Genomic DNA, 1,153,433 nt, shown 5'->3' on the forward strand with positions numbered 1-1,153,433 from the left:
AGATGCTATAAAACACCCAGTAGATCATATCAGAGTTTCTGAGGCGGCTTTTTAAAACTCGCATGTATGCAACTCTGATATTCAGAGAGTACTGGGTAATCCCATTTCAACATAATCCAAAATCACTGTTGATAGGTGTATATTTTGTCCTTCAGATGTTGGGGCAATAAACAGATCAGAACTGCCCCTGCCCCCAGCCCCCCCCCCCACCACCACCAAAGCAAACTGAAAACAAAAGTCAGACAAAAATAAGAAAACTGACACACAGTCTTTGGCAATGTGGAGGATTCATAATGTTGATTTTTACTTCATTCATGTGCATTAAATTTTGTGCTTTGAAAATGGATAGAAAAAAATGTTCTTCATTATTCATAGCATTTATCACAATCTATATTAGCTTACAAAGAAAACCCACAGTCTTAATATCAGAGATGGTTTTGGCTAAATTCTCTGATAAGAATGAAGTGAAATTAAAATTAGTACAAAATCTCAGTGAAAAATTCCAAGTCCTTGAAAAAAAACTTCTGTATTTTTTAAGTCTAAGACAACATGCTGAAACCATACTCACAGAAAACTAGTCAATCTAATCACACCAGGACCACAGCCTTGTCTAACTCAATGAAACCAAGCCATGCCTGTAGGGCAACCCAAGACGGGAGGGTCATGGTGGAGAGGTCTGACAGAAGGTGGTCCACTGGAGAAGGGAATGGCAAGCCACTTCAGTATTCTTGCCTTGAGAACCCCATGAACAGTATGAAAAGGCAAAATGATAGGATACCAAAAGAGGAACTCCCCAGGTCATTAGGTGCCCAATATGCTACTGGAGATCAGTGGAGAAATAACTCCAGAAAGAATGAAGGGGTGGAGCCAAAGCAAAACCAATACCCAGTTGTGGATGTGACTGGTGATAGAGGCAAGATCCGATGCTGTAAAGAGCAGTATTGCATAGGAACCTGGAATGTCAGGTCCATGAATCAAGGCAAATTGGAAGTGGTCAAACAAGAGATGGCAAGGGTGAACATCGATATTCTAGGAATCAGCGAACTAAAATGGACTGGAATGGATGAATTTAACTCAGATGACCATTATATCTACTACTGCAAGCAGGAATCCCTCAGAAGAAATGGAGTAGCCATCATGGTCAACAAAAGAGTCCGAAATGCAGTGCTTGGATGCAATCTCAAAAACGACAGAATGATCTCTGTTTGTCTCCAAGGCAAACCATTCAATATCACAGTAATCCAAGTCTATGCCCCAACCAGTAACACTGAAGAAGCTGAAGTTGAATGGTTCTTTGAAGACCTACAAGGCCTTTTAGAATTAACACCCCAAAAAGATGTCCTTTTCATTCTAGGGGACTGGAATGCAAAAGTAGGAAGTCAAGAAACACCTGGAGTAACAGGCAAATTTGGCCTTGGAATGCAGATTGAAGCAGGGCAAAGACTAATAGAGTTTTGCCAAGAAAATGCACTGGTAATAGCAAACACCCTCTTCCAAAAACACAAGAGAAGACTCTACACATGGACATCACCAGATGGTCAACACCAAAATCAGATTGATAATATTCTATGCAGCCAAAGATGGAGAAGCTCTATACAGTCAGCAAAAACAAGACTGGGAGCTGACTGTGGCTCAGATTATGAACTCCTTATTGCCAAATTCAGACTTAAATTGAAGAAAGTAGGGAAAACCGCTAGACCATTCAGGTATGACCTAAATCAAATCCCTTATGATTATACAGTGGAAGTGAGAAATAGATTTAAGGGTCTAGATCTGATAGTTAGAGTGCCTGATGAACTATGGAATGAAGTTCGTGACATTGTACAGGAGACAGGGATCAAGACCATCCCCATGGAAAAGAAATGCAAAAAAGCAAAATGGCTGTCTGGGGAGGCCTTACAAATAGCTGTGAAAAGAAGAGAGGCGAAAAGCAAAGGAGAAAAGGAAAGATATAAGCATCTGAATGCAGAGTTCCAAAGAATAGCAAGAAGAGATAAGAAAGCCTTCTTCAGCGATCAATGCAAAGAAATAGAGGCAAACAACAGAACGGGAAAGACTAGAGATCTCTTCAAGAAAATTAGAGATACCAAGGGAACATGTCATGCAAAGATGGGCTTGATAAGGGACAGGAATGGTATGGACCTAACAGAAGCAGAAGATATTAAGAAGAGGTGGCAAGAATACACAGAAGAACTGTACAAAAAAGATTTTCACGACCCAGATAATCATGATGATATGATCACTAATCTGGAGCCAGACATCCTGGAATGTGAAGTCAAGTGGGCCTTAGAAAGCATCACTATGAAAAAAGCTAGTGGAGGTGATGGAATTTCAGTTGAGCTGTTTCAAATCCTAAAAGATGATGCTGTGAAAGTGCTGCACTCAATATGCCAGCAAATTTGGAAAACTCAGCAGTGGCCACAGGACTGGAAAAGGTCAGTTTTCATTCCAATCCCAAAGAAAGGCAATGCCAAAGAATGCTCAAACTACCACACAATTGCACTCATCTCACATGCTAGTAAAGTAATGCTCAAAATTCTCCAAGCCAAGCTTCAGCAATATGTGAACCGTAAACTTCCAGATGTTCAAGCTGGTTTTAGGTAAGGCAGAGGAATCAGAGATCAAATTGCCAACATCAGCTGGATCATGGAAAAAGCAAGAGAATTCCAGAAAAACATCTATTTCTGCTTTCTTGACTATGCGAAAGCCTTTGACTGTGTGGATCACAATCAATGGTGGAAAATTCTGGAAGAGATGGGAATACCAGACCACCTGACCTGCCTCTTGAGAAATCTGTATGTAGGTCAGGGAGCTACAGTTAGAACTGGACATGGAACAACAGACTGGTTCCAAATAGGAAAAGGAGTCCGTCAAGGCTGTATGTTGTCACCCTGCTTATTTAACTTGTATGCAGAGTACATCATGAGAAACGCTGGACTGGAAGAAACACAAGCTGGAATCAAGATTGCTGGGAGAAATATCAATCACCTCAAATATGCAGATGACACCACCCTTATGGCAGAAAGTGAAGAGGAACTCAAAAGCCTCTTGATGAAAGTGAAAGAGGAGAGTGAAAAAGTTGGCCTAAAGCTCAACATTCAGAAAACGAACATAATGGCATCTGGTCCCATCACTTCATGGGAAATAGATGGAGAAACAGTGGAAACAGTGTCAGACTTTATTTTTGGGGGCTCCAAAATCACTGCAGATGGTGACTTCAGCCATGAAATTAAAAGACACTTACTCCTTGGAAGAAAAGTTATGACCAACCTAGATAGTATATTGAAAAGCAGAGACATTACTTTGTCGACTAACGTCCATCTAGTCAAGGCTATGGTTTTTCCTCTGGTCATGTATGGATGCGAGATTTGGACTGTGAAGAAAGCTGAGCGCCGAAGAATTAATGCTTTTGAACTGTGGTGTTGAAGAAGACTCTTGAGAATCCCTTGGACTACAAGGAGATCCAACCAGTGCATTCTGAAGGAGATCAACCCTGGGATTTCTTTGGAAGGAATGATGCTAAAGCTGAAACTCCAGTACTTTGGCCACCTCATGCGAAGAGTTGACTCATTGGAAAAGACTCTGATGCTGGGAGGGACTGGGGGGGGCAAGAGGAGAAGGGGATGACCGGGGATGAGAAGGCTGGATGGATGGCATCACAGGCTCATTGGACGTGAGTCTGAGTGAACCCCGGGAAATGGTGATGAACAGGGAGGCCTGGCGTGCTGTGATTCATGGGGTTGCAAAGAGTCGGACACAACTGAGCGAATGAACTGAACTCAACTGAAGACAACATAAAAACTACAACTATTCATTATTTGAAAATTAGGAAAAGGAGAATCCTACATTCACAAAAGTATAGAAAATGGACAAAGTTGTATTCAAAGGATCGTTATACCTTAAATATTTTCAATTTAAACAAGAGAAAATTAAAAGGAATGATGCATTAATATAAAGACATTCAAAACTAATTCAAATAAACATGGAGAAAGGAAATAAAGAAAAAATCAGAAATTAATTGAAAACAGGAAAAAAATGAATGAACCCAGGAGCTGAGTTTTCAAAATGACAATAAAATAAATTAACTTTTGGCAATTACAAATTAGAAAAAGAGAAAGCTAGCACAAATGCATAAAATTAGGATTGAACTAACAAAGGAATTAAGTAGAGAATGGGAAAATTATATAGTCTAAATATTACAGACAACTTAATTCTGATATATTTGAAATTATGTCACAAGTGCATGATTTTGAAAGCAAATATGAATTACCAAAAATGAACAAAGAATTAGATCAGCTGAGATTTCTTAATTTCAGCAGACACCATTGCTTAGCATAGAAGCGGCTTTATTTTAGATCCAGTCTTGTTTTATCAGTTACACTGTAACTGATAACTTGATTAAACACAGTATTCACCTCTTTCAGCCTCGTTTTCCTCATTTATAAAAGGGGGAGAGTAATTTCCCTCTCGTGGTATTTTTGTGACCAACGTATTAAATGGGACACATGAAATGCTTAGCACAGTGCTGGCCCATAATTAGTGTCTAATACACAAGGACCATTGACACTGAGCTGAAACTGGAAATCAGTCTTCAGGCACTTTGGATCCAGTTGGGTTTATGAATGCATTCCTTCACTCAATTTTCTACACGTAGGTTGCTGCTGCTAAGTCACTTCAGTCATGTCCGACTCTGTGTGACCCCATAGACGGCAGCCCACCAGGCTCCCCCATCCCTGGGTTTCTCCAGGCAAGAGTACTGGAGTGGGGTGCCATTGCCTTCTCTGACATGTAGGTTACATGTCAATAAAAAGGAGTTTACCTGTATCCTTTCCAACTTTTAAGGCATAGGTGTCTTCTAAGCAATACACAGAGGAAATAGAATGCTTCCATGCGACATACTGTGACAAAGATGGAAGCAACAATTATAAATAAACTGACTATAAATTAGATCCATTTGTGTATTAAATGCATGCTATGCCAGGACCAAGGAAGATTTACTTTGAAAATTCTGAGTAATGGAACATCTATCATGGGGTCATCAGTGTTATTAGACGCTTCCTACAAACTAGATTGATTAGGGATCACAGAACCTTGTGAGTTATATTATCACCATTTAATAGCTAAAGAAATGGAAGCAGGAAGAAGTTAGATTGGCCAAGGCCACAGTTAGCACTAGTACTGACCTTCAGCACCAGGTCCAGCTTCCTGCAAAAGTGTAAAATGATTCCATACATCCTCTTGAGTTTGATTTAATAAATGCTTAAAGTTGCATTTTATAATGCTCAGACCCATTATTGATGAAAATCCTTCAATTACTTAGGGTAGACACATTTGATATAATATGCTGAAAAATATATTAAGCACTCAATTTCATGCTTAGTGGTGAAATATCTGAGTCATGGCCAACGATTTCTCTGATCTCTTTTTAAAATTTTTATAGAGGTTCTAGCCAATGTAGTAAGACATGGATCAGAAATAAAATGCATAACAATGGAAAAAAGAGACATTATCTTCATTTGCAAGTGATACAATTATCTGTACAGCTTATACCAAATGATCAACGGAAACACTAATAGTAGCAGTAAGATAGATCCACAAGGTAATCGAATGTTCAAGAAATGTTAGAAATAGGATGTATATATACTAACATTATCAGTTAGAAAATACCATAGAAAACTTAGAGTCCATTAGCAATGTAAATATAAAATACTAACTGTAATAAAATTTGTACAGAATATTCATGGAGAGGATGACAGGGATCAATTGGGAGAAATAAATGAAACCTTGAATAAATAGGGAGGCATACCATATACTGCTTGAGAATACTTGATGTTATAAAGATGTCATTTTTTTTTCTCCAAAATTAACTTATGGGTTTGAGTTAATTTTATTATAAATTTTATTCCCGGAAGAAGGCAGTGAGCAATGTCTTGGAATCCGATGAGGTGATTCTGAAATTCATGTGGATGAATAAAAAGAAAATATTAATAAATTTTCAGGAGAGTGGATGGAAGAAAAAACATTCACTAAATATATTCATTGATTCTAAGAATTTAAAAAACATTAAATTGTATATCTTAGCATGGAGGCAATATGATAATCAATAAGTTCAAAATCTTCATGAATCTTTAAATTAAGACTTCTACTACAGCACATATTTTCCCCCATAAAAATGCAATAAAACTTAACTGAATAATGCATGTTTTTCTTCAGGACCTTAATGATTCTATAAATACATGGCTATAGAAATGTATAAAGTAATTGGCTTTTAAAACCAGGAAACACGGCTCTTAGCACTTCATATGAGTTATTGCAAGGGTGAAAAGGAACAGAAAACCATAAAACCAGGTTGAAATGTGAATGCTGGTGGTTGACCAGGCTTAGCCAGCTGTTAAATGATCCATTCTCCCTTCAAAGAGTGGGTGATTACAACCCAGGCCTTAGCACAGTTTAAACTTTCTCAGTCCTTCTCTTCTGCTGGGTTCCTTACCATCAGAGCCTGAGATGAGAAGTTTTGTGCAAGTGATAAGTAGAAGGGCACTTCAAAGGAGGTGAAAAAAGCAGGACAAGGGAGGAAAAGAAGTCAAAGATGCCCTTCCAAACTGAAATCTAGCTTCATCTTGATTCCTCGGGAAGTTTGAGCGTAAATGGGACCCTAGAGTTTTTCTTTCTAGAGGGTGGAGAGCTGAGATTTTATAACTCAACTAGGGCCTGAAAGCAGAGAAGGCAATGGCACCCCACTCCAGTACTCTTGCCTGGAAAATCCCATGGACAGAGGATCCTGGTAGGCTGCAGTCCATGGGGTCGCTAAGAGTCGACGCGACTGAGTGACTTCACTTTCACTTTTCACTTTTCACTTTCATGCAATGGAGAAGGAAATGGCAGCTCACTCCAGTGTTCTTGCCTGGAGAATCCCAGGGACCGGGGAGCCTGGTGGGCTGCTGTCTACGGGGTCACACAGAGTCGGACACGACTGAAGTGACTTAGCAGCAGCAGCAGCAGGGCCTGAAAGAGGGCAGAACCTGCCAAGCGTCTCGGGTGGGGGCAGCTGTGAACTGTTGGCAGCCGGAGTCACGGCAGCTGGGCGATGGGCTGTCTTGTTTGTAAAGATGACCTGGGCAGGCCTCACTACAGTCATGGCCCTTGGGTGTATTGGGTTGGTCAAAAGGTTCATTGGAGTTTTTCCATGACATCGTACAGAAAAACCCAGACAAACTTTCTGGCCAACCCAATGCTTCGTGGTTTAGCGAAGACGGTAAATGATAAAATAGCACATACCAAAGGTCTACCATCGATCCGAAGACAGAGAGCCTAGAGCGAAACACACCAAAATTTTGACAGTGATTATTTCTTCATGATGATGACTTTTATTCTCATTTTCTAAAGTGCTATCCGCATTCTTAAAACATAAGTGCATGCCTTATTTTTTAACCAGAAATGAGAAAAAACTACAGCTCTGGGTACTACATCTGACCAGATTTAGGTGTGGTTTGGCCACTTTCTAAAATGTGACCTTGGGCAGGTTACTTAGTCTAAGCCTCAGCTTTCTCACCTGTAAAATGGGGTTCCCAGCTGAGAAGCACTCCAGTAGATACTGCTGTTTACCCAGCATCTGCTTCCTCTTTCCCTCCTGTCTTGCACTGTGTGGTTCTGAGGGGAATCACTAGCATGGATCCAGGCTCATGCAGTTTCTTGTCCACATCAGAGACAGAACTAAGATGCCAAGCTCTTTATTTCTCCCACAGTGTTCTTGGCTCTTTGCAATTCCTAGACACAAAATGCCTAGACAAAATGAAAAAAAAAAAAAACAAAACCCACATCAACAGGAGGATTATTTGTTTCAGTTGAGTTTTAGAGCTCCTTGACAAGATTTAAAAAAAAATGCAGGAGGATTTTTTTTTGTTGTTGCTGCTGTAAATGGTTATTTTTTACCTTGAGTTTTCTGATTTAAGTCCTGATTTTCTTCGTAACGGTGCAATCAGCCTCACTGATGCTCAGATGGAACCCATCTCGTTAGACAAGACTAAATATCTAGGAGAGGCTGTCAGGCAGGAAGAGATTTTTCTCTCCTGTTGTAGAGACTGACCAGTCTAAGAATTAAATTGACATGAGACAGATTAACAGGTGGAAATCAAACAAAAGTTTGATCACATTTGTGCTTGGGAGACACCCAGGAAAACTGAGTAATTCACCAAAATGGCTGAAATCTTCACCTTCGTGTCATCCTCAGCCAAAGACAAAAGCGGATATTGAAGGCAGGGGTTTGGGACATTGAAAGAGAGGAAGGCAATTTACATGGAGTTGAAAAAGGAAGTATCTTGTAAACAAATATTTGCTGGGCTCTGCAGAGACAGTGTGACCCCGAGTGGACTCTGATCTCTAGGCTCTACTGTGTGTCCCCCATCACTTAACCCATTTTCTTTGCAGAGATCTCTGGTGATAGGATTATTCTGGGAACAGAAAATGTTAGTCATTGAGTTGTGTCTGACTCTTTGCGACCCCATGGACTGTAGCCTGCCAGGCTCCCCTGTCTGTGGAATTCTCCAGGCCAGAATACTGGAGTGGGTTGCCATTTCCTTCTCCAGGGAATCTTTCCGATTCAGGGACTGAACCCTGGTCTCCTGCATTACAGGCAGACTTTTTAACGTCTGAGCCACCAGGGACCTCTATCTAAATTCCTTAGGCAGTTAGGGGGAAGGTCAAAGTTTCCTCCTGAGTCTTTTGAGTCTTGATTATTTTCAGCTCGAAATAATCCCATTGGCACAGAGTCATTTTAGGGTGGCAAATTTTGCTCCCCTACAATGCAGACTGGCAGACCTGCAACTCTAACTGTTGGAAAAGAATGGCTTCTACCTTTGTTTCATTTTTGTTTTCTTTATTTAAGGTTTTCTCTTTTGGTGGGTACCATTTTAAAAGCCACTTTTGAATTTGCTACAGTATTGTATCCACTTTTTTAATGTTTCGGTTTTTTGGCCACAAGGCATGCAGGATCTGAGCCACCTGATCAGGGACTAAACCCGCATTCCCTGCATTCAAAGGTGAAGCCTTAACCACTGGCCCGCCAGGGACATCCCAGTTTCTACCTCTGAGTCAAGCCATAGGTGATATGCTGAACTGGTGGCAGGGCCTCAGCTTGCCTTCCTCAGCAGGCAGAGGGCATCAGCTCCAGAAAGGGCTCTTATCGTGGAGAGAATTCAGTGCTTGACTTCTCATCAGTTAGGAAGCAGGTGATCCTCCCCTGGGGACCAAGAGCATATTTGTCCCTGCCAGAGTAGTTTGCTTCCTGGGGTCAGCTGAGCCCAATTACCACCACACCCTGAAAATACCATAGTTACTTTCCTAGGAGATCTGCTAAACACACCCAGGCCTAAGCTCGTTGACTCAATACTTAGGGTGTTAACAGTATCTCATACTTTCTTAAAAAGTGCTTTATTCTGGCCACAGGGAGAAAAATAAAAACAAAGAAAAGTATCCACAGCCATGTTGGAATTGCTTGGGCTCTGTTGCAGGAAGTAGGCAACTTGCAAAAGGCCTATTTGAACCCCAGGAGGAAGCACATGTAGGGGGAAGTGACGATCCTGGGGGTCCCTCCTGGGTGACCTCAAGCAAGTCACTTAACCTCTCTGAGCCTGCTGTTACTTTGCTGTTGTTATTCCACTGTATAGAAAAATAATGTTCCTGGCATGTTTTGCAACTTGAAAATTCTGAAGTGCTAAACTTGACTGCTTTTAGACCCTGGGCAGCACTTTTGCTGGGGGTGAAGACCTCCATAGAAACAATGGCATATCGTAGCAATCTAAGAAAGGCTTGCAGATAATCAGATCCTACCTCTCCCCAGGGAGCCCCTCTTCAGCTTTTCTTGTGAAGCTATTCAACATTCTCCCATCCTTTCACATCCCCTCGTTCTTAATGGAAAGCATAGCTTGCATTACAGTCTTCTACTTAACCCCTTTGCTCCTTTGCCCTGTGACCATCTGGCTACCAGACAGCCTTTTATGGACCATCCTTAAGGGATTGTCAATTTCTTTACCCTTCACCCTCCTCCTTTCCTTGATGCCCCTCTGAAGTTCAAATGCATCATTTTTAACTTTTAAGAAATATTTCAAAAACATGCATTGCTGTTAAGAAATATTTCAAAACACACATGCAAAATATACATCCAGGTATGAGTCCTACACATTCTTCCATATTTGCTTCAGAATTTTTAAAAAAGAAATAGAACACTGAAGAAATAGCTACCCTCCTCATCTCTTCTTCAGCCTTCCCCTCTCGGGATGAAGAGACTGCTGGAGTGCCTCAGTATCATTTCCTCTCCTGCGTTTGGACTTCTATTCATATGTATGAATCTATTGACAGTATAGCCTCCTGTTATTTGTGTTTCCAAGATTTACCTATTTGGTATCCTACGGTCCATATCAATTGCAACTTGCTTTTTTCCCCCCCACCCAACATTCTGTTCTTCAGATTTATCCATTTCCATAAAAGCTAGCCCTTTTACCTTCCATGTTGTATGAATAATCACAGTTTATCTCTTCTTCTACTGAGAAATATTTACGTGGTTTCCACTTTTCTCTATTGTATAAATTGTAGCAATGAACACTGAATGCACCTCCCTGGGCACAACTGTGAGTCTACTTCCAGGCGAGACTCTTAGGAGTAGAATTGCTCTGTTGTGTGGCATACATACCTTCAAGTGTGCTAAGTGTCACTAGACTGTTCTCTAAAGGGGTGATACCGGTTCATACATCAATAATGTACACATCGCCTTTGCTACATCTTCAGCAATTATTGATGCCACCCAAACTTTAAAAATTTACAAATTTAATCAGCATTCAATTATACCCTGGTTCTTTGTAAAATTGTTTTCCCTTTCTCCATTTACTAGCGAGGTTGGCTTTCTTTCGGTATCTATCAAGTATTTGGGGTTTTGCTTCTGTGATCTGATTATTTGCATTCTTTGTCTAGTTTTATGCTCTTCCTTTATCTTTCCTTACTGATTCTGGGTTCTAGTTGTCAGTTATAAGGGTTGCAAACATATTCCCCCCATGCTCTTTTTTAAAGAATTATTTGTTCATCTATCTGTTTATTTATTGCTGCACATGGGCTTTTTCTAGTTGCGGTGAGCAGGGGCTTCTCCTGTTGCAGAGCTGGGGCTCTAGGGCACAGGCTCAGTAGTTGTGCCACATGGGCCTATTAATAATTGCCCTGAGGCACGTGGAATCTTCCCGAGCAGGGATCAAATCCGTGTCCCCTGCATTGGCAGGTGGACTCCCAACCACTAGACCACCAGGGAAGTCCTCCCCCTTGCTTTTGACGTACTTTACCGGAAGGAGAAGTGTGAGAAGAGCCGTAGGAGCAGAGTTCGAAGAGTGGGGGTCCAGCCCTAGTTTGTCATTTACTTATTGTGTGACCTTGAACAAAACATTTTCCTCTCTGAATCTCTTTTCTCATCTGTGAACGTGGAGATTACGGTCCATGTCTCCAGTGATTGTTAGGATCAAAAGATAGGATGTTCTTGCTAGTATTTTCTTCTAAATTGTAAGTTTCTGCAGAACTGCGGAGGATGAGGTCTCTCCTGGGTCTAAGATTTTATTTTTTTTTGGTTGTCTAAATAAGTCCTTGCCCTTTCCCATCACATGGGCCTCTGAATCCAGTGGAAAAAATATTAAAGATACTGAGTGTTTTGATTTTCTGAACTGCTCCTTTCAAAAGCTTTCAAAGGCCAGTAATTTAGGACAGATTTAGCAGAATGACTTAAATAATGAAGGTAATTATCCAGGTCATTCTGGTCCCTGGATTTATCCCCCCTCAAAAATATTCCAATAATTTAATTCAAGAGCAATTTTGAATTAAAATTATCTACATTGTTGATGCATGTTTCTCTCTCTTCTTTTTTTCTAACATAAATGATGAATTTCTAAAAGAGAATTCAGACCTTTGGATGTGGGTCTTGTATGAAGGGCTATAAATGCTGTGGGTAAACTTACCTTTTTAAATGGTTTAGTCTCACGGTCAAATTATTTAAATATTGTGAAAGAGGGTTAAAAAATCCATGAAAATTTAACTATCATTGAGAGAATGCTGTATTTTGACATACCATATAATTGTAACACACCAAATATTTTTTAGAGTAACAATTATATTCTTCACTCAGGCATAAGATCACTTGAGTGGGTATGATATTTCTCAAGAGATTGTTGCCATAGCATTTGGACTATGATTAGGGCCATTTCAAAGCTGGACACTGTCCAGGATTATCAGTAACATCTCAATTGGAAGGAAATTACCAAAAATGAAGTCTGGTCCTATCTCTGTTCTCATAAAAGTGATTTCACCTTTGGTCCTCATTAGCCATGTAAATGTCTCCCACTCTCCCCTTAAAAAAAATAAAAATAACAAATAAATAGCATATTTCTCTTCTGTGACAAATTGAGTCGTAATTGTCATTAGGATAGGTGGACAAAGCTATCATTTTGTCCTTATTTGAGGAGATAGGTTTATAGCATAATGGAATCAGTCTCCTACCCTCTCCCCTTGTCAACATCGTGTCTCAAACACTAACTCACAGAGAAATTATGAAGAGCTATGGAGGAGACTTAATTTTAGCCAATGACTTTGCACATGGCCCTGTTCTTTCCTTAGATGAACTTAAAGAACATGAAAGACGCATAGCTCCTTCCTTCTTGTATCATCCAGAAAATATCAGAATGAATTTTCCTTTTTTACCTCTATCTGTGTCTTTGCCATCAGCCGGGAAGGAGACAAGCATTCTTAGAGCTATCACTGTGTGTTGGCACTGGGCCCGTAATTTACAGTGATCTCGATTCATCTTCATGATCTTTCTGTGTGGTAGAGGTTGCTGTGCCCATTCTACTGATGAAGACACTGAGGTCTGGAGACATTGCAGACCCTGACCAAAGCTGCTTGGCTGGCAACCAGAGTAGGTACGTACAATTCGAGGCTCCAAGTTTTGCCTTTTCCATGAAGCAAGGAGCATGTCTTTTGTGAACTAGAAATACAGATGCTGAACTTCCCTTGTGGCTCAGCTGGTAAAGAATCCTCCTGCAATGCAGGAGACCTGAGTTCGATCCCTGGGTTGAGAAGATCACTTGGAGAATGGAATCGCTACCCACTCCAGTATTCTGGCCTGGAGAATTTCATGGACTTTATAGTCCATGGGGTCGCAAAGAGTCGGACATGACTGAGCAATTTTCACTTCAATACAGATGCTAGATTTTCATTTGGCAAAGAGGGTTTTTGTGCCCTTTTTGATATTTGTAACTGGGGCTTTTCCAGCAAGCCAGGAAGTAGATGTGTATGTTTCAGCTCTGGCTTCACTTCCCAATCTTTATCTTTCTCACCTGCTGAGGATCTAAGGCAGGTCCCACCTGTCAGCACAAGGAAAATTTGATTGCAAAGGTGCATGTTAGTGGGAACACTTGAGTAGCAACGAGGCAGTGTTATGATCTGCTTAATCTGGAGACCATGACATTATCAGCTCAAATTTGATGGATATGATTGACTGATTATTTCACATATTCATTCAACAAACATTTTCTAAACATCTGCCATCAATCAGATAATCTTGGAAGTGCTGGAGAGAGAGAAGGATGAACAAGACAGAAGTCTTTACATTTACTGAGTATAAGACAGATGCTGTGAGGATAAAAAGCCAAAACCCATCCTCAAAGATTTTACAGTCAAGTTGAAAAATCACATGCATTATAGCTAACCTGATGCACAGGTAGTAAAACCAGATGCCAGAGGCACAGGCACAGAATAGAATGGTGAGTGGTGGTGGTTAGTTTTCATGGCAGACATTTGAGAAATATGGGGGTGGGGGCGGTTAAGATAATTTAAATGTGTCTAAAATCATGGGCATGGACCACAGCCTTGTCTAACTCAATGAAACTAAGCCATGCCGTGTGGGGCCACCCAAGATGGCGGGTCAAGGTGGAGAGGTCTGACAGAATGTGGTCCACTGGAGAAGGGAATGGCAAACCACTTCAGTATTCTTGCCTTGAGAACCCCACGAACGGTATGAAAAGGCAAAATGATAGGATACTGAAAGAGGAACTCCCCAGGTCAGTAGGTGCCCAAATTGCTACTGGAGATCAGTGGAGAAATAACTCCAGAAAGAATGAAGGGATGGAGCCAAAGCAAAACCAATACCCAACTGTGGATGTGACTGGTGATAGAAGCAAGGTCCGATGCTGTAAAGAGCAATATTGCATAGGAACCTGGAATGTTAGGTCCATGAATCAAGGCAAATTGGAAGTGGTCAAACAAGAGATGGCAAGAGTGAACGTCAACATTCTAGGAATCAGCGAACTAAAATGGACTGGAATGTTTGAATTTAACTCAGATGACCATTATATCTACTACTGTGGGCAGGAATCCCTCAGAAGAAGTGGAGTAACCCTCATGGTCAACAAGAGTCCGAAATGCAGTACTTGGATGAAATCTCAAAAATGACAGAATGATCTCTGTTCGTTTCCAAGGCAAATCATTCAATATCATGGTAATCCAAGTCTATGCCCCAACCAGTAACACTGAAGAAGCTGAAGTTGAACAGTTCTATGAAGACCTACAAGACCTTTTAGAACTAACACCCAAAAAAGATGTCCTTTTCATTATAGGAGACTGGAATGCAAAAGTAGGAAGTCAAGAAACACCTGTTACCACCTGGGGTAACAGGCAAATTTGGCCTTGGAATCTGGAATGAAGCAGGACAAAGGCTAATAGAGTTTTGCCAAGAGAACCCACTGGTCATAGCAAACACCCAACAACACAAGAGAAGACTCTACACATGGAGATCACCAGATGGTCAACACCGAAATCAGATTGATTATATTCTATGCAGCCAAAGATGGAGAAGCTCTATACAGTCAGCAAAAACAAGACTGGGAGCTGACTGTGGCTCAGATCATGAACTCCTTATTGTCAAATTCAAACTTAAATTGAAGAAAGTAGGGAAAACCACCAGACCATTCAGGTATGACCTAAATCAAATCCCTTATGATTATATAGTGGAAGTGAGAAATAGATTTAAGGGCCTAGATCTGATAGATAGAGTGCTTGATGAACTATAGAATGAGGTTCGTGACATTGTACAGGAGACAGGGATCAAGACCATCCCCATGGAAAAGAAATGCAAAAAAGCAAAATGGCTGTCTGGGGAGGCCTTACAAATAGCTGTGAAAAGAAGAGAAGCGAGAAGCAAAGGAGAAAAGGAAAGATATAGCATCTGAATGCAGAGTTCCAAAGAATAGCAAGAAGAGATAAGAAACCCTTCCTCGGGGATCAGTGCAAAGAAATAGAGGAAAAGAACAGAATGAGAAAGACTAGAGATCTCTTCAAGAAAAATAGAGATACCAAGGGAACATGTCATGCAAAGATGGGCTTGATAAGGGACAGAAATGGTATGGACCTAACAGAAGCAGAAGATATTAAGAAGAGGTGGCAAGAATACACAGAAGAACTGTACAAAAAAGATCTTCACGACCCAGATAATCACGATGGTGTGATCACTCACCTAGAGCCAGACATCCTGGAATGTGAAGTCAAGTGGGCCTTAGAAATCATCACTACAAACAAAGCTAGTGGAGGTGATGGGATTCCTGTTGAGCTATGAGAAACGCTGGGCTGGAAGAAGCACAAGCTGGAGTCAAGATGGCCGGGAGAAATATCAATAACCTCAGATATGCAGATGACACCACCTTTATGGCAGAAAGTGAAGAGGAACTAAAAAGCCTCTTGATGAAAGTGAAAGAGGAGAGTAAAAAGTTGGCTTAAAGCTCAACATTCAGAAAACTAAGATCATGGCATTTGGTCCCATCACTTCATGGGAAATAGATGGGGAAACAGTGGAAACAGTGGTTGACTTTATTTTGGGGGGCTCCAAAATCACTGCAGATGGTGACTGCAGCCATGAAATTAAAAGACGCTTACTCCTTGGAAGGAAAGTTATGACCAACCTAGATAGCGTATTCAAAAGCAGAGACATTACTTTGCCAACAAAGGTCCATCTAGTCAAGGCTATATTTTTTCCAGTGGTCATGTATGGATGTGAGAGTTGGACTGTGAAGAAAGCTGAGTGCCGAAGAATTGATGCTTTTGAACTGTGGTGTTGGAGAAGACTCTTGAGAGTCCCTTGGACTGCAAGGAGATCCAACCAGTCTATTTATTCTAAAGGAGATCAGTCCTGGGTGTTCTTTGGAAGGACTGATGCTAAAGCTGAAACTCCAGTACTTTGGCCACCTGATGCGAAGAGTTGACTCATTGCAAAAGACTCTGATGATGGGAGGGATTAGGGTCAGGAGGAGAAGGGGACGACAGAGGATGAGATGGTTGGATGGCATCACTGACCCGATGCACATGGGTTTGAGTGAACTCTGGGTGTTGGTGATGGATAGGGAGGCATGGTGTGCAGCAATTCATGCGTTCGCAAAGAGTCGGACATGACTGAGCGATTGAACTGAACTGAAAATCATGGGAATGCAGAGGTGAAAGTTATTCTGGACTTCTCTGCAAAATCCTGGAAGTAGTTATAATTACGATCCTATCTTAGTCCAAGGTTCCAAATAGGCCAGTCTTTCATGGTGTTGGCATCCCAGAAACAACCTAGGAACCAAATGTTAGTCACGAGTATTTCAAGTCTATACTTGGTATTTTAAAGAAGTACCAATAATAGAAGACATTTTTTTGTTTTTTAATTGGGCAAGTGTTTTTTGTCTATTTATTTATTTGGCTGCAGTGCGTCTTTGTTTCAGCACGCAGGATCTTTGATCTTTACCGGGGCATGCGGGATCGTTAGTTGTGGCAGGCGAAGTCTTAGTCATGGCATGTGGAACCTAGTTCCCCGAACAGAGATGGAACCCAGGGCATCCTGCATTGGGAGTGCAGAGTCTTAGACACTGGACCACCTCCAGGGAAGTCCCTGGAGGACATCATTAGTGCAGAGGACACTTTACAATAATTTCTATCTCCAGATCATTGCTGTTATTATCATCTTTCACTGAAATGGCAGCTGCTCCTGGTAAACTTTCTTTTCTATACTTCCATCTAAGCTCTTCTATCCAAACTCTTCAACTCTCTCTATTGCCCAGCTCACATGGCTGCTCTGTTTCTCTTTCTGACCTTCCAGGGATCCCATCCTGGCTCTTTTTTATGTATACTGTTTTATCCTCTCTGACTTCTAGGAATATTTTCATTTGCTGGCCTACTATCCTACTATCCTCAAGAAAGGGATCTTAGGGATCTTCTCAGACAGCAAGAATCACGTTCCCTTAGACTCTAGAGGGAGAATAGGCAATTGTGAACAGTTATATATTAACGTTAGTTTTTGCTCTTCTTACATGGGAACTGTGTGAATTGCTTTGTGAAGGGCCACCTTTCATCAGAACCCCAGGTGCCTGGGAATTTATGCAGAGCTGTCTTCCAGGAGTTCTGGTCCTGATAGAAGAGGCCTTAAATCTTGTCTTTTTCATCAGGCGTCCCAGTCACAGGACCAGCTTGTTCAGTCTCACCAGGGCCCTACCTGGGGGTGGAAATGGCTTCCTAAATGGCCTTTCAGCCACTCTAGATTTTCACCAAGGGCTCAAATAATGTTACTTTCTATTTTAGTGTGGGTGACCTGAGCCGCCATAACAAGTAAATACAAATATTTGAGTGGTGGCACACAGGAGAAGTTCCCATCTTACTTTCCAGTCCAGTATCACGTTCCTGGTTGGCACAAATCTTTCTTCCATGCAGTGATTCCAGGGTCCAGGCTGTTGGAGGTTTTGTCATCACTGACACAGTAAGATCTCTATTAGGAACCTTCAAGCTGCAAACTTTCAAAGATGAAAAAGTGCATGCCAGACCCTGGATGCCAGCTTTTATACAGTACTACTGTACTTTCGAGGTACTGTACTGTAAGATTAAATTTTTTTTATATTTTGTTTTTTTACGTACATATTATTTGTGTGAAAAGTATTATATACCTATTGTCACCAAAAGGTATGTGGGGCCCAGCTGCTTGCTGCTCAAAACCAAGTAAACAGACCAGGTTGGTGGAAAGGAAAGTTTGCCAGTAAGAGGGGTCAGGAAGCAACAGTTAGAACTGGACATGGAACAACAGACTGGTTCTAAATAGAAAAGGAGTACGTCAAGGCTGTATATTGTCACCCTGCTTATTTAACTTATATGCAGAGAACATCATGAGAAACACTGGGCTGGAGGAAGCACAAGCTGGAATCAAGATTGCTGGGAGAAATATCAATAACCTCAGATATGCAGATGACACCACCGTTATGGTAGAAAGTGAAGAACTATAAAGAGCCTGTTGCTGAAATTGAAAGAGGAGAGTGAAAAAGTCGGCTTAAACCTCAGCATTCAGAAAACGAAGATCATGGCATCTGGTCCCATCACTTCATGGCAAATAGATGGGGAAACAGTGGAAGCAGTGTCAGACTTTATTTTGGGGGGCTCCAAAATCACTGCAGGTGGTGATCACAGCCATGAAATTAAAAGACGCTTACTCCTTGGAAGGAAAGTTATGACCAACCTAGACAGCATATTGAAAAGCAGAGACATTACTTTGTCAACAAAGGTCCATCCAGTCAAGGCATTGGTTTTTCCAGTGGTCATGTATGGATGTGAGAGTTGGGCTATAAAGAAAGCTGAGTGCAGAAGAATTGATGCTTTTGAACTGTGGTGTTGGAGAAGACTCTTGAGTCCCTTGGACTGCAAGGAGATCCAACCAGTTCATCCTAAAGGAGATCAGTCCTGGGTGTTCATTGGAAGGACTGATGTTGAAGCTGAAACTCCAATACTTTGGCCACCTGATGTGAAGAGCTGACTCATTTGAAAAGACCCTGATGCTGGGAAAGATTGAGGGCAGGAGGAGAAGAGGATGACAGAGGATGAGATGGTTGGATGGCATCACCGACTCAATAGACATGGGTTTGGGTGAACTTCGGGAGTTGGTGATGGACAGGGAGGCCTGGCGTGCTGTGATTCATGGGGTCACAAAGAGTCGGACACGACTGAGCGACTGAACTGAACCGAAGGAGGGGTTGAGGAGGGTGGCAGACATCTGTCCAAAGGCCGACTCCTTCTGCTGCCCACCCTCCAAGCAGAGGGTGAGAGCTTTTATAGACAGAGTGGGAGAGGTGGGCTACATGCAGAAACAGCACAGTCATCTTCAAATTGGTCATTAGTGGTCTGACCAGCATCATCTTTGTTGTTTTAGGTACAGTTAATTCTCATTTCCAGGGTCCATTTGTTCCCATTTGTTTGAGGACAATTCTCTGAACTGTGGCAGCTCATATCCTGGGTATAATCTGGTCATCATGTAGCTAACTTCTCCACCTGGGGTTTCAGTATCTATAAGACAGCTCACAGGATGTGGCTCAGAATATTATCTATAGCCCTTGAGAAAGAACTAACTGTCCTTAACTACGCTTCATGACTGTGTTATTATTGTTTAGTCTCCTCTGACTGTTTTCCTTTGTTTCCCCATTTCTCACTTCTCTGATTAAACTTATTCTTCGACTAAAGTTTTCCACAAGCAAAAGGCAGGCAGAAGGCGTGGGGCAGGGGCGGGCAGGGACTATAGGGTCTGCTGTGTTTCACTATCATAGTGTAGTACTCTATAGCTGATTGTGTTAGTTGGGTACCTAGGCTGACTTTGTTGGACTTATAAACAAACTGGCCTTAGGAAATCACTCTCAGAATGGAACTTGTTCGTGTGTAGGGGACTTACTTTAAGTGTCTTCTAAGGTGACCCTCGAGGTTATTTCTATTCTCATCAGCTTGAAGGGAAAGAGCAGGCAGAAGCACACGTGGGCTTTTTTGCAAAGCAAGAAGTAGCAGTCTTACTCCATTCAGTCACAAGGTGGCTTAGGCTGGGGTCCCCAGAAGCAGGCCCTCAGCAAGGATTCATGTGCAGGTGATCTCTTTAGGAGGGCTGCCCTGGCGGCCCAGATGGTAAAGAATCTGCCTGCGATGCAGAAGGCCCAGGTTCAATTGCTGAGTCGGGATGATCCCTGGAGAAGGGAATGGTAACCCACTCCAGTACTCTTGTCTGGAGAATCTCATGGACAGAGGAGCCTGGCGGGCTACACCATGGGGTGACAAAGAGTTGGACACGAGTGTTTCCCAGGAGAAACCAATAAAGAAGTAGGCAGGACTGGAAAGGGAAGGGAAAGAGGGCGAGTGTGGACATAATTTCAGACAACTCCCCCCTAAATTGGCATGATCCTGTGGGGAGCTCTGGAGTGTGAATTGCCCCTGAGAGTAGATCCCACTTCAAGGCAAGGGATCCAGGCTTTCACACATTGGCTAAGGGCTCTTCTAGGGGCGGGGGAGCTCCCAGCATTTCTGATGCTCTGCCAGTACAGGGCTCCATTAGCTAAGGACCATCCTCAAAAGAGAGTTGCAGGGGAAAATCCTTGGAATTAGAGTACTCAGAAACAGGGGGGGTAGACATGCAGGAAAAGTGAATGGAATCCAAAAGGATGGGGCAAAGCATGGACCGTGTCTGCTACACGTAATTGCTACAGTAAGAAATGCAATCTAGTTGTATCCTCAGGAAGAAGAGAAAAACATGGGTCTGGGTGAGTTACAGCAGTGTCCTCCTCACATTTGTTTTTACATGATGCTCAACCAAAATCCCTGTTGTCTCTAAATGCGGTAAACATGGCATAAGTAACTATCCCATCTTATCCCAGCATAAGTGACTGTGTATGGGGGGTAGGGAGGATGGAAGACCCCATGTGTTCTGGGTAAAATGTAAATTGTACAACTTAGCTCTGGTTTATAGTGACAGAAACTTCTAAAAGGACCTGTGCCCCTGTGTGCTCATTCATGTCTGACTGTTTCCAACCCCATGGTCTGTAGCCCACCAGGCTCCTCTGTCCAAGAATACTGGAGTGGGTACCATTCCCTTCTCCAGGGGATCTTCCCAACCCAGGGATCAAACCCAGATCTCCTGCATTGCATGCAGATTCTTGACTGTCTGAGCCACTAGGGAAGCCCCTGGAAGCTCTAAAAGGAATACGACTATTATTTAACGCCTTTTTTTTTTTTTGTCTTCCATGGCAGTCTGCCTACTTGCTAACATGGTGAATGTGGGGAGAGCTTTCTGGGCCTGGGGAAGCCTCTGGCTCCCACAGCCAAGGACGTAAAGCCAGAGCTCCTGAGTTTGGTTCCCGCTGACCTCCTTCACCTCCTCTTCCACCACCCACTCCTCATTTTCAACATTCCAGCTGTTCTGGAGCACATCTGACCACTCCTATTTCAAGCGCCTCCTCTCTTCTACTTGAAAAGCTGACTCCTTTCCTTTTTGTCCCGGTGATCTCTTCATTCTTCAAAGCCCAGTTCACAGTGGCTTCCTCTAAATACACTCTCCTGACCTGCATGGATAACTATTCCTTATGAACATCTTGTAAATAGGGATAGTAATAATGGCAGATGCTTAAGGATCATGCTCTCGGTACTTTATAAATATTGTCTTAGCGTCCACACTCACATGTAAAAGGAAGGGTTCTTATCATTATTTCCCAGGCTGGAGGAGGGAGGGCTTGGGGGGAGATTGTGGTAGGGATGGGGGGGCATTGGGCAGTCAAATTCTATGGCAATACTCTGCTCCAGAGTTGTAGGTGGAATAATTCAGAATATGATCACACAGAATGTGATCATACTTATTTAAAGTATCATCAAAATGAGAACACATAAATATATGTTTATAGGTGTTTGCTTATATATACAAACATGCATATAACATATATACACATACACGCATACGTGTGTGCATAATTGCTTCAATTGAGTCTGATTCTTTGTGACCCTACGGATCATAGTCTGCCAGGCTCCTCTGTCCATAGGATTCTTCAGGCAAGAATACTGGGGTAGGTCACCCTGCCCTCCTCCAGGGGATCTTCCTGGCCCAGGGATTGAACTCACGTCTCTTACACACATACATTATCCCCCTCCAACCCCATCACTCTATCCCCAAGGGGGTCCAGTTCGAGAGGCACTTCCCTAACACATTGCCTTTCTCTCTCTTCTACCAAGCTCATCGTCCTTCTGTATCTCTGATTTTTCTCACCTTTGTCTCTCTCTCTCTGTCCTTTTCTTCTCTTCCTCCTCCTTCTCTCCCCTTCTTTTATGACCAGAAAAACTGCTTGATCCTTTGGTCTGCATTGCATGTCCAAACTCCCCACAAGCCAGGCTGTGTCATTGGCCCCTCGTTTCTGCAGAGAAAAAGCTTGTTTAAATCTCCAGTGAGACTCTGTCCCCACTTCCAAGGGCCAGGGTGATGGATGGAGGCAATTATGGCCAGCACGCTTCCATTAGGGCCCTGCCAGCCCCAGGTACAGGCAACCTCTGCGGGGCTGGTTAATTATGACACAGGACAGCCGTGGGGAGAGGCCCATGTGGCAGGCTGGGCTGCAGAACCTCTGAGGCCAAGCACATTGCAGTTGGTCTTTACTCTGGGCCTACGCTGGAGGACTCCGTGCCTACTCTGGAGGACTCCGTGCCCACGTTGGGGCACCCAGGAGCTGCCAGCACCTTTCGTGGGGCCAGGAGTTTGAGCTCTAGAGCCAGATGGCCTGGCTTCAACACCCGGGCCTGTCCTTGGCTAGTTGGGTGACCTTGGGCAAGGATTTACTCTTGTGCTTCAGTTGGCTTACCTGTAAAATGGGGACAAAAGTGGGACTGACCTCATAGACTTGTGAGGATCAAAGAATGTCACACAGCTGAACTCAAGCACGGCAAGCTCTTATGCTGTCAGCTGGTCACTTGGTTCTGCTCTCACAATAAACCTGGAAGGTAGAAATTTCATCTGCTTTGCAGCAAAAAACCCAGAGGCTCAGTCATGTGAAATGACGCAGGTTAGCGGGGGAAGGTCAGGCAGTGCGGAGCCAGGACTAGCATTGAAGGATTTAAATTCTAAGCCCAGTGCTCCTTCCCTTATCCTCTGCTGGACACCTTTCTGGCCACCTCATCCTTTTCCTCCTGATGCTAAAATTGCTACGCTCTAGTTTGCCTCTGAACTTTTGTTCTGGTCTGCTCAATATGGAGTCTGAAATCCCACAGCCCTTGGGAGTGGATTAGGCGTGTCTAATTCATAGTCCCGGGGAGGATGGTGTCATGGGGGAGGCTGACCAGGCACCTGGAACCCTTCACATCTCATCCCAGTTCTGCCCCAACATGTTAAATAAACTCAATAAACTCTTCGTCTCTGGACCTCAGTTTCCCTAAATGGAAAATCGCTTCAACAATCCCCCTTCGAGATATCTGTTGATCCTGCAGAAATCCCGAAGCTCTTATGCAGAGATCTAAGTACTAGGAGTGTTTGTTGCAACCAGGCTTGTAATAATGAAAAATTGGCAATGAACTAATTATCTATCAAACTATCATAGTGAATAAAGATAACGAAGGGGACCTTTATGTGCTGACATGGAAATACGAGAAGACAAGGAGAGATACCTTGTTGAATATCAAAGACAGCGACAGAACTGTATATATAGCTCCATCTATTTGCCCAAAATTATCCCTAAATCTACTTAGGTATTGGGACATATAGGCAAATGCATAAAAATGATCTAGAAGGCTAGGACGCCACGTTCTGATGAAGAGTTACTTCTGGGGAGAAGGAAGGAATGGGAGTGGTGCATCATGGGGGACTTTCACTTTTCATTGTATCTATTTTGGCATAGCTTTATTTGATACTGCATTAGTAGGTTACTTGTTCAGTTTTTCTTTAGGGGGGAGATGGTAACAAAATGAAAGACTGTGCTGGGTCATCACAGCTGCCTGCGGTCTTTTTCTAGTTGCAGTGAGTGAGGCTATTCTTTGTTGTGGTGTGCGGGCTTCTCATTGTGGTGGCTTCTCTTATGGTGGTGCTCGGGCTCTCAAGGGCTGGCTCAGTAGTTGTGGCTCGCCAGGCTTAGTTGCCTGTGGCATGCAGGATCTTCCTGGACCAGCAATTGAACCCATGTCTCCTGCATTGGCAGGTAGATTCTTGGTTAAGAAGTCCCAAGATTCTCTTAGCTTTGATCACATCCTAGATGGTGGTGTTTCCTGGGGTCTGTCTATGGTGGGAGCTGAGTACACACACATCTTAGGTTCTTCCTCCTCACCTAGGGCGGGTAGGGCCTCGGAACAGTAAGGGAAATTCCAGGTCTTTACCACTCCTGACCCTGTCATATGAGGGACCCAAGCTGGCCTTGACGGACTGCCTGAAGGCTTAGGGGAGGAGTCAGAGGGACTTGGAAGGTCAAGGGGACTTTCTCAAGCTTTGTCACACCTTGGCCGTTTAGGTCTGGTGGATCAGAACTGGTTCTGGTGTCAGACCAGATTTATTCACCTTTGCTGGCCTCCACCATGTCCTTCTGCTTGCATTTCACAGACAGCTGGAAGAGCCTGAGCTCCTGGAGGAAAAAAAATAAATGCCTACAGACTCAGAAGAGGGCTCTGCAGTCAGCCAGTATGCCCAATTTTCTCAGTTCATGGGGAAAACCTGCTGGATTTGAGAAAAATCCATTGATTTCAACTACATCTCTTCAGTCTCTTCTTGACCTAAGAAATGATTTTGTTGGAGATGTTTTCAACGTCATAGAGATTAAAAGGGCCTCAGGGGGAACAGTTTGTTGCTTTGGTCTCCCAGGAAGCGTCTTGAAATTGCACTGAAATGATTTTCTACCAATGCCCTCAAATTAATAGACAAGGAAACCCTGGCCCCATATTTTATTTCATCCATTTCTCAGGGTGTGTTTACATTTGTTTTGAGAATAATTTTCTTCCCTGTAGGATGCACTGCTGGGTAAAGGTCCTTTAAAGGAGAAACAGGTGGGCACATTGGGAGAGGCACGGCCAAGTGCAATGTCATGCTTAATACTGCTTCAAATTCAAAGCCTGGCGTTTTCTGTCTCTTTCTTTCCCACCACCTTCCCTCTCTTCTTTAACTCTCCCATTTTTTTCTCTTGCATTTGTCCTTCTCCTTTCTTCTTCTTCTTTTAAAGAAGTTTGTTTATCTGTTTGACTGTGCTGGGTCTTGGTAACAGCACATGGGATCTTTAGTTGAGGCATTTGAACTGTTAGTTGTCACATGTAGGATCTAGTTCCCTGACCAGGCATCAAACCTGGGTTCCCCTGCATTATGAGCTCGGAGTCTTAATCACTGGACCGCCAGGGAAGTCCCGAAAATTAAAGACATCTGCATCCTTGTTGTATGTTTCGTACTTTGTGTTTTGTGTCCTGAATTTAAAGGCAAAGGAAATGGAGAGTTCATATTTCATTCTCTTGGAGCAACAAAGGAAGTTACTATCCCAGTAGTAACAGCACTAAACCAAGATGCTTTCTGTATGGGATTTCTGACTTTTACTTTCCCCCGCAGGGCTGAGGGAATCAGGAACCCTTGCAAAGCCTCTGGGAATGTTAAAGTTTTAGTTCTGACTCTGATCATTTTGATGAATTTGCAAATGATCTATTAACTGCATTGTAGAAATACAGTTAAGAGGGAATGCATTGGCAGATCTGGCTCTTCCATCTTTAGCAAGCCAATAGCTGGTTCTCTTTTCCTTTCAGAATGTTCTCGAGGGCATCAAAAAGACAGACCTAGGAAATCTGGGCTTAAATCCTTGATCTGCTGTTTATTAGTTGTGTGACTCAGGGTAAGACAACCTCCCCGAGCCTCAATTTCCTCCCATGTAGAAGGAAATCAACAAAACTATGTTGTAGGCTTGTGAGGATCAAGTTTAAAGCATATGATTCATCCTTGGGGCTTAATAAATATGAATTAACTGTCTTTCTTTCCAGACCCTTCTGTGCCTCTCCCATTCCATCTGGGGCATGTGGAAGTACAGTCTGGGGACTTTGGGATCCTGGAGAGGGATCAAGACAAATAAGATGCCATTCTGGATGCTCAGTTTAAGTATCACCTTCTTCAGGAAGCCCTCTTTGACTTTTTATACCCCAGGCTGGGTTGGGTGGGCTCTCTTTGCCCCAACAGCACTCTGTCCTTAACCTGACTCACTTCTCTGTTCCTGCCACAAGACTGTGGCTTTCCCTTGGTATGGGTGCTGTCTTATTCATTCCTGTATCCCCAGGGCAGGGCAGAGCAGAGCTCACAGGAAACAGGGGGTAAGCCTTCATTAAACCTGGCTCTGTGTTGAACACATTGCATCTTTATATGCCCTATCTCACTTTAGTTTCATATCTGTATGAGCTGATCACTATTACTATTCTCATTTTACAGACAAGGAAACTGAGTCTCTCATAGGGATTAAGTAATTTCCTTAATGTCGCATATGTGCCAATTGGCAGAGACAGTGTTTGAACCCAGGCAATGGACTCCAGATCTCATGTGTATCACCACTGTCTCATACAGCAGAGAAAATGGAAGAATTAATAAATAAAAGAATAAACGAATGAATCACCTGGCTTTGTAGGGCCACTCAGGGCTTAGGGATATAATTAACTTCAGTTGGAACTTGGTCATAGGGAAATTATAGCAGCTTGAGAAACAAAAGCCTTGAGACTTCTCTCTTCTCTAATAAGAGATTTGAATAGCCTGATATCTCTTACCTGTCTTGATATATACAAAGAAATAAATAATGCATTAGCCTCTTTCCCTTGCAGTTGAGACTTACCAGTCATAATTCTGTTCCATAGCCAGCAAATTCAAGGAGGAGGGTGAAATGTCTTCTGAAACAGTCCAAAATAAATTTCCCAGGGAATTTACCAACCAGAAAAAATTCCATAAATTTGAGTTAATTGGCACCAGGCAAATGAAACAGGGAGGAAAATATTCTTCTCATTAATGTCATTGAGGGGTGTCTCAGAAGCAGAAGCTGGGAATATCTGGAAAAGCAGCAACCACCAGAAAAACTTCATGTTACTTTGCCGACTAAGGTCCGTCTAGTCAAGGCTATGGTTTTTCCTTGGACTGTGAAGAAGGCTGAGCACCGAAGAATTGATGCTTTTGAACTGTGGTGTTGGAGAAGACTCTTGAGAGTCCCTTGGACTGCAAGGAGATCCAACAAGTCCATTCTGAAGGAGATCAACCCTGGGATTTCTTTGGAAGGAATGATGCTAAAGCTGAAACTCCAGTACTTTGGCCACATCATGCGAAGAGTTGACTCATTGGAAAAGACTCTGATGCTGGGAGGGATTGGGGGCAGGAGGAGAAGGGGACGACAGAGGATGAGATGGCTGGATGGCATCACGGACTCAATGGACGTGAGTCTGAATGAACTCCAGGAGATGTGATGAACAGGGAGGCCTGGCGTGCTGCGATTCATGGGGTCGCAGAGAGTTGGACACGACTGAGCGACTGAACTGAACTGAACTGAAGGGGAGGGGAAGAAATGGCCTTTATTTATGGGCCTTCTCATATGTGTGGCTATCCTGGAAGCTCATATATTGTCTACAGGTTGGTATAATTAGCTATTGTATCTGTTAGCTATTGCTGTGTACCAAACCACCCCACAACTCAGTGTCTTGAAACAATAGTTTATTATCAGTGACATGTCTGTGGATTGGCTGGAGCTTGACTTACTCAAGCAGAGCTTGGCTGGAATAGTTTTGCTTTTCACGGCAAGTCTATGGGTTGGTTGGTGTGGCTCTGGCCCACATATCTCTCTCCTAATCCTCTTGTCAATCAGCTAGCCAGAATCCATTCATCTCATGTGAATGGCACTTCCATTCATATAATCATTGACCAAAAAGTCATGTTACCAATATAAATGCAAAGGGCAGGGAAGTTTTCTCTACCCATGACAAGGCCATAGCCAGTTGTGGATGCAGGAAGGAGTGTTGAATTGGGGACAGTGATTCAATAATATGAGTGCTATTACCTTCAGTGTGTAGACGAGGAATATGATTTCAGAGAGGTTGAACTAATTACACCAATCACACAGCAAGTAAGGTATGGAGATGAGATTCAAGTCCAGTTTTACTGGGCACCGAAAGTCATACTTTCCATCTTGATTCTGATTCTTAACGAGAACTCTGAATTCTAACTTTAGGAGGCCATTGAAATCTTCTTGGACATCTATTCATGTGGTCCTCAGATGAGGACAAGTAGACAGCAAAATTTAAGATTCATTTGCCTATTGTTTACAGGCCGTACTGGGTCTTCGTTGCTGCACAAAGCCTTCCTCTGGTTGTGGTGAGCGGGGGCTACTCTCTCGTGGTGGTGGCTTCTCTTGTCGCAGAGCCTGGGCTCTAGGGCGTGTGGGCTTCAGTAGGTGCAGTGCATGGCTCAGCATTTGTGGTGGAATGTGGGATCTCCGCAGACCAAGGATCAAGCCCCATGTCCCCTGCATTGGCAGGTAGATTCTAACTACTAGACCAGCAGGAAAGTCCTCACTTGTCTAGATTTCCCACTTCCTTCCTTCACTCAAACTGTGGCCTTCCCTGGATTCACTACATGCAAAACCAGTCACCTCCATATCTGCTACTCTTGCTCTCTCCATTGACTTTTCCCTGACAGATCCCATCAAGCCAGGCTCACCCTGGATCAGATCCTACACCAGGTTGTGATGCCTCCCTGGGGCCCCTTCTGGGCTCTGCTGTGGGTCCTGGAGCTGTCCAGGGTCCTGAAACAGCCCCCCCCCCACCCCCTGAGACTGGCTTAGTGAACCCAGATGGAGTCAATTAAGGACGCGTTCTCAACAAGCCTCATTTGGTTCAGGAAGCTTCTGTTCGGGCTTTCTGCCTCAACTGCCTCAAGGCACTTGAGGCAGAAATAGAGGGGGAACAGCCAGTCACTGTCAGCGATCTCTGAAGGCTTAGAGCATTTTGCTATTTGCCATGTTGAAAGTAAGGGGTTGGTGTGGCAATGTACAAAACCCCACAAGGGAATTCAGTAAGAGTTTTGTGGGGTGGCCTTGCAGTTCACAAGCCTCTTTCACACACACCATCTGCCCATCCTTGGTGTTGAGGCCAAATTATTGTGCTCATTGTACAGATGATGAAACTGAGACGTGGAAAACATTTCCTGTTCTTGGGTTGTAGAATTGCACTAAAGGAAGATATATGACTCTGAACTTCTGAATTATTCATCTTTCTACTTACATTTGTCATCTCGACAAACATATTTTGATAACTGATTTAAAGTTCTTTGGGGGCACATAATGAAATAATGCCATTTGCAGCAACATGGATGGACCTAGAGATGGTCATACTGAGTGAAGTGAGTCAGACAGAGAAGAAGAAGTATGGTATATCCCTTATATGCAGGATCTAAGAAGAAATCGTACAAATGAACTTACTTGCAAAACATAAACAGACTCACAGATTTATAGAAGGTATTTATGGTTGCCGAGGGGAAAGATGGCGGGGGAATGAGATAGGTAGTTTGGGATAGACATGTATGCACTGCTATATTTAAAATGGATAACCAACAAGGACCTGTTATAGAGCACTGCTTAATGTTCTGTGGTAGCCTGGATGAGAGGGGAGTTTGGGGAAGAATGGATGCATGTGTGGCTGAGTCCCTTTGCTGTCCACCGGGAACCACCGCAGCATTGTTAACTGGCTATGCAGTGCGATGCAGTGCAGTTTGGGCTCTGCTGTGTTCAACTCTTTGTGACCCCATGGACTGCAGCCCGCCAGGTCCCACTGTCCCTGGAACTCACCAGGCAAGAATACTTGAGTGGGTTGTCATTTCCTACTCCAGGGGATCCTCCTGACCCAGGAATCGAACCCGTATCTCCTGCATTGGCAAGTCGATTCTCTACCACCAGTGCTACCTGGGAAGCCCCCGTTAACTGGCTGTACTCCAATATAAAATAAAAAGTTAAAAAAATAAAGTTCTTTGGAGGCACAGAGAGACAAAAACCATGGTAATATATTTAAGAATATATTTAAGAAGATTGCAATCGTGCATGTGAGTGTTTGGTGAGGGCAAATTAGATGAGTTCACAAATAGGGGTAGTGGAATACAGAAAGGATCTGCACTTATTTATTGGCTCATTTATTCATTGATCCAATAAGTATATGTCAAGTGCCTATTACTAATACTATGTGCTCAGTACTCTAGTGGGCACTAGTGATATAAAAGTAAATAAGACAGATTTCAGGGCTTTCTAGGTGGGACTAGTGATAAAGGACCCACCTGCCAATGCTAGGAGATGTAAGAGATGGGGATTCGATCCCTGGGTCAAGAAGACCTCTCAGAGGAGGAAATGGCAACCCACTCCATTCTTCTTACCTGGAAAATCCCGTGGACAGAAGAGCCTGGCAGGCTGTGGTCCATAGGGTTGCAAACTAAGCTCGCATGCCCGCAAGGCAGATTTCATCCCTGCCTAGTCTAGGAAGGTAGACAGTTAATAGAGAAGTAAATAAGCAGTGAAGCTCATCATTACCAATTTTGATGAATGCTAGAAAATCAGCAAATAAATAAAATACTGAGATGGAATAATGGAGGATTGTGCTTAGGCAAGGTGATTAGAAAAGACTTCTCTGGAGAAGTGGCATTTAAGCTGGAATTCTGGGCTATGGGATGGGTAAGGTGTTCCAAGGAGAGAAAATAGCATGTGCAAAGGGGCCTGTGGTCAGAAAGAACTTGGCATGTTGGAGGAACTACAGAGGCACTCGTGTGGCTGAAAAAAGAGAGTGAGGGGGCAGTGATTAAAGGTAAGAGCATAAAGGGAGCTCATGCTGGCCATATAAAGAGTTTGTGTTCCCTCCTTATTTACTTATTTATTTATGGCTGCGCTGGGTCCTCATTGCTGCATGTGGGCTTTCTCTAGCTGTGCAGAGCAGGGGGTATTCTTCATTGCAGTGAACAGGCTTCTCACTGTGGTGGCTTCTCTTGTTATGGAGCGCAAACTCCAGGTGCATGACTTCCACAGCTGCAGCACTCAGGCTCAGTAGTTGTGGCCGACAGGCTTGGTGGCTCTGCAGTTTCTAGTTTCCTGACCAAGGATCAAACCTGTGTCCCCTGCATTGGCAGGTGGATTCTTTTTTTTTAATTTAAAATTTATTTATTTTAATTGGAGGATAATTACTTTACAATATCATATTGGTTTTGCCATACATCAACATGAATCTGCCACAGGTGTACACGTGTTCCCCATCCTGAACCCCCCTCCCACCTCCCTCTCCATACCATTCCTCTGGGTCATCCCAGTGCACCAGCCCCAAGCATCCTGTATTCTGCATCGAACCTGGACTGATGATTCATTTCTTATATGATATTATACATGTTTCAATGCCATTCTCCCAAATCATCCCACCCTCTCCCTCTCCCACAGAGTCTAAAAGACTGTTCTATACATCTGTGTCTCTTTTGCTGTCTCACATACAGGTTTATCATTACCATCTTTCTAAATTCCATATATATGTATTAGCATACTGTATTGGTGTTTTTCTTTCTGGTTTACTTCACTCTGTATAATCGGCTCCAGTTTCATCCACCTCATTAGAACTGATTCAAATGTATTCTTTTTAATGGCTGAGTAATACTCCATTGTGTATATGTACCACAGCTTTCTTATCCATTCATCTGCTGATGAACATCTAGGTTGCTTCCATGTCCTGGCTAGTATAAACAGTGTTGCGATGAACATTGGGGGTACTGGACCACCAGGGAAGTCCCTGTGTTTCTTCTTTGTATTATGATTTGCTTGATGGCAGGTCTGGCATTAAGCAGGGGATAGTAACTGGAAGTTCTAGGATGGCTGCCCTTGAAACAGACCCTGAGATATGAAAGTAATTGCTGGCACTTTCTTTGGGCAGGGATCTGGGAAGGCATCAATATGTATATAGGGGGGTAGGGGGAAGGAAGGGGCTAATAAAGGGAAGACGTTGCAGATTACTGCTGCAGGCAACCGGGCCTCAAACCTTCAGAAAACCTCTGGGAGGGAATGTCCAATCCCTCCTTATACCGAGCGGTAAGGAGCAGAGGTGTTTTTCTACCGTTGCCATCAGTCACTAGTTGAAAGCTGCTCCTGAGAATGGGAGACATGAACGCTCCCTTGCAGCCTACTCAGAAGACTAAGCAGGTGGCATCTCGTGTGTTTTCAGCTGGAAGTCTCCCCACTTGTGTACTTGGGAATAGACCATGTGGAGGGGACTGCTCACAGGGCATTTAGGTATCACTATGGTGGGCATCTGACACCCCACCTCTAAGCCACATATGCCTGCTGGGGATGAGGGGAGCAAGGACAAAGGAAGGAGGGGATGCCAAAGATGTTGGCAGACAAAAGGGAAGCCTCAGGGGTTGGGGGCCACCCTCCCCAATGACACTGCTGGGAGCAGCTGGCCCAGGGACTGGTTTGAGGCAGGAGGAGCAGACCATATCCCTGAAGGTCATGGTCTCACCTGGCCTCTCTGCTCTCCTGGGGATGTGCACCAGACGCTTCTGCTCTGCCAGGCTAAGCAGAGAGCCCCCAGACCTGTTTCCTTTTAGCAACAAGGCTCACTTCTCAGACTCAGCCTCTAATACACCATGAGGCTGAAGACATCATGTTCACATGTCTCCCATCTCCCTTCATCCTCCACTCCCCCTCCCCAGGTATAAACTTTGCCTCTTAGCACTGGCAAGAGCTTATATTCTTAGGAAAGAAGCATGATTTAGGGACCAGTCCCGGGAGGCTGGAAATGGCTTCAGGGGCACATTCAAAATAAGAATTTGTGTTCTGCACACAGAGTCCTAAGTGATTAACGAGGAAAATCGTATACATCTCCCTCAGCTATGTAGGTGATAAAAACCAACATTACTGAACTGTTTGGTAGCTTGTGAAAGACCAGCTAATAAATGATCTCATTTGTTCCCCACAACAACTCAGGGAGGCAAATAATACTGTTAGTCCCACTTAACAGATGAGGGAGCTGAGGTCCAGAACGCATTAAGAGCTTTACCTCAAACCCCACTGGCAATGAGCAGCCCAAACGCTGAGTGCTTTCTTCCAGTAGCACACTGAGCTCTTTACCTTGGGGGTATCTCAGCATTCTGCCAATGAAATGACAACAGATTCACTACAGGACTGTCTATAATACGGATATTGGAAATGACCTATGTCTACAATCGTAGGATAAGAAATACCATGCAGCCAATAAATCTGAGGATTGAGGTCTATGAAAATAGGTGGGTAAAGGTAAAGAAAGTAGCTTATACAATTGTGCTACAGGTTGGGGTCTGCAAACATTTTCTGTAAAGGGCCAGATAGTAAATATTCTAGACCTTGTAGGCCTTAGAGTTACACCTGGTGTCTGCTTTCGTTGGCTTCCCAGGTAGCGCTAGTGATAAATAACCTTCCTGCCAGTATAGGAGACATGAGGCTCAGGTTTGATCCCTAGGTCAGGAAGATCCTCTGGAGGAGGGCATGGAAACCCACTCCGGTATTCTTGTCTGGAGAATCCTCATGGACAGAGGAGCCTGGTGGGTTAGGTCCATAGGGTCGCAAAGAGTTGGACATGACTGAAGCGAGTTAGCATGCACACACAGGCCATATGATCTCTGTTACTCAATTCTTTGTATTGTAAAAATAGACAAAACCAATTTGTAAAGGAACGAATGTAGCTGTATGCCAATAAAACTTCATTTCTCAAATCAGGGAGAGGGCTAGTTCTGCCTCCAGGTGGTAGTTTATAAGAAGTGAGGTCCCTCAGTCGTGTCTGACTCTTTACAATCCTGTAGACTGTAGCCTACCAGCCTCCTCTGTCCATGGGATTTTCCAAGCAAGAGTACTGGAGTGGATTGTCATTTCCTTCTCCAGGGGATTTTCCCAGGGATCGAACTCAGGTCTTCTGCATTGCAGGCAGAAGGAAGCCCTAATAATAGGGATCAGTAGTTTATACTCATCCTTATTATAGTGAAGACGTTTCGAAGTGTATTACTATTTATGTCGCTAGAGGGCGCCCCTCCATTAGTGAGGAGACTCGGAGGCCGAGCTGCTTTATCATGGGCTGAGGCTTGAAAAAATTAATTATAGCCAGAATCACTGTTGTTGTTTAGTCCCTCAGTCGTGTCCAGCTGTTTAGCGACCCCATTGACTGTAGCCCACCAGGCTGCTCTGTCCATGGGATTTCCCAGGCAAGGAATACTGGAGTGGGTTGCCATTCCCTTCTCCAGGGGAATCTTCCCTAACCCAGGGATGGAACTGTGTCTCCTGCACTGGCAGCTGGATTCTTCACAACTGTGCCACCAGGGACGACACGGAGGCTAGGCTGCTTCATCACGAGTGGGGACTTGAAGGAAAGAATTATGGTCAGAATCACTGTAGAAGGACAGAACACACACACACTTGCTCACAGAGTATCTGCTGTGTTCCGGGGTCAGGTCAATGGTGTTGGCAAATGCTTGAAAATAGACTCTTGGAAAAAAGAATAACAAAACAAAGTGTAGCCACCCCCTGCTATCTAGTATTTGTTGATATTTGCAGTGAAGTCCTTATGTCACAGCTGATCTCAAGCTACTAACTTGCCATCGATCTGTTTGCAAAGCTCCTGTCATTAAATAACGGAGTCTCTAACACCCCAAATGGGCAAAGAATTTGAAAAAGAATGGATACATGAATCTGTTTGCTGTACATCTGAAACTATGACAACATTGCCAATCAACTGTACTCCAATATCAAAAAGTTAAACAAAAAGAATCAAAACAGAGTCTCACGAACTGATACAAGTCAGCTTCAGCCCACTGCTGACTCATTTTACTTTTTAATTGTTTTTCATTTTAGTTACATTTTAAGAATTAGTTTAATTATTTAATTATTAATTCTTTATTTAATTATTATTTATAATTATATATGTTAATATATTATTTAATCTATTATTTATGATTATATATTTTATTTATTACATTTATTTTAATTAGTTGTTTTTTATTTTAATTGTTCACATTCACTTGACCAAGTGGGTGATAAATAATAACAGACAGCTAACATTTGTTGAACAATTACAAGATGCAGATAATTCTGCTGAGTCTTTTACACGTATTATCTCATTTTGTAGTCCTCAGAACTCTGTTGGTGCAACTCTCAGTCCACTTTGATGTTGCTGTTGTTCAGTCACTAAGTCGTGTCTGGGTCTTTGCGACCCCATGGACTGCAGCACACCAGGCCTCTCTGTCCCTCACCATCTCCCAGAGTTTGCCCAACTTCGTGTTCATTGAATTGGTGATGCTAACCAACCTTCTCATCCTCTGCTGCCCTCTTGCAGATGAGCCCACCTTGCAGATGGGCAAATTGAGTCTTAGAGAAAGTCAGTAATTGACTCAAGGCACTATCACCAGGATTCAAACTCTTGTGGTTTGACTCTTGAGATCAATCACTCCACCAGATCATACTGCATCTGATGTCACTAGGCAAGGGGTAGGTATTAACGTCTGTTTTACAGCTAAGGAATCATTATTATTTTTAAATGTGACTCACCCTTCAGACAGCTGGTTGCTGGTCACTTTAGGTCTAGAACCCAGTTCCTTCTGACTTGAGTGTCTATGTGTTTTCTCAAGAGCTGGGGCTTCCCCGGTGGCTCAGACGGTCAAGAATATGCCTGAAGTGCAGGAGACCTGGTTTGATCCCTGGGTTGGGAAGATCCCCTGGAGAAGGGAATGGCAACCCATTCCAGTATTCTTGCCTGGAGAATCCCCATGGACAGAGGAGCCTGGTGGGCTACAGTCATGGGGTTGCAGAGTCAGACAGGACTGAGCGACTAGGCACAAAGAGTACAAGGAAATAAGGAGTTAGCTGAGTTAACCAGTTACTCCCAGAGATGAGTCTGAGGACAGATTTGAAGGAGGAGAAGAAACCAGGTGGATAAAGGGAAACAGAGACATGTATTTTAAAAAAACTTTTTTGTTTTGTATTGGGGCTTCCCAGGCAGTGCTAGTGGTAAGCAACCTGCCTACCAGTGCAGGAGACATGAGAGACGTGGGTTCCATCCCTGGGTCAGGAAGATGCCCTGGAGGAGGAAGTGGCAACCCACTCCAGTACTCTTGCCTGGAGAATTCCATGGACAGAGGAGCCTGGCAAGCTACAGTCTGTGTGGTTGCAAAGAGTCGGACATGACTGAAGTGACTTAGCACTCTCACATAGCCTATTAATAATATTGGGATAGTTTCAGGTGAACAGTGTAAAGACTCAGCTATACATATACATGTATCCGTTTTCCCTTATGCTCTGCTGCCATCCAGGCTGCCACATAACGTTGAGCAGAGCTTTCTGTGCTACAGAGTAGGTCCTTGTTGGTTATCCATTTTGAATATAGCAGTGTGTACACAAGACATGTATTTTTCCTGAGCCAGATGCATACCCAACAAGAAGGTGTAGAAAGAAGCAGAAGCAAAATCATCCGAAGGGGGCTGTGGGCGGGTTTTCTTGGTTAGGTTGGAATGGGTGAGCTGGAAATAATGGAGGGAAATGAGAAAGGTAGAGACGGGTCTGGTTTGGAGTTGCTAAATGCTGGGGGGCAGATAATGCTTCTCCAAGCAGAGCAAGACTGGAGAGTTGGAGCCCGGAGCCTAATGGGGAGCAGGACTCTGAGCTGACCACCGTGGATACACTAAGGGATGAGGTCAAATGCCTGGAAATGACAGTGGAATTGCTGATACTGTCCTTTCAGCCAGTCTGCTTCCATGTGGGAAGGGCTTTCCAGTCTCCTCAAGATCTTATATGTAAAGGAAAAGGCAATGACACGCCTACCTTTAGCTCCGTCCATTACCGACTACGTGACCTTGGGCAACTCCACTCATTTCTCTGGGCATCTGGTTCCTTATCTTTAACATGAAAGAGTGTATGTTAAAGCAGCTAACCCAGTTCTAGCTAGCTGAAACTCTAGCAGTCTTTGCTCATTCGTTTCCAAACACTGATGTACTTAGTGGTAGGGGGTGGGGCCGCAGTATGTCCATGGTCTTTGTAAATAAGCCCTATGTCAGGAACACTGGGCTTGCCAGGTGGCACTAGTGGTAATGAGCCTGCCTGCCAATGCAGGAGACACAAGAGACTCAGGTTCCATCCCTGGAGCTGGAAGGTCCCCCGGAGGAGGCCATCGCAGCCCAGTGCAGGAGTTTTTGCTGGGACAGTCCCATGGACAGAGGAGTCTGGCGGGCTACAGTCCATAGGGTCACAAAAAGTTAGACACGACTGAAGCGACTTAACATGCACACATGCAGGAATGCTAGTCCCAGTCATGGCTGTTCCCGCTTTTCTAAACTCTTTTCAGCAAGGGGCACAAACTATAAGCAGGGGTGAAGCCAGGTTTTACGTTTCAAGATTTGATCGTGATTATAACGGGCATGAGAAGAAATAATAGTCCTAGTTTCCCTTGACTGTCCATGATGCTGTGATCACCTAGGAGCTCATTTATCCAGAAGTCACTTGTCACTTGCTCAGTGACCTCAGTTATCTAGAACAGAGCTCAGGACCAAGAAAGAAATAAACAACACCCCTCCCTCTACCACCAGTGCATGCAAACAAATGCAAGTCTGAGTCAAAAATAGATGCCATCAAATCCAGGGCCTCCCCGTGGATCAGCCAACTTACGGAAGAGAACCTCAGTTCTTTATTCAGAACACAGTCTCGTATTAAATGTAAGTTTGATGAGAATGGTAATTGCTTTCCACCCCAAAGGAAATTAGAAGCAATGAATTAGAAGGGATAGTGTGTCTCAATTTCCTATAAGCAAATTCCTTGAAAGCAGGAGGAAGGATCTACGGATTGCTTGACTGTGGAGGGAGACGGTGACAAGGCGATTTCAGAAGTAGATGGAGTATTTGCAGCCATTTGGTGTAGGAGCTTCACCACTTCCACACTTGATTTGATGTAAGGATATCACTGTGTCTGAGTACAGTCACTCATGCTCGTAGCAAGCTCATCACAGTCACCGGGAAACATTTAAATGGTGCTCAAGAAGGCAGGGCATTGATCGATTTATTTTGGAAAGATTTCTCTCCAACATGATCTTGTTTTAGTTTCCCCTTAAAGAATCTCATCCTGTCATGATGCTAAGTCACGTCAGTCGTGTCCGACTCTGTGCGACCCCATAGATGGCAGCCCACCAGGCTCCCCCGTCCCTGGGATGCTCCAGGCAAGAACATTGGAGTGGGTTGCCATTTCCTTCTCCAATGCATGAAAGTGAAAAGTGAAAGGGAAGTCGCTCAGTTATGTCCACCAGGCTCCTCTGTCCATGGGATTTGCCAGGCAAGAGTACTGGAGTGGGGTGCCATTGCTTTCTCCGCATCCTGTCATAGGGACATTTTATATGCATGGAAAAATTCCTCTCCTGGGAAGGCTGGATGACTGGGACATTGCTACAGCAATGTCTTGAGCTCCTTCCAATTAGCTGTGAAAGGTGACAGCCCTCGATGTAAAGCCGGCCTTTTTTCATCTGCTCTGAAACCCTCTGTCTTCATTCTCTTGGTTGCAGAATTTGAGGAGCAGATTCATTTCCACCTTCTACCTTTCTTTGTGAATTTGTGCACTTTGATTAGGACCCCTTTCGGGCTGCCTCTTCACAGAACTGAGGCAGTCTGATCCGTAAAATCTCTTCTTTGCTGTAGGGGAGCGGGCCATCTGGTCGTCTACTGTCTGCCACCCCTTTCCAGCGATGGTGCCTCAACACCAGGACCCGTGGTCACGTCCTCTCTGAAAACTCCTCTGAGGCACCATCGTTTGTCCCAGTAAGTTAAGGATTCCTTCTTCTCTGCCACATGACTTCCTTCTCATATTTTTTCACTGTTCATGATCTCCCCCTGCCCTTTTCTTTAGAGCATCTTTTTTTTTTTTTTAAACAAGTTTTTAAAAAGTTACTTCATTTTTGGCTGCACTGGGTCTTCGTTGCCTCTCGAGGGCTCTCTATAGCTGCGGTGAGTGGGAGCTACCCTTCATTAACATCCATGGTCTGCGGAGCGCGGGCCCCAGGGCACACAGACTTCAGTAGTTGCGGCACGTGGGCTCAGTACTTGTGGCATATGAGCTTAGTTGCTCTGCAGCACGTGGGATCTTCTGGATCAGGGATGGGACCGGTGTCCCCTGTATTGGCAGGCAGATTCTTTACCACGGGACCACCAGGGAAGCCCTTGAAATCTTTTTCCTTTAAAAGAAAGTCCTTCAAAGGAGAGTTCTGGATCTTAGGCAGGTCTGTACCTCTGAAACAGAAGAGGGTCTTGGCCGCCATGTCTGTGTCCCGCTGCCTTTAAGAGCACCAGCTGCAGGGTACCTGGCAGCCTCCTTGCTGGATCTGTGGATTCTCCCTGCACTCAGGCTCGGGCCAAGCTTCCTTAGGACCCCTTCTGGCCCAAGACTCAACACTTGAGGAGGACCAGAGCCATAGCTTCTTGCCTGACTTGGACTTTCTCCAGGGAGCAGCCCTTGCCTGAGTTCTCTCCACCAGCCGGGCTGACTCTATCTCAGAGGCACCTGTGATCTGAGCTTTTTTTTTTTTTTAATCTCTGTCCTGCCTTCCCTCTCTCTCAGGTGTCAAAGTTTCATCCCAGACTGAGGGCCCTCCCCCTCTGCTCCTGCTTTCTTTCTCTTCATAGGCATTTCTCCCAAGAGTGTCCTGCACGTCTAATCCAGTCTAGGTGTCTACTTCTCAGAGAACCAAAACTCACAGTGTGTCTGATGCATGTGTGAGTGCGTGCTAAGTCGCTTCAGTCCTGTCCAACTCTTTGCGACCCTATGGACCATAGCCCACCAGGCTCCTCTGTCCACAGGATTCTCCAGGCGAGAATACTGGAATGGGTTGTTGTGCCCTCCTCCAGGGGATCTTCCCAACCCAGGGCCTGAACCCCCACCTCTTATGTCTCCTGCATTGTCAGGTGGGTTTCTTACCACTGGTGCCACCTGGGGAACCCATCTGATGCATAGTTGACGCAAAAAAAGTCAGTCAAGCTGAATTTACTGTGAGTCTATTAGTCATCAGGTATGGTCTTTCATGTATCATCTCTTCATCTCTGGGTTCTATGGCTCGTGTGGTTGGTTAATCATGCAACATCTGCAGTTGTTGTTTAGTCGCTTTAGTCATGACCCACTCTTTTGCAACCCCATGGGCTGTATGTAGTCTTCCAGGCTCCTCTGTCCAGGGGATTTCCCAGGCAAGAATACTGGAGTGGGTCGCCATTTCCTTTTCCACAGGATCTTCCCAACCCAGGGATCGAACCTGCATCTCCCGCATTAGCATGTGGCTTCCTTACTATTGGGACACCTAGGCAGTCCTACACCACAGCCAATGTCTCCTTAAACAAACCTGTACTATCTGTATGAGTTGGGATCATCAAAGTGGACATTTGTTGACCGATAACCCTCAGAATCTACTGAGATGTTGGAGCCTGTTTACCCATGTATGAGTGACCCCAGAGAACTACTCATTGAGTTATTCTGTCTATTCTTTCAATAGTTTTATTTCTATCAGTGTTTTTAAATGCTAGAGTTGGGAGGGATTCCAAAGATCATTCCTCAGTAGATCGTCAGCACATGTTATCACTCAGGTGTGCTGGACACTCTGGATTCTATGAGAAACAATCTTTTCCCTCAAGGTGGGAACAAGTTTCAGCCTCATTTTACAGATGACAAACCAATTTGGCAACATTTCTCAGCAGAGCCATCATGAAAAGGAAAATAAAGAAAGCTAATATATAGTGGCAGCAAAAGATTTCTTCAAGATAGACAGGTGTGGATCCAATCTGAACCTTTATAGCATCCCCTGGGCCCCATGTCTGAGTTAGTTCATGATAGACATAGAATCTCCTGCTTTCCCAGCCTCACTGGCAGTTCAAGATTCCTCTGACTAATCAACACACTGAAAAAGATGTTACTGTGAGCTGACTCCCTCTACAGCAACCTCATGCTGCTCATTTAAGTGTTGATTTATCCTCATGCTGCTGCTGCTGCTGCTAAGTCGCTTCAGTCATGTCTGACTCTGTTTATCCTCCTGAGAGAATAAGAAATGCAGTGAGTTGAGAATGACCTGTGCATCATCTTGGAGGAATCTTGCTTTCCTGCTTGATGCAAAGACACTGGGCTCTGGAGACCTGGGTCTCCTTCTGCCTCTGCCACCAGCTCTCATGGGACCTTGGATGGGTCATCTAATCTCTTAGGTATAATTATTAATTTCATTCTGGCACATTCTTCAGCAGGATCATTCACTCATCCAGCAAGCATTTTTATAGCACTGTACATCAGGCACTGTTCTATGTATTTCACAAGCTTCCCAGCAGCGCTACAAAGTGTGTCTACTATAGTTATCACAGTTTTACAGGTAGGGAAAGTGAGGGTCAGAGAAGCTAAATAACTTGCCTAAGGTCACACTTCTAGTAAATAGCAGACCTGGGATTTCAAGCTAAGCAGTCTGGTCCCATTTCTGCCTTGTACACAGTCACTACACTGAGGGACAGAATGTTCTGGAATTCCTTCAAAATGGAATTTGACTCAGTGACGTAGGCCTGGGGAAAGAGAGGATGGAAAGAAAGAGATGCAGACTCAAGAGGAAAGAGAAAGGCACAAGGAGGGATGGGGATCGTTCATGGGAGAGGTCATGAGGTGGAGGAGAGCAGGCTGGCCAGGAAAGTAATGATCACCCTAAAACCTGGGCTGGGGACTGTCTTCAAAGAAGATAATCCCTCCATTCAATGGCCCAGGAGAAAGTAGGCAGAGAAGGGAGCTCTTGGGCAAATGGATTTATTCTAGGGACAGACACTTAACATCCACGAGACTGTTTTTCTCTGTGATGGTAAACAGGCCATCCATCCCCATGCTGATCAAGTTCTGGGAGAGGAGGTCATGGGCAGGGAAGTGTCAGGGCCACTCCCACTCATTCCTTATTGCCTGAGCACCTGGCAGGTGCCAGAAATGGAAAACTATATAAAAAGACATAGTCTTGCCTTGAGGTAGTCATAGTCCAGTCCTGGGGAGGGGAGAAGACAGATAAATTAAGAAGTATAGTGTCTTGATCATGAGAATGATTATGTATGAGGCAACCTTTAAGATTTCTTCCAGGGATTCCCTGTCTCTTGATTCACGTCCTTGTGTGATCCCTTCATTCGAGCATAGGTTGGATTTATAGACTCGCTTCTAAAGAATAGAGTACAGTGGTCACGATGAATGTTGCATCTGAGATTAGGTTATAAAAAGACTGTGGCACGTGGCATTCCTCTCTCTGTCTCTTTGTATCACATGTGCTGAGGGAAGCAAGCTTCCATGTTGTGAGCAGACCTATGCCCCTAAGGAGTGGTGGGCAACTGAGGCCCTCTGTACAACAACCCACGAGGAAATGAAACCTGTCAATGCCAACCACAGGGGTGAGCTTGGAAGGGGATCTGTCAGCCCTGGTTGAGCCTTGAGATGACAGCAGACCAGGCTGACACCTCCACTCTAACTTCAAGAATGACCTTGAGCTAGAAGCACCCAGCTAAGCTGCTCCCAGAAATCCTGAGATAATAGATACTTGTTACTTTAAGCTGCTACATTTGGGGCTGTTTGTTACACAGCAATAGATAACTAATACATGACAGCATAAAAGGCTTTTCCAGAGTAGCTTTATAGAGGAAGTTATAGTCAAATTGAGATGTAAAACAACAGATTTTGCCAAGTGAGAAAGGGTATTCTAAACTGGAATAATCATAGAAACCAGGGTAAATAGTCAAAATTTGAACTGGATGGCATATAGAATGTCTCTTAGGTGTGTTTGGGGCAAAAGTGGGAAATGAGGCCAGAAAAGTGAGTAAGTGTATAACATAGGCGGCTGCTGCTGCTGCTGCTGCTGCTAAGTCGCTTCAGTCGTGTCCGACTCTGTGCGACCCCATTGACAGCAGCCTACCAGGCTCCTCCGTCCATGGGATTTTCCAGGCAAGAGTACTGGAGTGGGGTGCCATTACCTTCTCCGATTACATAGGCTAAGGAGTTTCAATTACAAAATCAGATTTCCCTTCAAGAATTACTGTCCAGAGATTTTGGTGGGTTATCTGAATGAGAAAGTAAAGGAAGGCCAAGAATCAGAAAAATGTTTGGAATATTGGACCCTTTGAGCCTGTAAATTCAGCAGCCTTCACTGCAACTGATTTTCAAAGCTACAGTTCTCTCTGCCTCAGGAGTTTTATTTTATTCTTTGAATCATTCTTTATTGTCATTAATGTTATAATAAAATATGATGCCTGTAGCTTGTTTCATGATTATGGGGCTCAACCAAAGACTTACTGACACTGTACAGCCCCCACAGTCTCAGACATAGATCTTAGGGGCCCCTTGGAACTTCTGCACTTCATGTCATAGATATGGAAAATGGAATTGGGAATAGAGCCTTGCCCTCCTTCTCATAGCCTGTAAAGGGCTCCCACCCTATTTGCAGCTTAGTTGGGGTTATAATGCAGTGGTTAGTGGGAAGGTTGTGAAGTCAGAGAGGCTTGGGTTAAAATCCTGGTTTTCTGCACCATCTTAGTGAGCTTGGATAACTTAAGCCCTCCGAGTCTCAATTTCTTCATCTATAAAACATGGATTGGAGTTGTGCCAACATTACAGGTTGTGGTGTGGATTAAATGAGATGACATGGATGGAGGGGTGTGCCCGGACAGGATATCCTTGCCAGAAATATTGGTTACCACTATCTGTGATGTGACGGAAGGTTGTCTCCCACTCAGTCTTATTTCCTTTGTCCTGCCTTTCCCCTGTTGCTGACTATAGAATGATCAGGTGTATGAATCATGGCTCTAAGTCCTAATGACATGTTATCAGAATCCATAGACTAGATGTACTATTGTCTATGGCTATATATCAATTTACCCCAAAACTAGGTAGCTTACAATGACACATTTATTATCCCATAGTTTCTGTGGGTCAAGTATCTGGGCACAACCTAACCTTGGCTTTAGGGTCTTTCAGAAGCTGTGGTCGAGGTGTTGGCCAAGGCTAGAGCCTCATGTGAAGGGCTGACTGGGGAAGCATGGCTTCCCAGATCACTTCTTGCTGGCAGGGTTCATTTCTGTGAAGGCTGTTGGACTGATGGCCTCAGTCCCTTGGTGACTGTTGCCTGGAAGTCACCCCCAGTTTCTTGCCATGAGGTCATTTCATCAGAGCAAGCACACAAGAGTCAGAACGAGAATGCCAGCAAGAGAGTCATGGAGTCATGACCTTTTTTTTTTTCTGGTTATAACCTTTTGTAACCTAATCTCAGTGGTGGAATCCACCATATCTGCCATATTCTATTTATTAAAAACAAAGGACTAGAATGTCCTGTTGGCCAAGTGGTTAAGGATCCACCTTTAATGCGGGGGACATGAGTTCCATCCCTGCTCCAGGAAGATCCCACATGCTGCAGGGCAACTAAGCCCATGTTCCACAACTACTGAGTCCTGAGCACCCTGGAACCCATGTTCCACAACTACTGAGTCCTGAGCACCCTGGAACCCATGTTCCACAACAAGAGAAGCCATGTGCTGCAACTGGAGAGTAGACCCTGCTTGCTGCAACTAGGGAAAGCCCATTTGTACCAGTGAAGGCCCAGCACAGCCGAAAATACATAAATATATTTTTTGAAGAGTTTCCACAATACTAAAAAAAGAAAAAGTGAAAGACTGGATCCAGCCCACACTCAAGAGGTGGGGATTACAGAAGGACGTACATGTAACAGGAATCATCGGGGACCATGTCATGAGCTTGCCTACCATGCCAATGGCCTAATTTGCATATATGTAAAACCTACAGCCAGATGGGTAGAAGTGCAGTTGGCATATATAGTGATATCAGCATGGTAGGATTTACCGAGGATAAAAACTCACAGCTCAGTAACACTTGCTCCCGTGGCAGGAGTCCATGCTATCGCTTGCTCTCCAAACACTTGAAGATTGAGTCTCTATTCACAGACTCTGGTCCCCGTTGTGATAAGCACCCTCAGGTAGGGTCCTCTCCAGAGTGATGGCTGAAACAGCTACCAGGAAAAGAGCCTGTCTCAGCACTGACCTAGGGGTTAAGTACCATTACCTTTGACCCCAGTCCCTAATCTTTCCTCTCCTCTGCCCAATTGTGTGTGGGGCTGTGCGTTAATAAGAAGGATTACTTTAGATCGATGAGATTATTTTATACTGGGTGATCTTTTGTAATGTTGAAAAATCCTATGAAAAGTTTAAATTACTTGATAAGGCTGCTTCTGGTGATTTCCACTTTTAATATCAAAACAAGTGGGGTGAATGTAATGAGGTTCATTATAGATCTAAGACCTTTCTGGAGCTTTTTAAAAAATATATTTATTTATTTTTGGCTGTGCTGGGTCTTTGTGGCTACAAAGGCTTTTCTCCAGTAGCGGCGAGTAGGGGCTACTCTGTCCCTGAGTGTGCAGGCTTCTCATTCCAGTATCTTCTCTTTTGCAGAGCATGAGCTCTAGGGTGCTCTGGCTTCAGTAGTTGCAGCCCCCAGGCTCTAGAGTACAGACTCAACAGTCATGGTGCACGGGCTTAGTTGCTCCGAGGCACATGGGATCTTCCCAGATCAGAGATCAAAACCGTGTCTCCTGCATCGGCAGGTGGATCCTTTACCACTGAGCCACCAGGGAAGCCCTCTTCTGGAGCTTTAAGACTTGTCATTCTCTCCATTCAGACTCTGTGGTCACACGTCCACTTAGCCCATCAGTGGGTCTTTGAATCCCAATCCCATCAGAGCTTTAGGACCCTGTTGGGAATTTCTTTGGAGCTGGCTCAGGGGTGAAGGTTCACAGAAGGGAAGTGACCGTGGAATCCAAAGCAGGATTAGGAGAACAAGTGGAGTCCCCACCACTCAGATGCCACGTTGAGCATCCATCCCAAAGGCATCTCTCAAGAAGCTCATATTACGTCTGAGACACAAGAGGTCAGCTAATCCCACATTCAGATTTTCACTTAGCATCTCCTCCAGTGCTCACTGCTCTCTCAGGTATGTGTCCTTCAACTAGCTGTGTGGTCCTGTCCCTGTGTGTTTACAGAATTTCATGGCCTCTGTATAACTTTCAGGAGACGTATACATTGTTGACTGCAAGTTATGAAGTATGGACTGAGATCTAGAGAGATGCAGTGACTCAGGGAGCAGGAGAATGAGCCAGGGCTGGAATTCCAGTCCACGACACTCCAAATTCTAAGTGAAAGTGAAAAGGGAAGCTGCTCAGTCGTGTCTGACTCTTGGTGACCCCATGGACTGTAGCCTAGCAGGCTCCTCCATCCATGGGGTTTTCCAGGCAAGAATACTGGAGTGGGTTTCCATTTCCTTCTCCAGGGGATCTTCCCAACCCAGGAATTGAAGCTGAGTCTCCCACATTATAGGCAGACACTTTACTGTCTGAGCCACCAGGGAAGTCCAAATTCTAGAAGTTTCCAAAAGAGAGCTCAGGACCAGCTCCCAAGAGCCGGAACTTCTAATGAGTCCTAATCATGGAGGATAGTGTCCACATCTGTCGTCCCTGGAGATGGCTCTAACAAATGAGGATCTAGAGACCCCCCCACCCTGGCCTAGTCTTGTGTCCTCTCCTCCCACAGCCCTGGCAGTGCTTATCCATCCCCCAAGCTTCAGCTTGGCGGCCACATCTCTGACATGGCCCCCACACCCCAGTCCCTGAGCAGGCTCCTGCAACAACACAGATGCATGGGGTTACAAGTGTTTGCCTCATCCCCAGAGCATGCGTTTTGGAGAATAGGAGTTGGGTACCATCGCCAGCACCTGGCAGAGTGCCTGCTACCAAACAGGCACCCGGTAAAAGTGGCCAGTGCTTGGGGGATGATGTAGCCATTCCCAGCAGGACCTCCCAGAACTGGTTGCTTTCTGCAGCCCTTAAACTGAAATGATGCCCTGAGTTCTGTGTTCTCTCCATTACAGCACCAACCTCACTGGGAGACCATGGAATGTTCTTTCAACTGGCCTCCTGCCTTAGTTTGTGTTCTTCCCAAAGTAGACCTTGAGCTAAAGGTTTGGGTGCAAGTCAGTTATGGGGGCGGGGACAGCAGGATGAACTGTGACTGAGGGAGATGGTGGGCAGGGAGCAGGTTCTGGCTGTGGGCAACTGCAGCTCCATTCTCCTGGAGTATTGTGACAGGTAGGATGAAGCCCAGCTCAGGATTGATGGGCTGGGGTGAGGAAGCTCAGAAATGCATCAGCCAACTCCCATTCCTCAGTGACTTCTCCTGTTCCTGAGCCATTAACTCCCCAGCACTGTCCTGCAGCCTTTGGTGCACATGGAAACTCTCTGTAGATGACCTCTGGCGTAGGACAAGGGAATGTGAGAGCGAGGTATCAACAGAATCTGCTTACTTCTCATTTGGGTAGCAAACGCTTTCAGAAGACTCACAGCTGAAGCTTATTGACAGCTTGCTATGTGCCAGGCACATGAATGATTTTATGTGTTGATAGTTTTCATGACCATGGGATTGGTACCATCAGGCCCATTTTAAAGAGGAGGAAACTGAGATTCAGAGAAGCTACCTAACTTGTCCAGGCTGCTGAGTGGCAGACCCGGGGCGTCCTTCCTGGGGATGTCCGATTTCTCAGCGGGTGCTCATTCCACCTCTAACGGTGCTTTACAAATGATGATGATTGGGTTTAAAAATGGATAACAGCAGGAATCCTGGAGACCACTTAAAAGTGCATCCTTAGGAGGTCGAGGCCTGGGGTGGCCACAGGCTGGGAGAGAGTGAAAAGGCAAAGAAGCAGGAAAGAGTAACTCTAAGCAAAGGGGCTGTAGTCAGAGCAAAGCAGGAGAAAGTGCACGTCAGGACACAGGAGGATCCGCTGGGTCCCCAGGAAGGCAGAGAACACCTCTAGCTGCACCTAGAGGAAACTTGCAAATCAGCAGAAAGGGGTTTGGTTTTTAAGTATACCAAATGGAAGGGGCAATAAAGAATCAGTGGGACCCCTAGTCATGTATGGATGTGAGAGTTGGGCTATAAAGAAAGCTGAGTGCCAAAGAATTGATGCTTTTGAACTGTGGTGCTAGAGAAGACTGAGAGTCCCTTGGACTGCAAGGAGATCCTGAATGTTCACTGGAAGGACTGATGCTGAAGTTGAAACTCCAATACTTTGGCCACCTGATGTGAAGAACTGACTCATTTGAAAGACCACGATGCTGGGAAAGATTGAAGGCAGGAGGAGAAGGGGATGACAGAGTATGATTTGGTTGGATGGCATCACCGACTCAATGGACATGAGTTTGAGCAAACTCCGGGAGTTGGTGATGGACAAGGATGCCTGGCGTGCTGCAGTCCATGGGGCCGCAGAGTCAGACACGACTGAATTGAACTGACTGATACACCTAGATCTGCAGCTGAAATGACTCATTTGGGGGTGGCTATGGGTTGCCAAATATATAGGCTTGCCCTTTTTGTGATGATGTTAGAGCTGAAAGGACCCCCTCTTGTAGATCCTCTGACCAAGTCTTCATGGTTCAGATGGGATATTGAGTGTGGCAGTAGGCAGTTGCTCCCCCAGAACCCCACAGCAGAACTGATGGGCAAATCTGGTTCTCACTTTTGCACTGATCATTTCCACTAACACACGCATCTTTGGAGCCTCCCAGTGAACTGTGCAAATGGGATCAAGTCGGTTCTTCCCCCGGCCCCTGGCCTCATCACCTTCCTCTGTAGAAAGGAGAGAGATGCTGCCTTGCTGTGCGGGCTGTGAGGGTAAAAGCAGCTGGCAGATGTGAACCCGCCGCTGACTGCCCAGCCCCCAGTTGGTGCAGAGTTCACGTGGCGCTGACCCCTAGCGCGGATGCAGCCCAACCTGCAAGGGATTCTGGGCCCAGAGCCGCAGCCAGTGATGTGGGGCGGGCACAGAGGACCCTCCCAGCAGAAGGAGGAGCCTCTCATAAGCACTCTGCTCCTTGCATGCTGAGTGGGGGACATCAGCGGGAGCTGGGAGTGAAATATCACCCCCTGGTTTGTGAGCAACGCCCACCAACTTGCTCCAGTCCCAGGAGTGAGGACTGGAGCAGAAGGGGAGAAACAGACGAGGGCGGCCACCCTGCCGGGACAGTCAGGCAGAGAGGACCTGTAATTACCATGGCACTCCCGGAGAGTTTTCTTGGTCTCTTTGCTCCTCCGTCCCTACCTGTGAAATGCACGATGGAGTGAGATGGCTAAACTGTTGTGATTTTTGCTATCTTGGGACGTGTCATTTGATTGCGTTTGGCAAAAATCTTCCTGCTGGCTGGAGGCTCATGGCTTGCAGGAAGACGGAGGTGGGTTTGACTCGGTTCAGCTGTTGTGACCAGGTGGGATGCTGGGCGAGGCTTGGATTGCGGTGGCGTGGGAGGCGTGGCCCTGCCTTCTGGGAGGGAAGGGGGCTGCCGGCCACCAAAGCTAACATTGATGGGCCCTTCTGAGTGCTCCGTCTGCTTGCATTCACTGCATCACCACCAGGCCTCACGGGGCAGGTAGGGGATGCCTGAGGGAGCTGTGGAGGAGAAGAGGTTTGAGCGGGTCCTGGAAGGATGGGTAAGGTGGAATGCGGGTGGAAGGGCACCTGCCTTGGGGCAGATGCATGGGAGCAGGAAGATGATGGAGCTAGGGCAAACATGAAGGGCTCCAGGCTCCAGGGGGAGGAATCTGGCCCTGGTACTCAGTGGGAAGCGGCTGTGAACTTGGGCGGAGAGGAGTGTGGGATTGGCACTGAGTGCTGGGAAGGCTTCCATGGCTCGCTGAGTACCCTTCTACCCACCCCACCTCTGCCCAGGTATGGAGTCCTGCTGTGTTTTCAGGGTGTTGGGGGGATGATGGGGGGAGTTGTCTGACTGCAGAGACCTGGCTGCCTGGAATGAATCTGCCTCCTGCTTTGCTTCTGAGAGCACAGTCTCCAGAGGATATTTGTTGCTATTCTAGTTGAGGTCCAAGTGCTCCATTCTTCAAGGGAAAAATAGCACAAGAGACATCTTTAGGTTGTGTGAGAGCCTTCAGCCCTGGGAGATAGCCAGGACAGAATGTGGGAGTCAGTAGACTGTTGGGGTGTTTGGCAGTCAGGATGGGCTGGCCTGAGGTCTGCTTATCTGGACTTTTTAAATGTTGTACGAAGGCCCCTTTTGCCTTTCTCTGTGGTTCCTAGCATTTATGGACCCAAAGTGACTCTAGAGATCTGAGCATCTCTCAAGGAGTTCCTTAGGATGTCTGCTGGCTTCCTTCATGGTCCAGATCCAGCACCGTCAGGGGTGGCTTTGTGGTTCACACTGAAACGTCACCAAGATGTTTTACGAAATGAGTGCAAAACAGTGTAAATTGAGGACTCAATTTCTTAGTAATAACATGTATTTAGTGTGTTTGGAAAGAAAACAGCCTAAATTATAGGCAAGTGTGATGATCGAGATCTGACATAAACATATCAACAAAGATGAAATGCAGACGCAGAAATCAGGAAAGCCTTTCTCACGCCAGGCAGGGCATATTCCCATGCCATCTCCTTCCCCTGGCAGAGCTGGCGGGACCATCACATGCCTGCAGCGGGCTGGGCCTTTGGCTAACGATGCAGGCAAAGCCTGGGTTGCTTTGATCTTTGGGCCCTGAGTCACCTGGAGGAGGCGTTTCAGTGCCGTGTTTCAGATGCTGGGCAGAGCCTTTGCACCTGGGACCAGGGGCTTTCCAGTGGGCGGGGCTCTACAGATTTGGCCAGACTGCCTGCAGCTGCTGCTGCTCACAAGGGATCCTCAGCTTCTGAAACTCAACTCATATTCTTTTTGGCATCTCCTGCTGACTTCTGTATTGGTTTGTGCTCACTTTCCCTCTTTAACCGAAACCATCTCTATTTACTGATTCTTGGTGCTGAAAAAGCTCAAGTACTGACCCTCCAGGCTTCTGTTTTTGTCTTCTTTGCCCAGGTCTGTGATTTCCTGGGTATAAACAATGCTTGATCTGGTTTACAGCAATTCCTAAGGATTGATTGCTTAAAAAAAAAAATCTGCCAAAGAGAAGTGCCTGGAATGGCAATTATTATTTTTATGAAACAGGGCAGAGATGTTGGGCCTGGTGAACATTTTTGCTCACTTCAGGGGAAGGTTGTAAGCAAGGTGGGTGTTTCTTTAAGTCAAAAATTACTCAACCTCTCTGTAAGTCCTTAAGAGCGAAGGGTTGGTTTTTGCTTTCTTATGTTTTAATATCTCTTGTCTAGACATTCAGGAGCCTTGTGATACGTAACATGGCTCAGCAGCGTTTATTTATTTAATAAAGCACTTTTGCATATATCAGATTGTAGTGGTTTAGAACACAGATATTGAAGACGTGCTGCTCACATTCAAGTAATGGGCTTGCTGTTGTAGGCTATGTACCCCTGAGAAACTTGCTCTCCCTGGGCTCAAGTTTTTTTTTTTTTTTTCTTCACAAAATGGGGGGAATAATATACTTAAGTCACAGATTATTGTGGGGGTGGATAATAAGACATGTATCTAGTAGGTCTACAGAAGCATCGACTACTGCTGCTACTATTATTGCATTTACTCTCACGGCTAATTGTTTAGTCTAGAGGCATGATCCCGATTACCCCGGCTCCCAGCTGCTGCTTGCATGCGGCTAGCTCCAAGCCCCATAAGCTCACCTGGCCCCCGGTGTTTGGGGAGCTCCCAGGGGCCACCTCACCTGCATGTGGCATCAAGCCCACTTCCTGGGTCACACACATGTCCTGGCAGGCACAGTCTTTGGCTAATCACCCCTGTCCCTCTCAGTCCTGCCAGACCCTGGGGCGGCTTTGTTGGCATCTCCAGGTGTGACTGACTCTTGTTCTGCTCAGGCAGGTCTGGGAGTCCTTCCAGAACCGTTGGAGGGGCCACAGCCTCTAACTACAGCGTGGTCCAGAGTGGAGCAGGGAGAATGGCTCGCTGCCTGTGGATTTGCACTCTTGACACAGGGCTCAGCCCTTCCGAGGTGGGAGATTTCCACCTCCCCCCGCCCCAGAAGAAAACCCACCCTGTCCGACATGGGTGAGCAGTGGAGGTTTCTCTGGAGATAAGACTGAGGATGTGCTTTCATTCCCAGGTGGTGCAGTGGTAAAGAATCTGCTTGCCAATGAGACACAAGAGATGCGGATTTGATCCCTGGGTTGGGAAGATGCCTTGAAGTAGGAAATGACAACTCACTCTGGTACTCTTGCCTGGAAAATTCCATGAACAGAGGAGCATGCTGGGCTACAGTTCGTGGCAGAGTCGAACACGACTGAGTAGCCGAGCACACACACGCAGCAAACCATCTCAGAAACACTCTTTTTTTTTAAGTGTACTCGGATTCTCTTCCCACTCATCTTCTGCTGGGAGGCCTCCCTCAGCCTTTGTCCTTCCCTTTCCTTTTATTTATTTTTGGTTATTAGGAATCATTTCCATGTTTTGCCTGTCCCCTGGTATCTTGCTCACTTCGACCCCCAAGGTGCCCATCAGAACTGCTTTTTAACACAGGAGACCCCTGGTTATGAACGAGTTCTCTCTCATACCAGGTGCTGAGAAACATTTCTTCCTATGTTGCACAAAATGGGGTTACCACACCTTGGGGGTCATTGCCTTCTGCCTCGCAGACCAGCTTTATCATCAGTGTTTTCAACTCTGCTCAATTCTGGGTTATCTTCCAACTCACAGAAGCTCGTGCTGCAGAACTCGCTTCGTCCAGTGCCACAGCCCTCCTGACTTAGAGATGCCCGTGGTGTGGTGTCGGGCTCTCTCGGGATGGTGGCCCCCTCCCCGCTGGCTATAGTTGTCTTTCTAACAGGGGTTCCATGCCTTACGCTACAGCTACCCATTGAGAATACCCAGTGATGGCCATCCTCACTTAAGACCAGCCCATCCCAGTCTGGACCTTCAGGAAGGTTACCAAAACTCCGACCCTTTTACTGGATCCATGTGAGAGGCCATGACCTCAGAGTACTCGGGGGTCAGGCCATTTGTGGTGAAAAGGGCTTATCTGTCTGGATCACAGAGCACCTGCATCTGAATTACCTGATGAATGTGGGAAAAAAAAAAAAATTGCCTGGGCTTTCCCAAGACCTAGCAAATCAGAACCTTGGGGGTTAGGGATGAAGAACTTGAATTTTAAACAAAAGTCCTAGCTAATGCTTCTACACGCCAACGTTTGAGAATCACTTCTCTAGACCCCTCAGAGCTCCTCGCTGAGCCACTGTGGGCAGGGCACGTGATTGGGAAGTCAGCTGCTGTGTTAAGCCACTAAAATTTCAGGATAAATTTGTTATCACAGCCTGTGTGCTAAGTCGCTTCAGTTGTGTTCAACTCTGTGCGACCCCATAGAGTGTAGCCCGTCAGGCTCCACTGTCCATAGGATTCTCCAGGCGAGGATACTGAAGTGTAGCCATTTCCTCCTCCAGGGGGATCTTCCCAACCCAGGGAGTGAACCTGCATCTCTTATGTCCCCTGCACTAGCGCCACCTGGGAAGCCCTGCTATCACAGTCTAGCATTACCCTTACCAATATCCAGGCCAAATTCGTCATCTCTCAGTGTGTAATGAGATTTTCTTCAAGCTCCAGTAACACTGGCTGGTGACCTAGTCCCTGATGGCAGTGGTTGGGGCTGGGACACCAGGGTGTCAAATGTCAGGAGTGCTCACTCTGGGGTCTGTCCCAGTGCAGGGTCAGTCCTGGGGAGGTGGCACCTCGTTAAATTTCACACCCTGGGATCTTCTCTTGCCTCACCCTGATCCTGGCTCTGGAAAGGACCTTGGAAGAGCCCAAGCTATTGATTTAAACGTGGGTGTCGGCAGCTCCTGCTTCTTTCAAGGAACAAATAAAAATGATCTTTACCTTCCCTCTCCTTCATGCGACAAAGACTTGCTGACACACGCCTGTCCAGGCTAGGCACTCGCTGTGACCAACCTGAAAGTGAAGGTCGCTCAGTCGTGCCCGACTCTCTGCGACCCCATGGGCCATATATACAGTCCATGGAATTCTCCAGGCCACAGTACGGCAGTGGGTAGCCTTTCCCTTCTCCAGGGGATCTTCCCAACCCAGGGATCAAACCCAGGTCTCCCACATTGCAGGCAGATTCTTTACCAGCTGAGCCACAAGGGGTAGCCTATTCTTCTCCAGGGGATCTTCCCAACCCAGGGATCAAACCCAGGTGTCCTGCATTGCAGGCAGATTCTTTACCAGCTGAGCCGCAAGGGAAGCCTGAGCATACAGGAGTGGGTAGCCTATCCCTTCTCCAGGGGATCACACAGTCAAACGAGGAGGTAGATGAATAAGGAAATCATGGGGCCGTTGGTTCTGAAAGGAGGGGATGAGCCAAGAGCTCGGGAGTTGGGACGAGGAGAGGCCAGCTCAGCTCCCCTGGCAGACAACGATGGGAGAGCCTCACAGAGTGGTGCTTCGTGCTTGTGCTTGGAGGAAGGTGGGATGAGTGTAATTGATGATGCTCATTCAGATACTCAGTTGGCTGATGGTTTGTAACAGGGCTCTCAACATCAATGAAGCACAGACTTGGTCTGGCTTTCTAGAGAGGGTGATTCCAGAACACTCACCCATGGAGGAGGGCACGTGCCAAGTGCTGGGCTAGGTGCCTAGGAAGTGCTCAGGAAAGGTCACTTCCGTTGACTGGAGTTGAGCGGTGGGAATGGTCAGAGGGAGAGAGGAGGTGAGAAGCTCTATAATGAAGAAATTGATGAGAATTCTTAAAAATCTTAGTAATATTAAATGAATATTTAGGATTTGCCAGGCATGGGCCTGAGCACTTTACTTGTACAGAGGTCACCAAAAACCCCATGAGGGGGATACTTGTATTCATCTCCTGTGCCAGCTGTGATAAAGCACCAGAAACATAATGGCTTAAAACTGCACAGACTTAACTGTTCTGCGATTCTGGAGCTCAGGAGTCTGATTCTAACTAGGCTAAAATCAAGGTGTTGGCAGGCCTGTCTTCCTTTCTGGAAGCTCTAGGGGAGATTCATTTCCTTGCCATTGCTAGTTTCTGGAGGGCACCTGCATTTCTTGGCTCGTGATCCTTCCATTTTCAAAGCCAGCAGTATCAGTTGAGTTCCTCTCAGCTGCCAACACTTTGGTTCTCCCCTGCCTCCCTCTTCCCCCTTTAGAGATGCATGTGTTTACGCTGCACCAGGATCATGCAGGCTAATCTGTTTATCATGAGATCAGCAAGCTGAATTCCATCTGCCATCTTGATTATCCTTTTTTAGGTGACTTGACATGCAGATCCTTGAGGATTAGGACATGGACATCTTTGGGAAGACTTATTGTGCCTACATGAGAAAGTACTGTTAATGAAAGAGGTGTTATTAAAGGAAAAACAAGCGCTACTACCACAATTAGAAAGTTGAGCACTGAGTTGACTTATCTGTCAGGGAAAGGCATGCAGTGGAAGAAATTCATCAGGTGGCTTCTGGAAGGGAAAATGTCAGGGGGTTTTATGTGTTAGGGAAGAGAAGTTTGTTATGTTAATTAGGAATTGCCATTTGCACCCTGGATTGGACAGATGCATCTGTTGTACATTGTACATGGTCAGTTAATATAAGTCTTGCTGTGTATTGGTCAAGACAGAGCCTTCAGTTAGGTCTATGGATGGTTTTTTTATCTGGGGTCTCTCCAAGTCCATAGATGGTTTATTAGCTGCAGCTGATAATAGCCAGGGTGGTGAGACAGAGCACTCAGTGCTGCTGCCTGAAATGGAAGGGCCTTCTTTTATCTCCTTTTGCTCCCAATTTACAGATGAGGAAGCTGAGACCTAGATAGGTCATGTAACTAGTGAATAGCGAAGCCAGGATCCAAACCTGCAAAGTCAGATGCCTTAAAAAGTCAGATGTCTCCCTTATTAACCACTTCACTTCAGGACCCAAACTCTAGGCTTGCCTGACACATGTCTCCTGAATCCACCCAAGCCAAGGCAAGAGGCTGCCAATGGAGAATTCAGCAGTGGCACTTGCTGGAGATCAAGAGGCCTGATGGGAAATTCCATGCCTATCCTTGCCAGGAGTTTTGGGAAAAGCATTTCCTGAGAGAACGGAGACATTTGTAGATGAAACTCACCAACCATCAGGCAGTGCCTCTTGCAGCAGAAAACATGATCAGCGTCTGACATTAACCCCGGGGCAGGAAGGAGCAGCTCATTAAGCTCTGGCGGGGATGCTGACAGCCGCAGACGGGAGACCATGTTTATAAACGACTTACAGTGGGGACCAGTGACACCTCATTACAGGCGCCCATCAAGGGCCTCTGCTTCCCTCTTCATCTTCCGCCATCAATCTTCCAGTGCAGAGCCTGTAATTAGGACCTGTATTGACTCTTGATCAATTTGGTTTGTTAGGCTAAGGAGGAACACAGCTGGTTACGTGTACACACTGAAAAGGTTGTCATATGAAAGGGTGTGTGTTTGCGGGGGAGGGTGAGGGATCGGGTGGGGGTGTACCCAGGGTGCTTGGCTCGCCTGCAGCCACAGAAACATGCCTAAGGGACTCATTTCCTCCGGGGCCACCATGGCAGCCAGGGATGGCAGTTCATATCCCTGAAATGAGCTGGGGTGTCTGAAACCGTCACTCATGGACCACGTGGAATCACTGGCTCCCACTTACTGAGTGCCTCCTGTGAGCCAGGCCCTGCACTGTACCATGTGAGCTGATTCTTATATCAGCCCTACCCGACTTCTCCAGGGGGAAAATGGAAGTTCAGTGTGAAAAAATAACTGGCCAAGATCAAGAAAGCCCTGTTTGTGAGGTTGCCTTAAATTGTTGTTTTGTTTCGTCACTAAGTTGTGACCAACCGTTTTGCAATTCCATTTTCTGTACCCGTCCCGCTCCTCTGTCCGTGGCATTTCCCAGGCAAGAGTACGGGAGTGGGTTGCCATTTCCTTCTCCAGAGGATCTTCCCAACCAGGGATCGAAGCCACGTCTCCTGCATTGGCAGGTGGATTCTCTATTACTGAGCCACCAGGGAAGCCCTACATTAAACATATACTGTCTTTTAATGCATACACTGTTGATACTAGGAACTCTCAGCTCAGCGTTGACCTAAATGGGAAGGAAATCCAAAAGAGTGGGGATATATGTATACGTGTAGCTGATTCACTTTGCTGTGCGGTGGAAACTAACACAGAGTTGTAAAGCAATTACACTCCAATTAAAAGAAATCAAACGACATAGTGGACCAGGAATGTGAAAAGATCTTTGGTTCAGCCCAGTGGGGGACGCTGCCATGTCTAAAGAAAATGTATTGACTTGATGGGGTGGAGTAAGGGTCAAGGGCTAGAATCAGCCCCAGTCTAGCAAAGAGGAAGCCCTGAAGGCTGTTATCTGAGAAAGTGTGATCTCCTCTGAGGGATTGCTGTCCGTCCTGTCAGAGAGTTTGCTGCTGAGATAAGCACCTCCTTAGGAGACAGACCATCAGACTCTCTCCATCCAACTTGTCACTTTACCCTGGTCGCATAGCCAGCTCCACTTGCGTTGAGTCCAAATCACATGACAACTGTCTGGTGATGGATTGGCTTCCCCTGCAGATTCCCTATGGATAGATATGGCTGATTTAGCCATTGCACTTCTCCTGGTGAATTTAAATGATGGCATTTGGGTATATGCATCAACTTATTGTAGCCTTAAGGGATGGCCACAACATTTAGTTATGGATAAGGACAAGATTCTGAGCATTGAGGCTACAGTTAAACAGCTACTCTTAATCAGTTATCCTGGGAAATTTGTCTGATGTCTTTCCGGAGTGATACTGGGTCCTAGAGGCTCATCTTAAAATCCATGGCCATTACCTTTTAGTATCAAGGGAAGCAGGGCTTGATATCACGTTCCTAGTCTTTTTTTAAACAATTTGTTTTATTGAAGTATAGCTGATTTACAATGCTGTGTTAGTTTATGGTGGACAGCAAAGTAATGCAGTTATTGTTGTGGTTATTCAGTTGCTCAGTCGTGTCCGATTCTTCGTGACACCATGGACTGCAGCACACCAGGCTTCCCTGTCCTTCACCATCTCCCAGAGCATGCTCATACTCATGTCCATTGAGCCAGTGATGCCATCCAACCATCTTGTCCTCTGTCGTCCCCTTCTCCTCCTGCCTTCAATCTTTCCCAGCGGGGTCTTTTCTAATGAGTCAGCTCCCTATCCATCTCTCCTCCACCTCACCTTCCTAATCTTGATCTCTTGGTACAGACTTTAGGCAGTGAAGGTTCTGCCCTGGAGAATATGGGATGGAAAGGGAAGCAGGGAATGGATGGGAATGAGGGCTTCAAGATCTCCCAACTCTGCATGGGAGAGGAAGATGCCAGGAGTTGGGCTCTCCAATCTGCTGTCTGGGTTTTATAAGTTGAGGCTCAGAGTTTGACTCATTCCTCTATCCTCTCTCTAAGGAGCAACTCAGAGGCTGGGCAGGGCCAGGGGGCCTAGGCCCTGAGGGAGGTAAGAAAATGATGTTCAGTTCAGTTTAGTCGCTCAGTCATGTCCAACTCTTTGCGATCCCATGGACTGCAGCATGCCATGCTTCCCTGTCCATCACCAACTCCCAGAGCTTGCTCAAACTCATGTCCATCGAGTTGGTGATGCCATCCAACCATCTCATCCTTTGTCATCCCCTTCTCCTCTTGCCTTCAATCTTTCCCAGCATCAGGATCTTTTTCAATGAATCAGTTCTTTGTGTCGGGTGGCCAAAGTACTGGAGTTTCAGCTTCAGCATCAGTCCTTCCAATGCATATTCAGGACAGATTTCCTTTAGGATTGACTGGTTGGATCTTGCAGTCCAAGGGACTCTTAAGAGTCTTCTTCAACACCACAGTTCAAAAGCATTGATTCTTTGGTGCTCAGCTTTCCTTATAGTTCAACTCTCACATCCATACATGACTACTAGAAAAACCGTAGCTTTGACTAGACGGGCCTTTGTTGGCAAAGTAATGTCTCTGCTTTTTAATATGCTGTCTAGGTTGGTCATAGCTTTTCTTCCAAGGAGAAAGTGTGTTTTAATTTCATGAAAAAAAGGATGAACCCTTGACTAATACAGTTCATAATAAAAAATCAGACATGATGTTTTTCTTATGGGAAAAGTCAGTTCTTCCTGAATCTTGAGGAGGAGCCCAGATATAGGCTCAGAATATGCCTGCAAATTGTCTGATGGTCCTCATATTAAAGGGGGATCTGTCCCCTTTCCTTGAACCCGGATTTACTTTGTGACTGGATGACCAGCAGAGTAGGATGGAAGTGATGCTTTGTGACTAGCAAGGGCAGGTCACAAGGGGAGATAGAGCTTTCTCCTGGTTCTTTTGCAATATTCACATTTTGTTCCCTCAACCATGACATAAAAATACTGAAGCTGCCATATTGTGAGGAAACTCAGGACACCTGGACATGAAGGAATACAGACAAGCCACCCTCCCTCTGCCCTGCCTAATTCCCTATCCACAGAGCACACGAGCATAATAAAATAGTTGTTTTAAGGCCCCTACGTTTTTGGGTAGCTTTTAATGCAGCAAAATATAACTGAAATGGTTGCTGATCTTAATGGCTTGGAATTAGACCGTTAAATTGTTTGAGCCAAACAGAGCCAGACAGTGTCCACCTCGCAGGTATGAGGGTAATGTTGAAGCTTCCAGCAGGCAGTAGGTTCTTAGCAAATCATGGTTTCCCGTCGTTCCAGAAGGCCCTTCCCATGTCTCTTGGCCTGTTCTTTGGAGAACAGGGACTTTTACTGCCAAGTCAATAGGGAAGTTTTACATGGGCTTCACTGCCTGTTTCTAATTAAAATCGTAAAACCCCTCTGTTAGCACCTTAATAACTTCTGCCAGGCTGAAGGCAAGTTTCATAAATAGAATTCTTAAAGGAAATCTGAAGCTACTTCTATAAAATAAAGAATCAGCCCCCAGGGCCTAAGTGCAGTTAACTGAAAAAAAAAAGAAAAAAGAAAATTTCCCCTGTTCCTAGGGCAGTAGCTCTCAAAGTGTATTGGAATCTTAGCTTGCCAAAAATTCAGATTTCTGGGCCCCAACGTGAAGTAAATATTTGTGTGTGGCCTGGAAATCCTGATTTTTAAACAAGCACCTCCATTCCGTTGAATTTTTAAAAAATAGCTTGAGATACAATTCATATATCATACAATTCACCCATTTGAAATATACAACTCAGTGATTTTTAGTATATCCATAGAGCTGGGCAATCATCAGCATAATCAACTTTGGAACATTTTCATCACTTCAAAAAGAAATCCTATACACATTAGCAGTTATCTCCCCATTCCTCCCTACTCTCCTTGCCCTAAGCAACCACTAATTTACTTTTATCTCTGTAGGTTTGTCTATTCTGGACATCTTATATAAATGGAATCATATAATAGGCAGTCTTTTGAATGCCTTCTTTCACTGAGCATAATGTTTTCAAGGTTTAGCCATCTCATAGTATTATCAGTACTTCATTACTTTTTATTGAATAACATTCTCTTTTATGACTATATCACAATTTATTCTTTCCTCAGTTGACAGACATTTGGACTGTTTCTACTTTTTAGTTATTATGAATAATGTTTCTCTGAACATTCGTGTACAAATTATTACATGGATATGTTTTCATCTCTCTTTTCATTTTTCTTGAGTATATATTTTCCCAGATTGGAATTGCTGAGTGATATTGTAACTCTGTTGGCCAATCCTTTGAATAACAACCAGACTGTTTTACAGGGTGGCTGCACCACTTCACATTGGTCCCCACCAAGTACAAGAGTTCTAGTTTCTCCATATCATTGCCAATACTTATTATTATATGCCTTTTTTGAGTATAGCCATCCTGGTGGGTGTGAAGTGGTAGCTCATTTTGCTTTTGATTTGCATATCCTTGATGGCTAATGAGAGCATTTTTCACCTGCTTATTGGCCATTTTCCTGTCTTTTTAAGAGAAATATTTATTTAGATACTTTGATCTCCCCCTTTTAAACTGTGGTAAGAACAGTTTATAGGCGATCTGCTCTCTTAACACAATTTTGAATGCCCAATATTGTCATCTGTGCACATATGGTTGTACAGCAGATCTGTGGAAGGTGTTCGTCTTGCCTTACCGAAACTTTCTGTTCATTGAATCGGAACTCTTTCTTTCTCCCTTACCCAGCTGCTGGCAACCACCATTCTACTCTGCTTCTGTTGGTCTATTTTAGATTCTTCATATAAATACAATCTTACAATATTTGTCTTCCTGTAATTAGCTTATTTCACTGAGCATAGTGTCCTCCAGGTTCTTGCATGTTGTTGAATATAGGAGGCTTTCCTTTTTAAAAAAGCTGAGTCACGTTTCTTTGGGTCTACGTACCACATTTTTTTCATTCATTCATTCATCAGTGGACATTTAGGTTGCTTCCACGTCTTTGCTATATTGTAGATGAGAATGCAAATAAGGCACAAGTTAATGGGATGATATCCCATGTTCATGGATCAGAAGACTTAATATTGTTAAAATGTCCATACTGTCCAAGGGATCTACTGATTCAATGCAGATCCTATTAAAATCCCATTGGAAGTTTTTTTCAGACATAGGAAAAATACTCCTAAAATTCATATAGAAGCATAGAGGATCCTGAATAACCAAATCAATCTTGAGAAAGAAGTACAAAGCTGGAGGCCTCACACTTTCTGATATTAAATTACATTACAAAACAACAGTAATGAAGACAATGTGGTACAAATATAAAAACAGACATAGGAGCAATGGAAAAGAATCAAGATCCCAGACATACACCCATGCATATATGGTCAGCTGTATATATGGACCTTTGATAAGAGTGACAGGAATTCACAATGGAGAAAGGATAGTCTCTTCAACAAATAATGTTGGGAAAACTGAATATCCACATGCAAAAGAATGAAGTTGGATACTTATACACAAAAATCAATTCAAGGTGCATTAAAGACAAATATGAGGCTTAAACCCATAAAACTCATAGAAGAAAACACAGGGAAAAATCTTCATGATATTGGTCTTGGCAGTGATTTATTGAATATGAAACCAGAACTACAGGTAACAAGAGCAAAGCTAGGTAAATGTGATTACATAAAATTAAAGAGGTGCACAATAATGAAAATAGACTGAAAGGCAGAAGTATTTCCAGACTGTATCAGATAAGGCATTAATATACAAAGTATATAAGGAGCTCTTACAACTCCATAGCAAAACACCCAAATAACTAAATCTAAACATGGACAAAGAACTTGAATGGGCATTCAAATTAGACATACCAATGGCCCACAGGTACGTGAAAAGATGCTCAACATAACTAATCATCAGGGCAACGCAACTCAGAACCACAGTCAGACATCATCTCACACCTATCAGGATGGCAGCTGTTCAAAGAAAAAAAAGCAAAGGTAACATGTTGTACACAGGAATGTAATCAGTGCAGCCAGTATGCAAAGCGTATGGAGATTCCTCAAAAAAATTAAAAATAGAATTACCATATAATCCAGCAACCCCACTCCTGGATACATATCCAAAAGAATTAAAAGCAGTATCTCAAAGAGAGATTGACATCCTATCACTTGGAGACGCTGTATCCTAGGTTTCAGAACTCAAGGACCCTCTAGGAAAGGGAGGGTGCTCCAAGGAGGACAGAGAGCGTCGTCCCTCTGGGAGCTGATGGGGGAGCAACAGCAGCAGTCTGACTGGTGCTCCTGGTGTGGTGCTCCCTCAAGTTCATCGTCGTAACTCAGGTGCCTCTGTGTCCCTCCACCAGCCTGTGGATGGGCAGCTCATGACACCTCTGCCCACAGAACAGCTCTGAGCCCCCGTCTGCACACTGAGCAGGCATTCTGCATATTCCTAGGACTCCTCTTGATCTGAGAACTCGAGGGACACTCGCATGCACAGCCTGAGTATTTCCACTACCACCTGTCTGTGGGTCTCAGTCACATCCCTTTGTTGTTGGTGAATTTAGCAGCTGCTCTCTGAGTGGAAGGGTGTTGCCACTTTCCTGTCTCTTGAGGAAGTAGCTTCTTGCACATGAGCAGAGCTGCTACCTGGGATCATTCTGCTTGTCTTGGGCCCTTGACCTCTTCCAAAGGGTGGATACATTTACCAATGATTCCTATTTTAAATCGAGGCACTGTTCTGTGCACTTGATGTGAATACCTCTGTTTTCATGGAAGCTGGCTGAGGCTCAGAAAGGTTAAGTACCTTACCCAAGGTCACTGAGCCTTTGAGGGGGCAGAGACTGGTTTTGAACTCAGGAAGTCCAGCTCTGAGTTGGCTCTCAAGCACCCTCTCCCTCTGAGTGTTGAGCCTGGCACGCTGTGAGCTGGAATGCCTCCCCAGTCTGACCATGTGATCCCAGGGACATTTGCCTCACCAGACTCTTTTCTGTATCTCCAGCACTTCCAACAGTGCCTGACACACTGCAGCCCAGCAGATGTTCCTAGTGAAGGAGTGTGCCTGTCCCAAGGTGTGGGTCATAGGAAAGCTTTTATTCCGTGTGAAAATTTTCAGTGTAGTCCTGACTGGACCAGGAGGAGAGCTGCTCCTGTCTTTAGTCATAGAGGTGGGTGAGAGGCAGAGAAGTTCCTGCCCATTCAGGGAAGGAAGAGCTGTGCCTATGATTGAGTCACTGCGCCCCGCAAGAGGGACCCACTGGCTGTTTTTGACAAGTCAAAAGCAGGGCTGGGAATTACGGGTGATCCAAAAACACAAATTTATGAAAATAGCACTCCCTGTGGAGAAACACTGGCTCAACTAGAAGAGAAAAGCAGCATTGACGCTCCCTGCTGAGCACTAAATGGGAGAAAGAGAGCTCCCGTGGCTGCTGTAAATGCCTTCCATGGGAGAGGCCTAGAGATCTTCTCCAGGATGCTGCGAGGGGCCCTGATCCTATCTCAGCTCCATCACCAAGACCAGCGGACAGGCTTGGACCCATAGTCTGATCCTGGCTTGTCACTCACTCTGGCCAGAGTACCAAAAGTAAGCACAGCCTGGATTCTTCCCCAAGACCTACAGGCAGCAGAGGGTATCAGCTGATTCAGGGGCACAGTCCTGTTACTGAAGCAAACTTGGGTTCTCTCACCTGCGTGCAGTAAAGCCAGTGGCACCTGACATCTGTTGATAGTGGTGAAGGGAAGTGGAGCATTTATTGTAAGGAGTCCAGGCAGCTAGTGCTCAGAAGGCCTGACTTCTCCAGTGGCTTTCAGGGAAAGGTTTTTAAAGACAGGATGAGCGAGGGGGTTGCAGGGTGCAGGATCAGCTCATGGATGTTCTTCTGATTGGTTGTGGTGAGGTAATCGGGAGTTAGCATCATCTACCTTCTGTTTCCAACTGGTCTGGGGTCTGTGGGCTTGTGGGTGGCATGCAGTTAACTTCTTCCAGCTGGTGGGGGTTTCAGCAGCTCAATGGATATGGCTCAGAACATAGATAATAGCCCTTGAGGAGGAGCTTAAGGTCCTTGACTTTGTTTAATGGCTAAACTTACGACAGAAAGTGAAGAGGAACTGAAAAGCCTCTTGATGAAAGTGAAAGAGGAGAGTGAAAAAGTTCACTTAAAGCTCAACATTCAGAAAACGAAGATCATGGCATCTGGTCCCATCACTTCATGGCAAATAGATGTGGAAACAGTGTCAACAATAGGCAGGTCCCCTCAGTGAAGGTGGCTTGAGGAGCAAGGGATGGGCTGACACCCGCAGTCAGATGTGGAGTGGCTGGAACCCTGCTACTGATTTGGGGAAGAGGAAAGCAAGAAATGAGCTCACTAAATACTGAGATCATATTCTGGATTTCCAGCTTGGCCTGTTGTTGGTGCATATGTACAAATACAATTAAAATATATCTTGAAACTCACATCAAAATAAAGTCAGTTTTTCCCTGGAACTAGTGCAGCATTGCAAAGCTCTCAAGTTGAAGCGACCTGGTGTCTTCATTTGTGGGACCTTTCCAAAGTTTGGCACACAAGCAGCTGTTTCCAGACACAGCTCCCTCATTGGTTAGCTCCTGGTGGATCTGTTCAGTCTGGAATTTCCCCAAGGCCTCTTGCCATTTGCCAGCTGAGCAGATTACATTGATTGATGTGTGTATTCCAAGTCATGTTTAAGTAATGCAAATCTGCCTCCACTCCCAACACTGACTGTAGTTTGTCCCCCCACATCTAGGGTGGAGGGCCTGGGTGTGCCGAGAAGCACAGGCAGAAGCCAGACCTGGCTCAGACAGTTTCATCCGGGAGGCCTGGCCACTGAAACAGTCCTGGGCTCATACACGCCCAGCTGGGCACTCTGGGTGCCCCGAGTGGATTCTGCCAGGCCTGTCTCTGAGTGCAGGTGAGATGGTGGACTTATCTTAGACCTGCTTTCCCAGGGCCCAGAGCGTGACTGGCCAGGCAGATGACTGGGACCACAGTTGACCTAAGTGGCCTCTTTTCCCCTCAGAAATCCTGTTGCTCTCAGTGATGTCCCAAGGTGAGTTGCTTCTGCCTTTGAAATTTGGAGCTTTTTTAAAAAACTTTTTATTTTGTATTGGTGATATCTGATTAACAATACTGCGATAGTTTCATGTGAACAAAGATGGGATTCACCCATACATATACATGTATCCCTTCTCCCTCAAACTCCCCCTCCATCCAGGCTGCCACGTAACATTGAGTATAATTCCATGTTCTATACATGGAATAGTACAGTTCTTGTTGGCCACCCATTTAAAATATAGTGATGTATACATGTCCACCCCAAACTCCCTAACTGTCTCTTTCCCTGGTCCTTCCCCCCAGCAACTGTAAGTTTGTTCTCTGTGAGTCTCTTTTTGTTCAGTTCATTGTTATCATTTCTTTTTAGATTCCACATACAGGGGACGTCATATATTTGTCCTTCTCTGTCTGACTTCATTCAGTATGACACTTCTCCAGGTCCATCCATGTTGCTGCAAATGCCACTGTCTCATTCTTTGTAATGGCCAAGTGATACTCCACTGTATATATGTACCGCATCTTCTCTGTCCACTCCTCTGTCAATGGACATTAAGGTTGTTTACATGTCTTGGCTATCGTAAACAGTGCTCCAGTGAACACTGGGGTGCGCGTATCCTTTTGGAATGTGTTTTTCTCTGGATATATGCCCAGTGTCATATAGTTGTAGCCTTTTTTTTTTAGTGAAGCGTATTGATTTACAATGTTGGTGTATAGAAAAATACTTCAGTTATATGTGTGTGTGTATATATATATATATGCTGCTAAGTTGCTTCAGTCATGTCTGACTCTGTGCAACCCCATAGACAGCAGCCCGCCAGGCTCCCCTGTCCCTGGGATTCTCCAGGCAAGAACACTGGAGTGGGTTGCCATTTCCTTCTCCAATGCATGAAAGGGAAAAGTGAAAGTGAAGTCGCTTAGTCGTGTCCGACCCTCAGCGACCCCATGGACTGCAGCCCACCAGGCTCCTCCGTACATTGGATTTTCCAGGCAAGAGTACTGGAGTGGGGTGCCATTGCCTTCTCCATATATATATATACGTATATATATATATACGTATATATATATATTTATATAAAGGGCTTCCCAGGTGGCTCAGTGGTAAGAATCCACCTGCCATTGTAGGACACTGGGTTCGAGCCTTGGGTCAGAGAGATTCTTGGAGGAGGAAATGGCAACCCACTCTAGTATTCTTGCCTGGAGAATCCCGTGGACAGAGGAGTCTGTGGGCTACAGTTCATAGGGTTGCAAAGAAGTGACCGAGAGGCTGAGTGTGCATGCATACTTATATAGAAGACTCTGAAAATAAATGAACACATTTATTTCAGATTCTTTTCCACTATGGTTATTACAGTATATTGAATATTGTTCCCTATGCTCTACAGTAAATGTTTATTTTATATAAAGTAGTGTGTTTCTGTTAAACTCATACTTGTAATTTATCCTACCCATTCCCTTCCCCTTTGGTGCTCATAAGTTTGTTTTCTATGTCTGTAAGTCTGTTTCTGTTTTGTAAATAAGTTCATTAAGTACTGTTTTTTTTTTTTTTAGATTCCACATATAAGTAACATGTCTTTTTCTGCCTAACATACTTTACTTTTTAGTATGATATTTTCTAGGTCCATCCATGTTGCTGCAAATAGCAATATTTCATTCTTTTTTATGGCCGTCTAATATTCCAGTGTGTGTGCGCGCGCGCGTGTGTGTGTGTGTGTGTGTATACCACATCTTTATCCATTCTTTTGTTCAGGGACACTTAGGCACCTTCCTTGTCTTGGTTATTGTAAATAATGCTGTTATGAACATTGAGGTGCATGTATCTCGGAATTAGCATTTTATCTTTTCTGAATATCCCAGAAAAGTGGGATTCCTGGATCATATGGAAACTCTATTTTTAGTTTTTCGAGGAAGCTGCATACTGTTTTCCATAGTATTTTCCACCACTATTCCCACCAGCAGTGTAGGAGGGTTCGTGGAGAATTTGGAGCTTTGAAGAGCTGCCTTGAGACTGCTTCCCTCTCTACTCCCTCACCCCTCCCACACCTTCTTTAGTCCATTAGTTCAGTTCAGTCCAGTCACTCAGTCGTGTCAGACTCTTTGCGACCCCATGAACTGCAGCACGCCAGGCCTCCCTGTCCATCACCAACTCCTGGAGTCCACCCAAAGCCATGTCTATCGAGTTGGTGATGCTATTCAACCATCTCATCCTCTGTTGTCCCCTTCTCCTCCCGCCTTCAATCTCTCCCAGCATCAGGGTCTTTTCCAATGAGTTAGCTCTTCACATCAGGTGGCCAAAGTATTGGAATTTCAGCTTCAACATCAGTTCCTCTAGTGAACACTCAGGACTGATCTCCTTTAGGATGGACTGGTTGGATTTCCTTGCAGGCAAGCCTTTAACACAGGGACAGAGACATGGTAATTTAAGACCAAGGCCCTAACCCATGTCTGGGTCTATCCTCTGCACTCAGCTCACCAGGACTTGGGTTGATGAGACCTGGAGCTTGGTTCTCAGATGGGCCTTGGGCTTACCTTGGCCCCCTGTTCTCATTTTGCAGGTGCCATCCCCCTCCCACCTGGCAGTGCCACACAGTAGACCAAGGCCATCCCTATACGAGTCAGCACTGGGGTTCCTGAAGCCTAGGGTACTTCTCCTTTATTCTTTATGGTAGTCAGATAATGTGCTCCTCTCTACTGAAAAACCTGGGCCAGGCTCAGACACCTCTTTCTCCTGAAAGCATCTGTAAATTGCAACAGGGGTTGGCGAACATTTTCTGTAAAGGGCCAGACTATTTTAAGCTTTGTGGGCCTTGTGGCCCTTATTGCAGCTGCTCACCTCTGCCACATAGTTTGAAAGAAGCCTTAGACAACATGACTAAGTGTGGCTGTGTTCCAGTAAAACATTTACAAAAATAAGCAGTGGGCTGGATACTGCTTGCTGGCCATATTCTGCTAACCCCTGAATTAGAGTTTTGAGTCTGAGAGTAGTTACATTGGTTGCAGTTATTTATTGAGTGCACGCCAAAAGTCCAGATTCTAGGTCCCATATCCAGAGGATCTGTATCAGTGGCTCTGGGTTGGTACCCACAAATCTATATTTCTGAAAATTTCATGGATCATTAGGAAGTGTAGCTAGAAGTGCTGTACAGGTCATCTGCTTTTACTACTGGCCCTACAACAGGTACACAGTGGGATCAGTGGCAGAACTGGGAGCAGAGCTCTGGTCTTCCTCCCCAGCCAGTATCCCCTCGGTTTCCACCTGCCCATTTGGGAACTTTTGGAGACCCTTCCTAGAAAGCCAGGGATGTGATGAGCTCAGCTTTGGGCATCAGTGGGCTTGGATAATGGCATTCGTTCAATCACCTGCCATTTAGCTCAGGACTAACCGTCTACTCCACAGCTAAGCCCAGTGACAAGAATGTTCATAAGTCACATGGTGGAGAGCATGGAGCTCCCTGGAGTGGACCTGAGAGATGGATACCTTGAAAACAGACCATCTCCTTGGCCCTGGGTCTTTGAAAAAAATAAACCTATTAGTAGAGGACTAGGCTGAGCCATTTTCCAGTTGAACCTTTTTTTCATTCACTTGTACATTCATTTCATTTTTCCTTCATGTATTCAATTAGCATTTATTTAGCACCTGTTTGGAGCCAGCTCCTGTTCTGGCATTCAAGGAATACAGCTAACTCAGATATTATCTTTATCTTTATTGTGATTTATGTGGCCGAGGTAATACATCTATGAGTGACAGGGGAGGATGAAGGGTCAGTCTTTCATCAGAGTTACAGGTTAGTTGGGGGCAGGACTCTGGGCTGTATCAGGTGTCAGCTTGGGGCCCAGGATCAGAGATCAGGCTCTGGTCAAGAAACATGGTAAAAGTCTCAAGACCACACCAATCCATTTCCTTGAACTTCATTGCTTAAGTGGCATGAATATGGGTAGACATCATCCATGGTTGTCTTTCTCATGACCTGCAACATTAATCTTAACCATGATAGTTACATTCCCAAGTAACAGGGCCCTGTGACCTTGGACAGTGTGGGGAAGGGGCTTAGTAGCAGTTCAGAATATCTTCTCATTCCAGGATTCTCTGACCGTTGAGGTGAGCATAGTCAGGAGAGTAATCTGGTCAAAAAGACCCATTTTTTTGCTGAATAGGTTTTGGGGTGAAAGCCATTGTAAGATTTAAAGATCAGCTTCATCTTAAGAATGAATCAGAGTTCCACACACAAATCTTGCATTTTAGAGAAATAGTAAGTTCATAAAAAGGAATTGCTAAGCTACTGCCTAACCATGCCAGCAGTTTTAGCTGAATATTTTTCCATGTTAACATCTCAGAATGTCAAAGCTGAAGGGGGCCCACCTGGGGATGGTTCTGGTTATTTGTCTTTAAACTGTACTCTCTGGAATCCTCCCTTTTGCTGATGGTGCCTGTGGAGATACCAGACTTGGGGTATGTGTGGGTCCCTTGCATGGCCTAAGAGAGCAAGGTAGTTAGAAGAAGAGTGCCCTACCCCTTCTCCCTCCCCCCACCTTCCACCCCAGCCCTCTCCCCCATTCTGTCTCTCCCTTGGGAACTAGCATTTCTGCCCATTCAGGGAAGACCTACCTGACTCTTCACCAGTGTCCAGGTGCTGAAACCCAATTTGGCCTCTGTTAATTCTGAATTAATTAATTAATTCTCTGGAGAGTTTTGGGTGCAGTAGAAAAGAATCACTTTATTGCTTTGCCAGGCAGAGGGTGACACTGCAAACTAATGCCCTCAAAACTGTGTGTCCCATCCTGGAGCGGGTAGTGAGGAGTTTTATGGTAATGGTTCACAGATCAGCTTGTGGGTATTCTTCTGATTGGCTGGTGGTGAGTCAGCATCATCAGCCTTCTGGTTCCAGCTGGCCGAGGGTCTGTGTGTTTATTGGCAGCATACCATTGATTTCTCCCACCTGGTGGGGGTTTCAGTATCTATAAAACAATTCAAAGATATTGTTACATATAATCCCTTGATGGGGAACTAGGACCCTGCCTCAAGGCTGCGCTATTGTTTCTTTTGAATGTTCTTCCTTTGTCTCAGCCTCCCTTCCCTTCCCTAATTAACATCTGTTTGTTTGAACCTGCCCTTGAACTCAGGGAACATCAGGAAGGCTGAATAAAACCTATTTTCCTCTAATCAAGAAATGGGGGACAAAGAAAGGTTTTTATGCCCAGAGGCCCCACAGGGTCCTGCTGGGTATTAGTGTCAGCATCACCGGAGGAGAAGTGGGTCAGAGGCTATGCAGAATAGGCGCCTTTCAAGGCAGTGGCTGTAGCATCCTTCTTGTGGACACGTGGGCAGCAAGGGGCACAGACTGGTAGAGCCCTGGCTCCTGGAGAGACCTTCCATCTTCCAAGAGACCTACACTGTGGAAAAGGAATTGTTTTAAAGAATGGTCTCGCTACATAAGTTACATTGCTTTTCCTTTTGTTTTGAGAAGGTGGGCTTAGTCGGATGTACAGATGTTGGCAGCCTTATACCTCCAGTCACCTGTTATTTTTCTATGAAACAAAAGAGCATTTCCAAATGGCACTTATAATTTTGGAATGTTTTCTTCCAATTTGTGATGTCTCTTTCTTCAGGTAGGATCAATAACCTAGTTTATTGGCACATTCTTGTTTTAAATTTATTCCTCCTTTAGATGCTTTCATCTTTGGTTAACTGGGCTAAAGGCTCAAAGCATAGATATTAGGGAGACTGGATTCCTAGCTTATCTTTAAGGTTCTTAGAGTCTAGGGGAGGAGGCAAGAGAAAGAGGGGTCAGAACTGGGAGAGCTTAAGCAGCCAGGTCAGCAGAGTAGTGGTGTTTTGAAGAGCGTATTTAAATACCTGTGCTCTGGGGGGCTCTACTTACATAGACTTCCCTGGTGGCTCAGATGGTAAAGGATCCGCCTGCAATGTAGGAGACCTGGGTTCCATCTGTCAGGGGACTCTGTAATTTCTTCAGTTCTGTCTCGCCACAGCAAAAATTTGAAGTGACGGACGGACCAGTGTTACAGCTTGGTGTTACAGCTCAGTTTTATTTGGCAAGCAAAGAAAAATACATCCTTGAGGCGTGAGGGTGGGCCGACCCAAAAGATGTGAAGAGAAGAGAAGACAGCAGCTCAATTTTGGCTCCTCTTTTTATATGTTTTTTCTCCTCCCCCTGAGCCTACCCTGGGTAAACTGGGCTAGCCACGAGGGCCGTTTCCTTCTCCTGAGCTTCTCACTCTGGTTTTCCGACGTTCCTTTGTTCTATTCTTGCAGGCTTTCCCCTTCTTTGTCTTTCAGCCACCGCCATTCTGGACTCCTTTTTTCTATTCTGACTACCTAACAGATCCCTGGGTTGGGAAGATCCCCTGGAGGAGGGCATGGCAACGCACTTCCAGTAATATACCCATGGACAGAGGACCCTGGTGGGCCATGGGGTCCATGGGGTTGCAAAGAGTTGGATACAACTGAGTAACTAAGCATAGCACGTTGTAAGTGGCGCTCCCTGGAGGCAGACAGTGCAGCCTTCCCCATCAAGCACTATCTCTCCCTCTTGTCTCCCCTTGGCCGTCTCCCCCCTGGCACATTCAAGTTCCTTGCGTGAGTCTGGGAGATGGTACCTGGGCTTAGAGAAAGGGGTGACCACTGGGAGCTGGGGGAAATGGGAAGGCATCCTAAAAGAGAAGGTGCAAAAAGAAGAGTAGAGCGTTTGGAGCAGGGGAAACCGCATTTGGGAAGGCCTGGAAGCTCAGACTGGGCCAGAGTACACTTCTTGGACCTCCATGGACGCAGAAAGAGCAGAGAAGAGGCTGTGACCCATGTTCATCTGTGTCTGCTCTCCTGTATGGGAGTTAGGCTGATCATTCTTGATGAAAGCCTGGTTAGGTTTGTGCTCCACATGTTTTATGCTGCCTTCCAGAATATTCTGCTCTCTCCCTGTTCTCTCCCCACCTCGGTCTTCCAGCAGTGTTGTTTATCACCCCTTTGAGGTCCTGGTGTTCTCGGAAGCTTGTTCTTTCTCTCGTTCTTATTGAAATTCTAATTGTATTGAGAGGAATTTAGGTTGGTTTGACCTGAGATGGGCTTTTAGAAGCCAATGAGGGTGCTTCTCTTCAGATATTTAGCAGTAATTGTCTTATGAAGTGCTCTCAAGTTCACTCTCAGAGAACAAGCCTATAATTTCTATTCAAATAGCTTCTAATGAGATGATGCTTTTGTCAACTTGTGGGGCCAAGTCAGACTGAAAAAAATATATTTCAGATTCCTTGGCCCTTGCACAAACTCAAAATATACACCAAATGTGCTTTGGAGGATTATGGAGGCATGACAGATAGACAGCTAATGTGCGATGGAGGGCATGAGAGGTCTGAGATGCTTTATCTCTGCATCATTCACTTATTCAAGAGTCATTTACCAAACACCTGCGTATGTGGGTGCCAGCGCTGTGCTATGTGGAGGGCATCAAAGGTGGATAAGATCTGGATCATGGGCCACAAGAATGAGGCACAGGCCCATGTGTGTGTGTGGTGCGTGTGTGTGTGTTTGCCACGTGTGTTCAGTTGCTCAGTCATGTCCAACTCTTTGCGATCTCATGGACTGTAGCCCATCAGGCTCCTCTGTTCACGGAAGTCTCTAGGCAAGAATGCTGGAGTGGTTAGCCATTTCCTTCTCTAGGGGATCTTCCTGACCCAAGGATTGTACCCACATCTCCTGCATTGGCAGGTGGATTCTTTACCACTGAGTCACCAGGGAAGCATGTGTGTGTCCAGGCAGGTGGTTTCAGTCAGTGCTTCCCCTAACACATGCATCTTTCCTTCCAAGCGCTTCCAAGGAGATGACTTTACATGCATTTGCATGAGCATTTCATTATATATCTGCCTTTTACGATTTGAAGATGGGACCATCTATGACAGTTTTGTTTACCATAAATGGATATTCAATAAATACTGAAAGAGTGAGGGGGCTGATCCTTGATACACAATCGTCTCTTTTACCTGTGGTTTCTCTTTCTGCAGTTTCAGTTACCCAACTGCAGTCCAAAAAACAGTAAATGGAAAATTCTAGAAATAAGCAATTCGTAAGTTTTAAATTGCATACTTCTCTGAGCAGCTGATGAGATCTGAGGCCATCCCACTATATCCTGCCCTGGTTGTGAATTGTCCCTTTGTCCAGTGGATCCTGCTTGTTGTTCGTCACTTAGGAGCCATCTCAGTTATCAGACACATTTTGTGGTTTTGTGGTGCTTGTGTCCAAGTGACCCTTATTTTACTTAATCATGGCCCCCAAGTGCAAGAGTCATGATGCTGGCAATTCAGATATGCCAAAGAGAAGCCTTAAAGTGCTTCTTTTAAAAAGGTGAAAATTCTTGGCTGACTATGGAAAGAAAAAAAAATTGTGCTCTGAGGTTGCTAAGACCCATGGTAACATGAATCTTCCATCTGTGAAACTGTGAAGAAGGAAAAAGAAATTGTGCTCGTTTTGCTGTTACATCTCAAACGGCAAAAGTTATGGCCATGGGGCACGATAAGTGCTTAGTGAAGATGGAAAAGGCATTAAATTTGGACAGTAAGGTATTTTGAGAGAGAGAGAGAGACCACATTCACATAACTTATTTATAATATACTATTATAATTGTTCTATTTCATCATGAATTATTATTGCTAATCTCTTACTGTGCCTAATTTATAAATTACACTTTATCATAGGAATGTGGGTTTCCCAGGTGGCTTGGTGGTAAAGAATCCACCTGCCAATGCAGCAGACACAGGTTTGATCCCTGGTTCAGGAAGATCCCCTAGAGAAGGAAATGGCAATCCACTCTGGTATTCTTGCCTGGACAGTTCCATGGACAGAGGAGCCTGGTGGGTTACAGTCCACGGGGTTGCAAAGAGGTGGACATGACAAAGCACGGACACGCACACACAGGAGGGTGTTGATATAGACACAGGAAGAGTCGTAGTGTATGTATGGTTTGCTGCTCTCTGTGGCTTCAGGCATCTATCAGGGGTCTTAGAGCCTTTGCCATGGATAAGAGGGGGCCTAGGGAGCCACTGTACTATCCTGCTTAGCCGGGTGGCCAGGCACCTGAAGAAAGGAGTGGGAAGGATCTGGAATCAGAGTATTCTGGCTGAGGGTCTAGTACAAAGAGGGTGCCGTGGGCAGTAGAAACAGCTTGGTGTGGCTGGATCATGGGGTGGGGGGACTGTGGGAAGGGAGGGGACTGTGGCGAGGGGAGGAAAGGGACTGTGGTGGGGGAGGGGACTCTGGCAGGGGGAGGGGACTGTGGCGAGGGGAGGGAGGGAAGGGACTGTGGCAAGGTGGGGAGGGGACTGTGGGGGGGGAGGGGAGGGGACTGTGGCTGGGGAGGGGACTGTGGGAGGGGAGGGGAGGGGACTGGGGAGAGAAGGGACTGTGGGGAGGGGAGGGGAGGAGACTGGGAGAGGAGGGGAGGGGACTGTGGGGGTGGAGGGGACTGTGGGGGGGGAGGGGAGGGGACTGTGGGGGGGGAGGGGAGGGAAGGTACCGTGGGGAGGGAAGGGACTGTGGGGGGGAGGGGAGGGGACTGTGGGGGGGAAGGCCGCGTCCTGCGGGTTTGCCCCCCTTCTGGTCTTTGGGCTACAGCAGCCTCGCCTGCCTTTCTTGGAGTGGGATTTGAGTAGCTGAACTCTAAGGTATCTGTGTGCCATCCTTCCTTTCGGTCCTGTCGCTGATCCGGCTCATCGCTAAGGACCGCTCTGCTGACTACCCCTCTCTTTTTATGCTCCTCATCTGGATCAAGGGTTCCCTTAGTTTTGGAAAAGCTGAGCAACCAAGGAGGCTCATACAAGAAACACAAGGGCTAGTTCTAGAAAACGTGCTTTTATTAGATGTCAAACAAGATAGAGCTGTGGAAGCTGAGTCCCGTGGACTGTTTCTCCCCCCTGCTGGACACACAGGACAGGGGCTTCCTGAGATCTATGGCACCTCGGGCAGGCCACCTCTCTGCCATCCATCTGGTGCTAACAAGATGGCCAGTGAGCGCTCATTCTAGCTCTGAGAGTTCACAGGCTTATAAAATATGCATCAGACAAATGCCATCTTCATTTCTCTTCATTTACAGGTATTTTGTTGAAAGCCTGCTTTACCCCCCTCTTCTCATAAGGCTCCCAGGGTTGAAGATGTGATCTATCTGTCTGCGGGGCTCCTGGAGCCTGGGTGGATCTCATAACACTTCACCTTCCCCGCAGCATAACTTGGGCAGTCTTACCAAAGAGGCTGGAACCCAAGTCGCTGTGTCCTGAAGCCGCAAAGCCATTGCCTTACGGTTTGGTTCCTTTGCAACCTCAGCCGCTTTCACATCTTCCGAGCCCCCCACCAGCCCAGAAATTGTATCAAATGACAGCTCCCGAGTCACTTCACCACCCCCTCTGTCACCATCTCAGCTGACACTCTAAAGGAAAACAGGAACAGAGCCTCATTTCTAGTGGCTGCGACAAGACTTTGCTAATTGAAATGAAAAACTTCAGTTCCCCGGATGAGCAAAGGAGGCGGAGACACACCTTGAGGAAATCTTTCTCCAAATGAAAGGCCTTCCAGCTGGGCCCCAGTGGAGCCCAGGCCTCCTTCACACAGCAGGGCGTGTGAAATTGGGGTTCAGCAGCCCCGCTCCCAATGTCTGATGAGGCCTCAGACCCTGTTCAGGGTGCTCCCATCCCTTCATCTCCCTCAGTCCTGGAGCCTCACGTGGGTTCTCAGGCTTCCTCAGACATTCAGTCATTGTGACCAGTCAGCAGGTCTTTGGATCATCCATCAAGGGGCTTCTTTTAGACCCTGCTTCCCACGATGATCACCTGGTGAGAATTTAAAAGGTGCCGATGCTCAGACCTATTAAAAATGAATCCCTACAAGAGGTCTGGGTATTTGCATTTTGTAAGTTTCCCAGGTGATTTGATTGCATGGGGAGGAGTAGGAACTTTTGTTAATCTCATCCGAAAAAGTCTCCTTTCTGGGTTAGGACTCCAAGGACCGGAGAAGGAGATGAAGTTGTCCCCGGCCACACAGCAAGGCAATGGTTACCTGACTTTCTGACCCTTTCCATGACACGGGGCTGCCCTTTGCTCTGCCTTCCTTCCAGGGCTTTGTCTGTGGATGAAGGAAGATGAAGGGAAGATAGAAGGATGGTCAGCCCGAGAGCCTGGGGTCTGATCTTTCTGAGATTGAATCATGTGAAGTTGTGATACCCGGTTCCATCTAATAAAGATAAGTTATGTTTGCAAAGCATTTCACAGCTTCCCAATGCATCATTACATATGTTGTTTGGCTTGAACTTTCTACATCCTGATGAGACAGAAGTAATTATTCCCCCATTTCAGATACAACAACTGAGGCCCAAAGAGACCAGAGGCAATTATTCAAGCCACACAACATTTTGTGCGGTAGACTTGGAACGAGACTTCAGATTTCCCAGCTCCTGAGTGTGAAGATCTTGCCACTATATTGGGCTGGAAATTTAAAAAGAGAAGGCTCAATCCAGAAGGCTGGGGTTTAGAGTTGACCCTATGCATCTAAGTTCCCTTTATCTTATCACATGAATATTGATGGACTTTTCCCAGAGGAGTAGAAAGAAGGGATTAACACTTAGTTTACCTGTCTAGGGCTGCTTTTCTTCCTTATGCCCCTTTTCTGCCCTATTTCAGCATTCCCAAATCTTCTATTGAAGAAGGCGCATGGCCATGAAGTTCCTTGCATCTTCCTTTAAGATATATCTTTTGTAGGAGCAGCCTGGCTTGGTGGTTATGGACACAGACTACCTAGATCTGAATTTTCAGTTTGCAATTTACCAAATACAAAGCCTGAACAAAAGTTAATGTATTTTTCTCTGCCTTTCTCCCCTTAGTGAAGATAAAAGTGGTGCCTATGCTGTAAGATTATAAGGATTAAGAGAATTATAAATTATAAGCACTTATGTTAGTTAAGTGTTTATAGAAGCCAATAAACCAATAAATGCTATAGAGACCAATAAACCTCTCGAAGCTAAGCAGGGTCAGGCCTGGTTAGTACTTGGATGGGAAACCAATAAACCCCCATATTTCAGTAGCTTCACCCAACAAAGGTTAGCTTTTCACTCATGCTGAGTGTGATGGGGTCAGGTAACCCTCCGGAGCCCTCCCATGTTGGACTCAGTTGACCCAGATTCCCTTCATCTTGTGAAGCATCTCAACACATGGTTTCCATAGTTTCAAATAGCTCCTGCTGAAAGTGATGGATCTCATCTCCCCCTAGAGCCTATTGGCCAGAATCAGTCACATGTTACAGTGTTAGTAGCTCAGTCGTGTCCGACTCTTCGCAACCCCATGGACTGTAGCCTGCCAGGCTCCTCTGTTCATGGTATTGTCCAGGCAAGAATACTGGAGTGGGTAACCATTCCTTTATCCAGAGCATCTTCCTGACCCAGGGATTGAACCCGGGTCTCCTGTATTGCAGGCAGATTCTTGATGGCTCAGTGGTAAAGAATCCTCCTGCCAGTCCAGGAGACATAGAGACGGAAGATCCCCTGGAGTAGGGAATGGCAACCTGCTCCAGTTTTTCTGCTTGGGAAATTCCATGGTCAGAGGAGCCTGGCAGGCTACAGTCCACGGGGTTGCAAAGAGTGAGACATGGCTGAGCATGCACATATATGCTCTGCTTTGAAAACAAATTGTTATTTCATTCTGTCAGTCACATGGGCCCCATATAATTTATGAGGGAGCCTTGGAAATGCAGGAACTACTGGCTGAATGCCATTGTCCCTGCAAGTGTATGTCAGTTTTGTTAAATATAAAATTAATATGATTTTTAAAAAGATTCTTTTTTTTATGTTGATAGTTTAATCTTCTTGCAGTCTTGTATTTTGTTCCTGTTTATTATTTCTTTTCTCCTGGCTTAAAATTTTATGTCTTTTTATCTTTTTGTGTTTTTCATTCATTTTGTTTTGTTTTGATCACAACCAATAAGAAGCAGTTTGGCAGGGACGGTAGGCGTGAGAAGCCCTGTCAACATCAGGGGAGTCTAGAGGCCACCGTTTTCCTGCCCCAGCTTCCTCTTTGGAATTGAGTCTGCTGGTTCTTTCAGAAATCTCACCCTGGGATGCATATGGGATCCACAGCTCAGCCTCCCTGTGGCTTTGATTCTCTTCCTGTAGTTGCATGCTTGAGTTGTTGGAAAGATGTTGCCACTGACAGTTCCTCAAGGCCTGATGCAGGGTGCTATATGTTTTATTTTATTAAAAAAATATTTATGTAACTGCACTGGGTCCTAATTGTAGCAGGTGGAGTCTGTAGTTGCAGCATGCGAAATCTTAGCTGTGGCCTGTGGGATCTGGTTCTCTGACCAGGGATCGAATCCCAGCCCATTGCATTGGGAGCGCAGAGTCTTAGTCACTGGACCACCAGGGAAGTCCCAAGATGCTGAATGTTTTTAAATCCAGGGTTTCTGACATGGGTAGCTTTGCCTTTTGAAGACAATTAGGGAATGCTGGTAGCAAGCCAACCTGGGCAATGGCTAACAGAAGTCCTACTGAGGGGAAGGGCCAACCAGGGCTGACCATTGCTACAGGTACCCACAGGGGGATGCCACCACCAGCCTCCAAGACTCCTATGCTTGAGTTTTCCACCTCCCACCTTGACAGGCCTTGTAGGGTAGGCCCCTTGATCCCCTTCCCTTTAAGAGAAGTGCTCAGCTGAAGCCCTACAAAGAGGGTGCAAACTCTGTGATTTTTTGAAGGGAGTCAGCTGGAAGGACAAGTGCATTTGTCAGGAAATACATGGAGCAGAGTGAGCTTGGCTAAGAATTCCAGAACCTGTAAGGAAGAGTAGGGGCCTGAAGTCCTTCTGGGAAATCAGGCGCTTGGGACATTGGGAAGAGTCGAGGCTGGGGTTCTCTGCTTTGGATCCATCTCTCTCAGAGCAGATGTAGATGCCTTTCTGGGATCTCGGATGTGTGGACGGGGAGTGGCTGTGCAGAGGGATTTCACCAGTCTGTAGAGCTAAGACCGTAATGACAGCATACCCCACATCACGCATCGAATCCCCCCATCCCCAGGACCTCTCGGCATGGTATTTCTTTCACATAAATATCTCACCCCCACTCCCACAGCAGAACCCATCTCTCTCTTTTCCTTAAATGTTTGTTTGGCTGTGCTGGGTCTTAGTTGCAACAGGCAGGACTTTTAATCTTTGTTGCAGCTCGCACACCCCTTAGTTGTGTCGTGTGGGATCTAGTTCCCTGACCAGTGGTCACACCTGGGCCCCCTGCACTGAGACCATGGAGGGGACCACCTTGCCACTGGACCACCAAAAAGTGCCCAGAACCCATCTCTTGCCCAGCCCCAGAGAGAGGCCTCTCTCCCTGTCTCTTCTTGGAAAAGTGCCAGGGTCATGGGCCCTGTGTCACTGTCACTGTGAATTTTCTCTGTTCAGCAGATTCTCCAGTAATCTTCATTTTACCCTTAACCTGTTTCAGACTTTGGACCAGTTGAGCTGGGCTTGTGAGAGTCAAGGTGACCTGCTTCTCAGGGAGTTACGACTTTTATAGATAACTACTCGGCCTGCGTCTTCAGATCCTGTGATCAATCTGGAGTTTGCTCCTTGGAGACAAGGCATTTCTTCTCCACTTACCTGGTTGGGTTTGTAAAGATGTAAATCCTGATGCATTGACTTAGAGAGTAGGTTTTAATATTAATTTCTCCAAGAGGCTTGGAATTTAGAACATTTGTCTCATCATATTCATGATTTCAGGTCTTTTATCTCTCCAGTGGCACAGTCTGGGAAAACTGGCCAACATTTTTCTTTCTCCATATATTATGTGGCCCCCATATTTTGTCTTTCTGGTTCTAACAGGACACGAGTTGCTTTAGCACGTTTCCTGCTGAAGGCAGCCACAGTCTGTCTGGACATATGATGCCCCTCTGTGGATCTTTTAGCTTTTTCATTTATTCTGCCACCATAGGGCTGTTAGTTGTCTCTGGGGACCTGGGTGTCAAGGCTGTCTGGCTTGCCCCTAGGACCCTACTTGGAGCCATTAGTGATGGATGATTGCTCTCATAGGCCACTCTCAAATAGACAGATGTATTCACCTCCAAGGAAACTTCTGCACCCAGCTTCTTATTTTGCATAGAATCTGCAGGCTTCTCTGGTGGCTCAGAGGGTGAAGAGTCTGCCTGCCAATGCAGGAGACCTTGGTGTGATTCCTGGGTTGGGAAGATCCCTGGAGAAGGAAATGGCAACCCACTCTAGTATTCTTGCCTGGAGAATTCCATGGACAGAGGAGCCTGGCAGGCTACAGTCCACGGGGTCACAAAGAGTCAGGCATGACTGAATGATGAACACCACTAGTTGCTAGAACCGAATGGTGGAATTTAGCATAAATCCTGGGGGAGGCTTCACCACCATTCCCATCCACAGGTCAGTAGATTAAAATTGGTCCTTCTCTGCCTACTTCCATCTTCAAGTGGGATGTTCTCAACCAAGTAAAGCAAATTCTGTTCTTTCTTTTTTTTCTTAAAGTATTTATTTGCACCAAGACTTAGTTGCAGCATGCAGGATCTACTTTGCAGCATGTGAGATCTTTGAATTGCGGCATGCGAATGAACTCTTGGTTGCAGCTGTGCGATCAAGTTCCCTGACTAGGAACTGGGACCCTGCATTGGGAACTTGCAGTCCTAACCACTGGAACACCAGGGAAACCCCCCTCTCTTCTTTGCCTTTAATCCCTAGAGCAGTGCTCTGGAGCCCTTGGGCCCTCATGATTGCCTAGAGAAGTGAGAGGATGCCTAGTAGATGGAAAGACCCAAGACTTTTCAATTTCCTCTGGGGAAGTGTTCAGGGATTGGGGATGGTGGCCAAAGAGGACCTATCTTTATCACTAATGTTCTGTTTATTTTACCAGGAGGGTATATTTGTGTATTATTTGTGTGATTAAAAATTAAGTGAATGAATAATCGAACACTTGAGGTGTTAGACTGAACTGCACACAGTCAAATGCACTGAATTGAACTAAACCCAAAAGACGGCAAAAACTCTGGTGACTTGTAAGAGAAGTTTTCCCTCTCGTTTTCTCTTGCCTTTGGTCAGTGGAGACTTGATAATATTAAACAAATTTTATTAAAATTGTATCTTAACAGATGTGAAACTTGTCTTCCTAATGTCTAGTGTGACAAGAAATCCCAAGGAAATGTTCCTTGTTTGTGTTCCTGCATTGGTACTGCATAGTTTTAATCATTGTAGCTCATATCAGAGTTGTTTAGTTATTCTTGTGTTAATTTTTTTTCAGATAAACTTTAAAATGATTTTTTTCTAGTTACCTATTAAAAGACTCATATGGATTTTTTTTTAAATTTTATTTTTACTTTATTTTACTTTACAATACTGTATTGGTTTTGCCATACATTGACATGAATCCACCACGGGTGTATACGAGCTCCCAATCCTGAACCCCCCTCCCACCTCCCACCCCATATCATCTCTCTGGGATCATCCCCGTGCACCAGCCCCAAGCATCCTGTATCTTGTATCGAACATAGACTGGCGCTTCGTTTCTTACATGATGGTATACATGTTTCAATGCCATTCTCCCAAATCATCCCACCCTCTCCCTCAGAGTCCAAAAGTCCGTTCTATACATCTGTGTCTCTTTTGCTGTCTCGCATATAGGGTCATCATTACCATCTTTCTAAATTCCATATATATGTGTCAGTATACTGTATTGGTGTTTTTCTTTCTGGCTTACTTCGCTCTGTATAATCGGCTCCAGTTTCATCCACCTCATCAGAACTGATTCAAATGTTTTCTTTTTAACGGCTGAGTAATACACCGCTGTGTATATATTCCACAGCTTTCTTATCCATTCATCTGCTGATGGACATCGAGGTTGCTTCCATGTCCTGGCTATTATAAACAGTGCTGCGATGAACATTGGGGTACATGTGTCTCTTTCAGTTCTGGTTTCCTTGGTGTGTATGCCCAGCAGTGGGACTGCAGAATTGAATTTGTTCTGTAAATGTTGCTAGAAAGTGGTACTTTAGCTATAGTTATTCTCCCCATTTGCTGCATCTTTTCATTTAGTCTCATCTTTTAGGTCCTGAGACAGAATTCTGTAGTTTTCTTTTTGTGGGTCCTGCACGTTTAAGTTTATTCTTAGGTTTTCAGTATTTTGTGCTGCTTTTGTAAATACAGTCTTTCTCTCACATTATGTTTTTCTACATAACATATTAGTGAATTCATTAGTTTATTCTTTAGGCATGAATATGTAAACCATTTATTTTGCATACTTGTTTTATAGCCTGTACCTCTACTGAATATCCTTACTTGTTACATTTTTAATTGAAATATAGTTTATATACGACATTATGTTATTTTCAGGTGTACTAACAGTGATTTGATATTTGCATACAGTATGAAATGATCACCATGATATATATTTTATTTCCTCTGTGATCTTTATTATTTCCTTCCTTCTGTGGCCTTTGGGTTTTGTCTGTTTTATTTAATTCTTTTAGGTGGAGAAGGCAATGGCACCCCACTCCAGTACTCTTGCCTGGAAAAACCCCATGGATGGAGGAGCCTGGTAGGCTGCAGTCCATGGGGTCGCTAAGTCGGACACGACTGAGCAACTTCACTTTCACTTTTCACTTTCATGCATTGGAGAAGGAAATGGCAACCCTCTCCAGTGTTCTTGCCTGGAGAATCCCAGGGACAAGGGAGCCTGGTGGGCTGCCGTCTCTGGGGTCGCACAGAGTCGGACACGACTGAAGCGACTTAGCAGCAGCAGCAGCAGCAGCAGCAGCAGGTGGTAGTTTAGGTTGTTTGAGATATTTCTGTGTTTTTTTTTTTTTTTTTTGGAAGGCCTATATTGCTGTGAACTTCCTTCTTAGGACTCCTTTTGCTTCATTCCATCAATTTTGTATGGTTGTGTTTTCCTTTGTCTCAAGGTGTTTTAAAAATTTCCTCCTCGATTTCATCATTGACCCATTGGTATTTTAACGACATGTTGTTTCGTCTCCATGTAGCTGCTTATATTCTGGTTTCTCTTTCTGTGATTAGTTTGTAATTTTATGCTGTTGTGATCAGAAGAAATGCTTGAAATAATTTCTATCCTCTTAAATTTGTTGATGTTTATTTTGTGTCCTAATATGTGCTTTATCCTAGAGGAAGTTTCATGAATGCTTGAAAAGAATGTGGTTTCTATTTTGGGGGAGATGTAGTTTCCTGAAAGTATCAATTAAGTCTAACCATTCTGTTGTGTCATTTAGGATCTCTGTTGCCTTATTGATTTTCTCTCCGGAAGATCTGTCCGTTGATGTCAGTGGCGTGTTAAAAGTCAACCACTATTACTGTTTTGGTATCAGTTTCTCCCTTTGTGTCTGCTGGTATTTACTGTATGTATTTAGGTGCTCCTATATTGGGTGTGTATATGTTAATGAAGGTAAATTCTCTTCCTGTTTTGATCCTTTAATCATTACATAGTGTCCTTCTTTCTCTGTGGTCTTTGTTTTAGTCTATTTTGTTTGATGTGATTTTTCCTACTCCTGCTTTCTGTCATTTCTATTTGTGTGAAATAATCGTTTTCCGTCCCCTCGCTCGTAATCTATGTGTGTCCTTTGCCTTAAAGTTGGTCTCTTGCAGGCTCTTGTTTTATTATCCAGTCTCCCATTCTATATCTTTTGATCAGAGCATTTAGTCCATTGACATTTAATGTAGCTATTGATAGGTTTGTATGTATTGTCTATTGAAACCTTGTTTTCCAGTTGATTTTGTATTTCTTCTTTGTCCTTTGTTTTTCTTTCTGTTTTTCTTTATGTGGTTTGATGGTTTTCTTTTGTATTATGTTTGAGTTCTCTTCTTTTTGTTTTTTGGGGACTTACTGTATGTTTTTGATTGTGGTTACCCTGGTTTTCAAGTATGTTAACCCATTACTATATCTACTTGCTTTAGACTGGTAGTCATATAAGCTCAAACACATTCTAAAAAAATCTACATTTTCTTGTTCTCCTTCCCCATTTTTTATGATGTTGATTTCCTGTTTTACATCTTCATGTTAATCCAAAAATTTTTTTTAATTATTTAAAAAAAAATCTATGTACTGGCTTCTTTAAGTGGTCTTCAATTCTTTTATATAATTGCTTTTCCTATTATGACTTTCGTATTTTTTTTTTAAATTTAGAGAAGATCTTTCAATATTTTTTTTTAATATAGGTTTAGTATTGCTGCATTCTTTTAGTTTTTGCTTATCTGGGAAATTCTTTATCTCTCCTTCCATTTTTAATGATGATCTTGCTGGGAAGAGTATCCTAGGCTACAGTTTTTCCCTTTGAGGACTTTGAGTATATCTTGCCACTCCCCTCTGGCCTGCAACGTTTCTGTAGAGAAATCAGCTAATAGTCTTACGGGGCTCTCTTGTAACTAATGCTTTGTTTTCCTCTTGCTGCATTTATAATCCTAACTTTTTCCATTTTAATTATTACATGTCTTAGTACAAGTGTGTTTGAGTTCATCTCGTCTGGGAGCCTCTGTGCTTCCCGTTCCTGGATATCTGTTTCCTTCTTTAGGTTTGGGAAGTTTTCAGACATGGTTTTTTCAAATGCACTTTTGATTTCCTTTTTACCTCTTATCTTTCTGTGATCCCTATGACCTGTAGATTGGCACACTTTGTATTATTTCATAGGTCTAATAGGTTGCTTTCAGTTTTTTTCACTTGTCTTTATGTATGCTCTTCTGATTGACTTCCATTATTCTCTCTCTCAGATTCTTATTTGTTCATCTGTATTATGTAGTAGCTATTTATTGACTTTGGCTCAGTTTTTATCTTGGCTTTTGAATTGTCTAATTTTTATTGACGTCTCTTTATACTTTCTAGGTTTGGTTTGTTTGTTTTTATGATGACCTGCATTCCTTTCAATAGCAGTCTTTAGTTCCTTTCACATTTTCATTCCTTCCTTTTGAACTTGGGGTCTAGTAGACTGGAGAGGTCTGTTTCATTGTTTGTGTTTTCAGGGGATTTCTCTTATTCTTTTAACTGGGAGTGGTTCCCCTGCTTTTTCATTTTACTTTTGTATCTCTGACTCTGTGTGTTATCTACTGTGGTCTCAAAGGGCTCAGATGTCTTCTAGGCACTGCTGCAGGTATCAATCTCCTAAAGTCATGCACCTGCTCAGAATCAGCTCAGATTTCAGCCTTGCCTCCACGTGTTGGCAGTCTACCATCTCTTACATGCTGCCAAAGCTTGTAGCAGCTGAGCTGTGCCAGCTGTGAGCACACTGAGAATAAGGTTGCTATAGTGGGACCACACCCCTCCCTAACAACGGGGCTCCTAAGGCAGAACTGGGCTCCATCCTGGGCACACCCCCTGTGGACTGTAGCCTAACAGGGATTTTCCATGGCAAGAATACTGGAGTAGATTGCCATTTCCTTCTCCAGGGGATCTTCACGACCCAGGGATTGAACCTGGGTCTCCCACATTGAAGGTAGACAGTTTACCGTCTAAGCCACCAGGGAAGTCACACTAATTCTAATACTTTTTCATGGTTTCTTTATATTTTTTCTGTATAGTGTCATGCCTGCAAATGGTGACAGGTTTACTTCCCCTTTTTCAGTTTGAATGCATTTTATTTCTTTGCGTCTCTGATTGCTGTGACTAGAGCTTCCAATACTATGTTGAACCAAAGTGGCAAGAGTGGTTGTGCTTGTCTTGTTCCCAATCTTAGAGGAAATGCTTTCAGCTTTTCACTATTGGTATGATGTTGATTGTGGTTTTGTCATAAATGACCTTTATCATGTTGAGATATGTTTTCTCTATACCCACTTCATTGAGAGGTTTTATCATAAATCAATGTTGTTTCCTGCATCTTTTGAGATGATGGTCTGATTTGTATTCTTCAGTTTGTTAATGTGGTTATCATCTCTGTTTATTTGTGGTTACTGAGACATCCTTGCATCTCTGGGATAAATTCTACTTGAATGTGTTATGTTATTGTTTTCGTTCAGTTGCTAAGTTGTGTCAGGTACACTAGGCTCCTCTGTCCTCCACCATCTCCCAGAGTTTGCTCAGATTCATGTCCATTAAGTCAGTGATTGCTATCTCATCCTCTGCCTTCACTTTCTCCTTTTGCCCTCAGTCTTTCCCAGCATCAGGGTATTTTCCAAGGAGCTGGCTCTTTGTATCACGTACCCAAAGTATTGGAGCTGAATCAGTTCCTCCAATTAATACTCATGGTTTACTTCCTTTATGATTGACTCTTTTGACCTCCTTGCAGTCTAAGGGATTCTCGAGAGTCTTCTCTAGCACCACAGTTCGAGAGCATCAATTCTTCATTGTTCAGCCTTCTTTACGGTCCAACTCTCATATCCATACACTACTGGAAAAACCATAGCTTTGATTATATGGACCTTTGTTGACAAAGTGATGTATCTGCTTTTTAATATGTTATCTAGGTTTGTCATAGCTTTCCTTCCAAGGAGCAAATGTCTTTTAATTTCATGAATGTGGTCACCGTCCACAGTGATTTTGGAGCCCAAGAAAATAAAATCTGTCACTGCTTCCACTTTTTCCCCCTTCTATTTGCCACAAAATAATGGGATCAGATGCCATGATCTTAGTTTTTAATGTTGAATTCTAAACCAGCTTTTCACTCTCCCTTTTCACCCTCATCAAGAGGCTCTTTAGTTCCTCTTTGCTTTCTGCCATTAGAGTGGTATCATCTGCATATCTGAGGTTGTTGATACTTCTCCCAGCAATCTTGATTGCCGTGATTGAGCTTGTGATTCATCCACCTGGCATTTTGCATAATGCACTTTGCATATAAGTTAAATAAGCAGGGTGACAATATATAGCCTTGATGTATTCCTTTTCCAATTTTGAACCAATCCATTGTTCCATGTTCAGTTCTTACTGTGGCTTCTTGACCCTCATACAGGTTTTTCAGGAGATTGATAAGATGGTCTGGTGTTCCCATCTCTAAGAATTTTCCGTGGTTTGTTGTGATCCACACAATCAAAGGCTTTAGCATAGTCAGTGAAGCAAAAGTATATGGGTTTCTGAAGCTCCCTTGCTTTTTCCATGATCCAGCAGATGTTGGCAGTTTGATCTCTGGTTCCTCTGCGTCTTAGAAACCCAGTTTGTACATGTGGAAGTTCTTGGTTCACATACTACTAAAGCTTAGATAGAAGAATTTTGAGCATAACTTTGCTAGCATGTGAAATGAATGCAACTGTATGGTCGTTTGAACATTCTTTCCCATTGTTCTTCTTTGGGACAAGAATGAAAACTGACCTTTTCCAACCACTGTTGTTTTCCAAATTTGCTGATGTATTGAGTGTAGCACTTTAACAGCATTTTCTTTTAGGATTTTAAATAGCTCAGCTGGAATTCCATCATCCCCACTAGCTTTGTTCAAGTACTGCTTCCTAAGGCGCACTTGCCTTCACACTCCAGGCTGTCTGGCTCTAGATGAGTGACCACACCATCATGGTTGTCTGCATTGTTAAGACCTTTTTTGGTATAGTTTTTCTGTGTATTCTTGCCATGTCTTCTTAATCTCTTCTCTTTCGAATTGGTCCTATGGTTTCTATCCTTTATCGTGCCCATCCTTGCATGAAATGTTCCCTTGATATCTCCAGTTTTCTTGAAGACATCTCTAGTTTTTCCCATTCCATTGTTTTCCTCTGTTTCCTTGGATTTTTCATAAAAGAAGGCCTTTCTATATCTCCTTGATATTCTCTGGAGCTCTGCATTTAATTGGGGATTTCTTTCCCTTTCTCCCTTGCCTTTGCTTCTCTCTTTCCTCCGCTATTTGTAAAGCCTCCTCAGACAACCACTTTGCCCTCTTGCATTTCTTTTTCTTTGGAATAGTTTTAGTCAATCCTGGTATATAATTCTTTTAATGTTTTGTTAAATTTGTTTTGCTATAATTTGTTGAAGATTTTTGCATTATGCTTATCAGTGATATCGGCCTATAATTTTCTTTTTATGTGTGTGGCATCTTTGTTTCATTTTGGTATCAGTGCGATACTGGCTTCAAAAGATGAGTTCTTAAACATCCCTTCCTCTTCAGTTTTATTGAAATAGTTTTAGAGGGATAGATGTTAACTTTTCCTTAAATGTTTGGTAGAATTAACCTTTGAATCTGTGTCCTGGACTTTTGTTTGTTGGGATTTTTATGTTTGCTTTTAACTGATAACAGCTTTGTTACTGGTAATCAGTATGTTTATATTTTCTACTTCTTCCTGCTTTTTTCTTGGAATATTGTACATATCTGGGAATTTGCCCATGTCTTCTATTATCCAGGTCGTCTATTTTATTGGTGTGTAATTGTAGTAGCCTCTCCTGTTTCTTCCTGTTTCTATGGTATTGCTTGGAACTTTTCTTTCATTTCTGATTTTCTTTATTCTGTCCCTCTCTCTCTTTCTTTATGAGTCTGGCTAAAGATTTATAAATTTTATTTATCTTTTCAAATAATTAATTTTTAATTTCATGGGTCTTTTCTGTTGTTTTTTAGTCTCTGTTTCGTTTATTTTTGCTCTCATCATCATGATTTCTTTCCTTCTGCCAATTTGAGGTTTTGTTTGCTCCTTTTCTCTTTCCTTCAAGTATAATATTAGACTGTTTACGTAACTTTTTTTTTTTTTTATCACTATAAGCTTCCCTCTTAAAACTGCTTCTACTGTTTCTCATAAATTTTGGATAGATGTGTTTACATTTTCATTTGTCTCCAGATATTTTTTCCATTTCCTCTTTGATTTCTTCAGTGTCTGTTTGGTTGTTTTTAAGCATATTATTGAGACTCCACATTTTTTTTTTTTTGCAGTTGATTTCTAGTCTCATAGTGCTGTGGTAGGAAAAGATGCTTGATATGATTTCAATATTAAACTTATGAAGACTTGTTTTTTTTTGCATAGCATGTAATCTATTCTGGAGGCTATTACCAGTATCCTTAAAAATAATGTGTATTCTGCTCTTTTGGGGTGAGCTGTTCTGTGTGGGTATATATATTTTCAGAGTCTAAGGGGTTGTGTCATCTGATCTAAGGGCTGGCAAAGAGTCGGATGCGACTTAGTGACTGAACAACAACATTAGGTGTTATTTAAGGCCAGTGTTTCTTTAATTTTCTATTTGGATGATATGACCATTGATGTAAATGAGGCATTAAAATCTTCTATTATATTATTACTGTCAGTTTCCCCCCAGTTTGTTAACATTTTCTTTACATATTTACATATTATTACACGGGATATTATGTTTGCAATTGTTATACTTTCTTGTTGATACATGTAACCATATATATGAGGTACATGATAATTTTACATTGATTTCTTATGTTTAAGCACTTCTGATAAACCTTCATTTTGAACATTCTTCCTCACATTGGATGTTTTTTACATATATAACTTTTTTTGTTTTGTGTATCCCTTAACTACTTACTATGGATATAGATGATTTTACTAGTTTGTTTTTTAACTTTTCTTGTTGTTCAGTAGCTCAGTTGTGTTGTTTTTTTGCTCAGTCACTCTTTACCACCCCATGGACTTCACTGTCCATGAAAGCCAGGATTCCCTGTCCTTTACGATCTCCCAGAGTTTGCTCAAGCTCATGTCTGTTGAGTCAATGACGCCATCCAACCATCTCATCCTCTGTCGTCTCCTTCTCCTGCCCTCAATCTTTCCCAACATCAGGGTCTTCTCCAATGAGTTGGCTCTTTGTATCAGGTACCAAAGTATTGGAGTTTCAGCTTCAGCATCAGTCCTTCCAATGAGTATTCAGGGTTGATTTCCTTTAGGATTGACTAGTTTCATTTCCTTTCTGTCCAAGGGACTCTCAAGAGTCTTCTTCAGCACCACAGCTTGAAGGCATCAATTCTTCGGTGCTTAGCCTTCTTTATGGTCCACCTAATACATCTGTACATGACTACTGGAAAAACCATAGCTTTGATATATGGACCTTTGTTGACAACATGAGTCTCTGCTTTTTAATATGCTGTCTAGGTTTGTCATAGCTTTTCTTTCAAGGAGCAAGCATCTTTTAATTTTGTGGTTGCAGTCACCATCCACAGTGATATTGGAGCCCAAGAAAATAAAAAGTCTGTCACTGTTTCCATTGTTTTCCCATGTATTTGCCATGAAGTTAGGGGACCAGATGCCATGATCTTAGTTTTGAGCCAGGTTTTTCACTCTCTTCTTTCACCTTCATCAAGAGACTCTTTAGTTCCTCTTCACTTTCTGCTATTAGGGTGGTGTCAACTGCATACCTGAGGTTATTGCTGTTTCTCCTGGCAATCTTGATTCCAGCTTGTGATTCATCAAGCCTGACATTTTGCATGATATACTCTGCATGTAAGTTAAATAAGCAGGGTGACAACATACAGCCTTGATATACTCCATTCCCAATTTTGAACTAGTCTGCTGTTCCATGTCTGATTCTAACTGTTGCTTCTTGACCTGCATACAGGTTTCTCAGGAGGGGGATGAGGTGGTCTGGTATTTCCATATCTTTAAGTATTTTCCACAGTTTGTTGTAATTCACACAATCAAAGGCTTTAGTGTAGCCAATGAAGCAGAAGTGGATGTTTTTCTGGATTTCCCCTGCTTTTTCTATGATCCAACTTGTTGGCAATTTGATTTCAACAAATTGGTTGTTGCCTTTTTGCCTTTGATTCCTCTGCCTTTTCTAAATCTAGCTTGTACATCTGGAAGTGCTCAGTTCACATACTGTTGAAGCCTAGCTTGAAGGGTTTTGAGCATTACCTTGCTAGCACGTGAGGTAGCGCAGTTGTGAGGTAGTTTGAGCATTCTTTGGCATTGCCTTTCTTTGGGATTGAAATGAAAACTAACCTTTTCCAGTCCTGTGGCCAGTGTTGAGTTTTCCAAATTTGCTAGCATATTAAGTGTGACACTTCAACAGCACCATATTTTAGGATTTGAAATAGTTCAGCTGGAATTCCATCACCTCTACTAGCTTTGTTTGTGGTAATGCTTCCTAAGTCCCACTTGCCTTCACATTTCAGGGTATCTGGCTCTAGGTGAGTGACCACACCATCATGGTTATCCAGGTCATTAAGAACTTTTTTGTGCAGTTCTTTGTATTCTTGCCATTTCTTTGTAATCTCTTTTGCTACTGTTAAGATCATACTGTTTCTGTCCTTTCTTGTGCCTGTCTTTGCATGAAATGTTCCCTTGGTATCTCTAATTTTCTTGAAGTGATCTCTGGACTTTCCCATCCTGTTGTTTTTCTCTTTTTCTTTAAATTGTTCACTTAATAATGCTTTCCTTTCTTTCCTTGCTATTCTCTGGAACTCTGCATTCAGTTAGGTATATCTTTCTCTTTCGCCTTTTGCTTCTCTTCTTTTCTCAGCTATTTGTGAGGCCTTCTCAGACAACCACTTTGCATTTTTTCATTTGTTTTCCTTGGGGATGGTTTTGGTCACCACCTCCTACACAGTGTTAAAAACCTCTGTCCATAGTTCTTCAGACATTGTGTCTACCAGATCTAATCCCTTGTATCTATTTGTCACCTCCACTGTATAATCATAGGGGATTTGATGTATATTGTTACCCTGCTTATTTAACTTATATGCATAGTACATCATGAGAAGTGCTGGAATCAAGATTGCTGGGAGACATATCAATAACCTCAGATATGCAGATGACACACACTTATGGCAGAAAGCAAAGAAGAACTAAAGAGCCTCTTGATAAAAGTGAAAGAGGAGAGTGAAAAAGTTGGCTTAAAACTCAACATTCAGAAAACTAAGATCGTGGCATCTGGTCCCATCACTTCATGCCAAATAGATGGGAAAACAATGGAAACAGTGACAGACTTTATTTTTCTGCGCCCCCAAATCACTGCAGATGGTGATCGCAGCCATGGAATTAAAAGACGCTTGCTCCTTGGAAGAAAAGTTATGACCAACCTAGAAGGCATATTAAAAAGCAGAGACATTATGTTGCCAACACAGTTCCATCTATTCAAAGCTTTGGGTTTTCCAGTAGTCATGTATGGATGTGAGAGTTGGACTGTAATGAAAGCTGAGCACCAAAGAATTGATGCTTTTGAGCTGTGGTGTTGGAGAAGACTCTTGAGAGTCCCTCGGACTGCAAGGAGATCCAATCGGTCCATCCTAAAGGAAATCCGTCCTGAATATTCATTGGAAGGACTGATGCTGAAGGTGAAATTCCAATACTTTGTCCGCCTCATGTGAAGAGTTGACTCATCTGAAAAGACCCTGATGCTGGGAAAGATTGAAGGCAGGAGGAGAAGGGGACAAGAGAGGGTGAGATGGTTGGATGGCATCACTGACTCAATGGACATGAGTTTGAGTAAGTTCCGGGAGTTGATGATGGACAGGGAAGCCTGGCGTACTACAGTCCATGGGGTCGCGAAGAGTTGGACATGACTGAGTGACTGAACTGAACTGATTGACCTAGTGGTTTTCCCCTACTTTCTTAAGTCTGAATTTTGCAGTAAGGAGCTGATGGTCTGAGCCAGGTCTTGTTTTTGCTAACTGTATGAGCTTCTTCATCTTCAGCTATAAAGAATATATTCAGTCTGATTTTGGTATTGACTCTCTGATGATGTCCGTGTGTAGAGTCATCTCTTGTGTTGTTGGAAGAGGGTGTTTGCTATGACTAGTGCTTTCTCTTGGCAAAAACTCTATTAGCCTTTGCCCTGCTTCATTTTGGACTCCAAGGCCAAACTTGCCTGTTACACCTGATATCTCTTGACTTCATACTTTTGCATTCCGGTCCCCTGTGATGAAAAGGATGTCTTTTTTGGTGATAATTCTAGAATGTGTTGTAGGTCTTCATATAAATGTTCAGCTTCAGCTTCTTCAGCATTACTGGTTGGGGCATGGATTTGAATGACTATGATATTAAATGGTTTGCCTTGGAAACCAACTGAGATCATGCTGTTGTTTTTGAGATTGTACCCAAGTACTGCATTTCAAACTCTTCTGTTGACTATGAGGGCTACTCCATTTCTTCTAAAGGATTCTTGCCCACAGTCATAGATATAAGGGTCATCTGAATTAAATTCACTCATTCCCATCCATTTTAGTTCACTGATCTCTAAAATGTCGATATTCAGTCTTGCCATCTCCTGTTTGACCACATCCAATATTGCCAAATTCAGACTGAAATTGAAGAAAGTAGGGAAAACCACTAGACCATTCAGGTATGACCTAAATCAAATCCCTTATGATTATACAGTAGAAGTGAGAAATAGATTTAAGGGACTAGATCTGATAGACAGAGTTCCTGATGAGCTATGGACAGAGGTTTGTGACATTGTACAGGAGACAGGGATCAAGACCATCCCCAAGAAAAAGAAACTCAAAAAAGCAAAATGGCTGTCTCGGAAGGCCTTACAAATAGCTCTGAAAAGAAAAGAAGTGAAAAGCAAAGGATAAAAGGAAAGATATAAGCATCTGAATGCAGAGTTCCAAAGAATAGCAAGGAAAGATAAAGCCTTCCTCAGTGATCAATGCAAAGAAATAGAGGAAAACAACAAAAGGGGAAAGACTAGAGATCTCTTCAAGAAAATCAGAGATACCAAGGGAACATGTCATGCAAAGATGGGCTCGATAAAGGACAGTAATGGTGTGGACCTAACAGAAGCAGAAGATATTAAGAGGTGGCAAGAATACACAGAAGAACTGTACAAAAAAGATCTTCACGACCCAGATAATCACGATGGTGTGATCACTCATCTAGAGCCAGACATCCTGGAATGTGAAGTCAAGTGGGCCTTAGAAAGCATCACTACAAACAAAGCTAGTGGAGGTGATGGAATTCCAGTTGAGTTATTTCAAATCCTAAAAGATGATGCTGTGAAAGTGCTGCACTCAATATGCCAGCAAATCTGGAAAATTCAGCAGTGGCCACAGGACTGGAAAAGGTCAGTTTTCATTCCAATCCCAAAGAAAGACAATGCAAAAGAATGCTCAAACTACCGCACAATTGCACTCATCTCACATGCTAATAAAGTAATGCTCAAAATTCTCCAAGCCAGGCTTCAGCAATATGTGAACCGTGAACTTCCAGATGTTCAAGCTGGTTTTAGAAAAGGCAGAGAAATCAGATCAAATTGCCAACATCAGATGGATCATGGAAAAAGCAAGAGAGTTCCAGAAAAACATCTATTTCTGCTTTATTGACTATGCCAAAGCCTTTGTGTGGATCACAATAAACTGTGGAAAATTCTGAAAGAGATGGGAATACCAGACCACCTGACCTGCCTCTTGAGAAACCTGTATGCAGGTCAGGAAGCAACAGTTAGAACTGTACATGGAACAACAGACTGGTTCCAAATAGGAAAAGGAGTCCGTCAAGGCTGTATATTGTCACCCTGCTTATTTAACTTATATGCAGAGTACATCATGAGAAACTCTGGGCTGGATGAAGCAGAAGCTGGAATCAAGATTGCTGGGAGAAATATCAATAACCTCTGAAATGTAGATGACACCACTCTTATGGCAGAAAATGAAGAGGAGCTAAAAAGCCTCTTGATGAAAGTGAAAGAGGGGAGTGAAAAAGTTGGCCTAAAGCTCAACATTCAGAAAATGAAGATCATGGCATCTGGTCCCATCACTTCATGGCAAATAGATGGGGAAACAGTGGAAACAGTGTCAGACTTTATTTATTTATTTATTTATTTTGGTGGGGGGGGGGGCTCCAAAATCACTGCAGATGGTGACTGAAGCCATGAAATTAAAAGACGCTTACTCCTTGGAAGGAAAGTTATGACCAACCTAGATAGCATATTCAAAAGCAGAGACATTACTTTGCCAACAAAGGTCCGTCTAGTCAAGGCTATGGTTTTTCCTGTGTCACTTATGGATGTGAGAGTTGAACTGTGAAGAAGGCTGAGCACTGAAGAATTGATGCTTTTGAACTGTAGTGTTGGAGAAGACTCTTGAGAGTCCCTTGGACTGCAAGGAGATCCAACCAGTCCATTCTACAGGAGATCGGTCCTGATGTTCTTTGGAAGGAATGATTCTAAAGCTGAAACTCCAGTACTTTGGCCACCTCATGCGAAGAGTTGACTCATTGGAAAAGACTCTGATGCTGGGAGGGATTGGGGGCAGGAGGAGAAGAGGACGACCGAGGATGAGATGGCTGGATGGCATCACTGACTTGATGGACGTGAGTCTGAGTGAACTCTGGGAGTTGGTGATGGACAGGGAGGCCTGGCATGCTGTGATTCATGGGGCCGCAAAGAGTCGGACATGACTGATCAACTGAACTGACCTGAATTTACCTTAATTCATGGACCTAACATTCCAGGTTTGTATACAGTTTTGTTCTTTGCAGCATTGGACTGTACTTCCACCAGCAGACATATCCACAACTGGGCATCCTTTCTACTGTGGCTCAGTCTCTTCATTCTTTTTGGAGCTTTTCTCTGCTCTTCCCCAGTAGCATATGGGCCACCTACCAACCTGGGAGGCTCATCTCTCAGTGTCATATCTTTTTACCTTTTCATGCTATTCATGGGGTTCTCAAGGCAAGAATACTGAAGTAGGTTGCCATACCCTTCGCCCATGGATCACATTTTGTCTGGCTCTGACTAGCAGGTACATGCCCTTCAGTGGCTCCAAGTAGCCAGAGGACATGCCCAGAGCCCTAGTTGTCCCTCTGCTGGTTCTCTTGAGCAGGTGAACCTTCATCACCTGCTGGGTGTTGGTCCTCGTGTCCACCCCCCCCCCTCGGGGCCTGGGCAAAGGCCCTGCTGGAGTTGTTGGCTGGAGCTGATTGACGCTGGGGGATGCCCAGGAGTGGATGGCTCTCTGGCCTCTCTGCTGCCGCTGGCTGCCCTGGGGCCCATCCACTTCCCTGGAGCCTCGAGGAGTGGGAGGCTCCCAGGCTTCACCGTCACTTTGTAAGTGGCTGATATCCTTTTACTGTATGTTTGCCTTTACCAGTGAGACATTTTTCTTTCATAATTTTCAGTTTTTGTATTTTGAGTTGTGGCCTTTTCTGCTTAGAGAAGTTTATGAAACATTTCTTGTAAAGTCACTTAAGTGGTGCTTAACTCTTTTAGCTTTTGATTTTCCTTACAGCTCTGTACCTCTTCTTCAAATCTAACTGATAACCTTGTCAGATAGTCTTTGTTGTAGGCTTTTTTTCTTTCATCACTTCGCATATAATCTGCCGCTCCTTTCTGGCCTGCAGAATTTCTTCTGAAAAGCTGGCTGATAGCCTTTCGGGATTTCTCTTATATGCAAGTAGTTGCTTTTTTCCTGCTGCTTCTAAGATTTTCTTCTTATTTTTATTTTTTCCATTTTATTTTTATTTTTTTATTTTTTTAATTTAATTTTAAAATCTTTAATTCTTACTATTTTTTCCATTTTAATGATAATGTGTCTTAGTGTGGACTTTTTGGATTCATTTTATTTGGGGCATTCTGCGCTTCTTGGGACTAGATATTTGTATCCTTCTCCAGGTTAGGGAATTTTTCAGCTAGTATTTGTTCAAATAAGTTCTCTGCCCCTTTCTCTCTCTTCTTCTGGGATCCTATAATGTGAATGTTAGTATGCTTGATATTGTGTTAGAGCTATCTCTTAGCTATCCTCATTTCTTTTCATTTCTTTTTGCTATTTTCTGTTAAGATTAGGTAATTGCTGGTGCTTTGTCTTCCAGATTGTTGATCAATTCCCTGGTGTGATTGAGTCTACTGCTGATTCCTTCTAGTATATTTTTTTTAATTTCAGTTATTGTGTCTTTTATCTGTCACCATCATTTTTGTCTTCTACTTTTTTTCTCCTGGCTATGCCACATGGCTGGCATGATCTTAGTTTCCTGACAAGGGATTGAACCTGGGCCCTGGCAGTGAAAGTACTGAGTCCCAACCCCTGGACCACCAGGGAATTCCCTGTCTTGTTCTTCTTTATATTTTCTGATTCTTTGTGCAAGTTTGCTCTGTGTTCATCTGTTCTTTCCTGAGCTCAGTAAGCCTCTTTATAATCATTATCTTGAAACTTTATTGGGCAGATTGCTTATCTCCTGTTTATTTAGTTCTTTCTCTGAGATTTTGTCTTGTTCCTTAATTTGGAACATATTACTCTGTCTCCTCACTTTGCCTAATTCTCTGTGTTTGTTTCTGTGTCTTTGGTAGGTCACTTAGTTTCTTGGTCTTGCAGAAGTGACTTTATGTGGAGCTGTTCTGTGAGGGCTGGTAGCACACTCCCCTCCGGTAGAGCATACCAAAGCTGTGTGCTCTAGGGGCACCTCTTGTGTGGGCTGCACGGTCCTTCTGTTGTGGTGAGGCTGACAACTGCAGGTCACTGGTAGAGGGCCTGCCCCCACCCCAGTGATCCAGAGGTCCAGCCTTGTGTGGTGGATGGGGCATTGTCAGATGGCATGGTAGGATGCCTGTGCAGAGATTCCCGGGGCTGGTGCTGACCTGCTCTTGGGTGGGGCTGGGTCCCCATGTGGCCGGGTGAACTGCCTGAGGGCCTCGGGGCTAGCGTCAGCCTGCTGGGGGCGAGTAAGTCCCTGGTGATATCAGGCCAGCAGGAAAATTCCAAAATGACCCTTGCCAGTGCTGGTGTCATCACAGAAGAAGGAGCACCCCAGAATGGCCTCCGCTAGTGTCTCTGTCCCCAGGAGGAGTCCCAGTTGCTTCCACCTCTCTGTCAACAGGTGGGTCTGACCCAGACTCTTCAAACTACGGCCTCGGCACTGGGACCCGGAGTGTGTGAGGTTCTGTGTGTGCCCTTGAAGAGTGAGGTCTCTGTTTCCAGTAGCCCTCGGGGTCTCCCTGTTGGATGTCAAAGTCAGATATTCTGGGAGCTCATCTTCCTGCTGCAGGTCTCCTGGGCTGGGAAGCCTGATGTGGGGTCAGACCCCTCACCCCTTGGGGAGGACTTCTGCCGCTGTGACATTCCTTCTGTTTGTGGGTCTCCAACCTGGAGGGTGTAGGTCATGACTGTGTTGCCTCTCTGCCCCTCCTACTCAACTCTTTCTTCATATCTTTAGCTGTGGGAAATCTTTCTGTTAGCCTTCAGGTTGTTCTCCAAGATAGTTGCTGGATAAGTAGTTGGAATTTGGTGTGCCCATGGCAGGAGGTGAGTTCAGGGTCCTTCCGACTTTGCTATCTTGGTCATGCCCCTTATCCTTATTATTCTTAATAAGCTTGGGGTTACTAGGCATGTAAAATTGATTGTGATAATTTTGAATCATCATTCAAAGTAATTGTGGCAATTTAAAAGCACGCATGCACATTCTTTAGCAGTCCTTTATAGAGGATGAGTGTATGTCCTCTTCCTTTAAATCAGGGCTGACCTCAGTGAATCCCCTACAACCAACAGAATCCAACAGAAATGACACTTTGTAAGTTAGAAGGCCATGTCAGCAAAGGTCACTCAGTTTCTACAGAATCTAGTGGAACTCTCATTCTGGGTGAAGGCAGGGGTCACGTAATGAGTCTGGATACCTTGAGACCACCATGCTGGAGAGGTCACACGTAGACACGATAGTTGATAGCCCAACTGACCTCCCAGTCAATGTGCAGCGTCAATAGCAGCCATGTTCTTGAGCTATCCAGGACATTCAGCCCCGTCAAGGCTTAAAGATGACTCCAGCCCTAGTCAACATCTGACTGTAATCACCCTCAGCAGGAATGGCCAGATGACCCCTCCCTGAATTTCTGACCCCGAAAATGATTGTTTTGTGTCAGTTTGTTACAGTGCAGTGGTAACCAGTACAGCAGCCTCTCCTTTTCTTTTCTTCCCTCATTGCATTAGCTGCATTGGCATTAGCCGAAAGAATTAAGTAATAGCAATGATAGAGGCATGGGTGACTTAAATGGAAACATACTTAATTTTCTCTATTATATAAGACATGGGCTAGCTATATTAGGCATGCTGTGGTAATGCAGAACTCCAAACACTCAGTAGCTAAGTTCCCAGAGTTCTGCAGCTCCAGGTGGTTCCCAGGTGCCACTGCCCTCCATGTGGTGACTCAGTGACCCAGGCTGATGGGGGCTTCCCCGTCCTGTGACTGCACCATCTGGAATACAAGATCTCCTGGACTGACGAGGGAAGGGAAGAAGACTCGTAGGCTCTCTCACCAGCAATGAAATACTTTGGCATAGAATTGATACACATCGTTTCTGCTCAAGTTTATTGGCCAGGACTTGTGAAATAGTCCCACTAATTTCAAAGGGGACAGGAAGGTGTAACTCTTCTTTATGCCGGGATGGAATGGAGAAGTAGATATGGGTGAATTCGAGTAATGTCTGCTAGTCATGGTTTTAACTTTTTATGCCCACAGAGTGCCCTACAATAACCAGCTTATGGAGACTATTGTATTTAATCAGAAATTGATGTTAAATTTTGTCAGTGCTTTTTCAGTCTTTATTAAGGTGACTATATGTCTTGTGTCTTCTAACCTACAGGCTTTCTAATACTGAGTTATCCTGGATTTTCTGGTATATAGGCCACTTGGATATGATATGTAATTTTTGAAAAGCAGATAACTGTTATATATAATATTAAGTAAAAATATTTGCATTTATAAATGTGACCAGTCTAGAGGTTTTAGGAATATATGTGTGCTCTTTCAGATTTGATGTCTGTGTTATTTTTTCCTTTTTTGCCTTCTTCTGGAATAGTACATACAACATAAGAATTATTTTTTTGTTGGAAAGTTTGATCAAATTCACTTACCAAATTATCTGTTCTCGTGTCTTTTAGGAAATAAATATCAACTTTTATATTTTTTCCTGTGATAATTAATTGGTCTACTCAGATTTTCTATTTCTTGAACCAATTTTGTTAATGTTCATACATTTCCAAAATGATCCACTTGATCAAAAATTTAAAATTTACTAGCCAGAGTTATTCAGAGTATCCTTTCACAATGCTATATAATTTCCTCATTGGCTCCTATATCCCTTTGCTATTTCCTTATTTTGAGTATTTGCATTTTATCTTGATTAAAGTTATCAGCAATTTGTTTTGTTGGATACAGCAACAAAAAAAATTATTTTTCTTGGAGTCAGTTATCAAATCCAGTGTTTTTCTGCATTTGTATTTGCTGTAAAATGTCTTCCTTTTCCTGGCAGGGACTTGACTTCATAGGCAGGCACTTTCTCTCATCCCTCAAAGTAAGCACTTCTGCTTTGAACTCTTTGCATCTTTTCACGTGTCTGGTGTTCTCCTGTTTGCTCATCCTCACAAGGGGAGTTCTGAGCTGCTCAGAGCTAGGAGCGCCCGGAGAGCACGGTGGAAGGGACAAGGGGGAAGGAAAGGAAAGCGAGATTTACTGTTTTGTTTTTTTTCCCTGCTAGTTCAGAAATCTGACCATCTTGGAGGGCGGAGGCTTAGACAGAGCTGGGGATCTCAGCACAGGGGGGATTCGGCGCCCTGAAGAGGTTCATATCTGCATTTAGCATTGTCTGGAACATCCCCCTCCCCCATCTTTCCCTGGAATACGTTTGCTATTAGGAGCTCACTGCCTCCGCAATTTTTCAGGACTCATGTGCTGCCGAGGCTGAGAGTCAGGGTAGCTGTGGGCTCCCGACTGTGGGCATGGGTCCCCCATCCATGTCCTGCCCCATCCCACTGGTCAACCACCCACTTCTGTGCTGGTGCTCACAGTAGGGCCCCCAGGGGGCCGCTCGTGGGCCTTATCGTCTACTGGGCAAGCTATTTTCAACAAAAATATGAGATGGCAGAACGCCTTTTCCTAAATCTCAGTAGAAAATTAACATCACCTCACATAGGATGGTCCTACTACACGAGCAGAGCCTCTCCCATATAAATCACTTTACAACAAGTCCATTTTTGTCCCTGGATCAAAAAAGCTTCACAGTTGGCAACCCTCTCTGCGTGTTGGCAGGGGCCCATCCCAGACTCACAGCTGGAGGACGGAGTGCTGTGTACACAGCTTAAGCCCAGTTTTTCAGTTAGTGTTCCTGGAAACAGAAAGCCCGATGCAAAGTTTGATACAAAAGTATGATTCCCAGGAGCAGTGAGGTTAGGGGTGGACATCCGAGGAGGGAGGGCAAGGTTGCTTGTTCTGGGCCATCTGAAAAGTGGCCTAAAATAGAACAGCGAAAGGAGGAAGTATTTGTCTCCAGTCTCCTGTTGGTCAAAAGTGGCTACCCCGCATTTCTGGCTGGCCCTGAGTGCTGAGTGGGTTCCTGTGGGCATCTCAGAGAACAGCGCCAGAAACAGTGGGGCAGGAATTGAGAAGTGCAGAGGCTGTCTGAGACTTGCTGTCACTGTGGGCTGCTCCCAAGTGAGACCTGCTGATCTGCTTGGAAATGCTCATCACAGCCACATAGAAGGAAAGAGGTGAAGTTGAACGTATTTGAAATGACACAGCAGGTGTCTGCTTCACCTGGTCTTGTAGGTACTCAGCAGACAATGAGCTCCTTCCTCTCCCAGCCTGGCTTTGGGGCGCTCTGAACAGATGAGAGTGTGGAGGCTAAAATCCTCAGATGCTTTTCTGCAGGTCTCTCCCTGCCATTCTCCCTTCCATGGAGGTCTCTTGTAATGTCATTTCATCTCGCAGGAGATAGACATGGACGACTGACCAATGTTCTGAGTGCAGACCATCTCAAGGGGTGAACCACTTCCTCTTCTCTGATGCTTCTTTACATCTAGGAGGACGTTTCAATACCATCCACTGATGATGATCCTCATTTTAGCTCCTCGCGTCTGCCTCTCAGACTTGGCTCAGGGCCAAGCTTCCAGCGTTTCCTGTGTATCTGCAGGTCTTTTAGAGGAGGGTAGTATGAGCAGTGGTCTCCAATCCTTTTGGCTTCAGGGACCGGTTTCCTGGAAGACAGTTTCTCCATGGACCAGGGCAGGGGGATGGTTTGGGGATGTTTTAAGTGCATTACATGCATTGTGCACTTTATTTCTGTTATTCTTGTATCAGTTCCCCCTCAGATCATCAGCCACTAGATCCTGGAAGCTGGGGACCCCTGAGATGGAGTCAGCCACGATTATAACCTGAAAGGAGGGTGGCTTCTTCATCCTGCCCTGCCCACCCTTTTGGGAGATGGATTCACATTCTGCTGAGGCACATAGAGTCATTAGGGTTCTCATCATTCAAAAGGAGATTGGAGTCTTCTTCCTGGCTCAGCTGGCTCATATAAAGTCTGCATCCAAATTCAGCTAACAGCCGAGATGGCATCTTTGCTTGTTATTGTCTGGAATAAGAGTCTCTAGCTTGCAGACACTCGGAGAGGAGAGCAGTGTGTGACGCTCAAGCCGTGTAATGCCCCTGATTCTGCAGACCTGCATCTTGCGGAGAACCATGTGCCTGGGCCCCTTCGGTTTGGTCCTCCAGGAAAGGGTTTTCACTGAGTTGTTCTGTGGCATGGCACCATCAGCCTTCAGGGAGGGAGCCGTGCTGCGTTTTGCTAAGGATGTTGTTTGAAGCCATTCTTTATTAGGGGGATCCCTGGAAAAAATAACCTCAGCCCCTGTAGCAGAAACACTTTGTTTATGCTGAGCAACTGGCTCATTTTTCCCCTTTGGACACTGAGTTGATTGACTGTGTTCTCCCTCTTGGGTAGACAGGCAGTGCCGAGTTTTTGAACCTCTTGCTCCAGCTGTATGGCAGTCTTTGGGGGTATGGTTTCAACCTCAGCATCATCTCATCTGTCCTGCTTTCATTTTTCTATGTTCTTCTGGCCTCATCTTTTTATAGAGTTTGTTTTCTTAATATTGAATTTAGAAAATACAGAAAGTCATCAAGAACAAAATTCACGTATGTCCCCTGGAATGAGAAATATTCATTGTTAATAACCGATATAGTCTTTCATTCACTTGTGTGTGTGTGTGTATATATATATATTTCTGCCTATGCATCTGTATTTCTCTTTATGCTTGCCTATCCATCCACACTCCAAATGTCCTTGAGTAACTAGTTCAACTTCATTCCAAGGCCTAATCCATGGACTGTGAAAACTGAAATTTGCCTCAGATTCTGTCAATTTCTTGCCTTTATTTTCCTCTGCCCCTCTCTATCTCCAGACTTTCACTGTGTGGATGTCTTCTGTGTGGGTGCTATATCCCTACTGGATGGAGGATTGGCGATTTCAGGTTCAGTCCCGTCGCTGGAATTCAAGACAAAGCTACTTAGACCAAATCCTCGTGGAGCTGTGCTTCCTAAAGATTAAGTGGTCAGAATTCTTCTAAAATTAACCAGAAGTGGCTTCCTTCCTGGATCTTGCTGGCTTCTTTTGCATTTCTCCTGGTTCTGTTCTCCTTGCTCCCCTGTTCCAAGCCCGGCCAAAGAAAAGCAAATGCTCCCTCCTGCCTCTTGCATGGCATCTTGGTGGCCTCACACCATGTCCTCAAGGGTCTGAGGCCTTCTAGGTCCCCTGGAGTTCCGACCAGAGGCGTGAACCCTTGGAATTAGAGGAAGATCTTAGGTTGAATCAGAGCTCCCGTCAGAGCCCGACTAAAGTGCTCCGAGATTTGATGTGGACTCTAGGTCTAACCAGACAGGAAGGCCTGGTCAGGCCTCCAACCGACATGCAAAGAGAATTGTGTCCCTCTGGCCCATCTCCAGGGTTGGTGCACATGGGGTGGGTGTCCCTGGGGATCCAAAAGCATCACTGTGAGAGTGCCTGAGTCTTTTTAAAATTGTTTTATTTTTACTGGAGTTTAGTTACCTTACAAACTCGTGTTAGTTTCTGCTGTGAGGCAAAGGGAATCAGCTGTATGTGTACATATATCCCGTCTTTCTTGGATTTCCTTCCCATTTAAGCCACCAGAGTACTGAGTACAGTTCCCTGTGCTTTGGAATAGAGCACCTGAGTCTTGACATGCCCGAATGTTCAGGAGTCCTGGAAAGGTGTAGAAAAAGATAAGGGTATTTAAGCATATTTCCATGGAAATTTGACCACAGCATGGTGTTAAGTGAAAAGAAGCCTGTCTCAGAATTTATATATATATACATTTCCATATGTATATAGATGCCTTTTTTTATAGAAAATTTATGTATATTTATATATGTATAGAAAGGTCTGGAATGGCAAAAAATATTAACAAGTACCTTTGAGAAGTGGTAGCTTTAACCTCATGCTTCAAACAACTTGATATTGAATTCTTTCAAGGGAGTATATGCTACTTTTATAATAGCTCTTTAAAAGGCATTTCCATTTTGAGGGAAAATGATATGCCTCACAGTAGTTTTATTAGGAGATATGTGAGAATTTTTCCCCCCTTTTCTAATTTAATTTTCCCAGTATCAGCTATTACATTTTCTGACCAAAGAATACATACAGCAGGTAGAATAAATGAGGTTAGCATGACCAAGGACAAAGGGGACAAGGATTACTAGCTGGCTGGCCACCGGGTTCCCCTCTCAGGACTTGAGCTGGGAAGCACATGTTCTCCAGGCTCTTGGCTAGCCAGGTGGATACTGCATAGAGGCCCCTTAGACTGGAGAACTCTTGCCAGGCTCCCTAATCCTGAGCAAGAACAAAGTGAACTGGGGCTCTGGCCCTATGGCTCATGCGCCCCTTGTGCTTATGTCTGGGTACATACAAAGAACTGGGGAACCAGCCAATAACAAGAGGTTGGTTGCAGGTCTTCCTTCTGCTCACCTGGAAAGCAGAGAGCACTGCATCACGTGGGTCAGAGGCTGGCAGTCTCACACTCTAGTTTGGGATCTGATTTGTCTTGTCCCCTTTTGAGAGTATATTGACGATGCTTGCCCAGCTTCAGCATGCGTTACAATCACCTGGGGCACTTGCTAAGCAGGCAGATTCCTGGGGCCCATCCTGGACCTACTCAGTCAGATTCTGCATGTTCAGAAAGAAGTTTCTCAGGTGAACTGATGTGGGTGGTCTGTGGACCACACTCTTGAGATGATGGCAGGGTTAAAGCATGCACCTGGCACCAATAGTTTGGGACATAATCTCCACATTTACTGCAACATTGAGAAGTAAGGTCTGTGTTAAGAGGTGGGGCATCTTTCCCTGCCTCTTGATTCTGAGTATGCCATGCAACCAGTGTTGCTGAATGGGGCGTTACAGACATGGCTGAGAACAAATTGGTGCGCGGACTTTCCCTGTCATGCTCCTGCTGTCACCAGGAGAAGCGTACACTGAGGCTAACTTGCTGGTCCCAGGAGGAGGGTGAGAGGCATGAGGAGCAGATATGCACCAGCCAGGGTGGCCTGGGCAAGCCTGGCCCCGAGCAGAGCCCTTGGCTGACATATGAGTGGGCCAGCAGAGATTAGCTGAGCTCAGCCTAGCTCAGACCATAGTCAACAACCATGAAAGACTGTTACCGAGTTTTGGGTGGTATGTTACACAGCAATAGCTAGCTGATACATTCAGGCGGCTTGTTGGTACTCAGTTCCTGAAACTGTAATTCTGTATGGTCTTCATTTGTCTGTTGAACAGACTTCTAGTGTGATTCTGATGCCAGCATTCTGTGGATTCCATTTGAGAACATCTGTTTAAGACCCAACTCTTTTAAGGTGCAGTATGCAATCATGGAAAATCCCTTAATACTCATGAACCTCAACTATTCTCATCTGAAAGTAAGGGATAAGACATATTTCCTGCATCACTGATGTGACGATTAAATGAACCTGAAGAAATCCAGTCCAGGGATGCCCCTGGTGTTCCAGTGGTTAATACTCCCAGGGCGGGGGGCATGGGTTCAGTCCCTGGTTTGGAACTAAGATCCCACATTCCATAGGGTGTGCCTTAAACTTTTTAATTGAAAAAAACATCTCGTCCATAATAGGCTTTTTCCCTCCTCCTCCTTCAACTAGTCTCTGTCTTACCCCACCCAACCTCAGGAAGACACCAGGGCGAAGATGTTAGGAAAACAGGAATCTCAGGGTCACAGCTTTATTGTATAGATTTTCAACACAGCCATATTACAAACATCGTCAGGGAACATTTACAAGAATAAATAAGATGGACTTGCAGGTGTAAAAAGATTACACTTCACTGTAATGTACAGTCAAAAAATATATCTGATATTCATTGACCTGACATTATTTACCTTCTGCTTTTTTAAGCTAGAATTGGAAAGGAAAAAAAAAAAAAAAAGAACATTGACAGTACAGTGCTGGCTTTTTTTTTTTTTTTAAGTTGATTTATTTTGTTTTCTCTTCTCATACGTGCTTTATCTATCAAACACCCAAACTGTACAAGTGCAGGCCGCTGGGACTCATGGAGGAGGCTGCCGACAGTGTGGAGACTTTGGTCTCATGCGGTGTCATGCGCCCAGTGGACGTGGAAACGTCAGTCTCCCTGGAGCTGATGGGAACCCCGTGATGGCCCTTCTAGGGCTACGACGGTGTCCAGTAGCCAAGGCAACGGCAGATGCCCCGACGCTCTGCCTTTCATTGGCTGGTGAGATGTAGGGTGGAAGGGAAGGTAGGAAGTGCTTTCAAGTCTGATCGCCAGTGTGGGGTAGCCTGGGCTAGTTCAGGGTCTGTTTGGCAATGAAATGGATGTACTGGGGATGAGCCACTGTACTTTTGCTTTTGTAGTCCGCTCTAGCAGGTCTCAGGTATGGGGAGGGGTGTAGACGTCACCTCTGGAGTTAAGGTGTATGGTACGCAAAGCCCTGCTCTGGGTCCTGCTCGGACCTTTACTGATTCTGCTGTCAGTGATGGCCCTGTGGGCCAGTGGGTCTACACTGTGACTGGTCTCATCAGAGATCTTGGTGGGCATGGGCTCTGTGGCACAGCAGCTGCTCTCTCTGGGTATACTCTGTTTGGTCATACCCAGCCTGGATGTGTGGCCAGAGCAGCCTCTTGGCCCGTGTGGTGTGGTGGGGGGCAGCAGGGGACTGGGGGCTTTAGCTCACATAAGTGAGCACAACCTGTTTGGCTTTGTGCTCTGCAGGAAGGAAGGCGTTCCAGCAAGGTCCCAGCTCTGTAGCATCTCACTCATCTGGGGGGAAGAAACCTAAAGGCCATCTCAGCAAAGCTCCTTCTTCCCTTTAAAAGGACATCTGGCTTTTGCTGGACAGCTGCTAAGACGGGGCAGCTCAGCTTCTCTGGCAGATGGCAAGTCCTCTCTTAGAGCTATGAAGTTTCACCCATTGGTCCTGGTTCCACTCATGGGCGTGACCATGAGGATTTATCTGCAGGCCTGTGGAGGGTGTGGGCACTGGTATTCTGCCTGACCCGTCAGAAGTCTGCTCTGACCTGGGAAGTCACCCCTCTGTCCCTCTGAGCCTTCAGACTGCCCTGGAAGCTTTGGTCTGAAGAACACCTTACACCATTACTCTTCCACAGGAGAGATAGGGGCACCATCGCAAAGCGGGCCCACTGGTTTATATTCACAAGTGCAAAGGCACTGAAGTAAGTGTACAGAAACTCAGTTTTGCAATTTTGACAGGTTGCTTCATATTCCCCTTCCTCCTCTGATTCTAAGCATCCCACCCACCAAGGAACCATAAATTAATTATCTTGAGCTCCAGGCCTTCATGCCGATAGCATCCTTCCAACACTCCAAGCACCCCAGACTATCATTCTCTGGACATTTCTACCAAGAACCAGGGTCCAAATTCCACTGCTCAGAACAGCTCTCAGACACCTGTGGAAGTTCACGGTAACCCAGCCCCAGCAGCCTTTTCCTATAGTATGTCCATTCTGAGCCCTACACCTTTGCATTAGCCGCAGGGACTACCTCAATCTCGATAACTAGGATGCAAAGTCTGTGGTCTCCCATTATGGGCGCTGACTTTGCGTCTTGGGGACCTCTCATGGGTGGATTTGAGAGTGCGTGTGGCCCCTCTGACCCTTCCCACGTCTTCTGGAGGTAGGTGGGAGGGATGGTCTCTATGCAAGTATCATACACCAGCCAGAGTCACACGAAAACCTACCTCTGGTCCCCAGGAAACGAGAAGAGTGCACGCATGTGCGCAGATATGGCTTAGACATCTCTCTGTGCTTCTGAGGATCATATCCACGGTTCTGAGACACTGGAGCCCCCTCTGCTCTCTGCCACTGAAGTCTCTCCTTCCTGTTCCTCAAAGGCAGATCCTGGCTAGATGAAGCCACGGCTTGCATTTTATCACTGCAAGGCACGTCTTTGTGGACAACTCCAACATGGAACCCTTGCATGGGGACCTAGAAGCAAGGCTGAGTCTCAGCTGGTTCCCTCCAGCTGAATTCGCATTGCTCACTTCCCTGCCATGTCTGGCTGTGATTTGGAGCTGGCATCACTGGTTGAGAAGGAGCTCAGACTAGTTAGATGACGGGGGGAAAGCAAGTCAGGGCCATCCGTGAGACTCATGTCTCATCTTCCTCCCCGTGGCTTCGGTTGACCATCCACCCCCAGGGATCTTGGCCCAGCACAGTGTGTTGGCTTTATGGTTCAGGATTAGCACTGAGCTTATCTTACCCTTGGGCTCTCCCGTGTTTTCCAGGGCATTACTCCTGACTCAGCTTGCTGCTGATGCCCCAGGAGAGGCCAGATGCAGGCTAAAGGAAGGTGGTTTTCTTCATCCTGTTCTAAGGCAATGAGGTTCAGGGGAACTACCATCTCCTTCCGTGTTACTGGATCTGGGCTGGGCAGTTATTCCTGCAAAGATGGCCTGATATGCTCCTGTTTGCTCCTCCCCGTGCCTCTCTTCTGTCTGCAGCATCCTTGCTAGACTGACCCCTCTGCACACAACAGGTATTCACACTGTCCTGAGGAAATGTGGACCACGGTAAGGACATACACCAAAGAGCAAGCTTACAGCAGGGACCCAGTGATAAATGAACACAATTGATCCGTCACAGGGAGAATTAATCATCTTTTCTCCCAGAGAGACTTGTTCTAAAGCAACATCCTTGTTCCAAGTGGTTCTGCCCAGTCCCTCCCTATTCCCTGTTCTACTGTGTCACAGAGGTGACCACTTTGCCCAGTAGACCCTATGCATTCTTGGTTTTGAGGATTCCTGTTGGGTCCTAATGTCTTGGCTTTGCCTTCCTCTTTTCCTACCCAAAGATCCCCAAATCTGCCTACTTCTGCCCGTCCGAGGCTTCTCTTTCCACATCTTTTCCCACTGATTAGTTGGTTCAACATTCTAAAGCCAGGAAATGACTGGGCTAGATTAGAACTGAAGACTGAGCTCTTTCTACCATAACCCCACGTCTCACCAAGGGAGAGACTGTGCCATAGTAAACTGTGCTTCCTGGTGGCACCCCCTCCAGCGCCCTGTATGACATCCCATTGAGTCTGTGGACGGGGAGGCTTCCTGCCCCTCATCTGAAGTGTGTCCTTAGGTTGGGCCAGATTAGCAATCATGCGACTCCATGTGGACAGAGGGCACCACCTTCTAGAGGCCCCGGGATTCAGGAGTCTGCTGAGAAGGGCAGTGTCATCTTCTACTTTCCCTTTAGGGTTTTATGGGCTCAGCCTTTGCCATTCCAGATGGGCATGTCTGTGTAATTATAGTAGATGTCAAAGGTTTCTTTTTTCTAGTATGCAACTGAAGGAGACCTGAGGTCAGCCCATGAACAGTGAGGTCAGGGAATTCCCACACCAGGGGCAGGTGGTGAGCCAGGGGGTAGGTGAGCTGGATTGGAGCTTGAGTCTGGCATCGGCTTTAGGAGGGAGCAGTATGGCCAGGCACTGTGCCTCTCAGACTGGGCGGTCACTCCCTAGGGCCATCGTAGTGAGCGGAGGGGGGCAAAGCCACATGAGGGATCAGGCACATGTGGTTAAAAAAATACTGATATACTCTTGTCAAATCAGGCTAAATTAGCAAAGAATGCAAATACTATGTGAATTGTCAAACATGAAACTGAAGGAGTTTTGAACTCATTGTTGTCTGCTTTGGGTTTTGCAAGATCCATTGGGCCTGCTTCACTCCAGTCTTGGCTCTTAAGGGTCCCTCCCACCCCCTGCACCCTGTCATGGGAAAATCTGAGACACAGTAGTGGAAAGAGACTGTCTTTGAAGTTAAAAGAACCACTTTAAACCCTGGCTCCCTCCTTTACTAGCTGTGGTGGAATGCTGGGGGGTAAGTGATTTCTCCCCTCAGCCTCCTCATCTGTAAAATGGGGACAGTTGAAAGCACGTCTTAGGGGTGTTGGGAGAACTGGGTGAGCTCACATTAGTCTCCAGCACAGGGTCTGCTGGTTGCACAGGATGGGTGATACCCGGCAGGCAGGCCGCGACTTGGGCTTCATCCAAAGAGAAGATGGAAAAGCAAGATGATGCCTCCCATTCCCACAAAGGGAGGCCTGCTGTGACCGTCTGGAGGCTCAGAGCCCCTGGCCCCAGGACCTTCACACCAGAAAGGAGGAGAGGACAACGAGTTAGGTTACAGCTAGGATACAACTTGAAGGTGTGTAGGCCAGACATGCATGCAGGTGGGACAGTTCCTGGCTTCTCGTTAATTCCTTCCATCTTCTCCAAACAGGGTCCACATCCAGGAGGTGAGAACCACGAGGCTTTGTGCTTTTCACAAGTTTCCTTCTCCCCAAAGTCACATTCTAAATTCCTACCATTTGAAATGATAGAAGCCACTGTCATTTCATCTGCCAGCAATTTCACCCCCTCCTGAGCAGAATAAATCCTAGGGCTTATTTGTATTGGAGACCAGCCCCCTCCCCCGCTCCTGTTTTGCACAGATGAGCCCCGGATCTGAGGGAGAAGTATGGAGCAGGCTGACTTCCTGTGCTACAGGCTTCTGGAAGGCTGGGGAGGGCTGGCTGGAGCAGCAGGCTGGAGCCAGTGGGCCGGGAGGCCCAGTGGGGTGGGGGCCTGGGGCCAGGGCACAGCCATGAAAGGGAAGAGCAGGCTTGGGATGGGGCTTCTTTCCTGATCAAGTCGGGGGTCCCTGGGCTTCAAGACAGTCCTGGAGCCCATGCCAACAGGAGCAGCTTCTGTGAGCTCCTGCCGTGTCCCGTCCTCGGGGCCCCAGGGTCTGGCTTGGTCCCCTGCTCTGTGACGTAGCAGAGATCCTGATTTCGTCACAGAAGCTGGGCCTCTGAAAGTACTGTGTCTTTTGTTCCAGCAACAGACGATGAGCAGACAGACAAATAGATGTGATATTAAAAAGTGTACGCTTAAGGGAATGTGTTCACAGTGTCTGATGAAAGGAAGAGAGGGAGCCCCACTGGCCCCAGAGGGGGCCTCCTCACCACCGGGCTGAGCGCGCCACTCAGAGCTCCCGGGCCCCTGCTGCCCACAGGTGCCAAGTCCGCCCTGCGGTGGGGCTCGCCGCTCCCTCCCCCCGGCTTGTCTCCTGCCCCAGCGCAGCCAGGCTCTGCTCCGACTGGGCTGCCTCCCGCCCTCTCGCCCATCCCCAAGGATTCTGCACACCTCTGTGTCTTTGCACACGTTCTCTTGGCCTGAATTTCCTTCTGTTGGTTGTTCTACCCGGTGGTGGAAGGGATGTCACCTCCTCTAGAAAGCCCTGCTGTGAGGCTCGAATAACACTTGATGCTGCATTTAGGTTCTGTTTCCCCAGGATACAGTAAACTCTGAGGGAAACCTGTGCTCCTCACGCCCCGTCTGGGGCCAGACCAGCTTCCAGGATGGCACGTCCTGGATCCCAGGCCACCCCGGGCTGCCAGGTACTGTACCAGAGCCCAGCTAGAGACCCAGGTAGACAGAGAGTGTCCCTGGCTCACAGACCTCACGGCCTGAGGGCCCAGGGAGCGGTTCTCACTGGCCAGGGTATGAGATGGGACTAGCTGTCCTGGGGAGCCGGGAATGAGTTACTAAAATACATCTGAAACTGAGCTTCCCAGAAACACGGGCATCAGAAAAAACTAGATTGCCATTTGTGGAGTTCGCTGATCAGAAGTTTCTGGCCTTATTTTCCCTCCATAAAATAATTGCTTGGCTATGAAAGGCTGACAGTACAGGTCTCACCCTATGATCTGCCTTTTGGAAACCTGAGGAAGATGCCTCAGTGTCTTCAGTTGTAAAATCAGGATGATCACAGGTGAACAGCTCCTGGGGTGGGGTGGGGGTGGGGTCCAAGAACGTGCCAAATCTGGCATATAATAGATGCTTAGTCAAAGTCGGCTCCCTGTCATCGACTGACCCACACTTTGGGCAAGATCCCCAGGCCTGATCCCCGAGGTCTGTTTTAAACCGGGGTATCATTGGGTCCACAGTGACCTTTTCTGAGATGGCAGCTGGGTTGCTCTAAGCAGGCATTCAAATTCAGAGCTCTGGGGTATGCTCCTCTGTCAGCCCCAAACAAAACTCCCCTTGCTTTGCCGCTGTGCTGCCCCTAGGTGGGGGGACCTCTTGGGGACCTTGCTAGGGAGATAACAGGCCCAGGAGATTGGTCTTACAGCTACACAACCAAACTTCCCTCCCCACCAGTTTCTGACATCAGAGACTAAGACTTTACACCCTCCAAAAGAAAGTTTCTTTTCACATACACTTTGGAAAATCATCAATCTTGTTCGTCCCTCCCCAAGAAGTCACCGCCCAGGACACACAGGGCCAGCTGGAGCCCTGCCCCGGGAGGCAGTCCAGAGGAAGGCAGCCAGGCTCCTGCAGTCCCACCCTGCCCCACTGAGCACAGGCAAGCCAAGAAAACCTGGATCCCGGACAGCCACGGACACTGGGGGCTGGCCGGTGAGTGGCAGAAGGTCAAGGCCCCAGGCTGGGGGAGGGGTACAGAATGGCACTGGGCTAAGCCCCATGCAGGTGAGGCGGGAGGGTAGGGGCCTCTGCTGTGCACTCGGGAGCATCCTGCGGTCCCAGTGATCCAGACCGGCAGGGGCCTGATGCCAGGGGTCCCGGGAGGAGATGATGGGGGCAGCAGCGCGGTGACCCCACGGGCCCAGTCACATCCCCCTGCACCTGCACAGCTGGCTTGCCGTGAGAGTCACAGACTGGAAAGAGCAAAAGCAAGAGGTCTGGGCGCTGAAAAGTCCGGGCCTTGCTCTGGGTGCACTTCTGCAAAAGACGCCGGGGCCTGTTGGGGTAACCGCCTCCACGGCACCCGGAGACCCTGGGAAGGTGCCAGCCCGCCGTGGACCACAGGGTCGCCAGTCTTCTCCTTGGAGTCGGGCAGGGTGCTGCCCCTGAGCCCAGTCACTGCCGTTCACAGAAAGGGGGCTTGGCCACAGCAGCCTCTGGACTCTGGCAGGTTCCCCGAGCCGTCGGGCTAGAAGGAGCTTAAATATTCCAGCGCCACCTCGTATACAAATTTATACTGGTCCTGAGGAGGAGGAGAGGCAGAGAAGGAGAAGAGATGATGAGCGAGGGATGGAAAGTGCATTTAGTTCAGAGTGTGGCGAGAATGTTATCTGTGTCTGTACTAACAGTCGAGTCAAAATGTCCACGCAGGTTCAGATTCAGTAAATCTGGAGTAGGGCTCAAGGGTCTACATTTCTGCCAGGCTCACACAGGATGCTTCTGCTGGTCTGTGGACCGGCCTTGGAGCAGGCCCTCACTTTCGGTAAGACCACACTTGTCACAGATGTAAAGACTCATGTTAAAGCTCTCAGTGTATGGCACGTCTCTATCTCTGCACCAGGTCTTAACCTTCGGAACTCTGCCACCAAGTTTCTTCCTGTCCTTTTCTTTATGATATCCTAGCTCGATGCTCTATATGGTAATTATTAGCATAATTTAATGAGAATAGGTTTAAGTAAAGTTAAGTGTTAGTTGCTCAGTTGTGTCTGACTCTTTGCAACCCCATGGACTATAGCCTGCCAGGTTCCACTGTCTGCAGGATTTCCTAGGCAAGAATACTGGGGTGGGTTGCCATTTCCTCCTTCAGGGGATCTTCCTGACTCAGGGATCGAACCCATGTCTCCTGCATTGCAGGCAGCTTCTTTTTACCACCTGAGCCACCAGGGAAATCCAAGAATAGGTTTAGGCCTGAATCAAAAACATAGCACAGAAAAACTGGAATGAACATTTGGGCAATATCTTATGGAAAAAGCTGAATGGATGTTCTGGTCAACTCAGTAATTCACGTTCTATTAACCCAGCATCCCGTCCCCTAAACCAGAGTTAGTGACATTTCCCTCTGGAGTGGAAAGAAAGTAACACAGAGCAGCGTGCGCCAAGAGGACTATCTGGACTGCTCTGCAGGAGAGAGGCCGGTGAGGCTGGAGGGGAGGGAAGCAGGTGACGTGGGTGCAGAGGGCGGGACTGCAGGTGCTCAGGAAGCAGCGGCCACTGAGTGTCTTTCCTCCCGGATGCTCTTTTGTTCAGGTCCAGGGAACCACCGGCAGCCCCTGGCTCTCGGCGGACAGTCTCGGCCACTCACCAGGGTCTCCACCATGTTAGCCTTGTGGTTCCGTAACGTCTTCACGATGTGGAACACGTCGATGATGTTCTGCTGCTGGACCATCTCACACACACTGCAGATGGCGCAGAAGGTTCCACTGCGGCCTCCCCCGTTCCTAAACACAGAGGAAGGGGGTGAGCAGACTCCTGGGTACCCCTCAGGCACCTGCTGAGCCCAAGGCCATGTCTGCAGCAGTGGGGGTTGGGGGAGGGATGGCTGCCCGCCCTGGCAAATGCAAGGGAAGGTGGTGGTAGAAAGCCCAAGCCATAGTTGAGTCCCATCTGTGCCATGAACCTGCTTTGACCTTGGGCATGTCACTTCCTGTGTCTGAGCCCCAGGTTCTTCATTCATATTATAAAGGGGACAGCCTTGGAGAGTTCACTTAGCTTGATGTTTCCTTGGTTCTAGGAGCACATGACTATCACCCATGGCACATGGACCCAAACCCCCAAGGCAGACAGATGAGTGTCTCTGGACATGTGCTGGCTGCTTCCTTGTCCAAAAGGATGCTCTGGGTCCACCCGCACACCCAGTGAAGACATCGGAAGGTTGCGTGTGCTTTTACTTCCAGTTCTTCCCATCCACTAAGGACAGTGCTACCAGACACAGCTCTGTGAGCCTTGGGTCAGCCAGATTGGGTTTCAGGTGGGGCTGGGATGGGTGTGAGATGCTACGTCCTGAGAGAGATGCCTCGTCTCTGTTTTCTCGATCAGAACATCTTGTGTAACTCGGGATGTATAAATAGAGATACGGGGCTCTCAGCAGGGTCATCCCTCCATTGCACCTTCTCTCTGAGGCCCCGTAAGTCATCCTCATGGACACACCCCTCCAGCTCTTTACAAAAAGTCTCTTTAGGAATCTGCCAGGTTTGGAACTCCCGGGCATGTTGCCAAGAGCAACTAATGATTTCATGTAATGGTCTGTGCCTAAAGAACATCTGGATAGAAACTAAGTCAACCTCCCAGATGTTTCATCCACAGGACACTCAACGGCCAGATGTTTCAGGTGCAGACAGTCGCCTTCCCTTCATCGGCAGCACCTGTACTTCGGTGTCTGTTTCGGCAGCTCTGCCCTCTAAGGATGATGCCAAGGTCCCTGTGGATGGGAGGACACCCCTGTGCCTTCCTACAGCTCAAACTGCTGGTCACCTTGGCGAAGGAAGACACAAATAAAAAGGTACTCCTGCAAAAAAAGCAGGCTAAGAAACAATCCCACGGGCAAGAGTGGGCAGGGACCTCCCCTGCCTCACACCTCTCCCTTAAGCGCCCCAGTCTTCCTGACACGTGTGCACTGCCTGTTTGAAAGAGTTCCTGGTTTTGAAACAACTGAACTCAATTCTGGGGTAAGATGTTATTAACGACTCCACCTGCTCCAGAAATACTGTTCTGCAACACAGAAGATCTTAATTCAACTTCCTTTTTAAAGAATGAGGCCCTCATATCACTTTTCCCCAAACCATTTTAAATTCTAAGGAGCAAAGGGAACGCTTGTGAATAGGATGTCCCACAGATAGCTTTATGGCTGCACCCCTAGTCCATGAAAGGACTGTAATGCCTTGAATGCACTCCTGTTGGCCCACAGGGTGTGGTATGGCCCGGGACACCTAAGACAGTATTTGTGGCCAGTGGCACCAAGGATGTCCTGTTGCCCACTGCCCCCTTGCCCTGGCGGCCCTCCCCGTCATACTCACAGGCAGTGGACCACAGCGCGTCCCTCCCGCCCGTCGCACTGCTCCTGCCACTTCTCCAGCCGCCGGACCACCTTGAGCAGAGAGCGCTTGGAGGGGGGCGTGTCCCGGTAGGCGGGCCAGCCGATGTACTGGAGGTGCTGGACTATACGGTACCCGTCCTGGGGCTGAGAACAGAGAGGCTGTCAGGGGTGGTCTGCTGGGGGTGCAGCATCGCAGTGGCAGATGGAATAAGTGGGGTCTAAGCCGTAATGCCCTCACGGTGAGAGTCACACACCATCCCCACGCCTGCCTCTGTGTGCTGATTCTCCTGTTTCGACTGCCCTGCGTCCCTCTTCCACCTGAAAAACTTCTATGCAGTCTTCAAAACCCAACTCAGGTGTCCCTTTTTCTAGGAAAGCCTCCCTGAATAGTGGGTGGGACTCTTCTCTCTCCTTGCTGTTCATGTGCCAAAACACCGTTTGCTTTCCCGTGAGTGAATTCTGAGAGGACAGGAACTGAATTCTCTTCACCCTGAGCCTCCAGTAAAGACCACGGTTGCTTTAGTCAGTCTCCACTTAGTTAGCCCCACATCTCTTCCCTCCCGCCCAATAACTCCTTCACCCAGCAGTGAATTCCTCATGAAAGAAACTTGTTTCCCAACTTACTTCCCAGCTAGCCCAAAGCTTACTGGACCCACTCAAAGGCTGCATCAACTCATGCCCATACTGCGCGACATGGCAGGGAAGTGCCGTGCTCTGAGTTTTGTCTACACAGCAGCCAGCGTGTCGGAACAGGCAGATGGCTGGCCGGATGCCCCCGCTGCGGCTCTGTGTATGGAGCCAGAACTGGCAGAGGCATCACTTCCCCGAGGACGGGCAGATCAGGAGAGCCCAGCACCGACTCCGGCGGGGTCCTCCCCAGCAGCATCCATCTGTTTCAGAAGCAGGAGCCCAGGACGCAGCAGCGGCCGGACACTCACCCGAGCCATGTTACAGATGCGGAATATCCTGTGGATGGTGTCTTCATCGATGTCTGCCGAGACAAACTCCACCTGGATGGGCCCATAGCACGCCGACGTCTTCTCAGGCCAGTACTGCATGCAGAGCTGAGGCGAGGAGAGGGATTGGGGTGGGGCGTTGGTTTTACTTATCCCCGAGCCTGCAGGACACAATGGCTAAAAAGGTAGAGTGCTGTGTAGGAAATCAGGCTCAGCTTTCCCACTGGGCAACAGCCCCCAGTTTTTGGTGTGTGTGTGGGGGGGGCGGTTTGAAAAGTCAGAGCTCTGAACACAGAAACACTGGGCTTAAACATCTTTGCTGTGCTGATTTCAAACCATCTGTTAGGCTTGCTGGGCCTCAGTTTTCCCCATCTGTAAAATGGGGAGAATACAGGCTACCTTGACACGCTGCTGTCAGGATTAGACAGAACACTGAGGGAAGAGCAGCTACAGGTTCTCTCCATTCTGGGAAAACCTTCATAGCATTCATTTCATCATCAGATCATGAGGAGATTTACATATAGATGTAGGTTTTGACATCAGACGGGCTTGGGTCCAAGTGCAGTCTCTGCTGCTTACTAGCTGTGTAACACAGTTTTCTTGTCTGTAAAATGGGGCTAATTATGCTTGCCTTGCACCAAGAGTTAATGTAACATGGTACTGTGGTGCTGAGAGATCTTGGCTGCTATTTTTCCTTTTGGGGGGAATTGGAAATTAGAACCTGCAGCAGGGAGCAAAAAGCAGTTGTTTTTTCTCACCTTGAGATGACGCTTCTCAGCAGAGGTTGCTTTGTCACCCAGGGGACATTTTTGATGGTCAAAGATGTCCATCTAATGAGTAGAGGTCAGGATGCCACTAAATACCCTCTAGTGTCTGTGATGGTGTTCTGGAGAGGAATCTGGCCCCAGGTCATAGTGCAGAGACAGACAGAGTCTGGTCTAAGAGCCTAAATTGTCTCTTAAGTTTGTAGTGTCATCAAGAGTAAGAGACAGACACTTGACGCTGCTGTCTCTGTTGACTCACTGGATGACTTTAGTTCAGGAAAGAATGTTAAGGTCGGTGGCAGGGGATGTGGCTCAGAGAAGGGCGAAGCCTGATCCCTCAACTCCTGGTTCCCAAGGGGCACAGATGCCCATGGCAACTCCCAGGTGTGATCAGAGATGGACACTGTCCAGGGCACAGAGGAGAGCTAAGGTTGGGCTGCAGGCTCGTGGGGACCACCCCAGCATGGACGAAGAGGCCATGTTTTAGAAAGCCTTTTCATCTGAGGACTGCCCAGAAGATGTCGCGGAGACTCAAAGACCCATCAAAGGTTTGGAGATGCAGGAGTCTCAGTGGCGTCTGCCTCGGCCTAGGCTGAGCTTGCAGACGAGGAGCTAAATGGACAGAGGGGACCCACAGCAACCCCAGCAATCTGGTGGCCTCCTCACAGCCACCACGGAGGCAGGCATTTCCTGAAAGTGATCAGTTTTTCTTTTGCTGACAGCCAACTCACCTTGGGCATTACATGCAAAACCTTGTTTGATTCTATCCTTCCTCCAGAACTAGAGCCAGCATGGATGAGTCGGGGGGAGAGAGGAGAAGGACAAGTCTCCCAGCTGTGGGGCCCAGACTCCAGCTTAGGGATACCCTTTGTTCACACACACCATGGCCCACTAGCCAAGCCTGGCCAGCTGTCTGAGTCTGTAAAGGAAGTTTAGGTATATTCGCCATTTACATATTTTCTATGGTTTCTTTCAAGCTCTAACGGTAGATTTGAGTAGTAGTGACAGAGAGCACAGAGCCCACAAAACCTAAAGTATTTCCTATCTGTTTCTTTCTGCAGAGAACATGGCAACCCTTGTCCTATAGGGTTGTTTTCAGGATAAAGAGAACACATGCGGGAAGAAAGCCCTTGGCAGGGTGCCAGCACCCACTACATTCCAGTGATTCGTATTATTCTCGAACCTTGCAGTGTTCAACAAAAATAACAGTAATGATCATAGCTAATGTACAGATTTGAAGAAGTCTTCCTCTTCTCACCCCTCTTAAATAGCAAAGGTAAGCAAGGTTAAGTTTCATGATGCAATGCTGCCTGGCTTTCCCGGTGTCCCCACTGGCTGCTAATTAAGAATATTGAGAAAGGGTGTGTGTGTATGTAGGTGGAAAGTGCTGGACACAGTGGCCTTTGTGGCTGGACAGTCATCTGCTGAGCTGTGCAGTAATGACAAGTCCACAACTTGAACTTCATTTCTCTTTGCCACTGGCTCTTCTGCCCTGCAACCTTCACAGTAATGAGGGACCAGTACAGATAAGTCTGTGGCTGGCCGGAGAAATCAGAATTAATCAGAACTGCCAATTTAAAAAAAAATAATTGCCTTTATTACCTGCTTTGAATTGTGTCTTGCCAGAGGTTGGCTGTGATCCTGACATGAGCTCCATGGGTCTGAAGTGTCAAGGAAAGTCTATTATCTCCAATATTCTCAGTCTGGAGAGAATGTGGGACGATTTGTCTCTTTTAATAAGATTTCCAGACCAATTTCTCAAACTAATAGATTCTACTCTGCCTCAAACAAGACTCCTGTATTTTGGGACACAACTCTGCATTTGATTTTCCAGGTCACTCTCCATCTTGCCCAGAGGCCTGGGGAAGGTTGCAGGGTCCTTCTGATGCTGCATTGGAGCTGACCTTTCACTCGAGTTCCCTAATCTGAGTCCACATCAGCAGTGGCGTGGGTGATGCTCAGCTGGGTGATGGGTGGGCAGATGTGGTGTCTAAGCTGTCAGAGGTCATCAGGGCCTCCCCCAGCCTGTGATGCTGCACCTAACCTAGCTGCGGGAGATGGGAGTGGGAATGAGGGAAGCCAGTGCACTGTTCCCAGTGGCCTTTGGGAAAGGATCCTCATCATGTAAGAAATGTCCTCTAAGGTTCAGCTCAAGACCGTCCTGTGTCCAAGTGCTGGGGTTGTGCCTCAGTGGGTACCATCATTTTGGCCTGTGAATGCAGTTAGCAGAAGGCTAATGGGGCTCCTGGTTGAAGCACCCTGGGTTCAAATCCCAGCCCTGTCACTCTCTAGCTGAGTGACTTGGCCAAACCTTTAGCTTCTCCAGGTTAAGTGATGAATGGCTGTGAACCTGAATGTGCCTACTTAGCACAAGAATCTGTGACTAGTGAGCACTCAGTGGGAGCTGTAATTATTAGGTGGTGTGGGAGAGGGTCACTCAAAACAAGATGGCTAAAGTAAAGGGTCTTTTCCTTTCCACTTAGCAGCCCGTATGAAAGTTTCTCTTTAGGATAATACTCAAACGACTGCCCCTGTGAAAATTCCTGACCGGCCAGCCTGATGGAGCAGCAGGGACAGATGGTATCTGGGATAGGTTCTGGGAACTGTTCTGCATGTCAAAGGGGAGAGGCCTGTGGGTTGTTCTGGAGAGGGACCCAGGGATGGAAGAGGAAAAACAGGAGCATAAAAGAGAGCCAGTGAAAGGGCTGAAGGTGAGTCAGGGTGTCATCTAACTGCCCCCGCTCCTAAACATTAAGTAAATTTATAACAACATCCTCACAGGCCATACATTCACAGGCCAAAATGGTGGTACCCACTGAGGCACAGCCCCAGCACTTGGACACAGGATGGTCTTGAGCTGAACCTTAGAGGACATTTCTCACATGATGAGGATCATTTCCCAGCATGCTCAGTGTGCATGGCTTTCTTGTAGACATGAGCAGGAAGCTGAGCTTTGCTCCCTTGGTGACTTAAGAGTGGAGCTGAGGCCAGACCATGAGCATCAACAGTTTATAGGATAGCGACTCAGACAGTGGTGTAGAAAGACCCTGAACTCCTCTCCTCTCCTGAGCACAGCAAACTCACAACTATCTGCAGAACCACCACCAGGGGAAAAGACTGGGACCTACCAGAAAGATCTTCTACAACTAAAGACACAGAGAAGAACTCACAATGAAGAGAGGCAGAATGGGTGAACCTGGGATATAATCAGATCCCATACCCACAAACTGGAGAATAATTATACTGTAGAGGTTCTCTCACTGCAGTGAAAGTTCTGAGTCCCATGTTGGACTCCCTAGCCTGAGGGTCTGGGAAGACAATCCCCCAGAGCATTTGTCTTTGAAGGCCAATGGGGCTTGACTGGGTGTCCCACAGGACTGGAGACCTCACTCTTAAAGGGTCCACACACAATCTCACATGCACTGGGTTGCAAGGCCAAAGGAGGGCGGCAGCCATCCTGGGGAACATTCTGTTGTGTGAACACTGCTGCTGCCATCCTGGCTCACCAACCCCACTCAAAAGCCTCTAGATGCCAGTGCGCCTCAGGCCAAACAACTGAACAGGTGAGGACACAGACCCATCCCTTTTTCTGCAGGAAGCCCAAATTAGCTTCTAGACCAGTCTCACCCATGAGGGGACAAACACCAGATACAAGAAAACTATGCTCCCACAGCCTGTTGGCCCTGCCGTGACCCTACCCACTAGCAGGCCAATGCAAGCTTTGGGGTACCCAGAACCCTATACCCAACTGTGTCGGGAACTGCACCCTCCCCGCCCCCAGCCTCAAACTTGAAAGAAGCTTGGGCATCCCTGGGCTCTGCAGCCAGGAACTGGCTCTGCCAATGGGTAGGTAACAGCCTGAGAATTTTCAAGACCCTGACTCCAGCCACCAGTGAGCCAGCACTAGCCCAGAAGACCCCCCCTAGGGTTCTGTCGCCTCATGACTAAATAGGCTAACTAGCAGCTAGTGAGGACAGTTTAAGAGACCTCTGGGACAACACTGAGTGCATTAATATTCACATTATAGGGATCCCAGGAGGAGGAAAAAAGAGGGCATGAGAAAATATTTGAAAACACAATAGCTAAACACTTCCCTAACCTTGGAAAGGAAACAGTTGTTACCCCAGTCTAGGAAGAGCAGAGCCCCTGCGGCACTAACCCAAAGAGGAACGCATCAAGGCATGCTGTAATAATTCAAAAGACAAAAAGAGTGCTAACACCGGCAAGGGAAAGACAGCAACAGAAAGGAAGTTCCTATGAGGCCGTCAGCTGACTTTTTTCTGCAGAAACTCTGCTGGCCACAAGCTAGTGGCATGACGTATTTAAAGCGATAAAGGGAAAAACCTGCAGTCAAGAATACTTTGCCCAGCAAGGTTCTCATTCAGATTTGATGGAGAATGCAAAAACTTTACAGCCAGCCAAAACCTAAAAGAGATCAGTGTCATCAAACCAGCTTTACAACAAATGTTAAAGAGTCTCTAGGAGAAAAAGAAAAGGCCACAACAAGAAACAAGAACATCACAAAATGCAAAAGCTCACCAGTAAAGGCAAACATACATAAAGGGAGGCAGTCAGCCCCACACAAAGCCATTAGGGAGGATAAAAGTAGTGAAACCATCTGTATCCATAACAAGCAGTTAAAAGATACACAAAGCAATGTAAAATATATCAAAAACAGTAGTCACGAGGGGAGGAGAGTACAAACGTAGGGTTTTAAAAGTGCATTTGAAATCAAGGGATCAACTTAAAATAATCACATATAGACTACTAAATAAACAGCGCCTGCTACTGCTAAGTCACTTCAGTCGTGTCCAACTCCTAGCGACCCCATGGACTACAGCCCACCAGGCTCCTCCACCCATGGAATTTTCCAGGCAAGAGTACTGGAGTGGGGTGCCAGCGCCTTCTCCAGTAAAAAGCACATAGTAACCACAAACCAAAAATCTATAATATATACACACAAAAAAGAAAGAGTCCAAGCGTAACACTAAAGATAGTCATCAAATTATGAGAGAAGAGAACCAAAGAAAAGGGGGGAAAAAAGCCTACAAAAGCAAATCCAAAATAATTAAAAAGGTAGTAAAAACATACATATTGATAATTACCTTAAATGTAAATGCACTAAATGCTCTAACCAAAAGGCACAGACTGAAGGCATACGAAACAAGACTCCCATACCTGCTGCCTACAAGAGACTCCCTTCCGGTCGAGAGACACACACAGACTAAAAGTGAGGGGATGGAAAACGGTATTCCACGCCAGTGGGAATCAAAAGAAATCCAGAGTAGCAATACTTAACATCAGACAAAATACTTTGAAGACTGTTACAATATACAAAGAAGGGCACAACATAATGATCAAGGGGTCAATCCAAGAAGAATATACAACAGTTGTAAATATGCACCCAACACAGAAGCATCTAAGTATAACATAAATATGAACAGACACAAAAGGAGAAATTGGCAGTAACGCAATAACTGAGGGGGGGCTTTAACATTCCTGTCAATGGGCAGACGCTACAGATAGAAAATCAATAAGGAAGCACAGTCCTTAAATGACACCTTAGACCAAATATATTTAATTAACATACAGAGAGCATTCCATCCAAAAGCAGCACAACACACATTATATTCAAGTGCCGGTGGAATGGTCTCCTGCATTGCAGGAGGGAAGCCCAGGATAGAGCTCCAGGATAGAGCACACACTAGACCACAAACAAACTCAGTAACTTTAAGAAAGTTGAAATCATATCAAGTGTCTGTTCCCACCACAACACTATGTGAGACTAGAAATCAACTAGAAGGAAAACTGCAAAAAACACAAGCACATGGAGGCTAACTAATATGCTACTAAAGAACCAATGGGTCACCGAAGAAGAGAAGAGGAAATAAATATCTAGAGAAAAAGGAAAAGAAGACGGTCCAAAACCTATGGGACACAGAAAAAAGCAACACTCAGAGAGTGGTTTATAGTGATATAAACTTAGCTGAGGAAACAAGAACAATCTTAAATAAACAACCTAACCTTATAGCTAAAGAAACTAGAGAAAGAAGAACAAACCCCCAAAATTATCAATAGGAGAATGAAAGAAATCGTAAGGATCAGAGCAGAAATAGAGACTTAAATTTTCAATGAAACTAAAGCTGGTTTTTTTGAAAAGATAAAACTGGTAAAACTTGAGCCAGACTCATCAAGGAAAAAAAAAAAAAAGGAGATGGCCCAAATCAAAATCAGAAATGAAAAAAGTTACAACTGACACCACAGGAATACAAAGGATCCAAAAAAAAATTACTAGGAACAATAACATGCCAATAAAGTGTACAACCTAGAAGAAATGGCCGAATTATTAGAAAGGTGCAATCTCCCAAGACCGAGCTAGGAAGAAACAGAGTATGAACAGACCAGTTACCAGTAATGAAATGGAGGCAGTAATTAAACACCCAGCAAACAGAATTCCAGGACCAGATGGCTTCACAGTTGACTTTTACCAAACATTTTAGAGAAGAATTTAATATCTGTCTTTCTGAAACTATTCGAAAAAACTGCAGAGGAAGGAAAACTTCTGAACTGATTCTATAAGGGTAGCATCATCTTGATAAAAACCAGACCAAGATATCATAGAAGACACAAACCACTCAGGTCAGTATCATTGATTAAATGTATATGCAAAAATCCTCAACAAAATATTAGTAAACCAAATCCAATGATACATTAAAGGGATCATACACCATGATTAAGTAGGATTTATCTCAGGGATGGAAGGATGTTTTTCGATATCTGCAAGTCAATCCGTGGGATATACCACGTAAACAACTGAAGAGGAGAAACCACATGATCATCTCAATCGATGCAGAAAAAGCTTATTCAACACCCCCACTTATGATAAAAACTCTCCAATAAGTAGGCATAGGAGGAACATACCTCAACATAATAAAGGCCGTATAGGACACACCCACAGCTAACATCACGCTCAGCAGTGAAAAACTGAGAACACTTCCTCTAAGGTGAGGACCAAGACAAAGCCCACTCTTTCCACACTTATTCAACACAGTGTTGGAAATCATAGCCATGGCAATCAAGAGAAGGAAAAGAAAATCAAAGTTGGAAAGGAAGAAGTAAAAACTGTCACTGTTTGCAGATGACTATGTGGTCTCACCTACACGTGGAATCCAAAAAATACAACAAGCTAGTGAATGTAACAGAAAAGAAGTCTCACAGACATACAGAACAAACTACTGATTACCAGTGGGTGGGGGAGTGGGAGGGTCCAAGTGCTGGGTGTAAGATAGGCACAAGGATGTATTATGGGGAAGCTAGCCAGCATTTTGTAAGAACTGTAAACGGAAAATAACCTTTAAAATTCTGTAAGTTGATTTGTACCATTGTTTTCTAGATTCCATGTATACGTGATATAATACGATATTTGCCTCTCTCTGGACTCACTTCACTCAGTATGACAGTCTCTGGGCCCATCCGTGCTCCTGCAGATGGTGTTATTTCATTCCTTTTGATGGCTGAGTAATAACAGAAATAGAGTCACAAACGTAGAAAACAACTTATGTACGAAGGGGCCAAGGGCAGGAGGGATAAATTGGGAAACTGACATTATATACACTACTATATATAAAATGATGACTAATGAGTACCTGCTGGATAGCACAAGGAACTCTACTCAGTACTCTGTAATGACCTATATGGAAAAAGAATCTAAAACAGAGTGGATATGTGTGTCTGTATGAGCGATTCACTTTTGCTGTATAGCAGAAACTAACACAACAGTGTAAATCAACTATATTCCAATAAAATTAAAATATTTCACCCAAAAAAGGTACAGAAAAAATTTAGATTTACAAAAGAAACAAATGGTTACAGAAACTTGGGGAGAAGAGCTTATGGTTTCTTCAGGCCCTGGAAATAGGGGTTTCAAAGAAGCCCACTTGCTTCTTTAAACCCACCAGGACCCAGCTAACCTGGGGTCACAGGTACACTCAGAAACACTTTGGTATTCTATTCCTTAGACAGGAAGTTTTGAAGTGGCTATGTCTCCACGGTAGAGTCCCTAGCCCAGCCTCTTCCTACCTTGATCCCAGGGCTCGCCTCTCTTTCTTACCCATCCCTCTGGGAGGGGTGGTGCTGTCTGCCCACAGGGAGGGCCTCGCCACTGCAAATGCCCTCGGGAGGGCTGGTGACCACACCTGGGGGGCCGGGGAGGGAAGCTGGTATGGCACAGCTGCTGCTGATTTTGAAATGGCTGCGCTTCTCCTGGAAAACCAGAGGGACTTCTGCTATTTATTGTCAGAACAAGTTAAACCAAGCGAAAGTCATGAAGCCTGTGTGGACAGTCCTGGAACAGCTGCCATGCATTATTCCACCTAGTGACCTCCACTGCTGCCTGGGCCATGGAAAGATGTCCTACGGGGGTGCGTGTTCACACGTGAAATCTAACAGACATGAAGGTCGCCTCTCAGTCAGACATCATTTTCTTGCTGATGGAATCAGAAAGCTTGTTAGTCGCTGAAATAAACATGTTCTGATGATTTAAATCTAGCAATATGGGCCTATTTTTGGAATAAACAATCCTCAAGTGTATTTCTGTGCACCTCAGTTATGACTTTCATTAATTAATAAGTACTTTGATAAAATGGAAAAGCCAAGTAATACAGCTTCCAGAAATGAAAGCCTGTATTATCAACGTCCTTGTGATCCATAAGAGGGAATCAAATCCCAGGCCACCTAAAGGTGAAATGAATTACTAGTATTTTTAAGAGGAAAGTATGTTACCTAAATTGGTTTTGAAATTCAGATAAGTAATGATGAAACTTCCTAAAATAAATTCCACAAAGAGAGCAAAACATATTATTGGGTTTAAGACTGTGGCCAGTAAGGAAGAGAGACCGTTAGGGACGAGGAGGATGTGAGGGCGGGGTGGGGAGAGAAAAGCACCGGGGCCGTAATCAGAGCACCTGTGCCCCTCCTCCTCCGTCCACCTCGCCATTCACAAGAGAAATACTGCAACTCCATGTAGTAGGTGGAAACTCACTCATGATGGGTGTATCAGAGCTTGTTTCTGGGAAGGAAGCAGGAAGTTTCGGAAAATGTCTACAGAGGAAGGTAGGGTGGGTGGAAGGCAAAGGTTCAGAAAGAGAAGAGATGGCTGAATTCCTCAGCTTAATAAGGGAACGGCTTTGGGGGGAGGAGGGGTGGAAGATCGGGAGGAGGGAGAGAGAGGGTAGAGGGAGGAAAAAAGTGGTTTGGGCAACAGGGTTGGGGGAAGACATGCTGCTGGCCAAGCGTGAGGAGCGAGGTGGGGTTTAAGAATGAGGATGTGTCAGACTTCCCTGCTGGGCCAGTGGTTGAGAATCCGCCTGCCAATGCAGGGGACATGGCTTTGATCCTGGGTCTGGGAAAATTCCACATACCTTGGGGCAACTAAGCCCATGTGCCCTCGAGGGGTACTCCACAAGAGAGGCCACGCTAATGAGAAACCCACGCACCGCAACTAGAGGGAGCCCGCACAGCCTCAAACTACAACCCAAACGGAAGGGACGAGGATGCGCGATGTTCAGCCTTCAGCCACGGGCTCCACTGGGACATGAACCCCACGCTGCCGCCAGTAGAGGCTGAGCTGGATCTCAGAAGTGGACGTGAACACAGAACCCCCTTGGGATGCCCGGAAATCCTGGGGGTGCACAGTGGGCTTTCCCACACAATGGGGAAAAGGAAACACAGCCCATCTGATGTAAACCTTCAAAGATAGAGTGGGTTTGGCTGCCATCTGAGGTACACGAGTTTCACAGGTGATAACATCGAGACTTCGACAAGTTAAGAGACTGGCTTAAGGTGACATGGCAAGTGCGTGGCAAGGCTAGAACTTGAACTCAGGTCTCTTGACCCGTGACTCCTTATTCTTCTGTTCCAGTGGGTTTAGAGACAGAGATATGGCCCCTTGCAAAGGTCAGACCTGGGACTTGCAGAGACACAGACTTGGGGGTTGTGTGTATTTTGGTGGCATGTGAGGCCGTGTTTTTACAAGCTGAGATAGAAATGGGGCTAGAAGTGCTTGCTATTTGCCTTCCAGGCACAATGACAGGAAAAGACATCTCTGAAACATCACCTCCGCTTTTTTCCTGGGAGGATGACAAGCTTGCCTCTCTCACTTCTAGAAGCTCAGTGGGAATGCATGTCCTCGGCGCCCATCCCCTCACCTTTGCACCCAGATTTGCATCACATGAAGTCTCAGATTTCCCCCGGCCGGAGTTCAGAACTGGGCGACGCAGCTCTTACACAAGCTGGGGCTCTTGCTTGCTTTAAACTGAGACATATTCCTTCCTGCTCCATATACCCAGGTACCAGCAAGCCGGTGCTTATCAGATCCCAGGGCCCTGGAAGCCCTGTTGTTTAGATGGTGGTGAAAGTCTTCACCATCCCTGGCAGGGGGCCCTGGGCTTGGGTCGGGGTGGCTGTGGGAATCTGGACACAGCCTGCCTGGGCCTCAGCTTCCTGACCTGCAAAATGAGAGGAAGGGGGCCTGGTCAGACCAGTGGATTCCACAGTGATGGCCGTGAAGTTGGCAGGAACAGCCCAATGAGCTATCTCCAAGGTCTTCAAAAGCCAAAGGGGGGGTCACACCATTGTCCTCATGGAGGACACCAAGACTGGTTTTAGAGCACCTGATTGTCTTAGAGCTACAGTCTGCAGATCAGAGATTGAGACCCTTTTGATTGTGGAAAAGATACAGGAAGATGAACAAATTCTTAATTAGTAAATATAGTTTGGAAAAAACAGGCTTACAGAGTGGCAGGTCTTTGGAGGGAAGACATAGGAAATATTGTAAGGTGTTTATAAAATCTCTAAGATTTCAGCGAGGTAAAGTGTACTCCCTAGAATTAGTGACAAGTAAAATACTGCGAGGCTCGGGGGGTCCTCAAGCAGAGCCAATATAATAAATGAGCAGAACATTCAAGCATGCCAAAGCCCCATGAGTCTGAGCAAATTCTGGGAGATAGTAAAGGACAGGGAAACTTGGCGTGCTGCAGTCCACAGGGTTGCAGAGTCGGACGTGACTCAGTGACAAGAAAAGCCCCAGCACGTACTCTATGGAAACAAGAGAAGTGAGGCTGGGGCCTGGTGACCCCACACCTGCCTCCGGGCTGAGGGGGGGTGTGCTGCCCATCCCCTGCTGGTTCCTCCGGTGCTCCCCACAGCACTTGGGGGCAGTGGGACAGGCTGCCTGGTCCTGGCTCTCCCATCCCTTTTGCCTCCAGCTCGGCTTCTCCCTGTGGCTTGAGGGTCCTGGCGTCATGGTTTCAGCTGAAGATGTCTCCCACCTGTCTGATGCCCAAGGGAGTCTGGGAGGCAGACATTACTTCACTAGGCCAGCTGCTCCATGGGTAATGGGGATTTTTGTGTGCCTGTTTTGTGCACTGCTGTGTCTAGGGTAGTGTTCAGCACATGGAAGGTTCACCATAAATGTAGGTTGACGAGCGCCTGACTGAGTGTGGCCCAGAAAGCCTGTTCCTGGACCTTAAGAAAGCCCCCTCTGGGTCTGCAAGCCTCCTGCTGCTGGAGGGACGGTCATCTGCCTTCTTCTTGGCTCTCCCACCCTGCTCCTGATGGACCCTGACTCAGACATGGATTTCTCCAGCTCAAGCCACAGTCCCGTACCCCAGGCTGATTCCGGATTTCCCCGGGATTTCAGTCTCATACTCTGTGCGGGCTCTGACCCCCACACCTCCAGGTCTGAATTTCTGTTTTTAGTTTTGCTGTCTTAGCTTCCCAGGGCAGCTATACTGAATGACTACACATGTAGTAGCTTAGAGCCACACAAATTTCTTAACTGGGGGTTAGAAGTCTGAAATGAGTCTTACAGGGTTAAAGTCAAGGTGTCAGCTGAGCTGTCTGTGTTCCTTTCTGGCATCCCAGGGGAGAGGCCAGTCCTCATATCCAGTCTTAGCAGCTGCCAGCATCCCTCAACTTGTGGCCCCATCACTCTAATTCCTACTCCCATCACCACATCTGTTCCTGACTCTCATCCTCCTGCCTCCTGAAAGACTCTAACAGTAGACCCACCTGGATAACCCAGGGTAACCCAGGACAATCCCTGTATTTCAGGATCCTTAACTTCACCATATCTGCAAAGTCTTGCTTACCATGTAAGATAACAAGTTCACGCATTTAGGGATTTGGATGTGGACATCTTCAGGGCGGGGCAACAGTCTGCCTACCACATGGACCCTGCCCACAGCGGGGCACTGAGGATTTCCTGAGCTTTCTGAACCACATGGTGGGTGCGGCCTGGCCATGAAGAGGGCATCTCTCTGGTGTCTGCTCCCCATGGATTCTAGTCTAACTGTAGAGCCCACAAAGATGGAAGAGATCTTGTCAATGTGCTGGGTGTGATTGAAGAGGTTCTGCCTGACCTGCCCATCAGAAACCAGAGCACCATTCGCTAACCATTGTGGTTAAGATACTGCCAGACTAATCTGACCACAGCCCTTTGGAGTCCCAAAGAGCTTTAAAAAAAAAAAATCTCTAAGATCAATGAAATTGCTTTGGGAGTTTTTATCTCAAGCCCCCACTGCTCATAATTATCTTTGAACAGCAGCCACTATGGAGAATGGAAAGACCTGTGGCTGGGGGTGGCTGGCTCAATGCCACGGTATAGGATTCTGAGTGGAAGCAGACGGATTTGACCAGTGGTGCAAGAAAATAAAGCACTTGGGAATCTCATCCTCTGCACTACCTTATTTTGCTACAAAGTACAGAGAGTCAGCAACACATGCCCTTACCAGTTGGTCTAGGCAAACCTCAAGATGTGGCACTGGTCCTCCCGGGAGCGATCTAACAGTGCTCGGGACCCGGGGCAGACCTGTCCTTGTTGCCGGACTGGCCAGAGCCACCATGGGCTGCCTCGGCGTGGGCACGCTGGCGACAAACGTGGATGCCACTTCAAAGCACCGCCCTGCCAGGTGCTGAGGGCGGCTTTTCTGACGCTCACGCTGTGTCATTGTTTATTTTCGCAAGGCACCCAGCTGTTGTGGTGATATTTATATCAATAAGTGCTCCATTCATCTGCTGATTTCAGGGGAGGCTTGCCAGCTGCATATGGCAGCCAACCTCAGGGCACTTCTGAGCCTGATGTCTGTGCATTTAGAGACTCAGCTCTCAAAGCCTGCACCGACAGCTGGGGCTGAAAGATCTTCATTCACTCGAGAGCCACCCTTGAACAAGGGGGTCCTACAGCCAGTGACCTCGCCCCTCTTGCTTTCTTAAATATCCAGAAGTGAGGTGCTTTGAAACTCCTCCTCTGTGCCTGGCCTCTGGTTTTGCAAAAAGAATTGTTGGAAGAAGGGCCCTGCTTCCTTCATGCTTTCATGGGTTCATGTGTCACTCTTTTAGGCAAAGGAATAGGGTGGTGATGCCTTCTGACTCTGGAACTCTGCAGGGGTCTTTGTTTTATGGGAATCTGTTATATTTCATGCTTATCTCAGATCCAGACCTTCCATTGTTTGGGTCCTAAACTGTGGTGTCATCCTTGCTTCCTCTCTCTCTCAATCCAGCAGGATATTTTGTTGGGCTTATGTTCAGGATATACCCAGAATCCACTCTGTTGCTACCGCCCAGGCTCAAGCCAGCATCACCTGTCACCTGGAGAACAGCAGAGGCCTCCTCTCTGTCCTCTGCTTCCACCCTTAGCAGCCACCCTCCCCCTTTCTGGCAACTTTCACCACAGTAGCCAGAGAGAAGCTGTGTTAAAAAGTCAAATTACTTTTCCAAGTCCCTCCTCCACTCAGAACTTGTCGATGGCTTCCCATTTCTCTCAGAATAAACTCACAAATCCTTCCTGTGGCCTCAGCCCGCCAAGGCCCCCAGGACCCAGCCCTGCTGTGTCTCTCTTGCTGGCTGCTGTGCTGCCCCAGACGCAGTGGCCTCGTCTGCCCCTCCATCATACACCCCTGGTGCGGGTCGTCCCCCTGCTTGGGATGCTCTTCCCTGAGATGGGCACGGGGTGCATTCTTGTACCTCCTCGAGCTCTGTGCTCAGCTGTGACCTTCTCAGTGCAGCCCACCTTCATCACTCAATTCCAGGTGCAGCCCGTGCCCCAAACCAGCCTCATCCCTGCCCTCTTATCTTTCTTTTTCCGCACACTTGTTACCTGTAACATATAATTAAGGTCGTTACAGAGTGCCTGCTATTTACTGCCTCCCCTGCTTTAGAATACAAGTTGCACAAGAGATGGGCATTTTCTGTTTTGCTTTCTCTGTCATGTTAATCCAAGCACCGAGAATAGCTTCTGGCAAATAGCAGCTACTCGACAGATGTGGACGGAACGAGTGGACGCTCTCCTGAAGAAACGACTCCTGCGTGCACGTCCCAAGTTGTGCTCAGCTCTGTCCCCACTACAGCTGACCCTTGAGCAACACGGGTCTAATCGGTGCGGGTCCATTTTTATGCAGATTTTTTTCAACAGTAAGTAATACGGTGCTACAAGATCTACAGTCCATAGGGTCGCGAAGAGTCATACATGATTGAGCACGCACACAAAGGATCCGCAGTTGGTTGAGTCCATGGGATGTGGAATCGCGGATATGGCGGAACCTCGGAAGCAGGGTAACCATGGATATGGAGTGACCGTGAAGACAGAGGAGCTGCATCTCAGAGGAACCCTGTTCTTGGAGGACTGACTATAAATTACAAGTGAATTTTTGCTTGCATGGGTGATTGACACCCCTAACTTCTGAGCTGTTCAAGTTGTAATCAGCTCCCCTCCCTGTCTTCCCAAACTTCCTGCTGCCTCTCCCACTCCTCCCCACCTTCCCCATCTTGGCCAGTCGCATCCCAGAGGCCTGAGGCCCACGCTAGAACCCCTGTCGCCATCCATGACTTCTCATTTCTCTCTCTCATCCAACAGCTCCCTAACCCTGTAGACCTCAACCCTGGAAACCTCTCCACGCCCGACCCTAATTCTCCTGCCTCCCCCCAGCCACCTCCTCAGTTCAGGTCACCCCCTGCATCTCCTGCACGTTTACAACCACCCCCTCCCCAGTCTCCTGGTCTCCAGGTTTTCCCCAGGTCCTGTTTTCAAACAGGAGTTCTGCCTCCGCCCCACGCCTGCTTCAGCTCTGCGGTGTCTCTCCTCCCTGCACAGCAAGGACTTTCCACTTGTGCTCCCAGGCATACCAGGGGCTCCACAAAAGCACCAGTGTGGCCAACTTTCCTGACTGGGCCTCAGGAAGCCCAAAGACTGGTGTGGGTGGAGCTCCCGACCCCACCCCTGCTTCACTGGGTCGTACCTGTTTCTAAGGTTGGGCGTGCATGAAAACTTCCATTCTCAGAAAGGATGCTATTGCTTACGGAGTAAAAGTCTGATGTTTACCATGCTGCAGGCCAAGACCCCCACCGCAAGGGCAGCCCTCTGCAAGCTGGCCTGGCTATATTTTTCAGCATCATCACCCTCGTCTCCTCCCGACATACCCCCCTGCCCTACCACGCTGCCCCCGAAGCCGTCCTGCAGACAGGTGGACACAGTGACCCCACCGAGCCTTTGCCTTTGCTGTCCTGCTGCTCGGAACACCCCTTCCTGGCAACTTCCTCCCCCACACGCCAGATCTCTGCTGCCTTCTTCCAGGCCAAAGTCACCTTCCTTCTGAAGTCTTCTCTCACCCTCTGGGCAGAATTAATTGCTCCCTGTTCCCGGCCAGCAAGGCACTAGGTGGCTGACCTCTATTAGATCGCTGCCACATGACGGGGGGACAGTTTGCTCATCTGACTCTGCGGCGGGACTGTGAGCTCCTGGAGGGCTGAGACCACAGCGCAGGCCCATTTTTTCCCTCTCCCCACACCAGGCCTGCCCAAGGCGAGTGTGCATAGGGAGCCCTCTGAGTTACTCTGGGCTCTTTTGAGACAAGAGTAAGGGGATGGGATTGCTTTTGAAAACCCTCAAAGGCCATCATCACTGCCGCCACCCAGAAATGGCTGCCCTGCCATTGGGGTGTGAGCCCCAGAAGCTGCCCCACGACCCGTGTCTGATGTCCCAAGTATGGATATATATACTGGAGGCACACGGTGCTCGCAGCTGACACACAGGCAGGGGAACGAAGGCCCGGAGGCTGCTGGGACACAAGGCTCACCCAGGACAAAGCCAGGCCTCGGTGGGGTGATTGGGGGCCAAAGGGTCCGTGGTTCAAGCCCCAGGCTCTATCAGGCTGCGTCAGAGAGCAGGGGAGTGGTCGACTGCGGCCAGGAGTCAGTCTGCAGGCCTGGAGGTGCTCAGAGCTGGGGGAGGGGGCAGCCTTCTCTGCTCTCTGTGTGACTTGGAGCAAGGCTCTCACCAGCGCACGGGAGGGTGAAACAACAGAGTCTGGTCCTGGGAAACTTGGGGGCTGGACAAAGCCCATAGGCAGGGGGAGTCACTGCTGGAATTGGGGGCGGCTGGCAGGGGATCTCCAGCGTCTGCCAGAAGTTAAGCAGACTGGCTTGGTGCTCCCTGCCAGACAGAGCCCACTGGAGGGCACCTGGGTTGGGCAGAGGCAGCAGAGGGCTGTCTCTCCAATCCTGGGGCACGGCTGCCCTAACACGCCTGAGCTCCCTGGCCAGGCTGGGCCAGGCGTTCTCTTACCTGGGCAGTGTCCAGCTCATTCAGCATCACCACAGAGGAGCAGTTATAATCGAACACCAGCCTCCAGAAGTCTGCCACGGTGTTGGGGAGAGGGTGTTGCGTGACCACGAAGGCGGCAGGCTGCTTGTGGCTCTGAAAAGAATGACACAGGCCTCGTGAAATATACACCCGTCAGCAATGTTCTGACGAGGAGGCAGCCCAGGAGGCTGCCAGAGGCCCCTGAGTCTGCCAGAGAGATGACACAAAGCCCCCGCCTGTTCTTATCTCTCGGTGCCCTGGTGGCAAAGGGGACCTTCTCGTAATGAACTCATTCTCCTCCCAACTCAGACATTTCATTGGCAAGGTGTCACTCGGGAGGGGGATTTTCCAAATAAATTATTTATGTCTTGGAGCTCAGCAAAGAATCACCATTACAATATGAAAGATCCTGGATGCATATTTGCTCTGCTGGCCAAAACACTTCCTGGGATTAAAAGGGATATTTTGTGCCCCTGGGAGGGGAGCGTGGCTCAGTCCAGAGAGCCTCCTGAAGAGGCTCATGGTTCAAGAGGCTCACTTCTGCCCAAGGCTTGAATGAGGGCTGAGGTGGCCTGGCGGAAGGTGGGCATGGCGTCCTGTGAGCCAATGGGGCAGTGAAGGTGCCCAGGTTTTAGAATCAGGCAGACCAGGTTCAAACCCAGCTTTGCCAGTTGCACATTAGAAACCACCCATTCATCCGTTTATCCAGCCAGCCATGCATTCATTCAAGTGCATTTATGGAGTGACTTTTTAAAATCAGTGCTGTGCACTGGCAAGCTATTAGATCGCTCCAGATCTCAGGTTCTTCAACTGGAAGATGGAATTCATAACTCCAAAGGCATGACTGTGGTGCAGGCTGAAAAGATATGCAGATGAAAAGAGCAGCGATGAGCCAGCTTTGAGCCTGCCGGCGGGCGGGAACATCCCTCACTTGGTTCTTCATCCTTGGCTTTATTATCGAGGCCAACACACTAGATGCCCAGTACCGGTCCAGAAGCGACTGAAGAGACTCAGTCCTGGGGGCTGGGGAACCGAGGCCCAGAGAAAACGGACTGGGTGAGTCTGGACTACGTCTGAAGCGTTACCTGGGTGCTAGTTATTGCAGTATCCGTAAGAAGGTGTTTGAAAAGATTGGGGAGTGTCTCTGCTTGGTTAATGGTCTGTAGAACCTGAGAAGTAACCCATATTCTTAGCACGCTTCCTTGAACCATGGTTTGTGCCTGTTTTCAGTGCAGCTACAAACCAGCAGGAGGATGGTGAGGGAAAGAGTTTGCACATTGCAACCAGGAAAAAAATCTCTGGCAAAAAACTCTCCCAAATAGGAAACTTAAAGCACTTTCTATTGTTCTGTCGTCTCCTGGTGTCCTGGGAGCAAAGAAAACGCCTTGAAACTGTGGATGCCACAGATGCACTATGGGGTCTTGTCCCCAAGGGCCGTCTCCTACCACTGGGTCTAGCAGAACTGAATCTTGGAGAAATGAATACGGAGTTTCCCCCAAAGCCAGGCTTCAGCTGCCGACAGCTGGTCTGCAGACATTTCGAGACATGAGAAAGAATCTAGGCTTTGAGAGTCAAAAGTCTTGGGGTTCAGACCCCTGGCTCCACCCTTTCTGAGCTAGCTGACCTGCAGATAGTCATGGAAATGCTCTGATCTTCACTACCTCATTCTCTGACCATGGAAAGATGGGGACAATCATACCCAAATACAGGACGAGACAGTCTATGTCCAGGGTCTGACGTGTTGCCCAACACTCAGTGAATGTTAGTTTTCTTTCCTTTCTCCCTGTCTCTGTGATAAATGCTCTATTAGGCCAGCACGCCTGACAAAGCCTTATCTGAAAATATGTTCGAGATCCGTGCTCCTGCCGGGTTTTGGGGATCAGCCGGCAATCCATTTCATGGATAACATCATCCTTTACCAGGGGAAACATTAAAAATTAACCCAGAGGACTTCATATTTTTCTGCTAGGAGCAAAGCTGCCATGGTTACCAGATAATGCACAGACTGTGCTGGAATACAGATAAGGAGTTTTTTTTTTTTCTTGTAAGAAAGGCAAAGACCCCAGTGATGGCTCACAAGAGAAATGCCCTGTGGACAAAGAGAATACAATCAGCCTCAGAGCCTGGCAGAAGGCATTTGACTCCGGGCAGCATCTAACCTACTAAGCAGAGGCCAGGAGCATGCTTGATCCTTGGAAGAGGAAGGCAGGGAGGGGGAGTTGGGACAAGTGGGAGACAAAGCTGGGAAGAGCTTGGAGGTGTGGGTGCACACCTGACCCCATCTCTCACCTCATGTGTGCACACATCTGCACATGTGTGTGCACACACACGCACACATGCATGCACATGCACACATGCATGCACACACATGCACGCACACATGCACACACACACCCACGCACACAAACACGCACAACTGATCTTGGAAGACTCCAAGCTAAAGCCAGAGGTCTTCCCTCCACATCCCCCTGTTTTATTGATCGAGCAAGCAAGACTCCCTGCTTCTGGACCCAGAGCCAGGTTTCCATGGAGGATTTGGGCACCCTGTGGGCACAGGCCGGGGAAGGCCCCCCGGAGCTGAGATAGGCACTGACTTCTAGTCATCCCTCTGCTTCCAACACTTAGGATGCTTGGGGAGAACGTTCCAGAGAATCAGCGGATCAGAGAGTTGGTTGGCTCTGACCTCAGGAGAATGTACCCCATGTTCCTTCCTGTTCTAAGTAAGACGGAGGTTCATGCAGGCTGGATGGACTTGATTTCAGGCACAGATGAGAAGGGCCTGGAAGGCTTATGTTGGTTCTTGGTCTGGAATCTTGGGAGGCAAGATGTCTGTGTCTTACTGGATCAAGCAAACTGAGGGGAGGCTCAAGGAATAAATTCTGAAATGTAAGATAGGAGTCCTAGGTTCCAGCTTTGTGACTAGTGCTCTAGAGTCTTTGAGCGAGTCTCTCTCCCTCTCTGGCCTCAGTTTCCTTTGCTGGAAAGTGTGTGGACGAGACAGGATGATACACGCTTCCTTCCTGCTGCAAACATCTCTACACCCAGAACTGGAGGGGTGACAACCGGAAGTAGCTGGAGGACCCAGGAGAGGTGTGTTCGAGTCAGGAGCACAGACCCTCTAGGGGAGGAACACGACCTCTCATCCCAAACCAGGCCTTCTGGGACTTGACGCTGAGAAAGCAGGAGGCAGGGCCGCTAACAGAACAGTAGGAACCTGGCTGGCACGCAGAATGTTTCCTGAGCTTCAGGCTGCCAGTCAGCTTGTAGGTAGCAGGAAGGGGGACTGGTCAGGTCTGTGGCCTCACTGTCCTGTCATGGGACTCACTTTAAGCTTATGATCTATTCTTTCCAGGATCTTTATAAATGCAAAGCAGTTAAAAGCACAGCGCTTAGATACAGGTTTGTACCAGAGCCTTCAGGGGGAGAAATGTCTTTGGGACCAACAAGATCAGAAGGAGAGGCTGACTGGAGTCGGGGTGGGGGGTGGAGGGGGAGTCAGGGCCCATCCTCCCAGGCCGCAGTTGCCTCCCCCTCGGGAAGATGCTTTTCCAGGGAATGCCAGCCAGGAGCTTTCCCCGGCAGGGCTCAGCTTACGTCCATCAGTGCGGCGTTGATGTAGTTGCTGGATTCTCCATCCACCGAGATGAGGAAGGGCAGGCAGCGGTCCAGAGGCAGGATGTCCATGCTCCGATTCTTATCATGGTTCCGGGGCAGCAGTCCGATGCTGCAGTCCTCGGGCCGGACACGAGGAGTCACGATGTTGAGGGTCTGAGGGGTGCAAAGCAGATCGGCAGCCGTGGCTTAGACAGTCACCCTTGAACAAACTCAGCCTGACCTCCCTCCATCGATCCTCCAAGCTTGCCCTCCAGACCCTTTCCCAGGACTGTTCTCGTCTGTGGTGACATTCTGTCTTCTCCTCCTGGCTGATCTGGGCCCTGGGGGCTGAGAGCCTCTGCCAGGGGCTGGGGCATGCCTCTGCAGGGCCAAAATTGCAGGGATGGCATACCCTTGTGGGGGCTCAGACCCAGTCTCTGAACACCTGCCCATCATTTGACCTAAGTTACTGCTCTCAGCCATCTTGCATGAAACAGAGGTCACAAGGTGGGGCGTGGGGGTAGGGAATCCCATAGTTACTTTTAAGCCTCACTTGAAGTGTCACAGACTGAGGGGAGGGATTTTGCCAGCATGCCCCTGAGACAGAATGTGTGAGAATGGAAGGATGCTTAGATGAGTTGCCCAGGATGGGTGAGGGACCCCCTGGGAGGGAGCTCCAGCATGTGTACAAAATTTCAGGGCTTGTGTTTGGCAGAGTAAGTCCGGCAAGTGTGGGACCAGAACTGAATGGCCCCAACCAACAGACTAGATGCTCTGTGCAACACCAGGGCTCCGAGTGCCCCACCCTTCCCCATCAGCGCTCAGACTCTACTTGCAATCAACCGAGTCTACTTGTTGGAAGCAGCCCTAGACGCTGGCCAGACTGGGGGATCTGCCCACGGAACCAGGGACCCGCGCTGGCCCCTTTAGTCCCGAAGTGTCCTTGTTCCCCCTGCCTGTTCTCAGCTCCTGTTGCCCAGACGCGATCCTGACACTGACCTCGGGACAATGGGCTGGGCTCTGGTTTTGCCTCACTCTGTGATTCAAATGCAGGCCTCCAGACCGAAGCTGTCACCATCCTGGGCTCCAAGGGGCATCTGCTCTGCCTGAGCTGCGCCCTCAGGTGATGCTTTGCAAAGTTTAATGTGTACCTGAATCACCCGGAAATACTGTTAAAACACAGACTCTCGTTTAGTCGGGCCGGATGGGACCCAATATTCTGCACCTCGAACAAGCTCCCAGGTGAAGCTGATGCCACTCATCTCGAGACCCCACTTTTGAATTGTGAGGGTCAAGGACAGAAATATTCAGACAACCTGAGTCCTTCCAGGGATGAAAGAGCATGAAATTCACACCTGTGTGTCTCCACCCAACCTGGACTAGAACTAAGTAAGACTTTAGTTCCAGAACACAGTGTTTTTTAATTAAAAAAAGAAAGAAAACAATAACCAGGTGTCGGCAACCACTGAGTGACCGGCCGGGGAGTAGCTGCTCATGGTTGTGCATTTTCTGTTCTGAAATTCCTTCTCGGCTGCAGACACTGGAAGGATACAGACACAGCTGTTCCTGCAAGGGGCGTCCCGGGACTGTGCTCCGTGGCACTGAAGCTGGCCGGGTCACGGAGCCCGGGCTGCGCTCGTACCTGAAACTCGTCTTTGATCTGGCTGGAGTTGGTCTGGGGGTCCAGCCTGCTGATGTTGTAGTAGAGTGAGCGGAACTCACACACTGGGATGGCCGTGTTGCCGCAGAGACACGCTTCCAGGATGGCGTCGTGCACGAACACATACTGTTCCTGCCGGGTGGAGTGGGCAGAGTCAGGGTACTGGGGGAGAAGCGGGGCCTGGAGCTTGCTGTCCGCAGTCCGCCCTGCACCTCTCAGGGGTGGGCGTGACTCACGCTGCAGAATCACTGTTTTCTGCCCTACGACCTAAAGGGCCAAGGGCTGTGTTTCCTGGTAGCTCTCTGAGCTGTACTGAGTTTTGCTCCCTGTGTGAGAGTCTCTGTGTAAAATTAGAAACCTCTGGAAAGGGGCTAATTGTGTCCAGCCCGTGGCCCATCCTTTCACCTCTCCCTGTTGAAGGCTGCTCACTGCAAATCCTCCAAGGTTCATACCGAGGGCCTTTACTTCTGGCCCTGGAGGGCACACCTGGGCTGTGCGTGCAGGACGAGCCAGCAGGCCTGAACAGTTCCTGCCCTGGGAAGGAGGCCTCAGGCAACGCCAGGTGGAGACTTGGGGGCGAATGCCTGCGTTCCCTGTCTCTTGGATGGGAGACCTGAAGAGCTGCTCCTCACCATCTCATAGTTCCCCCAGCAGGACTGGGCTCCAGCTGTCCACAGGGTCAAACAGCTTGTAAAATACTTTCGCAGTGTTAAAGAGCCTGTCTTTCAGTTCCCCACTTGCCGACCCAGGAGCCTTGGGATCGGCCCCCAGGTAAACCACTGGCGCTCCACTCTTGGCCTCAGGCTCTGCTCCGGAAGCGCGGGTCACCCCTCTCTGCCAGCCCAGCTCTTTGTGCCTGCCCCAACCCTCCTGGACACCATCCCCCTTCTCTATGCCTTCAAGGTCTCATTCCCTTAAGAGAGTCTGCTCCAAGCCCACCAGGCAGAAGCTGGTGCTGTTACTTCCAGGCCCCTAACAAACATTTGTTGAGTGACTCTTCTGCAGGACTCGGCCCATCTCTTCATCTGAAATGTTCACCAGAGGCATCATGATGCTCTTATTAGAACGTCTGTCTCCCCTACCTGACAGCAGAGATCGTGATGCGTCTAAGGCCAGGCAGTGGACTGCCTTCCACGTGCACGAACCTCGGGGCAGATAAAGCAGCCTCGCCAAGAAGCCTGCAGCCGGCCTGTGGGAGCTGGCTCGGAGCCCGCAGCAGGGTCCTGGGGTCTAACAGCCTGTAAGTGAGGAGACTGCCCGCAGAGCCAGTGGTGACCGGCCAGGCCCAGGGCCGTGGGGGGGATTTCTCCCTGCAGGCTGACGATGGATGCAGCTATCTGCCCCAGCTCTGCCGCCTGGGCACCTACAGCTGCATTAGAACCAGAAGATGGGGAGACCAGGGCTTCCAGGAGTGGGGTTGGCAGAAAAGGCTTCCTAGGGAGACGGTGCGGTTCAGAGGAAACCATGCGGGCCTTGGGGTCACCGGGTCCCAAGTCCTACCACTATGGGGCTATGTGAAGCCTTGGGGACACCATTTCCCAGTTTCTTCATCTATAAAATGGGGGAACTAGCAGGAGCTACCCCTTAGGGTTGTTGTAAGGAGCAGAAAGAATACCCTGGGGTGATGCCTGGCACAAAGTAGAAGCTTGGCAATAAAGATGAACCCCTTCCCTGTCCCTCACATCTGGGGCTCTCCATCAGGACCCCTGGAGGCCCGCCTCTCCCTTGCGGGCAGGGGTTGTATGTTCTCTCTCTTGGAGTCCCTGGAGCCTGGCTTAGGAACACAGTAACTTTACCAAGTGAGCCAGTCCTGCACGGCCTCACGCGATACTCAGCACACAGTAAGCATTCAGTCAATGCCAGTCCTTTCCTTCTCTCTTTCCTCCTTCACCCAAGGCAGGGACCCTATTCAGAGAATGCCTGAAACTTGCCATTCAGTCATTGCTTAGATGCCCTCAGAGATGGGACCCCCAGCACCTTCCTCACTGGTGGGAGTCCTCGACCTGGGGGACCTCAGGCTGGCAGGGTTGTCCTAGCTTCTGTGACATTCTCACCATAGCCAGCCACGTATCCAGCCCCTCCCGTTTCTCCCATGCCCAGGTCTCTTTCTGTAGGATGCCTCCAGCCCTGGCTCCTCCTTGGCCAGGGCTGCGGGTGGTCAGGCCAGCCTCCGCCCCGGGACTCACCTCCGTCTGCACCAGGTTGACCCTCTGGGCCCGGAGCTCACGCACGCAGTTGAAGATGTCCACCACCCCTTCGTTCTCGGCCATGTCGAGCATGGTGTCGATGGCGATGAAGCAGCCGGTCCTTCCGGCTCCAGCACTGCAAGAGAGGACAGGGGTCTGCGTTAGGGACCCTGGGGTGGGGCTAGCTCTGTCCCTGAGGACCCTGCAGGCAGGCAGTGTGCTGGACAGGTCAGACAGAATGCCGTCTGGGACTCAGACAGAATCCCAGTGTTGGCAGGAGACCCTGAGCAAGTGACTAAACTGAGCCTCAGCTCTCTCTTTTGAACAGGCTGCCTGGTTTCTATGAGCCTTAGTTTTCTCACATGTAACACTCCTTCCTACGGGGTGCTTGGGAGGACTGATCTGTTCATTTCAGCTTCACACAGCAATTAAGTACTTACTATTTGGGGTCAGATCCTTTGGATCAAATCCTGACTTGACCACTTACTAGCTGTGTGACCTTGAGTAAATGACTTAATCTCTCTGGGTTTCAATACCCTCATCCACAGAATGAGGCTGATAATAATGGTGTTAATAGCACAATACATGTAAATTGCATGAAATTATGTTGAAAAAGCACAATGCGTGCAAATTGCTTCAACCTGTGCCTGGCTACACAGCCATTTCTCATAAACGGTTGCTACTTCTAGTCAACAAATACTTATTGAGCACTGGATGCTGGGCTCAGGAGCAGCGATGCAAAGATGAGTCAGACATGGTTCTTTCCCTGAAGGGCTAATAGTCTGGGGAGGGGACAGCATGGAGATGCAGAGAAGAGTAATATTTTTAAGTGCTTACTATATGTCTGGAATTCTCTTAGGTACATAATGTATCACTCAGTGTGTGTTAGTCACTCAGTCGTGTCCGACTCTTTGTGACCCTGTGGACTGTAGCCCACCAGGCTCCTCTGTCCATGGAATTCTCCAGGCAAGTATACTGGAGTGGGTAGCCATTTCCTTCTCCAGGGGATCTTCCCAACCCAGGGATCAAACCTAGGTCTCCTGCACTGTAGGCAGATTTTTTTTACCATCTGAGCCACCAGGGAAGCCCACAAAGTATATGTTGGCCAACCCATCTAATCTGCAGGACAGCCTCAGGACTGTGTACCACCCTGCTCAGGTGTGACAGGGTGGGTTGCTATGGAGACACAGACATGTGGCATCATGCAAGGAGGGCCTGATAAACACTTGCCACTGTCTCCCTTTCTTCCTTATGCCTGCTCTGGCTGCTGTCTGGGATATGGGACTTGTTCGGGTGCCCAGCTGTGTCCGACTTTTTGTGACCCCATGGACTGCAGCACGCCAGGCCTCCCTGTCCTTCACCATCTTCTGGAGCTTGCTCAAATTCATGTCCATTGAGTCAATGATGCCATCCAACCACTGAGGGTGAACATTTTACTGCCCTTGGATTGTCATGAGATGTAAAGCAGAGATATATGCAGAATGCTTAGAGTCCAGAGGGTGATCAGTATGCCTTCCTAACCCTTAGTGGCCTCATCTGTGAAATGGGGTTTCTGATTCACACTCTGCTGTTGTGATAAAGGCACATGGACACTGCCTGAGAAAGGGGCTCTGAGACAGCTGTAGCCCGTGGTGTCTCTCCTTGATCTGGCTCGAGACCTTGAGTGACGTGGGCACTGTCAGGGCAGAAGTAACCGGCATGCAGTTAGGAGCACGCGGGGTCTGTAAGGATGGACTGGGCCCAAGGTCACACTGGAAAAGAGGCGCTGGGAGGGAGGGAGCGAGCACGCCAGCCTTCAGGTCTGGACATCTGCCCTCCTCTGACTCCGGATGACCTTGACACGACACTGCATCTCCATCCAGGAGGATTCATTCCCAATGTGACTTTCTGGGTCAGAGCTGAAAATATCCCTTTTCCATAATAAGGTAAAACCTGACACTGTCCATTTTCTCTCTCTGAAGGACCCTGTAGGCCAGTAACTGGTTTTTAAAATAACAGAAATGAAGAAAAGCATATTTCCAGGGGCACCCCACCACCATACCAAGAAGCTGAGGGGGAGCATCTGGGGAAAATGTTTAATACCCTGGTTCTGCCATTTCATACCTGTGCGACCCAAACAAAGCATCTACCTTCTCAGTGCCTTGGTTTTCTCATCTGTAAAATGGGAAGGATAACCAAGGCCACCTCTCAAGGTTGGGTGAGAAGTAAATGAAGTGACGTGGGTGAAGTGCACGTGGAGCAGATGCTGTCAGAGCCAAGGCCGTGCCCTCAAGGCAACAGCAATAATGACAAGCTGCTACTGCTACTATTACTGTGGTTGTTTAGACCTCAGGACCCTGGTCTCAGCAGAAAGGGCTGGGCAGAGGGGACACAGGCAGGGCACACTTAAAGCAAGAATAAAGGCCGCTGGAGCACCCCCTTGCTGAGACAGCAGCGTGGCCGGGGCCTCCCTGCCTGGGGGCTTTCACTCACCTGCAGTGGACCACTATGGGCCCGGCTTCCGGGGGGTTGAGGAACTTGACCTGGCGGACGAAGCCCAGGAGGCCGGTGGCGTAGCAGGGGACGCCGTGGTCGGGCCAGCTGGTGAAGTGGAAGAGCCGGAGCTCCCGGATCTCGTGGTAGCCTTTCTGAGGAGAGAATAGGCCTCTGTTCCTCCAGCTGCTGCCCCGCTCTCCGCCCTACCCAGCACCCACAGTGAGCCCCGACGCCATGAGCAGCCACATCCGGCCTCCCTGCTGTCAGGGAGGACAAGGCCCTCTGAGGGATGATAGGTGTTGCAGGGATTCCACATCTGCCACGTCCGGGAAGTTGGGGAGTACATATGGTAAACTGACCACTCCAGGTCAGCCCTGCAGGACTTCTCAGGGCCTGAGCTGTGCTGATGCACACGCTGAGATCCCAAGGGCTCTGATAACACCACGCTGTCTGCCCACAGGACCCTCTTTCGATAAATGCTTTATGGGCCTTGTATTCAGCAGGACAGATTCAGAAAGATGGCAGCCTTTGACTCCAAGTTCAAGCTGTTTCCAGGGGAACATGAGGCCTTTCGGTGTCAGAGGACTGGTGTTCTTCAGTTCTCCAGTCTTATCTACCACAGTCTCCGTGACTTTCAAAGTCAGAAAGGCAGACTTCTTTATGAACGAGATTCTTATTGGGGATGATAAAATATGAAACAAAGAAAAGCAGAACTTCTCTGGCTGATGGGGACGGTGGGGCCTCACGCGCTCATCCCCTCCCGCTTCAGGCTACAGGGCGGTTCTCACTAGTCCAGCCAAATGCCCCCTAGCCGCCTCTCTCTACTTAGCAATCTCCTGCAGATATTAGAGGCACTGAATAGGAAGGGTATTTGATGGTTCATTTTTCCAAGATAGTCAGGGTGGGTTATCTGTGCCCAGCCTTGTGTTAGGCACTAGGAAGGTGGAAATAAAACCATAGTCCCTGTCCCTGGAACAGAGCATGATGTAATGGGGGAGACAGGCCCCAAAGTGGACCTTTAATTCCACTGAAGTATAGAAAGGAGTGTGTAACCCCACTAGGGAGAGGAGAAATCAGAGAAGGCTTCCTGAAGGAAGGGGTGCCTGAGTCTTGAAACATATTAACAGTGAAAATATATAGCTGATGTTTATGAAGCATCAACTATGTGCCTGTTATTTTTCTGATGAGTTCAATGTATTCATTCATTTAATCCTCATATCATCATCTCTATTTTAGGGATGAGGAAAGTGGGGCTAAAGCAAGGTTAAGGAATGTGTCCAAGGTTGCACAACCAGTAAGCTGTAAAGTTACAATCTAAAGCCTGGCTGATGCAAACAAGCTGGCTGGCGTGGGGGCAGGCTGTGCACAGCCGCAGGGCCGCTCACCTTCTGGACGGTGAAGGTGCGGATGACGTACTCCGCCAGGGGCTCTGTTTCGATCAGGGTGACTTTGATGTCTCCGTAGACCTCTGTGTCATCAGGCCAGTAGCGCACACACTTCACCTGCAGGAAAGGACAGGGACAGCATGGGTGAGCGGATACCAAGCATGAGTGGCCGTCTCATCGGGCCTTCCCGTCCTAACAAACTCAAGGGTGACCTCAGTGGACTTGCAGTCAAGGGGTTCCCAGCTGGCCAAGTGAAACTGTTAAGTTGCTCAGTCATGTCCAACTCTTTGTGATCCCATGGACTGTAGCCTGCCAGGCTCCTCTGTCCATGGGATTTTCCAGGCAAGAATACTGGAGTTGGTTGCCATGCCCTTCTCCAGGGAATCTTCCTGACCAGGGATCGAACCTGTCTCCTGCATTGCAGGCAGATTCCTTACCAACTGAGCCACCAGGGAGGCCCTCCCAGCTGGGCAGGAGGGCTGGGGAGGGGCAAAATGCACAGGGACAGGCTGGCTCCCGGAAGAGCCAGAGGTGTGGGGAATAAACGGGGTACCATCCTTGGCAGAGTTCCTGGCACTTTTCAAACCCATGATCACACTTAGAGACCAACTAGATCTGGGTGAGCCCTCCCCATGGTACAGGTGAGCATCACACTCAAGCTGGGAGGTTTGGTGACTCGTCCAAGGTCATGTGGCCAGTTTTCTGCCTTTGGCAGAGTCCTCTTTCTGCAATAGGCTGGGGCAGCTGAGTAATATCAGCAGAGATGAGAATAAAAGGTGGGAAATAGTGCAGAGGTGGAAGCGGACGTAGCTGGGAGAGGGACGTTAATACTATGAGGTGGGGCTTGTGGGCCTTAAGGAGAAAGGCTCGTGGCTGGGCAAAGGAAGGAAGGTGCTGGCTCTGAAGGAAGACATTTGCCACTGCTCTCTGCCCCGCGCGTGGGTACAGACGCTGTGAACAAGCGACTCCCACACCTGGCTGTGAGTCACATGCCGCGGGAGGAGAAAGAGATGGTTTTCCCCTTAAAAGAACAAAAGTATTACCATTCCAGGGGATGCCGCGCGGCCCAGAGTGGCATTTCCCACAGTGTGTCCCGCTGGGTGCTGATAGGTGTTAGGTAAAAAAAAAAAAAAAAGAAACAAAAACAAACAAAAACAGGTTTTGTGGTCAAATGAGTTTGGGAAATGCTGGATTAAACAAAGTTAAATAGGCCGCTTTTGCTACAGGACTGCTCAGCTGCTTGAATGTGCTAACGCTAACATCTTTGCAGTTTCTCTGAAAGGGGCGAAGAGTCCACAGCATTTCCCAAACGTATTTAACCATGGAACCCTCTGCTAGCTAAGCATCCTGCAGACTAGCAGCCCATGGAACCCACTTAGGGAAATGCTGGTTTAGTGCCACAGGGTGTGGAGGCAAATGGATGCACTGTTTGTTCTAACACTGTGTAGCTGTGCAGCTTCCAGGAAGTCCTGAGACCTCTCTGAGCCTCAGCTTCCTGTGATGAATGGTAGCTGACACTGTCTAATGGCTTCTACTCCCTCCAGCCCTGCTGACTAAGTCGTCTATGAATGCTTTACACAGATTACTTTAATGACTGGTCACCATACTCTGATGAAGTAGATATTATTATTAGCCCTATTTGTTTTACAGATGAGGAATCGGAAGTAGAGGGAACCTAAGAAAATTGCTCAGGATCAACTGTCAGTAAGGGTGGGGGAGCCAGGATGCAAAGCCAGGCCATCTGAATAATGACCAGGAACATCGTCCCGGACGACTGCTGGGAGGAGAAAGTGACACAATGCATATCCCGTGTCTGGCAGAGAACTTGGCTCCTTCTCGGAACTCCATGAAGCGATGGCTCTCCTGTCCCTTCCCCGAATCAAATTAGACCCATAATCAAGGAAATCTGTCTCCAGCGGGGACATCTGTAGAACAGGCTAGAATGTGCCTCCGAATTCTTACATCCTGGGCTGGATGTGTGGTCCACAGTAGCTGCTCTCTGGGCCAGAGTCACTGGGGAGTGGTCTTGATCATGACCTCTAGAATGAGAGTCAACAGTCAAGAGACAGTGGCTAGGTTCTGTCTCAATGACTTTATGGCAGTTACTCCCCCCGCCTTGGAGTCTGTTCCCTCATCTGTAAAACTGGGGAATGGACGCAATAAGAGTGGGCTTGAGAACAAAGTCTCTTCCAGCCCTAAACGCCCATTAGGCCATGAGATGTCCATGGATTATCTTTCCAAAACAAAAACTTACCTGCGCACTCTTTAGTTAGCGCATGTGATACGTAAAGAGCCCTTCTTAATACTAGCGTCTGTGCACCCTGCCTTTAAACCCAGCAGCCCACCCACACCACCCACGCCACAGTTTATCAAGTAGGTGAAAGTGAGCTGGCAAGAGCAGTCCCATTTTTAAGCCCTAGGAGCCGCTAAGGAGCACAGAGGAGAGAGTCAAGATGAACAGAGTGAGAGCGCAAGGTCTGGACCCTGAAGAATGTCAAAGCTTCGAGGAGCAGAGGGTCAGATGCTGCTGAGACCGAGTGCCAGGAGAAGAGAGAGATGGCCGTGGATGTGTCGACATGAGGGATGCTGCAGACACCGCCTGATGCTGGGATGGAGGGGGTGGAAGACAACGGAAGTGAAGAAGCAGACCTGTGTGGGGGCTTCAGAGTGGGGCGGAAAAGCAGGGACAAGAGGAAGCAGTTTTGTTTGCTTGTTTTCCATTTTTAAGGGGGAAGGTGCTCAGAATGTTTGTATGCTGAGGAAAATGATCTAGCAATGGGAAAAAAAAAATTACTTTCCAAGTGAGAGGGGAAGGATGAGAAGGTTTTGAGCGGAATCTGCGGTTCAGGGCATTAGGATTGCCTTTGAAAGGGCGAGAATCATTTATTTTATCATATGAGGCTGGGCCATAAGAAAGAGCCAATATCTACCATTGAAGGTCAACAGAAACAGGCACATCTTGTGGTCCAGCCCAATAATAGAGGGGAAGAACGAGAAGATGGTTGTAGACACGAGTAGAATGCAGCTTTGCAGTGTGAAGATGAGAGTTCACATCTGATGGCTGTGATTTCCTCAGTCTACGAGATGACGGCATCAGCAGAGCGGGAGGGTGGAGAAAGGGGTGGGGGCGGGGTTTGAAGGGTAGAGACCTTCATTCCTCGAGTGTGAACAGGAGGGAGGGTTTCTCCGTTGTGGGGGCCATGAGGGTGAAATGCGGAACGAGAGGCACTTGGAACAGAGATGCTGGGCAGTGGCTCGCCAGCCAGCATCCTCTATCCAGGCGCCGTGGGAGGGGCTTACCCTGCCCACTTCCACGAGGTTTGTGACCATGACGATGCTGGCCGAGTTCTCCTGCCAGATCATTCTCCAGAAGTCCTTTACGGTCTCCTGCATGGGACCTGCCAACAGAGGACGGGACAGGGTCAAAGGCTGAAGCTGCCAGGAAACAGACAAGAGGCTTGTCCCTCACGGCTGCTCAGTGAAGGCTCTGGATGGGTGAATCACAGTGAGGTCAGCCTTCCCTGTCGGACACCCAAGTAGCCGAGACTGGGGCATGAGAACAGCGGCGCTCCGACGTGCAGCATCTGCATGCCCGCAGCTTCTCCTCTCCACTGTCCCCCTGCTCAGACTCCTCCCAGAGGCTCCACTTTCCCACCAACTCACCATCGTGTATTTGGGGTAAATAACATAGCTTAAGGGAATTTTCAAAAATTAGGCTATAGATCCTCAGTGAGAGATGCAAAGGAAATTGAGGTGAGGGTGGGGTGAGAGGGCAGGGGAGCCACCAGGAGTCAGATGCTGAGAACACAAACCGAAGAGGCCCAGTTCTCAGCTTGACAGATGCATCTGCCTGGAGCCTGGGCAGAAGGCAGGGCAAAAAGGGAAAAAGAAATGGGAGATAGGATCTGAGCGTCCAAAGCAATTTCCTTGGAAATTTCTCTTTTAATGTCCTGGGCCTTCAACGTTTTTAAAATTACAAGAGTAATACATCCTTTTGATATAAAATTTGGAATGCCATTTCTCTATATAAATATATTCGTATGTATTTATTATAAGAAGCATTGTATCTACTACAGGCATTTCTCCATGCCCCTTAAAAATTCTCACCATGAAATTTTTCATAGCTGCATAATTTTCCATAATATAGAAGTATCACACTTTAACCAATCTAACATTTGTTGAGCACTGAAGATTTTTCACTTGTCTTCCTAGTAGATAACACTATGAAGGGTAGGTATCTTTATATATGTCACTGCCCACATATGTAATCGCCCACAGGATTTCCTCCCAGAACACTTTGAGAGGGAGAGTATTTTTTAGATCTTCTGATAACACCCTAATAAGCTGCTTTCTAGGAGAGTCGGCCTCTTGTTTCTTCTAGGTGTTCAGCCATCGAGGAGATAAGGCACCGTCAGCTCCAGTTGGGGATGGTGGATATTGATGGCATGTGCCTGGAGCCAGTGCTTTTGGTCCAGGGCCCATCTCTCTTGACCATTTCCCAGTGACACCTCCCTCCTTTCTCCCTTACGTCTCTCCTCCACTTCCACTGCTGAACCTGTCACCTCCTTCCTTCCCAAACAAACAAATGGGCAACCTAAAGACCTCTGGAGCCTCTCCAGCCCTACTCCTATGTAACGTCTTGGCTGGTGGAAGCTTCTTCCACTCCCCCCATGTAAGGCAAGGGTCCTTTCGGCTCTTACCTTGAGTTGCGATGTAGTGCCGAGGTCGATGGTACCCCTGGATGAGAAGAGAAAAGCACGGTTAAGGGCCTAGTCTAAGCTTGCGAATGGCACAGGACTAACAGTTATCCTTTCCAAGGCTTGGTTTCCTTATAAACAGAATGAGGCTAGCATTAGACATTTCCCAGACAAGTGGCGAAGATTAAATAAGCTCATGCATATAAAATGCTGAGTCAACTGCTAAATGTTAGCTGTTCTTATGGTTCCTTGTGAGGGGCCCCAGACAGGCTTGCCTTGGAACCATGGACTGGAAGCCAAGATTGGATGAGCACCAGTTGTGGCCAGGCACACCCAGAAAGAGGTGGAGAAGGAATTTTCAGGTTTCTGTGGGACATCACCCACCACCAAGCCTTTCCTGAGCCGTGATTCCATGCAGAACACTGGGCAAGGCCCCAGAGGGCACCAGAGAGACAACAACAATTGCATTGCTGACTCCGTGCATGAGTAACAGAAAAAGAGAGCTGGGAAGGCTGCCACACTGCCTCTCTGCCACATGGCTGGGCTTGGAACGGAAGCTCCTTTCACGGAGAGGGCCCCAGGTGGGTGTGACCCAGAGACTGACAAAGCCATTTTCTAATTCAGAGATATTTTCCTGTACATTTCCGGGTCTTCAGTAGACCCTGCTGGGCTCTGATGTGGGGTACTCTGGTGCCTCATCAACCTAATCATTGGGGAGAGGTTGAGGATGACTTTCTCTTCTGTCTGGGCGTGGGCTACATGGAGGGCCCCCTTTCTTGTTACAGAGAGGAAATGTATCATATTGGGCAGAAGAAGTTCAAGTTTTGGAGACAGATCTGTATTTAATACAGGACGTTGAACGTAATCAGTAATAACTTGATGACTAAATGAGTGAACAAATAAATGAATGGGTACGTCTAAAAGATACAGATGCCAAATAAGGAGCCCGTTGGTAGAAGGGTTGTTGGAAAGTCCTGAAATTCCACTTTTAATCTCAGGAGACAACAAGGCATAAAGTTTAATGAACAAATAAACCGTCAGTCCCAACCCAAGGCCAGTGTCATGGGTACAAGGCTTGGATTAACCACCAGGAATCAATCTGCCCAACCTAGACTCTTTGTATGAGCGGTCCTATCTTCTTAGGAAAGTTGTCAGCTTCTTGCGGACAAACACTGCCTCCTAAGTTTTTTTTTTTAATTTATATTTATTTATTTTAATTGAAGGCTAATTACTTTGTCTGTGGAGCCTAGTACAGTGTGAAACCCAGAGTGAATGCCCAATAAACAAGCTCTTGAGAGAGACCAATCAGGATGGCAGCATATGATTATTAGAGAAATGCAAATCAACACCTCACACCAGTCAGAATAGTTTACACTTAAAAGTCTACAAGTAACACATGCTCGAGAGGGTGTGGAGAAAAGGGAACAGTCTCACACTGTTGATGGGAATGTAAACTGGAACAAGCCACCATGGAGAACAGGATGGAGGTTCCTCAAAAAACTAAAAATAGAATTGCCATATGATCCAGCAATCCCACACCTGGACACATATCCAGACAAAGCTATAATTCAAAGAGTGTGTTCACAACAGCACTATTTACAATAGCCAAGACATGGAAACAATGTCTGTGGACAGATGAATGGATAAAGAAAATGTGGTACCTTTAGACAGTGGAATACCACTCAGCCATACAAAAGAACAAAATAATGCCGTTTGCAGTGACTTTGATGGACCTGGAGATTATCATACTAAGTGAAGTAAGTCAGTGAAAGTCGCTCAGTCATGTCTGATTCTTCGCGACCCCATGGACTGGAGTTCTCCAGGCCAGAATACCGGAGTGGGTAGCCATACCCTTCTCCAGGGGATCTTCCCAACCCAGGGACTGAACCCAGGTCTCCCTCATGGCAGGCGGATTCTTTACCAGCTGAGCCACAAGGGAGGCCTGAAGTAAGTCAGAGAGAGACTAATACTATATGATGTCACATATGTGGCATCCGAAATAGATACAAGTCAACATATCTACAAAACAGAAAGAGACTCAGAGACATAGAGCACAGGCTTGTAGTTGCCAAGGGGGAGAGGGGTTGGGGGAAGGATGGACTGGGAGCTCGGGATCAGCAGATGCAAACTTTTATTTACGTATATAGAAACAACAAGGTCCTACTGTACAGGAGGTGCTAGCGGCCTGCCAGGGAATCTGCCTGCCAGTGCGGAGACACAGCAGAGGCGTGTTCGATCCCTGGGTCAGGAAGATCCCTTGGAGTAGGAGACGGCACCCCACTCCACTACTCTTGGCTGGAAAATTCCATGGGCAGAGGAACCTGGCCAGCTACAGTCCATGGGGCACACACACACACACACACTGTTGAGCACAGGGAACGACATTCAATATCCTGTGACAAACTATAACGGAAAATAATATGAAAAAGAACAGCAAGAGTTGTATAGCTGAGTCACTGTGCTGTGCAGCAGAAATGAACACCAGCCCAATAACCAACTATTCTTCAATAAAATAAATGTTTAAAAAGAAGAAAAAGCAGCATAGCACGGTGGTTATGTGCTCAGACTCTGAATTTAATAGCCTGGGTGTGAATGCTGGCTCTGTTCCTTATAGGCTGTGTGGTCTGGGGCAGGTTACTTAACCTCCTGGGCCTTAACTGATTTTTGCTGTTAAACGGGGATAACAGCGTGTACATTACAGCCTTGCGGTTAGGATTAAGTGAGTTAATAGATGACCGTTACCATGTGTCAGGCAGTAGTCTAGAGTTTAACATATGCGTCCTTGCTATTATTATTTTACTGTGTATCTGGAAAGCATTCATCGAGTGCCTACCACGATTCAAAGTCCGCGCTGGCCGTGAGGGATTCTGAGATCCTTCTGATCCTTCCCTCCTCTCTGGTCTCCCTCCAGAGATAGTAACTGAGGCCCTCTCTGAGCCGTGAGAGGTGGGGAGGACAATGAGAGGCACAGAGAGCTCTGTCCCTCCCAGTCAAGACCACCCATGCTCTTCAGGATCACAGGAGAGACAGACTCTGGGAGTTTTCCTGAGCAGGTCTGGGACTAGAAAATAGTGCCCTGGAGCATGGAAAGATGGGGTCTCTCAAGCCCGTGGCCTTCTGCCATCCCCGCCATTGTTCCTTTTCACAGCCCTCGTCCTTCCTGATCTGGGCCAAGGCCTCATGCTGGCCTCCCTGCCTCCTACCCTCCCATCTGGTCCCGCAGCCCATCTGCTTCCTGCCAGGGTGAACGTCCCAATGCCCACCTGATTATTATTATTATTTCTCCACGTAAAAGCCTGCAGTGGCGCCCTGCTGCCTGTATAATAACGTCCAGATGCTTTAGCATGGGGCTGATCACCTGTCTCCATCCTTGTCTCCAGACGCATTCCCAGCTGTCCCTCTTGAGGCCCTTCCAGGTACCCTATGTCCCCAGCTTCCCACACTGCACTTCAAATGAACCCTCTTTCCTCCTGAGCGGTCCTGCAGGGCTTGGGAGATGCCCAATCAACACCCTCATAATGTATGTTACAGTAAGTTTTTTTTTTTTTTTTTAAATTTTAATACTTTCTCTTTCTGGGCCACTGGATAGGCTACCCAGAGCTGGGTGCAGCTTTCTCAGCAAAGGATGGTTGTGGCATACGTGCATGAACACATCTTTTGAGGTGAGCTTGGGCCACTCCTTTAAGGCCCCAGTTGGCAGGCAAAAGGCAAAGACAAAATGCATGGAATCTAGATGATTCCAATGCACTTCCCTGGTGGCTCAGATGATAAAGAATCTGCCTGCAATGCAGGAGACCTGGGTTTGATCCCTGGGTCAGAAAAATCCCCTGGAGAAGGGAAAGGCAACCCACATCAGTATTCTTGCCTGGAGAATTCCAAGGACAGAGGAGCCCAGCGGGCAACAGTCCATGTGGGTGGCAAAAGGGTCAGACAGGACTGAGCGACTAACACTCTCACTTCACTCGCAATGCACTTCAGCATCAGTGGGGGGGAATCCTGAGCAAGGCACTCACACTTCGCTTGTGGAGGTTAGATGACTTGGGTTCGCTATTCTGTTCATTCATTTAGTCACTCAGTCCTTCAATATTCAAGCAACAGGTATTAACTGAGTATCTACTACTCTGTACAAGGCCCCAGAGATACAAAAGTGGACCAGATGAATGTGGGCTCAGGTTCTAAGCAGCTTGTAGACGTCAACAAGCTGAGATAAGGTGGACTCAACCAGGGAGGCCAGAGAAGTGTTCTCTATGAGCTCTCTATGAGTTGAACGGGCCTCTTAAGCCTGGTTTGCCCATCTCAACACCCCTGTGGTTCCCCCTTCATCCCTGAAGCAATAGTCTCAGCTTTCCTCCCACTCTGCCCATGCTCGCTGCCTGTCATGTTTCCATCCACAGGCCTTGGCGCCGGCCCTTCCCTGGGACCGCGTCCGCTGTGTCTGTCCCCACATAACCCAGGGGTTTGCTCTCCCCTCCCATCCAGGCTTCTGCTGGGACAGCAGTCACCTCTGCAGACAGTCCATCCTGACACCCACTGGCAAGCTTGACACCCACTGGCTGTTTTTTTTTGTGTGGGGGGAGCTGCTTTCTCTGCTTTACTTTTCTTCAGGGCACTTAACACCAAAGTCTTTGTTTATTTACATGCTTAGCATCTGTTTGCCCAGTTGAATGAGAGCTCCAACAGGGCAGGGCTGTAATGGGCTGGCTCATGGCTGTGTCCCCAGCATGGAGAAGTCTGCCTTGGCCATCCCCTTGATAAATGCATATGGAATGAACGCCTGCCTGCTGCGTGCCTGTCCACACATGGCGCCCGAGTCCAGAGACCCTCTCTGGCATCCTGGAACCCATACAGTCCCCTGAAAGAAAATGTGCCAACGACTGGACTCTAGCAATTGGAGATAAAAGGAAATGGACTGCTCATTCGGGGCTCCTCTGGGGATCTGCCGAGAGCTGGTACAGAAACTTCCTAACCTTTAAAGAACTCTGAGTTCACTGAAGTCCCACCTACACAGCACACAGATCAACCGCAAACCTGCGCTGGGCCTGCCTCCATCTGTCTGTGAGCAATGGGAAAGAGGTTTGCATCCAAAACGCATTTATCTCACTCTGTACTCATGCATCTGTTACTTACTGGGGACCCAGATATGATATTTATTTCCAGACTGGTAATTTATAACGGATTCAAGTGGCCAATGCATCCTTGGGTGTGAAACAAGCCTGCCAGTGGGCTGACGGCACGGGTCTCTGGAGGCCTAGACAGGGCTGCCCCTTCAGCTCGTTATCCAGGTGGAGTTGTTTTAGTGCGTCGTCAAGATCCAACTGGATAAATGATTCCAGCACGGGCAGTCAGCCCTCTGGAGGGCTGCATTTCTGGCTGGGTGGAAACTCGGGCCAAGGGGTGAGCCCAATAGCTACCCAGGGCGAAGCCTGCCAGGCATCCCCATAGTGACCCTGGGAATCGTGACTCTGCTGGAGTAGAGAGTAGGCCCACACCTGCTGCAGTTCCCTGCCACCCCCCCCCCCACCCCCACAACCCTGAACTGCTCACACTGTGCAGGAAGCCTGGGCTTGGTGTCTTCTCTGTCCCTCCACTGACTCTCTGTTCCCTTCCATGACCTGCTCGTGACAGAGGCTGTGTCTATCTAGACCTCTACAGAAGCTCCAGGCCCAGCTCCTGACCACACGCAGGCCCTTTGTTAGCCAGGGTCTGGGGTGGGGGGATCTAGGGACCAGGCCAGGTGTTTCAGAAAGAGGGAATTCAGTGCAGGGAGCTGGTTATACAGGTGATGGTGAAGCTGAGATGCAAAACAGAACAGTGGGCTGCCCAGAGATCGGCAACAGCAAGAGGCTATGGCCACCCCTAGAACCAGCAGGTATAATGGGAGACAGAGAAGCCGCCAGAGCCCAGGAGCGGGGGCCACCTTGTTGAGGCTGGACCACCCTGGCGGTCCTGGTGGATGGAGCTGGAGCCACTGCTGGAGCTGCCACCCCAGGAAGCAAGAGAGGTGGAGAAATACGATGGCTTCTCCCTTCCTCTCACCCTCCTATCTCCCATCGCACCTTCCTTAAAGGGGTCAGCTCTCTCTCCTCTCTGTAACCCACGCCTCCCCCTCACCTACCTCCCTCTGCCCACATACACACCAGCAATGCAAAGCAGAACGGGGAAAGACATGGTGCCAGGAGCCAGCATGAGGAACTCCGCCCGTGGCAAAGGTCATGAGGAAAGAGGCTCGGCATTACGCAAAGGCGAGATTGAGCCTCAGGAGAGCCCCTGTTCCCGAGCATCTACCCCCAAAACCAGAGTGCCTACTTTACTGTTCTATGCTCGCACCTATACCTCTGACTTTACGCGGGGCTGACCCCCTACCACCTCTCTCAGAGAAGGAGTTAACTTGCAGCTCCAGTTAATAAAAATTCCTGGGCATTACAAGAGTGTTTCAACTTACAAACTCCTCTGAAGGTTCTCTAGCCTGCCTGAGCATGTTCGGACGGCCACATGTGATTGTTTACAGCCTCCCAACCGTGAGAGGCACGAGATGCTTTAAACTTTCTACATACAGATTCTTTTGAGAAGTTACAAAATTATTAGTATAGTATTAGTGGGTTGATTAGAAATTATATTGGTGAAGGGTTTTTCATTTGTTGAGCCAATATTTGCTGCTGAATCTCCATATTCCCTGCCCTTATGATGAATATAACTAGCATACAGGAGAAATAAATATTAACCTTTAAGATTAATCATGTTAAACCTTAGGCTAAGTAAATTCCTTTCTTGACTGTAACCCACTACACCCTCACCCTATAGGAATGCAACTTTATTTGGAGGGTGGCGCCTAGTTTAAGAAAAAAAATCACCCCTGGAATAAATAAGTTTTCTGGTTGACTGACCGTTATCAGAAAGGGCCATAAAATGTCAGCAGGCCTCATGGCCAGAAGATGATGTAAAACCCCTAAGACTTTTGTATAATTTTATATGAAACACCTGATTTTGACAAGGGTCAGGTCTGCTGACCCTGCGTGACTCTGTATTCATCCCTACATATAACAAAAAGTATATAAGCAAACCTGAAAATAAAGAAAACAGATCAGTTTCTGGAAAGACTGATTCCCCCGTGTCGTTTCCTTCTTGTTCTCCGTTTTTCTGGTGGAATTCCCATCTGGAGCGTGGGTACTCACCAAGCCTAATTTTGCTAATTTTGCCTGGGCTTCTAAGATATGACCGGGGAGGCCTCAGTGCCTCCTCTCCTTCGGGAGAACGGAAAGACGCCTGTGGCCTACATAGGTGGTGCAAGCTTCTTGTCTCAAAGCTTTATTGGTATCCCATGTAAACCAAGTTATTCAGCCTCTTTTTCTCCACTAATTTTCCTACTACACTATTCCTTTCTAATCTCTCTTTATACTTTTAATTAAATAGCTTTTTCCTAGGACACCGATTCCGTCTCCTCTTCGAATTACCCTGGATCCACGGGGGCTGGACCCGGGCAACATGGAATAGATCAGAGAGCAAAAAGTAAATGTCTAAGGTGAGGCTTAATACATATTTGTTCAATCAGTGAATCATCTGGCTCAGCTTAGATTATGGGAAATTCTAAAGCCTGCCACAGTACCTTATCGCTTGTCTATAAAAACACCTGGGAGTCAGAAGGGCCAGGGACGAACTCTGAGCCTTTCGTCAAGGTTCCTGGGCCTCCCAGCTGAGGCCTCGAGAAGCCTGGCTTGCATCAGTCACGCTGGGATGTCTCTCTGGCCCCAGTGACCACGCTTCCCTTTTACAAACTCGCTCTATCCCATGCACACCTGTCTCGGCTCCTGTTGTATTTAGCCCCCTCCTCCATGTTCTCTGGAACGCTGAAGCGGCCCCTTTCCTAACTGGGGGTCTTAATCCCAGACCCTCTTCTCTCTCATCTGCCTTGACCTCAGTAAGAGATAAGCCATCCCACAGCTCAGCTTTGAACTGGTCACCTCCTTGATCCAACGCCTTCCACAGCTTCCTCTTGCCTACAAAATAAAGTCCGACTTCCTATGTTTGATCACAAACTATGCATGTTCCAGCACCGACCTTATTTTCCTCCACTCTCGTCGCAGAGCCTCTGCTCCCCTCACACTCTGCTGTGCTATCTCCTCCGCCACATCTCAGCTTGCGCAGCTCTTCGGCCAGAGGCCCATCTCCCCCTTCTTTGACTTTAAATTCTGCCTGTGCTTAAAGCTTTGGTTCACATTGCACTTCACATTCCTGATGAAAAGGCGACTTTCCACCCCCACCTCTGAATCCCTGTGGCATTTTATCTGAACTTACGACACTCACTTTCTAGTTTGCCCTGGAATTATTGATGCGAGCTTATCTTCCTGCTAAGGTTTTAGAAGGTAGAGACCATGGCATTTTTAGCTTTCTGGTTCCCATAGCATCCAACTCTGAAATTTTCATGACATAAATGGCTGTACCTTCAAATGAATGAATGAATAGGCAAACAGACACACACACACACACACACACACACACACACACGAATTAATGGGACTTCCCTGAGTTATAGCAGTTAAGAATTCACCTGTTAAAGCAGGGGACACGGGTTTGATATCTGGTCTGGGAACATTTCACATGCCATGGGGCAAGCAAGTCCACGTATCACTGCTACTGAAGCCTGTGAACCCTAGAGCCTGGGCTCTGCAACGAGAAGAGTCACTGCAACGAGAAGCCCCCGAACTACGACTAGAGAGTAGCCCCTGCTCGCTGCGTCTAGAGAAAGCCTCTGCACAGCAACGAAGAGCCAGTACAGCAAACAAACACATAAATAAAATTTTTTAAAAATTGAAGAATTAATGGGCAAATGAACAAGGCTGGCAGTCCTGGGCTCCACAGAGCAGGCCACTCTAGCCAGCCTGAAAATGGGTGCATCTTTAGATGGATAATCAATTTGGGTTACACGAGTCACAGGGAGGAGCCAGACCCTGTGGACTTGCTCTAGGAGGGCCACTGTCTAGGGGACTGGCTGGGCGGAGAGTCACAGATTTGAGTCTGCTGCAGCCCGCCCAGAACCCAGCCCCCCAGCCCCATGAAGAGCCTCACATCGATGTAGTTGGCGTTGATATAGTCGGAGTGTGGGTCTCCATCCAGCACCAGCAGTCTCACTCGAGAATGGTCGTCTGCAGAGAGAGCAGAAAACAAGGGTGTGAGTGATCAGAGGGCTTCGGGCGAGGAGCCAGCTCTGCCTGCTTCAGAGCTACCATCTATCTATCGGCACACACCAGGCATCATGCCAGAGACATACACATTCTCCTGGAACCCCTAGCATCACCCTCAGTTATTATCCCCATTCACAGACGAGGAAGTTGAGGCTCAGGGAGATTACTCTGCCTTACAAAGGGCCCGTATACGCTCCTCTCTTTTCCCACCTGCCCTTCTGGTTCTAGTTTTGTCATTACTTACTGGGGAGAGTCACCTGGGTCTTTAAATCTTAGCGATTTTGTCATTAAAAGTGGGTAGAGATGCCTTCTGCAGAGGACAATGCAGGAAAGACTGCATGAAAACACTCTGGAAGTGTCTCGGGAAGTGCGATCAGGATTAATATGCTCCATTTTCACGCTTTCTTAAAACCAGCAAATGTATCTATTTTCTATGTGTGTACAAATGCTTTCCTTTCGCCTCTTGGAGTATTATTGCAAACAGATTGTCAGCCACATATTGTTATCAATACTATCATTCAAGTGAAGCTAAGTCATTATAAAAGAGATCATCAATAACTAAAAATCGTGTTACAGAGAATACCATTTTAAACACAATCTAGGCATAAACAAGATGTGGAGGCTTTAGTCAATGGCACGCTTACTTCAAATAACACCAAATAAAAACAATTAAGGAAAAAAAAACCTTCCTCAGCAGAAGAATCAGGCTAATCCTTTACAGTTAATTCAAGTGAGCTCTGACACGCTAAAAGACACACAAACAGAACGTCCGGGTTGGGTCTGGCGAGGGGGAGAGGCTCAGCTTGCTGTCTCCATCACTGGGTTCATATCACCGAATGTTGCTGCATCCACCGGCAGGGCTGGCATTCCCAAAGGTGGACTGGGGAGCTCTGGGCACCCACAGGGGTCTGTGGGGATCAAGGGAGTCGGGTCAGCTTATTCTGCGGGCCTTTTCCAGAACTTTGCAGTTTATAAGCATATCTGCTACTACAAACCGGAACCCCCAAGAGCAGGGACACGACGTGTTTTGCTCCCTGTTCTATCCTCTGCACAGGTACTCGATAAGTACTTGGGGAGCAGGTGAATGGATTACCTCTCTGGACTCTCACAGCGACCTGGGAGAGAACCTTTTGTAACCTTTGTTACAAATGAGGAAACTGAGGCTCCCAAGGACTGAAGGGCCACATGGTCAGTGGATGGTGGAGCCTAGAAGAGTGAGGTTCTCTTAACTCTGAGCTCAGACACTCCTGATTCCCAAGAGGAGTCTAAGCAGGATAGGAGTAAGCACTTCAAGGGTACTTGTGCAGTTGTGTCTGACTCTTTGCAACCCCACGGGGACTGTACCCTGCCAGACTCCTCTGTCCATGAGATTTCCCAGGCAAGAATCCTGGAGTGGGTTGCCATTTCCTTCTCCACGGGTGCATAGCAGAGGCGTTAACGACAGCGAAGTGGTTACCTAGGTGATAGAAGGGTTGAGAGGCCAAAGGGAGGAGGGAGGAGTAATTTGGAAATAAACACTCACAAGGAGACACTGCCTCCCCAGGGAGGTGGGACAGAGGGAGGAAGCGAGGGCCCCGGAGCAAAGGAGGGGGGCACCTGTGGGAGCTGGAGCTGCGGTGGCCTCTCTGGCGGGAGCTGGAGAAAAGGAAGAGACTCCCTGGCTGTTCAGGAAGGTACCTGTGATGGGGACAGAGGGGAGAGATACCCCGGTTTTCTCCTTTCTCCCGCCTTACAATCTCCAACACGAGTGCCCATCACTGGCCAAACCGAGCTAGTGGCCAGCTGACAAGAGGTGGTAAGAAATGCAACCTGAGGGGTCAGCTCCCTGCGATGGAAGGTTGAGCAGGAGAAGGCAAAGAATGGGCTCCAGGACAGACAAGCAGGCTGGGGCTACCACCCTACATCTGTTCATTCATTACCTAAATAATCGATTCAAAAATTATTCACTGAGGACTTCCGTGGTAGTCCAGTGGTTAAGAATCTGCCTGTCAATGCAGGGGACACAGGTTCAATCCCATATACCGCAGGGCAACTAAGCCCGAGCACCACAACCATGAACCCTGTAAAGCGAAGCTCACACACGGCAACTAGAGAAAGCCCGTGCGCAGCAGTGAAGACCCAGCACAGCTATAAATAAAATAATAGACATTCAGTGAGTCTAACCACTATAAAACATGATTCACTGAGCATCCGCTGTGTGCCAGGCACTGTGCTAGACACTGAGCTACACTGGATGCCACACTTCTTACTCCTTGTAGGGAGGAGTTTCCGTGGAAGCAACCGAGGCAGGGAAGGAGGTGTAAGTTATCCCTGTGGGTAAGTGGGGCAGTGGGGTGTGATGTGGGGAAGGAATTTGAAGCTAATCTTTCTGGAGTGTATGGCAGACACTGAAGGTTTTACAATCATATATTTCCCCAAATAGCTCTACAGACTATTATGCTAATATCACTCTTATACGCTAATATTGCAATGATGTAATATTCTTCCCATTTCACAGATGAAGAAACTGGGGCTCATAGAGGTTAGGCAAGTTTCCAATGTTACACAGTTTGCAAGCGGCAAAGCTGGGACTCTCTCAGGACTGTCTGACCTTGAATCTCTGCTCTGTCCGCACAATGTGCTGTCCCTGGACTTCTACCATCTTGCAGGCACTGGAGTCTGGGCAAGGGTCTCGTCCCCAGCTCCTGCAGTGGGATTTCCTGGGGGACAACCACCCAGCGGGGCTTCAAACAAGGTCCAGCACCTGACTCTGTGCTCAGACTGGTAAGCCTTATTACCAGTGGCTACAAAAAACTACAAGCCTCAAAAAAGTGAAAAATGCAATATGTGTTTTCACTCATTGGTCTCACTAATGACTTACTGATTCAAAAATCTCCTTTATTTATTGAGTTAGTCCTGCCCTTGGGATCTATAGCCCTAGGAACAGAGGTTTAAAAGGTTGAAAGGGTATTTCCTTTAATATAAAGTGGAATTTAAAGTCTGAAAGCAAATATGATTTAAAAAGAAACAGAAACATTTCTTTTAGCTATCTGTTCTTAAAGATGAGCAGTGTCTCTACTACCAGGTATTTGTCAGTATCACCTCTTCATTTATTAAGAACAAGTTTGGGGATTTTGTGGCTTGTCTGTTGGCTAAGACCTCCCAATGCAGGGGGCCCAGGTTCGATCCCTGGTCAGAGAACGGGATCCCACATGCTGCAAATAAGAGTTCTCATGCTGCAATTAAAGATCCTACATGCTGCAACAAAGATGAAAGACTCGTGTGCTGCAAGTAAGACCTGGCACTGCCAAACAAACAAACAGCTTTGGGAAGTGATATGAGGCAATGAGGCACTGAAAGGGAGACTTGACCAATGGACAATGAAGAAGGGTCTCTCCATCAGAGAGAACAAACGCAAGAGTGACAGCAGGGGTCCTGGAAAAGCAAGCATATTGGATGAGCTACAATCAGGGATTCTTGTCTTGTGAACATGCAGTGGGTGGGGACTCAGTTCAGTTCAGTCGCTCAGTCGTGTCCGACTCTTTGCGACCCCATGAATCGCAGCACGCCAGGCCTCCCTGTCCATCACCATCTCCCAGAGTTCACTCAAACTCACGTCCATCGAGTCGGTGATGCCATCCAGCCATCTCATCCTCTGTCGACCCCTTCTCCTCCTGCCCCCAATCCCTCCCAGCATCAGAGTCTTTTCCAATGAGTCAACTCTTCGCATGAGGTGGCCAAAGTACTGGAGTTTCAGCTTTAGCATCAGTCCTTCCAGAGAACACCCAGGACTGATCTCCTTTAGAACGGACTGGTTGGATCTCCTTGCTCTCCAAGGGACTCTCAAGAGTCTTCTCCAATACCACAGTTCAAATGCATCAATTTGTCGGCACTCAGCTTTCTTCACTGTCCAACTCTTACATCCATACATGACTACTGGAAAGACCATAGCCTTGACTAGACGGACCTTTGTTGGCAAAGTAATGTTTCTGCTTTTGAATATGCTATCTAAATTGGTCATAACTTTCCTTCCAAGGAGTAAGCATCTTTTAATTTCATGGCTGCAGTCACCAACCGCAGTGATTTTGGAGCCCAAACAAATGAAGTCTGACACTGTTTCCACTATTTCCCCATCTATTTCCCATGAAGTGATGGGACCAGATGCCATGATCTTTGTTTTCTGAATGTTGAGCTTTAAGCCAATTTTTTCACTCTCCTCTTTCACTTTCATCAAGAGGCTTTTTAGTTCCTCTTCACTTTCTGCCATAAGGGTGGTGTCATCTGCATATCTGAGGTTATTGATATTTCTCCCGGCAATCTTGATTCCAGCTTGTGCTTCCTCCAGCCCGGTGTTTCTCATGGTGTACTCTGAATATAAGTTAAATAAGCAGGGTGACAATATACAGCCTTGACGTACTTCTTTTCCTATTTGGAACCAGTCTGTTGTTCCATGTCCAGTTCTAACTGTTGCTTCCTGACCTGCATATAGGTTTCTCAAGAGGCAGGTCAGCTGGTCTGGTATTCCCATCTCTTTCAGAATTTTCCACAGTTTATTGTGATCCACACAGTCAAAGGCTTTGGCATAGTCAATAAGGCAGAAATAGATGTTTTTCTGGAACTCTCTTGCTTTTTCCATGATACAGCACATGTTGGCAATTTGATCTCTGGTTCCTCTGCCTTTTCTAAAACCAGCTTGAACATCTGGAAGTTCACGGTTCACATATTGCTGAAGCCTGGCTTGGAGAATTTTGAGCATTACTTTACTAGCATGTGAGATGAGTGCAATTGTGCTGTAGTTTGAGCATTCTTTGGCATTGCCTTTCTTTGGGATTGGAATGAAAACTGACCTTTTCCAGTCCTGTGGCCACTGCTGAGTTTTGCACATTTGCTGGCATATTGAGTGTAGCACTTTCACAGCATCATCCTTCAGGATTTGAAATAGCTCAACTGGAATTCCATCACCTCCACTAGCTTTGTTTGTAGTGATGCTTCCTAAGGCCCACTTGACTTCACATTCTAGGATGTCTGGCTCTAGATGAGTGATCACACCATCGTGATTATCTGGGTCATGAAGATCTTTTTTTGTACAGTTCTTCCGTGTATTCTTGCCACCTCTTAATATCTTCTGCTTCTGTTAGGTCCATACCATTTCTGTCCTTTATCGAGCCCATCTTTGCATGAAATGTTCCGTTGGTATCTCTAATTTTCTTCAAGAGGTCTCTAGTCTTTCCCATTCTGTTGTTTTCCTTTATTTCTTTGCATTGATTGCTGAAGAAGCCTTTCTTATCTCTTCTTGTTCTTCTTTGGAACTCTGCATTCAGATGCCTATATCTTTCCTTTTCTCCTTTGCTTTTTGCTTCTCTTCTTTTCACAGCTATTTGTAAGGCCTCCCCAGACAGCCATTTTGCTTTTTTGCATTTCTTTTCCACGGGGATGGTCTTGATCCCTGTCTCCTGTACAGTGTCACGAACCTCTGTCCATAGTTCATCAGGCACTCTTATCTATCAGATCTAGTCCCTTAAATCTATTTCTCACTTCCACTGTATAATCATAAGGGATTTGATTTAGGTCATACCTGAATGGTCTAGTGGTTTTCCCTACTTTCTTCAATTTAACTCTGAATTTGGCAATCAAGAGTTCATGATCTGAGCCTCAGTCAGCTGGGTGGGTGGGGATTAGCAGCCAGATAAGAAGCAGAGGAGGTGGGTGCTGCTTAGGCTACAGAGGGCCTTTTTTTCCCTATTCAGGTGCTTAGGTGCAAGTCAGCAAGCCAGGCTCTGCAGAGCGTCCAAATAGAGACTCTTTTCTGAGGCAGTGGGAGCCTACTTTAGTACAAAATGATCAAGGTTTATTCTCACATGGCTATCCCGTGGCAAGCAGGACAGCAGACTTGGTAATGGGCGGTTTGAAGCTAGCAGCCAGTTCTGTGGGCAGATCTTAGTTCCATCACTTGGCAAGTCCATTGGTCTCCCTAAGCCTTGGATTCCGTAGCAAAATGCAATACAGCTCCATGAACACTGGGAGGATTAAATGAGAAAATGCAGGCGTGAAAAGTGTGAGCATGTTAAGAGAAGGAAAAGACAAGCCACAGATTGGGAGAAAATATTTGAAAAAGACCATCTGATGAAAGCCTTGTATACACAGTATACAAAGAACTCTTAAAACTCAACAATAAGAAAACAGTCCAATTAAAAAATGGGGAAAAGATCTGAACGGAAAGCTCATCAAAAAGGATGTATAGACAAAAGGTGAGCAAATGAAAAGATGTTCAGTATCATATGTAATTTGTTGGTGGTGGTGTTCAGTTACTAAGTTGTGTCTGACTCTTTGTGACCTCATAGACTGCAGCATGCCAGGCTTCCTTGTCCTTCACTATCTCCTGGAGTTTCCTCAAACTCGTTTTCATTGAGTCAGTGATACTATCTAACCATCTCATCCTCGGCTGCCCCTTTCTCCTTTTCCCTTCAATCTTTCCCAGCATATGTCACTGGGAACCGAAAACTTAAAAAACAAGAGGCTACCTCGATACACCTACCAGAATGGCCAGAATTCAGAATCCTGATAACACCAAATGCCGGTGAGGATGTGGAGCCACCAGAATGCTCATTCATTGCTGATGGGAAAGCAAAATCTATACAGCCAGTCTGGAAGACAGTTTGGTAATTTCTTCTAAAGCTAAACACACTCTTATCATATGATCCAACAATTTCTGTCTGGCATTTGCCCAAACTCACTGTCCACACAAAACCTGCACATGAATGGTTATTGCAGGTTTACTCACAAGTGCCAAAATTTAGAAATAAACAAGATGTCTTTCAACAGGTAAATGGATAAGCAAGTCATGGTACATCCAAACGATGGGACAGTCTTCAGTAATATAAAGAAATGAATTCTTAAGGCGTGAAAAGATATGGAGGAAATAGAAATGCACACTGCTAAGTGAAAAAGCCAGTCTGAAAGCCTTCATACTGTACGGCTCCAACTCTGTAACATTCTGGGGAAGGAAAAACTGTGGAGGCAGTAAAAAGATCCGTGGTTTCCAGGGACCTTTGGGGAGAGATGAATAGGTGGAGCACAGAGGGTATTTAGGGCAGTGAAACCTCTGCAGGGTCCTTTCCTGGTGGATACCTGTCATCATACATGGTTCAAATCCTACAGAATTGCACAATACAGGGTGGATTCAAATGTAAAGGATGGACTTCAGCTAATAATAATGGATCAATTTCGTTTCACTATTGTAACAAATGTGCCACACTGATGCAAGATGTTAAAAACAGGGGGAAATGAGTGTGGGAGGGAGAGAGGGGCTGGGTAGAGAGGAACGCTGGACATTCGGCTTAATTTTTCTGAACCTAAAACTGCTCTTTAAAAGAGAGAAGTGTGACGACGGTGCCTGGTATGCAGCAGGTGCTTGATCAATGACGGCTCTGGGCTGGATGTGAGGTGGGCAGTGAGCTGATGGCAGAAGTGGTTAGAAACTTTATGCTTCCTATTCGTCCTTCTGTACAAAATGTCAATCCATCTTTCTGCAGAGGCAGAGTTATTGTGTATATTCATGAAGGGGCAGAATTCAGCTCTGGGTCCACCGGAAAGGCATCGCAAGGAGCAGCACTGCCCTCATGGTTTATTTATTCCTTATGTGAGATGCTAATATTATTCTGTGTCTTTTTCCCCTTCTAACTTTATATAATTAGAAGGATAAAAAATTGTGTTTATCCAGACGTACATGGAGAAAGATGGGGCAGCCAGCAATGTAAAGGAATTTATACAAAGTAATTTACAAGCAGCCCAGAACGTTCATTATGCTTTATCTGTATTTTGCAAGCTTGAAAAACAGCTAATCTGGTACTCCTTGTTTGATATTCAAGACGAGAGAGGAAGTCACATAGAGGAGAAACAAGCTCCTCGATGGTGATGTAAGAGGAACTGCAAGAGCCCGGCCTGGAGACGAAAGGCCAGCTCTGGCTCAAGGGGAGGAAAAAACCAGTGGAAGGTTTTTTTCCTTCCAGTAGAAGGAAGACATAACTGGAAAGCCACGGAGATCCAAAGAGCACCCCATCCCCCTGCTCCAACACAACTCAAGAGGAATGAAAACACTGTCCCTCTAGAATCAACCTGTTCTTGTGGTTTTAGGACAAAGCCCAGAGGGAGGTCGTAGAAGTTTAACAAATAGCTCTCCGGAGAAAGCAGCGGCCCTGATCTGTAACATCTGCTGACTTCTGTGATATAAGTACTCCCACCATGACTGACACCAAGCTGCCAGCATGGCATCAACGAGCTCACAGAATTCCTGAAAATTTCCCCATCAGCCCCAGGACACCACTGACCTGATCATAGCCCACAGTGCTTTGCATGATCAGAGGGTTTGGGGCCTGTTTCCCACTCCAGCCCCATGCCTCCCTCCCCACATATTACCCTTCTTTCTGTTGCTCAAATGCATGACGTCTGCTCTGACCACAGGGCCTTTGCACGTGTAAAGGGACACCCTCAACCCCACAAGGCTGGCAACATCTCACTCTTCAGCTCTCAGCTCAGTCTTCCTTTCTCAGGAAGCCTTCTGCGATCTTTCCATCTTACACTCTGACAGCTTCCTGTACTTGTCTTCAGAGCTCTTAGGACAGTTGTATTTCTGAGACTATTGGACTAACCCATGGCTCTCCTCCACACCCTATTTAAGAAAGGGCACCCCATTTACTAAACCCTCTACAGGGTACGGCACAAAGTAGGTGTTCAACAATTATCTGTTCAATATATGAATTATACTGTGTTTGAAAGGCTGAGAACCAGAAAGGGGCTGGATCCTTTGCTTTTAGCCATACAATTGATTTTAGGTAACTTGGCTTGAGTTCCGGGCTCTTCCCTGAATGTAAGGCTGGCATAGTGAGCCTGGATCCTGGCTCAAATTCTTCCTCTCCTTGTAGCTGACCCTCACCCCACCTGCAGACCCAGGATTGGCTGCCAGCTGTTGCCTTCATCAGGAGAGAGGCAGGGGACGGGCAGGCTCTGAAGACAGACCTGAGGTCTATCACTAACTCTATCACCTGAGGCAGCTGACTTACTTTCCCCGAGCCTCACATCACCCAGTGAATCATCAAAACTCTCTCCACCGCTGCAAACTCGTAAGGATGAAAAGCAGTAAGAAATGAAAGTACCTGCTGTATTTTAAGAGCTTAATGCAAATACGTAAATTCAGTTTTATTATTGTTTTAGACCAGTGGTTTTCAAAATAGCCAATAGCATCAATGATACCTGGGAACTCTTTAGAAATGCCAATACTTGAGTCCCAGCCCAGACCCACCCAATCAGAAACTCTGGGATGGGGATGAGTAATTTGCATTTTAATAAGCCCTCCTGGAGATTCTGTTGCACACTCAGGTGTGAATGTACAGACCATTCAATGTTCAGTTATTTAACACAGGGGTGCCGTGGCACTTCAATATGTCTTGGGCAAGATGAAAATATCTTACAGAAACTGGCCCATGAGACTAGAGACCCACCTGTGTTGCGTGTAAGGTACAAAAACTTATCTTTGTGAAATGTGTAAGATGTTCCAGGTACTATTCTAGAAGCCTATGGATGCCATGCCATTTGATTCTCATAGTAGCCCATTTTATGGATGAGGAAAATCAAGGCTCCAAGAAGTTGAATAACTTAAAGAGAAGGTGTAAGGTTGAGAGCTTCCTTATTAAGTGGTAGGGACCCTACCCCTCCAACCCCCACCACTGAGACCCACTGTCTCCACATCCCCTCTATGCCACTTCTGACTCTGACACCATCCCATCTCACTGTGTGCCCCGCTGCCCCCCGCCTCTGGCCAGGGGAGAGGGCTCAGTTTCCTTGTCTGCATGGCACTAACTCTTAAAAACAAACCACATCTCCTCCTCTCTTCCTCCACCATCAAAGGGAACCCAATAAATCAGTCTTCTCAAGTCATATCCACTTAAGAGAGAATCACTTCAGAGAGGTAGGGCCAGGGAGAGACCATCACTTGGATACAAGATGCTCTTTTTTCCCCTGTCTTCTGGGCACTGAGGAAAGTAAAGAAAAGGTGCGATTTTTCAGAGAAAAGAGATTTGACTCATTACAATGAATTGTGGACCTGAAAAATCATTTCTTAGAAGCACTGGAAATGTTAATGCCATCATCTTGCAAGAGTGGAGAGGGGGGAGGCAGGTAATTTTGCCGAGACTGCCTGGGTATCCCATTGAAGCTAAAGGTCTGCACACTCAATCTTGATTGAATTACCATTATCAGAGGAGAGAGGGTGGCCTGGGTACCACAGGGAGACAGCCTGGCATTCGGCACACCTCCCAGGGCTGCCAGTTCCCTGTCGGCTGGGGCTGGACCGCTCCCTTCTGCAGGGCCCTGTGGGGAGCTGTGCTGATGGATGAAACCTTTGGGGCTGTGGAGGGGGCTTAAGTACAGATGAACAGAGAACCGAGAGAAGTTAGAGGGACAGTGCCCTAACTGATGACTTTGTGGCTTCATTCCAAGCAGAGTGTCCAGCCTACACTCCACGAAGGGGATCTTCTGAAGAAAGGAAGGGAGGTTTCTGATCTAGATTCCTTCAGAAGCAGAATCAGAGACAAAGATGGAGTGTAAGAACTTCATCTAGGAGATGATCCCAGGAAACACTGGAAAGGAGATGGGAAGTGAAATGGAGAAAGAAAGAAGGGAAGGAGAAAGAAGAGAATTCAATAAGGGGTGTGTCATCAAGCAAGTTATCACCGTAGACACTTGGGGCTTGCTTAGTCCTGTTAGGGAACTCCAGGGGAGACTGTGAACATGCACCCCCAAGATAATTCCACCTTAGTGGGGAGGTACCTAGGGTACTTATATTCCATTCCCCACCAGTCATGCGTTGAGAACTGCTCTGGGGACATTTAATTTCCCGGGAGTCCCGACCTGCCCCACAAGCAGGCAGAGAAGGATACAGTGGCTGGAAACAAGGCCTCTGTTAAAATGGACACTGAGGGTTACTGCACAAGGTTTCTCTGTAAGGCCCAGGCAGGAGCCACCCTCAGAGACAGCAAAGGAGAAGAAGGAATTGGGAGCACCCATTCTGACATCCAGCTGTCTCCCCAGAAATCAGGAGAGAAAGCTACGAGACGAAGCCCTTGGGTTTGTTTTGAACCTGAGTCCCTCCCTACAAGTGAAAATGGCTTCTCTGAAGAGCTCATGCAGTCTGCTATCCGTCCCTGAGGTCGGAGACCTCAACATATTTTCCCCTAAAAGCACGGGTGTGTCCAGGTGCAGAGGGACTCCTTGGTAGGGAGCTCATGGCATCTGGGCAGCCAGAGCCCAGAGCTCTGGTCCTCACTGTCCTTTAGACTCTCTGTGTGGCCGTGGGCAAGGGTTCTACATCTCTGGACCACTGCTTATTGCCTGTGAACTGAGAGAGGCTAGACTTGGTCTCATCTAGATTTAAGAGCCTACACAGTCAGCTTCAGAGTCAACATTTATTCATCTTAGCTTGCCCTCCTTGCACTGAAAGATAAGACACTGTCAGAAAGACGAAGTGCCTTTGTTGAAGGTCATGCACGAGGTCAAAGAAAGAACTGAGACTAGCACCCAGGTCTGCTGGACCCCATACCTGGTACTCCATTATACCTGCGCCTAGAGGTTTGTTTAAATTAGGGGGTTAGAAGTCTCAGAAAATATCCCAGATCTCTTGTTTGCCAGTCAGACTTCTGCACCTGCCTCTCTAAACTGGGAGCTGAGCTCTGTGGATGAGAGGTTTGTATGCTCAGCATCGCGAATCATCAGGGAAATACAAATCAAAACCACAATGTGTCAGAATAGCCATCACCAAAAAGACCACAAATAACAAACATTGGCAAGGGTGTGGAGAAGAGGGAACCCTTGTATACTGTTGGTAGGAATGTAAATTGGTGCAGCCACTGTGGAAAAGCAGTATGGGGATTCTTCCAGAAAGCAAAAACAGAGCTACCAGACGACCCAGCAATTCTGCTCCTGGGTATATGGAGCCAAAGAAAATGAAAACACTAATATGAAAAGATACACGTACCCGAAGATATGACAGCAACCCAAGTGTACATCAAGAGATGAATGGATAAAGAAGATGTGGTGTATACACACACACACACACACACACACACACACACACACACACACACAGAGGACTATTACTCAGCTATAAAAAAGAATGGAATTTTGCCATGTGTATGACCTGGGGGGCATCATGCTCAGTGAAGAAAGAGAAAGACAAATGTTATATATTATCACTTATCTGTGGGATCTAAAAATATAAAACAAATGATTATAACAAAACAGAACCAGACTCACAGATATAGACAATAAACTAGTGATTACCAGCAGGGAGAGGAAAGGGGGGAGAAGCAAGATGGGGGTAGCCAATATTTTATAAGAACTTTAAATGGAATGTAGTCTAAAAAGTAATTGACTCACTATGTTGTACACCTGAAACTAACATAACATTATATTAATGCATCAAAAGAAGAAAGAAAATAAGATGAAAGGTTCATAAGCCTGAGAGTGTATGGGTGTCACTGACACATCTGGTCTACATCTCTTTAGAACTGAGATTGCTGGGGGCAACCCCTGGAATGTCTGCTGTGACAGGTCTGCAGTGGGATGCAAAAATGAGCCTTCTAACCAGTTCTTAGGTGCTGCTGCTCCAGGAAGCACACTTTGAGAACTGGACTCTGTCTACAGATTTCCTTGTCCTCTGGCTCTGGCTTGGTTTAGCTATTGGAAAGCACGGGCAGAGACTGGATGAAGTGGGGAGGCATCAATCGATACCCAGGAGGCATCAATACTTCTTTCAGCTCTCTCTGTTGGGGCCACCCCAGGCTGCCTGCAAGGCCACTAAAAGGTCATGCCTTCAGCTAGGTCACCTTCCTCTGGGTCCTGGGAACTTCTTACAGAGTCCTCTGTGGCCCGGGTGTGGCATTTAGCCCCAGGGCACTGCACTATTCCTGCAGTCTCCCTATAGCTAGCGCACATCTTCATAAGAAAAATAAACACAAACAAAATCCACTTGATTAAGTTCTCATCAAATCACCCTATTTGAAGGTCCCATCAGTTTTCTACTGGGACCCCAACAGATTCCAGGAGAATCTGTCATTTGATAAAAGAGAAGCCTCATTTGATAAAATGCGCACCCCCTGGGATCATTTCCTCTCCCCCTGCAATCTCCTTCCTGACAGTCCAAGAAGTGCCCTCTCCAACTTCCACAGGAGGAATGCTGCACTCCTCTTGAAATTTCCCCTTGTCTACCGCCAATGCCCCAGGGTTACTTAAAAGTGAAGCGCTCTTTTGTTCTGTTTCTCCCATTCATTCCCTTCCCTTTCACTCTCTTTCGTTTCTACTCCCTGGAAACCCCACTGTCTCTATTACTAAATTCTAAACAGAAGCATTTGGAAGAAAAGGGCTTATTTAGCCAAGGTTTCTCTTTCATTGTTTCATTTGCAGGCAGCGCCCTCCCTCCATCCCCGCTCCTTTCGTCTTCTCTGTCCTCCCTGGCCTGGGCCTTTGTCCTCTGCACCGGCCTCCCGGAGCCCTGGGTTCCTTAGGATGCTAATCACACCCGGTGTTCTTCTTGCGCCAAGAATATTTCTATTTATCAAGCCAGGGCAGCCTTTGCCTTCGGGAGGGACACATACAAGGGCAGGACCACTTTCTAGTCCTTCGGGCTGTTTCTCTTTTTCCTTTCTTATTTCAATTACAGGGTGCTTTTTCCCCCTCCCTGTCTTTCTTGGTTCTCTTTATGCCTTGCACTGCTTTTGGAAGCACTGGTTACTTGGCACTGTCTCCTCTCAGGACTGAGTGCAGACCCGGTCCAGCCACAGTTTTGCTGCAGAATTAAGGATACTTAAATTACAAAGGAGATTCAACTCTCTTTAAACCCAGCAAACCTGTGTTCGATCCCTGGGTTAGGAAGATCCCCTGGAGAAGGAAATACCGCTCCAGTATTCTTGACTGGGAAATCCCATGGACAGAGGAGACTTGTGAGCTACAGTCTATGAGGGCACAGAGAGTCGGACACAACTGAGCAACTAACACACACATGGACACACAACACACAAACCCAGCCAAGTGGTATCACTGCTACTGCTAAATCGCTTCAGTCGTGTCCGACTCTGTGTGACCCCATAGACGGCAGCCCACCAGGCTCCTCCGTCCCTGGGATTCTCCAGGAAAGAACACTGGAGTGGGTTGCCATTTCCTTCTTCAATGCATGAAAGAGAAAAGTGAAAGTGAAGTCGCTCAGTCGCATCCGACTCTTCGAGACCCCATGGACTGCAGCCTACCAGGCTCCTCCGTCCATGGGATTTTCCAGGCAAAAGTACTGGAGTGGGGTGCCATCGCTTTCTCCAAGTGGTATCACTAGCTGTCTAAATTTTCTCTGTCTCTGTTTGGGCTTCCCCTAAAGTAGATGTAAGATGAGAATTCCAGTGCAAGTAGTTTATGTAGGAAGAGAAGGGCGATACCAGGGGGAGTAGGGGGTGGGAGTGAGACAGCCAAAAGAAGGAGCCCAGGAAGGATGAGATGCCAAATCTACTACTACTGTGAGCAACTGCAGCCCACTCCCCATGGAGGCTCTGGAAAAAGGTGAAGACCATACAACCTAGCAGGGTTGGAGGTGAGGAGCTGGGCTATTTTGTGGTCCAGGGAGAGATGGTCTTGAGCCTGGACAGATCATCCTGCCTTAGCTTTGGGGAAAGTCCTCAGGCAAAGAGATGCAAACAGGGCGAGTGTGTATGGGGGAACCAGTGAGGTGCCAGGGCATATGCTTTAGAGAGGTGATTGCTCTCAGAGTCAGGAAGGTGCAGGGTCAACAGCTGAGGCCAAGCAGCCCCTGGAATGTCACATCCTGGATGTCGCCCGCCTCACCCTAGTTGCACCCCTAGATGCCAGTGGGTGTTACTGAAACTAGAGGGGAAGGGGCAGGGCACTACCTTTAAAAGAATAACATAGCCGGAAGATATAATATAAACTGATTAGCACCAAACAGGTCCAAGATGAGCTGCCCTCCACTAGACCCTCAGTTCAGCTCAGTCGCTCAGTCGTGTCTGACTCTTTATGACCCCATGGACAGCAGCACACCAGGCCTCCGCGTCCATCACCAACTCCCAGAGACTGCTGAAACTCATGTCCATTGAATCAGTGATGCCATCCAGCCATTTCATCCTCTGTCGTCCCCTTCTCCTCCTGGCTTCAATCTTTCCCAGCCTCAGGGTCTTTTCCAATGTCTTCGCATCAGGTGGCCAAAGTATTGGAGTTTCAGCTTCAGCATCAGTCCTTCCAATTCAGGACTGATTTCCTTTAGGATTGACTGGTTGGATCTCCTTGCAGTCCAAGGGACTCTCAAGAGTCTTCTCCAAAACCACGGTTCAAAAACATCAATCCTTTGGCGCTCAGCTTTCCTTATGGTCCAACTGTCACATCCATACATGACTACTGGAAAAACCACAGCTTTCACTATATTGACCTTTGTCAGTAAAATAATGTCTGTGCTTTTTAATATGCTGTAATGGCACCCCACTCCAGCACTCTTGCCTGGAAAATCCCATGGATGGAGGAGCCTGGTAGGCTGCAGTCCATGGGGTCGCCAAGAGCCGGACATGACTGAGCGACTTCCCTTTCACTTTTCTCTTTCATGCATTGGAGAAGGAAATGGCAACCCCCTCCAGTATTCTTGCCTGGAGAATCCTAGGGATGGGTGAGCCTGGTGGGCTGCCATCTATGCGGTTGCACAGGGTTGGACAAGAATGAAGCGACTTAGCAGTAGCAGCCACTAGACCCTGAGCCTCAGTATATGCTCACTGTAATGCATTAGGAAGCTAAATGACACACCCACAGGTGCCAGGATAGTTCCAAGGCCAACCATAAAGACCAAAAAGCGGGTGGTGGCCCAATTCCTGGAAATCTCTGCCCCTCCCCCCAAATAGTTGGAATAATCCTCCCACTCACTGGCCGATGAAATTATCCAGCCCACTGAAACTAACCATACCATATTTTCATACTGCTTTCGCCTTCTGAGGTGGCCCATGCTCTGTGAAGTGTGTTTCTTTCTAAATAAATCCACTTTTTTACCTATCACTTTGTCTCTCACTGAATTCTTTCTGTGATGAGACATCAAGAACCTGAGCTTCACTAAGTCCTGAGACTAGGTGTGTGGTCTCAATTAAGAGAATATGAGTTATACGGCTTCATTACAAGGAGGCAGTGGGGCTGTGGGTGTGGATGGGATGCTGACAGCATCTTCTATCCCTTTTCCATGGAGTTTAATCCCCTTCACTGTTGTTCTTGCTCCTGGGATCCTGCCTTCTCAGACGTGAGATCCTGGAGGGCACATGAATGTGCTCTCTCCTTCCCTTCTCCCATCTCTCCACTCTCTTCACATAGGCTCACTATGTCTTCCTTGCTGGAATATCACTGCTTCTAGAGTCATCCGGACCCAGCCCTCCTCCATCCATCCTTTCTGGGTGTTCTCTATTTTGAGCGGGGGATGGGGGAGCCAGAAGGGAGAGACCCATGGCTCAAGCCCTTCAGCGTCTTTTAGGGAGTCTATGAGCTACAACATTCAGTCCTGTCTACCGAGCACCAGCCATAAGTCAGGTGTGGGGCCACAGAAGTGCAAGATGGCTCTGGCCCTGCTATTCCAGGACATCTGTTCCAGTGAGGAGACCAGGCAGCCAACAGACGGCCATCCACGTGCTCTCAAGTCACAGCGGCACGGAGAATTAAGGAGAAGACATGCATTGTGTTCTTGGAGTGAATAATGGGGTTTTGACTGAATTATAACAGTCAGAAGAATTCCCCGAGGAAGTGATACCTAAGCGAAGATCTAAAGAATAAGGAGAACTTAGCAAAGAGAGGCAAGAAGGGCATGCTGATAGAGCAAAGAGAATGTGCAAAGGCCCTGTGTCATGGATGAGTGTGGACAGTTCAAGGTTCTGACTAAAGGACAGTGGGGCTTAACTGAGGAGACTGCGGTGGAGAGAACACCACAGTGAGAGTGAGAAATGAGACAGAGAGAGGGCTGAGGCCTTTGGATAAGCAGGGCTCAATACTGAAGGGAGCCATTTGAAGGGTTTTCTGTAGGACAAGGACATGAGCTGACTCGCATTTTGAGGAGGTCCCTCCGGCTTCTGTTAGAGACAGGTATAAAGTCGGGGGCCAAAGTAGATGTGGAACCACCAGGAAGAAGGAAGGCCGAGGCCAAATGACAGCAGATGATGGCTCGGGCAAACATGCTGAGCACAGAGGGTGAACACCGGCAGGTCCGGAAAGATACAAAACTTCCCATCCTTGGCCCCTGAGGCTTTGAACCACAAACCTGGCCTAACCTGGATACCCTTGTCTCTCAGGGAGGCAGGGTCTCTTTACTGTGCTCTAGCCATTAATTTTTTCTATCGTTATTTTCCACTATAATGTTTCATCATTATACCCATTTTACAGAGAGAAGACTGAGGCTGAGAGTGAGCACCCAAAGTCTTCCAGCCTATAATTTAGTGGACTCCATCTGAACTCACCATCTAGTAGGAGGGATGGACAAATGACCAGATATTTTAAGGCACAGTATGCACGGCTCTAGAGCACAGAATGGTCGGAGCCAGCAGAACCTGGGCCCAGAATGAGCTCCCTGGCAGCAGAGGGCCTGGCTCGGAGGAGAACCACACATCTTAGGTCTTAATACACATTTCCTGAGCACTTGAACGTCTCTTTCCAACACTTCATTTGCAGGAAATCTTGCTGTCTGCCTTACTCTCTTCCAAGAGACAAATTATAAATGCTTTTCTGATTAGCCCTCCCATTCACAGTCGATTTCTGAATCAGCACAGGAAATAGCTAAGCTAAAACTTCTGCCTCTTTCTTCCTTCACAAGCTGCCTGTATCTTATGCTTTCTTCCTCCAAGCTTTTTCTTAGGCAATGTCTAGACAGTCAAAGACAACAAAACACTGAACTGTACTAGAAATAACTTGTTATTCAGGATTTTTTTTTTTTTTTTTTTTGGCTGAACTGGGTTACTCTGAGAATGGAGACCAAGGGATGGTTGTTACCCAACTGATGAGATGTCAGAAGGTCCAAGTAGGCTGCGCCATAGGCGAGGGGCTGCTGTAGACTCCTGTTTTAACCACAGTATATGCTCCGCATTTTGTATTCTGTTGTGTAGAAGGCTGTGGATAGCACTGATCATACCTGTCTCTCCTTCTCCTCCCAGCACTGAATATCAAGCAGGGTCCCATCCAAGTACTGTCACTGAGCCTGTTAAGGCCTCACTGTCCCTTGCTAGGACCATTGCAGTAGCCTCCTCACTGGTCTCTCTGCCTCCAGCCTCCCCCAATCTCACTTACCCTCCCAAAGTGCTGCCCTGGTGATCTTTCCAAAATGGACATCTGATCATGCCTCCCTGCCCCAACCCAGCCTATTCCACATCCCCACGTGGGTATTCAGTGCATTCTGCTTACGATAAGAAGGGCTGGTGTATCCACACTGCTCATCAGTGATGCTGAGAGAGTAATTCTATGGCTAGGAGTAAAGGTGCCAGGTACTGTGCCAAGAGTTTTATGTATCCTATCTTTATTCTTCTCCTCATTTTAAAGGCAAGAAAGCTGAAGCTTAGAGAGGTCAGGTAACCAGCCCAAGGCCCCATAGCTGGGAGAGAAGCTCAGGGCTTCAGCTACTCTGTGGGTTTGCGCTACTCTGTGCCACTGTCCTCATCAAATCACGCATTACGACGGGGTGCCTCCAGGGATGCTAGAGCTCACTGCTGAGCAGAAGGCAATGTCCTTTCAGGCCTCCTCCAGGTCCACACAAAACCAGCTTCCTTCCTGAAGGCTCAGTGTCACGCAAGGCCCACACCGACATAGACCCTGAGCGGCAGGTATTCACGTTACTACCGAGCTCTGTCCCCAGCAGCAGTGGGGTCTGGAGGGGGTCATGACGCCCTAAGCTCTGCCTCTTGTGTGAACAGGGTATCCCTGGACTCCTCTGAATCCTGAGCTAGCTGCTTCCCAAACCCTCAGGCTTAGGCTCAGAGTTTCCTTCTAAGCATCAGTCCTTGCTTGGGACTCTACCTTCCTGGAGTAGCAGTATCTCTCACCGAGGGGTTCTCAGCCCATCCCTCATGGGTAGACCTTGCTCTCCACCCAGCGTTGCTGCCATGTTGGAATTCTGCACAGTGGGGGCCTGCTAGGAACACCCTTGCGTCTGGGCTTCCTCCTGGACCTGAAGAATTCTTGAGTGGATAACACCAGACGAGACCCAAGCCTGAGAGGTTTCCTGAATTGACTGTGCCTGGAGCCAGTTCCCTGCCCAGCGCCTCTGGCTGAGATCAGCCATCCAGCCCAGGGATGACAGGGAGTCTGAGTCAGGGCTCCATGCCTAGCATGAGGACCCAAAGTTGGAAACATCAAGGACTATCTGATAACAAATTCCAGGTAAATAAGAGTGATGGCCTCCTTAAGTCTAAGTCCCCAAAGCCTGCAGTCCTCCCAGAAGGTCACCTACAGGATATGATGTTGCCGTATCGATTCTTGTTGCGGTTTTCATCCTCTTTGGCTGTGTCCCACGAAGCTGTCTGTCCCTCTGGTAAGGCCTAAAAAGAAATGACAGAGTGATTAGAATGGCTTGAGGTAGGAGCCTTATCTGGGTATAGGTGAGGCAATGGGGGGACCCACTGTGATGGGTCATGCAATGTAAAAGCCTGTATGTTCTTGGATGGGGCCTGGGGAAAAATACAGACTTGGCCCCTCTGACTTATTTACCTGTTCACTGACTCAAATGTTATTGATATCTTTTGTGTGTGAGATGAGATCAAATCTGGTCCAGAAGGAGAGTTATTTGCTTATTCATTCACTTGATGAGTATCTGAATCCCTAATATGCGTTGGGTGCTATTCTGGGTACTCAGAATACAAAGAAACAGAGCCTCTTTTGAGCTTCCAGTTGATTGGGAGACGTAGCAAAGGAACAAGAAAACATATATAATTTTAAATAGTAGAACTGCTATAAAGAAAATAAAGCAGGGTAGAGGTTCAGTGATGGGGGAATGAGAATTATTTCAGATTGCACAATCTGGAATGGCTCCTCTGAGAAGGTGACATTTAAACTAATTCCTTCCTGATCTGAAAAAGGCAGTCATGACTAGAGAAGTGGGGAGTGGTCCAGGCAGAGAGAACAGCGGATTCAAAGGTGGTAACCGCAGTCAAGGATGAGGTGGAGAATGCAGTGACGAAAGCCATCTGGAGAGGCGGGAAGAGTTCAGGCTCTATGAGGCATTGTGGTCGCTGGTAACAAGCTGAGTGTTATTCTGGGTGTGACGAGAAACCGCTGGAGGGTTTTGAGCAGGGCAGTTAGCTGATCTGCTATCTGTTTTGTAAAGCGTATTCTGGCTCGTGTGTGGAACGCAGACTCTAGGAGGCCCAGGGAGGAACCAGGGAGATCAGTTAGGAAGGTTTTGCAATAGTGCAGGCAAGAGATGACGGCACCCTGGACCAAGGTGATGAGCAGTGGATGCAGTGAGAGGGATGAATTTTAGGATGTTCAGTTGGATATTGCAGGTTTTGGTTTCCGCCCAGAGGCACACTAAGAAACAAGGATTCTAGTATGAGATTTATTTGGGAGGTAAGCCTAAGGAACACAGTGGGGCGGCTGGGGGAAGAGTCAGATAATCGAGGGAAGGAAGTCAACAGAGGGTAGATCCACGAACAAGTAACCACTGCAACTGGGCTTAATCTCCGGGGCCCATCTCATGCCTCAGAGTTGTCCTCCCAGAGGGAGGAGGAGGTTGGGGTGTTCACCCACTGGTTCCCATAGGTCACTGTTGAGGTCAGCCCTTAGGAAATCCCTTGGCACTTCTGTCATGCTCAGTAGGCAAGGTGTGCACATGCTTTTTGTCTTGAGGAAGTCCTCAGGCAAAGAGACACAGGAGGCGGGCACTGGATAGGCATACATGGGACCAGTGAGTGGAAGGGAGGCAGGCAGGGCACCAACACGTCGACTTCAGACATGGGTTATGATGGAGAGAGACAGGTGAAGGCTGACTTACAGGCTGTGGGTTGGCAGAACTGAGTGGAGAGTCACATCTTTTACTGAAATGGAGGAGAAACAGATGGGGGAGAAATGGGTTTGGGGAAGCAGGAATTAAGTGTTGTGTTCTGGGTATATAAAGTACTTAGAACCATGCCTAGCACTCGCCTCTGAACATGTTCGAAATAATAAGAACAGTGGCAGCAGCAGCCAAGTTTGAGATGATTAGTCAACATCCAAGCTGAGATGCTGACTAGGAAGGTGGATACAGAAGGTCAGAGTGAGAAGGAAGGAAGAGATGAGACTCATCGCTTTAAGAGAAAATAGGGACATCCCTGGTGGCCCAGTGGTTAAGAATCTCCCGGCCAATGTAAGGGACATGGGTTTCATCCCTGGTCTGGGAAGATTCCACATGCCACAGGGCAACTAAGCCTGTATATCAACTACTGAGCCTGTGCTCTAGAGCGTGTGCCCTGTACCAAGAGATGCCACGGCAATGAGGAGCTCGAGCACCACAACTAGAAAGTAGCCCCTGCTTGTCGCAACTAGAGAAAACCCTCGTGCAGCAATGAAGACCCAGTGCAAGCAAAAATAAATACATTAATTAGTTAAAAAGAGGAAGAGAGAAGACAGACAAGCAAAGAACCGTGTGAAGTGATTTAACAGAGTTACCAGCCAAGTATCATGGAAACACTGAGAGGGGAGCAGCCACTTATTTCACAGAGAAGAAAGAGGGGCGTTTCAGGGAGCGGGAGTGGCTTCAGAAGCGTGAATGTCAGACCACCTCTTGAATACTGCCCTTCTCCTGCCTCTGGAAGGACAAGCTAGCTGTCCCGCTCAGTTGGCCCCCGCATTGCTTCTGAGACTGGACTTCTCACCTCTTAGGCCACACAGCTGCCTGTCAGCAGGGCAGGGGAGAGGAGCTCCCAGCGTCTGAATAGCCCAGCATTGACTGTGCCCGCCTATTTCTTACCGGGTCTACATTCTGAGCAGGGAGGAATCTGTGACCCGATTGGTCAGAAACTCAGCCATTCAGCAGGCGATGTTTTACAGGCAGGCAGGACCACTATCTCTTCCAAGCCCAGACCATTCAGGATGCCCCCTTTTCGGCTTCCAGTCTCCTATGTTGATTTCAAGCCAGCCTAGGTGAGTCTTTTCATAGAGGAGGAGTTGGCAAGCTTTTTCTATAGTGGGTCAGATAATAGGTGGTATGGGACTGGTAAGTCAGGGAGTCTCTGTTCCAATGACTCAAACTCAACTGCGGTGTAGTGGAGTGAAAGTGAGCGCAGTCATAGGCACAATGCAAACACACGGGCGTGGCTGTGTTCCACTAAAACCTGATTTACAAACACAAGTTCTGGGCTGGATTCAGCCTGTGGCTGTAGTTTACTGAGCTTTATTCTAGAAGCATGATCATGTTCCTCAGCTAGGCGGTGGTTGGGTAGATAGAATGGGTGTCCTTTCTGTTACCAAGCCATTCCAGAGTGAATGGAGATGGGGTGAGAGGTGCTTGCCTGGGCTAAGCCATGTTCTCCAACTTAGTTTTGCGCAGGGTTTTAGACTGGGATAACAGGGCACCTTCCCAGCTATTACTTGAACAGAATGTAGTTCTCTGGGTGTCCGAAACCCTTCGACTTGTACCCTAGAGAAGCAAACAGGCACGAGGCTCTACGCTAAATCTGCCTGTGAGAAAAGTGCTAGGGAGATGAGAGTGCTCATTCTGCAAGTGGAGGGAGGACTGGCATCTCCTTTTCCTCCTCTTCGTCCTCTGCTTACTCCTCATTGTAACTGACCAGCACCCTGCATCCCTGTCATCACCAGCACAGGCCATCTGTAGAACGCAGATGGTTCCTGCTTTTGCATGGAACTCTCAGAAGCCAGATTCCAGCCCTTGGCCTTATCCTCTCACCCCAGCTCTTTCAGGCAACTTGCCAGGCCACTATATTCCTGGATCTTTGTAGGGGTGGTGTGTGTTGGTCTCAGTCATAGCAATGAACTTCCTGATGTTTATCTAATTAATTACATCCACCCAAAGTGGTGTGAAACCAAGAAGAGCACCCTGTGAATGTTTTCATACTTCTGTTTTTTTTTTTGAAAAATAAAAATCTGCTGGCCACCTATTATGTGCCAGGGCTCAGGTTACAGTTAGCTTAAGGTTTCGTCATGGCTGAACATTAGAATTGTCTGTGGAAGCTTTAAAACTCCCAAAGCTGTGGCCCTACCCCAGACCACTAAATCAGCGTCTAAGGGACACAGACGTCCGTAGTATTTAAAACTCCCCGAGGGATTCTAATGTGCGGCCATGATCCCTGCAAATAGTGAATTTACCTGGAGAAACACTTCCCCGCAAGCCTCCTCCGGCCTTGGTGTTGCCTCTTCCAATCCACTCTCCTGTATAATCAGAGAAATCTTCCTAAACTGTGGATAGGACCCAGGTATTCCCCCGTCACTGTCTTCAGGATAAATTCCAAACTCTTAAATACAAGGTCCTTAATGATTTCACCCCGTCTGCCCCTCCAATCTCACTGCTTACCCTTAAATCAATATATCAATGATTAGCAACTAAACACAATGCCACAGACAATTCCAGGTGTTACAAACTTCCGAGACGGACTAGAGACATGCTGCTCCGTCTGCTTGAAATTTTCTCCCACCAGAGTCTGCCTGGGAAAACTCTTACATATCCTTCCGAACCCGGTTCAAGTGCCTTCTCTTTTGTGAAACCTTCCTCGCTTACCTTCCCACCATGCCACTGCGTCCCAGCTAGTCAGTTACTTCTGTTATTATACGGACTGTTTACATCTGATGATTTGAATGTCTTCTCTAGGTAACTTACTCTAGGTAAGTGGTAGCATCTTATTCACGATGGTATCTTCATAAACCAATGCTGACTTTGTATTTCATATGCGCTTGAATCAACCCCTTTGAATAAATGAATGGACGGATAGATGAAAAAAAAAATAGTGGGTGAGGTGGATGCTGTGCAGACAGAAGGCAAAGGTCCTGGAATCCGAGAACTGGAGGTGACCTTTAAAATAAGTTATCTGTGCTCCTGTCTGGGCTTCCAGGCAGCTGATAAAATGATCCCTCACATCTGCTATTTGGATGCCCTCAGTGACGGAGAGCTCACTACACACAAAAGCTTTTTGCTTCACTTTTGGACAGACCCACTGGGGCTTTTCATTTACCCTGTTTCCATGTACTTTGCCTTTGCCCTGATCCATGGGGCTCTCGCATGCTCCCTCTGCACTGCGACACTGCAGAGCTTAATGAATGTCCCTGTCCACCTGGGGCCCAGGATGGCATAGTTTGGCAGCCCTTATCCAGGCCGTGATCTTCAGGATAAACTCAGTGTGGTGATCTCCTCTGAAAAACCCTAAATGGTCCTGATGAGTTGTGCTGAGTGGCACTTCTCCGTAGAGACCACACTGACTGCTGGCACAGCTCTGGGCGCCTCTGTGTTCCCCTGGTGGGGGATGAAGGAGAATGGGTGGGCCCGGGGGCTGGGGTGATGTTGACAAAGGCAGAGAGGAAACACCACGGAGCTGTCCAGGAGGGAATGGTTATGACTCCTTAAATTGCAGACTTTGATCACACATCCATTTCCATTTTTAGGGAGCTACAATCTAATAGGGGATACTCTTAGGAAGGGAAAAAACATGAGGGGGTGAAAGTATGAAAGGGAGACTCCTCTCCATCTTCAAAGTGAGCCAGCTGAGGGGCATTATTTTTGCATTAGTGGCTAGTTACAGTAGATTGACCAGGGAATGGTGGCAGTCATTAGGAGCTAATCACATTCTTTTGAAACCAAAATTGCCATCTCATTATATTCATCCATTATCAACCTCCACTTTCCTTTTCTCACTCACTTCTCCTGAGAGTGTTGAGCTCTATTTTTACACTTTTCCCTGAGCGTGGAAATGCTTCCAACTCCCCTCGTGTTGCTTTTCTCAGGCGGTCAGGTTTTTTTCAGTCCTACAAGGTACATTTGGGGATGCCTGCCTCTCTGGAGGTCTGAGCTGTAGCAACCATTGCATGCTCGAACGGCAGACTCAGATCAGCATGGGTGAAGTCCGGAAACAGGAAATGACTGACCCAAGAATACATATCAGGTGAGCTCATCTTCCCTTTACCCCTTCTTCTTTCCTTTCTTTCTGAGTGCCAGGACTGTGCTAGGTCCTAGAAATAATACAAATGGACGTGGCAGACGAGATCTCAGGGGCTTTTTGTCCTAGTTGCATGAAGGTGCAAACAATAAACAAGATATTCTTCCTTATGACAAGTGCCACAAAGGCAGCAAACAAAGTCCTGGGATAGACAGCGACTCAGGATAAGGGACCAATTAGGCTGGCTGAACTGGGCAGGACTCTGAAAAAGTGACATTTGAGAAGGAAAAGCACAGCCCCTGACTTCTGGGAGCTGGTCGGGCACTCCCAGCTGAACCTTGGTGCTTTCCTGCTGAACATAATTTCCCTGAATGCCAACATCAGACAAGGCAACTCTGAGACCCAGACGGAGCAAGGCAAACACACGACCACTCTGTAGTTAGGCTTAGTTGCTCAGTTGTGTCCGACTCTTTCTGACCTCATGGATTGTAGCCCAACAGGCTCGTCTCCATGGAATTTTCCAGGCAAGAATACTGGAGTGGGTAGCCGTTCCCTTCTCCAGGGGATCTTCCTGACTCGGGGATTGAACCAAGGTCTTCAGTACTACAGGTGGATTCTTTACCATCTGAGCTACCAAGGAAGCCTATTCTAACATAAACAAACAAAGGCAGGAATATTGTCCAAGCCAAAACCCACCCCTATCCTGGCTCTTTTGAGTGACTGCTGCTCCTCATGCCGATTGCAGCTTTAGCCTCGAGCTTGTGCCCCTTCTAATAAGACTGACTAAGGTACCCAATCCTACCGCTTCCTGATGGTGCCCAATAGAACAAAGCCCCACACTGCCTAACACAGCCCGCGTCCTAAAAGTCCTTTTTGACATCCTCTTCCTGAGATGTCCCACAGTTCCTAAGTCTAGACTGTTCAACTCCAGTAGGTCTCACAGTTGAGCTGAAAAATAGATGATAAGCAGAAGCCAGCCATGACAAGGGCTGGGGGAAGAATGTTCCAGAATGACAGTGGGTACAGTGGCCCTGAGATGGAATGAGGTTGGTGGGTTCTGGAACTTGAAGGGAGGCTCTCCAGAGTTGAGAGAATGTAAGCGACATGTCATGCGGATGGTGTGTTGCTCAGTTGAGGTCTTGTGGACCACAGCCAAAGATACGAGATATTCTAAGTCAACGGGGATGCTTTGGACATTTTTTTTTTTTTTAATAGGGAGGCTAACCAGTACCAGCATCATGACAAGTGGCTAACAGCACTTGCCTCTTGAACCCTCCCTTTATCCTTGACAGGCTTCATAGAATGCAGGATAAGACTGTCACCTTTTACCTGTCCCAGATCAACTCTTCTTTCGGTTGCATTCCACCCACCCACCCACCATCCCTCCCAGTCATGGAGCTGAGGTCCTCTGGAGCCAGTGGGAGCTCGGATCCCCTGACCACATGTCGCAGGCTTCTACTGCCCCGCTCCGCTGAATCACAGCACTCTGCAAGCTACCATGGTCTCCCCCAGTCACACTTCAATTTCCTGTTAGAACTGAGAATTTGCCCTCATGCTTGCCTGGCTGATTCCTCTTCCTATCTATTGGTTTGGTCCTATTGAAATATCAAAGTCTTTTCTGAAACTTACCACCCTTCTTTGGACACTCTGCTCAAGCCTCCTTGAGTTAGGCCCCTAACAGTGAGACATCAGGACACAGGGCTTCCAAGAGCAGCTCACCTCCGATCCACAGCTGAGAGCGCCCTGTTCCATTTCTCTCACCTGTTCATCCACTGACCTTAGCAGATTCTGTTACAGCTACGATGCCCTCCTTACTGCCTTCAGCCTGGCTGTATCCCTGGAGATAACTGGATATGATATGCACTGGGATGCAGCAAAACCAGGCCCAGGCACTGCTGACCAGGCGGTTCCTGGCTGGCACTCCAGGGCACAGCTGAGGACTTGCTTCCTCCAAGATGAGCCCACCCTGCCAGCATTTCCCCGGGCAGGAGCTCCCATGACTTTCCCCATGATTCCACTCTCCTGATGCAGGGAAGACCCTGGACAGTCTTCAACAAGGAGGAGCCATCTTACCTGGGTCTTTCATTCACGTATAGTGTGAAAAAAAAAATCTCTTGCTATGCGTATGAGACAGGGAAAGGCAGAGCTTCGCAAAAGGCAGACAGACTAGAGTGTTTGGATAGTTCTACTGCCAATCATTTCACCACTCCAAGTCTCAAAGAACTTTTCTGACAATTAAGTCAATAATGAAACCTTCAGGCGAGGGGCTGAGGGGAGGACTTGACCTCACAGGGGCAGCACGGGAATCTTTCGCTGATGGAACTCTTCTGTATCCTGATTGGGTGTTTATATGACTCCATGCATTTGTTTAAACTCATAGAGCTGTACACACTGCATCCCCCCAATAAATATTGTAGTATTAATAAGTTAGAAAAATACACCCCTGGAGTTTTACGATGATTAGTGACGACCAGAGATAGTGCTCACAGGCAGCTGGCACATGACAGGTGTCCAGACTCTTCTGCCCCAAGGATAAGCGATCTAGCCTCCTGGGCTCACTCCCAGAATTCATTCTCCTGCTTCCTACTGAGCAGAAACATACAGTTTATTGTCACCAGATCAAAGACAGGGGGCTCCCTGAACATCCTTCCTGGTTTGCCTCAGACAAAAGGGGTTCCCAGGATGCAGGACTTTTCAAACCGCGACCATCCTGAGGTCACGTGCACACTGCTATATTTAAAATGGATAACCAATGAGGCTCTGTTGTACAGGGCATGGGACTCTGCTCAGCATTATGTGGCAGCCTGGATGGCAGGAGCATTTGGGGGAGAATGGATACATGTAAATGGATGGCTGAGTCCCTTCACTGTTCACTTGAAACTATCACAAAGGTGCTAACTGGCTATACTCCAACACAAAATAAAAAGTTTGGAAAAAAATAAATACAAGTAAAAATAAAAAAACACCAGGGACCACCCTGAACCAACTGGGACAAGTTGGTCACCCTAGGTACAGGCAAGACACATAGTCAGGGAGTGAGAAGGAGTTTCATCAGTCATTGGAAGCCTAAGGTCTGGTCTCAACTGTGGTCCAAGAGTTTGATAAATACCCATGTTTACTGAAGACCATGGTTAGCTGATGGATGGCAAGAGACGCCACGGATGGTTGTACAGGTTGCACATAACTCAAAAGCATCACACCTAAGTGAACACCATGCATCTGGCAGGCACGAGAGATTTCTGTACATATTATGAACATTTTCCGGAAGGTGATAAAGTCAAGTATCTTGAGACAGGTGTAGTTTTTGCTGTTTCACTCTAGGGTGCTCTTTGAGTTAGCAGTGGCCCTGGCAGAGGCCATGCTTTCAACAAATGCCTCCTCCTCTGCTGAAAAGAGCATACCTCAGAGATTACAAATGTGGACAGAGAAGGCAGGGGAGGATGACTAATGACGTCTGCTCAGAGTGGCATCAGGAGAGCAAATATTATTGTGTGCCGTGTCACTAAGTAGACGGTAATTTATGAGTTCGGCAGGAGATGCTGAGTTGAAAATCAGATGGCAGCAAGATGCGGGTATTTGTCTGTGACAGAAGCTTGGAACAAGCAGAATAGTTGAACATGTGTCTGCATAGAGAGTCACAGAGCTCTCTTTAAAAGGCCCCATTAAAAGCGACACGATTTTCCTTTAAATGACAAATTTTAGGTCAGTGGTTCTCACACTTTGGTAGGGATCCAGATAGTCTAGAGAATTTGGTAGAATGCAGAGGCCTGCACCCTGTTCTGCATCAATGAACCAGTGTCTCAATGTTCTTTACTAACTCCGGGTGGTTCTGACACATAGCACAGTTTAAGAACCACTGTCTTAGGGACTTCCCTGGCGGCTTGATCATACAGAATCTGCCTGCCAATGCAGGAGACATGGGTTTGATTCCTGGTCTGGGAAGATCCCATATGCCGTAGAGAAACTAAGCCTGTGTACCACAATTACTGAGCTTGTGCTCTAGAACCTGGGAACCAAAACAGCTGAAGCCCAGGTGCCCCAGAGCCTGGGTTCTGCAGCAAAAGAAGCCACAGCAATAAGAAGCCTCTGCAGGACAATGAAGCGGAGCCCCTGCTCTCGACACCTAGAGCAAAGCCCACACAGCAAGGAAGACCCAGCAGAGTCACACACAAATAAATAAATAAAATCATACATATAAATAAAAAAGGACCACTGCTTTGGGCAGGAAGGTAGATGGAAACAGCAAATTCCTGGGGAAGACTGACCCTAAAGACACTCTATACACCTGCAGAGATAGCCCATGGATGTAAGGGTCTTTCTGTGTCGGTTTCTTTAAGAAATACTGCATTTTAACTTTCTGAATGGAGCTATTCTTTTCTTAAAAAAAATAATTTTTGGGGGGGGGGCTATGCTGGTCTCTGTTGCTGCATGCTGGGTACCTCTAGCTGAGGTGAGTGAGGTCTACTCTACTTCTGGTGTTCAGTTCAGCTCAGTTCAGTTGCTCAGCCGTGTCTGACTCTTTGCGACCCCATGGACCACAGCACACCAGGCCTCCCTGACCATCGCAAACTCCCAGAGTTTACTCAAACTCATGTCTGTTGAGTCGGTGATACCATCCAGCCATCTCGGGCTTCTTATGTGGCTGAGCACGGGGTCCAGGGTGCGTGAGCTCAGCAGGTGCAGCTCGTGGGCTCTAGAGAGCGGGCTTAGCAGTTCAGTGCACAGGCTTAGTTGCCTCGTGCCGTGTGGGATCCTCCTGGATCAGGAATGGAACCTGTGTCCCCTACACTGGCAGGCAGATTCTTAACCACTGGACCACCAGGGAAGTCCTGGATGGAACTATTCTTATCCTTAAATTGTTTTCACCAGTACTTTGCAAATCAATTACATTAATATTTGGCATTACTATACTATTTTCCAGATGTTTCAGAGAAGAGAAAAGAGCAAGATGCTGGCTTTACCTCCAAGAGGCCTATAGTTTGCTGGGAAAGCTCATTCTAGGATACCTCTATTCCTCCCATCCCTGATTCTGTGATCTCTGCATCCCATTCCAGGCTATAGCCTGTTGGCCCTGTCCACACATTTTCTCCATTTTCACATGTGAGCTTCGGGGAGGGTGTCTCAGGTGCCCAACAGTTCTCCCCTAAACTTGAGGTCAGCTAGAATTAAGGGGTGGACTGGCAAAGGCCATGTTAGTTATTATTATTATTATTATTTTGGTTAATTCTGTTCAGGAAAACTGTGAAAACTTCCTATTTTTCTCCCCGACTAGTTTCATTTTGAGTTTTCTCGTTTCCTAGACAGGAATCTTTGTTTCCCATGTAAGAGGTGACTTGCAATATTTCCATCCCTTTATGTTTCTGAGCCCCCTAAATGTGTGGTTTGCTCTGTCATGCATGCTTTTTCTCAACCCAGCCTTCTACTTTTCCTCAACTCAGTGTCTCAGCTTTTAGAAAATTTCTGATTGTTCTTGAAGTAATAACTGACAAAAAGCAAAACTAAACAACAAAACCTGCTTTCACCCTGGACTGCCCTTTCTCAAAGCATGCTAACTAGAGTTCTTTTATATAATTACATGGTGTGGTAAGATCATGTGCTTCCTTTAAAGTAGGGTCTTTACTGTTTTTACCTTTCTAACTATGTCCAGTACTCTATTCAGCGTAAGGTACTCAGTAGGTACTCAATAAATGTTTCTGGCCAAATGAAGCATAAGCATATATCATCAGGCTTCAGGAATCCATGATATGTAATCAAACATTTCACAGAAGATGAAAAATGGGCCCAGAGATGGAAGAGTCTCACACAAGTCTACCAATTGTGTCAGGGGCAAATTGAGAACCAGGTCTTGATTCTCAGTTGAGATAAGTTTTCTATGGTAGCACCTCAAAATTTCTCCTTTGATTGGGGAGGGTTCCAATTAAATAGAAAATATCTATCTGCTATGTTGTAAACAGAATACCAAGCAGAAAAATAAAAATAAGCTCAAAGGAAAAGTTTCAGTTAATAGCCTCTTGCACATGAGCCCTTTCTTAATAGGGAAAACTTACAAGTCTGAAACCACATGATGTGTTTGGGATACCTCTGGAAATGGCCCACTTTCTCCTTATTTTAATTCATGGAACGTGGACTGAAATAAGCAGGTGGAATCAGGTCTTTCTATTTTGGTCATTATGAGTTTCCAGAGCTGGAGAACAGGCATGGTATTCCCTTTCATGATTTGGGCTTCTGCCACTAATTCCTTGTGTCCTTACCCAAGAATCACTCATTTGCAAATTGAAGAGCTGGACCAGAACCCAGAGGTTACTTACAGTGGGATGTTTTGTGACTCTTACCAAGTGAAGGGAGAAAAAAAAAAAAAAAAGTTGTAGAAGCAGAAGGTCGGCTCTGTCTCTGCTTGGGTGGCTCTGAGCAGAGCAGAGGGCACCTGGGGGTGATTTGAAACATCCATCTCCATGGTTACACTCCATCAAAGCTGCCCGCCCAACACCACCCACAGACGACTAACAAAGATGGCAACACTGGCCACTGGCCTCACCCCACACAAGCCACGCACACAGCGTGTCTGCCCAGAGCTGGAAGATGAACAAATGTTTGCTCTTCATTAGGCTGTATCATATGCCTCACAGCTGTTCCTTGTAGCCTTAAATAGTCTTAATGGAGCTGTAATAACCAGATACCTTCTGGTTTCCCTACTGGGCTTGTTCTATTCATTATGACAACAGGCTGCCTGGATTGGACTGGGATTAACACAATTCTCTTCCTTCTCTCCATCACAAAGTCTCCTCATCTTCTTCCCCAGCATCCTTCCCAAACTTGATATTCAGCTGACCCTGATGGTGGCTGGGGTTCTAGGACTCACAGACAAACCTAACTCTCCAGCCAACATCTGTTAACATTTGATGGCATGCTTAGGGTTTCTGGTTTGGAACTGGGGGAAGCTGGGGGAATTTGGGCTGGGGGTGATAGCAAGGGGAGGAAGGAAGACTCTGAGATCCAAGATCATGTGCAGAAGCCCCTTGACTTTAATGTGGCTGTGTTCCAACAGCAGGGTGGATTTGAGGGGTCACCACATGCTTCCATAGGCAACGGACGTCACCAGCAGTCAGTTCTGAAGGTGAGGGGAGGGGTCTGTGGGCACAAGCAAGGCAAGTGCTGGGGACTCCATGGGTCTCCTGAGACCTTGAAAGTACATTAGAGTCATCTGGAGAGCTTAGAAAATATTGATCCCTGGATCCCACTTTCAGAGATTCTGACGTAATTAATCTGAAAGATGGCCTGGGTGTTGGTGTTCTTAAAACTTCCCTGCAGTCAACATTGGAAGCTTCTTCTAAGACTCAGATCTGTATGGGAAGTGCAGTTAATTTGCTTTAGGCCTCCTTGAGTACTTAGGAACACAAGGGCCCCTGGTCAGTCATGGTAGCTAAGGCTTGAGACATAACTAGCAGGGTGGGAGCCCCAGAGAGTGAAACCTAGTAGAGATACGGGTAGGATGGAGGAGCCACCTGGCCTGGACAACTGGTTCCTACTGAGACTCCCAGCCCTGCACAGACAGAGCACTCTTTGGATCCCTTTAACCAATGCCTTCACTCTCATTGCATAAATATGAAAAGGGAGGCCCAGAGTGGAGGAGTAACTGGCCCAAGGTCACCCAGATACTTAATGAAAGAGACAGGACTTGAACCTAGGCATTCTGACTCTCAGTTCAGGACCATTCATGCATTATTTCAAGTCACTGAACTTAAAATATATATTCAAGTTTACATGCTCAAGAGAACGAGATGAATTTATGGCTCTATATGAAAGAATGTGTGTGGGCTTATCTGGGCTCAGGGCCCAGTCTCCTGGTTCAGGCAGCTTCATACTTTCCTTGAATTACTGTTCCTGCTATTCCTACCTGTCTCTGGTTTCCATGCTCTGGTCTACGACAAAGAGTTGCATCTAAAATGTGAATTCAGCTTAAAAAATCCTGATTTTTTTTCAGTAGCTCCCCATTACTCCTGGAGTAAAATTCAAACTCCTCAGCCTGACAAGAGCCCCTTGCCCCAACCCCATGCCTGCTTAACAATTTCAGTCTCATCTCCTTCTGTGCTCCCTCCTAGTTCTTCAGCTTTGACTTAGACTTCATGTCTTCCAGAAAGCCATTGGCCATCCAACCTCTCAGGTGAGGCTCAATGCATGCCACCTCCACGGGTTCTGATAGCACTTCGTTTCAGTTCAGTCGCTCAGTCATGTCTGACTCTTTGTGAGGTTGCTCAAACTCATGTTCATCGAGTTGGTAATGCCATCCAACTATCTCATCCTCTGTCATCCCCTTCTCCTCCTGCCTTCAATCTTTCCCAGCATCAGGGTCTTTTCCAGTGAGTCAGTTCTTCACATCAGGTGGCCAAAGTATTGAAGCTGCAGCTTTAGCATCAGTCCTTTCAGTGAATATTCAGGACTGATTTCCTTTTGGATTGACTGGTTTGATCTTGCAGTCCAAGGGACTCTCAAGAGTCTTCTCCAACACCACAGTTCAAAAACATCAATTCTTTGGTGCTCAGTTTCCTTTATGGCCAACTCTCACATCCATATATGACCACTGGAAAAACCATAGCTTTGACTAGACAGACCTTCATCAATTAAGAAATGTCTCTGCTTGGATACAGCATGCTTGGGGCTGGTGCATGGTGATGACCCAGAGAGATGTTATGGGGAGGGAGGTGGGAGGGGGGGTTCATGTTTGGGAACGCATGTACACCCGTGGTGGATTCATGTCAATGTATGGCAAAACCAATACAGTATTGTAAAGTAAAATAAAGTAAAAAAAATTAAAAAAAAGAAATGTCTCTGCTTTTTAATATGCTGTCTAGGATTGTCATAGCTGTTCTTCCAAGGAGCAAGCGTCTTTTAATTTCATGGCTGCAGTCACCATCTGCAGTGATTTTGGAGCCCAAGAAAATAAAGTCTGTCACTGTGTTCATTGTTTCCCCGTCTATTTTCCATGAAGTGATGGGACTGGATAGTGCTCTGAGGATGCCTGTATTGTGACATTTTACTAAACAGTGAACTAGTCAGTTTATATGCCCATCTCTAAGAATAAGCTCTATGAGCTCAGTTGGTAAAGAATCTGCCTACAATGCAGGACACCCCAGTTTGATTCCTGGGTCGAGATCTGCTGGAGAAGGGATAGGCTACCCACTCCAGCATTCTTGGGCTTCCCTTGTGGCTCAGGTGGTAAAGAATCTGCCTGCAGTGTGGGAGACCTGGGTTTGATCCCTGGGTTGGGAAGATCCCCTAGCAAAGGGAAAGGCTATGCACACCAGTGTTCTGGCCTGGAGAATTCCATGGATTGTATAGTCCATGGGGTCGCAAAGAGTCGGAAATGACTGAACAACTTTCACTTTCCCCATAAGGCAAAGACTCTATCTTGTCTCCTCAGTTCCCAGAGACCAGTACAATGCCTGGTCCAGGAAAAGTGCTTTAACATCTTACAGTTGAAATTCTGCAAGACCGAGTCCTTGGTCCTCATCTCTGTCTATACTCACTGACTTTGAACAGCCACATATCCATTCTATGTCAATGATTCCCCAGATTTTCTCCGAAGTCCAGGCTTCTTTCCCAAATTCCAGTCTCATACATCCAGCTACCTACTTTCCCCCTCCACTAGGATATCTGTTGGACAGCTTAGTTCAAAAAGGAACTCCCCATTCCTTCCTTATCCTCACTGTTCCACCCGCAGGTTCCCATTTCCACTGTGGCAACTCCATCCTTCCAGTGTCTCAGATAACAGCCCTGGAGTGACCCTTGATTCCTCTGTTTCTCTCAGTTGCCATGTATAACGTGTTAGAAATTTCTGTTGGCTCTTAAAATACATTCATAGTCCAACCACTTCTCCCAGCCCTGCTGCCACATTCCAGGTGAGTCACCACCATCTCTCCACTGAGCTACTGCAGTGGCCTCTCCACTGGCTTCCCTACTTTTACACTGTCCTTCCTTTGTTTCCATTCTCCACATAGTAGCTAGAAGCAGTCTTTGAAAATGTCAGGAAATTATCGCTTGTTTTTTCAAGCTCTGCAGGGGCTTTCTATCCCATTCCGAGTAAAAGCCTAAAGCCCTTCTAATGGCCTATAAGGCACTGTATGCTCAGGCCCCCTTCATTTTTCCAACTATACCTTCTATCACTTTTCCTCCACGCTCACTTGACTCCCTCCAGGACCTCCGTGTGCATGCCAGATATATTACTCCCTCGATCTGGACCCTTTTCCTCTGGGTATTTTCCACAAAGTCTCTACCCACATCTCATAATTAAAGATGGCCCTTTCAGTCTGTTTAGTATGGGAACCTCTTTCATTTCACGTTCCTGGAATATACCCTCTCCCTTCCTTGTACTTTTCATTTCCCAGGGTGCTTACTTGTGGAAGACTGTATAGGCCACAGATTATGTTTTCCAATTGCTCCTGTTTTGTATTACCTTTTAGAACCTTGCAGCTGCCCCTCCCTTCAACGAGAGATGGAGTCTAGGGACTTCCCTGGCGGCTGAGTGTCCAAGTGGCTAAGATTCTGCACTCCCAGTGCACGCAGTCTGGGCTTGATCCCTGGTCAGGGAACCAAGATCCCATGTGCTACAAACTAAGAGCTCATATGCGGCAACTAAAAGACCCCACATGCCACAAAGAAAACTGAAGACCCCATGTGCCGCGACAAAGCCCTGGTGCAGCCAAATAAATAGTAATAAAATACATTTTTTTAAAAAAAGGGATGGAGTCTAATTCCTCTTCTGTAGAGTGTAGGCAGTTATTGCTTGCTTATAACCAATAGAAGGTGGTAAGAATGTTCTGTGTGGTGTCCAAGTGTAGGTCACAAGGGGTAATGCACTTGCCATTGTGTTCACTAGCAGGCCCACCAATGGAGCCCTGCACCACTACGGAAGAAGTTCAAGGATCTTGAGGCAAGCATGCTGTGAAGAAGCCAGGCTACCTGAAGAGGCTGAGTGTAGGTGTTCCAGCTGGCTATCCCAGCTGAGATCCCAGATGACAGCCTACATCAGTGGGTAGCCACGTGAGTGAGGACACTTCCAGATCACTTCAGCCCTGAGCCATAGAGCCTTCCAAGTCAAGGCTTCAGACCTCACGGTGTAGAGACAGACTATCCCTGCTGTATCCTGTCCAAATTCCTGATCCACTGAATCGACATGCGTGATAAACTGGTTGTTTTACATCACTAAGATTTGGGGTCGTTTGTAACACAGTATGTTTTTACTGTCTACCATACTATATTTAATTCCTTGGTAGCTCAGACGGTAAAGCATCTGTCTACAATGCGGGAAACCCGGGTTCAATCCCTGGGTTGGGAAGATCTCCTGGAGAAGGAAATGGCAACCCACTCCAGTACTCTTGCCTGGAAAATTCCATGGACGGAGGAGCCTGGTAGGCTACAGTTCATGGGGTTGCAAAGAGCTGGACATGACTGAGCGACTTCAATGTCAATGTCAATACTATATTATTTACTAACACATTACAATAAGTAAGTTATTGTAAAATAACAACCTTATTTTTAAGTCTATTGTTTATTTTGAGGTTCCTCTGCTAGAACACAAGTTTCACAAGGACAAGGATCTTCGTCCATTTTTGTTCTCTGGGGTATCCCAAATATCTAGAACAGTCCTTGGGAATAGTAGATTCTCAGTAAATATTTAATGAACAAATTTGTAAGTGACTGAAAAACTTAATTGAATTTTATAAGACACAGCTTGCTACCGCTGAGAGGTCTCTTATATGTCAACTTGTCAAATCCACTCATTTGTATGAAAAAACTGAGCAGAGTAGGGGAGTGACAAGCAACAAGCAGAGCACACGGAGTGTGGCTTTGAGAGTAGGCCTGGAGACCCGGGAATCTTCTATCTACAGAAGGAAATGGTCTTCAGGTAGATTTGTGATTCTTTGCTCAGTCTGCAGCTTCCAGACATCACAGGAGCCTTGATGATCAAAACAACATCCAGCTACAGTCTCTGTTACTGGAAAGACACTGTGGAAAGACTCCTGTTAAGTAATGCTTTCCAATTAACCTCCAGTTAATCAGGAAATACTGTTAACTAGAAGCTAAGCATTCAAGCTAACTGATTAATATAATTTGAAATGATTGAGGGCAAGTCTAGTCTACTTAATGCTATTTCTGGTTGAAGTCCAAATGATGGAACAACATGTATTGTTTTCTCTTTCACTATAAAAGCAGTTAATTTCCATGCTAGAAAGTTTGGAAAATATAAAAAAGCACACACACAAAACACACAAAGAAAAAAAATATCAACCCAAATCCCACCACACAGCGATGGATGCTTTTAAAAGCGATATCATTCTAGGTGTCAGTGAGCCAAGATTGTCAAATATATTTGTATTTCTGTTTTCAAATTTTAGATTGCAAGTTCTTAGAACAGTGTTTCTCAGGCTTTGACTACTTGGCCACCTTTCTGATAAGTCACACAGATCGATCCCTTAATGCTATTTGAAAATTTAAAACAAATTAAAAATTATGACTGATGACTTATTCAACCTTCATGATATTGACTATGACTTTATAAACAACACACCCTCTCCTGACATTCGCTCACCAGACAGATCTACACAAGTGAGTGTAAGTGCATTCGTGTGTCCCCCTCACCCCATCACACACACTTTCAGGGCTTGGGATTGAGGCAGGAGATAGATGGGCCCCAGGCTGAGCAGCTCCAAACAGTCTCCCCGTGACACTTCAGAACAAGAGATAACAACAGAGCCCTGCTTGAATAAAAGATAAGCTGATCACATTTTTTCTTGTTCTTGTGGTCAAGGATACAGCCCAGACCACATGTGAGCAGAAAAGATCCTCAGCGATCAAAAAGAAAGGAGGGGGGTGCCAGCCCATAATATGTCCTGCCAACCTCCCAGAAACCTTCACACCAGAAAATTCATCTTGGCTGAAAGATGTGCATGCCCACTGGAGAGGGCCCTGAGTCAGACCAAATATGGATATGAGCAAGATGACTGGCTGAGGGGACCTGCAAAATTGCCCCCATATAAGAGAGCTAAGCCACGCCTACTGGGCGAAAATCACTGAGTCCACCTGTGGATACTTCCACATGTATGTCACTTCTAATACCTGCTTCACAATCTTTGTCTCTTTGCTGAACTCTTTTTTCAAAGCAGATAAGGACCGAGGTCCTGCTTCCAGCTGCTGTATCCCACAGCCCCCTGAGACCAAGAACATTCAAGCAACCTCCTAGGAAATAAGGCCCAGGGAGGTGAAGCGATGGGACTATCTCTTGCGATTCTTATCCCAATATCCTCCCCAAATTTATAGATTGAATATGTGAAAAATGCTATTTTACTTAGACCATATTTGAAATTAACTGCTAGCTCTCCTGAGCTGGTAATTACTTACATTCATTGACATAAACGTTTTTGTTCTCATAAATGTGTCAAACGTTCCTCTTGCTACCATGTTTTACACTCTCATAAAGTTTTAGGACCAGACAGGCTCTTAGTAATCACCGTATCCAAACTCTTCATTCCACTAATAAAGACTTTTAAAAGTCAGATTGCAAAGCGAGAGAGGCCACACAGCTTGTTGCATTGGGGTCTGGACCCCTCCCCCATAGTTTGGCACAATTTCATGACCTCGCACAGCTTCTGAAACACTGCTGTGTAAGCTCTTTCTCAGAATACAGTCTGAGAGTTAAACTTAGTCCTCAGTACCAAGAATTCCAAATGTGTAGCATCTGAGTCAACGCATTTTCACTGCACACACTGAAACTGAACCTAGCATATTTGGGCCACATGCTGCATGTGAAAGAGAAAAAACACACCACCACCACAAGAAAACCTAGTGCAAATAACCCAGAGCTTGGCACACAGTAAATGCTCAAAAGATATTTTGGGAAAGAAGGAGGAGAGGGAGAGAGAGGAAAAGAGAAGAAAGAGATGCTCTTTCCAAAGCTGCTTGCAGCTGCATTCTGACTGGCTCAGGCTGCTGCTGTCACTTCAGTCGTGTCCGACTCTGTGTGACCCCATAGACGGCAGCCCACCAGGTTCCCCTGTCCCTGGGATTCTCCAGGCAAGAACACTGGAGTGGGTTGCCATTTCCTTCTCCAAGGAAGGGTGGCACAGGAAGGGTGCAAAATTCCTCCAGGGGAGTGAGATGCTCTTTGGGACAAGAAAACATCTTAATGAGTTTCTCCTTTTTTCATTCTATTTTTTTGTTTGCAAAAGGTGAGGCCTAATGGGCAAGGAGTGAAACAAAAGGAGTGAGATAAAGAAAGCTAAATTGTTCCGCATAAAAAAATAAAGGGAGTGTGCGAGTTCCCTTTTGGCTGCTAGAAAAAAAAGGAGGAAGAAAAAAAGGAAATTTTGAGGACATTAAAAAGAACTTTGGGGAAGGAAGTGGATAGAGACCTGTCAGATGACCAGAACCTCAGAAGGACTTGTATCCGGGTGCTTCCTGTACTGCAATCCTGTGATTTCACAAACCTCAGTAACAACTGCTACTCACAAGTCCCTGGCAATAGAGACAGGCTGGGGAGCAAGGCAAGGGATGTCCAAGGCAAGGATGCAGAGAAGGTACAGAGAAAGGGGGGACGGCGGTCACCAGATGAGACTGACTGGGGGGTGTCGAAAACACCACTGAAGCATGACTACGAGGCAAGAGGTGACCAGGAGCAAGCAGACCGCCTAGAAATCACTGCAATGCAGGGGACACCTGCTGGTTCTTCTTCAACGTGTAGGATGGGGGCTCAAGTCATTCTCTCTTCCTACTGAAGGAAGATGTGACTCCAAACTGATACAGCAGATCTGGGTGGAGACTGAGACAGTGCATTTCCGACATGCTGCCGGGGGCTGCCGATGCTGCTGGACCAGGGACCATACTTTGAGTAGCAAGACTAGCATCCAGGAGGCTTCTGCGCCCACCAGGGAGTTTCCTGCAGGGTGGTCTCTTACCTCATACTCCTCCTTGAACCCGTAGCCCTGGCCCCTCTTCATCTGGGTGATGTGCTGGAGCAGGTCAGCCACCCGGATGGCGGGCTGGAACTGGTCTCGGGGATAGCTCATCTCCACGGGGTCGCAGGCTCGGTAGGGGTGAGTCTGGATCGTGAGGGTGGGCTGCGCCAGCTCCCCGCGGCTGCCATCTGCTTCAAAGAGAAGGAGGCAGAACAAGCCATCACCTATAGGAGCTTTGCCCTCTGTCCTCTGTCCCTCCCCCAGCTTGACATGGGGAGGACCGAGGGAGCTAACTCAGGACGGCTGATCGGGGAACTTCAGACAGAACAGAGATGGTGGTTTCCCTGGCCTGGCTGTAGTGGCGGGTTTAAGAAACTAAACAACAAACAAACCAGTGACGCAATAACCTGCGGTCTGTTTCTACTTCAAGGGCGCATCTTTACGGAGTAAAGCCAGGCTTCTGGGCTGGCTGTCAGCTCTGTCTGTCCTCCAGGCTTGTCAGGGTGGTCGTGGCCAACCCAGGCCAATCCCAGAACCAGTGAGAAGCCGGGCAGGCTGGATACTGGGAGCACCCTCCTGCAGCCTGCCTGGAATGTCTTGGTGGTCCCTGGAGATCAGAGCCACTTGTCTGCTTCGGGTCCATTTGACTGTGTCCTTGCGACCTGGTTTCTCTACCAGTTTGTTTCCCTCAGGTTCCCTGGGAGGAACTGGAGCCAGTCTTGGATCCACAGTAAAAAGCAGGACCCTCACCCTCTCAGCTGCTCTCCAGCTATGGCATCTGCAGTGTGACCGTGTTCTGCCTACTGTCTGATTTCCCCAGCAAGTAACACTCTTAATCCAGGAGTGATGCTGTACCTACCTCGCAGGTAGAGAGGCCTGGACCTCCTCCTTCAGCTGCTTCTCCCAGGCCCGGGCCGTATACCTGATCTCCTTCATCACCTCTCCTTGGTACAAGATCTATAATCTCCCCTGTTAACAATCTTTAGACACACTGAATTGAGCTCACTGCTCCATATTAGTTGGGCAACCCTCAAAACGGATGCCTGTTGAGGGTGGAATTTGAATTCTTCTGCTTGCCTTGTACCAGGAAAACCACTTTCTTACCCTCTGAACTCCCTGCCAGGCACACACTGTCATCTTCTAGGGCCAGTGCATCTCATCCAGAACCATTCAGGCTTGGTCTCTCCTCCCAGAGACGTGGACAGTCTACGCCCTAGACCGTTGTGTCTGTGGTGTGCATAAGATGAGGACTGCCAGATTTAATGTGTCTCACCCAGATGTTTTCAGACACTGCAAGGCGCCAAGGCAGACCCCACGAGGTCTATGCCACACTCATTTCCTGGGAGGGTTAGCATGTATTTCCTCATTTTCTGCAACTTGTCTTTTCAGAATCCATGCATCTTTCAGTTTGTCTCTATGTCACAATAATCCATCAAACATTGATTCTATAGAAGTGAACTTTCCTCCTACGTGTCGGCATGAGCACAGCTGTTCCTAGTAAGGAAATGATTGCCGACAGAAAGATCTAGAACTTACAGGTTTATGCACCAGGAAGAAGGGCCTAGATGTAAGCACATGATGTGAGCAGGTGAGATGTAAGCACGTGTTTCCTGGCAGGCAGGAGGAAAATACAGCTTATTTTTCTCCTCTGATGTGAGGTCATAGGTAACACACCCGCACAGGCACTGCTTCAATCCAGAGCTGGCAAATGTGGGCACTGTGTCCCTTCTCCATCACACCCTTGTGATCGGGAGTTAAGATTTACTGAGACTTCACCCTGTGCCAGGGACTCTGGCAGGCACTGGAAATGCTCAGAAGAAAGGTTTCACCCTTGACAGTCTAGCACAGCGGTCCCCAACCTCTTTGGCATGCGGGACCAGTTTCGTGGAAGACAATTTTTCCATGGATCCAGGGTAGAAGATGGATTTGGGCTGATTCAATTGCATTACATTTATTATGCCCCAGCTGATCTGGCAGGAGGTGGAGCTCAGGTGGTAATGAGAGTGGTGGGGAGTGGCTGTAAATAGAGCTGAAGCTTCATTCACTCCATGGCTGCTCATCCCTGCTGTACAGCCCAGTTCCTAACAGGCCATGAGCTGGTACCAGGCTGTGGCCCAGGGGTTTGGAACCCTTGTAAGGTGGACAGACAAGGAGACCCATTGGAAGCACAAGAAGAGAAGTGGGAAAAGCCAAGCACATCTACGCAAGAGCAAGGCGGCTGGGATGGAGCGGAGGTGGAGGGTGGCGGGTGATGGGGGCAAAGTTGTAAAGATGGTGTGAGGTCGGCCTAAAGAAGTGTGAATGTCTACGAACCTTCAAGCCAGCAGGAAGGATTTTAAGAAGACACCTTCTCTACATTATGTCTTGTAGCTCAGTAATAAAGAACCAGGCTTCCAGTGCAGCAGACATAGGAGCTGTGGGTTCAATCCCTGGGCTGGAAGATCCCCTGGAGGAGGGCATGGCTACCCACTCCAAGATTCTGGCCTGGAGAATCCCCACGGACAGAGGAGCCTGGCGGGCTATAGTCCATAGGGTCACAAGGAGTCAGACATGATGGAAGTGACTTAGCACATATGCCTTGTAGGTGTCCCAGCTGCCATGGATATGTGGCATCCTTCTGGTGAATATCACCCATAGGGCTGGAGAAGAAAGGAACACTTGGGTTTCTTCTCCAGATGCTGTACTTCATGGTTTTCCAGGACAGGATGAATCAGATTCAGTGCCTGGAGCCCTGGCAGTGTCTCCCACCTAAGCCACCATCATATACGGGGACAGATATCTTCAGAGACCCATGGGCCTGGGCGGCCTGAGAGACCAGCTGCCTGGCAGAGACAGGCTTCTTAGGATCAAGCACCTGATGAGTTTTGCAAGATGCCAAGTGTTTCCAAAACCAAACAGCTACCAATATGGGTGTTTTCCTCTAAACACATTGCTAGACAGACTGTAAACTCAGTGTCAGCAAAACCAACACTGGAATGGAAAATAAATGTGTCTGAAATTTAGCAACTTGTATCGCTGTAACATTTGTAATAATGTCAGTGCTGGTGCTAATGATGCTGTGAAGACTCGGAACCAAGGGATTTTCAAGGTTTATTAATTCAACTAGTTGGACTCCCTTTTCCAATGTATCTTACTTCACCTATTCCCTTATTAACCTCTGATAATGCAGAAGTGATGCCTTTTATCACACCCCATTTCACCAGACGCACTATACTTAATTTTCCATCATTAGGTTTAATGAAAACCCAATTTCACAACTCACTTCTCTCAGGAACCTACAAGTAATGCTATGTTTTTATCAGCCCCAATTAAAAAGCATTATGATGTTCCTATTCGAGAGGGAGCCTTAAAACTAATGTGCGATTCTGTTGCTAATTCAACAAGGGCGCTGGAATCCACATGCTGCTCATAAAATGTAACTCGAACCAGCTGGCCCAGGGAGAGAACAGTTTTCATTTTTCTCCTCATCAGACCCTTTCATGCCATTTCAACTTCTCATTTATGGGTCTTGCATGTATATTTATCACATAGTAATATTTTGCATGTCTTCTGTACTTTTTTCTACAGCTGTTCTCTAGGGCTTGAATTCCCTCCCCACCCCCACCACCGCAACAAGTCTCTCTGTTGCCTATGAGGCACTTGCAGGGCGAGCAGAGGGCTTACGGTGACGTGTATGAGATGCCGGGTTGCCATGCTCCTTTCGATTTCCTCTTTCCTGTCTCTTCTTCCTTGGGAACCTGGCTTTGACATTCTCTTTCTTTTTTATTCTCCTGCTACCAGTAATTACAGATCTTTCATTAATGTCAGCTACATATTTCTAATCACTTGCTAGGAAAAGCCACTTCAACCAGCTAACAAATATGAACTGAGTACCTACCCTGTGCAAAGCACAGACAGGAGGGTGGAGGAAAGCGTGTTCAGAGGAAGAGAAGCTGTCACTCGTAGGAAAGAAGGAGCATAAACATTTCTGACAAAAGTGAGACGGGATGGGCTCTGGGAGGTGGAAGGGTACCATGCCACAGAGTCAGGCGCCGTGGATATATTCCTCAAGCTCCAAGCATTCACACGCCATTTCTGTGGATTTTGCTGTAACTGTGTACAACCTGTATCAGCTCTGTCCACTTCCATGATGATGGAAATAGTCTGTATCTGTGCTGTGCAATATGGTAGCCACTTATCAGATGTGACTACCGAGCATGGGAAGTGTGGCTAATGTGATGGGCAAACTGTATTTCACATTTTGCTTAATTTTAATTCACTTAAATTTAAAATCCCACATGTGGCTTATGGCTCCTGGACTGGGAACCACAGATCTAGAGAAAGATACAGGAAGAGGGAGAACATTCTGGACTTACACAGAAGAGTAAAGAGGCCTAATGGAAATACAGCATGGGCCATGTATGTAATTTAAATTGCTTCACTTATAGCAATAGCAACATTAAATAAGGTTAAAAGTGATATAATTTCAGTAAGAAATTTTGTTAAATCCAATGCATCAAAATGACATTTCAATGCAAAACTGGTATAAAATTATTAATGATCTATTTGACATTCTTTACTCATACTAAGGCTTTGAAATCCAAAGTGTTTCAACTCAGCTGTATTTCTAGTGCTCAACAACACATATGGTCACTGGCCACAGTACTGGACAGGGTGGGTATACACAGACATCCAGTCAAGTCAAGTTCCAAAGAGAGTTGACTTAGAGCTACAGTGAACTCCAACTGGCACCTACCCACACAGCTCTGGCAGAGCGCTGTCCAGGGGAATGTCATGTAAGGACGGATGTGCTCTCTATTTGCACATTCAGTGTGGCAGCCACTTCCTGCATTGGTAGATGGATTCTTTACCGCTGGTCATGCCACCTGGGAAGCCCCTATGACTAACACGCACTTCAAATATGGCTAATGTGACTGAGGATCTGAATTTTCAACTTAATTTCAATTAATTTAAATATAAATAGCCACCTGTGGCCAGGGGCAACTTCACTGAATAGTGCATATCTACACAGTTATGCTTTCAAATTTTTTCTTTAAATCAACTTTGAACCAGTTTTACTTTATCTCATTATGAATGATAGTGAAATATAAAATCATCGGCATGATATGCTACTTTTGACTTAGACTAGGATATGGGGTTCTTTTGTGGCTCAGATGGTAAAGAATCTGCCTGCAATGCAGGAGACCCAGGTTCGCTCCCTGGGTCGGGAAGATCCCCTGAAGAAGGGAATGGCAACCTACTCTAGTATTCTTGCCTGGAGAATTCAAGGGACTGTATAGTCCATGGGGTTGCAAAGAGTTGGACATGACTGAGAGACTTCCACCTCACTTCACTTCAAGTGACTAAACAAGATAGATGTGCACAGATCTGTGACCTTTGAGAAAGTGTACGTTCACACCACACCCTCATCTCATATCTCCCTCGGGAATTTGTTCTTACTCGATGTAATGGCAGACAGAATTACCTTGTCTCCCAGCCTTAAATCTGACCAACTATCCAGGGCTGAACTTGTAAAACTAATAGTAAATGCAATGCTACCTCCCTGTGCCACATTCCTAGAGTTGAAATGGTCATCATACAGTTGGCAATTGACACTTCTATACTTTGTTATTGAGGTAACACTGGCTCAAAGGACAGAAATGTTTCATCTTTTCCCATTTTCTTTCCTGGCCTCAGAGAATCTAGCAAGCCAATACAGGGATCATGCATCTCCAAGTCCTTTCTCTTCCTCAGTCCCTTCTATTGGCAAAGACAAAAGAAGGTGAGGACTTCCCTGATGGTGCAGTGGTTAAGAATCTGCCTTGCAATGCCAGGGATGCAGGCTTGATCCCTGGCTGGGGAGCTAATATCCCACATGGCTTAAGACCTGACACAGCCAAAAAAATATACATATATAGACAAACACCTTTGTAGCCCAGAATGCAGGTTCAGTATTAAGGAAAAAAAACTGTCATGGGAAGGGTCACGGGAAAGTGCTTCTGGATTCATTTGCTTAAAGAAATCAATCTTTCTCTTTGTGGGGAGAGTATGAATTTCTTCTTCCACGGCTCTCGAGATGGAAGGATGGTGGAAGACACGCCACATAGAAGAGGGGACTGTGGACATCCATTACTTCTGCTTCAGCCACAAGAAGAGGATTCCAACCAGCTGAATAGCAAAAGCAACAGTAAGAATCTGCCTTCTCTGTTTATTCACAAACACCAGTCCTGAAGAGACCTCTTCTCCTTCAAAGTTAAGAAAACAGAAACAAAACAGCACGGAGTCTTAGAAAAATCCACGATGTGAAAAAGAAGAAAAATAACACTCTGGATGCTGAGAAAAATAACGTTTTCAAAAGAAAAGAGTAGTCTGTGATGACTACTGACTCAACAGTCATCCTCCAAATTCTTCCTTTCTGGCAGCACTCCCAAATAAACTTGGATGCCCACACATTTTCCATGTGACTCAGAGGAGGATGGCCCTATTCCAAGACCTAGGGGCAAATCCTGATTTCCTTAAGCCATTTGGGTGTTTCTATCATCTCTGCCAATTCTCAAACATTTTCAGTGAGCTAGGAGGGATGTTCTATTAGGGGTTCTTCTAGGCAAGATTTCCTTGCTTCTAAGAAGGACACTTCAGCAACTTCCGTCTCCTATTGGACACTACCATGTGTGGGCTTGATGCTTGGAACTGCTAAAGCAATCTTACCTCCTAGAGGGGATCCAGGCTGAGGACAGGGTCAATATGAGATGGCAAAGTAGAGAACTTGAAAGGAATTGGAGCCTTAATGACATTCTTGTTCATATCATTCAACCAAGCCATGGAACCGCCTCAAAGTCCTGACTTCCTCTTTTGTAAGATAATACATTAACCTACTGTTTAAGCCCATTTGGGTTTTTTTCTATAACTTATACAATAGAAAATAGAGTTGGTATGGAAATCAAGAAAACATGGAACAATAAAGGTAGTGAAAGATTAACTATGAAGACAGATGTTTCAAAATATGGATCGAGCAGGGCAGAGAAAGATGGAATCAAAATATATTAACAAAATTAGAATGGACATTGGAATTTGTATTGAGAATAAGCAACAGGCAGAAACTTGGGAAGTTTGCAGTGAAGGGAATGAGAACAGTGAGACTCCTATTTTCCTGATATCTATCATGTGTGTTCATGTGTGAAGGCACCAAAAAGACATTTTCAGAGAAAAGAAAACAGACATAAAGACAGATAATTGCTGTTATCAAAGAAGAGAACAGAATAAACGAAATAGATGTGATAATAAAGGATACAATGTAAAAACAGCTCTTTGGCAGAATAAAAACCCCAAATTTTCAAATGTAAAGAGCTCTCCATTGTACTACTTAAAAATAGAACAAATCTCCTGATAATATTATTAAACATTATTGATGTGCAAAAACTCAGATAAACATCTAGGCTGGAAGAAAAGGCTATCTATAAAGAAAAAGAAAAAATATTTTCTGTTGCTTAAATTTAAATGCCCAAAATCACCGGAACAAAATTGTTGAGGGAAAAATGCGGAGACTCCAAAATCATACACTGATAAAGTTGTTTTTCATTTACGAGGCTACAGAAAGATGTTCCCTGATGCACAAAGATTCAGGAATTATACTGGCTCTGATTCTTTTCTAGAGGTGTGGGGAGGCAAAGGGAAAAAAATGCTTTAGTTAAAAAAATAAAATAAAAAACCCCACAAGATTGGAGGGAATCATGTTATAAAAGAACTGATTTGTTATACAACAAAATCAGTTAAACAGAGATATGAGTATGAAAATAAAAATAAATGTGAGTTGAAACAGAATGAACTGTAAAAAAGAATTCTTAAAGAGAGATGATGTAAAAACAGCTAAACTAAAAATACTGGATTAACTTCAGAAATGTTACTAAGGAAAACCAGGAAATGGTGACTGATGAATCACTAGAAAAAGTAGATACATTAATTTCTTTACCTTTTGCAGTGGACAGCCAATATATACTATTTTAATCTTGTTCTTAAGTGAAGGATCTAATTTTAAGCACGTGTATGCATATCTGTGTCAATGTGCGTGTGTGTGTGAACACCCTTAAGTTAAAGGTTTCAATTCGTAGAATGAAAGGAAGAGTATACACCAGGGAACTTTGCTCAATGTTACGTGGCAGTCTGGATGGGAGGGGAGTTTGTGGGAGAATGGATACCTGTATATGTGTGGCTGAGTCCCTTTGCTGTCCACCTGAAACTATCACAATACTGTTAATAAGCTATATGCCAATACAAAATAAAAAACAAACAGTAAAAAGAAGGGTGTACAGCTTGCAAACAGAGACAACATACAAAAGAAGCTCTGGACCCAATCACACTTGTGTCTAGGTTCCACATTTGTTCTCTGCGAGAGCAACTGCAAATGTAGCAGTCAGCGTACAAAATCTTGTAATAGCACAGAAAAGCTTCCTGTCCTGAAAAGCAAATGAGAACCACCCTATAGGACTGTTTTCATAATCCAAGACATGTTAATTCCCACAGAACAAAATCGCCTCCACTAAAGATGAATTCAAAGTGGAAAAATAAAATATAAAGAATGACAAGCCATGTGCGGAAGCTTATCCCCACGAGAGAAAGTCAGCAGACACAATACGCAAAGAGACATGCCCACCAAGAATTGAAAATCATAAAACTGTCTAAGAGACAATAAAATAAATACACTTCGACTGATTAAGGAGAAAATGGACGGATCATGAACCACAGCTTAAGGCAACACATCATGGGAAAAAATGGGTGGCTTTGCACAATACAAATCTAACTTCTAGAGATGAAAAATACAGTTAGTGAAAGTAGTAAGTAAACAAATATAAGACCAGATGTTAATGGGACATAATGGAAGTTAAGGACACAACAGAGAAGCTGAAGAAAAACAAAAGGTGGCTCTTTCCTTTGAAAACACCGATAAATTAGACAAGCCTCTGCCAGAAATGATTAAGAAAAAAATGACACACATAAACCACTTTACAATCATCAGAAACGGGTAGAACACTTTTATCACATACTTGGTCTGGCAAGTGAGTAAATGACTAGGAAAACCATGAAATACATCTGAAGACTCTGATGAACCTGGCCAGGGTCTGAAGTTAGCTACTGGTCCTTTACCAGAGCACCAGCTTTTTCTTAAGAGAAAGCTTCATTTTGAGATAACTGTAGATTCACATGCGGTTATAGGAAATAACTTAGTGAGGTCCCTTATACCCTCCACTCAGTCCTCCCCAATGTTACTGTCTCACATAACAGATACACAGCATCGTGATCAGGAAATTGACATGAATACACTCCACTGACCTTACTCAGATTTCCCAATTCTACACGACCTTGTGCATGTATGTTTATAGTTGAATGTAACTTAATCACAGGTATTGATTCCTGTGGTGGCAGAGCCAAGATGCAGAAACACTTCCAGCCCAAGGATCCCTCACATGACAAAACACTGGCCTCTGAGTTTCTCTCTTGTCTCTAGGCTGAGGGCTGACTCCTGGATGCTGGGTGACTATAGCAGCAAAGTGTCTCTCAGTGATACCCTGTGATCTATGAGAGCCCCACAAACTGGGGCTCCATCTTTCCCGATGCTCCTCTAACCCAGGGGTCCACAGGGTTTCCGGGTATGGTCATGCACTCTGTGCACTGCTTGATTTTAGACAGTGCCATTCAAGTAGTAGCCTTGTTCTTATGACTGCCGCTGAAGCTAAAGCTCCAAAACTTTGGCCACTTGATGTCAAGAGCTGACCCATGGGAAAAGACCCTGATGCTGGGAAAGACTGAGGGCAGGAGGAGAAGGGGATGACAGAGGGTGAGACGGTTGGATGGTATCACTGATTCAATGGACATGAGTTTGAGCAAATTCCAGGAGATGGTGAAGGACAGGGAAGCCTGGCATGCTGCAGCCCATGGGGTTGTAAAGAGTTGGGCATGACTTAGCGACTGACCAAAAACAACAATGATCAGTCTAGCTGTTCAAGTGACCAGTGGTGGGGATCATTATTTTTACTTTGGGAAAATCATAGAATGAAAAGGTTTACCCATGTGGTCTCTGGGGAAAGAATAAGTGAATTATCAGTCTGTGGCTTAGGGACCTAAGAGATGAGCCAGAGTTAGGAAGGGAGACCTCTGTTTAGAGTTTCTCCTGCGGGTCAGGAGTGAACTGGACCCTCATGAGGGGTTTTGTATGTGTGTGCACGTGTGTGTGTGTGTGTGTACACGTATGAGCAAGACTCAGCAAACACATGAGTGTCCCCTCACCTCTGCTACAGTCAGAGGGAATTTTTTTTTTTAATCTGTTTTATAAAACAGACTTCTAGGTATGGTTGTGTTTGAAGAAAGGATTTCACTATTAAAAAGAAACTATGAAAGTCATTCTTTTTTTTTCCCCCATTTTGCCACAATTTCATGAAAATTAGTGGGAAAACGTCAAAACAGCAAAAGTGCTGATATCAGCCAGGGTTCACAGAGTAGGTTTTATGAACTTTAATTCAAACAAAAATGAAGATTACTTGCTGTGCCAGAAGCAAAAGACCTGTAGCAATAAGAGGATGTTTTTTGGTCTTAACTGCTCAGTGAGCAAACTAGGATATGAGAGGAATACAGCTGTGGGGGTGTGTGGGGTCTTGCAGATGTCCTGCTGAACCACAAAGGAGAAAAGGTGTTACTCTGGACTTTTAATGTGTTTTAGCTCATTGGAAACACAAACTCTTTTTTCATAATACCTAAAGTGAAAGTGGCTCAGTCATGTCCGACTCTGCGACCCCATGGACTATAACAGTCCATGACATTCTCCAGACCAGAATACTGGAGTGATATTGGGATCTTCCCAACCCAGGGATTGAACCCAGGTCTCCCGCATTGCGGGTGGATTCCTCACCAGTTGAGCCGCCAGGGAGCCCAAGAATACTGGAGTGGGTAGCCTCTCTCTTCTTCAGTGGGTCTTCCTGACTCAGGAATTTAACCAGGGTTTCCTACACTGCAAATAGATTCTTCACCAGCTGAGCTTACCAGGGAAGCCCAAGTCCAGTGTTTAATTACTGCATATTTACCATCCACTTTTACTTTCAGAGGCACTTAAGTTTTGGTGTATGTGCCTAAAAAAAATTTGTAAACAGATGATGCAGCATGGTACACATTTTGGCTGGTAGGGAATGGCTTCCTGAGAAGTATTCACTTAGCAGATGAGAATGAAGTATGTTAAGAAGAATATGTGAGTTTCCTCAATGTTGAAAGATTATCACCATTGTGAGGTTATTTAATACCATCAGTAGAAAGTTCTGTATATGGTTGGTCATGTCAATATATAACAGATAGAATATTCCAAAGAACATAGAACATGTCCTGCTTAGTAAGTTACTTGAAGCAGAAATAATAAAGAAAAGTAAATTGTGTGGTTTTGATATTATCGCAAGCAGGAAAGAGGGATTCTGGGGTGGCTATTGAGAGAGGTTCGTATAGGGGCGATGACAGACTGTGTGGGGGAAGGGTTGGTTTATCTAAGGCTGGGGAAATAGATGGGGAAACAGTGGAAACAGTGTCAGGCTTTATTTTTTGGGGCTCCAAAATCACTGCAGATGGTGACTGCAGCCATGAAATTAAAAGACCCTTACTCCTTGGAAGGAAAGTTATGACCAACCTAGATAGCGTATTCAAAAGCAGAGACATTACTTTGCCGACTAAGGTCCATCTAGTCAAGGCTATGGTTTTTCCAGTAGTCATGTATGGATGTGAGAGTTGAACTGTGAAGAAGGCTGAGCACCGAAGAACTGATGCTTTTGAACTGTGGTGTTGGGGAAGACTCTTGAGAGTCCCTTGGACTGCAAGGAGATCCAACCAGTCCATTCTGAAGGAGATCAGCCCTGGGATTTCTTTGGAAGGAATGATGCTAAAGCTGAAACTCCAGTACTTTGGCCACCTGATGTGACGAGTTGACTCATTGGAAAAGACTCTGATGCTGGGGGGGACTGGGGGCAGGCGGAGAAGGGGATGACAGAGGATGAGATGGCTGGATGGCATCACTGATGTGATGTGGACGTGAGTCTGAGTGAACTCCAGGAGTTGGTGATGGACAGGGAGGCCTGGCGTGCTGCGATTCATGGGGTCGCAAAGAGTCTGACACGACTGAGCAACTGAACTGAACTGAACTGAAGGCTGCAGCATTGCTGTGACTCCAGCTTGGGTGGGACATGACAGTGTTTCTCTCTAGCTTGAGAGTTGTGCTCACACTAGAAATAAGCAGCTGAACGTTTTGTGTTCTGTATCTTTCATTGCATTCCAAGACCCTCATCTTCACAGGAAGGTGTTTGATGGAGAGAAAAAAAGGTAAATAATGCATCACACTGAAAACATCGGCTTGTCTTATTTCCTCTCTCTCATTCATCAAAATCATCATAAGACAAAGGTATGCAAAATACTTGCCGAGTAATACTTAGCTAAACTAGAAAAACTCAATTTTGTCAGGTTTTACAATCTTCAGCCTGACAGGTGACTCTGTCTTTTGTTGATGTATAAGAAAGAGAAAATGAAATGACTAAACTTGTCTGGGAGAGGAAATTCACATGTGCAACAGCTGTTTGAAACAAGTTTGCCATTATCCTGGGTGGGAAGGTACCTGATTTCTCCATTTCACACCATGCCCTGGATCCTTAGGCAGTGTGCGTGGATATAGTAAGGTACAAAGACAACTGAACCAAACAGAGTGGAAGCAGCACAGCTGTGGAGGTACAAGACTGTCCATCCTGGTTTTGCCACTAAATTGTCTTGCATAATGAATTTCACCTTTCTGGATCTTAGCTTTAGAATTATGGGGTTAAGTTAGACCACTGCTTCTCAAATTTTAATATACATGCCAAAAGAGTAAAAAATGCATATTCTAATTCAGTGATCCAAGAACTGCACTTGTAACAAGCTCCCCAGTGATGGTGATGGTGTTGGTTCCTGGACCTGTGCTTTGAGTAGAAAGAGATGAGACGGTTTCTAAGGGAACTTCCCGTTAAGAAATACAATTGGTTCATTAATGGTCCTAGTGTTACTCAAAAAAGCAAGCACTGTTCTTTCTGCTTTTAGTGAACAAATGAAGTAGTACAGCTTAGTAAACTAAACAAAAACATTCAAGCAATCAAAGCTGATGGCCTTACTCTGGGAAGGACAGATACCTAACATTCTTGTAAGAATAAAGCTGAGTGTGCACATCAAGGGTTAGCATGGCAGACTCTCAGCTGAATTATACAAGCTGATCACTGGAATGTCAATCTATTTTGTTTTATGTAGGGGATCTCAAATCTTGATGTTATCTAAGAGATACTCAGGAAACATGTTAAACATACACTTCTTCTTTAGACCCAAGGATTTAGCAGCTTTAGTTTGGGGCCAGTCATGTTTGGGAACTACATATGCAATCGTTTAATGCAGGTTGGGCAGTGACTGACGTTACAAAGAGGAATTTTGACTCAATTCCTGATTAAAACCTAGTCAAGGCTATGGTTTTTCCACTGGTCATATATGGATGTGAGAGTTGGACTGTGAAGAAAGCTGAGCACCGAGGAATTGATGCTTTGGAACTGTGGTGTTGGAGAAGACTCTTGAGAGTCCCTTGGACTGCAAGGAGATCCAACCAGTCCATTCTGAAGGAGATCAGCCCTGGGTGTTCTTTGGAAGGAATGATGCTAAAGCTGAAACTCTAGTACTTTGGCCACCTCATGCAAAGAGTTGACTCATTGGAAAAGACTCTGATGTTGGGAGGGATTGGGGGCAGGAGGAGAAGGGGACGACAGAGGATGAGATGGCTGGATGGCATCACTGACTTGATGGATGTGAGTCTAAGTGAACTCTGGGAGATGGTGATGGACAGGGAGGCCTGGCATGCTGTGATTCATGGGGTTGCAAAGAGTTGGACATGACTGAGCGACTAAACTGAATTGAACTGAAAGATCAGTCCTACAAGCTTGCTGCTCATAAGCTTCTCCAGAATTCTAGTGGCTTCTTCTCATGGTAATAACAGTGTGCAGGTCACAAGGGAATCACTGTTATACAGAAACTGCCTTGGAACAGTAGCACTCATCAGATGTCAAAGCTTTAAGGACTCCTGAGAGTTGCAATGAGAGGTCTTAACTACAGTTCCTACTCTTCTTTGGCTATAGAAATACATCAGAAGAACCAAGGCTAAATCCTGGCTCTACTACTTATGAACCAAAAAGTTTTTGGTAAATTCTTATAACATCTCACATGTTAAGTTATGTAATAATTATCTATTATGTGTGTGTACCCAGTCACTTAGCTGTGTTCGACTCTTTGAGACCCTGTGGACTGTAGCCCGCCAGGCTCCCTTGTCCATGAGATTTTTCAGGCAAGAATACTGGAATGGGTTGCTCTTTCCTTCTCCAGGGGATCTTCCCAACCCAGGGAGTGAACCTGCATCTTCTGCGTTAGCAGGTAGATTTTTTACCACTGAGTCACCTGGGAAGCTATTAATTACCACTACATTACAAACCACTCCAAAACTCGGCAACTTAAAACAACAAACAGCTACTCACAGTTTCTGTCGGTCAGAAATCTGAGTGCAGCTTTCATGGGTACCTCTGGCTCTAGGTCTTTCATGAAGCTGTACTCGAGCCGCCCGGTGCGACGATGGCTGCATCTGAAGACTCATCTAAGGGGGAAGAATCTGATTTCAAGTTCACCCATGTGCTTGCAAGCAGATTCACTTTCTCATGGGTTACTGGAGCAAGGTCCTCAGTTCCACGCCCAGTGGGTCTCTCCATAGGGCAACTCACAACCTGGCAGCTGATTTCCCACAGGGCAAGTGAGGGAGAGAAAGCAAGCAGGCTAGACAGAAGCCCCGGTCTTTTTATAACCTAATCTTGAAAGTGACATGTCAAGACTGTTACATTCTATTCATTAGAAGTCAGTCAGTAGAATAGCCTGTGTTCAATGGAAGGGATGATACTAGGATATATGAAGCAGGCAGGAATCACTGCGGTCATCTGAGAGACTGCCAGATACAAACCCCAATGTCACTCCACGGTGGTTTTGTGAGAGCCCAAAGGAATCATGTCAGTATAAGAGCATACATGTGCTGCAGCAATATACACATGTAAGTATACATATTATAACAATTTATTTCAAGGGGTCCAATCAAAATCCTCCAGCTACTTTTATTTAGCTTTCATTAACAGGCAGTTAATGAAAGTCCTTTAATTCATAAGTGGTTCTAAACTATTCTCTCTACACATTTCTCCAACACCTGGATACTTCAAGGGAAATAAATGATTTAATGTTCCTTATAACATGAATTGCCACTGACAACAATATTTAATCATTAAAGAGTTAACAGTGCACTCTGAATTGCATTACCCAGATAAAACATTCACTCCCTAAGTAAATGAATTAGCCACATAATTGACAGTCGATTCCAGTAATAAAACACTAATTAAGTGATTCCGCTAAGTAAAAAGTTCAATGCAATGAATTTGCTAAACAATGGTCTAACAAATTTTCATGCTAAATAAATGACTTGAAATGGTGAATAAATGCTCACCATGTGTAGGGTCAGTTGAAAAAGCAATGGTGCTTTTAGAAACCAATGACAGAAGTGACTATGCAAGCTAACACCCTTAACAACATTACATTGGGCTCCTTGCCAAGCAGGGATCTAGCAGATATGTCTGAATGAGGTGGAGGTATGAGACTGGGGGGTGGGGAGGGGAGGAAAATCACCATGGTCATAGCAGAGTGACTAGGTTAAAAGAGAATCTGCAAAGTCCAGGACAGCCAGACTGGAGGCACAGCAGAAGTGAGAATGGGAAAGTGGAGGAAGGCTTCAATGCCAGAACTTCCTGGGCTCATGAAGGTCAGACTCAGTACCAGAGAGACCTGGAAAGCAGTGGCTTCATAGGTACAGGGATCCTTGTAGTCCTCTGGAAGCATGGTGGATTAACTCATTTACTATGATGTCTTCTGAAAGATCTGGATTGAGATAAGTCAAACTAACTGTGGGCCCCATTAGTTCGGACTTCCAACTTCTCTCCAACAAAGAACAGTGTAGATTGCTCATCATTAAAACCTTGTTCTCTGGACCCTTTGTTGACAAAGGTCCGTATAGTCAAAGCTATGGTTTTTCCAGTAGTCATGTATGGATGTAAGAGTTGCAGCATAAAAGGCAAAGAATTGATGCTTTCCAATTGTGGTGCTGGAGAAGACTCTTGGGAGTCCCTTGGACTGCAGGAGATCAAATCAGTCAGTCCTAAAGGAAATCAACCTTGAATACTCAGGACTGATGCTGAAGCTCCAGTACTCTGGCTACCTGATGTGAAGAGCTGTCTCATTGGAAAAGACCTCGATGTTGGGAAAGATTGAGGGAAGGAGGAGACAGCGTAGACAGAGGATAAGAGGGCTAGATAGCATCACTGATCCAATGGACATGAGTTTGAGCAAACTCCGGGAGATAGTGGAGCCTGGCTTGCTGCAGTCCATGGGGTTGCAAAGAGTCAGGCACAGCTTAGTGAGTGAACAACAGCAACAACTCTGAACCTTTGCAGCTAGAATAGGGTCTTCCTTTTCCTTAAAAACAACAGGCACACTCTTGCCTTGGGAACCTCCAACAGGAACACTTCTGACACTTTGTCTCCTTCAAGTCTTTGGTCAAATATTATCTTCTGTAAAGCTGCAATGCTCCCCACTTATAACTCCAAACACCACTTACCTTATTCCACCTTTTTTTCATAGCCCGTGTCAGTTTCTACAATGCCATATAGTTCACTTATCTTTTTACTGTCCACTCTATACTTCTTGTCTCTCTCTTTCTACTCCCCACCACCAATATCTTGCTAGCTTTATGAGGACAAGGAATTCTTCCCCACTTCATTCAGGTGATGGGGTATGAGAGCCTAAAATGTATCTGGCACATAGAAGGTGCTCAGCAAACACTGCTGAATGAATGCATGGCAGAAGGGTTCTCACTATGTTCTAACCACTGAAGAGAGCAATGCTAAAGACATCATCGAAATATGCCATCTCCCCAGTGGCCTCAGAAGTGTTTGCATTATCTCACATTATTTGGGAGGGAATACCTTATAGGAGCTGAATTATATGTAAAAGAAATATTGGGCTTGAAACCCTGATTAACTCTTACTACATATGTGACCTCGAACAAGTTACACTTTAATATCTCTAAACCTCAGTCTCTATAGTTGTGAAAGAAGCCTGCTGCCAATAATAACTGTCACTTCAGATATTCTCAGAATCAAAGGATATAACATATCACAACACCCTGCATAGCCCCTGGTACACAGTTAGGACCAAATAAATGTTAGTTTCTTCTGCTTTCTTCTTTAAAGACAATGAGGCACATTCCTTAAACATAAGAATAAATTGACTTTTTAGATTTTCCCAGATATTGGGAATATCCACAAGTGAATAAGCAGTGACTGGGAAACGAGGTGAAGGAGGAAAAAAAAAATGTTAGAAGCACAGAGGCCTCTGAAGGAGATGGGAGAGGTCACAAGGGTAGGGGCAGCAGGAGCCACAAAGCAGTTCTGAAGAATGTTCCTTCTGTCTTCCAGGCCTGCACTGGATGATGGAATCCAAGGATGCCATTACTGGTGATGAGGTCTTTAGAATTACTGATGAAGACACGAGGTATCTGTATGTCCCCTCCCTCTATGGTGGATTCATGTTGATGTAAGGCAGAAACCAACATAAAATGACAAAGCAATAATCTCCAATTAAAAATACGTAAATTAAAACACACACACACACACACACACACACACAAATGATGAGGACAAAGATACTAAGATCAGGACTTCCTAAGAAACAGAGTTGCAAAGAGCACCCCATCCACCTCTCCCAGACTAGTGCAATGGTCTCCTCCCATCTCCCCACCTCTACCATGGAATCAAACTGTAAGAGCAACCTTAGTCATCTCCATGCCTGCAGGACCTCGTTTTTCATGCAGTGGACAAGAATAGCCAGTTGAATACAGCATAGTTAAAAGCGAATTGTTGTGATCCATCTTGATCACAAAATTAACATAATGACTCATTCAACAAATACTCATCAAGCATCTGCCGTATATCAGGCTCCTAATACTAGTCTCCAGGGTTACAGTGCTAGCCAATACAGAAGTGGTCTCTGTAGTCTGGAGCTTACAAATTAGCAAAGAATCAAACATTAACAAGAACAAAACCTCTGAAATAAATATTTAAATGCATCACACTTGTAATAAGAGGGACTAGAAAAAACAGTCATTGTTTAGAGATTGGGGAGCCCTCTAAAAGATGGCAGAGAATCATCTAAACGATTAATAAGGGTAAACAATGAATGACAGAAAGAATTTTGTAGGAAGGGGGAATGGAATTGTGGAAGCCATGCTGTTGAGAAAATACTTTGTGTTTCCCAAGAACAGAAGGAAAGCCAATAAGACTGAACTATATTGAGGAGTCCAGAGAAAAGTTAGAGATAAGACCAAAGATGTAGACAGGAATCAGATCATTCTGAGTCTTACAGGCCATCAGTTCAGCTAGTTAGTTGTGTCTGATTCTTTGCAACCCCATGGACAGCAGCACGCCAGACTTCCCTGTCTATCACCAGCTCCCAGGAGCTTGATCAAACTCATGTCCATTGAATTGGTGATGCCATCCAACTATCTCATCCTCTATCATCCCCTTCTCCTCCTGCCCTCAATCTTTCCTGGCATCAGGGTCTTTTCCAATGAGTCAGTTCTTTGTATCAGAGTGGCCAAAGTACTGAAGTTTCAGCTACAGCATCAGCAACGATATGCATTTTAACTTCATTTTGAGAGAAAGAGGGAGCCAGTGATAGATTTTTACATGGACAGTGGCGCAGTGAGATTTTTATTTTTTTAATTATTTTTTAGATGAATATATTGTGATGTTTATTCTTTTTTTAATATAAATTTATTTATTTTAATTGGAAGTTAATTACTTTACAATATTGTATTGGTTTTGCCATACATCAACATGAATCCACCACAGGTACACACATGTTCCCCATCCTGAACCCCCCTCCCTCCTCCCTCCCCGTACCACCCCTCTGGGTCGTCTCAGTGCACCAGCCCCAAGCATCCAGTATCATGCATGGAACCTAGACTGATGATTCGTTTCATATATGATATTATACATGTTTCAATGCCCTTCTCCCAAATCATCCCACCCTCTCCCTCTCCCACAGAGTCCAAAAGACTGTTCTATACATCTGTGTCTCTTTTCCTGTCTTGCATACAGGGTTATCGTTACCATCTTTTATTTTTACATTGCAGAACAGGCTTGGCAAGTAGCTCTTTTATAAGTAAAGCATATTAACGACATTGAATTACTAGGTAAACCTCTGCTGAGGGGTCAATTTGCAAGGAGAGTGATGGGACAGTGAAAGAAGAGTTATTAATAAGAGTGCCCAGGGACCAGCTTTACAAGTACATGTATTTGTTAGAGCACAGCTGGCTGAAGACTCACTGGAGGACCACACGCGTCTTCACTGTAGCAGAAGCAGAAGTGACTCTGCTAGTGTGGAAGGACTCGCTTACTTTCTGATCCTCTGTCACATCTATAGATCAGAGGGAATTTCAGTCAACTCAGATCAAAGACCCTGAAGATGAAAGGGGTGTTCACCTTGGAAAAACTGAACTGGCCCAATGAGACATTAACTGAATAAGGACACTAATTTCAAAAATCAAACATGTCCAAGTATTTTCAGGCACCAAATCATCAAAATACTGACTGAAAAAGAAAATATACAGCAAGGATGGAAATTTAATCAATACTGCTAGGCTTAAAAACAGTCCCAAGAATGGAATGTTCTAGGACAGCCTCTATCACCTGCTTCATTACAAAGAGTTGGCCACACCAATCTGTAGTGACTATTAATTCTGTAAACAGGTATGTGTGTATGCGTGGGTGTGGATGTATGTGTAAAACAAAACGTCCATGTGCACCAGAGTTTTGTGCTAAGTCACTTTCCTTGAATCTGTTATATGCAGACACAATATTTACTTTTTGTTAGTCTTATTAACTCCCAGCCCAGTCCAATACATTCTCCTCACTATTATTGGGATGCTCTTTTTGAAACTGGACTCCATTCTGCTTCTCCACATCTCAAAATCTGTGCAAGCTCCTTGCAGAAAACATTACAAATTCCAAACTCTCTAGTTTTTCACAATCTTTAAGACACAGTCCTTAATTACCTTTGTAGGTTCATTCCCTACCATGTAACCCCAGGGAGTTAATAATCCAAATACTCCAGGGACAGCAAACCACTCATGATTACAAGTCCTAGGGAAAGGACTTCTTGAGAAAGGGATCAGGGTCAGCCTGATCTCAAGGAGAAACAGCACCTTGGACAAAGACACCAACATCTGTCTCTTGTCATTCACATTCTCAAGTTCCAGGGAAGAGTTAATTTTATTGATGTCTTTTGGACTCTGTCCTTTAGGGAATACATTTACACTCACAAGAAATTGTGCGTGAGAGCAAAAGCTCTTTAAAGATTCTGAAGACCTTTAGAGACCTTGACAACCATGTGCTAGTAACGGAAGAGTTATCACTGCAGCCTACGTGGAAACTGGGGCTGTGCAAAGTATTGCTACTCCTAGTCTTCATTTTATCAGCCAAGTAGACCTCTCACACCTTTGTGTCCAGGTACATATATTCTCTTTTAGGACAACAAGGTAATTTATCTCCAAGATGACCAGCATTCATTCCTTCCCTTCTTATAGGTATGTGCCATTTCCCCTATGGACAGGGGGAACCTGCTTCTGTACTGCTCACCTGTGGCTACTTTTAACATTAATATGGAGCAGAAATAATGCTGGCCAGTTCTCAACCTAGTTTTAAGAGGACTGGCATTCCTCCTGGCTTTCTCGGAACACTTGCTCTGGGGGAAGTCAACCATCTTGCAGTAAGTCTGACTATCATGAATCTGCCTTGCTACAGAGAAGACTAAGTTAGATGCATAGGAAGAGGAGCCAGCATCCCCAGATGTTCTAGTCATTTCAACCAAGGGTCAGACACGCAAATAAAGGAGCCATTTCTGCTCATCCCCAGCAGATGCCACTTGAGGAGGAAGTGAAGACCCAGACATATGGCCCGTGGAGAGGCATCCCCATTACTTCCAGCCATTCAGGTCATTCCATCTGAGTCTGCTCATTTTCAAGATATTCCTGTTGGTCCCTGCCCCAACTCCTAGACCATAGAATTAAGAGCAAAAATATAATGGTGGTTGTTTTATGCCATTAAGTGTTGACATGATGTCTCATACCAAAGCACAGGCAGCAATAACATGCTTCTTTTCTGCCTTAACAACCTCTGATTGCTTATTCTTTAAGATTCATCTCCTTCCTAAGACTTTCCTGGATCATCTTGAAGCATTCCAAGAAGCCTAATCCCAGGTCCCACTGATATTCTATCAGCTCATTTTGGCTTCTACTCATCTGAAAAACCAACACAGTTCAAATTTCTTCCTTTTTACTTAGCAAGTGAGTTTCAGTAACTAATGAAACATCTCAGCTCCCAAGACAAATCATGTGAAGAAGCCACATCTCCTTGACTATAGAGATTGGATCCATGTAACGGATGCCCATCATCTCCCAGAACATTCCCAGATAACTGATGTTCTCATGGCTACCTGTGAGGCCATCCAGCCAGTGGATAAGCACCATCTGTCATACCTCCCTCCTGAGTTTTCTTCCAAGACAGAGCCATATAGAAGCCTTTCCAAGTCTCTGCCTCTGTTTGTGTCTGGTCTGAAGACCACTGGCTGTTATCCTTCCCTTTTCCTACGAACAGAGGAATGATTGTATCACATTACCAGAGCAGCCGACAGTTGACTACTGTGGATATTCTGAGTAGCAGCTCCCAATTTTGCAGAAAAGGGACTTGAAAAATTCCCTTCAGTGTTGGCAGACTACAGGTTGGTGGCAAGGGGTGAAGATACGCTAAGATCTGGATATCAACTGTCTGGCAAAGAAACATTCTTTGATTCCCTTCTCTGCTGCACTCAATTCTGAATGCAAAAAGTAGGTCAACAGTGTATAGTGTCAGCTCTACCAGGCTTTCTAGATATTCCTTTTTATTCTTAGCATGGCTAAGCTTGAGTCCCATCTGTCTATACATCCATCCATTTATCCATCTATTCAACTAAAGAAGAATTTCCGGGTGTCTATTCTGTGTCACACACCATGCCACATGCTGGGGTGGGGACACAGCAGTAAACAAGCAGAAATGGTCCTCCCCTCCTGGATTCTGCCAACTGTCAGAAGAGATGCACCTTCAACACGCTTGGAAGATGAGGTCTGTACTGAGGAGACAGAATTCTATGGGAGCACCTACCAAAGGAATCCAATCTGGTCTGGGGGGAAAAGGGAGAAATCCATGAATTGGGATCTAAAGGAGTGAATTAGAGGAAGAGCGTGAGAATATCCAGTGCTCTAAACGGGGAGTTGTGAAACATTTCTGTTAAGGGCCAGAGAGTAAATATTTAGGTTTCGTGGGCTCGATGGTCTCAGTAGGAAATACTCAACGCTACTGATGGCAGCACAGAATCATCTATGCACATCTTATCTAAGATGTGAACAAATAAGCATGGCTCTTTTCCAATAAAGCTTTATTCATAAGAACAAAGAGTAGACTGGCTTTGGCCTGTGGGCTGCAGTCTGTCCACGCTGGGGGAGACAGAGCAAAGGCCCTGCAGGGGAACGGGTGCGGAAAAGGTGGAGCGGGTAGAGAAGGCAGCGTGGCTGGAGCGCACAGGAAGAGGGGGAGTGAAATGGAGACCTTGGGAGAAATGAGGGCAAGATCTGTATATAAGATCTGAATGGGGAGTTTGGTTTTCAGCTTAAGGAAAATCAGGAGCCACAGAATTGTTTTAAACCAGGGAGATATGAAGCAACATATTCACATTTGCCTTTAAGAAAATGAATGAGAGGATGACACGGAGGAATAAAAAGATTACTTAGGGGCTTGGGATCTTACTGAGGTCGGAGATGAGGATAACTTGGACAAGGATGGGGAGAGTGGATGCGGATGGGTTCCAGATATATCGAAGATGCAGACTAGTCCAAAGACGGTGTCGAGCTAGACGTGGAAGGTAAGGGAAAGGAGCGTGTCAAGACTACTCTATACCGTGTCTCTGCTAAATGTATCTCTGATATCATGCTTCACACATTTCCTCTTGTTTTACTGCCAAGGGATTGAAATTTTACTTTCATTTCCAGCCTCCACATAATTAGGGAGTCAATTCACATGGCTGGCACAGTGAAGAGTAAATCACCCGAAGAGAGATGAATTACGTGGTTAGTGGGCCAGAAGAGCCTCCCTTCACCAGACACCATTTTCTTTGTAGCTTCTACGCATTCCTCTGTTAGATGCACCATGCCATATCGCTGTGTCTGTGTTCCCTGAAATATCATGGGACTTGGGGGAGCAGAGCTGTCCTTATCTTGTCTGTGTGACCAACACTTAGCATTGTGATTGGGGGATCTTTTCACTTCACATCTGTCCACTCTACAGATAGGTGTGGGTTAGAGATATAACAGATATCTGGTGGCTTAGGTAGTTCCTCTCAATCCACTCAAGAGCATCTTACTGAGTCAGCTTAACTAAACATCATGGCATACTCCTTCAGAAGTACGTAGAAGACTATCTGGAAAATGACGGCGATGGCAATGTAGGGGACAAAGGGATTTTGCCTGTCCTTGGCACTCTGATCTTCCAACTTCCTTGAATTTTGCTTTGCAAAGATGTTTCCTCTCTGGGCAATGGGGCAACCTACCACCTGGGCAAGAACTTGACATGGGCTCCTCAACTTTTGTGATTATGTCAATATTATAGCCCCTTCACTGAATTTCCACTCCTAACCACCAATATATAAATCCGACTTTAGAAATTTAAAATTTTCTATTTTGATTCAGAAAAGTGTGTTTTGAATACTGAGATCCTGTCATAGTCCTGGCTGAGTAGGCAACTGTGAGGCCATCTAATCTATTAACTTCTTCACACTTCTCAATTCCATCACAGGGTCTAGGTGGATGACCAGAAGGTCTGTAGTTGGACTAGTCACATAGCCCCTTTCACAGACCCTTGTTTTGCCCTCAGCTTTAATTGACTGCTTTTCTGTAGGCATTGCTAATAGCTAAGTCCTGGTTAAATGTTCTTGTTCTTCCATTAACTTGCTAAGTGACACCTGGCAATGTGTTTCATCTCAACGTGCCTCAGTTTCCCTATTCATGGAAGTCTTCAATCACTTTGTATGTATAATGTAGCAACATTTATACCTCCAGGCCAGACTCCCCTGCTCAGCCCCAAGCCTCAAAATCCAACTGCCAGCTTGACATTTCTTCAGTGACTCAACAGCACTTCAAACCTACCTGTCTAGATTTGAATTTCTCTTCTGCTTCAACTCTGGCCTCTTATTAGGCTCTTTATCTCATTTAATGTCATCACCAACCACTTAGACTGAGCGTAAGAAGAAAAGAGAAGATTCTGGACTAAGTTCTGGGATGTTTGAATGGGTAGAAGAAGAACCAAGAAAGAAGCATAAGAAGAAATGGCTGGAGAGGAATAAGAAAATCTAGGAGGGTAAAAGTCAAGATGCTTGCTTCTTGGAAGGAAAGCTATGACAAATCTAGATAGTGTGTTAAAAAGCAAAGACACCCCTTTGTTGATAAAGGTCCATATAGTCAAAGCTACAGCCATATGGTCTTTCCAGTAGTCATGTAGGGGTGTGAGAGTTGGACCACAGAGAAGCTGAGTGCTGAAGAATTAATGCTGGAGAAGACTCTTGAGAGTGCCCTGGACAGCAAGGCGATCAAACCAGTCCATCCTAAAGGAAATCAACCCTGAATATTCATTGGAAGGACTGATGCTGAAGGTGAAGCTCCAATACTTTGGTCACCTGATGCTAAGGGCTGACTCACTGGAAAAGACCCTGATTCTGGGAAAGACTGGAGGCATAAGGAGAAGAGGGTGGCAAAGGATGAGATGGTTGGATGACATCGTTGACTCAATGGACAAGATCTTGGGCAAATTCCAGGAGATGGTGAAGGACAGGGAGGCCCGACATGCTGCAGGTCATGGGGTCACAAAGAGCTGGACATGACTGAGCAACTTATCAGCAACAAAAGTCAAGCAAAGAAAGCATTTCAAGGACAGGCTGCTGATAGGTGAATCACAAATCCAGGTTCAATCCTGGGTCTGGTTTCCTGGAGTTGCGTGTCCTTTAGCAAGTTACTTAAAATCTCTGCACCTTAGTTTCCCTATCTGCCTCATAGAACTGTTGAGAATAGGAAAGGAAACGACACACATAAAGTACTTTGTTTAGGAATTACTCACAAAACGTTAGATGTAGAATTATTATCAATGTTTTCAACTTATCGAGGCTGTAGCTTGGAGCTGAGGGAAAAGAAAAAAGGTCTGGTCTCCAAGCTCAGATCATTCTGCTCCCTAGCAACTGTATATTCACATTTGCAACATCACTTCTTTATCCCTGATTACTTTAACAAGCACTTCCTAAGTGCCCTGTTGCGGTTCAGGACCACCTGGGAGGTGCAGAGAACAATTCTATTTTCTTCTCAAGATGTAGTGGCCTCGCATAAATTGTCAAAAGCAACTTCAGCTTTGCGGCTTTCCTGAATCTCTTCCTCTTCCTGAGGAAGAATGGCTAGCCAGCTCACAATGAAAAGTGAACGTCTGTGGCTGACAAAAATGTTGTCCCTACTTATTCATAAAGGAAAGCAGAATCGATACAAATTGAAGAGAATATGAGGCCAGGCTCCAACAATATGCTAGAGCACCTAACACTGGGATCATCCTAATTTCCAAACTGGTACCCTTCTTGGAAAGTGAATTTAAGCCAGTGAACTGAAATCAGGAAATGCAAGTTTCTTCTCAAGCAGGTTCTTGCTACCGTTCCAGCTGTATTTCTGGCCAAAATGATCTCAAAAGAAAGCACCCTATACCTCAAGGCCCCTTCCTCGAGCTCACCATATCCTTTACACTTACAAGCCTTTCTCCTTTCTATCTGGGAGGATCTTTTTCTTGCACTTTCTTCAAATCAAAATCCATTCCCTCACAGACAGTACTGCCTAACTCACTTAGGCAGAATTAATCACCTGCTGAGTCTCTGATCAGTGTTCCTAGGGCTCTATACATGCCTTTTCTTTATCACTTATCACATTTATTGAAACTAATCCACTTACAGGTCTCCTCTTGGAGGACAGTAATATCCTTGAAGGCACAGACCATGTCTTATTTATCTTTACAATCCCTACCCTGCTTGGCATATAGTTGGCAGTCAATGAATATTTAAAGGAACACCTCAGCTATTCCCATAACCAGGAGATGAAAAGTATAATTCAATCTGAGAAGGTTCGATTTGTGCAGAAATCAGATTGGGGGTCTACAGAAATCAGAAGACAAACCATTCTTGACTATACTTCCCTTCTCTGAAGGGGACCAGGGGACAAGGACCAGAGTGGTTACAGCTCCCAACTCTAGCCCAGGTTTTACTACTGACTCAATGGCTGACCTTGAGAAAATTTTCTGGGACTCAGTTCTTTATCTTTAAGATGAGAAGGCAGGGACAGATGGTGTCTAAGATAATTCTTAGTTTTGATGGTCTATTACGTCCCCCTTTGAGTCTAATATCCTTCTCTGACACTTAGTTTAATTCCTTAATGTATGTGAAAGAATTTGTTTACTTTCTCAAGGCATTTAAATTTCCATTTCCAAGGAATGAACTATTCCACTCAACTCTGGGTTGCCAGGAACTTAATAAGTGTGTCCTTTAAATCTGTCAGCCAAGAGGATGATTGCAAAATATTCAATAATCGCAATAAAATATTCAATAAAACTGTGGTGGCTAGCTTGTAACATTCAATTCTCCTGGATTCAGTTTAATCCTGGAACAACCAGAAAATACAATTGTCCCTGCAGACAGAATTTTGTGTTTTTCTTTTTATTCCTTTTCACAATGTTCTGATGAGCTTTTAGTTTCAACGTGTGACTCATGATTGCTTTTCCTTGTAAATTTCCACTCCTTCTAGTCTGATTCTCAGGTTGTTAGCTGTTCAGACAAAAGGAGAGAAAGTTCCAGAGATGGTTTCAAAGGGACCCCTGGGTTTAGGAGCCGTCACTGCTATATACAGGCTTTAGCAGCCTTCAGGTCCAGCATCTCTAGGAAGCCCCTCTTCTTGGTGGATCCACCTTGAGAAAGGGGAAATTAGCTTTTCTCTCTCAGTGTGCCTGCAACTGTACTATCAAAGTCAATCCGGCACACAGAAAAACTAGGGCTTTGGAATCTCATAGTCCTGGGCTTTACTACTGGCCAGCGATTCTCAGACTTTAAGGTGCCTCAGTATTACCTAGAAGGCTTTTTAAAAAGAGTGGTTGTGGGGAATACCCTGACGATCCAGTGATTAGAGCTTAGCACTTTCATTGCTGTGGGCCCAGGTTCAATCCTTGGTTGGGGGAATTAAGACCCCACAAGCTACAAGTGATTGCTGAGCTCTATCCACAGAGGTTTGGGTTCAGCAGGCCTGGTGAAAGGCACAAGAAGTTGCCTCCTAGAAGATCCCAGGTGATTATGATACTGCTGATCTGGGGACTACACTTTGAGCAAATGTCTCAATGTCTGTCTGAAACTGAAAACTTTAGTTTCCTTCTCTATAAAATGAAAGTCCCTTGGACAGCAAGGAGATCAAACCAGTCAATCCTAAAGGAAATCAACCCTGAATATGCATTGGAAGGAATTGATGCTGAAGCTGAAGCTCCAATACTTTGGCCACCTGATTCAAAGAGCCGAGTCGTTGGAAAAGACCCTGATGCGGGGAAAGATTGAGGGCAGGAGGAAAAGGGGATAACAGAGGATGAGATGGTTGGATTGTATCACTGATGCAACGGACATGAGTGAGCAAACTCTAGGAGATGGTGCAGGACAGGGAAGCCCGGTGTGCTACAGTCCATGGGGTGGAAAAGAGTCAGACATGACTGAGCAACTGAACAACAACTCTATAAAACACGGAGAATAACATCTATCTTACAGAAGGCGGCATATAGGAATGATCTTGGCTATGGGCTTAGGGGTGTCACACAGACCCAGGTTTAAGTTCCAGCTTAAAAGCCTGCTATTTAAAACTATGAAGCCTTAGGCAAGCTCCTTTTTATTATTTAAAACCTCAGTTTCCTCACCTGTAAATCATCAGGGATAATCATAACAGTTATTTAATCTTCCCAGCACACCAATGAGACAAGATAATGCACATAAAATGCTCAGTTGGAAGCGAGCTCATAATTAATGCTCAATAGATAATAGCTGGTATGATGAATATTAGTAATCTAATAATTATTATAATTTGAGGCCCCAAACTGGGAGGATTAAGTGAGCTCCTTGGCTGACACAACCAGATATCAAAAATATCTTAGTACTCTGGGATAACAGGGTCAAATCCAACAAGAAGGCACAGCACAGATGAAATAGAAAGTCTTTACCTGGGCCCCTCAAATCCCTCCCGCATAAGCTCTGCAGGAGGCAGAGCCATGATGGGCATTTGGAGGTTAATTCAAACGTGAGCAGTGTGTTCTGAACCCAGGTGTGTAGAGAGTGAGGGGGTAGCAGTTCTCTGAACTTCCAGTTAATTTGGCCCGGCACAGACTCGGAAACCACACACTCCACGGACATGGACTAAATGGAGACAGATGTGCCAATCAAGATTTTGAACAGATTGGAAAACAGAAATGTGTACTGAGGAAGGCTGATAGCTGATGTGGGGGCTGCTTAGCCTGAGGGAAGGACCTGCAGGGCACACAGCTGGCAGCAGTCCAAAGCTGGGGCTGGGAGCAGCAGGAACGGAAAGACTGATTTCATTACCCTGTGTGACACCAGAGGGCAGACATGGGCCAGCGTCTGGTTGCTGGCCAATCCATACTCCTGTGCACAATCAGGAGTGAATGGATGGAAGTTACAGAGAGTAGATTTCAGCTTAAAAGAAGACAGAAGTCAGTACCAGAAGAGCTGGAACCAGATACAGGATTGCAGCTAGAAGATCTTGCATGAAGTTCAGGTCTATCATTCATCCATACATACATATTTAGATCATGCAGAGATGCTCATTGTTGGATCATGTGTCTCCCACAACAGGTTGTGAGCTCTCTCTCTATGCATCTATCTCGGGCGGGGGCCAGCTCAGGAGTGCCCAAGGATGGAATGGGACCATCTGGCCTGTGGCTCCAATTCCTAAGAAGTTTCTTGTGGGACAATTCTCATGGGTCCTTCCCTGCGACAGGCATTTTGGGCTGAGTAAACCAAGCAGAGGCCCTGTCCCATCAGTCAGAAAAGCTATTAACATTGATCTCCTTTCTTTCTTTCACCCACTTTGTGATGGAGAGAAAGCTTAAGGTTGCAGGAAAGACAGGACGCTTTGGTTTCGAAAGTAGAACATCCTATCTGAGGTCCAAACCTCACCATTTACTCGCTGTGTGATCTGAGGAAGACCTTGTTCCTCTCCTGAAAAACGGGTCTGATAATAAACATACCAACTGGAGAGGGTTACTGTTGGGATGGATTAAGATCCATATCTAGGCATGCTCATCACAGAGCCTGGCACTTGGTGGGAGTCTGACTGGCTTCATGCAGGACACTATGGTGGTAGCAGCTTCTGCCCATGTGGAGGAAAGGCTGATTGAGCATCAGGAGAGGTGTGGAACCCTCCCTCTCTCCCAGCCATTAGCAGCCTCACATGGTGAGAACAGTTGAGTGGTGATAGCTACATTCCTAGTGCAGGAGAGGGAGCTTGGGTTCTGGAGTCAGATAACTCTATTTTGGCTTCCGATCCATCTCCATTCTATGCATATGTGTGTTGCTGTTGTCTTCACGACCAAGATAATCACGATGGTGTGATCACTCACCTAGAGCCAGACATCCTAGAATGTGAAGTCAAGTGGGCCTTAGAAAGCATCACTATGAACAAAGCTAGTGGAGGTGATGGAATTCCAGTTGAGCTGTTTCAAATCTTGAAAGATGATGCTGTGAAAGTGCTGCACTCAATATGCCAGCAAATGTGGAAAACTCAGCAGTGGCTACAGGCCTGGAAAAGGTCAGTTTTCATTCCAATCCCAAAGAAAGGCAATGCCAAAGAATGCTCAAACTACTGCACAATTGCACTCATCTCACACATCAGTAAAGTAATGCTCAAAATTCTCCAAGCCAGGCTTCAGCAATACATGAACCGTGAACTTCCAGATGTTCAAGCTGGTTTTAGAAAAGGCAGAGGAACCAGAGATCAAATTGCCAATATCTGCTGTATCATGGAAAAAGCAAGACAGTTCCAGAAAAACATCTATTTCTGCTTTACTGACAATGCCAAAGCCTTGACTGTGTGGATCACAATAAACTGTGGAAAATTCTGAAAGAGATGGGAATACCAGACCAGCTGACCTGCCTCTTGAGAAACCTATATGCAGGTCAGGAAGCAACAGCTAGAACTGGACATGGAACAACAGACTGGTTCCAAATAGGAAAAAGAGTGCGTCAAGGCTGTATATTGTCACCCTGCTTATTTAACTTATATGCAGAGTACATCATGAGAAACTCTGGGCTGGAAGAAGCACAAGCTGGAATCAAGATTGCTGGGAGAAATATCAATAACCTCAGATATGCAGATGACACCACCCTTATGGCAGAAAGTGAAGAGGAACTAAAAAGCCTCTTGATGAAAGTTAAAGAGGTGAGTGAAAAAGTTGGCTTAAAGCTCAACATTCAGAAAACGAAGATCATGGCATCTGGTCCCATCACTTCATGGGAAATAGATGGGGAACCAGTGGAAACAGTATCAGATTTCATTTGTTTGGGTTCCAAAATCACTGTGGATGCTGACTGCAGCCATGAAATTAAAAGACGCTTACTCCTTGGAAGAAAAGTTATGGCCAACCTAGATAGCATATTCAAAAGCAGAGACATTACTTTGCCGACTAAGGTCCGTCTAGTCAAGGCTATGGTTTTTCCTGTGGTCATGTATGGATGTGAGAGTTGGACTGTGAAGAAAGCTGAGCGCCAACAAATTGATGCTTTTGAACTGTGGTGTTGGAGAAGACTCTTGAGAGTCCCTTGGACTGCAAGGAGATCCAACCAGTCCATCCTAAAGGAGATCAGTCCTGGGTGTTCTTTGGAAGGACTGATGCTAAAGCTGAAACTCCAGTACTTTGGCCACCTCATGAGAAGAGTTGACTCATTGGAAAAGACTCTGATGCTGGGAGGGACTGGGGGCCTGAGGAAAAGGGGACGACAGAGGATGAGATGGCTGGATGGCATCACCAACTCGATGGACATGAGTTTGAGTGAACTCCGGGAGATGGTGCTGGACAGGGAGGGCTGGCGTGCTGTCATTCATGGGGTCGCAAAGAGTCGAACACGACTGAGAGACTGAACTGCCTGTGTTGCCGTTGTTTAGTCACTTAGTCGTTGAAAGGTCAGGGCGAGGTTAGGACGAAAGGTCAGGGAAAGGTCAGGAGTGCTGAGGCATGCCCGGGCATGTCGGGACATGCCCCAGCAGAGGGCGCTGCAGACACACCCCGGAGACGGGCCGGCAACCAAGCCGACCAATCAGGAGCCCACACGAAGCCCTCACCGTCCAATCAGGAACCGACACGGAGCCCTTGAACACCAATCACCGCTGAGCCCGCGTTTTCTTCCTTATATGGGAGCCCCGGCCAGGGCTATAAAACCTCTTCCCCGCCCCTCACACCTCGCAGACTCCACAGACTCCCTTTAGCCCGCAGACTCCCCTTGCTTCGCAGACCCCCCTCGCTTTCCTGCTTACCCGCCCCCGGGAGTTCTACCCGAGAGCGACCGCCCAATTAAAGGCCCTGTTCAACGGTCCATAGGGGTGGTTCCTTCTTCCCGCAGCATTTCTTACAGTCGTGTCCTACTCCCTGCAACCCCGTGAACTGCAGCATGCCAGGCTTCCTTGTCCTTTACTATCTTTGTCCAGGCCAGAATACTAGAGTGGGTAGCCTTTCCCTTCTTCAGGGGATCTTCCCAAACCAGGGATCGGACTCAGGTCTCCCGCATTGCAGGCAGATTCTTTACCATCTGAGCCACCAGGAAAGCCCAGGAATACTGGACTGGGTAGCCTATCCTTTCTCCAGTGGAACTGCCTGACCCAGAAATTGAACCAGGGTCACCTGAATGGCAGGTGGCTTCTTTACCAGTTGAGCTATCAGTGAAGCCCTAGTATTTTCAGAGTTTGCTCAAAACTCACGTCCACTGAGTCGGTGATGCCATCCAACCATCTCATCCTCTGTCATCCCCTTCTCCTCCTGCCCTCAATCTTTCTCAGCATCAGGGTCTTTTCCAGTGAGTCGGCTCTTTGAATCAGGTGGCCAAAGTACTGGAGCTTCAGCATCAGTCCTTCCAATGAATAGTCAGGGCTGATTTCCTTTCGGATGGACGGGTTTGATCCCTGCAGTCCAGGGGACTTTCAAGAGTCTTCTCCAGCACTGGCTTTCTTTACTCCAGTTCTTTGAATCTCAGTTTCTTCACTGATGAAATGGGACTAATATCTAATTTATAGGGTTCCTAGGAAGCTTAAGAGTGGGATTTATATAAAGTATACAGTCTAGCACATTGTAGCTGCCAATACAAACGATCTTCCTATTTGGGTTTTTGTTACTAGAGAACACAGAGCCAAATTGGAATTTGAAAGTTGCCAGCCTGTCTATTTAGACTAAATTTTCATGTAATGGAGCTATAGTTTAAAATAACCTGGCCTTGACCCTCTTGTCTTCACTTGTGTTTTCCTGATTCTGATTATCTAATTCTCATACAGCTATTTTTCGTAGGTACTTTTATGGATGTTTTTCTAAATTTTTGTAGAACTAAGTGGATAAAACCTAATGTCAGGAGAGACATGTCCTTATTATGCTGCTGCAAATAATGCCTGTGTGATCTGGGGTATGGAGTCTGTGAACCTCAGTTTCTTCATCTGTAGAATGGGGGTAAGAATAAACTTGCTAGTTCTCTTATGGTGCAGGAATAAGGATATACAGCTCCAGGGTTTTACAAAAGAACTTTTGTAAACTATGAAGAATTTAAAAGTAGAAACACCTGTCATATATTTGCGATGATGCCCCATTTTATTCATTTTTATAATTACGCCCCTCCCCAAACTATGCTCGTGGACTCAGGATGGGACAGGCATATACTAAGCAATGAGAAAATGGCCACTGAATGTCTCTTTCAAACCCTCAACCATGCTTGCTTCTTTACTGAACAGATAGCTTGATGGCCCAGCATGGGATGCTCCTAAGAGATAAACTGCCTTCACCTACCAGACATGAAACCATTCAATAGAATAGAAGCAAAAAATGAAGATGGAGTTTACTAACAGTACCCAATGGGCAAGTGAGTCTGTCAAATGCTATTACAGGAAGGATAGATAGCTAAGCCTTGTATCACAGAATTCAACAGTGATTTGTTTTGAAGCATTTTGATTTGGGTTGAAAATAAACAAGCAGAGAGTGAGACTATGAACAAAAGACATAAGGAAGATTTAAACAGGGATATAGAAAAGAAAGCACTAGGAGAAAGACCCAGAAAATGATCCCAGGGAGCCAAAGATCTCAGAAAAAGAACAAGCAGGTAAACAGGGCAATAAGATCAAAATGAGATTACTTAATAAAAGCCAGCAATCCTTTAAACGGAAAACAATGGACATTGTTGACAAGCACTCCTTTTTCAAGAATGCCAAAGCTCTCCAGAGCAACGGCCCACCCGACAGAGAGCCATCAACCCTGTATCCTGGAGGTCACTAGCCCTCTACAAAATTGGGAGGCTTGAGGGAATGGATGCTGTAGAACTCAGTGGTCACTTAGAATTGAAAATCCGGGCAAACAAACTCACACAGTTGGGTGCCAAGGTTGAATTCGGTCAGGGGCCACCTGTTCCGTAATGAAATAATTGCTCAGGGCAGGTTTCTCTGTAATCTTTTCCAATGTGACACCTATTCTCTGCTCAGTGCTGCCTCAACATTTGTGAATAATCTCAGGGCCTCCTAAAGACACTGATGCAGAAGCCAGTCACTTTCCTAATGCCACAAAAATAGATTCAATTTTGCATACATCAGGGTGATTTCAGGAGCAATTTCCACATCGCCAATGTAAGCATTACTTACATTCCGCCCCCCCTCAAATCACATCCAAGTGGTTCCACAGAGCATTTTAAAAGGTACCTGATGCATTTCAGGGTCTTCAAAAGAATCTCCAGAACATGTCTGTGGTTCTAGCCTGAGGATACCAGATAAACAGACAGAATCCTAACTACTCATTGATTCATACAAATGCAAAAATGTCTTAATGACTGAGTATAATGTTGATTGAATTTTTTCTTTCTTAAAAACAATATTAAAATAAATGCACATCCAATATGTATATATACACACGTCTGTGTATGTATGCATGTCATGCCTGTGTGTATATAAATATAAAACACACACACATCAATCTTGGAAAGACTGTATCTGGACTTTAAAACATCTAATTAGATTTGATTGGATCTGCCGCTTCTTCCTCACTGGCCAGCCAATCCATCCCAGTCTTGGGTGCTTTCATCTTAAACAGTCCAAGCTTTAGCCCATGGGGGAAATGAAAGTGGTATTTTCCCCTTGAAATCCAAGAAACTGGTGTTCCCCAGGTTTGCACTCGTGGTCAAATGCCTATAAGTTGGGTGTCATCATGTCTGTTGTGTGTCTCTGACCACATCTCTTTGGTCTTCAGAATCCTCCCACGACATTTTTACAAATGGAATAAGTGTGCACAAGTGCTTGGCCTGGACGGGAAAGAGTTTGGTCAATAGGTGCCACTTGGCCAGCACGTGCCAATCGCTAGACCTGCTAGTGAACTCCCTTGCCCAGAACAAAAGCAGGAGAGTCAGTGACAAGTTAACACAGTCAGAGGCAGGGCATGGGGTCGGGGGCGCTCAGCGTGCACCTACAAGGAGAAACCAAGCCCAGTTCCCTACCATCCCCTTTTCTGCCTCTCCTGCCCTCTGCTGGAATGTACAAATCCCAGAAATTCACCTGTGTGGAGAATGGATTCAGAACTGACTCTGTGGGGAGACCGGGCTTCCCTGGTGGCCCACTGGTAAAGAATCTGCCTGCCAATGCAGGAGACGTGGGTTCGATCCCTGATCAGGCAAGATCCTACCTGCCGAGGAGCAACTAAGCCCACGCGCCACAATTCTTGAGCCTGAGCTCCAGGGCCCGGGAGCCGCGACCACTGAGCCCACGTGGCCTACAGCCTGTGCTCCCAGTGAGAGAAGCCGCAGCAAAGAGAAGCCCGCACACTGCTCCTGGAGCATGGCCCCTGCTCGTTGCAGCTAGAGAAAAGTCCTCGAGGTGACAGAGACTCCGCACAACCAAAAGGAAACAGATTTATTTATTTATTTTTTTCAAAAAGAACTGACTTTGTGGTTAGGCAGACTGTAAACCTGCTCTGCTCTCTGAGGAACACAAGCTAAATATTTGCTCATGAAATAATCAGTATGTACTGTTAAGACTCTGCCCAATTCTCAACTTTAATAAGTGCTCAAACTTAGCATCACCAAGAGTGGGCAAAGTGATAGCTTTGTGATAGTTGAGCAGAGTGATAGTTTCTACTGAAATGATGCAAACGGAAGTATGTACACAATGTCACCTGTGCAGCAGTTTTGCCAAAACGTTTAACCTGAATATGGTCATGATGAAAAAATTCAGACGAATCTGGACTCAGGAGTATTGGACAGCTGGCCTGGATTTTTAAAAGATGTCAGTATCCTGAAAGGAAAACTAAAGGTCGGAGAACACTGTAGATAAAAAGGTGATGGAAATGTGGAGGTCAGATATAAAGGAGCACCTTGACTGAATCCTGGATCCAAAAGATAGTAACAAATAAAAGAGACAGCACTTTAGGGCCACGGGGGAAATTCAGTGATGGACTGGTCTATCAGAGACTGAAACAAGGTCACATTTCTTGGGTAAGATAATTTTACTGCAATTATGCTGAAGAGCTGTCCTCGTTCTCAGGAAACGTGCTGCATTTTCTGGAGGTGGGAGTATCACGATGTCCAAAACTTACATCTAGATGGTTCAGAAAATTGTGTATATATAGTGTGTGTGTATATACTGTGCGTATGTGTACCGTGTGTGTGTATGAGAGAGAGAAAAACAGAGGGAGAGTGAGTGCCAATGTTGCAAATTGTGAACAACTGGTGAACCTAGGTAAAAGGTGTATGGGTATTCATTTTACTATTTTTTTTCAATCATTATATGTTTCAAGCAAAATCTCTTTCCTAAGGCAGCACGTCAGTATTTGAAACCCTCTGCTGCCTCTTTCAAAGTTCAGTGCTTCTAACCAAGTTGCCTGTTAAGAACCCCCCGCGTGGCTTTTACAAAATCTATATCCCTGAGTCCCACTCCCACTCCTGGTGCCCCAGGAGGTTTTGATTCAGCAAGTAAGGTGCGGGGCCTAGATACATGGATTCTGTAAACGTCCTCAGCTAGGTGCTGTGCTGTGCGTGAGATTAGGAATCAGGGGTCTGCGGTAGCCTCGGATCCTGGATCCACCAGGAAACAGCTGTGTACCAGTGCGCAGGTCAGCCAAACACTGAACTCTGGATGCCTCATCTATAAAATGAGAACAAGCATAGGAAGCATCTCACAGGCGGTGCTGTGGACAAAGGTGGTCCATAAGTGCTTGTTTCCTTTCTGTCTTCATCCTCTCATAGACCCCCGTCATCCCAAATTGATCTTATCCATGTGTTTTTGTTTTTGCCTTTTCATACTGTTCATGGGGTTCAGGAATTGCAAAAAACATCTACTTCTGCTTCATTGACTATGCTAAAATCTCTGACTGTGTGAATCACAACAAACTGTGGAAAATTCTTAAAGAGATGGGAATACCAGACCACCTTACCTACCTTCTGAGAAACCTGTATGCAGGTCAAGAAACAAGAGTTAGAACTGGACATGGAACAATGGACTGGTTCAAAATTGGGAAAGGAGTACGCCAAGGCTGTATATTGTCACCATGCTTATATCACTTATATGCAGAGTATATCATGAGAAATGCCAGGCTGGATAAAGCACAAGCTGGAATCAAGATTGCAGGGAGAGATATCAACAACCTCAGATATGCAGAATATAACACTCTAATGACAGAAAGCAAAGAGGAACCAAAGAACCACTGGGTGAGGGGAGTGAAAAAGTTGGCTTAAAACTCAACATTCAAAAAATGATGATCATGGCATCTGGTCCCATCACTTCATGGCAAATGGATGGGGAACAATGGAAACATTGTTTTCTTATTTTCTTGGGCTCCAAAATAATTGCATATGGGGACTGCAGCCATGAAATTAAAAGACGCTTGCTCCTTGGAAGAAAAGCTATGACCAATTTAGACAGCATATTAAAAAGCAGGGATATTATTTTGCTGACAAAGGTCTGTCTAGTCAAAGCTATGGTTTTTCCAGTAGTCATGTATGAATGTGAGAGTTGAACCATAAAGAAAGCTGAGTGCTGAAGAACTGATGCTTTCGATCTGTGGTGTTGGAGAAGATTCTTGAGATTCCCTTGGAATGCAAGGAGATCCAACCAGCCAATCCTGAATATTCACTGGAAGGACTGATGCTGAAGCTCCAATACTTTGGCCACCTGATGCAAAGAGCAGACTCATTGGAAAGACCCTGATGTTGGGAAAGATTGAGGGCAGGACGAGAAGGGGATGACAAAGGATGAGATGGTTGGATGGCATCATCAACTCAATGACATGAGTTTGAGCAAAGTGTGGGGGATAGTGAAGGACAGGAAAGCCTAGCATGCTGCAGTCCACGGAATCACAAATAGTCAGACACAACCTCCTGACTGAACAGTGAACAATAACAATGATGAAGTGATTTTTACAAAATATGATTTCTTCCCTTTGCCAATGGCACAGTGTAGAGAGAACATGTGTCTCTGTTCATATTCCTTTAGGTTTCCTGCTTTCCCCAATTTGGAGCAGAAGCTGGGGAATCCAGCATTTCGATGAAAATTAGAAAAAGAACCGGCTTTCAGAAACATAAGAGCAAAAGTCAGCTCTCTTGAGTCTGATTGCCAAGATGGCTTTAGGTTACTAGCCCTGAGGTTCTCCTTTGGACAGGGGTCAACCCTGAAACCATGGCCACTTCTATTAGCTTGAGATCCTGTGTTAACTCTGCATAAGAACACCATTGCTTTTGACTTAATGCCACTTGGGAACTGGGCAAGGCTGGGTAGGCACGGATTCCAGGACTGAATGAGTTACGCGTCAACCATGGGGCTTTGGAGAAAGCACTTCTCTGAGCCTCAGTTTCCTAAGCTGAGAAATGGAGAGGGTCGTAACCCATAAGTCATTTACCTTTCATGGTTTATGTGAAACACTGCTTTGAGAACTCTACGACACGCAATTCAGTATGGCATATTTTTCTCCTTAAGTGTGTAATCCTGCTCTCCTTCTTGTTTCTTAGTTTTAACCTGCTTTCTGTGCACAAGCAGAAGTTAAGATGACTTGCCGTTATTTCCATCTGCTTTGGGATGGATTCTGGATGGGTGCCCCCAGTCTTTCTCAGGGAAATTTCATCCAGATGATCCCAGGGAAGCATCCAGCCCCCATGTCCTACAGCACCTGACACTGGGAGGGGTCAATAGCAGAGGTACCAGGGTCAAGCTGGACCACAGATATCCCCTTCCCCTTGGTTGGCCCAACTTACCGAATCCATTCACATCCTGTGAGCTAGAGGAGAAGCCTTCATCATTGCGGCTGGAGCTGAGCTTGGCAGTGGGTTTGTCGGCCGAGGCCACGGGCCCCATTTCCCTCTGCGCTCCACTCTGGGTCTCCTTCTGCTTCTTGGCCAGCTTCCTTTGGGACATGTGCAAGGGGAAAAATCACAGTCAGATAGTGACAGTTGCTTCAAAGGGCTGGAAGTTCAGACTGCTCTTTTCCCACCCATCCTCAACCCCCAAACCCTGGGGCATTGCCTAGAAACAGGGTCAAGGAAGGTCCTCCAAGGTCAAGGTGGGATAAGCCTAAGTCATCCTGAAACTTTTAATGGCTTCAGTTTCAGAAATATGACATTCATTCTGCCTCACCCCGAACAAATGGTGTGTTCTTTACTGAGCTTAAAATGGGAAATAATGAGATTTCCATAACATTTCTCTAACTTTAAAAGGGAGACGTGGTCATGTGGAATTTGTCTTATGGGGCTCTGAAGGATATGCATAATGAAGTCTGGCCCTTCTCCATGATTGAGCTCATAAAATAACCCACAAAACAATGATGGATTGAAGTAGGGCCTGGTGGGGACAGGGGGTAAGAGTGGACGTTAGTTAGCCCTATAGCTCAAAAGGATAAAAGTTAAATCAGATTACAATAAATTTAAATTAAAAAAAAAAGGTAAAGCAGAACTAGATGTACAGTTATCCCTATAAGAACCCTCAGAGCCAGATGGGCATTTAGAATAATGGTGACGATGACAATGATGACAATGATGATGGCGACCTGGAGCAGCCATGCTCAAACTCGTGTACACCAGAATCACTCAGCGGAAAAAGCCCCCAGATCTCTGAGTCATACAAGGAGGACAAGGACTAAATGTCTGTATGGCCAGCAAGTTCCCCGGGTGATTCTAACACCAGCCACTGGGATTGAAACCATCAGCTCTGGCATCAGACAGACCTGGGTTCCTATCTTCCCTCCACGCGGCCTGTGGCTGCATGAGGCAGGGCAAGTTCCTTAACCTTGTTACGTTCTGAACTTCACAGGCCAACCTCAGAGGAATTAAATGAGGACTAAGTGAGATAATGTGTATGGAACACGGTGCCTGGCACACAGCGAATGCTGGACATGTGGCAGCTGCTCTTCTTGCTTTTGTATCATCACCACTGATTCAGCTGCATTCCACTGCGGGAGTCCTCTCTCCACAGGCCTGCTGTGGAATCCCACACTCCCCCACCGCCCCCGTATTATATCAAGTGATGGAGACTTTGGCACCTCACTAGGAGACTGAGAGTTAAAAGTTCTTGTGTGGATTTGAAATCTTCTCCCTTTAAATGTCAACTATTGGGTCTTAGATTTATTGTCAGAGATATAAAACTATGACTAACCTGCACATGGCAGTTCTTCAAATATTTGTAAATAAAAAAAACCTCGTCCCTCTGAGTTTACCCAATACGTACCCATCTAAACATAGTAACTTTGCTCCTATGATATGCAAAGCTATGGGTTGCATGTAAAATATCTGGAGGGCAAATTCTTTCAGGTCTCTCGCTCCATTTTTCACAGGGCTTGACTTCAAATTCAATCCTGGTCACTCTTACTTTAACACAGAAAGAACAGATGTTCCAGAGAAGTCACATTCAGCACTGCATAGAAAATTTCCAAAGCTGAGCCCATCTGATAATGAAATAGGCAGTTTTAAGAGGTAATGAACCCCTGTCAGAGGAGGTATTAAATGCAATGATAAACCTAGGCTTCCCAGGTGGCAGAGTGGTCAAGAATCTGTCTGCCAATGCAGGAGATGCAAGACATGCGGGCTCGAACCCTGGGTCAGGAAGATCCCCTGGAGCAGGAAATGCAAGCAGTTCCAGTATTTTTGCCTGGAAAATTCTAGGACAGAGGAGCCTGGCAGGCTACATAGTTCATGGGGTCACAGAGAGTCAGATATGACTGATATCTGTGTGTGCACACACGCACATATACACACCCAGGAATATTTTAGAAACTTTTGCATTCATGCTTGCAGGCTAAGCCACTTCAGTCATGTCCGACTCTTTGCAACTCTGTGGAACTCGAGGTATAATACAGTGACAGGAGAGCTGTTTATCATCTGTGGGTCCACAGGGACAAGCAGAGGGAGCGGCCACCAGGACCCAAAAGGTGTTGTGAAGAGGAGGCCGCCTGTGTAGAAGCAGTGATCTTCTCCCAGAGGATCCAGCCAGTGCTGGATGACCTCACAGGAAGGGACCCGGAGGCCCAGATCCCCTGATTACATCCTCCCCTCCCGCTATGATCTGTCAGAGTGCCTCATGCCAAAGGCATGGCGTCCATTCAGAGCTTGCTTTACAGACACAGAACATAAAAGAGAAGCATCTTGAGTGGGCCTGGACTTGGGAAGAGAAGAGCTTTCACTTCTCTCATTCTGGCCACAGTTTGAAGACAAACGCAGCCTAAAACGGAATTATTCATTTTAAAAAATTGTCCTGGGGCAAGGAAGGGGGCTCAGGAATAGAAGTGCATCTTCCGGTTAAAATGCTCTGGCCACAGGCACGCTGCTCCACTAGTGAGACTATTCCAGGCAGACAGCAAAACCGTAAGAAATGAAGCATTCGGTTACTTGGGCCTTTCCTCACCATTGGCAGGCAATCAGCCAGCAGGCAGGGGTATGTGAATGAAAGAAAAATGAGTAATTCGGCTTCTGATGACATTTCACAGTTTCATTCTTCATTTATTATCAAAAAGGAGTGTGTTTAAAAATGTATATGTGACCTTCTTAATCATAAATTTGAAAAGATATACAGCAGACCCTCTGCCTCCATCTGAGTTCTGTTCATACTGCCCCAGCAGGAAATAAAAGGAAATCTGATAAGAGAGTTCACTTTCAAACTATAAATGAGTATGTATTGGGGTTTTGATATTTCCTTAGGGCAGAACTCCCAACCAACCTCATTCTATTCAGGGTAAAATAATATGGAGAGAGTTGTCTTAGGCACAAATCATTGGTTTCCAAAGGCATAATAATAATAAAAAGACCTTGGCTGCCTCTATGAAAAGTGGCATTTTATAGTAATGTTTGGGTAGCTCTGAACATCTGGGTAAAAAAATTTTTTAAATGGAGCCTCTCCAAAGCATATATTTAAAAATTGGACAACTCAGGTTTTTCACATTCTTCGTTTTTAGCCCATGGTTGACAGGATGTTTTCATGGTAATGATGATGCTACCTAAAATTTAAAAAAATGTAGACAGGTGTTGCAGCTACAAAATGGAAATGAAAGGTATGTAGAAGGAAATAAAACATAAAACCGTACTTTGGGGATCTTATTCATAATTTAAGTATTAAAAACCATCCTAGTAATTTAGGGGAACTCCCCTGGTAGTCCAGTGGGTGAGATTCCATGCTCCCAATGCAGGGGGCCCAGGTTCGAATCCTGGTCCCAGATCTAGATCCCACACGCTGCAACTGAGAGTTTGCAAGCCGCAACTAAAGATCCTGTGTGCTGCAATGAAGATCGAAGATCCTGTGTGCCGCAACTAAGACCCAGCACAGTCAGATAAATAAATAGTTTAAAAAAAAAAAGTAATTTAGGGGAGATCGTATTCACTCCTATGGTCACAGAACTTAGCTGATTCCCCTCCCTCTTCTTCCTAAAGAGAGGGGAGCATCCAAACTAGTGAGCGGGGCATATCAGACCCTCAAGCGTATGGCTCCAGGCTTTAACTTGACCTTATCTTCCACATGCATCTCCTCTTAGGGAACACTAGCTTCCTCACTCCCCTCTCCTAAGCATCCCTCAATACTCCTTACTCCTCAGTGTGCCCCTGTTCTTCTCCCCGGACCACCTCCTCTTTATCATTCAAGACTCAGTGGCATTCAGATGTCACATCTTCTCTTGCTCCCCCAAAAGATATACGGTTCTCTCTTCTGGGTGGACTCTTCCACTGAACACATTTATTTAGCCCCTACATGTGCCAGTCCCTGCTCGATGGAAGATCACAGTGGCAAACACCAAACATGACCTTCACCTTCCTAGGACACAGAGACTAATGACAGAGACAGGCACTAGACGGGGAAATATAGAAATCGACATAAAATCACAAACGTGATGAAAGCCAAGAAGGAACAATACATACGGCGAGAGGAGAGCAGCAAACAGCTGGTTTGGACCCTGTTAGAGGATCATGGAGGGCCTCGTTGCCATGTGAACTAAGCACTTGACTAACCCAATTGCAGTGATTCAACTCTCCTACCCAGGAAGGCAAGCACCTCTTGGGTGAACTTCTTCCAACCTCCTGGACCTACTCCAACCTCTTGCTGAGTGTCTGGCATGTAGCCGGTAAAGTCTACAATCTGAAGCGCAGAAAAGACTGTCATTCTCTGACTACAAATTATGACCACTTAAAAACAGATATATGCAAGGAAAGAGGAAGAAAAAGTTGCATGAAATTAGTTGGGGACCTGAAATATTTCTACTTAATGAATAGTTTTGTCTAACAACTTAGCATTTCCTTCCTAGGATGTCTGAAGAAATGATGGAATATGCATAGAAGGCAGAGACTTCTTTTTCTCCCTCACAGCCCACAGAATGGCCATAGCAATAGAATGCTTAAAAAAAAAAAATAAACCTTCTATGACAGCCACATGGAACATGGCATGGGTCGTATAACTCACACAGTCCTCAGATCCCATAAGACTCAAGTACCTGTGACTTGCTGAACTTGGAATTTTTTTCTCTAGTTGTTCTGAGATACCTTCCAACTGGGTCACACAGTTTCACCAGCAGGGAGTACCGAGAGCTGTTAGAAAGCAGGCGTTGCACAAGCCTATCTATTTCTCTGCTTGGTCCTTGGAGAGATGAAGAACGTTTCAAGACATAGCAATCCAAGTTCCCTGCTTCTGACAGGTTGGGACAATGTAATATGACAGACCACTGGGAGGTCTCCCCGACCTTTGCTTGTTAGCTGAGTGAGGGCTGGTGGCTGGGGACGTGTCCACAGTGAGTTCTGTGAATCCTGAGTAACAGTCTTTGTAAGGGAGGGTGGCAGGTGGAATGGCTCAATGGAGAGAACTGTAGGCTGTGAAAGGTCCCAGAACCATGGTATGACAGGAGGAAGAAGAGTGTCTGAAACACACGGGGATGTTTCTCATGGAAAGGAAATATTCTGGAACGCTCTTTTCACACATGGGGTCCCTGGCTCTGTGTGGCCCCAGAGGGCAGAATTAGAACCACCATGTTGGCTGGACACAAGGAAGAAATTTCTAGTAAAGTAGAACTGCTTTGATTTCCCTGGTGGATAAGAATCTGCCTGCCAACGCAGGGGACGTGGGTTTGCTCTCTGGCACTGGAAGACGCCACATGCCACAGAGCAACTAAGCCTGTTGCACCACAACCACTGAGCCTGCGCTCGAGGGCCCGTCAGCTGCAACTCCTGAAGCCGGTGCACCGAGAGCCTGTGCTCCCGCAGCAAGAGAAGCCACCACAGCGAAAGCCACACACTGCAACCAAGAGTGGCCCCTGCTTGCCGCAACCAGAGAAAGTCCTTGCAAAGCAACAAAGACCCAGTGCAGGCCAAAACACATCAATAAATAAGACAGAATAAAGTAGAACTGCTTGGGTCTCCTTCAGAAGAGCCTAATGCCTGCACTGACGTTTCCATGTTTTCTTCTTCGGCTACTTTCTCTTCACCTTTTAGGGACCAACTCAAAGGCCCGCTGCTCTTAGAAATCATCATCTCCTCCTCAAAGGTAGTAGTTTATTTCTCTGTGCATATTAATTTGTTGAAAAAAATACTTAATGAGCACCTGCTTTGTACCAGTGGCTGTTAGCACAGGATACCATGATGTGAAAAGCCAGACAAGACTCATGCTCTGTGTAAGCTTTTGGAAGTAATGAGCTCCCCATTATTGGAGGAATTCAAGTAGAGACTGAGAAACTATCTGGAAAAGAGGTGATAAGTGATTCCAGCATCTGGATCCTGCAAAATCCTGCGCGTGTCAACGGAGAACAGGAGAACCCTGCCAAGTGAGAGAGGGTGCTGGAATTCCACAGGGCTCTTCCCTGGATGTGAAGAGTCATGCCCACTCTCCAGGGGAGACACTGACCAGGCTCTCTTTCCCTTCCCATAGGGCTTTCCTTGACCCACCATCTACTGGCATCTCTGGACAGACTTTAAACACAAAGCCTGGAACCTGGAGCCAGAGAGATCTCCACCCGCAGGAGGCAGACAAAGAAAACTGCTGAAACTCTCCTCCTATTAAAAGCCGGTGTTGTACTCTGTGAAGCCTGGATGTTTCTGTGCTGACATGATTGAATATCTAATTAAATTTACACGTCAGAACTGGAAAGGAACTACATCATTCTCTCATTTTATAAAAGAAACTGAGGCCCAGACAGAGGGGGTGCTTAGCCAAGGCATGTGGCATGTTGGCAGAAGTCACAGGGCCCTATCCTGCTTTCTGCCTGCCAGCTCAGGACACCTGTTTTAACTTTCCTCCACTCCTCCTTTTGGGACAAAATCAGAAGCGCAAATTCCATCCATGGTAACAATTCCAGTCCTCGTTGAATACGGCAAAACCTCATTCATCCAAATCCCACTAACTCAGAATGACTGTAACTGAGGCAGAAGCTGGGCTACCTCACAGCAGAGCTGACAGTGTAAACGAGGATATGGAAAACTGCAGGATTAAAAGGTGAACACACCACTTCCTCTTCTCTCAGAAGGCAGGAAGGCACAGCAGTTAACATCAGCTTTGGTGCCAGACAGCCTGGCATCAAAACCTGGCTCCATCTCAGACTTGCTGTGTGAGCTCTTACAAGTTACTCAGTCCTTTGCATGTCAGTTTCCTCCTGCCTGCAGAACTGCAGGTAGCCTCAGCGTGCCCCAGGAAGCGAGGGTGTTTGTGAAGATTTAAATGGTGTGTAGTACTTACCAAAGCATTGCCCCCAGTGCACGGTACACAGTAAGCACTCAATAAGTGCTCTCTGGTAAATTTTAAATACAGCACACAGCCATGGTTGATTTAAATGGGCTCATTATTTATTAAATACAAATCCTCTAAAATAGATACCCTGAAGAATGGCTTTTCTCTAACAACATTCTTTGATGTATTCTGGAGCCGTGCTTCTCAGCCTTGGCTGCACAGATCATTTGGGGAGCTTTAAAATTACTGATGAGATCCTAATTTAATTGGTCTGGGGTGCAGCCTGGCCATCTGGGTTTCTAGAAGCTCCCTAGGTGGTTGTAATGTGCCACCAAGCTTAAGCACCACCAATGTGGAACAGTGGTTCTCCAAGTAGTCTCCGGACCAGCATCATCAGCTCTACCTGGGCAGATACTAGAAATACAATTTCTCTGGCCTCATCCCTGACCAACTGAATCAGAAACTCTAGATGAGTAATATACACTCCAAGCAATCCTAATGCATAATGAAGTTTGATATCCCTATTCTTGAGAACAAGGTCTCCAGCAGATGGGAATTAATGAAGAGTCCCTACCCCATAGAAGGACCATGGCCAGGAGTTATGACAGCTGGATGCCATCTCCAGGTCTCCAGGTCTCTCAGTGAGTTACCAAGGATACACCACTGCCGCTTTCTGGTACTGTTGTCACTACGGGGGTGGGTGGGGGGAACTGGCATCTAACAACCACTACAAGAACTGATGCTTTTAAAATGACAGTTTCCAGTTAAATTGTGTTCCCCTAAAACAAGGGTCCCCAGTCTCCCAGATCTAATGCCTGGTGATCTGAGGTGAAGCTGATGTAATAGTAAGAAAAATGAAGTGCACTTCACTTCCACTTCACAGCCACGCGCTTGAATCATTCCCCAAACCATTCCCTCTACCTGAATCCCTGGACAAACTGTCTTCCATGAAACCATTCCCTGGTGCAAAAAATACTGGGACCCGCTGCCCTAAAAGATATACTGAAGCCCCATGCCAGAGGTTAGGACTTTCATATTCTGTGAATGTGACCTTATTTGGAAATAGGGTCTTTTTATTTTTATCATCTCAAAAATTTTACTGCATCTTTATAGAATTAGATATTTTACAACTTTAGAAATATTTTACTAATACAACAGGAAAAAAGTCAATTTAGTATCATTTGTTTTGTTCATTCATATCCATTCTCAGCAACCTCAAGTTAAAATAATGAAGTATTTCCTTAATGAGATGGTGGTTTCTAAAACTTCTCCCCAAATCCTACTAAAATATCTATAATACAAGAAAAATGAGAATGCTTACAATTTATCTCAAGTTTTCTACAAGAAAAATTGGTGGCCAATGCAGGCTTGGAAATAGGCTCCTTACAGATGTAAACCAGTTAAGGTGGCTCTAATACAGTATGACTACTGTTCTTACAAGGAGAGGGGAATTTAGCTAGAGATACACAAGGAGGGGGCCGTGTAATGCCAGAGGCAGAGAATGGAACGAGGTGACTGCAAGTCGAGGGACACTGAAGAGTTTACAGCCTCTGTTAGAAATGAGGAAGCGGCAAGAAAGTGTCTACTCAGAATCTCAAGGGGAGCATGACCCCACAGACTCCTTGATTTTGGACTTCCAGCCTCCAGATCTGTGAGAGAATACATTTTGTTGTTTTAAGCCACCCAGTTTGTGGTACCTTATTATGGCAATCCTAGGAAATGAATATACTAACCAGGAAACGATAAATCCTAAGTTTACTGTATTTATTTAATGAACATACAAATAGCACTTATTTCTTTCTGCAAACCCATCTAACATTGTTCAAAATAGAGCAGTGCCTCTCAAGGTCCACTATCCAGTCTCTTTCAGATACCTGAGGACTGCAAAATAACTGAAGAAATTAGATTCTCAGAAAAACCACATCCTATTGAAGAACGGTCAGCCCAGATACAGCTATGGACCACCCCCTCTTTTCTACACCATGCCCTTTGAAACTCAGTCATTCAGCTCTGTGTGACTGACCCTTTTCCTCTCTTGGAAAGTGAACAAAAACCTGTGAATTCTTTCACAACCCGCATTGGCTCACTTTCTAGGCATTATTTAAGGCTATTACAAACATAATTAACTTATTTAATCCTCCTAATAACTCTGGAAGATTAATAGTATTACTAATTCCATTTTACAGATGAAAGGGTGAGCCACCCAGGCTTTAAGAGATGGAGCTGGGATTTAAACCCAGGCAGTCAGGCTCCTGAAAGTCCTCTAAGATTCCTTGTTATGTCTCACTCAGCTAAGGACCCATGCGTGTATATCCTTTTACCCAAGCTTTACCAGCCAGCTCCTCTCCTCTCCAGGCAAACACACATTGACATGGATAAGCAGATATATGCAGCCAGAAAGCTCACTTTCATACCCACTCACATCCTTGAGGCCCTACACATTCTGTCTGCTCATTACCTCTGCTGGGTACCAAACCTGGAAAAATAACTGGTGGGTCCTCCCTCTCCTAATTCCATCATCGCTCAGTTGGTAAAGCATCTGCCTGGAATGTGGGAGACCTGGGTTCAGTTCCTGGGTTGGGAAGTTCCCCTGGAGAAGGAAATGGCAACCTACTCCAGCATTCTTGCCTGGAGAATCCTATGGACAGAGGATCCTGGCAGGCTACAGTTCATGGGATTGCAAGAGTTTGATACAACTTAGGGCTATCTTTCTTTCTTTCCTACTCTCACCATCCTTGCTTGGGGCTTCTCCATGCTTCTACCAGAGTGGCAAAGTTACCGTAGCAACAGTAGCACATACTACCACAGTTCAAAGGGTCAAGGGACCTTGGGCACCGCCACTGTCACCTCCATCTCTCTTGCTCTCGGTGTCTGTGCCTCCACCCGTCTGCCCCTGCTTCTCTCACCAGCCTGCATCTGCCTCTCTGTCTTCCCCTGGATGGGCTCTCTTTCTATTGAGGACACAGTCAGGCCCAATCTGACCATCCCCTGGAGCTGGAAAGGGAACCAGCACAGCAGAAGGCCTAAGACAGATGCAAGGCTCTCCTCTTGTTGGGCATCTGGGCACCCTACCCCTCAGATCCTGAAGCAGAGCCTAGTGGGAACAGCATCTCCAAGCTCTGAAGCCAGACCACATGGGTCCAATGCTGGCTCCATCAACTGACTGGCTATGTGGCCTTGGACAATGACTTAGCCTCTTTGTAACTCAGGTTTCCTCATCTGGTAAATAGGAATAATATAGTGAATTCTCACAACAACCATTTGCAATAGATGCTGACTTACAAATATTAAAGTCCTTACAATAGGATCTGTCACCTACCAAAGAAGCTCCATATAAGTGCTTGTTAAATACTAAGCAATGGGAGCCTGGGGGGCTGCCGTCTATGGGGTCGCACAGAGTCGGACATGACTGAAGCGACTTAGCAGCAGCAGCAGCAGCAGCAGCAGCAGCAGCAGCAAGCAATGGGAAGGAAATCAATGCTTCGAAGGAAAGTGAGGACAGGATCTATGGCTCAGATAGTGGGAACTTCCTGAATGGTCTCAGGTCACTGAGCTCCAAACCCCTGGGCTAGGTGAACACCCCTCTACTCTTGGTGCTGTGGAAATACCATGCACTTTGGCCCCAGGTTAGATTGGCTTGAACCAGAGCATGACTGTGTCTTCATCTCCGTGAGACTCATGTGTAGGAATATTTTTGATAAGCTCCAGTTCACAGAGTTTCTAGGATGATTAGAAATAATGTGTTAATTCCTAAGCATAGTCTTGACTTGTAATGGACACTCAGCAAATGCTGGTTCTTTTTCTCCTCCTTCTTCATACTGGTCATCTGCATTCCTTCTTCCTTGAAGTGAAACTGTTACTCACTCAGCTGTATCTGACTCTATGCAATCCCATGGACTGTATGCAGCCAGGCTCCTCTGTCCACGGTATTCTCCAGGCAAGAATATGGCAGTGGGTAGCCATTCCCTTTTCCAGGGGATCTTCCTGACCCAGGGATCTACTTGCTCTTCTATAAGGTGGCCTTTTGCTACAAGTGGTGCATGGCGGTGACTCACAAACCTGAGAGTGCATTAGAATCACCTCGGAAGCATGTTAATACAGGGATGGTTGGGCTCTACTCTTGGGGTTTCTGATTTGGTGAGTATGAGGTAAGGCCTGAAAATGTGCATTTCCAACTTTCTAGGAGATGCTGGGACTATCTTGGAGAACTCTGTGTCTGTGGGGTGTCATCTCCTGCCCACTGGGGGAACACATGCCCTTTATTGGCTGTCTTTTCACCATCAGTCACCTGAAACCTTCTTTCCATCACCCACCCCCATCTCAGGTCTCCTAAAACTGCCAATAAGCATAATATACCCTTTAGCTGAGCATTCCCGTTTTCCTGGGATTTTATCCCAATAAAATAATAGTAAAAAAGGAAAATATATTATGTAGATAATACTGGAAAATGATGGATGCTGGGGGTTGGTTCTCAACCATGCCTGCTGACTTTTGGGCAGGATGATGCTTTGCTGAGGGGGCTGTGCTGTACACTGCAGATATCCAGTTGCATCCTTAGCTTCCACCCAAGAGATTCTAGTAGCTTCTCCCACCCCCAGGTGTGACAGTCAAACATGTTTACCTCCTACACTGTTGGTGGGAATGTTAAACCGTACAGCCACTATGGAGAACAGCATGGAGGTTCCTTAAAAAACCAAAAGTACAGCTACCATATGACCCTGCAATCCTACTCCTGGGCATGTATCCAGACAAAACCATGATCTGAACGGATATATACACCCCAGTGTTCATTACAGCACTGTGTACAGTACCCAAGACGTGGAAGCGACCAAAATGTCCATTGAAAGAGGAATGGATAAAGAAGAAAATGTGATACATACACACGGTGGAATATTACTCAGGGACATTAAAAAGAAAGAAATAACACCATTTGCAGCAACATGGACCTAGAGATTGTCATACTGAGTGAAGTCAGTCAGACAGAGAAGGATAAATATCATATGACATATATTACATGTGGAATCTAAAAAGAAATGATACAAATAAACTGACAAAACAAAGAGAGAGAGACTTAGAGAAAGAACTTCCAGTTGCCAGGGAGGACAGGGGAAAGGAATCGTTAGGGAGTTTGGGATGGGCAGGCACACATTGCTTTATGTGAATGGTCTAGCACATGGGACTCTGCTCAATGTTAGGTGGCAGCCCTGATGGGGAGGGGGGTTTGGGGAGAATGGATACATGTATATGCGTCGCTGAATCCCTTTGCTTCCCACCTGAAACTATCACACCATGTTAATCAGCTATATCCAATAAAAAATAAAAAGTTAAAAAAATACATCTAGACATTGCCCAGTGTCCCTGAGGGGAGGGGAGTGTAGGGTAGGCGGACCTGCCCTGACCCCGATTGAAATCCCCTGGTGAACGAACAGCTATGGACATAATAGCTTCACATTTAGTCAGTACTAGCATGTGCTACCGGAGAAGGCAATGGCACCCCACTCCAGCACTCTTGCCTGGAAAATCCCATGGACAGAGAAGCCTGGTGGGCTGCAGTCCAAGGGGTTGCTAAGAGTCAGGCACGACTGAGCGACTTCATTTTCACTTTTCATTTTCATACATTGGAGAAGGAAATGGCAACCCACTCCAGTGTTCTTGCCTGGAGAATCCCAGGGTCAGGGAGCCTGGTGGGCTGCCATCTCTGGGGTTGCACAGAGTCGGACACGACTGAAGCGGCTCAGCAGCAGCCGCAGCAGCAGGTGCTACCGCGAGGGCTTCCCCGGTGGCTCAGACAGTAAAGAATCTGCCTGTGGTGCGGGAGATCAGGGTTCGATCCCTGGGTCGGGAAGATCCCCTGGAGAAGGAAATGGCAACCCACTCCACTATTCTTGCCTGGAAAATCCCATGGGTGGAGGAGTTTGGCAGGCTACAGTCTATGGGGTCGCAAAGAGTCAGACACGACTGAGTGACTTCACTTCACTTCACTTCACTTCACTCACACCATGTGCTAAGGTACCTTGAAACCACCTGTAATCCTCACATACAGTAACACTACAAAGTGGTGATTATTTCTTCTGTTTCAGAGATGAGGAATCTGAGGCTCACGGAGTTAATCCTCAACTCCTAAAACAGGTAAAGGGACCAGGTGGGATCTGACCCTCATTTCTTCAGCCTGAAGAGTCCTGCTCTCTCTTTCGCAGCCTCCTCAGATTCTTCTCTTGGACAGAAAATGATCACTTACAGCCTCATAAATGTCTAACAATAGGGGGCCCATTCAGAGAATTATGGTGCATCCCTGCATGGAATATTATGCAGCTATTAAAATGATGGGGCACCATTAAAAATGATAACTATGTCACCACATAGGAAAGTGCTAACTGGATTACATTAAGTTAAAAAAAAAACTGGAAAATAAAACTGTATCTACACTGTGATTATGACTATGAGAAAGTATGTCTAAGCTGATGTGTTAGACTGAAGGTATTAAGGATAATTTTCCTTTCTTCTTTGATATCCATTACTGTTATGAGAAAGTCTTTATGATCATTATTTTTAAGTAGCACCAGTTTAATGAAATTCGAGATGTTAGCTTCAGATGTTAGATGTCATAGGTGTGTCTTCCACCTGAATCAGTGGAATCTAAGCTACTCTAAATCCTCGAGTGAGGCAGGGCTTTGGCACACTCTTGCTGCCCCCACACCCAACAGCACTGGTGCTGGTATGTTTCTGAACCAGCACATCCTTCCTTGAGCTGACCAGCTTTCTCCGAGCTCAGCCAGCTGGAAACATAGAGAAAATGGCTCTGGAAGCAGTGGTGTGGGTCACCTGGGGAGCCAGGGCTGTTAGGAACACACAGTTTGTGCACAGCAGATGTATCGGTCCATCAGAGGTCCACTTCACTGAGCAGCGCGCTGGCCTCATGCATTATGCATTAAGAGCGGCCGAGCACCCTGGCCTGGCCGTGTGGGAGAAGTCTTGCACAAGGAACATCTGATGAACTGATTGAAACGTCAAAATGTCATTAAGGATAAATGAATGGAGCTGTTCCTGGGGTTGCAAGAGGCAGTGCCGGCAAGATGACAGGCAGCCGGTGGGCTGTTCCTGAGCTCCAAACAGCCGGCGTTTGCCATGGAGATTCATGGTCTTTATGCAATGTGAGGTTCTTTGTGGGGAGAAGAATAAACAGAAATGCTCCAGCACTTATGCGCCGTAAAATCACAAGCATGAGATAAATTAATTAGTGTACACTAGAAAGGCGGCTGGTCTGTCTGTGCTCCTGGGGAAAGCCAGAATGGATGGCACCAGGCTGGAGATGACGGGTCTCAACACCAGCCGCCGAAAGAAAGCAATGGAGTTTAATGTGCAGTCATAAACTGCAGCTGATGGAAAGATACGTGCGGTCTGTGTTTGCCTTTTTCCCAGGTACCATTCCTGTCTACTGCTCCAAGCTCTTTGTGTCTGCGGGCCAAGAGTCTTAGGGCAGTGGTCCCCAACCTTTTTGGCACCAGGGACCAGTTTCGTGGAAGATAATTTTTCCATGGATGAGAGGAGATGGTTTCGGGATGATTCAAGTGCATTACATTTATTCTGCACTTTATTTCTATTATTAGTACATCAGCTTCGCCTCAGATCATCAGGCATTAGCTCCTGGAGGTTGGGGACCCCCGTCTTACATGACTCCAGGGAGACCTGGAATGGCTACCACTTGCTTCTAATGCTACCATGAGAGACGGTGGAGGGTGATGATGGTACAGAAGTCCCTCAACACAGGGGAAAGCTCTCAGGAGGGGAAGCCTGACTTCCCCTGTGGCATCCTACAGAGGGGGTGGTCCATTGTCTGGTGATGGGAGCCTCACTACCTCACATTCAACTGGTTCTGTGGGAAAAGCATTGTTAGGAAGTTCTTTACACTCCTCCAGCATCTTCCTCCGGGAACTTAACAACCAAAGTAAGGAGAATAGCTAAAGCTCACTGAGCATTTGCTAGGTGCCAGGCACTGAGCCCTGGTCAGGTTACCACCTTTCTTGTATCAGCCCCATATTACAGTGTAGGAAAAGGAAGACCAGAAAGGGTGAGAAACATGCTCAGAACTACACAGCTTGTATATGGCAGAGCAAGACCCAAACCCAGGTCTGCTTAGAACTAAATTGTAAGGTCTTAACTATTACACAGTTTCAAGCTCCAAAATCCTCTTAATACTGCCTGGCTTTTTTTGAGCAACACAGAACATAAGAAGGCAAGACAGATGGGAACTAACACTTGGCTAAGTACCTGGTCTGGGTTAGCCTCCTCCATCTTTTCATGCAATGGCCTTGTGTATGTGAAGTAAGTTACTATTTCTCCACCCAAGACCTCTCTTTTCTTTTTTTGGTTTGTTTCCATGTACATTTATTTTTTATATACAAAAGTCAGTCTAATTTATACTTAACAGTGACCAGTTAGAATGTGAAATAAAAAGAACAGTACCATTTATAACTGCACACACACACACATGGAACATTCAGGTATATGTCTACCAAAATATGCATGGGGCCTGCATGCCAAAATCGATAAGAGGGTGATTACAGACATTGAAGTAGACCCATGCAAATGAATAGACACCATGTTCCTGGGCCAGACAACTCAATATTGTTAAGATGACAGATCTTACCAGACTGATCTACAGATTCAATGCAAGCCCAATCAAAACCCATCAGGATTTCTTACAGACACAAACAAGCTGATTGTAAAATGCTATTGTACATTAATTCTTAAAGAAAGAAGGGAGGGGGGGGAAGCCTTCAAACCTTAACTGTTCAGAAAATGAAACGTGACACCTGTTGTCATGTTAACTATCATAATCGTCTGGGTACATTTTTAAATAAAATTATTTCTCTATGTCTGGCAGAGTTGAATGTGAATAAAATCCCCTCCATGGCACAGCCCTATTTATAAGACACTCTAAACAAGACCATCTTAAGAGACAAAAGTTTGCTCTTAGAAGTGGGACTCAAGAGACCTATTTTTAAAAAGTCATAAAGCAATCCTAATCCTATCCCTCTTTAATCTCTGTCCGTATTTCTCCAAAGCAGATTATAAAACGTCATAAAATTGTAAACAGATGATCAATCTTGTTCCTGTTTGATTCTTGCCCCTTTTATGCAGTGAGTGTATTGAAAGGGATGTCCCCCAACCTCATTACAATTTGGAACAATGTGTTATAAACTTTCAGGTAGGGACCAACTTTGATGGGATAAGTGATGACTGACTTACTCATCGCTTATCCTACCTGGTCTGAGAGGGTGTAACTCTTATCAGTTTTGCTGCCATATAAATTCTTCAGAATTATTGTCATACCTGCTTCCCAAGCCATGATAAGATCACAGCACTAGTGACTGGCAACTCTCTGTTTCAGAGATTTCTTTCTTCCTATAGTCTGTGCCCTGGTCACTATGGTGAGCCTTCATTTCCTTATACTTAAAATGATACTTCCTCACTGAAGAGACTAAAAAAAAAATCTCAAGAGATACCTACAGGAAAGTACTTTATACAATGCACACATTAATATTAAACAAAATACACAAAATGAGCTGAGCACCTTCTAATGTACTAGACACAGAACAGATGCTGCATGTGTAATCCTGATAAATTCTCACAGAAACCCTCCAAATTTGGTCTTGCTATTCCCCTTTTATAAGATGTGGAAACAGAGGCTTGGAGAAGTTAGGTTAGACAGTAGGAGTCCAGGGTTCAAATGCAAATGGAATCCATGTTCTTTTAATACAATGCTGCTCCTTGGTTTCAAGTACTATTCTCTTCACTCTTCAGAGCTCAGGCTGCTTAAAATCCTTAAGGAGTGGGAGATGAGATTACGGAAGCAGGATTTATTCAGTAAACTGTCCCCAGACTGGATGGCTGGAGGACACCTGCCTGGCAATACAGTGGATGGATACACTTTGCATCAGCCATGGACCTCCTGGAAAAACCTTAGATCCTACATTTTCACGGTAGGTTTACTGTATAAAAGAATGTATGAAATCCCACATCAACCATATCTAAACTTAGATTTTTCACCAGAAGTTCTTGCTCTCATCAGTAGATGTCCAAATAATAAATGGTACAGGGAAGCAAAAACAAAGTAAAATAAAGTATAGGCATTCTTGGCTTTTCTCCATTTCTAGGAAAGTGCATTGTTGCCAAGCTGTTTTCCAAAACAAAACAAGCCTTCTTTAATCCTGAGGCTCAATTTGGCTGATAACCTTAATAAAACCATATTTTCACTCTTTACAAAAACAAAATCCTCCCAGTAAAAACAGGGTATTGGTCAGATTAATCTTTCAATATTTCCTCTTAAAAAACATGAGCGGCTGTAATATGCCCACTTTTTCAGAATGTTCTGCACAGTGGTTCTAAGCCACTGGAAGGAAAAATTGTTCCAGAAATGAACTTACTTATAAAACATGAAACAGACTCACAGACACAGAAGACAAACTTAAAGTTACCAAACAGGAGGAAGGATAAAGTAGGAGTTTGGGATTAAAATACACACGCTATTGTATATAAAATAGATAACCAACAAGGACCCACTGTACAGCACAAGGGACTATATTCAATATTGTGTAATAACCTATAATGGAAGAGAATGTGAAAAAAAGGATATATATTTATATATGCATAACCAAATCACTTTGCTCTACACCTGAAACTAACAGAACCTTGTAAATCAACTATTTACAATAAAAACTTAAACCAAGAAACTATAAGATTGTTCCAGAAAGAAGCTCATCCAACACTCTTTTATTCTGATAAGAAAGATTTCATAAGACGTACTGAGCTTCTTGAGGTTTCATTAATGAAGGTTTCATTGTTCATAATGCTTATGAACAAACATTTCTTAGGAGATTGATCGTGGCTGAGGGGTCTTTATTCCACCAACACCACTATGAGCAGTAATTGCTAAGAGATATTAAATACTATTTTTAAATGTGCCTGAGGTGTTTCGCCATTCATTAAATGGTCTATACACAATTATGAACAGCATAAGGACTGTCTACCTCAATACCTATAGAAAGGAAATGGTGCTATCAAATAGCCATCTACCTTCTATGGACCCTGCCCTCCACACTCAGGTTCCAACATTTTAACCAAAGCTGTATCTGTTTGATAATCTTGCAGGGCTAAATTTTCATCGGAGGTTCTGGGTTAGGTGGCCAGACCAAGAAATGCCTATATTTCACGATCCTGGCTTCTCAAACTCTCCCACGAGTGGTTCTCAACAAAGGTTTTAGATCAGAAGAACCTGGAGAACCTTAAAATGCCTAGGCCCCACCCGAGAACAGTGGAATCGGTTCTCTAATCTTTCTTTTTAGGTTGTGGCTGTGGTCCCCTCCTTGTGTGGCTGTTCTTTTGAAACACACACCAATTCATCTGAGCCCTGTTCCCAGGAAAGAGGCAACATTCCCGACACTGCCCCGAGTAGAATAGCCCCTTCCACGTTCAGAGAACCATGCCTCATTTAAGGCAGGTTTTCACAGCCACACCACACAGGACAAACCTGTCCTCCTGCCCCTGTATTCAGAAATATGGAAGCCCTTCTACTTTTAAACCCAGCCTTTTCTCTGCCTTCTGGTCCATGAAATCTTCTTGTGCTCAAATGACATTGTCTCCCTTTGTGGGATTTGCCAGAATCATTCATTGACTCTGAGCTCTCACTGAAATCAGCAGAGACAGAAACCAGGAAGGGGGTGTGTCCTATGCGACTGCTCGGAGGAGAAGTTCTGGAAGTTTAAGAATCACCAGCTACAACTGCCCTACCTTCATTCTATCTGGCAAGTTCTTCTTTCACGCAACTTATGCTTGAAGTTAATAAAACATTATCTTCCCCCATTCCTGACACACTGCAACTGCTGTTCTAGCTTAGCTCTACCATTTGATAAATGACAACAATCTAATGAAATGCAATTGAAACAGAAACCAAAAAGGATGTGCATTCTATCATTTAATTTGTTAAGATGACCCCATGACTTCAGCACTATCATTTCCATTTTACAGATGAGAAACTGAGGCTCTGAGTGCTTAGAACTCATAGCTACTAAGCAGTGGAACTAGGATCCAAACTTTCTCCTTCCTACTCCAGCCCTTTCTTCCTCTCTTTTTTTTTCCCTGTCCAAGCTTTTCCCAGCATGTCACCTACCTGGTTATAAAAGTTGTGTGTGTATGTGTGTATTTCAAGATAATGAGCAAAGGAAAAAAGTGAAAGAATGTGTTATTTCTTCAGCAAAACATCTTGCCTCTGTTCTATACCAAGCACCCTATTTGGCCCTTTAGCCCATGACATCTTTCCTCAAAGCAGAAATCAGACACTTCCTTCCTTTGTCATGTTTCACTGCTGCTCTTTCATGTATTTACAATATTATTTTGTAACTATTAACATGTCCAAGTCATGTTTTAAGCTCCTTGAGAGAAGGGTATTCCTTTCAAGTGAAAGTATTAGTTGCTCAGTCGTGTCTGACTCTGTGACCCCATGGACTGTAGCCTGCCAGGCTCCACCGTCCATGGAATTCTGCAGGCAAGAATACTACAGTGGGTAGCCATTCCCTTCTCCAGGGGATCTTCCTAACCCAGGGATTGAACCCTGGTTTCCTGCATTACAGACATTCTTTACTGTCTGAGCCACCAGGGAAGCCATTTCTTTCAAAATACTTATTTACACCTAGCTCAGTGCTTAGTACAAAGGAACTGCTCAGTAAATGTTTGTGGATGAAAAGAATGCCACTTAAACATCACAGCTGTTATGAAATATAGGTGTTATTACTTCCATTTTACAGATGAGAAACTGAGGTTGAGATGGAATGAAGTCACTTAACTGAAACTGGAGCCAGAATGCCCAGGGTTTTTTCCTACAAAGCACAGAAACCTGTCTAATAATATCTTGCTAAGTACCTCCAAGCCCAAAGAGACAACTAGGTAATAAGTGGGAAAGCACTTTGGAAGAGATAAAGCTGTATACTCACACAAGATGCAATCATTATCATCATCATCAACATTGCAAAGCTTAACTAAAGTACTTCCTTCCATTAAAAGCACTTTGCTGAAACACTTAGAAAGGCATTCTCCACTTTGTGCATCTCAGGATCTTATATTTGCTACAGCCCGAGCAGCAAGAGTTGTTCTCAGTTTGGGGATATTTGCTGAAGGTAAGTGCTTTCAGAACAGAAACCCGCTCCTGCCCTGGTGACACATTGTTAAGGGGGCACCATGGCTGGGCACTTACTTCTCTTTCAGTTCAGTTCAGTTCAGTCACTCAGTCGTGTCCGACTCTTTGCGACCCCATGAATCGCAGCACGCCAGGCCTCCCTGTCCATCACCAACTTCCGGAGTCCACTCAGACTCATGTCCACCGAGTCAGTGACGCCATCCAGCCATCTCATCCTCTGTCGTCCCCTTCTCCTCCTGCCCCCAATCCCACCCAGCATCACAGTCTTTTCCAATGAGTCAACTCTTCACATGAGGTGGCCAAAGTATTGGAGTTTCAGCTTTAGCATCAGTCCTTCCAATGAACACCCAGGACTGATCTCCTTTAGAATGGACTGGTTGGATCTCCTTATAGTCCAAGGGACTCTCAAGAGTCTTCTCCAACACCATAGTTCAAAAGCATCAATTCTTCGGCGCTCAGCTTTCTTCACAGTCCAACTCTCACATCCATGCATGACCACAGGAAAAACCACATCCTTGACTAGATGGACCTTTGTTGGTAAAGTAATGTCTCTGCTTTTGCATATGCTATCTAGGTTGGTCATAACTTTCCTTCCAAGGAGTAAACGTCTTTTAATTTCATGGCTGCAGTCACCATCTGCAGTGATTTTGGAGCCCCCCCAAAATAAAGTCTGACATTGTTTCCACTGTTTCGCCATCTATTTCCCATGAAGTGATGGGACCGGATGCCATGATCTTCATTTTCTGAATGTTGAGCTTTAAGCCAACTTTTTCGCTCTCCTCTTTCCCTTTCATCAAGAAGCGTTTTAGTTCCTCTTCACTTTCTGCCATAAGGGTGGTGTCATCTGCATATCTGAGGTTACTGATATTTCTCCCGGCAATCTTGATTTCAGCTTGTGCTTCTTCCAGCCCAGCATTTCTCATAGTTCTCTTTAGCTGACCCTAATTCTCTCTTCTGGCTGATTCAGAAACAGGATCTTACTACACTCTTCTGGGCTACACTATGAGCTTCCTGAGGCAGAAGCAGTATAGGAAGATGCCCACAGTCCTCCTGCCCAGCACAGGCAGAGGTGAGAAGCAAATGCTGATGAATGAATGACTGCCTAAGGAAGGACTTCTTAGAGTTTACTTATCAGTGGTTAACAAAAGTGGTAACCCAATCAGTTTGTAAACAGTGTCCACAGACAATGAAGTATGCATGTTCAAGTGGTAGGTGGCCATATATATATATATATATATATATATATATATATATATATATATTTAAATCTACTTGTCAGTGGAGAGTGACCAAACTGAATGCGGGTGTCATAGGTTGGGCTCTTGGAAATTTGGCTTTCAGAGACTGGCATGTAGGAGATATATTAGAAGGAGCTTCTTCGGGGGGGTGGTCAACATCTGGGGGACGAGAAGAGAGGGTAGGGGAGGGCAGGGGGAAAGGAGGGAAGGAGAAGGGAAGGAAAGAGAGGTAAAGGGAAGGGAGGGGAGGGGAGGGGTAGACAGGGGAGGAGAGGGGAAAAAGTGGGCAGAGGGGAATCTGAATGGTGATGTAGCTGCAGTGAGGGTTTATTTTAAGCCAACCCCGTAGGCAACTCTGATACTGGACTGATTTTTACATGCTGTAAAAGTCAGCTATTGACCAGTTATTGAAGGACCTCAGGTGAGGCAGTTCTGAAGACCAAGTTATCCAAAAGAGGGCAGTTAGCCAAGAACTGTCTATCGACCGCAGTTGTAGCACCTGAAGGGTAAGTCCATCCCTGAAGGTGGATCTGAGCAGCAATCACAACAGTGTCCACAGAAGCTTCTCTTTCCATCCCTCTTTTGCTAGGTCACTCCTCTTCATCACCAGAGAATCCCCACTCTTTTACCTTCTTTATAAAGTTCAAATGCGTTTACGGAATAGAAACATGTAGAATCACACACCTTTCTAAGTCTCAAGGCATCACTGATACTTGGTTGGTTTCAAAGTTTAAAGTATAAATTTGACACAAGTATAAACATCTTTTGCCACCTGTGAAGAGAAACACTCATTTGTATTTCCCCTGATTAAGGAGACAGAGGCTCTGACTTACAGATTTGCTCTGTTTGGTACTCATGATGGATGTGTTTAGACTCTAATTCAATAGAGAAAACAATAAAGCCTCCATTGAGTTGCAATCCTTACCCAACTCTATCTGTACACACAATCTAGCCCAGTGCATTAATATCTGTCTTGTTGCAACAGCACTGGTTAATTTTATGCATTTATAATTGTGACATGCGAGTACCTTTCTAGACTAAAACCAATAAAAAATTACAAAATAGATGATCGGAAAGCCCTACCATCACCGTATGCCAAAATAACTGGAAATGGATAAGAATGGAATACTCTAAGTCAATGAGAGATGAAACAAAATGCGGGTTATCCACCTCACACATACACCCACCTGTGAGTGTTCATTCCCATAATCAACAGAGTGACAAAGAGAAAGACGTGCAAATACACCCAGGGCAGTATAATCCGAGAACGGTTCATGAAGGAGAGTCAATGGGTGAATGAATGAAAGGTGAGTGCACAGCAAAGTTATGAATGAGCCTAGTACTGGTCTGTGGGAGTTGAGGAGGGCCACCTGAAAAAGAGAATAATTTCCCCTTTTCAAAGATACTAATGCAGCCACTATGGAGGTTCCTCAAAAAACAAAGTTGCCATATGATCCAGTAATTCCATTCCTAGGCATATACCTAGACAAAACTATAATTTGAAAAGATACATGCATTGCTATGCTCACGGCAGCACTACAAGAGCCATGACCTGGAAACACACCTAAATGTCCATCAACAGATGGATGGATAAAGAGGAAGACTGGTGCATATATGCAGTGGAATATTACTCAGCCAGCAAAAGAAGGAAATGATGCTCTGTGCAGCTACAGGGATAGACCTAGAGATGATCACACTAAGCAAAGGACGTCAGAAAGAGAAAGGCAAATACCGTATGGTATCACTTACATGTGGAATCTAAACTATGATACAAATCAACATATCCATGAAACCAAAAGAGACTCACAGACACACAGAACAGCCTTGCGGTTGCCAAGGAGAGGGTGGCTGGGAGGGGACGGACTGGGAGTTTGGGATTCACAGAGGCAGAGCATTATCCATAAGATGAGTAAACAATGAGATTCTACAGGGAACTATATTCACTATCCTGTGATAAGCCATAATGAAGAGGAATATACATACACACACACACACACATATATATATTTGCTGTACAGAAGAAATCATAACATTGTACATCAACTACATTTCAATAAAATCAAAAGCAGATAATGATACTAGAATTTTCCAGGCATGGAGAGGGGGTAGGTATTCCAGGAAAAGGGGACTGCAGCTGCAAAGGTGGGACCCTGAGCAAAGATATCAGGGTGATGTGAGGATCAGGAGAGTCAGCATGCAAAATATTAATCTGAGTTGTGTGTAAAACAGATTCCCAGTTCCCACTCTCAAAGGAACTGAGTAGGTTGGCGGTGGGGCCCAGGAGTCAGAATTCTCACCAAGGCCTTCCCTTGGCTGAAGAGCTGTAGCACGGCAGACAGCTCTGACTCGCCTTCATGGTAATACCGTCTATTTTCACTGTCAACATGTTTGCTGTCAGCTTTCGGTAATTGATACTTATCATCTTTAAATGGTTTTCTTCTATTCCTATTTTTCTTCATTTTTATTTGAAGTGACTGACGAATCACATAGAATACTTTTTGAGTATCTCTTGATATCATCATTTCAAATTCCTCTTTAAATGTATTGAGGCAATGATATTTGATTTGCAACAGCCTCTGGTGTGAAAAGGTGTATGCATTTCAGAAAAAGGAGACAGTTTCTTATTTTGGCTGAAAGCCTACTAAAGGCGAGGCATTTTCCAAACAATGTCTCACTGAATCCTTGCAAGATTTCTGTAAGGAAAGCATTTTTTAAAAAGTGTTATTTTTATATAGGAATACAGCTGATTAACAATGTTGTGTTAGTTTCCGGTGTACAACAAAGTGATTCAGTTATATACGTACCTATTCTTTTTTCAAATTATTTTCCCAATTAGGTTGTTATGGAATACCGAGCAGAGTTTCCTGTGCTACACAGCGGGTCCTTGCTGGTTATCCATTTTACATATGGCAATGTGTACATGTCAATCCCAAACTCTCTGACAACCCCCCTCTCTTCCCCTCCGGTAACCATAAGTTCATTCTCTAAGTCTGTGAGTCTGTTTCTGATTTGTAGATAAGTTTTAAGGAATGCATTGTTAATTCCCAGTTTATAAATTAGGAAACAGACTTTAAAAAGTTGCCTTAAAGCCACAGAAGCAAGAAATAGACGGGGTCTGGAGTCAGCTAAAAACTGGTACCTTTTTCGGTTTGTTTGTTTAAGAACAGATCATCTCCCTGTTGACTTTAGCTGTTACGTCTTTTAATCTCATCTCGTTCATTCATTCCACAAACATTTACTGGGGTTCACTGTGAGTGTCAGGGCACCATGGGGAACATGCTAATGAAAAAGAAACATCCTTAAGACACATTTGCTCCTGCCCATGATAACGCAGTCAGAGGTGGAGAAAAGGGACATTCCTGTAGGTAGAAAGAATCAGAGACATCTTCCTCTGAGAGCTGATGTTTGATCTGGACCTTGAAGAAAAAATGTAGGATTTAAAGTGGGAACCTGCTGTATAGCACAGAGAGCTCAGCTCTGTGCTCTGTGATGACCTAGGTGGTTGGGATGGGTGTGGGTGGGAGGGAGGCTCAAGAGGGAGAAGATACATGCACACTTAGAGCTGATTCACGTTGTTGTATAACATTACAGCCCAATCAAAATAAATAAATAAATACACATGCTGGAATGGGGAGAAAGCGAAAGGACGTGAAAAGTCCAAGCATTCCAGAGTGTCTGCACACAGACACCAACCCAGGCGGTACCCTCCTCTGTGATACCCAAACAAGGCGAAGTGAAACAGTTAAGTGCTCTCTGTCAGAATGGCTGGTAAACACCTTAGTGCCTTTTCAACAACGACTACACTAAAACGTCTCTGTTCAAAACAATTACTGTGCCCATCACATGCCTTGAGGTAAATTAACCCGCGAACACATGCTGACTCTTAGTATCGTTTTAAAAAGCAGATGCTGAGGTTGTTGGTTGCTGTGTTACAACAGAAAGACAAAAAGGAATTTGAGAGAAGCATTTCTGTTAGCTCTGGATGTGAGAAATAACAGTCGCTCTTTATAAAATACCTACTTTGTGTCAGTCATTCTACAGATAACGCTTGTTCGTTATGCCTCATGAAAATGCTGGCAAGTTGCTATTACCATTTTGCAGATGAAGAAACTGAGGCTCGGTGGTTCCCTGACAGCTCAAGGTCTGAACAACTGGACAGAAGAGGCAGACCTAAATTGTGATCTGAGTCTGACACCAAACCCACATTATTTTTGTTTTTAAGATGTGTACCAGGCAATGAAGGACTCCCCTCTAGATTCTTTTGCCCCTAGATCCCAAAGTGCCTTCTATCTATAGCTCTGTTTACCTGGGACATTAACTTCCTTTTGGTTACCTCTTACTCTAACCCCTCAACTACCACTGATCTGGCAGCCCAGCCCCCTCAGCTCTGACCACATGGCAAGTCCCCTGGACAGCAAAGACAGGATTGCCTCAAGGGCCTCCTTGCCAGCCAGGAACAGCTGCCACTTGTCCTGAGCAAGGCACTGCTGTCCCTGCATAGAACTGAAGATGTACAGGCAGAAAAACCTGCACTCAGATCCTGGCCCTCCCACAGCCTGGCCAAGGGCCCTCCAAGCACACAGTCCAGGCAGGCGCCCTGAAGTCTTAAATGAGAAGGATGGGCCGGGCCTGGGGGTATGGGCTCCTGGATTCAAACCCAAGCTCTGCCACATCCTGGCTGTGTGTATACACAAGTCCTCAAACCTCAGTCTCAATGTCTAAATAGACTCAACACATTAACTATACCTCACAGGCTTTCCCTGAGCATTACATGAACCCCACACATCACACCAGCTAAAAAACAACAAACAACATAGCCACCAGCCTCCTTCTAGGCTGGTCCAGCTGCCATGCAAGGGTGCAACACATCATGTATGTGTGTGTGTGTGTGTGTGTGTGTGTGTGTGTGTGCGTGTGAGTGTTAGTTACTCAGTCGTGTCTGACTCTTTGCAACCCCATGGACTGTAGCCTACCAGGTTTCCCTGTCCATGGAATTCTCCAGTCAAGAATACTGGAGTGGATAGCCATTCCCTTCTCTAGGAGATCTTCTCGACCCAGGGACCGAATCTGGGTCTCCTGCATTGCAGATGGATTCTTTACTGTCTGAGCCACCAGTATACATCATAGAAGCTCATAAAACAGGATGAATCTTGAACTACATTCTCTCTCTATCTCAAAAGCAGGGATAGGAAGACTATGGCCCTCAGGACAAATCTGGCCCACCCTCTGAATCTTCTAAGTAAAATTTTATTGGAACACATTCCTGCTTATATATTTACATACTGTATGGTTATTTTCATGTTACAGCATCAGAGTTGAGCAGATGCAACAGAGAGTCCATAAAGCCAAAATATTTACTACTGATTCCTTATTGAAAAAGTTTATGGACCCTTGATCCTGTGTATGGGACCTTTCAATGTGGGAGAGACATTGAGGGCCTCTCGGCTTTGAAAACACATTTCTCTGTTCCTCTCCCAGCCACCCTTTACATTCTCTTTCTACAGTTGATCTGTTTTTCACCTTACTTCTTTTGGCCATCACATAACACCTATACTGCTTTTCTTATATATGGTGTTTTTTCTCTGTCTCCCCCCACTAAAACTCTTCATGTGGGCAGAGACTTTTGTTTGTTGAGCTAACTCTTATATCCCAGAACTTTGACCAGTGCCTGACATGTAAGTGGGAACTCCACAAAAGCTTGGGGATTGAATATGAGTTTCACTGTTGAGCCAAAGTATGTTAGAGGCTTTCTCTTTCAGTGGATGATTTCGAGGCTTTTAGAGGGATGGGGTGACTCCATAAGCTCTGCGAGGAGGGTATTATTTTTCCTGTTTAATAGATGAGACAGCTGAGACTGGGTAAGGCAGTGCTTCTCAAACTTAAAGGTGCACATGAATGAACTTGGGATCTTGTCGCAATGCAGGTTCTAGTTCAGAAGACCTGAGCTGGGAACGTAAGTGCTGCATTTCGTTTTTCGCTTGTTTGTTTTAGGCTGCACCGTGCGGGACCTTAGTTCCCTGACTGGGGATGGAACCTGTGAGTCCTTCTTTGGGAGTGAGGAGTCCCCATCGCTGGCTGCCAGGAAGTCCCGGGTGCTGTGTTTCTATCAAGCTCCTGCGCGATGTCAGTGCCGCCGGTCTGTGGCCCACAATTTGAACAGAGACGGTTTAAAGCACCCATGCAGGGTCTCTGCCTAAGACGTGGCCGAATGCAATCTTGAATCTGGAGACCACGGGGGTCCATCATTTCTGTTCTGTTCACCCTGCACCATCTACATGCATCCCTCAATCCTTTGGTTTCACAAGACCGGTCACACACACCCTCCTTGGCTCCCTGTCGCCACTTAGCCTCCAGATCCTCCTTTTCTCTGGGTACCCCTCCTCCAGCATCTTCAGCCACTCCATTCTGCACGGGCTCCTCTACATATACATTCCAGGACTTTCTGGCCCTTCAACTGCCCGGTCTCATGCTTCTCTCTTTCAGGGCCCAGCGGTTAAGAAGTTATCGTCCTCATCGGCCCTAGGCAGGCTGGCTTCTTCCCTCAAGGCTACCCCAGGACCTGCACAAGTGACTTCTGGTGGTCGAGGACCATGCCCGAGCCCTCCACTTCCATCTCTCTGCAGCCCCTTCTACTGTCAAGTCTTCCTTCTGCAGTGGACTTCACTTGGTTCTCCATGGTTCTCCTCTTACCTTTCTGTCTGCTTTGCCAGTTCTCCTCCTCCTCTGAATCTTTAATTATGCCCCACTCTTGCCTGGGAAATCCCATGGATGGAGGAGCCTGGTAGGCTGCAGTCCATGGGGTCGCAAAGAGTCAGACACGACTAAGCAACTTCACTTTGACTTTTTACTTTCATGCATTGGAGGAGGAAATGGCAACCCACTCCAGTGTTCTTGCCTGGGGAATCCCAGGGACGGGGAGCCTGGTGGGCTGCCGTCTCTGGGGTCGCACAGAGTCGGACACGACTGAAGCGACTTAGCAGCAGCAGCAGCATTCCTGAGCTGGCATGAGTGTCACACCCTAGGATCTGTCACTGAGAACTCCAAGTCTGCGCTAATTCAAAGACCCTTGCTTATCACTGCAACTTGAAGTACAAGTACTTGTGTGTCGTCTTCTATACCTCCATACCATTCGTGTTTGATTTCATCACAGGGCCCAGCACAGAGAATGGTACAAAGTGGGCCTCCAGACAGTGCTATGTACACTGGCTAACAGACTGAGAGGGCAAGTTGCCCAGAAGGCATTGCATGCCCATACCTAATGTAAGCACATTGATCCTGTAAGAATCTCTAGAAGACCAGAGGCACCATCAGGGGCCACCACTTCAGCCCTGACTCCTTATGGTTTCTGAAAGGGGAAACAAAAGAAAACTTACATTGCAGGAGTGCCAATTTATTTGCAAGGCGCTTTACAAAATTCCTCATTCCCTACAAGCTAGGCACTATTATCCCAATTTTAGAGTTGAGAGGAAAGAGGCTGAAAAAGTTCAGAAAACTTGCTAAAGGCTATGTAACTGGTGAGTGACAGAGATGTAACTTGAACCCAGAACTCTGACGTCTTCTACGATGGTAACAATACCCCATACTGTCTCATACCTCTGTGTCTTCGCACATACTGCTTTCCCTGCTAGGAATTCTTAGTTCTTCAGCCCTAGATAAACCCATCTCTAAAAGCACTGATAACTATCCCCTGCCCACTAAAAAAATCAGTCACACAACTAAGTGTCCCCATACCACAGTACATATACCTGTAGTTACCTCTCAGCTGAGCTTTCAAGTATTGAATGTTGGGCTAGTCTCTCTGATAGGTTTGCACAGGAGGGTAGGGTTCAAAGTTCTGGCCATCTCTCCATCCACAGTGTCTGGGTCATAAGGTGCATGTTCAATGCATGTTTCTCAAATGAATGAATGAACAAATGAAGCAGGCTGTCTGGTACTTTTGGTGCTGGTGGCTGGGGTTCATTGGTTCCTATATAACATCAGGGTGGTGATCCCAGAATCTCATCTGCTCACTGCATGGACCTATTGACCAGGGACCCAAATACTGAGCAGAGAGATGGTGGGGCTGGCTCCCTCCTCATCTGTGAAGGCTTCAGCAGATGATCACTAACAGATATGGTCTCTCTCACAATGCTGGGCTTGCCAGAGGTGGAGCAAGACATGGAACGATGGAAAATACACTTTACAAGGAGCGAGACATTCTGAGTTTTAATCCCTCTCTCTTGATGACCGGATGCGTGATTTCATGTACTTCACATACTTCTCTGGACCTGAATTTTCAAATATGGAAAATGCCTATTAGAAATGTGAGACTAATTCAGTGGTTTTCTAACTCTTCATCACCAAGGATCTATTTATGGAATTTTTCTCCTTTACCCTCACATTGTGAAAATGTCTGGTTGAGTAGTAAGAAAAACCATAAAAATAAAATTGTTATAGACAATCAACCATCTATAACTACCAGCAAAATGCACTGACAACATGATGTAACTGATGATAAACACTAGACTGAGAGAATTCTAGCCCCAAAGAAAGACCTTGGATGTTTCTGTCACCTGTGAAGCTGGTTCTAGATAAAGCCACGATTCCCTGTAGACTTCCTGAAATAGTGGAAATAGCCAATGCATTTCTTTCTAATCTTTCAGCCCTTAGGGCTATACGTTTTCCAAGCAGACATAAATGGGCTTTGAAGTTGCTGAGATCAGTGGTTCTGTTTTATGTGTGCAAATCCTACAGGAGGATCAGGTTTTCCTCTTGTTGGAACTGGAGGATTTCTAACTAGAGAATTATACTGACAAAGGAGAAACAGCCCTTCACGGCTCCAAAAACAGAAAGGGCGGGTGGGGGGCGGGATCCAAGATGGAAGAAACAGAACAGACATGAACGGTGACAGTGCATTTTCAAATGGAAACATCGAGGCAAAATCAAAACGCTGCGGCTACAGATGACTTAGACAGAAGTGAGTATGAGAAACCAACAGACACTTGGTTGGTGCAGGAAATGCATGCTACAGGTTGCCTTACAGGGCACAAAGCAAAGTCACCCCAGGTAGATACTTACAAGTAATAGGAGTAGGAATAAGCATTTCTTCTATATATTGATGGGCAGTCAGATGAAGGAAATGTCCAAAAGTGGGGGAAAAGAAAAGACAAACAAACAAGAATTAGATTTATAAGAAATCTTGGTTCTTAGAAATGCACATAGTATTACTCCCTAAGCTCAAGGAGACGCAAGTTTCTCAACTCGTCGGCGTCCTTGAGAATCAGACACTTGCAGTGGTAGAAGAAATGAAGGAGACCGCTCCTGTGATGGAGAAACTCACTATCCATGCAGAGGAAGCCAGATCGCATTTGGCCATTTTAATGGTTTGAAAATTCTTATGGTTACTAAAACTAGTTTCCTGGTAATTGTGATGTTTTGGTCTTAAGTCAGATTTCTGTGGCCTTCTAGAACTAGTTTATGACAGTGCTCCTAAGATCTAAGGAAAAAAATAATGACTTCTCTGTTAAGGTTAAACCACATCAGAATCTATGCATACGATCACACCAAAAGCAAGGAAAGTGTGTAGGCAGCATCCAAGATGGCTGCCCAGTGATCCAAACTTCCCAACACTCATGTCCAAGTGCAGTGCCTTCCGCACGGAATCAGGGTTGGCCTGAGGTGACCAATAGAATGTAGGAGGAGTTACATTCTGGGACTTTCTAGCACAGGACAAATAGAAGCTTTGTGGCTTTGTCTGAGTCTTTGGAACTTTCACTTGGAGGCCTGAGCCTCCATGTAAAAAGGCTAAGTGTCCCAAGCTTGCTGTGGTCAGAAGAGGCCAGGTGGAGAAACCACACGCAGAGGCCCTAAGACTATATGAACAGAGAGAGGCTTCCAGCCAACCCCCAGCCAACTGGATTCTACCAACTAAGACCCTGGATATCATAGAACAGGAACAAGTCATCCCCTGCAAACCCTAGCCAAAGTACAGATTTATGAGAAAAATCACTAAATTTCATGGCTTATTTTTTTAAGCCACTAAATTTTGGGAAGTCCTTTGTTACATTACTGGTAGAAAACTGGAAGAGCACTCAAATTTCATCATGAAAGAGCACTGCGCTAAAAGAGAAGACTTGCAAACATCAGTCTGAACAGACTACAACTTGAATAAACTCTCTGCGCCTTCCTTTTATTATCTGATTCTTAGGTGAGTTGAACTAAATCACGAATTTTCAAACAACGCATTCTCAGGATTCTGCAGACTCACTGTAATGAGGGAGCGTGTGGGGTTACTGAACAGGTAGGGCTGCTGGCCCTCTGCCAGCCACCAAAGGCAGAGCTTCTCCATTTTAATCTATTTCATAAATTGGCATGTCACTTAAGATTTCACATGACTAAAAAACAGATTCCACTCTCCAAAAGGATGGTTGAAAAATCACTGCCTGCAGTCTTTCTCTGATGTCTCTTCTAGCTCTTGGCTTCTGAACAATTAAAAAAAAAAACAGGAAAACTCAAGTAAGTCTGTAATATTCCCTTTGTTATAACTTTTCTTGTTCTGTAGGAAAATAAATAGGAACACTTTTCTTCTACTGACTTAATTATACTGACAATAACTAATACATTTGTGGACTGAGAAAACTTGCTGAATAATTCAGGTCCTCAAAGACTCATCTAAGTAGGCAAGAATAATTTGCTCCCATCTTGAGTTCTGTGGTTAATTTCAACTGCTATCCAGTTTTGTTGACACAGAAAGACGTGGTCTTTACATCCACAGGGTGGGAACATGACCTCAGAGCCCCAAGTTTCCCCCTCTTAAGTAGGAACTGGCCAAAGCCCCCAAGGTAAGCCCACCCCTAGGCTTTCTCTCATTTATCAGGAGAGCCAAATTCTATAGGTCCAGAAGGAAAGTGACATCTGAATGCCAAGACACCTTGGCAGAAGGGAAGCTCTGAGCCTCCTTGGGAGGCTGAAGTGGGTAAACCACAGCCAGCAAATCTGGTCACTCATAAAACTTCAATATCTTTGGCCAAATGAACAGTGGCCCCAGATGGGAGAAAGGGGTGAAAAACTTCCAACGATGGGTGGGATCTAGAACAGCCCACACAAGTCATCCAATCCCCTCTACCAACCATGTGCTGTGTTGTGCTAAGTCACTTAAGTCGTTTCTGATTCTTTGCGACCCCATGGACAGTAGCCTGTGCGGATTCTCTGTCCATGGGATCCTCTAGGCAAGAATACTAGAGTGGGTTGCCATTTCCTCCTCCAGGGGATCTTTCCAACCTAGGGACTGAACCCAAGTCTATTGTGTCTCCTGAACTGGCAGGCGGGTTCTTTACCAATGGTGCCACCTGGGAAGCCCACATAATACAGGCTGGCATTCTTCTTCACTGGGGGCTCTGTGGACCAGAGCCTGGGAATATGATTCCTCAGGGGCAGAAAGTTCAGGCTCCATTTGATAAAGACTCACAGACGTCTCTGTTCTCTATATTGTCAAGAACACTGGACTGAGAATGGAGAGGCCAGTGTTCTGATCTCAGTTCTGTTCATTTGCATGCTATGAGGTTACCCCTCACTAGATCTAATATTTTGTGTATTTTGGGACCAGCTGCACAGCCTCCATCCTGAGCCAGGATTTCTTCACTGCCAGCAGCTCCAAGCTGCACTCTTGGGTCTCAACATTCACGACCTCTGGTGGTCTGCTCTCAACCTTTAGGATTCCCCTCTGCCTGGCCACCTCCTCATAACAACATGCTTCCTCCCCCTTTGATTCACCTCTTCCAAGTGGCTGAGTTATCCTGGATGTCACCAAAAGCCACTGCGATCCCTGACCAAGCTTCAAGGCAACCCCAGAATGATAGAAACTGGCAAGCGTCTATTAATTGAATTTGTTTTCCAAATTCAATTGCAGGGTCTTCCAGGGCAAGGATTATAGTTCTTTACTCTGTGATCAAAACAGAGTATACATGTGTCCTTTCTCTCAGGCTTGAAAAAGATTTACTGAAGGTCTAAATTTACAAGGATACAGTGATATTGCAAGTAACAGATTGCCTGCGACCAAAGATTCTGAGCAGGAAGACAGCTGTGCTTAGAAAAAAACCCCAAACTTTATAAATCACATACTGCAGAATCTTTTCAGCTGGCTAACAAGAATGACTTGAGGCATAGCTTCCCCTTGTTTCATACTATTTAAACAAGACTAAGTTGTCTACTTAACCATCCATTTAACCATCTACCTGTCCATTCATTTCTTAAACCCACCCATTCACTCTTCCATCCATCCATCCATCTGCCTCCATCCACCCATCCTTCCACCCATCTATCCACCGCCTTAAAAATCTGTACATCTACTTATCCATTTAGATCATAACTCCACACACTCATATGTTCATCCATGTACTCACCTACTCATTCATCCAACAATCCATCCATCATCCACTCATCCATCTTTCCACCAGTAATTCAGCTAAAACTTTTTAAGGGCCTATTAAATGACTGTCTCCGCCAACTACCAGATAGAAAGACAAATGCCATCTTAATCCAGCCAGTATGTCTGATGGGAGAGTCAGGCAAGAAATACAATTTAGATGATAATTAATAGCTGCCACTTAAATAGTAGGAGCTCACTTATGTGGCAGGTTCTGTTCTCAGTACCTTCAGTTCAGTTCAGTCGCTCAGTTGTGTCCGACTCTTTGCAACCCCATGAATGGCAGCACGCCAGGCTTCCCTGTCCATCACCAACTCCCGGAGTTCACTCAGACTGATGACCATCAAGTCCGTGATGCCATCCAGCCATCTCATCCTGGGTCGTCCCCTTCTCCTCCTGCCCCCAAACCCGCCCAGCATCAGAGTCTTTTCCAATGAGTCAAGTCTTCGCATGAGGTGGCCAAAGTACTGGAGTTTCAGCTTTAGCATCATTCCTTCCAAAGAAATCCCAGGGTTGATCTCCTTCAGAATGGACTGGTGGGACCTCCTTATAGTCCAAGGGACTCTCAAGAGTCTTCTCCAACACCACAGTTCAAATGCATCAATTCTTTCGCGCTCAGCCTTCTTCACAGTCCAGCTCTCACATCCATACATGACCACAGGAAAAACCATAGCCTTGACTAGACGGACCTTAGTTGGCAAAGTAATGTCTCTGCTTTTGAATATACTATCTAGGTTGGTCATAACTTTTCTTCCAAGGTGTAAGCGTCTTTTAATTTCATGGCTGCAGTCACCATCTGCAGTGATTTTGGAGCCCCCCAAAATAAAGTCTGACACTGTTTCTACTGTTTCACCATCTATTTCCCATGAAGTGATAGGACCAGATGCCATGATCTTTGTTTTCTGAATGTTGACCTTTAAGCCAACTTTTTCACTCTCCTCTTTCACTTTCATCAAGAGGCTTTTTAGTCCCTCTTCACTTTCTGCCATAAGGGTGGTGTCATCTGAGGTTATTGATATTTCTCCCGGAAATCTTGATTCCAGCTTGTGCTTCTTCCAGCCCAGCGGTTCTCATGATGTACTCTGCATAGAAGTTAAATAAGCAGGGTGACAATATACAGCCTTGATGTACTCCTTTTCCTATTTGGAACCAGTCTGTTGTTCCATGTCCAGTTCTAACTGTTGCTTCCTGACCTGCATACAGATTTCTCAAGAGGCCGGTTAGGTGGTCTGGTATTCCCATCTCTTTCAGAATTTTCCATAGTTTATTGTAATCCACACAGTCAAAGGCTTTGGCATAGTCAATAAAGCAGAAAGAGATGTTTTTCTCAGTATCTTATGTGAACTACTTTATTTAATCCTCATTAGAAGTATTATTATCTCTATTGTACAGGTGAGGAAAGTGAAGCTCAGAGAGGTTAAGTTTACATATGGAAATGGCAATCCATTCCAGTATTCTTGCCTGGAAAATTCCATGGACAGCAGAGCCTGGCAGGCCACAGTCCTTGGGTCACAAGAGTCACATATGACTTAGCGAATAAACTACCACTACCACCAACACCAAGCAACATGACGAGGATCAGAATCTAAGAAATCTAACTCTGAGAGCCTTTTTAACAAGCACTATGCTATTATCGTCTGGAGTGATACATGGTATGAGGCAGTAACACAAGGAGCTGTGGGACCATATTTGGGGGTAACGGGTAGAGAGAGGACAGGTAATTTGGCCTAAAGTCTGTGATTCTTCAGTTGTAAAGTCAAGGAATACCCAGATGGAGTAGGAGGGAGGGTACTTCCAGGCTGCTGAATACGTGTCTACAGAATGGGTGGGTGGTTGGTTATCAAGGTGGAAACGTCAAGATGTCGGCATGTATATTCAAAACGAATAAACGAAAAGGACCTACTGTACAGCACATGGAAGTCTACTCAATGTTATGTGCCAGCCTGGATGGGAGCACGGGGTGGGGCGGGTTTGGGGGAGAAAGGCTGTCTATGTATGACTGAGTTCTTTTGTTGTTAGCCTGAAACTATCACAACTTTGTAAATCGGCTATACTCAAATACAAAACAAAAAGCTTAAAGTTTGGGGGAAAAAAAAAAGATGTTGCAGGGCCTAGTTCCCAAAGAACTTGCCCTCAACACCACAGGTCACAGGGAGAACCCAAAGGACCAAGTGGCCAAATATTTTTCTAGATGGACAATTCTGGCAGGAGTCTGAGAAAACAGTTGGAGGAGAGAGGGACTGGGGTCATGAAAGCTGCTCTAAGAGTCAAAGCAAGAGATATTGGGGGCAGATCTTGAAATCGCCCTGAGGAAGGAGAAGAGGTGAATGTGAAAAGTGGCTAAAACACAAAAGCAATAGGTGATTAAATGTGAGCATTTTAAGACTTCCAAGGTTGGTGGCTCAGATGATAAAGAATCCACCTGTAAGGCAGAAGACCCGGGTTCAATCCCTGGGTTGGGAAGATCCCCTGAAGAAGGAAACCCACTCCAGTATTCTTGCCTGGAGAATCCGATGGACACAGGAGCCTGGAGGGCTACAGTCCATGGGGTCTGCAAAGAGTTGGACACGACTGAGCAACTGATGCTTTTGCTTTTTGAGGTTCTAGCTTGAATGGCTACCCAAGTGAGTGCAAACAGAAGAAGGACTAACTTCCCAGGGTGTGGTGCACTTTAGAATAGGGTGGACAAAACAAGATAAAAAGTTTATTTGGGGCTGCTTTCCCATCTTGACAAACCATTCAAACTGATGTCATGCAGTTCAGTGTTATCAGCAAATCCTGTTTTACATGTTACCCAGGTTAGGTGGTGCTAAGAGGGTAGAATCTGTTACCAGATTGGCCAAGTTTCAGACCCAGCTCTGCTGCTTATTAGTTATGTGATTTGGGGCAATTTCCTTAGACTCTACACGCTTCACTTTTGTCACCTGTAGCAAAGTCCAACCTAACGGTGACCCTGCCTCTTTGGCTGACCCGGTAGTGATCTTTCCCTTTTGCCTGTCTTTTTTTTTTTTTTTTCCTGGATACATAGGTGTTCCCTGAATCTCAGATCATGGTACATCTTTCACATGCTGTCCTCCCAGCCTTAACACCTCCCACCACAGGGCTGGGTTTACCCTTGATGCTCAATGTTGATATCTGGGTCTGTAATCAGAGTGAAGCTTTCTTGCCCGAGAGATGGAATGCAATCGTGGACTCCATCTGTTCTCATTTCACTGGGATTCAACATGTTTTTAGGGAATCCCCAGTATCTGCAAGGCACATTTGTGACAAGGATGAATAAGAACAGGCAGCCGATGGTCCATTGAAGAAGAAAAGCTGTGAATACAAACGACAAGTGTAAGGCAGAACATGACAGGGATCCTCACAGAGAGAACCCCAGACGGTGAAGAGACTGTGTCTAGACTGAAGGGCAAAAGGGTTTACTGGAGAAGGTGTCTTTCACATTAGACCTTAAACATGGGCAGGATCTAGCCAGATGGAACTGAGGAACACACAGGCATCGAAAGAGGAGGAAACTTCGCCAGCTAAGGCACCGGAGTGGGGTGAGACTCTAGCAAGTCTGCCAGAGTCACTGTGAGCAAGGGGGCAGCAGAGCTTCACAGCTCTCTGGATGACCTAACAAGCATGTGCATCATTCCTCATTTGCTCCCCATGAACCACTGACACTGGGGAGGAGAAGCCAATGAAGGATTTTAGAATGCAGGTTTGGGAGTACAGGTTTCATTTCTGAAACATCACCTAGGCTACAGAGTGGAGGATGGGTTGGAGGGGTGGGGCCAGAATCAGAGAGAGAGGAGGAGGGTGGGGAGGAGACGCCTACAGCAAAGCCATACAGGCGTCTACCAGGGAGGACGCAGTGGGGAGGGGGAGAGGAGATGATGTGACCAAGAGAAAGTAAAGATGCAAGGTCAGCAGTACTGGGGTGATGGAATCCCATTGGTCTGGCTGAGGGACGGGGTGCACCTGTCACTAAGATGGGGACACACGATTGGGAACAGGTTGGTGGGGAGCTGATGATTTTAGCTTTGACCATAAACACTCTGAGGGTAGATATCTAGGAGCAGATGAGACAGGGCCGTGGAGCTCTGGTGAGAGAGGACCAAAGCAGAAGGCCCGCTGTCCCAGGCCAGTTCAGTCCACAAAACTGCAACCAGCGTGTTGTGTGATAAATGCCCAACTGGAGGTCTATGCATCTGACACAATGGCTGCATGGAGCTGGGGGACCACTGGATCTTCTTGGGATGGGTGCTTGTAGGAATACTGCTTACAGAAGGTAATACTTGAAGGAATTATACTCAGAAGAACTTGGGGCTCAGAGAGAGTAACAGGAGCCTTGCTGGTGAAGAGAAATGTCTGGACATCTGATTCAGGGAAACAGCGTGCACCAAGGCAGAGAACAGGAGGAAATGATATGAGTCTGGGTCACCTCTGTCCCATTCCAGGATTCACTTTTCTACCAGTCTTCATGCACTGCTAGGACAGAAATTAACAACAAGGGGCCTGGAGTCATAGAGCCTGGGTTTGTATTTCAACTTTGCCCATACCCTGATTTTAATTCAACAAATAATCATAGAAGATAGGAACCTCAGTTTCCTCTTTTCAAAGAACAGAGTCCTATCTTCTATGATTAGTTGTTGAATTAAAATCAGGGTATGGCAGCAGGTGCAGAAGTTCAAATGGGAAACAAATCAGTTAGGTTCAGAGTGTGTGTGTTGATGGCAGCACTGCCTTCTGCATACTGGCGACGGGGTTGGAGCTGACTTGGTGCACTTGATGGTCATGTGTGAGATGAATATCCCTGTTGATATCATGCACTATAGTCCTGTTAGAAGGTACAGGAAGTAAAGCCTGTTCCAACCATTAGCTCATTTGATCCTTAGAGGAGCTACATGAAATTGGCTGCATCTCACAGATGGGAAAGCAAAGGCTGAGCTTTGAAACACTGCTTCTCCAAGGTTAGCAGCAGATGCATGGGGCTGTAGAGATTCAGACCCAGTTTTTCTGTATCCCAGGACACAGCTAACAAGATGTCTATACCCCTTAGACTGGGAGCTACTGGGAGGCAAAAGTGTTAGCTGCTCAGTCATGGCTGACTCTTTTCGACTCCATGGACTGTAGTCTGCCAGGCTCCTCTGTCCATGGAATTGTCCAGGCAAGAATACTGGAGGGCAGACACGGAGAATCAAGGTACAGCAAGAGATGCACGTTTATCTCAAAGCAGACTCTCATACCTCAAACTCAAGGCACTCCAAATGCATTCGTGCGAAAGGTACTGTCTGGACAGGCAAAGTATGACTGGCAGTAAGTTTAGGCTGGACCAGGAAGAGCTGGGCAGAGAGAGGAGACGAGGAGATGGGAGAGGATGGAACTGTGTGTGGTGAAGGATTTTGAAACTATCTGCCTAAAATTTGCCTAGTTTCCATTTGAAAAGTAAGAAGGGATGGAGAGGTTTATGTAGAATACACAAAGTCTTGAGGTACAGATCTACCAAGTTATCCTGCTTAACCTGGCTCCGTGTTTCCCCAGTCAGAAGGGTATCACTATGCCTTAAGCCTTGGAGGACCACACTCAAACTTTAGGAAGTGTATCCCAAGGAATAAACGATGATAGGAAGCGTGTAGGCATATGCAACATGTCCATATCCTGCAAACAAACATTTCAACATCAAACTTTCCTTATGTGAGTGGCTAATAAACACCTTCAACCATCAAGATACACTTATTAATGTGGTGGTCCCTAACCTTTTTAGCATCAGGGTCTGGTGTTGTAGAAGACATTTTTCCATGCTCCAAGAAGGTATGGGGATGGTCTGGGGATGACTTAAGTGAATTACATATATTGTACACTTTATTTCTAAACTGATGCTGCTGCTGATCTGACAGGTCCATAGTCCAGAGGTTGGGGAGCCCTGGGTTAAGGCACTAAGGCTGGAGCTTTCCACCTCAGTTTACACTGAAGGCGCCCAGGGCTCTGTAACATTAAGCCAAGGGACCAGAGAGGTGGTCTAGCAACTCCTTGGCCGCCCATTCCTTTGAGAGAGGATGTCCAGGAAGGAAGGAATTCGAAAGAAGGAGGTCAGGGAAGAAGATGACCAGGACTGCAGAGATGACAGTTTTTCTTCATTTCAGGACTCAACAGGGCACTCATGAAGAGGAAGTGTGTTTTACTACATGATGGCATGCATGAATCCATTCTAGACTGTTTCTGAGGTCTAGATGTGACAGACAAGCCAGGAGAAAAAGATGGAGACATTATACAGTGACAGCCTAAGAATGGCTGTTTTGCAATGAGCTTGGCTAGAACCACACGGGTTGTTAACTGTCAGAAGGGGCTCCAAGTTCCATCTTATAATGCTCATGCAACCCTCCAAACATATGCAGCCCTGATTCTGCATCATCCAAAGGTACTATTAAAAGAAGTCCAAAGTTGAATTTGCCTTTTTCAAACTCGAAGGGAATTCTGTTTAAATGGATCATCAACATCTCACATCCCCTTCTGCAACCTTGCTTCTTTCCATACGCCCTCCAGCCATGACAAAAAAACCAAACAACAACACCACACTCCTCAGGATATGCCGATCTCTCTCTCTTCCCTTCTCTTTGCCCAGTCTTCTAAATGTAAATTGACTTCACTAAGCCCTTTCCTTGGTCATCTGCGCCTTTAGCCCTTTCTAGTTCAGCACAGCACACACACAACACCTAATATGAGAGAAAGACTCTCTGTGGACAGTGACAGGTAAGCCCCAGGGCCTGCAGGGGAAAACGAGGAGCATCTTAAGTGGATTGGAAACACTTGGCTGCAGCTCTGGGGAAGACCTTGAGTCAGCTGAATCCACTGGGATTGGAGGAAACGGAGCCACCAGGCCCATGTCCATGGAGGTTACAGTGAAGACCCAGCTCAAGCCAGTCCAGGAAGTGTGGCAGGCATTCAACTTCTGAGAGCTCCTGGAAGCAGAAACTAACTCAAGGTCACGAAGGGACACTGAAGAGATGCTGACCCTAGGACTCTGATTTGTGATGGTTTACCTATTATTTGGGGGTTTCTTTTCCTTTAATTATCTATTCCCTTTAGGTGGCTGTGGACAGCATTCCCAGGTGGTACAGTGGTAAAGAATCTGCCTGCCAACGCAGGAGACACAGGAGACATGGGTTTGATCCCTAGGTTGGGAAGATCCCCTGGAGGAGGAAATGACAAGCCACTCCAGTACTCTTTCCTAGAGAATCCCGTGGACAGAGGAGCCTGGTGGGCTGCCAAGAGTCGGACATGACTGGGCAACTGAGCACACAACACACACGGACAGCATTCTGGTGAGCCCTAAGTAAGTTAGGGACAGACTCAACTGACCGATGAGGTTTTCCCCATATTCACATATGGGGTTGGGGTCAGAAGAGGGAAAGGAGCCCCTCAAGCTCTTCACTGTCCTGTGGGGCAAGGGGTTAGTAGAAAGAGTTAAACATAGCAGGCTTATGTCTCTCTTTTTCTCCCTCTTTCCCCTCTTCACTCCTCCCTTTTCCATTCCCTATACCCATTTGTAAAATATGACCATCAACTAGGCCAGAAAATGTCTTATTTTTTCCAAAAGATGCTGTATATGCAAACGCTGATCGGCAGCCCCACCCACCCCCTGGCTCACTGCCACAACATCTGAGATTTGCCTCTTGGGAAGAAATGGTGATCAGGTAATGCCTGTTGATTGGGACTGATTGATGGTTTTGATAGAACTGACAGCTGATGAAGATACTCAGAAAAGGATAAAACCACACAAAGGGCTCACTTTATTCCTGCTCTCATCCTGAAACCAGAAAGCCCCTCCCTCCCTCCCGGAAAGTCACACATTTCAGAAATAGCTGTTGAGAGGGAAGTGAAATTTCTTCACAAGCTCACAGACGATGGTGACGTGGGTTAAGCCAGGCTTTAGAAAGAGCAAAATTGGAAGAGCATATTTGACTTACAAATCAGTGGCAAAGAATAAGAACCTCCGGGGTCTATCAAAGAGGAATGCAATTCTATTAAATGAGTTACTTTTTTCAAAGAGACTCTCTCACACTCACCTCTGTCTTTAAAACATCTGAGACTCTAAGAATGCATCGAGGATCTTATACATGCAACGTGCTCTCTACCTCCCAGAGAAATCAGACCTCACATTTGACCTCATCCAATAGCAGCTGGCTTGCCACTGAGACATAACACATAGCCTGGCTTCACAGATGATGACGACTCTGGGGGCTCCTGACCCCCAGTATTAGCATGGACCTTGCTTCTCCCTTGCCTCTCCAATCAGAAAATCAGTAGCTGGATGAGAATCTTAATTCTTCTGTCATTCTGCTGGGAGCCTGAGGAAAGGAATGATCCTATAGAACAGACATGTCAAGAAAGAACAGATCCTGGGACTTCCCTGGTGGTCCAGTGGCTAAGACTCTGTGCTCCCCTTGCTGGGGGCTCGGGTTCAATTCCTGGTCAAGGAACTTGATCCCACAATCTGTAACTAAAATATCCTTCTAAGACTGGGTAGTAGTCATAGTGTTAGTCACTCAGTCGTGTCTGAACTCTGTGCGACCCCATGGACTGCAGCCTGCCAGGCTCCTCTGTCCATGGGATTCTCCAGGCAAGAATATTGGAGTGGGGTGCCATTCCCTTCTCCAGGGGATCTTTCCAACCCAGGGATTAAACCAGTCTCCTGCATTGCTGGCAGATTCTTTACTCTGAGCTACAGAGCAGCCAGCTAAATAAATAAATATTTAGAAGAAAAGAAAGAACAGGCCCTACCAATAAGATGTCCTGATCAAAGCAAGTCCTGGCTGACTCAGAATGGAACCATGTGACATACAGAGACATTTTCGGGCAAGAATGGCTAAAAGAAGGCTGGTTACTAGCAGACTGGAAATCAATGGCTGGAAATAAGGACACAGTCTTTATTTTTTTTACTTTGTGCATTTCTGTTTATGGGACTCCTTAGAGTAGAAGCTGGAATTTGTCTTTGGGGCATTCTGTCCCTTTGTTCTGGGTGGAACAAGTTTCATGAGCTGGTTTTCTCCCAGGGATGGCAGCACATCCCCAGTCCTCATTTCTGGGCTTGTCTTGAACTCTTGAGTAATCAAACCCAGAGCTTCAGGCTGAGGAGTGAAATAGTTTGTTGAAGGATATAAATATAACTTTTTAAACTGGGGGCAGGGCAGGTTGCCGCACATGTCATTATAATGTAGATAAGTGTTTTGTTTGCTTTGGCAGATTGGGGAGTGGGAGGGTGGAGACCAAGATTGGAATCCTGGCATTGAAACTGAGATGGGCAGCAGGCATGGGGACACAGTGGCTAATGTGTGAAGGTGGGAGGACCCCCTATTTAGAAGAACCAGCCCTGCACCCCAGGGACAGTGAGAGCTGATACTCACCCACCTTCCCTGATACATACTTCCCTTTCCTCTCTGCAACTCCCTGGCTGGTCCTCAAGCCCTGTGAATGCCTGATAAACACAAGATGTCAGCATAATGAATTTGGGGGATCAGGAAGGAACCTGGATCCTGGCTTTCGTGAGCAACATGTGCAATACGAGATAACTGTGCCTTGACCAGAGGTGGCAGGAGGATACCCTGCTGAGAGGTGACAAGCACCAGCAATCCAGCAGGGAAGGTTTTTTGGGCCCTGGAGTAGGAAAGAGACTTCCCTGAGGGCTGTCACACCATCGGAGGCTCTACCCTTTGATGCAGAGGGACACTGTTCCTTGACCAAAGACAAAAAGGGAATGGATGAAGGTGAAAGGAATGAAGCACTGCTTTCCTGCGTCTGTCTTTGTAGGCTCATCTGCGTCCCTGTGGCTCCCCCGGAATCCTGAGGATGTGACCAATCGCAACAGAGCAGCTATCTCTGAGGAGCATCGTACACCAAGGAACAGCTGCCCCGCAAGACACTGGCCATCCTGAGGCTGCTTGCCACACAGGCAGCACACACCCTTCGGACACCAACACGATGAACCACAACTGGCCCCACATTTCAGGACCTCAACAGTTGTTCCAGAAGGTCCCTGCTCGGAAGTGGTCAGCAGAGAAAGGACTTGGCCATACGGTGGTGCTGGGGCCGCTTGGGGTTGGCAGAGTCTGCAGGGCAGCAAGCCACACTCACCTCCTCTTGATGGTGAGCATCACGCCCAGGAGGATGATGGTGAACATGAGGAGGCCGGCGATCACGCCGGCCATCTTCACGGTGTTGTCCACCTGCTTCTCCGGCTCCACAGTGTTGGAGTTCTGAGTGGATGCACCTTGGAGGCAAAGGTGAAGAGGAAAGGTATTGAAAAGGCTCACGTACCTGACTAGACACAATCACAGTGACAACAGCTTCCACTTACTGAGTACTAACTATGTGCCAGGCACTGTGCTGAGGTCACTACACACACTGACCCAATTAAGCACTTTTGAGCATTAATTCCTCGTGAGGTTGGGGTTATTATTATAGCCTTTTTTTTTTTTCTTGCATATGAAGAAACTGAGGTGCAGAGAAACTGAGTGAGCTGCCCGAGGTTACACAGCTACTGTGCTGGAGGCACCCTTCTCCTCCTCTCATGAGATCGAGCAGATGATTCTTATCCCTCATACCATTCTGTCCCTAGGATCAAACCACGGGGCTACAGTTTGATCCTTAGGCTCATGGAATTATTCCAAACCCTGCTTAATTCTTTCAGGTAAATGGTGAAAACAACAGCCATATGTAAGGGTAGCACAACTGAAATTGCTAGATTTTTAAAGAAAAAACCATAAGGCTTTCATTTTGCACCTTAAATGAAACAAATGGTGGAGTAGAAATTTAGTGCATTAAAGAGAATTGCTTTGGATTCAGAAAACACTTAAATCTGCTAAGTCCATTTTTGAAATTTAATGTTGATGTTACCAGCTCTGCCAGTACTCGCTCATTGACTCAATTCCGTGTCAAGGAAAACTGGGAACTGGGCACTTACTACATCCTCAGCCCTCTGCTGAGCCATTTCATGGATCCAGCTTGGACAATCCTTGCAAATGTTCCCCAAAGTATCTATGGATTGTCCCATTTTATAGATGAGAAAACAAAGGAACTAGCTAAAAGTTACATGGCTCAGAGCCAGGATTCCATTGGTTTTTTTGACTCTAAGTCTAGGTTTCAGAAGTCAGAAGCCTTGAATTCAACTTTCAAGTCCCCCAGTCTCCCCGTCCTACTCCTCCCAGACAACCACTTGCTAAGGCCATACCACAGCCAGGAGCCAGAGAATGCCTAAGCCTGGCCTCTTCACGCAGTGACCTGGGGACAGAGGCAACTTCTCATTCCAGACACCTGTGTGAACCTTCTGGAGTATGGTCCAGGATTAACACTACCACGAATTCCTCCCAAGGATGCCAACTCTGCATGAGGCAGCTGAAGTCCAAAGCATCCTTTCCTTGGCCCATCCCTACTTTTCTACCAACATCAGCACCAGCTGATCCTTTATCAGTGACTCTGCCTTCCCTGGTTGCCCCAGGAGAGTTCCCCTCCAAATCCTGCTAACACTCTGTAACACTTGGTGCATCTCAGTGTGCTGATAGTATTAGCTATTTGTTTACCCATCCGTCTCCTTCAGTGGTCTGCAAGCTCCTCGGGGGCAAGATGATGCCTTCTTTATCTTTGCTTCCTCATGTCAGTGCAGGGTCTGGCTTGTAATAGGTGTCCCCTTAATGTCTGTGGTGCTTTAATGTTTAGCTGAGGGGATGATAGCTCTACCCACACCCATTTGTTCTCATGAAACAAAATTGAGTTTCTCCTTTTTTTCAGCCCTGTGTTCACAGAACTCGGCTGAGGTGAAGGGATACTCATGCCCACAAGCTATGATTCTGACCCTCCAAACTCACAGGTGCTTCACAACACCCACCAGCACATCCCCTCCTCCTGTAGTCATGCGGTTGCTTTACTACAGCACTTTCCCCAGACTCTCTTGTAACTTAGAAAAGCTGGGTTGACTTTGTCTCCAAGACTAAGAGCAGGGAGAGTCCTAGTCATCTCTCTAAAGTCATTGTCAACACAGGCCTTCCTCCTCATCACTGCTGCTTCACAGATGATGGGTGAATGGCATAAAGGTGAGTGGACCACAGACGTTTGCCTCATTTATTCATTCAGTCATTCATTAATTGGCTACTGAGCACCCATGTTCTATGTGCCCAACTAAGACATCAATGGGGTCAGAGCTCCTTCTCCTGGCAGGACTTACAAGTAAGGGATTTTATTCAGTTCCCCTCACCAGCTAAAGACAAAAACCCAACTCATCACACTGCAGGATGGTCTGAGCAGGCTCTGCCTATCAACCAGAGTTGGCCGACCTTTTAGGAAGGGGTTGGAGAGGGGGGTGCGGTAAGAAGGCGATTCAAGAGGGAGGGGATATATACATACATAGAGCTGGTTCACTTTGTTGCACAGCAAAAACTAACACGATGTTGTAAAGCAACTGTATGCCAATAAAAAAAGGAAATTAGAAGGGAAATATATGTTTATGGTAATTTAAGCTTGGAAGATACTCTACAAGAGGAGGAAGTTAAAATGCAGGTCTGAAGCTCTTAAAGGAGGTCTAAGCTGGAGGTAAGAATGTGTGAGTCATATGCACATAGATGATATCTGAAGCATGGGGTGGCGGTTGATGAAGTCAGCCGGGGAAAGAATGAAGAGTGGATGGAGTATATGGTCCAGATAGAGACTTGAGGGTCTGTAATATTTAGTGAGTGGATAGAGGAAGACAAGCCTGTATAGGAGGCAGAGAAGGAGTGGACAGACAAGTGAAAACAAACAAACAAAAAAAACCCCAGGAGAGTATAGTGTCCTAGAGCCAGGGGAAGAGGGGGTTTCAAGAAGGCAGGAGCAATTGACTATGTCAAATGCTGCTCCTAGGATAGATCTAGCTCTCTACCCAAAGGAAAGTGAAGATCTTGGATGAGTATTAGAAAACTTTTCCCAAGCAAACTGCAAGATGTTCCTAAACAGAAGCACCTTCAGTGGTGATCATGAATCAACAATGGAACACAGCTGAGGGTCACAGATGACCACGCAAGACATTCAGAGAGGCCGTCTGAAAGGCCGTAGCCCAGCGGTTTACACAAATTCCGTGAGTACAGCTCACAGACATCAGAACTGAAATCCCAGACTGCACAGTAAGGTTATCAGGAATAGCCAGGCTTGGCTAGTCCAGCTAGAACTCTAGATACAGGAATTGCCCCAGGATATGGCAAATTCTACTTTCCCTTCAGCATCCTTTTCAGGGCACTGGCTTGAGCCACCAGAGGTGTGTCCCTCTGTTCACAAGGAAAGCCTGTTGACAGTGTTTGAAGGCAACACAGGTGTGGAGGAACTGGCTTTGAGACCAAAGCCAGATAGCATTTACCTGTGGCTCCTGCCTCTGCAAGGAAGAAGACGGGGACAGAGTCAGAATGGTCTGGTCCTGCCCCCATAGCAGACTCAGGAGTGTGTCCCCAGGGCTCACATTGTAAGTACAGATGAGAACCTGCAATTGGACTTATAGGAAACACACAAGGGTTGACTAAAGATGGGATTTCCTAGCAATGCGACCAGCTCTTTTAGGCAGGTACTGAGCACCTCATCAAATGGAAGCTCAGTTATGACTATATTTTTAAAATTCAGCCTAAACATCAATCCACTGAAAAAAGAAAGTGAAAGTGCTTGTCACTCAGTCTTGTCTGACTCTTTGGAACACCATGGACTATAGTCGGCCAGGGTCCTCCGTCCATGGAATTCTCCAGTCAAGAATTCTAGATGTGGGTAGCCTATTTCTTCTCCAGGGGATCTCCCCGACCCAGGGATCAAACTTGGGTCTCCTGCATTGCAGGCAGGTCCTTTACCATCTGAGCCACCAGGGAAGACCATATTCACCAGTCCATCACTAGGTGACAAAAAAATGTGCTAATTAGCAGTTTTTTATATTAAGTCGTTTAATCTTCACAAAAATCTGACACAGAAGATGCTAGTTTTATTTTCCCTTTTATTTAGATTAGGAAACTCCACAAACGGGTGAAGCGGCTTTTCCAAAGCCATATACTTGGCTTTCAGTTTCAGAGCTGGCGTTCTTTGTGCAAGGCTCACCCTCTGTCATTCCAGTGAACTGTCCTTGATGCAGTTACTGTTCAGGAAATACCAGCTCTGGGTCCCCGTCTGACTCACTGACCAGAAATCCAAGGGGGAACTGGAAGCCCATCAGTAAGATGGTAAGTGCATTTCTCTTGCCCTAAGCCTGCTCTTTTCCTGAGAGTCAAACACATTGTCAGTCCCTCACCCTTATGAAGCTCTGTCTCCGGCCCTGGGTGACTTCTGTCTACTGAGTGGGGACTGGGGGTCCGAGACTGGAGAGGGGAGGGGTTTGGATGCATCCTTGTCATCCCCGCCCCCTACTGGGAACCAACCTGAGAACAGTTCCAGTAAATCAGAACTGGCAAGTAGGTGCCAGGTGGTAGATGTATCCAACGGGAGTAGCTTCAAGGCTCTATGTGAGTCCCCTGTGCACTCATCAAAAACAATCTTGTGAACTCTGCCGGCACTGAGAGGAGACTGTTGTTTCCAACACGAGGTTGCCCAACCTCACACACCTGCCAGCTGTGCCCTCCCTACTCTGAGCACTTCCGAAGGCCAGACAGTCCTCTAAGAGCAGCTGTCACTGCCCCCTACCCTTGACCCTTTCTACTTGAGCGACAGTGGCTTAGAATCCAGTCCCCTCCTAGCTTCTACTCAGAGTTCACATCTGCCTTTCAATGTGATACCTATCAACTCCTACATATGGAAACCTGGTACCCAAGGTGGGGCTCACAGTCTCTTGAAGTCTGCCCCTCTCCCTCGCTATCTGCTCCATATATAGGCCCAGGTGCCATGTTCTTCTTGCCCTGACCCCCAGCCTCTTCCTAGGGTACCAAACAACCATCCCAGTTTACATTCCCCAGGGACTCCTGAGACCCAACACGGACAATGCTTCTCCGTTCTATTCTGCCCTGGTCAGGTCACTCTGGTGAGGCTTATTCATTCGTGGACCCCGACCCTGAAGAGTAGATTGGGGCCAACATAAGAAAAGATTTTAATGTGGCAGGGTAAAGACAGGCCAAGTGGCTTGTCACTCAAAGTGTGGTCCAATGACCAGAAGCATCTGCATCATAAGCTATTACACATGCAGAGTCTGGGTCCCCACACCGGATCTGCTGAGTCTGCTCCTGCATTTGACAAGGTCTCTAGGTGATTCTCATGCACATAAAAATCCAAAGATCACTGACTGAGGAGGAATGGCAGTCAGAACTGGGATTTTTCAGCCTAGAGAAGGAAAGAGTCACATGAGATTTAATTCTTGCCTTCAAAAAGTTGAAAGGCCATGGTGAAAGATGGAACAGATTTGATCCCTTTAAAAAGCAGGGCTAATGCAAACCAGGAGAAGTGACAAGAGGAGACTGGGGCCAACACAAGGAAAGATTTTAACGTGACTGCACCCTCCAGCTGAGGCTGAAGCCCAACTCTTTTCAAAGCAGTGCTACGGCGTAGTGAGGGGCATGAAGCAGTCGTGATTCCAAGTCCCATTTCAGAGTCAGCCCTCCTTCCTTTTCCCTGTCCACTGTCTTCACCTGTTCTCACCTCCTGGGCTTCTTAAATGCTTAAGTCAAAGTCCTCAGTCGTGTCCGACTCTTTGTGACCCCATGGACTATACAGTCCATGGAATTCTCCAGGTCAGAATACTGGAGTGGATAGCCTTTCTCTTCTCTAGGGGATGTTCCCAACCCAGGGATGGAACCTGGGTCTCCCACATTGCAGGCAGATTCTTTACCAGCTGAGCCATACTCTTAAATGCTTAGCCAGGCCCTCAATAACTCACTTTCATGGGATGCTGGCCTTTCTTCTCTACTTATAGAGCCCGCCTTCCACCTCAACCCAGTGTCCCTTGATTATAGTGACACTCATGCTCTAAGCGAGTGAAAGTCTCCCTGTTATCCTTAGAGTCATGAGACTTCAGCTGGGCTCCACCCTGCTAACCCCAAGTTAGCCACAGTGGCAGGAGAATGTGTCACCAACAACGAAACACTCTGTCTGAACACTCAGTGTGCTCTCCAGCAAGCACAAGGGACTACGTGACCTCTTATACTCCTTCTGAGGATGAAATGCTATGGTTTGATGAGCTTGGTCAAAAGCAAGGGATTCTGAATTAGAAATATATGAGCTTGCACCTGGATTCTATCACAAACTAGTTATGTGACCTTGATCAAAGCTGTTAACCACAGCATGATTTGATACCCTCTTGATGAAACTGTGAAACAGGAGAGTGAAAAAACTGGCTTAAAACTCAACATTGAAAAAATGAAGACAATGGCATCTGGTCCCATCACTTCATGGCAAATAGACAGGGAAACAATGGAAACAGTGATCAACTTACTTTTGGGGGCTCTACAATCATTGCAGATGGTGACTGCAGCCATGAAATTAAAAGATACTTGCTCCTTGGAAGAAAAGCTATGACAAACCAAGATAGCATATTAAAAAGCAGAGACATCACTTTGCCGACAAAGGTCCAGACAGTCAAAGCTATGGTTTTTCCAGTAGTCATGTATGGATGTGAGAGTCGGACCATAAAGAAGGCTGAGAGCCAAAGAATTGATGCTTTTAAACTGTGGTGTTGGAAAAGACTCTTGAGAGTCCCTTGGACTGCAAGGAGATCAAACCAGTCAATCCTAAAGGAAATCAGTCCTGAATATTTATTGGAAGGATTGATGCTGAAGCTCTAATATTTTGGCCACCTGATGCGAAAAGCCGACTCATTAGAAAAAACCCTGATGCTGGGAAAGACTGAAGGCAGGAGGAGAAGGGGACAACAGAGGACAAGATGGATGGATGGCATCACCGGCTCAATGGACATGAGTTTGAGTAAACTCCAGGAGATGGTGAAGGACAGGGAAGGCTGGCCCATGGGGTCACAAAGAGTCAGACATGACTGAGCTACTGAACAACAAAGTTCACAGGGATCTCCTAGGAATCAAATGTCATAATGGAGGTAAAAACACTTGATAAACTGAGAATATGCCCACTGATGTGGCATCATGATGGCATGATCTTAGGACTGGTTCCAGGAGGTAGCATGGTTTCTTGTGTCTGTAAAATGTGGTTGCACAGTGGCAGCTGGGGTGCTGCCTGCCTCCTTGTAACATGCTGCCCAGGTTCATCCTTAGGATGAAGGCAGGCAGAGTCCCTGGAGGAATGCCCTTATCTTATTTCTTCTAGGCAAGACCAGTATCAGGTTTCCATCCAGATGACTTAATGGCAGCAATAAGTAATTTGACAACAAGGGATTAATAATTCTTTCTCCAAGTGCTCTCACTCGCTATAGCCCTAATTCTATAGCTTTACTTCAGAGAATCTCCCCTGTAAAGATATGGAGCAAAAAATAGAAGTTGCAGATAAAGAACATCTAATTGCAACTGATAAAACCAAGCAAACCCCAGTGGATGCATAACCCATGCTGGTGATCATTGCTGAAGGCAAAGAAAGGAAGCTGGCTCTCGGGGACACAATTCCTAAAAGCTCCAGTCTTTCAAACACATAGTCGCCTCTTCACTATCCAAGGGCATTTATTCCCACATCTTACTGAACTGGCATCTTACTTATGCCCATCTATTTAATGACTTCTTTTGTTGAAGAGTTTTTCTGTCTTTTCTCTGGTGTTACATGCATCTGGCACCCAGTAGAGCAACCCTTTGAAATTCTGACTCTGAGATGCTTCCTCTATGCCAGCAAAGGTTTCAAGCATGGCAGGTATCTCTGATTACGGGGGTTTTTGCCAAGAGGAGGCAGCAGGGGAAAGCTGGGGAAGCTGGGTAGGTTTCTGGCTCTTCTAGAGTCAGGTATGCATCATCCCCCTTCTGACTTTTCCTGGAAGTGAATTCTCAAAATGGTAGACTATTTTTAAGATGGAATTGAAGTCCAGGATAGGAAAGAAGTTGCTAGGAAAGCATCTGGATACTTCATTAGCTTCAAGCCTCTAGACTTTACAAATTGCATCCCAAGGCATTGAGAGCATTTGTAATTGTGATCATGAACTACTTTGGCAGTCTTTGAGGACGGAAATTGTAGCAAACAGGAGGGGTGCGAGAAGCCTGGGGAGAAACAAATGCTGTTGTTGACTTTTTTTTTTAATGGAAAAATGTAGATTCCAGATATTTCACACAAGTGTGATGTTGATACAGGAAAAAAATATAGATTGGATGATTAAATCAGACTATTTCTTCCCCTTACTGTTTACTAAAGGAGGGGACTAATCGCTAGAAATGAGCATGGGCTCCACATCAGTCAGCATCCAACCAGGAAAAAGGAAACTGTTTCAAACATTTAAACCAGAGTGAACTTACCAGAGAACTGGGTCCCTAGAGATCAGGAGAGGATGTTGAGGAAACCCAGAAGGTAGCAACCTCAGGGGCCATTACCTAGCCCAGACTAGAGAGACAAAGGCTCTTCAGAGCCCAGAGGTCAGGGCCACCCAACAGAAGCTGGGACTCCAGTGGACCTATGGGAGGCTGGAGCCACACAGGGGACACGGTCACTGCCAAAGAAGGCGCCTGAGGCCAAGAGGGAGAAGGCTTCTCCTTCCTCTCGCTCTACAACCCTTGTCTCCTCCTGGCCACGCGCAGACACTTGTTGACATGGGGCCCAGGAAACACAGCCTATGGGGGTCACCTGCACAGGATGGGGAAGCAAGGGATGGATGTGAGGCCAGATGGCTCCAGGGCCAGCATGGGCTTCCTACTTCCTGTGACCAGGGGATGCTTAGGTTCACCTCATTGCTGCTTTTGAGAGGTGTCTGGACTTGTGATTCAGGAAAAATGTCCAGTACTGCGTCTTCACGGCAGCACAGTCCTGGCCACGGTGTAGAAATAGTGACTAGCTTCCAGGATAGCCAGGTGTTTGGATTGTATCCAGAAGGTGGTAACAGTGGAGTCTGGACACCTGATCACATGTAAAACAGACGTGTTATTTATAATAAAGAGCTGACATGCGTTAGGAACATCCACTATGAGCCAGGATGCTGTGGTAAGCTCTTCCCATATGCTGTCCCTTTAATCCACACTACCACCCCACGAAGCAGGTTTTACTGGTATACCCATTTCAGAAATGGGGAAACTGAGGCTCAGAGAAGCTAAGTAACAGAAGCAAGTGCCAGGGATGGGATTTGAACCCTGGCAGTCTGGTACAGAGTTTATTCTCTTTAAACCACTTTTCTATTCTGCCATTTCCTCAATAAACAGGGAAAAGGATTGTTCAGCAGAGAAATCTGGTTGTCTTTTCTCAAACATCTGGAAGAAAGAATCAGATTGTTTCTTTAGGCGATCTAGAATCTTATTGTGACCAGCCAGACTATGACGTTGCTGTATTTATGGCCATCTCTGCTGAGCTGGCCACCTGCTGTGTCCAAAAGTTCTATTTCATACCTGCTTTTCTTAAAGATTATCTCCCCTCATGCCCTTCCAGCAATATATCACATTCCAATATCTAAGGGATGGATGAACATGTCATGCGAATCTTGTTATATGGGCCAAATTATACAGACTTTGCTCAAATGATATTTAAACTTGACCTTTTTAACTTAAGTTTCCCCATCCTTTTCACTTTCCTTGTACATCAACCACCATCCCCAAGCACTTCATACATTGAGTTTAGTTTTATTATTAATTTCTGGGCTTTCTCTATAATACCTTTCTTGATATTTAGCAATCCAAGCATGCCATATAATCCCACAGGGAGACAAGCAAGCTCAAGTTTAGGCGGCTGTTTTCTGCTTTATTTCCAATACTCTTTTCTTTGATCTCACGATGACTAATTTTTAAAAACTGCTGACTGCTCTCCCCCACACCTCAGAACAGTGGCCCCCCTCACTAGATCTGGCTGATAATGGACTACTTGGGAAGGATTATTCCATCATTCTTCCAAGTGACATCACCTAGGATGTTTCTCAAGTAATAAATAAATTGCCTCAATTCATCATATGACAGTAATTGCTTTTAGCCAAGATTTAACTCAAAGTCAATGTCAAATGTAGCTAGAGTCAATGTAGCTAGAAAACACTACAGACACTCAGGTTCTTCAAAGACAGCTCTACCCTTGCTGGGGAAGACCATTTAATGAGTACTGAGTTAACTGTAAAGCAGATACAGGTTTCTAATATCCCAGACCCCCTCAATATTACCTAGGCAGGCTTAAGAGGTTGGAATTGACTTCACAACCTATATTATTAAAACTGCTAAATATTGCTGACAGAGGTTGACCTTTTGTTTTTTCAGCCTTAAATGTGCACTCCGTGAGATGGCAATAGCTTTAACTGATTGTTTGAAAGCATTCTGGACACTCAAATAAATGGTTCCTCAAGCACTGATTCTGCTTGGTTCCATGCATCTCCTGGCTGTGTTTCCCGGTGGACCTGGTTTTACAGAGCAAATGCTCTGTGTAGGTCAGATTCTAGTTCAGTTACAGACAGTAGGAAAGTGGCTATAGAAGATCTTTGTGGTGAATCTCTTCTGGGTGCAGATAAACTCCTTTATGCTAAGAATGTTTCATGCATTTAGAATTTAGCATGATAGACTTACTTAAGAGCAGCTGTGCCTGGTTGATGCCAGCTATAGTCATTATTGACGCTTCGCTTGGAAGGCACACCCTTTAAAAGGCTTCACCATCAGTGGGCTGAGAAAGCCTTTCTACTTTCTCAAGGTCTCAACTGTTCCCTCTTGTGCCCAGGGGAGCCCTAGAGCTGGACCCTAGCCTGTGGGCAGACAAGGATCCTAAGCACTGGCTGAATTTGGGAGTGACACTTCTAAGAAGCCAGAGGTGGGTGCACTTTTTGAACTGGCTTAGGTGTCAGGCCACAGGTAGGTTTAAAGACTGAGATGTGGCTGAAGTTGGGGTTAAATTTGAAGGACAGATCAGGAGCCAGTCTGTGGCTGGGGTTTAGGAGCATCTGTTGGTCAGTCTGCACCCACTGTGAGGGGGCAAAGTATGCTTACAGCTATGCGTGGATTTGGCCAGAAGGAAAATTTTGCCCATGGTCAGGGAACTAGAAAAAGCTAAGTGACTTCCAAATGGACTAGACCCCTTCCCTTGGCCTCACTGGCACCCATTCAACCCTTGGCTGCGGGGTGGAAGGTGGCGAGTCCTAGACATTGGCTGGTGTGGCGTGAGCGGTTGCTGGGATTATCAAGATAATAGTGGGTTAAAACAAGGTGCTGGGCATGCGAGGTGATTAGGAGACCACCCTGCTGTTTGAGAACTCACTGCGTAATAGCAAAGACACGTGTGCAAGCTGAAAATCAAAGCTCAGAGTGATGGATGCTAACACAGAAGTCTGTACAGAGAAGGGCATGTATGACTCTGCTTAGGCCAAGCTAGACTATGAGTCAGATTTCCCTATGCCATTGCTGGTGTGGGACGCGTCGTGGACATCCCCAAGACCACCCAGTGGCCTCCTCCCCACCCTGGCTCCCTGTGCGCCAGACGAAGCCTGCTCCATCGGAAAGGATGAAGAAATTGAGCCAGCTCAGGGCTCACAGTGCTGGCTCCCTGCTTGCAGAACTTGTGTGCTGAGCCTGGAGCCCCGGGGGCCCAAAGCTGCTTAGCTGCGGGAGAGAGGAGCACCCAGGGCCTGCGCTGGGGATTAAGGATTTAGTCTGAAGAGCAGATGTAAGAGAAGAGAACACACACTCTTTCGGGTGCCCTGCGGCAAAACGATAGTCCCTTTAGACCTCCTCCGACAGCCAGTGCAAGAGAACGATTGGCCGCACTGAATGGACGGTTAACTCTTCCTGCAGAGTTCAGAGCAGTCCCTGGCAGCTGTGGAACACAGGAAGCAGTCAGGAGCAGTCAGGAGCAGGAGCAGTCAGTCCAGAGGCGAGCACAAAAGCCTACCAGGAATGGCCTATGGGTCAAATGAGGCCAGGACAACGTGAACGGCCTGGTTGGTGCGGCCCAGGCCAAGGCCAGGACATGCCTGGCCGCAGATGCTAAGACTGTTCAAACGCAGGAGGCAGATCACAGAGGGGAGGGTCAGAGCCCCAGAGAAGAGGCCCGCTGTGAGCCAAATGCAGAATCCAGCCAACACGAGACCCCACAGCAGGGGCAGGGTGCACCAAAGGCATTCTCCAGGATGGCAGTTCTCAGCTTCAGTCTCCTTGAGGTCTTTCGCTGCAAAGGCACAGCTCTGCAAGGTGGACCCCTGCCTGCTGCCCCATGCTCAGGATCACTGCAGTTCCAAGTCTGTTCATTTCCAGGGCTGTAGTAAAGTACTGCAACCCAGGTGGCTTAAATAACAGAAATTTAGAGGCTAGAAGTCTGAAGTCCAGATGTCAACAGGGCCATGCTCCCTCTGAGACCCTGGGTAGAATCCTTCTTCATCTCTTTTAGAGGCTGGCATCTGTGGGCAACCACTGGCGCTCCTTAGGCTGGAGATGTATCACACCAATATCTGCCTCTGTCATCACAGAGGTTCTTCTTGCGTGTGTCTGTCTTCACCTGATGTCTTCCTCTTCTTCTAAGGACACCAGTCATATTCCAGTGTCATCTTATGGATCTGGGTCCACTGTCACGACTTCATCTCAACTAATTATACCTGTAGAGACCTTCTTTCTAAATAAGACCACCTTCATAGGAACTGGGGTTAGTGTTGCTTCAACACATCCTTTGTGAGGTGCAGGATATAATCCATACCTCTGTATCAAGCTGAGTCATGTTACAAGCAGCCTGGGAAGGAGAGGGCAGGCTTAGCATTTCAGGAAGTAAAATCAAACAAGAATGGGCTCAGGGTCACAAGGAGAGCATGTAGGAAGAGGGATGGGAGACTTCTGTTTGGTCATGGGCTCAGTGGAACAGGAGGCTTCTAGAAGGACAGGATGTCCTGGCTTTTTATTTTTTAATATTCATCTATTTGGTTGCACTAGTTACAGGGCTTGGGATCTTCGGTCTTCACTGGGGTATGCAGGATCTTTAGCTGCAGCATGTGAACCCTTAGATGTAGCATGTGGGATCTAGTTCCCTGACCGGGAATCAAACCCAAGCCCCCTGCATTGGGAGCGTGGAGTCTTAGCCACTGGACCACCAGGGAGTGGTGGCTCAGTCCTGGCTTTGTCTGGACAGCACGGCAAGATGTACCAGGGGCCCAGGTGTCTCTAAGGCTCTTACTCAAAAACATAATCCAGTTCTTTCCAACTAATTTCAACCAAATTGATCCTCTATGGGGTGACCACAGCACCCATCCCAAAGGGGCAGCAAGAAGAAGGGAAAGCACAGATCTGCCCAGCCAGGCAGTTCTGCCCAGATCATGTCTCTGGAACATGCAGCTTCCAGCACGTATCAGGGTGCCTGGAAAGGAGAGAAGGCTTGTGGGAGGAAGCGAGAAATCTATAGCAGGGATTAGTGGAAGCATGAGCAGGATCAGAGAGAACACGCAGCACGGAATTCAGATTAGGCAACGCAGCTGAGTGAGGGTAATAAAACCAGCAGCAGGAGCCGCATCGATTGTTGAGATTCCAGCCAAATCCACCATGAACATGTTTTCTTTCTTCCAGCCTCTGCCCCTTGGCTTTTGAAAGCAGAAACACTGAATCACTGTGTTCTGTACTAAGGCTGATCTATCCCCCTCCCCAAAGGATGGACAGAACAGCAGCTTTGCTATTAGCAGGAGGTGAGAGAGAAGATGAGGCCCCGATGTAGGCAGGGTCTGTTCTTGCTCACACGGACACAGAGTCTGGAGCAGGTCTCTTCTTTGTGATCTCTGTGCTCCCTGCTCCCTGCCCCCAGCCCGACCTCTCCTGGGTCAGCACCATGTGTGCCCAGGCTGGGTACTGAGCTGAGTGGGGCTAGCAGATATGGGGAAGCCCTATTCCAAGACACCAGAGAATCAGTCTCTAGGAAGCTTGGCAGATGAGGCTGTATGGAGTTCAAATGCTAGACTGAGAACCAGGGCTCAGTGACTCACAACAAACCCAACAAAATGGTAGATGAGGGTTTGAACCATCACAGGGTGGAGGCTGAGGGTGGGTCTGGCACACGCTCTATTGATGTTAGCTACTTGCTCAAATATGAGTCTACTCATGCTTGGGGCCAGGTGAATGGGCACTGTACATGTGCTGGGCAGAGGGTAACAGAAATCAAACAACTCCAAGACAAGTGCTTGTAATGAGAATATGTGCCCTCTCCTGGAAGAATCATCACTCAGCACCCAGGGTTCTGTACCCTCAACTCAGTGCCCACTGGAGGGGCCTGTCAACCATCTTTTTTAGGTGCAGCCTCAGACAATGGGCACAATAAAGGACAGAAATGGTATGGACCTAACAGAAGCAGAAGATAGTTTTTAAATTTATTTAATTGGAGACTAATTACTTTACAATATTGCAGTGGTTTATGCCATACATTAACATGAATCAGCCACGGGTGTACAGGTGTCCCCTATCCTGAACCCCTCTCCCACCTCCCTCCCTAACCCATCCCTCAGGGTCATCCCAGTGCACCAGCCCTGAGCATCCTGTCTCATGCATTGAACCTGGACTGGTGATCTATTTCACATATGATAATGTACATGATTCAATGCTATTCTCTCAAATCATCACACCCTCGCCTTCTCCCACAGAGTCCAAAAGTCTGTTCTTTACATCTGTGTCTCTTTTGCTGTCTTGCATACAGGGTCATCATTACCATCTTTCCAATTCCATATATATGTGTTAATATACTGTATTGGTGTTTTTCTTTCTGACTTATTTCACTCTGTATAATAGGTTTCAGTTTCATCCACCTCATTAGAACTGATTCAAATGCATTCTTTTTAATAGCCAAGTAATATTCCATTGTATATGTACCACAGCTTCCTTATCCATTTGTTGATATTAAGAAGAGGTGGCAAGAATACACAGAAGAACTATACAAAAACAATCCTCATGACCCAGATAAGCACGATGGTGTGATCATTCACCTAGAGCCAGACATCCTGGAATGCGAAGTCAAGTGGGCCTTAGGAAGCATCACTACAAACAAAGCTAGTGGAGGTGATGGAATTCCAATTGAGCTATTTCAAATCCTAAAGGATGATGCTGTGAAAGTGCTACATTCAATATGCCAGCAAATTTGGAAAACTCAGCAGTGACCACAGGACTGGAAAAGGTCAGTTTTCATTCCAATCCCAAAGAAAGGCAATGCCAAAGAATGCTCAAACTACTGCACAATTGCACTCATCTCATACACTAGCAAAGTAATGCTCTAAATTCTCCAAGCCAGGCTTCAACAGTACTTGAACTGTGAACTTCCAGATGTTCAAGCTGGTTTTAGAAAAGGCAGAAGAACCAGAGATCAAATTGCCAACATCCGTTGGATCATCGAAAAAGCAAGAGAGTTCCAGAAAAACATCGATTTCTGCTTTATTGACTATGCCAAAGCCTTTGATGGTACGGATCACACCAAATTGTGGAAAATTCCTCAAGAGATGGGAATACTAGACCACTTGACCTGTCTCTTGAGAAATCTGTATGCAGGTCAAGAAGCAACAGTTAGAATTGGACATGGAACAACAGACTGGTTCCAAATCGGGAAAGGAGTATGTCACGGCTGTATACTGTCACCCTGCTTATTTAACTTATATGCAGAGTACATCATGAGAAACGCTGGGCTGGAGGAAGCACAAGCTGGAATCAAGATTGCTGGGAGAAATATCAATAACCTCAGATATGCAGATGACACCACCCTTATGGCAGAAAGTGAAGAAGAACAAAAGAGCCTCTTGATGAAAGTGAAAAAGGAAAGTGAAAAAGTTGGCTTAAAGCTCAACATTCAGAAAATGGAGATCATGGCATCTGGTCCTATCAGTTCATGGCAAATAGATGAGGGAACAGTGGAAATAGTGACAGACTTTATTTTCTTGGGCTCCAAAAATCACTGCAGATGGTGACTGCAGCCATGAAATTAAAAGATGCTTGCTCCTTGGAAGAAAAGCTATGACCAACCTAGATATCATACTAAAAAGCAGAGATATTACTTTACCAACAAAGGTCCATCTAGTCAAAGCTATGGTTTTTCCAGAAGTAGTGTATGGATGTGAGAGTTGGACTATAAAGAAAGGTGAGTGCTGAAGAACTGATGCTTTTGAACTGTGGTGTTGGAGAAGATTCTTGAGAGTCCCTTGGACTGCAAGGAGATCCAACCAGTCCATCCTAAAGGAAATCAGCCCTGAATATTCATTGGAAAGACTGATGCTGAAGCTGAAACTCCAATACTTTGGCCACCTGATGCGAAGAACTAATTCATTGGAAAAGATGCTGATGCTGGGAAAGATTGAAGGTGGGAGGAGAAGGGGACGACAGAGGATGAGATGGTTGGATGGCATCACTGATGTGATGGACATGAGTTTGAGTAGGTTCTAGGAGTTGGCGATGGACAGGGAGGCCTGGTGTGCTGCAGTCCGTGGGGTCTCAAAGAGCCATACACGACTGAGGGACTGAACTGAACTGAGACAATGGGATTCTGAGAAGGCTTTGCAGAGACCACACTGTCTGAACTTGACCCCAGAGGGTGAGTAAGGTAGACATCGAGGAAGAGCATCCAGCAGAGTGCGATAAGGCGGGTTCTGCACATGTAGCCAGTGTGAATGGGGCACTGGCCACCAAAGAGGAAACAGAGCTGGGGATATAGGGAAGGGACAGCGCCTAGAGAGTGAAGGGCCTGTGATTCAGGCTAATTGTCCCTGAGCACAAAGGGAGCCTTGAGAGCATTCTAATCAGAATCAGACTTTTATAGTAATAACTTGGCTTCAGTGGAGCATACATTAGAAGGGACCAGTGTGATGATAGGAAGATCTGTTTGAAATCTGTTACACTATCTGACCAAGGCTTTATAAATCTCAAGCATGAGGGCAACAGTGAGGGAGAGGAAGAGATTCAAGAGAGATGTCAGAGATAATACGGGACAGATCTGATGACTGACTGCATATTGAAGCCAGGGAGAGAGAGGTCAAGGTGATGCTGAGTTTCTGAATCTGAATTTAGTGGCAGTTTGGATAGCAGACTGGACACTGATTGCTCCGTGGTCTAAGAAGAACATCCCCAGAGAGAAAAGGCGTGGTGAGAGCCTCTGTCTTATTTGCTCCTTGCTTGGGTGCTTGTCTGGTAGGAAGCACAGACATTCACCTGCTACAGAAGGACACCCCACAGGGGATGGGGCGCTCCAGAAAGATGCATTCCTGGTCTGCATAGTCTACTGATTCCACTGGGAGATGGACAACAGAAGCTGGTACCAAGAGCCTGGTGTCCGTCAGGCCGTGAACACCTATTACCAGACTGACAATGGTGACAGGCTGGCGCACTTGACTGAGTACTAGACTCCGTCCCTGCTCTACAGAGTCTGCCTGCTGCCCCTGGAGCAGCCAAATAGAAGAACAGAGGCAGTTCTGCAGTGGCCACCTGGCTCCTGATCGTCACCTTCCTCCCTGACCTCCAGCTGTGGTCCCCGCCCTTATTCTGCAGGTGCAGCCCTGGGTGGTGCTCTGGGACCAACTGAAGCCTTGGGGACTGCAGGCTGCCCGGGTGAGGGGACTTCAGCATTGTGCTGCCCTGCTCTCCATCCTGCTCTTTTCTTGAGCCATCTCTGCAACTGGGGCTGCTGTGCTCCCAGCTTTATGTCCCAATTCCCCAACGAGCCCTGGCCTGTGAATCCTGCTGAGCGCTCCTGGTGCTCAGATAGGCTCTTACTTTCCACCTCCTTTCCCATGAGCCACAGTGCTGGCCCAGCCACCCGCCTGAACGTCACCACTGGCCAGCTTACCTGCTTGCCTCTTCTCTGGACCTTAGTTTTCTCATCTGTAAAATGGGTTTAGAATAATAAACACAGCACAAGTCTACATACTTCAGGTGCATTTCTCAAGTACTCCTCTCAACAACTAGTAATTCTTGTTATCCTCACTTTGTAGACAAGGAAATGGGCACACGTGAGCTGAGGCTCAAAGTCCCACAGCTAGTTTTGGAGACACAGTCCTGGATCATGGTAGTTCTCAGTTCCTGGCACATAATGAAAGAGAAAGTGAAAGTTGTTCAGTCATGTCTGACTCTTTGCAACCCCATGGACTATACAGTTCATGGAATTCTCCAGGCCAGAATACTGAGTGTGTAGCTGGTCCCTTCTCCAGGGGATCTGAAATCCCAAGGATCAAATCCAGGTCTCCCACACTGCAGGCGGATTCTTTACCAGCTGAGCCACCAGGAAAACCAGGGCATATAATAGGTGCTCACTAATATCGGCCATTGGCATAAAGCATAGTGGGTAAGATTATAGACTTTCCTGGGTTCAGATCCTGTTTCATCATTTCTGAGCTGTGTGATTTTTCAATCACCAGAGTCTCAGTTTCCTTATCTACCAAATGAGAATGACAATGGTACCCTAAACGGCAGAGCTATTGAGAAGATTCAGGTCATTAATAATATGAAGCCCTCAGCACCTTCCATGGAAGGTAAGAGGTACGTAACACATGCTTGCTGTTGTATTGTTCTTTTCATTGTCATGGAAACCCCTGGTGCCACTGTCCCCCAAAGCTGCCACCTCCTTCCAGCCAGCCTGGCAGACTGTGCTCACACTGCCTGTCTTCCACCTCTCTCTACCAGGCATAGCTGTCATATTGGTGGGTTTACAGGTTTAAGCCTTTTCTGGAGAGGTCCTCCCACCTCTGGTTCCTGTTCTCACTCCATCCATCCACACCTGCTGGAACGCACAACCTCTCTGGGAGGGTCTCTCACTTCCCAGGATGTTCAAGCCTGCCAGGGGCAAAAGGCATCCTGCTGGGCCTTCCCTAAGTCTGCCAGGCTACTTCCCCATCTGCTCTCAGCCATGCAGCCTTGCCCCAAAGGCTCAAACTCTTTCTACCTGGATTCAAGATTTACAAGACATCCCAGAGGAAGTTGCTTTAGAGGCAGTTAGCTGCAAAACAGTCTCAGAGAGAGTATTATGGCCTGAATTCTGTCGCTGTGGCAAGGCCCTGATACAAAGAATTGCCAGGGAGCTCAAATCCAGTGTTCTTGGATAATCTAGAGGGATGGGATGGGGTGGGAGTTTCATGAGGGAGGGGACATACATGTACCTATGGCAGATTCATGTTGATATATGGCAGAAACCAACACAATATTGTAAAGCAATTATTGTCCTTTTTTTTTTTTTTAAAGGATTGCCAGGGAGATAACAATGGAGTTTGAACATGAGGTACAAAGGTAGAAATGAAAGGATGGAGTCGTGCCCGCCAGCCTCTCAAGTCAGGAGCCCTGCTGGAAATGAATTCACTTTCTCTGCTGACCCTGGCCAAGACTGAGCCTGGCGGTGCACGGACTCATCCTTATTACTTCACAGATGAGGAAACTAAGGCTCCGAAAGGCTGAATGATTTGCCAAAGTTCCCCAGTTTTTTACATGAGGGCTTGTCCCAAAGCCCTTCTCCCTGGGGACAAAGGAGAAGGGCTTGGCATGGGCAAGACAGTGAATCTGGGTCAGCCCAAGGGGTTAAGACCAGCGCAGGGCTGCCTGGCTGACCTTCAGAGCATCTACTCTAAGCTTCAGTCTGGGTGCTGTTAGCTTCCTACTGGGCCCAGTTCGCTGAGTGCACCCTGGAGGCCTGGCTGAGCAGGGGCAGGGATCAGGGAAGCACTCTCTCAGCGACAGTGGGCTGGTCGTTTAGGTGAAATGTTAAATAACTAGGCATTTGTCCACTGCAGTCCCAAGTTATCCCACTTCAGAAAAACACCAAACTCTAACCACAGAGGTTTTCCTTTATTTTTTTCAGTGGAAGCATCCCTGGCTTCTACCCACTGTGCTGGGCTTCCCAGCTGACGTAGTGGTGAAGAACCTGCCTGCCAATGCAGGAGACATAAGAGACACGGATTTGATCCCTGGGTCGGAAAGATCCCCTGGAGGAGGGCATGGCAACCCACTCCAGTATTCTTGCCTGGAGAATCCCATGGACCGAGGAGACTGGCGGGCTGCAGTCCATGGGGTCTCAGAGGTTTTACCTTGTATTTTTCAATGGACGCATCTCTGGCCTCTACCCACCAGATGCCAGTAAGCCCTCACACCCAGAGGTGACAACCAAATACATTTCCAGATATTATCAAACGTCTCCCAGGGGCGGGGTGTCAAAATGGAATAAAAAAGAACTGAACATTTACTGAGCCTCTACTTCTGTGCACCAACGATGGTCCAAGGATGGTCAAGACATCTTGTTGGGTTATTTGTATAAAGTTTTAAAAACAAGTATAGTTGATTTACAACGCTGTGTTAGTTTTTGCTGTACAGTAAATCATTCAGGTTTATATATTCTTTTTCAGACTCTTTTCCATTATAGTTTACAAGATTCTGAATATAGTTCCCTGTGCTATATAGTAGGACCTTGTTGTTTGTCTATTTTATATACAGTAGTTTGTATCTGCTAATCCCAAACTCTTAATTACCTCTACATCTGTGCTGCCCACGATGACAGCCGCTAAGCCACATGCGGTTATCGAGCACTTGAAATGTGTCTAGTATGATAGAGGAACTGAATTTTAAAATTTATCTCCACGAATTTAAATTTTAACACTGGAACACTGTAAAGTATGTTTACTTGTTAAACATAATGTTTATCTTCTTAGGATTAGATTTCATTTTTAACTGCTTAAAATTTAGCATCTGAATTGCAAAGTGCTATAAGTGTAAAATTCACACCACATTTCAAAGGCTTAGTGCTAAAAAAAAAAAAGGTAGCATATCTTTTATTAATCATTTTAAAATATTGATTACATGTTAAAATGATAATACTTTGTAGACACTGGGTTAGTTAAAATACATTAAAATATCACCTGTTAATTTTTACTTTAACAAATAATTTTAATGTTTTAATAGGCTATGTTATTTATTTAGGTCATGCCCTGAGGCATATGGGATCTTAGCTCCCTGACTAGGGATAGAACCCATGGCCCCTGCGGTGAAGTGTGGTCTTAACCACTGGATCCCTAGGGAAATCCCCATTTTTTACTTTTAAAAAATTTGACTCTAGAAAATTTCAAAGTACATATGTAACTGAGATTCTGCATCTCTTGAACACAGTGTAATTCTGGAGGTTTTCAACAGGAGGGTGCTTTTGTCCCCAGGGGATATTTGATTGTGTCTGGCAATAAACTTGGTTGTGCTACTTGGGTAATCAAGTGCTCCTGGCATCTAATGAGTAGAGGCCAGGGATTTGCTAAACATCCTACAATGCAGAGAACAGCCCCCCACAACTAAGAACTACCTTTCCCCAATGTCACTAGCGCCAAGGTTGAGAAGCCCTACCCTAGAGCATGAATCCGTTAAAGCAAAGACCAGTAAGTCAGACCTGAAGAGCAAGTGGAAGCCATCACACATAGTTCTCACCATGAACTCTGGCCAGGGATGTCAGTATCCCTGCTCCGCCGCATGAAGGGAATGGAGCCCAGAGAAGAACAATGCCCAGACCCCCGGGCAGAAAGTGGCTGAGCTGAGACCTGCACTCACTCTGAAGGCCAGCCTGTCTCCCACTCCACAAACAGGTACCACAGACCTCTGAGCTGGTGCTGATGCGAAGAGGCTGCTTTTGTTTACAGTTGAACATCCCCATCACTCAGACCTGGTCGGTTATTTATTCACATCAGCCGTTATTGCTACCAGGGTATGAGCATTAACAAAAACGCCCTTTGAAAGGGACAGCCTGCTTGAAGAGAAACACTCTTGGACACCTCACCCATCAAATGAAACCGAGAAAGGCATGGAAATAAATGGAACGCAATGAAATAAACCTGTCAGAGAGGGAGCATTCAGATGTCTCAGGAGGCAAGAGGTAAAACAAATGTGCCTGATATGGGGTTGGCTCTGTTTAAAGAAAACATTACGGGACTGCTGACTTGAAAAGGGCCCGGAGAACAGTGGCCCGGCAGAAAGGGAGCTGCCCGCATGCCCGGGAGGAGCGCTGTTTCTTGGTAAATGGGTGTGGGCACGCGGCAGGAGCCACTCTCCTTTCGCTATCACCAGGCACCCGCCCGCAACCGCCACCTCCCTCGGGGCAAGAGTGAGACTTGCCAACAACAGGACGGGAGGGCGGACTGACATCTGATGAAGGCCAAGAGAGCAGGGCACTCTGGACAGTCACTGAACGTAATCTTGTATATGACTCTGCAGGAGGTGTGACCAGTGGTCTTGCAAGTTAAACAAGGCTGTGCAACTTGCTTAAGGTCCCATAACTAGGGAGTGGCTGAGATGACATTCTGGGGGTGTTAATGGTGACACACTGGGCTATGGGTTGATGGCAGACACAGAGGTGGGGACGGAACTTGGCTGTCATGAGTGCGGTGAAGGCTCTGCCTAGATCTCTTTTCCTGGGCTGGTGCACTAATCTCCAGCTGCTTAAGATGGAGGTGCTGGCTGCTAAGGTACCCTCTTCCCTGCAGACTGCCATCAGGCCAAGGGAAGTCGCCCCCCAACCCCCACCAGGACATGGACAGTGGCTGACTGACACAGCAGCACAGATGCTGGCCCCCTGCCACAGAGTAGGGGCTCCCCTGTGATACAGTCCACACTCCAGAGCCCCTGTGGGCTCAGCTGACACAGTGTCCACATGCTCCTTTGGCTTCTTGCCCTTCCCTCACCTTCTTTCTTCTCAGAATACTCATCAATGACTAATTTGCACAAGAATCCCCCATCTCAGGCTCTGTCCAGGGAAACTCAGCCTAAGACAATCACAAACAGCAGAATTTCTGAGCTTGGGAAGCGGGTAAACAGAAGTGGACCATGAGCTCCTGGACGGCTGGATTCTTATCATCTCTGCCTCATATATTCCCCTTCCCACCATGAGAAACTGACCAGCCAGGGACTAGTAGAGAGGAAGCTGCTATCTGGGCAACAACTTGGAGAGAGGTGCCAGGTAAAAGATTTGAAATCTCCAAAGAAACCTGGGTCGACGGAAAGGGCCCCTGCAGTAGAGATCTCTCTGTTGGGAGGGTCTCGTCTGTCTCTGGGGCCCCATGATGGGCATCAGCCTCTGATGGGCTCTGCACTATGATCTCCGAAGAGTTTATATGAAATGAGAGCGAACTACCATGAGTTAGAGCAAAAGGGCTGGTATTCACTTCAAACAAACATCCCACTCTAGACTGGGGCGTTCCCATAGCGGCCTTTTTCACGTTTACTGTCTTATTTCTTCTCAGGATACAGATCCAGAAGACTGTGCCTGCAAGGTCTATAAGAAAATGGTGCTCCTCAAAATGGAAGCATTATTATTCTAACTTAACAAATAGGAGGGGTGGGACTCATCATTCTCAAGTGACTTGTCCAAGACAAATGGCAGATAGGGAGTCACAGCCAGATCTATCCATTTCCTAAGCACAGACATGTTAAACCAATTCTCCCCCAACCTCAGACCACAGCTCGGTTCTCTCTTCCCCTGGGAATCATCCCCTGAACTTTAGGTATACTTGTTGGTTTATTTTGAATACCACATGGCTCTTCTTTGTAGCAAGACTCACACTTGCCACTACGCATTTGTGTAGTTTTGTGTGTGTGTGTGTGTGTGTGTGTGTGTGTGTGGGTGGGTGGGGGGATTAATGGTTCTTTCCCCTCCCACAAAGGCACAGGAATATGCTTTCTTTTGTTCACCACTGAATACCTCAGTGCCTAGAACAGTGCCTGGCACACAGTAGGTACTTTGTAAGCATTAGTAGAACGGGTGAATGGATGAGTTAGATAGATGGATGGATGGACGGATGGATGGAGGTAGGAACGGAAGGATGGGGAGGGGGCAGGGGGATGGCTGGGTGGGTGGATGCATGGGTGGGGTGGACGGGCTGCCAGTTCCTCTCTGGTGCACCTAGCTTGCAGGGACCACTGAGCATGGGCTGCCCTTCACTCCCGTCCCCCCTCCCCAGCCCAGGGCTCTGGTGATCACCTGTGGTGAGGAGGCAGAGTGGAGTCCCCGGGGTCACCTGGGCGCTGCCCATTGGTGCTGACCACAAGAAAGCCAGTCCCCAGGCAGCATGCAGAAGAGAAGGAGAGAAAGAAACACACATGAACACGTGCGACACGGTGAGCAAAACTGCAATTCTCGTGGCTCTGAAGAGCTCACACTAAACAGCAAAAGAACATCATGATCTAACAAAACAGGGCCTGGAATAGATCTTTAGAAATGAAACAAGGATACGAGTCACCATTTATCAAGCACCCACAACACGCCAGGGACTCTTGCCAGGTACCTCACATACAATGTTTCTAAGACTTAGAACAACCCAGAAAGGTCAGCATTATTATAAATGAGCCGTTACCTTTCCACCCAGACATCTTCTCCCCCCCCTTCTTAGTAAATGGTGCCACTAGGCATGTGGCTATGCCGTCTACAAACCTGGGGTCATCTTCATATCTCCTTTCTATTGACCTTCAACTTCTGATCCCTTGGCATGCCTTATTAACTCTACTCTAGAAAAGGTCTTGAACTTTTCCCCTTTCCTCCAATTTAAGCCATCCTCCTGCTTTGCTTGGGTTACTGAAGCAGACCCCTGCTGGACTTCCTGCCTCCAGTCCTATTTCCTTTCAGACTATTCTCCGTCCTTCAGTCGAAATGCACCAGTGACCCTGTTGTGCTCCAGGTAAACCTCAAATCCCTTAACCCAGTTCCTGCCCCTCCAGGCTCTCCCCACTCCCACTCAAACACACTAAACTCTGTCTCAAAGACAGTAAACTCCTCTCATCATCAACCGTGCCCCCTGCCCCACCTTCTTGTCAGGAGGCCTTACCTAGGAGGCTCACTTGGTGTGGAAATACCCACTTCCTGCCTCTTCACCTAGATGAAGACTGTTCATCCTCCAAGTGTCAGCTCAGAACTCCTCCTCTCTGAGAGTCTCACTGTACAAGGGTCAGAAGCCCCTCCTCTGTCTTCCCTAACCCCCTGGCTGTCCCTTCTCAAAGCAACGGCTTCGCTGTACTTTAAGTGGCTGCCTCCCCTGCAATTCTGAGTCCCCTGCAATTCTGAAGGCAGTCACTGTCTCATATCTAGTCCTGGTGTGACCCTGCACGGAAGCTGGTACATAGTAGGCACTCAGTGGCTATGTCGAATAAATGAAAGGAGGAAGGAAGGATGAATCAGACAGTTGATATAACTTGCTGAAGGTCACAGGACTCTGAACTGGCAGAGGCAGTACTCTGGTTTGTATGACTTTATTGTTTTATCCTTTCAAATTCACTACTTGCTTCTTTAAAGAAAACGGAAGCACTACTTGCTTCTTAAAGAAAAGAAAGAAGGTGTCCTAGGCTTGGTCAAAGGCTGCACATATTTCTCCAGTGACTCATCAACAAGACTGTATAAAGTTCTTATGCAAACTGGAGAGAGGGGCAGGACATCCCAGACCAACTGATTAACAGGAAATATATAACTTCAAAAATTGGCACAAATGGCAAACTTTACCAACAACTGTGAAATACTACAACATATAACCACCAGTCAACAGAAATCATGATATATGTATACCTGTAACTGATTCACTTTGCTGTACAGTAGAAACTAATCCCACACAGCAGAGCAACTATATTCCAATAAAAATTAAAGCAAAATAAAATAGTACTCAGAATAGCCCTCCCGCAAAGGTTTGGGAAACTTCACCATTCTCAAGCCATATTCTAAGTCCAAATTCGGACAGCTAAAGCTGGTAGGTCAAATCTGGCCACCCACTGTTTTCTGTGTGTCCACTGGCTAACTGTAGTGTTTACATTTTTTTAATGGCCGGGGGAAAAAAAATAAAAGAGGAGTAATATATTATGACACATGAAAGTTACACAGAATTGAAATTTCACTGTCTATAAATAAAGTTTTATTGGAACACGGCCATGCTCATTTTACATGTATTATCTATGGCTGCTTTTGTGCTACCATGATAAAGATGAGTAGTTGTGACAGGGACCATATGGCCTGAAAAGCTGAACGTAATTATCCGGCCTTTTACAAAAAAGTTTGCCAACTCCGGTTTTAAGTGGATATTTTTATTACATTTCCCCCCACAACCTTCGGAGGTGGGTAAGACAAAGACCGTTGGCCTGATGTCAGAAAAAGAAACAGAAGGCTGAGAGAAAAGGTGATTCACACGCTCCTATCTGGCCTCTCTGAGCAGCCTCCTACCTGTTCTTCCCTGTATCTATTGTTGTCTTTGCCTCAGTCTCCCTTTTCTGACTCATTTTCTAAGCCATCATAGGGTGGCCTTTGTGACAAAGGCAGCCCTCTAAGCTCCACCCAGAGCTCCCACTATCTCGAGACACTCACAGTTCCGCGATATGCCATGGGGCTGACGCAGAGTCCTTGATGTCCTGGCCGGGCTCAGCCCTCCAGCCTCCACTCTCACTGCTCCCAGCCTCCTCTGGTCACACCGGCATTCTAGCCATGGTTCCTTTGCCTCGTCCCATTCAAGTTCGAGGGCTACCTCTCTCACCATCAGTCATCTGCATGTACCACTTGCTCAGCTCAGAAGGTTTCCATGTCTTACTTCTAGCCTTGTTCCATACGATAACTGCTACTCCTATTTCAAAGCTTCGTCTCGGTGACTACATACCTGGGAACCCACACCCTACACTGACTTCTGTTTCTCTTATGTTTCTTCTTCTCTTACGTGCTTCCACCGTGTCCTGATTTTACCTTCACCATAGCCCTTATCTTGGTGGACTGATGCAATTGCTACTGGTTGGCTCTCCCACCAGTTACTGCTTGGTGAGTGCTTAGCCAGGCGTGGCACTGATACACTAAGTCCATTAGCTCAGTAAATTCTTAATTAGACCCATGAAGTTAGTGCTGTTACTTTGATTGTTTCATAGATGGGGAAACCGAGACACACAGCAGTGAAGTACCTTTTCTAGTCTAGAGTCAAAGACTGTTCAAATCTAAAGTTCTTAACCTCTATAGGATGAGGGACCACATACCAATATTAAGTGGCACTCAAAACTAAATGGATAAATGATATTCTAGCTTCAGTTCAGTTCAGGTGCTCAGTCGTGTCCAACTCTCTGCGACCCCATGAACTGTAGCATGCCAGGCCTCCATGTCCATCACCAACACTTGGAGTCCAGCCAAACCCATGACCATCGAGTTGGTGATGCCATCCTACCATCTCATCGTCTGTCGTCCCCTTCTCCTCCTGCCCTCAATCTTTCCCAGCATCAGGGTCTTTTCCAGTGAGTCAGCTCTTTGCATCAGGTGGCCAAAGTACTGGAGTTTCAGCTTCACCATCAGTCCTTCCAAAGAACACCCACGACTGATATCCTTTAGAATGGACTGGTTGGATCTCCTTGCAGTCCAAGGGACTCTCAAGAGTCTTCTCCAGCACCACAGTTCAAAAGCATCAATTCTATGCTCAGCTTTCTTCACAGTCCAACTCTCACATCCATACATGACCAATGGAAAAACCATAGCCTTGACTAGACGGACCTTTGTTGGCAAAGTAATACCTCTGCTTTGCAATATGTTGTCTAGGTTGGTCGTAACTTTTCTTCCAAGGAGTAAGTGTCTCTTAATTTCATGGCTGCAGTCACCATCCACAGTGATTTTGGAGCTCAGAAAAATAAAGTCAGCCACTGTTTCCACTGTTTTCCCATCTATTTCCCATGAAGTGATGGGACCGAATGCCATGATCTTTGTTTTCTGAATGTTGAGCTTTAAGCCAACTTTTTCATTCTCCTCTTTCACTTTCATCAAGAGGCTTTTTAGTTCCTCTTCACTTTCTGCCATAAGGGTGGTGTCATCTGCATATCTGAGGTTGTTATTTCTCCCAGCAATCTTGATTCCAACCTGTGCTTCCTCCAGCCCAGCGTTTTTCATGATGTACTCTGCATATAAGTTGAATAAGCAGGGTGACAATATACAGCCGTGACACACTCTTTTCCCGATTTGGAATCAGTCAGTTGTTCCATGTCCAGTTCTAACTGTTGCTTGCTGACCTGCATACAGATTTCTTAGGAGGCAGGTCAGGTGTTCTAGTATTCCCATCTCTTTCAGAATTTTCCATAGTTTATTGTGATTCACACAAAAGCTTTGGCATAGTCAATAAAGCAGAAATAGATGTTTTTCTGGAACTCTCTTGCTTTTTCCATGATCCAGAGAATGTTGGCAATTTGATCTCTGGTTCCTCCGCCTTTTTTAAAACCAGCTTGAACATCTGGAAGCTCACAGTTCACGTACTGCTGAAGCCTGGTTTAGAGAATTTTAAGCGTTACTTTACTAGAGTGTGAGATGAGTGCAATTGTGCGGTAGTTTGAGCATTCTTTGGCATTGCCTTTCTTTGGGATTGGAATGAAAACTGACCTTTTCCAGTCCTGTGGCCATTGCTGAGTTTCCTAAATTTGCTGGCATATTGAGTGCAGCACTTTCACAGCATCATCTTTCAGGATTTGAAATAGCTCAACTGGAATTCCATCACCTCCACTAGCTTTGTTCGTAGTGATGCTTTCTAAGGCCCACTTGACTTCACATTCCAGGATGTCTGGCTCTAGGTGAGTGCATTTTTCATTTACTAGCTGTGTCAGTTGGAAAATTACACACATTTCTGAGTTTCAGTATCTCTACCTATAAAATGGGGGGTGATAAAAAAAATATTGTATTTGGTCAAGAAGTTTGTTCAGGTTTTTCTGTACGATGTCATGGAAAAACCTGAACAAACTTTTTAGCTAATCCAAGATGGTTCAGATGGTAAAGCATCTGTCTATAATGCAGGAGACCCAGGTTTGAGCCCTGGGTTGGGAAGATCCCCTGGAGAAGGAAATGGCAATCCACTCCAGTACGATTGCCTGGAAAATCCCATGGACAGAGGAGCCTGGTAGGCTATAGTCTATGGGGTTGCAAAGAGTCGGACATGGCTTAGTGACTTCACTTTCACTTTCTTTCACTTTAAGATCTCATGAAGTTCTTTCAAGGATTAAGTGAAAAACAATTAAAGCCTTAGTTTGGTTGGCACACCCAGAGGAACCTCCCTACCCTATCATCCAAGGCTATAATTCTGCCTAGTGGGAATGCTTGGGCTTCCCTGATGACTCAGAGGGTAAAGCATCTGCCTGCAATGCAGGAGACCTGGGTTCGATCCCTGGGGCCGGGAAGATCCCCTGGAGAAGGAAATGGCAACCCACTCCAGTATCCTTGCCTGGAGAATCCCATGGATGGAGAAGCCTGGTGGGCTACAGTCCACAGAGTCACAAAGAGTCAGATACAACTGAGCAACTTCACTTTCACTGTCACTTTCTAGTGGAAATGCTCAGGTACAAGGGGTAGGAACAGAAGTATATCTGGATACTGGGATGGGACAAGGTTTTCCCAGTGAGTGGAGGAGCAGAGGTCTTGGCAGGACACAAAAGGAACAACAATAGGAAAAGGAGTCATGTATTTAGCGCTAGAGATAACTGGTATTTACTGGTGCCTGGCCCATTTACCTTTAGGCATATGAAAGAATCTCAGTCACCATGAAAGTCCAAGAGACATGAGTCATTTCTAAGAGAGGTATTTAAGATCCAGGTTACCATCTCCATGTTTATTCTTCCCCCTCTGAGGCCTATGAGGTCCCCTTTGGGGCCACTAATATTCTAGATGACATGCCTACAAAGAAACCTTTGTGGCATTAAGCTACTGAGATTAAGGTATTCAGTTGTTGTTGCAGCAAAGCCTAGCCTATCCTGACTAATCCAGCAGGACAAAAGATGGAAGTCCCTTGCTTTCTCCTCTATCATCTGGTCCCCTTATGATATGGCATTTTTGCTGGAAGATTCACAAACCTTCTGTCTTTACAGTTTCCAGGGCTTGCTCATATGTATACTTGCCAGCCATTAACAAAAACACTGAGACCATGTAAAGAAGAAGGAGGTCTGAATCCTGAGTGCTCAGACTTCCTTTCTGATTATTTTGTCTTCTAAAGCAATGGATGTTCAGTGGAAAGAGATGCTGATGGGATAAAGATGGCACTGGAACAGCTAAACTTGAAAATAAATTAATTTTTTGATTTATTAGCTTCAGTACACTGCGGAAGCAAATAAAGTAGAGGGCTCCTTGAGGCACCTCACCTTCTGCTCCAGATCCCAGGACTTAGCTTGGATACCACTGAAGACAGGCTAAAGATCTACCATACCCTAAAGGTTCTACCATCAGCTATTACTGGAAAAGAGGCAACGGGAAGTAGTTAACAAATAGGAGACAGAAGACCCTAACAGTGGCGAGTAGAACCTCGCCCAGTCTGTATTATGGACAGGATTCAAAATGGTGCCACAGAAATACCATGAGCTTTGGCATTACATGTGAGTGGCAATTCTGAGGGACCTTAAGTTCCTCATTTAACCCATTTGAGCTTACACAGCTTCATTCCTTAAGTCAGGGTAATAATGATGACCACTATTAATTTAGCACGTACTACATGACAGGATTTACTTCTATCATTGCACTGCAGACTCAGGTGAACACACAGCCCTCTGACGTGCATATTAATAGGTGGTTAATTTTTGCTAACACCCCCAACAATCCATTGAAGAACCATCAGAGAAAGCTCTAATGGAACTTAATTCTTTTTTATTTCTAGTCCTCATCTCTAGCCTAGCCACATTTCCCCCCTTTCCTTGACCTCTCATTTTAAAAGGCCCACAATTTCTTTTGTAAGATGCAGTGACGGTGGAAAGTCAGATCTGAGCTAAAATCAGCTTGGGTGTCTCAAGGCTTAAGTAGATCATTCTCACTTCAGGTTTAGAGGGATGCACTGAGACTACCGAGGGACATGCTTGAAGGACAAGCACTAGTCTTGGCTTTTGTTCTCTGGACTCCATGTAACAGCTTTGCTTTCCTGAGTGGGGTATGGAATGCATTTGTGTGTTGGGGAGAAGGGAGGTGTTTTGAGCAAATGTAGAGAGTAAAAGGTAGGGCAAGGACAGAGAACACTAGAGAGATGTACCAGTTGCTGTAGCAAGAAAAATGTTAAAGAGTTGGGATATTTAAAGGTCCTCTTCAGGTTCTTCTACAGTATATACATGATATAATCCTCTTATTTCATCTTGTCACATAACCTTTAAGAAAATCCACATCATTTCATTGGCATTGTAGGGTCTGGAAGATGCTGGGGGAAAGCAAAGAAACCTGAGGGATAAAGAGACCTTGTTACGCTCCAGTAATTCTGAGAAGTCCAGGCATGGGAAATTCATCTCCTATCTCTGCCCTGACCCCCAAACACACATGTGGGCTTTCTGCTCTGGAAGTCTGGCAGGATTTCTAAGGACTGAACAATAACCAAGAGCTTTCCAATAGATGTGCTCACTATTTTCTAGCCTCTTACAAGTGATCCGTCATTACAGTCCCTACTTCCAGCTGCCATAGCTAAATTTGAGCACCCTGTGATTCTGAGCTCCCCCTGAAATTGCTGGGCCAATGACAAGAGGAGGAAAAGTGCCAGAGTCAAAGGTCAGCAAGTACACGAGCGAAATCTTACACTCAGTCAATGCAAGAATATTATTGCTATGCAGGATCTCACCCAAACACAACAGCCTGTAGATGAAGAGGTTAAGTGCTCAGAGCCAAGGCCGGCATCATTCCTGTCTCCCCTCAGTTTCCACATTTTGAATACAGCCTGAGTCTGTTTGATTTGTATGAGAAGCGACTATGGTTCAGGTTTTGGCTTTCCTTCTTGGGGAAGAGCAGAAAAAGGACATATACTTAGTAGCTGGGTCTCCAGGTCTCAAAGAAGACCCAGAAGAAGGAAGAAAGGAAGCTCAAACTGGATCATCTATGATGTTCTTGACCTTTTATGTGCATATCCCAAATAATCAGGGGAAAGAACTAATGATCTTAGGCCTAAAAGTGACTCCTGGAGTCTGTGACTTGTCCAAGGTCAAATAGGTAAATTTTGGAGTGGGATTTGAATCCAGGTGTCTCTGATTAGGCATTATTTCAAGCAAGTTCTTGAGGAAGCTTTATATAAAATAGAACCTTCCATACAGAACTGGATCAACAGGGGTGGGAAGGGCAGATAATGGGCATTTCCTAGCTGATAGTAGACAATGCCTACATCTTGTTTGGCTTCTCACGTCACCTGTGGCAGGTTATTCTTGTAGCTAAAAAAGCCATGGACATATCACTCCTCTCGTGGGTCCCAGTCTTAGCATCTGTGAAATGAGGACATCTCACTGGAGAATGGCTATTTATTGTCCCTGCAGGGGCAAGAATCCATTAGGAAGACAGGGGAGAAAAGGCTGGATGAAATGTTCTACCTCAGGCTCAGACATTATAAAAAGAAGCCACGTTTACAAAAGACTATCGCCCCGCCTCCTGTTGCCCTGGGACAATGGTTTTAGTCCGTCATCATCACCCCCACGAGGCAGAAAGGGACTATGACACTGGCCCCTTATCTCATGCTTCATTATCCTGGAGTTCGGCTTTCAGCACCTACTCTGAGGGGGTTGTTTTAATGGGATCGTTAGAGAGTGTTTACCAGATTAAAACTGTGACTTTCTTCTGCAAAAGCAACTCTGCAAATGGCTTTATGGGTTTCCGGATTTATTTTGTCTCAATGACTCGGCTCAGTTTGCAAATCAAATCAAAGCTGATTTTTCTAACTGCCACTTGGGCGCACCCAGCGGGAGTCTGCGGAGCCAGCTGCGCTGCCTCGAAGGCTGGCGCCTGAGCGGGGAGAGAGGTTGCCTGCTGGCAGCCACAGAGGTTCCCATGGGAAGACAGCAGACAAGCAAGGACTTGATGGAACCCAATTGGGGCGGGGGAACAAGTCCGAGGAGGCCAAGTTTATTTTCTGGAAGGAGAAAAGGCAGATTCATGTGGCCCCCAAAGACTGAATGGAAGAAATAAGAGGGAATCAGTCTGAACCCCTGATATGGAGGCTCCCTGCAACTGAAATGCCCAGTGGTGGGAAATACTCCCTGAGGGAGTAGTGAGGTCTCTGTCATGACAGGTATCCAAGCAGAGCCTGCTTGGTCTTTCCATTAGTGGGGGTCGGAGGTCATGCACCTGATCTCTACCTCCACCGCTGTTACTCCTATCTCCAGAGACTTGTGCAAGGGGTACCACTTCCTCTGGAGCTACCCAAGAGTCTTCCTGAGGGGAAGGCGAGGGTAAAGGAAGGAAATGCCAAGGACCGATTGTGATGGGGGAGGAGGCAGAAATTCTCGCCTCAACGCAGAAAAACTTGGGGGAAATTTACACTTCACCGGGGATCTAGCCTAGACTTCACTGTGTCTGACAATAGACTCTCACTGAGCCTTCTCCCTCTTGCTTTTACACATTTCCTCCAAGAGCCGTCCCTCAATACATCCCAGGCACCCAAAACCCTGCCTCAGGCTCTGCTTCTAGGGAATCTGCCTTAAGATGCTCCCATTCTTCATCTGCTCACTGAAAAATTCCTCTTCCCCACCATGGGCTGAACTCCTGCTCTGATTCCACTCAATCTGCAGTCACAGTTAGTAACAACCAATGTTGGCGGCCAAGACGAGCTACCCCACGCACGAAGTCAGGGACCACGGCCAAGAGGAGCAACCCCATGTCCAAGGAGTGGTGGCTGCGTGGGCGCAGGAGGGCCGAGAGGAGCTACTCCACATTCAAGGTCAGGAGGGGCGGCCGTGAGGAGATATCCCTCGTTCAAGGTAAGGAGCGGTGGCTGTGCTTTGCTGGAGCAGCCGTAAAGAGATACCCCACGTCCAAGGTAAGAGAAACCCAAGTACGACGGTAGGTGCTGCGAGAGGGGATCAGAGGACAGACACACTGAAACCATACTCACAGAAAACTAGTCAATCTAATCACACTAGGACCACAGCCTTGTCTAACTCAGCCTTGTCTAAGCCATGCCTGTGGGGCCACCCAAGACGGGCGGGTCATGATGGAGAGGTCTGATAGAATGTGGTCCACTGGAGAAGGGAATGGCAAACCACTTCAGTATTCTTGCCTTGAGAACCCCATGAACAGTATGAAAAGGCAAAATGATAGGATACTGAAAGAGGAACTCCCCAGGTTGGTAAGTGCCCAATATGCTACTGGAGATCAGTGGAGAAATAACTCCAGAAAGAATGAAGGGATGGAGCCAAAGCAAAAACAATACCCAGGTGTGGATGTGACTGGTGATAGAAGCAAGATCCGATGCTGTAAAGAGCAATATTGCATGGGAACCTGGAATGTCAGGTCCATGAATCAAGGCAAATTGGAAATGGTCAAACAGGAGATGACAAGAGTGACCATCAATTCTAGGAATCAGTGAACTAAAATGGACTGGAATGGGTGAGTTTAACTCAGATGACCATTATATCTACTACTGTGGGCAGAATCCCTTTAAAAAAACGTAGAAGCCATCATGGCCAACAAGAGAGTCCAAAATGCAGTACTTGGATGCAATCTCCAAAACGACAGAATGATCTCTGTTCATTTCCAAAGCAAACCATTCAATATCATGGTAATCCAAGCCTATGCCCCAACCAGTAACATTGAAAAAGCTGAAGTTGAATGGTTCTATGAAGACCTACAAGACCTTTTAGAACTAACACCCAAAAAAGATGTCCTTTTCATTATAGGGGACTGGAATGCAAAAGTAGGAAGTCAAGAAACACCTGGAGTAACAGGCAAATTTGGCCTTGGAATGCGGAATGAAGCAGGGCAAAGGCTAATAGAGTTTTGCCAAGAGAATGCACGGGTCATAGCAAACATCCTCTTCCAACAACACAAGAGAAGATTCTACACATGGACATCACCAGATGGTCAACACCGAAATCAGATTGATTATATTCTATGCAGCCAAAGATGGAGAAGCTCTATACAGTCAGCAAAAACAAGACCAGGAGCTGACTGTGGCTCAGATCATGAACTCCTTATTGCCAAATTCAGACTTAAATTGAAGAAAGTAGGGAAAACCACTAGACCATTCAGGTATGACCTAAATCAAATCCCTTATGATTATACAGTGGAAGTGAGAAATAGATTTAAGGGCCTAGATCTGCTAGACAGAGTGCCTGATGAACTATGGACAGAGGTTCACGACACTGTAGAGGAGACAGGGATCAAGACCATCCCCGTGGAAAAGAAATGCAAAAAAGCAAAATGGCTGTCTGAGGAGGCCTTACAAATAGCTGTGAAAAGAAGAGAAGTGAAAAGCCAAGGAGAAAAGGAAAGATATAAGCATCTGAATGCAGAGTTCCAAAGAATAGCAAGAAGAGATAAGAAAGCCTTCCTCAGCGATCAGTGCAAAGAAATAGACGAAAACAACAGAATGGGAAAGACTAGAGATCTCTTCAAGAAAATTAGACATACCAAGGGAACATTTCATGCTAAGATGGACTCAATAAAGGACAGAAATGGTATGGACCTAACAGAAGCAGAAGATATTAAGAAGAGGTGGCGAGAATACACAGAAAAACTGTACCAAAAATGTCTTCACAACCCAGATAATCATGATGGTGTGATCACTCACCTAGAGCCAGACATCCTGGAATGTGAAGTCAAGTGGGCCTTAGAAAGCATCACTACTAACAAAGCTAGTGGAGGTGACAGAATCCCAGTTGAGCTATTTCAAATCCTGAAAGATGATGCTGTGAAAGTGCTGCACTCAATATGCCAGCACATTTGGAAAACTCAGCAGTGGCCACAGGACTGGAAAAGGTCAGTTTTCATTCCAATCCCAAAGAAAGGCAATGCCAAAGAATGCTCAAACTACTGCACAATTGCACTCATCTCACACACTAGTAAAGTAATGCTCAAAATTCTCCAAGCCAAGTTTCAGCAATACATGAACCGTGAACTTCCAGACGTTCAAGCTGGTTTTAGAAAAGGCAGAGGAACCAGAGATCAAATTGCCAACATCCGCTGGATCATGGAAAAAGCAAGAGAGTTCCAGAAAAACATCTATTTCTGCTTTATTGACTATGCCAAAGCCTTTGACTGTGTGGATCACAAGAAACTGGAAAATTCGGAAAGAGATGGGAATACCAGACTAGCTGACCTTCCTCTTGAGAAACCTATATGCAGGTCAGGAAGCAACAGTTAGAACTGGACATGGAACAACAGACTGGTTCCAAATAGGAAAAGGAGTACATCAAGGCTGTATACTGTCACCCTGCGTATTTAACTTATATGCAGAGTACATCATGAGAAACGCTGGGCTGGAAGAAGCACAAGCTGGAATCAAGATTGCCGGGAGAAATATCAATAACCTCAGATATGCAGATGACACCACCCTTATGGCAGAAAGTGAAGAGGAAGTAAAAGGCCTCTTGATGAAAGTGAAAGAGGAGAGTGAAAAAGTTGGCTTAAAGCTCAACATTCAGAAACGAAGATCATGACATCCGGTCCCATCACTTCATGGGAAATAGATGGGGAAACAGTGGAAACAGTGGCTGACTTTATTTTTTAGGGCTCAAAAGTCACTGCAGATGGTGATTGTTGCCATGAAATTAAAAGACGCTTACTCCTTGGAAGGAAAGTTATGACCAACCTAGATAGTATATTCAAAAGCAGAGACATTACTTTGCCGACTAAGGTCCGTCTAGTCAAGGACGTGGTTTTTCCTGTGGTCATGTATGGATGTGAAAGTTGGACTGTGAAGAAAGCTGAGCACCGAAGAATTGATGCTTTTGAACTGTGATGTTGGAGAAGACTCTTGAGAGTCCCTTGGACTGCAAGGAGATCCAACTAGTCCGTTCTAAAGGAGATCAGTCCTGGGTGTTCATTGGAAGGACTGATGCTAAAGCTGAAACTCCAATACTTTGGCCACCTGATGTGAAGAGTTGACTCACTGGAAAAGACTCCGATGCTGGGAGGGATTGGGGGCAGGAGGAGAAGGGGATGACGGAGGATGAGATATCTGGATGGCATTACCGACTTGATAGACATGAGTCTGAATATACTCCGGGAGTTGGTGATGGACAGGGAGGCCTGGCTTGCTGTGATTTGTGGAGTCACAAAGAGTCAGACACAACTGAGCAACTGAACTGAACTGAACTGAGCCCCGTGCTGAGGAACAAGGTAACGAAGAATGTGAATCTGTGCACACAAGTTCCTCACCCCATCAGTGAAAAAGACAGCCTTCCAGGCTTTTGAGATGAACCTGTCCTAATCCTTGCATTAAATCTAGCAGCTAATACAAGCTTCCACCCCACATTCCCTTAGCAGTGCCTTAAGCCGGAGGTTCTGCCCCAGCTCTATAAATAGATACTGCCCGTGGGTGGTATGTGAATCCATCCCACAGACTCTTTGTAAACACAGGGGACTTGGCTCTCCCAGGGAGTCTGGGCCAAGAGTCTGGTTCCTCTCACAATTATTCCCCTAGCTTCTCAAATGCCACCCTCGCGCTGGATACGCCTCAGTTCCCAGGGGTGGCTGAGAAGGGCTGGGGATAGGACCGGGGTCACAAAGTCTCTCACGTGCACCTACCCTAGAGGAGTGAGCCCCAGGGCTGCCCCAGGGCTTTGGCTCTGCTGCCTCCTGTCCTCACTCAGTACACCTCGCTTCTCTTTAGAGGCATTGATCGCAGTCATAACCCCACCACTGTGTCTTACGATCATTCACTTCATGTCTGCTTCCACACTAGACTATGAGCTTCCTGAGGATAGGAAGCAAGACTGCTGATTCACTGGAAATCCCCAGTTCCTTACAAGGTACCTGGCTCACAGGTGCTCAGTGAGTGAGCTAACCACGAGAGCCATAATGGTCATCAATCATGATTTTCTAAGAATTTCTAGAACAATTTACAGTAAATAAAAATCCATTTATAGGTATGTTATCATTCGGTCCTTATAACAAACCGAGACTTTGGTGTGCTGGGGCTGGCTTGCATCAGCTTGCTACAGAAGAAATGTTGCTGAACATTCAGGACATTCTTATAAGCCAGCTGTTAAGCCATCAATAACTTGATATTGGATTTGTGGGGATATTTACACCCTAGAAATGGACAAAGACTACCAATAAAAGACTTTTCCAAAGAGCGGGTTTATCAGCAAACCACAGGCAGGAAGTACATTCAAAACTTTTCTGTGAATGGGTAGATGATTTCGGTGCTCAGTCACTAAGTCGTGTCCAACTCTTGGCGACCCCATGGACTGCAGCACGCCAGGCCTCCCTGTCCTTCACTATCTCCCAGAGTGTGCTCAAACTCATGTCTACTGTGTCAGTGATGCCATCCAACCATCTCATTCTCTGTCACCCCCTTCTCCTCCTGCCTTCAATCTTTGCCAGCATCAGGGTCTTTTCCAATGAGTCAGTTCTTCACATCAGGTGGCCAAAATATTGGAGCTTCAGCTTTAGCATCAGTCCTTCTAATGAATGGGTAGATGGGGGTCACTTCATTTTATTTTTTAATTTTTTGACCACCCTGTGTGCCAAACAAGATCTTAGTTTCCCAACCAGGGATTGAACCTGTGCCCCTGCATCGGGAACACAGCGTCTTAACCACTGGACTGCCCGGGAAGTCCTGGGATTACTTTAAATAGGGTGCTTCTGAGTTTTAGGAAGAGGGACCCTTAGGATCTCTGAGTCTTGCAGCAGTGAGATGCTGACCAAATGCATTCCCTCATCTCAGTAGGTGTGATATGCCAGGAACTTCCTGCCACGGCCAAATGTGACTGGGAAATCAGTGCCAAGGACCAAGCTGTCCCTCATCAGAGCTCCCCTCAACAGCAGCAGGGCTGGCAGCTGCCCCAGGAGGCCTGGCCCTGCCCAGGACCCGATGCTCCACCACCATGCGGGGTCTGGGAAGGTCCCTGCTGCCACAGACCCAGTGTCTGGTTTGTAGGGGTAGCCCTTTGCATTTACCCCCTGCCCTGGGATCCTTTCATAGATTAAGAAGAAAGGCAATGCGAAAGAATGCTCAAACTACCGCACAATTGCACTCGTCTCACATGCTAGTAAAGTAATGCTCAAAATTCTCCAAGCCAGGCTTCAGCCAATACGTGAACTGTGAACTCCCTGATGTTCAAGCTGGTTTTAGAAAAGGCAGAGGAACCAGAGGTCGAATTGCCAACATCCGCTGGATCATGGAAAAAGCAAGAGAGTTCCAGAAAAACATCTATTTCTGCTTTATTGACTATGCCAAAGCCTTTGACTGTGTGGATCACAAGAAACTGTGGAAAATTCTGAAAGAGATGGGAATACCAGACCACCTAACTTGCCTCTTGAGAAATCTGTATGCAGGTCAGGAAGCAACAATTCGAACTGGACATGGAACAACAGACTGGTTTCAAATAGGAAAAGGAGGACGTCAAGGCTGTATATTGTCACCCTGCTTATTTAACTTATATGCAGAGTACATCATGAGAAACGCTGGGCTGGAAGAAGCACAAGCTGGAATCAAGATTGCCGGGAGAAATATCAGTAACCTCAGATATGCAGATGACACCACCCTTATGGAAGAAAGTGAAGAGGAGCTAAAAAGCCTCTTGATGAAAGTGAAAGAGGAGAGTGAAAAAGTTGGCTTAAAGCTCAACATTCAGAAAACGAAGATCATGGCATCCAGTCCCATCACTTCATGGGAAATAGATGGGGAAACAGTAGAAACAGTGTCAGACTTTATTTTGGGGGGCTCCAAAATCACTGCAGATGGTGACTGCAGCCATGAAATTAAAAGACACTTACTCCTTGGAAGAAAAGTTATGACCAACCTAGATAGCATATTCAAAAGCAGAGACATTGCTTTGCCGACTAAGGTCCGTCTAGTCAAGGCTATGGTTTTTCCTGTGGCCATGTATGGATGTGAGAGTTGGACTGTGAAGAAGGCTGAGCGCCGAAGAATTGATGCTTTTGAACTGTGGTGTTGGAGAAGACTCTTGAGAGCCCTTGGACTGCAAGGAGATCCAACCAGTCCATTCTGAAGGAGATCAGCCCTGGGATTTCTTTGGAAGGAATGATGCTAAAGCTGAAGCTCCAGTACTTTGGCCACCTCATGCGAAGAGTTGACTCATTGGAAAAGACTCTGATGCTGGGAGGGATTGGGGGCAGGAGGAGAAGGGGACGACCGAGGAGAGATGGCTGGATGGCATCACGGACTCGATGGACGTGAGTCTGAGTGAACTCCGGGAGATGGTGATGGACAGGGAGGCCTGGCGTGCTGCGATTCATGGGGTTGCAAAGAGTCGGACATGACTGAGCGACTGAACTGAACTGCTTGAGGAAGCCTTGCTTTGCTTCTGCAGAAACCCAGAGCCACATCTGGACCTCAGCCTGCATCTGGGGCCCTCTTTGGCGGGGCAGTTCCTACTCAGCGCACAGACCCCAAGACTACTGGGATCGCACTGAATGGTGAGCATGAGAGGCTTCAATGGGAACCATGTGGCCGCTGCCCCTAACTGCATGGGACCCGTTTTGGCTTGAACTGAGTTCCCCTCAGATTCATATGTCAATGTCCTAACTGTGACCTTATCGGTCAACGGGCTCCCTGTAGAGGTGATTAGCTGAGTTAGGATGAGGTCATACTGGAGTAAGGTGGAGCCTCAATCCAATATGATCAGTGTTCGTAGAAAAGGGGAGAATTGGGACAGACACGCAGAGGAAGAGCACCATGCGAAGATGACGGCAGAGGTGAGGTGAGGCCCCTGCACGCCAGAGCGCATCAACGACGGCCAGCAACCCCCCAGACGCTGGAGGAAAGGCATGAAACAGACCCTGCCTCACAGTCTCCAAGGAGCTAACCCTGCTGACATCTCGATCTTGCATTTCTAGCCTTCAGAAGCGTGAGACAATAAATTAGGCTTTGTTTAAGCCACTTAGTTTGTGAACTCTGCAGTCGCTGAAAACTAACACAGGTCCCCGGCTTTGCAGACCTCCCTCCCGGCTGTCAGTGTTTCATCAGAGCATGGGTGACGAACAGTGACATTACAGATAGGCAAGGGTTAGAGGTGCGCGCTAGAGCCAGGGATTCTATCTAATATCGATAGAAGATGCCCTGGGCTTCTGGTCAGGTCAGAATGACCCCGAACAGCTCAGGCTGTTCCATTCTGAGTAGCAGCCCTCCCAGTTCCATGGAACTCACACAGCTGACCACAGGCACTGTCTGGAATCACTAGGGTCAGGGACAGGACATCAGCAAGTTGCTTCATCGCCAAAGCAGTGGCCTCAAGCCTGCCCATGTGACTACACTACAGAGACGGGCTGCCCTCTGGCAGACTCATGAGGAAAATGCCACAATGACAAAGAGGTGTAGGAGCTTTGAAGGAGACAGAAGGGCCATGGAATCTGTCACTAGAACTTGCTATATCCTTACTGCCTGCAAGGTTCCCACCATCATACTTCCCTCTGTTAAAAAGAAGAGCATTTTTGGCAAACCCATAAAGATGGAAATTTGATTGACAATATCAGGAAAGGGATGGGTCAAATATTGACACCTGGACTTAGTTCCTTGACACACAGTCCCCATGGGCAGGGTACAAGTTCAGATAGGGTTCTCGTTCAGCGGACCCTGGATGCTCCAAGGGGACAGAGCAGACGCTGATCAAATATAGCTTTCCTTCCCTTTGCCTTTTCTCTGCATCACCAAGCATCCTGCTTATTTATCTGATGTGATGCTGAGAAGGAATCACTCCTTGACCTGAGGGAGATTGGCATTCTGCACTACCCAGCTCTCTACCCTACTGCCAAGAGCTGCTAGAGCCCGCTTCTCCGGTTGGGGCAATGGCCCTCACTGCACTGGAAAACAAAGGCATGGAAGCCCGGAATCCATGTCTGACTCCTAACTCCTCTGAGCCCCGCCTGGGCATGGCCAGCTGGGTATTTGTACTCATGAATGTATTCCCGTCCTTTCCCCTGCCACACCTGCCACATGCACACAACACACTCCGCTAAAGGAAGGCTGTAGCCTAAACATCAAACAAGAAGAGAAATCCTCGTGCTAAGAAGTAGACAACTCTTTTGCTCTAGTTCTTTAAAGCTCACGTTAATCTCACAGATCAGCAATGGAACCTGGAGAAACATGGCATGGTGTGCTGTCTATCTACATGGACAGTGGGTCCTGAAATTGCCAAGAATGTATACTTTTAATTATTCTCTCTCAGGGCTTCCCTGGTGGCTCAGTGGTAAAGAATCTGCCTGCCAATGGAGGAGACATGGGTTCAATCCCTGATCCAGAATGATCCCACATGCTGTGGAGCAACCAACTCAGTGCGTCACAACCATGGAGCCTGTGCTCTGGAGCCCAGGAACCGCAGCTATTGAGACCGTGCACAGACCCGGCTCATGCTCTGCAAGAAGGGAAGCCACCGTAATGAGAGGCCCGCGTGCTGCAACTCGAGAGAAGACCCCGCTCACTACAACTAGAGAAAAGCCCATGTGGCAGTGAAGACCCAGCACAGCCAAAAAGCAATCACCAAATAATATTCTCACTCAAAGTCCCCGCAGATACCTTTTGCCTGTCTGATCGCATGTTCTCAATTCCCAGTTCACATCACACAATTCAACAAACTCCCTTTTAGAAGGGCTTTATGTCCCAGGAGGTGTCAGAATCCCACACTCCCCCCGACTCACCACCACAGGGGACAGCACTGCCATCAGCCTCTCCCGTGTCCAGGGGTCAGAAGCTCGCAGGGAGCCATGGAGCTTACTATCACAGGGGAGGTTTCTCTCTAAGTTTCCTGCCCACTCCAGGGGGTTGCTGCAGATACTGAGCTGTCCAGCCCGAGACCAGAGCTCTAGTGCCAGCCCATGGATAAGGGTCTTCTTTCTAGATGATCTGTTTTCTTCAGAGGAAAACTCTGCTGAGGCCCATAATTCGTGCCCCTTTTGTTTGCAGGCCATCAATTCTCCTTGCCTCACAAGCAGTATTTTATCTCTTTCTGTCCAGAAGCCTGAGCTCCCGAGAGAGAACACATTAGGGACATGCTGACCTCTCCTGACTTCTGTGAGAGCAGAGTGAGTTCTTATCACAGTGAACTCTGATTGCTTGTCTTCTTCCTTCTGCGTCTTCCCTTTGCTGTCTACAAACTGATATGACTTTCTTCAAAGTTACAAACCTAATGGGTGATAGGTCTTGGTGCATATTCTGTCAAATAACCATTAAATAGTCCTCTCTCTCTCTCCTCTGTTTTCTGCTATGTGTCCTTGCGTGTATGTATTCACATATGTATATACATACATGAGCCACTGTCTTTGTCTACAGTTCATGCCTATCATTACATATCTACTTACATCTTTTCATTGCTGTGGAAGTCACCTATGAAAGCATATATGCTCTCAGTAAATGCAGGGAATAGAATGAGTTGCCCAGTTTTGGTGTGTTTATACAGGGAGGATAGCTGGTAAAAATGTCAGTTCTATAACAAAAAAGATAAACCTGATTTCTAACCATTCAACCTTATAATAGGTTAAATGATAACAAACCATTCATTGATTTTTTTTTAAAGAGTAATAAACAGAAACATGTACCAATTGAAAGAGCCAGGCAATTCAATAATAATTAGGGAAACAAAAAGTGATGAGCCTGAACAATGCTGCCTTAGTTTTGGGGATAAGTATTGAAAATGCCAACTAGACAGCAATGCAGTGTTTGTTTTCCCATTACAGAAGGCACTGACACTAATCACCTCATTTTTGAAAGCTATGCGGCAACTGAATAAAATCCAACACCAGAAGACTGGTCTAACGGATGTGCAAAAAAATACCCACATAAACATAGACTCAAATGCAATGAAAATATATAGTGGAAGAATATTTGAGTAAATTTATATTTACCACTGATTAATGTTCCAGTCTGTACATCCATCCATCGACTAAACAAATATGTTTTGAGCTCTTCCTATGCTCTAGGCATTGTGTTATTAATATATACCATAAGTATATAATAATACTTATATGCAAATGACTCTAGTGAAAATAACAATTCTTTCTTGTTATATTTAGTCACTGTTGCTACAGAGAGAAGTACTTCAGTAGCTGAAGACAGACAGTGCATGCCAACATACCTTTTGTAGCCAGACGGACACAATTGATTTTGGTTTCCTGTGAATAACAAAAGTGAGATTCCAGTTAATTTGTTGTGGGTTTGGTTTTTTAATATAGACAAAAATATACACATACATATTTGCATATATAGGCTTGCATTTATGTTTTTAATTTTAATTTTAATTTAATATTTGTCCCTTCTATGTTTTTCCTCCAGGGGAATCACCTTTTAATTCTATTCCTTCATTTATCTTCACACTGGTGTTACTGCCACTTCCTGGCTCTCATTACCTTATCAGTTTCTTCCCCAGACAGAACTACTTCATAAATACTGCCCAGCAGAGAACAATCACCGTAACACGAAGTGAGTGCCCTGTGGCATGTGTGCGCTTCACTCAGCTACATGGGTTAGCAGGGGGCATCAAGGGCATCTTTGAGAAGCTTAATGGGATTGCTGGGTCATGTGGTTCTATTTTTAGCTTTTTAAGGAACCTCCATACTGTCCTCCATAGTGGCTATATCAATTTACATTCCCACAAACAGTGCAAAAGGGTTCCCGGTTCTGTATACTCTCTTCAGCATTTATTGTTTGTAGACTTTTTGGTGATGGCCATTCTGACCAGTGTGAGGTGATACCTCACTGTAGTTTTGATCTGCAGAATCCAATGCTTTCTTGCTAATGCCCACATGTGAAGAACCACGGCATCTTGAAGGCACTGTCTTAGTCAGGATTAGTTTAGTTTAGTTGTTCAGTCATGTCCCACTCTTTGCGAACCCATGGACTATATAGCCTGCCAGGCTCCTCTGTCCATGGAATTCTGCAGACAAGAATACTGGCGTGGATGGCCTTTCCTGTCTCCAGGGGGTCTTCCTAATCCAGGGATTGAACTCGTATCTCCTGTGTCTCCTGGACTGCAGGTGGATTCTTTGCCATCTGAGCCAACAGGGAAGCCTTAGTCCGGAATATGCAGAAGTGATAAAACCCACGAAATCCAGGGGCTACAAACAGCAAAGGTTTATTTTCCACTCAAACAACATGTCCAATATAGGAGTACGGTGGGTCTGAGGGGGAGCTGATGGTGGTGGCTGGAGGATACTGTCATCATTGTAGCCACTAAAAGACCAAGGCTGCTCCCTCCATTTAAATATAATGCTTCAGTGTTCACTGAGGCCAGAGAAAGGGATGATGATGAGTTTAGTAAGAACTGGCAACTAAAGGCTTGACATTAGAAGTAACACGTTTACTTTGACACAGGTTCCATCAGCTAGAGTGAGTCTAAGGGCCATATGCCTGACTTCAGTGACACAGGAATTGGAGTGCTCCAGGAACCAAAAAGAGAAACAATGATAATGTCTGCAGCAGAGTGTATTTCATCCATGCACACCTCTGAATGCTAGGAACTGTCCCTCCTATCAAACCCAAGTATGACTCCCTCGTGGTCTTGATTCTACTCTGTAGCCCAAAGAAAGTCTGCACTTGCTTGTGTAGGAAAGATGCCTGGATACTGCAAGACAGTTCTCAAGTTCACTAGCATTCTTTTTCAACAATTCCTCAGATGATAAAAGTTCAAGTCCTCTGAACCAAATTAATGCTCATCCCAGGACATCCTCCAGTTTGTCCCTCTTAAGGAGAAGGGACTAGAACATGAAGCAACAGTCTATGTGTAGGCTTGTCAATATATGATTACATAGATTATCACTATTTTCAATTTTTTTCTTACTTAAACTGCGCTTCTAATAACATAGCCAACATTTCACATTTTCATTGATCACAATGAATATGTCAGCAACTCTTTCCCATCAAAAAAAGAAAAAAAATTGCCTGCTTCTACATATCTATGTGGTCCTATTATGAATCTCAAGCACAGAGTCAAACTTGGAGCTGTTGAAGTCTATCCTCTTTGATTCGGTGACTAGAGCCTATTACCATGTTATCTTCACCATCTGCAAGTTTGGGGACATGATTTTTCAACTTTATCCAGATCAATAATATAAGTAGTAACCTAGAAAATGCCAATAACAGACTCAGCGGCATGTACTAGAATCCCTCTTCCAGGCTGGCATTCATCTGTTCATCAGAATCTCTGGTTGGTTATGCAACAGTTACTTGCTGTCTCAACTGCTTAAGAACTCAGACTCTACTGCGGTTATTTTTCCAAAAACATAGCTTGAGAACAGAGTCAAAAATCACTTCAGATCCTGATGCTCTGTCTACTGCATTTCCCCAGTCAGTTCAAGAACTATCTTAAAGAAAGAAGGTTGAGTTGACATGACTTGTTCTTTGGAACAAGTGTTTCCTTTTTTTTTTTTTTTTTCCTGTGCTGAAAGTGTTACTTTTTAAAATAAATAACTGTTTTATTTTAAAAAATGGAAAATGCAGAAATGTAAAAAGAGCATGACATATTATGATTCAAATACATGGAATATTCATTTGAAGTGTGCTTATATTTCAAGGGAAAAAAAAAAAGTTTTTTTTAAGAGAACATATCCAGGAGACAGAAAGAAAGAAGAGAGAAAAGAGTAGAACTCTCTAACTGAGATGGGATGAATCGGGAGAGGAGCACTGACGTGTGTACACTGCTGGGTGTGAAACAGACAGCTGGCAGGAAGCTGCTGTGCAGCACAGGGAACTTAGCTTGGTGTTCCGTGATGACCTAAACGGGTGGGATTTGGAGGAAGGCGATGTACATATACATATAGCTGATTCACTTCGTTGTACAGCAGAAACTAATACAACTTTGCCAAGCAATTATACTCCAAAAATAAAATTAAAAATTGAGATGCCGAAAAAGCTCAAGTCACAAATGAGTTAAAACTTAAAAATGATGATAAAAGTGAGCAAACTAATTTTTTTTCGTTTGTTTTCATGTTTGGAGGTAGAACACAGTTCTTCAGCTCCTGTTGGCTTCCATATCGTTCTTTGGCTTAAACAAAGGTCGGTGAACTGGACACTGAGATGGCTAAAGAAGAAAGCACGACATCCAGAGAACTGAGAAACTGTGTTGGATGGGACGTGCCAAGAGATAAGAAAGATTTCCAACTTATACTAATACAAAGAAAAAAAAAAGATTTTGCAAGTACTGTATCAGGAAACTTGCCAATTCTGTGTAAGACTGTTAATATAGCAATGGGCAATATAGTGAGGTCTTCACTGATAGGGGTAATTTATAAATATGTATCTAGATTTTAAAGAGAGTCAACCTAATCTCTTTATATCTAAGAATCTATTCTCATGGAATGATCTTAAATGCAGAAGAAGCTTTATATTCAAAGTCATTGCTTCCAGTATTCTTTATAAAAGTGAAAATGAAGAGGAACGTATCTGCCTAACTCTCTCTACACAGTGGAGTTTTATAAGGCTGATAATGAAAATGGTTGAGACCCATGTAACAACATGCAGTAATATACTTAAGAAAATAATAAATGAATAAAGCACAGTTTTTATCCAACATGCAAATCTAAGCATTTAAAAAATAAGTCCTAAAGGAAATATACTAAATCTTAAAAATGGTTGCACAGTGAAGTATAACATATTGATACATGCAGACAAATACACTAATTTTCAATGCAGTTTGCCAAATCTTTCACAAAGTGAACACACACTTTAGGACCAGCATCCAGATCAAAACACCCTAAATTACCAGCACCTCAAAAAAACCCTTCACACTCCTCCTGGGTCATTTCCTCCCCATAAAGGTGAAGGCTAAGGTGTCTTTTGTGGGACTCAACGGACATGAGTTTGAGTAAACTCTGGGAGCTGGTGATGGACAGGGAAGCCTGGTGTGCTGCAGTCCATGGGATCACAAAGAGTTGGATGCAACTGAGTAACTGAACTGAACTCGTTTAAAAATGTGTCCCAGAAAAGGGAATATTGGGTAGCCACAATAGTTTATTCTACCGCCTTCTTACTGGATCATTTAAAGAACTTTCTAATTCTCCTTAGACTCATCTTCACTGCCAAAGCTGCATGCATGAAAGCGAGCCATTTCCTAACACTATGTCCTCCACCTGAATCTATTAAACTGTTTTCTATCATCTAAAGCACTTGTCTGATTATGTTTAACTCTCCTCGGCTCTCACAAACATGACGCTGACATATCTGTTTTCTCCCAAGTTCCTGACATCTTTAATTCCATAACCAATTTGTCTTTGTTGGTTAGGATCAGGTACAGAATAACAAAGTCCTGAGTCACTCCCTTGACCTTCCAGGTGATTGAACTGTTAGCAAGCAAGTCAGGAACACGCTGGAAATTCTGCATCCGATCACACAGGAAGTCTGGCCTGTGGACATTTACCCAATCAGTTCTGTAAAAAAGAAATGAGTACTTTCCTTGTATCAGATTATATAAGGCTTTGGAAAGAGAAAAAGCATTTGGTGTCTTCTCTGTTCCATCTCCACAGTACAAGACAATTTCATGTTCCCATTATTTTAGCCTCACTCACATTCCACTTCTACTCTAGACTTGCAAATCTGCACACAGGGATGTATCACCTTGGGGTAGAATATACTGTCCTAACTGTTGGGCTTCTGTTGAGACCTGCTTCTACTCAAGGATCTGCTAGTGTTGGGACTTTTCCAGCAGGCCAGTGTTAAAGACTCCACACTTCCGATGCAGGGGGCTCAGGTTACACGTTGCATGGCAGAGCCAAAAAGCTAAAAAAAAAAAAGGATCTGCCAGTGCTGTGCAATAGAGCAGCTCGTTGCCCCTCTCTGTGGCTCAATTTTCCCACCAATGAAATGACAGAGGAGGGGATGGGGAAGCCCACTTTGGTAGCGTAGGTGGGATATTCTAAGGTTGCTTCCAGTTCTTTCAGTACACTATCTTCTTGACGTCATATCACTCACCTCACAACAAACGAGCTTTTTTTTTTTTTTTAAACCAAAATGCCTTATACCTATACCTACTTACCTACTTATAACCTCTATTTAGAGACTAGGCCAAGTCTGACTCACTCAACCATCCACTTATCTATCCATCCTTCAACTCCTTACTGAAATTATAGGCTCTCTAATTGAAGGGCTTATAGGAACTGCTGTCTATTATCCAGGAGGACTTAGGTTACATTGTACTCCCAACCTGGTCAAGAAGCCCCTGTACCTGGGGAATACATAAAATTCTCACTGCACCATCAGACTGCCCTACTTAATACGGTGGGGATTTAGCCCTGATTTCATCATTTTCAAAGACTTTTCCTAGTTGCCCTAACTCACATTTTTGCCTTCTCTAAGACTAAGCTGTCTCAGCTCATATGATGAGATTTAGCCCTAACCCGAGTCTTTCTACAGTTATCACATCTTCTTAGGCTTGTGCCTTCATTTTTCTCTAAGACTGGGACCCCCACTTAACTCCTCGTTCATTTGGTCAATCAATAAATATGCACTGATATGATCATCACTGAAAATGTTCATCATTACGGAATGATCACTGCATGCCAGGCACTGTGCTGCATACACAAGGATGAGCAGAGCAGATGTGGTCCCCATCCTCACGAAGCATGCAAACATTATCTTTCTAATACTTGCAGCAAACATCAGATAACGATTCTCATGAGTAAACACCTGATTACAAGTTGCAATAAACACTATTAAGAGAAGTGCTGGGTGCTATATATGTGTCCAGAAGATGACAAGGGATGTGGGTGGGAAAGAAAGAGGGCTTACCACATTGAGCAAGAACTATTTAACCTAATACCTGGAAAATAAGTATCATGTAAGGGTGTCCCAGACTCAGGGAAAGATGCACAAAAGCCTGGGAGTGGGAAAACACGAGCTGCAGTCAAAGACATAAAGAAGTCTGGGGTGTTTACATCATCATGAAGTACTCAGAGAATGAGATCAGATGAAGCTAGAGGCATAAGCTTGGTAGAGCCTTTTAGACTGTAGGGTTTTGGTCTATATTTTAAGAACAACAGACAGCTATCAAAGATGAACGAGCAAGAATAAAATTTTCAGACTTTTATTTTTTTAAAATGCAGAGGCTGCTGTAGAGAGAACAGACTTTCATTGCAAGAGAAGCTAGTTGTTGGGGAGAGGATGATGGTGACACCTAACCGAGAGATACTAGTCCCTTGGACCAGGAGATTGGCTGCAGAGATCCTGCCTGCCTCTCACCTTTGGAAAGCATCTCTCGGCTTTGCTTGACCCCAGTGTCCTTCACCACCTCCCCTCTCCCCCCATGTTTCTGGGGCTGAAACACATTGGGTCCTCAGTCTAGGCTTTCTGCAGCCCAATTTTCCATGATGCTCTTCCAGTGCCCTGATCCCTAAGCTGTTGTTTGGCCTCGATGTGGCTCATTCACTTAGCATGACAGTCCCTGAAAGCATCAGTAAGGAAAAAAACAGAAAAGAGGAAGGCTCTCTTTTCCTAAGGAACGTGTTTTGAATATTGTATTTTTCATTCTTATAACAAGTCTGAAATGGATAGCACAATGCCCCACTTTTCTTTTCTTGTGAAACAAGATTAAATAAAATTTCCCAGGGTTACTCAGATAGTAAGCCAAGCAAAATACCCGTTAAGCAAATGGCCTTCTTTTCTGAGGTATCTGTTGGCAAATATGTCTGACATGAGGTCAGAGGCCCTGCTTTCTTGGCTTGTCCACAGGCAGACAGGGATGATAGAGCAGAGTCACATTTTGAAAAACAGGCCAAGCAATTTGTATGAAGAAATTCTGTTTTGACCCGAAACAGGACCCTGAGAAATCAGAAAGCCAGTGATGGAAAAGGAAAGCAGAGATCTGCCTCTGGAAACTGAGCAGCCCAGAACCATTAGAACTAGGTCACCTGGCAGGCCCATCCTCTGGAGGAAAATGCGTGAGGGATGCCTTTTAAGGCATGAAAGGGACAGAGTTCCCTCTGAGATATAACTTCCTAATAAACACGTATGCTGCAACCTGCAAACCTGCAGTCACCAACAAGGGGCAAAGTAAAGCTGCAGGATGAAGGCGACTTGGCTGTTGGTGGCATATTCTTCTCACTGATAGGTGTTCATCACCAACCTTATTAGATTTTCCTTGAAGGCAACAGGTCCTGCTTCAGGCAATAGCCGTAGCCCTGACCCCGACTCTAGGGAATGAAACTCCCAAGTCATTCACTGCATTTTATAAATGCAAGCCATTTATTCAGAAAAGTCACTGTTAGACTCAAGCTCTGAAAATCTTCTGTGTTCTCTCTCTAGATGCAGACTCAATTGGCTTAACTCACTAGTGCTCTGGAACTTCCCTCAATCTGACTGCTCTCATGAAGGCCAACGAAGGCTTTCATATGGTCAGCTCTAAAAATCACTTCTCCAACCACATCATCCTTAATGTCTCATCAATAGCAACTGATCACTTTCTCTTTGATCCTTTTTCCTCTTGCCTTTGAGATCACTCTACTCTCAGCTTTCTCTCTTACCTCACTGTCTGCTCCTAATCCTTTTATTTTTTAAATTTAAATTTTATTTTATTTGGCCAGACATTTATCATCTGCTTAACCTCCAAATATTGGAGTGGTCTCATTTTATATCCTTCTTCATCTGTATTCCAATTTTCTCAATAAAAGTTTACATTTAGTTACAAGGCATTAAGTATTAAATCCTTAGGATGCTCAAATTTCTAACAGTGGTATTCCAGAGATTCAGGCACATATATCCACATACTTATAATAAATTTACAAGTCTCCAAAAGAGAACTCTGTCATTCCCTTCCCTTCTGTGCCAGATCTTATATCTACCAGTTTTCCCCATTTCAGTAAATGTAACCATTATCTATCCAGTTGACTAAGTAAAAAACCTGGGAGTCATCTTTGATTCTTCTAGTTCCATAATTTCCCACAAGCAATCCACAGTCAATTCCTGCTGACTCTTAATAGCTGAAGAAAATGGTAACCATCTAAAATCAAATCTCCCCATATATCTTTCAAAAAAACAACACAGGAAAACAAGAAAAAAAAATAAAGCTATACATAATTCACAACCTCAAGATCATTAAAATATACAGAACCCTCAAAACGTCATAGTCCCTGTTAGCAGAAAAACAAGCAGTGCAGTTGAATGAAGCATTTCTAAGGCTCTCATCATAAGCTTTTGTGGAGAGCCAGGGCTGTAAGGAGAAACAACATGAAAGAGAGAAAAGGTAAGCTGGTAGAGGTCATAAGGTTTTATAAAATGATCTTCAGAAAGACCAAGTTTCTATGTGTGAAAATTCTGAAAAAGAATCCTGCCAGAATAAGGAAATGACTACATGAAAACAACTCGAAAGTCATGCATAATTCAAGGTGGTGATCTTCCATAGGCATCATTATGGGGGGAAATAGGGTAAAAAGAAAGGAGAAGTATCTCTGGGAGACTGGATAATGAAAAGCAAAGAGGCAAAAGGGGGGAATTTTAAGACTCTGTAGTCAAGAGAGAATAACAACAGCGACAACAAGTCAGAGAGCACACAAACTGTCATTTCTCGTGATACAAAAAACTCAGTCATCCATTAAAAAAACACATATCACTACCTTATCAGAATATATAATCCTTTTTTATTTTTTAATTATTTTTTATTTTAAATAACTTCTCTGATTTTTTTACTAGCTTCTTGGATTTTTTAAAATTTATTTATTTTAATTGGAGGTTAATTACTTTACAATATAACCCTGTATGCGAGACAGCAAAAGAGACACATGTATAGAACAGTCTTTTGGACTCTGTGGGAGAGGGAAAGGGTGGGATGATTTGGGAGAATGGCATTGAAACATGTATAATATCATATATGAAATGAATCGCCAGTCCAGGTTCGATGCATGATACTGGATGCTTGGGGCTGGTGCACTGAGATGACCCAGAGGGATGGTATGGGAAGAGAGGAGGGAGGGGGGTTCAGGATGGGGAACACGTGTATACCTGTGTCGGATTCATGTTGATGTATAATCCTTTTTTAAATTTAAATTTTATTTTATTTGGCCAGACACATATTATTTTTAATAAATAATTTTATTTTATTTTATTTTATTTGGCCAGACCCCCAAATATTGGTGTGGTCTCATTTTTTATATCTCTTTTCATCTGTATCCCAATTTTCTCAATAAAAGATTACATGAAGTTACAAGGTTTTAAGTCTTAAATCCTTATGATGCTCAAATTTCTGTTTCTAACAATGGTATTCCACAGATTCAGGCTCACATATCCACCTACTACTGTGTTTTTGAACCTCAAATTTACAAAATGAATAAGTGGAAGGAAGCAAATAAGGCTATTATATAAGAAGAAAACAGAAAATAAAAGTCAAAACATCCCAAGCGATAAAAATCCACCTCCTCTCCCAAAATTAAAACTCAGAAGAAAACTGTAGCACAGTACACCAAAAGGAATGAAGTCTTTGCAAACAACTTTGAAGTAGAAATGGAAATATTAACAACTGAAATCCATAAAGAATTAGGGAAAAGAGTTGACTCAACTCAGAGGGGAAAAGAAAACAAAAATGAAAGCACTCAGAAATGAAGATTAAATGACAAGATAGCTAAGGGAAATTTTTAATAAGAGGTATCGAAGAAAGAGAAAGACAACCAAGGGAATGACGATGAGATCGAAAATAAAGTAACAAGGGCCTGTGAAAAAGGGCTTAAAGAGAAGAGAAAGAAGATCTGAAACATGTATACTTGAAATCTCTGAGAATGCAGATTAAGTAATAAGCAAAAATTTGTAACAAAAATCTGAGGAAAACATATGAAGAGATGACCTGAGGCCACACCCTGAAAGGACTCAAAAGACCTAAAAGATCTATTCCAAGATCATAGAAAAACTACTGAACTTTAAAAAAAAAAAAGTTTCAAAGACTTAAGGCAAAAAGGATGAAACAATTTACAAGGGCAACAGAATTAGGCTATCATGAGCTGTCTCCAGAGCAACATACAGGACAAAAAATATGAAGCAGCATTTTCAAGAAACTTAAAGAAATTATGAACCAAGGGTTTTATAGCTAGCCAAGTATTTTTCAATTATTAAAACTATAGAAAACAACTTGCAACATTCAATCACTCAGAGATTCCTGAACTCATGAGTCTTCCTTGAGAAGTATAACAGAAGATAAGCTTCATTCAACAAAGAGATGACTGAGGAAGTTCTGGCAAAAGGTTTGATGGTGAGCGTTTAATATATTTAATTGTAAATCTCAGGCTAAAGGAAGGTAGGGGCATGGTTGAAAGCAGAATATGTAAATGTCATATTTTCTTTAAAATAATGGAAGTGAAAATGAGAGAGAGGAGAAACAGGGTAAGAGAAGGAAGATGAGAGTGGAGTAAGTTCACTGCCTGCTCTATGGGCAACAGATGAAGTCAAGGCACACCACCCAAAACCGACCAAGCAGTGATGTCTGCAAGCTGGCAGAGTAAGTCTGTGCACTCCTCTTTCCAAAGAAACATCATTTTGACCACCACCCCTGGATGAGAGTGCCTTTGTGGGAATTTGGAAGTCCAGAAGAGAGGACCCAGCCCCCCAGTGGAGCAAAAATTCTGATAACAAAAGCACTACCCAGTCACACTTTACCTTTCTCCCAAAGTGGCTCGGCTCAGCTCAGTGCCATGAGAGACCCCACAGGGGAAACGAGAGCATCGTGAGTGACCCGCTCCCCCAGCTACGCAAGATGCTGCCCAAGAGGCCTATTTCTATCATCTCAACCTGAAAACTGAGCGGACCAGCACGGATGAATAGCATGGGCCAGCTAGAACCTGGGAAAAGATAATGTCGTATATAAGATGATAGACTATTAATGACCTTAAAAAGTAGGAGAAGCTGTTATTTGCAACAACATGGATGAACCTGGAGGACACTAGACTGAGTGAAACAAGACAGACACAGAAGAACAAATAGTGCATGATTTCACTTCTATGTGGAACTGGGGAAAGTTGAACATATAAAAGCAGACAGTGGTAGTTGCAGGGGCCAGAGCGTAGAGGAAATGCGGAGATGCTGATCCAAGAGTTTAACAGGATGCATAAGTTTTGGAAGTTTGTATATTACTTGCTTTTCATACTTGGAATTTGCTAAGAGAGTAGATCTTAAGTACTCACACCACACACAATGGTGACTATGAGAGGTGATGAATTTGTTAATTAGCGTGATTATGGCAATCATTTCACAATGGAAGGAAGGGTAAAGGGACAAATTAGGGGTATGGGATTAACAGATACTAACTACTATGGATAAAATAGATGAGCAACAAGGATATACCGTATAGCTCAGGGATTTACAGCAATTATCTTGTAATAACTTATAACGGAGTATAATCTTCAAAAACATTGAATCACTATGCTGTACACCTGAAACTAATATAATATTATAAATCAACTGTACTTCGAAAAGAACCCAAAACAAACCATAGTGTCCATCATGTTGTACATCTTAAATATACACAATTCTTATTTTTTAATTATACCTCAGTAATGCTGGGAAAAATGCTGGCAGGAAGAGGTTAAATAAGAAAGGATAAAACACATTGAAAAGTATAAGAAAAAAGATAACAGAACAAAAATAAAAAGCTTTCTAAACATCAAAAGAAATTTTGAAATAAAAGAGGAAAACACATCAGCAAGAATTACAAAATTAACATAGCAAATTATGACATAAAGAATATGTGATAGATTTGAAACCAAACATATCAGCCACATCAACAAACATGAAGGGGTTTAACCCATATAATTGCATGGGAAAGATTTCAAAGGTCTCATAAAGCAAGACCCAACTATTTGGTTTATAAAGGGCTTCCCTGGTGGCTCAAACAGTAAAGAATCTGCCTGCAATGCAGCCTGGGTTCAATGCTTGGGTTGGGAAGATCCCCTGGAGGAGGGAATGGCTATCAATATTCTTGCCTGGAGAATTCTGTGGACAGAGGACCCTGGCAGGCTACAGAACATGGGGTCACAAAGAGTCTGGCACGACTCAGAGACTAACACTTTCTGTTTCACTTTCATATCTAAAACAAAGTCATTCTGAAAGGCAACAATAAAGGAATGAGAGAAAGTATAAATGGCAAAAAAAGAAAGAATAAACGAATGAACAAAAGAAAGCTATAGCAGTGATCCTGATATCAGAATTATAAAATGCAATTTAAAAAGCACATATATATAGATATAAAACAAAGAACACTTTACTGTTAAATCCACAATTAACAAGAAAGGTAGCAGGCGTGAGAATCTATGCACCAAAAGCCACAATGATCACCTTTATGAAGTAAAAAGAAAATAAGGGGATGACAGAGGATGGGATGGTTGGATGGCATCATCGGCTCGATGGACATGAGTTTGAGCAAGCTCTGGGAGTTGGTGATGGACAGGGAGGCCTGGTGTGCTATAGTCCATGGAGTCACAAGGAGACACGACTGAGTGACTAAACTTAACTGATGAAGTAAAAACTACAGAAGATACAAGAATAATAGAAGACTACTGTCAATATAAGACAGATCAAGGGGCAAAAAAAAAAAAATAGGCAAGGATACAGAGAGCTAAAATAATTAAGCAAATCTTGTGGCTATGTGTCAAACCCTACAGCCTGATAACAGAGAAAAGCCTTCTCCTTATGAGCTTCTGAAGCATTCAGAAAACTTACCATATATCAGCTAATTAAGAAAGTACTGCTACATTGAATAAAGTAGAAGTATTTTAAGAAATATTCTATGGATATAATATAATAAAGTGATAATTAACAGTATGAAAAAAAACCCTAAATAGGTGCATCCACCTGGAAATTCACAAAATAATTTCTTTTGGCTAACTTCTAGGTGAAAGGGGAAATTGTAAACAAAAATTTAAATATTTTCAAACAAAATGATGAAAACACTACATATTGGAATCTATAAAAACCATTTAAAGCAGTCACTAAGTAATATCAGTAAAAATGAAAGAATGAAAAAAAAATTTTTCATCTGGAAAAGAAAGAAAACAGGAGCATAGAAGGGAATAATAAAGGCAAAAGCTGAGGTTATTGAAATAGAAAAGAAAAAGATACTAGAAAAAGGAAAAAAAAGAGGAAGCATCAATATATAAGGAAATGGCAAGAAGGAAATAACCACTGAAAAAGAAGAAACTTTTAAAAATGAGACAACTTTTCAGACCCCTGAAAATAATTCTGAAAAACTAAATGGAATTGATAATTTCCTAGAAAAGTATAGCTTATAAAACAGATTTGATTAGAGATAAAAGCAACAGGTCTAATTTCACAGACTAAATAGAAGGAGATATGAAAGAACTATCTCAGAAGAAAAACACCCGCTGAACTGTTTTCATAGGGAATTTTCTATTAGACTTTTAAAGATAAGATAGTACTGACAAATTGTTTTACAGCATGGAAAAATAAATTAATACATTTTTAAAATTTTTACTGTATTTTGGAGTATAGTTGATTAACAATGCTGTGATAATTAAGGGTGTACAGCAGGTGATTCAGTTATTCCCACACAGGTTGTTAACACAGGCTTGATCACAGTTTCCTGTACTATACAGTAGGTTCTTGCTGGTTATCCATTTTCAATATAGCAGTGTGCACGTGTCGGTCCCACATTCTCTAACTATCCAAAAATGTTCTCATTTTTAAATGAAACCAGTATAACACTGATACCTAAATTTAGGGGAGATAATACCAAAAAACAAAAACAAAAACAAACCAAACCACAAGGGAGAAATCACAGACCAGTCTTAATTTTGAGCGTGTAAAACTACTACATAACATGTTGGTGAACAGAATTCAACACTGCATTGAGAAAAAAAAAAACGGCATGACCGAGTGGAATGTATTCTAGAAATGCAAGAGTGGTTGGCTGTTAAGAGGTCTACTCATATAGCATACTATATTAGCAGATAAAAGGAAAACTCATATGATCTCTATTAATGAAGAAAAAGCATTTGACAAAATTTATACCCATTCCTGATTAAAAAAAAAGCTCAAGAAAACAGAAATCGATCAGTGTACCATTATAAATTGATATATATATAGATAGATAGATATGCGTTCTAACACCACCATCTTGCTTAATGGAAATCGACTAAAGGCATTCTCTTTAAGACCGAGAGTAGGACGACCTCCGTTTCCACCACGGCTTTACATCGTACTGGAAGTTCTGGTCAGTGCAACTGGATAAAAGAAATCAATTAGAGGCATACAGACTGGAAAATAAAACATTTGCTCATAGATGATGTAACAGTATATCTGAAGATTCACAGAGAGTCAGTGATAAAGGCAGCAGGGTATCAAATTAACATACAAAGTGAACAGTAACCACAAACACAACTGACCTCACACAGAGGCTACCATGCCCCAGATCTCATCCACAATGGCAACAAAGATTAAATACCTGGTATTAAGCTCAGCAAGAACTGCAAAATCTATACACAGAAAACTTAGCAACACGCCTGAAAGACACAGAAGCAGACGTGAACAAACAAAAAGACATTCTCGGTTCTCAGCTGGGATAATTCAACATCTTAAAGACGTCAGTTCACCCTAATCAATGCAAAAAGCTCAGTGCAATTTCAGTGAAATCACTAATAGGCTTAATGAAACCAAGCCATGCCTGCGGGGCAACCCAAGACAGGCGGGTCATGGTAGAGAGATCTGACAGAAGGTGGTCCACTGGAGAAGGGAATGGCAAACCACTTCAGTATTCTTGCCTTGAGAACCCCATGAACGGTATGAAAAGGCAAAATGATAGGATACCAAAAGAGGAACTCCCCAGGTCATTAGGTGCCCAACATGCTACTGGAGATGAGTGGAGAAATAACTCCAGAAAGAATGAAGGGATGGAGCCAAAGCAAAAACAATACCCAGTTGTGGATGTGACTGGTGATAGAAGCAAGATCCGATGCTGTAAAGAGCAATATTGCATGGGAACCTGGAATGTCAGGTCCATGAATCAAGGCAAATTGGAAGTGGTCAAACAAGAGATGGCAAGGGTGAACATCGACATTCTAGGAATCAGAGAACTAAAATGGACTGGAATGGGTGAATTTAACTCAGATGACCATTATATCTACTGTGGGCAGGAATCCCTCAGAAGAAATGGAGTAGCCATCAAGGTCAACAAAAGAGTCCGAAATGCAGTACTTGGATGCAATCTCAAAAACGACAGAATGATCTCTGTTCGTTTCCAAGGCAAACCATTCAATATCACAGTTATCCAAGTCTATGCCCCAACCAGTAACGCTGAAGAAGCTGAAGTTGAACGGTTTTATGAAGACCTACAAGACCTTTTAGAACTAACACCCAAAAAAGATGTCATTTGCATTATAGGGGACTGGAATGCAAAAGTAGGAAGTCAAGAAACTCCTGGAGTAACAGGAAAATTTGGCCTTGGAATACAGAATGAAGCAGGGGAAAGACTAATAGAGTTTTGCCAAGAAAATGCACTGGTCATAGCAAACACCCTCTACCAACAACACAAGAGAAGATTCTACACATGGACATCACCAGATGTGGTCAACACTGAAATCAGATTGATTATATTCTTTGCAGCCAAAGATAGAGAAGCTCTATACAGTCAACAAAAACAAGATTGGGAGCTGACTGTGGCTCAGATCATGAGCTCCTTATTATCAAATTCAGACTCAAACTGAAGAAAGTAGGGAAAACCGCTAGATCATTCAGGTATGACCTAAATCAAATCCCTTATTACACAGTGGAAGTGAGAAATAGACTTAAGGGCCTAGATCTGATAGATAGAGTGCTTGATAAACTATGGAATGAGGTTCGTGATACTGTACATGAGACAGGGATCAAGACCATCCCCATAGAAAAGAAATGCAAAAAAGCAAAATGGCTGTCTGGGGAGGCCTTACAAATAGCTGTCACAAGAAGAGAAGCGAAAAGCAAAGGAGAAGATATAATCATCTGAATGCAGAGTTCCAAAGAATAGCAAGAAGAGATAAGAAAGCCTTCTTCAGTGATCAATGCAAAAAAATAGAGGAAAACAACAGAATGGGAAAGACTAGAGATCTCTTCAAGAAAATTAGAGATACCAAGGAAACATTTCATGCAAAGATGGGCTCGATAAAGGACAGAAATGGTATGGACCTAACAGAAGCAGAAGATATTAAGAAGAGGTGGCAAGAACACATGGAATAACTATACAAAAAAGATCTTCATGACCCAGATAATCATGATGATGTGATCATTAATCTAGAGCCAGACATCCTGGAATGTGAAGTCAAGTGGGTCTTAGAAAGCATCACTACGAACAAAGCTAGTGGAGGTGATGGAATTCCAGTTGAGCTGTTTCAAATCTTGAAAGATGATGCTGTGAAAGTGCTGCACTCAATATGCTAGCAAATTTGGAAAACTCAGCAGTGGCTACAGGACTGGAAAAGGTCAGTTTTCATTCCAGTCCCTAAGAAAGGCAATGCCAAAGAATGCTCAAACTACCACACAATTGCACTCATCTCACACACTAGTAAAGTAATGCTCAAAATTCTCCAAGCCAGGCTTCAGCCAATACATGAACCATGAACTCCCTGATGTTCAAGCTGGTTTTAGAAAAGGCAGAGGAACAAGACATCAAATTGCCAACATCTGCTGGATCATGGAAAAAGCAAGAGAGTTCCAGAAAAACATCTATTTCTGCTTTATTGACTATGCCAAAGCCTTTGACTGTGTGGATCACAATAAACTGTGGAAAATTCTGAAAGAGATGGGAATACCAGACCACCTAACCTGCCTCTTGAGAAATCTGTATGCAGGTCAGGATGCAACAGTTAGAATTGGACATGGAACAACAGGCTGGTTTCAAATAGGAAACGGAGTATGTCAAGGCTGTATATTGTCACCCTGCTTATTTAACTTATATGCAGAGTACATCATGACACATGCTGGGCTGCAAGAAGCACAAGCTGGAATCAAGATTGCCGGGAGAAATATCAATAACCTCAGATATGCAGATGACACCACCTTTATGGCAGAAAGTGAAGAGGAGCTAAAAAGCCTCTTGATGAAAGTGAAAGAGGAGAGCGAAAAAGTTGGCTTAAAGCTCAACATTCAGAAACCAAAGATCATGGCATCCAGTCCCATCACTTCATGGGAAATAGATGGGGAAACAGTGGAAACAGTGTCAGAGTTTATTTTGGGGGGCTCCAAAATCACTGCAGATGGTGACTGCAGCCATGAAATTAAAAGACACTTACTCCTTGTAAGAAAAGTTATGACCAACCTAGATAGCATATTCAAAAGCAGAGACATTACTTTGCCGACTAAGGTCCGTCTAGTCAAGGCTATGGTTTTTCCTGTGGTCATGTATGGATGTGAGAGTTGGACTGTGAAGAAGGCTGAGCGCTGAAGAATTGATGCTTTTGAAATGTGGTGTTGGAGAAGACTCTTGAGAGTCCTTTGGACTGCAAGGAGATCCAACCAGTCCATTCTGAAGGAGATCAACCCTGGGATTTCTTTGAAAGAAATGATGCTAAAGCTGAAGCTCCAGTGCTTTGGCCACCTCATGCAAAGAGTTGACTCATTGGAAAAGACTCTGATGCTGGGAGGGATTGGGGGCAGGAGGAGAAGGGGACGACCCAGGATGAGATGGCTGGATAGCATCACGGACTCGATGGACATGAATCTGAGTGAACTCTGGGAGATGGTGATGGACAGGGAGGCCTGGCGTGCTGCGATTCATGGCAGCAAAGAGTCGGACACGACTGAGCAACTGAACTGAACTGAAGGCTTTTTTTTTTATGAAGCTAGAAAAGTTACCACTATAACTTTTACGAGAAAATGAACACCCAAGAAGAACTAGGAGAGCACTGGAAGAGAAAATCCAGGTGCAGGGACTTGCCTTATCAGATATCAAGGCATTGAGCCTTTACAATTAAAACTATGTGGTGCTCCCTGGAAAAGGAAATTGCCACCCACTCCAGTTTTCCTGCCTGGAAAATTCCAGAGACAGAGGAGCCTGGCGGGCTATAGTCCGTGGGATCACAAAGAGCTGGATACAACTGATCGTTCACACACACATACCACACACATACACACACACACACACACACACACACGCAGTGTGGTATTAGTGCATAAATAGTCAAATAGGTGGGTGGAATACAATTTCAGGTTTTTCCAGAAAAAGATACAAGAACATATGACAATTTAAAACATGAGAAAAATGGCACCTCAAATTATTGGGGCAAAGATGGACTTTTTAATAAATGTTGCTAGGACAACTAAACAGACATTTGGGGAAAAAAAGATAAAATTAGACACATACTTTATACCATGCACAAAAATAAACACCAAACATCAGAAATGTAAATGTGAACTCAAACTTGTATAAGTTCTGGAAGCAAACAGGGTGAATTCTTTTATAGTCTTGGTATAAGAAAGGCTTTTTCACAATGTCTCAAAGTCTAGGTGTAACTTTAAAAATTGATGCATTTGACTACATTTTCAGGGGTGGGACAAAAATATTATAAGCAAAGTCCAGAAAATTACAACATATATCACAGATGGAAAGTTAAGATCTTAAAAATTGTGGGGAAAAAGGTAAAAATCCTGATAGAAAATTGGGCAAAGACAAACACATATAGTTAAAAATTAAATAAAAATATCTCCTAAATATATGAAATGATGCTAATCTAATTTTTTATAATAGAAAGGAAATTAAAACTACCTTGAGATACAATTTCTTCTTATAACTTTGACAAAAATTAAAATTAGACCACACAAACTATTGGTGAGGCAGTAGAGAAACAATTTGAAACACTGCTGGATGAAAACTGATTCAACGTTTAAGCAAGGGAATTTAAAAACATCTATCAAAACTAGGTATTTGTCTACCTTTTGATCCAACAATTCCTCTTCCAGGAATATACACTGAAGACACACTTTTTACAATATATATTAGAAAAAATATATATGTATACAATACTTTATTGCAGCAAAATTTGCATTTGAAAAATATTGGAAACAATCTGTGTCCACACATACAAAGTGATTGAGTAAATTAAGATACATCTACATAATGGTCGGGAAGGTCCCCTGGAGAAGGAAATGGCAACCCACTCCAGCACTCTTGCCTGGAGAATTCCACAGAGAAGCCTACTGGGCTACAGTCCATGGGGTCACAAAGAGTCAGACATAACTGAGTGACTAACACCTTCATTTCACTTTTCACTTTCATCCCCTCACCCCCTCAGTGCAAGCCCTGAACAAATGATTGTTGGATTTTTATCCTCATCATTATTACCAGAGAAGAGCATGACCAACGATGACACAATTTTGCAGAATAAACAAATACGGACAAGGTATGGGAAACCAGGTTCAAGACATGGCTTTGACCTTGGACAAACCACTTCCGCACTCCGGACTTCAGTTACTCATTCTGCAGAAAGAAAGGAACTGCACACCCTATAAGCTCCCTTCCAAAACTACATCTCATGCTTCCCATTCCTCAGCATCAGGACTTTGATGGAGCAGCTGTACAAATTATCCCCTAATTGGGATGTCAGAACCGTGGTTCCTCTGGGTCTCGTGGAGAGAGGCTTCGATCTTCCACCAGGGACTGGAGACTCTCAGGACTAAACCTGAGCTGTCCTTCATGCCTCCCTGCACAGCTCTTATCTGACCTTAATGATCCCCACTCTCAGTGAGTGATCCTTTGAGCTGTAATTACTAATTGATGTTTGTAAAGTCTTTGAAATTCTCAGGTGACAGATGTAATCAAAGGCCAATTTATTATGATAATTGTTATTAGTACAGCTCCACATTATTTATTGATGTTAATGGCAGGGCCAGCAGGTGTTTCAAGACTGAGCAGGGGACTGAGGCTGGCCATGTTTGCAGGGAGAAAGAGAACAAATGTGGATGTGCTGGGGAGGGTTGGAGGTATTTTAGGGGCTCCTGCTGGTGGCAGTTCAGCCAGATACTACTTTGCAGGGTTGTGACTCAGCATGAAGCATGGCGATAACTGTACAGGACGACCTAACAGCATTTTTACATGCACAGGTTCAAATCCAGGTCCATCTCTTGCTTTTGGAATGTGCTTCAGCAAATCACAGCTGCTCTGAGTCTTGGCTTACTCATCTGTTAAATGAAGATACATGCAGTATCATGTTTGCTGTGGTTGGATAATGGCTTTGAGGTAAGTAAAACTGGATGTGAGAAGACCAGCTTGTGGGGGTGGGGGTGGGCTTTCTGAGGTTTCCTAAGGAAGAGAGGATGGTATTCAGAACGAGGACGGTGGCACTGGAGATGAAAAATGTATGTGGATGGGAGAGAATGTTAGAGTGAAGAACCAGCAGGACTTGGTGACAACTGGAAATAGATAGTGAGGTGTATCTTGGGTAACCCAGACTTCTGAGATAGAAAAGTCTGAGAGATATTTTTGAAGGGAAGGAATTATTTTAAACTGCCTACTATTTCCCTCAGTCTTGGGTAGATTTGAATCTCCCCTCAAAAATGCTTCCTGACAAACTGGGTTTTTGAGTTTGCAAAGTTGGGAGCCATGATGAAAAAGATGGAACCTGACCCAAATTTAGCCTTCAAGAAGGGCCTATAGAAGAACTGACTTCCGCACATGTCCTTCTATAAACACAACATTCCTGACCTTTCTTTTGGAATCTCATTCTCTTTCTCTCCTTGATGCATCAGGTAGGTCAGCTGGTATCTTTGTATACCTTGGCCTTCACTGATTTTACCTCTCTTTCCTGATTCAGCAAACATTCTTAACCCATTCGTCTATTCAAATGTTTGTGCACTCACTCACAGATCTTGCTTTTTCTTTCTTCAGTAAATCCCCACATCCTGCCTCATACTTATCCCCAGTGATAAAATAATGATATCTGAACATGAATTCAGTGTTTATTGACCATGAACCACCATGACAGGCATTTTAAAATGCATCATCTTGTTAAAAATTTACACACATTTTTATATGGTTGATACTATGGGCATCAAAATGTTCTGAATGAGACTCAGCGAGTCTAAGTCACTTGTCTAAGACTGCATAAGGTCAGTGCCAATCTACACAATAGGAAAGATCCCATGCTAGGCATATTTATAAAAAAATTATGGGGGGGGGAGACTTGAGAACCATTAGTCTTATTTAATGGCATTAATTAATAGTATTAATGCTGCTATACAGCACAAGAAACAGAATCCTTGAGTGTAACTGGCTTCATTAAATTTCAGTTTACTCTTGTATGACAATACTGATGGAGAAGGAACTAATGGAATGTTTGAGCAAAAATGATACTATGATGTTAACTGATATCTCCTCAAGGGTCCTTATATTAGGATATATGTGATACATCCCTCTCATAAAAAACAGGCACATGTTTCTATCCAGTAAGAGAAACTATGTGAACCTGCCACATGCCCCTTTTTGCCTTGGCTTCCAGGAAGCTCAAGAAGTATAAGCAATGTTCTACTTCATTAGCCACATAGACTATAACTCTGGCCCAATGATAACCTTTCTACCAATAAGATTCTTGAGTTGATTAAAATTTTAACTGAATATGTATACATATACTTATTCATATGTACTTGAATACCCTCACATATGTGCATGATTATTTACATACATACACCCACATCCTGAAATGTTTATGTGTATGGAAGTAGATATGTATATACACATAATGCTGAATTTCTACCCACAAATTCATACATATCCATGTTGGCAACACCTTCCTTTCAAAGACTGTGCAAAGAGTTATCATTTCTCCTGTTTATTCCTCATAAAGATCCCCGTGAGTTTGGGTGGTCATATCTCATCCCCACTGGACTGATGTGGAAACTGAAGTTTAGTAGGCCAACATTCACTTCATGTAGCTATAAGATGACTTAAACTCATGAATCCAAGTGCCAAATTCAGAGTTTTTGCCACTTTTTCACCATTTGGGAGCCAACTGGGCTGAACTTCATGGAGACCCTCTATTTGGAACAGACCTGATAGAGGCAGAAAATCTGCTGTATGGAAACTTAGGCTGCCATTTCCATGAACCTTTTGGGGATGGGTGTCTGGAGCATTGATGCCTAAAGATTCAGATTGACAAGATTATCAGCTGTCAACATTTGGGTAACCTTCATTTCCTTACCCAAATGAATTTAAAGTATTGCATTGAAAAGAAAATGTTCTTGGTCCCTCAGCTCCCATACCATGATAATAAAATCTGTAGGAACTGTGAGTGAGTGAAATAATAAATTAGCAACCTGGGAGAGCTCATCTTGGTATTTGTACAAGGCGACACTTGGGGAATTTCTCTCCACGTGGAAAGAGAAGTCTGAGACCTAACAGGGCTTCAACAGAAATTCAGAGCTTTCTAGAGCAAGTGATAAGACTCAAAGGGTTGAATGGAGACCTGGAAGGAGACATGCCCAAGGGGTTGGGCGATCCCCAGGAGAGAGAATCCGGTGAGGACTGGGAAGGAGGCCTGGGCAGGTAGATGGGGCATGGAACCCAGCCTCTGGGGACAGATAAGAACTAGGCGGGGACGTTTAGCAGGCCAAAGCTTTCCAAAGTGGTTACAGAAAGATGTGATGATAATCCTGGATTCCTAATGTTCATTTTTCAGTTCTCCTTCTTACTTTCACAGAGCTAGTAAAATCCAGAAATATGTTCCTGACATATGGCAGGACTATGGCAATGGAGTCAGAAAAAGGGTATATGGAGGCCTTTGATTCACAGTTTTTTGTTACGTTGGCTCAGCCACTGATGGTTAGGAGAGATCTAAGGTTTTCAGATGCCTCTCAACCACCCTGCATGGCAGACTTTGAAAAACCATGGCCTTTTAAAGTGGAACAGTCTGTTGGACTCTGTGGGAGTGGGAGAGGGAGAGGGTGGGATGATTTGGGAGAATGGCATTGAAACATGTATAGTATCATATATGAAACGAATTGCCAGTCCAGGTTCCATGCAGGATACAGGATGCTTGGGGCTGGTGCACTGGGATGACCCAGAGGGATGGTACGGGGAGGGAGGTGGGAGGGGGGTTCAGGATTGGAACACATGTACACCTGTAGCGGATTCATATTGATGTATGACAAAACCAATACAATTTTGTAAAGTAATTAGCCTCCAATTAAAATAAATTTATATTAAAAGATAGTAATAATAAAGTGGAGCGGTGTCACAGGGAGTGCTAGACATTTCTTGACCACATCCCCACGGAGGTAAACAGAAAGTTGTTAGCAAAATCCTTCCATCTGTGTGAAGTGACTGAGATACTATGAGATTTCATGATGCTTCTGGTGGTACAACTCATGCACTGATTTAAATGGAGTCACTTTGTGAGACCCAACAAGAGCCAGGGTGTGTGAAAACACTTCACTTAGTGCCTGGGATGCTCAATAATATAGCAAGTTCTCAGGTTCTGTGATAGAAGCTGCCCAGGTACTTCAAGAGTAAGCCTTGTTAATTAAGAGAACTTGAAGGGAAAGCTTAGGGCACGAGGGGAAATGTGGTGGCCATAAGGGACATTTTCAAACATGCCAGTCCTTCCTCTAGGCACACAGCTGGAAGGCACTGCTTCATTCCTTTTGGAAGTTAAGCATGGCAGCATGACCCGTCTTGCCCACTGGAATGTGAACCTGCTGTGTATCATTCTGTGTGGAAATCAGTGCCTTATTTGCCACATTCTCCTTCTCTGCCTTGGTGACTGTGGAGGCAGAGACCAAGGCAGATTTTCATCATCTTGAGTCCTTGAGTAACTAGGATAGGCAGAACCCCTATGCTGACCCATTCTGAACATGCAGAAGGAGAGGGAAGTTTTGTTTTTTTTTTTTTCTGGCAATACACTGAGATTTCATGGTTGCTTGTTACTACAGATAAATTAGTTTATCCTAACCAATACAGGCTTCCTGGTGGCTTCCCTCATGGATCAGATGGTAAAGAAACTGCCTGAAATGCAGGAGACCTGGGTTCAATCCCTGGATTGGGAAGATCTCCTAGAGAAGGAAATGGCAACCCACTCCAGTATTCTTGCTTGGAGAATTCCATGGACAGAGGAGCCTGGTGGGCTACTACCCATGGGGTCACAAAGAGTTGGACATGATTGAGTGACTAACACTAACTAACCAACCAATATATGAGTTTTCTTACAAACTCCCTCATGGAATCTCTAAGACTCAAGCCGTGTGACCTTCTGTGAGATCTTAACTCTAATCCATTCAAGCTTGGGATTTCCACATCTCATTCTATGGTCCATCTGAGCTTTTTTTCATGTGACATGTGAATAGTCACTAAAGTAAAAAGAGAATCAGGAGATGAGGTTGGGAGGGGCAAGATCATTCTCCAAAGACACAATCAATTATATCAAAACATTCAACAGAAACAAATGTTGGGCTTGGAATCACGTATGAAAAGTTAAACTAAGAAAATAAAGCTTGGGGTGGAGTGATAAAGCAATTGAGTCATGGGTGAGTTAAGGCAGTCAATAGCTGTAATGACATGTAAAGACATGAGGTCCAATTCCTGAGGTCCTCCAGAGTTAGGAAGTGATTTGCTTCTGTGTGAAGTCTATGGGACAAATGGTGATGTATCAGGTGAAGGATGCTTCAACCCTCCCCTCCCTCAAGATGGAGCTTCAGGAGAGCCATGAAAAAGAAAGAGAGAATCAGAACTACAACAACTGTCATGCATGCATTATAAGTATTGTCTCATTTACTCTCCCCACATTTGGGGGAGGTATATCATTAATCATATTATATATCTTGGGATGCTAAGAAACCAGCTCAAGTTCACACATCTGGGAACAACCATAACTCAAAGCTAAGCCTGTCTGCTACCTGATCTTCTTTCTATCCTGTGCCTCACTAAAACCACCCATGTGCCAATATTAGTTTAACAGGGCGTGGACACAACTAAATATGGTTTCTTCCAATTCATTCAGAGAGAGAATTTTTCCTAACCCAGCTCTACCTGGATCATCCCAACTATTATAATGTGATTATAGTGCAAACACGAGGACTCATTCAGAATAGCATCTGCCTTCCAACTGCTCTCAAGAGTTCAGGAGCTGGAAGAGGAAATGAGACATAGAGAATGATCACCCTTCTACTTCCCACTTCTCTTATTTAGCTCACCATTTGGCAGAGGCATCATGCAGGTTAAATATGCCCCCGCACGATGAAAAGGATTAGCAAGGAAAGAGTCTTCTCTCTGCATAAACAGAACAGGCTTACCAGCACTGCCCCCAAAATGGGGGCTTCTGAAGGATATTTGCATGAATTTGCCACACTTGTTTTGCATTCAACCGTTAATTATGGTCCTTTCAACTTCACAATCATGGCTAATGGTGGTGGGGATGCAGAGAACAGTGGATTCAGCAGACCTCATTCTGGGAAGAGTGGGAAAGAAACAATGTAAAACTGCACCCACCCGCTGTTCACAACTCGAGACGGCTACTCTGGGGTACCATTTGGAAGATTTGGAGGAAATCGAGGCTGCCCAGGAGCCTGAAGCTTGGGAAATGAGACAGCTGGGCAAAGTATTACTGCTATGATGGAAGGAAGGCCCTTTATGGCTCCTCTGGCTATGGGGAAAATAGCTCTGAGCCATCTCTCTCATGCTACACTGAATGAAAATTCAGACTTGACTCACACTTACTTGGTGCCTTTCAGTATTCGAGATCATTTCTCATTTGATCTTTGAAAAGACTGTGTGAAGTGTGTATTGCGATTTCAATTTTATAAATGAGGAAACTGAGACTCACAGACAACAAGAAACAGTCTGTACTCTCATCCATTCATCAAATGATGACTGTTATACTGTGTGTTAAATACTGTACTCAGCATGGAGAATACAACAGCAAACAAGAGTTCCTACTTCCTGGAGCTCTAAGTCTAATGAGAGAGGCATGCACTGCAAACAAACAGACAAACCAAACAAGTGCAATTAAAAACACACACAGTGTTGTAAAGAACAGGTCAACAAATAGTGAGGGCTGATGTGGATGGTTCTTAGATAATATGGTTGGAAAGTTCCCAGAGGATATGACACTGAAGATGAGACCTGAAAACTGAAAAGGTCCTAGTTCTTCAAGGAAAGAAGGAGAGAGTCTAGGATAAAATAACAGCCTGTGTGATACCCCTGGAGTGAGGAAAATATCCTGGAATGTATGAGAAATAGTGTCTTAGAAAATGGTTCAGGGGAGAAAAGGTAGTTGAAATGTGGCAGGCATGGTTTAACTATATCTGGAGAGCAATGTGAGGTCCTGGGCATTCCTTTCATGGACAGCATTGTAAAAAGAAGTCTGTCTATAAGAGAACAGAAGAGATAAACAGAATGAAAGAGGTACAGAAATCATAGTATATGAGAAATAGAAGTAACTGCATATTAAATATCAATACAAGATGGTCTGGGTGGACAGGGATTCCGGTTGATACTGTCATATTTTCTCCAAAAGGTTGACATGGTAAAGAACGATTTGATTTGTTCAAATCAACACAAGTGTCCAAGACTATAGAGTTAAGGAGACAGAATTTGGCTTTATAGAAAGGAGAAAGTTCTAACTATTGTACTTGTTTAACAAAGGAAGCAACTTTTTCCTCCAAAGAATTGCAGTGGTCAAGCTGAGGCTATATAATACCTTGCCAAGAACATTTTATTAGAGATTTATGTGTTGGCTTCTGGTGTACATAAGATGACACTTCAAAATCATCCAGTTCTAAAGTGCTATAGATTTGTAATGGTTGTACCCAAAACAAATGGTTACAATATGGCCTAATTCCTAAGACAGGTGCTAGAAATTCAGCACCAAGGACAGTGCTTCAACAGCTGGCACTGCCCTTTGCTATTAATATTTGTAAGAAAGCATAAATAGGCAAATGAGGTATTACTAATGTGATCAAGCCTAAGTGCCTGTAAACAATTCACACTTCATGAACGTGGCTGGGAGGACTCTGAGTACCTTGTCTCATAACGGACATAATACTTGGACTCTCCATAGTGTTTGTAGCACTGGACTGAATTATTTCACATTTATAGTTCACTGTGGAGTTTACCAAGTGTCTTTACTCTCATCCTAATAATAGTTAAAATTAAAGGAGTGACCTCCACATTTCTAAACCTAATAATCTGACATATTATTTTACTTCTCCCACCCTCCTTCCCCACTCTCTCTCTCTTCCCTACTAGAATATAACTGCTATGAGAGTAGGGATTTCTTCATCTGTTTGATTTACTGCTTTATTCCAAGCACTCAGAGACAAAAGTGCCTTTTGGCGGGGCACATATTGTGCTTGCTAGATGTTTGCTTAGTTAATCAATCATATCTAATTAACTTAAAAGTCACACAGTTACTAGGGTTTTATGTGTAAGTAGTCTGACTGTAAAGGCTAAATATCAAGCCACTCTGCTAAGCTGAAAAACTGTCCTTACTATTCATAGAATAAATATATATGGTCCCTAAAATTCTCTTATCCTGTTCTGATGTTCTCACTGAAACTTTAGATGGAAATGGAAGCAATGAAATTGATTGATAGTAAATCATTCAACCTTGCCCACAACCATCCTGCAACAAATGGCCATTTCTGCTTTCCTTTAATTCATTTTAATGTAATATAACTTTGCCCTAACCTTTGTTTTTAATCTTCTAGAGATATAGATTTGCTGAATTCTGGTTTTTACTTGACTCAAGACATTTTACCCCTTCATGAAGAGAGCAAAGCATCAGTTTAAAAAAATCAAATTGAGTGCTTCTGTTTTCTGGCTTGCTTTATAGTTACTGATTTTCATGTTTACTTATAGTTTCCTTTGTTTCTTCCCTTTTCTTTGTAGACTGCTGTTTTCTGGCTTTCTATGATAGCTTGGAAGGCTGCCTTTATGTTTTAAAAAAGAATACTTAAAAAAAAACCCTTGGTATCAAAAATAAAGTAGTTGTTATTTATTCCATCCTGTCCAAAGTGGGAAAATTAGCAGATTTTTATTTACATTCATCAATTCAACTCTTTCTCAGTTTTTGTTGACACAAGAGTGAATTACAGCCCCAGATAACAGCTGTAAATTTTTATATCTTCTCTTTAAGCAATCGTCTTTTAATATTAACCTCTTTGCAATGTGTTTAGAACAATTATTTTAGCATTAATATGATATTTAATTAGTTTCCAGGCTCACTCTATGTCTTTTTATTTCATATTTCTCTCTTTGCAATTTCTTTATTTTGATTCATTGCTTGGTCAACTACCGTCGGTATGATTTTATAGAAGCAGGGCCGGTGGGAGCCTCTGGATGGTGAGAATGTCTTTGTGATGCGTTTACACAAGAGCAACAACTTGGCTGATAAGAAATTTGCAGGTTATAATGTTTTCTCCTCAAAAATCCTCCAGGCTTAACTGAATTGTCTGCTCCCCTTTATGATATGGAGCAAGCTGAAGGACCAAGCAGAGACTTGTCAGACTGAGGATGACTTTCCTGTTCCTATGTCTCTTTCACCCAACTCTTTTCAGTAAAAGTTAATACTATGCAATAATTTGAAATGGTGTGTAGTTTTTCTCTTGCTAGAAAGATACAATACTCTGAGTGCCCAGCTCCCACAGCTTTTCCCTCTCTGATCCTGTGAGGCCAACTACACCCTCAAGACTCCTGGCATATGCAACCATCCAATTCTACTCCTGCTCAGGCTTCACTGCAGCCAATCTTAGGTCCCAGATGAGGGTACACATGGTGTGGGATCAAAGGCATGAGTAACTAAATGATCGTGTTTATCTTGGAACCAAGAGTAGAAACTGCCTCTTAGATAGCTTCAGAGTGGGGTGACTTTTTTCCCTAAAGGCAAACCCTCATGTCTTGAAAAGGGGAGTCTAGGGCTTCCCTGGTGGCTCAGTGGTAAAGAATCCACCTGCCAATGCAGGAGACACAGGTTCGATCTGTGGTCCAGGAAGATACCATGTGTCTCAGACAAACTAAGCCCATGTGGCACAACTACTGAGCCTTTGCTCTGGAGACCACACACTGCAACAGCTGAAGCCTGACCACCTAGAGCCAATGCTCCACAGCAAGAGAAACTACCACAATGAGAAGCTCCCACACTACAACTAGAGAGTATCCCCTACTTGTCACAAGTAGAGAAAAAGCCTGTGCAGAAGACCCAGCACAGCCAAAATAAAGTAGCTTTTTTAGAAAGGGGATCTATTGTATGACATCTGGTGAGCAAGACCTCCAATATTGCTCCTATCTCATCTGCTGCTTTTCTAGGACCTACCATGCTCAGGTTGGAGAAATTGCTTCTGGGGTCGTTTCCTAGGTTCTGTAGACTTGGTCTGTTGTTGGGTTTTCAGCAGAATCTTGGGAGGAATGTGATAGCAGGTGACGTGAATGCAGCTATGACTCTGTTCCACAGCATGGAAACCCAACAGCACTTCTTGATATGTTGCCAAGAGCAGGGAAAGCCACTCTTTGCTAGGGCTGTGCTGAACCAAGAAACTGGCTAATATGGGATACAGAGATGGGCTCCCAGATGCTTCTGGACATCTTGACTTCTTCCTCCTCAGTATATCAGAGTGTTGTCTGAAGAGGCCAGATCACAGGTGCAAGGCAGTCTGGCAGCGTCTTTTTGTAGTTTTATACTCTCTGTGAGGAATGTTCCTTGAACCAGTAATGAATGCAGAAATGAAATACCAATATGGAATCTATAAATGGTTATGTGGACATTTTAAATGTGAAGTAGTTTCTCAATCCAGGTTTCTCATGAAGTAACGACCACCACTAACAGACTAGACTATCTTGGCCGCCCAGCACCTACACAAGCTATTCTCTAAGAACTTCAACAACAAATTTTGCTTTTGTTTCAGTTTTTTTTCTACCCCAGTGAGCCTCTCACTTCTCCAGACACTCTGTGGAACATGACACATCCCAGATTCCCTTATGATTATAGAAGCTCTTCGAGGGCACGTACTACATAATCTTAATATGAACTACAGGACTTAGCATATGTCACTGTTCATTATATATCTGCTGAATGAAATATGGCAACCTGGAAGATGTCCATAAAAACATCACAGGCAGAAAATACTTGAGTACAAGAGGAACTAAAGATAGTTAGCTTGCAGAACATAAGACCAGATGGGTTTGTGTGTGTCTAGAGGAGAAGTGAACGGAAAAAAATACCACCTAAAAAGGTGATTGCATTGGCTCTATTGGGACCTAAAAGTATGGATCAAGAGCAATGGGTAGAAGCTATAATAAAAGATATACTTAAGTCAGTTAAAAAACAAAAAGCCCGCAGCCACAGCCCCCACAAAGATCAGCAAGTTATCATATAGAAAAGTAAGTTATTTATTACTGGAGTTATTCAAGAATAAGCAATGATATCATCAAATAACAGATGCTGGAAAGGGTGTGGAAGAAAGGGAACCCTCCTATGTTGCTGGTGGGAATGGAAATTGGTGCAGCTACTGTGTAGAATATTATGGAGGTTCCTTAAAAAAACTAAAAGTAGAGTTGCCATATGATCCAGCAACTCCACTCCTGGGCATATTTCCCGAGAAAACCTTAATCTGAAAAGATACATACATCCTAATGTTGACAGCAGCACATTACAGTAGCCAAGACATGGAAGCAACCTAAATGTCCATGGACAGCTGAATGGGTAAAGAAGATGAGGCGCACACACAATGGAATACCACTCAGCCACGAAAAGAATGGAATAATGCCGCCGACAGCTACATGGACGGAACTACAGATTATCACAGTAAGTCAAGCCAGTCAGGCAGAGAAAGACAAATTCCATATAACATTTATATGTGGATTCTAAAAAAAATGATCAAATGAACTTATTTACAAAATAGAAATAGACCCACAGACATAAAGAACACACTTATGAACACACTTATGGTTACTAAGGGGAAAAAGGGTAGGAGAAGGATAAATTAGAAGTTTGGTATTAACATATACAAACTATTATATAAAAGACAAATAAACAACAAGGTCCTACCATATAGCACAGGGAACTAGATTCAACATTCTGTAATAAACCATAATGCAAAAGAATATGAAAAATATATGCATATATAACTGAATATATATATATATATATATATAGCTGAATTACTTGGCTGTATACAAGAAAATGACATGACACTGAAAATCAACTATACTTCAATTTTTAAAAAAAGGAATAAACACTAACATCTGTTAACTGTGATATTGTTATGTTGACTGAAGCACTGTCTTGTGTGTAGGGGAAGGGAGGGAGATACTGGATGACCTTTCAGATTCTCTCCAGCCCTGTGATCTTCTGATGTTATGAGTAACACCTCTTATTAACAACAACAACAACAACAACAAAACTGACGTAGAAAAGGTTACCTTGTCTTTGGGAGAAAAATATTTTCTAATGTGACTAATAGTAATGAGAAAGGGGTTAGTAGTCACTGATTAAAGTATGTATGTTTAGGGCATTCATAGAAATCACATTTATAGGTATTCTTTTATGGATGAGAAAATTAAGACTCAGATCTGAATATGATTTGCCCAAGTGAAACACCTTTCTGTCCTCTAATCCAGCTGTCTGAGAACATTTTCTGTAAAGGGTCACAGAGTAAATACTTCAGGTGGCAAAGTAATCTCTGTTGCAACTACTCAAGTGTACTGCTGTAGCATCAGAGCAGCCACACACTATGAAAATGAACAGGCATCACTGTGTTAAAAAAAAAAACAACCCCTTCCGCCCAACAAAAGGCTGATCTGGATGCTTTGGTCCATGGGCCTTAACATGTCAACCTGTCTCTAAAGCGATGCTGCCTTCTCATTTAAGAATGGGAAAACAAGGCAAGAAATGGCCTCCATTTGGCCATACTTACTCCGTTTGCTTTGCTGAGGGCTTGGAAGTAGATGCTGTAGCTTTTCAGAGGGGAAAGAGGAGGGTTCCAATAGCCATTGTATGTCTTGTTGTCACCCACTGTAAATGGCTGGGTGACAGGCAGGTTGGCAGGCTTCAATTCGGCAGCAAAGTAGTGTAGAGAGTCAAGGCTGGAGGCGTTCCTGTAGCTCACGGGCACTGAAAAGCACTCGATGATGTCAGCTGCCCTCCGTGACTTCTGAAGTCGCTCCTCCTTGACAACCAGCTGATAAACACTGAATAGGAAAGAGGAGAGGCAGATGAGCAACTCTCTGGAGGGAGAGAGTTGTTATTTAGCATCATCACTTCTATGACTGAAACCTCCCTCCAGAGTTTCAGACTTCTAAACCTGCTGCTTTGCAGAAATAGATCTCCATACAGATGTTCCAAAGGGCTGGTTCACACTGGGTATGCCCAAAATGCAACTCAGTTTCAACCCCTACAAACCTGCATGTTCCTCCTCCTCCATTTCTTTTCTTAGTGAGGGGAGCACTGTTCATCAAATAGCTAGATCTTGCTGGGGGCTCATCCTCATTTCCTACCTCCGTGGTTTTCACTCTGCTCCTCTAATCAGCAAGCTCTGTTGACTTGACATCAGCAATTTGCACCTGCCCTTCCCCTTTGTTCTCCTCCCATTATATTGTAGAGGTGGGGCACTTCCCCATCTCTTAGCTGAACATAGCAGGTCTCTTTGCTTCTAATTTATGTGATCAACTCACCAGTCAATCCGCTGACCTCCCTAAACATAAACAGTGTCACTCTTTAAGCACTTTCACAGGCTCTCCATTATCCAAACGATACAATCTAGATTCCTCATCCTAGCACTTGGGGGCACTTTGTGTCTGGTTTGTAAACTACTTCTCAAAGAGTCTTATGATAGGTAGGCCCCTGATTGCAGCTGCTCCAGAACCTCTGCTACTGCACAAACATCCTTTGGATCCTATCCCATGCCATCACCAACTGGTGCTTCCTCCACCTGCAGTGCCCTCTCATTCTACCCACTTCTGCCTGTGGAAGCCTTTCTCTAAAAGCTGAGCCTATCTTTCATCTCCTTCATGCAGCAGGTCGAGCTCTTCCAAATGTGAATGACTTCCCCCCTATTCAACTCTCCTACCACTGATTAATGGCTGTCTGCCTGGGACAGCAATAATGTGAGCTTGGAGCTGCTGTTTCTCTGGCTGGACAGTGACCTTTAAGACAGTGGCAGTTGTGGCTTACCTATCTCTGCTTCACTCTCTCTCTGTCCACACACTGCTCCGCAGATTGCCTGATACCTGTGTGCTGATCAGTGAATATTTGTTCAAGTGGACCAAACTGAACTAAATTGAAAAGAAGCCCGAAACCCAATCTGACGGAATGTAGAAAACCAATTCAAGAGGAAGTGATTCCTCTAAGCTCCTGTCTAGTGATCGTGCACATTTCCTTCAACTCAGAAGGATGTAAGAAGCTGTTAATGTGTGAAGAGAGATGCCCAAGTCTTTATTAAACACCAACTGTCAGCCAAATGTGTAGGCTAGGGAGAGAGGCAAATCATCTCTCCAGGGGTTAGTCAGCAACCCCACTGCCACTTCCTCTCCACCAATCTGATTACTGAAGACTCACTTGTCAACTCAACCAAACTCAGCAGCCAGACTAGAGACAAGGGTGCTGAGGCTGCGAGGCAGAGTGCCCCCATGAGTTGTCAAACTGCAGCAAGAGTAGAGACCCAGACTCTCAATGCATAGTTCAGTATCCTTTCCTTTTCTCTATTTTCCTTCCTACTCCATAAGCCAACAAAATGAACAGAGGGCTTTGCAAGCATTTTGTGTGTTTGTTTTGCTCGGCAGCTGAGATTGCACCACTCCATCCCACCCAGCCTCATCTGAAATCACAAAGGCTAGCAAAGGATATTTTTTAGGGGGGTTAAACCGTGTTGTCAACATACGGTTTCCATACAATTGGGATTAATGTGCCAGAGCACAGCCAGCAGCTCCCTGAGGCCCACTGTGTCTGCAGCTTGTCCATCCAGAGGCAAATGTGCAATTGCAGCCGGAAAGCTGTAAACTATTTTGTCATATAAATCTTTCTGCCAGGAATCTAGCCTCTCTGAAAGATCTGGGAGCTCTGAGTAAGGAGGAGGAAGGGAAGAAACGATCACGCGATCTGGGCAACCTTCCTTCCCCTGACACACATGCTTTAAAGGAAGAGGTCGGGGAAAGAATCAAGAGAGTGGGCATTATTTGTGTTTCTGTGCTAACTTCACTCTCATCATCATTCTCTTGAAAACGTATTTATTGAAGCTCTTTTCGGCGTGCTGGGGATGATTAAATCACACCTAAATGAGAACACCTCCCACAATCATATCTCTAGGGTTGGAATAAACTATTCAGGATTGTTTGTAAAGAGAAAGGATTTTATTTTTTAAGTAGAAAATCCCGGGGAGTATGACAGAATAACATATTCTTCTTATTCTATGCTCACCTCACAACATTTACTCATGTTTCCCCTCCTGCGACATCACCTTCTCTATTTCTCTCAATGAGAAGGTAGACATTGATGACCATATTTTCTTCATAATTTTTCCTAAGGGCCTCTTTTTACAGGACCTGAAACCTGGGCTGTAGCTTCAGCTCAATGCATAAGGCCAAGGCTCATCTGTACCTCTTTTCATCTCCTCACCTTTAATGTCCATCATTCATCCTCTTTCTAATATGACTGACAACCCACACCCCTCTCCTTCCTTGACTTTTCAGACCCAGGCTCGCCGGAAACTTCTGTATCTTAGTTTCAATGTCTCCTGAGACAAGACACCTCTACTCTGGTCCCAGATCCAGGACCCCAGCTCTTAGAGGACAGTTGTCTTAGATGCCTTTAAAAGCAAAACCTGTAGGCACCTCTGCAAGCTTCAGAGAACCATGCCGCTGGACCCCAATGCCTCTTCTGCTGTTCAGACTGATAGGTTAGATGATGACTCATGCTTCTCTGACCACTCGCCACTGAGGGGTACCAACATCCTTTCAGACCATGACTCCATCACAGACATATCCTGTGATGCCCTTTCTCTACCCAGGGAAGAGGCTTCTAGTCAGAGGTTGAATCCATCCATGGTAAGTTGATTTCTGACAAAAATTCCAAGACAATTTGACAGTAGAGGGATAATCTTTTAAGCAAATGATGCTAGGTCAACTGACGATCCACACGCAAGACTCTATAATTAAATTCACATTAGACATTTCTCTGAACAGCAGTAATTAACACAACATAATAATCTATACAGTAAAAAAAACCTTGTTCACAAAAAAAAAAAAAAGTTCACATTATACACAAAAACAGAAAGAACACATCATAACCCTAACTGTAAAAGCTAAAGTTATAAATTCTCTAGGAGAAAACATAGGAGAAAATTTTCATGACCTTGAATTATGGAAAGGGTGTGTGAGTACAATACGAAAAGTATGATCTGCTAATGAAGGGAGGGAAAGATCAATTGGATATCATCAGAGGTGCAGGGGGATGATCCAGAGGGATGATATGGGGTAGGAGGTGGGGGGGGGTTCAGGATTGGGAACTCATGTACACCCGTGGCTGATTCATGTCAATGTATGGCAAAACCAATACAGTACTGTAAAGCAAAATAAAGTTAAAATTAAAAAATAAATAAATAAAAATAAAATGTGCTGACAAAACAGAACAAAACAAAATTGGTTTCAGAAGGTGCTATTCAACAAATGAAAAGGCAAGCTACACGTTGAGAGGAAATATTTGTAAACTGTATGTATGATGCTCTCATCCAACATACATAATGATCCATTAATAGTGAATAATAAAAACACAAATTACCCAAATTAAAAGTTGGCAAAATATTTGACTAGACATTTCACTAAAGATAAAATACAAGTAGTTTATAAACTCATGGAAAAGATGGTCAATTTAAAGAGCTGTGACCAAGATGGTGGAGCAGGAAGACCCAGAGCTAAAGCTCCTCCCATGGGTATGCCAAAATTACTACTACTTATAGAATAGCTATTGATGAAAATGACCTGAAGACTAACAGAAAATATTTTCCAAAACTGAAGATATAAAAAAGAAACCAAATTTATATGTGGAATCTAGAAAGCAAACCATTCAATATTACAGTAATATCAGAGTAATCCAAGTCTATGCCCCAACCACTAATTCTGAAGAAGCTGAAGTTGAACAGTACTATGAAGACCTACAAGACCTTCTAGAACTAACACCAAAAAAAGATATCCTTTTTATCATAGGAAACTGGAATGCAAAATTAGGAAGTCAAGAGATACCTAGATACCTGGAATAACAGGCAAATTTGGCCTTGGCGTACAATATGAAGCAGGGCAAAGGTTAAAAGAGTTTTGCCAAGAAAACACACTGGTCATAGCAAACACCCTCTTCCAACAACACAGGAGACAATGACTCTACACATACAGATGGTTGACACTGAGATCAGACTAATTATATTCTTTGCAGCCAAAGATGGAGACGCTATATACAATCAGCAAAAACAAGACTGTGGCTCAGATCATTAACTCCTCATTGCAAAATTCAGACCTAAGTTGAAGAAAGTAGGGACAACCACTAGACCATTCAAGTATGACCTAAATCAATCCCCTTATGATTATACAGTGGAAGTGAGAAATAGATTTAAGGGACTATATCTAATAGAGAGAGTGCCTGAAGAACTATGGACAGAGGTTCGTGACATTGTACAGGAGACAGGGATCAAAACTATCCCCAAGAAAAGAAATGGAAAAACACAAAATTGTTGTCTGAGGAGGCCTTACAAATAGTTGAGGGAAAAAAAGAGAAATGAAAGGCAAAGGAGAAAAGGAAAGATATAACCATCTGAATGCAGAGTTCCAAAGAATAGCAAGGAGAGATAAGAAAGCCTTCCTCAGTGATCAATGCAAAGAAATAGAGGGAAACAATACAATGAGGAAGACTAGAGATCTCTTCAAGAAAATTAGAGACACCAAGGGAACATTTCATGCAAAGATGGGCACAATAAAGGACAGAAATTGTATGAACTGAATAGAAGCAGAAGATACTAAGAAGAGATGGCAAGAACAGACAGAAGAACTATTACAAAGAAGATCTTAATGACCCAATAATCATGATAGTGTAAGCACTCACCTAGAGCCAGACATCCTGGAATCCAAAGTCAAGTGGGCCTTAGAAAGTTATCACTATGAACAAAGCTAGTGGAGGTGATGGAATTCCAGCTGAGCTATTTCAAATCCTAAAAGGTGATGCTTTGAAAGTGCTGCACTCAATATACCAGCCAATTTGGAAAACTTAGCAGGTGCCACAGGGCTGAAAAAGGTCAGTTTTCATTCCAGTCCCAAATAAAGGCAATGCCAAATTGTACCCATCTCACACACTAGCAAAGCAACGCCTAAAATTCTCCAAGCTAGGCTTCAATAGTACATGAACTGAGAACCCAGATGTTCAAGCTGGATTTAGAACAGACAGAGGAACCAGAGATCAAATTTGCCAACATCCACTGGATCACAGAAAAAGCAAGAGAATTCCAGGAAAACATCTAGTTCTAATTCATGGACTATGCTAATGCCCTTGACTGTGTGGATTACAACAAACTGTGGAAAATTCTTCAAGGAATGGGAATACCAGACCACCTTACCTGCCTCCTGAGAAATCTGTATGCAGGTCAAGAAGCAACAGTTAGAACCGGACATGGAACAACAGACTGGTTCAGAATTGGGAAAGGAGTAGGTCAAGGCTATATATTGTCACCGTGCTTATTTAACTTATATGCAGAGTACATCATGAGAAATGCCAGACTGGATGAAGCACAAGCTGGAATCAAGATTGCTGGAAGAAATATCAATAACCTCAGATATGCAGATGACACCACCCTTATGGCAGAAAGTGAACAGGAACTAAAGAGCTCTTTATGAAAGTGAAAGAGGAGCATGAAAAAGCTGGCTTAAAACTCAACATGCAGAAAACTAAGATCATGGCATCTGGTCCCATCACTTCATGGCAAATAGATGGGGAAACAATGGTAACAGTGAGAGACTATTTTTGGGGCCTCTAAAATCACTGCAGATGGTGACTGCAGCCATGAAATTAAAAGACACCTGCTTCCTGGAAGAAAAGCTATGACAAGCCTAGACAACATACTAAAAAGCAGAGACATTACTTTGCTGACAAAGGTCCGTCTAGTCAAAGCTATGGTTTTTCCAGTAGCATGTATGGATGTGAGAGTTGGACTATAAAGAAAACTGAGCATTGAAGGATTGATGCTTTTGAACTGTGGTGTTGGAGAAGACTCTTAAGAGTCCCTTGGAATGCAAGGAGATCCAATCAGTCCATCCTAAAGGAGATCAGTCTGAATATTCACTGGAAGGACTGATGCTGAAGCTGAAACTTCAATACTTTTGCCACCTGATGCGAAGAGCTGACTCATTGGAAAAGACCGTGATGCTGGGAAAGACAGAAGGCAGGAGGAGAAGGGGACGACAGAGGATGAGATGGTTGGATGGCATCCCTGACTCAATGGACATGAGTATGAGCAAGTTCCGGTCGTTGGAGATGGTCAGGGAAGCCTGGCATGCTGCATCTATGGGGTCACAAAGAGTAGGGCACAACTGAGAGATTGAACTGAGAAAGTAATACAAACAAATGTGACATATGCAAAACTGAAACAATTCACACAGTAAACAAACTAGTGCTTACCAAAGCAGAGAGGTAAGACGGGGCGGGGGGGGGGACGGGAAATTAGCGTTACGGGATTAAGAGATACAAACTACTATGCATAAAATAGATAAACAATACAGTCTGTATATTTTATAAACAGATAAACTGTATTGTACAGGGGATTATAGCCATTATCTTGTAATAACTTTTAATGGAGTACAGTCTGTAAAAATACTGACTATGCTGTATACCTAAAACTAATATAATATTGTAACTCAACTATACTTCATTAAAAATAAAAACAATAAAAACATAGAAACACAAAAGAAAAAAAACAATTAACCTTAACAGAATGGCTATCAGTAAAAAGGCAGACAATTGCAAGTGTTGGCAAAGGTCCTGGAAAACTGGAACTTTCATACATTGCTAGGTGAAAGTCAAATGGTGCAGTCACTATGGAAAGCAGTTGAAAAGTTCCTTAAAAAGGTAGACACAGGGCTACCATTCACCAAGCTATTCGATTTCTAGATCTCAATCTAAGTGTGTGTATATAAAAATATATACAAATATTAATAGCACTATTCATAATAGTCAAAAAATTTAATAAATATAAACAAATAAATAATATGTGATATATTCATCTAATGAAATATTATTCAACAATAAAAGAAACAATTTACTGATATACTCTACAATATGGCTGAAGGTCAAAAATGTTATGTTAAATGAGAGAAGCCAGACGAAAAGGACTACATTATATGACTCTATTCATATGAAATGTCAAGAAAATGCAAATTTATAGAGACATTACTCAGATTAGTATTTGCCTGGCACGGGAGGTGTGAACAGGAATCAACTGCACTTGGGCACAGGGTATTTTATGGTATGATAAAACTGTTCTTCAGTGAGACTGTGGTGATGGCTGTACAACCCTACAAATTTACTGAAAATCATTGAATTGCACGCTTAAAAATGAATGAATTTTATGCTATGAAAATTATACCTCAATAAAGCTGTTAAAGAAATGAGGGAAATGGACTAAATAATCTTGGATGTCTTTCCACCTTCAAAAAAGTCTGTGCTTTAGCATTCAAGTATGCACACATTTTAATACAAAAATGCAGTGATAAACCTTTGCTGTTATTGTACAAGATGGGCTAAGAAACAAGCATGAGCTTTGTAATCCCCACAGAATCTAGCTTTCCAATTACATTCCCCACATTAAGGTCACTCGAAACTATGAAACTGAAATTTACAAGGATGTGTCTTAGTTAGCCAACCTTTACTTCAAGACTCTGGGAATGTATTTTTGTTCACGATTCGCTTAGTCACAACAGCCATCAGAGAAGGCAAAGAAGTGGGGAGAGGAATACATTTTTAGTGTCAGAGTGTGTGTGTGTGTGCATCTCTCCCTGACTTCTGACATCTGTGTGATCTACTGCCAGCTCTGCCTTGCATGTATTTATTCATTATGCATCAGATATTTATTGCATGACCACAGTGTGGCAGGTCAAAAGTTGAATGCAACATGGCCCCTGGGCACTGGGAGCTCAGGACTGAGATGGGGAGACATATTTACTGTTCAGTACAATGCAGTGAGGGGAGGACAGAAGGAGGAACTTGGTCAGGGAAGGATTCTGAGAAGAGGGGTGCTTGCGGGATAGTGGTAAGGCTTAAAGGAGATAATGTGTCTGCAGAGTTCTTTCTAAGAGTAAAGTGCTGTTTATAAAAGTTGGCTAGAGCCAACTGAACTGCAGCATGCATTATTATTACAGTGTCATCAAACTAGACCACAAAGATTTGCCTGGTTTTTCATTTGGACTCATCTCCTGTGACTGAACTGCACTTAATAAATTTAACAAAAGTGGATTTTGAGCAGAAATTTAGAGGACTTAATATTGGGTTGGCCAAAAAGTTCATTCAAGTTTTTCTATAAGAGGTAATGCAAAACCTTAAATGAATTTTTTGGCCAACCCATCATGCTGTGTAAAGGGGCCATAACAATTCAACTGAAGAGTTCACATTAAGTTTTAATTATTATCAAATGAAACCAAAAGAAATCTTAAAATAAGAAACCAGACACCCTTCTGATGATGGCCAGAGTGACATGCCATATCTTCTTCTCTAATATTTAAAAGTATAACTAGCTTTAACTGAGCATGTACTTACTAGGGTGGAGAAATATTTCACATCAAAATTCAGAAGACCTGGCCCTCACATATTTTCTGTTAATCATCAGTTCTCTCTCATTCGCAATATGACACGTAAGCAACTACCAAGGTGCTCACTGCAATACATATCTAGAATTTGACCCCTTCCATCATCTCCAAGTTATCACCCTACCAAGCCCCCATGATCTCTTGACTGGATTACTACCATAGCTTCCCAGCTGGTCTTCCTGATCCTATTCTTGCCTCCAGCAACCTCAGAATAGTGGCTGTAGTGACCCTTTGAAAACATGACCAGGTCATGACACTCCTGTGCTCAAAGGCTCACTCACCTTGAGTGAGTGCTAATGCCTCAGTTGCATTCAGCTCTTTGCAACCCCATGAACTGTAGCCCTCCAGGCTCCTCTATCCATGGAATTCTCCAGGCAAGAATACTGGAGTGGGTAGCCATTCCCTTTCCAAGGGATCTTCCTGACCCAGGAATCAAACCCAGGTCTCCTGCATTGCAGGCGGATTCTTTACCATCTGAGCCACCAGGGAAGCCTTACTTAGAGGAAAAGGCAATATCTTTATAATGTCTCCAAGGCCCTGTTATGAGATGTCTTTGCTATTCCTTGAACACCCTCTAGGCATGTTCTCATCTCAAGGCCTTCGATTTGCTACCCTTGATGCCCGAAACGCTCTTCCCTCAGATATATGCAACCCTTGGAAGGTTTGCTTCTTCACTTCTGCCAGTGAAATCATACATGATCACCATATTTAAAATAGCAACCCTGGATTTCCCAGATGGTCCAGTGGCTAAGACTCTATGCTTCCAGTGCAGGGATCCTGGGTTCTATCCCTGGTCTGGGAGCTAGATCCCACATGCCACAACTGAAGATCTCATGTGCTGCAACTAAGACTTGGCACAGTCAAATAAATAAATATAAATAAATAAATATAAAAAATAAAATAGCACCCTCAACCACATTATACCTTATTAAACTTCCCTGCTTAATTTTTCTCGGTGTCATTTATAATCATCATGCCTGCTCTTTGTGTCTGTGTATGCATCTAGTGGGTTAAGTCATTTAAAGAAAGGACTATAAGCACTGCAAATGTCAACCTACCTTGAGCAAAAAGCAACTGGATAGATATGGGGCCAGTTAGCTGATATTTAGATAGATGGCCATGCTTTAGTGACATTTATTGCACTAAAAAAAAGCAAGGGCAAGGTTTCAGTTCTAGCTTTACCACTCACTAGCTCTGTCTGACATGCCGAGGAAATCATGTCACCTCTGGGACTTGTATCTAAAATGGGGTAATTCTGGCCAATGCAATAAGACACCCAACAGAAGAGATATACATTTTAGAGAGGAAAGCAATTTATCATCATTTGTAGATAATATGACTGTGACCTAATATATTGAAGAGAATCAAGTGAAAGACTTTTAAAATTAATAAAAGAATTCAGTAAAGTGGTTTGATAGAAGATAGAGATAAATAAACTGTACACCATGAAAAACAAGCTGGAAGACTTAAGGGAAAAAAACCCTTTCAGAAGTTCTTTATAAAACAGTTAAGGATAACACAAATAATGGTTGATTCATGTTGATGTATGACAGAAATCAAGCCAATATTGTAAACCAATCAATCAATTAAAAATAAATAAAATATTAAAAAAGAAAGAAAGAAATGTACAGACCTGACAAGGGAAGGGAAAAAAAAAAAAAAAACAACCTCTACCTAGTGATACAAAAGACTATCTCTAGTCTCCAGCACAGGGCTTGGCAGAGTGGGTGTTAAATTATTGTGCAGAACTAAAGATGAATGAATGGACAGAAATGCTTAAGTCCTGGATAAAAGCACCACATATTGTTAAGAGTCAATTATTGCCCAATTGATATTTTCTTTCTTTGGGAAAAAGTAAATAGTATAAAATATGAGGTCAGTTAGGTGACAATTCGAAGCCCTGAAGATATAGATCACCTCAATTTTGAAATCTTATCCCAATATCAATGGGATTATTTTAGTTTCTTTGTTTAAAATAGGAAATATAGTCAAGAACCCATTTTTAAACAAAGGAATATTAGTGAAAAATCACTACTAGATAATAGCCCATATTATGGGCATACTTGATAACTATTTAATTATCAAAATAATTAATAATGGGTACTGGAGTATGATCAAAAGAAAGTAGAAGAGGGGTGTATGTGTGTGTGAATTTTATTTATAGAAACAGAAGCGATGCAAGTCAATGGGAAAGAGAAAATTTTATCAATAAACAGTGTTGGGAAAATTCCATAATTATGAGAAAAAAACTCCATATTTAAGGCTTCATCATACATGAAAAACTACATCATATTTGAATAGTTCAAAATTTGTTTACTTAAAGATTTCAGGATGGCCATGGCAGTCCAATGCAATGTGTGATTCTCGACTGGATACCGGACTTTCAGTTTCCTGAGGGTGACGACACCACTGTGGATATGGAGAAGAATGACTTTTTCTGAGGATATACAAACTAGAGCCTTTGAAGAGTCACGATTACTAGAGCTAACCGAGCAAGGGTTTGAAGAGATCAGAAAAACAGACACAAAGTAAACTGACAAAATGTTCATAACTGGTGAATCTGGGGGAAGGATACAGGGATGTTTATTGTGCCATGCTTGTAACAGTCTGGAGATTTGAAAAAAAGAAACAATCTTGAGTTGAAAAAAATCTTTTTAAGCCTAACAATAGAAAAATTCACAAAAGAGAAAAAGAAAAGGCTCTGTATGTGTACATTTGAAATGATCAACTATATGAATACAAAATACAAAACCAGGAATTCTACTTTCAGAAAATATGATAGAGGAGGAAGTAATATTTTATACTTAAGTAATCAGTATTTGGGACAGAATATCAAAATGATGAGGAGCATTCACAAAAATCCAAAAATTCTCTGTATATGAAAAGGAACACACTGTTATTACCTCTGTATGAGATAGAATCAGATATTATTAAACCAAAATTCTAAACAAATAAAAACTTCCAACTGGGGAAAATAAGAACTTTCCTAAGTAACTCTCATATCAAATAGGAAATCAAAACCACAATTTCATACTCTTTAGAACTATTACAATGAGAACAATGATAGTTAATGCTTATGGGATAGGACAAACCTGTTTTGAGAATCTGAAAAGCCTTTGTTATTAAACAAAAAAGAATGACAATAAATTAATTAAGCATTCCATAAAAAGAAAATTAGAATAAACAACACTGGAGCCAGATGGCTTTTCCAAAGATTTCTTTCAATCTTTCAACAACTGATAATTCCCATGTTATATAAGCAATTACATAAGACAGAAAAAGAGGGGTAACATCTCAAATTGTTGCAAGTTATTCCTCTAATATGCTATTAAATTCATTTCCTCATAAGCAGATAATTTACTTCAGGTACACAAGACAGATTAGTAATAAAAAAAAAAATCCAGGAAAATAACACATAAATAAAGCCAAACAGAAAACCAAAGCGATCACATGAATAGATGGCTAAAAGGCATTTGATAAAGTTTAACATCCCTTTCTGATTTAAATAGGCACAAAGACAACCGGTGAAACAGATATTTTTATTATGATGTTTAAAAATATCTGCTTCAATCCTACCACTAACATCACACAAAGGGAAAATTTACTGGAGGGTAAGTCTTAGAGATTGCAGTAACACAGACAGGTCAACTACTGGCATCATTTGGCAACAATGCCCCCAATGCAACACAACAGAAAACCAAAATAAGAGCTATTACAACCGGGAAAGGAGGACATAAAATTATTTACAGATGATGTGATTATTAGACTGGCGAACCAGATACTAAAATTTAATTAAAGAAACTCACTAGTGGTTTCAGCAAACAAAATGGATATTACATGTACACACACACACACACAAAGTTCTCCTGCTGCTGCTAAGTCACTTCAGTTGTGTCCGACTCTTGTGCGACCCCATAGACGGCAGCCCACCAGGCTCCCCCATCCATGGGATTCTCACACACACACACATACACAAGGTTCTCCTGCTGCTGCTGCTGCTAAGTAGCTTCAGTCGTGTGTGACTCTTGTGGGACCCCATAGACGGCAGCCCACCAGGCTCCCCCATCCATGGGATTCTCTAGGCAAGAATACTGGAGTGGGTTGCCATTTCCTTCTCCAATGCATGAAAGTGAAAAGTCAGAGTGAAGTCGCTCAGGTGTGTCCGACTCTCAGCGATCCCATGGACTGCAGCCTACCAGGCTCCTCCATCCATGGGATTTTCCAGGCAAGAGTACTGGAGTGGGGTGCCATTGCCTTCTTCAAGGTTCCCCTAAATACCAGCAAAACCCAGTTAGCAAACATAATGGTGGAAAGACAGCAGAAAATACCACAATTTTAACAAAGAAGCTCCAGATATCATCTACATGGAGGGATGATACAGATTTCCTGAGAAACAGTGAAGCCTGGGAGTGGAAAGAGGCCTGCCCTCTTTCAGTGTGGAAAAGCTCATGCTCATGTAACCATTTCAGATTAAGTAATAAGAGTTTTGAATCAATTAAAACCAAATTCTATTGGGGATTATTTAGGGAACAAAGTGACAAAATTATTTTATACTTCACAGAGAAACAGAAGAGAGTGAAAATAGGTAAAAACAATTGGAACAACAAGGATCATTAGCAGGACCAGATATTAAAATGTCTTGTAAAACTGTAACTTAAATGAGTGGTACAGATGCAGTGATCAACAGAGAGACACCTAATGGAGCCGTGAAGGAAAACCAAGAATATAGTGCATGCGTGCTAACATGCTTCAGTTGTGTCCTCCTCTTTGCTAGTCCCGTGGACTCTAGCCTGCTAGGCGCCTCTGTCCATGGGATTCTCCAGGCAAGAATACTGGAGTGGGTTGCCATGCCCTCCTCTAGGGGATCTTCCCAACCCAGGGATTGAGCCAGCATATCTTACGTCTCCTGCACTGGCAGGCAGGTTCTTTACTACCAATGTCACCTGGGAAGCACAAGAATATAGTGGGATATCCACAAACACACAAACACACCCAGGCAGAATCACAAGTCAGCAGTACAGTAAGAAGTATTCAAGAAATGTGGGGCGAGCCTTCTAATAATTTAGAGAAATAAAATAATATGTACCTAATAAACATCATTATTATGTTAAAATGATAAGTTATTATGATATGAGGCAGAGTAGAATGAAACTTTGTAAGGGAGGCTCAAATCTATGTTCCACTTAATTTGGTATAGAAATATGAAAAAAATCCACCCCAAATATTAATATTTTATGATGGATCACAATGACATTTTCCTTTAATTTTTTCCATATAATTTCTATAAGCTTATATTATTTTTGTGACAAATCTAAATTAAACTTTATTTAAATAAAATGGCAGGGCTTCACTGGTAGTCCAGTGGTTAAGAATCTGCCTGCCAATGCAGAGGACAGGGGTTGCACCCCTGGTTTGGGAAGACCCCATATGGTGTGCAAGGCACTTGAGCCCAGGTACAACTCTTGAGTCCGTGCTCTAGAGCCCATGGGCCACAACTGCTGAGCCCATGCACGCTAAAGCCTGTGCTCACAAGAACAGGCACCACAATGAGAAGCCCAAGTAACACAGCTAGAGAGTAGCCCCTCCTCTCTGCAACCAGAGAAGGCCCATGCCCAGCAGCAAAGACTCAGTGTCACCAAAAATAAAATAAATAAATAAAATGATGAAGTTATACTTACATTCACTACCTCACTACTGTGATGAGGATCAAAGAGAATTAGGAACATGAAAGAACTTCGAAAATAATTGTTTAATATATTACCACTAGTTGCAGCATATTTTTTCCACTGGGGGGGGAAAAAAAAAAGCTTTATTCCTCTGAAAAACAAAACAAAAAGCCACAGAAAGGAAGCTAATAATTACTGATGTATACTATGAATTGGGCAAAAATCCTCTTTATTCCCTGTAGTGCTCATAGCAATCCTAAGGCATGAAATTGTTAACGGAATTAATTAATTCCATGAATTGTTAAACAATTCATGAAATTATTTAATGAAATTGTATCATATTTTTAATTGACAAATGGGTTTTTGCTCATGGGTGACACGGCATGATTCATGCCTAACACACTTCTACCTTGCTGAGGAATGTGACTTTCGAATTTTTAAAAAACATACTCCACCCCTACCTAACTTCAGAAGTGTTATTTTCCAGGTTCATGTTGAAAAGTATCATTTTAATCAATCAAATATGCAGTAATATATAAAGAAAAACTAAACAATCACCACTGACCAACTAGCTTTAATAGCTAATACTAATGGCTCACTTGAATGAAAACTGTAAGCAGACTTAACTAGTAAACAGCGTTTAGACAAATGACTGCTAGCAGAAGCAGAATGCTGTAAGGTTCTGTTACTTACTGGCCCATGAACTAGTGGTGTCCTCATCACCCAGGAATGTGTTAGCTCTGCAGAATCTCAGGCCCCAAGCCAGATCAGCTTTCCTGGTGGTTCAGATGGTAAAGAATCTGACTGCAATGCAGGAGTCCCAGGTTTGATCCTTGGGTTTGGAAGAACCCTCTGGAAAACGGACTTCAGTTTCCTTGCCTGGGAAATCCCAAGGATGGAGGAGTCTGGTGGGTTAGTCCATGGGACTGCATAGAGTTGGACATGACCAAGCAACTAAGCATGCATGCCAGAGCTACTGAACCAGAATTTTTATTTTAAAAGATTTAGGTTACTATATTTACATATTAAATTTTGAAAATCCATAAAGTGAAATAAAACACTTTGGGGAACTGAAAAATCTTCCTTTTTTATTTTGTTCTGTTTTTTAATAAACATTCTGAAGCTTTTTATTTCCCCACTGGAAAGTCAGGCAGTTTTCCTCACCCCAGGCTTCCCAATACTTTCTTCTTCCTCAGATGTCCTGGGAAGCAACCCCTTTACCCTCCTGCCAAGTTCTCAGCCGAAATGCCATTGTTGTTTTCGAGTTGCTTTATGTTGTGAAAGGAGTAAAGGAAAAAAAAAAAAATTAAGTTGAACAAGGCTAGCTTCCACAGGGAGTCGGTCTCCAAACTTCGCGACTAAAACCCACAGTGATGCTTTCACAGAGGAAGATGCATCAGAGGCTGTTTTTAAAAGAGTAATCAATAGGGTGCCTTGGATGTCTCTACTTGCAATAAAGACATTTGCTTAAGGAAAAGAAACTGACAAGAATCCTCTAAGCACTTTTTTATAAGACCATCTGAAATCAATTATCCTCAAAGAAGCCCCTCTAAGCTCTAAAAAGGTAAATAGAGTGATTATTAATTAGCCATTAAGTTTATCATGATAACTGGCATAGGATAGGGGATAGGGCAAATAAATGCTAGAGAAGAATTATAATACCAATTAAAGGCTTTTTCCTATAAGAAAATGTAACCCATTGATGAGGCTATTTGCAGGAATACAGTGACCTGAAAATCATCTATGTGCAGAGAACTGTAGTGGCCAGGTCTCCAACTAACAACAGAACCACCTGTGAATTCCAGAGTCCTACACATAATTTTTCCATGTAGGACTTGGAAATATGAACTTTGCACAAACTTGCTAGATATTCTTACATACAACATGTTTCAGAGACCCTCCTGTGGAAGCCTAGCCCTGAATTTGTGATGTGAGGTAAAGAGATCCTTGTATACAATATTTTCATCTAATTCAGCAGTTTTCAAAGTGTGGTCTGTGACTCTCTCTACTATTATCTTTTTAAAATTATATGTTTTAAATGTAGCTTTAATTTCTAATAGAGCATGTTAATATTGATAAAGCCCAAATGAACAAAAGCTTAAGTCCCTAAGATCCTTTCAGTGATGTGGCAATATCGAAATGATTTGAACAGTATATGATTTTATTTGCCTTTTCTCCTCTGCTGATACTTGCAAATGCAATAGTGGGTGCCTTCACATGAATCAGGCGGTGGCACCCAACTGCCTTGTCACTGTGTTCTTCACCAACAAGTAAAAATTTGCTCTAAAAAAACAAAAATGCCAGTTTTACCTAAAAACGTCCTGGATGCAGCAGGAAAAATGTTCATTTCTAGGCTTGAGTACATGGCTTTTTAATATTCTTGTGACACAATAGGAAATAAGCCTAAATCATGTCATCTGTTTACTGAAGTGCAGTGGTTCCTTAAGGAAAACCCATTTCTGTGACTGTTTGAGTTACATGCTAAACTAGCCATATTTTTAATGAAGCACCTTTTTTTTTTATTGTTGTTTCTTGAAAGAATGACTAAAAAATTGTGGTTTCTCACATTTGGATATTTGATAAATATCTTCTCCAAAATAAATGAAGTTTATGTGTCACTTTAAGGCAAACCGATGCTATTTGTTTATAACTGAGCTGTAGCTGAAAATAATCATTTGGAAAACTTGTTATCTGTTACTGTGAATTTGGCAGGTTCCCAATACTTAAAAACTTTACTGATGAGATTTGGTGGTGATATTAGCAAATAAAATGCTTTGATATTATATAATGAAATGTGTCAACATTTAGAAGATTTTTATAATTCAGAGAATTTTTTTAGCCTGACCAATGCGTAAAATTACAAAATAAGGACTAAACATCAAGAATAAAGTCAAAGATAAAATATCCATTCAATAGGAAACATAAACTGATATATAATTGATATGAGAATCTAGTTATCTTCTATAAGCCAGTGTTAAAAGTATAAAATCTACTTATCTTCTACAAGTTGGTCTTAAAAATACTAACAAATACCAGCAAAAATGTGAAAAAAATGCACCTCTTCTAATTTGTTTTAAAAATATGGATACACTGTCTATATTAATATGTAATGAGTTTACTATTTTAAAAATTGATATGTTTAAAATGTAACTTTAATTTCTAATAGAGCACATTGATATCAATAGATAAATCCATAAAGCTCTTAGGGATCTTAATTTTTTAATAACGTAAAGGGATCTTGAAGCTAAAAAGATTGAGAATCTCTGATCTAATCATCCATGATAAAAAAATTAAAAATAGAAGTGCTCTCAAGATCCTCAAGGGTTTCTCAATCTTGGCACTATTTGAATTTTAGCCAGATGACCTCCGTTGTAGGGGCTATCCTGCACATTGTAGGGTATTTAGCATCTGAGGCTCTTTTCACTAACTAACTAGAAGCCAGTAGCAGACCCCAGTTCCAAGCTGTAACAGCCAAAGGTATCTCTAGACACTGGCTCTGGGGGCATACTAACTCTGGCTGAGAACCACTATCACTTCTGTAGGTAAACGGGAAAAGAATGTTAAAAAGTTAACTCATGAAAAAGAAATGTAAACAGTATAAGCCATGTGAAAAATTCTGCCTTGCCAGAATACTAAGAAATTCAAATCAAAATGATAATATGTCCCCATTTAAAACCCACTGAATTATAAAAGTAAACATAATTATAATATGCCATCTTGGTGACGTTATGGTAGAACTGGTAGGATTATATACTTCCAGAAGCACTATAAATTAATTCACCAAATTGGGGAAATAATTTGGCAATGGCTTTCAAGATTTATAAACACTTTTATGACCTGGAAATAGAAAGAATATAGATTCTAAAAATCTGCATCAGATTTGAATTTTGGATCTGAATCTTACCAGTTGTATGACCTCCCTTTAAATATTTAAATGATATTGGAAATCCAAAGACAGTAATAATGTTCCATAAATGACTACTGTGAGAACTGGATTAGATAATAATGTAAGTGAACTTCTAGTTAAAATGGAAGATTTAAGGCACTCCATTTACCTCCTCTCTCTCCTAAGAGCCCACTAACATGACAGTAAAAGATGAAAAAGCATATAAATCCACAAGGAACTAAAGAACAGGAGAGGGGCTATTAGTGGATGAGAGTTTTCACAGAAATTCTGGAAGACTGATAAAGGTCAGAAGAGAAGTATCTGTTGTGGCAGGATATGGAAAGTCAAATTATATAGAGATGTGAATAAAACCGGAGGTGACTTGTCCATGGATCTCAAGTGAGATTCCAGTTTTGCAGCAACAAAACAGGGAGCGTGTGAAAGTGAAATGTGGGGCTGAAAACAAGGGTGTTGATCGAGAGTCTATGCCTGAAACCATCAAACCCTGGGACATGGGCCTCTATATATCTAACTCCTACCCCTCTGGAAGGAGACAGGAGGCTTTAGCTCTGGAGAGTTTGAAAGCCTTCACCTCCCAAAGCATCACTTCCATTCAACTTCTACAACACCTTACTTTTAAACATTGATTACCAAGACTCACCAACTAGGTGAGAAATGTCCCAACATGAATGAGAGTAGTCAGCTCAAATTAGGAAAAAATGACTCCAGAGGAAACAGAGATAATATAGGAGTCAATAAAACCTTTATCACTCTCCAAATCAAAACATCATCCTCGGAAAAGAAATGATTGCTTCCATAAGCAAGAATTGCTGCTATGAGAGAAAAAAAATAAAAAAAAAATCAGACAACAGTAAATAGCTCTTCAAAGGAAAAATCATGATTGCTGAAATTTTAAACAAGTGCTAAACAAAGCTGGCATATAACAAAATGACCACCACCACCACCAATAACAACAACGAAACAACAAGAAAATCAAAGAAAAAAGAGTAATAATAAATCTGAAATGGTAGAGCTCTGTGAAAGAAAACGTATTAATAGAATAATAAAGCTACTGCTTGTGCAAAATAGAATACTAGTACCTTCTATAATGAATTTTTTTTTAAAGTGTACAAAGTAGGAAGAGTGATGAGAGGTAGTATAGCATAATGGTTAAGAGTCAGGCTTTGCAGTTAGAGGTCATGTTCAAATCCCAAATTAGCAACTTCCTAGCTGGATGACCTTGGAAAGTGACTTAATCTTTCAGTGCTTCAGTTTCCCATCTTAAAACAGGGATACTATATGTTGTTACCTCATAGAGTTTTGATTAGAATTAACTGAGCTGATCTAGGTAAAGGACTTAAAATAGTGCTGAGTACATAGTAAGCTTGTAGTTAATTATATAATACTATAATAAAAATTGTATATCACTTGGTACTGAAGCCTGCTTTTAGAATGATAAAATTAGCTACTGTGTATTTATTTAACTAAAACCGGGAGTCTAACTACATTGGGAAGCTGGATGATTCAAGACAGCCAAATTCTCTTCTATAATAGTGGGAAGTAAATAGATAATGTCTGTAATCAATAACTTTAGAATAGCACATTATATAGTGACATTGCCAATTCCCAGAAGAAATAGCAAAGAATTAAAATGCAGTTGCCTATGGGGCACACGACTAGGGGGTTGAAAAATGTGGAGCAGAGAACGGTTTGATTATTTGATTTTCCAGCTATGTGTGCTTGTTACTTTGAGGTTTTTTAATTAAAGAATGAAAAAGGTTAATATATATGAATTGGCTGTCAGTGCCTGGCATATAAGTGTAGGCACTCAATACATTTTAGTTCCATTTTATTTATTTCAGTAATTCCACTCCTGGGGATTTTTTTCCTATTTAAAGATACAATACCAGAAGAAAAGCATGAATAAACATATTTATTGCTGGGTTATTTATAACAACAAATAACTAGAAATGACCAAATTTTCAACTGTATTGGCATGGTTAAGAATTGTGCAAAAACCTGATAGAGTGCTGTAAACCAGGAACATAAGTTTATTGTTTCAGACGGCTGTGGATTGGTTAAAACCTATGACAGTGCAAACACACACACACACACACACACACACACAGAATAGGTCTCTGACCTATTCTGTTTAGACTAGAAAACAGAAGCCTGAGAAAACAGGCTTCTCTGTCTGGACAGAGGAGATGGAGATAGGGTGTATCTTACTCATCGGCTCCCCAAAGTAACTAATAGGGGGCTCACAGCTGTTTGGGTCATTATGCAAGGAGAGTTCCTGCCAGAATTCAAGGAGTATCCTTTTGAGCTGTGGCCTTTCATACTTAGAATTCACATCACTGTTCAGGAAGAATGCATCCTAACAATCTATGCCATTAATAGCAATTTTTACAAATATTGACTTGACCAAAAACTTTTTTGGGGGGTTTTCTGTAACATTTTATGGAAAAGCTCAAGTTAACTTTTTGGCCAACCCAATACTTAGGAGCCCCTTCCTCGTCCTCCTACAGTCAGACTCAACATTAGCAAAGTCTTGGCTCACCCAGAAGCCATTCTCAGGCGCAGTTCTGCCTCCAGCTCTACAGTGTTTAGAAAATGCGTTGATCAGTAAAGATATGAATGGAAACTATGTCACAACAGTGAAAAAAAAAATGGACAATGATGCATCTGACTCTCCATCAGAACTTACAGGCAAGGCCTCCAGCTCTCAAAGATAATATGAGCTGGACAAGCCAACTTCTCTGGATCTCAATTTTCTCATCTGTGAAAGAAGGGGCATTTTTTTTTTCCTACTCCAGTGTGATGTTAAGAATATAAAATGAAATAATGCTTGGGAAGCCACCAATCACAGCTTCTGATCCAGAGAAGGAGCCCAACAAAGCTCAGCTGGATGTGACTTTGGCCATCTGGGCCCAATTCAGAATTGCGCTCCCCAGACTCTAGCATGTATCAGAATCTTCTGGAGGTCTTGTTAAAACACAGCCATCTGGGCTCCATCCACAGAGCTCCTAACTCAATAGATTGGGGGCAGGGCCTAGTGTTTGCACTTCTAACAAATTCCCAGATAGTACCATTGGCCCAGACCAAATTTTAAGAATCACTGTCTTGCAGGCACAAACATTACGAAACCTAACTGGGATGATAGTTGAGACTTTGAAAAGGGAAAAGCAGGTGGAAAATTTTTCTAGGAGCTCCTCATCAGTCCTTGGCTCAATGTCCACAAGGTGCACCTGGCTCATGGCCTTCACTAGTTCCACCTCCTTCCCAAGCTCCCTTTCAACCCTCTCCCCCTGAACCAAGCCTCCTCTGTCAACCTTCTGAACGGAAAAATCAACCTTATCCCATCTGTCTGCAGCCTACGTGCTGATGCAAGAGGCTACCTGTTTAGGTTCCAAGAAATTACACATTCGTTATGGAGGAAATTAACACCTCAAAGCAAACTATAATTAGGAATTCTTCAATTCAGTTTATGCTTTTTCAATTAGGCACTCTATAATTTTAATCATGGGAGCATTAACATGTTTCTGTAATTTATATACCTGTGGTATAATTAAGCCTGGGAAACACATTGCTCTAAACCTGAATCAAAGTGATTGTTTCCCTTCACACTTGTGGGATTACAGGTCCCTGATGGAGAGATGGTGGCAGTTTCAAAGGAGCCATTTGCGAGTGGCAGAGGCCACTGAGAAAACTCCTGGCTTTGGAAATGTGAAGGCTGTTGTAGACCATGTGATGCCTTTCAAACATCTGGCTCATGTGTGGACATCTGCATCCCAAAGCTTCGACTCCTATTGTGACTTTCAAAACAGTCCCCCCACTGGAAACTGCATTGGACAACTATTCTTGGAAACTAATTTCAATTAAGCAGGAACAGGGTGTCCTGGCAGGGGAGACGTTATCTGAGAGTCGTGGGAAGCAGATGGCTTTGAATTGAAGAAACTGAATAGGCTGAAACTTAGCCTGGATGGGGACCAAACTCTTTTTTTTTTTTTCCCTCTCTGATTCTTCTTACCTCTTTCCCTAATTCTGCTCCTCTCTCATAACTGCAGCTCTGCCTTTTAGCTACAAAGCGGGGCCTAGATTCTATGTGCAAGGTAGTTCTCTTGGGATTCTGAGCAGTTCTGCAAATTCAAGGAATTCAGAAGCACACTGAAAAGTTTTTGTGCTTATTCAGACTGAACCTCTGAACTTTCTGAAGGTTAAAAACCTTCATTTTTTTCCCTCTTCTTCTTGCTCTCCCCACAATAGCAAATTCAGATTTGCTGACTGCAATAAAAGGAAAAAGAACATAATCAAAACTGGCCCGGGGGGACAATGCATACAGATTCCAACCCAGCTGAGGGACGTGTCCGTATTGCTGCAGCATTTTGGCATTCAATATATTTTGTCTGATCTAAGAAAATATGGAACTTTTTATAGAGTGAAAGTTGGAAATGGATTTGTTTCTCCCAGGCTGCTCTAGCCTTCTGAGAAAGAATACAGATTTGTTCTGATACTGATGCTCAGTCTTACCCAACAACCATTTTCAACCTAAGCCCCAATATCTGTACACAAGTGATACATTCAGATATGCTATCAGCATGCAGCAACACAACATGTATTTCAGACACCAGTCACTGTCATCATCATAAGAAAACAGGGGTGTGTTTTGAGCCCCCGGTGGACAGGGATTGAGAAGTAAGCCGGTAGAAATCCTAGTTCAGCTCTTATAAGCAAAAACTGATTATGTTCATGCTGAAACATACACCAAAAGGGACATAAGAGTTCCAAAAGCTGTAAAACCCACAGGGGCAACTCCATAGTAAAATGCAAAACAACTGCTTCTTTGTATTATCACAATGAACAAATACTGGTACCAGAGGAGAAAGTATTTGGTTTCCTGTACAGTCCCTTTTCTCCATACCCGGGGCTACCTAGAGGCTAAACCGATGGTACTCAAGTTGTGGTTCACGACCAGCAGAATCATCATCACCGGGGAGCTTGTTCAAAACACTGATTCTCAGGTCTAATTTCATTACCACTAGGGATGGGCAAAAAGGGCGCTCAGTCGTGTCCGACTCTTTGCGACCCCATGGACTGTAGCCTACCAGGCTTCTCAGTCCATGGGATTTTCCAGGCAAGAGTACTGGAGTGGGTTGCCATTTCCTTCTCCAGGGAATCTTCCAGACCCAGGGATCAAACCCGGGTCTCCCGCATTGTAGGCAGACGCTTTTACCCACTGAGCCACCAGGGATGGGCAAGGATCTTAATATTTACCAGCTCTCCAGGTGAGTCTTCTAGTCAATAATGTTTGAAAACTCTGGGCTTAAACCATTCCCCAGACTTTATTCCCAGGCAAGAGTGATGCAGTGGAATTTGGGAAGTCCAGTTTAATAGATCAGGGTCATAAGTAAGCCCAGTCAAAGGTCCCCTCTGGCTTTTCGGGAGACATATTTTCTGCCTTCTAAGCCCCCATTTTATTTTGTATTTCTTATGACAGGATTCCTGGCCTTTACCAATGGTCTCACATACCTACATTAATATAATAGTCTGTCTGAAACCAAATATGGGCCCTGACCTATTTTTACCAGCTCTCCCAGAGTCTATAGCAATGCAGTCAAAGAGAATTTTCTGTGATGATGGAAATGCTGCTCAATACGATAGCTGCTAGCCACATCTGGCTACTAAGGACCTGAAATGCGGATAGTGCAACTAACTGAAGTTTTCATTTACTTTGAACTAATTTAAATTTCAGTAGCCTCATGGAGCTTTGGCTATGGTGCTGGGCTGTGTAGGTAGGAACCTGGCCCTTGATTCCTCCTTGTGCTACTGCTACTCCCTGCTCTGGCCAAGAATATTTACTTAATACATTTATAACTGTTATAAATTGCTTAGTGAGCCTACACCCAAGTGGAAATGCACTCAACAGCAAACCCCCAGCAGCCAGGCAAGGAAAGGATGGGCTGCACTGTGAAAGGGGATAAGTAAAAATTTCTTCTACCTCATGGTGGAGACTCTAACCTTTAAATAGTTCCAGTCCTACTAAAAAGCCAGGGCTTTCAGGATCACCCCTCTTACTGCTGCCAAGAGGAGGCAACTCTGAGCAGCTACAGGCAGCAGGACAAGTGCTGAGCAGAAAGCTTTGGGGATGAGAGGAAACCTCCTTGGATTCTAACTTGGCACAGATCCACACACTAGCTCAGAAGAGCATCAGGGGATGGGACTATAGAGAGGCACCTGATGGAGGCTGACTTGAAAGTCTGACCTTTGGGTGACTGCAGGTAGAGAAACTGATAGCCATCACTCATCAGCGGTGCAAGGTCTGAGACAAATCGGTGGTGCCAACTGTCACAGGGACCAGGACAGTGAGAAGTGAAGGTCAGCAGAAAACAGGCGGGAGGACAAGTGAGACCCAGGAGAAGGCAGCATGCAGAGTCACTTCTGCTCTTAGGAAGGGTCTCACCAGTTCCCCTGGGTGGGAGGTTTAGCGTCATAAGAACTGTATCTACTTAGATAGCTGTGCCCTCCATAGCCTGATCTCTCTGTTCTTGAAAATACTCGGCTTCACCTTGAATCCATTACCATCTATCTAATTTGACTACCAATGGTCAGACTCAAAGCCACTTCATCCCACAGCAGGGTTCCATTATTGAAACTTCAATTATCTTATTCTCTAAATATCAATTCTTTAAAAAATATTTATTGGAGTATAGTTGATTTACTATGTTGTGTTAGTGTTAGTTTCAGGGGTACAGCAAGGTGAAATTGTTGTCGTTCAGTCATATCTGACTCTTTGAGACCCCAAGGACTGCAGCACACCAGGCTTCCCTGTTCTTCACCATCTCTTGGAGCTTGCGCAAACTCATGTCCATTGACTCAGTGATGAATCTGTTATATATATCCATATATCCACTCTTTTTTAGAATCTTTTCCCATCTAGGCCATTATAGAGTGTTGAGTAGAGTTTTCCTATTCTACACAGTAGGTCCTTATTAGTTACCTATTTTACATATAGCAGTGCATATCAGTTCAGTTCAGTTCAGTTCAGTTGCTCAGTTGTGTCCGACTCTTTGTGATCCCATGAATCGCAGCACACCAGGCCTCCCTGTCCATCACCAACTCCCGGAGTTCACTCAAACTCACATCCATTGAGTCAGTGATGCCATCCAGCCATCTCATCCTCTGTCGTCCCCTTCTCCTCCTGCCCCAATCCCTCCCAGCATCAGAGTCTTTTCCAATGAGTCAACTCTTCACATGAGGTGGCCAAAGTATTGGAGTTTCAGCTTTAGCATCATTCCTTCCAAAGAAATCCCAGGGCTGATCTCCTTTAGAATGGACTGGTTGGATCTCCTTGCAGTCCAAGGGACTCTCAAGAGTCTTCTCCAACACCACAGTTCAAAAGCATCAATTCTTCGGCGCTCAGCCTTCTTCACCAGTCCAACTCTCACATCCATACATGACCACTGGAAAAACCACAGCCTTGACTAGACGGACCTTAGTTGGCAAAGTAATGTCTCTGCTTTTGAATATGCTATCTAGGTTGATCATAACTTTTCTTCCAAAGAGTAAGCGTCCTTTAATTTCATGGCTGCAGTCACCATCTGCAGTGATTTTTGGAGCCCCCAAAAATAAAGTCTGACACTGTTTCCACTGTTTCCCCATCTATTTCCCATGTATATGTCAATCTAAATATCACTTCTTATCTTTCCAGCCTCTCCCAGCTTTGGACCCTCTGCACAGATTCTCAATAGTATTGAGGTCATCTGGCAGTCAGTACTTTCATTATTTGCACATCTACCTGCATAGGCATTTTTAATCAAGCCTGTACCATATGGTCCACTTTTAAGCACTTTTGTTGATATCATCATCTTCCTCTTCCCATGGTCCTGGGTCAAGCTATGCGTCTTTCTTCTTTTTCTACTGTAAAAACTGACTAGACCTCTAAAGGAGGGGTCCCCAACCTCCACGATCTAATGTCTGATGATCTGAAATGGAACTGATAAACCAATAACAGAAATAAAGTGCACAGTAACTGTAATGCACATGACATTCACATCATCCCCAAACCATCCCACCTTACTGGTTCATGGAAAAACTGTCTTCCATGAAGCCAGTTCCTGGTGCCAAAATGACTGGAAACCTCTGTGACTTAGAGAAAATCAAATCATAAAATGTCAATCGTCTCTTTTCTTTAAATTAGTCTTCCTTTGGCTTTCATGTTTTAACTCTGCTCTGGTTTTTCTTCTACGTGTTTGACCAGTCCTTCACCATCTCCAGGGTGGTACCTGATGAGTTTCACAGAGTTCTGTCTTGTTCCTCATTTCTTACAGTCTACAGTCTCCCTAGATAAGCTCTCCACTCCTCCCATGCTTTAAATATCACCTGGATGTTAATGATTCCCAAATCTAAGCCCCCTGCTCCGAGGCCTCTCCAGTACTCCAGTTCTGGGGGAATTTAAATAGTGCCTGTGGTAGGAGGTGAACATGACAACCACACTCTCCTTTCCCTCACGCCAGTAACAGTCTCTGCTTCCATCTCTCCAGATGGCAGACGGTCCAAAATAGAACACTCCTTCGTGCTTCATGTTCCAGCAACTGCTCCTGCTCCATTTAAAATATTCCTCCTAAAACACCTGTCTTCCCTCTTTGGTTTGAGCCTAAGGAAATTGATCCAGAACCCTGTAACACCAGAGCCAATTCATTCTTGGTAAGCTGGGTCGTTCGGGGGTTGGGAGGTGGGTAGGGGAAGGTGGGCAAGGGAGGAGCTGATCAAAGAAGAGCTGTGATGCAACCAGGACGCACTAAGGTGAATGGAAAGCCACCTCAGCTATTCGAGTTGCACCTTTTTGTCCCTTTTGTTTTCCTGGATGACTGTTCTGAGTGCAGCTCTGGGTTACACTCAGAGCCTCCTTGGTGGTTTCACTAATAGTTGTTACAAGTCTGTTTAATCACAGTTCCATGTTCCATTAGCCGTCATATTCAGAGTGTGGGACAGCCCCATCGGAAATAGCTCTGCAGCAGCATTTATCTCATTTTTCCTTATTTATTTCTGGCCGTTGCTTCTTGTATGTGGCTCCTGCTCTTTCCCAATCTGGTGTGATGAAATCCCAGCAGGCTGTGAGACTTGACAACAAGTGGTATTATGTGCAGAACTCAATCTCACAGCTTTGTGGGGGAACGCTTCTTTCCCATCCCCCCACATCATACGTAGCACTCCTCATCTCCAGGCCCTGGCAGAGGCGGCCCAGAGAGCAGGGAACTCAGTGAAGCAAAAGATGTTTAGAGAAAGAGCGTCTAAATGTAACTGTGGTTTCTCATCTCTACCAATGCGGACAGGGACTCGTGAAGGCCTCAGGCTGCCCCATGTTAACAAATCCTCCAAATTTTCATTTCCCCTCCCTAATAGGATGCCATCGCATGCTGGTATCTGAGAATCAGATGGCAATGATGCCAGTGTTGTTCACTGCAGCTCCATAGACTGGCAAAACCCTCCTGTGGTTGCTTCACGTGATCCCACTCTGGGCTTCACAGTTATTAAAGGAATCCTAGAGGAAATTTGGCAGTTGTTTCCTTTACTTCTCAATAAATCACCTTCTTTCTTTAAAAGCTGACTGGAACTCCTGTTCGCCCTGTAGCTCGTGTGTACTTCAGAATCTCTAGTCTTAAGTAGCTGTACCTGTCAAAGGCAGCTGGATTATGGGTTCTCAGCAGGCAGTGGAGAGAACCTGCAATGACCTTAGAAGTCATTGGCCACATTACACTGTCTCCCGGTATCCAGTGTGTCATACTTCTGACCCTCCAAGCTAGAGCCCTACCCTCTGGGCACTATGCCTCAAGTAGCCCAGGAAAGTGAGCCACAAGTGAGCCACAAGTTCCCCAACTGGTCCAGGCCCCTCCAAGGTTGCCTGGACCATGCCTCAGGCCCCAGCCTGTCCTTGCCCAAGTGGTTTCCGACTCCCCCATTCAGGCCCCTCACAGATCTTTCCCTCCCTCTGCGTTCCTCGGCTCAGAGAATGGCACTGTGATGCATCCATTTAACCAGTCCAGAGACCTGGGAGCCGTCCTGGACAGTGTCTTTTTCTTCATACCCATCCCCTGCCCCAGAGAGAAGTCATCGCCAAGGCTTGCCCATTCTACCTCCTCAACAACTGCATCTCCGTCACCTTCGTGTCCATTTCTTCGGCTGCACTGGCTCTTTCTAGTTGCAGTGCATGGGCTTCTCACTGAGGTGGCTTCTCTTGTTACCGAGCTCTAAGGAGCACGGAACTTCAGAAGTTGTAGCATGAGGCATCAGTAGCATTAAATCACTTGCATTCCTGAGCTGAACCTGCTTGCTCAGAATATACCAGATCCATGGGACTCTGGAGAAGGAACTGTGGCATTTTGCCACATTTGGATGTCAACAAAAGGGTGGGTGTTGATGCTGGAGATGGGATCCTATAACTCTGTGTGAACTATCCACCTCAGTCGGCTAAAATCAGAGGTGGGATGGTGAGGTGACATGGACCCTGTAAGACTCAGCTACAGCTGATAACAGTCTGTTGTGGGTGTCAGTGGCACTGTTCAGAGTTGTATCTGGGCTTAGGATGTCAGCAGTTGGTGGGCCTGTTTTGCTCATTTCTGGGTCTCTGGTGCTCAGCACAGGGTCTGGCATGTGGTTTTTTGCTGAAATTCAAAGTAGACGATTATTGCTTAATTAGTTGATGAATTGATAAGCAGATGAGTTAACAGATAAACCCCATTCTTCTCCCAGGATCTGGTCTCATCTCTCCTGCATGGTTTTTGACTCCATGTCCCCATTCTGATCCTAGTATTTATAAGGTCTCTGCTCATGCTTCCCTGGTGGCTCAGATGGTAAAGACTCTGCCTGCGATGAGGGAGACATGGGTTTGATCCCTGGGTTGGAAAGATCCCCTGGAGAAGGAAATGGCAAGAATACTCCAGTACTTTTGCCTGGAGAATTCCATGGACAGAGAAGGCCGGTGGCTACAATCCATGGGTTTGAAAAAAGTCAAGACACAGCTGAGCGACTAGCACTTATACTTTTCAGGTCAGGGGCCCCTACACCCGCTCCTGAGAGGGCTGTGGATCTGTTCGCTTTGATTTCACAACACTGAGTGGTATCACCTCCAAGCTGAGGGCACTGCTCTTGGCCCTCGTTTTGCTGGCCCTTCAGTAGTTGAGACCTCTTAGCCCTGTCTGATTGATTTGGTGTTTCTGAAAGGCACTCAAAAATGAGAATCCATTTTTGAGAATCATTTTGAGGATTTTGTGACACCTCTGGAGACCACTGCACACTCCCTGACATGTCACAGGCCCACCAGCACAAGCCTGCAGTGAATCTGATACAGTGTTAGAGGGCACCCAGCAAACAGGCATCAACTGTAGCAGGGCTCAGAGAATAATCCTGCCATGGCTGACCCAGGGCAGGCAGCCACCACGTGTCTCAATAGCTGGGTCAACCCCAAGAGCAAACTGAACAACTACCAATGGCACTTTATGCACTTTAGCTTATTTGACCTTTAAAACAATCTGTGATATGGGTATTTTCATTTTACCTACAAGCAGCTTGAATCAGAGAAATTCAGAATCTGACCCCAAGCCATGAAATAAGTCAATCGCATGAGGGGATCTGATTCCAGGAGCTTCTGCTGCACCAGTGTCTCCATCTGGGATGTCAGCTGTGGTAGGAAGAGCATGAGATCTCAGGTTTGAGCCTGTGCCCCCAAAGAGGTCACAGGCTGGTAGAAACTGAAAATGCAAGTCCTTGACTGAGGAGGGGCCAGGCAGCATGTGAGCCCAAGGTGGGGCTGGTACATCCCACAGCAGGACATGAGATGGTCCTGGATGCGGCAGACCTGACCTGGGTGTCGGGGAGGTGGAGGATGCTGTGATCCGCAGAGACAATGGAACAGACAAGGGCTTGACTGCTTAGAGAAGGACAAAAACTTGAGCATCTTCCTGCCAGTGTTCCCCATATCCTTTAAGCCAAAGTCTAAACCCCGAACGAAGGCCTTGCCTGGCTCTTGCCCACTTCTTTGCCTCATTCTCCATCTCTGTGCCCTGGCCCAACGCTCCCTGAACCTAACATGCATCTGCTCTCCCTCAGCTCCTGTACACACCGTTCCTCCTGAGTCAAATTCCCCCTCGTCTGGCAGTTCTCAGGCAACACAGCCTCCAAGAAGCCCTCCTCTCAACTGAGCTCACAGAGCCCATGATGGAAGGCTCTGCTCTGAACTCTCATGGAAACCGCGGACCAGACACACCGGCTCATCTGCATTCTTTTTCTGTGTGTCTTCCCTATAGAGCGGCACGTCCAAATGGCAGCGTGTATGACTCTTCAATTCAAATAAAATTTAAAAAAAAATCAGTTCCTTGGTTTCACTAGTCCTATTTCAAGTGCTTGATAGTCACGTGTAGCTAGTGGTGTCCATCAGACGGTAAGCACAGGGCATCTGGGTCACCACAGGCAGCTGTACTGGACTGTGCCCTCGCACACAAGGAGACAGGTAAAAGCAGGGCCGGTGAAGCGTGTCTCTACCGTCCCAGTACCCTGCCTCTGCCAGCTACCACCCGAGCTGCTGAATTTAACCTTCTTTTTCTTTTTCTGTCTCTCTCTTTATCCGTACCCCACCCTCCCAACCCTTTCTTACTCTCTTTTTGTCCCTCTCTCTCTTTTTTGGAGTACCTACTAAAGGAAGACCCTGTTCCAGGAAGGGATCTATTAGTGTCAAACTTCTTGGCTTCCTGGAGCTCACAGTCAAGTGAGGGGCATATAAGAAAGAAAACCAAATAAAATATACAAACAAATGTATAACATAATTAAAAGCTCATGAAAGAATAATGCAGGAAGCATACATGGCATGGTTGAGTAAAGCCCATTAAAGGGACAGGGCAAGAGGAAACAGAGCCAGACAAGAAGGTTAGAAACAGATTTGAATGGGTCTTGAATTCTGTACTAAGAAGCTTGAACTTAATGTGGTAGGAAGCCAGTGACCCACTTAAGACTTTTAAGCAGGAAATTTGTGCTTTCTAAAGGACCAGTTCAGAAATCCTGCAGGGGATGGACTGAAGGAAGAGGAACTTATGACAGGCAGACCAGAAAGCCGCCCTGGCAGGTCAGAAGAGCAGGGTGGACAGTGGCAGAGGGAGGAGAAAGAGCTAATCCTGAAGCTGATTCCTGGCAGGCCAGTGGCTAAGACTCCACGCTTCCACTGCAGCGGGTGTGTGGGTTTGATCCCCGGTCAGGGAAGTTCCAAAACAAGCTGATGCAGAAGCTGAGTGGGTGGGTCCCAGGGAATGACGGGACAGGAAGGAGACAGTGTAGGGTGAGAGTGTGGAGGACAGCTCTCAGGAAGCCAGCTGGGGATCCAGAGGAGGGTCTGCTCCAGAACCAGGGGCTCAGCCCTGGGCATCCCTTCCGGGACTGCATTATGGGTGATTAATTCACAGCCAAGTTACTTTCTCATGAAGGTTACTACAGATACATCAGCATGACAGGCGGGGCGTGAGGGAAGAAGGCTCGGCGTGTGTGAGCTGGAACTGAATATTAGATTCTAGTCACTATTTGATTGATCTTTTAAGCAATTCTGGGATTCTGTCACTTAAAAACCAATAAATCTTTGAAGGCCTGGGGAAAGCAATGCAAAAGCAATAAATCTCCATTGCGGAGTGTTAGAAAAATAGGCCAAGGCTGCCAAGGTGGTTTGGCTGGAGGGATGAGGGTGCGGGAGCCCCAGCGGCAATCCCTCCTTTCCCGATCAGCATCCCCTACCCTGCCACGCTCAGTCCTACCAGACAGAGTCAGAGCCGTGTGGCTTCACGCCTGGGGCAGCAGGCATTTCACCAGGGGCTGGAGTTTGGCTCAGTCAGGATCAAAGCATCAGTGGCAGGAGGAGGAAGAATAGCCTACCTGGGGGTTGCCTGGAAGCTGAGGCTCAGGTATGAGTCTGCTGGAGAACAGGAAGGCTCTCCACTCAGAGTCATGCCAGGCTTCATCAATTACAGGTTGGGCCCACGCAATCAGAACTGTCCTGTCCACCCCTCACTCCCTAGTTGGTGGAGGTTCACTCCACAGCAACCCCACCAGAAGGTTACCCTGTCATCACCTGACATCCCAGCTAGGGGGAACTCAGAACTTCCTGGTGGAGCAATGAACTCAGAGGCAGGAAGCTAGGTCCATGACCTTGGGCCAGTCACTTAATATCTTAGTCTTTAGCTTCTCCTCTGAAATGGAGATGGCATTTCGCACACAGCTTACTCACTGGCTAAGTGACAATCAGATGCTACGACAGAATTACAGGCACTATTCGCTATTAATATAAAACACGATTCCGGGCATCCTTGACCCAGTGCATCTAGAGAGCTCTTTGTGTCCAGGGGTCACAGATTGCCTTGGCTGTTTTCTCAAGGCTCCTGCTTCTCCTAGCCTGCAGGACTCCGTGCTGGTCCACTTCCTGGTTTGTGCTCATCTCTCCAGCCTGACTACTCCTTCTCTCAACCAATATAGTCACTGTCCCTACTGGCTTCATGTTACCTTGCTTTGCTGGTTTCACTATTCTGTTTCCTTTCTTCCTTAATGCACCCCCCTCCCTGCCCCATTCACATGCATATTCAACGGATGGTAAGACTCAAGCTATGACAAACTTAGACAGTGTATTAAAAAGTTGAGATATCACTTTGCTGAAAAAGGTCCATCTAGTCAATGCTATGGTTTTTCCAGTAGTCATGTACAGATATGAGAGCTGGGCCATAAAGAAGGCTGAGTGCCAAAGAACTGATGCTTTTGAATTGTGGTTCGAGAGGAGAATCTTGAAAGTCCCTTGGACAGCAAGGAGATCAAACCAGTCCATCTTAAAGGAAATCAGTCCTGAATATTCACTGGAAGGACTGATGCTGAAGCTGAAGCTCCATTACTTTGGCCACCTGATGTGGAGAACTGACTAATTGGGAAAAGACCCTGATGCTGGGAGACATTAAGGGTGGGAGGAGAAGGGAGTGACAGGAGATGAGATGGTTGGATGGCATCACTGACTCAATGGACATGAGTTTGAGCAAACTCCGGGAGATGGTGAAGGACCGGGAAGCCTGGTGTGCTGCAGTCCATGGGGTCACAAGAGTCAGACATGACTTAGTGACTGAACAGCAACAAAGACTCTAGAGGACAGGCATGTGTCTGTCTTGTTTCCTGCTATATCTTCAGGGCTTAGCTCAGTTCCTGCTCAAAAAATATTTGTTAAATGATTTAATGGTCGACCGCCTCCCACAGGGGCATTCTAGTACCGAGTTCACGGTGACACAGGATTAAGGTAGTTGACTTCTATGTGATATTGCTTCTGCTGTCACATGGTTGTCCTGAAACCCTTGCTGGCTGGCACTGATTAGTCTCTTCCCTTCTTGGCAAATGCCCAAGCAAGAGTCTGAAAATAATTCCAGAAAATGAGTGTCGGGCCACCCTCAGTAATCTAGAGCTTAAGAAGAAAAGCAGCCAGACTTTTCCAGACAACAGGCATTGCCCTCTGAGCAGTGACATTTATTTTAATTTTTTTCAATGGAAATGTCACCAAAATATATCACGTATGACTTTTCTCCTAGGGAGGTGGTATGGCTAGACTGATGTGAGTATTGGCTTAGGGGTGGCTGAATTGGGTTTAAAGTCTGCCTGCACCACTTACGTGTTTCACGGCTGGGTCCATGCACTTAGTTTCTGTGTATCTCAGTTTCCATATCTGCAAAATGGGGAAGCTATAACTGCAATGCTGTGAGGAGGCAGACAGTTTATCTATAGTGATAGGCACACAGCCAGTGGGTGCTCATCAAATGGAAGCTAGCCAGCTCTTTCAACTTGAAAATGTGGGCTCCCAAGGGCTTCCCTAGTAGCTCAATGGTAAAGATCTGCCTGCAAAATAGGAGACGTGAGATGTGGGTTCAATCCCTGGGTTGCAAAGATCCCCTGGAAATAGCAAAGATCCCCTGGAGATCGCAAAGATACTAGAACCTACTCTAGTATGCTTTCCTGGAGAATCCCATGGACAGAAGAGCCTGGCAGGCTATGGTCCATAAGGGTGCAAACAGCTGGACACAACTGAAGTGACTTAGCACATGTGGGACCTAATGGTCCCACATTAGGGATCAATGAACCAATGAGGTTCACCCTAATTTATTGGATGAACCAGTTTAGTAATACTGAAAAGCAGAGACATTACTTTGCCAACAAAGGTCCGTCTAGTCAAGGCTATGGTTTTTCCAGTGGTCATGTATGGATGTGAGAGTTGGACTGTGAAGAAAGCTGAGCACCAAAGAATTGATGCTTTTGAACTGTGGTGTTGGAGAAGACTCAAGAGTCCCTTGGACTGCAAGGAGATCCAACCAGTCCATTCAAAGGAGATCAGTCCTGAGTGTTCTTTGGAAGGAATGATGCGAAAGCTGAAGCTCCAGTACTTTGGCCACCTCATGCGAAGAGTTGACACATTGGAAAAAACTCTGATGCTGGGAGGGACTGGGGACAGGAGGAGAAGGGGACGACAGAGGATGAGATGGCTGGATGGCATCATGGATTCGATGGCCGTGAGTCTGAGTGAACTCCGGGAGTTGGTGATGGACAGGGAGGCCTGGTGTGCTGCGATTCATGGGGTCGCAAAGAGTCAGACACAACTGAGCAACTGAGCTAAAGTTTAATAATATCTCAGTGCATGAAAGTGAAAGTATTGGTCCCTCTGTCATGTCTGACTCTTTACAACCCCATGGACTGAAGCCCACCAGGCTCCTCTGTCTATGGAGTTCTCCAGGTAAGAATACTGGAGTGGGTTGCCATTTCCTTCTCCAAGAGATATTCCTGACCCAGGGATCGAACCCAGGTCTCCTCCATTGCAGATGGATTTGTTACCATCTGAGCCACCAGGGAAGTCCAATCTTAGTGCATAGACGAAAAATAATCACAATGTTGTTTGAGAATAACAGGAAGAAACATAGCAGTTCAGTAATCTACAGTAACAGTACGGTAATCCTTATCTGATGTTAAAAAGCCACCATCTGCTCTGGCTCATCACAGCTAGGATAGTCCTGGAACAACTGATGTGTGGAATATAAGGCAAAAATTATACTCTCACAAATGCTACACATACCTGTTTGATGGCCTGAAGACCCACCTGACTTAGGATAGACACTGTTCAAAGTCCACAGAACAGGCAGAAAATTCAAATTGCTGGCAACTGATTCTGTTTGCTCCACTGTCCATAATTTCTGGAATAGGACTAGGGAGGAAAACAGGTAACTAGACCATCTCAATAGCCTCCTTCTTGGCCGATCTCCCAGTCTCCGGTATCACAAAAGAGGCTCTGCACGTGGCTATTCAGTGGCTTTCCAGTGCCCCCTCTATTAGCTCCCAACTCCTGCCTTGACCTTTATGCTACAGCAAATATAACTGCTCCTGGTAGCTCCCCATGACATCAGGCTCCCTCTTGACTCCATGCCTTCACTCATGTTGGACCATCTTACTGTTCTTAAATCTCATGCAACATTTAAGATATATCTCTTAAAGTTCCAATCCTTTGGCCACCTGACACAAAGAGCCGACTCACTGGAAAAGACTGATGCTGGGAAAGATTGAGGGCAGGAGAAGGGGACAACAGAGGATGAGGTGGTTGGGTGACATCACTGACTCAATGGACATGAGTTTGAGCAAACTCTGGGAGAAAGTGTAGGAAAGGAAGGCCTAGCCTGCTGCAGTCCACGGGGTCACAAAGAATCTGACATGACTCAGTGATTGAACAACAAAGATACATCTCACTGTCACCTGCTCTGGGACTTCTGTCCCCTGAGCTCCTATGTGCATCTCCACAAGCATGAATTGTACTGTAACTAAGTTTTCATGTTTCTGGCTCCCCAACTAGAGTCCAGCTTTCTTTAGAGAATGAGTCATTTGCAGCTAGTTCACAAGCGTGCTCCAAGCACTTAAACAGTGCCTGGCACTGGGTGAGAGCTCAAGAAATGTTCATCGAATGAAGGAATCAACAAATTGCTTTTATCCCCTGTACTCTGCTCCATTCCTGGCATATAAAATACTCCATGCATGCTTGTTGAACTGAACTGAGCCAATTTGAAAGCTGTTCCACCGAACACACTGCTTGGCTTCAAGGGTCTGTAGTCCCTTGAGCTCTGAGCAAAAGCTAGTAACATCGTACGGAAAACCCAGATGAACTTTCTGGCCACCACGATACAAAGGGCAGCTTATTTAAAAGAGGTGCCCACCCTCCTGACAGCTGGAGGCCCACGGACTTGCTTGGGGTGAGCTTGGCTACAGAGATGCCTTCACTGCTTGTGCTATAGATACACTCGGGACTCCAGCCTCTTATTAACACACCTGTAGTATGACTCTGACTTCAAGGCCCCTGTGGAACACCAAGGCCATAAACGGGACTAGTGCAGAGGTCGTGTCTTCTCTGAAATTTCTGAGCGGGTCGTTTTGATTATTTGGTGCATCTGTCTCCATGTTTGTTAATGGCAGATGGGCGAGTAAAGGTGATCTTGCCAGGATACTGTATTCCTGGGGCCTCTGGCCTGACTAAATAAATTTACCATAGGCTTGTTCCAGAAAGTTCTCTCCCACCCCTCTTCAGATCCCCATCCACACCTTCCCACTAAGCCAGTCCCAGTGCTCCATGGTGGGGAGAGAGGGCTCCTGGCTCAGTGGCCCTCTGAACTGGGCTTGAAGCTGCTGATCCTTTTCCTCCAGGAAGCTTTGCTCCTGGGCAGTCTTGCCCACAGGCATTGCCAGTGGCATAATTCTGCTGGAGGCGCGCATGGTGAAGAGAAAGAAAATGGAAAACGTCAGCCTAAGACCCCTCCTCACCTGACAGGGGCTCCCCGAGACTGAGCAGGCTTCAGCATCACCGTGATGGTCGTGTCTGTTTCATTCAGTGGGGTGTCTGTGTCGTATTCAGGCATTGACGGAGCTGGACAGAGAACAGAGAGAAGGGGGCTGAGCACAGGTCCCAGCCACACCCCACCATCACCTCCCACAAGACACCCAGGTTGCCTAGGAGGGAGCTATCTGGGGAAGCATTGGATGAGTCACATGGCATCTGAGGCTTTCAGCAAAGAAGACCCTGACTTTCAACCTTCCTGTAGGTTCCTTCAGGATGCAGAAGAGTCTGGAGAGGGGAACAATGATGTGGCTGGTAGCCTTCATGGATCAAAGTTCCACACCATATAGACAGATAAATGCAGGAAATATAAGTACTTAAAGGTGTGAATGTAGAGTCAACCTTAAACACATTTAAAATGCAAATACAATTTAAAAATTAAAATAAAAGAAATAAAATGCAAATACAAATTACAGCAGTGATGAACTTTGCTCTGATCTTTTTTTTTTTTTTTTCCTTCATGAGACCCTCTCTTCTGATAGGAGCATCACTAAACCTAATCCCCTGAGAAGGTAATTTCGCCATTTGTACTAAGAGCTATTAATCTTATATCCCTTTTAATTCAGTATTTCAATTTCTGGAATTTAATCCTAAATTCATAATCCAAGCCAAGAAATCAAACTTTATTCGGTAACATGTTCATTGAAGCATTATTTTATTAAAAACATGGAGGCGCCAAATACATCCAACCACAGGGGAATGTTTAATCAAATTACGTCCATCTACTTGACAGAACATTGTAATCAAAGCAGTATAACAACATGGAAGAAGCTCATGGTTTAAGGGTATGCGGAAATATTAAGCTACAGAAACTACCAGGGGTCTGTATCTATGCAAAATATGTATGGGTGCAGACCAGAATGGCATGGGCATGCTGAAATAGTGTAAACTGTAGACGCACATCTGAGATAGTTCTGCTCTGAAGCTGTCTGGTGGGGGAGGGGGTCTTACAGCTGCTGGCAGGTGACATCTTGGGTTGCTCTGGCTCTGGTCATTCACTTATTTTTTCATTCACTCATTCACTGGAGGTTACATGAGAACCTGTGCTGTGCCCTGCACTGCCAAAAGGAATACTCTTGAAAATGAATCACATTTTTACAAATGAAATCGTATGGGGGAAATGTACTATTTGATGCCACTGTGTGCTAGGTAAACTATTTAGTAAATCACTCAGCATTCCCTCTGGTCTAGTGTAACTGATGTGTGTTTCATATTTTAGGAAGCTCCTGGATTAGGTTTCCTTCATGAGATGACGGTAGTGACACACACGGGACTGCACTGTCCTTGTTGCTCCAAGATCACATGGTGATGGTCGGCTCCGCCCTTTTCCACTCCCAGGTATATTAGGAGTGGATAAAAACCAACACCATTACCTTTCTTCCTCTCCCCTTTCTAGGACAGATACCTGAAATTTTGGTGGCAATCCTGGTGGTGACGGGCGGTCCAAAGCCCTTCGCAGTGCTGGCCTTGATGGTGAAGGAGTAGGTGGTTCCAGGGTACAGACCCACAAAGAGGTGGTGGGTTTCATTCCGAAGCTTGAACACTTTGCCCCTCTGGCTGGAGAGGTCAGCACTCGGGTCCAATGAGCCCACAGCCTTGTAGTTGATCTGTGCAAGAAGCCAGCAAACAAACCAATCAGTGCCTTGCCCAGGAAGCTGAGTGGAGCTCACCTGGAGGAGCGTAAGGGGAGGAAAGCAGAAGGCAGGCGAGCATGCTCACGAGTTCGGCCATTACCATCCACCTTACAGACGATCCCAGCCTCCAAGTACTCACTGTCCGTGCTCTGGAATACTGCTGTCTAGTAGAAATAGAGTTTAATCCACATACATAACTCTCAACTTTCTAATGGTCACATTAGAAAAAATAATAAAGAAGTAAGACCATAAAGTAAAATTAATTTTCATAATCTATTTGGTTGAACTCAGTAGATGTAAAATATTATTATTTAAACCTGCAATCAACATAAAAATTTAATGAAATATGTTCTACTCTACTATTCATATTAGGTCTTAGAAATCGAGTGCATATTTTACCCTATGGCACATCTCCACTTGAACTAGCCACATTTCAAAAGTGTGGTGACCCTGTGTTGCTTGGGGCCATCACTATGGACAATATGGCTGCAGTGAAAGTTGCTTGGTCATGTCCGACTTTTTGCAACCCCATGGACTATAGAGTCCGTGGAATTCTCCAGGCGAGAATACTGGAGTGAGTTGCCTTTCCCTTCTCCAGGGGATCTTCCCAACCCGGGAATCAAATCCAGGTCTCCTGCATTGCAGGCGGATTCTTTACCAGCTGAGCCACAAGGGAAAGCCCGTGTGGCTGTAGAGCAGTGTTCACGTAGAGTGACCTGATAAGAATTATCTGGAAGGCTAGTTAAAAATGCATGACGCATCCCCTGCTCCACAAGGTGCTGGCTGGTGTCTCATGTATTATCTCATTTGTTTTCCCTGAAAACCTTGAGGGTATCAAGATATCCATTCTCATTTTAATCATGGAGACACTGAGGCTCCAATGGGAACAATCTGCATTAAATCGGTGCTTTTTGAAATATCTATGATGAAGACCCAGTTCTGTTTCCTCATCCACTGCAAACCCACAATGATTCAAAGACCACATCACACATGACTCATCACGTGAGTTCTACAGCACGTGCAAGGAGACACATCCATTGACCACACATGCAATGTCAAAGCCCTAAAAAGTTTCCTGGTGCTCCCTCTCAGCTTCTGCATATTATGCTGCTGTGAAAGTAACAAAACAGTTGGTATTGCCTTACCAGCCCCCAGGGATCACACTCTAAGCATCTTATTTCTAAATTTCACAGCTGTTAAAGCAGCAAACTTTTGGTTTACTTGGGGGTGTGGGGGGGTGTGGGTGTGTGTGATCAGCCATGTCCGACTCTTTGTGACCCAATGGACTGAAGCCCACCAGGCTCCTCTGTCCATGGGATTCTTCAGTCAAGAACACTGGAGTGGGTTGCCATGCCCTCCTCCAGGGGATCTTCCTGACCCAGGGATCAGACTCAGGTCTCCTGCATTACAGGCAGATTCTTTACTATCTGGGTCACCAAGGAAGCTCAGGTTTATCTAGTTTGTTCTTTTAAAAGTGTTTTACTGGAGCATAATTTATATTCAGAAAACTAGACAGCTAGATGAAGTTTTACTAACTAGACAGGACCATGTGACCAGCAACTAATCAAGAGACACATTACCAGACCTGAGGTTTTCCCCTCACATCTCCTTTCTGATCCCCTCCTCCCCTGCAAGAATACCCTCTACCCTGACTTCTAACTGCACAGACTAACTCTGCCTGGCTTTGAACTTTATACAAATGGAATTGTACAGGCTGTACTTTTCAGTGTCCGCTTCTTTTGCTCAACATCATGCGTGTGAGATTCACGAGGCTATCCCATGTGGCCAGAGATCAGGCCTTGTCGAGGTTATCCCGTGTCCTATCTCTGACCAAAGATAAACCCAGGTTTGTTGGACTCTGAAACCTGTGTTCTTTATTTCAAACCACACTTGCCGGCCTGAAAACGAATTTAAGTAACCAAAGAATACGTTCGTTCTGTTCGTTCACTCTCTCACTTGCTCTGTGACAACTAGTGCCCGCACACTCCCGTATGCTAGGAAGTGCACTCTGTGGGGCCAGGCCCTAGCAAATGAATGCAATGAACACTGGTCAGGCCCTGTCCTCAGGGTCTTCTGTTCCAGAATGAGGTAAGTTAACAACACAGCCACCTTGCACCACTGTCTTCCCTCAGGAATGTATCATGCTTGTCAGGAAGGCCAAAGCCAGGCAGAAAAGGGAATATACCAACTTTGCTTCAAAAATAAGCAGCTGGGACTTCTATGGTGGTCCAAGGCTTAACACCCCATGCTTCTAATACAGAGGGCCCAGGTTTGAACCCTGGTCAGGGACCTAGATCCCACAGACCCCAACTAAGAGTTCAGCTGCTACTAAAGATCCCACATGTTGCAACCAAGACTCAGTGCAGCCAAATAAATAAATAGTTAAAAGAAATTAGTAGTTGGCTCTTTCTGGTTAGGGCACCAACCATTCTGGAGAACGAGGTAATCTCTCTCTCTGCTATGAAGCAGCAGCAGTGTGGCAACTGATGTCCCAGGTTGAGGAGAGAGGCCAGACTTTGCCTGGAGTGCAGTGAGTCCAGGAGGAGCCGTGCACAGAACTGAAGGATTCGGGCACTTTGCAAGCAGAGCTGGCAGGGTACCCATCCCTCAGGTCCCAGGGGCCCATGATCACAGCATTCCCTCTGATAACTCCACCCACTTCAGCCCTTCCCAGAAGCAAGCCAGGTAATTTACACCCCCAGAGACTGGACTGATGGAAGTTGAAACATACATTCCTGGCTCCTCTCTTGTGATACTGTTGCTGCACCCCTGGGGATTTCCCTGAGGGATGTCACTCCATGTGCCTCCATAGGTAGCTGGCTGGAAAACACACCCATCCTTGGCTACCTTCCTCTTCCTTCCCCACTTCTTAGTGTTTCCCAAAGTCCTCAATAATCTGTTCATGCTCAAATCCTTGTCCAGGCTCTGCTCCTGAGAAATGTCAAACTAAGACAAAGTGCTCAGGGCGGCATCTTAAGGGGAAAACTGAACTATCAATAGTAACTGGGGATGATAAAGAGTCAGAGCAGAGAAAGGAGCATTCTAGGTTCTAGGCAGAGCAAACTAAGTGGGCCAAGACCTGGGGTGGGAGAAGGCTTGGGAGAATGGACAAAAATCCTGTGTTGACTGGAGAGCTGTGTGCAGCTGGAATCCAGTTTTTCCTGGTGGAAGAAGGAGGCAGATGTTCGAATAGTTTTGCCTGTGGCTGTGAACCCCGGGGTGCTGGAGCATCCTGTTGAAATTCCGCCCCCATCCCCTGCCTGGGCTGGTGGCAACTACATTGATATACAGACACTGGGTGGTAAAACTCATGCCTTATTTACTAGCCAATTCCTTTCCTGCACTCCAAATTCAATCCAAAAGCGACTCAATTTCCGCCAAGCTGTCAATATAATATACCGTGCTCGCCTGCTCTCCTCACCTTTCCTGGTATTACAGGATCCTCACTTACTTGTAATGAAACACTATGAATAAATCAATGTATGTTAATATAGCGTGTCTTCAATTTTTTATGAAGGGTTTTGCCAAATCTAATTCCCTCTGCTTTGTCAGAACCGGTCTTTGAAAAATTTAACTTGCAAGTTTTACGAAGTTAGTGGGGGATCAGGCTGGGGAGGGAAAGGAGGAAGGTGAGATAAATTGAATGGGATGGAGCTGGGACTGTAAAATGCATCCAGTAATGTGACTCCTCATTTGGAGGCAGAGGGAAAGGAAGATTTGTTAGAATAGCAAACATAAAAGGAGGAAGTGGTGGGGAAAGAGGGCTGAGCTGCATGCCAGCCCTGGGCTCCGGGGGCGGGGTTCTGGCTGCAACAAAGTGCTCTGGACCACCCTAGTCTCTCTCGTCTGGGTGCTCTCAGTGGGATGCCTGACAGAAGCTGGAGTGAGAACTTTCCAAAGAGAATTCAATCACATCACCCCTTAGAACAGCGGTCCCCAGTCTTTTTGGCTCCAGGCACCGGTTTTGTGGAAGACAATTTTTCCACACACTGGGTGTAGGAGGTGGAATGGTTTCTGGACAATTCAAGGACATCACATTTATTGTGCACTTTCCTGATGGCTCAGACGGTAAAGAATCTGCCTGAAATGTGGGAGACCCAGGTTCAATCCCTGGGTCAGGAAGATCCCCTGGAGAAGGAAATGGCAACCCACTCCAGTATTCTTGCCTGGAGAATCCTATGGACAGAGGAGCCTGGCAGGCTACAGTCTGTGGGGTTGCAAACAGTCGGACATGACTGAGCGACTAACACTTTCACTTATTTCTATTGCACAATAAATGTAATATGCTTGAATCATCCTTTTTCACTGGGCTTCCCTGGTAGTGAAGACAGTAAAGAATCTGCCTGCAATGCAGGAGACCTGGGTTCGATCCCTGGAGTAGGGAATGGCTATCCATTCCAGTGTTCTTGCCTGAAGAATTCCATGGACAGAAGGCACCTGGCAGGCTACAGTCCATGGGGTCGCAAGCAGCTGGACACCACTAAGTGACTTTCACTTACACTTATTTCTGTTATTACTGTATCAGCTCCACTTCAGACCATCACTAGGCATTAGATCCTGGAGGTTGGGGACCCCTGCCTTAGAATCAAAAGAGCAACAGTTTTCCACAGGTTTGGGGATAGGACCACATCCTTACCTGTGGCTCTCCAGCTCTCTGGAGAGGCATGCACTTGCCTCTCTGGCCTTCCTAGCTTGCATCCCAGGCCTTATTTCAGTGTCCGAAAAGAGCCATGGTCTCTTTGGCCACAGGGCTTTTGCATCAGCTATTCTGTCAGCTCAGATGATTTTTTTCCTTCCCTTCACTTCGTTAATGACTCCTCACCCTCAGCTCTCACCTAAAATGACCCTTGCCATGAGCACCTTCCTTGACTCTCAGGTCCTATTTGACGTTCCCAGAGTCACATGGGTCTCCTCTGAACCACTACTTTTATACTGAACCCTGCAATTATTTCATTGATGATTCCCTTTTCTTCCAGCCCAGAGTCCGAAAAAGTAAAGCTTGAAAGCCAAATTTGGCCCATCATCTGTTTTTGTAAATAAAACTCGTTTAGAACACCAGTCACAGCATTCTACTCTGAGTGTTTACAGGCATGGTCTTTGTCATCTTTGTGACTTCCAAGGCAAATGTACCAATGGAGGCCAGTTCAAGGTAATCTCTTCCTGTTAGAAGTGTAGCCTTGATGCTTTGGCTTACCGACAGTCCAAGGCAAAATGTGAACAAGTCCCTTCTGAAGATCACAGTGAATGCACAGATGGCTGCAATATAGGTGCCAGTGACTTCTTGGCCATGAGACTTTTGTTTTTCCTGGAAAGCTGAGGACTAGAGTAACAGTGGAAAAGATGATCATGACTGACACAGGCACTGGCGTCCCTGGGTTTCTAACCCAGTTGAAGGTGGGCAGGAACTTGCCACATCTTGTAGACAGTTCCTGCTTTTGCTTCCATTGTGACTGTATCATTCCCTCCATCAACAGATGCTCACCAATAACCCATTCTGTGCTGGACTCTGCTCTGGGCTCTTGGGAAACACTGGCTAAGGCCCAGTTTTTGACTTTGAAGACCCACAGAGGCACTGGTGGGTACCATAGAAAATTGAGGTCTTTGGGAACATAGTTATGGGAGTAACCAGTTCTGTCAAAGACAGTGGGGCAGCCTCCCAGAGAAGCTGCAAGAGCACTGGGTTGGCTAGTGGTCCTCAGCACAGACTCCAGCGCATATGTCCTGGGACCTTTAAAAAGTACCAAGGCCTGTACTCAGCGCACACCAACTGAATCTAATGTTTCGATGACAAAAGCCTGGCAATCAGTACATGTTTAAAGTTCTCCAGGAGATCTGATTGGAGAAGGCAATGGCACCCCACTCCAGTACTCTTGCCTGGAAAATCCCACGGGTGGAGGAGCTTGGAAGGCTGCAGTCCATGGGGTCGGTGAGGGTCAGACAAGACTGAGCGACTTCACTTTCACTTTTCACTTTCACGCATTGGAGAAGGAAATGGCAACCCACTCCAGAGTTCTTGCCTGGAGAATCCCAGGGACAGGGGAGCCTGGTGGGCTGCCGTCTATGGGGTCGCACAGAGTCGGACACGACTGAAGTGACTTAGCAGCAGTAGCAGCAGGAAATCTGATGGGCAGCCAGGGCTGGGAATGCTGGAACTGAGCCCCAAAGCATGAAGGCGATTAAGCAGAACTGTGAATGTGGCACATGCCAGGGAAAGGTGTCCTAGAACAGCCTGCTGGAAGGAAGTGGAAACTCACCATTGGCACATCACGGCGACAGCTGCTGAAGGCAAGATTCGCTGTGGAGTTCTAAAGTTGCTGGGTGAAACCAAGGAGAAATGGAATACCCGCATAGCCTTGTGTGTATGCTTAGTCACTCAGTCGTGTCTGACTCTTTGTGACCCTTTGGATTGTAGTCCACCAGGCTCCTCCATCCATGGGATTTTTCAGGCAAGGATACCAGAGTGGGTTGCCATTGCCTTGTCCAGGGGATCTTCCTGACCCAGGGATTGAATCTGAGTCTTCTGTGTCTCCTGCACTGCAGGTGGATTCTTCACCCACTGAGCCATCAGGGAAGCCCAATGCATATCCTTGTGTGCAAGCTCAGTCATGTTTGACTTTTTGAGAACCCATGCACTGCAGCTGGCCAGGCTCCTCTATCCATGGAGTTTTCCAGGCAAGAATGCTGAAGCAGATTGCTATTTCCTTCTCTAGGGGATATTCCTGACCCAGAGATCAAACCCATGTCTCCTGCATCTCCTGTATTAGCAGTTATCTCTCCCCAAATGCTGTGAAAGTGCTGTACTCAATATGCCAGCAAATTTGGAAAACTCAGCAGTGGCCACAGGACTGGGAAAGGTCAGTTTTCATTCCAATCCCAGAGAAAGGCAATGCCAAAGAATGCTCAAACTACCACAAAACTGCACTCATCTCACACGCTAGTAGGGAGAAGGAAATGGCAACCCACTCCAGTGTTCTTGCCTGGAGATTCCCAGGGATGGGGGAGCCTGGTGGCTGCCGTCTATGGGGTCACACAGAGTCGGACATGACTGAAGTGACTTAGCAGCAGCAGCAGCACACGCTAGTAAAATAATGCTCAAAATTCTCCAAGCCAAGTTTCAGCAATATGTGAACCGTGAACTTCCAGATGTTCAAGCTGGTTTTAGAAAAGGCAGAGGAACAAGACTTCAAATTGTCAACATCCGCTGGATCATTGAAACAGCAAGAGAGTTCCAGAAAAACATCTATTTCTACTTTATTGACTATACCAAAGCCTTTGACTGTGTGGATCACAATAAACTGTGGAAAATTCTGAAAGAGATGGGAATGCCAGACCAGCTGACTTGCCTCTGAGAAACCTATATGCAGGTCAGGAAGCAATGGTTAAAACTGATCATGGAACAACAGACTGGTTCCATATAGGAAAAGGAGTACGTCAAGGCTGTATATTGTCACCCTGCTTATTTAACTTCTATGCAGAGTACATCATGAGAAATGCTGGGCTGGAAGAAGCACAAGCTGGAATCAAGATTGCCGGGAGAAATATCAATAACCTCAGATATGCAGATAACACCACCCTTATGGCAGAAAGTGAAGAGGAACTAAAAAGCCTCTTGATAAAAGTGAAAGAGGAGAGTGAAAAAGTGGGCTTAAAGCTCAATGTTCAGAAAATGAAGATCATGGCATCTGGTCCCATCACATCATGGGAAATAGATGGGGAAATAGTGGAAACAGTGTCAGACTTTATTTTTTTGGGCTCCAAAGTCACTGTAGATGGTGATTGTAGCCGTGAAATTAAAAGACACTTACTCCTTGGAAGGAAAGTTATGACCAACCTAGACAGCATATTCAAAAGCAGAGACATTATCTTGCCAACAAAGGTCCATCTAGTCAAGGCTATGGTTTTTCCACTGATCATGTATGGATGTGAGAGTTGGACTGTAAAGAAGGCTGAGCACCGAAGAATTGATGCTTTTGAACTGTGGTGTTGGGGAAGACTCTTGAGAGTCCCTTGGACTGCAAGGAGATCCAACCAGTCCATTCTGAAGATCAGCCCTGGGATTTCTTTGGACGGAATGATGCTAAAGCTGAAACTCCAATACTCTGGCCAACTGAGGCAAAGAGTTGACTGATTGGAAAAGACTCTGATGCTGGGAGGGATTGGGGGCAGGAGGAGAAGGGGATGACAGAGGATGAGATGGCTGGATGGCATCACTGACTCAATGGACATGAGTTTGAGTGATCTCCAGGAGTTGGTGATGGACAGGGAGGCCTGGTATGCCACAATTCATGGGGTCACAAAGAGTCATACATGACTGAGCAACTGAACTAAACTGAGTCCCCAAATGTAATGAGACCACAAGTTCTTTGATATCTCTCCTTCCAGAAAGTGGAGGCTAATTTCTCTCTCCTTGAGTGTGGGCTGGACCTACTGACTCATGATAGAAAGGGGAAAAATAGTAGCTTTAAAGTAGAGGGATTGGGCAGACAGGAGCTTAACCAAGGGATCAAAGTCAACACTGCCAATGATAAGTCATGTTGAGATGGAGGGCTCCCTGTAGGTGATGAGATGCATACACAGCCTCCATGGCCTGCCTCCCCAGAATCTCCATCCATTCATGAGACAATATCAGACTAACCCAGAATGAGCACTGATCATCACTCTTTGAAAATGTCAATATCATAAAGACAAGGAGAAGACCAAGAAACTGTCACAGAAAAATCCAAAGTTCAGTCAATAGTAATGCACAGATGTGAAATCTCAGTTTTGATAAACATACCAAAGTTAGGGAAGGTGTTAACATTCAGAGCAGTAGTGTGAAAGGTAAGGAACTCTCGGTACTATTTTTCACAACTTTTTGGGTAAATTTAGAATTATTTCAAAATACAGTGTTTAAGAAACCACCACAAAATGTGGCCTGCTGGGCTTTGGCACCTATGAGATCCCTGTAGCTGCAGGATAGAATCTATAACACATATTCATGGAGCTCTGGATTTGGCCTGGTGCTGAGAATTGGAGAGTCTTCAGAAACATACAGTCCAGCCTGTACAGAAATGTACAGTCCAGCCTGGTGGGAGGCAGCCATGACCACCAGAAGAAGTTGTAAAGGTATATGTAGATTACTGCTTTGAAGGAAGGGAAAGTGGTTCTTGGGAGCATGTATTAGAGGCTTTTGGTGTCTCGAAGTCTTCCTCATAGAGTGTGATGGTGTTAAATGGATGCAGGGCTGTGAGGAGGGTGTGGGGAGTAATGGGAGACAGAGGAGGGGGAAGGAAGAGGAGGCCAGAGAGACACTCCTGGGCAGGAAGGCTATTGGCCTATGGTCGGTTTTGCGCAACCTGGAAAAAGGCATTTCTCTGGGCAGATGGTGACCGCCCCTCAGCCTCAGTCCCTGTACACTTCAGCGAGCTTAAAGCGCCTTTGTGAGAAGGAAAAATAGGCCTTTCTTAATGTCTAGTCATAGTCCTCCTGACAGATAGAGGAAGTAACGTAGAGGGCTTCATCTCCTTGGTCGTACAGTACACAACCCACGCAACCATTTGTGACAGTCCTGTTTTGAGGTCAGGTCACAGAAGCCTTTATGTGAATCTTCAGGTGCTTGGGTTTTATCTTGAGGGCAGTTTCAAGTCATTAAAGGGGAGGGACATAGCATCACAGCAGTATTTAAGAATACTGCTACTAAACTTCTGGTCTGTAGACAAAACAGCATCCGCCATGACCAGGGAGCTCGTTAGACATGCAGATTTAGCAGCCCATCTCAGGCCTACTGATCAAAATGTCTGGGACCCAGGAATCTGCATTTAACAAGTTCTCCAAGTGATTCTCATGCCTGGTGATTAATTTTTTTGTTTGTTTTAAAACTTTTTATTTTGTATTGGGGTATAACTAATTATACGCTAGCAAAGTAATGCTCAAAATTCTCCAAGCTAGGCTTTAACAGTACGTGAAATGTGAACGTCCAAATGTTCAGGCTGGATTTAGAAAAGACAGAGGAACCAGAGATCAAATTGCCAACGTCCACTAGGTCATCAACAAAGCAAGAGAATTCCAGAAAAAGCATCTACTTCTGCTTTATTGATTACGCCAAAGCCTTTGACTGTGTGGATCAGAACAAACTGTGGAAAATTCTTCAGGAGATAGGAATACCAGACCACCTTACCTGCCTCCTGAGAAATCTGTATGTAGGTCAGGAAGCAACAGTTAGAACTGGACATGGAACAACAACCTGGTTCCAAACCAGGAAGGGAGTACGTCAAGGCTGTGTATTGCCACCCTGCTTTTTTAACTAATATGCAGAGTACATCATGGAAATGCCAGGCTGGATGAGGCACAAGCTGGAATCAACATTGCAGGGAGAAATACCAATAACCTCAGATACTCAGATGATACCACTGTTATGGCTGAAAGTGAAGAAGAGCTAAAGAGACTCTTGATGAAAGTGAAAGAGGAGAGTGAAAAAGCTGGCTTAAAATTCAACATTCAAAAAACTAAGATCAAGTCATCCAGTCCCATCACTTCATGGCAAATAGACAGGGAAACAATGGACACAGTGAGAGACTTTATTTTGGGGGGCTCCAAAATCACTGCAGATGGTGACTGCAGCCATGAAATTAAAAGACGCTTACTCCTTGGGAAAAAAGCTATGACAAACCTAGACAGCATATTAAAAAACAGACATTACTTTGCTGTCAAAGGTCTGCTACCAAAGTTATGGTTTTCCCAGTAGTCATGTATGAATGTGAGAGTTGGACTGTAAAGAAAATTGAGCACTGAAGAATTGATGCTTTTGAACTGTGCTGTTGAAGACTCTCAAGAGTCCCTTGGACTGCAAGGAGATCCAACCAGTCCATCCTCAAGGAAATCAGTCCTGAATACTCATTGGAAGGACTGATGCTGAAGCTAAAACTTCAATATTTTGACCCCCTGATGTGAAGAACTGACTCATTGGAAAAGACCTTGATGCTGGGAAAGATTGCAGGCAGGAGGAGAAAGGGATGACAGAGGATGAGATGGTTGGATGGCATCACCGACTTGATGGACATGAGTTTGAGCACGCTCAGGGAGTTGGTGATGGACAGGGAAGCCTGGCATGCTGCAGCCCATGGGGTAGAAAAGAGTTGGACACGACTGAGCGACTGAACTGAACTGAACTGATAGCTAATTAGCTGATACCTAGTCAGAGATATTAGCTTCCCTGGTAGCTCAGATGGTAAAGAATCTGCTTGCAATGTGGGAGACCCAGGTTCAGTCCCTGGGTTGGGAAAATCCCCAGAAGAAGGGAATGACAACCCACTTCAGTATTCTCTCCTGGAGAATTCTATGGACAGAAGGACCTGGTGGGCTATAGTCTATGGGGTCACCAAAAATTGGACACGACTGAGTGACTAGCACATATTGCTGATGAGCAAAGTTGTGACAGTTTCAGGCGGACAGCAAAGGGACTCAGTCATACACATACATGCATCCATTTTTCCATAAATTCCCCTCCCATCCAGGCTGCCGCATAACACTGAGTAGAGTTCCTTGTGCTATACGGTGGGTCCTTGTTGGTCATCCATTTTAAATATAGCAGTGGGTACATGTCCGTCCCAAACTCCCTAACTCTCCCTTCTGCCCAGCAACTATAAGCTCATTCTCTGCCTGTGATTCTCTTTCTGTTTTGTAAGCTTATTTGCATCACTTAAGATTCCACATATAAGGGATGGCACACCGTGTTTCTCCTTCTCTGTTTGACTCACTTCACTCAGTATGACAACCTCTAGGTCTATCCATGGTGCTGCAAAGGGCATTATTTCACTCTTTTTCATCCCTGAGTAATGTCCATTGAATATATGTACCACGTTTTCTTCATCCATGCTTCTGTTGATGGACACTTAGGTTGCTTCTATGTCTTGGTGATTGTAAACTGAGCTGCAGTGAACACTGGGGTGCATGCATCCTTTAAGGTCATGTTTTTCTCTGGATATAATGCATGCTGAATTTGGAGAGGCACATTCTCTGGTGAGAGGATGGGGGATTAAACTGCCTGGAGGAACAGTCAAGAACTGGCTCTCTTCCAGATGACAGATGACAAAGAAGGACTGGTTCAGACAGGAAGAGGAGGGGATAGAGAGAAGGGGGTGGATCTGAGAGCAGTAGAGTTTTGGCTGGTGGAGGAAGAGGTCTCTAGAAATGCAGGAATAAGGCAGAGCCCACACATGGCAATGGGCCAGAAAGGGGATGAGCCTTTCCAGGAAACTGCTGGAGCAGCTCTGTGAGTGTCCACCAGCCTGATCCTTCTAATGCTACTGACAGGCAGGTATGAGAAGAGTTGGGGAGAGGAGACCATTGGAGTTTAGTCTTGCAAACCTTGCTGAAACCCAGATCCACCACATATTAAGAACTGTGTGGCTAGGATATAACCTCACCAGCCAAACTGTTCTACTAACAACTGATTGGGCAGCAAATTCCCGGCCAGGCTTCTCTGGTTCCCAAGGCTGAGCTCCAAGGTCAGAGGCCCAGACTGTGGGCTGGGTCAGCTAAGCCAGGGTCTGCCTGGGCTTAGCTCCCTTCCAGGGGCTGCCAGCACAGGCAGTGATGTCCATGGTTTGCTGGGCATGATAGTCCTGATGCTGCCGCCTGCAGGGAGCTTGCTCCAGTCTTATGTGGATTCCCTTGGCTGCTAGAGATCAAAGATGTTTGCCCAATACGGCTTCTGCTCAGTTCCAATCAATATCCTGTTCTCTGATTTCAGCTGGTAGCCTGGTGGCTCTGGGATCAAACACGAGGAGAAACCAAGCTCAGAATCCAGCTGGCCCAAGGTCATTAGTATTCATCATCCAGCAACCAAAACAGCAAGGTTGGCCAGGAGGTGATAATAACAAGGATTAACAAGCACTGAGTGCTTTCCGTGTGTCCCACTCTATTTCCTAAATCACCACCTGGCCCGTCAGCTCCCAGACTTCAGGTAAGAGTCTGTTAATACACGATCCCCCCACTAGTATCTCAGCCCTGCCAAATCTCACCACTGGGTTACTTCTCTATCTTCCCCTCTCCTCGTCTCTGTCCCACAGCAGAGGGATAGTCTGACAGTTTCACTCTTTCAAACTGCTCTGAATTTCAAAGATGCCGTCAGATTCCCATAACAGGGCCATCATCAATTCTGACGGCTCTAAGCTTTTTCTTCCTAAACTGTCATAATGCAGCTTAATAATATGAAGCTTAAACCTCCTTTCAGCTTTTAATCTCGTGCTGGGGTGTCCTGGGTGCTATGATTTTATTATTTTCACAGAAATCTTTTGGCTTAATGAGTCTGTCTAGTGATATTCCCAATTGCTTTTAGTCTGCATTGCAATATTTCTCAGGTTTCTAAATGCAAGCTGCTTGCCTTCCCATTTCACACACAGCTGATTTCTGCTCTACTAAGTTTAACCTGGTTAAGTTGCGTGACCAACTCCTCTCTGGTTGGCTTTGGGGTATGGAGATGTGACAGAACTTGAACAACCCCTTGACCCTGCTTCCTGGAATCTTGCAGCTCCACCAGTGGCCTTTCTGGCAGAGACAGCCTGGGGAAATCCTTCCATGAGGGCAAGGCCAGGAAGCTACTGATTCATTGCTATCACTGTCAACACCCAGCCTGGCATGGAGGGGAAGCCAATGAGCTTTGCCAAATAAATGAAGAGACTCTGTGTGACCCCATAGACTGCAGCCCACCAGGCTCCCCTGTCCCTGGGATTCTCCAGGCAAGGACACTGGAGTGGGTTGCCATTTCCTTCTCCAATGCATGAAAGGAAAAGTGAAAGTGAAGTCGCTCAGTCATGTCTGACTCTTTGCGATCCCATGGACTGCAGCCTACCAGGCTCCTTCATCCATGGGATTTTCCAGGCAAGAGTACTGGAGTGGGTTGCCATTGCCTTCTAAAGACGAAAATGTACCAAACTCAGAATGCGGCACAGCTGGGTTTGAAATGAAGTCATTCTGATGCCAAATCCAGCATTTCCAACCTTGAGCTCAACTTGCCCTCAGCCCTCTGCGCATGTCCACATGTGACCTGCTGCCAAGGAGATGACCTGCTGTGGGTATCGGAAACCCTCAGCACCCAGGCTCTGGAGTGTGTCCCTCTGAGCCTGTCTCCCTATAGAGGGACTTGGCAGCAACCCTGCAGCTGGGCCCATGCCTGTCTGGCACACAGTTGGCACTCCATTAAATTCTGTGTTTAATAATTAACATGGCCCAAGTTGCTGAAGCTCTTGTCCTCTTGGGTCTGTATCTAAATCTGTATAAGTAGAAAGGCCCTTCACTGCTTTCCTATTTTTGGTGCTTTTTAAAAATGGCCACAGAACTTTGGACAGCCCTCCCATCAAGAGATAGAGATTATGTCGTCCCCTTGAGTCCAGGAGGACTTATGACCACTTGACCAATAGAAGAGTGCTGTGTGGCTGCCGTCTATGGGGTCGCACAGAGTCGGACATGACTGAAGCGACTTAGCAGTAGCAGCAGCAGTGTGGCCTTTGAGAATGGGTCATAAAAGGCAATGAAGATTCTGACCTATTCACAGGGGTCACTCATGTCTACAAGCCTCTAAGCTGCTAAGTGAGAAGTCCAAGCCCCTGGATGGCCACGCTGTGAAGAAGCACAGTGCACCCGAAGAGGCCATGTGTAGATGCTTTGGTCAATGGCCCGGCTGAATCCAGCCTTTGAGTCCCAGAGTCTGGGCACCAGAATGGCGAGTGAGCAAGTCTCCAGATAACTCTAGTTCTCAGCTGTCTAGTCATTCCTGGCCATATCAGTCTTCTCGGCTGAGCCCTGAGATGTTGTGAGGTTGAAACAAGCCATGTTTTTTCAATTTCCTGACCCACAGAACCTGTAAGCATTTTAAGGTTGTTGTTTCACACCACTAAATTTGGGGATGGTCTGTTACACGGCAATAATAACTAGAACATCATTTGTCCATTAGACTTGAGAGTTTAAGAGTATGGATACCATTTTATTCACTTTGGAGCCCCAAAAGGAAACACAGTATTAATAGATGCTCAGTAGATACATGCTACCTTCTTAACCAAGAGATCAAAGTTAATGACTCCAGTAATGAGAAATGCCGACATCAGGTGTCTCCTGATAAGAGCCTCTGAAAAAGGCATACCACTTATGCTATAGCTTTGCCCAAAAAATGAGTCACTTGAACCAAAGGACAGTCTACACAATGATTGACCAGAAGTCTTCAAAAGTGCCAAAGTCACTGGAAACAAAGACTAAGGGGAAACGAAGGCACAACTGCAATCAATGTAGAATCCTGAATTGGAAACAGGGCAACAGTGGGAAAACAAAGTAACACCTAAATAAGGCCTCTAGATGACAGTATTCATCAGACTGTAGTTTAATGCAGTGATCAGTGTTAATCTCCTGGTTTCAGTCATTTCACTGCGGCTATGTGTGATGCTCACATTAAGGGAAGCTGGGTGATGGGTATATGGGAACTGTACTAATTTTGATACTACTCAGTAAGTCTAAAGTATTTTAAAATTAACTGTTTTAAAAGAAAACAAACTTATGGTCACCAAGGGGGAGGGGGAAGAGGGATAAGTCAGGAGATTGGGATTGACATATACACACTGTTAGGTAAAAGATGACCAGGTACACCAAACAATGTTTAACAGGCTTTAATGGAGAAGTGCTCCCGGGCGGGGTTCCCAGACCTGAACGCGGCAGGTCAAGGAAATCCGTGCGCCGGGCCGTGTTGAAAATTTGTTTATATAGGCACGCTGCGAGGGATGGCTGGGCTAGTGGAAGGGGGTTTGGATAGGTTGCCGGTTTGCGGCGTTGCGAGCTGATAGGTTTCTCTATGCGGCTGGGGCGGGGTGGCTTATGCAGCTGAGGCGGCGCGGTTCACGCAGCTGGGGCAGGGCGGCTTTAGCTGGCGGAGTGTGCTGTCATCGGTCCCCGGGATCCGGGAGGTTCCCTCCGTTAGGGACATACCCCGCCAGCGGGGGAGAGGAGGGGGCGGCTCGTCATGGCAACCGGCGAAGTGTGCTGTCACCAGTCCCTGGGATCTGGGAGGATCCTCCGTGAGGGACTTTCTCGCTGGTGGGAGGGAGAGGAGGGGTGGCCCATCATGGCCCCTGGTTCCAACCATACACACACTACTGTATATAAAACAGATACCGACTAAGAACCTACTGCATAGCATAGGAAGCTCTGCTCAATACTCTGTAACGACCTATATGGTAAGAACCTACTGCATAGCATAGGGAGCTCTACTCAATACTCTGTAACGACCTATATGGGAAAAGAATCTAAAAAAGAGTGGATATATGTATCTGTATAACTGACCCACTTTGATGTACAACAGAAACTAGCACAACATTGTAAGTTAACTGTATTCCAATAAAAAATAATTTAAAAAATAAAATTAAATATTTTAGAAATGGAAGAACAAAAATAAATGTGTGCTAAGTTGCACTGATTGGCTAGTCTGAAATCATGAAAGCATGGGTCAGAATTCAAAGGCTCAACCCTCTGCTTCTTACTGCCTTGTCGAAATTCACTGTAATAACAACAATATGAGTTAATATTTGCTGGCATTCAACTCTGCCAGGAGCCATGCCAAGCACTGATCATGAATGACTCATCTAATCATCATAAGCTCCTCAGTCTAGTACCATTATTATTCCCATTTTACAGATGAGGAAACCAAGGCCTGGGGGACAATAAGTAGCTTTGCAGGGTTCTCCCAGCGAGTAAGTTGCAGCACCAGACCTGGAACTCAGGCGGTGGGAACTTGGAGTCTGTCTATCTGCTTAACCTCAGGGCTCTGCGGTCCCCATGATCAGTGGCCAGTCTTGAATCCAGGGTCTGGGAGACAGAAAGTGCTGTGGGAAAGCTGTCTGGCAAAAGCAGCTGGCGTAAGAGGACACGCGTGGAGTCTGGAAGGGCAGGGAGAGAGCTGGGGACAGGGACACCAAAGTTAAGAAAAGCTTGGGTGGAGATAAATTTGGAGACTGGAGGGAGTCCAGGACTGCTGCCTAAGGGAACTTTCCAAGCCCCCCCCCCCCCCCCCGCCCCCAGGGCATTTCGACTTCCAGCTCGGAATGTCCTGCCTCCTTCTCAGAAGGTGAAGGTAGGGGGCAGACTTGAGCGGCCTTTCCTTGGATCAATGGATTGCATAATCACACACTCTGGGTCAGCAAGGGGCTCAAGACTGAAGTTTCACTCCATCACATTTTTCTTTCATTCAGCGTTTTTCTCATGAAATTAAAACAGAATTGATTTTCTCTTCCACTTTCCACTTCCCCTAAACTAGGAATTAGGAAAGGGGGATAAAAAGAGTGGGCATATTGGAGATCCGAGCTTCAGCTCCAACTAGCGGAACAGCAGTTGTAAGATGTTATATTAGCCTCTATTATTACGGGAAGGTTTTGTGAAAGTCTATTTTTTGCGATTATATCTCCTCCTTCCCACAAGAGATGAAAGCTTTTGTTTTTCTCCCTTTTCGGTTAAAACGATGATTTATTCTAATACTCTCTTCTGTTGGTCCCAGATGAAAAGCTCCTTTGCTAATCTTGCCCGTGTTGTATTTCCTCAGTAGTGGACACAGAGCAGGTGACACTGTTATTTATGGGACTGTGATTTCTGGTAAGATGTGTCACTCGGGAGCCCATACCCTCCTCTTCTGTGGTGACCCCAAGCCCCCAGCTGGGTCCAGAATAGCACCTCAGGGCTAGGAGGAGATTTTCCATTTACAAACCGGAGAAACTAAGGCCCAGAGAGGTTAAGAGGCACATCTAGGGTCACACAGCAGGTAGATCCTCTCTGAGGAAGCAGCTGTGGGATAACAAAACAGTTTGGGAGGGAATCAGAAAACCTGAGTGCAAACCCTGATGCTTCCTCTTAACAGATGGTTGTCTGGAGTAGCCCAGTCCACTGGAAACAGAATGTGAGCCATGTTTCTAATCTTATATTTCCTAAGAGCCATGTTAAAAAAAAATTAAGAAGATACAGGTGATATAAATTTTAATAATGTTTTACTTATTACCCTAACATAGCCAAAGGTTATTATTTTAACATGTGATTAACACACAATCATTAATGAAACATAATATATTCTGTTTTCCTACTAGTTGAAACCCAGTTTATACTTCCTGCACATTTTGATTTGGGCTAATCACAGATCACGTACTCAACAGTCAAGTGTACGAGTAAAATTGCCCCCATGAAATTTTAATTCAATAGGTATGCTGTATAGCTGTATATGGACTCTACACTTATCTGCATAGCTGTTTTGGTACAAGTATTGTGTATATGCCCATGATGAGGAGGATTTTTTTCACCACCCCCACTCCAAGAATAAAGTTTCACCTTTTGGGGGTGAAGCACCCTTAAGAATGCATGGTCTAGAACAAGTAGGAACAGACCTGAGCTTTGGGCTTCCAGCTATAAATGAGGATTCCCAAGTGGACAAAATGAGGCAAGTTTGGTGGGAACACATTGAGCAGTGTGGAGAGTGGCACTGATGCTAAAAACCAAGCTGAACTGGTGCTTCCAATTCCTGGCTCCCTTCCATGCGGGGAGCGGTGCCCAGGAGTTAGGCTGCCTCCTCCACGCAGCTCCAAGCTGTGTGCTGTCTGCCCAGGTCCTCTTCTCCTGCGGAGGGAACTCCACCAAGCTGAGAGGCGAATGCTGTCCTTCAGCCTGCAGGCAGCAGGACGTTGTGGAGCATGGTTTCAACGCTTTCCCTCCCCTACTGGATGCTAAATTGATGCTGAAGGGCAAGACAACACCCCTGAAGGACACCTGGCTCAGGATTCTTCTCCCTCGCCTGGATGCTCACTGGCGGGGTGGCATCCAGGCTATCTCTGCAGAGACACCTGCCACACACCACCACCCCACCCTTGCAGTCAACTCCAGAACTGAGAGTTTGCTAAGTGTGGGCTATGGTGACTTCTTCCATTTCTAAAAGACCATGCCTCTGCAAATGAAGATATAGATCTGGTGCCCCAGCTCCTCAGAGACTCTGAGGCTTTCCCTTCCCAGCAGCCAGTAGGCTCCATCTCTGCAAAGGAGTTCTAACTTGTCATCAACAACCATCTCTACCTAGTTCTTCCTTCTGTCCCACCTGAGTGATAGAGGCCCTAGAGGCAATGCCAGGGGTCACTGGGGAATCACCTAGAATGCCTCTGGATGCAGGGACCCCAGTCCCTCTTACTGACTCTGATCCTCCTCTGATTCCATTGAGTCCACATGGCACATGTGAGTGGGGCTTATTGAAAGATGATGACTTGGTGTCCTCTGCTGGGATGGCAGAGTCAACACTACATGGTGGACATCTGATCTCCTGGTCTCCCAGAGCCCTGCCTCATTAGGTGTCACTGTAGAGAAACACCAGGCTGCAGGCTGAAAGGGAAATTGGCTCTTGGATTCTCTTTCTTTTGCCTCACAGTGAAGTCTAGGATTCTTGTGTTTCTTTATAGATGTAGATCCGTCTACTCAAAGCTCTGGTTTTCCAAATAGTCCTGTATGGATGTGAGAGTTAGACCATAAAGGCTGAGTGCCAAAGAATAGATATTTCTAAACTGTGGTCCTGAAGAAGACTCTTGACAGTCCCTTGGACTGCAAGGATATCAAACCAGTCAATCCTAAAGGAAATCAATCCTGAATATTCATCGGAAGGACTGATGAAGCTCCAGTACTTTGGCTACCTGATGTAAAGAGGAAAAGACTCTGATGCTGGGAAAGACTGAATGCAAAAGGAGAAGGGGGCAACAGCGGATGGGATGGTTAGATAGTATCGCCGGCTCAATGGACATGAATTTGAGTTGGGGCCACTGTGAGTCATGAACAGCGTCAGGTCAGGAATCAGGCCCTGACACAGATCTGGGGGTGAGGACCAGTTCACTGGACTGACTGATTCTTTGTCTGCAAAGGTGATTAATGACTGTTCTAACTCAAGCCAGAGATGCAGAGCCCATGACTCCTTGCCAATGCTCTGGGCCCTGGGAATGTGGGAAGACAGGCTAGTGCCTTGGTCCTACCCTCCCTGCCCTCTGAGATCATAAGGGGCTGTGGAGCCCAGCCCCTGGATCCTGCCTCCACGTCAGCTGCCTGATGTAATAACCTACCCGCATGCTTCCTGCCAGGTGAGTCAGGGGACAACAGGGAATGGGAACTAGGCCTGAGCAGGAATCAAGAACACAAACCAAGGGTGTTGAGGAGCAGTCTAGGAAGATGACCACTGCTTACCAGGCACGGCCAGCCCCGAGCTGAACCTCAAGAATATGGAGCTGACTTAAAGACGTCCAGGGTTATTACAAGCAGTGCTCTCTGAAGGCACTGATCCCAAAGCTCTGGCAGGTGTAGTCTTTAGTTTTAGCCTCCATGGAGCCTGAAAGGTTGAGACCCACTGCTCTTTAAGTAGAGGGGTTAGGGCTTGTGACCTGGTGGAGCTTCAGTGACAAGGCATCCTGCTAGGCTAATATTTAAGCAGCACAGACTCTTCACAAGGTCCACTCCTGGCATCCCATTAAGATGCAGAGCCCACAAATCCTTTAAATGTGAAGAAGCAACTTAGAGACACTCTCTGCAGCATGTACAAGGTATGCTACTACAAGACATGGTGTTTCATGTGGGAGGTGGAAACAATCACTCCATTGATTCGGATGAAGGCTTCTTCATTTAAATATATTGAAGTTTGCATGGAAGACGTTTGCTAAAGTAACAGCAATTGAAATGTTCTTTGAAGTGCTCTGAATATCAACAAGGAAACACTCCCAGGGAGACTTGTTTGGTCTGGCTTCTTCTCTTATCACCATATTGCTGAGTTCACTGTCAGGCTCCAGTGGGCTGATGGAATGGCTCCTCCATACAGTTTGGGCTGCCTAACCAGTGTGGGGGTGGGGGAGTCCCCCACAAGTTACTGCCTCTCTGGGTCTGCTCTTTCCTTCAGTGACAAATAATTGAGGGACTCAGATTTTGCCTCCAAAGAGAGTCAGGAACCATAAGACTGCTCCAAGAACACATGGGACCCTAATGCGGGGAGGGGTACACTACCTGTCTTTAGATCTGAGGCCCTGTGAAGAATTTTATAGTGTCCCTATTAAAAACCAAAGACATCATTTTGCCTACAAAGGTCTGTACAGTCAAAGCTATGGTTTTCCAGTAGTTATGTACAGATGTGAGAGTTGGACCATAAAGAAGGCTGAGTGCAAAAGAACTGATGTTTTCAAACTGTGGTGCTAGAGAAGACTCTTGAGCGTCCCTTTGACTGCAAGGAGATCTAATCAGTCAATCCTAAAGGAAATCAACCCTGAGTATTCATTGGAAGGACTGATGCTGAAGCTGAAGCTCCGATACTTTGGCCACCTGATGCGAAGAGCTGACTCATTGGAAAAGACCCTGATGTTGGGAAAGACAGGACAAGAGGAAAAGGCAGTGACAGAGACTCAACAGACATGAATCTGAGCAAATGGCTCATGACTCAATTGACATGAATCTGAGCAAACTCTGGGAGATAGTAGGGGACAAAGGAGCCTGACGTGAGGTAGTGCTGGGGGTTACAAAGAGTAGGACACGACATAGTGACTGAACAGCAACAACGAAACGCCCTCTCCATCCTTCACCTGTGTGTTAAAAGCTAATTCCCCATTCCCTGAACCACCGTTGCCATTTCTGAGTCAATGGAGTCCATGTGTCATGGACACATCTGTCAACCTGCCTTCAATTGCTCGGAGGACAGAGACTGTGCTGAGCCAAAAGGGCGGGGTGGAGCTCAAAGGCACGGAGGTGGTGGGGACTTGAGTCCCACTGCAGGCTGTGGAAATACACTCTACGGAGTAGGTGGCAGGGAAACCAGCAGCCAAGAGAAGTCAGTGTGTAGAAAGAAGGATGGGGACAGACAGAGCGAAGGAAGCAGGAAGCAAAGATGATGGAGAAGAGGAGGAACGAGAGAAAGCTGGGTGTCTGACTCTCCGATTTCACGTCTAGGACACCAAACCATTTCTCATCCACTGCCCAGGATGGTCTATAAAGCCCATCTGAACTATTTTGATGGCTTTGGTTCCTTAAAAGTATATCTCCCTGATGACAAGATCTCATCTAAATAATCAGTTCATTTAGATTTTCTATCTTTACCCTGCTCTTTCCTCAGTGAACGGCCCAAAGATATTGGCTCCCGTATGTCAGCAGCTGCTTCTGGGACCTCTCCTCAATCAGAGTTCATGGCCCATTCTTCCCCACCCGAAGTCCCACCCCCCCACCTGCTATGAGCCATGGATTCACCCAAAGTGCAGACTCCAAAGCCATATTAATGCGAGGGGGCAACCTGTGTTCTCCAAGTCAGCACAGCTGGTCCAGGAAGCAAAACTGAATGTTGGTGCCTTCACTTAGCTATTGTGTAATCGCCCGGGGGAAACTGCCCAAGAAGCAGCCAATAAGAGCATCCCTGACTTGTCAGAGTTCTCAGGCAGCAGCTCCAGAGAAGGGCCAGTGGCAGGGCCGACACCTGTGCCAGGCATCAGGTCTTCCCCTTGAGCCACATGTACACACAGGCACGCCAGACTTCCCTGCCTGACCAGGTCCATGGCAGAGGACTGGGCATTCCCTCATGGGGTGGGGATTCTCCTGCTATTCCCCAAAACCACACTGGCACCTACTCAGCCCTTCTCATAGCAGGAGTCAGCTTCCAGTGGTGGTTAAGAAGGCGGGCTCTGCCACTTACTAGCTGTGAAACTCTGGACAAGTTGCTTAGCTTCTTGGAACCTCAATTTTCTCATCTGTTAAATGGGGATAATGAAGTACCTACCTCATAGATCTGATTGAGGAAATCACCAAGATAGTACTGTAAAACCCTTTGAACAGTGTCTGGGACAGAGTAAGCACGCATTAAAGGCATCCCCTAAAATTATGTGAAAATTGTTAAAGTCCATCAGTGGTGTTGCATTGCTCTTAGGATAAAACAACTATCTACACCATGGCCCATGGATCTGGCACGGTCTGTCGCTACTGCTGCTCCCTTGCATTTCAACAATCACATCCCCCCGTGACCTTACACTTGGACCACACTAGCCTTCTCCCTACAGGCAATGGCCTGAATTTACCAGCTGAGGGCTTGTGGCCACGCTGTTCCCTCTGCACAGCACTGTGCCCACTGGACAGTGAAGGAATAAGGACATTAAAAGGATACCCCACTAGGCAACATTTTCTTGGTGACTCAGGGTCTAAGCACTGATGACTCAGTCTTATGCTTCACATGGCTTCTTCTACCACCTTTCCACCATAGTAAGTCCCCTACTACAAATGAATGAGTTTTATTTGGAGAGTGCATTCATAAGCCTGATTTGTTCAGAAGTCCAACAAAGTTACTCTAGGTACCCAACTAACACAATCGACTATATAGTACTGTAATAGGTTTACAATACTTGTTACAAAAAAATTCTGAAAGTGATGGGAATACCAGACCACCTGACCTGCCTCTTGAGAAACCTATATGCAGGTTAGGAAGCAACAGTTAGAACTGGACATGGAACAGACAGGTTTCAACTAGGAAAAGGAGTACATCAAGGCTGTATATATATTGTCACCCTGCTTATTTAACTTATATGCAGAGTACATCATGAGAAATGCTGGGCTGGAAGAAGCACAAGCTGGAATCAAGATTTCCGGGAGAAATACCAATGACCTCAGATAAACAGATGACACCACCCTTATGGCAGAAAGTGAAGAGGAACTAAACAGCCTCTTGATGAAAGTGAAAGAGGAGAGTGAAAAAGTTGGCTTAAAGCTCAACACTCAGAAAATGAAGACCATGGCATCTGGTCCCATCACTTCATGGGAAATCGATGGGGAAACAGTGGAAACAGTGGCTGACTTTATTTTTTGGGGCTCCAAAATCACTGCAGATGGTGACTGCAGCCATGAAATTAAAAGCCGCTTACTCCTTGGAAGGAAAGTTATGACCAACCTAGATAGCATATTGAAAAGCAGAGATATTACTTTGCCAACAAAGGTCTGTCTAGTCAAGGCTATAGTTTTTCCATTGGTCATGTATGGATGTGAGAGTTGGACTGTGAAGAAGGCTGAGCACCGAAGAATTGATGCTTTTGAACTGTGGTGTTGGAGAAGACTCTTGAGAGGCCCCTGAACTGCAAGGAGATCCAACCAGTCCATTCTAAAGGAGATCAGTCCTGGGTGTTCTTTGGAAGGACTGATGCTAAAGCTGAAACACCTCATACAAAGAGTTGACTCATTGGAAAAGACTCTGATGCTGGGAGGGATTGGGGACAGGAGGAGAAGGGGATGACAGAGGATGAGATGGCTGGATGGCATCACCAACTCGATGGACACAAGTATGAGTAAACTCAGGTAGTTGGTGATGGACAGGGAGGCCTTGTGTGCTGCGATTCATGGGATTGCAAAGAGCTGGACACGACTGAGTGACTGAACTGAATTGAAAAAATAGGAAAACACAGAAAGTAAAGAAAACACGTTGAATCTTACAGTACAGTACCTTGAAAAGTTGAGTAGTACAGTCCAACAGCTGGCATACAGGGACTGGCATGCACATTTGCATCTTTGAAAGTTTTCAACTTGGAGGTCATATGTAGAGGACTTACTGTACAACCTAAACATCTATAGCCAAGCTACCATGTGCAGAGAGTACATTAAGAGAAAGCAACTGACACTCTACTTCAAATCCTCCCCTAAAGCTGGAAGCAAATCCTCGAAGCCCATCTTACATATGCAACTTCACATTTATTAGCCTGATTAATGCCTGCCACTCCAGCCAGACTCTAGGTAATAAGCAAACAGGGATCATATGTGCTGCACCTGCGACAGTGGAAATAGCACATGGGCATCGAATAGACCCTCGATAAACAGACAGTGAATGAATGAATGAGCCTCAGTTTTCTGTGCCCAGCTGTCTACCAGCCCCAAACTACCAAGCCCAGTTCTTGAAATTCTAGCCCAGCTGCTGGTTCAAGAGAAAGAGTCAGGAGCCTTAATCACACTGACTCGTAAGTTCCAGAGTCAGTCCTTTCGTCAAGGAAGGTGTTGACAGTTGTGTGCAGGTGAGTTGCTGGGTTTGAGTCTTCCAAACCCTGCCTGGGTGAACCAGAAGTCAAGACCACGATCACCCTGGAAGGATCAGATGGGGTGGTCAAGGCTGAGGTTCCAAGTGAGTGTCTAGGATGTGCCAGGGCACGAGCATTTTTGGCAAGCCCGCCCTACTCCTGGGATCATGATGCAGTCTGTCTTCAGACTTTTGGAGGAAGAGATACAGGCAGTTTAGAGCTGGGACCAGGAGGCTCCGAACTTCCTTTACTTCCCTATGAATCCAAAATGGAATGAAGGAGTGAGTCCAACCTTCAAAGATGAGAAGACCCCCTCAGATCTTGGCTGTGTTCCCAACTGAAGAAGGGTAAACGAAGACAGATCAGCAAGAGAGTTGGGCAGGAAACAGGAATTCTGGACTGCAGAGAAACAGGAAGTCAGGAATTCTGGTAAAAAGAAGAGAGGCTCTGCTCAATTTTTATAAAAGGCCCTTCATTCAATTTAGAGTACACCAAAACAGAATATTTAAAAAAAAAAAAACAAAAACTGAAATCTATGTGAAAGCAATTTGTGTCCATTGATGAATGAATGGATAAGCAAAATGTGGTCTATACACAGAATGGATCATAATTCAGCCGTAAAAAGGAAGGAATTTCTGACATATGGTATAACGTGGATGAATTTTGAGGACATTATGCCAACTTTCTTGGCCAGTCACAAAAGACAAATACTGTATGAAATCACTTATGTGAGGTCCCTAGAGCAGTCAAATTCATAGACACAGGAAGAAGAAAGGCAGTGCCAGGGGGTGATGGGGCATGGAAAGTTATCATTTAACAGGTACAGAGTTTCAGTTTCCCAAGATGAGAAGCATTCTGGAGATGGATGGTGGTGATGGTTGCACAACATTGGAAATGTATTCAACCAACTAACTGTATGTGTAAAAATGGTTAAGACAGTACGGTACATTTTGTTATGTGTATTTTACCACACAAACAAAAAGAAAACTGGAAAAACAAAACACTGAATCTTTAGATGAGTTCTGGTAAGAGAAAACGTCTGTAATCCCAGCCAAGGCAGAAAACATTGTTCTGAGCACCTACTGGGTACCTGATGCTTTGCTAGGCTCCCAGGTATACACTGTAGTATTTAATTTGCAGAGGAACACTATGCGATAAGCATCACTTGTTTAACTCACTGCTGAGGAGACAGACTCAGAGAAGGTGAGTGACTTCGTCTAGGTCACAGAGCTACTGATACGCTGCCCGGCAGGGCTCTGGCTCCTGCCCAAAGAACAGGTGACAGCAGGCTTGTCCTCTCTGCTGTGCCAATGCTTCAAACACTGGCCAGAGGCAGCAGCCTCTGATGTGAATGAACCTGCTGATGCCAACAGCAATTTGCTGGAGCTATAACAGAAATTATGGACATATGTACAGAGCTTTGTCATTTGCAAAGTAGAGATCAGACTTGACCCTGACCATGGCTCCGGGTGGCCAGCAGAATGGGTGTGACACCACGGGACAGTGTCAGGAGGTGAAAACCATGGGTGTGTCACCGCTAGGGGGTGAGAGATCACACGGACACCATCTGACTCCAAGTTCAGTGCTCACGGCACCGCTCTACACCTTTCCTGAAACCTGTGACATATGGAACTGCAGGCCAAGGAAGACAGCAGGGCCACCTCACAACATGAGTCATTCGGGACCCAGGAGGATTCTGAGCTGAGGACAGAGGGCACCTTAGGGGTGGTGGGGAGGGACTAAGGCTCCAGTTTGGAGAGCTGCTCTTGCACAGAGCTTGGCAGTGGGGTTGGGAGTGGGGTATAAGGAGACAAGTAACAACCCAGGGAGCAGAACTGAAAGCTATTGCAACTGCACGTAAGAGTCAGCACCTCCTTAAATTCTATGCTCTGGGGACCTCACTCGCTCGCCTGAGTTCATCACATTTGAACGAGAATGTGACGATCTCAAGGAGTATGCAACCTCTGTCCTGCCCCGGGGAAACCCTGCAGTTGCCCTCAGTACAGAGCACCCTGTACTAAGGTAAAGCCTGCCCCTTCTGTCTCACTCACAGCACCAATTGATTTTCCTGTAAACCTTCCAGAGGCTGGGTCTGCTGTTCCTTGAGATTCAAGGAGAAGGCTGGGTATAATCTGTGGACAAGGAGAAATCACCCTCAATTAACTAGTCACATGTAAAATAAATGAAATCATAAGCTAATTAGAAGCAAGTAAAGGTGGCTAGTTATTTGATCTCTGGTCTGGACTTTTAAAATATGCACATAAGTGTTAAAAATGTACCTTAAAAAAAAAGAGAGTTTAAAATCAAGTTTTAAAAAATGTTAAAATCTCCTTAAGAGATTTCAATCAATACTATTGGAAAAGAAATAACAAAATGGGAACTATACAAATAGATATGGGAGAGAAAATCAATATCCTTAATATACAAAAAGTTCCTATAGATCAATAAAAGGATGAACATGTGAACAGGAAACAAATAATAAATGACATGAACTGGAAATTCACAAAGGTATGTATCAATGGGGAGACGAGAGTCAATCTCACTAGAAACCAAGTACAAGCAAATATACATATCCAGGTTTCTAAGTTATAAGGATAATTTAAAATGATAATAGAGAGTTTTGGTAGAGTGAGAGTTAATAGGCAGCTTTGTACATTGCTGGTGTGTTGATCTCGCAGCTGGTGCCTTCCTTCAAGAAGTTAGTAAAACCAGAGGCTGACAGAGAATAGGACTGTAACAAACCAAATCAATAACCAAACCAAATCTACAGACCAGCATGTAATATATGTCTGTATGTACATATATATATGTCTATATATATATATTTGAATAATATACTACAACCAAGAAGAACCTATTCCAGAAATTCAATAATTCATACTATCAAGATTCTCCTAAAGTCATTAATCTTTTCCATAGGTTGAAGTTCATCCTTAAAGATGTTGTGTATTTGATAAAATTCAATATCAATTTACATAGAAATAGCAATACATTTATAATCTAGGAAAGAAAGAAGGCTTTCCTAATGCAAAGGGAAAAATCATGTATTATATGCACAGTCCTTTACTGTGTACCTACCATGTGCCAGCAGCTACAGCAGGAGTGAGACAAAGTGTCTGCTCACATGGAGGTTACTTTCTAGTGAAGGAGACAGACAGTAACCAAGGAAGCAGAGGAGTAGAAACATTTTTTTAAAGTAAGCAATAGATGCTATAAAAGGAAATCAGGATGAGGGTTTAGAGGGATGAATAGTCAACTTCAGGCCAGTCCCATGAAAGTAGATCCATGGAAGGCGGGATGGTGGCTACTCAGATCTCTATCCAACATTACTCTCAAAATGCAAGCACTCAGAATTAAAGAAACAATCAAACAGCAGCAGCAACACATAAAGCAGCAAGCGAGCGTGTAAAGACGGCAAAATATTTTGAAGGAGAATGTGCGAAAGCTATACAAATCAAAGTCATTTCAGAATCTAGATACTGGCAACAGCAATCTAGATAGAATCTAGATAGTTGCCAACAGCAGACTATCACAATGGATGGGGAGAACTGCATCGCCCGTTCGACCAGAGAACTGGGAGGAACGGGGCTGAAAAGACAGGAGACTGCCGGACGGGAGAGCAAACGCTGCCACCCTCCAGGGAAGAAACAGCAACCCCAAGTTCCAAGAGCAGACGGAGAGAGACATTTTAAAGTGGATTCCATGCAAAACCATCTCCGAAATGTCATCAGGAAAGAATCTTCTGCACACTGACTAACCCTTAAGAGCCTCATGTCAATGAACATTCTTTACCCAGGAGAGCTTCTCCGGAAAACGTATTCTCTCCAGGCCACAGCTGGTTGCACGCTGTGACAGTGATCAACGGCTTCATTAGGTAGATTTGTTTTTTGTTCCGCGGCGTCCACCAGACAGTCCAGCTGCCTGTCTGGAACAGACATGCCTGAGTGCTCCTGGGCACAAATCCGGTGGCCTTTCTGGGGGAAATCCACAAGGAACCCTATCCCTCTCCCCAGTCAGAGAACCCCACTCTTTCACTAGCTCCTTAAAGGCAAGTGTCAGGAGGTACCAGGGTAAGCAGCCCAGCTCTGGTGTTGGACATACGTGTGTGCTCAGTCACTCAGTCACGCCCACTTCTTTGAGATCGCATGGCCTGTAGCCTGCCAGGCTCCTCTGTCCATGGGCTTCTTCAGGCAAGAATACTGGAGTGGGTTGCCATCCCCTCCTCCAGGAGATCTTTACAACCCAGGGATCAAACCCATGTCTCCTGTGTCTCGTGCAGTGGAGGCAGAATCTTTACCACTGAGCCACTTGGGAAGCCCTTGGTGTTAGACGCTGGCATTGCTTATGACACAAAACAGGAGTAGAAGCTTCAGAGCAGACTGGGGCAAAGAATTCCAAACAGAAAGAACAGCCTGAGGAAAGATCCCGGGTCACAAAAGCCAGGGAGTTTGAAGGATGCTGAGAAATTCTGTGCAGTGGAGGATATGGCAGGGCCAATGAGGTAGCGTGGTGAGTTGGGTAAACAGTAAAGGGCTTTAGAAGGCAAGACAAGGGGTTCAGGCTTTAGGGCAGAAGCAGTGGGCAACCAGCTTGGGAATTAAACTAGACAGTGATGTTATCGTATTTTCCTTTCTAAGAGAAAGAACACAGCAGTGATAGTTTGAATCCCTGTAAAGAGAAGATATCGAGCAAGGAAGAAGCGAGGCTGTCAGCTGCTTGTCTCTGAGTTGGGTTTGCAATTACCGCCCTCCTCTGATACTGTGAATGAATGCCATTCATACCACTGTGTCTCCTTCTCAACAAAGCACACATTTCACTGTGCACAAGGCCATGGAGACAGAGCTTCTAAGGGCAATGATGGTAAATATTCATCACCCGTGGGCACAGGGCGGAGCCACACCTGGAGGAGAAGGCCAAGAAGACCTCTCCGTGAGCTCAGGGCTCCTGGCACACCGCGGCTCTGGATGAGCTATGGCCAGAAATCCTCAGGGATTGGACTTCAAGTCCAGTGTTCCCAGGGGGAAGAGATGCTCAAGCCATGGTTCCCCTGGGCAGGTGCTGGTCTACTGTCCCCCATTATACTCCTCACTGCACACGCGTGTGTGCGTGCACACACACACACATCACCTCCACCAGCTTATCTAAAATACCAACAAATATTCTTCCATGAGTTCAGGTACCAAGGCTACAAATTTGGATTCGCCTCTGATACCTGTCTGGCGGCTCCGTGTGCCTCCCAGCAGACCCCTGCCTCTCACCTCTTTCTCTTGGCCCCCACAGAAAGGAAGCTGCCATTCTAGCTTGCTGTTCACACTCACGTGTCTGAGTTCACACACATGGCTCTCAACCACTTGCCCAACCCAAAAGGGAAGAGCACCACTTGGTCTATTTCCTGTGGGTTGTAAGGATTAAGTGTCACCACGGATTTGTGGGCACCTGCAGTGCTTTATAAGCTTTAACAAGCAGCCAGTCCAGCCTCCGCTCCAGCAGGCCTGGAGTAGGGCCCGAGAATCTGCATTTCCAGCACATTCCCAGGTGTTCCACAGGCCATTCCTACACAGAGAGGTTTTCTAAATGCCAACAGGTTTCAGCTGCAAGTCCTTGGTATCCACTTGAAAGGCCACCAGATTTGAAATAAATGACCCAGGCTGACATCCTGGGCTGGCTGTACCTTGTCTGTCTTGTGACTACACGAGACACAGTTCCCCGTCTGTATACAACGCCTCTGGAAGGCCTGGAGGAGATCTAGGACCAGGGCAATAAATGCTGGGGGCTCTGGGGGCAAGTGGGGGAGAAGTGGAGGAGCAAGAAAGAGCAGGAATTGGTAGCAGTAAATGCAATTATTTTCAGTAAGAATACTGGCAGGACCGGCAGTGACAGTGTCACAAATCCTATGGGAACACCTGTACAGATGCAGAAGTAAGCTAGCATCGTATCATCATTGCTAACAGTACGGAAGTAGGACCGGGGCCCTCCTACCAGCAGGATAGTGTCAGCAGCAGAGTGAAGGCAGCATGGGAGTGGCAGATACGGTATATCTCACCAGTCGCTTAGGAATTGAGATTGGAGTCAAACTGCCTGGATTTAAATATTAACAGCAACTCTTCTACTCATTAGCTGTGTGACCTTAGGAAAGTTGCTTAATGTTTCTGTGCTTCGGTTTTTTTGTTCTAAGGTGGTTGTGGGGTTTAAATTTGTATATACAAAGGAAAGGTCAAGGTGAAGGAAAAGGGACCAAGCTCTTAGAAACAGGACATGAATTATTCCCTAGCCAAAGAAGTTTGCTTTACCAGCACCATACCAGTAGGAATTTGATGTACAGGAATCTCTTATTTTTGGCCTTGGCTGTTTGCCCGATGGAGTCTTAAGAGCTGGGGGACCTTTTCAGGGAATCTGGGAGGCTATAGTCACAGCCCAGGTTCAGTGCCTTATTCCTTGTCTGAACAGAAGAGAAGGGAAGGAAAAGTGATCATACACATGAGGGGAAAGCTTTGAAGTATTAGCCAAAGTCCTTTTGGTCTTCTGCACCTTACCCTTTTTCTGTTTTCCTATTCAAGAAAGATAATCAACACTGTATTTGTTAATTCCCTCAAAGGAATAATGTTCAGTTCAGTTCAGTCGCTCAGTTGTGTCCGACTCTTTCCGACCCCATGAATTGCAGCACGCCAGGCCTCCCTGTCCATCACCAACTCCCAGAGTTTACTCAGACTCACATCCATCGAGTCAGTGATGACATCCAGCCATCTCATCCTCGGTCGTCCCCTTCTCCTCCTGCCCCCAAACCCGCCCAGCATCAGAGTCTTTTCCAATGAGTCAACTCTTCGCATGAGGTGGCCAAAGTACTGGAGTTTCAGCTTCAGCATCATTCCTTCCAAAGAAATCCCAGCGCTGATCTCCTTCAGAATGGACTGGTTGGATCTCCTTGCAGTCCAAGGGACTCTCAAGAGTCTTCTCCAACACCACAGTTCAAAAGCATCAATTCTTCAGCGCTCAGCCTTCTTCACAGTCCAACTCTCACATCCATACATGACCACTGGAAAAACCATAGCCTTGACTAGACGGACCTTAGTCGGCAAAGTAATGTCTCTGCTTTTGAATATACTATCTAGGTTGGTCATAACTTTTCTTCCAAGGAGTAAGCGTCTTTTAATTTCATGGCTGCAGTCACCATCTGCAGTGATTTTGGAGCCCCCCAAAAATAAAGTCTGACACTGTTTCCACTGTTTCCCCATCTATTTCCCATGAAGTGATGGGACCGGATGCCATGATCTTCGTTTTCTGAATGTTGAGCTTTAAGCCAACTTTTTCACTCTCCTCTTTCACTTTCATCAAGAGGCTTTTTAGTTCCTCTTCACTTTCTGCCCTAAGAGTGGTGTCATCTGCATATCTGAGGTTATTGGTATTTCTCCCGGGGGTGTGGCAGGTAAGAAAAAAAAAGTGTATATAATCATTAAAGATCTCTCCTTTTTGGGAAGCTGGAGGAAGGGATAAGCCCCTGGCCCTTAGTTCTCCAAATGCTTTACTCGTGGCAGGGAATCTGGGCCATACAGAGAACGGAATACCCTTATTCAGATTTTCCTGCCATGAGCTGAGCGTAGGAGAAATTAAACGGAGGACATTTTTCAGTAGAGTTGACAACTGATGAAATAAAAGTGTGTGCTGCAAACTTTCAGGTAAGCAGAGCACAGGGGAAAGAATGTGATCCAAAGGGGAGGGACCTTGGCTGTCTGGTTCTGTTACCTAGAACAGCAGGAGGTACAGAGTAGGAATGAGAAACTTAGCTAGTGAATATCTTAGGGGTCTGGGATTCTTTTCTCAACCCTGCTGCCAATTTACCATTCGGCTCTGAGAAGATCACTCTTCTTGGCTTCCACTCCTTCACATGGCATTGAAGATTCCTTCAAGCCCTGGTATTTTATCTCTGGGTGCCCTATTTTACTTTTTCTTTGCAATCTGATATTCTCTTGATGATTGACTATTCACCAATTTTCTGTCTCCCCACTAGGCTGACACTCCATGTGATGACACGACCTGCCATCTTGCTCAGCCGCGTCCTCCCAACACTTAGCAATAAGCCTGTTGTATAATATCACCTAGTGGGTATCTGTTAAATGAAGGTAGGATTGGGTGGGTTCTACTTCCTCAAGATCACAGGAGGCAGGACTTCCCCTGATGGTCCAGTGGCTAAGACTCTGTGCTCTCAACGCAGGGGGCCCAGGTTCAATCCCTGGTCAGGGAACTGGACCCCACACGCAACAATTAAGACCTGGAACCACCAAATTAATAAACATTAAAGAAAAAATATAGCAGGAGGCATCACAGTATAATGATTAAGTTATAGGCTCAAGCTTCAGGCTTGGATATCAAACACACCACTTACAGGCTCTAGGACCCTCTGCAAATTTATTAACTCACTGAGACTTGGTTTCACAATGGGGATACTAATGATATTCACTTCACAGGACAGTGAGAAGATTACATAATTCACAAAAAACTCTTAGACTAGTCCTCATGTGTAAAAAGCACTCACTACCCACCAGCCATTATAATAAGACTGTCACTGCTTAATAATTAAGTAGGAAATGTAGAGGAAAAAGAAATTCCTTGTGAAGTCCAGACATGAGTTGACAGATGTGATATTAAGTCAACTTGCCCCATCAAGCCTCTGTGATGGCCACTCCACATTTTGAGCTCTGCTATGCCATCCACACCTCCACTTTTCCATCTGGAATCCCACATTTCATTTTTAACCTACAAAGCTTTTGCCGCTGATCTTCAGGTTGTCAAACCTCCCTAGTCTTGTGCCCACCGTTCCTTCCCTCACTCTTCTTGTTCTGGTAAAGTGTCTCTGGGCTTTGGCACATTGTGCCTCTTCATCTTTAGTGGACTTCCCATTTTCCTCCAACTGACTGATTCCTGGTCATTGTTCAAGACCCATGTAAGGCTCCTGTGTTGCAGAAGAGTTCCCTGAACCCCCAGGCTGATAAAACACATGTTACCAAGTTCTATTCCTTTCCCTACAGCAATATAAAAAATCCCAACTATTTCAAGACAAGATGAAAACGAAGAACAACTGTATTCAATTCAGTTGACTCTGACACCCCACTTACAATCTTGTGGGGAGACCTAGTACCACCAGACCCAGATTTGGGTGCCCACAGCCATGCTTCCTAGACCCTCTCACTCTGCTGCTCCTGCAGCTGCCTAAGCCCAAGTAGGGCACCCTGAGCTCATGCTCACTCACCGCCTCTTTAGGCATCTGAAGAGGAGTTAGTATGCCAGGCATCTGCCTTCTTGGCCCTTGCCCCAGCTGGGTGATTGGGAAAATGAAACAGACTAGCCAAGGCTTGATGGTCCTAAATTGTAATTTCAAGGTAATTTGAACTCTCTTCCTCTTGGGGATGGGTGGAAAAGCTAAAGTCTCCTCAAATCAGTGTATGGACTCAACAAAGAATCAAGGTGCCCCCTGCCCCTGCCTTGCTCTAAAGCTTGTGTGAGATCAGCAGGATAATCAATTTCACAGTTCTGTAAGGCTGATTGGAACGTGATTATGAAGTTAGCCAGAACATTCTGCCTGGGCCTTAAAAGGCCTGTGGCACCAGACACCCATCGAAGCCAAGGACTCCCTTGCTTCCTAAGGTTTAATCCTTTGCTCCCCTGAGTTCCACTGCCCAACCCTGCCCAAGGCCTGGAGGGTCAGCCTGTGTGGTCAGCAGTCCTCTAAGAACTTAAGTCCAGCTTCAGCAGAAAGGTTTGGGGCCACATTGCTAACTTCAGTCTTATTAAGGGAGAGACTTCACCTTCAAGGTTGCCATCTGCTGAGTTCCTGCCTCAGGTACCCCTACCCTCTCCAGGTCCCTGCTCTAAATCACTCTTTCTCCCCCAGGTGACAGAGCTCTGCCCTCTAAGATGACCCACGTCCTGCACTGAGAGGCAACAAGGTACCACACAGCAGACTGTGATGATGTTGGGGGCCTGACGATACCTGGGAACCCGGGCCTTCCTTCCCTGGGCTCCTCGCTTCCCTGAGTCTCAGGCCTGCCTGGGCTGGTTGGTTTCAGATGGTTATCCTTCTTCTAAGGAAGGAGGAGGGTCTATAAACTGAGGACAGGTACCTGGGGAACAGCCTTTGGGCATGACTTTTCCTCCTGGATATTGGACTCCAATAAGAAAAAGGAAGGTTGTTACTCAACAAGCTAGTCCCATGAGAAGGCTGGCAAAGCAGAGCGTGAGCCTAGCTGGTCCCCAGACTCCACACCTCTCACCACGCTCCGACTTGAATGTGTTTGCTTTCTGGTTCTCCTACTGAACTCTGAGCTCGTCTATCTCTCATTCATCTTGATATCACAGGTTATTCTGCGAGTTGGCTCATGGGAGCAGCTTTCAGATTCATTGGAGGATAACCCTTTGAAGTTACAATTGATATTGGACAATGAAACGTGAGAGGAAGTCACCTGTTATATCCAGGTAGAGGCTTTAAGAGCCAGAGCCCACTTTCCCTTCTCCTGCTGACAGGATGGTCCCCAAACGCCTCTGCTCCATCATTTTGGGTCTCTGAGGAACTCTGCTCCCCAGCGGACCCATCGTGGACAGGCAGTGCAGGAGAGAGGCGACGAGCAGACGTTCTCCTGTACCGTAAGGCTGAAAGATGTTAGATGTTTGCACTTTCGATCTATGGGGTTTTTTATTACTACAGCATAATCCAGCCTAACCTGACTAATACTTCAGTGAGAGGAGGAGGAAAGGAGAGGTCGTGGAAGGGAAGGCAGGAGGGAAAGAGGAAGGGAGGAGAAAGTCAGTAGCTAGGGAAGTCTTCACCTCTCTCTGGGTTTCAGTCTCCAACTTAGAAATCTGGAGACTAGAGCTAATCATTATTGTGCTCCCTTCTACCTCCAATACTCAGAGAACCGGAGAAGAGTCAGACACAAAATCCATGCAGAATTCTATTTTCCCAAGTCTAATGTGTAGCATAGCAATATTTATAGAGGAAGGCAGCAGAGAAATGAGGCAGGAAACAAAGCAATTGTAACTTTTTTGGTAATACATCCAAGCCATAAAGATTTCATTAGATTCTCTAATAGACTCCTAATGAAAAATAAGACCCTTTTCCCATTTTACCTACTTCCTGAACATTAGAATCAACTTGGCTTTTCCAAGCTTTGCACCCCATTTACATTAATTAGAAAGTTCCATATTAAAGGAAAGCTTTTAATGGGCTGTTATTGCAAATGATTTTACTGGCGAGCTGCATTGTGCTTTTTTAATAGCATATAAAAATGGCATCTTATAGAGGAGACTTTGATAAAATTGAAGTTTTGATGGACTCTGGGCCTGAGTTGGCCTTTGCTTGGGGGCTGGGATTCAGGGATATTTTCTGACTAGGAGAAGCGGTTTTCTGTAGTTTTGGACTGACGTGTGTTCTAAAGCATCAGAATGTTTCTGATTGCAGAGGTCCACATTGCCTTCTGCACGAGTACGCCATTGGTGGGCTACTTCTGGTCCCTTGGCAATATTTCTCATGGTCCTTTGAAAAGGTAAAGCAACCCTGGGACTGCGATATAAGAAGTGGATTTCAGCAGGACAGATTGCCTGGTCCAGGTGGAGAGAGCCATGGGGGTGAGAGAGCCAGGTCTATCCAGGAAAAGGAGGGACTCAGGAGCGACAAAGAATTGATGCTTTTGTATTGTGGTGTTGGAGAAGACTCTTGAGAGTCCCTCAGACAGAAAGGAGATCCAACCAGTCAATCCTAAAGGAAATCAACCCTGAACATTCATTGGAAGGACTGATACTGAAGCTCCAATACGTTGGCCACCTGATGCAAAGAGCTGACTCATTGGAAAAGACCCTGATGCTGGAAAAGATTGAAGGCAGGATGAGAAGGGGACAACAGAGGATGAGATGGTTGGATGGCATCACCGACTCAAAGGACATGAGTTTGAGTAAGCTCTGGGAAATGGTGAGGGACAGGGAAGCCTGGTGTGCTGCAGTCCATGGGGTAGCAAAGAGTTGGACACGACTGAGCGACCAAACAACAACATCTAGGGGCAAAGGTGAGAGGACAAATGATGTTTCTAGAGCTTAGGAAGAAGTTGCAAATGGGGGACAAGGTGGAATAAATGATGTCACATATAATGGCAAACAAGTATATAAACAGTGGTAGAGTGAAGGGACGGGGGGATACCATGGTGGGTAGAAGAGGGACCCGAGGGTATGGGTATGGCACCCAGATGAAATCCCACAGGAAAGTAACTGCTGTTCCAGCTGTCTTGTCCTCATACCCACCATGTGTAAATGGTCTCACCTACAGGTATTCTTGAAATTTTTCCTCAGCAGAGGCTTCCAGTTGCATATCCCTTTAGTATATACCTCTGCCTATCCCTTTAGAATGAGAATAAACTGACTTAGGAGGAAGTGTGTATGAAGTTTAGGAGTCTGAGCACTGGAGTTGTGTCCAGGTCCAAATTCCAACTCTCTGCTAAGGATAAACTCTGTGTATTGGGTCAAGTGAATTAAGGTCCCTGAACTTCAGTTTCCTTGATGGAAAAATGTATCTGTCTGTAGGTAGTTGGGAGGACTAGGCAAGATCATGCATGTGAAGAGTGAAATGCAATCCGCAGTGTCTAAGATGCACTCAATACATGTGAATGATTTTAAGTATAATTAAAGTTGTGTGGTTTAAAATACTATCAATTTGGATGGAGCACAGGATATCTGAAATGAGCTATGTATTCTGGAAACCAAAGGAGCCCCAGGGGAGAAAAGGAACAGGGTGTCTCTAACCTGAGTGACCCCTGAGTGATGCATTCAGCAGTGATTTTTCAAGGCTGCACACATTCTGGTTCCCTCAGTGCCTTGTCTGGGTGCTATGGTGGCTCAAGTGACTGTAAACACCGTGAGCTCATGCAGTTTTATTTTTGCCAGATGGGTAGAAGGATGTTCCTAAACTATTAGACAAAAACTAACCCTTTTGTTTGCACCACCCTGGTTGATGACCTTGAAGCAATGACTCACCAGGGAGCTCCTGGTGTATCTGAGAGGACGAGATAGTTAAACAGTCAAGCTGAGGGGCTAAAGAAAAGCTAACCCATCTTACACCTTTGGTTCTGCAGTGTTTGGTATGTGGTAAGAACTCCATAATGTTAGCTACTGTTACAACTATTACAGAAAAATATTGAAATAAATGCAAACATATTTCATTTTATCCTCTGCTTGCCACAAAATCTTGTTTAGGACAAAAGCTCTCCATGCTGTCTGAATCCATCAAGCATTATGAGTTTAGTTCCAGACACAATAATCACAAGAGATCCCGATCAGGGAGATAAGATGAGGAATGTGGACATTATGTCACACCAGGAATAATTAGAAGAATTCTTGAAGAAGAAGAAATTTTGTTAGTGTGTGATACTGGCTGCATTTTAATAATCAAAAGGGATTATCTGTCTTCTTTCTAACTAAGACCAATGGGTGGAGGCGGGTAGAGAGATATATATGGCAATAAAGATGGAGGATGTATCCATCTGAGCTTGACACAAGGCACAGGGTCAAAATTAGGTTGCTGCCTTGAAATGCTGTGAGTTCGCATCGTGGTAGGGATCCAAGCTGAATGTAGATTCATTCATCACATGCTTATGGAACACGGGCCTGGACAGGGTCAGTGATAACAGCAGGGAACACAAAGGTTAATAAGATACGAGTCTTGCTTTTTAGTAATTCATGCTCCGGTGAAGAAGACAGATCTGTAAACAAATGCTTAAACCAATGAGGTGTGGCACACATCAGAGGAGAAATGTACCCAAGGTTGTGTCAAACCAAAGAGGTGATGGAGTAGAGAAGGAGGCCAGCGGGAGGTCAAAAGATGCTATAGCAGGTGGCTAGTCCTGGATGATGATTCAGTAATACTCTGAGGGGTAGACAAGGATGGGAGAGGGATGACTCTCTACCCAAGGAAACAAGATCTAAAATGGCATGAGGGTATGAAAGAGCACGTAGGGCTCTGTCAGAAGATTGGCATAGTCAGAAAACAGGATGAAAGGTAGGGCCTAAGAGAGATGAGACTGGAGAGGTAAGCCAGAATCCCGTTTTGAAGCTTCAACGAATCCCACTTTGGAGCCTAAGGGACCAATAAAAGCAATCAAGGGGAGATATGACTAGACTTCATCCATAGCTATAGTGTAACTAGAAAGTCACTACAAGAGTCCCAACAATAAATTATGATGGGCTTAACTAAAACACGGAGGTAACACTGGGGGAATATGAGTCTATGGATTTGGAAAGTGAGGGAAGAACTTAGCATAGGCTAGTTCCCGGATTTCTGGGGGACTGTCTCTTGGGGATGTCTCTCGAGAGGATATTATGTCATACTAGGAATAATTAGAAGAATTCTTGAAGAAGAAGAAATTTTGTTAGCGTGTGATACTGGCTGCATTTTCATCATCAAATGGGATTATCTGTCTTCTGGACAATCTAAAGGAAATGAGGGACATTTCATTTATTGAACATCTTTGGATGCCAGACATTGCCATGATCTTCTATACCTTCATAAGAGACCTGCAAGGTAAGAATTATTATCTTCATTACGCATGAGAAAATTGAAGCTATGTTATGGGTTCAGGATCATAAAGGTGAAGCCAAATCGAGCCCAGACGTGTCTGTTTCACACATCACACTTCTCTCATAAGATTCCCCTAAGTTCCTTTTTCACTCAAGATTTCAGGATTCTAAGCACAAAGCTAATTCTTGTCTGTTCAGAATTGCAATAAGCCAAGTCTTGGTGAAAATAATCTGACTTTATACCCGGCCTGGTTATATACTCTTTCCACATTAAACATATTCATATAGAGTGTAAGCAGTACCTATAAATATCTTTCCAATAAAAGTGAGACCATGTATTTCTGAGTGATAATCCTCTGCTCCGGGCAGTGGTATAAACCAGCAGGCTGAAGGCCAAACAACTTTAGCTAGCCCAGAGATTCAATAAGTTAAAATACATTTTGGAAGAGAGCTTCAGGCCAGACCTGTTTTTTTCCTGGGTAATTATATGGGGATACCTGATTCAGCACAAGCAGGCTGGCTACAGAGTGTGAATTTCTGATTAAAGGGGCACCAGCAAATCATACAGGAGTCTGATCAAAATTTAAACTTGAAAATTAAAATTAAGAAAATAGAGTGTTTTGGTTTTATTATTTGGAAAAATCTGTTAACATTAAAAAAAAAAAAATCTCACTAACATCTTCATTCTTCCTCCTGAAATGTCCCCCTCTCTCCAGATCTTTCATCTGGAAACTTCCTATAAGCCAGTGGTTCTTAACTGAAGAAAATTTTGTCCCTAGGGAACATTTGGAAATTGTTTTTTCTATCGTTTAGTCACTAAGTCATGTCTGACTCTTTGTGACCCCACTAACTGTAACAGCCTGCCAGGCTACTCTGTTCATGGGGTTTTCCAAGCAAGAATACTGGAGTGGGTTGCCATTTCCTTCTCCAGGGGAGCTTCCCCACCCAGGGATCAAACCCACATTTCCTGCATTGGCAGGAGGATTCTTTACCACTGAGCCACCTGGGAAGCCCCATTTGGAAATGTCTGGAGCCATTTTTGGTTATCACAACCTGGGGAGCAGTGGAGGGCATGCAGCAGATGGAGGTCAGGAGTGCTGCTAACATCCTACAATGCACAGGATAATCCCCACAACAAAGAATTATCCAGTCCAAAGCGTCAATTGTTCTGAGGTCAAAAAACCCTCTGTAGGCCCTTTCATGACTTTCAAACTAAATCAGATCCCCATGACAGGTATAGCAACTTCTACCCTTGTTTCACAGCACTCATCCCATTTTGTAGTTATCTATTCATTTGTGTGATTCTCGTCTAATGGCTTTCTCCCCTGCTTGACTGACAGCTCTAAGAGAGCTGGGAGAGCATTTGTTTACCTACTCATTGTATCCAGCCAGCTACTACAGCGGCACATAGTAGGGGATCAATAAAGGGTTGATGAATGAGCCAGTGCATAATGAAAGAAGGAATGAAATTAATCAGTGGGTTGTGCCTCTGAAATTATCCACATCTCCACCACTTCAGTTGGAAAAATTAATGGAAAATATAAATTGATTGATACTTAAATTAAAAATACAAACCAGGAATCATTTTTCACTCTGGTGCTGCAGATACATATGGTACTAAAATGAACCAAAATAAACACCTTGAGATAGTCAGCTTGTAAGTTGGCCCCCAGTGGACTCTACCCCCAGGTAATCACACCCATGTGTGGTCCCCTCCCACCTCCAAGGCTAGGTCATAAAATATACTGTGATTTCTCTCTTTCTTGCATCATTTGCTCTGGTGGAATCTACCTGCCATGTGGTGAGAAGAGGTCCATGTGATTACCTTAACTGAGGTCTCTTTCTTAAACCCATGTGAGGGCATCATTTTGAAAACACATCCTCCAAGCCCCAGTAAAGCCTTCAGATGATCCAGCCCCTCTGACACCTAGATTGCAACAGCATGACCCCTGAGTCAGAACCACTCAGCCAAGGGACTCTCAAATTTCCAGCCTTCATCAACTGTGTCAGATAAAAGATATTTGTTGCTTAACATGGGAAAAAGTTAACCAAAGGGATTACCTCAAGGGCTGACCAGGAAGTTGCCAGGCAGGGGTAAGAAAAGTCATCCTTGAGTATGAAAACTTTTTTTAATTTAAAATTACTCTTGCATTGTAATTGACCATGAGTAATCTACTGAGCTCTATTACATTTAAAGTAAGAATAATATCACTTTTAAGGATCACAGTTATAAATAAATGGAAAAATATATAGTGGGGTGTCTTATGTATAAATGAAGAGGTATTTGGGTTTGGGACAAAGGAAAGAGAAGACGGTTACTATGAACTCTTTAAAAGAAAAACTGTCCTTTTGATTGAGTTCAGCACTCCCTCAACCAGGGAGGAATGAAAAGTTTCTATTTAATACCCCTCAATTACACTTCACAGACAGGGAGGAGGATGCTTCTGCGCTGCAGCAGGAAGTGGAGAGGGGTGTGGTTTGAGCCTGAACGCAAGTACAGAAGCCTGGAAGGCTGGAGCAGGACTGTCTGAGCCTCACAGACACAGACATGCTCCCCTAATGGTAGGGTGGCGAGAGGGTGAGCGCCGAGCACTGTGGCTTCAGTGTCCTCAGCCCTGGTCAGTATCCCGGTCCCTGAGCTTGGTGAGCTGGAAGGATGTTGCCAGCAATAGTTCCAGGGCACTGAGGACCCACCTAGATCTGAGGACTCAGATCTCAGAGACAACCCAGAGGGACCAGACCCCTTCTTGGACCTTCTTGTAGCCAGTGGGCCACCCTAAGGTTCTTTTACGATCCTACAGGATGGGAGGAGGGAAAGGAAACGATAAATGGATGTGGATGAGCTGCCAAGCCACACTGGTGGAAGTTGAGATGTTTCATTTGATTTCACTAAAGTATAATAAACCTGATATGCCTTGCCTCTGTATCACTGAGCAAGTCATACATGTAGAAACCCAACTGAAATGCTCTGCCACTTCATGAAATGCCATTGGATTTCTTCTAGATGCTGAGCATAAGCATCTTAATCATTGATGCTACAGTCTAGATGCTCCTCAGCAGGAGAGCCTTTCATGGTCTGATGTCCTACATGTGTCAACAACGAACTGCCCAGAGCCCCATGGGCTATGCTCTTCCTGTCCTAACGGGGGGTGGCCAGAGTGGACACCCTGCACTGATCACCACATTCTGCCCTCCCCCACCTGCCCATCCCCTCTTGCATCTCACTGGCTCTACCCCACTCTTAACACCTGATGCCACCTCTCTACCCTCGTAGCTCATTGATCCCAACAGCCTCTACGGTTCTCCTCCTATCTGGCTTCCATTTCAGCGAATTCCGACGGAGACAACCTTCCTTACGCTCATTTGGTTCTAATGCAAGCGTTTCCTCCCCTACCTCTTCTCAGCCCTTGCATGAAATGCCTCAGTTACCTCCCTCTGTTCTAGCTGTGAGTCCACTGAAGACCTAAACGCTAAGAGGGCTGTTAGCATATATCAAGAAAAAGGGGGGAAATAAAATAATATTTTTTAATAAGAAAATATAGGTCAACATTTTCTTCTGGCAGAGGACATTTACTAATCTTTCTTTGGAAGCCTTTTTTTAAAAAAAATCCACTTGGTTAAAAATAATCTTAGCCCACTTATTTATCTGAAAAAAATTAACTGTCACTTTATGGTAACCTACAGTCACTTGGCTTGGCATAGGAAGGCAAGACATGCTACAGAGTCAGAAGTAGGTTTGGTTTCTAGCAAAACAGCAACATAGTCACAGTTGCTTAGCTTTCCTCATATTCCCAGAGAGTCAGGGCTTCACAACAGAAGGACAGCAAAAAGCCTGTTCAGGGCCTGGAAACTTGGAGAGGGCACCATCCACGTGTAGGGAAGAACTCTGATGAACTTTCACGAGGTGGGATGTAGATGGAACTGGATCAAAAGGGACACAGGTGGAAAACTCAGTATAGTCAGCTCTGCTATCACACTTATAATAAAAAATACAGACTTGTGTATCAGGGGGAAATGTGAACATCACATGAGTGTTTGATTCTGTGTCATTACGCATAAGAAAACACTAGGAGATGCAGAAAACTGCATCTGAATGAACCCAATCAGGTAGAAATACACAAAATGCACACACAGCCCTCAAATACCAGCTTGTGTCCTTAGTTCACAACAGGCTATCAGCCACATCTGCTGTTCCAACTTTCCCTCTCATTTCAGATGAATTTCTCTTCCCCTACCTTGCCATTAACTCAAAAGCTGCAGCTTTTCCAAGGTAAAGCATCACATATATAGCAGCAGTTGTGTATTTCATAACCATTTCACATGTGTAAAACTATGCTCCTATTTTTACTAGGTTCCTTTGATTTTTGTTTCTTTTTTGTGATTGAGAAAAGTTTTTGAGTGTTATATCCCTCATCCCAATGTTCCATTAATCCGTGTGGTTTTCAATGGGCAACTTGGCATAGCGCAGTGATAATTAGGAATACGTAAGTCACATTACACCAGTACTGACTGCATTCCGAAGTGTCAGATAAGTAAAGGTGGGAAGATAAACAGAATCCCACTGGAAGAGTCAGGGAAGACTCTTGCAAACTGCAGAGTCCCCAGCAGGACAGGCCTGTTGTCAAACGATGGAGGGACATTAAAAAAATAAATAAACTACTCAAAGTTGAAATGAGTACAAAAAATGAGTACGAGACCGATACAAAATTTGACAATATTTCAAAAACCATAAAGATACATATCTTCTAAACAGACAACACACTTATCTATGAGGTGTTATTTTTCCTCTCTACCTTCTCTTCCATTCCGGCAAACACTGGCTGGCTGGGTATCTGCCCTTCTCTGTAAGGCCATGAACTCAGCAAAGGGGACCCTATGCCCATTTCAGGGATAAATACTGAATAATCTGTTAATCTTGAAAACTATTTCCTTCACTAGTGGCTAGCTTATAGATGGGCATGGGAGCAAGTTCTGTCCAATGAGATGTGAGAAGAGGTTTCCTATGAGCCTCTGGGAACATTTGCTCACTTATTAAAAGAACATTTGCTCGCAGGTATTGTCATATCCACATGTGATGTGTGAGATCATGGTGGCTATTTTCTGACCATCAGGATGGTCTACCCTGGGGATAAAGCTGGCACACTGGAGCTGACAGAGCAGAAAATTCTGAGTCTGTGGTGATGGCTTTAAAGTGATGAATAAGGCAAGTCCAAAGCTTCAGTTATCACAGGATGCCTTGTTATAGGATGGAACACATTTCCATACTGTTTAAGTGACTTAACAGAAACTGTTTAAGTTTCTGTTACTTGCCACTGACAATATCCTGCTTTTTATCCTGTTTGTTTAGCAACACCATTTTCCAGAGAAAGAATGGAAAATACAAGCGAAAGTTGATATAAAAGGGAATTCACTGAACCATTACTTGTGGTAATGAGCAACAGAGAAACTAAATGTCCAAGTTGCAGAGATGGGCTAAATTAGGTTGAGTTCATTTTACAGAATCCTCTAAAATCATTAGAGTTAGGATGATAGGATGATATAAATAGTGACAGCAGAAATGTTACAAATGTTCTTGTCCTTTTTTCCTCCATTTTACTCCTGTACTCTGAGTCTGCTGAACAGAAATGAGAAAAAAACTGACTTGTGCTAACTAGTCTCATTATAACCCCTGTCCACTAACTTCAAGTGATCCCTTGGTATTTCCTGGAGATCCTTTGATATTTCTTATTCCAGTCACTTTCCTAGATTCTCAAACCATTTTTTGCTTTACAGAGTCTCATCAAACCACCACCACCTCCACGCTCTCCTCCCTCTTAGCTAATAATCCTGCTCCCTACTTCACTGAGAAAATGCAAGTGCCACCGCTCTAACCATGGCATAGGTCAACTTACCAGCCCATACTCTGCCTCCCCTCCCATTTGGAAGAATGGCCTCGCCCCTATCTAAGGCCAGCACCACGGGTGCGTGAGACCCCTCTCACTTGCCAAAAGATGTTTCAACAGTAAAGTTCACCTTATGGATTGAGTTTTCCATTTTCACTGGATCATTTTCATCAGCTCTAGTATTGCTCCCGGAGAAGGCAATGGCACCCCACTCCAATACTCTTGCCTGGAAAATTCCATGGATGGAGAAGCCTGGTAGGCTGCAGTCCATGGGGTCGCTGAGGGTCGGACACAACTGAGCGACTTCACTTTGACTTTTCACTTTCGTGCATTGGAGAAGGAAATGGCAACCCACTCCAGTGTTCTTGCCTGGAGAATCCCAGGGACAGGGGAGCCTGGTGGGCTGCCGTCTAAGGGGTTGCACAGAGTCGGACACGACTGAAGTGACTTAGCAGGAGCAGCAGTATTGCTCCTGTCTTTAAAAATATACAGGACTCTCCCTTTTGAAGATAGCTTCTGGCTACTGGCTCAAGTCTCTGTCCCCTTTTCACTCATTTCATCCCATTCCTCTCCTGTTCTGCCAACAACCCCTCGCAATAAGGTTTCATCACCCTCCCTTCTATAGATACTGCTCCTGTTAAGTCACCAGTGATCTCTACACGACGGAATCCAGTGGTCAATTCTCAGTCCTTCTCTTACATGAACTGTAAACAGCTTTTCATCCAGAGCATCAGTCTCTCCTTGAATTACTTTGTTCACTTGACTTCCTGGACCCTGACCTCTGTTGGACCTCTTACGTCATTGGCTGATCTTTCTCAGTCTCATTGAATTATTCTGCCTCCAACTTCCAGCAGATAGAATAGAGAGCTTCTGGGACTGAGCTTCAGGACAGTTGGATTTTGCAGCTCCTCTTGTTTCAGAGACATGAATTCCATCTATAGACTGACACCCCAGTTAACATTTCTACTCTGCACTTCTTTCCTAACTCCAGACTGGTATACCCAACTGCCTACCTGAGCTCTTGCCCAAAATATCTAACATTACTCTGAAACTTCACATACGCTAAAATCTAAACCTAATCTTTTCCCCAAAACATGTTTCACTATCTTTCCCATCTCAGTTAACGGCAACTTCATCCTTCTCTTTAGCCAGTCCAAAATACTTGGGAGTCATCTTTGATACCCCCCCCCCTTTTTTAATGTCTCACATCCTAAATCTGTTTCCAAATTCGACTGACTTTACCTTCAAAATAAATCTGGAATTCTACCAGTTCTCATCAGTCCATTCTACCTTTGTCTAAGACATCATCTTCTACTTGTATTATTGCAATTGCCTCCCAATCAGTATTTGTACTTTTACTCTAACTCTCCTTCACACTATTCTCAGCAAAGCAAAGTGGTCCTTTTAAAACAAAAGTCAAATCTTGTCTTCCGTTCTTTTCCTCAAACACTTATTCCAAGCATAGATCTTATAATTCCTAGAATGCAGCAGCCACGTTCCCTCATAAGACCCTAGGCTGGAACAGTCTATCCTCCTGAGAGACATTTGTCTTCCTTCACATCTCTGCTCAGATGCCACCACTGAAGCCAGAGCTTCCCTCACCATCACACTTAAAGTAAGTTCTTCCCACATAGACAGCCGGTACCCCATATTCTCTTTACCTACTTTATTTCTTCCATAGTTTTATCACCATTCAGCATGCTATACATTTAACTGCTTATTGATTATGTGTCTCTCTCCCCTAGAATGTAAGCTCCATCAGAATAAAAATTCTATTTTTCAACTGCTATTGTGCCTAGGACAATCCTGAACCCACAATGTGTATTTAAGTATTTATTGAATGAATGAAAATAATTATTCATTTAAACACAAAAAAGAAAAATTAAATATGGATGGCCCTGATTTTGTAAAACAGTGTATATTAAAAGGTGATATTTATTGCACATTGTCAACAGTTACTTTGTTGAGCATTTTTATCCCTCATCAAAATCACAACACTCCTAGAAAATAGATACTATTATCTCCATTTTATATATAAGGAAATTGAGGCTTGGAAAATGTAATGAATTTACTCTGTATTAAATAGCTAGAAAATAGCAAAGTATTGACAACAGGAAGTGATGCAGTTTTATCTGGTTTGAAGGTTCCATGTTCTGTGGGTCACTGCTTCAAGCTGTATATATGTGTGTATTCCATGTCCCACTACAAATTGCAAAAAAAAAAAAAAAATCTTTTTGCATAAATGAAAGCACCATTCCTTAGCAACAGGTAAATAGAAATAGCCATCAGACATGTATAAACCTAATTAACTTCTTGTTAGCAAAATGAAAGAATATTAAAACACTGAAAAATTCTTCTTTTCATATTATACTGGCAAAAAGAATTAAGCAATAATGCCCATAATATGCTAACAGACTGATCATTTATGTGTAGAAAGATTTATGTGCAAGGGTTTTCATCACAACATTGATTATAACAGTGAAAAAATATCCAGTAACAGAAGCTGGTTATATAAATTATGCACATCTTAATGATGGAGTATTATGAAGTCATTAAATGATATAAAAGAGTATTTATGAGATATGAAAATGATAAGTGTATTATTATACGGAAAATGCAGGTTACAAAACAGGATGTACAGTGGAATTCCAATTGTGCATCAACAAGAACAAAAACACTTTGTATATGTCTCCATTTGAATAGTAGACTTCTGGAATGATGTAAGTTTTAAAAATTACCTCTGCACATAGAGATTATGTGTGACAATGTTCAAGTCAATGTTTATGTATTTTTTACATAAAAACATAGTACCAAATCAGATATCTATTGGTACCCTAACATATAGGTGGCTTAAGACACCAATTTATTATTTGCCATAATTCTCTGAGTTAGCAATCTAGATTTGTCGTGCTGGACTTGCTCAGGATCACTCAGGTGGCCGCTGTTAGTCATCTGAAGGCTTGGCTGGGCTGGAGCTTCCAAGACAGCCTCTCCCACATGCCTGGCAGTTAGTGTTGACTATTGGTGAGGGCACCCTGGTTCTCCTCATTTGATTTCTCACCCTCCAGAAGACTAGTCTGGGCTCCTTCACAAAATGGTAGCCTCCAGGCCCAAGGAGGCGAGAATGAATATTTCACGTCAAGACCTTTGAAGACCCAGATTCCAAACTGGCATGTAATTACTTCTCCCACATTCTATCAGTCAAAGCAATCCACCAGTTTAAGGAGGTGGAGAAACTAGATCCCGCCTCTTGCTGGGAAGATTGGCAACATCATTTTACAAAATGGCATGGGAGGGACTTCCCTGGTAGTCCAGTAGTTAAGACTCCATGTTTCCACTGCAGGGGGCACAGGTTTGATCCCTAGCTGGGGAACTAATATTCCACATGCCACATGGTGTGGCCCAGAAAAAACAAATTAAATTAAAAGGGGCATGGTCACAGGGGGCTATGATTCACTGAAAACCATTATTATAGCACTCTTAAGAAATCTAACAGATTAGGTATAACAAATGATTTAATTTTCCCCCAACTTAATAGGTGTCTTCAGAGCCTCTCTTAAACCCAATTTAGGTTCATTTTTGGATTTAGTTGTCTGGGATTTTCTAGGAAATGGTAAGGTGGGTCCCCCAGGACTTTGTTATGCACAAAAGGCACAGTGGGCTCATCACTGTAGCTTATTACAAGAGCAAAGATAGTTACAGAAATGATGTAATACCCAATGATCATGGGTTAGTGTCTGGGGAGGAGTTATTGTGAGTATGATATGGTGCTTTATATTCAGGCTGTCCCAGAGACTCCAGCCTAATTCCTAGGATATAAGGGGCAGGGGAGCAAAAGAGCTGCTTTAATTATTTTAAAAGTGGATTCCCAGGATCTTGGTAACACTGTGGGTACTTGTAGCATCGCTGGGCTCAGTGTTCAGGTTATCAGTCATCCTTCATTAGCAGGGATGGAAGAGCCTGTGCCCTTGTGAGCATCAGCAGTACTGATCTAGACATCATGATTAGTTCAGTGTCAATGCCTTCCCAAAATACCCAATATTATCCTTTGGCAAGAGGAACTATGGTACCTGTAGAGGTCATCACCCACACAACTACAGCTCTGACCTTGGGCTATGGTATGAGATGTTACTCCCAGTGCCAAATCAGAGGAGAAAAACTGAGGTGCTATCCAAGAAGTCTCATTAGCATTTCACGTATAGCATCAGAATAATATGGGGTGGGGCAGGGTAAGCTTTAAAAATACATATATATTCCTGGAGCCCACTATGGATTTTTATTTTAATGGGATTGGTCTGAAGTTGAACCAATGCCTCTTTTAATGAAATTCTTTCCAGGCAATCCAGATGCTGAACCAGGTTTTAGAATGTCTGGACTAAACATGGATGTCCTGAGGGCTCAGGCTAGGTGGGGAACACTGAAGAGGGGTTTCTTTTTCCTATGTCTTGGATATGCAGCCAGATTGCTTTAAAACTGCTCCTGTGACCTGCCTGGGAGACACGGAATGTTTTTCCTGACTCATCTTGCAGAAGTAATGCAACAATATGGGTTAAATATAATTCAGCAGGCTCCAGCTACCATTTACATCACTTTTCCATTGGAAAATGTGGTGTATTTTTCAAATATCTGCCTTATAAAATGACATTGGCAATGTCACCTTTTGTAAATTGAAGATGGCCTGTAACTTGGTTGCCTTAGCAACAAATTGGATTGAACATTAACATTTGAATCCAGATGGTCATTCCAGGAAGACAGGAAATAGCCTCAGTCCACTTTGGAATACACCCATCAGTACTGTCCGCATCAACATCTGACACAGTCCTAAGATACATCAATTGTCTTTAACCCAAGTCAGAGCCGTGCACGTTTCTGAGGCTGGATTACATTTTTCTCTGTGTTAAAGAGACAGCAATGTGGTGTAAAAGTGACCACTGACTTTGAAGGCAAAACTCAGCTGGTGTCTGATTCAGAGCCATCATTGTTATAATTAAATGGGGCTTTAATATGGCTTTTTTTTCCCCTCTAGGGAAGCTTGATTTTAGATGGGTACAGCTGATTAATACATTTTTACTGAGAACTCATCTCCTTGAGGCCCTGTGCTAGGTCTTAGGACTACATGTACAGCTACTGTCATTTCTGCCTTCAAAGAGCTCAAGTCCAGAGATGACATGATGTCATTTAAATCACTGCTGTGTGTTCTAAGAAGAGGCAATGCAAAGGCATTTGTAAAACTAGGGGAGCCCAGAGGAGTCTAGATGAGGACACAACTAGCCTCTCTAAGAGGGTCATGAAAGATGTTCTCTAGAAGTCACAACCTGCTGGATAAGGAAGACTGTGCAGTAGACGATGAAGGAGCGTCTTTGCGAAGGCCAGAGCTGGCAGCTCAGGGTACACTCAGGGCATGACGCTTGAGGCCAGAAAGGGCGGGCCCTGCAAGTCACACTAAGAGCTCGAAGAATGGGAACCGCGGGAGGCAATTCCATGCACATCTTAGGAAGTTGTTAGTTAAGTGGAGGGTGACTTCAAGTAGGGCAGCCAAACAGTGCAGGCCTACTGTACAGTGGGGGCGAGGGATCATCTGGGGTTTAGATGATGAACCTCCACTGAGGGCGTAGGTACCTGGTGGCCAGCTGGATGTAGGGGCGGAGGAAGAGGCTGCCAGTCCATGGCGCTCCCAGGATTCTGGCTTGAGGATAGTGCGTCTGCTTTTTACACCAAGACAGAAATACAGTGGAGAGGCAATTTTGATAAATCAGATTTCAACTTGGAATAACTAAAAATGCTAAGATGGTTTTACAAAAAGCACCCAACTTTTACTTAGGAAAAAACAAAGCAAAACATATAACTTCTATCAGGGTTGACATCTTAATGCACTGCTAGCCTAATATCTCAGAAGCTTACTGATTGAGTCTCTTTTCCCCCTACTCCATCCCTCATCCCTTCTGAATATCCCCTAAAAAGACAACATGCAAGGAAGGCTTTGCCAGATAAAGTCACCATTTAAATGTAAACCTTGGCTGGGGGTGGGGCGGGGGGAGGCAGTAGGCAGCTAGGTAAGTAGATAGAGTGATAGTAATACTATTTATATCATATTCCGTAGTTTTCAACATACTTCTACACAATCCAACTCACTGTAATAACAAGCCAGTAGAGAAAATACAGAGCTTCCCTGGTGGTTCAGTGGTAAAATAATAAGCCTGCCAATGTAGGAGATGTGGGTTGGATTCCTGGGTCAGGAAGATCCCCTGGAGAGGAAAATAGCAATCCAGCCCAGCATTCTTGCTTGGGAAATCCTATGGACAGAGGAGCCTGGAAGGCTATAGTTCTTGGGGTTGCAAAAGAGATGGACACAACTTAGTGACTAAACAGCAAGGAAAATATGAGGAGCATTTCTTAACTGCTATTTTACAGATAGGAACACACACACAGTAACACACAAAGGCAGCCATGGGGTGCTGGAAGAAGCCTGAGCTAAGAACTACATTCAAACATCATCTCTGCAGATGGTGCACACGTGAACTTGGATGCAACATCACTCTTTCCAAGTCCAAGCCTATCCTATAAGATGCAGTTAGCAGTATCACTGAGAGGATCACATGCTATAATGGATGTGTCCAGCCCTTGCTTAACTAAAGTATGTTCAAATCCCACACACCACTGTTGTCACAGCAAGCTTGATCAAGCAGGCAGAGGTAGAGGCAGATGGTTGAAACAAGCTCAAAGCCACTGGAACGGACTGTCTCAGTGGTACTTTTTAAGATCATATTGAAATATTTCATAACTACTGATCCTACCTGGCTGGGCATGGGCAGCAGGGGTCCTCAGCTGTCTGGAGTGTTCTATCTGCCCTTTGGACACAGCTGGTGGACACCTGGTCTATCAATCAGACTTTCGGTCCTGAGAATTTGGAACTGGGTCCCTATGAGTCTAACCAAGCTAGAAACAGTTTAAAAGGGCTAGAATGGCACATTCTGCCATGCAAAGGAGGAGGCGGGGGGAGCACAGAGGAAAGTGATCAGTGGAGAGAATGAAGCAGGTTTGCAGAGAAAGCAGCGGAGCTGTGAAGGGAGAAAACAAGAAGGAGAGAGAGAGAGACAGAGCCAGCTGCTGCCTCTGCTTCTGTTGTGGATTTTAGTTCCCTGAAGCTTCACTGATGTGAGATTTGTGAGTTATCCTTGTACCTTTCCAGCAAATCTTCCACTCTTGATTAAGCCAGGTGGACTAGGTTTCTATTATTTGCAACTAACCAAGCCTGGGCTAAAACAGATGAGAGCCTATTTTCAGATAATTGGACCCAAGAGGCTAGAGGCAAGCACACAACTAACATATTTGTGAAAAATGCAAAGAAATCTACATGCTCATTCTCAGAAAGATGGCTTATTTTCTCATGAAGGATAGAGCAGGTGAAAAGGGAAAAGTCGGCAACGGTATTGAGTCAGTTCTAAATGGAACCAAGTCTGACCCAGTGACCTCTATCCATTAATATGCAGAGAGAGTAGGGGAGAGAGAGAGAAAGGAAAAGAGAAAGAGAGAGAAGTGCACTCAACAATCTGGTTTCCAATGAAGTAAAACAGATAACAATGCACAATGTGGATTATAAGGCATTTAATCTTGAGGAACTTGCAAGAACATCTGTTACTCATGCTGCCTGGGGTCTAGACTGTCTCAGGAGGACTGTGGTATGTGAGAGTGTGTGTTTGCACATGCACACATGCTTATGTGAGTTCATGCACAAACATGTGAGTTTTGCAAGAAATGCAATCCCATTTGACTACATGAATGGCCAACATGTGCAGCTCCAACAAAGACACAATTTTTAAAAAAGGTGTTAGCTCCATTATCCTAAACGCAATACTGAGAGTTGCCGGGAGCCAGCGTGAGGAACTCCGCCCATGGCAAAGGTCATGAGGAAGGAGGCTTCGGCATACGCAAAGGCGGGATCAAGCCTCAGGAAACCCCCTGTTCCTGAGCATCTACCCCCCAAACCAGGGTCTACCTACTTAACTGTTTCATGCTCTCACCTACACCTCTGACTTTATGGGGGGCTGTTCCCCACCGGTTCTCTCGGAGAAGGAGTAAACTTGCAGTTTCAGTCAATACAAATTCCTGGGCGTGACAAGGGTGTCTCAGGTCAAACCTCTCTGCTGGCAGACTAGCTTGTGTGACAGGATTATCCACACTCCTGCCACTACGCACATGACTGTTTACTACCTCTCAACCATAAACAGCACAGAGAGTCTGGAGTAGTTTGAAAATCTTAATTAGCATAGGGCTTTTCTCATTGTTGAGTCAATGATTGCCGCAGGGCTCCATATCCTTAGGCACCTGGGAATATATTAATGTATTCTGATGTTAGCAATACTAGACTTTTTGAGTTAATGAATTTTCTCTTTTGTTATAGATCACTGTACTTTGTTATAAATCACTGTGTCCTTGTTATGCAAAAATGTAACTTTATCACTATCTTAAGACTAAATAGATCTTAAGGGGAACTTTGGTGAAGGGTTTTCATTTCTTGGGCTGATGTTTGCTGCTAAATCTCTATATTCCCTACTCTTATAATGAATATAACTAGCATATAGGAGAAATAAGTATTAACCTTTAGGATTAATCATGTTAACCTTAGGTTAAATAAATCCCTTTCTTAGTTGTAACCCACTACACCCTCACCCTATAGGAATGCAACTTTATCTGCTACCTTCAGCAGGTGGCACCTGGTTTAAGAAAAAACACCCTTGGAAAAATAAGTTTTTTGGTTATCAGAAAGAAAGGGTCGTAAAATGTCAGCAGGTCTCATGGCCATAAGATGATGTAAAACCTCTAAGATCTTTTTTTATACATTTATGTGAAGCACCTGATTTTGATAAAGGTCAGGACTGCTGACCCCCGTGTGACTTTAAAATTTCCATTTGTCTCTATGTGTAACAAAAGGTATATAAGCAAACCTAAAAAATAAAGAAATCGGATCAGTTTCTGGAAAGACTGACTCCCCCATGTCGTTCTTTCTTGCTCCCTGTTTTTCTGGCTGAATTCCCATCTGGAGCGTGGGTGCTCGCCACGTCTACTTACTTGCCCCGGCTTTTAAGTTCCACACGAGAAGGAGCCCAGGGAGGGGCACCTTCTGATATTCAAGTGGCACCAGTGGCCCAACGTAGATGGTGCAAATTCCTTGTCTTGGAATTTTATTGGTATCCCACATAAACCAAGTTATTGAGCCTCTTTTTCTCCACTAATTTTCTTACTACACTATTTCTTTCTAATCTCCCTCTATATCTTTAATTAAGCAATTAATTCCTAGGATGCTGACTCCGTCTCCCCTTCGAATTACCCTGGATCCACCGGGCCTGGACCCTGGCAGAGAGTATTTGGAAAATACACAAAAGAAGAAAGAAAACAAAAAGAATTGCTCCTATTATCCAAGCAGCCACTCTCAATGTCTTTACACTTCTACTTCTTCCACTTTTCTTATTCCTTCTTACATAGTTTCAGTCACTCTAGACACAGAATGTTTATTGTGCCTTTGTTACTTGTTTTATTACATAAACCTGCAGCCTCAATTTTTGAACCTCCTCATAAACCTTTTTGATGACTCTGAAATATTCCATCACACCAAGTACTATCATTTACCTAAAAAGTTTCTGTTTCTTGGTTTTGCAATAGTTTCCTTTTTTCACAGTTACAAGTGACATCACAATGATTCACTTTGTTGGCACAGTGTTTATTCTTAAGCCTATGCTGGACTTGTATTAAGGAGTGTATCACAGACAACGACCTTTCTCAGGCATTTCCTAGGTGTCTACTTTTACTGACAATGTGTGAGTGACAGGTGACATGGTCTGTTGATGGCCTTTCTGGGACCTGTAGGTTTAAAGCACTTGTTCCCTTCTGTCCTGAAGACCTTCAATCGTCAATTGCTCCCTTTAACATGCAAACATTTTAAGGGATGTCTTGAGATATGATGATCCTATTCAGAGACTGGATTCAGCAAAAATGTCTTACAGAAAAGGGACCTATGTTTCATAACCCTCTCACCACCACTCTCCTCCTCACACCAGCTCCCCGGTCATTCGCTCACAGTACTAAAGTCTTTTACCTTCTCGTCTGGCCACATCCAAAACAACCTAGTCGGGACAGGCGACCTAGTCTCACAGTTGATGGTACAGGAAGTTTCCTGATGTCTTTGTAGTGATACCTAGGGAAATACTGAGCTCTTTTGTGTCCACTGTATGGGACTCCACCTTTTTATCCTTCTGGGTACTCTGGGCATTTCTCCTCGTTTCCAACAAAACCTCAATTGTTCAAACTCAGTTTGGAACCTCATCTCCAGATAAACAGGGGCCCTGGGCTCTGTTGAGCTGCTTCCCCTGTATCCAAATTGAGTGTTGTTCTCTTCCCAAGGACAGGATGCAGTGATGTTGGCTAGATGTTTTCCAAGCTCCATCCTTCTCCTGGCCACATAGCAAGAGAAAGTTATCCACTGAGCTATAACTATGCCTGAGCTGGTGGAAGCAATGTATCCCACTCTTAGGGCCAGCTCATAAAACCTCATGTATTGGGTTGGTCAAAGAGTTTTTCCTTTTTTTTAAGCCCAAACAAACTTTTTGGCCAACCCAACAGAATCCATTCCTCTCTCTTTTCCCTTGTCTGCCAGCCAGATCCTGTGATGACCTGATGCCCCACAGGATGACAGACACCAAATAGAAAGAAACAGGACCCTGCAACTGAATGGAGATCTCACACCCTCACACTCTCCAATATTCATTCATTTACCTGTCATAGACCAATATCTACATTGCTATTATTTCCAGTTTTCACCTACACCAGACCATCTATTCATACAGAAACATTTTGCTCATACGGCACTTGGAGGATTTGGTCTGTAAGAAAGAGCCCAGATTCAAAACATTTACTTGTGACTTCAGAGAAGGGCCCTCTCATTTCTTGGTCTCAGTTTCTCCACTAGTATAACCAGGAGGCTAGTCTACATCACATGTGAGACTTTCTAGACCTAACATTTTATTCACTCAAGAACTTTTAAGGGCACAAAACTTTAAATGTAAGGGAAAAACATTTGAATTTTATACCATGAAAAACATAAGGTATAAGGGTCATATAAACAATGCGAAGTGAGTGAAAGTAACTTAGTCATGTCTGACTATTTGCAACCCCATGGAATAGTCCATGGAATTCTCCAGGCCAGAACACTGGAGTGGGTAGCCATGCCCTCCTCCAGGGGATTTCCCAACCCAGGGATCAAACCCAGGTCTCTCGCATTGCAGGCAAATTTTTTACTAGCTGAGCCACCAGGGAAGCCCAAGAATACTGGACTGCGTAGCCTATCACTTTCTCCAGTGGATCTTCGCAACTCAGGAATTGAACCGGGGTCTCCTGTATTGCAAGTGGATTCTTTACCAGCTGAGTGAGCTACCAGGGAAGCCCCAGAAAGGACCCATGGAGATTAACAGGCTTCCCTGGTGGCTCAGATGGTAAAGAATTTGCCTGGAATGTGGGTGACGTAAAAAGACTCAGGTTTGATCGGTAGGTTGGGAAGATCCCCTGGAGAAGGAAATGGCAACCCATTCCAGTATTCTTGCCTGGAGAATCCCACGGCAGAGGATCCTGGGGGCCTATAGTCTGTGGGGTCGTAAAGCACTGGACACAACTGAGTGACAAACAACATGAAAGCCAAACATAAAATCCCTGAAAGCTCAAAAATAATGTGATAAACACAACTTAAGCATAAAATTTTAATATTTTTTCAGAATTTGAAAAGGTATAAAAATATGCAGTCATATGGGATTAATTAATAAAATTATATATGCATACATATGCACACACACACAAAAACATCATGCAGAACACTTATGCACTTAAAGAACTTTAGTCCTATGAATTTACATTCTTTCCTTAAGTCATAAATATATATATTCTTATATGATATAAAGAAAGAATATATATATGATAATTGGCTGAAAAGAAAGTCATAATAAATTTTATCAGGAGTAATTGTCTACAGGTAATATTTCTAGTCATAATCTAATCAAGAAATTTTATTCTAAATACTCAAATCTTAGATCAAACATGAGATCCAGTGGAAATTTTAAGCTACTGACAAAGTAATGAATTTAAAATAAAAGAAGCTATTTTATGCCAAATCTGTGGCAGAAGATAAAGCTATATTCAGAGTACAGTGATCCAAGAGCTTCAACTTTACAAACTGGAAAAAAGTAACAAAATAAATTAAATGGAATTAGGAGAACATGACGACTGAAAAAATCAGAACAAAGGAAAACCTATGCTGCTGCTAAGTCGCTTCAGTCGTGTCCGACTCTGTGCGACCCCATAGATGGCAGCCCATCAGGCTCCCCCATCCCTGGGATTCTCCAGGCAAGAACACTGGAGTGGCTTGCCATTACCTTCTCCAATGCATGAAAGTGAAAAGTGAAAGTGAAGTTGCTCAGTCGTGTCTGACTCTTTGCGATCCCATGGACTGCAGCCTACCAGGCTCCTCCGTCCATGGGGTTTTCCAGGCAAGAGCACTGGAGTGGGGTGCCATCGCCTTTTCTGATATATGCAAATAAAACCTCAAAGCTGGCACTTCAAAAAACATATGCATATTTGGTGAAGAAAACAAAGATAAAGACAGTATAATATAAAACACTAGAAAGGAGAAAGGCAAAATAACCATAAATAAGAAAGAGGTTAAATGTGTTTATAATTTTAAAGAGATTATTATGCATAACTCTCAAGTAATAAAATCTTTTTAATCTAGAGAGTGATGCTATCTCCAGGAAAAAAAGAATTAAATTCAACCAAAGAGCAGAAAACCACGGAAGAGTTTAAGAAAGTCACTTAACATCTCTTAGAAAAACTGTATCAGGCCTAGATCTTTTTTCCCATCTGATTCTTAAAATCTAGCTTTATTAAAAAGGATAATCCTAATAACATCTAAATTATTTCAGTCAATATAAAAATAAACAAAATATTATTTGCATTGTGTATCAAACATCATCTTAATGCCAAACCATGGTATGTATACTGCAAAAAATAAAGTCAGCCATCAATTTTACTTAGAAATACAGATGGAAAATTTTAAGCAAGTGGAATTAATCAGTGCATCAAAAGGATAAGCCATGACTAAGCAAGGATGATTCCAAGAATGGTTTATCATCAACAAATGTATCAAGACAATGTATTACAACCAGAAATTAATGGGGAGAGCCATATGTTTGAATCAATAGATGCTGAAAAGACATCTGGTATTGTGCCGCCCAGTATTTGTTTTCTCCTGTTCTGGTAACTGAAACCAAAGCTTTCCTCTGGGGATGCACCTGCTTGTCTCCTCTCAGCAAATGAGTACTGGATGGGATTCTGCTCAGCTCCACGGTGGAACCTGTGTTCTACATCATCCTGTTACATTACCCTGGTTATAATGATGCTGTGATTCAAGGGCAAGGCTATGGTGCTTTGAAAGCAAGTGAGAGGAAATAAGATACTTTCTGGAGTCCTAGGAATACCCTCCACTTTCCCATCACTGGATCTGAAGCTAAACGCATGAGTTTCAGAGGAGCTGCAGCCTATCAAGCAGTCACAGGGAGAGAGTCTGTAAGAGTTAACCAGATCCCAGTGACACAGAGCCCTGATATGAAGCTGGCCTCAAGCCAACTTCATCCTGAGCATTTTTAGTTATAAACTACAGATAACATAGATAACTAATAACAACCTACTATAGAGCACAGGGAACTCTACTCAATACTCTGCAATGGCCTATATGGGGAAAGAGACTAAGAAAGAGTGGAGATATGTAGTATATGTGTAACTGATTCACTTTGCTTATACCTAAAACTAACACAACACTGTAAAGTAACAATATTTCAATAAATCTAAAAAAAAAAAAAAAAAAACTGGTAGTGATAGGAGTGTTAGTTGCTCAGTCGTGTCTGACTCTTCGTGATTCCATGGACTATATAGCCCAGCAGGGCTCCTCTGTCCATGGAACTGACCAGGCAAGAATACTGGAGTAGGTAGTCATTTCCTTCTCCAGATTGTTAAAAGGGAACAACAACAACAAAGCCAACACATTCACTTTGTGCTTCAGCAAATTTGAGCTAAGATCTCTTAGCAGTTGTCACAGAGGAAATCCTCATTGCCATGTAAGCCAAGATATATTTGATAAAACCCAGTATAACCTAACAAAGCTTTAACTAAAATAGGAATTGATGGGCACTTCTTAAATAAAATAAGGCTGTTTTGAAAAATAAACCTCAGTAAACCTCATATTAAAGGATAAAATACTGAAGACATTTCTTCTAAAATCCTGAAGAAGATAGGCCCACCATCCCCATTTCTATTATTATTGTTTTAGTGGTTTAAGCCAATGCTTAAACTTAGATAAGAAATGAAACACTCAGGAAAAATGCTGAGAAAGAAGAGACAAAATCATATCTATCTGCAAATGATGTGACAGTAAACTTATAAAATGGGAAACTGTTATAAGAACTACTTACATTTATACAGGAGTTGTTAATTTGACTAGAACTGATCTAAATACACAAAAATCAATAGCAATAAGAAGTGGAAAGTCATTTCACAGTGGAGACTAAAATAAGTATAAGACAAGAATACATTTGACATTAATGATTTTGGATCTACATTGGAAAAAACAAGCAAACCATAAGTTTTATTGAAGACATAAAAATAGGACCTGAACAAGTAGAAATATCATATGTAAGAAGGAGAAAACACAATAAAAAAATCAGTCCTTTCTAAACCAATATATTAATGGAACATAATTTTATTCAGATTTTATGACTTTAATTCATAAAGTTAACTACCAAATTATGTTAAAGGTTATGTGGAAGACTACAAGCCTAAGAAATCAAGAAATGGAGACTAGAAAGGCAGTAGGGAAAAAAAAATCAATGAAATTAATAATTAGCTTTGAAGAGATGAACAAAACTGGCAAACTTTTAACTAGACAAACTAAGAAAAAAGAAGATTCAAATAAATAAAATCAGAAATGCAAAAGGAGACATTAAAACCAATAACAGAGAAATACTTAGGGTCAGAAGAAGTGCTATGAACAATTTATGCTAACAAATTAGATGACCTAAGAGAAATGAACAAGTTTCTAGAAACATGCAACCTAATAAGAGAAAATCATGAAGAAACAGAGAATGTGAACAGACCAATAACTAGCAGAGACGGAATCAGCAATCTAAAACTTCCCAACATATAAAAGTCCATGATCAGATGGCTTCACTGGTGAATTTCACCAAACATTAAAATAATTAATATCAATCATTCTCAAACTCTTTCAAAAAAGTAAAGAAGAGGGAACACTTTCAAATTCACTTTACTGAGCATTACCCTGACATCAAAGCTGTACAAGAACACTACAGGAAAAGAAAATTACAGGCCAATACACCTGATGAACATAGGCACAAAAATCCTCAACAAAATAAGCACAAAAATCCTCAACAAAATTAGCAAAGTGCATTCAATAGTACATTAAGAGGGTCATTCTGGTCATTCTCTTCAGTTGCTCAGTCATATCTGACTAAGTGATATGGTTGGCTGGCTTGATCTCCCTGCTTCCAAGGGACTCTCAAGAGTCCACACCATGATCAAAAAAACTTCTCCCTGGGATGCAAGGATGGTTCAACAAACACAAATCACTAAATGTGGCATGTTAAATTAACGAAAGGAAAGATTAATATCAATATGCTCACTTCAGTAGATGCAGAAAAACATTTGGCAAAACTCACCATTCTTTCATGATAAGAACTCTGTAGGAATGAGGTACAGAAAAAATGTACCTCAACATAAAACAAAGACCATATATAACAAGACTCATTGTTAACACTGTAGTTAATGTTAATGGTGAGAAGCTTAAAGAGCTTCTTCTCAGTTAGTTCAGTTCAGTTGCTCAGTCGTGTCCGACTCTTTGCGACCCCATGAATTGCAGCACAGCAGGCCTCCCTGTCCATCACCAACTCCTGGAGTTCACTCAGACTCATGTCCATCGAGTCGGCGATGCCATCCAGCCATCTCATCCTTTGTCGTCCCTTTCTCCTCCTGCCTCCAATCCCTCCCAGCATCAGAGTCTTTTCCAATGAGTCAACTCTTTGCATGAGGTGGCCAAAATACTGGAGTTTTAGCTTTAGCATCAGTCCTTCCAAAGAACACCACTGATCTCCTTTAGAATGGACTGGTTGGATCTTCTTGCAGTCCAAGGGACTCCCAAGAGTCTTCTCCAACACCACAGTTTAAAAGCATCAATTCTTTGGCACTCAGCTTTCTTCACAGTCCAACTCTCACATCCATACATGACCACTGGAAAAACCATAGCCTTGACTAGATGGACCTTTGTTGGCAAAGTAATGTCTCTGCTTTTGAATATGCTATCTAGGTTGGTCATAACTTTCCTTCCAAGGAGTAAGTGTCTTTTAATTTCATGCCTGCAATCACCATCTGCAGTGATTTTGGAGCCCCCCAAAAAAGAGCTTCCTCTAAAATCAGGTAAAAGATAAGAATGCTCACTCTCACCACTTTAATTCAACACTCCATAGAGTCTCAAAAGAGCTGGACATGACTTAGCAACTCAGCAACAACTGGAAGTCCCAGGCAGTGCAATTAGGCAAGGAAAATAAATAAAAGCCATCTAAATTATAACAGAAGAGTTAATATGGTCTTTGTTTGCAAATGACACAATCTTATGTATAAAGAACCCCAACAACTCCAACCAAGAAATATTTGCAGACCACATATCTAATAAGAGGCTAATGCACACACATAGGCACACACACACACACAGGCTTTCCCGATGGCTCAGTGATAAAGGATGTGCCTGCAATGCAGGAGACACCGGAGATGCAGGTTCAATCCCTGGGTCAGAAAGATCCCCTGGAGGAGGAAATGGCAACCCAATTCAGTATGTTTGTCTGAAAAATTCCATTGACAGAGAAGCCTGGCAGCCTACAGTCCAAAGGTTTGGAAATAATCGGACATGACTCTGCAGCACAGCACAGCAGCATAGAAAATATATAAGTGCCGGGAGCCAGCGTGAGGAATTCCACCCGTGACAAGGTCATGCGGCAAGAGCTCTGATGGCAAGGCTAATCAGACTTCAGGTTTTCCCCCTGGAATTTCCTGAGCATCCACTCCCCCCAAAAAATATAAGAATCTGCCTGCTTTTCCACTCTTCTGATATTCCCCGGAAAAAGTCAAATCTGGGCTTTAGCCTTCTGCATTTGAAAGGGATGTTTCAGTTAAACCCCCTCTGATAGCTCTCTAGCTTGCCTAACAGGTTCCCCAGACTTCTTACAGCCTGTGAATTGCTTACAGCCCCCCAACCGCGAGAGGCACAAAGCTTGAAAGCATCTTAAAGATACAGAGCCTTTTCTAAAGAGTTAAAAATCATATTGGTGATGGGTTTTCACTGTTGACTCAAGGATTGCTGCCAGACCTCCATATTCTTTATCTTTTAGGCACCTGGAAGGATGTTACTCAGTGTAAGCAATGGATGTAGAAAAAGATACATAGTAGTTTTGATGTTAGCAACACTAGACTTTTGAGTTAATTGCTTCTCTTTTGCTGTAAATCACTGCACTCCCTCTACTTGTTATAAATTGCTGTATCTTTGCTGTGTGAGAATGTAACTTTATTTAGTGCTTTCTGAGAGTGGCACTAGACCTTGGGAAGATCAACACAAATAAGTCTTCTGGTTGACAAACCCTTATCAGAAAAAAGGCTGTAAAATGTTAATTGGCCCTTTTGGCTGGAAGATGATGCAAATTACCTAAGACTTATGTATACAATTAGGTATGCAGAGAGAAAAGCCTGGTTTTGATAAGAGTCTGGACTGCTAACGCTGCATAACTTTGTGTTACCCCTTGATCTCCATGTTTTATCAAAAGTATAAAAGGCCTTCTGAACAATAGAGGACGGAGCTAGTTGCTGGAGTGGTTTCCCCCGTGTCTCTCTCTCTTTCCTCTCCTCTTCACTCTAATTTCAGGCTGAATCCCCATCTGGGGTGCGGAGGCTCGCCAAGTCTACTTACTTGCCCTGGCTGTTAAGACTCGCGCGAAAGGGAGCCTAAGGCGAGGCACCCTTAGATATTCAAGCGAGCGCCGGTGGCCCAACGTAGATGGTGCAAATTCCTTGTCTGGAATTTTATTGGTCTTCCGCATAATCCCAGCTATTCAGCCTTCTTCCTCCACTTAATTTTCCTACTACACTATTTCTTCCTAATCTAATCTTATATTAATAAATAAACAAGTCTTTCCTCGCCAATGCTGTCCACCCTTCGAAGTCCCTGGATCCACCGGGGCTGGACCCTGGCTAAGGAAATCCTGTAACTCAACAGCAAATAACAAAAACCAAAAAAAAAAAAAAAAATCAAATTGAAATATGTGCTAAAGACTGAGACAGACATTTTACTGGAGAAGATATTCATATGGCCAGCATATATATGAAAAGGTGCTCAACATCACTAATTATCAAGGAAATGAAGATCAAAACCACAATGAGACATCACCTCACATCTATCAGAATGGCCATTATCAAAAAGACAAGAAATGGCAAATGTTGGTAAGGAGGTGGAGAAAAGGGAGCCCTTGTACACTGCAGGTAGGAGTGTAAACTGGTACAGCCACCATGGAAAACAGCATGGTGGTTCCTCAAGAAACTAAAAATAGAACTACGGTATGACCCAGATATCTCGCTACTGCGTATATATCCAAAGGACATAAAATAATTTTCCTGAAGAAATATCTGTACTCCCTTGGTCACTGCAGCATTATTCACAGCAGCCCAGGTATGGAAACAAAAGTTAAACAGCATCAGCAACCCAGTGAACATGAATTTGAGCAAACTTTGGAAGACAGTGAAGGACAGGGAAGCCTGGTATGCTGCAATCCATGGGGTTGCAAAGTGTCAGACACGACTTAGCGACTGCATGACAACAATGGAAACAATGTTAAGTGTCTATTGAAGGATAAAGAAAAAAAATTATATATACATATATTTATATATACACACACACATAATGGAATATTATTCAGCCTTAAAATAAGAAGGAAATGCAACCATTTACAACATTTTGGGTGAACCTGGGGGGAACTATGCTAAATGAAATAAGCCAGGCAAAATGAACCACAGAAAGACAAAATACTGCATGGTATCATTTTCATGTGGAACTTAAAAACAAAAAATTTAAAGTAAGAACAACCATTTTCCCTTATTAAACTTTTAAAAAAGTTACTATAAATATAACAATATATTATTGGCCCAGATAATAATTCAGAGGAATAAAATAGGTCTTTCTAGAGTGGATCCAAACTTTATACAAGCACATAAGTCACAAAGACTGAATTTTAATTCAGTGAAACATTAAATATAAATGTATTTTATTTGAAGATGTTTGGTTATCATCTAGATGAAGTTTTCTGGATAAACTTAAGGAAAAACTATTCTACTGGCAAAAGAATTAGGAAATATATTTAGAGAATTTACTGCAAGGCATATCAAGAATGATCCCACCGAAAGAACCAACCCTCCCTTAGACAGGAAACTGGTCCCCCTTTGTATGAAACCCAGCCTGAATTTCCTTCCTGTGAAGAGGAAATGATATGCTGCTTACACATGGATGATCAGAGAGTTAAATCTGATAATAGACCTATTTATCTTATAATACAATAACAACATGATAGGGAAAATAATGCTAACTGGTAGATCCACTAAATCTAAGGATACTAACACTACTATCCAAAGATGGAGTTATAAAATTGCAATTTAAAAATGGAACAAAATCAGGAATAACATCAAACTGAATGAAGTGTGGAGAAATGAAGAAAGTGGAGAAAACCACTAGACCATTTAGGTATGACCTAAATCAAATCCCTTATGACTATACAGTGGAAGTGAGACTAGATCTCACTTAAGGGACTAGATCTGATAGACAGAGTGCCTGGTGAACTATGGACAGAGGTTCGTGACATTGTACAGGGGACAGGAATCAAGACCATCCCCAAGAAAAAGAAATGCAAAAAAGCAAAATGGCTGTCTGGGGTGGCCTTACATATAGCTGTGAAAAGAAGAGACGTGAACAGCAAGGAAGAAAAGGAAAGATATACCCATTTGAATGCAGAGTTCTAAAGAATAGCAAGGACAGATAAGAAAGGCCTTCCTCAGCAACCAATGCAAAGAAACAGAGGAAAACAACAGAATGGGAAAGACTAGAGATCTCTTCAAGAAAATTAGAGATACCAAGGGAACATTTCATGCAAAGATAGGGTCAATAAAGGACAGAAATGGTCTGGACCTAACAGAAGCAGAAGATATTAAGAAGAGGTAGCAAGAATACATGGAAGAACTGTACAAAGAAGATCTTCATGACCCAGATAATCACAATGGTGTGATCACTCATCTAGAACCAGACATCCTGGAATGTGAAGTCAAGTGAGCCTTAGGAAGCATCACTACAAACAAAGCTAGTGGAGGTGATGGAATTGCAGTTGAGCTATTTTAAATCCTGAAAGATGATGCTGTGAAAGTGCTGCACTCAATATGCCAGCAAATTTGGAAAACTCAGCAGTGGCCACAGGACTGGAAAAGGTCTGTTTTCATTCCAATTCCAAAGAAAGGCAATGCCAAAGAATGCTCAAACTATTGCACAATTGCTAGTAAAGTAATGCTCAAAATTCTCCAAGCCAGGCTTTAGCAATACGTGAACCATGAACTTCCAGATGTTCAAGCTGGTTTTATAAAAGGCAGAGGAACAAGACATCAAATTGCCAACATTCGCTGGATCATGGAAAAAGCAAGAGAGCTCCAGAAAAACATCTATGTCTGCTTTATTGACTATGCCAAAGCCTTTGACTGTGTGGATCACAATCAACTGTGGAAAATTCTGAAACAGATGGGAATACCGAAGCACCTGACCTGCCTCTTGAGAAACCTATATGCAGGTCAGGAAGCAATGGTTAAAACTGATCATGGAACAACAGACTGGTTCCAAATAGGAAAAGAAGTACATCAAGGCTGCATATTGTCACCCTACTTATTTAACTTATATGCAGAGTACATCATGAGAAACGCTGGGCTGGAAGAAGCACAACCTGGAATCAAGACTGCTGGGAGAAATATCAATAACCTCAGATATGCAGATGATAGCACCCTTATGGCAGAAAGTGAAGAGGAACTAAAGAGCCTCTTGATGAAAGTGAAAGAGGAGAGTGAAAAAGTTGGCTTAAAGCTCAACATTCAGAAAACGAAGATCATGGCACCCATCACTTAATGGGAAATAGATGGGGAAACAGTGGCTGACTTTATTTTACTGGGCTCCAAAATCACTGCAGATGGTGACTGCAGCCATGAAATTAAAAGACACTTACTCCTTGCAAGAAAAGTTATGACCAACCTAGACAACATATTAAAAAGCAGAAACTTTACTTTGCCAACAAAGGTCCATCTAGTCAAGGCTATGGTTTTTCCAGTGGTCATGTATGGATGTGAGCGTTAGAATATAAAGAAAGCTGAGTGCAGAAGAATTGATGCTTTTGAACTGTTGTGTTACAGAAGACTCTTGAGAGTCCCTTGGACTGCAAGGAGATCCAACTAGTCCATCCTAAAGGAGATCAGTCCTGGGTGATCATTGGAAGCACTGATGTTGAAGCTGAAACTCCAATACTTTGGCCACCTGATGCGAAGAGCTGACTTATTTGAAAAGACCTTGATGCTGGGAAAGATTGAGGGCAGGAGGAGAAGGGGACAACAGAGAATTAGATGGTTGGATGGCATCACCGACTCAATGGACATGGCTTTGGGTGAACTCCGGGAGTTGGTGATAGACAGGGAGGCCTGGAATGCTGTGATTCATGGGGTCACAAAGAGTCGGACATGACTGAGTGACTGAACTGAACTGAATGAAGTGTTTGTAAAAACTGATGAATTAACAATTTCACCCAGTGGCTCAGTGGTAAAGAATCTGCTTGCCAATGCAGGAGATGTGGGTTCAATTCTTAGGTTGTTAACATCTCCTGGAGAAGGAAATGGCAATGCATTCCTGTATTATTGACTGAAAAATTCCACAGACCGAGGAGCCTGGCAGGCTGCCGTCTGTGGAGTCACAAAGAGTCATATAAGACTGAGCACGCACACACGCTCATGTTTTACAAAAGTGTCAACAGGTTGTTGGAAAGCAAAATATTTGAAAGGTGAAGCAACCTCAAATCGTTTGTGAATGTATTTTGTTTTCTGATTTAGTTTCAGAAGGAAACATTAAAGGAAATATGAGGAATAATAATGTGAGTTAATATTTTATTGGTCCCTTCAAAGCACGGTTTCCTACAGCCCTGGAGCCAAATACTGCCTCCTCTAGCTTTTATAACTCAAGTTTGATTGGGATATAACCACATATGTTTGTCACCTATTGTTTATGACTGCGTTCACATTCATATTTTTACATATTTGAGTTAAAAGAAAGCTTGTTTAATTTTAAAAACAGAGCAGACTGCAATCTCTGACAACTTGATAAATTTGGGAAGATATTACAAAAGTGGGAACAAATAAACAAAAACCCAAACCACCTGGAAAATTTAAAAAATCTGATTAAAATTTAATACAAAGAAAAAAATCAAAACCACAGTTTGTACCAGGAATTTCAGAAAAGAGCAATACCTATTATGCTTCCTACAAAAATATGCTGCCAAAACTACATATTTCATTATTTCATTCCATAAAGAATGAAAATAAATTATTGAAGGCATTTAATTTAAAGAAAATAAACAATATGAAAATCTGAGGTAAGTAGAGGTGAAGGAGGAATTAAAAAAGAAAAAGTAGGCTCAAAAGTAAGCATGTAAGTTTAATAGTAAGTTTAATAGTTGGAAAGCAAACAGATAAGAGGATAGGATGAGCCAATAACTAATAAAATCAATTAAAAATAGATGTAAAATATTTTGAAAGGCACCTAACAACAGAGCTACATGAAACTAAAGAAAAATATATCCACCATCAAAAACATAAAACAAAAGCTGATTGAGTTTAAAAGAGAAATACACAAATCCACAATTATAGTTGGCTACTTCTATAACTCTTTTCCTTGTAATTGACAGAACAGTAAAGAAAATCACTAAAACTAGAGAATAGCTGAACAAAACCATAAACCGACTTGTCCTAACTAGCACTTCTAGCACACTGTACCTAATAATAGCAAATTACATATTATTTCATGGGTACTTGGCACATTCACCACAATAGACCGTATACTAGCCCGTAAGACAAATCTCAGTAAATATAAAAGAACTACAATCATAGAAAATGTGCTTTCTGATAACCTTGGACTTAAACTAAAAATCAGCAGCAGAAAGATATCTGAAAGTACCCTCAATATTTGTAAATAACACAAAAAACACTTGAAAATTCTTTCCATGGGTTAAAGAATAAATCACTAGTGAAGCTAAATTGTACTGAATTGGCTGAAAATGAAAACACAGAATGTTCAATTATGTGGAATAGTGAGAGACAGTGAAAGCTGTACTTAAACAGAAATTTATAGCATTAAATTGCCTGTATGAGAAAATAAGAAAGTTCTTCTATCAAAAATTTAAGCTGAACATTAAGAAAGTAGAAAAAGAAGGGCAGATTAAATATAAAGGAAGCAGAAGAAAGGAAATAATAAAGAGATATCAATGAAATTGAAAATGGAAAACCAACGGAGACAAGTGATAAAATCAAAAGTTGATTCTTAAAAAAAAAAAGATAAATAAATAAAAATGACAAACTCCTAGCCAGACAGACCATCAAAGAAGAGAGGAAAATTACAAATCATAAATATCAAGAATGAAAGAGGACACATCACTACATATCCTTGAGATATTAAATATAAAAAGGGACTATTATAAACAACTTTATGTCAATAAATTTGATAGCATAAATTAAATAAGTTGTTTGCAAGGCAAAGTATCAACATTCACTCAAGAAGAATTAGCTAACCCCAATTATCCACTTACTAAGTAGGATCTGTAATTTAAAGACCTTTCCGCAAAGAAAAATCCAGACCCAAATGGTTTCATTAGAGAATTCTACCCAAAATTTAAGGAAAAAAATAACAGAAGAGAAATGGAGTTTTTTTAATAGGTGATGCTGGAATAAAAGTGTGCATGCTAAGCTGTTTCACATAGACTGCAGCCTGTCAAGGTCATTTGTCCATGGGGATTCTCCAGCAAGAACGCTGGAGTGTGTTGCCATGCCCTCCTCCAGGGGATCTTCCTAACCAGGGATCGAATCCAGGTCTCTTACAGCTAACCTGCATTGGCAGGTAAGTTCTTCACCACTAGTGCCACCTGGGAACAAACATCTATATGTAAAAATTGAACCTTGACCCATACCTCAACACCATATACAATAAGCAACTAAAAACAAAACACAGGAAAAACATTTCATGACTTTGAGTTAGGTCAACCTTTTTTTTTTTTTTAAGATATGACACAAAAAGCATAAACAAAAATAATCTGTGATTATTGGGAGTTCATCAAAACTAAAAACTTCTACTCTTCCAATGATGCTGTCAAGAAAATAAAAAGAGACAGGGACAAGATATTTGTGAAACATCCATCTGAAGAAAGGACTAGTATTCAGAATATTATATAAAAAGCTCTTGAAACTCAATAATATGAAATGATCCAATTTTTAAAATGGGCAAGTGATGCGAACAAACACCTCTCCAATGAAGATGTGCAGAAAGCAGTAACCCATGAAAAATGCTTACTGCCATTAATTAGTCAGGGAAAACCAAGCTAAAATCATAATGAGATATTAGCTCTCATCCATTCACCTATTCCTATGGCGAAAGGAGAGTGGAAAATGCAAAGTCCTGACAAGGATATGCAATAATAGGGATGCTATTGGGAACACACAAAGCTGCTTTGCAAAACATAAAAGTGGTTTCTGATAAAAGTTAAACATATTAATGCACTTTCCATATAACCCAACACACTCAATCCTGGATACTGAAATGAGAGAAATAAAGCTGAATGTCTCCTGCACAAATATTCACGGCACTTGTGTTTACAGTAGACAACCACTGGAAGCCACCCACATGGCCACCCATGAATAAATAAACCGGAGCATTTTCAGATAATAAAACATTCCTCAACAAATAGGAAACAAATGAGACGAGTGCTAGCTAAACTTACTGTGGCAATTATTTTGCAGTATATACATATATCAAATCATTACATTGAACATCTTAAAACAATGCTCTATATTAATTATATCTCTATAAAACTGGAAAGAAAAAGAAATAAACTACTGAGACATACAATAACGTGAATAAACCCTGAAAATATTGTGCCTATTGAAAGAAATCAGACTCATAAAGCTACATTGTGTGGGATTCTACTTATATGACATTCTGGAAATAGCAAAACTATAGGGAGAAAAATCAGATCAGTGGTTTCTAGGGCCTGGGGAGGAGGAATTGATCACAAAAGGGCGTGGGGAAACTTTGGTGGGGGGTGTGGCTGGAAATATTCTATGTCGCTATAGTGGTGGTGATTACAGAACTGCACACATTTCCAAACACATTAAACTGTCCTGCTAAAAGGGGTAATTTTTATTATATGCAAACAATACTTTTCAAAAACCTTAATTAATGTAATACTTTATGGGAAAAGGCAAATAATGTGGACAAAGATGGAATTAAAATTTTATAGCCCAGCATTTTCCCTAACGCTACCACTATTCTATCTGAAAATCTTGATGAAGTTCTAAGCAACCAGAAACTAACCAATTTAACTTAAAAGGGGAAGCCCTGACTAAATCAATAAATGTAAACTAAACTAAACCACACATGACTTGTGTTCTCCTCCTCCAAGAATCAGGGGACATACTTTTATGAACAAATATTTTCAGATATTTAAGATACATAATGTTTGTATCTGGAGAAGGAAATGGCAACCCACTCCAGTGTTCTTGCCTGGAGAATCCCAGGGACGCGGAGCCTGGTGGGCTGCCATCTATGGGGTCGCACAGAGTCGGACACGACTGAAGTGACTTAGCAGCAGCAGCAGCAGCAATGTTTGTATGGTAATGAAATGGTATTAAGCCATGGAAAAAGGAAATACAAACTTAAGAATTCCTGATTTTAAAGCCAGTCTAACATACAAAGCAAAATTTTACAGATACACTTTAAAATACAGAGTGAAGTAAGTCAGAAAGAAAAACACCAATACAGTATACTGGAATTTAGAAAGATGGTAAGGATAACCCTGTATGTGAGACAGCAAAAGAGACACAGATGTATAGAATGGACTTTTGGACTCTGAGGGAGAGGGAGAGGGTGGGATGATTTGGGAGAATGGCATTGAAACACGTATACTATCATGTAAGAAATGAATCGCCAGTCTATGTTCAATACAGGATGCTTGGGGCTGGTGCATGGGGAGGATCCAGAGAGATGATATGGGGTGGGAGGTGGGAGGGGGGTTCAGGATTGGGAACTCATGTACACCCGTGGCAGATTCATGTCAATGTATGGCAAAACCAATACAGTATTGTAAAGTAAAGTAAAAATAAAAATTAAAAAAATAATAAAAAATAAAATAAAATAAAATCCTCAGGCTAAACTTAGAAACATGGATGTAAAAAGTTGTAAGTTAAATACTGTCAACCTAATAACCCATTAAAGTAACTATACCTTATGATGAAATCAGGTTTATTATGACTGTACAAGATGATTCAATATTAGGAAATGTGCCTCTTTCATTCTAACATTTAAGAGGTCAGAGAGATCACCTGATGCTTTCTGATTCCAGTGTTTGTGATCTTTCCGCATATTTCATACAGCTCCCCTGCAATGAACTCTGCTTAAATATCACCTCCTCAGCACAGCCTTCTCAAACTATATTCTTTGTTTTTCACTGAAGTATAGTTTATTTGGGCTTCTTAGGTGGTGTTAATGGTAAAGAACTCGCCTGCAAATGTGGACGTAAGAGACATGGCTTCGACCCTTGGGTCAGAAAGATCCCTTGGAGGACGGCATAGCAACTCTCTCCAGTATTCTTGCCTGCAGAATCCCATGGACAGAAGTGCCTGGCGGGCTACAGTCCATAGCGTTGCAAAGAGTCAGGTGTGACTGAAGTGACTTAGCATGCACACAGCTGATTTACAATGCTGTGTTAGCTTCAGGTGTGCAGCAAAATGATTCAGATATATATAAATATTGATACACATATTCTTTTTTAGATTTTTTTCATTATATGTTATTATAAAATACTCAGTATGGTTCTCTTTGCTACATAGTAGGTCCCTGTTGGCAATGTACTTTATCTATACTAGTGTGTATATTTAATCCCAAACTCTTTATTTATCCCCCCTGCCCCTTCTCCTTCCCCTATGGTAACCAGAAGTTTGTCAAACTAAATTCTTTGAAATTTCACCTCCCTTCCAACCTAGCACTGTCACTCACCAGGAAGACAGAGACTTTCTTTATTGCTTACAGGACTGCCTGGCCCCACTCAATCAATCATTACTTTGCATGAATGTCAATAGCCACCTCCAAGGCTCTTTAAAAATGTTCAGTATAAATTCATGATTAAAAAAAAAAACTTGGTAAAATGGAAATAAATGACTGCTTTTTAACATGATACAAAAGAAAGAAATCTTAAGTCCAAATCTTGCTTCATATTTAATGTTGAAATAATGCAAGATCTTCCATTAGATTAGAACCAGATGAGGATGAGCTCTATTCTGGGCATAACTGCCAAAGAAACTAAACAAGAGGATTAAATACAAGGTATGTCTGTTGTTAAAATGGAGGTAAAATGATTATTATTTTTAAGTTCAGCCTTGGTGAATCAGCTGGAAAACAAATTAGAAAAAAAAAAACAGAAAAATTAAGGTGGCTGGTTACAAAATTAATATGAAAAAAGCCATTAGTTTCACAATGTATAACAAATAGAAAATATAAAAGTAATGATCTGTTTGAAAATGTAATGTAAGAAAAATACTATACCTGAAAGTCAATAGAAAAAAAAAAATCTAGAAACGAGCTTAAATAGAAATGTGAATGAAAACAGCTACAGGAATAAAGCTATGCAAATCTATTCAGAAAGATAAAAAATTTCTTCATGATGTCATAACTAGATGTTGGATAAGAAAGTATTATTAAGGTATCAAGTCTTCCTAAATTAATATATATATTCAATGCAATTACAATATAAATTCAATAGGGTTTATATTGCAACTTAACAATATTCTTTACCACTTATCTGGAAAAATAAATATATGAGAATATCCAGCAAGTTTTTGAAAAAGAGAAGGGAGATAGGTCTATCAGATATTAGCAGTGTCCTGTAAAAGTTCAAAGTTAAAATTATATGGTATCTATTCCAATGTTCCAATTCATCCCACCCACAACGTCCCCGCTCTGTCTACACGTCCATCGTGTATAGCTGTGTCTCTATCTCTGCTTTGCAAATAGGTTCATTGGTACCATTTTTCCAGATTACATATATATGTATTAGTATATTTTAAAAATTTCTTTCTGACTTACTTTTGGTGCTCTGTTGTGACCTAGGGTGGGTTGTAGAGGGGTGGGAAGGAGGTCCGATAGGGAGGGGATGTATGTATACATATAGCTGATCCACTCTGTTGTACACTAGAAACCAACAAAACTTTGTAAAGCAACCACACCAATTTAAAAAGTATGGTTATAGTGCAGAACACACCAACAGGCAATAAAACAGAATGCACTCCAGAAGCAGAACAGAATATATATATATATATATATGAATTCAGGGTGTGAATGAAACTCGCTAATTGTGTCTGACTCTTTGCGACCCCATGAACTATACAGTTCATGGAATTCTTCAGGCCAGAACACTGGAGTGGGTAGCCATTCCCTTCTCCAGGGGATCTTCACAACCCAGGGATCGAACCCAGGTCTCCCACATTGCAGATGGATTCTTTACCGACTGAGCCACCAGGAAAGCCCAAGAATACTGGAGTGCGTAGCCTATCCCTTCTCCAGCAGATCTTCCCAACCCAGGAATCAAACTGGGGCCTCTTGCATTGCAGGAAGATTCTTTACCAGCTGAGAATGGGCAATAATAGAGATTATTCGTTAAATAGTTGGGCTCTACGTTGTAATTCCAGCCCTGCCTCTTCTAGTAATGGGATGACAGGAAAGTTACTTAACTTTTTGGAAAGTACTCTTATCCTGTGTAGTGAATGAAACATAGAGTAATGGTAGTAATTGCCATAAATGCTTTTGATATAATCAAAGAAAATCATGTATAGAAATATTGGGATTCCCAGGTGACTCAATACTAAAGAATCTACATGCCAGTCCAGGAGGCATAAGAAACATGGGTTTGATTCCTGGGTCAAGAAGATTCCCTGGAAGAGGAAATGCCAATCCACTCCAGTATTCTTGCCTGGAAAATCCCATGGACAGAGAAGCCTGGTGGCCTACAGTCTATGGGGTCACAAGAGTCGGACACCACTCAGTGCATGTATACACACACACACACACACACACACACAAATATACCATAAGGGCTGACATCTGACATTTAGTAAATGTTCAATAAATGTTATTATACATATTACATTATACATATATATTATACATATATACATACAAATTAATATAAACATAAACACACATATATATATAATTATATATAAAATCAAGTTTGAAGAGAAAAGATACAGTGTTAAGACTGCTTATAGATCTAGGACAAACTATCCACACGCCTGTGATGCATACATGAGGACATTCATTTCCACTTTATTTATAATGATGAAACATAATTAGATCACAAGATTAAGAAAAATCTGGTAAGTGTACATGTAGCATGCGAGTGTTCAGTCGTGTCCAGCTCTTTGCGATTCCATGGACTATGGTGCGCCAAGCTCCTCTGTCCATGGGATTTCCCAGGCAAGAATACTGGAGTGGGTTGCCATTTCCTTCTTCAGGGGATCTTCCCAACCCAGGGATCGAACCCATGTCTCCTGCATCTCCTGAATTGGCAGACAGATTGTTTACCACTGCGCCACTTGTGAAACCCCCATACATGTGACCTGCATGGTATGCAGTACTCAGCAGTCAATAAAGATGAATCTGGGAGATCTCTACAGTCTGATACGGAAAGATACCTGTTTTTTTTTGTTTTGTTTTTCTCCATTATCCATGGAGAATTCCATGTACTGTATAGTCCAAGGGGTTGCAAAGAGTCGGACATGATTGAGCAACTTTCAGTCACACTCTGAATATATATATATATATATATATATACACACACACATACACACACACACATATATATATAATTGCATATATAACTCTGTTCTTCTGGATTCTATTCTGTTGTATTGCCTGTTGGCCTATTCTGCACTATAACCATATTTTTTAAATTGGTATAGTTGCTTTACAAAGTTTTACTGGTGTTGGGCGTACAACAAAGTGGATCAGCTATATGTATACATACATCTCTTCCCTACCGGACCTCCCTCCCACTCCTAGAATATTGTTGAATAAAGACAAATAGGTGATAGAGTGACATGCAGGTAACAGGAACCCACAACGTACAACTGTGTTCATGAATTTAATTGCCTTCTCTTTCTATGGTGGGTTGAATGGTGACCCCTAAAAGATATGTCCACTGGGAAGCTGCAACTCTGACCTTGTTTGGAAATTGGGTCTTTGCAGATGTTTCTAGGTTAAGCATTTCAGGAGTAGATTGACCTGGATCTGGGTGAGCCCTAAAACCAATGACAAGTGTCCTTAGGAAAGAAGAGAGGGGTATATGATACAGGAAGGAGAAGAGCATGTGAGGATGGAGGCAGAGACCGGACTTATGTGAACACAAACTGGGGAAATGCAAGGACTGTGGGCAGCCGTGAGGAGCTGGGAGAGAGGCGTGAAGCAAATTCTCCCCAGAGTCTTAAGAAGGATCCAACCCTGTAATACCTTGACTTTGGACTTCAGGCTCCAGAACCGTGAGAGAACAGATGTCTGCTGTTTCTTAAGCCACCAGATTTGTGGTAATTTGTTACAAATGTCACAGGAAACTAGCATACTTTCCAACCTCATCAAATCCCAGTATTTGTCTTTGAAAATCCCCTCATTCACCATGTCCTTCAGCTCCTCCCCACTCTCTCACCCCAGAAACCACTGGTCTTCTATTTGCTGCCCATAAGTTAAATAGAAGAAATTGCCTGCGACCTGACCGTATGCACAATTCATGGCTGAGTCTGCCAGTATCTGCTTTGTCAGCTTTTGATTCACCAGTTAGAGAGATTATAGTGTTATCTGTATTAGAGCAATGGTGTCCAATAATAGGGAAATGGGTAAGTAAATTAGGGTCCATCAACTTGATGAAATATTACATCGGCCCTGAGTAAGATAATGATAAAGACTAGCAGAGTGGGGGATAAAAAGGGTTTTGATGTAACACTGAGTGAAAGAAAGTATGTTATCAGATCATATCTACAGTTTAATAATAAGCATGAAAAAAAATTCTTCCTACGTGTAAGCCTGGACTTTAGCTTGATTTTTTTAGTCCCTGAGAAGGTGAGTATGTTTCTTTCTCCTTGCATTTAGTCTTAGGGATGTAATGGTGTTTGTGCTAGAGTGAAATAGAAAACAAAAAGGTCACCAATGCCCACAGGTTTCCTAAATACATCAGAAGATACAGTTTAAAAACAAAAGTGGGTGGTAGTAAAGCATCACCAAGCAGGGACTGGTTGTCCAGTGGTTAAGACCTCGGCTTCCAATGCAGGAGGTTCAGGTTTTATCTCTGGTAGGGGAGCTAAGATCCCGCATGTCTTGTGGCCAAAAAGTCAAAACACAAAACAAACAATACTATAACAAAATCAACAGACTTTAAAAACAGTCCACATTTTTAAAAAAAATCTTAAAAAAACAAATAAACAAAACCAAAACATCACCAAGCAAAACGGACTGTTTCAAAGCTCTACCAAACTCTCAAGGAGGACTAGCTGGACACTGTCTTTCAGTATCAGTTCAGTCGCTCAGTCATCCAACTCTTTGAGACCCCATGGACTACAGCACACCAGGCTTCCTTGTCCATCACCAACTCCTGGAGTTCGCTCAATCTCATAGCCATTGAGTCGGTGATGCCATCCAACCATCTCATCCTCTGTTGTCCACTTCTCTGTCTTCAGTCTTTCCCAGCATCAGGGTCTCTTCCAATGAGTCTGTTCTTCATATCAGGTGGCCAAAGTATTGCAGCTTCAGCATCAGCCCTTCCAATGAATATTTAGGACTGATTTCCTTTAGAATGGACTGATTTGATCTCTTTGCAGTCCAAGGGATTCTCAAGTATTCTCCAACACCACAGTTCAAAAGCATCAATTCTTCAGTGCTCAGCTTTCTTTATAGTCCAACTCCCACATCCATACACAACTACCGGAAAAAGCATAGTTTTGACTAGATGGACCTTTTTCAGGTTGGTCATAACTTTTCTTCCAAGGAGCAAGCATCTTTTAATTTCATGGCTGCAGTCACCATCTGCAGTGATTTTGGAGCTCAAAAATATAAAATCTGTTACTGTTTCCATTGCTTCCCCATCTATTTTGCCATGAAGTGATGGGATCAGACATCATCTTAGTTTTCTGAATGTTAAGTTTTAACCAAACTTTTTCACTCTCCTCTTTCACCTCCATCAAGAGACTCTTTAGATCCTCTTTAATTTTTGCCACAAGGGTGGTATCATCTGCATATCTGAGGTTGTTGATATTTCTCCCAGCAATCTTGATTCCAGCTTGTGCTTCATCCAGTTGGGCATTTCTCATGATGTACTCTGCATAGAAGTTAAATAAGCAGGGTGACAATATACAGCCTTGATGTACTCCTTTTCCTATTCGGAACCAGTCTGTTGTTCCATGTCCAGTTCTAACTGTTGCTTCTTGACTTGCATACAGATTTCTCAGGAGGCAGGTCAGGTGGTCTAGTATTCCCATTTCTTAAAGAATTTTCCACGGTTTGTTGTGATCGACACAGTCAAAGGCTTTAGCGTAGTCAATGAAGCAGAAGTAAATGTTTTCCCAGAGTTATCTTGCTATTTCTATGATCCAAGGATATTGGCAATTTGATCTCTGGTTCCTTTGCCTTTTCTAAATCCAGCTTGAACATCTGGAAGTTCATGGTTCATGTACTGTTGAAATCTTGCTTGGAGAATTTTGAGCATTACTTTGCTAGTGTGTGAGATGAGTGCAATTGTGAGGTGGTGTGAACATTCTTTGGCATTGCCTTTCTTTGGGATTGGAATGAAAGTGGTCCTGTGGCCACTGCTGAGTTTTCCAAATTTGCTGGCATGTTGAGTGCAGCACTTTCACAGCATCATCTTTCAGGATTTGAAATAGCTCAACTGGGATTCCATCACCTCCACTAGCTTTGTTCATAATGATGCTTCCTAAGGCCTACTTGACTTTGCACTCTGGGATGTCTAGCTTTAGGTGAGTGATCACATCGTTGTGGTTATATGGGTCATGAAGATCTTTTTTGTATAGTTCTTCTGTGTATTCTTGCCACCTCTCTTAATATCTTCTGGTTCTGTCTGGTCTATACCATTTCTGTCCTTTATTGTGCCCATCTTTGCATGAAATGTTCCCTTGGCATCTCTAATTTTCTTAAAGAAATCTCTAGTGTTTCCCATTCTATTGCTTCCCTCTATTTCTTTGCATTGATCACTGAGGAAGGCTTTCTTATCGCTCCTTGCTATTCTTTGGAACTCTGCATTCACATAGGTATATCTTTCCTTTTCTCCTTTGCCTTTAGCTTCTCTTCTTTCCTCCGCTATTTGTAAGGTCTCCTTCGAAGACCTTTCAGTATGGAGTCTTGTATTTTTGAATTAGACTCAAGTTCTGATTGACAAATTCACAGTGATAAAAAAATCTGTCTGCCAGTGCAGAAGACGTGGGAGATGAGGGTTCAATCCTTGGGTTGGAACGATCCCCTGGAGTAGGAAATGGCAACCCACTTAGTATTCTTGCCTGGAAAGTTCCGTGGACAGAGAGGAGCCTAGTGGGCTACAACTCATGGTGTTGCAAAGAGTCAGACACAATTAAGCACGCACATGTCTACCATATACAAGCTTGGATTGGCAAACTCCTAGTAAATCTGACCAACCACTGGGTATGACACAACCACAGGTCACCCTGTGTCCCAGGCTGTCCATGACCTGGCAGTCTTGGATATCAGCTCCACCTCAAACTCCTGTGCTCTTCCTCTTGAGAATCCCTTCTGAATTCTCAGACACCCCCCTCTTTTTTCTTCCCTGCAAACACACATAAAAGGGCTATCCCTTTACCTCTTCTTCTGTTTTAGAACAAAAAAGCTACCTGGCTATTCTTCAAGGTTTAGCTTGAGTACAAACCCATCATTAAGTCTCTGGAGATTTCCCTGGTCAGGCTCATTTCTTGGGTGTGCTTCCAAAAGAAACCTTGGGTTCGTGCAGACAGACAGAGTTCTAAAAATACACCCTGTTCCACGAGGTCACTTGCAGCTCAGAATCTTGTAGACTGGCCTGCTTCCCTGCTCTTGCCTCTCTGATATTCCAGGCCAGGTGCAGAAAACCTCAGGGCAGCTAGACTTTCAGGTTCATGGCCTGTGGTGATGTCAAGGGCAGGGAGACCTCCAACAGCACCTTATGCATGAGTGATGGAGGCAAAAGTCCAAGTGTAGTGGGCCGACGAATGAATGGGAGGGAGAGGACGTGGAAACGGTTCACTGAGAATGTATTAGTTTCCTCCAGCTGCGGTAACAAACTACCACTATCCGGGTGACTTTGCAAGAGGCATTTATTTTCTGACAGTTATGGACTCTAGAACTCTGAAATCAAGATGGACAGGGCCATGATCTTTCTGAAGGCTTTAGAGGAGGATCCTTTCAGTGCTTGCCAACCAACCCTGACATCCTAGACACGTAAGTCCAGTCTCCTCCTTTGTTGCCCTGGGGTCTTCTCCCTTTGTGTGTCTGTGTCCAAATTCCCCTGTTCTCCCCACAGCAGGTCCACTCACCCCGCATCACCTCACCAGGATGTAACTCCACCTGCACAGGTCCTCTTTCGAGATAAAGTCATATTCACAGGCACTCAAGGTTAGGATGTTAACGTCTCTATTTTGGGGAGGATGCAATTCAAACTACCACAGACAGTGAGCTTCCTGGACTTTTCAGAGGTAAAGTAAGAAAAAAACAGCTAGATAAAAATAATAATATAGAGCAAAATAATGGAGAAACTAATATCTATTACATTTTAAAAGCTCATTTATATTTTGAGGCAAACATTAGTTTCTGCCTAACACAGTCAAAATGCATGAATAATATGGAGGTCCATTCTGAAGGAGATCAACCCTGGAATTTCTTTGGAAGGAATGATGCTAAAGCTGAAACTCCAATACTTTGGCCACCTCATGCGAAGAGTTGACTCATTGGGAAAGACTTTGATGCTGGGAGGGATTGGGGGCAGGAGGAAAAGGGGATGACAGAGGGTGAAATGGCTGGATGGCATCACTGACTCGATGGACACGAGTCTGAGTGAACTCTGGGAGTTGGTGATGGACACGGAGGCCTGGCGTGCTGCGATTCATGGGGTCACAAAGAGTCGGACACGACTGAGCGACTGAACTGAACTGAACTGAACTGAAGGAAGCCTGATGTTTCCTGATCCCCTACAATGTTCCAGGGGTTCTTACATACAAACCCATTTCATCCTCACAGTGATATAGTCAGGCATTCATATCCCCCTTGTACAAATGAGGAAACTGAAATCTGGCTACTGAGTACTTCAGCTGTGGACAGTACAGATTGAAATGTGCTATAAGTGGAAACCACACACCGTGTTTCAAACTCTGTGCATAAAAAGAGCGAAAAATATCTCAGTATTTTTATATTAACTACATGTTAAAATGAGCCTATTTTGGATTTACTGGGTTAGGAAAACATTACTAAAATTAAAACTTTTTTTGTTTCTTTAATTTTCTTTTTTTAATGCGGCTACTAGAAACGATTGGATTTATACCCATAGGTCCCAATGTTACTCTATTGAGAGGTGTTCTAACAAGATAGAGCTGAGAAGAACAAGAGTCTGTGTTAGATCCAGAATTAGGACTCCCAGACTGATCATGTGTTTCCCCTTAGGTCTCTGCCTCCACAGTGAAGAGCACAAGTTAGAAAACAGTGTTTCACAAACAATGTACAAAGGATTAACAAACACAGAGGGAAGAATGAACCTAGCCTGCAATCAATGTGTGGTTTGTGGTTGCTACAATGAAAGATAAGAGGAACATGGTGATCAGCTTGCTCTCAGAATCAATGTCTAAATCAGATCAGAACAGAGGGATGCAGATTACCTGTATGGGGAAGCAGGGCTTCTAGAAGATCAGGACATCTGATGTTCAGAGAGAGGGATCTGCCAGTCAGTAGCACCAGCCAAGTCAGGGAAGTCCCTGCGATGGCCCATACCCCAGCCTCATCCACGGGAGAGGCTGTCCTGGCTGGAAGACACTGCCTTGTGGTCCTTGGGTTGGTGGAGGTAGAGGCCACTAAAAACTCAAATCTGTCTCCTCTTGCCTTTGACAAAGGCTCCCAAGCCGTCAAAAGGGCTGCCTCCTAATACAACTCAAACATCAGCTTCAGAAGGAGACAGAGGCTCAGCACATAGTAACTGCTCAATAAACACAGAATGAGTGAGCAAATGAATGAATGAATGACTTCCCATGGGGTGCTGCCTATAGTGAGAGACTGTGATAGTTGTGAGGTTGGTTTTTGCTGTGAAAATACACGTGTGGCTTTGTGCTTGCACGTACTGTGTATGTTTCAGCATTACAACTGCTCGGGCAGGTCCACCCTGCCCAGTGTGTTACAACCAGAGGTCCAGCCTGCCTTGCCAGGGCTGGAATCAAGTCCAAGCCTGGCTGCACATGCACGTGATTTGCCTGAGCACAGGAGCAACTCAGACTTGAGTGGAGCAGGAAGGAGCGCCCAGGTACCAGCCAGGGCAGGGACAGCAGAAAAGGGCCAGTTTGGGGTGTGGAGCGCAGGTAAATATACATCTAGAGTTTCTCCTGTTTGGGGACAGTTCTGTGTTAGACCCTCTCCCCAAACAGAACTTGGCTCATGAACCATGTAAAGAGGAGAGACCCAGTCTGACTTGCCCACAGACTCTGGGTGATGTTGAGTCAGTCATTTTTGGAGACAGGGACCTGGCCTGTATATGGGAAGAATCATTACATGGTTCATCATCCACTGTTCTTTCTAAGGCATCCTCCATTTGTCCTAACCTGCAGAGCTCACCTTGTTCCAGGCACCTCACTGACCTCAGCCTCCTTCCAGCTGAGGCTTCTGGGCCAACAGTCCTTCTGACCAGAGCATGGGTTATGATACACCACTAATGGGGGAGAGCGTAAACCCAGAAAAACATTAGGTGGCTCTGTTCTTTGATATCATAATCATAGCTTGCAAATGTATCTAAAGGAAATAAAGTAAAACGAAAAAGCAAATACACAAAGCTGTTTACGAAGCCTCATTTATACTGGAGACATTCTGGAGACTGAGTGAATGTCACAGACGGTGCGGCTAAGTAAATCGTGGTCAGGCCACTTGATGGGACATTATGCAGCCGTTAAAATGCTAATAATGTTATAACTATGATATACTTTTCAGTGGGGAAAAATCATTAAAAACTATAGAGATGCAATAATTACAACTATATAAAACTTTCATACGCAGAGAGACAGCAACTAGGAGGAGGCATGGAAAAAGAAAAATGTGAGATTCTGAGTAACTGAAATTGTTTTCCTTCTCTGTTACTATTCTCACATTTTATAAATATAAGACACTAATTTCTGATTACAAATTTAAGGTTTGTGCTAAAATCCAAGTTAACAGCTCTGTGTGGATCTCAATTCATGTGGCATCTGCTGAACCAACCAAATGATAAGGAGATGTGAGAGGGACTGACCTCAAGATATTTCTTTGCCCCAGAAAATATTTTTGTTGCTGCTCTATCAGTGACTTTGGACACCCAAGCTGTCCCAAACCTCCACAAAAGAAACCTGGCTTTTCTCAGCTGGAATCCAATATCACAGGTGCACTTTTTCTGGGCCACAGTCTCAATTCGCTGATAGAGACTTAACAAAGACAGAAATGCAGCATTCAAGGGTATACCAAGGATGTTGCTACCTAAGACTCCTATACATCAGGATGTGTTTCACACCCGTGGGTTCCTGAGCCCCTGGCAGAAAACACCAGGGTTGATCATTAAGGACTCACAGCTCCATCTCACTCTCCAGCTGAGTGATATGGGTCTGATGGAGTTGGCAGGTAGGTAGAGGGGGAATTCTGTCTCTCAAAAGCCTCAAATAGGAATCGTGATGACCTACTCAGGGCCTAATTTGGGGATGATGTTCTCATTTACGCGTGTGACTGAAGTTCTAGCATGATTAACTGGTGTCACTGGATTCAGTGTCTGTGGGGATGATGTGACAGCTATCAGACCACACCAAGCCCAGTGCAATTACAGCAAACTGCAGTGCTCCCGGGCATGGTGAAATAGACTTTGCCATTGCTGCCATGAGCTTTTTTTTTTTTTTTCAGGTGAGGACACAAATAGAAAACAGTCTGTAGCAACATCTTTCCTCTCAAGACAGGAATGCAGGAGGGAATTGAGGATGGCATCAAGACATTACACAGGGAGGTGGTTCTAGTAAGAATCCTAAATTAAAGAGGGGTGAAGGTATGTGATATGTGCATGAAAGAGGATGGAGTTAGGCAGACAGACAAGGACCAGAAAAGCACAAAGCAAAAGAAAATATCAGGCAGTCTTCCTTCCCATGTTTCTTTGACTTTAAGTAACTTACCCCTCCAGCTGAAATTAATAGGTTGGTTTTGGTGGGAGAGGGGAGGGAAAGAAAGACCAAATAAAGTCAGGCGATTCATCAAACACCCCTTGGGCATCCATCATGTGTTAGGTACTGTTGTGGATGTTGGGGGAACATGGGTGAATAAGACAAAGTCCTTGCCATGAGGTCTAGTGACACCCGCCCATCACTATAATGTGATGACAAATAATATCCTCCAGAGTACTGTATGGGGAGTGCCTAAACCAGCTGGAGGAGGTGAGAGGCAGTCTCCCTGAAGAATTAGTGCCTGAGATGCCTTGGGGGCAGGCATCACCCCAGCAAACAGGAAGAGGGCAAAGCAGAGGGACCTTGAAAGTAGGGTATCCAAGTGCACAAAGGAACAGAGGTGAACAGCAGCTTCTGCAAGGAGCCACCAATATACAGTCTGGAGCTGCTGGAATATCGAGTTAGAAGCAAGAGATGTCCAGAAAGGAGACAAAAGAGGTCACGGGGCACAGGGAACATCCTGGGGGTTACAGTCAGGAGCTCTTGCTACACTCTGCTGGTGGAAGGATGCCAGCATTTGCTGGCCTGTGTGGTTGACAGGTGACTCTGAAAGCTGATGTGGAGGCTGGAGCTTGGAGAAATATGACCAAGCACAGGAAGATCTAGCAGGTGATGGAGGCACGAAGCTTGGAGAAGCTGAGGCCCCAACCAAGGCCAAGGTAGGTTGGAGGGGGAAGTTCAGACAGACTGTGGTGGCTCTCCAATCTGGCTATACAACGGACTCTTATGGGCTCCAATTATATGTATGGCCTGGCTCTGTGCCTGAATTTTCTGATTCAGTAGCTTTAAGCAGGACCTTGACTTCCCTGTCTCTGCCAAACTCCAGGGTTTGAAAACTCAGCCAGATCTGAAAGTAGCTGATTTGCATTGTCAGGTCTGCTCTCCCTTTTCCCCTTCCTTTTTTTTTTTAAAGGGTCTTTATTGGATTTGTTACAATACTGCTTCTGTTTTATGCTTTGGTTTTTTGGCTGTGAGGCATGCAGGACTTTAGCTTCCTGACCAGGGATCCAACCCACACCCTTGCACTGGAAGGCGAAGTCTTAACCACTGGATCTCCAGGAAGTCCCTCTTCCTTCCTTTCTACAAAGCACTTCTACAGAGCTAGGATTCATTAATGCTAAAAGGTACCGTGGAAGTAGAATAAAGAAAAAGGAAAAGGCCATTCATTCATCCTTTTGTTGTTCAGTCGCTCAGTCATGTTTGACTCTTTGCAAACCCATGGACTGTAGCCCATCAGGCTACTCTGTACATGGGATTTCCCAGGCAAGAATACTGGAGTGGGGTTGCCATTTCCGTCTCTAGGGGATCTTCCCGACCCAAGGATCTAACCTGTGTCTCCTGCACTGGCAGGCGGATTCTTTACCACTGTGCCACTAGGAAAGCCTCATGCGTCCTTTCAGTGTTTCTCAAATGGAAGAACTTTCATGCTTTTAAGCACAGACGTGTGGCTACCCCATGCTGCAGGATTCCAGCTGGAGAAGCAGTGCCCTGAGCATCATAAAATAGCAGGGGCTGGATGTGTTCCACACTGACTGAAACTTCAGATTGAACATGGTCACTAGGCTCTCCTGTCAGCATTTTGATTATAGAAATTATCATCCTGTGGCCCAGGACAGGTGTCCTTTTATTTAAAGATAGTAATTGATTTGAAAATATGAAACTTCATAAACCACCATGGTTGTTTATAGGGAGCCCCGCCTATTTTGACATTGCTGGATGTTTGAAAAGGTTTTCTTCCCCGCCCCCCCCCCAAAGTTGATTTGAAATGGGAAACTTTTTCTAGCATTGAGAAATATCCCAATTTGCAGTCTGCAGTTTTCCTTTGAGACTGACATACCAGACAGTGCACATTTGTGTCAGATATTCATCTCAGAACCATTCCGTCCCCCAAAATAGCCACTGGGTCATGCATGCTATTCAGCTGCCTACGAGGGGAAAGGTGGGGTCTTGAATATCTCTTGTTCAGCTGCAGAAATGTTCAAGTTGAATGGGATTTGCAAATAGGAACCATGATGGTGAAGCCACCTCTACTGAGGGCCATGACGCCTCCCCTCCCACTCTAAAGACACCTGCTTTCCCTGCCCACCGCCCCGTGCCTGCCCTTGTCCATCAATAGTGGCAGTGCATCAGGAGACGCAGGTTTGATCCCCGGGTTGGGAAGATCCCCTGGAGGAAGAAAAAACAACCTACTCCAGTATTCTTGCCTGGGAAATCCTATGGACAGAGGAGCCTGGTGGGCTACAGTCCATGGGGTCTCAAAGAATTGGTCACAACTGAGTGACTGAGCATGGAACTTATGCTTAATGTGTTGACAGCTCTAGTTGGGAAGACACAATGTGGAGAGTTTCTAGGCCAGGGCTGGTTCGAGGCTTCAGTCCCCTCTTTGTCCCAAGGTTGCCTCTCTAACCCCATCTGCAAGCTCATGGCCACACAGTCAAGTGAGTTGGGCATGACTGGGAAACTCAGATCCATTGTACAATTATTTATTGACTGCCTTTGGAGAAAGCACAGTGACTACCTAGGTAAGTGGAGAGACATTGTCATCAATGCTGGTAAGAAATACTAATGACAAGTTATCATCTAATTACCACTTAGGTGATCTTAGGCAAATGAAACTGTTTCTTTAAGCCTTAGTGTCAACAGGGATGATGACCCTCCCTTTGAGAAACCTATATGCAGGTCAGGAAGCAACAGTTAGAACTGGACATGGAACAACAGACTGGTTCCAAATAGGAAAAGGAGTACGACAAGGCTGTATATTGTCACCCTGCTTATTTAACTTTTATGCAGAGTACATCATGAGAAACGCTGGACTGGAAGAAGCATAAGCTGGAACCAAGATTGCTGGGAGAAATATCAATAACCTCAGATATGCAGATGACACCACCCTTATGGCAGAATGTGAAGAGGAACTAAAAAGCCTCTTGATGAAAGTGAAAGAGGAGAGTGAAAAAGTTGGCTTAAAGCTCAACATTCAGAAAACGAAGATCATGGCATCCAGTCCCATCACTTCATGGGAAATAGATGGGGAAACAGTGTCAGACTTTATTTTTTGGGGCTCCAAAATCACTGTAGATGGTGACTGCAGCCATGAAATTAAAAGACGCTTACAAAGAAAAGTTATGACCAACCTAGATAGCATATTGAAAAGCAGAGACATTACTTTGCCAACAAAAGTCCATCTAGTCAAGGCTATGGTTTTTCCAATAGTCAAGTATGGATGTGAGAGTTGGACTGTGAAGAAAGCTGAGTGCTGAAGAATTGATGCTTTTGAGCTGTGGTGTTGGAGAAGACTCTTGAGAGTCCCTTGGACTGCAAGGAGATCCAACCAGTCCATTCTAAAGGAGATCAGTCCTGGGTGTTCTTTGGAAGGAATGATGCTAAAGCTGAAGCTCCAGTACTTTGGCTACCTCATGCGAAGAGTTGACTCATTCATTGGAAATGACTGATGTTGGGAAGGATTGGGGGCAGGAGGAGAAGGGGATGACAGAGGATGAGATGGCTGGATGGCATCACCGACTCGATGGACGTGAGTCTGAGTGATCTCCGGGAGCTGGTGATGGACAGGGAGGCCTGGCATGCTGCAATTCATGGGGTCGCAAAGAGTTGGACACGACTGAGTGACTGACCTGAACTGAACTGAACTTGAAGGGCTATAAGGCTTACGATAAAGTCCATGATGAGAAGCACCCTCAATGATCCATGGTAACGATAACAGGGCTCTTGATGGGTCCCAGCAGGAAAAAAAAATGTAATCCAAGCAGAGCTTAATAAATGAACTATTTACACTGTAGGAGATGATGGGAACAAGAGCCCAGGCAGTGAGGGGGCATTTAGTAAGGGAGAGAGCAGTGGAGGAAGGAGTAGTTTCAAGAACCTGGAAGGTCACCCTGAGAGGAACTGTGACCCTCCCAGAGGTTGCTGGAGCAGTTATCACACCCCTTCCCCTCTCTTCCTGTCCTTTCCAGGGCACTCCTTTGGCTGAACAGAAGGTAAGAAGTCAAAACAGGTCAGTGATTCCTGAGAGTCTGTCTCCTGAGTCAGAGAGCAGGTACAGAAGAATGGATGGACCTCAAGGAAGGAAGGGGAGGTTCCTGCAGTGCTGGCTACTGCCATTCATGGAAGATCTGCCATAGGCCAGCTCCTGAGAACTCAACAGAGAACAAAATATTGGGCTGGCCAAAGAGTTTGTCTGGGATTTTCCATAAGATGTTGGCCAACCCAGTAGATTCTCAAATTCTTAAGAATTCTGAGCTTTGTCGTAGAAGTATATAGAAACAAGCAATAACAGCATTGGGCAATAGATGCTATTATAACATAACAAGGAAGAACCTCGAGACCAGGTGTTTCCAAAAACCAGTGTCCCTGAAAGAACCCTGAGCCCTCAGGGTGCTGAAGGAAGGACTTCCTTTAAAAGCAAGGAAGGAGGCGTTGAGAAAGCGTATCCTAGACAGAGGAAGACAAGAACAGCAGGAGTGTGACGTGGCTGTCAGGTAAAGCCTATGGATTTGGGAAGGAGGGGATAAGAACAGGGGGGGATGCTGGGGAGGCCAGCAAGAGCTGGGTCATTCATACAGGGACCTGTCAGTCAAGTTAGAGAAGAGTTCAGATTCTTCCCTCTTGAGAGCCACTGAGATACACAGCGGGATTTCTTAAACCGTGGAATGACTAGTAAGATATGTGTTTCAGCAAAAATGGTTCTCACCTCAAGGAAAAAGGTATTGGTTTTAATGACCCTGACCCCTAAGAAGTGGCATCTAGGTCCACAGATGAAGAACCTCACTGCAGCTTAGGGAAATTCTGAGACAGTGTAGGCATATGGCAGGGAGATCGTGGTTCTAAAACTGAGGCTCCCAGCAAATGTTCCTAGAATGACAGCAAACCTCAGGCCGAAGCTAACGTAGAGCTGTGCTTGTCATGCTGTAACGGGCATCGGATCCCCCGGGGATCTTGCAACGATGCATACTCTGACTCAGCAGATCTGGATGGAGCCCAAGATGGCACATCTCTTTCATTATTAATTAATTTTTATTGGAATATAGTTGCTTTACAATGTTGTGTTATCTTCTACTGCACAGTGAAACGTATCAGTCATGGATGTACTCTAACCACTCCCTGTTGGATTTCCTTCTACTCGGGACACCGCAGAGCATTAAGCAGAGTTCCCTGTGCTATACAGCATGTTCCATCAGCTGTCTATTTTATACACAGTGTCGATAGTGTATATGTGTCAAACCCAATCTCCCAACTCCTCCCCTTCCACCCTTTCCCCCCTAGGTATCCATATGTTCATTCTTTACCCCTGTGTCTCTATTTCTGCTTTGCAAATAAGGTCATCTCTACCATTTTTCCAGATTTCACATGTATGTGTTAATATATATTTTTCTCTTTCTGATTTCACTCTGTTTGGCAGTCTCTAGGTCCATCCAGGTCTCTACAAATGACCCACTTTTGTTCCTTTTTATGGCTGAGAAACCAAGACGGCACATTTTAAAGAGCTCCCAGATAATGCTGATGTCAGGACACACCTTGAGTGGTTTGGCCTTAGAAACCAACTGTCTCAATCTTCTCCTTTACAGATGAGCTAAGAGAGGCCACGAGAGGGCTGGATGGGTGGAGTACCAGAGCAAGCAGAGGTGCAGCCTCTAGGAACTAGCGTGGAGTCCCCCAGTTCAGAGCTCTTGTGTGGTCCCCAGGACCTTCTTGGGAGATTGTTGGAGGCCAGGCCCTGTACTTGCTCCTTGAAGGCAAAAAGTGTGAACAACAAGTTAAGGAGGTGGAAGTGTTTCCAGCATGTCCTTGGAGAGGAAAAATGGTTCTGCCAACATGCGTGATGAGCTCTTCACACAACAGCCTGCTCTGAAGGGACTGGGGTAAGTAAGGAAGTAAGTGCAAGTTGCTCAGTCGTGTCCGACTCTTTGCAATGCTATGGACTGTATCTATGGAATTCTCCAGGCCAGAATACTGGAGTGGGTAGCCTTTCCCTTCTCCAGGGGATCTTCCCAACCCAGGTCTCCCACATTGCAGAAGGGACTGGGGAACCTGACTCAAATCCCTGCTGGGCTGCCAAAGGCCTGCTTCCCAGACACAGCGACCAGCTCAACACAGGACTCAAAGCACACACCCACACTGGTACAATCCATTTGGAGAACAACTTGCCAACATGCCTCAAGAGTTACAAAAGTGTTTGCTCCATTCAACCCTGTTAATTTCACGTGGGTGAATGTCTAAAAAAAGAAGTACACCGAAAAAGGATTTCCCTGGTTGTCCAGTGGCTAAAACTCCATGCTCCCAATGCAGGGGGGCTGGGTTCAATCCCCATCAGGGAACTAGATTCTACATGGCACAACTAAGAGTTCTCATGCTATGCCTAAGACCCAGTGCAGTCAATAAAAATGAAATACACCAAATAGGGAAAGAAAACCAGCCACGACATTGAAGGGTTATTGGCAACATACATCTAATTCTTATGAAACTCCCAACTTATATGTTTGGTATTACTTCTATGCACATTTTTAAAAATTTATGCATAAATGGTAACTCAATTTCAGAGTGGTTAATGTGTCCCTAAAGTCTTCCATCCAGATAACATTAGAACCAGGATTCTAGATCCAAGTCATTGTTCTGAAGTCCATGTTCTTTCCACCATTATACATCCACCACTATACACATGAGGTTCATTACAGTGTTACCAGAAATATGGAAAAACAATATAGGAATGCAGAAGTAAATTAGGGTATATACACTCAGTGGACAATTAGGCAATCATTAAAAAAGATATGCAGTTTCCATGGTGCTATAAAAAGCATCATGATCATGATAAAATGCTTAATAAAAAATTACAGTAAAAAATTTTATGTAACTATAGTTTGGTAAAAGATGTAGGCACATTAACAAAGGATAAAATACAAGGCAAAATAATTGTTGTGCTATGAGAAGAGATTATTGGTGATTTTTCTCTCTGATATCTAAACTTTCTGTAATTCTGTCATAAAAACTGGCTGGGGAAGATAGAATTACAGAATGCGTGTACTGGTGGGGCAGGCACAGACTTGCTGTGTGTATGTGTGTACATACACACATATATTTATGCATATACATATATGTACATAAGGTCTTTAAGGAAAGTTCCAATATGGTCTTGAAACCGCTACACATGTTCCTGTCTCCTGTGGCTCTGTGTTTTAGACATAATCCTGAAAACTCTCTACAAGAGTTGTTCTAGTACAGACTTTCTCACCTCTGGCACCTTCCTCGGGAAGGACTCCAGAGCAGTGGTCCCTTATTCCAAGAAGTAGCGCAGATATTAAAAAGAATTACCCTCCAGAATTGCAGATAGCACATTTACACAGAAGGTAGGGCAAAGACAAAGATGGCAGCTGAGCATCACAGATGACGCCAGGACCACCTAGAGTGCCAAGTCAAGAGGGATTCTGGGACTTTTCCTGGTGGTTCAGTGGTTAAGAATCCACCTGCCAATGCAGGGGACACCAATTCCTGGTTCAGAAAGATCCCACATGCCTCAGGGTAACTAAGCCCGTGCTCTACAACAAGAGAAGCCACTGCGATGAGAAGCCTGTGCACTGCAACTGGACAGCAGCCCCTGCTCTCCACAACTAGAGAAAATCTGTGCACAGCAACGAAGACCCCGCACAGCCAAAAATACAATACAATTTTTTTTTTTTTTTAGAAAAGGGGGAAGCCATGTCAGAGTTCAAAGGAAGAATGTGGCCTGAACAATTACACATGTCTATCATGGGAAAGGTATTAGGGAAGAGAGGGGAATGCACAGGCCATATATCACTTCCAATTGTCAAGAAACAACCAAATGGAGACATGTTTTTAAAACAAGGAGGAAAATACGGCCACCACTTCTAACTCTGGGTTTACAGGTTTCTATCTGAATTTGTACACATGGTTTTACTCTCCTTCCTTAGATCCATTCCTATCGAACAGAGGGAGCTATTATTTTGGGCACAGTTCTATGATCAATGGAAGGCATGCAACGGGCTCTGACTGCTACTAACAAACCTACTGAGAAGGAAAAGGAAAGCATAGCTCAAACTTTGCTAACCAGGTATTTAAAAAGATCCAGGTCCCTCTTACTCTACCCTAAAAATTGTGTCTTACCTTCTTGGAAGATCAATCACATATCCTAAAATAGAATGATTAGACAGTAAAGTGTGGGCTATGTGCTCAGGGAATCAGAGAGCCATTAGATGGGATCGTTAAGTAGCTTATATTGAAACTGGGAAACGTCTGATGTAGTGAAAACCCAAATTTTGCAATGTGGTCATAATTAGCTAAAAGATGTCAATGTACAAAAATTAGAAGAAGAAAAAAAAAAAACTCTTGCGAAAATGGTGGGTCTGCTGGGCAGTGGAAATAGGGGCTAACTTTCCACTCCCCATATTTCTAACACCATGTAATGTTGCTGTAATGTCACTAACATTAACAAAGAATAAGTTCCTTCTAAATATAATTCACTATTTGACTTGCAATGATACACAGATGCTAAAACAATGCAAAAAATAAAACAGATGCCAAGAAAGCAAAGCAGTGGGGATTTTTATGACATATATTTTGAAGGGCTCTGAGAAAGACCTGATATGCAAGCAAGCTCGCATGGAGTCCATAATGATACAGGCCAAGGTCTCGTACTGGGGTGTGAGATGTAAGGAACCACTCTTCTCTTGGTGAAGAGGGAAGAGAAAGTAGCCAAAGGGACTTCTCTGGTGGTCCAGTGGCTGACAATCGGCAGGGACATGGGTTTGATCCCTGGTCCAGGAGGATCCCACGTGCCATGGGGCAAATAAACCCATGTGCCTCCGTGACTAAGTCCACAGGCCCTAGAGCCCATGCTCTACAACAAAAGCAGCCACCGCAATGAGAAGCCCATGCATCGTACCTACAGAGTAGCCCCCACTCATGGCAACTACAAAAGCCCACATGGAGCAATTTAGACCCAGCACAGTCAAAAAAATTCATTTTTTTTTAAAGTAGCCAAAGAAAAGGATTGGAGTGAGGGGAAGAAATCCACCTGCCATCTTCTAAAGCCAATGAAAGGATCGTCTCTGAATCATACATTTGAATTCCAGCCTCCAGAGACTTCAGGACGAAGGATCCAAACACTCTGATGGTAGATGAAGACCCGCTTCCTCCTTCATTTTTTAAGTCCCAAACAAAGAGCTGTTCTGACCAAAACAGAAAAGAAGTCAGTTAAAAGCAGCAGATCCATACTGCACTGCCCTGTCCAGGTGGAATTCTAACAGGAGTAACAAGGTAGAACATCTGAGATGAAAAGAGAACAACTTCTGATGTTGAAAGAGACACTCAGCAGCTTACACACCGCCTCTGGGCATGGTTTATTGAAAGGACCATGTAGCCACAGAGAGGCTTCCGTCACTAGCCACGTGGCTGTGTGTACAGGCCGCTTCTCACTAAGTCCTTCGGGTGTGCAGAGCATCAAAACAAGGTCTGCCTCCCACAGAAGGGACATCAGGGAGAGTCCTGATGGTGCCTTATGCAGAACTAACTTTTCATTTCTCTCCCTCCACTTTCCTAGGACAACTAGATATGCACAGATTAAACTCAACCAGTAGGTTTTAGCTTTTTTAATCCAAAATTTTCCTTTGGCAAAAGTTCTGGAGAGGAATTATGACAGAAGTTCATGAGAAACAGCTGGGAGCCCATGAAGAGATTCCTATGACATGGATAGGAAGTGACCTGGAGTTTCTCCAGGCAAGGAGAAAACAGACATAGCCCTGTGCCTCTGAAATCTACTAGAGTTAACTCTCAAAAAAAAAAAAAAAAACAATTCCAAGGATGCAACTGAGATTATGGGTACAGCCCAAGGCTAAATGCTTTACATGTACATGAGAAAAAACCACAGAAATACAGATGTCCATACACGTGTCAGTGTCGCTACACCAACTCACAAACCTACATGTTAACACACACACATACAAAGACAAATGCACTGATCTATTGGGGCTCACTGTAGGAATATTTTCCCTGCAGTCACTTCTGCTGTTTCTTTTTTTACAGCTAAGATGAATTATTAATGTTTATTGTGAAAACCTTTTTATTGCCAGGAAAACACGACTTGCTCTTCTTCAGGTAACAAGTGCTACGCATCTGTTGATTCCTACTGTCACATTATCTGGTTCCATCACAAATAGCCGTGTTGTAACAAAAAGAAAGAAACACCCCAAGGCAAATATACAGGCATTCCTGGTATGCTACGAGTGGATGACAGGCAGCTCTAATGGTCCCACTTACATAAATGCAACTTATTCACATCAGAACGCAACTAACTTCCTTCTAGACACAGAGTGCCAGAAATCATTCTTTTCAACCCAGAGCTGTTTCTATTGAAACACCTGTCAACCGACCTGTCAGCCCAGCAGACCTATGTATGGCTTCTATCCAGGGATGCCTGCATTTTTCAAGTCTCTGGAAGAGAAACATCCTATGGAGGCTGAATGATGGGCTAAGGGTTAGGAAAAATGGTTCCTTGACATCCCAGGGCTCTGACTTTTAAGACTTTGGAAAAGCCTCTGGGCAAATCTACGAAGCTTTTTGTGTGTATATAAATCATTTTTAAATCTCACAAATAAACAACAGAACTAACTTCTACCGTAAAAGGAGAGGGGAAAATATTTGTAAGGTAAAGTCTGATGCCAGAGCTGCAAGATGCCATTTGTGAAATGCAAAAGGATATTGACAGACCAATACGGCCTTGTGTGTCTTCAATTATTCCACAAACTGTTTGTTTAGCAGTCTTGAGGGGAAAAGGCTAATGCGTCATGAATTTGAGCCTTAAAATAACTACTGCCTAGCACCTGCATGGGCATGAGAGTTGCTTATAGTGTAACATCAGACAGTGTTGAATTCCAGAAGAGTGAAAAATAAAGGCAGGGTAAAGCTAGAGTCATGGCTGTGTTTATTTAGCAGGTATTTGTCTGGGATAATATATCAGAGCGCATTGACTGAATTCATGCTATGCAGTACTTCTTCCCAAACTTGGATGGACAGTAAAACGTCCCGAAGCACTTCTTAAAAAGCCCATTTGGATAGAACCTCACCCCCAGAGATTCTGATTTATTTGAAATGTAATGATGCCTAAACCCAACCATCTATGTGTCTACCTACATATGTATTTATCGATATGTTTGGAGGTTGTCAAGGTATGATTCTAAATCTTCAGCCAGGCGTGAGAACCACTAAACTTGTTGGACAAAGATTTCACCACTACCCCTTATCAAGATAAAGTGCAAATCCACACATTCATATAAGTAATATTTATTGAGCACATGTTATGTGCAAACTTTCTTTTAGATTCTGCTGCTGCTGCTAAGTTGCTTCAGTCGTGTCCGACTCTGTGAGACCCCATGGACGGCAGCCCACCAGGCTCCCCGGTCCCTGGGATTCTCCAGGCAAGAACACTGGAGTGGGTTGCCATTTCCGTCTCCAATGGATGAAAGTGAAAAGTGAAAGTGAAGTCACTCAGTCGTGTCCGACTCTTAGCGACCCCATGGACTGCAGCCCACCAGGCTCCTCCATCCATGGGATTTTCCAGGCAAGAGTACTGGAGGACACACTAAAAAGCAAAAATAAATATGGCCAGTATCAGTTCAGGACCAAAGGCCATCAGGCTGAGGAACTAGGGAAGAGCTAGTGTCACAGTTCAACTCAGAAGGCTGACTGTGGGCAAGTACCATCTAGCTTGGGGGAGCTCAGTTTTTTGTTCTATTCTGAGCTTCAGCTGATCAGATGAGGCCCACCCACATTATGGAGGACAATCTGGTTCACTCAAAGTCCACTCATCCAAAAACACCCTCACAAAAACATCTAGAATAATGTTTGACCTATCTGGGCCTCACGGCCCAGCCAAGATGACACATACAATAACCATCACATGGCCCATAGCCTTATGAGGTTGAAGTCCAGTAGGGGATTCGATGATACTAAAGCATACCAACAAAATGAGTGCAGACTGTGAAAATAATACGACAGAAATAAGAAAACTGCTTGATAAAGTGGAGAGTTCAGGGTAAAAGCCTCTTGGAGGTAAAGAATAGGTAGGAACCTAAGAAATATGAAGTAAAAAAGTATTCTAGGCAGAAGAGTTGACATTAACAAAATGCAGCAATCACATGGGCTGCAAAGAACTCAACCAGCTTGAGAAAGTGTTAGAAAGCTAGAGGGGTTGGTACACGGAAAACAGCGGGAGGTGAGGCACAGAATGAGGTTAGAGGGGCCAGACCATTCAAGGCTTCAAAATTAAGTTGAGGCAAAAGCAGAGAAGCAACATGACTGTATTTACGTTCCAAGATGTTCTGTTTGGGTACAGTGTAGGGAAGTGAAATAGGGAAGTGCGGACGCAGCATGCACAGAGAAGTTCTGAAGTGGTTCAGGCATCAGATGAGTGTTCAGAACGTGGTGGGGTTGAAGATGGGGCTGTGTGACCTGACCTTTGTCTATACTAGCAGGAGAAGAGATAGAACTTTCTAGAGTATTTGATGTGTTGCAAGTGGGGAAGAATGGTGATTCCTACATTTATGGCTTAAAGAATTCAGAAGAAACAAAAGCTTTTATCCTGGTTACCAGCTTGACTCAATTTATACCCACTAGCTGCCTGCATTATGCAAACTATGCATCTTAATTAACAGAAATCCGGCTTGAATTATGCAAATTCTTGCTTCAGGCTGGGTTTTCCATTTCCTGCCTCTAGGGCTTCCTGCCCGTCAAGGACCACATCCCATTCTCCCTACTGATCTTCTGTGGGCCAGAGCCATCTGCCTGCCTGGGGTGAGTGAGCCCTTGAGAGGCCACCGTGGCCAAGCCAAAGGGGAGGAAGAGGTGAGTCTGAGTACCCACATGAAGCCAGCACCTCCCGGCACCTCTGAGAGCTTGCTCTGAGCTCATCCATACAGCAGCCCCTGTCTCCATCAACACGTGTCTGCCCCAGTCCTGTTCAGAACTACTTTCTAGCTCAGAACACGCACTCAGCTTTCTTGCAATGCTCTCTCATGGAATGCTGATTCCTGGGGCCTGCGCTTTCTGTTCAGAGCAAATGCAACCATCTGTATGCCAGAAAAATATCGATGACCCTCTGACCTAGCCTACCTTGCAAAGGGGCTTCGGCACAGGAAGGCCACATTGTTTTATGGAGGCGAAGTCTGTGTTTTATTTAACTCTGAACACCAGGCGCCTAGAATAGCTTGCAAGATAAATGTCAATCAACGCTAGCATAATCAAGACACCCATTCCTGCCTCATTAGGGTCCTCTCATTCCGTTTAAGCTTCTCAGATTTATACACTGTAATTAGAAACTTGGTGATTTTGACTGCTAAACATAAAGGCTTACTGGGAAGCTTCACATGTCTGCATTTTAAATATTTTCACACATCGTTAACCCAGTTGCCAGTGTAACATCTTCTGGCCCAATTCCCTCACACTGTGCGATATTTATTTTTGGACAGAGACGAGAAAAACTAATTGAATTGAAACACGTATTGATTACTGTTTTTCGTGAACTCTGAACAGCTTGCCTCTAAATGATTTTACCGAGGAGCTTTCAGGCAACTGTTTGGCTGGACTGTTTCCCCTGTGACCGCATTTGGGCTGTGTGAGCCTGTCTGCAGTTGCCTGGTCTGCTTTCAGGGAGTCCTGTCGTGCACAAGAGCAGAGTCGGAGTGGAAAGGGCCGTGCCAGGCCTCTTCACATACAGGCCCTGATCGGGACGCCCTGTGTATGTGTTAGTCCATCAGTCATGTCCAGCTCTTTGCAATCCCATGAACTGTAGCCCACCAGGCTCCTCTGTCCATGGGATTTTCCAGGCAAGAATACTGGAGTGGGCTGCCACGTACTTCTCCAGGGGATCTTCCCGACACAGGGATCAAACCTGTGTCTCCCACACTACAGACACACTCTTTACTGTCTGAGGCACAAGGGAAGACCCAAGCAGGGTTCCAGAAGAATCTATGCAAAGAGCATGGTTTTCACATTGCTGGTCCAAGTCTCAGCTCTTTGGATCCCTTGTAAGCAGGCACATCCCTCAGTTCATTTAGTGGCCACGTTACTCACCTGAGGACTGTGGGTGTGTGTCAAGCAGAGCTCTCCAGATCCAGATTAGGACACTTTAGGAAGTGTCTTAGACCAGAGCTTCTCCCACTGTCATATGTGTGTGTCATCTGGTTAACACACAGGCTCTGATTCAGTGGGTCTGAGCTGAGGCCTGAGATACTGCATGTCTGACCTGCTCCTAGGTGACACTGATCTGCTGGTGTGTAGACATGAGGCCTTTGATGTGACCTTTCTCCAGGCACTCTCTGTCACCTTGCTGAGATCTGAGGCCAGGGACCCTGCATTCTGATACAAGCTGCTTGCAGTAGAGGCGAGGCTGGCTCCAGGGGGCAGGGAGAGAGGGCGTGGCTGCTGAAGAATCAGCTGCTGTGTGGTTCTGGGGCAGCATCAGGGAAGCCACTGGACTTCCAGCCCTTAGGGACTGCTATTGTTTTTCAGTCACTCAGTCCTGTCCAACTCTTTGTGACCCCATGGACTGCAGCACGCCATGCTTCCCTGTCCTTCCCCATCTCCTGGAGCTTGCTCAAACTCATGTCCATTGAGTCAGTGATGCCATCCAACCATTTTGTATTCTGTCGTCCCCTTCTCCTCCTGCCTTCAATCTTTCCCAGCATCAGGGTCTTTTCTAATGAGTCAGCTCTTCACATCAGGTGGCCAGAGTATTGGAGCTTCAGTTTCAGCTCCCAGCCCTGAGGGCTAGAGGCCAGAATCTAACAGTCTTGGCTCCAAGGAGCTCTTCAAGATAAGAACTCCTTATCTTATCTTTACTGCCTTAAAGGAAGCCACCCAAGCCCACAAAGAGGCAGCAAGGGAGAAGCAGATGTGACAAAGTTTCCCCTCTTCCACCTGGATGCAGGGTCTTCCAATAAATAGTTGAGCAGTGTCTACTGTTGGGGCTGAGTCACTAAGTCACGTCTCTTTTGCACCCCCATGGACAGTAGCCCGCCCAGCATGCAATTTCCCAGACAACAACACTGTAGTATCATACATGAGTTCAATATCCTTGCCTCCTGGCAGATTTCCCAAGTGTTCCTGAGATGCTTATGTGCCCAGGGCCATTATTCACACAACAGCCAGGTGGTATTTTAGGAATGTAAATCTGATTCCTTCATTTCTCTGCTTAAAAATCCTCCTCGGGTGTTCTGTTCCTCTCAGGACAAAGCGCAGACTCTAGAAACCCTGCATCGTCTGACCCTGCCCACCCTCTCCCCACACAGCCTCATCATTGTCCACGCTGCTCACCAGGGTTCAGTCTGGTGACCTCCTTCCTGACCTCCTTCCTTTTCTCAGACAAGCCAGTCATTCTACCGCAGGGCCTTTGCACACTGGCTACTGTCCTTCAAGTGAGCGTCACGGCTGCTTTGGCTTTGAATCTCTGGCCACAGGCACAGTTTGAACAGTGGAGCCAATACAAAATGAGGTATAAAACTTTGGTTCTGTGGGTCTGATGTAGATTTATTTTTCTCTTGACTTTTACCCTAGAACAGTATGACACCTTCATGTTACAAAGAGGGGACTGAAGTCCAGAGAACAGATGAGACATAATCACAGCCATTCTGATTCTGGAGGGCAGAACTGTCCAAGGATGGGCCAAGACGTGGACTCAGGTGAGGGCTCAGTCACTCCATCATGTCCATACTGTAGCCCACCAGGCTCCTCTGTCCATAGGATTCTCCAGGCAAGAACACTGGGGTGGGCTGCCATTTCCTTCTCCAGCCGATCTTTCAACCCAGGGATCGCACTTGCCCCTCCTGAGTACTGCAGCATTGGCACAGGGATCCTTTACACCAGGGCCACCTGGGAAGCCACTCCCCGCCCTTTTTTTTTCTGGGGGAGGGGAAAAGTGGTTCAGGAAGTGGTATGGACCCATGGGAAAGGAAGTTTAATCTTAACATATGACATACTAGTTAGACCTGCTGCAATTAACAATTTTTACACTATTTACAAAGTCACAACTCTTCTTCACTCCCTCATTTGTTTGGGTTTTGTCTTTTGGAGTTGAAGGCTGTACACAGGACAACATTGACAACCCTGGATTTCTCTTCCACTTGTGTCATCTGATTTTTCTTTGCCACAAAACAAACTTTTTGAGAACAGGAGAGGGTGATTTGTAATTTATGGATTTCTCTCTAGAAATTACAACCAGAACCTCATTTAAAAAAAATCAAATTGGTTTCATCTAATTAAATTTGGAAATTGCCTCATAAACACGTATTCTGTTATAAATGTCTTTAAAAACAAGGTCTCCTGCTTACTGTCTGAGGCAGGACTGGGTTGAGCTGAGAGGAGGAGACGCCCCATCTTTCTACTCAGAAGGACCTACTCTCATCAGTTGCTGAAACGTTATTTATTTATTTGGCTGCTCGGTCTTTGCTGCTATGTGCAGGCTTTCTCTAGTTCAGTTCCAGCGAATGGGGGCTACTCTTCATTGAGGGATGCCGGCTTCTCATCATGGTGGCCTCTCCTGTTGTGTAGAGTGGACTCTAGGCGCCTGGACGTCAGCAGCTGCGGCACACAGGCTTGGTAGTTGTGGCACACGAGCTTAGCTACTCCATGGCACGTGGAATCCTCCTGAACCATGGATAAAACCCAAGTCCCTTGCATTGGCAGGTGGATTCTTATCCATTGTACCACAAGGAAGTCCTGAAACTTTCTGAAGAATAGTGAAGTCTAGAGCAGTGCTTCTCAAACTTTTTTAATGCCCATACGAATCACCTAGGGATCTTGTTAAAATGAAAACTCTGATTCAGGAAGTCTGGCAAGATCTAAGATGCTGTATTTCTAACCAGCTTCCAGATAGACCCAACCCTGCTGGTCCATGGATCACACTGAGAAAGAGGCAAGACATTCGCACTTGAATTCAGGACCCAAGGTCGGAATTGGTCTTTACATTTCACCTCTCCAAGGATCCATTGCCTCATTTTTATGTAATGTTGAGTTAACATTTACCAGTGCTATTTCTAAATGCCAAACACAGTACTAAACATATATTTGCATTTATTAAGCAGTATAAATGAGCAGTTACTTAATGTACCCCAGTTTACACAGCAAGGGAAGTGGCAGAGCTGGGATTTACATCTAGGCTACCTTACCTTCAAAGTCAACATGCTTACCTTCTGAGGCTTCACTGGCTTGTGACACACATGGTCTCAGCCACGTTTATGGTCAAAATACAAGGCCTAAGCCCATGTCCTCCCTTCAGGTCATCATCTCTAAGGTCCCTTCAGATTATCATCCAAAAACTTTGGCATATTCCCATAAGGTAACCTTAAATGCTCAAGCAAGTCAGACAGTGGCAGCTCTGGTTCTCTATTACAGCCCAAGGAGCAGCCAAGAAATTACATGAAGTTTTCTTACAACAGCTATTTCTAGTAGAGCACCCTCATAGGAATGCCAACATCTCAGCAACTGGTCTTTGAACATTCACAAGGCACTGGGTTCACAGAGAAGTGCAAAGAAGGGAGCGCTGTTTTCAACCGGGTGCACCTTTGTGCCTACAGCTCCTGACCATGTATGATATGAGTCCTCACTTTCGTAACAGAGTTGGACCCGATGGGGCCTTCCCAAGACTGAACCCCCCCACCCCACATTCTCTGCCTGGCTCATGTCTGTAGAAAAACTGTAGCCAAAGAATAAATTTAATCAAAGAAGTGAGGAAATGTAGAAACAAAGGAATGCAGTCAACTAAGGCAAAGTAATAAGAGTTTAGCCATTAAGCAAAGTCAAGGACCTTGAGTTCTTCCTCAAGAGCCAACAGATAGTATTCTGACCTACATTCTTTGAACTATTATTCAGATACCAAAACCCTCACCAGGTAGAATAAGTTGACTTAATATATGATGGCCAGATTGCAGTCATGACGTAAGCTGATCCACCTGACATACTTCCAAGAACTGGCCTCAAGGAAATGGGAACAAACTGACCCTAGAACTGAAGATTAATTGTCCTTAAAACAATTAACATGGGGACTTCCCTGGCCAGGGGCTAAGGCTCTCCTCCTAGCAGGGCCCAGGTTTGATCACTGGTCAGGGAACTAGATTCCACATGCTGCAACTAAGACCCAGCACAGCGTAATAGATGAATGAATAGGAAAAAAAAAAAAAATCAGTATGCCAATCAACCACCCCATGACCAACATGACCAATTCTAAGACGATTATCAGAGATCACTGTGTTTTCCTGCACATAATTTCCTCTTTCCACCTATACACTCCTGAAACTCCTCTTTAAGAGTTCTTCCTCCCTAATTTGCGGGGGGGAGTGGCTTTTGGACATGAGTCTGCCTTCTCCTCCAGTTTATCAGCCTCCTGAGTAAACCAACCTTCTCTTTCCAACCGGTGTTTTTCTCTTGAGCACAGGCTTTGGAGCAGCGAGCAGCCTAACCTGACTTGGGTAGTACCTTCAGGGCATTTACGGCTCAAACAGTGTCTAACTCACAGTTATGTTCGCTCTTTTGTTCCCTCTCCATCTATTTCTTCTTACTGTGGAATTATCATCCAGAGTTTCATAACCAAGTCCAGTGCATAATCCGATTAGAGCAAGAGGGATATTGCTCCTGAGGGAAAAAAAAAATCTGTACAGGGATATGCCTCTACCTGCAGCACAGCCTCAACCAGTGTTTCCAAATGCAGGTAGGTACAAGAACCAGGATCTTTTAATGCCAGAAGTGTCCTCAATTCAAGGCAAAATAAGAAAATACTAAGGTGATCATAATGAGTTGCCCATAAAGTTAAATTTATTCAATTTAAAGGACTGCCTTTTATTCTGAGATTATGTACTTTCTATATTTTTGTAATTGTCTTTTGTAAGATGATGTTAATAAAACATGGTAAAATACTCTATGTTGGTTCCCCCACAACATTTGAGGTTTTACTGGCCTGTGAATTCCAAAAGTCTTCAACATCTGCCACTGAGAGCTATTTATATAACACCACCAAGCACCTTATCTCTCTAAGTCCTGGGCCCTTTTTCTTTGCTTTACAAAGAGTAGCTCATCTATGTGTATGTGAGTGTGCGCCCTGTGCTTTACAAAGAACACTGTGTAGCTTTTAAATGACTGGGCTTTATTTTAGTTGAGTGTTCAGTCGCCCTCTTCCCTGACAAGGTCATGAATGTGTCCTAGGCAAGGTCCATCAGTATGAAAACCCTCTCTCATTCAGCACCATCCCCAGGAAAGATGCTTCTCCCAACCCCATGGTCCAAGACGGAGATGTTAGAGAGCTCTGCTTCTGAGAAACACTGGGTGGAGTGGCATAAGGTGTTTCCTGAAGGCGTTTTCTCCACCACTCTGTACATGACTGACAGCTTTCTCCTCCTTCAGAGAGCTCTTAGGTCTGTCCAGGTCTCTCCAGATAATCTCTGTGTCCATCAGATTCACCCTGAATATTTCTTCCTCATCAATACGCTTTGACTTTCCTCCCCAGAGTTCATCTTCCCTTATGGCAGTGATATTCTTCCTAAGGCTCACTCTCAACAGGTGTACCCTTCTGCACGAGCACCCAGAGTCTTTAGTCCCTCCATGAGCTTATAGTGTATTTCCGCCTGGGATGTTTATCACCTTTCCCCCCTCAGACTCCTCAGAGAAGCCCTGAGGCAACAATTAACACTGCTCCCCAACCCCGCAATCTTATAGATAAGCAAACGGAGGCTTAAAGAGAGGAAGAACCTGCCAAGGGTCCCTTGAGACTGAGGTAGAGCTACGAAGACAGCAGACTCCATCCTTCCAGCTTCAGCTTCCATGCCCTTCCATCTGCAAAGCTGTGTGTTTCTATTGTACCCGAATCACAGTCTCATGGTATCTCAGAATATTAGGGGTGGGAAGAGAGTCAATCCTGCCCATATCCTACTATTAGCATTTTGCTAAATCAGCCTTACTGAAGGTTTACTGTTTATTTGCTTTTGCTCTGCAATGAGCTTCTATCATTTGTTCTAATTTTGCAAGTTTTCAGGGAGGCCGCATTTTGTCTTGTCCAAGGACATTCTATTCTATCTCTGATAGAAGGCCCTGCTAATCCTGGGAGAAGGGCTTTCAACACTATCACCTAGGTGGCAATACAATATGCCTTGGCCACACAGCAATGTTAAAGCTCAAGAATGATGTACTCCTAGCTTAGAGAATGACATTGGGATCCTTTCAGAAGCCCACGGATTGATACGGGTACCATGAGCATCACGTGACTATTATGACTTTCCAGAGGACAGTTTGCCAGGCCTGGGTCTGCTTTGGCTGTGCCAGGACAATCTGACTCCTTTGCTAAAGAGATGAAGAATCCCATCAGTGCATGATACACCCAATTTTCTTTGTCATCAGGGCTATCAAGACAGCTCAGTTGATGTCTTTGTGTTTGCTTCCCATCACACTATCAGAAACCTTCTGCATTCGCTGTGTCTCACTCACCTTTGTGCCTTTGATGGAGCTTCTACATGCAGTATTATCTGCCAACTCCAGGCTGAAGTAAACTGAATAAAACCAAGTGATACAGCCACAGAGGCCTCCTTACCTCATACAGTGTGATGACCCCGTTGGTCTCATTGGGAGGTTTCCACTGGATGTAGATCTTCTCCTCAAAGGGGCCCCCTTGGATGGATTCTAGAGGAACAGCTCCTGGAACTACAGAAGGAAACAAGTTAGGAATCTGATGCCACCTTTCATCTCACTTTCCCAGCCTCAATGACCTAGAATGGGAGTCAGCAAAATTACTCTTGCAGTTCAGTTCAGTTGCTCAGTCGTGTCCGACTCTTTGCGACCCCATGAACTGCAGCAAGCCAGGCCTCCCTGTCCATCACCATCTCCCGGAGTTCACTCAGACTCACGTCCGTCGAGTCCATGATGCCATCCAGCCATCTCATCCTCGGTCGTCCCCTTCTCCTCCTGCCCCCAATCCCTCCCAGCATCAGAGTCTTTTCCAATGAGACAACTCTTCGCATGAGGTGGCCAAAGTACTGGAGTTTCAGCTTTAGCATCATTCCTTCCAAAGAAATCCCAGAGCTGATCTTCAGAATGGACTGGTTGGATCTCCTTGCAGTCCAAGGGACTCTCAAGAGTCTTCTCCAACACCACAGTTCAAAAGCATCAATTCTTTGGCGGGCAGTCTTCTTCACAGTCCAACTCTCACATCCATACATGACCACAGGAAAAACCATAGCCTTGACTAGATGGACCTTAGTCGGCAAAGTAATGTCTCTGCTTTTGAATATACTATCTAGGTTGGTCATAACTTTTCTTCCAAGGAGTAAGCGTCTTTTAATTTCATGGCTGCAGTCACCATCTGCAGTGATTTTGGAGCCCCAAAAAATAAAGTCTGACACTGTTTCCACTGTTTCCCCATCTATTTCCCATGTAGCATCAGATAATAAATATTGTAGGCTTGGTGGGTCATAGAGTCCCTATTGAAATTACTCAGTTTGGTACTTGTAACATAAAAATAGCCACATATAATCCATAAACAAATGGGCATATCTGTGTGCCAAGAAAAAATCCCCTTCATTTTTAGAAACAGGCAAAGGTTAGAGCTGACGCACGGGCCACAGTTTTCTGTTTTCCTGTAAGGCCAATGGCTTTTCATCTGCAGACTCTGAGCAAGTCTACCCTGGAACTAAAGCTGACCAGGATTAAGAGGATATCTTTAGACCCCAGACCTGCCAACAGGTGGGATCCCGGAATTAGATTCTTGGCTTAGGATTGGTATTTGAGGAGTGCAACGTGAACTTCACTATCATTTTTCTAAACCTGTCAAGGTTTCTCCAACTGCAGGAAGTGCTTCCATAGTTTCCTAATCCCTGAATCCACCAGGAACCATGTGCCTTGAAACCGCCATCTAATTAGAAGGCTCCAGGAATGCAGCTTATTTGTCTCCCTGCTGAGTCTCCGACGCCTGCTGCATGGTAGACGCATGATAACCATTTGCTGGCTGGACTCATAGGTGAGTCAATGACCTTTGCCGGCATTTTGCCCTAAATCAAAACCTTTCCTGGGCAGTTTCTGTACCCAGAAAAGTCTTCCTGCCATCATCCTCCTGCTGAATTCCACCATCATTATGACAGCCTGGAAGATGCTGAACCATAAAATAATGATTCCCCAAACTTCCCGTTATAACTCCCTAGAGCATCATGAATTCATGTAAATCATTATGGAATCTATTTATATTTTGGCATTATAAAGGCAGGTGTTTTTTTTTACTAAGCACCTACTCTTTGATCAGACTTTTACATACCTTATTTCATTTAAGTCACAGAACAGCTTTGCCCAGTGTATATCATCTCCTTTGTGCTGATAAGGGAACCAAAGCTGAGAGAATTAAATAACTTGCTCAAGGTCATACAGCTCTTAAGTTGTAAAGAGGGAACTGAACACCTGTCTGTGAGCTTCAAAGCATATAGTCTTAATCATCATGCTATGCCTCTCTAGATATAGCCACAGCCATATGTTGCAATCAGTTCCCTATTGTTAAATTAAAATATATTTAGTTTTTCTCATTACAGACATGATACACAGAATTTGTTGAATATTAAGAACCTACAAAAAAGGTTTTTAAAAAGAACAAAATCATTCTAATCCCCGTAACTGTAGATATTTTTTCTAGTCACTTATGTCTCTGCGTATACATATTTTATTTTTAAAAATTAAACTCCTACCTTGCATATTGTGTTATGACCTTCTTTTATAGCTAAACAAATTACAGTTAAAAAAAATCCTATGGTGGATTCATGTCAATGTATGGCAAAACCAATACAATATTGTAAAGTAATTAGCCTCCAATTAAAATAAATAAATTTATATTAAAAAAATAAAAAAAATATTAAAAAAATCCTTAGATGCTCTTTGGGGCCATGCATTTTAATGGCTGCTTAGAACAGGATATGCCCCATTTTAGTCACCAATCCTTTATTATTGGGCATTAAAGTTGGGTTGAATTCTTGATGATTATAAGTAACACTGTAATAAGCATTCTTACAAATAAGTATTTGCATGCAACTCTGCTGATGTCCCTAAGATAAATTCTTGGAACTTAATTTATTGGGTCAAAACAGATGGATTATTTTATCTTTAATGCTTTTGATACATATTACCGGATTGCCTTCCAGAAAGTTTGCACCATTCTGGGCTCCCCAAAGAGAAGAATATGTCGATTCCTAATCCATGCCAACAATGACTGTTTAAAAGATTAAGTGTATGCATGTGTATCTTTTTTAGAATATGAGAGAATGCAGATTTTTCCATTTAATTGGCTATTTGCATTGATTCTTTTATGAACATGCTCTCTACGCCCTGTGCTCATTTTCCTGCATGGCTCTTCATTTCTGTTTATCATTGTCTTATGACTTATAATCTATTTTTAAGGACTTAAGCTTTTTTACATAGGTTACAATAATTTTGGTCAGTTCCTCATTTGCTTTATAAATCTTTTAGGTATGTAGAAGCTTGTAAGTATTCAGATCTCTTATTGATTTTCCTTATCCAGTCATCCTTTCTACAAATAGTTATTCAATACCTAATATGACCAAGGGACTTGGTGACAGACATTACAGATACACCAATAACAAAGACAGACATACTTAAATCCTTGATAAAGCTTGTATTCTATAAAGGGAAACTACATTAAATAAATAATTGCACTCATAATTAGTTTTTCAAAGTCATTATTAGGATTTTGAGGTAAACACACAAGGTGTTGGAAGAATTATAATCAGTAGAGAAAATCTCAGAGAAGGTAATGGCACCCCACTCCAGTACTCTTGCCTGGTAAATCCCATGGATGGAGGAGCCTGGTAGGCTCTAGTCCATGGGGTTGCTAAGAGTCGGACATGACTGAGCGACTTCCATTTCACTTTTCACTTTCATGCACTGGAGAAGAAAATGGCAACCCACTCTAGTGTTCTTGCCTGGAGAATCCCAGGAATGGGGGAGCCTGGTGGGCTTCTATCTATGGGGTTGCACAGAGTCAGACACAACTGAAGCGACTTAGCAGCAGCAGAGAAAATCTAGTCTGGCATATTATTTAGTCAGGATAATACATGGAAAGTAAGTTAGAATCTATAGGTAAGAAGAAGCTATTAGGACAAGCATGGGGAGGGTGGATGTTAAGAGTGTAGTGGATGGCTTTGTGGGGGAAAAGTGGAAGGAAAAACATCACCTTGGGGAGAAAAGATGGTATCTTGGACCACGGTGATGGTTATGTAGAAGAGAACACAACTGTGTCAGAAATTTAGCGGGGCGGGGGGGGGGGGCGTGTATGATTTGGTAGTGATGGAGGGAAGAGATGTATCAAGGAAGACCCCAGCTCTTTTGTTCTACACAAATAGGATGGATCAGGGGGTTGTCATAAAAAGAAACCTTAGAGGACGATGGCAAGGAAGCTGGCAAGCTCAGTTCTGTCATAGCTCATTGGACAAGTATGTGGAGCAATGCTGAGTACCAGTGGGGTAGGGGGTGAGTAGCATATTTAGACACTGAAACCAGGGGCAGGGAATAGATCTTGTAGTAGAAGAGAACAAAAGTAGCAAGTATAGGACTAAGGCAAAAAGCAACTCCAACCTCAAGGAGGAAAACAAAGAAATTTAGAAACAGGGAAGCTGTATTCATAGAGGCAACAAAAAAACAGGAAAGTGGGTTGTCACTGAAGCAGCCATGGGAGGCTCAAGAAGTTACTGTAACAGGTGTGCTGCTGAGTGAGAAGCAACCTTACATTTTCTCATTGGATGTAGTGTCTTCAAAGTTATCTGTGAGCTGACCAAGAGCAATTCAAGAACATCGGCATCAAGCCATTGTTTAGCGGGGGGGAGAAGAGTGGAAGTTGAGGGACTGTGTTGAGACAAGTAATTATTTTTGCTGTGAAGGTGAAGGGAATGAAAGATGGAACAGAAATGAGACATGCAACCGAAGTACCGCTCCTCCCAAAGATGGGAGAAGGTATGGCACGATTCAAGGTAACTAGGGAAAATCTGAAATTGACGTAAGAAGCAGAAGGATGGGAAAGAGAGAGGAAATAACTGATGTTAGTAGGGTCCTCAAAATGCTGGGGCAGGGGTGGGTGGGAAGAGAGCATCCTTCCCTCTGTGAGATAAGAGAAGAGGAAGAAAATGCACAGATGTTTTGGAGAAGGGGGCTGAGGTGTTTGAATGACTCTCGCTTTCTTAAGAAGAGAGAGAGGAATTATTTACCAAAGGTGTCCTGGAGGAGGAGCTTCATCAGTAACTGGGAGAAGTTTTAAGGGGGGAAGAGAATGCTGAATGGAGAGGTGCCTGTGCTAAGCACTAAGGAAAGGAAAGGTCTGTGGGCTGCAGATTCTGACGGGGGTGCATCAAGCTGGGACCCCCACCTGGGCCTTTCCTTCCATACCAGCTCAGAGAAAATTTTCCTTCTCAACCCAGATGAATAGTCATCTGTGTTTTCTTCTTTCTATTTCATGCTTTATTCCCATCTTTTTCTTCTTAAACCTAACATTTTAGTCCATCTGGGATCAACTTTATGCATTGTACAAAGTGGAAACCTAACTAGAGTTCCTGACAATATTCTTAGGACAATAAATTGACCAGTCAAAACTTTCCCCAGTGATTTAAAATGCCATTTTATTACCACATTAAATTATTTTATATTCCAGCATATGTTGTTGGCTTTCTGTTCTATTTCATTGAGTCATAGCTTCTATTCCGACAGTATCTCTCTGTTGTGCTGATATAACACATTTTAATATTCAACAGAACAGGTCCTTTCCAAATACCATCATTCTTTTGCAAAGTTTTCTGGACTATCACTACGCGTGTAGTCTTCTGAAGGAATATTGGAATAATTTTACAAAACTTCAAAATGTTCCATCAGAATTGTAATTTCAGTTACACTCTTCACTTCTCCGGGGGACAAAGGATACTCTTTAATAATGAGTCCTTCTATTAGTAATGTTGTATTAATCCACACTTATTAACGTTTCTTTTTATGTCTCTCAGTTAAAAGTTATGTTTTTTTCATTTATTATAAACTGCATTCCTAGGATTTTGTTACTTTTGCTCATATTATTTTTGTATTAAAGAAGTTTTTCTTATGAAATATATAGAAAAATTATGTATAACAAATGGATATTTAAATAATAATTATGTAATGACCACATATGCACCTACTATCCACTCTAAGAAATAAAACATCACTGTATCATGGAAGCATCCTATGTATCTCACCCTCAACTCCTCTCTTCCCCACCAAAAAACAGTGCACTGGTACATATATACAATGGAATATTACCCAGCAGGTAAAATGAATAAAACTGTGCCATTTGCAGAGACATGGATGGACCTAGAGAGTGTCATATATCACATATTAATGCATATCTATGGAATATAGAAAAATGGTACAGATGAACGTATTTGTGAAGCAGAAACAGACACAGACGTAGAGAATGGATGCATGGCTATCAAGGCGGGGAGGGCGAGGTGGGATGGACTCAGAGATCGGGATTCACACACATACCCCACTATGTATAACACACATAACTAATGAGACCTGACTGTGTAGCACAGGGAACTCTATTCAGTGCTCCGTAGTGACCTAAATGGGAAGCAAGTCCAAGGAAAAGGGGGTACATTTATATATGTGGCTGGTTCATTTTGCTGTACAGAGGAAACTAACCCAACATTGGAGAACAATTATACACCAATAAAAAATGGACATTATTCTAAATTGTATGTTACTCATTCTTTATTTTTATTTGGAGTTATAAATATATATATTTATCTCAAGACAAAATATCATTTAGCTCTTCCTAGTCTCTCTTACATACATTGAGTGTTTATATTACATTATCTGCTTTTTTCACTCAATACTGCTTTGAGATTCATTCACACTGATGCAGGTAGTTGTATTTCATTCACGTAAGTTTTATGAATAGAGTCTTATTTATTTCCTAAATTTCTTATTTATCACTGTAGACAGACATTAAAACTATTTCCTGATGAGGTTACAACATTGCTCCTATGAAAATATTTTGTTGAAAATATACATGATGTCACTAAGGTATACCCGGGAAAGGGAGAGACACACTAAGGGAAATACCTGTCTTCAGCTTTCCTGAGTGATGCCAAGTGGTCTTCCCAAGGGGCGGCAGCAGTGTATATTCCCTCCAACAATGTTCTGAAAGTTCCTGTTTCCTTACATCCTTACAAACACTAGGTATTGTCAGATTTTTATATTCTACCCCATACGGTGAGTGTGAAATGACAGTTGATTAAGATTTTACTTGCTTTTGTCTATTTTCTAAAGAGGCTGACCATCTTTTAGTGTTTGCTAGACATTACTGTATTCTTCTTATTGATTTTTAGAGTTTCCTTACATATCCTTCTTATTGATCCTTTCATTGGCTGTGTATGTTATAAAAATATTCTCTTAGTTTTTGTCCTCCCTACCCACTTATATTACCTTTGGCTAAAGATCAGTTCTTAATTCTGATGTAGTCAAATTTATCAGCTTTTCTCTTTTTTTTTTCACGTGGGAAAAAGAAAAACAGACTTAGTAACTTGATGGTGGTAACCATTTCACAATGTATACAGGTATCAAATCATCATGTTGTACATGTTAAATATATACAATTTTATTTATCAATTATACCACAACAAAGCTGGAAAAAAGACAGCAACAGAGCTGTTGGTGCTTACTGTCCATATACTGATGGTTCCTCCTCTGGTAGAGCAAGGCCTGCAACATTGCCTATTGTGTTCAGGACTATATTTATGGCTTTTCTTCCTGCATATACATTTTAAGCCTAGCTTGTAAATTCCACCCCTCCCCCCAGAAAAGTCTTATTTTTATACTGAAGTTGCCTGAATTATTGGGAAATCATTGATGTATTTATATGTCTTTAAAAATTGGGTTTTCCTATCCATAAACATGGGATTTCTCTTACTTAGGTCTTCTTTAGCGCTTTCTATATTTACATATATTAATACTATATATCTTGAAGTCTTTTTGTATGGCTTATTTCTAAATATCATGTATTTTTATTGGTATAAATAGTATCTTAAAAAATGTACTTGTTAGGTGAATAGAAGTGCAATTTATGTGTAAGTTTACTGGATTATCTATATAAATAACTATAGCATCTACAGTTAATGACAGTTTTGTTCTTATCCAATCTTTTAACTGTCTTCAACCAAAGCTACCAATACAATATTTTATGGAGATAATGATAAGCATCTGTGTGTTTTCCAACTTTAAAGGAAATTATTTTATTATTTCATCCTTGGGCATGGTGTCTGTATTAATATGGGGCTTACAGCTGTCCTTTATCAGAGTAAGAAGGTCTTTTTATTCCTGAATACAAGGATATTTTCTTCTTAAATCATGCTGAGTTTAACTGAAGCTTTTTTTCTGTTATCTATTGAAGTAACAATCCTCTCTTACTTCATTAATGTAGTGAATGCATTAATGGATTTACTAATGTTGAACCAACATTAACTTCCTAAAATAAACCATATTTTCCCTAGTTGTATACAGTGCTGAATTGTTTGCTAATATTTTGTTTGGGGTATTTGCATCTAATTGTCCTTTTTCTCATAAATAAGCTTGTCTGTCTTTATTACGGATAAACTGGTACCCTACTCTCTGAAAGTGTAGATGCGAGACTGTGGTTACCAGTGCCTTCTCTATTTGGCACTTGTAAGACTGTTGCAGGGAGAAGCCATTTCCAACTCCATACTAGAAACTCTTTGGCTTACTTTCCTTTGCTTTTGTTATTACAATCATACATAATGGCCTGCCTCAGAGGATCCTGCCCCTCTTCCTGACAGTGAAAGAGCCTTTGTTCAGCTCACAGAAAGATAATCTGAGCCTGCCCACCTGTGAATAGCTACAACAAAAAGAAGAGATTAACACACAAAGGCTGGCCCTTCCTGGAGCTGTTTTGGGACACTGAAGATCCTTTTTACTTTCGTTCCTCACTGTCTTTCCCTCTCTGTTCTGCCTTTTGACTTTAGCTCCTCATTGCTTCTCTCTCTTTGACTCTATAAAACAACCTGGCACCTAGACCCTGACAAGATGGTCACTTTGAGATGTTAGTCTGCCATCTTCTTAGTCAGCCAGCCTTCCCCAAAACATCACATTCCTTGCCTTAACACCTTGTCTCTAGGATTCACTGGCCTGCTGTGTGGCAAGCAGAGTGAGCTTGGACTCAGTAACAAAACAATCTAGAACTGGTGTGTTTTGGTTGGAAAAGTTTAAAATACTGATTATATTTCTCTGTTTGTTGCAGAATTTTATACATTTGCCCCCTTAGTCAAGTTTTTACATTTGTATTTTGCTAGGAATATTTCCATAGCTCATAAATGTCAAATTTATTTGTATAAAAGTGAAGTGAAGTCGCTCAGTCGTGTCTGACTCTTTGTGACCCCGTGGACTGTAGCCCACCAGGCTCCTCTGTCCATGGGATTCTCCAGGCGAGAATACTGGAGTGGGTTGCCATTTCCTTCTCCAGGGAATCTTCCCAACCCAGGGATAGAACCCAGGTCTCCTGCATTGCAGGCAGATGCTTTAACCTCTGGATATTTAATTATCTTCATTTTATCTTTTTTTTTTTTTTACTGTGAAAGAAACACTACACAAGCATATAAAACAAATACACATCTTATTAATTTATCAACAACTTCATACCCTCAAAAGGTAATCAGTCTTAACTTCTTAATAATCATGACTTTGTTTTCATTATAGTCCTTCTACCTTAAACATATACCCTTAAGTGCTATGGAGTTTATTATTAAACCAAAATAATACATATAACAAATAGTGCTAAATTCTTTTAAAAAGATCAGTCTGGGAGAACTAACCTCTTTTTTTTATATCAGTAATTTCCATTCCATGAACATGTTCTAATCCAGCATTTATTTATATCAATACATCCTGTTAAGAATATGGCTTTTATTATGTTTTTAAATCTTGTTTCTTGCTATTTTTCTTAGGGGACATTTGCTTTGCATTATCAGAATGGACCTCTTTAATAAGAATGAAAGCATGTTTTCACCTGTTTACTAACCTTCGTTTATACAACCAAGCAGGCTCATCTACTTTGGTGGGTTGAGATATGTTCTGCTAGATTATATGAGCTCTTGTTTTTAATATTCCCAATCCCGAGGGCAAGGTAAAATTTAGATATGCCCATTAGTACTTGGCCAGATAAGGGGTCTGCTTGCTTGGATGTCAGGATTAACGGGGGAAAATTAGTGAAAAGAAATAACCAGCGCAAAGGCAGCGCAAAGCTTCTTTTTTTTTAAAAAAAAAAAAGGACTTGTTTTGACTTTGGGTGGCTAGGGGGGCTGCCTGATGTTACTTAGAGCACTGCCCCTACCTTTAACTGAAATGCCTCTTCCTAAAGATGCGCTTTCCTCATGTCCCTCTGCTTTCCTGCTTTACCGTACACAGGCTTGGACTGAGGGCTCTTCTAACACTGTGGTGTTAGAAGAGTCCTCTGCTCTGTGGACTGGCGTATAAAGATGCCTCAACATTAAGACCTCCTGATCCCCTGACTGCCTATTCCTGTCAACCAACTCTAAAACCCACCTGCGCATTTAGCTCTGGGCAGAGCTGGAAGGTATTTATGCAGTTGGGCATAAAGTCCCCTTCTTGTGACCCAAGGAACTGGGGGTGGGGTTCTTTCAGTGAAGTCACAGCTCTGTCATCTTTTCTCCATGTAGTTCCCCATCCTGCAACACTGCTCTCTGCATTAATTCCTCAAGCATGGGTACAGCAACCTCTTATAACTCTCAGGGCAAAATGAAAGGTATTTTCCTTCCTATCTTTTTGGGAAGTTAGTTTAAGAAGAATGATCAAATGACCACTTTGAATCAGAACTCTCTTTTTCATCATGGAGACCTGTAACACAGTACTCACATCACGGGCTGAGCCAGACTGCCTAGGTTTATTCTAATTCTCACTGCTTATTTGTCGTACAAACAGGGACAAGCTGATTGACCTCTCTGTGACTCAGTTTCCTTACTTTAAAATGAGAACTGAAATAGTATGGGGTTGTTCAAAAAGTTCATTTGGGTTTTCCCACACCATCTTACGAAAACCTGAATGAACTTCTTGGCCGGCCCAATACCTCCTCCATAGCTACTGTGAAGAGTCAATGTCTGAATGTGCGTTAAGCGCCTAGCAAAGCTTCTGGCACAAAGTTGTTCCTCTGTGTATTTGCTCCTGCCCCTGGTCCCGTCACATTCTCTGAGAACTGCTCTAGCGCAGTCTGGAGATCGTCAATTTGGTTCTTCTGCAGAATCAGAATTGTTCGTATTTTCCTTGGTATCTATATATCTATCTATGGTCTCTGAGCAGTGTCATATTGCTAATCAGAGAAGCCATATCTTCTCGTAGCTTACTGAGTATGTTTAACAGCTTTCTAAAATCTTCTGATTGCTATGTAAGTTATTTAAAAAACTATTTCATCCCTGAGGAGATTCTGAATATTAATTCATTCAATATTACATTTATTGCATGCCTATTATTTACCTGGCACCATTCTAAGTGCTTCAAAGTACCAGTAAATGAAAATAGAAGAAAGCCATCATTGTCTCCTTGGTATACAAGCTAGTGGGAGAAGAGATATAATTAAAAGCAGAGTGAAACAGGAAGCATGTCAAACAACAAACCCTAAGGAGCTACACAATTCTGGAAAGTAGGACAAGGAGTGTGGTGTTAGAAGAGTCCAGTTTTTAATAGAAAAGTAGAGGAAGATCTTCCTCAAAGGTGACATCTAAGCAAAGATGTGAAGGAGGTGAAGAAATCAGCCCTGTTTTTGCAGAAAGATTATTCTGGTTAGAAGAAATAGCAAATGCAAATATCCTGAGGCAGGACACATCTGGCACGTTCCAGAACAACAGTGGCTGGACTGATGCAGTAAGGCAGAGGCAGAAGATGAGGCCAGAGAGGCAATCAGACGTGGTAGCATGGCTACATGGGACCTGATGAGCCATCATAAGGACCTGGGCTTTTAATCTCACTGACACGAGAAACCACTGGAAGGTGATGCAGAGGGGTGATGCTGTGATCCGCCTCATGGTTTAACAAGCTCTTCTGGTTCCTGAGTCGATTAAACAGTGCAGGGGCCAGGGCTAAAGCTGACAGGCCATTTTGGAGACCACTTTAATAATCCAGGTTGGAAATCTCAGTGGTTTGGACCCAAGAGCTGGCAGTAGAGGCTATAAAAAACTATGATCAAGGCCTTGCTATATATTAAAAGATGAGTCAAGAGAATGTGCTCATGGTTGGGATTAAGGAGTGAGCAGGGTTGCTGCTTTGCACAAAGCAGGGGTTGGGGGTGGGAGGGTGCCAATCACAGAGAATACAGGGTGAAGGGTGTTATCTGGAATCTGCAATCTAGGGCTTTTGATGTGATAAAAGTCAGGACTCAAGGTATCTGACTTGAGCCGTTAATAAAATGGAGTTGCCATTAACTGAGGTGAAGAGTAAGAGAAGAATTGAGTTTGATGGTGACTGAGGGATGATCAGGAGGTCAGCTCTGGCAATGTCTAATTCCAGTGGCCAAGGAGCAATCCAGGTAGAAAGGGTCAAGAGGCAGTTGGATAGATGACTTGGAGGGCAAGGGAAAGGTCTGACCTGGAAACATCAACTGGAGAAATCATCAGCTTACGGATAGATTTTAAAGCCAAATGATTGGACGAAATAATTAGAGGAATGAGTGTGGATTAAGGGTCAGCAAACTATGGCCACTGACAAATGAAACCAGCTGCCTGTTTTGTAAATAAAATTCTGCTGGAACACTGCCACACCCATTCATTTCTAGGGTCAGAGTGAGATGTTTGAAACTGAGATTACAGAAGTATTGTAGGCAATTATAATATAGTCCCTTGCCCATGACTAATAGAAATCTCACAAAGATCCCTGGTTTGTTTTTTCTGAGTCACACATCCTCGATTAAAAAGCAATCTGCTATGTACACATAGACTTCCCTGGTGGCTCAGACGGTAAAGCGTCTGCCTACAATGCAGGAGACCTGGGTTCAATCCCTGGGTCAGGAAGATCCCCTGGAGAAGGCAATGGCAACCCACTCTGGTACTCTTGCCTGGAAATCCCATGGCCGGAGGAGCCTGGTAGGCTACAGTTCATGAGGTCGCAAAGAGTTGGACACGACTGAGCGACTTCCCTTTCCCTTCCCTTTCTATGGATACATATATATGTATGGCTGAGTCCCTTCGCTGTTCACCTGAAACTACCACAACATTGTTTATTAATTGGCTATATCTCAATACAAGATAAAAAGTTTAAAAAAGCATCCTGCAGAGGGAATTCCCTGGTGGTCCAATGGTTTAGGACTCTGTGCTTTCATTGTGCATTTCATTTCTCATCCCCTGGAGAAAGGTGTGGCAATCCACTCTAGGAGATTGCAATCCCTGCTGGGGGAACAAAGATCCCACAGACCACATGACTCAGTAAAAACAACAAGCAGCCTGTCAGGTCTGGCCCATTGGCCTTACACCCCTTAACAAGGCTCATGGCAGAGAGTAAATTAAATGCTTTATGTATAGACTTGCATGTAGGATTTCATATAGAAATCAATAGGATGACCACTCCCCATTTTACTGATGGAGGGACTAAAGTATACACAATGCAACTAATTCAACTGCAAAGTAGTGAAGGGAGCCTAGATATAGCCCAGATCTTTCTGATTTCACGTTGGTTTCTGAATTACCCCTTTCTTCCATCACCTGGTAGACATGTGGGCTTAGAAAGGCTGAAAGACAAGTCACAACAGAGTCAAGTTAGTGGCAAAATCAGGTCATCCCAGCCCTAGGCCAAGACTCTTTTTCACCACATCCCACTACTCCTCCATAAGTCAAGACGTCTTTTTCAATGAAGCCAACTAATAGTTGACCCTCAGTGTCTGCAGGGATGGGATTCAGGATAACAAAATAACAAAATAACAAAATACACTGAAGCTCAAATCCTTTATAAGACACCACCCTCCATATTGGGGTTTTGCCAGTGGCTCAGATGGTAAAGAATCTATAAGTAATCTGCCTGCAATGCAGGAGATGCAGCTCGAGCCCTGGGTCAGAAAGATCCCCTGGAGAAGGGTGTGGTGGTATTCTTGCCTGGAGAATTCCATGGAGAAAGGACCTGATGGGCTACAGTCCATGGGGTTGCAAAGAGTTGGACACAACTGAGTGACTAACACACACACACCCACCCTCCATATTGAGGGCTCCCCATGGGAGGATTTATCCAACTGTCCATTGATTTCTAAATCAATCTGCAGATACGGAACCCACAAATGTGAAGCCCATGGATACCAAACCCAAGGATATGGAATCCATGGATATGGAGGGGTGACTATACTTTCTTTAGAGTCAACTAGGACTCTACCAACCCCACTGTGAAAAGACTTCCTTGAGTAAAGATTCCTGATTTGTCTTATCTTCTAGTTCTAAGTTGCTTTACCTTCTTTTTTCTCTTTATAATTCTTCAGTGAATTCACATATTCCCGTTCCAGAATTTCTTTTGCTAACAGCATGGAACTTTTCATCCTTTTGACAGAGTTCTACAACAAAGGTTAATTACTTTATAATTTCATTCTCTTTAAAACAAAACAAAAAAAGCACACTAAAATTGCTAATTTTAACTGTGCTTCTTGTCAGTAGGTTCATGTAAATTCACTGTAATTAAACCAGATGTTTTCTTATGCCTAAAACTCAGATGGTAATTTAAGGGAAATTTTCATTTCAACATAAAAGAAGGACAGAATGTTATCAAGGGAAGTTTTCTCCCGTCCTCGCCTGTCTTACCCTTTCCTCTTCTTCCTTCCTCTCCATTTTCACATCTGAAAAGTGGGACTAATGGTGAACTTTGAGAGTAGTTGTGAGAAGTAACAATTAGTTTACTTAAGAGCACAGAGTCCTGCAGAGTCAACAGAAGCCCCCTTTTTTTGGCTAGGTCTTCTTTACTGATTATTGTTTGCCTCTCCATTCTGGGTGCCATATTTATTGGTTAGTTGGTTTTTGCTCACTATAGAGGCTCTGGACTAACTTAAAAATTGAAATAATTTGAAAATGATTCAGAAGAGTTTGGAAGTCTTATAGAAAAAGATAGATTTAGACAATTTCAATCTACCTTGTAATTTCCAGTCTTGCTGGAGGCAAGATCATTTTTTTCTGGATGAATTTTTCTATCTTAAGATGTCAAACATACCTTTTTAATGGAACTATACAGTGGTGTATTAGTAAATGTTTCACAGCCAGCTCTCCAGGAAAACAAAACAAAATAAAACCTCAAAATGTTTGCCAATTTCCATAGTATAAACATCACCATGGTTGATTTCAAGCAATGAATGTGATATCACTGGATTCAGAGGCCAGAAGAGAGGCTAATAGCTCTATCACACCAGTTTAAGCTGGGTTTGAATATAAATAAAATCCATGATGCACTTCTTTACCTTACTAGTGTATATAAACAGAGTTCAGTGATATCATGAAAGAGGCAAGGGCTTTGATAGTAAATATTCACTCATCCAACAAACAATCAACGAGCATCTACTATGTGTCAGGCAGACAAAACACACACACACAGAGTATTTCAGGTAATGATAAGTACTGTCAGGCAGACAATACACACACACAGACACAGACACACACAGTATTTCAGGTAATGATAAGTACTGTCAGGCAGACAATACACACACAGACACACACACAGACACACACAGTATTTCAGGTAATGATAAGTACTGTCAGGCAGACAATACACACACACACACACACAGTATTTCAGGTAATGATAAGTACTACAGAAAAGAAAAAAACAAAGTGTTCAGGGAGATATTGGCCAGGGATAGGACAGTATCTTAGATGGGGTTGGGGGAGAAAGCAGAAATAAGATTTTGGGATCTATTTATTGCCTCTTCCACTTGCTACCTGCTTAGACAGGTTCCTTAAACTCTCTAAGCCTCAGATTTCTCATCCACACAGTATCAGTAGTATCTACATCACAGTATTTGGGAACTGACTACATGAATGAAGACTATCAGAACAACACATAGCTCATAGTGGGCATTTGAAAACTGTAATTGGACTCCTCCTTACTCTATGATAGCTCAAGGTCATCTCTGTAAACATCACACATGTACTGAGCTCTAAGTAAATGATGGCTCCGGAATTACTCAGATGTGTATGGCTTTCTACCCGGCCCCCCGCCCCCACTAAATGGGTCTGGACTGCATCACTTACTGCCTTGTTGTTACTGCTTTTTACACTTTTCTTCTCACTTTCCTCTTTTCCAGATTTTATGTACTGCGTCTTGTTACTGTCCAAACACCTATCCCTAGCAGTATGCAGCCTTCTTCTAGCTTTCTGTGACTTGAGAAACCAGATAATTAATCTTGTTGGAAATGCACAAGAAAATACAGGCACTCATTCCTGAAATATGTCTGTCTTCTCTACAATGAAAGTACATGTCTCAAATGAAATAATATATGTACCATATGTGATTAAGCCCATATCAATTATATTAATATATTATATCCTATATATTACTAATTATACTCAACTAGATTTTTATACTGCGCTAAATTACATGGGCGTCTATATTCCTTACCGTAAAATAAAAAATATGATACTGCTTGCTTTTTCATGTTTGATGTTAAGATTAAATGAATCTACATTGCTGATGGTGATGGTTGGATGGCATCACCAACTCGATGGACATGAGTTTGAGCATGCTCTGGGAGTTGGTGATGGACAGGGAAGCCTGGTGTGCTGCAGTCTATGGGGTAGCAAAGAATAGGACACAACTGAGCGACTGAACTGAACTGACATTGCTGATGAACATGTAAAATGATAGAACTTTTACGGAGAAGTATCTGTCATTATCTAACAAAAATGCATATACATTTACTTACTGACCCCAGTAATCCCACTTTAAGGAATTTCTCATGAAAATACAGCTCCACAATACCACAATATGCACCATAGTGGCTACAGTACTATTTATCATAGGAAATAATGGGAACAACCAGAGGATCCTGCCTGAATTCTCATGCTATTTTCACATAATTAAGCCTCAAACAGCTATAAAAGAATGATACAACTCTGTACAAACCAACACACACTGATTTCCATGGCATATTAAGTGAACAAAAACATAAGATGCAGAGTATACTTAATATGTTACCTTTTACATAAAAATAAGAGAACAATAGTTTTCACTTTTTTGCAAAATGGTCTATATATAAGAAAGATATATCTGAAATAAGTATTTTACAGGTGATTACATTTCTGGTATGGATAGGAACAGTATGAAAGAGAGATGCTGGCAATACTTCTCTGAGTATACCTTTTTATAGAGTTCTGAGTTTCAAACAAAGAAACTTTTGATATTAAAAACAATTATATTAAAGCAAAGAGGATGAGGAGAAGGCAAAATTAAAACTGAAATAAATGAACGCAATTGGGTATTAAATTGATAATATAACCATCCAGAGAAAAGAATGAACCTTTGGACATGGCTTCTTGACTGCTCAAAGAGAGAAAATCTAAAAAGAAAACCTTTAACCTAATTCAGTAGCTTTCCTGTTTGTTAGGAGGACTGGTATTATAATTCTGAAACTACTCTGTACGTATTGAACGATGAAGCCAAAAAAAAAAAAAATGTGAAGCTGGGGAACTGGGGTTCTCACTGTGGGTGGAGGTAGATATGTATGGACTGAGAAGAATTCTGAGGGGCTGGATTTGAATTAGCGTGAGTTCATGATTTTTGGTGACTGTATAGAACTTCGCCATGCCAAAGATGGAGAAGCTCTATACAGTCAGCAAAAACAAGACCGGGAACGGACTGTGGCTCAGATCATGAACTCCTTATTGCCAAATTCAGGCTGAAATTGAAGAAAGTGGGGAAACCACTAGACCATTCAGGTACGACCTAAATCAAATCACTTATGACTATAAAGTGGAAGTGAGAAACAGATTTAAGGGACTAGATCTGATAGACAGAGTGCCTGGTAAACTATGGATGGAGGTACAGTGTACATTGTACTATGGACAGTGTACAGGAGACAGGGAGCAAGACCATCCCCAAGAAAAAGAAATGCAAACAAGCAAAATGGCTGTCTGAGGAGGCCTTACAAATAGCTTGAAAAGATGAAAGGCAAAAAGCAAAGGAGAAAAGGAAAGATATACCCATTTGAATGCAGAGTTCCAAAGAATAGCAAGAAGAGATAAGAAAGCCTTCCTCAGTGATCAATGCAAAGAAATAGAGGAAAAAAACAGAATGGGAAAGACTAAGACTAGAGATCCCTTCAAGAAAATCAGAGATACCAAGGGAACATTTTATGCAAAGATGGGGTCAATAAAGGACGGAAATCGTATGGACCTTACAGAAGCAGAAGATATTAAGAGGTGGCAAGAATACACAGAACTGTACAAAAAAGATTTTCATAACCCAGATAATCACAATGATGTGATCACTCCCACTCACCTAGAGCCAGACATCCTGGAATGTGAAGTCAGGTGGGCCTTAGGAAGCATCACTAGAAACAAAGCTAGTGGAGGTGATGGAATCCCAGTTGCGCTGTTTCAAACTCTAAAAGATGATGCGGTGAAAGTGCTGCACTCAATATGCCAGCATATTTGGAAAACTCAGCAGTGGCCATGGGACTGGAAAAGGTCAGTATCCATTCCAATCTCAAAGAAAGGCAATGCCAAAGAATGCTCAAACTACCACACAATTGCACTCATCTCACATGCTAGTAAAGTAATGCTCCAAATTCTCCAAGCCAGGCTTCAGCCATATGTGAATCGTGAACTTCCAGATGTTCAAGCTGGTTTTAGAAAAGGCAAAGGAACCAGAGATCAAATTGCCAACATCTGCTGGATCATCGAAAAAGCAAGAGAGTTCCAGAAAAACATCTATTTCTGCTTTATGGACTATGCCAAAGCCTTTGACTGTGTGGATCACAATAAACTGTGGAAAATTCTGAAAGAGATGGGAATACCGGACCACCTGATCTGCCTCTTGAGAAACCTGTATACAGGTCAGGAAGCAACAGTTAGAACTGGACATGGAACAACAGACTGGTTCCAAATAGGAAAAGGAGTACGTCAAGGCTGTATATTGTCACCCTGCTTATTTAACTTATATGAGAGTACATCATGAGAAATGCTGGGCTGGAGGAAGCACAAGCTGGAATCAAGATTGCCGGAAGAAATATCAATAACTTCAGATATGCAGATGACACCACCCTTATGGCAGAAAGTGAAGAAGAACTAAAGAGCCACTTGATGAAAGTGAAAGAAGAGAGTGAAAAAGTTGGCTTAAAGCTCAACATTCAAAAAACAAAGATCATGGCATCTGGTCTCATCACTTTATGGCAAATAGATGGGGAAACAGTGGAACCAGTGGCTGACTTTTGTTTTTTTGGCTCCAAAGTCACTGCAGATGGTGACTGCAGCCATGAAATTAAAAGACGCTTGCTCCTTGCAAGAAAAGTTATGACCAATGTAGATAGCAATTTAAAAAGCAGAGACATTACTTTGCCAGCAATGGTCCGTCTAGTCAAGGCTATGATTTTTCCAGTAGTCATGTATGAATGTGAGAGTTGGACTATAAAGAAAACTGAGCAGTGAAGAATTGACACTTTTTAACTGTGGTGTTGGAAAAGACTCTTGAGGGTCCCTTGGACTGCAAGGAGATCCAACCAGTCCATCCTAAAGGAGATCAGTCCTGGGTGTTTATTGGAGGGATGGATGTTGAAACTGAAACTCCAATACTTTGGCCACCTGATGTGGAGAGCTGACTCATTTGAAAATACCCTGATGGTGGGAAGGATTGAGGGCAGGAGGAGAAGGGGATGACAGAGGATGAGATGGCTGGGTGGATCACTGACACAATGGACATGGGTTTGGGTGGACTCTGGGAGTTGGTGATGGACAAAGAGGCCTGGCATGCTGCGGTTCATGGGGTTGCAAAGAGTTGGACATGACTGAGCAACTGAACTGAACTGAAGATGATTGCTGAGAAAGGTCTGTATAGTCAAAGCTATGGCTTTCTCAGCAGTCATGTAGGGATGTGAGAGGTTGACCATAATGAAGGCGGAGAGCCAAAGAATTGATGCTTTTGAATTGTGGTGCTCGAGAAGGCTCTTGAGAGTCCCTTGGATTGAAAGGAGATCAAACCAGTCAATCGAAAAGTAAATCAGACTTCAATATTCATTGGAAGGAATGTTGCTGAAGCTTAAGCACCAATACTTTGGCCATCTGATACGAAGAACTCACTCCTTGGAAAAGACCCTGATGCTGGGAAAGACTGAAGGCAAAAGGAGAAGTGGGTGGCAGAGGATGAGATAGTTAGACAGCATCAGCATTATAGCTGGTGATGCTCAATGGCTGTGCATTTGAGCAAACTCTGGGAAATAATGGAGGACAGAGGAGGTTGGTGAGCTACAGTCCATAGGGTCACAAAGAGTCAGACATGACTTAGTGACTGAACAACAACAATATTATTTAAACAGATAAATTATATTCCCCAGCTCTACCTTCTTGAAGAGCCTGGAGGCACATTAAGGACACATAAGATGCATCTCTTAGTGCCAAAATATTCAATCTCCACTCAATAACACCAGAAAGCCTTGGATAAGTGGTTAACTCCAGGTCTAGGGCAGAGACATTACAAGGATAGTCTGGAATGTTCTGTTGCACCAGAAGCAAAGAAAACTAATGAGACCGTGTCAAAAGGACCTAGCAGCCAATTAGAAGGGACTCTCACAAGCTATATATGAGACAGTTTGAGCACTGAAAAGAATAATGACAGTGATGGATTTTAATACATTGAGTAAAAGAAAAAAAAAAAAGACCCATGAGTCAACAGGGAAAGTAAAAATGGGGATGGGGATGAGGAGAGAAAGCTGTTTCATAAAGAAGAATGTAGAACAATACATGTAGAAGGAATGCTAGATTTAAAAACAGCCTTTTGCAAATATCAGTACTAGCTGTTTCAGGTGAAGATTATCAGGCAGTGCTAAAATCTTCGGGTCCAAAGTTCTTGGGGAGACCCAGAACTGGCAAAGCAATCCTGAGGAAAAAGAACAAAGCAGGAAGCATAACATTCCCAGACTTCAGACACATTACAAAGTTAAAACAATCAAAACGGCATGGTACTGGCACAAAAACAGACATACAGATCAATGAAACAGAATAGAGAACCCAGAAATAAACCCACATGCCCAGGGGCAATTAATCGTCAACAAAGGAGGCGAGACTACAAAATGGAAAAGAGACAGTCTCTTCATCAAGTAGTGCTGGGAAAGTTGGACTGCTGCATGCAAATCAATGAAGTTAGAACACGCCCTCACATCATATACAATGATAAATTCAAAATGACTTAAAGACTTAAACATAAGCTATGACACCATAAAATTCCTAGAAGAGATTGAAGGCAAAAATTCTCTGACATGAATCATACCAATGTTCCCTTAGGTTAATCTCCCAAGGCAATAGAAATAAAAACAAAACAAAACCAAAAAAAAAAAAAAAAAAATGGCACCTAATCAAACTTACAACCTTTTACAAAGGAAATGAAACCATAAGTAAAACAAAAGACTCACTGCATGCATGTTCAATCACTAAGTTGGTTTTATTCTTTGCAACCGCATGCACTGCGGTGCACCAGGCTCCTGTCCTACATAATGGGAGAAAATGTTTGCAAACAGTGTAGCCAGCAGGGGCTAAATTTCCAAATTATACAAACAGCTTATATAACTTAATGACAAAAACAGAAACAGTCCAACTGAAAAATGGGCAGAAGACCTAAACAGCCATTTCTCTAAAGAAGACATAGAAATGGCCAATAGGCACATGAAAGATGTTCAACATCCCTAATTATTAGAGGAATACAAATCAAAACTGCAGTGAGGTACCACCTCACACAAGTGAGAATGGTCATGATTAAAAAGTCTACAAATAACAAATGCTGGAGAGTGTGTGGAGAAAAGGGAACTCCCCTTCACTGCTGGCAGAAATGTAAATTGGTGCCGCCTCTATGGAGAAGAGTATGAAGGTTCCTCAGAAAACTAAAAATAAGAGTTGCCATATGATCCAGCAATCCCACTCCTGGGCATATATCTGGACAAAACTCTAATCCAAAAAGATACATGCACCCCAAGGTTCACAGCAGCACCATTTACAACAGTCAAGACACAGAGGCAAACTACATGTTCATCCACAGTTGAGTGGATGAAGAAATGTGGTATGTTGTGCATATGTGTATGTGTGTGTGTGTGTGTGTGTGTGTGTATGCATACACAATGGAATATCACTCAGCCATAAAAAGAAAAAAGAATACTGCCACTTGGAGCAAAAGATATTATTGTACTAAGCAAAGTAAGTCAGAAAGATATGATATCACATAATATCCCTTACGTGTGAAATCTAAAATATGGCACAAATGAACTTGTCTACAAAACAGAAAGAGACTCACAGATACAGAGAACAGACCTGTGGTTGCCAAGCGGGAGAAGGGTAGGGAAGAGAAGGATGGTGAGTTTGGGATTAGCAGATGTAAACTATTACATATAGGGTGGTTAAACAACAAGGTCCTACTATATAGCACAGGGGACTATATTCAATATCCTCTGACAAACCATAATGAAAAAGAATATGGAAAAAATATATAAATGTATAACTGAGTCAGTTTGCTGTGCAGAAGAAATTAACATTGTAAATCTACCATACTTCATAAAAAATTTTTTTTTAATTCTTGGGGACTAGAGATACTTAAAGATCTCAAAATACCACTGCACAGGAGAGCTAATTTACAAAGAGAAAAGGCGCCACATTTACTCTGAAGAGACTGGGTGGTCCCCACCTTATCTAAGGGACCAACTCAGCATCCCCAGTAGACGGGGTCCCTGAGGTCATGTACCTCTTGACATGCTACAGAGAGAAACCTACATCACCAACTCATAGAGTATCTTAGCCAAACAGGTCTCATATTCTGGTTTGTCAGATAAAATCAGGTTTAATGTTACTGGAAATATGAATACAGATTATCTATTTGATTGTTTTAGAATCGCTGCAAAATTTCTTAGATGTTCTATGGTATTGTGGGTACAGAGGAGCAAGTCCTTATCATTAACTGTCCTGTATGCTAAAGAATTTATGGGTGAGGTATCACGACTTCTGCCACTTACTTTCAAATAGTTAAAAATATTATATGTATAGTTATATATGTTGTTTCCATATCAAATATATCACACACGTGAAAGTGAAAGTGAAAGTTACTCAGTTGTGTCCAACTCTTCGTGACCCCATTGGCTATACAGTCCATGGAATTCTCCAGGCAGAGTGCTGGAGTGGGTAGCTTTTCCCTTCTCCAGGGGATCTTACCACCCCAGGGATCAAACTCAGGTCTCCCACATTGCAGGCAGATTCTTTATCAGCTGAGCCACAAGGGGAGCCCAAGAATACTGGAGTGGGTAGCCTATCCCTTTTCCAGCAGATCTTCCCGGCCCAGGAATTGAACCAAGGTCTCCTGTATTGCAGGCAGATTCTTTACCAACTGAGCTGTCAGGGAAACCCTATATCATACATAGGTATCATATATGCCTATGAAAAAGTAGATAGCAAGGTGTTCACTAGTGTTAAGTCTCATGAAGGGTTTACATATCTTGCTTATACTCTTCTTCCAATTTTTCCATGGTTTTGAAACATTTCAAAGCAAAAATCAAGTATGAATCACAGTATATAACATGTGTGTCTAGCCCACTGTAGGTCTCAATAAGGGGGAGCCAAAATGAGACCATCATCTATTTTGTTTTCCTTTTTTAGAATCTCAGAGATTCCATTTCACAGTCTTGGCTGTGGTTTGGTTGAAGGCAGAGAAATAACCACCCAGCAAGCTGAGTTGCGGTTTTTGTCTGAGACATTTGTGAAGAAAAGGGGAAAAAATAAAGAACCTGTTTAGCCTCCTATTAACAACCCCTGCGCAGATGAAACACTGGGGCTCAAGCTGTTCTCATCAGTGGTGGGTTACTTCACATGCTCACAAAGGCACTGGGGTGATGGAATTACAAATTCCACACATTTCCCAGAAGACAATTTTGTAGCACAGATGAAAGCACCATGACTCCAGCCAGCTCAACCTGCAAGATGCTTCATTGGTTCCCTGAAGAGGGTTTCAGTTAATGGACTAGAGCTGAGCTCCATCTGCAGCTCGACCTCAACGTCAGTGAGCCCCCAGCAAACAGAGATGGTGCCTCTCCCCTCTTCAGGAGAAATGGAACGTAACCGCGGCATGCTCAGGGGCCTGTGCTCTTCTGAGACCTTCCTGTAGCCTCCATGGCCCCCGAGGTGGGGCCTCAGGAGAGCTGCAAGCCAGAGGCCTGGTGTCCTGAATGTTTGTGCTTTTACTGTGATGATGGCCACACAGCTTGGGAGAGCAGAGATGGAGGTGCTGCCATTAACGGTGTGTGATTAAAATTTAAGTTCAAAGCATTGCTGTTCTCAATTTGCTTTGATAAAGACCTTGTGACTGTTTTTTTTTTTTTCCCCCTTGGTGATGAGAAGAAGAAATGGAGAGGTTGGGGCATGCCTTAAAGATGGGACTTGGGATGTGCAGCTGCACATATAGGTAGTCCTCAAAAAGTGGCCCAAGGCAGGCAGAGCATCTTGGCAAGAAACGTCCTGAGCTCTTCCTGGGCTAAACCCTCCTGGTCATCTTCAGCATCCTGAATTTTCATGCTGGTTCCCAACACTGGCTCCCCGCCCCCCTTGTCCAAAACCAGGTCCCCCCATGAACTCTTGTCACTAAACCACCCTGGGCTTCCCTGGTGGCTCCATCAGGAAAGAGACCGCCTGCAATGCTGGAGGCCCGTGTTTGATATCTGGGTTGGGAAGATGCCCTGGAGAAGGAAATGGCTACCCACTCCAGTATTCTTGCTTGGGAAATCCCATGCACAGAGGAGCTTGGTGGGGTACAGTCCATGGAGTCACAAGAGTCAGACAGAACTTAGCAACTAAGCCACCAAACCACCCTACTTGCCCCAACTCTGTATCTCCTTTATTATATAAAATCAAGTTTAATGTTATTGGAAATATGAATGTGGATGGTTTATTTGATTATTTTTAAGTTAATGTGAAATTCTGCCACATTGCCATTCCTTGGATATTGATGTCATGTTTTCTATAGCTAAGACAGTGGACATCTACAGCTCTAAAGAGATGGATGGGTGGTTTCTAGGTTGATTGTGCTAGAGGATTCTTTGTCAAGATTTTTTTTTGAGGGGGTGGGGACTTAGTGAAAATGTAGTAGCTACATTTAATGAAAACTTAAGAGTCTGATGGACATGATTCTAGTTTCTATACATGCCATCTTTTCTATGAGCACAATAACCTAGAAGTTAAGTGCTATGATTGTCTCCCTTTTTTTTTTTTTAAATAACCACATGGCTGGGGGGTCTTAGTTCCCTGACCAGTGATCAAATATGGGCCCCCAATAGTGGAAGCACAGAGTCCTAACCACTGGATCGCCAGAGAATTCCCAATCTATCTCCATTTTTACAGATAAGGAACCCAGGCGCTGAGAGGTTAAACAACTTTCTCCAGGCACATTTGGTTCCAGAGTCTGACTTTTCAGACAGTGTATTAGTCTATGTGCTGTCAAAAGAGCTATTTATCTTTGATACAATGGAGCCAAATCTAGAGAAAGTTCTGGCAGCTTCATTAGAACCCAAATCCAGGGCCACAGAATGAAGCCAAGATGAGACGTCTGTCTGACCCTCTATTGGTGGCTGGACGGGAATAGGCTCCCAGGAAGCAGGGCACTAACATCTGACCCAGGTGAGAGCTGTACCCACAGGAGACCGAGGTTCTTTGCAAGACAGGAAGCTGGAGGAACAAGGTGACAGAGGCTGAGTCCCCTCCACCGTGCTACCCAGAAGCACAGTCTAGAGGGGCTGCAAAGAGAGTGGCTGCAAGGATGATTTTAAAAGGGACTGGGGAGGGCTTGTTACAAAGGCAGATTTGATAAAACTTCCAGGTCTAGGATAAGATGAAGGGAACAAGGGACAAGTTAGAAGAGGTTGGAGTGCTTTCCTCTGTATACTTGTGGGGCTTTGCAGCTGAGGATATGGGTCTTGATCCCACCAGGGACCATCACTCAGGCCTCCCTGTGTTCTAGGAAGTATACCTGAACACAGGGACAGAAGTCAGTAAAGAGGAGGAAATGAGTTCAATTTTGGATACTTTGTTGAGATGCCTGTAGGACACACAGGTGAATATGTGGCTCTGGGTGCATTCAATGTGTGTGCCAAGCTCTTTATGTGTGTTTTCTGATGCTAATTTTTATGAGAATCCAGAGCTGTCTGACTCCAAACTCAACATGTCTCAACAGTATGATCAATACCCATCTTCTCTTTTGAGAGGCATGAGTGTGGTCAAATGCTGGCACAGCAGGTGGCATAAAGTGACAGCAGGGATGTGGATGAGCGTGTGTCTGTGGCAGAGGTGTCACTGTCTAGGGACACAGGGCCCCCGGAGTTGTGTACTGTACAGCCTGCATGGTGTGTTACTGAAGAGCTTAGAGAAGATGCTGATATACTGACAGAGAGACGAAAGATGCTGGAAAAAAATAAACTCTTGCAACTGCTAGGCGTGGCCGCCTGAGCTGGTCCAGCCCTCCCAGTTCCTGAGGGAGCACGCCCACTCCCTGACTCACCATCCTCCTCCGTCTGCACCACCAGCTCCTCGCTCTCCATCCGGCCTTCGGGGTTGGACAGCAGCAGCCGCAGCCGGATGGTCATGAAGGGACGCAGGCCTCGCAGGGTGTAGTGGGAGGAGGTCTGGATGAGCTCCTCGGCCTCGTACTGCTGCTGGTTGAACACGTACTGGTACTGCACTGTGAGGTTGTAGCTGTGGCAGCGGGTTACTGCGTAGCCAAAGGGCTCCCACTGCAGGGTCAGCTGCCGGGCTCGGATGTCCACGATCTCCACGTTCTGTGGGCCGTGCACCGGGTCTGCAAGACACACACACAAGACAGGGGGCTCTGAGCAGGCCATTGGGAAGGCGGGGTGGGGGCTCTGCTAAAACAGGGGAACACAGCTCTCATCAATTCAGCCACTGCCTTCCTGATTTCACCACTTAGAATATAATTTAACTAATATTTTTCTGTAAAACAAACCTATTATTTAAACACAAGCATCTAAAAGAAAACCTATTTAAAGGGAAAGCCTGAATCACTGGTCATAAATGAATATTAACCATTTGAAAAAAATGCAAAGTTGTTAAAATTATTGAGGTTCATCAGGGTACCACTGAAGACCATCGTGGGTACCACCAACAGCACACACAATGCTTTGGGAAAATACTAATTGAGAAGGAAGCTGCAGTTCTGATCTATCTCTTTACATTTCATCTGGCCACACCCCTCCCCTTGAGAAACCAGCCCTCTTTTCAGCTCACTGCACTCGAGTGCAGAGAATCCACACTGAGCTGCCTCCGCAACACACAGCACCCAGGCTGTCACTGTGACCAGTGGACAACGCCTTGGAATCTCCTTTCCTTTCACTGAAAACACAACGGATCCTTTTGGAGCCTCCCACAACACCCTTCAACCCTTCCTTCTCTCCTCTCCTTTCTCCGCCAAACAGGCCTCTCCAGGGATATCATTCTAAAAAAAGATTTGATGCAACGGTTCAACTCCTAGGCACAGATCTGGACAAAATTATTAATCAAAAAGATAATTGCACCCCCATGTTCATAGCAGCACTATTCACAACAGCCAAGACATGGGAGGAACCTAAATGTCCATCAGCAAAGGAATGGATAAAGATGTGGTACAATGGAATACTACTCAGCTATAAAAAAAAATGAAATAATGTCATTTGCAGCTAAATGGATGGACCCAGAGATTATCATCCTAAGCAAAGGAAATCAGAAAGAGAAAGATAAATACCATATGGTATCACTTACATGTGGAGTCTAAAATATGGCACAAATGAATTTATCTACAAAACAGAAACACACTTGCATGCATAAAGAACAGACTTGTGGTTGCCAAGGAGGAGGGGGGCAAGAGATGGAAGAACTGGGAGATGGGATTAGTAGATGCAAACTCTTATATGTAGAAAGAAAAAAGTTCTGCTGAGGAGCACAGGGAACTACATTCAATATCCTATAATAAATCATAACAGAAAATAATATGAAAAATAATATATAATTTTAAAAGAAATAAAAATGAAAAACAGGTCTTATTATGCCTTCTCACCCCAGAGCTGTCTCCCATTCTATCCCTCCCTATTTATATTGGTCCCAGACCCTCATATATAACAGTGGCCATCTTTATTTTATTATGAATATTCTATTTATACAAATTAAGCAGATGTTTTTGTACAAAAAAGATTATAACAAAACAATTTTTTAAAAATCTCCATATGTAAAGCTCATTCTCTAAGGCTGAGGCATTTATTACAATAGAAACACAACCTCTTTTCTGGTCAGCACACCCCGTAAGCTCCTCCGTCAGGTTTTCTTTGCTGGGAGTAGTTAAGCACAGGCTAGAGATGCAATCAGTGTATTTCCCCCACGCTACCTACAGGGCTTTACCAATTTATATAATCTCTTTGGGTCCATTTTCTATTTCATTTGTTAAATAGAGATAATGATAGTAGTTAACTTTATGCAGGGGATGGCGGGGGGAGCATTAAATGAGGTGTTGTTTGCAAAAGCTCTTAGAATTACACCTGGAATTTAAGCACTCAATATTTGGCAGTTTTTCTTTTGCAGTAAAAGGAAAAGTACTAAAAATAATAACAAGCCCTTGCATGCTGGATCCTCCCAACCACCTTATATGCGGCAGTACTGTGTAGCATCCTTATGCAAAAGGATGAATTCTGTCACCTCCCTGGTCCCCTCAGAGCATGTAGGGGTAAGGCAGTGATAAAAAGGGAGGGTGGGGGATTCCCTGGTGGTCCAGTGGTCAGGACTCTGCTCTTCCATTGCAAGGAGCACGGGTTTGATCCCTGGTGGGAGAGCTAAGACAGGGCATGCCACATGGCATGGCCAAAAATAAAAAAGGCAGGCGATACTGATGGAGTTGAGTCCTCTGATCTGTCTGTGCAGGGCAGATGTCCTGTGACTTGTGTAGGGACACACTTTGAAGTGGTTCTCTTTGGAGAAGGATGCTTAGAAATAAACGTCAGGGAGCCCAGGAGCCAGCCCAGACCTCCGATGCACTGCTGGGGAGATGGGCAGCCTGGCCCTGCTCAACCACTGAGTTCACGGTCACTCTTACAGCCCAATAACTCATGTCACGTAAAGGAAAGCCCGTGTCCCAAAAGCAAAGAGATGACACAGAACAAAAGCTGCTATGTGGAGCCCATATGGATCGAACAGTGAGAAGGGAGGTCCCCAGAGCTGGGGAGTTCTGACCTGGTGTGGCTGTTACCACTGCTCACTTCACACGAGGACAAACACAGAGACAGAGTTAACAGTAAGAAACTCCTTGCCTGGGAAGTCCTGAGCATCCCCCAGCACTGCCTGGCAGAAGCCTTTTTCTTGGCCCAGATGCCAGAACACTGCTGGCAGGGAGGCCGCCCACCCTGCTCGGAACCTCATGGACCCTCCTCTGGGTGTGGCTTCAAAACTGACTTAGAGCTTTGTCCAGCTACATAACTGCCCTCATGCCCTCTTGGCTCACCTTGTTAGAGTGAGATCAGGAACACTTAAGACCTGTAAAATCCAAGGTTATAACTCTATTTTGTCAAACATCTTAAGATGTACCACAGTCCATGTTAAATACACATTTGGGAATCTCCAATATTTCCTTCACTTCCCTGATACCTCAGTTGGTAAAGAATCCACCTGTAATACAGGAGACCCTGGTTCAATTCCTAGGTCAGGAAGATGAGCTTGGAGAAGGGATAGGCTACCCACTTCAGTATTCTTGGGCTTCCCTTGTGGCTCAGCTGGTAAAGAATCCGCCTGCAATGTGGGAGACCTGGGTTTAATCCCTGGGTTGGGAAGATCCCCTGGAGAGGAATGGCTATCCACTCCAGTATTCTGGCCTGGAGAGTTCCATGGACTGTATAGTCCATGGGGTGGCAAAGAGTTGGACACGACTAAGTGACTTTCACTCTCTCTCACTCAAAACTCCCTTCAAACACTAATGAAACAATAAAAACAAAACAACCTTGATGGCCAGCAGCCTCAGTTTGGGGTTCTATCACCCCCATCACCTTGTGACTCCGTAAGGAAGAAACTGACAGCCAATCCCACTTTATGGATGAATAAACTGAAGCCAGAGAGGTCCAGGAACTTACACAGACTGACAAGAGCTAAGTTCAGCGTGACAGCTTTTTAAAAATTTTCCTGCACGCTAGAATATAAGCTCTTGGAGACCAAGGGTGCTCTCTGCTCATCCCTTCAAAGGATGCTTTAGTTTGTAAATACCACCACACCCTGTGAAGAAAGTATCACTAGCCTCATCCTAGAGGAAACCAAAGTTTTGTGAGATGAAAGGATGGGCCCAAAGCCGCAGAGTGGCGGCACAGCTGAGATCTGAATCTGGGTCCAGGATCTCTGTGTTTCCTCTGTACTGTGATATCAGGAAGGAGAACAAGGAAAGGACATAAACACGAGGTCTGTCATGGTCCTCAGGAATCTGGGGAGAATGTAGTGAGAAACCTGAGAACTGTACGGCGGAAGTGGCTTGATCCATAGGTGCCTAAGGCCCACCGGGGAGGGTGACATGGGCGCTTAATCACAGTGGGGCTAAGCTGAGTACTGACCAGTCTTCCCGCTCCTCGCCTTCAGCCACTAGAGTCCTTTCCCCGAGTTGACCTAGGAAGGTGTGCACATAAACACCTTTCTGCTGCTCTTCAAGGAAGGAGCAGACGAGGGCACCTTTTCAAAGAAGGCCAGAGATGTTGCAAGCCTGCCACAGAGCAAAGAGACTCCCTCCCAAAGTGGGAAGGTCAGGGCACAGGAGAAGTGACTTGCTCCCTCTGAAGCAGATGCGACTGACTGTCATCAGACAGGCCACGGGGAACAGCGGAGCTGGGCAGAGCATGGCTTGAAGCCAGACTCTGGCGCTCACTAGCTGTGTGACCTTGGGCAAGGGCACTTCATCTCTGAGCCTCCATTTCTTCGTCTATAAAGTGGAAATTGTTGCACTAATCAAGAGGGCTATTAATGAGTACAAAATGAACTGTAAAGAGAGAGAAAATTGCCTCTAACAGTGGGCATCCCTCTTAGACAGAATGGCCTTTCTTGGGGAAAGGCCTTTAGAAGCTTGCTTGGAGTAGAAGCTTCACTCCCAGGGCCTCGGGACCAGTTGTGCTTAGCCTTTAGAGGAAGAGGAAAATGAACTCACTGGCTGCTGGGACTGAATAGGGGAGGAAGAGAGTGAACATGACTGTGGAATCCTGGGTGGAGCTCAAAGGGACTGTTCTCATGGGACTCCCAGTCTTCAACAAGGTCCTCAAGATACCACAAACGGTTGGCTATGATTGGATTTCTCACGGCTTCTGAGATCTGAATGCCTCACTTGAGCCAAATAAGATCCCACATGGGAACAAAGAGATCAGAGGCAAAGAGGACTTGGAAAAAAATGTCCAGGTGTGTTACTGACACCTTGAAAGATAATGTGAGGCTTTCTCAGGCTATGGAATCAGAGATTCAAGCAAAACTCAGAAAGGAAGGAAGGAAGGAAAGTCGCTCAGTCGTGTCCGACTCTTTGCGACCCCGTGGACTGTAGCCTACCAGGCTTCTCAGTCCATGGGATTTTCCAGGCAACAGTACTGGAGTGGGTTGCCATTTCCTTCTCCAGGGGATCTTCCCGACCCAGGGATAGAACCCGAGTCTCCCACATTGTAGGTAGACGCTTTACCCCTCAGTTCAAGTGGAAAGACAAGAACTTTTGTGGCCCTGTGGGTGAGATACGTGTGGGTTGAAAGTGTTCTGTAAGCTCAAGAACTCCCATTCAAGAAAAGGCAAAGCTGGCTATACATTAACCATGGACTGGGCAGCTGCATGCTGAAAACAAGTGTTCAGCAGAGGGAACTGAGATCAGTGAAGGGACATGACTTACCCAGGACCACACAGCTAAGTCAGTCCCCAGCTTTGGACTCCCGCAGCACTTTACACACCCATCCAGCCCACTCAATGCTTGCCGTGCTTTCCAGGAGCTGCTTGTTCTTGTATCCATCACTCCTCCCAGGCTGCAAGGGACCATATGCTATTTGTCCAGCAACCCAGCACATGGCACCAGGCCTGTCAAGGGGCCCAGTCTGTGTTGGTTAAACTGAGATGAACAGATGGTGATCTGTTTTTGAGAACTGGGCTTGGAGCCCCTGACTCCACAATTCTCTGTTCTGTCCCCTGCAAGCACATCACCAAGTCTTTAAGGTGAAGGTATCTATTTTTCTTTCATTCAAACAAGAGAATGTCCTGAAATCCTACACGATGGAAACTAGTTTTCAAAATGCATGATGGAAGCATTCACACTTTCACTCTGACCCTCCCAGACCTCAGAGGGCAAACCCTGCTTCGGTTCTGGTAATTGCCTACAGCAGGGAGAGTCTCAGGTTTACATTCCAGTTGGTACAAACAAGTTGGAAATTGCTGAGAAAGTCTTGTGTGTGCAGTGGAGATTGGTTTGTTGAATTTATATCCCTTGTGTAATGTCCAAGCCCAGAGCCCATGGTTTCTGCCTCCAGATAAGGCTCTGTGCATATGACCTTCTTGAGAAAGAGCCTACAAGCCATTGAGATGGCAAACAATGGGAACAGAGTGTGTCTTATCTGGGAAGCTGGAAAGTCTGCCTCTGATGGATAATCACAGTGGTGTGACCTCTGGGTTCACAGTCTCTATGCCTTTAGACTTGGCAGTGGTGGCTCATCCCAAGCCCTATGCACTGGAAGCACACGCCAGCCCTCTGCAGACCATGCCCTTCTCCTGGAGAAGGAGTCAATGGGCCACTGTGCCTACCTGGTCCCTGTGGACCCACTGGCCCATCTGGACCAGGCTCTGGATGCCCAACACCTCAGAATTCCCTGTCCCAATGGCCCCAAACTCAATTTCAGAGCTTGTCTGAACCTCTTTCCTTGGTTTGGCCATTCAAGGTCAGACCATATTCCATCTGTGTACCCCTAGATCCAAAGGGTGAACAAAGGATGGCTGTTTGGAGGAACAGATCTTTGTGGGGAAGGATGGAGTCAGGTGAGAGGAGACAACTTACACCCTCCCACCTCCAAATTCCCTCCTTGATTTTCCACTGTTCATTCTTTGAACCCTGTGTTCCTAGAGCAGAGTGTTGCATCCTTGATCCTTTTATGCCTCCATGCCCTGCTTGGGTTGCCACTGGCAAATCCCTATCCAGTATATTCAAGGCCTGACTCCAAAGCCACTCTGTCTTTGTAACTTTCTCCAAAAACTTTTATTGCCCAGGCAGGATGAATCATCATCTCTTTTCTTTACTATTTCTTCCACAGTCCTTATCAAATTGCAGATTAATTGTCTGCATGTTTGGTTCACACTCACCCTCTCCCTGCTCACCCGTGAGCACCTAGATCTCTTCATTTTTATAACTGGAACTTTTAACTGATTAATAAATACCAGTAAATATAAAAAGTATGAGACGACTGAAGACCGAACCAGAATCAAGGCTCTAACATCCTGCAGGGGAAATGCAGCAAGTGAAGGGGTGAGTCAGGACTCTCTCTACACTCCAGTTATTAAGGTAATCACGTGGTTAAGTTAGAATTCCAGCTTCACGTTTTATAGGGACCAAGCCTTCATCCCTTCTGTCAAAGGTAACTGCTGAACAATCTCCTAATGACCTTAATCAAGGCAACATCTTATTTTTTTAAAAAAAGGATTAGCAAAGCAGATTTCTGATTCATGAATTTTCTATGTATTCATCTTAGAAGGTGGAGTTGGCTGTAACATATGTACTGTTCAAAGTTGAACCCAAATTGAGATAATTTGGGGGCATAGGGCTGAAAATGTGGAGGTGGATAGCTTGTATGTAAAATTAATTTTTTATCCATTTGGAGATGCAATTTGAGTTCCTTTCAAATTAAATTGCAATGGAGTCCTAGGCAGCTGGAAACATTATTGCTAACATAATTTGATCCTGCAAGAGCAGTAATACATTGACAGATAGTTCGATGTGACCATTAATTTGCGATTTCTGCATGGAAATGATACACGAAGGGAAAAAAGGTAAAAGGAACAAAATTAAAATCCGTCTTCTTTCAGCATGATCCAAACCTGCTCTCATGCTTCCTTTCTGCCACTGCCTCTCATTTACTGTAGATGTTTGGTAGAAGATGAGAATTTGTTGACTATTATCACAGACATCCTTATGAAGGTAGGCAAGGACAGGAATCCAGAGGCTTCATTTCGGGATATCGGTACCCTCACCATCCAGGGTCACTGGGTCCTACCTACCCCGGCCACTAACATCACCCAAAGCTAGAACATGTTGTCTTGTGAGAGCTGACTCGGTTGTCATCCTCTTGCAGAGATATCATAGAGGATGCACATCATTCACGTGTTTGTTGGCTCACCCACTGCTGAAAAAATGCCCTGGAGGAGGGGGGCATCGTGATGTGGTAGAAAGGAACACTGGCTCTGTCATCACCTGGACCTGAAGCAAGTGACCTGCCCCATCTACGTCATTTTTCTCATGTGTAAATCAAGAATGGTACTCCCTGCCTTTTAGGGCCATGGGGTGAATTAAGGAGATGGTGTCCACCAAGCTCCTGGATGGTATGTGACACACCTGTGTTCCCTTAAATACATTCCCACCTCCAGAAGGGAGGCGAGGCAAGGGAACCACTGAGACAGAACAGGGGTCCTGAAGATGACAGTGGACCCCTGGCCAGGTGCTCGGTCCAGCTGGTGGCTGGGTTCATGCTTTTTAAATGACGGTTTTGAGTTAGCAAGCTCCTATTAATGCATATTTACATGGCTATCTATACTTCCCTTTCTACAAACATGCCTCGGACCACCGAGATGGGACAGGCATTCGGGGATGCTGGGGAATGACACAGACAATTTCTGACCTTCATGAAATCCATGCTCTAGAGGGGGATGTAGACACGACAACTGTGAAGGGCGGAATGATGACGTCTGATGGAGCTTTTGCAGGGAAGGTGCCAGGCTTCCAGGCAACAAGTGTCAGAAGGACACAGCCTTGCGCTGGAAATTCATCTGAGCCAATTTAGTCATGACTCACGCACAGCCTTACGTTCATTTTCACAGAAACCAGAAGCCACCAAAGAAATCTGAGGTGAGTGAAGGTTAACAATGCCTTCATAATGGCATTATTAGGTTATAAATAAAAGTCTGAGGTCAAATTCTACTACACAGATAAACATTTATTACACAAACGTATATTAGTAAAGCAGAGACAAAACAGCTCATACAATCCATCGTATAAAGTTCAATGAGGCCCTAGCAACCTGTCCTTGTCTTTTTTGGTGATCGGGTTCCTGTCTTGTACGGAGGTTCATTTAAAGCAGTTACGACAGCATTCTCAGGTAGGAGTTGACAAATTTTTTTTGTAAAGGGCTAGATACTAAATCCTTTAAGCTCTGTGGGTCAGACAGTCTCTGTTGTAACTATTTGTCTCTGCTGTCATAATGCAAAGGCAAACACAGACGATGTGTAGACAACCGGCATGGCTGTGTTCCAATAAAAGCTTATTTACAAAAATAGGGATAGACTGGGAGTTTGGAATCGACTTGTACACACTACTATGTTTTAAAATAAAACATTTCTCCATTTAAAAAAAAGTAAAATAAAGGCAAGAAAGCCAAGTCTGTGGGCTATACTTTGTCCACTTCTGTCCCAAGGGCAGAATCAAGAACATTACAGACTCATTAGGTAACCAGGGATCCTCCTCATCCAATAGGTGATGCAGGACTGTTCAGGAATCACGGCTGGGACACCCTCCCTAAGGCCAAGAGTCAGAGGCCTTGCTGGGCGCTCCTGCATCACGTACGTTTGGAAAGCACTCTCATGCTATTTGGCCAACATGTGTATTTTGAATACTTTCACCAATTAGAGTCCATTTTACAATACTTACACTAGTCTACAGGTCCCTGATTTCCACCAGAACAATCAATTTCTGGCACTTGGTGTGCTGATTAGCAAAATGAAGGTTGTGGATCAAGACATGATATCAGAAGCACCTGGGCACCAGCATCAAAAGCACTTATCGACTAGAATACCAGGGGTCCTTCCCTGACCAGTATGGTCTTGATGGGAAGGCTGGCAGCACTGGGTTACAACCTCACCCATAACTCATGCATAAGATTCCACTGGTAAATATTTGAGAGTAAATCAGCAACAGTGTAATGTGGAGTCAAGAGGTCAACAAGGGTGTCCTGGAGGAGGAGGCCTTGGGCAAAGGAGAGATATCTAACCAGGTAAAAGTACGAGTTGTGGAGAAATAGAGGATGAACATAGGGAGAGGGAAGCTTAAGCCCCAGGCAAAGGTGTCAGCACGTTTAAAGGCCAAGATACAAGTGGGACTTCCCTGTGATCCAGGGGCTAAGACCCCACACTCCAAAGCAGGGGGCCAGGGTTTGATCCCTAGTCAGGGAACTAGCTCCCACGTGCTACAACTAAGAGTCTTCATGCAGGAACTAAAGATCTCACATGCTGCAAGGAAGATGGAAGATCCTGAATGCCGCAACCACAACCCAGTACAGCCAAGTAAATTAATAAAAATAAATACATATTAAAAAATAAAGTCCAAGACACAAGAAGAAAGGAGCAAATGGCCATCAAGATGCTGATACATGAATGGACAGGCACTGGGAGCAGCAATCCCTGCCTCCCACAGGAGACCCACACTCCCTGCAGTGATTGTCAGGCCAGTCTGAGTGCTACGCACTATAATGAGCATTATCATTACCTAAGAAGTAACTGAGAACAGTAACTCAGGTAGTTGTAACAGAGATACAGTATTCTTTGCCAAAAGTCAAGCACGGGACAAACTCATCCTCTTAAATATTTTTGAGCTCCTACCATGTGTTAGGCACTACATCACATGTAGGAGTGACCCAAACAGACAAAAATCCTCTCTGCCCTGAAGGGGTTTCCATTCTTGTAGGCAGTAGGGGGTTAAATAATATGTGAGATAATCAGAAAATGAGAATGTCAGATGGCAGTAAGTGCTCTAGAGATTCTAGGGAAAAATCAACCAAGTGAATTTGGTTGCAATGTAATGAAGGGTAAAACCAGGTCTGGTTCAGCAGCCCTATCCCTTGGGCTCTACAGTTTAGCTGCTCAGGGTGTGGATGGGGAACCAGGAGTCAGACACAGCACAGGTTCAAGAGGCAACCAACTGGCCGGAGGCCATGGACTTCAGTCCCAGGGTGAACATAACAGCTACAACCCAAGGGCCCTAGGATAGTCACTGAGCCATGGTCTCTTGGTTCCAACATCCCTTCTATACCCTGTTTTGTGATGCTGGGGCTGGTAGTCCATAAAGCACATCTCTGCGTCATCACATGGTTCTATGCTAGTCTCTGCCAGTTGAGGGCAATAGACAGTGTTCTCCAACCTTCCTGACACTGTTAGTCCCTCAGTCACGTCCAACTCTTTGCAACCCCATGGACTGTGCCTGCCAGGCTCCTCTGTCCATGGAATTCTCCAGGCAAGGATACTAGAGTGGGTTGCCATGCCCCTTTCCAGGGGATCTCCCTGGCCCAGGGACTGAACCCAGGTCTTTACCCTGGTAGGCACATTCTTTACCATCTGAACCAAGGCAGTAGGGACGGTTTTGTGGAAGACAGTCTTCCCATGGACAGGGGAGCGGATGGTTTCAGGATGATTCAAGTGCACTACATTTGTTATGCTGAGGTTGACCTCACAGGAGGCGGTGGTTAGGTGGTAATGAGAGCGACTGGGAAGCAGCTGTAAATATATGAAGCTTCACTTGCTCACAGCTCACCTCCTGCTGTGTGGCCCAGTTCCTAACAGGCCACAGACCAGTATCGGTCTATGGCCCAGGGGTTGGGGATCCCTGCTCGAAGAGGAAGAGAGTATTTGCTGTTTCCGTGGGCATCACTCCAATATCGCTTCTTCACCTCGGGGAAGTTCATTCTGTTCCAGCAGTTGAATCTAGTTTGCAGTTTCTCTAACACTTCAAGAGCAGGATTCGCTGCAGAACCTCAGAGACACTCCTGCTGCTGCTAAGTCGTATCAGTCGTGTCTGACTCTTCGTGACCCCATGGACTGCAGCCCACCAGGCTCCTCCGTCCATGGGATTTTCCAGGCAAGAGTACTGGAGTGGGGTGCCATTGCCTTCTCCGTCAGAGACACTAGCACCAGCCAAAAAGTGCTCCTTCTTCCAACTTTTTAAATGTTTCTGATTCCAGCCTGTTCTATTGTTCTCTCCAGCCCCAGTGGTACCTGTCCTCACAGGTGCTATACTGGTATAATACTTTCATGTTCTCTGTTACCTTTTGAGTTTTCTAGCCAATTCCTTGTATATAGTTAACAAGAAGTTTCAAAACTTTCATGGTGACCTTGGTGTTATAGTCTTTTTTTTTTTTTTCCACAAAGTTCCTAGCCAAAGAAATACCTAGTAGTTTCATTCACTAGTTGGTCCAAGCAATTCAATAAGTATTTGTAGCCTAACCCTTAGTGAGTCTTCCTGGGTACCTCAAATGGTAAAGAATCTGTCTGCAGTGTGGGAGACCTGGGCTCGATCCCTGGGTGGGGAAGCTCCCCTGGAGGAGGGCATGGGAACCCACTCCAGTATTCTTGCCTGGAGCATTCCATGGACAGAGGAGCCTGGCGGGCTACTGTCCATGGGGTCCCAAAGAGTCGGACACAGCTGAGAGACTAACACAGACACGGCCACTTAATAGTAGCTTGAGAAAACAATACACAGAAATCGAAAGAAAAAATATTTTAATTCCCTTCTTAAATAACCACAATCACTTATTTATAGGATACCTGCATTTGTCAAGCCCTGCGCACCTTATCAAACTGTGGGTTCAGATTAAAAATTGCTCCTCTTGTTGCCTGCCCTATGCTGATTTTCCTGCAATACTTGCTTTTCACCTCAGTAACAACAGCAAGCCCAGCTTTGCAAAGATATGATGTCACTGAAAGGAATGGAGGCCAACCTAATGGTGAAACTGTGTATCACCTCAACTTAGTGCTTTGTACAATGTCTGACAGATAACACTGTTTTCCATGCTCATTTAAAACTGAAATTCTAAACACCCTCATGCTGTGCCTTTGTGAGTTCATTGTGGTAGCCTAGGTTGCCTCAGGAAAGTTTGAGAACCACCATGGTGAACTCCTATTAGGCAATCCTCCCTGTTATTAAAGTAAGTGTGTGATGAAATTCAAACTCGACCTTGACTGGTCCGGATGCAAGATCTGAATGCCTGAACTTAATCATTCCCTGCTCCCTGCCCTCCTTTCCCCAGGCTCCATTCTGCCTTGGTACCCCTGCCCACAAATCCGATGTGCTAGCTGGCCACACTCTGCTTCCCAGCTCTGGCTCAGACCTGTCTCTTCACTCTTGGCCCCATACAGATGCACTCACCTGGTCAGTTGCTGAGTGAGGAGCAGGGTGGCAGGCCACACCTCCTGCCACAATGGCTCAGGTGTTCAAAAGCCAGGAAGAATTAAATGGACACAGGCTCAAGATTGCAGTCTGGAAATAAAAGCTTCAGAATGCTTAAAAATTACTTCTGTGGCAGAGGAAACTGGGTTGGAAAGAGAGAAGCAATTTCTAAATTACATGGTTTCAGTTTCTGGAGAAAGGAGTTCCAAGGTGGGGTGGGGCTTTGCTTCAATTTACACTTAATTCATGGTAAGTCCCCTGGTCCGTTAAAAAAAAAAAAAAAGGAAAAGGGAAAAAAAAAGGCTGGAGAAAGAGTAAAACCTGAAACATCTGATGATCCAAAGTCATCTAGTGCTGAGCCCAGGTAAGGTATATATTACACCTTCTGAACACCACCTGTCCTTGGGACACACAGTCTGGCTGTGAACATGATGAGCCCTGGAATTAGGGAAAAGCCCTTAGTGCACCTAACCTGCCACCACTGTGATACTGGTAAGAAGCTATTTGTTGTAAATCAAATTATTTCTAGAATATGTCAAACAAACAAAAGTAGTATCTCCTGACTAGATCCTGGCAGCCCGTCTCCCAGGATGATCTTGATCTCCCCCAAGGAGTTACATTAATCTGCAGACACTACCCAGGACTGCTGGAACATGGAGAGCCCTGCTGTGTCAGCAGCCCCAGTAATGCCTACCAAGCTTTCTTATGATGCCCAAAGCTTATTTTTTTTTACTATTTTGGAGACGTACAAGAGTATCATTACACTGAAGGAATCATTTCAAACAAATCCACTGTCAGTGAGAGGTGGCTTATTCTCTGCCGAAGTTTCATTTGAGACTCACCTACACGAGGAGAAAGGATACACAGTGAAGCAAACGTTGTCTATTCTGGTCGCCTTGCGGCAAAACAGCAACAAGAGGGCTCCAGGAGAAGAGCAAGCACAGGACAACAGAAGCTAGAAGACCCATTTACCCCCCGATTATCTGTCTCATTCACTCGTGAAGCATGAGCACCTCTCAGCAAAGGCACGAGGGGTAAAATGTTTATATGCTTCACAGCTGGCCCTGCCAACAGAAAGGACCCCTGGTCATGACACTGCGGTATACAATCCTAGCTCAGGCCCTTACAGACGCCATCAAATGATAATCCTCCACATCAGAATCCTGAAGGCGGGGGTGGGGGGCAAAGAATCCTGAAGGGGTCACTATCCTACCCATTGGACTTTCAACATCAACATACCCTTTTTTTTTGTTTTTTTAAACTTTATATTTTGTACTGGAGTATAGCCAATTAACAATACTGTCTGCCGAAAAGGGACTCAGTCTATATATACAAGTATCCATTCTCCCCCAAACTCCCCTCCCATCCAGGCTGCCACATAACACTGAGCAAAGTTCCCAGGGCTATACAGCAGGTCCTTGATAGTTATCCATTTTAAACATAGCAGTGTGTACATCTCCATCCCAAATTCAATAACTACCCCTTCCCCAAACCTTTCCCCAGCAACTATAAGTTCATCCTCTAAATCTGTGTGTCTGTTTCTGTTTTTTAAGTAAGTTCATTTGTATAAATATACAGGATCTAGGAAAAGTACAATCTCCCAAGACAGAATCAGGAAGAAATAAAAATATGACCAGACCAATCACAAGCACTAAAATTGAAACTGATTTGAAAACTCCCAACAAACGAAAGTCCAGGACCTGATGGTTTCACGGGTGAATTTTTTCAAACATTTCTTATAAAAGAATTAACACTATCCTTCTAAAACTAGAAAAACTGCAGAGGGAGGAACACTTCCAGACTCATTCTGAGGCCACCATCACCCTGATACCAAAACCAGGTAAAGATACCACAAAAAGAAAGAAAGAAAATTATAGGCCAATATCACCGATGAACACAGATGCAAAACTCCTCAACAAAATCCTAGCATTTTGAGTCCAACAATACATTAAAAAGACCATACACCATGATCAAGTGGGATTCACTCCAGCGATGCAAGGATTTTTCAATATCCATAAATCAATTAATGTGATACACCACATCAGTGAAATGAATAATAACTATATGAGCATCTCAATAGATGCAAAAAAAGCATTTGACAAAATTCAGCACCCCTTTTTGATAAATTCTCGCCACAAAGTAGGCACAGAAGGAACATACCTCAACATACTAAAGACATATACCACAATCCTACAGCCAACATCATACTCAATGATAAAAAGTGGAAAGCATTTCTGCTAAGATCACGAACAAGACAAAGATGCCCACTCTCACCACTTTTATTCAACTTATCCTTCTAATTCTGCCTCCATACAATGTGAGCTTTTTCTTAGTGTTATCAGTCAAAAGCCGTTCCCACTTTTCATCTCCCCTTCACCTGCAAATAATCCTTTCTGCTCAGATGCCTGATGTCTTCACTCTTTCTCTCCTGACCATCAAAACTTGTTTATGAATTGTATGACCTTGAAAGAATCTCTTTATCCTTCCTAAGTCTCAATTATATATTAATGATATCAAAAGCGAAGCTAATGATACAGATCTCCTAGGATTCTTGTGAGATGAAAATGAAATTATATGTGATCAAATGCAAGTGGGATGTTGCTATGTAACAAGCAGACCCCGAAGTCACTGGTTTGTAACAACAGGCATTTATTCTTGAGCTCGTGTATCTGTTTGTCTGACCCAGGCTGGGCTCAGGTCTACTCCACGTGAAAGGGCAGAGGTTACACAGGGCATGTTCTCTCCATACTGGACGCACCAGAGCCAAGCTGACCTGTGCAAAAGCTGGTAAGCCCTCCCTCACGTCATGTCCTGAAATGGACATGTCCACCATACTGGCCAAAGCAAGTGTCTAGGCAAGTCCAACATCTACAGGGCCGAGCCTCCCACAGTGGGGAAGTGGAGGTTGAAGAAATGAGTATTTGCTGAATGATAACCCCAACTATCATACATCAATATGCGTTTAAGTTTTGGTTAACGTAACCAGTCAGCCCTTCTTCACACATCACAGGCTTGGTCCTCAGAGAGGGGAGGAGTCTGACTTTGAATCATTACTCTCCATCTTGCATAGTGTCCCATGGTGAATATCCTCCATAACATTCATCTGCTTCCCACTGATGGACATGAAGCTTGCTTCCAATTCATCACCACCAGGAACTGCGTTTAATTTAACGCAATATTATCATGTGAGTGCTTCATGTAAATACCAATATAGATTCAAGGACTGTCGCCTCACGAGGCTGACTCTTTACAGATACGACACCCTCTCCTCGCCACCATCTAAAACCCTTGACAACCACCCATTTGTTCTCTACCTCCATAATTTTATGATTCCAAGAATGGTATATAAATGAAATCACATAGCATGTAGCATTTTAGGATTTCTTTTCCACTTAGTATAAGTCCCTTGCTGCTGCTAAGTCACTTCAGTCATGTTTGACTCTGTGTGACGCCATAGACGGCAGCCCACCAGGCTCCCCCATCCCCGGGATTCTCCAGGCAAGAACACTGAGGTGGGTTGCCATTTCCTTCTCCAATGCATCAAAGTGAAAAGTGAAAGTGAAGTCGCTCAGTCGTGTCCGACCCTCAGCGACCCCATGGACTGCAGCCTTCCAGACTCCTCCGTCCATGGGATTTTCCAGGCAAGAGTACTGGAGTGGAGTGCCATTGCCTTCTCTGATAAGTTCCTTCAGTTCAGTTCAGTCGCTCAGTCGTGTCCGACTCTGCGACCCCATAAATTGCAGCACGCCAGGCCTCCCTGTCCATCACCAACTCCCAGAGTTCACTCAGACTCACAGCCATCGAGTCCGTGATGACATCCAGCCATCTCATCCTCTGTCGTCCCCTTCTCCTCCTGCCCTCAATCCCTCCCAGCATCAGAGTCTTTTCCAATGAGTCAACTCTTTGCATGAGGTGACCCAAGTATTGGAGTTTCAGCTTTAGCATCATTCCTTCCAAAGAAATCCCAGAGTTGATCTCCTTCAGAATGGACTGGATGGATCTCCTTGCAGTCCAAGGGACTCTCAAGTCTTCTCCAACACCACAGTTCAAAAGCATCAATTCTTCAGTGCTCAGCCTTCTTCATAGTCCAACTCTCACATCCATACGTAACTACTGGAAAAACCATACCCTTGACTAGACGGGCCTTAATCGGCAAAGTAATGTCTCTGCTTTTGAATACGCTATCTAGGTTGGTCATAACTTTTCTTCCAAGGAGCAAGCATCTTTTAATTTCATGGCTGCAGTCATCATCTGCAGTGATTTTGGAGCCCCAAAAAATTAAGTCTGACACTGTTTCCACTGTTTCCCCATCTATTTCCCATGAAGTGATCGGACTGGATACAATCATCAAATTCATTGCTTTTATTAATAGATATCTTCTTTTTATGGATGAGTGCTGTTTCACAGTAAGGGTGTCCCATAGTTTGTCTAACTATTCACCAACTGAAGGACATGTGGGTGGGTAGTTTCCAGTTTGTGGTTAAACAGGTTTGGTTCCAATTCCAATGTGTGGGGGTGGGGCCTTTCCCACACAGCACCAAGTAACTGTCCAAACATCAGCTGAGGGTCCTACAGTGCAACTCAGTTCTGACACTATCTACCGTGAAATATCATTGAATTTCACAGGCTAAGAGTTCAGTCCTATAAGAATACTTCCCGAGCCCCACCCTACAGACATGCATTTCAGTTGCTAGTGGGAAGCCCAGGTTTTTACCTATACTTCTGGCCAACTGGCTACTAATCAGTGGTTCCTATGACCCCCAACTCCTCAAGTTTGGTTAATTTGCCAGAATGGCTCACAAAACTCAGAGAAACATTTTATTTATAGATTACTGGATTATTACAAAAGGATATAACTCAGGAGCAGCCAGATGGAAGGGACGCACAAGACAAGGTCTGGGAAATGGTGTGGCGCTTCCAGGCCCCCTACAGGCACAGCACCCTGCCAGCACCTCCGTGCGTGTTCACCAACCTGGAAGCTCTCCAAACCCTCTCCTTTGGGTGTTGTTATGGGTTTAATTCCGTGTGCCAGGCACTTGGACAAACACTTTAATGGAGACTTCATTCCATAGTCATGACTGATTAAATCATTCTCCACTGAAAACTGATCTCTATCTCCAACCCCTCTCTCATCCCCAAAGGTTGGAAAGTCCCAACCTAGGTTGGGACTAGGTTGGTTCTCCTAGGAACTGTCCCCCTGGCAATCATCCCCCATCCCCGGGTACATTAAAAAGTCACCTCATTCACATAGCACAAGTCACCACTAGTGCTCTTACCACGTAGGAAATTCCAAAGATTTTAGGAGCTCTGTGCCAGAAATGGGAACCAAATATATGTTTCTGATTGCAAATCACAATATCACTGGGATCATAATGAACAAATCTACTTGGGGCATTCATATACAAGTTTCTGTGTGAACCGGAGTTTTCATTTCTCTGTGATAAATGCCTAAGGAATTGCTGAATTGTATAGGAAATTAGTTTTTAGTTTTAAAATAATTTGACAAACTATTTTCCATAGTGTCTGAACTAGTTTACATTCCCTCTAGTGGTGTAAAAGCCATCTCATTTCTTCACATCCTCAACAGTATTGAGTGTCATCACTATTGTTTTTATTAGCCATTCACATAGGTGTGTAGTGGTCTCTCATGGTTTTAATTTGCATTTCCCTAAAGGCTAATGATGCTGAACATCTTTTCATGTGCTTCTTGCCATCTGTGTACTCAGTTCATTTGTTTTTAACTTTTGTTTTCTAGTAAATGAACTTACAGATTCCCCTTTAAGTACTGTTTCAGTTCTGTTCGACAATATAGAAATGCTCTGCTTTCATTGCTATTCACTTCATGATTCTTTATGATTTCCTTTTTAACCTGTTACTCAGTAATATATTATTTAGTTGTCAAATTCATGGGATTTTTAAAGCTGTCCTTTAGTTATTAATTTCTAATTTTATTGTAAAATAGTTGAGAAACATGGCCTGTGTGATACAGATTCTTTAGAATTAGGCTTCTTTTATGACCTAACACATATTCTATTTTTGTGATTGTTTTGTGTGTCTTCAAAACATATGTTTTCTCTGTTTAGGTGTAAGAGTTGTTTTTGTTCTGGGGGCGGGGGTAGTGGTTGCCCTGTGTGGCTTCTGGAATCTTAGTTTCCTAACCAGGTACTGTTCCTATACCCTGGCAGAGAAAGCACCGAGTCCTAACCACTGGACTGCCAAGGAATTCCCTAGGTGTAGAGTTCTGTATATTACAATCCTTTGATTTTAATTTGTCACTGTTAATTAACATGAACTTATGAATTATATCTATTTTATATCTTCAACATCTGTTTATTTTTGTCTATTTGATATTATTCCATTTAAATGGAACGATCTCCTAGCTTGGTCAGTAACTTTCTTCTACCAAGAATGATCGCACTCACAACCACCATAATTTGTAAATGCTTATCCAGTTCATGTGCCATTTCAAAGTCTGCGTACCAGGCACTTGGCTTACCCCTTTGATTATATCGCATTTACTTCTCACAATGATAATTCTCAATGTTTCCAATTTACATATGAGGAAACTATGGGTCTAGAAGCAAAGTGACTACATCAAGCCCCCAGCCAATGGCAGAGCTGACGTCTTACAGATGGGCAGATCTGTGGGCAGATTTGCCCTTTAAGTTCATGCTTTTAATGACTCTACTATCAGACTCTTTGTTCATTTGCAAAAGGTGGAGTAACTCCCCATCCTTGGAGGATTTTTAGGGTTTGTTTTTAGGCTAAGAAATTCTATATGATTATCATTGTCTGTGTTAATATTTACTAAGGTCTTGCTATGTAAGTTCTGGTTCTATGCTAAGAACTGCATGGTCATGACCCTATTTCATCATCACAGTTGCTCTAGAAGTTACATATTGAAATTCTAATGTTACAGAAGGTTCAGACAGGGTACCCAACTAGGATATGAACTCAGTGGTGATGACTCCAAGACCTGCATTCCTAATCACAGTATCAGATGTAGTGTTACCCAAAAACTGGGTTTGTCTCTTGGTGGGTGTTGAGCCAACAGATACAACCAAGCCAAAGATCATTAATTATCAAGACCTCCTCAAGGGCAAGAACTGAGACCATGCTTAGATCACAAATGGCTTAGGTAAAAATGGCTTCTCTCATCAGGAAAGTCATTCCCAGTTCTCTGTCTCTGGGGACTCCCTAACTTAATTTCTTACTCTAGGTCTCCTGCACTCAACTGGAGGCGTTAAAAACAACATCTCAAGTAGCCCCACACAAGTCTTTGCAGGGTGGAATTAATGTATTTCCAATAACCCTGGGGACTCCTTAAAGAAGTCCTTTTCTTCTCTTACTTGATAGAATCACCTCTTCTAATCACTTGGCATCTGAAGTACAGTATTTTGATTTTCTGTAAGTGCTAACACCCTCCTAAATGCAATCTTAGCCCTAGACCGAGGTGTTTTCACATTCTTAGCTCATTTCTTCCCCTTCACCACTTTCTCCAACTCCCCATTTCCTAGGGAAGTACACACTCACACCCTCACATTGCTGATCCTCTCCTGTATTCTTCTGCGACAATCACTTTGCCTTTTTGCATTTCTTTTTCTTGGGGATGGTTTTGATCACTGACTCCTGTACAATGTCACGAACCTCTGTCCATAGTTCTTCAGGCTCTCTATCAGATCTAATTCCTTGAATCTATTTGTCACTTTCATTGTATAATGCTAAGGGATTTGATCTAGGTCATACCTGAATGGTCTAGTGGTTTTCCCCACTTTCTTCAATTTCAGTCTCAATTTGGCAATAAGGAGTTCATGATCTCTGAGCCAGAGTCAGCTCCCAGTCATGTTTTTGCGACTGCATAGAGTGTCACCATCTTTGACTACAAAAAATATAATCAATCTGATTTCAGGATTGACCATCTGGTGATATCCATGTGTAGAGTCTTCTCTTGTGTTGTTGGAAGAGGGTTTTGCTTTGACCAGTGCGTTCTCTTGCAAAACTCTATCAGCCTTTGGCCTGCTTCATTTTGTACTCCAAGGCCAAATTTGCCTGTTACTCCAGGTATCTCTTGACTTCCAACTTTTGCATTCCAGTCCCCAGTGAAGAAAAGGACATCTTTTGGGGGTGTTAGTTCTAGAAGGTCTTGTAGGTCTTTATGAGTTCAGTTCAGTCACTCAGTCATGTCTGACACTTTGCGACCCCATGAATCGCAGCACTCCAGGCCTCCCTGTCCATCACCATCTCCCGGAGTTCACTCAGACTCACGGCCATGGAGTCCGTGATGCCATTCAGCCATCTCATCCTCGGTCGTCCCCTTCTCCTCCTGCCCCCAATCCCTCCCAGCATCAGAGTCTTTTCCAATGAGTCAACTCTTCGCGTGAGGTGGCCAAAGGACTGGAGCTTCAGCTTTAGCATCATTCCTTCCAAAGAAATCCCAGGGCTGATCTCCTTCAGAATGGACTGGTTGGATCTCCTTGCAGTCCAAGGGGCCGTCAAGAGTCTTCTCCAACATCACAGTTCAAAAGCATCAATTCTTCAGTGCTCAGCCTTCTTCACAGTCCAACTCTCACACCCATACATGACCACAGGAAAAACCATAGCCTTGACTAGACGGACCTTTGTTGGCAAAGTAATGTTTCTGCTTTTGAATATACTATCTAGGTTGGTCATAACTTTTCTTGCAAGAAGCAAGCGTCTTTTAATTTCATGGCTGCAGTCACCATCTGCAGTGATTTTGGAGCCCAGAGAAATAAAGTGTGACACTGTTTCCACTGTTTCCCCATCTATTTCCCATGAAGTGATGGGGCTGGATGCCATGATCTTCGTTTTCTGAATGTTGAGCTTTAAGCCAACTTTTTCACTCTCCTCTTTCACTTTCATCAAGAGGCTTTTTAGCTCCTCTTCACTTCCTGCCATAAGGGTGGTGTCATCTGCATATCTGAGGTTATTGATATTTCTCCTGACAATCTTGATTCCAGCTTGTGCTTCTTCCAGCCCAGTGTTTCTCATGCTGTACTCTGCATAGAAGTTAAATAAGCAGGGTGACAATATACAGCCTTGACGTACTCCTTTTCCTATTTGGAACCAGTCTGTTGTTCCATGTCCAGTTCTAACTGTTGCTTCCTGACCTGCATACAGATTTCTCAAGAGGCAGGTCAGGTGGTCTGGTATTCCCATCTCTTTCAGAATTTTCCACAGTTTATTGTGATCCACACAGTCCAAGGCTTTGGCATAGTCAAGAAAGCAGAAATAGATGTTTTTCTGGAACTCTCTTGCTTTTTCCACGATCCAGCAGATGTTGGCAATCTGATCTCTGGTTCCTCTGCCTTTTCTAAAACCAGCTTGAACATCAGGGAGTTCACGGTTCACGTACTGCTGAAACTTGGCTTGGAGAATTTTGAGCATTACTTTAGTAGCATGTGAAATGAGTGCAATTGTGCGGCAGTTTGAGCATTCATTGGCATTGCCTTTCTTTGTGATTGGAATGAAAACTGACCTTTTCCAGTCCTGTGGCCACTGCTGAGTTTTCCACATTTGCTGGCATATTGAGTGCAGCACTTTCACAGCATCATCTTTCAGGATTTGAAAGAGCTCAACTGGAATTCCATCACCTCCACTAGCTTTGTTCGTAGTGATGCTTTCTAAGGACCACTTGACTTCACATTCCAAGATGTCTGGCTCTAGATTAGTGATCATATCATCATGATTATCTGGGTCGTGAAGATCTTTTTTGTACAGTTCTTCCGTGTATTCCTGCCACCTCTTCTTAATATCTTCTGCTTCTGTTAGGTCCATACCATTTCTGTCCTTTATCGAGCCCATCTTTGCATGAAATGTTCCCTTGGTATCTCTAATTTTCTTGAAGAAATCTCTAGTCTTTCCCATTCTGTTCTTTTCCTCTATTTCTTTGCACAGATCGCTGAAGACGGCTTTCTTATCTCTTCTTGCTATTCTTTGGAACTCTGCATTCAGATGCTTATGTCTTTCCTTTTCTCCTTGGTTTTTAGCTTCTCTTCTTTTCACAGCTATTTGTAAGGCCTCCCCAGACAGCCATTTTGCTTTTTTGCATTTCTTTTCCATGGGGATGGTCTTGATCCGTGTCTCCTGTACAATGTCACGAACTTCATTCCATAGTTCATCAGGCACTCTATCTTTCAGATCTAGGCCCTTAAATCTATTTCTCACTTCCACTGTGTAATCATAAGGGATTTGATTTAGGTCATACCTGAATGGTCTAGTGGTTTTCCCTACTTTCTTCAATTTGAATCTGAATTTGGTAATAAGGAGTTCATGATCTGAGCCACAGTCAGCTCCTGGTCTTGTTTTTGTTGACTGTATAGAGCTTCTCTATCTTTGGCTGCAAAGAATATAATCAGTCTGATTTCGGTGTTGACCATCTGGTGATGTCTATGTGTAGGGTCTTCTCTTGTGTTGTTGGAAGAGGGTGTTTGCTATGACCAGTGCATTTTCTTGGCAAAACTCTATTAGTCTTTGCCCTGCTTCATTCTGTATTCCAAGGCCAAATTTGCCTGTTACTCCAGGTGTTTCTTGACTTCCTACTTTGGCATTCCAGTCCCCTAGAATGAAAAGGACATCTTTTTTGGGTGTTAGTTCTAAAAGGTCTTGTAGGTCTTCATAAAACCATTCAACTTCAGTTTCTTCAGCATTACTGGTTGGGGCATAGACTTGGATTACTGTGATATTGAATGGTTTGCCTTGGAGATGAACAGAGATCATTCTGTCGTTTTTTAGATTGCATCCAAGTACTCCATTTTGGACTCTTTTGTTGACCATGATGGCTACTCCATTTCTTCTGAGGGATTCTTGCCTGCAATAGTAGGTATAATGGTCATCTGATTTAAATTCACCCATTCCAGTCCATTTTAGTTCGCTGATTCCTAGAATGTCGATGTTCACCCTTGCCATCTCGTTTGACCACTTCCAATTTGCCTTGATTCATGGACCTGACATTCCAGGTTCCTATGCAATACTGTTCTTTACAGCATCGGATCTTGCTTCTATCATCGATCACATCCACAACTGAGTATTGTTTTTGCTTTGGCTCCATCCCTTCATTCTTTCTGGAGTTATTTCTCCACTGATCTCCAGTAGCATGTTGGGCACCTAACGACCTGGGGAGTTCCTCTTTTGGTATTCTATCATTTTGCCTTTTCATACTGTTCATGGGGTTCTCAAGGCAAGAATACTGAAGTGGCTGCCATTCCCTTCTCCAGTGGACCACATTCTGTCAGACCTCTCCACCATGACCCGCCCATCTTGGGTTGCCCCGCAGGCATGGCTTGGTTTCATTGAGTTAGTTAGATGAGGCTGTGGTCCTAGTGTGATTAGATTGACTAGTTTTCTGTGAGTATTGCAAGAGGGCATCAGAGGGCAGACACACTGAAACCATACTCACAGAAAACTAGTAGGTCTTCATAGAACTGTTCAATTACAGTTTCTTCTGCATTACTGGTTGGGGGATATACTTGGATTACTGTGATATTGAATTGTTTGCCTTGGAAACGAACAGAGATGATTCTGCCGTTTTTGAGATTACTTCCAAGTACTGCATTTCAGACTCTTCTTTTGACTATGACGGCTACTCTATTTCTTCTAAGGGATTCTTGCCCACAGTAGTAGATATAATGGTCCTCTGAATTAAATTTGCCCATTCAAGTCCATTTTAGTTCACTGATTCCTAAAATGTTGATGTTCACTCTTGCCATCTCCTGTTTGACCACTTCTAATTTACCTTGATTCAGGGACCTAACATTACAGATTCCTATGCAATATTGATCTTTATAGCAATGGACTTGAATCAGTCTTGAATATTCATTGGAAGGACTAATGCTGAAGCTGAAACTCCAATACTTTGGGCACCTGATGAAAAGAACTGACTCAATGGAAAAGACCCTCAGGCTGGGAAAGATTGAAGGCAGGAGGAGAAGGGGACAACAGAGGATGAGATGGTTGGATGGCATCACTGATTCGATGGACATGAGTTTGGTCAAGCTGCAGGACTTGGTTATGGACAGGGAAGCCTGATGTGCTGCAGTCCATGGGGTCACAAATAGTCAGACATGACTGAGCGACTAAACTGAACTGATTCTTCTGGGAAAACGTCACCTTAGAAAAGAATCAGAAGCCAGATGCAACTTATAGTATCTTTTAAACATGGAAGTGTGGGCTGTTCTCACTTATCCCAATCCTTTTATCTACTCATTGTTTCTCCTTCCCACGGTTCCCTGGAGGAATGAGAGAGAAGCAGTTGAGTTATTACCATGTTAAGCTGCACTAAACGGCTTTGTATTATGCTTAGAGACCTCTGGAGAAATAAGGATGAGATCACTATATCTTTTGTTCTTGGGAAAATAATGTGGCAAAAAGACACCGCTAATCCTCTATTTTAATTTGTTTTTATTGATCTCTTTCAAAATTAGGGAAACAAGTTTTCTCACTGCAAATGTTATGACAATGCATGGGGAGGCCTAGTTATAGAGAGTAATGAAGTTAGGGCTATGGAAGAGGGCCTTTTCCTAAGGCAGGGCGAGAGGGAGGGTGGTAGGTGGGCAAGCTCATAGGAAAAGAGATACACAGAGGAAGGAAAGCCACCGGGTATGAATGGCTAACTGAGTGGCAAGTTCACAAGTGACGTGTCATCAAAGAGGCCTTTCATGACTGCAATCAAACTACCATGTCACTATCACACTAATCTTTATTTTCTTGGCACTTGTCACTTGCAGAAATTATCTCATTCATTTATTTATGGAATTGCTTACTTGCCTGATTTCCTAGCATGAAAAATGAATCACACAAGAGCAAGAACTTTGTATAGCTGGTTTTCTGCTTTTCCTAGTTTCTAGAATCACACTTGGCACATAATACATAGTCAAATATTCAGAGGGATGAATGGATGGATATTCAGAATAAATGTTTTTCTCTGTTTCCGATCTTTTGTGATTTCTAAATTTCCTGTAGTGAGCAAAAATTCTTTCTCTGATTAGAAAAAAAAAGAAAAAATTAGGTTTAGTTTGGCATCATTTATTCCTAGAAGCCTTTCCTGTTTCCTCAGGTGAGTCTTCCTCCTCTCATCTCCTGTGGTTATTCATACCTTGCAGTGCACACTGGGCTTTGTCATCCTAATACTGCAACTGTTGGTGTGCATTCATTGTCTCCCTCTCTCTCCCTCCACTGGCATCTAAGGTCCTTGAAGGCTGGGCTCATAAACTCTCAGAGTAGGAAAGAATAAAGATCATCAGGTGTAACTTTCCCTCTTGCACATGAGGACAACAAGAAGCTCAGATGTGATCCATCTAACTCCAATAGCATAAACAATGCAGGAAAACGCTACATTCTCCATGCCATGTTTTCTTTGCTCAAATTGTTTTATGACATGGGGTTAGTCTGTGGCAGGTCCAGCTCTTTTCCTGAGCGCCCAGTCCTTTGGCCCCTGTTCTCAAGGCCACAGGGCAGTGCTCCCTGCCTTTGCATCCACAGAGTCCACTCAGTTTCTGGAGGAAGCAGGAAGGACAGGCAAGTACAGGCAACAGCTGGACCTTCTCTTCTCATTTTGCAGGTACTTAAAGGTGGCATCCTATCTTTATGCTCAAAGAATTAACAAGAGAAAGTAAAACAACTCTGCCCACTGTTTAAAGGTACACAGGCCAGTCCCAAGAGGCTTTCTGATAAATGTGTGCAGAGCCTCTTTCATCTTTGTCATCAGGGTCACAGTGCTCCCTTAAGGAGGGAGCTTAGCATCAAAAATAATTTTAGTACAAGAGATTTAAGACACATGGAAAAGAACAAGTTAAAATAAACCAAACACCCCCCAAACTCAGCACCTTAGACACTGAAATTAGGATTTAGCATTCCCATGCATTTATTCATGTTTTTCTCCACATACAAATATCTTAAGAATTACAAAGAATTACTGTGAAGGCTTAACAACTGTAGTATTGCTATTATATATGTATCCTTCTGCCGTTTTTATCATTTTAGTAGGTAACTTTTATATTGATCTGAAATGTAGCAACACTGCTACAATATTTTACTATTTAAAATTTGCTATAATTACAAATTTGTTAATTTATAATATTTTTCTCTCTAGACAATTATGCTACATGCAAGTGTTTATATATATATCTGCATCCTCTCTAGTAACTATACTTTAAAAATTATCTAACATACTGGCTGCTCCCAATATTAACTTAAATACAAATGGTGTTGTTGCATTCCTTCCTCATTTTTTATTTTAAATGCAATGTTCTAAAATTTCATTATTTATTACGATGCTTACTGTATGATTTTTGAAGACATCCCTTCCTTATCGGATTAACAAAGTTATTTTCTATTCCTAGATTTATTAGTTTTTCCTTCTTATCAATGGACTTTTAATTTTGGCAAGTGATTTTTATGCATCTATTCGGCCATCAGTCTTTGGGTTGATTAATGTGGTAATTATATTAGCATATTTCTAATGTTAGATTAGAAATGTTAGATGAGAAATATGCTAGCGTTTTTTTAATGCTAGCATATTGTTAATCTAATGTTAGCATTTTCTCAATGAAACCTAATTTTGCTTTCATGTATCCACTCTTCTACTTCTTAAATTTAAACTTTTATCTAACACATACAAGCAGAAAACTGCAAAAAAGCAAGCATCAGGGTACATTTCCACTGAATGCTGTAGTGTAATCAGCACCAATGTTGTCAGAATGTTATCTGCACTTCAGAAGCTCCATTATGATCCCTCTCACTCATTCACCCCTCCAAGGAGATCCTGTACCTGAAAAGGTAATTGTCATAGATTATCAGTATCTGTTTTTGAACTTTTATATGGATGGAATCATAAATAAGTACTTGTGTCTGTTTTTTCCAGACATAAGTTTGCAAGAATCTGCCACAACATTACATATAAAATTATTTCATCCATTTTTATTGCTATATGATATCACATTGTTCACTGGTTCATTCTATTGTTGAGGGACACTGTGTTTATTTCAAGTTATTATCTATTTAGAAAAACTGAAGAGGAGGGAACACTCCCAAATCCATTCCACAAGGCCACCATTATCCTGATATCAAAACCAGACAAAGACACTACCCAAAAGAGAAAATAATGGGCCAATAGCTCTGATGAATACAAATGCAAAAATCCTCAAGAAAGTACTAGCAAATCAAATTCAACAATATACAAAAAGAAGCACACACCATTGTCACATCACGCTCAATGAAGAAAGCTGAAGGCCTCTGAAATCAACAAGATTAGGATGCCTGCTCTTGCCTCTTTTATTTAACTCAGTAATCAGAAGCCCTAGACACAGCAATCAGACAAGAAAAAGAAATAAGACATTCAAATTGTAAGTGAAAAGTAAAACCCTCAGCATTCACAGATAACATATTATATACAGAAAACCCTAAACTCTTAACCAAAAATCTGTTAGAACTAAAATTTAGTGAAGTTGCAAGATATAAGATTAATATACAGAATCCATTACTTTTGTAATAATAATGAACAATCAATCAGAAACCTGTTTAAAAACCACATCTAAAGAATAAAATGCCTCAGAATAAACTTAACCAAGGAAGTGAAAGTACTCTGAAAACAAAAGAAAACATAAAATCTGATGAAGAAAACTGAAGATGATGCAAAGAAACAGAAAGATATCTTGTGTATATGAATTGGAAGAGTATCATATATATACTTCTTTATCTTATTTTTCACTCAAACATTATGTTTGTGACTGTCACCCACACTGAGTGACTCATTTTTATGTTGGTTCATGCATTTTTACAGACCTGTAAGAAATGTGACAACATGAACGTAAATCAACTATAATTTACTCATCAATTCTCCTGACATAGACATTTATGTTAGTGGCACAATTTTTAGCTGTTGTAAACAAAGCTGCTCTGAAAGTTCATGTATATATCTCCTGAGAATTCACGTGTAAAGAGTTTCTCTAGTCTAGACTGTATATATGTGAGTGAAACCACTGGATATCATGGTCTGCACAACTTCCATTTAATAGATAATGGCAAATTGTTCATCAAGGTATTTGTAGCAAATTACATTGTCATGAAGAGTGTTTTTTTTTTAAAGTTCCTATTATTCTGAAGAGTGGCCAGCATTTGGTAATTCATGCTGTTTGATTATTGACAATCTTATAAATGTTTATTACTTCAGAATCAGCTGTACATTTAGGTATCTTATTTTATTTCTAATATTTATTTATGCTAACATTTTTTTCTTGAGAGAAAAAAAGAGGGAGGTGGCTGTTCTGGCTTAGTTGATATACGCTGTTTTAGCTTTGGTTTCTTATTTAATTAATTTCTGCTCTAATTATTATTTCTTTTCTTCTATTATCTTTATTTTTTAATTTATTGTTTTTTCTTATTTTCTTATGATATATGATGGATGCTAAACTATCAACTTTATGGTTATTCTTTATTACTAAAGTCTAAAGTTATAATCCCCTGTTGGGAGCCAGCGTGAGGAACTCCGCCCATGGCAAAAGTCATGAGGAAGGAAGCTTGGCATACGCAAAGGCGTGATCAAGCCTCAGGAAACCCCCTGTTCCCGAGCATCTACCCCCAAAACCAGAGTACTTTACGGGGAGCTCTCCCCCCTAACCATTTCTCTCAGAGAAGGAGTTGACTTGCAGCTCCAGTTAATAAAAATTCCTGGGTGTGACAAGAGTGTTTCAACTTACGAACTCTGGAGGTTCTCTGGCCTGCCTGATCAGGCTCGTCCGGCTGCATGTGATTGTTTACAGCCTCCCAACTGTGAGAGGCACGGGATGTTTTCAAACTTTCTAAAAACAGACTCTTTTGAGAAGTTAGAAGATCATTAGTATAGTATTAGTAGGATGATTAGGAATTATATTGGTGAAGGGTTTTTTCATTTGTCCTGCCAATAATTACTGCTAATTCCCTGCCCTGGGTGTGACAAGGATGTGTCAGGTCAAACCTCTCTGCTGACAGGCTAGCTTGTGTGATAGCCTCTCAGCCATAAACAGCACAGAGAGTTTGGAGTATTAGCACAGGGCTTTTTTTTCATTGATGAGTCAATGATTGCCATCAGGCCTCCATATCCTTAGGCACCTGGGGATATATTAATCAATGTATTTGGAATATAGAAAAGGAAATATAGTAGTTTTTTGATGTTAGCAATACTAGACTTTTTGAGTTAATGAATCTTCCTTTTGTTATAGATCACTGTACTTTGTTATAAAACACTATAAATCACTATGCTATGCAAAAATGTAACTTTATCACTATCTTAAGACAAAATAGATCTTAAGGGGAACATTGGTGAAGGGTTTACATTTGTTGAGCCAATATTTGCTGCTAAATCTCCATATTCCTGTCCTTATAATGAATATAACTAGCATATAGGAGAAATAAGTATTAACCTTTAAGATTAATCATGTTAAACCTTAGGTTAAGTAAATTCCTTTCTTGATTGTAACTCACTACACCCTCACCCTATAGGAATGCAACTTTATTTGGAGGGTGGCGCCTGATTGATTTAAGAAAAAATCACCCCTGGAAAAATAAGTTTTCTGGTTAACTGACCGGTATCAGAAAGAGCCATAAAATGTCAGCAGACCTCATGGCTAAAAGATGATGAAACTCATAAGACCTTTGTATAATTTTATATGAAGCACCTGATTGTGACAAGGGTCAGGTCTGCTGACCCCTGCATGACTCTGTATTCATCCCTATGTATAACAAAAAGGTATATAAACAAAACTGAAAAATAAAGAAATCGGATCAGTTTCTGGAAAGACTGATTCCCCCGTGTCGTTTCTTTCTCACTCCCCGCTTTCCTGGCTGAATTACCATCTGAAATGGGGGTACTCACAAAGCCTGCTAATTCTGCCTGGGCTTCTGAGATCGGACCGGGGAGGCCTCAGTGCCTCCTCTCCTTTGGGAGAATGGAAAGATGCCTGTGGCCTACGTAGGTGGTGATTGGTATTCCATGTAAACCAGTTATTCAGCCTCTTTTCTCCACTAATTCTCCTACTACACTATCTGTTTATAATCTCCCTCTATACCTGTAATTAAATAAGTTTTTTCCAGGACACCAACTCCGTCCCCACCTTCGAATCACCCTGGATCCACCAGGGCTGGACCCCGGCAATCCCCTTCAAGGATCACAGCCTTGTTGGAGTGAAGGGTCTTGCATAACTCAATGAAGCTATGAGCCATGCTGTGCAGGGTTACCCAAGACTGACAGATCACAGTGAAGACTTCTGACAAAATGTGGTCCACTGGTGGAGGAAATGGCAACCCACTCCAGTATTCTTGCTTGGAGAACCTCATGGATATTATGAAAAAGCAAAAAGATACGATGCTAGACGATGAGTCCCCCAGGTTGAATGATGCCCAGTATGCTACTGGGGACAATGCTGTAAAGATCTTCATAGTTCCCTGGATTACAAGGAGATCAAACCAGTCAATCCTAAAGGAAATCAATTCTCAATATTCATTGGAAGGAATGCTGCGAAAGCTGAAGCTTCAGTACTTTGCCCACCTGATGCAAAGAGCTGACTCACTGGAAAAGACCCTGATGCTGGGAAAGACTGAAGGCAAAAGGAGAATGGGGCAGTAGAGGATGAGATGCTTAGATAGAATCACTGACTCAATGGACATGAATTTGAGCAAACTCCAGGGGATAAGAGGACAGAGGAGCCTAGCATGCTATAGTCTATGGGGTTACAAAGAGTTGGGCATGACTTAACGACTGAACAACAAAGCAAAAACATCGCTCAAGGCATGGGTTTAGCCAAATCCCACTAGGTTTATTCCTATTATCTTCACTATCATTCAATTCGAAGTAGTTTACACAGTTTCTTGCATTATATGGTCATTTACCTATATATTTTACTAGACTTTGCAGGTCATCAAGGATAAATTATGCAGAAATGTCCATAAACTGTATGCATTTATACAGCATCCATTCAACATGTCCTAAATTCTGGGAGCTGGGCAAGGAGTAGTTATACTATAGCATTTCATGGAATTCAAATATTAACTCAACGTACAAAGAAAACACTTTTAAGTTTCTATTGAAGGAGATTTCTCCTCTTCTCTCTCCCTATTTTATCTTCTCCAGCCAAACAACTCAGTCACCAAGCATACTGCTGTGTTTATCTAGAGGTTCTTAAGTTTCAGAAAAATGTCTGGTAGAGTTCATGGCTTCATTATTTTAAATGGCTATGGAACAAATTGAACTCTTCAGTTTATTGTTGAGATAACAGATTTTTAGGGTTGTAGGTGGAGAGAGAGTTTGATATGAGCAACAGAAATTATTGCTTTAAATGTGTAAATTAACACTTCGCTGCATATCAAGATGAGTCCACCCTTCTACTTGGTCTCTAAGGGACACAGATGGCTCACAATCCTCTGTGACATTGGAAAGAGGAAAGAGACGTGAGTTATATTTTCCCTTTGGCTGTATGTTCCATTGGAATTTGATTAAAGAGTATTTTACTTTGTTCACTGTCCTTTTAAAAGCATTCAGCTCAGTGAAAGGTTGAGTCAAAACAGGCGGCTGAAAATCTTCCCTGTGCTCCTTCCCCATGGGTTTTGTAACTGGTGACAACAGAATCACTTCGAGGCAGAAAAATACAAAACTGCTGACTCAGTAGAGGGTTACATACATCCTAATCCATGCTCAATGAGCCATCAATGATCCATTGGAGGGTGTGGGAAGAATATATTAGATCATCCACGTCTATTTATTTATTCATCCTTTTAACATTTCTCTTTTGGTGTATGTTTTATACACACAAAAATGCATGCATAATGCACATTATATATTGCTCTAGTGATATATATACATATATATGCACACACACATTTTTGAGTAATTAAATATATGTATGGAGAAAACAGAAATGTTTTCCTGATGAAATCTGCAATTGAAAAAGAAAACACACACACACAAGTCCACTGGTTTAAAGGATAGATCCTGAAGCCTAACTGCCCATCCACATCATTCTAAGCACAGCCCTAGGGGCTCTCTCAGCCATATATTCCCATTTCATATCTCGGCCTTCCTTTACTGACCTAATTCCTTATGATGACACTAAAGCTTTCAGTCAGATTCCCTCTGTCTTTTCCTCCTATCTTCTCTTCCTTCCTATTCTCTTTGGCCAAGACCCAGATTATTGCCACTCAGTTCCAGAGATTTCTGGAACATTTTACCATTCAAGGTAGTGAACAATACTGCACTGCAACCTAGTATAATCCATGAAAGTGTCTCCTGACTCTACAGAAAGTGAGGATCTCATTTAGCAACAGTGCTCACCAGAGGCCAGGGAACTTTAAATTCTTTGATGTTGCTCCCAAGGAATGTGTGAAAAACTGAGATGAGGTGATTTTAGTGCAAGGTTACAGGATGATTCAAGGTGTTTTAACTGACCAACTTTCTGAGTGCTATGCTTCTCCCTGCTAGAATCTTCAGTGGGCCCACAGAAAACCTTTGACCAGGGGCTGTATTAGCTATACATCTGTGCCCTTTCCATGTTCCTCTCACATGGCGGGGCTAACACAGGACACTGTCCTCCCAGATCCCAGGGTCTGATTGCCTCATTAAAATCACCTGAAGCAGTAGAAAGAGCAAAATCTTTGTAAACAGAAATAACTACATTCAGATCCCAACTCCCAGATCCACCCAAGTTATGGAAACCTGACCAGGCATATTAATTAGTGAGAACAAGCTCCAAATCTTAGCGGCTTGAAAAGAACAAATGGTTCTTTCTCCCTTGTGTTTCAAATCCATGGGCTGTTCAGAAGTGGGCTCTGCTTGGCCTTGGTTATGTGGACTCGAACTGATGAAACAGGTGTGGAGAAAGAGCACACGGTGATCCATAATCTCACGTTCCATCCGGATGAAACACGCGTCACTCACACTCACATGGCTACACCTAAGCCGACACAGCAGAAAAGGGTCATCTGATCATTTGCCAGGAAGGAGAACCAAAGACATTTGGGAAGCCTCACAAATGACTACCACTCCAAGTCATTTAACCTAGATGCCCTATCTTCTTTGTTAAAACAAGACAGTGATGAGGATAAAGATAGGATACGTGAGAACTTATGTTTTAGTACAGGATGAAAATCCCATGGACGGAGGAGCCTGGTGGGCTACAGCCCATGGGGTCGCTAAGAGTGGGACGCGACTGAGTGACTTCACTTTCACTTTTCACTTTCACGCACTGGAGAAGGAAATGGCAACTCACTGCAGTGTTCTTGCCTGGAGAATCGCAGGGAAAGGGGAGCCTGGTGGGCTGCCGTCTATGGAGTTGCACAGAGGCGGACACGACTGAAGTGACTCAGCAGCAGCAGCAGCTGTGTCCAGCACAAATGTGTGGCCAATGGCTGAACTTGATAAACAATAGTTCCCTCTGGCCTATATTTTGTCCCCTTTCCTCTAAACATGAAAACAAATGAAACTGGTAGAAGAAAGCCAAGGGCCCAATTTCTAATTCCACTGAGAAGAGAATGGAAACCGGCTGCAACAGCAGCCAGAGGGCAGGAGGCCAGGGGAGCCAGCCAGGCCCCAAGAATCAGACAGAATTTCATTACCTAGAGGATTTTTTTTTTTTTTTTTTGCAGTAAATAACTAACTTTCTAGAGCCAGGTGAAAAAGTTCACAAAGGGGTCACAAAGGTAGCTCACCTCTAGGAGTTCAATGAATGGTGTGCATCTCACTGCAGCCTGGTGCTTTCATTAACATATTTAATCATGCTTTTATCTTTAATCGTCAAATGGCTTAATAGTGTGCATTGTATTCCCAGGCCTGAAATAACAATGGTTATGTGGTTTCATGATAGATGTTTTTAATAAAATCAGTAATTACCCTTTGTGTGTATGTCTGTGTGTGTGTGTGTTGTATAATCTTCGTTTCCTTTTTAATTTTGGCTTTTAGGTATGTGAGGAAAACACGAGATGCAGGTGGAACACTCAGAATGCCATTTTTGGCGTTTGGTTTTGTTTTAGCAGTGCCTGCATAGTGGAAAGGAAGGTGTGTTCGGTGCTGTGGATTCTGATGCAAGCGTCCTATAGACCAGTTGGGCTTGGCAGCAGAGCCTGGCTTTGGTGTCAGGTCAGCTGGGTTTGAATTCCAGCCTTGTGAGGGAGGGTCAGACGAATGACCCCTCTTGTGCTGAATTCTAAATCTGTAAAACAGCATACGAATACTCCTCATAAAGTTGCTGTGAAGAAACAGAAAGATGCTTAAAAAGTAATTTCATTTAACAAGCACTTAAACAGCCTTAACTATGTACCAAAAACTATTCTAAGTGATTTAAGTATTAACTCCTTTCATCCTCAGTGCAAGCTTACCAGCAGAGGTACTTGGAATATGCCTGCTTTATAGATGAGTAGATTAAGACACAAGTTAAACAACCTCCTCACAGCTAGTTCAACAGCTAATAAGTGGCAGAGCTGGAACTAGAATGCAGACAGTCTGCCTCCAGGGCCCATGGACTAAACATGTGAGCGGTTACTGCTGCTGTTATAGGTCCCATAAGCCCATTTTGACTTAACAGATGTGGCTTCTAGACTGGACATGGATGTTCCATATACAACCTGTTTGACCTTCACATGGCATTAGAACACCTTTTGCTTTAATACATGTTTCTCGTAGAACTGCCTTGTGGTATAAGGTGCTCTACAGATTCTTTTCTCAGTGCGATACAGAATTGACCTTTATTCACACCGACTGTATCTCACTCTCCCAAATAGTTCAGGATATATATTTTAAATAATCTGATTATCTCTAAGTATATTATGAAAAGCAAATCACACTGAACCTTAGTTCCTTACTCTGTAAAATGAAGCTGTACCTCCCATTTGGGGCTTCCCTGGGGGCTCAGCTGGTAAAGAATCCACCTCCAACGTGAGAGAGCTGGGTTTGATCCCTGGGTTGGGAAGATCCCTTGGAGAAGCGAATGGATACCAACTCCGGTATTCTGGCCTGGAGAATGCCATGGACTGTATAGTCCATTGGGTTGCAAAGAGTTGGACGTGACTGAGCGACTTTCACTTTAGGGATAGAAACTATCAGCTCTCATTATTCAGCAAATATGTGCTGAGTGCCCACTTAGACAGTCTCTCTGAGTTCTGTGGCTTGTTAACTACTTCTTCCTAGGGGCTTCCCTGTTGGCTCAGATGGTAAAGAATCTGCCTGCACTGTGGGAGACCTGGGTTCAATCCCTGGGTTGGGAAGATCCCCTGGAGAAGAGAATGACTACCCACTCCAGTATTTTTGCCTGGAGAATTCCATGGACAGAGGAGTGGGGCTAACTACAGTCTATGGGGTCCCAGAGTTACACAACTGAGCGACCAACACTTTCACTTTCTTAGGGGGAATGGTCTTGGTAGTTTTCATCAATCCTGACCCAGCAGTCCTGGGACCCTCTGATTACAGTTAGAGATATCCTTGAGAAGGAAAACAAAATAGGTCGTGAAGTCTAGCTCCTCCACTTGGAGAAGAACATGTCACCCCATCTTTTGAGCCCATCTATACAAGAGGGTTACTCTCCTTAATACCAAGAATGTTTTACTGAAGTATAGTTAACCTCTAATAATGAACAGTATATTAGTTTCAGGTATATAGCACAGTGATTAAGTATTTTTGAAGATTATGCTCCATTATAAGTGACTATAAGAGAATAGCTATGGATAAATAAAAAATAGTAGATTCATACAATATAACATTACTTAGCTGGGAAAAGATATCAATACTAATAAAGGCAAACATGGAAGAATCACAAAACCACTCGAGTGAAAGTAGCCAGACACAATAGAGTACCCACTATAAATTCCATTAGATGAATTACAAAACAAAGTTAAATTTATAATGATGGAAACCAGATCAGCGATTGCTTGGAGAGGGAAATAGGAGTCATCTGGATTGAAAATGTGTAAGAGGGAGGGCAGAATTCCTTCCATGTATACTGACTGGGACAGTGGTTACACAGCACATACATCTGTACAATTCATCAATTATGTAAATCAGTTATACTTTGATAAAGTGAATAATGGGCTTCCCTGGTGGCTCAGAGGTTAAAGCGTCTGCCTCCAATGCAAGAGACCTGGGTTTGATCCCTGGGTCGGGAAGATCCCCTGGAGAAGGAAATGGCAACCCACTCCAGTATTCTTGCCTGGAGAATCCCATGGATGGAGAAGCCTGATAGGCTACAGTCCATGGGGTCACAAAGAGTTGGACATGACTGAGCGACTTCACCTTTCACCTTTCAAAGTGAATAAACAAATTTCTTGATACCCGTTCTTTTCCTATATATCTAGGGAATCATCAAGAAAAAAATGTTTGTTTAAAGAACACACGCACAAAAGACAACAGCTATAATTCTAGGTGCTATACAATACATCCTTGTTGCTCATTTATTTTATACAGAGCAAAGTGTACCCTACTCTGCCCCTCCCGACTCTCTTCCCCTCTGGTAACCATACATCTGTTTTCTATGTCTGTGAGCTTGTTTCTGTTTTGCACATACATTCATTTGTATTAATTTTTATATTCCACAGGGTATCATATATATGATATTGTTTATTCATCTTTGACTTAGTCCACTAAGCATAATACTCTCTAGGACTATCCACATTGCTGCAAATGGAAGCATTTCATTCTTTTCATGACTGAGTAATATTCCACTACACACATACACACACCCCACATCTTCTTTATCCGTTTGTCTGTTTACAGGCACTAGGGTTGCTTCCACATGTTGCCTTTTTTAAATAATGCTGTTATGAACACTGGGGGTATGCATTTTTTTGAACTGGTGTTTTCATTTTTTTGCAGATATATACCCAGGAGCGAAACTGCTGCCATACTGGGCAGCTCTATTTTTAGTTTTTTAAGGAATCTCCATACTATTTTCCATAGTCGCTGCACCAATCTATACTCCCATCAACTGTGTACCAGGGTTCCCCCTTCTCCACATCCTCTCCAACGTTTGTTACCTGCAGACTTTTGAATGATAACCATTCTAACAGGAATGAGGTGATATCTCATTGTTGAAGATCAAGAAGTTGAGAATACGAAAATACGCAGCATAGTGCCAGAGTAAGGGTGAGAAGGAAGGCTGTTTCAAGTTAAATTTTATCACTGTACAAGAGATGAGGACCTTAAATGCACAAACATGATGAGCGCAAAAGTACCATCATGTTGCATAAATCTGGGATCACACTGTTTCTAATACCCTCTCCACTTTCATGGCCTATGGGACCAACAGCAGAGTCAGTTTGCAGGACTGTGCATTTCTAGGGCTATTCCTTTCCTAGGGACAGTAGAGTATACATTCTTCTTGAATAATTTGGATTGTTTCTTTTGAAATTTACTCCTGGGACTTCGATGGATTCAATTTCGTCTGCATTTTATTTTCCACACACATGAATTCATACTCTATAAAGCATTAACAACACATGTACACCCATGGCTGATTCATGTGAAAATATGGCAAAAAACACCACAATACTGCAAAGTAATTAGCCTCCAACTTAAAAAAAAAAAAAAAAGCATTAACAACAAAACAAAACCAAAAACAAACAAAAAAAAAGGAGCTCCCAGCAGAGACCCATGGTAGAGGAAGAGTGTTTACCAGTCATGCAGGAACTGCCATGTTAAACACAGGGGACCTCAGATCCCCCAAAAGGAAGTTATTTTTCCAGCCCAAAAGATGGAGTAAGACCTTTTCCATTATCTCCTTGGGCAAGACATTAAGACAAAGGAGCAGAACCCAGGGGCAGCGGGGAAAGTAAGTCCCTTAGAAGGCTGATGATGAAGTTGTGGGTTCCTGTAAGCATCTGGGAAGGCTGCTTGCCTCTTTTTCAGAATGAATGAAAGGAAAGCCCCATTCCTCAGACAAAGACTGAAAAAAGTTCAGAATTTAAGACAATTCTTGAGCAAAAACATTAACAAAGACCTTACTTTTTTCTGCAAATAATAATAAAAGTCTTGAACAACAGAATCATCCTAGCAGAGACCAGTATGAGGTAAGAACAGCGAGCAGTCTAGGGCAGGCAGACATTGATCACTTAGGAAGAAGACAAATTTGAATGTTGCCAGAACAGACTTTTGCCTTACTAACCAGTTTTCACCAACCGTTTAAGCAACAGGTCATTATCAATACCACTGAAGGATTCTTTGCTTACTTCCCCTAATTTGCACCTTTTTCTACAACTAGAAGCAAACACTATTCCAAATTTTGTGCTGATTTCTCAACTATTTACATGCATAAATATTACAAAATGAATTTTTTTATATTTATGTTGATGGTACCATGAGATATGTATTCCTTTGTAATCTGCATTTATCTCTCAACAGTAAGTTTATAATTCATCCATTTTGATATTTATCAGTTCAGTTCAGTCACTCAATTGTGTCCGACTCTCTGCGACCCCATGAATCGCAGCACACGGGCCTCCCTGTCTATCACCAACCCGGAGTTCATTCAAACTCATGTCCATCGAGTTGGTCATGCCATCCAGCCATCTCATCCTCTGTCATCCCCTTCTCCTCCTGCTCCCAATCCCTCCCAGCATCAGGGTCTTTTCCAATGAGTCAACTCTTCGCATCAGGTGGCCAAAGTACTGGAGTTTCAGCTTCAGCATCAGTCCTTCCAATGAATAGCCAGGACTGGTCTCCTTTAGGATGGACTGGTCAGAACTCCTTGCAGTCCAAGGAACTCTCAAGAGTCTTCTCCAACACCATACTTCAAAAGCATCAATTCTTCGGCACTCACCTTTCTTCACAGTCCAACTCTCACATCCATCATGACCACTGGAAAAACCATAGCCTTGACTAGACAGACCTTTGTTGGGAAAGTAATATCTCTGCTTTTGAATATGCTATCTAGGTTGGTCATAACTTTCCTTCCAAGGAGTAAGCGTCTTTTAATTTCATGGCTGCAGTCACCATCTAAAGTGATTTGGGAGCCCCCAAAAATAAAGTCTGATACTGTTTCCACATCTATTTCCCATGAAGTGATGGGACCACATGTCATGATCTTAGTTTTCTGAATGTTGAGCTTCAAGCCAACTTTTTACTCTCCTCTTTCACTTTCACAAGAGGCTCTTTAGTTCCTCTTCACTTTCTGCCATAAGGGTGGTGTCATTTGCATTATCTGAGATTATTTATATTCCTCCCGGCAATCTTGATTCCAGCTTGTGCTTCCTCCAGCCCAGCGTTTCTCATGATGTATTCTGCATAGAAGTTAAATAAGCAGGGTGACAATATAGAGCCTTGACATACTCCTTTTCCTATTTGAAACCAGTCTGTTGTTCCATGTCCAGTTCTAACTGTTGCTTCCTGACTTGCATATAGGTTTCTCAAAAGGCAGGTCAGGTGGTCTGGTATTCCCATCTCTTTCAGAATTTTCCACAGTTTATTGTGATCCACACAGTCAAAGGCTTTGGCATAGTCAATAAAGCAGAAATAGATGTTTTTCTGGAACTCTCTTGCTTTTTCCATGATCCAGCAGATGTTGGCAGTTTGATCTCTGGTTCCTCTGCCTTTTTTAAAACCAGCTTGAACATCTGGAAGTTCACGGTTCACGTACTGCTGAAGCCTGGCTTGGAGAATTTTGAGCATTACTTTACTAGCGTGTGAGATGAGTGCAATTGTACAGTAGTTTGAGCATACTTTGGCATTGCCTTTCTTTGGGATTGGAATGAAAACTGACCTTTTCCTGTCCTGTGGCCACTGCTGAGTTTTCCAAATGTGCTGGCATACTGAGTGCAGCACTTTCATAGTATCATCTTTCAGGATTTGAAATAGTTCAACTGGAATTCCATTACCTCCACTAGCTTTGTTCATAGTGATGCTTTCTAAGGCCCACTTGACTTCATATTCCAGGATGTCTGGCTCTAGGTGAGTGATCACATCATCATGATATTTATAGATATTGTTTATTCATTTTCACTGCTGTATAGTATCCTATGAGTGTAAATATCACAGTTTATTCATTTTACTATGATGACTCATTTGGATTATTTTCAATTTTAGTTTTACAGATAAGTTTACTAAAAATATTCTGGGCATAACCCATGATAATATGTAAATGAGAGTTGATCTCAGTTGCCTGGTTTCAAATGGAATTACTAGAAAGGAAGATACTGTCATCATTAGCTTTACAATAAAATTCCAGATCTTACACACAGTAGTTCTACCAATGTACCCGTGCTCTGAGCTGTGTATAAGCCTCCTTATTGCTCCACACTCTTGCTCATGTTTATCAATGCCAGACTTTTTGTTTTTTACATGTAGGATTTGCAATCTTGTCACACAGTACTTTTTAACATCCATTTCTATGATGTTAGAATTGAGTACTTTTTCAATTCTTTGTGGTCATTCACATTTTATAAAATGTCTTTTTTCTTTTCTTTGTAAATACTTTTATTTTATTGATTCTTTGAGACCCATTATATATTCTAGACACTTATTTGCTGCTGGCTTTGTATGTCGAAAATGTTTTTGCTGGGTGTGTGGTTTAGATTTTTAATGCATCTATACTGTCTTTTGAGGGACAAAAAAGGAAAGTTTTAACATTTTATCAATTCAAACATTACTATTTGTATAATATTTAAGAAATATTTAACTCATAGTCATAAAGTATTTTCGGTACATTTTTCTTACAATACGAAGGTTTTCTTTTTTATATGCATCCTTAATTCATCAGAAATTAATTCTGTGCATTGTGAGAGGTAGTATCCAAATCATTTTTGCCCTGTGGATAATCACTTATCTCACTCCTATGGGCTGGATTGTTTTATTGCCAACTTGCAAACCAGTCCTATACATGTATGGGTCTATTTATGGACTTTCTATCATTTCCATTTTTCCATCCTGTACCAACATCACAGTCTCTTAATTTCTATTACTTATAGTATGCCTTCACTATGGGGAGGACAAAATCCTTCATGGTTTTCTCCTTTTGGATATCATCTTCTGTATATATTAGAGAATCCACTTGTCAAGTTGCATTGGGAGTTTTGTTGTAATTACCCTTGCATCAACAGGTTAAGTTTTAAAGGACTGACATCTTAAAAACATATTGAGTCTTATCCAATAATATATCTTTTTGTTTAGGTCACGTTTAATGTCTTCCAAAAGAATGTTATAATTTTCTTCATAAGCATTGTGTACAAATGTTAGTCCTAGAAAGTTATTTTTCATCACTTTTATTATTTTTTTAAATATCTTTTCTGTTTGCAGCTGGGATATAGAAGTGAAATTGGTTTTGTATAAGCTTTTTTATTGTTCTGCATATTATATATAATATTCAGAAAGTATACAAATCATGTGTACAGCTTAATGAATTTCCAAAGAGCAAACACCCATGTAATCAGCACCCATATGAAGAATCAAAACATCCGGTGACCTGAGAACTTTCCCCTAAACAGTGACTGCTCCATATAAAGATAATCACGATGCTGACCTTTTTTTCCACAGATTGGCTTTACATCATTGTTATATTTATGGAATCATATAAAAAGTATTCTTTCATGTCTAGTTTTTTTTCCCTGCAGTACTATATTTTTGTGAGATCCATCCATGTTCAGTGTAGCTACAGTTTGTTCAATCCCCTTTGCTGTACAGATTTCCATTGTGCAGTCTATAATTTATGCATCCTAATGATGACAGATTTTTAAATAGTTTCTAGTTTGGGAGATATGGCTGCCAAGAACATTTTTCAGTATGACTTTTTGTATTCTTATGCTCTCATTTCTTTTAATTTGTTTTTAGGACTACAATCGCTGGCTATGCATATCTTTAGCATTATTAGGTCCTGCCATATGATTTTGGTTTTTCAAAGTGGCAGTAGCAATTTATGACTTACTTGCAGTATATAAGAAATCAAGTCAGAATAAAACTTCTTGACATTTCAATGATTCTCATTTACAGAAACATTGATACATTCTTATTCATTTTAATATTTCATCTACATAATAAGGTACAATGCTGAAAACAAACTCACCTCAGTCATGTTTTTTTTGTACATGGCTCAGTCTAACAATTTTTTACAAGTGAATTTTTGGTTTCTGAATGCTCAGGAGAGAATTAAGCTATAATTTTCTTTCTCATGTTGTCATTATCTACTTTTGGCAAAAAGTTTATATTTGCTCTGTAAAACCAATCAGGGTAAGTTTCTGCTAGTCCTCTTTTCTGTAAGATTTTTATATAAGATTAGAATTTCTTATTCCTTAAACATTTGGTAAAACTTGCCAATTAAACCATTTGGGCATGATGTTTTCTTAGTGGGGATATTAGTTAGACATTACCAAGTAAATTATTTAATTTCAGATTTTTCAGGACTGCTTAGATTTTCTATTTTTTCTTTAGTCAGTTTTTATACTTTCCTAAAATGTGTTCACTGTACCTATTTTTTCAGATTAACTGAAGTTATTATCTTTTATATCACTGATGCATCTTAATTGTCTTCTTTGTCACATGTAAAAGAGTTTATTTGTAACTACTCATTTTTTTTCTCACTAATCTTAGAAGTTTATTGATTATATTATCTTTTATTAAAGAACTAATGTTCCCTTTGTCAATCTTTTCTATTACACATTTTTATTCCATTTAATTAATTTATGCATTTGTAGTCATGTTTTACAATTTTAGGGACTTTCCTGGTAGTCCAGTGGCTAAGACTCCTTGCTCCCAGTAGGAGGCCCAGGTTCCATGCCCGGGAACTAGATCCCACATGTCACAACTAAGAGTTTGCAAGATGCAACTAAATATCCTGCATGCCACAGCAGAGACCTGGTGTGGCCTAAATAAATAAAAAAATTTTTTAAATAATAAAATTTTAGTCCTTGATCAATTTTATAAGCTTTACATGTTTATCTGAAAGGAATATGTATTCTCTTTTCTAAATGTAAGAGTCTTTCTATTTCTGTTAGATGTTATTAATTTTGTTATTCAAATGTTTTAAGTCCTTATTAATGGTTTAAATGCTTAATTTACCAATTACTGAGACATGTAAAATCTCTCACTGTGATGCTGCATTTGAACATTTTCCCTCGTAATACAGTCAAGCTTTATTTCATGTGTTAAGCTGCTTTAACTTGGTGCATACAAGTTTAGAATTCTTTGTATCTGCTACTGAATGCATCCTTTCATCGTCATACAGTTTTTTTTTTTTTTTTTTTTGCCTTAAGGCCAGTTTTGCCTTTATTACTATAGCTACACCAGCTTTATCCTGGCTAGCTTTTGCCCATAATATTTTATCCTATATTCAAACAAACAGTGCTCATTTTCTCATCCCTTTACTTCTAGTCTCTTTGCATCCTTATATTTGAGCTGTGTCTCTTAAAAAGAATAGAATTTAAAAATATTTCTATTGTAAAATGTAGTACAAAAAATAAAACAGAATAAAGCAAATGTAGAAAAAAATAAATGCTTATGAAGCAAATATCCTTGCTATCAACACTTGAGTTAAATAGTAAAATTTGCTAGTCACCTTAAAAGCCCTGCCTGTCCCAGTCATAAACTCTTTCCTCTTCAAAAATTAATTAGGATTCTGACTTTTATGATAATCACTCTCAGTTTTATTTATAGCTTTAGCTTCCAAATGTTCATCTCCAAACATTGCAGTTCACTTCTTTCTTGTTTTGTTTTTTAAAGATACACAAGTCTTTCCTAGTCTGTAGGTTCCCCTCACCTACATTTACTTTTTTTTTTTACCCAGTGTAATTTCTTTGTTGAAATCCTAGATCACTGGATCTACAGTTGCTCTCGTTTCATCTTGTATTCTTTTCTGCTGCAGCTCTGAAATCAGCTAATTCTCTAAGGAGGCCTAGCTCCCTTTATGGAAGAAGGGTACTTAGAAACCAAGATCTGGGTGCTAGATGTGTTCACTGTTGACTGTAATTTCTTCTAGGTCTTCTTAGTAGACAGTGCTTAGAAATACATGTATGTATAACTCTTGCATACACACACATCTATATTTGTTCCTCCATCACCCTTCACACCTCTCTGTCTGCCTCTCTCTCTAACCTATCATTTCATTCTGGTACCTCTGATCCCAATCAAACACTGCTTATTCTTGCCTTACCAATTTCAGCTATTTCATATGAAATCAGAATAAAATAGCTCTAGAATTCATAACAACACTCTGATTAAAATACTCAGGGTTACAAGGTTTTTACTTCACTTTACTGTCTTACATCTGTGTTGCCTTTCTTCACCAAGATCCTAGTTCAAAAGGAGACAAGAGTACAAGAGAATTAGAATATCATGTAATCATTCATGTGTTTCCCACCTCCATGTTATGTATTTAACAGTATCAGGGTAACAGTAATGACATCAGTCTTAGCTCCCTAATTTGATGACTGAAACAGTAAAATTTTCTCATAGATTCAAGTCCTGTATCTCTGCATTTTAAATAGTTGTACTGAATCTGCATTGCCAGACCATATAGCCATTTAAAATTATGCTTTGTCTATACAAGTAAATATGTGTTTTATGTCATCAGCCCTTATGCTGATGGCGCTCTAATCACATTGATTGATTTGTTCTTTTTTTAATTTTATTTATTTTTAAAAAGCCTATTCTTGAGGAGATTCTTCAGGAAGAAACCAGGAAAATAGTATTTTCTAATTTCTTGCATGTTGCTAGTCATTTGTCAGGATTCTTCATGCTTACAAGTCTGCTGCTATGAACAAAGTGCTTGGCTCACATTTTCTTTACTTGGGTTTCATAAATGTATTGTTCCATTTTCTTCTGGCACAAAACATTGCTGTCAAAAAGTCTGATAATAATCTGATTTTCTTTCCTTTATATGTGACTTAGTCATTTTGCCTGGAAGCACAAGAGATGTTTTTCCTTCTAAAGTCAAAAACTTTTATTAAAACACGCCTCAATGTTGGCCATTCCAAGTTGACTTTCTCAAGTAGATGTGGTACCCTTCCAGTATATCATTTTTTTTTTAATTTCTATAAAAATTTCTTCGATTGTACTTTTTGATATTTATCTCCTTGCTGTGGGTTTCTTCTTGGGGGACTCTATTACAGATCTGATGTTCTTAGCCTGTTTTCCAACCTCTTCATTTTCTCTTTAATCCACTTACTGCTTTCTTCTGTGAAAGTTTCCTTCTTTAGTCTGTTTTTTTTTTTTTTTTTTCCCAGGCATTATCTGTTGCGTTGTTTTAGTTTGGGGTTACTTCCAGTTCATATATATTTTCTTAAAATTTCTAATTATTTCCTAAGTCCCATGACCTCATGCTAGGAATTCTTAATTCTGATTTTTTAATTGTTCCTTCACATCTCATACCATTCTCTTCATGTCGTTAGCACTTTTTGTCATGGTATATTATAGCTTTTATCTGACTTACAGACACAGTATCTGGCTTGCTTTTACTGTCTAAAGAGTTGCTATCCCTTTTCTTACTAACTTTGCCCATGTTCCGATTCCAATCACTCTGTCCTCTCTCTTATGTGAAATCAGTTTTCCAGGATATTGAGAAGAGACTGTAGTAGTTTAAAATCCAACTTCTCACCCCACAGAGCTCTCGCTCTTGCTGTCTTTGTGTAATGTTCAAAGACAACTTTCCAATATGGTGGCATTCTTTCTGAGACACCGCCTCTCTGTTTTCCTCCCATTCTTTTTATGCAGACCATCAACTTTCGGTCACTCTGGTCTCTGAGCTGCTCAGCTTAGATTCTGGGGCCCAGTATTTATTCCTGGAAGGGGGCTTCAGCTGGTTTACTTTAGAGCAGGGGACCCCAACCACTGGGATCTAATGTTTGATGATCTGAGGTGGAGCTGATGTCATAAGAACAGAAATAAAGTGCACAATAAGAGGAATGTGCTTGAATCATCCCGAAACCATCCCCCTGCCCCCAGGTCCATGGAAAACTTGTCTTCCACAAAACCAGTCCCTGGTGACAGAAAGGTTGGGGACCGCTGATTTAGAGAGCTTACAGGGTCCAGACTGGTCCAGATTTTATTGCTGACTCCTTATAATCACCCACTACTGGTGTGTGTGAGAGCCCTCTTAGTTTTCACCACTGTTCTCAGTTTGATTGTCAAGCCTTCCAGTGGTTCTATTGGCTCTTATTGATCCTGAGGTCCATGTGATGGCTCATTGCTTTCCCTTCTTTCCTCCTGCACAGTTCTGATACTGTGCTGGTCTTGTAGCTGTCAGCCTGATAACAATCTGATCTTTCCTTTATACATGATTTAGCCTGTTTTGCCTGAAAGCACAAAGATTTATTTTTCTTTAAAGTACAGAGATTTTATTCGAATATATCTGTGTTGGCCATCCCAGTTGTCAGCACTTTGACTTTCCCCACTCACAATTTGTAATTCATGAGGGCAGCTTGTTACCCAGGTATTTTATAGATATTATCCATGGGTTTTGTTTTGCTATTTGAGGTTTTTTTGTTCATTCATATGAGGGAATTGGGGAAAATTCAAAAACTACATCACCAGTGTCATTTTCAAAAACATAGCTTTTTTTTTTTTTTAACTACTTAATCTGACAATGTATCTCTTAATTGGTGAATTTAGAATGATAACAGAGACATATATTATGGTTACTGATAAACCTGGAAATAGTTCATCTTCTTTTGTATTTTTACTTTGTCCTACAATTTATAAACAACTCTCACACTCTCTTTAATTCAATTTTGTCTCTCCTGTGTTTCTAGAGTTTCTTATACATATTTTATTTAAGTCAAATATTATCAGGCCCTCCACTTACCAAATGATCGGTCAGGGCACTTTTTATCTATCAACTCCCTCCCATTTTACATGTTATTATTTCTAATAGTTTAATTCTATCCTGTTTCCTGCACAAGAACATAACAATTCAAGCATTATTATTTTTTTTATATAGTCAATATTGATTTCAACACTCCTTTTTGTTTACCAATGTCTTGGCTCACCTTTCTTTCTTGCATTTAGGCCTTTCTAAGGTCAATGTTCTTTTTCTTGAACCAAAATCTTTTAACTTTTCTATAGTGAGATTTCATTGGCAGCCAATTCTTGGCTTTTATTTATCAGAATACTTTTCTCTCATCCCATTTTCAATTATGTATTCAATTTACAGTTTATTTTTTTTCTTCCTCCCTCTGAACTTTGCAGATTTTTCAACTATTCTCCATTGCTGGGGTTAAAAAGCTGTTTTGGATTGGTCACTGCATGATAAGGTGATCTGTGTATTTTTCCAGTCATCTGTGAAGACTTTTTTTGGGTGCTCTGAAATTTTCTGTAAGAAGTCTCCCCACCCACTTAAAAGAAAAATATTTAATCCATCCAGTTTAGGATTAACTGGGCATCTTGAAGCAGAACTGTCTTGCATCAGTTCTAGAAAGCCCTTTGCCAAATCTCTTTGAACACTGCCTCCTCCCCCAGACTCCACTCACAGAAGATACCTTATGGGAGTCTCTCAGCTGTGTTTCAAGTCTTATCTCTCCTCTTCCATGTTTCTCTTTTGTTTTCCTGAGTACATTTTGGGGAGTTTATTAATTTCTATCTTCCATGTCATTAATTCTCTCCTCATATATGTTTCATTTCCTTCATAACATGTCTGCTGAGTTTAAACTTTCTTATCTAAATTTTATTTGATGCTTTTTATAATATGCCTCATCAACACTTGGTGCTTTCTTGAGCCATCAGTCCATCTTTTACTCCTTTAAATGCTTTAAATATCTTTTCCCCCTCTATTCAGTTGTTCACTCAAGAGTAACCCATTTCTAGTATGTAAGCTTTATTGAGGGTGGGACCCTACATCTAACTGTCCAAGGCTATAAGAATTCCCTATGGAACAACAGACTGGTTCCAAATAGGAAACGGAGTACGTCAAGGCTGTATATTGTCACCCCGCTTATTTAACTTCTTTGCAGAGTACATCATGAGAAACACTGGACTGGAAGAAACACAAGCTGGAATCAAGATTGCCAGGAGAAATATCAAGAACCTCAGATATGCAGATGACAGCACCCTTATGGCAGAAAGTAAAGAGGAACTAAAAAGCCTCTTGATGAAAGTGAAAGAGGAGAGGGAAAAAGTTGGCTTAAAGCTCAACATTCAGAAAACGAATATCATGGCATCTGATCCCATCACTTCATGGCAAATAGATGGGGAAACAGTAGAAACAGTGTCACACTTTATTTTTCTGGGCTCCAAAATCACTGCAGATGGTGACTGCAGCCATGAAATTAAAAGACACTTACTCCTTGGAAGAAAAGTTATGACCAACCTAGATAGTATATTCAAAAGCAGAGACATTACTTTGCCGACTAAGGTCCGTCCAGTCAAGGCTATGGTTTTTCCTGTGGTCATGTATGGATGTGAGAGCTGGACTGTGAAGAAGGCTGAGTGCTGAAGAATTGATGCTTTCGAACTGTGGTGTTGGAGAAGACTCTTGAGGGTCCCTTGGACTGCAAGGAGATCCAACCAGTCCATTCTGAAGGAGATCAACCCTGGGATTTCTTTGGAAGGAATGATGCTAAAGCTGAAGCTCCAGTACTTTGGACACCTCATGCGAAGAGTTGACTCATTGGAAAAGACCCTGATGCTGGGAGAGATTGGGGGCAGGAGGAGAAGGGGACGACCGAGGATGAGATGGCCGTGAGTCTGAGTGAACTCCGGGAGATGGTGATGGACAGGGAGGCCTGGCGTGCTGCAGTTCATGGGGTCGCAAAGAGTCGGACACGACTGAGCGACTGAGCTGAGCTGAACTCAGACAGTGTTGACATGCGCCTGCTACTCTAGTCTTGGCTCTCCTTTCATTTCTGTCCCTGAATATTTCCTTTACTTACACAAGGGCTCTGTAGGTGGCACAGTGGTAAAGAATCTGCCTGCCAATGCAGGAGGTGGAAAAGACATAGATTCGACCCCTGGGTCGGGAAGATCAGAGAAGGAAATGGCAACGTGCTTCAGTATTCTTGCCTGAATGAGTCCACAGATGGAGGAGTCTGGCAGGCTACAGTCCATGGGGTTGCAGAGAGTCAGACATGACTGGCCACACACTTATTCACTTAAAAGCACACGTGTGATTTTCCAGCAAATAGGTAATTGCTACAGGAGGATATTGGGCGGGGGGATGTCTTATTTTCAATACTGCCCATAGTGGAAGTCAGTTGGGTAATTTGCACATTTTCATCTCTGTTATTTTAATTTCAAGGGTTTTTGAATGGAGACATTACAGCAAAAAGGCTAGGCAGAGAGCATTGAATTCGTTTATCTATTGAAGTTCACCTTCTAATAACTCAACAAGAAATGTTAATGGGGATCGTGCTCCTGGAATTGTTGTGTGTTCGATCATGTCTGTCTTTTATATGTATATGTGAATGGAAGTCTTATTGGATACAGATTTTGATGGTCAAGCTACTTCACTGAAATATTTAAAGATATTATACCAATGTCATTCAGCATTTACTGTTTCTATGGAAAAGCCTTTTCTTTTTCCTTTATAGGTCACTTAATACATTTCTTTGTACCAACAAATGAATCTCTGTTTAGATTTCAAATCCATCAATTTTACTATGATCTATCTTTGTTTTGAATATTCTGGATGATGCTATCCCAGAACACGGTGTGAACTTTCATTCTCTAGATTTAAGTTTCCTTTAATTTCTAGAGTATATTATTGTTTTTTTATCTTTGATTTTTTTCTGCTACATTTCTTTGCTTTTTTCCTTTGGTGTCACCAAACATGTACATGTTGGTTCTCCTTTGTCTTCCATGATTATTGTTCCCTCCCTAATGCTTTTTAACACTCCATTGATTTCACTGCATTTTCCCCACAGCTATTCATACTCTTTAACATTTTTAGGACTGTCCATTCTCCTTTTCAATGCTTCAAATATGGCTCCTTCCTTTCTGTGATGGTTTTATTTTGCTATAGCATAATCATGTTTTGTTCCCTGCTTGATTTTCCTCTGTGTTGAGGTTTGGTATAAAGAGGTAATTGTTTAATTTTCTTCTTACATAAATGATGATACATTTGGTCCCAATTTTCATTGTATTTGTGGTAATAGTTTCTAGTAGTGTTTGTGTATATGTGTTTACTTCTGTTCCTTTCCTCAGTTTTATTGTACTGTCTTTGTGTATAATCTGTATTGGTTCTTTTTAAAATAAGTATTAGTACCAATATTTGATTGAGTTGAGTTTTACTGGCATTAGCTATTCATAGAAGGTTTTATTGGAAATGGGACAGGGCCCCATTCTAAGCTAATTCTCCCAAATTTATAGCAAAATCCCTTATGGTGGAATGTTGGGTGTATACATTTAACTGATGTTTTACCAAGCAAAGGTCAATGTCAGAAGGTTTAGTCTGTTCTGCCTTGATGCACTAACAGACTGCCTCCCTGGCTTTTTATGTGATCATTCCTTCATTGCTTCTCTATGGTGCTGAATTGTATCCAAGGATTATCTTATCTATCCTATTCCTGTCATTGACATCAAAGAAATGATTGGTTTTGCCCATGAGCAGACACCCAATCTCATCAGTCATCCCGTGGACACTGAGGTCTGCAGCCACAGATCTCTTCTCCCAGTATCTGATCACATCCTTGATCAGCACACTACAGACAGTCCTCACAGTTATTGTCCAGCATACATATTCTTCTTAGTTTTACCACACCACATGCATTTCTTTTCCTTCTGATTTTTTTTTAATGGAGGAGTAATTTCTGAGAGAAGAAGGGGGCAGAAGGATCTTTACTCTGCCATCTCAAAATTAGAAGTTTGTTACTCACCTTTCTTAACCACTTTTGATATAGAAAATGTTGGAGCCTTTTCACAGCTCTGAGTAGATTATAGGCTGTCCCCTGAAGTGTCATTTGTAATTAGGTTGTCTGGAAGTTGGAATGCATTTTCTTTCAGAAACGAAGTTATAAATGGTAGTTGGCAACCAAGGACAACTTTTTCAATAGGTTGTTTAGCTGGATATATTGTGCTAATAGCATTATTCTGGCTTCACAGAACCACCATTTATTTATTTCTATGGGAAAATGAATTCCATGTTCTAGCTAGTAGAATATAGTACATTTAAACATGCAAAGTTATGTCACTCTTTTGTGTGAGATCCTTCAGTAGTTTGCCAACACTCTTAAGCTAGAGACAAAATCAGTAACCAGGCCTAGTGGACCCATGCTCAGACTCTGCTGCCCCTCTGTTTTTGAACCATTACTCAAACTGGCCTTCTTACTGTTGCTGAAATGTGTCCTACTTCTTCCAGTCTCAGAGCCTTTGAACACTTAGATACAGAGTATCTTTCTCTCATGCTTTGCCTTTTAATGCCTACTCACCCTTCAGAAGAGAAGGCAATGGCACCCACTCCAGTACTCTTGCCTGGCAAAGCCCATGGGCAGAGGAGCCTAGTAGGCTGCAGTCCATGGCGTCACTAAGAGTCGGACACTACTGAGCGACTTCACTTTCACTTTTCACTTTCATGCATTGGAGAAGAAAATGGCAACCCACTCCAGTGTTCTTGCCTGGAGAATTCCAGGGACGGGGGAGCCTGGTGGGCTGCCGTCTCTGGGGTTGCACAGAGTCGGACACGACTGAAGCTACTTAGCAGCAGCTGCACCCTTCAGAACTCAGTCTAAACTTTGTTTCTTTGGGTAGCCTTCATAGACCTTAAAACAAGCCAACTAACCCTACTGGACACTTTCTAATAACACCATCCTGTCTTCATTTACGTTCATGACTCTATGTCTAAAACCTCACATAGTGCCTGTGTGTGTGTGTGTGCGCATGTGTGTGCGCGCGTGCGTGCATGTGTGTGTCAGTCGCTTAGTCATGTCTGACTCTTTGTGACCCCATGGACTGTAGCCTGCCAGGCTGTTTGTCCATGGAATTCTCCAAGCAAGAATACTGGAGTGGGTTGCCATTTCCTTCTCCAAAGTGCCTTCATATAGTCGATACCAATTAAGCATGTGTTAGATGAGTAAACAAACAAATGATGAAATATTTTGTATCAAAGACAAGAGTTCTTATACTAAAATTCATTTGCTTGGAGCCAAGGAAATTTTCTGATGCCACCGGCCTGGATATCTTGGCTCTGCTTCTCAAATGGACCATTTCTATGTTACATATGACTCTAACTTCCATCCTCATGATGACCAATGCTACAAGTAGCCCTTATTACAATTATAAGCACATTCTGAAAAGTCATTCAAAATACTATCATCTAATTCCTCCAGGAATACAGCTTTAAATATCTAATAAATGAATATAAAAATCAATTGCATTGTAAGATTATTCAGTCTTAGATGTCTCCACTTCAACATTATAGTGAAGTGACTGAAAGTTGCTCAGGTCATGTCCGACTCTTTGTGACCCCATGGACTATAGGGTCACAGTCCATGGAATTCTCCAGGCCAGAATACTGGAGTGGGTAGCCTTTCCCTTCTCCAGAGGATCTCCCCAGTCCAGGGATTGAACCCAGGTCTCCCACATTGCAGGTGGATTCCTTACCAGCTGAGCCACAAGAGAAGCCCAAGAATATTGGAGTGGGTAGCCTGTCCCTTCTCCAGGGGATCTTCTCAACCCAGGAATTGAACCAGGGTCTCCTGCATTACAGGGAGATTCTTTACCAACTGAGTGATAGAACTGTGGCCATATAGCTAAAACTTTTCTGATACAGTCTTATTTTTTAAACACTTGGGCTCTTGCTCTCAGAAAGTGCGTCTCACCTGTTGACTCTGAGCCCTAATCTTTTTTCTCATAAAACCCAGCAACTATCCACTTACAGTCCTGCCACTCATCCGTTTGTCACAACTTTCTGTTTGAATCCTTTTATGCTTCCTGCCAGGCTTAACTCTCATAGAAAGGAGTTCAGATAAGTTTGCAACTCTCTGCGTGAAACACAACTGATCTTTTTATTCTAAATTTACTTGCTCCAGTTTCAGCACATAACCCTGATCAGGTTTCCTCATCTCTAAGATGGAGTTAGACAGTACGTAGCACAGTGTACGGCGTTCTGCAGGTCCTCAGTAAAAGCTAGTGGAACATAACTGCTGAATTCAGAAGAACAGCAGAATCCAAAAAAGAATGTCAGTTGAAGGATCTGTTTGGCCAAAGCAAGGAAGGGTATCCCAGGAGTGAAAAGCCTCAGTAAATAGCATAGGTAAGGGCGCCCTGAGACTGCCAACGTCTCATGAGACTCATCAGACGGTGTCTGATGTCTGTGATCCATGAATGGTCACATCTCAGAGGGAAGGAAGGGAGAAAAAGGGACCTACTATTGACAGTAGTTACCATCAAGTTTAGAAATACCTTCTGGATGCCCAGTTCTAAGTAAATTTTAAAATCTTGAAGAAATTGCCTTTACTTCTGAGCAACTTGTCAGAACCAAAAAATGACTTGATGGGTTTGCCATTTGCAGAAGGAATAGGCTTTCTATTGAAACATTAGTACCTGAGCTACTGTGAGATGAGTTTATTTAGCTCTTCTCCCCCACTCTCCAGCTCTGTGTTTTTTCATTCCTCCATGTCTTTATGAGCTGTTGGCTAGAGAATACTGCCAGAAGCCTTCACCATTCATGAGCACATCAAGCCTGTTTGCTAGATGGAACTATGTTGATTCTGGATGAGTTCATAAAGCCACGGACTTGCTATTTGCTTCTAGGCATTAATCGATTCCATGTATCTTGAGAAAATAAAGGTCTTATACATAGGCTGATGAGTTAGTTTCCCAGAGTCAATGAGAAACTGGAAGTGATTCACTGATAAATAATTTTGGAGGGAGACTACACCTTCTAGGATGACCTTCTTCTTCAGAATGGGGGGACCAAGCTAGGAACTTCTATGAACCCTCCTAACTATCCCGGCCATCCATTCCTCAGTTACTCATACCTGCTGTCAGCCAGGCACTGGGCCACATGGGAGTCATCCATAAAGAATGAAGAGCATAGCGGGAAAGCCAGACACAGACAATCACAATGTTTTCTCTTAGGTGCTATATCTGAGTGATGTATGAACTGCTTACGTGAGCGCTGAAGAAGAGAGCAGCTCCCTTAGCCTGGAGATCTTAGCAAAGACTTTGAAGAGGAGCTGATTTTGGGACCAAACTAGGAGGAAGAAGAGGAATTAAACAGGATGATTTGAGGAAGGAAAACAGAAGCCCCTGAGTCCATTGTTGTTGTTTAGTAGGTAAGTCGTATCTGACTCTTTTGCAACCTCATGGACTGTAGCACACCAGGCTCCTCTGTCTATGGGATTTTCCAGGCAAGAATGCTGGAGTGGGTTGCCATTTCCTTCTCCAGGGGATATTCTCAACCCAGAGATTGAATCTGTTTCTCCTGCACCGGAGGGTTGGTTCTTTACCACTTTACCACCAGGGAAGCCTGAGTTCAGTGTTACCTATCTGGCATTCCCCCTCATGTTTCTGAGAATACCTAGGCATTCCCTGTAGAACAAGGCTTCTTTGGACCAAGGCTTTTTCCCTGACTCACTGGATCATTCAATCATCACCTTAAGCTGTCAGCTGAGGCTAAGAGGGTGGAATTCACGCACTCAAGTTAACCATAACACAAGGCACATATCCGCAAACACGGCTTCTGATTTGATAGAGCTGCAGTGAAGCCCAGCACTTGCTTTTTAGGAAGAAAATTGAGAATACAATTTATAAGATAAATTTGATATCAGTGATCCCTGAAACACACTTGGAGAAACATGGTCCTATTGTCTTCCCTATGACACAGTGTCCGGCACAATGTCCCACACCTTCAAAACCAACACACAACTTAAGAAATTGAGCAGAGCAGCCAACAACTTAAGATGCTGCCCCCTGATTGGTGGCATATAGATTCCATCCACCTTTGGTTCGAATGTATCTTTTTTGGAATCTGAGAAAGCTGGTAACTTAAAATCCGAAAGTTAAGGAGATATTAATAGATGCTCAAGTGCCAACGGTGGTTTCTTCAGGGATAAAACTTTCGCTGTTTAAGTCAGGTTGAGATGTTCTAAAATGTTAGCATTTTGCAATGAGCGTATCTTCTTTTATATTCTGAAGAACAGAACAAAGATCATAGAAAATTGAAAATTTACTGAGGGAGGGATGTTAGACACTGGGCAGTCTTCTTTGTGAAAAGGGATTATGAACAGTCAAAAGAAGAGCTTCAACAGAAATTGAAAGAGAAGTGAGGCGTCTGTAAATTGATTACCTTCTTATTGACTATGGTTTTCACTTTGGGATAGCAGATGTGCCTGACTTACCGCAGGGAACATTCATAAGAAAGTCAACAACTATTCTTAGGGACTCAGTGAGCAAATATGTATTGAATGCCTCCTGACTATCAGGCCCCCTTGATTCCCATGACTGGTACTTTCATTTTGGAATGCAGCCAACCATGAGAGCAAGTGACTGGCAGCAGACCAGACTAGGGGCAGATGCTCAAGAATAAGGCCCCATGTAAGACACTAAACACAGAAGCGTTCCCAGAAAAGTCAGTTTTTGGATAGATGTGGCCTGTCCTCCAACTGCCCCGCAGACACAAACCTTCACAGTATGTTAGACAGCAAGGGGCCCCCAGCACGCAGTGCAGCCCTCTAATTTTACTGAGATACAGAAAAGAGAAGAGACTCAGTCAAGCCTGTGCTATCTGAGTAGTAGTGCTTTTGTCTGTCTGCCAGATGCTGGAGCTAGAAAAATTATCTGACAGGGCCCTTATCCTCATGGAAGCTGATGAGATAAACAGAGGCCCAAAACTAACAACTTGCCGTGCTTCAGTATGGTAAGTGATGATAGGGTTATAGGGTATATAAACTTGGGTTTGGGAATATACAAGGCTGTCACATAGCATGGTATGTGACCCTTTGTCTCATGTTTCAGACGGGAATGGGGCCTCCTGAATAAAGAGCCATGGATGGAACTGGGGTATGGGCTCAGCCACCATCGGCTCGTAGGTTCAACTCCCAAGCTCCTCAAGTTCTTTGAGACTCGGCTCCCATGTCTGTAGTTTATACCTCATAGGATTGTTTGTGAGGCTGATATAATGAGTACACAAGTGCTCAGAACACCGTAGGCTTTCAGTGAATAGAAGAACTCTAGCCATTCAGGCACCCATTCAGATCTGTCTACAACAGGGACACACCCAGTTGAAGACAGGTTCATCTTAAATAAAGGAGAAGGTCCCGAGGACGAGCATTTGCTGTATTGGGCCCATCTATCTCCCCAGACTTGAGAGCAGCCTTCCCCCTGCTCCCCACCACTTCTGTCCCAAGAACCCAGGAATTGTTTGAGCTTGGCCAGCCACAGGCTCTAGGTACAAACCCAATCTTTCAACACATACTTCCCCTTCTTCCCAAAGCAAACCTATAGCTCTGAGAAAGAGGCCCCCAGAACTACATTCCCCTCCAAACGATGTCCCATTAAGCCCCAGAGCTAGCTGGGAAAGTCATTTAACAGAAGCCACCCAAATGCCCCTCTTAACGCAGGGAGAGGTGCCGGAGCTCCAGCAGCTCCTTTAATGCAACTGGATTAATTGCCTGCTCAGAAAACAGCTCGATTCTAAATGATCCTAAATGGCCTCTAATACCTGTAATCTTCCCTCTACCACATTGCCCGGCTGCATTGCTAAAGTGGGGCTGGTTCTGGGAGCTGGTTTGCTCAGTAAACAGCAGGCAGCGTTGCGGGAGGCCAAGGAAATCAGGCTCAGTTCCAAAGGAAGGCTGAGAAATTGATGAAAACGCCACTGGCCTATTCACCAGCCTAATTTGATTCCAGAAAATCAAGCGGAGGAATTTGGGCTGGCTTGTTCCACACACTCAGTGTTCCTTTGCAGGACTGAGCAATCAAAAGATACAGTGCCAGCTCTCAGCCCAGGCCTGCAGTGGGGGGTCCCTCTCGAGGGTCTCACTTTCCTTTCTGAAGAGGGAACTGCGATGACACTGTGATGCCTGTCAGTCAATCTACTGGGGAGTCTCGGGGTTGGGGGCTGGGACATGAAGGGTTGTGAGCATGGCTTCGGATGTGCACTTGCCTGTATCTATAGGTGAATGTGAGGCTTAAGAGAATGGACTCTGGTTGATACCATGGCTCTGTCATTACTCTTATGTCACCTTGGGCAAGTTATCTTTTAGTGCCTCAGTTTCTTCATCTGTAAAATGGGGGTGACTATAATAGCACCTACCTCAAGATGTTTTCGTGAGGATTAAATGCCTTAATACATATATGCCTAAGGTGCCTGACCAGTCTCTGGGTCATGGTGAATATTCTGTTTGCTTGCCCTGCCTACATGTGGCCAGGTGAACTGGTGCCTGGGGTGTGGTACTGAGATGTCTCAAGAGCATCGGATGCCTTCTTCTCCTACTGAACAAACACTGGAAGCCTATCCATCTTCTCACACGTGCTGCCCATTCTGTGATCGTCCTGCCTAGCTCTGCCCTCTCTGATCATGTCTGCAGTTTCCACAGAGACCCACATAGAGGGAAGGCAGGGTCACCTGAGTGGGGAAACAGGTAGGGAGAAGGTGGGCGAGCTCCATCTGGGAAACAGAAGGTGGGGCAGGCAGAGGTCTGCATTTCTCCCTGCAGGCCAGTGATGGTGAGGATCAAGGGAAAAAAGCCAGAGGTGCTCTATCTGCTTGAATCTCCCACTATTTGAGCCTGCCACTGCCTGTACTGCCTCCTCCTTGGGAGCTCTCTCCACCCCCAGGTTTGGCCCTGAGACATCTTCTGAGTCTTTGGCAAACAGATACCAGAAGAGCATGTCTGTAAATTTCCAAAAGGCGAGCATCACGCATGACAAAGACATCAAGGACAAGATGCAGAACTGTGGTGCTGGAGACCACACCCCAACAACACTGGCCACTTAATCAGCACTAGCACCAGAGACTTAGGTGCTGACAGCTGTGCCTGGTCTCACTTCACAGCTGTTTACTCTCTGCACCTGATGCACACGCCTGCTATTGGCTGCATGTGATCAACTGCCTTGTGCCTCAACTGTGTCCTCCATACAACGGGGCTAACTATTGTGTCTACAGCGTAAGGTGAAAGGGGGAACAGAAGGGGCACAGCAACCATGGTTAGCCCTTGTTGCGCACCCAGGATTCATGCTGGAGCACTGAGGTGCACGCCTCACACGCACCATCTCACTGGCCCTTCTCGTGACCCGTGTGTGGCAAGCCCTGCTGTCCATCCCCTCCCCGCGCAGATGAGAAAACAGAGGAAAGAGAACGGTTCAAGAACCCAGCCCAGTCACAGAGCTAGTAAATAAGGAGCTTTTTTTAAGACCCTGGCACATAAAAAGCACTCAATAAAAATGCAGCTGCTTTGGCAGCTATCATAAGTGCGAAGCTTTGGGGGAGAAAAAGGGCTCCCAACCTGAGAAGGGTACCAGAGAGACGGAAGGGCTGATGGAACTAGGTAGTGATGCCTGGGGAAGGTGCCAGCATTGATGGTACCCTGAAAAAAGAGACTGGGGGCACCTCTCTGGGGTCCTCATGGCAGGGCAAGTCTTGAAATGGGCTTGATTCATAAAGGGCTGGCAGCTGAAGACCCAGTACCCATTCCAAGGCCACCAGGAGCAGCTGGAGCAGATTGGGGCCCCACACAGACAGCAGGGGCTGTCAGGAGTCACTTCATCTCACCCTCTGAGTGACCCCATCTGTGAACTGGGCATATAGATACCTACCCTGCTTATCAAAAGAAGCCTATGGGGACTCACATAGATGAACCAGACGGATGATTCCTTCCTCACAATCTCTCTCAGAGGAAAGAACAACTTCCTGGACTGGGTTTAGGGTGAAAAACAAACGTCCCACGAGATGGAAGGCTGAGACTCCTGGTGGGGGCAGGAACCCAAGCATGTCAACGTTCAACCTTTCATAAGCAACAGCTTCCCACAGGCCAGGCAATTTTTCCTTCTCAAAGAAAACAAGCAGCTAATGCTCCAAAAGCTGCCTATGCCTAAATGTTAGCTTTAATCCTTACAGCAATCCCATGAGATAAATCTTGTTCTGATTTCAAAGAAGTCAAAACGTGATTTTCCCAAGAGATTAAATGATTCACCCAAAGGCAGAGAGCTGGCGATGTGGGAACTCTAGGTATGAACCTAAGGCGATCCAGCTCCAAAATTCTTGCCCACGGTTCGTATGCTATGCTCTCTTCCTAATCCTACTTTACTCTGCCTCTGCATACCTGTTGAGAGACACTGCACTCCTGTGTGTGGACATTTTTCTGTTATCAACCTCACAGGCTATGAGGATGCTATGACTCTTACGGGTCTCTGGCTATGCTGCAGAAAAATGAAGGTAGTAACAGTTCACTCACTGGGCTCAAAATGAACTGAGGATGTGCAGAGTATCCATCACAACACATGAGAAGGTCCCCACTCTCCCTATTAGTTGTGCAGATGTGACACCAGTTTGGGGCTAACAGATTGGCAGAAATGAAAATATTCCTTTAAGTTCAAGTGTTGATAAAGATGGGAGGAAAAGATACTCTTTTATATCACTGGAAGCACCAATTGGTAGAGTTACCTAGGAGAGCACTTTGGTAAGATACAGCAAAATCTAAAAGTTTACCTCTATACAGTTACCCAAGGGAAATGCCTTGTGGCCGAAGAAGCAGGTTAGGGGAGGGTCAATAAAGAATTATTTTGGGGACTTCCCTGGCAATCCAGTGGTTGAATTTCTCTCTGCTGCAAAGGTCGGGGGTGGGGGGTGGGGGTGGGGTTGGGGAGAGCATATTAGATTCCTGGTTGGGGAATGGGAAACTAAAATCCCACATGCTGTGCGGCAGAGACTGAAACAAAAAATTATTTTGGTAATGCCAAAACTGCATAGCCAATCAAAATGTCTGAAAGTGAAAATGTTAAGTCACTCAGCTTTGTCCAGTTCTTTGTGATCCCATAGACTATAGCATGCCAGGCTCCTCTGTCCATGGGGATTCTCCAGACAAGAATACTAGAGTGGGCTGCCATGCCCTCCTTAGGGGATCTTCCCAATCCAGGGATCGAACCCAGGTCTCCCACATTGCAGGCAGATTCTTTACCATTTGAACTACCAGGGAAGCCCAAGAATACTGGAGTGGATAGCCTATCCCTTCTCCATGGGATCTTCTCAACCCAGGAATCGAACTGGGGTCACCTGTATTGCAGGCAGATTCTTTTCCTGCTGAGCTACCAGGGAAGCCCACTGGAATGGGTAGACATTACCAAAATGTTGGTCCTGGTATACGTAGCCATTACTAAAATGTCTCCTGATGGACTAATGACCAAGTAATTATAGTATATCCCTTATGTAGAATATTCTCCAAGCAGTAGAGTTAATGGGGAAAAAAGTAAATTCTAGAACACAAGCAAATATCTTTAAAAAACTCAAGCATGACAATAGGTTTTACAACACACAGAAAAGTATGAAAAGCACTAGATGAAGCCTTTTATACTGATAAGCATGGTACCTACAAAGCAGTGGGGGAGGGCCACAGGTCAGAGTAGACTTGGTATTATCTAATCCGCTCTAATTTTTCACAAGGCAAATTTATATTCACATCTGATTTATGTATTTACAAAGGTAAAATAATTGTAGTAATAATTATAATGTATTAAGTGCTAGGTCTGAGTATTCATTTTCATTTGAAATAAAATAGATCAGTTAATAAATAAGCATATGCGTATTTGCTCTAATTAGTATATTTTCATATGCCATCTTTTAAAAAACTGCAACAGGAATAATCATCTTCACTATGCTGATAACAAAATTAAGGTTCTGTGTAACCAACCTGCCCTGTTCATAAGGAAAAAATTCAAGGCTGAAAACCGATAGTCTGCTTTCAAGTTCGGATCTTTTTCCATCTCATCATTCATTCAACAAGTCTGAGCATGACTCAGAGCCCGGGTACCTTGCTAGGTGCCATGGCCGCATCAGGGGACAGGATGGACATGCTCCCTGACTTCACTGCCTCACAGTCCGGTAAGGAAACTAGAGAGACCCACACACCCTCAGGACTAGGGGACTATGCTTGGGCTTCACAGAGAATAGCTTATCCTTTACTGATCTGAAACAAAACAGGGAGCACAACCAAACAGCTAGATTTGGGTCTGGCACATCATCATAATGGACATGAACTTGGGCAAACTCCAGGAGACGGCAAGGGACAGGGAAGCCTGGTGTGTTGCAGTCCAAAGGGTTGCAAAGAGTCAGACATTCCTGGGTGACTGAAAAACACCACCACCGCCATAAAGCCCACCACTAGTGTGGCCTGCTGATTCAAAGATTCTGGTTCTCCCAATTGATCAATCAGTGGTCAAAATTAAAACTGTGATTGAGCATTAACTTTGGGCCAGGCATCATCTAACATGTAAATGCTTTGACATTTGATTTTTTTTTTTTAATGGAAAAGAAAGTTGCTTTATTTCAGATGCCTGCAACAGGGGGAGAGGGGTGGCAGATATCTGTCCAAAGGCCAACTTCCCCCACTGACAAGCAGGCGGGTAAGAGAATTTATAGACAGGCAGGCGCAGGGGATGGGGGTGTGGGGGTGTGGCACTACATGCAAAAACAGCATAGTCACAATGGTCTGACCAGCATCATCTTGAATGTTTTAGGTACAGTTAGTCTTCAGTTCCAGGGTCCATTTGTTCCAATTTCTTTGTGGTCAATTCTCAGAATTGTGAAAGCTCATGTCCTGGGTACAGTCTGCTCACATATGTAGGTAATTTCTCCACCTCAGGTTTTAGTATCTATAAGACAGCTCACAGGATATGGCTCAGATTATCTACAGCCCTTGAGAAAGAACTGAAGGTCCTTGACTATGCTTGATGACTACATTATTAATAGTCTCCTTAGACAATTTTCCTTTGTTTTAGCATTTCTCTGATTAAATTTATTTTTTTTTTTGAGCTCATTGTTTGTTTTCTTTTTTAATTTTATTATTACTTTTACTTTACAATATTGTGTTTGGTTTTGCCATACATCAACATGAATCCGCCACGGGTGTTACACATGTTCCCAATCCTGAACCCCTCTCCCACCTCCCTCCCCATCCCATCCCTCTGGGTCATCCCAGCACACCAGCCCCAAGCATCCTGTATCCTGCATCGAACCTAGACTGGTGATTCATTTCTTATATGATATTATACATGTTTCAATACCATTCTCCCAAATCATCCCACCCTCGCCCTCTCCCACAGAGTCCAAAAGACTGTTCGATACATCTGTGTCTCTTTTGCTGTCTCCCATACAAGGTTATCATTACCATCTTTCTAAATTCCATATATATGTGTTAGTATACTGTATTGGTGTTTTTCTTTCTGGCTTACTTCACTCTGTATAATAGGCTCCAGTTTCATCCACCCCATTAGAACTGATTCAAATGTATTTTTTTTAATGGCTGAGTAATACTCCATTGTGTACATGTACCACAGCTTTCTTATCCATTCATCTGCTGATGGACATCTAGGTTGTTTCCATGTCCTGGCTATTATAAACAGTGCTGTGATGAACATTGGGGTACATGTGTCTCTTTCAATTCTGGTTTCCTTGGTGTGTATGCCCAGAAGTGGGATTGCTGGGTCATAAGGCAGTTCTATTTTCAGTTTTTTAAGGAATCTCCACACTGTTCTCCATAGTGGCTGTACTAGTTTGCATTCCCACCAACAGTGTAGGAGGGTTCCCTTTTCTCCACACCCTCTCCAGCATTTATTGCTTGTAGACTTTTGGATCACAGCCATTCTGACTGGCATGAAATGGTACCTCATTGTGGTCTTGATTTACATTTCTCTGATAATGAGTGATGTTGAGCATCTTTTCATGTGTTTTTAGCCATCTGTATGTCTTCTTTGGAGGAATGTCTGTTTAGTTCTTTGGCCCATTTTTTGATTGGGTCATTTATTTTTCTGGAATTGAGCTGCATAAGTTGCTTATATATTTTTGAGATTAGTTGTTTGTCAGTTGCTTCATTTGCTATTATTTTCTCCCATTCCCAAGGCTATCTTTTCACCTTGCTTATAGTTTCCTTTGTTGTGCAGAAGCTTTTAATTTTAATTAGGTCCCATTTGTTTATTTTTGCTTTTATTTCCAGTATTCTGGGAGGTGGGTCCTAGAGGATTCTGCTGTGATGTATGTCAGAGAGTGTTTTGCCTATGTTCTCCTCTAGGAGTTTTATCGTTTCTGGTCTTATGTTTAGATCTTTAATCCATTTTGAGTTTATTTTTGGGTATGGTGTTAGAAAGTGATCTAGTTTCATTCTTTTACAAGTGGTTGGCCAGTTTTCCCAGCACCACTTGTTAAAGAGATTGTCTTTAATCCATTGTATATTCTTGCCTCCTTTGTCGAAGATAAGGTGTCCATAGGTGTGTGGATTTATCTCTGGGCTTTCTATTTTGTTCCATTGATCTATATTTCTGTCTTTGTGCCAGTACCATACTGTCTTGATGACTGTGGCTTTGTAGTAGAGCCTGAAGTCAGGCAGGTTGATTCCTCCAGTTCCATTCTTCTTTCTTTGGCTATTCGAGGTTTTTTGTATTTCCATACAAATTGTGAAATTATTTGTTCTAGCTCTGTGAAAACATACTGTTGGTAGCTTGATTGGGATTGTATTGAATCTATAGATTGCTTTGGGTAGTATACTCATTTTCACTATATTGATTCTTCCAATCCATGAACATGGTACATTTCTCCATCTATTAGTGTCCTCTTTGATTTCTTTCATCAGTGTTTTATAGTTTTCTATATATAGGTCTTTAGTTTCTTTAGGTATATATATTCCTAAGTATTTTATTCTTTTTGTTGCAATAGTGAATGGAATTGTTTCCTTAATTTCTTTTTCTACTTTCTCATTATTAGTGTATAGGAATGCAAGGGATTTCTGTGTGTTGATTTTATATCCTGCAACTTTACTATATTCATTGATTAGCTCTGGTAATTTTCTGGTGGAGTCTTTAGGGTTTTCTATGTAGAGGATCATGTCATCTGCAAACAGTGACAGTTTTACTTCTTCTTTTCCAATTTGGATTCCTTTTATTTCTTTTTCTGCTCTGACTGCTGTGGCTAAAACTTCCAGAACTATGTTAAATAGCAGTGGTGAAAGTGGGCACCCTTGTCTTGTTCCTGACTTTGATTTTCATGTTATCTCTATGAAATGGCTGATATTACAATTTCCATTATACAAATGAGGATAGTGAGGCACAGAAATGAAAAAAAAAACACATGAAACAAATAAAAATTTGCTTGAGGTTTTATACTTAGCAAATTCTAGAGCCAAAGTTCAGTGCAGGAACATTTCATGCTTGATGTCTAATGTGAGATCCCCAAGTTAAATGTTCCAAAGTGCCCAACAGAACATGCACATATCAAGGTTCCTTCTCCTAGTCTTCCATGAAATCTGAGCATATTCACTGAGTATTAGATTGCCTCTCCTTTTTCAAGAGTCAGGGGTAGCTGGAAAGAAGATGAAGGCATGGGTTCTTTAGGACTAAATCTCATGTCGCCTGTTAGCAGAAATTAAGAGGCTCTGCAGAGAAGGTTGACTTTTTCTTCAGCAACTGCAAGTGTGTAAGAGCCTCTTGACCACAGTCCCCTAATCAGAGGAGCATCTTGCTAATTGTCACTAATGGGATTAGCAGAATTAATTGGCTACTCAAAAATATTACACATCAAGCCACATAGGGACTAACCTGGGCCATCACTGGGAACATTACTGCTCAGTATAGAGAGTAGGAGACAGCTGGCCTCCACAGGGACATCCCGATGCTCTCATTTATTCCTCTCGTGCATCGTGAGGAGTATGCTGTGTGTTAGAGGGATAGCTAACTCATCATGTAACTCATTTGGGCTATCTCACCAACAGCAATCTGTCACCTCCAGGGCCTATCTCCTGCAGCATAGAACCTGTTCACCCCCATCTCCTCCCCCCACACATTAGACTCTTCCATACTTCCATTCCATGAAGTTATCTCTAACTCTCCTCCTCAGGTAGTTCACAGTGATACATACAAAATTCTACTTCACCAACACTATGGGACCAGTTTTCCATTGGCAATAGAAGCTCAGGGTCAGATACTATGCTGGTTTCATTGCTGTAGCCTCAGATCTTATTAATAATTACAGTGCGAGGCATTCTGTAAGGCTCAAAATTTACTGACTGACTGCCTCTGCCTCTCCAGGTTGTGCACATACTTAGTTTGGTTCTGAATTCAAGGGCATGGATTTAGAGAATGTGCACTTTACACTGCCAGGGAATTATATGAAAATACTACACACAAGATTAGTTATGCTTTTTACCAGGTTGGGGGGAAAAAAAAGCCATATGCCACAGAATACTCAAACTCAGCATTTTTCACACTAAACAGTTTCCTCCTAACTCTGATGTTCCTATTGTGTGTTTAAGATCCTGGTGAATTCAAAAACTGAGGAATCACCATCCCTTTCTTTATTTTCCCCTGCTTTAATCAGGGGTTAATTTCAATATATCTATCTCTTTAACTGGTCTCTTATCAGAGTTGTCTTAGTCTAAGTCACAGCATTTCTTACCAGACTCAGGTATCGAGGAAATGCATCAAACATGAGAGATAAAGATCAAGACAAATATCATATAATATAGCTTATATGTGGAATCTAAGAAATGGACACAAATGAACTTATTTACAAAACAGAAATAGATTAACATAGAAAATAAACTTATGGTTATCAAAGGTAGGGAGGGATAAATTAGAAGTTCAGGATTAAAATATACACACTACTAAATACAAAAGTGAGGACTTCCCTGGTAGCTCAGACGGTAAAGCATCTGCCTATAATGTGGGAGACCAGGGTTCAATCCCTGGGTCGGGAACATCCCCTGGAGAAAGAAATGGCTACCCACTCCAGTACTCTTGCCTGGAAAATCCCATGGACAGAGGAGCCTGGTAGGCTATAGTCCATGGGGGTCACAAAAAGTCAGACATGACCGAGCAACTTTCACACACACACAAAAGCATGAAAAAGATAAGCAGAACAAAGCAATTTGGAGGGAAATGGATAATTCAGGGGTGAAGATAAATTATAAAAGAAAACTATTATTAATGTCCCCAGAGACATAAAAGAACATATCATAAAACTATAGACAAAACGTTAGTGGAAAAGGAACATTCCCAAAACAAGAAAAAGCCCTTGGAAATGAAAAATATGGTAGTGTGTACTAAAATTCAATAGAAGGGTCAGAAGATGAAGCTGAGGAAATCTCTTGAAAAGCAGAGCCAGAGAAGCCAAAGATCTGGAAAAGAACAAAAATAGGAGCCAGCAATCCAGCAGTTCCAACCAACAAATAATAAAGCTCTAGAAAAGGAAAGATGAGAAAATGAAGGGAAAGAAAAATCAGCAAAAAGAGTTCAAGGAAGTATCCTCGAAGTCAAAAGCATGTGTGGCCAGAATGAAATAGCACATCTGTGTCCAACAGAAATGGATAAAAAGTGATCCATCTTAAGGTATGCACTTATGAAATGTTAGAACTATGAGATATTGATGACATCCAACAAAGCTGGGCTGGGGGATGGGAGCAGGTAATAATCAGGAATCAGAATGGCTTTAGTTTTCTCAAAAGCCATGTTGGCGGGGAGGGTGGCGGGTTGGATATCCTTGGTGGTCCAGTGGCTAAGACTGTACACCCAATGGCGGTAGCCTGGGTTCCATCCCTGGGCAGGGAACTAGATCCCAGATATCACAACTGAAGATGCTACATGCCTCACTAGAGATCCAAGAACCCACGTGCTGTAACTATGACCCAGCACAGGCAAATTAAAAAAAAAAAAAAGTGATGTTGGGTGCTGGGATACAATAGGAACTATACCTTCCATTGGAAGGAAATTATTTCCAATCAAATCACTCATTTAGTTAAGGGTTGACAACGTAAGAACTCCACATGTTGACCTCCTGGACACACTTCCTCAGGAAGCTGCTGAAGGAAGTATCCCTCCAAGACAAGGCAACAGAACAAGAAAAAGGAAGCAGAGGTCACAGGTGCCGTGACACAGGAGAGGTGCACAGAGAAGACCTGGGCTGACGGCAGAGGAAGACCCCAGGATGACAGCTGCGAGGCAGGCAGAGAGCACAGGCCAGAGGCTCCGGGAGAGCTTCCTGTGGGAGGATGAAACTTTATAAAAAATAAGAAGCACCTGAATATCTGGAGAAGAGCTTGAGATAACTGGCGGAGAGTTTGGGCTACATCAGGAATAAAAACATAAAAATGGAGCAAACAAACCATAAACAAGGCAAATGTTAGCTTCAGGGAAAACACAATAGTTGTGAAGGAAAGGAAAATAAACATAATTTACTGCCTGGTTCAGTTTTGAATGGTATTTACATGGTCAAAATATTGTCAACACTGAACGCTGATCTAACCAAAATTAGGATATAATTTGATTAGAAGGATAGGGAAGCTGGATGGGAAGGCCTGTGAGTATGTTAGGAGGGAGAGCAGAAAGAGCTAAATCCTCTTCCTCACTGAGAAGTTAATAGATAATGGTAGGGACTCCCCTGGTGCTCCAGTGGCTAAGACTGTGCTCCGCATGCCGGGGGCCCAGGTTCAATCCCTGGCCAGGGAACTAGATTCCACATGCTGCAACTACAAGTTCACATGCCCCAAAAAAGACTCTATATGGTGCAATGACAACCCGACACAGCCACAGAAATAAATACTTTTAAAAATAGATAGTGGTGAAATGGAAAAATTACAAGTACTAATAAAAGTTGCTAATCTAGAAATACAGGATTAACACAATCATAAGCAGGTCTGTATTTGGCAGAGCTTCCCTGGTGGCTCAGAGGTTAAAGCATCTGCCTGCAATGTGGCAGATCTGGGTTTGATCCCTGGGTCGGGAAGATCCCCTAGAGAAGGAAATGGACACCTACTCCAGTATTCTTGCCTGGAGAATCCCATGGACAGAGGAGCCTGGTAGGCTACAGTCCACGGGGTCGCAAAGAGTCGGGCACGACTGAGTGACTTCACTTCACTTAAGCAGGTGAAAAGTGCTTGCTAGTGGGAGAGAAAGGGTGGGCCTATCCCTGCCCCTAACACACACTGAAGAACAACTTGATTCTGGGCATGGACACCTTGGATAAGAACGTTTAAATATGAAGAAAGTTGCACACTATGATGCCAACATTCCCTGGGTTGATTCAAATGTAACGTAATTCCAATAAAAATGCCATGAAGATGATTCTAAATTTTGTAAGAGAAATGAACACCGAAAAACTCTGAAAAGAACATTAAAGTGGGAGTGAAGAGGGGCAGGATGGGTAGCTTAGGTTTCCCACATATTAAAGCCTATTTTAAGTTTTAGTAAATAAAGTTGTATGATTCTGCTACACTAGTGGACAAAAGGAATACATTAAAAAAAGAGAGAAATAGATCAAAACACACCATGGATTTAGACTATGGTAAAGCTGGAACAGAAATCAATGGGAACAGAGATAAATTATTTAGTAAATAGTGCTTGGTGGCCGCTTGGGGAAGAAAAATGCAATTGGATCCATACTTTACATGAAGGTGAACTTCAGAAGGATCAAAGCATCGAATGTTTAATGCAAAAGATGAAAGTATAAAAGTAATACAAGAGACTTCTATTTATTTGTAAATTTAGAGTGGGGAAGGTACAAGTGTGACACAAAATCTAGAAGCCATAAGAGGAAAGATTAATGACAATGTATTACATAAAATAAAAGATAATCTGCATGGCTACAGTCACTATAAAGTAAAGTCAACGGTCTAACCTGGAATAAATTAGAGCTCACAGTAGTTTTCCTAACACAGAAACAAACACCACAAATCAATAAAATCAAGAACAACTACTCAACAGAAAAAAGGGCACAGGAGATAGTTCCTAGGATGAAAAAATAGAAATGACTCAAACATTTGAAAAGATGCTCAAATTAATTTACAATTCCAGTCATAGAAACTGATATTTGACTGAGTTATAATTTTCAAATATCACATTGAAGAAGTTAAAAAATGGATACAATATACTTTGTTGGTGAGAATGTAGAAAAAACAAGTGCTTTTACATTTTTCTGTAAAAACGGCAATGTTATACAATCTCTACGGAGAAGATAATTTGGCAAATCTACGAAAATTACATCCACAAACACCTTGGGACCAACAATTTTGCTTCTAAGAATTTTTCTGACTAATATACTCACATATATATGAAACTATGTTTATAAAAACAAATGACTTGCAAACTGGTTATACATCCATTAGCATGAAAATACCAAATCCATTGTTACATCCACATCATGATAAAGAGCCCTAAAAGTGCTTTTATGTGATGGAATAATTTCTAAGCTATAGCAATGAGTGAATAAAGCAAGATGGTAAATAGTAGGTCTACTAATACCTTTGTTTTTTAAAAAGGTGTTAGGAGACTATGTGTACACATTTGCGTGTGTGTTGTGCGTTAATCACTCAGTCTTGTCCAACTCTCTGTGACCCCATGGACCGTCACCCGCCAGGTTCCTCTGTCCACAGAATTCTCCAGGCAAGAATGCTGAAGAAGGTAGTCATTCCCTTCTCCAGGGCGGTCTTCCTGACCGAGGAATCACACCTGGGTCACCTGCACTGGCAGGTGGGCTCTTGACACTGAGCCGCCAGGTACACGTGTGCTTACAGATGCATAAACGCTTCTCTACTTATCAACTCTGCGCTTGGCTTAACTGCAGGGAGGGGAATGGTGCAGCTGAGGGCACACACTACAGGGAAAGGCGCTCTTCATTGTACACTCTTTTGTGCCTTTTGAATTTTGAGCTTCAGAGATACATCACTTACGTAAAACTATAACGTGCTGAGTTAACTGAAAACTTTTAAATAGGCCATTTTAGGTGTTGTAGATTAAGCAAGAAATTCAGAAAAATGGAAAATACTTGGTTTAGACACGGAAACCAAGAAACATTAAAATTAATTTTGAATGATCCTATGTACCTACATTCACAGAAATTATTCCTTTCCTCAATTAATATGAATTAAGGTAGGCTGCAGCCCATGGGGTCGAGTCGGACACGACTGAGCGACTTCACTTTCACTTTTCACTTTCATGCATTGGAGAAGGAAATGGCAACCCACTCCAGTGTTCTTGCCTGGAGAATCCCAGGGACGGGGGAGCCTGGTGGGCTGCCATCTATGGGGTCACACAGAGTCGGACATGACTGAAGTAACTTAGCAGCAGCAGCAGCAAGCTCTCCATATATATGTGAAAGAAATACTATTAAATGAAAGAATTGAAAATATATGTTAAATCCTATACATATGTAGAAGTTAGATTATTTTACACATAAGGAAACAGGTGATTTTTATTAAAAGAAAAGTAGAGTCTCAGAATAAACTGAAAGAGAAAAAATCATAAAGTTATCCCAAGTGATAAAAAAAAAATTATAAAGCTCAACTTCTACTTTCAATTAAAAACTCTAAGCAAATCAAGAATGAAATATAACATCCTTACCTAAGTCCTACGGTTAATAGTAAACATTTCTGAGAAGCTTTAGAAACATTCTTTTAATATTGGCAACAAAACAAAGATACCATCACTGTTCTGTTTATCACAAAAAAAGGAAAGCAACGGACTACGGTGTAAATACTAGAAGGGAACAGATACAATTTTCATTATTTTCAGATAATACAATCATATATACAGAAAGTGTAACATAATCAACAAATAATACAATAAATAAAAGTTTTACTAGGTAGCCAGATACAATATCAACTCAGAAAAATCAATAGCATTTTTCAACACCATCAATAACTAACTAAAAAACATAATAAAAAAGATATCATGTACTATGGAAACAAAGACAATGAAGTACACCTAAGAATTAATCAAGAACTCATAAGACCCTCAATGAAGATGGTTTTAAAAAATCTAATGAAGGACATGGAGAAGTTGAATAAATCCAGGCATTACATGTTCTTTGAAAGAATAAAATAATATAACCAATATACCAGCTTTTTTATTAAATTAATCTATAAACTCAATGCAATCTCATAAAAATTCAAATTAGGTTCTTTTTTGAAGTAGATAAACAGTTTAAAATTTATAAGAAAGAATAAAAGTCCATGATTAGCTAAGGTGAGGCATGGAAACATGCCCTGTCCAATGCTGAGAAACACTGAAACGGCACAGTTATAGGAGAACTGAGCAGCGAGCTCTGAGACGGGCCACTGAAAACATAAGAATGTATTAAATGATAAAAGTTAGATTGCACATCAATGAATAAGCAAATGGACAGATAAGTAAATGTGTTAGAAATATTGTCACTCTATGGAGAAAAATAAAATGTAATATACAAAGGTGGATTCCAAATGAATCTAATACCAAAGCATGCAAAGTAAAACAACTAAAAATAATAGGAAAAAATATAGGAGAACACCTTTACAATTTAAAGGTGGAGTACTTTGGAAAACCTTAAAGGTCCATTTCACAAAACATTGAGGAATTTTATTCTATAAAAATTATGGATTTATGTTCATTAAAAACAGAACGTAGATTAGGAAAAGCTACCTTCAACGTCTAAAATCAACAGCTGAATAATATGTAGAATATAAATTTAACTTGTGAAAATTTAATAAAAAAGACAGGAGTCCTTCCTCCAAAAAACAAGCAAAAGTTCTACAAACAGACCATCAATAAAGAAGTAGAAACCTAAAATGCTAATAAACATTGGATTGAAGTGTAAGTTTACGGCTAGTCAGAGAAATGAAAACCAAAACAATATACTGTCATTTACACTTAGAGGCCGACAGAAACGTAAGAACGCTGATACTGCCAAGTGGGGGCAGAGCTGTGAGGATCTAGGAACACGCCACCACAACCCTGGGAGTGTAGCTATTCCAACTAATATACATGATCCAGAGATTCAGGCCCTGATTTACAGTCCAAAGAACTTTGAGTAAAAGTGTATCGGGATGTTCACATGTGGGGGTGAATTAGAGACAATCTAGGCACCCATTCTGGGGGATCAGATAAGAAAAGTGTAGAAGATAATGCAAGGGCTAGAAGGAATGGGTGAAAGACTAACTCGGATTAAATTTTTAAAATGTAATGCTGATCGGAAAAAAGATGCAACAGAAAAAGCTATCAATGATTACTTTGCGTAAATGTAAAATACTCAAAATTTTTAAAAATGCTTTTTCCCCAGCACACAACCAAAGGAATGTAGATTAAATGCATTAAAAAGTCACTGGGGATTGGGGAGGGGGAAATGCCTCAGGGGGCTGATCAAATAAATGAAAGAAGAAGGGTTAGGGGGGACTTTCCGGTGGTCCAGCAGCTAAGATTCTGTGTTCCCAATGAACGGGGCCTGGCTTTGATCCCTGATCAGGGAACTAGATCCCACATGCTACAACTAAGACTTTGCATGCCTGCAACTGAAGATCCAGTACAGCTAAATAAATACTTTTTAAAAAAGGAGGAGTCCTTTACAGACTAGTGTGATTAGACAGCATAAACGAGGGATGTCACTAACTCTACTGCTCAAGAGGCCAAAAGGAAAGTCAGTTTCATCTTATCTCCACAAAATAAATATTGAGCAAGTATTATAAAATCACCCACGCGAAGAGGCATCTGCTTATTCATCTCATTGACTGAGAGCCCTGTGTAAAGGCATTTCCTCTGGTAGCAGTCCACCATCACAGCTGCAGAATGGGAGGGAAAGGCTGTCTTTCATGTTATGTATAATTTCCAGCAGCTGGCTATGCCTCTTTGCCTTCTCTCCCATTGGTCAGACACACCTAAGGTATTTCAGCACCACCAGGGAAAGCTGTTGTCGGGACATTCTCAAGGGTACAACTCCATCCTGATTCATTTCTACCTCAAGGACCTACCTCATTAAATCATTGCATGAACAATTTTGAACTTAGCCAGAAGTGCTTAGACAAAGACCAGTCTGCTTCAAATAAAAAATGGGTGTGAACCTGTGAACTGTTTGAGATTTGGGGTGAGGGGAAATCTGGGATGTGGTCTGGTCTAAAATTGAAAAAAAAAATTATAGCTTAAATAAAAAATACAAAAAAAATTTATAGATGAAAGATAATCACACACACAAAACATTTGGAAGTATTTCTACACGTTGATGACCCTCAGTAAATTTCCCTCTATAAGGTGTGTGTTATATATATTTAGGCATATTAGACTTTTTAAGTCATTGATCCTGGTGTGTTGATTAAAACATCTGCCTTGTTACTCTATCATCATACCCTGCGCAGAGCGGGGCCACTCCCACTTTATACACTTCCCAGCGGGCTCATTCTTTTAGAAGTAGTCATCAGGCACACACACAAAAAGCAATTTAAATGGTTCATCTTTCCTCTTTTCATCCATAGACAAATTTCAATAATTATCTTAGTCAACCCATTAATTAGTCTAAATTTGCCCAAGCATAATTGATGCTGCCTACACAATTTTCTATAAAAATTTGAAATGGATGGCTAAACAGAGATTTTTTGTTGTCTCTGTTTGTTTGACTAAGTGCATTTTCCCCTTATGCAAAATGTGTTAGTCAATGCTTATCTAGTCTAATAAGCTAGATTTTGGTGTCCTTGTCTGCATCTGTGATAGGAAGAAGTTGGAATCTCAGAGTTCAAATTATGCATTGTCAATTTTTAACCTGTTAACCCATGGTCTGCTCCTTGAACTCTCTTAAAAAATAACCTTTCATCACCTTGCTTATTGAAGAAGGATATGGTTGCCTGTGTTTGTCTCCTAGAAATCTTCTCCTGTCTTGGCTTTCCTAGACAAACACTGGTCTGATCTCTACCTTCAAGTACCCATATCTTCGAGTACGTTTTGTTTTTCTGGGTCTTTACTTGTTGGGTTTCCCAAGGCTCCATTCTTAGACCTCTTATCTCGTAGCACAGGTAACATGACCGATCTCAAATCTTTATCAGCAGATGAAGGAGGATGGTCCTTATATATCAACACCGATCTGTAACTCCAGCACTGCTCTTCATAATTCTTTTCTAACATCTAGACCATTCTCATCAACAGATTCTGCTTCTCATGTAAATGATTAAGTGAATATGGGGAAACCTGCAACAGCATAAAAACTGGAAGGTTTTTTGCTCGATTCCTAATGAAGATGAGACTGTAACAAAAGACTAAAAGAAAAGCATAACTTTCAAACCTGCTTCGTGAGAAATTTCAGATACCTTAGGAATTACATGTGAAAGAATAATGTTTCCATGATCCTAATAGGGAGGGATGCTGGCTGTAGATACAGAAAAAGCAGAGAGAGCAGAATGTAATATTCAGAAGCAAACACAAATATAAATTGTAAAAAATCAGAATCTAAAGGTGCCGTTTCAAAACAGCAAAATGGTGCTGGATTATTCAATAGTACAAACTGGCATAGATAAACATATGAAAAATAATCTACCTCGCCTCAAATAAATGACAGGTAGAATAAAACTCTCAGTGTAGTACAAAAGCAAATTAAAAAATGATACAATTTAGTAAATATGAAATTTGTTTCTCCACTGGAAGCGTGCAAAGACAAAACATTAAAAATGGATAAACTTAATCACATAAAAGATAATATTTCTCATTACCAAAGGCTTAATACATGCAAAAGTAAAATCTTAGTGAGAAAATATTTCCCATACATAGAACCAACCAAGATTGATGATGCTAATATATAAAGTATTCTTACAAATCAATAAAAAGAAAAAATGAGTCCCTACAAAGAAAAATATACGAGGAAGGTAAATTTGTAGCTTACAAAAGAAGAAATACAAGTAGCCAGGAAACATGAAAAACTATTCCACTTCAAATATCAAGGAAGTGAAAATTAAAACAATATGATTTTTGACAAAGATACTGTCATGGATTAAGGAGGGCATGGCAAGTTACTCCAGTATTCTTGCCTGGAGAATCCCATGGACAGAGGAGCCTCGTAGGCTTTGGTCCATAGCGTCACAAAGAGTCAGACACAACTGAAGTGACTCAGCATGCATGCACAGTCATGGATTAACATGAAAAATAACTCCAGGTATTGGTGAGGGGGCAGGGTAATAAAGAACTCCCTTCACAAGTGGTACAGTCAATTTTAGAGGTCAGATTGGTTCTCTATATTCTATATCTACAGCTAAAACCTCAGTAATGGGAATAATTTTTCACTCAGCAACTCTATTGCTAGCAATTTTTATGAAAAATATGTATTGATGCATGTATAACAATGCTCTCTGAAATGGTATGATAATGGAAAATTGAAATGACATAAAAATTCAAAGAAGCTAGCTCAAATCAAATGTCTTTTCCAAAGAGTTCCTTAAACTTATTTCCATTTCCTCACCATGTCCGAAGAACTGATGCTTTTGAACTGTGGTGTTGGAGAAGGCTCTTTTGAGAGTCCCTTGTACTACAAGGAGATCAAACCAGTCAATCCTAAAGGAAATCAGTTTTGAATATTCATTGGAAGGACTGATTCTGAAGCTGAAACTGCAATACTTTGGCCACCTGATGCAAAGAGCTGACTCATTGGAAAAGACCCTGATGCAGGGAAAGATTGAAGGCAGGAGGAGAAGGGGGCGACAGAGGATGAGATGGTTGGATGGTATCACCAACTCGATGGACATGAGTTTGAGAAGGCTCCAGGAGTTGGTGATGGACAGGGAAGCCTGGTGTGCTGTAGTCCATGGTCTCACAAAGAGTCGGACACAACTGAGTAACTAAACTGAACTGAACACCATGCCCCATTTTGTCCCAAACCCATACCAACCTTCATTCAGTCCTTAGGTCTTAGTGAACTCAAAAAGTTGCCAATGGCCTCTGTTACTAAATTTGAGGTATGCTCTTTGGTCTTTAGCTCACCTGATACTTCAGCAGCATTCTACACACCAGGCCCTTTCTTTCCTGAAATTTTCTACTTCCCAGACCAATTATGGCCAGTGCTCTTTTCTTGCTACTTTACCTGTATTTTCTCATTAAACACTGGCATTCTTCAGGCCCTTTCCTATTCATTCTCAGCACAGGTGCTTCTCAAAGTAAGGCTTCTGGTCTAGCATTATCAGTATCATCAGGAAACTTGTCAGAAATACAAAGTCCTGGGCCCCACTCTAGACCTACTAAATCTGTAGGTTTACAGACCTAATAATCCGTATGTTAGTGACTCCTCTCAGAGACTATGATGCACATGAATGTTTGAGGCCCACTATAGTGCATTGCTCTTCGCTAGCGAGAAGAGCCAGAACAGCAAGTGATCTCATGCAAGGGCATGGGAGAAAGGATATACCTGATTCATTACTTTCCTCTGCAAGTATTGTGACCTTCAACTGATGACTTAACCTCTCTGTGCCTCAGTGTCTTCAACCATAAAATGGCCCAATAACTGTGCCCACCTCTTAAGCTTGTTGTCTGGATAAAATGAGCTAATTCATGTCAAGACCCTGGGCTAGTCCTGGCACAGAGAAAGAGCCCAGTAAATGGAAGCATCCATGCTCATAAGCTGATGTCTTTAGGCCAGACCTCTTCTCTGAGCTCCTCACCTACAGTCTCTCAGTCTGCTTACCATCCCTACTTGAATGTTCCTCAGGCACAGGTCCCCAGATGAACTCCCAGTTTCTGCACAAGTTGTTCACCTCTGGGGCTTCAGCCTCAGCCCTGGCCGCCTCTGTTTCTCAAGGCAGAAACTCCAGAGCCAGCTATGATCACAGCCAGCCAAATGCCAAGTCCAAAATCTCTGGAAGCCACCCTACACGTCTTCGTCTGTCCTTCTAACATTCCGATTAGAATTCACTACCATCTGCATACGGCTCCTCGCTGGCCTTACTTCTACTCTGTTCATGCTCACTGATGCATTCTCCTCACAAGAGCCAAAGGGACTTTTCAAATACAACAATTACATCATGCTACCTCTCTGCTTAAAAGACTCTAGACACTACCATCATATCTGAAGAAAATCTAAATTCACCCCGGTGGCTGAGAGCCCTTCCAGGACCAGGCATCTGTCACAGTCCCCATCCTTACTTCATGCCCTCTCCCCCTCACTGATGAGGAACCTGGTTTTCCTTCAAGTCCTTGGATGCACAGAGGTTACCCCCTGTTAGGGTCTTTTGGGGCTTCCCTGGTGTTTCATTGGTTAAGAATCTGCCTGCAATGCAGGAGACCTGGGCTGGATCCCTGGGTTGGGAAGATTCCTCTGGAGGAGGGCATGGCAATCCACTCCAGTACTCTTGCCTGGAGAATTCCATGGACAGAGGAGACTGGCAGGGTACAGTCCATGGGGTCGCACAGGGTCAGATGCGACTGAGCAACTAAGCAGCAGCAGGGTCTTTTCAACTGCCCGGGAAGCACACCTGGAACTCCTTGATCTGGTTAGTTACTGTTCTTCTGGCTCCAAGGGAAATGCCAATCACCTCCTGTGATGGTTAATTCTTTGTGGCCATTTGACTGGATCACCCCAATATTTGATCAAGCATGACACTGGGTGTCTGTGAGGATGTTTTTGGATGAGCTTGATATTCAAACTGATAGACTTACAGCAGATTGCATTTCCTAATGTGGGTGGGCTTCAGCCAGTCAGTTGAAGGTCTGAATAGAACAAAAAGGCAGACCTCACCTTTAGTAAAAGTAAATTCCTCCTGAGTGACTGCTTTTGAGATGGGACATCATTTTTATCCTGTCTTTGGACTGAAACTGAAACATCAGCTCTCCCTAGGTTTTGAGCCCAGGAGCCTTCAGACTGAAACTGTAAGCCATCAGCATTCCTGGGTCTTGAGCTTGTCAGTCTCCATAATCATGTACGTTAATTCCTTATAAATAAATACCTACATTTCCCATTAGCTCTATTTTCCTGGAGAACTCTAACACACTTCTTTAAACAGTTTTCCATGATGCCCCAAGATGATTTTTGTTGGCCCTTTATACACATAGACATATATATACACAGGCTGAATGCCTTCTTTGCAACACCTAGCTCTGCTGAAGCTCTCTGTCCAGACCACAGAAAATATGCTGATTTTATTCACAGTTCTATGACCAGTACTAATGCTGTGCTTGGCAGTTAGTAGACTTACATTTGTGAAATAAAGACCTATGTAGAATAATCTATCCCATTTAAAAAAAGAAACATTGTAACAGAATATTTGCTATCATGATAAATTGTGATATATATATATATAAAGCTACAGAAATGTATAAACATTATAAAACTATGTTTATATAATATAGAAAAAATACTGCATATAAAGCCAAGATTGCTTAGCTCTTGGTTTTTCTGCCTCTCTGCTTCTAAGTTCCCTGACTTGAATATGCACTTAGTTCTGTAATTAGCATATTTAATAATAAATATTACTATGAAATTCTTCTGCATATCTAAAATACAATAAAAATAAAAAGCTGGATGATATCAGCAACATATGAAACAACATGCTTCTATTTTATACATAAAGATCTCTATAAATCAATAAGTAAAAGACAGGGATGTTTTTACAAACGGGCAAAGAACATAAATAGATCTCTGTATATAGATTGTCTACATTCAGAAATGACATTAAGATTACTCATGGCTTATGTGCAGCACCCCTATTAACTAAGAAAGAACAACCATAAACAAAGGATCCATTTTCTTCTTGTTATTGGCCAGATGAAGAAAGAATTTTAAAATCCAGTGGTGGTTTAATTCAATATAATTTGACTTAGTAATTCAATTTCTTGGCCTTTATTCCAACTAATAAATTAATGATAGAAATGACGATGCCTCTCATCAAACATTTAACAGTAGTGAAAAGTTGCAGGTATCTTTAAAAAAAAAAACATAAAAAAACCCTCTATCTGGGATTTAGGTCCATTATAGGCTCTCCATAAAATAGAATGTTATTCCTTCACTAAATATGATGCTTCAGAGCAATAGTCACCATCTGGAGGACAATTTGGTCTATTTTAACTATAAAAAATAGTGTTCTGAGAACTTCACACACCATGATCTCAATTTTGGAGGAAAATATATACATGGGAGAAAAAATGCAGCAAATAGAATGAATTAGTAGCAGGATTCATCCTGCGTGGTGGAACTGCTAATTCATTTTGCTTCTTTAAAACCTTTCTCAGTTATTTTGTAGAAAATATCTTTCTTTGCTCAACCAAGAGGAAATTATATTTTGGTGGAAGAACAACAACAGCAAAAAAGAGACAGGTCAGAAATGTTGAAAGTTGGGGGAGTCAACTGTACTAGAAGCCTGAGTCTAAAGCAAGAACAAGGGGTCACTGAAACAACAGGTGTGAGGGGAGGACGCCTACACAGGTGAAGGGAGAAGTCCATGAGTTATTTCAGCAGGAATCGAGAGAATGTAACAAACAACAGGGCGTGTCTGTAGAAGGATGTCTCTATCTTTTTTTTTTTTTAAATGAACAGGAATTAAGACCTAAACTACAGAATGTAGGGTGATCTTTTGGAGAAAGTCAAGAGCCAGGTAAGCACCGTGGGAACTGTCCAATGACACATCAGAATCTATCACTGGTGCTCATTCACACCAAAGCAGGGGCTATATATTAATTGTTTCTGTTTTCTCTGTGCCAAGCACTCAGCTTAGAAACTGACTGTGAGAGGAATAAATGTGGCAGATGGGAGAACTCCTGACTTGAAAACAATTTAAAATCGACTATTTAAACATTACCATGCACAAACCAATGATAAATATATTAAAAAAGAAAAGTCAATCAAGTCGATTCATAGAAACTCCTTTGCATAAAACCACAGACCTTTTAAATTCAATCCAGCTCTTTAAAACAAAACCAAAAAATGCAGTCTCAAGGGCTGACATAGTCTGAAACACTGAATACTACCTATCTTTTTTTTTTTGAAATAGCACATTAGATTTATGCAATGCGTTCTACTTGGGCATTCATTAGTAAGTCCAGTTTGACATGGTTTCTTTCTGTGGCATAGTTTAATTATTGCACTTTTGCTTTGACATTTACACTTGCTCCCGTCCCTAAAGACTAATGACTACTTGCCCTTACATCCCACCTCCATTCTGAAGCCAATCGATAGCAACAGAAAACACACAAAGGTAAGGTAACAGGTAGAAAAGCAAGCTGTTCATGTGTGGATTTTTACACCACCACTCGTGTCAGTCTCCACACGCATTGCTGCCCATATTTCAACCATTAATTCTGCCTAAACATAAAGCTTAACTGGGGCAGGGCTTAAATACTGGATGGGCCACAAAGTTCGTCCTGGTTTTTCAGCAAGATGTTATGGAAAAATCCAAAAGAACTTTCTGGCCAACCAAAGAGAAAGCCAACTAATGACTCCCTAAGAAATACGGGTTGAAAGTCAAACTTTGTTAGGCTGGCACTATCCCCTTTGCTTTTCTCCAGGATAATCCATTCCAGTCACCTTCCAAATACCTGCATATTCTTAGCCAGGAGCCGGGGTCTCTATAGAGTTCCCTACCATGGTGGCTAGTATCAGGAAAGGACTCATCTCTAAAAAATGTACCCCATCTGCACCCCGAATCATGTACTGTGAAAGCTTTAAACTTGAGATGCCAATGTGGCACTTTCAACAGGACTTCGGTAGGACACAGGCACACGTGTATCTCGCTTCTAACACTGTGCGGGGCTGGTCTGAGGAAACAGAAGCCTGGGAAGCAGCAGACTGAGCTGCCCAGGAGACCCAGCAGCTTGCCGGACGCTGTGGAAAGGGGCCCCGGGATATTGTGTCTGTCCGTCTCTCTCATTTTCCCTCTTTTTCCCTCACTCTCCTTCCCTCCTTTTCTCTTTATAGCCACAATTTCCCTCAACGTTTCTTCCTCTCTCGCATTCACGTCTGCTTTCTCTCTCTCACACTCTCTGTCTACCCCGCACAAAGCTCTGTTCTTTCTCCCACTTTCAGTTTCTCCTCACACTCTCTGACTTCCTGTATCTCCCTCTACAACTTGCTTCTCTCAGCCTGGTTTACTTTCTTTCTCTCACACTTTCCCTTTCTCACACACTTTCCCTTTCTCCCCATCAGTTTTCCTTTCTTTGTCCCATATATACCATTTCTCTCACACACACATCCTTTTCTTTCTCTCTTTCACTTTCACTTTCTCTCCATTCAATTTTCCTTTCTCTTCCTCCTCCACACACTTACTTCCCTCTCACTCACTCTTAATTTCTGTCTCAGTTTTACTTTGTCCTCCCCTCCCACTTTTAATCTCTTTCCTCATGTGTCCACCTTCTCTCTCACACATGCTCTTTTCCTTTCTCTCTCCCCTCCACACACTTTCTTTCTGTCACACACGTTTACTCTCTCCCCCAGTTTGACTTTCACTCTTCTACACACTAAAAATTTCTCTCCTCCATAAGCTCACTGTTTTCCGTCTCTAACCCACAGGATTTTAAGCAGAGTGACATGGCCAGATCAGAGGGTTACAGGGTCAGCCGGCAGCCAGGACTTGGTTGAGACCTCAGACAGGAGGGCAGCTGCAATATTCCCGGGGGCAGGAACTGGACTCTTTCCACTAACGCAGCAGCGGTGAGCTGGAGAGGGAAGCCAGGAATACAGAGACAGTTCAGGTGGAATCGATGGGCTTGAGGGACTATTTGGATGGAAGGTGAGTGGAATGCAGAAGCTAGGGTGATGTCAAGGTTTCCGGCTGGGCCAGCAGAGTAGAAAGTAACATCAAGAGCCACGGAAAATGGAAGAAGGGGCAGCCCAGGGTGCTCCTTGATCTTGGAGCCACTTTACCTAAGATAAGAAAAAACATGGCATTTTCAGACAGAGAAAGCTCTTGCATGAAGAGAAAAGGATTTATAATTACATAAGGCAGTCCTTGAGTTTTATTTGTTCAACTTTGAACAATATTCCCTCTTGACTACTATTCAGAAGCACAGTTAAAACACCCTTTTCTCTGCAGAATTTATGCTCTGTGCATTAACAGATTTTTAAAAAAGCTATCACATGACGGCAAATTTTGTCATCCACAAATTAAATGCTGGCTGTATCACTCCTTTGCACAATATTATTGATGTAATTTTCTGCCTAAAAGGCTTGCAAACTCCATGCGGGCAGGGATGCTGATCTCACTGCTCACTTGCTGGGTACCATCTGCCTATTAGTGGGTAAGACACACTGAACAGTTGCTCAGAAAATAGATCTGGAAAAAAAAATGAATATTTGAAAATGTTTTTCATGTTGTCACTCATTATAATTATTATATGAAGATGGAAGACTGAAGTGAAATTATGGAAGCACTCACATTTGTGACAAGAACTGTGGTTCCATAAATCCAAGGCATGGATGGGAATGCCTTGATGGGAACTTTTCAGCATGGCTGAAACTGGTACATGTGCACCCTCCACTGGATGTTCACTGGGCTTAAACTGGTCAAATGTGCACTCATTGTCAATGACATGAACATAAAGCCATGTTCAACGTGAGACTAATACCTTCATTTTTTTTTTTTCAGTGTAAGATAGAGAGCACTGAAGATTTTATGCTAAAAGGTGAGGGTAGTTGGTGGATTGTTATTATTTTTAGATTTCTTGTAACAGGCTCCCTTACTCCCTAACAAAAAAAGAAAAAAAAAAAAGCAATGTCAGCTCGTTCTAACAGTGGGCATTCAATTTTCAAGTCACAGTCTTAGAACAGTATTGTGTTCTGGAGTGGGGACTGCTTGTCCCAGTCACGTCCCCTAACATGTCATCTCCAGAGGGAGGGAAGTATGTCAGCAGATGAGATCGCGGGTGGTGAGTGACACACACACTCTGAAGTGTGACTTTCAGAAGAACCCAGGGTACTAATACTAGAGCAAGTGGGGACAGATGTAAACCAAATGGGTGCAGGACACCCTGGACCTGGAAGGGAGGATTTAATGCTCAGGGATGAACTTGAGACGCAACATCCAGCATTATTATACGTAATGGATTAATTCAAAGTATTTATGTTACTGTCCCAGGCTTTGAGGATACATCCATAGAAAGATAGATTAAAAATCCCTGCCCTCTCAAAGCTGACACTCTAGAGTAGTCAGATACAGATAGAGAATTTAAAAAGCTTAAATAAACATGAGAAGATGCTCAATATCTCTAGAGAACTTCAAATTAAAACTAAAATGAGGCACCACTTCACAGTGACCTGAATGGCCATCATTGAAAAGTCTACAGATGCCAAATGCTGGAGAAGGTGTAGAGAAAAGGAAGCCCCCCTACACTGTTGGTAGGACTGTAAACTGGTACAGCCACTGTGGAGAACAGTATGGAATTTCCTTTAACAACTAAAAAGAGAGCTGCCAAGTGATCCAGTAATCATCCTTTGGGCAATACCCAGACAAATACATAATTCAAAGAAATGCATGCACCCTTATGTTTATACTATAGCGGCACTGTTCATAGTAGCCAAGACATGGAGACAACCTAAATGTCCATCAATAGATGAAGGGATGAAGAAGATTTGGTACATGTGCACAATGGGACACTACTCAGCCATGGAAAAGAAATGATGTCATCTGCAGCAACCCGGATAGACCTAGAGATTATCGTAGTCAGTCAGAAAGAAACAGATACCATATGATTTCACATGCACGGAAACCTAAAATGGGACAGATAATTGTATCTATGTAAAAGAAACAGACGTATAGACACAGAGTCTATGTGTGGGATTAGCAGATGAAAATTATTATATGTAGAATGTACAAACAACAAGGCCTTACTCTACAGCACAGGAAACTATATTCAACATCCTGTGACAAACCATAGTGAAAACGAATACGAAAAAGAATGTACGTCTGCGTAACTGAACCGCTTTGTAGCAGAGAAGAAATCAATTATACTTCATAAATATTATACCTCGTAAAATTATACCTCGTAAATCAATTATACTTCAACAAAATAAATTAAACACAAAACAAAATAAAAAGATAGAGAATGATAACAGAGTGTGATGCCACATAAAAGTAAAACAAAGGTCAGGGCTGGGGGAAACTTTAAATAGGGTCATCAGGAAGCTGTGATAGGTCATGCTACTGTTCAAAGTCCCGTACTTCCTCCCCTCCAAGGTGGTTCTACATTCAGCCCCCGCCATGACTTGTCCTCCTCTCCTGCCCCAGACAGGGGGCTTGTCATTGGTCAACAGAATATGAGCAGACGTGACACACACCACAGTCAACAGGAAGGTTTAAATGCATGTATGTGTTTAGCTCAGTGTCTTGTTTCTGCCTTCTGCCATGAAAACTGAATGTCCCAGGTGAAGGCTGGCCCTACTCCTTGGGATCTGGTATGAAAAAACACGTGTAGCAGGACCACAGCCTGCAGTGGGCCTGTGTCTATGGGACGTGTGAGCAAGGAAAAAGAACATTTGTTGTATAAGCTAACGATAATTCTGTTTTTGTTACCACAATAAGACTAATTATTATAAAATGATTTTTCTGAGAGGGTGCCCGTTTAGCAAAGAGCAAAAGAAGAGAAGATCATACAAAGGAGGCCCACAGAAGGGATGTAACTTCTCAAGTCACACATCTATTAAGAAGTAAGGACTGTACCAGAAACTCCTCCAGCGGGTTTGTTTACACTGTCCTCTCGGGCAGGGACCTGCCTAGTTCAGATCACAAAAGTCGCATCACCACAATATTTTTCCATCCCAGTTGGTTGAATACCTCTGTTTCTAAGGGGGCCCTAAAGTTACAAGCCCCCAACAGTCAAACCAGCAGCCCCGAGTGATGTGAGGCAAACTGTTCTCTCCTGCAGGTGGAGGCAAGTGTGACTGAATCTGCAGCTGAATCCTTCCATCTCCTCCTCCTCATCTCACCGAAATCTTGCAATAAGCCTGTGAGACAAGGCAGGATAGTCATGATCACCACCCCTCATTTACAGATGAGAAGGCTAAGGCTAGGACCTAAGCGATGTCCTAAAAATCATGCAGGAAGTGGATGCTGGGGAGCCAAATCCTGCTGTTTTGAATTCATGAATATCATTAGATTGCTAGAACATTTACACACTTGATTATTCAAGCCTTATTACAATGCTATGAGTTGGTTTGTTATTTCTATGATCCAGAGGAGGAAACTGAACTTCAGAGACATGAAGTAACTCTCAGAAGATCTAATGGCTTAGAAGAGCTAGATTAGAACCAAAGATTTTTCTCACCCTAGAAGCTGTGTGCAGCTTGGGGCTCTGCTCTCCATGTATTTTTTTATGAAGATACAGAACTAGGGCAGTTGGCGACCAAACACACTGCACACTGGGGTTAGTTTGAAGAAGTTTAGTGAGCATCACTGCTTAATCAATTCCTCCCTAACTTGATGGCAGGAAAGGCAGAAGCTGATATGCAGGGAAAAGCTAGACTCTGTACGTGAGAAAACAACATGGCATTGTCTCCATTCAGACAGGGCTACCGCCCACCTGGTTCTGAAACCACCATGAGCCCTGTGAGAAGGAATGAGTCCCTCTTCTTCGCTCTTCTGCTCTGCTGGACACATTTCCCAACTGGGAATTACTAGCATCTTGTAAACACAAAAGGCAACCCAGTGTGTCACAGACTGGGAAGGTGTTGTTGGAAGTTCAGCTCTTCCATGGAAAAGCTATATGGCCTCGAGCAATGTCTCCAAAGGCTTCTTTGAAGTGTTCATTTCAGAACACATTCCTTGATTCTTTCAGTCAATCCCAAAAGGGATTTAATCTCTATAAAGCTTTGCAAAATTCTGCCCTTTGAGGTGGGATTAATTTTAAGGTCAAATTGCCTATTTTGTGATATACACAGGGATTCCAAACTATGTAAGTTCTCTGGGAATCTGAAATCCACCCTGGATTCTGTGCTTACCACCTTTCTTTTTGTTACCCTAGAGGCCACACATACAGGGAAGTAAAGGTGGTTGCAGGAAGCTCTGTTTGGGGCAAAAGTGATATGTATTTAAAGCACTCGTGAAAATGCCTGGTGCTTACTACATGAACAACAAACCTGCATTTCCTTTCCCCATGCCATCCTTTGTTTTAAAAAAATAAATTCATTCAATATATTTCCAAAGTATTCTGATTTTCTGCTTCATGATGTCTTATTAAGAGAGGGGTAGTATGCGATCAGGAAGAGGATGGAATGATTCCTAAAGGCTTGGAGGGCTTGGCCGACATTACAATCCCTTCCATGGGGGCTCCTTTGAACCCTGACTTAAAGAAACTAGGTTCTGAGGAGAGAGAATGACTTGGTCTCCAAACATCCCTGCCAATTCTATTCTAAATGCAAATAAATGTCAAAGCTGAAATAACCATAGTGCAATTGTACTTAGCCTGTTTACTGAAATATCAGTCATGGCTTTGCACAGCAATTCCATTTTTAAAGTTCATTGTGCTAGAAAAATGTTGCAACTCCTTAATTCTTACTTTCTCATCCAAGCTGGGTAGGAGGTGAGAAGTTTTTGAACTGTATGAAAATCCATGAGACATTTGAGCAGCATCGTGGAGCTTTCCTTCAGCATCCTGCACACACTCTCTTCCCTGAACTCAGAGAACGCTCCCACCCCCAGGGCCCGCCCTCATTCTGGTATCAAACATGAAAAGAGCACCGGCAGAAGCATACAGGGGGTGCTGGCTTCGCACCAGGGATGCTGAGCACCTGTGCTGCTGTCTCTGGAGATCAGGGCTCACCTGGAGCTAGGGGTTCAGCCCAGTCCCCTTACCTTGCAATGTTGGCCCTTATGCCTTATAATGGATGCTGGTGTCAACAACCAGTGTTCAGGAAGCTATTTTTTACAGACTGCCCCACTGGGCTCTCTCAGTCTCTGGCTTCTGGTTGGGTTCAGTTCATAGGAAGTGTGGGGTGAGACAGAGAACAGGAAGATGGAGAAGTTAGGACAGGCACTCTCCCTGCTTCTTCAGGTTTGGTCAGTGGCGGTCTCATTCTTTAGCAGAGTTTCTCTATCTCAGTTCTAGTGGCATTTGGAGCTGAGTAAGTCCTTGCCGTGGGGGCTTGTCTTGTGCATTGCTGGATATCTCATACTGGCCTCTGTTCCCTAGATGACAATAGCACCTTCCCCAAGTGGTGACTAAAATGTGACCAAAAATGTCTCTAGACATTGCTAATGTTCCCCAGGGGACAGAATTGTCCCCAGTTGAGAATCACCACCTTCATCTTTGTAAACAGCCCTTCTTCTACCTTCCTTTGGTTGCCCACTCCATGCACCATCTGCCTGTACCTGGGACCCTGAGATGTGTACATATACCTATCAATATGCATGGACCTCAATCTGGATTCTCGTGAGCAACTGAGGATCTGTTGTGTCCTGTAGACGGAGCTTCTGGGGGACAGGAACCAGGGCCTATCACTTAGGACATCCCCACCCTAGAGTGTTTCTAAGTGTCTAACGGGAATCCCAGGGGCTTTACCGAAAGCTTCTTTCCTGGCTTCCTCCTCTGTGCAAGAAGAGTGTCTCAGGCACTCTCCAGCCTCTTTTCATAATGACCCTTCGAGACTGTGGGCAATTTCCTCCCAGGGACCAAAAGGTCTAGGGAGGCTTCTGTGTTGGCCCCGGCGCCCTGTGGTTAACCTGTGGCTGGTGGCAAACTCCGCTGGTTCCGAGGATGCAGCAATTGCCTTGAAATGAGGTGTGCTATTGCCTTCGTTTAAGGATGGTAACAAATGTTTTTTCTTTCTCAGAAATATAACCTTCGCGCCAAACTGCTCTTGAGTCAGTAAATGCGTGGGCTGGTTTCCTTAGAGTTCCAAGAGGAGGTACCGGCCTTCCCCTGCAAACTCAAGCGGAAAATCACAGGCTGCAGTGACTGCCTACGTTCCTAAGTTCTCATAAAGGGCCGAGGCTGAGAGCAGGAGGCCGGGCTGGGGCTCCAGCCAACAGAAGGAAGTCTGATTTACTTCTGGATGGTTATTAAGGAGTACTTAATATCTATAAGGAGGTTCTCCGGCCACCATCAGTGTTCCATGCATGCCCCAGGGACATCTGAAGACAAAACTGGCACATATGGCCCCACAGGTGTGCACCTGTGAAGCCAGGTGTAACACTCGCTGAGAGTATATTTAGCTTCTTGGGTCGCTTTTCTAGCTCTGGAACTGTATGTACTTTGGCTTGTTTCTTGCCAGGACTTGTTTCTCATGGACTTAGGGGGTGGGGTTAGAACACTGGACTCCACACCTCAACATGCTGCCTGCCTTTGCCAAGCGAGATGTGCCTCGGGGGCAGGGAGGTCAGGCGAGCTCTGCTCCTTTAGCCCAACATGCACGGACCTCCAGCTCATCACGACATGCGCTGCATGCCTGCTTCCCTACTAACCACACCAGATTTCTGTTGTCATTGCAATCTCATTGACTGCGATGCTAGTCACATCAATTGACTGTGGTTCCCTCAGTGTCCTCTCAACGGTTTGAATCCTAGGCCTGCATCTTTATCCTACAGCTGACAGAGGTAGTCACAATTCTATCCTCATCTGACTGACTGCAGTCTTGAAATCAGGCAACCCTGTTCTAAAATATCAACTCAGAACAAATCACACCACCTCTACGGGCTTCAGTCACTTCTTCGTCTGTAAAATGGGGTAGAACATTTTTATCCATGCCCAAGATACATTTTCTCTTGAGCTATAATTTGCATGCAGCAAAGTCTACAAATCTCAAGTGACGAGTCTGATGAATTTTTATGTGTTACATATCCATATAACTGCCATCCAAACTGATAAATGGAACATTTAGTCCCATCATTCTGGAAGGACCCTCATTCCCCACCTCAGGTAGTACTACACCCCCATAGGTAAGCACTATTCTGCCTTTTATCCACATCAGAGTAGTTCTGAACATCATATAAATGGAATCATATAGTATGTACCCTTATGTTTAGCTTGGTTTGTTCAACATAAAGGTTTTGAGATTAACCCACGTTATCAAATGTGCCGACAGCTTGCCCCTTTCTACTGCTAAGGAGTATTCTACTGTCTGGATATAGTAGATCACAGCTCGTTGATCCACCCTCCTGTTGGTGACCATTTGGGTTGTTTCCAGTTTGGGGCTATTATGAACATGAAAGTGAAAAGTCGCTCAGTTGTGTCCAACTCTTTGTGACCCCATGGACTATACAGTCCATGGAATTCTCTAGACCGGAATACTGGAGTGGATAGCCTTTCCCTTCTCCAAGGGATCTTTTCAACCCAGGGATAAAACCCAGGTCTCCCGCATTGCGGGTGGATTCTTTACCAGCTGAGCCACAAGGGAAGCCCAAGAATACTGGAGTGGGTAGCCTACCCCTTCTCCAGGAGATCTTCCTGACCCAGGAATTGAACTGGGGTCTCCTGCATTGCAGGCAGATTCTTTACCAACTGAGCCTTTTGTAAGAAAGTTTATGTATACATGCACTCATTTCTCATGAGTCTAATTCCAAGGTCCAGACTCTAAGATTGAAGCGTGAACTTCATCCAAAATCCGGGTTCCCATCAGCATATGTGGATGCCCCACAGGCACCTGGGATCAGCACGCCAAACCCCATGTTCACCTCCATGACCTGGCGGGACGACCCCGCCAGCCTCAGTGCCACATGTCTTCCAGCAACACTGCAGATCAGCTGCCCCAACCTTCTAAGTGCTTTGAACACGCCTGGTTCTGTCTCCCTTCCTGGCCTCTAAACTAAACTAAATCCAGATGACTGCATCATCTTTCTATGGTAACATATTCTAGAAAGATTAAAGGCCCAAAGAAAAAAATCATAAAAATGCTACAAAATCTAGAGAATATGTTCATATTCTGGCCTTAGTTTCTAGAAATTATAATAATGCTAAAGATAAAACTGAAATAATGCTTAAAAACTTTTCTGTAGAAAGAATCCAAAGAATATATGTTAAAAACTAAATAAATTTGAAAGACATATTAGTAATATGTTAACCTTAATATGCAAGTAGCTGCTACAAAATAGAAAGAAATGTATAAAACCCCAACGGAAAAAAAAATGCATAAAGAGGAGGCAATTGGTAAAAATAGGGTCCAAAATACATGGAAAAGTTGCTTAACATGAATCAGGTTCATATTCAGGCAATTGATGGTTTGGGGAAAATTCACCTCTCACATATTCCTGATGGAATTACAAATCAATGTCTTTTTTTCCAAGAAGTTACTCCTATGAAGAGTAAAGACCATTTAAATGTAGTCAAGTAATTCAATTTCTGGGTCTATATTCTAAGGAAATGGTTAGATACGTGCACAAAGATGTGTATAGCCTATTAATAACAGAAGCGCTTGTAAGAGTTAGAAGCAACCTCAATGTCCAGGGATAGGGGAACAGTTACGTGAATCACGGTACATAAATATAATGAAATAATATGTAGATCTTAAAGTGACTGAGTAAATAAATCTTACGGATAGATGTTCACACCAAAGCAGGTTTCAAAAAGTAACTGAATATATGACTCCATTATTGTACATGTGGGTATGTCTGTATACACACACATCGACCCACAGCAAGTGTTTGGGAGGTATTTTATTCAGGATAGGTTAATACCTGTAACCTCAGAGACTGAACACAGAAACTTTTTTAGTCATTGTTTTTCTCCTATCACAGTCAAATATGGGGCTGCAAGGAGGCCCTGCTTCACTTGGTCGCTGAAGAGCCCTGGCTCCTTCTATCAGTGGAGCCACTGTTCCCCAGAGTCTGAAGTCCCCCACTGGGTCTTCTGCATCTAGCCATCGGAAGAAAAGACAGTGGGTGTGAACCACTGTAAGGGCCAGGTCTCAGGGTGGCACAGCTCATTCCCACCCCTACGTGCTACTGGCTACAATGCAGCCACATGGCCACCCTAACACAAGTGGAAAGCAGAGGGTGCAGCCTGGCTTTGCGCCCAACACAAACAGCAAAATTCCAAAGTGGTTAGGTCTGGCTGGAAGCATTTGGAGTCAACTTTGCTTTTTGCTTTCACTTTTCTGGACTGTCTGGATTTCTCCCAACAGATATGTATTACTTTTTAAATAAGGAGGAAAAGCCCAATCCATCTATTTCCGTTTTGATGGTCACAGAGGAATTCGGCACATTCCTCCAATATGGATCAAGCTACAACTGGTGCCCTGGGTCTCCTGTGTCAGAACACGGTGTGACGGGTATCTGGACTGTCCCAAGGCTGCCCCTCACACCCCAAGAGACACAGACACCAGCCTCTGAAGCAGCTCAGAGCCCACCTGCCTGATGCTCTTTCCATGCCTGGGAGACCTCAGGCTGAGAAGCAACCCCCTGCAGCTTTCTGACAGCGCCTGTATTGTCAGTCTAGATGCTCAATCCATCCCATCACTCAGAGGAGCGTATGCGCTACACCACCATTTGTCACTGTCAGCCCGGGGAGCAATTACATTTCAGCCAGGAACCAACAGACACACGTGAGACGACAGGCAGACACAGTGTCTCTGGTACACTGCCGCCCCCTCATACCCAGCTGTGACTGAGCCTCTGGGCACTGATGCAGCCTGGAGCCTGGTGGGAAAGGCACATGCATTTGTGGACCCTAAGGGTGCCTCTCTCACTCTCTCTCAACACTTGCTCTGTTAAGGGAGAATGAAGGAATCTGGGGAAAAGCCTTCCTCCTACATCAAACTCTTCAGATAAAAAGCCCTTGCAAAATGAGACGGAGATGTAACCCCGTGGCTCATCTGGCCAATCAGCCTGCTAGTCTGAAGGCCTCCTGGATCAGGGGAATGAGCGCAGGTTGGTCTGGGTACCAAGGCAGACCTGCGGTTGAAATGCTACAACCCTGCTTAACAGCTGTGCTGTCTGGGTTGAGTTCTGTAACCTTCCTGCCTATAAAATGGCAATAGCATTTGCCCTTTTTCAGCTTTTATTAATGCATTTTCTTCTGCTCCAATCACCCACCTATATCCACCTGTGGCACAGGTCCCCAGCCCTTTTTGGCACCCAGGACAGGTTTTACGGAAGACAATCTTTCCATGGATCAGGGAAGGGGTAGGGTTTTGGAATGATTCAAGCCCAGTTACATTTATTGTTCACTTTTTGTCTATTATTATTACACCAGCTCTACTTCAGGTCATCAGGTGTTAGATCCTGGAGGTTGGGGACTTCTGGCATAGACAACCAGCTCTCTACCACATTCATCCTCCCCTTCTAAATGATACAGCTATGGCTGGGAAGTAGCTATTCCGCTAAAGAATACATTTTCTACCCTCTTTTTTGGCTATGAGTGGCCTTAAGACCTTTTTTATTTTTTTAATAGACTTTATTTTTCAAACTGGTTTTAGGTTCATAGCAAAATTGAGCAGCAGGTACAAAACCTCAAGGCAAGTTTTCACCGATGAAAAGAGAGTGGGAGTGACAGGCGGGACCTGGCTCTGCCCTCAAGCCCCGCACGTGCACACCTCCACGCTCTTCCTGCCAGGACGCTTGTTGGCTGGAGATGACCAGGACGACCTAAGAAGCCTGGTCAGGGACTCTGTCCATCTGGGTCCCTGAGTGACTGAGCAGAGAACCGTTCGTCCTGTCTACCTGCCTAGAGAGCAAAAAGTAAACTTGACTAACTGCAAAGTGGTATCATGGATTGGATCCTGGAACAGAAAAAGCATTCATAGAAAAACCTGGTGAAATCCGTATAAAATCTGGTGTTTTGTTAATAGTACTACTAATGTTAATCTCTTAGTTCTGACAAACGTAGCATGAGAATTCGAGATGTAAGCATTAGGGGAACCTGGGTGGAGAGACGGTGAGAACTGTCTATACCATTTTTTTTTTTTTTTTGCAATTTTTCTATAAATCTAAAATATTTCAAAATTAAAATTGTATTAAAATAATTTTAAAACCTGCACATGTATGGAGCCATTCTATATTTGGATCTTTAAGTTAGTGCAGTCTAGCCTATCCTACCTAAGGCACACCTCTTCATCTACAGTGTGCCTAATCACACTGTGAGATTCGGATTTGGCATTTTCTCCACTATGAAGATTTCTGCGATCCCCAGGGGGTGAGGTGCCCCTCCTATTGTACACTTTCTTCTTCTGTCATTCTCAAGAGAAGCAACTAACAGATCTGCCCAGTTCTCAAACACGCAGGAAGCCTTCTTTGAGGTGGAAGTCCTGTCTCCCTCACAGCTATAATATTCCTCATGCTGCTCTGAGATATTTGTCCAATGAGTTAATGTCAACCTCTCCTATCTGTTGTGAACATTTACCACGCCAACCGGAGTGAACCTGCTTCATTAACTCTGAAGTACTGCACAGATGTAGGGATGATTAATCTGTTGCAAAGTATTTATTGAACACCAGGCCTGCTTTACAGTTGTGATGTATTTTTCTGGTGGCCTACAGTGTCTGCGTTGATACATGGTACTTGGGCTCATTAGTGTGGTTGTCTTAATTAGTATTGATGCGACAAAATGGCTTAAATAGTCAATTCCATGCTTTCCATCGAACACCCAATGACATTCCAGGCAGGAGCTTCCATTTACTGAGTGCCTACTGGGTGCCGAGCAAGCGTGAGATGGGGGCTTTCACTTCTATTGTTTCATTGAAACCCAGCAGAACCCTCTGAGGTTGGTGTTATTATCCTCCGCTTTACAGGTGAGAAAATTGAGGAGCAGAAAGGAAAAGGGATATGTTTACAGCAGCTCACTTTCTAAGTGGGGCTTGGTCTGCAAAGTCCACCTATAACTTGTTTCTTCTCAAAACAGCATCTTGACATGTGATTGATTGCCAGTCTCCACTAAGAACTGTCATAAAACGAAATCCAATTTTTTCCATGCTCCTCTGGGTTGAACCTCAAATAAAAGCTGAATGCCAGAACTCAAACAAATTGCTGTAAACTGAAGTCCAGGTGTTGAACTGGGGCTTAGAGTCAAAGGTGCTCCACCCAACCCACAGAGAACTGTCTGAGCTGTCAAACCTATAGGCCTTGAGAGGTCCTGCAGTCCCCTGGGAATAAGACTACTATTTCAGCATTACTGTGCTAAGCACTTTACACAAAGCATTATCCAACCCTTACAACAACCTTAGGACGTAACTGTATTATTATTGCAACTTCAAAGATAAAGGAACTAAGCCTGATATATATAAGGTAACAATTACTGTGAATAAATAATTCACCATGAAATCAGATGTTCAGTGTCTCCTTTCCCAGTAATCTGCAAGCCACTTGAGGGCAGGGACAGCCTCTGCCTTGTTCATCTTTGGCCTAAAGTGTATCTCAAAGTCCTGTACACAACAGGGGTTCAGTAAATAGTTGAATAAAATGAAAAGATCAAAGTCACAGGAAAACTACAAAATGACAGCATCTTTAAGACCTCATGATTTATGTGACCATGTGATTATCAGTCAGGTGTCTAAGCTTGCACCTTACCCACCAACCCACTTCTACCTGCTCTTCTCCAATGACCACCACCCCCAGGGCACCCAGGGAGAGAGATCTCCACGATGCCAAATGGTTGAGTTCTCAGCAGGCCTCCCATCACTTAGCCCTGAGCAAGCAAGGCTTGTATGTAAAGTACCATCTCAAGACACATGATTCAGAAGCCATTATCCACAGTCCTTCCTAATCCTTTTCTCTTCTTCTTCTTTTTTATTTGGGGCAGCGGGAGGTGCATATGGTGGCTTATACCAAGGCTTCCTGTGTTTGCTTTTTAATTTTTTTAAATTTTATTTTATATTGGAGTACAGTTGATTAACAATGATGTGTCAGTTACAAGTGTATAGCAAAGCGATTCAGCCATACCCATACAAGTATCCATCCTTTTTCAAAATCTTTTCCCATTTAGGTTATTACAGAACCTTTCTTAACTCCTACTATAAGGTGTCTGGGCAGGCGGGGCCCAAGATGACCAGTTCAACAGAAAATTCAGACTCTGGATCCCAGTTTAGGCTTATGTGGGACCCAGGCGATCTGCCCACTATGAGTTTTTTACAAATGGCGCACCATCAACCTGGGGAGCTGTTTTGTGCTGGGAAGGAAGGACACTACCCTTTACTGCAGGGCTGCCTCAAGGCCCCCAAACGGCACACAAAGCCTGACAGGTAGAGCACACAGTTAACCCCCACCTCAGCTCAGAGTCTTTATATGATGCACGCACTGCACTGCCGGGCACAGAAGCCTGGCTTTACCGAATGCCTCACAGGTACTGGGTACTCTGCTCAAGACTTCAGAACCTTATTAGAAGTCCCTATTAGCAAGCCTTACTATTCCTTACTATCCCTTTGTAATATTTATAATAATTGCCATTAATTCATTTTTGCACATGTACATGACTATCTGCTTAATAGCTGACTAGCTCACTAAGCTCTGAATTGCACGAAAGTGTCTTGTTCAGAACTCTATGTCCAGCACCCATAGAGCATACACCCCTCTCCAAAAAATGTAACAGTTGTATAAAAACATTATGCTGTAGTTGGTGCTGTCAGTTCAAAAATGACCACCTTCCCTCTGTCAGGGCCTCTGGCCAAGTGACTTTCCAGTTCTTTTCACTGAAGGAATGGCATGGCCTTTGGGCCTGACCATGTGACTTCCTTTGGCTGATAGGATGAAGCAGAAGTGATGGTGTCAGTTTGGATACTAGGCTTCAGAGGTCTTGTCTATTCCCACCCACCTTCAATACCTCTGCCTTCACCGTGAGCATCAAGCCTTGACGAGCTCACAAGTCCCAAGAGAAGAAAGGGAGACTTGAGCACAGATGCAGATTAATAGAACTGCACCAAAACCAGAACCATCCCAGCCACTGAGACCAGCTGACCCTCCAATCAACCTGGGGATGTGTCAACAAGCTCAGCTGGGATCCTGCGACCGGCATACACCTGAACTACACAGATACTGTTGTACACTGCTGCAATTTTGTGCTTGATTTCTTACACAGTGAGAGCTGACTACTGCAAATTCATAAGCCCATGTTGCAGAAGAAGAAACTGAGGATCAGCAAGACTGAGTGATTTACAAGATTAATTAACATCTCAGGGTAAACGCGGAAGTATTTAAATTCAGAGCTATGTTTCTCTAACACTGCTGTGTTCCCGCTACCCCTACCCCATGTGGTCTTCCTTCATCCCTTGGAAGGATCATTTACATCTGACAGGATGCCCAGGGTATGTCATCATTGTTTGGGGCATCTCTCCCATCAGTACCTCCAGAAAGTAGTACAGAGGTGACCCTTCAGCAGATGCTATGCTGAGTCAGGATATTACATCTGGAAACTCTGCTTGTCCTTGCTGAATAACTCCCTTTGACTCTGGAGCTCTCTCAGCACGGACAGATATTCCTCACTTTAATGTGTAAATGCCATTCCAAATAAGCAACCAAATCCAGCAGGTAGGGGAGCTCCAGGTGATTAATACATCTCTCAGGTGGTGAAAAACACTTAATCTCCAGCAGCAAGTTTCTGACTCCACCAAACCCAGCTCTAATCGCCCACAAATGCACTGCCTGATGGGCCTTAATTGCTTAATTACCAAGGTGAGAGGTTCATAATTATTAACCCATTTACTCCTACATTTAGATGTTTCCAGGAAGTGTCACCAAATTTTTTTCAAGGAAATTCACATTACTTGTCACCTTACTCTGATCTCCTACTACCTGAGTTGGTCCCCTATCTCCATGGTTCCCAAACTTTTCAGCTCATAGCTCACTTGAACAGACAAAGGGAAAGACCCCTCAGCTCATCTACTCTTCCCTGTCTCACTTTCCGACAATGAACTTGGTGATACGTTAAGATCAGACATGGACAAAGTTATCAAAATGGTAGCGGTACAGCAGTGCCACAGGAACAAAAGGAAAACCTAACAGGAACTCCTGTAGATATTTTAATGCAAGAAAAAGAGCTACCAAAAATGAGAGCTAATCCAAGAACAGGCTTAGGATGTACAACAACATGCCTTTTTAGAAAACTGTGGAGACTCCCACTATTTATAAGTGAGCATATCCACTGATACCTTTTTTAAAGTGCCTTTTTTTTTTTTTTTTTAAAGATACCTTTTTGAGTGCTGGTACTGGCAAGGCAGCCAAGACTTTCAGCAGAATAATGAATCAGATCCTCAGAAAGCTCTACTAATAAGCTAATCTTTTAGTTGAAGAACACACATTTTCTTTTCCCTTACAAACCAAGTGACTTTGGGGGTTACTAATAAGTAGATTTAACTGCTTGTAAAAATGAGCATCGATGGAAATGGCTGGATGTATATTAACGGTGCAGTTCTAAAGATGTCCATTTGTAGGTATTGTCCGACCATCCTTGCTTGGAACCACTAAGTGAGGTTTTGTTTGTTCAGTGGGTGTAGAGTCTGTCATCAGGAAGCTCCGACCCAGGATCTCAGACCACACTGCAAGAAACACTACTGGCTTTGGGTAGCACGTTCATTGTCTCCAGTTAGGGAAGCAAATCAATTGATGTCCTTCATCTATTATTCAGCCCCACCCCTCCACAGCAACAGATGCTTAACACCTTGACTTCAACAGGTAAATGGGAAGTTAGGACCCATTGGAGTATCCAGTCAACCATCTGCTTTGTGTCTAGAGAGTCCTTTGAATCTCACCTCATTCCTTCCAATCTCTGTCCACTCCAGGCAAGCTAGCTAGCTTTCCTGCTTTCTTTTTTCTGTTTTTTTTTTTGTGTGTGTGTGTGTGTTTGCAAAGCTAATGGATTTTGTTAAATCAATATATTATAGAAAAATTAGGGAAATGCAGAAAGTTACAAACTAACAAATGCACATGATTCAACTACCAGATATATAACAATTTATGCAGCCCCTCCAGTACTCTTGCCTGGAAAATGCCATGGATGGAGGAGCCTGGTAGGCTGCAGTCTATGAGGTCGCTAAGAGTCGAACACTTCACTTTCACTTTTCACTTTGATGCATTGGAGAAGGAAGTGGCAACCCGCTTCAGTGTTCTTGCCTGGAGAATCCCAGGGACGGGGGAGCCTGGTGGGCTGCCATCTATGGGGTCGCACAGAGTCGGACACAACTGAAGCGACTGTGCAGCAGCAGCAGCAGTTCAACTTTTAACATGTCACACACAGCATGGTCATTTTTCAAATTTGCAATTTTCTACCAAATATTACAGCATCAGCAGGGTCCATGTTATAAGTAGCTTCTCATAAACATTTTAATGGTGACATATGCAATGAGGAAGAAAAGATTACATCAACTATTGTCTTCTAAGGGACACAGGGTGTTTCTAACTTTCCACCATCGTAGCAAGGCTCTGACAACTACTGTAGTTAAAAGAACAATGCCCCTCCCCAGGCACCTCCCCCGACCCCCCCTCCCCGGAAGATATCCATATCCCTGTCCTAATCCCCAGAACCTGTGAATATATTACCTTACATTGTCAAAGGGATTTTGCAGATAAAGCTAATTAAGTGATTATGTTAATTAAGTTAAGGCTCTCGAGATGGGGAGATTAGCCTGGATTCTCCAGGTGGACCTAGTGTAATCAGGTGGGTCTTCATAGGTGAAAGACGGAGGAGGGAGGGGAGGGGTAGGGGAAGAGATAGAGATGAGGAGGGAGGGGAGGGGTAGGGGCGGGGGGGAAAGGGAAGAAGGTGATATGGGAGGGGGCAGGGGGGAGAAGAGGGAAGAATGTGGAAGATGCTACACTGCTGGCTTTGAAGTTGGGGTATGATGCCACAAGCCAAGGATCTCGAGACCCCCAGAAGAACGCATCATTAGGACTTCCCTGGCAGTCTACTGGTTAAGACTTCATGCTTCCAATGCAGGGGGTTAGATCCCTAGTCAGGGAACTGAGATCCCACATAGCGAGCAATGTGGCCAGAAAGTTAAAAAAAAAAAAAAAAAGACTGCATTATTTTAATCAACAATTAATACTACGGGAGTTGAGCAGCCAGGTATTGGAGGCACACCAAGCAAGCTGCCCAACAGGAAATGGACATACGAAAGGTGTGTCTTGAAGGATGAAACTCACCCAGGAGGAGGAGTCAGAAGGCCTCTGGGCAGCACTGGAGCTGAATGTAGGATGTTCACACTGGGAGCCAGGGGCAGCATCCAGCCGAGGAGCGGCCAGCAGGGATGCAGGGTGGGAAGATGAGATGAGTGATCCTGGACGCACACACCCAGCCCGCCCTGGATGAGGCAAGCAACTGGGCCACTACGGGGGAGGTGGGGTCTCCTCGAGGGAGGAAATCCCCCAGCTGCCCTAGCTATGATGGTCTGGATGAAACACCCTTCCCTGGAAGTAAAGGGCTTTTCTGGAAAAAGAACACAAGCTGCTAGACACCAGAGAAGCGTCTCAAAAAAAGAGGTAGCATTTGACAGTCTCGTGGTGAGAATTAAGCCAGCATCTGTCAGTCTCAGAGTCTGGAAGAAACTCTCACCGATAGCCCAGGTGTGGAGGTGGGGGCATTTACCAGGTGACTCTGCCCTGAGCCAATGACTTCACCAGACCTTGCTTCCTTCTTAACTTCTATTCAAACCTCTGCCTATGCTGGACTCGGGGTAGGCCTTTCTGCTTAGGGTGGCGGGGGCAAAAAGCAAACAAACAAAGGAAAAACCCAGAGCCCATTACCAGCAGTGTGATGGTCTCAGAGTAGACCAGCACAAACTCCTCCCATCCCTCTGACTGAGGGCCGTTTGGCTCCCAAACCAGGGAAGCTTTGAGCCTGTAGCTGGGGGGCTGCGGGCTGCCAAGCCAGGCAGAGAGGCACAGGTTAAGTCTTTGACATTCCCTGGTCAGTCAGAGAACTGTGGCGGCTGGTATTTTATTTAAGACACTCAGGGTTTACAGTTAAAAAACAAAAATCAAAAACACCTGTAAGTCTGAACAAATTCTTTCACTGGCAATTCCCTGCAAAGGGCTCTGCAGTTTGCACCATTTCCACTATGCATTCAATCAAAAGGGTATTGGGGACATAACTGTACATTATCACTATTGACATTTTCCAGCCTACTCCACTTTGCTTAAAAAGTGGGTGCCCAAAGATGCCACTTAATAACTTTGGGCATCATGAAAATGTCACTTTGACAAGTAGAAAAGTGGATTTACACACCCACCAGGGGTGACCTGCTTAGCAAGAGACAGCAGGGATTGTTTCCTGGCCTCTGAGAAAGACTGTCACAGCCCCTGTCCCTGCAGGTTGCCACTGCTGGAGCAGAGGGAGGGAGGGTGGGAGGACAGAGAGCATCACCAACCTGGGTGATTCCTGGGGCACTGGCGCAGGCTCAGGTGGAAGGACGGGCTGCTGGGGTTCAGCGACACAGCTGGGGGTGGGCTCGGGGAAGGTGGGCCTGGCCCAGGGCTGGGAAAGTGACTGGTCCTGTTCCGGTCCCAGATGGGGGTTCCATGTGCCTGGAGAGACCCAGGAAGGTAGACACTGGCTCTCTCCTTTGGTCAAGGTGGGTGGGGACAGTGGGTTATCCTGTGGTCAGGTGGAACCAAGGTCTTGTTTTGGAAGAACCAGATCAATTTCCACCAGGTTCCAGCTAAACAGAGGAGGAGGACAGACCTCATCTTCTCTGGGAGGAGGCTGGGGAGGAGGACAGAGCTCATCTTCTCTGGGAGGAGGCTTGGAAGAGTCCATTGAAGTATCTATTAAGAAGCAAGGCTAGCCTGGCTGTAATGACTCAGACAGCCCCTTTTCCTTCTCCCTGAGTTTCTATCTCAGCCACAGGCACCAACATTAAAAACCTAGGTGTCACCCTCAAATCCTTCCTCTCCCTCCCTCCTCCAGCATCTTATATCCAACCCTGGAGTTAGTTCTCTGTTAAGGACCAGAGAGGAAATGTTCAAGGCTTTGCAGCCCGTGAAGTTTCCTCAGCAACTCCTCAACTCTGCCATTGCAGTGTGGATGTGTTTCATAAAGTGTTACAAAGCCAGGCACGAGTTAGATTTGGTCCAGAGACTATTGTTTCCCAAGCCCTCATCTATCAAATTACCAAAGCCTGTCAATTTCACCTTCTCAAACTCTTTGGAATCCTTCCCCTTCTCTGCAGGCCCCTAACCCACCTCACTAGTCTGGCCACAATCCTCTCTGGCCTGGAGATAACCACAACCCTGGATGCCACCACCTCCATGGATGCTCTGAGTAACTTCTGTCCCCCTATCTTTCCACCCAGAAGCCGAGAGACCACTGTAAGATGCAGTTCTGATCACGTCCCTTCTTGGCTTAAGACTCTTCGGGGGGACTTCCCTGGTGGTCCCGTAGTGAAGATGCTATGCTCCCAACACAGGGGGCCTGGTTTGATCCCTGGTCAGGGAACTAGATCCCACATGCCGCAACTAAAGATCTCACGTGCCACAGCCAAGACCCAGAGTGGTCAAATAAATTAAAAAATAAACAAGATTCTTCAGGGGGCTCCCATTGCCTTCACAATGAGGTCTATACTCTAGTTGGACCAACCAGCCCCTCCAGAAACCAGTGTCTATTCACCTGCCTCCACCCTTCACACTGGGTCATCCAGCAGGTGAGAGTGCCTTCGGGGACATTAGGTGATCTCTCCCACCTGGACTTTTGCCCCAGACCACCTGGCGGGGATCCACAGAGCTCGCTGTCACACTGTGCCCCTTTCTGTCCTCACTCTGACTCACCCGCCTCACACGGCACCTCCTCTGGGCATGCAGAGTGCCTTGCACCACAGCGCTCAAGCCGAACCCCGTGTTCAGGAAGCACGTGCTGGCTGACTGGTGTGTCAGTGAGTCAGTCAATTAACTTTCTCAGGATAGGGGGGAATCTGAGAATATCCAGCGGGCCATCCTTCCCCAGGGACCTGAAAACAAGGTAGCCTGGGTTCCTAGTCAGCAAGGAAACATGCTCTCCTGGGTGCTCTGGAACTCGTTTTCTAACCCAGAGGACCCTGTCTAGAACAGTAACTTGACTTCCAGAACTTTCCATGCTTTATAAAATGGACTGAGGTTTGAAGACACACAAAGGCATTAATATGTTTACATATTTTTCCTGATAGAAGCATAAGTGAATTCATGATCATCTTCTTCTATGATTAATAATGTATTAATTCCTTCACTTTCCATTCACTCCTCAAATGTTTCCCGTGCCCCCCACCCCACCCAGAGTTTCTGCCCCTGAACTGGCTGCTTTATCCACAGAGATGGCTGCTACCCGATTCCTGCCTCACTGTCTGGTGGGGAAGACAGGTCATTTTGATAGAGGGTGGTAAATGCTGTGATGAACGAGCAGTCAGGGAGTAAAATGAGGAAGAATAAAACCGCCAATAAAGTCTACTAGGATGTTCGGGTCAAGTAGTATTTTAGAAATGAGCAGACTTAAAAGTCTAAAGGAAAGCAGGCTAGCCCCAAGAAAGAGGACCAACACAGGCAGTTAAAAAAATACAACTCGATGGGTCAGTTAACGCCAACGGTTGTTATAACAGAAAGAACATACAGGAAACATCAAGCTCTTCGCAAAACTGAATCACAGAAGTGTGATGTGGTTTGCAAGGAACTCAGCTGGCTCTTGAGTGATTTGGTCCCCACAAAGGGCGGTGCAGGTGCCCATCAAGGTCACCTCCCAAGAGGAAGTGAATGAACCAGCCCAAGGGGATGCAGGGAAGGAGGCAGCTGAGAGGGACCACGGGGAGGGGGAGACATGAGGGTGGGTGAGGGGAGTGCAGGTGACCCGAGGGAGGGGCAGAGGGAGCACGGAGGAAGAGTTGAGTGTGCTGATCTAAGGTCACGGGATGTAACACAGCCTGGTGTTTCTTTCCTGACCTGCCCTGGCACCTCCATAAAGCGGTGATGTCTGTCTCCTTTCTTACTGGAACTGCTGCACACAGGTGGGCAGTGCATTCCCTTGGCAGTGATGGTGGTTACACTGGGCGAACGTGGCTGGCCGGACTACTCTCTCTTCTCGTCTGGCCACCAGGAAGGACCAGAGCTGTCAGATTACGGGCCAGAGAGGCAGGAGAGCAATAGCACAGGGTCCCACGAGCCTCAAATGAAAAGGAGTTGGGCCTGACGCAGCCAATGGCAGACCCAGGGAGATGAGAGCCACCCAATCACGAGAAAACCGGCAGGGCATCACTGGCCTGTGTGCTTGTGCACGGCCATGCAGGTGTGAGTAAATGTATGTGGATTCCCCGCATGAGGCAGGACACTAGCAAGCTGGAAGGTAGAGCTCCCCTAACCCTGAGATCCCCACACTCATGCAGCCTTCATGCCCAAACAGCCCTGAAAGGTTATTCACGCCACTTTCATTTCAGAGGTGAGGAAACGGAGGCCCAGGATGGAGGAAGTGACTTCCTGGAGAGTCTGTGAGTTGAGACTGGAATTCATCCCTGGCCTCTTTGGAAACATAAGAAGCAAGGACTCACCTCTGCTTCCTTTGCTCCCAGAACACAACCACTCTATTGTTTCATCCTCATCTCAATCTGCGGGGCAGTATATACGGAGAGAATGAGCTACATGTTCGGAGCATATAACCTGAGACTCAGAAATGTTAATTAGTATTTTCCAAAAGACTCAGAGCTAACCAGTGGTGGAGTTGTGATTTCAATTAAAGGGCTATTTGACTCCAAAGCTGTCTTTTCTACTTTCTTACGCTGTCTGATAGATGTCCAGGGGATATTTCAAACTTAAATGCCAGTCTCCCCCAATGAACCAGTCTACACTCTTCCTCGTCTCGGTCAGCAACAATTTCATCCTCCCAGCATCACGAGCATAAACCACCTCTGTCTCCCACTCGCACTCCACCAACTAACCTCTTGGCTTATTTTCAAAAATTGGTCTGAAATTCAATCACTTCCAGCTGCTCTCCGTTTGCAGATGTCACATCTTCTCTATCCTGGGTTAGCAGTGGACATTTCCTGTCTATTCTTCACTCCCTAACCAGAGTGATGCGTCTACATGGGATATCCTGGGTTAGCAGTGGACATCTCCTGTCTATTCTTCACTCCCTAACCAGAGTGATGCGTCTACATGGGAGCAACCATCTTACCTTTCTGTTCAAAAGCCTCCAACAGCTCGCCATGTTATGCAGTGCAAAAGCCTAAATCCTCGAGATGGGTCTCTGAGGCCTCAAGAGACCCAGTTTCTTATTTCCTCCCAGCCTTCATTCGCTCCTACTCTTTCTCTTACACACTCAGCTCCAGGCCCCTGGCTTCTTCACTGCTCCTGGAACACAGCAAACACACTCTGGCCTCAGGGCCTTTGCACCAGCTGTCCTAAGGCAGGAATGTCTTCTATTCTCCCCTTTTCCCCCACCCTTCGAGATTCATTTGGCTAAATTTTTAGATCCTTCAAGTCTGTCAATATATCACCTCTTCAATGAAGCAGAGATTAGAAATTAGCTAATCTCTTTAAAACTATAAACCACTTCTACCACAAGCATCCTCAATCTACCTTGCTTCACTGCCTTTCTCCTTAAAGCACCTACTGCTTTCTAGGACAGCATGACATTTACTCATTTTTTATTCTCCCTCATGAGAATATAAGCACCATGAAGGCAGGGATTTGTCTGTTTTGTTTTCAAATGTGTCCCAACCACCTAGAACAGTGACTGATACTTACTAGGTACACAATAAATATTTGCTGAATTGGATGGTCCCTCTAACTGCAGAAGAAAAAGGCCTAAAGCTACATAAGAGGACACACTCCTAAATCACAAAGTCATATTTTCTCTCTCTCCCATCCCTGAGTCTTCAATAGGAGGGGCAGAGTATGTAACCTTTAGAAAGAAGTCTGCATAGACAAGTAAATCAAACTTGAAATGAGACTAGAAAAGGAGCTTTTGGGAAGGGTAAATTGCATTGTCTTTAATGGAAAAAGAAGTGACACCTAAAAGCAAAGATACTTAAGACAATGCCACTGTAGCTGGAAATAACACAGAGGTTGGGTGGGGGATGGGTGCTGTGAGGTGCAGTAGAATTCTTACTGCCATCTGGGCTCCTGGGCGGCGCTTTACCAGGCAATTGACAGCTCAAATCAATAAACAACTTAAATTCTTCTCTAAAGGAATAACTGAAATAAATGCACAAGGGCACAGGGAAAGCACAAAGGGGCCGGGATCCTGGTTTTGATTCTCCCAAGTGAATCCAGCACTCTGGTTACTTGCTGAGCATGAAGTGGGGATCATAATAGCAGTGGCTTTGCGGGAAGATGGTCAGCTCAGCCCTCTCTCTGCAGTCCCCACAGGGGCATCTGAATCTGGTCTGTTTTGCAGAGAGAAGAGAGGAGGAAGAATGATCCTGTTTGAGGTCCCCTTTGTGGGGGGTCTCGAGGGGTTCTTGCAGGTTTAGTGTAGAAGGCTGGTCCCAAAGACAAAGCCTGGAGTGGAAACTCTCACAGTGGAAAAAAGAATGAGCCTCAAACCCAGTGCCAGCCAGATGGAGCCCCAAGGCTAGAGACAGAATCACAGGCTGGACCACGGTGTTCACCTGAGCAGAAATAGGATCAGAGCAGGTCACAGAAATGACCAGGAGCATCGGAGACACCTGGCCTACCATCTAGGGTTGTGCAATGCACAAAGCCACAGGTTAAGAGGGTGAATGGGTCTGAAACTAATAAGCCTGGGAACCATGATCCCCACGGATAAGGTTAGTCCAGATGGAGGGACAGCATTCTGTGATTTGTTCACCAAGAGGGGCTGCCTTTTAAAAATGTGCAGAGGCCCCCCAAATTCTGCTAACTGGAATTGTCTGTGATTGCCCATTAGTAGTTTGCCAGCAAAGTCAAGAATAACGACTTGCTCAAAGACCTAAATATACAGACAGAAAGTCCACGGGACATTCCAGATGTCATTTTCAGAATCCTGATCTGAGCTGCACATTTGACTCCCCACTCTCCCAAACCCATTCCAAAATGGTACTAATTATTCCTTCATTTCATGCATCCTAGTTTTCACTGGGTTACTATGAAGTGCTGGTCCTAGGCCAGGGCAAGGAACAGAGATGAGGGATTTGGTCCTGCGGCCAGCTCCTCATCGACAAAGAACGCATCTCACTCACCTCTATAACCCTGGGGCTCAGCACCAGGCCGGACACACACAGCTGCCCTTTCCTTATCTTATTCCAGCACCTTTAAATATCGGGGAAGGTTGACCCCAATGAATGAATGAATGGTGAGACTACTGGCAACTTCCCCTGACGAACAGGTCCACACAGATGATCTTGAGCCTGACCTTGACAATGGAAACATTTTCTTAGAGACTTAGCAGTCTCTGTAGATTCAGGAAAAGTGTTTTTAAAATCAAATACACACTGAGATTAGGGGCATGACAGAGGCATCCGATCTACTCAGAATTATTTGAGCGATGGCCTGCTTGCCTCCTAAACCCTATAGTCCCTGATTAACCATCAGTAGTCAGACTTTAATAGGGGCTCACTTTCAGGAGAATTCTGTCTAAATGGCCATGCAAGGAAGCCTGGGAACCCTTGATCACTCCTGAAAGAGGCTGGTGACACGACAGGCTGAACACTGACTGTCCCCTGCCTGGTAACCTTTCAGAGTGTGTACCTGGGCACAGAAACATACACACGCACTCTCCTTCATACACGGCCTGCATTATCTTCCCTTAGCCATCAATTTTCTCTGAGAGCACAATTTTATTAGTTGACAAACATTTGGTTATATGGGGCTTTCTAGGTGGCTTAGTGGTAAAGACTCTGCCTGCCAATGCAGGAGAGGTGGGTTTGATCCCTGGGTCAGGAAGATCCCCTGGAGAAGGAAATGGCAACCCACTCCAGTATTCTTGCCTGGGAAATCCCATGGACAGAGGAGCCTGACACGCTACAGTATTGCACAGTGTTGCAAAGAGTCAGACATGACTGAGTGAGCACACACGTTCATTCCATTACGTGAGTGTAAATGTATGTAAGATATATTTAGCTATTTTTCTCAGTTAGCTATTTTGGTGATTTCCACAGTGTCACGATTTTAAATAACACTGAAATAAGCCAGGTACTTTGACCCCTTTCTCTCTTACTCTATATGGTACATTAAATGTGACTGCTAATTCTATTCCTGCCATTGACAGGTGGGGTCTCTTTTGCTGAATCCAGACTGGCTTGATGACTGCAAGATCATAAGAAAGGACTGAAAGTGACCCTGTGCCAATTTCTATTAAAAGACTGACAGCTTCCATTTGCGGCCTTTGGGAACATTCTCCAGGGGCACTAAGATGCTGTCTAAGAAGTCAGGCTATCCAGAGACCACCATGCTGGACAGTTCATGGTAGGTGCTCTCGATGACCAGTCCAGCAGTGCCTTCCAATCCTCCCTCCCCAGGGGCCAATGCAACTGAATGCATCTTGAACCATCCTGGCCCTACAGACCAGCTGCCCCTCCAGCTGAACACCCGAGTGGCCTCTGTATGTCAATGACACATGGCACAGAAGACTCTCCCAGCTGAGCTCTGTCCACGTTCCTGACACACAACATCATAAGACAGGTCTAAAACGACTGTTGTTTCAAGCATTAGTCAGTCTTCTAGATGCTCTCTCAGTCCTCACAATGGTCCACAAATCTCTATGAGATCTTGCTGTCTGCTCCTCTCTGACCTAATCTTTGACATTCCTCTGGTCCACCCTGCTCCAGCTACACTGGCCTCTCCGTTCCCCCTTGAACACGCCAAACGTGTTCCTTCAGGGTCTTCCCGGGTGACACAGGGGTTAAGAATCTGCCCTCCAATGCGGGAGATGTGGATTCGATCCCTAGTCAGGGAACTCACTGCCCCAGGGCAACGAGGCCCATGCATTGCAGCTTCTGAAGCCCAGCATGCTCAGGGGCCTATGTGCTACAATGAGGGGAGCCTGCACCAAACAATGAAAGACCCCACCTGCCGCAACTAAGACCCGATGCAGCCAAGAGTATATAAATATGTTTTTAAAATGCTGCTTCTACCTCAGGACTTTTGCACTCACTGTCCTCTTTGAGAAAATCCCCCTCTTCCTCACCATTAGATGTTGAGTATGGTATGGTCCATTGCTTTACATAGGTCTTTGCACAAAAATCAGTTAATCAGAGAGGTCTGCTCTAATACCTTCTTTAAACAGGAATTTGTCCCCCTCCATCTCCTCATCCTTGGGGAACTGGGAGACACCCCTCCCTTTCTTATTCTGCTTTACTTTTCTTCATAGTACTTTCATAATTGGACACAGATAGACAGACACAGCTACAGCTGTATTCAAACGTGGTTCTTTACGGGCATGTGTGTGTATGTTTGCTGTCCAGCCACCCCACGTCTCCTTCCTATCAAAAAAAATAAAATAAAATGCACACACTGCAGTATTAACTCCCTGAGAACAGGAACTTCTGCTTTTATCATGATTGCATCCCTAAGACTCAGAACAGTGCCCTGCATGTAGTGTTGATCAATACATATTTGTAAATGAATGAATCAATCAATGAAACGTGCTCTTGGGTAGAACTTTTTCTATGCATTTCTGATTATCACTCAAAATAACTTCCCATAAGTTAATTGCTGAGCTGCAGGAATCACACATTTGAGAATCTTTTAGCACTTGTTGACAAAATCCCCTACAGACTGAACTCAACTGGGTTCTGCTCGCAGTGGGAAGGTGTAAGAATGCTAATTTCCTCACATCGCTACTGGTTTATGATAAAGTCACTCAAAAGTATTTGCTATCTGGGAACCTAAAAAGAAAAAGGTTAACTCTTCATTCAGCTTTTCATTCCTTTGATACTTTGTGAGCCAGGCTCTTTGTACATATGTTTACTGGCCACTAGAATTTAGGCTCCTCGAGAGTACAGGGCTTCTCTCAACTCACAGCTATACCCCTGCTTCCTGGAGAAACCAGTGTCTAACAGGCGTGCAGCAAATATTTGTTGAAAGAATGAATTAATCTGAACTTCTTCTCTTATGATTGGCCTACTGAGTCTTTGGTTTATGTTTCCTTTGTGAAGTCTCTTTTCTCTTACTGACATGAAGTAACTACACATACAGAATATTTACCCTTTTTCTGTTATCCAGGTTGAATTTGAAGCTGTCACTTGCATCCTATTTGGTGTATGCTATTTCTTGACATTCAGAAGCTAAAAATTTCATGTAGTCACATTTATTGTTTTCAGTGCCTCTATTTGATATCGTGTTTAGAAACAGTCGTAACAGTTACCTCTTATTTGGTACTTATCACATGCCATGCACTTTTCTAAAGACTTTATATATATAACTCATTTAATCTTCACAGCAATGCTATGAGACAGACACTACTAATATCGCATTATACAGATGAAGAACCCAAGGCAAGGCACTGTAAGAAATAAATAATTTCTTATAAGATTTTATATATGTATATTTATTTATACAATGTAAAAACTACAATTGTAAATTACAATTTTGTGATCATAAATTGAAATTTTAAATTATAATTGCATTGTAAAAACATGGTAAAAAATGATTTTAGTTTTAACATTTGTGATTAGTATTTAATAATGGTAATCCATGAGATTTTTTAGTTTGGTATGAGGTGAGGATATAATTATTTTCCCTCAAATTGTGGCCAAAGGCTCCAATACACTTTACTGAATAATTTATGCCTCTGCCACTCAATTAAAATTATATCTTTAATATCACGTATGTAATGTGCACACACAAAACATACATGTACACATACAAATACAGTGCTTGCCAATGTTCAGGTCAACGGCACTGTCTTTAAGTTGTTGAATAATTTTGTGGTGGGTGCAGTGAAGCAAATGTGTAATTGTTTATGCTCAGACACCCAGTTGTGTCCAATTCTTTGTAACCCCATGGACTGTGGCCCTCCAGGGTCCTCTGTCCATGGGATTCTCCAGGCAAGAATACTGCAGTGGGTTGCCATGCCCTCCTCCAGGGGATCTTCCCAACCCACTTCTCTCTTATGTCTCCCGCATTGGCAGGCAGACTCTTTGCCACTAGCACCACCTGGGAAGTCCAAATTTATAATACAGAAATATAAAGAAGACACATAAAAAGATTACCAGTCATTTCATACAAATCCGGATTAAATACACAGTTGATGCTGGCCTCACGCAACATATTACCTGTCAAATTAAAACAGAAGTGCCCTAAACTGAATTTTATATGCACAACAATTTTTGGAAACAGTTTGCATCAGACTTCTGATGACCAAGCCACATGTAGGAATCTCTTTTACCCCAGAGGAAATACCTACAGTGTATGGATGTTCAGCTTTTTCACTTTTTACTGTTTTTGGTTTCTTGCAAAGTCATTTTGATTTCAGTTCAAGCTAAAAAGCAAGCAGTTTATGGTCAGGTTCACAGAACACGTTTCTACCCTGCTGTGGGGAAGAGACCATAAGAAAATTGCTTCCAGTGCATCAGGACTCATCTGGCTCCAAAGGTGGGCCTCCTCCACTGACTCCCCCTCCCCGAGTCCCCACCACACTCCGACGACGATGCAGACCTCAAGAAGGGGTGGCAGGAGGAAAGCTAAGCGAAGAAGTACCAGTTCTTAGGGTGGCGAGAAGCTCTCCAAGACCCCACAGCTTGGCCCCTGGCCTCCGCTCAGCTCCTTGCTAAGACAAACCTCCTCAACAAACTCTAAGTAATGGTAACTTCGTTTTTTGGTGTCACCTACCTCCTTTGACATTCATGTTTATATTTTTTTGTCCACATTTTCTTACACAAAACAGAGCCTAGTAGACATCCTGTCCCCAACTTGCTTTTCTCCCAGTGATTTATTTGAAAATTGTTCGTTTATTTCAGTGTGTTAATCATTCAGTCGTGTCCAGCTCTTTGCAACCCCATGGACTGTAGCCTGCCAGGCTTTTCTGTCCCTGGAATTCTCCAGGCAAGGATACTGGTGTGGGTTGTCATTCCCTTCTTCAGGGGATCTTCCTGACCCAGGGATGGAACCTGGGGCTCCTGCCATTGCAGGCAGATTCTCTACTGTTTGAGCCACCAGAGAAGCCCTATTTATTCCTACAGCTAACAGTATTTCACTGGATGGCTATACTGTCATTTATGTAATCTGTGCCAGAGGTGACTCCTTGTGGCCCACTGCTTGGCACTTGACTTGTTCTAACAAAAAGAGCCTTCCGGCCCCTGCTGGAGGTGCTCTCATTCAGTTCAGTCCTCAGGAGCAAGTGGCATGCCGAGCCCTGGGCTCCCCAAACGCTCTGACCCACGCCGCGGTCCAGCCACACTGGCTGAGTCCCGGTAAGCTCCGCCTCCCTTCTTGCCTTCCACCTTACTGCGACCGCTCCATGCAACACGGCTGCTGGAATCAGTCTCACAGAACCTGGTCCTGTCCAGGGTGGATGTGGTGGAGGCATCTGGCCGTTGTGTCCCTAACATCCCCCAAGGAACTCACCACTTCTGTTAAAACCCCACCCCCACTGCAGCTGTGCCTCCAAACAAGCATTTGCATTGTTCCCCAGGAGGCCCCGGTCACTTGTTCCCACACCAAGGCAAAGTCCTGGCATTCCCAAAGGCACTGGCAAGCATGTGGTCTGCCTGACAAGATCACCCTTCAGGGTGGGAACCCTTTTGATCCTGCTGCACACATCACTCTGCTCTTTGGACAGAAGATGAGTTTAGACCTTGATTCAAAGCAGATCCCTGACCTCAGCCTCAAGTCAAACTTTGACCTGAACATGGACTCAGTTCTGACTCTGGACACAGACTCAACTCGGACCCCTGTACAGACTGGTCCCAGATCCCAATCTCACTCAGAACCACGACTCAGCCCCAAGCCCAAGATTTACCCTGAACAATGACTCAGCCTGTGGCCTGGCCGTGACCGAACCCAGCCAGTGCTCCTCAAACAGGGTCACAAAGGAGGCTTGGGGTGCATGTGTCCAGGGCTATGTATGCGCCCTGCCTCAACTCTGGACAGTGTTCGTGCCCCACGACCATTAAAACCGAGTCTCTAGTTACTGCTTTGCCATGGGAAGGAGCCTCAGTTGCATAGATCTCATTTCAAATTCAGGCTCTGTCTAGCTAGGGTTCTTTGGCTTAATGAGATGGGGGCAAAACACTTACTGGCAAGGATGGTTGCAAGGATTAAATTATACGGGACATGTAAAGTGCCTGACACATGGTAGATACTCAATAAAAATTCGTCTCTTTGACCTTCTAGGCATCTTGTCAGCTGCTAGGTGAATTTACAGTGTAGCTTCTCGGGCCTGTGCTATGCAATGGGGTCATAGGTCACAAAGGGCTGCTGAGTCCTTGAACTACGGCCAGTCCAAATTGAGATGTGCTGTAAGAAACATACCATATGTCAAAGACCAAAGACTCTGCATGAAAAAAAGAATGCAAACTATATCAATCATTAAAGTGACTGATTAAACATGGAAATAAATGATAACAGTTTGGATATATTGGGCTAAGTAAAATCTATTACTGAAACTCATTTCATTTTTCTTTCCTTTAATGTGGCTACAAGAAAATTTGAAGTTGCATATACGGTTTGGTCTAGAGGTCTAGGAAGAGCAGGTTTTGAGTGACAATGACAATGAAAACAGCAACACCACTGAAAATGACAGCCAGCATTTACTAAGGGCTTATGATGAGTCAGACGCTCACTTCAATCCTCACAATAACGTCTAGAAGTAGGTACTGCTCCTGTCCCTAGTACTGAGACGGAACAAAAGAGACACTGAGAAGTGAAGCGACACACTCCAGGCCTAGCACACTGCAGGTCTAGAATCTGAGTCTAGAATGCCTAGATCCAGAACCAACATTCTCAGATAATTGCCACTGTCATTAAATGTGGTCTCAGCTGAATGCAGGCGCTCTTCTTCCAAAAGAATCACCTTCAGGGCAGAAGCTTGTACCAGTTAAATGCTGTTATTGAAACACAAGCAGCAGGGACACCTGCTGCCACCCTACCCCTGTACCAGGCATTTCAGGGTCCTCCAGACTGGTCAGGACCTAGCAGGCTCCACACTGCGAGTGGGGAGCTTTCTCATTTAATCACTTGCATCTCTCATGTGTTGCCCAGGTCATTGTTACATGGCAGAATCAAAGGGGTCAGTCCTCAAACCCATTCAGTTTCCTCTGAGTGAGAGGCGCGTCTGAGAGCAAAGATGATAAACTTGATCGTTCAAAACCCAAGTCCTTTAATTTGTGTGCCAGTCAGAAACACAGCACCTTCCATTTGAGCAGAAACCCCACGTTTCAGCAGAAATGTTTAATGTGTCATTTCTCCTACACCCATCATCTTCAAAGCACTTACTTTCAAAAGTAGACACGGAAAAACAAACTCTAATAACCCTGTACTTTGAATGAAAGAGAGGGTTTATGATCAGGAACTCAAGCTTTACTGACATGACTGCAGACATCCACAAACAGCTCCTAAGACTCCTCCCCAGACGGGAAACCTTTTCCAGGAGCCCAGCAGTTGGACTGCACAGCCAACCTGGGGTGGGCAAGGAGCACATTCACTCAGCTCAGGCACCAGCTCTTCTGTCAGTTGGTTGAAAGTGCTGGTTCAAGTCTGGATGTGGAATGGAACCATCCCAGTGATCTTGAATGATGAAATTCCAAGTATTTGACAAAGGTCTCTTGAGCACATGTTTAGCTTAGATTTTCCAAAGACAGACATTACTTTGCCACTTCCTATCAAGAGCTAGAATTTGTGTCCCCTCTTCTTGAAAATGGGTGGATTTTCAGGCTTATATCAATCAATAAAGTATGGTGGACTTTGATGTGGCTTCTGAAGCTAAGTCATAAGAGGTGATACAGGTTCTACTAGGCTCTCTTGCTCTTGGAGCTCAGTCACCATGCTGTGAGGAAGCCCAAGCCACAAGAACAGGCTGTAGGCAGGTGATCCAGCCAATTCTGTGGGCAGTCAGCAAGTATCATGGGACTGGCGAATGAGGTAGCCCTAGACAATGGTTCCAGCTCCAGCCACTGTCTGGCGCAATCACATGAGGGACCCCAAAATGAGGAAGAAACTCAAAATCCAGCCACCTAGCTGAGCCCGATCACAGCTCACCAAAACAACAAGAGAGAATAAAAAATAAAGCATCATTGTCCTATGCCCTTAAGTTGCAGGTGGTTTATTATGCAGCAACAGATACTGAAGCAAATACCTACTATATGCCAGGCATTCTGCTCTCTGCTAAAAAATGCAGTAGTGAAGTTGACCGTGTGCCACCCTCAAGGAGAGAACAGTCCATGGAGGGGACTGAAAAGAGGCCGATCACAGGCCTACACATATGAGATGGTGAAGAGGAGCACGTGGGGCACTTTGGGAACAAATCAGGGCTGGGAAGCCTCCCCAGAGGAGAACTTTTTAAAACTGAGTCTTGAGAATTAATCAGTGTCAATTAGATGAAGGAAACAGAGTTTTGATTCATTCTAAAAAATTTAGGGGGAAAAGACTAGCAAGATTAGATAGGGCAAAAACTATGCGAAAGCCTTCCCACCTTTAAAAACACATGTTGTTTAGTTGCTAAGTCATGTCCGACTCTCTGTGGCTCCGTGGACTACAGCCCCCCAAGCTCTTCTATCCATGGAATTATCCAGCCAAAAATAGTAGAATGGGTTGTCATTTCCTCCTCCAGGGCACTGAGCCACTGGGGGAGCCCTAAAAATACATTGTAGAACCTCAAGATTTACACCTTGATAATTAAAGCCTCACTAGTGATTGTTGTATCAACATACTAACTGAACGATGGAATATCAGGAAGTCCAGAAGCAAACCCTACGGCTCACCGGGCTGCTCCTCAGGATGCTCCGTCACAGGCCACCCCCTGGATTCCAGGCTGAGAGACAAGGAACCCAGGCTTCCATGTCTCACTCCTCCCTTAAAGCAGCAAAACTGTGGTGGGGGGAGGCGTTAGGTGGATCAAGTATTTTTAGAGCAAAGTGGAGAAAGAAAGCTGTGGGGGTGAGTCATGCTCAGAAGACGTAATGCTGTCCACGCTGAAGGTCCCATCCGTTCACTCCCCTGCAATTTACCCTTCGTGTGGAACGAACAAACTTGCATGTGGGGTGCCTGCCAGTCATCCTCGGCTCCTGGTTCCATCATGCAGCCTCTAAGGACTCCGCCTAACCATGCCTTCAGTCCCTGCCACATTAAATCAAGGATTTGAAAGGTAGCTTCTAGGAGATTTCTGTATCTTTGGGAATGAATATGACATTGAGGATGACCTCAAATGTTTCCTCCATTTCCAGTGTAGTGAAATGGTTGTTGAATTTCCTGTCTGTGAAAAATTCAGCCATTGGAATAGTACAGGGTCAATTAGGTTACTGATGGGTCAAAGCAAAGAGCTGGGGAGTCTTCAGTTAAGTAACAGGACGGTGAATGCATGGCAAAGTGGAGACAAAAACTGAACTGCAGCATCTAACTCGTGATCCAGGCGTTGTGTGGCTCAGGTCTCTGCAAAGGCACTGGCACAATCATGGAATCTCAGAATCACTGGACGAGCGAGATTCTATCAGGCTGCCTACCTAGCTGGAGGCAGAAATGTCCTGCACACCTCCTTCACCTAGGGGCCACCAGGCTCTGACAGCCTCCAGACCTGCAACTCTACTCAGAGTACCAGCAAGGGAGGTGGTGCTCCTCATTCAGACACCAGCCTCCCCAAGGAAGCCTGCCTGTCCACCTTCCAGGTCACTGTCTGAGACACGGTCCTGCTCTGGCTTAATGGTTGTACTAAGTGCTATACTACACTCTGGGTCACACAAGTGTGAGGTCATGTAGCTCACTTATTGTCATTGAGGCAGAGCAGGGAGCTTGTTTATCTAAACGATGAAAACTAGATTTGGAGGAGGGTGAGAACTTTGCTCTTTCCACATTTGCTGAAACCATAAACTCTCGCAGAGGAGTGGAAAGTCACTGCTCAGAATCCCATCAAGTTAATAATGAGAATAGAGATTCTGACAAGTACAAAGACGGCAACTCTACTGCACACAATGGTACCGCTGGTCACATGAAGGACCCAGTACCCTCCTCAGCAGTACAAAGAAGTGACATGTTTAAGGTTGCTTCCTAACCTATGGGGGCGGGGGGAGAGGGGGGGAATAAGTCAAATATCACTTTGACTTTTTCACCTTGGGAAGAAATGAACTGAGTCTAATAAATGTGTTTTCATCTCATTGGCTGGCAGGTCTATAGCTCAGGGAGAGATGGAGGCTGAAAACATGGATTTAGGAGTCATCTGTGGAGTCAACTGGTTGAGGTCTTGAAAATTAATGAAAGTGCCATCCATAACAGAGAAACAGAAGTTGAACCGAGCACGGGAGGAGTCCCAGAGAACAAGCCAACACAGAAATAGCCAAAGCAGTTAAAACAGGAGTATTGGGAGACCAATGTTAAGGGAGGGGATGAAAGACACAAGGTAGCTCTTGCCAAAGGGGATTAAGAATGAGGAGGATGAGAAAGAACCCTGCTGGGATTGTGGGCTGGAGACACTGCCTACATGCAAATCTCACTTGCCACTCTCGATTCAGATTCTGCACCACTGAGACCCATTCCGAGAAACAGACTCGAGACACAAAAAAACACTTCTTTCTGTAAAATTGGTTCATAGAGACAGAACACAGGCATTGTTAACCATTACGGGTGAAAGTTTAGGGCTGATATTTATTCTTTGTTTTGTATTGCTTGGGACAGAAAACATGCTGCCATAGCAACAAACATTTAAAACACACACACACACACACACACACACAGAGGCTTGTTCTATCTGGAGTCAATCTTTAAAAAAACTCTTAACATCTGTATCTAGTACACATATGCCTATATGTACACACAGATAAATCAGATTATGCCTGAGAGATGTAGGTAGCACGCAAAGCTAAGTTATTTGTTTCACCTTTTCCAGACTGCTTTAGAAAAGCACTGCCTCAGGAGTGGAGGATTCAAGTAGTCTGTTTTGACTCTCATGTATAGAATGTCCAGCTCAGGCTAAGACACCAAATATTTATCCACTGCCAGGATTTCTAAATTCCAGCCTCCTCCCTCCTCCTATTCTGACCCCATCTGGCAGAAACCGTGCTTCAATTTGGGCAAAGAGAACGAATCACCAGCATCAAAGCTGATGTCAGTACTTTTGTGTATTGGTACAAGATGTGGAAAGCCTGCCAAACGGTGGTGTGCGGATGAACGCTAGACTTGGAGAGAAAAGACTGAGCTGTACTTCACAAATGGATTTGCTTTTGAATCTCTCCTGTTCAGGTGTGGGATGAGCAGTGGTGCTTGTGGCCAGAACTCTGGGGATGAGCTGAGAGGCTTGAGTCCTCACTTCCACCCCACCCCCAGGCAGTACCTGGAAGGGACCCCAGGGAAAGAGAAAAGGTTTCATCACCGTTGCCACAATCTGCAGGTTAGAAGCAATCATGAGTCTTGCCTACACTCAAGGTAAAGTGATTATACGACGACAGGCCAGAGACCATCTGATAATCCTGCCAACCACATGTATGGACCCAAATGTAAATTGTTCACAATATTTTTCATGGTAATTTCACTTATAGGATTTTATTCCAAGGAAATAAACTGACTACATGTATTTACACAAGTGTTTTCATCAATCTGCTGTCTGAAATCATGAAAATATAGGAGCAACCTAAATATCCATAAAGGGGAGATTAGTTATAGGATTTATTTTATACCTACATGGGATATCATATATATGTTTTTAAAAAGAGCACAAGTGATCAAATATATTTAAATAAAACAGAGAGCTACAATGTATTAAGTTGAAAAGGTAGGCTAAAGATCACATCTGTCTATACCTATATTTATATTTATTCCTAAGTGTGTACATGAAAATAACATTCTGAAAGAATATACACACAGGTGTTAGTAAAAGGTATCTCCAGGTATGGGGTCTGAAATAGCTATGCATTCTTTGTATAACAAAGAACAATGGAGCTGTTTTTTTAAATGCTGTGGTATCTGTTAGTAAAAGGAGCTGTGTACAAAATAGTGTATACCCAAGGGCATTTTAAGTTCTGTAAAATATAAACGTGAAGGAGAAAACTTGTTAGGAAAGACACAATATTTTAATAGAAGCTAGATAGAGACTGAGATGAGGGACATCTTCAGGTTCTATTTCAGCTCTGCCTTTTTGCATTTTCAATATAACACAAACGTTATTTTCATAGTCTTTTTATTTTTTCCTAAATCAATTCCTGATATGTCTTTTAAAGTAGGAAAGGAATTGCAAGTTGGGAAAAGAATGAACCACAAGGCCCTCTCGCGTCTCCTCTGGTCCCCAGCCCCGCAGCACAGAACACAGAATTCCTCCAGTGGTTTGACCCTGTCTCCTCTACCAGGCGGAGAGTGCAGTGACGGCTCTGTCATGTCTCACTCATCTCTGTATCTCTAGTGGCCATCACAGCACCTGCCACACAGAGGGTGCTCCACTGTTGCCAAAGAAATGAATGTAGAAAATACTGGCAGGCCGTGGGAGCCATCCAAGCTTGTAGAGTGTAGCCATGTGTTACAGAGATCATTTTGCTAGCAGTGGTGGAGGATGGACTCTCAGGAGGAAAGCAGGGAGACCAGACTGCCCGGGGTATAAGGTGCAGGGCACTGATGACAATAACAAGGCAGACACACAGGAAGTAGGAAGGGCAGATCTGCGGGAAGATGAGGCTGCGGTTTCAGGGCAGGTAAGCATTTAAGGCAACTTCCAGGGTTTGACTTGGACAAGTTTTGACTGACTAAGGGGTACATCTCTTCGAGAAAGAAAAAATAACAAGTCCAAGTTTGGATATACTGGGTTTGAAGTCCATGAGTGAGCCAGGTGGAGCCAGCAAAGGCCTCTTAGGTCACCCTCCCAAATGTCACATACACATGGCTGAGTCTGTAAACCCCAAGAACTTAGTAGACACATGTCTAATGAGTAAAATCCATCTCTTCCTCCTCAGGGATAAAATGACCCCCTGTCTTAAGCCTTCCTGAAGCCTCGTGCATTGCATGAGTTGGATAACTTCCTGTGCAACTGAAGGCTTGCTACTGTACTCCCCAGGAAGATGCTCACCTGCCTGGCTCTGCTCGGCAGTGTGCACGTTCTTCTGGGACAATGTGGGCTGCCTACAACCTCACCCTGAAAACCCTTCCTGTACAACTGGTTGCATATTTTACAAAGCTGTAGACGATATCTAAGATGACAATGAGGAGGGGACTGACTGAGTAAATTACATCTGTAATTGAAGGACCTTGATCCGATGCCATCAAACTATCACAGCAGGATGGCCTCCCACAAACACCATCTTCCTGCCTGCATCTTGAACAAGATGGGACTGGGGTCCCTCTGTCCTGAGCCCTGTCAGTTTATGATTTGGTGTTTCCTGCTAAACTCTGAGCTGCATTCAGATGGCCATGCCAGCTCTCAGTATCTTCCACCTTTACACGTATCATAGAGTTAGAGGCAAAGAAGTGGGAGTTGCTGCCTGGCTGAATGAGCTACTCCCCATCAAGAAATCATCTCTTGTTTATTCCAAAGAGCACAAAGGACTGCCCCGTAGAATGAAGGCTTCGGGGCCACCTCTGGCTGAACCCTGCCCATTCCCCAACATGTGAACTGCCCTCCTGAAAGATGATGCCGTGAAAGTGCTGCAATCAATATGTCAGCAAATTTGGAAAACTCAGCAGTGGCCACAGGACTGGAAAACGTCAGTTTTCATTCCAATCCCAAAGAAAGACAATGTCAAAGAATGCTCAAACTACCGCACAATTGCACTCATCTCACGTGCTAGTAAAGTAGTGCTCAAAATTCTCCAAGCCAGGCTCCGCCCTCTACAATGTGCTAACTTGCTTCAGTCATGTCCTGCACTATGGAGCCTGCCAGGCTCCTCTGTCCATGGGATTCTCCAGGCAAGAACACTGAAGTGGGTTGCCATGCCCTCCTCCAGGAGATCTTCCTGACCCAGGGATTGAACCTGCATCTCCTGCATGGCAGGCAGATTGTTTACCACTGAGCCACCAGGGAAGCCACCCTTTACAATAGCCCCTCTCATTTTCCTATGACATTATTCCAGTGGCTTCAGTTCCCCGTTTGCAAATGCTAACCCTACCAGCAACAAAAGCATCTTCTACAACTTGCCTCATAAGTCATCAAGCAAGCATTATGATTATCTGGATACTCATAAAATCCTAGTGCAATTCACATGGCAGACACCAACTTCCCCATTTTACAGATGAGGAAATGAAGCCCAGGCAACTACACCAGTTCAGATGAGAAGTGGTGGTTTAGACTCGAATATAAGACTTGCAGTTCTCAGGCCTGAGCCCTCGGTGTTATCCTCCTCACATAGTCTATGATAAGAGTTCACTGTGGGTGCTCTGCTCAGAACGAGAGAACTTCTCGACTTTCTCCAGCATGTACCACAGGGCCTTGGAAACTCAAATTATCATTGCTTGAGTTAATGAATAAATAAATGCCCTTTCCATCATGGCTTTAGCTTTCTCATCTGAAAATGAGCATGTTTAGGTGCAATGATTCCCAAGGACCCCTCAGGACCCCCCTTTCCTGTAGCTACAGATTCCCAGCCTCCAGACAAGCTACTGGGGTAAGGCCGGTGCCAGGTAGATCACAAGGACAGACAGAGAGCATCAGCTGCACTGGTTGTGAATAAAAAGAACAACAATGAAAAATGAATGGAGACCATTTAGGGAAAGAATAATAAAACCCCACTTTTCGTGATGCTAGAAATAATACAGGGCTCCATGACTTGCTACTGGCTCTACTTCTTGATGTCTTTGCCACCCCGATGTCGTTCATTCCCACTTTGCAGGCAGTTCTTTTCTTGTGCAGAAATGTAATTTAGTGGATGGCTTTTCCCATGACTCTGTGTTGCTAACACATCCATTTTCTTCTCTGCTTTTAAAGTTTATGTTCCTTTGCCGAACAATAGGCTGCCCGTTACCACTGCCTCCAAAGCCATATGCAGCAGAGAAACTCCCCTAAAAGCTCCTGCAGGTCTTGAGACAGAGAGACAGACAGACAGACATGGGGGAGCAGTTTCCAGAGCCCTACATGATATTTGATGTCCTTAAAGATCCCAAGGGAAATTCAGCCATGTGCACGTGAGCTGCAAGATGATAAGAGCGGTAACTAGAGTACTAAACACTTACTATGCAATGCCGAGCTGTGCCAGACACTTGTTCAAAGGGCTTTCATACATTCTCTTTCATTTAAATTTCATGACAACTCTGTAAGGAAGATACAATTATGTCCATTGTACAGATGGAAGAACCAAGGCACAGGAGGGTTAAGACATTTGGCAGGTCACACAGAAAAGCGTAGAGCCAGGCTTGGACCCCCATGCTGTGTGGTCCCACATATATTTCCCACTTTGCTATTCATCTTTTCTGCTAAAATGACTTATGACCCGCTGGATAGCCAGCATTCCTGGCTACCCCCTAAGCAACACCAAATAGTAGATGGACAAAGAGCAAGGAGATTTATAGTCAGTTCCAACCTGTCACCATTCCTGGCTATTCCAAGATTACTGATGCAATTGTGGGCAGACTGAATAACCTCTTTAAGACTTAACTTCTTTATGTGAAAAAATAAAATGGTACACAGTTCCAGGTACTTCGGCAAACGTTTAAGACTTAAGAGATAATAAATGTCCTGTATGTTCCAAATCTGGAAAGTCCCAAGGCAGAGCTGGAGGACAGAGCATCCCTTCACTCAGTTATTCATTTACCACCAACTGTTTATTGAGAACTGACCGCCTGCCATGGACAGCACGGGGTGCTGGAGAAATTCGTACTGCCACGGAGCTTACTGCTTAGCAATGAGAGGCAGTAACAGGAGGAAGTGGGGAGGGAGAGGATCCTTTAGACGGGCCTGAGAAATATTTGAGCTGAGACCACAATGAGGAGCACTGGTCAGCCAAGAGAGTGGAAAGAACATTCCAGAAAGAGAAACATGACACATGCAAACCAGCAGAAAAACCTGGACGAGTTCCAGGGAAAGAAGTGAAGCCAGCGCAGCTGGACCACTGCACCTGGCCGGGAGGAGAGGGGGCGAGTTTTGAGAGGGAAGCAGGGTTTGATCAGGCTGGCCTCTCAGGCCACAGTCAGAGTTTGAATGCCATTCTACGTGCAACAGGCGCTCTTAGAGGATTTTAAGCAGGGGCGTGACATGATCTATATTTTCAGAGCTCATGCCAGATGAGAAATGCATGAGCTTCTGAAATGAATGAGAACACGGGTGGAATACACTGAGAGGTAGAACCTGGCAACTGAGATAAACGTTAGATTTCAAATCTTCACTCAATAGATGGACAAGAATGGCATTTCTGCTTTGTCTCCCTAGATGAGTTTCCCAGTACACCAAGGAGAGAGGGAATTGGAACCAACAGTGAGTAATCACTTTCTTCCCACCTTTCAAACTGGACTCTCTTCCTCTGTGGATATCCAGTTCTTTTCAACCCAGGGCTCCCTGAGGAACTGCGGACTTAACAGCTGCCACAAGACCGCCATATCCTTCCTTTTTCTTTGTCTCATTGTAAAAACATATGTGTACAAACAAATCAAATAGAAGGGACTGGGATATAAAAAGAGCTGAAAGAAAACTGAGGAGACCCAAGGACGCATAAGCAGTTCTGAGCCTTGCAACACCCATGAGGTTCAAGGCAGGTGGCTTCAGTCACTCAAGGGGCTGAATCTGGACTTCCTGCTGCAGTTGGATGGCTGTGAGTCAACAATGCCCTAGTTAATACATCTCCCCTGTGTTTCTCCCGCCTCTGCACTTCCGGGCCTTTTAAACAGTCATCTGGTGAGAACCTACCCATTTTACAATATTTTGCCTTCCCGTTTGTCCCTGTTGATATGCAGGGCCTGCCCAATTTTGAGACTCATCTGAATTACTGCTTTATGGTCTGAGTTGAGCAGCCAAGCCAGTGTCCTGTCGGAGACAGGGAATCTGATTTGTCTAAACCCTTAGGAGCTCATGGACACTGTACTTTTAGCTCATAAAGAGAGTGAGCAATTTCCTAGGACAATGCCCCAGAAGCATTTCTTTCTCTGTGTTCTAATGCTAACAATCTTTCCAATGTGGGTGGCTAGGGTGGTGAAAAGGGAGGACTGAACAGAATGCACTGGAAGGAGGCTCTCTCCTCCTATTTCTCTTGTGCACACATCCACCAAAGAGCTAGGTGGAGATGACTGAGCCCCAACTCCCCTGGGTCCAGAAACCCATCAAAGTCAATAAACTCCCCTAAGGTCTCCAAAGCCAGGCAGCTCTGTTCTCTACATGACTCGTGAACACCAAAGGTTCACCGCTGGCAAGAAGAGCTCAAGAGTCCCCTTACACCAAAGCTGCTGCAGAACAATGAAGACACATCAAGTGAAAAAACAAAACAAATCAACTCCTTAACTCTGCTACCCTTTTGCCTAGGCCCTTCCTTAACTGGTCTCGTCAAGTAAGTCCACTTTCTTCCTGGAACTTCTATTTTCCACCTACATGGTCTGCTCTGCCCCTGCCCTGCCTCCAGCCACTCGGTAGGTGAAATGCCTTGTCCCTGCCACCCCCCCACCCCACACACAGTATGAGGGATCCTATACACTCAAGAATCATGAGAACACTGAGCAGTCACCAAGTCCAGTATCCCCCCCTCGATGCCTGGGAACGTGTGTCCTCCAGAACCCAGTGGATCCTCAGGATATGCTTGTTGGAAGGAAAAGGGGGTAAGGAAGAGGAAGGCCGGGACAAGAATGCCCCACCCTTTTCTCTCTCTCCCGGGAGGGCACCAGGCTTACGAGAAAGAAGCTAGACAGAGAAAAACAAATACGATGTGAACTCATATGTGGAAACTAAAAGAAAAAAATTAAAAAGCTGAATTTATAGAAAAAGAGTAGAATGGTGGTTGCAGGAGTTGGGGAATTGGGAAAAATAGGGAGAGGTTGGTAAAAGCGTATAAACTTTCAGGTATAGGTCTGAGGATCTCAGCAAGGTGAGTCTAGTTGCAATATTATCCAACTGACATCGGCAAAGAGAGTAGAACTTAAGAGGATTCACACAAAGAAGGTAAATACGTGGGGTGACAGATTACTAAGTCGATGGAAGAAATCCTTTCACAGTGCATACATATATCAAATCATCATATAATACATTTTAAATATATTACAATTTTATTTGTCAATGACACCTTAAGAAGGCTGGGGGAGAAAAAATAATGCATTTATACCTGCCCTGGAGCCCATGAAGATAGGTTACGTGGTCAAAGTCAGGCCTGATGGCTGAATCCATGCCCCACAGTCAGGCTCCATCCATCTTTGCCTCAGGCCAGGACCGACCCTTAGGACATGGCCCTCAGTTGGGGATGGGGCTCTTGGCCCCTGCATAGGGGCAGGCAAAGAGATCCAAAAGCCAGATAAGACCTAGCAGCACTGACCTCCCAGGCCCAGCTCTGCTCATCAGTCCCTGAGGGAGAAAAACCATGTGTCTCCAGGCCCTTGTCACTCCCCGCTGATATTACTGACTTCTCAGGCGTCTCCGCAGAAAGGTCAACGGCTGGGTACAGAATCATGGATGAGCTCATGCCTCAATTCTCACCCTCCATCTTCACAGATGTCTCACTATCTTATACAAATATACTTCAGACCTTAGAGCAAAGGATGCTCTTGCTGAAGTTTGTGAAAGACTAGCTTAAAGAACTGAGGTTTTCAGAAGTCAGCCCCAACGTAAAGTGTGGGCAAAGACTGACCTCCTGGCATGGAAACCATCCACTGGGGCACTGCTCTGAAGTGATGTGTAGATACCAAGAAGGAGGTCTCCTCCTCGTACAGGAGCCTAGAACCTTCAACATCTGGATCGACAGATCAGAAGTCATCAGGTTCCAGGACACATCAGAATAACCAGCAAATGTGTTCATCATGTATTTGAGTAAAGTAATGCTCAAAATTCTCCAAGCCAGTCTTCAGCAATACATGAACCCTGAACTCCTTGATGTTCAAGCTGGTTTTAAAAAAAGGCAGATGAACCAGAGATCAAATTGCCAACATCCGCTGGATCATGGAAAAAGCAAGAGAATTCCAGAAAAACATCTATTTCTGCTTTACTGACTATGCCAAAGCCTTTGACTGTGTGGATCACAATAAACTGTGGAAAATTCTGAAAGAGATGGGAATACCAGACCACCTGACCTGCCTCTTGAGAAATCTGTATGCAGGTCAGGAAGCAACAGTTAGAACTGGACATGGAACAACAGACTGGTTCCAAATAGGAAAAGGAGTACGTCAAGGCTGTATATTGTCACCCTGCTTATTTAACTTGTATGCAGAGTACATCATGAGAAACGCTGGACTGGAAGAAACACAAGCTGGAATCAAGACTGCTGGGAGAAATATCAATCACCTCAGATATGCAGACGACACCACCCTTATGGCAGAAAGTGAAGAGGAGCTAAAACGCCTCTTGATGAAAGTAAAAGAGGAGAGCGAAAAAGTTGTCTTAAAGCTCAACATTCAGAAAACGAAGATCATGGCATCCGGTCCCATCACTTCATGGGAAACAGATGGGGAAACAGTGGAAACGGTGTCAGACTTTATTTTTTTGGGCTCCAAAATCACTGCAGATGGTGACTGCAGCCATGAAATTAAAAGACGCTTACTCTTTGGAAGAAAAGTTATGACCAACCTAGATAGTATATTCAAAAGCAGAGACATTACTTTGCCGACTAAGGTCCGTCTAGTCAAGGGTATGGTTTTTCCTGTGGTCATGTATGGATGTGAGAGTTGGACCGTGAAGAAGGCTGAACGCCGAAGAATTGATGCTTTTGAACTGTGGTGTTGGAGAAGACTCTTGAGAGTCCCTTGGACTGCAAGGAGATCCAACCAGTCCATTCTGAAAGAGATCAGCGCTGGGATTTCTTTGGAAGGAATGATGCTAAAGCTGAAGCTCCAGTGCTTTGGCCACCTCATGCGAAGAGTTGACTCATTGGAAAAGACTGTGATGCTGGGAGGGATTGGGGGCAGGAGGAGAAGGGGACGACAGAGGATGAGATGGCTGGATGGCATCACGGACTCGATAGACGTGAGTGTGAGTGAACTCCGGGAGATGGTGATGGCCAGGGAGGCCTGGCGTGCTGCGGTTCATGGGGTCGCAAAGAGTCGGACACGACTGAGTGACTAAACTGAACTCAACTGTGTTCATCATGCAGGGTCTGCGGCCCTGATCCCAGAGAGTCTGATTCTATAGATATGGCCCAAGACTTAGGAATCTACATATGTAGGTCAAGATCGCCAGTGAGCCTAAAGGAGGTGGGTCTGCCATTGTCCAACAGTTGGTGGACTGTCAGCAAGGCATCACCAGAGAACTTACTAGGAACCTGGAATTTCAGATTCCACCCCAGACCTACAGAATCAGTCTGCATTTCCCAGGCCCTGCAGTGATGCCCATGCATGTGGCAGCGTGAGATGTGCTGACTCAGGTGGGATCCTGAGCCCCCTCGGCTCTTCTCTGGAGCCTGATCCCCCCTGACTGGGACCACACCCCCTACACCGCCACTTCCCTGGGACCTCTGTCCATCCCGGGATAAACACAGTTGTTGTTTGTCCTGCACCTCACCTCACAGTGACATATGCAGGTATGCCACAACAGGGGTGAACCTTGAGGACATCCTGCTAAGTGAAATAAGTCATCACAAAAGGACAAATGCTGCGAGATTCCACTTATACAAGATACTTAGAATGGACGGCAGAGACATAGAGTAGAAGGATGGTTGCTGCGGCTGGGGGAGCAGGCAGTGGGGAGGTGCTGTTCAATGGGTATAGAGCTTCAGTTCTGCAAGATGAAAGGAGTTTTGGAGACTGGATACAAGACAATATAAATGTACTTAACATTACTGACCTGAAAAATGGTCACTATAATAAATTTTTTGTTATATGTGTTTTATCACAATTTAAAAAAAAATGGAAAGAAAAAAACCCAATTCTGAGCAGCATTGACATCAAGATCATTGGAAACTAGAGGTTACAACTGAGCCATCAACCACAGGTGGGATGATGTTCAGACTGGACAAAAGTATACTGGTAAGTCCACCAAAACCACGATTCAGAGGCTGAGCAGGGCTGGGCAGGAGGCTGTCCTAGGTGTGGCCTTTTTATCAGTCATCACTGACAATCCTTACACTGGAGCAACAGTGAAACACTTCCTGAACACACAGGAACAAAATAACAAAATAAAACCTGAATGACTGAGGTTGCCATCATATGAGGGTGCTGGAGGTGGAGGGATGGGGTAGGGGGCAATAGATTAGCACAGGGGCTGGGGGTGCAGGGAAGGGGGAGTGCAAGGGGACAGGGATCCATGGGTGTTTGCTTTGCTGCAGGGCCTTCATCATCATCATGGCCCTGGGGGACTTTGGGGAGGGTCCCCTCTCTACCCTGCTGACCCTCACCCTCAGCACAGGGGCTGATCTCTCTTGCAATTACAGCTACTTAGAGCATCTTCACTCAGACCCAGAAGCAACGACAGTGAACAGGAGTGTGATGGGCCATGCGTTAGAGCATCTTCCCATGACTCACTCATCACGAAAACTCTGCCCTTGCAGCATTCTTACCTCCACCCATTTTACCAATGAAGCAACTGAGACTCAGAGCAGTAAAGCTGTCTATACGAGGAAGATCCAGAGGGTAGATGCACATCCAGACTCCCAGCTCTAAGTTTCAAACGCGGTGTGTGGCACCTCAAGGTTTCACATGTCCCTAGAATGAATGAGACCTCAAGGCTCCAGGTAGGGAGTCCCATGTATCACCAGCAGCCTTAGCTCCCCTTGTCTGATGAACATGGTTCAGGACACCACCCTCATGAAGGGATTGTTGCTAGAAAAGATCAATTCATTAATGAATATGAGGCCTCTGGAAAGCCTCAGTGTGATATAAATACTCTTGTTGTCAGCTTTGCCTCTCTGTCGCAGAATGAAAAGTACCATAGTCCCCCCATTGTCCTTGGATAATAGCTTCGATCTGTTGCAGGGCGGGAGGAAGACTGTCTGGGGATAAACAATGTTGAGCTGTTTGCACAGCACAGTGTGGGCAAGGGAGAAGGGGGCTGGGGCTTCGGTCAGCCAGAGAGCTCTGTGTCTATACCCCTGGACTTCTTCCCACACCATCCTGGCTGGACGCACACACACAGCCCAACTCTTTCCCTAGAAAGGACACATCATAGTGGCCTCTTGTGAAGAGAGCAAAGATAACTCACATCGCAAGGGCAGAGACCCTTTGATTTCCTTCCTGGAGATGAATTTGCAGCGTAGACCACACCCATGGTAACCAGAAGATCAGGTGGCAAACAGGGCTCAGACTGGATGTATTCCAGTTTCCTTCGATTGCACAGCTGTCTTAGCTTGGGCTGCTGTAACAAGATATCAGAGGCTAGACCGCTTAAACAATAGACATTTCCCTTCACACAGTTCTCATAGTTCTGGAAGTCTGAGATCAGGGTGGGTTCTGTCTCGGCTTTCAGAAGGCTGCCTGCTCACTGTGAGCTCACACGGTGCTTTCCTTGGTACACGCACGTAAAGGGGTAGGGTAGGTAGAACGCATGTGCTCCTGTGTTTATTCATCTTCTTATAAGGGCCTGATCCTATCATGGTGGCCTAACCCTCATGACCTATTTCCCTGCTAAAGGACCTACCTCCAAATACCATCACACTTGGGGTTGGGCTTTGATATACGAATTGGGATGGGGGGGTGCAAACAGTCATCACGATAGCAAACATTCCAAAACATGGTGGCATAATACAACAAGCATCTTACTGTGCTCACAGATTCTGAGTATCTGAAATTTGAGCAGGACTCAGCAGAGATGGCATGCCCTGCTCTACAATGTATGGGACATCACCAGGAATGCTGAAACAGCCAGAGGTGATGTGGATGGCCCAGGGCTGGAGCAGGTGGGGCTGGAGGAATACATTTCCAACAAGAAGCTGGAACATTTCAATTACGTCTGGTCCCTGGGTTGGGCTGGCTGAAGGTCATCTTGGCTGGGACTGTCACCTTCAACACTAATAAGGTGGCCTTTCCATGTGAACTAGGCTTCTCACTGCTGAGAGAGTGAGTTCTGAGAAACAGCATCTCTGGAAGAAACAAGGGTCCCAAGAGACCACCCTGGGAAGACACGAGGTTCCCACTTTTCTCAAGGGGAAGGAGCAGTCACAGGCCTGCCCCAATTCCAGGGAAAAGAACAGTTTTCAATGAGAGGAATGCCAAAGAATTGGGGGCCAGGTTTAAAAGCCACCATATGACTTTGTATAGGACAGAGTCAGAGTTCAGTACAGGACTTGAGAATGGGGTTGTATATCCTAGTCCTAGACGCCACCCTGGACCCATCGGGGAGGTGAATCAGAACATTCTAATATCCTGGAGGCAACTTTTTACTCCTCGGAGGCACACGAGAAAGGAATTCTCCAAATGTTGAGGTCCTTGGTGGACCTAGATCCATTATCACTGAGGAAACTGAGAACAAGAGCAGTCACTTGTGATGCCCAATGTCTCACTGCCACTAAGTGAAGCAGCCAGGATTCGCCAACTCCACAGACTCCAATCCAGGGCTCACTCTGCTCCTTGACTGCTGTCTCGGAGAGCAGGAGCTGCCAGTTCCTTTCAGTCAAGGTGAGAAATCCATCTTTAGAGCTGGAATCCTCTAACACAGCAGAACCTTCCAGTTGCCCTCCCTCTAGGGGGTGGGGAAAGGAGCAGGCTGGTCAGGGGATGTTTACATATGGGGGGCCTATGAGCTGGCAGGCAAAGGTAAACAGGTCAGCCCAGCCCCCCGGGGCGGGTCTGTGATGGGCAATTGGATAAACACATTCAGAGCAAAATGCGTGTGCAGCCGAGTGTGTGCACATTTTTAAATATACATTTCACATCCATATGCAGATCCCCCTGACATGTGACAAATGTGCAGTGGCCTGCAGGAGCCATTCTCCAAAGAGGCACTTATTTCATTTGACTCCAGGCATCCAAGCCTCAAGAGATGCCAGGATGCCGTAGATGCCTAGGCAGTGGGACGCTGACTCCAATTAAAGCGGGAAGATTTGAGCTAGACAGTGGGAATAACTTTTCTTCCTTGAACAACAGCTTTCTTCCCCAGGTTCTTTGGCAAGGTGGCACTGCGGGCTTAATGCAGACCCAAACAAATGAGAGTGCTGCCCTGAGGCGTGAGGAAGGAACCCAGGTGATCAAAGCTGGATTTCAGTCCATACCCTGGATTTTGTGGGGCTTCCCTGGTGGCATTCAATATCACAGTTATCCAAGCCTATGCCCCAAGCAGTGACGCTGAAGAAGCTGAAGTTGAACGGTTCTATGAAGACCTACAAGACCTTGTAGAACCAACACCCAAAAAATATGTCCTTTTCATTATAAGGGACTGGAATGCAAAAGTAGGAAGTCAAGAAACACCTGGAGTAACAGGCAAATTTGGCCTTGGAATGCAGAATGAAGCAGGGCAAAGACTAATAGAGTTTTGCGAAGAGAACGCACTGGTCATAGCAAACACCCTCTTCCAACAACACAAGAGAAGACTCTACACATGGACATCACCAGATGGTCAACACCGAAATCAGATTGATTATATTCTTTGCAGCCAAAGATGGAGAAGCTCTATACAGTCAGCAAAAACAAGACTGGGAACTGACTGTGGCTCAGATCATGAGCTCCTTATTGTCAAATTCAGACTTAAATTGAAGAAAGTAGGGAAAACCACTAGACCATTCAGGTATGACCTAAATCAAATCCCTTATGATTATACAGTGGAAGTGAGAAGTAGATTTAAGGGCCTAGATCTGATAGACAGAGTGCCTGATGAACTATGGAATGAGGTTTGTGACATTGTACAGGAAACAGGGATCAAGACCATCCCCATGGAAAAGAAATGCAAAAAAGCAAAATGGCCGTCTGAAGGGGCCTTACAAATAGCTGTGAAAAGAAGAGAAGTGAAAAGCAAAGGAGAAAAGCAAAGACATAAGCATATGAATGCAGAGTTCAAAGAATAGCAAAGAGAGATAAGAAAGCCTTCTTCAGTGATCAATGCAAAGAAATAGAGGAAAACAACAGAATGGGAAAGACTAGAGATCTCTTCAAGAAAATCAGAGACACCAAGGGAACATTTCATGCAAAGACGGGCTTGATGAAGGACAGAAATGGTATGGACCTAACAGAAGCAGAAGATATTAAGAAGAGGTGGCAAGAATACACAGAAGAACTGTACAAAAAAGATCTTCACGACCCAGATAATCACGATGGTGTGATCACTCACCTAGGGCCAGACATCCTGGAATGTGAAGTCAAGTGGGCCTTAGAAAGCATCACTATGAACAAAGCTAGTGGAGGTGATGGAATTCCAGTTGAGCTGTTTCAAATCTTGAACGATGATGCTGTGAAAGTGCTGCACTCAATATGCCAGGAAATTTGGAAAACTCAGTAGTGGCCACAGGACTGGAAAAGGTCAGTTTTCATTCCAATCCCAACGAAAAGTAATGCCAAAGAATGCTCAAACTACCGCACAATTGCACCCATCTCACTCACTAGTAAAGTAATGCTCAAAAGTCTCCAAGCCAGGCTTCAGCAATACATGAACTGTGAACTTCCAGGTGTTCAAGCTGGATTTAGAAAAGGCAGAGGAACCAGAGATCAAATTGCCAATGTCTGCTGGATCATGGAAAAAGCAAGAGAGTTCCAGAAAAACATCTATTTCTGCCTTATTGACTATGCCAAAGCCTTTGACTATGTGGATCACAATAAACTGTGGAAAATTCTGGAAGAGATGGGAATACCAGACCACCTGACCTGCCTCTTGAGAAACCTATATGCAGGTCAGGAAGCAACAGTTAGAACTGGACATGGAACAAAAGACTGGTCCCAAATAGGAAACGGAGTATGTCAAGGCTGTATATTGTCACCCTGCTTATTTAACTTCTATGCAGAGTACATCATGAGAAACGCTGAGCTGGAAGAAACACAAGCTGGAATCAAGATTGCTGGGAGAAATACCAATAACTTCATATATGCAGATGACACCATCCTTATGGCAGAAAGTGAAGAGGAACTAAAAAGCCTCCTGATGAATGTGAAAGAGGAGAGTGAAAAAGTTGTCTTAAAGCTCAACATTCAGAAAACGAAGATCATGGCATCTGGTCCCATCACTTCATGGGAAATAGATGGGGAAACAGTGGAAACAGTGTCAGACTTTATTTTGGGGGGCTCCAAAATCAGATAGATATACATTTCAACACTAACATGTGGCCTTTCCATGTGACCTAGGCTTCTCACTGCTAAGAGAGTGAGTTTATTTTGGGGTGCTCCAAAATCACTGCAGATGGTGATTGCAGCCATGAAATTAAAAGATGCTTACTCCTTGGAAGGAAAGTTATGACCAACCTAGATAGCATGTTGAAAAGCAGAGACATTACTTTGCCAACAAAGGTCCATCTAGCCAAGGCTATGGTTTTTCCAGTGGTCATGTATGGATGTGAGAGTTGGACTGTGAGGATAGCTGAGCGCCGAAGAATTGATGCTTTTGAACTGTGGTGTTGGAGAAGAGTCTTGAGAGTCCGTTGGACTGCAAGGAGATCCAACCAATCCATTCTAAAGGAGATCAGCTGTGGGTGTTCTTTGGAAGGAATGATGCTAAAGCTGAAACTCCAGTACTTTGGCCACCTCATGCAAAGAGTTGGCTCACTGAAAAAGACTCTGATGCTGGGAGGGATTGGGGACAGGAGGAAAAGGGGATGGCAGAGGATGAGATGGCTGGCTGACATCACTGACTAGATGGACATGAGTTTGAGTGAACTCAGGGAGTTGGTGATGGACAGGGAGGCCTGCCGTGCTGCAATTCATGGGGTCGCAAAGAGTCAGACACGACTGAGCGACTGAACTGAATCCCTGGTGGCTCAGACAGTAAAGAATCTGCCTGCAACGAAAGAGACCAGAGTTTGATCCCTGGGTTGGGAAGATCCCCTAGAGAAGGGAATGGCTTCCCACTCCAGTATTCTTGCCTGCAGAACTCCATGGACAGAGGAGACTGGCAAGCTACAGTCCATGGAGTTGCAAAGAGTCAAACACCACTGAGTGACTAACGTTTTCACTTTTTACGGAACACACTCCACATGGAGTGTGGCCCTTGGGGAGTACTTTTGATTTAAATGAAGGCTCACTGTCTCTCTTCTGACCAGATATTTTAACAGGAGGAGTAGGAAGGCTTGAACTTAAAAATATGAAAACTGACACCCTCTCAAGCTTTTTTTTTTAATGTGGCGGTGGGGGGGGGGGCGTGGTGGTGGTGTGGAATAAAACTTCTATTATGATAAAATTAACATACTCTACAATTCATCCAGTATTCAACTCAGTAAATTTTAATATATTTGTAGAGCTGTGCTACCATCATCACGGCTGGTTTTAGAGCATTTTAATCACTCCCTAAGAGAAACTCCAAACACTTTATCAATCATCTTCCCAGCTGTCCCTTAATCCCCCAGCCCCTGGCAACTATGAGTCTGCTTTCTGTTTCTGCAGCTCTGCCTAATCTGGACACTTCCTATAAACGGAATCATACCCTCCATGGTCTTTCGTGACTCACTCTTTTCATTCAGTGTGTTTTCACGATTTATCCATGTTGTAGCACATATCAGAATCTCATTCCTTTTTATTGCCAAATAATAGTCCCTTGTATAGACATACCACATTTTATTTATCCATTCATCAGTTAATAGACAAATGGGCTGTTTCTACTTTTGGACTACCGTGAATAACGCTGCTGTGAACATCCAAGCACAGTTTTTTTCTGTGGATGTACCTTCTCGTTTCTCTTGGGTATATAGTTAGGTGTAGGATCACTAGAACAGATCGTAACTCTATAGGTTTTGAGGAACTCCCAAAGTTTTCCTAACTAGTTTTTCCATTTTAAATTTGTACCAGCAATGTATGAGGGCTTCAATTCCTCCACATCCTCACCAACACATTACTGTCTTTTTGCTCAGAGTCCTCTTAGTAGGCAAGCAGGCACTTTTTTCTCATATTCTCATTTAATCTTCACAACATTACTCCTGCAGCAGGCACCACCATCCCATTATATAGGTCAGATGACTGAGGCTCAAAGAGGTCAAGTCACTTAGCTACCAGAGGTCACACCACTGGGAAAAGAGTGAAGACTGATGTCAGGTCTGCCAGATGCTCCTCCCCGTGCCCTGGAGCCCCGCCCACCCTCTGAGGCCGTTCTGCCCCCAGAGCCACCTCTGCACCTTCTCTCTGTTCTACCTGTGACTCATTGCTGAGATATTCAGGAATGAAAGCAACTCAACACTCTCTCCAAACCATCCTTCCTCACTTGAGAGCATCCCCTTCTGACTGGTGATGGTGGGTGGGAGGCCAGGTGGCCAGGAAAGAAATCAACACATTTCTCTGTCCCCACCCTTCCCTGTGCTCGGTCCATCCCCATGTGAATGGATTTCAAGATCCAGCTCCAGCTGAGCTATTCATCCATTTACTGGAGCACATGAGACTGTTCAGCCCCTTAGTGACTTCACGGTCACCCCCACATCAGACTCGTGGGGAAAATTTCTTTAGTTCAAAAAACTGTGATGTGCATGACTCTAAAGAAGCTGACGCCTCCTAACACTCACAGTGAAAGGGGGCCTTGATGGTGGGATGCACCCCGCAGCCTCACAGAGGCCAGGGGCCTGCCCACCGCCCACCCATCTCTCCCTGCACCTCCCCCTCCCCACCATGCCAGAAGATAAATGTCCCAGGAACCGTCAGGTGTGTTGTATTTAAATGATGCCCATCGTTCCTGATTCTCCCTCCATTGTTCTCTGATGTATGACAAAACTCCCAATTTGTCAAATGCTTAACAGCAGTCAGGATAATCTATTCTCCACACATTCACGGAGCTTTTCATTTTGCACAACTGTCACCAAGAACAGGTTTTGAATTTTCCATCATGAGGGAACCAAGAGGATGGGAGAAAAAAAATCCCACCCCATCACAACCTGCTTCTCCCGTGAGGCACAGCCTTGATTCATAGAGGGGACGCCATGCAGCTTCTGAGGCCCACATCCTATTACATATAATAACAGTCTGCACTTAACCCCATTTTCTGGGCAGCCACCTCCCGGTGGTGTTCTGTTGGTATCAAATCTTTGCCTGTCGTGGAAGTGAAAATCAGGCAGTGCTCCCCTGCTAACAGGCTTCATATTTAGACCTCAAAGAATTCAGCCTGATGGACTTGGAATTTGGAAATGTTCCCCCCACTGCCCCACTACATTTCTGGAGGAACTGCAACAGATTCAACTGCAATTACAGAAACCTCAAACTTTATACACACACACACATATATACATATATATTTACACACATTAAAATGTATATTGACTCATTTTTCTTTGCAAAAATCTAGAATCCATCTAAATTTCCTAGGAGAAGAAAAGATTAAATGATAGGAATGTGTCTTGGAACACCACTGAAATAATGTTTCCATGGTGTGAGAATGTGGTAAGGATATAATGTTAACTGAAAAGCAAGTTTCAAAACTGTATTACAACAATGGAATATTACTCAGCCATAAAAAGGAATGGAATTGTACCACTTGGAGAGACGTGGATGGGCCTAGAGACTGTCACCTGGAATGAAGTAAGTCAAGAAAGAGAAAAAACAAGTATTGTATACTAATGCATATATGTGGAATCTAGAAAAATGGCATAGATAAACTTACGTGAAAAGCAGAAATAAAGACACAGATACACAAAACACACATATGGATACCAAGGGGAGGGGGGAAGGGGAGGTGGGATGGATTGGGAGATTGGGATTGACATATATACACTATTGATACCATGGATAAAATAGATCACTAATGAGAACCTGCTGTATCTCACAGGGAGCTCTACTCAGTGCTCCATGGTGACCTAAATGGGAAGGAAATCCAAAAAAGAGGGGATATATGTATCTGCATATATAGCTGATTCACTCTACTGTATAGCAGGAAATAACACAGCATTGTAAAGCCACTGTACTTCAATTAAAAAAACTATTACAATATGCTTCTAAGTTCATGAACAATATGCCTGTGCCTACATGAATGGTGGGGTGGAGGCCAAATGAAAAGGCGTTCAAAAGGTTAAAACTCAAGAGATCATCCATCTGCTTTTTACAAATATTTTCATGTATTTTTCCAAATTTTTTTCAATGAAAAAACTGTTATTTTTTCAAGTAAGATTTTAAAAAAGAAGAACTTGGTTTTGCTCCATGTGGTCTATTCATGTACTCTTCCTGAAACTTCAAACGCTGCAGAAAGTGGCCAGTTGTACAATAAACAAAATTTACAGCCCAGTGGCTTTCTGACAGCAAGCACTTCTTTATCCACACTGAGTGACACTGAACAGCAGCTGTCCATATGATTTTAATCACAGCGGCTTTTGAAACCACAACCCACTCTCCCCTTTATTTTATTCCATTCAAAACTGTCTCTCCAAGCTAACGAGCAAATTCTCTGACAACTGGAACCTAGGAAATGCTGAATCACACACGGGGCCAAGAGCCTATTAAATCCACACGAAGCCACACAGCCCTTTGAAGACTCATACAGCTCAGATAACTTGAAAGTCCCTCTGAGAATATTTTCGATCTGTGGTTACAGTATGTAAATGGAAGTCAGCGCCTAACAAGAGATGATTATTTGCAAATACCTCGGCTATGATCTAAGCTGAGTTCTAATTTGAGGAGTAACATAGTGATCACTTTAGCAAGAACCTGGAGGCTAAGATTAACCTTTACAGGAAACTTCTGAGGAGGGTTGAGATTTTCTCAGAAACTAAGGTCGTAGAACTATTCGCTGTTACAACTGTAGGCGCTGAAAGAACATTTCAACTCCAAACTTCATTACTTTTTCTTTATACGTTTTCTCTCCTATTGATTTTTTTTTTTTTTGCCTTCTTTCCCGACTCATCTTGGATTCCTTGAGCTATTTCTTTAATAACACTTTTATAATGTGCTCTTAAAATGTTTGTCTGAAGTCCTTTACAACCAACTTGAAGATGCAAAAGCAGAAAAAAAAAGGGAAAAGAAAAATAAACATCCCTGGCTCCCTTTTGTACTTGTGTGTTGGGACTGTCAGCACAAATTACTACCGACGGGGTATCTCCGAGGACAGAAATGTACCGTCTCAGTCTGGAGGTCAGAAGCCCAAGACGACCAGGGTATCTGCAGAGTTGGTCTACAAGTGAGAGTCCGTCCTACAACCCTCCCCTCACTGCTGCTGGTGTGCTGACAAGTGTCCCCAGGCCTGTAGAAGTATCACCCCAATCCCTGCCTTCACCTTAGCATTCTCTCCATGAGCATGTGTCTGGGTCTAAATTCCATGTTTTTATAAGGACACAAGTCACACCAGAAGAGATGGTGAGATAGCATGACCAACTCAATGGACATGAATTTCAGCAAATCCTGGAGATACTGTGAAGAACAGGGAAGCCTGGCGTGCTGTAGACTCTGGGGTTGCAAAGAGTTGGACACAACTTAGCAACTGAACAACAACAGTCACACTGGATTAGTGCCCTCATGACCTCATCTTAATTGCATCCACAAGGACCTTATTTCCAAAGTCACATTCTGATATTCTCGGAGTTATGACTTCAACATAGGAACCTGGGGGACACAATTCAACCCATGACACCTTATATCAATGCCACAAACCATGTTCCATCTTGGCTGCTGAGCTCTGCTCCGGAAAACAGTATAATCCCAGACCAACAGATGGTTTCCGATGTTAGCTGAGCCATTCTTTCCCCAGTTCCCCGGGTACCTGGCCCCAGTTCCCCGTTGCTGCTTCTGCAAATTTTCTCCATGCTCCTGCTCCTTTTCTATTCCAGTCTTAGGGGGTGATCTTAGCTCTTATTCCATAGAAGCAAAAGAGGCCATCACACAGGGATGGGCTGATCGCCCTGTTATGAAGCCTTTACTTGCATTCCCCCTTCTCCCACGTGTCCCGCTCTCCTACTTCAGGGCATTCCTTCCCCTGGGTCTTCAGCCCTCCAGCCTTCTCAAGGCCTCATGCTTGCCAGTTACCCCTCTTCCTTCTGTCTTCAACCTTCCTCTCCACTGGTCTCTTCCTATCAGCATTTAAACAAGCCTCACTTTTCCCCATAAAGAGAAAAGCCTCTTATCTCCATTCTTCTCGCAGGTTATTATCCAAACACTCCAGCCCACCTCATGGGCACATTAACTGAAAGAGTGAAATGAGACTGATCGCTACTTTTCTTGTCCTTAACTCATTCTATTCAACTTCTGTCCTCATCTGCATTGGAATTTCTCCTGCCATGGATCCCATGTTGCTAAACTATGGGTTTCTTTCAGTTCTTTTCTCAAGGGACCATTCAGCAAGCATAGAATTGACCAGTCTTCCCTTTAAATGGGCTTCCCTGGTGGCTAAGATGGTAAAGAATCTGCCTGCAATACGGGAGACCTGGGTTCGATCCCTGGGTCAGGAAGATCCCCTGGAGAAGGGAATAGCTACCCACTCCAGTATCTTTTCCTGGAGAATTCCATGGACAGAGGAGCCTGGTGGGCTAGAGTTCATGGGGTTGCAAATAGTCAAACACAACTGAGCGTCCTTTAAATACTTAATTCCTTGGCTTCTGAGTGATCCTAGAGATTTCTCAACTTTCCTTCTTGGCTTGCCTTGCAGGCCCTTCATCCCCTGTCCATATGTTCAATTTTTACGTTGGTATTGTGTACTATATCTTTCTCCTCCCCTTCTGATCTCATCTGTTACCTTAAATTAAATCACTATCTATATCCTGGTGACTCTCAAGTCTATATTTCCAAGTCTACATCTCTCTCCTGAATTAAAGATGTCTGCATTCCTTCCTACTATTAATATTGTATCTCCCCTTCAATGATCTATGCCAAGGGATAGCTATGAAGGAGGACAGCTAACAGGCAGTAGACAGAGTAATGGGTTGATACGGACTCAGGACGGGCAAAAGTCCTCTCAGCAGGGTAAAGAGAAGCAGCAATGAAATGCAAGCTAAGGGACAGTCAGTTGGATTAACTTGATACTTCTTTAAAAAGCACTCTCAAGTCAAAACGCCTTTGACTGCTCGCTACTCCTTCTGCACACTTATATCTTAAAGGACAGGGTTGACATGCATTAAATCTAAATATGCTTCTACCCTAAAAAATATATTTTTCCTCCACCAATGCTCTGACATATGGAGACTGTCCACTGAAAATCATGGATATGTCATCCAATTTCAGAATGCCAGCTTTGGAGTAGGTATTGCTTTTTCCATACAACTGTACAGCGTTCAGCAAAGCATCCATGTTAAATTATGCTTCCTGCTGCCCACTCAGCTTGGTCCTAGACTCCAGTGCTGATAGAATTTCAACTGCTAGTAGCTGGGAGTTACAAAGAAGTCTGTGTAGAGCGACAAATGTCAAAATAAAAGACACGGTTAGGAGTAGAAAAGTTCATGGCTTCAAGACTATGTTCGCCTAGGGGAAAAAAAATTGCTTTTACATGAGACTGCCTCACATCATTATTAACACACACACACACAGACACACAGACACAGACACACACACACACGCATGCATGCACACACATGGCTCTTAGAGAACATGTAGCCCCGCATCGTTTTACAAACAATGATACTCAGGGCCAGAGAGGAAAATGGGTAAATTTCCTCAAAGTTCAACTCTATGGAATGGGAGGAGATGATGAAAGAATCTGGTGCTTATTCCATCAGCATGTGAGAGGCTTGGAAAACACAGCCTCATTCTGCTAGGGCGTTTCAGTATGAACATTCTTGCTGAGGGCATCACCACCTACCCAGCTGGATCTCTGGCAACTCACCTCATCCATGTGCTTCTTGTGGAAGCCTTCATCCTACCCAACCCCCTTCCCACACAGCAGCAGACCCTGCTCCTCTTGGCTTCCGAATGCTAGACCCATACTCCCACCACCAGCCCTGGCTCTTCTCTCAGACCAACCTTGTCTACTCTGCTAGAATGTTCCTTTCTGTTTTCTTCCTCCTCTGGTTCTACGGCAACCAGACTCACCAAGCAGCATTCTGCTCACCCAGCTTGGTTCCCAGGAGCCCTGCAAAGTGCCCTGAACTCATGCCCCTGTCCAATCCAGCTTGTCCCAGCCCTGTCAAAGAACCTGAATGGGAAATGATGGTTGTCTGCAAACCCTTATCCCAGCAAAAGCAGAGTGAACGAAAAGACAAGGCAAAACCACAGCACCCCAGCTGAGATCAGATTAAATGGACTGGGCTATGATGCAGCCTTGACCTGGGCCAGGCACTGTGCTAGGTGTGGGTGTGAACACTGTCTCCTTTAATCTCCCAGCTCTGAATAGAATCTGGCTCTGTGAAGTCTGCACAGGGGCCAAAAGGAAACAAGGCATTATTTATAATAATTGGATCCCCATTATCCAATCACTTGGTGCTGCCTGGAATAACATGATGGGCCTTTATGCTATTCACAGCCTATAAAAAAGTAGTTCTGTTGTGATTCAACATATAGTAATCTCCATTTTAAGAGGACAATAGAAACACTCAGCCATTATTCATCCCAGAGCCTTAAACAGCAGAGAATTCCTTTATCAGGAACATAAGGTTAGAATGACATGAGTTATTAATATTGCAAGTAGCCCAATGCATTCATCGAGGTGCTCAAACTATGGGGGAAAAAATGGTTTTTAAAAGCCAGATCTAGGAAAAGGCTAGAACCAAACAGCACTTCGAAGGAACTGTGGAGAAAGTACAAACTATTCAGAACTGCTTAAGCAGAAATGAGCATGGGGGCTAGAAATCTTCATCGCCAACTCTCTTAGTCCTGAATGTTCTGAAAAAAACAGACAAAGGAGAAAAGCAGTGAATGTTCCAAAGCTCAGACTGGAGACAGGGGACAATGTAGCAGGAGATTCAAATCATAGTTAATTAACGATCATTAGTGTACATGTACGATGTATTCGGTATTCAACTTTCATTCATTCACCCCCATATTCCACAAAGGATTTGAGATAGCATATGAAAGGAAAAAGATACAACAGCAAAAGGTCAGCAGGAGTAAAGCATCATGAAAACAGCCTAAAGACAGAGCTGTGAGCACCACAGCAAGAAGGATGCCCGTGTGCCGACCATAAGGCCCTTACAGGTAGCACCAACAGGTTTCAAATGTGACCTGAAGCTTCCTGGCAGCCAGAGCAAAAAGGAGAGAGAGAGTTAGATACAAAACTCCCTTTAACAAGGACTGTTAAAGTGTTTTTCTTTCAAAGCAGTGTAAAAAAAAAGATGAATGTTGGCAGAGTGGCCCTTCAGATAACTGCAAAGATGAAGGCCCACTAAGCTGTCATTAGATGGAAGGGACGAGGATGTAGGAGAAAGAATATGAGTTCTGTAGCTGCAAGTCCTTCTGAGAAGGTCTAGCTTAACTCCTTACACTCAGTGGCCCTGGAAAAGATCCCTAATTCCTCTGAGGCATATTCTTACTAGAGACTTTAAAATATCTAATTTTGCAAAGTCATGTATCAGAGAGAGAAAGAGAGAATGAACAAAGGAATAATAAGACAGGTGAATTTAAAACAAAACAAAACATACAACACCCAGCACAGGTTCCTGGAACTTGAAATGTGCTAGGTCCTTTCCCAGATTTTTTTTTTTTTTTTTTTGCTTTCATTCTTCCTATGAAATCTGGTAGTAAGAATATGGCAGCCTGTTTTCTCATTTGGGTGGCACTTAATTTTTTAGAGATTTTTTTTGATATGGACTGTTTTTAAAGTCTTTATTGAATTTATTATAATATTGCTTCTCTTTTGTTTTGGCTTTTTGGCCTAGAGGCTTGTGGGATCTTAGCTCTCCAACCAGGGATTGAACCTGCACCCCCTGAATTGGAAGATGAAGTCTTAACCACTGGACCACCAGGGAAGTCCCTGGGGGGCTATTTCAATCTCTCTCTTCACTCTTACCCTCTGACCCACCCATTCCCTCTCAATCCCTACAGAAGGCAGTCTCAGCCTCAGAATGCTAGAGTGAAAAGAAGTGCACACACCCAAGTGGATGAGTCCATCTACAATTGTCAGAGTATTAATAGAAGATGCAAACGGTGATGGACACCGCAGCAACCAGTACAATGCAGGAGAAAGAGTCAGCTTGGAAAAGAGTTACGAATTGATAGATGATCGTTGAACACTTACAGCAAAGAACCATCTTATACTGAAATATGTTGATTTATGGTAGATATTTCTACCTGGAACACATGTTATTTACTAGCTAATCCATTGTGATCTTGAAGAAAAGTTCTACTTTGCAGGCTCTCTAAGTACCAAATACTTTCAGACTTTAGCTAGTGGCATGAGTCTAACTACTGGACCTTTGTGTTCCCAGTGACCATATTTTCAAAGCCAATCATAAAAAAAAAATGACCCATTTGAAGGAATCATCTAATTCAAGGAAAAAAAATGGACAGTTGGAGCTGTCTTAGAAATTCTGGGTCATATGGCTGCTACATACAGTCACTGCATTAAGCAACTCCAACAGGTAGGTATCCTCATTTTTCAAATGATTCTCCTTACCTTCAAGATTGGGTGAGAAGCCTCTGCTCTGTGTTTCCTTTGAATCTGCACGCTCCTCCATCCTAGGACACACCTCCTCAAACTCTGTAACATTTTAATTTTATTTTTCTTCCCATCTGAATGATGAATATACTGTTTGAGGCAAAGCCCTGGATGACCTGATAACTGTATGTGATTCTGTGACATTAAGCCTCAAATTTTTTACATATAGTTTTACTTTTCTTCATGCTCAAATTCTCATAAAGCTCCAGATCCATTTTTATAGTGTTTAATCACATCTGCATCTTAAAAAGCAACACTCATGTGGTAGAGCAACTCAGCTTCCTCATCTGAATAGACCACATGTATCTGAATTAAGAATTAAGACAGTATGGTAAGCCAAACGGTCTTCTTACCTATATTTGGAACCATATCTGTTCAGACTTCAACAAAGTTTCACTGCCTGTTGCTGGAAAAAAGATCCAATTTTCAGGCCTAGTTTTCAGTGCTACAGGGTAGTTTTATTTACTTGTTTTCTCTTTTTCATGTCTTCACTAAAATGTTAGTTGCATGATGGAACAGTCTATTTCAGAGAGAAAAATTTAAAGCCAGAAGTTCCCATTTGAGAGCTTCTTCAGTTTATTTTTACCGAATGGAGGGACACCTTGGCATTCAGTGGTCTTTCCTGAGGCACTAGTACACTGCATTGAGCAAGGTTTCATCTAACCAGACTGTTTGAGGGGATCACGGGAGAACTGATCAGTCATTCACAGAAACAGATCTGAAAATCCCAAGGCCTAGGAGCCATCACAGCTTCCAGACCATCTGGACATCAGCCAGATACTCAGCGTGGAGAAGAAAGGCAGATGCGAACGCAGTGGGGCCAGAACGCAGGCAGCTCCCGGGCCAGAACACAGGCAGCTCCTGGGGTGCCTCCACAGCTGGAATATCAGCCATTTTCCTGGATTCTCTGAAGGAAGTCATGCAGGAGCTTAGGGCCGGTGGGATGGCTCTAACTCTCACAGAAAATAGATCCTGGTGGTATAGGGAAGTAGCAGATAGTAGAAAAGGAAAGAAAAAAAAATTTTTTTTTCCACTGTGGTGACTCAAGCCTCTGTTTAGCCCTGTTGCTCTGCTCCAAGTGACAAGACATGAGTCACATAATCAGTTTAGCTACATTTGGTCCATTTTCCCTATAGCAAGAGAGTATTTTCTCCCAGAAACTGGCAGGTATTATTCAATATATGTAGTTTCAGTGTGGCTGCTCCTTTTCTCTTTTTTTCCCTTCCTATCTCTCTCTCCATCCTTTTCATTCACCCATTAAGCCATCCATCAATTCATCCATTCATCCACTGAAAGATATACTGACCATTCACTGTATGGCAGGTAATGTTCTAAGCATTTAATAAACAGTATCTCTTTAATATTTTAATATCCTCAAAGTCAGCACTTAATATTCATTATGAATGTCATTAAAGTTTAAGAGGGCAAGTATCTTGCTCAAGACTCAGCAAAATATAGCCTATGAGCCAAATCCAATCTATTTTTGTAAGTTTAACTGGAATACAATTATGCTCATTTTTAAAAACTTATGCTACAATTCTACCAGAGCCAAATAGTTACAAGAGATCGTGTGGTCTGCAAAGCCTAAAATATTTACTATCTGGCTCTCTGCAGAAAACTGTCACCCCTAATCTTGTCCATTAATTATCTTGCCTAATCTTCCAAGAAGAAAGCAGAGTCAAAGATACAAACTCAGATTCAACTCCCTCAAAAGGCTATCTTCTTCAACAGCAAGCCACAGATAGAAATATCTGAGCTTTATCTGCATGACTCCTGGACACTAAGGGTAAGCTGGTCAGGCTAGGTTTATGGTCCTGAGAACAGAACTGACATATATTACTTAGCAGAGTTGCCAACCACTGGTAAGGACCCTCTTTACTAGTGAGAAAAGCCAGTAAGGACTTTTTTTTTTCTGGTGAAATAATTATAGAGATGAGTGTTGATGCATGTTTTGACTTTGCTGCAAAAGTAGTTCTGTCTTCCCCAGTTTAAGTAATTACATTTGTTTCTAAATAAAGCAAATGGAACTATAGTTGTCAAAGAACGCAAAGATCAGTTGACTGCATTTATGGTGCGCTAGGTAGAAGAAAAGTTAAAGCAATTATGACATTGTAAGGAGAGATCCTCCCGAGTCTCTTGTGCACATTCAGGTAGGGGAGTGCTGTTGAGCACCTTGTGAGCAAGGGGAAAATGGGGAAGATGAGGCCAATGGAAATGGAAACATCCACCCAATAGCTTCAAACAGTATTTGCTATTATGATATCCTAACAACTGCTTATTTTAAAATATTTTCTAATATTGCCAGGTATGAAGCATATGTGCGGGGTATTCCTCCACTATGTGAAGAGTTCAATTATTCTGGGGCTCTAAGATACTTCACTTGGCACTATAAGTACAAAGATACCACCCTGCAGAAAGCAAACAGCTTAAGCAAGCAGTGACTTCAGGTTGACACATAAGCTCTAAAGAACTGAGGCTTTAGAGAGAGGCTGGAATTTAGAACTGGGCCAGAATGGTGATAAGGGAACTGGCTTGGCCATAGACCAAGGATCCAAAGGACATGGGGGAACCAGGCATGATTCAAAACAACCACTGCTGAGCACCTGTGCTACTAGGGAAAAAATGATGGCACTGGATTCCACAGTTCATATACAGTCCTCACTGTGGAAGAGTAATGCTCCTCTCACAAAGACGTTCATGGCCTAATACCCAGAACCTGTGAAAATGTTACCTTACAAGGCAAAGGGGATTTTGCAGATGTGGTAAAAATCTTGAAATGGATATTATCCTGGATTAGTTGGTGGGCCTGTGTAATCACAGGGGGAACCTTATCACTGAGAGAGGGAGACAGGAGATTAACAGCCAGAGAGAGATTTGAAAAGGAAAGAGTTTCAAGGAATAGCAAGGAGAGATAAGAAAGCCCTGCTCAGTGAACAATGCAAAGAGATAGAGGAAAACAATAGAATGAGAAAGAATAGAGATCCCTTCAAGAAAATTAGAGATACTAAAGGAATATTTCATGCAAAGATGGGCTTGATAAAGGACAGAAATGGTATGGACTTAACAGAAGCAGAAGATATTAAGAAGAGATGGCAAGAATACACAGAAGAACTATACAAAAAAGATGTTCATGATCCAGATAATCACGATGGTGTGATCACTCACCTAGAGCCAGACAACCTGGAATGTGAAGTCAAGTGGACCTTAGGAAGCATCACTACGAACAAAGCTAGTGAAGGTGATGGAATTCCAGTTGAGCTATTTCAAATCCTGAAAGATGATGCTGTGAAAGTGCTGCACTCAGTATGTCAGCAAATTTGGAAAACTCAGCAGTGGCCACAGGACTGGAAAAGATCAGTTTTCATTCCAATCCCAAAGAAAGGCAATGCCAAAGAATGCTCAAACTATCGCACAATTGCACTCATCTCACACGCTAGTAAAGTAATGCTCAAAATTCTCCAAGCCAGGCTTCAACAGCATGTAAACCAAGAGCTTCCAGATGTACAAACTGAACTTAGAAAAGGCAGAGGAACCAGAGATCAAATTGACAACATCCATTGGATCATAGAAAAAACAAAAGAGTTCCAGAAAAACATATGCCTTATTGACTACAGCAAAGCCTTTGACTGTGTGGATTACAACAAATTGTGGAAAATTCTGAAAGAGATGGGAATACCAGACCACCTGACCCGCCTCCTGAGAAATCTGTATGCAGGTCAAGAAACAACAGTTAGAACTGGACAGGAAACAACAGACTGTTGTTCCAAATAGGAAAAGAAGTATGTCAAGGCTGTATATGGTCACCCTGCTTGTTTAACTTATATGCAGAATACATCATCAGAAATGCTGGACTGGATGAAGCACAAGCTGGAATCAAGACTGCCAGGAGAAATATCAATAACCTCAGATATGCAGATGACACACACTTATGGCAGAAAGTGAAGAACTAAAGAGCCTCTTGATGAAAGAGGAGAGTGAAAAAGTTGGCTTAAAACTCAACATTCATTGCAGCACTGTTTATAATAGCCAGGACATGGAAACAACCTAGATGTCCACCAGCAGACGAATGGATAAGAAAGCTGTGGTACATATACACAATGGAGTATTACTCAGCCATTAAAAAGATTACATTTGAATCAGTTCTAATGAGATGGATGAAACTGGAGCCGATTATACAGAGTGAAGTACGCTAGAAAGAAAAACACCAATATAGTATACTGACACATACATACGGAATTTAGAAAGATGGTAATGATGACCCTGGACGCGAGACAGCAAAAGAGACACAGATGTATAGAACGGACTTTTGGACTCTGAGGGAGAGGGAGAGGGTGGGATGATTTGGGAGAATGGCATGGAAACATGTATACTATCATGTAAGAAATGAAGTGCCAGTCTATGTTTGATACAGGATACAGGATGCTTGGGGCTGGTGCATGGGGATGATTCAGAGAGATGATATGGGGTGGGAGGTGGGAGGGGGATTCAGGATCGGGAGCTTGTATACACCCGTGGTGGATTCATGTCAATGTATGGCAAAACCAATATAGTATTGTAAAGTAAAATAAAGTAAAAAAAACAAAACAAAAAAACAAAAAAACCCTCAACATTCAGAAAACTAAGATCATGGCATCTGGTCCCATCACTTCATGGCAAACAGATGGGGAAACAATGGAAATAGTGACAGATTTTATTTTGGGGGGCTCCGAAATCACTGTAGATGGTGACTGCAGCCATGAAATTAAAAGATGCTTGCTCCTTGGAAGAAAAGTTATGACCAACCTAGATGGCATATTAAAAAGCAGAGACCTTACTTTCCCAACCAAGGTCCAAATAGTCAAAGCTATGGTTTTTCCAGTAGTCATGTATAGATGTGAGAGATGGACGATAAAGAAAGCTGTGCACCGACAAATTGATACTTTTGAACTGTGGTGTAAAAGAAGACTCTTGAGAGTCCCCTGGACAGCAAGGAGATCCAACAAGTCCATCCTAAAGGAAATCAGTCCTGAATATTCATTGGAAGGACTGATGTTGAAGCTGAAACTCTGATAATTTGGCCACCTGATGTGAAGAACTGACTCACTAGAAAAGACCCTGATGCTGGGAAAGATTGAAGGCGGGAGGAAAAGGGGATGACAGAGGATGAGATGGTGGGATGGCATCACTGACTCAATGGACATGAGTTTGAGTAAGCTTCAGGAGTTGGTGATGGACAAGGAAGCCTGGTGTGCTGCAGTCCATGGGGTCGCAAAGAGTTGGACATGACTGAGTGACTAAACTGAACTGAACTATGGCTGGCTTTGAAGATGGAGGACGGGACCATGAGCCAAGGGATGCAGGTGGTCTTGAGAAATTGGAAAAGGCAAGAAAACAGATTATCCCCTAGACCTTCTAGAAGGAGAACAGCACGGTCAACATCTGGATTTCAGCCCAATGAAACCCACTTCAAATTTCAGACCTCCAGAAGGTAATTTGTTACTGTTAGATAATACATCTGTGTAACCACTAAGCCATTAAGATTATGGTCATTTGTTATAGCAGCAATAAGAAACTAGGGATTCAGGAAGGGAAAGAGCCACATGCCAGCCTCCCAACATGCTGGGGTGGGGGGGGGGGCAGAAATAGTTGGAATTAAGCATGATTTCAGATCCCCATCAAGCAGCTAAATGGGTCCCAGGCCAGCATGCTAATCATTCACCTACTAATTCTCAGCTTTGGTGTTGCTTGATTCAGACATTTTATTTTCAAATGTAAAGGCAATCTGAAAAATTCCTTAGTGTTCAAAACTTATTCAAATGGACTTTAATTGGAAAACTACATTATTTATCCACCAATCTTTATGTAAATGTGTGCATATAGGGAAAAAGTAGAAATACTTACTGAGCAAGTGGCACAAAAACAAAAGAAAATCAGAGATTAAGAAGCAGGTCTCAGGGAACCACGATGTCTCAATGATGGTGTGGTAGCCATCAAGAGTGTGTAGTTCAGGGATTAGTGCCCATGACCTCAGGACCATAGAACCAACCATACATGGAGTGCAGCACCACAGATACTAAGTGAATGAGGCTTTGCTTACCCTGGAGAGTGGCACTATGGAAGTGACCTTGTCCCTTGGGCCCCTGAACTTAGTCATGATGGAGTAATGAGCCATAACAGAACAAGAAACATTCTCAGTATGAATGAATAAATGATAATAAACTTTAGAAAAGTATATTTAGAAGTAAGTATATTGAAAAACAGATAAATGTGTCCTCGGATGAGAGATAACTATGTAAATAAAACTTAAAATCACTTTATAGTGTAGAAAATTTCAGTATCAAGAAATGCTTTAAATTCCATGTCATGGTTAATTTTATTCCTGAACTCCATAAACAGAAGGGCAAACTTATGAAAAAATAGATACATGTTTAAACTGAAATTCATGAACAAGAAATTGAAAAATATAATAGGCAACAATGTGCTGCATCTCAACATTTAGATTCTTTGATATCCATATTTTCCACCAAAGTGCAATTTTACGAATTTATAATCCTTGCAAATGGTTATTTTTGTTGCTTGCATTGCTTATAATAATAATAATAGCAGATATGTACAGAAATGTCCCTGGATGATTATATATGAAGAAACATCACAGTAGTAATTCTTACTTTTAGAAATGCCAGGATTTGGGAATTACACACTTAATTAGTAACTCTCTATCTGGAAATATTGAGTTTTCTTTTTTATTTTGATTAAGGCTAGATAAAAATCCAACTTTTAGACAATGAATTCTGAATTCTAGATTTAGTTACTAGAACAAGATCCAAACAGCTCAAAACACCTGTTGAATAACACGTGTGAATTCTCAGCTTGAGATCATCTTGATTCAGCTAGAGAACTCTGCAAGCTGAGAATCCACATAGACTCAAGGATCTGCATGCAATGCAGTTATACATATTTCATAAAGACAAATTATTAACTACTAAGCTGTGAGAATTCTTCCTTTGGCTTTTAAGGAAAGCCCTTGAGTTAATGTTGAATATGTCTCTAAAAAATTGGTACTTGTGAAATTAATAGAGTCGAATGACAGTTTGAATAATATTAGGATACATTAAGCCCATACTTGGTTGCTTTTAAACATGCAATCAAGAAATCCTGGGGAAGAGCCACGGGCCTTCAGCTCATTGTGGCTGCAGAGAGGTTGCCCAAAGCCCTAGGTTTATGTTATAATTTTAAGGGAGGGTAAGAGCCTCAAGCAGGTAGAGACTGAGCCATAATTAATATGATTTAGAGTCAGTGTCATGAAACAATTCACACCAGTTACATATAAATTATATCACCTTTATGTTTGGTTGCAAATCATTCTTTCTGCCATACTTCAAACAGAAAGAAAGAATTCTCTCACAGAAAAAAATTACCAACATGGGGGAATACTTGAGAAAACTGTTGGCGAAGCAAACCTTTAGAGAAGAGAGTGATTTAATCACCATTTGCTTTAGGAAGGCACAGGTAGGATTTTTAAATGGAGATTAATGAAGGGACTTGTGTCAGGTGTATGACAGCACTCATTCCAGGAGGCACAGATCTGACGGCCTGTGAAAGTGTCATCAGACTCTCTTGGGTTCTTTCAGGAACTTAACAGTTATTGACACACGTGATGAAAAGTAACGCTTTCACCTTCAGGAAAGATGGTGGCCCTGATCTGGGAGGGATAAAGCCAAGTGAGAGCACCACTCTGCAGTCTAGATCTCAAACTCTAGCTTTAATCAGCAACCCCTGCAGGGTTTGCTAACGCACGGACTGGCTGTGTCCCACCCCCAGAGTTTCTGATGCGGCAGGTTTAGGTTAGGGTCTAAGAATCTGCATTTCTAACAAGTTCTCTGGTGATCCTGACGCTGCTAGCCAGAGAACTATATGCTGGAAATGACTGGTCTAGGTGCTCCACCCAGAAGCAGGAGTGCACTCCTGCTCTCTCTCGCTGGCCTAACAATGGCAGGCAAGGCTCTCCAGGATCTGGGTCCCCGCCACCTTTCTGACATCATCTTCTGCAACCCTCTCTGTGGCTGGCTCTTCTCCAGCTTTATGGTCCTCCTGCCGTTCCTTAAACACACCAAGCTTGTTCCCACCTCACGTCCTTTCCTACTGCTGCCCCCTTAACTCAAGAGGCCCTTCTGACGAGTCTTCAAATGGTGTTACCTCATTTCATTCATTTCTATTCAGAGAGGCCTCCCAGAAACATTCTATTTAAAAGTGCCCCTCCTCCAGAACAACCCCCTTCTTACCACTTTCTATCCTCTTTCCTGGCTTAATGTTTTTAACATCACTTTCACCTAGAAAACCAATATTTGCTTTCTAATCATCCATCTCCTCCTTAGAACATGGACTTTGGTTCACTGCTATACTCTTGGCAGCTAACAAAGTAGCTGATACACAGTAGAGCTTCAGTGCACATTAGTAAAATGAAAGGATGAATGACTGACTGATGGAATGAAGAAAGAACCACTGCAATTAACCTGCCTCCAAGGTGACAGAGCCAACGGGGTAAAGGTATAAGGTTTTCAAACCAAATCTGGGAGTATGAAAACAATCCATAAATACGAATGTGCATTACGTAACAGAATCTGCGTAACAGAACTTATTGAGCAGCAGGCAGGATAAACTGCTCTCTCAAGAGAGTTGATAGTGCACATCTCACTTACACTGAGAGCTTAAAATTAGCCATGGTGGTAATATTTAAACCATAGGAATTGGCAAACACTACAAAATCAGGCTTATTTTTGTCAGAGAGCCTGTCTGTTAGCACATCACTGGTCCTACCCAGAGAGACACATGTTCCAGTACTCAGCTTGATGGCCAAGCCTGCAGACCTGTCATCCAATGAGCTGGATACAAACTGAAGGAGAGCAATTGGGACACATCAGTAGAATGGGAGGATTCACCCATATCCTCCTCTGGGATGTCCACCCAGTGGGGCTGAACATCTACCCTGCCCCGCATGAGATGTCTAACCCTAACACAGGTGCACAGGCAGACACGTGCGTGTGTTGTGTGTTAGCCATGCTTCCCTCCTGCCCCACATAAACTGCGGGGAAATTGCCCCCATCCTTGGTCTTGGGGGTGAAATATATGACTCAGGCTCATGCTAAAATGAGCCTGAAAGACAGACCCACGAAAGGACTTTTCAGTTACCTGAGTCAATAAGTCTCCCTCTCCTTCACTCACAACCGCATGATATTTTCTAAAGACAGGACACAAAATAGTACAAGCCCAAGCATAAGAACGAGTAAATGAAGTACCTGCTCAAGGCCACAAGTGACAGAATGAAAAAAGCGGCAGTAAAGGTTATTTCACAGTTGGTGGTTCTAGGGTTTATTCTTTGTCTAAACATTTTTGCTTAAATTTTAGTTACACTGTCTTTTCCAACTAAAAAATCCATAACACATGGGTTAGAGTTAAGTTTCCTACTCTGTTTATAAACTGTTTTCTCATACACCAGAAAGAAGATATATAAGAAATACCCTCAAATTAATAGGGAATTAAACTGGCAGAGCTGATTTAAATACCATATATTTAAAGAAAGGAAAAAAATCTCTTGTAACAAAGATTGCCATAACACATTAATTATAAGGTTTCTGACAGACTTTTATAACTCCAACACAGAGATTTAAAATTACCTTCCCAATTGTTTCTTTTAGCCATTAATGTCTTCAATAGGGGGACATGCTGACCTTTAAGTTTGAACCAATTCAGGAAAATGCCCGAATTCTCATTTGAGTTCTTTCACAAAGAACTGTTCTTTAGACACAATATAACTTTATCTTCTTATGGGTGCTTTATACCAGCCTCACAATGGCATGTACAGTTTTTGAAACAAATCAAAAAATAATAGAACAAGGGGCACTAGTAAGTCACTGGTTGATATATAAGTTTAGGCCTCTGCTTTGTTTGACTACCAATTTTGGCTAAAGGGTGCACTCTTTCATTTCCAGTTTCCTTTATGGCAAAAGAGAGAATTAAAATCTGTATCAGGATCACTGGGCTTCCAAAACCCTGCCCACTGACAGTCTTTACAGGCAGCCCTGTCCCCATTCTCCACCAGTTCTCTCTATTCCCCGAAGCATTCCACACGCCTCAGTGCTACAAAAGAATCTGCAATTTTGCAGAGAACTCAGAAGTGTGGGTTACCTGGCACAACCTACAGAATTTCACTGAAAAGTGCTCAGAAGACTCTTCCCGAAATGCCCTCTTTAGGACCACAGTCCTTTGAGCTTTTCCAAGTTTCCCTATCTCCTCCCTTCCCCACACCCCTGTCGCTGGCCTGCTGTTCCTATATACCAGGACACTGGTAGACATGAAGCCATCAAAAGATTCCATGTGCTCTGTGAGGGCCTCTCAATGCAATGCCCATATGATGTTCAGATATGAGCTGCTCTTCCACTTACTTGGTGATCTCTTTCCACTCTGTACAGGCATTCAGACCATCTTTTTAGTCTGGTCACAGCCCATCTACATTTCACAATGCCTATCCTTCTTCTGCTTTACAAATAACCAGAAACATCCCCAAAAAGTGAAGCTGGAGTATTTAACTTGATGCCCCTCTGAACCTACATCGTGCTTTTCTTCCACAGCTAAACTTCACGATAGGATTGTCAAAATACTCTTGTGTGGACACAGGGAAGGAAGGGGAGGGTGGGATGAATCGGGAGATTAGGTTTGACATAAATACCACGTGCCAAATAGCCAGCTAGTGGGAAGCTTTACAGGGAGCTCAGCTCAGTCCTGCGATGACCTAGGGGAGTGGAATGGAGGGAGGCGGAGGTGCAAGAGAGGGGGGACCTGTGTATACATATGACTGAGGCACTTTGCTGCACAGCAGAAGCTAACACATTGCAAAGCAATTATCCTCCAATTAAAAAATAAATAAAGTAGGGACTGAGGATCCCAAGCAGTGGATCTGGGCAGGAGCCACGATGCAATAGAACAAAACACACTGGCCAATGCCTGCCAGGCCCACTGCACCTAGGTTTCTGTGCACATCCCTCCATTGCACCTGTTCTCACCAAGACCGACAGACGCTAAATCCAACGCGCCTGCGGAGTATTTTGTTATCTGAATCCATGTGCAGTGTGAATCATCATACATATTAGAATATAAGGAATTTGGAGGAATCTTCGCATACAGAGTGTCTTTCATTGTCTCCAACGCACGTTTTGAGATATATAATGGTTAGAAATAATGGTTAGAAATGTTTAAAATTAGTGGAGCGGTTTTAAATCAACACTGTGGTTCTCCAGCAACCTCTGTGTCAGTCCTGCCTTGCTCTCTAGCTGGGAACTGCCTCTCTTCAGACAGAAATTTGGAATGTGGACTGTTGCTGCAGCCACATCGTTGATGTCAATGCAAACACACATTTCTGCATGGTTTTCTTTATTTTGTACATTCCATGGTGTCTCTTGGTGGCTTGTTTATTTAGCATTATATCATAAGCATTTCCCAGGTTGCCCAATACCATCTCTAATTACCATTTAAATGGCTGCATAATATTCCACTAAGTGGATGAGTCATGATTTACTGAACTATTACCATACTGTCAAGCATTTATGTTGCTTCCAGTTTTTGCTACCATAAATTGCCCTGCAGATAGCTTTTGCCTAGGTTTGGATTAATGCCTTATGATAATTTCTCCCATATTAGATCACTGGGTTAGAGAGTATGAACCATTTTTAAGGCCTCTGGTACACATTTCAAATTTCTTCCAAAAGGATTCTCCATCTGTACTGTGCCAGCAACGTGTGTGTGGGGGGGTGGGGTGGTGGCGGAGTAAAATACCCCTGAGAACTGACCAAGTGTGTGCTCTGAACAGTGTGGAATCCTGAATGAACAAGCAGCAGTGGGAGTTGAGAGTACAGGGTATTTTAATGGATTATAAACCTGTAATAAGAGTTCTCTTTGACGGAGGATTACACATCGTCCCCTGGTCCCTCTTCTCCCTCACCAGTTCCTGCTAGGACATCATTTGAAGAACGACTAAAGGGGGACTTCCCTGGTGGTTCAGCAGTTAAGAATCCACCTTGCAATGCAGGGGACAGGAGTTCCATCCCTGGGCGGGGAACTAAGATTCCACGTGCCACAGGGCAATTAAGCCCACACGTGGCAAAGATCCCAGGTGCTGCAACCAAGACCTAACGCTGCACCACCCCCACTACACCTACACACACACACACACACACACACACACGGCCACTAATAAGGCTCTTTACGGCAATTAAGCCCACACGTGGCAAAGATCCCAGGTGCTGCAACCAAGACCTAACACTGCACCACCCCCACTACACCTACGCACACACTTGCACACAAAGCCGCTAATAAGGCTCTTTACGGCAAGCAGGAATCAACTTTCCTATAACCCAAAGCCACAGCATGAGCAATGTGAAAGTACTTCTCCCTCTTGTGGGAGCCAGTAAAGGCTGAAGAGGTGACTCTTTCCAGGGGAGACAGAATCTGCAGATAGCTTGGGTGAGTCATTCATGACTGACGGTCCCTTGCGAAGAACCCAGAGCAGTTGCATCAAGCAGCCAAAGACCAGAAGTGATAAGCAGAGTCAAGCAAAGGAGAGGGTAGCATGGCAGGATGGTCCTGTGTGTCCGGGAAGACCTGGCATCCACAAAGGGAGCATGCCAATCCCAGTGCCCCCTTTACCAACCATGCAGCTTCATTCTGACTCCCCAGATTCTCTGAGCCCCCTCTTATCTGAGGGGACATGGACACCTGTCTCACAGCTGGTGTGAGGCTAAGCAGGCTAAACAGCTGAGCTTGCCTTGGAAGACCCAAGGACCCACAAATAGCATGACACCAGACAGTCTGTCCTTCAGCAATGCTCTGGCCTAAACCACATCTAAACATGTCTGGGCGTTTGACTTGTAGAAACAAGTGAGTGTCAAATGACCTCTGTCTCTACAAGGCTGCCACTCAGAAGAGGATCCACACACTCCTTGAGGCCCAACAAAGCAGGACTAAGGTCACAGGGTTAAAGTCAGAGGGCTTCAGGTTTGGGCTCAGAATGAGAACTTTCTACCTAGGTCAGTACACTCCTTCACACCACACTATAGGAATGACACCAGACTATTTACCAAGTAAGATCAATCCTTAGAGAAGCTCTGATCCTTATCAGCTGTATGATCGTGGGAGAATTATTTGTTCTTTCAGTCTCAGTTATTCATTTATTGCTAAGTTGCTAAGTCACTTCAGTCGTGTCTGACTCTGCATGACCTCATAGAGAGCAGCCCACCAGGCTCCCCTGTCCCTGGGATTCTCCAGGTGAGAACACTGGAGTGGGTTGCCATTTCCTTCTCCAATGCATGAATGTGAAAGGTGAAAGTGAAGTCACTCAGTCATGTCCAACTTAGTGACCCCATGCACTGCAGCCTACCAGGCTCCTCCATCCATGGAATTTTCCAGGCAAGAGTACTGGAGTGGGGTGCCATCGCCTTTTCCATTCATTTGTTAAATGAGGATAAAAAATGCCTACACTGGAAGCTTTTATGGAAGCTAAGGGTATTAATCACAGCCATGATGGATGACAATAACAAGAAAAATAATAATGGCAAACACTTCTTGAGTTAATATGATAAATTTGCACTGAGATAAATTAAGGGATTTCATACATTATCTCATTTAATCCTTAAAATAGTCTCCTGGGGTAAGAAGTTTCAGTATGTGGCATCATGACTGAGGTGCCTGGTGAATGATAACTAGTATTATGATCTTCAATACTAATAATTCACAAAGAGGAACAGCCCAATTAGTTAGTGGAAGAGTGGGACTTTGAAATGAGTATTGCCTCAGGGACCTGGGCTCCCCTAGGAGATTTATTGAATATACCAAAATGGTGCTGATTATGTCAATGACTATACATATCCAAGCTATGATACCTGTAACTGTGCACTTCCTTCCACTCGGATGTTGGGCTTAGTCAGGTGACTTATTTTGGCCAATGGGACAAGAGCAAGCTTTATGCACATGGAAGCTTGAAAAAGTGCTTCTGCATTTCTCCTTCCTCTCATGGACCCCTGCTTCCACATGAGAACAAACCAGCCTGTTGGAGGATGTCAGGCCAGGTGGAGTAAAGTGGAGTCACTCCAGCTAAGGCTGCTCTATGCCATTTAGCTACATCAGACTAGCCAGCTGATCAAGAGGTCTATCAGCCAGGGCTGGCCTAGGTCAGTAGGATGTTCCAGACAAATACAGACCCATGAGCAAAAATAAATGTTAGTGTGTGTCACTGAGATTTTAATGTTTCTGTTACGCAGCATTATTATGGCAGTAGCTGACTAATACAACCAGTTCTTTTAGCTCACAGACACTTTTTCCTGCATAATGATAATCACATCTGGTAAACAAACACTTCCCCATACAATTTACATTGATTGTATCATTTATGCTTCACACAAAAACCTATGGGGCACATGTTATCATTACTTACACTGCAGAATGAAAAAAAAATTTAAATACCTTCCCCAAGCTCAAACAGTAAGTCATGGAGGCAAGTTTTGAAGCTGAGTAGCTGTCTTAAGAGCCCTCACACCCAACCAGTGGCTTGTGTACACTACAAGACAGCTCCTCAAACCAAGCTGCACTGTAGAAGCAGTTGCAGGCTCCCCTCATCAGGCCAGGGACTGTGAATCAAGGCCTGCTACCTTCTTCTCTGAGCTTGTGGCTCCATCTCACTCTTTGAGAAGGTGCTCTGGGATTAGAGAACATGCTCGGGACAGGAAGTCTTCTACTGACACAGTATCCAAAGCTAAAGGGCTGCAGGTAGAGAGCAGTATGTACTCTTCATGATGCAGAGCTTGGAAAATCCTAGCTGTGTGAGGTGCATGAGGGGGCCCTGGGGGTCCTGACTCTGCACTTCTGCTCCTTGGTAAAGCTCCAAGAATCCATGAGTAAGTCTTCCACTGGCTGAGCAGGTTAAAATATTAGCAGTACTGTTCTCACCCAGACCTGAGCATCTGTCTTCTTGACCTTTGTGGCTGCCTTTTCCGGGTTCCTGCAGCCTTTCTATAATCTATCCTACACCTCAGGCCAGAGAATCTTCCCCAAATGCACACCAGCACATGCCACTCTCTACTTGTATATCTGCAATGTGTCCCTGAGCTGAATACAGCACTCAAGTCCCCTCCTGATGTGGCATCAGAAGATGCTCCCTGGCCTAGGAACAGGTTGTTCCCAGAAGAAAGGGTAGATTGTCCCTTTGTTTGTGTTCATACTTCTCTTACTGGTTCAAACACTCTTCACGACCATGTCAGACTCTCATCTAAGCAGGGTGTATCTGGGTACAGATACAGGAACAGGGGCTGTGGGATGGGGTAGAGGATAAGCTTTCCTACACAGAAAGCCATGGTGTGGGCTATGTCTCCCTTCTGGCCATGATCCCTGAGTACAGACTCGCCAAGTGGTCTTGAGTGTACCCCGAGAGCCTGACCCTGAGAGCAAGCAGGGGCGTCTGGGATGCAGGCTAAACAGGGAGCCCAGCTCCACATGCATGAAAGACCCAGGATAATGATTCCTAGTTGATTTACACTGCCTTAATCACAGCACTTACTCCCTAATAACTTGCAAACCCTTTGTGCCTCACAGATTACTAAGTATGTCCTTGTCCATCACCTCATATGAGGTCCAGCAGAAGCCGTGCCATCATTTCCATGACATAGCAAAGGAGAGTAAGACCTAGGGAAGTTCAGAACCTTGCTAGGTCAACCAGAAGTAAGACCTAAGGCTCATGTGGTGTTTTCCTCATCTCATTACCCCCAAGTTAATAAGTCTGTAACTTCATGGTCATGCAAACTGTCAAGCAGAGTCTACTGAATTGTAGAAACTGGCAACAAATCTTTTAAACTGGAAAAGCCCATAATTGGAGAACTGCTAGTAGTTAGAGAAAGGGAGTATGACAGGCGCTCCAGGACCTTACCCATCGCCTGGAGGTCACAGGCAGCCTGTTACAGGGGTCGCTCTGCCTGACGGGGAGGGGTTCACACTGAGGAAATACACTCAACCCTGGGCTCAGCAGAAGTATTGGGAAGTTCACCCTCCAGGAGTAACCCTCATCCAATGTGCCACGGCCATGGGAGGAGAAACTCTAACCTTCTACAGTTTATGTGTCCAGTAGGACCCCCAAGTGGGGACAGGCCTCAGTTGGTCACAGTAGTAACCCACCTAGTCATCCATGTGTTAACATGCCCTTTATTGCCTTATTCCCTCCGTCTCCTTCTCCACTTTGTCACTGGGCTTTCGGAAATCACCTCCCAAGAAAACTACCTGAATCCAAATAAGGATCTGTTTCTATGAGAAATCTACATAAGATATAGAGAAATGTGCTTCCTATCAAAGAGGAAATCTGGGCTGAAAAACACCCTGGGGAGCCAAAGTGAGTAGAGGAAACTAGCGTAAAAAAGATTAGGTCACTGGGGTCTCTGAGAGTAAAGCAAAGCTACCTAACAGGAAACAGTATGTAACTGCCACTTGGTGACATCATACCTATATTTCAGATGACATATATCTGTGTGAGGGAGTGGGGAGGGATGGAGGGAGGGATAATGTCTTGGGTATTACCTAGTAACTAAGCCAACAAAACCGGAATGATGATCATCAGTGAATTTCACAGGAACATACTACAAACGCTGCATTACAGTCTCCCTAAGGCGAGGCACTAACACTGTGCCCGGCACATAGTGACCACGTGATAAGAATTATTCATTACTGTAGTAGGTGTGGTGTTCCTGGAGAGTCTCTTTACGGGGCCACTGCACAACTCCTACTGGCCACGATAACATGTGCCTAAGAGATCACAGCTCCCCACCACCACACTTACCCCACTCTGGGAAATGCCTTCAGGTGACGGAGTCGCCTCGCCCGGGAAGTACCATCCCGTCTCCAGGTGACCTACACCAACGTCAGACCAATACAGGTTCTGCAAAGCTGACCCCTTGCTGGGTGTGTGAAGGGGCAACTCTGCAGTGTGCTTTATGTCCCATAAGCCAAATCCACTTTGCACTTGTTTTTACAAGTGCTGGCACATAGCCACCCATTCCGTCAGGTGTTGTCTGTGGCTGATTTTCTGCTACAACAGCAGTTAAGGAATTGCAGCTCAGGCTGTCTGGTCCACAAAGCCTAAGGTATTCACTTCCTGGCTCTTTACAGAAGTCTGCGCCCATCTCCTCTAGTGCTGCAGCGTCCAATACAGCAGCCATTCACTATCTGTAAGTATTTAAATTGAAATTAAATAAAATTAATATTTCAGTTCCTCAGCCACACTGATCACATTTCAAATGCTCAGCTGTCATCACATGTGGTTCTGCTACTGGACAACACAGAGAGCATTCTCAATGTCACAGGAAGTTGACAGGGCTGCCTTTAGTTCACAGATCAGGTGAAGGCTAGATGTTCCCTGATCACATTCTTACCCTCCCCCTTCCATGTCCTCTTCCCTCCTTCCCTTACAGATCCCTCCTTCAATAAATCAGAAGTATCTGCAACCCTACTTCAAGCTCAGCTTCTAGGGAAACTGACATTGATATCCTTGTATTGCATCCACACATCCATTTCTTCTTCCCTGCGAGCTACTAAGTCACAGGGGAGAATGTCAGCGTCCCCCCTAAATCTCTAGCCCCCAGCACAGAGCAGTCATTCAACAAGTACAGAGCGAATAAATCAGGTAAATAAATGGTCCCCTCACATGCTGTACTCCGGGTGCCTAGCCAACAGCCCAGACCTCCTCTTGACTTGCTCCTACAGCAGATTTAAGCTAAATTTCTCAGCCATTCAGCCTTGTCCAGAAGTCCGGCTGTGACAGCTAATAAACAAAACCTTTCAATTTGCAAGTCTCCCTGAATCTTGGCTGTCAAAGAGGCCAGATCCTCAGGATGCTTCACACCTAGATCTTAGTCCTCAGCCCCTTGACCTCACCAATGCAGACATTCCGCCCTTGGTGCCTCTGAGAGGCAGGAGACAAGAAAAGGGAGGCTGTGTCTGTCCGCACCTTCTTGAACCCACTAACAAGGACAGCGTCTGTGACACCAGCCGATGCTCATTAAGCCAAGGCTCTTGTGGCCAGTTCTCTCAGATTTCAGGATCAGGAAACAAGCCTATCTTGATTTCTGCTTTTATCACAAGATTTTGCATATCACATCTGAGTTGGTCAGAGGGAAAACAAATCAGTAAGTAATATCAAAAGGAGGATTTTCTCCTCTGAGTTAAGCTTCTGGCCTCCAAGAAACTTCTGGCCCCTCATCATGGTATCCACAACACCTGGGAGCAGCAGCTCAGCGGGCTTTCCTCAGAGCCCAACTAAGAACACTCTCCTCTGATGCTGTGCGCAAGACACTGACCCTGAAGCTGTCTGGGGTTTGTATGACACTCTTCCACAGCCCCCACACGTCTGGGGCCTGTAGTTTTAACTGGCTGGGTTGTCGGCAGCCATATAGAAAGCAGAGCCATTGCGGGACAAAATGGCCCAGTAAAAGCTGATACCCCTGCCGCTCCTGTTGGGGGTCCTTCATAAACGTACTTCATTAAGAAAAAAAGAGGTGTTGGGGTCTTCCCTGCTCCTGCACCACCGTTCCAGCTCTCCAAGACTCCTTTTGTCCTCCCAGCAGATAAGGCCTGGCAGAAAGAGAAGCCCTCACAGGACCAGTCAGCCTCAGCAACCTTTTGTCTCATACTAAAGCACTTGTTAATGTTTACAACGGCGGTAGGAAGACGGCACTCAGGTGAGGAGAAACATTCAAACCACAGCAACGCTAAACGGAGTTCATTAACATACATTCTTACCTAGTTGAAGCCCAACGCTACAGAAGTAGCTGCAGGTTCTTTGGAGTCAAAAATATACAGTCACTGGCTAAGGAAACTTTTTAGTCCTATGGTTATATGTGAAAGCAACTGAAGAGACCATAGGTTTAAGTTTCATTTGCTGCAAGAAGTATTTTCCTCCTTAACTGCAGAGTTCTCCCAGAAGTCCCACCCACCATTCTGCTTCTCATTGGTCAGAACTTGGTCATGTGGCCACACCCAGCTGCAAGCGGTGCTGGGAAATACAGCCAAAATCAGTTCTGATCTCAGGAAGGAAGGTGAGAACAAACATTGGGTAGGGAACTAGCAGTCCCTTCTACCTGGTTAATTTCTTTTTTTTAACTGGTGATCAAAAATGCAGAGGAATTAAGAAGCTTGCCCAAGGAAACAGTAGAACCAGGACTGGAAATCCAGGTTTTCCTACCGAATATCCTATTCCCTGCCAATTGCTTTCCTAACAGAGGGCTTCCTGAACTGTTGAGGCTTTCACAGAAGTCACTGACAGAGACCATTAACAAAGCAGTATTGTTCCTCCCTCCTATACAACCCCCACCCCTGTCCATCTCCCCAAGCTCATCAGGGTCCTGAAAAATCAGCCTCAGTTTTAAAATAAATCTGTCACCTCCATCAATCATGAAAAACAATCGGTCACTGGGCTGCAGGGGTGGAGGCTATGTCAAATCAGGGTTTGGACTAAATTGGAATTGACCAGTGGATTCAGTCCAACCATCATCTTGACAGTTCCAGAGACAGTCGCAGAGGCCAGGGTTGCTTTTATTGCCTGCTGCTTGTGTTTCTGTCTTGGCGCTACAGCGACAATAAAAAAGAGGTCATCTCCTACGCTGCTCTGAGATCCCCGAGAATAGTTATGCAAAGATAAAGCAGAAGAGAAAAAACCAATTTCCTTCCAATATTTTTAGCTTCTTAGGAAAACAACTACAGTGAAGAAAATATTCATCTCTGCCACTGTGACAAAGAATGACTAGGATATAAAGCAAATGCAATGAGGCCTCATGTACAGTGAGAAAATAACACAATTTAGAGACCCCAGTGACACTGAATTTCTTGAGGAAGTGTGTGTACTTCCATTTCTCTGGTGAACCTCCCCAGAAAGGCCCCCAAGCACATAAAGGCCACTTTATTCCTTTACTTTTCAAATGGGTCCTTTTACATATGCAACTAAATGGGTCTTATATCTGGATGGTGTTAGATTACAAAGGATTCTATATGGAAAAAAAAAAACACTTCATAAGGAAAGTGGGTTTTACATATATCATTGTGAAAGAATAGAATAAATGCCTTTAAAGAGACAAAGTCCAACAGGGATGACACTGCATGAGACAACAGAAAAATATTAAACTGGATCATACAGGAATGAATGAACACCTTCAAACCTCACTGCTCACCAAAGCCACATAACAAGAAAACATAGGCATGCTATAGAATTGATTTCTAACATCAGAACCAATTAGCAGTCATTTACCTTGTCTGTGCCAACAACTGCACCAGGTATGTTCATAAATGGTGTCCATTTAGTCCTTGTTCCAAATCTACGAGGCAGTCACACTTTATTCCCATTTTACCGATGAGAAAGCAAAAGCTCAAAGAGATTAGCAACACTTTTTAAGGGACAGAGGCAAGGGCAGGTCTGAAACCCACTCGTTGTGACTGCAGATCCAGTGAGGATTCTCTGCGTTGGAGAGCAGCCTCCTTTCTAGAAGGTTACTGACAACATTCAAGTGAGGTGATCCTGTAGAGCCGGGACAGACCAGAGGCTTCATCCAGTGTTCAGAGCTTGGGTCTGCCCTCACTAGCTTATTAGTGGACAAGTGACTTCCTTCTCTGAGTTTCTTCCTCATTTTTAAAAACGGCCTGATAATACCTGTCCAAGTGCTATTAATGGTTAATTAGAGAATGAGGAAAAATGCCTGCCATATATTCGATTTCTATGCTATTCTAATGACAAAAATGGCCCAGGAAACATTCATTATGAAATCAGGACACTTGGAGAGACTCCTTTGGGGGAACCGTATGTTCTGAACTGTACTGCCGTTTGCGTGATGGGACCGCTCATTAGTCCAGCAAATCCTCTCCAAATACTTGCTCATTGTCAGGCTGTGATGGGCACTAGGGGACCAGAGCTTCAAAGACACGAGGTCCCTGCCATTGAGGAATCTGCTGAGGGGCGGTGTGCAGAGTCTCTGTGGTCACTGATTGCCAGCCTGTGTCCAGTGAAGGCCACCGTGACTCACAGGATGGCTCTTGTCCCCACCTGCCACCCAGATCAGTGTCCTGCTTCCCACCTGGAATGGCAGCCTCACCCTCGACACGTGATCCCCAGGGCCTCTGGGAAACTACATTCAGTGCTCTCAGAAGCCCCCCTGCCCCCATGCCTTTCTGTTCTGCCATGAAAGCCACGGAGGACTTTGATGCCCAAGGAGCCTCTGACGTCAGGCAAAGTCAAGGGCCTGATCTCTTAATCAAGCCCCTCACCTCTCCAAGCCCCTTGGCTCTTAACCAAGATCGCTCACCTTGGTGTCATCTTTTCCACCTTTTTGTCACACTGCTTAGTGCGGAGTTTCTGAGCAGCGTGTCCTTCTGTTCACATGGGATGTGCAAGATGGAATGATCTAAAATGGGTCTGGGAATAGTCATGCCGAGCCCTGAGCACCCTAAAAAAGGCAAACTCCTCCACACTGCCCTTCTCCATAATGACTGCCCCCAGGACCACCCAGTGATGCTCTTCCAACTAACAACATGGAGAGCCTACACTTGGTGCAAAGTTCTGTACTTTATGTCAGGGGTCAGCAGGGAGCAAGGCTAACACTTTCTTAGCCCTGAGGAGTTTACAGCATCAAATATCACAGGACTGAGTGGTCAGGGGAAAAAAATAAAGGTAGGTGGTCTTATAATCAGAAGGTGAAAACACGTGGCAATAGGCAGCTAGGCAGTAAGGGGCTGCAGGTCAAGGTCAACAGGAAACCCAAGGTTGTCGATCATATTCACGGGCCAGTCTAGTTTTGGAGCCCTCCTTCATATCACATTAAGATGCACCTCCATTCCACCTCCAACATAAAGTATAATTTTTTGTCATAAAATTATTTTGAAATATTTTATAAATAATTTTGCCCCAATTTGGCTCCCAATATTGTTATTATTGGCTCAATATTATTTGGCTCCCAGTAACAGTAATTAAGAGTCGGGCACGACTGAGCGACTTCACTTTCACTTTTCACTTTCATGCATTGGAGAAGGAAATGGCAACCCGCTCCAGTATTCTTGCCTGGAGAATCCCAGGGACAGAGGAGCCTAGTGGGCTGCTGTCTATGGTATTGCACAGAGTCGGACACGACTGAAGCAACTTAGCAGCAGCAACAGTAACTTATCATCACCTATGCTTTCTCCAACCATTTTGTTCCTTGGGGAATTCTAAGTCTTTGAGAAAAGCTAGCCTATAGTTTATTGCCAAATGTAATAACATTCTTGAACAGTGAATTGACTACACACACACACGTGTGTATGTATGGATGCATGCTTAGTCGCTCAGTCATGTCCGATCCTTTGCAATCCCATGGACTTTAGCCTCCCAGGATCCTCTGTCCATGGAATTCTCTAGGCAAGGACACTGGAGTGGGTAGCCATTCCTTTCTCCAGGGGATCTTCCTAACCCAAGGATCAAACCCAGGTCTCCTGCATTGCAGGCAGATGCTTTATCATCTGAGCCACCAGGGAAGATATGTGTGTGTCTGTGTGTGTGTGTGTGTGTGTGTGTGTGTGTGTGTAAAACATAGGCATGCAGATATATTTCATAGATATAGAATTAAAGGCTGATTAGCTTCAATACAGTCTTCCTACACATTTTTGAGCCATTAAATTGCTTTTCCAGTCTTCAAACATTCCTGAAATCTCCTGGCCACAGTGTCAAAGGATGAAAAGGAGCTTGGAAAGGCAGGTGGGCAGGACAGGGAAGGTTGGGAGAGCTTGTGAAGGGCCCTGAGTGGCAGGCAGGGCATGGAGGTCACTCTAAGGGCTGTGGGGGGACATGGGGATGATGTAAACAAGGGAAGAAATAAGGCCAGGTCTGTGTTGGAGCAGTCATCATCGTTGTCCCATGGAGGATGGACGGTGGCGAGGACATGCAGTGGGGAGAGGCCGGGCTGTGAGTGGGAACAGGAAGGAAAGGCTGGAGAGCAGATCCAAAGGAGAGAAGAGGAGGCCCCTCCCAGCACGGTGAGTGTACGGATGGAGAAGTCAGATCATCCAGACAGGCAGGCAGGGAGGGGACTTAGGCAGCGAATCTCTGAAAGCTCCAGTGGAACAGGGAAGAGGCACAGTGAGAACACAGCTCGCCAAACACCCGGGGCTGCTCTCCCCCTCGGGATATGCTCACTGAGGGTATGAAGCTCTTCAGGCCATAGGGTTTCCATGGAGACGGAGATGGGAAACAAAAAAGTAAATCTTCATTGCACTCCCATCCAACACACCCAGGCAACATCAGCCCCCACCCCCCACCCCCAATCACAACCTTTCCCTCTTAATACTTATGTGTTCATTCAAGCCTCATGATCACTCAAGGAGATGGACACTGTTATTCTGAATTTACAGATGAGGAAATGAAGGTCCAGAGAAGTTCAGTAACTTGCCCAGGGTCACACCACCGCTAAGTAGTGAGATGATCATTTGAATCTGGAAAATCACACTCTTCCCACAATACCCTGTTGCTTCCAAAGCCCACTAACACCAGGGCAAGAATATCAGTATTAACTGGCATTGAAGAAAGATGTACAGACAACATCTTACTGTACTAATGTCCTATGCATTTAAATTCATTTACTCATTTAGTCATCATGAGCCTGTTGTCTCAGCATCACAAACCAATGGATCCAATAATGCCATTGCTGTGTCACTTCCACTTGGTCCTCGTGGCAAGAGGGTCTGCAGATGCCCCTCCCATCCTGCAAGGGCTCGTTGAAATGGATCAAAAAAGTAAAAGATACAGACGCAGCAAAATGAAATTACATTTTAAAAATACAACATAGCTTATTGGAAAAGAAATGAAAATAATAATCCACCCCAGAAACTTAACAGGTCTCATAAGACTGGTAAGACAAGATTGGAAATAGGTATAAAAGCCAGTGTGAGACTTCAACGAATTCTGATGGCAAAGAATACTCCAGTGATGTAGGTGGACAGGAGAGTAAAATTGGGAAAGAGGGGGCAGAAGCAGGGAAATGGACAATTTTTGTTTCTCCTAGGCACTTTTTAAATTTTTGTTTCATTTTTAATTGGAGGATAATTACTTTACAATATTGTGTTGATTCCTGCTTACATCAACATCAAGCAGCCATGGGTACACATGTGTCCCCTCCCTCTTGAACCTCCTTCCCACCTCCCACTCCTTCCCACAGGGCTTGGCTGTCGCAGAGCAGCGGCTTCGGGCTCCCTGAGTCATACAGCAAATTCCCACTGGCTATCTGTTTTACATACGGTAATGTATACGCTTCAATGCTACTCTCTCAAATCATTCCACCCTCTCCTTTCCTCACGTGTCCAAAAGTCTGTTCTTTATGTCCGCATCTCCTTTGCTGCCCTGCAAACAGGATGGCTGATCTGGTGTGAGAGGAGGGAGAGAGAGAGGGAAGGATCTCAGATGACTTCGTGAACTTGCAGTAGGCAGGCTGCTGTTTATCAGACAGAGGCAGGCCATTTTTGGTACTCAGCCTTAGTGGTGAGATGGATATAAGGCAGGTAGAAAAAGCAGTTAAGTGTATAGACCTGGAGCTCAGAAGAGAGGTGGTAACGTGTCCATCTCTTGTTGAAGCAATGGGAACAGGTAAGACATACCCAGAGAGCATATATGTAATGAAGAGAGAAATGGGCAAGAAGACCCAGTCCTAAGATGGACCTGGAAACTGTCACACAGAATGAATTAAGTCAGAAAGAGAAAAACAAATATCACATATTAATATATATATATGTACAATTTAGAAAAATGGTATAGATGATCTTATTTGCAAAACAGAAACAGGCACACAGATATAAAAAACAAACACATGGGCACCAAGGAGGGAAGCAAGTGGTAGGATGAATTGGGAGATTGGGGTTGACATATATACACCACTGATACTATGTATAAAACAGATAGCGCTTCCCTGGTAGCCCAGTGGTAAAGAATCCACCTGCCAATGCAGGAGACACAGGTTTGATCTCTGGGTTGGGAAGATCCCCTGGAGAATGAAATGACAACCCACTCCAGTATTCTTGCCTGGAAAAATTCCATGGTCAGAGGAGCCTGATGGGCTACAGTCCATGGGGTCACAAAGGAGTTGGACATGACTTAGTGACTTAAGAACAACAATAACATAAAATAGATAACTAATGAGAACCTGCCATAGCTCAGGGAACGCTACTCAGTGCTCTGTGGTGACCTACACTGGAAAGAAATCCAGTGTAAACAATGTAACTGATTCACTTTGATGTACAGCAAAAAAATTAACACAACACTGTAAAGCAACTATACTCCAATAAAAATTAATTTTTTTAAAAAGAAACACCAAGTACAGAAATCAGAGATGAGAAACACAGGGTACATGATTCAAGAAGCTAGATAGAGTTTTCATTTGGAAGCCAGCTGACAGTGCAGCCCTCAGGGAGGTCAGGGTGGAAATCCCCCCACTGACCCCGGTAAGATGGAATTTTTCTAGGATATGGAGGCATGGTCGTGCTTAAATGGATGAAAAGCTGAGGAAGACAGCAATCCCCTAAGGAAAACAGAGGAATGAATCTGGGAGGGAAAATGTCAGGTGCTAAAAATTCAGAGCCTGCTAAGCCAAGCCTAAAGAAAGATAAGAACCGGCAAATATTTGACATGTGTTAATGCCAACAAGGGAAAGAATTGATTCTGCTCCAAATAGGGGGCCCTGACTTGTAAGTGATGATAAGAAATAAAAGTCGTTGAGTATCAGCTACAAACACCAAACCACTTATTTGCCGAGTTATGGTCTCAGGGAAATGGAGAAGAACAAAGAGAGGAGGTAGACTTCTAATAGTTATGATGAGATGTCCAGAGAAACAAAGTGGCTCATCCGCTGTTGAGGACAAGGTGTAAACGGACCGAATTGTGGAGCGACTGTCTCAAAGTCTCGGAGATGCTCACTAACCCGGCGACAGGACACTTCTAGGAATTTATTCTAAGCAAGATGCTAAACATATGTGCATACACATTTGTATCTAAAAGATATTAATAGCAATTTCTTAAAAATTAGAAAAGACTTAAATGTCCAGAAATAGAAGTTAGGATAAAACTCAATGGTACATCCATATTAAAAGCATATCAAGACATGACTCAAAGCAAAGACTTGAATCGAAATTTCCACTTTCCACCCCTGGTTCACCTGTTCTAGGCCTCTCTGGCTTCTGCCTGTTTGTACCCCGTAATAGTTCCTCATATTAACTCACCAGTGGCCACCAAGGTGCCAGTCCTTTTAGAGTGCATCTTACTCGACCTCCAGGCAGTTGACCACTGTCTCCATCCCCAATCTTGCTGTTGCCCCAAAGGGTCCACGTTTCCCTCTTGCCTCTCTAGCTGTTTCTTCACGGTCTGCTTTGCTGGCTCTGAATCTGCAACCCAACCTCACGATGGTGGTGGTGGTGGCATTGTTCAGGGTTCCCTTCTTTATCGCCACGCCTCATCTAGACAGATCACATTTACCGCCCTGGCTTTGGGGGAGGGGAGTGAGCTCCTGTGGACAACTATGGGCTTCCCTCATGGCTCAGTTGGTAAAGAATCCGCCTGCATTGCAATTGCAGGTCCAATTCCCTGGTTCAATTCCTGGGTCGGGAAGATCCGCTAGAGATAGGGATAGGCTACCCACTCCAGTACCCTTGAGCTTCCCTTGTGGCTCAGCTAGTAAAGAATCTGCCTGCAATGTGGGAGACCTGGGTTTGATCCCTGGGTTGGGAAGATTCCCTGGAGAAGGGAAAGGCTACCTTCTCCAGTATTCTGGCCTGGAGAAATCAAGGACTGTATAGTCCATGGGGTCGCAAAGAGTCGGACGTGACTTTCACTTTCACTTATGCATTGTCTAGGGCACAAGCTGTCCTGTTATCTGATTCTGATTCTGTGAGAGCTACTTTACAGCCCTGTGAGTTTTACATAACAGACAGCAACACAGAATAATTTTTGTCTACAGACATGGAAATGGTTCTGTCCCAAGAAGGGACAATCTTCTCCCTTCCCAAAGAAAAAAAGAAAGCCAGTTTTGCCTCTATTCACATATGCCCCTCAACATTTCTCATCTATAAATGTGTCTGTTTTTTGGATTTTCCTCTATACTGGCTGTGACACTTTACTGGTTTCCTCCTAAATGAGTAAAATCATGTTGATCTTTACTTCTGGAAAGAGTCATGATTTTACATTTTCTGGAAAATTATTTTTCAGTAGGTTTAAGAGCTATATAGCAACAAAGAGCCAAAGAACCCATACTATATCTTCCTGACCACCCTCCACCTTCCTGATTTGTATACACACAGAGTTGGTTGTCTCTATTTGCAATAGTTATGTTCTATAAAGTGGCTCTGAATTAGCGAATAGTGAGTCATTGCTCCTAGGCTCCTGAGAGCCTGGGATACAACATTTTTGACAAATGGTCAATACCTAACCTTGTTTTACATGTGGTTTTGTTTAAAGATACCTTGTTTAATGTATGTTGTTAATTCATTAACGTTGAACTCACAGCCAATAGCTATAACTCACGCTTGAGCATAGCCTACCTAACATGCATCTTTTCTATAAGGCACGTCACAGCCTTCTTGTACTCAGGGACAGCACATTGGCACTCTGCTTGGGGGTCATTTTAAACAGAAAAATCAGCAACAAAAAGCACAAAAATGGGGAAAACATAGCACTAAATAGACAGTGAAAAGGATATTGTTTACAGGAAGAGGGCTGAGACAAGAAGGAAGAGCATCTCTTTGTTTAACCTGGGAATGTGTGCATTTGGCAACTTGAATTTCTCACCTCTCTGCGCATGTCTGCAGTTGACCGTGAAAACACCCTGAGTATTGATTTCGGTGTTACATTTTAGCAAGGAGATGAATTTGCCATCATAGAGTCTGCAAATATTGACAGACATTATGTCTGCATCCACATTCAATGTACTGCACACCTTCCCTTAGTTTCAGGATCCATGAAAACCCAGAGCATGCCTATTTTATTCATCATGTAACCTACTTACTACCTATTTGCATTTATTGAAGTAAAAAATAGTAAGTGCACAAGAGAATGTTCATTCAGTTCAGTCGCTCAGTCGCGTCCGACTCTTTGCGACCCCATGAATTGCAGCACGCCAGACCTCCCTGTCCATCACCATCTCCCGGAGTTCACTCAGACTCACGTCCATCGAGTCCGTGATGCCATCCAGCCGTCTCATCCTCGGTCGGCCCCTTCTCCTCCTGCCCCTAATCCCTCCCAGCATCAGAGTCTTTTCCAATGAGTCAACTCTTTGCATGAGGTGGCCAAAGTACTGGAGTTTCAGCTTTAGCATCATTCCTTCCAAAGAAATCCCAGGGCTGATCTCCTTCAGAATGGACTGGTTGGGTCTCCTTGCAGTCCAAGGGACTCTCAAGAGTCTTCTCCAATACCACAGTTCAAAAGCATCAATTCTTCGGCGCTCAGCTTTCTTCACAGTCCAACTCTCACATCCATACATGACCACTGGAAAAACCATAGCCTTGACTAGACGGACCTTTGTTGGCAAAGTAATGTCTCTGCTTTTGAATATGCTATCTAGGTTGGTCATAACTTTTCTTCCAAAGAGTAAGCGTCTTTTAATTTCATGGCTGCAATCACCATCTGCAGTGATTTTGGAGTCCAAAGGAATGTTCATTATACATGGCTAAATAAAGAAATCAGTTAGAGAACACGTACATGTTGGCTTAATTTTATGCAAAGAGATGTGTATATCTGCATTAAAAAACAAAAACAAGCCATTGGAAGAGTTACACCAAAATTTAGAGTAGTTATCTCCAAGTGGTGGGGTTATGGGTGATTTGTACATTATTTTAGTGTTTTTAGATATCTCCCAAAATAAAAACAATGAAACACATTTCTTTTGTCATTACTACAAAATGCCATGAAAATGTGAAGAGCTGCCCTAATTTCCCACCATGTACAGAAGTGTCTGAACAATCTCAGGGACCAGAGTCTCTCTAACTTGCAAGCAAACATCTTGGTCAGCATCCCATTCATATGACAAGGTTCACGGCTTATCCCCAGAGGGCCAGCACTCTCCTAGGTAATATCTTTCATCTGGTATCTTTGAACATATGTGGCCAGAATTAAGTTTAATGCTCTTGTCATATTATACGGTATCCCACGGCCCAGTCATTCTGAATCCTAAATTCCCCATGACTTCCAAAACAGCGGAGTAGAAGGACGTCCACTCATCTTCTCCTCCAACAAAAACTGCAACTGGCATCTGAACAACCATCAACAGGTGGATGCTGGAACCCACCGAATAAAGATACCCCATGTCCAAAGACAAAGGAGAAGCCACAGTGAGATGGTGCAATCACAGTAAAGTTCCCATAATATAGAATATCATCCATTCTTAGCCAGAGCCATTTAAAGATGCATGCTCACCCCTGCTTCAAACTTCTGGGTGTACCAGACACTGAAGTGAAATGCAAAAGAAAGTCTTCAGGGAGTTCAGAGTCTAAGTCAGCTCAAAACAGTTGGATGGCTCTTAACTGCCTGCTAGAGGCCTTTAGCTGCCTAAGCTGCCAATGGCTTTTATTAAATGCATTGGGGTGGGTGCAGAGAGCCAGGCACATACAGTACCAATCATAAAAGGCAATTATGGATCACATTACTGACTTCTTTCTTCTTGGGGATATTCCTCTGGGCTCAATTTCATTGTGTTTAGTTCATATACCATCCTAAGTATAAATAGCCTGGGTTAACTTTAAATGGATTTTCTGCTTAACCTTCAAATTAAAAAAAAGAATCAATTAATCAGAACTCCTGCTTCCTCCCATTACGCCTCCACCTTTCCCCCAAGCTATCAGGTAAATCCAAGATTCACAGCACACTGAAACCTTCAACAGTGGCCAGAGGGCAGGATTCATAGGTCTGGGATCAGAAGATGTTATGTCACAGTTATCCCAAGATCTGAGATAGACGGAAGGTCTTACACCTTCTGAGAGTTTCTGTGTCCCCCAGAGTAAAATGGTGGTGATTATCCAGGTTAGTCTCAGAGTCACAGTGAGGATCAACAGAGATAATGTTTATAAAAGGCTCCCAGAAGACAGCATCATAAAGGATTTACAAACACAGGTGGTACTGGTCACCTGCACAGGACTGGTGTTTTCCTCCCAAAGTGAGTTTCCTGAATTGCGGTCTGGATGTCTGCCCTGCCATCATGCTAAGTCAAGAGATTCGCAGTTAGGGCCCTCCTTCCTCTGAAAGGGTTTGTTTGACACACTTTCTTTGGGTCAGGCTCCCAGCTTCCTTCCCATCTCCATAAATAATTCCCTCCTCCCCTCCCCAGTCCTCGTGGCTTGCTGCTGCTCAGTCGTGTCTGACTCTTTTGCGACGCCATGGTCTATAGCCCGTCAGACCCCTCTGTGCATGGGATTTTTCCAGCAAGAACACTGGAGTGGGTTGCCATGCCCTCCTCCAGAGGATCTTCCGGACCCAGGGATTGAACCCATTTCTCCTACATGGCAGGCAGATTCTTGACATCTGAAATCCTCAAACAATTTCAAACCTAACTGTATCCCAAAAAGCAACACAAAGCCCATATTAATTAATGAGTTCCATGTAAACCATGAAACTGTTAGAAATACCAACTTGGTAATAGTTTTTAATCATTAATCAATGCCTTGTTGGGTCATGTAAACTTTTGTTCATGTATTTTTCTGGTTTTCTAAAATTTCTGCTGGGCAGCAGGTACATCTCCAAAACATCCATGCATCCGACACTGACTTCCTGAGTGCCCACTGTGTGACAGGCACGATTCCAGGCACTCATGACCAGTGAACTGATGAAGGCAGGGTCCTGGGGGAGCACACGGCCTAACAGACGAGCATGCAGAAAACACGATCAGACCATCACAAACTGGGTCAAGTTCTGTGAACAGTGTCGCACATGGTTCGAAAGGGGAAGGGGGAAAGAGACTAGCTTAGGGGTGTGAGGCAAGGTCTCTCTGTGACGTGACCTTTAAAGGGACATGCATAGGAGGACGATGAAGAATGTGAGAGGGGAGAGAGTTCCAGCAAGAGCGAACAGCTTGGGCGAAGACCCCGAGGCAGGGAAGAGGGCGGCTGTGATGTTTCTGAAGAGAAAAAAGAGACTTGAGGAATATAAAAAAGACTAGTATGGCAGCTGGCACATGCGAGCAAGGCAGAGAGAAGACCGAGTGGAGGCTGGGATAGATATGAATTAAAGCAGACTTCAAATATCACTTTATGCTTCTGAAACGGGCAAATTGTTAAAAAACGATAGTATATAATTTTGTCAAGGTTACACGGAAAGTGCTCATACTATTAAAAAATAGCATAATTATTTCATTGAAAGCAATCTGTGAAATGTAGCAAAAGCCATAAGGCTGTCTCTACCTTTTTAATACCTCACTCCTTGAAATTCAGCTAGAGGATCATTCAAACAGAAGGTTCCAAAGCAGAGAGTTGGTGACATTTTGGAAACATCCAAATATCCAGCAATACAGGAATGATTAAGCAAATTTTGGCAGTTAGACTCTATGGGACATTATGGAGCCATGAAAACAGTGTTGAAAATTCCTTAAGAATGTATAAAATATTGGTGTTGAGTGACCGGTGGAGACTATAAACAGGACCTGGGCGTAATTATATAAGAATGGGTCAGTGCTTGAAAGGGAATATGTACTAGCAAAAAAAAATTAGTTGGTGTAGGAGATATATTTTCTGTTTTCAAAACCTTGCTTTGCTGTTGATGCTGCTTAATTTTTTTTCAAGTGTGAAGATAAAGAGGACAAAGAAGTAAGAATGGCAACTACCCAAAGCTGTCTAGCATCCTAAGTGCAGAACCTGGATTCCAGCTCAGATGGAGCAGTAGGCAGAGACCTCATCTGACTTTCCTTTTCTCCATATCATAGTAGTGGCCGCAACTGCTCCTGCTTTTAGCCCTGGGTCCAACTGGAAAAGGATTCGCTGGAGGAGTTATCGGCTTCTAATGATTTCAGACATCCCCTGCTAGGGAAATCTATACGGCAATGGTGGATGGACAGCTACTGCTTGGTAGGTCCCCGTAGACCTTCCAACACCCCCTCTCTCAGCTCTGCCACAGCTCCCTTTAAGAAGCTCAGAATGACTGAGGGTCAAGCCAGTGGTGGGGGTGACTTAGAAACCACCACTGATTGACAACTCCTTTCTGGCAAGTACAGCCAGCTCCTCTGCGTCAAGACAAGTTTCTGCTCACTGATGCACAGACCCTCCCATTCTTAGTGCAGAGAGACGTCTACATTCCAGAATGCCAGTGATGGGCAAGACACCCTGGGATTCCTCCGGCTCTGATATAATTTTGGCTGAGGGTGCACAACAAGCTCTTGAAATTGTCAGCCCTCCCAGATCCCTCCTGGAATGCAGGAAGTGTCTACCCTTTGCCCCTTGGACTCACTGTAGTGAAGATTTTGGGATTTATTGGTGAGGAGGGTCTGGGCAGAGCGAGAGAAAGAGAGCTTCTAGGATCTCTTAAACTGCCCAAAGTTCCAATTTACTAAGCATTTACTAAGTTCTAGGCATTGTGCCAGGGACTTAGTTATTTAGCCAGGTGGGTTAAGAGCAAGGATGAGAGTCAAACCTGATAGACTCTAACCTCTGCCACTTCCTAATAAGCTTCATGACTTGGAACAAAGCACTTAACCTCTCTAAGCTTTGGTAGTGATGGTGCTGATGGTTACAGGTACCTTCCTTGTGGGGCTGCAAGCAGATTCCGCACAACAGCAGCCATCATTAATACTGATAACCTTTACTTCTACCCAATGAGATAAGCAGTATCATCCCCATTTAACAGATGGGTAAACTGGCTCAGAGAAGTTAAGCAAACTGCCCAAAGCTGTCTAACATTATAAGTGCAGAACCTGGATTCCAACTCAGATGGAACTGTAGGCAGACCCCCTCATCTGACTTTCCCCTTCTCCATCTGAGCCCAGCATAAAGCTTGGTTTGCATCCCAGGGCTCAGCAAATGCGCAACTGTTCCTGCACCTTCCAAGAATGTCAATGATTTACTAACTATGATAAAAATAACCTCTCACATTTATACAAGAGTGCTTTAAAATGTATAACAATCTTTCACATTCAAATTTGACTTTAAGGGGGAAACCTACTTTTATGCTGTTTAATTTTACGTAACACAGCAAAACAAAGAAAACATTTACAGTGACCCACAATATCTCATACACACACACACAGAGACACATATTCCTATATATGTAAAATATATACCATATATATTGTATGCATTGTCTGTGTGTGCATAGGAGTGCACCTAGGCAATAGACTTTTTAAGGGAGGGTTGTTTTCATTGAAAGAAAGGCTTTGATCTCAGTTACGATCTCTTAGCCAGTCTCCCTATACTCGCTTTTAATGTTCACTTCAACTCAAAAGATGTACAAAGAAAGGACTGGACCCGAAGTTGGAAATTGCTGTGGGAATGAAAAGAAGACTTTGCAACACCTGTAGGAGAGAGACAAGAAGAAAAGAGGGGGAAATCCCTGCTGACTGAAAGGACTTTTGAGGCTGCAAAAGGACTTTGAGTTGTTTGCTAGGTAGCACGCAGTGCGATCCCTTGTCTGTACCCCCCACCCCACCCCTAAGCATCAAGAGAGATGCTGCTGCTGCAGAAAACAGCTTTGTGTTCATGCAGCTTCAGGACAGTGATAGAGAGGGGCTGGTTTCATAGCCAGAAGAAACAGTGATGTTCTGGAACTCAGGGCAGACAGTGGAAACAGGGGCCACGTGTGCTGGCTTGGGAATCCCCAGGTTTCTTGGGGGCAGGATCAAACCATGTGCAGGACCACAAATGGGGGGATCTGCTCAGTACTTTATAGCTCTGACAAACTGGCACCAGCCGAGACATGGCCTGTGTATTTATATTTCAAAAAATTGGGTCAGTAATTACACATGTGGTTTCATAAGCTGTTATTTTTTTAACTAATAGCATGAACACTGACTCATGCAATTAGATATTCTATGAAACCATGGTTTGTAATATCTGCGTAGAATTTCATTGTGCACATGCACAAAAATTTACTTAAATATGTAGGCTCTTATTGGGGCAGTTAAGTGATTTCCAAGTTTTTGCCCTTATAAATAATGGCAATGACCTCTACGTATACAACTCTTTTTGAGCAGCTCTGATTAGTTCATTAGGAAAAAAAATAGCAAACTGTCCTCAAATAATGTTGCGCCACTTACCTAACCCACTGGCAGAAATTCCTGCTTCAACCCTCCTGCCATTGCTGGTTATTATCACTCAAAAGCACACATATTTTGGTAATCTTATAGGTTAAAATGCATTTATTTGATTATCTGTGACACTGGACATTTTAGGTTTATTTTTCACCATTCATATTTTGTCTGGTAATTACCTATTTATACCTTTTAGCCCTTTAAAAAAATCAGCATGATGACATTTTTATTGACTTGCTAGAGCTCTATGTGTAAGAATATATTCCTATTTGCTCTGCTTTGTCACATATTTTCCCATACCCAGCTCACCTATTTGCTTTCGGAATTTTGTTAGCATAGCATGAAGGTCTTTCTTCTTCCGTTTTTTACATAGTAAATTTGCAAACTGTCACTCAACAGTGTAGGCATTTCCTTTTAATGAACTGTAAGTCCCTCCTCGCACAGAACAATATTGTCTTTAGTTCCTTCTGGTTCTTGCCTTTTTCTGCTTTTAACTTCTTAATCGATCCAGAATTTATTTAGCATATCATGATATCTTTGCAATGCTTTCTATTTCAATTCCAAGTTATTAACCAATTACAGATAAGCTATGTATTAAGCAATTCTCCATTCATATAAACTGTGAAAGCCTGTGTCACTCTATGCTAGACTATTTTGGGGGCTTTAATTATTATAGCTATAATAAACACAGATATTTCACACTGAAGTCCTCCTCCCAAACTACCGCTTATTCAAAGTATTCTTCAGTACTTTTTCTTATATCTTCTTTCAGATCAATTTTGAAATCACTTTGTCAAGTTCCAGAAAGAATCTCATTAGGACTTTGATTGCAATTGTATTAAACCCATAAATTAATTTGGGGAACATTGATATTTTCACAGTATTAAATCTGCTAATCCAGCAACATGATATATCTCTCTCCATTTATTCAGGTCTTGTTTTATCATCCTCAATAAAGTTTGTAAGTGCGTGTGGTTTCATATAGTTTCTGAATATCTCTTGGTTTACTCCTAAGTATTTATATCTTAATTGCACTTGAGAATAGGATACTTTTTATTTTTTTTAATAATAGTGATCACTGGCATATAGCTATTGATTTTTGTTTATTTGTTTTGTGTCTGACCATAATACTGGAATCTCTTAGTAGTTCTAATAGCTTTCTTTGTTTGTTTCATTTATTCTCTTAGGCTTTGAGGCTATAAGAACATTTTCTGCTAGAAATAAGAAAGTGCCTTTCCATCCCTGGCTTACTAAGAATTCTGATTGGTAATGAAGGCTGAATTTTTTCAAATTACTTTTCAGTCTCTCTGGAGAAGATCTGATGGTTTTCATCTTTTGACCCACTGATACGAAGCATTAGACCAATAGCTTTTCTAATATTCAACTTTTTTCATCAGTGCATTTTTGGTCACGGTGCCTTATGCTTTCAAAATTTAGCCACTGGGTTTCAGGGGTAATATGAGAAGGATAGGAGAAGGCAATGGCAACCCACTCCAGTACTCTTGCCTGGCGAATCCCATGGATGGAGGAGCCTGATAGGCTGCAGTCCGTCCATGGGGTTGCTAGGAGTCAGACACGACTGAATGACTTCACTTTCACTTTTCACTTTCATGCATTGGAGAAGGAAATGGCAACTCACTCCAGCGTTCTCGCCTGGAGAATCCCAGGGATGGAGGAGCCTGGTGGGCTGCTGTCTATGGGATCACACAGAGTCGGACACGACTGAAGCGACTTGGCAGCAGCAGCAGCAGGATGAGAGGGATCTGAAGCTTCGCAATTATGTAATTAGAAGTTCAATTCCCAGCTAAGCCACTTGGGCAGGTATATGGCCTTGGGTGAGTCACTTACCTTCCAGTCAATGGAGGAAATTATACACACCCTACTAGGTTGCTGCAACAATTACAGGTAAAATAGTACTCATAACAAGCTTAGTACAACAGGCCTCAAGTATGGTAGATACTCAAGCTGGGTAGCTGTTGTTTTTATCACTATAATCATCCATTTTCTTTGTATTGTTACTTCAACATTTCCATAGATAGAGGAATGACTGACATCCAATTTTAATATATTCGGGGGCTATGTCTTTAATCCAGCTAGCTTAATAAACAAATAAAATACAATGCTAGCTTGTATCATTAATACCTCTCTATGGCTCACTTTTTCTTAAAACTCAGCCTTCAAGGTTAAAGAGGGATGTGGGAGTGTTCACCTCCCAGGTGGCCCTAGTTCTCTAGGGCAGGGGTCCTCAACCCCCAGGCCATGGACCAGTACCAGTACTGTTAGGAACCGGGCTGCACAGCAGCGGGTGAGTAGTGGGCATGCATCTGAAGCTTCATCTGTATTTACCGCTGCTCCCCATCACTCACATGACTTCCTGAGCGCTGCCTCCTGTCAGATCACGATATGAGAATCTCATAGGAGTGTGAAGCCTACTGTGAACTGTGTATGTGATCTAGGTGCAAGGAAAGGAGCTCAGGGGCCCACGGATTCTGCATTACGGTGAGTTGTATAGGCATTTCATTACATATCACAACAAAATAATAAAAGAAAGAAAGTGCACTATACATGGAATTCATTTGAGTTATCCTGAAACCATCCTCTCTACTCCAGTCCATGGAAAAACTATCTTCTGCGAAACCCGTCCCTGGTGCTATAAAAGGGTAGGGACCGCTGCTCTAGGGAGCAGAGGTTGGCAGAAAAATCTACATGTAACAGAATGTGTCATAGGGCTTTTTGGAACTTTACCTAAGGCTACAAAATCAAGAAGAGTAAGCACTGTCACGTTCTAGAAAGAACAGTTAAGGGCCTTCCAGATGGCCCCTCCAGGGACTGCTAAGAGGTGTCAAACTGGACCCTTGCTCTTCACTCCAACACCATGCTCAGGGCATCTAGTGAGGAGATTCAGGGCATCCAGGTTGAGAGGAGAACCTCTGAGGCTGTGCATTGCAGGTGGAAAGGAAGAAAACTCTCTTTTCTCCTCCTCTTCTCTCAGCCAAACAGTAGGCGGGTCCGAGGTAACCACTCACGGAAACTGGGTGTGGAGGGCAGGAGGGAAGAAGGCCTGCAGGGGGAGGACACGAGTGAGCCCATCTGATGGCGCCCCAGCAGATGCTGGCTCCTCTGCCACACTCCTTGGCTCGCGCAGCAGCTCCTGAACCAAGTGTGGTGACAGCAGGCCTCCCCCTTTTATCATCCCTGTGGAAAGAACGCTCTCCGAAGTCCCGCGCTCCAGGGAAGGAAGGAGGTGGCAAAGCAGCGGAGGCAGCGAAAGGAGGGAGGGGACGTGAAGGAAGAGCCAGCATCCCTTCTCCAAATCGCTGTGAAGAAGACGTGGTCATAGTTCCTCTTCTGTGGCTGCCATCAGTCTGGGATGACCTGCACTGCTCTGGCAACAGTGTCCCTTTGAGCACAAGGTGGCCTGCATGGGAGACCCCTCCCCTGGCTTCTCACAGTGTTAAAGAGCTTCTTGGTCTTTAGGCTTTGCAATGGTGATCGGACTTCTGTTGGCTAATTGTGCTGTGTTTCCCTAAAATTTATGGATCTTCCTACCAGGAGCTTGGCAGTGCAGAGATGGAGTCAGATGTTTTTGTGCTCATACCACCATCCTGCCCAGAAGGAAGTCCCCATGTATTTCTAATTCAGAGCCCTAAAAGTTATGCCAGGCCATCTTATAGAGAGTGAAACTGACGCTTATAGAAATGACAACAACAAGAGCCTCACAAAACTCTGTTTTATTTTCTAGATCCTAAATTCCTCTTTCCCTCTCTTTGTTTTCCTACATTCTGCCCTAGACTAAAAACACATCCACCCGAAGATGCTCATTGCAGAGGGTGAGGTCTTGCCTCCATTCCCTATTTGCAAAGCCTCATTCATACTAGCCTTGGACTCCCAAAAGAGAGAAGGGTCTAGAAAACATGCTTCTCTCCCTTAAGACTAGAGACAGAACCATAAAGTGACAATTCCCATTCCCATCAACAGGTACCATTGCAGCCCCTTCAGGGTCCTGAAGCCACTCATGAAAGACCCAGAAGACCTGCATAGCCACTCACCAGAGCTTCTGCAGGAATCCACTGCTGAGAAAGTACAGAGAGTAGCAACTAGAGAAATCCCTTCCAGCAGAGTCCATCATGCTACAGTAAGGAAATCTTCTTAGGCCTGAGATTATCTCTAAATATTTAAATATTCCTTAAAAGGGGCTTCTCTACTCTGGGTCCTCTGCTAGGCAGATGAACTGTCTCACTGAAGCTCCACAACAAAATAGTCCAAGTATCATCTCTTGCAAATAGACGAAAAGAAACTAAGGCACCGACAGAAATAATTCACCCGTGCTCATCCAGCTAGCAAGTGCCAGCCTGGAATCAAAATCAGAACCTTTTTAGCTCTAAAGCCCCTATTCTTTTCACTAAATTCTAATGACTACTCTCACTTCATTGAGTCCAGCAATTGGAATTTCTCTTTTTTATCTCCTTGGAGAAAAGAAAGAGGGAGACACATATCATTTCAAGTAGAAACCCATAAATATGTAAATAAAATATAATGTGCAATCAACCCTCCGGTGGAGGTAACAGGCAGAGAGCCCTCCAAATCAGCAGCTAGTCTCATACAGTCACGTGTCTGGCTGGATCAAGTTGCTATTCACTTAGCCTGAACTCTCTGAGACCGCGGTGAAGTGGATTCCCAGGCAAGGGCCCTTTGATTTCCGAGAGTAAGCAATCTCAGGGGATGTGTGATTACTGGGCTTGCTGGATGGTTAATGTGTGATTCCATAACTCTGATGTGAAGAGAGCTGCCCAGGGTCTGGTTCAAGAAGGGCTTTGGGGGGAAAGAGATTTCTGGAGCATAAGAGAAACAACTTTAGGTTGCTGAAGACCTGTTTTTGAGATACGGGGGAAAATGTCACCTGAGAATAAGATCAGGATCTGTGAGTGAGTGTTGCGTGGAGGCAGATTTGGGTAAAAATGAGGGAGAGTCTCTTCCATGTGATGCTGGGTGATGATTTTAAGACATCAACAGGCAAGTGCTCAGGCCATTAACAGTGGTACCTGCAGAAAAGATGCAAGGCCCGTTTGGACCAGTTTGATGTGTGCACCTCCCATTTTCTCACCTATCTTCCCACTTATTGACCTTGGGCCCCATTCTCAATGCCAATGCCCTTGATTCTTCTTGAGCACTCAAGACAATTGATGAGAACAGCCTGCCTACTGTCCCCACTCTTTCAACCTAATAGATACTCTCTGCTCCTACATAGGATCCCATCCAGAGTTTAACAGTAACCAAGCTAGCACTGCGTACTGAGTAATAGTAACTACCCCAGATTCCCAGCAGTAGCCTGGTCTTCCATGGGAGAACATGAGCATCTCATCAGAGATGGCATTCAAGGTGAGGCTGATATGGACAAGAGAGAGCCCTTCTGGGGCCCAACTCCTATTACTGGTTATCTGCTATTGTGGATGTGCCAGAGGAAACCACCTGCTACTTTAGACCAGAAGATCTCTGAGAGTCCAGGCTACAACAAGATCATTATGTTCCAGAATGATATTTCCCATGGGAGGATGAAACACAACATCATGGGGGATGACCCACCCTTCCAAATGCCAGTCAACCCAGAGAAGTGGACAAGTAAGGCTTTCTGTTTTGATATCATGATTCATAATCATAACACCCATAATAATAATAGCCACAAATAATGACTTGTTTCATTATAGGCATCTGACGAGCCTTTTGAGCTTTTCAGAGCACTTTGATGTACATTATCGTCTTTGCTCCCCAGGCCTGTATCTCAGAAAAGATGGTGAATGAGTAATCTGAGCAAAAGGAATAAAATGACGACTTGAAAAAATAACTGAATGAGGCATCTCAAGAGAATAGCATGAAGAACGAGAATTAAATTGCTTTCATTGGTACAAAGAAGTCCTTTTGGCTTTGAAATCCAGGTGCAATGAGGTAGTTCTCATGGAAGAAGAAGAGGGAATCTGCTGGTGTCTCTGAGCTCCAGACTGACATCTGTCATCACCTGCTTACAGCTTCACCTCAAACACAACATAGCCAAACCTAGGCTGGCTTTCTTGACCCTAAATCATCTTTTGTGCTTTCCATCTCAGAAAACAGCTCCATCACTCATTTCCCAGGCATTTGAGTCTTAGAGTGGCATCTGTGACTCTCTTCTCTTATCCTCCCATCCCCGGATTCCTGTATGATAAGTCTATGCAGGCTCCAGTTTAATGGCTAACTCTCACCTTAAGGATTGGAACCTGCTCCCAGTGCTTCCAAGAATCTACCTAGTGACCTGGCAAACCTGGCAGAACCAGAATGCACCACTACCCGCCCTTGCTGAATTGGGTCCCTGGCATCTTCTCGATACCTGAGCCTGTGGCTTCCAGTCGCAAGCCACTGTCACCAGTACCTAGCACTGAGTTTGGCACATGGAAGGGACTGAGTAGACATGTGATGAGCAAGACTATAGCGGCTGTGCATGGTGGTCATTCATGCTCAGCTTGTCTCCATAGTTACCAGTCTCTTTATTACTCAGTCTCACCCACATGTGCAGAGGAACCTCCATCAAACCATGTGACGGGCAGTTCGTTAGGTCAATACATTTAGCTATAAGAACATAAGTGATCTGTAAGTTTTGTCTGATGATTCTGTGCTTCAGTATTTTTCCATCTACCTCTGAGAACTGCCTCAAGGATCAAACAATACGATGGCTGTACTACCAAAGTGGTATCTGAGTGTGTCGCTGTATCAGTGGTGCTTAAATGTGGGCGTGCAACAGCATCACTCAAAGAGCTCCTTACAGCACAGATTTCTGGGCTCCACCCCCAGAATTTCTGATTCACTAGGTCAGGGGACACGGCCTGAGAATTTGCATTCCTAACAAGTCCCCTGGCAATGCCAATGATGTGGGTCCAGGGACAAAACTTTGAAAACCACTACTCTAGGTCAATGTAACAGCATTGTTCTTTCCACATCAAACTTGTTTTTCTGTACAAAGTTCGCCATTTCAATACCAGACTTCATGTTTTACCCTTTTTGCTGTTTTCTTGGAATCTTAACCCAGTCTGTAAATTCCTCTGGGTAGAAATTATACCTTCCACACTCCACACTCTCTCATTTTCTGTTTTGTAAAATAATGAGTACATTTCCAGTGTGATTAATAATAGAAGAGAGACAGGGAGGAAAAAAGCTCAGACTACCAACCCCAATAAGCAGTCTCTACAAATGGCTATCAGCCCTAGAATTCTCTTAAAAATTAATTATGAGGCAAAAAACAGTCTACTATCAGCAGCAATTGTGGAAAAGAAGATTACCTTTTTGACAACACATTTTGTAAGATGTGGGTTATTCAAGATTTTAGGCATAACTTACTTAAACATCAACATTTTTGAAATATAAAACCACAAACAGTGTCTTCAGCTCATAATTTTTATAGTGATAGTCAGACAATTGTGTTTTCAACATGCAAAATCCATTACACAGCCGTGGCAACAGTTTGCAATAGATTGTAAATTTTTATTGAGATGATCATCTTGCAATTGAATTTCAAAATGTATTATATGATCATCAGCAAATAAGTCCACGGGGGCTGCTTAAGTACTCTGAATATCATTTATAAAGATCAAAACCCCTGGAAACCCTGTGGAAAGAGAGAAGTCTCATTGGCAGGATCAAATCAATTATTTTTATGGATGAATACTGAATTGCAAAGCTGAGATAAGGCATTACCTGGTTTAATAACATATCCTTATGTCTTTTTTAAGTAGTAAGTTTTATAATCAGGTTTCAGTGAGGAATTCTACCAACGATTGGTTTTTGAAACCAATCAAGAAAATGGCGTCTCCACTCATCACAGTGATTCAATAACACTCAAAGGAATATTCCCAAGCAATAGAAATACTCACCAACTTTGGGTTACATGCTACCAAGAGGCACTGTTGCTGCTGCTCAGTTGCTTCAGCCGCACTGGACTCTTTGCAGCCCTATGAACTGTAGCCTGCCAGGCTCCTCTGTCCATGGGATTTTCCAGGCCAGAATACTGGAGCGGGTTGCTATACCCTTCTCCAGGGGACCAAGAGGCACTAAACTGGTTACAGTCAATTCTACTGTAACACTTGTTTCCAAAAAGCAAATGTTCTCCAACATGATTGACACATTAGGGAACAATGTGAGTATAACATGAATTTCATACTGGCTATGTGTGATGCTGCACACAGAAACACTAGCAGAGCAGACAACTGCACTCAGCTGGACTGAACCACGGAGGGACACCCCAGACGCACCCACCTCTAATATCTCCCTGCTCCCTCTGTTCACTGAGGGTGTTATACGCCATGTTGATCCACACGTGGATCAACTCACCACCACTTTCAGACAGTCCTCCTCCACCTCCTCCCAGTAGCTCATGCACTGTGGTCTTCTGATGCCCACTTCCACAGGCAAACTGCAGGACATTTCAAGGCAATGCCCCGTTCGTATTACCTCTGTAAGACTGTACATGTGCATACAGGTCGACATGTGCAAGTACAGCTGGGCCGCCATTTTCACTAGGCTGCTCTCTTATGGGCCTGTCACGAACGAAAGGTGTGACCCTGCCCCACTTTTCTCCATGAACCCGGAAGCTTTTATTGTGTAACTCTGAACAGTGCAGTGATTTTAGGCACACATTATGTTGCACTATAGCCTAACTGTTTTATTTTTCTTTTTGTGCCATGGAAATGATTGTACTGATGGGTCCTTCACTCCCCACCCAGAAGGCAGAAGGGATTCTTTCCCCCTCAGAAGTCAACGGCTCATGTTGCCACGTCACTGGTCCTCCACTGGAGCACCTCCAGCTCTAGATACCAAACCAATGGCACACAGCTCTCTCTATGTATGTACCAATGTGTGACCAATGATCAGGGGCATTTGAGTCAGAAAACCTTAGTGCAAACCCTGACGGTGCTGCTGGCTAATTCTATGACTTTGGATAAAACGTTTAAAAATGTTGTCTCAATTCTTTCATTTATATATGAGATAAAAGTACTTATATCAAATGGTTACTTAAGAAAAATAAAATAAATAATGTGATTTGCAAAAACAAAAACAAACAAATCCCACATTAACACTAAGTCCTTTTAATTTCTTGAGTTGCATTCGAAGTTAGAACATCTAAGGGTACAAATCAGGGGTCTAATCCTAGCTAGCTCCCCTTATTAGTAACATCACAGAAGCCTAGATTCTTGGGGATATGGTTGGATACAAAGAACCCTCTAGGATACAGTTCTAGCCTGCAAACTCTTTAGCATCACCAGGAACGTCAGACAAACTGTCAGAGCTTGGCTGAAGGAAACATTGAGCCAGGAGCCTGCAGGGATTTAGAATTCAGAGGACCTCTAGACAGACCATCCCAACCCAGATTCCTAGTAGAGTCTAGCCCCCAAGGGACACAGAGGCAGGAGGCTCTGAGGGATGAAGGCATTTTCAGAATCCACTGAGAGATGCTTTCAGAGCCAGAAGGCACCAGGAGCACCTCAGTGGCTGAACTAGAACTAGGAGCTCTCAAGGACATTGTTAAAACCAACAGCTCACTCGGGTCACAAGCCCAGCCCAGGGACAAAACTAAAATCAGAAAGACACAGGATATGCAAGATGAATCAGAAGCACTCAAACACACAGATCAAGTGAAGCCTCAGGTCACACAGTCAGAGCCAGGAGCCTGCAGAGATACAACCGGAGCTGGACCCTTCAGGGACACAGCCAGGAGCCCTCAAAGAAGCGAGATCAGGACCCCTCAAGAACTCAGAACCAAGAGTCCTCAGAGATGCTGTCAGCAGTAGGAAGCCTCGCATACTCCAAAGGTCCCAGGAGTATTTGGGGAGAAGGAACCAGTGTCCCGGGAAATACTATTCAATCCAGGAAACTGTCCAGGACTAGAGAGGCTAGACGAGAGCTAGAGTTAGGTGATTCTTAGACTCACAGGTGAAGCCAGGAGGGCCCCAGAGATGCCTCCAGAACCTCAAAGGCAAGACCAAATACTGCTTATTACCCCAACAGGATGCACACTTATACCAAAGAAGTTGAGGAATGACTGTCACAACTTCAAGAGCAGCATCACTCACAGCAACTGCACAACATCTCAAAATAGTCAGGAAGAAGGGTCCTACCTGCACACTTGGTTCTGGTGGTGAGGGGAGGCCCTGGTGGTCCCGTGCCCCCTTCCCCTGGTCGTGTGAGCAGCACTCGGATCTCATACTCCACATCGGGGTCCAGATGCCACAGCTTATAGTTGGGAGAGTCGACGATGTGGGTCTCCGCCCAGGTGCCCGTGGTCGTGCGGTACTCCACCTCCTTCAGGATGATGGGGCCATCTCCAATGATGGAGTTGGCGTTTGGCTTGATCCACAGGTAGGTGGCCCCCACGGCCAGCAGCTCCGGAGGGGCGATGGGCGTGGGAGGCTCTGAAAGACAGGAATCAGCAAAGGATGTCAGACGCAAATGGTTTACAAAACGGACTTCAGACATGTGAGGACAAAAGGGCAGAATTCCGTAGAGCCAGAGAAAATAGTCTAAAATCAATTAAGTTATTTAAGTAATTGTATGTAAATACCTGAATCAATATTTCTTCAGTAACTATATTCAATCTTCCCTGGTGGCTCAGATGATAAAGAATCTGCCTGCAATGCAGAAGGCCCAGGTTCGATTCCTGGGTTGGGAAGATCCCCTGGAGAAGGGAATGGCAACCCACTCCAGTATTTCTGCCTGGAGAATTCCATGGACAGAGGAGCCTGGTGGGCTACAGTCTATGGGCTCACAAAGAGTCAGACACAACTGAACGACTAACACTTTCATCAAAACTCCTTCATTTAAAGAAAGGAAAGAAAGAAGGTCATCGTGATTTTTCCTGAACACAGCAAAGCTGCCTGGGTTAATATTCTGTTTTCTATCCTCAAATGAGAACCAGCCTTTACTAAATCAGAGTTTGGTTCAAAACCCATGGGAGTCAGGGGTTTACAAACACTTCTTTTATGGGAACACACAGATTGTTAGTGAATGATCTGTAGAATGGTGGTAGGTGCTGAATTAGCAAAAGGATGATGGCATAACGGGAGTTCAACTTCTTCTTCTACAACTCTAACAACTTCCTCCACAGAGAGAGGGTCATGATCACAGTGATGCCAGTGGGAAATCAAGGGTCAAGGGAAAAGTCACGCTGAGCTATTTTGGATCTCCTATGTGTTGCTACCTCTCTTTTACTAAGTTCTATAACTTCAGCTAAACAGACTAGAATTTCAACAGGCACTAATGGTGGCCTCTCTCTGGCAATTTTTAGCTCACTGGCAAAGCTGCAGAAATTAACACTTGCTTTATACTTATTTACCAGAAAATTTCATTTGCATTATTAGTGTCATTCTTGGGATATTAGCACCTCCATTTTGATGGATTAAAAACCTGAGAACCCAAGTGATCATACCACTTAACCAAGAGAGTGGAGCAAGTAAGGCAAAAGGGAACCCACATCAGCTTGCCTTCCAACACCAGCTTTCCCTTTGGAAGGCTGTTTATCTCTTGATACCCACTGTCTACAAACCAGTGTGGGTATATTTATTTTTATTTGTAGCAAAAATCAGCAGTGGAACAACAATAAAGAAGAGAGTAGAAAGAGAAAACAATTCCCCTTCCTTACCACCCAATATAGTTGCCATTTTTATATCTTCATGTTCCATTCCAATTTCTATTCATATACTTAAATCATTTTTGTGTGTAGTTACAGTGACACATAGACTCAGAGAAGATTTTCTTTTCTTCCCTCATTTATTACAACCAAAGGACTTTGCTTATATACAATGTGGATTTTAACATCACTGTCTTTAGTAGTGATAGAACAGTGCATCAGATAATTGCAAGAATTATGCTCTGATTACAGGGCACATTAGAGTAGTTTCAAGTATTGTGAAGGTAAATAATGCTGCAACAATCATCTTTGTGCAAATGATTCCAGTCCTTCTTGTCTTATATTTTCTTAGGACCAACTTTCAGGAAGTGGGTTATCTGTCCAAGGGTATGAATGAGTTAGTGATTCTTGGTGTAGAACTAGGAAGTAAGGGTGGGGATGGCATTTGGGACGGAGTACACCAAAACTATGTTCAAGAACTTTTGGAGGGCCTCTGGGCTATTAAGGCAGGTACCAGTTTCAGTTTGGAACTCAGGTGGGAGCTTTGGGAAGATAGGTCTCATTCAGTGTTTTCTTTCTAATTAATTATCTAGCAACGAAAATTCTCCAGAAAGAGAACAATCATCTATGAAGCAAAGATGGACAATATTTTCTCAGTGTGACTTGAAGCAGATCTTCAGGGACAAGTTCAAATTGCCACTATTATAACCTGCCATTTGGTCAGAGGAGGAAATTAAGCAGATTAGTCAAGCTAGATGCTTTTCTTTACAAAGCCATGGAGGTTATTACTCAATGCCTTGTTTCTAAAGGTGTTTGCAAATTGATTTTTGGATAATTTGTTCCAGGTAGAGAAGTTCAGTTGGCAGGCAGATAATTTCTGGGCTCATCCTTTGTGCATTTTAAATATATAGACCCTTGGATCACCATTATCTACTCTCCAGAGTTCCCATCAGTCTCCAATGAGGCCCCAAAGGTGATATTTTTGTAGCTCTGTGATGACTCTGCCCAATTCCTTAGTAAAATTACTCACAGACAGGCCCTGGACAGAATTAAGATCAGCAGACTTCAATACGTTAAGGCTTGAACAAGTGGTTACAATAAGTTCTCCTCCATGGACTTTCCACCCTAGTTTCTACTCTCCTAGTTTAGGCATTAGCAGTAAATTGCTGACCATCAGAAAGAAAATCAAGTATCAGTCTCTCCACATGCTTAGTTCTTCATGTATTTTTGATGGTAGGTGCAAGTATAGTAACAAACATTCCCTCAAGGATATAAATGTGTCCATCTCAAATGTCACACTAGTTTACATGTCCATATGCAGACTTGTCCTTCCCTGTGATCACTCAAGAATATATCACAAATTACATCCCAGTGTTTCCTGCACCTGATCCCAGAAGCCATTAGATTATTCTTTTGTTCTTTCTGTTTTTATTAATTTATTGATTTATAATCGGCACATGAAGGCACATGAACTCGTGGATCAAAGAGAAAAAAAAGGGAGGAATGATTTTTTTTTGGTATTGTGCCTGTTTCGGTTTTCCTCTCTGAGATGAGCTATTCAGCCAGACACTGCAAGAATGCTATGAAGCCATCTAATTCAACCACCAGAGTCATCAGAAAGGAAACCAAGAACTAGGAAGAGCCCATGAAGTTAGAAGAAGGTGTAGACAGCTTGAGAACTCAGGGTCCAGGTAGCATTTCTGCCTATGGTTTTCTCGTCCTATACTTGAGATGCTGAAGCAGATAGCCGGAAAGATCATTAAAAGAAGTCTATACGAGTTATCTTTAACTTTGGGGGATATGCAGGATGCTATGGAAATGTGAGAAATTCTAGACTCTTCTCTTCAGGAAAATGTACATAAGCATACTACCTAGAGTTTTGTACATCATTTCAGGAATTCAGGAACCTTTTTGAAGACCTTGCATGAATTCTTGAAGATTCTATGCTGAGAATAAAAGAAATCCACAGAGATTCTCCTGACAGCCCACATGCCCCTAAGAGCTGACACTTCTCAGGGACCCTGAAGCCACCCTTTGCTGCAGGAGCTAAAGCCTGGGAGCCCTACCATGTAAATAAATGGAACTTGATGTAGGGGTCATAAACCTAGTGCTTCCAGGCTCCCAAATATTTGGCAAAGACACATACGCTAAGATTTCCACCAGACCAAGCACAGTAAATGTCGAGGTTCCCATGACCATGACCCACCCAACACATTCATAGATTCAACAGTTGGGCTAAAATATTTAAAGGAAAAAACATGACTCTGCCCATTTAACGTTGCATGTAGAAATCTTCCGCAGAGGATGCCTTAGGTGTTCGGGCTGCTACAGCAAAAGACCACAGATTGGGTGGCTTAAACAACATTTATTACCCACAGTTCTGGGGGCCGAGAAGTCCAAGTTCAAGGTGCCAGCATATTCAGTGTCCATGAGGCCTGTGTTATTGGTGTTTTCATGAGTCTTTTCACATATGAAATGACTAATATCTCTCTATACCTGGCCCTTCACCGTCAACTGTGCAAAGCCAGGAGGAAGTGTTTGACATTTGATGGTACTCCTTGCTGAGAAAGGTTGGAACAAAATCAAGAGGGAGGGAGCCTGGTTTTCAGGAAGATGAGATCTGGGTTGGGAGATGGTACCAACCTCCCTCCAGGCAGGAATCAGAGCGCTTTGGGAACAAGAACCCCAGGAGCCATCACCCCTGAGGCCTGGGCAGCAATTGCCCCTGACTGGTCAAGGCTCTCCTTCAACAGGCAGGTGGTGAAGTGACCCCTTAATGCAATTCTGCTTCATCCTCAGGCAGCAATCTCCAGACCAATTCTGTCTTTCTCTTTCCTGCTGTGAGCACTTGTAACAGTTTGACTCCCCAGAAATTCCTACAGAGAGCAGAAGTGCTTCAAATAGCTGGAGAGCAAGCTTTGCACTTGTGTATTGTCTGATCGAGACAGAAATCAAATATTTTGAGAAAAACTGAATGCTACTAAGATTGAAGTGAGCTCTTAGGCATGTTAAAGGTGAATATAAACTGGCTTCTGACACTATCACCCTCTGCCTCCCTCCTGATCATCTTTCTAATTGCACAGCATTTACTGAAGCATGTGAGAAGCGTTCCATAGGAACGCCCTACCCTGCCCCACCCGCCAACATACCACATATACCCAGAGACTATTTTATCACTGCCTCATCCACACTGGCACACATGCCGTTTTTCCCGACTGGAACATCGTTTCTGTTGCTTTGAACCAAACCATGTCCATTTTTCTTTTCAATTCTGCTTCATAATGCCTCAGTTGTGTGGACCGCAAGGCTAAGCACACAGTAGATATTTAAAAAGCTTCATGCTGGTTAGCTTTTCTACCAATCAGCATGCAACATTCTTGTATCAAATAAGGCATGGAAGATCAAAGAGAAGAAAATCTAGTTTGGGGCCAGGGCCTGGTCTTTGTCCTCCGCATCTAGTTAGCTGTGTGACCCTGGACACACCACCCAATCTTGGTGGTTCTCAATATTTTCATCTTTAGCATGAAAGATGATTCAAAGTATAAAAGTATCTGAATTTTCTGCCAAGGACCATGGGGGTTCTATGTGGATATGTTTACCGACTCTACCCTGACTATGTTGCCAGCAGTAGACTGCACCACCTCATTCATCGCTGGCCCATGAGGTCCCCGAGTAGAAGGCAGAATAATAGATATAGCATCCAATCTAGCAGTAGGTGTCGACTAGAATTAGTCTTTGTGTCTAACCTTAACTTACGGCCAATGTGCAATAAATATTTAATGACCTGTTTAAATGGACAGAGAAAATATTGGATAAGTTTTCCCAAAATAAGAGGTTGGGGTGGCAAGACAAAGAGAAGGAAAGAGAGTGTTATAGAGAACAGTGGATGGGCATCCAAGCTAAGAACTGAATACGTCTGGGAGAAGACATCAAATGCCTGGAACAGAACAATAATCAAAGACATAGCTAAAGAAAAAATTTTTGAACTAAATGAAGGTCTGAACTTGCAGACTATGAAGAGCACAGCGGGTTGCAGGAATAATCAATGATGAGACTCAAACGTAAGAACATACTGGCAATATTTTGAAATACCAGACTAAAGAAAAATTCCCACAAGCATCTAGACAAAAACAGATATTCATCAATGCAAAACAAAAAGACTGAAAAATCAGTTCCCATACTTCATCATTTCAGTTTGAAACACAGGAATATAAGAGAAGGTGATAATAGCAATCGTAACTATAAACGACAGCAGCGGCAGCTAACGAAAGATGCAGTTTTGATGAACCTGTCACTGTTCTTAGTGCCTTAGAGTATTAACTCATTTAATCTTCACAGCAACTCTAGGAATAGATAATATTATGATTCACATTTTTCTGAACAGAAGAAAGAGATGCAGATTAAGTAACGTGCCCAACATCAAACGGTTAGTAATTTAAAGAACCAGGATTGCAGCCAAGAAGTCGTACTGAGGGGGTCTGCATTCCACTCACAATAGTATAATACACACACAAGATTTTAAGAGGATATTTCATATCCCAAGATGTTTATAGACAACTAAGTTGTGGTACATTGGTGAAGCCAATGGATAGACAAGTTTAGATTCTGAAAAATGGAGAAGATGCATTATCTATATAACTTGATGATAGATCCCAGTCCACACTGGGGTGAACTGAAATCATGACCTCTAAGATGGAGAAACTGGGACAGTAAAAGGATCAGTCTCATGGGATGATTACTAATGCAAGACTCTTCTTTCCCAAGTAAGAGTCTAAAAGGGAATCACTGCCTTACGTCAGGCTAAACCAAGACAAAACCGAAACTTTTAAAACAGACAGAAATCCCAGTGGCATTTAGATGTTCTTACATGTAAGCAATTGCACTGTGAATGGTTAACCCTTCCTCTGGCAATTATTCTGAAACTGGACATGAAAAATTTCCATGGAACAGTTTCTCCTTAGACAAGACTCTCCAAAGGTACAAAAGCCCAATTTTAACTAAATTAAAGGAAAACAACAACAACAACAAAATCCCAGCTACCTATGCCTATTAAAACGTCTAGGTAGAAATACGCCAAATGTTGATTTTTCCTTAGGATTGTGGGGAAATGAGTATTGTTTTCTTTTTTGTGTGTCTCTGCAAATGTCCTCTAATAAACCTGAATTGGGTGTTTATTCCAAAGATAAGCATATTAAATAAGTGTTCTTAAATGTTGAACTTTTCTAACCAGTGGGACCTCTGCTGGGATTCTATGCTCTCTACCACCAGGAGTATTTAACAGTCAATCTCCCCTCTCATCTGCCCCGACGACAGGTGACAAGATTCAAGAACCACATCCGTGTCCCTTTGCCAAGCCAGTTCTTCCCCCATAGCTCCTAATAAGGAGAAATCATGGCTGCCTTTGGCACGGCTCAGATGCCTGCACTGTAAGTTGAGACTGGACTTCTGAAAGGTCCCCTAATTACAACAACTAATATTTTAGAATGCTCTACCTGTTTCCTCATTCATTTTCCTCTGGTGCCCCACAAAGCACACATCTTACAAGTGAGGAAACCAAGGCTCAGCTACTTCAGGTAACCTTCCTCGTCTCACACAGTGAATGAGCAGAACCATGTGCAAACCCAGGCCTTCCCAAAGCCTCCCCCTGTCCTCAATACTGCGCCAACCCTCTTTGTGCTCTAAGTGTTAATATAAAAAGCGTGCTTCTATTTCAGACCCACAGCCTGTGAGTTCAGCAGAGTAAAAGTATGCACTTAGGATTCACTGTGTGCCAGGCACTGTGGTAAGAACTTTATATGCATCATCTTATTTAATCCTGGAACATTCTTCAGGCAAGGGATATTAGCAATCCCATTTTATAAACTAATTTTAAAAACCCTAAAGCTTAAGGAGGTTAATGGCTCACAATCACAAGTAAGAAAAGGAACCAGGTTTCAAACTTAGGAAGATTCCAGAGCAGGGCTTGTAATCACTATATTATACTGTCTACTGCTACTAGGATCCCCACAGTTGAGGAGGATGAAATGATTTATCTTTAAAGGTCATAGAGAAGTGGTTTTGGTGAGAAGAAGCCAGATCTGGTAACTAGCCAGTCCTTCGTTAACCTGGCATCAATAATAGTCAGTTCTCTCAGAACCCCAGATATGGAAGATACATGGAAAGACATTAGCCCTAACTGCCAGATGCAGAAATCCGTAACATGAGCTAAGACTCAGCTTGAAGCTTATCTCCAGGGATAAGGAGCAGAGTGTACGGTGTTCACACAAGTAGTGAAGAGCTTTAACAGTGAGAAAGTCCTTTGAAATACAGACCACAGTCTTTCTCCACCTGCTGTCACCAGAATGTCACACCAGGCCTCCAAGAGCTGGCCCCTCCCAACCTCTCCAGGTTCCCTGACTACCGAGCTCCCCTCACAAGTGATACAGAGGTCGTAGGAGGTGTTTTTGGCCATGGTGGTCCCTCTGCTGGAACATTCTTCCCTTTCTATCGTCTCACTGTTCTTGTCTGATTCATGTCAATGTATGGCAAAACCCACCACAATATTGCAAAGTAATTCGCCTTCAATTAAAATAAATATATTAATTTTTTTAAGTGAGCTCTCCTTTTTTTAAACAAATGAATTTATATATAACACAGAACTAGACCCAGAGACATAGAAAACACACACATGGCTACTAAAGAGGAAGGAGGGATAAATTAAGAGACTGGGGTTAACATCTATGCACTGCTATACATAAAACAGATAACCAACTAGGACCTACTGTACAACACAGTGAACTCTACTTAATATTTTGCATTAATAATGACCTATAAGAGAAAAGAATCTGAAAAAGAATACACACACACATAGATATATGTATATAGGGACTTCCCTGGTGGTTCAGCGATTAAGATTTTATGTTTCCAATGCAGGGGAGGTGGGTTTCGATTCCTGGTCAGAGAATGAAGATCCCACATTCCATGTAGTGTGGGCAAAAGGGGAAAAAAATAATAAAATAAAACAAAATGGTATCATATTAAATGATCCATTAAAAAATAATGTGTGTGTGTGTGTGTGTGTGTGTGTGTGTGTGTATAACTGAATCACTTTGCTGTACATCTGAAACTAACACATCATTGTAAATTACGTATAGGTAAATGAAAAATAAAATGGAACAAATGCTGGTTCTTTAGATAAAATCATGAACTGACTTCTGTGAGAAAAAAAAGAAAGACTGAACTGTCCTCTGGGACACCGTCCTGGCTGTGTGCTCTGTGCTGCAGGGTGCCTGAGCCCAGGGTCCCAGGAGCAGAGCTTGAGACAAGGATTCTGTGCAGAGACTAACTGGAGGGAAGTTCTCAGAAGAAGGTGGACTAGGGAGCCAGGATGTGACTTCATCTAAAGACGAGGCCATCCTCATCCCAGAGGTGCTCTGGAGCAGAGAATGCACCATTCATGGCTCCTCTCTGAGGCAAGGGGGCAACCTTCTGTTTCCCTGTGTTATTAATTGGACACGGGCTGTTTAGGGGTGCAGGTATTTCCCCTCAGGTAAGCAACTTCCCTGTAGCCAAGGACAAGAAACCCTGATTTCCTAGGACTTCTGCAGCTAGACACCACAAACTGGGAGGCTTAAAACATGCACAGCCTCCCAGTACTAGAGCTGAGAAATCTGAAACCAGGGTGTCAAAGGCGACCTGCTCCCTCCAAAGGCTATAGGGAAGCCTCTCGGGCACCTGATTCTAGTGTTTGATCTTGACCTTCTTTGCTTGGAGATGCATCCCTCCAGCTCTGCCTCTGTCTTTACATGGCCTTCCCCCTCTGTCTGTGTCTCTCTGTCCAAATTTCCCTTTGTTCATGAGGTCACTGGACATACGAGGTTAGCGCCTTCCTTCTTTTCCTGTCTCAATTCCCCTCCAATCAACCAGTGTCGCCTTCAAATTCCAAATAAACTATTTGCAAACCCCTGTCTCAGGATATTCTCAGTTTGGAGAAATTCCAAGTAAGATATTATGACAGTTTTATTCCTAATTTTTAAAGGAATCTCCACACTGTTCTCCATAGTGGTTGTATCAGTTTGCATTTCTACCAACATTGTTTAAGAGGGTTCCACACCCTCTCCAGCATTTATTGTTTATGGGCTTTGTGATGATGGCTGTTCTGACCGGTGTGAGATGATACCTGACAGTGATTTTGATTTGCATTTCTCTAATATGAGTGATATTGAGTATTTTTTCATGTGTTTATTATGCACTGAAACATATATTTTACCATATGTAAAACAGACAACAAGTGTGAGTTTGACACATGACACAGGGAACCCAAAGTCCGTGCTCTGTGACAACCTGGGGGATGGAGTGGGGAGGGGACACATGTATGCCTATGGCTGATTCATGCTGATGTTTGGCAAAAACCATCACAATATTGTGAAGTAATTATCCTCCATTGAAAATGAATAAATAAATATTTTTTTAATATTACAAAAGCTGGGGCAAGTTACTTAACCTCTCTGCGCCTCAGTTTCCTCATCTGTAAAATGGGGGCAATAATAATATCTCCTCCACGGAGGGTGCTATGAAGATTAGGTAAGGTATTGCATTCAATACCCTTGGAACAGTCCTAGCACATAACAAGTATGCTGTGTTAGCTACTATTATCTTCCTCCTCCCAGCCAGGACTCCATGGAGTCAGCCAGCAGTCGGTGGGAAACAGCTGGTGCCCCCATTTCACGCCCCCCACAGAGAGTCACAAAGATCCCATTAAAGGCATTCCCCTCACTGTGTCAGGATGAAAAGGGGCCACAGTCCTCTCAGTGTGTACTCCTGCCAGCTCTTCCACAAGTAAGTACATTTATGAGCTCAGCCTCGGTCTACTTCACACGGCTGTGCTGCAGCCAATGAATTCATTTAAAAATGCATAATTCAGTAACGACTTAGCACCAGGAGAGAGTCTGTGATCTGCAACACTCGACACTCGGTCTGCTCCGGGCTCCGTTGTCCTCACCGCAGACTTGACATTTTTGAGAGGACTCTTTGCTGGGCCACGTCCCAAAATTAAGAGCTGAATCATCATTCTAGAAGGGCCTTTTCTGTCCTCGCCTGCTAACCAAGAGTCCTAAGAAAATATGACTAGAGAGTCTATCTCCTCCAGAGAAGGGCCTAGGAGAGCCTGGACTCTACGTCTTCAGAATCAGAGACCACACTGCCCAGCTATGGAGAACAGGGTGGAGGAAACTTGTGCCTTCACCTATTTGGATCTCTGAGTTCCAAAGACATCCAAGTCTACACTTCTCTATGCTAGGGAGGAGTCTTAATCTCCAGTATTTTACATGGTGGAACTGCCTTTGAGGATGCGATTGAGTTAAAGATTTTGAGTGGGGAGAGGATCTTGGAATAGCCAGACAGGCCTGATGTAATCACAAAGATCTTTATCTGTGAAATAAGAAGACAGAGAAACAGACTCAGACAGAAACTGAAAGAGGTTGCACAGCAGAACATGGAGGAAGGACCATGAGGCAAAGGATGCAGGTGGTCTCAGCAACGGCGAAGGCAAGGGGAAAAGTCTCCCCTAGAGCCAAAAGAAACGCGACCCTGTTGACCCATTTTAGCTCCCTGACCTTTAAGAGAGTAACTATGGGGTGTTTCTCTCTGTTTTGTTTTTAAGCTGCTAAATAAGTTTGTGGTTGTTAGTTACAGCAGCCCGAGAAAACGAACACAAGGGGTGGATCGGATGGAGCAGGGGACGGAAGGCTTCCTGGAGGAGTCAAGTCATGACATGAAACGATGGGAGAGACTCACAGGCCCTCGGGGAGAAAGGAGCCTTCCCAGAGACGAGAAGAGACTGGGCCACATCCTCCGCAACACAGATGAGAGTCGGGGAACAGCAGCAAGGTGATCTGAGAGGTCAGTGGGGACCAGATCAGGAAGGGCTTCCTGAGGAGCCTGAGGCTCTGAAAGTGGTGGTGTAACACAGACACAAGGTCTCTTTGGACACCCCTCTTGAGTGCTGGCTGAATGGGTCTGAAGAAGAGAGACTACAGTCAGTGGGAAGTTGTGTCCATTACCGAGAGCAGATGATGATGGAGGTCTGGGCCAAGACGAGGACCATGGGGTTGGGTAGGCAGAGTTAGACTAGAGTTAGACTTCCCGGTGGTTCAGATGGCTAAGCATCTGTCTACAATGTGGGAGACCCAGGTTCGATCCCTGGGTCGGGAAGATCTCCTAGAGAAGGAAATGGCATTCCACTCCAGTACTATTGCCTGGAAAATCCCATGGACAGAGGAGCCTGGTAGGCTACAGTCCATGGGATGGCAAAGAGTCGGACATGACTGAGTGACTTCACTTTCACTTTGGTCACAGAATGGATCTAAGGGGCTAGGGAAGATGGGACCAGTATAAGGCTAGGAGTCAACAGGCTGGGTGAGGCCACAGTCTCTCCCTGACCTCCACAATGCTCCCCAGTCCATATAAGTGGGTGTCCACTTCACTTTCCTGCCCAGCACCCCAGTGCACTACGGACTTCTTCACACTATGCCCAATGCTCACCACTCCATCCCTTTGCATATTCATATTCATTTTCACTCACAAAGGACAGCATGATATATTGAACATTCAAGAATGTTGGATCCAACAGATAGAGGTTGGCTTACAACCTCTGTTACTTAATTGCATGACTGTGGGTAAGTTACAGAACTCCTCCGAGGCTCGGTTTCTTCACGTGTAAAACCAGTATAATGGGTCATATCTCACTGGGTCTTTGCGAAGATCAAATGTAAATGCCTGAAACAAGACAGACCCTAAATAAGCATGAGTTATGAATACTCCCATCCCTCTTGACCTCCTGTGCTTGTCCTTCTCCGCACCCATAGCCCTCTCCATTAATGAGCCCTTGGATCTAGCTTTTCAACTCTCCTCTGATCTCCACTCTGAGCATCTGGGTACTTGGTAGCACATGCGATGAAATCATTTTCAGCTTCACGCTTGAGGAAGCCACTCATTTCCCACCAGGATAGGCAAATCACACTCAGCAAGCACCAGGGGCAAGGGGGAAACACGGCAGCCAGCTTAACAGAACATGTCTTGAGAAAAGAGAAGAAGAGGGGATGATGAGAGCGAGGGAAGAAATGCGAGATTCAGGGCAACCGGAGTCCAGGCAGCTTCATCAGTTACTACACTGCCAGGCACAGTGAGAGAACGAAGGGGCTGGGGCTTTGGAGATATTGTCATTTTGCAAATTTCTCTCCTTGGCATATCCCTATGTGCAAGGGGGAGATGCATAATTAGTCTCTAAGCTGCTGAAATGGCTGGAAGTGACTAGAAGTATCGACTGCTCTGAAGTGTCAGGAAAGGGTGTCCAGATGGATTAAGAAGCTTATCATAACAGCCTGCTCAGTTTGTGGGGAGAGTTTAAGAGATGATTACCCCCTTTATGTTAAGGAACTGAAAAATTAGCCTCTTCCAAATCCCCCCAGGCTCCCTCTGCACTCTGCCACATCCAGCCTGCGGAGAAACTTAGCAGAACTTAATAGCAGCTCTTGGGATAAGAACTTTGAAACAACAGGATAATGCACAGTCCCACAGGCCATGGGCCATTGTCCCCATCCCCAGAAGCCACAATTCTGGCTCAGCTAGGGAGACACTGGATTCTGCTAACAGGATAAAGGGCTTCATGCTGGTACCCACCGCCGGCACCTGCAGCTGGGTACTTCTGTACCAGGTAAAGCATCAGGCGGGGAAGAGAGGAGACAAGGAGCAGAAGGCAAATTTCAAGCACCGGTGTAGATATTTCTAACATCCTAATCATGTGAAAGTGAAAGTCAAAGGTCCCGTCCAACTCTTTGCAACCCCATGGACCTTACAGTCCATGGAATTCTCCAGGCCAGCATACTGGAGTGGGTAGCTGTTCCCTTCTCCAGGGGATCTTCCCAACCCAAGGATCGAACCCAGATCTCCCACATGGCAGGCAGATTCCTTACCAGCTGAGCCACCAGGGAAACCTAAAACGTGGACTTCTCAAATAGAGGCACAGGGAATCCAGAGAAATAAAGAACAGCTTTCAAGGGGATCTACAAAGTGACAGGGCTTTTGGATGGCACATCTTCCTGGGGAAGAATTCTACTGGAAGATAGACAGCAAAATAAGCTTGAACTTTTTCACACATGAAAAGGTTTCAGGGAACTACCACCTTGAGACACATTCTTTCATAGAATACCAAGAGAAGAAGTAGTTCCACACTCATTTTACAAGCCCAAGGTAGCCATTATGCAAAGAGGTTACAAGCATATCACAAGAAAAGAAACTTTTAGGCTAATCTCTCTCGTAAACGTAGAAACAAAAATTCTACACCTTATATTAGCAAACAAAATGTGAGGATATGTAAAACAAATACTAAATCCTCACTCCTTCACCTCACCCTTAACCCCTGGGAACCACAAACCCATTCTAAAATGTTGACATTTCAAAAATGACAATATATCATCTTTCAGTTCAGTTTAGTCCCGTCCGACTCCTTGCAACCCCATGGACTGCAGCATGCCAGGCGTCCCTGTCCATATCATCTTTGGGGTTTGACTTCTTTTCACGAAGCGTGATTCCCTGAAGATCATGCAGGTGGTCTACATCAACAGTTCATTCCTTCTAAGTTGTGTTCTGTGGCGTGGGTGTCCTACAGTTTGTTAAACCAGTTACCTGTTGGAGGACATCTGGGCTGTTTCTAGTCTTTAGCTACTACAAATGGGGCTGCTACGAGCAATCATAATTATACAGATTTCTATAATTCTTCCTTCCTCTGCGATAAATGTCAAGGAGTATACAGTTCCTAGGGCATATGAGATTTCAGACTGGCACAATGCTTTCCAGAGTGGCTACACCATTTTATGCTCCCAGTTTTTCTGCATCTTCACCAGAATTTGGTGTTATCATTTTTTTAGCCATCCTGAAAGTGTGTAGTGTTATCTCATGGTCATTTTAATTCATTCTACCCTAGTGTCTGACAGCTTTTCACGTGCTTTTTTGCCATGAGTCTAGTCCCTTCAGTAAGATATCTGGTCATGACTTTTGCCCATTTTCTCACTGGACTGTTGTTTCGGGTTGTCTGGATTTTCTTGCTGCTGAGTTTTAAGAATTCTTCATATTCTTTAGATATTAGTCCTTTGTCATGCAGGTGGTTTGCAGGGTTTCTCCCTCTATAGCTTGTCTTTTCATTTTCTTCACATGAGCTTTCCCAAAGCAAAAATTTTAATTGCAATGAGGCTCAATTTATCAATGTTTGCAGTTATAAATCATGCCTGTGATGTCAAGTCTGTGTTAATTTCTGTTTTTGCTTCTGACTATATTCAAAGTCATTAGTGCTCAAAAATAATTGCAGATTCCGGACTGGGCTCAAACATTCGGTTGACAAACACAAACTATCCTTGGCTCTATTTCCTGCCACACAAGTTTTCTCATTTCAACACGGAAATGTTGAAAAATATGTCTGGTTTGCTTTGAAAGTTTTAGTCACACTCATCATTTAATTGTTAGAAGTATAATATTTTTAAAAGCATGTTTTCAATCAAGATGATGGATAGTTGCTTTAAAATGGGAAACAGGAAGCATATGCTCAGAACCATCAAAAAGATGTAAGCCAGTAACATTTAGAACAATCTAGAAGGCCTGGATCCAACACAACACTGTCCTTCAGAATCCCCTCATGGAGCTTAACTGGGAAAAAGAAGGGAATATGACCTCGAATTCAATTAGTGACCACTATTAAGCAGCTCTCAATATGGACAGGGTAAGATAGACTGAGATATTTATTTAATATGTGACTTCTATTACTGGAGAGCTGCAAAGAGCTAAAATTCAGTATTTCTTGTGTAAGAAAATCCTGAACATTTGCAAAAGATCACCACGTTCATGGCCATGCTTAAAGACACCCAACCCCATGCCTGCCCACAATGGTTGTAGCCAGTTTCTAAAATGGTCCCCGGTGACTGACTCCTGGAACTCACATCCCTGTGCCAATGCTGCCACTCTGAGAGTCGGCGAGCCCTCTTGGCTCACTTCTAGCAGTTTAGCAAAGGTGATGTGATGATGGTACCTCTGAATTCAGGTCATAAAAAGACTGCCATCCAGCACGACTTCTCTCTCTGTCCACCTCCTTCTCCCTCTCCTCTCTCCCCATGGCCTTTCCCCTTCTCGCCTGCCCTTCCCTCCTTCCTCGTCTCCCTCCCTCTTTCTCTCTTCCACCTCATCTATCCGTCTCTCCTCCCCTTTCTCTCTCTCCCTCCTCTCTCTCCTCTTTTTCCCTCTCTCCTTTCCTCCTTCTCTCCGGGCTCCTCTTCCCTTCCCCTACCCTCTCTTTCTCACCCCTCTCTCCTCCACCCCTCCCTCCCCTCCTCTTTCTGCCACGTTGTGAGTTATCTTAAGTTGAATCACGCATCACAAATGATACCTTCTGCCAACAATTCTCGAGACTCTGAGGCCACCCACTAACTGAGACTCTGAGGGCCATAGCCATGGAAGTGGTCTTTTCAAAGGACCTTCTGAAGACTGCCATGTGCGGGCATCTGGGATCAGACCCTCCATCTGTCAAGCCTTAGGAGGACTACATCCTATGAGAGACCCCAAGGGAGAATCACCCCGTTAAGCTGTATCAGGATTTGGACCCATGCCTGTGAGGTAATAAAGGCTTGTGGTTTTAAGCCACTGCATTTGGAGGCAAGTTTCCTTGTAGTCACAGGTGACTGATGCACCATACATATCCCACAGATAATGAATCATTTGGAGGAACATCACCAGACTTTTTTGTTACTGAAAAGGCTAGGAGTTAGTATAATAAAGAGGCACAATCAAAATGCACACACACACACATAGGCCTGAAGCTTCTTTAAGATCAGTTTCAGTATTACCTTTGAAGTTGAAGCTCACAAACTAGGGGAAAGACTAGGGGAGACATAGGTATATCTATTTGAGATAAAAATAAAAGAAGGCAGCCTACTTTTATGGAAGGACGCCCTCAAAGGAGACATTTTCAATGTATTTTAAAATGTACTTGAACACTTGGTAAGCCCAGTACTTTATTTTGCAGTGGTAAGCAAAGATGGGAATTAACATCTGGCCATTCAAAATATTTCTTCCATATATTATATGATACTGATACCTATGAAAGCATTAATTTGCTCACTACTTCAAATAAAGAAGGAATTGTCAATGAGATATGGATGGATGTTTGCATGAATGGAACTGAATGGATGATGGACAAGAGAGTTTTTGTAGGGTAGAACAGAGGGGTCTAGACTGAGGAATGATGGATTCAAATGTTCTAGCAGTTGGAGTATCATTTGCAAATAAAAGTTAGCCCTAAAATCTGCCTCTTTATTTCTTAATGGGGTGATATAAAACGGAGGACATGTTTAAAACTCACCTTTGTAGTCACAGCTGTAATAAAATGAGGAGTGAATTTGAAAGCTTGCCCTGCTCGGGAGATATACCATGGCCTATTCGAGGGGGCACATTGATGGCCTCGGTGAAATTGCCGCCATTCTTCATTGAGGAAAAACACACACACAGGTAATAACAAAGTTTTAAAAAATCTTGCCCAAAACCTCATCTAGATCTTAATCAGGAAAGCAGTCTGATTAAAGCCACATATACCAAAGGACAAACAGGTTTAATGTAGCAATTTTCTCAAGGTATTAACATTTTTTTTTAAAGAATTGATCTCTAACGGCATCATTCCTACCGAGCTCTTCACAGCTTGAAGGCCTTTATGGCCTCTTTAAATTGCCCCATGAATTTCCGCTCCTACCTTTGATTCCCCTAACAGAAAAGAAATGTACCTTTGATTATACGTTCCTACTTGGAAACCCCAATGAGGTTTCCCAACAGTCAGGATGTACTCACGATTGACCCCAAACTATCGATGTTCTGCCCAGAAGGCTGATGTGGGAACACTGGGGGGTCTCAAGGCCAATTCGCGAAGCTAAAGTAACCAGTTCCTTTGCAGAAGAGAAGCATAAATGGAGCCCCTTGAAGAAATGGGAAGATTGTTATTAAAACTCTGCAGGGCCTTGTGCTCACAGGAGTCCTTTGAGAAACTCAAACTCTGCTCACCCTAAATGGCTAACAGACTGGGTCGAAGTCCATTCCCCACACAGGCCCAAGGACTATATTTTTTTTTTACTAAAGGACCCCTGTATTTTTTTTTCCATCTTAAAAAAAATTTTTCTAATTTGGAAGATAATTGCTTCACAATATTATTTTAGTTTCTGCAGTACAGCAAGATAAAACAGCTATGTGTATACATATATCTCCTCCCTCTTGAGCCTTTTCCCACTTCCCCTGCATTCCACCCTTTAGGTCATCACAGAGTACTGAGCTGAGTTCCCTGTGTTATACAGCAGCTTCCCACTAGCTGTTTTACATGAGGTAGTGTGTGTATGTCAACATGTCAACGCTACTCTAAAATGATCTTCGACATTGCAACAGTGGCTTACAACTTAGCTGCACATTAGAATCACATGGAGAGGTCTGAAAGCCCCTGCCATTTAGGTCTCAATCCTACACCAATGAAATCAAAATCTCTGGGGTGAGGCCCAAGCATCATTTTTTTCCCCTATTTATTTCCCTTGTGCAGCCAAGTTTGAAAATCACAGGGCTGCACCATTCATTCATTCATCAAAATACTTCCTGAACACTCATTATATGTATGGCCCCTAGAATGACCTTCAACCACCCCCTGTTCTTTAGTAATATTGCATGTAAGTAAGTGTTAGTCGCTCAGTCATGCCCGACTCTTTGTGACCCCATGGACTGCAGCCCACCAGGTTCCTCTGTCCGTGAGATTTTCCAGGCAAGGATACTGGAGTGGGTTGCCATTTCCTTCTCCAGGGGATCTCCTCAACCTAGGGATCAAACCCAGGTCTCCCGCATTGCAGGCAGACTCAACCGAGCTACAAGGGAAGCTCCAATATTGCATGTATGTCGGTATAATTCCAGCACTGGGGTGAGCAGTGAATGCACACTTAAATGAATGAATGACAAATGAATGAATGGCCTTCCTTATCTATCTGCCTCCTCCTGGCTCGAGATCCAGAGAGGAGTTCTAATGTTCACAGAGAGCTCTGCATTGCTTAACCCAACCAACAACTCACAATTATGTAGTGATAATGTGCACACACACACAAAAAAACCTAGGTAGGAAAGGCAAGTAATGGTGGAGAAATCCAACCTCGTGATATTTCCTTTGCCAACAGCCTCAGTTCAGTTCAGTTCAGTGACTCAGTCGTGTCTGACTCTTTACAACCCCATCAATCGCAGCACGCCAGGCCTCCTTGTCCATCACCGTCTCCCGGAGTTCACTCAGACTCACGTCCATTGAGTCGGTGATGCCATCCAGCCATCTCATCCTCTGTCATCCCCTTCTCCTCCTGCCCCCAATCCCTCCCAGCATCAGAGTCTTTTCCAATGAGTCAACTCCTCGCATGAGGCAGCCAAAGTACTGGAGTTTCAGCTTTAGCATCATTCCTTCCAAAGAACACCCAGGACTGATTTCCTCTAGAATGGACTGGTTGGATCTCCTTGCAGTCCAAGGGACTCTCAAGAGTCTTCTCCAACACCACAGTTCAAAAGCATCAATTCTTCGGCACTCAGCTTTCTTCACAGTCCAACTCTCACATCCATACATGATCACTGGAAAAACCATAGCCTTGACTAGACAGACCTTTGTTGGCAAAGTAATGTCTCTTCTTTTCAATATGCTATCCAGGTTGGTCATAACTTTCCTTCCAAAGAGTAAGCATCTTTAAATTTCATGGCTGCAATCACCATCTGCAGTGATTTTGGAGCCCCCCAAAATGAAGTCTGACACTGTTTCCACTGTTTCCTCATCTATTTGCCATGAAGTGATGGGACCAGATGCCATGATCTTCATTTTCTGAATATTGAGCTTTAAGCCAACTTTTTCACTCTCCTCTTTCACTTTCATCAGGAGGCTTTTTAGCTCCTCTTCACTTTCTGCCATAAGGGTGGTGTCATCTTCATATCTAAGGTTATTGATATTTCTCCCGGCAATCTTGATTCCAGCTTGTGTTTCTTCCAGTCCAGCGTGTCTCATGATGTACTCTACATATAAGTTTAAAAAAGCAGGGTGACAATATACAGCCTTGATGTACTCCTTTTCCTATTTGGAACCAGTCTGTTGTTCCATGTCCAGTTCTAACTGTTGCTTCCTGACCTGCATATAGGTTTCTCAAGAGGCAGGTCAGGTGGTCTGGTATTCCCATCCCTTTCAGAATTTTCCACAGTTTATTGTGATCCACACAGTCAAAGGCTTTGGTATAGAGCAGTAAAAAGCACAGTCCTAAGGGGCCAAGGTATCACCTCTTATTTTATGCCTCTACAAAAGCCTTGTGGAGTGAGGCACCCAGCTTATTTACCCTGAATCATACATGAAATATCCCTGGTTATCATGCAGTTTCTCGAAGAGCTCCATCCTTCAAGGCCCTTCTAACATCTCAGCTGTTTCAGAAAGCCTCCCTGACATGTTCCAAAGTGTGGTACCCTGGATGAAGAAAAGTGCACATCAAGGCTCATTTATCTATAAACTAGTTTAATAGTTGAAAATGTACTTTTGCTTGTAACCGAAACCTATCTGACTTGAGTTCATTATAGTGATGTAGTGATTATTACAGTGATATGAATCCTCATTTGAAAAAGCACGGAAGGTATGTCTTTTTTAAAAGCAAGAGTATCAAACAAACGAGAGAACAGATGAGGAAAAGAAGTCATGACGGGGGTTACAGCAAAGACTGATGTGTGGGAAACGGAGGCCACAATGGCCCCATGACGCTCTGCGCGGTCCTGCTCATTTGTGTCTGTGCCTTTCTCCCTAGCAATAGTCACTGCAAGGTGGGGAATGTGGCCGGTCCTGCTCTCAAACCCCTCACGGTGCCAAGCACAGGGCCTCACACAGGAAGTTTGAACAGAAACCACTTTTTCCTCTAACGCGTTACCAGCCCCATTTAGGTTAAAGGCAACTGACAAAGGAACGAGCCCGTGAAACAATTCGGGTCATGGCTAAAAATATAAAATTGATATGATCCCTCAGGAACAGCCCTAAATAGATGAGGTGTCATGTCGCCCTCCTCCCAATCTCCGCTCCCCACACGGGCACATCCTAATCCTTCTCCCGGACAAACCGCAGCAAGACCAGCATCGCAGACTCTGGTCCACGAGCCTGGCCACTGGGTGACAGACTCTGGGAAGGCACTTAAGTCACAAGAGATCTGAGAAATTTCTTAACACAGTGCTCCACCCTCTCTAAACTCCTGTTTGCAGTTTCCCAGAGAATGAGGCCTGACAAAACAAAACACAAACCTCCTGTCAATGGGACGACCAGCCTGAGAAGCCCGTGGAAGTCCCCTTGCCCTTTGGGCCCATGTTCCACAGCTTAGAGCGTGCGACCCCCTCCCTGTCCCTACCACCCAGACTCAGCATCCCCCACTGAGAAGCCCCCTGGCAGGGGCTTTGTGGTGTAAAAGGGTCTGACACAGCTTAGGCAACAGGCAGACACTGGGCGCCTCATCGACACGGTGGATATTTTCTCAGTTAAAAAAATGTGTTCTCACTTAAGAATGCTAATGGCCCGTGCACAGAAATAAAATCCCTGACCTACTTTGAAGCTGAACTTATTAAACAAGCCGACCTTATTACTCAGAAGAGACTGTAGAACAGTAGAATAAAGCCCAAGTGGAATTCCTTGCATCCTTCCTTGACAGGCACTGCTAAGAAAAAAGTACAGAGGAGAGTGGAGCCCCAGACTCGGAGGCAGGAGCCAGAGGTCACGTCCAGCTCTCGCTGGGTCTCGCTGTGTGACCTGAGAGCTATCACTGTCCTCTCTGGTCCTTAGCACCTGCATCCAGGGGCCGGAGCATCCAGGGGCTGGAGGAGGTGCTCTCAAGTGGTCATTTTCAGCTGTGATAGCTGGTGCTTTTTTTTTTTTTTAAAAAAAGAATTTCATGTTAAAATTAAAAAATTAAAAATAAATTACCAAGAGCATATCATGATAAGACACCATGAGACAGGGCGAAGACACACACTGTGCCTCTAAGGAGCCTGGAGCCTAGCAGAGCGAGTGTGGGAGGTCCATACTGATTAATGGATTTATCTCCTAACAGCAATTTGAAAGCCGCCACAAGGCTACAGCAGACATTACACAACTTGTGTCTGCAACGAGAATCCCCCCTGGCAATCCACCTGACAACTTTGGTTTAGCTGAACGAATTTTTCAGTGCATTTTAAACCACAGCATGGCCACGAATGACCATCCGCAAGTGCTAATCAGATTTCTCACACTGGGAAGGAAGAGAGTGGTGATACATTTTCATGGGGTTTTAGGGCAATAATGTGAGTCATCCTTGTTCATTCCAGAGAAAATCTTGAAGCAGCAAGGCAAATTATCCAAGACAGAGCTGGGAGAGGAAGGCAAGTTTACTGCTGTAATGGTGGGCGTTCATAGCCCACACAAGGATGGATTAGTCAGTAATGATGGGAGTTACGGTGGGATGCTCAGTGATAATACTCAGAAAATCCCGTGGTGTGTGTAACTGGAGGGCTCCTTTTCAGTCCAGATTTCAGGCTCTGAAACCATCTTTCATTGAGTTTTTAGAACTCAGCCTCAGTGCATGTGTACTCAGTCGAGTCCAACTCTGCGATTTCACAGGCTGCAGCCCGCCAGGTGCCTGCCCATGGAATTCTCCAGGCAAGAATACAGGACTGGGTTGCCATTTCCTCCTCCAGAGGATCTTCTTGACCCAAGGACTGAACCCACAACCCCTGCATTGGCGGGTGGATTCTTTACCACTGAGCTACCTGGGAAGCCTGCATGCACCCTCAGAGAGCTCAGCAAACAAAGCTAGCGGGGAATAAAGATTCCTCCAGAGGCACAGGAGGACGTGGGGTTTGTGTAAAAACTGACAAATCCCACAGCTACGTCTTAGGATGGCCATGTAGAGTCCAGGCTCTGAAAATTTTATAAACAAAGACCAAGACAGAGCAGGACATGGAGAATCCAGCAGACACTGGTGCCCAGGGACCAAAGAAGGCAGCATCTGCTCAGAAAGACTTGAGGAGCCCTGGCCAGAGACATCTAGACCATAAGCCCGGCCGCCACCACATCCACAGCCCTCACTCCTGGGTCGTCTGTCACAGGGCTCCAGGCATCTCCATGCCTTGGAGATATTTGGGTGTCCGAAGGCCCCATGGGACAGCCGGCACCAGAATCCTTTCTCTCCCAAGGTCACAGATGCTGACATTGAGATTCAGAGAGATACGGCCAAGGCCACTGAGCTATAACGTGGCGAAGGTGGACCAGAAAGGAAGTGCGTGCAGCCTTCCATCTCCGAGGACGACCCCAGCCCCACCTCCCCTCGTGCCCAAACAGGAAACAGCCCTGCTTCCCTACTGCACACTCATCACCACCCTCCCACACCTGCCCCACACAGTCCGCCTCCGCCAACCCCGGCCCCTTCCACCCACACCTGCTGCTCCCACCCTCCCCTGGGGGCCTGGTGGCTTACGAGCTGACTATTCTCTGCCCTCCACGACTGATGGTTCTATAATGAATGGCTTGCTCTGACAGCCAGTTTCGGAACTGTTTAGAGAGTCTTCATGTTGCTGGCCCCAGAAGGTGTTCTCTGCATCGTCTCAGTGTGTCATTCTCAGTAACATCCCCAAGGGTCAAAGGGAGGAAACAGTGAAGAACAAGCAGAGCGTCAAGGCTGCAAGGAAGGAGCAGCTGAAGAGGTTGGTGTGAAACTCATTTGTTTCCAGAATCCTGAACAGGTTCTCTGTCCTGATGAGAGCTTCCCTGACACAGTGCACCCTCTACAGAGCTTATCTGCAGCATCCCAGTGAACAGAGGGCTTCCAACCCCCTTGGGACAGCTGCAGTGAACCCAAGGCCCTTGAACAGTAGGATGAAAAGTGAAAGTGAAGTCACTCCGTCGTGTCCGACTCTGCGATCCCATGGGCTGTAGTCTACCAGACTCCTCCATCCATGAGATTCTCCAGACAAGAGTACTGGAGTGAGCTGCCATTTCCTTCTCTAGGGGATCTTCCCAACCCAGGAATTGAACCCAGGTCTCCTGCACTGCAGGCAGATTCTTTACCGACTGAGCCACCAGGGAAGCCTAGGATAAAGATCTTCAAAACTGGGAGAGCACCGTGCTAGCCCTGTTGACCTAGTGGGATCTGGTGGCCAAGAGATAGCAAGAGGATGTTTCCTGGGGTCCCTCAGAAAGACAGTGGCAGTGCTGGGGTAGATCACAGACCTCCTGGACCACTGAGGCACTGCCTACCACAACTGCCACTTGCCTAAGCATCCCTGTGGAGGCGCCCTGCATTTTGGGGTGTCCTCTCAATTCCAATTCACAGTTCTGGTTAAGCACTGCCCCAGATTTCTCTTGGAGATTCTTTCCCACAGCCAGCCCACACAGTTTGGGATCTGACCCTGCCATCCGCTCTAGAAACAGCTCTGACTCGGTTTAGCTGGATGAATGTTTCTGTGCCCTGCAAACCCAATCAGTGCTCTTCCCCAACCCCCACCCTCCACCCCACCCTCCAGTGCAGGAAGAGACACAGGACCCAAACCTGCCCTGTGGCTGGCAGGAGGAATTCGTTCAACCACTAAAAGAGAAGATGCGGGTTAGTGCCCCTGCAGTCTTCATCTAACCACGTGGGACCAGAGAAGGAGAACACGATACAAGGAGGCCGAGGAGAGAAGAAAAGGAAGAGGGGAGAGAGCAGCAAGAGACTGGAGCGTGCAGCTCGCCGAGACTTTGACCAGCCCATGTTAGGGGCCCGGAAAAGCCAGGCTTTGTTCATTTATTTCTATAAAGCAATGAATTCCCTCTTGATTAAGCCAGAAACTAGAAAGAAGAAAAGAGAGAGAGAGAGAAGGAAAAAAGGGAAGAAGGGAGGAAGGAGGGAAGAAAGACTACCAGGAGTGTGGTGACTAGATGTTGAGGGCCAAAATGACCCACATTCACCATACCCTTCCCTTCACTCCAGCCCGAAAGTGGTCCCCTGGCTGCACGAGTGGGCCAGCATCACAGAGTGCTCATGGCCAACTGAGGCTCCGGTACTGGCTCTTCTCACTGTTGTATAGTTGCTAAGTCGAGTTTGACTCTCTGCAATCTCCTGGACTGTAGCCTGCCAGCCTCCTCTGTTCAGGAGATGCTCCAGACAAGAATACTAGAGTGGGTTGCCACTTCCTTCTCTAGAGGATCTTTTCAACCTAGGGATCGAAGCTGAGTCTCCTGCATCGGTAGGTGGCTTCTTTACCATTGAGCCACCAGTGAAGCTCTTTTCACTGCAACCTGTTAATTTCCCAGAGAGAGAACCATGCCATCTGGGGGAGGAAGCTCAGACAACATGGCCTCACTCCTTCTATTTACCAGGAACAAAGCTGATTTCAAAGAGGGAAGGAACTCATCCAGGGCCATTTAGAGGAAGAGTCAGCCACAGCTGCCCCAGGGAGCTGTGCAGAAATAGATGAGCTCCTGACTTTCCCAACCCATTATTTCTCAGAGGCTCCCTATTGCCCCTGAGAAAGAGAGCAGCATCCCCGACACCCAGATGCTACCCTGGTATCATTAGCTAGGATGTGAGGTTACTGGAATGTGGCCTGGCACCCCCAGCTAGGGCATGTGGTCTTCCTCTTGGATTTAATCTCATAGAAGGCCAACATCAAACCAAGTCACTCTGTGATCATTATGAAGGGAGGCAAACAAGAGCAGTTAATAATTTTTTCTAAGGAAGACAAAGACAAGATCACTGTATGGACCACACACAGTGAGGACCTCCCTCCCCGGCTCCTATGAGTCACTGCTACATCTCTCCCAGTTACAGCCTTAGGCTTGCCCTAGTATCACCTCCATCTTGATTACATTTATTTATATAACAAGTTATAGGATGGTCCTCACTTCCTGACAGCTCTCAGTCTAGGGCAAATCCCCATTTCCACAGACCATCTGCCAAATCATCCAACCAAAATCCAAATCCTAGTATTGTAGTCGTTTCTGACACCTTTTTACTAAGATACAGTATGGTATGTATTCCCCCTCACTGCAATGACTCATAAACCCAACTTGCTCAATTACAGGTCTATTCATGGTGGTTTTTAGCTGGAGGGCATTAGTGAAGTCGCTCAGTTGTGCGCGACTCTTTGCGACCCCATGGACAGTGAGTGGCCTGCATCCGGCTCCTCCGTCCATGGGATTTTCCAGGCAAGAGTGCTGGAGTGGGTTGCCATTTCCTTCTCCAGGGAATCTTCGCGACCCAGGGATCGAACCCAGGTCTCCCGCTTTTTAGACAGCCGCTTTACCATCTGAGCCACCAGGGAAGCCCATTAGCATCTCAAAAGGGCATTAGCATCTCAAAAAAACGTTCCACTCCCTTGGTCTGACCCGACTGCTATCCATGACCCAGCCCCTCCTGGCCGAATCCGCCTCCACTCCCTAAGGACCAGTCCAGACTTCTGTACCTTCCACAGGCAGGCTCTGTCACCTGGAAAGCCCCTCCCCTTCTTTCCCCCTGGAGAACAAGTTTGGGAAGGCTTCTCTGACCCCAGCTAGAGAAAATAAATCCCCTCTTCTCTCACTTCCCTAAGCTGCACATTCAGTGATTACAGCACATGTCACATCAAATATAATTATGTTCGCCTCTTGGTGACCCTCCCCCATCAGACTGCAAACCTCTTTGAAATAAAGAGATGTGCAGTGTTCAGGCCAGGGGCTGATGCAGAATAGAAGCTCCACACACCGGCTGTTTGCTTTTTTCCCCTGCACTAAACCAAATGTCTTTCCTATTCAATTCACATTCCAAAGAAGAGTCAAAATAATAATGTGCAAATGAAAGCCCAACTGAAAACGCAGGCTTTGGTCTGTTGTAATAGTGTCACTTGTCATCTGCTGGGTGCCCTGTGATTTACAAAGCATGGCCTCATTACCTTATCTCACTTAAGGCAGTCCACATGGCAGCCCTGGCTTCCGTCACATCTGCTCGCACTTCCAAGCTGCCTGCACACTGCAAGGACTCAAGGCTGGGGCACAACCAGGGAATAATCAGTAACAGGTGGTTGTTGCTCCAAGTCCATTGGAGACCCATCAGCTCATGACTTCATGGCCAAAGGGTCATCTGGAAACCGTGTCTGATATTTACAATCTCAAGTTCTATCTGTCCTGCCTTTCATTATACATTAGAATAAATATGTAGTTAAGTCAATGTCACCAGTGTTTGAACAATGGTTGAGAAGTCAGATAAAACTGGATATGAGTTCAGACTCTACTCACCAACTTCATGATGAGTAGGGTATTTAATCTCTCTGAGTTTTCGTTTACCCAACTGTCAAATAGGAGTTGTAATAGTACCTACTTCATGGAGTTGTTCTGAGGATTAAATGAGAAAATACAAGTTGAGAATATTGGAAAAAGTCTGGCACAGAGTAATAATAAGCATGTAGTAAATTTTAACTGTTAACATAATTATGTTACTAACATCATTCTTATTTTTAAGTAGGATGAGTCTAGGCTATTTACCATCAGATAGATTCTCATACCTTACTCTGCTCTGATTAATAGGGGCGAGGTGGGTGGTTAGGTGGGGTCCAGGGAGGATGTAGCAGTAAGTTTCCCAAGCTCCTACTGTCAGCTGGCTTCTGATTTGGCCAGTTAGGTGCACTCCTAGACTGGAGGGCAGACAAAAGGGAAGTGCATAGATACGCAACCCAGGTATCCATATATGCCTCCTTACCTGTCTTCCTTTTTTTCCTTTCTTTCTCTCTTTTTTCTTTCTTCCTTTCTTCCTATCTCTGACTCAGGTAGGGGCTCCAACAGCACCTCCAGCTTCTGCTGGGATTTCTACCATAGTTCCAGCTTCCTTATAGTAACTGAATACTCTAATAATACTGTCTCTATATTTCAACCATTCAGCCTAAAGGTGGTAGTAGTTTCGGATCATTGTTAATCTCTAAATCAGCTCATCCTTGTAACCAATGCCCTACATTAAATTCCTTCTGTTTGAAATATCTATAGAGCTTGTACTTTCCTTGCTGGGTTTTGACGGACAGATACATTAGATACATACATTTGAGCAAGTTTCTTTCTGCACTCGAGTTTCCTCATTTATGAAATGTTGCTAACATTTCAAAAGTATAATATCTTAAATTTAAGATATTGTACTAAAGATTTTCCTGTAAGATGTTATGGAAAAACCCAAACAAACTTTTTGGCCAACATAATACAATATAAAACATATAGATACATCTCCACCTCAGCACTTGGGATATAGTTTTCTAGTCATTTTCAGAAACTGGGTTCGGACTTCCTCTAATGCAAAGAATTTCTGTGCAGATATCTCATCCCAAGAACTCTACCATAGAGAGGTAATGACGAATAATGAGGAATGAAACTATGTTATAGATAGCAATAATCACCAGATTATCCACCATACACTATCTTGAAACACTGAAAGACTATTGCTGTCATGGGTTGAATTTTGTCCCTGTGAAAGGAGATTTTGAAGTCCTAACCCCCAGCACCTTATTAGGAAACTGAGTTGTTGCAGATATATTAGTTAAGAAGCGGTTACACTGGAGTAGAGTGGGCTTTAATCCAATCTTCCTGGTGCCCCCAGGAAGACACAGTAAGTGACGCCGGGAGAACACCATTAGAGAACAATGGACTAGAATCACGCACCCATGAGCCAAGAGATTACAAAGGTCTCCAGCAAACCGACAGACGCTAGGAAGGGTAGGGAAGGAGTTCCCTGCAGGTTTCAGAGAGAGCATGGCCCTGACAATACTTTGATGTGAGACTTCTAGCCTCCAGAGCTGTCAGATAATAAATTTCTGTTGTTTTGCCACACTTAGTCTTTGGTATTTCATTGCCACAGCCCTAGGCAGTAAATACAATTATAACATAAAATGCAGTAGGTAAGATTCTGAGAGCTCTCTGCATCACATTCCCTAGGGTTTATGTCCTGTATAATCCTTGGGACTGTGAGTAGGTTACGGTATGTGGCATAGTGGGTTCTACAAAAGGGAAATGATCCTGAGTCCCTGGTGGCTCAGACAGTAAAGAATCTGCCTGCAATGTGGGAGACCCAAGTTTGATCCCTCGGTCGGGAAGATCCCCTGGAGAAGGGAATGACAACTCACTCCAGTATTACTGCCTGGAGAATCCCATGGACAGAGGAGCCCGGTGGGCTACAGTCCATGGGATTGCAGAGAGTGAGACGTCACTGAGCAACTAACACTTTTGCTTTCAAAACTGATCTAGTTAGGTGCCCTTAAAAGAGACTAAAAGAGATGGAGCTCTACCTAGAGAAAGGGATTTGAAGTGTGGAGGTTTTGCTTATGTCTTAATTTTTACTGCAGTATAGTTGATTTACAATGCTGTGTTAGTTTCAGGTGTACAGCAAAGTATATCAATTATGCGTCAGATATCAGATATATGGATACATATCTATATATCCACTCTTTTTAAGATTATTTTCCCATGTAAGTCATTACGGAGTATTAAGTAGAGTTCCCTGTGCTGCACAGTAGGTCCTTATCATTTTATACATAGTGGTGCGGCTCAGTAGGTAAAGTGTCCGCCTGCAATGCAGGAGACACAGGAGACGCAGGCTCAGTCCTTGGGTGGGGAAGATCCCCTGCAGGAGGAAATGGCAATCCATCCAGTATTCTTGCCTGGAAAATTCCACGGACAGAAGAACCTAGAGGGCTATAGTCCAAAGGGTCTCAAAGAGTTGGACATGACTGAGAGACTAAGCATGCATACATAATACGCATACCAAGTGTGTAAACGTCAATCCGAGTCTCTCAACTTACTCCTCCCTTCTCCCTGCTTTCCCCCCTGGTAACCATAAGTTTGTTTTCTATATATGTGATCAGGGGGAAAACCGCAATACAAAAAGATACATGTACCCTAATGTTCCTTGCAGCACTATTTACATTAGCCAGGACACGGAAGCAACCTAAATGTCTACTGATGAAGGAATGGAAAATTCATAAGAAAGAAATCAATAATGTCCTTTGCAGCAACATGGATTGACCTAGAGATCGTCATAATGAGTGAAATAAGTCAGACAGAGAAAGACAAATATCATATGATATTGCTTATATGTGGAATCTTTATTTTATTTTTATTTTTTTTATTTTATTTTTATTTTTTTTTAAATTTTAAAATCTTTAATTCTTACATGTGTTCCCTGGAATCTTTAAAAAAAAAAGAAAATGGTACAAACAAGCTTATTTACGAAACAGAAATAAAGTCAGAGACGCAGGAAGATTTCTGATGCGCGGGCGATTCTGCGCTCTTGGCTTTGAAGATGCCAGAGACTGTGTGACAAAGAATGTGAGGAGCTTTGAAAAGGTGAGAGTGGCCCCTAGATGAGAGCCAGCAAAGAAATGGGGACTTGAGACCTGCAGTCACACAGGAAAGCAGTTCACCCAAGGCCAAGAATGAGCTGGGAAGCAGACCCCTCTCTAGTGCCCCCAGGCAGGAACTCAGCACAGCTGACATTTTTATTTCAGCTGCTCCTGAAAGGAGAGTCCAGCTACTCAGTGCCTGGGCTCAGGACCTGCAAAATTTTGAATCACACATTCTCTTAAGCTGCTGAGTTTGTGGTCATCTGTCTTGCAGCCATAGAAAATGAATACATGTAGGCACATTTACTATGTAAAATTGTTAAATATATGTACAATGTATGTATTTTTAACTTAAAAATATATGAAATTAAAATGGTACCCTCTTCTGATGGCATCTCTGCCAAACACACAGAGGTGAATTTTAAAAAATATCAGAGACTTTGGATGTGCATGGGTGGCAAGAATGCAGATTCAAAGTTGTCTTTAGTCTTCCAATATCATTTCCAGAATCTTTAAATTATAAAAGAACAAGATTGTTTTTGTCCCCCAACCCAAGCTGTAAAGATCAGAATAGGGTCTGAGAGTGAGCACAGTCTCCCAGGAGTTCAAGCTACTTGAAAGAGAGGGCCACACAGAGCTGGGGTTTCATAAAGTTCCACTGGAGAGAGGGGACGTCATAGTTAGATTAATATATCATTGCATCACAAATTATTTCCCCTGGAAGTTCCATAGGAGCCTGACCTGCCATCACTGACCTCCGTGCGCTAGAGAAAGGAACACAGACACCTGCCCTCGTGGCTAAAATCGGAGTCTGTGCCAATGGCCTAAGGTGGTCGGTGTGCTTTCCACATTTACAAAGCCCATTTCCCCTTAGGGCTTTAGTTCTGTCTTTGTTTGAACCTAAAATCTCCCAGTTGCTGCCTTTCTGAGTATCCTTGAGTCAGCTGCTTAATGTCCCGTGGCCTCAGATCTGTAGCAGAATAAAGATTAGGAAGATAATTGCTTGACAGATTGTACTTCTCTGTTTTCCTACTTATTTGCTGCATGACTTTGGGAAAGATACTTAGTCTCTGAGAGTTTCAGTTTTATAACGTGGAAAAGGGTTGTTAAGTACTCACACCGACCTCCACAAGAGTGACGCCAGCATAGCGTGGCAAAGGGTTGTTAAGTACTCACACCTACCTCCACAAGAGTGAGGCCAGCATAACGTGGCAAAGGGTTGTTAAGTACTCACACTGACCTCCACAAGAACGATGCCAGTGCTGGCATGAACAGGGAGCTCTGGGCCAACAAAGCTCAAGTCCAGGGAGAGGGCACTGCGCTCCATATGGAGCAGTGGCGATAATGGCAGCCAGTGCAGGCTGAGCTGACCAGGGAGGTGTGGAGACAGGCAGCTGTCTTGGTGACTGTCAGCCCTAAGAACCTGATGGGCCCCATGAACTCAGAAACGTCAGGTTTGCTTTGATTCTTAAAATGTGAATGAAGGAATTTCCCTGGTGGTCCAATACTTAAGGGGCTTCCCAGGTGGCGCCAGTGGTAGAGAATCTGCCAGTGCAGCAGATATAAGAGACGCGGGTTGGATCCCTGGGTTGGGAAGATCCCCTGGAGGAGGGCATGGGAATCCGCTCCAATATTCTTGCCTGGAGAATCCCGTGGATAGAGGAGCCTGGTGGGCTATCTAGTCCATGGGGTGTCAAAGAGTCAGACATGACTAAAGCAACTTAGCACGCACACACCAGTGTTTAAGACTCGTACTCCCAATACAAGGGCCCTGGGTTTGATACCTGGTTAGGGAACTTGATCCCGCATGCTGCAACTAAGACCCAGAACAGCCAAATAAATAAATAAATATTTTTTAAAAACTGGCATCTTTTGAGATAAACAAAAGTGAGTGAAAAGGTACTTATGTCCTTCTGGATAGAAACTTTAAGAGCCAGTGCACAGTTCCCCACATCCTCTTTTCGTCTTTGTCACAGTTACCAGCAAAGTTCCAGAAGGCGGCTGCTCTGCTGTCCTGGGTCTCAGGGAAAAACAGGACAAGAGTAAAAATCCCATTCATCCTCCAGCGGCCAAGCAACCTGAACACAACACACTTTATTTTCAGGCTCTGACAGCTGGGGGTTGTTTGTTATTGCAACATTACCTAGCATGTCCTACCTCGTAAGGTCACAAGTAGGGGAAAAGAGGTTGAGAGAGAAAATACCTGGCTCAAGCTCACACAGATGCTAAGTCCTAATGACAGGACTGAGATTCAAGTTCAGGCGGTTTGATTCTAGAGCCCAAGACACTTATCTGTTGTGCGAACCTTCCCCTGTATCCTGATGCTTGAATAATCTGACATTGTGTTCAAGTGGAAGCATGGATGTTGACAAGAGTCCACTTTAAAATGAGGCGCATAATGAACCAGACTAATGAGTGAGAGGTGCTGCAAGAGTCACCAAGTGCCAAGGCATTCTGACCGGAATAGGGTCATCAAAGGATCATGAATAACATTTCTTTTCTCTGCTGAAGAGGCTCTTGTTGCCCATGTGCCAAGGAGGCCCCTTTCATCGAGTCCTGCAAGATCTAATTGTGAGTTCTGCCCAGACTGGCTTTGTTTTTCCAAGGCTACACCTGGCTTGCCAGTGGGTAGATTAACACTTACATAAAGAGAAGATTTTTCAATTTTTCAATTTCAAATTTCAATTTAAAGAGAAGATTTCAATTTTAAATCCTAAAGGAAATCAACCCTGAATATTCATTGGATAAACTGATGCTGACGATAAAGTTCCGATACTTTGGTCACCTGATGTGAAGAGCAGACTCACTGGGAAAGACTCTGATGCTGGGAAAGACTGAGGGCAAGAGGCGTACAGGACGACAGAGGATGAGATGGTTGGATGGCATCACTGACTCAACGGACATGGGTTTGTGCAAACTCAGGGAGATAGACCAGGGAAGCCTGGTGTGCTGCAATCCATGGAGTTGCAAAGAGTCAGACACGGCTGAGTAACTGAACAACAACAGAGAGGAGAACAGCACACTGCATCCCGGAAAAGAGGTCTCTCCTGAGAGCTCGGGGTCCTAAGAGTCAAGCTCTGTGTACTTCTCTACTGAGTAGAGCATGCACTGGCAGATGACATACCTGGTCGGGGACAGTCCACATCGAGGCGCCTTGGGGCTCTGCAGACCACTCAGGCTGAGCAGCGCATTCAGGCCCACCTCTGCAACTGCCCATCAGCACAACCTTTGTTGTGGCTCTGAGCCTCCAATTCTCTATCCCGAGCACAAGGGGAATGGAAACGGTACCATATAAGATGATTTCTAACTTGAAAATACCACAATCAAATGGGTGCCAACCCTCACCTATTGCTGGTAGGCACGTAAATTGCACAATCCCTATGGTGAATAAATTGGCTATATCTATTTGAGTTTAAAATGTTTAGCAACCCCGGACCTAGGAAACTATACTAAAGATATGCTTGTACAATGAAATGACATTTGCAATAGGTTATCCATTGCAGTATTGTCTGGTAGCAAAAGATGAACCCATCCAAAGGCTCACCCATAGGAACCAGTTAAATAAATGATGGTACATCCATGCTGCTGGTGGTTTGGTCACTAAGTCGTGTCCGACTCTTGCGAGTCCATGGACTGTAGACTCCAGGCTCCTTTGTCCATGGTATTTTCCAAGCAACAGTACTGGTGTGGGTTGCCATTTCCTTCTCTGTAGGAGATCTCCCTGACCCAGGGATGGAACCCAAGCCTCCTGCATTGGCAGGCTAATTTGTTACATCCATACAATGGAACAAGCTGGAGCTGTTAGGAAGAAGAGAGAGTTCTTTATATCCAAATACAGAAAGGTATCCAAGGTGCATTAAATGGGGGAAAAAGTAAGACTCAAAAGAGCTTGCATAGTATGCACCTGTCTATGCAGAAAAAAAAGAACACAATAGACTAGGAATTGGATTAATCTATACATAAAATGGAATTCCAGTGGAGCTATTCAAATCCTGAAAGATGATGCTGTGAAAGTGCTGCACTCAATATGCCAGGAAATTTGGAAAACTCAGTAGTGGCCACAGGACTGGAGAAGGTCAGTTTTTATTCCAATCCCAAAGAAAGGCAATGCCAAAGAGTGCTCAAACTACCGCACAATTGCACTCATCTCACACGCTAGTAATGCTCAAAATTGTCCAAGCCAGGCTTTAGCAATATGTGAACTGTGAACTTCCAGATGTTCAAGCTGGATTTAGAAAAGGCAGAGGAACCAGAGATCAAATTGCCAACATCCACTGGATCATCGAAAAAGCAAGAGAGCTCCAGAAAAACATCTATTTCTGCTTTATTGACTATGCCAAAGCCTTTGACTGTGTGGATCACAATAAACTGTGGAAAATTCTGAAAGAGATGGGAATACCAGACCACCTGACCTGCCTCTTGAGAAACCTATATGCAGGTCAGGAAGCAGCAGTTAGAACTGGACATGGAACAGACTGGTTCCAAATAGGAAAAGGAGTACGTCAAGGCTGTATATTGTCACCCTGCTTATTTAACTTATTTGCAGAGTCCATCAAGAGAAACGCTGGGCTGGAAGAAGCACAAGCTGGAATCAAGATTGCCGGGAGAAATATCAATAACTTCAGATATGCAGATGACACCACCCTTATGGCAGAAAGTGAAGCAGAACTAAAAAGCCTCTTGATGAAAGTGAAAGAGGAGAGGGAAAAAGTTGTCTTAAAGCTCAACATTCAGAAAACGAAGATCATGGCATCTGGTCCCATTACTTCATGACAAATAGATGGGGAAACAGTGGAAACAGTGTCAGACTTCATTTTTTTGGGCTCCAAAATCACTGCAGATGGTGAACTGCAACCATGAAATTAAAAGATGCTTACTCCTTGGAAGAAAAGTTATGGCCAACCTAAACAGCATATTGAAAAGCAGGGACATTACTTTGCCAACGAAGGTCCGTCTAGTCAAGGCTATGGTTTTTCCTGTGGTCATGTATGGATGTGAGAGTTGGACTGTGAAGAAGGCTGAGCGCTGAAGAATTGATGCTTTTCAACTGTGGTGTTGGAGAAGACTCTTGAGAGTCCCTTGGACTGCAAAGGAGATCCAACCAGTCCATTCTAAAGGAGATCAGCCCTGGGTGTTCTTTGGAGGGAATGATGCTAAAGCTGAAGCTCCAGTACTTTGGCCACCTCATGCAAAGAGTTGACTCATTGGAAAAGACTGTGATGCTGGGAGGGATTGGGGGCAGGAGGAGAAGGGGACGACAGAGGATGAGATGGCTGTATGGCATCACCGACTCAATGGACGTGAGTTTGAGTGAACTCCGGGAGACGGTGATGGACAAGGAGGCCTGGCGTGCTGCGATTCATGGCGTCGCAAAGAGTGGGACGTGACTGAGCGACTGAACTGAACTGATACATAAAATACCTCTGGAAAGATACACAAGAAAACATAACACTCTTCAGAGAAGAGAAATGTGTGGCTGGGATAAGGAATGAAAAGATGAACTTTCAGTGCATATTTTTCTGTGTCTTTCAATTTTTGAGATAAATACATTATCTCAAAAAAGAAGGTAATAACATTATGATGTTTTTAAACTACTGTCAGCTGAGGGTGGAGTAAAAATCAAGACAATTCTTGAGAGCACACTGTGAAGATTCTAGAATCTCAAGAATCTTCCTCCTGGAGCCCAGCACCCAAAGGCTTCTCACAGGCAAAATCTCTCTCTTCTCTTCCCAATACACGTTACACTATCTGCCTTCTTATCACCCTTGTTCTTCAGAAACGTCACCATAAACCTAAAATGGGACTCAGATTCCTTTAACATATTCTTTTTTGGTTTTGGGGAAATGACTCTACATATAAGAAAAAGAAGTCATGGAAAGAAGCAAGCAGAACCAGGCTCTGGACATTCCCCATGAGGCCTCTGGACAAGCCCCTTGCTCTGTCAGGGCCTCAGTTTCTCCACTGGTTCAACAAGGTCTATAGAATAGGTGATGCCTCGGGTCACCTTCCTCCCAGCTTTATGTTTGAGAGTTCTAAGAATCACATGGGATAGAGCAGCAGTTCTCAATCTTTTGCCACCAGGGACCGATTTTGTAGAAGACAATTTTTCCACAAACCAGGGAGGGGTGGAGGGGTGGTTTCAGTTTCGCTTGCCCTTTGCTTACCTTCTGCTGTGCACCTAGCTCCTAACAGGCTTGTTAGGACCGCTAGATAGAGCAAAGGCAAGACCACATCCTGCAGAGAGCTTTGGATCTATCTCCTGACAGCTACTTTCTCACTCTACTCACGGAATTTGGCAACATTCCAGCTGGACCACCAATGAGTGTCCTGGGGGCAGGGGCGTGGTGGTTTCTAGACCCCAGTAGAGGGAGGTGGAGCCTAAGCAGAACAGGGTATTCTCGCTGAGTTAAGGAGGTAGAATTGGAGTCTGGGGGCTGGCGAATCTGGAATTTGAAAGACAGAGTACCAGAGAGGATATACCTGGGGATTTTCTGCCAGTCTTTGGGTGACTGCTGGCCTGCATATACGCAAGACAAAACAGTACATTCCAGAAGTAGTTGATATAGGGAAGGGAGCTAAACAGAAATACCAAAGGCTGTACAGGGCTAGGAAACACTGGCTCCTGGTCCAGCTGCAGTGCCACTTCAGCTGAGACCCCAGAAAGAGCAAGTCACAGAAGTATCACATCTGAAAATAAGGGCTGCACAATCAGATGACTGACACAATCGAAGTAGATCCAGCCTAACAAAGAATAAACAATCTTGACAGTTTCAGGAGGATGTGCCAATAATTTAACTGCCTGCCAGGATAGAAGTCAATACCATTTAAAACAAACTGACACAAGCCAGACTACCTACAGAGTAGTAGACACTGTTCTTACATTAAGAAAATGGAAGAAATGCAGACATATACACACACATACAAGCGCACACGCTCAGGGTCCAAGAAACAGGCCTCAAGATGCTTCAGATGTTAGAATCCACAGATGACTTCAAAATAACTAGTATGAATGTATTGAAGGTTTTAAAGGAAATTTGGACAGAATAAAGGACAGGTAGGGAATCACAGCAGAAGAAGGGACAGTAAGACTTGTTAAAAATTCTATGACTATGCAATACCAGATTGAAGGCAAAAGTGGAAGGAGACCGCAGAGGTTAGATAGCATCACTGACTCAATGGACATGTATTTGAGCAAACTCCGGAAGATAGTGAAGGGCAGGGAAGTCTGGTGTGCTGCAGTCCACGGGGTGGCAAAGGATCAGACACAACTCAGAGACTGAACACCAGAAACAATACCACGTCTGAGATGAAAAGGTTACTCTGGGCTTGACGATGGTTCAGACACTGTAGAAGAAAGGGTTATTAAAACACGACAACACATGAACAGAAATATAAACACCAAAGGAAAAAATGATTTAAAAATAGAGAGACCCAGTAACCTACGAGACAACATCCAGTGGTCTATCTAATGTGTATTTTTGGCAGAGAGAGAGACAGTGCTAATAGAATAGGCAGAAAAAGTATCTAAAAACATAATTTCCAAAATAAGAAAGTTAAAAGTAACAAAAAACACCTTAAAAACACTGTAGAGGGGGAAAAATTAACTTACTGAATCAAGAGATATTTCATATTCATGGATTGGAAAATTCAATTTATTAAGTGGTAACTCTCCTAAAATTACAGATTCAATGTAAATTTTGGTCAAAATCCCAAAATCCTTTTTTTTTTTTTTGAAAATCAAGGTATTCATACTAAAATTATTACATAAATGCAAAGAACACAGAATAGTCAAAAAATACTGATAAATAAAAGCATGTGTGTGAATTATGTCTATCAGCAGTAGGATGGACAGACTGTGGAATATTTACATAAGAAATACTATTCAAGAACCAAAAAATGAACTATCATACAACACAATTTTCAATGGAAAAAATAAGACCAAGCAGAATCATTATGATTCTATTTATGTAAAACTCAAAAACAGGAAAAACCACTCTAGCATTTAGAACACCTTTGAGATGGAGACTGAATGCCACGGAGAGGACACAAGGAGGATTTCTGTGGTGCTAGTTATATTCTAGATCTTGATCGGGGTGGTTTTTATATTAGTATGTTTAGTTATTATTCATGTCCTTTTCTGTACTTAAACTCTAAAAGTCTATCCCTTCCTCTAAAAAAAAAAAGACACTGAAGAGTCTAGTTGATAATCGGTGAGAGTTGATGCAGTAATAATAGTGATGGTGGAGACCAAATACAGTGCAAGAATATTCAGGCAATAAATCAGCAGGTCCATTTTGATTGATTAGATGTGGGGACTGCATGGAGGAAGGATGTAGGCAGAGGTAAAAATCTAAGACAAATCACAGGTTTCCTTCGGGTGTTGATGATGAAAGGAATGGCGGGAGGATGGATGGAGATCAAAAATTCAGGAAGGACACCTCGAGCCTGAGTGCCCGTGGCAATCCACAGGAATATCTTTGGCAGCTAATTCAGTGGGAGTTCAGTGGAACTGTCCGAGCAAGGGGGAGAGCGTGGGACACATCAGCAGCCCTGGTGATAATTAAAATAATGAGACTGGATGGAATCACTCAGAGAGAACATGGAGCATGAGGGGAGGTGAGCAGCACTCTGGGAGCATCACACTGAAACAGGAGCTCAGACCAGGCAGAAAAGGTTCAGCTGCAGCAACGGGAAGGAAACCAAGAGGAATCAGCCATGGAAACCCAGGCCTACGGGAATGCAAGACGGTTCTCTCCAAAAGCCTGGCTGAAAGGCAAAGATGTATGTAGCTCTGAAGCTGTAATCCCAGCAATGTACCTCTCCTCTCTGATCTCCAGTTTCTTCAGCGCTAAGGAAAGAATATTACTAGTACTTGCATTAAAAGGTGTGTGCGTGCATGCTAAGTCGCTTCAGCCGTGTCCAACTCTCCATGACCCCATGAACCACAGCCCATCAGAATTCCTCTGCCCATGGAATTCTCAGGCAAGAGTACTGGAGTGGGTTGCTGCCCCCTCCTCCAGGGGGTCTTCCTGACCCAGGGATCAAACCTGTGACTTATGTCTCCTGCATTGGCAGGTGGGTTCTTTACCACTAGTGCTACTTGGGAAGCCCACATCAAAGGGTATTGTGAGAAATAAATGAGATAATACATGGTTTTTAGTAAATACTGAGAGGGTATTACCTGTATCACCATGATCTTTGCAGGTGCAAATCAAGCATGGTGTTCTTTCTCAGGATGGAGTTGACAGGAATGAGTTTACAGGCCAAGCAGAAAGAGCCAGGAGGGCCATGTCACTGGAGTCCTCAGGGAGGAAGTGGGAGGGACAAGGCCCAGCACCAAGGGTAGAGGGGAACACCTGCTGCTCTGACATGGGGTGAGAACAGACACAGTGACAGACGCATCTGATGAGAGGTGGCAAATGCTGCTAGGCAAGGGGTCATTCCTACCAAGAACCCCACAGGGAACTCACATGCCTTTGGACAGGACCCTCATCTTTGGGACAATCAGTGCAGGTATTAGAGATACCACAGGAAATAATGAGCTTCAGTTTTTCACTTCTCCAGTGTTCTTGCCTGGAGAATCCCAGGGATGGTGGAGCCTGGTGGGCTGCCATCTATGGAGTCGCACAGAGTCAGGCATGACTGAAGCAACTTAGCAGCAGCAGTAGCAGCAGCAGTTATTCACTTATCATTCATTGATCCACTCACTCACATTTGACAAGCACACACCAAAGGCCTACTACGTGACTTATGGGAGTAAGAAATAGTTCTTACCCTTGGGGAGATTACATTCTTCCAGGATGTCCAATAAGGAGGAAAGAGGACTTAACATTTTCTGAACACACCCAAACTGTGGGTTTGCCATGTGTGATGAAGTGTGGGAGGTAAAACTTACTATTTTCACTTTACATATGTAAGTAGCAAGACTTGAAAACGTAGGTGATTAATCCAAGGTCACAAGGTTGTGAGTGTTGAAGCCAGTAGCGGAGTGCAGTCTGGTGAGATGGGTGTCCCAGACAGGCAAACTCACATGGGAACTACCAAGCGGTCAATGCAGAAACTGGCATATAAGTTCGGTCATTTGTTTGTTTTCTCTTGGTCACACCACGTGGGATCTTAGTTCTCGCGACCAGGGGTTGAACCCACACCCTCTGCAGTGGAAGCTCAGAGTCTAAACCATTGGGCCACCAGGAAGTCACTAAATTAGGTCGTGACATAACAGTTTTCCAAAAGGCATAGAGCCAAGAGAAAGAAAAGGTTGACTAACGTTCAGATGTTACCGGAACACATGTGCCTCACAGCCTACTCCTCCCAGAGAGGGGGAACTGATCTTGGGTCTCGCTTGCCTCATTATCAAAATACAGCTCCTCCCTGAATAAGCACAACTCATTCTTATGACCAAAGTTATACTGAATTTTCTCCACGGTTTCCTGAGTACACAGAATTGTCCTTCTGCACTGTCAAATCCCCAGATCACATACTAAGCAGCTGTTTTCAAGATATTTTGTCAAAACTGCATGTCATATAGGCACAGAATAATTTGTCGCAGGCATTTTTACATCTGGTTGACTCCAATCCAATCATCCAGAGATTAGGTAAAAACTTACCAACTTGATCAGTTTTAATTACTTAAAACAATTTTGATGGCCATTTGAGTCTCTCTCACACCCCAGATACTCAACACAAAGTTTCAGAAATAATAGGGAACAGATGGCAGAAATATTTAAGATTTTGAGTTTTTCTTCTAACAAAAATGATTAAGAAAAGGTTTCATTTATTTTTTTTTTTCCTCTCCATTTAGGAGAACACTGCTTTCCATGGAAAAGGACATCTTCAAATAATCCAGCCTAACTTTTAAGAAATCCCTTTAATCTAATTTTGGCCAAAATGAAGCGTTCCTCCCAGTGTGACTTTGATCAGGATTGACTTATCACTTGGAGAGATCTCAGACGTGTGTTAGGAGGAGATGAGCATCTGTGGGTGATTCTGTCTGGTACCGAGAAGCCCACATGCATCTACTTTAACTGACCAACAACTGGGGCACATTTGGAGTTAGATGAATATTTATGTAGATTTGATAAGATGCAGCTCAATCTCTAAGTGCTTAAAGCATAGTAGGGAGCAGTGACCTTGGAGTTTATGAGGCAGACCAAGAATGCCCGATCCTGGGCAAAAGAGACCCTGGAGGGAGGCTGGCATGTGGATGCTGCAGAGGCAACCACGTCCACAAATCCTTCTGTAAAGAAGAAATTGAGAAGCAGAATGCCCAAAGCCGGTGATGGAGCCTTCAGCAAAATGGCCTCAGGGGCTTCCTTCCAGTTCTGATTTCTAGGATCCTCAGACTGATGTGAAGGAGAAGCCTCTAAAAGGATGCACTCTGACACGGATACCAAGGTACAGAAGGAAACTCAAGCCCTTTAGGGGTCATAAGCCTTTAATTCAACTTCCCCTGCCCTTCTGGACAAACCACTGAAACTCCCTGAGCACTGCTTCCCTCATCCATACGTCTTTCTTATTTAATGTTAAAAGTACCATAATACGGTATCTGGTACAAAAGAGCAAACTGTAAAGAGGACCCGTCCTCACCTTGATCCCACCAAGCATGGTCCCTAAACTGCAAATACTTCAGATGAATAATGTACTTCTACTCACCATCTGGTTTCTACTCATGCTTGATAGAGGCCTCTTGTAATCAAGCTATCTATCTCTATATATTATCTATAAAGTAAGTGATTTAACACAGTGACGGAGAGGCCTCCACTGTTGCACTGCCACACCTGAGCACTGGGCCTGGAGCCAGGTTGGGGCTCAGTTGTCCTTTGATAAATGAATAAAGACCATCTCACTTAGCAGACGGAGAAGGCAATGGCACCCCACTCCAGTACTCTTGCCTGGAAAATCCCATGGACGGAGGAGCCTGGTGGGCTGCAGTCCATGGGGTTGCTAAGAGTCAGACATGACTGAGTGACTTCACTTTCACTTTTCACTTTCCTGCATTGGAGAAGGAAATGGCAACCCACTCCAGTGTTCTCGCCTGGAGAATCCCAGAGACAGAGGAGCCTGGTGGGCTGCCATCTACGGGGTCGCACAGAGTTGGACATGACTGAAGCAACTTAGCAGCAGCAGCAGCACTTGTCAGAGATTATCTCACTGTTCACAAGACTGTGTCCCTTTCTTCTTTGGCACGGGGTCGCCAACACTCCTGGTCTCCCCTTGCAGTGAGGTGTGGCCATGTGGCTGAATCTGAGCCCATGGAAAGGCTTGGTCCAAAAACAACAATAACAAGACAGAACTAACAGTCTCTTCAAACATTTGATGCAGAACAGAGTGATTTTAGAAGCTACATGGTGAAGATGGACAGCAGATGATAGAAAGAAGAGAGGAGATAGAATCTGAGACTCTGAGTCACCATGTGGAGGAGAGCCATCCATTTTAGGGCTTCCAAGGCAGCTCAGTGGTAAAAGAATACGCCTGCCAATATCAGTGACACAGGAAACTGGGGTTCAATCCCTGGGTCAGGAAGATCCTCTGGAGGAGGAAATGGGAACACACTCCAGTATCCTTGCCTGAAAAATCTCATGGACAGAGGAACCCAGTGGGCTAAAGTCAATGGGGGTGCAAAGAGTCAGACACAACTGAGCTCACATACATGCGTGCATTTTAGTTGATTCATGAGTAAAGAATAAACTCCGGCCCCAAGCCTGGCATGCTTCAGTCCATGGGGTCGCAAAGAGTCAGACACAGCTGAGCGGCTGAACAACCCACCTGTCCCATTTTGATAATCAGACATTTTTTTGGATTGGTTATGTCACCTGCCTTCAGTCAGTGAGTCTCCAATGTGTGCATCAGAATCTCCTAGAGAGTCCTAAGCCCATCCTCAGCCTTTCTGACTCAGCAGGTCTGGGGATGGAGTTGAGACTCTGAGTTTCCAACAAGTTCCCAGGCGAGGCTGATGCTGCTGGTCCAGAGACCACTTTGAGATTGACTGTCTCTAACACACTTACACCCCTGGCTTACTGGAGCTGGGGAGGGGTAATTCTAATAAACTCAGTAAACTGGAGCAATCTAAATGGTATCTGCACACTGTTTCGGCTACTCTGGGCTCACAGTCTGGCTGTGAGAGAGGACACTCAAATGACACACAGCTGACAAACTGTGACAAGTGTCAAATGAGAAGAGTGTGAAATGGACTGTGGGGACAGAACAGAGTGTTCCCTCTAAATGGGCAGCACGGCTCCAAGGAGACAGGGCTTGAGCAGCACAACAAAGATGGAGAGGCGGCATCTTCAGGGCAGTTTTAAGAACAAAAGATTCCTGGGCCTGGACCAGGAGCAGGCGCTTGGAAATGAGTTGATAACAAATGGCTGAAGTCAGGCTCAGGAGTTTGAAATGGATCTTGAAGGCAGCAGGGAACCCCTGAAAGGCAGGCAGGGGCCTAGGGAATGTACAGAGAAGCGTGTGATGGGAGCTGGAGCTTAAGTGGATGGGTGAGAGGGGGTGGCTGAAGGATGACTCAGATGATGGGAAGATGTTGACATAATTCAGGCCTCAGTGGGACAGCGGATGGAAGGGTGGGGGTGGTGCAGGAACATTAGAGAAACAGTGCTGGTGTGATTGCGTGACTGAAAAGGCTCAGGGGTGCAGAGGGGCAGCTAGGCTGGTCCTCAGGCTTCTGGTGGAATGAATGGGTGGACAGCGATGCTGAGAGAAGGATATAGAAAAAGAAGCAGGTTGGGGGAGCAGGGTCGTTTGGTTCAGTTTGGAGTGAGAGGGTGGAGGACACGGACCTGCAGGCTCGGTGGGGCCCTGGGACTGACTGAGCGGAGGGTCTCACCTTAATCCTATCGTGAGCCAGGTACAGAGACAAGGATGTGGCCTGCCCCCAGGAGACTCCTACTGCTCTGTGCACTCCATGTGAATCCACAAGACGCACGCGCACCCCTCCTTACAGACACAAACGCATCCCTCCCCGCCATCTCGTTTCACAGATACTCCCTCCATCCACCCATTTCAATCAGTCAGTGAGAGGGCGCTGGATGAGCACCTACCCCGTCCGTGACCCTTCAGTGGCTGCTGCCTCTTCCTCCTGGGGACAGTGACCTTGCCTCTGTCTTGATCCTCTACTGGGGCAGCTTTCTGGAAGGACACCAAGGCCCCCATGTTGCCAAAAGCTCTCATCTACCCCTTTCCCTTCCTTAGAGCACCTGACACCGTTCCACCTCATCAGAACCCCCACCCTACCAAGCTCTTTACTTCCTCCAATGCAACACCCCCACCTCTCTGCACATTCGTCCTCCTCTAATTCAGAATCCCCGGCCCTCTGTCCCAGCTGCACTCACCAACCTGAACTTCCCTTTGCCTTTGTTACCTGTCTGCAAACACTCAAACGTCCACCAGAGCACTGCGTCTCCAAGGTGGGTGGCTCCATGAATCAACCACCTGATGGACTTGTCAAAACACCGATTTCAGATCAGTAGGTCTGGGGGCAGGGGACCTAAAATTCTGCGTCTCAAATATACTTCCCGGTGATACCAAATAAGAACCATCTAGACCCAGTGTCTCTACTGTCTTACAACCCACCCAACGTGGCTTCCGCCACCCACCACACCACCAGAACAACTGGCTTAGTTCACTAATGGCCTCCATGTTGCTAAGTGCACTGCACACTAACATTCAAACTATCCCTTCCTTGAAAGCGTCTCTTACCTTCTGCTCCTACACTAAATGGGTTAGTCAGGAACTCTCTTCCAAAACAAAAATGCTGCCCAATTCCATCTTCTCCATCCTAGCTGGGAGCTGGAATCTTGTTCACTGCCCCTTCCTAGAGGTTCGGATACTCTGGGTCAGCCTGTCCACTATCTGGCCAAACTCACGGTTCTGCCATCGTCCACTGTAACGCTGCTGGGTAAGACTTTCCTAAATGTCAGAGATGCTCTGTACCCACAGTGTCCCATATGGCTTCCACCCGGCACATGCAGCTCATGCGACGAAGAAATTACAATTTTTATTTTTATTTAATTTTAATTAATTTAAAGTTGAATTTAAAGAGCCACATATGGCTGGTGGCTGCCATATTGGACAGCACAGATCTATAGGAACTGAATACCTTGCAGACAGTCTCATCACACACCAGATGTTTCTCGGGCCTACGGCAAACTTTAACAGTTTTCCAACGCCATCACAGAAGTCAGTACACATCCGTGGAAGGAAAGCATGCCTGTCAGACTCAGATGGTCTGAGTTCCAATCCCCCCTCAGATTTTGCTAAGTGAGTGATTTCAGCAAGTCACAGTCTCTCCGAGTCTCAGTGTCTTCATATGGGCAACACAGGTTAATAGTAAGTAGGACTGGGGCTTCCCTGGTGGCTCAGCGGTAAAGAATCCGCCTGCCAGCGCAGGAGACAAAGATTCGATCCCTTGCCCGGGAGGATCCCACGTGCTTTGGAGCACCTAAGCCTGTGAGTCACAACCACTGAGCCTGTGCTCCGAGCCGGGCGCTGCACCTACTGAAGCGCTTGTGCCCCTGGGGCCTGTGCCCTGCAACAAGAGACGCCACCACAATGAGAAGTCCACGCACCAGTGCTAGAGAGGAGCCCCCGCTCGCCACAACTAGAGAAAGCCCGTGCAGCGATGAAGACCCAGCACAGCCAGAAATCAGCAAACAAAATTCAAAAACAATAGTAAGCAGTACTTATCCCACAGAACTGGCCGTGAGCGTTACATAAGTAAAAACATGCAAAGCTCACGTGTAACTGCTCAGTCAATGCTATCTTCTTGTTACTGTTTTTATTATTATGTCCTAGTCTTACAAAGGGGAGTTTATTGTCTTACTGTCTTTGTTTACACGGAGACATGGAGGTGCACAATGGAAAAGGGATCACCCCAGGAACACAGCGAAAGCCAGGATTTGAACCCTGTTCTGCCCAGCTCCGAAGCAACTGGCAGCCAGGGGATGTGGGTGGAATGCGTGCCCAGCCACAGGGCAGTCCCCTTGTGGACTGGGGTGTCAGTAGAACCTGGAAGGCAGTGAGGCTGGCTGCTGGGGACAGTGCTGTCAGAGCTCATGATGCCCACACCCTTAGAAGCAGTGGGTGGTCCACAGACAGCAATGTGGGGGATGCCAGCTCCGTGTAGTTCTGGCCTGTGCCCTTCCCCCTGGAGGAGACAAGGACTTGCCCTCCTTCGTTTCTAGGCAGGGGGGAACACCCTCTTTAGCTCCATGCACAGGGACAAGTTTCCCTTTCCATTTGATATGGCCAAGCCACATGCTTCTAAATCCAGAGCAGACCCCCGAAGATGCCACCTTACTTCTCTCGAGATGCACTCTGGGTGCTTCCCTACAGAAGGCGCCCAGGGCCAAGCAGCAGTAACTCAGAGGCAGATCCTGACACAGGGAGCCAGCCTCCCAAGGAGCCGACAAGGAATGAGCAGAGCAGAAGGCCGGGACAGCTGGACTGGATGGAACCTCCCTGCCTGGGACCCGGGAGACTAGGATTCAAATCCTGGCTCTGGACTTACCACCTGGGTGACACCGGGCAAATTACTTGACTTCTCTGGAGTTGCTCCTCATTCATTAAAATGAACTTGCACAGAGCAACTGGTAGCTTTCAAAGTGTTTTCACAGTTAAACATTCACCTCTTCATTCAACAAACATACCTGGAGCATCTACTGTGTGTTCTGTCCCTGGGGAGACAATGACAGGCAAAGCAATCAAATTCCTGCTTTCAGAAACCTCACTTCAAAATAATCATTTTGTAATAGGTATAATATTACCACTGAGATAAATGTTATGAAGAAATATTATAGAGCAGTGAAAAGGAACCAACATCAGCTGTATGTTTGTGTCGATTACTCTGTTTGCCCCCAAATCCGGTATCTGCTCTGCCCTGGTTACCTGGAGACCCACCCTGATCACCAGAATCTCTCAGCTCCCTGCTCTCTGGCTGCCAGGGGGTGGGGCAGGTCTGGCTCCCAAATGTGGACCTGGTCCAGGCCAACCAGAGGCTACAGCAGGAGCTCCAAGGGTGAAAAAGAAGCACACTTAGGGTCTTTCTTGTTTCCTCCTCTTCCCGAAGCCCTGTCTTTGCAACAGCTGCTCCTCCAAGACTTCAGCTCCCCAGTCCCCCGTGCTCCCCAGCCTCATCCAGCTCACACTGGGCTTCAGGACCACCTCTCCTTTTCTCTACCCTCAATCCCAGGGAGTTTTCTGCTGCACCATGTCCCCAGGTGCATCTTTATTTCCTTAACCAGGCACATGTCTCTGTAAGTGATCTTTTCTTTAAACTCTTACAAGAAACTAACACAGGATGGAAAGAGCCAAGTGCCTAGAGAAAGCATAATACAGCGGTGAACTCTGTCTAGGAAGAGGGGAGGTTTTCCCTGAGAAAATCAAATTTTCAGTTGGGATGGGAAGAGGGAGTACCAGGTAACTACAAACTTGCACAATGATCAGCCCCTCTCCCCTTTTTACACATGGGAAACGTGAGGCTCAGAAAAGGGAAGAGGGGAAGAAGGGGAAGAGGTTATCTGAATTTCGTCTCTGTGTTTGCAGAGCAGGGCTGGGTGCTACTGCCTTACAAGCCCCAGGAACCTAGGAACCTGCATTACCTTCCTGTTGCTGCTATAACTGATGAGCCTCGTCTGCGGGCTTAAAACAAAGGAATGCATCATCTCAGTCCTGGAAGCAGGAAGTCCCAAATGCAAGGTGTCAGCAGGACTGTATATCTTCTGGAGGCTCTGTCTGGGGCGAGGGCAGGGGAGCTGCTCCCTTGCTTTTGATCAGGTTCTAGAAGCCACCTGCATTCCCTGGCCTGCATTCCCTGGCCCCTTCCTCTGCCATCAAGCACTCTATCCTTCTTCCATCCCTCCCTGTCTTCCTTCCTCATTTCCTCCCTCCCACCCTCCACCTTCTCTCTACCTTTCTCTCTCCTTCCATTTTTACATTTCCTCTTCTGCTCTGTTCCCCTCGCCTCCCATTAGGACCCTTCAGATGACACTAGGCCCAGATAATTCAGTAGCATTCTCCCATCTCAAAATACCATCACACCTGCTAAAGACCCTTTAGCCATAGAAGGTAGCAGATTCACAGGTTCTGGGGACTAGGACATGGGCATCATGGGGAGCCATGATTCTGCCCACCACAGGGCCCAAAGGTCTTGGAGGGGCTGGAAGCTTGCCCATCACACAGACTCTTCCTGCTGAGGTCATCACAGCAGCAATGTCACCTACACAGCGTGACACACAGAGCAAAAGGGGCTCAGTCTGGCAAAGGGAGCTGATCCAGCTAACTGGCAGCTGTGTGACTCTGAGCAAGACACTTTACCTTTCGGAACATTACTCTGCTGTTTGTAAAACAGAAACATTGTCTACTGCTTGTGGAAGAGGACAGACCTGAGCTGGTGCGTGTCAAGACCCCGGCACAGAGAGGGGCTCCCCAGCCTCCGCCTCTCCTCCTGCCCCCCTCCACCTTCCATTCTCAGGACACACATGTGCAGCCCACGCTCAGCCTCACAGGGGCTGCCATCACTATGATCCGGGGACTGATGAGCTGTTGCTAATGGGATTTTTCAGGGTGGTGGCGAGGGGAGGGAGACTAGAAGAGCTTCAGCTCTTCACTCATCCTTCTGAGATTCTGACACAGACGCAGATCTTAAGAGAATTAGCGAAGAAGCAGAAATGCTGTGAATAAATGTCAGCGCCCCTCACAAAATGTTCCCTCCCAAGACCTCACTTTTTCTGCCAGCAAATACTCTGAGACGTCAAAGCGTCTCTCTGAAGCAGCTCTGATCGTGTCACCTGCCTTTTTAACGTCTCTTAAAGACTGTCCTGCTCCTGACAGGACAAAATGAGGCCTCCTTTGTCTGGAACCTCAGACGGCCTTGTGCCTGTCTCCTGATTGCCCTTCCAGCTTTGACCTGCAACCTGCATGCAAAAAAAAAAAAAAAAAAATCCCCAAACCTAATATCCTCTTTGATATCTATGCTTTTTCAAGTCCTGATACACATGATACTACTGAGCTCCTTCAGCTATAAAATGGGCCATTCTGACAACTAAATTAGACTATGGGACATGTGAGACACCCCAAGAACATTGTTAGGGGATAATAACCAGCAGTGGTTACATTGACAATAGCATCTACAGTCTGTCAGGTGTTAACAGGTTTGGCTCTCTTTCCTCATCACAGTGTCTAGCAATCATATCTTGATTCTCAGAGGCTGTGGACTATGGATGGCTAAGAATGCTCCTTCACTTGCCTTACATGTGTATCCATGAATGCTGGGAACAATGTGGGCACTCAATGAATGTTTGCAGGAAGCCAAGAAGAAGAACAAATGAAGAACAGACAACTGGTATACCAGTAAATGTTCAACTTCAGGAGGATGTGTCCCCTGGACACTTTAGGCACCACTCTTTTCCTTGATCCACTGGGTCTTCCTGCTGCCATATTGTAGCCTCCAGGATTCACCTTATTCACAACAAATTTGATCTTGTCACTTCTGTGTTTAAAACATCTCAATAGTCCCTGGGACAAAGCTCAAAGTCCTCGGCCTGGTTCAAACAGATCCTTGTGATCTGGCTCTATCAGGCTGCATCTTTACTGCTGTGTTTTCATCCTGCCTTCCCTTTTCTTGAAGTTTGTGCCTGAGCAGTATCCAATTATTGGAGGATGGTTTTGTGTCATCCTCTAAACACCAGTGTGCCTTTGGCCACATGATGCCTCCATTCAGAAGGGACCATTCTGCTCAAAACCTCAACCATCCTTCTAGAGATGGCTCAAATGAAACCTTCCTGTGAAGTATGCTGTACCCTTGCTCAGCACCTGTTATTTTTACGTTGGTGCAATAACAGCCATAAATATTTTTACTAATCATTAATATTTGGGTGAACAGTATGCTGGATAACTTCCACTCCTCATCTGTAACCCAGTGCTCCTCAAAGTATAGCAGGTGTCATAATCCCTGGGAGGAGTTTTAAAACACAGATTCCCACACCCCATTCCAAACTCTGACTCAGTAAGTCTGGGACAGGGCCTGAGAATTTACATTTCTAGCACGCTTCCAGCAATGATGATGCTGTTGGTCCATGACCCCACTTTGAGTAGCCCTGCCTACTTGTGAGTAAAATTATACTACCATTTTTATAAGGGAGGAGAAGTTGGGTGACTTGTCATGGGTTAAGCTATTTAGTTGTAAGGCCAGATTTTGAATCCCAGTCTCTGGAGCCACATCCTGAACTTCCTTACTCAACAAGCAGGGAGAACAGCTGATATTCACTAAGAGTTTATTCCACATGTGTCATCCCACCAAACACAACACTTACATCATCTCATCTAATCCTCAAAATATTCTGATGGGAGTTCTATCATCCCTGTATCATAACTGATACGGAAAGAGGGTAACTTAGCCAAGGTCACAGGGCAGTACATGTTATAATACAGAACTGGGCCAAGGGAAAAGGACAGCACTGTCACGCCTTAACAACGACCATTTTCTAAATGTGACATTGTTCATCTTTAAGCACAATTGTTGGTTCACATGCAATTCTTCCCACTCAGACTGTATCTCTGAGGTCAGGAAAATTGTTTAATTTCCCTTTGCACCCTAGTTACTGGCAAAATGCAAGCAGTCCACAGATAGATAACTGTTTGACAAATGAACAAATACACAAGAAGTGAAGAAGTAAATAAAGTGAAAACCATCAAAATCTTAACCACCTGACAAGCAGAGTATCACTCCCAATAAATGGTAAATAAAAAACAAAGACATCACGTTGCCAACAAAAGTCCATATAGTCAAGGCTATGGTCTTTCCAGTTGTCATGTATGGATGTGAGAGCTGGACAATAAAGAAGGCAGAGCGCCAAAGAACTGATGAATTTGAACTATGGTGGTGAAAAAGACTCTTGAGAGCCCCTTGGAAAGAAAGGAGATCAAAGGAGTCACTCTTAAAAGAAAGCAACCCTGAATACTCTTTGCAAGGACTGATGCTGAAGCTGAAGCTCCAGTATTTTGGCTACCTGATGTGAAGAGCTGACTCATTAGAAAAGACCCTGATGCTGGGAAAGATTGAGGACAGGAAAAAAAGGGGACGACAGAGGTTGGATGGCATCACTGATTCAATGGACATGAACTGGGACAAACTTCAGGAGATGGTGAGAGACAGGGAAGAGACTATGCCGCAGTCCACAGTCTCACAAGGAGTCAGACAAAACTTGGTGACTCAACAACAACAATAAATGATAAAACAGGATTCGAAGAACAATTCAGAGGGCTTTGAGGAGGCAGTTTGTATTCAAATAAAGAAAACCAACCAAGCCAAACAACAATGACAACAACAGAAACACTTTGCCCCCTGAAGCTGTGGGCTGGCATTCAAAGAGGGCTCTAAAGCCAGGCAAAAGACTGCAGGTTTGGCAAAATGAGTCTCCTACCCTGAACTAAAAATGCTTCTCTTGTTTCCCTTTCAGCTAATTTCTCTCCTTTCTGAGCCATCCGGGGGGTGGGGGGGAGGTCGGTCTAGCGGATGCTATTCAAACTAATAACAGCTGCAAAAGAGGGAAAAAACAGAAAGGAACTTTTCCATTGCTTGTAATCAAGGGTAAAAATAAAAGAAGCACAATGAAAATTAAGGAAAATAAACAGTGATCAAGCCTTTTCTTTTCCACTTGCCTGCCGAGTCCTGCTGTGTGTCCAACAATGGAAGGAGGACAAGGCTTGGAAGTGGGGGTCCATGTCGGCTTCCATCACATATGAGGACAGAAGGACGCCCCCACCAAGCCACAATTATGGGACAGGGAAGACACAACTCTCCCAGCCCCCTTCTCCCACGCAGACATTGAGGCTGTGGCTGTATCAGCAGAGAACTGGAGGAGAGGAGGAATGATTCAGGAATGAATACTGCTTGGCCCCTGGCTGGGAGGTGTGGGTTTGCACCTAGATGTGCCCCTCAGGGTACCCCTTCATTCAGCTCTCTTGGGAACTGGGGTTCCACTTGGCTGGAGGCCCTACAACCAAATTGTGGATGAGCTGTTTTGCCATGGCTCCCTCATCTCAAGACTCTCTGTGACACTCAGGAGTGCATTTCAGAATCTCAGTTCTAAGCTGGACTCTGAGATTTGGCCAGGACTACCCTTGGCCAGTCTGAGCTGACCGTGGCTTTCCATGAGGACAAAAGAATGACAACACCTTCCATATGCCACGTGCTATGCTGTGAGCCTATCAAGCTATGTGCAGTCCTCACAGATGCTCTATGATGGACGTAGGTGTACACCAATTTCAGATGTGAAAGGTTCAAAACGACCAAAGTATGGTGCAAAACACATGAATCTGTGTCTGTATCACTACTGTCAACAAAGAGAAAACCTGATTTTCACAGGATCACTTTCCTGGAAAGTGGCAGAGCAGGGATCTGCACTCAGGTAGCTGACCTGGAGCCCACACATTTCACATCACACCAGAGAGCTCAGAGAGATGGTGGAGCTGGGCTCCTAGACTCACTGCTAGGATGGGGCCACCCAAAAGGGAGAACCACAGTGGGAGTGGGAAACATAGTGAGAAACTGCTTCCCGTGCAGTTGATCAGCCACACAGAACCCAAGTGAGAGTAACAAACAAGGAGTCCTGGAGGCGAGTGAAGGGGTCAGAAGCACGCAGAACAGAGGCAAGAGGAGAAGCGACTCCAAGCAGTCAAGGGACTCGCTCCCTGTCACCCAGAGCAGGCGGAGGACACAATAGAGAGGGCTGGCGAGAAGACCATGCCGTCGCTCAGTCACATCTGACTCTTCGTGACCCCCTGGCCTGTAGCCTACGAGGCTCCTCCATCCACGGGATTTTCCAGGCAAGAGTACTGGAGTGGGTTGCCATGTCCTTCTCCAGGGTATCTTCCCGACTGAGGGATCGAACCTGGGTCTCCTGAATTGCAGGCAGACACTTTACCCTCTAAGCCACCAGGGAGGCAAGAGGGGTCCAATATGTGGGCAGCGCCTTGGAGTTACAGCTGAGGATGATCAAGAATGCCCAGGGAACCATGGGTCCCGAGTTCCAGCCGAACTTTCAGTGGATACTGTAGTGATCTGCTGGCAAGGAGGCAGGCGCACCCCTCCCTCAGCTACTGAACGTGTCAGCTGCTGATGCTCACAGCTTCCTCCATCTCTGGGAACTCCTCTACCCAAGGTTATGTTTGTTGGGGGTTAGGGGACATGGCCAGAGTGACTGGCTGATATGGGACTACGGAGGCCCAGTTCTCTAGCCTCAGTGCAGGGCAACTCTAAATTATTACCCAAGCTCTGGGGTTCAGCCAAACGATTGGGGGAGCCCTGCTCCTTCAGCTGTACCCACATCACAAGTCAACTTCTCTCTCTGCCCAGTCCCACCTCCTCACTCCCCACCAGGTATATCTCCATAGAACTTTCCTGAGTAAAAGCTTCTGCATGAAACTCTCTGTCTCAGATTTTGTTCCCAGGGAATCCAATCTAAGATACTACCTCTGCCTCAGCGTTTCTCACCACTCCCTTCAAGGAAACTTCTGGAGAGATCCACAGAATTGATGGGAAGGATGGGAGGAGGAGCTGGAAGAGGTCACATTTCACCTGGCCCCCAAGCCCCGCCCCTCCTGTCCAATCAGATTCTTCCACGGTCCCACGAACCAGCTGCAAGACTTCCACCCTGGTTCTGGCACCAGCCGCTCAGCACAGTCTAATTGCACCAAATTTTATTTGAGTCTTTGCTGGGGCTGTCACTTCATCCAATTAAGTGGAGGTTACAGAAGGATCCACTTGTCATTACAGCCATTCCTCCTCGTGCTAAATGCTTCTGGAATCTTAACTACCAAGCAGGCATGATCAGAAAAGATGGTTCCAGTGGAGAAGGTAGTATTTCTTTTTCACAGGGACAAACACGGGCAGGCCCCTGAGCCTGACATGTCCTACCCGTGTTCAGTGGCTACATAAATTAGACTGGCCTAAATAAGTCAGGCTGGAGACAGAGATGGAAACAGAATGCAGATGAGGCTTGCCATCAGGCCGGCACTATGTGAGCAGGTTTGGAGCCCGAGTTGCTGGGACAGCACGGCACAACAGAAGCACTGAGCAAACAGCCAGGAGATGTGGGCTCAGTGCTCTTTCTCCCCCGTGTGAGGACTTCCAACAAGCCCTTTTCCCCTCCCCCTCTAATACCTTTATTGATCTGACCCCTGACAAGCTCTCTAGCCTCCACTCCTACCACTCACCCATTCCATTCTGATCACATCAACTGCTCTCAATTCCTCCAATGTCATTCTTGCCTCTAGTGTTTTCCTTCTGTTTTCTTTCCCTAGAAAAGTCTCTAATCTCCCTTAAATAGCTGACATCATCTCATCTTCCAGGTTTTAGCTCAAATATCACTTCCTCCAAATCTTCCTCTCATTCACTTATCAAAATAGGTCTCCCAACTAATTCTTTGTCACTCTACTCCATTTGATTCCAACATGCTGCTTAGAATAATATATTGGCCATTAACTCTTTCAAAGGACATCTCTTCCTGCAGAATAGCACTGCCCAATATGGTAGCCCCTATCCTGTGTGGTTATTTACATTCGAAAAAAATTAAATTCCACAGTCACAGTAGCTATATTTCCAGTGCTTGCAGCCTCACACGGCTATTAAGTCACAGATAGCTGATAGCACAGATACAGAATAGCTCCATCATCAGAGAAAGTTCTACTGGACAGTGGGGCCTGCAATATACACTTTGTCACTTTGATCAACCCCTGTATCCCCCATGCCTTCAATTGTGCCTGGGCATATCATGGCCACTCAAAATCATTTGAGTAAACAAAGTACAAATCAACAACAAAAGTCTCCAACAGAGATATGTTCAAAAAGAATATTCGCACCTGTCTAGAGAAGTTGAAGTCTTCACAAAGAAACTGGCATTTAAACTGAGCTTTGCAAGATGACAGCAGAGAAACAGGTGAAAAGCCATCAAGCAAGGAGAATGGCAGAGGTAAAGGCTCTGAAGGATGAAAGATCATATGGTTTAAGGTTCAGGGATTTGACAAGTTTCTTGGTGGTGGTCCTGTTGCTGGCAGGGTTGAGAGTATCACTCAGGTTTCCCTTCTTTGAAAGTCCGATGCTCAGGGCCTCATGGCTGAGATATCCCATTCAGGGTCCAGAATTTAAACGTGTACTAGTGAACTATATCAGTAGAAAGCAAGAAAAATAGAGTGATTTTTCTTTTTATTTTTTTAAGTCCAAGAAAAGAGAAAAGAAATACATCCCTGGTGGCTCAGAGGTAAAGAATCTGTATAACAACACAGAAGATGCAGGTTTGATCCCTGGGTTGAGAAGACCCCCTGGAGAAGGGAAAGGCAATCCACTCCAGTATGCTTGCCTGGGAAGTCCCATCACTGAGGAGCCTGGTGGGCTATCATCCATGGGGTCACAAAGGAGTCAGATCAAACAACAGCAAAAGACCCCCAAACCCTTCTCCTGCCCTGCATCTTGCTGTTCCATGCTGAACTTTCGCACACACAGGTAGCACAGAAGACAAGGTATCAATCTTAGGATGGAGAAACAGAAAAGTTTGGAGGGCATTTTGCTAAGTGAAATAAATCAGACAGAGAAAGACAAATACTGTATGATGTCGCTTATATGTGGAACCTAAAAATTACAACAGACTAGTGACTGTAACACAAGCGGCTGCACAGATCCAGAGAACAAACTACCGGTTAGTACAAGCACTACTGGTTACTGTGGGGGCGGGCACAACGCAGGGGTGGAGGAGTGGCTGCCAACTTCTGGGTGTAAGGTAGGCTCAAGGATGCATTTTACAACGTGAAGAACACAACCAATATTTCTTCATAACTATAAATGGTGGCTCAGACGGTAAAAATCTGCCTGCAGTGCGGGAGACCAGGGTTCGATCCCTGGGTTGGGAAGATCCCCTGGAGGAGGGCATGGCAACCCTCTCCAGAATTCCCGCCTGTCGAATTCCATGGACAGAGGAGGCTGGTGGGCCACAGTCCACGTGGTTGCAAAGAGTCAGACATGACTGAGCAACTATCACAACGTTTAAAATTATACAAAACTTAATAATAATTTTAAAAATTTTACTTATTTATTTGGAGGATAGTGAATTTTTAATACTGTTTTTTTTTTTTTTTTTGCCATAAATTTTAAAGAAAGGAAAAAAAAAAAAAGCTGACCTCTTGGGAAAGCTTCTCAGCATAAACACACAATGATGCAACCTCAAGCAGAGGTAGAGGTGCCCACTCAACATGCTGACCCACGTCTGCTTTCAAACAACGACACACAGTTTAGCTCCAGATGACATGGACACCCTGACCTCCACGTGGATTATGCAGCCTTGGGAAGACAGGAAAGTGGTGAGGATCACAGAGGGAGGAAAGGAGGTAAATCCTTGGGCTTAACATCCCTTTAGAAGGAGAGGGTTGCCTCTTTTCCGAGAGACTGGCTCATTTATACACTCAGGGAGGAATTCCCAGCGCAGGCCTGGCTCTTTGCTCTGCCTCGTGGAGATAAAAGGCAAAAGAAGCAAAAGACTCAGGGAGAGGAGCTGGTATGAGCCCACGAAGCTGCTCTGCATGAATCACCTCCTCGCCCACACCCGCTGGTGTCCTCTTCCTCGCCAGCCCTCCGTCTTTTGCTGGGAAGATGCAGGTCGAACGGGAGCTGGCTGGGGAGCTCATTAGCACCGCACCAGAGCCAAGCGCTGCCTGCCTTCCAGAAGGTGTTGTGAACTTTCACTTCACTTGCTTCCTGCAATCAGTACCATGCTTCTGCAGTCGCTCCATCCACAAACCTTCCAGCCATAGGAGGCTACAGGCTTCTAAGGATAATCTTTGGGCTGATCGACATGCATGCCTTCACTTCATAGGAAATGGCAGTCTGTCCTTGGCACATCGGTCCTCTGGGCTCCCAACCCAGCAAGGCCCAGAGCTGGGGAGAGGCGCCTCCAGGAAAGTGCGGGGAGTGGAGACCAAGGCCTGGGGACTGGAGCAACGTAAACAGGAGGCCACGGTGAGAAAAGCACGGCATGGAGAGGTCCTTCATGCAGTTCCAGAGATGGCTCAGGAGTCCCAGCTGGAGACCCCGAAGCCGCGGCTCCCACTCATGCCTCAGACACGGTATTCCTGAGACCTATATTTCCCCTGAGCACCCCTTTGCTGCCTTGACCAGCTTCTGGTGGCCCTGCATATGGCCACCAGGGCCCAGGAGAATCTTAGCTCTCCAGGTGGCCCAGCAGGCCCCACGTCTCTGGCAGGTTGTCCCTCCAGCTGAGACACAGGACTGTGGAACCAGGATCTTCATGGACCTCTGGACAGTAGTGAGTCTTATGGAGTGCTGCTGACTCCAGTTCTGCAGGGCTGCCTTCCAGAAGCCAGTTCCTCTCTGGAGGACCACAGGTGGCCTTTCCAAACACTAGCAGGAACCCAAGACATGGAGCCCTTCTTGCTTTCAGACTGTCTTTCAGTTCACCTTTAATATCATATCTCAAACAGTGATGCTGTTTTTTTAGGGCCCTCTGACCACAATCTCAATAAAGAGCTGATGCTGTCAGATCCTAAAACTTAGGATTATAGAAGATCAGAGCTGGGTAGGATCCTAGAAGAGAAAGACCTGGTCCAACCACATGTGAAAACTGAAATAAAAGTATACCTCCACTGGAGGATGTGCTGTGAGAATTATCCAAGATCATCCTTTAAAAGTGCTGTATTAGTCACTAGCTTTTGAAGCAGTAACAAATATCCATGAATCTAAAAGAATTTCACAGACACTTGTTTCTTGTTCTCAGGTCTGTGGGTCAAGGTGGCTTGGCTCCAAGGTGCATTTAAATCTGCTCCTTGTTCTTGTCGTTCAGTCAGTGTATCTGACAGGCCCCTCTGTCCTCCACTATCTCTCAGAGTTTGCTCGAAGTCATATCCACTGAATCAGTGATGCTATCTGACCATCTCATCCTGTGTCACCCCCCTTCTCCTTCTGCCTTCAATCTTTCCCAGCATCAGGGTCTTTTCCAGTGAATGGCTCTTCCCATCAAGTGTTCAGAGTATTGGAGCTTCAACTTCAGCATCAGTCCTTCCAGTGAATATCCAAAGTTGATTTCCTTTAGGATTGTCTGGTTTGATCTCCTTGCTATCCTTATGCCCCAGGAAAAGAAATCATGCACAGAACAATACAATCTTCCAGAGGAGCTTGTTAGCAAAGGCTGAGCACACAGTGATCTCTGACAACACATTAGATATGTTCCACGTTAGTACCACTGTCATTCTTAGTAGTGACCTTTAGCTAGTAAGTCTCTGATGCTCCAATAAGATTGAGGCAGATGAAGCTGAACTGGGGGGTGGGGGCTGCAACTTAGCAGTGGACCTGGGAAAGGTTAACCCCTCTTGCCTGGTCCAGACTGGCTCTAAGAACTCAGTGGGGCCAGCAGTGACTGAGGAGACAGATAAGGCTGCAGCCAGGCAACGGCTGATCCTACAGCTGTCTTTGGGACCACCAGCAGGACTTGATGATGGTGGTGCTCCACAGAAAAGTGAGCTCATGACAGGCCAGGACTTTATACCCAGGCCCATGACCTCCTAAATTGAATTCCCAATCCACCCACACTAGGAGAGAAAGCGGGTTGAGATGGCATTAACTTTTTTTTTTTTTTAACGTATCTTTCTTAAAAAAAAAAAAACTTCTCAATGTTTATTTTTATTTCTCTTAGGCTGAAGCTTAACTCCAAAAATAGGCAGTCTTTTTCAGTAGCCCTGTCATTAGCAGTTGCTACAAACACTATGTCCCCCACACGTCGAACTGCAGGAACGATGCTGGAAAAGAGCAAAGAGAACAGAAATCTCCCAAGAATCACGATGAGTGTGGGGCTGTAGGCTTAGTGCTCACTTCTCCGCAGGGGAGTGGCCCGGAGTCAGGACTCCCCCAGACCTTCCTGTGTCTCCCAGTGGGCTGCCCACACCCTAGTACCTGCCTCTCCCATGTACCTGAGTATGTACCTCCCCCAGGAGAACTTGGGGCCACTTAGCACCCCAACTCCACTCTAGCTGTGTGTTCTTAGCCAGGTCACTCAACTTCTGAGTTTCTGATTTCTCACTTAAAAAGTGGAATCTGTAATAGTTGGGGGTTATCTGGGGGTATCTTCATTATGTGCATGTTAAAGAGCTACCTGATTTCATGCAAGCAGAAAGAGATGAACTGGACATGGCCCTTGACTTTAGAGGCGTGACAGTCTAGCAGGGGTTCCTGTTCAGTGGAGAGAGATTTGGGGGCACCTAACCTAACATTTGATGGTGAGGAAAGCTGTGAGGAAAGGCTTCCCCAGGCAGGGAGATGCTTTGGTGGAGCCAGGAAAGGTCGACAGATAGGGAAGGGTATTCCAGGGAAACGGAACAGCATGTGTGAAAGAACAGAGGCTGACGTAATCATTTTGACTGGCTTCCAGTCTAGGTGCAGTGCAAAAATTTGAAAGAGAAGAGATTGAAAAGGACTTTTCCCATCCTTCCAAAGTGCTCTCTGATGACCTAGAGGGGTGGGATGGGGGCTCGGTGGAAGGGCGGTTCAAGACAGAGGTGATATGTATTCAAACCGCCGTATTGTACAGCAGAAACTAACACTGTAAAGCAATTATACTCCAATAATATATTTTTATTTAAAGCAATTATACTCCAATAATTTTTTTTAAAGTTCTCATCACATGAAAATAAATAAACTACAGAAATAAAGTATCAAGAGAGAACCATGAAAACCAAACAAAGAGGCAGTAAGTAACGGAGAGCTACTGAGATTGTACACAACAAATGTCCACTGGGCGCCTACAGCAGCTCAAGTCCTAGGGACAACTGATGGGCAAGAGGAGACCGGTCCTCATGGAGCCCTAGCCTCAGGCACTTGCCACATTTGCTAAAATGAGAGCAGTTTAGAGAGGCCCCCTTAGATGATGAGGGTGGGCAGGGCAGGAGGGCAAGGCCAGGAACCAGGCACCTTGATAAGTCACGGGAATAGCTAGGTCACCTGCCAGAGGGGGCTAATGTCCACAGTGAGGTTCAGAAAGGGTACTCCTGAAAGGGCTCCATGATAGCCGTGGCTGGACAAGCACAGCGTGCAAGCGGTGGAGGCAGCCTCCTTCTCCAGGCCATGACACCACTGAACGTGGACAGGGATAGGCTTGAGCCTGACAGCAGGGTGCAGAAAGACGGAAGAAGGAACGTAAAGGCCCAGCCCCAGCCTCCCACCTGAAGCTTTACCGCTCCTCCCCCGTCCATTCTCAGCTCCCAGACGAGACCGTGGCCACTGACCACACTGGGAAGACACACTGCAGTTTCATCAGAAAAGAGGGTATTTCAAGAACTTATGGTTGCCAGGGGGTAACGTAGGGGAAAAGGGATAATTACGCAGTTTTAGCTCAGCATGTGTACACTGTTAGACACAAAGTGGATAACCAACAAGGACCTACTGTATAGCACAGGAAACTCTGCTCAATGCTATGTGGCAGCCTGGATGGGAGGGGAGGTTGGGGGAGAAGGGATACGTGTACAAAGGGGCTCCACCTGAAACTATAACAACATTGTTAGTCGGCTCTACTCCAGTATAAAATAAAAAGCTAAAAAAATACAGAGAGCAAGCATGGTGGGAAAAAAAGAAGGTGTTTGAATTCCATAGCAGCAAAGATGCACAAGAAGAACTGAGGCGGAGCTGGAGGGGAGATTCAACATCTGCAGAACATATAAAGGTGCCAAAGTGAACAATGAGGTTGTCTTCTACTTGTGACACCTGCGTCCCCCAGAAAGACACGCTCAATTCCGAACCCCCAGGAACATGCGAACGTGGATTTGGAAACAGGGTCTATGCAGAAAAACGAAGCTGTGATGAGGCCTTACTGGATTATGGTCGGTTCCTCACGCAGGGACTGGTCTCCTTATAAGAAGAGGAATATTAAGACACAGAGACACACACAGAGACAAGAAGTCCACGTGATGATGGAGGCAGAGACTGGCGTGATGCGTCTACAAGCTGAGGATCACCCGTAACCACCGGAAGCACGGAGCAGACTCCCCCTCAGCACCTACGTGAGGAACAACCCTGCTGACACCTTGATGTTGGACTTCTGACCTTTAGAACTGTGAGAGAGTGAATTCCTGTTACTTTTGGGTGCAGAAGAATTGATGCTTTTGAACTGTGGTATTAGAGATGACTCTTGAGAGTCCCTTGGACTGCAAGGAGATCCAACCAGTCCATCCTAAAGGAGATCAGTCCTGGGTGTTAACTGGAAGGATTGATGCTGAAGCTGAAACTCCAATATTTTGGCCACCTGATGTAAAGAGCTGAGTCATTTGAAAAGACCCTGATGTTGGGAAAGATTGAAGGCAGGAGGAGAAGGAGAAGACAGAGGATGAGATGGTTAGATGGCATCACTGACTCAATGGACATGAGTTTGGGCAAATTCCGGGAGTTAGTGATGGACAGGGAGGCCTGGCGTGCTGTGGTTCATGGGGTCACAAAGAGTCAGAGATGACTGAACTGAACTGAACTAGCTCACCCAGTTTGCAGTCATCTGTTCTGGAAGCCTTGAGAAATTCATACAACAGTAGACTGAACTTGAGCCATTCGGCAGCCTTGGGGAGAGCAAGTTGCAGCACCCCAACAACTGCATTCACCCCACCTTGTGGGACAGAGCCGGGAGGTGGTATGTGAGCACAGGGAGCTGCCAGCTACGGTTCTGGTCACATGTGCCACTTCTGGCTGCACTGTCACACACACAACTCACAACTAGAAGACAACCTCATTGTTCACTTTGAAGATGGTACAGCAGGCTTGCAGAAGCACAGCGGCGCACCCAGGTCACAGAGCTGGCCAGCAGCTGAGCTGGGGTCTGATGCCAAGTCATCCTGTGCTTTGGGGTCACAGGGATACATGTGAGTGGTCCCTGAGCACATTCTTGCTGCTTTCCAACATGATCTCACTTCTCGACTCATTTCCCTTTTTTTCTCCTCCACTAGAATGTATGCTTTTGGGTAATAGAAGCCCCATCCCCATATGGTTCTTTGGTGCATCCCTCGTGTCTAGAAGATTCCCAGGACACAGTAGGTGTTTAATGAATATCTGCCTCCTTGATCAATCGTATAGCAGCAGCATCTGGAGGCAGCATTGTGCAGGTCTATCTATCGAATAGGGATTTAGCCAAAGAGCAAATGATGCTACTTGCTGTCTGCCCTTGATTGGATGGTGGTTGTAGGAAGATGCTAATGCCACACACTGGTGCACCCCAGCCTGCATCTCAGACATCAGAATCGGGGAGCCACTTCCAACAACTCCATTGGTGGGGACAAGCCTGGTGCAAAACACTGGTATATAATAAGGCATTAAGAAGCAACAAAAGGGAGAGACGGAGAGTGCGGAAGTCAGAGGGAGTGAGAAGGGAGAAGAAACAGAGTTGGAGAGAGGAGGGTGGGGAAGCAGGGGGAGGGCTGTGTTTTCTGGGAGGAAATATCCTACCAAGGACACTGATCAACAAGGCAGAGGGAGCTGAGTTACCCATCTGTGACCTTCTGGATGTACAGGAAACGTGGCAAGAGAGGATGACAGGCAGGGCTGGGCAGACACTCGTGGGAGGACAAAGGATGATGGAGGGGTGGAGAAAGGACATCAGCGAGCAAAGGCACAGAGGCTAAGACCAGAGCTGCTGAGAGGGGCTGGGCTCCGAGTGGGGCAGTCACAGAGCAATAATTTCCTTCTGAACACATCTGGTTCAAAAATGATGCAGCATCCATAGGAAATTAATTCGAACAAAAGAACTGAAGTACATCCCTTTTATTGAACCTTGAAACCAGGGGATCCAGATTGCAGACCACAGCCTACCAAGAGCCTACCTAAATCTTCAGAAATCTGTGGAAAGCCCAGTAGGGATCGGCAGACACCAGGGGAACCCGGCCAGTGCCCATCTGGTTCTTGTCAGCCCAGAATCCCTCGTCAGGGGAAGGGCTCCTGTCCCACCCTGCATCTTCCAGAAGAGCCCAGACTCCTCCCAGCCTGCCCCACTGGCTGCAGAGCTGCGCATACAGCTCTGACACTTGGGCACACGACCCTTCCAACCTGCCACTGGGTCCAGCAGCTGGTCCAACATTGGATGCTCAACCCAGGCAAGGAGGATGACAATCCTTTCCTGGGACTGATGTCCAGAAATGGAGAAAAGTAAATTCTCTTCCTCTGAAGCTTGTTAAACTGAAAGGTGTGGATTTGGAGTCCTTGACTTGCCCCCAAAGCTCCCCATGAGCAGGTGTGAGAATTACATCAAGAAGGAACAAGCAAAACAAGAAACGCAGAGAAAAGAGAACTCTGGGTCAATCATTCTAGGCGCCTCCACGCTTGGCACCCTAGAGGCACAAGCCAATGATCTCTCTCTGGGGCTCTAACCAATTAAGAGGTTACTGCCACTCACCATTGTGGGGAGTGGGGGGGTCCAGAAGGAGTAAGGTCCACTATTTCTCCATCTTCAAGCTCAGATCAGTCCCTGTGAGCCCTCCTGCCTTGATTATGTCAATCAGGCAGGACAAGTGTGAGGCTGTGAACAGGGCTATGCCCTGCAGAGACCTCCAGAACCAAGGCAAAGATGGGCTCCTCGTTGGCAGGGAAATGGGGCTGCTCCTGAGATCCAAAAGAGGGGCCAGGGGAGAGTCATGCCTCTGCCCGAGGGAACTAGTCCAAAGCCAGTGGAGGAATTCCTGGCAAGGGGGACTGGCAGAAACGATCTGTGCAAACAGGTCCCAAGGAACTGCCTGCTGCCAGACTGCTCTGCCTCGTAGCTTCTGAGGAAGCAAGAGAGGGGAGTGGCCGGGGCAACACGGCAGGAGGCCAGAGCCTTCAGAGAAGGTCACAGCCACCAAGAACTTTTGTGTGGCAGTGCCAGGTCTTCGACGCTGCGCTGGGATTTTCTCTAGTGGCCGGAAGCAGGGGCTGCTCTCTGGTTTGGTGCACGGGCTACTCACTGCGGCGGCTCCTCTTGCTGTGGCGCACGGGCTCTACGGCTCTCGGGCTTCAGGAGCTGAAGCTTGCGGGCTCAGGAGCTGTGGCTCCCGGACCCTAGAGCACAGAGGCTCAACAACTGCAGTGCACGGACTTAGTTGCTTATAGGATCCTGCTGGACCAGGGATCGAAGTCATGTCTCCTGTTTTGGCAGGCAGATTCTTCACCACTGAGCCACCAGAAAAATCCCACCGGGAACTTCCGATGGGGTGGCCAGAGTGCTTGACAGAGCAGCACCTCATATTCCATCTGGGTGCGTGAGCGTTTCTGTGCTGACTTCCCTTCCCTTGCTCTAAATTCTCTGAAGTGCTACACCACAAAGAATGTGTGTATGTGTGGGGGGGGCGGTGTGTGTGTGTATATGGTATGTATGTGTGTGTGTGCATGCTGGGAAAAGGATGAAGGAAAGTTAAGGAAAGAGGACTGAGTTCCAAATTTGGATGGTGCAGAGCAGACGCAAAGTGTAAGGAGTGAGAGGTAATTGACATTGAAAGCCAGTCGGAATGGAAACCAAACAGCCCGAAATGACCAGCATAGGAGGCCTTAGGAATATGCAAAAACTTGAAAGAGAGCTCCTTGTACCCAAATCTCAAAGGGCAGGGTAACTTCTGTTGGCATGCAGTTTGCAGATAACCTTGGGGTTCAGTTCAGTTCAGTCGCTCAGTCATGTCTGACTCTTCGCGACCTCATGAATCGCAGCACGCCAGGCCTCCCTGTCCATCACCATCTCCCGGAGTTCACTCAGAATCACGTCCATCGAGTCGGTGATGCCATCCAGCCATCTCATCCTCTGTCGTCCCCTTCTCCTCCTGCCCCCGATCCCTCCCAGCATCAGAGTCTTTTCCAATGAGTCAACCCTTCACATGAGGTGGCCAAAGTACTGGAGCTTCAGCTTTAGCATCATTCCTTCCAAAGAAATCCCAGGGCTGATCTCCTTCAGAATGGACTGGTTGGATCTCCTTGCAGTCCAAGGGACTCTCAAGAGTCTTCTCCAACACCACAGTTCAAAACCATCAATTCTTCGGCACTCAGCCTTCTTCACAGTCCAACTCTCACATCCATACATGACCACAGGAAAAACCATAGCCTTGACTAGACGGACTTTAGTTGGCAAAGTAACGTCTCTGCTTTTGAATATGCTATCTAGGTTGGTCATAACTGTTTTTCCAAGGAGTAAGCGTCTTTTAATTTCATGGCTGCAATCACCATCTGCAGTAATTTTGGAGCCCCCCCAAAATAAAGTCTGTTACACTGTTTCCACTGTTTCCCCATCTATTTCCCATGAAGTGATGGGACTGGATGCTAGGGGAGCTCTTCTCAGGCCCAGCCCCCGGAGTACCTGGCATGGCCCTCTGTGCAAAGACAGATGACTACAGGTTTATCTATAAGCTGCTTCTCTGGAGCTTCTGGAGAAGATAGAGCAGCCCACTGATGACATCGGGGCCCAGGAGCCAATCAGGAGTCCTTCAGTCTTGGCTGAATAAGGAGGAGGGAAGGGAAGATGGTAGCTTGGGGCTTAGGCCATAAAGGTGGAGACCCCAGGCAGAGGCAGAAAGACCAAGTCCACACTCAGCAAATTTCAGGGCATGGGTCAGGGCCTGGAGGTAAGTCCTACAGTTTGTTTTATCTCTGCTTATTGTGGAAGTCAAAGAATAAAACCAGCACAGCCTAGGATTCAGCAGAGACAAGGGAAGGTGCTGGAAGAGTCGTCCTTGCCCCTAGGCCTGCAAACTGCCTCCGTCACTTAACGGACTGCATCAGCCTAGCGAGGGAGGAAGAAAGGTGAAGGGCAAAAGAGGTGGTCAGCTCAGTGCCCCGGAAAGAAAAGCCACAGGGACGAGTCCAGGTATGCCTGGGGCAGCAATGCCCAGAGAGAAGAGATGGTTTTCTGAGGAGTCAGCCCTGACGGCACTGGGCAGAAAGAACCAGCTACTTTCCCTTGCTGTGAGGCCAGACTCGGAGAACCCCCTCTGGTCACTGTTGGGCTCCCATGAAATGCAGAGTGAAAGCGGGAACTAACGGTCCCCATGCCGGTCCTGTCTGTCCACCCTACGTGTGGACACCTGAGAATGAGTTCTCAAGGCCATGAGGCAGGAAGGCCCAGGGTAATGGAGAGCATCTCCCCCGGCAGGAGCTGGACTAGCCGTGGTTGGTTCAGATACTGCTCATTCATGTCTCAGCTCAGTGAGCTCATGGGGTCAGCAGGGGTGGTGCTGGGCTCCACCCAGCGTTCAGGGGCCCAGATCCTGTCTGGAGACGCTGCCTGGCCCAGTGTGTGGTCTCCAATGTCACAACAGGAGAGGGAAAGACAGGGTCGCACATGGGGGATTTTCCCTAGGTCTGGCCTGGAAGGGGTGTGCATCGCTTTGACACATAGCCCTCTGCCCCAACTGGAGGCAGGAATCTAGGATGTGTACCCTTCCTGCTCACCGAGATGGAAAAAATAAATAGTACAGAGAACAAGTCACATGGTCACAGGAGCTTGAACTTCCCCAGCTAGTACGAAGGAGGTCCCGCTCTGCGATTATCACACTCGATTTCACGGAGCCTCAGAAAATGGAAGGCAACTAGATCATTTGTTCCATTTTACAGATGGAGAAACTGAGGCTGGGTCACAGGCAATTTAATCCGGAAATAAAACTAGGTAGAGCGAGGAGTCAGCCCCAGCCTCACCTGCCTCTCAAGGGCAGCCTCACTACCTATCCTCAGGAAAACTATTTGCAACCGTCTGCTTGCAAAGTCACAGCAAATGCCAGTCCAGTCTCACGGTGGTTCCAGCAGGTTCCAACTCAAGTGTGTGAGAGATTAGAACAAGCCGCAGAGCACATTCTGCTGCTGATGAACTCAAACAGGAGGCTTTCCCTCACTGAGAGCAGACAATCAGTCACTCTGCCAAAAATCGTCTGCTCCATCCCACCAGGCTGAGCTCCATCGGAGAGGAAGAACTCCATTTACTGAACTGTAAGCCAGTCACATCTGCCTGTGGACACGCGTCTAAAGCAACAGGCCTGCTACTCTAATAATGAAAAGCAGGAGCAAGCAATTTCATTGAAAAGAGGAGACTGAATCCTAGCCACATTCTCTACCAGGATCCAGGAAAGCATAAAAATGGGGGACTGCTGGCACTTAAAAACAACAACAATAACCTTTCGAGAAGCAAAGAAACCCACCTTCCCAGGGGGTGGGGAAACTCAAATTTGACACTATTGCAGGAGCCTCAGGACTCTGCAGAGCTGCCTCCTTTGTTTTCCATGCTATTTTAGGATGGCATTCTATTGCTGAGAGGGACTAAGTTTGAAACCCACCTGCAGAATATACATTCTCTTTTGACAAATAGGGAAGTCGAGGCCCAGGGAAATGGTCATTTGAATCTAACTAGCAACAAAATGTTGGCTCCGTCCCTTCTAAGATAAATCTCACCTAAGCCCCGGCTCTGGGTTCCCCAGATCAGGATGGCAGCCCCTCTTAGATGGGGCATGAAAGTGGAGTTTAAAAGAGGGGATACACGTGTACACAAGGCTGATTCACTCTGCTATGTGGATGTGGCAGAAACTAACAACACTGTAAAGCAACTATATGCTAAGAAAAACTAATTTTAAAAAATTTAGAAATAAATTTAAAAATAAATAAAAACAATGCAATACGGGTATGAGAAACCCCATTGATTCCATCGGAAGCCCACTGTCTACCCCACCTCACCCCACTGCTACGATACTGCTTTGGGGCATCTGCCTCCTGCTATCCGCCCCATCACTGCTTTTTAAAATCAATCTTTTTAAAAAAATTTGTATTGGAGTATAGCCGATTAACAATGTTGGTGATGGTTTCAGGCAGACAGCAAAGGGCCTCAGCCATACATACAGATGTATCCATTCTCCCCCAAACTCCCCTTCCACCCAGGCTGCTTTGCTTTTTAAATGTTTAAACACGTTGCCACAATTTCTTCATGAGGATCATTTCTAAATGATTGGTGATGCTTGCTCTTAGGGTGCAAAGTGCTTTATTCCATCCCTTCTCATCCCACCCATCCCCGTTTGGGGGTCTCTGGGCTCTCCCAGTAGGTAGGCTACATTGGGTTGAAGAGGCGGCAACTGAGGGGTCTGGGCACAATGACAGCTGCCACGGTCAGCTGGGCTGGCGTGGACTGTTCACCAGGACATCTTATCTCACTCACTAGGTCAGAACAACCCAGATGTCAAATGTCAAAGCTTTTAGACAGACTGACTGGGGTTCAGAGAAGCTAAATCACTCCACAGCTAATGTCATCAGCTCTCTTTTATTTCTCCCACATCTCATGCCCTGCTCTGGACAGAAGCCCACAGAACTGCAGATGAACACAAGAGCGTCAGAGATCAAGAAGTCTCCCCATGAGGAGGGATTTGCGTCAGAGCTTCTCACCCTTGGCACAACTGGCCTTTGGGGTTGAGCAGTTCTTTATTAGAGGCAAGGGAAGGAGGGTTGCCCTTGTATATCACAGAACTTAAGGAACATCTCTGGCCTCCCCCTACTGGATGCTGGGGCCCCCTTCCCAGGTATGACAATTAAAAAGGCCCCAAACGTTGCTGAAAGCCTCCTGGGAGATGAAATCACTCTCAGTTGAGAACCACTGGTCTAGGCAGAGTCTGTAACATTTCAGAGGCAAATTAGGCACCAGAGAGAGGACACAGGCAATGGTCTGGAGCATCCTGTCCAAATTTGGAGCCTGAGGTTTAACTGAGTCTGACTGAGCCTGAAACTTAGGGCCTCAGAAACAATATTCCATGTATATTCGCCACAGAATAGAACATAACAGAAAATCAGCATAACAAGGGTTAGGAAGAAAGTCTTAATTACAACAGGACTAAGACAGACCTTGGGCTCTGAGACGCTCAGTAGGCTGAGTGAACAGGCTTCATCATCCTCATCTGAAACATGGGAACAGGTGAGGATTCAACAGAATCTCACGTGAGGGGATTCTGGCATGGCGAATCTATACAGGGCGGTGTCTGGCATGCAATAAACAGTCTACAAATGTTACCTTACCGCAGATTTGCAGCTCATTCAGTACCCTGGATAAGTCTTCCATTGGAACACAGGAGGGTAACGTTCCAAGTGAAAGAGGGTTTAATGTAGTTGATGTTTCATTTGATTTCCAAATGCGTTAAAAGTGTTAATGCGACCCAGGAGTATGCAGCTGATGAAGTCGTCAAAATAATTCAAGGAAACCAATACTTGTCAGGTTTTATTTATCCACACTGATGCTTTTCTTAAAAATAAGCTGGTCTTTGTGCCCATACAGAATACAATATACATAGATATCTCCCAGTTTGCCTCCCCCAACGTGCACATATGTTCAAGTTAAGTTTCCCACTTTCCTCCCATCTGTCATTTTTTTAATCCTCCTCTGGAAAGCGAACAGTGACATCATCTAAAAGTGAGGAAGTCAGGAGCTAAGACTGGGCAGCTGGCAAATGGGGAGGATGAAGACTGATGAAGATAAATAAACACATGGACAGTTAGTTCACAAAGAATGAACATACCCAAGAAAGTGAAAGTCTTAGTCACTCAGTCAGGTCCAGCTCTTAACGACCCCATGAACTGTAGCCTGCCAGGTTCCTCTGTCCATGGGATTCTCCAGGCTAGAATACTGGAGTGAGTAGCCATTCCCTTCTCTAGGGGATCTTCCTGGTCCAGGGATCAAACCTGTGCCACCTGCATTGGCAGGCAGATTATTTATCACTGAGCCACCAGAGAAGCCCGAACATATCCATGACCCTTCCCCAAATCCAGAGAAGCTGCACCATTATTTCATTTTATAACTCAGGAGTCATGGGATGAGGCTCTGAATTCACATAGCAAACACACGCCAGAACCCAGATCTGAACCCAAGACCTATATGATTTACAATCTATGAGTGCTTGCTGAGAGCAGAATGTTGTTAAAAAACACGAGGCAGTCCATTAACTGAAGTTATGACTAAGAAGGAAAAAAATAAGAGCATCAGGATATTTTTTTAGAAGGAAGACTGCAGAGAAGATGAAGATGCTGAGGTTTCTTGAAATAGCATCTTCCAGGAAAGCCAACGTTAGACATGGGGTAGAGGGAGGAAGCAGGTAAGAGTGGAGTGGTAAGCTGTTGCCCTCGTAGACACAGTGTAAAGCAGGTATACACCAGGAGGCGGGACTCAGGAGGAACACAGAGGGCTCACTCATCTCAAAGCAAGCCTTCCCTTGACAGCCATTAAGGAAGGCCCAGAAGCTTCTAAAATGACCATCATCAGGGCCACATAATAGGCTGGGTTAAGGAGCATGATGCTGGCAGGTCAACAGAGACCTGGGCAGGACAAAGGGAAGTCATAGGAGGGACACAGGGGATTACAAAGCTTACAGCTTCCATAACTAGGCAGAACAAGAATAAGGTCAAAAAGCAATTCAAGTAAAAGATGATATGTATGCATGTGTGTGCTAAGGTGCTTTATGACCCCATGGACTAGAGCCCGCCAGGCTCCTCTGTCCATGGAATTTTCCAGGCAAGAATACTGGAGTGGGTTGCCATTTCCTCCTCCCAGGAATCTTCCCAATCCAGGGATCAAACCCACATCTCTTATGTCCGCTGCACTGGCAGGAGGGTTCTAACCAGTAGTGCCGCCTGGGGATATGTACAGCTGATTCACTGTGTTGTATAGTAGGAAATAATGCAAAATTGTAAAGCACTTATATTCCAGTAATAAAATGAAACAAAATAAAGAAGCACTCATAAAGGATATAGAACTTGCTCAGAGGTAGGAGGAAAACCTACAGTTCGAAGAATACTGAGAACCTTGCGACAAGAAGAACACTAAGGTATCTTCTGTGCAACTGCCCTTTGTGAAGAAAGAGTCTGAGAACTCCCTGTAGGATACAGCAAATGTCTGACCATCTTCTACTAGGTGCCAGGGATCCAAGGAAGCAAGAGCTACAGAGCTTCTCCCTTTAAGACCACGTGTAACACACAGATGTGAATGACTACTGTGCACAATGGTAAGAGCTGGGTAGAAAACCACAGCCTAGGGTACTGCTACAGAGTCACAAGAGGGAGTGTGGTCAGGGGAGTCTCTCTGGGGGAGATGATAGGTGAGCAGACACCACAGTAAACAAAACAACTGAGCTCCGGGTAACCATCAGGAAGAAAACCATTTCACTCCAAGAGAGGGACACAAGTGCAGAGGCCCTGAGGTCAGACTTGCTTTCCTGGAGTTCAAGGAAGAGGAAATTGACAGGTGTGGCCAGAGAATAGGATGAAAGGAAAAATATGGGGCTGGGAGGCTAGGAATCAGAGACGGAGAAGGGGTCAGAACTAGACTGTGTTAAGAAGCTTGGATTTTATTCTGAGGGTAAGAGACAAGCTAGTGCAGGGTTTTAGGAAATGACGTGCCAAGATTTAACTTGTTTTCAAACTGTCACTGAGGCTGCACAGAGAGCAGACCTCAGCGGTGCAGAAGTGGAACAGGGAGGAGGCTGGCAGACTCATCCAATTGCAAAGAAAGGGCTTAGTCTCAAGAGGTGATAACAAACTGTGACCTAGGAGCCAAACCCTGCTCTGTGCCTGTTTTTTTTTTTTAAATAAAGTTTTATTGTCACATAGCCTCACTCATTCATGCCATCTTTTCTAGAGCTGCTTTTGCTACAACAGCAGAGTCGACTAGTTAAAACAGAGCCTGGGTGGCCCATAAAGATGAAAATGTTGACAACCATGCCCTGTGTAGGAAAGGTTTGCCACCTCCTAGTCTAGGGTGTGGACAGGTGAGATGGTAGGGGCGGTGGGCCTCCAGGCAGGCTTAAGCAGTGGAGTTTACACGGCAGAGGCCAGATTCCAGCCCCGGCTCTCTGACCACTGCACCATAAAGCTCCCAGCTCCCCTCTGCCTCTGAAGACTGGCAGAGAACAGATATGGATGCTCGGAGTCTGATTTGCTCCAGTGCTATCCAAGCTGAATGCTCAGAGTGGTTGCTGTCTTTGTTTCTTCTCTGGGTGTGCATTGGTCCTCCTGGGCTGCTCTCACTGACGGGACAGGAGCCAGCAGCCTTGGTCACCTTGGAAGGCTAAAGATCCCCCTTCTCCGAATTGCATTAGCTGTTCTACCCTCTGTATATATTTTCTCAGCTCACACCTGATTACAAGGTCTATCATACTGGATTTTCTAAGAAATGTGGTTAGAAGAAATAACAGGATCTATTTGGCACAGGCAGGCATGGGCTGGAATCCCAACTCTGTCACATATAAGCTGTGTGACCTTGGGATGATTGCCTAACCTCTCTGATCCTCCACACCCTCATCTGTAAAACGGGGACGCTATAGCACATGTATCGTATGGCTACTTATAGGCTTAGTAAGATAGTATAGTAGGCACCTGACACAACTAGAAAGCCATCCGTTATAAGCCTGCATGATTCTTCCTACTAGACCATGATCTTATCACGCTACTTGACCCCCAACCCCCACAAACTCTTAACAGTAAGGACAAGTCAACTATTCTAGTCAAGTAATCTTTAAACCACAGGCTGTAAACTCAAAGGCCTAAAGGAACAAGCCTAATGAGGTGAGCCAAGTGGGCCAAGTCAGGGCAGGGGTGAACTGTGGAGCGTCCCAGAACAGAGCAGCCATACCAGCCCACTGCTGCCATCCTAAAATGCAGGCTCAGTGTGGCCAAACAGACACAACTTCAAGAAGAATTTAAGGATTGGAACAAAATGTTAAAAGAAAAAAAAAGACAGTGCAACCTAAGTAAAGCATCTCTGCAACCAACTTGGACCAGTGGGCTGCATTTGATGACCCCAATCCCATTCCCCAATGTCGTTGCAGAGAAAAGAGACCTTAAGGTGATTAAGTTTAAATTCCCGTAGTACAAGAAGCAGAACAAGGAAAAGTAGCCAGTGTATTGGCATTTGATCAATATCTCCTTGAATACAGTAAAATATGATTATCGATAATTGCAGATCTAACGATTGTTGTTGTTCAGTCGCCAAGTCATGCCTGACTCTTTGCGACCCCACGGACTGCAGCACACCAGGTTTCCCTGTCCTTCACTATCTCCCAGAGTTTGCGCAAATTCATGTCCACAGAGTCCATGATGCTATTTAACCATCTGACCCTCTGCCACCCTCTTCTCCTTTTGCCTTCAATCTTTCCCAGCATCAGGGTCCAAAGAAGGAGGGAATGGCAAACCACTCCCGTATTCTTGCTGCGAGAACCCAGGAACATGAACAGTATGAAAAAGCAGAGATATGACTGGGTGGGTGTCTATTTTGTACTAAGAGCTATACATATATTTTCTCCCTCTAATAAGGATCCAACTAGCTATATGTGTCCCCATTGAACAGATGAGGAACCTGAGGATCGAAGCAAATATGTAATTTCCCTGAAGACACAGAGAGCTGGGGCCAGGTTTGAGATTGAGACTGGGATGTTGACATCCATACACAAAATCTATACTCCTGACCCTGCCCAGCTGCCTTGATAGAAAGTCACAAGGGACTTAAATCCGAACATCTGACTCTCAGCACCAGCATTGGATTTCTTCGAGGAACTAATCTGTATATTGATAAGAAGTTCCGAAACCATGGTAGGTTGTTAAACGGAGTTAGAAGACAAATTTTAAAAAACCACCACCAACAAAATTTTTATGAGTTAGAAAGTTGTCATCAAGACCACATCTGCATATTTGAAGAAACTTAAGCCCTTGGGATAAGCTAAAATACCCTGAAATCAAAGGCTTTAGGAAACCCAGAAACAGACATCAAATTAGTCCATTTATGAGCAGTGGTCCGGAACAGGTAGGTTGAGGGGCCAGATTGTCAATTGAGTGAAACCTCAATTACAGAGTAATCTAATGTATACCCAGGTACATTATCACAACTCAATAAACAGCTCTTCAGAATGAAGTAATTCCAATTTGCTTGCATTCTGATCTGTGTGTTGCCCTGAAAATTTTGCATTACCTACATTCAAATGAGGTGGTGTTTTCTGAAGCTCCTATGCTCACAGTCCCAGGACAGTACACGAGCCACAAGCCAGCCATAAACACCCCTGCCTAGGGAGAGACAGAGACAGAAATGGAGAAAGAAGTCTCCACCCTCTACAGCTTGGCCCACCACAAGCACCTGCCGCAGACAGCATCAGAGGGACCTCCGGCTCCTGGCATCCTTGGGAGCTGAGGGGTCCTATGACCTCCCAACCCCTGCATGGCCTGAGTTCCAAATGAGTGATGCCAGGCGGAGGGGGCCCATGAGGTCAGGAGGCCGAGACAAGCAGGACCAGAAACTTTTCTTTTGTTCCAGATCCCTGGCTCACTGGTGGTGGACAGAGGAGGAATCTGGGGAGACTGATGTAGCGGGAACTCCAGGACCCAAATGTTCCAAAGCCTACATGTTGGGCCCCATTAAAAAAAATAATGTAAAAAATGCTGGCTGTGCTGTGCAGCAGGCGGGATCTTATTTCCCCGACCAGGAACTGCATCTGTGCCCCTGCAGGGGAAGCACAGAGCCCTAACCACTGGACCACCAGGGAAATCCCATGACCCCCACTTTAATATCCCTCCAGTATGTTCTGCACATGAGGGAAGCTCCAGTTCCCACTCTGCATAGGAAGCCTCAAAGGGTCTCTCCAGGGCCACAGATATGGGAACAAGATCGTGCCCTGGGACAAGTGTCCTGCCCCATCTACCTCAGTTCAGTTCAGTTCAGTCACTCAGTGGTGTCCCACTCTTCGCGACCCCATGGACTGTAGCACACGAGGCCTCCCTGTCCATCATCAACTCCCGAGGCTTGCTCAAACTCATGTCCATCGAGTCAGTGATGCCATCCAACCATCTCATCCTCTGTCATCCCCTTCTCCTTCTGCTTTCAATCTTTCCCAGCATCAGGGTCTTTCCCAATGAGTCAGTTCTTCCCATCAGGTGGCCAAAGTATTGGAGCTTTAGCATCAGTCCTTCCAGTGAATATTCAGGGCTGATTTCCTTTAGGATGGACTGGTTGGATCTCCTTGCAGTACCTTGGACTCTCAAGAGTCTTCTCCAGCACCACAGTTCGAAAGCATCAATTCTTTGGTGCTCAGCCTTCTTGATGGTCCAACTCTCACAACCATACATGACTACTGGAAGAACCAAAGCTTTGACTATACAGCTCTCTGTCAGCAAAGTGATGTCTCTGCTTTTTAATACACTGTCTAGGTTTGTCATAGCTTTTCTTCCAAGGATCAATTTAATTTCATGGCTGCAGTCACCATCCACAGTGATTTGGGGGCTCACCATCCACAGTGAGCTTAAGAAAATAAAATCAGGGATCGAATCCAGGTCCCCTGCATTGGGAGTACACAGTCTTAGCCACTGGACCATAAGGGAAGTCGTGTGTGTGTGTGTGTGTGTGTGTGTGTGTGTGTATGTGTGTCTGTGTGTGTGTGTGTGTGTGTGTGTCTGTGTGTGTGTCTGTGTGTGTAGGCAAGGGTTAAATCCATTTCTCCAGGAATCTGGCAGTTGGTATCCCACTCCAGAAAGGAAGGGAACAGCGGAAGTCTGATGCATGAGTTAAGAACTCAAGTTAGCAACAGGTCAAGGGACCCCTGCTATGAGCCCAGCCTGCTGTCTGGATGTTTTTGACACTGTTCAGGACATGATGCTACCAGATGCTGACAAGGCCACAAGCGTCAGGCCCTCCAGGTGAGACCTAAATAGCATGATCCAGCCCCTGGGCCAACCCCCGCTCTGCCCCTAAGGACCCGTCTCTGTCTCAACCTGGCTGTGGATGCTCCTACAGCTGTAAAATGAATTAAAATAAAACCAAGGTGCAGAGCCACAGTCAGGACTAAATAAGATCATGAATGTGAAGAGACTTCTACATTCAAGGGGTCTAGTTTCTAGCTGACCCCCAAGTGAGTGTAAAAAGAGAAGAAGTGCAACAGGGAACAAAAACAGGCAGTAAGAAAATGCGATATTCCATAAAGGATTTCAATAAGGTGCAACCAAACAGGATCCATCACCAGGAGCGCAAACCCACCTTCACCCACCATGGAGGAGACTTCTGAAGGAGGGCACCCGGTGCACCCCTTAAAATGGAGTGGTGGGGGCTGCAGGGGAGGGGCAGAGCAGATCCTTAGCTCCTGGAGTGTATCAGGGTACTACCCCCTCCAGGCTGAACTCAAGCCCAAGGAACACAGCCAGCAAAGGACAAACCCCAGTCCCAGGACACCCTGGCCACCCCTCCAAACAAAGGCCATGATGCTTCACCATGGAAACCACATCCTCTGTCCAAGAGGCCCCTGGATTTGGCCCCACACCTCCTTCTTCACACCTGGGGACATAAGGAAAGACGAAATGGAGTGTTCTCTGACTCCATTTGTCTGCATGTGAACAGTTAGTTCAGAGCCCGACACTAGCCCCAGAGGTCCTTCAACCAATCCACTCATTACCAGCGCTGTGCCGGGCACGGCAAGGTGCTAGTGAGACCAGGACAACAGGAGAAAACACAGTCCATTCTCAGGATGGGGAGGGAGGCTTCCATTGCTGTGTGGGATATCACCATACAACAGGTATAGTGAGCGTCCAGAAAGCACAGCGCAGGAGTAACATATTCACTGACTATAGGAAAGACCTGCAAAGGCCACTTTGTCACACAGATCAACGTTATGGGCCAAAAAGTCAAGAAACGAGCCTAACAGGATCAAAGTGATAGCTTCTTTGATATCTATTGGCACTCAGTGTAAACTATTTTAAAGATGCTTGTTTTTCCTGTTCGTTGTTCTATTCATAACCACTCAATTTGTTGATCTTCACCTTAAGTGTTCATAGAATTCCAACGAAGAGATGAATTCCTGCTGAGGCCAATAACTCATTCGCTGATCCACCACTCAACACATATTTTAAGCTTGAGTCGTATGAAACGACTGATCGTGCAGGGCAAAGCCATGGAACACTGGTGATCTCAGACGGCTTGGCACGCTCAGCACACATGCCAGGCACTCTGCTAAGCTCAGGGGGCTGACTGTGAACCACGAAACACATGGAAGATGGCCCAAACTCTGTTGAGCTTATATCCTAAGGGGGGACACAAAACTGCCAAGTAAATCAAGAAAAATACAGAATTTGGAAATGTGAAGAGTGATAGAACGTGACCGTGAGAATAGCGGGGAGCTAGGAGAGGGTAATTCTCTCAGAGAAGACGGCATGTTGACAGTCAAGCTGAGATCTGATGAACGACAAATGTGCAGCCATGTGGATACCCGTCTGGAGTCAGGACATCACAGGAGAGAGAGTCTCAGACGGCAGACTCACCCAGGAAAGGTCATCATTACACAGGCAGGCAAAGAGAGGTCAAGGTTCCACACCAACCCATCCTTTGCCCAAGGGAACCAACTCAGGAGCCTTCTCAGGGGTTGAACAACGCTTCTGTCTTCAAACACACTGGGTATCATTCTGCAGCTAGCATTAAGATGAACAGCTTCACTATTTCATTCACTAAATTACGTTATATTAAAATTTTAACCGGTGAACATAACGCTGGAAAATGAGAACATCCATACGCTGCTGTTTTCCAGTATAAGCTGTCAACCTATTTTTTTTTTCAAAAGCAATATTGCAACACAAAGAAAAATCCAAAAAGATGCTTATATTCTCTGGCCTAACAACTCTACCCCTAGGGAATTTATCCAAGGAAATAATATGGTTTAGTAGAATAAAAATATTCTCTTTCGAGGAACTCAATTGAGGTGTTAATTATTGCACGCACAAAGGAAAGATAAAAACAAAAGCACCTGGAATTATCTAAATGATGACAGAGATTTTTAAAAATAGGATGATTATGATGAACTTGATGAAATAGCACACAACCATTAACACTGTAACAAAGATTATAGAGTCTTTTAAAAGTGAATGGAATATCCAGCTACTTGAAAGAGCAGAAAAGGGACAATGTACATATTTTCATGGAAAAACACATCAAAGATACCTCAAGGTGAACAAGAAAACTAGGAAAAAATTGATTCAAAGTCAGTGGGGTGGGGGTTATTTATTTCAAAAGTCCTTCTAAAATATTGTCACTATATCGAGTTTTCAATAAAATATCCCTTAGAAACAATTGTTTTCTTGATCACTGTAACAGAATGCCACCAAAGCACAAGGACATTGGCTCACTCTAAATTTAAATGCAAAAAAAAAAAAAAAAGCCAAATTTAGAGACGTCTTCCATGTCATCTACCCCATAAGCTTTCATGTACAGATCTTACGTCTAAGACTCAACTTTGGATGACAGTGAAATATTGCATGATTTTGCAGTAACTTTATTTTTTTTTTTGAAGTGGGTTGATGGGGAGAATTTAAAGCTGTTTCATTCTATGGAATGAGTGAAGGAACCGCAGATAAGAAAACAGCAGTCTTAGCTCTTCCCAGCATGCAAGCTTGGGGCCAAAGGATCCCCATGAGCCCAACCACCTGGGTGGAGGCACTCACCTTTCACGATCAGCTCGGCATAGTTGGACACACCAGAGCCGCCGTCAGAGCGGATCACACAGCGATACTTGCTCACGCTCCGCTGGGTCGTGTCTGCCACACTGACCGTTGCCGAGAAACGCCTGTGGTTGACCACACGGGTAACCATGAGGGCCGTGTCCCTTCCATTCCATTGCTGCAGGACAGAGGAGTGGAGCAAGAAATCATGGTATCACACACTGCCAGCGTGGAAGCTCCACCCACCCTCCCCCACACCCCTGGGGCCCATGACTTTCCATAATGAGTCTCCATTGCTGATATCAGTAGGTGACATGATTCAAGAATAAACTTTGCTAGGGGGCTGATGCGAGAGGGCAGCCGCCTGCCCATAGGAAGAGGGCACAGCCCCTTCTAAACACCTTGGCTCCTTGCTCATCTGCATATGGGGTTGGCACTTAGCCCTTTAAACTCCCTCCCATTTTTGTTCATCTCTTAAGCAAAACCCACAGCGTATCCCCAAGAGCAGATTCAGGTAAGTCGGTGAAAACATAGACCACAAAGTGGTAATAAACAGCTGGCGTGCTGGTACCCCACCCACAGTTTCTGAGTGCCCCCTACATGGACCAATCTGTCCCCCAGGCACAGTGTGGATGGGGGCTTTTCAACACCTCTCCTCCTTGGCACATGCTCCTTCCACTGCCTGACGTCTCCTGTCTGCCTGGAGAGACTCGCGCTGCCTTCAAGCCCAGGTGCAGCTCATTAGCATCTCCAGTAAGTGCCCTTGACTGTCGCATCACCTTCTCGAAAGCTCCTCACTCTCCTACGTACGGTACAAACTCGCCATGCATTTCTCTAACAAGTGTTTCCCTCAGTAGACTGTTAGCTGCCCGAGGGCAGGACTTTGCTCTTTTCATCTCCAGCACCATGCCCTGATGCCTCTTGACTTGATAAACACGTCTAGAATCAACATTTTTAATAAAACATTTTTGTCTTTACCATCCTGAATCTTAGATGTGATATTCTGGGTTTGAAAAACTCCCTGTTTCACAGTAGCAAGTTACAATAACTGATAGGAAAACAAGGGCAAGTGAATACCATTTGTGCAAATTCAGGCAGGCAAGTTCCTTTTCCTGGCCTTCAGCTCCTCATTTAAACCATGGATCTGATACTGGGGCTTGCTTTATGGAGTTATCGTGACAAATAGATGAGAAGGCATGGAAAACATTTAACCAGAAGCATATTCTGGTGTCAGTGGAGCTCTCTAAATCAAGGGTCCCCAACCTCTGGGATCTAACGCCTGATGATCTGAAATGAAACTGATCTAATAATAATAGAAATAAAGTGCACAATAAATGTAATGTGCTTGAATCATCCTGAAACCATACCCCCAGCCCCAAGGTCTGTGGAAAAAAATTGCTTTTCACAAAACCAGTCGTTGGTGCCTAAAAGCTGGGGGATCGCTGCTCTAAATTAGCCATGAAATTAGAGGTGAAGTGGGGTAAAGTGGATAACAGCTCTTCAAAGATGTCTATGTTCTAATCCTTAGAGCCTGCAGATACATCACTTTACATAGTAAAAGGGACTCTGAAGATGTGATTACGGAGATGGAGACAGATTCTGAATCAAACGAAAGGACTTATATGCAGAAGAGGAAGGCTGGATGGTCAAAGTCAGAGAAAGAGACAGGGTGACAGAGGCAGAGGTCAGAGTGATGTGACCTCTGAAGGAAGGAACCACGAGCCAAGGAATGCAGGGCGGGGTGGCCCCCAGAACCTGGGAAGGGAAAGGGGAGAGAGTCTCCCCTGGAACCTCCAGAAGGAGCACAGCCCACTGACACCTCGATTTTAGCCCATAAGACCCATTTCTGACTTCTGATCTCCACAACTGTAAAAACACGCTTCCATTGTTTTAATCCACTCAGTTTGCAGAACTTGTTACATCAGTAATAAGGAATTAACACAAACAGCAAAGGACTAATTTAAGTGCAAAAATATTAATTTTTTCAAGTTTAAATCTTATGTTGATGTCTCCTCCAGGATTATTTCACTTTTCTTCTTAATGATGTCAGATTCCAGCGAAGATTAAGTGCATCCCCTTGAACCATTTACATTTTTTCTGTTTAGCTACTGAAACCACCAGGCTTTCTCCTGTGGAAGAATAAGAAATTGTGGGTTGTCTTATAAAATCTCTGGAAAAACAGGCCTTTTGATAATCACATTTGTCATATTGGGAGCAGGCAACAGCCAGACAGGGACAAGCTGAGGGCCCAGAGCCATGAAAGGCAGCAGCGCTGTGATGGACCGGGGCAAGGAGCCGTGGAGGTGAGGTTCAGAGAGATGAGGCCACACGCAAGGGCAAGCAGAGGCTCAAGGTCAAGGCGACTGAGCAGTCACCCAGGAGGAGCCCAGAGGCAGAGATCGCAAGAGATTCCAGAAGACCAGGAGTGGTGAGAGGCTCAGAGGCCAGAACGCTGGGGCAGCACGGAGAAGGGATTTAAAGCAGAGAGGATGAGTAAGAAGCACAAGTCCCCGCCACTGTCAGCCCCAGACAGAGGCAGAGAAGAAAAGGGGAGGAAACAAAGTGAAATTTTATCGTGCAGGAGACGACTCAGGCAATGGATAGGTTTGAGTGGACGCAGGCGGGATGCCAGAAGCCTGAAGTGGACCACAGCCTGGAGACAAGAGGAGAGAGAAAAGCCTTCCAGCCACGACACTGAATGCCATGTACGTGCACAGGGTTCAGATGCTGGGATGCTCAGAAGGAGCAGGACAGTGAGGGGAAGTCAAAGTCCCGGGAAAAGCCAGGGCGGCGCGGGACACAGACGGTGCACGCTGAAGCCTGTGGGAAATTCTGCCAGACCCTCAGGCCCATGTCACCGCTTCGTCTTGTTGGAACTCTTCTTTTGCCGCCTGTAATGTTTTTCACCCACAAGTACACCCTTCCTCCGAAAGTTCCAGGCACGCCTCTTCTTGTGACAAGTGTTTGAGAGCTATATCTGTTATAAAATGAATCATCTTCTAGTTGATGACTCAACTGAATCAATTTCCCAGTGGGCACTCAAAACAGTGTCTTAGGTTGGGTTCCCCAGACAGAAGCATGGTCTGGGGGCACTGGCTCGTAAAGCATACTTTGTCCCATTCTACCCAGCACTTTCCTATCTCTGCCTCTTCCGCCAGTACTTTATATGATATGCTAAGTCGCTTCAGTCGTGTCCGACCCTCTGTGACCCCATGGACTGTAGCCTGCCAGGCTCCTCTGTCTGTGGGATTCTTCAGGCAAGAATACTGGAGTGGGTTGCCATGCCCTCCTCCCACAGGGTCTCTGCAAAGCTCATGAGCCACTGCCTTGAGATTTGCTGGTTGTCTGCTCCTGAATCTATGTTTAATTGTTTTTTTTTTTTTTAAAGAGACTAGGAACTGATTTCTGTAGAACACTGACAACGTGGGAAGCTCAAACACCCCTGCAATAACACACTGCTTCCTCTGAAAAGTCAGTATATCCCCTGTGAATAAAGTTCCATAACAGAGTTTGATAAATATTTTGTTCAAAGCATGGGATCTGTCTGAGTGTTTATTAAGGAGAAGTCACATTAACGAACATAGCTCAATGCTCAGTCTGGGTCAGGCATTGTGTTAAGTGGCCTATGCTTAACCCACCTAAAGTTCCTAGGAAAAGTCCTTTTCAAATGGTGGGGCGCAGACTAGCAGCATCAATGTGACCTGGGAACCTGGGAGAAATGTTCATTTTAATGAGAATTCGAGGGCTGCTATACGTTTGTGGAGGCTGTTTATTGGGGTTGGTAGTTGTCTTTTCCCTTTCCCTTATTCTATTATTAATCACACTGGAAATGTACTCATTATTTAACAAAACAGAAAATAAGACAGTGTGGAATGTGGAAGGTATCATTTCTGCCCAGAAGAATTTATAGGCCAGTGCTAAGATTCCAACAAAACAGCAAAAAGGGCAAAACATGAAGTCAAGTATTAAAATAGCATCCTTCAAGGAAGAAAACATGGGCAGCAGAGAATGAGCAATGCTCTCAGAATTATCTAGAGTGTGGTTCTCCAAGGATGGTCCCCAGACTCACTGCATTAGCAGCCCCTGGAACTTGCTAGAAATGCAAATTTTCTGTCCCCACACAGGACCTAATAAACCAGGAACACTATGGGGGTGGGCGAAGGACACTTTTGCTTTCACAAACCCTCTAGGTGATTCTGATGCATGATAAGGCATGAAATAAGTCCTAAGAATATTTCTATTCCTCAAATGAGGAAACTGAGGCAGAGAGAAGTCAAATGACATGATTTAGAATTGTTGTCATTGTTCAGTCACTAAGTTGTGTCTGAATCTTTGCAACCCCATGGACTGCAGCATGCCAGGCCTCCCTGTCCATCACCAATTCCCAGAGTTTACTCAAACTCATGTGCAATGACTCGGTGGTGCCATCCAGCTATCTCATCCTCTGTCGTCCCCTTCTTCTCCTGCCTTCAATCTTTCCCAGCATCAGAGTCTTTTAAAATGAGTCAGCTCTTTGCATCAGGTGGCCAAAGTACTGGAGTTTCAGCTTCAGCATCAGTCCTTCCAATGAATATTCAGGACTGATTTCCTTTAGGATGGACTGGTTGGATCTCCTTGCTGTCCAATAAGTTGGAGTCTCCTCCAACACCACAGTTCAAAAGCATCAATTCTTTGGTGCTCAGCTTTCTTTATAGTTCAACTTTCACATCCATACATGACTACTGGAAAAACCACAGCTTTGACTAGATGGACCTTTGTTGGCAAAGTAATGTCTCCGCTTTTTAATATGCTTTCTAGGTTGATCATAGTTTTTCCTCCAAGGAGCAAGTGCCTTTTAATTTCATGGCTGCAGTCATTGTCTGCAGTGATTTTGGAGCCTAAGAAAATAAAATTTGTCACGGCTTCCATTTTCCCCCATCTATTTGCCATGACGTGATGGGACCAGATGCCATGATCATAGTTTTCTGAATGATTTAGAACAGTACTTCTCATATTAATGTGCATACAAACCACCTAGGGAATTTCTTAAAAATGCAGACTCTGATTCCTTGAGTCTGTGCTGAATTACTTGACATAATTCATTTTTTAAAAAATTTATTTATTTGGCTGAGCTGGGTCTTAGTTCTGGCACAAAGGATCTTTAGTCTGGGCAGGCGGGATCTAGTTTCCTCACTGGGAATCAAACCCTGGCCCACTGCAATGGGAGTGTGGAGTCTTAACCACTGGACCTCCATGAAAATCCCTTGATATGCTTCATTTCCAGCAAGTTTCCAAGTCTTGTCGATGATGCTGGTCCATGAACCATAGGACGAGGAACAAAACCTTACAAGACTCTGTGGAATGATGCTGGAGTTAGGATGTGGACCCAAGTGATCCGATTCTAGACACTGAGGCCTTAATCACATCAGCCAGCTGCTGGCCAGTACACAACAGTGCAGTTACCCTGCGACACTGTGAGGAGGGTAGTGTGCAGTGTTGCAGAAACTCATTTGCTTGTTTAAAGAACATTAAATGCCATCCTTCAGGAAAATACTGCCCCGCAGAACACAGTTTGGGAACCGATGTGATAGATACCTAGCTTTCTAGAAACCTTGGGGGGTCTCAAAGTCAGAAATATCTGTGTGGGGAGGGGCAAAACACCTTCCTGAATTCCTGGCTAGCAGACTTTCTGGATGTATTATTAAGGGACGCCACAGCCAATGTGCTACCAGTCTTGGGTGGTTTTCTTACCCCAACTCTATCAGTCTAAAGCAGTGGCTCTCAAATGTTAGCATATGTAAGAATCACCTCCAAGGTGACTCAGTAGGTCAGGGGTGAGGCTAGATACTCTGCACTTAATTTGCAAAAAATTTTATTTTTTTGGCTGTGCTGGGTCATCTTTGCAGCACATAGGCTTTCTCTAGTTGTGGTAAGCAGGCTTCTCATTGCTGTGGCTTCTCTTAAAGAGGAGCACGGGCTCTAGGCACGTGGACTCATTAGCTGTGGGCTTAGCTGCCCCGTGGCAAGTGGAATCTTCCCGGATCAGGGATCAAACCCATGTGCCCTGTACTGGCCGATGGATCCTTAACCACTGGACCACCAGGTAAGTCCGAGATAATCCGCATTTATAACAAGTTCTGGAGTGATGCTGAGTCTGCTGGCCTTGTCCTACATCTCCAAGACTTGAAGGCTAATGTCATCTTAAGTCCTTCATTGTTAAGCAAGGGTCCAAATAATACCACGAAACATGTAAACATTCCTTAAATCCAGGCCACATCCTGAGGTTGAGCGACTGGTCACTACACCAAGGATGTCGAGCCAGGGGCCACAGGTGTGGCACCCCAATCCAGACGCTGCTGTATTGGCAAAGCAGGAGTCGTGACCACAGGTGGACCAAATCCACCTGGAGAAGAGTTACCTGTTTCCTTTGCCCAAAGGCTCTGTCTGCCTGCTATATTCCTTGGGGCTGCACATGCCCAGAGAGGGAATCTTTTTCCAATCTATCCACCCAGGAGGGCACGTGTGTTCTAAGCGGAACAAAGGTCTTTTTGTAGCCTCACTGGTAGTCCTGCTTAATCCCATTTTTATACCCATGTCTCTCCCATTGTGGCAATAATTCTTTAGAAATTGTTTTCCGTTTCGCCTCTTCCATCTGTTTCTCGCGCTCCTTTAAAACAATTCAAACTCCACCTTCCCTTAGTTTGTTTTGTGTTACGTGGAATAAGCCAGCTTGTTCTGAGAGCGCAGACTCTGCAAGAGCAGGGGTTGCAAAGGCCTAAATCTGAACATTTCTGACCCTGTGGCATTTGTGCATCCTTTTACACCCAGGCAAAACCCCTCTATCTTCAGGAACTATCTAGAAAGGAAGACAAGAAAAGCAACCTGATGCCAGGGAGACTCTGCTGTTTTCATATCACCTGATTAGCTATCAAGGCAGCTATAATGGCCTTGCCACTCTGCAGTTCCCCATCGTCTCTGCTCCTGTATCAGGACACTATTCTCTTCACAAAGAGATAAGATACAGCCTGCAAAAACGGCTGTCATTATTACAGGGAGTGCATGCAGGCTTGCAATTGATTTATAATCGGCAGAAGTGGAAACATTACTGTCTTTAATAAAAAGAAACTGTGTGTAACTGACATTGCGCCTGCTTTACAGGAGGCATTCAAACACACGGGGCCTGGAAGCCTCCTGTGTGCTGATTCGAGCTCCTAGCGCTGTGAGTGCGCGCAAACACCCATGCAAAATTAGGCCACCATTTCCAGTCGAAAATTACTCCAATTGCTGCAGAAATCTCCTGGCTAGAAAATATTTAGGTGAAATTCCCACAATTCATTCGTGATGAAAATTATTTTCTAGTCATACTGCTTGCTTCAATACCATGACATTTAGCAACTTGCTAAAATCTGGCCCATTGATTCTCTTAAGACCATGTTTGTACCTCTTTGGCAATCTCTACAGAATAGCTTTTGATTATTCTTTATTAAAAGTTAAAAGAAATTGAAGTGGACATAAATAATTTTTGATTAGCTATGCTCAAGACCTCCCAAGGGACCACTGCACGCATGGCTGACTGCCCAGTTCAGGTTGATTTCTGGGTTTGGAGTTCCTGCAGCGGCAGGAAGGTCCTGGCAGAAGCCCCACAGGGATCCGTCAGCCCTGAACAAAGAGGATAAGCCAGTGGCGAAGGGTCTGTGCACGGGCCACCGCCCTGGGCCGCCTTCTGACTATTTTCAGTTCACTTTTCTGAACTCTGCTCACAGGCCACTTCTTCCGAGGGTGCTTCTCTGAGATTCATAGTACTCCCACCCCTCCCTACTCCCCACCTCCTCAGCAAACTCTTTCACCCCCTGGGAACCTCATCGCATGTGTGATGAAACATTTAAGTCCGTGATTAGTTGCTTAACGTCTGTCTCCACTGTTGAAAGAAAGTTCCATGAGGGCAAGAAGCAGGCCCACCACTCTTCCTCCCAGCGCCCGGGTGCCAGGGCAGGGGTGAGCTGGCTCAAATCCCAGTGTGCATAAATAGGGAGTGGGCTGAGGGAAAGTGCTGAAGACAAGATATCAAGGAATTAAAGGAGCAGGGACTCCCCTGGTGGTCCAGTGGCTAAGACTCCATGCTCACAATGCAGAGGGCCCAGGTTGGATCCCTGGTACCACAGGGAGCCAGATCCCACGTGCCACAACTGAAAAAGACCCCACAAGCTTCAGTGAAGATTGAAGAGTCCAGAAGCCACAACTAAGCCCCAGGGAAGTCAAAAAATATATATAATATATATTTTAGTATTATAATATTTTATTTCTATTTTAATATTATAATATATATTATATATACATATATATTATATATGCATATATATATATATACACACACATACATATATATATATACATACACACATATATATATTTAAAAGGTGCTTTAGTAAGTAAAGGTGCAAAGAACACACATGAGGGGACATTTCCAGGTCAGAGTTGCCTACAGGCGTCAGAGATGAGTTGCACAGGTGGAAGGTAAGGACCATGCACCTGGTGCGGACGAACCTAAGAGAACCCAACCCCATGCAGATCCAAACCCCAGCTAGATGTCCATCTCCTAAGTCACCCTAAAGGAACTTTAATTAAAGTCTGGGGTCCCTGCAGGTGAAAAAGAGGAAAGAAAGAGCTTCCGGCTATGGTGCCATGACTCTGTAGACACACTAAAACCCATACAGGTGTAGACTTACTGAGCTTTATGCCTTGCAAATTAGATCTCAAAGGTAATAATAAAAGACTAGAGTTTCCTAAGTGTGGGGATCCCAAGCGATGGCACAGACCAGCTGTGTGTAAACCCCACCGGGATCCACCCCACATCATCTTCCCACCAGGACTTGGGCAAGTGTTGCAGACATGAAACTCAGGCTGCCTACTGGGGGATGAGTAACAGAGTCCTTTGTCTCTGATCCAAGAGTCTCGTGTCTTCTGCCAGCATCCATGCAATGGGCAGGCTAACTCATGAGCTTGCAATGACCTTCCATAGTTGCGGACAGATGATGGAACCAAGAGACCAGGAAAATTTTCAAAGAGGAAGCAGTCAGCATCATGAAATGCTGAAAGAAAAGCCAAGTATAGGGGATCATAAAATAATGGTGAAGGAGGAGCGGGGGAGGAGGTAGCCCTTCAGGGAGCGGGAAAAACAGGTTTACTGGGAGAATCTGCTGCGGAGGACCGACACGTCTGCTTATCTTGTCAGCTCCGACGTGCTGCTGCTGCGCCGATGGCTTCACAGGGCAGGAGCCTCTTCGTCAGGTTAGGGTCTGCCCCCCATAACAATGCCCATGATTTGCCCAAACACGTACGTGCCCCTCCTGTGATCTGTGCAGAAGCTCTGGACACATGGCCTCATTCCTAAGACTCCAGATATCATTTGCCATACGAACTCCAATGGAGTGAACCCTTTGCAGGGAGGCCTGCAAGTCCACTTGCTGTGGGGCTGACAGCGCCTGCCCCGGAGCCCCTGAGAAGGTGTGGATCTCACAGGCCACAATCTTCTACAGAGACCAGGCAACACACAAAGCTACTTCCAAAGCTCTACCACCTTAATGAACAGTTATCTAGCGTGGTGGTGATGGGCGGAGAGGGAGGCTGAGGGTGACTTAACCCATATCCCCCGTGGGCACCACTGCTGCCGCTTCTGTCGGCACATGTGTGTGTGTATGTGTGGTCTCAGCTGCTCAGTCGTGTCCGACTCTTTGCAACCCCATGGTCTATAGCCCACCAGGCTCCTCCATCTATGGGACTGCCCAGGCAAAAATACTGGAGTGGGTTGCCACTCCCTTCTCCAGGGAAATCTTCCTGACCCAGGGATCAAACCTGCATCTCCTATACCTCCTGCATCTGCTGCTGCTGCTGCTAAGTCGCTTCAGTCGTGTCCAACTCTGTGCGACCCCATAGACGGCAGCCCACCAGGCTCCACCGTCCCTGGGATTCTCCAGGCAAGAACACTGGAGTGGGTTGCCATTTCCTTCTCCAATGCATCAAAGTGAAAAGTGAAAATGAAGTCGCTCAGTTGTGTCCAACTCCTAGCGACCCCATGGACTGCAGCCCACCAGGCTCCTCCATCCATGGGATTTTCCAGGCAAGAGTACTGGAGTGGGTGCCATCACCTTCTCCTAACTGCCTCTAATTCTGTTATGTCCGGTGAAAGCTCCTACCATCCTTAGAATATTCTGTACCTAGTAAAAGGGGATCATCTTTCCCCCTTTTAACAGCATTTATTTATTCTGTTAACATCAGTTACCTATATTTATTGTAGAATATTTGGATGAAACAGAAAAGATTAAAGATGAAAGTAGGGACTTCCCTGGTGATCCAGTAATGAAGACCACAAGCTCCCAATGCCAGGGGCCCAGGTTCGATCCCTGGTCAGAGAACTAAATCTCACATGCTGAAACTAAGAGTTCCCACGTGCCACAGCAAAGACTGAGGATCCTGTGTGCTGCAACTGAGACCAGGTGCAGCCAAATAAAGTTTTTTTAAAAAAAAGTCATCATCCATCACCACAATCAATCATTAAGTATTCTGATATGTGTTTTATACTGTTATATGTGTGCATTTTTACAGGTATGTATTTAACTATGTAAATATGTGCGTACATGTGGTTGCTTTTTGATACAGAATTAATCTGTTGGGCATACTGCTTTACAGCTTTCTATTTTCACAATGGCATTAACTATCCCTCCATAGCCTGGCTTTTAACGGCCCCATTTGCTTGACCAGCCCCTTTTGTTGGGACATTTAGGTTGTTTTCTATTTTCCATCCTGTTGAACACACTTCCAGATCAATTTTTTCTCTGTCTTTGGTTATTTTTTTAGGTAAATTCCCCACAGTGGAATTACTTGCTGAAAGAATATGTACATTTAAAGGTGTTAGATAGCTCCTGCCAAATTACTTTCCAAAAGAAGATATACCAGGTACATTTTCATGGTGCTACATTGATAATACTGTCACTGTGATTCCACCTAGTTGCACTCTGAATATTGTCCTTTTGTTTTTTTCCTTTTTTCAAAAGAGTTCCCCAAACTGTAGGCTGCTTCACTTATTAGACCTTCCACTCAGGATGCACACCGTTTATTTGCTTGAAAAAAAAAATGCTTAAAAAATCACAAGTCTGAATTCCTCAGGTCAACACATCACATAAGGAATCAGCGAATTATGAATGAGGCTCTTGCACCAGAGACAGTGGCACTACATGCTTCCCCTGAGGAAGAAATCATCCCAGAACAAGACGGGCTTGTTTACAACTTTCAGTTCAGTCACTCAGTCGTGTCCGACTCTTTTCGACCCCATGGACTGCAGCACACCAGGCTTCCCTGTCCATCACCAACTCCCAGGGTTTGCTCAAACTCCTGTCCATTGAGTCGGTCATGCCATCCAACCATCTCATCCTCTGTCATCCCCTTCTCCTCCCACCTTCAATCTTTCCCAGCATCAGGGTCTTTTCCAATGAGTTGGCTCATCACATCAGGTGGCCAAAGTATTGGAGCTTCAGTAACAGTCCTTCCAATGAATATTCAAGACTGATTTCTTTGAGGATGGACTGGTTTGGTCTCCTTGCTATCCAAGGGACTCTCAAGAGTCTTCTCCAACACCAGAGTTCAAAAGCATAGACTTTTCGGCGCTCAGCTATTTTGATGGTCCAACTCTCACATCCATACACAGCTATTGGAAAAACTGTAGCTTTGATTAGACGGACCTTTGTTGGCAAAGTAACATCTCTGCTTTTTAATATGCTGTCTAGGTTGGTCACAGCTTTTTTTCCGAGGAGCAAGTGTCTTTTAATTTCATGGCTTTCATTAGCTTTTATCTGCTTTTTCCCGGATTTTTTATTTGTGTCTGTGCTGGGTCCTCATGCTGCACGTGGACTACTCCTAGTTGCCGCGAATGGGCTTCTCACTGTGGAGGCTTCTCTTGTCGCTGAGCACAGGCTCTAGGCATGTGGACTCAGTACCTGTAGTACATAGACTTCGTTGCTCTGTGGCACATGGAATCTTCTTGGACCAAGGATCAAATCCGTGTCCCCTACATTGGCAGGTAGATTCTTAACCACTAGACCACCAGGGAAGTCCGTGTATACACATTTCTGGATAAGCTTATTTTTATGCAGAAAGTGAGTGAAGTCGCTCAGTCATGTCTGACTCTTTGCGACCCCATGGACTGTACCCTACCAGGCTCCTCCCTCCATGGGATTCTTGAGGCAAGAGTACTGGAGTGGGTTGCCATTTCCTTCTCTAGCGGATCTTCCAGACCCAGGGATCGAACCCGGGTCTCCCACATTCCAGGCAGATGCTTTAACCTCTGAGCCACCAGGGAAGACCATTTTTATGCAGAAGTTGCACTATAATACCATGAAAGCTGGCACTACCAGCAGAGGTATTCTAAGGAGTATACTGTCTTCCCTGGTGGCTCAGCAGTCAAGAATCTGCCTGCCAATGCAGGAGACATCCCTGGGTCAGGAAAATTCCCTGAAGAAAGAAACAGCTACCCACTCCAGTATTCTTGTCTGGAGAACACCATGTACAGAGGAGCCCGGCAGGCTACAGTCCACAGGGTCGCAGAGTCGGACATGACTTAGTGACTAAACAAAAACAAGAACATATTAGGTTTCCAGATGGGTCAAAACAGGGGTGTGGGTAGTCTTCTTTTTTAATTTACTAAATTATAATCTGAAAGCCCTTAGGGACAAGCAGGCTATAGATCCCTGTTCTATAGAAAAGGCAAGCATTCTCTACACAGGCCACAGGGATCTATCACCAATTCTGATTCCACCAAGTGCTCCCAAACCAGTGCCAGGAAGAAGGGCCACAAGAGAAGACTCTACACATGCACATCACCAGATGGTCAACACTGAAATCAGATTGATTATATTCTTTGCAGCCAAAGATGGAGAAACTCTATACAGTCAACAAAAACAAGACCAGGAGCTGATTACGGCTCAGATCATGAACTCCTTATTGCCAAATTCAGACTTAAATAGAAGAAAGTATGGAAAACCACTAGACCATTCAGGTATGACCTAAACCAAATCCCTTATGATTATACAGTGGAAGTGAGAAATAGATTTAAGGGACTAGATCTGATAGATAGAGTGCCTGATGAACTATGGACAGACGTTCGTGACATTGTACAGGGGACAGGGAACAAGACCATCCCCATGGAAAAGAAATCCAAAAAAGCAAAATGGCTATCTGAGGAGGCCTTACAAATAACTGTGAAAAGAAGAGAAGCGAAAAGCAAAGGAGAAAAGGAAAGATACAAGCATCTGAATGTAGAGTTCCAAAGAATAGCAAGAAGAGATAAGAAAGCCTTCCTCGGGGATCAATGCAAAGAAATAGAGGAAAACAACAGAATGGGAAAGACTAGAGATCTCTTCAAGAAAATTAGAGATACCAAGGGAACATTTCAAGCAAAGATGGGCTCTATAAAGGACAGAAATGGTATGGACCTAACAGAAGCAGAAGATATTAAGAAGAGGTGGCAAGAATACACAGAAGACTATACAAAAAAGATCTTCATGACCAAGATAATCACGATGGTGTGATCACTCACCTAGAGCCAGATATCCTGGAATGTGAAGTCCAGTGGGCCTTAGGAAGCACCACTATGAACAAAGCTAGTGGAGGTGATGGAATTCCAGTAGAGCTCTTTCAAATCCTGAAAGATGATGCTGTGAAAGTGCTGCACTCAATATGCCAGCAAATTTGGAAAACTCAGTAGTGGCCACAGGACTGGAAAAGGTCAGTTTTCATTCCAATCCCAAAGAAAGGCAATGCTAAAGAATGCTCAAACTACTGCACAACTGCACTCATCTCGCACACTAGTAAAGTAATGTTCAAAAGTCTCCAAGCCAGGCTTCAGCAATACATGCACCGTGAACTTCCAGATGTTCAAGCTGGTTTTAGGAAAGGCAGAGGAACCAGAAATCAAATTGCCAACATCCACTGGATCATTAAAAAAGCAAGAGAGTTCCAGAAAAACATCCATTTCTGCTTTATTGACTATGCCAAAGCCTTTGACTGTGTGGATCACAATCAACTGTGGAAAATTCTGGAAGAGATGGGAATACCAGACCAGCTGACCTGCCTCTTGAGAAACCTATATGCAGGTCAGGAAGCAACAGTTAGAACTGGACATGGAACAACAGATTGGTTCCAAATAGGAAAAGGAGTACGTCAAGGCTGTATATTGTCACCCTGCTTATTTAACTTATATGCAGATTACATCATGAGAAACGCTGGGCTGGAAGAAGCACAAGCTGGAATCAAGATTGCCGGGAGAAATATCAATAACTTCAGATATGCAGATGATACCACCCTTATGGCAGAAAGTGAAGAAGAACTAAAAAGCCTCTTGATGAAAGTGAAAGAGGAGAGTGAAAAAGTTGGTTTAAAGCTCAACATTCAGAAAACGAAGATCATGGCATCTGGTCCCATCACTTCATGGCAAATAGATGGGGAAACAGTGGAAACAGTGTCAGACTTTATGCTTTTGAGTTTTAAAACCACTGCAGATGGTGCCTGCAGCCATGAATTTAAAAGAGGCTTACTCCTTGGAAGAAAAGTTATGAGCAACCTAGATAGCATATTCAAAAGCAGAGACATTACTTTGCCAACAAAGATTCGTCTAGTCAAGGCTATGGTTTTTCCTGTGGTCATGTATGGATATGAGAGTTGGACTGTGAAGAAAGCTGAGCACTGAAGAATTGATGCTTTTGAACTGTGGTGTTGGAGAAGACTCTTGAGAGTCCCTTGGACTGCAAGGAGATCCAACCAGTCCATTCTGAAGGAGATCAGCCCTGGGATTTCTTTGGAAGGAATAATGCTAAAGCTGAAGCTCCAGTACTTTGGCCACCTCATGCAAAGATTTGACTCATTGGAAAAGACTCTGATGCTGGGAGGGTTTGGGGGCAGGAGGAGGAGGGGACGACAGAGGATGAGATGGCTGGATGGCATCACTGACTCGATGGATGCAAGTCTGAGTGAACTCCGGAAGTTGGTGATGGACAGGGAGGCCTGGCGTGCTGCGATTCATGGGGTCGCAAAGAGTGGGACACGATTGAGCGACTGAACTGAACTGAACATACTTTTTTGAGAATAAAGTCACTACCTTATCTCCCAACTTAAAAACTGGCAGTTAAAAAAAGTCCATGTTCAGTGACTTAGTGACTGGTCAGCCTATCTTGGCAGCTACGGCAAGAAATAACATTGTTGAAAGACACACCAGCTGCAGGTGTCCTGTGGACTCTCGACCACAAAGTGGCTGTTTCACTCACTTTGGAGATTCTCAGGCTGAACCGCCCTGACCCTGTGAATGGAACAGAACTTTGGCAAGTCTTCAGGCTGGTCCTCTAGATGCTGGACTAAATCCAAAGCAGTATTTCATGAGAAGTCTGCCACTGCCTTAGCCCGCCCATCTCAGATCAGGGCTGTGACTGTCCCCTGGGTGGCAGGTGTCATGACAGGCATTTCATACATTATAGAAAGATGTTAACCTACTTCCAACTATACTACTGTTGCGCGTAAGCCAGGACTTAACTGGCCAAGTGGGCGTATTGCCAGACAGCATAGCGTAAGCCGTCTACCTCCCAATATTTCCTGAAATATAGATGAGAGAGGCAACATTTCTGGTGGTTTCCTAGTTATGGAAGCTATTCACTCTCCAGATACATCTGAAGTAGCCCAGAAGGCAGATGGATCAGGGGCCTCTCCCATATCACTCTGCCAACCCCATCTCCCCGCTCAATGACCACTCCTCAGATTGCCTTTTCAAGAAATTTTATGCCTTATTTATTTAATTTTTGGCTGCCCTGGGTCTTCACGGCTGTGCGTGGGCTTTCTCTAGCTGCGGCGAGCAGGGAGGGCGTCTCATTGCGTTGGCGTCTCTGTTCCCGAGCCCAGGCTCTGGGCACAGGGGCTTCGGCAGTTGCGCCACGTGGGCTCTGGAGCGCGGGGGCTCAGTAGTTGTGGTGCATGGGCTTAGCTGCTCCACAGCATGCAGAATCTTCCTCGACCAGGGATCGAACTTGTGTCCCCCGCCTTGACAGGCAGATTCTTAACCACTGGGCCACCAGTGAAGTCCCCCCAGATGGCTTTTAACCCAGAGCATCATTATGGAAAACAAGCCTATGAATCACTTGTGCACCCTTCGTAAGACTGCGGTGGAAAATGTGGTTCCCTACATCACACGCTGCTTTCTTTATGAGGACTCCTGGGAACAATTCCTGTCTGGCTTCCGTGTGAACAATAGTTAGAATTTCTGGAGCAATTGGTTTGTGTTTATCTCAGGGACAATGTGAACAGTGTAGCTGCCAAGCTTTCCTTCTTCTGTCGGTGGCCGTGGTCCTGTGGGCTCTGCCTGTGACTCACCAGAAGCAGCAGACGTACAGAAATGCAGGGTTTTTTTTTTTGCATCTGATCAGCTCCCAAGTGTTATTTTCCTCCTGTCTTGTGTTGCCTCACTTTTAATTTATGCTATCGTGTTATGCTTTATGTTCCACTGAAAGCCACCTGAAAAGCATTCTGTGAAATAAGGTTTGGTTTACAATGAAAAGTAGATAAAAAAGATGTTGAAGAGTTTTAAACCTTATGTTTCTGACTATTTTCTTCAAAACTTCGATTACATTCTGCTTGAACCTCCTTCCACTGTTAGACTCAAGGTTTAGAGCACACAACACCCAGAACTGTAGCAATAACATTCATAAAATAATTGGAAAGCCCAAATACAGATGCTGAATATACTATGACTGTCTCTTCTTATTCTCATGACCCAACTGAGGCAGTGCCATTGAAATGACAGAGCTTCCTGGGAGCCTAATGCATTTTAATCCTAACTATAATGAATAAATAGCATTACTTAATCCTTGAGTGACACATGGACGTTTCCTGTGCTATCTTGCAGTCTGCATGCAGCCCCGGGAAGCAGGAGGAGCAGGCATTATTATTTACTGCTATTTTTATTCTACTTTACTGCTAAGAAGCAAGAAAGAAGTCCCCAGATGTGCTTTCTCTGCCCAGGGATCTTCCAACTGCAGGAAATGGGCTCAAATGCAAGAAGAGAAATGACACTATGAACTCCCATCAAGATGTGCTGGGAGTGAGTTAAGGACCAACATCCAAAATGTCAGTCAGAAGGGATGATAGAGATCTTTAAGTATATGAAGTTTGAGGTAATGGGAGTCAGCTTCTTTGGAGCCATATTCCTCATTCCTTGAATGGGAGGTGATGACTTCAAAGAGCTGCACTCTCCCATAAGACTCTCTGCAAGGTCAGAAATGTTCTGTCCAACACGGTAGCCATGAGAACAGGTGGCTCTCATGCACTTGAAATGTGACTAGTGTAGTTGAGCATCTGAGTTCTGAATTGGAGGTATTTTAGTTGATTTAAATTTAAATAGCCATAGTAGGTTTAACAAGGTTGCAGGGTACACGATCAATATAGGAAAGTCAATGGTATTTCTATATATACTAGTAATGAAAAATCAGAAACTGGGTTTTCTAAAAGTCTTCTACAGTAAGTAGAATCAAAAATGGGACATACTTAGGGATAAGTCTGACTAAAGATATACAAGACCTGGATACTGAAAATTACAAAACCTTGCTTGGTGGAGTTACTAAAGATCTTAATAAGTAAAGAAATATACCATGTTCATGGTGACAAGTTTCATTATTGTTAAGATGTCAGTTTTCCCCAAAGTGATCTACAGATTCAATGCAATAAACCTCCATCAAAACCCTAACAGGCTTTTTTTTGTAGAAACTGACAAAAAAAAAGTCATATGGAAATGCAAATGTACTTAGCATCTAAAACGTTCACTTTGTCTCAACCCTGGAAATCTGGGCTTAAGGGACAAAGTTTGTTAGAGAGAAGTTTTTTTGTTTGTTTAATGTCTTTATTGAATTTGTTAAAATACTGCTTTTGTTTTATGTTTTTGGTTTTTTGGCCACAAAGCATGTGAGATCTCAGCTTCCTGACCAGGGATCGAACCTGCACCTCCTGCATCGGAAGGAGGTCAAAACTTCGATTACATTCTGCCTGAACCTCCTTCCACTGTTAGACTCAAAGTTTGGAGCACACAATACTCAGAACTGTAGCAATAACATTCATAAAATAATTGGAAAGCCCAAATACAGATGCTGAATATACTATAACTGTCTCTTCTTATTCTCATGACCCAACTGAGGCAGTGCCATTGAAATGACAGAGCTTCCTGGGAGCCTAATGCATTTTAATACTAACTATAATGAATAAAGAGCATTACTTAATCCCTGAGTGAGTCTTAACTGCTGAACCACCTGGGGAGTCCCCTCAAGAGAAGTTTGGAGAGGTCATAATTGTGAATTCTTGTTCTGGCACTTTTATGCTTGTAGCCCCAGTTTCTCCATCTGTAAAATGGGAATACTGATGCCTACATAACAGAATTAGCAGAAGAATTTAACAAGATCATGGGTGCAGAGTATCATCCAAGGAGAAGAGGCATATGAAAAGCACCCCTTCTCTTCCCCACCAAGCCCTTTCTCACAGTACACATTTTCTTCCCTTCCCAAAGGGTTGCACAGGTGTGAGCAGGTGGCCCCTCCCATCCTTACCTGGAGCCAAAGTTTGTCATGCTGAGACCACTTTCCGCCAGCAATGCACTGAAATGTGGCGTTCTGCCCCACGTTCACTTCAACATTTTGGAGCCGCAGAAAATGAGGTGCTTTTCCTAAGAGAGAAGCCAAAAAGCATATGAAGACAGAGTTCAACAGCCTGACTGCTTTCCTGTCAGTGGATGGCAGCTCAGGGTGGACACTGGGCGGGCACTTTTGTGCTTGGGAGATGGCCTGGCTCAGTGAACAGCTACTGTGGAGTGACCACTTACAATGGGCCAGGTACTGTTCTTAGACATTCACACGCATCACCTTACTCAAAACTCAGATAAACCCACAAGGTGGGCAGTAACTCCATTTTAGCGATAAGAAAATCAATGCTCTGAAGGGTTATGGGATCTGGCATGGTCAGACAGCCAGAAACTAGGGGAGGCAAGACAGGAGTCCTGCTCTCTGAGAGCCTCAAAATCCATATTATTAGCTTCTGGGCAAACCTGTCATGTTTGGAAGAGGAAGCTGGAGAAGTGGAGGGCTCACCCTAGAAGACACCTCCCTGTAGCCTGGGTAAGCAGAAAGAAAAAACCCCACAACACCTGGCCTTGGTGATGATGCTGATACTGAGGACAATGGTGGGGGGGAGGGGACCAAAGAGAAGAGGATGGAAGGACAGAGGAGGAGAACACCAGTGGCCTTCACTCACTCGTGGCTTAGTACGTGCTTGGTGTCACGTGCCGTGTCTACATACAGTAACTCATTTAACCCAATGCAGTTGGTGATGGTATTATTTCTACTTTACAGTGAATGAACCAAGGCATAGAGAATTCAAGACCTGTTCAGAGTGTGCACTCTTTATGGTAACTCAGGATGGGAAGGAGGTAGGGCATTTATTCCAAGGACTTGGGAAAGGACTTTCAAATGAATCTCATGATGTCCCTGGGCAATCGATTCTAGAAATAAACATGTTTTATGTTGGGTAATGCGATGGCACCCCACTCCAGTACTCTTGCCTGGAAAATCCCATGGACGGGAGAGCCTGGTAGGCTGTAGTCCATGGGGTCGCGAAGAGTCAGACGCGACTGAGCAACCTCACTTTCACTTTTCACTTTCATGCATTGGAGAAGGAAATGGCAACCCACTCCAGTGTTCTTGCCTGGAGAATCCCAGGGACGGGGAAGCCTGGTGGGCTGCTATCTGTGGGGTCGCACAGAGTCGGACACTACTGAAGCGACTTAGCAGCAGCAGCAGCAGCAGCAACCCAGGTTCATCTCTTTTCTTGTTTGTAGAGAGAGGTCCACACCTATACAAGCTCTCCAAAGATGGGTGGATCGACAATCTAGGTCTAGAAGAATGAGTTTCTTCATCAAGGCACAAAAGTGCCAAGGATCCCTAGCATATCAACTAAATCAATGATGAACCAATCAATGAACAGCTCTGGAATGTGATCAAATGGAGACTTCTTAAGAGGATCAAGGAGGTTCAATGAAGGCCCCTGGCTATCTTCCCAGAGAGATTCAAATACCCAGACGGACAAGCAATGATAATACATCATTTACTGAAAGCTCCTACAGTGCTAGGTATGGTGGTGTTTTACATGTTTTAATGAAGTTAACGTCTTAAGATTCCTAAAGTAGACTACTATTACTTCGCTTTCAGAGATGCAGAAACCAAGGCTCGCCAAGTTTAAGTTGTCCAATGCTACATGGCATTAACGACAGGAACAGAATTAAGTCCAGCTCTGTTTTAGCCCCAGATTTCACCATTTAACCAGAACATTCTCTTGCCTCGTAGGCAAGAAGAGACCAGTGACTTCACTTAGAGTCCAAGGTTCAAAGAAAGAGCTCCCAGGCAAAGCTGTGCTGGTTCTCCAGGTTCTTCTCGTTGCTCTGGAATATTTTATCACGAGAGATCCCTTTCCACAGCATTTGTCCCCGTGGCCTTCACCCTTTGAACTATCTGCTCCATAAACTGTGTCACTACCCGCAATGCTCAACACACGCCGAAGACCTTGGCGTGATCAGGCAGACCTCCTGTGTGAAAACATACACCTGCTGCTCACGTTTTTAAATGAAGTGACAGCAGCTCAGAGTCCCCCTCATGCCACCACCCAGGGTCCCACGACTAGATGGCGTCAAGAGTCTAAGGCCCAGGGAAGCCCTCTCACGAGTTTCTTCAGCTGAGGATCCGTGCATCCAGTCAGCCTGACAAATGTCACGCTGCTTTGATTGTCTGAAATGGCTTCCTTTTCACTCTCCTGTATAATTTTGTAATGTTATTTTTGGAACTATCAGTTTAAGTCAATTCTTAAGTGGGAATAGTAGGAACCCTGTAGGCCCCGTTTATGCCACCAGTTTGAAGGAGGGAGGAACATCTACTCCATGGTAGGCAGGAGGCGTGGAGTCTTAGCGCCAGTGTTATAAGGCTTCGTGTTGCGTTTTTCAAAGGGAGGTCTCCCCCTACCCCTGGGGACCCAGGGCAAATGGTTAAACCTCTGGGACTTGTGCAATCTTCTTCGGATCGATGTCTCCTGCTTGCTTCTGGTGCCTCCCTTCTTCAAAGCAGCAGACCTCATGCCTTGGTTCTTTCATCTGCAACCCATCTTCCTCCCTCTCTTCCAGGTTCAGTGAGAGAGAATTTAGAGACTTCATGGCCCCTGGTGTGAATAGTTCTGGTAAAGCACCAAGGGTTTACATATAGCAGAGATAATGAACCCATGCACCTGCAGGAGTCTCACAGTTATGTAAAGAGAGGAAGTGGTTCAGTGTAAAACAAACAAAAACAAAACTGCCACCTCCTTGCTCCCATCTTCATTGCCCCACTTTCATAGAGAGCTGGGGGAAAATAAAGAGTTCTCTGTATCAGAAAAGCAGCAGCGCACGCAAGCACGCTAATAACGGGAATCCAACACCAGCCTTAGCACTGAGGACACAATAAGGAGTGATGAGGACCCTGTGACCTGTGGGAAGGGGGCAGCTAGCAGTTCCCTAAATCCAGCACATGGTGGCCATACAGCTATGCTTGAGACAGCCAATCATCTGACTGCTAACAGCAAATAAGAAATTCAGGCTTTAGATGAAAGCACTCATTCTAAAATCTTTTTTTAAAAAAATAGTTGCTAGTATCATTTATTTAATTAATTTGTTTTGGCCACACCCTGAGGCACGTGGGATCTGTTTCCCAACCAAGGATTTCATCTAAGCCTTCTTCATTGGAAGCATGGAGTCCCAGCCACTAGACCACCAGAGAAGTCCCTAAAATTGTGACTGAATTTATTAAAACATCATCCAGGCTCAACAAAACATGACTATAGGCACGCTCTTCTAGTTGGTGGACTCTGAGACACAGCTTCACAGGGAACAATTTCCACCGGCCAGTCTTGCCCGGGCTGAACCCCTAGGTCCAGAGATGCCCCAACCCCTGCAAGTGTCACACTGAAGCATCACTTGCACGCCAGCCCTAGATCATGGTTCTCAACACAGGAACCTTCCCAGACCACATTCCTCCTGCTTAGCACCCTCTCCACATGCCATCACTCTGAGTCCTGGCTTCATCTCCAGCTCTGGCAGATGTTCCTTATGCTGGAGACCAGTGTGGTCCAGTTCCTGAAGTTCCTGGCCTCCATATCCTCCTCCCAGCCCAGCCCCCAACTCCAGTCTCCCCCTGAGCCCTGTCCTCTCCCAGCGGTGACTTTCCTCCAGCATCTACAGCTCCAAGAAAGATATGAGGCCACCCGCTTTAACTCAACCTTCCAACACACACAGACAGCCTCGGGGCCCAGACCAGCCACCAGCGTGGGGTTTTTAAGCATCCCACACTCACTCCCCACTGAGACCCAGCTCCCCCAAAATGCGACCTTGTGGAATGGGATGAACAGAAAACTGGCTGTGCATTTGGGGCAAAACGCCTTGATGTTGGTGACATTTAAGCTCCTGCAGATGTCAGTGCAGCATCTGAAGACATATTATTGTGCCCTTTATCTCGCTCTTTAAACCTGACAGTGCTCAGTAGGAAGCCACACAATTGAGAAGAAAGTGCATTACATACATTAAAAACGTGCTGCAGACCGTGGGCTCACGACATGGCCCCGCAAGGTTATGACGGGGGGAAAAAGCTGAAAAAACTCTAAAAGTCAACCTAGGAGCTAGAAACTTAGAAATTGAGTGGAAAATTGTGCTGGCATTTATCGTCCACGGTTATAACTGCAGTGGCCCTGCTAATGGTGACACAGAGAAACAGCAGCAGAGGGTAACTATGGCTAAAATACTTGCAGAATAACTCAAAAATGTTAAATGGGGTATAAAATATAGAGGAGAGGTCTCAGTTTGTAAGAGAAAATAATTTCCATTCAGTAACACACCTAACTTCCGGTCACTGTTTTGGAAGCTGTGAGGCAAGTGTTTAGAGTCATTACTTCAGCTCAAATCGATGGAGAGTACAATTGCAAATCATTCATTAAGCCTCTTGGAATTTTTGGAATATTCAGTGGAATTGCTTATTGATAAAACTCTGACCATACGTTAATTTTTTAAAAATGCTTTAGAGAACTGGAGTGGAGAATTACGAAGCCTGAGGATCTAAAGAGGATGGTTTTTTTTTTTTTAATGTAGCTAAATTTTTAAGAATGGTGAGTGAAGTCACAAATGCGTTAAGGCTGAGATTGTGGTAAAAGCACTGTCAGTTCAAAGATCAGTTCAGAAGCTACTAGCAGGTTGCACAACTCTTGGGCTCATGAGCAGACTCCAGGACCCGTGCACAGTAGGTACCTTGAAAGGCAGCACTTCCTCCCTAGAATCAAACACCCAGCCAATTCTATAAATCTAAGAGTGCACCATTTTTGATGCCTCTGGATCCTGCTCTGATTGCATAGGACTAGTGGATTCTACCTCCTAAATGCATCTCTCATCTGTCCACCATCTCTCTCCCCCTCTAAATTTCCTTACGGCACTGCTTACCATCGGTTACAAGCTGAATTGTGCCCCCTCCTCAAATTCCCATCTTTTTAGTCGTAATGCTCAATAGCTCAGACTGTGACTGTATTTGGTAACAGAGACGTAAAAGGGTGACTATCTTCAAATGAGGCTGTTAGGGCGAGCTCCAGCCCGATCTGACTGCTGTCCTTATAAAAGAAAATCTGGACACATAAAGACACACCAGGGGCACGTGTACACGGAGGAAAGACCATGTGAGGAGACACACGCCACCCGTATCTTGGACTTGGGGACCTCCAGAACCATAAGAAAATGAAATTCTTATGAAGCCACCCAGTTTCTATGTTTTGTGACGGCAGCTTGGTGGACTAACATACCATCTGTTATAGATCAGATAATTACCTGATTATTTGTTTTCCTTTTCAGTCTCCTCACATCAGTGGAAGTTGCCCATGAAGGCACAGAATGAATCTGTCTTGCTCATTCCCACAAACCCAGACTAGCGCCTGGCATGGAGCTCATGCTCACTAAACATGCTGGATGGTGAATGGATGTCTTGCCACCACCCTGGTCCAGGACACACCATCTCTTGCATGACTCCAGAACTGATTGGTGTCCTGATTTCTTTATTCTTTTCTCTTCCTCCTTCAACCCATCCTTCACAGAATGGCTGAAGTGATCTCTTAAAAATTAAATGAGATCCTATCCATCCCCAACATAAACCCCTCTGGAAGTACTTCCCTGTACTTAGGTTCAAATGTAACCACTCAACAATCATGCTCAGGGCCCTGCTTCCCTTTCACCAAGAAACACCTTCCTCCATGCTCCCCTTCCACGATCCCCACACCCAGGACACTCTGGCACTATCAAAGTGACTCCCCTGCAGGGTCTCACCACTTCCCGTTTCCTCTGCCTAGATGCCCCCTCCCGGAACCTTCATGCAGTGAACTCCTTCTATGACTTGGATCTCAGCTCAGACCACATCTTCAAAGACATCTCCCCGACCACTTTACCTAAGGAGCCCCTCCACATCCCAGTCCCTCACATTTGTTAGATTCCTAATACTTATCATGATCTAAAATTACATTAGTGATTTATTTAATATTAGTTACCTATTTAGTATTTTTTCTCCCTCTGGAGTGTGAACTCAAGTGGGCCTTAGGAAGCATTCCTACGAACAAAGCTAGTGAAGGTGATGGAATTTCAGTTGAGCTGTTTCACATCCTAAAAGATGATGCTGTGAAAGTGCTGCACTCAGTATGCCAGCAAATTTGGAAAACTCTGCAGTGGCCACAGAACTGGAAAAGGTCAGTTTTCATTCCAATCCCAAAGGCAATGCCAAAGAATGCTCAAACTACCACACAACTGCACTCATTTCACACGCTAGCAAAGTAATGCTCAAAATTCTCCAAGCCAGACTTCAACAGTATGTGAATCAAGAACTTCCAGATGTTCAAGCTGGATTTAGGAAAGGCAGAGGAACCAGAGATCAAATTGCCAACATCTGCTGGATCTTATAAAAAGCAAGAAAATTCCAGAAAACGCATCTGTTTCTTCTTCATTGACTATGCCAAAGCCTTTGACTGTGTGAATCACAACAAACTGTGGAAAGTTCTTCAAGAGATGGGAATACCAGACCACCTGACCTGCCTCCTGAGAAATCTGTATGCAGGTCAAGAAGCAACAATAGAATCAGACATGTAACAACAAACTGGTTCCAAACTGGAAAAGGAGTATGCCAAGGCTGTATGTTGTCACCCTGTTTACTTAACTTATATGCAGAATACACCATGAGAAACGCTGGGCTGGAAGAAGCATGAGCTGGAATCAAGATTGCTGGGAGAAATATCAATAACCTCAGATATGCAGATGACACCACCCTTATGGCAGGAAGTGAAGAGGAACTAAAAAGCCTCTTGATGAAAGTGAAAGAAGAAAGTGAAAAAGTTGGCTTAAAACTCAACATTCAGAAAACTAAAATCATGGCTTCTGATCCCATCACATCATGGTAAATAGATGGGGAAACAATGGAAACACTGACAGACTTTATTTTCTTGGGCTCCAAAATCACTGCAGACAATGACTGCAGCCATGAAATTAAAAGATGCTTACTCCTCGGAAGAAAAGTTATGACCAACCTAGACAGCATATTAAAAAGCGGAGACATTACTTTGCCGACAAAGGTCCATTTAGTCAAAGCTATGGTTTTTCCAGTAGTCATGTATGGATATGAGAGTTAGACCATAAAGAAGGCTGAGCGCCGAAGAATTGATGCTTTTGAACTGTGGTGTTGGAGAACACTCCTGAGAGTCCCTTGAACTGCAAGGAGATCCAACCAGTCCATCCTAAAGGAAATCAGTCCTGAATATTCATTGGAAGGACTGATGCTGAAGCTGAAGCTCCAATACTTTGGCCACCTGATGAGAAGAACTGACTCATTGGAAAAGACCCTGATGCTGGGAAAGACTGAAGGCAGGAGGAGAAGGGGACGACAGAGGATGAGATGGTTGTATGACATCACCAACTTGATAGGCATGAGTCTGAGCAAACTCCAGGAGCCTGCAATGGACAGGGAAGTCCATGGGGTGGTAAATAGTAAGACACAACTGACCGACTGAACTGTCTGAACTCCCTCTGTCCATCTGCTAAGTATACACCATGGGGACAAAGACCTATCTATCTTGGTCACGAGTATCCCCTGGGTCCAGCAGGAGTTCCTGACACATAACTAATGCTTAATAATTGACTACTGAAAGAAAGAATGAATAAAAACCCAAACTGGATATGAACGGAGCATGCAGAATGGGCTTTGGCTAGGCCCTGGTCAACTCAACACGACTCACGATAGATCACAGAGGACTATGTGCACCACCAATATTTGTATGTAGAGTTAAATGGGATTTTCCAATTCCAGCCCCTATCACAGAGTCCTCATGTTTTGATTTCTGGGAAGTTTAAGCTTAAGCCTCCTAAGCATCTAGGCTGAACTCAGATGAAGCACATTATGCAAGAACACAGTCAGGGGCACATCTTCCTGAGTTATGTCGCATGGCCCATTTGCTGGGTAACTGGCTCTTGGCAATTCCATAACCAAGTCATCTACTCTCTCCTCAGCAGGGGGAGTATGAAGCTGTCAGAAAAATCCTAAACTCAGAAGCAGCCCCGATGGAAGGAGGATTCCAAGAGAAGCCATGAGACTCTGAGGGTAGACCCTCCAGAGAGCTCTCCCCCGTGGAGATTTCTCTGAGAGAAGGAAGCGTGTGGCCGCAACAGCAAACCATGGATGGTGTGCAGAGTTCAGGCAGAGCCAAGACTGGGAGAAGAGACAAGGTCAGGTTGGCTCTCATGGTGAAGGCGAAGGCAAAGCAGAGGACAGAGTTCTGGGATCCCAGGAGAGAGAACCAAGCCGGATCCTTCAGGGAAGAGCCCAAGGTCACCTACTAGAAAGACCTAGTACAAGCGTCCTGCACAGGCCAAGCAGGAGGCAGCAGCTGGATGCAGCTCCAAGGACAGGATGCGTGCAGGGCTTGGGGAAAGCACAAAGCCTGTCTCAGAGAGACTTGCTCAAAAGTGGGGGCTGTACAGGTCACTCCTGCACAGTATGTGAGGCTAAGCGGACCACATGTAGAGCAGATGTCTCCTGAAGTGGTCTGAGGTCAACAATTATTCTCCAATGGGCAGCAGACACAGATATCAAAGATCAAGGGATGCGGAGATTTCATCCTTGTAAGAGGGGCTCATCAGTATATCCACAACACAAAGGTAGATTCCTTAGGCCAAAGTTATGGCGAGTCATCTGACAGGATGTCAGCATTCCTGAGATGCTGACTGACTTCTAGGAAGGAGGTGTCTCTTGCACAGACCCCAAACACAGTTACCCGAAATGTTGTCTTGCCAAAGCCCCTTGGAACTCACCTCAAATTCCTCTAGAGATGGTGACCTAAGACAACAGGTCAAACAATGCCACTGGAGTGCCAGGAAGGAAGTGATGCCTAAGCCTGTGACAAAGTCACTGCAGCAGAAGTGGAAAGAATCAGTCCACTGAAAGCAACATGGGGACTTCCCGGGGGCAGGGGCGGTCCAAGTGGCTAAGACTCCACACTCTCAATGCAGGGGGCCCGGGCTGAAGCCCTGGTCAGAGACCTAGATCCCACATGCCACAACAAAGAGTTTGCAAGCCACACTAAGACTAAGCACAGCCAAATAAATACTTAAAATAAAAAGCAACATGGATGGGGCAGAAATGAGAATAGCCTCAAAACGGGAGGAACAAAAGGCATCAAAAGACAGGACATATGACATCTCTTGAGGAACAGCAAACTGCACCAGAGCCCACAGAATGGCTTGTGGCTTTAAGCTAGAAGCAGAGAAAGGAAAATCCTAGGAGTTAGTTACCTGAAACCTGCCAAGGAACTAATGGGAATCTCCAATCTGCAGACACTAGCTAATGGGGCTGGCAACCTAGCCAGCCCTTGTATGCTGCTGCTGCTAAGTCACTTCAGTCGTGTCTGACTCTGTGCCACCCCATAGATGGCAGCCCACTAGGCTCCTCTGTCCCTGGGATTCTCCAGGCAAGAGTACTGCAGTGGGGTGCCATTGCCTTCTCCCGGGCTGCCTTAATCCATATGCATACCCCTTTGATTATAATACCTCCATCAAATGTCACAAGATATGACGCCCTTTCAACTACCTGTACCCAGGACTGGTCCCCTCTGAGATGTCTATAGTGAACCTGGGACCCACAGTTCCTTGCTCAAATACATTCAAATATCTTAGCCTAAATACAGTAGAGAGAGAGAACTTTCAGTGGAAATGGTCTGGGCATGGAGTACAATGCCTTTGAGAACTCTCAACCCTGTACCATAAGTACTAGCCACTGTGAGAAATCTCTCCCTACGCCTACACAGAGTTGATGAGGGTATTTAAAATTACTTTTAAAGAATTAATAGCTTAGTGGTACTTTTCCCTGTGAGTGAACAGTGTGCTAATTTGCTCAGTGTTTTTGGTGTTGGTTCCTTTTTTAAGACAATTGCACAAGATTCTATCCAGAGCCCTCTAATTCTTCCACTTCAGTGGTCTGAATCCCACTAATAAACAATCAGGACTTTAGACTTCTTTAATAATGAAGAGAGATTCAAACGAAGATGTTTTGCCACTCTCTGCAAATTCCTGGAGGTGCTTGCCTGTTGAACAGGCCAGCGAAATTATGGATTTATTCAGGACTGATTGCATTGAGTATGTAAGCATTTTTTGAAGGATTAAAAAAGAGAGAGAGTGAGAGATGTTTGTGAGCTGAATGAATAGCAGGGATTGCAGCCTCCAAACCACATGAAACAAGGCTGTGCTTAGAGCAGGGAAGAGACTTACTGCATGGATGGGCAAGGACCCGAACCTCGTCCACAGCGATGTAGCCAGGATGGCCCTTCAGAGAGACGGATTCAAATATCACCTGCAACACACAAGGCAGGAGTCAGTTTTGCAGAAGGGGTTGAAGGCATTCATCACAGCTGTCCAACCTCCAAACAATTTATGTTTCAGCTTCCCACTAGAACTATCCAAAAAGGTCTTGTATTAGGCTAGGATATTACCTTGGCAATTGACATGGATTTTCAAAATAAGGTAAAAAGGTCACCTTCTGGTGACCAGCAAAAGAAGAACCAGCCACATGGAACATTTCTAATGGCTTTCAGAAATAACCCTCAGATGAAAGGAAAACAACCCAAACTTGGCCTTGAAACTTCAATATGCACCTTTTTCATTATTGTTTCAAGTGAAACACAGAGAATTACTTCCTATTATCTCCATTTTCTTATGCAGGGTGAGGGAGAAGCCATTATAAGCCAAGAATGGTTTACCTTGATTTGATTCCATATCCTCAAGGAATATAGTCCATCTGAATGACCTAATAACATCCCTTAAAAATAAGCCCCACACACCACTGCTGCTATGCAGGAATCCACAAGCAAGAAGTTCTTTGATCCTTCATTCTGACTCCCACCCGCACTGCTTACTTCAGTAACCAGCTTGTCACCCAATATCCACCTTCACAAAGGAGATGTGACCATCTGTGTGGACAGAATGACCAATGCCCTGGATGTCCCTAAGTCCAATGGCTTCATCTTCCAATTGGCTTTAGTCACATGCTCACATGCGTCCTCTGCATGCCCACACTCACCCTCCACGTGCCCACACTCACCTCCATGTGCCCACACTTGCCTTCCACGTGCCCACACTCGCCTCCACATACCCACACTCGCCTCCACATTCCCACACTCACCTCCACATGCCCAAGCTCACCCTCCACGTGCCCACACTCACCCACGCTTGTCCTTCATGTGCTCACACTCATCCTTCATGTGCTCACACTCATCCTTCACCCCACACACTGGAGTTTTCAGCTTCCTGCATTTTGGCACACCCACACTCCTCTCCCAACTCACTCCCCTGAAATCTACTTCTTTGGCACATATGGTACCCTGGGTCCCAGTTTTTCTAGAAACTGTATGCTGCCTGGACATCTTTGTTTTAATCTCAACAAACACACAGTCCCCTCACTCTGTCAAATAATCACCCACATCCATCACACCTAAAGCCCCAATTCCTCATTTTGCTGTTGGCAAGTCTATTGCAAAACTGCTTTCTCCACCTCTGTATCCCCACCCAAATGTCTCCCTTTCAACGTCACCTGCCCAATCCCTACAGATAACCACATCACATCTTTAAGAAACAAGAGGACCACAGAAGGGCTAACTTCTAACTTCCTACTGATCAGCCTAAGCTTCATGGGTCAGATGACTACACACCAGCCACTGTCCGCTCTGCAAGGCACGGCCCAGTGCCCCTGACCTCTACCTCGGCTGTGTTTTCCAGCTTCTTGGTTCTCCCTCTTCATCCCTTATCTCCAAAGCCTCCCTTTTATTCCTGACTCTGATAAACGAGACGCTTGGATTTCTCTTACTCTTGAAAAGCTACCCTTGTGGCAGCAGTAGTATTTGCAATCCAGTTGTATCTCAATCATATTTAAATTTTTTCAATAGTCTTAATTATACTCCCTCTATACCTCCCAGCTTCTCAGTGCAAAACTTCAACCCCATCACCTGGACTTTGTCCTTGACACTACCCCCAACATTGATCTCAGGGAAGACACCAGCAATCTCTTAGTAGTGCTCTTACCACTTAAATCCAATAGATATATTTCAATCTTTATCTTACTTTAAGAAGGAAAATAGTACAGGGCTTGGGTTCTGGGTTAGGATACCTGAGTTTTAGTCCTGGTTGTACCAGCTTGTGTGTGTACCTTGTGTATGTACACCTAATGTGTGCACTTTGTGTGTGTGCACCTTGTGAGTGTACCACCTTCTGTGTGTGCACCTAGTGTGTGCACCTTGTGTGTGTGTGCACCTTGTGAGTGTACCACCTTCCGTGTGTGCACCTAGTGTGTGCACCTTGTGTGTGTGTGCACCTTGTGAGTGTACCACCTTCTGTGTGTGCACCTACTGTGTACCTTGTGTGTGCCTTGTGTGTGTGTGTGCCCCTTTTGTGTGTGCACCTAGTGTGTGTACCTTGTGTGTGTGTGCCCCTTGAGTGTGTGCACCTTGTGTGTGTGTGTACCACCTTGTGTGTGTACCACCTTGTACGTGTACCTTGAGTGTGTACACCTTGTGTGTGTGTGTACCACCTTGTGTGTGTACCACCTTGTGTGTGTACCTTGAGTGTGTGCATCTTGTGTGTGTACCACCTTGAGCAAGTTACCTTACTGCTCTGCACCTCAGTTTCCTCATCTGTAATTATAGTGTCTACCTTGTTAGGTAATTATTCATGTTAAGGGAGTTAATATACTAATTTCTGTAGGAAAAAATAAAAAAATATAACGAACACAGAAAACACATTTAAAAGAAATAGTATGAAAAGATTCAAATTGTGTAGTAAAAGTAAAAAAATTCTATTATGTTAATAAATATAAATAGGTTAAAACAAAGAAAAGCTCTCAGACTCTCTAAACGAACAAAGTCTAATTACATGTCATAAGATGAACACCTAGAATGACTCAATAGCCTTAAAAATAACAAACCAAACAAAGACACAGGAAAATAGGAAAATACAAACAGAAAATTATTGTTGTAAAAATAATGCTAAAGCATCAAAGTAGAATTTAAATGAAAAAGAAATATAAAAACCACACATGATCACGTAATAGGCAAACATCTAACTTCAATAAATTCTTCAAAGAGGAAACTATACAGGCATGGTTCTATATATTTTCTAACCAGATTCCCTAAAGCCATAAACTAATGACAAAAGCTTAAAAATCAATTTCTTAAAGTTGAACTATTGTCTATTTCTTAAATACATAATAACTATACTGTCAAAGTATGTTTTGTTAACAAAAGTCTGAATGAAATAAAATTAAAAGTCAAATGGCAAGTTGAGAACAATATCTGTAATATATATGCCAGCTAAAAGGTAAATATCCTATTCTGTGTAAAGAATCCTTGAGACTCATCAAAACAAATAAACTCTCTAAAAGAAAAATCAGTGAGTTCAGCAGGTTATTCACAAAAGATGAAGCAAGACTGGTAATGTTTTATGAATGCAATGTTTTTAATGACACTAGGGAGATTATGGCAGATGAATGTTTTCGCCTTAACCCTTTCCTAGATTTTCCAAATTCTCTATGATAAAAATGAGCTTCTTTTTATTTACAATAAAAATTAAGTGCTTTAAAGTGTATTACATTTTCATATCTCTCTGCATATTATACTACCCTTGGGTCATGTACCATAACTAACTCCACTACCACACCTATCACAGCAGAGTGTCAATGCCTGTTCATGAATTATTTCATCCTGTAAGCTCTAAACCTATTGGGAGCAGGGAGCATTCATTCATATTTACAGAGACTGTCCTCTGTACCAAGGATTGAGGCACTCGCAGGGAGGGGCTAAAAAGTGAACAACAAGCTTAGGGTTCTAACTCTGATAAACTTTACATTTCATGAATAGAAATGGAAATTACACAGATAAATAAGGAAATTAAATTCATTTTGTGATTAAGTATAACTAAATGGGAGAGGGTCTACATTACTTAGAGTAGTCAGGAAAGAACTCTAAAAAGGTGATAATTAAAAGGAGACCAGAAGGATGAAACTGGCAAGTTAAGGAAGAGGTGGTGGATGTACAAAGGCTCTGAGCCAGGAAAGAACTTGAGGATGATCTGGGAATATAAGAATGAGACCCTGGTGTGGCTGGGATATAGCAAGCAAGCTAGAGTAGCACAAGGCAAGGCTGGAATGCTAGCTGCAGGTCAGATGACATGGAGTGCTATAAGACTTATGGGAGTTTGAATTTTCTGCTGTTACTGAGGCATTTGAAGCTGGAAAGTGACATGATTTAATTTACATTCAAAAAAGTTCATTCTGGCTATTCTGTGGAAATTGACTGGGGCAGGAGGTGGAGCTTGAGCAAGAATGAAATCGAACAGTGGGCTACGGTAGTGGTCCAATCAAAAGAAGAGTATGGCTTGGACCATGGTGTTAGCCATGAGGAATAAAGATGCTGATGATATGAAAGATATTTTCAAGGTAGAGATGAAAATAATTACTGCTAGATTAAGAGGAGAAGAGTGAAGAAAAGAGAAAATACAAAAAGGATTCATCAATTTAAGTCTTGAGCTTCTAGGCTGATTCTGGTGTCATTTATTAACACAAAGAAAATGAATGTGTGTGTCTCTGGGCACATAGGCCGAGCTACATCACAATTTTTTTTCAAGATGCCAACTAAACATCTTAATGGACACCCTGAGGAAGCTGATATTATATTTCGAAGCTCTTGGGTGATCTAGGACCAGAGTTACAAATGTGGTAGTACTGGCATCTAAATGCCATTTAAATCTATACAACTAGATGAGGTCACCTTGAAAGAGGGAGCAGACAGTTCAAAGAAGAGGACTAGGGCCCAAGGCCAAGTGTGGAAAGCCCAATAGAGAATTTCTCAGGATGGTAGATATTGGAACACGGTTTTAGGCAGAGGGGAATGAGTCAGGGAAGCAGCATGGAATACAAGGGAATGGGGAGTTGATGGAACAGATTCTAGAGGGGACAAAAGTCAAATGGCGTCAGGTTACTGGTGGAGTTACCGGTACTAAACAGAGGGGGACCTCATCAACTAAGACTGAATAATAACAAAAATAGAGAAATAAAACCATAATAACAAAGGTCAACCACATGAACCTTTTTATCAGTGGTGGTCTCAATCTAGCCTCTCAACAACCCTAAGTGGTGGGGCCGGCTAAATTACCAAAACTCAGGAAAGAAGCCAGAGGCAGGTAGGAGGGCTGAGACCCTGGTTCACAGCCAAGTCCATTACTGAACTTATTGGAAAGCAGTCCAACTCTCATTTTTAACCAAAACACTTGGTTAAGCAGAGTTCTGACTTTTTTTTCCAGTTACTCAAAGTTCAACTCTATTAATACTCTTCTCACACTCTGCTTCTCACATCATCACTCAGTATGCAACCTATATCATAATTATTAACAAATACTCCATGAGCAAACCCAAGGCTGGCCATGAGAGAATGGGTGTGTGACAGTGACACGTACAGCTGGTCACTGCTCAGTGTCTTTCCTGTAGCAGAATTAAGAACTCTATAATGAGACAGAGAATCTTTCATTCATCAGAATTCCTCTTGGGAATGTTTTTCTATAACACGCCTTGGTAGGTGAGACTTGGGTTTCTCAAATAGGAGACAGTAATATTCTGTAAGAAATAAGGGGAAGAAGGTAATGCTTTTTTAATGAAGTAAATGAATAACTGTAAAATGCTGACAATACATATCATAAATGCTGATGAATGGTTATTACTGCCCTGCTGGATGGCATCACGGACTTGATGGATGTGAGTGAGTGAACTCCGGGAGATGGTGATGGACAGGGAGGCCTGGCGTGCTGCAATTCATGGGGTCGCAAAGAGTCGGACACAACTGAGTGACTGAACTGAACTGAACTGTTATTACTGCCCTTACTCTGGACAGAGGGATGGGAGATGAGAAGGAAAATTCAAGGGAATGGTGGAGAAGAAAGAAATGGACTTCCCAATGTGACAACACCTTATGCCCTCACCCCAAGTTTCCACTAAGGTTCCTACACTCACCAGACTCTGATGTGAGCTATGAAAGGTGGAAACTGCTGGTGGCTGGGCTTTGGGTCCATGCGGGGAGGTACATGGAAATTAAGAGGCACGGATGGTTGCAGGTGCCAGGAGAGCTGGGAAGGGGACTATGACAACACACAGAATCCTTGATGAAGGCTCCAGAATCACAAGATATTAGAAGTAGGGACTGTGGTATGTTTATAACACAAGGCAGGTCCTGGATGCAGCTGAGAATGAAAGTACCTCCCAGAACAGATGGGGAATATTCTCCCCATCACTGCCAGAGTGCTCAGAGAAGAATGCTCACACAACCTACAGGAGCCAAAAAAAACACAAACAAAATCATGCAAACTGCCATGAGATAGAGCCCTCAATGGCCTGAGGGCAGAGGGTCACACGGCTGGGGGTATCAGCAAGAGTGCCAGGAAGTCCACCATTTTCCCCAGAAAGGAAAGAAAAGGAAAACAGGCCTGTGATGGATGGGCTTGGGCCTACCTGGACTCACTTGCTGAGCTTGTCCCCCAAACACTGAACTCTCACAAGGCGGCTGACTCTCAGGCCCACACACATGAGCCCGGGTAGGTTGCCCGCTTCCAGAAACAAGGGCCAACCCTGGGGAGCATAACGCCAGGGACTGGAGAGGGAAATCCCAAGTGGTGGCTAGAATGTGCCATCAGTAGATTATGGGATTGCGAATCTGAGTCACGGAGAAGCAATGGGGATGGAGATGAAGTTGGCAGGGACAGCCTGTAGAAATTACATATAGTCCCAAAGCCCCAAACACCCTCTTATCCATCCTTGCATGCTTTATAGTTCTGAAAGAGATCCGGGCAATGCAAATTATCACTGGGACTCATGGCTCAAGCTTCTGATCACAAGGAGCTTTTGTAAGAAGACATGAGACAGGGGAACATGGAACATGGTTAGAGAGATCAGGTTTGGCTGCAGCAAGAGATTGTAAGGGTAGCAGCATGACCAGGGACATTCAAACATCAGGAGAATGTGAGTGCCCCTCTGAATTCTCACTGCTGATAAAAAAGGAGGAAGCAGTAAACAAAGAGAACAGCAGAACAGAATTTGGTCTTGTATGGCGCAGGAAAAGCAGCTGTCACAGCTGCAGCTCGGGCCCCAGGGCCAGGCTCCCGACTGACCAAGTTCTGGGGAATATGGACGACTGGAGTCCTCTCTCTAGGTCAGAAGGTGCCTGAGGAGACGGCTGCAGCCTCAGGTGGAACGGGTCACCCTGTTAATGTGCTTCTGGTGTGAGGGTCCTGGTCAGGAAGATCCCACCCAGCGTCTTACCAGCTCCAGTTCCTGGGGACAGACACCACAAAGGGCCAGGGTGATGTCAAGGCCCTCGGTGACCGAAAGACCTGCTCAGGGGTTCTCAAGTGAGGCAGAGCCGTCATCTTCAAGCCAAGCACGCTCGTAAGAAGACCGCAACCAAGGCCCTTGAGGAATGAGGGTCAGGAACGGGAGAAGTGAGTGAGTGAAGAACTGTGAGGAAAAAAAAAAGGCTCCTCTAGTGCCATCTGCGTACAGGGGACGAGAAGGGCAGATGGGGGGAGACAGAAGACCATCCATGATGCTCCATGTCGGTGTATGGAGACAGGGACACTGGGGTGCAGAACCAGACCACACCTTCCCTGCAGGAAAGTCTTCAACCCCAAAGCAGCCGTGTGTCCCGACCATCAGCTACACACCCGCAAGTCCCAGACCCTCAGAGACCTCCTGGTCCTGGGGGATTGGAGCTTGCCTGGAAAGGGACAAACCTCTCCCAGAGCAGCAACTGCTGGGCCAAGCCAGGAAGTCAAGTCCCAAGAGAGGCTCAGAGATGAGTCACCCCTCAAACCCTCCAAAAAGCAGGGTATGTGCCCATTTGGGGGAGGATGTGGATACGTCAGGACACAGTTTAAGGGACTTGACGTTTTCTGGTCAGCGTTGAAGGCCTCAAGCAGAGAACTGGTGGAGCAAAACATTTCAAGGGGCTGCAAACACCTTCTCAAAAGATAAGAGACAGAAAGATCTCGGCTAACCCAGAACTCTTTGGAAGAGGACGACGTAGATTTATATGATGAGGAGATTGCTTGGGGTGAAATCAAGACACTCTTTTCCACATCAGCCCAAGGAGGCCTGCGTAAAAGGGAAGGAGGAGGGTTTGCTGCCTAGCAGGGAGGAGAGATGGGTGAATGAAAGAGATGGGGTGGAGTTTAAAGAAGGTAGAGACTCGCTCCGCACCCCATGATGCCTCCTGAACTGTGCATGAAGGGACCAACCGCACAGAACACCAGAGGCCAGAGGAACGTCTGAAAAAGGGACTGGGCTTCATGTTCCAATTAAATTCAAGTCGAGTGAGTCTTAAATTTCGGGGGTCTACATAGCTGAATAAAAAGGCAATTTCACTGAGGCAGGTGATGGAGAATAGAGCAAGCAAGTGGTGGCACAATTAATTAAAGTTCTTTTATTTTTTTAAATATTGGGACAGAAAAGTTCAGAATCATTAAAAACTGAAATAGAATTAACATCACCTGGAAAGGAGCAGCCACGTGCAGCACAGCTTCAGCTGCACCGGGCAAGTCCCTGCTCCCCTGAGAGGAGGCCAGCGAGGGGTGGATGGCAGAGGGGTCCTTCTCATCTCAGGCCCTGCTGAAGGTGCAGAGAGCCCACTAATAAGAAAGATGAAAAGTCCCTGTTTGTTACAGAGCTACAAGTCAATTTTAGGACTGTGAAATATGACTTTAATAAATGAATACATAAGCCATCGGGGTCTGAAGCCCAGCACCACTGAGAACCAAAATGGTATTTAGTCCCCAGAATCAGACATGCAGATCCAGAGCTGGGGGTCTGATGAATTTTCAAGCTCATTTTGCAAACGTCTTCGAATCTCCAGATGGGCACCCTTTTCTCTCCCCGGATGTACATGTGGGGGGTGTCCCTGGGTGTGTGGTGAGTCTGAGAACCGGACGGTGAGTGTGTAAACCTGTGTGTGCGGCCACGGGGCTATCCACTCACAGCTGTGTGTGTGTCTGAGAGACCCGTGCCTTTTCTAAACCGCTGCTCTCAGTGCATTAGTGGCTTTCTCACCACAAAGCTCAGAGCAGAGGAGATGGAATGAAATGATGCTGTGGCGTAACAGGTTGGAAATCAGAACCTTCTCCCAGATGAGGCTGCTCATCACAGGAATGGCTCGGAGCTCAGCCACAGCCGGTGTTTCTTTAAGGAGGACCCCCCACCTCCATCCTCTTTGTCTGCTCTCCCCTCACTTCCTCCTCCCTTCCAAACACCGCGGGGCTCACTGCGAGCCTGATATAAGTTACATACTACCTCGTTTAATCCACGGACCCATGGACCTCTCCATTTTACAAATGAGACAACTGTGCTCAGAATGGTAATGGGGCAGACCCAACACGGCACTGCTAATGAGCAAGCAGTTCTCAGGATGGGCATGCTTTCCCCTCGCTCCTAAAAGCAGGGAACTGAGCTTGCAGCCAGAGGACCTAGGCAGAATTATGGGGATCTCAAATGACCAATAATATCCCTTACGCTGGAACACAGGACACGGTGCCACCCAACACACGAGTTACTATCAGATAAATGAGAAGCAAATATATGCTTACCACAGAGCTGAGACATAAGAGATGCCCAGGACACACTCTTTTCCCTCTTCTATACCCATCAAAGAGCAAGGTCAGTGGTGGGTCTAACCCTCACCTGGGTCACTTTTCTTGCTCTTTATCCTTCCTTGCACCTGTGGCCCCCATCCTGTATCCATCTGCATCAGGTCCTAGGTAGGGGGTTTCTAAATTGGAATGCTAAGGCCTCCTTGAGGGGATCCATGGACTTACAGAGACACTTGAAGCTATACTTAGTGAAACAGGGGCAGTTTCAGGACCAGGGTACCAGAATTTTAGTCCCAACTTTGCCAATGATTTGCTGTGTGCTCTTGGACTTCACTGTCCATCTCTGGACCTCAGCTTTATCACCTACCTGAGGATTCAGCAAACTATAGCCTGGAGACCAAATCTGGTCCATCATGTTTTTTGTGCAATAGAGTTTTATCGGAACACAGCCATGTCCTTTCATTTACATATTGTTCACAACTGATTTCACAGTACATCTGAAAGAAGTGTACCATGAGTTTTGAACTGAAGGATGCCTACGAATCTCCCAGGCACTCAGCTTGCCCCCTTAGGTCCCTCTTCTGCTTTAGACTCCAGAGAAATTTCTCCAAAAATAGATCTGACTATGTCACTTTCTGACTTAAAGCCTTCCATCTGTGTGTATGGATATCAACTGCAAACAGGCACAAAGGAGCTTAAAGAGGGAAGAAAACATTCTAAAGCTGGTTTATGGTGATGATTCTGCAACTCAATAGATTTACTAAAAATCACCCGCTTGCATGCTTAAAATAAGTGGATTCTATGGTATATAAATTATACCTTAATAAAGTAATTTAAAAACTTTCAACAGTCCCAGGCCATGACAACATGGAGCTATGTTCCTCTAAGTGTGCCCATGGGCTGGTGGCATCATGTACCATGTATGTTAACAGTCCACAATGAGATAAGAGGTGTTCAGAAAGTGTTCCAGCAATTTGGCCTTGCGGTGACACTTTTATTGCAGTTTATAAGAGTACTGGTCCACAGTGAGTTAAGGAGGAAAAAACTGGTCTTCCACCACAGATGGTTTGAGTAGTGCTGCTCTAGGCTAGAGAATAAATCTACTCTCCTTAGCCTGGCATTCAAAGCCCCGCAGGACCTACCCATCCCTGCAGGTTTAGCTCCCAGTATATCTTCCTTTCAATATACCTATAAGCAACCTAGTTTCCAAACTCTGCCAAAATCTCTCACTTACTCCTTCAATCCATGGTATCCATCACCCCCATCAAGGCAAATGCCTTTCCCTTCCTTCTTCAATAAGTATTTATTCATCTTCAAGACTCAGCCTAGCTGTCTTGTCCTCTTAGGAGTCATCATAATTGTCTTGCCCACAGACACCCTCTTCCCCAGGGGCAGTATTTGACTTGTTACCTTTCTGAACCTCAATTCTTCATCTGTAAAATAGGCATAATAATAGCACCCCCCTCATAAGATTGTTATAAGAAATTATTTGCTAGAAGGCTTCAGTGTCTGCATCCCTCCAGCATCCCATGGAATCCACACGCATTCCACTATACTGTGTTTATACAAATAAACAGTATCAATCAGTCTCCTCCTACAAACTGTGATCTCCAGGGAGGCAGGGGCTATACTGGATCTCTCCGGCATCCTCCAGGGCTGATTAGCAGAAGCAGCTTGGTAACCACGAGGTGAACAAGTGAGTACATAAAATCTTTCCTAGACCAAACTTCTAAACAAGAGGGCAAGCGGTATATAGGTAATTACTAAAAAAAAAAAAAAAAAAAAAAAAAAAATCAAAATATGATAAAACACCATACCTGGTAGAAATGTGGCCAGAAGGTGCTGATGGCAAGCTCTGCCTTCACCCAGCCCTCGGTGACCACCCCAGACACGTTCCAGACGGGGTTTCCCTGGGGTCCACCGTTCACCTTCACATAGACATTTAGGGCCCCTGGGCTGGACCGGTCGCGGCTGGAGAAGTAGTAATGGAAATCAATGCAGTGGGTGTCGTTCTCCTTGAGGGTCGGCAGGAGAAGGTGGGCCTTCTGGCCAGAGGCCCTCCCAGAGCTGTTCACCATCATGAAGGATCCTGGAGACCCACAAAAAGGGCGGGAGGTAGAGACAAGGAGAAAGAAAGAAAATCCTTCTGAAAATCAGTCACACCTGGAAACACGGTAGCCAGAAATCCAGTCCCTCTAGGAGGGTCTGGTTGACCCCCAGGAACCCACACTTCCTTTCTGAATTCAAGTATCCTCTTCTGCGATTGGGAATAAAAGGTGTTACTCACCAAGGTGGTTTTGTAAGAATTAAGAGAAGGTAAGACACAAAAAATATTTCTACAAAGTAAACAGACTATAAATACATACCGAACAACCATAAAACTCACTAAAACCAGTAGCTCCTACAGGAGGAATGGAATAAAAGCTCAGGAATTCAGTTAACTGTAACCTCCATGGATGAAACGAGGTGAAATATAACCTCATTCAAGCTCAGGTGGTCTCAATGGAAGCAGAAGCTCTGCCAAACCAGGGTGTTGTTCTAACATATTACACCTCGAGCCTTGCATTAATACAAGAAATATACCGGAGGACATATACAACTACAGTATACTCAAGAAAGCAAAGACGACCTTGAAGATATGTGAGAACCGACTGCAAGATGGAATGGAGAGTAAGTAATTCTTGCTGAGAACTTAAGGAGTACCAGTGTGAGGCTTAGTTTATTTATATTTTGTTCAATTTAATCTTCAGAACAACCCTGGGAGAAGAACGCTTTTCATTTTATTGAAAGACTGAGTAACTTACCCTGGACCACTCAGACAAGGAAGGATGAGACCCAGATTCTCTTCGACCTCAAAGTTGATGCTATTTTTACGGCCTGCGGAAAACATGACTATTATTTTCAAACACTCCAAGTGAGCCTCTTGGAGTTTCTTTGACAGATTAAATGGTCATTTCTGGTTCTTCACCCCTCCCTGGATCCACACTCTTTGCCTTTGACTTGTCCCCGCTTCCAACAGAGGCAGAGAGCGTGTCCTCATCCCTTGCTTTGAGCTCCACTTGCTTTGGTCAGCAGGATGCTAAGAGAATGAGGCTTGAAACGTGCTTGCCTAGCCAGGCTTGCCCTCTTGCACTACTGCTGTCTTCCAGGAGAAGAACGTGCCCCAGGTAGCTGCTGCCCCTTCAGCTTGAGATTGAGGACAAGCCCAATGGAGAGTAAAGAACCCAGCCAGGCCTCCCATGTAGCTGGGAGTACAGCCACATAGCCAACAAGCCCAGCCTGGGTCAGCCAATCCACAACAGAGGCTCAGACCCAGGACTGTAAGAATAAAATGTGCGTTGTAACTTCCCTCTTGGTTTGCTAGGTGCATTATTGCGGCAACAGTTCCCTGATGAAGGTCATCTGAGAGAGCAGCCCTATGAAAGAAGCCACAGCGGGGCACACTTCAGTTCAAAGGCCCTTTTAACAAGTAAAACGGATGCAAAACTGGGGTGGACTACCCGGAGACAAAGTGAGTCCCTCATCACTACAGGTGGCTAAACAGAGTCTGGACACATTGAGCAGACATTTAAGGAACTTTCACCATCAGCTCTGAGGGCCGAACTCTGTGACTTAAGAGTCTTACAAGTCTATGGAATAAACTGCATCATAAAACACAGTAGATAAACTCAAGTGATTTCGCAATGAATATTTCCACCAAGAAAACCACTGCTGCTTTGAAATCTTATTTTAGGCACTAAAATCTCCAATCAGAATGAAGCCTTAAGACTACTTGTCCTCAACCAAGATGAGCCACTTCAATAGCTATCAGTAGCCTCATTCTTTCACTCTAATCCCCAGAAGACTAACAGTTGCCAGATACTCAGTGCTAGGCAATCCATATCTTGGGGTTCTAAAGGGTACCGGTCATTCACAGCCTGTATCTGCTGGGTTTGAAATAAATTTTAAAATAGACACAGGAGACAGAGTTCAAAATCTCCACTTTACTACAGAGCTGGATTAGAGAAAGGAACATGGACTTGAGGACAAATTAGGCTTTCTTGCACTTTCTCCCCTGAACCAGCATGCAAAGTAGTTGGACCATCGAAGACGCCTTCCTTCCAACTCTACCCAGATCCCTAAGGCTCATTCCTGAAATAAGCCAACAAGAAGCAAGGTGATAAAGGAAGCAACCTGAACCAATGGCTACCAGACTTTCAATATCCAATATCTTTCAATATCCAATAACTTTGGATATCCAAGCAGAAAACTCACCCACTCCCCTGAGTAGGAGCCTTGGAAAGGAGAGCAAAAGCAGTATCTTACCCATGTTTCCAAACAAATCAAACTTCCTGGTTTACAGCTAGGCAGCAACCCTGGTACATGGGGAGCTGTCCCTTGTCAGATGTTGTCTCTAATCGTCACACCCTCCCGGCAGCAAGGAAGGCGCCACTGCATTGGGGAAAGAGGCGCAGAGAGAAGCCAGCACCCGGGCCCTCACCTGTTTGCTGATCTGCATCCCCCAGGGTTCCAAAGGTCTCCCTGGGATGGGAGAGTGCTGACTCACAAGACCCACAAGCCCCTGGGCACAGAGGGGGGCGCAGCTGCAGATAGGGAAGGCAGCCTGAGAAACAAGCGGTGACTGGGTTCTCTATCAGAATCCTGGGATACCCCAGAGACATTTAAGCACCTGTGCTCCAGCCAGTTCACACACCTGGCTTCTTACTGCCCACAGCACAGTCGGGAAAGTTTCCCATCCACCAGCTCAGGTTCCCCCTTCTTTGCATCCTAGCTCTAGTGATGAAGCAGGCTCACTGAGAGGGTGGAGCCAGGTAACATCCATCCACCCCAGCAAGTCTAGGAATCCTCTCCATTGTGTGGCCTCCATGACTGTTAATAAAGGATGCTGCCATTTCTCTGAAGGCAGAGCTGGTGAAAGTGCACGGCCCTCCACCAAGCCTTCATGTAGTAGAAACTGCTGGTTGACTAGCTAGCCTGTCCTCTCTGTGCTGGGCAGAGCTAGACTATACTCCCCAGCCTCCTTTCAGAGTTTGGCGAGGCCATGCAACTGGTTTCCAGCCAACAGGTCCTAAGGATGAAGCCTGCCACTTCCTGGCTTGACTCTTCAAGGCGGACAACCTCTACCCTCACCCAGCTCCTACTGCTTCATCCTCCTTTAATCTCATCCTTCACAGGATGATTCCTGGACCAGGAGTCTCAGAATCACCTGGGAGCTGGGAAGAAATGCACACTCTTGGGCCCCACCCCACATCTACTGAATCTGAATTTGCATTCCATCAAGATCACGAGGTGCTGTATATGCACATTCAGGCCCCAGAATCACTGCCGCGTTGTCTTTTTCCTGTCCACCAACTGAAACGACAGGATTCTAGGAGCCTGAGGGACAGCAAAGCCACAGTTAAAGGAACCGAGTTCCCTGAATGACCATGACCACGAGGAAGGCCATCACCATTAGGAACACTCTTTGTGGACTTCAAGCAAGGAATAAGCTATTATTAGGTCATTAAGCCGTTGAACATCTGACGTTCACTTCTGCAGCTAGCATTATCGTTATTATTTTGGCATCCCTGCAGAGCCCCTGCTTCCTGCAAGTCCCTTTTCTTCAGCAGATAACATGAGCAATGACAGTTACTAAGCAAGGCTGCGAGATGCTACAAACAGGGACATCATTGAGAGAAGCATCCTCGGGTGAAAAGAAGCAGAAAAGGCTGAGAATGAAAAGCATGGGTTCGCAGAAAAAAAAAAAAAAACTCGAGAAGGAAATAACATCCTGAACCTTCATTAAGACGCTTCATGTCTCAGGGGCACCAGAGTGGGTTGCATTAGGGCAAACCGTGGTTCCCACTACCCTCACCCCTAACGTCAGTCTGTGGGATTTCACATGCATCCTCAGGCCTGCAGACCAGACAGAAAAGCATACATTAAGGGGCAAGGATCAGAGAGATATATAAGAAAACTGAAACAAACGGAAGAAAACAATGACTGCCCATGCCTCCCCACCCAGCTGACCTGCAAAGAAGGGGAGGGTCAGGCCAGAAGGGATTGGTAGGATGGAGCCCTGCTCAGGAATGTCCCAGTGAGGCTGCCTTGGAGTCCAAGAGACAGAGTGTAAGAGAAGACCCTCTGGGGACGTGGATGGGAAGCTCAGCAGCACCTGGTCTGCCCACAGGATGGGGGGTATGGTGACACTGGGAAGGGCATCCAGAACAGCAACTGTGGCGAGGGTCTCCTTCTATGCCCTGCAGGCAGTGGGCTTCCATGAGGAGTCCAGAGTATAAGTATGTTCTTATACTCATGCACTCAAGACCAGCCCCAAGGATTCTCACAAGTGACTTGGGAGAGCCTTAGGAAGGCAGAAAGGGGCTTGGCAGACAAGCAGGTAGAGACTTGGGGACATAAGATTTAGACCTGGATTAGTGTCCAATCACCACTGTAACTATTACCACAAACGCAGTGGCTTCATACAACACAAACGTATTCTCTCTTTTAGAAGTCTAAAATCAAGGTGTTATAAGGCTGCTTTCTTTTTGGAGGCTTCGGGAGATAAAACTGTTTCCTTGCCTTCAGTGGTTGCCTGCATTCCTCGGCTCATGGACCCTTCCTCCATCTTCAGAAGGCCATCACTCCAACCTCTGATTCCACAGACACATCTTTTTCCGACTTTGACTCTCCTGTCTCCTTCTTAAAAGGACCCTGAACAATTAGGATCCCTCCAGACAGTTAGGATCATCCCTCCACTGCAGTGTCCTTAATTCAATGACATCTGCAAAACCCCTTTTGTCATGGAAAGTAACATATGCACCTTTGCAGATATTTGTGTTAATATGACTACAAACATACTTCTAAGCTACTGAACCAGATATAGAAGAAGGATAGCAGATTGAATCAGAAGCCAGCAGGTATGCACTGTCTGAACAACAGTTGCCCCAGGGAATCTGAGTGCTACTATAAGTGTAAAAGGTCCCTTGCAGTATTAGATCCTGTCACCATGAATGTCTTATAATAGAAGCATGGGATAAAAAGCAAAATGTAGGGTTGAACCATTTGGCTCCCAATCTAGACAGAAAAAGAAAAAGTTCTGGGAAAAGAGCAGGGAAGACCCACGTTTCAGCAGGGGAAATTCCTCAGGGCAACTAGCCCATGGAACCATCGCGTCATCCGTGGCTCCTCAGACACCCACTCCCACATGTGCTCAGGCCATCTTCCAAGCTCATCGGACCAGTGACCTGGAGCAGAAACGTGCTCTGTAGTCTGGCCACTCAACATCTGAACTCTCTTCCCGTGTCTGGGGAACTCCTCGAGTTTTAAAGCAGAGCCCACTTCTGCTTTGGAAATGGAAAGGACCAGATGCCCCCTGTCCCAGCCTCCTCTATAGCTAGGCCTCAGACACACGATCTCAGGTCTACCAAACAGGCACACCCAACCCCAATTTCTGAACCGGACTCTAGAGACTGGAGTCTCTGAACCAGGGCTCCGCGAAGGAGAGTCTGTATGGAGAGGGCAGCAGCTGACGGTAGCAGAGGCAGAGGAAGGTGCCTCTGAGCTGCAGAGACAGTAACCACAGAGGACCTTGAAGCAAACCCAGCCTGGCTGGAGTGGAGCACAGCCCCTGAGCACAAGACACAGAGGCAGGGGTGACTAACGCAACCAGGGTGAATCAGGACATCTTCCAGGAACGGACTGAGCTGAGCTGGCATCTGAAGAGTGAATAGAAGCCAGACCTCACCAATCACTGAGCATATTATGAACCCTGATAATAGAATCTGACCAGCTTTAAGCCCCTTCCTGTACCTGCAGGAACGCCAGCACCAAGCAACACTCCCTATGTATTGATATTTCCTGAAGTGCCCACAGCACCCCAAGGAATGACACCAATCCCCTCGTTCTCAGGGCGCTTCCAGATGCAGGTTCCCCCATATGCCCCTACCATCATTTGTGATGGCTCGATGACTGGGTGGGTCCTTGTTCCTGTCTCTCTGCCCTGAAACAGACTCAGGGGACACACAATACAACTGCTTTGGCCCCAACATCTGGAAGGTTGGTTCTAGGGCCAGCTCTTTCTGCAAACCCACAAGGCTTTTTTCCTCCCCCTCCTCCATCAGGGCCTATGCTCACCATTGCCCTCTACAGTTAGCTCTTAATTCCACTTGCCATTATCTTTCATGATGGATTTCTTCCTCCACCCATGGCCAGGCAACAGGCTTCCTCTAGTATTCTCATAACTGCAAGGGGCTGGTTTTTTTTTTTCCTCTCCTGATGCCCCTTCCACAGGAGTATTGTCAGCCTATCAGGTTTAGTGTAGATCAGAAGATGTAAAGAGATACAGATATAGCTCTGAACTCCACACATCAGAACATGCAAGCCTCTCCTCTTTCCCAGCTGGGGTTGGTCCCTTCCATCGAAGTGCTCCTGGTGGCAGTTTGGGAGGGCATTTCTAGTGAAGCAAACAGCACGTGCAAAGGCAGAGAGGCAGGAAGCCGCAGCAATCCACAGCCAAGCCTGGCATCTCAGCGAAGGGTGGGGTCCAGCCATCTACAGCCCCACACACATCAAGCCCCTCTTACAGAGGTCTGGCCAGGCCCTCTAGAAAGGAGGGAAGGCTGTCTCTGGGCTGAGCGCAGACCTGCCTGCCGTCATAGAGATTGCTCAGGAATGAAAGCCCGCATGCATCAGCAGCACAGTGGGGCCCTCTTTGATCAACAGGTTGTCTTAATTAATACCATTCCGAGGCTGTCAGTTTCCTGGAGATCAAAAATGAGCCCGTCATTATGCGAGATCAGTCAGAAACAAGAAAGAGAAAGACTGTAAATACATTCTCTCCCCTCCCCAATTTTTTTTCCTCCCCTTCAAAAATCTACTGGCGTGATCAGGAACATAAAACAGCTTTAGTTTCCTCATAGTTATTACACATAGTCCCCAAAACTGTGGAATTAAACCAGGAAGTACTCTCTGGCTGGCCATAAATTTTGCATTTTTTTCCCCTTCGTGCATAACGCCTTGATAAGAGCCCCGTTATTGATGTGTCTGCGACACAGATCCCCTTTTTGGAGGCAAAAACGCTTCTCCGCAGCAGATGGTGGCTATTGTGTTTACACATGAGCACCTCAGGATTGCATTTCCTCACGTCGGCAGTAAAAAGAAAGCCCTAATTGGGTTTTTAATGGCTTTGCACATTGTTCATTAAGATTACATGAGTGTGCTCGCGACTGGCAGCTGAAGGCCTGGAGCTCCGAGAGCTGGGAGCCATCCCTGCAGACAGGTGGCCCTGCCAGCTTCCAGCGCCAGCACCTACGAGGAGGGAGCGGATGGTGGCAGGACCCAAACGCTGCCCGCAGCCAGCGCAGCTGTGATGGCATGGAACACGTCCTGGACTTGCAGTCAAGAAAACTGGGTCTCAGTCCCACACCTGTCACTCCTCGGCTGCCTCACTTTGAGCAAGTCAGTGAGCCTCCCTGGACCTCACCGTCCTCATCTGTAAAGTGGGATAATGAAAGCTACACGTCCAAGTCTTGCCGTTGCTTGGTTTTTGGTGTATATTACATGAAACACTGGACCTGACTCAATAAGCATTAGTTTCAGAACAAATGGCCAGCAGCAGGTGACAACGAGCCAAATGCAATTTATGTTTGATGTCACTAATGCTTATTAAGAACTTAGTACATGTCAGGCATGATCTAGGAAATAAAATTGTAATTTAATTTTAATTAAATATAAATAGGCATGCATTGCTATTAGCTACTAAATCAGAGAACGCAGTTCTAGACCCTAAAGTCTCTGCTTATTGAACAAGTGTAATTAGTATATTTGAAACTTTCTACCTCTGTAACTTGATCTGACATGAAACAGAATGGAATCTGTTGCTCTATTCTCACCCCTTGCAAGTCATCAGTCATCAAATCCTGGGGCTGATTTCCCCTTGTGTTTCTTGTATCATCTTCTTCCTCTCCACTCTCACAGCTACTGGACTACCTTGTGTCCAGGACATTTGTGTTACGGGCTTTCTGTCTGTTTCACGGATGTTTGCCAACAACTTCCTACCAGTGTAGGCCTTAATTCCTTCACCATCCAATGTAGCAGCAAGTAGCCTCATCTCCCTACAATGCAAAACTAGCTGTGACATATCTTCAACTTCCTAGGAAGTCCTTTTTTATAGGAAACTTTCTGTCTCCTATAAAGTCCAGAGTCTTTCATGGAGATGTTTGAAAGCCTCCATATTTGGCTTCTATTTCCTGCCTTGCATATGAATACTCTCTCACTACACAGCCCTCAACCACTCTATGGTAAGTTAATAATGGTTTCCCATAGATGCCCATGTTGTAATCTTTCAGTTCAGTTGCTCAGTCGTGTCCGACTCTTTGCGACCCCATGAATCGCAGCACGCCAGGCCTCCCTGTCCATCACCAACTCCCGGAGTTCACTCAGACTCATGTCCATTGAGTCGGTGACACCATCCAGCCATCTCATCCTCTGTCGTCCCCTTCTCCTCCTGCCCCCAATCCCTCCCAGCATCAGAGTCTTTTCCAATGAGTCAACTCTTCGCATGAGGTGGCCAAAGTACTGGAGTTTCAGCTTTAGCATCATTTCTATCTTTGGAGCCTGTGAATATGCTACCTTACATGCCCAAGGTTGCAGATACAATTGCTTATCAGATGACCCTGCGATAGGACTATTCTGGATGAGAAAGGAGGAAGAGGCAGAATCAGAGAAGGAGGTGAAGAGGCTTCACTGCTGGCTTTGAAGATGGAGGAAGAAGCCACAGACCAAGAAATGGCAGTGGTCTCTAGAGACTAGAAAAGGCAAGAAAAGCTTCTCCCCTCCCCCAGAGCCTCCAGAAAGAAACTCAGCCCTCCAGACCCCTCAATTTTATCCCAGTGAAACCCATTTAGGACTCTGGACCACCAGAAATCGCTGTTACAGCAGCAATGGGAAACAAATACACTCTCCAGACTTCTCTGCATCTGGGTCTTTGCTCAAGTGATGCCACTTCTGAAATCCACAATGCTTGGCCCTGTCATGGTCCCTCACTAGATTATTTAAATACACGTCTCTCTTCGTTTTCACTGAAGCCTAGAGAACGGTTATCCCTGCATTGCTGACCCTACCGATGGCTCTCTCATAGCTCTCGTGGACACAGCCTAATTTAAAAATCCAGGATGATGAAGTTTAGCTGTCTGATCACAATAAAAGGCCAGGGGGCACAAAAATGTCAAAAGACACAGTGTACCATAAAGTAAGAAAATATATGGGGAAGAGAAACAGAATTCTACCAGAAGTATCATGAAAACTAAACATCATTTAGTCAGTGATAAACATAAGGATCTACCAATAGCTAGGGTAACAAACACAGTTGACATTATTCATACTATCAATGAAAGCTTTCTAATTATCATGCATCAAAAAAAAAAGGAAAGAAATGTGCTTCCTTTCTAACACAACAGACAATCAGGGCGGGAGGGGGATTAATTACAGCTTAATGGATACATAATATCTATTTAGAACAAAGAAAATACAGCCTGAAGTTTCAAAGGCACAGAACACTTGTGAACGTTTGTTTTTTTTTTTTTTAGAGTCAGTTTGTGTGAACAAGTAATAACTATTTCTGTAATCATTCATTCAGACCAATAAGTTGAGGTTTAAGCATTTCATATGCAAATGTGTTAAGGCAATTCTCCAGGCAACAGCTATCTGAAAATCCATGTAGGGGTGGATAATGTAGCTGAAAAATGGAATTAAACTCAGGGGATTGGATTTGAAGGTGCTGCTGGAAGGAGGCTCTCGGCATGAACCATTCCCCCCAAGACCTGGTTCCTACCTGGGTGCCTGCATTCCTTCCCCATCCCTGAGAAAAAGATGAAAAGTGAGGGAAAGAGGGAGAGAGAAAAGAGAAGGAAAGGAGAAAGAATGGGGGAAATCAGGAGAGGAGGATAAATCAGAGGAGCAGACAAGCAAGATGAGGAGAGGAGACACCGAGAGATGCAGAGGGGAAGCAGGAAGGCGAAAGGGAGGTGGTGACACCAGAGAAACGCAGTTCAGGTGAGGGAAAGGGCACTGAGCCAGGTGGGAGAGGAGGGGAGGAGGACGGTGATGGAGACCGAGCAGAATAAAACCTGAACCCCTTAACGTCTTCTTACCCACTTTGCTCCCAAATCAAGTTCAAGCAAAAGCCTTCTCACGACATTCTTTTTCTGGACCTTCACAATAATCATATGACGAAACCAGACGCAGATAAACATCACAGGGCACACCAGGTTCTCGCCATCTATGATTACATAACTCGCCTCCCCCAGTATCGCAGCAGCAGCAGCATCTCAACATCCCAGGGGAAAAATAAGCATGCTTGTTGGAAACTCAATGGAACCCAACACAGGATAGAATGAGACGTCGGCGACATAAATGATGAAATCTAAGGCTTTGTCTGAGTTGCTCTCTGACATGGGATTAGCAGGACTCTTTGAGCAAAGTCAGAGAAGACAATGGCACCCCACTCCAGTACTCTTGCCTGGAAAATCTCAGGGACGGAGGAGCCTGGTAGGCTGCAGTCCGTGGAGTCACTAAAAGTGAACATGACTGAGCAACTTCACTTTCACTTTTCACTTTCGTGCATTGGAGAAGGAAATGGCAACCCACTCCAGTGTTCTTGCCTGGAGAATCCCAGGGACGGGGGAGCCTGGTGGGCTGCAGTCCATGGGGTCGCACAGAGTCGGACATGACTGAGCGACTTCACTTTCACTTTTCACTTTCATGCACTGGAGAAGGCAATGGCAACCCACTCCAGTACTCTTGCCTGGAAGATCCCATGGATCGAGGAGCCTGGTAGGCTGCAGTCCATGGGGTCATGAAGAGTCGGACATGACTGAGTGACTTCACTTTTCACTTTTGAGCCAAGTCAAGACAGAACTGATGGGCAGGAAATGCCACTCTCCCTTCAGACTCCACCCACTTCCTGTGCATCCAGCTTTGTCACAGGTGCCTCTGTGAGTGAGGGATTCTCTCTCCATTTCTTGACCTGGAAAACAGGTGTGCAGCTAGAGCTTCTGAAGTCCCTCCAAGCGGAGAAGTCAAGGAGCTACAGTCACATGACTAGTTAGTGGTATGGAAGGAACCAGGACTGGCTTGGATTTTCTTTTTTTATATATATAGAAATTTATTTATTTTAATTGGAGGCTAATTACTTTACAATATTCTAGTAGTTTTGCCATACACTGACATGAATCCACCACGGGGGTACATGTGTTCCCCATCCTGAACCCCCGTCCCACCTCCTTCCCTATCCCATCCCTCTGGGTCATCCCAGTGCACCAGACCAGAGCACCCTGTCTCACGCATCGAACCTGGACTGGCGATTCATTTCACATATGACACTATACACGTTTCAATGCCATTCTCCCAAATCATCCCACCCTCGCCCTCTCCCACAGAGTCCAAAAGACTGTTCTATAGATCTGTGTCTCTTTTGCTGTCTCACATATAGGGTTATCATTACCATCTTTCTAAATTCCATATATGTGCTGTATAGCACATTAGTATACTGTATTGGTGTTTTTCTTTCTGGCTTACTTCACTCTGTATAATAGGCTCCAGTTTCATTCACCTCATTAGAACTGATTCAAATGTGTTCTTTTTAACGGCTGAGTAATATTCCATTGTGTATATGTACCACAGCTTTCTTATCCATTCGTCTGCTGATGGACATCTAAGTTGCTTCCATGTCCTGGCTATTATAAACAGTGCTGCGATGAACATTGGGGTACATGTGTCTCTTTCAATTCTGGTTTCCTTGGTGTGTATTCCTGGCTTGGACTTTCTAACTAGGCCCCTCATGGAAGGAGGGTGAAGGAGATGAGACCCTCTGCCTTGGATCTTGTTCCAAGAGAAAGTCATCTTCATTTTCCCACAAGAATTCCTTTCTCGTATTCGTCACATTTGCTCATTAATAACAACAGCAGCAAACACATATTGTCACATTTGACTTCTATTCATTCACTGAATTCTAATATCAGCTCTGTGAAGTGGTTGCTATTATCATCCTTGTCTTGCAAATGAGAAAACTGAGGAACAGAGAGGTTAGGTAACTTGCCCGAGGCCACACAGCTGGCAACAGGGCCAAGATTCAAACCCAGGAGGACGTTCTAATCATCTATAAGCTCTTAGGCTCCAAACCACAAGTAGCGTGTTGCATCTGCTGGCAAGGAATGATCATACATTGTCTTGGGTTGGCTGGCCGTGCCCTGGGGAGCTGGTGCAGGTAGAAAGAGGGGCAAAGAGTGGGAGGAAAGAACAAAATTGACAATCAGTTGTCAAGCTCCTGTCACATTAAGAGTAAAGAGAACAACAGGGCTTCCGGGAACCTTGTCAGACCCCAAATTGTTCTTGACATTCATTGGGCTGAGGCCTTTGCTTCTGCAGCTCTAAATCTCTAAATCGAAATGACATGGAACTAAAATATATATATATTTTAAATCTCCAAACTCTTCACACATCCGTTGGCATGATAATATTTTGATTAGTTACATTTATGCTCCAATTACACTCGGAGAATGTTCAACGGTATTTTTATATATAGCATGTTTGCCATGCTCCATGGAAAATACTAGATTATTTCTTCGTATTTTTGCAATGGGAAAAGCCACAAATGGAAGGAGGGGGGGGGAATGCAAAATGAAGAGATGACTAAGCCTGTTAAAATAGTGCTGCTTTGGCTTCACATTACTAAATTGGGTCACTGCTATTATTTCCCAAGTTTTAAAATACCAGGACTTGGAGAGACATAAAGTATTAAAGTCTACTTTGCCTCACCCGACACTTGCATTGCCCCCACAACATCTGGGTGTGATTCTGAAAGCAACCTGATCACGTATCCATGGAATGTCAAGGTTAATTCTGGGGAAGGTTTGTGTTTTTGTGCTTCTTTTCCTGGAGAGAGGATCCACCTCTACTTCAAAAAGGGCCATAATCCTGTCCATGATAAACAGATAAACATGTACATAAGTCACGAGGTCACCTGAGCTTTGCAAAATGCCTGCCCTAGAGACGCTGGGATGGACTTCACCGTTAATGTTGGCTAGGCGTCCTCACGTTATTTTGTTCTTGGTCAGCAAACCAGACTGTGGTTGGATGCGGTGAGGGTATTACACTGTGTAATGCTGGTATCACACGGGTCTTTGGTCCTGCAGAGAGCTGCTACAGGTTGTCTGCACCCCGATTCCACAACAGCCTCCCCTCAAACCCTTAGCCACCAGGGCTCGCCTTCTCCACTTTTTTCCTGACCTCTGCATCCCTAAGTCATCTAGTACCTCTGCTTCAGTTTCTCCCGTGAGGCTGCCTGTGTGAAAGATAATTCCTCCCTCTGTTTCCTTCCCAAATTCCCTGGAGCCCAGCATTTTGTAAATGGAATGACATTCAGTTCTAACCTCAAATATTACCTGCACACTTGCCATGGGTCTGACATTCTAAAGCAACAGCAGTGAGCAGGACAGTCTTTGCCCTCATGGAGATTATGCCAAGTAAAAGGCAGTTATGGGGACATGGGAGGTTCCGTGACTCTGTGCATATGGAGAGAGATATAGCCTGGACTTGACTGGGGGAGGAGATATACAAACAAAGAAAACGGCAACTTGCTTGAGCAAAGAAACCATGCTGAGCTCTACGGTTAGAGAGGTGTCAGGTGAACTGGGAGCAGAAAGCATGTTTCCAGCGGACCAAATAGTCTCCTTCAAAGCCAAAAAACAAGACAGTCTCTAGATCGTAACGGGGCCAGAAAGAACGGTAGATACAGAGCAGGTACCCTGTAGACCGCCTCTCGAACCTCTCAGCCTCACCGTATAGATAAGGAACTTATCAGAGGGGTACTGTGACTCGTCCAAAGTCACAAAGCCAGAAGGTGGCAGCATCAGGATTCAAACTTAGGACTGTCTGGCTCCAGGATCAGTGCTATTTTCCTCTAAAACAGTGGTCCCCACAGTGAAGCGTGTGAATCGTAATCACCTGGAAAGTTTGTTGAAAGACTGCTGGGTTTCACCCCCAGTTTTGGGATGAAGCCTGAGAATTCTGAAAAGTTGCTAAGTGAAGTCGATGTAGCGGATGTGCAGGCCCCACTTTGAGAACTGCTGGACTGAACCCTGATGAGCAAGGGGTCCATAACCTTGGGCAGGTAGGCCAGCAGTCTTGCTCCCTCTCTCTGTACTGGACTGGGACGCATGCTAACCTTCTGGAGAAGGCGCCCTCCTCCTCCTCCAGGGCCTCATCCTGTGCATCTCGTTTAGGGACAGGAGGGCTCTGACCACTGACCATCAGACACTGAGGCTCGCTCTACAGCCCAACCTCTGCGAGGCCTCTCTGCTGATATGAGCAGCCCCCTTCAATCATTGCTAATTACCAAGAATATCATTAGACACTTATTGACTCCCCGAAATGTACTAGGGTCTGCATAGAAAATAGCACAATAATTATTCCTCCTCTTTTACCATCCTCTAAGGAGCTACAAGAACTTGACAGCTGTTATCCAATTAATCCTGACAGCTTTTGTTTTTAAAATGTAAAGGCATGTCTTTCATCTAAGATAGGAAAAGCTATTTCCTTTTTTGAGGTGAGAATGAGGGCAAAGAGAGGCCAAGTGAAATGGCCAACATCACTAGGGTCATGTCTTGCCCTCTCTCCTGCAAGAACAGCGGAGTAAGGTGGGATCTGGATTCAGACTGCCCGACCAAACCCCAGCTCTGTCAGCTACCAGCTGTGTGACCCTGGGCAAGTTACTAAACCTCTCTGAGCCACAGTTTCTTCAACTGTGATGGGAAAATAATGACAGTAATAGGAGAACCTGTCTGACAGATTTGTTATGAGAATTAAATGTGTTTATATACAGTAAGTACTTAGAATGGTGGTGGTTTGGTTTAGTCGCTAAGTCGTGTCCGACTCTTGCGACCCCATGGACTATAGCCTGCCAGGCTCCTCGGTCCATAGGATTCTCTAGGCAATAATACTGGAGTGGGTTGCCATTTCCTTCTCCAGGGGACCTTCCCGACCAAGGAACTGAACCCAGGTCTCCTGTATGGTAGGCAGATTCTTTACCAACTGAGCTTAATACATCTTAAGATCTTATGTAAATGTTAGTTGTCATGGACACGGGCAGCAGCAGCAGCATCCCCAAGCCCTCCTGTGGATATCTGACTACAGCAGAGGGTAAGACAGTTGGCCCTACCTACCAGCAGGATCAGGTACGTTGCAGGCTCACTTCTCATGCACATGAGGACTCCAGAAGGCACCAGGAAGCCGTGACTCTCCCCAGTTTACCCCAAGGAACATTTTCCTTTACCATTGGTTCTCCAAATGTGGCCCCCAAACCAGCTACATCAGTATCACTTGGGAACTTGATAGAAAAATAAATTCCTGACCTACTGCATCAGAAATTCAGGAGTGCAGCCCAGTCACTATGCTTTCACAAGCCTTCCAGGTGATGTGGATGCACGCTCCAGTTTGAGAACCACTTTTTTGTGTGTGCAAACAGGCTCCAAGGGACCCAGCCTCTTTGGGTGGACCATGATAAGTCAGGAGATTAGGCCAGCTCCTGTCCACTGGATGGTCCCTGCATTTCCCCTGAACAGACAGGCCCCCTGGGGTCACAACACTGTAATACGGGGCCAGAGCCTGTGCTCTTGACCATCGCCCTACACTACCCTGCATGAAACTGCCTTCTCAATTTGCACTCCCAGGAATGCCTCTGAGCATCGTCTTCGTGGGCCAGGTTAGGGAGGGGGCAGGGGCTTTCATCACCGTGGAAGGCAACCATGGTTGGCTCTACACATCAGAGGGCAGGAAGGATATACCTAGAGGGGAATGCTAACTCACAGAAATAGATGCAGAGGGTCCCCCAGTCTTACCTGTATCTGTGAAGCCACTAGCATGTCCCCCTGGTTCTCACCTGGGGCTATGACATCAAGTCCCTCTGACATTCTTCACACCTTCATCCCAAACTGCTCCTTCTTCCGCTCTCTTCCTCCACTTCTAAACCTGTTCCCAGCCCCGCTGATTGCAAATCTGACATCCTACTTCCATCTGACCTTTCCCTAATATCCATCCCCAGCCTCCTTCCCTTGCCTCACTTTTCCTACCAAAATCCACTCTGGGCTCCTTGACCATGAGGCAAACACCCCTCTCCCACTTGGTTACCTCCCTCTTCCTGTTTCCTCCCCCATCCAGTTCAGGGGGCTCCACATTCCAGACCACCGAAAAGCCCCTGCCAGCTCCACCCAGACACGGACAGAAAGACAGAGCAGGACCAGGTAAAGAAGCCGGAGGGCTGAAAGCCACCACGCAGGCGATGGGCTCTGTGTTACTTTTCTGCAGCTTCTGTAACTGAGGACCACACACTTGAGTGGCTGAAACAGTGGAAAAGCTTTGTCTCCCAGTCCTGAAACCTAGGAGTCTGAGGTCAAGATGTCAGCAGGGCTGGTTCTTCCCAAGGGAGAAGAATCTGTCCCTGGAGAATCTGTCCCACATCTCTCTCCAGCTTCTGCTGGGAGGTGGGCAGTCTTAGCATTTTCTGGCTTGTAGAAGCATCACCCCAATCTCTGCCTTCAAATTCACACTGAATTCTCCCCATCTCTCTGCCTTCAAATTTCCCCTTTTTATAAAGACACCAGCCTTATTGGAGTTGAGGGCCTTATATCTGCAATATTTCTGTTTACAAATAAGGTCCCATTCTGAGGTACAGGGTTGAGGGGGGCTAGCGACTTCACTTTGACTTTTCACTTTCATGAATTGGAGAAGGAAATGGCAACCCACTCCAGTATTCTTGCCTGAAGAATCCCAGGGATGGGGGAGCCTGGTGGGCTGCTGTCTATGGGGTCGCACAGAGTCGGACACGACTGAAGCGACTTAGCAGCAGCAGCAGCAGCAGGACTTCAATGTATGAATTTGGGGAGGGAGGTAAGTTTCAGTCCATAACAAGATTCTAAATCCCTACGATGCTCAAAACCCAGAGACACGTCTTAGGTATCATGCAGGAGAATTCTGGTAGAGATGACCAAACACCCAACTTGGAGATGTGGTGTAGCCCTCACTGTCTTTCATTTTAAAGTAAAACCCGGGGTGGGGGTGGTGGAACAATAGAAAAGTAGAATGTAGGAGAGAAAATCGCCCACCATAGAAAGACAACACCACCAACATCTTGCAGTATTTCCTAGCAGCCTCATTTCCTGGCATGGGTTGGTGCTTTCTACGCAGATGTGGCATTTAATTGGGCTTGTGACTGTGGTTTGTAAACCTTTCCCGAAGAAGAGGCTTAATGAGGGATTACAGTTTACAGTGGACTCTTTTTTGCACCGCAGCTACACTCAGATGCCACTGGGGAAGGCACAAGCCGTCCTTCCACAGGGCTGCTGGTTCATTATGTCCCAACTTGGTTCTAGGACAAATGTACACCGAGCACCTGTTAAGTGCCGGGTGCTGGAGGAGGCCCTGGGAATACAGCTGTGAACAGGCAGCCAGGGTGCTTCATCAGAGAGAATTCACTGAGATGGAAATCCTCCTCCAGAGCTTTGGGACAAACTGAATAGGGCTTCAGTGAATGTCTCTCCCAGGGATGCTCACCAGCCTTTATCCCATGATTTCTTCATTTTGAGTTCCTGATCTGGGGTTCATCTTTCGATACTCCAATGTTCAATGATAATTCTGCAGGAAGGCTCTCTGAATGGTATATATTCTGAGCCCATGTATTTCTGATACTGTATCATTTTTATAGCATAGATGACAGGGCTGTAACCAACTTGCTTGAATCTCAACCTATTCACTTCTAATTACCCCCATGCTCTTATACTTTGCTGACAGAACAAGGAGAACAAGCTGACCTTTCCTGTGTCAGATCCTCTTCTTCCGTACACACCTCCAAAGCAGGTGGACAGGCACAACTCACACCCAGAATCCTAACATACAGAAGATTCTTTCATCCCATAGGTTTGTGCTTGAGAGCTCCACAAGGCAACCCAGATGCAGGAGTCAGACTGCCTGCAGTCAAATTCCAGTTCTGTCATATCCTAAAGTGCACTGTGGGGCAAATTACTTAGACTCTCCGTGTATTTGTTTCCCCATCTGCAAAACGGGTATAATAAAAGTCCCAGCCTTCTAGGATCACCATGAGGATGAACTGAGTTAATATATGCAATGGCTCAGAAAAGAGGCTGAAAACCTCTTCTCATAAAGGGCCAGGTAATCGATATCTGAGGCTTTGGAGGCTATACAATCATTGTCACAAACACTCAACTCTACTTTTGGAGCATGGTGGCAGTCATAAAAATAGATAAATAAATGAGGCAGTGTTCCAATAAAACTTCACAAAAACAGGGGGCAGAGGCAGCCCAGAAGGGATACGCCATAGAGGCAGCCTGTGAAGTCTGTGGATCCCTGACTTAGAAGATACTCAGCAAACATGGTAAAGAACCTGCCTTGCCATGCAGGAGACACAGGTTTGATTGCTGGGTCAGGAGGATCCTCTAGAGAAGGGAATGGCTAATCCCTCCAGTATTCTTGCTTGCAGAATTCCACAGGCAGAGGAGCCTGGCAGGCTACAGTCCATGGGGTCGCAAAGAGTCGGACGTGACTGAGCAGCTAACACTTCTTCTACAGCAAATACTAAGCTCTCAATAGACGTCAGGTATTCTTATTAACTACAATTCAATTCAGAAGGCTGGTGGTTGGATCATCTCCTCTGCTTGCTGTCTGGTTCTCTGACACTATGAACACATGGTGTACGAAAAACCACCATCCACAGAAGCTTTCCTTCCAACCCACCTATAGCACTCTACTTGTGGAAACTACACCATCCAAGATGCAATGTTCTGCCACAATTTTCCAGGTAATTTTTGCCCTGTTGTATTTGTGAGTTTCAGCCTCCAGCAAGATGTAAAAAGAAAGGGTGGGAGGAAAACAATAGAATTCTGAGCGCTTTAGAAAGCTGTGTTCTTGCCACAAACAGATACTTGTCCCATTTCAGGTCAGACACCCCTTCTATGAGAGGGACAGGAAAGAATTAAAGCCACATCTCACTTCTGTTGGGGGCACAGAATAGCTGGCTGATCTAATGTTTATCCTGACCATTTCAATCAGCTTAAGGGTCGAGGGACATTTCTCCCAGATTCTGTCCAAAGGTTACCTGTCTTAGTTGCTACCGCCTCAGCCTTTGTTGCTGTCCTCAGGGGGGATTTTCATGGGAAGCTGCAAGAGGCTGGATTCCCAAAGGACCATAGGGTTTATTTTCACCCTGGACTCTGATCATCCAGAGTAGAGTTGCTGAGCCTTGTGATCTCCAGGTGCCCTTTGTTTCACTCCAAACATGTGGCTGCAGTTCTTCATCCATGTCTCAAGATGTTGAGTTTTTCTTTCACCATCTACACCAAGTAAGCTATATCTGCTTTTTCCATTTTGACCAAAAATGATATATTAGGACCCAGAGCCAAAAGCAAAGACAATATATATGGGCCAAGACTGGCTCTTACCTACCACGTATATGAGTTTCCTGGACTTCCCAGGTGGCGCAGTGGTAAAGAATCCACCTGCCGATGTAGGAGACACAAGAGGGTTCAGTCCCTGGGTCGGGAAGATCCTCTGGAGAAGGAAATGGCAACCCACTCCAGTATTCTTGCCTGGGAAATCCCGTGGACAGAGGAGTCTGGTGGGCTACAGTCCAAGGGGTCACAAAGAGTTGGACACAACTGAGCAACTGAGCACGCACACACACGCATGAGTTTCCTAGGGCTGTCGTAACAAATCACCACAAACCTGGTGGTTTCAGATGGCAGAAATTTACTCTCCCACAATTTCAGAGGGCAGAAGTCTGAAGTCAAGGTGTGACTGCAGGGCTGGGTTCTCCTAAGTCTCTGGGGAGAATCCTCACCTCCTCCAGCTTCCGTTGTCCGCTTCACTCTTGCCTCTGTCTCCATCCTCATGTGGCCTTCTCCTCTGTCCCTATGTTTCAAATCTCTGTCTTTCTTGTACACAAACACCTATATTTGGTCACTGAGCCCACCTTAAATCCAGGATGAGCTCTCCTTGAGATCCTTGACTATCTCTGCAAAGACCTTTGTTTTCCAAATTAGGTCACATTCACAGGTTCAGGGAGTTAGAACTTGAACATAACGGGTTATTATTCAACCCTTTAGAACTATATTTGGCTTCCCTGATAGCTCAGTTGGTAAAGAATCCACCTGCAATGCAGGAGACCCTGGTTCGATTCCTGGGTCAGGAAGATCTGCTGAAGAAGGGATAGGCTACCCACTCTGGTATTCTTGGGCTTCCCTTGGGGCTCAGCTGGTGAAGAATCCACCTTCAATAAAGGAGGCCTGGGCTCAGTCCCTGGGTGGGGAAGATCTCCTGGAGAAGGGAAAGGCTATCCACTGCAGTATTCCAGCCTGGAGAATTCCATGGACTGTATAAACCATGGGGCCACGAAGAGCTGGACACAATTGAGTGACTTTCACTTTCACAACTATATTGAGTGACCCTGTACAGGTCACCTGCCTTCATGCTGAGACTCAACTTCTATATCAACACAATAGAGAGTGGGAGGAAAAGGAGACCTATTTGGCACAGTTAAAGACACAGAAAAAGCATGAGCTACGTGTCTGTTGAACCCACATCAGGCATTCATCCCCTGGGGACAGAGCAGTTTCACAGAACTGGGTAAAACCTGGAGACTGACCAAGTTCATGCAGAGATTACACACAGTGCTAAGTAAGCCCAATTCACCTTCGGGATTGCACTATGTGGCCTCAAAAACATTTCCCAGGTCTAACCTATGTCTGAATGAAACAGAAGCTGGAGTCTGCAGCCCCTCATCTGTTAAACATGGATAAGGATGGTTTCCAGATTCCTTCCAGCTCTCACAATCCATGGTTTCAGGATTTCCATAAACGTTTAGGCCTCAGATTCATGACAACTAGAATATGGTCCCTCACCCACAGGGGAGAAATCAGATTTCAGAGCAGTTTCTCAATGCTGTTTCCTCCTTTTGCTCAGGTCATAGGCCATCCTGGCTCACCTCTCCCCATCCCCCAGCATCAAGACTTGAATCACAGCTCCAATATTTAACCCAGGACAAGCATCATCGAACCTAGGACAAGCGTCTCATTTTTTAATGTACTTAACATCTTAGTAAATTAAAGTGTCAGAAAATAGAGAAACTTACAAAGAATTTAATAAAGAAACTTAACAGAGAAAATAGAGAGACAGTGAATAACATACAGGTCTCCCCGACTTTTCAACAGTTTGCTTTATACCACTTTACCTTTATGGAAGACTTATATTAGTATCTGTTTTCAACAATAGAAAGAAACCCAAAGAGGATTTCTGCTCTTGGGGAAAAAAAAAAAAAAAACTAAACTAAACTAAAAGCAAAAATAAGGTTCAGCATTTGTTTTGCAGGATGTGTTAGAGAGGCACCTCCACCTCCTTCCCTGGGAACTAGATGGAGCTTCTCAGCATCATGTGGCCACAGTTTTGAACTGTGTCTGTGAGCATCTGTGCTTTATCTCCATTTATTTTGTGTATCCATTAGCAAGATGTGTCCTAAGGAAATTGCTTCTTCGATTTGTGCCATTTCGACTTAGGAAATGTCTCATAGGAACGCTTTACTTTTGGATAGCAGGGAAACCTGTAATAAACATCCGTTGCTCCACTACCCATGATCCACACTGTTAACATCCTGACATACCTGCTTGCCTTTTTACTCACTGGGTCAGTTGTGTCAGTTTCTGCTATACAGCAAAGTGACTCAGTTATACTTATGCACACGTCCCTCTTTTTTGACTTCCTTCCTTTTTAGGTCACCACAGAGCATTAGATGGAGTTCCCTGAGCTATACGGCCAGTTCTCATGAGTTATTTTATACATGAAAGTGAAAGTCACTCAGTCATGTCTGACTCTTTGTCGCCCCATGGACTATAGGCCACCAGGTTCCTCTGTCCATGGAATTCTCCAGGCAAGAATACTGGAGTGGGTAGCCATGCCCTCCTCCAGGGGCTCTTCCGGATACTGGGATTGAAACCAGCAGATTTTGATCTGCAGACAGATTCTTTACCACCTGAGCCACCAGAGAAGCTTATACATCAGTTCAGTTCAGTTCAGTCGCTCCATCGTGTCCGACTCTTTGTGACCCCATGAATCGCAGCACACCAGGCCTCTCTGTCCATCACAAACTCCCGGAGTTCACTCAGACTCATGTCCATTGAGTCAGTGATGCCATCCAGCCATCTCATCCTCAGTCGTCCCCTTCTTCTCCGGCCCCCAATCCCTCCCAGCATCACAGTCTTTTCCAATGAGTCAACTCTTTGCATGAGGTGGCCAAAGTACTGGAGTTTCAGCTTTAGCATCATTCCTTCCAAAGAAATCCCAGGGTTGATCTCCTTCAGAATGGACTGGTTGGATCTCCTTGCAGTCCAAGGGACTCTCAAGAGTCTTCTCCAACACCACAGTTCAAATGCATCAATTCTTCAGCGCTCAGCCTTTACATAGTAGTATATATATGTCAATCCCAAACTCTCAATTCATCCCACCCCACACCCTTGTTGGTAGCTTGGTATCCAAACATTTGTTCTCTATGTCTGTCTATTTCTGCTTTGAAAGTAATTTTATCTATACCATTTTTCTAGATTTCACATATATGCATTAATACACAATACTTTTCTCTTGACAGATCACTTCATTGTTACTATGAAAATGATACATAATTCACTTTGAAGAATTCAAAAAGTGCCAAAAAATACAAATATCTAAGTTAAAAATAGTCCCTAGTCTCATCGCCCAAAAATAGCTGTCATTAACATATGGCTAACATCACTGTAAATATCTAATGATATGCATGCAGGCTAAGTTGCTTCAGTCACATCCAGCTCTTTGGGACTCCTGGACAGTAGCCCACCAGCCTCCTCTGTCTATGGGATTCTCCAGGCAAGGATACTGAAGTGGGTTGTCATGCTCTCCTCAAGGGGATTGTCCCAACCCAGAGATCGAACCCGTGTCTCCTACGTCTCTTGCATTGGCAGGCAGGTTCTTTACTGCTAGTGCCACCTGGGAATCCTATCTTATGATATATGCAGAGACAAAAGGATGGATCTCAAGTAGATGGATGGGCAGAAGAATAGGAAAGAATCAGTTCAGTTCAGTTCAGTTCAGTTCAGTTGCTCAGTCGTGTCCGACTCTTTGGAAAGAATAAATACTATCAAATATGGGATAAAACATCATGTACTATTTTAAAAGTTTTATGTGTGATATTGATTTTTACTTGTATTTAACAGGAGAAAAATGTAACTAAACAAAATGGAAGGAAACGCAGACCGTCAAATGTTTCTCCATCATAAGCTTTTTGCCAAATGATCCTTTTGAAGTTACAAACACAGGCTGTGAAGAAATCATGAAGAGTCTGGAGTAATTATGTTGTTTTTTAACTATTTATTTTAATTTTAGACACTATTTAATGACTTCATGCTGTGAAAGACAGCATTAGCACTCATACACTTCCTCTCAAATTCCCTCTCCCTAGCTCTCAATCTCTCAGCTTTAATTGTTGGTGGCTGCCTGGGTTTATAACCTTCCCACCCTGATCTATAACTGTAACTGCCCGAGTTGTTTATTGTTAGCTCTATATTTAAATGGAATCACTGCTGCTGCTACTGCTAAGTCACTTCAGTCGTGTCCAACTCTGTGTGACCCCATAGACGGCAGCCCACCAGGCTCCCCCGTCCCTGGGATTCTCCCAGCAAGAACACTGGAGTGGGTTGCCATTTTCTTCTCCAATGCATGAAAGTGAAAAGTGAAAGTGAAGTTGCTCAGTCGTGTCTGACTCTTAGCGACCCCATGGACTGCAGCCTAGCAGGCTCCTCCATCCATGGGATTTTCCAGGCAGAGTACTGGAGTGGGGTGCCATTGCCTTCTCTGAATGGAATCACTATCCATCATCAATCCTTACACTATGAGTTCCGCATTCACGAATCTTTCATTTTTATTCACTCTTAATTGGCTGGATTTTGTGACTCAGGACTTTTTCAAGATCTCATGGAAGTTATACTTATTCTGAGTACATGTACTCTTTATTTTAACTGGAGCGTCCTTGCTGTCCAATGTCGTATAACAAAGTGAATTAGTTACGTGTGTGTGTGTGTACCCCCTCCCTCTTGGCCTCCACCCCACCTCACCCCCATCCCGCCCATCTAGGTCATCAGAGAACACGAGCGGAGCCCTCTACACTTCACGGCAGGCTCCCACGTGTGTATCTGTCTCACACGTGGCAGTGCTCCCCGTGCGTCACCCCCATCCCCTGCCCCATGCCCACACGGCCGGTCTATTCATCTGTGTCTTTACTGCTGAGCTGAAAAAAGTCTGAAGGAAAGTCACAGGCTCAAAATAGCCTGGAGTTAAAACTCCCCTCTGGGTCCTCCCTACCATTCTATGCAAAACAAAGAACCTCTCACCCGAAGAAAAAAATAATGGACATTAACGTTGATTACGCCCAGCTCCAGTGGGTCCCAGTCTCTGGCAGATCTCCAGAATTCCTTGCCCCAGCCGTTGAAGAGATAACGAACCCAAACAACCTTGGAGAAGAACAGGCCCGCTTAAGACAGTCGATTTCCACATCTATGCGTATATATACTTACTCTTTTCTTGGGTTAGTACAGCAGCTCACTCATCTGACTGCTCCCCCTTCTGGCCTCATTAACGGCAGTCTGTTCCTGGAAAGTGCCGGTCTCATTCTTTTCCTGAACCTTGCCTCCTCTAACTCCCTTACCCTACAAGGTTCATCTGCACCATTTTTCCAGATTCCACATATATGTGTTAATATACAATCTTTGTTTTCCTCTTTCTGACTGACTTCACTCTGCATGACAGACTCTAGGCCCATCTGCATGAACAAGTACATGTACTTTTCTTTTTTGAACTTTTTACCCTGTATTGGGGTGTAGCCAATTAACAATGTTGTGATAGTTTCAGGTGAAGAGCAAAAGGACTCAGCCACACATAGGCATGCATCCATTCTCCATACTCTCCTCCCATGCGGGCTGCCATATAAGGTTGAGTAGAGTTCCACATGCCATACAGCAGGTCCTTGTCGGCTATCCATTGTAAATATAACAGTGTGTACATGTCCATCCCAAACTCCCTAACTATCCCGCCCCCTCTGCTACCATAAGATTGTTCTCTAAGCTGATGAGCCTTTTTCTGTTTTGTATGTATGTTCATTTGTATCATTTCTTTTTAGATTCCACATATAAGGGATGTCATAAGATATTTCTCCTTCTTTAACTTCAGTATGACACTCTCTAGGACCATCCATGTTGCCGCAAATGGCATTATTTCATTCTTTTTTAATGGGTGAGTGACATTCCATTGTATATTGAGTATATGTATTCCTGAGGACAACTGTTTCTTAGATCTATAGTCCATGATACTCTTGGGCTTTTCTATCTTTCTTTCTTCCTTTCTATTCTTTTCATAATATATTTTAGTCATACCATTCAGGATAAGAGGAAACAACTCCATGTGGACAGTTTCCAGAAATTTAAGATTTGTTTATTTATTTTGGGAGGGCAGCACCCCACAGCATGTGGAATCTTTAGTTCCCCAACCAAGGACTGAAACCATGCTCCTTGCAGGGGAACAGCAGTCTTAACCACCAAATCAAAAGGGAAGTCCCTTTCTTTCCATTAAATCCATTTGCATTTCACTGTCTCCCCAAACCTAGAGCTGCTGTAGAAGAGCTTGAGGCCAGCCAGATTTTGTTCTTCCTTTTCTTTGTCAAGGATACTCTAGTGTCTGGAAAACTGGGTAATTTCTCTCTTTATCGTTAAGGTTTAATAGCTTAACTTGGATATGTCTCAGCATTCAGCATTCTGTACCAAATTTTCCTGGAACACAATGGTTTGTTTTTTTTTTTTAATGTGGTAAAATGTCTAATACAAAATTGCTGTTTTCATGATTTTTAATCCTACAACTTAGTGGCATTAATTACATTCACAATATTTGCAACCATCACCACTATCCATTTCCAGAACTTTTTTTTATCATCCTAAAGAGAAATTCTGTACCATCTAAGCAATAACTTCCTCCCTCAATCTGGTAATTTCTATTTTCTGTCTCTACAAGTTTGCCTATTCTACACAGAAATATAGAGAGACACCAAAAACTAGATAAAGTAGAATCCTATGATCAAAAAAAAAAACCCAAACAATAATTAGTGTTGGGGGAGATGTGGAGAAATGGAAACCCTCATACATTGCTGGTGGGAAGGTACTGGGTTGTAATATCTTACGCAAAAACCCAAATGAACTTTTTGGTCAACCAATGCTGCTGCTACTGCTAAGTCACTTCAGTTGTGTCTGACTCTGTGCAGCCCTAAAGACGGCAGCCCACCAGGCTCCCCCGTCCCTGGGACTCCCCAGGCAAGAACTCTGGAGTGGGTTGCCATTTCCTTCTCCAATGCATGAAAGGAAAAGTGAAAATGAAGTCACTCAGTTGTGTCCAACTCTTAGCAACCCCATGGACTGCAGCCCACCAGGCTCCTCCGTCCATGGGATTTTCCAGGCCAGAGTACTGGAGTGGGGTGCCATTGCCTTCTTCACATCAACCAATAAAACAACGCTATTGCTTGCAACACTATCTATTTTGAACTGCAAATTTAGTTATTTATTTACTTCAGGAAATTTTTTCTACTTAGAGGCAGACAGCATAATTCTGCTCTTTTGAAGCACTGCTGCTGCTGCTGCTAAGTTGCTTCAGTCGTGTCCAACTCTGTGCATCCCCAGAGACGGCAGCCCACCAGGGTCCCCCGTCCCTGGGACTCTCCAGGCAAGAACCCTGGAGTGGGGTGCCATCGCCTTCGCCGCTTTTGAAGCACAGTCCTACTCTATTTACTAATTGTTCGGCCTTGGGTAAATCACTTAACTCTGTCTTAATCTCCTCACCTATAAATTGATAATACTAACAGTAACTGGCCTCATACTCCTTATTGTGAAAAATTAATCAACAAGTGTAAACATCTAAAAAAAGGGTTTTATGTATGGCCAATTCAAAAGGATTTGCTCTTATTACATTAAATTAAGCTATGTTACATATTTGAATCATGTCTATATATACATATATGCATACCTATCTCTGAATAAATCTTTTCCCTCTAGCGATATCTTTAATCTTCCCTTGATGACTTCCATTACTCTCTTTCATCTGCATTCATGTGCCTGTCATGTTCCTTCATACTTATTTCCCTCCGTGTAATTCTATTTGGAGTCTGTTGTGGTTCATTTTTTGCTGTTCTTAATTTATCTCATTAATCCCACAAAAGCTATTTAGAGGCCTCAACATGTTCCTCTCATCCCTCTTAATCTCATCCTGTGAATTTGTCACCTCATCCTTGAACTCTTACCTTTTGATGAATCTCATTCTACAGAGTGAAACGAGTGTGGATCATTCAGCTCTGCTCCTCGGCTTGTATCTCCGTGTGGGCTGGCAGTGGCGCTCTTGCGTGCTGCAGCCTCGTTTGTTTGGTTGTTGTTCTGGGCCTGGCACGTGCTAACTTGCATGCTGTAGCCTCGCTTGTTTGGTTGTCGTTTTGCAGTGTGGCATGCGCTAACGGGTGCTGCAGCCTCACTTGTTTGCTTGTTGTTTTGTTGCGTGGCACGCACTAACTTGCATGCTGTAGCCTCGCTTGTTTGCTTGCTGTTTTGTAGTGTGGCATGCACTAACTTGCGTGCTGCAGCCTTGCTTGTTTGGTTGCTGTCCTGTAGTGTGGCATGCGCTAACTTGAGTGCTGCAGCCTCGCTTGTTTGGTTGTTGTTTTGTTGCGTGGCATGCGCTAACTTGCATGCTGTAGCCTCGCTTGCTTGCTTGCTGTTTTATAGTGTGGCACGCACTAACTTGCGTGCTGTAGCCTCGCTTGTTTGCTTGCTGTTTTGTAGTGTGGCATGCACTAACTTGCATGCTGTAGCCTCGCTTGTTTGCTTGCTGTCTTGTAGACTGGCATGCGCTAACTTGCGTGCTGCAGCCTCGCTTGTTAGCTTGTTGTTTTGTTGCGTGGCATGCGCTAACTTGCGTGCTGCAGCCTCGCTTGTTTGGTTGTTGTTCTGGGCGTGGCATGCGCTAACTTGCGTGCTGCAGCCTCGCTTGTTTGGTTGTTGTTCTGGGCGTGGCATGCGCTAACTTGCGTGCTGCAGCCTCGCTTGTTTGGTTGTTGTTCTGGGTGTGGCATGCGCTAACTTGCGTGCTGCAGCCTCGCTTGTTTGGTTGTTGTTCTGGGCGTGGCATGCGCTAACTTGCGTGCTGCAGCCTCGCTTGTTTGCTTGCTGTCTTGTAGTGTGGCATGCGCTAACTTGCGTGCTGCAGCCTCGCTTGTTAGCTTGTTGTTTTGTTGCGTGGCATGCGCTAACACTGCCCCGCCACTTCTCTCCTCGCTCTGGTCGGGCGGCTCTGTCCTGACACTTTATGTTCTGTGATACACAGCGTAAGTGACACCTGACTCGCTTCCCACCAAAGCAGGGAACATTTTGTTTTCCCTTTGAAACTGAAGTTTGAAGATTGAGTATTCTTTGTTCTACCCAATTTCTGTAACCTAATGAAACAGTGATAGGCAGGGGAGAGCTCAGCCAAGGTGATGTTCCATCATGGTTACAATATTGGAGATCTAGTCCTTCTTCCTAGAAATAGCCTCATAATCAGATTCACTCCATCCATTTGGAGGCACTGGCTCTTCCTATGAGAAAATATTCCCTGTTTTTATATTATTGCTCCAATCCAGTATGCAGTCCTGAAGGCTTTGCTATCATCAGAGAAAGTTAACCTTCCCCAGAACCCTTCTCTCTTCACTCCTCTCTACCCCCGCACCTGCCCCAGGGCCCTTTCCTTGGTTCTCAGTCAAAGGAAAGGTTAATGCTGCTCATTCAATATGTTTCCTTCCAGATGTTTGGGATTAGTGAGTAATTTCAGGCTCTGCTTTCTGGTGGATGGGGAAAGAGAAGTCCAGCTTTACCCCTCTAGATCCCAACAGTGTTTTCTGTTGCTTTTCAAAGTTACCAGTGTGAAGTCTATTGCATTTAATTATTCCCTTTACCTTGTTTAGATGTTGTGGTGAATTGTATCTATTTTTATTTGTTTTTATTTTTGTTTGCTCGATTCAATAGGTATTGGGCAAAAGGATTTCTGTAATACAATTTCTGTTGATGATCTTAACCTAAACATCTGAATCATTCTTCCTATACATAAGTTGAGACAATAATAATTATCTCTCTGGACTCATGGATTTTTTTTTTAAAGAATACTAAATTAGATGATAAGTGTAAATTCTTTGCAAGTTCTCAATTTTTAATATTGAAGTAAGTTTTCAACAAATGTACTTGTGAATGAATGAGTGTTATTACTCTATGGAAATGAACTTAGTTAACTAATTCACAAGATTACAGAATTTTACTACTTAAAAGGATCCTAGAAACCACGTAGTCCATCCCATTTATTTGTATTTTCTACATAAGAAAACAAATGCTTTGCTATCATTTTTAGTACCACTTTTCATCAAGAGGTAGGCAACACAAAAATTCTATCATCCATGATCTGGTGGAAACCATGTCATTTACAAGAACTCTTCTTAAGAATAACCTTTATATCTGAAAAAAAAAATTCTAATTTATTTTTAAAAGGAAATTCTCATCATTCACAAGCTCCCTTGTCTTAATACCATGCTGGGCGTAGGTATGCAAGTTTGTGGATAGAAGCTTTGAGCAAAGCTTAATTGCTTTCCATTATTAAGAGGAGAAAAAATATAATGGATGAAAGAAAAGAAATAGAGTAAATTAGACCAAATGCTAAATAAGAAAAAGGAAGAGTTAAATAAAATCAGCGGAAACAGAGATGAGAGTTATCACTGAAAAATAAAAGTCTGATATAAATTTTCATTTGTTTGCTCTCAAGAGTTTACTTTCTTCTCACACAAGGAATATTTAGTGAAATCTACTTATTCTCTGACTAGGGCTTCCCTGGTGGCACAGACAGTAAAGAATCTGCCTGCAATGCAGGAGACCTGGGTTCCATCCTTGGGTTGGAAAGATCCCGTGGAGAAGGGAATGGCTACCCACTTCAGTATTCTTGTCTGGAGAATCCCATGGACAGAGGAGCCTGGCAGGATACAGTCCATGGGGTTGCAAAGAGCTTAGGACACAATTGTGCAACTAACACGTCTACCACCACCTACTCACTGATGTTTTTATAGTAGGTTCTTTGGAAGGAGCAATCATGAATGAATTCAAATCTGAGTAAAGAACAAGCGGACACATTCATTTACAGAAACTAAAGATGTCAGTTCCCATTAGCTTCTGTATGTTGATCAGTGGTACTTCCCTGTGTTTAAATACAGCCCTGCGCACGGGAGCCAGTGGGATACAGGGCTGGCCTGTAAGTTCAGGGTTTGCCAGGTGACTAAGTGGATAAATGAGTGTTAACCTAAACCTACAGAGACTACCAACATCTAAAGAGGTAAAGCCCAATCCATGATGGACACCAAAGACTGATATTTAGCAAAGGAAAGCAGAAAATAAATTCAGTTTGTACTTTTTGCTTCGGCCCAACAAGGTAGAACTTTTCTGTCAGTCCCAAACCTAGAATTTGTTGTCTGCTTCCTAGCACACTCTAGTAGTTATTCACAGGTCCAATATTGAGAGAAAATGTAAGAGACAACAAAAACTTAAATATTTTCAGTCCAAAATAGCAAACATACCGTAGTTTTCACCTAAGGTTTCTTGGAAATAAGTGGATATTTTTAAGTAGTAAATGAGCTTAAAAACAAGGACAAGAGAGAATCTCAGGTAACAGGACTTCTTATCAACCACTTTGGATCCTAGAAAGAAAAGTCACCATGGCTTCAAATGTTTAAGGGAAAATTATTTTCAGCTGAAATTTATATACCCAGAAAAACTACTGATTAAATCGGACCCAGACATTTTGAATCATATAAGGTCACAAAAATTTTACGTCCCACATACATTCTTAGGAAATTACATGAGAATAAAATCCTGTTTGGAATGAAAATATTTAATTTTTTGTGCACTCTTTCATTTTATTTTAGTACTAGGGTTATGTGAATCCTTAAAATGTGTTTGGAAGCAAATAAACTTTCAGGCTTGGACCTGGCAGGAGATGAATTCTTTCCTTGTTGGGCTGAAGCCAAAGACACTAACTGTAAAAGGACATTTCAGATGATGGCCAGGAAGAGTGTAAAGTAATGATCTGAACAGCAGGACCAGTGGCTCTGGTGAGTGAGGTCTCTTACAGACTAGGAAAGAGTTGCTAGCTTAGCTGGTATGATTAAAGTAAAGAGTGGACTATAAACAAAAGAAAAAAAATTGTTCAGCCTTGAAGCTAGCAGTATTCTCCATTGAGAGGTACCGAAGATGTGGCTGCGTCCAGCAGAAGACAAAACAGGATCCTAGCCCAACTGTAGGGCTCTGCAGCGACACGGTTTGCACAGTCAGAGTAATCAGGAGTGCTGTTCATGGATTTTCAACTTTTAGAGTCATGCAATTGATCAGTCATAAAAGGCAAGAACAGTTATGAACCCAAGCAGGACATTGTGGGACTCCTAGACATGGAAGCCTTTCCATGTGCCCTGTTTCTTGTTTATGGGGAACAGGCTCCACCCTCCATGGCCTTCCCTGAATTCCAAAGGGCAGATTCTAACAGCAGCTAATCAGGGGGGTGTGCAGAGACAAGGGAGGAGCAGCCACCAAACAACAGTGCTGTCTTGGGACAGGGCCTGGTTCCCCCTCAAGGGACACACAGAACAGAATCTTTAACTCTTCAGAGAACTCACACTCCCATCAAATGAAAGATGTCTGCAAGCTTCATTCCAGGTTAAAGGAACCCACAGAAATTCATTAGATTACCTGAGACCAGATTAAAGGCACATAGGCCTTTCAGCTCAGTTCGGTCACTCAGTGGTGTCCGACTCATTGCAACCCCATGGACTGCAGCATGCCAGGCCTCCCTGTCCATCACCAACTCCTGGAGTTTACTCAAACTCATATCCATTGAGTCAGTGATGCCATTCAACCATTTCATCCTCTGACATCCCCTTCTCCTCCTGCCTTCAGTCTTTCCCAGCATTAGGGTCTTTTCCAGTGAGTAGGTTCTTCATATCAGGTGGCCAAAGTATTGGAGTTTCAGCTACAGCATCAGTCCTTCCAATGAATATTTAGGACTGATTTCCTTGAAGATGGACTGGTTGGATCTCCTTACTGTCCACAGGACTCTCAAGAGTCTTCTCCAACACCACAGTTCAAAAGCATCAATTCTTCGGCCCTCAGCTTTCTTTATAGTCCAATCTCACATCCATACATGACTACTGGAAAAACCATGGCTTTGATTAGATGGACCTTTGTCAGCAAAGCAAGGTCTCTACTTTTTAATATGCTGTCTAGGTTGGCCATACCTTTTCTTCCAAGGAGCAAGCATCTTTTAATTTCATGGGTGCAGTCACCATCTGCCGGGATTTTGAGCCCCCCAAAATAGTTTCTCACTATTTCCACTGTTTCCATCTATTTGCCATGAAGTTATGGGACTGGATGCCATGATCTTAGTTTTATGAACGTTGAGTTTTAAGCCAGCTTTTTCACACTCCTCTTTCACTTTCATAAAGAGCTCTTTAATTCTTCTTCACTTTCTGCCATAAGGGTGGTGTCATCTGCATATCTGAGGTTATTGATATTTCTCCCAGCAATCTTGATTCCAGCTTGTGCTTCATCCAGCCCAGCATTTCTCATGATGTACTCTGCATATAAGTTAAATAAACAGGGTGACAATATACAGCCTTGACGTACTCCTTACCCAACTGTTCCATGTCCAGTTCTAACAGTTGCTTCTTGACCTGCATACAGATTTCACAGGAGGCAGGTTAGGTGGTCTAGTATTCCCATCTCTTGAAGAATTTTCCCCGGTTTGTTGTGATCCACACAGTCAAAGGCTTTGGTGTAGTCAATAAATCAGAAGTAGAAGTTTTTCTGTAACTCTCTTCCTTTTTCCATGATCCAATAGATGCTGGCAATTTGATTGCCAACAGGAATCTCTGGTTCCTCTGCCTTTTCTAAATCCAGCTTGAACATCTGGAAGTTCACAGGTCACATACTATTGAAGCCTGGCTTGGAGAATTTTGAGCATTACTTTACTAGGGTGTGAGATTAATGCAATTGTGCAGTAGTTTGAACATTCTTTGGCATTGCCTCTCTTTGGGATTGGAATGAAAACTGACCTTTTCCAGTCCTGTGGCCACTGCTGAGTTTTCCAAATTTGTTGTCACATAGTAGTTCTTTAAACACAACCTAATCTTATTAGCAAACTCACCTTTGAACCAAGTGCTATAAAACTGCTCACCAAATCCTCCCAATTTGGGACACAGAGTTTCTTAGAACTCCATCTCTGAGATTCAAGTTAGCACTGGTGCACAGAGGTCAACTTTTTAGAATCAATTACAGAAAGAAGGTTAAAAATTACCAACCTTGGACACAAAAGAGTAAAGACAGGGCTAAGGGAAAAGAGGGAGGTGAGTGGGGGCAACGGGAGAGCATCAGTGGTCTTCTCTTCTTACTCAGGAGACTCTGTCAATGGAGCCTGGAACCAGAGGCAGACGTTTCCACATGCTGTCTGTACTGGCCGAGAGGACCAGCAGAAGGCATAAGGAGTAAAATCTTACTATAATGAGAGGCAGAGTGTGACTTAGAAGGCAGGGCCTTATTTCTCTTACAGAAATATCTGGCAGATATGCCTGAAGTTAGTAAGTCAAGAAAAACACTGTAAGCAAAGTATTTACACATGTAGACACAACCATGAAGACACAAAAATAGAAATGGGCGCCTCGAAGAGTAGGATCTGGGAGACAGAGGAGCTCGGCAACACATGGTGGCTTCTTAACACAAGGCCCTTCTGAGCTATGTGATGTGCTAACCATGTTTATTTGTTGTTGTTGTTGTTTTTTAAACAAACCTTTTAAATTGAAAATTTAACTTAATACTATAGAACAGTCTCACCTATAAACATGTACACACAAAAAAGTTCCAGAATCAATCATAATTAATCATAACAGGAAAAAAAATATGCACATTCAGAGATAATATGCTTATTTTAGGAATGGAAAGATTATTTGAAAATGTGAAATGCATTAATACATGATTGCTTTATTAGCAGGAAGAAAGTAAGAAAAATGCTCTTCAATCTATTGTTGCTGAAGTGGCTTTGGATTAAATCATTTTGACATTCATTAAATGAAGTCAGGATTCTAGATATGGAAGAGACTTCCCTAGAATCAGAGTGCCCATCTGAAACTGAAAGCCAGCATCACTTACAGGAGTCAAACACTGAAGTCATTTCTACTAATTTCAGGAATGAAACATGGTTATACCAATATTATTCAGTATTTAATTGCAAGTTCTAAGTTGACTCATTGGAAAAGACTTTGATGCTGGGAGGGATTGGGGGCAGGAGAAGAAGGGGACGGCCGAGGATGAGATGGCTGGATGCCATCACTGACTCGATGGACACGAGTCTGAGTGAACTCCAGGAGTTGGTGATGGATAGGGAGGCCTGGCGTGCTGCGATTCATGGGGTCGCAAAGAGTCGGACACGACTGAGAGACTAAACTGAACTGAACTGAACTGAAGCACTGAAATAAAAAGAGAGAGAGGGAAGAAGTAGGGAGGAAGGAATAAAGGAATCCATGATAAAAAGTAAGAGATAAAATGATATGATTAAACACGGAGAAAACCCGAAACATCAACTCAAAAGTCTACAGGGACGGGTAAAAGGGTTTAGTAAGGTGAGCAGCTAAAAAATAAATAGATAAAACACAACAGCTTTCTTATACAGCAGCAATAACCACTTGGAAACTCTAAGAGGAAATAAATTAAATCACAATAGTAGCAAATACCTAGGAATCAATTTAAACAGAAATGTGAGAGAGCCAGATGAAGAAACACATAAAACTTTATGGAGGGAAGTAAAACAATCCTTGAAAAAAGTGAAATAAATGTAATGATTCCAAATCTGAAGACTCAATGTCAAGATGGAAATTCTTACAAAAAATAATTCATACAGTATTTGCAATTCTAATAAAGCCTAAGAGTTTTGTTGGAATTTGGTCCAATAATTCTTAAGATTATGCAAAAGGAAACAAAAAGAGCCACAGTTCTCATTTTATTAAAGTGTAAAGAGAATACAATGTCTTTTCAAGTATTAAATACCTGATTAACATATAAAAATCAAAAGTGTTATACTACATAAAAACAGACAAGCTAATAATAGCAAGTAGAAAGAACATCAACAGACATTCCAATAAGAGAATGTGTCTGATAAGAAAGTTCTCACTTCAAATCAGTGGAGAAATTTTAGACTATTAATTCATGGTCCTAGGATATTGGTTAATTATTTGGAAAAAACAGACTTAGATATCTATCCACATGACAAACCAAAATTAATTAACCAGCTTATTAACACATAAATATAAAGACTAAAGAGTTGAACATGTAAAACATGAAAAAAATAAAATCATTAAAGATCTAAGAAAAAACACAGGAGAGTATTGATCTCATTTGGGGATGGGGAAATAACTTTTCAAGGTCAAAAGCCAAAAAAGATATATTGTTTTATATAACTGACAATTTAAAAATGAAAACTACTAGAATATCAAAAATTCTGAAAGAATGTGAAAACTGAGAAAATATATTTAAATAAAGATGGTTACAGATGAAAGTCACTCGGTCATGTCTGACTCTTGGCGACCCCACAGACTGTAGCCCGCCAGGCTCCTCTGTCCATGGGATTCTACAGGCAAGAATACTGGAGTGGGTTGCCATGTCCTCCTCCAGGGATCTTTCCAACCCAGGGCTCAAACCCAGGTCCCTTATTGCAGGCAGATTCTTAACCGTATGAGCCACCAGGGAAGCAGGTAAATTTACTCCATAATAGATCCTATAAACATATATGATAAATATAAAGACATTCATGAAAAGATAATGCACAGAAGACAAAACAGATAAAATATGTTTGGCTGTGCAAGTGATAAAGAAAATCCAAATTTATACACATAGTCTCTTTCCTTTTATCAAATTAACAAAAATTTTAAAACAGTGATGATTCCTAACATTAGCAAAGGTTTAGGGATTAATCACATGATGCTTAGACCAAAGTTGGCAAAGAGATCTTGTGAAGGGCAATTTGACAATATGCATCACTTTATCACAGTATGTATTACACATAAAAACATGAATCACATATCAGATGCAAGTGCTCACAGCATCCAACAGGCAACTCCAAACATAAAAGAAATTATTAGAAACTTTAACTGAGATTTACATGAAAAATGTTATAGCCATACCATTTATAATAGTGAAAAAAAACTGGAAAAAAATCTCAGTGCTGAAGATTAAGAACATGACTAAATAAAAAACACAGCAATATGATACAATTTAATTGATGGAAAAGTTCAGTTAATAGAGAATATTCAATGACAGAAAAATGCTAATGATATAAATTCAAGAGAAAAGCTATCTAACAAGTAGTTAGAGCTTGTTTCTAAATTTTGTAAAGTGAAATGTATATAGTTAGCAAATATGAGCATGTGTGTGTGTACACATGCAGGAAGAGATTATCTATAGAAAAAAAGATGAGAAAAACTTGGCTTAACATAATAAATACATGGATTAATCTCCATTTTTACTCTCATTAAAATGACAATGTAAGAATTAAAAAGGAATAAACCCACAAGTACCAAGAGAATGAAACGGCAACAACTGAGAGGTGTCAATAACATTTTGGAAGAAGGAAACTGTTTAGACAAATGACAGATGATCCAATAGAAGCAAACGGCTTGCAGGATTTCACAACCTGCTGAGGATGGGTAGTGCCCCACACAACCAGGGAGAGTCCAGGGAAACCAACACACGGAGGAGAAAGAGAATCCTCCACTTAGCTCTGAGAACACTGGAAATCAGGGTTTAAATACACTGCCCATCCCTTTCAAAGAGCAGAAATGGAAGAGTTGCACAGGAAAGCATCTTAGGTTTGAGCATTCCAATGGTCAACAGTGAAAAGCCAGTTTACTGCCTTTTCTCTGTACAGTCAAGCCATTTAGTGAACTAGCCCCCTCCTACCTAATATATACATTTTAGTCTCCCTTTCTTAAAGATGAATGGACAGTAAACAGTCACCAGCACTTAAGGAAACCTCTAACATGTGCAAAAGATACCAAAACAGAGAGAATAACAGGAGAGATAGACAACAAAATTCAATTCAAAGAGCATTAAAAAAAAATAAACTTAAAGAGAAGATATTTCATCCAAGAATATAATGCCATAAAAAAAGAGCATTCGGAGAAACAAAAGAGAATTCTCATATGTTAAAAATATGAAAGCTGAAATAGAAATTACAAAAGATAGCTTAGAAGATAAATGTGAGAAAACTGTCCAGAAAAGTCCTGAATATTCATTGGAAGGACTGATGCTGAAGCTGAAAGTCCAATACTTTGGCCACCTGCTACGAAGAACTGACTCACTGGAAAAGATCCTGATGCTGGGAGAGATTGAAGGTGGGAGGAGAAGGAGCCGACAGAGGATGAGATGGTTGGATGGCATCACCAACTGGATGGACATGAGCTTGAGCAAGCTCCGGGAGCTGGAGATGGACAGGGAAGCCTGGCGTGCTGCAGTCCATGGTAAAGAGTTGGACAAGACTGAGTAACTGAACAAAACTGTCCAGAAAAGAGAATAAAGAGGAAAAAAGAGAGAGTGAGAAGGAAAAGGATAAGAAAACTAAATTAGCCTAGAAAGACCGAAAGTTGACTGCTGTTGCTACTGCTAAGTTGCTTCAGTCGTGTCCAACTCTGTGCGACCCCATAGACAGAAGCCCACCAGGCCCCCCCATCCCTGGGATTCTCCAGGCAAGAACACAGGAGTGGGTTGCCATTTCCTTCTCCAATGCATGAAAGTGAAAAGTGAAAGGGAAGTCACTCAGTCGCATCCGACTCTTAGCTACCCCATGGACTAGAGCCTAGCAGGTTCCTCCATCCATGGGATTTTCCAGGCAAGAGTACTGGAGTGGGGTGCCATTGCCTTCTCCAAAAGTTGACTAAAAGGGTTTAAAAAAAATGATTCAGATAAAACTAAGAGTACATCATCAAAGAAATAGCAAAGAAATAATATCAAAAATTCTAAAACTAAAAAATAACAAAGTTGCAGATGCAAATTGTAACCAAAGAATCCTGTGGTATAAATAAAAAATAGCTACTCAAAAACATTATGAAATCTTCAAAACACTGAGATTAAAAAAAGTTTCTAAAGGTTTATAGAAAGAAAAAGTCTGAAGCGTTGGTAAAGTAAGGATAACTCAATGCTCAATGAGAAAGGATTCTTTCCAACAAATGGTGATTGAACACTTCAACATTCATATGCATAAATAAACAAATCTTGACCTATACCTCTTACCAGATACAAAAGTTAACTCTAAGTGTAGCAAAAGCTTAAATGTAAAATCTAAAATCATTAAACAAGAGGAAATATAAATAACTTTGTATTAAGCTGAGAAGTTTTAGATGTCATTCCCAAATACCACCATAAAAAAAAATTTACCAGTTGCACTTGATCAAAACTTAAACCTTTTTGTCTATAAAAGACTCTGGTAAGAGACTGAAAAGATAAGCCAGTGATTAGAAGAAAATATTTTCAAATCACATATCTGACAAAATGCTTGTATATAGAATAAAAGATTTGAACAAACACATCACAAAAGAAGATATTTGGAATGAAAATAAACATGAAAAAATGCTTAACCTCATTACTTATTAAGGGAATGCAGATTAAAACCACAATGAGATACCACGATACACTTACTAGAAAGGCTATACTTAATTACTTTGCCAAAAAAGGTCCGTCTATTGAAAGCTATGGTTTTTCTAGTAGTAATGTATGGATGTGAGAGTTGGACTATAAAGAAAGCTGAGCGCTGAAGAATTGATGCTATTGAACTGTGGTGTTGGAGAAGACTCTTGAGAGTCCCTTGGACTGCAAGGAGATCGAACCAGTCAGTCCTAAAGGAAATCAGTCCTGAATATTCATTGGAAGGATTGATGCTGAAGCTGAAACTCCAATACTTTGGCCACCTGATATGAAGAACCTACTCACTGGAAAAGACCCTGATGCTGGGAAAGACTGAAGGCAGGAGGAGAAGGAGGCAACAGAGGATGAGATGGTTGGATGGCATCACTGACTCAATGAACATGAGTTTGAGCAAGCTCCGGGAGTTGGTGATGGACAGGGAAGCCCGGTATGCTGCTGTCCATGGAGTGACAAAGATTTGGACATGACTGAGCAACTGAACTGAACTGATAATTAATCTTTTTTTGTTTTTTAAAGGTATAATACCAAGAACTGGTGAGGTTGTGCAGCAAACTGAACTTTTACACATTGTTCATGAGTATGCAAAGCAGTATAGCCAATTGTTAAAACCAGATTGACAGTTTCTTATACAGTTAAACATGCATTAATTATACAACCAGCAATCACACTCTTGGTATTTATTGAAAAGAAATAAAAACTTACATTATTACAAAAGTCTTGTGTGCTAATGTTTATAACAGTTTTCTTCATAACTAGAAACAATGAAAATATCCTTCTAATGATGAAAAGATAAACCAATTACGGTTAAAGTCATGCGACAGAATACTATTCAGCGAAGTAAAAGAAGTCAGACCTGAAAGGCTATGTACAGCGTGATTCCACTGATAAAGCCTTCTAGACAAGGCAAAACAGTGGGAACAGAAAGCGTGCCAGTTACTGCCAAGGGCACGGAGGAGGAGAGGAAGAGGCTGACTGCAAAGGGTCAACATGAGAGGGTTTTTTAAGGGATTGTTCACTATGCATTTGTCAAAACCCACGGAACTATAGAGGAGAAGGAAGTGGCAGCCCACTCCAGTATCCTTACCTGGGAAATCCCAGGGACAGGGGAGCCTGGCAGCCTACAGTCCATGGGGTCACAAAGAGTCAGACACAACTGAGTGCCTAACACACACACGGAACGATATACTGAAGAGTGAATTCTACTGTATTTCAATAAAAATGCCTTTCTGAGGGAAAATTACATCTACTAGGATTCTATATCCAGCCAACCTATCAATCAAATGTAAAGACAGCATAAAATGATTGTCAGCTACACAGATACCTAAAAAAAAATTTGCTTTCCAAAAAGTCTTTCTCAGGAAGCTCCTAGACACTATGCCGTAACAGAACACGGCAGAAAACAACAGAAGAACAACTCATGGCACCTGGAAAAAGAAGAGAGAGAACAGGAAACCCCAGGTCAACTGCTTTGCCCAAGGGCCAGAAAGTCTGTGCTCCAGATTAAAAGAAGCTGGAGGGCTCCATGCAAATGGCTACAGGCATATAATTAAAGAATAAAACCAATAGGTTGACCTGATGACTTTGGACATAACAAGATGGCACTTCTGGGGGAAGAGTTGGAAAAACTTAGAGATGAGTTAAAAGAAAACTAAATAATATTTAAAAAGGAGTTATTAACTCTATGACAGGAGTAATGCCTGTAATCCCAATATACTACATTGCCCAGATGTAAATAATGTTAATAAATCTAAAATGAGGCCAACCCAGAAAACTAGCTTCCCTCCAAGTTATGATAAGCCAACTGTATTGGGAAGATGAAGGAGGGGACCATTCTGGGGTATGTAAATGTGTACCATAGGGAGGGAGTTTAAGACAGCTTCCAGAGAAGTCAGTTGTGGTTTAAGTTGCTAAGTCATGTCCAACTCTTTTGTGACCCAACAGACTGAAGCCCACCAGGCTCCTCTGTCGATGGGATTTCCCAGGCAAGAATACTGGAGTGGGTTGCCATTTCCTTCTGTAGGGGCTCTTCCTGACCCAGGGATCGAACCTGCATCTCCTGCACTGGCAAGCGGATTCTTTACCACTGAACCATTAGGGAAGCCTGAGAAATCAGCAGGTAATACAAAAATGAAATAAACAAAAAATAGCTGAATTTGTATGTCACTTAGAAATGCTGTGTTAAACACAAAGAGGAAGCAACATCTAATAAGAAGTGAAAACAGGTTGCCTTGAGGGAGACAGTCATGGGAAGGAGGCTGTTTTTCCACTGTACATCTTATAGAATCTACTGCTTTTAAACTGTTCTGAACAAGAATATATATATATATATATTATATATATATATATATAATTTTAAAAGGAGGAAAGGAAAAAGAGAACAGATAACGAGGACAGATATCAAATTAACAACAATGATGATCTCTGGTTATTGGATTCGTAGGTAATTATTTTCTTCATGATTTACTGAATCTCCCAAGTTTTGTATCTTAATAATCAAAAGGAAGGGAGAAAGAGACAGAGGCAGAAAGGGAGAAACAAACAGAGAGAGAGAGAGTGTGTATATGTGTGTGATCAAGAGCAAAAAAATACTTCTCTTTCTCCTTACTCAGACAAAACATAGTGACTATCCCTGTCTTTTTAAGGAATTCTGCACTTTAGCAAGTGGGATTTCAGGGTGCAGAGTAGAAGTTTCTCAGACAGCATGATAGGAATGATTGGGCAAGTAGCTATCATGACATGCCTGGCACACAGCAGGGGTTCAGAAAGTCTAACCCTCTCCACTTGCCCCATGCTGGGCTCGTTTTCCCATCTGTACCGTAAGATGAGGGACTGGGGTCAGCCAGATCTCTCCAGTTCTAGAATTCAACTCCTACAAACTGTCAACAAGGAAGCTATCAGGACCACGTCATCCAGCCTCCTGCTGCCCAGGCTGGAGGCAAGGAGCCCTCCTCTGCCCACTGTTCCTGCAGATCCAGGCTTGTCCCACACCAGACAGTCCAGTCATTGCAAGGTTCCTGGAAATGTTGTCTTCTCCCAATTGTCCACCACCCAGGAGACAAGTTCCCTGAACCAATCACAAATGGCTGCTGGGATTCGGGTGTTTCTGATAACCTGTGCCCACCCAGCTGCTGAACCAACACAAATACCTTGGATGTTTTCTAGTCTCTGCAAAGCCTTCCCGTATTCAAGGCCGATTCTCATGATCCCTCACAAGTTTGGCAACGCAGAGCCAAGTTGAACATTTAAACATGAAAAGTCAGGCCACATCTTTGGAGAAACTCAAGTCCTTGAGCTGTAAGACCTGGACACAGGCCAACATCTGGTTTCTAGAGCTCATGAGCCAGAGAAAGCATCAAAACAGAAGGTGATGAGGCGAGTTTTGGAACAAACCAGCCCAGGTTTGAATCCCCAGTTGGCCCCTTACTTCCTGGGATTAATGTAGATATCTTTTGGCAGACATCTCATGATAAAACTGGGATAATTTTATTGTTAATTTAAATTTAAATTTTCATTTTTAAAAGGTCTACTTTCTATGCAAAATGTCTAGCAAAGAATTATATAATAGTTAGCGTTTACTGAGTACTAGCTATGTCTGTTTCATGGTGCCAGGTATTTCATATTCATTCTTTCATTTAGTCCTCACAAATTCAGTATGAAGAATTAAGTATTACCTCCTCATATTAAAAATAAAGATGGTGAGGCACAGAAAGACTAAGTAACTTGTCCTGTGTCACTCAGCAAACAAATACTAGAGTTGGGCTTTTTTTCTAATATTTATTTCTCTGCATTTATTATGGTGAGGGACAGGGAGGCCTGGCATGCTGCAGTTCATAGGGTATCAAAGAGATGGACGTAACTTGGCGACTGAACAACGTTTATTCATTTAATTGGCTACACCCGGTCTTAGTTGCAGCCCGCAAGATCTTGAGTTGCACCATGCAAACTCTTAGTTGAGGCAGGTAGGATCTAAGTATCCTGGCCAGGAATCAAACCCAGGCCTCTTGCATTGGGAATGGTGAGTCTTAGTCACTGGACCACTGAGGGAGTCCCTAGGGTTGGGCTTTGAACCCACGCAGTGTGAGATCAGACTGACCTACAGCTTCTCTAATGACAGGCACTTCCTGAAGACGAATGCTCACCAACTCTAGCCCTGTATCACAGATGGAAAGATCAAGGCCTAAGGCAGTGATATGGGTGGCCCACATGTTTTGCTCTAGTTCATTCCTCATGCTGACCCACAGTGGAGCCCACAAAGGCACATCCAGAGGACCCCTGCAACCACACTGGGAATGCATCCAGCTGCCCCAAACTGCCTACAACCACTGACCCTCACAGCACCGCCCACCCCCGCCCCCCATTCTGACATTGCCTTTGGAAGGGAAAATAGGCGTCCAGGCCCTGCCATACTCAGCCACACCTCGAGGGTTTGCCATCCTATCCTGACCCCTGCCCTCGCCTACCCCTCTCCAGATCTCCACCATGTTGACAAAGAGCCCCACCCATGCCTGCCACCAAGGGTGGGGGACAGATCCACCGGGCCTGCTGGAGTCTAGACTTTCTATAGACTGCTCTGACAGCAAGTGATTCATCTCCCTCCTAGCATTACACTAACTAAAGGTCATGATTCATTGATTCAGGGACCATGAAGTCATCCACAGCTGGATCCTCAGAGCCTATTATGGCACCTGGCAACAAAGAGGAGTTTGATTAATATTTGTTAAGTGACAGAATAAACTGTGAGGCTCCACCCTTCGTCCCCATCTTTGCACTGCATCTGGAGAGAGTGATGATTTTCTCTCGTGTCTTCTGACTCTGGGACGCTGCCACAAGTAGATAAACCCAGGTCAGAACACAAGAGAGTACTGTCTTTGTGGGAGGATTTTTTTTTCCCCCTGAATGGTCCAAGCATCACTTTAAAAATCACTTTCTAAAGGAGTTGGAGTAATGAGCCTCTTTATGTGGACATCCTTGCCGATAAATCAGCAAATCCTCCGAGACAGTCCTCAGCAGCTAAAAGGTTAGGATAGAACAGAATCAGGATGCTCCATGGAGAAGCCTCCAGGTCACCATCCAAGCAAGAGTGGTTATGACAGGAGCTGTCATAACACCAGCTTTTTGGAAAAGGTGACATTAAATCCCTCTTGCTGAGGCCAGGGCTTGGGACAGAAGACCCTCAGTAGTTACCACCAGAAAATTCATGGGGGTTCAAACACTCAGGCCTGGATATTTGGCCCAGCTTTACCATAGACAAACTGCACAACCTTGGGCAAATTATTAAATATTACAGAGCCTCAGGGTTTTTTTTTTTTCACACATTCATTCATCAGTCATCAATTCATTCAACATTTATTCAGTGCCTCGTGTATGTTAGGCACCGGAATAGGAGAGTCAGGAAAATGGTTTGAGTGGGGGAGGGAGCAGGAGAGCAACATTCAACAACAAGAACTCTGATAAACACACAGCTGCAGATCGTGGTATCTGCCACGAAGGAAAAGGACTGACAGGGCCTGACCCCTAAGGCAATGATATAAGGTGACACTTAAGTTGAGAGTGAAAGAGTGAGACAGGGGTGGGGAGTGTCAGACAGAAAAGGAAAGTATTCCCAGCTGAGAAAACAGCATGTGCAAATGTCCTGTGGCAGGACAGAACACACATTCAAGGCACTTAAAGAAGTCCATGAAGCTGCAGGGTGAACACTCTCAGATCAGGATGAAGGGTGGGGGTGGGGGTGGGCTAGGGTCCAGGCAATCCAGGACTCTGTAGCTTCTTAAGCAATTTGGATTTTATTCTAGAACAATGGAAAAATATTGAAGGCTGTTAGGCACAGAAGAGCCATGCCCAGAGTTTAAGTTCTCTCTAGGAGCTATGTGCAGAATGGAGTAAAAAAGGTACCAGAAAGAAAGATGATGGCATCCTGGTGGCAAAGGAGAGAAGAGAACAGACCTAAGGGCTATTTGGGAGGAAAAGTGAACAGGATTAGGGGGTTGAGGGGAAGGAGGAGTCAAGGGTGATTCTTATTCTCATTTGTTACCTGGATGGATGGTACATTCCATCCTCCCAGGAAGTGGGAGGGGCAACTGAATACATTTTCCAACAGGAATGGCAGCGCAGGAGTGTCCGGCTCTGATTAAACCTGGTAGATGATGAAATGAGACCACAAACAAAAAGCTAGCCTGTTGACAAGGGGACGTCATACGAGTCCTTGACCCTTTCTGGACATTCTAATCCAGGGAGCAGAGCCTGAGCTAGCCGGGCTGGGACTGGGTTCTGTGACGCTGGAGACAGAAGAGGTGATGTCTTCCCTGAGATCAGGGAACCCAGTAAAGACCAGATCACTGCATTAAAGTCACCACTGAAGCTCCATTATCGTGGGAATGCTGGGCTCAAAGCAATGAGCCAGGGACCTTGATTAGTGATCACTCATAACAGAGAAAAGAAGAAGGAATGAAATTCAAAACTAATCATGCTGTGCCTCTGTTTTTGAACCTGTGATGCTGCCCATTGCTCTGTGGAGGGCCTGGACCTCCTTGGCAGGGAACTCAAGGTCCAGCACAAACGGGTGCCAGGCCTCCTTTCCCACTTCTTCGCTGATATAGTGGCCAGTGTCGGCTGCCTACCTAGCATCCATTCTCCTCCTCATCCTGCCTAGTGGCATTTTGGGAGCCCCTGTCTTGAGGGGAGAGGGGAGCCTGGGTCTTGGGCTGGAATGGAGGGACTTGTGGCTCCCACACCTCTGGATCCCGGGACTGGTCCAGGATGTGGGCTTGGGTATCCTGCATCACATTGCACAGCACCAGCTCCGCTGAGTGCCGGCATCCCCCCCCCCCCCGGACCGTGAGCTCCATAAGACCAGAGCCCGGCTTGATTCCTCCCTGTGCTCCCCCAGGCCCTGCACACAGGGAGGATCTGTGGGCAGAAGAAGGCCTGGGAGCCAGGAGGTGGTCTCCTCCTGCCTGCCCGCTTCTGGTGCACACATCCCAACCTCCCCAATCCCCATCGGCCCGTCCCATCTCAGGCAGGATTCTAATCCCTGGCTCCGTTTAGTCCTGGAGTGATAAGCCAGCTCAGTGTTGCTCCAAAGCTCAACCACTTACTCTGTGTTCATTCTCTTAAAAAAAGAAAAAAAGCACCTTCCTATGATCCAGCTCTTATGCAAATCAGGGGGAAAAAAAACAAACTTTAATTATAAGAAAGTAAGGTACACATTTCAGTCACATAAGAGAAACATAGCCCTTTGAGCCAGGATAAAATCCTACCACTCTAGGGTCACCCTTTAGGAAGCGAGGAGAAAGAAAAAAAGAAAGAGCTTATATAAAGGTGGCTGGAGAAACCACAGCAGCAGACTCTTACAAAGGGCTTCCTGTGAACCAAGCTACATGCCTTACATACGATGAAAAGTAGCTATTTTCCTGAACCCTGGGGGCTGAAAGCTGAGAAAAGAGAAGAAAAAGGCAGGATTAAGAAGAATGACCCCAGGAATACTGTATCAGGAGTGCCATGGTCTCGAGGGTCAGGTGGGAGCCAAGCTCGGACTCCTCTACTCTCACTGACTACAGAGCCTGGACACCTTGCCCCAGGGCCTGGAAGAGCAAGGACTCCAGGGTATGGTTCCCAGACACCACATGCTTTTCAGATACTCAGATTGCTCCGCTTTGCAATCACCTGGGAAGCTCTAAAATCCCTGATGTCTGGTCTCATCCCCAGAAATTTTAATGCAATTGGACTGGGGTGTGTAGCCTGCCCATCAGGGGAAAGAGTCCCAAAGGTCCGAGTGTCAACTGAGGCTGAAAACCACTACCTAGTGATGTACATGGGATTGTGGTTTCCTAGGGCTGCCATAAGGAAGCACCACAAACTGGGAAGCTCACAGTGACAGAAATTTACCTGCTCAAGTTCTAGGGGCAGAAGTCTAAGACCAAGGTGCAGGCAGAGCTGTGCCCCCTCTGAAGCCCATAGGGAGGACTCTTCCTCGCTGCTGGTGACATGCTGGCAACCCTTGGCGTCTCTTGGCTTACAACTGGGTAACTCCACCCTCTGCCCTCTCCCAGTCCGTGTCTTCCCAGGGTCACCATCTAATTAGGACACAAGTCATACTGGATTAGGGGCCCATCTACACCAGTATGACTCAACCAATTACATCTGTAGTGACCTTATTTCCAAATAAAGTCACACTGTGAGTATCAGGGGCCAGGAAGCTAACATCTTTGGGTTTTGGGGGTCAGCCCACAATGATGGGTACAGGTCCCAACTCCTGGAGCCCCTTCAGCTCTGGTTTGTGGGTTCTGCCTGCCCTTTGTCTGAACCCCATGCTCACAGCAGGGGTTAATGATTGGAGCCTCAGGGCCCCCACATAATTGGGTGACCCCCAATGGCTCTTATGTGCAGAGGGCTTCTGCCTTTCTCCTTAATGGCCAGGGAGGTGTCTGTGCCACTCTACCAAAGCCTTCGCCCCGGGTCCAAGTTTGCCCTTGGCTTCTGAGTCCTCAGCTGCAGACTGCTCAGTGAGCTACTGATAGCTGCTAAGTTCCCCAAGCCCTCTTTCCATGAGGGATATACTGGACCCTGCCCACCTCACCATCCTACTGCTCACGAGGGCCTAACCCCAAAGCAGATATCCCCCCCATCTGAGCACCTGGCACCTGCTTCCTGTTGAGCAGGAAGAGAAAGAATCAGAGAAAGAATCTCCCCATGAGCATGTCAAATCCCCTCCAAAATCTGCATTGACTGGACCTAGCTGTACCATCCATGAGTTACATGTCTCTGGGCAAGTCACTTAACCTCTGTGAGGCTCTGTCTCCCTAACTCTAAACTGCAGACTGCAGGACTTCCCTGGTGCTCCAGTCGTTAAGACTCTGATCTCCCAATGCAGGGGACCCAGGTTCGATCCCTAGTCAGGGAACTAGATCCCACATGCTGCAGCTAAAGATCCTGGGTGCTGCAACAAAGATCGAAGACCCTGTGTCTGACAGTTAAGACCTGGTGCAGCCAAATAAATATTTAAAAAAAATTTTTAAATAAAACACAGATTGCCATCTACGTTCTTATTCCTGATCCAAAACCTTCTGGACAAGATGAACTTCGGAATTCACAAAGGATCAGAGTTTTAGAAAGAAAACATAGGTACCTATAACTTCCCCAGTGGGATTTGAGGCAAACATTCTATGTGCAAACACAAATATTTCCACTGGGAAACATGAACATTCACACAGTGGAGATAAATAAAGACCATAAATAGTTTCATGTCAGTTAGGGTCAGATTTGGCAGGCAAACAAATTTAGTGCTCTACTTGAAAAAAAAAATAAACAACTTTCCATTTTCAGAGCTTCTTAAATTTCTGAACTATCTGTAAGAGAATGTTAAATCTAGTTTATGAGCTTCCGGGGAACATAATTGTTATTCAGTCGCTCAGGTGTGTCTGACTCTTTGTGACTCTGCGGACTATAGCCCGCCAGGCTCCTCTGTCCATGGGAATTCCCAGGCAAGAATAATACTGGAGTGAGTTGTCATTTCTTCCTCCAGGGGACCTTCCTGACCCAGGGATCGAACCCACCTCTCCTGCATTGGCAGGCACTGGTTGGTGGAAGGGATGGGGAATATTACAAGAAAGAATATATAAGTGGCTTCCTTCCAGGATGACTAATTCAGTGTAATCAAATACTTGTGAATCTAGGGAAGGAAAAAGAAAGCTTTAATCTAGCTCAAGCCAAAGTTTGCCACCCTCCTTAAAATACCATAATTCAGCCCGAAGGCCTCCGACCTCTGCATGAGAAATGGCTACACGTGCCAGCATCCCACCCTGCCTGCCACTTCATCATCAACCCCAGACCGAGGTCTCAGCATGGTACAGAAGACACGTCCATTCTAATCATCACAGTGATTTTTTTTTTTCTTAAACTCTAATTCAATTCCACTTCTCCTAAAATTTGGCACAAACCACTGCTACCAGTCCGACTCTTAAGAAAAATCCTCAGAATCAGAAAACTCCCATATTCTCCAACAGCAGCCTGATCTCAGGAAAGGCAGCCAGACGTGGATTCACAGGTCTCCCTCCTCAAGTTGGAAGTGGTTTCCATGGCAGCTTAGCACTGAGAACATTTCCAAAACTCCAGAAGACATGCAAACAGAAAACCTGTGTCTATCAAACACAAGCTGCCCTATGGGACAGCTGAACAGCTAAACCCCAGGAGGCCAAGGTTAGGAAAGCCCATCTAGACCAGCCTCCTGTGATCCTGGAGAATGGAATTCACTTCCTGGACTTCAAATTCTCTACCTGCCAAATAAGCATGCGGATTACCTTCCCTCCAAAGGAGTTTCCGGCTGAAAAACTCCAGGATGAAAAGATTCATCCCATGTGAGATAAACTTTGGTTCCCTAAAGAGATTTGGAAAATACAAACGGCTGCTATTGATAGCTTCCGATAAGCAACCACAGGCAGGAGGTAAACAAGCAATTACACAGCGCAAACCGCGCACTCCACGCTGCCCCCGCGTGCTGACGGAATCAGGAGACCCGCGTGGCTCTGCAGTCACCTGGGGAACTCTGCTCCCTGGACACCCCCCCCCACTTCCCCCTAGACTGGCTGCTCCCACATGGCCTCTGCTGGAGCAGTGGCCACAAGCAGGGACCTGTCAGAAATCAACCCAAAGAATTACTTCTTTTTGGAAGCAGAAACTCGGAACTAGAGGTAATTCAGGGAAACGTGGCAGATGGTAGCATCTTGAGTTGTCATTTCTCCAAAGAAAGCTGGCAAGGGTGACAACCTCTGGTGGCCTGAATCCAAAGAAGAGAAACACAGAGGAAGTAGCAGGTGTAACAGGCACATATTAGGGGAAGGAGATGGGCTCCCCGAGATGTACAGAGAAAGGGGGCCATCCCCATGGTGGCGGCTTTGGATCCCAGAAGCGGAGTGAGCGTGTGGGGCTTTTGAACTGAATGAAAAGCATCTCTGGATTATTTTGGATGGCACATTCTTATCAGAGTGAAGTAAGGGATGAGGACTAGGCTATATCCCATCATATGATGGTGACCTCAGAGGGTACATTTCTCTTCTCAGGCAGAAAAATCTATAACTGGCTGGGGAAAAAAAAAAAGTGTCAGTTGTATGTGAGTGTAAAATCTTAGAAACTCAGCCAAGAAAACTGCAAGATTGATCACTTGAACAAAAGGGGTCAGAACAATAGAAAATAATGAAGAAAAACAGGGAACTTCAAAACAAAACATTCAAGTTAAAAATACATGTTGGGGACAACATTTACACAGATGCACAATAGAGAGGAGATAACCTTTGTCTGAATGCCAACTAGGTACCAGGCACTCAGTGCTGAGTACCTTAAATTCATTATTTTGCTTCACTCACATAAAAATATGTGATGCAGCTTTGGCAGTTATAGTAGCAGTAATTTTTTTTTTTTTTTTGGCAATGAAAAAAATAACATAGGATCATGGTTGGAAGTTGGTAAAATTCAAAAAGCATAAACAGGAAAATGAGAACTCTTTCAAACCCATCTTCACAGATGAGCCTGGTGTCAGTATTCCTGCCACCAAAGTGTCTCACTTCACCATCTGAATTAAGAGGTCCTTGTTACAAGATGACTTCTAAGTATACAGAACTAGTGATTTCAGAAATGCCAGGGGTTCACTTTTTTCCTGGTGATCCAGAATATTCTTTGTCTGGACACCAGCTTGGCTACCTGCAGTGGCAGAAGGCCCCCTGGTTGGGACTCCTGAAGTGTATCCATGCCAACCACTCTCTCCTATGACAATGCTATGCTTCCTTCCCACCGTCTCTGCTCTCTCCCAGTTCATCAAAATGCACTATCCTTGGGTTCCTCCAACAGATCCAGAGCTAGCTTAATACTGCTCTGACATCCATCCATCCATCCACCCATCATTTTGAACCCCTATTTTGGGTCTGACCCTATACTAAGAGATAGGATCCTTGGATTTGACAAGTGTCTACTCTGGAGGGATCCCCGGTCTCTGCATGTCCACCCGTGACTCTCCATTCAGCCTTCCTAGTCAGGCACTTTCTCCCAGTATTTTTCAGCTAGTGCTGAGTTTAGGATCTCTGACATCCAGCCTTCCAGGAATAGTTAATGCTCTGTTTGACCCTGGACCATCACATTAAGCTCCCATCCCCTGTTAATAGGCAGGTGAAGATGGAGATGTCCCATGAGGGAGGGGGACTGTCTAAGGACAAGGGGCCTGGACAGTGCTCACCAAGGAGCCCACCGCTCCCTGGCCTGAGAATATGAATGTTCTCCAGGTCATCACAGCAGTCAAACACGTGCCTTATTCTAAGATGTATGTAATTTCTGTTTGGTTTGTCCCTGCCCCCACACTTCCAATCACTACAGTAGAAAGAGGTTCAGCTTGCACAAAGTACAAATGGTTAATTTATTGGCACTGAGCAAGTCACCTCCCCTTCAGGATGGCAGTTACTTCATCCGTAAAATGGGAGGATCGTACTGGTTTATTTTCCAAGGCCATTCTTGCCATGTCTGAGCACTTATTCTGTTCAAATCTGTTTACCATCTTATCGTAAATTGAAGAGCAAATGTGTGTATGTACACAAGCATTCGTATGTGTCAATGTGGCCTGTGAAAAATCTGACTCTTGACTCCTGCTGGATATCCACTAGATCACTTTAGAAAGTAATTCCAGGACTTTCGTGGTGGTCCAGTAGTTGAGAGTCCACCTGCCAATTCAAGGGACATGGGTTCGATTCCTGATCTGGAAACTAAGATCCCACATGCCTTGGGGCAACTAAGCCTGTGCACCACAACTGCTGAGGCCATGAGCTCTAGAGCCTGTGTGCAGCAAAGCCACTGCATTGGGAAGCCTGTGCACTGCAGTGAAGAGGAGCCCCGATCTCTGCAACTAAGCGAGGCCATGTGCAGCAACAAAGACACAGTACAGCCAAAAACCAATAATGTTTTCTAAAGGAGTAATTCCAGACTCCCCTTGTTGAGAAAAAAACGGCCTCTGCAGTGAGTGTGGAGGGGAAGTATACCTTTCCTGACCACACAACCCACGTGCTATACAGGCATGGACCAAAGCCTGGGGGAAAGGGAACATGAGGATGCACGGATGGGCTGGACACAGGAATCCAGAGCAAGCATCAGCAGAGCCCTGTGGTCCGCTCTGGGGAAACGAACAAAGTCTCGAGCATCTGCTCAAAGGCAGGCTGGATTACCCCAGAACATCTGGGGAAATGAGAGACAGCCCTAGGCCCCTGGGAAATGAGGACGGGGAAGCCCTGGGCAGAAGAAGAATCAAATCTCCAGCTGGGCCAGAGCTCAGGGGGCTCTCGAAGAAAACACAAAATGAGACAGTCATGAGACAGCCACACTGCTGGGTACAGGGTGTGTCCAGAGAAAGACAGATTTCTTTGGGGTGTACAGGGGAGCTGAGAAGCCTGCAGCACCCAAGGATGGAACCCGACCTCGAAGGAGGTAACACCTTCTCATCACCCCCAGATGCACCAAGCCTCCACGTATCACCAGGAACCGTGGACACCCGCTTGTTTCTCCCACTTCTGATAAGGTCACCTACCGTGCTTTATAATGCAAGAATAATAATCCTGCTGCCAATGCACACTGATATCTAAACCAACTACCTTTCCCTGCCTTACGGAGAAAGCAGCTCAGCAGGGGAGAGGCAGGCCAGGCTGCAGTTACAAGGCTTATTAAGACACCTAATGAAACACCTTGCGGCAGCTGCCCCCCCTGAGGACAGCTCAGCAAAATGCATCACCAAAGCAGATGTCAGGCTTGGGGCAATTGCTTCCAAAGCACTGAAGTCAGGCAGGGAGGCACCGGGGCTCGCATCATCCTCACCAGGTGTTCCCTGGCCTGGGGTGCTCCTCTCCCTGCTTCACAGTCAAGAAAACCACAATAACCGCTGCAACTCGCTTGGCCTCTAGGGGCGCAAGAGGCATCTCTGTTGCTTAATAGGAAGCCTGTGGCTAAGGCTGCTGACATTTGCTGAGCCTTAGATGCTCAAATGCGGAAGAGCATAGTTTGAGTTTAGCTGCGTCCCTCTGACAGCAAGGAGATCACACCAGTCAATCCTAAAGGATATCAACCCTGCATATCCACTGGAAGGATGGATGCTAAAGCTCCAATACTTTGGCCACCTGATGTGAAGAGTCAGCTCACTGGAAAAGACCCTGATACTGGGAAAGATTGAAGGCAGGAGGAGAAGGGGACAACAGAGGATGAGATGGTTGGACGGCATCACTGACTCAATGGACGTGAGTCTGAGCAAGCTCTGGGAGTTGGTGAAGGACAGGGAAACCTGGTTTGCCGTAGTCCATGGGTTGCAAAGAGTCAGACACAACTTAGTGAGTGAACAACAGTGACTGCAGAGGTGAGCCGTGGATAGTCAGGATAAGAATATGGATCTGGGGACAAGTTCCAAAAAGGCTGCACAGCCTGCTTTTTCCTTTATTTCCCTCCCCCCCACCCCCATTTTCCTCTCCTATTCCTTAGACATGCTTCGAACAGTGACAATGGAATTAAGTACCCTCGTGCAGAGGTGAAGAACATGGACAGCCTGATGTACACTCTGTCCCTATCGCTGACAAACAACGGGGCCCTCGGGAAAATGACCGGCCCATTCGACACTCGAGCTGCCTCACTTTAAAAATGAGAATGGTGCTGACCATAATCTCTGTCTCCTGCAGTTATTAGAAAGATCAACTTAGATCATGCACAGGTATCAGTCAGAGCCACACTTGGCAGGTTCACATGGGGAGAATACGCAAGGGTTAATAGATGAACTATTTACAAAGGCACAGGCAGGGCAAGTGCAGCAAAGCGGTCATCACCCCTGGGGACAGGAGGGGTTAGGGGAGGGAGTCCTGCAAGAGGGACCCTGGTGAAAAGGAGAGAGGTCGCTTGAAAAGGAGGGCATCTGAGTGGAGCAGCGGCCTTCCTCAAGGGCCATAGCTGGCTTCAGGCAACTGTACAGACAGGTGTCCAGAGGCATAAATACCCAGACCACATTCTCTTCTCCCCCTCTTCCCAATCTCTGGCCATAAAGAGGAAGCCAGAGGGCATCTGTGGGGTCACCAGCAGGCAGCCTTGCAGGGCAGTGAGCAGGGTGGAGAAGGGAAGAGAATGGATGAGAGGGTCACAAGGAGGATGCCAGCACAGCACACGGTGTGCTCAAGGAATAAGCACTCAACACCCATGAGACATTGTTTATTACCAGGGCCTGAGAAACAAGGGCTCAGCCTCGGTCACTAGGAGACTAAACAGGAATTTAGAGCCAGATGCCCTAGGCATCAACATCCATCACAGGCCTGCAGGTGCTACTGCTGGGTGCACCGCTGCCCTAGTACTTTCCTGGACCTACCAATTTGACCTACCAAGTTCACCTTCAGGACAACACGGCTTTAGAGACAAAGACTTGGGGCAAGCAGCAGAGGATGTTTCCATCCTCACATTTGAAAACAGGGGTCCTTCTGACAGCCAAGACAGCTCTAGCCTTTCACTGGGTCAGTGGAACTTACAAATAAGTCCATTCTCCCAAGAGTCTCACCTTCTCTTAAATCACAACCAATTCCCTTCTAAGTCTTCCCTACCTGCTCTGGGTCTGAATTTAGAGCTCTGCCAAACAGTGAAACTCTTCCACAAAAGAGTTCCATGGAGCAACAATCAGTTCAGTTCAGCTCAGTAGCTCAGTCGTGTCCTACCGACTCTGCGACCCCATGGAATGCAGCATGCCAGGCTTCCCTGTCCATTACCAACGCCCAGAGTTTATTCAAATTCATGTTCATTGCATCGGTGATGCCATCCAACCATCTCATTCTCTGTCATCCCCTTTTCCTCCCACCTTTAATCTTTCCCAGCATCAGGGTCTTTTCAAATGAGTCAGTTCTTCGCATCAGGTGGCCAAAGTATTGGAGTTTCAGCTTCAGCATCAGTCCTTCCAATGAATATTCAGAACTGATTTCCAGTTGGATCTCCTTGCAGTCCAAGGGACTCTCAAAGAGCCTTCCCCAACACCACAGTTCAAAAGCATCAATTCTTCAGTGTTCAGCATTCTTTATAGTCTAATGCTAACATCCATACATGACTACTGGAAAAACCATAGCTTTGACTATATGGACCTTTGTTGGCAAAGTAAGGTCTCTGCTTTTTAATATGCTGTCTAGGTTGGTGATAACTTTTCTTCCAAGGAAAAAACGTCTTGTTGTGTTGGAGCAACAATATGATAAATCAAATCAGTTAATCCACCATTTATAGAGAATCAAGCAGTTGCTGTTTCTGGGGAGCACTAAAACAGATCAGCTACATCTGCAGGCACTGTCAACGGCTCCCCCTTTCTAAGAAGATCATCTTGGAACCCTTTCCCCACCTGTCTTCAGGTCAGTCCAAACTCGGAGAGGTACATTTGCCAAGGTAAGACAGAGTAGTGGGCAGAACATCAACCATGGGGCCACAATACTCTGCATCCGAACCTCGCTCTATTTCACTCTTCATATAACCTTAGGCAAGTCACTCAGCCCCCCTGATCCTTGTTTTCTTCATCTGACTCTTTTGGGGAATGCTCTCTAACACATGGGATCATCCGGAGGATTCAATGAGATGATGTGTGACGTGTGAATCTCCTAGAACAGCATGTAACACGTACGAGGCCCTCAAGCAATGCTAATTCCTCAGCTCTACAGGTGGTCCTGGTCTCCAGGTGCCCGAGTGGGTGTTTCTCATATCTTCCCTTAAAATTTCAGACTCAGAGCTGGCAAATCCTGCCTTTTTTTTTTTTTTTTTTTTTTGTCTTCTGCAACTTGGGCCCTGTCACCTGTCTCACTTCCTTCTGGTCTAAGTTTCATCATCTGCAAAGTTGGCGGAGGGGATGCTGGTTATTCAATGGACTAGACAAGTGATTCCTAGCCTCCCCGACAGGTATACTTCCCTCTGGACCACACATTTAAGTCCGCTACATTAATGAAATTTCTAGAGCCAAATATACCTTTTCCTCTACTCTTTCTTTCTTTTTTTCTTTGGGTGCACTGCATGCAGGATCTTCATTTCCCAACCAGGGATCCAACTGTGCCCCCAGCAGTGGAAGCACAGAGTTCTAACCACTGGACTTCCAGGAAAGTCCCCCTCTGTTTTTTCTTAATCAAAGCAACACAGGGCTGCCCTCTCAGAGATCCTGAGCAGTGTGAGATCACCAGCCTTGTTCACTGGGTCAATCCTACTGAAACTCTAACTCAAGGAACTTGAGATTTCTTTGAACCTGTGTAGCTTAGGCACATTATCACACAAGCAACTTGAAATACTAAAGGTGGGTTCAAGGAACACCACTTCTCCTTCCCAGATCCCCAGGTCCTCCAGTTGGAAAGCATCAGACTAGTCAGTTCCTAAGAACTCTATCACTGTAAGATCCTAGTTGGTATAAGTAAAGGTCAGTCCAACTTGAAAAGGCATTTACATGGAATGCCATTTGGACATTTGGCAAAGGCTAGACCCACAAAGATAGAAGGATGGTGTTTCCGTTAGGAAGCTGAGTGCTACTGTCTACTGCTGTGAATTTATATTCCCAAGGCAAACCTTTTGGCAGCCCCTGGCAGTAGGAAGCCAAAGTCCTTTCTGTTCAATTGCTACATAACCACTGCCTTGTGGTGTCATGCCGAAGGTGCCCACATTCATACATTCTATCACGAGACCCACAGCCTGTGACCTGGTCCTTATTCCCAAGTGGGGAGAATGCTCAGAGTCTGTGTCTGCAAAATTGTGCTCCAGAATCTCACCTCTGAGCATCCCCTCCTGCCCACGTGGACTCCTATGGGATCAGATATCCTTAGAGAGCAGCCCCGGGTCCAATCTACCTGGTAACTCCCATTCTTTTCATCACAAAGAAAGCTCACAGATGAGAAAGAACAAGCTGATTACTCAGGTTTCATTTGCCACAAGCGCCTTTCCTCTTTGGTCCTCATTAGAGCCCTTGGTAGCCAGCTCGTTGCTAAGTTGGACTTGCAAAGCACTGTTTCTCCTGCCGCTTCCTTAGATGTGGACTTAATTATGGTTGTTCCTTCCTCTCGGCCATTCTGCACGATTTCAAGCATCCCAGTTACTGGTCTTCTAATGTCCTTATCTACTCATTAGACTTGGACATTATGTCCTTGTCTTACATCTTCTGTTCCCTGCACAGCTTAAGAAGTACTTGAATTTTTGTTCCCACCTATTACGTTGCATAACAAATAGCACTCTGACTGGTGTGGGATTGAGAATAACTGTTATCACTTACTATTTTCTATTGACAGTAACTAAAGATACATCAAAAATCATAAAGCCCCCCTCTGCTATTAGAAGACTTTGCGCTTTTATCAATATCTGATCTCTGTTATTCTGACCTAACTTCATTAATTCATCTTACTCTAATTATCACTGTCTTGCATTTCTCCCTTTCTAATCTAATTCTCAAGGATAAATTATGTAGAGGCATCTATGCTTAAAATAACTCCCTGTCTGCCTGGGGCATCCATTTCATTCTGAAAAGTGTTCAAATTAGGACAACAAAATATACTGTCACTCATCCAAAGAGAACAACATGCTTGCTATTTATCCATCATTTGTTGCTGTTTAGTAGGTAAGTCGTGTCCGACTCTTTGCAGCTCCATGGGCTGTAGCATCAGGCTCCTCTGCCCAGAGGAGATTTTGCCTGAGGTTTCCCAGGCAAGAATACTGGAGGGGGTTTCCATTTCCTTCTGCAGGGGATCTTCCTGACCCATGGATTGAACTCACCATCTCCCATGGATTGAACTTGCATCTCCTGCATGGGCAGATGGACCCTAACACTGAGCCACCAAGGAAGCCCCTTATGGGCCACTGCTTCTATTCAAGTTTCTGCAGTCGACGTGACAAAGCAGGGGTCAGTAAATATTTTCCACAAAGAGCCAGACTGAAAATACTAGTTTTGTAGACCACACTGTTGCTGCTGCAACTACTCAACTCAGCCACAGCATCACAAAAGCCGGCATAAACCACATGTAAACGAATGGACATGGCTATGTTTCAATAGGCTTTACCTACGAAAACAGTTTTTATTTCTAAAATCAGGTTTGTTCTGTAGGCTACAGTTTGACAACTCCTGTGACAGACGAAAATGGGATTTAATTTGTATTTGGATTATTTGACAGTGAGATTGCTGTTTTCCTGCACTTCATGATCACCATGGTAGACACAGGTTGGGGCAACATTATGGGAAGGTGATGATTTGGGTGGTGAACTTGCTAAACTGAAGAGACCAATCAGGTAACCAAATGAACATGTCATGCTGGCAGCTAGATATTCCAAGCTAGAGACTGAGAGAAGCCTCGGCTAGAGATAAAGAACTGTGAGTCACCAGCCTACAGATGGTCTTTATAAGCCAGGGATCTGGATAAGATCATTGAGTTTATGTAGCTAGAGGAAAGAGAGCACCCAGAGGCCTCTACCTTTTAAGAGAACTTAGAACCAACAAAGGGGAAAAAACAAAATCAATGTGGTAGAGGGGACACTAGGAGGGTGTGGTGATTGAGAAACCAAGTAATGAATGAGTTTCAAGAAAAAAAAAGAGACCAACTGGACTTGTAGCCAGACAGGACCCTAGAGCGCCTTCCCAGAACAGGCCCCACCCATGTCCTCCAGTTGCCTTTGGTCTGTAGAAAAACTTATAGTCAAAGAAAAAATTTAATTAGAGAAGTATAAAAAAATGAAGAAAGAAAACAGGCAAACAAGACAAAAATACTTTAGCCATTAAAGTCAAGAATCTTTAGTTCTTCTTCAAGAGCTATAGATAATATTTTGAGCCATGTCCTTTGAGCTGTTTTGCAGGTACTGAACCCCCCACCAGGGGTGAACTGTATAAAGTCCACACGCCTATAGACCCCAGACCTACTGGAAGCAGAAGTCTGATGATGCTGACTCCAGATTACATCACCATCAGCCAATCAGAAGAATGACCACAAGCTGATCACTCGAACACTATAAGACTCCTCACCACCGCCCCCAGGGTGGGACACACAGTCTTGAGGGCATTCGTCTGCTGTGGCCCTATTCCTTTCTCATTTCAGTTGCTCAGTCGTGTCCGGCTCTTAGGGACCCCATGGACTACAGCATGCCAGGCTTCCCTGTCCATCAGCAACTCCTAGAGCTTGCTCAAACTCATGTCCATTGAGTCAGTGATGCCACTATAGAGGCAGAATTTCAGCAAAAGGCTGAACACTGCTCACAGGTCAAGTACCATGAGAATACAGTATTCAGCAAAAGGAAGACCACCAGAGACCACCTTGATTACATGAGTTCTGGTGGCGTGGTGGGAGCAGAAACGGAGTGACTTCTGTGACCTGGAGTGACTTAGGCAGAGGTCAAACAGAGAGACTGGAGGCAAGAAGAATAAACATTCTCTGAAAGAGCATTGCTGAAAAGGGGAATAGAAAAATGGGGTATTTTGGTTTTATTTCTGATATTTTTAAAGATTTTTTAAAATGTGGGACACTTTTAAAGGCTTTACTGGATTTGTTATAATATCACTTGTTTTATATTTTGTTTTTTGGCCCCAAGGCACGTAGGAATCTTAGCTCCCTGAGTAGGGATCAAACCCGCAACCCTTGCAGTGGAAGGCAGTCTTAACCACTGGACCACTAGGGTAGTCCCCTGTTTCTGGCATTTTTAACATTCATCTTCACATACAATATCAATCAGCCACTGCAATTTCCAGCTTTGATTTTCTTCTTTGAAACATCATTCTTACTCTAGTATCACATAAAATTCAAGTGTATTATGTTTTCTACATTTAATGCATAAGCAATCTATTTTCATATATGGACTGAGTTAATGATCTAATTTTCCCCCTAAATAGCCAATTTTCCTTTCAGCATTAATTAAATAATCTATTCTTTCCCCTGCTGGTCTGAAATCCACCATTATCACATAATAAATATTTACATATACTCAAATCTTTTTATTATTTTACTTTCTGCTCTGTTTCAATTATATTTCATTTCACCAGCCACTAAATTGCTGTAGTGTTAAATTATTTTTATAACCCTTTATAACTTTTTACTGTGTAAATCTCCCTTTTGTTTTTACAACATTATATTTGGCTATTCTAGTAAGTGTAAGTTTCTATATAAACATTAGAAAAAATTTTGTCAAGTTCTAAACAGCAATTCTTTAAGGATTTTGAATGCAATAACATAAACGTGTAATCAGTTTGAGGGAGAACTAACATTTCTATGACTAAACGTCTCCATCCAGAAACAAGGTATTTTTCCAAGTATTTAAGTCTTCTTTGATATGCCTCCATGTTTTAAAGTCTTCATGGAGGCCATACATTGTTTTAAATTATCTTCAAGCCAAGTACCAGGCTTCAGAAATATTCTGTCCTATTATAATTAGAATTTTCTTTCTTCTATATAAGATAACTCAAAAAATGCTAATCTAAAAATGTTCATTTTTTCTGAAATTTATTTTGTATTTGGTTCCTCAGAACGTCTTGCTAATGCAAATGGGTTCTTCTTTGATGTTCCTGCACACATTGTTTGGAACACTAATCACACCCGTTCAGAGAACTATGTCCTTTGACTTTCAGAGCCACAACATTTTTTCATTGCTTTGAGGATTTTTCTCCACTGGCTTATCTGATGTATGTCTTTTGCCCATGGATTCTGTTCCCACCATGGCTTGCCTACATGCCTCTTCTACTTCACAAAACCTCTCACATTATCTGTCAACATGGATTCCAGCATCCATTTATTTTCTGGTTCAGGAGGCTTAGATGAGATTCATACTAACTCAATCCCCGTGTCACCCACCTTGCAGGTTTACACTGCGCTTTAGAGTCCTTGGAGAAGGACATGGCAACCCACTCCAGTGTTCTTGCCTGGAGAATCCCAGGGACGGGGTAGCCTGGTGGGCTGCCATCTATGGGGTCGCACAGAGTCAGACACGACTGAAGTGACTTAGCATTAGCATAGCATACTAACTCACGGTTAGATGGGGAAGATGACTGGGAAGTTGGTTGGACTGGGAAGCCCACTGGAATGACTGGATATCTCAGGGAGTGGACACACGTTCAATCTAAGTGACCAGGAGAATATGACAAACGCAGATTGCACCCAGGCTGCCAAGATACTGTAGGAGTCAAAGCAGTGACAGAGCTTTACAACGGAGGTTCAAATCAAGGATCAGCAGATAGGGATGCTAAGAACCAGATCCTGGATAATGGAGAAACCATCCACAGATTTGTGAGTTTCAAGATAACCACAAAGGAATTTGAATCTCAAGCATCCTTTGGTCTGAAACAGCAAGATGAATTCAACATTAACAATGCCTCCTGCCTCACATGGCTCAGCCCTGAGGGTTTTATTATTATTATTATTATTATTGTTCTTGGATTCAGGAATCAAAGTCTTAGGGAAGGCAAGTGAGGCAGAAGTCTCACAAAAAGACCAGGAATAATACAGCTTTGATTGAAGGGAGATTGCAGTTCAGGTGAACCCAAGAATCAGTGCATGCCAGGAATGGGCCAGAAGGATGATTTCAACCCCTACCATCTTCAGGGATGGGTTCCTAAAATACAGCTGAGTCATATATCCCCAGAGAACAGGCCTGAGACTGAGTAAATCTGGACAGGACCAGGCAGAAAAATATACCTCCTATTCTCAATCATGTACCCGTCTAGGTAAACGACAACAAATCCGTTCCAGCCAAATCAAAGCCCAGGCAGTAGCACTGGGGAGGCAAGCTGCACCATCACTGCTCACAATACCTTTGTCACAGCACAACTATGAATCTGTTACACCCAAACAGTGCTTGTCTGGAGATCAAGCCTTTGTCTGGAGATGCAATGGTGACATTCCATCTTCCTTTCTCTAAGTATGTATTTGTTTCCTTTGCTTCATTCATGCATTCATGCATTCATTTGGAAAATACTTATCAAGCCTACTCAATGAGGTACCTTGCTAGGTACTGAGAATACATAAAGGTATGAGACACACTGATCCTGGAGGCACCTGGCTTTCTTAAACCATGTGTGAATAGGCTAAGACTCAGCAACTCTGCGCAACTGGACAAAGAAAACAAACCAGGCAGGTACAGCCAGGGTTGACTCAAGAACTACTTAACCCTTCTGCACCTGCTACCCTTCAGAATACTTAGGAAAGACCTATATATAGAAAACTATAAAACACTGGTGAAAGAAATCAAAAAGAACACAAATAGATAGAGAAATATACCGTGTTCATGGATCGGAAGAATCAATATAGTGATAATGAGTATACTACCTAAAGCAATCTATAGATTCAATGCAATCCCTATCAAGCTACCAATGGTATTTTTCAGAGAACTAGAACAAATAATTTCACAATTTGTATGGAAATACAAAAACCTTGAATAGCCAAAGCAATCTTGAGAAAGAAGAATGGAACTGGAGGAATCAACCTGACTGACTTCAGGTTCTACTACAAACCCACAGTCATCAAGACAGTATGGTACTGGCACAAAGACAGACATATAGATCAATGGAACAAAATAGAAAGCCCAGAGATAAATCCATGCACCTATGGACACCTTATCTTTGACAAAGGAGGCAAGAATATACAATGGAGAAAAGACAGTCTCTTTAACAAGTGGTGCTGGGGAAACTGATCAACCACTTGTAAAATAATGAAACTAGAACACTTTCTAACACCATACACAAAAGTAAACACAAAATGGGTTAAAGATCTAAATGTAAGACCAGAAACTATTAAACTCCTAGAGGAAAACATAGGCAAAACACTCTCCAACATAAATCACAGCAAGATCCTCTATGACCCACCTCCAAGAATACTGGAAATAAAAGCAAAAATAAACAAATGGGACCTAATTAAAATTAAAAGCTTCTGCACAACAAAGGAAACTATAAGCAAGGTGAAAAGACAGCCTCCAGAGTGGGAGAAAATAATAGCAATGAAGCAACTGATAAAGAATTAATCTCAAAAATATACAAGCAACTCCTGCAGCTCAAATCCAGAAAAATAAAAGACCCAATCAAAAAGTGGGCCAAAGAACTAAACAGACATTTCTCCAAAGAAGACATACAGATGGCTAACAAACACATGAAAAGATGCTCAACATCACTCATTATCAGAGAAATGCAAATCAAAATCACAATGAGGTACCATTTCACGCCAGTCAGAATAGCTGCGATCCAAAAGTCTACAAGCAATAAATGCTGGAGAGGGTGTGGAGAAAGGGGAACCCTCTTACACTGTTCGTGGGAATGCAAACTAGTACAACCACTATGGAAAACAGTGTGGAGATTTCTTTAAAAACTGCAAATAGAACTGCCTTATGACCCAGCAATCCTACTTCTGGGCATACACACTGAGGAAACCAGAACTGAAAGAGACATGTGTACCCCAATGTCCATTGCAGCACTGTTTATAATAGCCAGGACATGGAAGCAACCCAGATGTCCATCAGCAGATGAGTGGATAAGAAAGCTGTGGTACATATATACAATGGAATATTACTCAGTCATTAAAAAGAATACATTTGAATCAGTTCTAATGAGGTGGATGAAACTGGAGCCTATTACACAGAGTGAAGTAAGCCAGAAAAAAAAAAAAACCACCAATACAGTATACTAATGCATATATATGGAATTTAGAAAGAAGGTGATGATGACCCTGTATGTGAGACAGCAAAAGAGACACAGATGTATTGAACAGTCTTTTGGACTCTGTGGGAGAGGGCGAGGGCAGGATGATATGGGAGAATGGCACTGAAACATGTAAAATATCATATGTGAAACGAATCACCAGTCCAGGTTTGATGCATGATACAGGGTGCTTGGGGCTGGTGCACTGGGATGACCCAGAGGGATGGGATGGGGAGGGAGGTGGGAAGGGGGTTCAGGATGGGGAACACATGTACAGTCATGGTGGATTCAAGTCAATGTATGGCAAAACCAATACAATATTGTAAAGTCAAATTAATTAATTAATTAATTTTTTTTAAAAAGAATACACACAGTGAAGCTTGCCTAGGCAGACAGTGACAGAAGGGACAGAGGAGACCTTTCCTAACATCTGAATGTGCCTTGCACCCATCACGGGATGCCTTGAAGCAATGGAACAGACCTACCAGAAGTATCATCCCACCTTCACTGCGCGTCTCTCCTTCCTCAAGGACCCACAGACAGAGACTCACGAGGATATTTTGCTGCTTAGGAAGCAATATAGTAGTTAATCACTGGGGGAAAGTTTCTAAAGTCTCTAAGCACTGATCATCAGCATAAACCGTGGAAGGTCTGATAAAGTTCAGATGTCACCTCCAAGCCTGCCTGCTCCCTCTCTGCCCAGAGCAGCAGCTGGGCAAGTGATCACCTTCTTTACAAGGAAGTCAATTAAATTAGATCATTTATACCAGTACCATCAACAGCAAGAGCACCATCAAAAAAAAAAAATTCTCAAGATCTTCAAATGAAAACAAGGAAATTATCTTCTGAAAAACCTAACCCCATTGCCCAGCTAAAAAGCACTCACCACTGAGACTATATGGGACAACTTGTGATGAAAAACACTTAGGGTAGAGTGCTGGCAGACACCTTGCAGAATCTTCTGGCAACTTGGAACTGGGTCTTTTGTTTGATGCTTTTCTACTCTTATGCAAACATATATCCCATAATGTACCAGACATATAAATAGGCCATTTCAGTGAATGTGGTCATTGAAAACCTTTTCCAACAAGAATATGTCATACTAGCTGTGCAAGCAGATATTCATAATCACACAGCATGGCAGAGTGAAAAATGCCAGGTCTTCTAGAAAACATGGTGTCTTGAATACCATTTCACAGATATTCCATGTCTGAAGTTAATGGAAATGAACAGAAAGTGAAAATAACAAAGAATATACAATGAAACTATGTATGCTGAAACAGAAGAGTCCTAGCTTCATGGCATAGATTTTAAGTGTCCTCTTGGTTCAAAACAAATGAAGAAGAATCCATGTCCATCTTCCCCTTCATCAAAGGGACAGTGTTATTGGAAAGGAAAAGTGTTGGATATACATGAAAATTCAATGACAACTCCCAATTTGAAAGGGATGCACTGGAAAGTATTTCCAAATCATGGGACATCTCTGCTGAGTTTATTTCCCCATTAAGAGGAATGGATTTACCTCTTTCCTCAAATCCTACCTGACAACTACCTGTCAGGCAGGAATCAGTTATCTCATACCAGGGCTCAAATGGGGGAAAAGAGGCCTAGAAAAATAAAAAACAAAAGCCCATGAAATAGAAAAACCTCTCATGAAAGTAGTTGACTCAAAAACAAATAGAAATATTACTCAGCCATAAAAATGAACAAAATTGGTTCATTTGAAGTGATGTGGATGAATGTAGAGCCTGTCATACAGAATGAAATAAGTCAGAAAGAGAAAAACAAATATCCTATATTAACACATATATATATATAATCTGGAAAAATGGTACTGATGAACCTATTTGTAGGGCAGGAACAGACACGTAGGAAAAAGACTTATGGACACAGTGCCTTGAGTGGGAAGGAAAGGGTAGGACAAACTGAGAGAATAGCATTGACATATAGACACCACCATGTATAAAGCAGATAGCTAGTGGGGACCTGGTCCATAGCATGGGGAGCTCAGCTCAGTTCTCTGCGATGACTCGGAGAGACGGGATGGGGTTTGGGAGGGAGGCTCAAGAGGGAGGGGATATATGTATACTTGTGGTTGATTCATGTTGGTGTACAACAGAAGCTAGTAAAACACTGTAAAGCAACTATACTCCAATTTTAAAAAAAAGCAAATAGCAACTTTCAGGGACCTCTTTCACCTCCAGGAGCTGGACGTCATGTAAGGCTCTGGATAAACTCAGAGACAGAGACTAGAGACTAGGCTCCCAGTGGCTTTTCCAAGTCCACATTAATCTCCTCTCTCATAAGAGAAGTCCAACTGTGCTCAAATAAACAGAGGAAGAAGCAAAAATAAAAAACAAAAACCCACACCCTTCCCAATGTGGATCAAATAACACCGTAATGGAACTGGCCCCATTTCAATATCTAGTCAGGTAGAGGAGAAAGAAAACCACATAAGATTTCAAAAAATACTGTGTCCCTCCCCAAGGTGAGTTATACACACAGTTTTTTTTTTTAAGACTGACTCTAGAAGAAGAGGTACTCAAGGATACATAGACAACTGCTTCATAATTCCAAGAAAATTAAAGAGACTGTAAACTATTTGAGACAAGCAATTAAAAGGTGAGAGAACACGACTCTGCATGTTTGGGAAGGGACTGTCCCCCATCAGTACCAGACCTGCAGTTGCTGAACATGTGCCCGCAAAGGGTGTGAATAACATACACACCATCAGGGCTGGAAGGACACGCATTTGGCCCCAGGTAATGATGGGACAGTGAAACCAAGGTCATGTATTTATTTAGTAAGCGTTAGAGCAACTCAGAACCTCAACTCTCCTCCTATAAAGCAGAGAAAAGAGAAGGGAGAGAACGAGGGGATAAGAGAGGGAGAGAGGATGGAAGATGGAAGGAGCAACTGGGGTGTGAGGGGACGAGCACTGGACTCACAGACAGAACAGCCACAGCGGATCAAGTCCGAGTGTCTATTTTCAATTCCTTGGGGGGTATGCCTAGACTTGGGATCACTGGAGTCACAAGAGTAACCCTACATTTAACTTGTTAAGGAGCTGCCAAGAAGCTTCACACTTCACAATCCCATCAACAATGAACACGGCTCCAATTTCCCAGCTCTTCCACTTTCTATTCTGAGTAACTGGATAATTCATGTCCTTTCTCTGGGTCTTAGTTAACATCTGCAAAGAGGAGGGATTAGGACTTAGTTATCCCACTTCTGCCTATGGTGTTTAACATTCACATATGCTTTCTTTTTGCCACTGCCCACACCTCATTCCAGGAGTTCCCTGACGTGGTGATGGGGCTCTGCTCCTTTTCAGAGCTGCAGTGATCTCAGTGCATGTTCCCAAGTTATAATAATGTGCTTCTGTTTCCATCCATATCTCTCAGTGTACTTTTTTTCCCTCTTGTCTATTCTTTTAACCTTTCTGCAAGCATCATCTTGTTCTGTCTGTTGGCTGTCAGCTTTTCTCTCCAAGTCTTCACAGAGTTGCCTGATTCTTGGCTATTTCTCCACCCTCAGCTCATAACTATTTTTCCCTTGAGCTCAGCGACTGCTAAGTGGTGTTTGTGAAATCCTATTAGGATAATCTCTCTCTGTCCATGTCTCCTCTTAGGTGGGCTGCCTCTGGAAACCTCAGCCGTCATCTTTGCTACAGTCTGCACACTGTAGGCTAGCTCCAGAGCCACCCAATATCATACTTATTCACAAAGGTGGTTATGCAAGGCTCTGAATCTGAGAACACCTGTAGCCCACAAGCAAAGGTTAAACTTACTGGAAACCAGTTTAGATGCCTTCTCTTGCTGGAAGTTTTTCCTGTTCACCTGAGCTGCCCCCTCTTCCTCCACAACCCTAGGAACCAGAAACCTGCCTTCTCTCTGCACTTTTTCCTTTGATGTCTGTTTTTATCATCTATCCATCTTCTCAGACTATAGGCTTCATTAAGGCAGGAGCTGGAACATCTCAGCCATAGTGGTACCCACAGTCCCTGACCTATTACCGGCCCTCAGTCCATATTTGTTGAATGAATGAGCTCCTGTTCCATACAGCTGATCACAGGTCTGCCTATCTGTCCACCCATTAGACCCAAAGCTCCCTTTGGGCAGCCTGGGATTTACTCAACATGGTAACCACTGTTAAAGAAAATTCTACTCTGACACTTGTTAAAACTGTAGGGAAGAATTTATTCAAGAGTATTGCAATAGAAAAATGGCAATGGAGAGCAAGATCAGGCTAAACTGTGAATACAGTAAAGACAGCTGGGGATTTATAGCCAAGAAGCAGAGTGAGGGGGCCAAGAGGTGAAAATTTACTAAGAGGAGACATCAAGAAGAGGGAAGAAATCTTGCTGAAGTGGCTTAATAGGGTTCTTGCCAATGGCAAGCCAGGGTGATCAGATATCAATGGTGAGGGATAAAGAACTTGATCATCAAGGGTGATCAGATATCAAGGGATGGAGGGATTCACTATACTGGCTTAGCAAGATTCTTCCTAAAATTGGGCTAGGCAGGCCGAAACAAGAAGTGGGGGATAAGGTCAAGGTATAGTTGAGAATAGGGATCAGAGGAATCTAAACTGTGGTCAAAGAGTCTTTTGTTACCCCCAGTCTACCACAAATCCTGTGCTGTGTGGCTGGTATTAACTAAATGTTCGTTGTGCTAAGCTGAGAATCCATGCTCAGAGTAGTCCTGCTTAACTCGAGCAAGGGTCCAGAGCTCTCTCTTTTTTCGCTTTTCTTGAGCTGAAACAGCAAAAGCAGGCACCCCAGTAAATGGTATCCAATGGGCTGGGAGGAAGAGAGGAAGAAAGGAAAATGCAACAGCCCAAATTAACCACAAATGCACACCATTTTCCCAGTTCCATAGCACCAACCAAGGCTTTTCCAGGGCAGTCATTTCAAATGCCTCTCACAGCCACATTGCAAAGAAGCTTATTTATTTATCTTATTGTATTACAAATGGAGAAATGGACAATCCAGGAGGTTAAGTGTCATAGGTCACACACCCACAATGTTTCACTTTACATTTATCTCTTACTATTTCCCTGGAATACAGTCTCAAAAATAAAAACGTCTAATGAAAAGATACTCACACTTTATATGCGCAGTTTATATCTCTGGCAGATATTGTCTTCCCTAAACAGTGTAATTTGCACTCATACCTGCCTGCTTCTCAGAAGTCTCACCAACAGTGAACATATGTCTAACGGATCTTATGTCATTCTCATTGATTCGGAAGAACTCTTTCAATACTAATAATATCAGTCATTTGCTTTGTGTGTGTGTGTGTATTGCAAATATCAGAACTCAGTTTGCTGTGAATCTTTTAATCTTATTTATGGTATTTAGGGACAAATACATAAATATTTTTCTGCATTGCTTCTACCTTTAATGGTAACATCAGAAAACTGTCCTACTCTCAAAGATTAAAGATGTACATATGCGTCACATGTCTTGGATGCTTTCAAATTTTTACACTTCATTGGGATGTGTTATTATCTAAAATATATTTTGGTATATAATACGAAGTAAGACCCTAACTCAATTGATCCACATCCTTCCCTGGTGAGTTATCATTATAATTTCACCATGACGTGTCTCATTAACTGGAAATGTTAACTTTATCTATAACACACACACACTCCTTTCATAAAAATATTTTCTTCCATTTACCTCTTATTGGACTGGTATATGCCATCTGGGCTTTAATGTAGTTGGTGTTGATTCCAGGATACTTTTCTAAACCTTAGAAGTAGCTGCTAAGTCCTCCCTCATTGTTCTCTTGTAATATCTGCTTCATGATCTGTGACCATTTATCTTCCCAAATAAACCTTAAAATCATTTTATAACATTTGCTTATAAATTTGTATTAGATTGAGTTGACCAACAAGTTCATTCAGGTTTTCCCCACGACATCTTACGGAAAAACCTGAAGGAACTTTTGGGCCAACTCAATAATTCATATTACATATTTCAAATTAAATTGACAAGCTTTAAAAATATCAAGTGTTCGCATCCAAGAAATAGCTTCCTTCTAAAAACTTTTTGTGGTACCTCTCAATTCCTTTGCCTTTTATATTTTGGTTGCTTTATAGAATTAATCCCTTCATATGTTTTCAAGCCGATTATTGTTAACATTTAGGAAGTAGTTGATCTTGTATATTTATTCCCTACCTAGTCACCTTACTGGGCTTTTAATGGGTTCTAATGGTTTCTCACTTATTTCTCTTGGGTTTTGGGCAGTTAATAATATCCCCTGTGAATAATAACTTCATCTCTTTTTTCCCATAATTATACTTCCAATTCTGCTACTAGAAATCCCTGTATGAATGTGACAGTGTTCACATGCATCCTTACATTTTTAGGATAAGGGTTGCTGATTTGGAATAAACATGCTCTAGCACATTAATTGGAGAAGGCAATGGCAGCCCACTCCAGTACTCTTGCCTGGAGAATCCCATGGATGGAGGAGCCTGGTGGGCTGCAGTCCATGGGGTCGCTAAGAGTCGGACATGACTGAGTGACTTCACTTTGACTTTTCACTTTCATGCATCGGAGAAGGAAATGGCCACCCACTCCAGTGTTCTTGCCTGGAGAATCCCAGGGATGGGGGAGCCTGGTGGGCTGCTGTCTATGGGGTCGCACAGAGTCGGACACGACTGAAGTGACTTAGCAGCAGCAGCAGCACATTAATAAAATCACTTTACATGCCTTTTCAGGATAACAGTTAATCTCTGTGCACTCCACCCCCCGCAGAGACCTGTCCCACCCTGCTCTGTTCTCTGAGTGTCTGATTTCTGTGACCTGCATCTTCCAGCTTCCCTCACCCTCTGCTTCTGGCTGAGTTGACCAATAGCAAGTACTGGCAGAAGACCAAAGAGTGGGAGGAATGAATTTTGGTGGTGGTCGTGTTCTCCTATAGCCTGTCAGGCTGTCTTGTAACACCATTCACAACCATTGCTCTTCAGGCCAAGGGGTAGGAACAACTCACTACAGTGGTCAAGCCCCTTCCTACAGTGGTCAGCCCCCGGGGTCGTCACCATGTCTTGTTGATTCCCTTAATCCTGTGCTCACGTCTATTTCATCAAACTCTTCATCAAGCCCTTCATATGCCACACACATCTCACCCATATCTTCCTTAATGGACTGGTAAATTAGGACTCATTATTAAGTATTTTCAAATGTCTTCACAACATCTCAAAATGGTCAAAATATCTTTCTGTGTGACATTTAATCATTCATTCATTAATTTATCTATTCAATTAAAAACCTGAGTGTCTGCTAAGTGCTAATTGCTGTTGGAGGCACCAAGATTAGGACAGGGGGAGAGAGACAGATGCCCTTGAAGTTTTGCCCTTGAAGTTCTCTTCAGAAGACAAAACCAAAAGCAATAATTTAATCATAAAATATTTAATATTACAGTAGTAACTAAGAAAGAGTGTCTGACCAAGAGTAACAGAGGGGTTGTATTTAGAAAGGAGAGAACATTTGTCACAAAAGGTGACATTTAAGTTGGGAAAGCACTGGGGAAGAGCCTTCCAGAAAGTGAGAGCAGCAGGTGCAAAGGCCCTGAGGCACGAAGGAGCCTGGTGAGGCTGATAAACCGGCAGAAGGGCCACCAGGAAAACGGATGCAGTCGAGGATACGAACGAAGAGGAAGGCAGGGGCCAGATCACTGATACCCGATAGGAATACAGTGCAAGTCACAGTGTTGGAATTTTAAGTTTTCAGTAGCCATAGTGAAAAGAAAGGTAAAAAGAAGTAGGTGAGATTTGTCTTTAAAGTGTTTTATGTAACCCAATATACCTAAGATAGTATCTTTTCAACATTTAAATAATGTAAAATATTAATAAGACTGCATGTGTGTATATATACACTTTACATATAAATTTGTATATATACACATATATATGATATACATATATAATATATACATATGTGTGTGTGTGTGTGTATATATATATGATACATTTTGAGATGTGGTATGCATTTTACAGGCTTCTGAGGTGGCTCAGATGGTAAAGAATCTGCCTGCAATGCAGGAGATCCAGGTTCAATCACTGGGTCGGGAAGAAGCGAACGGCAATCCATTCCAGTATTCTTGCCTGGAGAATTCCATGGAAGGAAGAGCCTGGCAAGCTACAGTCCATGGAGTCGCAGAGTCAGACGTGACTGAGTAACACACACAGGTGCATTTTACATCTGGAGCACATCTCAGTTTGGACCGGCCACATTTCAAGTACTCATTAGCCCCATGTGGCTGGTGGCCACTGTTTCGGCCAGCACAGGGCTAGTTCATGCCTGTCACACCTGGTGACAGTGGAAGTGGGTCAGGAGGGGCAGGACATGTGCGACCCATCTCTACTGCTACCAGCATCAAGCCTGGCACACAGTAGGTGCTCAGTGAAAGCTTGCTACACAGAGCAACAGAAAACCTGCAGAGACATGCCAGGTTCTAGAAGCAGAGAAGTGTCACTGAGAGCCCTCAGGTACCTGCTTTAGGAAGCTGGGTCTATTCTGGGTCTGGACGCTGTAGTCTGCCTGCTGGGTCTCCTACTGTGGAGGCCGCCCAGGGCCGCCTCTCCTGTGGCTGGGGCACTTGGCACAGCTGCTCCCCTAATTCAGAAAGATCACACAGCACCATATGCCAAGAGTGGGAGGGAGGGAGCCCATTAGCATTCATTGTACACAGCTTTTCATTTGGAAAAGCACCTCAAATGTGCCGATCCACATTGCTTTGCTTCATTTTTCAACATTCATGAGTGTAATTGCATTTATTTTTCTTGTCAAGACTGCAAAACAAGTGATAATTTACTATATTACAGCCCATATCGGCTGGGTTTACAGCCACAACAGTTCTAATCCACCCTAGAAGGGCTGGGTTGGGTAAGCAGGGGTGGTCTTTTTAGCAGAGAAAACTCTGTTTCTTTGCAACAGGAAGCTTGTTCATCAGGCCAGCTGTTCATCAGGTCACAATAATAGTGACAACTAACCCTTAGAGAGACACTGAACTCACGAAGCATGTTCACCTCCACTATCTTGATTGCTTTTCACTATAATACGGTGAGGCAGACATGTACTTCCATTCCTATGTCACAGAAGAAGAGACAGATTCAGAGAGGTCCTCAGTCATCCATGGTAATAGGTTGGTGAAACAGCAGAAGTGAAGCTGAAACCTGGATACACAAGACAGGAAACCCCTCGCTTTGTCTGTGGTGCCACACGGCAGTGCCTGAGCTCTGGCAAAGCCTGAAACCCTACAGTTATGCTGGCAGAAATGAAGTGGGCATGATCTTAAAATGGTTCAAATCTGACGTGCCCACAGCATCTGTGATCACTGAGATTTCCTTGAATCTACCTTGCAGAGCGCTGACTTTCAGGGTTCATATCTCTGTTGAAGGGCCCATTCTGGTACACCCCGTTTGGGACTACCTAGACATGAAAGCGGGAAAGCATGGTCCAGCCTTGTGTCTGAGGATCACTCCCTGAGGATGCTCTCATCCCCTTGAAAGCAGAAGCTGAGCCCAAGTGATGCTCAGGCTTCAGGTCATAAATACTAATGAATTATGAGTAATTTTACAACTGATCAACAGGACTCAGCCCTAGAAGCTTACAGATTTGTTAACCTCATTTCCTAAGCAAGATGAAAGAAGCAGATAGGTCAGTGATGGCAAGACCCTCATCTCGTCTTCCACCCCCTAATTATAACAAACTGGAGAAGAGAAACAAGAAGAGCTGGTGATGCCCTAAGGGATCTGAGTAAAACCTAGATAGCAGTCGCAAGTGGTTGCTTTGGCAAAGTGGGGCATCTCCTGGGGTCCAGCCCACCTCCCCAGCTCCCCGTGAGGCAGGGGAGAGGGGCTAGGGAGGAACTGCAGTGTCAGAAGATTCCAGAGCTGAAGCGGGGTCGAGAAGTGGGTCCACCTGGCCAAGGTGCTCTAGTCCACAGGGCTGGCCTTCCCCGCCCCTGTCCTGTCCCTTCCCTGCAGTCAGACCATCTTCCCCAGTGGGGTATGGCTCTCTGGACACAGGCAAATGTGCCTTCGTGAGGGCTCTCCCACCCCCAGCCAGGGGAAAATGACGAGGCCCAGCCATTCAACGACCAGGAAAGCACATTGGACAAAGGACCTCTGACAGCTTCTCTTACTACAAAGGGCCTAAAAGGGTTTCAAAGGCCAGCTGGAGTGACAGTGTCACAGCACACGCGCACACACACACACGCACACACAGAGCTCAGGCCTGATAAGACCTCAGCTGTTCCTTCAGGAAAGACAGGTTAACACCCGCCCCCCACAGTGAGCCCCAGCTGAGGCAGGACAGGCAGGAGGCACAGGGGGACACAGAGAACACTGACCACAGGCCCGTGTACCACGCATTTGTTCCCTGTTATGTTATCTCGTTTCATCTCCACATCCTCCAATCACATTACCTTTATTTTCTAGGTTAAGGAAAACCCAGAGTCATAGAAAAACTAAACAGCTTTGTTTAAGGTGTCCCTCTGGCTGGGCCATCTCTAAACTCTGTATACATTTTGAGTAGCCTTTCCAAACATCAACTATTCAGAGAATTAAGAACAGAGGTTACTGATGTTTCATTTCCAACGCAGGAAAACAGTCCTTCAATTCAAGCAAATAAGCTGTCTGTTATTATTTTCCATACTGCAAAGCCTAACTGTTTAGTCCAAAGTCTTAAAACTCGAGCTTGAAAGGCAGACATTTTGCTTGAAATGGTCAAAATTAGATAATTGTTTCATTTGTCATGGGTATTAAAAGTACTTTTTCTTAATTGCCACCTCTACACAGCAAAGAAAAATGAGATTAAATTTTCAAAGTTTGGAATGATACTAGGGGTGGCCTGGTGGCCCACAGGCTTGCATGCTCCATCTGCTCCAGCTGGCTTCCCCTAACCCTGTCTCACTTCACTTCCACGTACATTTTCGATTTTACTAGTTCCTGTTTCTTGAGCTCCTGGTAATACAACAAATTATTGTGCACCAGAACTGCCTCACAGAATGTGCATGCTGTTAAAAGTTAGAACCATGGGAGGGGGGTGACACTCAGTCAGGGCCCCTCATTGTATGCGTAAGGCCAATGGGGCTCAGTGAGGCTAAGCAACTTGCTCCAGGCCACCCAGCTAGTCACTGACACAGCAGGCCCAGAACCCAGGCCTCCTTAAACCCACAGGGCTCACAGTGCTTTGAACCAAAGCCAGTATTTCAGCCATATCTGATTTTCTGTTTCCTTTAATCCTGTTTCCAAGTAGCTCATGTTTCAATCTTCTGTAAACTTACTTACTCAATATTAAATGAAGGCTTATTGGTTGTCAGGGCTGGTTCTAAGGCCGGAGGACACAAAGCTCTGAACAGGAAAGTTGATTCTTGGCCTGATGGAGCTTATATTTGATTGAGGAAGAGAGGCGTTAAACGCAAAATTACGTGTGGCTCCACTGCATTAATCTCTCTAGATGCATAGCCTGGAGCCAGGTCTGGAGACACAAACAGAATTCTGAGACCTTGGTTGTACCCCAGGCAAAGGACAGGAAGAAGGCATAGAACCTGGAAAGAAGGGGCACCCCCAGGGCACAAGCCTGGACAAGGCTCTATCTCCTCATCAAGCTCCTGGCCCTCTGTCCATCCCCACAGCTTGGGAATTGCCAGTTCTGCTCTCTGCCTTGTCTCTCCTCATTCTCTGGGGAGACCAGACCTTGGTCCACAGGTTACCAAGCGAACCTCAGAGCACATTGCTTGCCACTGGTGGAACAGGGATTCCAACTCAGATCCCTCTGATTTCCAAGTTCATGTTCCATTCGCTTCTTCCCCATAAAATGAGCACAGAGGGCCTTCCTCACTGAGGACGCGCTGTACTGGAAACTGTGTCTTAGTGTGTTTTGCATCATTTCTACCCTTCTAAGATCTTCTGTCACCAGCAAAGCCCATTAGCAATTCTAAGGAGATAAAAATAGAATTGGGGTAATAAAATAAAGAAAGTGAAAGTCGTGCAGTCGTGTCCCACTCTGTGTGACTCCATGGACTGTAGGCCAGGCTCTTCTATCCATGGAATTCTCCAGGCCAGAATACTAGAGTAGGTAGCCATTCCCTTCTCCAGAAGATCGTCCCAACTCGGGGATAGAACCCAGGTCTCCAGCATTGCAGGAGGATTCTTTACCAACTGAGCTACCAGGGAAGCCCATAAAATGAAGTCTAACCTTCTGGGGTTTCTTTTCCTTTGCACTAGTCTAGATCACTTGCTCACGGTGGGGTACAAGCAGAGACTCTGCACTGGACCCTTCAGACCAGAGCCCCTAGAGTGAAGAGGCTGCGCCTAACAGCACATCACCTGGGTGTAGAAGCCCTGCACTCACATGGCGCGGCAATGCAAGATGGCGACGGCAGGCCGTGTGCAGAAGCACCGTGCACGACGCTTCAGTTCAGTGTGGTGGCAGTGGGCCGTGAGCAGAGATGCTGCACACGACACCTCAATTCAAGATGGTGGCAGTAGGCTGTGTGCTGTGCCCAGATCTGGAGCCACGACCAGCGCAGCTGTGCCTGACCCGCAAGAATTCCAACCCCCTCCCCACGCCTCCACTGACAAGAACCCTATAAAGCAGCCCATCTCTGGCCTTTCAGGGAGAGCACGTGCTCAAGCAGTGGTCCTCAAACTCATTGGCACCAGGGACCAGTTTCATGGAAGACAAGTTTTCCACAGATTGGCACAGGGAGGGGATGGTTTCAGGATGGTTCAAGCACATCTATTATGCATTTTATTTCTATTATTATTATATCAGCTCCACCTCAGATCATCTGGCATTAGATCCCAGAGGTTGGGGACTCCTGCTCTGGAGCATGAACTCAAAACCTCTCCATTCTTAGGTCCGAGAATAAAGCTTTCCTTTGCTTCTGAATGAAGCAGTTCTTGTTCTATTGGCTCCAACAACACCAAGCAGGAGGAACCTTCCTGGGGGCCCAGCTCAAAAGGGTCAGTAACACTTTCACACATCACTGGGGCTGGAAGCCTAGAAACCACATCTTCCTGGTAATTGTGGTAAAAACATTTCAGTTTTACCATCTTAATCATGTTTCAAGCGTGCAGTTCAATATTGTTAACTACATGCATTCTGTGGTATAATCAACCTACAGAACTTTTTCATCCTGCAAACCCCAAACTCTGAACCCAATTGGAACAGAACTTCCCACATCCCGCTCTCTGGCTTATTTCACTTAGGAGAATGTCCTCAAGATTCACCTATCTTGTAGAATGTGACAAGATTTTCCTCTTTGTTAAGACTGAACAACATTCTCTTGCACGTATAGAGGATGTTTTCTTTATCCATTCATCCAGTGATGGACATCGGAGCTGCTTTCACCTCTTTGCTACTATGAATAAAGTTTCAAGGAATATAAATGTGTCAATACTGCTTCAATTCCTTTCAGTTCTTCTGGATATATATACTCAGAAGTAGGAGTGCAGGATCATACTGTAATTTTATTTTTAACTGTTAATGAAAACTTCATACTGTTTTCCATAGCAGTTATATCGGTTTACATTCCTACCCTCAGTGCACAAGGGTTCCAATTTCTCCAAATCCTTGCCAACACTTATTATTTTCTGTTTTTTAAAAAATTACAATCACCATTATTATTACCAATATGGCCGTTCTAATGCATGTGAGATGATATATCATTGTGGTTTTCATTTGTATTTCTCTAATGGTCTACTGCACATCTTTTAATATGTCTGTTGGTTACTTCCACTTATCTTCTTTGCAGAAGTGACTGTTCAAGCCCTTTGCCCAGTTTTTCAATCATTATTTGCTTTTATATTCTTAGGTTGTAAGAGTTTTTCATCTATTCTGGATATTAATTCTCCAGCACACATAAGACCTGTAAATACTTTCTCCTACCCATAGATCATCTTTGTTTATTGCTTCCTTAGATTCACAGAGGTTTCTAAGTTCGATGCAGTCCCATTTGTCTATTTTTGCTTCTGTTAAATCTTCTTTTGGTGTTATGTCCAAAGAATCATTGCCAAGACCAATATTGTGAAGGTTTCCTCTTATGTTTCTTCCAGGATTTTCATTGTCTCAGTCTTACGTTTTCAGCTTTTTAATCTATTTCAAGTTAATTTTTAAGCATGGTAAGCACACATACATTATTATTTCTTACACATTTTTGTTGTTATGGTATAAGATAAGACTCTAGCTTCATTCTCTGGCATGCAGATATCTAGTTTTCCCAACACAATCTTTGAAGAGACTGTCCTTTCTCAATCACGTGGACTTTGCACCTTGTTGAAGACTACTTAACCATATATGTGAGGGTTTCCCAAGGTTTTATGAGACTATCTGGAGGTTTTATAATACCCAACATCAAACATCTTCCTGATTGAAATACCTAGGATGGTTTCTACTTTCCCACTTAAATCCCAACTAACAGAGTCATCGTGCTTATATGTTTCAGCAGCTATAGCTGAAAAGCCTCTTTCCGCCTATAAACCTTATTCTAACCGTGAAAACTCTCAGCACTCTTAACAAAGGGCATAGAATATTTTTTGCTTGTCTGTAGCTTTAACAAGTTGCTTCACTAATAAAGAGTAATGATCTAAAATCTGAGAAAGTGCAACTTGAGTTTCTTAATGATGAACATTCAGGTAAAAAGCAATTTTTAAAGAATTGGAACATTTGAGGAAGATTTTTAAAACAGTTTGTTTGAACAACTGCTACTTTCCAAAGCTGAAGTGTAGAGTGTTAGCACAGAGCATAGTGGGGAGACTAGAGAGATTAAGAAGAGGGTAAAAAAAGACTAGGATGTCTTTTTTAGGAAAAAAAAAGGGGGGGGGGAATTTCTGTCAATGACCAAATGTCTCACTAATCAGCAATTGTGGGAAACTTAAATCTGAAGATGTACCCATGATACTAAGGGGGCATGGAATCGATCACTACAGTTCTGTGGACCTGTCTGAGGACAGAGCAAGTACCGTCCACTTATCTGGGAGACTTATCTTCCTGAGCCCCATCTCCACACACTTATGAAGATGAATTTCTTGTCCAGGAATCACAAGTAGCTACACGACTAACAGATAGGAAGACAGCAGACAGCAGGAGGGGGCAGGGGGTGGGGAGGAGTCTCTAGGACAAAAGAATTTTTCACAGATGTTCTACTTTGTAAATGCTATCAGCTAATTCCTACATTTAAAAACGGTCTCCTTTTCTTTTTGAATCATCAATTACAAATTAAAGAATGCTAGAGTCAGAGGAAATTGACGGCCCATTCAATATGTAAGGTAAACAGGCCCAGGCAGGGACGGTGCTTGGCCCGAGGTTACACAGCATATTAATGGCAGAGCGAGGACTACAACTCAGGATTCCTTATTTTTAAACCTATTTCATAGAAAAGGATAAAACATACACAAAGGAAAAACTGTTGGCCTGCCTAGAGTCTCAACGTTAGCGGCAGAGCTGGGACAGGCACTCTGGGACATCCCCCTACCCACGTGACAGAGGGCCAGGCTAACCAGAGGCCTGCTCCCAGCCTCATCATGGTCTTGGTGGGGAAACGCAAAGAAAACAAAGGAAAAACGCACCGAAGGGGCCCCAGGGAGGCCCCAGACTACTCCTCAGTCAGGAAAACAAGGTTCAGAGGGTTAGTCAGCAAGCGAGGCACGGACAAAGTCCCATGTGAGTGTGACAAAAGGTGACGGCTTTGGTTCAGACCCCCTCTCTGCCATTTACTAACTCTGTGCCTAAGGTCAAGTTACTTAATCTCTTTGCGCCTCCATTTCCCCATGTGCAAATATGGAACAAAATGGTACTGATACTACCTAGGGTTGACATCAACCATAAAGGAGAAAAGACATTTAAAATGCCTGGCACATAATAAGTGCTCTGTAAATGCCAGCTGTTTTTATTATCGAAGGAAAACGTTCCTGTGGGTGGGCGTGCAATTGGTCCAATCAAAATCTGATAACATAGGACAGCACTGAACAACAAAAATATAATGTGAGCCATGTAGTTAACGTTAAACTTCGGAGTAGCACCGTTAAAAAGTAAAACAAATGAGTTAATTTAAATAATTATTGATCTAATCCAGTATACCGAAAATGTGTATGTGCTCAGTTGCTCAGTCATGTCCAATTCTTTGCGACCCCGTGGACTGGAACCCGCCAGGTTCCTCTGTCCGTGGGATTTTTCAGGCAAGAATATCGGAGGGGGTTACCATTTCCTCCTCCATGGGATCTTCCTGACCCAGGGATCGAACCTGTGTCTCCTGCATCTCCTGTCTTGGCAGGAGGATTTTTAATCACTGAGTCAAAACCCTGCAAAACCCTGTATGTCTAAAATACAATTGTTTTAACATGTAGTCAATATAAAAATTATAAATGAGTTTTTTTTCATTGTTTTTTTAAAATCTGGTGTGTATTTTATACATAAAGGACCAACCATATTTCAATTCCTCAGTAGCCACATGAGGCTGGTGGCCATCGTATTGGACTCTGTAGGTTCAGGATACTCCCAAGTAGGATTACAATGTACTGTTGGGTTTTCCAGATTACTGGACCCTATATTATGGAGTCACACAGCCATGTTATTTCACTAAATTACCCCAAAAAACCTACTGTGTTTATATTAAACTACAATTTTCCTTCTCTTATCAAATCTCTCATAATATATTGAACTACAAGTCAACAATTTGAACTACAATTCAAATGACTATCATTTTCAAAACATAAAGAAGGACAGTTTTCTCACTGAAGACAAGGCAATCCATATATTCAAAATGAAGGTGTTCACTTGGAGGAGGCCCGGCCTCTGGAGAAACAGCCCCATCAGATAAACAAACCAAGAAAACACTGCCCACTGCTCCAGGCTGGCATCACCATGACCTTCCTCTCGGGCTGTCTTGGGAGTGGCTGGGGTGGGAGCCGCAGGAGACTGAGGGGACACGAGGGGAGTCCAGTGAGACGTCTCTGATGCCCGAGACATCCATGATGCTCCCTTCTGACAAACCATTCAGAACAGCCTGCAGGCTGGTTACGTCTACATTCGGCAGACACTGACGGCCTCAATCAACTCAACAAGCCAGCAGGATGGCCAACTCTCGGTGACCGGACGTAGGGCTTCCCCCTCATCCTCTCAGAAAGATGACCCCACAAAAAGATTTCAGGCAACTTCAGTTTTCCGCCCGTGCATAAAGTAGCCAGATGGTATCTAAATTAGTACTATGGAGTCCTAAAGGTAACAATTTCATTACACATCCATATTTAAATCACGTTTCATATGATAACATATTACCTCAAAAATAGGTCGGGGCTCAGAGCCGACTCTAGAATCAAACTGCCTGGATTCAAAGCTCAGCTCCTCTGTTTACTATTAAGCATGAGGTGAGTTCCTCAATATTCTGGGCCTCAGTTTCCTCATGTGTAAAATATGGGTAATAACAGTAGCCAGCTCGCAGTAGTGCTGAAGTATGAAAAGAGTTAAAAACACACAAAGCCTTTAGAACATCATCCAGTAAGTGGTATACATGTATAAGCTAAAAAATTGTGGTTTATCTGTCACCAGCTCATTCCACTTCTCCATGCATGGTTCTTTCTAGCCTCACTCTGTTCTCTCTTAAAAAAAAAAAAAGTTCTTTTCTGCTTGACCTTGAGACCCTTGCAGATCTCATGGCGGGGCGGGGGCAATCCTCCACATTGCAATAACAGGCTTCCTCCTGTTCCCATAGGCTCTGTCCCCTCCTCTTGCAATAATCCTTCAAATAAAGTTTTTCTTTACTTAAGCCTAGAGATATTTGTTACTTTGACAACTGTTATTTAAAAGGCTGTGTGTTCCATAAATAACAATTTAATGTATAGCAGAGGAAACTATATTCAATATCTTGTAATAACCTATAATAGAATTGAATCTGAAGTAATATGCATGGATAACTGAATCACTTTGCTGTACACCTGAAAGTAACACGATGTTTTAAATCAATGATACTTCAATTTTAAACAAAAAGTGTGTTCCTCTGTATCTTGTAAACTAAACCAACCCAAATAGCACAAAATTTTGCTCCCAAAATAGTGGTTTATAATCCATTCCCAGATATTAATAGAAACTTTCAAACTCATCACATCTGCCAGTGACATCTCAGTTTGTCATCAGAGGAAGCACTTTTTAAGTTGAGCGGCATGGGTCTACATCACCTTAATTCATTGATACCATTTGGATACAATACTTTTTAATCCAGGTATGATGTCACAGGAAATTGAAGGTCAATGCAAGCATCTATGTGGGTATTAGAACAGATATGTTTTCCCATTTATCTGACAAAGGTTAAGTCTCATCACTGCAACGATCCCCTGTAACTTTTCCAAGCCATTCTTGGAGCTTGTCATTATTTGGTCTCTCCTTGAAAAATACTACTAAACTTGTCTTCAATTCCCTTGCCTTTTTCCCCTACCAATTCTATTCATCCCTGTAAGTATCCTAAACTAGCACTGACTGGGGTCACTGCAGGGTGACGTCATTTTCCCAATTAATTTTATAGCTCACAGAACATAAAAGAGCATCCCATAATAGGAGATGCTCTGCAAGAACTTTTCTGAGAGCTATTTGGAGGCAGAGATCTCGCCTTTTACTTGAGTATCTGAGGTGTATTTTGGCTTTTATCCTTTCTTCTCTCACTGCCATTTGCCGGGTGTCCCTTAAGCAAACTACAGTGCATCTATTCAATGGGATACCACGCAGCCCTGGAAGGTGAAAGTTAGATCTGAACACAGGGGTCTGAAAAGAGACCAGTGACCCAGCTGTGCAGAAACCAGGATCCTACCCAGGACCTGCATTCTAAAGAGGCACCAGAGTGAGGTGACTGACTGTAGGACCCACGTGGCTGGAAGCCATACTTCCTACAGGCAAACCCCGGCTCCAAAGCAAGCCTGGCAAGTCCTCTATCTTTTTGTGCCTCCAGGTCCCTCATTTCTAAAATGAAGATCATAATATCTATATCAGAGGACTGTTACCAGGATTAAATAAGCTAATGTATTTTAAGTGTTTAGGATAGTGCCTGCCACACAATAAATACTATATAAATATCACCTTCCTACTATCATTGTCACTATTATCAAATACATATATGCTCTGATTTCCTCCTCCTCCTTCTCTCCCTTTCCTTTCTCCCTCCCTCTCTTTCTTGACACACATCCATTTGTTGACAGTAATATTCGAGAGAACAAAGACAGGGGTAGAGAAAGCTCATTTATATGTACAGATTCAGCATTTCTTTAAGAATGAATATACTATATTTTATCATTAAAGAGGGGGAAATGTATTGACTCAACAGTAACTAAATGGGAACATAAGAGCTTATTGCTTTAAACCAATCAATCATAATATCAAAAGTGATTAAGGCCACCTAGAGGCCCATTCTTCCTGATCATTTTAATGTAAACATGACATTAAAAAAACAAAACAGTAGTTTCAGATTTTAGATAAGTCACATTTCTCCAACAGGGAGCCTCTTCATGGGTCATAAGCTGACCTACACATCTGTGAGAGTGGATCAGGCCCCAGAGTGAAGACAGGGTAATCCCCAGGGTGCCTTTATTTTTCCCAAGAATCAACTCCAGATCAAAGGCCTGACCAGCCAGGCCACAGCCTCAACAAGCTGAGTGGAGCTATTTGGGGTGTAAAAGCTACAGATGCGCCAGGTCCTGTGAAAATGCCAAAGAAAGAAGCAGCCTCTCATGGTTCTTTCACAAATTTTCAGACATCATTTCTCTCTTGATTTTCCTAATACGAATAATCCTAGTGGCAATTTAGTCCACACACAGACCAACTACCCTATTCTAAACCCCATGCAGGGCACAAGAAATTCAGCAATGAGAGGCAGCCCACGCCCTCAACTAGCTCACAGTCTTAGTGAGAAATCAGGGAAAATATATCATAAACTCAATCATAAAAGCACAGAGGAATTAGGGAAGACTTCCTGGAGGAGGTTACATCCTCTACCAATAAGAAGAGATGGAACAGGAGGTGCCCTTGAGCCAGAGGCCTGATGGTCTGGTCTTCAGTGTTTGTGGTCAAAAACAAGAAAAAACAATGACAATCTGTCTCAAAAACTGAATGGTCTGGAAGAATATTGGGAGTTTCATTCTGAACAGAAAGCTGAAGGATAGGTTGGAAAGGAAGCAAAAACTATGGTGGTTCTAGAGGACCAAGAAGGAGGTAGTTCAGCATCCTTTTTTAGGACAACCTCTTGTGGCCCAGCCACTGCCCCTCCATGGATACGCCCACTACACAAGCCTCTGACTGCTAACTCATCCTTCCTATTGCTGGCTGAATCCAGGTCACAAGTCCAGCCATGCCCAGGCTGCTGGGGGTGGTAAATTTCTAGCACCTTCACCTGCCAGCAACCTGCTCCACGATCCACCAAGATACCACACAATGAGAGTACCCAAGTTAGGAAGCAGGGTTGGAGGCTGGACTCGCAAAACAAAATCATGAAGGCTTCTCTCCTGTGATTACTCAGCAGAGGAAAGGTAAGAGGAGAGGCCAGGAGAGGGGGCTGAGGCTGGAGACAGACACTGGGGTCGTATCAGAAGAATATCCAGTTATTAATAAGAGCAGGTCATTTAAGATTCACTGCTACTTCCTACATCCCAGGCACTGGCATTCCACATAAGTAAAATAAGTGAAATGTAAGCTGGCACCCCAGCTTACAAGAACAGGAGTTCAGCACAGAGACGATGAAGAGGCTCGCTCTTCATCCAGTAGGGAGAGCCCATCTTGCTTTTCTAGCTAATGTCCACCTTGACTAGCCAGTGCTTGGGCTGCTCTGGCTGATTACTATTTAGAGCATAATTCCTGCTCATCCCCGGAAGGTCTCTATCCGCTGCGCTAAGAGCTGGAATGCATGGCACTCTGGCCCATTACCAGTTCCTGACTTGTATGTAGGACTTCAGAATTCACAAGCATTTTTCCCCACATCAACTCATGGGCGAATTTCCAGGATTCCACATTTGACATGTGGATGATGTTCCTCCTCCAGATCTCAAAAATAATACACAACCATTCTGCATTTGGTACACCAGGGAGTACAGAAATATGGACAGATAGATGAAAGCAGATTTGATAACTTCTGTTGGAGATGAGCTCAGAGATCTCTGTCTCTGTACAAAAACATCCACTGCAATGTGACTGAAGAGTCACATTAACTGGGAGGAACTTAAGCCTGCAAAAACAAGGTGGCTAAATCAATCACAGAACAGTCATTGGAAGAGAAGACTCTGAAGCTTTTAGAAAGCATGCTTTTGAGGAATACATAATGGCCTGGGAAAATTCTTAAAAATAGCATAACATAGAAAGATAGATATTGATGTAAGGTTGTGTGCACAGATGACTTTTGTTCTTTATAGAAATCCCTATTGTGCCTGTTCTCTACAACGAATATGCATTATTTTTGCCATCATGAATCATGACTGTTCGTAGAAATAACTTAGAAGATGTTCAGCTGATGGCAGCACCAAGTATACAATATATATTTCTCTACCCTGGGGTTGAAGCCTGGCTCCTCTTTCATATAAAATTTATGTGACCTTGGACCAATCACTTCATCACTCTGTGGCTTGGTTTTCTCAAAAATAAAGAAGAGACAATACCTCAGAATTCACAGGATGGTGACATGTTAGACGAAATGCACAGGATAATGCCTAACCCAATTCATGTTTAGAGTGATCACATAGTCAATGCCAGTTCCCTTAAAAGAGAGCAAAAGCCCCAGGACTGACGGAATTCTGGTGTGAATTCTAAATGCAGAGAAGGGGACGGGGTCAGGGTACAGATGTGTAACTGACCTAGGAATAGTTTTTCAGAGCTTCCGTAACAAATTACCACAAACCAGGAGGCTTAAGACAACAGAAACTTATTCCTTCACAGTTCTGGAGTCCAGAAGTCTGAAACCAAGGTGCTAGCAGGGACATACAACCCCCCACTCCCACCCCAAGACTCCAGGAAGGATCCTTCCTTGCCTCTTCTGGTTCCTGGGGTCTGCTGCCAATCCTTGGCTTTCCTGGGCCTGTAAATGCATCACTCCAGTCTCTGCCTCTGGCTTCACATGGCTTTCTCCCCTGTGTGGCTGTGTGCCACTTCTCCTCCACCAGAGACACTCTACGAGGGCTCAGGATAACCAGCATGACCTCATCTTTGCTGACTACATCTGCCAAGACCTTATCTCCAAATACAAGCATATTCACAGGTGCCAAGGACTGGGACTTCCACTTATCTCTTTGGGAACACAATTCAACCCATAACAGACCCCAACCTTCTCTCTATAAATATTAGCAGTTCCAGTGAACTGGCAGGAACTATAAATATTAGCATCTATTAGAGTGAACTGGCCAAGAGGCTAGTGGCATGAAGGAAAAGCCAGTACCATCCAGGATCCGTGCCTGCTTCCACGGCAGCTGATTGGTTGAAATATTCCTGTCTGTATGTTTACTCTGGATCTTTTCCAACCCCTGCCCTTTCCAATCGGATAACTAACAGTTGCTGCTGCTAAGCCGCTTCAGTCATGTCTGACTCTGTGCAACCCCACAGACGGCAACCCACCAGGCTCTCCTGTCCCTGGGATTCTCCAGGCAAGAACACTTTGTATTTCTCTGCTCTAGAGATTTGTACAGGATGGAGAGAAGAAGCTGCTTGAAGTCAAGGGTTCCTTCTTTCTTCCTTTTTTTTTTTAAGGTCTAAACTTTCTAAAGACACTATGCTGTGGGTCTCAGAAGGGCTGGCCTAAGATGAGTTGTGGCTTTGAGGGCTAGGAAGGAAAGGGAAGAAGTTCCTACACTGAAAAGAGGAAAGAGATGGATCTGTTGGTTCAAAACTGCCGAATGGTAATACTTGAGGAGGAGACAGACCCCAAAAGAGATCCTTGGTGAGATATCTGGGCCGGGTTGATTCAGGACAAGGGCTCCAAGCCTGGGGAAGCAGCAGCAGGATCACTGGATCCAGAGGGACCATAAGGAATGCGAGGGCGGGCTTCTCAGAGGAAACCACAAGGACCTGTTTAAGCCCCAGGACATTTGTAGACCCCGAGGGAAAGGGGGAGGTCAAAGAACAACTGCAAAGTAAGGCTTCATTCCTTGGAGGCTCAGGGGCACATCCAGGCTGATGCAAATGCCTCCTTTCTTGCGCACTTGGGTTTTCAGCTTGAGGTTCATTCTGACACTTAATGTCCTACAAGCATCAGAAGGAAATAGAGGGAAACCTCCCAGTCCCACTGCCTCCAAGCTTAAGCACCTCTAAAAGAGAGCTGCTGGCACTTTCCTCTTCCCTCGGCTCCCCAGAAACCCTCTGGCCGGGCCCAAGGCTGGACCTCACTGCCAACATGTGGAAACTCATGCCAAAGTTGGGGGTGGCACAGCTGGGAATCAGAGGCAGTTCCAGTTAGTTCCCTGGGCAAGATGGAAGCTTAGATGGAGAGTCTGAGGGTGCAGTAACACCCACTGTCTGTAACAGACCCTGCAAAGACGAGGTGGGGACAAAACCAGATGTGAAGCCTGGAATGCTAGCCTGAGGGTTTTTCTCAAGGAAGGGGATGAGGAAAGAGAAAGACAGATGCTGAGTGCGGACTGAATTAACAGAGAAGATGGAGGAGGCGACCTCCCTCTGGGTAGCATGTATCCTGGGTATGGAAAAGCCTCTCTGGGCCCATCGGGGCCCACAGCAGACCTCCTGCTAGAAGGGTCACCTGTGCAAATCAGCATCTAGGGGCAGGTGAGCTTGAAGGAAGGGACAAGGTTCCAAGGTGGACTTTGACAGTCTCAGGCCCTGTAACAAGCAGAAAAGAACTTAAGGAAAGCAGCACCAATGCAGCCTACTATGTGCCGATACTCATACAGACACCAGTCCACTTAACTCTCACGCTGGTTCCCACGTTAATAATGAAGAAATCGAGGCAGAGGGATGGAGGCCCAGTGTCAGCAGGCTACAGTGCAGGACTGGAAGAAGCTGGCCCATAACAAGCCTATGATGAGGACTTTGAAAGCGGAGAACAGGATGCTATAAGACAGAACTTCAAGGGGGTCTCTCATCAGACAGACCAAGGAGAAGGGGTGATGCTGAGACCTGATGGAACCAGGCAAGTGAAGAGCAGACAACCATTGCAGGGAGAGGGCACAACACACGCAAGGGCCCTGAATCAGGAGCTGAAAACAAGCCAGTGTGTCTGGAGCATTTTGAGAGAGCAGGAGAGGGCCTCAGAAGAGACACTAGGTCATCCAGGACTTTGCACGCATGGTGAAGAGTTCAGGTCATCCTATGTGCCAGGGAAGCGCCCAAGGGGCATGGGCGGACTGACCCAGAGCCTAGCACAGAGCCTGACCCACAGAAGGGGCTCAGTGAAAGCTTGTGGGACATCTGAATACTGGCATCATATTAGATTTCCAAGAGGATGGAAACTGCCGGCTGTACCCAAGGAAGAGGAAGATCTCTGTCTTTGCCCAAGAGAAAAACAAACAATTTCACCTAATCCAAATTCACTTTCATGCCTCTCTGCCTAAGAAGCACGCAGAGCTGCTGAAATCCACAGGCGCATCATGACAGAATAATTTCAGTGATCATTATCAAATGCCTCTATTTAGAACAGCTCAAAAGTTTGTATTAGCACACTCCAATATTTATGAAACGCCACTGTGCCATAATGAGGGGCTGAGAAAATGAAGATCAGAAGCAAGGCTTGTTCCTTCCAGGAGCGAGAGCGTCGTGGCGGGGAAAGCAGCAGTGCCCCTCGGCTGGGGGGAACCTTGCTTTCCTGATCTATAGAATGGAAGGATGATAGCAAAGACTTTAAATGTGTGATCAGTTAAGGAAAGGCCCAAAGGCATGTAAGAATGCTTATCATTCATTCCTGCATCAAAGAAACACTTGATAAAGACTATTTGCCCATCCATCCATGCATGCATCCAATAAAATTGTATTTCATACATACTGTGTATGATGCGTTGACTTAAACACTAAAAATAAAGCCAGGAAGAAGACTGTCATGGTCCTTGCTGACATGGAACTTCTCATTTGGGGATACAACATACACTGAACAGGTACATCAGTGATGCATGTTTTGAGGAAAAGTATAAGGTGCAATGGGGAACATTTACAGAAGGAGGTGACCCAGCCTGGAGCATCTAGGGAGCACCAGCCTAAGGAAGTGATGCAAGAGCGGAGATACAAAGAGGAAGACCAAGAGAACAGGGGCAGGCAAACGTTGTACGAAGGGTGCCAATTTTATGTGAGTTCCTGAGGCAGAAAAGGGTCTGGAACATTCTCAATCAATCAGTTCAGTCGCTCAGTTGTGTCCGACTCTCTCCGACCCCATGGACTGCAGCACACCAGCCTTCACTGTCCATCAACAACTCCCAGAGCTTGCTCAAATTCATGCCCATGAAGTCGGTGATGCCATCCAACCATCTCATCCTCTGTCGTCCCTTTCTCCTTCTGCCTTCAATCTTGCCCGCATCAAGGTCTTTTCAAATGAGTCAGTTCATTACATCAGGTGGCCAAAGTATTGGAGTTTCAGCGGCAACATTAGTACTTCCAATGAATATTCAGGAATGATTTCCTTTAGGATGGACTGGTTGGATCTCCTTGCAGTCCAAGGGACTCTCAAGAGTCTTCTCCATTACCACAGTTTAAAAGCATCAATTCTTCGGTACTCAGCTTTCTTTATAGTCCAACTCTCACATCCATACGTGACTACTGGAAAAACCGTAGCTTTGACTAGATGGACCTTTGTTGACAAAGTAGTATCTCTGCTTTTTAACATGCTGTCTAGTTTGGTCATAGCTTTTCTCCCAAGGAGCAAGAATCTTTTAATTTCATGGCTGCAGTCACCATTTGGGAGCCTCCAAAATAAAGTCTCTCATTGTTTCCATTGCTTCCCCATCTATTTGCATGAAGTGATGGGACCAGATGTCATGATCTTAGCTTTCTGAATGTTGAGTTTCAAATCAACTTTTTCACTCTCCTCTTTCACTTTCATCAAGAGGCTTTTTTGTTCTTCTTCGGTTTCTGCCATAAGGGTGGTACCATCTGCATATCTGAGGTTATTGATATTTCTCCCAGCAATCTTGATTCCAGCTTGTACTTCATCCAGCCCAGCATTGTGCATGATGTACTGTGCATATAAGTTAAATAAGCAGGGTGACAATATAGAGCCTCGATGTACTCCTTTCCCAATTTGAAACCAGTCTGTTGTTCCATGTCCAGTTTTAACTGTTGCTTTTTGACCTCTGTACAGATTTCTCAGGAGGCAGGTTAGGTGGTCTGGTATTCCCATCTCTTGAAGAATTGTCCACAGTTTGTTGTGATCCACACAGTCAAAGGCTTTGGCATAAGCAATAAAGCAGAAGTAGATGTTTTTCTGGAACTCTCTTGCTTTTCAATGATCCAGCAGATGTTGGTAATTTGATCTCTGGTTCCTCTGCCTTTTCTAAATCAAGCTTGAACATCTGGAAGTTCATGGTTCATGTACTGCTGAAGCCTGGCTTGGAAAATTTTGAGCATTACTTTGCTAGTGTGTGAGATGAGTGCAATTGTGCAGTAGTCTGAACATTCTTTGGCATTGCCTTTCTTTGGGATTGGAATGAAAACTGACCTTTTTCAGTCCTGTGGCCACTGCTGAGTTTTTCAAATTTGCTGGCATATTGAGTGCAGCACTTTAACAGCATCATCTTTAGGATTAGAAATAGTTCAACTGGAATTCCATCACCTCCACTAGCTTTGTTCACAGCTATGCTTCCTAGGGCCCATTTGACTTTGCATTCCAGGATGTCTGGCTCTAGGTGAGTGATCATACCATCATGATTATCTGGGTCATCATGATCTTTTTTGTATAGTTCTTCTGTGTATTCTTGCCACCTCTTCTTAATATCTTCTGCTTCTGTTAGGTCCATACCATTTTTATCCTTTATTGAGCCCATATTTGTGTGAAATGTTCCTTTGGTATCTCTAATTTTCTTGAATTGATCTCTAGTCTTTCCCATTCTATTCTTTTCCTCTATTTCTTTGCACTGATCACTGAGGAAGGCTTTCTTATCTCTCCATGGTATTCTTTGGAACTCTGCATTCAGATGCTTATATCTTTCCTTTTCTCCTTTGCTTTTTGCTTCTCTTCTTTTCTCAGCTATTTGTAAGGCCTCAGACAACTATTTTGCCTTTTTGCATTCTTTTCCATGGGGATGGTCTTGATCACTGCCTCCTGTACAATGTCATGAACCTCTGTGCATAGTTCTTCAGGCACTGTCTATCAGATCTAATCCCTCACATCTATTTCTCATTTCCACTGTATAATCATAAGATCTGATTTAGGTCATACCTGAATGGCCTAGCGGTTTTTCTGACTTTCTTCAATGTAAGTCTGAATCTGGCAATAAGGAGTTCATGATCTGAGCCACAGTCAGCTCCCGGTCTTGTTTTTGCTGACTGTATAGAGCTTTTCCATCTTTGGCTGCAAAGAATATAATCAATCTGATTTCGGTGTTGACCATCTAGTGATGTCCACGTGCAGTCTTCTCTTGTGTTGTTGGAAGAGGGTGTTTGCTATGATCAGTGGGTTCTCTTGGCAAAACTCTGTTAGCCTTTGCCTTGTTTCATTTTGTACTCCAAGGCCAAATTTGCCTGTTACCTCAGGCATCTCTTGACTTCCTACTTTTGCATTCCAGTCCCCTATAATGCAAAGGACGTCTTTTTTGGGTGTTAGTTCTAGAAGGTCTTGTAGGTCTTCACAGACCCGTTCAACTTCAGCTTCTTCAGCATTAGTGACTGGAGCATAGACTTGGATTACTGTGAAATTGAACGTTTTGCCTTGGAAATGAACAGAGATCATTCTGTCGTCTTCGAGACTGCACCCAAGTACTGCATTTCGACTCTTTTGCTGACTATGAGGGCTCCTCCATTTCTTCTAAGGGATTCTTGCCCACAGTAGTAGATAGAATGGTCATCTGAGTTAAATTCGCCCATTCCAGTCCATTTTAGTTCACTGATTCCAAAAATGTTGATGTTCATTCTTGCCATCTCCTATTTGACCACTTCCAATTTACCATGTTTCACGGACCTAACATTCCAGGTTCCTATGCAATGTTGCTCTCTACAGCATCAGACTTTACTTCCATCACCAGTCATATCCACACCTGGGCGTTATTTTCTCTTTGGCTCCGTCTCTTCCTTCTTTCTGGTGTTATTTCTCCACTCTTCTCCAGTAGCATATCAGGCACCTACCAACCTGGGCAGTTCATCTTTCAGTGGCATATAAGTGATAAAATCCAGGGTGAAGTGAGCACAGGTGAGATCATGATATGGGGAGGCTGGACCAGGCCTGCAGGGCCTCAGAGGCCACTGCTGGGCATTAGTCTTCTCTCCTCAGAGCAAGAGGAAAGCTTCAAAAAGATTCCAGGCAGAGGCTGGGTGGGGGCAATGAAAGGAAGAGGTAAGGTAAACAGGCCAATATTCTAGAACAATCTCTGGCTTCTGTGCAGAGAGTGGATTAAAGTCAGAAGAGGAAGCCATTAATGCATGTATGTGGAATCTAGGAAAATAGTAGTGATGATCCTATTTGCAAAGCAGACATAGAGACACAGACCTGGGAACAAATGTATGGACACCAAGGGGTGAAAAATGGAGGGTGGGAGGAACTGGGAGTTGAGACTGATGTATAAACACTATTGATACCATGTATAAAGCAGACAACTAACGAGAGCATACTGTGTGGCGCAGGGAACTCTGCTCAGTGCTCTTCAGTGGCCTGAAGGGGGAGGAATCCAACAGAGGGGACATACGCACATGCAGGGCTGACTTATTTCACTGCAGAGTGGAGACCAACACAATACTGTAAAGCAACTATGCTCCAATAAAGTTAATTTTCTAAAAAAGAGGAAGCTGAAAAGCCTGTGTGAAAGTCTACCTGTGACCCAGGCGAGGGTGGATAGCATGGCATGGCACCAGGGCAGTGGCGGCAGAGGTGGAGAGACGTGAGCAGACCTGAGATGGGCTCAGGGGCTGAAGGGGTAGGATGGAGTGATTGACAAGGAGAGGGAGGCGGAGAGAGGGAAGAGAGAAGTGTGACCCCTGGGTTTCTGAATCAGCACCAGAGTGATGAAGTGGCCTTTTGAGACAAGGAGCGCTAAAGCGTGAGTAGATGGAGAAGAATCAAGAGTTCAATTTGGGAGATGTTGAGTCTGGAGAGCCTGCATGACCCTACAGGGCATCTAGTGGTCTAAGGATGAGCCAGAAGAGGCCGCATGTGTGCAAATACACACACAACACATACACACATACGGCACATACACACGTGCACTGTAAGGTCTGGGGGCTTCCCTGGTGGGTAAGACAGTAAAGAATCTGCTTGCAATTCAGGAGACCTGGGATCGACCCCTGGACCAGGAAGACCCCCTGGAGAGGTGAATGCCTACCCACTCCAGTATTTTTACCTGGAGAATCCCACGGACAGAGAAGCCTGGTGGACTACAGCCCATCCAGTAGCAAAGAGTCAGACAAGACTGAGCGATTAACACTTTAACTTTTCATAAGATCTGAATTTATTTGGCCAACATCAATGATGGCCACACAGAGCACAGAAGACATGGTAAGTAACCTTCAGCACAGGCATGCTACACTCCTGGTGTTTCTAATGGAAAGAGTGATTCTATTACATAAACGAAGACATTTCTGAGAGTAAAAGTCCGCATTTTAAAAAATTATGATGGGACAACAGGCCTAGAGGTGGTCCCATGGTCACCTTACTAACCAGCTTGTGTAGTTTTGGCCATTCTGCTCATGTAAAGTAGGATCCTACCGTATCTGAAAAGCTCAGTTTTGTACCATGTCACAGCTTTATGATACCTAGGGGGCTATGGCTACATGCAGGAGAAAGATACACAAGCAGTTGATGTCCTCAGTAGGAAAGGTAGAGCCAAGATACAAGCCTCCTGCTTTGGAGCCAAGCTCAGAGTCAGTATGGTCACACTGGTCACACCCTCAGCTGGACATCTCTGATCACCCTTTCACCCGCACCTGGACACCTCTGCATACTTTTCTGTCTCCAGCTTAATGACATGCTGGCAAAGCTGTCTCTCAGAGCAGCTGAGAAGACAAGGCAGCTGTGCAGTGGGTCACATACATCAAGTTTCTAAGGGATGTCTGATGGCAACTGAAGTTCGGTGGAGAGTTGAGGCCATTCATGGTGTGATGGTTAATACTGTGTGTCAACTTGACTGGGCTAAGAGATGTCCCAATAGCTGGTATGGCATTATTTCTGGGTGTGTCTAAGACAGGGTTTCCAGAATTGATTAGCATTTGAGTTGGAGACCTGAGTAAAGCAAACAGCAAGCCCCAGTGTAGATGAGCATCATCCAATCCTCTGAAGGCCCGACTAGAACAAAAGCATTTCCTCCGGCACACCTTCCCTGGAATACACTGGCTATAATTCTCAAAGGCCTGCTTCATGCAGGTATTCATCAGGAATGTATACTAGGCCTTCAGTCCCCTTGGTAAAGAATATATTTGTCATTCAGGGTGTTGGGACATCAACTTTACCAGTAATAGTTGGATTGTAGAAGTCGCCCTGTATATTTATTTACAAGCTGTGTCTGTGTAGTCCAGGAGGAAAGAAATGACCCCAAATTATGGAGAAGTGCTCCTCCCCTAAGGTCCCATTACTCTCAGACTCCCAGACAAAATTCAGGGATGCCCCACTTGTAGCTAAAGTTCAAAATCTCAAAGGTCAAAGAAATCTAAAAGTTTCCTGAATCCAGATGACACTTGTACCATACCCTTAAGAATACACTTAGCCTTGGTTTGCATACCTCTGGGGGTGATGAACTTACTACCAACAGAGTTACCTACTGCCCTCCCCAACAGCTCAACCCAGAATAAAATTCTTCTCCATGAGTCACTGTAAAAGCTACCACCCCCATCAGAGCCTCAAGCACAGTTGGTCACGTACCTGTAGGTACCGCTGGGTCCAGCATTGGTTTCTCCCATGTGTTAATCTGCTCCCAGGTAAACCCACTGGTCCCCAGGGCCACGCTATAACCACAGTTGCTGTAGTGCTCATCAAAGGAACAGCCACCTGCAGACAAAAGAGACATGGGTAAGTATATCCTTATGTCTGAGGCTTGGTTCGTTACCCCCCATCTCAGTGGCTCTTCATTTACAGCTTTGAATTTTAAACTCTGGAGGAGATTTTCTTTTCCTAAAGGCAAGCAAATCGGAATTTTTTATATTTGCTTTGGTGCTCTAAGGAAAGACAGTGGCATCTGCAAGCCCCCTATTTAAAAAAGTTAATAAGGCTAGTTACATTGATTTCAATCTTCCTTCCTGAGAAAGTAAACAGCAACGTCCCCATCTAAGTAGAAAAAATTAATGCCAGGGCATGCCTCTGTAATTGCTTCCTCCAACGTGGAGAGATGCTGCGAGGCAGCGGGCGGAGCACCAGCTTCAGAGTCCTGCAAAGCGAGACACGGATCTCAGCTTTGCAAAGCCGGGTCAGCCGGGACCAGATGCTTCACCATCTGTGTCTCAGTTTCCTTACCTGGAATACGGAGGGGAAGATCCACTTGGCAGAAATATCAGGAGGATAAAATGGAGTAATATAGAAAAAGTAACTGGCACAGCAAAAATTCTCAGCACCTACTTCCCTCCCTATAAGAGCAGTTTTCATGGAGTAAAAATCAAATTTGTAGAGAATTAGACAATTGTGCCCCAGGAAGATAATGAAGTCAAGGCTGTCAGTATTTAAAGCTTCTCCCTAAAAGTCCAAGCCATCCACCACCAGCACTTTACAATGAGTTGTGTAAACTGGATTGAGCACACGCTCTGGGCTCTAAGTTCCCTCCAGGTGACACTGAGAGACGTGATGTATAGAACAGGCGCTGCAACCAGGAAATGCTGGTCTGAACAGAGAAGCAAAAGGTGACTATATTCTGGGATGGGAGGTAGAAGGGGAGAAATAATCAGGCCTTTGAAGTTTAGGAGCACCTCCACCAGCACAGAGCAGGAGAAAGAGCACTCCAGGGTGAGCTGGCAGGATGTGCAGAGAAGGAGAGACCACCAGGACTGAGCTTTACGTGCTGGTCCACATTTCCAGTGCCTTCTTGTCTCCTGGCTGCTCAGACCTCATCACACCATCACCTCCCTTCCTTGAACAGCCACTGGTTCCCCTATCACACATCCAAACCACATCTGTGGTTCTGATCCACATACAGAAACCATCCCTGAACAACCCCTGCCTGTGTCTGCAGCCTCATGTAATACCACTCCCCCTTCTCCATCAGCAACAAAGGTCAAAACCCTTCTTCTGTACCCAGACCTGGGGTTTCCTCTGCTTAATGGTGGTGGGAGGCCTGTTGACAGATCTGATACAGAATATAGCCACAACACTGCTAAAGTAAACCTACGAGGGCAAAGCTCTCTCCACGCCCTTTCTTTCTGAGTATGGAAACCTGGAAGAGTCAGTCTTTAGCAGCCCCAACGAGTCGGGCTGGACAAAGGAGGGCTGAATCTATTCTGGCAGTGCAAGTCTGGGGCTTGAGTTCAGGGTTTTAAATAGCTCTGCACTAGACAGCAACAGGAATTTGCAGTATAGACACCTAGAGAGAGAACGAAAAGAGAGGGAGAGAGAGGTCCAAGAAACATAATGTAAAGCGGACACCTACAGAAGGTGAGAGACCATGAGAAATTTCCTGTGATGGGAAATGACTGATGCACTGGTAGAAACTAAAATTTCTGTCTGCTTCCATGTCTTCATTCTTTCTTTCACAATTATTTAATCGCGCTTTTAGGGTAGATGGAGCAGAGAACGAGGTGCTATCTATACAGTGGTTTATAAGAGGCATGCCATCACTAGAAAGAATGAGTGAGGCAGACAGTAAATAAGCAAACTAGTAAGAAACTGCATTTCCAAATGTGCTATGAAGGCTGGCATTGGGTTGCCTGAGGGGATCCCAGGTTGGTGTGGTCCAGGAAGCCTTTCTGACCATGGATTGGCAACAGTTCCCTGTCCTGTAGTGTCAAGCCCCTCCGAGCCCTCAGTGAGAGCTGGCTACAAGCAGCAGCCGTGTCACTGTGCTTTGGGGAGCTGAGGGAAGAATGGATGGACCATGTGGATGCATATGGGTCAACAGACAAAGACGGAAGTCTTAAGAGATAACAGGAAAGGTCAGGGGCAGACAGCAGAGGAGACTGCACCCCAGACAGTGTGAAGAAGGGTGACCTCTGAAAGGCAAGGACAGGGCCGGTCAACCAGCTTCCACTAGGCAATAAGCTTTAGACTGGCTGGGAAATGGCGCTGGCAGAGAGGAGGGGCTGAAGAAGTATCTGTTGACTAAATAAACCAGTGGGCTTCCCTGGTGGCTCAATGGTAAAGAAACCACCTGCCAGGGCAGAAGATGTGGGTTCGATCCCTGGTTCAGGAAGATCCCCTGGAGGAGGGCATGGCAACCCACTCGAGCCTTCTTGCCTGGAGAATCCCATGGGCAGAGAAGCCTGCGGGGCTACAGTCCATGGGGTCCCAAAAGAGTTAGACACAACTTAGCAACTAAACAACAACAAATGAACCAAAACAAATCTGTTTTAATAAATAAAAAATTTTAAAAAGGAGGTACAATCTGTTTGATAAGTTAACCTTAAAAAATGCATTGCAATAGACATTAGGTACAGACAAACACTGTTCAATCCCACTTATACGAGGTACCTGGTGGTGGTGGTGGTTTCGTCGCTAAGTTCTATCAGACTGTTTTATACGAGGTACTAAGAAGCATCAAATTCATAGGGTCAGAAAGTACACGGGTAGATGCCAAGGGCCGGGGGGGTAGGGAGGATGGGGACAAGGTTTCAGTTTAGGAAGATGAACACTTAAGGTGATGGATGATGGTGAGGGTTACAGAACAGTGTGAATGTCCTTAGTGCCACTGAAGTGTACGGTTACATACGGTTGAAATAGGATTTTTTATATTATGTGACTTTTACCACAATAAAGAACATTTTTTAAAACTGTGAGTGGGATACCAGACAGACCCCAAGTTACATTTCAGGAACAGTGAGCCGATAACAGTCCCCATACTCCACCTGCTCTTTCTGGTCTCACACTCACCACTTCTACCTAGAAAGCTCCTTCCCCATGCTGCCTGTCTGCCAAATTCCAAACTAGCCTCTCCAAACCACTCCCTCTATAGACCTCAGCTGACCAAAACAGCAGAGTGAATGCCACAGATATGAGACCCAACACACTCCATTTGAAACCTAGAAAAGGGTAGCAGCAACAGTTCCAACTGCTCAGGAAGGGCCGCCTTCTCCCATCCTTACACCACTCCTGCCTCACCGAAGTCCAGCCTGTGGGAGATAAATGAACTAAGTCAATGCCACCAACAGCATCCAGATCCCGACGTGCTTGAATGGCAAGTGGAGGAGCCTGCAGCATCTCAAGCGTTCACTGGAAGAGCTGACTGATCATCCTAAACGGAGATCAGCCTCCAGGTCTTTAGAGGAACATACAGCCAAGATGATAGTAGGCCTATGGAAAACTGTTGAGATCATCTCTCTTAGACACATGAGAACTCTACATTTCCAGGCCACTTTGCATGTGGGGAAGACAACGTGGTAAACCCTGGAAATGTATCATAAAGTGATCTCCACATGTGCAACACTAGTCCACAAAAGTAATCTCTTCCCAACAATCCTTCTCACCTGCCCTACTGCAAAGACTTTCTAAGGTGTACTTAAAGACAGTGGCATCTAAGAAAGAGAGATGTCTAGATCCCTGAGACACTCACTGAAAGAGAGTCACCCAGTCACCTGACCAATAATACTGTCGTTCAACACATCAGGCACAAAATGCCAACTTTTCTAGTCTTAATGCCACTGACATCTTAGGGTTTAGTCGTTACCATAGCGGAGCCTTGCATATGCTGACTAATCTAAGAAGCGTGCTCTGTTGAGCATTTGCTCTGTGTCAGGTTATATACTAGGCACTAATCACAGAAAACTGCTGAGGTCATGTTTGTTTTCACTTAATCCTCATGACTTTGTGAAGTAAGTTTTTTAATCCTTACTTTAAGTGTAAAGTAACTGATGCATTAAGGGGTTAAACAACCTGCCGAGGTCACAACTCTAGTCCAGCCACAGATGATGGACAAACACAGAAGCAGGAAATACAGCAAGAGATAGCAAAAAGCAAACTGAAGGCAGGAGAAGACAGACAGGAAGGACAGAAGGAGAGAGTTACAACTCCACACCGCCATTTCCTACAAGTCCGCCTGCTGAAAGGGAGTCACCTATTTGACTCTGAGCTTCCAGATGCCAGCAGAAAAAGGACAATCTGCTCAGTTACTGGATACTCTGTGTTCAGACAATAAAAGCCAAATAGCTCTGGTAAATTACAATCATTCCAGGTGCTTAGATCACACAAGAACTTCTCCACAGGGGTACTGGTAACAGAAATCAACCATCCCACAATGCACAATATCTGAAACAACATCCATGCAAGAGGTGCGTGGTCAATTTCATGAGAGTATTTCTCATAATCACTCTCAATATAAACTGATAGCATCAACCAAACATACAATTCAGGAAAAGCAACTCACTGGAACCCAATATGGTACAATCTAGAGACTAGTTCCCTGTCGGCCTGACTTGACCCAGAGATAAGTTTTGAAAGCTGTTCGGGAGGGGAAAACACATTTGATTCGTGTTTTGTAAGCAATTCTCCCTGGATTTTCTTTCTCCCAGACAACACACTGAGAAATAAGAGTGGTTATGCGCTTCAGATTATACACTCTGGCAGCAGTCTACACTGCCAGGGGGTACAGCCTTTTCAGCTAACCTCCTTTCTTCCTTATCGGGCCTTCACTTTCTGGTGTGCAAAATGGATCACAAAGGAGGCTTCCAGTGGTCAAAGTTAAGAGTTCCAAAGACTCAGAGAGAGCCAGAAATTCTCAGGAGCCACAGAGATGTGAGCCGTTTCACCAGCACCAGGACTGGCTACTGAGAACCCCTGGTAAGGAGGAGAAGGGAAAGAAGGCTAGCCTTCCACGGGTCCTCAGCATGGAGTATTCAGACCCATGATCCTAAGTCTTATTGCAGCTCCTCCTGGTCTTTCACAAATTATATTTACCTCTCTCGGTGGAATTCCTTGGCACCATAACACCTGCTGAAGACGCTCCAGACCACGGATGTCTGTGGCAGGCTACTTGGGGAAGGCTTACAACTGGAGAGATTCCCAAAAGACAGCCATCTGGATGCTCAGCTCACTCCGTTTTAAAGCGGCCCCACTCAACTGATGTCAACCCCATCACCATCAATTTGGAAGAAAACAAAAGTCTCCTAAACCTACACTCACCCCTAGAACTGGGCTCAGCCTCCAAAGCACATGTCCCAGTTGGGAGAAGACCCAAATAACTGTGGACACGGCCATAAGCTGAGGACTCAGCAGTATCTCCCTACATCGGGACAGAGAAGCTATTTCCCTGGACAGGTTGAGGTCAAAATGTAGCAAAGGCCCCAGATGCTCTGACGTGAGTCAGGCATAAAAAGTCAACAGAGAAATGGAAAACGGTAGCAAGGAAATTGGATTTTGAAAATCCATTTGGGTTTGGTAATGTATAGCATATCAGCATCTGTAAGGGAAGTAAAAATAGTGCAGGATACATACTTTAAGATATATTAAAGCATAAATAAAGTTTATAGTGCCAATCAGGATTTTTTTTTAAACATGAGCTCCTCTTTTGAAAATGAGAGGAACAGAAATTCAATAAAAATATAAATGTGTCTGCCTCTGCATTTCTCAGATATGATCCTATGTATTCTTGAACAGAATTGAGTTCAGAAGAGAAACTACAGGTTTCCAGGGCTTCTGCTCCGTGCGAGGCACTGTACTTGAGCTATGTTAAGTATGTATATAAATATATGCACATTTTTTAATACTTTTATATGTATGTTTGTGCATGGAAGTGGGCTTCCCAGATGGTGCAGTGGTAAAGAATCTGCCTGCCAATGCAGAAGATGCAAGAGGGTTTGAACCCTGGGTCGGGAAGATCCCCTGGAGGAGGAAAGGGCAACCCACTCCAGTATTAGTCTGGAACATTCCATGGACAGAGGAGCCTGGCAGGTTACAGTCACAAAGTGGGTCATGGGGTCACAAAGAGTTGGACATGACAGAGCTTGCACACACACACGCATGAAAGTTAAGTCTTACCAACCCCACTCCCTAAGACAAGGGTCAACCAGCTTTTTCTATAGATGGTCAGACAGTAAAGATGTTCACCTTACAGGTGTATTGGTTTTTTCTTGCTACCAACATGTTATCACAAACTCAAAACAACACCCATTGCTTTTTTTATCTCCTGGTTTCCACAGATAAGAAGTGAAGGCCAGGTTGCACCTTATCAGAGCCTCACAAGGCTGAGGTCATGGTAACAGGAGACCCGATTTCCTTTCTGGAGTCCAGGTCAACTTTTGCAGGGTGTTTGGCAGAATTCAGTTCCTTGTAATAATTTTAGCATCAGGGCTTCTAGAGAAGAGTATGGCTACCCACTTCAGTACTCCTGCCTGGAGAAGCCCATGGACAGAGGAACCTGTTGGGCTACGGGGGTTGCAAAGAGTCCGAATGACTGAATGACTAACACTTTCACTCCTGCCCTCTGGGGGTCATCATGTAAGTGGCTCTCAGTTCCTAGAAGCCACCCACAGTTCCTGCCATAAATCCTCTCTACTCTTTTCCTGAGCAAGGCTCCATCCTATTTCAGGGCTCATCTGATTCAGTCAGGCCCACCCAAACAGGATCATCTCCTTTTTTATTAAAGTCAGCCAGCTTGGGACCTTAATTATATCTGTGAAATCCCTTCACCTTGGTCACTAACGTAACCTAATCATAAGAGTGAGATCTGGGACTTCCCTGGAGGTCCAGTGGTTCACTCTGCCTTCCAATGCAGGGGGTGCAGCTTCGATCCTAGATTGGGAAGCTAAGACCCCTCATGCCTTCCAGCCAAACACCCAAAATATGAAACAGAAGCAATATTATCACAAATTCAATAAAGACTCTAAAAATGATCCACATCAAAACAAAAAAAAATCTAGAAAAGGTTGAAATCTATCCTATCCCAGTCCCTCCCAAAGGACAGGGATTAAACAAGACACAAATACCAGGGGCCAGTAACCTTGAGGACCAACCCAGTATTCTTCCTACCACAGAAGGCCCCTTGGTCTCTGTCACTAAGACTTAGCAGTGCCATTGTAGCAGAAGCAGCCACAAGTCACACAGAAAGATGGGCAGAGTTGTTTGCTAATAAGACTGGATTTACTGACACTGCACTTTGAATTTCCTATGATTTCCACATGTCACAAAACAGTATTCTTTTGATTTGTCTAACCATTTAAAAATGTAAAAACCAATCTTCCTTTGAGGATGGAGTACAAAATCAGTGAAGGTCCAGGACTGGCCTGGAGGCTCTAGTTGGCTAACCTCTGCTTTGATCCCGTAAAATTTTACAATTTTAACACAGTCACAGAAAAGTACCGTGTTTGCACCCTTTGAGTGTTTGATGTCATGTGCTTTTGACACCTCCTTCCCATTTCTCAGTTGTAGAACGTTTCTTCTTTCCTGCAGGAAGTGGAAGGCGGGGGCGGGGGGCATGTCATCCACTGTGTTCCTTTCGAAGCTACATTCCCAGCCTGTAGGTTAAAGGCTTGAGAGAAGCACCAGAGGTTACTAGATTTAAATACGGTTAAGTCCCCAATATCTGAACCTTCAAGCTGCAAACTTTCAAAGATGTGAACATCCATTTGGTTCCAGCAAGGAACCAGAACCTGTGCCATCAATGTCAGGCGTGAGTGAAACTGCACCTTGCCCATCCCTGCCAGTGGCCTAATGCTGACCATTCTTCAGCTCTACCACCTCCCACACCTCCTTTCCCTAACTCTTCCTGCCTGTTCATTCGATGCCAGGCCCTGTATGCCAGCAGTTGTACTGTACTACTGTACTTTTCAAGGTACTTTAAGATTAAAAATCTTTTTTTTATGTGTTACTTGTGTGAAAAGTATTATAAACCTATTACAACACAGTTGTTGTTCAGTTGCTCAGTCACGCCTGACTCTTTGTGACCCCATGGATTGCAGCACTCCAGGCTTCCTTGTCCTTCACCACATTCCAGAGCTTGCTCACTCTCACGTCCAATGGGTCGGTGATGCCGTCCAACCATCTCATCCTCTGTCGACCCCTTCTCCTCCTGCCTTCAATCTTTCCCTGCATCAAGGTCTTTTCTAATAAAGTAGGCTCGTCGAATCACATGGCCAAAGTATTGGAGCTTCAGCTTCAGCATCAGTCCTTCCAGTGAATATAAACGATTGAGTTCTTTTAGAATTGACAGTACTATATAGCAAATTGTATTGGTTGGGTACCTAGGCTAACTTTGTTGGACTTACGAACAAGTCGGGCTTACAAGAGCGCTCTCAGAACAGAACTTGTTCATATGTGGGAACACTTCACCGACATCACAGCACGTGTTCTCAGTGGGTAAGGGCTGGTGCTCCTACTTCACAGACCAGGAAACCAAGGCGAGAGCAGGTGCCCTTCTCAACCTTACCCAGTCAATCAAGGGCAGAGCCAAGACTCAAATCAAGGACCCCCTTCTTGGCCAGAAAGTCTACCAGGGAGATCTCAGCTACTACATTCATGGGAGACCCAGCACAAAACCAAAGTGCAAAGCCACTTGCTTCAAAACGATTAAGAATTTCAACATGACCACTGCAGATCATTAGACGAAGCACAGAGCCCTTCCAAGTGCCAGGCCCTGGTTGAGTGGGCAAGTGACACACCCATGAAGCCAGCCCTGCTCTGTGGACACACACGTTCAAGCAATAAAGCCCCACAGCCCCTAAGTCATCAAGATGCTGCCCTCGCGCCAACAAGAGTCTCTGAAGGCAGGGCGATATCTAAGTGGCTTATTAATCGTGGGCAGACTATCATGGGTAGGCGAGTCTTGCCCCCGGAATGAATGTAAACCAGCCTGGCATAAATTGAATTCCTTTTTGGAATATCTAATTGAATTTGCAGAAGTGTGTGCCAAGGGGGTGTTTAAATAAGTGCACAAATATGATAAGAAGGCCTTCACACCATTATATCTAATTCAGTAAGCAAAAATAATGGCAGGGCACGTTCCAATTAGCGTTTGATTTATTTGCTTTAACAAATCCAATTAGTAGAATGTTTTATAAAGTCATCCAATGTCAAACACTCATGGACTCAACAGATAGAAACAATACTCCTAACAGGAAAAAAAAAAAGTGTTTTAAAGCTCTTTGAACAGTGAATGTATTATAAATAAGATGATGTCTCTCTGATGGCTCAGGCACTCCCCAAGGACCCAGAAAACAGTGTCTGATCTGCTCATTTGGTTCTTTCTCCCAGAGACTCTGGGAGGCAACTCAGGTTAATTTGGCCCATTATAATAAATCCAGGAAAACAACAAAGGTGGAAGTTAGCAAAGGGACTTCAAGGGAGAATAATGAACTTGCTGCTGGGTATCTTTTAGACCAGAGACGTGTTCCGACTTCCAAGACGGCACAGTGGAGCAGAAAAAGACAAGGCTAACAGACACAGTGACCTTCCTGAAGCTGATCCAATGCCTTCACGCCCTTTCCAGGCTCTGGTGTGAACTGGAGAGTTCAAGGAGATTAGTAACCCTAAAGCATGCCCCTCCTGACTAGCAGACGATGGTCTGTGACCAGTGAAACTCAGCATCCATAGGGCTTAAAGGTATGACTCTGGAGCCAGCACCCCAGCTCTGGTACTTTTTTTTTTAAACTGTATGACCTTGACCAGGTTATTTAACCTCTGTGTACCTCAATGTCCCTATCTATGAAATGAGGAAATCACAGTGCTCATCTCTTGGGGGTTGTGATCAGAATTGGGGAAACTTAGTAATTGTAAAGACTTGGAACAAAGCCTGGCACATAGTAGGTGTCAAGTAAGTGTTTGTTACATGGCCGCCCTAGTGGTAAAGAATCCACCTGCCAATGCACGAGACATAAGAGACCTGGGTTCGATCCCTGGGTCGGGAAGATCCCCCAGAGGAAGGCATGGCAACCCACTCCAATATTCTTGCCTTGAGAATCCCATGAACAGAGGAGCCTGGTGGGCTGCAGTCCACAGGGTCGAAAAGAGTCGAACACGACTGAAGTGACTCGCATGAATACACATTAATATTTAATCCCAGCATATGAATGAGAAATGGGAAAAATAGCTATGTTCTATGTGCCCAGGCTCAGAACATAATCTCCAAACAAAAAATTTTAAAGAAACTATCTGAGCTGGTGCATCACCTCCTGAATGCATCAGCAGTGCCTAGGGTGATAAGCCCAGCTTCATTGACCACTTACTGCTGTGTGACCTTGGGCAAACTACCTAACCTCTCAGGTCAGAGATTCTGACCAGGTAATAAAGGAATAAATTAAACTCTTGGAGGGCGCCTCGATTTCTGACATGCTGGGAGATGGTGACTGTCCTCTACCATGTCACCCAGCTACGTTTGCTGGGATACAGGAGGGCCAGGTGTCCCCTGGAAATAAAAGCCTCTGCTCAGACCAGCTTCCCTGTGGGGTTTGCCACGGGCCTCAGTGTGGTACATCTGAATGTCCCGGAAGAAGAGAACCCAGTGGGACGCGGCAGGCAGAACCATGTCTCCTCCCGTGTGCCAGCCCTCCCAGGCTCCGGGAGAGAGCAGGGAAGACAGCCGTCTGCCGTGCTCTGGGTAACGTCTCAGCAGATGCTGCCGGGCATCACGACCAGGAAGAAAAGAAGGCGCCATGTGCAGGGTCAGCGCTCACCCTGCCAAGAAGAGGAGGCGGCGGGCAGGGGCGGACGGGCATCTCTGGGTAACGTGAAGATGGCCCAGTCTGGAGACCCAGCTGGAGGCTCCACCAGCCTGGATGGCAGCCGCACCCAACCAAGGAAACCTGCTTTTGTTTCCCCTCAACAATCCCTGAGTGGATTCAGGGATTTCGCTGCCCTCCCATGTGTCAGGAGGGAAGGGGTCACCTGGCCCAGCTCCGAAACTTACAGGTGGGGAGACAGGCATGAAAAGGACAAGGCTGCAAAGAGAGGGGTTGCAGAGCTGGGACTGCAGCCAGCTGTCCTGGCCCCGGGCCAGCGCTCTGCCCACTCAGAAACCAGAATAGCATCTTTCATCTTTTCTCATGCAACGGTGATGTCTTTTTGCATTTCTGTTTTTGAGGGAGCTGGAGAGAAAGGGTTGGCCAAGGGTCATAACCTGTTTCAGGGAAACTTTAGATTGGCTGGGAAAGGCGAGAAAAGGTTTCCTCTACACAGAAGGAAGGGCCGACTACTGCTTTCTGGCAGGAGTTGAGTCATCTTCTCAAGGCTTAGGAAGCCCAAACCAGCTCTTGGCGGCCTCAGGGTCTTTCCACCACTGGTCCCCTAGCCTGGAATACTCTCACCCCGGTGATTCACGGGGTATCTTCCACATCAAACATTAATCTCAGCCTTCTCAGAGAAGCCTCTCTGAAGACTCCATGGGAAACAACTTCCTCTCTCCCAATTCTTCTCTACCACACTGTCTTACTTCTATTCAACAGTGTTGTTATTCACATCCTCTGAAGAACTCTGGAATTTTTTTATCTACTCATCTGCTTATTTATTTTCCGTCTTCCCACCACCTGTTTAAGTCCACGGGGGCAGGAAGCATATGTCTGTATTCTCTGCCACTGAATCGTTGGGAGGTATCAAAGACCTGGGTACTTTGATGCTTGAGAGCTTAAGGGAAACTCAATAAATGCCTCATGAATGAATGAACTGAGTGCAAAGAAGTGTCAGGAGTGAAAGACAGCGTCAAAGAATGACATCCAGGTTAGTTCTGGCACTTTCTCTGACCTCTGGTGGGTCAGAGAAAATCTCGAGCCTCCATTTCCTTGACGTGGAAATGGAAATGACAGCAACTGGCCTTTGTTGAGTGCTTACCGTGTGCTGTGCACTGTGCTAGGCCAAGGCTAGGAGCTTTCTCTTTTAATCCTCAAGGAGCCCACAGACACTGATGCTATTACTACCCATGCTTTAGGCACAATAAAACTGAGAACTAGCTAAACAACCTGCCCCAAATCTCGCAGCTCCGCAATGGCTGGACTGGGGTCTAAACCAAGGTAGCACGCCACCGTCTTGGTCTCTGGGCCATAACCCTCAGTGGCCACTAACACTGCTGCCACTACAGGATTACATGGCTTACCAAACACCTCTTCTTCTGAAACTGACTTATTTTTAGCACATAATTTTTTTTCAAAGGAAAAAAGAAAGAGAAACAGCCACACATCCCAAGCCAACAGGGCCTGCAAGGTCAGCCAGCTGGGTCTCCACTCACTGTCTTGATGGTCCAAGGGCAGGAGGAGTCATGTGGTCCACACACGGCTCTCTCTGGGCCCCTGGTGTTCCCTTTGGCTTCACTGTAGACCTCCGCTCCAGTAGTGACAGACCCTAGAGAAGCTCTGGAGAGGCCACAGCCAGGTGCTCCTGTCTGGCCCAGCAAGGAGTGGACTCGCATAACCGCTACATCAAGAGTCTCTGGGAGAAAACATTCAAAGCTTTCCCAAGTTTCACTTTGGAGGAAATCAGCCCTCTGTGCACACTCTGTATAACCCTGAATAACAAAGTGGTAGGATCCTTAGAAGCTCTACCTTATTTCTCTTACAGCAGCCCTGTGAGTTGCCCTCTGGGAATCAATGTACAATTTTGCAAAGTTGGAATCAGGTTCAGAAAGGTTAAGTAACTTCCTCAAGGCTACACAGTTTGTAAACGGCAGAGGCAGGAATCAAACTACCTTCAATTTGACCCCAAAGCACAACCCCTCTCAACTCCATCATAACATCTCTTTCATGAAAAACCACTAAACCCCTCCAGTTTGGCAATTCTCATGCTTCCTTATTACCTTTGAATTAATTTAACCCATGCTCGAATGACAGTCTTTATTTTCTTGGGCTCCAAAATCACTGTGGATGGTGACTGCAGCCATGAAATTAAAAGACGCTTGCTCCTTGTAAGAAAAGCTATGGCAAATCTACATAGCATATTAAAAAGCAGAGACATCACCTTGCCGACAAAAGTACATCTAGACAAAGCTTTGGTTTTTCCAGAGGTCATGTATGGATGTGAGAGTTGAACCATAAGAAGACTGAGCAGCAAGCGCCAAAGAATTGACACTTTCGAACTTTGGACTGCAAGGAGATCAAAGCAGTCAACCCTAAAGGAAATCAACCCTGAATATTCATTCGAAAGACTGATGCTGAAGCTGAAACTCCAATACTTTATTTTGGCCACCTGATGTGAAGAGCTGACTCCTTGGAAGAGACCCTGATGCCAGGAAAGAATGCGAGCAGGAGGAGAAGGGGGCAATAAAGGATGAGATGTTGGATGGCATCATTGACTCAACGGACATGAGTTTTAATAAGCTCTGGGAGATAGTGATGGACAGGGAAGCCCGGCATGCTGCAGTCCATGAGGTTGCAAAGAGTCGGACATGACTGAGGAAGTGAACAACCATGCTTGAATGGCACTCAATAATGCTAAATTGTGTGCCTACTATGTGCCAGACATTATTCTAGGAACCAGATTTGGAGCTAGGGATGAAAGGCTGTGTGTCCTTCATTCAGGAAGTTTATGTTCTAGGGAGAGTCAGACATGGAAAACATGGCAAGAAATAAGGCAAGTAAGGTACCCACGTTGGCTCATCATATATCATCGTGCTTTGAATATGGTCGGCACTTGACAAACATATCCATAAGGTGGATAAAGAAAGTGTTCCCTGGAACTTCCCTAGCAGTCCTGGGGTTAAGAACCAGTTTGATCCCTGGTTTGGGAAGCCTGTGTGCCACAACTGCTGACCCTGAGCTCTAGACCCCGAGGGCTGCAACTACTGAAGTTCGCGGGCCTAGAGCCCATGCTTGGTAACAAAGAGAAGCCGCCACAACAAGAAGCCTACACACCGTATCTAGAGAGTAGCCTCTGCTTGCTGCAACTACAGAAATTCTGTATGCAACAATAAAGACCTAGGGCAGCCAAAAATAATTAATTTTTAAAAAATTTTAAGTGATCCTATTGAATAGCTAGTAAAGTAATGCTCAAAATTCTTCAAGCCAGGCTTCAGCAATATGTGAACCGTCAACTTCCTGATGCTCAAGCTGGTTTTAGAAAAGGCAGAGGAACCAGAGATCAAATTGCCAACATCAGCTGGATCATCGAAAAAGCAAGAGAGTTCCAGAAAAACATCTATTTCTGCTTTATTGACTATGCCAAAGCCTTTGACTGTGTGGATCACAATAAACTGTGCAAAATTCTGAGAGATGGGAATACCAGACCACCTGACCTGCCTCTTGAGAAACCTATATGCAGGTCAGGAAGCAATAGTTAGAACTGGACATGGAACAACAGACTGGTTCCAAACAGGAAAAGGAGTATGTCAAGGCTGTACACTGTCACCCTGCTTATTTAACTTATATGCAGAGTACATCATGAGAAACACTGGACTGGAAGAAGCACAAGCTGGAATTAAGATTGCCAGGAGAAATATCAATAACTTCATATATGCAGATGACACCACCCTTATGGCAGAAAGTGAAGAGGAACTAAAAAGCCTCTTGATGAAAGTGAAAGAGGAGAGTGAAAAAGTTGGCTTAAAGCTCAACATTCAGAAAACGAAGATCATGGCATCCGGTCCCATCACTTCACGGGAAATAGATGAGGAAACAGTGGAAACAGTGTCAGACTTTATTTTGGGGGGCTCCAAAATCACTGCAGATGGTGACTGCAGCCATGAAGTTAAAAGACGCTTACTCCTTGGAAGGAAAGTTATGACCAACCTAGACAGCATATTCAAAAGCAGAGACATTACTTTGCCAACAAAGTTCGATCTAGTCAAGGCTATGGTTTTTCCAGCGGTCATGTATGGATGTGAGAGTTGGATTGTGAAGAAAGCTGAGCACCAAATAATTGATGGTTTTGAACCATGGTGTTGGAGAAGACTCTTGAGAGTCCCTTGGACTGCAAGGAGATCCAACCAGTCCATTCTAAAGATCAGTCCTGGGTGTTCTTTGGAAGGAATGATGCTAAAGCTGAAACTCCAGTACTTTGGCCACCTGATGCGAACAGTTGACTCATTGGAAAAGACTCTGATGCTGGGAGGAATTGGGGGCAGGAGGAGAAGGGGACGACAGAGGATGAGATGGCTGGATGGCATCACCAACTCAATGGACGTGAGTTCGAGTGAACTCTGGGAGATGGTGATGGACAGGGAGGCCTGGCATGCAGCAATTCATGGGGTCGCAAAGAGTCGGACACGACTGAGCGACTGAACTGACTGAACAGCTATTTCTTGTCAGGCATCACATAATTCTACATAATTCTAACAGACATCCCAGGATCCAGGAATTAATCACTCTCATTTTAAAGATGGATAAACAGATTCCAACAAAATAAGAATCCAGTCCAAGTTCCCTGTGTTTGTGGATTCTCTATTTCCTTTCCCCAAAGGTTATCATTTCTCTGCTACACTATGCTGTGCCTACAGAATCCTCAGACACATTTAGGTCTGGTTGACAAAAATTAGTTTCTGCCCTCAGTTTTTGTATCTATATTAATATCTAATGACAAAGTAAAAACTTTAGGGTTCCATATAGTCAGTTAAACTTAATAATAGCATCCAGCCCCATATAAATCACCAAACTGGTCACTATTTATTGAGGTCTGAATATTATCATTATGTATAGTTGGTGTGAGCTCTCAGAAGAGCTTTGGCAAATCTGTCTGCGGTGGCCAGCTGGGCTCCATGTATCATGGCCTGTTAAATGTGCATTAAACGTGAAATGAAAGGTTTTTAAGAACAGAGGAAAAAAGGAGCCTCCACGAAGTGAAAGCTCATGGTACCCGGATGTTGTGATTGTCAGTCGACCAGGAGGAAGGGTTCTGAGGTCCTGAGGATGCTGACGGTGACTTAGGAAACTGTGGTTTGAGCTGTGCTAGCTCGTCAACCTGTTAAATCATTAACCCTGTGCAAATCTTTCCTTCAAATGTTGATACTTCAGTTCCCTGGAGAAGTTAATCTCACAAAGACAGAGGCACCCAAAGACAGGAAGCAGGCACTCTGCTAGGGATCAAGGACATGGCCTTTAAGGAAGATTAAGATTATTAAGACTCCCAGGCACAGCAAACAGACCCAGAACCCTAAAGCTGCCTCATCTCCGCCTCGCCAATGCCAAGAGTTCATGTCAGGGACACACAGACACATATCTCATCCCTGGAACAAGCACTCAAGCACCTTTAACTTTATGCACACTTGTTTTTAATCTGAAAAGGCCCAAGACATAGGATCCTATGAGTACAGCCCCTGCCAACATGACTCCCCCTCAGGCTCAAACTCCCAGAACAGAAATGAACTTCTAACAAAGCCACAATTCTCTAAGCCACATCACAGCTCTGGCTCTGACAGGACGAGAGCGGCAGGTGGTCTTGAAGATGGAGGATTTGCCTGGAAGAAAGGAGCCCGCATTACAGGCATGGCTTTGCCACCAGCTGGTTAAATGACCTTGCCCGAGTCACATTCCCTTTGAAGTACAATCTGGCAGGCACCTCCTAGGAATCTCTCTTAGAACCGCACCGCCATGCCTAAGAAAACACTGGAAAAAGGTGAAAACTTTCAACAGAACTGAAAACAATAAAACTATCACCAGCATTGGGAAGAAACTGAAATGGACTTAAATATTCAAGTGGCTGACCACTTTGTGACACCCTTGTTATAATCTGGAAAAAGAAATGTTAAACCTCATCTTCCCGGAATTTACTAGGCAGACCATGTGTTCCTTCCACACTATCAACCCCCAACTTCAGAAATACAGTTTTTAATAAACAGGAAACCACACTATTGGCCTTCTAATGAACAAGACTTTTTCCAAGCACTTGGGGTCTCTCCTTACCATCTCCTGCAGTAAGAAAGTAAAATCTTAAGGAAAAATAATAAAAATTATTATGATTTAAAAAAAGGAAAATGCAAAGTAAGTCATCATGGAAACTGAAGAGAAGATTGCTAAAATATTATCTACTATAGGAACCTGATGAATGCTTTTAAAAAACATTCAGCATCCTCATAGGATGCAAAGAGACCCAGCTCTTTAGGAAACAAGGAGAGAAAGCTACAAGAAACTAACATAAGATGCAAAGATAACAGGGTTGTGTGACAGACCTGTGGGTTAACAGAGTTTCAGGAAAAGTTAAAATGCAAAAAAGCAGAATCCAAACCAACATGAGTGAGAAAAATGGTGACATAGAAGATTTCTCAAACCCTCGGACTTCAACACTGACTGAAATGAACAAAAATTCCACACAAAAGTAGCAAAGAAACCATAAACAGTGAAACTTACAGTGTTACCTGTTTTTCCCATAGACTTAAGAGGATGCAAGACAACTTGGGCCCACCTTGAAGGCCAGCAATTCATGTACCACACAACTCGTCCTTGAGAGAACCACAGTCTGATGGATGGAATTCTGGAAAGCCCAGTAGTATCTGCCAGTTTGGATGCCAAGGGCTGTGAGAGGGAGAAGCTATGGAAGAGAGAAAGGATGCCCAATTGCATCAATAGCATTTTAAGGCCTCATTAGTCTGCTGCTGGGTTTTCCCCTCTAACCCATCCTCCCCAGGGGCTCTGGGGCCTTCTCTCATCTGAGAGAGCCCACAGTCTGAAAGCCTTAAGAGTTCAGGGCAGAATGAGAGGAGTGAGAAATGGCAAAATGGTTTTACCAGTGAGGACCGAGAGCAGCCACCAAACCAGCAACAGTTACGAGGATAACTGTTCCCCATGGCTGACACGCTGAAGCCAGAGGAAAGAGCACCTGGCTTGGGTACCACCAGCGAGCGCATGAACACTTCCCCGAGGGGCAACTACTTAAAGCCTGGGAAGAGCCAATGGCAGAGAGCCCTTCCACATTTCCCAGGGCTCTGGCAATTCGCAGCTGCAACTCCACTAACACAGAGGGAAGCAAGCCACATCCCAATCACCCCCCACCAGGAAGAGGGCACAGCGCACAAGTGATGAGCATCCTGGAGCCCAGGCTATGACCATGTGACCTTCAACAAGCCACTTAACCTCTCAGAGTTTCAATTTTCTCATCCGTCCAAAGATAATAACATTACCTTCCTCCCCAGGAGTAAATCTGAGTGTTGTGAGCCTGAAGCTTAAACAATTTGGGGAGGGGACATTCTTTAGGGAAAAGACTACACACTCAGAAAGGAGACTATTTATTTGAAATGAGAAAAGAAATCACAACAAACAAATAAACTTCCAACAGCCTACAGGTACCACAAACATTGTGCAATCCAGAAAAATAACATTTTTATTAATTATCTTCCTGACAATATTTCCCCTTACTTTCCCAGTTACATTCCTTCGGATTGATTACCTCTTCATGACAATAATTTTGCAGTATCCCTTTTTATAGAGTAGAAACTTCAATATCCTCTCGAACAGGCTGATTGAAGCTGTTTATTATTATTAACAATTGTTTAAAGTTTCCTTCAAGTCCACCAGTCACTATTTCCATAGTGTAAACTTTAGGGCTGTAGTCAAATCGGGGATAATCACTATCAACTTTCTTTCATGTTTATGCTAAAGAATCCACCTGCCAATGCAGATGTGGATTCAATCTCTGAGTCAGGAAGATCCCCCAGAGAAGAAAATGGCAACTCACTCCAGTGTTCCTGCCTGGGAAATCCCATGGATAGAGGAGCCTGGCGGGCTACTAAGTACCATAGGGTCACAAGAGAGTCAGACATAACTTAATGACTAATAGAATAATAAAACAATAATAATATTCTATACTATTGATACTCCAAGGTATTACAAGTATAGGTGTATACTGCATAATCATAAAAAATCTTTGATTTGGTGATATCATTTGTGTTCCTGTCATTTTCACACCATGGTAATTAGTAATGGTTTAACTAGACACAGGAAAAAATATATAGGATATCGATAGTATATATAGCATATATATGTGTCTATATACTATATTGCAGATGTATGCATATATGGTATATAACATAGTACATATATACGTACATTCATATTATATATGCTGTATATTTGACCTACATATGTATGTGCATGTATTTTATTTATATATATACATCCCATTAACCTAAACGATAGAGTTGGCGAAGAAGTTCATTCAGGTTTTTCTACAAGATGTTATGGAAAAACTCCAACTCTGGCTAATGCAATAAATTTTTCTTCTAAGATTTTTTGATGTGGGCTATTTTTAAAGTCTTTATTGAATTTGTCAATCCTAAAGGAAATCAATCCTGAATATTCGTTGGAAGAACTGATGCTGAAACTCCAATACTTTGGCCACCTGATGCGAAGAGCTGACTCATTAGAAAAGCCCCTGATGCTGGGAAAGATTAAAGGCAGGAGGAGAAGGGGACGACAGAGGATGAGATGGTTGGATGGTATCACTGACTGGATGGACGTGAGTCTGAGCAAGCTCCAGGAGTTGGTGATGGACAGGGAAGCCTTGCGTGCTCTAGTCCATGGGGTCAAAAAGAGTCTGACACGACTGAGCAACTGAACTGAACTGACATTCACTAAAATTGACCTGACCTCCTCCTATGAGCTTTTACATAGATTTCTCTCAGCAGCTTCCCCAGGCCCTGGGAAACTCCTCATGGCAAGCCTTAAGAACAGAGCCCTGGCCCTGGTCTGCGACATCCACAAACCAGGAATCTGCTGGGAAGCAAGCAACACCTCCTATGGTAGAATCAATGGCAATTTTCCATATCCTCCCCTTCATCATTTCTCTAATTATTTTAGAAATGATAGAGGTTATGTAAGGTAGGAAACATTGTGGTCTTACTGAAAACTCAGAAGAAATGCTGTTGATAGAGAGCAGGCTTAAAGGAAATCCATTCCATCTACTCCCCAGGGAACCAACAGTCTGCCCCAGGACGAAACCACACAGATTGCTGAGAGCAGCTGGTCTTCACCCAGCTCTGAGTCCCGCGAGGCCTCCCTTCCTTACCTGGTACCCACAAGCGCATCACGCAAAGTAAGGATGAAACCTAGGTGGAGCGATTCCAGAACACAAAAGCTTCTTTGAAATGTCTCATAAAGGACCATTTTCTTAAATCATGGTGCCCCCTCCAAAAAAAAAGAAAAAAAATCTAACCTATTTATCTTACTTTGTGAATCTTGGTGTGTGTGCATGTGCACACACACATACACTCATAGATTTCTTAGGGGAACTAAAAGAGACAATAAACATGTAGACCTAGAAAAATTCTGGCACATTTTAAGTGCAAAATATATATTAGCTGTTATTGTTCTTATTAGGAGTAGAGTGCCTATAAAATGCATTCATAACTTAGCAATCCACATTGTAACAGGTTATAAACGTTGAGAGATTTTAACTAGACACTATTCTAGTTACCTTAATGTCACAAATATGCAAAATTTCCACTGGCACCAAAATATTTGACAATATGGTATGTTTGGTGTAATTAATATCTGACAGGTGTGTGCATTATATAGGGAAGCCCCACATTATTTATACACAAATGTGTATATGTGCATGTGTATGAAAGGTTTATTAGTTTTTTTTCTAATTGCAAAAACAACACATTTTTACTGCAAATAACCTGGAAAATTTTAAGCACAGTCACTGGTATTTATATCGTGATCTATATATTTTGAGGTTTTTTCCCACTGACATAGAAATTTTATTTTCTAAAATAAATTGAAAACAGAGTGAACATATAGCTTTGCAACCTGCTTTTCAAGTGCATTACTATTTCAGGAGTATATTTCACTAAACATTCTTCTACAATCTAATTTTAATGGTTGCCATCCTAAATGTCTATAATTTACTAAACCAAATTTCATTTCCTTATTTTTACTGTTTTCATAGTTTACTATTTATAAAGTAAATATTTTATTTCCTTACGATAATTTTCTGAAAGTTGAATTTCCCGAATCAAAGGGCACGCATAATTTTATATGCATAGTGAAACTGCCTTCCACAACAGCTATTCCAAAAAACACTGCTGTCTGCAGCGTGCGAGACTGCTCACTTCCTTTGCATCTTCATCATTACTAAGAATCATTTGTTTTTAATCTTTGTCAACTTAATTAGGGAAATGCAGAGGCCATCATTTTAAGTTATTTGAATACTATGGAAAGTTGAATGTTTTTCATAAGTTCAACTGGCCATGGGCATTTCTTCACTGGAAAATTGCCTGATCATGCCCTTCACTCATTTTATAATCAGACTGGGTATCCATTCTAACTTACAAGTGCTCTTAATAGATTAAAAACATTAACCCATTTTCTCTATTTTTAGTTATAGACATTCCCCTAAGCTTCTTTTAACCTCTGAATTATTTTTGCCAGATGGGCTCATTGAATACAAAGTAAAATCTGGAAATCATTTCCCCCTTTAGTAGAACTGCCTACATTGATTATCTGATACTCTGGTATTCGACACTACAGAAGAAATAAATATTCATCTGCATCGTTTTGATAACTTATATATTAAATGCTTACATACACATGGATCTATTTCTAAACTTTCTATCTATTCCAGTGATCTAAGTGTCTAAATATATCAGTACCAACATGCTGTAATTATTGTGGACCTGAATACAGCATAATTAGTAGTAATATTAAAGATGAGTTCAGAAAATAGATGGCCTGCATTTAAATCACTGTCTTATCTCTTACTATCTATTAATACATGGCTTTGAGAAAGTTTGCTAATGTCTCTGTGTCTTAGTTTCTTTATCAACATAACATCAATAATCATCATCTCTTCCTCAAAGAACTGTGGAGGAAATTACAATGAGGTCATGGATACAAAGTGCTCAGAACAATGAGCACTCAATAAAGGCTCACCACTGTTGCCTGCAGAGAAGGCAATGGCACCCCACTCCAGTACTCTTGCCTGGAAAATCCCATGGATGGAGGAGCCTGGAAGGCTGCAGTCCATGGGGTCACTAAGAGTCAGACACAACTGAGAAACTTCACTTTCACTTTGCACTTTCATGCATTGGAGAAGGAAATGGCAACCCACTCCAGTGTTCTTGCCTGGAGAATCCCAGGGATGGGGGAGCCTGGTGGGCTGCCGTCTCTGGGGTCGCACAGAGTCGGACAGGACTGAAGTGACTTAGCAGCTTAGCAGCAACTGTTGCCTGGCGCTGAGATAACAAAGTATCACACGGTGAGTGACTTAAACAACAGAAATGTATCATCTCACAGTTCTGGAGTCTGGAAGTCAAAAATCAATGTCTTGGCAGGGTCCCTTCCTTCTGACAGTTTAGGAAGAATCTGTCCCATCTCTGTCCAGCTTCTGGTGGTTTGCCAGAAGTCTCTGGTTTTCCATAGCTTACAAGGCCTGGCAGTACTCCGATATCTGCCTCCATGCTCACATGGTGCCCTCATTGTTATCTCTTCACACAGTCTTCTCTCTGTGCAGGCCTGTCTCGATCATAATTTCCCTGTTTTATAAGGACACCAGTCATAACAGATTAGGGCCCACCCTAATGACCTCATATTCTCATGGTTATTCCTTCAAAGATCCTATTTCCAAATAAGGTACCATTCTGAGGGCCTGAGGGTTAGGACTTTGACCTACAGTCTTCTGGAGACAATTCAATCCATAACAGCCTTTTTCATCCTGAATGATGGCAGCATCAGACAATTAGGCATTAATTTTGGCTCTAAGGTCAATGATTCTAATTTTTCATAGCAAATGATGACATCAGCTTTAGGTTCAGAAAAGCTTTGGGGTTTTTTGTTGCTGTTGTTGGTTTTATTTTTGCATTGAAAGTACTCATCTCTCAGTTTCTACTTGACCAAAGCATTTAGTGCATTGGGTTGCTTGTTCAAACGAAATGGGTATTATATTTTTATCAAAAGTCTTTTTGAGACTCCTGGACTAATCATTCTATGGTGATGCATCAATGTGACATAAATCACTGCATTTCCCTATGGTGAATTTTTCCAGTATTTCTAGGATAAATCCTGTTGCATTAGTGCTACATTATTCCTCTGAAGTTCTACTGAAGTGAATTCGAGAGCTTTCATTTTGCTGTTTCATTTTGATGGTTGCATCCATCTTCATTTGTGACACTGTCCTAAATACTCCCTTGACAAATTTCACAACTGGGATTGCGGCTACTTTTTCAGAAAAGAGATTTGTGAATCCACCCTAGATGAACCTCTGCAATCTAATCGCATCATTGTATCTCCTAGGAACTACTCTGAGAGTGAGGTAAAAGGAGGGTACCTTTTCCTGCTCTCAGCCTGGTACAACCTTCTGTCACATCAATTCATTTTGAGGAAGGCAGGATGATTTGTTACCTGCGCTTAAAACCCCTTCTTCCTCTGAAGCCTAGGCTGTTGCACATATTTGCATGAATCAACCATAAGGACAATACCACCAGTCTCCATGGATCCTGGGACCCTTAGAATCCAGTTCAAAAGGCAAATGTGGAATACCACTCAGCAATGAAAAGGAACAAACTAATGATTCACACAACAACATCGGCAAGTATCAGATATGTTATGTTAATTGAAAGAAGCTAGATTCACAAAGCTACATAATGCATGTTTCCATTTATCCGACATTCTAGAAAAGGCATGTAGGGGTGCAAAACCTGCCACCCCAACATATGTCTCTTTGGCATGAGGATTAAGTTAGGCTGATTATTTTTAATAAAATGAAGACTTGGGGGACTATATGCAACATCCTGTAATAAACCATAATGGAAAACTTTGAAAAAGAATATATATGCAATATATATAGTATATATAAATCAACTATACTTCAGTAAAAATAAATTTAAAAAGAAATTAAAAAGACTCTGAGGCTTTCCTGGTGGCTCAGTGGTAAAAAAAAAATCTTCCTGCGCATGCAGGAGACATAGGTTTGATCCTTGATCCAGGAATATCCCTCGAGACACAGAGCACCTAAGCCCGTGGGCCACAACTACTGAGGCTGTGCTCTCCAGCCCAAGAGCCACAACCATTGAGCCCATGTGCTGCAACTAATGAAGCTCATGTGCCCGAGAGCTCATGCTTCTGAATAAGAGAAGCCACTGAAATGAGAAACCCGCTCACTGCAACTAGAGAGTAGGCCTACTCACCGCAACTAGAGATAGGCCCACTCACCACAACTAGAGATAGGCCCACACAGCAATGAAGATTCAGACATAAAGAACGAAAGAAAATTACTTTTTAAAAAAGACTCAGGAAGTCTTTTTACTTCCCCCTTAATACTGTGGCCACCTGATGAGGAGGGCTGACTCATTTGCAAAGACCCCGATGCTGGGAAAGATTGAGGGCAGGAGGAGAAGGGGACAAAGGAGGATGAGATGGTTGGATGGCATCACCAACACAATGGACATGGGTTTGGGTGGACTCTGGGAGTTGGTGATGGACAGGGAGGCCTGGCGTGCTGCGGTTCATGGGGTTGCAAAGAGTCAGACATGACTGAGCAACTGAACTGAACTAACTACTTGTAACGTTTAGATAAAGAGCCTATTTCTAGAACAGGCATATCACCAGAGATGTCTGGAAGGATCTGGCCAGGTTCAGTGGGGGAAACCTGGCAGGACCTAGAGGATCAGAGTCCACTCCATGGCCCATCAACGCTGCAGAGCCAGCAAGCCTTTGTCGACCAAACTTTTGCTTTTCCACCTCCAGGTAAACTACCTTCCTGCCCTTTCACTCAAATCACTCCCCCAACAACACTTTGTCTTTGGCTGAGGACAGTATCTAAGGTGATGGCTTCAGACATTTCAGTGAGTTACTCAGTTTTCCTGAGTCTCCCCTTGTATACGTTACTAAACTTCTGTTTGATTTCCCTGATTAATCTGTCTCAGTTCAATCTCTTAGGCCAGCCAGAAGAACCCACCACAAGTGCAGAGGATTTATCTTTCTCCCCAACAGTCAAAACTACAGGAAGTGCAAACAGATCAGCCATTACTGGGAGTGGAAGGTGAGGGAAGGGTGTGTCCACAAAGGGGCAGTATAAGGAAATTTGGGCAATAATGGGAAAATATATTAATACCACACAGATACACGTGTAAATTAAAATTGGCCACAGGTGATACTTACCGAAGCCGGTGATGAGGGTTCATTACATTATTCTGCGGTACACATTTGAGGTCTTAAAAATATACACTTAAAAACATAAGCACATAGGCCGAATATGTGTGCTACTGGGGCTTCGGAAACATAGCCTTAGGGTCCCCCTCTCCAACTCCAATCATACAAGCCCTGAGCCCTCCCTAAATGGCCTGCTTCACAAGTGTGCTATCCAATGACTTAATAAGTCAAGAGATAGGGAGGAAAAGAGAGAAGCAATTAAGGAAACAGAGGCAGCCCAAACTGTGGCCCATCGAAGCGAAATGGCTATGCTGATGATTTTGCTAATGTCTTACGGTCAGAGCCAAGAGAAAATCACTCCCAGGATGACAGCCTTTGCCACTTTAGGGCCTCCCTGGGAGTTCAACCGCAATGTTCAATGTGCTTCAAAATCTGAGCCTCTATTAAAAAGTTTACGGCAGGGCTAAGAACCCCCTCCTCCCCCTGCAGGACTCAGGCCTGGCCCAGCTGCATGTAAGGGCTGTGGGTCTCTTCCCTGACAGCAGATCTTGGCACTCACTCGAAGACCCTCTGCAAGCTGTCTTCTGCATTAGCTCTTTCACCTCCCACTTCCGGGTTCATACGCAGGCCTGGCTGCCCGCAGGATGGGGGCACATCCTCACGGTGGGGGTCCAGATTGCCCCACGCACTCTGTTGCAGGCAGTGCGAACGCTATGTCACTTGATTACCATGATGTTTTAGCAGGAGGCAGCTGCCTGAAGAGTACTCCTCCCAATACGTCTGCAGGTTTACTGCAGGAGACAGATAAATTGCTCTTGCTTTTAAAAGCCATTTCCCTCACTAGGAGCGACTTGTAACCAAAGGAAAATGTCCGAAAAGTTAAACAATTAGCAAGTGGAATCCCATTGCTTCCTACCTGCCCATCAATCCCAAATGGAGGAGAACTCTCATATGCTTGGGAGTTTGCCAGGGGAGGCAGGTACCACTCTCCCCACTTTATGGATAAGGAAACTGCCTCCGGAAGCCATCTAGCTAATAAAGAACAAAGCTGATGTTTGAAGCTGGTTGGGGTGGGTGGGTGTGGATGGGCGTGGTGAGTGGGTGTGGTTGGGCGTGGTGAGTGGGAATGGTTATCTCTCTTCTTTCATCCTCCCAGAGTGGACGGAACTACCCGTCTGATTGGTAAGCTGGCCATTCCTTGGGCTACATTTCACTACTGGGCCATCACGTATCCCAGGAGTAGCATCTCGTTGTGTCTACAGCCTCTGCCTACCTGAGCTCAGGTGTCAAGTCCTCCACCCTGCTTTGGTCTCCCACTTCATTCCTGCTCCCAGCTCAGGTGCAGTAAGCCCACCTGGGCAGGGCCCAGCACCATCCTTCTCTTTCCCGAGGACCAGCAGTGAGGATTAAGCCAGGGCTGCCCATTCATGCGACAGGGTGAGTGGGGAGTCACAACAGAGCCCGGGTGACGATGCTGAGCTTCCCCTGGGCCCTGTGTCCCTGGAGAGCAGTGAGGGGTGAGAAATCTACCTTTCTGTGGTCGGGAATCTGCTTAGTACAAAAGACCCACCCCTTCACCACGTGGCTAAGACTCGAGATGTCCCCTCCGTACACCTATGACAAAGCCACATGGACTCCTCAATTATTTCTGAAATTATTTATCTCCACTGACCAATGCGGACAAAACATCCACTAACTCGCCTCTTTCCTCCCTGTAGGGCCCTTCTGAGGATGAGTTGACGGCAAAACAAACAAACAAAAGCCCCAGAACATTGCCGGCTCCCGTGACGGATCAGGCCACCTGCTCACCCAACCACCACAGCCTGTTCGCCCCCTCACAAAGTCCTTCTCCGCGAACTGCAAACGCGCCTCTTGATAAACTCCTCGCTACTCTCCAACTTGCAGTCCTCTCTTTGACATTGTTTTCAGAAGGATGGAAGATGAAACCTAACTCCCGCTTGAGGCTTAAACACAGTTTACCAGGCATGTGGCAGCGAGGGGTTAGAAAACCCGCTCAGGTGAAAGGAACTGGCACTTGCTTCTCAGTGCCTGCGTGTGCTCTGTTGGAGTCCTGGGTTGGCTGCCCCAAAATGTACTGCAATAGCATAATGGCTGGGTTTTTTTTTTTTTAAGATTTTTTTTTTTTTTTATGTGGACCATTTTTAAAGTCATTATTGAATGTGTTACAATGTTGCTTCTGTCTTTATGCTTTGTTTTGGGGGTTTTTTTTGGGACCATGTGGCATATGGAATCTTAGCTGCCCCATCAGGGATTGAACCTGAACCGCCCCCCCCCCGCCCCAGCCCCCTGCATTGGAAAGTGAAGGCTTAACCCCTGGACCACCAGGAAGTTCCAGTTATTTTGAATTAAAGTTATTTCAGAGTTGGCCAGTGTAAGAGGAACACCCTGACCCTCCCTCTGTCTCCCTGAAAGCAGGAAATAAATCTCTCCGGATGAATCTCTCCAGTGAAAGGTTCACTCCCTCTTCTCCTGCCACACCCACCCCACCCTCGCATCTGGAGGTGGAAAGACACCCTTCTAGCCAGAGATAGAACTTGGGCCTAGAAGTGGATATAAAAACACTTTGTCACTTTTTTTGTGTGTACAAATGGTTATTTATTATATGTGTTCAACTTTTTACTTCTTTAACTTACTACCCCAAGTCCGAACTCTGTTTTGATTCTTCACTAATTGAGCACCCACCACCCAAATTTCTTTGTCCTGCCAGTTACTCCCAAATGCACTGTTTCTTTGTCTAAAAGTATAAAAGTTGCCTGCCGTGGCCACTTTGAAGGTCCCATTTCTATGAGACCTCCATGTGCATGAATTAAAACTGGTTCTTCATGTGTGAATCTGTCTTCTGTCAATTTTGAGTCCAGGCACAAGAACTCAGGAGGGGTCAAGGAGGAAATTTCCAGATTTCTGACAACTCCAGCAGTTGGACTTCTGAGGAATGGCAAACAAGAATCTCAACTCTGTCCCGTCTCCCTCTTCTGTCCCCTTCCTGCTCCTGACCAGTGAGAGAGGCCCGCTCAGCTCACATCACACCACCACGCTCCTCCCGAAACAGTAAAACAGATTTCCCAAGGCAAGGGACATCAGCACCTCTGACTTCTCAGGCACTCGAGAGTGATACTGGGGACGAAGTAGGCACGTGAAAGCCGATGCGTCCGTCTCTCGTGTATCAAATGAAACACTTCTGGAGAAGTGTTCTCCTTCGTAAGCTGCTGGGGTACCCATCATCTCTCCAAAGAAGACATCAGGGCACACCCTCTGATTTGGCCTATCAGCTGAGATAACAAATAGCACGTCTTTAGAAACACAACTGCTGGGGGCATTAGGCTGCAGGAAAGCTCTGTAGCCAAGGGTGGCTGAGCTCCACCATCTGAGATCCCTTTGAGGACTGAACGTTGATCTACAAAGGCAGGAGGGTTATGGCTGGTCTATGAGGCTGCAGCAGAGACCAGCAGCTACAGAGGACCAATATCAAAGGGCCAAGTTCTGAACTGTTTTGAAAAGCAGGGGCTGGGGACTTCCCTGTGGTCCAGTGGTTAAGACTTAACCTTCCAATGCAGGGGTTAAGGGTTCAATCCCTGGTCAGAGAGCTAAGATTCTATCTACCTCACGGCCAAAACACCAAAACATAAACAATACTGTAACAAATTCAATGGAGACTTTTAAAATGGTCCACATTAAAAAAAAAAATGGGGGATTGACATGTACATACTGCCATATTTAAAATGAGTAACCAACAAGGAGCTACTGAATAGCGCAAGGAACTGTTCAGTGTTATGCGGTAGCATGGATGGGAGGGGAGTCTGGGGGAGAAAGGATACATGTACATGCACGGGTGAGTCCCTTCGCTATTCAGCTGAAGCTATCACAACACTGTTAATTGGCTATACCCCAATTTAAAAAAAAAACAACAACAACAGGGTTTATATGTGATTCTAATCGGGTAAGAAATAGACTCAGATCCATGAAACATTTTGCAGTCCATACTACGTGCCAATCCCTGGGCTAATTGTTTTTACCCATATGATCTCATTAAATCCTCCTCCCATCAAAAAGATGAATAAATAAAAGCATTTGACTTAAAAATCACAGAGACTGACTACTAAAATAGACCAGATAGATCCTGGATTTCCACCATGAAATGCAGAATGCCTTCTTCATCCACTTATCTGCATAGTTACTTTCTTTTGGTTCTCTCCTCGAGTCTAGTTCAAGCGACCCTAAACTGCAGTGTGCATAAGAATTACTCAACCAAACATACTTTATCACGGGGGCCTGAAGGGATTTTCCCAAGGGTAATCTTGACAGTATGCAAGTCCCAATTTATCTGCCAACTTCAAGACCCAATCCTCACTGAGGATTCCTGTCCACTGAGTTACAACTTATGATCATCACAGAAGGGGAAGCGCGGCATGCACAGGTCCTGGCAGAGCAGTCAGCTTTCAGAAGCGTCCCAGGTGATCAAATCCAGGAACAGAAGCTCTCGGGCTGTCTCTGTCACTGGCAATTTAAGGATGAATAAAGTGAGTGAGTCGAGTCAGAGACGGAACAAAATGTAAGTGAATGGATTAACAAACTGTGGTAGATCCTTGCCATGGAAGACTACTCAGCATGAAATATTAACGCACTCAATGAGACGGATGACACTCGCAAACAGTAGACCTAAGAGAAAGAGTCAAGCGTGATAACTATACCATATCACTCCTTTTAGATAAAACACTGTAGAAATGGAAAAGCTACAGTATCGAAACACAGAAAAGTGGTTTCCTGGGGTAAAGAGTTGGGGCACATGTCAGGAGGCAAAGAGGGGGACGGCAAGAGAGGAGGGCTTCTTGAGGTGAGGGAATGACTCTGTATCTCATTGGGATGGTGGCTATATAATTGTATACAGTGACCAAAACTCACTATCAGTTCAGTTCAGTCGCTCAGTCATGTGTGACTCTCTGCGACCCCAGGGACTGCAGCACGCCAGGCTTCCCTGTCCATCACCAACTCCCGGAGCTTACTCAAACTCATGTCCATCAAGTCGGTGATGCCATCCAACCATCTCATCCTCTGTTGCCCTCTTTTCCTCCTGCCTTCAATCTTTACCAGCATCAGGTTCTTTTCCCTGATGTACTATGATGTAAATTCACTATGATGTACACTAAAAATTTTATAGCCTGGAAACTGTATCTTAATGCATTTTTTTTTCTTAAAGAGGAGGGGGAAAAACTCATAATCCTCCCACATGAAAAGATTAGAGAACCTGATCCCAAACAAAATGATTTACCAGTATGGGTCAGAAGCTCATACAAAGCAGAGTCAGATTCTTCCCTTTGGATTTTTCCTGTCTTATTTGTGGAAGAAGAAGAGAAAGAAAGAAAAAAGAAAATGTGAGAGGTGCATTTGAATCTTTCATATCAGGGTGGTAATCAGTGCAGAGAAGTGGGTAATGAGTTCTACCAAGAGTGTTTAATTAAACTGAGCAATCATTAAACTGGATTTAAGAGTGCTTGTGTTTGCGAAACAACAAAATATTTACAGCATTTTCTTCATCCCCTTCATTAGTCTCAGACTCCGCAGGAAATATGGAGGTTGGGAACAGGTCCTAATGAGATCATGCAAATTTTAACTACCGAGGTTACAGTGGAAAAGGAGACAGCATGGAAAAACGCTCATGATGAAATGTTAAGTGAGAAAGTCAAGGTATAAAAATGATCCTGCACTAACATTACAGATGGTTAAAAAATATATAACCATGGTGAAGGAAGGGGGCTCAAAATTAAATATATTCTAATAGCACTGGTACAAGGGAGCTGGGTCTAGGGAAAGATTTTCATCTTCTCCATTTCCCAAAATTTCTTTAGTATTTTTTTTCTTTCAAAATAAAAACCAAAACAACAATAGAAAGGAATTGTTTAGTAGATTCAAATGTACTGCCATAGAAAGAAGCTTATGTAATATTGCATTAACTCAAGTTATGTAAAAAATACAGTCCGATTTATGTAACAACATGCATGTTGTCTATATATCTATGGATCTATGAGTTAAACATCACAAAAAGACGTTCCACTGAAAGATACCAAATAAATAAATAAAAATGTAAAAATAAAAAGCTATCACAAGCATGTAAGGGCACACATGTTCACTACCTCTTTGCTCCCCCCAGGAACAAGACAAAACTGCAAAGAGTTCTGTCCAGCTACTGTGTCCCATCTCGTGGTATTGCATCCATATCCGGTACCCGCTCCAGTGAGGCTCTTTCTGTTCCCAGGACAGTGAAACCACACTCCCCAAGGTTACCCATGACCCCCATGTTGCTGAATCCAAAGGCTGCTGAATCTCAAACCCCATCAACCGGCCCTGTGAGCAGTACCTACTCAGTTGAATATTCCCTGGACCTCTCTCCAAATTCCAGACACTCTTCTCGCTTGCCCTCCCCACCTCACTGTTCTCAGTCTCCAGGCCAGACTCTGTCCCTCTTCCAGATCTCTAGATGTTGCAGCACTCAGGGTCAGTCCTTGAGTTTCTTCTCTTTTCCCTGTTTCCTTGAGGATCTCAATCCAGGACCATGACTTTAAATACCATCCATACCCTGACTACTCCTGGTTTTACTTCTCTACTCTAGACCTGTCCCCGGGACTCTGAGACTTGTGTCTAACTGTCTGACACACATAGGTGACCAACTAATATGTCAAGCCCACATGTTTAAAGTTAGTAGCCCCGCCCCCCAGAGCTGTTCCTCGGAGTCTCCCCTGTCTCAGTAGCTCTCATGGATGCCCTTAGTCATGTCTACACCGCCAGGAGCTGCGTCACGGAATTCTCTCCAGTTACACACCTTTGAGTATAATTCCATTTCCCTGCAGAGACACTGACTAGGACATCATGACATCTCTGGAGAACAGAGTTCCTTTTCTGTCACCACCCACCGCACAATCCTCACCTCAGCCCCCCCTTACCCGAGGGTCACCCAAACTCACAGGGGCATTAACGCCTTTGTGTCGTTGTCTTTGTAGACAAGTCAGGCCTAGGCCACCCTTCCCCCACTGTCTTCCCACCCTTGGAGATGTCCTTCAAGTATCCAGGCTTCCCCAGGACAGCCCTCTCTGACCACCCGTCCACCCACTGTTGGGGTGGTATCCCACCCTGTGATTCCCTACAGCTCACTCAAGGCTATTTGGAGAAGGGCCCTACTGATGCCAAACCATGACTGCAGGAGAACCAGTCAAACCTATAACAGCCCCTATACCTGGGGACTATACCTGACATCAAGATTTCAGAAGGTCACTTCCAGGGATTTCTGGGTCCACTGGTAACATAAATGCACAAAGTCACCGATCAAGTAACAGAGAAAGGCAGGAATACTTCAGCAAACCAAAGAACACAGCACCTATCTAAAGGAATCTGGAAGCAATTTTTAAAGAACATGATGTGCTCAGAAGAATTCATGCCGGTGCAATGAGCAGAGCTTATGGTCCATGAATTTGCCATCTCTAAACCAAATGACATCCAAAGTCCCTAAATGTGTGAGACCATGGAGATTAATACTGAATGAAGGCCTCCTGACAGACAGAAAATGTCTGGACGTAACTTTTCAGGTGACAGATGGGCAGACAAGGTCCGCACATCGCCATCTAGGTGACAACACGCTTTTCACAAATCTCTTCTCGGTCTATCTTCTAACAGTCCCAGGAGGCAAGTTCTTATTATCCCCATTTTGCTTTTGAGAAAACTGAAGCCTGGAGAGGGCAGATGATTTAACAAGGTCACACAAGGAGGTCCTGAAAGAGCCAGAAACCCTGGCACCATTCCCTGGTCCAGTGTGCACTGCTGGGCCGGAGGACACTTCTCAGGCTGAGGGACACCCAGGGCTGCCTTGGGTCAGCAGAGTCCAGAGCTGCAACACCCATCCATCTCAAGCTGGACGGTGCATCCAGATTCAGGCTTTGAATCCACAAAAGAATTCTCATTAACACCACTTTCAATCTTCCTTTTAGCCCTTCAATTTTTTTTTTTTTCAATGAAAACCTATGCTGCAAAACCCTGGGAGATCCCTGAGGTTAAAACAGCACACAACTAGCAAAGGAAGGCCATGGTATTTGCATGTAAAACAGCTTTCTGTTCTGGTAAAAGCAACAGCCGTGGTCTGACACACAGGGTATGCAGTGTTCGCTAGCATCTGAAGCCACATTTTGGGGACAAAAAAAATTTTTTTGATGCCCAAAAGCACACCTACAGGAGCAAACCTGGCAAGAAGAACCAGACTTGTCCTAAACCCCATACAAACATCTCAACGTCTTTGCCAGAATGGCTTAAGCATAAACGAAATAGCTTTGAATTACATCCTCAAGATGAAGAAAATTGAGCTCACAGCAAATAGCTAATACGGGCAAAGAACATCACAGCTGGTAATTGCCTGAGCCTCACCCCAATCCTGAAAAACAATTGCTGCTCACCTCGCTTTACAGATAAGGAAATGGGGTTTTAAGAGGTTAGGTGAGTTGCTAGGCCGAGTGAAGATACAGACACGGGTTGTTGAATTCACAAATCTGTGCTCTTTCCACCTCACCAGTGATTCTCAAACTTTATTGGCCACGTGAATCTCCTGGGAGCTTGTTCAGTGCAGATTCCTAGCCTGTGCTCCAGAATTCTCATTCAATAGTTCAAGAGTGAGACCGAAGGATCCTTACTTTTAAAGAGCCTCCCAGGGGAATCCAATGTAGGTGGTTCCTTGGCCATAATTTGGGAATCACTGTGGCCATATTGTGATGCCTTTCAGCAGAGAAAAACACCCTCCACAATGAAGAAAATTCAAAAAATGAGAATCCATAAGCCCGTTGATAAACCCACGCCAGGTCCATAAGCCGAGTCTCTGCAACAGTGCTGGCGTCTAAGAAAGCCTCCTAAACACTTCCTCGCCTCCAGGACAAACTCCGACAGACTCTAGTACACCTGTACTAGTATTTAGTTAATGCTTTTTTAATGACTCACTTTTTCTTAACTTATTTTAAAAAGAAACTCTGTATCAGTACCAAAAATAGAAACCCATTCTCATTAACCATAAACATATCATGAGACTAAAAGCAAAATTAATAGAAACCCTAAAATAGTAAGTAAATGTTGGCTGGATACTGTTACTCACCTAGGTTTTCAATTCTGAAAGATGCTTTCTTCTAGATAAAAATGGGCACTAGTAAGTGTTACTAGGGCAGGCTGTTACTGATACCCTTAAACTGAGACGTTCTCCTTGCAGAGGAGGGATAGTATGAGAAATGAATAGCTTGCTCTGTGTGATTCAATTCTCTCCAATGCCCATTCCGCACGTTACCTAAAATTTCACAAACCATCACATGCCATAATTTGGTGTCACTGCCCTAAGGTTTCAGATTTGAGGGTAAATTAGAATTACCTGGAAAATCACAGCATGCTTTGGTTTCTGATTCAGTCAGTTTGGGGGTACTTCTGTGCTTAGTCACTCAGTCATGTCTGACTATTTGCGATCCCATAGACTCTCTGTCCATGGGGATTCTCCAGGCAAGAATACTGGAGTTGGTTGCCATGCCCTCCTCCAGGGGATCTTCCCAACCCAGGGATCGAACCCAGATCCCCACATTGCAGGCAGACTCTTTAACAACTGAGCCACCAGGGAATGCTTATCTATGGGGTGAAAAATCACTAAATGAAAAGATAATAGTTTGCTGTGATATTATCCCAAGTGAATGGAGCCTGTACCTAAGGGAAATATTCTTGTGTTGCCTCTTTAAACAAGTTTCACTTTAATTCTGGACAGAAACTTTTGCTTCATATGTTAAAATTGATACATAACATTAAAGTTTTCCATGAGACAATTTAATCGTCCCACTGAAAAATCCTCTCATCTTACCTTTTCTCCCTGTTTGCTTACAAGAAGTTTTTCCCTGATTCACAAGGGAAAAAGACTTAAAGACACATGCTCTTACTCCAAAGAGGCTGGCAAATTTCACTAGTTCACAATCCTTGTATTTGTCATTTAGATTTGCATGTAGCAAATTGCATGCTTCACTACACAATTAACTTCCTCACATACAAAAGAATTAAAATTCTCTTATTTGTGTCTTTAAGATAAACTTGGTTGGGGGTTTGGGGTGGAGCTTGGTAACTCAAATTTCAAGTTCCTAGGTGATGCTGCTGCCTCTGCTCTAAGGACCCCACTTTAAGGAGGACAGAGCAGCTGAGGAATGGGAAGGCTTAATTCTCAGTTTTCCCAAACTCCAATGAGTGGTTGTCAATTGCATGTGAGTACCAGGTACTTGTAATTTCTATAGCCTCTTTATAGATTCCCAACATCAGACAACCTGCTGTCCCAAAGCTTTCAATTGCTTGCCTCCAATACTCTTCCAGAAGCCTCCTCTAAGGGGGAGCTAGACTCCACCAACTACAGCTTTCAGATGGGCTGTCTCAGCTCCTGGTAATTCACGGTGGGCGGGGGACAGGAAGTCTGGCTAGGTGTTGCCTGCTGACCCCCTTGGCTGCATCAGCAGACGGGGCCAGCCTGTGAACCTGACCTCCAGCAGGCCACACACCTCCTTCAGACCCTGCGGTCTCCATGATGTAACTTTTGTACCTGCCCGAGGGACCATCTCTAGTCTGCTCCCCGTCTCTCACCAAGCCTGAGCTGATGAACCCACATGACTCACCCTCCCCTGGGTCCCTCCCCACACCTCCTCTTCTCACTTCCTGGAACTGGTCTTCCTTTGGACCCCCTGGCAAGGCTCTTCCCCAGGTCACAGATCCCAGTGATGAGCAGTGTTAGCCTGGACCCCACTCTGGGCTCCTCTCTACTAACCATTAGGTTCAGGGCAAAACAGCTCTTCCTGTAATTCATTCCCCTGAACCTGGTGCCTTTGAGGAACTTACAGCCTCAAAGAAGGGATCAAGAAAAAACCCTGTTTTGAGGGAAACAGAAATATCCCACTGGACGTACTTCCCAGGGAATCTTGGGCCAGGCTGTGCACCCAAATGGGAGGACATCTCCAAGGAAAGAATTCCCCACATGTCAGAACCTATATGACGAGCATGCCTTCTGGGTGGACGCAGCCTCACACTTCTTCCCAGTGGGTCCCAGGGCCTGTCTCCGCATCTCCACATGTCTCATTTCTTCTTCTTCAATACAGAGGAAATCATACTTACCTTGAAGATTGTTGTGGGAATGCAATTAAATAATATATGTCAAACCCCAGCAGGGTGGCAGCCGGTCTTACAGTGTGTCCCAGGGAAAGGATGGCAGTTGCTGCCAACACCAGCTCTATTATTACTGCCAGAACCACCACTTTGGTGGGGTTATCTCAACTCCTGCTCCAGGCCACCCAGAGACTGTTTAATACCAGGGAAGGGAGGTTTTCCTACTGGTGCATGCACACGTGTGTGCACACGCGTGTGCATGTGTGTGCATACTTAAGGTCCCAGCAGCCCTGGAAGCTAAAACAACATGGGTTATGATGTGAAGGTCGCATTTGCACATCACCCTTGAAATGACTGAAGGTCTACAAGAAGAGGGCAGGAAGAAGAAACAGCACTCCTCCAGTCCTACTTGCCCCCAGGAACTGGGTGAAGGCTTTGGCAAATCCCAGAGCCGAAGCCACTGCCTCATAAGTGGAACAAAGGAAACAAGGCGTCAAGATGGCAGGGGAAGAAGAGGGCGAGGAGCCAGGCTTGCGGCATGATGGACCGTGCCTGTGGCCTCACAAACCGAGGCCCAAAGCCACGCCCCAGTCGCTGCCTCCTATCCAAGACTTCACCCCCATGGAGTTCTGTTTCCTCGTCTGTAAACCAGTACAATATGGTGAACTGAGCTGTAAGGGGCATTAACTAAAATTCCAATAGGCATCTAGCAGCCTAAAACATTAACCAGGCATTTATACTGCGCCCAGTCCTCTGCACATTTCTCTGTCCGTCCTCCAGCCATCACTAGAGTCCTCTCATTTGACAGAGATGGTAAGTAACCTGCTCAAGGTCACACAGCCAACAAAGGGCAGAGTTAAGATCTGAGCTCACACAATCTGCCTCCAAAGCAGCCTGCTGTTAGCCATGAGCTGCACAGCACGCTGCCTGGAACATGGTGGCTGTTCATAAAACAGGGGCAGGGGTGTGCTTTCCCAAAGCCTCTATCTGGATGCTGAGAAGGGGAGTGAACCTATAGACTTGATTAATCTAAACCCAAGCCCATCGCACAAGGCTCTGGTTCCCTGCCCCAAATTTAAACAGCTGCTCCTTCAATGTAATGGAACGCAAATGTCTGAAGAGCTTCAAGTTTTAATTATCAAAGTCCTGATGAAAATCTGAATCAACAGCTGCTCCCGGCAAGGCGGCCCTCAGAGATGCCCAGAGAAGGGGCAGCAGGAGGGGAAGGGAGGACACGGTGCAGACAGGATGTGAATGACTGCAGCTGTCTGGGGAGCCCTGGCACCTGCGGCTGCGAGCTGTGGGGTGGATGAAACAGACAGGGGTCAAGCAGGAGGAGGTGGGACCCTCTGGGGTGCGCCTGTCCTCGTGCCACAGGGCCTGTGCATCTGGCGTGTGTCCTGCGAAAGTGACAAGGTGGAGGGCTGACAGCAAAGACTATGGGGATGTCCTGCCGTGATGTGTCTGGTGGGTAGGGCGGGAGTGTGGGCACAGCTGCCCCAGGGGGCCAAGAAGGGGTCAGCGGGGCAGGAAGCAGGTGTCAGAGAGATGGCCCTCAGCCACCTAAGAGACGGCATGTGAGAATGGCTTCAAGGTCTCTGTTGTGGCATTAACTCCTGCGTGCCAGGTGCCAGGGCCTCTGTCCACCCCTACTACCTTCTCTTCTCCAGGTGAGAAACATCCCCTCTCCCAGGGCAGGTACTGCCACTCAACACAAAAGCCTCTCTTCATTTGCCTCAACGTGGAACAAAAAGATATTTCCTCTCTAAGGACTCACCTTGCCGTATCTTTTGATTCTTCTCATATCTAACACCTTTCCCATCAGTGATTTTAGGTAACTCTAAGCTGGGAACACTAAAATAACAAAATGGAATACCTCACCATGTTCTTTTCCGCCCACCGATTCGGCAAGGTGGCAGTGGAAAAGTTATTGCCACAGGACATCTAAGTTGCTACCACATTCCTGGAGAGAACTTTGGGACACAGGCTAGATAGAGTAGTTCTCTCCTAGGAAAGTATTTTATGACTTGCAGGCGAGGGCATTCAGGAAAGGGTTACTCACACAACTGTAAAGGAATTCAGAAGTGCTCAAAACCAGGATACTAGCTGAATACATGTGGTTGACTCAAGCAATCGAAGGGCATGCTGTTATCACAAATTTCAAGTTCCAAATAACCCAAAGTTGGGGGGAACATTTGATAAAATATTAAGTAATAAAGCAGGATATGAAATAAACTGTCACATACATAATTACTTCAACTTTAAAATATACAAATGCATAAGCATGAGGATTAAAAAAAAAGATACGAAGGAAGTGTGCCAAATAGAACATTAATCACCTCTCTTCTTATGGATGGTTTTATTTTCTTGTGTGCTTTTCATTTCTTTTCTACGTTTTCTACAGAAAATATGCATTACAAAAAACATACAATTTTTTTTCCAATAAAATATTTTAAAACTAATAAAGGAGAATAGAGGGATGAGGAGAGACGGTCAGTGCTTGGACTTAACACAGTCCAAATCCTGATTTGAGCAAATCTCTCCTTCCGCTCACAGCCCTCAGAGCCAAATGATGGCAAGGTTCTTTTTCCCTTAACTCTATTCTACCAGATAATACCTGGCCTGATGTTTCTGGGAATGTAAGAGTTCTCAGCCCTAGCAAGCATATGTCAGAGAAAATGCCTCAAGAACCCATTGCTGAATGGACTCTCCAAGATTAGCAGTATCGCCATGGCAACATGTTAGCAAACAATTTGTTAAGCACTTGAAATTTCTCCTCCACTATTGATCAGTAAATGGGTATTGGAATGGTCCTTTTAACTCATCACAGCCAGTTCTGTGTCCCATCAGTGCCTGATCTGACTACAAATGGTTCCTGAATTAGGGAGCCTGGCTCTAGGCTGCAGCCATCAGCATGCTTGGTACCCGTTCAAGGAAGCAGTCACTTGGGGCAAGTCTAAGTATCATCTCCCTGTACTTGTTTCTGACAAATGAGGACAAAGGCCCGGTGATGCTTGTTGATGGCGAGAAAGATGAGCCGACCTTGGGAACAGCCACCAGGCTTCAGCATCAGCGCAATGGAAAGCCACCCAGGTGCCCTCACAGATTTCTCCTGGTGCCAACATTATCATCAGCCAAGGGGGCGCCAATCACTACTATTCCAGGTCCACATTCCAGTAGACAGGAGACAAATTCCTTCTTCATTTTATAAAGTCTTCCTGCAAGGAACCAGAAGTCTGCCATCTACCAGGGATCTGCTTCTTCTGCCATGTGACCCTGGCCCTTTGGCCTCACATCATTCATTTGACAAAACTCCCCCAAGAGCCCCAACAATGTGATGGGAACTAATGATGTCCTATGTAACTGCCCCATAGACAGTTCCCAGGACTGGCCTTCTGTATGTGAAACAAAGCTTGCACCATAGCTACAAAATGTACCTTCCAGTCAGTGGCATGATATAGCTGCCAGGCAAATGAACTGAGGTTAGGATAATGCCTGTGCATGATACCTAGACACAAACAGAATATAGCTTTTAAAAATTCTGTGCATCTTAATGCTGTCTGGACCAGTCCACCCTCCCTCAGCCCATCCACCATAACCATGACCACCATCAACAACCCTGGTAGTGCCCCACTCAGAGTGCCAAGCCCTCCAACCAAGAGTGGGAGTAAGGGGCGAGACATGGGGAAGAGCAACACTGAGGACTGAACTGTGCCCCAACATCCAAGTTGACATACTGAAGCAGGGCGCCCAGTGTTGCTGTATTTGGAGAAAGAGCTTTTAGGAGGTAATGAAGGCTGAATAGGGTCATAAGGATGGGGCCTGATCAACAGGATTAGTATCTTTTTAAGAAAAGACACCAGGGAAACACCTCACCCCTGTTTCCTGGCCCCACGTGAGGACACAGTAAGAAGGCTTCCATCTGCAAATCAGCAAGAGAGTCCTCCCCAGAAACCAGCCCTGCCGAAACTTGATCTGGAATTTCCAGTCTTCAGAAGGCTCACAAAGCAGACTGATTCAAGCAGACTCCAAGGAGTAGGAGCCACTGTTTCCTGAAAGCAGAGGGGTCTTCAAGGTGCCTCCGAAGTGGAACCCATACTGGAGGAGAGAGCTCTTGGAGACTCTTGTGCACAGAATGATGGAGACCCTCCTGCAGCTTCTCACGAGGTGAGCCGGGGGAGGCGGGAGCAAGCAGCAGCGACGCACGTTGCTGTGAGGAAACCTCTGCCGTGAGTGGGGATTAGCTGACGACCCAGGGCTTCCATGGTGACCCAGATGGCGAAGAATCCACCTGCAATGCAGGAGGTCGAGGTTCAACCCCTGGGTCAGGAAGAATCTTGGAGAAGGGAATGGCTACCTACTCCAGTGTTCTTGCCTGGAGAATTCCATGAACAGAGGAGCCTGGTGGGCTTCAGTTCACGGTGTCACAGAGTCAGACACGACTGAGCAACTCACACACAGCACAGGCACTCGGTAAATATCTGTGGAGCATTTTCCCCTTCTAATTGGAAAGTGAGCACACCCAAAGCTGATTACCAGTGTTCATCAGTGGGATTCAGAGGGCAGACAGAACACTGGGATGCGTGAGCCACGGCCAGGGAATGCACAGAGTGAAGGCCATATCCGGTGATTTCCATCTTAGCTACACAGCACTGCAAAATCCTGTCAACACTGTCCCTAACAGCAGTGCTCCTGGTGCCCACAGGCAGCCTGGGAACTACTGACCGAGGTAACTGCAGCCTCCTGGTTCCCCGGACACCACACACGGGCCTGGTTTGGGCACAAGTTCCACTGAGTCAAACCTCTCAGGGGGTTAGAAACCCAGGACAGACAGGCAAAGATAAGGATGGTGACTCTGGGACCACAGGGCCTGTGGGAAGCCTGGCCTGATGGAAGGCAGGGCTCACCTTGAGGAGCTGAAGTCAGGCCCAGGGCTAGAAGTAAGTCTGGGGAGATCCAGGCTCCCCAGGGGAGGGCCTTGGATGAGGGAAGCTCCAATAAAGCAGCCACACCTCCCAGTTGGGTGCAGGCCTGGTCAGGACAAAGCCCTCAGGGCCCAGCGGCAGCTGAGCCTGCAGGTAAAGACACGGGTCTTTAGAAGTAGGCAGTGCACACCTGTGACAAAGAAACCAGGGGACTGCAATGCAACGCAGACAAAGAAGCTTGAAAAATTAGAACAGAGTAGCATCTGAAGGTCTGGCTGTGAAGGGAGGTTGGGGGCCAAAGAGGAGGGACTGTATTTCCCAGATCAGGCAGCCTGGACAGCAGCAACTCACTGACTCAGGTGACCAAGGTGTTCTGGTGACTCAAAGTCCTGCATCCCACAAACCAGGCCAACTGGTCAACCTACTGCCAGCACACCCTTGAGCTGGGCCCTCATGTGCTCTTTGAGAAGGAACTTGAAGATCCTGTGACTGCCCTCAACACATAGGTCAGTTCTGAAATAACTACCTCCACCTGAATTACCTCCTGAACAGGTGCCTACCACCGCTTAGAGATGGCTGTGGTTGATCCCCAAGTAGGAAAATGAAGAATCATAAATAATAAGCGTGGTTCAGAGTGGCACAGAAATAAATATCCTTATCTCTGTTCTCGGTGGTCTATCTGCCCCCCGCTCTCTCAACCTCTTCTCTAAATGCAATCTCAGAGCAACACTTCCAAACTCCAAATCTGATGAGACTACCCTTCTGGAGACCCTACCTGGGCTCCCTGTTGCCCTCAGAACAAAACCTAAGCTTGAGCCTGGACCACAGGCCAACCTCAACTGGCCTCACCCATCCTGGTCTCTTTCCCGCCTTGTACATGTCTGCCTTGAAGCACTTTTCAGTTCCCGAACTTAGCCAAGCTAACTCATGCCTATGGGTCTCTGCACAGCCTGGTCCCTCAATCTAGAATGCCCTCTTCTTCCCTAGGTCCTTATCCTGCCACTTACCAACTGGGTTTATTTGCCTGCTCAGAAAAACCTTCATTTTTTTCCTTCCCCATTCCCTACGTACGGGACCAACTGCTCCCCTCTCTCTGGCCTCCCATGGAGCCTGAGCCCTCATTTCATTATACGGCAATATTTTCATGTTTACATATCTACGGTCCACTATGATTCCATGAACTCCTTGAAAGCAGGGATTGAGTCTTACTGAAGTATATTTTCCCATCACTAAGCATGGTGTTGAGCACAAAACAGGTACACTGTTGGTGTTTGCTGGCTGGCTGAGTGACTGACTAGGCTTACCTCCCCAAACTCTTCCAAAGGAGACCAGACTTTCCTCCAAGTTTTCAGCCATTACAAGTGACAGACAAGGTGCCTCTTTGAATTTCCAAGTGCTTATCTCCAAGTTTTCAGGTGGGACCTACCCGCCTGTGCTGCCCATGGGGTGAGCCTCCCCACTCTGTCAAAGCACTCTTTGTTCTGTTGGTTTACTTGAAAATGCCACTCAGTGGCTTCAAGCGAGAAGGAGGAGGCAACCATGTCTTCAGCCTGTCCTCAGACATCAATCACCTGCCGGCTGAGGAGATGTGACTGTCGCCTCCCCAAGCCGACAAGATGATTTTTCTCCACCACAATACGAGCCCAGTGAGCCATACAATCATGGTGAATTCCCTATCAGCTCAACATCCTATGCAATTTTTCAGAGAATATGATTCTATCTGAAAATAAGTGCAACAGTCTGGAACTCATTTCTCCCCTGTGCCTAACTTTCAGTTTCCTATAAATACCAGACAGCTTTCCAGGCAGAGACACACCTCAGCATTATCCAGCAAGCATCACTTATGCCTCTGCCTTCAGCAGTTTCTGAAGGCATTGAGAATTCACCGTCTTATTAAGGCATCACTAATGCTGTTTGCTGGGCCTGAAATTGTGTCAAATATCACCGTCAAGAATGTTTCAAGCTAAAGTGTGTATGTGTTGTGTGTGTGCATGTGTGTGTTTGTGTGTGTGCATAGCCAAAAAAAGAAACAGGAAGGAGAATTCAACTCCTCTAATAAAAATATATAAAGAAGACATACGGATGGCTACCAAACACATGAAAAGATGCTCAACATCACTTATTATCAGAGAAATGCAAATCAAGACCACAGTGAGGTACCATTTCACACCAGTCAGAATGGCTGTGATCCAAAAGTCTACAAGCAATAAATGCTGGAGAGGGTGTGGAGAAAAGGGAACCCTCTTACCCTGTTGGTGGAAATGCAAACTAGTACAGCCACTATGGAGAACAGTGTGGAGATTCCTTAAAAAACTGCAAATAGAACTGCCTTATGACCCAGGAATCCCACTCCTGGGCATACACACTGAGGAAACCAGAATTGAAAGAGACACATGTACCCCAATGTTCATCGTAGCACTGTTTATAATAGCCAGGACATGGAAGCAACCTAGATGTCCATCAGCAGACAAATGGATAAGAAAGCTGTGGTACATATACACAATGGAGTATTACTCAGCCATTAAAAAGAATACATTTGTATCAGTTCTAATGAGGTGGATGAAACTGGAGCCGATTTTACAGAGTGAAGTAAGCCAGAAAGAAAAACACCAATACAGTATACTAACACATATATATGGAATTTAGAAAGATGGTAATGATAACCCTGTATGCAAGACAGCAAAAAAGACACAGATGTAAAGAACAGACTTTTGGACTCAGAGGGAGAGGGAGAGAGTGGGATGATTTGGGAGAATGGCATTGAAACATGTATACTATCATGTAAGAAACGAATCGCTAGTCTAGGTTTGATACAGAATACAGGATAATTGGAGCTGCTGCACTGGGATGACCCAGAGAGATGATATGAGGAGGGTGGTGGGAGGGGGGCTCAGGGTTGGGAACTCATGTACACCTGTGGTGGATTCATGTCAATGTATGGCAAAACCAATACAGTATTGTAAAGTAAAAAAATTTAAAAATAAATAAAAATTTTAAAATGTATCTATATATTTTCCAATGGGCAGGGTGAAAACAGAAGCGTGTTAGTGATTTACTGCTGCATAACAAATTACTCCCAAAGTTTAGCAGTTTAAAGTAATATAAAGTAATACACATGGCTTATCTGACAGTTTTTATGGATCAGAAATCCAAGCACAGTTTAACTGGTCCTCAGCATCTCACAAGGCTTCAGTCAAGATGCTGGTGTGGGGTGTGGTCTCATCTGAAGGCTTGGTCAGGAAAGGACCTGTTTTTAAGCCCATTCAGGTGGTGGTTGGCAGGATTCAGTTTCCTACGGGCTATTAGACTGAGGTTTCAGTTCTTTAAGACCCACTGGTTGGAGGTCTACTTCTGATTCCTACCTCCTGGGCCTCTCTACAAGGCGTCTCACAACACGCCAGCTGGCATGCTCACTCTTACGGGCAAGAGAAATTACCAGACAAGAAACAGTGCCAGACGGAAAAAAGTTAGTCTCTTGTAACCTACTCAAGGAAGTGGCATCCCATGATGTCTGACATATTTTATTCTTCGGAAGCAAGTCTCTAGGTCTAGCCCATGACTGAAGGGAAGAACATACAGAGGGCACAAATACTGAGACAGGAATGATTTGGAACTCTGTCATTAACTGCCTACCCCAGAAATTCCAAATAAACCCCAGAAAAATATTACCAGGACCTCTTATCTAAGACCTGGCACATAACAATACCTGGGAAGCTCATTCATTTATTTCTCAACAAATGTTTGGTGAATGTCCACTATGGACAAAGCGGTGTTCTGAATGGTAGGTGAAAGGACGCAGAAGGAAACAAAGCCGAAACCCCTGTCCTCAGCTTAAACCATAAGGGAAAGAGAAAGACAGTGAACAGACAGGGAATGTGTTGGATGGAGCTAACTTCCGCGGAGAAAATGAAGCAGGGAAGGGATGAGGGGTGCAGGTGGGAATATACAGCAGGTAGGAAAGGCCCCTGGGACAAGGTGACATTTGAGAAAAATCATCAAAGACACAGGGGAATGAGCCACCTGGCTAGCTGACAGATGAACGTTGCAGAAGCTGCAGGTGCAAAGGTCCTGAGGCAGAAATATAAGCCAGTGGGGATGGGGTGACCTACAGGAAAGAGAATGAGAGTTACAATGAGACAGAGGGTGTGAGGGGCAGACCACAGAAAGCCTCGGAGGCATTTGTAAGAACTTTGGCTTTTCCATTGAATGAACTGAGGAATTTCTGGGGGGTTGGGACACAGGAGTGACATAAACTATCTTACAGCTTAACAGGTCTCCTCTGAACAATGGGTGGAAACAGATTTTAGTAGGTTGACCAAGGCAGAAAGAGGGAGGTTAGTTAGAGTGGGGAGATCAGTTAGGAAGCTGCTGCTCTAACCCAGATGAGAGCTGATGAAGGATTAACCCAGAGCAGAGTTGAGATTCTGGATGGATACACACACACACACACACACATATATATTTGGAGGTGCAGCCAAGGATTTCTGATCAGTTGAACGGAGAGTATGTTAGAAAAGCTATCAGCGACAACTCCAAGGCTTTGGCCCTAGAACAGAATTGAAGGTTAAGGGAAGAGCAAGCTAGAAGTGAAGGTCAGGAGCTATTTGGGATGTGGCAGAAAACAAGAGAGACCTTCAGACTGGGAGTCAGAGACCCTGAGAGTGAGCTCAGCTTGACCTGGGTGGTTCGGTGGGCTTCACTTGGTACTCTTGGCCTCAGTTTCCTCCTTTCACCTACCAACGCTCGGCCCTTTGGAAGGCACAGACTCAGCCAGTAGCCCACACCTGTGCAGTGGGACATTCCAGCTGTACATGTCATCTCTCTATATCACAATGCTGTAGAAAAATGCCGTGTCTTACTGTGCAGGTAAACGATGTAACAGGTGATCAAAGCGGACAGATTATTGAAAGCCAGCATCCAGCGCCCACACACCTTGGGTGTCACGCAGCATTCCAGGTGCCGCTCCTGTATTATCCACATGTGATGAAGGCGCAGGGCTCACGGGACCTCTGGGGATCTTAAGGCCACGGTTCTCAGGTTCCCTGGCTGTAACCTGAGGTTATTATCCCCATACGCGCCTTCTCCACACTCAGCGTCTCAGAAGGGGTCCAAGTCTGGGGCTGCCTGTAGTGCAACAGTTACCATGAGAACCTAGTCTCTGTCTGCACACTGTCAGTGATGGCAACCTCCCTACCCCGAGAGGCAGCCCACCGCCACCATCAATACAGCTGGTGGTAGGGCCTTCACCAAAACCTGAACCTACAGTGTCCTCCATTAGCTTCCATTCAACTTCTAGGGCCACAAGGAAAATTTCCTCTCCTTTCTGAATCACCAGTTTTCAGAGGTTTAAAAGCAACCCTTAAATCTTCATTTGATGCTAATAATAATAGCACTAGCTAACAGCTGAATCATACTTTATGAATCATGCTTGATAAAAGAGATTTCACAGACGTTACCCCATTCACCATCCATAATAGCTAAAAATTAATTGCTAAACATTATTCAGCTATCAGTACCAAATGGGACGATGAATGGCAAAACCCTTGATAAAATTTGTGATTATTTTACTCAGTATGATTATTCCAATTCTTTACATAAAGACATTAAGACCCAGAAGTTAAGCCACTTAGAATATCGGCATAAACTACTGTTAAAAGATAATCCAATGCAATTATGATACAGATACAGATATAGAAAGAACATGTGATGAATTACTTTATTATATCAGTGATTTATTTCATTCTATCATTAATGAAGGTTAGGAAGATATTATAACTGATTCTTAAGAAAACCCAGAGAACAACCACATCCATAAGGCAAGAAATATTCAAGAGACATACAAATGGAGGTAAAATTATTTGAGGGAGGTTGCATGGGTCACAGGAATCTCTTCCAGATGGAAGAGAATGTACGTATCTATTAGGTACCTACAATCAATAAAAGAAGTTACACAAAGTCAAAATCAGGTAACCCAAAGGGGTGTCCTCTAGAACAGAGGGTCTAAACAATTAGCTTCTCACTGAAGCACCAACCTCCTTCCTACCTCTGCACAGCTGGGATCTGAACTTGGTTCTTTATGACTCTTTACACTACATCATGAGAAACGCTGGGCTAGAGGAAGCACAAGCTGGGATCAAGATTGCCGGGAGAAATATCAATAACCTCAGATATGCAGATGACACCACCCTTATGGCAGAAAGTGAAGAGGAACTAAAGAGCCTCTTGACAAAAGTCAAAGAGGAGAATGAAAAAGTTGGCTTTAAGCTCAACATTCAGAAAATGAAGATCATGGAATCCTGTCACTTCATGGCAAATAGAGGGGGAAACAGTAGAAACAGTAGCTGACTTTATTTTTCTGTGCTCCAAAATCACTGCAGATGCTGACTGAAGCCATGAAATTAAAAGACACTTACTCCTTGGAAGGAAAGTCATGACCAACCTAGATAGCATATTCAAAAGCAGAGACATTATTCTGCCAACAAAGGTCCGTCTAGTCAAGGCTATGGTTTTTCCAGTAGTCATATATGGTTGTGAGAGTTGGAATATAAAGAAAGCTGAGTGCCAAAGAATTGATGCTTTTGAACTGTGGTGTTGGAGAAGACTCTTGAGAGTCCGTTGCACTGCAAGGAGATCCAACCAGTCCATCCTAAAGGAGATCAGTCCTGGATGTTCATTGGAAGGACTGGTGCTGAAGCTGAAACTCCGATACTTTGGCCACCTGATGCGAAGAGTTGACTCATTGGAAAAGACCCTGATGCTGGGAAAGATTGAGGGCAGGAGGAGAAGGGGACAGAGGATAAGATGGTTGGATGGCATCACTGACTCAGTGGACATGGGTTTGGGTAGACTCTGGGAGTTGGTGATGGACATGGAGGCCTGGCATGCTGCAGTTCATGGGGTCGCAAAGAGTCAGACACAACTGAGCGACTGAACTGGAACTGGAACACTTCATCACTGTGACCTCTAAGAAAATCTGTTTAAAACATTCACTGACTTATTTTAAAGCCTCAATCATAAAATGGTTAGACCTTAAATTGCTGGCCGCATAGGAGAGAAGGCAGAAAAAGGCTCTGAAAAAGAATGAGTTCAGTAAGGACACCACATCTCTGGCTGTTTGCATTTTGCCATGTCAGGAATAGCCTCTCCCTTCCTCTTTCTAGCAGCCTATTTCTTATTCAATAACATGTTGTGCTGGGGATTTCCAGCCTGGGCCCCCTCCCCCATGCTCCTTAGAGAGGGCTCCATTGTGCAGTGAAGGGAGGTAAGGAGTTCCGCCTGGTCTGGGTTTTAGGGAAAGTCTATAGTGTTTCAATAGCCTCTTTGTTCTCTTTCTCTCAATAGTTCTTGTGTCTTAAGGAATTACAAATTTTCATTCTTCCTATTGCATTAGTAGTTTGAAAAAAAGAAAAGAAACCAATTAAAAATAAAGTTCTAAGGCTTAAGAACGGCATTTATAATAACTTCACAGGTCTAACCTGCACTTAACTGCTGGCGGTTTAAACAGAAGGTTCCTTGAGAGGTGAGCAATAAAGAAGCCATTTAGTACTTGTTCTCCAGAGATGCTTTTATCAACTCACTTGCCCCCTTAACCGGCGCTGGTTTCTGTATAATCTATAGAAAAGAGGAGACATGCCAACCAGCTCTCACACATTTACATGGGTCAGGGCCTCTTATTAAGTGTGTTTTTCCCAAATGGCAATGCTTAGCATACTATGATTGCAAATGCTTAAATATTTCACCAATTTCAATGGGATGTCAATTTCTCCTGCCGGATAAGGTAGCCTTCTAGGCTCCTGGAGGGTGAGGGAGGGCAGCCAATTCCAAAGGAGAATGTAACTCCAAAAACATAAAGCTTTCATTCCAGATGTTACTTATTCCTACTGCTTCCACTCGGCTGTGTTTCCACCAACACTAGCTCAGAAATTTGAAAAGCTGGACACAACTTCTCCATTTGACTGAGGAATGGAGCTTGTCTATTTTTCCCTTTTCTCCTCTTCTCCCTTTCTTTCTTTTTTATCTATTTAATTTTTGGCTGCACCAAGTACCATTTGGGATCTTAGTTCCCCTACCAGGGATCGAACCCATACCCTCTGCATTTGAAGGGCAGAGCCTTAACCACTGGACCACCAGGGAAGTCCTCCCTTCCTTCTTGCGAACAAGGTTTGTCTTGTTCATCTCTGTATTCAGCATCTGTATCAGTAACTAACCCAAAGCTGGTGCTAACATAGTGTTCACTGAATCACATGGAAATCAATCCACTGATTCCATTTTTATTCACTCAGCAAATATTCAATTGTTCTCTATTATGAGTTATGTTCTTGACAAAGAGCTGGAGCTATCCTGGTGAATCAGACAAGGTTCTGGCTTTCAAAAGGCTTACACTTTAGTAAGAGAGAAGGTTAATAAACAAAACATGAATCCATGATATCATTTATGAATAATAACATTTCATGTAGAAATAAGGGCTCTGAAAAAAAATGTAGGGGAAAGTCATAGAGAGTGACAGTGATGATAATTCACTTTACCTTCTATCTATCCACTCATCCACACAAACACTTGCTGAGCATTTTCTTTTCCATTCTGGAAGGGCTTGTTAGACAAAGAAATAAAGATAAAGCAAATTATCTCCCCCTCAACACCACTACTCTGTTGCTCTTTGATGGGCAATGGACAAGAATACATAAGCATTTATCTTCCCAGGAGACAATCCTTATTAATTGAGGTCTACCACTGAGGATAGAGGCTAAAAGTCTTTCAAGTACCTTGTCCAAGAGCATCTAACTACAGATGGTGGAGCCAAAATTTGAGTCTAGATTCCTCTACCTCTAAAATGCACCTCTGTAGGTTATACCAGACCAGCTCCTGAGGCATAATGCCAGATAGATACACGGGGGACATAAAATGGTCAGACAGTGACCTTTGACCTTGTTGAAGAGATTGCAAGCCCAGTGGAAAAATGAGGTATACTTACACAGCCACAACCAAGGCAAAGAGGATTTGTATTTGAAGAACGAGAAAAAGGGATGAGTTGGAACAGCCAGGGACGCAAGATAAAAATTTGAAATGAGTTCATAAACGCAGACTAGATCTACAAATTAAAGACAAAGGTGAATAGGGGAAGGGAGACTGTTTACCCCATTGACTGTCTACAATGTGTTAGGCATACAAGAGATGGAGCAACAGATGTGACACCTGACCTTGGGTCAAAGGACAAGTTCACATCTAGCTCAGACAGAAAGGGGCCAAAACCTGAAGTGTCTCCTTGGGGTAGAGCCTAAAGAGCCATAAGGATGCTCAGAAAATGAGGATGCCACGTCTACGGTTTCATCTTCTCTCGACACTGGGTACATTTCACTACAAAAATAGTGGATTTCTGTTGAAGGATGCTACCTTGGCTTCAGAAACTCCATAAACGTTATCTGTATTTCTAGGTAAGCCTGGCCCTCAGCAAAATAAAGGTTCAGAAAAGAGCTCCAAAGCCCACTCAGATGGAAACAGCCTAAGCTCTCAGAGACTCAGTTTCCTCATCAGTAAAGTAAAATGATGACTCAAAGAACTGAAAAGTCACCGTTAAGACTGAAAGATGTCCTCCTACAAAGGACTCTGTATAGTGCCTGGCTGATGCAAGTACTCAGTAAACAGTAGTTTCCACCTGCCTCCCTTGATTCTCCTCGTCTATAGAGGTACTTGGTAGGTGAGAAGCCCTGCAACCATTCTGCCTCTTCCCATATCCAGTTCAATATATATATCCAATGGGCCATCAAGTCCTGCCAATTTTCTTACTCAGGTGTCTCTCACATCCAACCCTTCCTTTCAAACCTAGTTGGGCTGTGCAGCTTCGCTTTTTAATATTTTTACTGAAGTATAGTTGATTTACAGTGTTGTGTTAGTTTCAAGTGTATAGCAAAGTGACTTGGTTATACATATAGTTCCCTGCAGAGTAAGTCCTGGCTGCTTATTTTATATATAGTAGAGTGTGTATGTCACTCCCAAACTCCTAATTTATCTCCCCCATTTTCCCCTTGGGTAATCATAAGTTTGTTTTCTATATCTGTGAGTTTGTTTCTGTTTTGTAAATAAGTTCATCGGTATCATTTTTTTAGGTTCCACAAATACGTAATGTCATGATATTTGTCTTTCTCTGTAAAGGGAATACCTCTGTACTGTAGATGGGAAGTAAACTGGTGCACCCACTATGGAGAACAGTACGAAGGTTTCTTAAAAATCTGCAAATAGAGTTACCATATGATCCAGCAATCTCACTCCTGGACATATATTTAGAAAAGATGAAAACTCTAATTTGAAAAGATACATGCAGCACCCCAGTCTTCAGAGCAGCACTGTTTACAATAGCCAAGACATGGAAGCAATCCAAGTGTCTATCAACAGATGAATGGATAAAGAAGATGTGGTGTGTATGTCTACACACACACACACACACACACACTGGAATATTACTTTGCCATATTACTTTGCCATAAATAAAAATGAAATAATGCACTTTGCAGTCACATGGATGTGATGGCTTCTTAACCAGTCTCTCTCCAGTCCTCCAGTTCTTTTGAGAGGGAAAGGCATGCACCCTCTTCTTTGCACCCTCCAGTCCCTCTGAGCCCCAGATCACTCTTCTTAAAACACACTTTGAGGCTGTCACTCCCTGAGATGCCAGAAAGAAAGAGATGGGACTTTAACTTCATGGGCCACTCTCATATGCCCTACTTGGCCATACACTGCTTGAGGTAAAGAAGTGTTAGGACAACAGGAATATCCTACAAGTAGAAAATTATGCTGAAATCAGAAAAGTCCATGAACTCTCCTGAAAGGGAGGCTACATGACATCGAAGGTGACATGCTCAAACAGCCTTGCCTTCAGTGACTCCTGTGAAAAGCACAATCCAGGGAGTGACATAAAAGAGGCCACAACCAAGGAGCCCTTCTTTAGCACAAAGTCATTATTCCCACTAAAAGCAGAAAAATACAACTCTCTCCAAGGGATGGAGGCAGGAGCCAAACCCAGGAGAAGAACACTCAGGCTGCAGAAACACTGTGGCCGTGGTTGCAGAGAAATGCAGGCCACCTGGGCGGGGGGGCGGGGGCGGGGTGGGGAGTCACTGTTCAGAGATGCCCACTGATAGGGACCTCATTCCTAAGATATCACAGAGGATTTGCAGATGCCCAGCCCAAAGGCATTCCGCAAATAGAAATGGGTGCAGCACATCCACACTGGCTGGTGAAAATCAAGAGGGACCAGAGAAGGAAACAGACAGGCCAGCTATTCACCCACCCCAGTCACCGCTCCCAGGGAACACGCACCAGCGAATGGCAGAACCCAAGCATGTGTTTCCAGATGGAGAATGTTCTTCGGCTACAATCACTTTCCCCTATGGAAGCCTTTCTGGAACAAACCCCATCCAAAAAATAACAGGCTAGGTCATCAACACAACCTCTTTCTGGACTTTGCTTTCAAAGCCTTTATCATTTTTGTAGTTGTCGAAGTGTTTGTCTAAAGTCTGCCTCTTTGTACTAGTCTAAGGATGAAAGACAGCCAGGGGGCCTTTTCTGACTTTTTCTCACATCCTTAGTACTGAGTATTCCCACTAGCTGTGGCTCAATGACCTTTAGCTGGTATCCACCTTTTCTATGTTTCAGCTATTTTATGCCCCCCAAAGGATATTGGAAGTACCCTCCTTATGAAGTTGACAGAGGACTCCAAGAGATAAAATGCACAGAATATTTTGGTTCTCACTGGCTTTTAAGAAGTGTTCAATAAATGTCTATCATCACTACCTTGCTTTGGTCAGGGGTCCATAAAGACTTGTTGAATAAACAGAGAATCACTTACATTAACTGCATGCTAATCTCTGCAACAGAGCCTTGGCATGCACAGAGGTTAATATTTAGCACATCCATGTTTCAAGAGAAGGGCTTGTGGCTCACTGTCATGTGACATATTTCTGCAACATCCATTTCAATCATCCATTTATTTTATCAAAACCCAGACATGACTTCAAGGGGAAAGAGATCTTTCAACAGGGCTTCCCAGCTTAAAAACCCCATGTTAAGGACATACAGGCAGAAATCCGGTGCTCTGGCTGCCAAAAGGCTATGTCAGGAAGCTGTCAGAGTGTGGAAGGTGTCCCAAGAGGTCCCCAGACACCCAGAAGCTATCAGCCCAAAGTACAAGATCGGAGCTTACCATGTCCTGGGACTGACCCAACAGCTCTAAAGCCAGCGCTCTGGGGAACCAGCTTCTGGTTAAGTCTGCAGAGCCCTCAGGTTAGAAACTTTTGCCTGATGCCTGGATCTGAGCTGGCATGAGAAAGCCCAGCCTAAGGAAAAGTGCTGCCCACTGAAGACCCAGCAGCTTACTCTCCCCACCCCCATCCTCCAGGTGCTGGACAGTGGCTTCAGTACTCTGAAACGATGCTAATCAGCCAGAGGAAACAGGAAGCTCCACCTCCATCCAGTCAGAATCTCCCACTTTACCTGCTGCTACGTCCCCTACATCCCCTTCTTCTTGCTTAAAAGAACTGAAGGTGCCCATTTAATCTCTCTCACCATATCACCCAAATCAAGAAGCCCCACTGACATTACTTAAGCCCTATTTGCTCCAGGAGAGTCTGGTCATGAGTTGAACCTCATTCACTAGGGTCAACATGGGGTGACGACAGCAGCCAACATAAGAAAAGATCTGGGTTCTGTCTGCCTCCCAAAACCCTTTCACTCCCCTGTGCCCACTACCTCCCCACTGAGTCATGACGAGTTCTAAAGGGCAGGCATGGGAGCACAGAGAAGATACCAGCTTAGAATCTGAGAGCTGGAGAACTTAAAAGGGCCTCTGCTGGCGTTTCCATCTTCCTAAGCAGACAAGAAGAGCAAGGGTGGATTCCCTCCTGGGAGTAAGTGCAAGAACCTGCAAGTTGCTCTTCTCCAAGCCATCCCCTCCCACAACAGCAACGCGACCTTCCTAAAACACAAAGCCAGCCACACACACTCTGCACCGGCTTCACTTTTAACCAGGAATAAAAGCCACACCCCTGGCCATGGCCCAAAAGGTCTTGCCCGGAAAGCACCCTTTCAACTCCTCTAGCTTCTCTGGAGTCACATTCCTTGCTCACCCCCACCACCCTGGTCTTTATTCACTTCCTTGAACAGGCCAGGTTCTCTCCCACCTCAGAGCCTTTGCACCTGCTATACCCTCCACCCAAAGAGCCCGCCACATTTCATTGACCAGCACCTTCTTCTCTTCAATCAAGTCTCAGTTCCAACATCAGCTTCTCAGAAAACCTCTTCCCACCCCCTATATAGGAAATCCTAAAGGAAAAGCAGGTGACAGAGATGAGATGGTTAGATAGCATCACTGACTCAGAGGACTTGAATTTGAGCAACCTCTGGGAGATAGTGGAGAACAGAGGAGTCTGGTGTGTATGGTCCATGGGGGTCACAAAGAGTCGGACATGACTTAGTGACTGGAAAACAACAATATATTATAAATACTTCCGGTTTATATTAAAATATATATGGTAATAATGATCAATGTTGTTAATATAATTATCAGTTCAGTCCAGTTCAGTCGCTCAGTCGTGTCTGACTCTTAGTGACCCCAAGAATTGCAGCACGCCAGGCTTCCCTGTCCATCAACTCCCAGAGCTTGCTCAGACTCATGTCCATGGAGTCAGTGATGCCATCGAACCATCTCATCCTCTGTCGTTCCCTTCTCCTCCTGCCCTCAATCTTTCCCAGCATCAAGGTCTTTTCCAGTGAGTCAGTTCTTAGCATCAGGTGGCCAAAGTATTGGAGTTTCAGCTTCAGCATCAGTCCTTCCAATGAATATTCAGGACTGATTTATTTTAGGATGGACTGGTTGGATCTCCTTGCTGTCCAAGGGACTCTCAAGAGTCTTCTCCAACACCACAGCTCAAAAGCGTCAATTCTTTGGCTCTCAGTTTTCTTTACACAGTCAACTCTCACATCCATAAATGACTACTGGAAAAACCACAGTTTCGACTAGATGGACTTTTGTACTTATAATTGTATTTATATGATATACACATACTATATACATATAAGAACATATATTTACATATGCTCATCTAAGCTTCACTGGTTCCTGTGGGACAGGCATTATGATGACCATTTTGCAGATAAGGAAACCAGAGTACAGAGAGGTTAGATAATTTGCCCAAAGTCGCACAGCTAATAAGTGAGAGCAGGATGACTTCTGGCATCACTAGGCATCACTGGTGGATAGTTCATCTCAGATCTGGAACTAAGCGTGTCCCTCAAGTTGGAGCACAGGGCGAGGTGGCAAGTAAAATGGGCTGTTTTTGCAGCCCGGCATCTTCTGGACAACTCGGGTGTTAGAGCCCAGGGAGGGGGCATGCTGGCCACCCAGCCCCTATGATGCTGCTGGCAAGTCACTCCCTCTCCCCAGCTCTGTTCTACATCCTACAAGAAGCTGGCTACTGGGGAGGATTTAAACTTGTCTGCCAGAGTGTCTGCTGCCTCTCCAGGGACTAATCTGCCGTGAAGCAGATGCAAAGCTTCATTTATCACTTCCAATGGAACATGAAAGAGACAAAGCTCCAGCAGAAGCTTCCTGCATCCCGTGTCCAACAGGGCAGGGCATTGCCCACCAGGGCCTCCTAGGGGCCGGCTCCCCTGAGGAAGGGTCTTCCCCGACCCCTGCAGTGCCCACACACCCTGCAGTGGGTCCGGGCTCTGCGGTCTAGTGATGGACCACTGAGCTCTCTATCAGATTATTTCTTTCAATTAGATGAAATTCACATGGCATAAAATTAATCGTTTAAAAAAAGTACAATTTGTAGCATTCTTAGTACCTTCACAACACTGTGTAGCCACCACACGGAACTAGTTCCAAAACATGTTTTCACTCTCAAAGAAGATCCCCCCTACTCACCCATTAAGAAGTCACTCCCATCCCCCTCCAGGCCCTGGCAATCACGAATCTGCTTTTGTGTCTATGGAGTCTCCTATTTTGGACATTTCACATGGATGGAGTCATCTCATGCGAGTTCTGCGTCTGGCTTCTTTCACTTCACATCACATTCTGGAGGTTCACCATGCTGCAGCATGGATCGGTATGTCCACTGGGCTTTGCACCACTTGTCAGTTGAAGACGACAAAGTGTCCAGTGTGGGATGCAGAGAATTCATAGCAGATAGCCTCTCTCCTCCCCTGATACCCTGAGAAGTGCAGAGTCCGAATCAAATTCACCTGGAATTTCTCTCCAGCTGCAAAAGCCCTGGGGGGTGGGGGGCATGCAGCCCATCTCCATGCATGACCCTGGAGAGTGCCATGGGGTGGCGGGTGGCAGGTGGCAGGGCCAGATCAGTGAGGGACACCAGAGTGCAGCCCTGCCCGGTTCCGGGAGGCCCAGCACTCAGAAAGAGAAAGGGGAACATTAATATGTATGTGCTCATATGCTTCTACAGAAAACAAAACGCGGCAATTCCAAGAAATAAGCAACCCTGAGAGTTTAAATTTTGCTGCATCTTAGCTGCAAGGATAACAAATTGTGACCTGACCCCACTGTGGCATCAGCAGAGAACGCTATGCACATGACACAAAGTCAGAATGTTATCAGTTTCTTAGACAAGAGCCTCAAATTGAGGCTATAAATGAAACCGCTGAATTCTCTGGTGAAAAAAAAAATTCTGTCCTAGTGTTCAACATCCATTATCTTCTGGTGGGAGTCTCACCGTCATTTGCAGTACATACTCGTCTAGTTTTTGCTCCAAGTCTTCCTTCCCTCAACATCACGGCCGCTCCCCTCTGCCACAAAAACAGAAGGGCTTCTCAGCCTCGGCCCTAGCGATATGTGGAGTAGGTTATTCGTTTCCTGGGGGGCGGCCCTGTGCATTGTAGGATGTTTAACAGCATCCTGGCTTCTACCCACTAGATACCAGCCACATCGCTCCCCGGTCATGACGGCCACAAAATGTCTCCAGACCTTGCCAAATGTTACCTGGCGGGGGTTGGGGGGGTGTACAAAATAAACCTCAGCTGAGAACCACGGAATGTCAGGTGAAAGCCAGCAGCTACAAAGAGGGTTCTGAACAGACTGCATAAGAAGTGCAGGTATGGGATCTTGCACTGTGCTTCCAAAATAGGTTAATTACAATCAACTCTCAAATATCCAGGGGCCAATTATCCACATTACCCCTGTCCCTGCCCCTACGCTACCTAAGGTCTGCCCAATTCCCCATTCACAAGCGGCTGGCACTGTGGGTGAGAAGGAGGAATTTAAAAATCAAGAATGCAGGCTCACAGCGAGATTGGATTATTTGTTTTGTTTCGGATGGAGAGACTTGAGCAGGTTAAAATACATCCTTTCTGCATACCAAAAGTGTTAGTCTCTCAGCTGTGTCTGACTCTTTGTGACCCTATGGACCGTAGCCTGCCAGGCTCCTTGGTTCCTGGAAATCTCCAGGCAAGAATACTGGAGTGGGGAGCCATTCCCCTTTCCAGATCTTCCCAACCCATATTGAATCCAGGTCTCCTGCATTACGGGAAGATTCTCCACTGTCTGGGCCACCAGGCAAGTCCTCTGCATACTGTGGGTGCTTAAACGCAGCCCAGGTTTTCCCCAGCCCGTCACAGCAGAGGTACTGAAGGGAGATGGGAAGGGGTTTCTTCCTCTCCTCTCCGGATGGCAGGACAACCCAGACTTTCTGCTTGGGGCAGGGAAAATTCTAGTACTACCTCTCTCCCTCCATCCAAATACCTACCTGAATCTCCTTTAGGTAAACAGACAAGTGGTGAGGTTTTCTCAGAGTTGACTAGCCCATACACAATATCGAAATATTTGAGGCAATCAAAAAATAATTAACATATACATGGAAAGAGAGAGCCCCGTTCACATTTTAAAAAAGAACGAAACTGGAATTCCCTGGCAGTCCAGTGGTTAGGACTCCGTGCTTCCACTTCAGGGAGCAAGGGTTCAATCCTTGGTCAGGGAACTAAGAACCTACAAGCTGCTAAGCCAAAAAAGAATAAACTAAAATATTCACCCAATGTCTCATCCACCCCAGCCCTGGATCCTTTTCTTTTCTCCCCTTGACAATCCTCTTGCAAGAAATTGAACTCACTTACTTTTCACCTCTGGCTTTTCAGGTGCTGCAGCAGTAAAGAACCAGTCTACCAATGCAGGAGATGCAAGAGATACAGGTTTGATCCCTGGGTTGGGAAGATCCCCTGGAGTAGGAATTGGCAACCTGCTCTAGTATTCTTGCCTGGAAAATCCCATGGACAGAGGAGCCTGGCAGGCTACAGTCCATGGGGTCCCAAAGCGTTGGACACGACTGAGTGTGTGTCTGCACGCACACACACACACATACACACCCCCTGTCCCATCATTTCACTTTCCACTCACTCTTCAACACAGTGCCATCTGCCAGTCACTGAGACAGTCCTCACCAAGGTCTCCACCTTGTCCCTGCATCTAGGATGTAAGATCCTTGAGGGCAGAGGATTTTGTCTGTTTCGTTTGCTTTTGTATCCCCAGTACTAGAACAGTGCCTGACACATAGAAGGTGCTCAGTATATATCTGTCAAATGAATGAGTGAATCTCAGTTTATTTCCACAAGGCACTTCCAGTACTTACTTACCACTGCCTCTTGAAATGCATCCTTCCCTTGGTTTCTAGAAAGCCACATACCACTGGTTCTCCTCCCACCCACCCCTGCCCTGGGTACTCCATCCCTGACTTTTTCATGGTGTCTGCCTTCTTAGCCTATCCTTAGATGCTACTCAGGGCCCTATCCTAGGCCCCATTCTCATTCATAACACTCTCTTCCTGGACCATCTCATCTATTCCCTAAGCCTCAACTGCCCCCTGGAGAGGACAGTACTGCTCGAGCTGCCCTATATCCATTCCTCATTCATCTCTAAGAACATCCGGGTCATACTCTGGAGAGCTGGCCTTCCCTACCCTGACCTGCCCCAGGGGTGGACACTTTAACTCAGAGTCAGCCAGTCAGAATCCTGTAAACCCCTGGCTAAAGTAAATGGTTCAGGGATGGCCTTGGATCTGATATTAGCCAGCAAAAGTCTGGTCTACGCTTTGAATGGTTGGAAATGAGCAGTTTTCTCTCTAGTACTGATCCTAGAGGTATAAGGATGCAGGCTTATTCCTTCCCTAGGAGTAAAGCATACCTAGGAGTTCTGCCAGGTCAAAAGAAAGCAAAGTGAAAAGATGAGAGAGAGGAAACAATGACTCATTGTGATACTCTCGGTCCAGCAACGCTTGAAGAGACCAACTCCAGGATTTTTCAAGTAAATGATCCAACCCATTCCCTCTTTGCTTATGCCACTTTGGGTTGGAGTCTGTCATGTATAACCAGCAGCTGCAGCTAGAATCAAGACTGCCAGGCCTAACTCCACCCTGAGCATCATACTCACAAGTGCCCATGTCATTTTTCATGATCTCTGCCACACGAACACATTATGGAACACACTCTCTGAATCAAAACCTGAGCCAAGAGCCCCTCCCCATGTGCAATATCAATATCCCACTCCCTACCATCCTCTTCCCACCTGTCAGACCCATTGTCCAGCAACCACATTGCTGCAACATTACAATCTTGACTTCCTCTTCATTAGAGTCTCACATCTTTCCTGAAAACAGAAGTTCGGGAACTTCATCTCCAAGGTGTCTGACATCAACCCCTTCCCTCCCCAGACATGCATGCCATTCCCCTGCTGAAAGGGAGGGCACATCCCTCCCCTCCCCTTCAGTCTTCTCTAGTCTTAGTAATTAGTCTTCTAAACAGAAGGCAGTGGTCATGATGCTCGGGGATGTCTGAGGCTAGGTCATCATGAGCCTGAGAGCATCCACTGCCATGAAGAAGTCCAGCTATCCTGAGAAGGCCATGATGGAGGGAAGCCCAAGCTAGTGAAGAGAAGGTATGAGGCCAGTTGTTCTAGCTATCCAGCCAGGCGCTAGACCCGTGGGTAGAAAATCCATTCTTGGACAATCCAGACACAGCAGATATCAAATGGTGAGAACAATCAACATTCAAAGCCATCTATTACTCAGCCATCTTGAGCCTCTGAGCTACCCCAGCTGAGGCCACAAACATGGGACAGAGATAAACCTTTCCACCATGCCCTGCCCTAATTTCCAATCCACAGAATCACAAACATAGAAAACAGTTGTTGGTTGATGCTACTACCTTAGGAGTAGCTTGTTATGCAGCAAAAACTAACTGAAACACTCAGACCCTGCTTATCTTTGCCAACCCTTGCCTGAGATCCAACCAGCTCCAGCCTCTTTTCTCTAAGGGAGCCTGGCCAGAAAAATCTCTCTAGTAGAATCAAAATGAAGTTGTCGCCTTGCCTGTCTGACTCCCTTACTATGGTGTGGACTCCTCCAGGGCTCAACACAGTGTCTGGTGCTGAGATATCAGTGTGTATCAGCTGAACAAATGAATGAATGAAAGGCAGGGGGTCTGTGCGCCACTGTCCTCCGTGGGAATGCTTCTAAGAGCCCTAGAACTAGCCGCGTCTTCAGGGGCTCTCCAGAAGGAAGAAGCATTGCAAGTATTATAATAATAGCGACAGGTTCCAAGCCGGGTAATCATTAACTATCCCCAGGAGAGCTAGTTAGCTAGCAAGAAGAAAGGCCCCTCCCCGGGGCTGGGAGTGCCAATGCCCTGACGGCACTTGGCTTCAAACTGAACGCCCCGCGCCTTCTCACACAGGCTCTCTGTCTATAAAATTGGTGGTTTCTATAGAAACAGAAGCACTGTAGTAAAGCGAAGGGAAAATCGTACATTCTGTCAGCGTACAGAGATCAATCCTGTTCTTATATGGGGCCAGGGCTTTTTCACGCTTTATTTTTGAGCATCTCAACTTTCATTTCCATCCCAGCCGTCTCATCTCATATTTATGAGGCTCTTGTGCTGGTAACCCCGTCCCTCCTCACCTAGCTGCCTTTGTTAACTATGACCACAGGCAGAAAAGTCTGTGAAAGCAGCAGAGAATCCCCGGGATCTCTTTAGGGTACCAAGAGGACCAAACTCCGAGCTCAGAGGCAGAGCTGGGCTGCCTGGTGTGTGGGGTAGCAGCCGGGATCGCGGACAGAGACCCTTAGTGAGACTGTGCAGCCCCCTAACCGGACCTTATGAAAATCTGCTCTGAAGCGGGTTCTTGTTTTACATGCCTCCACCTTCGCTTAGACAGTCTCCAAGTTCTTAAATATTAATATGTCTGCAATCTCTGTTTTGCACCCCAAAGTGCAAGTAGCTTTCTAACAGGCAAGGGATTAGAATTTAGCTTGTATTTGAATTACTCATGCTGCCTCTGATCATCTATGAAGAAAATTAGAAAAAGCACAGGTTGTATTTTAATATTTTAGATGAAGGTCCAAATTTTCAGGCACATGTTAAACTCATGAAAAGTGCCTGCTTTTATCTTGATTCACTCTTAAAAAAGAAATCATATGATGTTTTCTGCATCAAAGAGCCCTTTTATAATACCTATTTCAGTCTGACCTAATAGCACTAAATGTGTGTTGCCTTTTTACTGCTCTGATAAAACTGATTAGATGAATAAAGAGATGGATGAATGAGGGTGATGAAGGATGGATGGATGAATGGGGAGGGGACAGGTGACGGAGAGAGAGATGGGGAATGGATGAATGGATGGATGAGCAAATCACATTAACCAGGAACATTTTCCAAAATGCAATCCTAATCATTCATTTATTCATTCACAACAATTTTGAGCACCTACTATGTGCCAGGAATGATGTCAAGCACTGGGAATTCCGTGCTGGATATATGAGACAAGGTCCCAATCCTTGATTTCAATGTCTTTGGAGTAGGAAGTGGGCTGAGAGGAAACACTGGTGAGTGCAGAGGAGTCATGCACGGTCTATCAGCGGTCCAGGTGACAGCTGATGGCAGCTTGGCCCAAGATGACGGCAGTGGATACAGGGAGGCAGAGGTAGATTCAAGAGTTATCAGCAGTACTTGATGACTGACTGAGTCACCCAGCTCTGAGTCTAAATCTCAGCTCACCCACTTACAAGGCTGTAGGAGCCTCAATTTCCTCAGCCACGGATTGCAGATAATCATACCCACCTCCTTCAACAAACTGTGGAAAATTCTTAAAGAGATGGGAATACCAGACCACCTGACCTGCCTCTTGAGAAAGCTGCATGCAGGTCAAGAAGCAACAGTTAGAGCTGGACATGGAACAGACTGCTTCCAACTTGCGAAAGGAGTATGTCAAGGCTATATTTTGTCACCCTGCTTATTTAACTTCTCTGCAGAATACATCATGAGAAATGCTGGGCTGGAGGAAGCACAAGCTGGAATCAAGATTGCTGCGAGAAATATCAATAACCTCAGATATGCAGATGACACCACCCTTATGGCAGAAAGTGAAAAACTAAAGAGCCTCTTGATGAAAGTGAAAGAGAAGGGTGAAAAAGTTGGCATAAAACTCAACATTCAGAAAACTAAGATCATGGCATCCGGTCCCATCACTTCATAGCAAATGGATGGGGAAACAATGGAAACAGTGGGGCTGTTTTATTTTTGGGAGCTCCAAAATCACTGCAGATCGTGATTGCAGCCAAGAAATTAAAAGAAGTTTGCTCCTTGGAAGAAAAGTTATGACCAACCTAGACAGCATATTCAAAAGCAGAGACATTACTTTGCCAACAAAGGTCCGTCTAGTCAAGGCTATGGTTTTTCCAGTGGTCATGTATGGATGTGAGAGTTGGACTATAAAGAAAGCTGAGTGCCAAAGAATTGATGCTTTTGAACTGTGGTGTTGGAGAAGACTCTTGAGAGTCCCTTGGACTGCAAGGAGATCCAACCAGTCCATCCTAAAAGAAATCAATCCTGAATATTCATTGGAAGGACTGATGCTGAAGCTGAAACTCCAGTACTTTGGCCACCTGATGCGAAGAACTGACTCACTGGAAAAGACCCTGATTCTGGGAAAGATTGAAGGTGGGAGGAAAAGGGGACAACAGAGGATGAGATGGTTGGATGGCATCACCAACTCAATGGACATGAGTTTGAGCAAGCTCCGGGAGTTGGGATGGACAGGGAGGCCTGGTGTGTTGCAGTCCATGGGGTTGCAAAGAGTTGGACATGTCTGAGCAACTCAACTGAACTGATACCCATCTCCTAGAGTTGCTATGAGAAATACATGAGATGAAGTATGTGAATAGCCAGAAACAAGGCTTGGGAAAGAAAACATTTTTTAAGACCCCAAGCTTCCATTTTAGGGAAAAACATTCAGACCCCTGGTTCTATCCCCCAGACCATGAGCCAAGAGGAACACTAGAAGCTGTCAGGATTAAAGAGTCGGCAGACGGTCGAGAGAGAGGATGCAGAGCAGACCAGGCTCATCGGCTAAAGGGGGGGGGGGGTCTTCTTTAAATTAAAAAATTACATTAAGTTTTAAAAAACCTTGAGCTGAATAAAACGTGTCTTAACAGACACTTTCATGCCCTTTCAGGTCATGGATGAAATGGGTCCCTTCTCCATCAGCTTTATTCTTTCTAACACCACTCCTTCCTCTGCAGAACCTATAGATACAATTGGTCCAAGTCAACTGAGAGTACAGGGAGGAGGAAAGAAAGAAAATCTGAACCAAAGGTCAGTTCCCTTATCTGGGGAGGCTACAGAAGGTCGGGGAAGAAGGGTGGACCTCTCCACCAGTGCCAAGCTCTCCATCAATAAGCACAGGGCAAGGCAGACATGGCCACCTCCAGTGTGCAGATGAGAAGACTAAGGCTCAGAGATGTTAAGAAACTTACTCAGAGTCACAGGGCTCAATAAAAAGTGAAGCCAGGATTGGAAAACAGGTCTGAGTCCATGCTCTTGCCATGATACCCCTTGTCATTCTCGGGTTAAGTCGTCAGTGAGTTAATAGTGAAACCACAGTTTACTGCTTGTTTGAAGGAGAATTTGAGTGACCTCTACTTCCAGCGGGAAAGTCATCTCTCACCTCCGCATGCAGTTAGCCCCTACTGAATAGAGTTTACCAGAATTCTAAAAGAAGGCCTGGCCCCAAGATTCAGAGAAGTCATCCATCTGAGGCTTCTCAGCCCATGGAGAAGTTAAATCTTCTCGCTTCTGCAGAGACAGCGGAATTCTCCCTTGATGACTTTTTAGTGTCCTTGCAAGGCAAACCCCAGGTGACTGAGCCTGTCCAGACCAGGGTTTCTCAGTGCTGGCATTCCTGGCATTTTGAACTGGGTAACTCTCTGTTGGGAAGACTTGTCCTGTGCTTCGCAGGATGTTGAACAGCACACCTGTCCTGTACCCACCAGATGCTATGGGTGCCTCTCCCAGCTGTGACAACCAAAAACCTCTCCAGCCGTTGCCGAGCGTCCCCTGAAAGACAGAGTAGCACCTAGCTGAGATCACAGCCTTGGATGGATGTATCACACCCTGAGAGACACACGGAAGCCAGAGAGAGATCACAGGGGCCACGGGGCCTCCAAGACCTCTCACACAGGAAAGGATGGCTGCCCCGTGGTACAGTCACGCAGGCTGAGGTAGACCCTCAGCACTACAAACTCTGAACCCAAGCCTGTCAAAGTTGATCCATTAAGTCAGCGGGACTAACTTAATGGATCCAACTCACAAGAGGCTGATGTGTAACCTAGACTCCAAAGTATGGCTGTCCCGGGAGAAATAGACCTTTTAAGTACACCTGATTTTCCTATTATTCGATCATCACATTTCTCCCTAAAGAGAATTCTGGGGAAATAGAACCATGATGAGGCCTGGTGAGCAGAACTTAAAGGAGGGATTGTTGGAAGACACAGGAGAGTCTTTCCAGGCAGAAGTTCTCTCCCTTGAGGATGGGAGCAAGCATCCTGGCATACTGTATTCATTTCCATATCTTATTATTATATTAAATTTACTTATTATAATTAAGTTAATAAATATATTATAAATGTTACTGAGCTTTGAAATGTCCCCATACAGAAAGTACTAAGATTGCTGTACCCATTTACCAGATGGAGAGATGAAGGCTCACCAAGATTATCTGACCTGCTCAGCCAGCAAGTGCACTGCCAGTCCAGCCAGGGACAAAGGCTGAAGCAACACATTCTCACTAACACCGGATGCAATGCCTGGGTAGCAAAAGTGAAAGAAAAGGGGAAGTGAAGCAGTGAAGGAGGAAAAACCCACACCTCACGGTACATCCTTAAGTGGGCCACAGCTTCGCAAGATAACACAGCCAGCAGCTTCGGCGCAGCTATATGGAGCCACTCTGCCCTGGATAGTTCCTTCCAGGAAAGGAAGGGAAAGGCATTCATCTGCTGTCTTGCTTCCTGGCTCTCTCATTCAAGGTCACCCTGCAAGAGTCCCGACTCCTGCGTGCACAGGTTGTGATACCCAGTTCCCTCCAGGCAGCCTTGGAAAAGATCACACTCCATGGAACAGGATTCATCCAGGCTCTATCTGCTCAAGTTTGGACACCAAAGATGCTGCACTTTCCACCAAAGTGGGTACAGTATGCTGAGCAGGAAGTCAAGGCCGAGGGACAGACAAGCCCAAGAGAATGTGGTGGGCACATAAACTGAGTCCAGGACACACACTGTCTCAGCCCTTTGAGGCTGCCCTCACCATATTAGACCGGATGGCTTACAAACAACAGAAATCTATTTCTCACAGTGTTGGAGGCTGGGAAGTCCAAGATCAAAGCACCAACAAATTCTGTGTCTAGTGAGAACCCACTGCAACTTCACACGGCAGATGGGGGCATGGGATTTCTCTAGGGCCTCTTTTACCTAGCATGAGGGTGACCTAATCACCTGCAAACCCCCCACCTCCAAACACCATCACACGGGACGTGAGGATTCAGCACGTGTATTTTGAGGGGACACATTCAGTCCAGAGAACCCAAATCTTTGAATTAAAAGTAAGCACTAGTTCATTCAGTGGCAAAAAAGCATTCGACTCAAAGATCGCGGTGCCCCTGGCATCTGTAACTAAAGCACCACATGAAAATGCAGATTCCCTGGCCACACCCCGAAACTAAAGGAGCAGCTTCAGCCAGGGGATGGGACCACAGAGTCCATTCATTTTTAACAAGCTCCCCAAGTGACTTTTGTGCACACTAAATTCCAGAAGCAGCTAGAGCTGCATCGTGAACTGTGCTGAGCATGCCTCAACTCCCTGACTCATTTCAAGGGAGAAAAATCGAAACCCAGAAGTGATTAACTGCAGATCAATAGAACAGAGCAGTGAATCATGCAGAAGGTCAAGTCATGGTGCGCAGAAGCACATGGGAGAGGAGAGTCCTCACGGCAAGCCAGCATCATTAGGGGCCCTTGCAAACGTCACTAGCCCATAAACATCTGTAAAAACAGGTCTCCTGGATATGAAGGGAAGTTAATTTTTTCAAATAGCTGAAGGAAGAGTAGATTTCTTTTTAATCCCATACTCTACACTGATCCGAGAGTCTATTTCTTTTTTGAGCCACCAAAAGACCCCATTTTTGTTTACCTTCTTCTGTAGGAGTGATGCCTCATCAGAGGGAGGCCAGAGTGAACTCTCTCTCCTGGAGAAAAAATGAAAAACTTCTGATTTTTCCATATTAAGACTCTCACAGCCCTAGCTGATGTCAGATGCTATTTTTAAAAATATATTTATTTACTATTGATTTGGCTGCTTGAGTCTTAGTTGCAGCACGTGGTGTCTTCGCTGTGTTGCATGAATCTTTCACTCGGCACACGGACTCTCTAGCTGTGGCACAAGGGCTCCAGGGCATCAGTACTTGCAGCATGCAGGCTTAGCTGTCTCGCAGAATGTGAGACCTTAGTTCCCCAGCCTGGGACTGAACCCACGTCTCCTGCCCTGAGAGGCAGAGTCTTTACACCTGGGCCATCAGGGAAGTCTCCAGATGCTATTTAATGGAGACAAATGATGCAGGGTGAGTTTGTCACAAAACAGGACCTCCCATGTCAGTCCCACACGCAAGCCTTTGTCATCTGTGAAGATTTTCATCAATCAACTTTCTAACAGTTACTGTTCCAATGGAACATACCTACCTCTGGAAATTTTTTTTAACAAACTCACATTTAATTTCCTTTTTCATTAATTAATTTTTGTATTAATCTCATCCATTAGAGCCTAATACCTCCCAATTACACATTATAAGCTCAGAGGAAAGTCAGTAATTGAGACCGTCCCAGGGTTCTAAGAGCGCCCCGCTCAGAATGTCTGCTTTAATTAGGTTTTCATTAATTACTTTTTTATCAATTAATATTTCAGTCTTTCGGGCCCAGACTTGCAATCTCCACATCATCTGCTCTTAAATGACACATCATTTATTGTAATCAGTCAAGCAGGGGGGCCCAGAAGAGAGCTTGGCAGAAAGAGTTGGTCCTACAGACAGGCTCTGGGCTTCTTGTACAAATCAGATCTCACCCTCTGGGCATGCTTCACCTCCAAAACATGAAAGCTTAGGCGAGTATGGAATTAAGAAGAAAGAAGCATAGGTGATGGCTTGTCCAACCACCTCACCTGCAGATACTGAGCTGCTGCCCAGAGAGAAAAGGGACCTCACCTCTCAGAATGTCCATCTAGAACATTTTTCATCTGTTCCCTGCACTTCCCCCACCTCATTACTAAGGTGAATATGTAACTAATCATATATGCCAGGACAACTTGGAGAAAGAAAAGGACTGTTATTAATAATTATAGGACTTCCCTGGTGGTCCAGTGGTTAAGAATCTACCTGCCAATGCAGGGGACACTAGTCGGATTTCTGGTTCAGGAAGATTCCAGATGCTGGGGGTCAACTAAGCCCATGTGCCGCAACTACTGAAGCCCAAGGGCTCTAGAGCCTGTGTGCCCCAAGACGAGGAGCCAAGGCAAGGAGAAGCCCAAGCCCTGCGGCGAGGAGGAGCCCCTGCTTGCCGCAGCTAGAGAAGGCCCAGTCACAGCAGCGAAGACCCAAGGCAGCCAAAAATTAACATTTCTTTAAAAAATAACAATTATGCTGGTGAGTGAAAGACATAAACCAGGACTGTCCTCAGCCCACCGGGACATATGTCACCCCACCCATCACTCCTACACCAGCTGGCTCTGCTCTTGGATTAGTTTGCAAACCTCCTGAGAGAGAGGCACTTCAAGGTGGCAACTCTGCCTTTGATGCTTTAATTGAGCCCATATTTGCCTGAAAAACCAATACTCATTGATTCATGATAATAATATAATACAGTCTCTACCTTCTGATCTTACTCTTCCCACTTTCTATCATTTGCATTAACACCACCACATGAGAAACAAATGTACGACACAGAATCAGTAACGACAGGCACAGTGTTGTAGAGCAGATCTCTAGACTTAATTCATCTTTCATACCCGAAACTTGGTATCTGTTGTATAGCAACCTCCCATAATCCCCTGCCCTAACAACTAGCAGCCATCATTCTAACCTCCATTTGTATGAGTCTGGCTATCTTAGACACCTCCTGTAAGTGGAATCATGCAGCATTTGTTTTTCTGTGACTGGCTTATTTCACTTAGCATAATATCCTTCTCACACAATTATGTTATCACATACAGCAATATTTCCTTTTTTTTAAGGATGAAAAACATTCCATTGCATGTATATAGCACCTTTTTTTTTTTAACCCGTTCATCTGTCAATGGACCTGAAGGTTGTTTCCGTACCTTAGTTTCTGTGAATAATACCACAATGAATGTGGAAATATACATACGTCTCCTCTAGAACCTGATTTCAATTCTCTTAGATATATATTCAGAGGTGGGGTTGCTGGATCATACAGTTAATCTACTTTTAATCCTTTGGGATGCAACCACACTCTTTTCCCTAATTGCTGGATCATTTTACGTTCCCAACAATGTACAAGGGTTCTCATTTTTCCATATCCCTGACAACTTGTTATCTTTGGGGTTTTTTTTATAATAGCCAACCCATAAAGTGTGGGGAGACAACTCAATGGGGAAAGGAAAATCTCTTCAACAAATGGAGTTGGGAAAACAGGATATGCAGATGCAAAAGAATGAAACTGAACTTTATCTTACATCACACACAAAAACCAATTCAAAATGGATTAGAGATGTAAAGACCTAGAATGTAAATCTCCTAGAAGAAAACATTAGGGGAAAGCTTCATGACACTGGACTTGGTGATGATATCTCGGATATAACACCAAAACCCACAAGTACCAAAAGCAAAATTAGATAAGTGGGACTACATCAAACTAACTCAAAAAAATTCTGCACAGCAAAGGAAACAATCAACAGTGAAAAGGCAACTTATAAAATGGGAGAAAATATTTGGAAACATATCTGATAAGGGATTAAAATCCAAAACACATAAGGAATTCCTACCATGCAATAGCAAAAAACAAACAAAAAACCTTGATTTAAAAGTTGGCAAAGGACTTAAACATTTCTCCAAAGACAGAGAAATAGCCAAAATATACATAAAAAGATGTTTAATTCACCAATCATCCAGGAAATACAAGACATTTCCACTTTCTTATGCTTTCCACTTCATCAAGTATATTTTTTCATCTTATATATTTCACCATTTTCCAACTATTTTAAAATGTTACCAAACTGGACCAAACTTCCTATCCTAATGACTAACCTAATGGTTAAAAGTGAATTAAAAACACCTGCATTCAAACTTTTTGGAGACATATCTTTGAGCAGGTTTTCTTATGGTCTCTGTGCCACAATTTTCTCATCTGTAGAAGAGTGATGAAATAGTACCTGTACCCCCAAGGGTTCTCACAAAGATAAGACGAGTTAATACATGAAAAGTGCTTAAAACAATATACGGTTCATAGGAAGTGCAACATACATACTGGCTACATTTTTAAAAATCATAAAAAAGCTAAAGAAGCAGTGACGACCAAAAGAAATAATCTTAAACTGAATTCTAACCCAAAACCAAGCAGGGAATCCCTTATTCAAGGAGAACAAAGGAAAGGAAAATCTAATTTGGTTAAGCACAGATTCCAGTGCCAAGGACAAGGGTAAGTAGTTTAAATGTATCGTCTCATTTAATTCACACCAAACCCCTGGAAGGGAGGAGTTATTATCCTCATTCTACTGATGAGGATACAGGGACTCAGACACATACAGTGATTGCCCTCTACCATACCACAAAACCAATGTTCCCAAGAATTGCACCCGGAGGGGACAACTGGGGAAAACAAAACAAACAAACAAAAGTGACCTCAGTGTCAGGCTGACTTTCACCTGCTTGCACTCCTCTTGTGTCCAGCATTCACTAACACCTACACCCAGAGAACACCGCTTTCCCTTCAAAGCCATGACCCCTGACAAGCCCTTCTGGGGCTCTGTGAATAGCTGACACTCACTAGAACTTCCATAAAGATGTTCTGAGCCCCAGGGGAGAATCTAGAAGGGAGCAAGCACAGGAGTCAGAGAATTGCTATTGCTGATCCTTAACAGAGCTCAGTCCTCCACGGGGAACTCACTCCTGGACCACACCAGCCGACCCCAATGCTGGGATAGTGTGTCTCACCTCCAAGAGCTGGCCCGCTTCCTGGTACCTGGTCCCTCCCCTCCATCAATAAAAGGCTCCAGCCCCTGGGTGAGTAAGAACACCTCTGAACCTTGACCACCCACTTCACTTACTACCTACCTGGTCATTGACCAAGTCATGTGTACATTTAATATATACTCATGTATATTTTGATAATGTTAGTAAAATACTGCCGCTAAGTCACTTTAGTCGTGTCCGACTCTGTGCGACCCCATAGGCGGCAGCCCACCAGGCTCCCCCATCCCTGGGATTCTCCAGGCAAGAACACTGGAGTGGGTTGCCATTTCCTTCTCCAATGCATGAAAGTGAAAAGTGAAAGTGAAGTCGCTCAGTCATGTCCGACTCTTAGTGACCCCATGGACTGCAGCCTACCAGGCTCCTCCATCCATGGGATTTTCCAGGCAAGAGGACTGGAGTGGGGTGCCATTGCCTTCTCCGAGTAAAATACTTCATTTAGTCAAATCAATAAACATATCCCCTCTCTAGGTAGGTGCAATCATCAGACAACACCTGTCACCAATATCCCTCACCACACACTATCGTATATGCACCAGGAGCGTGAGCGCGCACACACACACACACACACACACACACACACATGCATACACATCTCTTTAGACAAGTGGCTTGAAAAAGCATCCAGGAATACAGTGACACAGCAGCTCTGTCAGCCAAGGGAGCAGATTGGTCTCAAACAGCATCTGAATAAATGCTCAGCATCCCTAACAACATCCAAAATAATTCATTTCCCTATTTTTGGAAAACAGACCAGGATAAGTCGAACTGGCCCCATTTATAAATAGCTACAAGAAAATATAACCAACAGGTGGCCTAGAAAGATATTTTGTAAATAAAACAAGAAAGAATAAAGTATGCAGGGAAAACAGAACTTTTCTAAAATATGTGTTGCATGAAATGCCATCAAATTTCAGGCTACCTGCTTTGTGTTCTCCATGTATTTAAGAAAACCTAGTTTCTATGATGGAGAAGGCAATGGCACCCCACTCCAGTACTCTTGCCTGGAAAATCCCATGGATGGAGGAGCCTGGTAAGCTGCAGTCCATGGGGTCGCTGAGAGTTGGACACAACTCAGTGACTTCACTTTCACTTTTCACTTTCATGCTTTGGAGAAGGAAATGGCAACCCACTCCAATGTTCTTGCCTGGAGAATCCCAGGGATCAGGGAGCCTGGTGGGCTGCCGTCTATGGGGTCGCACAGAGTTGGACACGACTGAAGCGACTTAGCAGCAGCAGCAGTTTCTACGAAAAAAAAATTTTTTTAACTGAGGTTCACAGATAAATGGGATGTAGCTAAAAGGCTAAAAAATTAAATACAGGTAATTAAATATAAAGACTGTTTTGAAATGTAAGAGTTGATTAGAGAACTTTAATGTATTTGAAAGCTATAAGTTGCAGAACCAAGGCTATGGAATCCTGAAGCAGTGATATGTAAAATAAAACTTTCCAAAAATGAAGAAAAAAGAAGGTGATGAAGATCCTTATGGCATTTCTAGTTCTCTAGGAACATAAAACCTTGTTTTAGCCCTCATTAAAAGCAAATCTCCATATATTATAATATCTTTTCTCAGGCATTTTAGTTATTTGATTCAATAAGGTGCTACTTGGAAGAGAAAAATAAATAAGTTCCTAAGAAGAAAGGTTATATATAGTTACCTTTGGCTGGACGGAGTAGAACGGGTGTCCTGGGTAGAAGAAAGGGTTAGCAAGACAAGTACTCACACAGCAGACACTTGAGAGAAATCAGAGAAGATGTGCTGGGGGACAAGGGGAAGAAAACAGGCCACCTCATCCTCCTTCTCCAGGGGCGCATCCGTGAAGGGGGAAGGGCACTGTCGTGACGCATACATCCTCCCTCTGTCAGGAGGATCCCCTGGAGGAGGGCATGGCAACCCCCTCCAGTATTCGTGCCTGGAGAATCCTATGGACAGAGGAGCCTGGCGGGCTACAGTCCATGGGGTTGCAAAGAGTCGGACACGACTGAAGCACCTCAGCTGCTCTGTGGTGACTGCATGCCTCCGGGAAGCGTACTGTGGTGACTGAATAAAGTCCTCCTCCTCAGAAAACAAACAAAAAAAACCTCTGTATCTTAATGCCTAGAACATGTGAATCTGTTACTTACATGGCAAAAGAGACTTTGTAGCTATAATTAAGTTAAGGATCCTGAGGTGGGGGGATTCTCCTGGTTTATCTGATGGACCCCATGTAATCACAGGGGTCCTAAGTAGAAACGGGGGGAAGGAGCAGAGTCAGAGGAGATGTGCTGACAGAAGCCGAGGTCTGGATAAGGCGGACCGTGTGCCAAGGGCTGCAGCTGCCCTCTAGAAGCCCACTTGCCTGAAAGGGCAAGGAAACAGGTCTCCCCCTAAGCCCCTAGCTCAGACAGTAAAGCATCTGCCGGCAATGCAGGAGATCCAGGTTTGATCCCTGGGATGGGAAGATCCCCTGGAGAAGGAAGTGGGAACCCACTCCAGTACTCTTGCCTGGAGAATTCCATGGACAGAGGAGCCTGGCGAGCTATAGTCCATGGGGTTGCAAAGAGTTAGACCCGACTGAGCGACTACCACACAGCACAACTAAGCCTCTAGAAGGAACACAGCCCTGCCGACACCTTGATTTTAGGCTTCTGACCTCCAGAGCTGTAAGATAATAAATCTATGCTATTTTAAGTCATTAAGTTTGTGGTGATTTGTTACGGAAGCCATAGGAAGCTAATACAGGGGGCTTTACTAAAAAGATAAATACTCAGGTGCAGAATAAACTCCAGCCTCTGTACCTCATGCCTGACTTACAGGGTCAATGATTTCCTAGTACCAGTTAAAGTGCTAACATGAACTATGATAATAAAGGCAGAATTTCCAAAGAGCCTTTGGATTCTTGGATAAGCCTGTTACTACAGGTACCAGTGCAGATGGAACGCTCCCTTGATAAAATTACAAGAAAGAAAATCAGGAATATGAAAGACAAGAGAGATATACAGATAATCAGCATTCCTAAAACAGATTTGTTGTTGCTGTTGTTGTTAATTGCTAAGTCACCTCTGACTCTTTTACAATTCTATGGACTATAGCCCACCAGGCTTCTCTGTCCATAGCATTTCCCAAACAAGAATACTGGAGTGGGTTTTCATTTCCTTCTCCAGGGGATCTTCCCGACCCATGGATCAAACCCACGTCTCCTGCACTACCAGGGAGATTCTTTACCACTGAGCTCTCAGGAAAGCCCAGAAGATTATAGATCAGACTTTTTTAAAAAGCTACACTGAAAGTCCTAACATCCTAAATAGTAGTTTTTCAAGCAACAAACAAGAAAAAATAAGATATTTCTATGCGTAAACATTTACATAATTAAAAGATACTTTCAGACTTCTCTATAATACTAGGGTATAATAGCTAATGATTAAATATTCACAAGGTTTCAAAGCACTCTTTGTTCATATATATGGAAGAATCAAAGAGATATTTCAATGTAAAAGGATGCAGAAAGCACCTACAGAAACACCACCACCACCATCCACTCATTTCCTCTGCCAATTAACCCTCCTCAGGAAACTCTTAAAGTGAGTACCCTAACCAAACAGGGATTCCTTTTTTTAAAGGAAGAATGGGTAGCTATATTTTAAAGGCCAGGTAGTGAGCATCACTCACTTTTTTCAGCTTGAACAAGCTAAAAAAAAAAAAAAAGGAAGAAGAATTTTCTTTAACAATTATCTAAATCCAGTTATAAACAATATAAATGCTATTAGTAGTTCTTTTAAAAAAGACATAGAGGCATGTAATTTAAAATAATAATGATTAAATTAGAAACATAGATAAAAATCCTATTTGGCATCCCATATCCTAAACAACTGAGAAATAAGTTAGGAAGTTAAATTTGTTTCCAACACAGCTAAATGTATGCAATAGTGAAACTAAAAGCAGGATGCAACAGGAATACCAAATTAATAAACTAGGAATCAGCAATCTCTTTCTACAGAAAAAGGCCAGCTGGTAAACATTTCAGGCTTCTGAGACACACAGAGTTATTGTCTGTATATTCCTTATTTTGTTTTGCAACAATTTAAAAATGAAGAAGCCATTCATGGACTGTGTGCTGTACAAAAATAGGCTGTAGGTTGGCAAGCCCTGCACTAGAGTTAAAAAGGAAGGGAGATGGGAAGAAAGAAAACTCTAAAAACAAGCAGAAGAAATAGAAAGCATCACACAGAGACGATGAAAGTCAGCAAAATAGAGCAGTTGTGACACTGAGTATAAATGGTCTCCATTTCCCTAAAGACATTGAGTCCAAAACTGAGTACAATGAACTATTTTCCGTGAGACACGATCTTAAGCAATGAGATTCAAAAAGGTTAATTGCGAAAGAATGGGCAGGTTTAATAGACACCTACTAGTAAAAATGCAGGTGTACCAATACCCCTATCAAAGTAGAATTCAAAGACAAGGCATTAGATAATATAAAGGACCATAAAGAAGGTTAAACCCTGAAGAACTGATGCTTTCAAACTATGGTGCTGGAGAAGACTCTTGAGAGTCCCTTGAACAGCAAGGAGATCAAACCAGTCAATCCTAAAGGAAATCGACCCTAAATCTTCATTGGAAGAGTGATAGTGAAGCTGAAGCTCCAATACTTTGGCCACCTGATGCAAAGAGCTGACTCACTGGAAAAGACCGAGGGTAAGAGGAGACGGGGATGACTGATGATGAGATGGCTGGATGGCATCATCGACTCGATGGACATGAGTTTGAGCAAGCTCCGAGAAATAGTGAAGGACAGGGAAGCCTGATGTGTTGCAGTTCATGAGGTCGCAAAGTCAAACAACTTAGCAACTGAACAACAACTGCAAGTACAAAGGAAGTCATTTTATATTGATAAAAGATGTAACATACAAAGAAATCCTAACTATCATGGCAGTTTCTGCAACAAGTTAACACTATGTTGAAATATCATAAAGCTAACTGTTAGAAATCAAGAAATCGATAGAAGCATAAGAGTAAGGTAACTTTACGTGCCTCGCTAAGCACCCAATCGCGCCCAATCTAAGAGGCAAAATTCAAATAAGGATCGGAAAACACTGGCATAATTATCAACGCTGATATAAAGAGAGAAATGAAAGTTTTTTTTTCTTGGAAAGAGTTCTTTTTACTGTGCTTTGAGTATTTTTAAATGGTTTTAAAATCATGATAATAATACCCCAAAAGAACCTCAGCAGATAATTTTTAAGCGCTTTATAAGCTGTATTATCTGATCCCAAAACCAAAGGTTAAATAACACTTAACCCACTGATGAATTTTAAAAGAGCAGAGAAAAAGATGGAACACACCACTATTCATTTCACAATGAATTTCTATAAAATTTCTATAATAATCATGACACCAAAATGTGACCAACATTGCAAAAATTATAAAATGATAAGCCAATATCAAGTGCCTAAATCTTTTAAAAAGAACTAAGAAACCAAGTCCTATTATGTATGAAAACAATAATGCAATACAGCCAAGTAAATTTCATTCCAGAAATACAAGGATATTGCAGTATTAATAAATCAATTGATACATTTAATCCAAAGTGAAATAAATTTTAAATTAAAAATCACACAAGTAAATCAATAGATGCCAAAAGATACTTGATTAGAATTAATATCCATTCTTGATTTAAATTCTTAGTAAAAGAATTGAGTTGTTATTATTTGAAAGTGATTATCTACCTGGGAAAGCCAAGGTAATCAACAGAAAAGCATTAGAACTTAACATACAAATTCAACAAGATATTGAATAAGTAAGTAAGTAAGTAAGAAGTAAGTAAATAAACTCATAGCTTCATCATATAACATGATCAGCCAATAACAAAATATAAAGCTGGGGAGGAAAATATCCCATTTGCCATGGATACACCTATAAATGTACATGTGAATGGGTATAGTTAAATACACATACGCACACAATAATACACAAAGTGTATTTGTAAATGTTTAACTACTGGCTCTCCTGCAAAAAGAAATCCTGGTTTCTACATTCACTGTAGATTTCTGTGGTTTAAAGATTCACACAATGATGAATTAATAATGACCAACATGCTACCGTTGAACATAGAACTTGAAAGAGCTGTATCATGGAATACCATTATATAGTAACTCTACCTTACAGATATACAATAAGCATAAATAACTCTAAGAACATAGATAATGATAATGTATAATAATAAAAAGTCATGAGTTCTGAATATTTTAATATAATTTATATCACTGTAATTTTATACTATTTAAGTTTTAAGAATGACTGTGTTTAGTGAAGTACCATCTTATCAAAGTACTGAAATCTTAATATTCAACTCTTGCAAGCAGATATAGACTGGCTTCAGCACATCATTGTTTAAAAAAAAAAATTCTCTACCAGAAAGATTCAGCACTTATAAAAATATCACTAAATTTCACTGAGAGCCATAAGATAAAACTTCACCAAACATATCATGCATATAGATGGGAAGACTTAATATGCTGAAGATATTGATTCTCTTTAGATTCATCTATACATTTAAGAAATCACAAACAATACCCCAGTTTAATTTTCTTTGGGGGCAACGGTCAAGGGGAGGGAAGAGGAGCTGACAAAGCTATCTTAAATTTGCTCTGTAAAAATCAGCATACGCGGTGGGGAGCATGTATGATGGTATCTAGAAAAAGGGTAACCTATTTGACCTAAGCTAAAATGAGGAACCTATTTGCAGGGAGACGCAGACAAACAGCGGACTTGTGGACACAGCAGCGGAAGGAGAGGGTAGGGCTAGTGGAGAAAGCAGCGCGGCCATATACACACCGCGTGCGTAAAAGAGACAGCTGGTGGGGAGCTGCCGAACAGCACAGGGGGCCCAGCTCCGCGCTCTGTGATGACCTAGGGGGCGGGGCCGGGGAGGGGAGGGAGGCTCGAGAGGCAGGGGATATACGTATGATTGTATGGCAGAAACCGATACAACATTGTAAAGCAATTTTCCTACAATTAAGAAAAATTAAACAAAGAAACATGCAAGAATACCTAGGAAAATTCTGCAAAGACAACACTCAGGGAGGCACTCGATCATAAAGCTATTATTAGACTAGAAGGGGGCTTCCCTTGTGGCTCTGCTGGTAAAGAATCCGCCTACAACGCGGGAGACCCCGGTTCAATTCCTGGGTCAGGAAGATCTATTGCAGAAGGGAAAGGCCACCCACTCCAGTATTCTGGCCTAGAGAATGCCATGGACTGTATAGTCCACGGGATCGCAAAGAGTCAGACACGACAGCAAATTTCACAGGCTACAATGTTCAGAAAAATATGGTACCAAGGATCTGGTCCCATCACTTCATGGCAAATAAATGGGGAAAAAGTGGAAACAGTGACAGATTTTATTTTCTTGGGCTCCAAAATCACTGCAGCCATGAAATTAAAAGACACTTGTTTCTTGGAAGAAAAGCTATGACAAACCTAGACAGTGCATTAGAAATCAGAGACATCACTTTACCAACAAAGGTCCATGTAGTCAAAGCTATGGTTTTTCCAGTAATCATGTATGGATGTGAGAGTTGGACCATAAAGAAGACTGAGCGCCAAACAATTGATGTTTTCAAATTGAGGTGCTGGAGAAGACTCTTGGGAGTCCCTTAGACTGCAAGGAGATCAAACCAGTCAATCCTAAAGAATGTCAACCCTGAATATTCACTGGAAGGACTGGTGCTGAAGCTAATGCTCCAGTACTCTGGTCACATGATACGAAGAGCTGACTCACTGGAAAAGAACCCAATGCTGGGAAAGATTGAGGGCAAGAGGAGAAGGGGAGACAGAGGATAAGCCAGTTGGATGGCATCACTGGTTCAATGGACATGAGTTTGAGCAAACTCAGGGAGATAGTGAAGGACAGGGAAGCCTGGTGTGCTACAGTTCATAGGGTCAGAGAGTCCGACGTGACTTGGCAATTGAACAACAATTAGTACTGAAGAAACAGAAGCACTGATTTCCGTCCACTGGGACAGGAAGATACCCAAACAAGTAATTCCAGTCCCATGTGGCAAGTGCCAAGATGGTAGCCAAGAGGACTTTGGGGCACTGACGAGCCTGCAAAAGACACAGAAAGGAAGTGACATCTCAATAGACTTGCTTTTTCACGTCCTTGGAATCTTTCATCAAACTGCTTTCCATAAAGCCTGTACCCATTTGAGTATGTAAGACTATTTTCTAACATGAATGCCAATGCTGAGCATTATGTCATTTTTATTGTATCTTGCCTAGTTTGACAGGTGGAAATGGTACTTTATCTTAATCAGTATGCCTGATGGCTAATAAGGCTGGTAATATTTCATACACTCACTGGGTGTTTCCAGTTCTACTTTTGTGGAAATCCATCTCTCCTCCAAGCTTGCTCGGACCCCCGTGCCATCTTATTACTCCCAGTACATGGTGCCGAGGCCATGTGTATGTTGAAGACTGCAAATCAGGAGTAGGGCTGGGTCTATTTTATCCCTGTGTGTGCAGCAGAAAGCACTGCCCAGCTTATAGGAGATGCTCTGACAGCATGTGCCAAGTGAACAATACAGCAGGCTCTTGAGCCCTTGGTTCTTCTCCACTGGGGTGTCAGCAGCAGCCATATCTGAACCACAAAAAAAATGGTGCTGCTTTCCCAAAGACACTCCTGCCAACATTATTAACAGCAACTGGGCACAAACAAGGAGAAAAACAGAAATAGAGCAAGGCTGTAGTTCACCCCATTGTACGTGATCATCTGGCAGGGGAACGTTTGTAAAATTCAAGGAGAATTGTCTTCAGAAAACACATTTTGCTTAAGAGATTATTCCAGGGTACCTGCAAAACTGTCAGAGGAAATTAGATTCTCTGCAAATAGCAGTCACTTGAATTTTTACTTTATTTCTAGAGCTCCCCTCTTTAACTCCTATTTGTTGTGTCTTTACAGCACCTCCTTTCAGAAAGGCAGTTACGACTCATCAGACCGTGGGAAGGCACCATACAGAGATGATAGAGCACTTCAGCAGATGAGGAGTTTATACAAGCTTGCTGGGGCATCCGTGCAAGAGCCCAGCCCTTCCTGCCCAGCTATTTAAGGGGACCCCAAGAACAGAAGCTGCTTAACCCACTCGGTATCTGTAGTGGGGGAAAACAGTTTCCCTCCACCAAAATATATGTGTACATCCTAGTCCCTTAAAAATGTACATGTGACCTTATTTGGAAAGTAGGTCTTTACTGATGTTACCTTAAGGATCTTGAAATGAGATTGTCCTGAGTGACCCAGGGCAGGGAGGGCTAACTCCAAGGACAAGTATCTTTATAAGAAAGAGAAGAGGAGAAGACAGACCTGTGGAAGAGAAGGCCACGTGAAGACGGAGGCAGGGACTGGAGAGATGCAGCCACCAAGGATGCCAAGAGCTACCCACAGCACCAGACAAGGAATAGACGGTCCTCTAAAGCCTTCAGAGGAAGTGAAGCCCTGGCGACATCTTGATTTCAGACTCTGGCCTTGAGAACTGTGTGAGAATAAATTTTCGTGGTTCTGAGGGCCCAAGTTCACGGTCGTTTGTTACAGTGGCCCTGGGAATCTCTCTAGTAGCCAGTCTTGTTCACTGGTGCCTGAACACTTCTGCAGCATCAGTATTCCCCAATCCCTCCTGCTGCTTCTTTCCCCCCTAGACTATCTTCAGACCCCCCACAGCAGCCTCCTCGTGGACTCCCTGCCTTCAGCCTTGCCCCCTCCAAGTCAAGACCACTACCTCTGCAAGATGTCAGGAAGAGGACTTCCCTGGCAGTCCAGTAGTTGAGAATCTGGATGCCTGCCAAGGCAGGAGACACAGGTTCAATCCCTGGTGCAGGAAGGTTCCATATGCCATGGGGCCACTCAGCTGGTGCACCACAACTACGGAGCCCACGAGCCACAGCTGCTGAGCCTGCGTGCTACAGCTACTGACGCTCAAGCATCTAGAGCCTGTGCTCGGCAACAGGAGAGGCCACTGCAGCGAAAAGGCTGCTCACCACGGTGAAGAGTAGCCCAACTCACCACAACTAGAGAAAGCCCGCACAGAGCAACAAAGACCCAGTGCAACCACAATTAATTAATTAATCTTTAAAAAGATGTCAGGAAGCGTTTCCATAATTTCTAACTGAAGACTGATACCCTCCCCTTCAGTCAATGGATGGAAACCCAATTATGGATACTGGGATAACTCAAGGTTCTCAGTCTGATGTCTGAGGCTTCCCGGTACTTGGCCTCAGCTTGCCTCTTGCACCTTATACCTGCCAAGACCAAGTCCCTGAACACTCTCTACTCCAGCCAGGACTATCTTCTCCCTTGTCTGTCAGGTAAATACCTTTCAAGACTCTGCTCAAGTGTCCTTTTCATTTTCGAGAACTTCATTCAGTCCTTCCTTCTACCTCTACTGCCAACCCAACAGAACTTCCAGACCTCATGGAAGCTTCCACACCTCATGGCCCCATTGTCTGCAGCCCACACCTGAGATGCAGCATCAACCGCACCTAATTTACATCCACGTGTGTGTGACTCATCCACTTCCCTGTTAGCCTATGAGCTCCTTCAGGCCTGGGTCCATCCTTATCTGACTCATCTTTGGATCCCAGCCTAGTACCTGCACACACAGGCACCCAACAGAGAAGTGGGCGGGCAGGGGGAGACATGGCTATGTGGATGAGTGCACCAACTAGCAAAGTACCAAGTGAACCAACAGATGGATACAGCTCAGAACAGCTTAACCTAAGTCTTAGCACCAAATATGTTTGCACCAAACTTAGGGAAAGATCTCTGTTATACCTTGTTGAAAGAGGATTTAAATGCAAAAGGGGCCAGGACTCAAGAGGAATAGCTGGGAGTTACACAAATGAATTCTAAGTGGCGAATCAAAAGTTGGCTGAAGATAAATACATCATAACAAGACTGGCATTTTGTGGAGCATCCCAGTTTACAATCCCTTTCGTATTCTTCAAGTCATTTACTCCTCTCAGTGACCTGGTGAGGTGAGGAATTACTATCATTATCTATATTCACAAGGAAGAAAGCCAGAGTCCAGACAGCTTGTGGACAAGGTCTCCTAGTCAGTGACGGACGAGTGAGGATCGCAGGACCTAGGTCTGTACAGCTCTTTAGGCTATGTTCTTTCTGTGTGGGATCCACCTGGCCTCTGCTTTAAGTCTCAGACTGTCCATCAAGCACTTGGAGAAAAGTGAGCAGAAGTGTGAACATCTGACTGTGTCCATGTGGAACCAAGAGACACACACTGTTTGCCTGAAAATGACTGATAGGATGGAAACTGACAAGTCATCATCCGCTTCTGGTGCTGCTGACGACTGGTTAGCGTGAATATTGTGTTGATTCCCGCTAGATGGAAGAAGATGTCACTTATCGTTAATGGAGTGTCACACGTGTGCTTGCCTAAAGGAAAATGCTCTTTTGGCTGTTGTTGTTGTGCTCAATTTTCCCCTCATTTCACAGCCAAAGAAAAAAGAGAAGATTCAGCAGAAAGGATGACTCTACCTAGGGGCGGGGTAAAAAGGCATCCTTCTGATTTCTTCCCTTCTTTCTTGACCGGAACAACCAAAAGCCAGTCAAAATGCCAGTGGAAGTCAGAGGATGGGCCTGAGTTCTGAGAGCAGTCAAGAGCTCTGGGCTCCAGACCAGAGCTTCCGAATCCAACAGCCACTGCTAGAAGGTGTTCAGAGTCCAACCAGGACCTCCAGGCTCTCGGCTGAGTGACACTCATCTCTGCTCAACGAAAGATGCTTGAAAATACAAACAACAACAGATTAAGCTGTTGAGCACTTCACTCTGGACGATGAAACGTGCTGAGTAAACACTTCACCTTCCTGTAAGCCAGGCAACCACCCTGTGAGGCAGGGACGGATCCACCGTCACAATCTAATTGTGAATTCTCTAAAACTTTGAAAGCCAAAAGATCTTTCCCTAAGTTTGGTGCAAACGTATTTGGTGCTAAGACTTAAAGGTTAAACTGTTCTGAGCTTGTTTACAGTTTTTCTCTCTCCTTCTTAATGGTCATATCTGCACTTCTGCTACAAAAAAAAAAAAATCAACAGGCTTGGTTTTGGGGTGTGATCCCAGACCCTTCTAGGAGTGTTCTTTATTTGACTATGTATGGACCATGACTGCGTGACTGTGTATGCACACCCAGTCATATCTGAATCTTTGCAGCTCTGTGGACTGTAGCCCAACAAGCTCCTCCATCCATGGAATCTTCCAGGGAAGAATATTAGAGTGGGTTGCCATTTCCTACTCAAGAGGATCTTCCCAACCCAGGGATCGAACCCACATCTCTTGCATCTCCTGCTCTGGCAAGCAGATTCTTTACCACTAGCGTCACCTGGGAAACCAATGCCTTCCTAAACGGTAAATCTAACTTCAGAAACACATTTGGCCCCAAGGCTACAGATAAGTGGTTGAAAATTTGTTCAACCCAGTTTATATATAAGGAAACAGGCTCAAAGAGGTTAAAGAACTTGCATGAGGTCACACAGCTCAAAAAACAGTAGATGTAGGTCTGGAACCAACAGTCTTTCCCCAGAGCTGGTGTGGTTGACCACTGGGCTCTCCAGCCTCTGACAGATGCCTTTCCCACCATCTGTGCCCAGCAGCTCAGCCTCTGCTTTCTCCTGGGCAGGAAGGCAGGATTTGCCATCTCAGCTGAGCTTCAAGATGATTCCCAAAAGAAACAGGATGGTGTTTAAAATGCTTTATCAAAGCAAACCCTAGGATAAAGACATGTGTTTCAAATCTTGAGCCAAATGCAATGACACCATCAGTCATAATTAGGTAACTACCTGCCAAAGATCAGGATCTCTACTTGAGTGTTTATGCTGAGAAGCAAAGAAAGACATCTATCATTTTGCTCACAGCCACCTCACACCAAATTATCACATGACCCCCATACTACAGAGGCCCAATCAGTCCCTGGAGCCAGACAGTTGTTCAGTTCAATCGCTCAGTCATGTCCAACTCTTTGCAACCCCAGGGACTGCAGCACGTCAGGCTTCCCTGTCCATCACCAACTCCTGGAGCTTACTCAAACTCATGTCCATCAAGTCAGTGATGCCATCCAACCATCTTATCCTCTGTCGTCCCCTTCTCCTCCCACCTTCAGTCTTTGCCAGCATCAGGGTCTTTTCCAATGAGTCAGCTCTTCACATCAGGTGGCCAAAGTATTGGAGCTTCAGCTACAGCATCAGTCCTTCCAATGAATATTCAGGACTGATTTCCTTTAGGATGGACTGGTTGGATCTCCTTGCAGTTGAAGGGACTCTCAAGAGTCTTCTCCAACACCACAGTTCAAAAGCATCAATTCTTTGGAGCTCAGCTTTCTTTATGGTCCAACTAATCCTGGCTTAGCCACTCAGTGGCTGTGAGACCATGACCAAGTTACATAACCTCTCTGTGCAACAGTTTCTTCAACTGGAACGTGGAGTAACAATTATACCTATATCTCAAGAGTTGCCATGAGGATTAAACGAGTCTGCATTTAAAGCACTCAGTATAGACCAAGTCCTCTAATAGCCTTTGATTCCTAAAAAGATAATGACAGAGAGAAAGACACTTTGCTTCACACTTTAACTTCTCTGAAATTGGAGTCCTTCTTGCCATTGATATGTAATTTCAGTACAATATTTATGTTGTTGTTCCCAGAAAGCTGCAATTTAACCAATGGGGCCTCTTTTCTCTTTACCACATCCTAGAATTGAGAGAATATGATAAATAATACTAGTGGGAGAACTGAATGCATTTTTCCTTTGTTCTCAAGAGAAAGACTTGAGACAAGAGCAGGATATAGATTCAAGCTGTGCTCGCTGCCTCTCTGCAGAGAGGTCACACTTTTCCCTTCACAGGCGGATGAATTCTAAAACCAAACACCAGGCTGAACAAGTCTCCCTTCCAGAGAAAGGGCTGAGCAAATTTTTATTTGCATTTCAAAACTCTTAACAAATGGCTGCAATCAACTACTCAGGAATTTTCCTAATTAGTTTTACTCTGTGCCTCTGTCACCTTTTGGAGGAAGCCAAAGATTTAACCTTCAAATTTATCAGCAGTACATGCCAGAAAGTATTTCAAAGAAGAGTCAACGTGTGTCTGGAACCTAATTGCAGCACCTAAAAGCGTCAGAGGATTTTTCAGTCTTCGAAAAGCGTGTCCCCACCCCATGGGAAAACTAGTCTCAAAACTCAGTTTCTTCAAACCGTGTATCTGAGAAAAATGTTAAAACATATTTATCCATAGAGGCAAAGAAATAAAATCATAAGAATAAATAAATTGTAAATTTGATGCCTCTCCCCTGCTTAAAAATCCTCCAATGACTTCCTACTCTACTTGGAATAAAATAAAATTTCCTTACCACAGCTTTCTGGGCCCCAGGTGACCTGTCCCCTACCCAATTTTCTCAATATTTTTCATTCTACTCTCCCCTTTACAGACTGTATTTGAAACCTATGTCTTTTTTTTTTTTCCTTTCTTTTCCTCAAACACATCAAGCACAGACCTGCCTCAGCTTCTCGGCATTTGCTATTCTGATGCCTGCCTCCCCAGCTAGCAGGCATGCAGGGTATTCACTATACACGGGCAACCACAGCAAAGAGGTGCCTTTTTCTAATGCACACAAAAGAGCCACATGACCTGCCAGCCATCCTGCCTCCCTGTGATGACTCATTCATTCCTGAAACAAGTGTTAGCTGAGCACCTACTACAAGTCAGGCCCTGTCCTAGCGCTGGCATTTTATAGACTTGAACCAGATAGACAAGCTTTCTGCCCTTCGAAAGCCCATATACTCGTGGGCTGATACACACAATTCAGCGAAAAATGAATAGGCAAAACATCCAATAGTTACCAGAGTGTGAAGACAATTTTACTTGGTTCTACTATAGTGCCTGGATGGCTACTTTAGATTGGATAGTCAAGGAAGGCTTCTGGAGGTGGTGATAGTTATCAGTATTTTGAGATCTAAATGGCAACAAGGAGCCATCAACACAAAGAATTTGAGTTAGAGGGGGAAGGCAGGGCATTCCATGCCAAGGGAATCCAAGGTGTGAACTCTTGTATAAGACCTCAAGGAGTGAACAAGCTCTGGGTTCTAGAAATAGGAAGTCAGAGTATGGCTGAAGAGCAGTAACCAGTGAAGACTGATGAGGTGAGGTTGGACAGATGGGACCTGGGCACGTGGGACCTGGTACAGAGTCAGAATAAAGCGTTAGGATTTGATTCCCAGTGAGGAATGAAACCATCCAAGGGTTTAAGCAGGGAGTGTTGTGATCTGGTGAATATTGTGGAAAGACCATTCTCTAACTCAGAGCTCTCCAAAAGATCTTCCTGCCATAATGGACAGATCCTGTATCTATACTGTCAAACACAAGAGCCCCTGGATACATGCGGCTCTGAAGAATCTAAGCTACTCCATTTTGTTAACAGAAAAACTCCCATTTTGTAAGGTTCCAGGAAAAGAGCCTTTGGAAATCCAAAAGCCTTTGGAAATCCCCTGACCTCACCCCACCGCCTACAAGCCAATCGGACCCCAGACCAAAATCTCCTGACTTAACGCTCAGGAACTTGTGGTCTACCTAGACAATAGGGACCAATCAAGAACCAACACACAACCCTTTGAAAGAAAGTGACCAATCAGACGTTCTCCTACCTAGAAATCCTTTTTTTCCATGTATACTCCCTATATAAGCAATGTAATCCAAAACCCAGGGCTCCTCCTTATAGCCGCTGCGTCGATATCGGTGGGAGCCCCAGCTCGAGCTTGGTAATAAAAACTCTCTTGCTTTTGCATCGGATATCGGCTCCCTGGTGGTCATTGGGAGATTTCGTGACTTGGGCACAACATTTGGGGGCTCATCCGGGATCTCCCACCGGCTCCACGGGAAGCCCGATCCGGAGAGTCATCTGCAGCCGGTAAGCTTTTTTCTGTCTTTCTTTTCACTCCTGGTAGGGCCTGGTATCTGAGACCGGTATATGACTCAGGCGGTCATGCCGGAGAGTCACCGGTGGGGGTCGTTGGGAGACGTCCCCGACCCGGGCGTGGGGGGACGGAGTGCCCTTGTTCTCTGTAGACGATAGCGGGTCGCTCTCGCTGAATGGCCAGAGGCCGTCGTCGTTCAGTTTTACCTCCGAACTCCCGGAGGTGTATTTCTCCTGTCTCTCTGTCTGTCTGTGTGGCTGTTCGTATTGTCTGTGTTAATTTACCAACATCCGACTGATCCAGGGACGATGGGGCAACGCCATTCTAGCCCCACACCTCTATCCTTGGTTACTGATAATTTTAAGGAGGTCAAGATGGGCGCTCATGACCTCAGCGTAGAAATTAAAAGGAATAAATTAATCACTTTTTGCAGCGCAGAATGGCTGACCTTCCACGTAGGCTGGCCCTCAGAAGGCACCTCTGACTTGTGAACTGTACACCGAGTCCGAGATATCATCTTCTGACCGCGGATTGGACACCCTGACCAAGTTCCCTTGTCAGCACATGTGTCTCCTCGGACAATTCATTTCCGAGTGTTAGACAAGAGCCCAGTTTCAGGCCCTGGAAGGGGGTCCCTCTTCCTGCAACAAATGGCGACTCTGGCAGGGACTCTTCTTCGCCGAGACTGACATCCTAACCACTCAGGGTACTCGGGGGCCAGCTTGACTGCCAATGGACCAGACCCAGCGGCCGCAACTGGGACCCTTTTGTCCCTGGTCTCCTCCTGACGTGGACAACTGGCCAGAGTGCCCCGACCGGTAAGGAACAAGAGACTTTATTGATCTCTCTCCTCTTCTCTCTCGGTCTCCTCTCCTTAACCCTTCCTATCCTTCCCTGTTTTTCTAGTCCTGGACGCAGGAATCTGGTCGAAGGGCCCTCAGCCTGAGCTGAGGATTGGAGACTGATCACCTCCTCTTGGCAGAGAAGTCGAATTCTGGTTCTGATTTCTGGCAGGGCCGAGTTCCAGTCCTCCCTTCTCTGGAGGCCCAGGGAAAAGTCCCGTAACGCCTGGGTATCTGTAGGTGGCAGGAGACGTCTGTAAGGCCACCCCTTTTGCCTCCCTCTCCTGCCTCCTCTCCCTTCTTTTTCAACCTGGCTTCCTTTCCTTCCTTGAAATCTTTGATGTTAGTACTTAGATCTGAAGCTCTGTGTCTCTATAGGAGGTTTTCTGAGAGGCTGTATTTTTGTATTTAAGGGCTTCCCTGGTGGAGTCGAGGTTAAAGTGTCTGCCTGCAATACGGGAGACTCAGGTTCGATCCGTGGGTTGAGAAGATCCCCTGGAGAAGGAAATTTTGCTTTGTCTGGTCACCATGTGGTTTAGACCTGCCGCCATTTTGTTAGAACTTGATTTTCTTTCCCTGTGCCTTGAAACCAGGGCTCTCAGGAACACTTTTCTAGACCATCTCTAACTCCTGACACTGAGGAAAAAGGAAAGGAAAAAAAAAAAAGACTTGAAGCTAGATCTTGCACTGTGTCTTTCTAAATATGTCTTGGTATGTCTCTATCTCTGGGTAATATTTTTGAGGTTAATTTGTATATGAGCTCTATTTATTTGGCTTAAAAAAAGGTAACTGCTTACAAATCAAGTAATTCTAAATTAAACAATACATTCCAGGTTCATGTGAACTGGGAAATATTCAATGTTAAATACCTGATATTAATGTTTGTTTGTTGACCTATCTAATATAGACATGTCTTAGAGTAATTAACGTTAAGTAGAATATTTTCATTGTACCTAGGTTTAATATAAGTTAAATATTATACCTGTTACAAGTTTGTCAACAAGGAAATTAGAGTCAACCAGGTCCAAGATGGCGGAGCTGACTTCACTAGACCTTGAGCCTACGCCCATTGTGACATATCACAAGCTAAGTGGTACATCCAACAACACTGACTAAATCTGACTAAATGTTCTAAACCCTTTTAATTGATCTTTTGGATAAAACTTCCTAAATAGAACTCTTCTGAAGTTCTTTTGATCTCTAGCTAACTTTGGGGTGCTTCAGAGGGCCCCTGGAGCATCCCAAAGAGAGATATTAAACTGTGTTTATTTGGTTGGTTAAATTACATGGAAAATATTATCAAATGAGTAATAAACCCACTCATGTTATAATGTATGGTAAAATAACTAATATAGATATCCTAGAAATTATATGGAGTTTTTAACATTCTGATATGTCCTGGTATTTTAATGGAAAACCTGATGACTTCACAAAAGTTAGCAAAAGGACTGAATGAACCAGTGAATATGCTTATAACTTTTATGGTTTCTATCTGAAAAATTATGGGTTTGAATCTTATGTTTTCAGGGAGTAGGGAAAATCTTCCTCTCAAACTAATTATGACAATACTTTGGTAAAATTAAACGTTATAAACAAAACAGTTATATTTTCTATCTGACTCCTCCAAAAATTGGAAGTTCTTAGGTTTCCAGTAAGTTTATCAAATGACTTAGGAAGGTTATCTCATGGGTACAAAAATTTCAAGAAATTTTTGAGACCTTAAAAGGTAAGAATTCACCTAGATTTGTTAGGCAAAATCTGTGATAAGCCTTTGGTGTGAGTTTCCCAGCCCTGTTTTATTTTAAAAGTTCAGTCTGAGACTCTATAAATGTTTCAACAAAATAAAAAGCCTATAATCAATTATGGTTATAAAAATCATCAGACCAAAGTTAGTGAGAACAGACCTATTTTGCAAACAAACTAGCCTTAATTTGGTTATATTTAATAAAAATAAGGGTAACTTTAAAGAGAAAAAGATATTTCAAAATGTTAAATACCAGTTTGTTAATGGTGGTCTGCATCTAGTAAGACTCATCTCTTAGATAGTTCTTTGCTGTTATGTGATACTAATGTAAAATTTAACTGAATTCTTGAAAACACCCTAAGTTTGTTTCTGAAGCTTATCTCAGTAATCTATCTTTGGATGAAGATCAGATGCCTCATGACCTGCAACCAGGACTGGAAAAAGACCTAATTTAAGGGACTGTCTCCAACATAGATGGAAGGACTTTTTTATCAGGAGAAACTACACTACACCAGGATGAGAAGACGACGACATCAGAGGTAGACAGCTTCCCCGAGATGCTAGACCTGATTCGTATGATCATTTATGTTTTCTTGACTTCTTAGACCTTTGCATATAAGTCAAATGCTTTTCTATCATAGGCCTGATCCTATGCTAGTTTTAAAAATCAATCCAATTGTTGGGTTTGTGGCCAATTACCTGTGTCTAGTTCTGGGTTACCTTGGTAAATTTCTCTACTACCAGACGCTAACTGGTTGGCCCTGAGAAAATTTACTTAAAAAATTAAATCATATTAAAGATAATCAGTCTAGTAACACTAGAAAACTGGGCTATGTGCCTTATAGATGGTGCCAATATATAATTACCCTGGAAGATAAAGATTCTACAAGGCAGACTAAGTCAGATGACCTGAAGATATACTGGGCTACATCTAATGGAAGTTCTTAACATAAGTCTTACTTGTGACTTTACTAATACTGCTGGCTATGTTATTTGTATTTCACCTGTTTTACAAAATTGCTGTTTCTTACACTGTCAAATATATGTGTGAGGCCTCTAATAGAATAATATATAGTCCCATATGAGATCGATGATGGTAACAGTGTAACTCTAGATATGGCAAGAAGCAACAAGAGGGAGTATTTTCCTGGACCAAAAAGCTAGTAAGACAGGTGGTCCAGAGAATTCTGGATACTGTTTTATGGCCTAGTCCAGCAACAGCACATTGAGAGGCCTGTCAACAGAATCTTTGCCAAACCTGAGAATGGACATTCTCAGCACCATGGGATAAAATGGTCATGAAGTGCCCCCCTCATAATCATGGTCAAGTTTATGAGCAAAAAGGGGCTCTGCCAACTGAAGACTGACACTCGCCATCTACATCTGCAAAGATTAAATCATGGCCGCTGCAACTGCTGACTTTGAATGCCCCTGAAAGGAGTTCAGGGTGAAAATCAAAAATGAGGCACTCGGTGCTCTGGAAAAAACTGGCAGAACAGGCCTTCAGATAGTTAGATCTTTTCAGGAGAAGATTTTATGAATCCCAATTCTTGCATCTTCTCATACCTAGAGAAACACTGACGTCATTAACGGTGAAATCTGTTTTGGCTATTAAGGAAAAGTTTACAATTAAAAGTCAAAATAGAGTAGCTATGGTTCAGATATCCTGAAAAATAACTAGGTGATGCTATGGGTGTACTTTCAGATTAGACCTTGTATTGCTAAACACTTGAGTTTTCTGAGTCATGTCAGGCTTGGATGCCACCATTTTCAAAACTATGTCTGCTAGAAGCTAGTAACCTTACTTTTTATAAAACTAGGCAACTGGCTACATGGCTACAAGTCTCCCTGAAGTGCCAGGTCCAGACTGGGTTTCAGACCTATTCTTCTAAAAGGAAATAAGATTTATTTTGTCTACTAAATTCCAGTTATCACTCCTCCAACTACTTCTAACTGGGTCTGTTACACCAAAATGGCAGACCAAGGGATTAAGATTTTAATCATACAAGACTCAGATCTAGAACTTGGAACTCAGAAATACTTCCGATTCAGTGTCTATACTCCAAGCTGGGGCAGTCCTATGCCCCATTTTGACAGGAAGTTATCACAGTCATAGTTGCCTAGTTCCCTAAAATTAAAACTGAGTGGGACTATGGGGCTCTGGAGTACAGATCTGTTCTGTGTTCTCCATTTCTTATCTGTAGGATATAGATTTTGTTCAGCCTCCTTGACCTTCCCTGAATTCTAAAGCTTGGATTCAAACAATTGCTAATCAGGGAAGTTCGGGGATACAAAAACAGAAACGATCAAAGGTTGGTACAGCCTTCAGACAGAGTCCTGGTTCCTACTCAAAGAAATATGCATAACAATGTCTTGGAGCCCCACCCAGGTGAAAGATGGTAACTTCAGACTGAACACACGATTCCTGGAGCACAGCTCTGTTGCCTCACCACCAGCCCATCAGAAGGGATCACAAACCCTGCAACCCTCACCCCAAATGTTGCCTTCTGTTTCCGGGGACCAGAGATGACCATCCTGTTAGGTCTCCTGTTTGGCCCTTGTCTATTTCATCTCTGAGAGGGGCCAACTAAATTGCTGTTACTACAAGGGTAGAAGCTGGTTTCAGATGTAGAAAACCCCAACTTAGATCAGGTAGAGAGAGAGACTTCTGCTCTGCTAGGTAGGCCTGTGCCCATGCACAGCAGGAAGAAGTTACAGAAGAAAGAGACCTCCGCCCCAATTCCCAAAAAGTATCTTGAGTATGAAGTCTCTCAGGGGGCCTACGTGCTGCGTTAGGGGAAGAACGTTGTTTTTATGTGAATCACTTGGGGGTAGTCAGGGAGTCCCTGGCCAAGATAAGAGAAGGGCTGAGTCAGAGAAAAAGAGAAAGAAAAATGTCTCAAAATTGGTTTGAATCCTGGTTCAACTCATCCCCCTGGTTCACAACTCTCATATCTTCCTTGGTAGGGCCCCTGGTTATCTTGTTACTGCTACTCACCCTCAGGCCATGCTTACTGAACAAACTGGTGGCCTTCATTAAAAGCCGCATCAGCTCATGGTGCGCAGATCCCAATATACGGCCTTGCCAACGGTCCCCTTGGCAGGAGACAATATAAAGCTGACCCCCAGACCCATGATTGGGTCTGTCCTGGATCCTAGAGAAGGGGCTCTGAAGAATCTAAGCTACTCCATTTTGTTAACAGAAAAACTCCATTTTGTAAGGTTCCAGGAAAAGAGCCTTTGGAAATCCAAAAGCCTTTGGAAATCCCCTGACCTCACCCCACCGCCTACAAGCCAATCGGACCCCAGACCAAAATCTCCTGACTTAACGCTCAGGAACTTGTGGTCTACCTAGACAATAGGGACCAATCAAGAACCAACACACAACCCTTCGAAAGAAAGTGACCAATCAGACGTTCTCCTACCTAGAAATCCTTTTTTTCCATGTATACTCCCTATATAAGCAATGTAATCCAAAACCCAGGGCTCCTCCCTATAGCTGCTGCGTTGATATCGGTGGGAGCCCCAGCCCGAGCTTGGTAATAAAAACTCTCTTGCTTTTGCATCGGATATCGGCTCCCTGGTGGTCATTGGGAGATTTCGCGATGGGCATAACAGCTTCTGAGCGTTTGAAAGGCAGACAGTGTGATTGAGAAACTAAATTTTTCTATTTTATTCTATTCTAATATCAATAACCTCAGATATGCAGATGACACCACCCTTATGGCAGAAAGTGAAGAGGAACTAAAAAGCCTCTTGATGAAAGTGAAAAAGGAGAGTGAAAAAGTTGGCTTAAAGCTCAACACTCAGAAAACGAAGATCATGGCATCCGGTCCCATCACTTCATGGGAAATAGATGGGGAAACAGTGGAAACAGTGTCAGACTTTATTTTGGGGAGCTCCATAATCACTGCAGATGGTGACTGCAGCCATGAAATTAAAAGACGCTTACTCCTTGGAAGAAAAGTTATGACCAACCTAGATAGCATATTCAAAAGCAGAGACATTACTTTGCTGACTAAGGTCCATCTAGTCAAGGCTATGGTTTTTCCTGTGGTCATGTATGGATGTGAGAGTTGGACTGTGAAGAAGGCTGAGCACTGAAGAATTGATGCTTTTGAACTGTGGTGTTGGAGAAGATTCTTGAGAATCCCTTGGACTGCAAGGAGATCCAACCAGTCCATTCTAAAGGAGATCAGCCCTGGGTGTTCTTTGAAAGGAATGATGCTAAAGCTGAAACTCCAGTACTTTGGCCACCTCATGCGAAGAGTTGACTCACTGGAAAAGACTCTGATGCTGGGAGGGATTAGGGGCAGGAGGAGAAGGGGACGACAGAGGATGAAATGGCTGGAAGGCATCACGGACTCGATGGACTTGAGTCTGAGTGAACTCCAGCAGTTGGTGATGGACAGGGAGGCCTGGCGTGCTGCGATTCATGGGGTCTCAAAGAGTCGGACACGACTGAGCGACTGAACTGAACTGAACTGAATGAATGTAAATGTATATGCCAACACAGAGTTGGTAGCTACTGCATTGGTCTATCTACCTTAACTGCTAGGTGGAGGATACAAACAATACAGGGGTTAGGGATTAAGGATCCTACAACACTCTGTGACATGTGTGAAAGTGGCTTGGTTGTGTCCGACTCTTTGTGACCCCATGGACTGTATGGTCCATGGGGTTCTCCAGGCCAGAATACTGGAGTGGGTAGCCGTTCCCTTCTCCAGGGGACCTTCCCAACCCAGGGATTGAACCCAGGTCTCCTGCATTGCAGGTGGATTCTTTACCAGCTAAGCCACCAGGGAAGCCCTCTGCAGGGTTGTAAATCTGTGTGTAACCTATAGCTGGCTCTCTGTAGCCGAGGTTCCTCCATGTACACAATTCTGCATCAATGGATCCAACCCTGACAGCAGATTCAACCACGACCAAGAAGTACTATTCATGTATTTACTATTAGAAAACTCTGCATGCAAGCGGACTCTTGCTTTCAACCCCATGTTGCTCAAGGGTCAAATATAATTATAAGAGGACAAGAGGAGAAGCAAGAAGATTTATCAGGAAGCTCTTACAGTGGTCCAGAGGGGAGGTGATGATTGACAAGTGGAGGTAGAGATGGAAGGAGGTGGCAAGCTGGGAATATCTTTCAGGGGTGGAGCCAGGAGGGTGAGAGAGAGAAAGACAAAGTGAGGGATCGAGATACTCCTAGATTTTTGGTTTAAGCAACTGAGTGGATGGTGGCATTGTTTTGATATGGACAAAGCTCAGAGAGAAGCAACTTTAAGGGAGGAAACTGAAACTTAACAACAGCAAAAATCTTGATTCCTCTCCCCCAACTCTTCATGACACTTGGGCCTCAAATGTCAGCTCCAAGGTCACTTCCTCAGAGACTGCACACAACACCCGCCCCTTCATCACTCTTTCCCTTAGGGTCCTGATACTTTTCTTCTCTGCACTTACTATTTGCAATTATTTGATCACTTGACTAAAGCACTGTCTCCTTGTTCTCCGAATTGTAACTCTCTTCACACAGGACCTCACCATCCCCCTCTTGCCTGGAATGATATGTGGCAAAGAGCAGGTACTTCAATATGTGTGGAATTCACTCAAGACGCAGGCACAAATATCTTTATTTCACAAAAAAACAAAAAGCCAGGAGCCACAAAAGGTACATTTCCAGTGTGAATTTTTACAACATAAAAGAGTAGAAAACTTGTAATCACATACCTGCCCCAGGTATAAATGGATAAATGCTGTTTGGGGTTATTTGCCAGATTCCTTTCAAACAGAAAACTGAGAGTAATCTCCAGGTAACGATCCAGCTCCTCTGACAGGCGCAAAAGAGAGAAGCTTATCAGGTAGAACATGATTCCCAGTTCTTTGGTCTTGTTTCTCTTCACCAGTTATTGAGGAGAGGGCAGAGAGTGTGAAAAATTAAAACAGGTAAATCCAGGGCTGCCATTTTTAGAGGACAGAACATCCTTGAGTGTTACCTGCCCTGAGGAGCAGGATCCATCACCATCGCTCACCTACGTGCCCTCAACCGGCAGCAGACTGTATCCTGGCTGAACAGGTGTTACCTGGCAGGGTGCAGTGGTGGGAGCTGGGGTGTGGGGAAAGCATTGCAATTAAGCAGACAGTGATTTGAACTGAGCTGTGCAATCTTGACAAAGTTAAGTAGCCTCTCTGGTCTTTACTCCCCAACCCCCTGCCCTGCGTATACATCAGGACATCTTACACTTGCTGTCGATCAAGATTTTTAGATATTTGGGGGACCTGCCTGGCGGTCCAGCGGTTACAAATCCACCTTTCAATGCAAAGGGTGCAGGTTTGATCCCTAGTTGGGAAGCTAAAATCCTGCATGCCTCATGGCCAAAAAAACCAGAACATAAAACAGAAGCAATATTGCAAGAGATTCAATAAACCCTTTTTTTTAAAAAAAAAAAAAAAAGATTTTTAGGTATTTTCTCGGCAACTTCAGGTACGTCACATCACCCGAAACCTTTGCGCCCCAGAGCAGATTTTGATCTTTTGCCACTGCAGCAGGCCAGCAAGATTGCACACAACTTTGTCATTATCACTCACCTTCTCCTTTCCGCACAGACTTCATTCTCTCTGCAAATGCACTGCACCTTGACACACACATTCACACACAATTCCACACCCGCAGACACACGCAGAGCTCTCGGCAGCTTCTTTCATTCTACACCGACTCACAGTCGTGAGAACACATTTCCTTTTCCTCTTCACAGGCTCCCGAAATGAGATCGTTTCTGCTAAAAGCAATCCTAAGCACTGGGTGAACAACTCCAGAAAATTAGTACAAGTCCCACTAAGGCTGGAGACAGAGAGGAGAAAAATCTGTTCAATTACGACTGGATTCACATTACACAGAAAATGGAACACGTTGCTCATTTTTCTCATTAATTCCAATTCTTAACAAAAATGAAAATAAATGCTATTCCCAGCACCACTCGAAATGGTCACTTTCTATTTGCCATCAGCAATCACTCCAACTCAAGAATGCACCATTTTCTTCACTTTCTGAAGCATGATTCCTCCTCAGAGCTGCTCCAACACCTCGATTTCCAATGGAAATCATAGACAACATTAAAGAAACAGCTAGCGTGTATTAAAGATTTAACCATGAGTCATTACAGACATTGAAAGAAGGTGTAACTCTGCCAGCCTTGAGTCTGATATATAGACATTTCAAACAAGGAAATAATTTCAGGAATATCTGATACAGAACAAAGAATAAGAGACAGAAAATATCAGATATGGACAACGATATTGTTTGCCATTGATTCGAAAGTAACTGAAATGAATAATTGTTCTATCTAATATCCACTGAATAAGATGCAGCCATTCAAAGCTATTTTTACAAAGAGTTTTTAATAACATGAGGATAGTGCTTATTATAGGGTCAAATGAAAAAGAAAGGAAAATGCATGACAATACATACAGCATGATTTTGATTAAATGAAAATGCACAGACAACCCAACAGGGAAATACAAGAAAATACTAATAATGTTATCTTCAGGTACTTAGAAAATATGTGTCCTTGTTTTCTTAGTCCTTCTGATTTTCTGTATTTTCCAAACTTTGTGGTATTTTTTAACAAAACCCTTGCACTCAGAAAACATTTATTTTAAAATAGTTTATCTGAAATCTTTAAACTATTTTCATTTTGTGAGAAGTGTCCTTGTGGCATTATGATGTTTGAGGAAAGAAGACAGAATTGACCCCAGGCTCATATGTACCCCCAGTTTCTAGGAGAATTGGCTAAGGATCCAAGGGGGGCTACAGATAAGTGGGGAGTCTAGCAGCCTGGCTATTCCCCAAGGAACCCAAGAGAATCAACACAGAAGGCTACAGTACCCACAATTATACTCCAATTTGCAAAAAAAAAAAAAAAGAAGGGAACTGACTTAGATGTGATCTGAAAGCACTTGGTCTTTCCTGTCCCACAATGCCTACATTCTCTCCTGCCCTTTACACAAAATTCCAGCGAGGCTAACGTTATCATACCCATTTTACAGATGAGGAAATGAACACACAGAAAAGAGAAGCATCTTGCCAAGGTCCCAAGTCAGTCATCTACCAACGTCTGGATGCAAATCCACGTTTGCTGATGCCAGTGATCAGACCCTTTGCGTTACCCCACATGGCTTCTCTTATCTAGACTGAAATGATTAAAAGAACTGTGTTTGATAGTGGAGCCAGCACACCACCTGCATGGTACCTCCTGCCACAGGGACCCAAACTCTATGGATTTCATGCAGACAAGTAACCATATTTATGCTTTACCCTCTCAGATTCCAAAAAGGACACAGGGCTGGAATGAATTATAAATCAGGTGCGCATCTGTATTATCTTCAAACAATGGTTCTTAAACGAGGAAATACTAAATCAAAAGATATGAAGATGCCTAAAGGCTCTTGATACATATTTCCTAACTTTCCTTTAAAAGGACTCTATGAGTTTACACGTCCATGAACATTGTTATACAAATAACCATTTAGTCACATGTCTGCCATCACTTGTTCAGTCACTAAGTCGTGTCTGACTCATTGTGACCCCGTGGACTGCAGCACGCCAGGCTTCCCTGTCTTTGAATAGCTTCTGGAGTTTGCTCAAACTCATGTCCATCAAACTCACTGTCCTCCCTGGAAACTGCGACTATACAATACTGTCAAACTAACAAGAGAAAACAGAAAGAAATGTCTGAGTCCATACCCCAGCATGATATGATCTGAACATGTCCATTCAAATTTTCAACCATAGTAATGCAAAGGCTAGACAACCAGCCCAGTTTAGTCTTCTTTTGGAAAAAGGGTAAGTGGCTATGGCTAAATAATTAGGAAATCCCAAATAGACATACAATTATAGGAGAAGGACTTCCCTGGTAGTCCAGTGGCTAAGACTCCACAATCTCAATGCAGGGGGCCAGGGTCTGACCCCTGGCCAAGGAACTAGATCCCACATGCCACAACTTAGAGTTTGAAAGCTGCCACGAAAGCATGATGATGTGACATCAAAGATTCCACGTGCTGAAACTAAGACGCAGACCAGTCAAATAAATAAATATTTTTAAAAACCATAGGAGAGTTCAAAGACTAATCCAGACCCTAGGTTCCAAATCCAAAATGCCAAACAGATCAACACAGAGAACAGAGAACCCTAAGTAATATTTACTGAAGGTCTATTGAGTGCCATGTTCTTGACTTATATTCTGAATTAGCCCTTAGAAACCAACTTTGCAAAGCTATATTTACCTTCATTCTATAGACAGGAGGAAAAACGGTTCATAAAGTTCCACAGGACAATGAGCCACTCAACCCAAACCCAGACCTCATCTACCCCGAATTTCTTGATTCTTTATCATTCTGCTTTTATTCTACATCTTATTTCCATATTATTGGATTAGGTTCTCAGATTTGAAAAGAAACGCTTGTTTATTACAGTAAATTTTTAAAAGAGTTTGCAAGTTTTTATTAAAGAAGAAATTAAGAATTGCCCATAATCTATCATTCAAAGATAAGAACTGTCTACTCTTTGGTTTATTTTCTTCCATTCATTTATGTATGATTATATATAATTTTGGAGAAGGCAATGGCACCCCACTCCAGTACTCTTGCCTGGAAAATCCCATGGGCGGAAGAGCCTGGTAGGCTGCAGTTCATGGGGTCGCTAAGAGTCGGACACGACTGAGCGACTTCACTTTCATTTTTCACTTTCATGCATTAGAGAAGGAAATGGCAACCCACTCCAGTGTTCTTGCCTGGAGAATCCCAAGGATGGGGGAGCCTGGTGGGCTGCCGTCTATGGGGTCACATAGAGTCGGACACGACTGAAGCAACTTAGCAGCAGCATATATAATTTAAATAAACTCATTAATATAGTGCATATGAATGCTAGTTTCACTTTAAAATTTTAAAGAAACAATTTAAATGTTTGTATTATGCTGAAAATTGTTTTTCCCAGCATCTCTAAAACATTATTTTTTATATTTTACTATTTTTTGTCGGTTTTGGTTGTTTTTAAATCAATAAGCAATCTAGGATCACCATTAGTGTGAGACTTTTCACATGGCATTCAATAGTACTTGAAACTATTATTTTTTATATCTAAAACTAATTCCATTATATGAAACCACATAATTATTTTAGCTACTTTGTATTACAGGGGGTTGGTAGGTGCCCAATATGCTGCTGGAGATCAGTGGAGAAATAACTCCAGAAAGAATGAAGGGATGGAGCCAAAGCAAAAACAACACCCAGTTGTGAATGGGACTGGTGATAGAAGCAAGGTTTGATGATGTAAAGAGCAATACTGCATAGGAACCTGGAATGTTAGGTCCATGAATAAAGGCAAATTGGAAGTGGTCAAACAGGAGATGACAAGAGTGAACATCAACATTCTAGGAATCAGCGAACTAAGATGGACTGGAATGGATGAGTTTAACTCAGATGACCATTACATCTACTACTGCGGGCAGGAATCACTTAGAAGAAATGGAGTAGCCGTCGTGGTCAACAAAAGAGTCCGAAATGCACTACTTGGATGCAGTCTCAAAAACGACAGAATGATCTCTGTTCCTTTCCAAGGCAAATCATTCAATATCACGGTAATCCAAGTCTATGCCCCGACCAGTAATGCTGAAGAAGCTGAAGTTGAACAGTTCTATGAAGACCTACAAGACCTTCTAGAACTAACACCTAAAAAAGATGTCCTTTGCATTATAGGGGACTGGAATGCAAAAGTAGGAAGTCAAGAAACACCTGGAGTAACAGGCAAATTTGGCCTTGGAGTACAGAATGAAGGGGGGCAAAGGCTAATATAGTCCTGCCAAGAGAACACACTGGTCATAGCAAACACCCTTTTCCAACAACACGAGAGAAGACGCTACACATGGACATCACCAGATGGTCAACACTGAAATCAGATTGATTATATTCTTTGCAGCCAAAGATGGAGAAGCTCTATACAGTCAGCACAAATAAGACTGGGGGCTGACTGTGGCTCAGATCATGAACTCCTTATTGCCAAATTCAGACTTAAAGAAACTGGAGAAAAACCACTAGACCATTCAGGTGTGACCTAAATCAAATCCCTTATGACTATACAGTGGAAGTGAGATATAGATTTAAGGGACTAGATCTGATAGACAGAGTGTCTGATGAACTATGGATGGAGATTCGGGACATTGTACAGGAGACAGGGATCAAGACCATCCCCATGGGAAAGAAATGCAAAAAAACAAAAAGCTCCTCTGAGGAGGCCTTACAAATAGTTGTGAAAAGAAGGGAAGTGAAAAGCAAAGGAGAAAGGGAAAGATATACCCATCTGAATGCAGAGGTCCAAAGAATAGCAAGGAGAGATAAGAAAGCCTTCCTCAGTGATCAATGCAAAGAAATAGAGGAAAACAACAGAATGGGAAAGACTAGAGATCTCTTCAAGAAAATTAGAGATACCAAGGGAACATTTCATGCAAAAATGGGCTCAATAAAGGACAGAAATGGTATGGACCTAACAGAAGCAGAAGATATTAAGAAGAGGTGGCAAGAATACACAGAAGAACTGTACAAAAAAGATCTTCATGACCCAGATAATCACAATGGTGTGATCACTCACCTAAAGCCAGACATCCTGAAATGTGAAGTCAAGTGGGCCTTAGAAATCATCACTACGAACAAAGCTTAGTGAAGGTGATGGAATTCCAGTTGAACTATTTCAAATCCTGAAAGATGATACTATGAAAGTGCTGCACTCAATATGCCAGCAAATTTGGAAAACTCAGCAGTGGCCACAGACTGGAAAAGGTCAGTTTTCATTCCAATCCCAAAGAAAGGCAATGCCAAAGAATGCTCAAACTACCGCACAATTGCACTCATCTCACATGCTAGTAAAGTAATGCTCAAAATTCCCCAAGCAAGGCTTCAGCAATATGTGAACTGGCAACTTCCAGATGTTCAAGCTGGTTTTAGAAAAGGCAGAGGAACCAAAGATCAAATTGCCAACATCCACTGGATCATCAAAAAAGCAAGAGAGTTCCAGAAAAACATCTATTTCTGCTTTATTGACTATGCCAAAGCTTTTGACTGTGTGGATCACAATAAACTGTGGAAAATTCTTCAAGAGACAGGAATACCAGACCACCTGACCTGCCTCTTGAGAAACCTGTATGCAGGTCAGGAAGCAACAGTTAGAACTGGACGACTGGTTCCAAATAGGAAAAGGAGTATGTCAAGGCTGTATATTATTAACCTGCGTATTTAACTTCTACACAGAGTACATCATGAGGAACGCTGGGCTGGAAGAAGCACAAGCTGGAATCAAGATTGCTGGGGGAAATATCAGTAATCTCAGATATGCAGATGACACCACCCTTATGGCAGAAAGTGAAGAAGAACTAAAGAGCCTCTTGATGAAAGTCAAAGAGGAGAGTGAAAAAGCTGGCTTAAAGCTCAACATTCAGAAAATGAAGATCATGGCATCTGGTCCCATCACTGCATGGCAAATAGATGGGGAAACAGTATAAACAGTAGCTGACTTTATTTTTCTGGGCTCCAAAATCACTGCAGATGCTGACTGCAGCAATGAAATTAAAAGACGGTTACTCCTGGAAGGAAAGTTATGACCAACCTAGACAGCATATTCAAAAGCAGAGACATTACTTTGCCAACAAAGGTCCATCTAGTCAAGGCTATGGTTTTTCCACTGGTCATGTATGGATGTGAGAGTTGGACTATAAAGAAAGCTGAGTGCTGAAGAATTGATGCTTTTGAACTGTGGTGTTGGAGAAGACTCTTGAGAGTCCCTTGGACTGCAAGGAGGTCCAACCAGTCCATCCTAAAAGAGATGAGTTCTGGGTGTTCATTGGAAGGACTGATGTTGAAGCTGAAACTCCAATACTTTGGCCACCTGATACAAAGAGCTGACTCACTGGAAAAGACCCTGTTGCTGGGAAACATTGAGGGCAGGAGGAGAAGGGGACGACAGAGGATGAGATGGTTGGATGGCATCATCAATTTGATGCACACGGGTTTGGGTGGACTCTGGGAGTTGGTGATGAACAGGGAGGCCTGGCATGCTGCAGTTCATGGGATCGCATAGAGTCGGACACAATTGAGCAACTGAACTGAAGTTTTTTTTCTTCATTTTTATCCATCCCAAGTGATATTCTGATTAAAACCCTTTTATACTATCTATTATGTATATCTCCATTTCTGTAAAATAGTAAATTCCTGGGAATCGAATTATAAGTCCAAAGGATATACATATCTAAGATTCTCAAACCACATTTCAAACTGCCCCCTAGAAAGACTGCAGGAACTTATACTCTTTTCACAATATATCACTTCATCCTCACTAATAATCATTGTTTAAACTGTCAGTGTAAATAGAGGGAATGGTACCTTTGTTTATTCTGTAATAATTATATTTCAATAACTCAAGTAAAGCTGATTTTTTTCAGGTTTTTATTGACTGTGGCAATTTTTCTTATGTTAATTGTCCAGTCACATCTTTTTTTTTCTACCAAGACCCCAAGTTTTTTAATAGTGTTCTTTATATATTTCAAGATAGCTGACCGTATTGAATGGTATATGTTGTAAATATTTTCTCCGGGTTTGTCTTTTAACATTTCTATCATTTTATTTTTACTTAAAAATGTTTATGACTTTTATGTAACCATGTCAATCATTCTTTCCCCTTATAGCTCATTTCTTGGCTTTGACACTTGGAAAGCCCTTGTTCCTCCTGAGATCAAATAAATATTCCCCTATATTTTCTTAAACTCTTCCCTTTTCCACTGCACTGTGCTGGATCTTATTTCATATCGGTGAAAACCCAAACAAGAAAAAAATCAGTGAAAATATCCTTAAGGTAAAAAAAAAAAAAAAAAAGTAAATCCATCTGAAAAGATACATTCACTGGCAGATAAATTATGGATGATTCTGTCCCCTTTGTGATCTCAGGGATGACAACCACGGGGAACATGAAACACCTCAGAGAAGCTCCCTTATCCCTGATCTTCAATCTGAGCCTGGGGAGCCCCTAATGCTGTGATCCCCCAAGAGAGCGTAAGACTTGATGCCAGTGGGAAGCGGGCAGTTTCTGTCCCCAAATCGCAAACCAACCAGGTATTCCCAGAATATCAGCTCTGTGTCCAGCCCTGCATCTCCACCAGCCAACTCTGGGAGCACACAGGTATGCCTAGAGGGGTCCTGCCGAGGTTCCAGGAGCTGGGGAACAGGCAGGTAAGTCTGGAGGGGGTCTTCCTGAGAGAAAGCAATTAAAATTCACATCACAAAAGGAAGGAGGCTTTTTTTATTCTAAACTGCAAAACGTGGTGTGGTTAATCAGAGCAATTATAAATGGTAACATCATTATTCAAGCTTCTATTTCCACACGAAGTCATTTAAATGAATACATTTTCTGCCTTGGAGCAGTAACTGCCAGTGAGCTATTAAAAAGAAATGAAAAAAGGAAAAAAACAGGAGAAGCCGTTGATGCAAAGCCTTGGAGGACGGGGCCAAAAGAACTCATGGTTGGGGATGAGGAATAGGGAGTTCTGGGCTCAGTCTCAGCTCTGACCCCAGCTCACTCTGTGACCTTGGACAAGACATCTTCTCCCTCCTGTGCTAGCTGGAGAATAGATTACCTTGTATTCCTGAGCCCTCCAGAATCTGACATTGTGGATCTGAATTCTACAGCTTATTTTAAGATGAGCGCCGAAGAATTGATGCGTTTGAACTGTGGTGTTGGAGAAGACTCTTGAAGGTCCCTTGGAGTGCAAGGAGATCCAACCAGTCCATTCTGAAGGAGATCAACCCTGGGATTTCTTTGGAAGGAATGATGCTAAAGCTGAAGCTCCAGTACTTTGGACACCTCATGCGAAGAGCTGACTCATTGGAAAAGACTCTGATGCTGGGAGAGATTGAGGGCAGGAGGAGAAGAGGATGACCCAGGATGAGATGGCTGGATGGCATCACGGACTCAATGGACGTGAGTCTGAGTGAACTCCAGAAGATGGTGATGGACAGGGAGGCCTGGCGTGTTGCGATTCATGGGGTCGCAGAGAGTCGGACACGACTGAGCGGCTGAACTGGACTGAACTGAACTCTATGTTGCATCTGCAATTTCATAGGAGCCGTGGGTGCACTGGATGCATTCTTTTATCCGAATTCTTCAGACACTGCCCTTGCTGCCTCTAAATGGTAACAGGTTTACACCCTAACATCCCTCAATTGTGTGTCAGTTCAGTCGCTCAGTCGTGTCTGACTCTTTGCAACCCCATGGACTTCAGCATGCCAGGCTTCCCTGTCCATCACCAACTCCCAGAGCTTACTCAAAATCGTGTCCATTGAGTCAGTGATGCCATCCAACCATCTCACCCTCTGTCGTCCCCTTCTCCGCCCACCTTCAATCTTTCCCAGCATCAGGGTCTTTTCCAATGGCTTCACATCAGGTGGCCAAAGTACTGGAGTTACACCTTCAGCATCAGTCCTTCCAATGAATATTCAGGACTGATTTCCTTTAGGATAGACTGGTTGGATCTCTTTGCAGTCCAAGGGACTCTCAAGAGTCTTCTCCAAGACCACAGTTCAAAAGCATCAATTCTTCAGTGCTCAGCTTTCTTTATAGTCCAACTCTCACATCCATACCTGACTACTGGAAAAACCATGGTGTGTGGTCACTGTGAATTATGGGGGAAAGGCATAAGTGTTGGAATCAGATAGACCAAGGTTCAAACTTCAGTTCTGACTCAGATAATCTTAATGTTATCCTGGATTTAACTACATTTTACACAAGTTTCTTACTGACTATATGCCTCCCATCTCCCTTTCATTAGAGCATCTACTTTAGAAAACTTGTAATCTTTAAAATTCTCCCTCTGCCTCTTTGAAATGCAAGGAAATCTTCCAGCAGCTTACCATCTACCAGTTTTACATCCCAGGAAACAAAATGTCTTTCTCAAGGACCTGGGAACCATCTCCTGCAGAGGTAAGCAGCAAAGAAGGTAAGTCCTTCTTTCCCAGTCTCTGGGGCAATGTAGGAGCCTAACTTCAGGGGGCACCTTGCTTTGCGTCATAAAGCAATTAATACCTTCTGCTGTGAAAATATGAGAAAGTTCACTTTTCCTTTGGTAAGACCAATTAGCAAACATGGCCTAACAATTCTCCCTATTTTAGCTCATAACAGTTCTCCAGCCCTTCAGTATAGTTGAGTTCAGTCTCTCTCCCTGACTGTAATCAGTTCAGTTCAGTTGCTCAGTCGTATCCGACTCTTTGCGCCCCCATGGACTGCAGCACGACAGGCCTCCCTGTCCATCATCAACTCCCGGAGTTCACCCAAACTCATGTCCATCTAGTCGGTGATGCCACCCAGCCATCTCATCCTCTGTCGTCCCCTTCTCCTCCTGCCTCTGCTGCAACAGTCTTGAATAACATCTTCCTTGACTGTTTAACTTTGTCCAGTGCAATTTATATCTACTTGCAATTTATACTCAGTTTCAACTGTGTGATTGCACCTCCTTCAACTTCCCTGAGCCTCAAAGTCTCTATTCCTGAAAGACAAACAACAATGAAACTCCGTATTTTAAGATATGAATGAGATCTTGAAAAAATGAATCAGGGCTTCCCTAGCAGTCCAGTCCATAAAGAACCTGCCCACAATGTGGGAGACCTGGGTTCAGTCCCTGGGTTAGGAAGATCCCCTGGAGGAGGGCATGGCAACCCACACCAGTATTCTTGCCAGGAGAATCCCCATGGGCAGAGGAGCCTGGGAGGGCCACAATCCATGGGGTCACAGAGAGTCAGACATGACTCAGCGACTAAGCACAAAGCACTACCATAAAGCAGAGTGGTGAACTGTTTGCAAAATCAGCCTCCCTTTAACCACACTCTTGAGCCATCCCCTCCCACACTGACTGTGGGCTTGGCCATGTGAGTTTCTTTGGCCAGTAAGACATCAACAAACATGCAGCAAACAGAGGCTTTCAGAAGTACCTGTGCCTGGCACATGCCCTCTTTCTGCACTGATCCTGAGCGCATCACAGGCAATGAATCAGAGCGAGCCCGCTGGAAGATAAGAAACCACAAGGAGGAGAACCAGGACACCTAGATGACAGCCTCTCAAACACCTGAGATGGGATGCGGGGCATTTCAGACACACGAGAGAGCTCCGTGGAGACCAAACAGCCAGTCCAGACTACTGCAGCCACCTACATGACCCACAGAATCATGAGCCAAATAAAACAGCTCTTGTTTTAAGGCACTATGTTGTGGGCTCATTTGTTACACAGCAAAAACCAACTGATATTATCAGGCAGTACATTTGCATTTATTTGCTTCTTTTCCCCTTGACTATGGATGGCTTTTGGTGGTGGTGAAGAGAGCTGAGCACTAGAAGAAAAAAAAAAAGTCACCAGCCCATACAGACAAGGCTGTGCTGTCTATAGTTGGTATTTTTACCAGCTCCGTCTAGCTTCAGAGATCAGAATTAGACACACAGGAAGAAACTCCAACCAGGCAGATGTCACAAAGGACCCTCTGCAAGGAGATGTGGATTTCCTAGCAACCTTGTAGTACCAGCAATATGTGAGTGTCCTGCTTTTGGCTCAAGCACCCTGGTGAAGGGATGTTCCTCCCTTGAAGAACTGAAACATTTCCTTAAACTGACAGAGAGTCTACCCCAGGAATGTCTACCTTTCGGCAATGAGCACTGAGATACCTGCATTTCCTCAGCATCACTATGGAGCAGGTATTGGGCTCAGTGATGGAAAGATGGCAATAGCTGGAAAGCCAGCCACCTGTCGACATGGAGCTCAGAGTCTGATGTGAAAGGTAGATCATGAGGGAGGAAAGAAGCAGCATGACAAAAGCAGATGATGAAGATCATGAAAGAAACAGGCACAGCGTTTGGCAAAGAGTGACTGAGCCCGAAGTCATGAGTACCCACTTAGCCAGGAGAGTCACAGAAGGCCTGAGGAGATGAGACACGAAATAAGGTCAAAGGGCATGAAAAGCCAGTCTTTATAAAACAAAAACAAAAGCCAAAAAAAAAAAAAAAAAGTTTCAGGCAAAAAGAACTGTGCAAAGGTCCTGAGGCAACAAGGCTCCTCTGAGAAGTCAGAGACAGCCAGCGTAGGTGGAGCCAAGGTCAAGGGGAAGAAGGTCGCGACACAGGCCACAGAGGTGAGTAGGGCCAGTTCTCTCTGGCTTGGCGTCCCCAGCATGAACAGCCTCCACCCTTCCATCCAGCCTCATACCTGCCCTCCAGAGGATGTGTTCCAGGTGGTCATCATTCCTCTCAAGTGTGCAGGGCAGAGGTCATGGGATCTGATGACCAGAGGTACCATTTCCTCTGTGCCAGGCGTTCTGTGGGTTGACCTCCTAACGTCGCATCACCCATGAGGTAGAGACAACCACTACCCCTTTACCCCAGAGGGACTGAGGTGACCTGCCCAAGGTCACACACCTGGCCAGCGTCAGGACGCAGCAGGTCTCAGAGCAGATCCCAGCCTGTCTCTGGTGGCTCCCTGGTGAGGAGGTGACTTAACCCTCCCGGGGGCTTTGTCTCTTCTATGCCTGCTGATTTCAAGCTCTCCAGTCCTCTGCAGGCAGTGCTGGTCAATTCCGGGAGCCCAGAAGGAAACCCTAAAATGCCCTCCTCTTATGCTTCACTAAGTTAAATTCACTTTGCAGCCTGTTGGAACCACACTGGCTACCAAATGTCCTTGAACCTCAGCATTGGAAATCACAATGAAAGCAAGTCAAGGAAGAAGATTCTTGTTACCCCGAGTGACTTTTCTCTGCACTAAACACTCTATTTACTTCATTGGGCTGTTTAATCCTTTGATCAAATCCAGGAAGCTAAGCAACTTCCCAAGGTCACAGAGCTGCCAAGGGCAGAGCCACAGAGGGAGTCCAGGCACCCACTAAAGTGAAGCCCTCCACAGGTTGGTTGCCAAGTCCACGGTCAGAGAGACTCCCCCAAGCTGTGTACTCTGCTCTCCTCCCAAGGCCATCATCCCTTTCTCCCTCTCAGACAACTCCACTGGGCTCTCGGCTCCCAGGCCTGGCTTTGTCTGCCACGCCCAAGGGGGCTTTGTGTGCAGGAAAGCACCAAGCTCACTCACAGCCGCATACACGCAAATAAAGATCCCTGTACTCACCCATGTCACATACACACAGTAACAGATGTGCATTTATCTACAGATGCACAAGCACTCACCTCCCACGTACAAGCAAACGTATTCACAGGCACATGCATTTGTGTGTACAAGTGGGTATGTATGTGCAAGCACTCGGGCTCAGACACACACACACACACAGAGCCCTTCTCAATTCACAACAAAAAGAAATAATTAATAAAATGTCACAAAAGTCATTCAGAAGCCAAGTAAAGACTGGAATTGACAGACCATGCAATGAGACAGACAGAAAAAGCCCTGAACACACCAGTTAAAAGACCCCTGGTATTGTCTATCACACAGAAGCCTGTAAAAAGACCGCATTATCTCTGACACAAATACAGCTCTCCTCTTTCTGCAGAAGGATTCCAATAAAGATAAGAGCTTTCTCATTATTCTCATGTGGAACAAAAAACAACCTCCCATTCCAAAATCAGCACACTGGAATAAAACATGTTTAGTTAATACTACCTCCGCAGCCCCACCCCATGACGCTAAGCTCACTCAACAGACACTCAACACATTTCTTGAGCCCCTACTATGTGCTTTCATGTACAGTATCTTATTTAGTTCTTCCCAGGTAGGTATCATTAACCCTAGTTGGGGAGAGAAGTAACTAGGCTCAGAGGAAGTTCTTTAACTTGAGCTAGTCTAAGAGGTAAGGGAAAAAGAATTTAAGTTTTTCTGACACCAAAATCAATTCTCCTTGCATAATACCAAGCATGAAGAGTTCAAGAGAAACTCAAGACCTAAGAATTGTCAATAGTTACAGGCATGAACATCACAAGGTGAGCAGAGCCAATGAGGGCTAAGGGGAGGCTGCCACGTTAGCTGAGGAACCCTGAGAGACCTGTAGGGTGGGTATACGGGCTGGGTGGAAAAGAGAAGGGTAACACGGAGGGCAAGGCAGGAAGCAGGAAAGAGGGATACAGAGACAGGAAGGTCAAGTGAACGAATATATTACAGCTGGGAGCAAGAGCAGGATGGATCCTGAAAGAAGGAAATCCAAGTTGACATTGGCGGTCAGGACCTTTGACTGCACCCTAAAGAGCCTGGATACTGATGCACTCAATATTTGCAAGGTTCAACCCTTCCGACAGGCCCTTCTCTGAGAGGAACCTGTCCGTCCGCTGTAGTGTACAAGACACAGACGTCTTGGAGGCCATGCCCCTGCATCACGCTAGACAAGGTGGGGAAGATCAGGCACTGACACCCCAGCTTCAGCATCTACAACCCCGTGCCATTCTGAAGTCCCAAGGAGCCACAAGAGGCCACCGCCTGTCACTGGACCTCTGCATCTGCCTCCTCCCTCCTCCCAGTGCCCACCTTCATCCACTCTCCCCACAGCAGCCAGCGAGCTCCGCTTGTCCTGCAGGCCCCTCTCACAGCGCATCACTGCTCCCTGGAACACTCCCCTTTCTCTTCACCTTCTCCGCTATATCCCACTAAGTCCAACAATATGAAATAAATCAAATGAAAAATTTAGTGCCTCGGCTGCACTAGACACACTTCAAGTGCAAGATAGGCCCCTATGGTGAGTGGCTACCCTACCGATCAGTGCAGATACAGAATACAGCCACGAGTACAGAAAGTCCTACCAGGCAGAGCTGGCTTGCGTGGTAAAACCCCAACTCCTCACTGAGGCCTACAAGGCCGTGGGGTCTGGCCCCGGCTCGCCCCTCCAGGCTCCTCTGATGGAACATCTGTCCCACTGTCACGCTCTAGCTACCTGCCCTTACTCCACATCCACAAACAGACCACACTCTCACCCACCTTGGGGTTGGAGTTCCCCCCGATACTTCCTCAGGCTTAGCTCCTCCATACCCTGCAGGAGTTGCTTCAGTCTTCACTTCCTCAAAGGCATCATTCCTGACACCCCCTAAACCAAAATGTACATAATTACACATCTATGCCCACACATGTCATCACAGCGGCTATTCTGACCGCTCCCTGTTGCCTGTCTCTCCCTCCATGGCCCTTGCTACAGTTGTCACATCTGATGGTAGCAGCCATCTGAAAGACTGACTAGTGCTGGAGCCCGTCTTAAAGCTCACACACGTGGCTGCTGGCTACAGGTCACATGGACCTCCTCACAGGGCTGGTCATGACACGGCAGCCCGCTTCCCGTACAGCAAGGCATCTGGCAGAGAGGCCGGCCAAGATGCACGCTGCTGAGTCTTCTCTTACAAGCAAATCTTGGACGCAGCGTCTCATCACCTGTACCAAAGTCCATCAGTTCCACACACCAGCTCTGGTATAGGGTGGGAGAAGACCACACAGAGGTACAAAGACGAGAAGGCAGGCGGTCCTTGGGAGCCCTCTCGGAGACTGGCTTCCACAGGCTGGTTGTCCTGCTTGTCACCGTGTCCCTAGAGTACTGAGCACTAGAATTAAATTCTCTGTAACTAGAAATAATGAATGAGTGGGGCACTTTCGTGGTGGTCCAGTGGCTAAGACTCCACACTCACAATGCAGGGAGCCTCAGTTCGATTCCTGGTCAGGGAACTAGATCCCACATGCCACAACTAAGACCCAGAGGAGCCAAATAAAAAGTAAAAATAATGACTGATGGACTGCCCATCTCATACCTCATCTGTGAAACTAAGGGGTCACGCCTGGAAACATTACATGTTCTTCTGCAACACCCCATCTGTAATACCCATGTGGATGACACAGTCTCTGAGCATGCGTTGCTCCCAGTTAAACTGGTGACATGAACATGAAGGGATGTGGATGTGTGGCCCCCAGGACTGCTCTCTCAGGGACAGGGTCTGGGGTGGGACGGACACATGAGGCTTCCTCCCTCTGACTTCGGTCTCGTCCAGGGTTCCCAGCACCCAGGTGCCACCAGCAGTCCTGCCCTACATCATACAGGACAGACAGGTTCACGACAGTCAATGAAATTATATGTCCCATGCAGCAGGGAAGCACATACTTCCAGAAGACCAGCAGAGCCATTGACTTTTTATTAGATGCTTCTCCCAGGCAATAAACAGGGAGAGACAGTGGCTGCAGGGAAACAGAAGCCCCTAGTCAGAACCTGTGATCGAGTCAATCACTGGAGCAGAGATGAACATTGACTCTTGACACAGGTCAACTGGCAGGAATGTCAGGAATGAGGGCAGCCCTCTAACAAGGCAACCGTATCCGCCTGTGACCTGGGATTGCCAACAACAATGAGAATAATCCTGATGGAACAGTAACAGCTACCAGGTATTAACACCTTAACATATCCAAGCCCTTTATATCGTTTATCCCTAATCCATTCAACATCCACTACACAATAAGTTCACACCTATCATGTACCAGAAAGTCTCAGGACATCATCCCCTGGTATTTGGCACATAGCAGATCCTCCAGAACCACTGTATAAACGAATTAGGGAGTAAATGGGTAGATGCCATGAGATGGATATTATCACATTCATTTTACAGAACAGAAAACTTAGGTCAATGTACTGAAATCTGTTAGTCGCTCAGTTGTGTCTGACTCTTCGTGACCCCATGGACTGTAGCCCACCAGGCTCCCCTGTCCACGGAATTTTCCAGGCAAGAATGCTGGAGTGGGTAGCCATTCCCTTCCTCAAAAAACTTAGATCGATACTGTTGCCCAGAGTCATGTGAATTGAATTGAGTAGAGCTCAGTTTGCACTTCCAACTGCCTGATTTCAAGTCCAGGACCCTTTTCACATGACATCGTACCTTTAAACAGTCTGCATATGGGTGCAAGCACAGTTAGTAGTATTCCTCCAGTTGGCACACTATGACATGATTCTTCATGAAAACACAGAGAGCAGAAAGCATTTCTGGGCAGTAAGAGATGAGAAGACTGGACATTTTTGTGGTTTGGGAGGTTGACCCAGGGGTAGCAACTTAGTCACCTGGAGTCCTCAGTGCACACCGTGGCCTTTGGCTAGTGCCCTTCTGAGTTCAGGCAGGTGAGCTGGGAGCCTGGCTTTCCCAGGGAGGCTGACAGCAACCTCCCAGCTGGAGTGGGAGGAAGAGGTGCGCTTCCCTGAAAACAACTGCTGCTTTCTTATTACACAGAACCCCACTGGCTCCCACAAATCAATGCAAATTCTTACTGTTTGTTTTTTATTATTCACAAACACTCAGTTTTGCTTCCCCAACCACATCCTCCTCCCTCCCTCAGTGAACTCCCTGACAGCAGAAGAGTACACAGATTTCTGCATTTTGTGACTTTTGCTCTATTTACCTTCCTTAAGTATCTTTTCAACTGGGAAAACGGTGACTAAAAACTGACATTGATTTGAAAGTCAAAGAGAGAAGCCAGAAAAACTTCCAATCACACAACAACCATATCGTCACTTGGGCTTCTCACAGCAACACAAGCCCTCGGGGGTGGGGGGGGTGGCAGGGAGCAGCTGAATAAACAGAAGCAGCAGAAGTCAAGGTACGAAGAAGCAGGAGGAAGATGCACTTAGATGCTTGGGTATCACAGACTGGGTATTATAGGTTATCACAGAAGCTAAAAATGGACTTAAGTATCACAACAATCATGTACAAAGTGTCTATCACCTTACGAAGCCATCGCTTTTTCAAAAAGACCTTTAAAATAATGTGCACCTTGAAAGACATTTAAAAGGATTTTTCTTAGAAGAAGAAGAATGATCATAAAAGATTCAGAACAGAGGTTGGCAAACTATGTCCTGCTGCCTCTTTTTGTAAACCGTTTCATTGGAATATATTTACTAGCTCTCCCTTTAGAGAAATGCTTGTCAACCCCTGATTGAGATGTTTCACTGAGATTTTCTTCCATATATTTATAATGTCAACATTTATGAAGATGTTAAGTGGTAAGCGGCTAGTGGCAAAATCATCTGGTACAAGGGATTGGTGTTCATTGTCTGAGGAGAGCAAAACGATTGACTTTTTTCAATGTGCATACTTATACACAAATGCACCCAAATCAATAATGGACAAAATTGCTGAGAGCTCTAGTGTGAGTCAAGGCCACAGTAAACCCAAGGTCCTAGAAGCTTCTACGTCATTTACAGACATCGACTACTACTACTACTACTAAGTTGCTTCAGTTGTGTCCGACTCTGTGCAACCCCATAGACAGCAGCCCACCAGGCTCCCCCGTCCCTGGGATTCTCCAGGCAAGAACACTGGAGTGGGTTGCTGTATCCTTCTCCAATGCATGAAAGTAAAAAGTGAAAGTGAAGTCGCTCAGTCGTTTCCGACTCTTAGTGACCCTATGGACTGCAGCCTACCAGGCTCCTCCATCCATAGGATTTTCCAGGCAAGAGTACTGGAGTGGGGCGCCATTGCCTACTGTTACAGACATCACATTCCATAAGAGAGCATGGCTAAAATGATAAATCTCGGAAAAATAAAGAAAGATGGCCATCTAAATTGTCATTTTAAACAAATGCCTAGTAAAGTGAGAAATGACTTTGAAAACACAAGTATTATCACAGTAGTAGAACTCCAGGTCAGAGCCTGATTCTTCTTCATGGAGGGGATAAAATGTTAACACAAAGGTCAACATCTACATAAGGAGGACCAATTCATTACTCACTTACATGAAAAGGGGAACCTGAAAAGTTAGACTACGTCAGTTCAGTCATTGAGTTGTGTCTGACTCTTTGCGACCCTATGAACTGCAGCACGCCAGGCCTCCCTGTCCATCACCAGCTCCCAGAGTTTACTCAAACTCATGTCCATTGAGTCAGTGATGCCATCCAACCATCTCATCCTCTGTCGTTCTCTCTCCTCCTGCCTTCAATCTTTCCCAGCATCAGGATCTTTTCAAATGAGTCAGTTTTTCAGATCAGTTGGCCAAAGTATTGGAGTTTCAGCTACAGCATCAGTCCTTCCAATGAATATTCAGGGCTGATTTCCTTTAGGATGGACTGGTTGGATCTCTTCGCAGTCCAAGGGACTCTCAAGAGTCTTCTCCAACACCACAGTTCAAAAGCATCAATTCTTTAATGCTCAGCTTTCTTTACAGTCCAACTCTCACATCCATACATGACTACTGGAAAAACCATAGCTTTGACTAGATGGACCTTTGTTAGCAAAGTAATGTCTCTGCTTTTTAATATGCTGTCTAGATCACACTATGTAGCAGATATTATTTCCTAATTGCCAAACAATAGTGTGAGGTAGGCAGTATTTATCAGAGGTTTTTCTGTAATATATAGAAGGGAAAGGAATGAAGATTATCAAGCAGAAATAAAGGGCATTAAATTGCTAAATTCAAGGGTGAAAGAAGAGTTTTCACAGGTCAATTAAATCTTATGGAGAGAAACAAATTCAGGAGAGAAGGCAGGCAGAATTCTGAAATGATTTGCACTTTTTAACGAAGAAAAATGAGGGTAGGGTTTTGACCAAGCAGAGTTAAAGGCCTTGGTGACTTTCATACTGTAAAAATCTACTATCAGTGGACTGGAAAAGAGGCTCCTTTCCTACACTAATGAGATAATCATAGAGGTCAGCCATCCTCAACTGCATTCAGAAGACTGCAAACTTTTGTGTAAACCAATGGATAGCATATCATCAATACCTCATCTCTTCCAAATACTTAACCCTGCTGTATTTTTTTAAAGTCTTAATTGAATTTGTTACAATATTGCATCTGTTATGGTTTGACTTTTTGGCCTGGAGGCATGTGGGATCTTAGTTCCCTGACCAGGAATCAAACCTGCATGCCCTGCATTGGAGGTGAAGTCTCAAACACAGGGCTGCCAGAGAAGTCCCTACTTCTGCTGCTGAAGTGCAAAAACCACCATAGACAATACAGAAATGAAAGAGCATAGCTGTGTTCCAATAAAATCTTACTCATTAAAAACCAAAGGCTATCTGAAGTATCAGATAAGTCCACTTACATGAGGTACCTCAAAGAGACAAATTCAGAGACAGCAAGGAGAAAGGCGGTGCAAAGGAGCTGCAGACGGGGGGAAATGGGTGCAGAGTGTTTCAGGAGTTGATGAAAAAGTTCCAGAAAGGGACAGTGATGATGGTTGTATACCACTACAAATACACTTTTAAAAATGCCACAAAATTGTATGTTTAAATGTGGTTCTAAAAAAACTAAAAATCAGATTAAGTATTAAAAAGGAGATGATATAAGTACCATTAGATTTCACATATAATGGATGTCATACAGTATTTCTCCTCCTCTGTCTGACTCACTCCACTTGGTATGACAATCTCTAAGTCCATCCATGTTGCTACAAAGGGCATTATTTCATTCTATTTAATGACTGAGTAATATTCTGTGTGTATACTACATCCCTCTCTCTCTCTCTCTCTCTCTCTCTCTCTCTCTCTCTCTCTCTTTTTCTCTCTCTCTCTCTCTCTATATATATATACACACACACACACCACATATGCATGTGTGTGTGTATATATGTCTTCTTTATCCATTCCTCTCTCAGTGGACATTTATTAAAATACTACTGTCTACCCTAAAATCTGAGACATAACTAGAAACTATTAAAACTCACAGGAGAGTTTTGGTAAGTGAGTCAGATACAAACTACATGTCTAACACAAATTTTTTTACACCAGCAATAGCTAATTTAAAAAATAATCGAAACATTTACCCCATACACAAAATACACAATGGTATAAGAATAAATAAGAAATAGGCAAGACCTAAAAGATTCAAGTATAAAACTAGTTACCATGATAAATTTCATGTTATATATATATTTTACCCTGATGTTGGGAAAAATTGAGGGCAGGAAGAGAAGGCAGCGACAGAGGGTGAGATGGTTGGATGGCATCACTGACTCAATGGACATGAGTTTGAGCAAACTCCAGAGATAGTGAAGAACAGGAAAGCCTGGCGTGCTGCAGTCCATGGAGTCTCAAAGAGTTGAACATGACTTAGCAAGTGAACAACCACAGAAATTTTTCCACAATTAAAAAAAAAACTTTAGGCACATGAAAATGTGTAGGTATACACCCACACAGATACACCTCGGATGCCATATTGCAGACATCTATGTCTCACCATTGTGATCCCACTGATAACTTTCACCTAATGAAGTGAGAAGTACCATGGGGATGGCTTCGCTTTACAACCAGGTACAAATGACTCAGCCCATAAAAAGCTCCCAGGATTGCTGGCAGATTAAAAACACTTCCAAATATGGCCAACAGACTTTTCATCCTAGTAAAGATTTTTTTTCTTGTTGGCACAAGAATAACAAAAGTTATTCTTTATTAGTTTTCTATTTACTCAAAGGAACGTAAGTGACACAACTTCTCTTGAAATTATATGGAATATTTATCTTTAATATTTCAGAGATAAATAAAATCAATGATTTTTTTTTTAAAGTTGGTCCCATCTGGCCCCCAGGTCATAGATGTCCATGCCCTGCACAAGAGAACCTTAGGAGGAATATCTTGGGAATTCATGGGCAGTCCAGTGGTTAGGACTCTGCACTTTCACAGCTGAGGACCTGGGTTCAATTGCTTGTCAGGGAACTAAGAACCCGCAAGCAACAAGGCAGCCAAAAAAAACAGGAGGAAAGTCTAAGGCCATTTGTGCGGCACATCAGGAACAAGGACATGAAGGAAAGAATTTTGAGTCTTGGATAAAATGACTAAATTGAGGTTAGACATTGAGCACCTCCCCCACTGATTCTAGACAAGTTGCTAGAAGTCATATAAATGGTGTAGATGCATGTCCAAGTTGCCTTAACCTATTCCCTCCTGGAAAGATGGGGAAAAGGAAAAAACCCATCTTTGGCGCTCTGTGTAAGCAGGCCTGGGGTCTGAGGAATAGAGCTGCCATGTACACCCTTCTCTACCTGCCACCCAGGAAATTAGGAAGCAGAGACGTAAGTTAACATCTTTGTCCAGCAACCAAAGCAAAACTCTTAGTGTTTTAATAATAAACGTCATGATAACTGAGCCAAAAAAGGAAGTTGGAGGACTGGATGGTTACAGTTGATTAGGGGAAACTGCTCCAGTTATCTGTTGTCGTGTAACAAGCCATCCCCAAATTAGAGCTGAAACAATAACAATCATTGATTATCTCTCTGGATAATATGGTCTATGGTCTCTGGAGGAGGAGTTTGGGAACAGCTGGGCTGGGCAGCTCTGGCGCGGGGTCACTAGGGGGACTGTGATTGCACAGGGCCTGTGCAACTGAGTGTTGATAGGCGTCTCTCCCTCTCCGTGCAGTCTCAAGTCTTGTCGTTCCACATTGGTTGGCTTGGGCTTCCTTAATGTATGGCTGCCTCAAGTGCGTTCCATGGAGCTTGAGGGTTCCAAAGGTGAGTATTCATGAGATAAAAAGGAAAGAGTGTGCCCTTTTCTAGCCCCGCCGCAGAATCATTCCCACCTCTTTCTATTCATCAGGGGGAGGAGAAATAAACTGCTCACTTGATTAGGGGAGCAAGGAGAATGTCTAGGTTCTGGAAAAGCACCTGGGACAGAATCTATTGTTGCAACCATTTTAAAAATATATAATTTGCCATAGGGACTAAAGCTTATTTGAGATTGTTAGTTTATATACCTATGAATAAAATTAAAGTATGAGGGTTACAAAAATATTCTTGATTCTCTTTCTCTGCTCAAAAATCCCTTTAGCATTTCCCAGGGATAGTGAACCACACGACATAAGCAACCAGCGTTCTCCTCACCCAAACCCACAGATGTCAGCTCAAAACATTACATCATACCACCTGTCTGGCAGCACTCAGAACCTGTCTGCTTGGTGATTGCCTTGACATCATTTGTGACACAGTGAAATAACCAATTTACGTGAGTAAAGCCTGCTGAGACACTGGGACACAAGTAGAAGATAAATTGCCTGGACATCGAACCCAAAACACATTTTCAGATCTCCTGCTCAACGTAATCTTCCGAGTGACAGTCTCAGAACAACACAATCTCAACCACTGAATAACAGGAACAGCAGAAAACTCTTTAGATGTTACTCTTTTGATCATAGTTTAAAATAGTTGCGGCATAGGGAATGCTATGTATTTATCAAGTCTTCTTACATTTAAAAAGATCTCTGTGCATCCCAGACCACTTCATTCCTGCCTTCTCTTACAGTCCACCAGGACCATGTGACTGGATTGTGGTCAACTAGATGGGTTCTAAACCACTTTCACACCTGACAACCCTAGGGATGTTTCACACTCACTGTCTCTTCTCTTTCCAAGCTAACCTCAGAGGCCACAAGGTAAAAGGACCACTTGGAGAAGCCACAGAACCCATAATAAAACGTCATTTCAATGAGAAATCACTTTTGTGTGTGTATATTAAGTCACTGAGATTTTTTTTTTTCTTTCCTGCCCCAAAGGTAAGAGTCAAATTAAAACATCCAAAACTGGGGTGGTATTGGAATTTGGAGCAACACAACTTTTTGTTACTCAGGTTGTCTCATACATTGAAAAAAAACTAGTAGATGGGAATTCCTTGGAAGTCCATTGGTTAGGACTCAGTACTTCCACTGCACGGGGCATGGGTTCAATCCCCGGTCGGGAAACTAAGATCCTGCGTATGGCTCGGCCAAGAAAAAGGTCTAACAACTACTAGATGCCAGGCACATTCCCCCATCAAGGAAGTCACTGAGATTTCAAGAGTTTGTTATTGTAGTATAATTGAGACAAGCCTAACTCACATAATATTCTGTTAAAACCAACATGAATATATTAATGAGCAGAATTGAAAATTCACATGAATTTTTAAAGTTAAAACACAAAACTTTAAAGAAACATCGTGCTTGAGGCAGGCTACACTGGCTATGCTCCAGACCCCCAAAACCCACACATGCATTCACTTCTGCTGTTAGGAAGACTTCAGTGGAATTATCAGAGACGTACCCTAAAGTATTTGGCAGAGACAGTCTGTGGAATGAAACAAAACCCAGTTCTGTTACTTCCTAACTGACTCACTGAGCAAGTCACTCCCCTTCTCTAAGCCTCAGATTATGTGATGGGGGAACCACTGCTATTGGGTAAGTTAGTCACCATTTAGGTCACGTGGCCTGAAAGAACAGCAAAATTTGTCATCTGTGGCTTCAGATAGAGAAGCCACAGCCCTTTTGTTTAGGGAAGCACCTGACTGTGTTTATAAAAGATGAGGCTGACTAGACATAGCCAGGTTGAGAGAAATTTAAGTGCTTTTAAAAAAGAAGTAAAATTGTTCATTAGGACATGTACCAGGAATTTTGGAGTCCCCAGCAATCTCTTGAGAAGAGTCCTTAAAAAGGACAAATGGGTACTTCCCTGGTGATCCAGTGGTTAAAAATCCACCTTGTAATGCAGGGGACATGGGTTCAATACCTGGTTGGGGAACTAGATCCCACATGCCGTGGAACAACTAAGCCTACACACCTACTACTGAGCCCACGAGCCACAACAAGAGCGTCCATGCACCCCAACAAAAGATCCCGCAAATGCAACAAAGGTCTGGAGTGTCGCAGCTGAGACCCGATGCTGTCACGTTAATTAAATAACTTTTTTTTAAAGGACAAATGAACAACAAAGGCTGAGAAAAGAGACACAGCCACATGGTAAGAGGACAAAGCCAAAGTTCTTCCAGTAACAGCCTAATAAATGTTTGCTACTGTGTTCATCAGGGGCTTCCCTTGTGGCTCTGCAGGTAAAGAATCCACCCACAACGCGGGAGACCTGGGTTTGATCCCTGGGTTGGGAAGGTCCCGTGGAGAAGGGAAAGGCTACCCACACCAGCATTCAGGCCTGGAGAATTCCGTGGACTATACAGTCCATGGGATCGCAAAGAGTCAGACACAACTGAGCGATAGCTTTCACCGTGTTCATCAGTGGTGAAGGGTGTGTTTTCTAGAGCCAGACTGACAGAAACCAAAACCCAGTCAATGATTCCATAGACTTCCGACCATAGAGAAAGGTCACAACCCTTCTGGAAGAGGGAGAAATGTCCATCTCACAGGAGTGCTGGCAGATTACATTCTCTAAAGACAGGGACAAACAGTGTCTCCAGCCACATGGTCTTCTGCACTTTCTTTACCACTGCTCCATCAACATGGAAACTAAGTCCCCTCCCCTTGAATCTGAGTGAGTCTGTGAACCTTTCTGCAAATAGGAGATAGCAGGAGTGATGCTGAGTGACGTCTGAGGAGGGGTTAGAAAAAGCCATGCGGCTTCTTCCTGGCTCCCTTGGGATGCTCACTCTGGGGACGCAGGCGCCATGCTGTGAGGAAGTCCAAGCAGTCCAAGAGGAGGCACGGGTGGGGAGAAGCAGGGGCCCCGCAGCCCAGCTGAGCTATCTGCACCCACTTGGCACTCAGGCGAATGAGACGTCCTCAAGAACTGACTCATTTGAAAAGACTCGGATGCTGGGAACGATTGAAGGCAGCACAAGAAGGGGACGACGCAGGATGAGATGGTTGGATGGCATCATCGACTCAATAGATATGAGTCTGAATAAACTCCGGGAGATGGTGACGGACAGAGAAGCCTGGCATGCTGCAGTCTATGGGGTCACAAAGAGTCGGACCTGACCGGACAACTGAACTGAACTAGTCCCCCAGTCTGACTTCCCCCAACAGACACCGCATGGAGCAGAGAGCAGCTCTTCCACTAAGTTCTGCCCAACATGCATGAGCAAAGAACAGACTGTGAGGGTTTTGAGCCCCTAAGGTTTTGAGTGGCTTGCTATGGAGCAATAATAACTAAAACAGGAGGGACCTTCCTCAACGGTCCAATGGTTAAGACTCTGCCCTCCAATGCAGGGGATGTGGGTTTGATCCCTGGTCAGAGAGCCAAGGTCCCACATATCAAGGGGTATAGCCAAAAAAAAAAAAAAAAAAGAACAGGAGCACGAGGGAGATAATTAAATGACAATAAAGTAAGTATTTAGCTTAAGCTTGGGATGTGTTAAGTGCTCTTTAGCTATATCCCGTCGGTACCTATTCAGTAACTTGCCAAAGTCACACAGCTAAGAATTATGATCAGGATTCAAGTCCTGGCCCTCAGTCTCACTTAATACTATACTGATGATGGGGAAGGTAAACAAGTCCAGTCCAAGGATGCAAGGGCCCCACCCACCTGCTCCCAGCTGGGAGGCTGAAATAATAAGAACCCAGGCAGTACCTCTAAGGAGCCTCTACACTAGAATCTGGGTTGAAAACTCCAGTCAGGAGATAATGGATGAGAAAACAATGACTGGCTTTTTTTTTTCAGTCAAGTACTGTGAGTTGGAAATCTTTGTTTCTCCAGGAAAAAGCTGTCCCCTCTATGAAAAAGTAAAGTATGCAAACACTGACCACAGGATAGATGAGAATGCATAATTCACACCTCACTGGCTCCTTGGACAGAAGCAGGAAGGAGGAGATTGAACTTCGAGTCAAAAAAACAAGAAAATTCTAGCTGTAGCATCCTAGTACCTAAGTATTCAATTACAGAAAAGTTTTTGCCCCTGGAGAGGCCACTGGAGTCTGCATCAGCATCCAAACCTTTCTTAATATGATTTTGCAGTCAGCTGAGATATGCAGTGCCCTGGTGATTGATATGCAAATTAAATAAACAAAACGACATAATAAATAATTAAATCAGTCTAACATGATGAATGAATTAATCATATCAGAGTGATGAGAAGAAGCCAGCACTGTCACCCAGAAGATCACTGATTTGAGAAAAATGAAACATTCATAATAAGGCTATTTCAACATAGGATAGTACCTCTTATATTGATTCCTTGTACTGGCCTCTGAACAGAGTAGGTGCTCAATAAATGTTAGTGGAATGAAATGAATTTTTGCCACCAAGAATATCTTTCTGCAGTATAGGGAATTACTTGTTCAATAAGCAACTGCAGAGACATTTTTTCATTTCAATCTTATTTTGGAATAAAATAGGTCTGTAAAATAGGCAAGAGCAAGTATTTCCATCCCCCATTTTACACATGGGGAAAATAAAGTTAAGAGGCCAAGTGACTTGCCCCTAGTCACATGGCTGGGGTGAGAGAAGACTCATCATGGAACTCCGACATCTGGTGTATTACCCACCCTCTGCACTCCACTCATGTGAACATCTGTGCCCACATGAGTGTCATTGTGCACAGAGAGATGTGCTATAGCGAACCTCCACTTCCTCAACAATTTCTCTAATACTGGATTGACCAAAAAGGTTGTTCGGGTTTTTCTGTTACATCTTATGGATAACACCCAACAAAGTTATTGACCAACCCAGTAAATCAATTCTACACAAATGTCAAATTTATACCTGAATACAGTTTGTACCTCCTACCATTTTGCTTTTTTTTTTTAAAGTTACTATACATAGCATCTCTTTACAGACAATTAAGAAACACAGGTAAGTGTGAGGAAAATAAAAGCACTGAGCAATCACTAAAATTAATGACAAAGAATATTTATCTACATGAGAAAAATTCCACAATATATTGCTAAGGAAAGAGAAGCCTTCCATGCAGGATATTATTCACACTGTATTAATACAAACACATATACACACAGAGACAAGAAGGCTAAACATATGTGTCAAAAACTTAACATGGGATATTTCCATACGGTGGGTTATAAGGAGTTTTTGTTTCCCTCTCTGGGCCTCTTTAAAGACCTTCAGAGATGTATATAATGAGAATGCATTGTTTTTGTAATTGAAGTTCTCATTTGTAAAACTAGAGCAAATTGTAGTAGGGAGCTGGGGAATAAAAATGCTTCTGAGCTAATATCTAACAGAAGACATAAATAGTTCAGTGGGTTTGTTTGTTTGTTTTCTACGGAAATTACTTAACAGTATAGGTAAATTTGGAGGTGAGGGATGGGGAGCAATTTGAACTCTCATCCCAGTGAGCCAGGATTGGACCTCAAATCAGTGACTCTGAGGCCTGATGAAATACTTGAGAAGATGAGAGAGGAAAAAAAAAAAAAAAAACGTTTTTAAAAGTCTGCAAAGGCAAAACTCCTGAGTGCCAAGAAACCACAGACCCACCTCCTTCTACTTGTCCAGTCTTACAAAGAGCTAAACAACTCAAAGCAGAATATAAACCTCAGACACAGCCCTTCTCCCTGATTCTACAGGAGAATTTGATGGTACCTAGGAAAACAATTTGGATATCAATGGAAAATCAATCTTCTTACTTGGGGGTAAGAAGGAGACTTGAAAATAAATACTGACTCAAAATGGGTTTAAAAGGCAGTAAAATGTGGAGAAGAGACACAGGCAACACTTCTTCAACTAACAAAAGAAGTAAATACAACTTTTAAGTAAATTGTAAGGATGCATCTCTGAGGGCTTCTTTAGAGGTTCAGATGGTAAAGAATCTGCCTGCAAAGCAGAAGACCAGGCTTCGATCTCTGGGTCAGGAAGATCATCTGGAGTAGGAAATGGCAACCCACTCCAGTATTCTTGCAGAGAATTCCATGGACAGAAGAGACTGGTGGGCTACAGTCCATGGGGTCACAAGACGGTGGACATGACTGAGTGACTAAGCACACACACACACACACACTCACATACACACACTCACACACACACACACACACGCATCTCTAAGAGTATATTTCTTATGAAGATTTACTCCAGGAAGTGGACCAAAAGAACATTGTGACAGACATGGTTTGAACTCTTAAATAAACTGAAAAAAAAATCTGAAAACAATAAATCTGAATCTAATGAGTGAAATTGTAAGAAAGTGAGATGATAAAGCAAAGAAAACAAGTTATAGAAACAAGTCCAGCACAGCATTAAAGGCAACATAATGAACCAAGTCAACGAGAAAAAGCACAGCTTGATATTATTAAGGGTGCACACTATAGCAGTACATCGTAAACTGATAAAACCAATCAGGGAGAAAATGGTTGCTATGAAAGAAAACCAGCAGGGCTCTAGATGGGTAGGCCCAAAATAGAATTGGAGAAATGGAAATTGTTTTCAGTGATATGACAAGAAAAAGTTCATGATCTTAAAAGAAAACCTGCCTACTGGCAGGACTCATAGGTGTTAGAAAAAAATTACTGAAATATGACCAGTATGGAGAAATATCTTAGTGAAATCCCACCATATCAAGGATGAAGACAGGATTGTACAAGCATGCAGGCCAGTCAGTGACATACAGAGGAAAAGAGAGGAAGGCTTTTCCTTAGCACCCTCGATTTCAAGGGACAATGGGGAAATGTCTACAGAGATACAAGGAAGAAGGTGTTTTACACCCAGCCAATCAGTTACTCATGTATAAAGGAAGAAAAGGGTGGAAAAGCAAAAGGGAAAAGGATGATCATGTAGAAATGGGAAGGAGAGAGGAAAGGCAAAGAAAATGCAGAGACGAAGATGAAAATCATGATATTCTCAAAACCGTAAGGACTCAAGAAGGCTCATACTAATGGACCACGGAGGAAAAGAACAACTCAAAGAAACAACCAAAAGCTCAATCAAACTACAGAAGTCAAGGATAAGTAAGCAATGATGTGAATGTACTTTAAATTCTTGATAAAATTCAAGAATAGATTTAAGTATAAATAATCATGGTAAATGTAGCTATAACATATTAAGTCTAAAACTTCATTATCCTTAAAATACAAAGAAATAAGCTGTAGTTTAAAATTAAAGTATAGCAAAGATGTAGCAAAGATGAATATTACAATAAACAGAAAAGAGATTTAAAGGCAAAGATATCAATGAAAACTAATAGCACAAAAAAGATGAACTTAGCAGTAAGAGAGTCTCAAAAATAAATCCAAAATCAATAAAAACAAGTATATGATGTTTGTCAGGAAGAAGACTAAAGCTGTAACTCAAAGACAGAAAATATACCACACAAAAATATAAAAATAAATATATATATAAAGGCAAAAATATACCAGAAACAAATTCAAAGAAAGTGAAAGCAGAGATTACCCTATTTACAGACAACTGGGTTGAATTCATCAAAGAGAACAGTATTCAGTTTTATCAAAAACTTATTTAGGGGGACTTCCCTGGTGGTCCTGTAGGTTAAGACTTCACCTTCCAATGCAGAGGGGCACAGGTTCAATCCCTGGTAGGGGAGCTAAGATACCACATGCCTTGGAGTGAAAAAACTAAACCATAAAACAGAAACAATATTGTAACAAATTCAATAAAGACTTTAAAAAAATGGTCCACATCAAAAAAACCTTTTTTAAAAAATCATTTTTTTAAACTGTCAAATGGCACAATCCATGCTAACTTTCAGATTTACTGGTTCCAGAGGGATGGATGCAGTACTCCCAGGATACCAAAACCCCAAAAGACGTTCAAGTCTCATATAAAATCATATATCTGTACATCCTGTAGACTTTAAATCATCTCTATATTACTTATAACATCTAATGAATACTATGGAAATAGTTGCTGGCACTCTGGAAATTAAAGTTTTAACTTTGTAACTTTCTGCAATTATTTATATATATATATTTTTTCAATCCATAGTTGGTTGAATCTGCAGGTGCAAAACCCATGAATAAAGGGCACTGACTATAACTGTCTAAATATCCATGGTCTGAATAACACAGCATCAAACACTATTTTTAAAAACTGTTGAAGATTAAAGAAAATAATAGCAGTAGCTAATTCAGGAAGATAATAAGCATGAAAGTGGAGGATTTGGTTAGTATTATTAAAGTCAATGTAAAAGCTTTATTCATACTTTGTATACTACAAATAATTTAGTTCCTTTTCGAATGCCTGCTAAATTGTTACAAAAAACCAATATTAAACAACCAAGAAAATCCTATTAAATGCCCCCAACAGAAATTAATAATACAGATTATATTCTCGACTCAGACTATAATAAACTAGAAATTAATTTCAAAAGTAGAAGAAAGTAACTATGCCAACCACTTGGAAATAATTCTTGGGTCAAAAATAAAACCAAAATAGCAATTACAAAATTTTAGAGAATAGCAATAATGAAACCAACTCATATCAAAATACATGGAAAGTGGCCAGTGTTCTAAAAGTAAATTTCACAGCCTTAAATACTTTAATAACTGAGCAAGAAATAATCAACTATTTAAGAAAATCAACTCAAGAAGCTAGAAAATAAAAAATTGAGTGAAATAGAAAGATGGACTTAATAAAGATAAAAGTAGAAATCAACATTTTTAAAAATAGTAAAACACCAAAGTTAATAAATAAATCCAAGAGCTGGCTTTAGAGAAAAAGACAATAAATTGGATAAACCATGAAACAGTCCAGTTAAAAATAAACTTGAGAAAAAATAGAATGAGGAGGTAACAGTTACAGGAAAAAAAAATTCAAAGACTTACTCATCTATCAACACACTTGAGAATTTGAATAAAATTAAATATATATAATAACATATATATACACATATATGCTCTCAAAAGGATCCAAGCACAGGATCCAAGCATTGGTATTTTAAATCCCTTAGGGTCTTGCTACTCAAAGTGTAGACTACTTTGAGTAATTATAATTAAGTAATTATAGAACCTCCTACTCTATAAAGCAGGTTAGAGGCTTAAATGAAAGCATTCAGCACAACTCTGGATGCACATTAAATATTTCCAAATGTTCCTTATTATTGTTCTGTAAGTATACTGCTTCTGAAGCATAATGTATATAGTGATATACAAATACTAAGTGTACAGGTCAATGAATTTTTATAGTACCACCTGGGAGCTTATTAGAACAGCTGCCCCCAAATATGCTAAATTCACATTTTCACCAGCTCCGCAGGTGACTCATAAACAAGTTAAAGCTTGAGCATTATAATTTTAGACCTAGAGAAAAAGAGATCACAATTCTCAGAGATATGTTTAGAAAGCCATTACAATTCCTTAAGAGAATACACAAAAAGTCTTCAGATTATCTACATAGATTCAAAATTCTAAAATCAAATTTCTAACAAAAAGAATCCAGTTTTGTTAAATAAATATTAATAACACACAACAAAGAAGAAGAGTTCATTTCAGGGATATGACAACAGTTTGTTACTAAATCTATTAACAGAAAAGGAAATTATGGGTGAATTTACATTTAAAAAAATAATAATTTTAGGCTAGGGAAGGCTCCTCTGAATATGATTTCCAAGCCAGAAACCATCAGACAATGGTTGAAATACTTTATGAAAGTTTTTTTTTAATCTCTATTGCAAAAATCACTAAAATCACAGACAAGGTTTAGAGAGAAATGACTTAGAAAATATATGTGAAGCTTCTGACAAGGGGTTATTATCTATAATGTATAAAGAGCTAATAAAACTTACCAAGCAAAAGACAAGTACTCCAGCAAACAATGGATGAAGGATATAAGCCAATTCACAAAAAAAAAAAAAAAAAAGCAAATGGGAAAAAAAAATAGGTCTATACTTTCATTTGCTTAAACCAACAAGCATTAAATGAGCATTTACTATTCTTTGCACACTACATTCAAAATTCTGTTCTAGAAGATGAAACAAAGTAGCTTCCTATAAGATGATCTCAACAAATACTCAAAGAAATGTCAAATGACATATTCACCTGTAACAGACAGGCAAACATTAAAAGGACAAGTTGATAACCTGGGTTGACAAGGATGTCAGCAAATGGACATCTTCATATACCAATGGTGGGAGTTTAAACTAGGACGCAATTGTGCTGGCATTTAATTTGGTAAATAATTTTTTTCAAGGCATACTTTCAAACAGAGTATACCCACAGGAAATGGACAAATACGTATGAAGATCTTCATCACAGCATTATCTACAACACTGAAAACACCTCAATGTCCATTAACAGAAGAATGACATAATAATGTCAAATAACATTGCTTGACCTATTATATGCTCATTTATTAGGCATCTATTATTTTTACTGTATCTATAGCAGAATGAAACATAATTTTAAAATATTTCATTTATTTTGCAGCATTTCAGATGCAAAGCTAAGATGTATAGCAGTGACAGAAACCCTAGTACATTTTAAATTTTGAGAATGGAATAATTTATGTGAGGCTTCAGTCCTGTATGTAAAACACACACACACAGGCTTAGGGATATAAATATCACTAGAAGCTTCCTGAAAGGGAGGTCCAAGGCTGCCTAAGAGCCTCTGCAAGCTTTAGTCCTGGAGTCCTCAGGACAACACTCAAACACAGAGGTGGCTGTCCAGTTACCTGCGCCATTGCTCCTTTAGATACCGCCATCCTCCTAAGTCCCCACTCATGCAGCAGCTGGAGGGCCCTGTTTAAAGATGGGCCTTCAATCCCGGCCCCCCCTCCACTGGCTCTTCAGTGCTCTCACCACAAAAATGCAGACTCTCAACAATAATGGCCACAAAGCCCAGCACGATGGTCACAGACCACTCCCCATTCTCCACCTCATTCCATCTTTCCTTTTCATCCTGTGTTCTGCTTCACGAGCCTTCTAGGCATTCTCGGACTTTCCAAGCTCTGTCCCACCTCAGAGCCTTGGCACGTGATGTTTTCCACTACCTAGAACACTCCTTTCTCCTCCTTTTCAGAGCATGTTTTGTCATCCTTCAAGACTCAGCTTAAAGAGTATTTCCTTCGAGTAGCATCCACTAACCTGCCCTCTTATTATCAGGTATTATTACAACTCTCTGCCTATCTCCTTCATTACACTTAATACAAAAAAAAAAAAAGAAACTGTTGTTTTTTAAATTAATTAATGGTTTACTTATTTGCTATCTGTCTCCTCCATTGGAATGCGTGTTCCAGAAAGCAGACCCTATGTCTATTTCGCTCTTCAGTGAATAGCTAGCTTCTTCTAGCTCAGAAGCTGGTATGCTGAGGGCATTCAAATGCTGTTAAGTGAATAAATGAACGTGAACACAGTTTTGAACAGTGCCATCGGGAACTTTAAACATGTTTAAAAGAAATGTTTTTGATTCTCTTTTCCTATTTCTGGGACTCGATCCTAAGGAAATAATTAGAGAAGTATACAAAGATTCTCACTGTAACATTCTTCCAACAGCAAAACCTGGAAACAACCCATATGCCCAATAAGAGGGAAACACTGAAATAAGTTAATATGAAATGGGATAGTCGACTATAAAGTATATGCTAATGTGGTCAGTTTTTAAAAGAGAATAAGAAAGTATACAGCGTTGGACCCTAAATGTAGAGAAACAGAGCATACAGCTCCCTAGGTAAAACAGAAGAAAGAGCCCCAAATTTGAGTCATGGCTTTGTTTTCTTCCATATATTTCCTGCATTTTCTAATTCTACATACTTTCTAATGTTGACATTAAGCAACAGGGTACAATTTTTAACAATCAGAAATGAAAAGCAAACATCACCTTTTAAAAACTGTTTTAAAAACAGTTGGTTCCTCCCTGAGTATAATCTTCAGGTTTCACGTGAGAAGGAAAGTCTCAGTCCTGCTGGGGGGAGCAGGGGGAGGGCTGAGGGACACCACCCAGCATCTTGTGCCCCGGCAGCTAGGAAGAGGGGGAGATTTTCTTTTCACTCTAAGTCCTTCTGTATCTTTTCCAGTTTTGTACTGGTGTCATGATATATTTGTAAACATAATACCTGTTCAAAAATAAACAACTGAAAACAGCAACCACCACCAAAAAGAAAGAAAAACTTTTATTTTCAGATACATTTGAAAAGACAGCTACACCCAATCAAGAAAGATTGCTCCATTTTAAACTTGCGTGAGATTCTATCAGCATGCAAAGCATGGTAACAGCATCAAATAATTTATTCTGATTCCCAAAACCCAAGGAAAAAAATCATTAACATGGACTCTCTTACCTCAAAATCTACAGAAGCACACCACATCCTGAAATTCTCAGTTCTGCCTCTCTCCGCCCCCCTCCCCTTTAACTGTCTGCTCGGAAAACCCCTTCACTGGGCTTTGGTTTCTCGTCTACATCTCTCTTTGCTTGTCTGTTTCATGCTCAGCTTCCCTCCACTTCCCTTTGAACTTGACATTCTTATCACCCTTATTTTCCCCAGGGCTACATTTTTATTTTTCCTGTGTTGGCCACAATATGAAAATATATGAGAAGCATTTACTGAAGTGTTGTGGTTTCCTCCCATTAAATAAAATCAGAGGAGCAAAATCATCTGTTCACATCTTTCAAAAAGAACTAAATCAAATTATTTTTGCTTCAGGAGGTCACTGACTTTCAGTAGCCCATCAGCACCCCTCAAGACAGGCCCCCCAGGAAGACAGACTCACCCTTGCTGAGAAGTCTAGCACTTTGGTACATAAGCAGACATTGATGATAAGCTGATTAAAACTTATCTTAAGAAAAAAGCTGTGAGGTAAGGTGTGGTTTGGCAATTTAGAGTCTGCCCAGAAATCTATAGATCACAGTAAGTGTGAAGCTCCTAGGAGCCTGTAAAAATAGTATTTTATTCTAAGTCAGGGGGACAAAGCTTTTGTGTATCAGCATGAACGGAACCCAGATGAATCTTGCCCAGGAACAATCACAGCCATTGGAGGAATGTAACATCAGGAACAGCGTCAAAAGAAGTCCAGAAATAGAGCAGATTACACCTCATGAGACTATGCCGTCAATCTAAAGGTTAAGCAAGACCTGAAACAGCATCACTTAAGTCGAAAATAAAGTATCCATCACTTAAGTAGAAAAACAAGCATCCAGCAGAGGAAATGTGAAAGATGTCTTTTAGCCAAGCACTTTTGCTCTTTCCACGGATAATTTGAAGGGTTCCAATGGGAACAACATCATCTCAAAAAGAAAAAAGTATGGGGGGGGGGGGTTCTGATTTTTTTTACTTGGAAATGGAAACACATATTTAATTTTAACAGTTCTCAGAATGGAAATATTGGCTTCTGGACTTTAAATATATGCAGCATCAGATCTTATTATTCTTCTATCTTTAGCCATTGTTGCCTTCATGAGTTATTTATCACTTCATTTTCAATGACTTTGATATGTAAATTAAAGCCACTATACCAAATGTTATGATTTTGATAAAGATCTAGAAACACTAATATTTCTCATCATGGATTTTTGCTGATCCAACTGAATCCAACAGAATTGCTCAATTTGAACCAGGTAGGGAAAATATTTGGGCAGAACTCTGCAGACATTTAAAACTACTTACCATCCAAACACACCAACCGAAGATTTCCTGTTCTAAGTGCCTCTCACTCTGTCATCACGGCACACTGTCTACTAACTCTAACACCAGGATCAGAAGTGAAGCGAAGTCGCTCAGTCGTGTCCAACTCTTTGCGACCCCATGGACGGTAGCCTACAAGGCTCCTCTGTCCATGGAATTTTCCAGGCAAGAGAACTGGAGTGGGTTGCCATTTCCTTCTCCAGGGGATCTTCCCGACCCAGGGCTCGAACCCGGGTCACCTGCATTGCAGGCAGACACTTTATCTTCTGAGCCACCAGGGAAGCTCCAGGATCAAATGTTCTGTTTAAAATACAGGAAGAATCGTTCCTCAACCCAATTTACAAAGTTCTAAGACTTTAGGCTCAAGAAAGTATTAAGTAGAGTCGTTGATACTTTGGGATTTATCTGTGCTTAGCAGCTGTGTGACCTTGGCCATGTTATAACCTCTCTATTCCTGGGTTTCCTTAACTGTAAAATGGGTGAAGAAATAGAACCTGCTACAAGTATGAAATACAATAATCCAAGGAAAAATGCTGACTTAGCCCAGCCCACGTGGCACATAGCTACTCGATAAACGTTAGTCATTTATAGTTCCTTAGGCAGCAGCTGCAGTGACAGCTTTGTCACATTCTTAAGACTTGGGAATTACTTTTCTTAAAGACAAGAGAGATGGCCTTACAGTCTATGAGATCAGGGGGTCAGCATGTGGCCCTGTTTAAACAAAGAGGCAAAGGCGGATGTCTCTGGACCACACATGCCTCCCTGCCTCACTCACTTCCTGTGTCCTGAGATGGTCAACAGGAACAGGAAGCTACTCTGGTCACTCATACACCTGCCAGGTGACCCACGAGCATCTTGTGACTGAGCTAATGACCCTGATAGCTTGGACAGCTAATGACAAGTCAGAACAAGAGGCCAGAGAGAAGGCACAGAGCGCCACAAGGTCTCTGAATGTTTTCATGCCCTGTAGCTCCAGCGGTTCTTCGAAGGGGCAGAGTTAAAGAAGAGCTGTCCCCAAGGAAAAGACTAAACACAGACAGTGTTTTGTCTCTTTACCTATCCACTCACTGGCCACTCAATCACTGACATTTGCATGCCACGTGCCCAGCCTTGCAAGAGCAGCTGGAGACACAGAGGCACCCAGGAGGCAGCCCTTGTCCTTGGGGAGCCCTCAGGTTATTGCAGGGCTGGTCTGTCAAGAGCTGTGTTTAGCTAGAGTGTTACAGGCTAGGAGATGCTCAGCTGGGGTGTTGAAGGACAGGAAAGAGGAGGGGGTAAAAGGGGGTGGCAGAAGCAGAATGGCAGAGTAAGGGGGCAGGGGGCACCATGCATTCTTCCAATTGTACAAGGTCCAGAGAGGCTGCACTGAGGAGGGGATGGGAGAATGGCGTAAGATGCCCCCCCGGGCCTCAAGGGATCTCACGTACAAGCTAAAGAGGTAGATGCAACCTTGAGACCCTCCCCTGGAGGGTAGGCAAGACAGAGACACACTCAGGTTCATATATTTGAAAGATCGTCCCACCATCTTTACGTCCTGTGCACGTTTGGCTCATCACATTCACTGGGCATTTGTGACTGCACCTCCATTTATGTAAAGTCTGATCATCTGACCCTTCAGGGTGCAGGGGCTCCTCATGCCTCAGGCCCCTTTACTCCAGGTTTACTCGAGCAGAGGGGAGAGGAAGAGCACCTCCCAGCTGCGGACCACATGTCCAGCTGCTGACACCCATCTCCCATCTGCCTCCCAGAGGTAGTGCCACGCAACACATCTAGGACCAAAAGCATCATCTTTCCCACAAAATGGGCACTCCCTTTTCTCAGTATTTTGGTCACCCAGGTTTCAAAACTCCTCTTCACTCCTTGCCACATCCCATCTCCCACCAAGGCCTGCTGTGTCTTCTTTCAAAAATGTCCCCATCTCCCCACTACCTGCCCAGTCCCACTGCCCCTAACCTACAGACCACAGTGACCCAGCCCATGAACTCTTACCACCCTGACCACCTGGGCTCTCTGCCATCAGTTATACCCCTCTCATCAGCTCATCTTCCACCCCCAAGTCACTCCCTGCCAAAGCTGGCTGACTCCCAACTCCCAACAGGGTGGGACTGAACATTAGGTAAGACACTCAGACCTAAGGTACCTGGGTCCCAAGGACACTTCCCATCAGCATCTCCTTTCTCACATTCAGCTTGCTGGTTCCTCCTGTTGAACAAATCACCCTAGCCACCTTGCACTTCCTACTCTGCCTTCTGCTCACAGTATGGACTGGGTTAAATAGTGTCCACCAAACCTCAGAATGTGACCTTATTTGGAAACAGAGTCTTTGCAGACGTAACTGGTTAGGATGAAGTCACATTGCATGAGGGTGGGCCCTCATCTAATGACTGGTGGCCTTACAGGAAGAGAACATAGAGACCAAGACAGACACAGAGAAGGTGGATATCTGACAATGGAGGTACAGTTTGGAGCTATGTGTTTAAAACGCAGATGAACGTCAAAGATTGCCAAGGACTGTCGGCAACCACCAGAAGCTGAGAGAAATTCATAAAACGATCTCCCTGAGGGCTCGCAAAAGAAACCTGCTCTGCCAGCAACTTGATCTCAGGCCTGATCTTCAGAACTGTGAGAGAACACACTTCAGTTGCTTAAGGAGAAACTAGTACATTGTTATGTACCAGTCAACCCTAAAGGAAATCAGTCTTGAAGATTCATTGGAACAACTGATGCTGAAGCTGAAGCTCCAATACTTTGGCCACCTGATGTGAAGAACTGACTCACTGGAAAAGACCCTGATGCTGGGAAAGATTGAAGGCGGGAGGAGAAGGGGACAACAGAGGATGAGATGTTGGATGGCATCACCGACTCTACGGATGTGAGTCTGAGCAAGCTCTGGGAATCGGTGATGGACAGGGAGGCCTGGCGTGCTGCAGTGGCTGGGGTCACAGAGAGTCGGACAGGACTGAGCAACTGAGCTGAAGTACACTGTTACAGCAGCCCTTAGAAACAAATGCACAGTGCCCTGTGCCACCACCCAGAATGCCAGTGTTTGTTTACCTGTCAAATGAGACTGTCCCTGAAAAACCCAGCTCAAACTTCTCATGTTTCTGCAGGCAGCCATGGAGCTCTCCCATCCCTCTGATGAAAACTCCATGTCTCATCAATCCTGGGTTTCGGGGGCTTTTACATTCCAAAGGCCACTAATACAAGTTTGATCACCTTTGAATTGCTTCTTGATATGCTGCCCTTATAAACAAGAGTCGGTTCAGTTCAGTCACTCAGTCGTGTCCAAATCTTTGTGACGCCATGGACTGCAGCACACCAGGCTTCCCTGTCCATCACCAACTCCCGGAGCTTACTCAAACTCGTGTCCATTGAAGGGATGTGTGAAGGGAGTTGATGCATCTTCTTCACGGCTAGTCATTGCTTTATGTCCGCAAGCTTCCCTCCTCATGTCAGCCAACATTTCCTAAGTGTCTGTGCTCACAAGGAGAGGCGCACACCCAGCATTCCAGCTTCCATCATTAAACCCCAACCTCCCTTTCTGCACTCACTGTCCTCACACCACCCACTGTGTCATGCCATCCATCCTAATAAATCTGATATCCAGCCACGCCTGAATCCTCAATAACCCCGGTACCTCAACACCCATGAAGGTAGGCCCTTCTCTATCTTTCCATCCCCTAAAATCCTTTAGTCTTTCAAGGCTGATTCAAATGCCAGCCTTTCCTAAAGGTCTTTCTTCATCATAAGTCATTGAAAATCTACTCCCTTCTTGTACAATTGGTTAGAACTCAGTTTATATCTACATTAGGGTATTCTTATCATGAGCCTGGTTGCAACCATGTGTTACACATAAAACTCTGCGCCTTACCAGCCAAGTGACCTTGAGCAAGTCACTTAACCTCTTTGGACCTGTTTCCCCACTAATACAACTGGTGTAACTATAGCATTGACCATACAGTGTCATGAGGGCTAAATGAGATAACGCAGGTAAAGTATTTAGCACACAGACTCAAACTTGAAATTGAACAGTGAAAGTCGCTCAGTCGTGTCCGACTCTTTGTGAACCCATGGACTATATAGTCCATGGAATTCTCCAGGCCAGAATACTGGAGTGGGGAGCCTATCCCTTCTCCAGGGGATCTTCCCAACCCAGGAATCAAACTGGAGTCTCCTATACTGCAGGCAGAGTCTTTACCAACTGAGCTATCAGGAAAGCCCAGACTCAAACTCAGCAGCACTCAATGTGTATCAGCGGACAGCACCATCATCAACAACCACCATCCTCATCAAACTCTATTTTCAAATGTCTGGCATCAGCTAGGAACACAGAGTTGTGTAAGTCACCGCTTGCAAGGGAGAAAAAAAAAAAAAAAACACTCTTCAAAATTAATGTCCCCACTAACCATGAGCACTGAGCAGGTTTTTCACGTATCAAGGACAGCATATTATTATCCTCATAAAATTCCTTTCTTCTTAAGAGATTAAAGAGCTGAGAAGATCTCATTCCATTTGGCTTCACAAGTCCCCTGAGAGAGAGGCAACAGGTAAGCATCTCTTTTCCACCGTCCTCAGGTTGTGTGAGGATACAGACAAGTAGCAAGGCAGCTGTCCTGAGAGCTGGAGGCTGCTCTCTCCCCCAGCCTGGGGAACAGGGAAAGCCCAGACCACCCTCTACTTATGCCCCAGGCAGATGCCCTCTGCTTATTCTGAAAGCAATGAGTGCGCTGCAGACTCAAGTCCAAGGCAAAGCCACCTTCCACACCCTCTAGGGCTCATTCATTCGCGTATTCATTCATTCATGCATTCACGCATGCAAGTGCTTTTGCTAGGCCTATACCCTACAAACATCGAGAAGGCACTGGAGAACAAGGACCAGAAAGTGAAGTACAGCATCCTAAGAAAATACTCCAGACAATACACGGCCAGCATCTGTCCTATATGCTGAATACAAAGAAAGAATGCTCCTAAAACCTTACCAAATTTAATTTTCTCCTCTTATAATTGTTTACAAAATGGAAGGAAAAACTCAACTGAATTTCTATAAATACTTCCAAAATGCTCACTCCCCAAAATAGGAATCTTTCCTGTCCAAATACACAATCCCTTCCACCTCTGTCAAAGTCATCATGTTCCACAGCCAAAGATACCAATGACAAGTGGAGATTTATGCCTAGGGTGTGGATGTAATGAAGAACCAGAACCTCCCATTGTAACAATACTCCACCCGCCCCCAACCCGCACCTGCTTCCCAACAAGATAACAATACATCTGAGCATAAAATTAGAGAAAGCAAACAGATACTTGTACATTCATGTTCACAGCAGCATTAAGCAAAATGTGGCATACACACACAATGGAATATCACTCAGTCACAAAAAGGGAGGAGATTATGATACATGGTAAGACATGAACAAACTTTAAAGATACTATGCTAAGAAAGATAAGCCAGATATAGCGGGACAAATACTGCACGATTCCATTCTTATGAGTTACCTGGAGGAGTCAGATTCATGGAGACGGACAGCAGAATGATGGCGGCCAGGGGCTTGGAAGAGGGAGGAATAAGGAATGGTTTGATGGACAGAGTTTCAGTCTAAGATGATGAGAAATGTCCTGGAGATGGAGAGGGAATGGTTCCACAATAATGGGAATGTACCTTTAATGCCACAGAATTGTGCACTTAATGGTAAAAATGGTAAAATTTCTGTTCATTTAAGTATGTGTTAGTGTTAATTGCTAAGTCATGTCCAACTCTTTGCAACCCCATGGAGTAACCTGCTAGGCTCCTCTGTCCATGGAAATCTCCAGGCAAGAATACTGGAGTGGGTAGCCATTCCCTTCTCCAGGGGATCTTTCTGACCCAGGGATCAAATCTAGGTCTCTGGCATTGCAGGCAGATTCTTTACCTTCTGAGCCACCAGGGAAGCCCCTCATTTAAGTATATTTTACGACAATTGAAAAAAAAAAATCAGAGGACTTCTCCAATGCCATGGAAGGAAGGTTTTGTACTGCAGAGCAGGGGTTCCCAACCTCCAGGATCTAATGCCTGATGACCTGAGGTGGAGCTGATGTAATAATAATAGAAATAACGTACACAATAAATGTAAAGTGCTTGAATCACCCCCCCCCCCAAAACCATCTCCCCCACACTCTGGTCCACAGAAAAAATCATCTTCCACAAAACCAGTCCCTGGTGCCAGAAAAGTTGGGGACTGCTAGTGTAGAGGATGCTGGTGGCATTTGCCCAGATCTCCCTTACAGGGTTGGGGTACTCCACCCCCAGTTTCTATGGGTTGGCTGCTAAAGGCCCACAGCAGCTGCCTTGGAGGCAGGGGTAGCTGAGAGATGCCTCCATCATCCACCTGCCTGACATGGGATATAAAAGGCCACCTGCCTCCAGGTGGAACCAACTCAGTGGTACAGTTCATGCTCCAGGGCTCCCTGTGGGATCAGGCTGAGGCTGACCCCCAGCTAAGAACACCTCCTTGCTTAACTTTCTTTGCTGCTGCAACCTGTTTCCCATCATTCTTCTCCTGAGGGGACATTCATTCATAAATCACTTTCCCATGAACCCATGTCTCAGGTCCTGCCTGTAAAACAGAGCTTCTCAAACTCTTTTGCATGACTGTGCTCACTAAGCGACCTTGAAATTGGAAGTTTGCTTCCCTAATCCGTCCCACAATATTTTAAAAACACAGATATACCACCCACGTGGCTATGTACTGTATGGATGGGCTTCCCTAATGGCGTGGTGGTAAAGAATCCACCTGCCAATGTAGGAGACATAGGTTCTATACCTGGGTTGGGAAGAGCCCCTGGAGGAAGAAATGGCAACCCACTCCAGTATTCTTGCCTGGGAAATCCCGTGGACAGAGGAGCCTGGCGTGCCCCAGTCCATGGGGTCACAAAGAATTAGACACAACTTGGTGACTAAACAATAACAAACAACTGTATGTATATCTGCGCCTTTTAAATAAAAAGAATACAAACTTTTCACTCTCAAATACCCCATTTCAGAACCCTGGAGGTACGATCAGCCCTGTTGAGAATGCATGTGCTGGGTTACAGCAGAGTGGGTACGCCTGAGAGACTGACACGTGGGACTGACAATTCTGCCCTAAAGCCTGGACGGCTTTGAAGTGATTTCTGCCACCACTAGTGCATTTGATTCCCAACAAGCAGCCCTCAAACCAGCCAGCACAAGGAAATCTACAATCTGCCACCTCCTACGTGCCCAGGAGCTACGCTACACCCTAGAGATAGAGGGAAGCAGGAATAAGTTAGACTCTTGAGTCTGCTTGCATGTGGGCTAAGACTGAAATTAAACAGATGTTGCAGGAGCTAAGATAACGCAGAAAGCAGGTGCGGATACCCATACCTGGGAGTATGTATGACCAGGGCCACCCTGCTCAGAGCCCTAAACTCTGGAGCCCATAGATCCTCTAGGGAGAGACATCAAGTCAGTGTCAGTGAGACATCACAGGGTAAGCATGGCCAGAAGAGAAAGGGATCTACTGCCTTTTCTTATGGAGAAGGCAATGGCACCCCACTCCAGTACTCTTGCCTGGAAAATCCCATGGATGGAGGAGCCTGGTAGGCTGCAGTCCATGGGGTCGCGAAGAGTCAGACACAACTGAGCGACTTCACTTTCACTTTTCACTTTCATACATTAGAGAAGGAAATGGCAACCCACTCCAGTGTTCTTGCCTGGAGAATCCCAGGGACGAGGGAGCCTGGTGGGCTGCCATCTATGGGATCGCACAGAGTCGGATACAACTGAAGCGACTTGGCAACAGCAGCAGCCTTTTCTTACTTGTTCATTCATTCGTTCACCCAGCAACCGTCTCCCATCACTTACTCCAGTATCCGGCACCACACGGACACCAGGATACAACATAAACACAGGAAGAGAGAGGGCTAGAAGAATGGGCTCCAGGCGGTCGGCAGGGTTTGAGTTCTCCGGCTTTGTGATCTTGGGTGAGTTCCTTAAGCACTCGTGTTCCTTATCTGTGACACCAGGATAGTAACACAGCAAATATCTCAAGGCTGTTGCAAGGATTAAATAACAAAGATAAGGCAATAGCTCATTTTCTAACAGAAAATGCTCAGTACATATACTAGTTATCATTGCTTCTTTGTTATCAACTGCACACATTTCCTTCCCTCAAGAACCGGTCCAAAGAGAATGATCAAAGCCTGATGCCATGTTGCATCACAGGAAAATGCATCTTGTCTCTCTCCATCCTGGAAAAGGAACTCTCTCTCGGGACCCAGTTTCTGCCTGGCACTCCCCTGTCCTGACTCCTGGCCACTCACTCTGATGGCTAGAACCTTCCCCTGCAAGTCTCGGTTATCTGCGCAGAACAAGATAAGCCTACACTTCCAGCTCATTTGGCAGACATCATGAGTAACTAATGCCTACAACTGTCACCATTTAGTGAAAGATTTAATAAATGGGCTGTTTTTCCAAGTCCAAACTCGTGAGCCAAGCTGAGGTTTCGTTCCCCTCAGTGTTAACGCTGGCATATGCCCACCAAATGGACACCGAGGAGCAAAGCAGGACTTTTTCAGCCCCATTCAGAACCCCCAGTGACTTCTAAAGCCAAAGCCACATATTCACAGGATACCAGGAGGAGAATAAAAAATCAGCATTCAGGGAATGGCATCATCAACATTGAGTTTCAGGGGGTTATTTATTTATTATGTGATAATGGCCTGAATGTATACACTACTCCAAAATCTGCCATGAAAATTCAAACGTCTTTGTAATCCTTGTTTACAAAGCACACAGAGAAATTAAAACAGGCTCAACCAAGCATCATTTGTGCATATTAATGAACCCAAATTCTAAATCTGGATTTTGGAAATAAAAAGGCTAAAAGAGGATTCATTTCAGACTAATTTGCTTTTGAATATGACACTCTGCATGTCAAACAGTACAAGGGATGTGGAAGCAGGGGCCTAGAGAGGCCTTTTAAAATATCTGCATACAAGTTATAAGGCCTAAGATCATTGAAAGGAAAAGGAGTACTTTCCTTGTCCTACCTAAGATTTTACAGGACACATCCCTTGACAGTCACCTCTATCCTATTCAGTATAGGAACAATGATGGGTCTCCACTATGACCACAGAATTTTTCTCTTTTATAACCTACATAACCTTTCCTTGGCTGTTTCCACTATAACACGACCACAAGAACACAGGGTGCCATAACGTCATGGTCTTGGAACTTGTACATAAAGACCAGGAGTGTTTGGGCCTCAGGAAACAGAGAGGCATAGGGAAGACAACACTACCAAATCTAATAGAACTAAGTTCAAACCCCAGCCCTGCCTCTCAGGTACTGCAAATTACTCCAACCCTCCTAGCCTCACTTCCTGCATCTGCGACGGTGAAGGTGAAGTCGCTCAGTCGCGTCCGACTCTTTGAGACCCTGTGGACTATAGCCCTCTAGGCTCCTCTGTCCATGGGATTCTCCAGGCAAGAATACTGGCGTGAGCTGCCATTTCCTTCTCCAGGGGATCTTCCCAACCCAGGGATCGAACCCGGGTCTCCCACATTCCAGGCAGATGCTTTATCATCTGAGCCACCAGGGAGAGTGATAGTTCCCATTTCTTAGTCAAACATACAGCAGAACATAGTAGGTATTCAAAAGTGTCACTTCCACTCTCTTTGCTTTTCCTTGAAGCAGTAATAAATCAAGGAGGGCCAAGCATAATTTTATGGGTGCTATAATTCAAAAAAAAACCCCAAACACCCACTTTTCTATGGATTAGGTCTGCAGAAAAAGAAAGACACAAATCAAAAAGATCCCAAAGGAGACTTCCCTGTGATTCAGTGACTAAGACTCCACGCTCCCAATGCAGGGGGCCCAAGCTCGATCCCTGGTCAGGGAACTAGAGCCCACATGCTGCAATGAGGATAGAAGACTGCATGTGCCACAACTAAGATCCAGCGCAGCCAAATAAATACATTTATGTTTTAAATCCCAAAGAGGGTGTTTAGGGACAAGGATAGACCCAGGGATGGGAATGGACAGCAACACGAGCTTCCTGAACTGCAGTGCTCTCCAGCTTGCTCTCCTTGGCATACAGCATACGTACAACGTGACAGACCTCCAGCACGAAACAAGAGCTGGGTGTGCGACTGTGCAATCAGACCCCCCCGGCTGGACTTCAGGCTCTGCCACTGACAAGTGCCTTCCAGGGGTTGGTTTTCTCACCTGTAGCTGGGGACAACCGTGGTACCAACCTCCCCAGCTTATAGGTACCCCAGTGTTACTTATAAGCCACCTGTCAGTAGATTCCTTTGGAGACGTACATATATGATAAGGGAACAGACCTGGGGAATTATACTCACATCACAAAGATTCACAGAATAAATGGATGTCCACTAAACTTTCTGCCAAAAGGAAAAGAAGGCATTGCACACAAGCACTGAGAGGTGTCTCTTCTGCCAGAAATCTAGCCTGCTCCCCAGCTGAGAGTGTCCCCCACTTCCGTCCTAGTGCCTGTCCAAGGGGGACTGCAGATCAGTTCAGCATCTAGGGCTTGGGGGAGGGGGAGGTAAGGGCCACCCTGGGACAGCTGCTCTCACAGCCTCCACCTTTCCGGCCCAGTATCTCCTCTAAAGCCTGGGGCACTGTGGAATCAGCCAGGCCAGCTTTGCTTTCCAGGAGGACCATCCCTTGCTCTGCCATCAGCCTCAGCCTCTTCTCACTGCCCCCAGGAGCCTTTTCCCCACTTGCTCCCGGGTTCTTGATCTCTCTCCTTCCCTCCCTCTGTCTCTGTCCTTTCTCACTGGACATCAGTCCCTTGTTTGTTTCCCTTCCCTCTGCCTAGGTCAGTCTGCCCTCCTCTCCCCACCATCTTGCTTGCTCTGTCTGCTCATCTCTATAACTGCTCTAAGGCAGCCTCCTTCCACCCACCCTCCCTCCTGTATCACACTCTTGAGCCTCTTTCTCTCTCGCATCTCGTGATTGCTCTCCCTATAATATAACCTCTTGTGTTTCTCTCTTCTTCCTCTCTTCCTCTCTCTCTGATGGGAACATCAGGCTCTCACTTGCTTTCTACCTGTGTATTTCCCTTTTGCAAGACAGGGACTAGCATGAAGGGCACAAATTTAAGAAGTACCAAAAAACAAACAAAGCTCAGCCATCATATCAATCCTAAAGGAAATCAATCCTGAATATTCACTGCAAGGACAGATGCTGAAGCTCCAATACTTTGGCCACCTGATGCGAAGAGCTGACTCACTGGAAAAGACCCTGATGCTGGGAAAGACTGGGGGCAGGAGGAGAAGTGGGTGACAGAGCGTGAGACGGTTAGATAGCATCACTGACTCGATAAATATGAATCTGAGCAAACTCTGGGAGACAGTGAAGGACAGAGGAGCCTGGCCTGCTGCAGTCCATGGCGTTGCAAAGGGTCGGACAGGACTTAGTGACTGAACAACAACAATCACAATATTATCTTAATGCGATATTTGAAAAAATCCAAACGAACGTCAAAAACATTCATGATGAAGAATCCAAAAATCTATGTAGAGGCAGAATCTGACCCTGTACTCGTACCACCAGCCCTTGCCTCACCCTCATCCATTCCTGCTGGAAAACTTGCTTTACAAGAAGAGGTGGCCAACGTCAGGGCTGGAGTGTGCCAATTGGGTTTTTTTTAACACTACATTGGAATATTATTTATTTGATTAAGCACTTTTGTCCTGGATGGGAATGCCTCTGTTGGGGTCCACCTGCTTCTTTTCTATGCACTTGCCTTTTTGTCTCTTCCTCTCTTTCTCCCTGTTCTTATCTCTCTCCCCTTTTCTCCTTTTCTCCATTTCTGTAGAACAGTGTCTCTCCCCTGCTTTCTGCCCAGCTAAGCCTTCCCCTCTCTCAGCCTCTCTCTGTCTGTATCTCTCATTCTCTATCCCCCTCCCTCCCTCCTCTGACACATGTTTGCATACATCTCTTTCTTCCCTGGACTTCTCTGCCTCTGTCTCTACTGTGTCACTCTGAATTTCTCTCTCTCCCTTGCCGCTCTCCTGGTCTCGCCTCATCCTGCTTGCACCTGTGGCTAACCCATCAAGCCCCAAATATGGCCGAAGGTGCAAAGGACGGACAGACAAGATTCCTCCTGGCACGAAAGCAGGACTCAGAGAGCTCTGAACTCAGACCTCCAGATCCACCGCCATCTGCCAGCTCTCCTATCAAGCCCATCATGAGCTATAAATGCTCTGTGTCCCAGAGGTAGGCGAGTGGGCAGCTGCCCGATGCTACAGTCCCCCACAGAGGGTGGGCCATGAGCACGGCAAGGGGCAAACCCCAGCACAGGAAGCCTGCCAGCAGAACTATAAACACTGAAGCAGGAAGGACCCAGGTCACCCAGGACAGGGCAATTCACTCTCCACATGGCCTTCTCAGGACAGCAGTTAGAAAAGTGAAGCAGGAAGGGTTTGCCTAACATCTCTGGATGTCAGGGCTATCGTGCTGTGTTTAATTGAATCCGACCCACTCCAGTATTCTTGCCTGGAAAATTCCATGGATGGAGGAGCCTGGTGGGCTGTGGTCCATGGGGTCGCAAAGAGTCAGACACGACTGAGGATGGAGGAGCCCGGTGGGCTGTGGTCCATGGGGTCGCAAAGAGTCAGACTGAGCAACTAACACACACACCCCATCTCAGGTTTGACTATTTCTGCAACTGAAGGAAATGCAGTTCAGAGGGGCTGAGCGATTAGCCCAAGAACTCACAGGCTGATGCAAATTTAGGACCTTGAACTCCTGGTCCTGAGTCCTCTCTTTCTACCCCTTTATCTGTTTAAAGAGCTAATGTCTTCTCACACACCCCAAGGACTACAAGGAAAAGGCAGACCGATGGCTCCGTGGCCATTCGAGTGTGTCTCTGATCTGAAAGATGGAGAATATTTTGAGTATGACATGAAACTCACACGTGAAAAAGTTGACTGTTTCCACACTTTTTTTTTTTTAAAAAAAAGAGGTTTTGTGCTGCAAAACACAAGAGATAAATGAAAAATGCGAAACACATCTGCATTCTAAATGACAAAAGGTTATGTCCTTAAAGTGTGAAGAATGTCAATCAACAAAAGTTTTAACCAGAAGAAAATACAGAGGAAGAACTTGAACAAGCAATCAACAGAAAAGCACTTACATAAGACAAATAAATAAGAAAAAAGGTAAAAAAAAAAAAAACCCCTCAAGTATTCAAAATTTTAATTAAAACTACGAAACATCATTTATCAACTATTAGATTAGCAAAGATTAAATACCCATTATTATCAAGAGTTTAAAGAGCTGAGAATTCCTTACAGAATTAATGTGAGGGAACATGGTTACAAACCCCTATTGAGGCATGTGTGAACATTACTTTTGACCCATGAATCCCACTATTAAGAAATTATCCTACAGAAGTACATGCACACCTACACACAGATGTGGGTACAAGGTTATTCATCATCACATCGTTTGAAAGAGAAAAAAAAAAGAAACAGTCTAAATGTCCTACAACTGGTTCCTGAGCCAACCATAGCCCCTCCAGGCAAGGAAGACAACAGTCAGTAAGAAGAATGAGATCTATATGAACTATCATAATGGAAAAATAACCAAAAGAAAAAATGTAGGAAATGTAGATAGAATGATCCCTGATAAGACTGCGCATGTCTGTGAGTGTGTGTGAGTACATTTATATGTACAGAGAGAAGACTGGAAGCACAGATACAGAGAGCGCAGGAGTTGTGCTGGGAGAGGGAGAGATTACAGTAGACTCACTTTTTCCTTCAGGCATTATTCCAGTGCTTACAAACAATGAGTACCTGTTACTTACTTCATTTTTCTGCATTTAAGCCTCTACCTCTCCTGTCTTCACAATGGTCCTGTCAAAGCTGATGACATCTATTTTACTCAAGAATCTTAGGCATCCACTCAGGGTTAAGTGACAGCGCCAGGACCTGAACACAGGTCTGCTGGGCAGCCTCAAAGATGACCAAAGATACCCCAGGGCACTGACCAAACCAGTTTCAGGGATACTGTGCAAAAACTACTTATCCAGAGTACTGTTACCATCAAGAACACACGGTAAATATCTACTCTGAGAGAACTGTGAGATCCTGACAAAGTGAACCCTCAGAGAGAAAACTCTTCCTTTCACCCACGCCTCCTCGCCTTTGCCAAGTTCAGAGCCAAGAGGCTGCAGAAAGAGGTCCTAAGGAGGATTCTCCCTAAAATACACCTTAGCTCAGTCTGTTGAAAGAACCATAGCTGTAAAAGCCAAACCCGTGGCTATAGAAAATTCTGCACTTTTGCCTCAAAGGCAAGAACCCCGTTTTTGTCTACAGCATGCCCACTTTGGAGCCCATTCAGAATATGTGATGCAAAAACAGATTAGAATTCACTTGAATGGAGTCAGTCATGATCCCAGAAGGGCAGGGCACGGGGACCAGGGGGCAGGTTCTACCTGCGCCCTCCTGGATGTGAGGAGGGGCTGTGCTGGATTGAGGGGTGGATCTCAGAGACGGGGGGACCTAACTCATCCTGGCCAGAGTCCTTCCAAAGCTGTGCCTTACAAAAGAGATACAGTTAAGAGATTCCAACAAGGGAAGCAGTGTCACTAGGGATAAATCTTGACCACACTCAGCTTTAACAGAGACTGAAACAATGCGGCCTGTTCAATAATTGGGGTTTGATTTTTCTCCCATCATGAGATGCACAGAAGAAAACATCTGTTGCTATTGATGCAAAGGCTTAAGGTTGTCAAGGTGAGAGGTCTGCAATTCTCTTATCCCCATGGTTTCTTCGTTGTCCCTGGGGACCGCTCCACCTCCCACACGGAGCCTCTGTTTCACTGAGGAGGAAAGAACAGACACAGGACAAAAGTGGCATGAGGTGGCTGAGCCAGCCTCCCTTCTAGTGGTCTGTCTTGAAAGCCTTGCCCAAAAGCTCCTCCTTCCATCTCATTGGCCAGAGCTGGGTCACATGGTCACTTGCTCTGCAAAGAAGGCTGGGAAATGTAGTATTTAAGCTAGACACCCACTCCAGTATTCTTGCCTGCAGAATTCCATGGACAGAGGAGCCTGGTGGGCTACAGCCCATGGGGTCACAAAGAGTTGGACACATCTGAGCGACTAATATTTTCACGCTTTCAGGGATGAATAGCTATTGGTAAACAACTAGCAGAGTCTATCGTATCAGATAACTTAGAAAAATAAATTTTGTGAATTTTTCTGTGTGTAGATGATGAAATGAGTGGCATGCATCCTGGAAACTTTCAGAACTGGGGGCCACGGGCTCAATATATGCACTGGAGGGAGATCTCCCCAGAGCCTTGCAACACAAGGAGGGCAAGGGAACTTGCATTCTGGCGTCTGTGGTCTCCCCAAACAGTCTTTGTCTTCCTGAATGCTGGACACTGAGATAGGAGCTGAGGAAGAAAAATACTGAGTACATTTTCTTCTGCTGAAGTTCAAAGATCACTTCAGGTGAGGGTACAGCGGCAACCTAGGAAGGACTGAGGAGGTCAGATCACTTCTCCCGTGCCTGGAGCAGGAGTCGTTTCCTAGCACTGAGTCCTTTGGAAAGAGGGGCATTTATGCCAGGGCATCTCACCGGCTAGCCCCATAGAGGCAGGGCAAGGAGGACTGGCAACAGGCTGCTTGCCAGAGAAGGAGGGTTTGCCCCACCACATCAGGAGGCAGGCCGGAAGCAATGAGCATAAACAGTGATGTGGCATCAAGCCCTCCTTGATATCAGGGCAGGCGAGAAAGGGCAAGAAGAGGCCAGGGGTCGGGAGGCAAAGCTGTCAGGAGGCGAGCAGTTCCCAAGTCTGACTTCTGCCCGGCTGGAGCCGTTTCGGAAGAATCGACAACATGGCTTCACAGGGGTTACTTAAAGGGAGGAACAGAACGGAAATGGACTCTGACGTCCAAGGGCACCAAAGATGTCCAGCCACGGCAGGATGGCACAGAGGCAAAGCCCCTCGCGGCAAAAGGTGGGTCCTTGCAACACTTCCCTTCTGAAAGGAGGGGAAGTGATACTTCCACCTTGACGTCAGCAGCCTCGCACTGAGAACCGCTGCTATGCCTGATGATGACCAAGATCTCTGCCGCTCTGAGTCTGCAGGACCAGCGCTCGCCCTGTAGGAACACTGCCCCACACCCCTGCCGTGAGCCAGCTTTCCAGACAGGGTCCACGTCTCGGCGTCTGTTGCTTGAATAACTTTGACCTATTTTGCATCACGACTTTGAGGCGACCCGAAGCGTCCTCGCCAGTCTTGCTGGCTGAGCGCTCCAGATGGAGATGCCCACACGGGGGAGGCTGTGGCGCACAGCTCCTGCTGCTGTGGGCACGTCTGCGTGCCAGGAAGAGGCGCAGGTTTGCGACCGAGCCGCGCGGAGGCAAACCAAGTGCCTGTTCCCTTCTGACAAACGCACTGGAGGGATGCTTCCTGCCCACTTGAGCCCGAGAAAGCCCATTTGACTTCCCAATTGCCTCCCCTCTCTTCAGCAGACGGAGACACGTGGGCACCAGGCCGACTGGTTACTTGGCACTTCTCCTTACTGACATTGTATAACTGTCTACATTTACTTGGAGCTTCCCTGGCGGCTCAGGTGGTAAATAATCTGCCCGCAATGCAGGAGGACCAGAGTACGATCCCTAGGGTGGGAAGATTCCCTGGAGAAGGGAATGGCTACTCAGTTCAGTGTTCTGGCCTGGAAAAGCCCACGGACTGAGGAGCCTGGCGGACTGCAGTCCACGGGATCACAAAGAACCAGACACGGGCGAGCAATTAACACTCTGTTTACTTAGTGGCGAGGCAGAGAGCCTCCTGGGCAGGAACCTGGTGGCCACAGGCTGCTTCTCCTCCCTGAGCCCTCCTTTCCTCTCCGGACCACTTCCATCTGGGCCCAAACTCACATCCCTTCCTTTACAGCAAGCCCTACTGCAATGACCTCCCCTCAAAGGGCAACTTCAAAGGCTATTTCTTCTTATCTGAGATCATCTCTTGGCCTCACTCTCTACCCCAGATGTCTTATCAAAGTGCCCCCTTCCCGCCCCACAGAGCTTCCTCCCAGAGATAAGCATTCTGCTAAGTACAGGTTTCTCATCACATTTTGTTCTCAGGGATGCTTAATGCCCCTGGATCACCTGGCATCTCAGGTGCCTCTCCACGGGTACAGCCCTGGGGACCAGCAAGCTCCTCAAGCCACAGTCTTTGCAGCACCAAGGTGCAGGAGGTCGATGTGTGTGCACCCTGGTCACGACTCCAGTGCCTGGTCACAAAGCCCAGCTCTGCCAACAGCCAGTCTGCAAGAATGTGGGTGAGTTAGTTAACCTCTCTGAAGATGGCTGCCTCTGGATGCCGGGCAACCTTACAGCATTATCATGAAGATTAAGTGAGACAGTACATGGATATTACTCATCACAGTGCTTGGCACACCATCCCACCACTATTAGTGCAAGTATGAGTAACCAGAATCAGTACTACCACAGGCAGTACACTAGGATCAGTACTAGTGCTACTAATCAGGTAGTAAACAGTGTCCCCAAAGCATTCCCATGCGAATCAAAGATGCAACTGAAAATGCTTAAGTGAGTCTGTATTCTTCATAAAATTACAAGCATTAATAGAAATGCTGGCCTGGCCTCTGTGCCACTGGACCTGCCCAGGGTCCAGTGTCAGATCCCAAGAGCTGGCAATGAGGCCCCTCTCGGAACATGTGTGTGGCCATTTCTCAGACTGGCACTTACAGAGCCTTGTGCCCGCCACCTGCTCCCCCTCTGTCCTCTGCCTACTCCCAGGAGCTGCCTTGGCACCTAGAACCTCACACAGACATTCTCGTCTCAGACGTTTTATGCAGACTGCTCTCTTGTCCTTCTGCCACCCTGAAAATTCAGAAACCTTTTAAAAGATCATCCAAATCTTACTGCCTCTCCACTGCCATCCCTGGCTGCCACAAACACAGCCAGAAGCTTCTGTGGTCCCAGAACCTCTGCAGGCACCTGGATCCACAGACACACCTCACTTACAGGTGACCTGCTCTCCCACCAGGCAGCGGATCTCGAGTGAGCCCCATCCTCAGCTCACCATGACTGACGCTTCTTAGAGACTTTACAGAGGTCTGCCGGGGGAAAGCAAGAAGTGTTAGAGAGAAATCTCACTGGGCTCGGGTACATACATGCCTGCGCCCACACACAGCCTCTGAATGGCTGTCTGAAAGCAATAGAAAACTAGAAAGGGAACCTAATTCTGCAAAAAGCAGCCCATCCTTTCACCCTGATGGTGAAAATTTTAGCATCACTTGGGTTCGTGTGGTTCTTAGTTTATACAGCACTTGGAAACAGAGCGAGTCCCAGGGCAGGGAGACACCTCCACATAACCTGGCTTAAGTCTCAAGGTGAGACAGGAATCTCTTGTGTGAAATCCTCGACCTCCAGCCCCTTGGCTGAATACATCCTGTGCTCCGGAACTTTCTAGCTTTCACCTGTACTCTCTCTAGAGCTCTCTGATGAGTCAAAGGGTCCCTTCCTCAGATGAGTTAAAATTTGCTTCTCAGGGCTTCCCAGGACTCTTGCCTAGCCATCCCAGAATCTTTCTCAGGAAGACACAAAGCCTTCTCATGGAAATCTGTCAAAATTCTACCAAAAACGACAATCTCTGTCCAGTCTTTTCTCCTTAACATGACGCTCCCCAGCACTTCAGTGCCCCTGCTTTGTCCGGGACCTCAGTCCTCTCACCATCTGGGACCCTCCTTGAGAAGACTCTCTGCTGCCCTCCTAGGAGGCTGCAGCAATGCCTTGGAGACTGTATACAGTAGGAGCCTGTCCAGGAGAACATGCGTCATTCCAGTTGGCGTTTCAGACCTCCCAAGCACAGTTCTGCACTGCCTGCTAGGGGCTGGATTGTGTCCCCTAAAATTCATATATTGAGGCCCAAGCTCCCAGGATCTCAGAATATGACTGTATTTGGAGACAGGGCCTGTAAGAGGTGACTAAGAAATATAAGGCTACCACAGTGGGACCTAATCCAATCTGACCCGTGTCCTGCTAAGAGAGGAAATCTGGACACAGAGAGCTGCCAGGGGTGCCTGCACCCAGAGGAAAAACTTTCTGAGGACACAGAGAGAAGAAAGGGGCTGCCTGCAAGCCAAGGAGAGAGGCCTCAGGAAGATACAACCCTGCCCGCGTCTCACTTCTGTCCTCCAGCGCTATGAGAAAATTAAAGTCTATTGTTAATCACCCAGTCTGGGGGGTATTTTGTTTTAGTAGCCTTAGCAGAGAAACACACTAACTACATGAAGAACTCATGTATATTATCTACTTAGCCCCCAAAGCATTTAGATTGCCAGTCTCTCCAGTCAAGACAGGAATGACAAGATACTGTCTGGAAGAAATCTCAGAGCCATTGTCTGTTCCTTTTCTGAACTTCCCAAGAAGGGCACACAGCCCCAGCATCATTTCCATCTCAATCTTGTCCACCTCTTTAAGAAACAATGATTTCTCTGTTAAAAAGAAAGTGAAAGGCCCCTATGTGATATGGGCCAAAATTTTCCAAATTAAGATCTTTGTTCTTAGAGAAACATGAAAGGGAAGCAACAACATCAAAACCTGAGCAACAAGAGTCACTGTGTATGTGCTTTCAACCACCAGCCCTGCTCCTGCGCTGCCCATTACGTCTAACAGAGAACAGAGGTCGCGGGCCACAGTCACCGCACATGGAGTTAAGTTAGAGCCGCTGTCCCTCCTCGTACAGCTAAGCTCAGGCACCTCAGAAGCTGCAGGACACAAGCATCCCTTCTTAGATTTTCCTTTTTGCCATTTGAACCCAGAAACACATCTCACACCCAAACTCCCCTATACTGTCACAAGCAAAATATCATCTCTGATTCAAAGTAGTTCTGGAAGTCTTCGCCATCCTGCATACACTGTCCTCACTCATGGATTATCCTAGTCCTAAAAGAAAGAACCGAACTGTTATATAAAATTGATCCCTTTTAAAAAAGATTTTAGCACAGTCTTCCCCTCCAGAGGTCTGATATTTCAGGGGAGCCAACTGGGGTCACGAATTGTCCCTAAGGATGAAGTGCCAGTGAAACGTCCTGGACCACCAAAGGAGATGCTCGGTGCTACTTACCTTGGCCATGGCATCCTACAGCCTAAAGGCAAGCTACAGATCCCTAGCGGCTGAAGGCAGATGGAATCAAATCTGAGCCAAATACCTTAGAAGCAGCAAGGGCTAAGTCTCAGAAAACCTCCAGCAAATGCCAAACTTGAGAGCAAGAAGAGAACTGAAACTGGGGGCCAAGCTAGAAGGAATAGGTGAAATGGAGTGGATGGTATGAGAGGGTGCAGAAAGAAGGGAAGACATAGGATAAGGCTTCCCATGGTCATTTCTCTACACATCACCCTTCTGATTCCCCAAGCAACAAAGCTGTGCATCTTCTGGTCAGAGCAGGAAAGGATGAGACTGGAGCAGTCATCCATCACTTCCTCCTCTCAGCGCTGCCTGCACAGAGGTGCAAGCTTTGAATTCCATCCCCAAACCACGAGATCTGTCTTGCCAGGACTCTCAGCTCCTGCCACAACTCATTGCATCCTGTGGCTGATTGGAGCAAGTCTTTAAAGGGCCATGTTTCAAAGCCATGATAGTCCAGTAGTCATGCTGTCTTGGCCCTGACAGCTCCCAACAAGTTACAGGTCCAAAATTACGTGCAGTAGCCATCCATCAAGGGTCTCCATGGTCCACCGACTGCTTGTGAGATTCAGTTAAGTCGTGCATGCAGGCCACCAATGGGCAGCTGTGATTAGAAGTGTTTTGGCTGTCATCGCCAGCACTGGGAGAGGCGGCTTTGGCATCACACCCAAGAATGACAGCTTCCAGAAACAAATGAGATGCATGATGGGGGAGTTCTTTCTCCAACCTTCAATGGCCATGCTTTCTGCTAACTGATTCCAAAAGACCCTGGGGCAATTAGCTGTGTTGCCCTTTTCCTTCTACGGTATTTTTTTTGTTCATGTGCCAAGCACTGTTTTCTTTTTTTAATTGGAGGATAATTGCTTAACAATATTCTGCCATACATCAACATAAATTAACCACAGGTATACATATGTCCCCTCCCTCTTGAACCTCCTTCCCACCTCCCACCCCATCACACTCCTCTGAAAGTGAAATGTCACCCAGTCGTGTCTGACTCTTTGTGACCCCATGGATTATACAGTCCATGGAATTCTCCAGGCCAGAATACTGGACTGGGTAGCTTTTCCCTTCTCCAGGGGATCTTCCCAACCCAGGGATTGAACTCAGGTCTCCTGAATTCCAGGCGGATTCTTTACCAGCTGGGCTATCAGGGAAGTCAACCCACCCCTCTACGTTGTCACAGAGTACCGGTTTGAGCTCCCAGCCTCATACAGCAAATTCTCACTGGCTATCTACTTTATATATGGTAATACCTAGGTTTCAGTGTTACTCTGTTAATCCATCCCTCCCTCTCCTTCCCCCACTATGTCTGCAAGTCTGTTCTCTATGTCTGCGTCTCTGTTGCTGCCCTGCAAGTAGGGTCATCGGTACCATCTTTCTAGATTCCATACACATGTGTTAATATACGATACTTGTTTTTCTCTTTCTGACTTCCTCTGTATAACAGGGTCTAGGTTCATCCACCTCATTGGAACTGACTCAAATGCATTCCTTTTTATGGCTAGGTATTCTTTATTACTGTTCAAAACACTTCCTGGCACAGCTTTACCTTTCCCTGCCAACCCACTCACACGGGGCTAGTGGCTGTGGCGGCTACCATATTGGGTAGCTCAGATATAGAGTATGTCCAACATGGCAGAGTACTCCATTGGACAGCATCGAAAGGGGGCTGCCTGGGAACCCTGGAGGAAGCAACAGGGCCTCAGTAACGATCCAAGTGTTCTCCACGTCCCTCACCCACTGTCCCAAATCTTTTCAATGAAAACACAGTAGCAAGTAAATCTAATGAATCTGAAGGGGGTGGGGAATGTATATAATTAATCCATGAGGGAGAAGGGAAACCATTTTTGTACCTATTTATGTTTGCTTGATAAACAGGGAAAAGCTAATGACTCTGTAGTTTCAGAAAAGTCCACAGGGAAACTGGAATCTCTTATCTGAGTCCCCCCACAGAGCAGGAGGGTCTGTGCTCTGAACCACGCCTGAGATCAAAGAGGATGCGTGCATGTCATTACCGAGTTCCCTCCCCTTTCCTCCTATGTTTTCCAGGCTTCTCATTTCGGAAGACTGGCCTACATTAGCCTGCCAGGGAAGAATGACGCTTTCACTCCACAAGAATACCAATAAATAAGAGCAAAACAGCTGTAGCTAGATATCCAGCTCCTTTTCCAGTCACCTTCCCCCAAACATAAATTTTTGGTGTGTGGAACAGAATCACAGAAGCCTTGCAGGTTATCTGATCGAACTGTGCATCTATTCATGTCAAGCCACTGTGACTTTAAACTTGAACTAAATGGAATGTCTCTGGAGTGCATGTATGGATGCGTGCAGAGCAGCACCTGAGGCCTCCCAAGGAGCACAGCTCTATTTCAGACGCCTACGAATGTTACAACCCTGGGCACATTTCTCACACCACATCCAAATTTACCCCCTTGTCACCACTGCCCATCTCTCTTGGGTCTCTCCTTGGAGACCCAGAGAACAAGTTCAGATCCACACGGCAGATATCTTGAAGACATGAGTTACGTCCCCTTGAGCCTTCCCTTTGCAATGTCTCTGGATTTCCCTCCTAGTCTTCTCAAGGAGTGACTTGTGGATGCTTCCTTGTTCCCTTGCCCTGGCTGCCACCTACCCCCGTGTGCCAATCTCCTCCTGAGAGATGGACAGCCAAGCCTGAACCCCCACCTGCAGGCAGATGGGAACAGACCTCCCGGCCACCAGGACCCATAAACAAAGGCATCGGGGTCACAACCTCTGAAGCAGCCACAGGGACCCACTCCTCCACCCACACCCACACTCCCACCTGCTGGAATCCACTCCTGGATTCCTCGCTGCCTTCTCCTCATAAAGGCCGGGTTAGGAAGGAGCAGCGTTAATTAGTTATAAATTGAAAGCTATTACCATAATAATGAAAAGATGAGTGAATGCAAAATCCCCTTCTTTCACAGTGGTATTTACAAAAGAAAGATTAATAAGGTAATTTTACCCCCAAATCTACAAAGAGCTCAGCAGATGTAGTGCATAAAGGGAAGGTAGAGGCAAAGTCCTAGTTCCCCTCCTGGTCTCCCGTTGTTTTCCCTGGTGGTTGAGAGCCAGGTGTTGCAGCAAGTACACAGAGGGTACCCTTTAACCTGCTGGTCCCTGGGCAGGATCCCAGAGGACCCGCCAGACTCCCCATCCCACCTCTGCCCCACCCATCCCCTGTGCCCTCAGCAGGACAGTCCTCCCTGTGAACCAGCAGGGAGGAGTCTGTGTTTGTGTGAAGGGCATATCTCTCTCCAAACCTGCAGAAAACCAGAGAAAGGAAAGTGGGCTTTCATGCCAACCTCCTACTGCGGCTGAGGGCGGGCTGCCCCCAAATATGCCACAGTGACATCCTTATTATTCTGAATTAAAGTTATTTAAGCAACAGTCAATGCAAGGTGGACACTCTGACCCTCCTGTCTCCCTGAAAGCCAGAAATACATCTGTGAAAGGTGTAGCCACTGTGGAAAACAGTGGAGTTTTCTCAAAAAACAGAACTACCATATGATTGAGCAACTCCACTCCCAGTTGCGTATCCAAGGAAAAAAAATGCTAATTCAAAAAAATACGAGCACTCCAATTTTAACAGCAACACTATTTACCATAGTGAAGGTGTGGAGGTGACCTAAGAATCCATCAACAGATTAAATACAGAAGATATGATGCGCGCAGGCACACACACACTTTCTCTCTGGAATACTATTCAGCCATAAAAAAGAATGAAATTTTGTCATTTGCAACAATATGGGTGGATTTGGAGGGCATTATGCTAAGTGAAATAAGTCAGACAAAAAAGACAAATACTGTATGATATCACTTACATGTGGAATATAAAAATATGCATAACAAACTATGAATATAACAAAAAAGAAACAGATTCAGAAATACAGAGAAAAAACTAGTGGTTACCAATAGGGAGAATGAAGTGGGGAGGGGTAACATAGGGATAGGGGGATAAACAGGTACAAACTATTAGGCCTAAAATAAGCTACAAGGATATAGTGTACACATGGGAACAGAGCCAATATTTTATAAGTATACATGGAGTGTAACCTTCAAACCTCAGATATGCAGATGACACCACCCTTATGGCAGAAACTGAAGAGGAACTAAAAAGCCTCTTGATGAAAGTGAAAGAGGAGAGTGAAAAGGTTGGCTTAAAGCTCAACATTCAGAAAACGAAGATCATGGCATCTGGTCCCATCACTTCATGGGAAATAGATGGGGAAACAGTGGCTGATTTTATTTTGGGGGGATCCAAAATCACTGAAGATGGTGATTGCAGCCATGAAATTAAAAGACACTTACTCCTTGGAAGGAAAGTTATGACCAACCTAGATAGCATATTCAAAAGCAGAGACATTACTTTGCCAACAAAGGTCCGTCTAGTCAAGGCTATGGTTTTTCCAGTGGTCACGTATGGATGTGAGAGTTGGACTGTGAAGACAGCTGAGCACCGAAGAATTGATGCTTTTGAACTGTGGTGTTGGAGAAGACTCTTGAGAGTCCCTTGGACTGCAAGGAGATCCAGCCAGTCCATCCTAAAGAAGATCAGCCCTGAGTGTTCTTTGGAAGGAATGATGCTAAAGCTGAAACTCCAGTACTTTGGCCACCTCATGCAAAGAGTTGACTCATTGGAAAAGACTTTGATGCTGGGAGGGATTGGGGGCAGGAGGAAAAGGGGACGACAGAGGATGAGATGGCTGGATGGCATCACTGACTCAATGGACGTAAGTTTGAGCGAACTCCAGGAGCTGGTGATGGACAGGAAGTCCTGGCGTGCTGCGATTCATGTGGTCACAAGAGTCGGACAGGACTGAGTGACTGAACTGAACTGAACCTTCAAAAATGGTAAATCACTTTAGTATACACCTGTAACAGATAATATTGTACATCAAGTACACTTCAGTAAGTAAAAATAAAAGTCACAAGAACAAAGAAAGAACCATGGACCTCTCTGTATCTGAAGGTAGAACAGCCTTACTGTCAAAGACAGGGAATTCAGGCCTGGAAGCTTATATAAACACATCTTGTTACTTCTTTATTATTCCAAGCCCAAACTCTGTCTAGATTCTTACTTAACTGAGCATCCACTACCTAAGTTTCTTTGCCCTGTCAATTCCTCCCAAATGTATTATTTGCCTGAAAAGTACAAAGTTGCCTGCTTTGGTCAAATTCTTATGTAGACTTCTCCTTTCTATGAGACTTCTGTGTGCACGAGTTAAAACAAGCTGCTCCTTCTCCTGTGAATGCCTTGAGTCAGTTTTATTATTAGTCCAACAACAAGAACTCAAAACAGGTAGAGAGGAAAATGCCCCTCTCCCAACTCTCCATTCTGAAAGAAAGAAAGTGAAAGTCACTCAGTCGTGTCTCCTTGCGACCCCATGGACTATACAGTTCATGGGATTCTCCAGGTCAGAATACTGGAGTGGGTAGCCATTCCCTTCTCTAGGGGATCTTCCCAACCCAGGGATCAAACCCAGGTCTCCCGCATTGCAGGTGGATTCTTTACCAGCTGAGCCACAAGGGAAGCCCAAGAAACCTGGAGTGGGTAGCCTATCCCTTCTCCAGAGGATGTTCCTGACCCAGGAATTGAACTGGTGTATCCTACATTGCAGGCAGATTCTTTACCAACTGAGCTATCAGGGAAGCCCACTCTCCATTCTACAAAGCATGAAACTGTGGCTCACAGGAGGTAGGGAAGGTGTCCATGGACTTGGCGCTATGAGAGGGAAGTTGAGATTCAAAGCAAAGCTTCCCAGCTCTGCTTCGGACACCACGGGCTCCCCTTAGATCAGTCTCTGCTTTGCTGACCCTCTTTCCAGAGCCCAGGTGCCCCCTGGCTTAAAACTCCAGCCCATCAGCAAGACAAGGGCCTTGATGTCCCCCAGCCCAGCCCAACCATCATGCCAAAAATATCACAGTGCGAGGCAGCGGCACTACAGAGGCCAGTTGTCTCCACACGTTGACCCCTCCCTTCCCGGTCCCTCCCCTCTGCCTGTGCAACTCTGCTCCCAAAATACCCGCCACACCCACAACTCTGAGCAACCTGGAAAGGAGGACAGTCCCAATCCCAAGTGAGAGGGGAAGACCCGGAGCTTCTACTACATGAGCCAGCTACTTAACCTCTGCGCCTTGTTTTCCTATCTGTAAAATGGACGTATGGCAGGGAGGGTGTCGGAGGATTCAGTGAGAATGTAGACCAAGGGTCAATAGACTTTTTCTGTAAAGGCCCTGATAGTAACAACTTCAGGCTATGCAGGCTCGAAGGTCTCTGTCACAACGACTTGACTCTGCCCTGGGAATGTGAAAGCAGCCACGGGCAATTCATGGCTGAGTTCCAGTGTTATATAAAAAATAGACAATGGGCTGAATCCGGCCTGCAAGGCAACCCCCGATGAAGGCAAAGTAAGTGGCACCTACTAAGCCTCGATGCATGTCAGCTACTCTCATAATGATGACGCTCATCAGTACTGTTACTGTTGTTATTATCACCATTTTACCAGCATTACCGTTCAGAGTCATCCAGCTGTAAGAGCAGGTGGACCCAGCCCCATAGCTAAAGCAGTGGATTAGCAGGAAGAGGAAGGAGAGCTGGTCACTGACCATCCCACGTGCCCTCACTTATCTCCAGAGGAAACCCAGTGGGCTTGGCTGGAAGAGATCCCCTAAGTCTGGGCAAGGAAGGGGGCACACGAAGCTGCCACTGGCCTCTGCCAAGGTCCTCATAGGCCTCAAAGGCTTTCAATTACTTCACAGAGCACTGTCTCTGGGCTCAGAACAGGTGCTGATGTTTTGCAAATATCAGTACAGGCAACAGAAAGCAGAGTAACCCTCTCTGGTTGGCTACGTTTGGGTACCCAACTCAGCCCTGAGGACCCTGGAAAGTGAGAGAGGGCCCCTTGGGGGTACCCCTGCCCCTCCACTGCCCAGATCACAGCAGGCTGTTTCAATGGGCCACTCTAGGAGCAGAGCCCAAGAGGCAATAATAATACCTCCTGTTCCAAAACACCCAGGATCAGTTCAGTTCAGTTCAGTCTCTCAGTCGTGTCCGACTCTTTGCGATCCCATGAATCGCAGCACGCCAGGCCTCCCTGTCCATCACCAACTCCCGGAGTTGACTCAAACTCATGTCCATCGAGTCGGTGATGCCATCCAGCCATCTTATCCTCTGTCGTCCCCTTCTCCTCCTGCCCCCAATCCCTCCCAGCATCAGGGTATTTTCCAATGACTCAACTCTTCACATGAGGTGGCCAAAGTATTGGAGTTTCAGCTTTAGCATCAGTCCTTCCAATGAACACCCAGGGCTGATCTCCTTTAGGATGGACTGGTTGGATCTCCTTGCAGTCCAAGGGACTCTCAAGAGTCTTCTCCAACACCACAGTTCAAAACCATCAGTTCTTCGGCACTCAGCGTTCTTCACAGTCCAACTCTCACATCCATACATGACCACTGGGAAAACCATAGCCTTGACTAGACGAACTTTTGTTGGCAAAGTAATGTCTCTGCTTTTGAATATGCTATCTAGGTTGGTCGTAACTTTCCTTCCAAGGAGTAAGTGTGTTTTAATTTCATGGCTGCAATCACCAGCTGCAGTGATTTTGGATCCCCCCAAAATAAAAACACCCAGGAAGTGGGCCCGACCCTCTCCAAGAGGACACGGAGCTTCCAGGCACATTAGCGCTTCTGGGGACTGGGTTCCCTCTCTGCCGAGACCTTGACTTCTACATCAGGTGTCAGAAAACTGTGTCTGTAAAGGACCAGATAGCAGGTATTTCAAAGTTTGTGGACCTGATGGTCTCTGTGGCAACTGCTTGTCTCTGCCACTGTGATAAGGAAGACAGAAAATACACAGACGAAGGGGTGTTCTCCAATAAAACTTGAGGTGGGTACGTAGATATGGCTCTAGGGCTGTGGGATATGGCCCTTAGGCTGCAATTTTCTGTCTCCTGTTCTCAAGGACAAGGGTTCTGATCCATGCTTGTATTTGCCTCTAAACACTGCAGGTGCTCCATGACCCTTTATGGAACGATGCGGGGAAGCTTGTGGTCGAGAACCGGATGATTAAAGATAACTGCTTAAACTGATTAAAAGGTAAAAGTAACACTAATACTTAATTATTCTTAGAATACATGATATTATTTCAATGGACAGAACTCTGTCTTGAGTAGTAAATAAATACAGCTGCTAAGGCCTGATGTATCCTGAGGTGTGGGCTGGATGCTGAAAGCCAATGACTGAGTTTCTAACAGTTTAAGAAAACTGAATTTGAAGTTCACTGAACAAGGTTAATTGCCCTCCTGTGTCAAATCGCTCTTTTCCACACTCACAGCAGGCTGCCCAGTTGAGAGAAATTCCAGATAAAGCATATTTATTGAAAATTTACATGGCATCACCATAACTTAGAGGCGTAATATTCATGATCACTTCTGGAAGCTGAGGGTGGAAAAAGTCTGCTCAGAACCCTTAACTGTACAATGAGTGCTACACCCCTGGACCAATGATGACAGGCCAGTAATTCCCTTTCCTATGAATTGCAGCAGGTCTGTCCCAACATCCAGTAAGGGGCCTGACCCCAAGGACAAAGGCAAATGGGGCTGGGAGAAAAAGCTTCCCCTAGAATGCTTCCTTCAGAGACAGCAAATGAAAGAGGACATTATATTTATGCCATAACCTATATTACAAAATTGAATGAGCTGGGCAAGGTGGATCATATATTACTTCATTTTCACATAGTGCCCCCACCCTGCCAAAAGGAAGGGGAAAAAAAGAACAGAAGCTAGCACATAACCTAAACACAATCTAACCCATGTTCCATTTGGGTGGGACGAACAGCTCTATTTGAATTTCTCATTCACTTTTGAGGGTGTATGGTGAAGATAAGAGAAAAGAAAAGAACATTTAACTTTGTTTTTAAGAATTTACAGGAACCAAATATAAAAATAACTCCCAAAGATTAGCTTATGATCACAGTGAAATAAAATCTGAAGTTATGAAAGATAAAATATTTAAAAAGGCAACTACTAAGAAACTTTAAAATATGCTAACCTATTGCATTAAAGAGAAAGCAAAATATAAGTATAGGCTAATTCGAAAAACAGCAAAGAAATAACTGCCTTTTAAAACTTTCAGAATAAAGACAAAACTTTTTTACTTTTTTTGACTTTTTTTAAGTCAAACTGTTAGTTGTTCAGTCATGTCTAACTCTTTGCAACCCATGGACTGTAACCTCCATCCATGGAATTCTCCAGGCAAGAAGAGTAGAGTGGGTTGCCATTCTCTTCAGGGACTCTTCTCGAAGGCAAAGTTGTATTCAAATGAAAATGCATATCTTGAGTTTTCCTATTAAATTATAAATCACCTTATAGTTCAAAAAAAGTGCAATGAGGTAACGATGTAAAAGAGGTATTTAATGAACTAGATTTTTTTTTAAAAGGTAGGACTGATCAAAGTAATATCTGGTTCTTTTCAAAAGACCCTAAAATAGATAAACATTTGGCAAGAGGGGAAAAGATAAATATGTAAAATTAGGAACTGAGAACATGAATATACCTCATTCATAGATTCTTTCATGCAGCAAATACTCGTTGAGCCCTTATTAAGTGTCAGAAATCAGTGACACAACGATGTATTAGACAAAATCTCTGCTTTAACTTAACTCACTGTAAAAGAGACGAGAAAAAGAAGTAACTGCATTGATGGTGTGTTATGAAAAATATGCAAATTTTGAGAGACTACTCTGTGAAACACCACCAGGAAACCAGATCACAATGAAAGGCATTTATATTTCAGGAAAATATAAAGTTAAGAACTAGTCTGACTCAATCAATAACTCTTATTTTGAAACTTCAGTATTTGTCAAAATTTACCTCCAAAACCTGTGCCATGATAGTTGGCTTTGCAGGCTACCTGTGAAAAACCGTCATAGAGTCAATGATTTTGGTGCTTTATGAACTATACTCCATGGCCCAGAAAAAGGGAGAAGGGTTTCCTGTGCATTTTAAGAAGCTGGAAAAACTCAGTTAACAAGACTGGAAACAACAAAACTGCATCAGGCGGGGATACTGAGGCCAAAATTGAATGCAAGTTCACAACCTCTCTTCTAGAATTCTGAAAGTGGAAAAGCTCTGAAACCTGTTTTTTATTTAAAAAAAAAAAAACAAAACCTCATTTGGTGGCAGTGGTCAGTGCTATCCAAGCTCCCCTTCCTTCCTTGTGACCCACATCCATTTGGGGCACACAGAGTATGAGATGGCTGGATGGCATCACCAACTTGATGGACATGAGTTTGAGTAAGCTCCGGGAGTTGGTGATGGACAGGGAGGCCTGGCGTGCTGCAGTCCATGGGGTCGCAGAGAGTCGGACACGACTGAGCGACTGGACTGAACTGATGACTATGTGGTGCAGCTCCTTTGTCCCGTGGGGGCAACTCAAGAGTCCTGGTTTCCAGAATTCCCCTGTAGCAATGGAGCCAGAGTCACCCTTCCTAGGACATCACTGGCCTCCTCCTCTTTCTGCTCATATTCGTCCACTCATCTATCTGTTTTTCCTGGGAACACTTCCTGATCCATCATCCTTACCCCTTTCCAGGGGGTCCACAACTGGAGAACCCATCCCAAGACAGAAAATCTGACCTCAACTTCTTTGCAGCCATCCTTGACCAGAGACTATTTCTAGCATTTATTCATCTGACTTAGTTTTGCATTTTTATGTACGGCTGCATAAATATTAATGTGTTTGATTACAGGGTACTTCCCCAGACTCCGCTGGGGTTATTACATAACATTCACAGGATATGCATCATATTACCTTCCTCAAATCTAATAAAATATGAATTGCAAACACATTTTACCCAAAGGGTTTTAGATAAGGGATTATGGCGCTGCATAAAATACTAGCAAATCAAATCCAGTATTATATTAAAGGAATAATAAACCATAACCAATTAAAGTTAATTACTATAATGGTTTCCTATTTGAAATTTAGTCATACAACTTTTTAAAATAATAGGTCAATGGGGTAAGAAACCACAAATGATCTCAACACTTTTTTTAATACAAAAAAATAACTCTTAATAATAGAATGTTGCTTTCTTACAATGATAAAGAACATTTATCTCAAAAAAAAAAAAAAAAGGCATCGTACTTAATAAAAGCCAGAAAGTGTTGTAACTGAAGCAGGAAAAAGAAAATGGATATCTGCTATTATCATTATTATTTAACCTCATTCTGAAATTTCTAGCACAAGCAAAAAAAAAACATTAAAAGTCACAGCAATTAAGTACTAAAAGGGAGATGACAGAAGTGCCATTATTTGTAAATGATATTATTGTCTACCTTAAAACCCAGGGCATAACAGAAAAATATTAGAACCAATAGCAGAATCTTGGTATGGGAGCCAGACACAAAACACAAGCCTAAAAAACATCTTTTTATACCGGCAATAGCCAATTAAAAATAATAATACATTTATCCCATATACAAAAGAAACAAAGATGTAGGAATAAACAAGAAATGTGCGAGACTTAAAAGATGAAACTATTAAACTCCACTGAGGGACACAGTGCAAGAGATTTGAGTAAATGGTGAAACTTATCTTATGCTTAGATAAGAGGACTGCATGATATAAAAATGTCTGTGGTGGTTAAATTAATCTATAAATCCAACGCAAAATGAACCAAAAGCCAAACAGGATCTTTTAGGGGCCATTTGACAAAATTATTCTAAGATGTTTCCAACAGAATAAACATGCAAAAACACCTGTAAAACTTCTGATATTTCAGGGTAATGGGGGAATAATTGTCTCTGATATTAAAACATGCAACAGCTATAGTAGTAAAGCAAGACGGCACCACTGTATAAATAAGGAGACGCTAATTAGACTCCAAACTACACAGGAATATGCTAGTCAGGCTGCATTTCCTACAAGTAGGAACATAAAGATTATTTAATAAAAGATATTGAGACAACTAGCTGTCATCATGCAATAAAATAATAATAAAGCAAGCTCTCTACCTCACCTTTTACATCAAAATAGGTGTCTGATATGTTAAAGGTTAATTTATTTTAAAAAAAGGAGGGAGGGTAAGATGAAGAAACCATAAAGGTATCAGAATAAAACGGAAAACCTCCTCTATGAATGCAAGGCAAATCTGCTGGTGACATGAAACCAACAAGTGGAATACTCATAAAGCTCACCACCTAAAAATTAAAACAATAAAAAACGTCTGTATGACAAAAATAACAACACCCCCTAACCAAGTAAAAAGAAAACAACGTAGAAAAAAATAATGCAATGCAGGGAGAGAAAGAATTACTCTTTCTGGTTTGCATACAAATGAAAAAGCAGAAAACTACCTGAAAGTAAGCGGTACAAAAGGCATAACCAATTAAGTCAAGTCACAGAGACCGAAGAAAAATGCAAAAAGCTTCAATAAATATTTAGAAATATTTTCCTATCTCCCTAATAACTCAATGAATGCTAATTTAAAATATGTTTTCATCTATGCAATAAAAAGATCAAAAAGACTGATGATAACCATGCTGGGAAGAGAGCATTAAAATGCCAACTCTATTAGATGGCTGTTTGCCATTATTCAGAATTAAGAATTATGAGTATCAATAAAAAAAAATGCCTGAAAGATACATCTAAATCTGTCGATAGCGGTTACCCAATACAGAACAGAACTGGGGAGGAAGGAGAGAGGATCTTTCACAATAAACACTCACGAAGGAACAGTTTTTCTGCTTTGTTTTTTACAATAAACAAAATCACAACGGCTGATAGTTGTCCTACGGTATCCACGAGGGATTAGCCCATAGGACCAGGACACAGATAGCAAAATTCTAGGATGCTAAAATCCTTTTTTGATAAAATAGTGAGTACAGTCAGTGCCCAGGGGGTGAGCAACCCAGGGAGCCAGACACAGTGTCATAAAACACATTACCTACATCACAGACACCATCCCATAACCACTGGGGCTACTTTTGCAGGGAGTTAACTGTCTCCCTTCCTTCTTTCATCCTAAATCATTCACATTTCTTCCTCTTCTCCAGAGAGTGCAGAAGCAGCAGCCCTGTCTCTCCTCCATCCAACCCTCCTAACAGCTTCTCCCAATGCCACTTCTGGGTAGACATGGTGGTTTTACTTTGCTGCAAAAGCTGGAAGGGTTTCCATGCCCCGACCTGTGCTTGCCGAGGATGCACGAGTCAATTCCCTGCTTCCCGATCCCACTTAGATGCTCCTCTGACAACCTCTGTCTTTTGGACAACAGTCAGAATCTGAAACATTTAGAATCCTCTTACCCGGTGGTTCTCCAAGTGTGGTCCCTGGGCCAGCAGCATCAGCACCACCTGGGAACTTGTTAGAAGCACAAACTCTTGGTTCTGCCCCAGGCCCACTGAATCAGAAACAGCATAGACAGGCATCCGCCCCCAGTCTGTGCTTTAACAAGCCCTCCAGGTAATTCTAAGGTGTGAAAGATTAAGAACCTCACTCTAACCATAACAGTTGAGGAAACCAAGATTCAGAGCTTAAAACAACCTGCTAAGGATGAGCTCAGGGCAGCTAGTATGTTGCCCGGCTGGGAGTGGAATCCAGATCTTTCTGATTACAAAGCCATATTCTTACACTCTGCTATACTATCTCCTTATGCATTGCCCATGTGATATTAATCCAGTAAATACAAGTCTTCTATTAAAAATACAATGTTCTTAAACATTGCTATGATGAGCTTTAGAATTGACTTTTCAAAATTTATGAAGGTGACAACAGAACAGAAAATTAGACTGCTCTTCTCAGTCGTCCTGTTCAGACCACGGGGATAAGTGCCCTCCTTTCCCCAAAGCAGCAAGGCTGAGTCATCAAAAAGCACCTAAAAGTGCCTCATCACCCGGAGAGATGGCAGTCACATGTCACCTGCCTCCTTTGGTGCTCAGCTGGCTGCACAAGACCTACTTCCGCGGGAATCATTTTCATCCTCAAAAGTAAACCTGACTGTCTCATGGTTACTTGGGCCAATATGGTGTTTACTGTCAGGCTAGATATTCCAAAGCAAGAATTGGCAAATCATGGCCCATAGGCCAAATCTGGCCTCTGGCTGTTTTGGAAATAAAGTGTTATCAGAACATAGTTAAGCTTATTTGTTTATGTGTTATCAACGCTGCTTTGATGCTCCAAAGGCAAAGCTAACTCTATGAGACAAAAACTGTGTGTCCCACAATATTTACGACTGGTCCTCTACAGAAAATGATGGCCAACCCCTGGTGACATCATGTGTGTCACTCCACGGAGAGAGGAGATTTTTGCAATCGGTCAAGGCTGAGTTCAAATTCTAGGTCTGTTATACACCAGAGTCTTACCTCCCTCGTGCAGGATTTACAGGACTTGAGGGACAGTTTCCTCATTTGTATAGTGGTGGCTCCACAGGACTGGGGTGAGGATGAGACAGAATAGAACATGCTAAAAGCCTGGCATACAGGAGGTGCTCACCGAGGGTTGGCTTCCTCCTTCCCCTTTTTAGGTAGAGACATTCTTCAAGACCAGTGAGTTTCATGGCTCTGGCCCATAGTAGGGGTGCTATCTGATCATCCAAGGCCAATCTCCACTGCAAATTCAGAAGGCAGATGCTCCGCGAAGCCCACAGGCTGTGGTTTAAAACATGTCCTTGTCCAGTGATCCCAGGGATAATTTAGTAACCAGGCAGCATACTTAGAAAGCATACATCATCTCCTAAGCCAAGCCCGTCCTGTCCAGAGCCAACAGTTGGCTCAGCCCTGGAAATGAAAAATAGGCTCCTAGGGACAGCAGATCCTGGCTGCAGGAGGGAAAGAGAAAGCGGCCTGACTCCAAAGCACTCTGTCCCCACAAATCTCTGACTTAGAAAGAGCCTTCCTTGGTGACCTTAGGATCTTTCACAAGTGGAGGTTTTATAACCCCCAGCCACCTGAGAACTGAGAATTAAATCTGCCTCTTGGTCAAGTACAAAAACGATCACACAAGAACTGCCTTGGGCCAAGGTGAGCAGCGGGTGTTCCTCCTCCCACATGCCCACACATCCACGCTACCGTCCATCGCTTGTGCCTCCAGGATTACTCCTCCTCCACGCTCCAGTGGTTCAAGCCACTCTCTTCCTCCTTCCAGTCTAAGCTTCCGTTCTCTCGGATCATCTCGACGGGGTGCTTTGTTTCCCCTGGTCTCTCCCCTAATTTGCCTGTACCTTGTGCGGTTACTGGACTTCCCTGGTGGCTCAGATGGTAAAGCGTCTGTCTACAATGCAGGAGACCCGGGTTCGAGCCCTGGGTTGGGAAGATCCCTTAGAGAAGGAAATAGCAATCCACTCTAGTACTACTGCCTGTAAAATCCCATGGACAGAGGAGCCTGGTAGGCTACAGTCTGTGGGGTCGCAAAGAGGCGGACACGACTGAATGACTTCACTTGTGAGGTTACTATCCATATGTGGGAACCACTTATCATTGCTGTGGGTCAACTGTGTCACCCACGCCTCACAAAGACAGTTTTGAGTCCTAATTCCCAGTATCTCACAACGTGACCTTATTTGGAAATAGCACCTATCAAGTTTTAAAACAAGGTCATGAGGGAACGCCCTAATCCAGTATGATTGGTAACCTTATAAAAAAAGTGGAAAGCCGGTCACCAATCAGACACAAATAGGGAGAACACCACGTAGGCATAAAAGCAGAGATAAGGGTGCTCCTTCTACAAGCCAAAAAGTGCTGAAGACATCAGAAAACCACCAGGAGACAGGCGAGAAGCCTGGGACAGATCCTTGTCTGGTGCCTTCAGAAGTGTAGCCCCGCTGACAACCTGACCTTGGACTTCGAGACTCCAGAATTCTGGGACAGTACATATCTATTATCTAAGGTCGTGGTATTCAGTTTGTGGCACTTTGTTAAGGCAGCCTTAGCAAACTACTACAATCATCAATGCCAAACACCCAGATGCCAGGTCTGCTGGCAGGGGACCTTGGTCCCCATGTGGCCCATTGGAATCACAAGGGCAGGCCACATTCTGCAGGGGGTAGACGGGATAAACCCACATACCTCTGACCTCTAGGTCACTGGTCCTAATGACAGGTGAGCCTTCTCCTGCCACAGTCAGGCCTGCCAGCTGCCAGGCACCTGGCACCTGCAGGGTTAGTGTGAATAGCAAGCACACAGGGCCTGGCAGGCCTGAAAGGTCAGTCTGGACACCTTCCCCCAGCCTCGGGAGGCGCTGGGAGAGCGGTGGGGGGTTGCTTCCTTTCAGCCCACACAGTCAAAGACAGAAGAGTGAAGCGCTCCATATCCAGAGAAACCAAAGGGAAGCAAGTCGGGAATCAGGGCAAGAAGGGAAGAGAAAGGATAAGTAACAGCGAACATTTAGCTACCATTTAATCAGATTTTACTGTGTGCTAGACATAAGCCAAGCATCTTGTCTCGATTATTCTCTGCAATCCTCAAAAATGACTTTTGAGGAAGGTTCCAAGGTTGACCCTATTTTACAAATAGAGAAAGCAACGCTTGGCAAGATTAACTGGCTGACTCCAGGTCATACAGCCAGCAGGCAGCCAAGCCCATCTCAAGTCTTCTGGTCTCAAAATGATCCTAAATACTAGGTTCCTTCACATGACTGTCTATGAAAGTTCAAGGACAGAGGCCAAAAAACAGTCATGGAGACCCCAAGACGCAGACTTGGGAAATTACCCAGTTCAGCCTTCGCATATAACAAACGAGTACACGGAGGGCCAGGCAGGAACATGACCTTCCCAGCATCACCCAGGGAGTTAGTGGCCCAAATAACATAAAGAATGAGGTTTTTATGTGAAGAATTTTCACATCACAGGGAAGTTGGTAAGATTCGTCAGGCTGACAGCTCCTCAAGTTTCAGGACGCACACTTCCTTCTTCCCCAAATTCCAACCCTGAGAATGGCTTGCAAGCCCAAATCTAGCCTCTTTTGATGCTGGGCTGAAGGAGGGTCTTTTCAAAGGAGGCCCAGCAGGAATGCCTAAGAGTTGGCATACTTGTGGCTCAAGAGGTCCCTGGGGATTGAAGCAGGACCCCAGAGATCAGCAGGAGTCCAGACCTCAGAACCAGGGTATGCTGAGGTCTGGGCAGAATCAGGGACCCAGCACAGCCTCTGGTCGTGGAATCCATGCAGGGAGCCCAGCACCAGGCTGTGCCCACAGGCAGGCAGGCGCAGGAGAAGAAGGGCAGTAGGGCTGGCCACCTGCAGATCTGGGGGTGGAGGTGGCTCTTGCAGCCTGAAGGTGACAGTGCTGGTCTAGGAGACTGGCCTGGGGAGGCTGTGGTCTTAGACTCCAGAGAGGAAAGCACGAGTGATGCGGAATGGACTGCACAGCTGCTGATTCTTTCTGGCAGAGCGCTCCGACTACAATCAGCACGTTATCAATTCCTCAGAAGCAGACGCCCATGGAATAATGTCCTCTTTCAAGAGTTGCTGGCACTGGAACCAGGGACCCAGATTTGAGTCCTGCATCCTCTCGACGTGGGGCCTACCCCCTGGAGTTGCTGGATGAGATGGAGCAAGGGGGCATAGAATGCTCAGCCTGGGGTTCTCAACAATCACTCTAAGAGGGAAGGAGCCTTTCTCAACAGTACCTCCCATGGATTCCGGGCCAGTGTAGACGACTCAATCAAACAGTAGTGAACAAATTCTAAAAAGCTCATACCAAACTCACTTAACTCATTAAAAAGCAAAGAAGCCAATGACTGTGGGTACAGCCCTTCGCCTTTTAACTCCCCGACGTCAAATTGTTATTCCACTCTCCTGTTCCAGCGCTTGGTGCTAAGGTTATTTGGCGTGTCTGGTGTGTGACTGCTTAAGAAGGGGTAACAGCCTCTAATTAAGCCTGAAAACGTCAGCGTGAGACAGGCAGGCAGCGAGCAACATCTCTTCATGAAAACATTTCTGGGGCAGGCTTAGGCCAAAGAGCTGTCAATCAGTAAACTGTTTTGTCTCGGAGTTCTTACACTTCATGCATTTTGAGAGCCAGAAGGAAGGCTTCTTGAGCATAATTTCTTTTAGAGACGAGGCTCCCCAGGTCCCAAGGGGCCAGGGGATGTGGCTCAGGTCTCCTGAGTTAGTAACACTCCATCCATCATACCTCCTGGCCCTAAGATCCCTCCCTCTTCTCACTTCTTTAGTGCTGTGGCTCAGCTACAGTAGGCGGGTCATGCATTTATTGAGCAGCTACGGCACCCCTGGGGCTTCCCAAGTAGCACTAGTGGTAAAGAACGTGCCCACCAGCACATGAGACAAAGGTTCGATCCCCGGGTCAGGAAGATCCCTGGAGGAGGGCACGGCAACCCACTCCAGTGTTCTTGCCTGGAGAATCCCATGGACAGAGGAGCCTGGCGGGCTGTAGTAGCAAAGAGTCAGACACGACAGAAGCAACATAACACAGCACGGCACTGCATACTGGTCACTGGGACAAAGAAGCAGGAAAGACAGAGGAAGGCCCTGTCCTCCTGAGTTCACAGTCTCCTGGAAGAAGACAAGAGGAAGAAAGCAAAGAATAATTACAAATAGTAATTGCAGATGAGAGACAGAGAGAGAGTACAAGAGGGCAGGGGCCAGGGAGGCAAATTTAGATTCCGGGGCTAAGAGATGTTGTCTAAGGCAAACTCTGGGAACTCAGGAGGACCACCCCATGTGGGATTCAGGAACGGTAGGGAAGGGTAACTGCAAAGTCCAGGAAGAAGGGAGCACAGAGGATGGGGGGTTGGTTAGGGGCCAAGTCATATAGGGTCCTCGTGGGCCATGCTAATGAGTTTGGATTTTATTCCAGGTGCAAAGGGAAGCCAGGTGCAAGGCAGAGTCAACAGGGTGGCGTGTCCTGTTTCATGATTTAAGACCATCACTGCTTCACTGCAGTTGGCAACAAAGACAGCCAGGATTGTAGGGACGCAGGGAGGAGTGCTCAGGGGCCCAGACCAGTTGACCTGCTTTGTCCATCCCACCAGAAGGCCTACAAAAGCCACTGGAAAACACACTCTCTGGACGAGCTGGGCTCAGGCACTGATGTGGGGCCCACAGAGATGCAATTCTCCAACGCCTTCCCTCTCATCTTGCCCAGCATCCCCTCAGGGCTGACAGAACCGGTCATCACCACCCCAGCACGCTGCATGGCCCCCAGGCCCAGACACATCCTGGGTCTCAATGAACACTTGTCAAACTGACATGAACTCAGTAGACAATCCCTCAGGAGATACAAGTTCTGCTATTGACGAAGGCCCACAGCAAGACAAGGATAATGGAGCTCAAATGTGTTTTACAAAGTCAGAGAACTGAGAAATTTCCCGTGCTCAAAACAATCATTTCCCTTCTGCTTTCAATATTTCAGCATAGTGCGGAATCTTTCTAAGGCAGCCAGGAATAATTCCTGAGCAATTATTCAGCATGTGTTGGGCTGGCTTTGCTTCTTTTCACCAAAGTTAAAGATCACTCCCCTTCAACAGTTGCGTTTCAGTACAGGGCTCCCTCCCTGTCTCCTCCCTCCTCCCCACATCAGTGCCTCAGAATATAGCTGTTTTCCTTGTTTTTCGCTTTGCCTTCCTCCTACCCATTGCAGCCTCTCGGTTTCATCTTTCTGGGGAGCCCAGGAAAACTGCGCTTGAACACAGCAATTCCCAACATTTTTGTTTGACATCCCAGTGTGTCTCCAGGCATCTCCAGGGGAGCTGTGAAATTCATTTTCATTCACTTTCATTTAAGATAGAAATATAGGTCATTTAGTTCTTTTAAGAGGGGGAAATGTGGCATGCCACTCAACCAGCAGGGAGGTGAATCCTGACTCGAGCTATCAGCTTACTGGGCAAAATGGCTCCCCCTTCCAAGCACCCCTTGGGTCGCTTAAGTGAGTTTAGTGCTTTGCTAACGTCTGAAAAACATCCACTCTTTGGGGGAAAGAAAAACTTGACAGAAAAAAAGAGACATGAGAACATTAATATTCTTTCATTTATGCCACTTCAAAGTCAGAATTCAACAAAATGATCCCTTGCTCTCATCTGTGTAGTCATTCCATACAACAAGAACTTATTGAGTATCCAGCATTTTCCAGAAGCTAGTGTCAATGATGAGGATGATAATAGCAATTAGTGTTTACTTAGCTCACTTACTCTGTGCCAGGTATAGTTCCACAAGCGTTACCTTATTCAAGCCCCACAGTAACTCTTAAAATGGTGGCAGTTTCATCCCTACTGCACAACTGCTGAGAAAAGTAACCAAATTACACAAAGCCTGTCAGACATAAGTGGAATCGGAACTCAAGACCATCTCACTACTACCACAATACACTGCTTCTTTGTCTCAGGGGTACAAAGACAAGGAACTCACGGTGTGTAGTGCGCAAAACACACAGCAATCAATGGCACGTGTCATTTGCAAAAAGCGAGGAAGGGGAATCTGGGAATTCAGAGGCAGGTCCTGGGCTCAGCCTTTGAAGTGGAGGATACATAAGGATGCGCTCCCAGAACTCACGGGAGCTGGTGAGGCAGATGGGGTAGGGCTGGAGAGAAAGGAGGCTCCAGACAGAAGGAAGGAGGTGGGGTGGGGTTAGCCTGAGAGAGTGAGCCATCCCTGGGGCAGCAAAAGTAAGCAGAAGAGGCTGGGCCAGCGGTGGGTGGGAAGATGGTCCAGGAGCCTGGCTGCGGAGCACCAATCAGCCATGAAAATCCTTTCCGAGAGGCTAAGGATAAGGATGGGAAAGACTGAAGGCAGGAGGAGAAGGGGACGACAGAGGATGAGATGGTTGGATGGCATCACCGACTCGATGGACATGAGTTTGAGCAAGATGGTGAAGGACAGGGAAGCCTGGTGTGCTGCAGTCCATGGGGTCACAAAGAGTTGGACATGACTGAGCGACTGAACAACAGCAACAAGAAAGATGAGTCGTGGAGATGCAAGGAAGGATGTAGCACCAGAGTGGCACAGCCAGTGGCAGAACTCAGCAATCCTGAGGCAGCTGTGTGCCCAACATCGAGGATTCCGGATGCAGGGAGAGGAACCCACCCGGGAGGCAGCTGATGGGTGTCTGGGCAGATATGAGAGGACGAGGGCTTGACCCCAACAATGGCCACGGATGGGGAGGAAAGAGCAGGTGTTTGAGAGACATTAAGGAAGTAGAGACAGCAGGTGCTGGTGACACCCGTGGAGGCAGTTATGAGCGTTCGCCATTATTTTTCCAAATTCTCCTGGGGGAAAAAAAAAAAGTGTTTCTGCTTTCACTTTTCTGGTGAGGGTGAATTTCTTGCATATCTTTGCCATCTGTTCTATAACTGAGAGGGACAGAATATCAACAAAGTGACAAAGTGGGTGACAGGCCAAGCAGCCCTGTCCCACCCTTGACTCCACGAGGGGGAGGGGGTACTGACCAACAGCAGCCTTTCTGCAAGTGACCCTCCCTGAGGACCCTGCTCGCCTCTGCCCGGCTACCACCCTCCCACTGCAGGGGACACCCTGCAGCACCCACAGCCCGACTCCACAGAGCAGCGGGAGTGTCAGAGGCAGCCATCAGCACTGATACGTGATGGCTGAACAAGAGAAAGAAGCAAGGCTTGAATATTCAGTGGCGGCTCCGCCTGGGAGGCTGCCACCCTGTGTACATCCTGTCTGCCCCTCAATCCCAGGAACACGGGAAAAGACAACCAGTCACCTCTCCTCTCCCACCAACTAACCCCCTGGTGACCGAGCAGGTGGTGGAGTTAATATCCAGATTTCTAAGAGTCACAGCTTCCTGTCCATCTTGCAATGAGAAAAGACGAGTCTTCTTTGGAAAAAGAAGGATCAGTTTATATATCTAATTGATGATCTCTAGAATTCATGAGAGGTCTGGTAAAATTTTGAGATCCCTACATGCATATACATATCAATGCCTTTGAAATTTCAAAACACACACACTCATCTCTCTACTTCAGTGTCAAAAACACTATTTTCAATGTATTTCCCAGGAGGAATGAAGTTGGTAATAGGAGGATAAACAGCAGTGTGCAGCCCGATTATTGTCCTGCATCCACCTGTCTCAGACACAGGTAAACGCAGAGCTTTGCAAAATGTGCTTTTCATGTGGAACTGAATTCCCACCAGAGCCAACAGGGCCACAGACAATCAAGGTGAGATTAGATCTGTGTTTAAACCCTAAATTATACCACTGGCATGAGGCTTTCAGTTCTCACATCCTATGTATCCCCTGCCCAAGTGTATTCTGGGAAAATCTCTCTGAGAAGGAAGCTTCCCTCTCTTGGGGGTGGCACCTTCTTTGGGATTTAAATATGCTTTAGGTAGCAGCATGAGGCCTGTTAACTCACACTCCTATCTGCTAAGTGAGACAGGAGCCAGGAGACTTGAGTCCAAGGACCTGCTTTGTTGCAATCCAATTGTATGAATTTAGACTAGTCAGGAAATCTCCCTAAGCCAGCAGCCATAGATAATAATAATGGCTAATATTTACTGAGTTACTGCTGGCTTTATGCAAAGTATTTGACATGGGTTATTTCAGCCAGTCCTCCCAATCTTTTATGATTCTCACTTTATGAGTGAGAAAGGGAGGCTGGTGAGTGGGAGACCTGGAAAGCTGAGCCCAGGCAATCTCAGGGCAGCCTCTGAGCTGCAAGCACCACCCACAAGTTAACAAGCCACTCACAATGGGCCTGGTTCATTCAGCCCTGACCACGTGGCAAGCACTGCATTGACCCTGTTGAGAACAGGAAGAGAAAGACAGCCTCTTCAATCCAGGAGAACTGTGGTAATGAGAAAAACCATGGGCAGGGATGGTACTGAGCTACTTCACAAAGTTTAGGTAGGATTTCAGCTGGAGAAGAGGATGGGAAAGGAAGCCCAGGCAGAGGGAGTTGTAGTCACAGAGGTCTGGGCCACCGAGTCAGTGCTGAATTCATGGTCACCCTGGCAGAACATTCACAGGCCATATGGGGCCAGCTCGCCCATTCACTGCATCTCTGACCAGTGACAGGCCCAGCCCTGCGCTGGTGGACGTCTACTCATACCAGGGGTCCAAATCCATTATAGAAAACCAATAATGGTGGCGTGCTTGATCTCTGAAACTGGGTAGGCTTAAGCTTTGATCCTGGGTCTCTCTTCTCAGAGTTGACTAATCTTGGGCTGCCCACTGAGATTGTCTGAGCCTCATTTGTAAAGTGGGAAAATTATATGACTCTTACAAATATTCATCTGAATAGCAGGCTTCGCATTCACTCCTTCTGGTATCAGAATCCCCTCTGCTGTGGGGAACTCATCCCATAAAATATGTTGCTGTTGTTGCTGTTCAGTAGCCAAGTCATGTCTGACTCTCTGCGACCCCATAGACTGTAACACACCAGGCCTCCCTTTTCCTCACCATCTCCCAGAGTTTGCCCAAGTTCATGTCCATTGAATCGGTGATGCCACCCAACCATCTCATCCTCTGTCACCCTCTTCTCCTTCTACCTTCAATCTTTCCTAGCATCAGCATCTTTCCTAATGAGTCAGCTGTTTGCACTGGGTGTTTGCATAAGATATAGATGGGATATAGATGGGCCTAACTCCTTCCCTGCATGCCTACCCCCGACAGAAGCACAGGCATCACACTTGATCAATCAAAGCATATCATATCCTCTAGTTGCACTCCAACATTCAGTGATGAGCAAATGACCCAGCTTCCCTCAATCGGAATCCTTGTAGTGCACTTTTTTTTTGAACTTAGCAGGAACTTATCTCTTCTCTGGGATGGCAAACTGACAAGCAACACAAGTATGCATAGAAACTTCTAGAGAATGCACTCAACAGAGAGAAAGGAAAATATGGTAGAACCAAGACATAAAGAGGTAGAGAGAAGCAGAAAGAGAGTCTGCATGTCCCAGTAACATTCTTCGATCTCCTGGATCCAGCTATGTCTGAAATAGAATCCATTGTTTAAACTCCCTAGATACATGAACCAATAATAGTGTTCTTCTTTCGCTAATTTCAATCTGAACTGAGTGTGTGCCATATGCAACAGTGTTCTGAAAGGCACGTTTGCGAGGATTAAATGAGATCCAATTAAGTGCCATGGTGACTACACACTGTGCCATTTCCAATAAATGCTCCTTCCCCTTTTTGGTGCAGAGTCCTTGTCTTGGGAGGATATGGATGGCATTTAAGAATTAATGACATCTACAAAATATTTGTAGAAACCTAAACTGCCATCAAGATATTCTTAACAGACACTCTTAAAACTGAATGATTTAGTTATAAGACAATATTTAGCCAAGTCACTCTTAAATTCTTAAAATTCTGCTTGAATCCACCTGTTCTTGAATCCAATAGATAGCCAACAGGAATTTGCTGTATGTCTCAGGAAACTTAAACAGGGGCTCTGTATCAACCGAGAGGGGTAGGATGGGGAGGGAGATGGGATGCAGGTTCAAAAGGGAGGGGATATATGTATACCTTCAAAAAAAAAACAATAAAAACAAATTGAATGATTTGGTTGTAAGAAAATATTTAGCCAAATCACTCTCTTAATTTCTTAAATTTCTTGAACCCACCTGTTCCAAGAAGCTGCCCCAGATTATGGTCACTTATGGTCCTTTCAGCCACTTTATCAAAGAGAAAATAATTACGACATTTAAAAAATAAATCCAATTTCTGTGTTTCACATGCAATTTCTCGAGTAACTCTGTTTAAACTGTAGCTGTTTTTCCTCAGAGGAAAATTTTTTTATTAAAGACAATATTTTACTTTAAAAATTTGGCAAAATTTAAAGCATCTAAATATCAAAGGAAAACTTTTACATATTGATATAGATATGTATGAATACTTCTTTAAATATACAAATATACATATTACTGAAGTCAATCTATATGTCCTATTTTTCTAATGACTTTTTCAAAGTGAAATTATATGCCTCCAAGAGAATAAAAAATGACCCAAAATCATTTTACATGAAAATGTAGCCAATGTAAAAAATCCCTGGAATTACTTTTGCTACTTGGACTAATGGTCTACTGGAAACAAAATGGTAAGAGATGAGCTAAAAGGAACACATGTAACAGGAGGCTCGCGGGTCCCCCTCACGAGATTCCCAACGTCCCTTCTGAAAGCCCAGTCCTTGGCAGCCCCACCTCACTCAACGCCACAAGGTCACAGCCACTGGCTTTAGAGCGATCAGGTTGGCAGGAAACATGGAATCCTAATGGGGTAATGATTCAAAATGTAACACAAATGAACAAAGGAACGCATGTGCTGAACCCAAAATCCAGGGCAACTGGCTACTCTGTAAAACAAAGCATCACGCGCCCATGTAATAAACCAGTTGCCTGGACTGTAAAAGCAGATCATTCAATGACTCAACAGATGTTCGTTAGGTATTTAGTATGCACCAAGCACCATTCCTTGGACTGCAACGAGATCCAACCAGTCCATCCTAAAGGAGACGAATCCTGGGTGTTCAATGGGAAGACTGATGCTAAAGCTGAAACTCCAATACTTTGGCCATCTCATGCAAAGAGTTGACTCATTGGAAAAGAACCTTTGCTGGGAGGGATTGGGGGCAGGCGAAGAAGGGGACGACAGAGGATGAGATGGCTGGATGGCATCACCGACTCGATGGACATAAGTTTGAGTCAACTCTGGGAGTTGGTGATGGACAGGGAGGCCTGGCGTGCTGTGATTCATGGGGTCACAAAGAGTCGGACACGACTGAGTGACTGAACTGAACTGAAGCACCATACAAGTGGCTGGAGACAAGGCACGAAGCTACGTGTGGTCCCTGCTCTCACAAAGCTTTCAATCATATGATACAACAAGTGTACAAATAAATGTATCATTTTGAACTACAGTGAGTGTTTTTACATTTGAATCTGCAAGTTCATTAATGCCCTGGGAGGATCTTCAAAAAGGATGAAATCATTCTATTTCTTTAAAAAAAAAATTATTAAGATATAACTCACCTATCACACAATTCATCAATTTAAAGTGTACCGTTCAATAGCTTTCAGTATATTCACAGATACATGCAGTGATCACCACAGTTCATCTGAGAATTAACTTATTTTCATCACTCAGTCACGTCCAACTCTCTGCAACCCCATGGACTGTAGCCTACCAGGTTCCTCTGTCCATGGAGATTCTCCAAGCAAGAATACTGGAATGGGTTGCCATGCCCTCCTCCAGGGGATTTTTCCAACCCAGGGATTGAATCCAGGTCTCCCGCGATGTAGGCAGATTCTTCACTGTCTGATCCACCGGGGAAGCCCTAGAATTACCATATGACCCACCAATTCCACTCCTAGGTATACACCACAAAGAAATGAAGACAGATGTTCAAACAAAACCTTGTACTTGAAATGATCATGGAAGCACTATTCACAGTAGCCAAAAGGTGGAAACAACTGAAATTTGTCCATCAGTGGAAGAACAGATAAAGAAAATGTAATTTATCCATACAATGGAACACTATTCAGCCATAAAAAGAAATGATCCAAGCTACAGTGTAAATGAACTGTGAAAACATGCTAAGTGAAAGGAACCAGTCACAGAACACTACACTGAATATGATTTCATGTCTGTATATTTTCTTCTGACTTGGAAGTGATCTTTCTGTCTTCTTTTTCATTCAAACCCAGCACCCACCCATCCCCAGTGTGTCACACCCACCACCTGCATTCTACCCTCAGGGCCACGCAGCATGGCTCTCACTCTGACGACTGCTACAGCCTCCTCCTTGGTGCCTTGGTCCTGGGCTTTCCCCTCCAACCCACTCAAAGCATCAGCTGACACCATGGTCTCTCTAAACAAACATCTGGGCAAGCTTATTTAAACTCTTCAGCCACATCCCCATCACTGATCAGACTAGAGTAACCCCCTTGGCATCACATACAAACACCCAGGCTCCATCACCCAAAATTCACGACAGGCAACAGAGATCAAACTTGACTCAGGTACGCAAAGCTCCTTGGATCTTGCACTCTTTCACACATCTCTGTCCCTGCCTCTGTTTGTGCTCTCCCTCCTGCCTGGAATGCCAGCCTTCACCTTTCTTGCCTAGAAAGAGCACTCTGTATTCCACACAGTTCAAGCCTCCCCACTCCCCCTGCAACGATGATCTGCCCAACACCTTCACAGCCTTCAGGCCCTTGTGGCATTAGCAAACTATTCAATGACCACTGCTGGATGAACATCTGAAAGACAGGAGCTGCATCTGCTGTCATATTCCCACGAAGCAGCATCCAGTATGCCTGACACACAGTAGGTTCTCAACAAAAAATATGTTGCAGAAAGAGAGGGAGAAAGGGACAGAGGAAATGAATACACTGATCTCAGTACTTTAGGTTCTTATTTTATGAATTAAAAAATAATTATTGTCTCAGATATTGGAAGCTTCTGCCCTCCTTTAGGTGTTTCTCCAGATTCTTCAAGGATGAGTGGGAATAAGATAAAAGGCCAGAGTTGATAACAACAATAGCATCAACAAAGAAACCCCCCAACACACCCCAGCTCAAGCCTCAGCCAGGATAATCATGAGAAGTCCTTCCTTCTTGGAATCTTGTTCATTTCAGAAGTTTTACCTCCAAATCTACTTGTAAAACAGAACAGAGACTGGGAGAGAAGGGTTAATCAACAGTCAAACCTGAAGATGCTAAAGAGCTTTTAGGACCCTCGATCATAATCTACCTCCCAAATCCGTGAGCTTTTGGGGTTTTTTGCCTTTCCTTACACTTTCTGGGTTGACAAGGCCCACAAATGACTCTTGGTCTCATCTCACCTTCACAGAAGCCTTTGTGGACTCTGGTCTCCGACAGCCTCTCTTTTCAGGTAAGAGGCCATAAAAGCAGAAATAACAGCGCTCCCATTCGCCTCTAGGGGGCAATACGGCGGTTTACAAGTAATTCTAAAGACTCCTCTAGCCCTATGTTACTCAGCAAGGAACAAAACAACATGAAATAATGGCAATATGCATGAGTCCCATCAAAGACTTTCTTTTCAAAGGTAAACATGCAAAGGTGTAGCTCATGATGATTGAGAGCAAAAAATAATAAGCAGTGACATTCGAGATTGGTCTTGATCACTCCTAACTGATTTCTAAAATCTCCCCATCACCCTACTATTATAATTTCCTGCTAATTACTACAAGCAATTTTATTAATATACTTTTCAGCCTCATTAAATATTACCTTGGGCCTCACATTAAAAATGATGAGGCGCAGTAATCTTAATGAGCATCCAAGCTTCATCCACCCCTGAAAACCCAGACGACAAGAGAACCAAATGCCATCCTGCTCTGTTCCCCAGGCATGCAGAAAAGCAACTTCAGAGACATGAAAGAAAGAAATGTATAGCCCCGGAGGAAACCTGACTTGGAAACAGTGTAGCCACGCCTCCTCCAGATCCTGTCCATTAAGGAAGAGGGGAATTGTCCAGAGCGCATTTTCGCTTTAATTCTTCCCCCTCTTTCATCCAGATGTAAACACAGCATTGATCAGCACAATTACCACTAATATGAAGTCTCACTTGTCACTCTGAGGAGCCGAGCTATGGGTGATCATGGGCTGGAAACGTGAGCTGTTCACTGCTCTCACCAGTGGTAGTCTCTGGCTCCCTCTAAAAACGGTGGTAGAAGCACAAAGTATAGGCGGTCAGAACTAAAGATCAGTTTTCTCTTTCTTTCCTTCCTGGCATGGCCAGAATTGTCTGTTATCTCTCAAGCAGTGATCTAGGCAAGCACAGTGAGACCAGCTTCTTAATCCTCAGAGTAAAAAATTTATCAGGAGCTGAATTTACTGCTCTCATGATTAAACTGTCAGAATCCTCCCAACTGCAATAGCAGCTGTGCTGTGTGGTCCCAGGGTTTCTTCTGTTTCCCTGGGACTCTAGGTTAAAGATGAGTCCATGGTGGTACACACAGGGTTGGCGGAACAGACCAACCCAGGTTGACTGAACCTCCCCTTCAGCCAAGATCGCAGAGATTTTTCAAATACGTCTGAGAATAAAGGGTCACAACACAAAACTATTAAATGTTAAGAGAGGAAGCTTCAGAATTATTTAACTTAACCCACTGTTTGTAGATAACATAAGGCTGAGATTCAGAGAGTGAACATGATTTGCCTTGGTTGCTCAAGAAGAGTCAAATCTAGAACTTAAACTCTTAGATCCCCTCCCGTTAGGTTGCTGTTGAGATTATTCATCTGAAATGGGGTCTTTGACAGGAGATGGGGGCAGAGACAATCAGCCATCCATCAATAATTGTGCTTCCCCTCTTCCAGGGTGTAGTGCTGCCTTAAAGATGTGGCTGCCATCAGGAACATCATCTTCCCATCCTTCCATCTACTCTTATTTACTACCTTGCAGCTGACTCCAGCCATCAAACTGCATCCTAGCCAATGACACAGGAATGGAAGAAATGGAGGGCACCGCTTCCAAGTATGACCCATGCTAACCTGCAGCCTGGTGGCCCTCCATGCTCTCCCTCTATCTGATGGGGGGGCTGCAGCGGACCTCAAGGTCCTAAAAGATAGCAGAGGTTCATAGCAGAAGTGACCTGCGTCTCCAAATCATTTCATAGAGAGAAGGATTTTAAAAACAGAGTATATATACATGGTCTGTTGCTGGAATGAGATATAAAATTTTACTGTGTGAAGCTACTAAACTTTGCAGGGGTTTATTCATTACAGCACCTAGCATTAACCTCAACAATACAATGAATATTTCATAGTTGAAAGGAGTGTCTCAAACACATAACTTAGGGCAAAACTTAGGGCCCATGGAAAAACTAACTGCTATAAGAGTGAGGAAAACACTTATAAATCAAATAATAAAATCAATCATCTACCAACTCACCAATCTGCCAATCAGACTGAAATAAATTAACCGTTCAGGTCTCTGAGGGGGGCAAAGAACTAGTAAAGGTAAGCCTTGAAAGCAAGGACTTTTCACAAAGGAATTTCTTTCTCAAGTGTCCTGTGCCTGATTCCTTTTATCTTAAAAATGATGACAAAATGAACTATTGATACACACAACAACTTTGGTGGATCTCCAGGGCATCACGCTGAGGGGGAAAAAAGGTTATATACTATCTGATTCCTTTTATATAACATTCTTGAGATGACTAAAGTATAGATGAAGAACACAGAAGTAATTGCCACAGGTGAGAGGTAGGGGAAGAGTGTCACTTAGTGAGGAGTAACTCAGGGGAAATGTTTTGTGGTTTTGGAACAATTCTGCTTCCTGACTGTGGGGGTGGTCACTAGAATATACACATGTGATCAAATTTCACAGAGCTGTACACGGAAAAGAATGAGTAGAAGGGGAAGAAGACGAAGAGGAATTGAAGAAGGGCAACAGGGAGGAGAAGGAGAAAAAAGAATGGGAGGAGAAGAATGCATGTTAACACTGACAAAGGCTGAATAAGGTCTTTCCTGGACTTGACAATATATTAAGGTAACATAACATATTATCTTTAGGGGAAGACAGAGAAAAGATACAGGGTATCTTCTATACTATCTTTGCAACTTTTTATGTATCTCAAACTGCTTCAAAATTAAAAGTTAAAAAAATTTTAAGGGATAGCCTAAGTTCCGGACCATGAAGCTTTAAGTCAGGAAATAGGCATCATGATTGAGCCACGTGAGTATGAGACCTACAATTAGGCGCTAGTTACACTAAGTCCCCTACGTATGAACCTTCAAGCTGTGAACTTTCAAAGATACAAACATGCATTCACACATCCAATCACACAAGTCAGTTCACAGGAAACTGCAGCTGGCCCTTCATCTCCTATTGCTGATGACCCTTCAGCTCTACCATCTCCCACCTCCTCTCCCTCTTCCAGTCAGCGACTCTGCTGGACTGGTCGCTCCATGCCAGCCCCTGGATGCCAGCTGTTGTACTGTACTACTGTACTTTTCAAGATACTGTATTATAGAAGATTTAAAATGTTTCCTTTGGCTTTTTTGTGTTTGCTTTTTTCAATGTTTTAATGCTTTTTGAATTTTTTAATGCTTCTTTAAAATTGATTATTTGCGTGAAACGTATTATGAACCTATGATAGTAGAGTACTGGGCTTCCCTGGTGGCTCAGGGCACAGTAAAGAATCCGCTTGCAATGCAAGAGACCCAGGTCTGATCCTTAGGTCAGGAAGATCCCCTGAAGAAGGGTATGGCTACCCACCCCAGTATTCTTGCCTGGAGAATTCCATGGACAGAGGAGCCTGGCGGGCTAGAATCCGTGGGGTTGCAAAGAGTCAGACACAACTGAGCAACTAACACTTTCACTTTTCACTGGTATACTAGTTCACTAGTACAGTACAATTTAACTGATTGTGTTAGTCGGATACCTAGGCTAACTGTGTTGGACTTTTACAAACACACTCTGCAAACAGAACTCGTTTATATGTAGGGGACTTATTATACAGGGCTTCCCTGGTGGCGCAGATGATAAAGAATCTGTCTGCAACGTGGGAGACCCGGCTTTGATCCTTGGGTTGCGAAGATCACTTGGAGAACAGAATGGCAACACACTCCAGTATTCTTGCCTGAAGAATCTCACGGACAGAGGAGCCTGGTGGGTCCACAGGGTTGCAAAGAGTCGGACACGACTAAGCGACTAACACTTTCACTTTCACTTTATTATATAGGACTCTCACCTTTGCCTGTTTATTTTTTGTCTCCTTTCCAGAATGAAAATAAATATCAGAGACCATGTCTGTGTTGTTCCCTTCTCAATGCCTAACCTAGTGTCCGGTACATAGAACACTCTCAGTAAATCTCTATTGCACAAATGAATAAAGCAACAGAAAAGAAAGGTATTAATATCCACATTTTGCAAAGAAACAATGGTGTGCAGAGACGTCAGCGCCCCACCCACCCTTGTGCACACAGCTGGAAAGCAGGTGAAGACCTCAGGGCTCTGGAGGCCTTTCCACAGCAGCACTGTATGTCTGTCCATAGCTTGGATTTCTGATAGCTGCTTTTTCTTAGGAAATAGAGTATGAGAGAAAAAGAGAACAAGGAGGAGAGAAAAAGTGCGAGAGTGAGAACAAGGGCAAAAGAAGCAACATAAGAGAGAAGGAGAGAAAAGGGGTTAGAGAGAAGTCAGGGGAAAGAAAACAAGAGCAAAGGAGGGATGGAGGGGAAAAGAGGAAGAAAAAGAGAGGAGGGGAGTAGGGGATGGGAGACAAGGAAGAAAAAATCTGCCCCAACACAGTGTCAGTGAACGAGATTCCAAATTTGAACACGGTCACGCTCCACAGATCTGGGCCTGTGCTCTGAAGTGGTATTGCAATATGAACAATCTATCATTAAGTAATAAATACTTCATGCAAAACAAAAATACATGGTCAGCAATGAGATGTAAATTAGGAGCAACCAAGGGAAATTGTGCTTCACACTTGCTGTGCTCCGATTAGCCAACTGTGATCAGAAGTTCTTTTTATCTTTTGAGAAGGTGCTGTAGTTTGCAATAAAGCATGAGAAAACGTAAAATGCAATACACCAAGACTGGAAAAAAAAAAACCTGGGTTGCATTATTATTACAGAAACAGTAAAGCTTCTGCAGGCAACAGACCCAAATTTGAATTCAAGCTGTCACTTTTCATCTACATGACCATGGTCAAGTTATTTAATTTCTTTGAACCTCAGCAGTTCCGGGGCAAAAACACGTACTTTGCGAGGCTACTGTGAAGATTCAATGAAATAATCAATACAAATGTCACCAGCACAGTGCCTGGCATGCATTTAGCACTTAGCAAGGGCTTCCATGCTCTCAAAAGCTAGACACAAAAACAGTGCACATTCTATGATTCTGTTCCTATGATCAACAGACATAAAGTATCAGAGAGAAATCAGCTTGTTTCCTGGGAGGAGGGGGACTGAGTGCAAAAGGGCACAAGGGAACTTTCTGGGGTGATGGAAATGGTCTGTATCTTGATAAGCCTACAGGTTTTACAGGAGTGTATGCATTTGTCAAAACTTACTGAACCATGTGCTTAATAGTATATAAATTATACTTCAAAACATTTTTATTAATAATTATAAGATCAACATATCTATCAATAGATACTAGACAGTTAGGTAGCTTAGTAGCTAAATAGCTGGAGAGAAAGGGGGGATGGGGACAAAGAGAGAGAAACCAGTGAAAGTATCTTACACAGCATGCAACTCATTCTAAGGGCTCAATATACGTGTGTGGAATTCTGGGATCAAAATGAACATTCCCACTCTTTCTCCTCCAGAGACAGCCCACGCCACTGTGGCATACATGGTTCAGCTAGTTCTCAAAGTGTTTCCTTCTCTCTACCTGAATCCTGGTCCCTGACACTCCCAGGAAGATGAAACCTGCCCACCACCCACTCCTCATGACAGAGCCCAGAGGTCTTGACCATCAAATCTACTCTGTCTCCATCTAAGCATCTCAAAGGCTTTCATTTCTAAGAATTTCACTAGTCACACTCAACACTTCAAAATCTCCTTAGACTATGAGCCCAGAAGGGCTGCAGGATGCCGTCTGTTGAGGGTATGTCCTGTGTAGCACTCCACTCAGGGCTTTGGGCAGCTCTGCTGCTGTGAAGTGGGGTCCACCATCCTGAGGTCATGCCTTCAGGCTGGAACACAATAATTGCTAATATCTACTGAGCATTTGGAAGGACTGATGTAAAGCTGAAACTCCAGTACTTTGGCCATCTCATGCAAACAGTTGACTCATTCGAAAAGACTCTGATGCTGGGAGGGATTGGGGGCAGGAGGAGAAGGGGACGACACAGGATGAGATGGCTGGATGGCATCACTGACTCGATGGACGTGAATCTGAGTAAACTCCGGGAGTTGGTGATGGACAGGGAGGCCTGGCGTGCTGTGATTCATGGTGTCGCAAAGAGTCAGACACGACTGAGCAACTGAACTGAACTGAACTGAGCATTTACTACCATGCCCCGCACTGTCCAGGATGCTACATATCTTCATTCTAGTCCTCACAATAAATCCATTAAAAAGTTTAGCATCAGCACCATTTTACAGATGAGCCAGCAGAACTTTGAGGTATCCCTTCACCCCAGTCTTTTCAGATCCCACAAAATCCATCTGCAAATCTGATCTCCACCTCTCTGTCCTGTCCCTCACCATAAAGGAGCTGCCACAACTCAGGAAGAACAACTCTTTGTCCAATATATACAGAACAGGAGCTCAATTTAAAGCTTGACAGTGGAGCCTCAGATGAACAAACAACTGATACACAGAGCGACATGGGTGATGCTTAAACACAATTTGCAGAACAAAAGGAGATGCACATAACAGAGTAGATACTGCAAGATTCCACTTCTATGAAGTTCTAGAAATACAAATCTAATCTACGGTGACCAAAATTAGGTCACTGGTAGCCTGGGGCTGAGAGTGACAGGCGAGACTACAAAGCAGGGGTAGGGGGATAAGGGCCATTTCTAGGTGATGAAATGCCCTACACCTGGATCCCAGCAGTGGTTTCACGCTCACACTTGTCAAAATTCAATCTGTACATTTCAAAAGTGTGCATTTATTATATGTGACTAAAGCTGATATTTTAATGCAAAAACAAAGAAAAGCCTTCGGAGCCAAGAGCCCTTGATTTCAGTCTCCTTCTGTCTCTTCCTAGCTGTTGACCTCATGCAAGCCCCTTAACACATCTGAACCCTGGTTTCAGGCAGTTGTCAGGGTTGGAGATAACACATCCTAAACCTGGGAAAAGAGTACGCCTTCAATACCATTAATTAATAATAATGAGAAGTAGTAATCTGAGTAACAGCTTCAATTCTGCACTGCACTTTGCTGGGTGGATCTCAAACTGCTAAATGTTCCTTGCTATTAGCTCTCACTGAAAACCAACACACATTCTTTTCTGGCATGCAATCATTTTAATGTTATGCTGGGACAGATAATCAAGAATGAATAACAAATGTATGTAGATGAAAGAATTCATGTTTATATATGAATGTGGGCCATGGAATCTTAGATTAGTTCAAACCTGAACACTGCTGACAATTACCATTTTCTTTCCAAGGAATCAGATTTTCATTCTAAGCAACTCCATGGGGAGTTTTCTACTATATTGTTATCGAGGGTGTAATTTCTTTAATAAGGTCATTAGGGAAAAAAAAAAAAAAGAATTCTGGACTCTATAGTCCTTTTGTATTAATTTCTTCCTAAGAGTGTCTTTCTTTAGGAATGAGAGAGAGGTCAGCGTGGCAAACTTCAAATGTATAGTAATCTGGTTTCAGTGAGTTTTAAAGCTAGAAGCTGTGAGCATATCACCTTATTTTTCAGTCACCTCCTTCCACATTCAGAAAATTGCTTTGCAGGAAACTGTTAGTTCTATTTAGGTTTACAAATAATTCCTCTGGAGCCAGAGCAAAGGTGAATTAGGAACTTTCCAGAGTCTCAGCAGAACGGAGATTCTCAGTGTGAGGCTGCAGAAGATGGAGCAATATCAGTGATTCTATTGGGTTGGCCAAAAAGTTGGTTCAGGTTTAGCCATACGATATTACAGAAAAACCAGAACAAACATTTTGGCCAACCCAATATGTGAAATGAATGAAAAAGACCACAAAGTGATGGGCTCAGCGTTGCCAGTGGGGTCAGTCAACCCATCTTCCGGTAAAGGTCTCTAATTACCCTTCATTTTGGGTACATCCTTGTCCCCCCTCCAGCCAGCCGAGGAGCCAACTTCCGATGACAAAGACTGATCCAGTCTCAGGACAGATCACTCTGTGTCATGAGCTGTCTCCCCCTTTTGGTGGAAATCCCTCAGTGCCATAATGACAGCCGGGGCACCGAGGGCCTCCTGAAGGCCTACGGAAGGCTCCAGAGAAAGAAGGAAGCAGTCATCACGCGGCCAGAGGCCACTGACACGTGGCTCTTCCACCCAAGGGCACGCAGGACCCCAGGTATCGTGCTCCATCATCAGCTAAGTCAGGTCCTGGACAGCCAACTGTCCAGAGGTCTCAGGGAATAAAGACTCCCTGACGCACAGCCCCACTTGATTTTTCAGGAAATAAACCTGCTGAGAGCAGGAGGGTTCTGTTTCATGATGTGGCTTTCCTTGTATTTACCTGTGAACAACAGTTCCTCAAGAAGTCCAGACAACTCTTGATAAGAATGCCTTCCCAGCTACGGCAGAGACTGCGACTTGTTCATCCTACCCCATCTCCTCCTCTTTCTGGGTTCACAGTGAGACCCCATTTCTCAGGATCCCCTGCAGTCAGGCTCAGGTGCAGCCATGAAACTGAATTCTTCCCAGTGAACTGTAGATAGATACAATAATAGCAAACCTTAGGCCTGGCCCATAGAAACCTCCCGCAGCGTCCTACAGCCTACACCCTTCTCTTTTCCCATTCATCAGTGGAATGGAAAGGACTCCATGGGCCTAGAAGATAGAAGAACCCTAAGATGGAAACAAAGTCCTTAGTCCTGAGTGACTGTGAAGAACAGAGCTCGTCTGTTGACCGACATGGGACAGGGTGAAAACAGCAGATTTTTACTGTATCAAGACAACAACATGCTGAGGTTGTTTGCCCCAAGAGTCATCCTGTCCTGACTAAACATACCTTCCTCCTATATAATTATCCCTTAAAACCTTCACTGCTGCTGCCAAGTCACTTCAGTCGTGTCTGACTCTATGTGACCCCATAGACGGCAGTCCACCAGGCTCCCCCGTCCCTGGGATTCTCCAGGCAAGAACACTGGAGTGGGTTGCCACTTCCTTCTCCAATGCATGAAAGTGAAAAGTGAAAGTGAAGTCGCTCAGTCAGGTCCAACTCTTAGCGATCCCATGGACTGCAGCCCACCAGGCTTCTCCGTCCGTGGGGTTTTCCAGGCAAGAGTACTGGAGTGGGGTGCCATTGCTTCCGCTTACATGTGCTTTAATTTGCTTCCTGGGGGTCCCGGAGGCTGCTCTCCAGGCGGAGGTGCTAGGCTGGGCTCTTCTGCAGCGGGTCCCCCGCGCCAGCCCTGCAGACCCTCGTGAAGAGCCGTGTCCTCCTCCAGGCCGCCTGTGCCTTCCACGAGCTCCTCGTAGGTGATCTTCTTGGCGAACGGCCGCGGCCCGATCAGCTCCACCATGTCGGCCCGCTCCAGCACCTTTCTCTCCAGCAGCTGCCTGCCCACCTTGTCCACCTGCTCATGGCAGCGTGTGAGCAGGTCCAGGGTGCGCGCATGCGCGGAGCCGATGTGCCGCCGCACCTCCTCGTCTATGAGCTGGGCCATGGCCTCGCTGAACGGCTTCTCCACCAGCACCTCGCCTGGCCGTGGGAGATCGAAGGACACCCGGCCCAGCTTCTCGCTCATCCCGAACTGCACGATCTTGGCATAGGCGCTCTGGGTGACCTTCCTCAGGTGGTCCTGGGCCCCCATGGTGACCCGCCTGAAGAACAGCTGCTCAGCCACGCAGCCGCCTAGCATGGTGCACACGTGGTCAAAGAGCCGCTCCCATGTGTACAGGTACGGCTCCCTGGGCAGGCACTGGGCATAGCCGAGCCCCTTGCCCCGGGGGACGATGGACACCTTGAGCAGGGGGTCTGCATGTTCCAGGAACCAGCCCACCACCGCATGGCCAGCCTCGTGGCAGGCCACCATCATCTTCTCGCCAGGCTGCAGGACCTGTGTCTTCTTTTCAAGGCCTCCAATGACCCTCTCGATGGCCTGCTCAAGTGCTTCTCCCCGACAGAGGGGTTTAGGTGGCGGGCGGCGATCAGGGTGGCTTCGTTGCAAACATTAGAAATATCAGCACCTGTGAAGCCTGGAGTGAGGGCTGCAAGCCCTCCACTAGATGATTTCAAATTGAAAAACAACAACAAAATGCCAGTATCTAGCTCATGCAAGACAAATGTCACTTGATCAAATCCCACCACAAGTCAGACTGGGAGCTGTGGCTTCAAGCTCTGAACTGTCTACGGGTGTCCATGCCCTACTGCCCACAAACATGAAGTTCAAGTAAGTCTTCAAGAAGTCAAGAGTGGACAGGAGCTGACTGGCACAGAACAGGAAGCTCACAGTCTCAGACTGCCTCTGGTAACAGTTCAATTACCCACCACCTGCTCATCATATGGTTCTCAGCACAGCTTTTTCCACTGTCTCCCAAGAAAAGGTTAATGGGATGTATCAGAAGCCAGTAGGCAGGAAAATCCCAGGGCTCATTAAGAAAACAGAAGTTATTTCTAGACTCAGTCAAGGTCCTGGAAGCCAGCAAGTGTCACCCCGGTTCCCTGCTGTCTTCACAGTTGTCTTCCCCTCTCACACTGTCAAGACCTGTCATGAGCCTTCCACCCAGGGCCAAAACTTCCTCCAAGCCATCTCCCGAACAGCCTTGACCTAGACTAGGGGCACCTCCGAAGAGAGAAGCCACCTCCTTCCCTCTGCATCTCCAGTCCCAGGCACGAGGGACACCAGTCAGCACGGGTGAGCTGCTACATCCAACAATCTCAGCATTTTGGCGGCTTATAACTGGAACATCTTCTCTGCACGCATGCAACTGTGTAACAAAGATTCACGGACCCAGGCTCCCACAGTCCCACCAAATCCTATGGCCTCAGTCTTCTGCAGGCAAAGGAAGAGAACAATCCAGATTTATGAGCCACACCTGAAAGTGATATACATACACTGCAGTACCCACATTCCACCGGCCAGAACTCCACACGGGCCCACAACAACGAGAAAACAAACATGGCTACCAGGTGGAAGGGATACACTAGGAGATTGGGACTGACATGTACACACTACTATTTATAAAACAAGTGACTAACAAGGGCCTGCTGTTGAGTACAGGGAACTCTACTCAACACTCTACAATGGCCTATATGCGAAAAGAATCTAAAAAGTAAGTGGGGATATGTATACGTATAACTGACTCACTTTCCTGTACACCTAAAACTAACCCAACATTGCAAATCAACTATACTCCAATGTTTAAAAAAAGAGAGAGAGTCTAGGAAACAACTAGACCACATCTAATGACTGTGGCTCACAAGGACAGAAATAAATGGATTTTGCTGTACACATACGACCATCATATACAGCCCAGTGGGGGAAGAGAATATCTCCCAGAAGACAGTCAGCCTTTAGAGACTTAATCCAGAGATCTGATGATATAAAAATGGCCTTTTCCAGAGCTATGCCAAAAAAAAAAAGAGAGAAGTTACCTTTGCAAAATAAACCAGGATGATGTCCACCACCCTGAGGCCCATGTGAGTGCATACTCACACAAGTTCAGAACAAGGTACCCTACTCGGTACAAAAAGGACCAAGAAGGTCCAAAGGTGGGAAATAGCTGTGTTGGCTGATAGATGCACGCTGGTGGGGACCAGCAGACTCATGATTCTGCAGGCAGCAGAGGGCTCAGGGTGGGGACCTCTCACTCACAGAGGGGTTCAGAGACGTAAAGCATCTCCAAGTCCCAGCCAGCAGGAAAGCCATCCTTTGACTCCCAGTCCACCCTGTCAGGTGTCTACATTATCCTTTTATCTGCCAAAGTGGGAGCCTTAAAACATGACTAGCCAGAATATTCTCTCAGACAAAACATCTCGAAAACACATTTCCCATCCTGACACTGTGTTCTTCCAGAGTCTCTCCTTCCAGAATTTCGTACACCATTCACGTGGCAGGTGCCCGTACAAGGCACAAGGACGAAGACACTCACACACCCCTCAGTCTGTGTCACCCAGATAGCTTTCTGCTCATGCAGGAAGGACTCAGCTCAGTTTCCACCCATAAACGCTTCTTTATTGGTCCCTGGAGGCCTTCCTGTCACCTATAGGAACACTTCCCCACAAGCTCGGTGAATTACAGCTCTTTCAAAGGGGATGTTCCAGACAATGAACTCCTTTCCTTCCACCTTTTAAAATGAGATTAACCCAAGAACAGTGTGGAAGGTCTGCGAATGGCTTCCAACGAGAGGCGTTTCTCCAACACAGGTGTGGGAATATCACCATACTGCTTTATTCATCCAAGCTAGTTTGGAAGCCCACGCTTTGTCTGAAGAAGGATGGCAGACAAGCGCAATTCATAAGAATTTATCAAGCTGGCATTCAAGTCCTCGGGGGCTGAAACCAGAGATGCCCCCCATGAGGGTTCTCACGGGCCCCTATATACCCCCATCATCACACTTTCCTCTTTTCCACATCATTTCTGCCCTATCTTCCACCATCCCTCGTGGCTCAGCTGGTAAAGAATCCGCCTGCAATGAGGGAGGCCTGGATTCAATCCCTGGGTGGGGAAGGTCCCCTGGAGAAGGAAACGGCTACCCACTCCAGTATTCTGGCCTGGAGAATTCCATGGACTGTAAAGTCCACGGGGTCGCAAAGAATGGAACATGACTGAGCGACTTCCACTTTGACCCTCCACTCCTGTGGTCACGTCTACCCTGTTCTGTTTGAACTGTGGGACTTAGAAAAGAGTGGTAAAGTTGGGGAGGGTGATGTAATCAGAGTGGACTTTGAATTCTAGTGTGACGGGCTTCATTCTGTTCTACGGCAGCGGTCAGGAAACCATAACCTTTGCACCAAATCTAGCCCATCATCTCTGGTTTTTTGGGGTTCTTGGGGTTTTTTAAGCCACACTGCAGGGCACCTGGGATCTTAGCTTCTCACCCAGGGATTAGGCCCATGCCCCTGCAGTGGAAGTGTGGAGTCCTAACCACTGGATTGTCGGGGGCTTCTCCATCATCTCTTTCTATAAAGTTTTATTTATAAAGTTTTATTGGAACACAGTCAAACCCACTTGTTTACATTATGTTTCCATGGCTACTTTTGTGCTACAATGGCAGAGTTGAGTAGTTGGGACAGAAACCTCCTATGACTCCCCAAAACTAAAATATTTACTATCTGAACCTTGACAGAAGTATTTGTTAAGCTCTAAAACTGAATTCCATGGCAACAGTCAGTGTCTACTCAAACACATGTGTACACATGTTCACAGAAGTACCATTCACGATAACCAAAAGGTGAAAACAGCCCAATGCTCATCAAAGGATGAATGAATAAACAAGTTGTGGTACCTACGTACAGTGGAATATTATTAAGCCATAAGAGAAGAACAAAGTAATGATACTTGCTATGATGTGAACAAACCTCAAAAACATGATCCTGAGTAAAAGAAGTTAGATGGAAAATGCCATATATGTGATGATTCCATTTATATGAACTATTCAGAATGGGTAAATACATAGAGATGAAATGCAGAAAGGTAGTTGCCAGGGGCTGGGGAAAGGAGAAATGGTTGGAAAAAACTGCTTAATGGGTACAAAATTTCCTTTTAGGGTGATGGAAAGGTTTTGGAACTATATAGAAGTGATGATTAATAAGACTGTGAATGTATTAAGTGCCATTCAATGGCTCACTTTAAGATGGTTACCTTTCTAAGAGTTTTTTTTTTTTTTAATGTGGACCAGTTTTAAAATCTTTATTGGAATCTGTTCCAATATTGCTTCTGCTTTATGTTTTGGTTTTTTGGTTGCAAGGCATGTGGGATCTCAGCTCCCCAACCAGGGGCTGAACTGGCACCCCTGCACTGGAAGGCAAAGTCTTAACCATCAGACCACAAGGGAAGTCCCCTTGATGGTTATTTTCAAGTTGTGGGGATTCCACATTTCAATAATGTTTTAAATTCAAAAAATACATTTTTTAAAAGGAGTCAGGGAATTTTGAAACAGAGGAGTGACATGATCTGAGCTTTGCTTTCAGGCAAGAACCCTAGCAGTATTTACAAAACAAGAAGTCTTCAGTTTACCCCTAGGTACCCTGGAAGTGGGCACCACCTTAGAAATAAAGGAGAGGCAGCAAACCAGGAAATCGGGCACTCAGTGGGCCATCTGTTGAGTCTGTGTGCCTGTGAGACAAGGGGAAGGAATCTCAACAGGAAGTCATCAGTGCTGGATTGGGATTTAAGAGCAAGATCAAGGCCAGAGAAAGAGATACTGAGGTCATCCTTAGGGTGGCAATGTTGCCACGAGAGAAGAGAGCGGCAAACACTGGAGCATCTCGATACAGGGCAGGGATAAAGCACAGTCAGAAATAATATTAACTAAGAGGGCATGGGCAGAGAGTCAGGAGAAGGCCAGGCGAGAAGAGCCATGGAAAGGGTGCAACTGGTGGCCCCAAATGCAACAGAAGCTCGGGAGAAGGGGAGGAGGAGGAAGAGAGGGGAGGACTAGCGAAAAGGCCTCAGGAGTTGCAGGGCAACCGTGCTGCTCAAATTCCTGGTTCTCAATTTTTCTTCTGAGAAGGTGAGTCTGCTAAGTAAGGGAGGCCACACTAAGGATAGATGATAAAGAAGCAGCTTAGCATCCAAGAGACAAAAGTCTCCAGGGCTGTGGAGCTCTGCCCTCCCCTGACCCTCAGCTCCATGCTTGGAGGTATGGCCCAAGCAAACCCCAACACATGCCTGGTCCCAACTACAGTCCTGGGTGCAAGGCTGTACTCATCCCAAAAACATAGGACCTCTCTAACCCTGGCACATTCAACATACCCCAGGGCCCCTGGGTGAACGGGTCAATCCAGCTGGTATACTTCATAGTCCTGGCTTGGTGTTACCTCTACCATTCTGGCATCAGTGGCCACCAACTGGACAGTGCTATAACTGTTTCTATTTGCAGCAACAAATCATCCGCAGTATTACATTAACTTCAAAACGATGCCATTTGGCATACAATAGCAAATTGAGTCCTTAGAAACAAAATGAATTTTACTTGCCATTATTACCCTAAGTGGGAATCCAAAAGGGCTGTAATAAATAATATAACCACATTATATTTATTCACCCTTGATCTCTCCTTTATAACATTAACTAAAGAGGTAAGCACCATGGAGGAGGAAGAATTATTTCTGGTTTGACAAGGAAGGGACTTTGTTGGTGGGGGGAGGTGTTTAAGTAGAAGCAGTGTGGGATGTCTTTTAGCAAAGGCAAGTCTGTAATAAGGATCAGGCTGACTTTTTAAAATAAGAGCTATTCAGGTGTGAAATGGGCTCCCCCAGAAATGAGGTGGGAGTCCCTCAGCTTCTCTGGGGCTATAATAATGGGTTAGTCATGTATGACAACTTGCATAATGGTGCCTCCAGTTTGGAAGACTTCGGACAGTCTTCCTGTGATTTATACAATATCAGTCAGAAAAGCATCCTATTTTGCTGAGGAAAACGTTCTGGAGATCCAAGCTCATTGTGGGCTCTTCAGGGGACCACTTCAAGTTAATTACAGGTAGCTGTTTGAAAGTAATCCGCCAGCCCCAGCATATGCCCTTCTAGGAAAAAATTGTTAGAAAAAACCTTTATCCCAGAAGTGACCAACTGGCAACTTATATGCCAAATCAAATCTGACCCACAGATATGTTTGAATGGTCCTAGCTTTTTAATGTTTTTGTTTTTTAAATATCTGACTGTGTTTCCAACCCTTCAAACTTGAGCAATACAGTGGATGCTGCCAATGCTGGGAACCACATAGACCCTCATTACCAGGAGGTGATCATTCCTTCAGGAGGTGATCATTCTTTAGATGTCAGTGGCTCACACCTGCCACCTTCTCCAAGTTTCCCTCCACTGAGCAGACCACCCACTGCCACCACAGCACAGCAGCCAGCGGCTGACAAACATGAGGATGTAGGGGGTCAAAGGAGAAGGCAATGGCAACCCCCTCCAGTGTTCTTGCCTGGAGAATCCCAGGGACGGGGGAGTCTGGTGGGCTGCCGTCTATGGGGTCGCACAGAGTCGGATACGACTGAAGCGACTTAGCAGCAGCAGCAGGGGGTTAAAAGGCCTTCCCACATCACCTCAAGGTGGAACCAAATTTGGCACAGAGAGTCAGGCTGAAGCTGGACACCAGCCAAGGTCACACCTTGCTTTCCTTCTACCCCTGCCAGACCTGTTTTCTTCACCTCCCTTCTTCTTACAGCAGTGGTTCTCAAAATGTGGTCCCCAGACCAACAACATCAGCATCCCCTGGGAACTTGTGAGACAAGCACATCTCAAGACCCGCTGAAAACTTTCCAATTCAGACACCCTGGAGGTGGAGCCTAGCAATTTGGGTTTAAGGAAGCCATCCCCACCTAGAGACTGTCACACTAAGTTACACAAAGACAAATATCATATGATATCACTTATATGTGGAATATAAAAGAAATGGTACAAATGAACTTATTTACAAGACAGAAATAGTCACCAACATAGAAAACAAACTTACAGTTACCAAGAGAGATGGCAGGGGGGAGATAAACTGGGAGATTAGGATTGACATTATACACTGCTTCTGCTGCTGCTAAGTCGCTTCAGTCATGTCCGACTCTGTGCGACCCCATAGATGGCCGCCCACCAGGCTTCCCCGTCCCTGGGATTCTCCAGGCAAGAATACTGGAGTGGGTTGCCATTTCCTTCTCCAATGCATGAAAGTGAAAAGTCAAAGTGAAGTTGCTCAGTCGTGTCCGACTCTTAGCGACCCCATGGACTGCAGCCTACCAGGCTCTTCCGCTGTGGGATTTTCCAGGCAAGAGTACTGGAGTGGGTTGCCATTGCCTTCTCCTATACACTACTACTTATAAAATAGATAACTAATAAGGACCTACTGTAGAGCACGGGGAACCCTACTCAATACTCTATAATGGCCTAAATGGGAAAACACACCTAAAAGAGAGTGGATATGTGTATAACTGATTCACTTTGCCGTACATCAAAAACTAATACAACACTGTAAATCAACTATACTCCAATAAAAAATTAATTTAAAAAATAAGCAAGCCATTTCCAAGATTCTTTGTATGCTAGGGTTTCAAGAGCATAGCCTAAGAGTGAGTTCTCAATTAACTTAACTTCAAATGGGCCCCCATCTTGGGTCTGTTTCTAGGGAACCCAACCCCAAACAGGAAAGTTCACATTAAATAATCTGTTCTTTCCAGCTTCTCTTGAAAATTGCTTCTTTCCCACAAGGAAGCCTCAGCTCACCTCGAAGACTTGCTGCCTCACTGAAACAGTCACCATGAATCGCCTTTGGTTTATCCCCAGGCTGTCTCACACCTGCTGGTGTGGTCTGTGTTGGCCAGTCTGGACATCTGATCTAGCTCTCTAGACTATAAGCTCCTTGAGACCAGAGCTTGCCTTTCTCATCTCAGGGCATGACACATAGCTGGCACTCACTTATTTCTACAGAGTTCAATTGTATTGAACCGATGCTGTCTGTTGAAACTGGCCAACATTTCTGATACTTGGAGGCAACATTTACACAATTAAGAACCCAAGAAACAATTCCTGAAACAAATTAATATAATGACCTCACAGACATTATAGTTATGCGTTGGCTATAATTGTGTAAGGATGCAATATGCAGGAGAAATCGGTTGCTGATTCACCTGGTAGTCATCCTAAGCCCCGAAGCCCGCAGATTAATAACCCCTGTAATATCTTCCCAGTCCATGTAATTGCAGATGCCATCTTTGCTCATTTAACATCTAATTCCTCAAAGTAGGTTTGCAAGCCCCTGACACACGGTTCAAACATTCACATTGTCTTTTTGCCCTGAGAGACATTTTTTATTAAAGAATCAAGCTGAATATGAAATAAACACAAAATAAAATCAGGCTGCAAACCTGAGTTCTGGAATTAAAAAAAAAAAAAAAAAAAAACAACCTCATTTCCAACCCAGCACTAGCTGGCTGCTCTCAAATTATCCATGTAGAAAATTGCCCAAACTTTTCTACCCAAAATGCATTTGTTTCTGATTTTAAACTAAGTTCTGTCCCTAATTTTTCTTCCTTTCTCCAAAGCTTCTATCTTTAGGAAATATGGAGCCCAAGTTCTATAATTTGCACTTCATTTGAACACTAATGAAAAGAAATGCTCTTCCCCTTCAAACTATTTCCTCAGTCAATTAAACAAATCCTCTAAGTGGAGTGTGTGAAGTGATTTGTGTCCAAGAACTTAATTAGTACTTAATTCTGGAATTTGTATCTTCTTAAGCCTACATCCTTTTAAGTTTCCACCAAGCTCAAAAACCGGTCCAGGTGTGGTCCCTTCCCATAAGATCAAGGCAGAAGCAGATGTGAAGAAGTCAAGAGGAATAAAAGACCATCTGTGTCTTCAGAAAGCCATCAGCCTACAAGCGTAGATTCCAGGCAGCCTTTCTGTCACCAACTAAGATCCTTTCAAGTCCACAAAGAGGGAAGCAGCAAACACTACTTGCTTGCTTTGCAAAATCATTGTTGTTTTATTGTAAAGGGAATCCATGCTCAGTACAGAAAACATGGAGGAAAATACAGCTTAATATAAAAGAGAAAAAAATTAAATCTGTTATCTGTTATCTAGTGGAAACTACTCACCTTTTTATAAAGATTTCCTCCTCATATCCATTTTATTCACTTATCTGTCTATTTTAATCTTTGGCCACACTGAACAGCATGTGGGATCTTAGTTCCCCACACAGGGATCAAACCTGCACCTCCTGCATTGGAAGCACAGAGTCGTAACCACTAGACTGCAAGGGAAGTCCCTAGTGATGACTACTTTTAACACAGACTTCGATTTTTGAATGCTGAATATACAATGGATGGGATTCCCAGGTGATTCGGTGGTAAAGAATCCACCTGTAAATGCAGGAGATGCAGGAGACACAGGTTCAACCCCTGGAGGAGCGAACGAAAACCCACTCCAGCATGGCTGCCTGGCTAATCTCATGGACAGAGGGGCCTGGCAGGCTGCATTCATGGGGTCGCAAAGAGTCGGACGCGAATGAGCATCTGAGCACTCACACATACAGTGGATATCTTCTAGTGTGACCCTGTTTTGTGTGCATTTCCCTCATCTCCATCACTGAACACAACATTTTTCCATATTGTTCAACACTGTTTTGTACGCGTCTATTCCAGCAAGAATGAGGACTTAAGTGAGGTTTACTTCAGATGCTCTGCGCTTTTCATGTAGGTCACACATTCTCAAATCTTTCAGGGGTATGTGTGTGGAGGGGTAAAAATATCTTCTTTTTAATATAAAGCACATACACAGATACATGCAATATATCTGTAGTATTAAACTTGTATGTAGGAGTAGTAATCGGGGGAAAATGTCTAAAAGGCTCCTTAAGGGGACAATCATGCAAAAAAAAAAAAAGGTTGAGGAACTATATCGTAAACTAGAATATAAATGACTTAACCCAACCCTCTCCAAAAACCTGCCAACATACACTTCAACTTCTGCTTGATATTAGACTGCTAACTAAAAGCAAAAACTAAACAAAACTGTATAACGTCTGCTAATGACCATATGTTCTTACAGTGTAAAAGCTATGTTTCCCTCCGGTTTGGAGCTCCAACAATCTGAGTCATTAAAGCAGGGAAAATGAAACTTACCTACTTGTTGGCAATCTCGGTGAGGACTTCCCAAGCTCCATATGTCCACCATTTCACTTAACTCAGCAGGACACTGTATAAAACCTCCTGGATCCCCAGCACAACCCCATGAAGACTGCCTGTGCACTGACTCCACTTGTTACTTACATTCTTGCTCAAAGTCATTTATTCAGAAGCAGGGCCCAGATGTGGTCCTAATGTCAGTTCTCTTTCTGCAATTCCACAGACCCTTAACAAAGTCGCTCTTGGAACCTTCTAGAATTTAGTTTCTCCATCTCTAAAATGAGAGAGTTGGCCTAGATTTCTAGTTGGGGCTTGCAATTCCAAGTTTTCAGATAATCAAACAGCTAAGTGTTTGGAGTCACTGGTCAAACACTAGGCTGTCAAAACCACCATAAAATGCAAGAGGAGCATTTTTTTTTTCTATCCTCCTGCCGTATTTTGGAGGCAACATGTCCTCACTATGGAGGTTCCACCTGAAAAGCCAAGGCTCTCCAGAAAGGATGTGCTGACTTCAGCTCTGAAAACACCCATCTCACTCTGCCACTTCCCCGAGTTTTTTCTCAGGCTCATTCCCAGCATAGCGCCTCTGGGGAGAACACGGCCTGGATGCAGAAGATAAATATCCAGTCCTTAATGAACAGTGTATTGTTTTTCTTTAGGCCATCGTCCTGCTTTTCAGCTCTGAACAGTAGAGATGTATCAGCATAAGACCACTGTCTAATTAAAAGAAAGTTTTAAGAACTACAAGCCCTCGTGGGATTCCTCAGCAAAGCATGAGCATCCCTAAGCTGAAAGAACACACATATTTTAGAAAGCATCCTTGGATGGCATCATTTAGAGTGCACATGGCCCAGTCTATCTTTTCTGATGTATCTGGCACCATGAGGAATGCTCTCCTGTCCAGGAGCACACCCAGATGTCAGGAGCTTAACAGGGAGCTGAAAGGCAGCACATACTTGGAAAAGCCAGACCAGACGGCCGGTTGCATTTCTTCTATTGCAATTCATTTTGCGGCCAGGCTTGCTGTAATATACATGTGTCAGTTTCCATCCCACTGGTTGCTGTATCTCTATGATGGAGTCAGGATCCCTGCGCAGATGCACCCCAGCAGAAGGGAAATGTGAAATGTGTTGCCCAACTGGAAATCATTCTCCTTCCTCGTGAACAACTCAATTTAAAGATAAAAGCACAATAAATCCTCCCTGACTTTGGGCAGGCAACTTGGGCCATCCCCCTGACTGATCTACAGCTACACTGTGGGCTAAATCTGTATTGGACCCAGGAATGACCCGATAGCAAATGAAACCTGAAATGGAAAGCACGTCTTTGAACGCAGAAGACAAACATGCAGAAACTAAACTGCTAAGAGAACAGGTGTGCACAGGGTTAGGATTTTGCAAGCCTTTGCATAACGCAGTGATGAGAGTTTTACGCTCCCTTTCAAAGCAAGAAATGTGCATTCTCAGATCTCAAAGCATTGAATCCCCCTTTTTAGTCACCCCAACTCCAGAATCCCATAAGTTACAGAGTGGAAGAACCTCTGGCCAGGACTTAATTTTATCTGGCCCTCATTAAGTTTGCAAAACATCCACAACTGTCAGTGATCTTAAATTCCCTATTTAAAAGTCATTTCCACTATTTTAACTGGGAAAACACAATAATTGGGTTTATTTTAGCCTAGCAGTTGCCAGAATGTAACTAAATTCCTCATCCTATGGGGTGGGCAGATAACGTTTTTTTCTCTTATGCACATTTTTTCCTCTCATTGTCCCAAGAAAATCCCTACCTTCTCAGTTTCCCTGTGATTCCTGGGGTACAGGGCTAAGATTTCTGGAATGTAGCACTACAGTCTCTGATTCACCTGGGATAACAAAGTCTCCCATCACTTCATGGCAAATAGATGGGAAAATAGTAGAAACAGCAGCTGACTTTATTTTTCTGGGCTCCAAAATCACTGCAGATGGTGAGTGCAGCCATGAAATTAAAAACATTTACTCCTTGGAAGGAAAGTTATGACCAACCTAGACAGCATATTAAAAAGGAGAAACATTACTTTGTCAACAAAAGTCTGTCTACTCAAGGCTATGGTTTTTCTAATAGTCATGTATGGATGTGAGAGTTGGACTGTAAAGAAAGCTGAGCGCCGAAGAATTGATGCTTTTGAACTCTGGTGTTGGAGAGGACTCCTGAGTGTCCTTTGGACTGCAAGGAAATCCAACCAGTCCATCCTAAAGGAGATCAGTCCTGGGTGTTCACTGGAAGGACTGATGCTGAAGCTGAAACTCCAATACTTTGGCCACCTGATGTGAAGAGCTGACTCATTAGAAAAGATCCGGATGCTGGGAAAGATTGGGGGCAGGAGGAGAAGGGGATGACAGAGGATGAGATGGTTGGATGGCATCACCAACACAATGGACATGGGTTTGAGTGAACTCTGGGAGTTGGTGATGGAAAGGGAGGGCTGGTGTGCTGCAATTCATGGGGTGGCAAAGAGACACGACTGAGTGACTTAACTGAACTGAACAAAGTCTTAACTATGCACAACATGAAATTAAACTAAAATGTTACCATGTGATATATTTAATAGGATTTGATCTCATTATCCTTGATTTTAAATGCAAACCAAATGAAACTAAAAAAAAAAACCTCTCAAAAAAGAACACTAATGAGGCTGTTTTTTACTTTGATGTGGTCTTCAGTTGACCTTTTACTGTAAATACATGGTCTTAATTGGAGAAGAGAAAAAATATTCTCGGGAGTCTTCCTGGGTTCCCCCAAAAAGATCCCAAGGGATACACTCCCAACCCCAGAACCCAGGACTCCTTGTTAACTGAGACAAAGAGGAGGCAAAAATCTGCAGTGCCCATCAGCACTGCTCTCCTCTCCTCACTCCGTGACGGTACAGCTCAGTCCGTCAGCCTGGTACAGATCGGTGATACAGGTCCTGGGGACAGCTTGAGTCCTCTCTTTCCTGCTCCTCCCACATCACTGGATCACTAAGACGGTACCTCTGAAATATTTCTAAACACCACCCCTTCCTCTCCTCTCCTCGACAAGCCACAGTCTTTCATCAGGCCCTCTTCATCTCAGCTCAATTCTGGACCAGCGTCTCAACAGGACTTCTGGCCCTCCCTCCCTCTGTCCTCAGAGTGATGGTTCTAAACCACAGATGGGGTCACAGCAGCCCTTGCTCAGAAAACACCAGCTGGACCCCTACTGCCAAAGGAAAAGGTTCAGGATGCCAAGCATGACTATGAGGGCCAGTGCAATCTGGTCCAGATCACTTCCGGTTCCAACTCCACTCCATTAAAGGTAAGGTTTAGAGGGACTTGATGAATTCAGAGATTGAGGAATTGAAGAAAGGAGTAAAAGATAATAACAGCAATCACATTCAAAACTACAAACAGCTTCCTCTGGGGAGTAGGTCTAAAGGCTTTACATGCATTATCTCAATCTTCTCAGTAATTAGAAAACAGATATTATGTATGCCATTTGTCAGCTAGGAGACAGGCTGCACAGTTCATTAAGTTCACAGGCAGAGGTGACAGAGCCCGTGTCCCTCCCCACTGTGCCACACTGCCTGCCACGTGATGTCAACACTGAGGGTCTGAGGGACCTACATCTGGTGATACGGCTCAAAATTTCATTGCAGATACCCAGGCACTACTCGTGATACCCATTTCAGCTAAACCTTCCTTATGTGTAAGAGGAAGCCCCTTACTGAAGTTAAGGGTTTGATTTTGAGAAGGTCCAAAAGACAGCAGGAAGTCTCCAACTAAACTGAAGGAGGCCAGGACAAACTCATGCATGCAATTTAAAATACAACTGCTCCATGTGATGGAGAAGGAAATGGCACTCCAGTATTCTTGCCTGGAAAATTCCACAGACAGAGGAGCCTGGCAGGCTACAGCTCATGGGGCCGCAGAGTTTGGCCACAACTGAGTGTTCCATGTGGAGGAAAAGGAACTCCCCTACACTGTTGGTGGGTACAAGTTGGTGCAGCCACTACAGAAAACAGCATGGAGCTTCTTTAGAAAATTAAAAACAGAATTACCAGCTGATCCAGCAATCCCAAACCTGGGCATATACACAGACGAAACTACAATTTTAAAAGGTACACGCACCTCTATGTTCATAGCAGCACTGTTTACAATAGCCAAAACATGGAAACAACCTCAATATCCATCGACAGATGAATGAATAAAGATGTGGTGTATAGAGATACACACACACACACACACACACACACACACACACTGGAATACTACTCAGCCATATAAGAGAATGAAACAATGCCATTTGCAGCAACATGGATGGAACTACATATTATCATATTAAGCAAGTCAGACAGAGAAAGACAAATACCATATGATATCACATACATGTAGATTCTAAAGCATGGCACAAATGAACCTATCTAAAAAACAGAAACAGGCTCACAGACATAGAGACCAGACCTGTGGTTGCCAATGTGGAGAGGGAGAGGGATGGACTGGAAATGTGGAGTCGGTAGAGGCAAACCATCACATGTAGAATGGATTTAAAAGGCCCTACTGGAGGACTTCCCTGGTGGCTCAGACGGTAAAAGCATCTGCCTACAATGCGGGACACCGAGTTCAATTCCTTGGTTGGGAAGATCCCCTGGAGAAGGAAATGGCAACCCACTCCAGTATTCTTGCGTGGAAAATCCCATGGGCAGAGGAGCCTGACAGGCTACAGTCCATGGGGTCGCAAAGAGTCAGACACGACTGAGCGACTTCACTTCACTGTATGGCACAGTGAAGTATAATCTCCTGGGATAAACTATAATGGAAAAGAATATTTTTAAAAGGGATGTATACATAAATATATATGTGAAAAACTGAGTCATTTTGCTATACATCTGAAATTGGCACAACACTGTAAATCAACTACAATTTAAAAAACGCACCCACTCAAATTCCCTTTCCCAGTCATCCCTTAGTATATATGGAGGGGGAGATACATGGAAGGATTCTGTCTCCCAGTAACCCTTTCGATGGGCCCACGCTCAGCAAGCCCGTTCCTATCCGCTGTTGGCTTTCCATGTTGAGAAGCCTATGAAAGTAAGAGCGTGTGAGGCAGCAGACCTCAGGGCCTTTGCCCGCACTGCTCTCGCTTCCTGAACTGCTTCTCCCCAGTCACAACCCTCACACTTCGGCCTAATTAATGGCTACTCCACCTTCCTAGCTTAGCTGAAGCATACAGTGCATGCTCAACAAATCTTTGCTGAACAAATGAATAAATTAGAATTGCAGTCTTCCTCAGTTCAGTTCAGTCACTCAGTCGTGTCCAACTTCTTTGCAAGCCCATGAATCGCAGCACGCCAGGCCTCCCTGTCCATCACCAACTCCCGGAGTTCACTCAAACTCACGTCCATCGAGTCGGTGATGCCATCCAGCCCCCTTCTCCTCCTAACAAACTTCTATTTGTCATTATGAATTAACAAGTTCATCAATCTGGTTTTAGAACCAGTGTCTCATGGACTCGGTCAGGCAACCAAGCTCCCTGACAGTGAATCATGAGTCTGGGGATCTGTGAGAATGAGGAATTGGACCTAGATCTTGGTGACCCACCGGCCCCAGCGTGGGCACTTAGGTAGCCTGTGTCTCTAACATGGAATCCATCTCCTCTCTGGCACCCAGAAAACTGTGTCCATTGGTAGACAACACATCACCTGCAGATAATGCTACACACACATTAAGTTTGATGTGACAGCTCCTGTTCCAGGCACGTTCACTCTCTGAAATCAAATAACAAATGCAAGGGGCAGGGAAGGCTGGTGAACAGGAAGGAAAATCTAACTTAGCCAGTCCTTCTCCACTTAGGAATGATAAACGCGACACACCATGGCGACATAAACTGTAAGCAGGCTCCCCTTTAAAAATACAACCATCAATCTGTTGCTAAGCCCACAACCAGTTGCAGTATTAATCATATTCTTTTGGCAAGAGAATCCATTTCCCAATAAAGTTTGAGTGGCAGAGGAAAGGCAGAGCCAACCATCGGAAAATAAACGATGCTTCCAAATGATCAAAGGAAAGCTGCTCTTCTCACTGGCAGCTCGCTAGCCATCCTGCTGCTCGCACCAGACATACATAACTGCACGTGCCACTCCGCTTCCCCTACATCATATTTCCATCACTGCAGAGGGCTCCGTGGCTCTGTGCTGGGCCCATTTTTCACTCTGCGCCAGTTCTGTATGCTTTGAACACAGACCTCCCCGAGCAATGAAGAGTCCCTTCTTAAGCACACCTGTCACCTTTACTTTCTTATTCACAGCTTCCTTCTCTCCCTCGCCTTCTCCCCGTCCTCGGCCAACAATCTCACAGCAATCTCGCTAAGCAGCACTGTGTTCTGCTTTGCCTCCTGAACCGTGAACACCTGGAAGGCAGAGTCCAAATCTTTTTATTTCCCCAGTGGCTGGCACCACGTAAACATTTGATGAGTGCTTAGACAGTAGGGTTTTATTCACGATAAGAGAGAAGATTCTAATAAAGGAAACAAGCTCGGGAATCAGTGAACTGCTATTCATGAGAAAGTCTACGTAACCAACTCTCAGATGCTATACTCATATTAGGGACAGCAGGACAAATCCCCACATATTCTGTTCTTTTCCTCTAATTGGCTATTACTGAGTATTTCTCCTTCCATAAAAATGTTAAGATCTGTTTGGCCAATATCCTTTGGAAATGCTATGATGTTACTTCCTTCATCTACACTAAACTTATAGATTAAATTGAAATGAATGACATCCTGACAAAACTTCAGTTCAGTTGCTCAGTCATGTCCCACTCTTTGTGACCCCATGGACTGCAGCATGCCAGGCCTCCCTGTCCATCACCAACTCCCAGAGCTTACTCAACCTCATGTCCATCGTGTCGGTGATGCCACCCAACCATCTCATCCTCTGTCGTCCCCTTCTCCGCCCGCCTTCAATCTTTCCCAGCATCAGGGTCTTTTCCAGTGAGTCGGTTCTTCACATCAGATGGCCAGCTTCAGCATCAGTCCTTCCAATGAACATTCAGGACTGATATCCTTTAGGAAATTTCCTGACAACACTGTCTTCCTTCACATCCATAAACACAGTCTCTCTCTCCACTTTCTTAGCCTTCTTTTATGCCCTTTGGATTTTCTCGGGGCAAATCATATGCGCTCTTTGAGTAGATTAATTCCTAGATACATTATAGTTGTTGCCATTATAAACGACATCTTCCATCATAATTTCTTAATTTATTATTGTGGTACAAAAAAACTACTGATATTTGTACGTTTCTATCATCTGACAAACTTACTGAACTCACTAATACTGATGATTGGTTTGTTAATTATTTTTTCTCCAAGTAAATGATATTATATGCAAATGATGATGATTTGTCTCTTCCCTTCCTAATCCTTTGGCCTTTCTTTTATTTGTTTTAATGCATTACCCAAAATCTTATTTAGTATGGGTATTTCTTTCTAACCCTGAAAAAGAATGCTTCTAAAATGTGTCGATGAGACATGATGTTTGCAATAGGCTTTTGGAGGAAAGCCTTTATCAAGTTAAAGGCATCCTCTGCATGATAGAGTGTATTGTCCCCAGTTGTCTGCTGCCCTTTCTACCAGGTCCGTCTTCACAGGGCAAAGTATAGATCCCACCACACTGATACCAAACTTGGTCATGTGACTTTCTTCAGCCAATGGACTGTGAAAGGAAGTGACATATGACACATCCAACCTAACATCTGCAGCCATCACTTGGTGCTTCTACTGCCCATTCCCTCTGCTAATGAATCACCACATCCCAGAGAGGGCTACTCCTCCAGGCTGGGCTCCAGAATGGAGAATACAGACAACAGAGACAGCCAACTCAGAGCCAACACATACCGCAAACAGGAAATCAACCTCTTTTATATCAGACACTGACATTTGGGGGTGGTTTGCTACTGCAGAATAACCTAGCAAATGCTGACAGCTACACCATCTACTCCTATTTTTCTCTAGACTTCTGCCATAAGTAGGTGCCCTTTCTATCTCCTTTGAGATCATCCTATGGTGATTCTCCTTTAATCCGTTCATGTAATGAGGCCTACTGATAGATTTTATATGGTTTAATATATAGCAGACATTAGCCATCCAATCAAAAAAAGATGAGCACTGCTCCTTCCACCATGGGGCACTGTCACTGGGAGATGGCTGTCCAGCCTGGAACTGCACTTACCAGCATGCAGGGGTGGCCATGGGACTAGTTCTCATCAGCAGAGCATAAGCAGAAATGCTGTGCATCCCGTACAGGCCCAAAGCTCCTATAAAGTAGGTGGAGATTCTCCACACTCTTTCGGGATTCTGGAGCCTTAGACAGTGGCTGAACCCAAGATATAAGAGGCCACGGTCCTTGAACTGCCACACAGACCATCTGCCAATCACTGTTTGTGAGCAAGAAATAGACCTCTATGCAAGGGGAGCTTATCTATTAGCCATCTTGCACTCCATGGATAAATCTAATGATATATGATTTTTTAATATGCTGTTGGATTGAGAGTAACATTTTATTGCAGATTTTAACTAAAACTGACTTGTCATTTCCCTTTGCTGGTACCATCTTCATTCAGTTTTTAATACTGAGGCTATAAAGTTGGCGCTAAGCTTCAGAAAGCAACAAGAGAAGCTTTCCCATTTTTATAAGTCTCTGAAACAACTTGTATAAGGCAGGGTCTATCTACTCATATAAAACTGTGTGGGCCTTAAAATTTGGGGAGGAGGAAGAAGTTTTCATCACTATTTCAATTTCTTCAGCAGTGACTGTTTCAGTCAAGTTTCCATTTGTCAACAGGCCAGCTTCGCAATCTCGTATTTTTCCCATAAACCCATTCATTTCATATGGTATTTCACAGTTATTTGTGTACAGTTGCTCATATAATTCACTTATGAAATCTAAGTTGCTTTCATATCTGTGGTTATTTTATATGCTCCTTCTCTCCTTACTCCTTGATGGATCTCACCAGAGACTTGTCTATCTTTCTGATCTTTTCAAAGAATATTTGGTTTTTTGAATCAGTTATTTTTTTCAATCCTCTTTTATTGATTTCTACCCTGTCTTATTATTTCAATCCTTCCCGTTTCATTGGGCCAGAGAATATACAATCTGAATGATATCAGTTCTTAGAAATCCGATGCTGACGTTCTGATCTATAATTTGATCCATTTTTACGACAATGCCACTTGTGCTCAAAAATCATACATATTTAGTGTTTTCTGCGTGCAAGCTTATTAATCATGCTATACAGATCTTTTATATTCTTGCTTATTTTTGTCTGATCTGTTTCCAAGAAGAATATATTAAAATCCCCATCTACAATGGTGGCTTTATCTATGTAGTACTATAATTCTGCCAATTTTCTCTTTGTATACTTTGAGGCTGTGTTGTTGGTTATATTTGTTCATGACCATTGTATCTTCTTGGAATACTGGGGTATTGTGGCATTTTCAGAATAATCACTTTCATCTCTTTTCACACTGTCCACCTTAAACTCTATTTCATCTGATACTGAAATTGCTAGCCTAGTGTTATTTTGGTTATTTGCCTGGGATGCCATTTTTATCTTTTATTCTCAACCTTGCTCTGTGCTTTCATTTATGTGACCCTCTTAAAACCATATATTGCTGGATCGTTTTCGTAACCGAGTCTAAGAGTTCCTGTGTTTTAATCAGTGAGATTAACTCATTTGAACTGTAATCACGGATGCTATAGGATTGATTTCTTCACCCTACTTTGTATTTTCTATTTACCATGGGTTTTTTTCTTTTTAGTTTCCTATCTCTTGCTGAATCAATCCAACTATCTTTATTTTTTCCTACTGCTATTCTGACAGTTATAAGATATGTTTTTAAATGGTTTTTTTGGTTGTCCCTAACTTACAAAGATCCATATTTATACGTATTTTTCCTCTTAATATCTAAATACCTAAATTTTCCCTCTTAATATCATGACCCTGTCTTCCTCCTCACAATACTGCTTCACCTACCTCTGCTGTTTCATACACACTCACTGACATGATTTACCTTTCATTTTGTATGTTGGCACTGTCTGGAAACTGAGTTTCAAATCAGTTAGGGGATCCCTGTCCCTGTTTCCTCTGGCATACCCAGAACCCCAAGCGGAGGAACAGTCAGCAGATCATCCGTTATTCATCTCATTGATTAGAACTGAGAAATCTGTTAACATCCTAAGTGACCTACAGGGTGTGTGTTGGTGAAAAGTAGATTGTGGATATGTCTTATAAGATTGGATTTGTGTTCAGTGTGTTTGGGAGTGTATAGCATGTACATTATTACATATATTATTTAAAGGTAATTAAAATGCTCATGTTTAAAAAAAAAAAAGCACTAGAATTCTTCCCTCAGTTTATCATCATTTGGGGGGAAGGCAAATGAGAACAGTGCTCCTGGGGGGATAAATTGGGAGACTGGGATTGACACATACACACACTCCCATATATGAAATAGATAACGAACAAGGGCCTACTATAGAGCACAGGGAATTCTTCTCAATACTCTGTAATGACCTATATGGGAAACAAATCTAGAAAAGAGTAGAAATATGTATATGCATAACTGAATTACTTTGCTACATGACAGAAACACATTTTAAATCAACTATATTCCAATAAAAATATTTTTTAAGCCACAAACACTCAGTCGTATCTGGTTCTCTGTGACCATGGGATGGGATGGACTGGGATGTTTTCCCAGCAAGAATGCCAGAGTGGGTTGCCATTTTCTCCTCCAGGGGATCTTTCCAACACAGGGATCAAACCCACATCTCCTGCACTGCAGGCAGATTCTTTACTGCTGAGCCACTGGGGAAGCCCCTTTAATAGTTGTATTGAGGTACAATTTATATACCATAAAATTCACCAATTTTAAGCATATGATTCCAAAATATAATTATGTTTACAGAGTTGTGCTACCATCGCAACATTAGTTTCAAACATTTCCATCACCCGAAAAAAAATTCCTCTTGCTTGCTTTGTAGTCAAACTCAGTCCCTACCTCCAGCCTCAGACAACCACTCATCTATTTTCTGTCTCCACTGATTTGCTATTTTCTGGACAGTTCATATAAATGCAATCATCTGACACATGGTCTATCTGGCTGCTTTCACTGAGCATAATATCTTTGAGGTTCATCCACACCATTACATGTATCAATACTTCATTTCATCTTATTCCTGAGTAGCAGCACTGTGTTAAAAGGTTGTGCCATATTTTGTTTATCCATTTCCCAGTTTCTGGACATTTTTTCCATTTTTGACTATACTGAATAATATTACTATGAACATTCTATGTAAAGCTAAATGCTGCTCGGTTAGCACATAAACTAGAAATCTCACCAAAGCATTCATCCATTAAGTAGTAACTGAGTGCTATCTGTGCACAAGGCACCTTGCTGCATCTCCTTGAGTTTACAATCTAATAACAAACTGTGTGCCTTTCAAAGTACAGGGCAGCAAGGGTCCAAAAGGATAAACACAGAGAGGGCCTACAGGATTTGAAAAAGGAATACATTTTTTATAGCTAAGAAATGAAAGACATTTCTAGGAAAAAGTCACCTGTGAGTGTGGGCTATCAGGTGACTATGGAACTCAGAGGTCCAGGAATTCCATGATGATCCAAGACAAGAATTTAGAGACAAGACGATGGATAGTCCCGCCTCCTTCCCTGCACTATGCTCTTCATTCCCAGTCACCACCAAATTTCTTAACCTCCCTCCAGATAACCATACAAAGACCAAGTTGTTGTTGTTCAGTTGCTAAGTTGTGTCTCTTTTTTGACCCCACAGACTGTAGGGGTTCTATGGGTCTATACCCCAGGTTCCTCTGTCTATGGGATTTTTCAGGCAAGAATACTGGAGTAGGTTGTCATGCCATCCTCCAGAAGATCTTTCTGACCCAGGGATCGAACCTGGGTCTCTTGCACTGATGGCAGATTCTTTACCATCTGAGCCACCACTGGACAAAAGAATTATCTAATGTATATCACATGCCACCATTTTATGCTAAAGATCCTACTTTGTCAAATAATTTCAGAAATGACTTCAATATCAAGAGTCAAAGCAAAACCTTCCACTAGAGGGGAACGTGTTTTTTGGCCTGATGAATAATTTGCACTTGGTAATGGGGAGTCATCCAAGCCACCAAGCGTGAATTACTAAGTTTCAAAAGACCAAAAATATAATAAAGTACATTCAACCTTAAAACCATTCTGAACATAATCTTCCTTTGAGGATTCAGAATGCCTGGAAACACTCTAAATTGTGAATAAGGACCACGGCTCTAGGTTGTCACATCCATACAAAGTTACTCAATAAAACCCAGCAGGCCTCAGAGCTTACTAATCCTTGTGTTTGAAGTTGAAAAGAATGGCTCTTCCTATAGTAAATGCAAGGTAAATGCCACCAGAATCAGGTATAGGAGATGCGCCTATTAGGGAATGTCACTGGTTTTATTTTCATTGATTCCAGGCTTACTGCAAGCAGCAAAATTCACCCTTTATAGGTATATCGCTTCATGGATTTTCACAAACTTATATAACTGTGTAAGCATCATGACAATAGAGATATAGAATATTTTCATCATCCTCCTCCAAAATTCCTTCATGCTCAGCCGTTCCCTAATTCCTGGTAGTCGTGAATCTAATTTCTGTTCCTATAGTTTTATCTTTTCCAGAGTGTCATATAAGTGGAATCATATAGTATACAGCTTCAGAGCCTGTCTTCTTTTACTTAGTATTTTTAAGAGTTATCTATGCTATACAAACTATTATATATAGGATGGATAAACAACAAGGTCCTACTGTACAGCACAGGGAACTATATTTAATATCCTGTGATGAACCAGAATGGAAAAGAATACAAAAAAGAGTAACATAGGTATCACTGAGTCACTTTGCTACACAGCAGAAATTAACACAACCCTGCAAATCAACTATACTCCAATAAAACTTTTTAAAGTTATCTATGCTGTTTTATTGATTTTGTTTTTTTAAAGAAAGTAGGACCGGGACATCCCAATGGGTACTCCTGGCCTCACAGGAGGCTCTTTGTCCCTGTTCACGAGGTATGAGACTTCTTTCCAGGGGGTCTTCTGAGCAACCTCATACCTTCTTCTTTATATATGAAAAGTGGGACAAATCATTTTTTGAGATCTGAACCAGGTTTTCAAAGAGCAAAGCTTTCACACAAAGACACAAACTCTGGTCTATGGAACTCTGTGACCCCAGCCCAGCAGGGCCTCAAAACCTACTGTTTAACTCACCTGAACTTCAAAATCATCAACGGTCAACTTGGATAGTACTATTTTCACTCAAAAAGAAAACAATCCTGCTGGGTGACTTTCTCAGGAAATGACAGATTATTTTACTTTTTTGATTTGTGTGCATGTATGTGTGTGTGTGTGCATCTGTGTGTGTTGAAGATTGGCTCTGAAAACATTTCCAAAGGTGGAACATAAAAAAGCACTCTGGGCAAAGTCAGTAGTTTTGGAATGCCTCAGGAGCCTCAGGTAATTCTTGAAGGGCAACATGTATTCTGATAAATGAGGCAGAAATGGACAGTCAGGCAGAGCCTGCCCAGATGGTTCCTCAGCATCATCTTCCCAGGTTATCAAAGGGAGGGGCCTCCCCTCGCCTCACCTCCAGCACATCCCATTCCAGGGTCCCCAGTTGCCTCACCAGGCACTCACTCATGCATCTTCACATTCTACAAATATCAACATTTTAGGAGCGCCCCCTAGTGATGACACCATGCTCAGTGGCTCAAACACAGCCAGCTGGAGTAAGGACTCACAGTGGGTACGGGCTGAGTTCAAATTCCACCTTTTTTTTTTTTTTTTTTTTTGCCCCTTTGCCTCCAGCCTTACTACCCTCTAGAGCCACCTGAAAGGTCACCCAGGTAAAGTTTGATGACCGAGATGTCCACACCAGATACTCACTGCCCAAACCCACCATCTGGCACCCAGCTTGGTACCAGTAGGTTTGGGTGACCTTCCAAACATCTCTCCTCACAAATTTTTTTTACCTCTGACTAATAATTTGATTCTCTCCTCACCAAGGGAAAGAACACCTCACTCCAAAGCAGCCTAGCTTCTAGAACAACCCTCTCACGTGCAAGTTGCTATTTAGGGGAGCAAGAGCTTAAGAAGGTGACAAATTCTCTAAATTGTGCCTTTCTCATCCTAAGATAGAGTTGAGGGTTTCGCTGCTGGCTCAGTGGTAAAGAGTCCACCTGCCAAAGCAGGAGACACAAGTTGGATCTCTGGTCCAGGAGGATCCCACATGCTGCAGGGCAGCTAAGCCCATGCACCACAATTATTGAGCTCTAGAGCCCAGGAAATGATGCTTTTGAACTGTGGTGTTGGAGAAGACTCTTGAGAGTCCCTTGGACTGCAAGGAGATCCAACCAGTCCATTCTGAAGGAGATCAGCCCTGGGTGTTCTTTGGAAGGAATGATGCTAAAGCTGAAACTCCAGTACTTTGGCCACCTCATGCAAAGAGTCAACTCATTGGAAAAGACTCTGATGCTGGGAGGGATTGGGGGCAGGAGGAGGAGGGGACGACCGAGGATGAGATGGCTGGATGGCATCATGGACTCGATGGACATGAGTCTGAGTGAACTCCGGGAGTTGGTGATGGACAGGGAGGCCTGGCGTGCTGTGATTCACGGGGTCGCAAAGAGTCTGACACGACTGAGCGACTGAACTGAACTGAACTGAGAGCCCGGGAGCCGTGAATACTGAGCCCATATGCCCAAGAGCCTGTGCTCCACAACAAGAGCCACGGCAGTGAGAGGCCTTCACAGCGTGACTAGAGTAGCCCCCACTCGCCACAAGGCAGCAACGAAGCCCACACATCAAGGGAGACCCAGCACAGCCATCAGTAAGTAAAACCGTAATTAAAATGTTTTTCTTTATTAAAAAAAGTTGATGATCAATCCCTCTTTCCTGTAAAATTAAATAACAAATAACAACAATAATATCAAGTATTATTTTATTCAAAAGCCTATTAAAGGGCAAATATATGGAATGTTCATTACTTTCCTTATAGATTTTAATTCATGCATCCGATCCTAAGAGATACGGATATTTTATCCCCAAGTAGTAAATGAGGAAAGTAAGACTCAGAGATGCTGAGCCCCTTGCTCAAAACTGCCAGCTAGTAAGAGGTGCAGTGAGAATGTGATCAATTGTTCTTTGCTGTTGTTCAGTTGCTAAGTCGTGCCCAGCTCTTTGCAACCCCGTGGACTTTAGTGCTCCAGGCTTCCCTGTCCTTCACTATCTCCTAAACTTTGCTTAAATTCATGTCCATTGATATTTGGTGACACCATCTAACCATCTCATCCTCTGCCACCCTCTTCTCATCCCCTGATCTTTCCTAACATCAGGGTCTTTTGCAGTGAGTCAGCTCTTCATATCAGGAGGTCAAAGTACTGGAGCTTCAGCATCAGTCCTTTCAATGAATATTCAGGGTTGATTTCTCTATACCAGTACATTTAACTTCATTCCATTGCTGGCAATCAGTCCCAAGGAAATAATAATGAATGGTTTAAAAGTTTCATCCATAAAACTGTTCTTCATGGTTTGGGAAGAGAAAACCATGAAAAAAAAGAAATTTAACTTCCAACAACCAGGCATGGTTAACATAAATCTGCAGGGTTTTAAATCATTACAATGAATGGATTATGAAGGCCAGGTGAAGATATGTGTTCACTTCCTCCTCTCGCCACAAAGCCCACTGATATTACAGTAAATAAGTACGAACAGGACAATGTCATCAAAGCACTGTGAACTTTGGGTGAACTTACGAAAACCAGAAGGCAGTTGCAACAGTGCTGGTAGCAGGACCAGGGTATACAGAGAGGGCAGAAGGAGCTATAAAAAGGAGGGAGAACCTGCCCCCCAACACAGAAGCCAAGTCACAGATACCAGGAAGGGGAGGAAGGAGTGGAAACTGCAGAAAGGTTACCAGTGTTGCTCTTGCTCTATCTGTTCACCCATCACCACTTACCTCCTTACCCAAGAGCAACAAATGAGCTTTTGGCTAAAAGAGGACATAAAAATCCTAAGGATACTTAACCACCTCCCACAGAGATGCGTAAACTTCCAGGGTGGGAATTATCATCCCAGAATACATTCTTCTTCAGCTAAGCATGCGGGCGCTGGAGTGCCACAACCTGTCTGCTTTCGTTCCATACACATCTGCCAATTAACTCAGCTGCCCGTGTACTTGGTGGTGGGCAACCAAAACAACTCCAGCTCCATGCATCAATCACCCCAGCCCTGCATTCCTGGAATAAATGAATAACCAGAATCATCAAACACCTTGGGGGGAAACACTACCAAAGAAAGGAGTGCGCTGAACCAATAGAACTGACTCCAAGGAAAATAGAGATAACCCAGAAACAGACAAGAACTTTCAAAGAATCCTTAATAACATTTTCTAAGATATTACATATGTAATACAAACAGGTGGCTATTTTTTAAATAACGAAAAAGAACCAGAAGTGAGTTTATGGCAATTAAGAACATGATAAAACAAACCCTTCCAAAATTAACAGAAAAACTAGAAGAAAAATTTAAGGAACTCTCTCAGAATAGAGAACACAGAAGGTAATATTTGGAAAATGAAAAAGAAAATAAGAGACATGGAAGGCCACTCCATAAAGTAAATATCCATCTACTGGGAGTTCCTAGAGAAATAGCAAAGAAAATGGCAAAAAGGAAATAATGACAAAAGTACTCAAAATAAATTTCACAGAACTGAAGAAAGATATAAGATTGAAAGGGCCTGTCAAGTGCCAAAAAGGATAAATGTAAAATACCATAAAGAAAGCACCCTAAAATCTTCGATGGTCTATATGCTAAGGGAGGTGGAGTGTGGACAAAACAGAACAGATTATCCATGAAGGAATGAAAATTTTATGTGTTGTGCTAATTAGTGATACTGAAATCAGAGGACAACCACACGTGTTTTGAAATGTCAAAGAGCAAATTATTCTAAGTTTCTAGAGTCACACACACGCACACATTCCACATGTACGAAAGTTTAAAAAGACTTTTTCCAATCCTCAGGTTAAGAAGGCATCTGCTTCCCCCACCAAGAAAAATGAAAGACAGAAAACAAAGCAGCTGTTGCAAGAAAGTCAAATTCCAACTCAGTCAAACATAATATGCCACAACCCTAGCAACTGATGGTACGGTAGAGAAAGAAAATTCATCTGACCCTGGGGCCAGGAATGTTTGAGGGACACAGTTCCAACTGCAGAGGCATCTACGCCTCTCTTGCCCAGGTTTTCCCAAAACACAAAGCGTTAAGACAGAGGAGCACATGAGGAGGTAGTTTTATTTGGAGAAGTAACCCCAGGTGACAGGAGTGGAGGGGCTGGGAAGGTTGAACAAGAACAGAAAGGAAGTCAAATCAAGGAAATTCAACAGAGCTGATCACCACTGGGACACCCAGCCTCCATTCCACTGAGGACCCTCTGAGACTCACCAGCCTATGGAAGGAAGAGGGGAATATGTACCCACTGGTTTCCAATCCCCATTGATCAAGGGCTGTCCCAAAGGCCTGGCATTTCCAAATGTGTATATACATCAGAATGGCTGAGCAGGAGGCTTCCTAGATACAGCAGCAGCAGAAAAAGTCTCAGGAAAAAAAATGAGAAATAGTGCACTGTGCAAAACTGTATTTTCCATCTGCGTGTAATATTTTGTAATAACAACTGTGTAAATGAGAGACATAAATAGTACATAGACATCAGCACTGCTCACCAAATATTTTTGGCTTTTTGGTTTAAGATGGAAACATACTCTTTGGCTCCTTTATGGTTGAGTGGGCCCATGTGATTAATTCTGGCTAGAGAATTTAACTGAAAGGATATCCCACATCCATTCAGGATATTTAAATGCTGATGCAAGACACTCCAGAGCTTTCTTTCCATCTGTTGCAATGAATGCCAACGTTACAGATAATAGTAGCTCTGTTTCCATGAGTTGCCGAGTAAGGAGGACCCAGCACAGATGCTCTAATCCACCATAACAGACATGAAAGTGAAGGAGAAAGAAGCTTTTGTTGTTTAAAACCACTGAGACCTGGGGATTACTTGTTACAGCAGGCTAACCTAGCCCTTCCTGACTGATACAATGAGTAGAGGCTTTATACTGTTATGGGAGTAAACCAGCTTGCGAAAGTTTACAGATACAAAGTAACTACACTATGCATAAGAAATAAACCTATACATAAGAAAAGGGATGACAACACAGCAATGCTAGCAATGTTTGCACTTGGTTAACACAAAATTCTAAGAAAAGTTCCTTTTTTCTTTCTAAATTTTACATAATAAGCATGTATTGTTTATGAAAAACAAACAGAACAAACATTAAAAGAAAAATTCAAGTGATTAAAAATGCAGAATCCAGGAAGAGGGACTGGTGGGTCAGACTTTTTTTGCTTTGTGCTTGTTATGAACAAGTACAAAGTAAACTACTGTACTTTTCCACTTGATAAAACATGCAAATCTTCTTCTGATATCAGGGCAGAGAGTTATAGGGTTCTAAATGCTGAGATGTTTATGTCAGCGTTACAACTCAAGTATTCTGGGCTTCCTTGGTGGCTCAGTGGTAAAGAATCTGCCTGCAATGCAGGAGACCCAGGTTCGACCCCTGGATTGGGAAGATCCCCTGGAGAAGGAAATGGCAACCCACTCCAGTATTCTCGCCTGGAGAATTCCATGGACGGAGGAGCCTGGCAGGCTACAGTTCACAGAGTTACAAAGAGTCGGACACGGCTGAGCAACTAAACAACAACAGCAGCCATTCTGAAAGTCTTCCAAACATTTGGAAAAGCTTTCAGGTACCCTGGACTCTTTCTACCCTCTACTTCCAAATCTCACTAAAATGTATACACCTTTGGCTCATAGAGATTATTTGTTCCAAAAGAGAATCTTAGAAAATCCAGTTTCCAGAATTCAACAACATGAGGACTTGCGCCTGCACCCATGCTGGCTTACATCTCCTTAAACACACACACACACACACACACACACACACACACACACACACACAGCATACACAACACACACATTAGGTTAGTATCTAAAATCAGTTCTGGGACTTGTCACCCAATCTCCTTCACGAGCCTCTAATCTATCTTCCAAACAGCAGCCTGAAGGATCCTGAGGAAGTCCCCTCAGTTCAGGTGACTTCCCTGTTTCAACACTCCGATGGCTTCCCACTGCACGTAAGGAATGAAATCAAAACTCCTAACCATGGCCTGCGAGGTCCAGGTGACCCAGTCCCTGTCCAGCTCTTCTGCTGACCCCTTACACATCAGCCATGATGAGCTGCCTCTCTGGTCCTTGAACACACCACACTATTCATCCACCATAGACCCTCAAGGACAAAGCGAAGAACACTCAAAAGAATTTAAAATAAAAATAAGTTCAAAAACTAGGTTTTTTTCTTCCTCTTAAGCTCCTTAAAAAACATATGACTGTATAAAGCCAGTCCACACAGACACACATCATTCCACCCATTAATGACAGATTAGACATTCTTTTCAAGCACCTACGGAACATTCACCCAGGTAGATCTGGGCCATATCCTGAGCCACAAAATAAATTATAACAAATTTAAAAGAATTAAAATCATATAAACTGTGCTCTCTGATCATAATGGAAGCAGTGCAGTAAGTAATCAAAGAAAAACAATCGGAAAAAATCTCCAAACATTTGGAAGTGAAACTAAAGAATAATCCGCAGCTAAAAGAGAAAGTCTCAACAAATTTTTAAGCAAATACAACTAAATGGAAACATAACATGTTAAATTATATAACATGTTGCTGTTCCCCCTTCCTGGAATGCTATTCTCTGGGCTCCTGGCAATGCTCCCTCCTTCTCATCCTTCAGTTCAGTCACTCAGTCATGTCTGACTCTCTGCGACCCCATGGACTGCAGCATGCCAGGCATCCCTGTCCATCGCCAGCTCCCGGAGTTTACTCAAACTCATGTCCATTGAATTGGTGATGCTATCCAACCATCTCATCCTCTGTCAGCCCCTTCTCCTCCTGCCTTCTATCTTTCCCAGCATCAGGGTCTTTTCAAATGAGTCAGCTCTTTGCATCAGGTGGCCAAAGTATTGGAGTTTCAGCTTCAGCATCATTCCTTCCAATGAATATCCAGGACTGATCTCCTTTAGGATGGACTACTTGGACCTCCTTGCTGTCCCAGGGACTCTCAAGAGTCTTCTTCAACACCACATCAATTCTTCCGCCCTCAGCTTTCTTTATAGTCCAACTCTCACATCCATACATGACCACTGGAAAAACCATAGTTTTGACTAGATGGACCTTTGTTGGCAAAGTAATGTCTCTGCTTTTGAATATGCTGTCTAGATTGGTCACAACTTTTCTTCCAAGGAACAAGCGTCTTTTAATTTCATGGTTGCAGTCACCATATGCAGTGATTTTGGAACCCAAAAAAGTAAAGTTTGTCACTGTTTCCACTGTTTCTCAGCCTTCAAGATTCAGCATAAACGCCGCTTCCTCAGTGAAGCCCTCCCCAAACACCACCATGCAAAAGGTTCCCCAGCCCCAGGATTCTCCCTTCATGCCGTTCCTTTCCTTCAGAAGATTCACAGCAACCCTAGTCCTTTTTAACCGATTTAACCCTAGTCCTTATTAATCTATTTAGGCGTTTATTGCCTGAGGTCTTTATCTAGTTCAAGGTTACATTTCCAGCATTTAGAACAATGTCTGCACATAATAAATGCTTAACACATGGTTTGTTCAATGGATATTACAGACAGGCTTATGTAACAGCTGTGAAAGGGCTGACTGAAGGGTACAGCAAGCAACTCAAGAAGAGGAGAGCATCTTCCAGAAGGAGGAGATGCTGGAGGCAGGCTCTGAGGGATGAGGGAATGGAGGATGGAGGCTGTAATAGAGGGACTCCCCGGGATGTGCAGAGGCCCCACAATGTGGGAGCAGGGCCAGCTCATGGGGAGCTCAGAGTGCAGAGAGGCCCAGACACGCTCTTATCCTCTCTGCACTTGGGAGATGAAGTCCCCCGCTCAACTCAGGAGCTGGGGAGACAGCGTTCCCCCCAATGGCCCCTCCCTGGGGAGGGATAAAGCCCATTTCAAACTGGGGCCTGGCCAATACCCCTGGGGCCCTGGCTACTGTCCCCCAGCCTGTTACCAAGCAGACTGACACCCAGTGACACCAGGCACTTTCACCCTGTCACCTGCCACTCGCGATCTCTCCCACCAGCTCTGAGAGGTAAATCACTGTTGCTATTTTTCAGCTCTACAGCTGAGAACTGAGGAGCACAGAGGCTAAGTGACCGTCAGAGTTCGTGGTCAGACAGACAGGATTAGAATTCGGCACCTGCGGTCACATGCACGGCCCGGAGCCCGCAGCCTTCAAGTCTCTGGGTGCTGAGTCCAGGAGGCCCTGGGGGTCTGAAAGTGTTGGCGGGGCCCCCTCCCTTCCACTGAGGACCCCCCAGGCCCCTGGCTCACTCCCCTCCCCACCTTTGCCTCCTTTCCCTGTCTCCCTCCCTCCCTCCCTCAATCTCTTAAACCTTTTTGCCTCTTTAGATTTAAAATTTCCTCCCACCTAGGGATGGGAGAACAGATTACTTGCCTCCTCTTCCTGACACCATCAGCAAGGTTTTGTAAACTTAGACGAGTAAAACCATGAAACCATTTGTGAGGAAGGGCTGGGACTCCCACAGTCACTGCCTGGGTGACAGATGAGCGGTCAGCCCACCAGAGAGGGCCTCCTGGTGACCGAGGCCAGATCCTTATGCAGGGGCCCGGCCCCCCATCCCTCCTCCCGGGAGTAGACAGATGGCTTCCTCCACCCTCGGCCCACTTCTGCCCGGCAGGCTCCCCCACCCACAGCTCAGCCTGCCCGGAATACTAACAAGGACCCTCCCAGACACACAGAGAAAGCCGGTCCATCCCTCACGGACCCTGGGGCCAGCTGGACAGGGCTGGAACCCAGGGCGTCGAGAGGGCAGGCCAGCCCATCATGGCTCGGCTCGTATGCGGGCATCAGGAGAGGCCCCTGCTCCCTCGGGGCAGGGACGAGGGCAGGCGGTTGCTGGCTGAGGAGGCTGGAGGTGCCAGGCCCCTTCCTGATGGCATAAATCAGCTGGGGTAGGCTCACAGCACGAACACCCCAGGTAACTCTGAAGAAGATTAAATTAAAAAGCCAAAGCTTCCCAACACCGGGAGGCCTTGACAACCGTAAATCCACCTGTGGAGAATCTCAGAAAACACGCGTCTAACCAGCTTTCTCTCGGTGACTGATGAGCACTGGCCTCCGCGAAGACACGGCTCGGCCACACACAGGCCTCACAGGGACCTGGTTCCAAGCAAGACCTAGGGAGGGGGGCAAGGAGCACCACAGGAAAGGGAAGCTGAGAGGAAGGGCGAGCCAGGGCTCAGGGAAAGGCCAGCCGGATCCCAGCTCTGTGGCTTACAGGCCGTGTGACCACAGCCACATCGTCGAAGCTCCCTTTCCCGGCTCAGAAAATGGGGTTAAATCAAAGGGATTTTGCGGACACTGTGAACACCTGCCCCACAAGCACCACTCAGAATGGTAGCCATGACAACAAAGAGGCTGATGATGACGTAAGAAGGTAAAAGTAAGGGCCGCTGAAAAACCATTAATGAGAGATAATGCAAGACACTGCACCGGGCACCTTTCTTTTGGTCTTCGTGATAATTCCATGACAAGATGGCATGAGGGTTCCGTTTGAATTTGGAGAAAAGCTCTGGCAAAGCAGAGCCACACAGAGGCCGAGTAACTTGCCCAAGGATCCAGAGCTGGCTATGGGCACAGTACTGGGATTCAAACATGGGCAGCCAGGTTTCCTCAGGAGGGTAAGCACTGAACTCCCCTGACTCTCAGAATTTGAGAGCCAGAAGGAACCCAGGCATCATTTTCCTCACATTCATTTCAGTGAGGGAGACGCTGAGCCCAGAGGGCAAGGGAACAGCTCAGGCACACTGCCAGGCAGCAAGTGGATGGCCGAACCCAGGCCAGAGCACCTTAGAGCAAAAAGCACGGAAGCACAGGACTCTCTGTGATACTGTCTGCCATGTGGCTTTGACAGCCCCGAAATTTCCCTTTCTATAGGAAAATTAGCACACATTAATATTCAGGCAAGATGCAGGTGCAATGCAGTGATGGGCAATGCATGATGGGCCAGGAGGTTTCCGAAGATACCCCGGGCTGGCCTCCCAGACCCCCTCTCCCCACCACCAGTCACACGAGGAAGGTCCTGGAGGCAGGACCCTCCAGGATTCCAGAGGTTGGGGCAAAGCCAGTCAGCCAACCTATCCCCACCATGCTGGAAAGAAGCCCCAAGCAGCCTGATGACAAACTGATCTGGAACTTTATCACAGACCCATGATGGCTGAAATCAAACCTTTCGTTTGCAGATAGACTTCCTTTGGTTACTGCCATGGAGAGGCAGCACAGCATAACAGCTGTAAACTCAGACCATAAGCCAGACTTCCTGGGTACCAGTCTCAACTGACAGTCAAGCTCTCTGCCTCAGTTTTCTCATCTGTAAAATGGAGATAACTGCACCTACTTCATAGGGCTTTTTGGTGTGTGTGTGTGTGTGTGTGTGTGTGTGTGTGTGTGTTTTAATACTTATTTCTTTGGCTGTGCCAGGTCTCAGATGCAGCACATGGGATCTTTAGTTGTGGAATAAGAATTCTTAGTTGCAGCATATGGGATCTAGTTTCCTGACCAGGGATCAAACCTGGCCCCCTGCACTGGGAGTACAGAGTCTTAGCCACTGACCACCAGAGAAGTCCTTTCAAAGGATTATTTTGGAGCTCACATGGATTCATATGAATAGAGGATATAGGCTATCTTTCCCTCCCGCCATGGGCATACTATAAGCATCCATTTAACAGAAAGCACTCTGTGATATGTCAGTTCATTCTTCAAAAACGTGACTTTTTTTCTTTTTTGAGGGCTCCCATGCTCTATGGGGCAAGAATCTTCAAAGACGGCGCCAAAGCCTCAGCATTTGTCCTTAACCTGATGGAATATGTCCTTTGAAGGATGAAGAAGTGACTCAATACTGCTGAAGCTGACCCCATAGTTTGAAGCAAACCAAATTATATGTTTAAGCCAAAAAAAAAAAAAAAATTACTTCAAGGATAAATGCTCAGCGCAGCCACTGTCTACAAAGGCTGAGGTTTTCAGTGCTTGCACTGTGGGCCCCTGGCTTGTGCAGCACATTAGATGCTCCACAGTTGCAGACCCAGCTTTCAGAAACTCCTAAGTGCTTTCCTGATCTGAATCCTCTCACCTACCCTGTGCTCTGCATGTAGTGTAAACTGGCTACATACATTCAGACAGGTATTCTTCTTGCCACCCACTAATATTCAGGCCCACAGCATCCCTCGCTGAGCTGGACTCCGGCACAAGCAGGGTTTATACCAGCTCCTTGAAAGATCCCCCAGGCAGACAGTGCAAGTCTCCTTTCTGTGTACCATGTCCGTCCTAGGTGAAGGCAGCTAACAGCATCTCCTAGCCACCCTCCCCAACACACACACGTACACACACACACATAATAATACAGTAATATACATAATAATAATGTTAAGTCTTTATACCATGAGCAGGGAAGTATGATTAAACCTATCCTCTATATCCTAGGTCCAAAAAATAAATAAATAAAAGTACTGATTTCCTATAGGCACATGGAATCTTAAGTATTTACAAGATAATTTCACCCCCGCCATTTGCTCTGAATGTCATGACACCCAGTGTGTCAGTAGGTCAGGTGTCCTGTTAGCTGCAGGTGAAGGAGGTATGGATCAGAGAGGTGAAGTCATTTTACGAAAGACACACAGCAAATTGAGAGACGGGATGGACCTCATACGTTAGTCTACCTGCACCAACCTGGGCTCCCCCTACAGCCTCTTTCCTCCCTGATCTGGGTTTATTTCCTGAAGGCACCAGGAAGGTCAGTTTACAGGACAACTTGCTTTCCGGGCCATTTCCACTTCTTCATTTTCCACCTAAACTCATTTTCCACCCTCGCCTCCCCCCTTTCCCTTTTACAAATGGTGTTTCCCAACTGCCCCACTCTAAAAGTCTTACTGTCATTTTGGCAAATCCAGTCCTCCTGGGCCCAATTCAAGCAGTGTTTTCATCGAGAACACTCTCTGACTGCCCTCACCCAGCCAGCAGTAGCTGCACGAGATGCTGCCCCTCTCTGGATCCCTACAGACGTCGATCCTTCCTCGCTGAGTCATCGCCCTTGGCCTTGGGACGTCTCTTCCATTAGCCTGGGGCGCCCTGAGGGCAGGAACCAGGGTGCGC

The 1,153,433-nt window shown here is 44.4% G+C and overlaps 1 protein-coding gene and 1 non-coding gene across 2 annotated transcripts; one reads left to right on the forward strand and one right to left on the reverse strand.

Moving 5' to 3' along the window:
• Positions 1-113,334: 113,334 nt before the first annotated feature.
• PTPRT (protein tyrosine phosphatase receptor type T) lies at positions 113,335-929,012 on the reverse strand. Its single transcript, XM_068986822.1, has 31 exons — positions 928,868-929,012; positions 834,167-834,438; positions 822,951-823,032; positions 812,659-812,774; positions 794,060-794,234; positions 715,697-715,990; positions 528,111-528,407; positions 501,925-502,034; positions 396,697-396,898; positions 395,219-395,321; positions 357,907-358,180; positions 326,201-326,237; positions 306,228-306,284; positions 282,405-282,540; positions 268,943-268,972; positions 238,531-238,679; positions 199,765-199,955; positions 179,191-179,278; positions 159,595-159,671; positions 150,535-150,571; positions 149,135-149,232; positions 145,835-145,951; positions 144,447-144,601; positions 141,975-142,110; positions 139,771-139,920; positions 138,129-138,302; positions 134,517-134,648; positions 117,117-117,242; positions 116,159-116,322; positions 114,448-114,583; positions 113,335-113,388 (listed from the first exon to the last, which is right to left on the reverse strand). Exons 1-31 carry the CDS (start codon positions 929,010-929,012, stop codon positions 113,335-113,337), a joined length of 4,314 nt encoding a protein of 1,437 aa, XP_068842923.1.
• On the forward strand, positions 430,128-430,201 carry TRNAE-CUC (transfer RNA glutamic acid (anticodon CUC)). The gene has a single exon. It is a non-coding gene; the product is annotated as a tRNA-Glu (tRNA).
• Positions 929,013-1,153,433: the final 224,421 nt, after the last annotated feature.

This window comes from Capricornis sumatraensis, chromosome 15 (genome assembly GCF_032405125.1).
Source record: "Capricornis sumatraensis isolate serow.1 chromosome 15, serow.2, whole genome shotgun sequence".
NCBI classification, from domain to species: domain Eukaryota; kingdom Metazoa; phylum Chordata; class Mammalia; order Artiodactyla; family Bovidae; genus Capricornis; species Capricornis sumatraensis.

Bases quoted from the DNA above. Each gene is read 5' to 3' on its own strand.
- PTPRT (XM_068986822.1), bottom strand. From the start codon at position 929,012: ATGTCTCTTTTGTCTGCAGGTGGCTGTTCCTTTGATGAGCACTACAGC. The intron at 145,952-149,134 runs GTAAGCCCCTCC...CCTTTCCTGCAG, and splicing joins ACCTCGTGGAAGTGGGCAGG to GTGAAGTGTGTGCGCTACTG. The intron at 138,303-139,770 runs GTACGAGCGCAG...TGCACCCCTCAG, and splicing joins AGATCAAAGACGAGTTTCAG to ACCCTCAACATCGTGACTCC.